An 883,682-nucleotide genomic window follows, 5' to 3' on the forward strand; every position below is an offset into this window, starting at 1 on the left:
ATATATATATATATATATATATATATATATATATATATATATATATATATATATATATATATATATATATATATATATATATATATATATCTATATATATATGGCTTGAACTCCGACTGGAATCCTGCAGACGTTTCGCCAAATCTCACTTGGCATCTTCAATGCTCGCGCTCCGAGAACGCTTCGAATATATATATATATATATATATATATATATATATATATATATATATATATATATATATATATATATATATATATATATATATATATAGATATATAGATATATATATATATATATATATATATATATATATATATATATATATATATATATATATATATATATATATATATATATATAGATATATATATATATATATATATATATATATATATATATATATATATATATCTATATATATATATATATATATATATATATATATATATATATATATATATATATATATATATATATATATATATATATATATATATATATATATATATATATATATATATATATATATATATATATATATATATATATATATATATATATATATATATATATATATATATATATATATATATATATATATATATATATATATATATATATATATATATATATATATATATATGGAAAGCTGTTCTAATTCTATCCGCTGTACGTCCTTGTACTTGTTGGCCAGAGCTCTGCCTTCAGAAATTTCGATCCATTATGCCCGCATGTTTTCACTTCTTCCCTTAGAAGAGCTTTGTAACGTCAGGAAAGTACAGTGCATTTTTCATGTGGAGCTTGGATAGTTTATCGATCTCAATATACTCAGCTCCTAGTATTCCTAGCATTAGATGACAGTGTCCTATCAGAATTGTTATCAGCATCCTATTCGTACACGACTGAGACAGAGAGCCCAATTTTGGTCAGACAATATAGACAATTTTAACGCAAGGCTTCAGTTTAGAATACGGCAATACCGCCACAATCCGTTCAAGTCTGCCAGCCTTCTCAGATAATGATAATAATAATTCCAAACATAAAGTGCTACAATTTCCAAAATTTTGGATGTTAATTTTGTAGGAAATCGAATTGGGCAACATTTTTCTTTACGTTTGGAATCGGCGTCGCAATGATTTTTGCCAATATAGTACAGAGACACGAAATTAGCCAGTACAATAAGAAGTATAACACGACAATTCCTAAACCGTTTCCGTACGAACTGTATTATATGACATTGGACGAAGAGAAATACGGAACTTTGTTCGTATGGTTCAACGATTTCTCGATACTGGTGGCTGGTTTCTTAGTAGTTTCCACGCAAGTGATTTTCATCTCTTGCATTATATTTGCTTCATCGTTGTTGAGAATGCTGCAGATAAGGTTTAAAAAGATGATCGGATTTACCGTAAACATCTCGGTTACTCTTAGGGAACTGATACTGGAGCACCAACGAGTTATCGAGTAAGCGAAAAGAGTTCAAAATATTACGCAACCGACCGTGTGGATTGTTAAGGTTTATTATTGTTATAAAAGATGATCTAATTTATTGTTTTAGATTTGTTAACAACTTAAACGAATCGATGAAATATATAATGATGTTGGAATATCTTCTGAACTCGTTAAACATGGCCATGGTGTCCTTTCAATTTCTTGCAGTAAGGATTTGCAAAATAATCGACATAATTTTGTAATGAATTTTGTTAAACGCATTATCCTTTCAGGCTGAACATAACATACTTATAGCGTCGGTATTATTTTATTTTGGACTTTTGGTGGTACAGACGTTTATTCTGGGATGGAGCGCCAACGAAGTTAAGATGCAGGTGCTGGAATTCTTTTTTAACTCCACAGAAATTTGATGATTCCCATTGAGGATTCGTTGACTGAGACGATATTCATACAGCAATTATTTTAACTAACTCTCATATTTCGACTGAAATGACGCTGCATTCTATTTTAGAGTCTAGCATTAGCGGATGCTATTTATGAGAGTCCGTGGTACGAGCAAAACCATGCAGCTAAAAAAACTATGATTATTATGATGATGCGAGCGCAGCGACCTCTTGCTTTGACTATAGGACCTTTCGACGTTATGACAACCCAATCCGCTTTGACGGAAAGTGCATAATAATCCTTAAGTTTTATGTCCAGCCTACGGTATTCCTTTTTTAGATTATGAAAGCTTCGTACTCCTATGTTACATTAATGATGAACAACTACGAATAATCAAATTGAGTGGCAATTGGTATTATGATGAAAACAATTATGTCGCTTTTAGGTGCATTAAATAGTGCAGAGCGTTTAATTTTATTTTTCTGCTCCCTAACTCTAAAATACCCACTGTTCAAGTGGTTGTTTCACACACGAAAAGTGTCACTTAAAAACTTCAGCTTCATTAAACACTGTCGCGAATCGCAGCGAAAATTTACCGTCAAACCACTGACTCAAATATATAATGACCATAGAATGAATTCTTTGCAATTGGTATCATTGTATCAATATTTAAAAGCTGACAAATCAATTACAATTAAATATAAGCAAATCTCACTCCTACTCTTTAAATTTTTTTAACGGAAGCCTTATTTCATCGTAGTTGGCGTTGACCTTTATGGATTAACAAGGGAAAAGGTTATTTCTGTGCGCACGCGTCAAATAAGGAAAAAAGTAAAACAACCCCAAAATAAGAAGTGCAAAAAAATCCCTAACATATTGGTGGTGTTTTGCAAAAATGTGCTACAAAACTATTGGTTTGTTTAGTATAAGAAAAGTATAATATGCAACATAAACTTCTTCAGTCACTAGGTCATTAAACTACCTCTCCAAGATATTTCTAGATGACTTTTCCTTTTTGTGGAAAACAAGAATCACGTCGATATCAATTCAGTTCGAATTTTTGGACATAGCTTGAATACAAAATATGAAACCGAAGTTTTTACCATTGAGTTCCACTCAAAACATGCCTAAGGAGGCAGATTTGAAGCGAACATTACATATTTACATATTTTTCAGAAGGGACATTTAAAATCCCTTTTCTCTTATACCAACATTCAGACTTGCCGACCTGTAAATATGTATTTTTCACTCATTCAGTGGAAAACCACCGCTTGCTAATTGAGGAAATCATTTCACCACATTCGAGGAACTTTTTAGCCGGAGAACAGAACATTACAACATTGCAAACACGTCCGTGATCAAATAGTGGTCCAAAACAAAACGTCTCCCAACTCTGAATCGAATGCTTGTTTATTAAATTTATTAACTCTATGCAAATTTAGTTCTTTTAAAATTTATACTTAAATAAATCCCAACCGAGAGGATAGCGCCCTCTGGCGGACTGAAATTAATTGCTCAGGGTCAAGGTTGCCTATACCTACACCAAACTTTTTTCGCAGCTTTAGAAATTCTTCGATATTGCTAAATTGATCTCACGTTATAGACCGATTAAGTTATTAAAAACGCTCCAATCATTTCTCTTGTAAAATATTCAAACTTTCGCAACGTCTGCAAGTAATAGGGCGATTATTAAGTCGACAATTGACGTATTAATATATAATAACCTAATTAAATAAATTTAAAGTATTCCAGGCATATTATTTAGTAAAAATTAGTGGTATTAACTCAAACGATTGTAACATTGTATTTGACTAATGCACGTCGAGGACAAGCGGTGGTAAGACGTGTTTCATCCAAATTAAAATGAAAATTATCAATTTTCTAATTTTTTTCTTATTTTTGGATAGCGACTACCGCTATAGCACAACTTACATTGAGCTGTATACAAATATGCTCTGCTTTTGTTTTAAGGTTGATAAAAATCAGCAACGCCCGAAGACTACAGCAGACTAGAGATTCTAAAATTTTCCAAAAACAGCATGATATTGGCGGGAATATGGCGGCTTCCGATTACTCGAAACCTCATCATCAAAAGACTATACATTTACTACAGTGTGTTCATTCAGGCGTATGTTCCGTGTTTCTTGTTATTCCTGTGCAGCAAATTCTTTATTCTGGCCTTCGACGTGGATAATTCGCCCCTAAAGGTTTTCTCGACATTTGTGTCCTTCGTAGTCATGGCTAAAGCAGGACTCGTCGAGAAGAAGAGGGTTCGAGACATATTCGTTTTCATTAATAGAACAGAAGAAGAAATTATAATATATTGGAATGTCACTCTGCGCTCACTCGGTTTTGTAGGTAAACAAGCATTTTATTTTTAAAAATTTTCTCCAAAGTCACAAGAATTTAAACCACTTTATATTATTTTTACTAGATCGGTTTTTATACACAAATTTGCCCAGTAATACCGAGAGTCTTAAAACGCTTCAAGCATGAATAATAGAAAAAATGAGACCCATACATGCACTGTTGTATAAAATGTTCTCGAAAATAAACTCATAGAAATTTAAAAGTATTGTAACAATTCTGTGAATATTTTTCCGACTTGTTCACGGAAAAGCTCACATTCTGAGTGACAGACGATCGATCAAAGTCACAGTATTGAAATTAAGTAAGTATGTATTTGAAAAAATTCAAACGAAGATAGGTTTAAAAATAGTTTAGCTTCTGCACCCTCGAGGAAGCACAATATTTCTTTCATAAATTGAGCTCCTAGTACTCTTAACCGGCTGCTGTATAGTGGTGCGAAACTAGTTAGGAGATGAATCAGTGTTTCCTCTCAGAACTGCCCAAATATCGTCGCCCCCACACCATGACGTACCTGCCTTCTCAGATGACAGTGTCTTGTTAGAATTACCAGCGTTTAGATTCACGCGCGACTGAATTTGAGAGACCAATTTTGGTCTTGAGACTCACTCACTCACATGAGTGGGTACCGAAACGACAACAAGTAGCTCTGTGTTCCTTTTGAATGTATAACCATGTTTTCTTACTCAACATCATTTAGAAATGGAGTGTAGTAATCTCAAACGTAAATTCCAGCAACTCAAAAAATTAAGTTTTTAACTTTTTCAAAGAAACTCTCTTGTTGGCTTCTTCAGAGGTTAACTGAAACTGGCTCGCATTTACCTGCTTATAAATTGTTTGAGAGGGCGGAGCTAGATGAGAGGCATAAACATCGTCTCGGATGACTGATTCCCATATTAGCGATATGTAAAGACCTGAGTCGACGTTAACATTGTTATGTTGTTTATAGATGTCTCTAGACTCTCGGATTTTTCGTTGGTAGAAGAATTGATTACATGCAAGAATTTTAGTTTTATCAAATAAAATTGTATGCCCAGTTTCAGTTAAGCACTGAAGAAGCCAACAGGATGATTGGTTTTGCATTAGGTTGTTAATTTTGTAGGAAAAAGAATTGGATAACATTTTTCTTAACGTTTGAAATCTGCGGCGCATTGATTCTTGCCAATATAATACAGAGATACGGAATTGGTGAGTACAATAAGAAGTATAACACGACAATTCCTAAACCCTATCCGTACGAACTGTACTATATGACTCTGGACGAAGAGAAATACGGAATTTTGTTCGTATGGTTTAACGATTTCTCGATACTAGTGGCTGGTACCTTAATAGTATCCACGCAAGTGATTTCGTTGTTGAGGATGCTGCAGATAAGGTTTAAAAAATTATCGGGTTTACCGTAAACATCTAGGTTACTCTAAGGGAACGGATATTGGAGCACCAACGAGTTATCTAGTAAGTGAAGCGAGTCCCTTTTCTAATATTATGATGACGGTGTTTATTGTTAATGCTAGGATTATTGTTTTAGCTTTATTAACAACTTACACGACTCGATGAAATATATGAGGATGTTGGAGTATCTTCTGAACTTGTTAAATATGGTCATGGTGCCTTTTCAATTTCTTGCAGTAAAGATTTGCAAAATAATTGTCATAATTTCAGGCTGAACATAACATACTTATAGCGTCGGTATTATTTTATTTTGGACTTTTGGTGGTACAGACGTTTATTCGGGGATGGAGCGCCAACGAAGTTAAGATGCAGGTACTAGATTTTTTTTTAACTTCATAGAAATTGGATCATCCCCATTGAGGTTTCATTGAAACTATACTCGTACATACATTTTTAACTAACTTTCATAAGTTTTGTGAATAGTGAACTGATACAGCCTTCTATTTTAGAGTCTAGGATTAGCGGATGCAATTTATGAGAGTCCGTGGTACGAGCAAAACCATGCAGCTAAAAAAACTATGATTATTATGATGATGCGAGCGCAGCGGCCTCTTGGCTTGACTATTGGACTTTTCGACGTTATGACAACCCAATTCGCTTAGACGGAAAGTCCATAAGTTTATGTCCAGCCTACGGTATTCCTTTTTTATATTATGAAAGCTTCGTACTCCTATGTTACATTAATGATGAACAACTACGAAAAATCAAGTTGAGTGGCAATTGGTATCATGATGAAAACGATGATGTCTCTTTTAGGTGTATTAAATAGTGGAGTCTCAACCGCATTTAATTGTATTTTTCTGATCCCTACTTCTAAAATACCGAACTATGCAAGGATCAAGCGTGCGGAAATGCCAACTTCATTACACGCTTAGGAGATTTACGGTACTTTAATTACGAGTTTGTTATCGGTAGATTTTAGTCATCTATAGTGTTTTGACGTTGGTTAATTCTGACTGTTTGTATCCGTGCTGTTCTTCAAAAATCTACACAAAAATTAATGGTGTGGCAAAACGTCGATAAAGTTCTTCATTCTAATATTCTATTAGGATGTATTATAAATAATAATTTTTTTATCGATAAATATATCGATGTAATCTATATTTTAAACCTTCCAATAATATTATTCCATGATCTAGATTAGTTTTAACAATTATCATTTAACAAGCCATCAATACCTTATTGAAATGCTATCCAATGGCCATGTCCGTCAATTTCGCATCGCTCTGTATAGACAATATAATTTATTGCCTTTAGCATTTTAAAATACATTTGTTTATATAGAAGAACTTGTTTAGGAGTTTGTTGACTTGATGGGTTTGTGGCGGCAGGTGAATGTCATCGCGAGAGCTCTTTTGAATGTTAATTTTTCGGAATTATAGACAAAAACATTACTCAGAGAGCCCATTAACTTTTTACTGGTTTTTTGTTATCGAAAAGCCACTGACCTCTTGTGTATTTTGTGACATCATCAAGATTCTTTTTATGGATACGTTTTAACGTTGATCACCGTCGCAGATGATTTGCTCATTTTCCTAAAAAAGGGCGTAAACATAAATTATGACGGACGAAATTGGGAAATACTTTTTCAAAAAAGAAAATAAAAAGAAATGCCAAGTCCATCCCAACTTACCAGTTTTTGATATACCTATAACAATCCATACCATAATTCATAACTCTTCAAGAACCAACCAAAAGTTGGAAATATTAAAAAATCTCTATTTTTGTGGTACTTAATGTTGCCTAAGAAAACTGCTTATAGAAGCAATTCTACCCATTTGGGGACGAAGCGATCAAGATTAATCAAAAATATCTCATGAATTCTCGAATTCATTATTATGCCAGTAATGAAACCACGCCAAGTAGTGGGAAATGTTGAAGCAACCAACCAACCAAGTAAAACTATAAATGTCATAAATAAAGGTATTACCGGTACGCCCGATCGAATAGTAAAGTTTTAAAATTACATTAAATGGAAAGTGCGTTTCACTCTATCAGATACCGAACAACAGCACCGTTGTGATTAGTATTCGAGGAACTTTGAATGAATAATTTTGAATTCAATACCAGAGAAAGTTTAGGGCAATGAAACTAAAATTTAATTCAAGTTTGAGAAACACGATTGCTACTTCTTCAAAAAAAAAGAGACTAGTGCTCAGAAAAAGTTAAGTATATTAAGCTGTTAGACAAGTCTATAGTAGATTCAGGTTATTTAAACCTGTTTATAAAACTTGTGTGGTTAATCCAAGCAAATAAGTTTTTCTTTTCTATTATTATTACTTTATTATTATTTAGCACTGAATTTCATTGCTGATTGCTTACTTATTACAATTGGACAGACACTTCAAATCGACGAACAACCAGGACACACCGAGAAAACTTGATCAATGAGACCTTTTTACTCAGAAGTGATCATTATGATTTATCCAATCAGGGTTTACGTGATTTATGAACAATTAAATGGAATGCTCTACATTAACATTTTAAAGAAAAGTGTTGTTTATAATTTAGTTTTTAGAGCTTAATTTGTAATATATCAGAAATAACTGTTTTAACGACGCTTTACTGGTAATGTCAACAAACGGAACAACTGGCAGGTCAGACAAATAGGACGCGACCGACAAAGTTTAACATTTTGTAAATCCCTTATCGACAAAATTGAATTACCGCAGCAGATGATAAGAACAAAATACTAGAATTTTTAAAAACTGTTTTGTTTACGTTGTCGTTTCCATAATTATCTAAATATTGAGTACAGTTCTATGAATGAGATTGCAACGCGTGTATATCCTATTTGATTAGGAATGTATGCCATCGTATTTGTGATTTGAATTTGTAATATTATGCGATAGATATCACGGGTTATCGACAAGGGACGAAATGTTTTGGAATAAATTTCCGATTAATAGTTGATAGGAATATTTTCTATCGTAGACAAACAAAGGTCCTCCGAGTTGCGAACATATATATTAATTAATATATAATAATTAATAAGAAGTGCCATTAAATAATAAAATATTCCACAAGACCTCATTGGGTAGAATTAGCAAAACACCACGATTTCAATCACTGATGTGATCATCAGTACTGCTAAACGTAAAAACTCCATCAGTATTATCTTTCTTTAACCAAAAAATCCGATCGCTCGCAACCAATGACTAAGGTATGGTCTATTCATAGATATAAGAAAGGGATTAACTGATAAAAAATAAGGAAAGACCTTTGCTTAGAATTTAATTATTTGGGGTTTTGTTAGGAAAGACACTAAACAATATTTATTTATTTAAGTATGTATTTAAGTTTAAATCTAAAATAAAATTACAAATTATTTTTATTACCTACTTAAATTACTTAAAATTATTCAAAAAAAATATCAGTATCACTATCGCTATCATCGCTTGTTCTAATTATCATTTGTTCTATATTATTTGCAATATGGATATACGATTGTTCTGCTTTTTCTATATGTTTAACAGAATTTGCGCAACTTTGTGGAGGGATGTTAAAACCTTCAGTTTCTATAAGTTTGAGGACATTGGAGTTAACACGGCGAAAAACATTGTTACGATGAATGGCAGATTTCAGTTGGTGCCAAACATGTTGAATAGGATTAAATATACAGTGGTAAGGTGGAAGCGTTAAAACTGTATGCCCTAGATGTTTTGCATAATTATCACAGACATATTCCTTTTGTAGGTTCAAGTTTTGTAGAATCTCAATTAATTGTTTTTTGGTATAATCTTCGTGAAAATAAATGTCGTTATTATACATGTAGTTTTGGATTGTTGCTTTTGTGTCACATGAGGAAGGGGTTTTAGTCAACTGTCTACTGTGATAACTTGCATTGTCTATTACAGTGACGCGATTAGGAGGAATGTTTGGAACTAGTTTGTTTTTAAACCAACTATCAAATAAATCAGCGGTGGTGTCTTCATAGTAATCCAAAGAAGAATCTTTAATATTTTTCGCAGACAGAGGAAGTCCATTTGGAACCCAACCATCTTTAGAACCAGCATGCAAAACAGGTTTCATCCAAGTAAATAATTGGTCTTTGTTGTTCTCTGTAAATCCAAATTTTTTTCTAGATATTCCAGTCGCCATTTCCGAATTTTAAAAGATTCCATTAAAACTTGCCTTTTGACAATTCTTTTAAATCTAAAACCCATGTGTTGAACACACTTCCATAAGGTAGTTCTGCAACATATAACACCGGTTTCATCTTTTTTAAGCCTCCTAATTAAGATATCTAATCTAGGCATGCATTGTTCCTCGTGTAACTGGTAATGTTACGCCGTATTATATCTTGATCACTTTCATCTACACTCGAGAAAATGTGGATTATTCACAATTTTCCATACAGTTGATGCGGGAATATTCGTCAATGTGGCCGTTTCTTCTAAAGATGCTTGCTTGCTGGCACCACGTTCAATGAGAGTCAAATAACCATTGTTTGTAATTTCCTTAGTCTCAATAGAATAGTGTCTTCTACATTTGGGCGGGAGCATCTCCTGAGATACACTATACTCGCATATATTTTGCATAATTCGCACACAATGCAACCCAGGCGTATTACACACGAAATAAGAATGATTACTAATAAACTTAAACTAAGTAGTATACCAAACCAAAGAATATTAAACATAGGTAGGTATAAAATTATTTTCTATTACGGACCACAATTTTACCTGAATTTAATCTTGTTGCATTGTATGTTAATGCCCACCCTTGGATAACCCGTCAAAAGCTATTGGTCACTTTCTTATATCTATGAACAGACCATACCGGTAACGCTCGAATTGGCTAGCGAAAGTATTTTAAAATGGGTGAGTTGAGTTTTAGAGTAGGAAGTAGTAATAACTGTTCCGTAATCGTCATAGAAGCACAATGTGTTTTTGATATTGTTTGCCTGCCAAATGAAATGAAAATTTTGATGAAAGGAAAGCATAACCTTAATATTGAAAAGTTAGTTTTCGATAAGTTATTTCACATTAAACTTAAACATTTTTTTTATAATAAGTTTGTATTCATTTGTGGGGAAAAGAAGAATTGTACAAACAATCTGGGCACGCCGCTGCATATGTATTCAACTGAATCAGACAATTTCATAAATATAAAAGTTTCAAAATTTTTTCAATATAATCGGAAATTGAAAAGCCATATAGCTACAAAAGATATTGAGGCCCTGGTTATGGCTATAAAACAGGAACTTATGAAGCAACTATAAATTTTTTTTAGAAGGTCCATTCAACATGCGGGGCGCGAGATTGAAAAATTCGTTTTTAACCAATCACTTCGCGAAATTCGACAAACAATATGGCCACTGACGATGGCAAATAAGTTTGAATTTCGAATTTTTACGGCAGTATATGCGTAGATTTCGTTAAATGTTCTGGGAAAACGAGTTCAGTGTGTGGATGTCAATTAGTAGAGCCGCTATATTATCTATCTATTATGATAAGAACAAATGGCAAACACAACAAGTAATTTCAGCAACGAATAATTAATTGGAGCCTTTTTTGTAGGAGTCTAATAATATACCTTTTTTAAGATGGACCACGAAGTTTTATTTTTTTCATGAAGAGTGCGTTATTTCAGTACTGTACTGTTGCTTTTTTGGCAAAATTTCTGGGATCATTTTCGGAAACGTGATCTGAGGGTTTCTACTCTAATCAACAGCCTATGATATCGTAAATGAAAAGTCAAATATGCTTTTTTATAGTGATGGTGTTTTTTGTTCAACCTGCATCATTAATTTCTGGAAAAAGTATTTTTTAATACCACCAATGTAATTACCCCCTCATTAAAAGACATGAAAGTCAAATTTTTATTTGGTTTAGAAATAGGAACACTCCAATTACGAGCAAAAACTCTAAGTTTGTTGTACCCACTTTGTAGCATTGCGGATGTCTCGTATGTGATAAGTTACAAGCCTAGGTTTTGTTATTTTTTCGTGCCTAAATGTCCCAAATTTTTGTAATTAGTTGTTGCATATCTACTACTACTAAATTGGCTTTATTGATGTTTCTCAATTCTGCACTCAAGTTTGCTTTTTTAACAAGGAAAACAAATTTTAAAATTTGTGTAGGGGATTCCTTTCATTCTAGATGGGTCAACCAGTACTACAATCGTTATCAGCTATGCTGTAAGGCATCATTAATCTATGCAATGATCGCCGAACTGATATACCTGATAATTACCAACGCGTTTATTATAAATTCAAAATAAATTGTGCAAAGTCACAGTTGTAAAGCACGCTGTTACACTGCAATCATATTTTTGTTTTAAATTAGTTTTGCGGACTGTCGCCGCAGGTAAATTTGATTATTTTCAGTGCACCTATTCTGTATTTATTTGTTTACTAGGCGATGCGGTGTCCTCGACAATTTGCTTCGAGATCCCTCTCCTAACTTATTTAACCCGGTTCATTGTAAATTCACATTATTTATTAAGGAGATGCCTGCCCTGTTACAGCTTCGGGACCACTTGGAACGGTTGTCCGAAGAATTGGTAAGCAATTTAAATAGTACACACACAGATAATTTATGTTGTTTCCAAAATGTTGATCACGATCTTCTACTAAGAAGGTTCGCTATACTGCCCCTGAGCTTGCGCAGAGACTTGCAATCTGTTTCATTTCTCTATAAGTTAGTTCATTACGGAGTTAATTGTCCGTTTCTTCTGGAACAATTACGTTTTCATGTGCCGCGGCTGGAAGGGAGACATCAATCAACTTTCTTACCGCAGTTACCCAGGTCCAATATCCATTTTCAAAACCCTATTTACAATATGTGTGCTACCTTCAACAAACTATCATCGTACTGCGATTTATATTATGATGGTCTCCAGGCCATACTTCAGCAACTTCGAATGGCGTCGGGTTATGCGTACCGTTAAGTCTTATCCTTTTCTTTCTCTTTCTCATTCTATCCTTCTTCATTTTTTTTTAGTTGTAAGATTAGTAGATTTAAGATTGGTTTCTACGTCCCCTAGTATATATATTGGATGATTTATATTTAATATTTCCTGTAATTGGGTCATGTTACCTGTTGGAAATAAAGTGCTATTATTAAAATGTCTATTGCACCTTAATTTTTACAGGTAGATCAGTATCCTTCTCCATTGCCAACACCGGACCGATCGCCATATTTGGAAAATTATGTATTAATAAGGATAGATGAAAGCTTTGTCAGTTTCTTAATAAAGATTTGCTTCGGTTAAATAAGCGGTTTGACTAATTAACTTCTAGCTACTAATTACAGCCACGACCATTTATAATATATATGACTCAATGACTTCAAAATTCACAACAATCCCTATAGACCGTTTAGATATTAGATATTATAAAAGCCGTAAATCTGGTACAGAATGCCCCAAAATTTCACATATTAAACTGCACTTTACTTAATTTCCTTTCTAAACAGTAAAGTTGACTGTTAACTCATTTTCAGTATATCATGACAAAATACAGAGGAATACTGAATACTGCTAAATTGAGGAACTTATCAGCATTTGTTCGGTGGTTGAAATGACTGGTCTCACAAATGGCAAACAACACCATAAATTCATTTAAAAAATATCTTATTGGTTCCTTGGTTATAGGAGTTGGGGAAAATATCTTTTTAGTAGATAGACCAAGAGAATTTGTTTGCTTGAATTGATTTTTTTCTGACAACTCTGGGACGAATTGCGTGGTTTGGAGGTTATAATTCTGATCACCAAGCTTTGCTATCTTAAATAGTTTTTTTTTTATAGTGATAGTGTTTTCTCTTTAGCCTGCATCCGGTATTTCTTATTTCGTTTTTATTTCTTTAGGTAAATATACGAATTATATTTACGGTCTGTCACGGTATAAAATAGTAAGTAATAATTTACTGTTAATTTGTTTATTAGTTTTATTGCGATAACAAATAAATATAGAAAATATTATGACATTTGATTGAGCCTCCGCCATTTTGTCGAGAATTATTTGTAACACCAAGCAAAGTTTTATTGGCAACAATTGCTACATAAAAACAACCAACAGCACAAATCGAGACGATAAAAAATTTATAAGAACTGAAATAATGTTATAAAATATCTACAGAACAGAATATCTATTGGTTATAAGCTTGTCAAAATCGAATAGGTTTTAATATAAAATGCTGGACACTCGAAACGGGCAACTTATAAATAGGTTATTAACAAAACAAATGCGAAAAACTGAAGAGGGTGATTCCTTGCTTATAATAAGGGGTACTTTGTTATATAAACATTGGCTAAAAAGTCAACAATTAAGGAGATATCGCGCTACAAATAGGTGTGTCTGATCTTAGAAACGTGCGTGCTTGGATATAGCTGATGTTTTGCCGAAATTTTCGTGGTACTTGTCATTCCATTTTAATAATATTTAGTATTTCTAATCCGGACGTTCGATCTTCGGGTTCTCAGCGGGTATCCAAACTCCTCATTCAAGCTGTGAAAAGGAGGTCAGTATTAAGATACTCTTGTGTGTAAAGACAAGCTTCCAAGAAATTTCCGTCTGTACGCCCGTACAGAAAATGCATATTCGCCATGTCTGCATTAGTGAAATTCGCCATTATTGGATTAAAACTCTTATTACTGAACAAAAGTGTTTTTGATTAAACTAGTCGTCTAACTAACTAATTGAGTAATGTCAATTAAAGCAATAATAAGGAGCGCCTTAAAAACTGCATAGAAAAAATTGCAGGGGACAAAAGTTTCTAACAAAAACATAAAATAAAAAATATATTTTTTAAAATCATTACATAAATTTCGCCTTAAATTTAGTTAATAGGAATAAGAATCGTAGTCTAATTTAATCCCCTCCATTCAGTTAAGAAAATAAAGAATTGTGCAGAAAGTGTTTTTTTTTGTAAGGGTAATACATCAGTTATATTTTATTACATATTTTTTCATCTTTATTGGTAGTTGTGTGTAGTTCTCTTTTCAAAATATTTATTTTAGGACATGTAGATCTTAATTTGACTTTTTCAACTTCCACTAGTTTTAAACCTAAACTTCGCTAACGAAATTGCCTTCAATTAATGTGACATACAAAGTGGTAATTCATATATCTAAAACCAAACCAAATATCTCTTCGACTAGGCAGTAGATTGGTATTTTGACGCACCTTCATCCAAATTTATAAGACTAAAAAAGATAAAGCTTCGTTGCGCTATGTTCCGGAATATTTAGGTATTATGTATCGAAACACAATTTTAATTACTCAGTAAGAACATATCTATTTTATATTACAGAATGATCTATGCGGGATGCTGAACATCTATTTCAGATGGCTGAAGTAACATAATAGATGTTTTACGTAGTAAAATAATATATTATCATTTAATCCGTTATGCATTGCTATATATTCGTAAAAGCGATTCTCGAAAGAAATGTCTGTTCTCCCTAGTTTAATTTTCGCCTCGGTTTTGACATAAGATAATTTCCTTGAACATTCTAAATCAATTTCGAAACATTTGACTGGTATACATCAATATTAATTTTCTTTTAATGTTCTGGCACCAAAAGGAATTTGCTTTTTAAACTCGTAGTAATTATCGATACAATGTCAGATTAAATCTCCAGCAGGTTCGTTAATATCGTTACATTTTGACTATAAATGCCCACCAAATACTGAAAGTAAACTATACCAGCTTGAATTATTGGCCAGTCAACAAATAACTAAACAACAAAACATCAAAATGAAACTCTTGTTTGTCTTGATGGTTGTATTTTTCTACGCTGTTGCTGCAGGTAAATGGATATTTATTTATTTTATTTTTTAGTAGTGTACATTTGTTTAAAAAAAAAGCATGAAATTTAAGGAATTTGTTTAAACTTTTTTAGCTAAGTTTTTGATTTTTTGCTGAATAAACACGTAATAAAAATTATGAACAATCATATTCGCTAATCTTAAATAAAAAAAAATATATTGAATTAACATTTCGTTTTTATTTTCGTTGTTCCAGCTCCGCAATTTGGATTCTCTGGGTGAGTAGTTTTAACAATGTTTAAATGTAAAAAATCGATATGTACTCTAAAAATTGTGTCTCAAGATAAAGAAATATGCGATTTAACACTCAATCATTAAACCACTGCACCTGAACAAATATTGATTATTTTCTGTATAGATCTCAGGCCAATGCTGGTGCATCTGCTGGTTCATTTGGAGGCGGTTTGGGTGGACTCGGTAAGTGGCGATTTTCTTCCAACGTGTTTTAGTTCATTATCTATCATTTTCACTTATAGGTGGTTCTGGATCGTTCGCCAATGCTCAATCCAGTGCCGGATCGGGAACCCTATTTGGAAAATGAATTATTCACTGAAGCCGACTTTGATTTTGTTAATTCTAAAATAAACAACAAATTAAGCTAAATTTGTTTTTCTTTGAAATTAGGTATAATTTTGCGTAAATTGTGAAAAAAGTGAAATCAATTTGGTGATTTCGTAAGCCTATGCAACTTTGTTTTTTTGCATAAGCAAAGCCAAATTTGGTGTTACGTTGAGTTCAACTTAAAAAATAAAAGTGTAGTCTCATGACCTACACGGGTTATTTAATTAGCTGAATTAAGAATTCCCAAGTATGACAGAACTTTAGTGGTTGCTTGGGGACGTCAATTATTATGTTGGGTTGCCGAAAGCGTCAACTAATATTTATCCTTTAAACAGCTTATTAGTAAAAAATATACCTGGCTATGGCTATGGTTAGAAGTTTAGAATACGTTTGTACCTCCATTTGTGCTCATTGATTTTAAACCGAAATTACTAATAAGGTTTTTGATAGATGCATCTAGCAGGAGTTTAAGTGCCATAATTAGCCATATACGCAGATGGTTGTTGCATCAAAAGCTAAATAAGAGGCTTCGCAGTCATATCACTGCAGACCATTTTAATTTTATATTCAGCCTTTTCTTTATGTAGGTTTCACTTTAGTTTATTTTTGGAGAAATCTGAATAGAGAATTCGGAGGAAGATGCACTAATTCCCTCTGCAATACATTTTAGATAATGTATACAAGGTGTTCCAAAAGTTAAAATAAGAATAATCAATGTATGTATACTAGTATTCCTTTATTTTTGAATTTTAATTCAAACTTTATTCATTAGATAACATTCGTTTCCTTATACCTATATCTTAGTACTTTTGGAAAAAAAGTTTCATGCTTTTTTGTTCAATATAAATACCAAACGCCTTTACTCTGGAAGATTTTGCAAATTAAAGGCAACGTTGCAATTTCAAAATTCTTATTTTTGAAATTTCAACGCAAAGTAGTAATGCTGGAATGATTAGTTCATAACATTTTGAATTACAGTTAGGTTTTCAAAATGTAGAATATAAAAATTAAATTGGAGCAAAACGGTTGCCTCATTTGTATGTGAATACGTACTTGAATACCAACATACTTTGGGTTGGTCCAGTCGCTTTTACTATACGGCATTATCGGCCAGTAATCTCAAACCATTAAGCCTTTAAGTATTGCAGGATTCTAACTCTCTGACAACTACACTATAAAGTAACTATGATTCATATGCGGAAAAATTTTTCAACAACCACATATCTCATGATCACTTTACTAGAGCAAAAACGAAAGAAAACTTAACACAACCAAAAGCAAAAAGGATAGGACAGCGAAGATTTCTATATGTTGTAAATAAATTATATAACATAATTTCTGCTGAAATGAAAACTATTATAACATCTAAAAGGTCGTGGATAATTGTCCGACAGTCATTCAGGCATCCAATAAAAGCAACTTCAATTAATGCAATCCATTATTGTGGTTCCTCCTCCTTTCATTTGCTCAGTTTCATTTTTATTTTATATTTTATTTTGTATTACTTATTTGAAAAATAAATAAACGCTTCACGTAGCAGATGAGTTCCGCAATTCAAGCTTAATTAAGTGTTTTGAATTCTATAACAAATGTTATTATGATGTATTATTTTTTGTTTATCTATTTTCTATTAAACTAGAGCACCTATACTTAATAGAATCTAGCGCTATTTTGAGGTAAAAACTTGTATCTTGTGGGCAATAAACAATTTATTATTATTATTATTATTATTATTATATTTAAAGAGTTTGGCTAAAAACGAAATGGAAAATAATTTGCAACAAAATTGGATTCCGAATCGCATCACAGCTTTGAAAAAATGAAAATTATGATATATGATATTTGAAAATTAGATCTTTGAGGCTTCTTTGATAAAGTAGCTTATCTTGCTTTAAATTGATTTTCGGTATAAATTTTAAGTTTAATTTACAAGTGTTCTTGTTCTTGTTGTTATATGATGCCCTGAACTTATAAGGTTGGGACACAATGCTGATATGCTTCACATTCAAACATATTATATACGGTGTTTCATAAAAAGTTAGTGCCTTACCAAAATATCAAGGGTTCATTCTTCAATCATTTCATTCATTTAATCTTCATTCATGCATTCTTGGAAAGGAAAATTTAATGCCTTATTTTTTTTGATTGTTGATAACTATGAAACCCTTTTCGGTATAAATGTTAAGTTTAAGTTACAAGTTTTCTTGTTCTTGTTGTTATATGATGCCCTGAACTTATAAGGTTCGGACCCAATGCTGCTATGCTGCACATTCAAACATATTATATGCGGTGTTTCATAAAAAGTTAGTGGCTTACCAAAATATCAAGGGTTCATTCTTCAATCATTTCATTTATTTAATCTTCATTCATGCATTCTTGGAAAGGGGAATTTAATGCCTTATACCTAATTCAAAAATATAGAAGTTGCCCCAAATAGAAACTCGCCTTTTTTGTTGATTGTTGATAACTATGAAAATATTTTTAAAAATATATTTAAATATTTAAATTTTAAAAATTTAAATATGCTTATAGCATAACACAATATTTTCCCCTTTGCAAAAAAGTTGTTGCGGATACTCTGTGATTCTGAAACGGCAACAGATATTTATTTGCGGTTTTTACAATTACATTTTTTATAAAAATTGAACCCCAGACGTCGATCTCAGGTTTCAAGTCTTTTAAAAATTCCAATTTCATTTAAAAGAGTCCAGTTTGGCCCACTCTGTACATTTTCTTTAAAGAATAGTGTTTAAAACCAAAAATGAATTTCACCAGTTTAAGCGGATGTGATACAAACGGAGCAAATTATTCTGTTAAAAGTAAATGTAACTGGTAGCTAATTGACTCCAAACCGGATGCGACAGTAATTATTATTTTAAAAGTTATTGCATTCTAATTAATGGACATTTCTGAAAATTCTAATTGTTTGCCGGAACGCAAAGTGACGGTGATTATGAACAAGTTTTAAAAGTTGGTATATATGATCCACGTGTCTTGGTGAGACAAGTCTTGTGCAATCCGAAACCAATCAATATGAAACTGCTATTTGTTTTTCTCGCAATATTCGTTTACACCATTGCCGCAGGTAACAATTATGTTTATTATAGATACATTGCCATAGTTTTTTAACTTGGCAAGAGCTTCAGATTAATTCATCACAAAATGGTGGATACGCGGATATGTTAGTATTAATTAAATTAATTTGTTTGGTTTAGTATATGTTAATAAAATGCGTTCATTTTCTTTTATAGCGCCGCAATTGGGAATTGGAGGGTGAGTTATCACTTTTTTTTGTTGCAAATAAAATAAATATATCACAATACTTTAAGAAAGTAGTCCTGATGTTCTTTACATTTGGAAACTTAACTTCACATTGGGAATGTACGAGAATGTTTAATAATTTTTAGATTTACGCACAATTTTTGTTTACTTGTTTTGAGTATGTCAGTGAGATATATCAAATATTCCACTGACATTCCAGTTTTCTTGTTTCCAAACATTTTTGCTAGAAAAGACTTAAAATAATAAATTTTTGAATTATTCAGTTCTCATTCAAATGCTGGAGCGTTATCCGGAGGTTTAACTGGACCTTTTGGAATAGGTGAGAGTGCTGTAAGTTCTATATTATCACGAGAATTACAAAATTTATTTATTCTAGGCCTATCTGGATCGCTAGCCCATTCCCATTCCGGATCAGGAGGCATATTCGGAAGATAGAAAACAAATAATATAATAAAATAAATATAACAATTGTTAAACTAAAATTTGATATGGTCAATATTAGTAAATAGAATATTAAAATAATAAATAAGTCAGTGCTAGAACTTGTTTTCTGAAGTACTACCTCAACACTATAGTAACATTGTTTGGACTACTCACTAAGTACTTATATAGAAGGACTAGGCTCATAATTTCTTCAGAACTCTTTTTACCTAGTTGCGAGAAAGAAAACCTTTATAAATATACTTTAAATCAAGCAACTAATGAACACACTTACAATAGAGTTTATTTGACACGAGCGGAGCGAATTTATAATAAACGAGTGACTTAAAAAATTTACAGAACGTATTGCATACTATACTTTTTCTACGACTGTTAGTTTTTGGGTACATTTTCGCAAAACAAACCGAATACATTCGCTGACATGAACGTCAGAATTGACAAACGTCAAAATTCAAAGCGTGGGAAATATCTCCGAAAACATGCGATCGCTCTCAAATCAGTGCGGTAAAATTCCGGAAATGTCCGAAGTGGCTCGGATCCGTGGGAAACGCAACTGACGTGGTAAAGTGACGCTTCCCGCGCGCTAGATCGGTGGGTAATTGGGTATTTTACAAACGGGAGTAGAGAAAAGTATTAAACGCTAAATTGATAGAGGTTCCCCGTATCCCCGGTGTGTATTATATTTTTAATATTTATAATAATTATTTTATTTAGCATGCTGATGAATGACAATATAAGGCACTTCTGTCCAAATATTTGATTGGATTTAATACTGGTTATAGATAAGTATTGCAATTTGTGTCCCAATTTTATCTGCGTTCAATAATTGTTTTTATTACAGGAACAGTTACCTTTCTTTCACGTCTGCTTAAAAATCTTATGTTTGCAAGCTCTGAATATTGAATTAGACGAGTATTGAGCTATTGTTTGAAATTAATCTTGAAATACTCGAAAAACTGTCGGCCTTATTGTGTCCGTAAAATCTAAAATTACAAGATTCACTTAAAATGGCAAATCACTTTGCAAATAAATACATGCATTTGCTGGGATTTTTGGAGTGCTAATAGAAAGGATACATATTTGATTAGTGATCTGGTGGAATATTTTTGTTGCAGAGAGTTTTGAAAAAAACAATTGTATGAAATCGTAACGAAAAACAGCGAGGCAAAATCAGTTATTTTCCCAACCCGGCAATAACAGGTTCGCCATGAAAATAATTTGGAATTTCATAATTTTAATCCTCTGTGCCCTTGGGGTTACTCTGCATGTACATGAGAATAAAGGTAAGTGCACATTTAGTATTTTTTATTATCTGTACGTTTTTTACTAAATTGTTCATACAACATTTTGTTATATCATTAATCTGTAATGCTTCGGAGTGAATAAATACCATATTTTCCATTATTTTAAATATTTTTTGTAGCTTATAACGCAGTTCTTATCCGTGAGGAAAGATCCCCAAGGGGAGGCGGAGGACATGGAGGATTTGGTGGAGGGAGAGGATTTGGAGGAGGTAGAGGATTCGGTGGAGGTAGAGGGTTTGGAGGAGGCAGAGGATTTGGAGTTGGCAGAGGGTTTGGATTTGGATTTGGAAGAGGGCCCTTCGGAGGTGGATTTGGTCGCTTTGCAGGTGGAGGTGGCATTGGAATATTTCCCTACATCCCATTTAGAAGGAGACGGTTTTATTATTAGTAAATAAGGATCATTATTAAAGATGTAACCCATATGCTATTAAAGATAAAGAACTTCATTTGTGTTAGACAGATTCTTTTAGTGGATTAAAAAATAATAACGTACTAAAGTTGGCAATGAAGTCTCATAATAAGCCACAATACAATTTTAAAAGCATACCAAAATACCCAAATATATCTAGTTTTCCTACATCAGACTCCCGAGTGACCAAAAATAGCAAATATAATTAGCATTGGAGTGAGCTTTCAAAAGTACTGAAGAAAATGTAAAAGAGGCAGCAAACTCTTGTAATACCCTATCTTTCTTTCTTACAAAAGAATGTTAACCAGCATTACGGCTTAATGGCTTCTAACCGAAAACTGCAAAAAATATTTTAATAAATTCGAATTTGGATTTTTTAGTTCCGGCGACTTTGCCAAAAACGAAAAACCTCTAAAGCCAGTAAGTTGAACCAAAAGCATACAATTCGAACTGCTGTAAAATATATCACGGCATATCTAATTTTGGACTGCATGTAAGAACTGTTTAACGACTCTGCTTGAAACAAATTTTGGGTTTGTCGCGTTTATAAAAGTTTTTTGTGGTTGCCCTGTATTAACATGAAATAAAACACAAAAATGTAACCATAATTATTAAAAATTTTATTTATACATTCTCAAATATATAATACAGCGGATGTCTGGTTAATTATTTATAGGGACTATCTACAAATATAGGCACATATCGCAAATGTACAACGTATTGACACTATACAGGGTGAACACTTTTAATTTATACATTGCCCGTCATATAGACAAGGCTCAATACCGTTTTGTTTTGTTCATAACGTATTAGTATCAAACAAATTTTGAGTATTTCATATTAACTTCTATTCCACAAGGAAATCTAGGCAATTAGGCCGAGTAGAAATTTTCATGTTCGTTAGTTTACAAAAAAAATCTGTCTACATTTCAAAATTTAAAAACCTAGTGCATTTCTGAAACTTTTTCATGTAAATATAGCGACAACTTTTATTCTGAAATGAATAAGTTTTGTACTATCTATCACTAACGATCGTGCGCGATTTTACAAAATCCATGTTTACCTCCAGAAACACTAAAACAAAAACTATAAGTGCGCCAGAATCTCCATTTCGGATGGTATTTCCGTAATCTGCACGCTAGAATTATTATCTTGGGAACAACCGCTAACGGTCACTATCACCGGGTTTTGATCACTAGTTTGAACGATAGTTACTAAATTACCGTCCTTCGAACCTTCTAAATCGCTTTGGCTTCCTTTGAGTAACATTTTTAGTGGATTCAAGTCCGTTTCCGGCTCCATTTTCAACGAATCCAGCGTTATATTGTCGAGAGCAATGTCTTCTTCCGCGCTACCTAGGATATTCACTACGTTGACTACTGATTCGCCGTGGTTAGAATCAGAAACACTCAACGAGTGCTCTCGAGAGTGCAGGATGGAGCCTTGCAGCGTACCGGGTCGATTCGAGCTGTTCTGGGATCGATAAGACGGCGGACAGCTGTACTCCGATTGGGTTGCGTCACGTCTGCTCGACAGAGGGGCTCTAAAACATGAGCGTCATTCTAAATAACAAGCAACCGAGATATTCAAACGATTTCGTTATACCTCAGTAGACTTCCTGCGTGACTTCTGTATGTTGGAGGCGGAGAAACGGCGTTTTGTATACCCGCTTGAATTTGAGGAGTATTTCCTCTATCCAAAAGTAACAACCTCAATCTATACTCCTGCATGGAGGCCTGATAGCTCGGCGGGGGAGGCCTAAAAACATCAGCGCTAGAAAATATTCTAGTTAAAAGGAAATTTGGTTTGGCATTAGCGCTTCCTCCTTCCGCTAGGCTGTGCATTGTTACCTGTATTGAAATTCCGGATACATCATAGCGGCGTAGGGATGATGAGGTCGGCCATACGATGGAGGTAGTCTGGGAACGAAACGTCTGGTGCAGACGTCTACGGATTCGGTGGATCCCAGTCCCAACATCGACCTGCAGGTCGATGAATCGTGGGAGGTAAGTCGCCAAGCCACTCCACTGACTGTAATCAGGACTATTCCGACCCCTGTGGAAAAGGAGATGTTCAAAACGGCGTTTGGTCACGTTAATTTAGCCCAGATATATTGGGCCTTTTAAAAGATACTTGTCTAATGTTTACTATTCAGATTACTCAATACATACATAGTAAGGGTTAGGTAAATATTAAGTTCTAGGGAATAATTTTGAATCTTTTTTGTTTATACCAGGTTCTACCAGGTACTCAACTTATGATTGAAGCTAATATTACTCCCGGTTGGATTGGGATGATAATATGATAAAATTAATCGGGTGCAATAGTTGCCGCAAAATATAAAAATACTTCTAATAGAATTAGAGTTAGTAGTAGTTAGAGTAAATACCTCAAGTAGAGTTATTTTACAGTTAACCAGAATGCGTGTATGTGCAGGATAATTGAAAAAAATCACTATTTGCTAAATTGTATTTGGTTTTAACCTAGTATAACGGAATATATAACATCTACATTAGTTGCAGTAAACAACAAGTCGCTAGATTGGATCACCTAATACGGAGCAGAAAAAATCGAAATTTTATGCTAGGAGGGGCTGGTTGTAAATACTGAATGTCAACGGATTTAGAGATAGAGATTTGGCATCGAAAAATGGCATAAGGCAATGGAATTTTAACCCCGTATATACGTTTTGAAAATCTAAGACAATTCTGGATGGGAATGTTTCATTATGAAAACTTTTTACCCCCACTTGTTTTTTTAAGTCACTTTTAATACAGCATATAGGTGATATGATACATAGGAATAAGATAAGTTTTATGGACGCTTTCCACAAAGAATATGTTTTGACGAATATAATAAATGATAATAATAATAAAAAAAATAAATTCAAAAATGTAAAAATATACAGGATGTTATATTTGAAAAATTGGCACAGAAGCGATTTCCAGTGAAACCGGAAGTATTCGACAAAAATTGAGAAATATCTTAAAAATATGCTGTTTTTCTATAATTTATGTATAACAAAGTGTGATTGACTAGTCATTTTTTTTTGTAAATTAACCAGTAAATTGACTGAGATAACTTTTAAAATACAATGAAATTTATATTTATTTATTTATATTGTGAAGAGAACTAAATGGAGTGGATATTTTTGTTGGGATTCCCCGAATCGCAAAATATCCTATTCGGGGATGCGGTGAAGAGGGTTAGCTATAGGTAAATTGGACATCACAAACGCATAATAATTTATTATAAAATACATATTAGTATTAAATAATGATACATTTCGATTCAATTAAGAAGTGGTCAATTGACCCAACACTACCCAACGCTTTCGTTAACCAAATATTCACAGATATTATGGCTTGTCCAATATATAGTCTTTGATACCCAATATTATCAATTTTGTAACCACCACTGTCAAATTTTAAATTTTTTATATTTCTTTAAATAGGTGAACAAACAAAATTGTTTGCTTATGAATTCATCGCTTTAGGCATAAAATGTTAAAGATAACGATAATAGCATATTATGAACACAAGTATTTTAGAGTAGTATAAACTATAATACATTATTGTTAGTTAAAATCGTAATTCAGAAATCCAATATATGTTAGCCTTCCTCTACTACCGACAAGATTAAAAAGTGTCAAACAAGTCTTGAATATATACGTTTAAAGTATTTTAATGTATTTCGAGATAATCTAAATGGCAATCCATTAACAACTTATACACCGAAGATAAAACCTAGGCGGAGTGAACTTTCCGGTGTTGATTATTTTAAGCGTTAGTTTAGGTATTGCCGTCCCCTCGCTCAGCTAATCGGGAACTTGGTAATACCAAAATATTCCGGCTTTCCTTATTCCTCTTTCTAAACATATTGGTTTGGGGAGAAATTATCTTTAATGATCTAGAATTGCAAGCTATTAAATTTGTTCTTATGTACGAGATAAATCAAACACTAGGGAGAATATATGTAACAAATTATAAATTCTATTGTTCCTTACTATATCACCATTTTTCATTCAATTTTCATTTGGGTCGTTTATGGTCAGTGGATAACGCAGACTAATTTGTGAAATCAATTGTAATATGTAGGAAGTGGGGCCAAACTATTTTTTTTATGTGCATATCATGTACATACAAGATACTATTCGGAAAATGGAAATGAACAACAAAGTTGAACTTATATGCAAGCCAATGAGCCACTAAGTACCAGTTCAGTCACTTACAAAATAGAAGCACACAAAGTTTCAAGGATAATTTTATTTATTTTAATTGTCATACTTTTTAAAATTAAAAAAAAAAACTTTGTTTATAAAAAAATAAGTACAGTTATTGCAATGAGGGCTGCCAGAGTTAAAAACGAGTTATTTTAAAAACAGTAAGTAAGCAATTTTGCAAAATTCTTGTACTGTACTATACTGTACCATACTTACTACTGTAAGTTATATATCGAAGCTGTTTTTCCAATTGTAATATGGAATTACTTGTACACTACTCTAATTCAACTGTTCTCTCCAAGTAAGAGGAGTGAAAATGACAAATGAAAGAAAGCAAGTTGCCGAAAGAGAAATATGAAATGAATGTTCAATAGGCGACGTACATGGGATGGTAGCTATGAACATATAAGAAGTTGCTGTATAGTATGTCGTTAAGCTAAAAGTTTTTTAGATAATTGCAATGCACAAGTCGAAGTGAGTATAAATAAATAATAAATGAGAGGTATTCGCGAAGTTGTCAATGTTGTCCCTAAAACAGAGCCGCTGACATCACCCCCAACGTCATGCGAAACGGTTTGGCAGCCGAGTGGCTTTATTCGAGATAATTTCCCCTGATAAGCATTTCGGTTAAATTCGCTATCTGTCGCTATGACTACCGTCAGCTGACTGCTGCAATCTCCTTGCTAATAATGGGATAATTAAGTCGTTCCAATCTCCTGGGGGTTAAGGTGAAGGGAAAGGGGATGCCGCGCCAAGCCGGTTGGCATGGCGCGTGGTTTCACGTATCTAAAGGGATCAGGGGGCGAGAGACCTGTTTCCGTTTAGGGAGGTGTGGTTTTAAAACACTTTCCCCAAGTGGAATCGAACTAATTCTAAGACTAGAACAGAGAATATACGAGATAGTTATCAGCTCTAAATATTTTTCAACAGTATAGAAATTAAACAACAATAATATGGAAAAAATAATCAAGTTTCAATTAATAGTGGAATCAATCAATTTGATCAGGACCGAACCGGACATCAAATTTTATTCGATAAAACTAAAATTCTTCTAGCAACAAAAAATCCGAGAGTCTACACAAATTTGCAACCAACCAAACTATATACACCGCGACTCCAGTCTTTACCTTGCAGCAATATGGGAATCAATCATGCCCCTCCTTTAGCTCCGCCCCTTCTCAAACAATATATAAGCAGGTACAGAGTAGAATGCGAACTAGTTTCAGTTAAGCTCTGAAGAAGCCAATAGGATGATTGGCGAAACGTCAGCAAGTTTGATTTATCAACAACGAACGCAGAAGGAATCCAGAATATTTGTAAGTAGTACATTATAATGGCAAATATATATAAAGTCTCATCAAGGGGTTATAAATATTTCCTTGACACTTATATTTCATAGAACAGTTTCTCAAGAGGTTGTGTCAACGTTCAGCCGTTAAATCAATCACTAAAATATAGCATGACTCTGCCTTTTTTATTGTAAACCAATTTTCATATTTTTCGACAATTTCATTAACACAAATTATTCGCGAAGATCAAAGTTTTTGACTTTTGATGTTGATTTCTTTCTGGATACCAATATTTTTATTTGTGTACAATGTCCGACATTAGCGGGCTTTTTATTGGAGTTACAAGGTCGAGTTCGCTGCTGAAAATTGTTGTTAAAATAATTTAAGTCTCTAGAAGAATGGTTTGCAACTTTATGGAAAGGATTGACGTTATTGGCGGTTTTTCGGTCACACTTCTCCTGTAGTTTGAAAAGAATGTAGAGCTAGTTTACGTTAGTGAACACGAAAATTGGAACAGACATTTTTTCTAATACTTGAAACCTTTTAGAAAGTGTTGCACTGCATTGCATGTAACTGTACAGATTTATATTTTTTCAAAATAATATGGTGAGCTCAAGTTACTGGATTATATCTTCTATTTGGAAAAAAGTTTATTTCCTATTTATTCCAACAAACTTTCATACCCCAGCTTCCACCAAGTAACACCGAGACAAATTAACGAATAATTTAAAGCCGGTAGCGATGCATACTTCCTTATTTCTTCTTTAGAAGTCGGCCTTTGAACCTTACCGACGTTAAATAGCTTCCAAAAACCTCGGGCAATCAAAGGATGACGGCCGTCGCTCGTATTCATAAATAAGCCTTTTCGAAGTCGAAGTTGGGTAAACCTCAGCAAGTTCAGACAAGTAAATTAATAGTTTGGCTAACCACTTCACAACGAGCAAACGGAGGAAGTAATAAACGAATCTCTCGCCATCAAAATTTCACAAAATGGGCCGCGGGGCGTTATAAAATCCGAGAAGGATTATTTTTCCCTTTATGGTTTTTAATAGCCGTACGGCAATAAAAGATCGACCTAAAATATAAGAGCAAGTAATCTGATATCAGCGTCGTGTAATCGGAGAACGCTTTACCAAATAAGATGGCACGCTATAAAAAACTTCAATACAATGTTCCTTTCAACAACGTCTTAGTTAAGTTTTTATTAGGGTTTTCCTTTTATGTTGATTAACATTCCCACTTCATTACTTATGGTAAATTAGAATCTAATATTTTATTAGGATGACTAGTTATATCAGTGACAAAGCAAGTGGACGAAATTGAAGATGACCGGAGTACTGATGATGAAATTTTTATTTACAGTTATGAAGAGAATAATAATAATAATAATAATAATAATAATAATAATAATGAAGCAATTGATGAAAATTAGTGGTCACGGGTCATAGATTCCTTATCAAAAGTTTGCAGCATATAAAATTTGCAAAAACAAATATGTACATTCGTATATTCCTAACCTATGGTACATACATATGTTTTCTCCATATTTGAATACGTTATGGTGAGAATCCAGTTAAAATACAGATAACTGAAAAAAGTATACCTCATGTACGGCATTGAAATGTTCAGTCCTTGGCTAACTAAAAACATGTCAAAGTTACTTGGTCACTACTGTCTAACTACACAATCAGTTGTTTCCAGCTACAGTTAGGTATTAGTCCGTTTCTAATAATCATTGATGTAATACTTTCAACAATTGCAAATTACCAAATCATTCTCTTCTTAAACAAATAAAGGCAAAATGATATAAGTACTCATATCACAGCCCCTGGTCTCTGTCTATTTACACACAATTACTACATGACATTTTAAAATCGATTAATTTCATTAATAGTTTTTTCACTAACAACTATTTTAAACGAACAGTAGCAAAAATGTCGCTTCCCATAGTACAAAAATATAACCAGTGCCTGCTAAGCTTTGATGGAAGGCCTGTCAATGTTTATTACGGTGCCCTCAAGAAAACTAAAGAGACTGATAATCGTCCTTATTGCGCAGTATAAAACTACTTCGACCTATGACATGTCCCTGCATAATAACCTGCAACAATTCATATTTGTTGCCAACAGAGATTCAATTCAATTCTTTTTAGAATTGCAAGCAGAAAAGATTTAATGTGCGGCTCGGCACAGTAAGGGAATTTTTAACGAGCGCCGGTATATCCCAGTATTGAAAGCTCCCAAGCTCCGGGACGTTCCCTTATTTAATGTCCAACCTTCCAGTCCGTAGAGGAACACTGGAAACACATCGATAGCATCGGGTCATTCTAAATATCAGGATATCTCATAAATCTTTAGCTGAAAATATTTTTTCATTTTAATGATCACCTTACTAGCTTGTTCGTATGTCAAGGTACAAAATATGTAACCTGCTCAATGATTTTGTTGTTTACATATAGCAGGCTTGTGTTACTTTTATTATTGGATAAAAACAAAATTTTTGTTTTGTTAATATTGGTGAGTCCATATTCTTGTACACCGTTGTCAACCAGCATCTGCAGGCCATCCAGATTGCCAGCTGTCTCGGTATCCAATGCTTACCAAAATATATATTTTGAATATATATTAAATAACAGGATGCATCCCTATCTGATGCTTTTCTGAAAGCTTGCTTCTTCTGAAAGAGATCCTTGAACCCGGATATAATTAATATAATATTCTGCAATATGTTTAACAATTTCGGATGGTTCACTTTATCAAAGGCTTTGCTGTAATCTATGAAGCTAACGTCGACACCTGCGCCAATCCATCTTATATTTATTGCGTACTATGGTGTGAATGATTACTAAGAAGATCTGCAGGATATGATTAATAAGACTTTGTGCCATTTTTCAGTATTGGAACATAGGTAGGTAGCAGCCACTAGTAAGGAATATTTTCGGTCCTATAGAACCGGTTGAATAAGTCCACAATAACTTGAACTGAACTTGCTGTGAATAAGCTCAGCTCCGTATTCTATCTCTAATAGCGTTCTGTATTTGCTTACTTTTTTTTTTCACTGTCTCCTTTCATCCATTAGTGTTAATCAATCAAGTTTTTTCTTTTTTCTTCATGTGATTTGTGTATTTTCCGACTATTGAGTTGTTGTGATTGCTATTGAGATGACCACGAAGACGTAAATACGGATGTTTCCGTAGACGATTTTGGTGAAATGATAAAATATCTTTCGGCTGATTCTGTAGTCGTTATGGGTATTGGAGAAAACAAGAAATTCTTGCCTGGTTGACAACCGAAAATATTGAATTTGAGAATAATTTGATAAAGACTATAGCAGACGATAAAAAATATTATGATTTTTTATACCTATTTTAATTTCTGTATAATGCATTTTTTGTACAATGTTTAGTTAAAAAATAAAGATACCTAATGCTATGTATACAGAGTGTCCCGAAATTAGACGTCAATATTTTAACCCTGTTCTTAGTTCTATAAACTAGGGTCCAGTTTTAGGGACTGCTGAATTTGAAAATCTACGTAAATGAGGTACCCTTGTCTAACCTCGATAGAACACACGGTTTTCTAGAAAAATGCTTTTGAAAATTTTGTTATAATTTTTTTTTATTTTGACATTTACAATCCAGGTGCAGAAAATCATTAGTAAGCATTGGAAGTTAATGACCCGTTTCATTTGTTCGTGTTGATATTAATTAAAATGAGTAAATAAAAATTAAATGCCAGCTTTCAATTTTGTTCATTTTTGGTAAAAAATAGTTTTTACTTGGATTGTTCTTATATATCCTTTTATTAACGAAAGACAATTCAAACTGTCAACTGTAAAACTAGTCATTCTAATAAAAACTATAAAGTTTACATATTAAAGAAGGTCGACTGTTGGTGAAAAATAAGCTATTTATATCTGATTTTACTAATCGTCGAGTTTTTATTAATACACATAGGCATCTAGTTGAGGATCATTTCAACGTAATCGTGGATCAAGGAAACTATAAATAGTAAGTTAATATCATTTTTCTTTTATTTTATAATTTTACCTCTGCTATAGTTACATTAATTCAGGGGCGGGTCCAGGACTTCATTTGGGGGTAGGGGGTATTTCGTTCAGAGATATATTTTGACCTATCTTTTCAAATATAAATAATAAACATAAATAAATCTAACAAATAAAACTTCAAAATCATGATTAATGAATTAAATGATATCGTTCACATAACTTTTTAACTTTTTGACTTTAATTAACTCGGCAACGTTTAGGCGGAAATTAGCCTCGAAGGTATTTTTTTAATGTCTTAAAAAATTGCCTATTATGATTGTTAGTATTACAACAATTTGTTTTTTAGGTTGGTAGAATGTTAAGAATGCAAGGTTTTCATCTCTATCGTTACCAGCGTGTCCAAGCCCTTTGACCCTAGCACTTTTTGCCAAGAATGGAGTTTAGCGAGTCGATAAGAAACTACGAGGAATTCCTTTTATTATGTGGAGCGACGAAGCCACATTTACAAGAGATGGTGTTTTTAATATTCGCAATCACCAATTCGCAGGAAAATCATCGGGTTGTGCGACGTGGAAATTTCCAAAATAGATTTTCTGTTAATGTATGGGCGGGGATATTAAACGGGACATTTTCCGATCCGATTGAAATTGAAGAGGTGGCCCCCTATCCAGTGACCACCTCGTTCCCCGGATTTGAATAAATTAGATTACTATTTTTTGGGTCGTATAAGAGATATAGTACATGCAACAGAATTCAACAGGGTGGAGGTGTTGCGCGAAAGGATACGTTTGGCAGGAAATCAAATTCGACAAAACTATTTCGAAATTTCACGTGCCTCGCATGCGATTTGCCGTACAGCCGACCTTGCCTACATGAGCAAGGCAACTTTTATGACCACCTTCTTAAAAATGTAAAGTTTATAATTTTTATTAAAATAATTAGCTTTACAGTGATAGTTTGATTTGTCTTTGGTTAATGAAGGATTTATAAGAACAATCAAAGTAAAAACTATTTTTTACCAACAATGAACAAAATTGAAAGCTGTGGAATAATTGACATTTCATTTTTATTAACCCAGCGACGCAAATAAATGAAACGCGACTTCTAAGGCTTACTAATGATTGTCTGCACCTCGATTGTAAACATTAAAATAAAAAAAAAATTAATTCATTTTTTCTCGAAAACGCCTCCCCTGTGTTACCCACCCCTGAAGACTTCCAATACTATGTTTTAGTTCGTTAAATAGAGCCTAGAAAGTTTAGTTTCTGTAGCAAATTTTATTTTAAAATATTTACGTGTTTCGAAAATATTTACAAAAAATCGCCATTACCTCTTCCAATTCTACACCTTGTACGCTACAAAACTAAGACCCTAAAACCCTAAACTGGACCCTATTTTATATGAACTTTTATCATTATTTTGCGTCACAGAATACGTGGTTAAAATATTGACGTCTAATTTCGGGACACCATTTTCAACAAACTCCAAACTCGATAAAAAGAATTTTGCAATGAAACCAATGCCAAACCATGAAAGTGGCTTAAGAGATCGTTGGGTCACTCTTTATTTTCTTTGCATACTTAATGATTCATTACACTCCATCTTTGTGACTTTCGCAACTGTTTTAAATTACATATATCAATTTTGTGCAACTAAATGAATCATCATAAAATATTCTGCAACTAAGTAGAAAACCAGTGGGATATAAGTCGTAAATTGGCCGAAATTGTGGCGAGCATATCCACTTACACAACGATAAACCAGATTTGTGTATTTAACTCCAATTTCTCTACGCGAGCGAAAATCCTGCGAAGTAAAATGCAAAAACTCCAAAATCCGGCGGCTGCATAATAAGTAACTAAATATTCGGCCACTCGGGCTCGCTTAATGAGGTTTTTAATTAGCACGACTAGTCTAGAAAAGAGTTTGAGTGCCACCGACGTTTTTGTTTTCGAAAATTTCCGCGTTTATTATTTATTTCTTCGGGTAATTTCATCCTGCGCTTCTGTTTTTATTTGACTGAAAATGAGTTTTAATAGCGGTCCTTACCAATCATAAGTAGCGAAACTGTCAAATGATCTCGTCCGGCGGGTCTCATTGCACCTAGAGCGGTCCCAACCAACACGCAACATACTGCGACTAATGCTATCAGCGCTATGAACCATCGCAGGGAGCCCGGCTTCCATGACAGGATCCCACAGCAGCCTTTGGGTGAGTCTTCGGAAAATCTAGTCCTGCAAGACAATAAATAATTGTTTTTATAAAGCGAACTCTAATGAATAATGGAATTATTCAGGATATAACAGTTTATTGTAGTGGATCAGGTGGAGTTTTAAAGAATTTTGACTTTTTTTTTATATTTCTTAAAAGCCAAATTAAATTAACCTTAATCTTCAAACGCAAACTGACCAATGGTAACTATATTAAGTTATGGTTACTTGGAACAGGACTTTTGTGTTTTTTGAGGTTACTTATTATAGGATCGACTAAAAACGATAAAATTATTAAGGTTTCATTTTTTGATCTTTCAACAAAATAAGATTCTTTTTTCATTATATTATATTTTTCTGCCTGTTTGTAATTTTTGGTAAAATGTGAGCACCCATGATTATTTCAAAATGTGTCACTTACAACATAAGATTTGTAAAATATTTGGTTTAATTTCTTGCCCATTTTAAGTGGTTCAATGTAAAGAAAGCTAATTTAATACGAAATTAAAATAACTTCCTTGTGATATAATTTCTTAAATTCTTTAGGTTTTAAGTTTTTCTGTTGTATTACACGTTAATAACAATGTAAACGCTGGAACATGAAGCGAAAGGAGTGATTAATATTCACTTTCCGAAGAGATGCTGTCCATTAATTCTTACTTACAAACAAGTAAATTGTGGAAATAATTTAAAATACGAAAATGATTGAAACTATATGGAACTCTGCACTTAACGAGATTCACGAATTATAATTGTTAGAATTCAGATAGGCAATAATATATGGAGAAATCTATGCTAAATAACGAATTGACTAATCTCTGGTATGACAATTCTAAACAATTCTTTTCATCTGAGATACTTTATTTTCGCATTTCTCTGCCTTCTGTAAAAAATAAAAAGTTGTTTCTAAGTTTAAATCCATATTTTTCTTAATTAGAAATTCACTGGACTCATGGACTTCGGTAAAAATAATAAGCTTTATTGTCAACAGATATAATATTCATTGATAAGACAATTTATTCAGAATATCGAAAACATACCAATAAACAACATACTAAAAAATCACCCAACCAAAAGCAACCATATAATATGTATATATAACTTTATATACATAAACAAAAAAAAAACAAAATTCAAAACCGAATCACCTGAAACGTAAAAATCTACCTTTTAATGCCAAAATGGAAGCTCTACCAACCTCTTAAGATATAGCTCTTAAAAAGTGGATTCTCTTTTTTTTTAATTTTACAATGAAAATGTTTAAATTTAAATAGTGAAATAGTTGTCAAATACGAATCTGAATTTTCTACACATTTTCATGAGTACACTAGAAAACTTACTGTGTTTGACGTTTTCCACAGTAAAATAAATGATATTGAGATACTTCAAAGTTTCCTAGGTTATCCGAGTTGATTTTATTCACTCTCCACTCGAAGAGAACATACCTTAATAACGCTTAATTGATTCTCTAAATAAAAACTTAAATAGAACTGCAATTAATTATCGAACCCATTATTATCAAACGGCGGAAAATTGCCGACCAAAAGAGAAATTTCTAATCTAACTCGCGGAAAAAAACGGCAACTGAATTGCGGAATAATATTAATTAAGTCACGAAGAGCGCAAACGGCGGAGTCGGAACCATTTTAACTCGATTTTATAAGTAATTAAGAGATAAATTAGAGTTATAAATGACTTTGGTCGATTCGTCGTGAAGTAGAACGCAGAAGTTTGCGGGTTGTTTGTCGCGAGATGACGAATTTTCGCGTTTGATTCGAACCTCCTCCTAATTGAAATTGCTAGAAAGAGGGAAACTGGTTAGCGATCGATATTGTTTGCTTAGGAAATCAGCAACGAAGTAGTAGTTCGCAATATTATTTTTTTCAAAGAAACTTCCACAAACTGCTGTAATACTATTTACAAATATTCTGGATTTCTCCTGCATGGGTTGCTGATGAATTGAACTTGCTGACAGTTTGACCATCATCCTGTTCGCTTCTTCAGAGCTTGACTGAAACTGGCTTATATTCAACTTTGTACCTGCTTATATGTTCTTTGAGGGAGGCGGAGCAAAAGAAAAATCAACATTGTCTCGGATGACTGAATCCTATATTGGTGAAATGCAAAGATTGTAGATTTCTATAGCTGTGTGTTAAGATTGAGTTTATCCAAGCAAAGCAATGAGTTCAGAATTCCTTTGGCCTTGTAGCAGTGTAATTTTTATATCTAATCTTGTTGCTAGGTTTTCCGAAACTATGCTTCTTAGTTATTTCAACTGTCTACATCTTTTAATTATTTGCCAAGATTTTCTTATTGTGCATGGGGGTTGTAATTAAAGTATTTTATCAAGAAAGACCGTGTTTGAGCTAGTTAGACCACAATCTAAATATTAAGGAGTCTTCAAAGAACACCCTGTATATTTTGAGAAATATTAACAAAGTGATATGAATCGCGGTTAAGATTATTCGGTTACTTATAGATTTCTATAGATTCTCGGATTTTTCATTGGTAGACGAACTGATTACTGCAAGAATTTTAGTTTTATCAAATAAAATTTGATGCCCGGTTTGGTCATTGTGTGCGAGAACTGCTGATGAGTTTATTTGTCGTATCTTAAGGTTCTTTCATGTTCTTTGGGCCTAGTTAATATTTTTCATCTTCCTATGCATGGAATGTTGTAAATTCCTAGTATTTCAAATGGAATTTTGTCTTTGATGGATCGAAAATGTCGATTTTCATTTTGACGTTATATTTTTTACGAACTTTTGATATGTGGTCAGTAATGTGAATGTAAGGAAAGACAACAGTGGCAAAAGTGTGGTTGTCGTTCTCTCTGGAAAGTTGTGGTGAAATGTATTTTGTGATTAAACACTTAATATCTCTAATGTGAAAATTATTAGAGAAGAGCAGATGTAAGATGTTTTGATTCTGGGTTCAATCACTCGGATTCAGATAGTTTCAAGCCTTCATGAACAAGAGAGTTGATAACCGATAATTTTTCGGGCGGATGGTGGTGTAACAATGCATTAAGGTATCGGTCTGTGTGCGTAGGTTCCCTGTAAACAGAATGATTTCTGATTTTCTATTGATAAAAATATCTAAGAATAGGAGGTTATTAATAATTTCTAATTCAATGGTAAAACGTATCTTCGGGTGTATAGAGTGTGTAGAGCGATTCTTGACCATGAGGACAAATAACAACAAATAATAAAAGTAATATCAACGTAGAGTTTCCATAATTTTGGTTTTACATGCAAAGTGTCGAGGGCTTTCTTTTCAAAGGCAGATGAGACATGTTGGTAGTTTCAGGAAAATTAGTAAAGAGAAACTCTGCGTCGAAATTAGCCAGAATATCCTGTGGATCTAATGTACTGGTTCTGCGTCAAAACTAACTAGAATATCTTGTGTATCTAATGTAATGCTTTTTAATTGTTCAATGAAATGAAAGGAAACTGTCAGTTTTTCCTGTAAGGGGTCTTAATAAGGAAGCTAGAGAATATGTTGGAGAACTAATGGTGTTGACAATAGGTCGAAGAGGTAATCCTGGTTTGTGAATCTTAGGGAGTCCGTACAGACGAGGAATTTTAGATTCATGAGGGGTTGTGGGGTATTATAATTTTAGTTTTGTTGTTGATTTGATTTTTTTATATCTCATTTTAAAAATATTAGTCTGAATCGTCGATTCTAATACCAGCATCGGAAGGTTAACATTTGGAAGCAATGGCATACACTGGGTTTCATTTTATAAATATAAATCTTCTGACTAAAGGAGCATTTCCATGTATTTCTTTCAGTCCGTTATCCGTTTCTCTAGTACGAAGTCAAATATAATGGCAACCTAATTTGAATTCAGCAGCGTTGTAGAGAAGTATCTGCAAATTAGAAAAAGATGAGGATTTAAAGTTATTAGTAATAATTTCATATTTGCACATCAAATTTTTCATATGTGGTTTTCATATATTCTCAATATCAAATTAATTAATTACTAAATCCACGCCTTCTAATTATAAAGTCTCACAGATCAGCAAGACAAAAGTAAGGAACAAAACTAATTGAAGTAGTCTCTAACCAAGTGGTGTTATCCCTTTCAAACAAAGAGGGAACGTCACTGCATGTAGTTCGAAATTTTTCAACTCCGTGCGTTACTGAATACGAAAAAAGAAAATGGCAATTAAACAACACTTGTTTCTTTCCAAAGGTATAGAAAGTATTAAGAAATTATTTCCAAGGAATTTTTAATGTTCGCCAAACGAACTACATTCCAATATAACTTAAAGGGAAACTAAAAATAAAAGCTTATTTACCATTAGTGATTAGTGTTCAAAATTTGGTCAAATTTTATCTGTGGAAGTTTTCTTATTCCGCAACCATCACAAATACGTTCACTGAGAATAGAAAAAGTCTATTTTTTGTAACATTAATCGGTTAACAACCTAACGCTGTCAAATGATCGAAAAATACGTTGAAAACATCCGATCGCTCTCAAACACCCATGATGGGATAAAATATCCGAACAATATGCACATAATTGAGTATTTTAGAGTAGAGAGTACAAGTAATGTTTAATAAACCCATTTCAACCGATTTCAATTAATTTGTAAAAAAGAGGGCTCATTTTAGACAGTTATTAGGTCAAGCGACGAACAAGATACGCTGGTTTCAACTTAATTATAATTACTGGCATTTTTCCCAAGCACTCAATGCAATTTTATAATGTACTCAGGAGTTAAAATCACAGACTTATTATAAAGAACAACCTTAAATCATTAAACAGTCTTACTAATACACAATTTTTTTGTCTTAAATACCTGAAATATCTTAGGTAGTTTAATTTAGTTACTTAACATCTACCCAACACAGATAATACGAACAAAACAAAACAAACAATCTTGGCGTACTTGAAAATAGGGAATGTTTTTAAATGTCAACTGATAAACACGAGGGCAATAATCGAGCAATCTGTTTATTATTTAGGATCATCAACGAAGAATATATATATTAATTATTTAGCAATAATAAAGACCAAATATTGAAACTGTTAGTTGTCGGTTAATGTGCACAGTTTTTTATCGTCTGTTCTTGAACCACGTGTTAATATTTCAAAAGAAAATTAGAAATGACATTTTTGCTATTGATGAAAAAATAGCTTTGAGATCACTCGCGCATGCGCATTTTTAATGCCCGTTCTCAGCATGTTTTGATGTTGGCTTCAAAAGTGCTCAGATATCAGGCTATGCAAGGTCTCTAGCTACATGGTTATAACCAACAAAAAACGTTTTTTTCCTTCTGTACATCTGTTTGTTAAATGATATACTACGCCACTGATCCGCTAACAAGTCATAATATATTCCCCTGGCATTTTACGAGATTATAAGCCGCTGCGTTTCCGAAAAATGATATTCCAAATACCGAGCAAAGCTTTAATCGCACCCATCAATGCGTTCGGATGTCTCGTTGTTTGAAAACAAGCCAAATTAGCCATGAATAATTTATCGAAACCGATAAATTAGCATAGTTTCAATTTTGGAAGGGTGAATGTATATTATTTGCGGGCATTGGCTGCCACGAATTTGGTTAGTTCGATTTAATACCAGCGTGTTTGAAAAGCCAGTGACGTCGTCTTCGTCGAAAATAATTGACGCGTTAATGACGGACGACAATAAAGACCCAGTGATTTTTATTGATCACCCTATGCGCGTCATTATGAAACAAATACAGCGCATGCAACGCGCCTGGAAATGCGAGAAATAGTATATTATCCAACAAGTTTGATAACCGCCACTTTAGTCACGAGTTCGATTTGGCACGGACAGCGCTCAAGAGGAGCGAGTGTTTAATAAACGAGTGTCTGCATATGTTTATCAAGACATTGCGCACTATACTTTTCCTGCGACCATTGTTTTTGGGGTACATTTTTGCAAAACAACACGAATACATTTATTGAGCGACGTGTAATATGGTCGTCACATCTGGCAAACTTCAAAATACCATCAGTGTCAAAAATTTACCGAAAACGCTTCCAATAATTACCGCAACTAACCAAAACTAACATAATAAAGTGACACTTTGTACACGCTCGATCAAAACATTATCAGGTATTTTAAAGTAGGGAGTGCAAAAACGAAATTTTGTAAAAATAAGGTTGTTGAAATGGCTCGATTTATCGAAATTAAAATTGACTTCATGATCTATTGGTGATAAGATATGATTATTTATATATGAGACCAAATCGAAAATGCAAAACTATAATGAGGATACTCTTCTCATGAATATTAAGAGTTCATATTTTATAAGTTCTTTCTAGAGGTATCTAGCAACTAGTTTTTGTGTGTTAGATCAAAAAAAAAATATCGTTTTTTTTTACCCACCTTAGTATTTATTTAAATTACTTTTTAGATCCTCTTATTATTTTAAATTTGTTATGTGGTTGAGCAATCCATGAGGCGCGTCCCCCGGGTGGCGGATGGGGGAGCCCAGGCCTGGGCCTGGGTGGCTGGGAATAAGGAGGCATGAGGAGGTAAAAATCCAATAGGGCTGACAAATAACCAGTCGTGGACCAGCTCACCCTGCCCAGCTGTCGTGTCGTGGCTAAGGGCCTGCACAGGGTATAACGGTGCCAACCGGCTTATAGTCGGTTGATAAACCAGGCGTCGGGGCCGGCTCGACGAGTGGGCACGCGACGCGGGGGGTCTGAGCTTCACCACTTGGACCAAGAGGAGTAAACCTCAATAAAAATCCTAAATCCTACCGTGGGGGGTCGGGCCTAGGGGATGCATGGCTGAATAGAAGATCAGTCTCTACCGATCCCAACCCCGAGGCACCGGGCGCACCTCGGGGAAGGAAGCCTTACCTCTGCATGCGGGGCTCTGCAGAGGTGGACCGTTATGTTTCCCTAGCTACTCGTGGGACCTTTATGGAACCTAAAATGAATTGCGAAGTAATGAAGAAGGATCAGGGGCCCCAGGGGGGCTCCAGCAAGCAGGGGCGTCCTCAGGAAGGCCCCCTCCAAGGGCGATCCGAACAGGATCCCCAGGTCGCCAGCGGGGTGGAAGGTTCGGTACAAACCGGGAACACCACCTCGATGACACACCGCCCCAGACATAGGAGTGGGGCGGAAAAAAGGAGGGCGAAGAAGAAGAAACTCGCGGTGACGGTTTCGGAACCGCAGACGGGCTCTCTTCCGGCGCCCAGGAATCCTGCCACGCCGTCAACGGAGGGCTCCATAGGGGGCACACCGGAAACGGCAGGCGGGAAGCGGAAAAGAAAAATGGGAGAGACCACCCAGGTTGGGGCACCTGCCGGGGGTCGGCGGCCGACATGCGGCCCGGCGAAAGCTAGGCCCGGGAAAGGCGGGCCGTCCCGGGGGGGCTCTGAGAGGGGGGCTCGGTCCTATGCACAAGCGGGGGGGCCTGAACTGGTGGTGGGCCTCAGAGGACAGGAAACTGACCTGTCTTCCGAGGACCTGCTGCGGTTCATTGGGTCTCTTAACCTCCGCATAAGCATGTATATCATGCAGGGGGGGCAATACACCCCTCCCCGGATACGCTCGGTTAGGCTGTGGAGGAGCCACATCCTGATCGAGATGATGGATGAAGAAACCAGGGAGTGGGTTCGCAGGGAGCTGATTAACGTCAGGCCCTGGGGGCTCGCAAACCTGGTGGAGGTCGATCCGGAAGGATTGAGACTGAGAAGGGCGGCGATATGGATTCCGGGCCTGGGGGCGGGTGTCTCGAATTAGGCACTAGTCCGCTGCCTGGCAGCTCAGAATGGCCTAGATTGCCGTGCCTGGAGGGTCTGGCAGATGACGGAGGATGCAAGGGGCACAAGGTTGGTGGTAGGCGTGGACGAGAAATCGGCAAGCGCCACTTCTCTTCTGCCTGGCGACACAGGTAAAAGTGAACCTGGCGGCGCCGAAGCCGCAGGGGGATGAGGTGGCCGCGGGGGGCTCACACGAGGAGGGCTCGTCCATGGAGGTTGGCGGGCCTGTCGGAGAGGCGGCGCCCACGGCTTCTGTGGACTAGACCTCCGGAGGGCCCTCCGATTAAGCGAGAACCGTGGAGGTATCTCGGATGGAAGTTGACCGGGGAATCCCATCAGGGTCCACCAGTCAGGAAGCGGAAGCGGAGGGAGGTGCTACCTCGGGCTCGGATTCGGGCTGAGGCTAGCAGCGTGACCCGCAGGTGGTATTCCCGCAATAACATCTTCACGGGGATATTACAGATTAACCTGCAACACAGCAGGGCTGCAACGGCCCACTTATGCAGGAAAATTTCGGGGGGCGGTACATCTATTGTACTGATCCAAGAGCCCTGGATTGTAAAATCAAGGGTTAGGGGCTTATCTCTGGGAGGATCGATGCTGCATAGTGTCGACTCCTTAGAGGGCGGTCCCAGGGCCTGTATTTTAACCATGGGCTGGAGGCCTTTTTCCTAAGGGACAAGGCGTCCAGGGACCTGGTTCCAATTCTGGTCAGATCCCCCACTCGGGACGGCGTGAGGGAGGTAGTGGTCGCCTCTGCGTACTTTCCAGGCGACCGCAGCTGTCCTCCGCAGGAGATCAGTGACTTGGTCTCCTACTGCGAGGAGGCAAATCTTCCTCTTTTGATTGGCTGTGACAGCAATGCTCACCACGTTTTGTGGGACAGCGCGGCAACGAATAGAAGGGGGGGAGACCTCGTGGAGTTCATGGCCTCTGCAGGACTGCAGGTGGCCAACAGAGGGGTAGAACCCACGTTTTTCACGACGGGTCGGAGCTCGGTCATAGATTTAACACTTTGTACCAGGGCTCTGCTCCCGGAAATAACTGGGTGGTGTGTCTGTGGGGAAGACTCTATGTCGGACCATAGATACATCACCCTTGGGTTGGAAATGGGTATTCGGGAACCCGTTAGATTTAGGAACCCCCGGGCAACAAACTGGGAACTCTATAGAGAGGAACTCGCTTGGCGCCTAGGGGGCTTACCAAGGAAACACCGCACAATGGAGGAGATTGACGAGGCCGCCGACCGAGTCAGCTCCGCTATGATGCGGGCGTTCGAGAATAGTTGCCCTGAGACAGAGGAGCATAGGGCGGGAAGGACTCCTTGGTCTTCCCTGGAGCGTCTCAGGAGGAAAGTACGGAGGCTGTTCAATACAGCGAGGAGCAGCAGCCAAGGTGCGGACTGGGATCTCTATAGGGAGGTCCGCAGACAGTACAAAAAAGAACTACGGGCATCACAGAGGAGGGCCTGGAGGGGCTACTGCAACGGAGTAATGAATACCCCGGACGCGGCTAGGCTCCTTAGGGTACTCAGAAGTGACCCTGCGGGAAGACTGGGGGTGGTCCGCAGGACACAGCGGGACCAGCGGACAGACTACAACAGTTGCTGAACACGCACTTCCCAGGGTCCGCTGATCCGGACACAGGGGGGAATATTGAAGCCGCGGGTCGTCTTGGATGCGACTACGCCACGACAAGGAGGGTGGTTACCCATAGTAGGCTGAGGTGGGCTATTGACAGCTTTGGCCCCTTCAAGTCGGCGGGCGGGGATGGAGTATTTCCGGCTCTGCTGCAAAGGGATGGAGGTCTCCTGACTAGCCCGCTAATGGACCTGTTCAGGGCCTCCATTGTGAGGGGGTACGTGCCCTAGCTGTGGAGACACAGCAGGATAGTGTTCATTCCCAAGGTAGGGAAGAGTGACTATACGGACCCGAAGTCGTACCGGCCTGTTTGCCTCACCAGCTTCATTATGAAGACTCTGAAGAGACTGGTGGACCGGTATCTGAGGGACTGGGTGGAGCTGGAGGTCCCTTTAGAGCCAGCTCAGCATGCGCACCGAAGTGGCGGGTCTGTGGGCTCAGCTCTTCACCATCTGACTTCCAGGTTGGAGGAGCGTATGGGCTCGGGACGGCTGTCGGTGTGCGTGTTCGCTGACATCGAAGGGGCTTTCAATAACACGGCCCTGTACTCGATCTGCAGGGCAGTGGAGAGTACTGGAGTGGGGACGGCCATTGTAAGGTGGATCCGCTCCATGCTAACCGACAGGAGGGTCGAGGCAAGACTGGGTGGGGAGCAGGTCTCCATCGGTTCATCACGGGGTTGTCCACATTGCGGGGTCTTGTCCCCGTTCCTGTGGTGCCTAGTGGTGAACGAGATATTGCATATTCTGAGGGAAGAACACAGGGTCTATGCTCAGGCATATGCAGACGACCTTGTGATAATGACGCAGGGGACGGACGTGAGGAGGATGCAGGGGCTCCTCAACGGGGCATTGGCAAGATTCTCACAATGGTGCCTGGACAGCAAGTTGGCTGTCAATCCTGGCAAGGTGGAGATGGTCATCTTCACTAGGAAAAGGAAGATGGAGTGCAACCTCAACATTTCGATGGATGGGGTGCCTCTTTCTGCAAGCGGAAGTGTCAAGTACTTGGGCGTATGGTTGAACTCTAAGTTGACCTTCCAGGAACATATAAGATCAAGGACCAGGTCGGCCTTTGGAGCTCTGTGGGCGTGCCGGAGAGCGGTAGGGGGCACTTGGGGCCTGGGGCCGAAGATCATGCAGTGGATCTACGGTACCATGGTGGTGCTTATGCTCACGCATGGGGCAGTGGCATGGTGGCCGGGGACCAGAAGAGCGGGAGCAAGGCTAGTTCTTGACAGACTGCAGAGATTGGCTTGCCTCTGCATAACGGGCGCTATGAGAACGGCGCCCACGAGGGCCCTGGAGGCTCTGGTGGGGCTGCCCTCTCTGGCGGATCGGGTGCAGGTGGAGGCGGCCAAGACAGCTGTGAGGCTGGCGAGCTGCGGGCTCTGGAGGGAGGGAACCTTCAATCGGGGTCCGTACGACATTTTAGAGGGCTGTCGCGGGGATCGCGGGGTCATGGTCATGCCGAGTGACGTCATGATCCCCAAGATGACCTTCTTTGATAAATTGACCTTTCTCTTTCCATCAAGGGAAGATTGGAGAGAGGGCAGAGTCGGCTCCTGGGATGGACTTGTCTGGTACACGGACGGATCCAGAATGGGAGATCTGGCCGGAGCTGGAGCGTACTGCGAGACAACGGGATCAAGCTTGTCGATCCCTCTGGGTCAGTACTGCACTGTGTTTCAGGCGGAAATTTTCGCTTTATTGATGGCGGCCAGAGAGGTGCTTCGGCTCAACTACGGAAGCAGGAGAGTCTTCTTCTGCTCGGATAGTAGGGCTGCAGGAGTGCAAAGGGGTACTGAGGAGGGTGGCTGAGGAGAGAAAGGTCACGTTGGTCTGGGTCCCGGGTCACACCGGTGTCCGGGGCAATGAGGCAGGGGACGCCTTAGCCAGGGAGGGCTCCTCGCATAGGCATATAGGGCCAGAGCCCCGCTTGGGGATCACCCCGTGTGTAAGGCGGGGAGCTCTCGAAGCCTTGGCGAGAGACCGGGCCGCGGGGGACTGGAGAGTTGCTCCGGGAATGAGGCAGGCGAGACTTATGATGGATGGGCCCGCCCTTCCTCGGACCAGGGAGCTGCTTAGACTGACCAGAAGGGAGTGTAGAGCACTAACAGGGGCCTACACACGACATTGCAGGCTTAGGAGGCATCTTTGCTTGCTAGGCATTGGAGAACACCCGGAGTGTAGGTGGTGCATGGAAGGGGAGGAGACCCCGTATCATCTGCTCACCGAGTGCCCTGCCTTGACATGGGCAAGATTGGGAGTCTTCGGAACGGCCCTGATCGATCCGGACTCAGTGCACGGTATTGGGCTAAAGGAGTTGCTGACCTTCTACAGGAGGAGCGGCATTCTGGACGCCCTCTAGAGCGGCCGGGGGGCACAACGGGCCCATCTGGTGGCCTAAGTGCTTGGACGCCCGCGAGAGCGCCCCCCTTTAATACCAATACCAATACAATATGGAGATATGTAATTAAACGTTCTTAACCAAAATTAACATATAAAACATGTGCGTGAAATCAGTATAAACTTTCACAAAAGGAAGAACATTACTTGTGAAATAAGAGAATATTACCCAAAAATGAATAAATATGTCTAAATTTTATTAAAAGGGTAGAATAGGTGTTTTAATGCGATAAACAATGCAGCTGGAGAGGCGTGTGTCGCCAAGGGTAGAGGTATATTTTTGGCTAGTTTGGTTTACTCAGCAAAAAGGGTCTTACTGAAGATGTATTGTCGCCTAATTGGGTATATGTAAAAGTAAAACGGTGGGCCCAAATAAGGCGTGTGTCATCAAAGGTAGATAAATATTGCAGTAACCAGTGTTTTATTAGATGGACTGTGCCTTTCAAGTTTTACCAACAAGTTTTACCAAATGATATTTATTACATTGCAAGTTGCGAGTGAACTGATTTTGGTTTTCTAGCAGAAGTTTGAAAAGTTTTCGGGGTCTTGATGACCATCAAGTACTCGGTGCTATTCGGTATGGCCGTATCAGTCACCTTATCATTAAGTTTAAATTTTAGTTTTTTTTTTAATTTTAGTCTAAATTTAGGTTTTTGACTCGTATTAGTATTGCTATTTTTCTGAAATTAAAGGAATACGACCCGGAGGAAATAGTAGGCCTTTAAACAAGCACTGATTATGTCGAATTATGAGTAACTCCGATAGTTGATTTTTGATTGTGGTTGACCTAGAAAGTCGCGGATCGTTGGTTTCCCTTAATAATCAATTAAATGATAAATTATTTATGTGTTTTAAATCAGTGTCGTGTTTTTTATATGTGTATATGCACGGCTAAACGGTGTCCCATTCCGATAATGTAAAAATTCAAAGTAAAAACACCGTTCCAACATACTGCAAACTCTACGCGATCATTTACGTGAACCAGACGGTGGGAAAACACGAACGCAAATGAAATTTACAGCAATCGGGACACTAAATATTGGTACTGGCTATAATTAATTTTTCATTTAAAATTTCGACCCGCTTTGTAACTGCCGGAGAGCTACGTGTTTAAATTTAAAGTGTAATTTATTGTTTTGTGTTCGGAACGGAGCTCCCCCAAAGCGAAATTAAACTTGCCAACTATCGGGGAATTTAATAATAAAGAATTAAATTTATTATATTAAAATTTATTAAATCGTACTTGATGCCAAACGTCGGGTCTTTTTTATTCCTGTTGAAATTTGTGTAGCATTTTAGATATTTTCTTGATTTTGTGCCGGGGTGTACAGGTTATATTATGAAACGATGTTTGTTTTCTCTTCAAAATATTCATGAAAAAACAAAGTTTACACCTTATTGTATTAAGTATAAACTTTTAAATCAAAGAAAGAATTTATGAAATAAGGGAATACTTCTCACAAATTTACAAAGAGAACCATTATGCATGCTTCTAAATTTTATGAAGATATAGTTACCTAAATATGTGTCTAAATATATGAATACAGTGTGTTACAATAATATAAGGAAATGACAACCAATTTTTATAGGTCCTGAATGTTATAATTAGAATGAATGTCGCATTAATTAAAAAGGTCTCGTTTGAAAAAAAGTCCATTGAAGATTTGAAGATTGAATGGAAAAGTAAAAAATTAATACCAATGCGATTTCTTATTACTTATGTTACAGTGATATTGTTGTAATCAGCATGCGTCGTTTATCACCCCGTATAATAAAAATTATGCAAAAACGTAGCGATACACTCGTACAAAAAATGCATTTATAATTACATATTTACATATTGCAAATGTAATTTTGAACATTTAATGTGCAATTTTAACACTAGATGTCCAAAATTACAGTTTGTCTGAAATTTTAAAACGTAAATTTTGTAAAAATTAGAGTGGAGTATATTAAATATGTAATTATAAAATACAAACATAATTTTATATGTTATAAGTTAAGTTATATTTATTTACAAAGTCTTATAGAGTTACTTTTAAATAATTTGTACACGAATAATAATAAATTACCTTTTATTGTTCTACTGTGACATATATGTCATTTGTGCAATACAATGTTCTCATTTAATATTGCTATAGTTTTTCATGTGCTCAAAAGAAAACTCAATCGTAACAGGCACAACAATTATAGTTTAGCTCTTGCTAGTGTTCTCTATTAAACACCTAAAAACACAACCGCTATCAGTAAGGTTTGTTTATAAAAAAATATCTGATTCAGGCTTATTAACTTTTATTTTTGTATGGCATAATAGAACTTTACAGAAAGCTTTCCATATAACTTACTTATTTACATTGCTTTTTGTATGCAAATGTTTTTACATAAACTAATGTATAAAAAAGTATAATTAAAACTTCCTTTTTAAATTGTATTGTATGAATATTCAAGCCGCAAGTAAAAAAAGAATGTAAAATCACACTTACTTTTAACAGTGTAAAGGCTAACTTGGATTTTTAATACCTTTTTTCTAACATCAAAATGATATTTTTTTTAATATTGCAGATCAGGCAGACATTAGAAACAGTACGTTCACAATTTTCATTTACTCATCGATGAGTACAGGACAGAAATTTCAAGTTAATGACATTTTTCCTGGCATTTTAAATTATTTAAAAATAATATTAAGATCATTCCGAGTTTCCATATATACCGAGTGACACAAGAAAGTGGGAATACTCTATAACTTTTAAACGGCTTGAGATAGCGATTTGAAACTTGGAAGAAATATAGGCTGAATGTCCAATTTTTTGAAAATATGTAGTCAATGGTTTCACTTTCGGTTTGAACGGAATCGAAGGTAACTTTAGAATATTAAATGGCACAACCTACTTTTTTTTTCATTTTTGGATTTGAAATTTTTATTTAATTTTTGAAAATTGTATCTAGGAGGCTGTGACCATCATAAATACTATTTACCGGGAAAAATTGTAAATGAAACTTTTCTTTACTTGTAAAATGGCAAATAGCGTTTAATGTAATGAACTATTAACTTTTTAGGATAACCTAAACTAACCAAAACTATTAATTTTATAGGATAACCTAGTTTTTTCAAGCAGCACCCTAGCGGGAACAAATTTTTTAAAAAATCGGTCCTTTTTTTGTAACATTTTGACATCAAGATTTTGAAAATGCGTTAAAAAACAAGCTCACAGGAAGGAAAAAACAGATAAGTAAGTACATTTTTATAAAAACAAAATATTAGTTAGGTGGCTTTGCTTCTATTCATCGTCAAGACCCACCCCACGATTGAAAATTCTGACAGTTTGTATATTGTTATCTGATTATCGATCGATCGACACCGTTAGATTTTTTTGTTTGTGGGTACGTGAAAGACCGTGTTTATGTAACTCCAGTGTTCGACCTACAAGAATTACAGCGGAGAATATCGGCTGCATTTGATAGGATAACTCCAGAAATGTCAGGTTTACAGCGAATGTAATCTCTAGAGCCAGGGAGTGCCGTATACAAGAGGGAGGACACTTTGAAAATATTTTATGAATTATTTAATTCAAATAAATACAAAACCCCAGTTCCAAAATAAATGAATGTGATGTTTTGTGTCAATGTAAAACTTGTCTTATAGGAACACCCGTTGATATACTACTTTTTCAAAATATTGTGTTGAATTATCCCAAAAAGTGACAGATTTAAAAAAAAAAACCATTTTCTTGCTCTTCTGAGTTTCCGGTAAAAAGTGCTTGTAGTCTATGACGTACGTATACATACAATACTTACGTTAGTTTTTGACTGTATCCCTGAAATCTAAAAGCATATAAATTTTTTATAACTTTTGACTCTTTACTCTTTATATTTTTAAAATACTAATCTTTTTTTTCCACTGCATGATCTTGTCGAGAGTTTTTTCTGCATTTTTAATCATAACCAACCAAAGCCACCTAAGTAATATTTTGTTTTTATAAAAATGTATTTACTTATATGGTTTTATCCTTCCTGTGAGCTTCTTTTTTTAACGGATTTTGAAAATTTTGGTGTCAAAATGTTGCAAAAATAGTACCGGCATTAAAAAGTTTTTGTCCCCCCTAGGGTGCTATTTTAAAAAACTAGGTTATCCTAAAAAATTAATAGTTCATTACATTAAATGCTATTTGCCATTACACAAGTAAAGAAAAGTTTCATTTACAATTTTTCCCATGATCAGGTGACACGGTAAATAGTATTTATTATAATTAAAAAAAAGAAAAAAAGAGAAAAACCATCCTATCCTCCTGAATCCAAAAATGCAAAAGAATATATGTTGTGCGATTTAAAATTCGAAAGTTGCTGTCGCTTCCGCTCAAAACGGAAGTGCAACCATTGACTACATATTGTCAACATTCAGCCAACAAATTGGACATTCAGCCTATATTAACTTTCCAATTTTGAAATCGCTATCTCAAGCCGTTTAAAAGTTATAAAGTGTTCCCATTTTCTTGTGTCACCTGGTATATAGTTGAATCAAAAAGATGTCAGGAAAAGAAAATTAGTACTGGTTTTGTGACGTCTTAAGTTAAATTAACCGAGTACTAGTATTGTTAAATACTAAAGCGAATTCGTCTTTCATTTAATCATTTATCAGTCATTCCACCTGCTACGAAGACTGGCCGAATAAATCAACAATGACGGTTGAAATGTTTCATTACCAACTAATACGCTCCGGTCGGTAACGAAGCTCGCAACGCGGAACTTTCATATTAAAACACTTTTCCCCGCTCCTTTTTTTGTTTACACCAAGATGCTACCGAATTACGTACTTTCACTTCGAGATAAAATTGCGATTACAATGTTTCTCTAAAAGTGTATCGATAAATTATTGGTTTCCTTAATAACGATGATTAAAAAGCAGGGGCAGAGATTAGAAAGTTCTTAATACGTGCCGCACGATACGGTGGATTATCTTATATGGAAAGTTAAATTACAAAATTATGCACGCGCTGTATTTACTTAGGATTTATATTCGCAATCAAATTCCATCGAAATCTCAGGCGAAATTTCTCACAGTTTGCTTAAATTCTTAGTGTCACATAAAATACGGGCAAATCCATGACACTCAGTTTCCAAGTAAAATTTAGAATACGATGTCAAAGCCGTATGTATGTATGTGTGTGTTCTTAAATTGATTTCAATTTTCAGCAGTTTAGTTTCACTACGCAATTCGGGCTGTACTAAAAACGTTAATTTACCGTATCGCGTCGTGAATCTCGCTACTGTTGCGAGTGAGAAAATACAAAAAAAGTCGAATCTCACGCTTTGGTGATTTTGTAAGATTAAATTATTTGAAATCTTTTGCAGCTTCGCTCCGGTTGCGTTTTCTTGGAGTTGCTCTGTACACAAAAAATTTTAAATTGTAGTTCTCGTATGAAATAAATGCTTTTATCATTTGGCCTAATAAACTGCAGCGTAAAATATGTTTCAAAAACGCACAAAACGTGAATTAAAAAATGGAGCAAACCCTTGATTCGTGATAGAATTTCATGCATGTGTGAGTCTTTTATTGTGTTTTATCATTTTTATTCAATATTTATTATTAAACACAAAGTACGGTTAAATAAAAAGAGGACAAGCTAAAATCTATAAAAAAAACAGCTGTTTTAGCAGAATCTAGCAAAACTATCAAAAAACTATTTAACTACATTTTTGAAAATATGCGTCGAATAACCAAAATTGTGCAACTAACCAAAACTATATTTTTCAAAACAAAAAAAAGTTTTTAATTATCCCACGACTTACCAGAATGTTTTTCATATAGGCTCGATGATGGGATCGCGATTCAATAGAAAAAAAACTTGTGGATCAGACATCCAAATAACCAGAAAAATTCATGATCCTAATTTATTTATGCTGGTTATTCTGTTTATTATGTTTTATTGTTGTTATGTTACAAAAGGGACTAATAAATAAAATTAATTGATTTTGATTGTTTGATTGCTTAGTTTGTTAACCAGCAAATATGATTTTGTAGAAAAATATAGGTTTAATTTCAGTGGACCCATTTCTCCGAAAATTCTTCAATTTTCAACAGTCCTTGAAGTTGCGGGGAGTAAGGCTATAATTTAGTTCTAGAACTCTGAAATTCGCACTTTGTGTTTTGATACGTATTGAAGATCCCTCTATACTCAATACAATTTTTTCAGCGTTATTTTTATATACATTTTTTGTCTTTGCAATAACGATATCAAGTATGATTTCACGTGTGCTTTTGATTACTTTGACGGTGCGCCAGTAAAGTTCGATGCCACCTATACTTTATAGTTCACTGTTCAATGTCATTTCTTTATACTGCTTCGGGCATCGGCCACATCGGCACTAGTAAAAGCAGTTTTGGTATAATTTAGGCAGTGGTGAACTCATTTGCAGCACAAAATTAACATCCGTGTGTAGCAGTAATAGATTGTTATGTTTGAAACACTTTTAATGTTGAATTATAAACATTGGCATAAGACTTTGGTTTTTCCAATTTAAGTTAGTTTTGGATTGGCAAAATAAACAAAACAGCAATTTAGAATAAGGTGACCACTAAGGTAAAGGAAATATCTTGAAGGTTCTTTAAGATACATGAATTAGAACGCTTCGGTTAGCAAAGCAGTCATCAGTTGAAAATTGATGGAAAACTCACCAAGACAAGAACATGCAATTAACTGTGTTTAAAGAAAGATATGTATTGATTGGTGTACGAGGTGTGTTCAAAAAGTAAAGCGACTTAAGTTTTACAAAAAAGTTATTTATCAAAATTAATGTTGTCCCCTTCAAAGTAATCCTTCCCCAGTGTGTTCTAATCCTCGAAGCACTTCTTTCTGGTAATCGCTTTCTGGTATTGCATTGAGTTTTTCCAGCGATTTTTTCTTTATTTCCTCAATCGTTCCAAACCTGCCTTCTTTCCAGGGTTTCTTGACGTTTGAGAACAGGCAAAGGTCGCACGGATCCATATCCGGTAAATATGGTGGCCGAGGCCTGATTCTGGTTTTGTTTTTGTCCAAAAAGTTAGACACAAGCAGCGATAAGTGAGCAGGTGCATTATCGTAATGCAAAATCCATGAATTTTCGGAAAACACCGTACGTTTTCTTCGTATTGCTTCACAGTAATACTCTTTATTGACTGTCCAACCTTGTGGTAAGAATTCTTGATGTACAACGCCACGATAAAATAAGAAAACAGTAAGCAAAACCTTGATCGAACTTGCTGTTTTCGGTCTTGGCGATTCTGGATTCTTAAATTGGGACGATTCGTCACCAGTTATGATCTTTTTGAGTATATCAGGTTCATCATGGCTCTTGAGCCATGCTGACGGTTCTTTTGATCAAAATTAAGCAATTTCGGAAAAAATTGTGCTGCTACGTGTTTCATGCCCAAAACTTCGGAAAAAATAGATTGAAAAATAGAGATGCCGACGTCTTCTGGTACTTCTCTAATAGTGATGCGACGATTTTTCAAAACCATTTGTTTCACTTGACGAGAGCGAGGTTCGGCGTCTTCTCGGCCATCTTGGAACAGCTTGTACCACTTGTAAACATTTTTTTTTTGCTCACAGTAGATTCACCATATGCCGTTGTCAACATTTCAACTGTTTTGCAGCACTGTATTTCGTTTTTTAAACAAAATTTTATACAAATCCTTTGTTCCATTTTTTTTGACAGCAGAAAATCGCCGAGCACTCAAAACACGTCCAACACTTCTGTCTCACAAATAAAAGTAAACGTACAAATTGGCCGAAACAGTGAAGATATATTAGGGACATGTGTACTTAATTACAAAAGTCACCTTACTTTTTGAACACACCTCGCATTAATAAGCTTGAGGCAACGTCTGTTGTTGATTAAACACTACTAAGGAAGTTACATTTATTCCAATTCACAAATCTAAAAATATTTGAATTTATAACTTTATTATTATTACTAAGCTTACTGAGATTAGAACTTACTGATGAAGACCTGAGCATCAAAATTATGGAGTAATAAACACCAAAGAGCAAGCGGCACAATAAACAGCAATTAAATAATGAACTTAATTTTTACATACCTAATTAAATAGGTAAGTGTCGATTTGAAATAAATGTTGCGTCATTTGCATTCTAGATCATTTATTCATTTACCAATATCGTTGTTACTAATGTGTCTTCATTAAAAACTGCAATTTGTTAGCACCATTTATAACGACCTCGTCCGACAAGCTAGGTTGTAAAATAAACTTCTACTTTGTTTATTCACTGTTTAATCTATTTCAACATTTATATGCAAGAATAGATGTAACTAACAGAATTTGATTTTTAACGAAGAAGCTTTCGATTTGACAGAAGAAGGACTACACTTAAAGGCTTTCCAAAAATTTTATACACATTTAGCTTAATAGGAGTAAGTCTATTGAATCTGGCGACTAACGTTTTTATATGGAAGTTTGACATTTTGAGGTTAGGTTTGCTCAGTTAGGTTTTGGCGAAAGAGTGTTGTTTGTGTTTTTTGTTATAAATTTAAAAAATTGTAACGACTAAAAATGTAACTTAATCGGGAGCATTTTCGTGCAATAATTTTTTACAACTTTAGACGTGGACTAACTCAACAACGATGCATTGATGAACTTAATTCGACTTTGGGAGTTAAAGCACCATCTAGGACTACTGTTTATTGCTGGTTTTCGGACTTCCGTAGTTTTCGTAGTAGAGTCGTAGTTTTCTTTCGTGCAGGTTGTCCAAAATCGGTGGTTGTCCAAGAAAACATTGATGCAGTGCGGAAACTGATTTTGCAGTACTTTCATGTAACTTACCATGAGACTGAGATATCTTTGGGAATTAGTGGGACCATCATACATAGAATTTTGCATCAACATTTGGCCGCTAAAAAAATTTGTTCGAGTCGGATTCCCCACAATTTAATATCAGCTCAAAAAAAGCATCGTGTTGCTTTGTAGAAGGAAATGCTAAAAAAAATAGGATAGCGGTGCTTCCGAATACGTCTGTGATATCGTGACAGGTGATGAATTATGGATCTATGCATATGAAACTGAAAGCAAGCAGCAGTCGACTGTGTGGGTCTTTCAGAATGAGACAAAGCCCACAAAAGTTGTTCGTGCGCGAAGCAACTCGAAACAAATGGTAGCCTGTTTTTTCAGAAAAACTGGCCACGTTGCAACTGGTTCTTTGCTGAAACGTAAAGAAGTCAATTCTGAATGGTACACAGCCGTTTGTTTGTCGAAAGCCTTCGAAGAAATTAGAAAAACCAACCACCGAAGACGAATCACTCTCCACGACGACAATGCTAGCTCTCACCGATCAGTGCAAACAATAGTATCTTATGCAACAAGTGCGGTAAACGTCATTTGACTCACCAGTTTATTTGACATGAGCAGAGCGCAACGGAGCGAGTTTTTAATAAACGAGTGAGTTAAAAAGTTTACCGAACGTGTTGCATACTATACTTTTTCTACGACCGTTAGTTTTTGGTTACATTTTTGCAAAACAACACGAATACATTCAAAATAAATAAGAACTAAAAGTTCAGATTTTCACGAAATTATATATTTTTACATGACAATTGTTTCCACAACACCGTGTCTTTATCAAATGCAATATTTACAAACTACCTGCTACTATATATACCGAGTTATATCAAAGACAAGTCAAGGAAGTAATTACTAACTCCACAATATTTAGTGACAAAGACAAATATTTTTTAACAATTATGAATCCACAACCGCCGAAATTATATTCTTTAGTTAAATTACATAAATAAGATTTGCCTATTAGACCAGTCGTATCTTATGTAACAGCTCCAGCAGTTAAACTCTCTGCAAAATTAGTAAATATTTTAAAGTTCCACACAGATTTTAAACCAAAATTTGCAATAAAAAATTCTATTGAATTAATCAACAAAATTAAAGATATCAAAATCCCTTCTAACGCAACACTACTGTCTTTTGATGTACAAAACTTATTTCCAAGTATTCCACCTATGGATGTGATAGATTTGGTAGATTTCACCCTAACTCGGAAACATTGGTCAAACAAGATTTATTAGATTGCTTAATAGTATCTTTAGACCAAAATTATTTTGAATTTAATGGACAGATTTATATCTCTAAAGAAGATTATGGGAAACCCACTTAGTCCTTTGTTAGCCGACATTTTTATGGATAATTTGGAAAATATCATACTAGAACATCCTTTAAGTAATAGTTTTTGATGGTGGTATAGATATGTGGATGATGTCTTTACTTGCTTTGTTGGAACGGACAGACAATTGAATTCTTTTTTAAATTACGTTAACTCAATACATAATCATATAAAATTCACTATCGAGATTGAACACGATAACTCTATTAATTTTTTCGACTTAACTATTACGAAAGCGCAAAACAAATTAGATTTTTCAATATATCATAAACCTTCACACACGGACACAGTCATACATAACAGCCCAAATCACCCTTATACACACAAAATGGCTGCATTTAACTCTTTTATACACAGACTTCTTAATACGCCACTCTCAACAGAAAATTACAACAAAGAACTTAATATCATTAAACAAATTGCACTGAACAACGGCTACAATCCGTCCATTATAGATAAAATTATAAATAAAAAACCAATACAGACAACAGTAAATTCTATTTATCCGAAACCTAATACAGAACAAGAACAATTTAAAACAATTACATACATAGGAGAACCTAGTGAAAAAGTTTCAAAACATTTGTCAAAATGTGGTTTAAAAATAGCTTTCAGAACTAACAACATAATAGGAAAATAATTAAAAAACAATAAAGCAAAATGTTCAAAATCCCAAAAACCAGGTGTCTACAGGTTGAAATGTGGATCTTGTCCTAAAATTTATATTGGACAAACATGTAGATCCTTCAATAAACGCATTAAAGAACATAAAAGAGCGGGGAAACGAAACTGACGTGGTAAAGTGACGCTTCCCGCATGCTAGATCGATGGGTAATTAGATATTTTGCAGACGGGAGTAGAAAAAGAACTTTTTGAGCACTAAAGAAACGTTGATTTGATGAGCCATGCGCCATATAGTCCTGATTTAGTACCTAATGACTTCTTTTTATTTCCATATATTAAGAATAAATGTTGACACCAGAAGAAGCGATTGATGCGTTTAAAAAGCATGTTTTGGAGTTGCCCGACTTGATGTGGGAAAAGTGCTTTGATGATTGGTTTATCGAATGCAAAAGTGTATTGATTATCAGGGTGAATATTTTGAAAAACTTATCGTTTTTATTTACAAATCCCGAAATACAAAAGGTAGCCCTCGTATTCGTTCGTTATTCGTTAAAATCATACAAATAGAAAGAGGAGGACAGCTTTAACTGAAAAACTTAAATAAAAATTTAACTTTATATTGAAAAATATTTTGCAAGAAATTTTTTGGACCAAGGCAATTGGAACCGAATATACCCTTTGTCTATTGTTACAGCGATAATTGACAGACTTATAAAAAAGACGGACACATCTCACAAACGTACAATTAACACGAGATCTTGGAAAATTAAGTTAAAATTTGCATGTTATTTACTCCCCCGGGCGCACTGAATGCGGGCAAATTAACCGAAATAGAAGTAATCAGACGGGCACGCTGCGAAATGACATAATTCCTGTGGCAGCCGCAATTTCGTGCTTATTCCTATAAATAAGTAAAATGGATTTTAATACGTAATTGCTTTCTGCTTCCGGGAAGTGGGATGAATTTCGGAAAATGGGCAATTAAATGTAGCGCTAAAGTCAACCAGAAATTTGTTGCACCTTGACTGTGATTCAAGAATGTTGGAGACTAACAGGCACTGGCTGGTTGAAGGTATAGTCAGTATAGTCTGTCTCAATCTTGATCGTGTTGGCTTTCGACGGACATTCCCCAATAAAACCTTAACGATGTTATTGTTATTGGGTAGAGCCATTAACAAAAAATTTATTCTTACTTCAGTGTCAAGCCAGGGGTGGGCCAGGTGCATTTCTTTCTTGCTGATATATTTGTTGAGTGTTGCTCATTTGTGGCAGTTTAGAATAATCGTTTTTTTCAGCGACAATGTGTATGAAACTCTAATCGGTAGAGGACTTATTAAACAAGAAGCTTTAAAAAAAATTGTCTACTAACAAAAGCGCCAATATCGTCGGCAACGGATATTATTATCACTGCAGAATTGAAGAAAACAATGAACGTGGCGATTTTCAAACTCACCGTATAGGCAGGACCTAATAAGAAGGACAATATATTGTCTTTATCAAAGCGAAGTTGTTCCTACCTTGGATAACCTTTAAAAGAAGTTAGAAGATTAAACCAATATAAATATAAGCAGTGCCACCCTCCATAGAGTTGTTTGTAAAATGGGATTTAAGTACCGCAAAATAGACAACAGAAGAAATTAAAAGATATGAAACATGATTCAATACACACGACACTGTATTCAACTAAAGGAAAACGCATCATCATAATGCACCTTGGGTCAAAAGACGGATTTGTTGCTGTTTTCTGCAGATAATATTAAAGATTCTAGCTTGGATTATCATGAGGAAAGAAGTGCCAAGCTTTTTGAAAATTGATTTCAAAACAATCTTTTAAAAAATATTCCCAATAGCAATGTTACTGTCATGGGTAACGCAAGCTACCACAACCGTCTGCTACGCAAAGCACCAGCCTCATCAAGTTCAATAACCGAAATCAAGGAATATTTGTTAGAAAATGATACTTACTTTGAATTCAGTTACAAAAAAGCGCAACTTTTGGAAGACCTAAATTTCTATGCAATTAAATAATTTGACTGAACAGGCTGGGCATACTGATTTACGTCTTCCTCCACATCATTTTTTTTATGGAATCAAGTAAAATCAAAAAACAGAGCACAAAATCTTATTCCTACTTTAAGTCCCAGTGTTATAAACTTCATAGAAAAATGTAATTAATAATATACCATTTGAGAGCAGGAAAATTTCAGTACAGCACATTATAAAAGTTGAGAACTCTTACGTTTCTGTACAAAAAATGTGGACTATGATAGTGAAACAGAATTAGATTTAGATATTAAGAATAAAAATGTAATTATATATAGATATTCCTAGCTATGCATTTATCGTATATATTTAATGTCATTGTTGTTTCTTAGTATAATTTACTAAACACTTCAACAAGCAAAAAAATATATATTATTGCCAAAACCTTTGACAGTCCGTCGCTAATGCTCGATCCTCTAATACCTATGGGACCCGAGTTTTATTGCCGTTGGCGGGTAACTCCCATAATTGCGGGCAAAAATCAGTACGATGAAGATTGAGAGAGACTACACGATTATCAAAAAACATTTAAAATAGAAAGTTTTTCAATTTTCTTAAAGTAATTTTTATCGTAATAGGCCTCTTACACATATTTTTAGTTTAACATGAAAACATTTTAATTACCTTCTAAAAGGCAATAGTGTTACACTTCAAAATATTTTCCCTCAAAAACAAAAATATATCTACTCTGTTATTAATCTTGGAAAGCTCGTCCGTTCTCTTTTATTTTGACGTCATACAAAACAGACACGTCGCGAGATACCAGCAACGCATTGTCGCCGTATATTTTATATTGATTAGATTGTTATTTGCAATATTTCCAAATATCCAGTATGACCGAAGGAACCGAAGGATTTATAAAAGCACTATCTAATAATCTGCCTTTGGTGGACGCCTTGATGGTCCTTTATCCTTTAAGCAACAACAAAGTGTTTATATCTGACCAAAACTGACTTCAGTTCCGTATCTTGGCAACTTAATTGGACATAAAACAATGTTTGTAATTACAGGTTTAATAGGAGAAAAACGTGTACACTGTGTTATTGGGTGAATATTGCTGGCTATTCATATCTTTTTAATATGCAATATTTCTTGAGTTTGAAGTAACAGATTCGATTAAAATATGTTGTCCCATTTACAAATGAAATTCGATTAGGAGGTGGATAAGTTCTCGTTCTACCTTCTTGGCATCTAAAAATGTGCGAAATGATATTTTTAAATAATTGAAAATTTAATTTAAAGAGCTCTATACATTTTATGTTGCACTTACTAAATATTTTAGATAGACAATAAGTTTTGTAAACTTAAGTGCAATTGAAAAAAATAATTAAAGTTCCTGGACAATATATACATTTTATGGCAGATAATTTTAAAGAAAATATGAAATAACTGAGGAAAATATGAATGGTTGACCCAATTTTGAAAATGTAGCGAATATTGGGAGAGAAAGTGTGTTTTATTTTTCTAAAATCTACTGACGAGTTTGTGTTTTTTAGCAAACCCAAATGTTGTCCCAAGGGTCAAAAAAGTTTCGGGAAAACGTGCAAAAAAATGTCGGATGTCTTTAACGGCTGATAATTCGGGTTGACTGTTGCGGCGAGATTTGTGTCGGATTTCTTCCATACTGTGGATACTTTTCTTTCGCTACTGACACGACGATATTTTTGGTTAGTTTTATCTTTAAATTGAGAATTAATCGTGGAGTAAAGAAAGCATATCAGAAGTACATAAACAGACAATCTTAAAAGATAAAAAAAACTATTTAAAAGATGCAACTATACCCGTTGAACGCTTAAAAACAAACTATTTACGAATTACTACGTATAATTGAAACATGCTTAACAGAAATGCTAATATATATTTTTCCGGTTTTGTGTGTAGAGTCTCAAAAAAAAGTGAATTTTCAGTTTTTTCCTATGAATATTCTTTATTTGTATATAGAAATTATATATTTTTATACAATTCGGCAGATTGTGGAATTTGTTAGTATACAAACGGAAGGAGTTGCTTACCAGTTAAGCATTGATTGAATTTCTAGAAAAACTGAAATGCGGGAATGGCCGCCTAATTCAGTATTTAATTTCTGAAGGAATTTATAATTGTCGGTATAAAGTAATACAGGTTTTTCAATATTTTATTGTGCAAAATATTCAAAAATAATACCTTTTTACGCATATTTTTAGCAAAAGTATCCAAGGATTTAGTATAGTTTATAATATTAAGATAAGATGGAGCAAGTGCGAAAGAAAATTTCCATAGTTTAACCATTAAACAACCGTAAAAATTACTTCTCTCAAATTTCTGAGTTCACTTACATATTAGTAATGTTTATTTATTCAAAATACTGTATTTGCCAATTTGTGCGTATAACTAACTCCATATCTGCATTTTTTATTTGTCATTTTCTATATCAGTTAATTATTAACAAAAAATAGAACTACAAAATATATTTTAGGGGTAAGTTGAAAAAGGCGAAAATAAAGTTGTACGAATTAAAATAAAAAACACTAATTAATGTTGATCGAAATAAAGAATAATTATAAAAAACTATATATTTTAGGAGATGTTTCAATTTTCTTTTGATATTTTAGGGATAGGCAGTTTTTCCTCTATGTCCGTCAGTGGCAATGGAGGGTGTTTCACCAAACAAACATATTTGTATACTTTTTCCATGAAAATTTACCAACACAAAATCGCCAATTTGTATTTTGGTTAACGTAGGTTGATCAGCAATTTCGTGTTTATCCAGTTGGATAATAGGTAGTTAGTCTAAATCACTTGTACTTAGATCGTCAAATTCAACAATTCTATCTTCACTTGAATCACTAATCAAAAAAATACTATCATCGTTAGAACTGCTTTCACATATCTTTGCCTTACAATTTTTTTTAGTTTTATTTTTTTGTATATATTTTTTGTTATTCTCTTAGTTAAAATTTTTGCCAATTTTATCTTATTACCTCTGCTCCTAAGCACACGGGCGTTCTTTTATTCGAATCGGGGTTGTTACGTTTGGCTCACTTCACTCAGTTGCTCATCAAATGACACTATCAGAATCGTCTTGTGTTCTGATGATATGGAAATATTTTCCTTGCCTTACCGATGATTCGTACCTTATTAATGTTTGTTGATGTGCTAGGCTCGTTTATGTCAGAATCAGGCTTATGAACTTTTGTATTATGATATTTTTACCAACGTTGAAAAACTTCTGGATCAAGTTTATCTTGTTGAATACGTAACTATTCCCTGTAATTAATATTTCGGGCCTGGTTTCTGACAATATCCCCCTATTATCTAGGAAAACAAATCCTTCGTTTCAGCAAGTTTGGCATCCCAACGGATTTTGAGTGGTTTAAAGACTTACAAATCCAAGGGTTGGAATATGTGGCTGATGTATAGTGGAAGCATAAGTACTATGATTTTCAATAGCTGTGTTTACAAAATCTGCTCCAAGATGACTAGCGTCTGTCAAAAATGACTAACGCAGGTCCTTTTGGTGTTATACCTTTTGGAAAACTGTTTTGGAAATAGTTTTTAAATAGAGTTTTCTCCACCCACCCTTTAGATGTGGCAGCATAGTATTTGGAAACTCTGTGCCTGGTGAAGGAGTCTCCGGTTTCCAAATATCTTTACCTTTAAAGATAATGAGCGGTGGAGCTTTTTCACCAGTTGTACTGCAGCTCATTAAAACAGCTGCATTCTGTTTGTCGGGTCCACTAATCTAAAGTAAATCACAATAGACGTAAATTACGAATGAGTCTAATCTTTTGTAGTACACTCTGGGGATATTTTAATAGACCGATTATGCCTACGCTTGAAATTAGGAAATCAGTCTTCTCCTGGCTTTAACCTGCTTATTTATGTGGTTCTCGTTTCATTTTCAGGGATAGGCCAAAACCACATTTTTCCATGATACCAAGAGCATATGCTAGTTTTTCTATATCATGTAGAGGAGTGTATTCAGGTCTTCCATAGCTAGAACTTTTTTGTCCTCTTCTGCCTTTAAGATTATCGCAACGCCGACAATGTAATTGCAAGACTGTCTGCGGTATAAGCTTTGCGCCTATTACTTTTGCGAAAGTAATTTCTCAGCATGGTGGTACTGAAATTAAAAAAAAATGTAGCTGAAAATGTGGGACAAGTGCGCACTAGCCCCAAACCCCAAAAATACCAGGGGCAAGAGCGTAATAATAAAAAAAACTACAACTGGGGATTCAATAAATATAAATGGATTTATTTTTGCTGATGACCTTGCTCTAGAAACACATCTGTTATTGTTGCACATTTTGCAACGTCTACTCAACCAAATATTTGTATTATTTTAGAGAGGTGGTATAGGTATCAAGGGTATGAAATAATAGATTTGATAGCTAATACATTTGAAAAGTAATATGATTTTAAAAGCCATGGCCAGGAAACGCACTTGCAGCACCTTATCTAATGCATTCCACCTAAGTGAAAAAAAAATCAATAGAATGGAAATTGTTTCGTCTAAACCGTCCACCCCGAAGACGGACTTTAATTTCTGAAGTTAAATATTCTGTGGCAAAATTTGCGAAGCGCGATATAAATGGTTTAAAGATTGGATGGGGGCCGTCAGCTGCACAAGCAGCGGAAGAACTTGCTAAATATTTCGGGGCCATAAATTAAATGCCCCGGATTACGCGAAGTTATAAATCTAACTCTCAACTCTGACGAAAAAGGGCAGACAAAAACTGACGGTCAGCGGCGTTGATGTTATTTAACAAAGAAATTTCGACAAAAAGGCGCGCTCCGGCACCTGGTTTCCTCTGCGCGCTGGAAAATAATTCCCGAGCTTTCAAAGAAGGGCGTAAAGTCGTTTACACGGAAACACAGCTATTAAAATATTACATGCCGTAATATCACTTGGCAACGCCGATGCCGCACGAGAAATAACTAACTAGACCGGCGTCGCAGAAGTAGATGAAAGTGGTACACCGTCAAGTATCTCTTTAGAATGTTCAGACTGCAAGTGCCGCTACCGTCTCGTGTCCTAATGACCTAAGATTTAACTGTTTTCTTTCTTTTTCGTCTTGTTAAGTGGAATCACGAAAATTTATTGTTTCTGGGACTAAAAGATAAAACTCAAACTGCGCAGTATAATTTTGGACAAGTTTAATACTCTCGTTTTCTTAAAGGTGGATGAAGAAGAAGTTTCAGTTCCTTGTTTGTGATTGAATCTTCAAATTAATGCTTTATAGTTTCGTAGCTCTTTTAGGGCAAATGTTTCAACTAAAACGTGCGAACGAAGTCGTATAAATGTTTCTATGCTAAGCAGGTAAAATGTAGTTTGCAGCTAAATCTTCACTAACTTAAAACTTAATTACTTCTTTTCTGCTCTGCTGTATTCATTTGTCAGTGACTTTTCTCTGTGCAGATTGTAATAATATCGCTACAGCGTTCTAAAATATAGTCTGGACCAAATTAATGATTTTTTTTTGCTTGTTAAGAAGGTATTTTTAATATTTAACATGCACTTTTTGGCATATTATGATGTTTCAGCGATTTACGTTAATAAAAAACCAATGTACACAATAGTAAATGAATTAAAAAAACTAAAATCTATTTCCACCGTTCAAAAAATGAATCGGGATCTGTTTTGTTACATGCTTGAACAATGACATCACAACTCGGCGAGCAAAAGAGGCAAATATTATTCTGTAAGTAAGTAAAAATAAGTATTTTGGTGCAAAATTTAACACCACAGGAAGCTTCAATGGATTCAAAGTTTAGTTGGTTCAAACTATAATATAAAACAGATATCTCATACAACAGTATAAACTTGCTTTTTACAAAATTTCTGGATTCCTCCTGCGTCGGTTTTTGCTTAGTCGAAATTGTTGATGTTTCGCCAATCATCCTATTGGCTTCTTCAGAGCTTGACTGAAACTGCCAAGCAAACTGTCAAGCTCTGCAGAAGCCAACAGGATGATTGGCGAAACGTCAGCAATTTCGACTAAGCAAAAACCGATGCAGGAGGAATCCAGAAGTTTTGTAAAAAGCATTACAGTAGCGTGTGGATGGTTCTTTGAAAAATTAACAATATAAACACATAAATATTAACTTTGAACCACTTTAACGCCCTGTAGATTGTAAAATCCATTTTTTTAAAGAAACTTCCACAGGCTAGTGCAATACTTTTTACAAAACTTCTGGATTCCACCTGCGTCGGTTTTTGCTGAGTCTAACTTGCTGACGTTTCGCCAATCATCCTGTTGGCTTCTTCAGAGCTTGACTGAAACTCAGTTTTCATCGTAGGAGGTGGGAGTAGATTTTCATTCAAAATTTATACACCACCCGAAGTACTGAATTGGTATATTTTGGTTGGCATTTTATTTATAATTAGTTGTCTGGTGTCCTTTGGTTTTTATCTTCAATTGACTTTCATTTTTCATTCAGCCTTTCATGCAGTTTTAAAAATATCTTGTATAATAGTTCCTCTTCGATCAACAAAAAATTTGAAAGTAATCTGACAATTTAAGCTCTGCACGCAGTTACAATGACAATATATAAGCGATTTGATAACACCTTGTATATCAGGAAAGAATTTCCCATTGCCCTTTAGCGGATTATTTCCCAAGTATTTTTCAAATTGTCAATGTTTTCAAGAGAATCGATTAGATTACTCTAATACCAGGTGTTCCATTATGTTTGATGAGCTTAGAATTTCTGAGACCACACTGTTTAATGAAAATGTTTTTGAAAAGTAGCCGGTTTTCAAAATATTTCTTCCGTATACACCCGCAAACCTTATGTTAATGAAATCAACTGAAATGGACGTAAGTTAAATGGAAAATGTATTCTGTGGCTACATTTTGCACTTTTAATTAATCCGGTTACTGAAAAATTTGATCAAGTTTGAAATACCGGGTGTCTCAATAAGGTATCACAGAACCAGACAGTTCTAGAAATTGGAAAAAAAATAGTAAATCGGCCTAGGGAAAATGCTAGAATTTGTTTTGAAGTTTCTGAAAGGGTCATCATGGGGCGTAATTGCCATATCAGTTATGAAAACCCGGTATTTGCACATTTTTTTGAATATTAACCATGGTAGTGGACACTGGAGACAAATTCAAATCTTTTTTTTCATTGCTTCTGGCACTATTTCTGAAATTAAAGTGGTGAGGGTATTTGAACATTTTGGGAAATAAATATCGACAACCCTAAGAGGCTCCAGGTAGCTTAATAAACTTAGAAAGGGCTTTTCCTATGCTACCAATCATGCTGAGTGAGGACATTGCAATTGCTTAACTTGCCACCACGGGACGTTTGATGACATTATCCCAAAAGCAAAAAAAATAAATGTGACGATATGAATTTTTGAAATTATTAGATAGCCAAGTAACGGGTCAACAACCTATGGTCAACCCTTGCACAACCGTTTAGTGAGGTCTCATTGATACCAGCAGAATGAACGAATACCAGCAACCGTTGCGAAGAAAAGTGACGATGCGGAACATTTTTGTGATTATGTTAAAATATGACAACTGTGCTAGATTAGATATTTGTTATCTAACAAGACTTTCAAAAATTTTGGGGTCCTACGTCATAAATAATTTCTCTGAACAAGATGGATGAAAAAACATCAAACATAATTAATGTAATCTAATTAATTTATAATTAGCCCAAATTTACATTATAAAAAGCAAATTTATGATCTCATTATTATTTCATTTTGTAAAATGTCGTTATTTATCTGTATTACTTTTTATAGCTGATTTCAGAAACTCGAAAATATTTTTCAGAATTTTCGCTTGACCGAGGTATTTAACAATTTTTTCCAAATTACCAAAAAAGTCCGTTTCCCTTATGCCGCCCTTACTAAGACACAAGGTATAATCAACTTAATCTAGTAGCTCTATAATATTGTGACAGTGTTTTACCGGGACATTTCCTGCGCCTCTTTAACATCAAAAACAACATTCTGCCTTCGATCGTTTTGATGTTACTGTCGCCTTCGAACATCAACTTGGCTGATATTCGCTATCATGTAGGTCAAGCCGACTCCTTCCTAACGTGGTACACATTCGGCAATTGACATCAATTATGGTCTACACACATGTTCAACGCAATACAATACACCGTTACATTATGATGTTTCGATAACTAGAATACGGACGAAATTGGAACGTTGTTAATCCGTGTAATACCAGATGCCACGTTTTGGTTACTAATGAATGTTTGCACAACAGTTGTAGTCGTGTGTTCATATAATTACATTTTAATTGCGTTATTTTGAACAATTACGCATATAGAATTAACGGCGGTTGCACAGCACACTGCACTAAGCACTAAGCTCTTTCGGAATATTGTATTTTCTATGATTTTAAGGAAAGATTTTAAGCGAACAGTGAACGCATTATAAGTAAACCAAAAAAAAAAGATTCGAGCAAAAGTAGAAAATAGCACACCTAAAAATATATTTTTTTCAAATGTACAGTCCTTATAGTACAATTAAAAAAAAATAAAGTGAAATATTAAAATAAAAGAATATAAAGTATAAGATACTAAAAACAGTTATTTGATTGAAAAAAACATATTTATCAAAATTTACAAAGTTCGAAAAAATTATCCAACAGACACCTATATATATTTTTTTAAATGTCACATTCAATATATATCTTAGTAATACATGGCACAAATTGTATGCGAGTCTTATGGTGCTGAGGTTATTTAAACAGATCGTTTATAAGGCGGACAATATTTCATTTCATTGAGTACTGAGATTGTATGTCGTTTGCTATTTAAAAACAAATATACGTTTTAATATATACTTTTGTTACTCACCCTGTATATAGGTCTTGTGTTAATGTAGTACATGGGATAGGTTTTGGACAAAAGGCTTACCTGAAAAATAAAAAAAATCACATTATTTAAAAAGAAGTTAAATTGAAAAAGTAAGGGTTAAAAGGACAACGTACATTTATAAAGGATAGTCGTTTAGGTAGAGAGAATCGGAAATAGCAAGTTTGTTCCATCTGATCTGATATCCGTTCCTGAACTGCTCCGCTCATACGCAAACAAATAAAAGCGTTCCAACCGTAATCGTTATTGTTCTCAAACGATTCTCAATGGTTCTTGGGATGATTTCAGAACGGTAATTTCGATATTCCGTGCGAACTGTTTAAACCGACACTGATTAATTATTGTACTATACTTTGGAAGGGACAACACACACCTTTAATTGGCAAAACTATTTCAAAATTACCACATAATATATCGCCATCTTTTAGGTTTACGTTGGGGTTAGAATTTTAAATAAACTAAATGAAAAATTATTCCAACCGATCATCGAATATAAAATCATTTAGGAAGGAAGCCAAATTCACGCTGGGACATAAAACTAGACTTACTGATTGGAAAACTATACCGGAACGGTTCTAAAACATCAGGTTTGATTAAATATGCTTTTGTTAAAATGGCGAACGGTACATCATAATATTGTAACTAGCGGCCCAACTGGAATATTCGACACCCGCCTGACAACGCGCTTCGATCTATAAAAGCGAAACACCGGTCCATAGAGGACAATCAGTTGAACGAGGAAATTCATATAATCGACGGATATAGATAATAGAAGTGTGTAAATAGACGAAATGCCTTTTCAGTTCTGCCAGAGACATTTAGTTTTACTGTGGCGTTTGACGAACCCGAACGGTTTTGTTGTTGCGAAAACGTAACAATATAAATGCCAGAATGATGGCGTTCCTGGAGCAACAGTTCTTGGCTAAAGTTTTTCGAGTATTTCCCATCAACATCGTCTACTTATTTTGTTGTTTAAATTGTCTAGAAGAAAGGCAGGTCGAACAATGGTTTACTACAGGTCTGATTTAAAACGAAGGCAATATGTCAAAATAAATAAATATATAAATATAATATAAATAAATATATAATAAATAAACATGAAAATATAAAATAAATATAAATAAATAAATATTTTCAAATGAATAAGTAAGAGTTTGCAAAAAATAATTTTCAAATTGATTTAAATACACACAAAATAATTGCATTATTAATTAATATAATTTACAGTCCACAAACATAAAAGTGGCTTGTCCTCTATTATGGTCACCATTTGAATTATTCTACAGAAATTTCGGGGTTTTATTCATAAAGAGAAAGGTCATAATCGGTATAAAGTAAAACACATTTCTTTTTATAAAAGGTAATTTAAAAAAAAACTGTCAAACAGAACAATAAATGCATATTTAAATAGTTTTAAATGGGCGATCGATAAGATATGTATCTGTTTGTGAGTCCATATTTTTATTGTTGATTTAAAATTGTTTTTTTAATTTAAATTTAATTCAAATTAAAAATCATATTTCATTTTTCAATAGAACTAATAGTGGTGAGTTCGAAAATTTATAATTTTATATTATTTTCATATAATTCTTCAAATCTTCACGCGTACACGTACTAAATTGGCAATACAATTTGATATGTCTGAAATGAGAACTTATCGATAAATTAGATATTAAGAATAATCATAACCATAGTAACAATAATAGTAAAAATAAAAAAATTAAAATAATAATGACAAATGCTTATGTTGCCATATTAAGGAGCCATATCATAAACTTTATAAAAGATCTGCAGTTGGGATTAGATTAATTTATTTTTCAACTTGTACATCTTTAGTATGGAAGTATAGAATGAGAAGCACTAATTGCTTGTATTGCCAAGGTTTGAATTTCAGATGTCCATGCAAAAACGGAAAAATAACTGGGAAGCTTACCCAAAAATCAGTATTGCAAAATTTTTCTCGATATTAAGTTCACTCTTTCATACTGTTAAATTCTTTAATGAAAGAACACTTATTTTTTAATATCGTGTTTAGTAATGTAAAAAAAACAAAATTCCTAAGGGAAACACGAAAATATTTTCGTATAAATCTTCTTGAAAAAGAGGAGTAACACGATCTAATGGATAAATATGTTATTCAAACAAAATTTATTTCTTCGTTTTGGACTTTATTGGTAGTAATAAAGTTCAAATGTCAGTTCATACCATTAGTTTTCTGATTTTACTGGGATTTATTTTGAGCTGCAAAGCTTGAAACAAGTGTCAGATATTATAGCGGGAAATAGTTTATAGCAGATAATGGTACAACGTAGTAAAAAATTGATATCTCAATTAGTACGCATAGAAATCAGAAAAATTTCACTACCTCAATTCAATGCTAATGGCGATTTTAACGGACTATACCTCATATCCCTCTGGATTAAATTAAATTGCATTCGATAGGTTAGATCTTAAGTACCAAATAAAACCCCCATGTTCCGTCCACCTGTTAACGCCGACTGTGTAAAACAAAACACGTACGTCAAACAAAAGAAACAAATAAGATCACAACAAAGAAACAGCCGCATTCCAGGGATTTCTTCACCGTAGCTTCCCACAAGAAAGCGCGAACTTTTATGGCTCTTTATCTTCAAAGACGTTCGTGGAGATGATCGTGAAACGATGGCGGTCCACAAAAAAGACGGCACTTAAATCGGATGGCTCCTACCGTAAAACGAGACAAGAGCAATAACGAAACTTTAAAATATGAAAAAAACTTTTCAACCCGACCGGACCCGGCTTAAATGACAACCGATTTAAATTTTCGCAGATACGCCACTGTCTCGTTTTAAATATTACATTGTTATTTGGGCTTAATGTGTACCTACGACTTTTTCAAAAGACCGGTATTGTATAATTATTTTAATAAGTGCTGTCGGAAAGGTCGGATGGCTTAAAGGATAATTTTATGCATAGTTTGGTAGGGAATGCGGCAAAAATGATGCATTTATTTGTGTTATAATGGAATGTGATTTTCTGGTTCGGATGATTCCATAAAATACCTGCAATTAATTGCTTGTTTGACAGCATTGCGACGGGGGATCACGAATTTCAGCGAGACAAATTAAATTGTGGCGACAATAACATCGAATTTGTGCCGATTAAATTTTATTGTCTCTTGCCGACATTCGATTTTTTGGATCATCCTATACCTCGTACATTGAGACAATAACAAATTGGTTTGGGTAAAAAGCGAATCGCAATGAAACCTTTTGACGCAAGAAATAATTATACTTTCCTGTAGTGATTTTTAACGATTTGTTCACCTGCTTTTGGTCTAATTTCAAAAAATGGAGCAATGTCACACGTGGATCTTGCTTTTTCTTTGTTTTTTGTTAAGTCTCCCTTATCAGAAAATGGAAACGTCATTATCGGAGATATAAGTGATTGCCTTGGACATAATAATAGAAGTTTTATGATACTAGTCAATGTCGCAGAATGACTAGGAATTGGAAATTGGTATTTAAGATCTTGAAGCAAGTATTTTATTTTATTCAAACCAACCTAAGAAAAACAAACTATCATTTGATGTTATGGTCTGTGTCTTAATGAGGAGAGTTATCAATCATTATTGAATAGTAAAACTTACTTACATTCTATTCGATAGGATCAGATAAACCGCGAGATTTCTGATTCGCTTTGAACCAAAAGTACGCTGTTCGTACAGAATATCATAGTTGTCATCTGATAGTGATATTCACAAAGCGGTATCATTAAACACAACTTTAGTCGATATTTCTCTGTAGTTTTGAAACATTGGTGTGAAGTTCTGATGGTAAAGAGTTCTGAGAGGAATCGCATGTATTTAATAGACCAACTAGTGAAGATTGGAAACTCTTGAAATGTGGGTGTACCTTGAGCACGTGTTGCTTAACGAGAAGTATCAGCTTATCGAACTAATCTTGCAGGTCAACACAGATGATAGAAGAGATCAGGAGCCGTGACGATCATCTTGGCTGAAAAATATTAGATAGTGGACGTGAATAGCGATTGTCAATAAGATTAATTGAACCAGGAAGGAGGAAAATGAAGCAGTCATAAATTTGTTCAAGATCCTTTAAGTGTCCCTAAAATCTAACTTAGCTTTTTCTCCTAGCTCCTCTGTTAATATAGTGGTTAGCTACGTTAGTGGCCGTGAACAACGTTTCCTTAAGTATCACTTACGTTAATCACCAAGACAAGTCGATTTTTCAATCGGCAGCCAGATTTGATAAAAACCTTCGGCATAGGTGCGGAACTTTCCTTTTCGCTTCAGTAGACACGACGGATACTGCTCGCTGACGAGATGGCATAATTATTTATTATTGAAAACCCCCTTATTACTTCGTGCGCCGACGCTAAATTGCAGATTGTATTTCGCTTCCCATGACTGCGACTGCCACTTTTTATAAAAGGCCGTGCCTGTTTTAATCGTCCAATCGAAAACGTGATGACTAAATGTTTCAATACATATTTTTAATGAGACATAATATGTGTGCTGCTTTTTTGATTGCTGCGTGGTCACGGTTAACGGGCAATCGGTCACCAATGGAAGCGGTCACGGCGTCTTGTAAATTAATTGCAGTTTAATGCGATAAGGTTTTATAATTCAGCAAACTTGGCGTGTGGATAATGTGTTATCGAATCCCACGAAACGTATTAAATTGTTTCTCTCTACGGGGGGTGTGCTAAATGTAGCTTTCGGAGACGCCAAGAGACCAAAAGACTCAATATTTCGGAGATTTTTAAGTGCAATACAAGGAAAGTAGTTTTAAATGGAAAAAATCCAAAATAGCTTCATAAGAAAACATTCAATTGATGTTATTAAGAGAGAAACTATAGAACAAAAGATGACGCATCAAAATATCAATGGATTAAGCCGAAAATTGGAATTTTTATTTTTTCCGTCGTGATTTTCGGAAGATAAATTCAATTTTTAAAACTCCAATACGACTTATATATAATATGTACCAATGAACAAAAAAAATAAATTTTACTGAGCAAAGTACGCCATGAAAGTTAAAAAAATTGTAAAAGGAAACAAAATACTAATATATGGATATACATTATAGAATAAGAAGAAATAATACCGGATAACAACAATTCTTGGTAATTTTGGTAAAACAAGCTGCAAGCTTACTCTGGCAACAAAGGCAATTTGCTCCGCTTCAAGCTAAGTGGTAACTAACTTATTGAGCCCTCAAAGGATGCTTCCGTGATGAGAGTCTGAAGTATCCCAGATGATTCCTAAAGCAATTGAATAAAAAAGACGGGTGAGGGACCATTTAGCCAACCACAGCAAGCAATTAGCGCTTTGTTGGGTGAACCGGGGTATTAATAATATTAAAGGTAGAATAAATATTAGTGTTAATAAATAATCCATATAAGACTTGCAAATTGCCCAAACGGATAGGACAATTAAACAACTACAATCACAATTCAGGGTACGTTGAACATCTATACGACCTATGAAACTAAGACTCAGTAGAAGGCGTAACAAATCGTGAACTATAATTAGAACCCTCAAGCCGACTCATGGTCTCTATTTGGTACCCCAAGCCTTCCAAATATTGCTTTTAAGTTGAAGGAAGAAATTACTATAGCATACTTTAAAATGTATTCCTTGTATTTCTCTTTCAATAATAGGTTTGTCTCTAATGGGATGTCATTCCTGCAATGTCGTAGGACCACAGAGTTTAATTAAAATAAATACTGATTATTTGAAAATAACATATCATAACTGTCACGTCATAGTTTACCAAATGGTGTATGGTAAATATCAGCTTGTCGGCAGTAAGCAAATTATTAAATAGTCTCAATAAGGGCACCTGGATTTTTCGCGTTAAAAAAATTCAGGTCCTCTATCCCATTACCTTGAATATTACATTAACTTACAAAAAAGTTAAAATCAAAGTGTGTTTTTAAAGGAACTTTTATACTATGCAAGTTGCATGTATACAGGATGCCCAGTTTTTCGTGCACAGAGATCACCTCAATTACATGAGACAGACTGTATTTTATCAATCTTATATCAATTTTATGTTTTCGCAAAAGAAAATTATTAAAGGTGGTGGATAGTAATATAAGTATTTTATAAGAAGATTTTAAACACCGATGATATTTTGACGTTGATTAGTTATGATAGTCACGCAAAAATATAGTATAAATAGCATGCAACAAGTTAATGAATTGCTTCAAGCATTCGTTTACTAAACAGTCGCTCCATCTGTACCAAAACAAACCTGGTGACTAAAGTATCGCTTAAGAAACTTATTCAATTCAACAATTCAACCATTTCAACACTATTATATTTTACGATATAATTAATTTCCTGAGAAAACAATGTTTTAAATAAACTTTCCGCGAAAATTATTTTTAAAATTATATTCAGCATGCGTGAATATTTTGTATGCATTATATATTAGGATATTATTAATTATTATTTAACTGTGAACGAGCTAGATAGTCAGAAAAATTTTAGTACATATTCCTTAAATTGGTTTCCTTAATTGAGACATTCACTCGAAGAAAAATGTACCACCACAGGTGGGAGAAGACTGGATATTCACTAATAAAGAATTAAATAATTAATTTTCGAATCAAACGCCGACATGTTCAACAAGTGTTTAGAATGTAAATAAGACCTAGAGGTAAAAAAATGCCGCCTCCTGTGTGCCATTTACTCTATTTAGCAATGTTTGGGTAATAAAAGCTGCAACACGAACGGGACTTTCTCTTTAACGGTATTATTATTTTCGTTGATGATACGGTTGTTGGTACGTTTTATTATAAGTATTTGTAACAAATTTTGTTTACTAACGAGAGTCGTGAATGGTATTATTTCGTCTAACTGCGGAAATACGTTTCTGTAATTTTACACCGTAGAAATCGAGATTGAAAAATAATACTTATAGTTGTGCAATATATTTTGCGCAAATAAACTTTGTAAAATAGTCCACATTGATGTTTACGAATTCAGTACTGTATTTTAAACTTTTCTTTAGTATAATCGGAAATTTCATCGCTTGTTTTGAGTAGCATTTTGGTAAATTTTATTTTTGCACATATAAACGATTGTAGTTGTTAATATTAAACCTATATCTTCTACAGTGTCTTATTGTTCTTGAGTAAAGTAAACAGCATAATCTTGCACTTGAATCTATCTGTTCTCAAGCAGTAAACAAATGAAACATATAGGTACCATAAGAGGACGTTAAAAATAATGCTATTTAAATAACCATAACAAATCCAAAGCCAAGTTTAGAAGATTTGAAAATTCGAGGGTGACACTGTCACACTAATTTGAAATATTACACCAAGTCCAGAATGAGACACAACAAGCTGCACCAGAAAATAGGCCCAAACCGGGACTTACTAAAAACTCCAATGCTACTGGTTATTTGTAAATGACCATCATGATGATACTTCCGATAATGGTATATGATTGATATTAGACATTGATGACAGTTACTACGTATCGTTTTTTGCCAAAATTTTTAACGTATTGTATAAGAAACTAACTAACCACTATTTTCGCTAAACACGATGCCAAAAGACAAAAAGTTGTATAACTTATTTACCAATAAACTGTGGCGAAAATTGTGTTAGCATTTGATTCATTAGAATGGGTATTTTAGAACAAGAAGTACAAAAAATAGTATATTATGCAACAAGTGCTGTAAACGGCATTCGACTCGCGAGTAAAATCCTGTGGCTCGGATTCGTGGGAAACGAAACTGACGTGGTAAAGTGAAGCTTCCCACAGCTAGATCGGTGTGTAATTAGGTATTTTACAGACGGAAGTAGAAAAATACATTTCTACGTTTCTACTCATTAACTCGTGACTAAAGCAGAGTTTATCAAACTTTTTGCAAATTATACTACTTATAAGTTATTTTCTTACAATTTCTAATAATTTTTTTATTATTATATTATTATTATAGATTTTAGCCACCGATATTTAGTATTTTGGCGTTTGTCTTTTTTATAGTCCAGTCCAACATCATTTAGCGAATGAATTCATACTGCTTGGCAAAAATGTTCCTTACTAACTAACTAACCAATGGTCATAGAAACGTATAGTACATATTATATTAACGCGATTGTTGACACATACGGGTTAATATCGACAGACACCAAATAAATTGGTTTTATTATAAATTCGGTCCTTCACCGGTGTATGTCGACCAACACACAAGCTTCGCTCGATAGCGAAAACGACGTGTCCTAACAGGCTTTTGTGTAGTTTTTTCGCTTCTGTTTCGTGTGGGATTGTCGTTAGTCTTACACAAGGTTTGATTGCTGGCGGCAATATAATTTGTACTCGATGGCTATTGCAATAAATACTAATTAATTTCTTGAAAAGTTAAATACAGTAATAAGAAGTAAACCAGAAAACAATTGTTTTTATTTTTCTCAAGAAAGGTACTCTAAAATCGTTTCTGAAGTAATTTCTGCTAAAAGTAAGTGCGGTACTCCTTTGGACTACAGATTTGATATTTTAAAAGCTAGTTGTGTCATTAAAACAAGGAGAAACGAATATCCAGAAACATAATGCAAACGAAGAGTTGTTTAATATACTTTTCGAAACCAAACAGACCATGGAGGAAAAACACGAATGCTTAAAGAATTACAAGTTCAATAGAAAAATGTTACTTACGCAGTCGTAATGCTCTATTTACATTTGTGCAAAAAATGTCAAATGAAACACAGAGCGTCTAAAAAAGTTATTGTCGTAAAACCAATGGTGAGTTTCAAATTAGACTCTAGATATCAAGTCGATTTGACAGACGTGCAATCACACATCGAAGGCGATTAAATAAATTGTAATGGTTTACCAAGATCACTTGACCAAGTTTCGGCAGTTACGACCGTTAAAAACCAATCCATTCAGGACATACCTACAGAATATGTTAACTGCATGGATGTACGATAATGGTTGAAATCAATGGTCAGACGTTAATACTTTCAACCAAAATTTAATTAATGACCATACTGATTCCGATGTAAGTGACATGGATGACCAAAATACCACTGAGACCAATCCACCTTCACCTCATATATTGACTATGTCCGCAACCCAGGGCGTCCTCATCTGAATTGCGGACTGATCTAAAACCTAACACATCTTCAACTCAAACTTGACTAATGTACAAACAATTGCGTACGCCTTCATCTCAGAGGCTTTTGTGTAATTCAAAATGGTACGATAGCTTAAGTTATTGCAATAAATAAGGAAGGACATTTACTTTGTTTTTCTAAATTTTAGTTTTAGAAATAAAATGCATTTTATTGTTGTCTTTGTTTTAAGTTTCACGACTTCTTTATGTTCATCTGAAAACTCCTATGAATATGCTATGATGCACTCATTTATTAAACGAATGTTAATAAATACTTGATATATAAGCGCCATTTGTAATCAGTTAAGATGAACGAAAAATACATATTTGCTTGTAATACAGTAAATAGTACGTTCATTTCTCTCAATAGTTTGGGAGCAGTCATGCAAAGGACGTTGATTCCTTTATAATTATTGTAAACGAATCAACAATTTGAGAGAATTTGTGAAACGATGCGTACATTATAGGAACAAATTTTGAAGGTAAACTTCGAAAGAATCTTTGATAAAATACGTAAATAATATATTACATATTATGAAAATAAAGCATAAAATGTAAAGTGTAACCTTAGAAACCTAATTTTCTATTTTCTCGTGGTCCGGGGTGTAAATAATTTCAAAAATGTTCCCTCTCGATCGTTGCTTTTTACGAAAGAAAAAAAAACGGTAAAAATTGAAGAGCGGCAACGGACAAAATAAAATTGCCGCAACCAAAATGATGAACGGTAGCCACGGTCGCGATTTTTGATGGTTTATTTTTCGAGGCGAAACGCTAACAGCTCTGTTATTTCATATTACTTCCATCTCCGGGGCACGTACATTTTTTAATCCTGATATTTTCTCGCTTATTCTGTAAAAAAAAATCCGCACCTTTAACTGTTTACTTATAATGACATATTGTGTCTATAAGAATTGGAAATATTTTGTTTTTTCTCTATAACAAAATACAAAATTGGAGAGTTATTTTAAAAGGTTAACTTCATTAGCCACTATCTCGATACGCTTCGAGCGATTCCGCTATTTGGGCTTTGGGTGCGATCGGATGTTCTCATGATTACGTCACACATCATTCAGTGAATGTATTCAATGCATCCAAAAACTTGTATTAGAATTGCATAGAGAGGCGTTTATCGAACTTAATGCATGATATACTATTAACAAACGTGAAAAATGGATAATTGCTCTGATCTTCGCCTTTTAATGTACAACTTAAGGAAATACTCATAACCGTCGTTATAGACTTTCTCGTAAAGACCAGGGGGTTAATAAAGGGCAGCTTTCAGCATATCCCAAACGTTATATTCACCGTATGACCCGAATCTAGGTCGTGCCGCGAAAAATCAAGTCAAAATATGAAGTAATTTTGGAGCGCTTTAGGGCGATTTTCAAATAAAATTTAGAGTTTCCAGAGATTTGGGAAAACAAATGAGGCCTCACGAAGGGACATGTCATGGAAAATGTCATGGAAAATGTCCCTTTTTCTTTTAAAATTCGAACGAAAAGAAAGTTCCTCCTAAAAATGTATCCCTTAAATTTTATGATGAGTCCTTACAACTCGAATATCACGATCATTTTTTAAAACTTGGCAGATATTAATCTGCTAGAGCGGTATTCGGTACAGAACGTTCAATTTTACTTGAAAAGAAAAAACATTTGTTAATGTTTTGGTTGTTTTATGTGCAAAAGCCACAACATTTTGTATAAAATCGTTTTCCACTGTAATCAAGAGAAAGCAATAAAAATGGGCAGGGTTATTCATTCATATTTTAATTTTGGGTCTATTATGGTTACGTTTTATGCTTACTTTCATATTGTACAGGTTGTCCGAAAAGTGCTAAAATTAAATAAATTGTATTACAGGCTTTGTACATTGTACAATTATAAAAAACTGTTTATACAGGATATCCGAAAATTTACTCTAATTTAATTAGAATTATAAGTGACTATAACTTGTCATTTATTTATTTAAGTGGAACGCCATTTTTTTTTTAACTTACCAGACAATTACTTTTGAACAATAACTTATTATCCAAAATATAATGGCAACTAACTAAAGATAATATAAAGCTGAAGAAACATGTGTATTTTGATGATATACATTGACTCCAAAAAGACATTTTTTTTTGTTACTTAAGGAATAAGTATCACAAACCCTATTAGGACAGATAATTGAAAGAAAAATGCTATAACATGCATACCCTGTTGGGACCACGTGTCTATAAATGAAGTACTTTTAAAAGGTAATATTAGACCTCCACATATCCCAAAAGTGAAAGTGATTAAAAATTATAACTCCTGCTGCTGTATAGCGTAAATAACCCGGTATAAAAGATAAAACCATTATATTATTTAATTTGGTATCTACTCAGGGGCATATTTTTTTGGGTCCTATTCCATTGTATAAACTTAAACCTTGTTTGAAAGACCGATAATGAAACTAAGCTTCAATAGAAAAAATTCCAGCAGAAAAGTAAAATAGTATCTTCGCTAATCCAGAAGTGAACTGCTAAAATATTCACCTCGTTATCCGCTTTAAGATTAGGCAAATAGATAGCGGCGTTGTAGCCAGAAAATGTTGGAAAATGGCCAGAGGCGAATTTTTGCGGTCAGTAGTTTTGGAGCGTGATTGAGGCAGGTCGGCGGCAATACTGGAAAGGCAAACATGAATATCTAATAAAGTTCGCCGGCCTCTAGTTTCGACGGCTCGATGCAGAGTGATTTAGAGAGAACGGAGTAGACAAACACGAATACCTGCAAAGATATTGAAATAATTTAATATTGGCTTTAGTTTAAGTTCGCGTCATGCGGAAAAAGCTTTTATCATTTTTAAAAAATTTAACTGTACTTTCGATGAAGTTCATAAAAAGTTCTCACATGGGCAGTTTAGATAGTTATTCAGGTTCAATGAATTGGTTTTGTAATACTTTTAGTCGGCTGCTCACAGCGGGCTAGGAGATGAATTGGAGTTATTCTTAGCACTATTGGTTATCCAGCATATTCTCTAATAAAATATCTAGCTTTAAACTGATAGTTTCAATGTAGAATCTTTCTTTACTAAAGTCCCTATTCCAGAAGCTCTCTACATTATTCCAGAAATGTTAAATTCCGAGAATATGGAACCAAACATTCTCACCTTAATTGAAAAATGTTTGTCTGGAAGACACTTTTCTTATAACGGTCAATTTTTGAACAAACGTCGCATTATCATCAGTCATCGCGAATATATTTACGGAAGCCTTTGAGAAGAAATCTCTGGACATACTCCATCTAAACGCAAAATTATGGAAACGCTACTTTTATGATACACCAGAACAAACGTTTCACAATTGAATTAGAAAATAATAACAATCTCCCATTCTTGACTATTCTTATCATTAGAAAATCATACCTGACATTGGACCATTCTGTTGACAGACGACCTACGCACGCAGACCTAGACCTCAATGCACTGTCACATCACCATCCGGCCCAAAAATCATCCGTTATCAACTGTCTTGTTTTCAGAGCCGAAAACTATTTCAACCTCCTCACTGAACCCAGGATTACATCTACTCGTCTCTCTAATAATTTTCACTTTAGATTTATTAAGCGTTTTATCAAAAAATATACTGCACCATAACCTTCCAAAGACCAGTCCAAAAGCAACCCCACACTGTCACTGTTGTCCTTCATTCAAAACATCACTGACCACATATCAAAAATTCTTAAGATATAAAACGTCAAAACCAAATTTAACACTTGTCCAAAAATCTCTCAACGTCTTCTATCCGTAAAAGGAATAAAAATTCACCAATACATAATGTTGGGTCTATTAAAACTTTTAACTTACTTTCATATTATATAGGTTGTCCCAAAAGTACTAAAATTGAAACAATTGTATTACAGGATTTTTAGATTGTACGCTGGAATTAAGTTTTCCAATAAAGTTTATGATGTTGCGACTTTTTAAACATTTTGAATCTTGTCAAAATGTAAGGTAATTTTAATATCTCTAATACGAAATTTACAGTAAATTTCCAATAAAGTAGGATACTTCAAATCCCAATTATAAAAAAACTTTTTATACAGGGCATCCGAAACTTACTAACTAAAGATAATATAAAGCTTAAGAAAAATCTGCTTGTTGATGATATAGCTTTTACATATTGACTTCAAAAGACATGTTTTTTTGTTACTTAAGGAATAAGTGTCACAAACCCTATTGAAACAGATAATCGAAAGGCAAATGCTATAATATGCATAACCTTTTGGGACCCCCCGTAAAACACAAAATTTCGTTTGGGGTATCAGGAGTCTCCGGCATTATATGCATATGCGGCAAAGAATACATTGAGGAGGCCCGACAAAAAATATCAACTAGTTTCAAAGAACATGAAAGAGCCTTAAGACTACGACAAATAAACACATCAGCAGTTGTCGCACAATCATGAACCGAACATCAAATTTTATTCGATAAAACTAAAATTCTTGCATGCAATTAATTCTTCTACCAACGAAAAATTCGAGAATCTACAAAAATCTATAAGCAACCAAACGAACCTAATCTTAATATTGGAATCAGTCATCTGAGACAATGTTTATGCCAGCTCCGCCTCCCTCAAACAATATAGGTACAGAGTAAAATGCGAACTAGTTTCAGTTGAGCACTGAAGAAGCCAACAGGATATGTCATCAACAACCAACGAAGGATGAATCCAGAATATTTGTAAATACGAATAAAAATAATCTGAAATGTAGTTATTGAAAGTTAGTTCTAAACCGTTTTTGTTAGAACAGAAAAACAGTTTATAGGTATATTTTAGATCGTTTTCTCAAGAAAACTGGATAAGTAAGCGAAGTTGCGTGACCGCGACCTGTCAAGAGTTTTCCCAAAAACGCGAACTTTCTGAAAGTTACTGTAAAAACAATTCATGTGGACTCGCGCCCACAATTTATTTATGCAATTTATTGGTAAATTGATGAAGAGAACGTACTGACCACATTCCCCCACTCCTATTAACACATGCAAAAAAAAGAAACCAAAAACCAAAAAAAATCTAAAACACAAACAAATTGATATATTATATATATTGACACAATCAACAAAGTTGTAAAACTCGTGCTACTTCTTTGAAAACTATATGAAAAAATTGTTTGGGAATGTTTCCTTCAATTTTTACATGATTACCTAAAATAGTGGTCATTTTTAAATAATGAAGAGAACAGAAAAATAAATCTACATATTTTGCAATCCACGGCCATTTTACCTACTATTATTTAAAAAAATGCTAAGAATTTACTGTATTATTTCGATGTATATAAACGTCAAACAAAATTTAAAACTTAAACGGTATTCAAATACAACAAAGGACCTAATCTAAAATCATTATTACCCTCATCTAAGTGGATCATCGGCAGGCGTAATTCAATTCCACAACACTAGATGACCTTCTAATCTAACCTGGGGAATTAATGTGAAATCGATAGGGCACTAAATCGGGAAATATGATCATCCGATTTGGGTTAAATATTACCTCAAGCTATAAACTATTGCGTCTAATCACATTCGCTCCAAGGTAATTTTAGAAGTGCTTCGCTTGTCACAAAAGGAAACTTCGGCAATTACTAAATGAAAAATGTAAAACAATCGTTACAAAAACTTTTGCCGACCATGAAAATTAGGCCAAGCGTTTATTAGTCCAGACTCGTTAGTTTTGAAAACAAACCGATCCGCGCCACAATAACAGTAAAACGAGTCGCTGAAGGGAGATAAATTACATTTAAAACGAAAATTACATTGTTTTAACCGAATTATCCTGCCAGTTTTACTACTAACGTACAGCAGCAACTACGAACAACCCAATTTTGCAAACATACTTCAGTTTACTTAGAAAATTATGTTTGTGTACTCAGTAAATTATTTAATATGCGAAACTCGTAGCGCAAGATGATCATTGACTACGTTTTCATGAGAAACTGAATGTATCCAACAACATTATACGATTGAATGCTCATAGGAACAGTAGTTTGTGTAAGCGCAATTTAAGTCACCGGGTATGGTCTGTTCATAGATATATGAAAGTGACCAATTGCTTTTGAATGCGGTTATCCAAGGGTGGTCACTAACATACAATGCAACAAGATTATTAGCTAAAGTTTCGGAATTTAAATTCAGGTAAAATTGTGGTCCGTAATAGAAAATAATTTTATACCTACCTGTGTTTAATATTCTTTGGTTTGGTATACTACTTAGTTTCAGTTTATTAGTAATCATTCTGCGTGTGTTGAATGCTGTGCGAATTATGCAAAATATGTGCGAATCTAATGTATCTCAGGAGATGCTCCCGCACAAATGTAGAAAACACTATTCTATTGAGAGTAAGGAAGTTATAAACAATGTTTATTTGACTCTCATTGAACGTGGTGCCAGCAAGCAAGCATCTTTAAAAGAAACGGCCACATTGAGGAAAATTCCAACATCAACTCTATGAAAAATTGTGAATAATCCCATTTCAGCGAGGAAAAAAAGAAGAGTGTAGATGAAAGTGATCAAGATATAATACGACGTAAAATTTACCAGTTATACGAGGAACAAAGCGTGCCTACATTAGATATCTTACTTAGGAGGCTTGAAAAAGATGAAACCGGTGTTAAATGTGGACCTTATGGAAGTGTATTCAACACATGGGTTTTAGATTTAAAAAAATTGACAAAAGGCAAGTTTTAATGGACTCTTTTAGAATTCGGAAATGGCGACTGGAATATCTAGAAAAAATTAGGATTTACAGAGAACAACAAAGGCCAATTATTTACTTGGATGAAACCTGGTTCCACACTTATGATACCCCGGAAAAGGGTTGGGTTGACTCAACTGATAAGTGTAAAACAAACGCGCCATCAAAAAGAGGTAAAAGAATAACTATTTTGCATGCTGGCTCTAAAGATGGTTGGATTCCATTTGGACTTTCTCTGTCTGTGAAAAATATTAAAAATTCTTCTCTGGATTACCATCAAGGCACCACCGCTGATTTATTTGAAAGTTGGTTTAAAAACAAACTAGTTTCAAACATTCCTCCTAATAGCGTAATTGTAATGGACAATGCAAGTTATCGCAGTAGACAGTTGACTAAAACCCCTTCCTCATGTGACACAAAAGCAACAATCCAAAACTACATATATAATAACGACATTAATTTTCACGTAGATTATACCAAAAAGCAATTAATTGAGGTTCTACAAAGCTTGAACCTACAAAAGGAATACGTCTGTGGTAATTATTCAAAAAATCTAGGGCATACAGTTTTAAGGCTTCCACCTTACCAATGTATATTTAATCCCATTGAACATGTTTGGCACAACTGAAATCTGCCATCCGTCGTAACAATGTTTTCCCCGTGTTAACTCCAATGTCTTCAAACTTATAGAAACCGAGGTTTTTAACCTCCCTCCACAAAGTTGGGCAAATTCTGTTAAACATATAGAAAAACAGAACAATCGTATATCCATATTGCAAATAATATAGAACAAATAATAATTAGAACAGGCGATGATAGCGATAGTGATACTGATATATTATGTGAATAATTTTAAGTAATTTAAGTAGGTAATAAAAATAATTTGTAATTTGATATACATAAATAAATAAATATTGTTTAGTATCTTTCCAAACAAAACCCCAAATAATTAAATTCTAAGCAAAGTACGGACCTGTTCCGGTATATTTCATTCTTACAGCTTGCCCGGATCTTTCCTTAATTCGTATCAGTTAGTCACGTTCTTATATCTATGAACAGACTTTATCAATAATTTTAGAAGAATTAATATCCTACAAAATATTTGAAAATTATACCATATAAGAACTGTTGATTTTATATTATTTGCTGATGGTTTTTACTTGTTTACGTTATCAGTTTGTACCAGCTGTGGATGGTGCTAACCTTTTTAGCAAATGTTGTACAAGTTGGGTAGTGTTTATGACAGAATTGCTAGTCAGCTAAACTTTGCAACTGTAACAGAGGAGGATGTGGAGAGAATATTATCCAGAACACAATGCCCTTGAGATTGTGCAAAACGACACACAACATTGCAAGTCGGCGATTCGTTCTACTCAAAATTACGATTTTAACCCTAGTGAAAGATGCTAAATTTTCATTTATTTTTTTTATTTACCTTTCTTCGAAGCCACCGCAAAAATCCACGAAAACTTTATCAGGATTTCATATGCACCCTTGAAAACCTTTACAGTGAATACAAAGATGAATATACTAATCAAGTAAATGACGCCAAAGGTTTCTTTAGTATACTTCATTTTCCTTAAAAATGGTTATAACATATTTGACCGCGACAACCAAAGTAAAAATTTATATCCATCGATATTTATGCGTTTAGATAAAAGATAGAAACGGCGTATCAAAAACTAGTGGTAAATGATGCGGAAATTTACACCAGATACGAAAGTTGTAACTTTAATGGCGCATATATCAAACATGGAGTTGAAAAGTGCTGAAAACGCCAGTTGTGCTTTCCGATACGAGAGACACAAATTTCAGAAATTGCAAATTTTATCTTGTGAAAATAACACCCCATAAACTACACCGTAATGAATTGGTTTATAGGCGCGCATTTTACGACGGGGTAGATGGATTTAAAAATAAATGGCCATAAATTAAATATAAAAAAAAACTAAAAAATTGACTAAAAAATAAGAAAATTTAAATTCACATATTTATTACGTATATTATTATTATAAAATTTAGGCAAAATAAGATATGACAAAATAATATGCAAATCTATAGCGTACCTTCATATTGGTACTTTGAGAAGCACTGCAACTCTTGGTTCTTTGTAAATTGTTTAATCGATATCATTTCAATTTGGTATAAGTAGTATGAGCAGGTTAAATAAGTTATTTTAGCACAGTACTTTAGTACTAAGCTTGTAACTAAAATTTTAAGTACATTTAAAGTTTCCGCAACTGGGGAAAACAGTGTCTCTTTTTTAGAAACTATAGAAAATGGTAAATTGTGTTTTTTAAAATTATATACAGTTTTTATCAGTTAAAATCAAAATCATTGCTTTTAGCGAATTACAAATGCGAATAAGGTTGTCACGATCGCATTATTTAATTGGGGGACACTAAAAATTCGTTTGTATTTATTCTCCGTCGAGTATAGCAGGTTTGCTATTTACTACTAACTAATTTAAATTCACTTGAAAGATGGTCAAAACAAATAATCTGGAGACGTTTATACCACTCGTGCATTTACGTAAATAAAATTCAATGGGAAACAACGTCTGGTTTCTTGTATGTGGCACGTGCAAAAACATTTTGTTGAGTGACACGCGTAAATGTTAATATAATGGAACGGTTTATGGAGTCGCTTTCCGCTCTTGAATCGTTTCGTTGGACCACTTAAGTCATACGTACACTTGTTGAACGATCCCTGCCTGTTTCAAAAACACCATTGCCCGGGACGTCATCGTTTTCCAGCGATGACGTCCGAAATCTAAGTTTAATGCTTGTAGCACAAACAATAACGACTGGCAGATTTAAAAATAAACGAATGCAAATAAGAACCTCGTCTGTAACTGTACAGTTATTTTGGCAATCGTTCAAAATGCCGGCCCGTTGTTATGTTCACTTTTGAGACGCTATTGTATCTATCGCGATGTCTGAATCCTTTTATGCCCGACACACTTTCAGCGACGTTTGTGAAGTTGTGCCAAAAAGTTTCTGAATATTTCGCACGAGCATTCCACAAAGTCAAACATACGTAAAAAAGGTATACGACATGTTTTTTAATTTAAACTTAATTTATGAAGAAATAAAAAATAAAAAAAAAGTTTTCTGAAAAGTAAGAATTTAATGAAAGATTGAATTCACTATTAGAAAAGGCTGTTCGTTCTGGTTAATTTGCAATTTAGAAGCTCCAAATTGAAACGACTTAGCCTTTCCGCTATCCTTTTATTATTATTATTATTATTATTGTCAGCATGATAGGATTTTTCAACTATTTTTCTAATGCGAACCACAGAATTTCGCACTTGCTTTTGTCTATTAGATTTTTCAAATGCAAGTATTAGAAGTATGACAGCTACATCCTGATATTTTGACTTGTTTTTAAAAAATTCTGACGTGTTTCTCAATTTCCTTGTTTTTCAGAAAAATTTAATCTCATTTTTAATATTTGGGGGCTTTTTGGCGCTTCCTCTATTTAAAAATAGCAGCTAGTTTTTCTTTTATATTAGAATGTGTTTTGGGAAATAGTGTGCTGTGCTGAAAGAAGAAATATAAGGCTCAAAAAACTATGCTTTATTAATTTTCAGCCAACTTCATATAATATATCCCTCAGCATTTCTTAATACTTCAATCAATCATTCAAATATGCAAGAACAGAACATTAAATTTACCAGATAACTTTTGTTAAACAAAACTTGATAAGTAGATGAGAATAACAATAATAATAGCACAAAATAATACAACATTTTTATTTTATGTCTCTGGTAGAAATAGTTAAACTCATTTTACACATTTTAAAGCATTTTGTAGAACTAGTGATTAATCTTCTCTAAACATTCTCGTCTGTATAGAGACAAAGAAATTCACCATAGTTTTTAAAGAAACATTTTTTCAAATGTATACTTCCTGTTGCCTGCCATTTGGAGGTAAACATTTCGGGGCTTTGAAAATCACCTCGTGCATCTCTTGATTCGATAAATATTGCTCTGAACTGAACTCAACTGAATAAAGAATCACAAGAACAGATATTGATTTTTTTAATTAATTTAATTCTCATTTCTATCTATTAATATATTTTATACAAACTGCGACAGAGCAGGAGTGTAATTCTAAAAAAGAAAATAAGATATCTTACATTTATCTTAACAAATGTATTCTAATAGATTTATTGTTTCATAACACAATGTAATTAATAGTTTTGGTTGGCCCTTTTTAAAGCAAATTAACTAAGGTTAAAAAAGATAAATCAACATTCTTACTGTGGAGTGAACAAATACTAGAAGCATATAAGTCGACTTTAGCTGGGCCAGAGGTTCGACCGGCACTATGAGCTTTTTTCTGGCATTTAAATTAATCACCTTCTACTAGAAAGGATGTTTGCTTTTTTATCAGGCGGAATCAGGTAAAGAGTACGAGAAATTATAATGCATTGATAAAATGGGTAGAGAATATACAACACGCGGCACTACTCATTGGACCTTTCTAAAGTTTTACCAAGTGACACTGGGGATCTCAATGCATTTGAATGCTCGAGGCACTAAGAACATTTCTTCTATCTTTACAATACAATACAATACACCAGGAATCCAATCAAATATATTTCATCTGTAACATTTTTATTTTCTAAATCGTCTTATTTTAATTTATATCCATTGGGATACAAACGTATCCCAAAGATATAATGGTAGTGGGAAGTTTTCCATTAAACTTAATTACCGATTATTTTTTCACTTCCAAACGAATTAAACTTTTAAAATATACCTACTTCGATTTAATTTGCATTTGAACGCTCGAAAAGTTAATTGTATTTCCATTTCCTTCGTCCCGTTCTAAAATATCCATTACATTTCGATTTCGAGTTGGAAAAAACGGGACTTAATGCGATTTAAGCCGATTGGTGTCGAAATGGAACAAGAGATGCATAGTAAATAAGGGTTTTTTTGCTTCTCCACGCTTCCGATATCACTTTTATTTTGTGTTTCTCTTAATGGCTCTCTCGTTTTTCCTGCAATTTTAATTAGAAGCCGAATTTACGGTTTACGTGTTTACGCCCCAGAGTAATTTTTTTTTGCAACTAGCTGTGGTGCGTTGAAAAAGCTGCCCAATCAAATATTTACTAAACGTTCAATTATTAAAACAACATTTATTGCACCAACAGGATTTTAATTTTTCATGTTTTCCGCAGGCTTATTTGTTTTAATTCTGATTCGATAGACAAATTTTCAATGGGAATAGGAAAACACACGCACACCCGTATTTAAACACGGCTCAATAGGACCAATTTATTTACTAAATTAAAATGTGTATTTTACGATTATTCGAGCGCAAACAAAGGGCCATTTTTGCTTTGTTTATATAAAACGTTTGCCCAAATATACGACTTTTCATTGCGTACAAAAACATGTGCGCGTTTGCTCGGGAATGAACTTTAATTTATAAACTGGGGCTCAAGGAAATATAGGTCTGAAGTAGGTAAATGTTTTTGGAAAAAATTTCGCCCAAGTTGCTTCACTATCCGATAAAATGAACCAATCAACTTTTGAGGAAAAATCTACAAAAAGTAATTGTTCTCATATTGTTATTTATTTATGATATTTGATATAATATTCCAATCCATGACTGTCGAGGGAAACCTTATTAAATTTTCAATAACAAGAAACCACTAACCACTCATTTACTATTGGATGAAAAACGGAATTTTATCGATTTTACTAACATTGTTGTTTTTTAGAACATCCAATTAGCTATATTGCAATACACGAAAAGTTCTTTTAACCCAAAGTCCCTGTATATATTTTTTTAACTTAAATCTACACTCAATGGGCTTTCAAAAAATCCAAAACTTCTTAAACTTACAGAATCTTATGATTTTTGCATTTCACTCGCACATGCAATCTTAAAATACAAGTTATTAATACCCCAGAGTTTTAAGGTGTAATGCTGGGAAAGTATTCATTCGTATCGTGTGCTCATTTTAAAACCACCCCCAAAAAAGTGCGTTTAGGTAAATAAAGAGAAGGTTATTTTATCGTAGAAGCTAACTAAATAAACGAAACTAAATATGCTGTGGAAATAAACCTATTTACCATTAATTTAGCTAATTAAGAACAACGAACTAGTCAAGAATTGGGGAATCAATTGAACTTGTCTTTTTGCACAATACATACACATATATCACTCATTTAACTTATAAATAGTTCAAACTTACGTATTAACAAAGTTTGCACAAACTCCATAACCATTCTTCGTCCTTAGTGCTGAATAGAACCATGCGGAGTTGAAAACGGAGACTGACAATAGGTTTGTTCTCACAACCAATATCGAACAAGTTTATGCCTGTTTCCGAACTAGTGGTAACGAACGGGTGTAAATTAATTAAGTTTCTGATAGACTTCGATCTGCTTGTTCGAACCATAATTTTTTTGAGGTTTTCTCAAAGCCGTTACCAAATAGATATTTTCTACTACTTCAAGGCTGGCTCTAAATTAGGCTGTAACTTCCGTTCTACTAAACTGCAGCACATCTAAGCATTTTCTATTGTACCCTAGTCAGAAAGTTCGAACATACTACTAATTTTCCTCAAAATTTGAAAACAAAAATTCAAAACAGCTAGAAAAACCAACTAAAGTTATGTCGCAATTGGTCAATGCGAACGAATGCGCATGCTCTGATTACTTTACTTCAAAAATATCCTTGAACATGTCTATCAGATGATAATTCAGAAATTTGTTTAATTTAAAAGCAATCAGAAATCTCTGTGGAAGGCGGTTTATTCTATTACGCATGATTATTTGTCTGAAACTTGCTTCTTACAGCTACGAGAACAAACATAATCAGAAACGCTGCAGCAAACACGAAACGAAACAACCAAAACAATTACAACTTGGCCTAGTGGACCACTTTCAGAATCCTGAATCTCATAAATCAATCGAATGGACCAACACGCTTTGAATCTCGAAACACGAAATTAAATTTACATATTATAACGTTACCAAAATTTCCATTTCGTTTCGACTTTCTTTTCCTTATAGAATATGTTTACCATAACAGCTATGCATGTTCCAGCCAAGCATATTGACGTCATTATTGAGGTCTTAAAAATTGAGGCGCCATCGCGATAAATATCGCGTTTGACAATGAATGACTGATACGCGAAGAAATGGAAAGCCGAAAAAGAAATTTCGAAACTTCTTAACCATTTTTTCCCCTCATACGTAAAGTTCAGAGAAAAGGTAACATTTGTCTTAATCCCAGAGCTCCGCAACATAAATTAGAGTTTTTAGAGTTTTCTCACAGTGTAATTCTCAAACTTGAGAGTTTTTATGTATGGAAATGAAGATAAACCTTCGCGCATCAATTTTACCTCTGTCGCATAAAGTTTGCCACAGCTTTTGTCGATAAGGTTTCAAATACAGGGTGTATCGTTTTGTAAGTTTTATTTAGTTTTTTATTTACATTTCAGCAACGCCATGACCAGTGCGCCTATTGCGGTACACTACGAATTTCTTATACCTGCTCCATTAAGTATACAGTCCTCGCTGGAATCTAATATTTTATCGGGGAGATATATCTTTAAAGTTTTCAAATTTCCTTTCCACGTACACCATGGACCTCCTGCACCCACGGCCGTAGACAAAGTTCTCCATAAATACCGACCCCAAGTTTTCGAGTTGCTTGGGAACCACTGCTGTCCTTTCAGTAGGTGAGTCTAGTTCTGACCCTGATCTGCTTGACCGGTATTTTAGTACTGCATGTTCGACGTGGTTGCATTAGGCGTTGTATCTGATGGCAGCTCTAAGATACTATGAATTATCAGCTCAATGTGATCTATAACAAAGGCTTTGGAGCGTGCTCAGAGCCGTCTTTTATAGTCTCTAGCTTATCCCCTTCACTGCACCGTCCAGATATACAACATGTGTTCCAATAGTAATATGACTTTTAAGTTAAATCAAAGTAATCCCCCAAGATAAAATAAAAACACTTTTGCTAACGTTTTTTCCAATCCTCGAAGCATTTCTGGTAAACACTTTCTGGTATAGCTTTGAATTCTTTATCTCAATCCCAATCTCAATGGTTCCAAACCTCATTCCTTTCATTTCTTGAGTCTTGGGAACATGAAAAAGTCGCAGGCCGCCATATCCGGTGAATATGATTCTGGTTTTGTTTTTGGGCAAAAAGTTAGACACAAGCAACAATGAATTGTTTTCCCACAATTCCGGACGTTTTCTTCGTATTGTTTCTTGCAAACGGCGCATAATTTCAAGGTAATACTCTTTAATGCCTGTACGATATTGTGGTACGAACTCTTGATATACGTCAAGATATTCAAAGAAAACAGTAAGCAAAATCTTGATATTTGATCGAACTTGACGTCTTGGCGATTATGGGTTCTTCCATTGGGACTACTGGGCTTTGGTTTCAACGTTATAAACATATACCCGTGATTCCTCACCAGTAATGTCCTTTTTGCATATCAGGATCATCAGCTCTTGAGCGTTGCTCCTTCGACGGTAATTTTGTTCCAAATGAAGCAATTTCCGAACAAATTTTGCTGCTACACGTTACAGCCACTTCTTTAATAGTGGTTCGACGATTTTTCAACACCATTGGTTTCACTTCTTCAACGCTTTCATCAGTTATTGACGTGCTGGAGCGAGGTTTGTCATCGGCATCTTCTCGGCCATCTTGAAACAGCTTGTATAACTTGTAAACATTTTTTTGCTCACCATAGATTCACCATATGCTGTTGTCAATATTTCAAGAGTTTGGCAGCACTGTATTCCACTTATTACACAAAACTTTATGCAAATTTTTTTTTCCATCTTATTTTTGACAGCAGAAAAAAAAGTAAACGTGTAAACTGGCTGAAACTGTGAACATATGTTAGGGACATGTGTACCACCATAACAAGAAAAATATATCGAAGATCGAATGTACGCAGCCGACCTAATTAGAAAAGTCAGCTTACATTTTAAACACCTCACGTATGTGAAGAGGGTAATACTAAAATTTAAAAACGGAAACGCACCGATGATTTCGCAGGGCGGCCTCTCAAACGTCTTGGACTGTTTCTCGTGAAATTCTCTTGAATGAACTAGAATTTTATGGAGTACGTGGGGTTCCACTCAAACTTTTGAAGTCGTAAACTGAGATAGATTGTGAGCATTGATAATAATAAATCTGATAGGGCTTTTGTTGAATTTGGAGGTCCCCAGGGTTCCGTTTTAAGGCCTCTTCTTTTTATTACATACATAAATATTTGCCGACCACAAAACATTTATTAATTGAACCGTACTGAGTATTGGAATTTAATGTTTGTTCTGTGCTATATACATATGAATCAATACTACGCGATAATTTTCTTTCCTGTTAGACTTGTTGCAAACTATATTATTGTAAAATTGTCAATAAACTATCTACTCATCTATCTAACGCCAGGAGAGAAACATATTAATAAATATACGTGGTCCTAAAAAAATAAAAAATAATAAAACAGTCTCAATTAATATTCAAAATTAACGCACCACTTACATTTCCTCATTTGTATTGGTATTATCCAAAAAGATACCCCCAAATGTTATAAATCTTAATTGCCTTATGTGAAGTAGTTATTTTTGTCTTTTAAACTGTATTTCATTTAATTAACTCAATTTCGTTCATGTAATTTTTGCCCGTTTGATAGTAAATTCTTTGGAATTTCCGTTTGAGTGTAGTTTGTTGTTTTGTGGGGATTAGTTCCATAGATTAATATTTAACAACTTCTTTACTAAGAGATGGATCGAGTACGTAATAAGAATAGTGATGAAAGTGTAAGAGCATCAACTTTGCTATAAAACAACAGTATGAGTTATATGGTTAATTTACTAGTTGTTAATCATTCAAAAATTAGACGAGGGCTTAGAACGTTAGAAAACAGTTATTACGCACCAGAAAATGAACTAATAAGAAGCTAAGTAATCAACTCGGAACTTAAACTTAAAATTTAAATGCTTCCTGGTGCAATATTGATTAATTGTTTTTATTTATATTGTAATAAGACTAAATAAAAAGATAGAGAGCGAAAATAAAGGCATGATTACAAAAATTCTGGTGGTGCGTTAATTTTGAACAGGAGTTTGCATCTATAAGACGCTACCATAGTAAATAGTTTTAATTAACTTTTTTGCAGCTAGGCACTGCATAAAAAAATAAAGCGCGATAAATTAAAAAGCGATTGTTGTCGAAATTTCGAATCTGTATAACCGGACCCACACAATAACACTATTAATAAAAATTCGAATGCTAAAATAAATACATTCAAGGCGTTCACCTTCTCCGCTGCGAGTTTAACGAATTTGGACGTTAATAAATGACGTAACCGAACAGGAAATATGTGATATATGATCGAAAATTGCTGTTTGTATTGGGTGTGTGCGTTTCTACACAATATAATCTGTGCATGTAGCATCAAGAAGGTCTGAGCTTTATATGGATGTAGAAGGTAAACTTAAATGCAATGCAAGTGCATAACTGAACTTGGAACAATGTTGTGAAGTTATTTTTAAATTGTTGATTTGCATTTGATCGAAAATGAAAAGTGAACGTTTAAAGGTGCATATTAACGCATTTATGCTTCCTAATTTTCATTAGATAACCATAAATCCACTTTTTTGTATTTAATCAATATACTGAACCACGTAGCATCGATATCATCTAACGAGCTATCGCAAATCTACATAAATACTGTTTTGGTTAATAGAATGTGTGTCTAGCAAGGTCATTAAGGTTTGCCTTGAATTTGTTATTCTACTGGCCTATTCTATTCCATATTCCATTTCCAAACATTTTCACTTGTAAAATTTAATTATAAAAAAATGCGACATAGGGATGTCTCGGGATAAGAAAGTTTTTTTTTTTAAATTTTAGTCTTAATTTCTGACAGAAAGTGAACAATGGGGGGGACATTTCTATTGATGCGGTGTTTTATTAAAGAAAAATCGCGTGTCTCTGAATGCCATGGAATTTCTAAAAACTTTATAGAATTATTTACTTGGTACAGGTGTTAACGCTAGTGCGGCTGTAAGTGAATAGGTAATAAGAACTAATAATAATAATTACATTGCATTACATTACACTATACAAATTAACTGTGGAATTACTAGTTTGATCCATAATGGGCTCCAAATATCACAAAATAGTACTTATGGGATCCCAGCCATAAGAAAAAACCGTTCTGTGATTCGTTCAATAATTTACCTTGATGAGGCAGAACATCAACTACGTCTAATAGAGTAATAATTTTACTTACATTAAAGACTCAAGCGTTGGCTACTATGAAGATACAACGGCAGCCCTTTTTGAGTAGTGTTAGGTCTTCTACCTAACATTACTCGGAATAGCGTTATAGTAATGGACAACGCGAACTATCAAATCTTACAATACTTTCCATCACTTTCACAGACCTGCTTTTAGAATAAAATAATATAATATGTTACTATATATAAGTTTATGACAGATACTACGTAAAAATAAGCAATAGTTTAAAAGTTCTTTTGTTAAACTTTTGCATTTTGATAAATTAATTATAAAATTTGTTAATCTTTCTTTTTCTGTCCGTAGTCCGAACCTGCATTGCATCTTTTTACATTTCTCATTTGCAGCATGTTTATTGCCAAGCTCTTCGCTACAGATGGGACCCGCCCAGGTAGTTTTATTGCATTCAATAAGCGAAAACCATTTATCTGTGAAAGCACTATAGCAGCGAGGTTATAAAATTGGCAAACGCGGTAGGTAATAACGAAGGGATTGCCCTTTTCACAGGTAAAAGTACATAGACGTAAAAAAAAAAACTCGCTCAGACGAGCTATTGAAGTAACACCCGGTGGGTTCTTTATCATACGCCTCCGTCACCCCATAAATTTATGGACAAACTCGGCATTGCTTTCGATGCTACACTTTGTTCATTTGGTGCAAGTCTGTGAGCTTAATGGTCGGTGAACTGCAAAAGCGCGGCGACACCAGGGCTGCCACGTATAGGTCAAATAGAAAAAATCAAAAGTGATGGAAATGTGTTTGAAATTGGGAAAGATAAGTTGTAGAGAATTCTATGGGAAATAAAATTGTACTAAAGAAAAAGTCTAAGTTAATTTGGACTGATATGGGGGCGTTTTAAAAGTACACAACACCAGTTAAAATTTCCTTCAATATGTGACGAAATGCGTTGTTCCATTTTTGAAAAATGTATCGCATAAATGAAAATCTAAAAAAGCGAACAATTTGGCAACGTAATCGGTTACTGCACTGCTATGGGTTTCCTATAGAAAACACGAAGCAGATGTTTTTACAGAAAAACCGGTCCTCGACAACAACAAAACCAAGTGAGTATAATTACTTTGAACGGTTCCCGTGCCATGTGGCACGAGAAGTTCTCTTTTTGCTGCTAGCAATTGCCGGATACTACGCTTAAATTTTCGGTGTGAATCTTTCAAAATTTAATTGAATTTTTTTCATCAACAATCAATATTTCGCGCTCCATTAAGCTACAAAAAAGTTGACTTATTGTTGATATTTTGAACGTAATACCCATAAATATATAAAATTTAGAATCATTATTCTTGAAGTTGTCTCTATTCGAAAACCAAATCCTTGGAACTATTCGTTAACAACAAATTGGGCATTAACTACCCTAGCTGATCTTCCGAACACTCGCGCACTATTCCAGAAACCAAAAAATAAAATCCTTCATATTACAATTTTTCTTTGCTTTGCATGTTTCCTTTTCTTTTCGAGAAATTTTTTAAACAAAACTTGTTTAAAATGGATGAGGTTGAATAAAAATTTAGAAATATATACTTTAATATTAAGACAAAAGATGGGCAGTCCCTAAAAATATATTATTCAATTACTACATGTTTCAACAGCATGTTCAGCTCTCATTTAAGACATACTAGGCAAATTTTTAAAATTCTTTCACTACGTTAAATCAGACTTGATATGAGAATTTAAAATATTTTATTGTATAATAAATTTCTGTGGAGTATAACTTGTCTTTCATCCTGGAATTTCAAACCACTTCACTGTGAGGATGGAATATTTTATTTTATGGACTTACCTATATTTACCACTAATTGATATATATTAATTAATTTTCTCAACCCTGCAGCTTCTTTTTATATTTTTTTTTGTTCTCTTTAATCGGTATTTATATATATGCTAGCCCTCCATGTTCTGCATCTTACTTACTTCTAATGGATATGATTGCTAATATCACCGTTCTGTATGTTAAGAATTACAATTAGTGCTCATTGTACAAGATTTTCGTTATAACCATTTAATAAATTAAAAAATTCTTCGGCATTAAATAAATGACAACCAACTATAAATTTCATGTAATTTATTTTATCGTCGATGATAATTTTGAATTCTATTCGCGTTTTAACACCAGCGTGATTTAAAATGGGTTTCGTTAAGAAAATAAAACTGGGGACGTGGTAAATCTCGGGAACGTTCAGACCTGAAAAACAACATAAATTATTTTTGGGGTCTTCACTTATTTTTTTTAAAACCGGGATAATTAAAGTGGGGAAACCAAGGGGCCGTATAAAAGATGGATAGGCGTGTTCGAACAAAAACAACCCGTCCGAAAGGTCGAATTATTTCATTTAAATCACAAATTCCAAAAACAAGGTTTTGGTTAAAACTTCTTCATGAATGAATAAGTGCACAAAAGAAGCCCCTTTTACTTTGGCCACTTAGGATCTACAGTGAGTCGCGTGTAATATAGACTACTGTTAATCGACTTTCCGTCTTTCTATTCCCGTTGGAACTTTTAGTTTGGGCTTATGATGTCAAAAATTTCATTTACTGTTTTTTTTTCAGTATTCTATAAATATTTATTATAAGTTCTTCATTTAAAGTTTGCGTTTTGCTAAACTAACATTTTTTCTTTAAATAAATTAGATATAAATCAATTTTTATGCTTCAATTATGTTTCTATCAATATTAATTGCCCATTTTAAAAAATATTTCAGAAGTTAAGATTTGACTGCTGTGTTTGGATATTCGACTTTTTGTTTTGTTAACTAATTCTGAAATATTGTAAGTTCTTTACTGTTAAGCTGCTTTTCGTACATTTCGCAAATCAAATTGATTTTAAAAAACAATTTTCGAGTACAAAGTATGAAATTTTAAGCTTAAACTAGTACAAAATTCATCTCAACCAAAAACTCGCAAATACAACTAAACCACCCAAAGGCAATCAATCAACCTACCAACTGGGAAATTTAAATTCCAATTCAGTCATTCCGGCGCCAGATGGTTTTAAAAATCACGTTATCGATGACGTGACTAAAACGTTATTTGACATGAGCTGTAGTAGATATCATACCTGTAGTAGTATTCTGATGTAGTATCTCGCTCGAGTTTATTAAGCTAGTGCTTTTATCGTTTCTATTTCTCTGTTTGAAGATCTAATAAAATGCGAATTACTAACAAAATATAGGGTATAGTCTCTCTCAATCTTCATCGTGCTGGCTTTTGCAGGCAATTATGGAAGTTACCTGCCGACGGCAATAAAACTCGGGTCCGTTAGGCATTAAAAGACAGAACATTAGAGACGGACTCAAAAATTTTTTGGAAATATTTTTTTTTGTTTATTTAGATGGATATTATTTTATTAAATTACACTAAGAAAAAACAATGACATTAAATATGTACAATAAATTCATAGCTAGGAATATCTATGTCTATATCTAAATCTAATTCTGTTTTAATATCCGAGTCGTCATTGAAATTAATTATAATAAAATTTATGTTGTTTTGTATAGAAATATAAGAGTTGTCATATGCTGCACTACATTTTGCTGTCAATTCGTATGTTATTAATTACATTTTTTATCAAATTTGTAACACTGGGACTTAAAGTAGGAGTAACATTTTCTGCTCTGACCTTTGATTTGCTCTATGGGGTTAAACATGCAACGATATGGAGGAAGACGTAAAACAGTTTGCCCAGTCTGTTCAGCCAAATTTAGGACTTTCAAAAGTTTTTTTTGTAACTGAATTCAAAATAAATATCATTTTTTAAAAAAATATTCCTGGATTTCAGCTGATGAGGGTGGTGCTTTGCATAGCAGACGGTTGTGGTAGCTTGAGCTATCCATGACAATAACACCACTTTTCAAAACATTAAATAAAAAATCATGGATCTGTTGTTGCTAATTTTTTGAAGGTGATTAAATCTCCAATCCGTAATCAGTGTGATTCCATTACTACTAGCCTTTTGTCTATTTATATTGGTTTCATCTTCTTCTAGCTTCTTTTTCGGTTTATCCAAGGTAGGAACAACTTCGCTTTGATAAAGGCAATACATTTTCCTTCTTATTAGGTTCTGATCACTATTGACTATACCATATAGCTATAAAAAAATATAGTCGCCCTACTATAATAAAAAGTGATGCGCTGCAGGTGGCTATAATTTTTCCGTAGAGAAGGTGTGAATTTTTTGCGCATGCGTCACCCCCCAACTAACTGAGTTGCCACATTGCCGTAATTTTCCTGAAAAAAAATGCTAATTTTTATAAGAACTCGAAATCAGTCTCTGAAATCTGAATATAATTATCGCTCGGTAATTGCTATTATCAGAGAACACAAAGAGATATACGAATAACTGTTGCCTTATATACAAGTTAATTTTAAAGATTTAAAATTGGTTCCTATAGGGCTGCCATTCATAAACTTGTATAATTTGTGCTTTCAATACTTGTGCCTTCACGAAATTACAAGCGTGGCAAATATGAGGACCTAATACGACAAACCCGAGTGATTTAATCAACTGCAAGGTACATTTAACTCGTTACATAGGAAAGATGTTTGGGTAATATGTTTTAGCGTACGAGAATTACAGGAAATTTAAGAAAACAATTAAACAGCAAGTTTTACTAGAACAATCACAAGAAATACCCCTTGACAGTTACAAATCCGTGTAAAACTCAATGTGGGAAAGTTTTTGTTTGTCATCACGCTTAGTGAAAACGAACTTGCCTTTCGGTTGGTCAAAGATTACAGAAATTATTACCGTAGAAAGTTACAGAATCAGTTCAGGTGCAACAACAAGAATTTAAACGATAAATCTGCAGAATATTTTAATATATTACCAGGAATTCTAGGAAACTAGTCAAAAAAATTTGGGTTGCATCATTTGTAGGTCACCCACCTCCTTACGGATGTAAGTGAATACTGCACACAATTTGACACTGATTAAATAGAAACAGTTATATCAATAAATACCAATTTTGTAAATCTGCTTGTTCGATTCGGGACAACTTGAGTAGGAAAAACTCTTGCTTGGCTAGAGAGTAAGCTATGTCCTTGACTCTTAAGTATCGCCTACCTTTCTTGTGTGAATAACTATTTAGTACAACAAGTTTTTGGGCAGTATGGGACTGATCCATGTATTCTATCCCATTTTTTTTGGACTTGGAAGTGCCATTTAATTTACATTTTACCAAAAGATGAAATTGTAAGGAAACAATGGATAACATTCCTTGTCAAAAATGGAGCTGTCAGGGAGGCTGATAGCTTTAGAAGAACATATGTAGGGCTCACATCACTCCTTTAAGCTATAGGAGACGTGGTAAACTCTTGATGAGGCAATGCAGTGTCTTTTAGGTAGATATTGTTATCAGTTCATATTTTTAACTCTTTAACTGACTGATAGTATTTATCAAATATTTCCACATTCCTCAAAAACATTAATTTGTTGGTAATATGTTACCAACTTTTTTTCAGTATAAAATATTGATATTTTTCCTGCAAAATTTTCATAGTTTTAAAAATTCTACACATAATTTGTAATAAGTAATATGTAATTTTTGGTTATTTACATTTGAATCCAGAATGCAATAAAATATAGCTAAATTACTGTGTGAATTGATACTAGTTACTATATATATACTATATTTTTAACGGGGAATTTTTTGCCACCATGCAATTTTTGCTAGCAAAATGTTTTTTTCAATTTTGAGGCAATAAACGATACTTTTTAGCATTTGGTAATGTTAATTGTGTTACATTTGGGGCTAATTGTTTATTAACTTGTTTTATATCAGTTTCTACATTTCTTGGTTACACTTTCCAATACCAGTTTTTTAACCAATTTATCCATTGGTACTTTTGATAATTATATATTTGGGAGGCGAAATTTTCCGCAATTACTAGACTTGAGATAAAATAATGACCGTTCTGTCTATACGAGGTGCTGGTTGAACATTTTTTCCACTTAGATGTTTTCAATGCGATATCTTGTACCTCAAAGTTATATTTACACTTTTTGGAGTCACACACTTTATTTACATTTTAAATAGAGGTTAAACCAATAAGTTTATAAAAATAAACTGTTTGCGCTGATTTACGGGCACAAATTCGGGAAAAATGAGCTGGCATCGTGTCTATAGCGCTTAAAGAAAGAACATGCTAAAATGCTAAAAACATGCTAAAAAGCATAATATTCACTCTGCACTAGTCACTAATTTTTTTAACAACACTTTCTAGACCTTAATTCCTTTTCCTGGCTGAAAATTTAATTTGTTGGAAGCCTTAAGGCCTTATGGGTCGATTGTCAGAAAATGCAATCAGAGCTGCCATTGGTTAAAAACGAAATTTCAAATCTCGCGCATGTGCATATTGAACAGACCTCAAAATTTTCTTACCAAGTTGCTTTACGATGAGTTCCTGTACCATTAGCATAGGCAGGGCCTCTATATGTCTAGTAGCTATATGGTTATTCCCGTTAGAAAGATATGGGACTTCTTTTTGGTTCTTTTTTTGGAATAGTTTCGGATGTCGGAAGTATATACCTCATCATCTAAATGCTATGGTACACGCGATTCCACTATACTTGCGTTGTTAATGGACATGCTTCCAAATAAGGAACGAAGAGTAGCGACGTCATATAAACAAAGTCAAAACGGCTGCGAAAAGATATTCTTCGCATTTGGTCTTATCGAAGGCTGGTCGTTTAACTGTCACAACGTGCAACTGCAAACTCGACAATCTGCTGTGATTTATGCACGCCGAAAGATAAACCGGATATATTTATTTAGGTAGTTTCACGGTAGCGACACTTTCACGATGTGGCACGGCTTTTTTCCTTCAACGTAAATCAACAAAAATCCCGTGACAAAGTTTTGTACGGATTCGACCTAATGGGGATGACGAAAACGTAGGGTGGATATGTTTATACTTCTATATTACATCCTTACGATAAATAAATCCCATAGTTCTGGATGGTTTTTTGGTTTATTCGTTTTGTTAGGAATTAGTGGCTTTTGGAGAATTTTTAAGGTAAGAAGTTGCTACAATGCCGTGGTCTAAAGTACTTCGTTATCGGGATACAGGGTGCCAAGTTTTTTTGTGATGGGCTATTTGAATATTTATTACGATTTTAATCTGAAAGAAGCAGATGCTTTGATTACTCCAAAGTATTTCGAAAACGGTTGCTCCTGGGGACTTGTAATACGGCGATTTTTTCCACCTAAAAATGAATAAGGGTTTTATTTTTTTTTAGAATAAATATAATACAGGTTCGTACAGAAAGTTATGAGGCTTTGAACGCAAGTCGCACCTGGCAGAATACAACAGAGGCGATGAGGAGAAAATTGGAAGGACGACAAATGAAGTTCTCCTAGAAATGGCTAAAATCGAAGTTAACCTAACCCCACACCAGTCATTCATCGATAAGATGTAGAGAGCGACAGGGACCCAATAAGTAAGAGCTAAATTAAGAACAAATTCAAATTTACAATTTAAAATATCCCAAATATCAAAATGTGCAGAAATAACAAAAATATCAATAAAAATTTGTCAAAAATTGAACTTGGTGAAAAACCTTTTATCAAAATAAATAAGAACTAAAATTTTTCACGAAATTATATTTTTTGACATGACAATTGTTTCGAGAACACCGTGTCTTTATCAAATGTAATATTTACAAACTGCCTGCTACTATATATACCGAAAAATGACCATAAAACCTTAATTAATCTTGTTGTTGAGAATTTAAGTTCAATAAAGGAGAGGTATTTAAATATAATTGATCGTTAAGCAAAACATTTGAATGCCTCATTTTGTTAATCTCCATGGCTTCCAATAAATTTAATTTTCTACCCTTTGTATTTTTCTGTGTTTAAGTGTGTAGCATAATTAGAATCTAGACTATTGTTTTTAAACATTCTTTTATGTTCGTTAATGCGTTTCTTGAAGGATCTACCTGTTTGTCCAATATAAATTTTAGGACAAGATCCGCATTTCAACCTGTAGACACCTGATTTTTGGGATTCTGGAGATTTCGTTTTATTGTTTTTTAAATATTTTCCTATTGTGTTGTTAGTTCTGAAAGCTATTTTGATATTTTGTTTTGAAACTTATAAACACAATAGTCTAGATTCTAATTATGCTACAGACTTAAACACAGAGAAATACAATTTTGACGACAATTTTGATATTTTGCATACAGCCACAAAGGGTAGAAAATTAAATTTATTGGAAGCCAGTTAGATTAACAAAATAAGACATTCAAATGTATTACTTAACGATAAATTAGATTTAAATACCTCTCCTTTATTGAACTTAAATTCTCACAACAACATTATTTAAGATTTTATGGTAATTTTTCGGTATATATAGGAGCAGGTAGTTTTTAAATATTACATTTGATAAAGACACGGTGTTGTCGAAACAATTGTCATGTCAAAATATATAATTTCGTGAAAATCTGAACTTTTAGTTCTTATTTATTTTGAAAAATTTGTCACCATGTATCTCTGAAACTAAGTATTTTCGCGTTTTACTTCTAGCAAACCTGAGAAATTACCGTGTTCCTTGTTGGTAGATTTCTATTTTTCGATTAAATTTAATATACAGAGTGTTATTGAATTAACAAATTACAATTTGGAAAGCAAATCTTAAGTTCCGGGAAGGAATGCGAAAAATACTCGTTTCAACGATTGAAGCCTAGTATCCCAGGACAACTCCAAAAATTTGTTTGATTTGAACTGTTGACCGTGCCGCTTAATCTTTCGGCGTGACGTAATAATAATGCTAAAGGGTTACCATAATGGTGAGCTCTCGAATATTATCAGTCTTTATTTATTTATTATATAAAAAAACGTATCAGAAACCATAATTTACTACTTAATTAAGGAGTATCAGCTCTATAAAATCGACAAAGATAAATCAAATTTTCTCACGTTTCGCCAATCATTCCGTTGGCTTTTTCAGAGCTTAATTGAAACTCGGAGCTCTGAAGAAGCCAACGGGATGATTGGCGAAACATCAGCAAGTTTGATTTATCAACAACTAATTCAGGAGGAATCCAGAAGTTTAGTAGATAGTAGTAGTAGTCGTAGTATCCTGTGAAAGTTTCTTTGAAAAATTTTCAAAAATTCGTGTCGCTATGCGTAGGCAAAGATCCTATTTTCTGTGCTTCTTAGGTTTGAATTAAGACAAAAATGCATTCTATTTCTAATCCATATTGTTCGTGTAATTTGATATGCTACCTGTTCTTTTTTGATAGTTTTCTGGTTATCGCTGTATATTTGTCAGATTGTTTATAGTCGTAATGTTGTTATTTTATGGTTTTGAGCTTAAAGGCCGCTGCAGACGTCCCTAAATGACATTAAAATTTGAAATGGATTGTAGGGGATAACTGTTAATTTGTAAATCAGCAAAAATTGAGTGGCGTTCCACCTACTTTAGATTTTAACAATTAATGGAAGTGGTATTCTAACGAACTAACCAAAAAATTTATATCTGTATACCAGGTAAATAAATTAATTATATATTTTGCAACTTATTTCGCCTGATGCCGACCTATTTGAAAAAATAGTGGCTTAGTAGGTGTAGACGGGAGCAACATGGACGTCGACCGGATAACTAGAAAAGTAACATTTTGCATAACCTTAAATTACTTTTAGTTCAAAAACACGTAAGCAATTGGAAAAATAACGTCACTGAGTTTAGTTGTTGGTGTGTGGTCACAAATAAAAATGGAACTAAAATATTTTAAAGCTAAATAAATAAAGCGACAATTGGTAAATTGGCACAAAACATTGCCATAAGCACATTTTTGGAAAATGTATACGAAGAGAAAGAAAACAAAATCTAGCAAGCATATTGTTCATCACATTCCACTAACCAAAATTTTAAACTGAATTCTGGTAGTTCCAAAAATGAGGTAGAGAGTGCAGGCCACTATAGTAACAAGGAAATCGAAAACTAATAAACCCGCCATCACACCATTATGAACGAAAAATTCTTCCCGCTTCCCGTAAATTATATTCCTCGCCCGCCCATTGTGTAAAATCATTTCGTAGAAAGGCTAATACGCGTGGCACAATGTGAAAGATAAGAAACCATCGATAGCCGTGCGCAATGTATCGCGATTTCCTGTCCAAGACGTTATTTATAATGTAGACGGTATTTTCCTGCCACTCCCTGTAATACTTGAAAGTGCCGCTTCTCCTCCTCACCAGAGGTGTCGATTACGTTAGTTTCTTGTAGACATTGGCTCGTATTTATGTTTTTATGTTTATTGCAGCAATTTCTTGACTTGCCAAAGGTCAATTTTTTTTTCACTGCGCAGCTACACGGAATAAACTATATATCGCAGTAGATATTTTGGTTTTAAAATACGTGGAGATCATAATAACATTTTTTGGTTATGAAATACGTGGAGTTTATAATAAAACTACGCTAATTACAATAAAATACAAAAAAGTTCTTCTTTTCATGGGGCGACAAGAAAACAAAGCGTACAGTGCTTCCAATTCATATTGATTTTCGTAGACTCCAACTCTAAGCTTTTTCTTTTTTCTTAGATAATCAGTCTATTTGATATATTTTTTAAATGGAGCATCCTGTATATTTTATCGGCATTCAATAGAACACGTTATTGTGATATTACATTATAAACTCTATATTTCATTCCACTTGCCATTAAAGTTTAGGAAAAATGTGTTGGTGCTCACATACAGTAGTATTGTGAATAATAAAAGAATTTAATTTGTGTTTATTGTTGCAAATATGAAAATAACTCTTATTGTCTTTAATTTGAAATTACCTGTTTTTTGTGTGTAATATAATTGTAATCAGAATATCGTGTTCTATTAAATATCGATATCATATACAGGGTGTTCTATTTAAAACATACCAAATATCTCAGAAAATTGTTTGTGTTTCATTTTACATGTAATCTCGGACTAAACTTGATTTCTAACACTGCAAGTTTATCTATTAGGAATTACCGAAAAGTATTACTCTCGCAAAATAATTTTTGAATTTGAACGTTGCCAAATTTAAGGAAATTTAAAAAAATCTGAAAAACATGTTTTTCCAGGATCTATGTTCAATCTCCACGCATTATAAACACATTAAGCAAGCTTGATAAATCATTTAAGTAGTTATCCCAGACAGAGGGTCTCCTAATGTCTTGCCAACTGGCAAAGAATTTTTTTTGTAAATTTTTAAATTGATTGCTTTTCATGTTCGTCGCGTTATTTATTCAGTAAGCTGCGAATATAAAATAAAGCGGACAAATTTACATTTTGAATTTAAATAATCCATTTAGCGTTTACTTAAAATGCGTTTTTATCACTACCATTAAATATTTTTGGGATAAACGAAATTTGTAAAGGTCACATTAAAATTCTTTCAAAACAATTCCGGTGTCTAGTAAACATTTCTTCGAGAAATCATACTCTACAAAAACATAAAACCTTACATTTAAAAATATATATTTTTGAATCGACATACTTTAGCAACCACCCACATTACCAACTTGAGATTTAAACTGTACTAACAAAGTTCCGTCAAATAACCCTTAGGGTACCTTTAAATTTTTCTGGCTGGTTTCTATATGTCTTTTGTTCCTCTTGAAAGACACAGTAATTGCATTTTTTTGGAGAAACTGTTTGAGACATATCGGCTAACTGTTTTTTAATAACTTATTGACTATGTATGCGTAAATACTCGCGCCTCCCACTTGAAACGCCTCTGCGGAACTGGCCTGGTTCAACGCGTATACAAATTGGAGCAATTACTAAAGATAAGTGTGTATTAATATATTCTCACAATGTAAAACACTTTTTTGTCGGTTTCCAACAGAATTTATCAAGTTCGACTTGTATATGATTATGTAAAACTTTGATTTAGATAGCAATTTGCTTCTCGATCTCGTCCTCTCCAGCTGTTTTATACAGGAAGCGTTGTTATCAATAAACCCAATAAAATATGTCGGGGTATCCGTAACATTATTTTATACATATCTCGTAAAAGCTCTTGGAATTCGAGGAAGTGGTTTATTAAACGATTTCGCAATTAACGCGGAATTAAATCGACTGGATTAAAATGGAGTAAATAAATAACAATTTATGTAATAATTAGAACGTTAAGTGAAGATACTAAGAAAACTTTTGCAGAACTAAAAAAGGGAATTTCTCCAAACTGAGTGTTGCCAAATCTGCCGAAGAATTTATTATATTATTTATACATTATATTTAACAACAGTAGCGTTACTTGTTTAAATAGCTAGTTTAACTTGATTATTGGGGTGCATTTACTTGAGATTTTGCATTGTTGGATTTTTTCAATTACCCGAGAAAACCATCTATTTGATAAGAGGCGTATTGGCTTGGGTCTAGCTGTTTTGCGGCACGTTCTTGTTCATTGTTACTTCGAAATTTATATTTTTTAACTATATATTTATTATTTGTATTTCCCTATAAATATTTATAATTTCTTTGTAGGACTCTGTATGATGTACCTTTATTACAACATAACTCAGGAAAAAAAATGATAGAAGGACTGTAAAACAAGGTTAGTTCTATGATTTTTCAGAAAAAAATCACATCCCACGATAAAAGTTGCTTAAATATTCGTGGTCGCTTTGTATAGTTAATGAGGTTGTTCTACTCCACACCTTGCCGAAAGAGTCTTTAGACGTTAACAAAAGTTGCTTAGAATTTTATGTAGTAACTCGATTAGTTTGTTAATCTTCCAGGATTTTTAATAAGAAATTCAGCACGAATCACCCCGTATACCGGCCAATGCGTCATTTCTGCGCCTAATAACGTTGACAGACGAGTTATTCGACAAGCCACCCGGGGACACTTGAATCAACCTCTTAATCCGTTAAATTGATCTTGGCAAGTGAAATGGATAACGTGACTAGAAAGTGTTTAATCGAATCTGTTTTAACAGATGTCTTCTGGAACGAAAAATATATGCTCGCCGGAGTGTATAAAATAACATTTCACGCCGAGGGACATTTTGATTTCTGTTTACGTTTGGTATATTTTTAACGTGACTGGCGCGGGTGGTTCAACCGGTACAAGAAAAAACACATTTATGAGTTACACTTCTCTATTTGCCTCTCTCTTGCTGGCTACACAGGAGTTTGTGAAGTCCTACAATCGAGAAGCATTCCATCTTAATGATCTTACATGCGTTACAAGTATTTACTTGAGGCAATTAATTTATGATGAACCTTCCAATTTTGACATATTAAATACCTTGCGTATTTCCATTACTTTTGAAGATGTAAATAAAATTTTCATAGCTTTCTTGATTTTTAGATATACGGGGTATTTTTTTTTAATTTTTAATGTTTCTTAATGTTTTTTTTTTCTATATAATGTAGTGGTATAGATTATATTTTAACGTATTTACCGTTTTTGAGTGAACTACCAAACTAACCTAAAACTTTTTTAAACAGACCAATAAATGTGTCTTCTTTGTAATCTCTTTAAAGATATATACATTTTTTTTCGAGAAATAGACCAATAAATGACAATTTTCTAAAATTGAATGCACAACGCAGAATCACTTCATGAATGGCGACAATAAACAATTGCAAGTCACATATTACTAACCAATTTTTTTTGACAATTGAACGAAACAATGAGGTATATTAACATAAAGTTAGAGTCTAATAAACAAAAGTTACACTTTTGGCACGGTTGAGCAAGGCACAATTGAAGATTTTAGGAGTACCAAAAATTCATTTCAAAACACAAAAAAAACATTAAAATAAGGAAGAAAAAAATTTCATAGGTGGTGTTCAAACTTAAAGCCATTTGATTCTAAGCAAAATGGGCACATTTTTGTAATTCTACATCGCAAACTAAGCAACTAAGAGTTTTGAAATTAATAAATAATTAGATATCAATTTTGCTTGTTTCTGCTTTAATTTATTTAAAAAATGATATCTTAAAAAACATGTGTGTGGTTCGATTTTGCCAAATGTAAGTAACTTAAGAAAATTGTTTTTTGCGTGCTTTGAAAAGAAAGTGCGTACTATTAAATATTTCTGAAGTGGTTAAAAAAGAAGACAAAATACAAGACCTCCAAATCTTTATAACCAAATTCTAAATAAAAAATATGCTTCAGCATGAGCTTACAATTTAGTTGCATTACCTTTAATATAATTTATTTTTTATGGCGGTTGTAAACGTTTGTGGTCAAAAATTTACTGCTTTGACATTATTTCAAAACGTACTTGAGTCGTGAAGTAAATATGAATATGCTATATTAAAAATCCCAATAGGCTCAGGCATTTATGGGAAGCACCTTCAGATACATTTCAAAGAAATCAATCTATTGCGTTTAAAGTCAGAAATGTACTTGCACTTCTTCTTTTGATGTTGAATGAATGTAGAAGTTTATGATTTCGGGTTTTAAATAAAATGAACTAAAACGACTGATTTAATTTCGAAATCCGTCGCAACGGAAAGTTTGCTTTTGCTTTTAATACTCCACAAATAAAAACTGCACTTTCGGCTTGAACCTTCATAAAAATATCATTTAAGACAATTATTTAAGAAAGTAGTTCGGGGTTCTTGAAGAAAGAGTGAGAAAAGTTGCGAACAAAAGTTTATTTCTCAGCACCCAATTAATCTGTTTAAGGGTCATTAAAACAGATATGATGCCCGCACATAAAATATTTGAAAGCAAGAACGCTGACACGATTTCCCCATTGAAAACTTTTCGAGTAACATTATTTTACGACAAGTTTTAATATCATCGGATTTAAATTAAAGGACACCCTTAATCTTCGTTATATCGAAATAAAATTTTAATGGCAACCAATAAACTGTCAAAATCGCCGCGTTTATAGACCGGAGGTCGAGTGGAACGGCAACGTTGCCACTTTTCGAATTCTGAAAATTCTTGACGCGTAACGCAATGAAATCCATCCCAGTCGAAGTCGTTTCTACAAATCGTCCACATAAATCTATTCTAGTTTCTCTCTTAAACCCTAGATAAATCTTTTACCTGCACGTTTGCGAAGTAAAACGGTCACGTCAGGTAGAAAAACAGTTAAGCAGCGGAGTGAAAGTAGGGTACAGGCCAAAGCGGCAGAAAAGTACCATAATGGTCGTATATTATTCATGAATAGATTTTGATCTTCAATGTCTGCTGGTCCGCGAGCACAATGCAGATAAAAATGTTCGATCTTTAAAACCGAACCCAAATTTGAATAAAAAACATTGAAAATCTGACCTACGTCCTCCGCTATTCCCTTAACAATTTAGAATAGCAAACTTATCACTTACGCTCGCATGGTGCATTTTGACCAAAAGCCTTACCTGAAAAAGAAAAAAAGTTTTTTATCATTTAAATGTAATGAATTTACAATTAATGTATTTTACTAAATAACTCGGAAAGAATACATTTTTTTTGGCCAATTTTATTTCACTCCATCAACGTTTTTTGAATTGTGGATGAAATTAAACTTTTTAATTGTGATGCAAAGTACTTGAAAGCGATATTTGAAACAGGTTTTATGCACTATATTAGTGTGACATAGGAGGGCCACTTTTTTAAACTATCGAAGCTTGGGATCCAAACAAAGAGCTTTGCGATTTCGTTTATACGGTTCTAACACTTTTTTTGCGATTTTTTAATTATTTTACAAAGTTCGTGATGATTTAGCAATAATGTACCGTTAAATTATGGCTTTGTAGATGTGAGAATTAGAAATGAACAATGAGTTAGACTACTTTCCTGAAAATCAAAGTGTAACTTACAAGTTTTTCAAAGAAACTTCCACAGGCTACTGTAATACTTGAACTGAGCTGGCTTTTACTTGATGAAGATCCTTTTATCAAAATAAATAAGAACTAAAAGTTCAGATTTTCACGAAATTATATATTTTTACATGACAATTGTTTCGACAATGTTGACATTGATAAAGGCACGGTGTTGTCGAAACAATTGTCATGTAAAAATATATAATTTTGTGAAAATCTGAACTTTTAGTTATTATTTATTTTTTTACTGTAATACTATTTACAAAACTTCTGGATTCATCCTGCAGCGGTTGTTGTTGAGTGAAACTTGCTGACGTTTCGCCAATCATCCTGTTGGTTTCTTCAGAGCTTTGTAAAAAGTAAACTTAAATCAGTTTCCAAACCAACAGTTTTAGTCTAGCTCTGAAGAACCCATAAGGATAATTGGCGAAACGTCAGCAAGTTCGACTCAACAATCACCGACGCAGGAGGAATCCAGAAGTTTTGTAGATAGTATTACCGACAAGTATTAATCTTCCTAATAAGTTTGCAGCACATAAATTATATAAAACTTATTATTTGAGTGCGCCGTAGCTAAAGTTTGATTTTCATCATCATCAAACTTCAATTGCACGATTTATCGCGCTAGGCATAATAAATCGTCAAGCCTATTAAACTTGTGATTGATTGAAATGAAACATTCCAGATTTTTTCCTGCGTGTACAGAGTTGTCTTGAAATAAGTTGTAATGCACACCTTCTAATATTGTAATATAATGTTCAAGATATTCAGCTTTCGGTCAGCATATGGTCAAGACTTTAAGCAATTGCCGTGTGATGTGGATATATGCAAAAAATTAATAAATTAATAAATAAGGGAGACGTCAAGCGGAGTAAGAACTCGTGAAATACCCATTTTTCAGAATAATTCCTTATCAGCATGATCGTCAATTGCTGGAAATGAATGAACTCTCGCAATTATATATGACAACATATACAATATAGAACTTTGTAAGTAATTATATACCGATGATTGTACTACGATATTTACTGTTTAAATATAATACTTTTGCTTCAGACATTATATTTTCAATACTGTGTAAATAGATTAATTATATATGTCGACTAGAATTTCACCAAGTTCTCGATTAGATATTGAACATGAAAATTTAAAGTCAGCATAGCTCCTTTGGGTTCCTATTGAATTGAATCGAGGTGCTCATGTAGTGTAGCTTTTTTCACAACTATATACAACTTTTCTACCCTAGGTGCTATGATCTGGACCAATTCGAAATAAGGTTCTGATCGAAGCTCATCTGGTAAATTGGCAAGTGATAATTGTTGTCGCTTAAGTTTCCATTCCCGGCTTCAAATGATACCACAATCACCTTTAATTTTCAATTTTAATAATTATATGCAAAGTAGTAATTGCACTCTATTAATAAATAATCACGAAGTTTGTTAAAGCCTTTAATAATAAAAAAACGTACAAAAACCGAAAAGGCCTCAAATTTTTTTATAGAAAATCGGTGTGTTTAGATCAATCAATAATGTGGGTTTCAAAAGTGCCTGGATTGTCTGCATAGGCAAGGTGCCTTATATCTACATCATTAAAACACATAAAATAGGGTTTTGGTTTTGACGTTTTGTTCAGCTCTAATAGCTCTACTCCGAAGTGTAACTATTGGAATTGAATACCATAAGAAAAAAGGCAGTGACCATAATGCGTAACTAACCAGATGAAAAATCTAGTTAACAAAAATTTTAGTTTGTATATGTGGTATATATATACAAACTAAAATCACTATAATATTTAAGCTATTATCTTCATTCTGGTTTAAAGGCCGTCGTCGATTGGAATTACTTCCTGTGGCGAGCTTCTTCAGAGGTCCTTCCATCTCCGATGTTGGACGTTACCCGAATGAAGATAATAGCTTATCAACGGGCCGCGAAAGCCTTAACCAATTTATCACTATAATTTTTTTTTTTAATTGTCGAGCACACAGAATAGTTATAAGATTAGTAGCGAATCCGTTTGGCAATTGTATTTTAACTTCTGGTAGTATTTTGAGGCATTATAATAAATGGGAATTTACGAAAAGGTTATGGCCAAAATTTTCTACTAAAATCCACAAAACCCCTTCAAATTTGGAAAATAAAAAACCGGCTTTTGTGTCATGGCCGTTATCGAACCTCCGAAAATTCATAAAAGTATGAAAAATGTATTTAAAAATGTCATTTATTCAACGCCGTTCTCGCCGCAACGTGAAAAAATGTGCGCCCGATTGACACCGGCCTATATTAAATACGGCTTTTAATTAATTTTTTTTGAGTGATGGGGACAAAGTTAATTGGTTTTTTGACAGAATTAATTTTAAAGTCCTCGCCATGTTTGTTGCGGAATTAATTATTATTCGCCTCGAAGGAGTGGAAAAACGGTTTGAGTTTTTGAGGAAGCTTTAGCTACCGCCCGACCGAACGACTATCTTGATGATTTGCGCGTTTCGAAAAGCTTATTTCCTGCAACAGTACGGACAATGATAATTTTTCGTGTTTGCTCATTTAAAAATAGCGAACCAATTAAGACGAGACCATTAATAAAGAGGGTAATGATGTGTGCTGTAACCAAGTAAGGAATCAAGTAATTAAAAATCGAAAAAGAAAGGAAGAAGAAGAAAAAAGTACAGCAAAAGAAGAAGAAATTCTAAGGATCGATTCGATTTGGCAAAAATATGGCGATTAGTGCCGATTATTCATTTGGTTATTCTATTTTAAATGGTGTTCAATATGTACTTCATGTTAGTAAAAACATACTACAACCGTACCTGCAAACCTATTCGAAGTTTAAGGTTATTATCATATAGCGATCATTTTGTAAAATAACGAAATCTATTTGATGAAAATTTATGAACGTCAATTGTTTACATATTTATGAGGTAGTCAATGCAAGCCTTCATGGAATAGGCGACTTATCAAAACTATGATATGCAGAGTACCGATTTGGTAATGAGGAACTGACAAGAACCAAAACTGATGAGTGAAGAGTGACATTGTCGAAACTGTCAGCTACGGAGGTGGCTATTATAGAATATGGGGTGGCATTAGTATGGAGACTCCCACGGACTTAGTCTCTGGTCGTTAAACATCCGACCGATCCATAACAGACATCCTAGAACCTCCTGCAATTCCATTGAGGAAGAAATGTTATTGATGCACGACAATGCAAGCCTCGCGCAGCTAGGACAGTAAAAAATTATCTACGGGTATTAAAATTTAGAATTAGAACTAGAAAATTTAGAAGTTTGTTAACAGAGTAAAAAAGAAAATATGGCTTTAGTACGCCCTGTAGAACCTTACAACCTTACTTAAAATGTTAAAAATAATAAAATAAGTTTCCGTGTTTTTTTTTTAATTTTCCTTTTTTTTAGTACCGGTTGGCAGATGCTAAGATGTTTAGAAACAGATAAATGTTATATTTTGATGATTTTTTGGATAAGATTTATAAATATCACTCAGGTTTTCGACTAACACTGGATTTATTTAAATGATACTAGGAAATAGAACACCATGCTTCTAGTAAAAATGCAATGTTTATGCAAGTTTAGTCAATTCCCTTGCGCGTTGTTTTCTCATTCAGTTTTTAAATTTTAAAATTATAATTATCTAAAGCAGGCGTTTTCTTTCTTTGTCGGTTCCTTAATTCCTCTTTCCTTATCTGTCCCCTAATTTCAAGATTTGTAATAGTCAAGATTGCACAACATAAAACGTTCACGCCGTTGCTATATTCTACGGAGACAAATGGAGAAACCTCTCCTTTCCTCCAGACTTTGTATTTACGCAAGTTAAATGTTTGCATAGCAGCTAGGAGTAGGTAACATTAAATAACATTAAACGATTTTGTTTAGTTTCTTCTTCTTCTCGCCCTACATTATACTTTTATTTAATCTTGCTACGAAAAGGTCAGTGTTTAAAACCTGTTACTAAACGCGGCGTATCCCTTTTTTCTGTCTTCATTAATATCTCTGCACGAATGGTATGAGTCATTTCATCTCTTGCGGTGCATTCTAACACGCCGGTACCGGTTTTAAAACGGCCTGCCTCTCACTCGACATTATCGCGAGTTAACTTTTCGTGCCCGAGAGTGGATAAACGAGGCTGTGGGTGTGGAAATGACAGTCTAGACGCTAGACAGGTGATTCGTTCTATTTCTAACTTTAGGGAACGTTACGTCTATATTGAAAGATTTATTTTAATCTGATGATTTACTAATTTAACGGCAAGCAATGAAGATAATAGATTTTATGCAGAAAAAATGCATAAAATTAATATTTAGTAAAACGTTTAGTTCACTTTTTATATTTCTTTGGTTGGTTTGGTTTTAATCTACATGTTTACCATTTTGTAAAGAGGTGGATTTTTAGTCACTGTACAGGGTTGATAACTAAAACTAATCAAAACACTTCGATGACAGCATTTGACCATTTTTTATAAACATGATGAAATATAATATATATGGGATTTTTTGTGGTTGTGAAGTGATTACACCATGATGAAATTCTTTAGTCACTCGTTTATTAAGCAAACAAAGGGGGTTGTTATATACTAATAACGGTTCACAAGAACACAGAAAACTTAGAATGATACTGCTTGCGTTAACCAGTTGACTGGACGACATTGTGAAGCGAAGAAAAGTACCATATCCAATGACGATCACAATAAAATCTGTAGGTGGGAATCGCTATCATAAAAGTACGAAACATATTTTAGTTGTTTGTTATTTAAATTGACCTAAAACCGAGTGCTCCGACCTTTGCATGTTTTAACACGGAACAAATTTCATTGCCCAAACTATTGAATTCGCATAAATTATTGATGAGCCGTCCTGTTATCCTTTCGTATGTTTAACGAGGTTCTACCAACTGCGAGCCATTTAGCTGTATATATTCGAATCTGTATCTTCGGTTGATTTAATCCGCAGGTGCAGCAAGAAATTACCACAAAGAAACCCGAATTGAAATCATTCCACTCCAGATATTTAAAAGATCCGCTTCGGTTGCGTCCAGACAATGTTCGATACGAACTGAAAATTCCTAATAGAAAACAATTTAAATGACTCGAAACAATGAAACAAAGAAACAACATTCCTTCATAATCTTCATTTTCCGGCGCATGATCGTCAAGCTTGGAACATTTTTTAAATCGTTCAAGTTGCTGAATCCATTCTCGCGAAACGGACATCTATACCGTCCGTTGTTTCTGATTCATTGCTCTCGTGAAAAAAAAAGCACACATACGCTGGTATGCGACAATTTTAGAAAATGCCAAGCCATTAAAAAGTATGTAATATGTGCTGATCAGAGACCCAAGTTAATCTGAGACACATTCTACAGCATTTTCTATCCTTAATGAAGAGCATATGGCCGATATTTAATAAAAAAATAAGGATATAGGACGCAATAGTTATTGACACTAATTGTTCGAGCTCAATTCTCCTTAAAATCATAAGCAAAAGTTTGAAGCGCGATGACCAACGTTGAACGTTTTGGAAGTTGCATAAGAACGTATTCTAAATTCTGTCTCCACTGGTAGCAAGCATTCTTTCCAAACTAAACTAAATTAATCAAAAAGGAAGAGATTGAGCAATCATGGTCTCGCGTTTTGTGCTCGCGTGGATGAAAATTGCTAGCCAAAATTTGGCCACAGCTGTCGTGATTCACTTCAACTTGAAAACAAAAAGGAAAAATGTCATCCAGAAAAGGGCAACAAAACTAATGATAAGGAATTTTAACGTGTTAATGTTAGAATTACTAGATTTGGTTACATAGTTGATAAATAAAAAAATACAAATAACAAGATACGTTCTTTTCAACGCGTATCATTGCAATATCCAATTCGCAAACATATCTTCATATCTATCCAAAAATATATCATGCCGGAGGTGGTGGTATTTACTTATCACACTCCATAAAGCCGGCTGCTCTTTTTGCAAGGCGACAAACTCTATTAATCTCTCTCTTCTAATTTTTTGCTTGTCTGATATTCTAATTCGTTTCTGCACTTTCGAAATGCTTGTTGTGAGAAATATTTAGCAATATTCTTGATCGCCTATGCAACGGTAACAGAAGAAGTATTGCAATACAAAGGGCACTAATTAAAAGCCAAAAAAAAATACTGTAAGAATATTAGCAAGGTAAATATTAACAAGAACATTCTCGTTACGAATTTAATTGGTTAGTTAACAAAAAACGGTAGTTGCTTTTTGAAATTTGACTTTTTTGAACGCGGACCAAAACTAATTGATACTCGAGCGTAGCAGATGGTTACCATACCGAGTCCTTCATTGAAATAACGCTAGTTCCACGCACAAACTGGTAAATGAGTTAAAGCCGACGGTATAGAAATACCATAGTCATGTTTTTCTCTTATATGGTGCGCAGTTCACCGGCATCTGTTGCTTATTGTGCAATCGTGGTCCACATTTGGTCCATATCCGTCGTTGGTGTAGCACAGACACCGTGGGAGGCCACATTTCGTAGGTATTTATCGATTTTCAATTCAATTTCAACATACAAAAAAATAATAAAAATGGGAGAAATCGTCTCATTATATAAGGGCCACCTATATCAAAATGTGGCGAATAATATAAATATGTAAAATAATTATTTTAAACAATGGTACTTAAAGAATGGGCGTAATGACTTACCACTCCCTAGGTCTTAATAGCTAAACGCCAACAATATTATTATCCATAATCAGTCGGGCGGACATAAATGTTTGGCAGGCAAATACAACTTGGTTAAATACGTAAAACACAAACAACACATTGCAAACCGAACATATTTAACTTTGGCTGATTCAACATAACTAATGTGGTCCACAGCTGGAATTCTGTATCTATGTTTGTCAGGCATTGTTTTTGGCCACTCGGAGAGCTCAGTCGTGTCTTCAACACATAATGATTGCCCAATTTTGGATTATGAAATCCCTTATTATAAGGGTATGAAGAATGTCCATTCATTGGCTCGGAATTTTTAAAATGTGGGGACCCCTGGTAAAGTTCTTTTTGAGGTTGGTGAGCCACACCTCGAGACATCTTTGCAATTTGTAATGTATCAAGTGTTGCCCTGGAAAGATGGCCATGTTATGAAATTTCGCTTTTTTTTCGAAATACGATCTAAACTGCATCAAGTAATAACTTATAAACAAAACGGGCCGTTGTTCAAACTAAAGAAGGATCAAAGCCTGACTAATAAATGTCCCGATGTCACTGACAACTTCTTCAAAGAAACGTTTTAGACCACTGGTTTTGGACACATCAACTGCCGTTGAGTTGTATGGTGTGGTTTTGTGTGGTATGAAAAGCAAATGAGACCTTTTTTTGCTTTACTTGCAAGAGTGTTCTGAAAAAGAAAATTTGTATATGCCATCAAGTTTCCTCGAAGTTGTGCTTTAAACTACTCAAAACTTTAAAAAGTCATTATTTCCTGACCTCAAACCGTCTCCCCTTTGGCTGCCCTTTAAAAGCCATTATACACCCGACAGTGAGTCGTCGGCGTGCGACTATTATTTTAGGCTCGGCGCGATAAAACAACACAAGGGCATTAAAAACTGACAATTTTGATGAGAAACAAACAACGCCGCCGCTTTAAGTAAGAACGAGACAAGGATTTTATTTTTAACGTGCGGAGCTAAGGTCGAGAAATAAAGCCGATAGTCTGGAAAGCACGTGATGGCTTTTACGTTTTTGTTGGCTTGGTTTCGCCCAAAAAAAAAATTGATTTTCAAGGAAAACCTATTGAGAAAAAGCTCTATTGCATAGACCCGTGGTTTTTAATAAAAAATCACCTTAGCCAATTACTGCCACTATTAATAAAATAAAATTAATTTGAAACAATCCGTTTCAAAAATGTAATATTAAATAATAAATTATTAAATAATTTGTTACAATTTAATTTAATTTTTTTATTTTGCTTATTCCGGATTTAAAATCACCTTTTTTTCAATTATGATTTCTGGGATTTTTGCTAACTTCAAGTGATTTATGTTTTCAATTATTAAACAGATTTTTATAAAATCAACATTTTGCCATAATCTTCCTATAGTTAAAGCCACAAAATAAGGCATTTAGTAAATAAATGGATTGTAACAACAAAAACCAGAAAAACCTGGGGCAATCAGTAGAAAGTAGCCTCCATGGCAGCACGTATTCCGGATTCAAATACTAATCTAGTTGTGTAACTTGATTACAATACATACATTTTACATACATCATTAACTGATGAGAAAAAAAAAACGAGGAAAAGAAAGGCGCCAACAGCATGGGACATTAATGTAGCAATACCTGATTAAAAAAGAATTTGAAAAAGCCTGGGGGGCTATACACAACCAATAAGCAGTAATTAACTGCCAACTCACAATAATTTCAGATATACAGTAATTACATCTTAACGGAGCCGTGGCAGATGATAAATTTTAAGGGTAAAAACAGGATTAATCCTCTTTTTAAATTTTAAGGAAGCCTTTAAAGAGATGACCACAAATGAAAATTAGTACGTTTGAACTGAGATGGCTTTTACTTCATGAAAATCCATTTATCAAAATAAATAACAACTAAAAGTTCGAATTTTCAAGAAATTATATATTTCTACATGACAATTATTTCGACAACACCGTGTCTTATCAATTAATTCGTTTGTGTTCTTCAGTTTCATTGTTTCGTACTTATAACTTTGGGCATGCAAGAATGCAATACACTTTCGCTTTTAAACAACTATATTTTTTTATTATATGCAACATACACACAATAACACGAATGAAAACTAACACAATATGTAAAATTTTCTATAAAGAGCAGTACGAAGGCAGATAATTGAGCAAATATGGATGAAATCACTTATATAAGTAAATAAGTTTACCACACCCAATTTCATTTTATTTATATTTTCTTTGTACCCATAAGTTCTATGTCCTGTTTCACAATTCCAGAAAATTCTAAATCATTAGTGAACTTAACAGCTAGTGCTCTTAGCTGTATTTCATAGGCGTAACATTGTACCTTTGATGATTGTTAAGTGAGTTTTCAAGGGTCCTAAGAGTGGAAGATAGACCAAGATAGATCGATAGTTATTTGACGCAACTGTATATTAGTGTTAAAATTAGAATTATAATTACATTCCGGCAGTTGTTGCCAAAGTTCTTTCTTCAAAATGGCTATCGGTTCTGAATTTGTTGCTGAGAAAAGGATTAGGAAATTGTTATTCTCAATGTCTTTAAAGCTCTTAGCAACCAAAACTTAATATTGGGAATGGCAAACAATAAACCGACTTAATACGATATAACCTTTAAGTTGTCTGCTTTATTTAATAATCCCTGTTATTGCAAATTTACGTTTTGTTAATCTCTCGGATTCAGAAACTAGACATAGTTTTTTTTAATCTGTCAGTTTCTATGGTTTATATCGCAAATTTCACAAAAATTTAATGTTTCCTACAAACTCATTCATTTCCAACTGATTTCGATCAGGTTTGTTATCACTGTCTGTATGTAATATTAGATACATCACGTATATATATATATATATATATATATATATATATATATATATATATATATATATATATATATATATATATATATATATATATATATATATATATATATATATATATGATGACACTATATTCCGGGATATCATCCGTTCGCTCGTTGAACTCCGACTGGAATCCTGCATCCGACTGGAATCCTGCAAATCTTGCATCCGACTGGAATCCTGCAGACGTTTCGCCAAAATCTCACTTGGCATCTTCAATGCTCGCGCTCCGAAAACACTTCGAACACTCGGAGCGCGAGCATTGAAGATGCCAAGTGAGATTTTGGCGAAACGTCTGCAGGATTCCAGTCGGATGCAAGATTTGCAGGATTCCAGTCGGATGCAGGATTCCAGTCGGAGTTCAACGAGCGAACGGATGATATCCCGGAATATAGTGTCATCACATTTTTCCATCCGTGAATCAATACGTGAGAATATATATATATATATATATATATATATATATATATATATATATATATATATATATATATATATATATATATATATATATATATATATATATATATATATATATATATATATATATATATATATATATTCCGGGATATCATCCGTTCGCTTGTTGAACTCCAACTGGAATCCTGCAGACGTTTCGCCAAAATCTCACTTGGCATCTTCAATGCTCGCGTTCCGCTCCGCGCTATATATATATATATATATATATATATATATATATATATATATATATATATATATATATAACACTATATATAAAACACTTCGAACACTCGGAGCGCGAGCATTGAAGATGCCAAGTGAGATTTTGGCGAAACGTCTGCAGGATTCCAGTCGGATGCAAGATTTGCAGGATTCCAGTCGGATGCAGGATTCCAGTCGGAGTTCAACGAGCGAACGGATGATATCCCGGAATATAGTGTCATCACATTTTTCCATCCGTGAATCAATACGTGAGAATATATATATATATATATATATATATATATATATATATATATATATATATATATATATATATATATATATATATATATATATATATATATATATATATATATATATATATATATATATATATATATTCCGGGATATCATCCGTTCGCTTGTTGAACTCCAACTGGAATCCTGCAGACGTTTCGCCAAAATCTCACTTGGCATCTTCAATGCTCGCGTTCCGCTCCGCGCTATATATATATATATATATATATATATATATATATATATATATATATATATATATATATATATATAACACTATATATAAAACACTTCGAACACTCGGAGCGCGAGCATTGAAGATGCCAAGTGAGATTTTGGCGAAACGTCTGCAGGATTCCAGTCGGATGCAAGATTTGCAGGATTCCAGTCGGATGCAGGATTCCAGTCGGAGTTCAACGAGCGAACGGATGATATCCCGGAATATAGTGTCATCACATTTTTCCATCCGTGAATCAATACGTGAGAATATATATATATATATATATATATATATATATATATATATATATATATATATATATATATATATATATATTCCGGGATATCATCCGTTCGCTTGTTGAACTCCAACTGGAATCCTGCAGACGTTTCGCCAAAATCTCACTTGGCATCTTCAATGCTCGCGTTCCGCTCCGCGCTATATATATATATATATATATATATATATATATATATATATATATATATATATATATATATACAGTGTGTCCAAGATAAGGATGCACAGCATGGGGATCTCGGAAACTATAAGAGATACAGTGTCGGTTAAATTAGACAAAAGTTGCGCATTTTGATACCGAACAAGATCCCGTTTTACAAATTTGAAAATTCCAAGCCGTTCCGGAAATATCCGAGAAAAACCGAAATATTGCGATTTCGTTTTTATTATTTTTTAAAGCTATTTGAAAAGATATGAAAAAACGGAAAACACTTTTCCATTGGCACTTTTTAATCTCTCCAAATTGACGTTAACAAATTTTCATTACAGCGTTTCGATTCCATGGAACCACCATCAACTTTGATTTTTCTTATGGGACGGAAAAAAAGTACACACAGTATTATTGCGAATTCAACGATGTACGATACAATACGGTTACTTATGTTTTTATCCAGAAAAATGGCTTTTTAATACATTTCTAGTATTTTATTGTAGTAGGCCATGAGATCCGAACGATGAAAGGCAAAAGAAAATGGTTGACAAGTTCGAGTTAATGTGTTTATTTATTTACTAACTCTAACTGTTCATTTATCATAACAACTAAATCCAACAAGTTAATGAAAAACAAATTCTATAACAAATGTTCGAATAAATGACCTCCATTTTCTAGGCATAAGTACGCCCGTCTCACGGTAGACTCCAAAACACGACTTAACATTTCAGGAGTAATTTTATTAAACGCTGCTCGTACTGATTGACGTAATTGTTCCTCGTTGTCAAAACATTCTTTGAATACCTCATTTTTTATGTAGCCCCATAAGAAAAAGTCCAAGGGAGTTAAGTCCGGGGACCTTGGAGGCCAAGGTGTTTCACTGTAAGTCCCAATGTATTTTCCATCAAACCGTTCAGTTAAATATTGGCGAACTTCTCTGGAGTTATGGGCTGGGGCACCATCTTGTTGGAACCAGCAGCCTTGCACAGCGCCTAGCGGTAAATCATCTAAGGCATCTTCTAAATCGTGCCTCAAGATGTCAAGGTACCGCTCGGAAGTTAAGGAATTATTATAGAAAATAGGGCCTATAATCTTGCTACCAAAAATCCCGCACCAAATATTAAACCCAAAGCGAACTTGATGTCTGGATAGTCTATTAACACGTGGATTTTGTTGCGACCAATAGTGTGTATTGCGCCTGTTATAAATACCGTTATTGGTCACCATACATTCATCAGACCAAATCACTTTATATGGAAAATTAAAACTCTCATCACACATCCTGGTATACCACTCACAAAAATGTCTACGTCGTTCGTCGTCACCCGGTTTTAATCCTTGACATATTCTGAATTTGTAAGGCTTAAATTCATTTTTCCTTAAAATAAACTGAGCTGTAGATTTAGCTACCCCATTCTGGTCTTCAATTTCTCTGGTAGAATTTGTGGATTTTCGATAACAGATTGTAGAACAATGTATTGGTTTTCTTCATTGGAAGGTTTTTGTCGGGATAATGCAGGCTTCTTAAATGATCCATATTCTTTCAGATTAAATAACAAACGCCGAAAAATACTCTTGTCAGGTTGTCTCCGCTCTGGGTATTTGTTAGAATACATACGCTCGGCTTCCACACAATTTCTTTGGCATCAGATGAAGCAAGACAGCATATCACATTTTTCTTCGTTTGTAAAATTACCTCCCTCCATTGTAGAACAAAATAAATTAGAAAAAGACAACAACAATAAAAATACAAAAACAATAACTAAAGGAATAAACTTATGATCGACTGATAACAAAGACAAATAACATTAATGTGTCATTGAAATTGACTGGATGTCATTTTGTCATGACCTACTCCATTTAAATGCTGAAATGTATTAAAAATCCATTTTTCTGGATAAAAACATAAGTAACCATATTGTATCGTACATCGTTGAATTCGCAATGAAAAGCACAACCTAATACTGTGTGTACTTTTTTTCCGTCCCATAAGAAAAATCAAAGTTGATGGTGGTTCCATGGAATCGAAACGCTGTAATGAAAATTTGTTAACGTCAATTTGGAGAGATTAAAAAGTGCCAATGGAAAAGTGTTTTCCGTTTTTTCATATCTTTTCAAATAGCTTTAAAAAATAATAAAAACGAAATCGCAATATTTCGGTTTTTCTCGGATATTTCCGGAACGGCTTGGAATTTTCAAATTTGTAAAACGGGATCTTGTTCGGTATCAAAATGCGCAACTTTTGTCTAATTTAACCGACACTGTATCTCTTATAGTTTCCGAGATCCCCATGCTGTGCATCCTTATCTTGGACACACTGTATATATATATATATATATATATATATATATATATATATATATATATATATATATATATATATATAGCGCGGAGCGGAACGCGAGCATTGAAGATGCCAAGTGAGATTTTGGCGAAACGTCTGCAGGATTCCAGTTGGAGTTCAACAAGCGAACGGATGATATCCCGGAATATATATATATATATATATATATATATATATATATATATATATATATATATATATATATATATATATATATATATATATATTCTCACGTATTGATTCACGGATGGAAAAATGTGATGACACTATATTCCGGGATATCATCCGTTCGCTCGTTGAACTCCGACTGGAATCCTGCATCCGACTGGAATCCTGCAAATCTTGCATCCGACTGGAATCCTGCAGACGTTTCGCCAAAATCTCACTTGGCATCTTCAATGCTCGCGCTCCGAAAACACTTCGAACACTCGGAGCGCGAGCATTGAAGATGCCAAGTGAGATTTTGGCGAAACGTCTGCAGGATTCCAGTCGGATGCAAGATTTGCAGGATTCCAGTCGGATGCAGGATTCCAGTCGGAGTTCAACGAGCGAACGGATGATATCCCGGAATATAGTGTCATCACATTTTTCCATCCGTGAATCAATACGTGAGAATATATATATATATATATATATATATATATATATATATATATATATATATATATATATATATATATATATATATATATATATATATATATATATATATTCCGGGATATCATCCGTTCGCTTGTTGAACTCCAACTGGAATCCTGCAGACGTTTCGCCAAAATCTCACTTGGCATCTTCAATGCTCGCGTTCCGCTCCGCGCTATATATATATATATATATATATATATATATATATATATATATATATATATATATATATATATATATATATATATATATATATATATATATATATAACACTATATATAAAACACTTCGAACACTCGGAGCGCGAGCATTGAAGATGCCAAGTGAGATTTTGGCGAAACGTCTGCAGGATTCCAGTCGGATGCAAGATTTGCAGGATTCCAGTCGGATGCAGGATTCCAGTCGGAGTTCAACGAGCGAACGGATGATATCCCGGAATATAGTGTCATCACATTTTTCCATCCGTGAATCAATACGTGAGATATATATATATATATATATATATATATATATATATATATATATATATATATATATATATATATATATATATATATATATATATTCCGGGATATCATCCGTTCGCTTGTTGAACTCCAACTGGAATCCTGCAGACGTTTCGCCAAAATCTCACTTGGCATCTTCAATGCTCGCGTTCCGCTCCGCGCTATATATATATATATATATATATATATATATATATATATATATATATATATATATATATACAGTGTGTCCAAGATAAGGATGCACAGCATGGGGATCTCGGAAACTATAAGAGATACAGTGTCGGTTAAATTAGACAAAAGTTGCGCATTTTGATACCGAACAAGATCCCGTTTTACAAATTTGAAAATTCCAAGCCGTTCCGGAAATATCCGAGAAAAACCGAAATATTGCGATTTCGTTTTTATTATTTTTTAAAGCTATTTGAAAAGATATGAAAAAACGGAAAACACTTTTCCATTGGCACTTTTTAATCTCTCCAAATTGACGTTAACAAATTTTCATTACAGCGTTTCGATTCCATGGAACCACCATCAACTTTGATTTTTCTTATGGGACGGAAAAAAAGTACACACAGTATTATTGCGAATTCAACGATGTACGATACAATACGGTTACTTATGTTTTTATCCAGAAAAATGGCTTTTTAATACATTTCTAGTATTTTATTGTAGTAGGCCATGAGATCCGAACGATGAAAGGCAAAAGAAAATGGTTGACAAGTTCGAGTTAATGTGTTTATTTATTTACTAACTCTAACTGTTCATTTATCATAACAACTAAATCCAACAAGTTAATGAAAAACAAATTCTATAACAAATGTTCGAATAAATGACCTCCATTTTCTAGGCATAAGTACGCCCGTCTCACGGTAGACTCCAAAACACGACTTAACATTTCAGGAGTAATTTTATTAAACGCTGCTCGTACTGATTGACGTAATTGTTCCTCGTTGTCAAAACATTCTTTGAATACCTCATTTTTTATGTAGCCCCATAAGAAAAAGTCCAAGGGAGTTAAGTCCGGGGACCTTGGAGGCCAAGGTGTTTCACTGTAAGTCCCAATGTATTTTCCATCAAACCGTTCAGTTAAATATTGGCGAACTTCTCTGGAGTTATGGGCTGGGGCACCATCTTGTTGGAACCAGCAGCCTTGCACAGCGCCTAGCGGTAAATCATCTAAGGCATCTTCTAAATCGTGCCTCAAGATGTCAAGGTACCGCTCGGAAGTTAAGGAATTATTATAGAAAATAGGGCCTATAATCTTGCTACCAAAAATCCCGCACCAAATATTAAACCCAAAGCGAACTTGATGTCTGGATAGTCTATTAACACGTGGATTTTGTTGCGACCAATAGTGTGTATTGCGCCTGTTATAAATACCGTTATTGGTCACCATACTTTCATCAGACCAAATCACTTTATATGGAAAATTAAAACTCTCATCACACATCCTGGTATACCACTCACAAAAATGTCTACGTCGTTCGTCGTCACCCGGTTTTAATCCTTGACATATTCTGAATTTGTAAGGCTTAAATTCATTTTTCCTTAAAATAAACTGAGCTGTAGATTTAGCTACCCCATTCAGGTCTTCAATTTCTCTGGTAGAATTTGTGGATTTTCGATAACAGATTGTAGAACAATGTATTGGTTTTCTTCATTGGAAGGTTTTTGTCGGGATAATGCAGGCTTCTTAAATGATCCATATTCTTTCAGATTAAATAACAAACGCCGAAAAATACTCTTGTCAGGTTGTCTCCGCTCTGGGTATTTGTTAGAATACATACGCTCGGCTTCCACACAATTTCTTTGGCATCAGATGAAGCAAGACAGCATATCACATTTTTCTTCGTTTGTAAAATTACCTCCCTCCATTGTAGAACAAAATAAATTAGAAAAAGACAACAACAATAAAAATACAAAAACAATAACTAAAGGAATAAACTTATGATCGACTGATAACAAAGACAAATAACATTAATGTGTCATTGAAATTGACTGGATGTCATTTTGTCATGACCTACTCCATTTAAATGCTGAAATGTATTAAAAATCCATTTTTCTGGATAAAAACATAAGTAACCATATTGTATCGTACATCGTTGAATTCGCAATGAAAAGCACAACCTAATACTGTGTGTACTTTTTTTCCGTCCCATAAGAAAAATCAAAGTTGATGGTGGTTCCATGGAATCGAAACGCTGTAATGAAAATTTGTTAACGTCAATTTGGAGAGATTAAAAAGTGCCAATGGAAAAGTGTTTTCCGTTTTTTCATATCTTTTCAAATAGCTTTAAAAAATAATAAAAACGAAATCGCAATATTTCGGTTTTTCTCGGATATTTCCGGAACGGCTTGGAATTTTCAAATTTGTAAAACGGGATCTTGTTCGGTATCAAAACGCGCAACTTTTGTCTAATTTAACCGACACTGTATCTCTTATAGTTTCCGAGATCCCCATGCTGTGCATCCTTATCTTGGACACACTGTGTATATATATATATATATATATATATATATATATATATATATATATATATATATATATATATATATATATATATATATATATATATATATATATATATATATATATATATATATATATTTATATACATATATATATTAAACATAACATAAACGTTCATAAAAGTTCTTTGATTATATTATCAAGATATAACAAAAATTTATAATTTATAATAATAATAGCAACTTTTTATTTCCAACAGATAATATTCCCAATTACAGGAAATATAAATCATAGATACATGGGGCACGTAATAACTAATCTTAAATCTACTAATCCTATGACTAAAAAAAGAGAAGAAGGAGAAAGAAAAGGATAAGGCTTATCAGTATGGATAAACCGACGCCAATTGAAGACGAAGTCTCACCTGGAGACCATCATAATATAAATTGCAGTGCGATGATGGTTTGTTGAAGGTAACACACATATTGTAAATAGGATATTGGACATGCGTAACTGCGGTAAGAAAGTTGATTGATGTCTCCATTTCAGTCGCAGCACATGAAAACGTATTTGTTCCCGAAGAAACGGAAAATCGGCTCCGTAATGAACTAACTTGCAGAGAAATGAAACAGATTCTAAGTCTCTGCGCAAGCTCAGAGGCAGTAAAGCGAACCTTCTCAGCAGAAGATTATAATCAACTCCCCTCTCAGGATAAGAACCGTCCTTCCTGAACATTATATACTTCAGTAACCTTCTCTGCACACTCTCAATGAACTGAGTGTAGCAGTTATATACTGCTGAGCATAACAACCAGCCATAGTCAAGCCTGGATCTAACGTAACAGTTTATATATATATATATATATATATATATATATATATATATATATATATATATATATATATATATATATATATATATATATATATATATACCAATTTAACAATTGCTGACCTACAAAACTGCCTGCCATTTCTTACTACGAATCCTAAAATTTGCATTGCACTGGAAACTATTTTCATAATGTGAGAACTGGTCAGATAAAATCCCAAGATCCTTCACAGTGGCAAGTTTAGTCAGGATAGTACCATCCCTATTGTAATTAAAGACTATAGGAGTTTTTGTGCTATAGCAACAAACAACATTGCACTTGCTGATGTTAAGAAGCAATTTATTTTTAGTACACCACTGACTGACAATATTGATGTTGTCCTGGAAAGACATGCAGTCCGTACTGATTTTAATGCATGGACATAGTTTCAGTTCCTCGGTATAGGCAAGCTTGTCGCATATGATCAAAGTGGTGAGATCGTCTACAAATATATTGAACAGAAGTGGTCCAAGGTTAGAACCTTGGAGCACATTAGAAGTTGGAACAAAAGGAACTGATCTAAACCCATCAATCTAAACGAATTGTCGACGGTTCACCAGATGGGACCTCAACACTGTAATCAGCGAATCGGAGAAACCCAATTTTTGAGATGCTTTTTCACATCAGTAAGTGATGATCTATCTGGTGAAACGCTTTGTGGAAGTCAGTGTATATAACGGCAACTTGACCTTGCTAGTGCAGGGAGTCACAAACATACGAAGACATGCATAAAAACCATGTTGTTGCTTAGATAGTTTATTTCTAATTTGAGCAAAAATAAATTTATTTAATATAATCTCGAATATTTTAGAAAAATTGTACAAGATCGAAATAGGTTGATAGTTTTCAACTACAGAAGGATCACCTTTTTTGAGAATAGTATAAACATTGACAATTTTCCTACGTTTTGGATAAACACTCATTTCAAGTATGGGAACAGTCTTTTTAGGATATAATTGATTTGCGCAGCTCGGTATATCTGCCAAAATAATAAGATTTGGTTGCTTGAAATTGCGGAAAGCTCTTTCCTTCTCAAATATATTTGCGATCATTTCTTTGATGAACCATGATGGAAATCGCCTTCGTCTCGGTGTTTGCAAATGGCAAAAATATTGTGTAGCATGTGTTAGAGCCCTATCGACATTCGAGTACTCCATAACACTATTCCACTATGCCTGCTGCATGATGCAATTCATAACACGATAAGAAAATAACGAAACTAATATATACCAATTATTAAAGATGGGCATATGTTTATGTGAAATATATGCAATACTCAATGTTTCTTGATCACATTACAGTACATTTGAGGCCACAACAGGCTACCCAAAAACAAGTATTTAAAAAGAATGAATATAATTATTTATTACATTTTGCAAAGACTAATCGTATTGTAGTACAATTAAATATAACAAGATTACTTTCGAAAAATCGTCGGTGAGTGGGGCAAGTTCATAGCAAATAGCGCGAATCACCCTTTTATTTTAAAAAGAAAGCGCTTCGCGGATTCTTGTCCTAGAGGGACGCATTGTTTTTCTATCTATGGAACTTTCACAAAATCGATGTAATTTGATTGTGAATACACCCTGTATAAAGTGTCCTTCACATCTCGTCGAACTTCAAAGTTACGGCACACTTCGGTAAAATTTTTACTAGTAATTGCAATTTAAAATTATATTTTTTCAAATATCTAAATATTGTTCATATCAAATTATCATATCTTTAAAAGTTTTTCATGTATCGCCAATAATTCACCCACAAAATCGGAAATTTCTAGGATCTATTAAAAATTTTTGCCCACAAACGACGTACCCTGTATATAATTCCAACAATGTTCGAAATAGAGGATATAGCCCTGGAACTCCCTAGTTTCCTGGTATCCGAATTTAAATATTAAATGACGTCTTCGCGTCTAGATTGAGGGCGAGAAATAGTGATTTTAATATTGCGCGAAAACCCTGTACAATACTTAAAACCTGTAAATACAAAAGTTTAATCCGTCTATATGGGCTATATCGTCATGTAAAAGAAACTGACACCTAAAACACAGATTGGAAATTATTGCCAATTTTCATTAATAGGGGAACACATTTTTCAGTTTTTTTGAATTTGCGGCGCACCCTGTATATTTTTGAAAAATTGAATAAAAGTTTATGGAGTCGTTTCCTCTGCATCTTCTGGTTCAAGAATTTTTCCGGTCTTGTAAACGGTTTTTGAAAAATGGTCTGTTTTGTAGACCTTTGCACACGCGATTTTTATTTTTTTAAAAATACTTCCGACCCCCAAGCCCCCCCAATTTCAATAGGTTCCGTCACGGGGCAAAGCTAAATATATGTGCCAAATATGAAGTCGATTGCTTCAAATTTCGGACACTTATCGTGTTTCATAGCAAGGTCCAAAAAACCAAAAAACAGTCAAAAATCGCGATAAAAAGATGGATATCGGCGTCGGATCAGGGCCATTTATTATAAGCCTATGTGCCTCGTCGAGGGTTAAAAAGGAGGAAAATTTCAATTTTGTAGCTCCAACGGTTCGAAGGTTATTCAGGAAAAACCAAAAGACGAGAACGGAGAACGAACAAACAGGCAAAAAAAAATTTTTTTCGACGGTGATCATTTCTGTACCAACGGCGATCCCGTAGGACTTACCGTTACCAAGATATAAAACTTTTATACGAGCGCAGATACTTTCGAAAATTCGATTTCATCGATTTTCGAAAGTAACAAGAAATGGTATCTGATAAAGTTGCATAGGAGATGATCAATAATTGGGGCTTAATAAGTCGATAATAAGGTGCCAGCTGCCGAACTAGACCGTTGAGCGTCAGCTAACGTCTTTTGCACACTTCTTTCACGTCGCACAGGCCAAATACTCCACAACAGAAATTAAACAGAACCGGAAAAACCAAAATCGGATTGTCCGCGCGTATGAAATCGCAGTACACACAAATTAGCCATAAATCTTGTGAAAGTTTTCCCACAAGATGCGCATCTAGTTAACGCCGTAATTAATGGCTCGCGCATTCCTTAGACGGGAGATTTTAACAATTTTCTTCTCATTAACGTGGAGATTCCATGCAATAAATCCGCCAGGAAAAGTCGCAGTCGTTTGCCTGATTGCCATTTGTTTTTTATTGTCCTTCATACAACGACGGCGACGATGTTGTTAGTTCTCAAAGCCGTAACCGCTAATCTTCGGACATTGTTTATGAAATCTCCTCGGTTCCCTTTTACAAGACGACAAAATCTTAATTATCCGGGGAAATTTCAAAAGAGCGCATTGCTCAATAACAGTCACCTGTCATTAAACCCACGGGCACAGGTACGAGATTGTATGCAAGTAAATACGCCCAACATTCTTCTTTTGTGAATATGATTAAAGTTATTGTTCGTCAACGATATCCAATAAAAATTTCAAGTCGTCGGTGTAGGTGTTCACCTTGAAGAATGATCTACATCTTCGATAATACAATTCCCTTTCTAAATCGTCGTCGATTGAACAATAAAGACAAGCCGGAAAAACGTTTTTACCCGCCGAAAATAAAAGCACTTGCGTCTTAACACATGCCGAATGATCTAATAATAACTTTAATAATTACATTAGATTCCTTTCTAATATGCTGTATAGGATCGGTATTGGTAATTCTTGCGTATAATGGCCGGATCGTGACTTGAATTGTTCCCTGATTACAATGCCGGAGTCTATATCATCTGTTCAAATCCGCGATCGCCATGGAAGAGAAAAGACAAATCCAGCCTTAAAATGAGTCCGAAGATTTATTGAGATATTAACTTTCTAACGGAAAATATCAAGGATTTGCTTTAGTCATCCATTTTAAGTAAAAAGTCTGCTTCGGTTTTTATAGTAATTAATGAAATTCACGTTTGATATATTTCAATGTTTAGCCTTAGAAATCGCTCAGATAAGTATGTAATCAGATATCCTAAGATGTGGTTTGTTGGTAACGACTTACTAAGTATCACTAAATTAAACTATATTTATTATATAATATTGATTGAACGAGAGGCCTGAAATTACAGTGCTATGAATAATAATAATAATAATAATAATAAAAATAATAAAATAATAATAATAATAGTTTGTTTGCTATAAGTATTTAAATAATCAGCATCTATATCCAATAATCAATTTAACAAGCAAAAAGGAGGCCGTAATTCAATTAAAACAAGATTCAATTTAAAAAAAAGTCTAGTTCAGCCCGCGCTAACTAACCAAAACCATATATAATGTCTATTAATATTGACAATGCCAATTGCATTAAAGTTCGAAAAAAGGCAAAAAAACTGATACATTGTCCACTGTATACACACAAAACTGTATATAAAAAAACAAAAAAGAAATCAATTATATAATATTAATTTAAAAGAAACTGTTTATGTGGGGTTTATTTATATTTAAATGCGCCCACTGTTAATGTTTTATGGTTGGCAAAATGGTCCATTTTTTGGTTGATGACACTCAACGGATTTTGTTTTGGATAAACCATATGAGAGACAGTCTCCGTCCAATTAGAATTAAAGAGCTGAAGCTAAAAATTTTCAAGATTCCATTGCCTTAACTTGACTTAATTAAACAACGCATCGGACAGATGTTCACTACCCGTTATCAAGTGCTCGTAGCCCTCGGGAGATCTGCGATGTCCGCATAAACCAATCACGCGTCAGCAACAGACGAGGAAAAATTTAAAGAAAATAGAAATCTGTAACTATAGCATAATGAAATCTAGATTATAAGGAACAATTTACTCCCAAGCCGTTACGCTGTTACATATTATATACAATAAGAAAATCAATCGACTTGTTAATTATAATTCCAGAGAAATTGGCCGATTGGTTAGCTCGACTACTTTCATCAAAAGGCATTTGAAAAATACCAACAAGAGTTCAGAACGATTTTCCAGTTGAATCTGTTGAGATGAATTTATATTCGTAACTTCTATTTTAACAAATAACAATAAAAAAGAGAGAGAACTCGCAGAGTATGTTTTGACTGATCAAACGGAATTATTACCTGGGATTGTCCCAAAAACACTTTGGATTATTTTCACAAAAACAGCACCTTCTATGCTTCAAAACAAAAGTAAGTGCAAAATTTCACGTAAATTTCTTTATTTCCGTTTGGCATCTCGTACAACGGTAAAAGAAGTCGACTTTCAACTATAAAAATGACCTCATAATCAGAACCTGAGTTTTGGTTGAGGCGTGCAATACGTAAGCAATCGTTCAAGACGAACTTCAACCTCGACTATGAATGCCAGGCTAAATAGATCAACACCTTCGGGACATTGTCTGTATCTGCACCTAATTTATCGATGTACAAGAGAGATGGCGCTGCAAAAGACGTGCGCGTGGGTTCATCGCAGTGGAGGCGTTTTTCCGTTGCATTCCGGGACCGGGATCCGTTATAAAAATATCATGAAATAAAGTAAAAGTAAAAAGGGGAAGGACCGTTAGAAGGCGGTAGATATACCTGACGTCTAAAGGCCGCGTCGTCGGCAAATGAATTAACGGTGTTTACGCAATTCCGGACTGTTAGGAGATCGGTTAATTGATGGGTTGGTCGGCGGCACTTCAACATAACGGCTACGATGGATTTGCAGAAGTCAATGTCGTAACCGCAAGCATGGAAATCAGCGTCTTACTATACGAGCCCTAACAACTAAATGTTCCGACGGTGTAAAAAATGATAAAAAAGACATTTTTATATCTATTTAAAAAAATTTTTTGCTTTGTCGATTGAATAATCAATTTAAGCACATTACGATAGCACAGAAAGTGCTTTCGTAATGAATTATTTTTTATTTCGCATGAATTACATAGCAAAATAACGGAAACATACCAAATTTGTTGACAAATAAATATTCGGACGCGAATGTTTATTGACCAAGAAATCAATGCTACCCTTGCATTGATGGTAAAATGTAGTGTGCTTAGATAAATGAGATCTCAGTTCTGGTTGTAGCTTTCAAGTTTGTATAATAGTTGATAAGAAAATGACGCGTGGTGTTGCAACAAACAAAAAAGGTAAAAAAGGTAAATAATGCAGAGATAAATCAATGCAAAAAAAATTAAATGACTTGAGTATTGCAAAATCAACAGTCGGGGAGATTATAAAAAAGTATGGAGAGACAGCTAGTGTTAGCGTTCGTGGTAAAAGTTCAGGCCGACCCCGTAAAATAACTAACAGACATCGTCGTATTCTGGTCAAGATTTGTAAAAGTAGCAGACGAAGCGTCTTATGACAAATTCAAACCCAATGGAATCAGGAGGCAAACTTAAATGTCTCCAGGGAATCTTGTACACAATGGATTCATAAGTCTGGTTTCAGTTTTTATAAGGTAAGTTTACAATTTTTCCTGTTTCAATATAAAAATTATTAATATTCTATGATCTACTTTTGTTAAAGGCAAAGGAAAAACCATTATTAACGTCTATTCAGAAGAACAAACGTTGTGATTGGGCAAAATCAAAAATATCCTATACAACAAAAACGTGGGGTAACGTTATCTTCAGCGACGAATTAAAATTTGATGTGTGTGTAGGCGATTTTAGAAAAAGGGTGATTCGTACAAAATCAGAAGCCTTTCACAAAGATTGTCTAAAGCGCACGGTAAAATTTCCCCAGGGTGTTATGACATGGTGGTGTATGAGTGGTAAAGGGGTTGGCAACTACGAGTTCATTGATGGTACCGTAAATGCAGTAAAATATCAACAAATTTTATCAAGACGTTTGATTCCATCAGTAGAAACGAACTTTTGGAAATGAAAATTTTATATTTCAACAAGACGGTGCGACCTGCCATACTGCGAAAACAACAAAAAAGTGGTTTGGGGATCATAATATGAAAGTTTTATCGTGACCATCAAGTAGCTCCGACTTGAATATTATTGAAACTTTATGGCATCGGATGAAAAAGACTTTGCGTAACAATCCTCAGCGTACAGTTCCAGCATTAAAGGCAAAAATTACCGAAATTTGGAACACTTTCACCCCCGAATATTGCAAGACTTTGGTAGGTTCCATGCCAAAATACATAAAAGCTGTTATTGCCGCGAAAGGTCATGTTACTTCTTATTAATGTTCGATTTAAAGTAAAAGATTTAAATGTGTTCGAATATTTATTTGTCAGCAGATTCGATATGTTTTTGATATTTTGTTATGTAATTCATGTGAAATAAAAAAATAATTCATTACGATAGATTAAAATACGTATAAATGTTTTCTTATTATTTCGTACATCGTCCCAACAATTAGTTGTTAGGGCTCGTAGTGTGTACTTTGACGAGCAAATAAAATTTGGTTTTGGGCAGAGGCGATGACGAATTTTAATTCGATACCTAAGAAAGATAACCAATAATCCATACACGGTAAAGTTTGGCCATAATTATCATGGACGAACATTATGTAATCAAGTTCATGCGATTTCTAGTTCTATGATTTTTCAAGGCACGATTGAAGAGACTTTATTCAAATTTTGTCATCCCTTTAATAAGGTAAGTGATAAGGGACTGGCTTGTATGGGCGTCACTGCAGCTAAACTAGACTCTTTGACTGAAAGAAAAGAAAAAAAAGAAACAATGACGAGTCCTAGTCAAATAGATCACCTGCCGTGCGTCCCTGTCTTTAGTAGATCGGACGGTGCTTTCAGATTTTCGCATTCATTATAATAACCCTGTAAGGTTTCCCCTAGAGAAGTATAGTTTTCTCTTTCATGGAGAATGGTGACAGTTTCTTAAGCTCATTAAATTTAACTCCTAGTACTCTGAATGGTACACCACTGCTTAAGACATAAATTGAAGTTTCCAACGCTGCCAAACACAACCTGCATGTGCAATCGTCTCCACCCGAATGGCATTACCTTAATGCTACGAAACGTTAGAGTCTTATTCTGGAATTTAATTCCAAAGTCTTGCACACAAATTGCCGAATGGGGTTACTCTACATTAGCTTACCGAGGAGTAGAAAGAAGTTAAAAGGCAGATCTCTTAGCCAAGAAGTTCATCACTAATTGGAACGTTTTGTCGAATTGTGTATAAGGCAACAACAACGTACATTCTGAGAGCTCTTATACCATAATCATCTAGTAACGCTCTCTCATTAACCTTTTAACGAATGACTCGAACTTGCTGGGGAGACAGGGTTAAGGTTATTTGGTTGCTCATAGATTTCTATCAATCCTCGGTTTTTCGTTGGTAGAAGAACTGATTACATGATAGAATTTTAGTTTTATCGAATAAAAGTTGATGTCCGGTTTCGTGATTCGTGACAACTGCGGTTGAGTTTATTTGTCTTAGTCTTAAGGGTCTTTCATGTTCTTTGAGCCTAGTTGATATTTTCCGCCAGGTCTCTCCAATGTATTCTTTGCAGCATATGCATGGAGTACTGTAAACCCCTGGTATCTCAAACGGAACATTATCTTTGACGGAAGATGTTGAGACAAGTGGTAAATCTGATTTTAACACTATATTTCTTAAGAACTTTTGATATGTAATGTTTTGAATGTAAGGAAAAGTTAACAAGCCTTTATGGAAAGGGCATCAAGCGCAAAAGTGGGAAGTTAGAAGATCACCGATGTAGTGGTTTCAAGAAAAAAAAGTGTAGTGGCAACAGTGCGGGGAAATAGGCGCGGGGAATGAGAACGCCGGGCGCGGGCGGTTCTAGACGAGTGAGAAATCGAATAGTTTCCAGAATTTGAATGTCGATCGTATTCGGTTAATTTGTAGGAGTGTAAAGTCCGAGTGTAGAAATAAATGCTGTTGTCAAAACCGTTTTCTCATTTGTTTTGGCGAACCCGGATCCCTGATCCACTTTACCGACTTAAACTGGTAAGATTACTATGTACACTAATATGCTTGTTACCATGTAGAACCCATAACGTTATACCTAATTATCTTAAAATATCCCATCACGTCAAACCGTCATATCTGCTTATAAAATTTTTTGTAAGTCTAATTTTGCTTTACATCGAAAAAGAATTTATCATAACCGTAAATAAATAGATCAAATCAATAAGACTTTTCTGTTTCTATATCTTGAAATTGCATCCATCTTGTCCCCATCCGAGTTGGGTACCCTTTCAAATATGATTCATTACAAAGCTGCAAATCTTCGTTTATCTTCTACCCATAATCGCATTCAAAAATTTGGATAAAAATTAAAGTAAACTACTGCCCAACTACCAAACACTGTGGTAAATGCATCATAGCACCAATCAAAAAATTAGTCTTGCACCACGTATTATGGCAAAATACGAAATCGTTTTCAATGTCGAGTCTATCCTAAACAAACTGTCCTCTCAAACAGCTAATGAAATTCGATTTGAAACCGCAAAAATTCTTGAAAAATGCAAATCTTTTTACAAAACTTCGGGATTCCTCCAGCGCCGGTTTTTGTTGAGTCGAACGCCAATAATTCTGTTGGCTGAACAGGTTCAGTTAAGCTCTGAAGAAGCTTAGCAACTTCTACTCAACGACAATCGACGCAGGAGTTTTGTAAAATTATTACAGTACTTTGTGGAAGTTTCTTTGAAAAAAAATACAAACCTCCTAATCTAATATTTCAAAGCCTGAACGCATCCCGACATCGTAATTCTAACAGCAGATAAAGGAAGCGCTAAAAAATTGAAGATATTCTTATCCTATCGTCAACTTAAAAAAGATCCTACGTCATCTATCGATCGCAGCCTTAAATCTGTTATTAAGACGTCTTCTCTATCAGACTCCGTGAAAAAATCTGTCACCCCTCATGACTTTGCTCGTCTTTTAACGTTTCGATAAAATTGACATAAAATCAAACGAAATAATATTACTTAATGCAGCAAGTACAAATCAATGCAACAAGGACAGAGGCTACGACTTGCACTGAGGCATATTTAGGAAGTTTCTCATCTAGTTTTTATCGACGCGTCACTAACTCCCAAGCTTTGTGGTCAGGCAGCCTTATGTGGTGCGAGAAGGCTGAACCCTATTTTCCAAGCAAATCAATCAATAACCTCGTACGTATCCAAATTTTTTCTTTCACAATGCAAGGGCCAGTTTTAATCGCGGTATCCCTAAAAAGGCCGTCGACCTTATAACAAATAATACGCTTTCGGAAAACCACGGTTAAGTTTTGCCGCAATTGGCAGTGACGAAATGTTATATAATATATAATAATGCATGCAGAATAAGGCTTTGTTAATAACAGTTTCAGTCGATTACCATACTAGGCGAACACTAGAATAGATCATGCGTCGATTTCGTAATACAAAGCAGGTATTTAATTCTAAATGTTAGCGAACAGGTTGCAATACCTTTTACAAATAGTGATAGTAATAAAATATGTGGGATGAAGGTGTTGGGTTGAAATTTAATGACGCACGGAACCTTACGCTTCCTTGGCCGCCCGTTTAATAAAACTAGCAACAGAAATCGGAATGCCGTGAATTGATTTGTTTTGAAGAACGAGTTAAAATTCAGTTAAATGAGTTAACGACATCAGAAGATGAGTACACTTATTTCTTGTCTTGATCCAAAATGTCAGTTCTTACGAGATATTTATTTAAAATTTGAATTTGCAAGGCAAGTAAACTGATGGTCCAATTGTTTAAAGGTTGTAACTACTCACAATTGAACACTTACCAATGAAAACCTATTTTCAAAGTGTCAAATGTCAGTTTACAACGACACACAATAATTCTGTGCAAATTGTCGTACTGAGCGAAGAATTCACAAAATTGTGAAAAATTTTGGAGCGACTGAGGAGTGTGCACAGGCCTGTTTTTTTTTTATTGTTAATGACATGTAGACACATTTTTCAATGTTTAGTGATAAGTGATTTTCGAGAGAACACTCATATACTCTATCCAAGTCATTTTGAAGGAAGATAACATCTTGATCGTTCCTTCCTTTGCAGACGACTAATTTCAATATTCTATATCATAATTCAAATTTTGTAGTTTGGCCCACAATGTATTATAATCTATTCTGTCAAAAGCTTTCCGAAAATCTGTAAAAATATAGTCACGTTGAATATATCCTTCGATTGTGTGACTTGCTTTTTGTACAAATTTTCAAAAATTTGTTATTGCAGATCTTTTGCTGCTTTTTGCTTAGAGATGAGTAGAAATAACCTAAAATATTGATATACAAAATAGATTCAATTAATTAATGGACAAACCTTCTGAGTGGGTTATGTATTTGTTTGAATATCACTTTCTGAGGTTTTAGTAGAAACTGTGCACACCCCTTTAGCATATATACAAGAAGAGTGTTTAGCGTAGTAAAACTAGCATCGTCGTTGATATCGGACACCCTGTACATCAGATCGTCTCGGTCTGTAAATCCCAGCTGCTCCGAGAATTAAACAAATGTGCCAGGTGTAATTGGTTAAGTCGGGGCTAGCTTGAATAAAATACACCCCTCGTTTCGGCGGCTAATTTTAATTCCACCCACATCTGCTTTTGAATACATTTGTACAAATTGATTTTCTATTGGACACATTAGAACAAATTGACAAATGAGGATGTCGTACCGCGTTGTGCAATATGTAATAATGATTGTTTTTCTTTCAACAACGATTCACACTCGTAACTTAAATTAAATAATTAAAACTAATTAAAAATGTGAAAAACGTGTTCCATATTACGTCGCATTTTCCCGTGTGTTGCGAATAAATCCTTTCTAAGCAATTAGTTTTTGCCGAGCCTTTTCCCCTACGAATGTTCGCATAACGTCGGCAGCATAAATCCGTACTGTTTTAAATACTATGCGGTAATTGTGACGAAACAAAAATAAATAATAAGCAAAAGGACGAACGCTATGCAGATTTAAATAATAATATAGTTCTGCTCGTTAAGAAAACAAATGGATTGAGGAAATCAACTTTTGTTTTGTTATGCATTTTAATTTCGACACTTACGAAACGTTGAAATTTAGGTAATTCTGAGGGTGGTCTGAAACAAAATAATATAGGAACAACGCACAGTGGGTAAGGGAAAAACCTGCAAGCGTCTGATTGTCTTGATTTTTAATAATGACAATGTGTGTATATTTCAGCAAGTGTCCAAAAAGCATTTTACGAATAGAGGAAAATCAGTCTTACACTAGTTCTTACATTTTACAAAAAAATTATAAGCAACCGAAAATAACCAATTATAGCACTAACAAAATGCGGCCTAAAATATAAGAAAATCAAGAAAATGAATTTTTAACTCTGTTACAATTATTGTGTTGGTGGTGAATTGACCTCTTCTTAATTGACAAGTCAAAATGTTATAAATAATTTATTGCTATTGTAGAGTCTATTATTATTTAACAATAATATGTATTTCATAATAAATTATTATGCGTTTGTGATGTCCAATTTACCTATAACCCTCTCCAAAGAACGGCGAGACGGCGAAGAATCAATATCAATAAATAAATATAATTTTCATTGTATTTTTAAAGTTATTTCGGTCAACTGACTGGTCAATTCCATAACCATAAACACTTATAACAGTGTTAAACTATTTGACGAACATATTTATTAGCAAAAATGTTGTTTAGTAATCGATATATAAGAAATGAAAGAAATAAAGATTAAACTATCAGGCGGTAGTAGAAAGATGTCAAGTTCTATTTTTTTTAAGGGCTTATAAAAGGTATGTCAAATTCAAATCAATATTTCTTTTTTTTTACCCAAAACTTTGAAAATTGCAAAATAGATAATGCTATAAGAAAATCGAAATATCAAAAATTGCTAATATATTCCGCAGTCTGGTCTGATTTGTTAGGACAGGGTATAGTGGCAAAAACATAGTTGCACTTAGAGCCAAATACATATTTCTGTACAAGCCTTTGCTTTCACGTATATAAACTTTAATAAGCAGAGGGCTGCGAGAGACAAACAAATAATTTTTGCGACGTCCTTGTTCACTTTATGTACTCTCGGTATGTTTCGACAAGGAGGCGCACTGTATCCGAATCTGAATAGAGGGTAATTTAACTCCTAGACCGAGAGTTGTAGACGCTAGTTAATCCAAAGTATAAATCGTATCAATTTTCTTTTCAGTCGGCACCAAGCTAAACAAACCGTATAGGCATAAGCCTCCGAAATAGGTACAAATCGGTTTTACCTTTGAGCTTGTTAATTTATTACGGCTTACGGAGCCAAAAACCGATCGTCTAAAAAGGGCTTCGACACTCGTGGAAGGGGGCTCGGTTGGAGCCACATGCGGAATGGGAAAGAAAGAAAGAAATTTTACCTGCTCAGGCTTCGTCCGTAGGAATATGAGGTCTTTTTATAGACAGAAGAAACGGGCATCGAACCGCCTTAGGAACGTCCTGACAACCTTCGAAAATGGGGGAGGTTCGGATACAGTGGCGCAGGTACAATTCTTCTATTTGGTTCGCTAAAATGTCTTCCAGCTGAATTTGCTAGCATAGACGAAATAGTTTTTGTTATGTTTGCGCTCATTACATATAAAAAAAAAGCGAAATTTGAAATAAATAATACGGCGTTCTGGGCCGCCTATATATGTTATCTTGGCACGGCGTTTGCAAACCTGAACAAGAATTGGACATCAAATTGAATTTATGACAGCTGTCGAGGTATGGTAAGAGAGCTGAACCTAGAAAAATGTCATTTGGTATTCTTGCAATTTGGAGGGAAATTTTATTATTATGAAAATTTCGAAAACAAACTGGTCCAAAATGAAAGAACCGGTTGAACAACATTTCGCACAATAACCAAGTATTTTCTGGGCCACAAGAAGAGCAACAATAACGATGGGTGATTATGTCATTATATTTAAAAAAAGTCGTTCTACCACGAATTAAGGTGACTATATGGCATATAAATCATGCAAAAAAGTAACAATTCAAAATAAACTAAGCTAAAGTAAAATTTGTTAAGTAGTATAATATTTTAATTTCATTATTATTAACTAAGTTTTGTTAGTTAGGTTAAGTACTTTCCTCGTGTGGGTAAAACAGAACTAGCCTTGTGGGAGAATCTGATACACAATCGTACTTTCGGAACTTTAAATAATGAACATTATTTTTAAGTTTAATTACTTTATTTCTACCAAACAATATTTTTCTAAAATATTTGGAAACAATATAATTTATAATAATTTGGCTTCATAAAAAATACCTTAAAAAACGCATACAAGTTGATATATTTAGAAATTTAAAATGTTGTTTTCCAATGTTTAAAAAAAATACTGTGAAAATAACAGACTGTATTTTTTCTGCAGTATTATTTTGAAAATACACACTATCTACATATGAACATTTTTCTTAACCCTCAATTTTAAATTTTTGTGACAAACAAATAGGTACGGAATATATGGAAATTATTTTTATATTCATAGTTATATACGTTATTTGTATAATAATGCGATAAGTTATTATTTATTTGCAAAACCACATCAGATCATGTAATTTGCATTAGGTGTAAATGCTTTATTTGGCTAAAAAAATGAACTGTTATGTAGAATTTCCAATTTTCTGTTTTTACATACAAGATTTCACAAAGTAACCTCCAGCAAATGAGTTATGGTCTGTTCATAGATATATATTATTAATTAAAGTAATTATTAATTAATTAATTATTAATTAAGGTAATAATCTTGTTGCATTGTATGTTGGATAATCCGTTCAAAAGAAATTGGTCACTTTCTTATATCTATGAACAGATCATACCAAACAACACAGCAGAGTCATAAATCATCTGAAAAGGATTGAATTAAGTATGTACTTATAGGAAGGGGCGATAAACCAAGAGTGCTAAAGGTGTACAAATTGCAATACAATTGTGGAGTCAGGTGATATGTGCAATATTTGTTTTAGATGACTCATGTGGAATCGCCAGGACTGATGAAGAAGTGAGCCTTCTGTCTGGGAGTAGATACAACAGGAAGACAAATGCGAAATGCGAAAGGAAATGAATCGAAATGACTTTACTAAATGTCCCAATGTTTCGCCTCTTGGCGCCTTTCCCAATAGTAAAATAAAAATAAAATAGAGATAATCATAAAATAAAAGTTTACTTCGTCCAAAAATGTTTGCTTTCCGTGGAGCGGAAACGAAGTATTACTTTTGAAGTTTATTAGTCGAGTTATTAACGCTTAACTAAGAAGACCAAACGACAACGTTAATAAACATAAAAAAATCCAAATTAATCCGTCAAAGTCCCGAATAAGTCATTCGATTTCTTTTTGCTCGCCGGCGCTAATCTGTTTTCCATTTTCTTCCGGAAGTAATTAATAAAGTCGACAAAGCGCAAAAGAGTGGAGCCTTTGAAAAAGTTTTCCATATCAAAGCGGGCTTAATTTGCATTTTAACTATCCAGGAAAGGTATAAATTCCTGAAAATTGGTATTTATTACTCAGACAGGATTACCCTTTGTCCTAATTATTCGTCGATTTAAATGTGGAAACGGGAGAAAAGAGAACGTTAATCAGATTTAGGGCGGAAAGTCCAGACGAGTGCATGCGATGCGAGGTCCAGCTTTTGAATTACGCCGCCGTATCGTTGTCATGCCGTCAGAGATTCGATTATTAAAACCGAGATTAAAACGTCGATTGAACCTAATATTTTGCTCAAACATGGTTTTCGATTAAATATTTATTGCATCGTAAAAATATCCGATTGTGGAAATAAATAATTTTGATTATACGTGTATAATATATGTAAACAAAAAGGAAACATTAACTCGTGGGTGCGAGCGAGATGGCCGAGAACCAGCATTCGACACCATTCGGGCCCGAGATCGAGACAGGATTTTTTCATTAGGGGGCCGGAGAAAAGATTTCCTTTCACTTCGTGATATTTGAATTAGAAATAGAACCCGTCGGTTTATTCAGTTGGGTTAGGTAGAAAAAATACCGAAACAAACGAGGCAAATATTTATGTAGTCGAGGCGTGAAAGTCGCTGTTACCTGATGCCGGATAGCACCATTATTATTTAAATAGTATAGATGTTTCTGAAAATTTTAAACATATTAAAGTAAAAATTCCACAGCTCTCTGTCCTATTTAGTGTTATTTCAACAATGAACTAATTCAAAAATATCAGAACATATACGTGCAATTCAATTTCAGGTATCCCATTTATTACAATACTGTGCAGTTACGTCATCGTCAGCCTTCTTCTTCTTTACGTGCAGTGATCAGCATACAATCTTCACTGACACAAACAATACCGCGGTTACTCCGTTTCTGCTTTCCCTCTATTTTTCATTTCATACGCTTCATTCATCACTCTGCCCGCCTATGATATCTTCAACATTACCCCAATCCTCTTGCGTATTGTTTCATGCTTCCATACCTTAATAAGCTTATTCTTAAAGCCATTCTGGTATGTTTTATCCATTTGTTCTCCTTTACAATTAAGCGTAGCGTCTGTTACCACTAATAAGATTGCCTGGAAATAATCTTTATCTGATGCTAGCAAGACCGTCATCGTGTCGTAAATGGCTGATGACAATTCCATTAGCAATAATCCGCTATGTTTTGTCTTCAACGGCTTCTTGAAGATTTTTTCTACTTATAAATTAAACAAGAGAGCCCACAGCTTTGTCGCATTCCTCTTATAATAGTATCTAGATTGTCCAGATTTATATCGTTTAGTATAGATATAAAGTTATCATGCTGAATTTAGCAATGGCATGTTAGGACTTATTAGGAAATATGTCATGCTTCAAGATAAATTTTTGAATTAATTTTGAATATTTGGTACAGAACGACTGGGTGTCACGGAAGCATGTAGATCCAGGACAAGAACCAGCTTAGATCTAGCTCTATTATTATTATGCTAAATTCACATAAAGCAGTTCGGCGATCTTTAGTACCTCCAAAGAATAATCGACTTCAGAGAGATTGTTAAACAATTTAAATCCAACCTTAAATTCGATACTAAAAAAGTTCAGGCTGATAGTTAAATAATATTATTCTAATTTCCTCAGCGCGCATTGGATTAAAACAGTTTTAAATGCAAGATTTTTCAATCGGACTTTGAGGCACTGAATAATTTATTTGCTGTCGTAAAGGATATTATCTACTGCAAGAGATATTATCCAGATATCTGAAAGTGTATATTAAATATTTCAACTGATGCATTTATGCAAATGAATTGTAATAATGTTTTTAATAAACTATTATTATTTATTGTTTATAAGGAAATAGAATTATTAATATAACAGGGATCGCTGGTTGATCCACGAAAAAAGCTACAGGCAAAAGGCAAAAAAAAAATAAAAATTTAAGTTTTAGAGATCATCTTTAAACAGGTTAGTTCTAACCTTAATAGGACATGTAAACACTACGTGGAATAGAGCTTCGTATTCCTGAAGAATACATACAGTGCAAACTTCAGCATGGTTTAGTTTATACGAACGTTATATGTAAAATATGTATGTTAACCTAAGTTGAGCTGGGATCTTAGTTATGTGGAGAGGTAAATTAGAACTCAGGAATTTAGGCTGTTGTAGAACATGTTGTGTACTGTGGAAGTTTCGAACAAAGTTGAGTTATACCACATTCATGTAGCAAGAGTGCAGAAAAAGTAGATTTAGACAATATTAGGAAACGTTTCAAGAAGTTAGATTGGGTTCAAAGAGCGTAGATCTAGGACCGTAATGTTACTAGAAAAGCAATATCAGGATATAAGTTTATTAAAACATGCTCAGAGTAAGTAAAGTAAGCAAGAAAAAATATGTAAATGACAACAACAACGAGGTCCATAATAACTGGAAGATATTTTTCAAGATAATAATAAAAACACTAGTAACCTATACAAAGTAAAACGACCTTTTCCTCTTGCATTATTTTGTGAATTTATTTTAGTTTTAAAGCTTTTCATGCGGGCTTAATACACACGTTCCAAGTATAGAATGACATGCGAGGAACTCTAAACACACACTTTACGTCCCCACATGGTGTACGTTCCGTAAACCAACAGACATCCTGTTGCGGTTGGTTTGTTACCGGTCAATGCATTTGTGTCGATTGTTTTATGACACTCTTCCCTATCATACCTGTCAGGCACCCTTCCAGACTGAAAGTTAAGGGGTTGGAGTGCGGTGCAATGTCTGTTTGTGCTGAGAGATGAGTTCGGCAGATACCGCGGGTTGTTGGTTATTGAACTGAAACGGTATATTTGTGTATCTGATAAAGCTCGTGCTGGCGGCGATTGCTAGTGAATTGTTGCGCGTTCGCCGCAAAAAGCACCCACTAAAAATGGGAAATACAATTAATGTTTGCCCTTCTGGAAAGTATGGGCGAGGTATAATTCAAAGAGTTATGAGCAACGTTGTAATTATATGCATATTAATATATATATTATTATCTATATTAATAATAATAATAATAATAAGTATATTAATAATAAATATCAATTAGCTATTAATTAATTTTTCTGATTTTTAATACAGTCCTGGCTCGGAAAGCATTATATATATATTACTTTTTCAGGTAAAAACAACCACTTAATTTTTGTTTGTTAATTGTATTTAAAAAGGTGAAGATTGTACATGGGGCGTCAACAACGCGTATCTACGGCATCTTTATAAGCTAAAAATAGTTTTAGCTACAGAGAGAGTCAAAAAACAATAATCAATAATCATATATGTTAGCGATATCTTTTATATGGCCGCCAAAAGTCACGTATGCTGAGTCAGAACGGACGAGCGGGATGCCGTTCCAGCTAAGCAAGAACTATCAGTAGTACGACATAGACCGAAGAGAAGATGTTGTAAGAGGCGGTCAAATAGACGAGTGCTTTGGTTTTTGGAGAGTTTTATTCAGGGTTGAAACCCTTACGCCACCCCTTAAGTTAACATCAGAAGTGGGATTGTTCCGTGTCCAGTGTTGCAAAGCAATACGGAATATTGTGAAAATGGCGTCAGACCATTGCACAAACGGTGCCGCGCTGAATCTTACAACAGATTCGAACGGAGATAATGTGTCACCTAGTGTCGAGTCTATTCCTGAACGTTCGAAAAGGACAGTGCAGTGGCCAGAAACTTTAATTAATTTAATCGCTGCCCAACAACAACAAATTACTGAGTTGGCGAAACAAACAAAGATGGCGATGACGTCATCGTCACATTTACAGGAAATTCTAACGCCCAATCTTCCCGTAGCAGTTGGACCAAGTATGCAAGAGTCAACATCAACATTCAAATTAACCTACTACGATCCGGACAACAGGGCTTACGCAACTTCGTGAGAACATCAGCGATAATTTAATGATCGCTAGGGCAGGCGAAGTTTTAAAAAATAGAGGTTATCGATACTGTTACGAATGGCGGCCGATCCGCCGAACTTGGGAAGATTTTTGTGCTGATCTCATCACTGCGTTTCCTGATAAAGAAACACCTGCGGCTCGAGCATTTAAAGCTGCCACCATGCGAAGTCGTGATTTTGATGCTTTATGTGTTATGCCAATCAGAAACTTCGAATGGGAGAAGATTTTAAGTATGGTGGAATATGGTTTAGATCACGCAGAAGTACGTACCGCGCTCCATTTATAACTATCGCAATCCGATCGTGAGGTTTTGACATTACTAAGCGTATATCATGCGAGACGAACTGTCAAACGTGAAATTGATAGTCTGCCTAAAAGAAAATTCCGTTTAGGGGAAAAACGAGAGGTAAGCCATGAAAAATCCAAGAAGGACACCATCGTGATACTTGTCGCAATAAACACGAGGCACCAAACGTAGTTCGAGAAGAGGTTCCAGGTTCATCCAAAATTCCAACTTGCAGTCATTGTAAGAAAATTGGCCACGGTGAAAGTGATTGTTGGCATAAGAATGGGAAACCCAAAAAGATATTGTTATTAAAAAAAATAACGCCATTCCAACACAACACCAGCAGCGACATTATTGCGCAAAAATCTATTATAAAGAATTCTGTAGCTAAAACGTTAAATGCGATAATCAAAACAGTCGATAAGGTCCGTGTTTTCTTGGGATTTGGGACCCAAATTGTTTATGCTATCGGTGGTTGTAATTTAATCACTGTTATGCCGACGTTGAGTTTGGATATTACTTATGCGGTCATACCAGATATTGTTATGCCAGGGAACACTGACCTAATTATTGGATAGGATGTCATCAGTCGACCTTGTTTACGAATGAAAAAAAAACAATTTTGGGCTCGAATTGCACCATAACCTGCTCAATATTTCGAACTTAATGACTTTAAAAAGTGTGGATAAGGTAGGTTGTGATTAATCTACTTAACTTAAAAGGGGACTGGAAATTACGAATAGCAAGTCTTTTATGGTTTTACAAAAATTAAACTCCCGATCAGATTATGACTGGTGAAATGACAATAAACTGAAAGGACACTAATCCAGTGGTGTATCGACCTCGTAGGTTGGCATATCAAGAAAAACTTCAAGTTAAGACACTAGTTAATGACCTTTGAGGTGCTGGTATAATTGAAAGTCTACTAGATATGAAATCCGACTTTTATCAAAAACAAATTGAAGAAGGATCAAAACACATCACAGTTGTTACACCAGAATAAAAACTGGCGCCTTCAATAAGCATTGACTGCAGAGAAAAAAAATGGACTGTCGTACTTCCTATCATAGAAGAAATCCGAGGTTGCTGGCCACTCAGCAGCTCCTACTAGACGCCTCACTGAGCGATAACTTTGTTGGTATTAAAAAAAAAGTGAGATTAATAATGGCAATCCCATTATTAAGTAGAAGGATAATAGCAATCCCATTATTGAAAAAACAAAAGAAAGAGATTAATAATGGCGATCCCATTTTTAAGTAGAGGAAACGGTCAACGGCTATCACAACAGACTAATCATGGAAGCCATTGAGATACAAAAACACCCACACAATTTCAACCGAAAGGAGGAGACCCTTAGACTCAACCAAATCTGGAACCCGATCCTTAGGAACGCCCGAGCAGTACCGATCGATATCTCGAGACCAACCGAAGCGGAACAAGCCCCGCCCTCCACCAATCGGCATAAATACAACCTGCGCAGGAGAAATCGTCAGTCTACGTCCAACATCGGAGATGGAAGGACCTCTGAAGAAGCTCGCCACTCGTGCTAGCGAAACGTTAGGAAGTAATTCCAATCGACGACGGCCTTTAAACCCGAATGAAGATAATAGCTTACAAATGTTGTTAGTTTACTGGATAGAAGGTGAGAAAAATTGCTTTAGTTATAGTAATTTTGACATAATTGGAATTCGCAACGAGAATTCTTGGAGCGGAGAAATCGAAAAACGTACAGCAATTTTTCAATTTCGTAGAGACTAAACTAGCAACAGGAGAGTTGTTAGGCTAAAGTCTGTTCATAGATATACGAAAGTGACTAACTGATACGAATTAAGGAAAGACCCGGGCAAGCTGTAAGAATGAAATATGGCCGAACAGGTCCGTACTTTGCTTAGAATTTAACTATTTGGGGTTTTGTTAGGAAAGATATTAAACAATATTTATTTATTTATGTATGTATTTATGTTTAAATCTAAAATAAAATTACAGATTATTTTTATTACCCACTTAAATTACTTAAAATTATTCACATAATATATCAGTATCACTATCGCTATCATCGCCTGTTCTAATTATTATTTGTTCTATATTATTTGCAATATGGATATACGATTGTTTTACTTTTTCTATATGTTTGACAGAATTTGCCCAACTTTGTGGAGGGATGTTAAAAACTTCGGTTTCTATAAGTTTGAGGACATTGGAGTTAACACGGGGAAAACATTGTTACGACGAATGGTTGGTGCCAAACATGTTCAGTGGGATTTAATTTAATATGCAGCCTTAAAACTGTATGCCCTAGATTTTTTGCATAACTATGACAGACGTATTCCTTTTGTAGGTTCAAGGTTTGTAGAACCTCAATTAATTGCTTTTTGGTGTAATCTTCGTGAAAATAAATGTCGTTATTATACATGTAGTTTTGAATTGGTGCTTTTGCGTCACATGAGGAAGGGGTTTTAGTCAACTGTCTACTGTGATAATTTGCATTGTCCATTACGATTAGGAGGAATGTTTGGAACTAGTTTGTTTTTAAACCAACTTTCAAATAAATCAGCGGTGGTGTCTTCATGGTAATCCAGAAGAATCTTTAGTATTTTTCGCAGACAGAGAAAGTATATTTGGAATCCAACCATCTTTAGAGCCAGCATGCAAAATAGTTATTCTTTTACCTCTTTTTGATAGCGCGTTTGTTTTACACTTATCATTTGAGTCAACCCAACTTTCCGGGGTATCATAAATGTAAATCCTAATTTTTTCTAGATAATCCAGTCGCCATTTCCGAATTCTAAAAGATTCCATTAAAACTTGCCTTTTGTCAATTTTTTTTAATCTAAAACTCATGTGTTTAATACACTTCTATAAGGTAGTTCTGCCACATTTAATTCATTCATCTTTTTCAAGCCTCCTAATTAAGATATTTAATGTAGGCACGCTTTGTTCCTCGTATAACTGGTACATTTTACGCCGTATTATATCTTGATCACTTTCATCTACACTCGAGAGAATATCAGCATCGCTTCTTTTTTTTCTCGCTGAAATGGGATTATTCATAATTTTCCATACAGTTCATGTTGGAATTTTCGTCAATGTGGCCGTTTCTTCTAAAGATGCTTGCTTACTGGCACCACGTTTAATGAGAGTCAAATAAACATTGTTTGTAATTTTCTTAATCTCAATAGAATAGTGTTTTCTACAGTTGGGCGTGAGCATCTCCTGAGATACATTAGACTCGCACATATTTTGCATAATTCGCACACGATTCAACACACGCTGTATTACAGACGAAATAAGAATGATTACTAATAAACTTAAACTAAGTAGTATATCAAACCAAAGAATATTAAACAAAACCAAAGAATATTAAACACAGGTAGGTACAAAATATTTTCTATTACGGACCACAATTTTAACTGAATTTAAATTCCGAAACTTTAGATAATAATCTTGTTGCATTGTAGGCTAATGACCACCCTTGGATAATCCCATTCAAAAGCAATTGGTCACTTTCTTATATCTATGAACAGACCATACCTATTTAAATAGTGAGTAAATTAGCACATATTCATCTAATTAAACGAAACAAGAAAGCCTAATTCCAAAAGAGGCATGTACCGCATGTATTACAGGAATTAGTACTCAAAGCACCCGCTAAAGCGAATCACTCTAAAACAGCGCATAAAGAAATTATAGAGGCAATGCAATGAGTCGTTTTGCACAATGAACAGTGAACAAAAGGCTAAAACTGCACCCAAACAACTGACGGTTGTTTATATTGTGCGTTTTGGCATTTCCTTAATAACTCCTGGCGTACACTTGTGCTGATTGGAGCAGGTAGTTTGCGTTTATGCACAGCACATGAACGCGCTGGCTGGTTTAAAATTAAACCGGGTTTATTTAAGCGACTTTCGTAGTGTTTTACAAAGCAAACACTGTTGACGGTTTGGCAAGTTGCAATTATCGTATTTGTGGGCGACGAACAACGCCATTTCAATCGGGTTTTCTGATTGAACGATTGATGCAAAATGATTCATGAAACTCGGTATATGCGGTTATGCGACTAGCACTAGTCTCGGCCATTAAGGAAAACACCCAATTCATTTAAAAAAATAGAGGGAGGACCAAATTACTTACAATTACTTGCAATTCCTTGAAATTCTTAACCAAATTCCTTTATTAGGATGCGTGGTCTAGTTATTGCGCTATGAGAGGATTTTTAAAACTTTGCATTTGAGAAAGGAGTTTTGTAAGTTACTTTTGTGAAAAAGTTATTCCGCGGAGAAAACTTGTTCGGATGTATTTTTTTGTATGATTTTTCTAAACGTTCAGTTGTAGAAACTCAAATTTGCTTTTTTTTATTATGGAATATCCAGTACAAAGTATATTTAATCTCTAGATTCATAAAATCAGAGTGTTTAGTCTAGAGTCATGGCAAATTTTATGACGTATGACGTGAACATCGGAAGTAACGGTCTTGAAAATACCTCCGATTGCTCCTAATGCCGGATTTCACGATACGGGCCAAATAAACACCTACTCTTTTCAAGTTAGTTTGAAACTAGAGTATATTTTTTGTAGAATTTATCCCCAAATGCTGGAGAAATTTAAGAAACATATATGCTTTTAAAAAAGTAGAAGTCGAACAAAACGTACGATGGAACTGGCCGTACCTATAACCGAAGTAGCAGAAACTCTCAGTGTGACCCGTGACGTTTTAAAGTGGCACTTTGCGCTTTTCTTATTGGTACATAATTTTATATTTTAGAATATGGCGTACAAAAATAAATTAAATTAATTGATGAACACGTTGACTGCAACGGCAATTTTTAGAAATCTGTCCAAAAATGACAATTTGAATTTCTCGCATTATCTTATTAAAAACACTAATTATAGTCAATAGGTATCATTAAAAATCATAAAAAATGTATTTTTAAAGGGCTAACGAATTATATTTCTCGTTGTTGGCTTTTTTATCGCTTTTTAATAAATTTTCTGTTCAAAAGCTAGCATTAATTTTTTGTTCTTTTCCCAGAGGCTGGACAAAAATAGCAAGTAAACACAGAACGAGATAACTCGTAGTTGACAGTCAACGTGTTAAAATAACATACAAAATTTGGTAATCATTTAGAGCCGATTTTTGTTTACTGGAAAATTTCCACGAAAATTGCCACATCAACGAAAAATTAAAATATATTGTATTGCCTCCAGCTTTGCATTTATTATATATATTTGCCTAGTTTGCCACATGTCATGCAAAATAATATTTCTATTCTATTAACAAAAAAAATTCCTTATTAACTTTCTGGAAATTTTATCCTTCATTTTCCATCAGCGCCCTTTGTTTCAGATTGTTTTTCGCATTTGAACTCTGAGGAGTAAAACAAAAGTGTAACTAACGTTGCTGCCAAGAACACATAATAAGAAGTTTGATTTATGTTTATCAGGACTCCTATAAAAATGTTCGGTCGCGTATCACTACACGTTACTTTAATTTTACGGCTTTTCATTTTTTACAGACACCATGCGATGTGCGCTGAAACCTTTTTGGCACTCGCCAAATTAGTTTGAACGTACATACATGATTCGATCCAACTCATCATTTTATTTTTCTATTTTCCCGTTCGAGATTTTCTAAAACATTCATTTTTCTTTCGCCCTTTTTCAGAATGAAAATTAACCTGATTGATTGAAGCATTATTAAACCTGTTCGTCTAGTATACGCTTGCAGGCAAACAAATCTTGGATGTTTTTCACTTATGCGCAACCCTACAAGCAATATTCAGTGAGTGAGACGTTCGCAATACATAAATGCATAAATAAAGTAAGTATATAAATAAAAAATAAATTTAACTCGCGGTTGTAGTTCCCACTAGAACATAATTACACTTTACGTTAGAGTTATTTAAGCACACTTAAGCACCTTAAAGCAAGCCAATCCGTTATTTAAATATCAGCCTATGGCTGCTTTACTCAGTTTCACATACCCCTTCGTAGAAGCATCGCAAAAATTGACTAGTCAAGAGTGAAGTCGTTTAATTTAACAACGAACTCGCCAATGAAGCTGTTTTTATGTAAGCGATCGTGATATGGCATGTTGAAATCCATTTTAAAAATACTAATTAGAAGTGACCTTCTAGAAGTTCAATGAGAATGCCGATAGAAAAAAGAAACCTCAAGGTTTTCTCGAAAATACTCGTTTAAACAAAGTTATTTTTCGCAAAAAAAGTAAAACACATTAGCCGTTTGTTTTTGCCACAAGTAAACATTTAGGACACAACCTTGCGCGAAACTAATACCTATTTAGAATGTGGTTGGGAAATTACTGCTTAAATCTCGGCTTAAACAATAGAATTTATTTATATACATGTTTTTTTATATGATATTGTGAGAATTTTATTCAAATGCAGTTGACATAGATCCGCAAGACGAAGTGAGGTTTTCTTTCTTTCATTCTTTCCATTCTAAATAGCTACGACTCAAATGACATAAAAACGATACTAAATGCAGATATTATTCACTTTTGTGTCATTATGTTTATGAATTTCAAATAACATTCAAAATGTTTTAAGTAAGTAATAATAGTATAATAAAACATTTACTACATAACATTCCAGGCAGAGATAAGCCATTACAACTCTAATCTTCTAGAGTATAGTATCTTCGCAGCAAATTCTTTGTCATATCATAAACCATATTTTTTGAAAGTAGTCGTGTTTTGTTTTCTTTTCACTTTTATCATCACTCAGAAACAAATGATTACCCCTGTTCCCACTCATTTCAGAAAACAAAATTAAACTTATGGTTCTACATTTTTAGTTCAAAACGGCAAGGGTTTTGAAACCAGGGCTCAAAATTAACAAACTCAGAAGAAGTGATTGCCGTTCACTTAGCTATCATAAATTATCACACGCCACCGCGTTATTCCCAACCAAGTCCGCTTTGCTTAAAACGGAAAGAAAAATCGAGCCGAGAAAAAAGTGAAATCTATTGTACAATACAACGACGTAATTAAACCAAATCGATGCGTTTATTGTTGCTTGCTGCAACAATTATGAGCTAATTGTTAATTGTATACTAATTTATTAACAAGTCTGCTGCTAGTAATTGCACACTTGGTTTTGAATTAGAAACTCCAGTACCGGGGTCTCTCCTTTTTAATGTTATTATATTTGAAGCATTATACTTTGATACTAGGCTAAGAGCTGTGATTCCATTGTCATTTCTGCGATGCGTGAATCTGTAGGGTAAAGCCTCAATTTAAATATCTTTAAATTATTAAAAAAATGTTTCCAATATTCACGATCATAGCTCCCCTATGTTAATTTGATGATGTTGTGGAACGACGTTGACTTTCTATACATTCTATCCCTTTGAATAAAATGATATTAATTTTCTTGTAGCAAAAATTTGAATCCCAGTTTACGCCACGGTTAAAATCCGATTCTTGTCGAGATTTAAGTCGTTTAGAGGAAAATGGTGTAATTTACTCATTTAATCATTTCGCAAACTCACCATGAGTATTGTTGAGAAGCATATCTTAAAAAACTTGTCTTCTTAATGTTTCAGTTACTAATTTCTAATAATGTCTGAGTTAAGAAGACGGCAAATCATTCAAAATTTGAAAAGTTATTTTTTTTTTCGTAAGCGTGTGGGAAATTATTTAAAATTCGATTAGAACGTTACTCAGGCAGATTCACCTTGAGTACGAACCTGGGCAAAATCGAAACTTTTACACTGAACGCAATTATCAATTGAATTGTTCACGCGATTTCTCTCGTTAATGAAAACTTTTAACCGTCAGTATACATTTAACCGTGATAACCATCTACCTACTTTCAGAAGATTTAGTTTTCGTCGAGGTTTTCGTATTAGATTTTATCGGACTGCCGTTTCAGGCAAAATGGTTTGCGAAATTTTTAGGTAATTGAAAATAAACATTTATGGCACCCATCATTTATTTGCTATTTACTTCTTTATTCGAAAGAAAGAAAAGAAATTTTATACGTTTCGTATATAGAGTGTTTCAAATATAATGAAAATAGTATATAACGAAAAAATTAAACTTACCTTCAAAAGTTAGAAAGAATGTTTCCTGCGTCAGTATTTTTGAATTCAAAATTCGCTTACGGCGTTTTTTTTTTTCTATAAAGATATTCTCACACTTATTTTACCTAAAGTTGAAAACATTATACATTAACAAATTCTTTACACCACGTTACAACGAAAGACGCTCGGATGGTGAGATAACCAGGCCTTCAGATTTTAATATCCTCAAACGAAAAAAATTTATATCTAATTGATCAGATTGAAATGACACTTTGTTATCTCCCATTACTGGTTTTCTTGCAAAGGTTTGTTTATTGTAAAATATAGCTTTAGAAACTCATCTCTCTACAAGTTAAAGAAATACAGGCCGAAATTGAGGTCATGTTTTTTTATTCATATTTTGATTGCCCCATACAAAATTGTGTTGTGAAGCTACTGATACAGATATTGCAACGAAAATTTAACCACAGACTAAGGACATAATGCACTACTCAATGAGTTTGACCGATGCGCCTCAGCTTATACAGGGTGTCCCAAATAGGTGGTGCCGTTTTGGCGAATTCAATTAACAAAATCTCAAGATTTTCAAATGGAACACACTATTTAAATTTTACTTTTTGAGATATTAAGATTAGGACGTTTCAGATAACACCCGTATAAATTCTTGTTGAATTTAAAGCTGCCACATTAGGTCACTTGTTGGCAATATTACGTATTTTTTAAATAGCAAAGACATGATACTACTTCTTTTAAATATATAATACTCCAGATATACGAATAAAACCTATTGCCAACAATCTAGGATGTCCATTAATACGAGGAAATTTTGAAAAAAATCGACTGTAACTACAGACTTTAGCAGATTTAATAAAACTTCTGAATTCATATTTAAAAAGATCATTTAATAGTTAATTATCTAGTTTGATTAAGGCTTTCGCGGCCAACGTTTGAACTGTAAGTGTTTTTGTTCGGGCTTAATGGCCGTCGTTGAGTGGAATTTCTTAATGACGTTTCGCTAGCACGAGCGGCTAGCTTCTTCTGAGGTAGTCACAACCACTCATGCGTTAAAATTCCCCACCGCCTCCCTTCCACGACTCACCAGGCATAAATACAACTTTCGGCCGGGAGCGCGTCAATATGCATTCAACATCGGAGATGGAAGCACCTCAGAAGGAGCTAGCCGCTCGTGCTAGCGAAACGTCAGAAAGAAATTCCACTCAACGACGGCCATTAAGCCCGAACAAAAACACTTACAGTTCAATTATCTAGTTTGATTGAAAATACCTAATAACAAAAATAAATAATTAAAGTTTATAGCTTAACTAAACAAAGTAACAAATTTGAATAAATAAATATATAAAACAAAAAGTTAACTAAAAAAATTCGTTAATTCGTTTTAGTTAACAATATTTTTTAATGCATTAAGGTATAAACATACTTTGATATTTGTTTGTTTTTGTTGTTTTTCATATTTCTATTTAAAAAGTTCATAGCTGTCAAGTTTTTGGTTAGAATATATATTTTATTTGTATTTTAAATAACTTACAGTCTTTTAGTTACAATGCCGCAATATTCTGCTCAGGAACGGCTAAAATTGTATGAATGCTAAATGCTAATGCTAAAAGTGCAGCTTTAGCAATATCTCAAAAAGTAAGTAGGTAAAATTTAAATATAAGATAAATTACAAACTTACCTTATTTTTCGTCCTAGATTTGATGTTTGAAAATAAATAAAGGGTGCTCCATTTGAAAATCTTGAGATTATGTTAATTGAATCCGCCAAAACGGTACCACCTTTTTGGGACTCCCTGTATAAGCTAAGGCGCATCTGTCAATTTTATATGGGGCAATTAAAATATGAAAAAAAACACACATAACTTCAATTTCTGTCTAAACTATGCAAAATTCGAATAGGAATTTCTTAAGAAAGTGCTTTGCTTTACGCCTTAACCGACATATCAAGAATAAATCTCTTCAAAAGACGATATTTCTGTGGTGTGCCACGCGTTTGAAATATACGGACATTACATTTTCAGAATGTTATGCACTTAATTCGCAAATTTAACAAAATTTTCTGATATTAGGTTGGCTGTGAATTAAAAAAAAATGGTCGTTTGCAGTAGGTAGGATTTCTAGTTAGACGCATTAACCGACAGACCAAAGCTAAATCTGTTTGAAAGTCGAACTATTTCTGGTGATATGCCATGCGTTTGAAATATAAGGGAATTATAATTTTATAAATTTATTACTAATTAATTACTAACCAAAACTAACCAAGGATTCCAGAAATGACGAAATATACAGGGTGTTTAAAATATCAAAGTTGATATCGGGGGGACAATTTTAAGACACCCTGTATCAACATCTAATATGGGTTTCCAAATCGTGAATCGTGAATCGTTTTATTTGACATTTGGAATATTTACATACACGGAGAAAAGTTGCCTATTCAGTTTTAGTAAATTTAATGTTGTACGGAATAAATGTTTAATTTTATATTACTTGTGGATCTAAAATTGTCACCAGAAAAAGTTGTTTAGTTGTATGGTAGAAAAAAATGTATTATTAATATTTCGCTTTTCAGTTTCGACTTGGTAGGACAAAATTTGGTATTCTCAGACTTCCGCTTTATTTCTTATATGGTTACCATATATTTTCCAATATTTCACCATATTTACTGGTATTTTACCATAATTTTTCCAATAGCAAGGTGGTTTCATCCTCGGATTTGAGCTTTCTCATTTCCCCAAAATTACAAAGGTGAATAAGAGTCGATTTGGAAACAACGTGTAGATCCCTGCACCAAAAGGGACTTTCGCCGATGACCCCGCGAGAGTATCGTCCGTCTCGTTAGAACTTTCGGTCCCCCGTCGTATAAATTGAAATGTGTCGGCAAAAATTTATGGCCAAAACACAAATAAACAGGATGTACTCGACGATTAAGGCAACCGAGCTCGTTGGAAATTTAAGTACTTAATAACGATGCCGAAGTTAATAATTACTACATGTATGTATGTTCCACTCCATTATATTGTAAGGTACGCTCCCGGAAAAACAATCGCCGTAAACAGCGACGAATAATTTAGACTTAATTACATTTGCGCCCGAATAATTCTAAATAAACATACTTGAAATACTCAAAAACTTATTGTGAAATTGCATGTAGAGTGCGCCGAACAATATACCGTTTTTACAACCTTTTATGGTTTTGACTTCGGAATGGAAGTTTAAGATGCGCCTGTTGTAAAGCGGAAGGGATCATTCTTTTCAGCACGTGTATCACAAGCCAGGGCCGTATTTAAGGTGTTAGCCGACAAGAACTGTGCCTTGCTGACTGATGTATTTTAAGAGTAGGGAAATTTTCTTTGATTAAACTATTACATTAATTCATATTAGTATGCTTTTTATAAATCGTCCTAAAACAGTCCCTACTTGAGGTAGCTCGATTTCAGGTTGAATTTGCCCATCTCCTCTATTAAAAACAAACAATTATTGGAAGTTCCTAAGACCGGAACTTTTGATAAGAAGTATAATGTGGACAAGTTGGCTATGGAGCGGGGGTTCAAAGTTGTCCGTTTTCCACCATATCACTGCAATTTTAATCCGACAGGCCTGATATGGGGACAGCTGAAACCCAGTTTAAGAAGAAACAACAACCCACTGAAATTTATTTTTGGGGCAATAGAATTAATTAGAGGTGAAGTAGAAAAAATATCTGCTTCTAGTTGGAAAAAATGTACAGAACATGTCATCGAAGAAGAAAGTATTTGCAGAAGCCAACTAGTTCCAAAATTAATTATTAAAGTGGGGGACGAGTCCAGTGACGATAGTGATCATTTTGATGTAAAATAACTTGTTTTGCAAATATTGTTTTATAGCTAAATTTACTTCTTTATTTATATTTATGATAAACATTTTAAAGTAGAAATGGATTTTTCAAGGCATGGACTAATAATAATCCAGGAATCTCAACGATCAAACTGTACACAAATCCGTCAGCTTTCAGCGTTTGTATGCACGAAGTACCGTTTTGGAACGTCATTGTGGAATTGCAAATCTAGACTTTTATAAAAAATTGCCAAAGTTAAATACTGGATTATTTAGTATATCGTCAGAAGAACTCTACCAATTTCGTTAAATAGCCAAAGCTAGCTTATCATATAATCAGATTACCGTTGCTGTTTGCTTTATATACACTTCGTTCTAATGTGCTCCCTGGGAAGTTAAGAATAGAGCATTAACACGTCCAATGTAGGGAAATTAGTGGTATTAGTCGAAGTATTACTAGAATTTGTGTAATTAGTCGAGAGATTAGTAGTAGCAGGAATTATTTTTCTTAGCATCAAATGTATAGGTTTATTTTAAAATGGTTTTGGGAAGCTTACAACGTACTAGATACGAGTCTATACCCAAACCTGTATAACTGTCGGTATAGCTATTAACTAACTTAACATTGCCAGATTTTTCTCGGTATTTCTAAGACCTTTAAAAGTCGCTTGTCATGTTTCAATAAGTGTCAATAAGTTCTAAAACTTTTTAAGGTTGATAATGTTAGTCTTACGTTTTATTATAACTTTGCATTATTTTATTTGATAGTTGTTAACTATTTCCTAAGAAGAGAGGCCAAACTAACTGAACTGTAATACTGACAACTGGACAAATGCTATTTGTTTCAAACTGTTTCTCGATCTTATTATTACATCCGAGATTACAGTTTTGGCAGATGTGAGAAAAAATGTTTCTATTAACATACGTTGGTTTGTTTTAAACATTTAGAACTGTATAAAAATTATTATGACATTTGGTTATTGTTCTTCTTCCTATTTTTAATTTTTCGTTTGTGTTATTGCTTAATTTAATTGACTTCGTAGGAGTAATATAAACGTTAAAAAACATATTTTTAGTTTTAATATATTACAAGAGAGCAGAGATTTGGTTATATTTGATTAAAAATTGAGCCAGTTATTAAAACTAAAGATTAGTTACGAACTAGTCATTTTAATTGGATATCTCCATCGAGATTTCCATATACCTTTCAATTTATGAAACCATTCTTTAGATGTATTTATTATTTATTAGTTTTTTAAAAATAAATTATTATTTTTATTAACAAAACCTAGGCATCGTAATTAGTTGGTATTAACGGAATTACTAAGGGAATTATTAGTTGAGGAACTAGAACGTAATAGAGGTATTAGTAATGGAATTAGAGGGTATTAGTAAGGGAATTAATATGTATTAGAGGAATTAATTTCCTAAAATTAGCATTACAAGGAACTAATATACCGATTTTTTAACGCAGTTTATCCTTCGGTCAACCATAAAATATTGGCTCATATGGAGGGTTCTCTGGCTAGATGAAACACAATATAAACACATTTGAAAAAAACGCACACAGACACAAACTGAAATGAGATCTACCCAGATTGATTTAAAAGAGATCTAAAAAAGATGTAAAAAAAGTTGTATTGGAAATATAAAAAACTCATAACAAGGCTGACCCGGAGACGTAAAAGGTATGTAATTTAAAATGAATGTAGGCCCAAAATTAAAAACGTCCTTAACTCATACGATAGGAATATTTTTGGCTATGCTGATTTCTAATTTTTGTTTCTTACTCTTTGGCCTGCATTGGATTTTAACGTGTGGGTGTGCTTGAACCGGCTATGTTAAAATAAATAACTTTCTTTGATGCCTGTACACTGTACCATAGTCATCTGACCTCTTAATCTACAGGTCGAATTTAACTTTGACGGAGGGGTGAAAGAACCGTCGATATTTTTAAATATGACCCAGGCAAAATTATTATTGTTAATTGTTATCACACACATACAATAAAATACTTGTTCATAGCCATAATTACACCACAACTTAGCATCATCTCATAATCATCGATATGAAGAAACCGAGGAAGAAATGTTAAATATTTCCAAGGTTAGACAGTGATAGATAGACATATTTAGTTTGGGAAGGGGAATATTTTACGTATTAAAATCGGATCTGACATTTCAAACAGATTATGTGTATAGGTACTTAATTTTCCATTATGAGTACAAAAACGAAACCTTGACTAAATTAGGCGTGTTAATATAATCTGACGCATCCACGGAACAAAACGATGAAAAATCGCGTTTTTGATAAAAACTAGTGTAATTTTTACGAATTGTATCATCTTGAGCAGCTTTTCGAAGGCAAACTTCGATGAACTGCCAAAACTTTCGAGAATCGAAGTTTATGTAAACATAGGTACGCTTTGGTGTCCTTTTGGGTTAAATTCAAATTACAATAAATAAAAATTTGGCATTGCGTACAGAGAATATTTGATGAAATTTGTATATATTACCATCAAAAGTGAAACTTGACGTTGTCTAGTCGCTACCAAATTAACTTTCAGTTCAAATAAGCTTTTTCTTCAACTTTCGTGGGTAAATGTACCGCCATCTGCAATTGTCTGTCAAAATCCTTACTTGGTGGGTAGGATTAGCTTCAATTATAATTGAAAGATTTTGAGGAACAGCATTTGATCATAACATTATTGCTCAAAGGAAAATCCACTTTTTCGAATCGATTTAGAAGACTTTTTTTGTTAATATCAGACTTTTCATGAACAAAAGCATCCTAAACCTGCAATAATGCAGTAATTGACTTGATTATTATAGAAGCCAGCAAAAAGTCATTAAAACTCCACTTCAGTTTTGGTCATCTTTCAGTTAAAATTGACTCATTCATCTGATTGTAGATAAAAATACCTGAAAGCTAAAAACGCAGAGCAAACAAGTCACAGAAGGGTGAATTTTTCCACAAAAAATTAGGGAAACTACACTGCTAGTTTAGAACATTTTTCGGTCAATTTCCCTGCCTAATAGCTAATTGGAATGGTTTCATCATTTGGTGACACCTCTTGCTTAACGCAATATTGAATCTCCGATCATAAACAATACTGGCTATATCGTTTGGGACCTAACAATTAAATAGAATTGATCCGTTAAATTTAATTTATTGTCTTCAAGCTAAACGTGGGCAATAAGTCATTCGAGAAACCGGGGGTGCTTTGAGCCAGACAATAATCCCGAAATTGGAAGGGTCTCAATCAAGTAGTCAATAAATGTTCCCCAAGAAATGTTAGCGGAATTGATTGGCCCATACAAATCGAATAATACATACGCACGAGGAGGAATATGTGCGCCGGTCAACAGTAACAATTTTCATCGTCAGTAGTCGAAAAAAGTTAACTCGAATCGAACAAAATTGATAACAGTTCTGGTAAACCAGATCCGAGTAATGAGCGTCACAATTACTAACCCAAGAAGTGAAAAACACGACAGGCCATTTCGTTCCCATAAAGTTGATTACAGATGTAGAAAATATTCTGAAAACCGTGGCAGATTGCAGATTTTCCAGTTGGTAAGTAAGCGAGAGGAGGAATGAGAAATTTAAATGGTTTCTTGTAGAAGTGCGGCAATAATCGATTTTCTTCGGACCCCCGTTGGCGTTTGTTTCATTGCATCTACGGATTTTATGCAACCGACGAGTTTTTGTTTTGTGGGATCCACGTTGAATCGTAATTATTGCCCGGTTGGTTTGTTTAAATATGCAGATGGCCCTCCAGCGCCTGACGGTACTCGCATTTTAACGCGCAACCCAGTTAAACCACAGGAACAGCAGCCAGTGGTTTCGTTTCGTATAAAAGAGGAACCAGCACGCATACCACGAAAGAACTTACCTTCGAAATCCGTTCGCTGGAAATGGAAACCTAAATCCACTAGCTGGAGCTGGTACCGCTACCGGCACGGGCTGCGCACCCTGAACTAACGGTACCTGACCCGGAACCACCTGCTGCGGAGCGGGAAACACAAAAGCACTAGCGGGAACCGCGTTTGGTACGATGGTCTGCAGTACCGGGCCGTGATGGGGAGGCAGTATCGGACCGGGTACTATGGGAGGCGGAACTATCTGAGGCTGTATCATAGACGGCGGCGGTACCAAATTTCCGTTGTTCGAATTGCTGACAGCGGAATACGGAGGAGGAAGGTGACTGTCTAAGAGATCGGGTAATCTTTCGTTATGTTGCACGGTACTACCGGCTTGGGTATTTTCGTCGCGCGTTGGTCTATTCGGAGGATTGCTTCGGCGGTTTTGCCTGCGCTCCCTTCGCTCTCTCCGCCTCTGTTCTCTGTGGGACTGGTTTTGGTCGTTGTTTTGTTGTTGAGGAACCGGTACGATTTCATCGGTTTGGGCCTCGGTACTTGTGAAAGTTCTCATCCGGGTTATGTTTGCTCCCCCGCTTTGCTGAGAGGTGGTACCGGAAACGTAATATTGGTTACCCGCGACATGTTGCGTACCAGCATTGGTAAAAGACTGTTGCCCGACCGATATAGGAACGGTAGCGTACTGTTGGAGAACGTTGGAAACTACCGGATGCGAATCCATAGATACGGCATTGTTATTTATCTGAGCGGTCGTAGTTATAAGTCGGCCACTTTGGTAGGATTGAGATTCCACCGACGATACAGATCGTAAATTTTGAACAACTACGCCATTGTTCGAGGAATTTACGCTTATCGCTGGGCAGCAACCGTTGGATGTTGGAGTAGATAACTCAGTACCTAAATTGACGTTCTGTTGTTGAGTGAATGCCGAGTTCCTGCTGATATGAAATCCGCCCGACGGTATGTGAATGGAGTTGGTGTTGCGTACGGTAACGTGAGAAGAACCTCCTACGTTGGTACCGCTAGCCGCGGACGTAACCGCGGAATGATGATTTGGACTTTGGAAGTTGCTGCCGAGAGGGAGAACTTGCACGTTTGACACGCTGTTACCTTGGTCGTTACTTAAGGTATTCAAACAATGTATGGTAGGTACGGTGGAGACTACATTGACAGGTACTGCTCTATAGAAGTTTACGTTAACGTTGCTAATATTACTCTGTACAGATATAGGTGGTTTAGATAGGCGTGGATTAGAAGCAATGGCGTTAGACGCGTGTCCCGTACTATTGTTTACTGTAGGTCTGTTAATTCTTAGGGCAGTACCATTAGTAGAGACGCCGGTTGCATCGGCTTTAGATACCAGTGGCATAGACTTTGGCACGCTGCTGCTCCGAAAGTGATTAACAACCTGTTGGTTGTTGTGTTCCACCTGCGTAGAGCCGTGCCTGTGTTGCGTAGGTACTACATTTCCTTGTGCGACGTACGTATTATGTTGGTACCTCGCGAAATGGTTCGCAGGTTCGGAAACGTTTCGAACGTGTTGCGGGAAAATCGCACTCTGCGACCTACTAGCATTTTGAAAAGTACTGCTCGGTACAGAAGCGTAGCGGGTGTGATTCGACGGCAATCCCACGATGTTCGCGGAGTTTAACGAAGAATCTACATTGTTTTGATACAAACTTATCCCATTTTCCGTGACCTGGCCCGATGGAATAGTACTTTGCACATTATTTTGTGTATTTACATTGACACTGTTCATAATATCACTAGCCGAGGATTTATCCGCTTTATTTACATCACAGGCACACTCACTCGATACTGAAAGCTTTAACGACGCGCACGCTTTTGGTGTTAAGCTCCGACTGACGGACTGAGTAAACGTAGCAAGAGAATAGTTTGAGAGAGAGTCACGTGGGACAAAGGCGTACACCGATTGGTCGCCGTTCAGGTTAATAACATTTGAATGTAGGTCTTGCGTTATGTTGTCGTGGCCGTAAGTGCACCCAGTCAGGGGAAGGGAAGATGGTTTCTTTGTGGTGTCGATCGGATCATCAAGGTCGCCTGTGCTGCACGAAGACGTCGGTGTGCAGGAACTGCAAAAGAATGTTGATACGCATTATTTGGGGTGATTCGATCCGGTCGTACGGTGCGGATTTGAACGACTCCACCATTAACATAATAAATGATGTTTGCAATTTAAATTTGTGATGCAACGGGTCGTACCCCTTTCTTGCTTGCCTTGATATTGAGAGATTATTTTATGCGTTTGTTCGTGATAATATGATGTAAAAGAGGCTGATGTCTGTCGACAGATAGTAAGAGTTTCTGAGATCATGTAAACACAAATTACATTAGCGCATTACTGCTTATAAGATGTCGAGATTATTACATTTTGGTTGTGGTCTTATAATTTTTGAATTATAATATTCAATTTAAATATTAATCGCATTCAGCTAAGTTATTTCCATAAGCATCTGAAACAGGATGAGTTTCGTTAATATTTAATTTAGTTGATCATATCAAAATAGAGTGTTCATACATCGCCAAATCAGCTCAAACAAGCGTGTATTACGTCACGTCATTCGCCTCTCTCTTACACCCCCTATGACTTTTGTTTTTATTTTTCGTTCCCAACTCTCAACATTAAAAGAATTTTAGTTTCTAAACAATTTTGTAAAAATATTGCAGTCCGAAAACTTTGAATATTTTCTTGGACAACCCACAACCTTATTGTTTCAAATAGAATGTTGTAATCGCCCCTATGTTTCAGGTTTAAATGTATGTGACGATTTCTTCGAGTGGAAACCTTTGTTATACAGGGTGAGTCAACAAGGCAAATGGCAAAGATAGCTAAACGGTAAGAGTTGGGGTAAAAATCTTATAACCAAAGTTGCAAAATTGATAATGAACAAGTTAAAAATAGTTGATGAGTTAAAAAATAGTTATTGTAAATTTTTTAACGAAATCTCGCTCATACTAAATGGAACATCCTGTAATTTTTCCTTCATTGCATTAAAATATAAAAATGTAACGCTCGTTCTTTGACACCTCAGATGATGAGGGGATATAACGGCTGATCTAAATTAAGATGCAAGGTCGGTTAAATTAGCATTTTTTCCACTGATTACGATGCTAAAAACAGAAAAATAATTGAATTCACCTTGTATATTGTTTACTTTAACGTTCGTAAATCACCAACAGAACAAAAAGGTTGTATTAAATATTAGCCTAAAACTGAAAATAAGCGAATTATCAGAACATTTCACTTTTAGGCTAAGAGTGGTTGTGAAATAAAACCTATTTTCCTTTTAGTGTTTTATTTGAGCGTAAGAAACAATAATAGTAATTTTCACATCTTCATTTATTATAAAAAAAATTCGTCTCTTTCTTTTAGCAAAAAGCATTTCATTATTTCTAAACATTCGATACAGGCGCAGAGAAAATTGTTCAACAAATGCTGTGCAAAATAATGACAGCCCTGCCATATAAAAAAGTAGTTGTCAAAAAATTGGTTTTTATGTGTTAATTATTACTGTTGTTATATCAACGGTTATCAAATATTTAAATTAATTTTACTGTATCACTTAGTCAAAAATGGTTTTTACACGTGAAGAAAAGTGCAACATGTTTGAATTTTATTTGACATGCAGTAAATCGTCCGTAAGGGCAAAAGGGATACGTAAACCTCTGTCCACAGAGCGTTCCGACACACGAACAATTTTTTCTGTCTTTTTATAGAATCTTTAGAAATAATAAAATTGTTTTTGCAAAAAGAGGGAGATGAAAAATTGTTATTATAAGTGAAGACGAGGAAATATATCGTGACAATTCTATTCGAGACATAGTCATTCTTTAATACTGTCGAAGGGATTTAAAAAAAACTCAAATTTTACTCTTATAAATTCCGACCAGCTCAGGTGTTTTTTGTCATTGGTATGTTAACTTTTGTGGCTAAAACATTAATAATTTTCCGTTTATTTTGTGGACTGACGAATAAAATTTTTCAAATTCTGGAATTTATAATCCAACCAATTATCAACATTATTGGTGAATAGAAAATTTATTGCTATACACCCCTCGAAGTCCAGAATTTCGTTTCAGCTTTAATTGCTGTATAATTGATTCTCGCATTGTTGATCCATATTTTTTTGATAGTACGCTGACCAGTCAGAGGCGCATTGCAATTATTCAATGCAAAATTCTGGATGATTTTCTAGAGGACCTTAACCTCAAAAGTAGCCAGAATCTCCATTGCCGACAAGATGAAGAACCAGTTCATGATTAACGAGGCACATATCAATTTTTAACAACCATTTCAACAATAAACGGATTGTTACAAATAGACTTATTCCTTGGCCTTCTAGGTGACCAGATATAACCCCACTTGATTTCTATTTATTTAAAGCATGAAATTTATTATCAAAGATAACAACACGTTGACGTTTTAAAGGCTGCAATAAGAGAAAAAATAAACCAAATGGGTGGTAGAACAATTTTCTTATTTCCATGTTCCTTACGCTCAAATAAAACAATAAAAGGAAAATGGAATTTTATTTAGCAATCACTCATAAAAGAGAAATGTACTGATAATTCGGTTATTTTTAATATTAGGCTCATATTGCATATGATCTTTTTTGTTCTGTCGGTAATTTACGAAGATTAGAGTAAAAAATGTACAGGTTGTTCCATCTAAAAAGAGTACATTTTCCTAATATTTTCCTAAATCTTACATTGAATTGTTTTTGGTTATCAGTAAAAAAAATGCTACTTGCTAATAACACAACATGGTTACCAGTGCCGAACACTTAATTTAGATTAGCCTGTAGAGAGGGTCCCGTTGACAATTGACAAATTGACAATAACTATTCTTACACTCACCTTGAATAACTCACAAAAATTTTTAACTTGTAGATCTTTCTCAATCATGCAACTTTGGTTAAAAGATTTTTTCGCTTTTTCTTACCGTTTGCCTGTGCCTATTTAATGCAAGGTAATAACAATGTAATATTTTAAAAGTATAAGTGAATTCAAAAAACTTTTGTCTTTAAGTTTTTTAAATATTTTTGACGGGTTCTGAGATAAGGTATCATCCCTGCGTCATGTAAAACGATATATAACTAATAAAATTGTCAACTGACTCATGTACCCTATGTTATGAAGGGAATGAATCACTCACATTTGTTGACTCACCCTGTGTAACTAAAAATATTTTTTTAATTTGCAGATATTTATCAATCTGGCAACTCGCGCTTGCACCGTATATCTTGGAAATTAAGCATTTTTGGAATAAGGTTTTTGTATGAACTTTCTTTTTTGTTCGACGCACCCTGTATGATATATACCTATAATTATGTGTTAATATACAGGGTGTTGTATTTAAAACTAAAAAAAAATCTCCACGAACATATAAACATTTTTTGTCTTTAAAGCTTTGCAAGCTCTGATATCAGGTGTCATCTCATAATCAAGAGGTCATCAGGTACAGTCTCTTTAAGCTTACTCACCCGCTATATAAGGATTCCTCATCGAAACCTTTGTTATTGTTCTGATATTCGTACGGTTGCCAAAGAAGCGAATTTAATGCCTCTTCCACATTCTGATGAAAACTGTTCCTATTCTTCACCTTATCCGTTCCAAAATTGGTGTAATCGTCTTCTTGGCTACTCCTCGACGACGACCCGTTGTCATTACTGTCCGTGATTGCGACGTCTTTGTCCACGACCGAATGGTCTGTACCTTTTTTATCGACAATGCCGTCAAAATTTCTCGCGTCGTGGTCGATATTTCCACGCGTCATGGTTAAGTCGCCTACTTGATTATCCGGGAACGTTTTAGAGGCACTTTTGCAGCAATTCTTGTTTAAATTCAAAGTTTCCAACGACATTACGTTTAAAGTTTTCAGCGAGTTTCGATCGGGGGGTTTCTTTAAACAAAGCAACTTCGGCAAAGTGTTTCTCAGTTTGTTGTTAGGCACTTTGAGCGACACGGTTTCGTGCACGTTCCTGTTGGCGTCTTGAAAGTACCGCGCGTTGTCCTCCACCAGTTCGTTAAAGAAAAAATTGTCGTTGTTTTTGCTATCGACGAACGTTTTCTGCGGGAAAGTGGTGCCGCGATAAGGGGATATGTTTTGGTTTTTAACCGATGACGTAATCGACAACTTCCGGTGGGCGTGTCTCCGATTGGTCGTCGGCGTGTCCGGCGGGCGACCTTCTTCGGGGTTTTGACTGTGGGTGGCCATTCTGGGAACGTGACGCTGCGATAGTGCTCGTTAATCGCCCATAATTCAAAATCTGGAATAAAATAATGAACCTAATTCGACCGGTGATAAAAAATGTTTAATCTAGTAAACTTAAATATTAAGAACAATTTGCTACGCTTTAGTTCAAATGAGACTACAATTTACATTTTAATTTGCTAATGCTCTTCTTAAAAAAGTTGAAATTTGAAGGATGGACCAAGTCATTTAGTAAGTGTAAACTCAACTTAATTCTAAGGCTACACGGGTGTAGTCAAACATGAAGTTGTTTAACTAGAACGCCAGAATTGGTGGGCCTTATTAGAGGTTGCCAAATTGTTCGTATATCCTCGCTTGGATTGCTGAATTTGTTTTCATTGTTTTTAATGAAGACTGCTTCTTTAAATTAGCGCTTTCTCCAATGCTGTTATTTGTGAACAACTCGCGCTCTGGACCACTGGATGTTGTGTTGTTTGGTCCACACATGTTTTGCCATAGCTTTGACTTTGAAAGTCTATATACCAACGTGCCCTTGGAGGAATCGTTAAGTATTGTTGAGGCTAGACTAAGGAATGATACAACCCTATCAGAGAGAACTTCGCTGCTGAGGGAGTGTTGGAGCTTCTGAGGTGCTGGCTGTCTGCATAATTCTTACTTTCAAGTCAAAGATAAGTTTTACGCACAAGAGGGCCTGCCGATGGGTTCTTCTCTCTCTCCAGTGATAGCGAACATATACTTGTAGTGGTTCGAAACTCATGCCATAAACCCTGCAACTATTAAACCTAAGATCTGGCTTCGATATGTTGACGATATCTTCATTATCTGGAATGGAATCGATAGAGAGCTAGACTCTTTTCTCAATCATCTTAATTCTTTGCGACCATCAATTAAATTTACTATTGAGAAAGAAAAGAACCACTGTCTACCGTTTGAAGAAATCCTAGTAAGTAATAATAATGGTTCTATTAACACGTCTGTATATGTGAGGTAGATACTCTTTCTCTCTTGACGATCCCATACGTGAAAGGAATATCAGAAAAGATTAGACGAACAACTAAACAATATCAAGTTAAAACTGTATTTAAATCGGGATCAACATTAAGAAGTGTACTCACGAAAACCAAGCCTGAAACATCGACTCAAGTGAAAGAGTGTATCTACCAGATACCCTGTGAATGCGGAGAGTCATATATTGGCGAAACCAAACGACCTCTAAAAATAGGAGATGAAGAATATAAGAAACATACAATGAAGGGTGAAACGCGCAATTTTAAAGAAGCAGTTTTCATTAGAAATAATGAAAACTTCTTCAGCAATCCAAGCGTGGATATATCAACAATTTGGCAACCTCTAATAAGGCGCACCAATGCTGGCGTTCTAGTTGAACAACTTTACGCTTGACTACACCCGACTCCGTCATGGATAAGCGCCGTCGCCTAGTATATAAACCGTGTAGCCTTAGAATTAAGTTTAGTTTACACTTGACAACGGGTAGTGATACAACTGTCCGAAACGTTGTGTAAGTTAAAAATAAAGGCAATGGAAGTTCGACATCCTTTTAGTATTTCTACTGAATCAGTGTCTACCACCTTCAAGGAAATGTACGCTATAGATTGTTTTACAAAAACACCTTTAAAATATCGCTATGCAAATGTAAATGTTATGTTGCTATCACAAGAAGCGTTTTTTTTTTATATAGGACGCCCTGTACATTCTTAAATCATTAAAAATAACCGTTTCCGAGGCACTTCTACTAGGTCCATGAGCAAGTGATCTTTTTACAAGAAGTAGGTTGCTAGCCTCACCTCTCACTCACTCACTCCTGGTTTTATGCGAGCTTGGGAGCGGCAGAGGCAGATAATAGACTACTCAATCCACCTATCGCCACCTCTGGCAGGAGTAATGGATAAACCACTTCAGAGATATATACTAAGACGTCGAAGAATAGAGAGAACTATCGTACCCAAATAATACCAACACCGATAACGAAAATATTGCATTAGAATATGTACAATCAGATATAAGTCAGCTTAAAAACCGAAAATCTTCGGGCACCGATAACATACAATGAGCTACTAAATTATGGGGAGGGAAAAATTAGTAGAAGAAATCCGCACAATACACATTACTCTTCAGTAGAAAACAAGCATAACCATTCCGTTATTCAAGAAAGGGTCAAGAAAGGATCCTAATAACTATAGAGGAATAACCATTCCATTGAAGTTATTTACAAAGATCTTAATCAAAAGATTGCGTGGACTATAGAGACTTCTGAGGAGCAACAAGATTTTAGAAAAACCGATCCACAAGGAACGCCATATTTATTCTTAAGCAACTAATTCAGAAGTCAATAGAATTTAACAAACCCAGGTTTCTTTGCTTTGTGGATATGCCGAAGACGTTAGATAGAATAAATTACAAGACGTGATTGACATAGGAATAATCAAACAACTAAATCTTAGTAGTAAAACCCGGATGAAAACAGAAAAACGGCATCACCCAAGAACTTTTAATAAAGAGCGGTTTCAGACAAGGTGACAGCTTAAACCCTACACTCTTTAACATCATGATAGATAAGATAATCAATAGTGTGAAACTAATGATTGGCGGTTATCTAAAGATTCTTTGCTATGCGGACGATGCAGTTCTTGTAGCGGAGAATGAAGATGACCTGCAACAACTACTACATAAACTCGAGGAACCTACAAAGAGATATAACATGATCGTCTCCACTGAAGAGACACAAGCTATGGTGATTAACAAAAAACCTATGCAGGTTAGTTATAAACGAGAAGATCACTGAACAGATCATGTAATTGGATATACTTACGGGTCAGCATATCCAGCTCCAGTGATGTGATGGAGAAAATTCGAGCACAAGTTAATAGAGTGACATGCATTGGAGGATATCTGAGACACGTGATCTGGAAGAACAAATATGAAGTAAAGTCAGGACATACAGACGTGTGTGAGACCCGTACTAGAAAAAGAATACTTCGAACCGCGGAAATGAGAATACTGAGGAATATAAGAGATCGGATGCGCAGTGAATCCATTGGAACAGAGCTAGATATAGAAGATATCGTCAGGTAGACCAGATCAAGGGAACGCTATTAGAGAGACCAGGTGGACAGGCTGAGGTCAGTAAGATTAGCAAAATGGGAGAGGACACAAAATCCGGACACAAGACGACCACTAGGCAGACCCCTACAACGATGACGAGATAGATGCACGATCCCCCTTACAAGAGACACTATTGGTTAGATTAAACACGTCATTGCTCTAGTCAAAGAAGAAGAAGAAGAAGAAGATTAAAAATAATTTAAAATTATCTTTTCAAAAATAAGGCACACTTGATATTTTGCTCGAATCTTCTTGAAAAAAATAGAAGATTTAAACTTTGGACGGTCCAATTGGAATACAGAAAACAAATGCGTTGAGATAGTGTGATTTTAGCTGTAAATAATCTAGGTTCAAATAAATTTCAAAAAATGATCAGGAAACGCGTATTCGGTTACATGTTCTAGAAACCAATCGCACCATTCACTTTTTTGGTATTGTATGGCAGTATGGCATGTATGTATTTTTTCTTAAAGTTTATCTAACTTCACTTCTTACTAGTGTAGGTAATTTCAAGTTCTCTTAAATGATTAAAAAAGATACAGGGTGACCCATATAATTTTATTTTCGATTTGTTTACTAATAAATCATTAGTTATAGAAAAAGAAAATAAAAAAGGTTGCTTTGAAAATTATTTCATAGATAAACAGAATTTGCTATTACAAAAAGGTTACAGCGTTTTTTAAAAATGCGCATTTTCGAAAAATAACGTATGACTCTAGAAAGATACTAGATATTAATTTGGAGTTTTAAACATTATTTTTTTAATGAAAATAGAGACAATAACATTAATTTTCGTCTATGTTCTTTAGAAAGGGAAGTTCCCTGTAAAAGTCCAGATAAATATATTTGATGATTTGAAATAACGTCCTACACATTAAAAGTAAAAGTATCTTAAAATTTTTAATTCAGAAAACTAGCAAACCTTAAACACAATAGAAAGTTTGTTTTTGCGTCTCAGAAATCATTCAAAATAGGCATTGATCAACTACATTTTTTTAAAATAAAAATAAAAAATGTCCGCACAGATAATTATTCTTGATTTAGTTTGGGAATCCTACATTTTTGGGATATGTGATAAACCACCCATGCGCTGTATGGTCTTAGTGGGATTTGGATGATCATTAGTTTGCTGGTAATATTAATTGTTAATCAAATAAATGAAATTAAATTAATTTGTGACAAATAACGTAGCTTATATTATCAAAACACGGGTAACTGTGTGACACGGTGTGTTAAAATCCACCGGAACTGAGCTTAGGACAGTAATCAACTGAACCCCATTTTAACTAGTCCCCAATATGGATTTTGTGGTTTAAATTTTATTTAGAGCTAGACGAGTTTAGTAAAGTCATTTTTACTTAGCGATCTACGGGGAAATGGTATCTTGAAGAATACTTATTCACTAACCAAAATTGACCAAAAATGGGAATCGCTATTTTTAATACTGTGGAACTTATATCTTTAATCTTTTTTTTTTTTGCTAATTTTGTTCAAGAATATACCTTATCATCACTTAATATGGATATAATCTCTTAAATCCATTATATCCAGTAATGCAGTGTATCTAGTATAGCCAGGTAAATGCTGGACAGAAACATGTTTCCTTGATAACCGTTCGTTTGTCGAATTCCGATAGTAAAGTAGTAAAATTCCTATTATAAGCAACCAATCATACTTGCACTCTATACATAGCAGCACTGGACTTAAACAACTGATCAATATGGCCGTCATAAGATAAACACAAAATGCCAATAAATTACTTTATGTTTATCAAATTTTCTCTAAGAGTGGCATATATTATTCGTTTTTTGAAATGTTGTTACAGTTATATAATAATGACAAAGCTAATAAATATCAGATGAACGCATTCAATAGTTTTAAATTAATTAAAACATTTCTAATCAGTTCGTTCAACTACTCTTATGTTTAAATTTTAATATGGTGAGTATTAAATAAATACTCACACTCAACAACTTACCCCTGATTATGACATTAGTACAGAGTGTACTATTAAAAATTCCTTGGCGAATGCAACATTCCAATCGGAATTCGGCAAACTAACGGATGATTCTGTCTAGTTGTTTCCTTGCTTACTTTCCTAAACTGTCCAAAGACATTTTCGGATTGTCGCATATTGTCTACAATTAATCAAAAATATATTGCGCCGTATATAGATTTTCTACGCCGATCTAAAGCTGTTCTCGACATTTGGTACATTATTGACAATATTTAAATTAACACCGCCCCTAACCGATGAATTGACTGTCAACCCCTCTGAAATTTTCTTCTCCCCTTAGTTTTATTATAACTTAATAATGGGCCCTCGTTTCACGCTCACTTCGGAAGTTTGACGTAATTCGTCTGACGTTCGACCGACTGTTGTGGAAAATAAATAATTTATAATGTTCAAACATTTAGACGAGAGGGGGATTTTTTGCCATGTAGTCCGTTGATATGTGGCAGTGGGATTGACGAAGGCGAGTTCTGACAGTAGCTAATAATATGGCTCCAATTTGACATAAGAATAAACTAATACTTTTAAATTCACATACTAAAATCTATTTCGGTGCTTTATAAATTGCAAAGGGTGGAAGCTTGGTCTACTGCAGGACAAAATTGAATGATTCGAATACGGGGATAAATTTTAATTAATAATTGTTTTATTTCAAACATGTCACATTACATTGACTTAAAAAAGCAGATAGAAAAAGAACTCATCAGTAAAACTAACTAGTCATTCATAACTCTAGATGCTTTTCTTGCGTGGTATTATTGTTTTTGGGGAAATTTTATTTTTAAACTCCATCCATCATGCGTCATCTGAGTAAGTATTTATATCTTGACGAAATCTTTCACGTTGCCGGTCTATGTATTGCGCCCAAGAGATTTTTAAATCTCTTGAGTTTATCTCGTTTACAAGGCCAATATAATTTTTAGCTATGCCTTTGCGCAATAAAATTTTTACATCTGCACCTCTTGATTCATTGAGCTTACGAATTCGAAATCCTTAATGAGAGGTTTTTTTGTGAACTATCCAAAAAATTTTTCGTACTGAGACTTCTGATTGTGCATTGTGCTTCGGCTTTGGCTATAAAGAGTGTATCTGAAGAAGTGGAGCTCGAGCTTTACTTCTTATTCATTCGTCATAGAGCCTATCGAAAAGCCCAAAACTGTGGAGCAAGCAATACAGCAACTATATCTCACAATCAAAACAGCAGTGGCTGAAAATGTTTGAAACCGCAACAGTCTAACTTTTTAAAACGGTGTTTATGACTTTCAGTTTTTCTTTATTTTTTTCCAAAAACGCGAAAGATTGCTTTCTGTGGCACTGCTTTCATTTAAACTCAAGCCTATATATTGAATCATTAAAGCTAGATGTTTCGTATGTTTTGTTTTCTTCGAAGTTTTCACCTATAATGCTTCCAATGTAGAATTTTCTTAGTTTTCGTTCTGGCCTTAAAAAAGCAGTTTGAATTGCCGCGTTTCACTTTCACTTTAGCGCCACAGGATTTAAACATTAATTAAATCAGACATTTGCATAAGATTTAAATAATTAAAAAAGGCTAGTTAACTCTTATAGTTTTCCGTTTAAGATGTCAAACGTTTTGTGGGAGTTTTGGCAGTATTAAAAGAAAAATTTAACTTTTTTACTTTAATAATTTTTTTTTGTGAACACTTTAGTTAACAACAGATCCTTATTTAAATGGACTACAATATTGGAGCACGGTGCATCTTATTTTGTGCATATCATTGAGAATACTAATAAATACAGGGAATAATCGACGAACAATTTATTCTGTGCCTGTAGTCCACCTCAGAAGTCTTAATACCTAAATATTTTCGTTCGGCTAGCATAGTTTAAAGAAGACATAGTTGATAGAAATGTTTTATTTATGCTGGTGTGTTTTTGTGTCATATTTAGGGAAAATGAACTAAAACTGCAAAAGCAATAATTCAAATTCGATCACTTGTTTATACATGTAGTAGGTATTTGCTTTTATGATTTGTTTAGTTTACGTTTGCAACTAGACTTTTTGTCATAATCCAGCTTAACGGCATCAGTATTTTTATTAGTGTATTATATTATAATATTGTATTATGGTACCGTTGTGTTTCACTCACATTGTTGTATTGTTTGTTGTATTTCGAACTTGGTAAACAACTCCTCTAACCTGAATAAACTGAAAATGGGTTAAAAGGGATTTTAGTATTTAGTTTAATCCGAATATCCTTCTGCGTTTCAAATCGAGGCTAATAAAATAACGAACCCCAGGCAATCGCATCGACGTTCTGAAATTGCCGTTCCCGGATCGAGCGATCCTCCTTTAACGAGATACACCGTCGGAAATCAAAATATTCCTCGACAAAAATCCCGTACAAAAGCAATCTTATATTTCCCTCCTGCATCGGTAATAACGTTAAAAAGTTCAAGTGATCTATCTGTTCTCCGTCTCGTAATTTCGTAAGCGTAGTGCACAGGCGAGCACATCTGAAATGCGCCGGGCCTTATTTGGGATGCCGCTCAGGTACAGGCGATTTAAACCGAATAAAATTCGCTACTGCCCCGTTTTTTCCAACGTAGCTTCAGTAAAATCAGTAGCGTAGATTAATTCGCAGCCGGTCGTTGGAATGAAAGCACGAGTCTATGTGCGATTACGAAATGATGATACAAAGAAATTCAGTAGGAGAGCCGCGCAATGCTTTATAATAGAACTGTCAACGCTGAGTGGAGAGAATTTCTTTCTTTTAAGCAGCATTTACGAGCGCAGTGGACATTGGTTCCGTTGAAATTCCATCAGTATGAATTTCACTTGTTACACCAGTCCTCTTAGTATTTCCATAAATAGCTCTATTAAAACAATCCGGGGTTCCGCAGAAATCCTGACGTTGCCTTCATTTTTTCACTTTGAGATAATGTTTCGGGCAGTTGTACCACTGCTTGTTACTAAGTAAACTTCAGCAGAAATCTTGACATTGACTTTACTTGTTACACACTTCTAAAACCTGTAAAAACCTGCAAAAAATAATGCTATGGGTACTTGTCTAATTCAAGAACCTCTTAGTATTTGAAAAAAGCAGTGCTTGTTAGCAGGTATAGACTTGATACCTGTTGACGAACTTGTTGATAAAGGTAAAACCGTATTAAAACTAGCTGTAAACCTGGAAGTAATGTTCGAAAATCTCTCTAATTTTTTCTAAACACTGAATCTACACATCTACACTCGAGAAAATGTCAGATCGCTTCTTTTTTTCCTCGCTGAAATGGAAGTATTCACACTTTTCCATACAGTTGATGATGGAATTTTCGTCAATGTGGCCGTTTCTTCTAAAGATGCTTGCTTGCAGGCACCACGTTCAATGAGAGTCAAATAAACATTGTTTATAACTTCCTCAGTCTCAATAGAATAGTGTTTTCTACATTTGAGCGGGAGCATATCCTGAGACTAGCACATATTTTGCATAATTCGCACACGATTTAACACACGCTGTATTACACACGAAATAAGAATGATTACTAATAATAATTAATAATAATTTGTAGCTCGAGTTGAGAGTTAAATCCAAAAGAGGTGTTGACGGATGACAGTGTGATAAAATTGAAAAATAGATCTTAAAAATTTCAACCTAACCGAAGTTTTTCCAAGTCGCAATAATTCTAGTTTACCCGCAACGACAAGTGGATACAAAAAACATTTCGCAAAACTTAAATTATTTCTCTATTTCAATTAATAGAAAATACGTAAGCAGAGGCAAATAAAATTTTAGAGTTTACAACATAGTTTACACTGCATAAAACAAAAAATACAGGATGAAACTCGGCTAAGTGTAAGATAAAAAGTATTCCAGCGAGTACATAATAACATTTCCAAAAAATCAATTATTTCACTTTAGGTAGATATCATGGAAAGTTTAGCATTACCATTTTATCGAAAAATTCGTTACCATTAGTTCATGAATTTTACTGTAGTTAATACAGTAGTTAATGTTTGTTAACGTAGTTTCGATTTTAAAACTTCAAACGTGCTAGCTATAGTTAGTCCAGTGAATAAACCAAGATACATTATAGGAGTTCAAAGTACGAGAGAATTACAATGATATTTCTAACCAGATTTTCCTAGTTTACTAGGAAAAATTGTGACATGGTAGAATTCCATACTAGAATTTTTGAAGAAAACCACCCCAAGGGACCCAAAAAACCTAATTAATAATCACTAAGCATAAAAATAATCTAGATGGAAGATGTATTTGTTCTAATATCAGGAAAGCATAGATGATGATAATTCCTGTTAAGCCTTTGTCGTTATGTAGTGTCCGAATACAAGAAAACTGACAGCAAGACGCAAGATGTGATTAATCAGTCAATAACTCTAATGAAGAAAGAATCCTCCAAAACACTTCTGATGATATTTTCTTCAGCGCCACTGGGGCCGGGTCGCGGCTTAAAATCCCAAAAACAGTTTTGTTTTATTAAAAGCCGGCATAAAAGATTCGTCCTGTCGCGAATGAAATTCACGTCGTGGACCTTAGACGTATTTTATTCAAATTCGTTGCCCAATTCGGCCATGATCAGCATTTTAATGCTGCATAACGCGCCTTTCTTGTTTTATTTTCCCGACCTTAATGTACATGTTTATCTCGTTGTTTCGAAATAGGTACGCTACGTTTTAGAGAATAGCAAGCACACTCGAAATATATGCCGTTTTGCTTATTTCGTTGTAAATGCAAACAAATGTGATTATGACGCTGAGAAATGCTTCAGCGTGTGACGACGAAATTATGTTAATCATAACAGACAAAAAACAGAAACAAGTGGAAAAAAGATGGAGTTCTATTGCGCCAGATGTTGAAAAAAAAGATTGGTTATGGCTCTAATATTCATTATAATAGTAGTCTTTTTTACTGCTATTGGCCAAGACTGCTAATAGTAGGAAAATTACAGCAATTCTCTACGATCTTCTGCAACCGATCTCTAGACTGGAACCAGCAAAAGAGGAGCAACAAAACATTCTTAGTTATTTCACCAAATTGCTTTACAAAGTTGCTTCTACACCTGAAATGGGTAACATAAATTGTGCCCGTAATTCCAAAACGAAAAATGATATTTGAATACAGAGTAATGCATATGAAAGCCCATTTTATAAAGCATCTTTATTTCTTTGCAAATATTTTTCAAAGTTATAATTTTTGACCAGTGAACTTAATCTAAATCACAATGGACCTGGTAATATAGAAGGAAACGGATAGTAATGTGTAATGATATTCTTTTCCTTCTCATATACCTTAGTACTAATTGTAAATAAGTGATTCATATTATTTCGCAATTTTTCTACCTGCTGGGGTATTTTGTGAAATCATTTCAACCGCTTATCCTTCTTTGAACTAAGTACTAGTGCATAAATAAACATTTTTTTAAAGGATAATTTCTTGTGCTGCAAATAGTTGCAGTAATTAAAAGAAGTTATTTTTTTAATCTGATTTTCTTTTATAAACAAATAATATCTCAGCAAGTTGTAATAGAATTAAAAGGAATAGATATGATTCTATAAATAAATTATTATGAAAATTGTCAATTTGCTTTAATACTTTTTGTTGACATGATAATTTATATTTGTGCATATTATATAGGAATAAATATTAAATCAGTATGTTCCTTACTTTTACCTACTGATTTGGTTGTTAAAGAAATTTAAAAAGAACATTTATTTAAAAATTTTCCCTGTTGTATAACATAATATTATTATAATTATCGCTTTAATGTACATATTTAGATAAATACATGTGTATGTTAAGTTTTATTTAAATATTACTCCTGCAAAAATACACACTCGTTTTCTGGCTAACTAATTTTTTGAAACGTTCAAAAAAAATGAAATATTTAAAGTTTCTAAGTAGATCAACTTGTATGCGCTTCTTCCGGAAGTTTTTAAAGTTTTTATAACATAAGTTTGATTTATTCCGAATGTTTAAAAAAAATATTGTTTGATTGCGCAGGTCTACAATGATTTTGATGTTTGAAAGCTCTTTGCTTATTTGTATATTTTTGGGGGCCCTTTTTCCAAAAAAATTAATTTTTTTTATAGCGCCCTATTTCTTAAAAATTTTGTTTTATTAATATATATACCTATGTTATTGTTATTTTCGTTCGTGTAATGTTCAAGGATTCAACAGAAAAAATAAGAAACAAATTGTTTATCCCAATCTTGACTCTGCTATTCGACTACAAAACGTCATATCCAGTTCCGACCCAGATCAGATGACTCAGATTTCACACCAGATTTCAGAGATCTCGAAGTGTTTAACCAAAGCAAATTAAATGATTTAATTAGATATTTGCACCTTTCAAAGGATGCATCCGAATTGTTAGCGTCCAGACTTCGTGACAAGGATTTACGAACACCTGGTATCACATCAAGCTGGATGTTAAAACGGGATATGCCCTTAAAAACACACAGCCGAATGTCCGAATAACACAGGTTTTTGGTGAAAAGATGAAGATTTCACTGAAAAAAGTCTGAGTAAAGTTTCTTTTTTCACTCTAGGATTCCACTTTCGAAATATCGTTTGTTTTTTCATTTAGTATTTGGAAGAAATCTTACGTGATACAAATAAAATCACAGAATTTTTTAAATCAGCCTACCAAAATTATATACCACCTGTGTTATCCATCAAATTTCATCATTTACATAAATGGGACATAAAAGACAAAAATCCCAATCACGAGCCCTTTTTTTTTCTATTGTAACTTTTAATTCACCTTCCAGCCTATTCTAGTTTAAGTCGAGTTCATTTTTATAACGTAGAGAGCGATCAACCAAACACAAATTTAGAAAATTATTTAATTTGACACTTGTTAAACTCTTATTTTTGGTCACTACTAATGCTACCTTCAACTAGGGCGACCCTTTACAAACCTTTGACAAACAGGGACTCTAAAAGTTAATGGTCATTTATAAAATAGCAAGTGCAGAAAATTATTTTTTCCGCACAGAACCTCCGTTGACGCAAGAGCTCGTTGTTCTATTATCTGGTTCAGATTTTCGCCAACATATGGGTATTCTTCATAATAAAAACAAAACAAATTAAAAAACTCCTGTTAAAACGTACCGGTCTCCGAAATCCGGCATTTTTTGTTGTTGCAGATGTGTACTTTCGGGTGAAATTGAGCGAAATGCTCCATGAATTCACCAATATCCAAGTTATATTAATTGAATAAAAATACCGATCTTTTCCTGTGTTTTTAGATATGTTGAATTCCCACGGTTTACTGTTCTGGTAAGATAATACGGGGTCAAATGTATGTATGTACAACTGGAAGGCGAGTTTTCACGTTTCATTTCTCTATGTAGCATTTTTTCAGGTTTAAGCTAAGGGACATTTTGTGATATTTAATGCTCTGCAAACTGTCTTAATGTAGCAGCAAAATTGTTTTGCCACCGCTAATAATTGAGTTTAATTGGAGTGCTCACTAAGAGTGGGTGATGCATTTTCCATATTTCAAGGTTAGTTTGCTTTTACATTTGCTTTTCACCAAGTAAATAATTCTAAATCCACGCAAAGTTCATTAAATCATCAATATTAGAGAACCACAGCTCTTTAGTCAGGGACTAAGCAAAAGCAACTAGGTGCAAGCGCAATATAAAATTCATAGATTAAATTATTTTCCAAAGTCTCATAAATCATTTGTTAATCGCTTTAAATCTTCAATCAATTCTACTGCCGATTATTTTATTGAAATTTTGTCGACGAAGAATATTATTTCAAACTCTCTTGGTCATATGAGGAAGGACTAACGCTCCCGCAGATCTGATGACTTGTGATTTCTGGGGTCGTGCCTCCTAAATTACTCAAAAAGAAAAAACAAAACGTGGGCAAACAACTAAAAACTCGCGGGAATACCTCCGAGCAGTCTGGTGAATCAAAATTGGCCAGGTAGGAAAACGTTGGGTTTGGCTTTTTTTACATGCATCATTAAATAACGAAAGGCGCTTTTCTTTTATCAACCGAATTTCTGTGACATGGAAAAAATTGCTCTCTCGATTGACTTTCACTTTACGATATATTGTCGGCGTCAAATGTCAAAAAGTCAAAGGTCACGACCACTTGTTTTTATTTATTAAATGTCAGCGACGGCGCTTAGGCAGCTTTACTTCTCGGAACTCTATCGCCCCGTTCGTTACATCTAATCGAATCATTATGCTCCAAATCACAGTTTTTACTTTTAACTTAATTAATCATACTCTACTACCCTCTGTAAAATACCTAATTACATACCGATCTAGCGCGCGGGAAGCGTCACTTTACCACGTTAGTTTCGTTTGCCACGGATCGGAGCCACTTCGGACATTTCCGGGATTTTACCGCACGAATTTGGGAGGAATCGAATGTTTTCGGAGATATTTCCCACGCTTTGAATTTTGACGATTGTCATTTCTGACGATCATGTCAGTGAATGTATTCGTGTTGTTTTGCGAAAATAAACCCAACAAGCAACGGTCGTAGAAAAAGTAAAGTATGCAACTCGTTCGGTAAACTTTTTAACTCACTCGTTTATTAAAAACTCGCTCCGCTCGTGTCAAATAAACTCGTGAGTCACATGTCGTTTACCGCACTTGTTGCATAATATACTATATCTCACTCGTTTATTAAAATATAAATTGGTGAATCAAATGCAGTTTACCGCACTTGATGCATAATATACTATTTTCTACTATCCACTCTTTAGTGCTTTTTTGCAAAAATGTACATCCTAGAGAAAATATAGTATTCAATACTTCTACATCCACTCGTTTATAAAATTCGAGGCTAAAAATGCATTCATCAAACTTGATGCCTAATATAATATTATTTATTCTCGGGCCAATATAACGCCACCCAAAATTCCAAATGGAAAGCTGTTTACAATTTGCACAATGATTGACACACAACATTGGCTTTATAATTGTAAATTTTAATATTGATTTTTTTTATAATTAATTAATAATTTACTAACTAAAACTCCTAGTGTATCGCTTTACAAATTCTTCTAGGATCTACTAGTAAAATTATTTTCGTGACAGCCTGTATCATAATGCATAATATATACTTTCATTCAAACATGGCTATTTTTTACGAAACTTTGGTCTGTTCTGTTTAGGAAGCTTAAATTGCGGATAATAAATATTGTATAGATTTATGATTGTTCAAAAACAGCTACCAACTTTGATACTGCTAATTTGAGATGCTGTGGGTAACGATTTTAATTTTTAAGTTAAAAGCTTTTTTTAATTCATTATCTATTGAATTTTGAATAGAAGACGACCTTATTTTTAACTTGGTGTAGGGCAGCATAGCTGTTTGCTTAACCAAGCATTCATAAGTTACACAACAAAACTCGATGAATATAAATGAGTAAATAATTGAGTTACAAATATTTCATACATACCAAAACATAAAATCAAATACAGTTTTTACATAAACTAAGGCTAAAAGTGTGCAATGCAATAAATATAATTAACTAACTAATTACTAAGAAAGTCTAAAACTCAGTACTTATGGAACAGATAATATTTAAATCTCTTTTTGAAGACTTCGCATGTAATGTTCAAAACGCAATTACGTAACAACGTACGTAGCAGATCCAAAAGTAAGCTTTTCACGTAAATATTTTGGAGTTCCGCTTCTAAGAATTGTATGTAGGTGACAGGCCAAACGGAGCTTCAATCAATATTGCCTATTTAACCATTTTAAATATTTTATCTTATGTCTGGCATGGTCCCTTGGTTTAAGGATAAAAATGAAGCCAATGCACGTATTCCGAATTCTTTGCAATCTTTTTTTAGACCGAAAATCAACGACCATAAACAAATTCTGCGTAATTGCACTTCACAAACTCGGTTTCTAAATCAAAGAGTTGTGCCAAAAAGGACGCCTAGATTTTTGTATTTGGCCATATTAAGCTTACATTTTCGCATGCTCAGTATTTAGTGGTTCCAAAAAAATATAACTGCAGACTTTGAGGGACTAATTTTGAAACCATCTTGAGTAGAGTAATGCAAAATTTCATTTAAGAATGAATTCGTTCTTTCAGTAGCCATTTCATTAGCTGTAAAGCTCATGCTCAAATTACAGTCGGCGAGACTCTTTTCCATATCAAATTATTAACAATAATATAGTCGATCAGAAAGGTATTCTTTAATTCTTTGATAAGAGAAACCGTAATAACGAAGTTTCGCACATAGGAGACGATGGTTTAAGGTGTCCGAACGCTTTGCTGCAATCCAGCAAGATCAGCAGGAAATTTTCCTACGAACTGCGTCAAGATAACGTCATCAACGTCATAATCAATAATAAACGTCATTAAGTAGGACGGATGTCTTACCCTACCCCTCGCGAAGACCTGATTGAGAGTAGGGAAATAGATCATTATACAGGAAAAAGTTAACTGTATAGGTATTTATAATTTTCTCAAACAAGTTAGAGACTACTGACAGTAGACGGAAGGGTCTCAACTCAGTTATTGCATTTATTAATTACCTCATTTTATCTCTCCAATATCATTCTAAACAGGACTAAATTTCATTACAATGTCGAAAGTATTACGATTAACTGATTTCAGATGTTTTTCATTTTTTTAATCAAACCGCAACCGTTTCCGAATGCGACTGCAAATTTAACGGGTCAAATCACTAACATAATAAAAACAAACGCGACTATTTCAAATTCAAAAAATTGCCCTCGGCAAATTCGGCGATACTCGGGTTTAGTTGGGCAGTGCAAAATTCCGTTAACCAACAACCATAAAACTTATTTTAACCGACATTAGCCGCGCGTTATGATAATTAAAGCAAGAGCAACAAACGAAATTTTCCCACTAATTAGCTTTAAACTGCATAGGCTTTAGTTTACATCGGGTTCGTAAATCCGCAGGTAATTAAGTATTGAACGTTATTTATTTATTCATGGAATATTTGATGAGCCAGGATTTCCGAATGTAAACTTTATGTGCATATATACTAGTTGCGCAATAATAATTGATCTACGAATCAACAATTTTGGGGTGCGTAAAGCGGTAGCTTTAAATGCGATAGTGCAGCGTTGAAAATAACAGCAAATAAAATCACTAAGAAAATGTCCAATACCTCCAACTGATGTTAAATTATAATCATAAAATCATCAAATCATAAAATTGATAACTATTTGACATTTAAATAATTTTGTACTGTATAAAGTCTGTTCATAGATATAAGAAAGTGACTAACTGATACGAATTAAGGAAAGACTCAGGCAAGCTGTAAGAATTAAATATGGCCGAACAGGTCCGTACTTTGCTTAGAATTTAATTATTTGTGGAGGGATGTTAAAAATTTCGGTTTCTATAAGTTTGAGGACATTTGAGTTAACACGGGGAAAAACATTGTTACGACGAATGGCAGATTTCAGTTGGTGCCAACATGTTCCAGGGGATTAAATATACAGTGGTAAGGTGGAAGCCTTAAAACTGTATGACCTAGACTTTTTGCATAATTATCACATACGTATTTCTTTTGTAGGTTCAAGTATTGTAGAACCTCAATTAATTGCTATTTGGTATAATCTTCGTGAAAATAAATGTCGTTATTATACATCTAATTTTGGATTGCTGCTTTAGTGTCACATGAGGAAGGGGTTTTAGTCAACTGTCTACTGTGATAACTTGCATTGTCCATTACAATGTCGCTATTAGGATGAATGTTTGGAACTAGTTTGTTTTTAAACCAACTTTCAAATAAATCAGCAGTGGTGTCTTCATGGTAATCCAGAGAAGAATCTTTAATATTTTTCGCAGACAGAGAAACTCCATTTGGAATCCAACCCTCACCATGTAATAGCGAATATAATAAACTCTCAATTAATAGATAACAACAAACACAAAAGTGTCACTAGTGAAAACTATCAAAAACAAAGCTTGTGAAAATAACATAATATTTACACGCGCAGGTAAAGGGAAGACAGTCACAGCTATAGATCTCCCAGAATATATTTCAAAAACAATTTTCTTCAACCAGAACTTTTTCAATGTATCAAACACGATCCTACCAAGTTATATCAAAGACAAGTCAAAGAAGTAATTACTAACTCCACACTATTTAGTGACAAAGACATATATTTTTTAACAATTATGAATCCACAACCGCTGAAATTATATTCTTTAGTTAAATTACATAAACAAGATTTGCCCATTAGACCAGTCGTGTCTTATTTAACAGCTCCAGCAGTTAAACTCTCTACAAAATTAGTAAAGTTCCACACAGATTTTAAACCAAAATTTGCAATAAAAAATTCTTTTGAATTAATCAACAAAATTAAAGCCATCAAAATAACTTCTAACGCAACACTACTATCTTTTGATGTACAAAACTTATTTCCTAGTATTCGACCTATGGATGTGATAGATTTAGTACATTTCACCCTAACTCGGAAGCAGGTTAACCCATTGGTGAAACAAGATTTATTAGAGTGTTTAATAGTATCTTTAGACCAAAATTATTTTGAATTTAATGGACAGATTTATATCTCTAAAGAAGGTTTGATTATGGGAAACCCACTTAGTCCTTTGTTAGCCGAGATTTTTATGGATAATTTGGAAAATATCATACTAGAACATCCCTTTAAGTAAAAGTTTTTTATGGTGGTATAAATATGTGGATGATGTCTTTGCTTGCTTTGTTGGAACGGACAGACAATTGAATTCTTTTTTAAATTACATTAACTCAATACATAATTTTGTAGACTTAACTATTACGAAAGTGCAAAACAAATTAGATTTTTCAATTTATCATAAACCTTCACACATGGACACGGTCATACATAACAGCTCAAATCACCCTTATACACACAAAATGGCTGTATTTAACTCTTTTATACACAGACTTCTTAATACGCCACTCTCAACAGAAAATTACAACAAAGAACTTAATATCATTAAACAAATTGCACTGAACAACGGCTACATTCCGTCCATTATAGATAAAATTATAAATAAAAAACAAATACAGACAACAGTAAACTCTATTTATCCGAAACCTAATACAGAACACGAACAATTTAAAATAATTACATACATAGGAGAACCTTATGAAAAAGTTTCAAAACATTTGTCAAAATGTGGTTTAAAAATAGCTTTCAGAAGTAACAACACAATAGGAAAATATTTAAAAAACAATAAATCGAAATGTCCAAAATCCCAAAAATCAGGTGTCTACAGGTTGAAATGTGGATCTTGTCCTAAAATTTATATTGGACAAACAGGTAGATCATTCAAGAAACGCATTAACGAACATATAAGAGCGTTAAAAACAATAGTCTAGATTCTAATCATGCTACACACTTAAACACAGAAAAACACATTTTTGACGACAATTTTGATATATTACATACAGCCACAAAAAGTAGAAAATTAAATTTATTGGAAGCCATGGAGATTAACAAAATGAGACATTCAAATGTATTGCTTAACGATCAATTAGATTTAAATACCTCTCCTTTATTGAACTTAAATTCTCGCAACAACATTAATTAAGGTTTTATGGTCATTTTTCGGTATATATAGTAGCAGGTAGTTTGTAAATATTACATTTGATAAAGACACGGTGTTGTCGCAACAATTGCCATGTCAAAATATATAATTTCTTTAAAATCTGAACTTTTAGTTCTTATTTATTTTTACACTAAACTAGCACATATTTTGCATAATTCGCACACGATTCAACACACGCTGTATTACACACGAAATAAGAATGATTACTAATAAACTTAAACTAAGTAGTATACCAAACCAAAGAATATTCAACACAGGTAGGTATAAAATTGTTTTCTATTACGGACCACAATTTTACCTGAATTTAAATTCCGAAACTATAGATAATAATCTTGTTGCATTGTATGTTAATGACTACCCTTGGATAATCCCATTCAAAAGCAATCGGTCACTTCCTTATATCTATGAACAGAGCATACCCATTTCGTCTAGATTGGTTGGGTTGTCAGTTCCAATTGGTTAAATTCTTACATATAAAATATATAGAAGTATATTGTCTACAAACATATATAAGGAAATCAGGTTCGAATAATTGAAAGGTGATTTTAAATAACAAAATAAGAATATTTTTTATATTAGCATTGTACAAATAGATAATGTAATTCCTTTAAATATTTATTAACGTTTCGATTGTAATTTCGATCTTTTTCAAAACATTCTTATTTTATAAAAGTGACATACATATATAACAATTGATGACATTTGACGTTGTGTTAATATATTAAAAATAAACATAATTTGTCAGCGAACATTTTATGATGCATGCAAAACAGGTACGGATGTTTTCCATTGGATAATTTAATTTTGTTAATTTAAAATTTAATGATATATTTTGTTAAGACCTTTAAAATTGGTTTTGTAATTAACTGATTTTTTTGGACTTCTATACTTTCATAAAGTTTTCCCGTTTGGTGTTAGGTTCTGTAAGTAAGACTTTAACTTTCTGAAAATTAAATGTGTGTTTGGTGTTGTCACAATGGGTCCGAAGAGCTGTTTTATTTTTTTTTGTCATACTTATGTCCGTTGATTCTATTTTTAAAAACTGGCTTGTTTGTCCTATATACACACTGTCGCAATTAGAGCATGGGATTTCATATAATATATTACTTCTTTTTTCAACTGGATTTTTTGCTTGGAGTTTAGTGAAGAGATATGTTTTTTGTAAATTACCACTTTTGTGTCCTATTTGAATTTTGTGTTTTGTGTGAAAATGGTTTGGTGTTTTTCCAGGTATATATCGTAGCGTAGCGTCGTAGTGTTTTGAGGATTTTGATGGTGGTTTTTGTTTACGTTATGATAAAACTTGTTGGTACGTTTACTAAAGATATTATTAATTAAGTTTTTGGGATAATTATTTTCTAGAAGGGTGCGTTTTGCTTTTTCAATTGCGTCTGGTCTATATTCTGGATCGGATAACATTATTGTTCTGTCTACTAGACTTAATATGATGGATTTTTTTTGGGCTAGGGGATGATTAGATTTAAAATTTAGATAACGTGATGATTTTGTTTTCTTAGTATACCAACTCCATTTTGTATGTGATGTAGGGATAAGTCGAAAAAGTTAATAGTATTTTGGTTCTGAATTTTAAGCGTGAATTGTAATTTTTTGTGGAAATGATTGAAGAAGTTTGATAATAAGTCTGTTTTTATTTTTGAAACTGCATTTATGATGTTCTCGACATATCGATACAAAAAAGGTAAATTGAATTGAATGTTTTTAATTACATTTTCTTCTAGATACTCCATAACAAGTTGTGCTACTATGCTTGAAATTGACATATCCATTGCACAACCTTCGACTTGTTTATAAAACATAATTTTGTATTGAAAAAATGTGGATTTTAGAGTAAAATCTAAAGCAACTAAAAATTCATCTAGAGGATTATCTGTGTGATAACTTAAACTTAAAAATTTTAATGTAGTTAGAGATAAGTTATTCCACATTTCAAGTAATCTGGGTTGTTTAGAATTTGTTACCAATTTAGGGGCATGCAATAAATTGTTTGTTTTTTATCTTAAACGAAGCGAGATGCGAAAAAAATTAAGACACAAAAAGGTATATTTAAGATATTCTTTTTTTAGTTTGACACACAGTATCTGGAAAACAATTTTCTTATTTTATCTTGTTCTTGTTTGTCTTGTTTTCTTTTTCGGACACCCTGTATGGACGTATTCTGATAGCCCAACTCGTAACTTTTGATTAACGAGATAACAACCGAGCAACTACAGAAATAAAACCAAAATAATTTGCTGGAGTATTAATATTTCCAACACTTTTCACTCACCCCTATAAAGTGTAGTATTAGATTTTCATCAATGTATATTAAGCTCGAACTGAAAAGCCCAATAAATCAGACCCTCCAAGTTTGCGTAGTCTTGTAAAGTGGAGTTAAAAAACAAATTTGCAAGATGTTAACTAGCTAGAGTAGCGGACTTAACATCAAAATCTAGAGATATTACCTCGAATATACCTTCACTTTGATTATTCTTTCAATTAGATTCCTTACAAGATCGTTGTTCAAGTCGATATACAATGACTAATAGCCAATCCACGTGTAATTTTGTACTTTTGAATTCTCCGCTGTGTGTGAATGGATTTGATTTTTTGGGTTATTAATGCGAAATGGTCTATTACTATTAGATCGAACGAGTTGAAACACTTCACTCACTTCCTTTTGAGCATCAGCTATATTTTTAAATTCCAACTATGAATTGTTATACATATAAAAAATATAGGTGTTCATTGTTTTGCAGAGACATATGGACGGATTGTAAGCAGAACGCACAGACGAACAAACAAACAGATAAGAACTTCCCACAAGTGTAAATAGTGATCTCAATCCACTATGTTTTAATAGTTGGCCTAGGTAAGCGATTACTATTCATCATCAGGTCTCCTGTGAGTAAGTACCTTTCAAATTTAAGGTAACAGCGCAGATACGCGAAATAGGGTAAACTCTATTGAAGCTAGAGCCACAAGGTTAAAAATGTTCTTCAAAAAAAGTATCATGAACAATTAATCATGTGTTATCAGAACACATAACGCGCATAACGCTGTCATTCAGAACTGAAGTCGAAAAACGCACCTTTAAGACCTAGATTCAAATTCATATTCAGATTTCGAGAGCGCCGGCGATCTGCCTGTTCGTCACTGCTACTCAGAGGATCTATTGCTATAGAGCGTTATACAGGTTAGCCTCTCTGACCAGATTCCACAACTTTGATAGACTCCTTGATTATAGGTTTGATTATGCCCAGCAGATGGAAACGCACTCTAGTTAGGCTTTCACACTGACATAATATGTATGGCTGTTTCCTTCTCTTCTTGGCAGAATCTGCATTCAGTGTTTTCTTCTACTCCCATTCGTCTTAGATGTTTCTAAGCTGAAGGAATTCCTTGACCTGTCTTTATCTTGGTATGTCTCTCCACCATTGCCGGGATTCTCTTCCTATCTATTGTGTGATGGCTGATTTTGCAATGGGCTTGGCCATCCTACAGAAGAGCCAATCTTTTTCATTTCTATTTCTGATGCACCAATGTTCTATTACGGTGATCTCAACTTGAAACACCGTTGCAAACTTACCCATGGGAATAGAAATTTTTATTTTCGCCCCGGGTTCAAGGTCTAAGAGAATCAGACATCTGAATTAGGTAAATAGCATCATCAAATGGAAATCGGAAATAAATACGATGAAATACTTCCGAAAATAGGAAAGCAAGTCACACTATTCTTGTGAATAAAAATAATTAAAATAAAAGACGGTAATTTAGAAAATACATTCAGTGGGGTTTATTTTTGCCAGATAGATAATCAATAAGTCCCGTATTTTAAAAGGAATCACAAAGAGAGTAATGCGAAGACTGAATCTTCCCTTTACCGAAATAATTTCCGGGACTAACGTCAACGTGGCCACGCATCGTTTCGACGGTTTCCCATGCGACGCGTCTCTCTGCTGCGAAAGAAAGAGCGAAAACCTCGGGAACCGATGTAGCGGAAACAGAACACGTCAGATTTCGAATGCTCGAGGGAACTGTAAGTTTCCGATCCCCGTTTTTGTTACTTCAGTTGCCGTAACGGTAACACCCTCGTCGATGTTGCGAAGGGATGAAACGACAAGTCGAGCCCCGCGATACACTTTTCAGATTGTCGAAGAGTTGGCAATCGAAATAATTGATGTCGACGGTGAAACGAAAGCAAAATGCGGACGCATGACAGGTTTTGGCAATGTGGCGTAGGCAAAAATTGTGGGTCCAAGGGTCATTCAATTGTTATAATAGGATTGAAGAGAATTCCATAATGAAGATGCAATCGCTTGTTTGTTAATAGGAAAATATATGCTTTTCTTGTCCTTAGCAATTGATAGTTTTGGTTCGTTTTTGACCAAGTACTTCGTAGACGTCAGCCCCCCAGAAGGACAATATCACCAAAGGAAAAGAGTGTTAATGACAGCACAATAGCAACTTCAAATTAATCTTGGGATTTATTGACCTTCAACAGTGGTACGCAAGCAAATTTCTGGCAATATCTGACACACCCACGATATTTAGCTACTTGAGACTTCGACTGTCCCTAAATCTTAGCTAAAACGCATAATTCATTTGTTCTAGTTGGAATAGTCACCTACATTTTGGCTTCCATGAAATGTTTAGTCCGGGATTGTAGTGGCTTCATCAAAAACTGCTTCAAGCTGGACCCGTTGTTAGACTCATTGCAAGCTTGTAAGAAGAAATCAGGCCCTGAATTAATTTTTGGCGGATGTTTCATTTTGAACCAAATACGCCAATGAAACACAGCATGTTATTTGGCACCAAATCACACCTTCTGCCTTACATTTAATGACACGATGTCCAAAACTCATGGAAAATCATTTTCTAGAAACTATGAATAACTAACATCTGACCACTACTACTGCTACTACTAGCACTAATACAACTAGTATTACTGCGCAAAATTTTCAAAAAAAACTCTCAGTATGACACAGAGATTTTCTATCGCTACACTTAAAGGAAGTCTCATTCGTAATTAAAATTCTCTTACGAAAGTTGTCATCGATTAAAGACAATAACACGTTATACATGAAGAAGTACAACGTTGATCTTTCATCAATGTTTTCTAGACTGTTTCGTGACTTAATAAAACATGCCCAGAAATTTTTCCTTTCAATGGATTTCATTAAAATTAATTAAATATAATATTGTGTGACTTACCATCCTATATACACGATGTTCGAAAAACAAGCGGGGTGACTCCTCGTTAAATAATATAAAAATAGGGTTTATAAACTTTCATCCGGAAATACAGAGTTTTCAAAATACAGGATGGTAATTTGAAAAAATTTTGTTTATTAAAATCTAAACGAATACTCGATTTGAAATTTGACAATCTAATTGTTAAGAGGCTTTTTTAGTGATGAGATAAGAAACAGACCTCGAATTTCAGCTCGAGTTGGTCCTTCAATGAATGAAATGGATGGTGGACATTTACAAACATTTGTTGTAGTTATGTTATGGACACCACTGGTCTTAATAATTTTTTCAATCAATTAGTGGCTCTAATCAAATAACATTGGCAAATTTTAACAGAATCGAGTGAATATTTGTTAAAACTTTTTTTTCATTTAACTTATCTTGAAAAATTTTGCATTTCTGGACCCATGTTTATAAAAACTTTTGAAATATCTCCCTTTATTTTTCATGTATTAATTTAACAATCATTTTTTAAAATATGTTTGAGCCTTTGATCTTAGTGAAACAGCATCTAAAAATAAAACAAAAAAGTCAAAACTAAATTGGTCTGCTGCCATTGTCGGTGTGCGCAAGTAAGTTAAGTAGTAGTAGAAGGTTCAATTTTCGCAATTTTAATACCCAAAAAGGAACGGGCTATCGTAAGCCGTTTTGTATTTCTCCATAAATATCAGCGTAGGTGCTAAGAAGGTCGTTTAATTAGAAACCTTGGCGAATCCTATCATAAACATGGCAAAGTATAAGAGATCTTTGCCGAATAACGTTGAAGAAAATCTCGTTTTCTTTGTATTAATATGTTTCTCTTCTGATATTTTCTTACAGTTACGGCGGCAATTTCCTTTTTCTTCGCCGCCGTCGTTTGTACAAAAAACTTTCCCCAAGTTAATTTCGGATAATCCAACGAAATTGCCCGATAATCCCAGTTTTTCTATAAAGCAATCCACCTGGATTGAACGGTAAAAAACCAATGAAATATTACTTAATTTCTTTCGTGTGGTTATTGTAGGGGTGCTTGCACCGAGCACCATTTTAATGGCAACGTATACCAATAACAATAAGAGTTCCTCGATAATTATCAACTTTTTTTTATTTATCAAATTAATCAATTCAATAACAGAATTTTGGTGGCTCATCACTTATAATTGGTTGAACTGAGGTGGCCTTTACTTGATGAAAATCCATTTATCAAAATAAATAAGAACTAGAAGTTCAGATTTTCAATCAATTATATATTTTTACATGACAATTGTTTCGACAACACCGTGTCTTTATGAAATGTAATATTTACGAACTACCCGTTACTATATATACCGAAAAATTACGTTAAGCAATACATTTCAAAGTCTCATTTTGTTAATGTCCATGGCTTCCAATAAATTTAATTTTCTACTTTTTGTGGCTGTATGTAAAATATCAAAATTGTCGTCAAAAATGTGTTTTTCTGTGTTTATGTGTAGCATAATTAGAATCTAGACTATTGTTTTTAAACGCCCTTTTATGTTCGTTAATGCGTTTCTTGAAGGATCCATCTGTTTGTCCAATATAAATTTTAGGACAAGATCTGCATTTCAACCTGTAGACACCTGATTTTTGAGATTTTGGACATTTCGTTTCATTATTTTTTAAAAATTTTCCTATTGTATTGTTAGTTCTGAAAGCTATTTTTAAACCACATTTTGACAAATGTTTTGAAACTTTTTCACTAGGTTCTCCTATGTATGTAATTGTTTTAAATTATTCGTGTTCTGTATTAGGTTTCGGATAAATAGAGTTCACTATTGCCTGGATTTATTTTCTATTTATAATTTTATCTATAATGGACGGATGGTAGTCGTTGTTCATTGCAATTTGTTTAAGCCACAGCCCCAGCCACAAAAAGTTGAAAATTAAATTTATTGGAAGCCATGGAGATTAACAAAATGAGACATTCAAATGTATTAATTAAAGTTTTATGGTCATTTTTCGGTATATATAGTAGCAGGTAGTTTGTAAATATTACATTTGATAAAGACACGGTGTAGTCGAAACAATTGCCATGTGAATATATATAATTTCGTGGAGAAAATTGCGAATGTGTAAAACGATAAGCAGTTTCTTAAGGAAAATTTTTAAATATGCTCATTAACCTAAATTAGTCATAACATTACAACAAATATCTGTTTATCAAAGACAATTCCCTTTTCCTATGTTAATTATATACTTATTAAAAATCCGTTTTTGATATTCTTTTAAAATCGTAAAATCCTGTTATTAAAACACTGCTGATACGAATTGAAGCATATCCCAACGTAGTTCTTAGCTGTGCATTTGCATATTTGGAAGAAAGGCAAAAGGAGTTGCTGTTATCTTCTCCTGTATATTTTCCGCCTCGTTTTATATCATCCAATAGTAATTCTCTAATCTAACATAGCTTAAAATTTTTACTAAACCGACAGACGGACTAATAGAGCCGTTCACGGAACCCAACCCAATTACATTAAGAGAAACACAAAATCCCCAACTCTTTGTAGTTTCTGATATTTCATTAGTTAACACAGCTGCACAAAGCGCCAATTTTCTTTTCAAAACCTTTCTTTCCTTTTGCTTTCATCTTTCGTCCCCGGCGAAGCTTTGTCGGATAATCTAACAAAATATTCGACTAATCCTTGTTTTAAGGGCGATTTTTCTTGTAATACGTGAACGGCGTGGAAAATTGCCGAATTTGCTTTATAAACGCTGATCGACGAGAATTAAATTCGAATAACTTCCGTTGCCGGTTAATTTGTGTACAGTTTATACGTGGTAGAGCGTTAAAAAATATTTCATATTTAATGTTTGAACAAATTATAGAATATATTAATCATAACTATCCCAACTCCATGCAGTTTTCTACCGATTCGGTTTCTTGACAGTGGGTGAAAACTCATATAAACTTGACCTTTATAGTTAGTTATAGTATAGCTAAAAATATGGAACCTTTAGAGTTCAAGGCATCCGTCTTATTGTCGATTTGGAAAATACACAAAGTTTTAGGTCGAGTACATAACTCAGTCATGAAAATCTATTCTTAATTAATCTCTAATATTATAAATTGTCAAATTATAAATTTGAAATGTTATAATAAGGATGAATCATACAGGGTGGCAAAAATGTTCCCTTTTACTTTATGTTTTATTACGCCTTAAATGTATTTTTTATTTCGAACAAGCAACTTTGCATTTTTTTTTTATTTGATGATAGACGCCTTTTACAAAAGCGCTTCCAATTTCATATATAAATTTTATAAATATAAATTTTCAAACACTATAGAAACCAAGGACATTTTATCTAAAAAACAAATTCTTAATACTTACATAATACTGATCGACATCATAGAATTTATGGAAATAATTTTAGATAGGTTAATTATCGTTTTTAAGTTGTCTTTCAAAAAATAAAAAATAATAACCAGCTTAAATATTTGTAAGTGTTAGATACCAATACGTTCTTAAAAATTTGTCCTTAAATTAAAATAATAATGTTATTCATTTTCCTTTTAATCGTACTTATTAAATACCCTATTTTATTTCTATTTAAATAAAAAAAATCGCAACATTAACTAGGCAACAATTACCAAAATTAAAAATTATGTTCTATTGTGCACTTATTGATCCGAATTTTCGTATACTAAACTCACAAGTGGTAAACATATCGTTTTTAATTATTTATATGATCCCTGAAAAAGTATGCTTTTACAGCGGTTTACATTATTTGGCACCCAAAATCTTAATTAGGTAAAAGAATATACAATAAGGAAAATTTTTGCACCACAAATATATTTAATATTTCAATTTGCAGCTTTTGAAAATTCATGCAATTTTAAAAATGTCAAACATCAAAGCTGTTACCTTGCTCTCTGAGATCCTAATTTAAAGCCTAGAATTAAAAAATGGGAAATACGCTTTACACAAAATAACACCAAAAAACAAAATCCCAAGCTGCCAATAATTTGTACTAATATTTCAAGGGCTTTTATGGCCAACTTAATGTTTTCCTTAATATTATTTTACATGCTTTATCTTGGCCACTGAGTGTGATATTGAAATCATCTGTACTAGAGATGTCACACGAAAGAAATTCGAGCATAATCTTGGAAGGGAAAAGGGGGATAGTGACTTTCCCCAAGCAGTAACTTCTCCAGAATTCTGCATACCGCAAAAGGGCAATATGTGACTACTACTTCTCTAATTCAAGGAATTTCTTATTAGTTACATTACTCTGTAATAGGAATATTCCTATATATATGAAAATGCGAAACTCTTGCCAGTCTCATATTCAAATAACGAGGATAGACAACATCACTTTTCGCGTTAAACTGACTGATATAAATCGCCTCTTGGAGTTATTAACTATACTAACCAAAACATTTATTACCCATTCTACCGCCACAATCAACTTATCAAGCGACAGATAAATGTTTGCTTACATTAATTGCAGTGAACTCGATCTAAACTGGAATGGACCCAGTAATACCTCCAGCATCGATTTTGTGAGGAAAATTTTATTTAGAGGGAGATGCGTAGTAATTGCTATGCCTTCCTTTAATGTACACGTTATATCGGATGGCAGAAATAGTCATAGATGATTGTTCAGTATTGTTTCCGAGTTCTTCTACAGGTTTGGTTGTTGTTATGAAATGGCATCCCTAGCTTCTATGTTAAGGACTGTGTCAGTGTCCTCGATATTATAGTTTGTGTTTGTGACTGTATTTATTCTATTCTTTAGAATAATATTAGTGCTGAGGAACATGGTTTTCAACAGTATTCGAAGTGGTTTTCGGAGCGCGAGCATTGAGGATGCCAAGTGAAGTCTTGGCGAAACGTCTGCAGGATTCCAGTCGGAGTTCAACAATCGAACGGATGATATCCCGATGATATCGCGACAGTTCCTTAAATACTCAGCTTTTAATGAAGATATTATATATTCTTACAGAGGATTTGACCATCAGGAACTATTGCGTAGGTTCTGGGAATCATCTCTAGAAGCTAGAACTCCGAGTGGCTTTTAAGCAAAATAAAATTTTACGTCCCCAGAATTGAAGCCAGGTCTAGGCCTACATTTCATCTCCCTACATCAGTCAATTTTGTTCATGTGTGATAATTCCATTATTGTGATAGTAATGCGGATATACTTCCAGAGATCGTTAACTGTAGAGATCGTTGACTGTTTTTTGGGTCATGCGTAGATCTTATAACTGCTGTGTGAGTAATTAATTTCGTTAAAGTTCGTGTGCAAGTAACTAGCATCCTTGTATTTTCATTATTTTCCTCTTATTTATATATTTTCTGTAATTGTGCGGAAACCTGTTATTATGATTATAAACAAAACTAACCAAAACTATTGAAAACTACCAAATAATTACATGATCTGATTTTGTTTTATATTATTTATTAATATTATATTTTAATTTATATAAAAACTCGTCAAATTATTATTATGATTTTATCATTTGCATAAGATCATATTTTAGTATTTAAAAAGAAAATTTTATTGATCCATTTTTTGTAGAAATTAAAGATACTGGCTAAAAGTTCACACTTACATGTTAGTGTATATTTTAAGTATTATATGAAATTACTAAAGTATAAAATAACTTTTCTTAAAACGTTGGAAAATACATTTGAATTTATAAGTATAATAATTTGTATGCGCTTATTATAAATTCCAGTTCTTCGAATATTTAAAGAGTCCTTTTCCATAGTAAAATTTCCCTCGGATCGAGTTCACTGATTGATTGTATTTTATTGAGTATGATCAAATTACACTACATCGTAGGAAACTCCTCATCTTTATTGGTTGATTTGCTACTGCAAAGTAGTGATCAACGTTTTTCTGGACTAAACTTTTGTCGTAAATTTAATATTAAAGTCAGCAGACTGCAAGTCTTTCCTTATTCGGCGTCGGGTTTTCCGAAGAGCGTAAAGAAAATGGCATTAAAATTCTCTGCGGTGACCGGCATTTCTCGCATTCTAAATCAAATCCGGCCCCCGCCACGTGGAAAAGCGGCAACGAAAGGGCGAACGCGAAAATGATTTATTTTTCCGCAAAAGTCGCGACTTTCGGGCTCATAACTTCGAATACGATTTACCCCTTACACGACTTTTTAAAGCCGTGACGGTAATATATTGTGGACGCTTGGAATATTAAATTTTTCGGTGATCCATTTTGGATGATTTCTTAACGTCTCATTAAGATCCATTACGAAACCACTTCCCGGATCCTTAATTTATCCCTTAAACCCGGAGCTTATTGTGCGACTCTTCGTCGGTGTCCTGTTGTTGTTCCGCTCGGTTTTCACCGACCTATCGAAAGATTTCAATTTTCTCCTTTTTTTAAAATTGATTTTACGATGGCTAAGTTCGTCGCTGAAGAGAATAAGTTTTAATGCAAAAATTGTATAATTATATCCTTTATTTTCCTTTACAATTCACGAATAAAATTAGTTAGGCTTCAAGAATTGATTTGATTTGGTTAATTTATTAAATAACACAAATTAATTAGATTTTCAATAAAAGAACAAATGATAATAAATAATTGAAAATGGACCAGGATATCAAGACGTATTAGTAATCTCCTTCTCGGTAATTTTGTGCCCTTCTAAGGGATTGTAAGAAAATTGAGGATAATATTTATATTAATTACAACCTGTAAAGTGGAAATGCTTCCCAAGATACCGAGAAGCAGTTTTCACTGGGTTGTTAGGCTCTTAGCTGATAATGTAATAACGCAGAAAACGCTCTGCGCTGGCAAAAAAGCAATCGCAATTGCACCATCCATAGGAAATGCCTTTTACTACTTTTACTAATCTTTAAGTAATATTCAATTTAACAATAGTTTTTAATGTTTAGAATAGAATAGCTAGAATAAGACAAAAAAATTAGAAAATTACAGGGTTAGCAAAAAGTACGCTTAAATATCTCCAAAACTGCCACAGCTGGAGCGATAAAATTCAATACCCGCTAACAGAAATGTTGTCAGATTTACCTACTTTATGTTCACGTCATAATTTTAATTTGCATTGTTGCCAGATTTACCGCTGTTGATAAAGAATTCTAAACATTTCAAAATTTTGGAGATTTTTGAACATGGGAAAGTTTGGAAGTGAAAAGCTGCCAGAGTTATAAATATCATCCGACAGCTTTTACGAATCCGCACCAGAACTAAAAAAAATATATTTTAAACCAAGCTCGTTCTACTTTAAAATGAATATCTAACATTTTATTATCGCTAACATCTGCGACCAGACACCTGCATAAAAGTTTACCCATAGGTAGTAAAGTAAATATTGTTAGTAATGCGATGAAATGGAAGAAATAAAAAAAATGTAACCATAGATTAGTGGCTAACCTTTAATAAAGTTTAAAAACCCTTCATAGTAAAACTTTAACAATAGAAAAGCTATTACCATTATTTCAAAAAGTACATATTTTTGAAATTGACAGCCTTAGTTGAATTTTGGCAATGTTTCAAATTTGATATCAATCTCATCATAGTTAAAAAAGTACAAAAAATCTATTAAATTGCTTTATTCTCAGTTCATTTAGACAAAGTATTAAGGGTGGGTTAACAAAGATTGATACCGTTTTTGAAATCTGTTTGAAAAAATACATAAAATTTAAAATATGTGTAAAATTTACACTAACTTTTGAATTTTTAAGCTTATGTTAGCGCATGTTATTTTTTAATTGCCAAATAGATATATTATATCATTCGATAACAAATAATTAGTCTTCTATGGTGCAAACTTTCATACAATTTCTAGAGCGTCGGTTATACTTTCATTTAATTTTAAGAAATCCTTGAACCGATATGATAATAATATGCAGGATAGTCTTCAATAATTAATTACTAAAATGCTTTATTACAATTCTCGGAGTTGCTGGCTGGTCTGTTATTTTTTATCTTTTTTTTGTGATTAATTCAGCGATCCAGTCAAGCATCAAGTCCGCTTAAATTCCAAAATAGCCAAACTACTTAAATTCGCAGCATCCGTGCCCGGTGATGAGTTTCTCCGTTGCAATAGGATTTTCCGGCAATTTGTTTGAAATTAAGTAACGCCCACGAAAGGATATCGAAGGATATTGCCGAATAACTTCCCGAAATACTAGATCGCGATAGAAATTTCAATTTTACGTGCGCTACCCCCATTTCGATATCATTAATCCCCACCAACTTGTGAAACGACGATATCTCGTTACAAGTCCGCATGAAACTCGAGTTTTGATTTAGTTCTCAAACCGGACTGGTTATTATAAACAATTAATGGCCTCGGATTCGTGTCTGAACAACTTATCGGAAGAATAATTGTAAAGTTCGATTCACAAATTTTGCTCTAGCTGTCCTAGTAATACCCAATAAGCAAATGAAAATGTCTAACATATTATTGTTTATTACTCTTTTATTTTGGAAATTTTTAGTGGTTATATTTTAATAATTCTGCGGTTATTATATTATATAAATCAAAATCCATCAAGCCAAAACCTAGAAGGAAGGCTTAATGAAATAAATGCATTTGTACCCGAATAATATGATTTTGTACTTTTTACAAAACTTCTTAATTCCTCCTGCGTCGGTTTTTGCTGAGTAGAAATAACTGACGTTTCGCCAATCATCCTGTTGGCTTCTTCAGAGCTTGACTGAAACTGTCAGTGTTGATTGGCGAAACGTCAGCAATTTCGACTCCGCAAAAACCGACGCAGGGGGAATCCAGAAGTTTTGTAAAAAGTATTACAGCAGCCTGTGGAAGTTTCTCTGAAAAATTAATTTCATTTCGTTATTTGTTTGTGGTTTGATTGTGGTTCAGTGGAAAATATAATATTAAATAAATAAGCCCAAATAATGACGCAACTGTTCACGAAAAATGGATGAAATTTGAAAGTATAACATTGGAGAGCCCACACAGATGTTGCAAAACCAATAAAAAAAGGTATGCGAGAGGTGGTATGATGACGAGTGCAAAGAGACTATAGCAAGAAGGAAACGTGGAAGGTTACAATGGATTGAATACAACACAGAAGAGAATAAAATGAGTAACGAAGCTAGCAGAAGAGAGGTAAAGAAACAATGCAGAAGCAAGAAAAGAGAGTATATAAAAAGAAAGAAATTGAACAATAGGAAAAAAATCATTAACAAAGGCGCTAGGGAATTTTATCAGGGCATAAGAAACCAACGACGAAAAAATAAGAAATTATTTATATGCCAAGATCGACAAGGGTAGTTGGTAGCGTTGATGACAGTCTACGAAGGTGGGTAGAATATTTCAAACAGGTATTAGGGTACTCAGAAGTGACCCTGCGGGAAGACTGGGGGTGGTCCGCAGGACCGGCGGTGGCTACACAGCGGGACCAGCGGACAGACTACAACAGTTGCTGAACACGCACTTCCCAGGGTCCGCTGATCCGGACACAGGGGGGAATATTGAAGCCGGCGGTCGTCTTGGATGCGACTACGCCACGGCAAGGAGGGTGGTTACCCATAGTAGGCTGAGGTGGGCTATTGACAGCTTTGGCCCCTTCAAGTCGGCAGGCGGGGATGGAGTATTTCCGGCTCTGCTGCAAAGGGACGGAGGTCTCCTAACCAGCCCGCTGATGGACCTGTTCAGGGCCTCCATTGTGAGTGGGTACGTGTCCGAGCTGTGGAGACACAGCAGGGTAGTGTTCATTCCCAAGGTAGGGAAGAGTGACTACACGGACCCGAAGTCGTACCGGCCTGTTTGCCTCACCAGCTTCATTATGAAGACTCTGGAGAGGCTGGTGGACCGGTATGTGAGGGACTGGGTGGAGCTGGAGGCCCCTTTAGAGCCAGCTCAGCATGCGTACCGAAGTGGCGGGTCTGTGGGCTCAGCTCTTCACCATCTGACTTCCAGGTTGGAGGAGGGTATGGGCTCGGGACGGCTGTCGGTGTGCGTGTTCGCTGACATCGAAGGGGCTTTCAATAACACGGCCCTGTACTCGATCTGCAGGGCGGTGGAGAGTACTGGAGTGGGGACGGCCATTGTAAGGTGGATCCGCTCCATGCTAACCGACAGGAGGGTCGAGGCAAGACTGGGTGGGGAGCAGGTCTCCATCGGTTCATCACGGGGTTGTCCACAGGGCGGGGTCTTGTCCCCGTTCCTGTGGTGCCTGGTGGTGAACGAGATATTGCATATTCTGAGGGAAGAACACGGGGTCTATGCTCAGGCATATTGCGACGACCTTGTGATAATGACGCAGGGGACGGACGTGAGGAGGATGCAGGGGCTCCTGAACGGGGCATTGGCAAGATTCTCACAATGGTGCCTAGACAGCAAGTTGGCTGTCAATCCTAGCAAGGTGGAGATGGTAATCTTCACTAGGAAAAGGAAGATGGAGTGCAACCTCAACATTTCGATGGATGGGGTGCCTCTTTCTGCAAGCGGAAGTGTCAAGTACTTGGGCGTATGGTTGGACTCTAAGTTGACCTTCCAGGAACATATAAGATTAAGGACCAGGTCGGCCTTTGGAGCTCTGTGGGCGTGCCGGAGAGCGGTAGGGGGCACTTGGGGCCTGGGGCCGAAGATCATGCAGTGGATCTACGGTACCATGGTGGTGCCTATGCTCACGCATGGGGTAGTGGCATGGTGGCCGGGGACCAAAAGAGCGGGAGCAAGGCTAGTTCTTGACAGACTGCAGAGATTGGCTTGCCTCTGCATAACGGGTGCCATGAGAACGGCGCCCACGAGGGCCCTGGAGGCTCCGGTGGGGCTGCCCTCTCTGGCGGATCGGGTGCAGATGGAGGCGGCCAGGACAGCTGTGAGGCTGGCGAGCTGCGGGCTCTGGAGGGAGGGAACCCTCAATCGGGGTCCGTACGACATTTTAGAGGGCTGTCGCGGGGATCGCGGGGTCATGGGCATGCCGAGTGACGTCATGATCCCCGAGATGACCTTCTTTGATAAATTGACCTTTCTCTTTCCATCAAGGGAAGATTGGAGAGAGGGCAGAGTCGGCTCCTGGGATGGACTTGTCTGGTACACGGACGGGTCCAGAATGGGAGATCTGGCCGGAGCTGGAGCGTACTGCGAGACAACGGGATCAAGCTTGTCGGTCCCTCTGGGCCAGTACTGCACTGTGTTTCAGGCGGAAATTTTCGCTTTATTGATGGCGGCCAGAGAGGTGCTTCGGCTCAACTACGGAAGCAGGAGAGTCTTCTTCTGCTCGGATAGTAGGGCTGCACTCATGGCGCTGAAGTCAGTGCGTACGCGCTCCTTGTTGATAAAGGAGTGCAAAGGGGTACTGAGGAGGGTGGCTGAGGAGAGAAAGGTCACGTTGGTCTGGGTTCCGGCTCACACCGGTGTCCGGGGCAATGAGGCAGCGGACGCCTTAGCCAGGGAGGGCTCCTGGCATATAGGGCCAGAGCCCCGCTTGGGGATCGCCCCGTGTGTGAGGCGGGGAGCTCTCGAAGCCTGGGCGAGAGACCGGGCCGCGGGGGGCTGGAGAGTTGCTCCGGGAATGAGGCAGGCGAGGCTTATGATGGATGGGCCCGCCCTTCCTCGGACCAGGGAGCTGCTTAGACTGACCAGGAGGGAGTGTAGAGCACTAACAGGGGCCTACACAGGACATTGCAGGCTTAGGAGGCATCTCTGCTTGCTAGGCATTGGAGACGACCCGGAGTGTACGTGGTGCATGGAAGGGGAGGAGACCCCGTATCATCTGCTCACCGAGTGCCCTGCCTTGACATGGGCAAGATTGGGAGTCTTCGGAACGGCCCTGATCGATCCGGACTCAGTGCACGGTATTGGGCTAAAGGATTTGGTGACCTTCTACAGGAGGGGCGGCATTCTGGACGCCCTCTAGAGCGGCCTGGGGGCACAACGGGCCCATCTGGTGGCCTAAGTGCTTGGACGCCCGCGAGGGCGCCCCCCTTTAATACCAATACCAATACCAATACCAGGTATTCGAGGCGGAGGAGCATTCAGAGTAGGATGTTATAGATGATGTGGAGGCAATAATGAATGATAAATGAAACAATACTGAATCTCCAAATAAGAAAGCAATTATTTCAAACATCAGAGCTTCTACAAATAGTAAAGCTCCCTGGGAGAATGAGATCACAGCTGAAATATTAAAGGTTGGTGGAAATAAGCTTGAGCAGAATCTATATAACGTTATTGGAGCAATATGGAGAGAAAGTCACAATAGATCCTCTGGGTCGCAGTGACGGACAGGCTGACTGCTAGCTCTCCCAGCTGTTAATCTAATATGGAGAGAAAAAAAATGCCCTTAAGATGGACAGAATCAATTATCTGCCCAATATATAAAAAAATATATAAAAATGTATAACAAAGACATAACACTACGGTATACTCTATACAAAGTTAAGACAGTAGCTATCAAGAATATATTAAATGAGGAAATAGAGAAAGAAGTAGGCCAGGACAAAGGAACAGAAGCTATATGGTGTTTATTGATTTTAAAAAATCCTATGATACAGTTAAACGAGAAAGATTGTATGAAATGAAAAATGACTTCGACAGAAACGGACTATAAGGTAATGATAGAAGGAAAAACATCAGAAAAGTTCCGGGTAATGACTGGGTTAAGACAAGGCAATCCACTGTCGACATCATTATTTAATATACTATTGGAATCAGTGGATGGGAAAAGTGGTTTGAAAACTAGAGGTACCATATTTAAATAAAGAATGGAAATTCTGGCTTCTGCAGCTGATATTGTGATATCAGCCAGTACAAGGGAGAATCTAGTTCATGCGATAAAGCGGATAGAGAAGTTAGCTAAAGAAAGAAGTTTCAAAATTAATGAAATAAAAACAAAATACACTAGGAAAATAAGAGTTTAATAGACAGAATAGGCACCTAAAGTTTGTAATAGAGAATAGCGACTAGTATATTCGAAAAGTAGAAAAATTTAATTATTTAGCGGTAGCTATAACAGCAGATTGCGAGGAAGGAAGGAAAAGAAAAGAAAAGAAAAAGAAAAGCATGAAATTCAAGAAAGAATCGCAAAAAATAAATGTATGGGGGATTACATCACATATAAGAGCAAGGAACATGTCAAAGAGTATCACTACTGAGAAGAAAAATATTTGGTGGAAAGAAAGCAGAGGATCAGTGGCTAAGAAAGACTAATATGGAGCGTAAAGAGCTCTATGGAGTAACATCCATAACAAGGGTTCCAGGAGCTCAAAGTTTAAAGTGACTGGAACATATAGCAAGACTGGGAGATCCTTCTAAGCAGATCTTGAGCGGGGAGACTACTGGAAGGAGGGATAGAAGGAGGCCGCAGACAAAATTGATTCAAGCTGTTCAAAATGACCTGAAGGAAATAAACGTACAGGACTGGCAGGCTTTATCGAAGAATAAACTCAAATAGAGACAAATGTGTAACCAAGGGTTCTTGGCTCGTTGAGCTGATTTATATATCTATTTTTTGAGTTTTGCGTAAGTTTTATTTTGAGTAAATTGTTCTAAATATGTGATTTTTATTCTAAGGCTAAGGCTCAGGCGTTACTTTTAGGATCCATTCCTTGACCATTTTCAAGTAGAAAAGCAGTCTGTTTTCTAAAATAATTACAATGAGTTTAGAGTAATTTTAATTTCTAGAATAATAGAATACATTGCAGCCACCTTTATCTTATCCGCATATTCTGAGTAGTGGTGCAATTTGGGTTTGTTTTTCTTGAGCATAACACCTCGCAGATTTAGCAAGGTTGTCCCCCGCGCGAAACAACCATCAACTACATCAATAAGTTCTCCAGCTTTTCCATTACCGAAGTGTGTAAGCGGCGATGTTTTAACTACCACGTAACGTTAGCCTTTAACCATTAGGGAACGCCGCTGCCAAAGACGCCATTATTACAAAGCAAAGCGGAACTAAAGTAGTTTATTCACGTCCGAGGCCTGCCGAAATTTATGCAATATTGTCGGAGGGGCGGGCGTCCGCCGGTTAACGGCAATCAAGCCTGCATGCAATTATTAAAGTCTCTTTTAATCCACCCCACGGAAGCCATTTAATTAGTAAATTCCGAGCACCTGCTGCCACTCGAGGTAGTTTGTTTGGCCCGAAGTACCTACATTCGGTTGATGCCGAAATTTCATGAAGAAAAATTATGAGCTAAGATTTTACCAATGAAGATTTTTCTTGCATAAAGATTTCAAGAATGTAAAGTTAGAGTGCTAGTGTTTTCGTAAGTGAGAAATTCGAATTCCATATTAGTTATACTTCGACCAGAAATATAGTGCTTTTGCAACCAACCCCATGAATAACTTTGCCTACTGTTTATTACTTCAAAACTGCAAACCCTTATAGAACACGCTGCCTAGCAGACCCTTACCCGTAAACATTCCAGGACCGTCCTAGGAATTTATCTACCTACAATAACAAGCAAGATGTAAATACGTTTTCAATCTTTTTCGCGCAGCAAAATAGTACAAAGTAACAATATATTGGGTATCTATTTCATTCAATTTATACATAATATCATTATTAATATACAAAATATTAAATATAATAGTAATAAAGCGTAAGTCAGTTAATAAATTGTCACTATCGCTACTGTCGTCACCTAGTTCAATGATCAACTCCGCCACTAATCGTTCCCGATCAATATTTTCTTCCATTATTACTCGTTTTTGACAGTTAGACCACCTTTGTACTGATATTTTAGCTACCTCTTGCCAAATTACCTTTATGGTATCATCACTAAATTTTGGTGCAGTGTATATGCACTTTCAACTCAGACCAAATAACCTCAATCGGGTTAAATAAACATTGATACGGGGGTAATCTTAAGATTTCATGTCCATTTTGTTTTGCTATCGAATCGATTTCCTTAATTTCTTCTTTATTTGAAGAAGTATTTGGAATTTTTCTAATTTGTACTGAATGATAAGAGGCATTTTCCAACAATAACAATATTTGGCGATAGTTTTGACAACAGTTTATTTTCAAACTAGTCCTCAAATATTTCCGCTGTCATATTTCCATGCTAATCCAAACTTGAAGCTTTGATGTTTTTGGCAGACAAAAATGAGGCATCTTCCACCCAACTATTTTTGGACAAAGCATGAAGAATTATTATGCGTTTTTAATATGAAGGCGGCACGTCAAAAAATGTTTAATTGTAAGATTCTAATAAACATTTATCTGTATTCTTATAACGTACCTTTATCTACGGCGAATGTAATCTATAGTCTTAAAAAGGACTGTGTGTTGTTTACAAATAGAAGAACTATGTAGAAGACAAAAAAATACAATAAGAATGTTGTTAATCGACAAGCAAACAAGACAAAAATGATTAGTTTTAAACTTACCTATATGATAAATAGAGTACAGGTACTCCTACCCTTTGAACTAGCCAGTGAAAACAGCCTAGCAGGGCCAAAGCTCGAGAATCAGGTACAATTTTTTTTCCTTGATTATGAGTTCGCTCCTGTTTTTTTAGACGGCCGCCCAAGCACGTTCGTATTTTCGTTAAAATCGGACAAACACGATTGATTGCACCCAAGGCTCCCGGTGGAAATAAAACCCACAACCGCAAGTCGAGTTGGCAACTGGAGCCATCGCACAATCAGATATATAAATACGTACTTACTGGCAGGATCACAGTCAAATATCTCTGTAATATATACGAACATATTGCAATTTATATTAAACTCTTAAGAACGATACGACGATTTAACGACGGTCAGGCGGCGCTGAAGCAGCTAAACACACCTAATAGCGCCTTCAGGACTGTAAGAAACCAGGAAGCGCTACCCATGTTAGAGGGCTCACCTAAGGTAACACTGACATGGATACCAGGACATGGTGGACCGGAAGGTAATTAAAAATCCAACCTCCTAGCAAGGAGGGGAGCGGAGATAGTGATAGAGTGTTCTACGAACGCAAAACCGGCGCCGTACTGGCAATGAGCAGATCAACTCTGAAAGCTCTCTTAGAGATGTACACCGGGCACTGCAGCCTTAAACACCATCTGCTCAAGATTGGCCTCTTCAACGATGACGAGGGCCGGTTGTGCATGAAGGATGAGGCAACGGTAGAGCACATATTAGTTACCCTTTCAGTAGGAAGAATCAAATCTACAAAACTGGAGGCCGAAATTCTCAGACTTGAGGATCTGAACAAAGTACCTTTTACGGCGGAATTTGTACGAGGGCTGAATCTGATGAGGGAAATAATATTATCTATAAATCTGAATATTAGGCTTCAATATCCAGCAAAGTTTTCCAATTTGAAACCTAAAAATTGCTTATTAGTGAATCCAAATGCAAAATGTGGCTATTTTTTCCATGTATCTTGACTTAAAAATTGTTTATTTCGATTTAAAAACATTTTCATATTTTAGGTGTAGCATTATTTCGATTAATAGTAATTCTACTGAAAAAGACATTAGCAAATTTTAATTGAAAATGTAATCTCCAACAAGAAGATCGTCCTCACGGAATGAATAACTATCGATTGCACCATTCCGCCTCCCTTGGCTACACTAACCATTCGGACACTTAAAGCAATTACTTGGAACGACGTTTTTCATCCGCCGCGGCAAACATCATCAATCACGGCCGCCTTGACTAGAAATAATGATATTTTATGTACTCCAAAGAGCTCGTCCTCAACGCTTGCTTGACTTTAATAATTAAAATGTAAAACATTCAATCAAATTATATAATAAAATGCAAATAAGAGAGAGAGAGAGAGAGAGAGAGAGAGAGAGAGAGAGAGAGAGAGAGAAGAGGCGCGATGTATAAGTAATTCCTCCCCCTCGTTAGGTACAACAAAATAATTTCAAAACAAAATATTTCTCTTGTATGCGGAACTTTATATTTCGTGTGAGGTAATATTTCCCGAGATATAAATTTGCCCTTAAGGAAGAAATATAATACAACGCTGAAATTTTTATTGCTGCCTTTTAGCATTATGAAAATAAAAAGAGTTCCCGTTTCAATTTTATTTTTGGGGTTTTATTATATTCAACTTACACCGGCGCGTCCTGCCGGGTCATAACGTGCGTTTTATTTTATTTGTTCGCTCGCCGTTTTTTAGGTTTTACTGTCAAGGGGTGAATAACGGGTAGCGCTTAAAGATATTTTGAGAAACTATCCAGCCCCTCCCGCATACCTACTGGATTTGCAATGCTGTACATAATTTTTCAGAAAAATATATTCACTTCTTCTTTTTAAGGGCCGTGTCCTCCCAGAACATTGGCGATCAATCGCATGATTTTCATTTTGTCCGCAGCGGATCTAAACAGCATGGTGGTGCTTTCTCTATACAACTGACGAAGATTTATGAACCAAGACTTTTTCCCTCTATTTTTCCTTACATGATTATATGGAGCAATTAATTTTTTTAATTTCTCATTACGTGAGCACAATACTCCAGCTTTCTTCTTTTAATGGTATTAAATACCTGTGTTTCTTTGTTCATATGTTCAATGTTGATTGATTGTTGATTCGTTATTCTGTCAATCCATGATATCTTCAACATTCTCTCTCACATTTTAAAATAATAATATGTCAAACACATAGCAACGTAATAAGAGTATTCTTAAGAGAATTCTTAAGGTTCTGATGGTTAGCACATTTTGCACGTTCTTAAAAGATGTTCTTGTTTGCTCTCTTCTTTTTTTGATTTCTTGAGTCGAGTCTCAGTTCTCGTTCACCCAGCACCCCAAATACTTATATGTTTAAACTCTCTCCACTATTTCTCCATTTACGCTGATATCTATTAAGTTATTAGTTATGTTTTTGTTTTGCAAATGCCTATCCATTTGGTTTTCTTAATATTTAAGCTTAGATATTTGTTGGCTATGGCTTATCTGTTGCTAGTAAGGCAGTGTCGCCAGCGTATCTTAAATTGTTGATAACAATTCCATTAGTAATTACATCCTCTGTTTTTTCTTCGACGGCTTCCCTGAAGATTTTTTCTACATATAAATTAAACAAAAGGGGGGGGAGCACACATCATTGTGGAACTCCTCTCATAATAGGCACTTCTTCAGATGTCTGGTCGTTAGCTCTTATATCAGGTGTCTGGTGCCAGTATATTTCAAAAAAGTTAAATGAACTGGAAAAAGTTAAAATAAAATGTAATAAAGTCTTCAACAGACAGAATAATAAATAATAAGTAATGAACCACACAAAAAATTGTTTTTTTTTTCAGAGGGCATAATTATCTTATCCAATAGTTCTAATAGTTATAAAACCGTCCTTATCTCGACTTTCACGACATATGCATATTTGACAAAATGAGTGGAGCATTATAGCTGCAATTTACAATTGTCAAAGAAACATTATATGCGCGAGCCAGCTTGTATTAGTTAACGGAATATTAAAGTGTTCGGAGTAGCACTCTATTCATAATTCTGCTTGCCAGTTTGGGATAAGGGAACAATTGCCTAAATATTTGTAAATCCAGCACATTTTCCAGTAAGATAACCAAATAAGCTAGCTGCATATATGCAAAACTATAAATATGGAGTTCAAGCATTGGAATCAATAATAATTTCCAGGTTCCGGATGTGATGCACTGTTGGTAAAATGTTACTGTTAATTGTGTAATCTAGATTTAGTACGGATTTATTTCTTGTACAGGAAATAGTTTGGCATTTACTTATTTTCAAAAACAAATTATTATTATATTAGTACAAAAGGTACAAAAGGTCTGGAGTCTATCAAGTTTGCTCTGGATATTTTCGGTCCTCAACAACAAAAATAACTGTGCATAGAATGATCGATATAAATTATGAATAAGTAAAGGACACAGATGGAAACTCTGGTTAGTCCCTGAAGTAAAATATACATTTTTTTTATATATTTTATTTATCAATAAAACAATTTTTGAGATTTTACAAAGAAACCTCCACAGGCTACTGTAATGCTTTTTACAAAACTTCTGGATTCCTCCTGCGTCGGTTTTTGCTTAGTCGAAATTGTTGAATCTGTTGACTGAAACAGTTTCAGTCAAGTTCTGAAGAAGCCAACAGGATGATTGGCGAAACGTCAGCAATTTCGACTGGGCAAAAACCGACGGAGGAGGAATCCAGAAGTTTTGTAAAAAGCAATTTTTGAGATTTTTTTACTTATAATCATTGCCAAAATTAATTCAATATTGGTTTCATGTCGCCGCGCGATGTGAATGAATTCGAAAACATACTGAAAATGCTATTACAATATTTTATAATTTCAGATACCAATTTAGCGAATATACAACACATATCATCTCAGCATTTTATAATATGTATTCATTCCTCATATGCGTTTGATATAATACACAAAGTCATAAACTAAAAAAAGTGGCATCTTGCTATTCTCAGGTTGCCTTTACTATGGTAATAATATTTTCATGTAATACATGTCTTGTTGATGTTCACAAATTCTTTAGCTAACTAGAAGTACTACTACTTTATTTAATAGAAGATTAAATTATTCCTGGGAATGCAAGTTGATGAACCAAAAATGTTGAAAATTCCAAAATCGCCACAACCATTCAAGATGGCACTTCTAAGATCTTCTAAAATTTTCGTCTTAAATTTGATAATGGATCTCATGCTTGGACATGCTTTGCTTTGGAAGTTACAAGGTGCTATCGAGATGAGCGTAGTGGCAATAAAGAATTAAAAAGGTCTTTAACAGATTTTTCTAAAGTCTACCGTTTTTGAGTTATAATAATTCATTCATATCAATTATTCATTTAAATTATCAACAGCGACAAGCTGTATTAATTAAACTATATTGTATATCCGTTGTGCACTTGGAAAATTATTCCATTGAGTAACGGACGTTTTCCGATTTGACCTACATAGAACGTTTCGATATAATTAAACAAATTTCATGGGAATAAATTCGATTTACCAAGCAAGCGACCGCGTCTGTAGCTCTATCCTTGTCCTCCCAGGGGACTTGGTTGGAGTGTTTGCCTTTGAAGTTGGTATGGATGTGGGAATAAATATGCTGTAAATGTGAAAATTTAAACATTTTGAAGCTTTAGCTTAGATCTTTTAAACGGTCTTCGTGAACAGCTAAAGCAATGCGCAGCTCAAGAAATCAGATTACTAGTTTAATATTTTCAAAAAAATCGCGATTGCGATTCAAAACATTTCTAGGGTCTCAGTTTAAATTTCTCCGAATTATTAATTGTATTGCTAAAATAGTAACAAAATCGACGAAAAATTAAACTATTCATAAATTACAAATTTCTCATTCGTTTAATTGGTGGTTCCGTTTAGGTCCAGAATGCTCATTTTTATTATTTGTTCTTAATAAAAACTTCGTTAGCAATTTTTGCCTGTCGTGTTTTTTTAAATATCATGAATATTCTTCTGTTTTGTTAGAAAAATTCGAAGAATAAGCTGGGCACTAAATTTATTACTTAAAAAAATTATATTAATGGTGCATTATCAAAATAGTTTATAACATTTACTGGTGATGTCAATTTAGCTAGCGAAATCTCTTAAATTGCTTGCTTGTATTCAATATCTATTTTTTGTAATATAATTTTAATATTGCTTTCGATGTTGTTATCGGATGCACATCTTTTAAGCATCAAATTGCATTTTTGGTTATAATTATTTTTTAAATTATTAAAGGTGACATCATGATAGAAAAACAGGTACTGGATTTTCAGCAAATGATGTTCAAAGTTCTAATTTAATTTGGAGTGAGTTCAATTTCTTTCTTCTTTTTCGCATCCATGCACGAGATGGATAATAATTATTATTGTCTTGTATATCAAATTCGGGTTTTATTCATTAAAGCCAAAAGTAAAAATTAAAGTGTAACGCAAAAATATATTATTGTTAATATTACAATTTTTTTTCGAATTTGAAATACTCTGAATTTAAGTTTTATCAAAAAGTAGTTATTTATTTATCAAAATTAATGTTGAAAGTATAACACTTTCTGGTATAGCATCGGGTTCTTCCGGCGATTTTTTCTTTATCTCCTCAATCGTTCCAAGCATCCTTCCTTCATGGGTTACTTGAGTTTTCGGAACCAGGCAAAAAGTCGCAGGGGGTCGTATCCAGTGAATATAGTGGCTGAGGCATGATTGTGGTTTCTTTTTTTGGACCAAAAGTTAGACACAAGCAACGATGCGTGAGAAGGTGTTGTAATGTGATGCAAAATTCATGAATTGTTTTCCGGGACGTTTTCTTCGTATTGCTTCTCGCATAACTCTCTTTGTTGTCAATATTTCAAGTGTTTTGCATCACCGTATTCCATTTTTTGCACAAAATTGTATGCAAATTCTTATTTCAATTTTTTTTGACAGCAGAAAATCGTCGAGCAAACAAAACACCCCTAACGTTTTAAAAACAAAGGAAATGTGCAAACTGGTTGAAACTGTAAACATATATTAGCGACATCTGTACCAACATAACAAAAAAAAATATCGAAAATTGAATGTACGTAGCCGGTCGAATCACAAAAGTCGCCATACTTTTTGAGCACATTTCGTATATTAATATATACATGTAAAATGGCTTTCTACCAACTGCGAAAGTCAATATAATGAAATGAAATGAAAACTATGATCTACAGAACCTGCAGCTTTACTGCTATACTTCGTACTATACTTCCTTACTCAAAATTTCATTTTACGAAAAAGTTAGAAGAGCGAAGTCCTAAAAATGTAATTAATACTAGATGCGAAATATTTGCGATGCCACCTTAAAAAATGTATGTAGACCGCAGACGCCGGAGGGAAATGTCCACATTTCCATTGAATACAGGATGCAGTTGAATTTTCAATTAGCTTGGATAGCATCGCTTGTTCCGAAATATTCAGAATGTCATATCAGCACGGTAAACAGACTGTGTTTACAACCCCTCGCCCAACAGTTTATGACGGGTTTAAACTTGATTCGAAAAGTTCGAACGCTCGCATTTTGAAATGAGGAAAATGGAAAGCGCTACGAAGGAAATTTAAATTTGCTTTGTATTTTCTTCATCTTATTTTATTCAATAAGGTTCAAATTGGTTGGGCGTGTAGCATTGTACAAACAAAATTTAATTTCGATGAATAGAAAGAGATTTGTAGAAATATATGTCGTGTAATTTTCAACTAAACTCATGATCGTGTCAATTACGGTCGATATAGTCTCTTGGATTACATTGCATGTTTCTGAATATTTTATAATATAAATCTGCATTAATAACTTTAGGCCCATTGAAGCTAGATTCTTAACAGAAAAAGAATATTTCTGAAGTACCTTTTGATAAAATATTAAATTTTTTCAGCCCTTCTTAGTTTGTTATACGGCAGGGTGTCTCAAACTGGAAACAGGTATACAATATTCACTATAATCTTATCTATAATCTTAGTTCCTGTACATCACCTAATTGTTGCCCACTCAATTTTTTATTTGTGATATTCTTTAAAAAGACTTGACTATAGTATAGCACTTACACCCCATTCATTCAGTAATCAAAAGTCAAAAAATATGTCGCTGTACTATAAAACCGATTTTAAACAGCGGTTAAGTTGGGATTTAGAATGCCATCGATTCCTAGTTAATTACTTTCCCCAATTAGAAGTAATTACACACCGCAAATCGTCTATTTGGAGCAGATTACATGTACCAACCGGCTAAGAGCTTAATAGTATTGACTGACATGTGCTGCGTCTTACCCAGATGTATTAAGCTCGGTAACAAGGTTCGATGTTTATCGGCTGTAACTCGATGCTTGACGAGCCCTGAGTAGACGGTATTTGCACATAATACATTAATTACTGATATATCTCAAAACTTCGTCTGTGAATAATTACATTTATTTAATTTTTGAGGTAGCGGCAATAATAGACAGAAATACTTCTAGCCGATAATACTCTGTTGACTGCATTTCGCTTGCAGAACCAAAGTTAGGTATGTTATTCATGGCAATTATGAAATTTGCTGAGCAGAAAAGTTTTTAGATTTTGGTTTAATTTCGAATAAGACCATATCAATGGCCTGGAACATTCAATTCGATCAGACATCAATGTAGATTATTAATATTTCAGTTGAATGCTGACATTCTCTATATAATTAGCTGAGCCAAAACCAATCCATCCTCGTGACCATGCACCACAACTTCGCTTAATACTTACAAGAGGGGAGCAAGTAATCCCTCTTCCCCTTATTACGTATTCCCCTTCGTTTAAAACTGTCCATTATTATGACGTATTATCCAGAATATTTTAGACGCCCCCCTTTCTTGGCTTTATTCGGTTATGCAACCCTCCTTACCGTTTCTTTGTCCTCGTATTGCCGCCATCGTTTGCGACATAGCTGCCAAGTTGCCCGAGGACCGGGTAAGAAGCACACTACGGAGATAATATGGAATATGTGACGTACGTTTTAGAGAGCTAAGGTTGTACTAGGTCTAAATCAATCAAAATCATGTTAAAGTTACGTTTTTTTAACCTATGAACCACTTTGAAAAGTGGAGACGATCGAATAGCCTGAAGAAAATAATTAAATACCTTAATTCCATTGTAATAGATTTATGGATGGGATCAGGAATGGAAAGATGCGGATACTGGAGGTTATTAAATCTTTTGTCATAGTCACTAGAGGGACGCAGAAAATTATCTCAGTGACTATAGTTAGAGAACAATACTTCAAAACAGACAATGAAGCAGTCAAAATGTTGTTAGCGTTAAACGGCTATCCCACAACCTGCCAGAGGTTGGATTCGATCAGTAGGTAGATTTTAGGAAACTGTTGGGGAAGGTTGTTCTCACCACCTTGTAGCGAGTAGTCACGATATTTCATATCAGAGATTCATAAAACGTAAATTTGCTATGACAGAGGTTCATTAAACAGGATGGACTACTTAAAGGTAGTTCAAACTTGCTTGAATTTTTTAATTTCTTAATTCTTATTGGTTGTGCATATCTACTGTTGCAACGAGCATGTACGGTGTAAATTAATGGAATTTTCATGTTAGTTACTCAATAAAGTCATACTTATAGACGCTCCTGACTGTCACTAATAATGCACTGCTAACGACTCTGTGATAAGGACAATATAAACTGCGCGAAACAGGCCAGTTAAAATAATTGTTTTGTAATAAAATTTTGACTTCCATCATGACTGTTCGATATTCCACTGCATTTGATTTATCAAACAGCGCCATTAATTTTAATTGCAAATTCAGATATAATCTTGGAAGGACTTTCTAGAAAAGAGTTATTATTTTTAGTTGCATTTGCTGTAGCTAAACACCATGTGAAAAGCCATTGTTCGGGAAAACCGAACAAATAAATAAATTCAAATGTTAGACGCCAGGCACGCTGGCAACCCGTGTTACACGGTTGAGGTTATGAGAAAAGGCAAGAAGGGGGAAGCGTCTCCCGCTTGCTGGCAATTAATCGTTTTCATTGATTTTTCCTTCGATGTTGTTGTGAAAGGATTTTATTAATTTTTCTATTCGTAGAGTGAAATCTCGTTCCTGCTTTACGATAAGCGTGTGTTGTACAAAAGGTGATTATAATTTTGGTTATAAACGCAAGGCATACCATGTTGGCGATAATTAGGTCACGTCATTAAAGTGCTTGCGAAAACCTTTTGGACTTTGAATTACCCGGATGTTGCAACCTCAACAGCCATTTCATAAGTAACAATTTTTGTAATTTCAACAATTACAACAACTACGAACGTTACAACCTAGAAGTTCTAGCAAATAAGCAACTTAGGGTAAACTTGCCCAAATCGTACCAGTTTTGAACAACTTGTAGATTTCTCAAAAATGCATCAAACACTATGAAATTTTGGTTGTTAAAACTTTATTAATAGAAGAAACATTAGACATGTGTTAATACTTAAAGAAACCCTGTTTTACTACTCAAAATAAAATATTTAAAAAATAATGAAAAAAGTACGATTTAAGACCATATGTCTTAACTCGTACCGCACTATTCCTAAATCGTACTTCTGATGCAATGTTGGCAAGTGTAAGAATATGTGGCTTTTCCTACACCTGCACAGTTGTCGTGCACCCATATGTTGCATTTGATGCATTGAATCATTGACTTTTTTTTCATCTTTGCGGCATAAAATGCAATACCAAGTATTAGAAGTCTTTTCTATTAAAGAGCGTTTCTTTGGTTTTGTTGGTCCATCTAATTTATTTTCCAACATATTTTTATATGGACTCGCAGTAAGGACTACGGCCTTGCTTGTTTTCTTAGATGTTTGCGGTGGAAGTCGATATATTGGTGACAAATTCTCAATAACCGTGCGGATGGATGCGTCAGTTTGATCGTGTGCATTTGTAGAAACATTCGCTGTGGAAGGACCAGGATCCGAAAGTTGCATATCAGTTTGGGTCATTTCATTTTCATCGAGCACGACATATTCTTCATCTGGTATTCGATGCCTGTTGCAAGGCCACAATCCACAAGTTTCAAAACATTTCATAGCGATGTCCATACAAACCGATCTAGGATATGCCACTCCCAAAATTTCAGATATGTTTGATTGTTTGATTGTTTCACCAGGGTGATTTCTCATCCAAACTGCACATTCTTTGTTAAAATTAGTTTTTAATTACATAAAGAATGATCTATCCAAAGGCTGTAGTTTGTGTGTTGTGTGCGCCGGCAAAGAAAACATTACGATACCGTATTCTCTAGCAAGGTTTATGGCTTCTAGATTCTTAGTATGTGTGGTATGTCCATCCAATATTAATAGAATTTTATGATTCAATTGTTTTTCCAATTTTAAATGATTTATGAAATGTTGTAACCATTCGACAAAGATTGAAGCGACAATCCACCCACTCTCAGAACAAGTGTACAGCGTTCTTTTGCGTTTGAAGATCAACATTGGAGGAATAAAGTCTCCACTAGCATTCATGCAACAAACGCATGTAGTGTTAATTCCACGTTCTCCGCTAGTGACTGCTCCGACTTGATGTTTTCCTTTTAACGCTAATATTTTAGCAGGCTTATGAACGGTATTAAGACCTGTCTTATCCATGTTAAAAATTTCGTTAGGTCCAAATTGGAAATCATCTAGAATCTTTTCGTATTTGTCGAAAAATGCTGATACAATGTTTTTGTTAAATCCTTCCCATCGTGCCATTGATGTTGGTTCAGGCATTCTTAAGGCAATTTCTGGGTGGTTTTTCATAAATTTATAATACCATTTCCAACCGGCTAACTCTTGCACCTTATTAAATCGGTGCGGAAGTTTGTATTTTTCCGCCAACTGAAATGCTAGATGTCTTAAATCTGTGATAGTTAACCCAAAGAATCTAGACTCCAAATCCAACATGTGATGAACCAATTCGGTCTCCATTTGCTCCGTCAAATCGCTTGTTCTTCCTATTTTTTTCTGAGAATTTAGACCTTTTAAATGACGTCGAAAAGTCGGTTTTAGAATACCATATGTCCTGCATACTTCATTGAATCGTAATTTCCCATTATTAAAATCTTGTATTGCTGCATTCATATTTTGCATAGACCATTTATTACATTGTCGTATTTTTATTTTTTCCTCTCATAAAATGATAAAATTAAAAACTTAACAAATATGTATAAACAGAAATTGATTGGTTAAAACCAAAATAAAAACAATTTTATTTCGTATCCTAATTTGTACCGGTACGAATTAGGATGTATCATAAAGTACGATTTACGCTCAAAGTCCTCTTCAAAATACACTTAACGCTTTTAGGTTATGAGAAAACGCTGCGCGCTAATTCTACCAGCAAATGATTTGTAAAGAAATGCAATTTTTGAAAACCGTATGATTCACAATTTTATGTTTATCGAATTCTTAAAAAACGCTTACAAAAAACGCTAAAATTTTACAAGAAAACTGAAAAAAACTTACTTTTATCAGTAAAATTACATCTCGCACAGGAATCACTGCTTCGGAGCATCACAGCTGGTTAGCTTAGCACTAACTCAAGTAATCACCGACAGATGCCGCTGTATGTTTTATAAATTCTGAGTAATTTAGGTGGTACGCATTGTCCGCTAGTAATGGTTATTATTTGTAAAGGTACATTTTGAAATAAATAAAATAAATAAATTTTTATAGCGAAACGGAATAGAGATGCGGAACGAAAATCTGAACAAGATCGTTTGGAATTAGATTAAAATGAAAGTCAACAGAGGAAGTATATGAGAAAAGACGACCCCACAGTTTGTCGATTCGTACGAAATTTGAATTCTGACAAACCGTAGCCCAGATTCGCTCATTTTATTGCGTTACCCCCCGTCAAACGACTAAAGAACTGTGTACAAGCGAACGGAGAAGAGTTTTCAAATAAGAAGTAATCTTTTTACTGGAAAACCGGGAATCGAACACCACTTTATTCGACTTAAAACTTTATAAAGAGATTTTCTACGGCCCGTCGCCTCCGAGGTATTGCAACTTTCCTCCGTGGAAGTTTGGATATATATAAACATGAACTTCAATTACTGTGACAAATTGATACAGGAAACAGTGTCTGGCCGGAGGGAATCGAGGTATATGACAATGTTATATAAAAAAATATATTCAAAAGCAATGACACAATTAATATTGAATCAGTAGGTTAGTTTGCTTAGCCCTTCCATTTCGTTCTGTTAATATGCATGAAATATCCTAAAATTAGGTAAAAACTGGGGGTATTGAGCAAACATTTACCGCTTTGTTGACAAGATCGAATTGAACATATTAGCTTAACCAAAGATAAATCGATTAGAATAGTTACTGTATTGGGTCAACGAAAAGTAAAGTGGTGCATGTAATTTTTTTGGTATAATTTTGTAATGATATGAATAGCAAATTACCAAAACTATGATGCCGAAAACTCAGTTTTCGGACAGTGTTTCCTGTTTAGTGTCAGTGTGAGGTTCTAAACTGTCTTCGACTCTAAAACACATTTCCTACTCACCGGCTTCTGTTAATAAAACCAATTTATTAAATGAGTACAGCTAAGTAGGAGGTCCAAAAGGACTCCATGGCTGCAGTGCTAGAGGATCGAACACATGGTAAAAAGGACACTAAAATGTAACACAAAGGAATTGAGTTCCGTCGAAAAGTTTTATAGAACTTAACCCATGCCCTTTCACCATTATGAAAGTGCAATGTGTTTTTAGTATATTTTAAAAAACTCCGACTTGGAGTGCATAGACGGTTATCCACATCCCAGGAGACCGCGAAACCAACGAGTTGTCATTAGGCTGCAACTACATCCCGCCATTCTCTGCTTCAACTCCTAAACGATACATGGTTTGATTTTACATTGCTAAAAAGTCGCTGCCTCTCTATATATTTGGTTATACTTTTTTACTATGAAAAGTAATGTTCCGAAGTTGTTATTCAGGAATATGGATCGTTTGATTTTATTTTTTGTTTAAAATACTTTATAATGTATGTTTAAAACTATATGCATATTTCTGGAAAGTATTTTTTATTAAGTTACATTCCCCGTCAGTTTAGTGTTAAAACCCCTTTTAAATAAAATTTTGGCTTGCAACCTTCCTCCAGAATAAAACATTTAAAATTAGGAATTCTTTTACACCTATGACCGAAAGTGTTGGCGTTGGGAGGCAGTGTACAAACCAGAAAGAAAGCCGTTAGCCATGTCATAATCAGGATCAGAGGAATTACCCGCCAACGGTTGTTAACGAAAGGAAGGTGTAGTGCCAATGACTGCTTGTCGTTTGAATGGGCAATATTTAAATAGCCAAATGTCTTTACGTTTGTACGTTCTTACGTAACTTATTTGGTTTGTAAGATTATGGAGAACATTTATTTTTAACTATTTATTTGGGCGAATTGAAATTCCATTAAATAAAACTAATTTGTGATTTGAGTCGAGTAGTCGAGTAGATATGATAAATTGGAGATTACATCCTCACGGGATCTCTCGAATCATTGTAATTAGACGTTGAATTTTTGAGAACCTTGTGTATTATTCTAAAAAATAAAAGGCCTTCATTGGTCCGTATAGACAATACCTACAATACTATAAAAGCTCGGGCTTTTGCATTTGGGGCTCTTCACGAGCATGAAAAATAAATTCAATTTTGTTTTTGTTTGCGTTATTCTTGTCCGGGATTTACCAAAAACCTTTCTCCGTCTTAACTAATTAGCGGCCATTATTAAGAAGACAAATTTCGTTGTTCTCTTAAAAGGGTTGCAATAAATTTTGTATTCACGGGAGGCCCTTATTTTCTTTATTCAATTAGCCGAGACGGAAGAGATATTGTCGCGTCTTTCACTTAAATATTTTTGGTATTTTGTTTGTTAATTGATAGAGAGTGATTTTAAAGACAAAACTGGCGTTGTACGACAACAAAACAATTTAATTAATTAGATAAATTAATATTGAAAAATTAGGTTGGATGGAATGGGTAAACTTGCGTTTGAACTTGATTGAAGATTATCTCAGAAATTCGACCGCGGAAATACTATTTCACGTGCACATTTTACAAGTTTACAATTCAAGCAAAAGGAGTTACTGCATTTTCAAGTTTAAATTAAATTGACGTTTTGATTTTAACAAAAAATAATAATCGAATAACATTAAGCAGAAAATTATTTTCAGAAATTTTCATTGGCTTCTTAAGTGCAATAAAATTTAACTGACACCTTCAACAGTAAAATCCTTCGCTGTTCATTATTTAATCGAAGTCGTTACAGAATACTAGCTAGAAATTTTAAGTACTAAATTTCAGAATTAGATTATTTTTTAATTATGTAATGGACAGCGTTAAGCAATCTAACGTATTCCACATTCCATTCGCTATCACCGTCGCCTTTATCTATTAATGGAGTAAGATTCACAAAGCAAGCAAAGTTTGATGAGCAGATTTTTTTCAGTAAGTCACTTGGCACACTAATGATGAAACGACATCGATCCAACTATCTATGTCTATGTCTGATATATACAAAATCATCACCAAAGCTGTCACAGTGGCGTACATCAAAATAAAAATTCCCAATTAACTCAGAAGCTCATTTTTATTACTATATTATTACTTTTGCCTAATTTAAATTTGACGTCTTCTTCGAACTCCTCATTGTCCGCTTCAGTACTTGTTGTCGACAAAAAAAAGAAACGAAGCTCTTAAATGGAGATGATATTGTTGCCCAAGGCTATTTAAAACGGAATGCCTTTACATTCGTATCTAGCTTAAAGGGGTATTGTTGATGCAACAATGCCTTTAGCACGAATTCCGTAAACTTAATTTTAATAACCGTCTCATTTATGCGCAGCCGTTGGTAATTTACTGGAGCATAAATCGGAAGCCTGAAATCGGAATCGGGCAAGAGAATATTAAGTTAACAAAGGGAACACCTCTCTCGGTTTTTTAATTTTTCGGCGAATGCAAACTACACTCGACAAACTCATCCGAACTGACAAATAAATTAATTCAATTAATAAATTTGTTCAATTGAGCTACTGAGCGCAACAGATATGTCCATATTTATTGCTTATTGTAGAACGATTCTTCCTCTTGTTATCCCATCGTCTTCTTCTTCTTTAACTTCTAATGGCCACGAATGTGGCTGAAGTTAGGTTTGGATTTGGATTCGGATTTACAAATATTCCAGTGGACCAGTTCGTTACATATCTTAATTAAAAAAACATATTCCTGTGGATATGATGGGTAAGAAAGCACGGAAATAATGTAAGGGAACTCACAAAAAGCATATCCCAGCAACCGAAAATAATACCTCGTATCACCCCAAAAAATTAATTTAATTACTATTTCGCAATCTCGAAAAAATCTGACGTTGTCTCAGAGATTCAACCAGACCATTGAAAAGCCACTTAGGAGAGCCTCAGGATGATATAAAACTACCTCCCTAAAATTCGTTTAATTTATTTCGGAATCTAAAAAAAATCTGACGTCGTATCATTATTGGGGGTAGTTTTATATCTTCCCGTCCATGTAGAGGTGTTTGAGAATACGAGTACATCATTTTAAAGCTCTCTTAATTCAATATGTGGGACAAAGTCAGATTTTATTGAGGTTCCGAAATAAATTAAACGAATTTTGTGGTAGTAACGAACTGGTCCACTGTAATATGTGCAAATCCGAATCCGAATCCAAATTTAACTTCAGTCACATTGGCCACACTACATAAGGTTAATCGGCGAGCTTACAAAAAATGGTAATATTATTCAAAATTCCTAAAGGATGCCATCGTAAGTAGAAGGTATGGACTATTCCATCATCCTCCAAGGTTATTAACGTATTTTTAATTTGTTCTCAGCCTGCAAAAAAGTACTTTGACCGACAGCAACAAACGGCCTCCTCATTCACCTTGCGCCATCCGGAAGACAAAAACCTTTAAAATCTTCACAAAACACTTAGGAAACAAAAACCACACCACTGAAAGCGATATCAAAACTTTTTGAGACGAAAATAATGGATTCTGTCGGTACTGAGAGGAGGTTAACCGCCATATACATTGCTTACCACAGAATCCTTCCTGCTATCCCAGATAATACTAATCTTAAGAAGACTATTCTGTTCTTTCGTAGCAATATGCAGCTAGCTTTGTTTGTTTGTTGTAAGTGATGTAATAGTAGTAGTAGTAAAATAGTAAATATATAACTTCTAAATAAAAGCTCTTTAAAGCTAGAGGAAAAAAATGTTTGCAATGAATGTCTGGATGTCTAAATCATAGAACTTGATGCTTGCACTGGACTGGATCTTTTCTCACAATATCATTAATTTTAGTTTTTTCATAACGAAAATTCACCTCCTTGAAAGTGAGTGTTAGTTACATCCACACTGGACTATTCATTAAAACTGGAAAAATCCATTCGGTCCGTAAAAGGAGAAAACGTTGAATATAGGAGGAGTCCACCTCCCTCAAATTTATTCCCTGGAGATGGACTGCGGCAGGCCCCCTAATGGCTCGGTGCGAAAAAGAGTTCCGGTAGGAATTTAAAAGCCTTTTCCGGATTTAGAGGATTGTAACTGAAAACGTGCCAAAATTACGACCTAAATTGCGGCAATATATATGTGGCGGAAAATAGGAGCGCGGAAATAAACCTTATGACTTGTTATTCCAGAATCGGAGATTAAGAGCAGATGGTCCGAGATTACGGGAAGACATCAGCTATTTTATAGTTACCGATTTATCTGCAACTCTTTAGAGCATTCCTGCTATCAATCCAAACGTGAAAATTGTACAATTTTATTAATACACGATCCTGCTATTGGGGTAAGTTACTTAACTTGAAATAAGAAAATAGTTTGTATAAATATGATTATAAATTGGTTTAAAATACTTAATTTTTTTAAATTGTAATGTTCCAAGGATGTAATACCAATTTTATGAATTCACGTGCATGTGGAAGTCGCCGTCTGACCAGAAAATTCTAATCAAGAGGCATTTCCTAATCCTTGACTTGATACTCAGAAAAACCTTTGGTTCTATCCATTGACACCTAAGAGATGTTGAGACATAACAACTCACATACGTGACTTTTAATGAACAAGTAAAATACTGTAAACAAAAACGAACAGTTTCCGGACTCATACTAACATAATACTATATTATGCAATTAGTGCAGTAAACGGCATTTGACTCACGAGTTTATTTGACACGAGCGGAGCGCAGCGGAGCGAGTGTTTAATAAATGAGTGACTTAAAAAGTTTACCGAACGTGTTGCATACTATGCTTTTTCTACGACCGTTAGTTTTTGGATACATTTTTGCAAAACCGACATAACCGTTGGAACTGACAAACGTCAAAATTGAAGGCGTGGGAAATATCTCCGAAAACATCCGATTGCTCCCAAACCAGTGCGTGTAAAATCCAGGAAATGTCCGAAGTGACTCGGATCCGTGGGAAACGAAGCTGACGTGGTAAAATGACCCTTCCCGCACGTTTGATCGGTGACTAATTAGGTGTATTACAGACGGGAGTAGAAAAACTATATTTTTCTGGGAAAAACGCTGGAGCCATGAAAGTTTCTAAATTTAAGAGAGAATTTTATGCTTCAACAACTAAAAGCCTGACACGTGTACCACCCTGTTAATGTTGCAAAGCATTGTACTACTCCAAATATTGTGTTTTTGATATGTAACAAATATACCAAATTTTAGGTAATTATTTTAAAAATCGTGGGAGATAAATTGAAAAAAATAATTTGGACACCCTGTGCCTAGGAAACAAAGCAATTTCGAATTCATGTATTCAATTTAATGTACCATAAATTTACCCATTAACTTCCTTATTACTTTTTAAGCGCTTTACCATTTAAAGAGGAAAACAGTGTGCTTCTGTCATAGGAGTTTTTTTTCCACCTCATCTAAACACAGATTATATATACCCTCGTCGTTGAAAACCCCTTATAATATGATCTCATATTGGTTAAATAACTTCCAGTAACAGAGCTGTGCCTATACCCAACACTTCAATGGGAATATCTATAAATGATAAATCTGTCTGCTCTACCTTTACCTGCGCTTAACATATAGAAATCGCTCAAGACAAATAAGAAGGAAGATATCGTGATTACAATACCAAAAGAATAACAAAAATGGGGACAAAGAGGTGGACAAAAGAACATGATATCAGAGAGATGTATTTGTGGTGAGTTAAAAGAATTAGAACCCGATAACGAAATGATTTAAAGTATCTAGGGGTAAAAGTTGCGATAAATATAAGATGCGAATATGGAATCGAAGAACGAAGTAGTAAAGGCAAAAAAGCCTACAATGGATCGACGTTTTGATTTGCTGAAATCTCCTACCTCGACACAATCAGAAAAAAAATTAAGGTGGAAAATAACGCAGTGCGAAAAATATAACAAAAACAATTGAAATGATTCTGTATAACGAATTACTGACGAGATGATACCTATGCAAGTGTGCAGAGAAAACATTTTAACTAACTAACTGTCCAACTTCCAACTTTAAGGAGGTGGACTTCTTCCGTTTTCAAAGTTTTCCTTTTATGGTCATTTTTAAAGATTAGTCCATTATAGACATAACTAAGAAGCAAACTCCAAGCTTCCAATTGTAATTTTTTTTTTATTTTTTTTTGAATTAGTGAGTGATTTTGTAGAAAAGATGAAACTTTTTAATATTTTCTAAATGAGTCTGGGCCTTTTTTGTTGATAAAATTACAACCGGGAAAAAACGATTTTTTATTAGCGTCTAGTTCTTTCATCGTGGTTTAAAGGGCTGGACGAGAAGGAGTTTTGGGAGAAAAATATGAAAAGAGTCACACTCACTTTACAATCCAGACATTGTGTGAACAGACAGCAGGATATTATAATTTTTCTAATTTGATCTTGTCTATTATAGTGTTAGGAGTTAACTGCTTCTAATATGAGGAAACGATATTGTTTTGTTTATTAGCTGCACGCAACATTCAAAAATCTAAAAGTTACACACTCCAAAAATTTGGTGAAAAAAAAAGTTTATCAAATCGTGACAATTACAGCACATTCAAAATGAAAACCATGTCTAATAAAAACGACACCTACATCGGAATATCTAAAATTCGAGAACTTTCGAAACCGCACGGGTGAAAATATTTTGTGCGCGAAGGTGATCGTGCCCAAAATTGAGTAGAAATTAGACAAAACCTCTAATTTCGTTTTAATTACAGACCCCAATTAAACTTTAACAAACTTTAACCGAGGTGCAGGCAAAGTTCCGTGACCGCCTCGATTACGTAACGCGGAAAGTGCCGATAAGTTGCTGACAGTTTGATAGTTGTAAAACAATACGTGTGATCCGGACGTCCACAAACTTTAAGTCGCCAACCTCATTTTACCGGAAACGGTATGCTTTCCCCAAGGTCGCCCCATCAGGTTTTATGTTCAGCCAAAAGTCCTCGAAATACACAAATGCTCCATATATTATATCCTTTCAAGTTAACCACTGCACGCGCTCTAGTGTTACTGCAATTCAATTTTGTATTTATGACAATAGACCATTTTCTTCTAACCTGAATTATTCTGTGGTTCGAGCTTTTACCTGCGTATTTTCTCCCTGTATAGGTAATAATAATTATAGTATAGAGTATATAGTATATAGTATTTTCTCCCTGTATAGGTAATAATAATTATGGACTATTTAAATATTTATAGTAGATACACTGTACCGAATTAAGTTAACACCAAACTGGATATTTTTTTATTTATTTTTCTGTAATAGCGTAAAAATTGTAATAAAATAATTTACTTAAATTTAGCAATGTACGCACATGACAATGACACATCGAGCATCATTTACCAACTTAAAGGAAGCTAAAGGACGCTGTCATCTTGATTCTCTTCAATAGGGCTTTGTTCAATGACTTGAATAATCAATCTCTCTTCCTGACTACTGGCAAATTTCGGCATTGCAAGAGCGCATTAAATATGCTCCTTGCATTGTTGTACACAACTTCACTTCGCTTTTATTAGCTTAATTAGTGCTAGGTGTTAATTTGTGGAAGTTTTCTAGCATCCAGTATCATCGTGACCTTTTTCGATAGTAGTACCACGTAATTATGCCACTTTTACCCGTATTGTTTTTTATTGTGAGTGCCCCAAAACCCGAAGAAGGTTATCTTTTATAGAAAGACTCAGTCATATCTCAACCTAGCCTAGCTGCGTGGAAAATGTATTTACTCAAGAAACAATTAAATATCTAGACCCCGTTTGGAATGTTAATTTTTTTAATTCTCAAATCTCCTCAATAGCTGAATACATGCCACGTCCGAGATTGTTTGAAACCAACTTCGCGTCAACAAAAAAATTAAGTCTAATTTGCGAGAAGCATTTTCATCAATCCTACATGAAACCTGAAAAAAGGCAGTGAGTAATTCAGACGAATTTCAATGTGCGGAATTTATTTATAATTTATCATCGGAAACTCGATATTAGAGTCCAACCGCCCCGAATCTTTTCTAGATATTAAAAATGGAGTGGCAAATATGCGTTCGCCATCAATTTCGGTGCAGATTGCCTGGTGGTGATACAATATTAATGATGCATTGTGAACTCGTTCGAGGCGTAATTAAAAGTGCCTGGATTATTGATGAGTAACGGCAATATCGAAAATTGAAAATCGAATATCTGTGAGTCGTATCGCAAAACACGAAATAGTGACTCTCATGCCATATGGCAATTACATGAAGAGAAGATCCTCTTAAAAAGACAGATTATCAATACTACCACGACAATTATTGACAGCCTTGACGGCAAAATATTCTTTTGCATTTTCATATTAAATCATTGCTTATAAATATGTAAGTTTGTGTAGGTCCGAAAGGGATGTTATTGCATTGCAATGAAGATGAATTTCTTTCTAAAGACAGGTCAATCAAAAGAAAATTCAGTCGAGTCGCGTACTGTCCTATATCATACTTCAATTCGGATTTTTGAAGCTAATAAAACATCAAAATCTCAGCCTCTCAAACCATTAGGACGTGGCCATTTTATTGACCCCTTCCAATAAATCCCGCTTAATAGCAGGAATTGGCTCTATGAGCAACTGCCGAGTCAATTCGACATAATTTATACCGGCAGTGAATTAAACGGTTAAAATTGCAAGTTCAAGGTGGAGACTTAAGTGTTATATTTTTTGCTTTGTTGTTGTCGTGTGCTTAAATTGAGTACACTGAGATTATTCAAGTGGGAAGAAAATTGATAGGAAAAACATCAGGCGAACATGATAATTTATAACAATGAATCAAATCGAACCCTCCTAAATACAATGCCGAAATTGTGTTCGTTTAGTAGTAATAGCAAGATAATTTCATAATCATAAACGCGTAAATGTTAAATCCAAATTTTGTCTCTACAATGTCTATTATGCCAACAGCCCTTTTACTTCTTAGATACCTATCACTATCGAGTATATTGATCTTTTCTATTCTATTCTATTCTAATCATAATAGAACTGACAAAATCAACAAAAAAGCTTCTATTAAAAATATTAAGAAAGAGTTAGTTTTAGATTTAGTTTAAAAACACACAAAGTGTTGTCTTCAATGAATATCAATTTTTGAAGAAGCATTATTTCCATTTTGTTATATGTTTATACTACAAGCACAGCCGACAAGTAATATTTATCAAAATCTTTTTAAACCCAAATGGGTAAATTTAAAATGTATAAATACCACATACCCATAGAAACACACATTTATTTATGAGAAATTAAGATTGAGACTTGCGGTTTAATATGGTTCTTTTGTGGTTGTGAAATTAAAAAAATGTTTAAATTAGCTAAATAGACAGTTTTCCCCTACATAACATTAATTTTAGGCTTGTGGGCTTGTGGAGTAAATAAATAGCACTGAACAACCCTGTAAAACCCATTCTATCGCCCGAAAGAAAGACCAGAGTGTAGTTTTATTCATGTTCCCACGGGGGTTGAAATTAGTTGACGTGCGATTTCCATAAACCCAAAACCTAGGGTAATATGTTAGTTGGGTCCCACCGCTCTCTTCCTCTAGAAATGAAATATTATATTCTTATGTTATTATTATTACCACAGTCAAAGCTAGATAAGAAAAAAGAAAGACGCATTAATTAATTAATTTATTTAACTACGTGGGGATAGCACAATTTCAAAATGCTAAACTTACGATGCACAGTAGGTTAAGGATAAAACTAGTTTAGATCTAAACTTAATAAAATTAATAACAAAACAAAATAAACTTCAGATCAATAACTAGTATAAAAACAAAATAAACTTCAGATCAATAACTAGTATAAAAACAAAATAGAAAACTAAATCAAACACAATATTAACTCAACAAATCAACCTGAGAGTAAGGATAACCGCAAGCAAGAAGACGCTAAAAGTCTTTTTTGGTTGGTCTAGCTAATCCGGATAGTGTTAAACTGTCAAAACTTGCAGTTGCTCTGGTAGTTCTAACCGGAGCATGAATGCAGACTTTATGAAGAATTTCTGGAATTGAAACTCTCTTGTGCAAAATATTACAGAAGGTTATAAGGTCTTTCCTTTTATTGGGCACTGTAATGGGAACCATATTCAGCCTAGCTTAGCATTATAATTATCAGCTTATAACCTATTAGTTTCAAAATTTTGTGTTCAATCCTCGAAAGAGGCCCCCTTTGAACATCATGAAAGGGAGACCACAAACAACGCTGAAATGTTAAAGTCTTGATCATTCTTCCTAATGAACCCAAGCACCCAGAACGATTTAACAGATTTAATTATGTGATTGGAAAAATGGATACCTGCATCTAACGAGACTCGCACGGTTGTTCAAGGCAGCGTGGACCAATTTTGTAATTAAATTTAATAGGAGTTCTAAAACAACTTTACATTTGGAAGGATTAAGAGAATATTAAGCTTGTGGAGTAATATGCCTTGTAAATCCTATTGATAAAAGTTTTGTATTGTTTAAGACAATCAATATTTCGCATCGTTTTTTAAACCAATACGGATGATATTTTCGATCATTGACGTACCACTAGAAATTATTTCCGGATAATTTACGCGAAATCGTCAAACTTTGCCAGCAACCTAAAGCCGACGGCAAACGAAGATCAGTGGATTGAACGTCGCGGAAATTTAAAAGGTAAATATGACACTCGCAGACTTATCGAGAGTTTATTCGAAATCCGACGATTTTAAACTGCCAGTTTGCACTTGTTCGGCAACGTAAAACGTAGAGGGGCAAATGTTTGCATATCTGAAAAGTGGTTTCGGGTCGCTCTGCTAATTTAATTAAATTAGAGTGGATTTGTGAAACGAAGTTTTATTTACTTTCGCGTGCTTAGTTTTTGTAGCTCTGTCCGTAAAAATATAGGCGGTTTTTCTAGTCCTAAACGAAACTTCTGTAGATGATTTTGATTTAAAAAATTGAACAAATAAAACTTGTTTAATTGATAATGGAGAATATTTCTTTATCAGGCGCATATATAAATAAATTAAATAAATAAATAAATAAAACCGCCTTTATTTTAAGTTCGGCGAAGGTCACCTGAGCTGTTAACTTAACCGAGTATGTAACAAGACAATACAAACTTAATTTAGTATACCAATTTTACATAGAAAGATATGAATCAAGCAATAAATCAAAAAAGGAAAACGATAGAAAACAATATTAAATAATGGACGATCTTCAAAACTGCCCAGCAACGGCAGTACTGCGAACACCGTAAAAAAGGTCGCCTGCAAAGAAGGGATCGGCGCTGCCGACACTTAAGATAGACCGAGGGATGCTGGGTCTCGGCATTACAACCCGTGCTAGCAAACGTTAAGCTTCATTATTCATTTTCATATGTTTTTTCCCTTTTTTTTTTTGTTAGTTGTAAAAGTTTATTAAGTTTCCCGAACGAGATACTTTTTTAAATGAAATTGTCGAAATTGCTGACGTCTCGCCAATCATCCTGTTGGCTTCTTCAGTTCAGTTTCAGTCAAGCTCTGAAGAAGCTAAAGCAGGAGGAATCCAGAAGTTTTGTAAAAAGTAGTCTAACAGATGTACACGAGAAGAAGCTTTTAGTCATGGGCTTCCTAATTTAAGGTATTTCATACCGACCATTAAAGCCGGTTCCATGGAAATGAATGCGATTTCTACAAGTCAGTTTCTCCAACAAATGTGTGGCAAATGTGGACATGCAGTTTTGAGTAGTTTGTAAAGAAAACATGCGAAATGTAATTCTTTTCCGCTAGATAGATTTAACCATTTTAATTATTGAAGTTTATGACTTACATGATCTCTTCGTTTAAGATTATAAATAAATCGAATACAGGATTTCTGTACTTTTTGTAATTTAAAGTTTGTCAAAAGATCCAAGCAGGGTCCATAGACAAAATTACAGTAATTTAGATGATTCAAAACCAGTGCTTCACAGTCACAATCATTAAGTCTTTAGAAAGGTATGGTGATATACTGACGCTTGAGTAAATTGAATATATTATCTTCTTTACAATATTGTTATGATTACTTATTACATATTTCATTGTAAAATGTATGCATTTAAATGTAATGGAATCATGATGAAGTTATCTTAATAACAAATAATTTCCAAAATATATGTTATTCATATTTTTCGACAAAATTTAAATACGAACAGAACTTATTTTTACAAAAGTTTACTATATGGACGACTAACATCGATACTGGATAACATTGAACTTCCACTTAATCATCGCAGTAATACTTTTTACAAAACTTTCAGTCAAGCTTTGAAGTTGTGTAAAAAGTATTACTGTTATAACTATTTTTAATCTTTTGTTTGTGACACTTCGCCATAAAAATTTTAATTTTATACCACACACGCCTAAAAAAAAAAGAGATAGCCACTTTGACAATGAAATCTATCCACTTATAGACTTATATGCACCTTTTCTATTAGAAATACAACGAATAGATCTTATTTAAATGGAATGTTAACCATTTGACCGGACGTTTACAAAACTAGTCTCAAGTTGCAAAAGATTCACCTCTCAAGTCTTTTCGGAGTCGCTCAAATTTCTTATACACACAAACTGTAACAATGGACGTCCTTTGTTGCGCATTTCAGAAAGCAGAAAATAAACTATGCATGACATAGACGCAATCTAGGTCAGCGGGACCTTCCAATTTTTAATATTGAAATGTAGGAGAAATGAAAGGCTATCCAGCTTTTTTAAGTACAGAGGAATAGGGGAATATGCGTTTATTGTAAATAAAAGTTCCCTGGACCGTTTTATACAACGGCGGGATAATTTATAAACTGGATAATTTTCTATTTATGTTGATGAAAAATACAAAGACTTAGTTCATACAATTTTCAATTGAATGCATCAGTAAAAAGGAAGTAGCAAAAAATTAATGAAACGTGTATAAATAAGCACATTTATCATTAATTTTCAAAGTTTAATCTTTAACTACACTCACACTCAACCAATTACCTATTTTATACAAAAATATTAATGCATGTTCTGTAGGTTAAGCAATTAAGTCAATTTCTAAAAGAGGGTATTTTTAAAGAAATAGACTTTTTTTTCAATATCATGAGGGAACATCTGTTAATTTATTTATATGAATCGACGGAACTTCCTGGTGAGCAAAGATTCCGAACCTTGATGTTGTAAAACACATTAACCGCTGAACAAAAAAGACTTATCGACACATTTGGTTTATTTTAGGTCTCGAGACGATCCATTAATGGCCTAGGAAGCGGTTCTTATAGTTCACGCTGATCGAGACTTCCCCAAGAAGTTTGTAATCGAAAGTTTCCAACGAGCAAGACAATTCCGGGTCGCTGAACAACGAAAAACAAAAGCCATCTGTTCACTTGCCGGCTCATTAACATCGGAACAACGTTTTGATAATCTCCAAGGGTCTCGAATCGAGTTCTATTTCCGGGAAATTGTCGATTTCTCGTCAGTGTCTCTATAAACTTACTTCACTATTTGGTTTTAATTAGATTTATCGTGCAGGTGGACGGACGTACGACAATATTAATTTAACATTAAAACGACATGACTTCATCGAAAAACCTAACAAGAGCTCAACTAAATTTGCGATGTGGTGGTGTGAAATTTCCAATTTTGAATTACTTAATATAATAAATTTACTGCCACTTGTTGATTCAGGAATACATTGTCTCAACTTTTTAGTATTGGGTGCTCAATCTTGTGTAAACAATAATAATGTATTTTGATTATTTTACGGAGCGAGAACTGCCTTAAAGAACTATTATTGCGTCTGATTCCATGATTACTTGTGCTAGCAGAAGGTGGGTCATTCGTAGTCCCAATTACATCCTTGATCGAGTTGCGCACAGTCCCCAGAAAAGTGGACAAGTTAATAGTGAACCAATCAAGCTCCTAGCTATCTACTTGGATCCATATTATCAAAAAAGAATCTCATCAGAAATATGGTTCACCGACCTACTACTATGCCATTCTTTACTCTAGGAAACTGTTATAAACGGCGCAGAGGCTTAAATACCTGTAAGAACGACTGTATAAATAGTTTCAAAAAATTATCTTTACCATTTCTTTTCATTTTAAATTGTTTAATCTATGTTAAAAAGTATAAATCAAATTTTGTAACATACAGTGATATTCACGTGCGTCCGAATAAGTACAGGAAAGGCATACTTTCGCAGAGTTCCAGGTGGGGCCAACACAAACGATGATCAAATATCATGCAATCTACCTGAACCTGTAGTGAACTGTACGGTAGGACCATGTTCTATTTGATCGTTTATAATTGCCTAAGTATATAAACAAAATTGATAAGCGATTCGCTGGACCACAAGGCACTCTGCTAGGTCGCTAGTCACTATTCTTGTGACTTTTACCTTATTTTATGACAATAGTATAAAGTTCTGAGGTTAGATTGTGTGCCTATTGTCGCAATCAGGAAAAATTATAGGAGCTAGTCACGAGAAACTGTTTTGGAATTTGGACTAGACAAATTGTTACAACATTTTTTTCAGTATTTTCCAGAAAATTATACAATATTCTTTGACAAAGCCAGTTTTTATACGGAGAATTACGGATCTTCAAAGATTGTGAAATATTCTACCTAAATACGTCCAATAAATCGTTAGGTGCATATTAAAAAAAAAAACAATTGACACCTAGTACGCAACAGGCAGCAAACGTTTAACTGAAAAATTCTTTTGACCAGGAAGGATGGGGATTCAAACGTGTTTTTCTGGAAACTCAACTAGAAGCACCAATTTGCCGGGATAACGTTCAAAATGGGGTTGACTATCAAAATAACGACTGCATCGCAAACGATAGCGCTTAAGTTTTTCAAACTATTAAAACTTCTCCGCTTAGCGTTTCCTGTTGCGACTGCAATCACGAAGAGGAAAAAAAACTGAAGCACGAGAATAAAGCTCAAAAGCGAATGCTTTAAACGAAAAACCTACTTATCTTAATGTACTTATCTCCATGCCCATCACACGAGTGAGAGGAAAAAACACTCCTTTGATAACAAAGGAAGGCAATATTTCGAAACCAGATAAAAGTCCCGTACAAGGGTTTTACGCGAATATCAATGCAATAACGGTTGATGAAATTTATTTGGGGGAGAAGGAAACGATCTCCGAGTCCAACCGGCTAAAAAGAGAAAAAAATAATGATATCAGAGCTGAAGTGACCCAAGGTTTGCCATTACACGTGTCCATAGACTAATTTGTTCTATATATCTATTGCTGATTACACATCAGTCCATGCCAGCAAAAAGTTGCAAAATTTAATATTGATGCTGCAGAATTAAAGACAGTAAGTAACAGACTATAGACATTCATGTTGTTGATCGACGAGGTCTTTTGAGATGACTTAACGTCCAAACGAGACTTCAACACACACTGACATCTGCATAATACATTTTCCACACTTAAAATTTAGTATAGCAAAGTTTACAGAATAATGTATAAAGTTGCCTCACTCTCTGTAAATGTTTTGTTCGCTTTGCTTCAGCCTGTTTTTCTAGCCTCAAACAGTTTTGGTTGAAACAGCTTCTGAATAACTCTCTCCATCACTACTCATAGTCTAGGTGGTAGCCCACTGATTTAAGATTAAGATAATGTTTTGATTTTCTCATTTTTCTCTTGATTTTGACATCCAATTAGCAGTCCGCCTTTGATTGATTTTCGATTGTTCTGTTAAAGTTTTTAATTATATCTAACTCTGTTGTAGCAACGACTGATTGGTCCGTTTTGGCAGACTGATGATCGCAGATTGAGATTTCATCAAATTTATCTTATCCTTGCGCGAAGAAACTGCTTCAGTTATATGAAATACTCAAATTTTTTGCTATCTGATTAAGTACGATTGGAACACAAAACACAATGTTGCCAATTTTTATAATCACAGCTCCGCTTTTGTTGTGGTAGATAGTTACATCAACGAGAGCCGTCCGGCAATTTAGGACTTTTTCACGCTTCTGCAAGTACCGAAAAATGGAAAACCACTACTACATCGTTTTGCAATACAGGCATTAACGCTGTAGTAAGTTTATGAAGCGGATCCATCAAACACACGCAATATAATGCAACTGCATGAACACTTTTATTGCCAAAAAAGTGGATTCTCATTCACACAGCTGCAACTATTGCCAATATAGCATATTCAACTATAACTATAATTTGAAATGGAAAGAAAACTTTTTTTTCAAATGAAAAATTAGCGTTCCCCGTTGAAAATCCATGTATGAGGATTACCACCACGTTATTAATATAGGCTATCTTTTTTTGTACTCGCACACATCCAAATCAACATTGACGGTGCACTTAAGAGGATCGTGCCCCTTCCCTAGCGTAAAATAAGCGAACGCCAGGCTCTAAATTGGATTCACCATTCGGTAAAGTAGATGTCGCGATGGCAAGGTAAATAAATTATATTCCGCTTCAAGCGAAATTAGTCTTAGAGTTATAGACAAGTAGTTGCGCATAACACGAACTTCCACCTTTGTTATCGTTAGGCCCGAGTAAATTTATTCCTGGTATCGCGTTGGATTTATCTGCAAAGCGGTGTAATTCAATTTATCTACTAATTTAGGATAGAAACCGATCCTGAAAGAGAGCTACGCGTCGATGGAGAACGTTCTCGCCATTCTAGAGCCAAAATCCCAGAATGTTTGAGTAAAGTTTTCAGCACTCTGCAAATTGTAAAAACAATTGGTTCACTACTTCTTATACTTTTATTGTTAAATATGAATTAATCCAATCATTAACTTGTTATATTCCATTTAGTTAAGATACGTATGAACAGTAGAGGACGAAACCTATTGAGTCCTTTGATGCGTTTCGGCACATACCACCAACAGATGTAGTGACTCAAAGATAAAAACCATATACCAAGCCGTTATAGGATTAGGATTATTGTATGCGGAAGATATGCCTATTTCTACACATAGAAAGAGATCTTTTTACGTCGGGACTGCTATTCAACAAATGAATATCTACCGAGATATAAGAATGATCTATCCATGCACATACTGGAATCATATCAAAAATCAACCAAATCTAAATGAAATTGGGAGTCAGAAGTACCAACAGGTCGCTAATGTGTTATTTATTTGTGTTATATATTTCTTCTTTCTCAGGCACATTCGTGCATACTCACCACCCCATTCGGTCTTCATTCTCTCTTCCACTTCCACTTCATTCTTTCCACCACTTTCTACTGCACAATATATACTATACTGTTTCTTCAACCTCTAGGCAATCTTCTCCACGGCGATGCCAATACCAATAATACCAATATCAATGGTCGAGTTTTCTTTGCCGTGATTCCATTCCTTGTCGACTGTTGGGACCAATAACCAATATCGGCTGTGGATTTATTTGCAATTTTTCTTTCTCCTCCCTTGTTAGAAGGTTGGTTTTCTCTCCCCCATCCAGTCAGCAGACCCTGGTATCTATGTCGGGATTACCTTATTCCAGGTTGACTAATACTGGTGGGCTCTCTTAGCTGTTTCTTACAGTCTTGCATTCATACCTTTAATTCATTCAGCTTCTTACATACTTGAGCAGATTGCAATTGCACAAACTGCATTTATGCATGGACTATGCCGCTATTTTTGCCAAAGCCATCCTTTCGTGACATCCTTTGGAGCATTAACTAACAATGAAGTAAATAAGTTCTTATAGCACACTTACAGAACAAAATATGAATGCGATTTTCTACGGGCTAAGAAACTCGACAGTTATCTCTTTTCTTTTTCTATACTTTGTTCTTATACTTATGCCAAGCAAAAGTAAAGCACACTAATAGACTCAAGAAACTTCTCAAATAATCGAAGCAACTACTTACAGTTTCTACAGTAATCTTCGATAGACTACGTTAAAGTTTACTCAAGTCATCATGAACATCTATGGTAAAATTTGCCTGTCGCCTTTCACTTCAGCGTGTTCCATGCCTCGAAACTTTGCCCTCGGAGCTTTTTAGACCCCACGAAACGAATGTAGCTGATTCGACTTAGGAAACGGCGCAGGTGAACCGAAGTAATTATTAGTCCACGCGACCGAAACTTTGTTTGACTGTAAAGTAGATGGCAGCGTCGAGCGGCAGCTAGACTTTGTTAATCATGGCGAACTGTGATTGCGAGAGTTATGTTTTACGATGCTAAGCCCTTTCGAATATATCAAGGCCAAGTATGTTGCGGAAAAATAATTGGGATGATCCTCTTAGCGAAATTGAACAATTCGCCATTAGTCGTTTAAAGAAGATTTAAAACTGTACGAAACTTGAAAGTTGTTTTTAGCACAATGGTCAAAATGAAAGAAAACTACCAACAATTAATGATTTTACTAAAATTCCTCTTTTTTCCCTTATTACGAAAGTTAGATGTACCTGGGTAGTCATATAGCTAGAGACTTTGAATTAAACCAAGATAACGTTGGCGTTCGCTGTGTTCTTATAAGTAAATAAATACCACCAGGTGGTGTAATTGCTACTGTCCTATCAATAATTTTAAATTTTATAAAATATCCCAAACACTTTTTATTGTATCTTATATATTGCTCTGGTTTCTTTGGTAAAAGTAAATCAAGTTTACAAAGAAAAAACTTGATAAGAATACAGCTAGTTCATTATCACTTTAAACGAAAAAAAAGAAAAAAAAACAGATTCGAATTCTTGTATTACCACAATACCAGACAATAATAATGTTGTTCTACTGAATTTATCGAAAAAATAAGTTGTTCTGCACAATAGCTCGATGTACCTTACGATAATTTCGATGTTCGATGCCTGTATATTTTATTTTTTCTGACGGATTTTAATATTTTTTTATAAATATAATAATAAATTATAACTAAAGAACCAAAGAAAGAAACCAAAGCCTAGCAAAATATGTTTGGCCAGATCAAAATTTTGCTACTAAAATAGGATAAAATTAGGTCATAAATTAATCCAATGAATAGTAATAAAACAATGTCCCAATTAAATATATTTTTTGTAAATCCGCATATATACTTCTCATTCAATGATTCACTTATTTATTTCCACTTAACTTACAAGCTAAGGAGAGACACTAATTCAAATTTAAGGAACAGCTTTTAGTTGCTATTGTCATTCACTACACACTTTGTTCTGGGTACACCGCATTTTAATTAACACTTTCACCAGCTTGTTGGGTAAAATTTCATAAAGTGTCCAGCTATACTAGTTAAGAAACATCATCTGCAAAAGGGTAGTTTTGACACATTCGGGATATCATTTATCATATATTGTATTATTTTTTATATTATTCATTACTTCGTCTTCTTCTTCGAGCGAATTATTAACTTGACACATTAAACTCGTTCTTGAGTAGGGCCGAGAAGGCTAATGTAACACAAATACCCTTAAATTACACTGGCTTAAGTTTAACATCAACAACATAGGGGACGAGATGTGAAATTACCACCTGACGAAACTTTTTCGCAGCGGGGTTGCCAGCGGAAAGTGGAAGTAGGTTACGATTTGTAAATTCATGGTTTTAAACTTGTTATGCAACTTTCAATGTCATTAAGCAGTCCCCTTTTTTTGGAATACTTACCCTACCACAACTCAATGGTATGCTTACTAAATATGTCATATAATAATAAATATTTTCTTGAGAATGAAAACGGCCTGAGTAACCGAAACCAAAAACCAGATTAAAAGTCAACCAACACCATGTATCCGCGCTGAAATGGCTGGAAACAGTTCTGTCTTTAGCTAGAATGCAGGAACATTTGGCAACATTGTAACCACCCAATACCAGAGACCACTTAGCGCTGAAATCTGATACCATTGCTCCAACATTCACCGAAAGGTCCTCGGCTAATATCGTCGTTAGGTTGGATCGTTATCCGCTTTTATCACTCTCGCGTTCTCTTACTTTTTTATATCTTCTTGTGCGCAATCGTTTCGTATTTAGAGCGGTTTCTTATCGGGGGCAGAGATTTAGGAAAAACGTCGCGATCGCCGTAATGTATTACTTAATGGTTGTTTGGGATTTAGAGGAATTGCTTCGGGGTGCCACTTTGGCGAACGATAGACCAACGAACCAAGATTCAGGAATACGGCAAATTACATCTTTTTTATCTCTATATAGAAGATAACAAAATATTTAAAAAATATATGTAAGGGAATCCAAATATGAAAAAAAAATTAGACTATGCCTAGGGCACGCTATATATAAAACATTGGAAATTCGATGTAGTCGTTTTTTTTATACAACCATCTTGTTTAAAAAACAAAAATTCAAATTACCAAAAAATGTATAGTGTAGGTTCTTTATTTTTTTATTATTCTTTCATTTAAATAATACCTATACCTATCGTACTAAACCCTTTATTTGTATTTAATTTAAAATCAGTTCCGCAGATTCCATAAAAAGTCTACGAAAAACATGTATCTTTAATTTTTAACAATTATCCTCCTATGTCCCTTCTCTCCCGAGGTTATCGACCAATATGACAAAGTCTTCTCTTCATGAAGTAGTGTGTTACCATTAAAGACTGGGCTTTGATGTTTCTAAGTCAAGATTTCTTCTTTCTGCCTCAATTTTGCCTTCCATGATTGGCTGCAATTGTTCATGCCGCATTATGTGTCCAAGGTAGAAAGTTTCTCAAAGGGGAGCGGGTGTTCATTTTTGTTAGAAATTCTTCATTGGTTGTCCTAGACGTCCAGCTGATTCGAAGCATTCTTCTGTACATCCAAAGTTCAACTGCGTTAAGTTTTTTCATGTCTTCTTGTTTTAACGTCCATGTTTCGCATGCGTACATAAGCAAAGGGCATATGCAGCATTTCACTCTTCTCAGTGGAATTGGTGTGGACAGCTCGAGTTGGTATAACAAGTTACGCATGTTACGATCTCAATTCTTTTTCTGATCTTTTTTGAGTGGTCTAGGTGGCTCTTTATTTGACTTCTAAGCTCTTAACATTTTGAAAAATTTGCCCATTGGGAGTTATCTGCTTATTGACATTATCTTTGGTGATCCCAAAAACCATTGTTCTTCTATCGAGAATTCCCAAAGCAGCTGCATGCTTACGAGCTGAACGCCTTGGAGACTTGTACGGAAACTCTTACTGCATTCACATTTTCCGGTGTTCTTACTGTCTTTGGTCGGCCAGTAGATTTTCGGGTGCCTCATTAACCGCACCTAACATGGTGACCAAACGCTGTGCAGCTGCCCATTCTAGGACAGACGCTGGGTAGCCCTACCGGTAACTACGCTACCGCCGGCATTGCTTCCTGGATGTGGGTTACTGAGCCCCCTTACCAGCGACAAGGTAGTGATTCCCTCTAAGTTATATATTGCAAAATGTATCACATGGTAATAAAACATTTAAATTATTTTTTAGCCGCGTTGATACCGAACAAACTGACCAAAGCCAAATAAAGAAAATTTTAGATTTTCTTAATTTCCTTGAGCAAAATTAATTGTAAAAAGTGCTGCTAACTTTTGGCACTTTAATTCTCTTTTGCATAAAATTTCCCTGACAATTGCAGGTTTGCTTTTATTGTGCCAACCCTGTTTATAATAAATAAGTGCCCGATGTGCTGCTCTCACTTTTTTTTTTCTTAAAAATTGTCCAATTGTGCAGTTGGAGATCAGTTCTTCTCCTCTGGTTATACCCATATGCTGTGGAACAAATATCCGAATAGGTAAAATTACAAGAATATTTCTACTCCTTAGTGTAACGGAGCCTATTCATAAGTTTTAAGTTATGACTGTTACGAAAGTTGCGAAATCACTTGTAATCAGTGATTTTGACAGTTTGGCGGAGGCGTTTATAATTTAACTTTTAGTCTTAAGTCATCTAGAGAAAACAAGCGAAAACTTTTAATGATTTAAGCGGCAACTTCATTATCAAAGTCGGAAAATGGCAACGGTCCGAAACTAATAACTTTTATTGCGATGGCAGTTTAACTTGTTCAACAGTATATTAGTGGAAAACCCGGATTAAAACTGCTTAATTTTCGAAGTTTCGGAAGTCTACTGATATAAATGGGATAAGGCTTTAAAATTTAATGACGCAAGAAGCGATATGCGATAAGTAGATAATAATTTTAGTGTCACTGTAAGAATTAGAAAAAGATACAGTTTTTTGTAATTATTTGTTATTATTGCTATTTACTCAGTAAGATCAAGATACCACTTTCAAAAAATTGTGTGGCCTTCATACCCTTGAAAGAGTTAAAATTTATTTCACCAATATTAAAATTTCCAAACATTTTCGTTCCATTTGAAACAAAAACAATCATCACGTTGTTAGAACTTTTTAGCATCAGAGGGAGCAAAAAATAGAGCTTTAGTCCATACCGATTATTTAAAAAAATGTTTGTAGTGGAGTATTCGTTGTTTACTGAATTGAATCGGCGCAATAAATTATTGATTTAAAAAAACTTCAATAAATTGAGACAAGTTTTCTTCACATAACTTCAAAATAATAATAATAATAATAATAATAATAATAATAATAATAATAGACCATATATGATTTAGTTAACACGAAAATAATAATAATAATAATAACTTTATTGTAAAATAGAAATGCAAAAGGCGAGGTAGAAAAACCAATTAACCATTAATATTTCAACTACTAGTAGAATAACTTTAGGAGGCAAATAATCCGTTTAATAAAATAATTCGTTTAATAATAAATGTCTTTCGAAAATAGGCCAGATAATGATCGAGAGATAAAGAAACTGAAATAACAAAATTAAAAGAAGATTATTTAATGTAAAATAGAAAATAACAAAAAATGAAGTAAACCGGTTACAAATACAAAAATTATTAATGGGAATTATAGCCTTTTCAAATATGTTAAATGGTTTTGGTACCTAAATTATGAGAGTAACATCGGAATTTAATTTTCTTATGCAGATCATCTGAGCATTTTTTTGAAGTGGAGCTTCGTGGGAAGGTTCGATGTTGTGATGAAAAAAAATTTTTTTGAAAAGGAAGGCAGTCTGCACAGATGCCATATGATTTTGGCGATGTTAAAGGAGAAGTGAGCCACTTAGTGTACAATAAACAAGTACCAACTCGCAAAAAGCTATTTTAATCTAGAAACTAAAAGGTTTGAATTGTTATTATATAGAGTTATACCAATTTACCACTAACTAAATGTGTAACCACAACCATAAAACCAATAATCTAATCAGAGAACACAGTAAAAAAGGAAATGAAACCCCCGAAAAAGGTCGGATATAAACCAAAACCTAAAAATATAAATGAAGTGCAATTTATCCTTTCATGCGCAGAAAATCTGCTGCCATTAGAGAACTAATCAAGCAAGAGAACGCTAACCAAAAGCATTGTCAGCACGAACCTCAGTGGCCGGCAATAAAAAACGATTTCGGTCTGGGAGTGAAACAAGGGAGTTGATTAAGCGCAAAAATACAGGGGACGAAGGAAAATTGCGGTAATATTAGAAGACGGAGGAAAAATTCGATACCTGCTTAAACAGGGCGTCCCACATCCATCTATTACAAGAAAAAAAGTTGAAAATGTTATATTGTGAGAATTCTTTTCTTTTAAAATTTAAATATAATGTATTAACCAAGTAATCCTATAAAAGATCTAGACTCCACAACCTCTTCGTTATCAAGATACAGTTTTTTGTAGATATTTTGGAGAACTGTCGAGATAAATAAATAAGAGTTTTAGTTACCTTGGATGGGTAATACCGGAAAAAATATATAGGACGGATTATTTTCTAGAAAAAGTTTTGGTTAGTTGGTTAGTTATTAATATTGTAGCTGTTGCTTTCTATTGTAATTTCGACCCTACAATTTCAAAAATACACATACACTTATTACACAAAGAAGAGAACTGTTTTTCTCCCAGAATAGGAAGCATTATTTTATAGAAAACTACAATTCTTTTTTGCTATTTGAATGTCCAAATGTCCAGATGGAAATAATTCAATTAATTAATTGCAATTAATAAATCGTTAATCGTTAAAAATTAGGAGATTTTTTCGAAGAAACTTCCACAGACTATTATAATATTATTCACAAATCTTCTGGATTCTTTCTGCGTTGGTTGTAGCAAGAAAGGTCAATTTATCAACAACCGACTGAAGAGGAATCCAGAAGACTTGTAAATAGTAAAATTACTAGAATTTAACATTTCAAAACATTTTACAAGCTTCATCCCCTGTATTCCATTAATTGAGGGGATCCGAGGTCAATTTCAGAGGATTCAAAAGTTCAATAACCGGACTAAATTCTGTTTAATTTCGCCAGGTTTTGCTTTTTTTTTCAATATAAATTTGGTACAAGGAAGCAATAAGAAGCAATAATAGTGCAATTTTCCACGATGCATGGTAACGTCAGCCAAGTGTTGCCTTTCCTCATGGTCTGTTAAAATCCATTCTTAAAATCGTTTTGGTACTGTTAACGAATGACAGTTTCTTTATAGTGGGTTTCTTAGCTTGCACTTCACACATAAGGCAACTTGTATATGCAGAGGTGTTTCTTGTAGGTCTCGTGGTGAGACTAGCAGAATAAACGATTCCGCGCCACTTTCACAAGAAGTCGTCAATGTACGAACTCGAGCACAAAATTGTCTTAAAAATAAAAAAGTGTTATGCAATCGTTTTCTGTGCACCACCCTTTATATATTTACAAAAAAACGTCACCAGAAACACAGAAGGTGCACACAGCAATTTATAATAATATCTGTCTTATATTGACGACGATATTTTCATGCCTGCACATTGCATTTATTAATTTTATTAATAATCTTTTCGGGTGTATTAAGGTAGATAAATCGGGTCAAAACTAAAGAGTGTTAAAATATCTTAATTGTAAATGACAACAAACCAACAAAAGACCATTATAAACAAATTAAAAAGTACAAAGTACATTTTAAATTCCTCTGTATCGCTCAACATTAGCATCTTCACTTCTTTTTTAAAAGTTGTAAGGTGCTGCACTCTTTGGGTGTTTTGAGTGATTTTAATACTTAGTTTAAAATTTCTAGCTCTATATTGGAAGATTTTCTATCGCTAATTCCACCAGAGTGGCTAATATAGTCAAATTTTACACTAAGGTAACCAATCCTTGTCTGTCTGTTCATAGGGCCCAGACTGTTCATATTGACTCTAAGAATCATGATTTGAAATTCTCTAGAAAAAAATATGAAAAATTTAATAGGTATATTGAATCATCAATTACATTAAATTATAATACCATTTGCATCAACGTTAATGATTTGGCATTAGGCTTGGGGAACAGGCGTTGCTGTGTTTTCCTTTGATTAACAAGACATTCGAACCTAAATCTTCAGTTCACTGATTCAATGACGGTCTCAAAGAATCCAGATGACTTTTCAATAAATGAAAAATACAAAAGGGAGTATCAAAACGAAATAAAAAATACTAGAAAACTGACTTATACAAACTATTTACAGTTATCTAAAAATAAGAGCAAAGATTCTTGGCAATTAATTATACCGAGAGGTATAGCACGAAATATTTATCCCCGGACGAACTCAACATATTTTTTACTGAGTTGATACGTAACTTGATTAAATCTAAATGCTCATTCAAATTTCCATGGTTTCTTCACTTGAGGTAGACAAGGTCAGAATGTCTTTGAATAATTCACAAGCTTTACACTTGGTGTTTCCTCACTGGAATATATCCGGAGGTTTTTAAAGTGTCTAAAGTTGTGCCAATCTATAAGAAAAGTGAAATGTCTGACATTAATAATTACCGACCCGTATCAATTAACGCAATAGTTTTAGAAAAAAATTATGGATGTATGTATGTCTTATCTCCCTAATAGAAAGCAAGTAGTTTTTTGTAGCAATAGAATGTCAAGTTTACGAAATGTAATGCACGAAGTTCTTCAGGGTTCATTATTGTTTGTGTTGTGTTTATGGGTCCATTATTGTTATTAGTTTATATTAATGATCTCTTTGACCATAAATGTAAAAACTCTTAAAGGGGAATCATAGTTGGCGAATGAACATGCCAATATGTGGTTTACAGCGAATCGCCAAAAATTGAATGAGAATAAAACTCACTCGTTATTGTTTTCAACAAATGTAAATATTTCGGATGGTAGATCTGTGAAGCTGTTATGTGTGGTCCTGAATGATAGGCTGTCTTGGAAAGATTTATTTAGACTTATTACTTATTTAGTAAGTAAGTTATTACTTATTTAGTAAAGCGAATCTCAAGTGTCAACTTTTTGTTACGACGGTTGAAAAATTTAATTTAATTTAATTTAAAGGATATTATCTAATCTCCAGTTCTTTTTCATTCAATTTTCTCATATGCTGTTATACTGTGGGGAAACTCAATAGATTCCATAAAAAATTTTTCTATGCTTAACAAAACTGTCAGAATTATATAGAACGCAGAGACCATTGTCAACCGCTGTTTCAGAATTCTTGGCATTTTGCCACTGCCATCAGTATACATGTATCACAAGTTATTAGAAATTCATAACTCAAAAAATATGTTTTCAGTTCACTCAGATAATCATAAATGCCCCACTTCCTCCTCAAATTTGCATCGATCTAGGAAGTTTAAATGCATTAAAAGAATGAAAAAATCTCTTGACCTAAGTTTATACAATTCCAAATTAAGTCACAAACTTGCTATTGAAAAATTTTAAAACCAAAATAAAATATTTTTTTAGAGCATTGTTTTTACTCTGTAGAGGAATACAAACAGATAAAAGATATTACCTGATTACCCGACTCTTGATGGTGGCCACTGTTTGGTTGTGTTCGGTATCTTCCTTTTTTTTTATTTTCATTCCTGTTTGTTTTCATATGTTATGTATTACGTCTATATGCCTATTATTACTCTAGACATTATCTAATAGTATATATAATTTTATATCTTTTTCTCTTTTGTACAAATAAAAATTAACAAATTAAAAAAATTTCGATGAAGATAACGACATGGGTTTTAATTATACTTATTATACTAAGGTTGTTCTTATTTCTTATAATACTCGAGTCAGTTGCTTTTTAGCTACAAAAAGGGGAACATTCTCAAACAATACGCGCATTCCCAATGGTTTACACTGTTTGCTTTTAAATTCCACTGAAACTGTTTTCGACAAAATCATAATAAGAGAATTATCAAGAGAAGTTTTTTTTTAAGGTCATGATCAGCATTTGCAATGGATGTGTCATCTACGCACATAAGAACAAGTCCATGTGTTGTGTAATCTACCTATGTCATTGATATATAATAAAAAATCAGCCGTACTAAGACACTACAGGGTAATTCATGGTGAGTGTCCTATTAGACGTATATGAAGAATGACTTACGGTAAAAACCTGAAATGTTGGTTACTTATGTAAAGTCTGTTCATAGATATAAGAAAGTGACTAACTGATACGAATTAAGGAAAGACCCGGTCAAGCTTTTTGCTTAGAATTTAATTATTTGGGGATTTGTTAGGAAAGATACTAAACAATATTTATTTATTTATGTATGTATTTATGTATATATCTAAAATAAAATTACAAATAATTTTTATTATCTACTTAAATTAATTCAAATTATTCACATAATATATCAGTATCACTATCGCTATCATCGCCTGTTCTAATTATTATTTGTTCTATATTATTTGCAATCTGGATATACGGTTGTTCTGCTTTTTCTATACGTTTAACAGAATTTGCCCAACTATGTGGAGGGATGTTAAAAACTTCGGGTTCTATAAGTTTGAGGACATTGGAGTTAACACGGGGAAAACATTGTTATGACGAATGGCAGATTTAGTTGGTGCCAAACATGTTCAATGGGATTAAATATAGAGTGGTAAGGTGGAAGACTTAAAACTGTATGCCGTAGATTTTTTTGCATAATTATCAGAGACGTATTGCTTTTGTAGGTTCAAGCTCTTTAGAGCCAGCATGCACAATAGTTATTCTTTTACCTCTTTTTGATGGCGCGTTTGTTTTACACTTATCAGTTGAGTCAACCCAACCCTTTTCCGGGGTATCATAAGTGTGGAACCAGGTTTTATCCAAGAATCCTAATATTTTCTAGATATTTCAGTCGCCATTTCCGAATTTTAAAAGATTCCGTTAAAACTTGCTTTTTGTCAATTATTTTAAATCTAAAACCTATGTGTTGAATACACTTCCATAAGGTAGTTCTGCCAAATTTAACACCGGATTCGTCTTTTTCGAGTCTCCTAATTAATATATCTAATGTAGGCACGCTTTGTTCCTCGTATAACTGGTAAATTTTAGGCCGTATTATATATTGATCACTTTCATCTACACTCACTTCTTTTTTTCCTCGCTGAAATGGGATTATTCACAATTTTCCATACAGTTGATGTTGGAATTTTCGTCAATGTGGCCGTTTCTTCTAAAGATGCTTGGTTACTGACACCACGTTCAATGAAAGTCAAATAAACATTGTTTATTACTTCCTTAGTCTCAATAGAATAGTGTTATCTACATTTGGGCGGGAGCATCTCCTGAGATACACTAGGCTCGCACATATTTTGCATAATTCGCTCACTATCCAACACACGCTTTATTACACACGAAATAAGAATGATTGCTAATAAACTTAAACTAAGTAGTATATCAAACCAATGAATATTAAACACAGGTAGGTATAAAATTATTTTCTATTACGGACCACAATTTTACCTGAATTTAAATTCCGAAACTTTAGATAATAATCTTGTTGCATTGTATGTTAATAACCACCCTGGGATAATCCCATTCAAAGCATTTGGTCACTTTCTTATATCTATGAACAGACCATACCTATTATTTTTGGCCATGCGGTGTTGCCACATTTCTTAGTAAGCATTTTTTATCTCCGAAAATGTTTACGATATTTAAGATGGTACATGTTACATAAAACAGTTTCTTGAATGTTTCGCAGAATACAAAAATGTAATGCAATGTGTTTCATTTAAAAAACGAAAGTTGATAAACGTTACGAGTATATCTGGCAGCACAGCATGGCCAAAAATATATTACATAGGTAGCTCATACTCGCTTACATCTAATAGGACACTCACCGTGAATAACCCTGTATATGGTTTCTTATCTGAAGAAGGCACTGCTTAGCACTAGTTGCAAACAATTTGCTGCATACCTTAATGAACATTTCCGACTGCAAAAATGTTCGAAAAAGCTTGGTCAGTTTTCTCACACTATATTAATAATTTTTCTAAATTATAGCAATCGGAGGTTGCTTGAAAAGGGACCACTGTTGCAGTCTAGATACCGTTTGGGAATTACATTTTTCTATGTATATGTGGCCTGTTCGAAATGGGATATTTTAAAAAATCCACGGGGAAAAGAATACACATACATTTACAAACAGAAATACTTAAGCAGTTTCAGTTTCAGCTTCAAGTTGTCCTGTATACGTCGGTGCGACAGACGAAAAAGGATTTCTCTCTCGACATCCGAAATTGATTTTACGAGCGTAACATTTCAATTTTATTTAAAATTCGAAACTGTGCAACAACGCGATATCCCCTTCGGAAAGCTCAGTTTCCAATTTATTCGATTTTGCAAAAATTGTTGCGCTTCGCTTATTTTTAACGAAACCGTGTAGCTCTACAACGGTATCTTTTGTATAAAATGTGAAAAAAAAATCAAAAAATGTACCGCCCGCGAAGCGCGAACTTTCAAAAATTCACGATGGCAAAAGAAAAATTATGTCAGTTGTTCCTCGGTGGGATAAAGTAAAAAACGGCGAGTAAAATTTATTCGCCATTTCGGACGTCAAAAAAAAACTCCAAGCGAGTAACTCTACCGAAACTCCAATAAAGCGCATTTTTGCGCACGAATCGGTATCTCGGGGGATGCACCAAACATGCTCGTTTGTAATTCCCATACGCACAATGTAGCAGTGAAATATCTTTCGGTAAAGATGCCCGTATCCATAAATTTGAATGTAATGCCCGTATTTGTATACCTCGGATTATTGACCGTGGAAACTGAATTCGTATTTAGCGATTTATCGGAAGCAAGAGTCTAAGAGAGCAATTACTTAAATAAAATAAAAATATTATGCCAGCATGAAAGTGACTGAAGTTAGATTTGGATTTGGACACGGATTTGCGAATATTACAGTGGACCAGTTCGTTATTACTTAAAAAACGTATTCCTGTGGAAATGCCGGGAAAGTAAGCACGGAAGTATTGTAAGGGAACTCCCAAAAACTATATTCAATGTTGCTATACAGAAAATAGCCCCTTTTCCGTTCGCATCATCCCAAATAATAATTTAATTAAAATTTTGCAATCTCGAAAAAATTTGACGTTGTCCCAGATGTTCAACCAGACCACCCCCTATAATGAAATGCTGTAAAATAAATAAAAAACGATAAACCTTGACGTTGTCCCAGATATTGAATTAGACTATTAAAGAGCCACATAGCAGAGCTTCAAAACGATGTTTTACTCATACCACCTGAAACCGTCGGGAAGATATAAAACTACCCTCAATTATGAAATACCCAAAAATTTGATATATTTATTTCACATTCGCAAAAAAATCAGACGTTGTCCCAGATATTCAATTAGACCATTGAAGAGCCCCTAAGTAGAGCTTCCAAATGATGTACTACTCAACGACCTCGAGACCGGGAAGATAAAAAAAACTACCCCCAATAATTAAATAACCAAATATTCGTTTTATTTATTTCGCAATCTCAAAAAAACCTGACATTGTCCCAGATATTGAATTAGACCATTTAAGAGCCACTTACGAGAGCTTCAAAACGATGTATTACTCAAGCACCTTGAAACCTTCGAGAAGATATAAAACTACCCCCAATAATGATATACCAAAGAATTCGTTTTCAAAAGGTTGTCATATTTAAAACGTTAAATTGCACACCCTATATATTTTATCATGTTTTATTGCTATAGATAATTTTAAGTTAATTGTCTCTTTTTGTTTTTGAATAATTTGAAAAAAAAATTACAACCAGCATGATAACTATTGCTCCTAATCCGGAAACGATTCAAAGATTTTTTCTTTAAATGGGTATCAGTACAGTGTATCAAGTACAGAATTTAGTCCCCTGTCGAATATTATCGTTTCCTATACTGGAAATATTTTATAATGAAACATAATATGAAATTGTTATTAACCAAATCTCTTCTTTGATAATGGCGAATGTTAGGTTAACTCATTATTGGTGGTAGTTTTATATCTTCCTGACCGTTTCGAGATAGTTAAGTAATGCATCATTTTGAAGCTCTGCTAAGGGTCTGTCCAATGGTCTGGTTGAATATCTGGGACGTCAGATTTTTTTGAGATTGTGAAATAAATAAAAAGAATATTTGGTTATTTCATTATTAGGAGTAGTTTTATATCTTCACTACCGTTTCAAGGAGGTTGAGCAATACATCATTTTAAAGCTCTCCTAAGTGGCTCTTCAATGATCTAATTCGATATAGTCAGATTTTTTTGAGATTCCGAAATAAATGAAACGAATTTTACGGCATTTTATTTTTGGGGTGGTTTTATGTCTTTCCGGCGGTTTCAGGGCAGTTGACCAATCCATCATTTTGAAGCTCTCCGAAGTGGCTCCTCAAGGATCTAGTTGAACATATGGGACAACGTCAGATTTTTTCGAGATTGCGAATAGTAATTAAATTATTATTTGGGATGACGCGGATGGAAAAGGGGTTATTTTCTGAATAGCAACATTGAATATGGTTTTTGAGAGTTCCCTTACAATATTTCCGTGGTTGATTTCCCGGCATTTCTACAGGAATACGGTTTTTTAATTAAGGTAAATAACGAACGGTAATATTCGCAAATATCCATATCTAACTTCAGTCACATCCATCATGACCAACTTGACACTTGAATGATTTTGGATAGAGTTAACTAGCCGCTATTCTGATTACAGTGTTCTGAAGAGAACAAGGAAGCAACCCGGCAGCAATATTGACCAATGATATTAGGTATAGCCTGTCTCAATCTTCATAATTATATTTTTATTTCAAATGTCTAAATCTGATTCTGTTTCACTATCAGAGTCATTACTGAGATTAATTATAATAGGATTTATGTTGTTTTCTATAAAAATGTAAGTCCCCAATTTTTATAATGTGTTATACTGAATTTTTCCAGCTCTCAATTGATATGTTATTAATTTCATTATACAGGGTGCTTCAAAAAAATGTATACACACTTTAAACTATTGTAGTTTTCCCGCTCTACAAGGCTAATGGTATATTTCTTCGCCAGGTGCCAGCATAATCGTCCCTCTATGTTATATTATCAGTTGAAATTTGTAATATCAACATGGGGAACGTACGTTTGAGTTTTGAAGAACGTAAGCAGGTTATTAAGTGGTACTGGAAGTTTGAGAATGTAAATGAAGTTCAAAGACAGTGGAGAAGGGAGTATGATACAGAACCACCTTCAAGATTAACAATTACACGCATACGAGACAAATTCGAAGTTCATGGAACAGTGTGTGATGTGCATAAAGGTCATTCAGGTCGGCCTCGAACAGCTACAAGTGATGAGTCATCAACGGCAGTCTTGGAACTGTTTCAACGCTCTCCTAACAAATCTTCAAGGCAAGGGGCACGTGAAAGTGATGTAAGTGCTAGCAGCGTGCTACGCATTCTGAAGAGAGGCAAGTATCGTGTTTACATTCCAAGGCTGGTGCAACAGCTAAATGACGACGATCCAGATCGAAGGTTGCAATTTTGTGAATGGATTCAGGAGATGGTGATACGTGAACCGGGATTTATGAGTAGCATCATTTGGTCGGATGAAGCCCAATTCAAACTTAATGGAACTGTCAATAGGCACAATTGTGTTTACTGGGGTGAAGAAAATCCTCACATTACAATTGAAAAAGCTGTAAATTTGCCTGGTGTAAATGTGTGGTGCGGTTTGTCTTCAAGGGGACTCATTGGACCTTTTCGATTTGAAGGCACTGTAACTGGAATTAATTACCTAACAATGCTTGCTGACTGCATATTTCCTGCCATTCGTGCATTATACGGTAATGATGATTTTTATTTTCAACAAGATGGTGCTCCGCCGCACTATCACAGGGACGTACGAGCTTACCTGGATGAAAATTTGTCGGGCCGGTGGATAGGACGCAGGGGGCCAATCGAGTTTCCAGCACGCTCTCCAGACCTTACACCACTGGATTTCTTCTTGTGGGACACAGTAAAAGATGAGGTGTACAAACGTAAACCACGTGACCTAGACATTCTATGGAATGAGATTCAAGCAGTGTGTAGAGAAATCTCATTGGACGTTTTGATACGATGTACAGAATCAGTGGTGACTCGTACCCAGAATTGTATTGATGCTGCAGGTCACCAATTTGAACAGTATCAACATTTGTTATTTATGTTTCATTTACATTGGACTTTCAGCTTTCTGTTTTCCTGAAATTTAACTTTGTAGAACGGTAAATAAATTTTCTATGGAAGTTCACAGTGTGTATACATTTTTTTGAGTATATCAAATTAATAACACTAGGACTTTTAACATTTAACATTTAACTTTTAACATTTTTTTACAAATGCTCTATGAGATTAAACATGCAATGATACGGAGTAAAAGGTAAAAAAGTATACTCAGGCTGTTCAATCAAATTATCGCATACATACGCCTTTTTAATTGCCTAGAAATATTCCTGGATGTCAGTTTTTGTACTTAATGACTCTGGTGCTTTGCGTAGCAGGCGGCTGTAGTAACTTGCGTTATCCATGATATTAACAAAGTTGGGCATTTGTATCCTCATGATAATCCAAGCTGGACTCCTTAATATTCTTTGCAGACAACAGCAAGCAGTTTGGGACAAATGCGTCTTCTGACCCAGCGTGTATTTTGATGATGCGTTTTCGTTTATTTGAAGGTGCTTTCGTCTGACAGTTTTTAGTCGTGTGTGGATCTGTTGTCTAATCTATATCTTTTAATTTCTTGAAGGTAATTAAACCTTCAAGTGCGTAATCTGTGTGATTTCATTACTACTTGGAACAACTTCGTTTTGATAAAGACAATAAATTTTCCTTCTTATTAGGTCCTGATAACTATTGTCTATATGGTGAGTTCGAAAATCACTACGTTTATTCATTTTCTTCAGTTCTCCACTATTAATAATATCCCTTATCGATGATATGATATTCAGGTCCCTGAATTTACAACTTATTTTATCTAAAGCCGGTCCAAGCATATTTATTATTTTATTATATAAATTTCTTTCGACTGAGCGACCGTTGTAAAAATCATGCTCGTCGAGAATGAATTCTTGACCAGGTTGAGTAGATATTCATTTACCCGGTCGCTCAAATGTTATTTGTTGGTTACTTCTTTTTTTGACCACTCCTAAAAATTGACTGTTTTACAACAATCAGTGAATTCGCCTGTCGGGAGTGATTTGTTTTATGTTTCTAGCAATGGTTCAGAAAAATGGGGCAGCCGCTATTTGAAAGAATATATTTGGGTTAACGTTTTGCAAGAATTGTCGTTTGCAAATCAATATTATTACGGCTCTGGATCCAAAACACTTGAAAAAAACAACCTGAACAAATTTCCAATATATTCCCCTCCTCTATCTTTCTTGTCTCACTGCTACCAATACACCAAAAAGCCTAAATGTAGTAGTTCTGGATGCCATAACATGTTTTCATTGTTAAAACACCTACATCAATAATAATCTATATTATCATGAAGACAAAAACGAACAAGCAGGGAACTAATAATAGAGCAAAATTCTAAGTTACTTTAAGCTTTTCCGCCTTGATAACGTTAAGCGTCTTTTTAAATCAGTGTTTCTCTGATTCTGTAAAATATTATGTAATCGCATTGGCAAACTTAATATATCAAATCAACAAAAAACTCATAAAACCATTACATTAGGTTTAGGGCCATCAGCATTATGTAAAGTACATGGATTTTCACAAACTTATCATCCTGCATTTCTGGTGTTTTATTACGACAAACTGGGATCAACATGGCAAAGCCGTCTTCGCACTGAAAAATGAATTTCAGATTTAAAATATCCACCCTTATCAGAATGCATGAGATTCATAAATTCCGGTATTCCGGATGCGTGTGTCATTCTACTCCGTGCGTAGGTATTTGATACATTCGAAAAATGTGTACGGATCATTTGCAAAAAGGGCGTGAGCGATCATATTAACATGCTGACACGCGAGCTTCAATTTTACCGAATGGATTTTCGGTAATGCGTTGTTGCAAAAACCTTGTTTTAGATTTTTGAATAAAAAAATTGCTTTAATTAAATTAAATTAATTGAAATGAATGAATAAGGCCCACTGGAGCGTGAAATATGTTTGGAAGAGATTTTTCAACACGTTTTAGTAGAAGTGGGTACAGAGGACAGGGTAAATAAAAAGCAATATAGTTATAATAGAATTTAAAATACTTTTATTGATCCTTAATAAAGGCTTATCAAATATACAATGGGTATAATGAGTATAATAACACACGTTCAATATATATATATATATATATATATATATATATATATATATATATATATATATATATATATATATATATATATATATATATATATATATATATATATATATATATATATATATATATATATATATATATATATATATATATATATATATATATATATATATATATATATATATATATATATATATATATATATATATATATATATATATATATATATATATATATATATATATATATATATATATATATATATATATATATATATATATATATATATATATATATATATATATATATATATATATATATATATATATATATATATATATATATATATATATATATATATATATATATATATATATATATATATATATATATATATATATATATATATATATATATATATATATATATATATATATATATATATATATATATATATATATATGACACTATATTCCGGGATATCATCCGTTCGCTCGTTGAACTCCGACTGGAATCCTGCAGACGTTTCGCCAAAATCTCACTTGGCATCTTCAATGCTCCGCTCCGAGTGGTCGAAGTGTTTTCGGAGCTAGAGCATTGAAGATGCCAAGTGAGATTTTGGCGAAACGTCTGCAGGATTCCAGTCGGATGCTGGATTTGCAGGATTCCAGTCGGATGCATAATTCCAGTCGGAGTTCAACGAGCGAACGGATGATATCCCGGAATATAGTGTCATATATATATATATATATATATATATATATATATATATATATATATATATATATATATATATATATATATATATATATATATATATATATATATATATATATATATATATATATATATATATAACACTTGGAATTTCTTCTTATATCGACCGTACTAAACTTATTTGAATTCAAAGGATATCGGGTAGCGGTCCGTGGTTAAAATAGAAAGCTCCTTTTTTCTTTAACACTCAATATTTCGTCAATTTATTTGTTGACTTCTTCAGGAGTGAACTAAAATTTAATGAAAACAACAGGTCAAACTATATAACAGACAATTAAAACAATCGTGAGAAATACTTACAAAATTAGAGTCTACCACATAGTTCCTCAAAAACCATACTTTACAGTTAAGGTAAATGAACGAAGCGACAATGAAACAAACGGATAAACACTTGGTATACAATTCTTAATAATGGTAGGCAAAAGTTGCGCTAACGGGGGTTGCGAAAAAAAACAAAAAAAAAATCGATTTAAATAATGACAAAAAAAGGGGGCATCAAAATAACCTACTCCGTGGATCAACAACGCAACGCGAATACGCTACTCGGTGGCCGAACATTACATTATCTGTGGTTTAACTGAAAAATGTTACAGTATATATTGCTTATTTGTTGTGTATCAGACTTGTAATTAATTGAATCTTTGTTTTTGTTATTATGGCACATTTCAAGAAACAATCGGGCTTTATAATTATTGACACATTGCAAAATTTTTGGATTGCTGTAGTCAAATTCATGTCCTGTTTTTATGTAATGCTCAACCACTGCACAAGTATTCTTATGAATACGGCAATCACTTTTGTGCTGTGTTAAACGTTGTTTTAACCACTGTGAGGTCTGTCCAATATAACAGCCTTGACAACCCAAACACGACAATCGATATATGACATTACAGTTATATAGTAGCGGAGTTGGATCTTTCACTCTAGAAAAAAGTTTAGAGACTTTTTCAGTATTATATTTAGCAATTTTTATTTCCTTGAATTCTTTGAAAATATTTATGATAGATTCTGTGAGGTTTTTAATATAAGGTATCTTTCTGTAACACATCCGAGCGTCTGGTTCCTCTGTTGGACCGTCAAATGTGTTGGAGTTATAGATTAATGTCTTAAGTATATGTTTTGGATCTCCGTTATTGACAAAAACGTTGAAAATTTTTTTCAGGTTATTTTGAACAAAACTGTCATGGCTCAAATGTGTAACACCTATTTTAGTTTCAATTCAAAATTCTACAAACAAATTTTGGTACCCCAATGGGTTCTCCCATTCAATTCAATTAATTACAAGTCTGATACACAACAAATAAGCAATATATACTGTAACATTTTTCAGTTAAACCACAGATAATGTAATGTTCGGCCACCGAGTAGCGTATTCGCGTTGCGTTGTTGATCCACGGAGTAGGTTATTTTGATGCCCCCTTTTTTTGTCATTATTTAGATCGATTGTTTTTTTTTTGTTTTTTTTTCGCAACCCCCGTTAGCGCAACTTTTGCCTACCATTATTAAGAATTGTATACTAAGTGTTTATCCGTTTGTTTCATTGTCGCTTCGTTCATTTACCTTAACTGTAAAGTATGGTTTTTGAGGAACTATGTGGTAGACTGTAATTTTTTTAAGTATTTCTCACGATTGTTTTAATTGTCTGTTATATAGTTTGACCTGTTGTTTTCATTAAATTTTAGTTCACTCCTGAAGAAGTCAACAAATAAATTGACGAAATATTGAGTGTTAAAGAAACAAGGAGCTTTCTATTTTAACCACGGACCGCTACCCGATATCCTTTGAATTCAAATATATATATATATATATATATATATATATATATATATATATATATATATATATATATATATATATATATATATATATATATATATATATATATATATATATATATATATATATATATATATATATATATATATATATATATATATATATATATATATATGATGACACTATATTCCGGGATATCATCCGTTCGCTCGTTGAACTCCGACTGGAATCCTGCTTCCGACTGGAATCCTGCAGACGTTTCGCCAAAATCTCACTTGGCATCTTCAATGCTCGCGCTCCGAAAACACTTCGAACACGCGAGCATTGAAGATGCCAAGTGAGATTTTGGCGAAACGTCTGCAGGATTCCAGTCGGAAGCAGGATTCCAGTCGGAGTTCAACGAGCGAACGGATGATATCCCGGAATATAGTGTCATCACATTTTTCCATCCGTGAATCAATACGTGAGAATATATATATATATATATATATATATATATGTATATATATATATATATATATATATATATATATATATATATATATATATATATATATATATATATATATATATATATTTATTTATTTATACAAATGTTTTAAAATGTAGTAGAGTATTAGAGTAAGATGTAAGAGTTAGTGTTGTTTAAACTCAGTTTATTACACTTAAACCATCGACTAATATTGCTGAAATCTCGCTCTACAATGCATTTAAGTTGATGTTTTCTGCGGTGCAAAATACAGCGGCGTCATTTGCAAAACTGAATATAGTTCCTTCACTATCAATATGGAAGAGATCGTTTATATAAATTGTGAACAGTATTCGACCCAACACACCGCATGTGACTGTTCCGGTTTTGCTTTTAACTCCATCAATATTCACAAATTGCTTTCTATTTTTCAGATAGTATTTTAGAAGGTTTAACGCACTACCACTGAATCCAAATTGTTCCAGTTTTTTTATTAATTTGGTAATTTAATGTTTGTAAGATCAACGAAAACGCACTAGGAAACTTGCATTATAAATGTGCGAAGTCAGATTAAGTACTGCATCTTCTGTGGATTTGTGTTTCTGGAAACCGAATTGCCTTTTATATATAAATGTATGTTTATCTAGAAATTCCACCACTGATCACTTTTTCAAAAAAATTCCCAGCCTTTTTATGTTTTTTGATCTGCTTTAAATAACGGCCTAATCTGACCCAACTAAACCCAAAATTAAAATTTATCAAATAAGTCAAGATTTTTATTTTTTATTTTTTTTTCATTGTTTCAGCCCTTATTTTGTCAAATCCAGGTGAGTTTTCTATTTTTAAGCCATTAATAATTTTGTGTATTTCTCTGCACGTCACTTCTCTGAAGAAGTGTACACCATTGCATAAGACATTTTTTATTTAGTTGGCCAAACTCCCTCAAACTTCCTTAAAATAATTATTAAAATGATTGAATGTCTCATGTTTGTCTTTTATTATTTGTAAGGAATTTTGGATTTGAATTTTTTGTATAACTATTCTGGATTTGCGCTTTTTACAGATATCATTCACACAGTTCGCTACATCACAGCTTCTCTCTTTGTTGCTCATTAAAAATTTATCCTTTGTCAGCATGTTTTTAGTTTTCAAATATATTTCTTTGAAATCATTGTTTTGCGTAGAATTTTGATACTGGTAATTGTGTAAATTTTTGAAAATTAATTTTTGGAGAAGTGCTTTTTTTATCCTTTTGTTTTTTCCAATTTTTGGTGTTTCTTAATTTAATGGTTTATGTATTTTATTTTATCAGAAGTTTTAACTTTTCTATAAATTTGGATATAGCTCATACTTCAAAAACATCTACCCAATCTGTATTTCTCAGACCATATCAAAGTTTGTCGTAATTTGTGTACTTTTTATATAGGGGTATGTCGAATGAATTATTAGTTACATTTTTACTTTGAAATGTTAGCATGATTGGAAAGTGATCCGTTATGTTAACGTTAATCACGTAAGTTTTAACGTTTTTTTAAATTTCTGTCTCCAAAGCTTTTAACACAGAAATGGTCCAAATGAAGTGTAACCGAAACTTGCCAAGATACTCTTATATTCTTCAACATATTTTGTGACAAGTATTTTGCCAATTTATCAACAAATAAATTTTGTTTATTGCAGGTGATTCATAAATGCATGTGAGCAAAAATTTATTTGACTCTATGCTTACTAGTATTTCAATAGATTTCAAGTAATCTATATATCTAAAAGAGTATTATATCCCTATGCTTTCCTTCACAAATACTACCAGTCCATTGCATCTATTAAAAATTCCTTCATAATAAATAAGCGTGTAACGGAACATTTAAAAAATGTAAAATCTCTTTCGAAACTTTGTAAAACACATACAAAACTATCAAAATTCTTACTTATGCCACATACATTTAAATGAATTATTTTAAAATTTATATCGCTTAATGGTTTATTTAATATTTGCAAGTCATTTACTCAATAAGTAGAAACACTAGTTCATTTTTTTTTGCTTATTTTATTTGAAGAATTTAAAAGAGAAAATAGAAACAACAACAAAAAACAATAATAAATAACTAAAAAGGAAAAGAATAAGAGATTGTCTTATTTATTCTTAGATTTCTTGGCAGGCGTAAGATTCAAATATTTAGCTTAAATTTGCTTTATGTCTAGGTGGTACTAAAGAGGTTTTAGGCTTAATTTTATGTGTCCAGGAGCACAATTGTTTTTAAAGCATTTGGTGCATTCCTTAATCCCAATTACGATAACTGGATCGTACACTTTTTTTTATTATTTAGCAGCATTTTTTCTAGTATGTTGGTAAAATATTCGGTAAAGATATTAACATTTTTTCAAAGAAACTTCCACAGGCTACTGGCTACAAAACTTCTGGATCGAACTTGCTAACGTTTCGAAAATCATCCGGTAGGCTTCTTTAGAGCTTAACTGAAACTGAAGAAGCCAACAAGGTGATTGGCGAAACATTAGGAAGTTCGATTCAACAGAACCGACAGATATGTTTTCATTAAGTCTACTTTTATTTTAGTTTATGGTTGACTTTTGTGATTTTCATTTAGTCACGCAATATTTTACATTCAGCAAGCAATGCCGGTGTGGAGTTTTTATGAAGTTTTTTTTCATTTTGTCTCTAGTTTCTCTCGAAGAACTTATTCCATTGTAATCCAATAGATCTTATTAAAAGTTGATATCTCGTGAGAATTATCTACAATGTCAGTTAACATATTAATGGGCAAATTAACTGCAATTTCAGGATTATGAAATATGAATTCAGTTCAAGTCATGCAAGTTTGTCAATATGCTAGAGGTACTTATTGCTTGTTTTTTATACCGAGTAATGTTTTCCCCTTATTTTCCAAGAGCGAAAACACCGCACCTCTATTTAATAAATAACCACGTAGACACAAAACGAAAAATTAAGATATCCCTGCTTGGATTCCTAGCGGAGGCGCGAAATACGAGTGGCGAGATAAATCTCGGGAACGCTCACCGTTGCCGAACGTATCAAATCCCATAAAACGAAAATCAATGACCTAAAAACGTACTTTCAATAAAAATAGAAAACGAAACAAGCAAAAGTCGGCTTAGATCCGTGCTGCTGGTGGGACACTGCTAAAATGTATGATCCGGTTCACAGAGCACGACAGCACAAGATAGATATCCCCACAGGCAATACGGTGCCCGGCTGAGAGGTGTCATTTTTACCACAACTTATCTGTTTTCTATACACAAACGACGTCATCCAGACGTTGAGAGATGGTGACGGAGCACCTAGGGTTTTCTATGGGAAACTGATTATTATGTCTGCGTAAACCGAGCCAGGTGTGATAAGTGCATTAGAACGGAGGATCAATTTTCGACCCGGACCTAGACGCAAATTTTTTGCTTGAATTCCCTCGTTCCCGAGGCGGATAATCGCGTATCTATTATGTGCCGGGTAATTGATTAGTCGTACCGCAACGAATAGTGGCAGGAGTTTGAGGAAAACACTTTCGAGGAAATCTACCAAGGAGAACTTACTGCATACAAATTTATTTTCCTAGAAGAAAATTAATATATTTCGAATAAAAGTTATTATCACTTTATTAATGGTAAAATGATACACTTCTTTCGAAGTGTAAATAGATAGATAGTTCTTTATTTCAAAAATTGTTAACCATGTTAACAATAAATGAAATGATCTCAAAGACTCGCAGTAGGTCAGATGCAACTAGAGGTACTTATTGCTAGAACAATCTTAATACTACATTAAATTCTAAATGTTAATTATTATTTACAAGTTTAGATAGTTGTCTAAGCTATATGACTCAAGTTCAATTAAGAGTTTTTTAATTTTCCTTTTAAAGGCATTCCTATTATTAATTCGTCTAACATTCAGAGGTAGTTCATTAAATAGAGCGATTTGCGAGTGATGCAAGAGGTAGGTGTAATATTTCGATCTCGTATTACATTTTTCTTTATTTAGTCGTTCAAATAAATGTTTGTTTTTGTGAAGGAATATAAAGCATTCAAAAATGTACATACCGTATGCTGTCCCATTTGTTTAAACACCTTTCGATACGTTTGATTATATTCGACTTTTCGAATTACTCTGATTACCCTTTTCTGAATTATAACAGTCTTGAATAGTACTATTTTTTCCCAAACGATTATTCCTTATTTCATTCTTGCTTCGAACTTACCAAAATATAATGTTAGTGTTTTTTTGTTCATATACCTACCAACCGTTCTAACAGCATAGCAGATTGGATTTAATTTAATTGTTCATTGAGTTGGATGAAAAGATCAGTCCAGATGTTCAGTCAGATTTTTGCAAACCAGACACTAAAATTTTTGGTTGCGTTTCTCTACTAAATTGCTTTATCATTATATAGTATGGCAATTAACTTATCGCGTACAGGGCGTTCATAAGATAAGACCCAATTGGCAAGATATAAAAGTCCATGTTACGCGGGTATTGTAATGAGCAACCCATATTTTATATTGGCCCATAAATGTGCAATTCATTTGCCATCTAAAAGTACCAAACTATGGTAATAATTACAAACGACTAGAGATGACGCTTGAAATAACCTTTATGAATTGACTTCATAACATTGGAAACTGTGTTATCCTTTGAATTTCGTTTGGATCAAATTGTCTGTCTCACACGGCAATCCAAATCTCCTATTGTTCCAACTGGAGTTTTATGCACTCTTTTTTTAACAGCTCCCCAAAGGTAAGCATTAATAGGTGTAATATCTGGCAAACGCGGTGGTCAAGTCCATGGACCTAGAAGCCTTATCCATCGGTTTCCAAACATGATTGTAGGATCTTGACTTACTTTAATTATGCAATGAGCCGCATCATCAAACACGTTGAAACTAAAGGTATGATGAAATCGCTTTTCTAGTGCAAATTTTCAAGTTTCTGATTACCAAAAATGATTATTTCTTGTGTTAAAAATACTCTCCCTTGAAAATTTTGACTCGTCGGTCCAGATAATTCTTTTCAAAAAATCTCGATCGCCTTATATTCTAATCAATATCATCTGACAAAACTCTACGCGTAATGGTGCATCACGAAGAAGACGAGATTGTAATGTAATTATTTTGTAATTATGAATGTTATATTTCTTCAGTATCCTATATGCTAAAACGTTGGTTTCATTTTCTTTGTTTGTAACAAATTTGGGAAAACTTTTTCGCATGCATTGCTGGCAAATGCGTTTAATGATCATTAAATCTTTTCCACGTTTGTGAAACAATTCTTTGACATTCACCACAAATGTAAAACAAATTGCTTTGTCAAATAACTGTTTTTAACTTTTAACTTCTAACTATAAAAATGAGATAAAATAAGAAATCCGAACGCATCTAGATATGTCAATTATTTTTTTATAGGAAACGTCACCATGGCGAGCCAGAGCCTGCTACCCTGTGATTACTTTAATTCACTTAAATTGCAATATTTTGGTTTATTGCTTATAACTCGGAAACCAGTGAAAATAGATATACCATAGCTTGATACTTTTAGATGGTAAATTAATTCCTCAATTACGTGATAATGTAAAATATGTGGTGTTTCTTTTAAAATTCCCACGTAACATGGATTTTTATATCTTGCCAATTTATATTATGAACGCCCTGTACGCGATAAGTTAATTCTCATACTATATTATGATAAAGCAATTTAATAGAGAACCAGAAACAAGAGTTTAGCTGTACGCGTTGCGAAAAAAATTATTTTATATCGGGTTGTTTGTTACCAAATTTCTTAAAAAGAATGTTTTATCTCCGAAAATGTTCAGCTGTAGCATGTTACACAAAAAAATTCGAGAATGTTTCGCTGAATCTAAAATTGTAATAATATACATATAATATTTTACTGAGGCAGCTCATATTGGCTTACATAAGTAACCAACGTCTCAGGTTAATAATGTAAGTCATTCTCCATAAACGTCTAATAGGACACTCACCGTAAATAGCAAAACAAATATTTAAAGTCACTTCAAAACGGGTTCTTTTATAGCGTTGCTTCAAATTCAATCATATTCTAGAAACCCATAAGAAAATATGTAAACAAACGAACACCTTTAGAGCAATTGACAGAAGTAGGAAAAAGCCTTCTTTGTGATTCCTTGTACGAAGGGATCCGCCGTCATTCGGTTTTGCAAAAATTATATTTTCAGTTGGAGATATTTTTGTCCGGGTGGAAGAGAGTGTAAAATTCGATTCTGCCCAATTGGCATTCCAGAACAATCCTTTTTAAATAATACCGACGGTATTTTGAGAGCCGGTCGGTGCTAAATTTTGCATTTTAATCTAGAATCCGGGCGGCTGTATTGTACAACAACTTCAAACGTGATGACCATTTCTATGAGGGCAGCGGATAGGATTTAAGTCGACCGAACAAATTGTAGTTGGGGAGCGCCCAATCCTGCAGGGATTTGTTCATTAATGAGCAGGTTTGATGCGGGAGAGAGTAGATCTAAAGTATCTAAACTTGCGATCGGTGGTCATAGAAAAAATCTATCTAAAATCGTAAAAATAGAAGTTTTAGAAAATAATATGCCTACCACATCAAATGCACAGTGGTATTTTTAACTCGTTAAACAGTTGCTAAAATTAATTTTTGCTATTACTCCATCGGTTTGTTTGTATAAGTATATTTTTTGCTCTAATGTTAGATTTAATGGCCTATGTAATTTTTATGTTATTTGTTTGTAGTTATTATACCCATATGCTCGTCCAAAACTAAATCCGATTTTCACAATCACAATCAATTATCGTTTACTTTGTTTACTCTTACAGAATGGCGAACACAAATGGGAACCTTATTGATATGACCAATTAGAAGGCAGTGAGGTGTAAGGCAAGCCTTTAGACAAGTCCGAACAAAAACATCCATCGAGGTTGTAGATCAATGGAAGGTTAACTGGGTTTCCATAGTTTGAAATGATTATAATCAGTGGAAAATATGAATTATATTCAAAAAGTATTATCTATTAACAACTTTAAATAATTTTCTACGATTGTCGATTTTATTCGCGAGCGCTGCTATCCATTACCTACATACTATTTACAGCTGACCGGTTAATCAAAATAAAGAATAACACAAAGATTTACATTTTAACCCAACTTGTTTCTCTGATTCAAGCTTGGGGACTGCTGGGCTACATGGACACCATTGACTTCGTTTTCAGAAATATATCTATATTTGTGCTATAGCTATAGTACTTTCACAGATAAATGGTAGGGAAGAGCTTGGTTTATAAATAATTTAATGAAATTCAGAACTTTTAGATAACAAATTTCAAAATATTGCTTACGACTACTTGGTCTCTATCTACTCTCATATATTGCAACATATGTATTTATATTAGTCTATATTCATTTTTTGTCGCTGTCGCTGTCTTCATCTAAATTAATCATAACAATAACAATATGACTGGAAATATTATAAGAATTTGTCCGGAGGCATGCCATTAACACATTTTTCTTAATTAAATATGCGGCACTAGCACTTTAGTTGGCGCCACAGGTCCTCAATATGATTGAACACACCGCAATATGGTGGGATTTCTAACGCTGTATGTTTTTTTTCCATCGCCTCAAAAAACTTTTTGAAACTTACTTTTTTACAACATTCTTTAAAAAAATCATTTGCTGCCATGCAGTCGCATTGTCCATTACTATGACGCCATTCTCAGAAATAGTATGTAACGAAATAATTTTCGCGACACATTGCGTTCGTAAAATTCCTTGCGACGAACTTAATCCGAATTAACCTAATCGACGGAATGAATGATCGTTGCGATGACATCGGATGAAGTTTTTCGCTAGATCTCTTTCCTTTCCAGCTCTCTTCGAAGAAGGTTGAACTAGCAATTTGGTAGCTTTATTCAGGGTACAGCTGCATGGAATTTTATGCAAGGTGACGAGATTGATATCTGATTTAATATCTATTTTTTGGTTTTTGTTGGCAACCAGTGTTTAGTAGTTTTCAGAATTAGATAAATAATCCTTTTTGCATTGCGTAAGACATCGACAGTTGTTGTGTGAAAGTACTAAATTATTATTAACAGATTGCTTTCGAAAAATCGTTGCTGGGAGGTGCAAGTTCGTAGAGCGTAATGCGAAGCAGCTTTCTATTTTAAAAAGAAGGCGCTTCGCGGTTTCTTGTCGTAGAGAGACGAATTGTTTTTCTATTGTGCTCCTGCGGACCACTATAGAACCTGCACAAAATCGATGTAATTATGTTGTATCAAGCGTCTTTTACTTATCGCCGAATTTCAAAGTCACGACAAACTTTGATAAATATAAAAAATTGTGCAAGTAGTAACCATTTCCAATTATATTATTCCAATTATCTCGCGCACCCTGTGTGATAGACGCAGCCTGAAACTCTCTCTCTCTCTCTCTCTCTCGATATAATGTACGAGACTGTTTAAACCAAAATTATTCCATGTTTTATAGTTTTCCATTTACGGCTAATACTTTATCCACGAAAACGGCAATTTTCAGGTTCTTTTAATTTAATTTAATCAATTTTCAAAAGAGGGGGGTGGCATTTTTCAGTTTTTTGAATTTGCCGCGCACCCTTATATTTTTGAAAAATTGTGAAGGATAAAAATTTATGGAGCTGTTTCTTTACGTCTTTTGATTCAAGAATTTTTTTGGTCTCGTAAACGGTAAAGTAAGAACTTAATTTATCATTTTTACTATTAGAGCGCCACCACTGTGGTGACAAAATGTATATGTCAACGTCATCTCATTGTCAATTCTCAGGGATAAAATCATTTTTTTTTTAAATACTGCGGCTTTACTAATAGCCCTAAGCAGTTCCAAAATTCCTAGTTTACTTGCAAGTTGCTTAGCTTTTTTATTCGCCAACTTCATATACACGCGAAACTTTATTCAGTTCCCGAAGCGACCTAATTCATTATAAAAGCCCTAATACAGAGTTCCCTTTTGAAAACATTTGTCGGTGTGATTAAAACTTTATCCCGTATATTCCAGGGAATAACGCCGGGGATATTACTTGATATTATTACGGGCTTTATTTTCGCAGCCCCTGTCATTTGTTGCCGGGTTTATTAAAGCAATCGCATGTGTTATTATTTGGGCTTATCCTTGCTTGCTCGTAATCCTCTAGTGTCCGTCGTATACCTATATCGTTGTTTTTATTTTTTAATTCCCGTTGATAAATGCACAATGGGCAAATAAAAATTCGGTTTTGCCCATTCCCGCAATAAATATTAATAATAGATGCAAGACAGAGTAATACACCTTTGTGTTACCGCGGGAGCTGTTTACGGCTTTTCGGTTCATCCAGTCACCAAAACAATACGTCCTTTGTTTTTTTGTTTTCTTTTGTAGGTCGAGACAATGGGCGAAACGCACGAGTTTATTACGAAAGACAATAATTCCTGCAACTTTTTTCTTTCTTTAGAGCATCTGAGAACTGAGCATTGAATTCGGCCCAAAATTCCACCGTTCAATCGTCTAATTTCTATAAGCTTTACCAGCATTACAAAAACTACCATAAATTAAGACAATTTGTATAAATGTGACGCGAGATACTGAGTCTCTGGATCTTTTGGATTTGGGTTTATTGGCCTTCAGTCTTGCATGGAGATCGGAACAGGCCATAAGTAGTAACTCGCTTAATCTCGAATAAAGATATCAGGCACAGTTTAAAAAACTTAGAACAGCAAAGCAAAGAACTGCTCGATACCAATGTTCTTACTAATATAAAGGTGTTTAACAAATATTGAAAAATTTTCATCTACATCCCTATATTCCCAGACTGTCATATATTAAAAAGTATATAATTCTTTATGTAAATCTCATTTTTCAAAATAAATTGTATATCATTAAATTGTATATTTTGTTACTCATTCATAAAACCGGTTTTATAAAATTGTACTGAAGTGGCTTTTACTTGATGAAAATCCATTTAAAATAGTTAAATAAGAACAAACGTTGTTCAGATTTTCACATAAATATATTTAATGAGAGCTGTTTCGGCAACAGCAGAGCATTTGAAGAGCAGAGCATTGTGAAAATTTGAACAACGTTTGTTCTTATTTAACTACCGGTTTTATAAATTGGTATAGGCGAATATTTTGAATAGGATTAACTAGACTGGGGAGAAGCATCCTAATCGACGTCTTATAAGAAGAATTCCAGGAAAAACGCAAAACACAAAGAACAATAACAGAGGCCAAAGGAAATACACAATGACGTTTTACTATAAAGATGGGCGACAGCGCCTCTAGAGTGTGATAGCAGCATTAAATTCTTGCACTGACGAGCCCTCGAGAATAGCTCATACTCAGTTTACACTTCTGAAGCACATGGAATATATCCAAAATAGGAAATGGCAGAAAATAGACAAGTATTGAACTCGGATTTGGAAACCCACTAAACATAAAAAAAGCGTTCTCTAGACGGAAAATATTTGTATAACATTCATAACATACTTCATAAACTAAACTGCTGGATATATAATAGAAACTACTCATAATTTAAAGTCTGCTGCGAAAAAACAGCAGAAAATATATGGATCATCTGGAGCTTCTTACACTGAAACTCCCTATATTAATAACTATTTTTACTTTTGTAGATATGTATTTTAGGAAACAGTAGCGAGATTTCGTTTATCAGTTTCGAACATCCAACGGTTCCATGAAGTAAACACTTTAACCTTAACATAATAATACATGAAATATGCGGAAACCCCCAACGGTAACACCAGTTTTACTGTCTTTGACTTTGTATGGAGAAGTGTAACATTTTATAAAATAGGGGCACATAACAGCAAATGCTCTATCGCTCTGCAACATTTTGAGAATACAGTGTTGTCGAGTTTATGTGAACGTAGCAACGCCGTGATAAGTTTAAATAGCATTTTATTTTTAGATTGTTCTCACAAAACAAAGTGAATTTTTGTTTAGATTTTCGTTTTACTTGAATAAAAATGACAGTTCATTTTCGCCATTTCTAACAAATGAATAGACGCAAGGTTTCTTAATTCAACAACACATAAACAATCTCAAAATTTTATATTTTCCATAGCACTGCATTAATAAATTAGTAGATGGTATAGGCTATGGATAATCTAACAAAGCTTTGTTGATGTTTCCGACTACAAAACATTTTGTTCACTGATAAGTTCTTAATTTAATGGTATCCTTACATACATTAATCATATTTAAATTGCTCAAAATACGCAAGTAGATCATAATAATTTATTTCACTGTTTTTCTTTCACAGTATAGGAAAGATTTTTTAATTAAGAACAATTTTATTTCTAATTTAAAAATCTTTAATTCTAGTTATTCTGTATTAGTTAGTAACTTAAGGAATAATTTAGGAGTAAAATGGTTCATGCTATCCCTATATTCCTCCAATCCGACAAATTCAGGGTTTACATCTTCGTTAACACTGGCATCTTACCAGTGAAAGTCATCATGTGCTACATATTCTTTTATATAAACTAAACCATCCAATATATATTTGCAAGGTATTGTTAAAACTCCCAGTGTATTAGAAGGATAAACTATTTATTATTCTTATTACTCTTTTTTGAGATGCCAAGATTACGTTAGGAGAATTGCCCAATATTATATAAGTGACTATTGGCATGAACAGGGAGAAATAGGCCACTCGTGCAGTAATGTTTTTTTTTTCATAAAAAATGTTATTGTTATGTCTATATGGAAAATGAAGATTTGGGATCAAATAACTTTATGCTCAATGTTATTTTTTTAAACTGACATCCATTTTTTCTGTCTTGGTTATATTAAATTGGAGTTAATTTGCAAGTTAGCCAAGTCTGATGAGCACCTGCCCATGATATTGATTTTGTTTGCCTGCCAATATTATCAGCAAAGTTGAGAACAGTAACTCTTGCAGCACTTCATTGGTGGTCCCACAATCAGAAAGCTCATTCCAATAAACAGTGTGCAAGGTTCTATTTCATTTTAAAAAATGAGCCCTAACCTGTTTCCACTGATTCTAAATAATTATACGTCCTCCGTAAGATTATAGATAGCCTTAACTGTCGACTTAGATTTTTTCTAGCTGGATATATATGATAATATGTTATTATTTTCGAATTACTCATAAGGCTGATTCTTAACTAACGTTTCAAAAATTTTGAATATAATTGGATTTGTTATAATGGGTCTACAGTTGTTTGCGGCAATCTTGATAAACACCTTTTTGTATACATAAGTTATTTTTTTTTAGTGAAATAATCAGCACATATTTTTATATTTTTATAATCTGTATGTGTAGGTTGAACATATCTTTACTTTTGAATTTTCTAGACAAGTGATAATCTCCACAAAATTAAATGAGCAAATAAAAACATCTTGTTGCTTTTATGGTGCTCCCGAAGTGATCTAAAGCGATCTGAATCCACCTTCCCTAAAAATGCTTAGAAACCCAACACTTAAATTCTCCAAGGAAACAGTCTCGATCCGATCGCAACGATAGACAAAAGACGAGTGCTAATAGCTCTAGCGAATTCTCCTTCTGGATGGTATCGGAAAACCATTAAGGAATATGTGACGGAAATCAAGAAGATGGAAGTTAAGTGCTCGAGCAAATGGCCCGTGGCGGTCCCTTTACGAGATATATTGCAGTAACAAATAACGGATTCAATTAAAAGCGCATCTATCCGCTTATAAAGAGTGCTTCGAAAAGTGCGGACCGAGGTTCTGCTCAAAATTGGCCCAATAAACCCCGCTTTGGGTTATTGAAATACCTATAAACTTATTACTTAATAAAAAAAGGAAAACACTTAGTTAATTTTAATTGTAATGCCAGATTTACACTTTAATTACTAACAAGTGCAGATGTTGAAGGAGACAAACGTTTCAAAATAAAAAATAAAATAAAAGGAAGATACTTATTGTTTATGTCATTCAGCTTTTCCTTTAATTAAGTTAAAATGGAACATAGAAGAGCTCCTCATTTCAACATATTCTTTATGAAAATTATCCATAACCTCGACTCACCCACTTTGCTGAGAGAGCGGCTTACTCCTAGGAGTACTATCCATTCTGTGAACGTAAGATACAGGTACAGACTAACGATGCCACGTCATCAGAGTGCCTTCTTGTTTCGTAGATCTTTCACATTCATTGCAATTCGTGTTTATAATTCTTTGACACAGGAATTCAGCAACTTAAATTTATGTTCATTTAAAAAAAGGTACAAGGATCATTTGTTACAAATACAGTTTTCCTAATGTGTTACTAATTATGTTATATTGAGTTATAAAATTATTTATCTTCAATTGCATTTTCTGTAGTGTGTAGTAGAGTTATGTTGTTCTTCCGATTTTGCAAGGTATTCTTCATATTTTATTTGTTGTTCATCCATTTTTTATTTCAATAAATAGTGCGCAATTTATTAATTATTTAAATAGTTCTTTAGCGGTTCAGTAGAGTAGCTATTTAAAGCTAAACTGCGCCGCTTTTGAGTTATCTATTTACTTTGTTTTGAAAAATATTAATATTGTATATTGTTTTTTGGTTGTTATAATAAAGGCTATTTATTATTATTATTATTATAAGAATGATAGAATTTCCTATACTAAAAACAGAAAGTGTGTTTTTATAATCGTATAAAAAATAATAGTTGACTTTCGGCCCAACTCATTTTAAAAAATTAGTGAATGTAAATGTTCCATAATGGTTTTTCCGCTTCGCTTTTAAATGTTTTGAAATGTTACCTGCCAAATTGCAATCAGTAGTAAGGGTTTCCGTTCTGGGTCCCCCTTCTTTGTAACATGTTTATAGATGATACAGGCGAACTTCTGTGTTACAACTATTTTTTCTATGCGAGTAGATACATAAAGGGAGTTCTGGCCCACAAAACCTAAACAAATGGAGTTCTGGTCCACATACGTCACAGACAACACTGCATTTAAAACACGCAATTGGCGAAGTCATACGTCCGTGACGTATGTGGGGTATGTGGGCCAAAACTTCTTTTATGCATTATATAAACTATAACCAAATTAACTTGGATCCATGGAATATTACTTAAATATAAATAAAATTTAGACCGAATTTATCTTTGGGTTAAACACTTTCAAATTAATATTAAATGTATGATACACTAAAAAACATTGAGTACAGTTTGGCAATGTTATTGTTTAAGGCGCATTGCAACTCTGAGAATGGTCGAAAATAGTGTAGTAGAACACAGGCATGAACATTTTTTATTAACGGCACAATCGATGCTTCACACCCGTAAATTTCACTAAATAAATCTGGCATCGTTTAGGTAAACTTGAAATGTGACGGTGCCGCTTTCCAGGTTTAATTCCTGCAATCATGAGATACACGATTTAATTACGCCAACGCACACACAACCGACTGTAACAATCAGCGTGTGTGCGCCGTTTTGGTGTTGTTGATTCCGGATGCTTTAGAAATTTAACAAACAATGAGGTACGACGACATCGGGAATCGGGATAAGTGAAATTAATGAGGGGAACGCTGCCACGTCATTACGGGAGAGGATGACATGTCGGATTGATAATAGTTGAAGCTATGTTGTTATTATTGGATAGAATACCGGTCGGTGTGCTCGCCTCAGTATCATAGGAGGGTAATAAAATATTTAAAATTTAACTCTCCCATGATTTACTGCTACATGACATTCAGAAAACATGTGAAGATTATAAATTGCTCTACGCTGTCGAAACGAGTGTCCATATGACGATTAGTTTTTGAGTACACTTTTGTAAAAAACCCTGAGTCATATGTCACGTGACCATCAAAAATGACCAACTTCAAAATACTTTTGAAATCTACTAAACCCGTGACCAATGTGTTTCTTTAAGTTATACTGACAAATTAACAAAAACTCAATCCCCAGATGATTACAGGGCAAGATCTAATATAACTTTGTATGAGGTTGACAGGCTGTTTCCGTTATTTTAAATTGTTATTGTAATCTTAAAGTAATTGTTAATAAATAATACATATAAAATATAAAATATAAATAAACATCCCTATTAAAAACCATTTAATATCGGAAATTAGACGTCAATATCTTTTATAACTACTTTCGAAACCTGAAAACATATTTAAATAAAATTTGGTACATTTACTAAACATTTTCATAGTAATAAACAATAACAATGAGTTTATTTTTCTTATTACAGCCAATACAGAAAAAAGTGTAATTGTACTGGCGAGGTCTAACCCATATCTAACCACCCAGTATGGGTACTAACAAGATAATATCACAAGATAAACAAATAAATACTGAAAAGATATGTTGGGGAAAGATGTAAAAAGTAAAACAAGCAATAACAGTACAATCTTACTGGTGACGTAAAATGTATATAAATGTATATATCGCCTCTAAAATCATTGAAACGTATGCAAAAAACAGAGCATAAAAAGCAAACATAACAAATTCTATTTAAATATTGTTACAATTTTCGAAAATATTTAAGAAAAACCGACATCAGGGTTTCGCCTTGAACAGGTTGTGGATCCAAACCTATAAAAAGGTTTATACTTTTTACAAAACTTCTGGATTCCTCCTGCGTCGGTTTTTGCTGTCAAAATTACTGACATTTCACCAATCATCCTGTTGGCTTCTTCAGAGCTTGACTGAAACTGGCTCGTATTTTACTCTGTACCTGTTTATATATTGGATGACTGATTCCCAAATATTGTGACAGATTATTAGGTTGTTTATAGATTTCTATAGACTCTTGGATTTTTCGTTGGTAAAAGAACTGATTACATGCAAGAATTTTTGGTTTTATCGAATAAAATTTTATGCCCGGTTTTATGAGTGTGTTCGGCAACAGCTGATGAGTTTATTTGTCTTAGTCGTAAGGCTCTTTCTTGTTCTTTGAGCCTAGTTGATATTTTTAGTCCGGTCTCTTCAGGTATTCTTTGCGGCATATGCATCGAATGCTGTAAACTCCTGGCATCTCAAATGGAATTTTGTCGGATGTTGACAGATTTTTGGACAAGTAGTAAATCTGGTTTTGACGTTATGCTTCTTTAGAACTTTTGATATGTGGTCAGTGATGCTTAATACCTTTAATGTGGGAATTATTATGGAAACGTCAGCAATTTCGACTCAGCAAAAACCGACGCAGGAGGAATCCAGAAGTTTTGTAAAAAGTATTACCGTAACCTGTGGAAGTTTCTTTGAAAAATTATAAAAACGTTTGTTTCCATTTTAGAGCGGACAGCAAGTGGCTAAAAAAAATTAACATGGATATAATTTACACAGATATATCAAAGGCCTGTGGCAGAGTTGATCATGGCTGTTTAATAAAGGTCTTTGGTTTATTTGGAATCATATAATGGGTACTCCTCAGAGGTGTTTTATGCCACGCCCGGGGTGCCACAAGGATCTAATCTTGGTGCTTTACTTTTCTCGATATTCTTGAATGATGCGTCTAAGCTGCTTACTTGCCTGCTTTTGCTGTTTGCTGGGGACCTAAAAATAGTACCTTCTATTACTATAGCTACTATTACATTTCTAGCATGGTGAGTTCTGCCTGAGGATGTTGGATTGGATTTATAGAAATTTTAGTACTTTTTCCAATCTAAGAGCGCTTACGATCTTTATTCAACTCAATGATTAGATAAAGTTAACAATAGGTTTTTTAAGTTTTTGCATCTTAGAATGGAAGGTAGTTTCCGGAACGAGAACTCGATCAATCTACTCCACCAACTGTCTATAATATTCCAGGATTCACATATTCTAACAATAATTTAACAGTAATTTATGTAAATAATCGCTGATTTAAGTTAGTGAGCATTGTTATTGATATATTTAACGTAGTAGGTAGACTACAATTAATAAAGACTCTCTCTATTGTTTTAATTTAATAAGTCTTCTTATTTGCCCTTTATTGATGTTAACAATGTTAGGAAATAAATGTATTATTACGCGGTATTATACGCGGTACAATTTTTTCGATGTTGCGAGATGGTGCTTGTTACCGCTGAGTGAAAGAAACTTGGAAAACGAATTGAATTCGGACTGTTGGATGACTTTGGCGAGTGATGAACTAAAAAAATGCAAGACCAGAAGAACATCCATGACGAAAGATAGAAACCTGTGTCGCGGTTTATGTTATTAGGGTGTTTGATAATTTCACTAGACTTTCGGCATCAAACATAACGCCTAATGCAACTACATCCAAACCTGCCCTACGAAGATAATGTGCCAGACAGGGAAGAGTGGCTTCAGACCAAGACTGACTTGCTGAGGAGAGGACACTGTTGGTTGACAGACGGTTCCAAAACTAAAAAATAATGAAGCTGTTGGAGTCGGCATTTATGAGGAAGATCCAAAGAAGGAAATAAAGATGGGCGTTCGTATTTATCTCAGCATATTTCAAAGGGAAATGTATATCATCTAGCTCTGTATATGTATTTCTTAATAAAAATAATTAATAACGAATATTTAATAAACCATATGAAAATCAAGGATAAATGTATTAAGTAGGTGTTTTTATGAATAATTGAAGCGTACCCTTGTCACGTACGCCTCTTAACGCGAGAGTAACGCGCACCACTTGTCGCGCTATACTTTCCTCACAAGGATAAGGTTACACAACGACTCCATTAGCGCACTGCCCGTTCCGCCGACGTAATAAGGACGGCAATTGTTTTTATCCTGGTGCACGGCCTACTTTATGATTTCCGTGTCGGCACATTAAGCCCGAAAAAGGGGTGCGCTTATTAAAAAAAGTCGGAGCAAGGTCGAGACGCGGTAAAAGGCGGGAGACCGTGCGTGAAGTTTGTACAGGAAAGGGAAGATGCCGGAATAATAGTCTCATTACCATTCTGTCGCTGACGTTGAAAATCCCGCCGAGGAAGTTAATGACGCGTCTTTAATATAACCCCCTGCGAGGCAGGATGACATTTAGAGATTTTTTCGAAAAATATGCTGTACAGTGTGTCCCATGTTTGCGGCTATCGTAACTCAGACTACTTTTTTATGAAATGAAAGATGCACAAATCAAAATCTTGTAACTATCTTGAATTTTTTGCATTGAACTGAGGTGGCTTTTACTTGATGAAAATCTGAATTTTTAGTTCTTATTTATTTTGAATTTTTTGCATTTTAGGAAAAGATCAAAACTGGTCTGGATAGAGAGTTTCTTGCATAGAACCCAGAAGCCTGGTCAGTCATCCTCTGAAACTAACAGATTTTGATATACTCTATCGGAGTATATCTACAGTAAAGCAGCATTTATGCAAGCGTTGTAATTAAACCAATTGTATAGTTTGAAGGATTATGGTATGCTGTTGTCATAAGAGAAATGTAATATAGGTTAATATATGATTATTCACTGGAAAGATTTTTTTTCCACAGGCTACGGTAATGCTATTTACAAAAATTTTAGATTTCTCTGTTCAATTTTAACAGTTTCAGTTAAGCTTTGAAGAAGCCAATGGGATTATTGGCTTCTTCAACAACAACTGACGCTGGAGAAATTCAGAAGTTTTCAAAATAGTGTCATGGGAAAGCAGGCCCAAGTAGAGCAGCTCTTCCAATTGTCACACATAAAGTAGATTTATTAAGGTAAGGCAGGATCACTAAGCTTTATAGTTCCTATTTTTGTAGAAATGACGATAATAAATGGCGTCTTTTTAGAAGGAAAACCTAAAATTGCTGATTGAATGCAGTTTAACTTGGCAAAAGAGGATGTTTTGAAGATGTCATGGAAAAGAAGTGCCATTATCAGGAAGGCACGAGAAAAATACAATTTGGACTGATAGAAGAATCAAAAGAATGCAATTTTTAATCTGTAAGTTAATGCGATTACTGTTCAACGACATTTAGTTGAGGTGAAACTTAATAGAAATCTGGTCTTGAAACCATTGAAGCTTGAATTTCGAAGGGGAAGTTACAAAATTTTGTATTCTCACGGAATTACTAAGACGTACAGTTAATACTAGATTTCACCCAAACTATGCTAGATCAACAATAAGTAATATGGAGACTGTTTCTCGATTAGTAGAATAGTTTCTTTACTTTATAGAACGGACTATGGATACAATATAAAATGTTATGTTGCCATATGCTGAGTCACTGCGATTTGTGTTTCAGTAGGACAATGATCCGAAACATTCATCTCGTCTTTTTTAGTAATGATTCAAGAAAAATATTCTAGGAGTTCTTCAATGGTGAGTACAATCACCGGACAATAATTCCATTGAAAACTTTTGGGTCAAATTAGATAAGATCGCTTTATTTCCATAAGAAAGTTATGTCATGCTAACTAACTATGATAATAATAATTAATAATGTTAGATAAATAACAAATACATAGACAATAACAAACGATTACATATTAAGAAAGATATCACAAGAAAGAAAATCTTAAATTTTGTTTTTAAGAGTGCATTTGAATTTTGTTTGACTAGCTATCTCCTTCAGTTGGATAGGCAATTTATAATAAATTTTTACAGTCAACACAAAAGTAGTCAAATTCGGGTCTTTAATTGATAAAATTCACGAAGTTTGAGGTAATATGCCGATGAGTACTATCCAAAACTTAATGCCATCAAGGCGTTGCAAATGCGTTAATATTGTTAAAACCCCTAGAGCATACTTCTGGTTTTTTATGTATTTAAATGAAATAAAATATTCTTTTCTCAATAGTTGCTTTACTTTTCTCACGAAAGTGTACTGAAATAAATTATTGCATAATACTACGTTATTTAATATTTGCAGAACTTCAACTAACCAACGATTCGTTCAATTTCCAATTTTTTAAATATTTGACTTCATTGCAAAAGTTGCTTCACTTCAATCCGATAGTGTATGAACTAAACTTGTATTTTTGTAATTGAACCCATCGTATGACTTTTATTAGCTTTTCAAAAATATCCAACACATAAGAGCTATTCCAAATACAAAGGATGTACTTTTTTCTACTCTCTTCTGTAAAATACCTAATTATACACCGATCTAGCATGCGGGAAGCGTTACTTTACCACATGAGTTTCTTGTCCCACGGATCTGAGCCACCGCACGGATTTGGGAGCAATCGGATGTTTTCGGAGATATTTCCCACGCTTTGAATTTTGACGTTTGTCAATTCTGACCCTCATGTAAGTGAAGGTATTCGTGTTGTTTTGCGAAAATGCGTAATTTCCAAAATACATACGAGATGTTGAATTAAGAAAAACGCAAGTTTAGTTTTTACATCAAAATATATGAGTTTTGGTTAGAAAGAAGAAGAAGAAGAAAACTGACTATCCTATGTAAAAAACTCTATCCAGACCTTTTCATATAGCCGACTTAGAAGGGGTGTCTAAAAATGCAAATATTGAAAATGGTCATGGCATTTCTGTTTGGACCATCTCTGTCTTGGGTTACGAGAGCTGCAACACTCTAGCTTTATTAACAAGGAAGATTCGCCGTAAAACCATAAAAAATTGGACACACTGTACGTATTCCAGTGTAGAACACTAAAGTCCATTTTTATTGCTCATGGGCAACAATGTAATTCCCCATAGCGCCGCCCGTAAAGTTTTTTTAGTACCATTAAGGCAGGGTTGGCCGGTTTTCCCGGAAATCGAGAAATCCGATTTAATTACCGGAGCGTTATGCTCATCAATCAAGGCAGTTGGCAACCCTTTTTTTATGGCAAATAAAGTCCGTGCCAGGTCATTCCAGATTTAACCTAGTTTAAATTTGGCTGGAAAGAAATGCGATGTATTGCATAGAGATTATTACCTCCAATACTCATGGTCGCTGAACAATACCAGAAACTGAGTTTATTGATTTTTTGTATTAGTCTTATTTGTTGATAATTTTGGGACTTGGGAAATGATATGCTTTAAAATTATTTAACAAGCAAGAGTGGTTTAACGTTGTTAAGTTTGTAACCTAAATTTTTACTATTATTATAACCACAGTTGTTGTAGGCAATAAAATGGAATATAAGGGTCTCGGAGTCAAAAGACCGCGAGCCAGAAATAAACCGGAAGGTTGGAGCCAAGAGTTCGACAAAAGAAAAGCAAGTTCTAAGAGATAACCAATTCAGAGCATAGGGTACCAAATCATGTTCAAGCCATTGCATCTGCATGATCAATCAGAGTTCGGCAGATTTATACGCATTCTGCGAAACCATTAATTTTCACTAGAACAGTTAAGGACGATAAAAGTGAGGATAAAACTTTATTTTATCATAACTAAAAAGCAGAACCAATAATAAGATGTAAATATCAACATCACAACATCAACTCTTCAGATTCGTCGGATGCAGAGGGATCTCACCATTTTTTATAATCTACTGCATTCAAATTCCCATGGACCTGAGCTGTTATGTAAGATTGGGTTTCGCATTCCCCCCCCCCCCCCCCCACCCTCCAGACAAGAATAAACAACTCCTTCCAGGTGGAGTTCCATCGTACTAACTATGGGCAGAGTTCTTTTCTTACTAGGTCAGCTGCACTAGCGAATCGCTTTTCTGACGAACTTGACTGCTTCCAGAGTGCAAAAATATTTAAGAAAGAACTTAAAGACTGTCGGTAAAACTATTCCGCTTTTCCTCGCAATAGTATTGTATACCATTGTGTTGGTGCCTCGCTACTCTTATAAGTGTCTTTACTGTCGTGTCGACTAACTATACCAATATTTAATATTTTGGAAAACCAATGTTTGTCATATTAGGGTAAGGTCTTCTATCTATTTCATTCTGTTTTAATTTTATTTTATTTTATTTTATTTTGTTGTTTACTATTTTGTTTATGTGAATCCTATTTTATATTGGGCGGTTGACTCGTTGATAAATAAATAAATAAACATTTCAAGAAAAACATTGTTTCCTATCACTGATATTTTAACCTCTCTAATAAGTGTGGCAATAAACATAAAAAACTAAAAAAAGAGAGTATGGACGTGACATAGGTATAGTTTTTGGAAATTGTGATATTATTTGTTATTATTTTTTAGTGAGAGCTTAATTAAAACTTACATTCTACTCTGTACCTGCTTATACACTATGAGGGAGATGGAGCTAAAGGAGGAACATTCGTCTCGGATAACCGATGTCCATATTGGTTCGGAATTTCTATGAATGCTCGGATAAACCAGGCTAAAAGAACATCAACGAGCGTTGACTACAACAAATACACTCATCTCAAAAATTAACGAAATATTTTGTTATAATTTTTTTTTAGAAACTTTGTCAAAATTTGGTTAAATTTAGGTAAACCTAGTCAAAAATAAATCGACTTGATGGTTAAAAGCCACAAAAAATAATAAAAAGCTTAAGTGGGCCGCCTTGCTCCACCCTTCCCTAATCCTGAAACGGGACATCAAATCTTATTCTTCCAAACCAAAATTCTTATATGTAATTAATTCTTCTACCAAAGGGAAATTCGAAAAATTAGAAGAACCTCTAAACAACCAAACAATTCTGACAGCGATTCAGGTCCTTTCATGAATACAGCTCGACCTCAATCCTACATTTAGCTCCTCCCCCTTGCTCCGGGAATGAGGCAGGCGAGGCTTATGATGGATGGGCCCGCTCTCCCTCGGTCCAGGGAGCTGCTTGGACTGACCAGAAGGGAGTGTAGAGCACTAACAGGGGCCTACACAGGACATTGCAGGCTCAGGAGGCATCTTGGCTTGCTAGGCATTGGAGACGACCCTGAATGCAGGTGGTGCATGGAAGGGGAGGAGACCCCGTTTCATCTGCTCACCGAGTGCCCTGCTTTGACATGGGTAAGTCTTCGAAACGGCCCTGACCAATCTGGACTCAGTGCACGGTTTTGGGCTAAAGGAGTTGCTGACCTTCTATAGGATCGGCGGCATTCTGGACGTCCTCTAGCACGGTATGGGGGCACAACGGGCCCATCTGGTGGCCTAATACTCCCCTCAAACAATATATAAGCAGGTACAGAATAGAATGCAAACCAGTTTCAGTTAAGCTCTGAAGAAGTCAAAAAGTTGATTGCTGAAACGTCAGCAAGTTCGATTCATCAACAACCGACGCAGGATGGGTAAATAGGATTTTTAAATAGTATTACAATAGCTACTAGAAGTTTCTTTGGAAAAAAATAGATTTTTGTGAAAAAATAAACGTAAATCGTAAAATTTCATTACTTCAAAGACCAGCTGCGAGAAGATGCGCAAAGTGCAGATGGAAAAACTGCGTAGCAACGTATGCGACAGTCAAACATTTATTTTATGGCGAATATTCCGTATATGACGATCTGTCCATTGGCATTGATATCTGACTTTCTTATTCACCACTGTTAGAAATTTAAAAATGTTTAGCGAATTTTTTAATTTCAATTTTAGTTTCGAAACTGCCGGCCGAACCCAAATGAAATCGGGCTTCGGAAACGGAGAACAATAAAAACAAATTTCCACTCGACTAATCGGATCGGCGAAACACGGAATATACGGAAAAGATGAAAAAGTTTTTAATCCACGGCGCGAACCGATGGGGCGCAAGTTACATAATTTAAATTCGCTCAGCCCGAGTTTTAATATTCGACCTTTTTATCGGGATATCCGGTTCATCTGCCACGGCAGATTCAATTTATAAATAGGGAATCTATTTCGAATAATTATTCCACGATATTGCGAACGTAAATCTGGAGTGATTTTTCGGCCTGAAAAATTTGCATTTCGCGATGGGCGGTACATGAGTTATTGATTTCGTTAAAGACGGGCCAATGAAACAGGTGACTAGAATAAAATTGTCCTTGCTCGTTCACGAAATATATTTCATTTGCAAACGGGAGTCTGTCGTGTAAAAGGTGATTCACGCTGAGTGTCCTATTAGAAGTATTGGAGAATTAAATAGATTTTGTAGCGTTGTCAACTCAAATCAAAATATTCTTCGCACTTAAAATATCACAAGAAAATATACCGGGTGGGCAAATAAATGAGGTGAGCGGCTGTATCTAAGGGAACCGCGAATTGTAGAGATGTGCGGTGATAATTTTATAACTAAAGTGATAAAAAGAAATTACTGGAAAAAATTCACGGTCCCATCTATGCCTCTAGGGAACATTATAGATTAAGTGAAACTGCTGTCGGCAGGACGTAGGATGAATCTAGAAGTTTTGTAAATAGCCTATAACTTTATTTTAACTGAACACATTTGAGCAAATTAGAGCTCGTTGAAAAAAGTAGACCCTGCTTAACAAAAAAAAACATAACCGTGACATACTCGTTATAACTGCTCCCGCTAGAGGGTGCCAATTCAAACATTTAGTTTTTTATTATATATACAACTATTTCAACAGAAACTGAAAGTACATCAAAATTCACGCGTTCACGAGTTATTGCCAAAAGAGCTTTTGTAACATTTGAAATAAATTATATTTCCAATTTTTATAGTCAAACATGCCAGGATACTATTTACAAAACTTCTGGATTCCTCCTGCGTCGGTAGCTTTTGATTCGAACTTGCTGACGTTTCGCCAATCATCCTGTTGGCTTGACTGAAACTGACTCGTATTGTACTCTGTATCTGCTTATATATGATTTGAGGAGGGCGGGGCTAAATGAACATCATCTCAGATGACTGAGTCGTGGTTAAGATTGTTTGGTCGCTTATAGAATCCATAGAAATCTATAAGCAACCAATCTTAACCGCGACTCAGGTCTTTACTATGGGAATCAGTCATCCGAGACAATAACACTGGGACTTAAAGTAGGAATAAGATTTTCTGCTCTGACCTTTGATTCTATGTGGTTCTACAATTGCTCTATGTGTTAATTATGCAATTATATGGTGGAAGACGTAAAACAGTATGCCCTGCCTGTTCAGCCAAATTGTAGCATACATACTGTTTCTTAATTGAACGTGTGCTTGACTTCCAAAAGTTGTGCATTTTTGTGACTGAATTAAAAATAAGTATCTTACAAATATTCTTGGATTTCAGTTTTGAACTTGATAAGGCTGGTGCTTTGCGTAGCAGACGGCTGTTTATAGGAATATTTCTTAAAATATTGTTTTGAAACCAATTTCCAAAAAGTTCTGCACTTGTATCCTCATGATAAACCAAGCTAGAATCCTTAATATTCTTTGCAGGCAATAGCAAGCAGTTTCTGTCTGTCTTCTGACTCAGCGTGTAATGTGTTTTCTTTTATCAACCCATCTTTTGGATGCAGTGTTTTGTGTTTCGAACCATGTTTCATCAAGGCAAATAATGGTTTTGTTGTCTAATATATATCTTTTAATTTCTTGAAGGTAATTAAATCTCCAAGTGCGTAATCTGTATCTTTCCATTGTTACTTGCCTTTTGTCTATTTTGCAGTGGAGGTTGACACGGCTTATATTTATATTTATTTCATCTTGTTCTAGATTCTTGTTCAATTTATTCAAGGTAAGAATAACTTCGCTTCGACAAGGACAATATATTTTTCCTTCTTATTAGGTCCTGATCACTATTCTCCATACGGTGAGATTGAAAATCACTACGTTTATTCTTTTTCTTGAATTCTCCACTATTGTCGACGATATTGGCGTTTTTGTAGGCAGACAGGTTTGTTTTAAAGCTTCTTGTTTAATAGGTCCTCTAGTGATTTAAGTTTCATACACATTTTTCATAAAATGTTTTGCCTTAAACAACAAATGATTTCAATACAACAATACGACTCAAGTAAGAATAATTTGTTGTTAATGGCTTCACCCAATAGGTAATAACATCATTAAATTTTTTTTGGGAAGGGTTCGTCGAAAGCAAACACGATGAAGATTGAGACACACTATACAGAATAGAATGCGAGCCGGTTTCAGTTGAGCTCTAAAAAAGCTAATCTAGAAGTTTTGTAAAAAGTATTAAAATATATTGTAGGAGTTTCTTTGAAAATAAAAACATGCCAGGACTAAGTTACTAAATGTTTTATTGTATATAGTATCATATCTTTCTTACCGTTTCTGACAGATTTTGAATTTTATATCAAAAATGATATTTGCAGGTCTAAACATATCTACAATTTTTCAGACTGAAACCCTTTCTTGACCATTATGGAGGGTGATCTGCTTTGGTTTGGTTCAATGAGAAAAATTCTCTACGGTCATGACTGCAAAACGTGGCGAAAAAAACAACCAAACGCAACAGAAACGGCACCAAATATTCATCATTCGACAGCATATTGATTAGTTAAAATCACTTTCATCCCCTCCACACCATCAAAAACTTCAAATTTTGATGGTCCTTATTTTTGTCAAAGCTTAAGCGATGCTTCTGGTAGTTAAGGTGACTTTTATTTTAAAAATAAGTTTCCAAATGATTATTGACTTTTAAATAAATTATTTCTTTTCTACATAATTTTTAATGTTACATAAAAGATCCAATAACCAAGAGTTCAGCGCAACAAGCGCGAGCAAAACAGGTTAAAGAAAACGGACTCATTCTCTCTTCAATTTGCTTTATTACACTAAAATTGGTATGCACAATATACATAAATTGAAACATACAAAACGTTCGTCGAATAAACTATATAATTTTAAGTCTAGCAAATAATTCCACATTCCGGGAAATATAATAAAACGTGAAGTTATTTGGAACTAAAAACACTAAGTTATTAAGAATATTAATACAATCAAAAATCATATCCATCGTGACAAACTAATAACGGCCCCCGCGGCCTGACGAGCCCCCACTTTTACTCCCGAAATCGTAGAACATCTGCTTTTGACCCATTGAAGATGATCCGTAAGACGAACCGTATGAAGATGGATAAGCGGTGGACGAGTGGTTTGGACCTGGATGGCTACTTTGTGAGGTACCACTGGCTCCGTACCTCCACGCGCTGGAACTGTACGAGGACGAATTCCACGAGCTATCCCTGTCAGACGGCGGTGGCTGTAATAAAGGTCTCACGCCGGAACGCTCGCTTGTCGAATTGCTCCCCTGCGGGTAGCCACCGGACATAGTGACCTCAGATCTTAATCTTTTACCCTTGCTAATCATGTAATCGGGAGTTCTCTCGCGGCTTCTCCTTGGGGAGCGATTGCTAAGCTTTGGTGGGGGTGGTGGGCTACGATTCCCATCTTTCGCTTCGTACCGTCGTTTAATAGGACCTGGTTGAACTTGTGATAATCTAAAAGGTACAAATAAATACAATCAATAAACATAACGACTAAGGCACGGGTTGTACAACGCTTTTCGTGTGGTTTCTATGATAAGGCGCAAGGATTTGACGTTTCTAATCCAGCGAAGACCGTTTCAATACGAACACGCTGTTCCTCTTGTCGAACCGCTACGGCCATTAGATTTTCTGAATCCATTCCTGGCATGAGTAGTTTCGATACTAACCGGTACACGTCATAATGATTTGACGGTAGTTATTCCTCTCTGCTGATAAGTTTTCGTTGCGTGAGGTACAATCCAAAACTCCACAAAGGTCCAAAAATTAGTTGCCGAAACCGACGTATCAAGATCGTTGGGAAAAATGTAGGACAGTGAACGGAAAAAAATAGGCGAATTGTTGTACAACCCCTGCGCACAAAGCATCCCAACATTAACAAAGGGTAAATAAAGTAAATAAATAAAATATACACGAGCCGCCGGCGTCAAAAACGTCTTTACTCACTAAATCTCGGATAATTAAGCAAATTACCGTGCGGATTTCTGACTTCTCGGGCTCCTAGAGCGACTTTTGTGCTTCCTTGCTGCCGTACTGAACTCATTGATCTTCGCCTGAAGGTACTCGCGGAGCTTCTTGCATTCGTCGATCTCCTTATTGAGTATCGCTTTGTCCGCCTCGAACCTGATGTCGTCGAGTCGCTTCTTCTTTTCCATTGCATCTCGTTCCGTATGCAATCTGCGCCGTTCAATACGTATTTCCTCCTCCAACTTTTCAAGGTCGCGACGCAACTTGCTGCTCCTCGTCTCTTCGCCCTGGAGCTTCATGTGACTGTCATTGAGGCGCCTCTTGTAGCGAAGAAGCTCCCTTCTGGCCTCGTCGAGGTCCCTTTTCAAGCGCCTGACCAATCTGTCTTGGTCGATTCTCCTTTGCTCATCCCGCCTGGCTCTCTCTTCAGCGGATATCCCGTCTTCTTTCTTAACGCTGCCCTCCTCGATTTTTTTTGCGTCGTCTTCCGCCTTCTTGGTGTCCTCTTCCTTCTGAACGCCGTCTTCCAGTTTTTTACCGCTCACCGACTTGGAATCGTCCTTCGAAGCGGATTCCCGCCTGCGCTTTAAAAGTGCGGTTTTCGACGATTCCTTCAAGTCGGGCCTCTGCAACGATATGGTAATCTTTTTGTCGTCTATTTTGGTACCGTTCAACAATTTGACGCAATTAGATGCCATGTCAGCAGTTTCCAGAGATATGTAACCGAAGAAGCTCTTGCCGTTAGTAACGATTCGGGCCGTAGTCACTTTACCGTGTTTGGAAAACAAATTTTTCAACTCGGCAGCTTTCGTCGTTCTAGATATGTTCGACACCCAGACGCTTCTCAAATTTTCTCGCTTCTTCTTGGGCCCGTCTTCAGCCTTGGACTTCTCCGCCTTCTCTTCTTTGACAGCGGTCGCTTGCTTCTTCTCTTCGGCGACGTCTTCCGCGGTGGCGGTATAGAGTTCTTCCTCTTCTTCGGCGGATATGATCAAAGAGTCCTCCGCGGGCTTCGGTTTTGCAGTTTCATTTTTACCAACCGTGTTAATGTCCTTTTTTTGCTCGATCTTCTTGTCCGCTTCTAGGGAAGTGGAGTTATCGGCGGGCTCTTTTCTTACCTCGTCCGAAGTCTCTTTGGACTCCTTAGCCTCGCCGTTTTGTTTGGCTTCTTTCGTGTCTGTGACGTCCTTCGCATCGTTCGTTTTCTGGGTATCAACCTTATCTTTCGTTTCTTGCTTTTTATCGGCGGTGGCCTTTTTGGTGGCAGCTTCTCCACCTTCTTTGCCAGTGTCGACCACTTTGTCGTCGGCGAGTTCGTTTTTACTCATGTTTAAATATAATTAGTATAAGAGTTGGTTGTGACGCGTACCTGTTCACAGAATAAAAAATTCGTTATAAAACCACAGAGTTATGAAGACGCGCTTACAGTTAACAATTACAATATTACAAAATCATGCAGCGTTTAAAACTGCTCAAGTGTGCGCGAGGGATATCTCGCAATCCGTCTGAGACCAACTGCTTCGCTTATTCGCTAATACAATCCAGCTCGTTTTCGTGGATGGTTCAGTTCAAATATCCGAGAAGCGAATTATAGCAGCAAAAATACATATTAGTCCACGACACGGCTTTTCTTACTTCAGTTTCCTTTGACGAAGGCATTATTCGCTGTGTGAAAAATATTCTTCACCAGCTAGCACGCAAAATTAATACCCATAAAAAGAAAATTTACATTTGCTTTGTACTATGATCGTAATTATTCTTTGGTGTCTTGAACGAAAGCCTCTGCATTACAAGCATACAAGCGTTGGTGGATCTGGAAGCCCAAGCTTCGCTTGCTGCTATTCTTGACTTTATTTTACACCAAATTAGTATGGAAACGAGTATGTTTTTCACAAGCAATCGTTCAAATGCCCGCATCTAAATTTTTTGCATGACTTCCGAAAGCCTTCATCGATACTCCAAAAAATTGCGTCGACCCTTACACGGAAAGTTGAGGAACCACGAAACATGGGAATCTCGCCGTTTAAAGTGGGGAGGATTCAGATTGTCGGCTCGATTAAATCGGGAAACTTGGCAAACAATTACTATTCAAGACGTTATAGTCGTGGGATAACATGATAATTGATCCCATAGGCGAAAGTTTCTTCTCGCCGTGTGATTGGGTAATTTGTTATTTACTATTATCTTTTGCCCTTTCGTCACTTCCACCACAAGCCTGGCCGGATTTTCATGTTGGACGTTAACCGTTTACGATTTCTAATTTGCGGCTACCTCGAACGTGAATAAACGGACGTACGGAAAAGAAACCGTGTTTGCTCGACAATCAAAAATAGAACCACGAAAATATAAAACGAATCGCCGCGACCGAACAGAATTGAATTTCTGTCCCATCAGAATTTATAACTAATGGAGGCGCGATAAAATGTGAACCGAGACGCTGCGGTGGTTGACTATTCATATATTCGAAAACAGGGACAAATATTTGTGTGAATCTCCGCCGCAGCGCCAATTTACTCCGTGCATCTGAAACTGATGGATTTTCAGCAAAAAAAAGTTGGATCGGTTCTTTAATTCTTTGCATTTTATACTCGTCCAAATTATATACGCTATAGGTAAGTATATATAAAAAACTAATACACCCAATTTTTAAACAAACATGGTTGCAAAATTACACCCGGCGCATACCGCATAAATCCTAAGTTTCGTATTGATAAAACAGACAAAAAAACCGGAACGGTTATGGTCCGGATAAACTCGCGCACCCATACACATATAACGCCGTTTATCGCAAATTGCAGAAATATTGCCACCGAGAACATCGGATTTTTATCGCACCACCCAAAAATAAACGTAAAACATTTTATACATTACATGAAAAAAAAAAAGGTTAACTATTTCCTTTTAGAAATATAGGGCTAGATGCCTTTGGACTCGTTGGCGGTCGTTCCAGAAAAGGAGTTTAATACGCATGGATGATTTAACAACCGAAATGATCATTGGCGGTTAATGTTGCATCTTTTAATATAAGAAATAAGAGTTCTTCAATGACACGTAATTTCTTAAAGACTTGTTTGTCTCATTGCCTGGATGTTTTCAGCTTTCCAAATTTTTCCAAAAATTTTTGTCCACATGTTATAACATTAAGAGTTCAAATTTCCAACCATAACGAATAACCATAATAACCTCCAATGGTACGTCCAAGAAGTCAACTATTATTTCGGAATATAGTACCCAATCACCGAACATGAACAATACAAACCAGGTTACTCTAAATTTGTACTCTTAGCAGATGGGGATAAACCATACTCGTTTAAAGTAAATATAATAAAAAATATTATATATAATAAAAATATAAACCTTCATTGTGACCCAGGTATGCGATTTTGGAATCAAAAAGAAGGACGAGAAATCATACGCTGTTGTCATATATGTAAAAGTGGAGTGGCAATATTTTTCATTTCCTGTATATAAAAAAGTTTAGAAAATCACTTTACCTTAGCTAAAAAGCAAAATCTAGCTAAAACTTAAGATCAATATTTTTGGTTAATTTTGATCACAAAATAAGGCACCATATTTATAACTAAATTTTAAACGGAAAAGATCACCAATATGCGGGAAATTTGAAAACCTCTTTTCCTTAGCCTATTGTGAGGTCAACGGATAAAAGAGATGTAGAAAAGTACTGATTGAGATCAAGCATTGATTTGGTAAATTGTTGTGACGCGAAAGTAAATAAAAAGATTTATTTATTTATTGAAACAAAGCAGCATAAAAATTGAATTTCGCTACTTTTGGGTAATTTAAAGACTTTTGCAGCTCAACCTCACAATTTCCACTCTTTTCGACTTTTTTCAAGTAATTAGATATTAGATAAAATAAAATACTCCTCTAATTACAAATTTTATAGTAAATATTTTGTTAAATATTCTCTTTATAATCGATTACCAAGTGACGAACCACCTATCAAAGATAAAAAAAACAAATAAACAAACAAAATTCTTCTTTTGATACGCTAAGAATTTAATCCCAATAATAGCAATTAAGAAACGGGAAACGAAAATCCACGAAAATTCGGCGAAAGCAATTTTATTTCAAAGAACAAAGCATAGCCAACCCTTCGCCTCTTGCTTATGGTCGACGACCACGTGTGGTGTTTGTACAACTTTGGGGAGAAAACCCTATGGACGTGTAGAAAAAAAAAATGTGGCACTACGAGTTTCCACTATGTGCAGGAGGGTGAAAAATACTTAAGAGGTCCCCCGCCCCGCCCGATAGTGGCGAACGAAAAAAATACTTTGCGACGATTGTTTTTCTCGTATGCCGCTGGGAATTACGGCAAAAACCCTTCTCCTCCACTACCAGGGATCGAGGTAATAAAGAGGAAATCGTTCCGATCCGTTCTTAACCCAATTTCGATTCAATCGCGGTTTTCCATTCTCGATCCATAAAAGATTTAACACTCGCGTCACTTATTCATCTCTCTATTACTCCGGAGACGGTCTTACAGAGCGAAAATTATCGGAAAACACAGCCCCACGAAGTTTTTGTGCTCGACAGGTTTGGATATGTCACCTAGTACTACTTTTCCCTCTATTGTCAGAGGCGAGCTTGTCAGTTCTATAGACACAGTATTTTATTTTAGATCTAAGTGACTAGAGAAACACTAAAAACATCATTAATACTCTTTAACCATAACAAATAATGTGTAAGTAGTGAAACTATAGTTACTCATGTATCTCCCATATCTCTTCATAAAATTAACTGACGTTATTGATTAAGACTTAATGTAAAAAACTTCTAATAGTATAAAATACCTAATACGGCGTCCAAATCAATCAGACGAAACAAAAACATGTTTACGCAAAGTGGCGACAAATCGGATACATTTAGGCACCTTTTTTGTCTTATTTTTGTTGTGCTGAAAATTTTGCAATCGCTAATGGTCTCCTGAGAAAAATAGGAGACTAGTTAATTCGCGCAAAGTCACACAAATTTTGTTCTAGTTGTACTAGTACTAGGGCTCTTACAAAAAATAGCAGGGCAAAAAAGTTTCTTGTTAAATTCTGAATATTCTACTACATTGGTGGTTAGATGAAGTAGCGCTGCTAGACCTCGCCACCTGTTCAACTCTATTGTGGTATATTCTTTTTGTTGTATTTAAATAATGGCTATTTATTATTATTATTATTATTATGATTATTAAAACACCTAATAGAATTGTACAAAGAGCCCATCCCCAAAAATAAGGACTGCAAAAGTAGTTACAAGAAAGATGAAAGAAAATAATGTCACTATAAGGGAGTAAGAGTAAGAAACTATAAAAAGTTAAGGCTAGACTCTACGCCTCTAACTATAGAAAAAGTATTTTATGTATAGTTAGCATGTGATTTGGCAACTGCAAGACCACAAGGCATATCAGATTCCCCATTCTTTTTATTTCATTTGTAGTCGGATACCACTGGTAATTGCTTAAACTGTCTCATGTAAGATTGTTATAATTTTTTATTTTTCAATTCCCTTAGTCTTAATAATTAGAAATTGACGTTTTAATAAGTGCCATTTGCTGTTATTAAATTGTATTTGTATAACTCGTTTCCAAATTTAATGTTGATATTACTTTGTTTGTTGGTTCCAATTATGAATTGGTATCATTGGGTATTTTTCTGGCTGTTCTAAACCGGATAAATAAAGACACCTAACAACCATCAGAAAAAAATGCATTATCAGAATTCGTAGCCGGGAATTAATTTAGAACAGCCGCGTGTCCACTTAATCGAGTGAATTTATCTTTAGAGTTAACTCTATCGCGGCAACTAATTGTCAGGGGTGCAAGGCTTCGGTATGAGGTTTAAATGTAACCCCATCCCCTTACCATGGACAGTTTCCAAAATTTTAAAAATATTTCAACACTTTTTAAGAAGAAGCGTTTTGGGTTTATTTTACTATCAAACGAAATAGGCACTGGCTCAACATTTTTTTCAAATCGAGTTTTTACTTTCGTTCTCTGCAGAACCGGTATAAAATATATTTCCTTTTTTCCGTTATTTTGCAGTTGTTCTTAATTGCCTAGGAATTCTTCAGAAAAAAGCGAGTTCCACGGAAATGGACGCTCTCGATATTAATAATTTTTTCCAACACATATCAGGACTATTCTAAAGTACTTTAAGACGAAAGCAAAAAAAATAATTATTCTCAACTCGGTATATACTTATATCCATTTTAAATCGTAAATTTTGTGACTCAGTGATCTCTTCGATGTAAATATGGCGAATACAGGAATTCTGTACTTTTTCTAATTCATATTTAGTATCTAAGGTTCATAAACAAAATTACTGTAATATAAGAAGACTCAGAACCACTGGTTCGCATACTCAGTTCGTTACAGCAGATTATACCCAAGTTTTTATATTCTTCAAAACTTGAGATTTATAAACATATCCAAAATTTTGAGTGTCCCAAACCTAACTAATCCAAAGTGAAAAGTTAAGTCAAAAAAAAGTTAAAGTGAGCCTTATTTGAGAACTTAAAGACTGATTCTTCACAAATATTAAGAATTCTTGTCGCTGAAATTTGTTTTACAGTGTCATCAGCGTATAACTATGACTGTGGTAATCACAGCGGATAGCTATGTCTATCGATTATTTCTTAATTGAATAGTTAAATTTTTACATTTAATTTAATTTAAACATTTTTAAATAAATTATTATGCGTTTGTGATGTTCAATTTACTTATAACCCTTTTTAAGGAATACCCGAATACGATACTTAGCAATTTGGGACTCCCGGTAAAAATATCCACTCCATTTACTTATCATAACAATGCGATGGCTACGTAATACACAAAATAAATAGATATAAATTTCAATGTATTTCTAAAATCATTTCGGTCAATTGACAAAAAAAAAATCGATCGTTCAATTCGACAACCCAAAGCACCAAAGCAACTCGACATATCTGCTGCTTAAATAATAAAAATAAAATTTACACCGGGCGATTCAGACCACCTGTTTGGTAACATTTGTCACAATAGAGTATAAAAACTTGGGGAAGGCACTTTGAGATTTAAAAAAAAATGAAGACAAGAAGGAAAATCTTACACCGCAACAAATGTGACATTTCTCGTCCCTCCCGTTGATTCCATATCTTAATTAAGTGTAGGTTTAACCGATAAAATTTCTCTGCAATCGCAAGATTGTATTGGTAATCCATTCTTGGTCTTGTCTAAGTACTAAATTGTCAATACCTCATTAACGCAACTGTAACACAAGATACCAATGAAACAGATCCGAAAGGAGAAAACAAGAAATTTCTTCGTCACGTTTCGATGGAGGACCCAAAATTAATATGATTTTTTTTTATTTCACCCTCTATCATCTACGGACAAACGACAAAACGTTCAAAAAAAATTCACAAATGGCAAAAACGTGTAACAATGCAAATGAATAACACGCGAACCCTTGCGCGTGGGGGTAGCTTTCCGCGGGGCGCGAGCGAGGAAAACCGCCTATAAAATTTAATAACACCGGAGAGGGCAGAATATGAATGCAAATGGAGGACCGGAGGGGGTTGCCGCGCCGCCGAACGGCTTCATAAACACTTCGAAGATGATGGGGAATCGTGTCGTCCGGAAATCCACTTACGACTTTCGGCCGAGCATCTTGCGCGGAATAAAAAAAAAATAGGTTTCGAACATTATCGCAAGAAGTTCAAGCCACAACCGTACTAAAACGATTTTTCATCGCTAACATAACGAATTAAAAATAAACTATTTAAAATTGTTAAAGTTTCGAAACTAAAGCGCACTTCTAAATTAACAAAAAATATCTCTATTGGTTGTTTGACCCCCACAGGGTGAATAAATTAGTCCTGTTTCGTAATACACACCTGGGTTAGTACAAAACCAATGTCCGGTAAGCCCTGTATAACAGTCTGCCCTTCCAGGCACCCTTTATAAAGTACAACAGCTATTTAGTAACCTGAAACAAAGAAAAAACAAATAAATACACATTTAATTTAACATTTGTTAAGTAAATGCAAAATCTGTTACTCAAAAATGGACGCTTATAAAAAAAGCGACAAAAGTATTTGTTCATATCCAACAACATGAGCAAGTTTGTGAGCAAAATTTGTAAATAGTATTACAGTAGCTTGTTGAAGTTTCTTTGAAAAATTAACATCAGTATCACAAAAATGAGTAATATGTACTAAAACTAGTAAATAAAAATACGCCAACGGAAAGAAATGTGGCATAACAATAATAAATGAGGTAAGCTTAACAAATTAATGTAAAACAGTTTTTTGAATCAAAGATTCGTGCTAAAGCAAGATTCATTCATTCAATTGCAAGGAAATGCGACAACTCCAAGTACGTATTCATCTAAAAATATTTCCGCAGTTGTTTACGTTATTCTGGACTGGGATTTACTGGACAAATAAAAAAACAATATTTTCAAAATCACCAGTAAATGAAATTACTTGTCAAAATTTTAATATTATAGTGACTAAAGGAGTTTAAAGTGGGACTTTTAAAAACGAATGTTACGAAAAGCAAAACTTGGATAATCATATCAAAATTAGAAAAAAATATTCTGGGAAACACTATTTTTAGTAACTTTATATTACCGGGAGTAGTTGCGCAATTAACAATTGCAAGTAAATCGTCGTAATTCATTTTAGGGTTAGGAATGGCCCGAAATAAGACAATCAGGACTGGTTTCAATCATGCGACGACAAGTTATGGACGTTTAATATTTTGGTCCAATTTTAAGAATGAAACTTCATATCGTCTACCAGCAATGGCTGGGTGCTTAGCTTTTCAGCGACAGTGGAGCTCTCAATAAATAATATTGGCTCTGCAAAACACTCTTTCTTTATTGAATTTACAAACCTACACAACGGCATCGTAGGTGCGACTGGCACTTAAAGGGGGAACCGGAAGGACAAGCCAATAGAAGGTTAGCGCTGAGGACCCGAAAATAAGCCAGGAGTCCTAGGACAAGTCGTCAGTTAAATCAGAACAGAGGTTGCCAGCGAAAAAAACCTAACCAAACGAAGATCGAGAATGGAGGAGTGGCTGCTAGTCGGTTGAAAGCGGCATCCTTAAATAGCGGAACTTCTACTGACTAGGCGCTTGTTCGGAAAAGCATTATCTGGTTGCTTGGATTACATTACACCAATTATAATTATGAATACCACTTGAAACTGCTAAACTCAACTTTGTGGGGTTGGCGAAATAAAAGTATGCCCAAAAGTATTTTGAGATATAAAAAGAAATCATTTTTTTTAAATATCTTTGTTAATGTACCAGATTTCTTTTCATTTCCAAATATGGAACCTGACCTTTATATTTTCATCGACGAAATTGTGTAGGGTAAGAAGTTTTTTTGATAAAAAACTGTGTGACGTACAAAAAATGTCTTTTATTATTAGAAGATATGTCAGTGGCCTGCCACCAACTGTAATAATATTTGCTAATTTCTGCTGCTGTTTCCCGTGTGAAGGTTTCTTATTAAACTGAGCCCAAAAATCCTCCTTCAAATATTCAAAGTGAAATTTGTTTAGTCTAAGAAATGTCACTCACAATTTAACAATAACTATGTTAAATATTCGCAAACGGAAATTTACACAAGTCCATTGTTCCTAGCAAGTCAGGGTTGCAAAATCGTTCCGCATGATTGGAAGCATTTTTTTGCCCTCCAATAAAACATTATTGTCCTCCGTAAATCTGTTCGGATTACGACTATTCGTTTCCTATGGATGGATGGCCTGGGGTGACGAGAACACTTTTGTCCATGTCTTGGACAGTATTTTTGCTCCTCCGTTCGCTTTTTCCCCACCCCTCCACAAACAAACGGACCCTTCCGAACCGTGACGTGGGACAAGAGGAAAAGGGAAGCGAAAAAATCTTTAAGATAAATGTTTCCGGTATTGAATTCCTTTCGTTCGGCAGTGCCAAGAAAATTTATTTATCCATTTTAAGTGGAATCAGGCGGGCACGTTCGGAAGCGTTAATATACGGGGTCTTTTCTCAGATTTACATTGTTTAAGTCGCATTCGTTCCTGTATAACCAAATTCTACTAGGAAATTTTTCAAGAAAGTATTGTCAACTAAAATCATACCATGACGTCTTTGTCATATCCTGTTTTCGCTTTAACATTTTTTATTAATTTTTTGTTCATTACCAAAATATTAATATTTACGATTAACTCTGCGGCAAATAACGGTCGGTAAAAAAACCTTCCACACTAAATGCAAAATACTGAGGCAATTTGCCAGCACGATACTTAATTGCAAAATACCGAACAAACATATCCACGCACTGTGTATAGTAAAAAAACTTACTAGGTCACCGATGTCCTAATGCTAAAAACTAATTAAAAGTCTCCTTCCCTTAATTACATTCTAAAGCACAATTCAGCGCTCAATATTAAAACTTACTTTTACTAGTTTTTACTTACTTACTTAGTCCATTATTTTTCAAATGTTCATTTTTGAGTCTGTTTTTTTTTTTCGACTTCCTTTAATTAGATTTCGTTTGAAAAATACGCTTATATTCCCAACATCAGTGGTATATTATCCTCGGAAGAAATTATTAATCATCTACTCGAACTAGACACCAACCTCATCTTTTAAAATGGAATAGACGACGGAAATTCCGAAACTTTCTGTGTAAAACATGTTGTAGTTTTTTCAGCAATTTTGGAGGAACAAAATATTTTTTCAAAATTTTGCAAAAGCATCATAATTTTAATTAACCATGGTTGATGATTCCAGATAAAAATGTAAAATTTTGTTCACAGCTTGTCAATAGGCTGCTGTCTCATATCATAGGAGATTAAAGTCATCTCATATAAGGTGTTTACAAGAATATTGTATATTTTGTTTTTGAAGTTGAAAGCAAAAATTGCATTGTTCTGGTTTTTTGCTTTTAACTCAAAAACGGTTCAAATTAGGTATGGTATGTTACATTTGTGGATCAAGAATGAATCTTTCCTTTTAATGCCGCAATGAAATATATACATAAAATTTACATATTTTACAAAATATGCATTTAATTTTGCAAACACCTTATATGTGTATATATAACTTAAATCTCATATCATGATGTAATACAGCAAGTTAAAAAATAGTTATTTATTTCCCCCAATTTTCTAAAAAATAAATTTTATCTTCAAAACAGCTCAAGAGTTATATTAGAAGTTACATAGAACGTTTTATAATTTCCATAGAACCTAAAAGTGTAAAAATATACAGCGCTTTCCGTTTAAAAAATGTAAATCCTATGTATAGTGGAATATTTAAAATACTTAGTTCTAATGTAATAAAAAAAAGAGAGAGACAACTTTTTCAATTTAATTTGAATGACTTCAGAAATCAATACGATAATAATGTTGACCCTCGACGCCATGCGCTAAAGTTCCCGCTTATACACCTACAAATGAAAGTTAATCTAATCCAATCCAAAGGCGAAATCCCCAAACCTGCAGACAGCCAGGCTGTTTGTCAAGATCGACAATTTGATTCGGTCACAAGATTTCGTTAATTGGTAATTCACGCTTTGCGCACGGGTTTCGTCCGTTTCCCTGTTTGTTCCTTGTAAATCGGAAGCCGATTGTTTGTCCCTTGCTCTGTGATTATCGGTTTTCGATCAGTCTTCGTCAAATCACGTAAGCGGAAGGTGTCCCCAACTGGTGTTTTCGAAATTAGTGTATTATGGAACAAGTTTCATAAACGCCACTTTAGTCACGAGTTTCATTTGGCACAAGCGAGGCGGGTGTTCGATAAATAAATGTGCAAAAAAGTTTATCAACAAGCTGCATACTATACTTTTTCTACCACTAGTTTTTGGCTACATATTAGTAGGGCTTAAAATCTTTCGAAAACATCGGATCAGTCCCGAACCCGTGACTAAAGTACCTGAGGAAACGTGCGAAGCATTTAACGAAGCAGACGCGTTAAAATGACATTTTGCGCACGCCTGATCAGTGAATAATTAGGTGATTTAGAGTCTCTACTACTACTAAGTGGAAAAAGATATTTATTTACAAAATGCTTATCTAGATCATGATTCAACCAAATTTGTCTTCATAGCGACGTTTCAATGTCTTATTAGTACATCCTCGGGGTACTACTAAACATATAAAGCACCTAATAAATATTTTAAGAAATATTTCAACTGAATAAAAATAAAAAATGAACATATAAATATTATATACTTTTTAAATAAAATAAGAAAACTTGAAGCACAATACGCAAATATTTTCTTTCTTCAAGATGAAGAAGGAAATAAAAACTATTATACAGGAAGATGAGAAAGTAATCTCAGTAATATATTATGTATTTAAATAATAATAACACATTATTATATTATATTATAGTTACTATATCTCGTTTTATATATTAAAACTGTCCATATGTATCTATATATTGATCATATCGGGAACTAGTCGCCCTTTCTAGCTCATTTATTAATAACACAAATAAATTACCTGCACCCAGCGGCAAACTTAATCATTATTAACAATAACATCGTCTTTTAAAAATAATTCACATTTGCAACATTCAGTAAATAAAAAACAAAACAGAACGCCAGTTACCGTCCACAAATATCAGACAGTGTAGTGGTGTAGACAATATTGCAGTTGAAAAAATAGCACATGCGAGGCATGAAAATTCTAGGAGCGTTAAGACAGTTTTGATGAAATTAGAACAAGATTGACTTTGTCGTTGTTTTTGAATTTGCGAAAATGGAACATAGTTGTAACACACACCATTGCAAATCACACAGCAAAAAAAGATCCGAAACGTGTTCAAAAAAGCAATAGAGCCAAATTTTGTGGATTAAAAGTGCTTCATTATGTTGATACACCTGCAAGAAGTTGCAAATGCCTTGGATCAAAATATACAGATCGATTCACTATATACTGACTATGCAAATAATCTTATTATCATGAAAAATTTTCTTACCGAAAGAAAACAATATGTGGTTTTTAATAATTATGAGTGATCAATGTATGATGTCTTATCAGGAGTTCCGCAGGGTACTAATTTGGGTCCGTTACTCTTCCTCTTTTTATAAATCAACATAGTAAATGTGTATCCTCTGCAGATGATTTTAAATTTTACGTTAGAGTACACTCAATTCGGGATTGTCACAAGCACAGGAAACTTAAAAGGGAATGAAAAAAAAATGCATGGTTAATACATTTTGATATATTCCTAAAAAATAAATAACAATAATTTAAAGAGGGAGGAGTTAGTTGGGGACCTGGGATTGCACCTCGATTAGAAATTGACATTTTCAGATAATTTGGAAAAAACTATTAGCAAATTCTTTAAATGCTGGATTTTTTTATCAGAAATTGCAAGAAGCTGAGAAATTCTAACGTAATTAAAATTTGAAATACCGCAACTTAATAAGGGTCAAGAAGAAGAAAACTCTTTCATCGTAGACAGATTTGATTCGAATACATAATATGACAATCTCTCCGGCAAAGGCGTTTACTACAATATTGTATGATTTTGTCAAATTGATAATGCCTTACTGCTTACTAACAATTTATTATTTCTACTCCCGTTTGTTAAATACCTAATTACCCACCAATCTAGCGTGAGGGAAGCATCACTTTACCACGTCAGTTTCGTTTCCCATGAATCCAAGCCACTTTGGACATTTCCGGGATTTTACCGCACGGATTTGGGAGCAATCGGATGTTTTTGGAGATATTTCCCACGCTTTGAATTTTGACGTTTGTCAATTCTGACGATTATGTCAGTGAATGTATTCGTGTTGTTCTGCGAAAATGTACCCAAAAACTAACGGCCGTAGAAAAAGTATAGTAGGCAACACACGTCCGGTAAACTTTTTAACTCACTCGTTTATTAAAAACTCGCTCCGCTGCGCTCCGCTCGTGTCAAATAAACTCGTGAGTCAAATGCCGTTTACCGCACTTGTTGCATAATATACTATTTGTCTGCTCCAAGGACATATTACTAGACACACCGAAAATTGTTTCTATTTATCTAGGGCCAAAACAAATATAATGTTTTTCCCCATTATATAGAATACAGCATTTTGTGAACTCTATTGACAGATAAATTGAATTTTCTAATAATAGTATTTCTATTAATAGTTTTGATCGATTTTTCGCTGAAACAAAATAAAGCATAAAATAAAGAAAAAGAAACAAATACCTGCGTAATAACTAACTAAGCTTCAACCATAAAATCGATAAATGCGATAAAATAAAAGGATTTTATAAAGTTTCTAGTTCTTCCCGGGCCTGGTCACACTAAATTATTGTTAATTAAGTTAGCGACACAAATTTACACGTTCCATATTAGTTATTAGAAAATGCCGTTTTCACTCCACAAATTTATTTTTTTTTGTAGACACTAAAAAGGAGAAAGGAGAAGAAAAGAAAAAGAAATTACCAATTTCTTTTTATTTAAGTATATGTTGTATATTTTGGTTGTTGGTGTTCATATCTTTTATAGTTTCATGTAAGGGTCGAGCAAAATAATTAAATTTTGCACGTTCTATATTTACATAACTTATAATTAGTACTTCATTATTGTATGCTGTATATTTAAGAACAATTATACTTCTATCTAAAACATTAACTCAGAAACGCAGCAAAAATCTACTCCCACTTCGAAATTTATTTTGTATGGTTCTGGTTCATTTTCCCCAAAGTCTAATTAATCAGGCCGCACCGGCCGACTTACCTAACAAAAATTCCGTTTGTTGACTTGAATTATAACCGGAAATAAATTTTACGTTTTAATCCCATTATCAGAAAGTTTGACCGCGCCCGTTTGCCAGAGGCGGGGCGGAACCGCACTGTCGTCGACTCCCGCACTCCCTCGTAGAATGAGGGGGTGCGATGGGATAGCGACGTATAATTAGGGACGCTAAGCGTCTGCGGCCAACGCGAGACATGTCACTTCTGGGACTTATGGCCTACGAGGGAGCGAATAAAAGGGGAAAATCGTGGCTATATCTAAATAGCCATTGGTCGTTAAGAGTTAGCTGGGTTCCTTGTATGGAAAAAGGCAAAATAAGTACTATGCCAGAAGCAAGAGAATTGAAACTCCGCTTCTCATAAAGTTCAAAAGTCATTTCCTCATCGTCCTCAAAGGTAACAAACTAATAAACAAATATTGAAATAGAATGATAAGAAATACAAATCCAAATAAGTAGTACGACAGTGGATATAATGGAAATTAAAGCTTTCCGCGATTCTTGCAAAATGTCTGCCAAACGCAAGCATACGATGCGTTTTTATTTTCAAAAAATATAATCACAAAATGCTGGTTAAACATGAACTGTGTTGTAATGTTTGCTGTAAAATAAATCATTCATATTTTATAGAGATTATTAATTATGTTTGTTTGTAGATAAAAAATAACTTCCTATACTCTATGCGAGTATGTACATGGTATTTTTTCATATTTGCGTTCCCGCCTACAGGGGTTAACGGAAGTCATCGAAAAAAACTTTTAATACAAAAGTTGTATTGTATCTTTTGCAGTATTATCTTTTAGACTTGTAAACAGAAGTAAATGCGCATCGCAAAGTTGTTTTATTTTTATATATCTCTATATATTCCTGTTATGACGAAAATCATTTTTTTAAATGATTTCAAAAATATATAGACTGTTGATATTTGGATAAGCCGTTCTTAAATTACTTAAGTTTAAATTTTTGATCAACTAAACAAACAGATGGTAAACAAGTTGGCACCGCGTTTCGCAAATTGAAACCTTCAGTTAGGAAAATGGCTTATTCAGAGTAAGAAAAGCTTCAAGTAGTTCGTCTTTTTTGTTTCAATAAGTATTATTGGTTAATACTAAAAATTTTAAAGAACATTATCAACAACAAATGATAATAAAACCGATAACAACGATAATTAAACGAAGATTAATGAAAATAGAACGTGAAGGAAATTACATATGTTTTCTATATATCCACCATGATTTCCCAAACATTTTATAATATCTCATTTTATAATGAATTGTATTAAAAATAAAGTCTGTATGATTTCTATTGAGGCAGAATATTTCTTGTTCAATTCTTTGACTCAACACTCGTATATTTTGAGGAAAATATCAAGGCCTTCCAAATACTTTTCAATGTTATTTTGAATTAAATATAAATAACGATTGCCCGTCAGATATCCATCAAGAAAAATCGGTCCCATTATTTGGTTGACCAGCACGCCACCCCACACAAGGACCGATCTACGACCCTGTATTTTATGTGGGTTTTCACTTGCCTAATCATACTTATTTTTCTGATTAAACATATCTGCTGTGTTAAAGATTTGCTTCATCAACAAAAATAATTTTTCCCAAAAAAATTGGGATCCGCTGTTATATGCTTCAACATTTCTTGACAATATTGTAACTTTTGAATTTTATGGAACGAAACTGAATATTTCTATATAAAGAAAAGTGACATAATCGGTCACACTGCATGCATGGCCAACTCGATCAACATCTGTTTAGTTAGTCAAAAATTTAAACTTAAATAATTCAAGAACAGCTTATCCAAACGGCAACAGTCCATATATTTTCGAAATTAGGCGAAAAACATCTTTCGCCCTAACAGAAAATATATAGGGTATATAATTTAAAAATAAAAAATATGTTACTGTTTCTCAACTTTGCGGTGCGCACTTGTTTTGTTTTACAAGTCTAAAAGAAAATACTGGTGACTTCCATTTATGGTCTGTTCATAGATATAAGAAAGTGACCAATTGCTTTTGAACGGATTATCCAAGGGTGGTCATTAACATACAATGCAACAAGATTATTACCTTAATTAATAATTAAAATTAATAATTAATAATTTCCTTAATTAATAACAATAATCTTGTTGCATTGTATGTTAATGACCACCCTTGGATAATCCGTTCAAAAGCAATTGGTCACTTTTTATATCTATGAACAGATCATACCCCTGTAGGTCGGTGCGCAAATAAAAAAAATAACTCTGCACTTACTTAATTTTTCTTCACGTGGCAGTCAATAAAATCGAGAGCCAAAATGCAAATGGCGTGAGGAGAAACGATCCGTTTCTATTAGTCCATATCGATATTGTCGCCCGGACGTGACCAAAATGGCAAACGCCCAAACCAGGTGCCTGTCTGCGTCTTCGCCTTATCTCACGTCCCTAATTTCGGACGTTTCAGAAGTGGGATTTATGGCACTCTCGACTGGAAACGAAAATACTCCGGACACCACTTCCGGCGATTTTACTGCAGCTGAGTCCTCCATCAATTTTTTCACCCGAAGAATCGAATTTGGAGTTAACTCCAGACCATAGGCAAACCCGCAATATTATTAAATATTATTATTATGTCTATTAATGTCCATTATTAAATATTATTATTATTATATTATCATTATTAAATAACGACCGTTTAACAACATTTACATTCACTTTCCTTCTTTGTTTAAAATTTAATACGAAGAAAAGCGTCATTTCGTGCTTTTTCCATTTAATTAGCGAGATCCTTCAGCGGAATAAATTGGGTATTTACTTAAAGAATTATAAATCGAGCATGGCCTCTTCTAAAATTCGATTCCTCAAGTTTTCCTTGAAGTTTCGAATAAAGTTTCTCTTCGCTTTGAGCCGGATAAGTTAAATGTTTGAACTTTCCGTATTATTTCACCGAATCTGTGTAAAGTTTAAATTTACATTGCCCTGTATAATGAGTATTTATATAAGATATTATAATTCTAGGAATACTACATAAATCTTATGTAGCTAACGTCGAATTTATCTTTTTGTTTCAATTATGGGTTTGAATAATTCAAATCTCTTTTTTTTTATTTGATCTGATTTCCGAAGCACAGCTTTATTGTTGCTCGTATTTTTCAATATTGCCAGTGATAAGATACTATTCATATAACAATTTTTAATTGCTTATATTTGTTACATAGAACTACGATTTTTTTTGTGAACTGTGGTTCTTTTAATAGTATAAACATATTTTTGAAAGCAATATTTTTCAAATTAAAATTTTGTTCAAGTTCCCTATTAACTTCCACGCAGCCAATCACAAGCTCACTTTCGTGGAGATAAGAGCTTGAATACCAGTTGCTGTCCCGCTTCATGAAGAGGACATCTTGGTTATCAGATAGACAGCAATTGCCGGGTCCATCTGTCCCCGCCCGTCGGTAAGAACTTCAGTTCTCAAGTTTGTGACCTAATCATAGGTTACTATCATCCGCCAGTTATAATATTTGTTCATAACTGTGATAAACGGAACACAGACGCATTAAGTATCATTAAGAAGTTTTTTTTTTGCGGTTTGTGTGTTTGTTGTTGTTATCATTTATTCAATTTAACTTGTTTCGATTCTACCGGGTCCGCTCAATAATTTTTGATCTGTAATATGGATCCCAAATTGTGTGTCTGTTGCTCCAAGAGCGTTGTCAAAGGGCATTCAGTCATTCTTGATTTGCGTCAGCTCCTACGAAGCGAGAGTCATTACCTCAAAAAAGTGTTTAACGTGGTGCTGTAACGATTGCGAGAAGTTAGGAAACGATATTACTTTTTTAAAAATGGTCGTAGTTGCTTGGCAAGCTGAGGTTGTGGAGCTACAGTCGGAACTAAAATAGACCAGACCAAGTGTGGACAATAACATTTCTGAGCCTATCTTTGAGGAACTTGCTTCGGAATTGGAGGATCGACAATCCCGAAAAGGCAATATAATTATGTTTGCTACGAATGAACCAGGTGGAAATTTAGCACACGAACAAAGCTGTCAGCAGGATCTGCTTAAGTGAAGGAAATACTCAACTATGTCGCTGCTGTGTCCACTGATCCTATCATAATTCATAGATTGGGGAAGATTTAATTCGGGTAGCGGGACGCCACGTCGGTTAAAAGAGTTTTCAAAATCCAATAAATGCAATTAGTGTACTTAAATCCCCTAAAAAATTGAAGAACTCAACAGATTATAATACTGTTTCAATCTCATCGGCCAGGAAACCTTGGTTGAAAGTTTACCATCGCTTACTGAAGTCCCAACTAGAGGAGGGGAAAGAAAATGGGGGGAAGGTGGATTGGGAAAGAAAATGGGGGGAAGGTGGATTGGGAAAAAATACATACGAGGCACGCTAAAGATTGTGAATTTAAACTAAATAGAATACCCAATATAATTTGTGATACTATCATTTGCTATGTTAACGGAATAAATGCGAAATCTCATGAAATCATTAATACCACCTCTTGCGGTGAATTGAACATTGTGGGGTTTACTGAGACTTGGCTATACAAATCTTCCCCCATTAACATACGGTTTATCGCAATGTCTAGAGGAGGTGGAGTACTACTTGGTGTGCATAAGGAACAGGTTCTTTCAGAGAGAATCAATATGTCTCCGTTGACTGGTATTTCTAACGCTGTTGATTTTATCGGATGCAAAGATTGCTGTAAGTCGATCTTTTCAGTTCAATGTTTTTGTTTTGTACATACCACGATCAGCGCTGAATAATGATTTTGAGTCGTTTATGGATTGTTTTTCGGTGTTTGATATCAGTAAAAATAACATAATTCTTGGCGACTTCAATGTTCCGAGCTTCATTTTAAATACGCCTAATGACCTCCGATCCATTTCGACCATTTATTTTTCAGAAACAACAGGTCTTGAACAATATAACAATGTAGGCAATAACATGAATCGTTTGCTGGATATTGTACCATTTCATCCCCCACTCTTAATTAGCGTAGACTTAAGACAGTCTAATCAGTCTACAGAGTTTGGACTGTGTGGTGACTCCATTAACTTTAGAAAGGCAAACTTTCCTCTAATGTATGATAAGCTGGATACTGGATTGGTCACCTGTTTGTGATGTTTCTGATATGAGTGAGTCCCTAAATTGTGTTTATTATACTCTTAATAACTTACTTGAATCACGGGTTCCACTTAATTAAAGATATTATTATACAAATCCTTGAAAAAGAAAAATTTTTTCGTGCTTATAAAAATAAAGGCAGTCCTTTGTTGCTATCTAGATTTAAAACACTTAAGGGTCAAATCAAAACTCAAGCAGTGAAAGCATATAGGGAGTGCTTAAGGAATATCGAATTGAATATACTCAAAATGTTGGTCATATATTCAATCGAAGAGAAATAGCTCCAGAATCCCATACTTGTGGTCTTATGGTGGTGAATCTTTTAAGGAACGCCCAAACCATAGTAGTTAGTTCGGTCTATCTTCCCTCTGATAAGAATTATACAGGTGTGATGAATTTTTCAGTGCATGACCACATTGTTGAAGTTACCGAAAGGCAGGTAATTAACGCCAGCAAAAAACTGAAAGATAAGCCAACAGCCGGTACCGATGGCATCCCTAGCTTACTCACTTGCTCACATATTTAATACAATTATCAAATCGTGTACGTTTCCTGAGTTGTGAAAGACTGCCAACGTTATTCGCGTTTTTAAAAAGATGACGCGAGTGTAATTGAAAATTATCGGCCCATATCAATTTGCAAATTTTCTAAAATCTTGGAAATTATAGTTTGTGACTGTATTTATTCTGGTCTTAAGAATAATATTAGTCTTGAGCAACACAGTTTTGTTTCAAATAGGTCGTACACAAGCAATTTGGCAACGTTGTAGTCATAAAACTTGCTGAAATCCTATCTATTAAATCTTAGACATCTTGATCAACACGAGGTGTTTAGCTCCCCAGTAATTCGTCCCATGTCGAGGGTAGCACAAATTTGAAATTTAGGATCTCTTCTTTTTATCATCTTTATTGATGATCTACTTGGTAAGTTGAATTGTAATAAATTAGTATTCAAAAATCTATCGCACAATTAATTCTAACGAAGATTGGACAACATTAATGTCATATCAGAATAGTGTCTAGTTAATAGATTAGGTTGAAATGTTTCGAAGTGTAACGCGCTTACTTACTCTAGAAAGGGGAACATAAATTTATTCAATTACTTAATAAATGGAATTGTATTGCATCGATTAAGTGAATTAAAAACTTGGGGATTGTCGATTTTTATACCTCATATTGAGCAATTACTATCATCGGCGTCAAGAGCGTAATAAGAAGTTGCCGATACTTCAACTATTAGAATTCTCTACTACTTCTCTAAATTAGAACATGGGTCATTGGTGTGGCGTCCAATACATCAATGTTATATCGATAACAGTTGATCCAGACTTCTAAAATACTCAGCTTTGAAGGTAGGTTCGGGGTCGGTCGGTGATCTCTGGAGGTTAGAAAGGACATGAATTCTATAAAATTTCTGTATGGGCTTTTGCATGGTACTGTGAACTCTGAGTGACTTTTAAGCAAAGTAATATTTTACGTCCCCAGGAATTGAAACCAGATTTAGACCTAGGCCAAATGTTTTATATCAGTCGCCAATTTTGTTTACGTGTGCTAACTGTTTCAGATATATGCGATATTAATGCTTATGCATTTTGTGTGATTGTTGACTGTTTTTTGCTTCCTTGGAGTGCGTGCTTCCTTGTAGGTTTTACTGTATTCTCATTATTTTTCTCTTATTTGTATATTTTCTGTAATTGGGTGTAAACCTGTTGAAATAAATTTGCTTATTATTATGAAAAAAATTAAAGCTTTCCTAAACGTGAAGTTTTAATTTCCCTTGCCTACGACCCATGCCATGATCTAAGTAAGATTTGTGCCAACAGCTGTGCTTCATTTTAATTTTCCCGAACAATGTTTGCTAATGGCATTACCGCGACGGCAAGCAAAAAAAAAAAACAACGTCGGCCCCGTTCACTTTGATACTTTGCAGCGGACGTCCCCGGACGTGTAATAAGATCCGACCGCAACCTAATTAATACCTGAGCGCCGCGACGCAGCCGGGCGTCTTCGCCGCCGCCGACCGACGCCGCTTAATTGCAAACGGCGGGTTCCGGGACCCCCGACCGTGCCGTCCGTACATTATATTTAACCTATGTACTGAAATATGCGACAGACTTGTGTCTTAACGGCGTGGCCATTATTTACAAAGGTCACTATAATAAATAACGCAATAAATAAATCCTATGCGCGTTTATAATTTTTTTTTATTCGCTTACCTGGTTTACCACAGAGGAAAAGATTGATATGTTAGAAAGTTACATATCGAACAAAAAAAAACGGATCCTGGCACTTGGACATTATATAACAAAATTCCCAGAAAAAAAGATCCTCGACAGGAATTACCAATACTTTAGAATATATGGAACTTTGAAGAAAGGAAAAAATAGACGTCATCATATTTTGAATTATATTAACATTTTTTTGTATTTTGCATAGATCCCTGAAGATTCAACCCGAAATGCGCCTTTAGATCGAGATGTGAAAATAACAACGCTTCGAATGTGCCTTGAAATAAACAACTGGAAGTTCTAAAAATTCTGTCCAGTGTAGAAAATAGAGCAACGGGATTACAACATCAGGTTAGATTTTTATCAGAAAAAGGTTATAATCAGAAAAGTACCCATTATCGGAGCAACAAGAATAATAAAAAACATTTTTAAGTTACAAGATCAAGTAGAACCTCTGTCAAAGCATGGTGCGCCACTTCGAGCTTCAGAATAATAGGTCCAGTATTTTTTTTATCAGTATTTAAATCCCCAACGCCACTTAGAGCTTTTAAATATTATCCATCCCTTTGTTGAAAATGAAATGCCTGAAAAGGAACGACGAAATTTAATTTAGCAGCAAGATGGAGCTCATTATCATAGAAGTCAAGAAATTAGCACATATTTAAATGCACATTATAGAGAATAGATTGGGGAGAATGATAGTTACGCCTGGCCTCCAAGGAACCCTGACTTAACTCCCCTACATTTTTTTTTATTTCTAAAATACAAACCGTCTACTATCGAGGAACTTAAACGTCGGATAAGAGAAGGCATCGATTATTTAAATGGTACTGAATCTAATAGAAATAATGCCTTTATGTATTTAAAAACCCTTTATACTACTTGTATTGTAAGCTATTATTTTTTTTATTGACCATTCGTTAATAAAATATTCACCAACGTTATCGGGTATCCTTATTCTATATAAATAATGCATATATAATCGGCACGATTATGGTCAACTATGAAATGGTAAATCACTTTAGCACTTGCTTTGTTCAAACGCCATCATAGCTACCTTACACTAACTGAACCTATATGGCAACAGCATATTATTTGTGATAGACAAATGTTTAAAAGAAAATATTTCAAAAAGTAAAAATATTAGGCATATACAACCTTATATAAAATTGCCTTAATTTTTAATGCTAAATATGACAACATTATAAAAACAAGTAGTTTTTATTTTAAAAAAATATTTTCCATTATTTTTGGCATACCCTGTATTAATATGTATCAAAATTTCTTATGAAATCCGTTATTCAAGTCCTTTGTGTAGAACAAAACTCTCACTCAAGTGAAATAATAAATGGTTCCGAATGAAGAAATTGACAGATATTTTACGTCTTGCAAACGTCACTTTTCGCATAAAAAATTAAAAATGTCAAAAACGGTTAGACATTATACATAAAAATAGTCGAGATTTTTTAAAGAATTCAAAAATGAGGTAATATACTAGATGTTCCATTTAGAATAAGAAAGTTGATATTCGCCCACGAAAAATTAAACACCCTATATACACAACATTAAAATAAATTGAAGGTTCGTAATACCCCAATTAACGTTTGTATTTTACATTTGGCTCCATCCCGTATGGTGAGATAAGGTAGTGTCCCAATATAAACTTCCCACCCTATACATGTGTTTCATAGATTACACAAAAGCCTTTGACTGCGTCAAATAAAAGAAATTACTGAGCATTCTTAAAAGTTGAGGCCTAGACTCCCAAGATTTTAAAATTATCCAAAAGTTGTATGAACATCAAATGGCGTCAGTAAGACTAGAAGGCTCCGAAACAACAACGATACCCATAAAATGTGGAGCAATACAAGGGTGTGCGCTGAGTCCTATGTTTTTTAATATGTACTCAGAGTTGATACTTCAAAGTGTACTCGAGGGAGCAGAGGACGACATAAAGGTAAATGCTAGATTGTTGAACAACTTGAGATACGCCGATGACACATTTATGATTGCTGACAGCTCTGAATACCTACAAAGACTGCTAGATAAGATATGATATAAGACAAAGGTATGGTAATCGTAATCGTAATCCAAACCAACGCACGAACATAACTGTAGATGGAACACCAATAGCAAGAGTCTCGAAGTTCAGATATTAGGGCAGTTGGATCATTGAAGACCTAAATCCTGATGAAAAATTACCTAAAGATGCGAAACCTTCTCTGCGACAACAGTCTAAAGCATTCACACAAAACGTAACTTCGTCAAATGCTACGCGCACTCCACACTTCTTTACGGTGTTGAGTCATGGACATTAAAAGTAAACACAAAGGTATATCGTAATGGCGTATCGCAGAATATTAAGGATACAACAAACTACAACTACAAACACAGTTTCTAAATGGGATAAACTAAGAGAAGCTATGGAGGAGACAAGCAGAACACTTTTATCACAGGACTGCGTAAAAAAAGCAACATTAGATGACCGATGAGATCCTCGACATGATAGAGGAGGAAAGACGATATAAAGACAAAACTCAACCGAAGTACCAGGAAATCGCAAAAGGCGAAAATAAAAGAACCAAACAAATGCTGTCTACATTAGAAATGTGATGGGATTGAACAAAGTGGCAAAATGTACAGCATGCACAGAAAGATCAAGGAATTAACAACTAAATTGAAAGTCATCAATTCCAACACGAATTTAATAGACTCGGAGGGAAATCTAATATCAGACGACCAGAAACTCGTGGATATATGCAAAAACATAGAACGGCTTTTTAACTAGAAGTGGGAAAGGCAATTTCGTCGCCAAAAAATGATAAATCACAGGCCCAAACAACATACAAGGTGCAATCCTGACACTTCTATACTGTTGATCATAGCCGTTCCAAAGGTTTTTGTAGTCATACGAACGAACGGAACGGAAAACATTGTGATCAATACCGCCTAATGAGCTCGATAAATCAATTACCAAGGCTCCTACCAAGATCATTCAAGTAGAATATACAGTAAATGTGAAGAAAAGATATCAAGAGTATCAGTTTGGTTTCCGGAGCGCGCTGAGTACAAAAAAGCCATTTTCAGTCTACAAGTTCTGATTCATAGATGCAAAGATGCGAATAAGAACGTGCATCTGAGCTTCATAGACTTCTCTAAGGCATGCGAGTTGCTTGGTAAAATGAACAGTGATGGAAAGGATCTACGTATGATACAATCTCTATTGAAATCGGATCCGAGGTAAAATTGTTAACTTGGCCAGCGAGCGAATAGCTATTAGCAGCAATACCGAAGCTTCCGGTACTCATGGGTTTGGCGATCGGGTGCTACCCAAAGATTTTAGGACACTGATATTGTGAGATTTTCTAGTTTTGATTCTTTCAGATGCGCTATTTTGTACATCGACAAACTTCTTCGGGTAGTGGATTATTAAACACTTGCTCTGCATGTTTCAAAATAAAGCCGTGATTAACGCGGCGTTACTCAAACCTGTTAGCATAACATACAATTTTAATTTTTTTTTTAATGTAATGATCATTGAAAAAGCTGGAGGAATCATAATTACATTATCAGATTACATATACAGTCCCACTACTTTCCCTGCAACCATTCTGACAAAATGTCAATAATTTATAAAAATGTGAATACTTTTGTTTAGGTAGTGTTCGAACACACTATAAATACAGTCCTAATACTACAACATTTTACAGAATTAATCCACCAAGTGAGGGGTGTCTGGGTATAGGCTGCCAAGTACGAAATTCCGGCCCCCTAGGGTTTAGAATAATTTATGTTTAATTGTACCCGTATATACTTTATTCGTGTTTCAGAAATTTAAAATGAGAGAGCGCAAACGCGAAGGGGCTGTATGAGTTCACATTATACTTCATAGTTGAGTTTCATTTAACGATTTATAAGCATTCATTTACCACGTCATGCGTGGAAAAAATCGATATTGTTATTTATAAAAACCAACTTAAGCATTAATCGACCTAATTCATTAACGTAAAATTGCCAGTCATTTACAAACGTACAAACAGTTTAGAAATACGTACTTTTCTTTAATACACCCGTTCCAACCATTTAAATTTTTGATAGTTTTGCCCTCACAGATACGCGCGCCATATTTACAGTTCATTTGATCTGTCGCAGTCTAATTAATAAACGGGAACTCGTTAATCTTTAATTAAATATATTAACAGAAAAAAGCACGTCAAAGCAAGCGCTGATGGCCGCACAAAGGCGGCTCGGAGGTCTCATTAATGTTTTAATATACCTACTTCAAAGTTTCCGAGGAAATTTGTTCCTTTTTTTTGGCCTTATTTCCAAGAAACTCGGAAAAAGCTTCCAACTTCTTTTCGATGCAATCATCAAGTTCGAAGGGAGTTTCGCCGATAGTTTTTCATTGAATTATTTATAGAAAATTATTTTGTTGTACCCATATTTCCATTTTTATATGGATGAGCTATAAAAAAAAATCCGGAATAATGTACCCCATCGGGAACTGCACATAATTACTGTTACTATTGCGCAAGTTTGATGATGTTATAAAATAAAATAAAAAAGGACGTACATCTTAAGTAAATGTTTGAGTTTTTCTCCAGCCTGATTTTGGCAAGCAAAAATGTCACACAGCACACAAATCGCACAAATCGCCCGGCACTACATCCTATACAGGGTGCTTTAAAAACGCCCCTCTAATTTCATAAATAATTACAGTCCAACACAAAAGTACAGTATTAAAAAATAGTGATAGTTTAATTAATAAACATGTACCTGAAAACGCTAGCTTTGTTTAGTTTTGATTATTAATTTCTTCGCAATTTACCTGACAATTCTAAAACGGTCAATGCGAAACCAAAACACCGACAGTTTCAACCGAACACGGCTATCGTCCATACGGAACAATCGCAATCGCATTTGATTAAGCGTGCATGGTCCGCAAACGGAAATAAAACTTTCCTCGTGGCACTCCCATTCTAGCCGAACTTGTTTATTGTCTCCTGTAATCTATTTTCCGCGGACGGGCTGCGATGTTGAGCGCAAACTAATTTTGATTTAAATGATATGCAAACGCCCGACGCAATGTTACGGAATACCGGCAGAGTAAAATCTCGAGTAACTTGTTTACATTGCGACGGCACAACGATTGCCGGAAGCTGGGAGAGTATTGTCGAAACGTTTTACGTCCTATGTACCAAAGTACTTTAGAGCTGTCAATTCCTTTGCCGTTAAGCGCCAGCATTTGCGTCGTTGCTGTTCGTTTGTTGAAGTATAACCAAAAAGAATGAATTTCATTTGAAGAAGATTGTTAATACTATTTACAAAACTTCTGGATTCTTCCTACGTCGGTTGTTGTTGAGTCGAACTTGCTAACGTTTCGCTAATCCTCCTGTTAGCTTCGTCAGAGCTTAACAGAAACTAGCTCGTACTATACTCTGTACCTGCTTATATATTGTTTAAGGTGGACGGAGCTAAATGAGGGCCATAAACACTGTCTCGGATGACTGATTCCCATATTGAGTCGCAGTTAAGATTTTTCGTTGGTAGAAGAACTGATTGCATACAAGAATTTTAGTTTCATTGAATAAAATTTTAGGTTGTGATTGTGTTTGGCAACTGGTGTTGAGTTTATTTGTCTTAGTCTTAAGGCTCTTTCATGTTCTTTAAGCCAAATTGATATTTTTCATCCGGTATCTCCAATGTATTCTTTAACGCATACCCATGGAATGTTGTAAACTCCTGACATCTCAAATGAAATTTTGTCTTTGACGGATGTTAAGAGATTTTTGGACAATGGTAAATCTGGTTTTAACGTTTCATTTCTTTAGAACTTTTAATATGTGGTCAGTGATGTTTTGAATGTAAAAAAGGCCAACAGTAGCAAGAGCGGGATTACTTTCAGGCTCATTGCTATTGGAAGGTTGTGGTGAAGTGTATTTTCTTTGTTATTTGACCTCATGGTCTAGTAGATTTTCTTAGAAATTTAAACTTTATACACCCTAGCATACGTTTTACCATCGAATTAGAAACTAATAATAACCTCCCATTCTTAGACGTTCCACTTAGACATAACGTCAAAATCAAATTTACCAAAAATCTCTCAATATCTTCGATCCGTCAAAGACAAAATTCCATTTGAGATTCCAGGAGTTTACAGAATTTCATGGATATGCAGCGAGATTGGTTTCAATGTATTTTTTCCAAGGACCTGCAAGGTAGCTCCCTATAATAGCAAAATATTACAACGAAATGAAATAAAGGAAGCTTCGCTCACATGCTAATGCACATGCGCTAGAAAACTTTTCGATTCTGATCTTCTCCCAAGCATACCGGGCTCGACGAAAGCCACATGTGAGCGCATGCGCTGTTTAAAATAAAAGTCTTATTTTTGGGTCAATTTTGAATACATTCTATTTGATGAAAACATTAATAGAACATAATTCAAGAAGTTTGATAAACGCCACTTTAATCACAATTTTGATTTGGCAAGATAGGATTGAGCACGAGCAAGTCGAGCACAAGCCAGTCTGGAACATAGACGGTCCAAAAATCAAAGGGGTAGGGCTGAAATATGACAGCAAAAACCAAAAAATGTCTATTCCAATGGGCAAACTTACAACATGTCCCAGATTCGTAATAATATAACAAGCGACAATAAAAGCTATGATAAAGTAACCCGCGAAGCCTGGTCTAGGAGCATGATTGAAAAAATGGATGGATTAAGAATCCCGGCAATGGTGGAAAAACATGCCAGGACAAAGGCCAAGGAATTCCTCCGAAGTCGATCGGTTAACTTTACAGCGGATCGACCCAGCAACAAAAGAAATGCAGTAAAAATACTGATAGATCTACTGAGAGAACACTGGCGGCTTAAGACTCATCTAAGAAGCATCCTAATGAGAGGAGAAGATAACACTAAATGCAGATTCTGTAAAAGAAGAGACAGCCATGTCAATGTGAAGGCCTATCGAGAGTGCGTTTTCATCTGCTAAACCAGAATCAAGCAGCCACCATCGAAACTGTGAAGTCTAACCAAAGAGACGAATCGTAGATAAAGCTCTATAGCTATGGAGCCAGTCACCATAGACACTCATACCCTATAATACCTCTCCTGTACCACCATATACCTCCACTACCCTCCTATACCTTCATAACTCCCCTATACCTCTCTAGTATACATCTTAAGTATAATCGGAAATATATCAGGCATATGAAGTAATTCAGGCCCGGGCGACGCCATACCTACTCCACAAGTATTGAAATAATGACATTAATAATATGTAATGGCATTAACACTCAAATTCGATAACTCGAATTGGAGAATGGGGAGCCCATTGTGGAAAACAAGAAAAAAAGTGGTACCAAATAAGAACTCAAAAAACCGGAATTAGGATAAATGCAATCTCGGGATCCTTGAAAGGTGACTCCACCTAATTTGAATCTTGAATCTTGAACGAGGAGTAATTTCCTGTTAGTAAATTTAGGAATTCTGTTACACCCAAATTTGTCGAAGAGTATTTCATTATAAAACTTCCTAAGAAATCTCACTACCAGGATTTGGATTACATAATGTTTCCTACCTTTCCTATGAAATTCCATAAATTTGATTATAGTGTCCTACGTCCATTTTCCCAAAAGAAATTATGGTGTACAATAGAAAGGTAAGTATTCCAGAGGAAATTGAAGAGGCCATAACTATAAGAGAATTACGGCGCACCCTCTTAAACACGGCGTCACGCAAAAATTAAGCTAGACACTAGAATCGCAACAGATATTTTTTTTGTTTAGTGAAAATAGGATAGTCACTCCTCCAGTAAATAGAACTGCATCCTGTTCATTGGTTTTAATCATGACTAAAACATTCTGCGACGCGAATAACTGCGCGTTGTATTACTCGCACAATATGGACGCGAAAACTAAATAGTGTATAGCGGAATGACTTATTCAATAAATGAACCTATTTGATGAGTCTTAAAGTTAATCTTTTAATCCATTACAGTTAATGTTGCAAACTTTATATACGACGCAGAAGAAATTAGATCCCAGTTGTTCTCCACCATTTTAACATTTTCCCCTTAGATAATTTCTTCTTTTAATTAGATCGACAATATCAACGGGTCATAATGTTTAAATAATATATTTCAGAGTATAAATTGTAACTTTGATTACGTTTAACGAAAATCTGCTGGATTCACTGACACCCAGAACAACTAACCGAATTGAAACAAAATCTCCAGAATAACGCGAGTCACAGCTTTAGAACAATCTGCATCCAATAAACGATATTTCGTCCTTAAACAGATAACTGGGGAAAGCGGGAAACCATAGGAAGGGTTCGACAAGATAAATGTCTGCGTCTAACCCACGGTTTGTCGGTTTTTTGCTGCGGACATGGGTCGGTTTTGGGCGTCGCGACGCTGTCCGTCGACACTGACGGACCTCTGTCGGTTCACCTCTCCACCCCCCCAGCCGACACGTTTCACCGTTTTATTTGTTTTCCTTTCGGTCTCCCGCAAACCTCCAAACGACTTTGAATAAATAACTTCATTTAGATCCCGATTAATATTCTCTCTTTTTTTTTCTGCGAGTGCCGTACTTTGGGTGGCAAATAAGGGAATGCCGCCCCGGTGGTTAATGGTCGGACGTGGGGAAGTAAAGGTCAAAGTCATTAAAATAAGTATGAGGAAGGGTTACGACGTGTGTTTGCGTTGTGTGTCAGATTGGAACCGGCAGAAGTCCCGTTCCGTATATAATTAAGGCGAATAATTACACTCGGCTTCGAATGTAAACAACGCTTAAATACGAGGTGCAGAATTTCAAATAAGCGATAAGATGATTTCGCCAAGGGGAATTTAAATGAAAGAATTAATTGTTTCATGAAATCCGGTTTGTCAACATACTCTCACTTGGCTCAATAAGACAAAGTGAAGATATTGCAATTGATGTATTTTTTTTTTAATTTTCCAAATCCGAGTTAATAAATAGCAAGAGTGTGAAGAAATCACGGTTTGAAATAAATATATAGTCCACTAGCAATAAAAGCAAGCGCCTAGAACTACTATTAGCAGTATTAGCTGGGATTCGGGTTGCCAACCAACAAGATTTAGACGGAACGCTCTCCCCCATTTCGACAAATACAAAATACATTAATTTAAATTTTAACTTTTTAATAGTCGGTATAATATTTGGATGAAAGCTTAGCTTAATTTTGTTTAGTTTAAAGTTTTAATAACATCATTTTGTTCAGTTTTTATTCGTTTTGTTTTGGAAAAATATTGTGAGAATTTATAAAACATCTACACAAAAATATAAATATAATATATATATATATATATATATATATATATATATATATATATATATATATATATATATATATATATATATATATATATATATATATATATTATATATTAAATTTTTGAGCATCCTTCACAAAAAATAACAGAAATAAAATTATATTTCAAGTCTTATGTTAGATTTTCTCCCCATATTTCTTTTTATACGTACCTAACAATAAAAAAAAATAAAAATTGTTTATATCAAGTGGTAATTGTCACATTATCATGGGCAGTCCTGGAAGCGGCCGTCAAACACAGGGTTGCCAACTTGACAACCGGGGCGCATCATACGAAGCGATTTGGAAACATCAAAAGAGCGCGAAAATTGTTTGGGGTCGGAAGTTTCGCTTTCGTTTTTGTTCCATAACAAGAAGTGCCTCCACCGCTTCTTCGTTAATTTTAAGTATATGAGCGACAGGAAATGGAAAGGTAACTTGAGAGAAGAGAGAGTGCGACTCCCACACATGATCGTATTACACTTTTTCTTTCGAGTATTTTTTATATTTCTAAATTTCGTTTCTAAATGGTGCTGTCATTTTTCATTTTCATAGGAGCATAGGTATAGTTAGAAAGATAACCCACAAAAACTGATAAACACTCCTAAGGCAGTATTAGGATTGATTTAATATGGAAAATTTTATGTTCATCTATAGTGTCAACGGAAAAAATGGTGAGTCCATCATCGACATTCATCACAATGAAAAGAAGCAATTCGAAGAAACCTTTTTTAGTTTAACGAGAAAATACCCAGATTGGACAGATTTTTGAGTGGACTTTTATTAATATCTAGTAAATTATTTTTATATATTATTATTATTATTACATAATAAAATATAAAAAAATGGTAAGTGCAAAAGTTAAGTTGTGGGATTTGTTGTACATTTGCAATATAATATTTCATTTGTTAAAATCAAATTTCTTTCTTGTATTTATGAACTGTACTTTGCAAGTGATAACAAGGGGCAAACTACCTAAACTGACCTAAAACCAGGTGCGGGTACCTGCATTTGATTAAAAGGAAAACATTTCGACGCCAAACTACTGAGTTCGCATAAATTCTTCGTGGATCGTTGTGTTGTCCTTTTGCTTGCATAGCGAGGTTTTGTTACTTAGTACCACATACAATTTAAATGCAGAACTAGATATCAACAAATTTTTTACCGAGGTTACGTTTTAATGATTAGTAGGAACACTATAATATTGCTGTAAGTACCGAGTTACCTGCGTCTACGTGATGATTAGATATGTATTCTTATCAATTATTTACTCTTTCAATAAATGTAAACATTTTTATAAGTCATATACCTGAACAAAGAAACATAACGCACTTAAAGCAATGATTCTAAAAATAATGTTGTGTCGTAACATATTTTTTCTTAATATTCTATTATTTCTTTATTTTTTAATAAAAATGCTTTACAGTACAAAACTACAGATATCACAAAAATATCCCTTAACACGTCAGCTATATATCGAAATTTTACATCAGTCACTTCCACAAACTCGTAAAAATTACATACACAAAAATGTCAAGGTCAAATTCCATAACTCGGATTGAAATTTTTCTACGTTATAATAAATGCGACAAATTGTTATATAGTTTATGCGGTATATCTCAGTGTATATCGCATCGGCTTTTGAGGGACCGTACCCCAAAATTGTTTAACGATTTTGTTACCTGCTGCTATTAAGTACACTGGTCAATACACAAATAATTTATTCATACTTGAGTGTACATGACAGGGGTGGGTATTTCTTCAATATTGATTATTAGGTATATTAATATGTCAGTTGATATATTAGACGAAGTATTCTAAAAGCTTTCTTACTTCGAAAGAGCTGCAAAATTGAGTACAGCACATTAGAAAATTGAGGAAGCTTGCATTTCCGTACAGAGCAACATAAATCCCATTATAATTAGTCGCAATGACGACTCTGACAGAGAAGCAGTACTAATTCCTGAAGCTGAAGTGCAAGATTAAAGAAAAATGAGGGCGAAAGAAATACTCCTGGCTCAAAATATTCGAGACTGGATAAACCTCGAGGTCAGAATGTAATTTTAAAATTGATACCTACATAAACAATACATTATCTATCTAATGCTTATATTATTAGAAAATGTAAAAGTTCATCAAACCAGATACTTTAGAGACAAACTTTACTAGTCTTGCATATTTTATCATTGGCAATAATGGATTTTAAATGGTACTTCCAGAATGTAATTTTGATATTGAATGGCATAAGGTTTGGTATATATTCTTGTTTCCTCTTTAAGGCAACACTCTGTGTTTAAAACTAGGCAACAGTTTCTAGAAAATATGGATAGGTATCTTTCAGCCAGTGTGATGCTTAACCGTATCCGAGCCACAATGCTTTTGAATTACGTCTTTCGTGAAAAAAAAACACTCCATGTCTTCTTCATGATTATAATTATATTATAATTTTTGGTAGCCAATAATATTTATGGCTAAAATCGTTAATCGAGCGGTTCGAATTTTTTACCTCAGCTTTTAGCAATAATAAACAAACAAGCAATAAACTTTACGAACTGAAAAACAGTTTTTTAAATAGACTGGGGCTTAGCTGAACGTTATACGTAATCCCAAGTTTAGCAAAGATTGAAGACCCTGCCACTGGTCTCTATATAACAATATAAATCAAACACGAAATCTACATTCAATACATAAAAAGATGAGCCGTAAATCCCCGATTACACTGAAACTGACCTTAAATTATCTGGCGAATTCTAATAATCTTTCGGCTAGAAGTTCACGCTAAACACTTATTTAAGTACACGCCAAAATTTATAGAGAAAAAACAACGTTAACAAACGTAATAATAAAATAACTATCAGTTTTTTTTTTGTTCGAAATTCTCAATGACCACGTGAAACTAAGGGCTTACGAAAATGAGCGTTCAGCGACGATCCAAACCCTACGCGGCCCGAAACATACTGAACCCGGCTTTTTGCGAAACAAGCGCCGCGGCGCAGATAACAGCGTCGAGACGCGGTCGTCGTAGAAACCGCGTCGGCGTAACTCTTCAACCCCTACATTTGGACATCACTTGTTAAACATTACTAACCCACGTACCCGTATTCTCAACGTATCAGAAATTTAGTTTCAGGGTCAAAGAAAATGCGACTTTAGGCGAAAATAATCCAAGAACGAAACAAATCAAAGAGTCTGTGATCTTCAAGATCCCGGACAGTAAATTAGCTAACGCAAACTGACAAGGCGCAGTGAAACTTATTCAAATTTTTAATTCAATCTTTTCCATTTCTAGAACATAACCCAACTTAAAAATGACCATAAATGTACTCCAAATATGGTTGCATTGATTGTGGAAAAATATTTAAATGATGGAAAATGCATACAAATAATAATATATAGGGTGTTGCAGTTTACTCCGTACGTAAACTTTTCTGAGAGGGGCACTGAATACTACGAAAGAGAATATATAAGTGACAAATGACAGATTTTCCGTAAGATATGAAATGCTTCTTATAATTATCGATCTTGTGAGACAAATTTTATTTAGATCGAGACGCATAGCAATAGGGATGTTACTTTTTTACTTAAAATTTCGAAGATTTTAAAATTAGACTTTTTTAGTTTCTATCTATCTATATATCTCTGCAGTATTTCATCAACTCCATGTTTGTAAACAGTACTCAGACGACGTACTTTCAATACGATTCACTATCTCAAAATAGATAGCGCTCAAGTCATAAATTCAAATTCAAAAACTCGCAAAATTTTAAAGACAAAAGTTATTGAACCGGAATCAAGTATTAACTTAAAACATTAATCAGAAAAGGGTCAACTTTTTTTAGATTGATCAAAGAAATAAGGGTTTTTAAAAATTTAAAAATAGACGTGACATGGTATTGTAGGTTCTCTCTGAATGACAAATTATATAAAAAAATATAATGAAATACAAAAATTTCATTATTAGATTACTTAATTATCCAACAAACAACATAAGACATAAAAAATCGCAGTTAAATAATTTTTATATAATTTATTTAATTTATATAATTTATAGAATATAGTTTTATATAATTTCTTAATTTTTCTGTTTCTTTTTTTAGGGGGTTAATTTTTGAAAATGGCGTATACAGTGTGTATATATAAATCTATGTATAAGTATATTTATAAAGAAATAATAACTCATTAAGGTTTTATATAAATTTAATAATTATGAAATTTTTAATCTGAATTCATCATTTTGTATGAAATGGCAATGCATATTTGTGCATTTTCTTTAGAACTTACAAATCAAATTATTTTGTTATTCTTACCTACTTTTTTTCCAAAAAATAAAGAGTATTAGTTAAACGTATAGGGTGGTCCAAATTCGAGGGGCTTCTATGGCTTTAAGTCTTTGCAACATAGTTAGCCCAAAACGTAGCATGTTACGGGCTCGATTTTCGATAGAAGTCAAAAACTGAAAACCGCATCGTGATATGTCAAGGCCATTTTGAGCTACAGAGTGATTCTCAAAAATGTGCGATTATGAAGGCCCTCTATAGCTTTTTTAATTGTAAGAAAAGTTTTAAGAAAAACATTTCTTAAGTTTTTTTAAGCGGGAATTTCTCTATTTTACCCGTTCTGTCTTAGAGCCTTTAGTTCCCGAGATATCACACAAAGTTATATTTCCCACAAGTTTTCTAAAAAATCAGTTTTCTAATAAAATTTCCTGTCGAACTATGTGCCATACACCTATTTTTATTAAATAGTTTAAAAGATATTTGCAATTTTTAATATTTACCATAGTAGGCGCAGTGCGCGCCCCAAATGTGTAGATAAAATTTTATGGTTTTTTTTTCATACAAAAAGTTGGCTACGACAAGAGGAGACACAGCAAGCTCGCACTTTAACTTCTAGTTTACAATAATTACCAACCCTAAAATAATAAACGGAAATAAAATTATTAAAAGCATTTTTTTATTTAATATTTTTATTAATTAAATTATATAACACTTAAAATCTACATCTAACAAGTTTCTTTTCTCAAATTGACTCCCGTTTTCTTGTAAACATATCCTTAAATCTTCTCTTCACGCTATTTTCTGCATTAAGAAGTTCTACCGCACGAAGCTGCTTGAATGTAGTACGAAGTGCCTCTTCCAATTCCCTTCTAGTAGTTGGGCGATTTCGAAATACAAGGTCTCCGATTCTTCCCCGTCATGTTGAAAGTAAAGCTCACTATTTTGCTGAAGTGGTAAATTGTCGATAAACGGAATTACCTACTCTTCTAGAATTTGTTCGTATCTGTCGGCATTTAAATTTCCATCAAAAATATATGGCCCAATAATTTCTACTTTGTAGACGCCTACCCATACCTTAAAACCGAACCTTCCCTGATTCGCTTGTTCCACCACAATATTGGGATTTTGCTGTTTCCAGTAATAGCAGTTATACCTGGGAAATACTACATCACTAGAAATCGTTGCCTCATCCGTCCAAATAACTTTCCTGGCAAAATCGGGGTCTTCTTGGCATTTATTTGGGTACCACCGGCAAAGTGCACGTCTTGGAGCAAAATCTCGTTTGCCGCAATTGATACACCCGTCGGAGTCGATAGGGCCTAAAGTTGCGTTTTTTAAGCACCCGCAAGGCATTGCTGCATGGAATTCCAGTGTTTCCATATTAGGGTTAATTTCTATTTCTCCCAGAACCGTTAATTCTTCCAACTCCGGCCGCGGTTTTGTAAAGGATCTGTATTCTGGTAGATGACGTTTTAACTTTAAAAATATTTTTGAGCTAGGTTGCCTTCTTTCCGGATATCTATCGAAATATAGATATAACGCCGTCTGTCGATTTTCGTTACTTTCAATAAAACATTTTATCATGTCGTACTTTCAAACATTTTTATAGCTTGTCGAAGACATCACTTTCGACACTTGGACTTGTATATCATGGCAATTGTTTTTATCTGATCATAGCTGCCTAGTTCGATACCGTAAAACTGCATAGGTCAGAGTTAAGCACAGCCTACTATGGTAATTATTAAAAATTGCAGATATCTAGATTAACTACTTAATAAAAATAGGTGTATAGCACATCGTTGGAAATTTTATTAGAAACATTTTTTTAATGGGTTATTCCATTTAAAAAAATGTAACTTTGTGTTATATGTCGTGAAGGCTTTAAGACAAAATCGGCGAAACAAGTAGATTTGCACTTAAAAAATCTTCAAAAAATGTTTTTAATAAAAATCTCTATCTTTACAAATAAAAAAGTTATAGAGCGCGTTTAGAAACGCACATTTTTAAGAATCATCCTCAGAAACGCTTTAACATATGATACGCTTTTTAGTTTTCGACTTCTCTCGAAAATCGAGCCCGTAACATGCCGATCAGTTTTGAGCTAACTATGCTGCAAATGCTTAAAGCCATAGAGGTCCCTCGAATTTGGAGCACCCTGTACATATTTGGGTAAATACGTGTGCATTCTTTTTTAAACCTAAGAATGAACTTTTTTTTTTATATTCTAAGTATATGTTTGTGGTTTAAGTTTACCGTTTTCATGAATTAAATAAAAAATTTCACTGATACCCCTTATATCGTTAATCTTATTTTAAGATGCACCATTTTCCATAAAATTCTCAAAAACGATAATGGCTAGAGCAATTCCGTTCGTGTCATCGTTCTACCTTTAAAGATAAGTGAGTATTTTGTTGTCATCCTATTAAGCATTTTATTCGAGAATAAGAAACTTGAAACCAACAAATTAAATTACTTGAGTTTTAGGTACAAAAAATAGGACTTTAATTATATGAGTATATTGCAAATTTAGAACATTACAAAATATATACAAATCTAGTAGATATATATCAGTCTGAGTTAGTAACTAAATACGTCTTAAATTTACTTGAAGCACTAGAATATACATTTGTTCCAACATTTTGTTCACTTTTTAAAATAACTTACACCAAAAACATTTACATGGTTAAATAAGTATAATATCAGACTAGAATTTGATTAGGTATGTATATTAGAACAAACTGTCAAACAGATCGGACTCCGAATTCTGCACATCATCTCGTTTAAAACTGCTTAAGCTTTCTTTCAAAAGTCTGAATATGCGATATTGATTTTTATTCTCCGCTTCTTGTAAAACTGACTTTCCATTGTAATTTTTTTTTCGGCAATCCGCGCCGTTTGCCAGCAAAAGTTCCACTATTCTTACGTCATTCTTAAGACATGCGTAGTACAATGGTGTATTTCCTTTGGCATCTTGAGGATCTACCGCACAGGTGCCGCATTTTAACAATTCTCGAATAATTTGGGTTTGTTGGGTCAGCACGGCTAAATGTAAGGGAGTAGATGAAGTTCGATAGGTTTTTAAATTAGGTAAAGCGCCGCTGTCCAACAGTATTCGCAAAATTTCTGTTCGACCAAATTTTGCAGCCGCGTGAAGAGCAGTATGCCCGTTAACGTTGCATGCATTAATATTAGGTATATTTTTGAAATCCTGAACAGCTTCACTATCAGAATCTGGCCCATTTACACATTTTTTACAAGCACATAAAGGATGGCACCTTGATAACAAATCACTAGAATTTAATTTGGATGAAGACGCGGTGAACCCCAAGTAAAAACACGCCAAAGGCAGATCATTGTTTTCTATCGCTTTAAGTAACAGATTGACGGTTTTAAACTCATCTTTACTTTTTGGTTTTGCTCCATAGTCTTTACCGCTAGAAAATTCGTTGCTAAGATCCTGATAGGACTGATCAAGAGAAGCATAATTTTTAGTGTCGTGAATTTCTCGCGAAATATTATTACTGTTCTCTTTACAAAAATTCTCAAAAAGCTTAGTAACATAATAATTTGGCGCTATTTTATAGACCGTCTGGTTTCTATTGTTTTTCAAACAAACCGACGCGCCATTTTCTAATAACAATCGCACAATATCAAAATATGCCCATTTGGTAGCCAAAAACAAAGGTGTTTCGCCCGAAGTGTTTTGAAGATTAATTTCAAGAAATGCTGAAGAAAATATTAATGCTTTCACGCAGTTTTCATGTCCTTTATCGCATGCTATATGCAACGCTGTATTTTTGTATGTATCAAGGATATTAACGTCAGCTCCTGCATTTACTAAGAAAAGCAAAATATCTTGAAAACCTTTAGATGCAGCATAATGAAGAGCAGATTTTCCAGAGCTATCAAGCGCATTTAAATCACAATCTCCTGATAACAAAAATTGTACAACATCTATATGCCCCTGTAGACTGGCGTATATTAGCAAATTTTGGTTGTTTTTGTTTGTAACTTTGTTTCCTATTACACCCACCAAATTCTCACAATTTGAACACATACATAGAGGATGGCACAATTTCAATCTACATAAATTCTGTTTATTTTCAATTAAATCTGGTAAAGATTTAAATGAACCACTTCTTATATTATTATAAATCATTTCAAAAAAAGTTTCATTCTCTTTCAGATTATCTGCAGTCATTTGGTTTATCAGATTACTTTTAATAGCTAAAAATTCGTTGCTTTTTATATATTCCAAAGCAGCTTCCAATGTTGTTATTAAAAAACTATTTTGACTAGACACTTCTAAAGTACAAAATTTAAATTCAATTAAATATGTTAAATTGGCTATCCAGTTGTTAACATTACATTTTAATATCAGATACACCAAAGTCTGCAAAAAATCATCGGATGTAAAACAGAAAATTTCTACACCATTAACATTTTCAAAAAAATAATTAAACACTTTTTTTAAACAATAAATTTTATCCAGTACCGTTGAGTATTTGTTGAGTTTACTAAGTTCATATTTTGCTGGATTGAGCATACTATACAATTCACTTGAAATATTCAAATCTTCGACCTTAATATCACTGGAATTTCTCACAATTTTATTGAACACACTATCACTGTAATGCTGCAATGAATTCACACCATACATGAGCTTTTTTCCTAAACAATACTGCATGTACGTTTCGACTGCTAGCTTTAAACTGTCTAAAAACTGAACATTCTTCATAACTTTTTCCTTAAAAATTACATGCTTTAAAGATACCTGAAGGCACTGAGAGTACAAATTACCAATCAAATCTTTTTGGCCCTGTAGACTCTCTGTTTCAAAATTATTTTCTTGAGATAAAAAATTTAAACACAATTCCTGAATGTTTTCTAAAACTCCAAACTCCCGTGTTTGCCGCCATAAAAAATACTTGCAATCATGTACAGTAGATAACAAAAATGTAGTTTCCAGGGTTGACTGATCTTTCTCACCGAACAATTGTTTATCAATACACCATACTATGTACTTTTTATTGTCCCCCGAGTAATGAGTCTCTTCGAAAAGTATATCAACAGTAACATTTGAAACTTCTTGATTCTGAAACTTTATGCATTTATTTTCAATAATTAGCTGTTTTTTAGTTAAGGTACTATAACTGTTTTCATCGCCGGGTATCAGAATGTGATCTAAAATTTCATTGATACATATATTGGTATCCTCTAGACTACCATTTCGTGGTATGCAAATTACCCATTTTTCGTCGCATGCCTTACTGAGAATATCAGAATGATTCGTTTTTATTTCTTTGAAAAACACATTTGTTGATAAATCTTCATCGTAAGAAGACCACATTCTGCGAAAAACACATCCGCAAAATTTTTGTAAACTGCAGCTAATGTACTTAAATCCGTTTTATTTTATTAGACAACACAATCACTTAAAATACAAGTGAAACCACTGTATAAAAAATGGTCGATCTGCCAATGCGCAATTGTTTGATCAACAATGAGGTAATGTCAAGAATATGTATTACATTTTATTTCACCATCTTGTACATAAACTGGTAGGAATTTCGTATTTAGTTTTAAATACATTTGACTTGATTCTATTAAAATGGTAATGCCAAATGATGGTGTGGTGAATAAGATCAAAATGGCGACTTTTGAGCTCATAAAAAAGGTACCAAATTACAGACTTTTACGAACATAAGAAATCCCAAAAACATGAAATGTGTAATCAAAAAAAGAAACTGTTAACAAGAAACTAAAAAAACAAAAAATACGCATACCTAATGTAGGTACTTACCAAATTGATTTTTGTTGACTTAATACAAACTGATGATTGCAGCGCAAAATCCAATTTCTGCTCCGAATCTCACTTGTTCTAACTTCTAATAAAAGGCAATACACTAGCAAAAATATAAATCCTGTTACAGCTTTTCCCCAATGTTAGGTTATTTTAGTTACGCTGGTGTTGATGCCGAAATCCATCAAAGCAAACAGGAAATCTACATGCGCAAGTCAATTTTAAATGACATTTCAATAGCATAACGGTCACGGAACACAAATCCACGAAAGGTTGATCAATACCTTTTACGTCACAGTATGCCCAAATGAAATATATATATACATTAAAACAAAAATTAAAAAATATAACAACGCTTAATTTATCTTCCTGAATTCAAAGGGAAACATACAAAAAAATACTGGTTAATTTACAAAATGTAAATAAAAGAAAAAATGTGGCATATTTTATTGTGCAAAAACTTAATAATATGTACAATAAATTTACCAATCATCAGCATTTACGTCTTCAACAATATCTTGCTGATTATCACTATCTGCTGAAGCTTCTTCAAAAGCTTTCTTATTCTTTTTACCTCCTCTTTTTCCTCGTTTAAACTTTTTGATTCCTTCATGGGCTGAATCATCACTGTCACTTGGAAATAATTCAACGCGCCCTTCTGCCTTTTGGGTTGCCTTTTTTTTAACTTTATTTAACGTTGGTAACTTGTAATCGCCTAATTGATCATTTCTAGTGAATTCTTTATTCCTCTTAATATTTCTCAATTTATTCCAACTTTCATAATAGGTAGTTAAAGGAGTACCCTTCACTTTAATTTGGGATTCCCAACCTTCAATTTGATTTTGATCTGTTAAGCTGAATGTAACTTTTGACCTTTCATCTTCAATGAACTTGGTATTTTGTTCAATTTTCTCCAAAAGCTGTTTCATTTTTCGGGTGTAATTTGCCACTCTGCATGTCTTTAAGAATTGTTTAATATGAATTATGCAAACCAAGCTTAAATCTGGAAATGCTATGCTATTAGATTGATTGGAGAGATATTCTAAAATTTGTCCATAAACAGTATCAATCACGGTATCTTTGAATCCATTTTCTTGAAGTTGAGACTTTGATAATCTCAATAAACAAGTGAAATGCATTGGTTTCATTGAAAGTTTCTGGTGTTTTTTGTTAAAATCAAACGAAGTTAAAATCTCGAGCAAAAAGGGCAGCACAGGGATAAACACTCCAGTGTCTCTACTAAAATCAATTAATAGTTGAACCACATGAAACCTTAGAGGAAAATATTGACCGGTAGGCACTAATTTTAAAGTTCCTAAGCATACTTGCACAAAAGGATATACCAACTGCTGCATCTGTTGCTTCTTGTAAGTCACAGATAACAAATTACCCCACAACCGCAAAGAATTAATAAACTGCCAGTTGTAAACGGCTTGAATATTTTCTTTTTTGTTTACTGTAATGGCAGTGCGTAACTGTATAGCCAACTGTCTAATGTACAAGAAGACATGGGTATAGGATATGTTTATGTCCAAACTGAACATTTCAACCAATGATCTCTTCATAAAATTAATCAGCGCCAGTGAACTAATACTAACAAATTTCGAGTGTTTAACAAACGTCAGATACATAGATTTTAAAGTTGTATCAAGAATCCCCCCGGTCTGAGTCGTAGTTATGCGTAAAATGCATAAGAATGCAAGAACTCGAACCGAATCATCAGCTGAACCCCATAAACTAATCAGCTTTTTAACAATTGATTTTGTTATGTTCGAGTAAGAGGCTAACATATGAGACATGTAATGCAAATGTTTTAGAAGAACACACTGAACATTTGATGAAGTCACCCCCAGTAATAGCTGCAAAGTTAAAAGATTAGTAATATAAGTATTGAATAATAAAATATTGTAACTTGCCTTTAATAGATCTGAAAAGTACAATTTCAAAATACCCTTCACCTTATTAAATTTTTTACATTTATGCGGTAATAGTTTAGAACCTGATTGAAGACCCAAATATCTCCTTATTGCTGGACCCAACTCCATAACACATAATTGTACAACAGCGTTAAAAATGGAAGACCCTTTAAAGATAACATGTAGACCTATTCAAAATGTATTCATATTGTAAATACCTTCGACTTTAAATCTGACAGATTCATCATCTGGCATGTCAATGTTTGAAACCCGTAAAAGTGCTGCATGAAAAGCTTGGGTCACTTCAACAATAGTTTTGTTACTTCTATCGGCTTGGATGTCAGATTGCCACTTTTTGATTATTTTTAAAGTTATAACCCTGTTGTCTTTCTGTCCCGACTTAACATCATCACCCTACAACACATAAGGTAAATATTTTTCATAAAATTTTCAAACAAAAATTCATTACTTCAAAATCACTTTCATCACTTGCAACTTCTAAATCATGAGTTGGCTTATGAACAGAGTCAACATCTTCAGTTTCGTCCAGTACTGCATCTTCTTCATCAGATAAATTGAAATGGAGTAATTTTTTATCATTATCTTCCAAAAACTTATAAAATTCAGGATCTGTTTTCTTTAATTTATCCAAATCTTTTCTATGCCTCTCTTGTAACGCTTCCTCATCTAAATCGCTTTCCTCAGAGTCATAATTTTCAGTAGGTTGGTTTTCTTCTTCCCCTAATATTAGTCGTTTCTCTGACCACTCTTCCTCAAAACTATTAGCATTTCCTTTTTCTTTTTTTGGAATCTTAATTTTTTGATTTTTTTTTAACACCTTTGTATTTAGACCTTTTTTAGAACGCTTCGATCTTATACCCTTCGGAAGCAACTTTTTCTTAATTTTAGACATGGTTTTCGAATCTTAAATTGATGTTCGTAGGTTATGTTAACGACAAAACGTGTAACAACTGGTTGCTTTGCAGTATTTACACCCTCAGTTTAGATTTTCTGAAAACCTATACAAGCACAGAATTTTGTTTGGCAGGTTAATAGTTTACAGCTTGACTTCAATAACTTTTGGCATTTGAGAGTCATGGTGCGCACAACTGCCATTGGTCGATCTCCCACCTTTTAAAATATGACGTTTCGGCCATTGTGTTCCGGTAGCTCGTTGAGTAAACGCACGCGGACGTAGAGACTCGACTTTTTATGTTTTATCACTCGCTTGATAAGTATTTTGCTGGTAATTACTTAAGAAACGCTTGTTAAAATGTCGAACAATACCGCGCCAGATAGTTGGGAATCTCAGGCTGACAGTAACTCTACAAGTAACAGTCCAAGTCACACTGCAGATGTGACAGCGAAATTTTCCACGTTGAACGTTAATGCTGTTGAATTTGTGCCTTCTTTTTCATTTGGAAACGCACGACCTGACGCCCAGTCACCAGCCAAGTCTGAAAGCACCGAATCTTCACCTCAACACGAGCCAGTTCTTAACGGTGAGTACCTCGTGATGGGTATTTTTTGACGTGTCCCGATTTAGGTTATCCCATCTTCCTGCTTTAATTTTTAGATATCAATTAAATGTGGTCTGTAACTCTAAAGAGGTTATATAACTCAAGAATAGTTTTTACAATTTTTCAATTTTTTTTTTACCGAAATCCAAATTTTATGAATCCATATTGGAGATTGTAAGAGGGAAGTTCACTTTTATTTGTATACTTTTGAAATCTTTTTTATTCTAAGTTGTGGGGTAATTTTGCATATCTTGCCAATACAGCTTAACAGAAGTTATTGTCTCCGTTAAGAGTAATTCTAGGTTATAACCAGATATTACCAGTTTTGTGTCCTAATGGCGATTCTAATGTAACCCTATCAAGTGTTTTGCAAATTTTAAATAAGAATTGCGCTTAATTCTTTATTAATGTATGAACAAAGGTTAAGCCCTGACCAGGCTATATTATAGATTACTTGTTATTTTACCTTGATTCATTTATTTAAATTACAGGCGACAGTGGTGAACCTTTGCCAGAACAACCTGAAGTCAAAGAGCCCCCACTAATACCTCCCGCAGATGGTGATGCAAGCCCTAGTGGTGGAGGCGAGGGCGGAACTTGGGAGGATGCCGCAGATGAAGACAGCGGATCTGGTGGACCTGCTACAGCTACTACTCCTGAAGATGATGATGATGAACCATCTTCTGAGGAGGCTCCCATTAAGGTGACCAAGAAAAAGGTGGCTAAAAAAGAAGAGTTGGAAGAAAAAAAGGAACATGTAAATGTAGTCTTCATTGGTCATGTTGATGCTGGTAAGCACTATCTTTAACCAACCTTACACGGAGTTTATTCTTAGTTCCTACTTTTTCCTGATTTTAATGTGTTTTGCTATAGAATAAATAGCATAGCCTCTTTTTTAGTTTCTGGATTTTTAAGATTTATGTAGGATTATGAGTTTAAAAAACATTTGATATATTTAGAGTAATTTAGCATTTTCTATCTTGTCAACTTTAGGTAAAAGCACAATTGGAGGTCAAATCATGGCACTTACTGGTATGGTAGACAAAAGGACACTAGAAAAATATGAAAGGGAAGCTAGAGAAAAGAGCCGAGAGAGCTGGTACCTCAGCTGGGCTCTTGACACTAACCAAGAAGGTAAATGGTTGGTTAGCAAGGAATTACACAGATTCTTCAATAAATTCTTTTAGAACGGGATAAGGGTAAAACTGTAGAAGTGGGAAGAGCATTTTTCGAGACTGAAAAGAAGCACTTTACAATTCTGGATGCTCCAGGTCACAAAAGCTTTGTGCCAAACATGATAGGAGGCGCTGCCCAGGCCGATCTAGCAGTTTTAGTGATTTCAGCTAGAAAAGGGGAATTTGAGACTGGTTTTGATAGAGGAGGACAGACCAGGGAGCATGCCATGTTGGCCAAAACGGCGGGTGTTAAATATTTGGTAGTATTAGTTAACAAGATGGACGATCCAACTGTGAACTGGGACGAAGCTAGGTGGGTGTTATTTAACACTAAATATTAATAATATTTAATGTTAATCAAATATAAACTAATAAACAAATATTGAGAATACATTCAAGTTATAGCAATAACAAAAGAAAGTTGAAACAAAACAAAAGGTAAACTTATTAAAAATTAAGAGAGAAACATTCATCATGCTCAGTATTTACTGCCAGCTGCAATTTGAATATCGCAGGTTATTAAAAAAAAAACCTTTAGACCTAATTAATGCAATTATTGCACCCTCAGTTAGAACAAAACCTTTTAGAATTACATTGATCTAAATTTGTGACTTTAAAATCTGCTGCTTTATTGTACAATTGTTGGTATATTTGAACTACTTTACTTTAAATCTTCGCAAATGTTAATTTTGTTTTCAATTTGTTTCAGGTACAACGAATGTAGAGACAAAATCTTACCATACCTTAAGAAACTAGGTTTCAATTATAACAAAGACCTATTTTTCTTGCCGTGTTCTGGCCAAATGGGCCAGAACCTAAAAGAGCCCGTCGACGAGAAAGTTAGCTCTTGGTACAAGGGACCGGCGTTTATACCATTCATCGACAATTTGCCTGCCCTAAATAGAAAAGCGGACGGACCATTCATGATGCCTATTGTAGATAAATATAAGGACATGGGTACTGTTTTGATGGGCAAAGTTGAGTCGGGAGAATGTCGGAAAGGGCAAAGTCTCCTTATCATGCCTAATAGGGTAAAACCAACATTACTCGATATAGATTAGTTTTTTTTGTGCCTAACGGAAATGTTCTAGACCCCTGTAACTGTAGACCAGCTTTTATCGGACGACGACGAAGTAAGTCGGGTCATACCGGGTGAAAATATCAAGATTAAAGTGAAAGGTGTAGAGGAGGAGGATGTAAGTCCGGGCTTTGTTTTGTGTGATGCCATTAATCCTGTTCACACGTGCCGCATCTTCGACGCTCAATTAGTAATCTTGGAACATAAGTCCATTATATGCGCGGGTTACAGTGCGGTGATGCATATTCACTGCGCCGCCGAGGAAATTACCGTTAAGGTAGTGTGACGGAGTAGTTCGCAATTGGTAGTATGTCTGGTGGTCTATTTTTAGGCACTAATCTGCCTTGTGGACAAGAAAACCGGAGAGAAATCAAAGACTAGACCCAGGTTTGTCAAACAGGACCAAGTAGCCATTATGAGAATAGAATGCGCGGGAGTGATTTGTCTCGAACCCTTCAAATTGTTCCCGCAGATGGGTAGATTTACCCTTAGAGATGAAAGTGAGTAGAAATTGCATTAATTTTGCGATATATTTTTATATATCTCGTCCAAATAAATTGGATCGGACAACTATGATTTCAATTGCAACATAAAAATTGTTTTGAAATTAATATATGAGGTTTCCATAGAGACAGTTTATATTTGTATTTATTTTTATTCTTTAAATATTTTTGAAGATATCGCAGAATCAACTAAAACTCAAACATGTTCAAATGTTTGATGATACATACACATACATATAAAAATAGGAATTAAGAATTAACAGCTACCAACTAAGAAATTCCACAGTATCTCATATATAACATTATATTTAAACATTTCTTTCCTGAATTTTGCTTTATTTTATTAACTCTACAGCTAACTGCCGAAACAGTTCAATCTTAACAGGAGGCTGTACATTAATAAATCGCTTATGCACTATAATTTTCAACTAATAATTAAATTTAGCGTAAAAAAGTTGGGCACATTGCGTTCTTAGTTGTTTTTTTTATAAACTCGCCAATAACAAAAAAAAATGCATCCCTTATGAGGCATCTAATTTTTTGATTCTTAATTTCAGATAAAACAATTGCAATTGGAAAAGTCCTCAAACTTGTGGAATAAAATGGGACGGACGTTTTCATGCTAATAGGAACTCTAGGCCGTAAATTTTTTAAACCCGAACGTACAGAAAAATCATTGGAAAACAAAACAAAATTAAAGCGTAATTCCTCCAGGACTTCGAAACAAAAAAAAAGGTGTGAAAGCAGTAAGAACGCCACACAATGTTGGCTCTTTTTATACAGAAGGCAAAATAGAGGAATATATTGTACATAGAACAAAAAAAAAAAACGAATTGATGTTGGGATTTCGATGTGAAGCGCGCTTTTTAAAAAACGAGACTTTTATCAAATTTTTATATCGAACTATTTATGGCGGTTGCATTTCGTGAATAGTGTGTGACCATCTTTTTTCACAATTTTCGGGGCACCGTGGGGCGCTTCGCATTAATTTGGAGCGGTAGAAGGATCAGATTTAAACTTTGATTTTTTTTTGTGAAAAATTATTGGCATTTGATTTGGACAAGTATGGGAATCGATATTGCATTTTGCAGCGAAGTACTGTCACCAACCTTCTAAGATATGTTTTTGGTATGCTTGAATTCCTGATTAATGGAGCCTTCAGAAAGTTGTTAAACTCTTCCGTCCGACTGGGTTAACACTAATTTTTTAAAAAATACTCTATCAATTCCCTCAATAAGGTGACAAGTTGAATAATTATAATTATTGTGGTAAATATAATTATTTAATCGTTGCTTATGGTTAGGTATATGTTTTTCGAGCCCAAGTTGCAGGACTACATGTACCTATTAAAATATATATATATTTTTTTTTTGACTTATTAAATATTCTTTGATATTGTGTGGTGTTTGTTCATCATCAATTTATATTAAAGATTGTTATGTTTGTTTTGGTTATTTGATTTTTATTATTTCTTGGGAGAAAATAAGAGGTGAAGGTATTTTGGTTGAGATGTATTTTTTTGCGAAAAAATACGGTGGATGTGATTTAGAAGAAATGCTTTTTGTTAAAATCCTATCCTCTCTTTATTTTTATTGTGTGTTATTATTATCGGCCTAAGTTTATATATTTCTTTTAATCAGTGACATTAGGTCTGACAATTAAAGTTTTTCTCATTATTTTCGTCATTGAAACTAACTACGTTCTTATTTCTTATGCACAAATTATATTCATTAAATCCTTACTTAGTCAATTTTAGGACTTATTTATTAAAAACAGAAGAAATACATTTTTATCAGCGATCGGTGCTATATTAAAAATACCTTCAGGCTCTTTCAGGTTGGGAATTCTATACTGAACTTGAAAATTAGTGAAAGTGCTTGAAAAATAAACCATTTTTTGTATCTGGTATCGCCTTCGAACTTGGAATAAAAAATAACTGCGCCAGCTGTTACGTAAATTTGAAAAGTGTAGCTTTTGACGGATTCTTAAAGAGTGTATATAAGAAGAGAGTTTATATTTCGTTACAGATGTGGCGGAAAACTAAGAAATATATTTAGCTTATGTTGTATTGAAACTATTTGCGAAAGTTCTTTTGTTAAACTTAAGTTTTATTTTTTAAGTCTTTTATAATTATACAATTATTAAGTAATCAAGAAATGTTGCTATCAATTTTATATATCAATAAATCATAAAATTGTATTCAGGGAAGTTTAATTTCTTTGGTGTAAAATTCTTTATTTTTGTAAAATATGTAAGTTACTCGACAAAGTTTTTGCTCGAACTGCCTCGTCCTTTTCCAATCTCCTCTGCCTCTTAACAGCCTTGTGTTCAAGTTCTTCATACTGTTCGGCGAACATTACCTTTAAAGCTGGATATAAATTGGGTACCAGAGGAAGTTCATCCAACCTTATCTTTAAAAAAAAATTAATAGATTCATATTTTTTCCTAAAAATCAAATCATACCTGCATGTTATCGAAAGCAATGCAGACGTTATCGTCAAAATTATCGTTAAATCTCGGCAATTTGGCATATCTTTGACTGAAATGAGTTAGAATTATGTGCTTCGCGCTCATACGTTTACCGATTTGTATTGCTTGAGAGGTTGTTGAGTGCATTTTGGTGACTGCTTCTTCGCCCAGGTCATCTTCCATAGTTGCTTCGTGAATCAGAACATCTGAGCCCATCCCTAAATTGAAAAAAAAAGAATCTCACTACGAAACCTTTTTTGCATGTTCCCTTACCAAGTTTCACTAGATTCTCGGAAGGCATAGTATCCCCAGAATATGTAATTTTGTAGCCATCTTTGTGGGTTATTGATAAACCGAAAGCATTTGGACAATGCTGAACGCCGCATGTACAGATATCTTTTAATTCTAAATTGTTTAAAATCTTCACTCGTTTTGATTCTTCGCAAGCTATTTTGCCCATAACCTGCAACGTAATCATTATTTAATGGAAAGATGATGATATGCAACTTACAAGATCAGCATTTGGTATGAGCATGTATTCTTCTCCAATGCTTTCAAAAAACTTATCATAAAAATCCAACCAAGTTAAAATTTGATGAGGGGCAAATAAATACACAGCACTCTTATGTTTATTCAGTTCCTCCAAAGCTCTTTTTCGTCCCTGAAGCATACCTATCAATCCTATGTGATGATCAGCATGGAGGTGAGAAATGTAAATGGCATCAATGCTTGCTAAGACTTCTCTAGACATATCTGGTCCAAAAAAACGAACAAGCTGTCCATAGGTGCCTTCACCACAGTCTAATAAGATACTTTTACTTTCACTTTAAAAAAATTGAAATGTAATTGTAACCAAGGAAACTGGACCAAACTTACCTTGTTTGAACTAAAATTCCACTAGTATTTCTAGTTTTATTTGGAATACAGGATCCTGTACCTAATAAAATACAATTTTAGAAGATTTATTAATCATATATCAAATATATGAAACTCACCAAGAAATAATACTTTAGGAAATTCTCTAATGCTTAAAACCGATTGCTTAGCGCTTAATTTTTGCTGCAGTTCTTTTAAAACATTGGGAAAATCTTCTAAAGAGAGTGTTTCATCTATATATTCTTGGGGATCCAGTCTAATTTCTGAAGAACTATATTTAAAAGTAACGTCATGAGTTATGAAAACTACTAGCCAAAATGTTTGAAAATACCGATATTTAGTGCGGATGAAAATAAAAGAAAATCATACCTGTCAAACCCTTTCGTTGGACGTAAATGATAACAGGCCAGGGTATTTACAACCCTGGAATTTTCATCAGATTTAGTTTCCACAGGTTCAATTTTTAAGTTTTCCAATTCTAAACCTCTGTATTTTGGTTTTTTACTAACTCGACTCTCACAGCCCTAAACATATGAAATGTAATGAAAGTTTAAAGCAAAATTTAAGTATTCTTACATCTGTAGTTAACGGGGCACCTCTACTGCCAAGTAATGGAAAAAATGTTGGTGACAACAAATTGAGTTTATACTGTATCCTATGAACTGCAACACTTCCCAGGCAAACATTTGATTCATTTAAACAAATATGTTGTGTACTGGGGATAAAATCATCCATCCACTTTTTATAACTAAATTACATCAGTAACCAGTAAAGCTAACAGACCAAAGAAAGATTTAGCTACTAACTTACTCTGGATGTTGCATAACTTCCTGTGGTGTGAAATGGACGACTAGAAAAGCAGCCTCATCATCTTTACCGGCAAATTTTTGGTGTTTTTTAAATTCTCTATTGTTTACGAAATTATCAAGGTAATCTACGCTGGGGCAATCAACAACTAAAAATATGTTTAATTATCATAATATAAAAATAAAGCTAAACATACCTAAAAATACTGGCCCTGGATCATCTGGCTCCCTGACTTGGGAAGATGCCACAACAGTACCATTAGCTAAAACAATGTCTTCACCATTCTTTAATCTCCCCAATAAAGGTCCTGGAGGCACACCCTTTCTGACACATGCATCTAAGTTTAGAGCACCTGGCCGAGCTTGGAGTTGGCATATATAAGACATCACATTGCCCATTTCTTTTTGTTGAAGTAGAAGATTTTGAGAAACTGAGGATACAATTTCCAATTTCTTACTTTTACCACTGCCTTAAAATTAAATACCGAATAATGCCAATGAAGAATTTCTAATACTGGACTTACATTCATGTGCATAGTAATCTATATCATCTTCAACAATATTATTTCCACTAGAAGTTGGCATTGAAATAGCAATCTAAAAAAAACAAATTACAAATACAACAATCAATCATTTGTCAAGCAACACCTGTTCTGAAACATTTTGTTCAAACTTCTTCGACAAAGGAATATATTTGACCTTAATAACATTGTCCTCAAACATAGTTTCTTGACTACTTTTAGCCATCACAATTTTTAAATTTCTTAATATTACAAACCTTTTGGTTGCTGCAAAAATTTCACTCTAAAAGAGGGAGCAAAATTAAATTAAACATATAAGAAACATTGCAATATCAAATAATTGGCTAAACATCATTATTTCAAGCAGTTGAACCTACAATTTTTTGCTCACCAAGCTTGGAGGACCATGTAAAGTAATTTGAGGCACCCCAACATCCTGTATGGTCAATGCAGTTCCAGGCAACCCACCAATATTTTCCCAAACAGGCTGAGTGATAAAAATGTGTTCCAATTTGGATAACTTCACTTTGTGCTCATGGGCTAACCTTTGTGTACCTTCCCCACAATTAAATAAATATCTGAAAAACATATCAGACTTGACAGTTAAAAAATAGCACCCAACTCAATTCTGATAGGTACCTCGATTGGTCAGAAAACAAATACATTGCTTTGGGAGCACCCTTAGCACCGGTCCCCAAACAATGTATGCTGACTCTTCCAGGCGCATATTTAGCATTCTTCTGTTTGATTTTTATTCTTCCTTTCTGAATACTTGCTATATATTCACGATCTTTTGGCATTGCGCTAAAATTTTTGACTAGGTTAGAATTGAAATCTGTAGCGTAAAATCCAAATTTCGTCAACAATCTGAAATGCCTGAATATAATAAAAATGGCTAAAGTCATGAAGAAATACCCGTGCCACAATTTTTTTTTAATGTTAATATGTTTAAGTGATTTTATGAAATGGAAAATGAACTTGTAAAAACCAAGTCTTTAAAAAACCATAGACAAAATTGGTAGATTGGTAAAACTGTTTATCTCTATAGCTATCGTAATCTATGGTGTATCGAAAAAAAATGGTGAAGGTTGAAAGCGGGTTAACCTCCTCGGTCTGCTACGAAACATTGTAATCGTTTTAAAAATTCATTGATACCATTCTGAATTGGTCCATGACGAGAGCTGGCGGATGGCGTTTTTTTTATATTAGTACTACTTTAAGCTAATAGCCCAAAATAACAGAGAACATTCACAGATTCTCGCAATTTTTGGCTACTTGATGCAAAATGCTTATATCTTTGAAAAAACCGAAAAGAAACATTACTTCCGAAGCGTTACGGTCGCCGACCGTAAATGGGCATATGTGAAGTACAATAAGTTTCTTACTTGAAAGACATTTTGTCACAAAGTTCTTTAATAGAAACTTATTTTCAAGCTAAATTTATGGCTTTAAAAGCAAAAAAACGACATGAAGAGCGTAAACTTTAACTGAAACTTTCTAATAATTTTCCAAATCAGGATATTTATTCAAAAACTTTTGAATACAACAGTTACGAATCGGTAATTAACAGAACATGCACTCTATCCGATATTATTCGATTACATGCACAACTGACCATTTTGTTTCCTATGGTTTATAGTTTTTGTGGCCAGGTTGGGGGTATACACCCAAAAAATTTATTTTATATTTTTTTGTTTAAAATAAGATTTGATTTTGAGTCTCTCTAATCCAATTTCGTGATTTTTTCCATTTCAGTGTTATAAGGTATGTAGGCACAAAAAATATCCATTATTTCAAGACAAACTGAAATGTGATGCTCGCTGATAAGTTTCCGGTTTTTCTTTACCCGATAAGTTCAATGTACGTACAATTTTAACGCAATTGTATATTTGCTCTATATTCAGAAATATTTTTTTCAAGTACAAAATCAATCGTTTTTTACACTTCTGTAGTGAAAAAATATTTAAATTTATTTGCTTAGAATCATATCGTGTGGATCTACACTCTTCCATTTTTATAAATTCCATGACCTTCCATATCAATTTTACTATAAAATGCCAAATGTACGTATGTAAATATATATGTCCTTGAATCTAAAAAAAATGTATTTGAACTATATGGGGTGTTCATTATAAATGAAAGCCATTGGATCTTAGAGAAAATTACACTGTATCATTACAATCATTCCAATACAAAACAAAACATTAGATACCACAAGTATCGAAAATACACCGCTATTTCATATTTACATTTATATTATTTTATAGCAAACCTCATTTTCTACTTGGATTTCAGTATTTAATTCCAAAAAAATGTGTCTTAGTAAAAAAATATGGTTCTGTTTAGTTTGTAAATTTTATTCAGATATCTTTTCCTACAAGATCACTATGTAGCACCTTCTCGTTAGATGATCACGATTTTGCAGTCCAATAAAAGTTTTTCATTTCCAAAGTCAAAATTTTGTGACAATAAGGTGAAAATTTTAAAAACAGTGGAACTCTATCTAGATAACTTACAAAAATTAAAGTGGATGTTCATCCATTTGATTTTTTAAATTTATTAGAATTTCAAAGTTCCAGATACCATAGTTCGGCCAAAAGATTATTGTTGACGATTGTTAACTTTTGATAATGTGTGCTGTAATTGTTACTAGTAATGTAACAATTAAAAATCAAATCAAATATAAATGTTAGGTTAGTATATTGCGAGAACCAAACATCAATATCTCCAACTCGTCAGTTCAATTTTGTTGCGAAATCAGTGTTTATATAACAGAAATAATTAGTATATACCGTTTATTTACAAAGTTTTATGTAAAAAAACTAGGAATGCACAAATGTTTTGCAGTTGATACTGCTATAATTGTAATCATCCATTGGTGGAAAACTGTTATAAAAATCCAACCAACTTCTCCCGCTATTAGGCGGGAAGGGTTGGTTGGACTCAAGCTTGTTGTCACATGTAAAATAATATCTTGATGCCATGTGATCTATCTGTCGCTAAAAATGGACCATACTAACTATACCCACATTTGGCAATTATTTTCTAGTGCAGAAGAAATACACACTTTTTTATACATAAATCAAAAAGTTAAGTGACAACAAGCCAATAGTGAATGCTAAAAATAATGCAAGAAAACAATCTTGTTTTTATTTTATTTTTTATTATTGCATTTATATTTTGAGAAGGTTGAGGTGTTTTTGCATTTTACACAAAGGGTGGATACATCATGTCCTTATTACATTGTTCCAAATATCCCAACACATTCTCTACAACATCTATTTGAGAAACTATTCGCAATCTATGAAATTAAAGTTTTGTAAGCCAGATAGAATTGAGCTATACACAAAATACAAAAAAAACACTTATATACATATATACATAACTATCAAATTAAAACAACCAAGGTTCTAGAAACTTGTAATGTAATGTAATGTAATAATTGTTAATATTTATAATCAATTGAACAACAATAAATTATTATTATTATAATTTTTCCAGTTCATAATTTCAACTGTTTTTAAGTTTTAAGGTTAATCTCTAATTTGTATTTTAGGTTTAAAATTCAATATGTCTACTGAAGAAGTTACCACCCCTGATGATTTGGAAAAAGAACCTGAATCAAATTACAAACCTCCTCCAGAAAAGACTATTGATGAGCTGTTGCAAATAGATCAGGATGATGAAAGTTTACGCAAGTATAAAGAGACTCTGTTAGGACAAGCAAAGGCTGGACCTATTGTAGTTGGTTAGACTTTTATACATAAAATAAAACAATGAACAGAACTTCTAGTCATTTCTAAAATATTTAATAGTTTTGTGTAGTACTATAATCTAAATCAACTAAAAAAAAAACAAATCCTGGAATAACACTGGCATTTTTTTAGAACCAGATAATCCAAGGAAAGTTATAGTTAAACGATTGGTTCTTGTGGTGGCAGATCGACCTGAGCTGTCACTAGATTTAACACGTGACCTCTCAAAATTGAAGAAAGAGACCTTTACCATTAAAGAGGGTGTGTCATATCGAATTAGGATTGAATTTATTGTACAAAGAGAAATTGTACATGGATTGAAATACATTCAAAAGACAAGTAAAATGGGAATACCAGGTAAGCATTTGTGACTTTTAACCCAAATGACAGGTTAATATTAAAAATATTTTAGTGGACAAAATGACACACATGGTAGGTTCCTATGCACCTAAGACAGAAATGCAGTCATATACTACTCCTGCAGAAGATGCTCCTTCAGGCATGGTTGCTCGCGGTACTTACACAGTCTACTCTCTGTTTACAGATGATGACAAAAATGAGCACCTTAAATGGGAGTGGACGTTTGAAATTAAAAAAGATTGGAAAGACTAAGGAACACCTTGGTGCTATTTTTCAAAGAATATTTTCATAACGTAGAAATATCTTGTTTTTCTTTTTTTTGTGTAAAGCCTAATTGCGGGTGCCACTGCGAGTAATAAAAAAAACGGCAAGTATTGTAGTCTTAGTATTAATCTGGAAGCCCGTTTTGTTATTTTTCTACATGTACTTTTAAAATTTTTGAAATATTTAGCTGATTGTGTGAAATCAGTAAAACGGCCTTAATAATCATAAAAAAATTTTGTGTTGTGCATTTTTAGATGTTGTTGTTGCACTTTTGTAAAGGAAATTTCTGCTCAGTGGTAATATTGTGTTAGGCTTGAGAATATTCAATTTAAAGCCTTAATTGCTCAGGTAATATATACAACAACAAAAGCACCAAGACTGTCAATTTGATCTTACCTCACATTGTTCAACTGAATATCAGCCAGTGCAGTGTTGCCATTTGGTCGGAAAAACGCTTTTACCTATGTATTCTGGTTTTTCAATTTAGACAGGGAGTTTTGGATGTATGGACAAAAATTAACACAGATGACACTCCAATGCATTAAACTTTTGCGCGACTTTTCTTAAAAATATCTAATTTCCAAACACTAAGTAAACTGGATTAAGTTATATATTATGTTTTATTTATTTTGAGGTCAAAAAGTACAATAACCCCTTGGGGGACATTATTTCTTACTACCCTTCCAGTTTGATAGGCCTTTTACCAAAACAATCGACTTTGAGGCTTATCTTGCATAACTCGCATTAGATTTTTTTTCTGAGACACCCTGTATATTTATACGGCAATAAAATCATCAGAGATAAAGGAACAAGTTAATAATATGTTCTAAACTAAGCATTGAAATTAAGACAATATTAAAAGATATGGTGTGTTTAACGGATATGTTACGGTTATAGCTTAAAACCAAAACGTTTTTGTAGTTAATTATTGAACATATTGTGTATTTTTATTCTGTACTGGTCTATGCTTGAATTGCAATTTTTCTTATATGTGTTTTTGATTGGATAATGGATTAAACTTATATTTATCCAAAGTATATTTTCATATTTATAGCCCATCATTTTATTGCCAATAGACTCCTTTAGTGATAAGTTGAAAAATAAAAATGCAGCTAAGTCACACTTGCTTTTTATAGTAAACTATACGAGATAAAGATGAAAGTCTCACTTTTAATGTAACTTTTTTTGAATTCATATTTAAAACTTCAGTATAAATTTTCTCCCGAAGGTAGAAGCGGCAGGTGGAAAATCCGACCCAATTAAATCCAAATGCAAGAAAAATATTTAATGTGGGGACTTTAAGAAAAGTCGATGTATATGTTACTGGATTTTTTATTGTTTTTTGGAGTACTAAATTAAATTAGTAAACAAATGAATATTGTTTAGATGGTTATACATAAGCAATGAACTATTCATAACCCAAATATTGCACACTGGTCAAGACCAATTCTTTTCTATTTTCATGTAGTAATCCTTCCAATCAGCCTTCCTATAATATAAAATATAAAACTAACCTAAAATCGAGAGCGCATATTGTTAATATGTATAACTTTTTTTACATACAATATCATTACATCAATCTTAACCTGAGTCAGTCAACAATTTATTTAAAAAAAATCAACTGTTAATAAAAAAAAACACACAACCATCAAACCCATACTAAACTAGCTGGTAAAATATGCTTATTAATAAATAAAAACCTTTCACCCAGTATTAACTATGAAACTTATTTTGTTAGATGACAGACAAAACATTCACTTTGTAACAAAATACCTTGTCTTTTATTATGAAACTGCATTGTTGTATATGCAAAATTTTCAGCAATTTGGAAAATTTGCACACAGTATTTCTTCAGAGTGGAAGAAGTTTTCAATTTTCAAGATACATTTTTCTAATAATTTTAGTTATACATAAATTTTATTTCCAAAGTGTCTGCTGTTATGGCAAATTGATAACAAAAAGTAAGATTTCCGTTGAACCGACTAAAAAAAAATATTTTTTGCAGTCTGTCAAAGTCAAAATCAACTTTTCCAATAGTTTTGAACTAAAAATACCTGCAGAATGGTTGCGGGACAGGAGAGGAATTTATAAAAATTAAAAGGGAAATGCTCTGCTGGCCAAGGTTTAATTTTTAAATAAACCTTTTCAAATCTTCACTTCACATTTATGGAAGCGCAAAACGTATTTTACTTTCAAAATATCATTTCAGTCAGACAAAATTTGGGCAAATATGGGAATATCAATTTTTCAAATTGCTGGCAATTCTGATGTAGGTTAAGTTGTTGAAGAGAAATTTTATACAGCACAACACTTTTCTTTCTAAATAATATGCTTTGGAATAATAGGAACAGGGTGACTGCAATAATCCCAGTTTTTCCCATTTGTTACCAATATAAATAAATACTGGTAGCGTTGGAATTTCAAGTTTCAAAAAAAGTGATAACAACGTAACCCACCCTAACGACTGACAAATTTTTAACATAACATTCTGATGGTAAATTACTAATTTAGATCCGTCGCGAAAATGTAGCCTTGCTGTTGCAAAACAAACAAGCGTTTTTCCACAGCGTCTTTATCTAAAAAAAAAGCAGGACATATAACATTTAATTTTAACAGGTGGCAAAAAATTTGTGCCTCTATTTTGAAGTGAGTTTATCCGGAAAAAGTGAAAGTACTTTAGTTTAAGTAGAACAATTATGCGAAGTTTTTAATTTTATAGAACAAATAAAACTTACATTTGTTTAACAAAATCCTGTCTTGAGGATTGTGAACTTGCTGAGAAAGGCTATGCAAGAGTATCTGCGCCGTCTGATATCTCTGAAAGCATTCTTCAGGGTTACCAAATAGTTCATCTAGAGCTGCTGTCTGGCACTAAAAATTAATTGTAGTCCTCTATAATGCGAGTCAAAGAAAGGGCTGTTTTTAATTTTAACTCTCTGGGTTATTAATGTTATAAAATATATTTTTTGGAGTAATTTTGACAGTGCAAAACTATATGAATCTTTGAATTATATTTGTAAAAAGCCAAATGTTGCTCAAACCCTTTCTGTATCAGCACTCACCATTTGAATTGCATGATTATAAATAATTTTGTCTGCTGTAATATCGGTGGTACCAATTTTATTAAGCAAACCGCTGCTATTAAGTTGTTTGCACTCCATCAACGTTGTTTTGAATTTTGTATTTAACGTTGAAACGACTGTGAAAAAATAAATTTAGAGTAGCAAAAATTCAGGCAGACATCTATATTATTGTTAAGGTAAACATACTTGATACCTACCATTCTTAACGGCTGTACTGGGTCTTAACTGACCCGATTTCAGCTGCTTCGTTGCAAGCGCCAGCCCAGAACTCAAAAGCTGCAGAGCCCGCACTAATAATACCAATTGCTCTGTTCTCCTGTCCAGTTCTGAAGCAGGCAAATTTGACTGGGGACTACCTCTAGTGCTTACATTTACCAAAGCACTAATAGGGGCCGCTCTCTGTGCTGCTAATTCTATGATACAGTTGCTAAGCGCTAACACAAAATTGATTTTGGCTAGGGTCTCATTATGCTCTTTCTGTGGAGGAAGCATCACGGCTGTTAGCTTTTTTGCATTTTCCACGAGAAGGAATAAAAAGAACAGCGGAAAAGTTTTTTGTTTAAAAAGCTGCCTTAAAACTTTGACAACATATTTTTTATATGTATTTTGATATTTATTATAGAAAGGTTTATACATTATACATTAAGGTAGTAACCACTAAAGGAAATAAAAAAAACTGTAAAAAGTAGGGAGTTTTTTCATGTCATTAACAAATATGATGAAGTATGTATATGTTAATGGGTTACCTCTAAAAGCGTTTCCTCAGGAAGTTCGGGCGACGTATAAGATATGGGTTGCGGCGCTTCGTTGCTGGTGGAAGATTCATTACTAAATAATCTATGGTAATTGCCCATTTCTGATATCTCGGGCAAAGTCACAGCTCTAGTGCAAAATGGTATGATTGGAGTCTTTCCTAAGTTATTGTTATCAGATAAATTGGGGCTGCTGAGAATGGGGACCCGTGCTAAAGGACCACTCAAAACGGGAGGAGAAGTGCCTGAAAAACAGCGATAACCGACAAAAATATCAAGAGTCCACTCGACCCTTACCGGATCTACGCAAGGGCGAATTTAACGGCATGTTTTTAGCGCTGGTGGGAGATACAGTCCAAATGTTTGGTGGCGGGGGAGTTTCACATAGACTACCTGATGTGGATCGTCTTCTTCCTGGTGGAGTGCCAATCACAAATTGTACCTACAAGCCCACCAATGTAGTAAAGATCTTGGTGAATATGAATATAGCCAATCTTCCATAAATTATTAACATAATGATGAAGCAATACGCAAATTACTACTAAATAATATATAGAATGCTTACTGAAGGAGGAGACATTGAAGCAATGTCGATGTCAGTGCTCATTGGCCTATCTGGTGGCCTCCTCATGCTAATGGGTTGCGAACGAGGTACACTACTACTTGAAATCTATGTAAATAGTAACTACTTAATAACACACATATTGTAGAGACTAAACTTAGTTAATTAAAATATTTGAGAAGTTAAAAAGGAAAAAATATTTAAATTAAACTTATAGTTTTTGGCAAGATCTCACCTCCACAGGCGAAGATGGGGGTTCTTTCTTACTGCTCTGATTATACATTCTCTGATAAGCCTCTTTCTGTGTTGGGACTGGAATTGGTTCTGATATGGGTAAGAAGTTCGGCCTTGTTGGACTATTCAATGCAGGATCAGAACTTGGAGGGGATGATTTAACAGGCAACTTCAAACTAGAATTTCCATAAAACAAAAAATACTAATGCTTTCATTAATTTAGCTCATCAGCCGCTCACCCAGGTTTGTCTTTCTCAAGGCTGCTGTCCACAGATTGATCTGACTGAATTTGAATGTTCTGCGGAACTATAACATAATCATCTTCAGGACTTGAACTGAGAGCATTTCTTGTAGATCGGGGAGATTCTACAAGCGAAAAGCATTATGGCAGAAGGACTTGTTAATCTGACTTGGTCCGGGCTCATGTTAAATGCATCCACCAAGAGGTTAGTTTGCAGTTAGATCTTATTGATTGATTAGGAAAGCATAGATACATTGAAAAATGAGTTATAAAATAAGCTCATTATTTTTGAGCTTCTTTTGGAAATCTAATCTCACTAATAAAATAAATGCCTTGAGGCACTTGCAGCGCTTTCTAATTCTAAAAGCAAAAATGAAACCACCAAATTTGGCAACGTTACCTGGTTGAGAAACGGGTGCTGCCTGCACCCTGGTGGGAGTCGAAGGCTTCACCACTTTATTTACAGGCGAAGATCCATAGATAGGCATTGGTAATTCTTCAAGAAAAATTTTAAGTGCAAAGTTATAGTAATAACATCGTCTTTTACCTCCTTGCAAAGGACTTTGAGTGGATGGAGATTCCACCCTCTGAAGAAACTTGTGACTGAAAAAAACATCAAAGTTCATTCTATCTTTAGCATTTCTTTTTAACAAGCCCATCAATAAGTCATGGAGTTCTGGACTTGTGCTTGGTGGAATTCTGAAAATATAAATCTTGTCACAGCCACCTGAGGTAATACTTCCCCACTTACTTAGGAGCCAAATTTGCATTCTTCTCATAATACATTTTCAATTGCTGGGGTGAACTGGCTTGGAATGGTGCCTTTCCAGTTAAACATTGAAATACTATGGTTCCTAGACTCCAAAGGTCCGCTTTTGCATCATATTGCAAAGACATTATTACTTCTGGAGCCTAGATAATTATTTCAATAAAATGCAACTCTACCATCTCAATTGAAAAAAATTTACCATGTACATAGGGCTTCCACACAACGTAGCCGCCATTACACCATCTTGCAAGAACCTTGCAAAGCCGAAATCAGCTAGATGAATGAACCAAAAATATAAAACAAATAACAAAAATTTGTGTGCTCGCTCACCGATTTTCAACTTTATTTCAGAAGGCTGTGGATGTAATTTTCCACCACTATGTGAAAGCAGGATATTTTGGGGTTTTAAATCTCTGTGCACTATTCCTTTGGTATGTAAAGCCTTCATTGCACCAGCCAATTGGTTTAGAAACAACCGAATGGTGTCTTCACTAAGGCTTCCTTTTGCTAAAATTATTTAATTTTGAGTTAAGTCTGAAAAATGGATTTTGGAAGAAGCAATTTACTGCTTAACAATTACCTGCTAAATAATCAGCTAGGTCTCCGCCATTGCAATACTGAAATGAAATAAAATCAAAATACATTTTGGTACCTCAAGTTTAATATTCAAACATTTGCAGTTTTCCCAAAAAATGGGTAAACACACAAATATTAAGCCAGTTAATTCAACAAGTTACCTCCATAACCAGAAAGACATTATTTGTTGTTTCCTTACAGTCAAGTAGAGCCACAACATGTTCATGGTGGAGTAGAGTTAACTCCTGAAATCAGAGTAAACAATTACGGAATTATACTCTTTTTATACCAAATGCTAAATAAAAAGAAAATGTACCTTTAGAATTTTAATCTCCTTTCCTAAAAGATTCTGTGATTTGGCTAAATTCTTCTTGGCAATACTTTTGATAGCCACTACATGACCCGCATCCTAAAGAGATAAAATATTGTGGTTAAAGGCATTGAAAGTAATGCATTCTTAGTGATACAAAATTAGGGCATACTATCATGAAAACTACCTTTTTAGATCTTCCCTTAAATACCACTGCAAATGCTCCATGACCCAAAATATCTTTTGTTGTGTATTCATATTCTCCTATGGTGTCCATTTTGCAGGTTCAAATACAAAACACCAATTTGGCCTTATTTAAAACACACTGTTGTCCTAAAAATTGTGGAGAACAAACAGTTTACTTTTGGATCTACATCTTGACATTAGATTTAAATCAATTTTCGCTATTCAGCAATATTCACTAGATACATTTCTACACGTGCTGTGCCGTCGATCAAAAACTGTTCATAACAAAAATTCGCAAACGAAATTCTATTATCAGCAAAATGCCAAACAAATAAACTTCTGCCTAATTTTACACAAATATCGATTCTCTTTCTCTCTTCTGCCAAGATGTATGGAATGACGTACTGACAGGATTGCAGGAATCTACACAGCAGTAGTTAAATTGCAAAACCCGATCTGTGTGTTCATCAGTCCATAAACTTAGTTCTTTGTTCTTAGTCGTTGCTGCTACCAATCCCAAACCAACCAAAATTAAAACTAAAAAACAAACGGATTTTTTTTTTAGCCATGAAAAATATTTTAATTACAGGAGTTCCAGGTATTTATGCAAAATGACATTATTTTCTAACAAACTGGGTTACTTTATTCTTTATAGGAATAGGGAAAACCACAGTTATCAAACATATTGTAGAAAAGTTAATTACTGTAGAGGGTGCAAATATTCATGGGTTTTTTACTGAAGAAATCAGAAACGATCAGAAACAAAGAATGGGTTTTGATATTGTTATGATAAAAGAGAATAGACGAATTCAATTAGCTGATAAAAGGAAAAGAGAATTATTTCATACCACATATATAATAATTCAGATTATTTTAGGGGTGTACTGCCTCAAGAGGGTACAAAATATTTGGGGCAATATATTGTGTATGTTAAAAATTTTGAACAAATGGTTCTGCCATTGTTACACTCAGTTTCTGTAAGTTTTTAAAGACAAAGTGTAGGAGAGGAACTAAGCATAGGTATTATGTTTTAGAATGCAATTTTAGTAATAGATGAAATAGGAAAAATGGAACTGTTTAGTTCTCAATTTGAACAGGCAGTAAAAAGTCTAGTACATAGAAAAGATATTTTTGTCATTGCCACTGTTCCTGTTAAAGGCCCTCCCATTATAAGTCATCTAAAGGAAGATCAGAATTGCCAAGTATTTTGGGTATCTATATTAACCTATTTTTGCTTAAGGTTTACTCTACCTTTTGTGATGATAATTATTTTTAGGTGAATGAAAAAACAAGGGACACATTACCAGATAAACTGATTAATATTGTTAAGCAGATTAATAATCCAAATAAATTACCTAAATAACTTATAATTTGTATATTACTTCAATTTTTGTACTCACAATTTTAAAGATTCTACAAAAAGTTTTATGATTGGCCTAATAAATATTACATGTAGATTAGTCTTAAACTTATTTCTCAGGAACAACTTCTCTAATCCAGTTAAAGTAAGCTTCATTTCCATTAGTTATGGGAACTGAAACAACTTCACATACTTTGTATGGATGGTTGGCTTTAACGAAAGCGGTCAAACTATCAACCTTTGAAGTTCTAGTTTTTATCATGAGTAGCAGCTCTGAATCTTCATGAATCTTATTTTCCCATTGGTACACTGAGGTCACTTGGGGAATAATGTTAACACACGCGGCCAGTTGTTCCTTGACGAGACCGTGGGCCAACTTCTTAGCAACGTCTTCGTTGGGCGTTGTAACGTAAACTGCTGAAAATTGAGTTATAGTTTGAGAAGTTTGATTCTTCTGGCACACATCTGCAGACATTGTCGCTGTTGCTAGTCGCCGGGAAACACTGAAAAATAATTATGTTAGCAGCTTTGCGTATTTTCCTATGGATTGTAAATCCACTTGCAAAAATTAGAAAAAAATTAAATAACAACCAGACAATATAAATAACAATACAAACCTCACCTGGATAATATGGTTGTTATTAATACATACGAAAACAGAGACATTTCCGCACGCAACCAGTAATACCTCGAAGCTTGCTACTGCCTTTGAGCAGAGAAGCCTTTTGCAAGGAACCAAATTTAAAAGGCGATGTATTGTGTGTTGACAAAAAAATCTGCGATCGTGTAAAAAATTGCAATGTGCAAGAAATATACTTATAAGTATCTAGGTACTAAATAATGAGGTGTAAAAAATTGCATTTTGAAACATACGAAAGTATCTATGTAATGAATAAAGTGTATATATGACAAAGATATTAGAATGTAACTAAGATTATAAAGGCAATAATAACTTTAGTAATATAAAAGCCTCGAAAACTTTGCTGGAACTTGTTAATTTATAAAACTAGTAAACATTAAATTTAGCAAACCCTAATAGCTAAAATTTGTTTAGATTGGAGCAATCTTAATGTTATGGGTCAGAACTTTCACATTCTAGTACTAGCGGTTTCCCTAACAATTGACATAAATAAAATGGAACTAATTTTAAGGTGTATGGTAAATAAATAATTTTTGACAAGCTTTTACAGCGTTTAGTCGTTAGTTAGTAATTAAAACCAGGCTAGTAAATGTGGAACAGTATGATACAAACGTCCCAAACCGTGTACATATTTAATTTTAATTTTATTTTGTAATTAATACAACCAAGTTATAATTGGTGTTCAAAATATTTGCTAAATTATATGTGAAAATGTCATCTCAAATAAGGTAGATATGTGCTAGATAACAGTAATAATATTTTGATATTTTAGCGAAAGTCCTTATTCGTCATTAAAAAATAATAGCCAGTTACCACAGCGTAAAGAAGGAACAAAGAACGACGAAGATCAAGCGAAGTCTGACAAAAGTTTCAAAGAAGAGATAAAAGAAACCGTGTTTTTCAAACCTTCGGTAAAGCGTGTAAAATATTCGAAAAGAAATTCAAAGACCGCTAATTTTGAAGGTATATGATTGCTGAATAATATTCAAAATTTAGTGTTACTTTAATTACCACTGCCCTGTGTTTTTCAGACAAAAACCAATGTGATGGAACCGTCAATAGTCTTCTTTATACCACGGCTGCATACATCGTGAAGAACGAATGTAGACTGAAGCAATTCTACAGCAGAAAGTTTAACGCTGCGTGGGATATGATCAATTCCGAGAAATATTCGGGAAACATTTTAGAGCAGTGTTACGAAACCGTTAGGGATTTGAATAAAAAGCAAAAGCTCCTTCGATGCATTGAAAATGATGACATAACGGAAGAGTCCATGGCCGATATCATGTACTTCGACGAGGAGGTGTTTTTGAGGGAGAAACATATGTTTGAGGTTGTCAACAGGAATCCCGCCAAAAATGTCGCAGAGTCATTTCACATTTTGTAGTTTTCAATTTAATTTAGAACCAGATGGAGTTATATCTAGTAAACAATAAACTAAAACGCTACGCTAGTTATGCTTGTTGCCGGGTTTGATAAACTCCACTTTAGTCACGAGTTTTTTAGACACAAACGAATCGAGTGCTTAATAAATAAGTGACTGAAAAAAATAATCAACGTGCCGGCATACTCTTTCTATGACCATTAGTTTTTTTCTACATTTTTGCAAAACACAAAACTGACAAACAAAAAAAAAAGGAAAATATCGCCATAAACGTCCGAAGTGGCTTTCGAGTAGTGAAGGTTTTTTTTAGTTATTTATTTTAGCGAAAATGCCAAAGAGATGCTTTTTTTAATGTAATTGAAAATGACGATAAATTATTGGCTTACCGCGGTTTTTATCATTTAAATGAACTAAAATGGTCTCACATTCGCTTGTCGTTAAGTACAAGGCAGAACTGATAATTGCCTATCAAGTTTGAATGCAAAATGTAGAAATAGTATATTAGGCAACAAGTGCGGTAGACGGCATATGACTTACGAGTTTTTAATAAACGAGTGAGGTAAAAAGTTTACCGAACGTGTTGTATACTATACTTTTTCTACGACCGTTAGTTTTTGGGTACATTTTCGCAAAACACGAATACATTCACTGACATGACGGTCAGAATTGACAAACGTCAAAATTCAAAGTGTGGGAAATATCTCCGAAAACATCCAATTGCTCCCAAACCCGTGCGGTAAAATCCCGGAAATGTCCGAAGTGGCTCGGATTCGTGGGAAACGAAACTGACGTGGTAAAGCGACGCTTGCCGCACACTAGATCGGTGCGTAATTAGGTATTTTACAGACGGGTGTACAAAAACTTTTTTAAAATTTAGCCTTATTTCTATTTCATTTTCACTCTCAAAACTGATTTTTCGATTAATTTAATGCATTGAGATAGATAGCAATTTGATAGATTAGTTTATCTTAACTTTAAATCCAAAAGTAATCCTTTACTTTCTTTCTTTAAACTAACTCGCATTTGATACGTAAAAAGATCTTGTAGTAAATAAAAAAACAATTGAAATATAAAATATAATAAAAATATAAAATATAAAAAATCTGATGATTCGTCAAGGCAGCAAAGGAAAATCAAGGCTCTGATTTTCTAAGAACTTTAGATGTGAGGTTTCGACATCCACACGATCTGTCAAATACTAATTGTTAAGATATCAGTTTTCATTTTTCAATTCAGCAAATTTCAACTTTATGGGTCCATATTTACGTCATCACTTGTCTTGCATTTTTTAACAAATGGTACAAAAATATACTGAAACAAAATTATGAGTTCGCTAGTCGTATCGAAAATATTAAAATAGCGATTTTCGCGATAATCGTGAAACGAATTCAACCTATTTTCATACGATGTGTCATAGAGAATTAAACCCACAAATTGTTAAAGCTTTCGGTATGTTAATTAACACAAAAAAATATTTTAAATATTTCTAGAGAACTAGAAAACGACAATAATTGTACCCCAACGCGGAAGCTCCACTATCTCCTGATAACATTTTTCTGATGCGATTTCTCTATTAGACACGCAAAATCAACCCCCTCGTTTCGCCGACCAGCCGCATCTCCTGGTCGCCTGATAAAAATCTAAGGGTGTTTCACCAGAGGGTTGGTTTGAAGGGATGGCCCCGACCCTCGCCCCGCCTAGACACGTTCCTTGCCACTCAGACACTCTATCGGTTAGGGGTAAGACTTGATATTGACCGCGAACGAGAAAGTTTTAAATACGCCAACATTTTATTTCCAATAATAAACTAATCAGGCACATGTTACAAAAGCAATGTGTATTGTATATTTCGTTCCTAACTAATTCAACATTTCAAGGTATATCAATAAAAATAATTCTGTTGGAAAATTTCAATAAACTCTGCGAACGCATTCTAATCAATTTAACAGAAATTTACAAGTGTTGTTTATGTACAGTTTCCTAAAAATAAGTTTTCGAATAAATCGTTGAAATTATTTTTCTGTCGGACAAATTCAAGGAATGCGTCGAAAAAAATATTAATTTTCCACGAAATTGTGGTCGTAAAATCAATACGAAGAAAGTATTTTTAGTAAACGCAGAATGAATCTATGAACTCAGCAATTTACGTAAATCTCTTAATAAAGAAGCAAATGTTACTTAGCTGTAACGTTTAATTTTTAATCCATGGTGTATACTTTGTGTATACTGCTAAAACAACGCATGATCTCAGAAATATTAAAATTAAAAAGTGTTGAAAGAAAATCTGAGCAAAGTGTGTGCATATTGGAGACCCGTTATAAATATTATCTATCCCCCCATAACTTTTTAATTTTTAGAAAAAAAATGAAATACACAAGTTGTAGCGTTTAATGAGTAAAGTGCGCCAAAAGGTATAGGAAATTCATATATTTTTTAAAATTAGAAGCCCTGTATATTATTTCTTAAAAAGAAAAGCCGTTTTAGACTTGAGAATATTCTTATTGTTGAAAATTCTTGATTAATAGTAATGTTTTCACTCGACAAAAAATTCGAAATATTGTCGTATCTAAAAAGTGGTAAAAATGCAATATGGAGAAAAAATAAATTCTTATAAGAAATATTACTTTTAAAAACTATTAAAAAACCCATTGAATTCTTTAGAAAACTTAAAAAAATAAATTTCATCCTTTGAAACTTAGCAGCATTTGTCTAAGGAAAATAACACTCAGCGATTAGCATTTTTTTCTTATAAATAGAAAAAAAATACCCTACTGCTCTGGGAAAATATTGAGAAGCTAAACATTCTGGCCGTGTCGATCCTTAAAGGTTTGGTGTGGATTAAAAATAACCAAATTATCCGACTATTTAAGAATTTTAAGGAAAGCTATACGAAATATTTTAGAAATCAAGCAAAGTTCGAGGTAAGTTAAAAATGGCTATCAAACGGAGGACATTTCCAGCATTTAGCGCAATATTCCTAATCAATAAATTATGTATATATTTTGTATTATCTCATAAATTTTTTATCTAACATATTGTCTTGCCCTATTTGCAATTTTGTCCTATTTTATACACAACAATAATATTTCGAATTTTTTCTTAATTGAAAACATCATCCTTTTATATATTTTTGAAAAATAACAATCAAGATATGCCAGAACTGTCATAATCAAACAAGAAACGTGGCGTTGGCGTGACGCCATGATAATGCATGGCCAACTAAGTGACGATTTTATTTTTAGCTAATTCTGGTCTTCATGTAAATAACTCTAACTTTTTATCTAGTTTCGAAATCAGCGTAAAAGGACCTTTCTTTTTATGCAGTAATATACAGGTAGGTATTCCAATTTACAAAATATAACTTTTTGGTAAATAAATAAATAAATAAATAATGTTATATTTACGTCAACAAAGTTGGTACGAATTTTTGTAAACTGACCAAAGCTGTGCACGAATCGATTAAAAATGTGCAAACTCTTGTTTTCTTAAGCACTCTAATTTTTAATTAAATAATTTTCTCTATCAAAAATGATGTAAACCTAATATGTGGATGGAATTAAAGCACACCGTTGGTAAAAAGTTTTGTGTTTATCTTTAAGGTAGTTTCACCGTTTAAATAATTAGTTAAAAACAAAATATAATTTGATAAAAACATTGATTGAAAAAAATGCCTTGGTATTGTATAAAACTCTTGCCCAATATGGAAATTGCAATATTATATTTTATAATAATAACGTATTACAAGTTCCTGAGAAAAATAATCCTTTTGTTCTGCCCTTCCTTCAAAAAGTGAGTGAGAGGATTTTTTTGTAGCAAATCAGCATAGTATGTTTTCTAACCAAAAATAAAAGACGTCCTCTAGAATAAACCTAGCGATGACATATTTACGAAAATCGAAACTAAAGCGATTTCTTCAAACGTTGAAATTAATAACTGTTGATGGTGTCAACGTGCCGATGGGCGGGTTCAATATCGAGAGGGAGATGAAAAGCGTTATTGCAAAACCGATTCTGTTAGGATAGCAAACGTTATTTTTAAGGCGTAGAAAAATTTGTGGTTTATAAATGACCAGGCAGTGAAAGATGATTGACTCGATAGTTCTCATTTTATTTGTGAAAAACAAAAAAAAAACAGATTTTTTATCATTAAATTGCTAGAAGATTAACAATATAACTATGAAAACTAACTTTCTTTTGATAGTACAACCTGAATTCTGAAAATTGCTATATTTAAACGTTACTTTTAATAGAGACGACAGGTAAAATGTGCAAAATTAACATATTGTTTTATAACCAATAATAAAAATCACAAGTACAATTTTCATTAAAAAAATACAATTGATAACGTTTTCCACGGCAAGCTATCTAATCAATCTGTTTACAATAAACTTTAAGTAACCGATTATATATCAGAAAAGCTCAACGCTTGAAGCAAGAAAAGAAATCTATAAAGGCTGATCTCCACGCTGTCAGAGCTTTTTGACCTATCGCTTTCGCCTATTGTGAATTTGAATGGTGTCGTTTCATGTGCCTTTCGGTACGGTCGATGTGTCATCTTAGAGCGCCAACATACTGACCAAAAGCGGGCAGTACCCGTGACGCGCCGCTTAAAGGTAACATAATAGAAGATTTACATACAAGTGGTGCTTCGGTTAGGATGAATGGAGCTTTTTATCCCTTGCCGCAAAAAATATCTTGCCATGGTTAACCGACTGTGGGGCACAATGCCCACTAAAAGACGATATCGTTTTGTGATACTGAGAGGAGGTTTCGAGAGCAGAGATTTTAAATTTTCGCAAGTATTATTTAAAAACTTATCTACTTCGGTTTATTTAACACGAAAAGCACTGGTTTACTGGGATACTGAAAAAAATATGACCAAACATTGTAGACAGTATGCAGAGCCCAGTCCGTATTTATAGAATTAAAGAAATTATTGGATCTGCCTATGAAGGCTCATTTCAACGTCTTTGCTGTGAATTTGCAGAGACGTGTAAACACGTGTTTAGTTTTTAATATACTGAATGGTAAACTAGCATAATGTGACGAGCTAGCCGAATGTTCTACGCCCGGCCATCAGAATCGACAATCGGAAAATTGCGATCAATAAAAGGGAGCTCCATAGAGAAAGCCATTTAAATTTAAAGAATTTAAAGAATCGGCTAATTCAAATATCCACGTTTAATAAATTATCGGTAGTGTGTACAGGGAACAATTAGTGACTTTAGTTGTTTATTTTTTGGACGCAATAAATTTTCAGCGTCGTTTCGTTTTTCGCGGAATAATTCTTGTCTATTGAGAAATGTAACAATAACTTTCCACATTTCAACCAAATAACGCCGGTAAATGAGGTATTTGAGGCGGCTACAAAGATTAACCAGGGCCTAGTTCGTTATATCTTTGATTTACAACCTAAAGTTTAATGCCAATATGTTAGTGGCCATATTATCTGGACCGCAAAAAGATACAGAATAACGGCTTTTTTATTATAATGATATAGAGTGATGTTGATGATTGATGTTAAAAAGTGAACTTTGGTAGATACTTCGCCTAATATCCTATTTCTCAAAAAAAATTCATGCTTAAATTGTAAAGTTTCTTTGCTTTTTGGATAATAAAGACACAAAGATCATAATAAACAAAAGCAGTTCCATCAATTTTTGATATACATTTTGGTACATAAATTTTTTTCAGTTAGAATTGAAGAGTATAATATATAATATAGTATAATAAAAACTATATTATACAAGAAAAGATTTTCCATACCCAAATCGATGTCCAAATAACTTTTTGAGGTTCTCAGTTATGTTGACTACTTTGATTTGGTTGCCTCTTGCCGAGTGACCAGTAATTGAGGAGAGTAATTAAATCATAGCCTAAAGAGAAGGTATATAGTAAAAATTAAATTTTTCAGCTGCCATAAAATAGCGGTTTTGTATGTGTCTGTTTCATATTTATTTACCGCTTTAGGTCGTCAGTTTTTTTGCGGACTTTTCAAAATGTCTATCTATCTTTTTTTGCAATGTTTTTCTCTAACGTGTAAAACAAGTAAAATCAATCAATCACTCGTGACGATACCATGTGATATGTTGTAAACACAACAACAAATCAAACAATTCAACACTGATTGATTTGTGAAGTGTTTCTCGTGGCTAGATTCAATAATTTAAGTTTTAGGTTTAGGAAGGGACCATACCGACACTCCGCTGCGAAATATAAGATTTATTGGACACACCTCTAAATTAGGGTCATCCACACCAGATGCAGTCTCTTAACGAAGAAGAGAAGAACTTGTGCCACCCAACGTCAAATTGATCAAATTATTCTAGCTGCAGTGTCAAACAAATAAAAGAAAAACACAATTGCTATTGATCGAATCACTTATGTTTGCTACTTATCTACTATTTTAGGAAAATATAATATAGGGAAACGATTACTACATATGAGTATATAGAGTAGATATTGTCTACCGATGACAATTATTATTGACTCGCCCAACTGATCTTTATGACCGGAGGCTGGGCGAACGAAGGTTAACGGAATTTTTGCGGTGCAATTAAAAATTCTAGTTTAATCGCGTATACGCCAGAAGCATCAATCTTTGCTGGTATATGTCAGGCGTTGCAATGGGTTAATCTAAAGTGCAATTGCTATCCTTATTTCACAATAAGCTGAAGTTTTTTACATTCATTTCCAATCACGCTGGGTATCTTGAAAAGTCATAAAAACGTAGATTATAACAATTGCTATAAGGCTGAGTTACGTGACTATATCCCATTATTGCATGATCGCTTGCTACATTGGCATTTATAATTATTACTGGTGCGTATTTTTGTGAAATATTATATACCTATTCTTTACCGTAATTATATCCAAGAATCCCAACCTTCTTAAAACGAAACTTCTCTGGCACTGGCCTAGGCATAAAACGCAGTTGAACCATATTTCTTATCACCCACTCAACTACTTCCTTGTTGGTTAGAATGTCCAATTTTTCCATACGACCCGGTCATATATTTGGGCAAGTGACACGATTACTATTTTTAAAGAAAAAAAAAACGGTTTGAAATTAAATTACCTTAGACGAGGATATACCACATAATCTATTATGGGTGTTATATGTCTCACCCATTATATGGTAACGGACAAGTTGTACTTTTGTGTGTATAAGTTACGAGCGTATAAACAGTTCCTTTTATTTTCAACAATGTTGCTATTAAACTCGAATATACGACCACCAACAAACTTTGATAATTGTCAGGCAATTCATTATTGACTCTGAGAGTAAAGATATTTTTTGTGGGAAGATGGTTTTGGTATTTATTCACATCGGTATATTAATGTTTCGAGTATCTACGGTCACGATTACAGAGGCCGCAATCAACGTTCAATATTGAACTGAGGTATATCTACTAGATATTATTGATGTTATTGATGCTATTATCTAATTAAAAAAAAAAGTTTAAAATTTTAATTTAGTCTGCAATATCTGAATCTTGTTACTTTAAAAAAATCGATGAAATCGAATATTTTAAAAGTATCTACGCTGGTTGGTTAGTAAGGGGCAACTCATCGGGAAGTACTAAAAAAAAATCAAACCAAAAATCTTGAACCGTTTGTCGGAACGCAAAAATTCTTGAACCAACACGGGCAAGATTTTGGGGCACGAACTTCTTTGTACATGATGTACCAAATGTCAAGATGGTGTACTAGTTATACGCCAACAAATGAAAATTGAGTTCTCCTTAGAAAGCTTGCTTGGCGAATCATATGAAAGCGCTAGGCAACCTGTCTTGGAGGAAGTATGAAAAAAAATGAGAAGGTTTATTCAATGCGCGAGATTTAAAATTCTGTTGTTAACAACTGACCTTGAGGCATGCAACAACCAACATGGCCGGGGACAAATCGCCTATAAGTTTGAATGCGGCATTTTTGCGGCAGTATCTTCTGAAAATATGCCTCGATCTAGTTAAATGTTCCGAGTTAAGTGTGTGAAAATCACTATTAGGTAATATTATAAGATAAAAACTGATGGAATCGCTGAAAATGGCTCAAAGTGCAGATTATTTGGTGAACTATAGAGGCATGCACGGAAAACTATTTCATTTTTGTGTAGTAGGGTTAACTTTATATGTTGAAGGCTAAGTGTTGTAGTATAGGCTATCATCAGCCACTCCACAAATAGAAAGAAGACCTTGATCAGAGTCAGTGTTTAAAAAAATCATTATTCGCGTATAAAATTTTCCTAAAAGGACTCATTAATTCGGTTTACATTAGTTGATAACTTAATAATTCCTAACCCAGTAATTCATTCGACTTTGAATAAGAGTATTTATAACAAATTATTTAAAAATTATCATATTTGCCGAAAAAAAATAACCCCTTCAAAAATTAGGGGGTAAAATAAGTTGGTACCTCCCCTTTACCAGCAGTAACTTTTATGGATCACTCAGTATGAATTTCATTTAAACTATTTTACAAATAATTTAAATAAACTTTTTTTTTTTAAATAACCAAACTAACTTTATTTTTTAATATTTTATTTATCCTGGAACATAGCGGAACAGTTATTGAAAAACTCAGTATATATTAATTTACTTTTTTGTATTTTATTTGTATTTGTATTTCAACAAGTTGTATATTTGCATTGATAATAAAAATCTCAGGATCTTGAGCAAATTAATTTATTGTATTGTACTTCTCCAGATCCTCGCTTATCGTGAGCTAAAATTGATCCACATTCGTCACACTGAATATACATCAACAGCGAAAGTTACATCAGTGGATTCGACCTTTCGAAAAAAGCAGATTGTTAATTTGAATTGAATGACGACATGACAACGTATATTTCTGCACATTATTTAAAAATAAAATCTAATTCAGTATTTTGATGTTCCTTACCTAAATACATGCAAAATGCAATAGTCTATAAAATATTACTTCCTTTGGCCAATACATTTTTTAATAATATTAGGAGGACTTAAATATTTCCAATTTCTAAGAGCGACAATGTGTATTCGCCTTTTTCGATTTTTTTTTAAGATGTTAGGTTTGATTAGATTAAAGTATATTTTTTATAAATATATAAAGAAAATATTGTTTGACTACCAAAAAATAAGGTGCAAATAATTTCGGTAAGAATATATTGGAGAAATAAAGTAACGAGAATGTTCCCATTTATATACATCAATAAGAGAAATACAACAATAACCATTATTAGCCCTATTTTTTTATTTGTAAAATTTCACATCAATAAAATATGGACTTAAAAAAAAACTAAAGTCCTAAAAAAAACGCGACCCTTACGTCTGTGGCCCTACGAGTGCCGAAGATTTCAACGCTCGCACAGGTAGGGAAAGGTAAACTCAACTTGCCGCGTCGGAATATCAAGGACGATAAAACCTAAGGACGACGCCAACAATAGAAAAGGATCAAATCCGGGGGTGCGTGCGGAAAATCGCGTGTAGGAGGGTCCTCGAATCGGCTACCGAAGAAAAGTCTCGGCAGGCTGCGCTTCCACATAATAGCCTACCAGGATCCTAAAAGTCTTCGACAAAAGCTGAGACCACGAAAAGTGCATCATTCAGTATCACGGCACACGCGGGCAGTGATCGAGTTTAGTCAAGGAGGCGGCGAAACGTGCGGCATATACACGCGCCGTAGCGCGGTTTTTTCGAATTCGGATATTTTTGTGCCGCAGTTTTTTTTTTTCGATCGTTATTCCATTAGATTATTGTTTGTGTCGTTTGTGGTAAGTGAGCCGGCGACGTTTGGTACCATGAAAATGTGAGTATGTAATGTAATATAATAGTTTTCGAATTGGAAAATCGCTTATTAATAATAATTATCAACGGTTTCATTGGCTTCGAAATTTCGAAATTTACTCTTTTAAAAATAATACTGAACGGTTTATATTCGCCGTATTTTCTGATGTTTCCATTATATTTAAAATTTTAAAACTGGTTTATGGGGAGCAAAATTTACTTTTATTTTAAGTACTCAAAATTTTAACTCAATTTACCAAATTAATGCAAAATATCTAATTATAAAATGAAATAACAAATTTAATAAAGTAGAAATAAATTTATACGGTTATGTCGAAGTCAACAAAATATTACTTACCTACCTGTTGTTTAATTTATTTAAATGTTTATTGTTGTTTTATAATTTACTATTTTTTAATATTTACGCTTTTAAGCTAACTGGATTTATTTTACGGGAAAATATATATATATATATATATATATATATATATATATATATATATATATATATATATATATATATATATATATATATATATATATATATATATATATATATATATATATATATATATATATATATATATATATATATATATATATATATATAGCATATACTGGAATACAAATTATCTATCTTGAAATGAGCGTTCATTTGCTCATTCTATATTTACAGTTGGTTATTTAATACTCTGATATTGGTATGTGAGTACTACTTAAAAATATTTTTGTATTTTTGCCAAAATTTTTCGCAAATTTTCAAGTTCAATATAACGGTGCGAATACAAGTTATTTTTAGTTGAAAATTTCTTTGCGGCTTCGAATTTCGGTATCGCATTTCGTCAGGTGGTAGGATATCCAATTCGCATAAAAATGGGCACTTTTGTATCAATAATTTGGTTCATTAACATTAACAAAAATGTACGTTAAATATCAATTTATACAAAAATTTACGGATTTAATCAATACTGAACTAATTTATGGATAAATAAAAATCAGAAACTTTTGTGGCCGGAAATAAAAAGAAGGGGACATCGAAAAAACAACATTCAGACACGGTGTAGTTGTCTCGTGGTTAAGTTATTGTATACTTCATATATTTATTGTAGTAACTTATTTGAAGGTTGTACTGGGTGAGTAAAAAATAATCGATGCCATTAAACAATAAGCAAAAAAAAAATAGCATCATTAGTTGTTTAAAAAATTGTACACAGCGTGTCCCAAATTTGAGATACGAAGTCATCGGTTATTAATATAATTTAACTCAATTCAATCTTTATTCAGTGTAAAAGTGGAACTCCAATAGGTATATGTTATACATTTTTATAACAGCAAGTCGAAAAACTGCACCAAATTCAGTAATTCTTTGAAACCTACAAGAAATTTTACTGGTGATTGGCTATGGAGAACACAAAATTTAGTTATTATTTATTATTATCTACTAAACAGGATTGTTGTAGTAAACATAGAGTACATATTGCTTGATGAGTCACGTTTATGTTAAATTTTAACGTTGGATTAAAAATAGTCGGTCAAGTCATATCTGATTTGCGATTGTCAGTATTAAATCTTCTTACATCAATTTAATATACTAATCGAAGTGTCGACAAAAGAAACTTTGATTTATATATTTATATATATTCCAAGTTAGAGACTGCAGGTACTGTATAGTTGAAAGCTACAAAGAAAATTCAATTAAAGGAGTTAATTTTCCTAGAAACATAGTTTTTTCATAAAGAGTATCCTAGAAAATTCTTACATAGAGAATTTATTTATATTTGTTACATAAATTTCGTCAATTTGTGTAATTTTCATCCGAGAATCTCGTCGTCATTGAAACAGAGGAAACTGTTTGACAGGCCGTTTATTAAAACACATATAAATATTATAAATCCGTAACTAATATCTGAAAACTTTTAAGTGTTCAAACCTTTATTCCTAAGCATCTTATAAACCTGTCGCCTTTGTCTGAAAGATGGCTTAATATTCTCTGATATAGTAATATTAATAATATGTGCATATTAATTTTCTGTTGTTCTCTTCAAGTGGTTAATTAGTCCAGTACCTCGCAGAGTTAGACCCTCGATCTTTTTTTAAATTAAATTAAATTTTTAAATTTTTTAAATTTAAATTTTAAATAAAAATTAAAAAATATATTTTTTTGAAAGTAAATCCTTATTTATTTATTATTTACTATTTATTTACCAACTATAAAAACGCTTTACGCGATTAAGTTATTAGTTTTTTAATAAAACGCTATGAATTATAAGCAAAATAATAATTATGTAGATGGACCAAAAGATATAATTTGCCAAGATTTCAACCTCGAAAAATTCATATTTCGGAAGATGAAACCCGACAGGATCCTATTAATTTTTTCAACGCATTTTTGGCACTGCCTCGGACCTTGACCGCATGCTCAGACCATTCTCGAAATACTTTCAAGAAACTTCGTCAGGCCTGTTTTAAACATACCGGGTTGCCAAATAGAATATTCGATGAAATCAATTCGGCAAAAATATTGCAGTGTCACCTAGAAATCATTACAAGTTTATTTTCGTTTTTTTTAGACCAAACGCAATCTAACATGTTTCTTCCTTGCGCCGGTCATCTTAGTGTACTTTCTTCGTTAACAAACCCACCCTTTCATCGGTGAATGTGGAAGGTTACGAAGCAGTGCCCCAGGTGCATTAGCCACCTCCTGGTGGCAGTTTTGATCTCCGCTGCGGTGGCTTCTGAAATCACCGACTTCGTTTCTGTAAACACTTTACCTGATGGAGAAGTAGAGGCCAGGATTTTCTATAAGGGCGTCGCTGCGAAAGACACTAGTATTGGACCGCTGTGAGTATATTCAGTGTTTTATTTTTACGTATTTCGCAGAAAGGATGTTCATTGAAGCGTGGTTAATCATCGGACTGTATTAATGCTAACATAATAAGTGTTTACAGCCATTAAAGATTTTATGACTCAAGACGAAGATTTTGCTTCTATTCGCGCATTTTTGTCTACTTTCACGTTAACGCGCCTTGTTTTATATTTCTTGGTAGCGGCGCTACTAGTTTTGCGATGTAATTAGATTAAGACATTGATTATTGACCTCCAAATTAAGTAAAACAATTTGACGTTGGCTTTTATATTGGCACGAGTGTTTGGTAACGCCGTCATGAAGAATCTGATCGATATTAACTGAAAACTTGCTTTGAAGAAATAGTTTTCTTATCTGTTTTACCGGTAATAGTAATATCACTATCTGTTTATGTTATAAGCTGTCATATTAGTTTTTCATCGAGACATTATATTATAGGCTAGAAATAGACTGTTTTCAATTATTACCAGAAAAGAAACAAGTACAATTTGTTATCTTAAGTTCAAATAAATGTATACTGAAAAAGAACTTCTTTTGGTGGGCGCTCTATTTTACGCTTTCTAAATTTTCGCATCCATAAATCCATAAATAGATTAAGTTTATCTGTCAACCACGCATTTTTAATCAAAAATTTATTTTTAATAAAGTTTCATTTTCAATTCGAATGCATAACAATCGTTACAACATATCTTCTTCGAACGTAAGTCGATAGTGCAAGGACTTTTCTCAGAATATGCAGTTACTTATAATTTTGTTAATTAGTGCAAATATATACTAAATTTAAAGTCAGTCTATTATCTCTTAAATGAATGTCAATTAACAAGTGTAATTTCAAAGCTTTAAAAGGTGAAAAACTTCACATAAATTTATTGTATGTTTAATAATAACGATAGTCAATTTTTCAAAGAAACTTCCACAAGCTACTGTAATGCTTTTTACAAAACTTCTGGATTCCTCCTGCGTCGGTTTTTGCTTAGTCGAAATTGCTGACGTTTCGCCAATCATCCTGTTGGCTTCTTCAGAGCATGACTGAAACAGTTTCAGCAAAAACCGACGCAGGAGGAATCCAGAAGTTTTGTAAAAAGCAATAACGATAGTCAGTCATGTAAAATAAAAATAAGTTGTTATAGAAGTTGATAAAGGTATATCTACTGATATGTAATTTAGGTTCGATTTTTACTTTTTTTTTTAATTTTGTGGTTTACGTGTAATAAATCTTAGCCAAACAGGCACTTATTTTGTCCGGTATGATACGACATTACTTTATCCATATTAGACACATATACAGGTCATTTGACATATCAATATCAACATTTTAGATACAATTTTCTATAAGAAATATTAATGTTAAACAAATTAGCAAGTACGCCCGGCAACACATAAAAATATACAAAACATTACTATCTGAAATTACATTAAATATTCAGAGTGGAAATAGGCGTCAAAGCATATTTTTTTCCGTATTGTTTCGTTAAGAATTTTAATTAAAGTTAACGAAGACCAAAAAATATTTTAAATTTGTTTCTCGTTAAATTAGAACAAGAATGTTTTTAAACAACACTGAAATTTGTATTTTGGAATATACACCCTTGCAAAAACGTTGCAACAAAATTTTTGAAACACACTATATATCCCAAAAGAACATTTTAATAACCTTGTGTTTTACCTATCCCGTTGATAAATAAGAATTTTAGTCTAGTCAGGATACAGCTTTAAGGCTATCAAAGTATTTAGTAGCGCTTTCCGAGGGAGAATTAATTATGACACCGCGCACAGAGGGGCTATAAATGAGCCTGTCGATTTTAGATAAGAATTCGAGAATGCGGTTGAAAAATACCTATCAATTAGGCGTTACACCTTTATAAGATAGCGTTTGAAATAATGGAACGTTTACTTGTTAAACTAATTAGGTATCCTGGAAGCCTTATTTTTCTTTCGGTTGTGCTTTATGCGATTCGTTGCTTACTATTTCTGGCTTAAATAAGCGAACCAAACCGTATTGAATTTTTTTTGCTTTTTTTTTAATTGGATTTCCTAAATCGATTTAAGATGACCGTAATTAGTATTAAATATTTATTATTACTATATTTATTACTGTATTATATTACTATATTATTATATATTATACTATATTAAATTATATTACTATATTTAAAAAAAATAACAAAGTATTGAGACACAATTTATCATTTATATATCGTAATTCCTTAAATACGTACACTTTTTAAATACCGAATTAAAATTATAATAATTTGATGCCAACGTTTTGAAAACTCCAACTAACCAAAAATAAGCAAAACTTAAAAAAAAGAACAAAATATTTATTACCTGGCCACAGTTTTGGAAAAAGTAAGTGAAAATAGATAAGGAGGGATATTAGGCAATCATGTAAGTATTCAAAAATAAAAAAAAACTATCTACTATATAAACCAGTTGCCAAACTACTGCAAAAGCCCGAAGAATAACAAGGAAAAAGTTTTTTTCTGCAACAAATGGCGGTCATTAGAGACTTCCTCGTTAGGTTACAAAAATATGCAACTGATTGCTGGAGACGTTGCAGTTGTGTCTTGTGGCGCTACTAAAGATTTCGAACCAATCGGTTAATTTTAAATTATCATAAAACTGATCTTATATACCTCACACTTAGAGATCCAACCCGCAGTCTCTTAGCACTTGAACAAAAAAATGATAAAACTTTTAGGACTGCAGCGGAAAATTAGTCTAATACTATATATAATTGCATTATAGTAATTAAGATTGTTGTTGACCAAGCGAACAGTGTACACCGTAATTTTTTTTATGCTTATAACTTCTTCCAATTTATTTGTAACTTCGCCTGGAATGCATCTGTAATTAGTAAAACGCTGGAACTGCTTCATGCATAATTCATAATTGTTCAAGTGTTTCATTTGGCGTTATCTGATACCTGAAACGCCAAATGGAAATAAAGATTGTCATGATTATCTACTCGGTTCACAAAAGAGGATATTTCTGCTAACGACACAAATCCTTAAATTCAATTCAATTTGGTTTCTTGAATTTTTTCACCATGTTAACGAAACTCCCCTTATATAGTTGATATTAACTATAATAACTATAACTACACTTGAAAGGCGATTTAAAGATTATTGAGAGAAAGTTCGCAAAGAATATATTCCATTCTATAATTTGCGTAAAACAAGGCAATTATGCTAGCGCATAAAATATTCCTGTGTCGCCCATAAACGCCTAAAGGTTAAAATTATAAGCAAATTATAAGGTTTCCCTGACATAAGGTCAAGTGCTAGTTTAAAACAATTTTGCCAGCCTGGGTTTTTCAACCTAACTGTTTACAGACAAGAGATTAAATCAATAACCATTTTCATGAAATGTCCATCGCGTCGTCCTTTTTATACATGCAGTGACTAGAAAATCCAACCGGCACCATATTGAACATGGGAAGAAATTTATAATTATGTTGTTGCTTATCAATGCCTGAAATCAAATAGCCGCAATGAAGACGTACAAAAACATATGTAGTAGCAGAAATGAGAGAAATAATACCCCAAAGTTTATACTTTTATAATATGAACGTATAAAAACTTGACCTGATGAGTGGATTAGTAAAGCCTATATAATTGTATACATTCATCATACTATACTTTTTCTACTCATTTCTAGTTTTTGGCTACATTTTCGCAAAACAACACGAATATATTCACTGACATGACCGTCAGAATTGACAAACGTCAAAATTCAAAGCGTGGGAAATATCTCCGAACAAATCCCACTGCTCCCAAATCCGTGCGGTAAAATCCCGGAAATGTCCGAAGTGGCTCGGATTAATGGGCAACGAAACTGACGTGGTAAAGTGACGCTTCCCGCACGGTAGATCGGTGTGTAATTAGGTATTTTACAGACGGGAGTAGAAAAATATGGGCGTCCCTGAGCTTAAGGCCATGATGCTGCACTCGGACGTTCCGTTCATTATGTCCACACATCTTGCCTCGATCCCCTAGAGGAGCCCCGTAAACTACAGGAAGTACAGTACCTCTTTCATGGCGAGTTCGGAGAGTTCCTTGGGTTTAATGAATTGAACTCCTAGTACTCTTAATCCGTTACCCCTAGTGGTCCGCAGCATGTACTGTCATTGTCCACCACCATGATATTAAAGTACCTTTTTTTTCCTCTCTTCGGTTCGGATTTCTACCAGCGTTCGTAGTTGGGCGCGAATGAAACTGAGGGTCCACTTTTGGCACTGCTTCAGTGTCAGTAAGCTCTCCCAAGAGGTCTCCAGAACCGGGTCCAGCCCAATGTGTCAGCCATCTCGTTGCCCTCAATACCCCCATGAGCAGGTACCCAGACGAGAGCGAAAGAATTACATTCCATCAGTATTGTTAGTGTCTCTTGGTCGTCAAGTAGCATCCTCACAGAAATTGTCGTTTCAAATATAAATGCGTTTATCCGAGTACCCTCTGTTGGAAATCTCTGTTTGGAATACACTGGGGTAGATCCCCAAGGGACAAATATATATGCTGCAATAGATCTGCCATACACCAGCTTAAGTCTCTGTAGTTTGGTTAGTATCTTGTCTCATACAGAGCGTACATAGAGTACGTCGTCCTTTGTAGGAATTTGCGTTCTTATGGTATATGAAAGCATAAGGTAGCCCCAATCCCGTCCTTCTGTTCCGGCTTCCAGTTCCTCACGAGGTTGAATCTTAGCCCGCTCTCTGGGCAACGAACGTCACTCTAAGGTGTAAGGGCTTGAGACCCAGGAAAGCTTGCATCGAGTTGGTGTGGTTTTCAAGGAGTAGTCGGTCACTGTCAGGCAGTTCAACCTTTTCACATACTATAGGGCCGTCCTGATACTGAGTCTCTTAGTACAGTTGTTGTTTCTGAGTGGCCAAGAAAACTTTTTTCCCTCTAAGACTCTAAGACTTATTTACCATCTAGAGGCTTGTGTCTGTTGTTCAAGTCGTGAGAGAAAATAATTTCGTAATTACAAATATTACCTGCAGCACTGGAGTAGACAGGGATAGATTTTAAAATCATGCGATTTTTGAGGAAAAAGTATTTTACATTAAAACACTAAGGCAACACCAACCTGATGTTTCATCTATATACACATGCTTTTTGAAATGACTCAAATCTAGCGTCCACCTTACATAAGGAACATTTTTTTTTTCAGAGCGCTTCAGGTAACCAAGGAAGTTTGAATTAGAAGACGGTACATATTTTTATGAAAAAGTATCATCATTTACTTTAGTTTGTAGGATTTGAACTTTTCGCCAGCCTATTACTGACGCTATGTGCTCCGCATATAAGTGAAATATGTTTTTATTGCTTGAGGCGAGTTATAACTTTTTCCCTATTCCCGCGCTTTTACACAAAGCAAATCAAGTGGGTACTTGTCCGGTTTTCCTGTTGCAATTGATGGCCTATTTTATTGGCCTATTTGAGGCAATGCCTCTCGAGTGACGCCATCACGATGGGGTCGATTCCGCTACATTGTTTTACGAGATACTGAGGGTATTTGCGGAGGAGATTTAAAGAGTCGAACAATAGAGGCCTGTTGGTTGCGGGTTCAACGAATTTTCAAAAATCGAATTAGCACATTGAAGGTTGTCAAGTCCACCGACTCGCGCTTTAAAAAAATTAGCTAAAACTACTAACTATACTAACACTTTGGAACTAATTGATATAATGAAGCCATTTTTAAATATTATTTTTTGAATATCAAGGTTATTTCATTGTTTGTTTTTTAGATTTACATTTTTTTTAATTGTCAGTTTTAGAAATTATATCGAAACATGTTTCCATGTTCATATCCACATTTCAAAGGTTTAAGTTTTTGTCCCTAAGTCATAAAGTGCTACAGAGAATTTTATGAGCAAACATACATAAAACACAAAATTATGGACGATTTGTTTTATTTTAAGTGATACGCAGTGTAACATTTTACAAGTTGTCACTTAGACGCAGAGTGAGGCCCTGTATGAACCTTATGTTATTCATCATAATTCTCATATTTTTAAATACTGTTCTAACTTTTTTAAAGTATCTTGCCCTTCTTCAATTATGCATCTGCCGAAGAACCTTCTATCCTTGCTTTATCTGTATTAATTTTTAAATTGAATCTGCATATTCTGATGACAATTCTTAATAGCGTTTCTTGACTGTCATCAGTAAATCACAAAATTGAAAATCATTAACGAATTACCAAAGTTTTGATTGGATAGAACCGATCGAATTGAAACAAATGCAGAGCAACGATATTGCAAAAGTTATTAATTTTTTTCAACAAATTTCCGGACCTTTCGGTTCCTTTTCTACAATGTAACTGTCCATCCCACTAAATATTTTAAATATGAATTGATCCATTATTTAATTAATTATAAAGTTTCGTCTTTTTTCTTTGCTTGTCATTAGCTGCATTAACTTCGCCGTCGGCCATATTGCCCAATATTGGACTTTTTGGGACCAGGAAGTGGGAATTTGCTGAAACTTTGGCAGCATTTGAAACCAACAGTTTAGCTCTCTAAATATGCAAGTATCTCAGCAATAAGAACTTTAATTGGGGCCTCGAATATGTGGAAAACTTACAAATACATTTAAAATCACAGTTCTTGCTACTTTCCGTTTTCCCAAAAAGTCTAATGTTACGTATTGGATGTCGTAACATCAATTAACAAGCTAGAATACTAAGGAGAGTAAGATAATTTTTATAAGACATTCTCAATTATCTGATAATGGGCATTGCCCAAGAAACTTCGCAACTTTTAAGGTACGTTTGTTTTCCAACTTCGAGATTATCCAGCCGAATGTAAATCGTTGCTAATTTTTGTTTTCCACCCCTCCCGAATCAGGGACATTTAAACAGCTTTCCCGCAAATCCCCTACGACCACGCAGGGGTGCGTCGCCTACAAGTGGCCATTCTAATGCGCCGAAGACCACAAGGGCTTTGCAAAGCCTCACTTGAACTTTCGAGACGACTTTAAACAACAGTTGTCGGAATTCCGAAGTATTTTAAAGCTGCATTAAAAATAGTTTTAAAGTTAAAGCTACCATTTCCTATCAGGTCAGCATTAACACTTTTGTTATTTTAAGTCCAAATCGTGAAAAATCACACATAGCACTCTAACCAAGTTAACCTTTAAATTGAGAACAAAATAGAAGGGTGAAAACACTGGTTTTATTTTGAGAAATAAAAAAGTTAAAAAATAAAAGCTAATTTTTGGACTAAACTGATAGATAATTTAAAAAAATCATTGGACACCTAGCAGAATTGAATTAATGCTTGTGTCACAGTTGAAAAGGTAAAAGTGCCATTATACAAAAAAAAAAACAGAAAACATTTATTATAAAAAAAATGGCATAAAGTTTAGAGTCAAGTGAACATTTTTTTTGCTTTTTAAATATAATTAATTATAAATAACTGTACTATCTATTTTTAGATACTTTGGCCGAAAAAGATTTAAAGAAATTTTTTTAATAAAAAAAATATATTTATATATCATATATATCAAAAACTAGAGGAATTATGGAGATAAAATATAGGAAATTGTAAACGTTTCGTAGTATTAGTAATTTGAACCACAATAAGGTTTTTTTTACATGTTTACATTTTCCCCAATAAAGTATATATGTGTGAATTAATATTTTAGAAAGTTTTATTAGAAACGCTTACATATACATACAAAATAAAAACATTTTAGTAAGTTTGGTAGACCAACGTTCTAAGAAAATGTGGGAATTTTTTACATAAAATAACCTTAAAGCTAACAAAGTAGTAGGTTTCAGAAAAACCAAAGAAATGCATTTTTAAGTAAAGTTTTTAGACGTTTACCCTATTGAAAAAAAAACCATTTAATAAACAGATACAAGAAAATAACACAAATGTTTATCTAGACGCCCTCTAAATCAGGAGCTTTTTTTTCAAATGGTAATAAATTCTTTCTCCTCGCATTTTAATTTCTGGAAAAGGCAACACTCCTAAAATTTGCTCATTTTTAACAAAACTTATGTCATTAGCATTGACAGCAAAATTATGCTTAGTTTCAACTAAGCTTTTTAGTCCAACTTCCACCTCACCGTTCACGATGTTTTCAACAGAGTAGATATATTTTGAAGTGTTTCTCTTTCAACCTTAAAAGGTAACTAAAGCAAAAGAACAGGTTTTTAAATCCACAAGAGGCGTCGGACTTATGATTATGAACTCATCTTGACTCATTTCCTCTTCTGGAGATAATTCAGTGTGAGTACTGGTCAAAATTGCAGGATTGCACTGCTGTATTGTAGGCACATTTTCTTTTTTCTCTGGAGAAAAGAAAAACTGTTTTTTAAAGTTAAGTTTTGGTTATTACAAACTCTTGTGAATGATTTTCTGATATATCTTGTGATAGAATTGTATCTGGAAAGGTTTTCCCTGTACACTTAGATGTACATGGTTCACTGGGAAGATGTTCACATGTCTCATATTTTTGTTGTGCTACTATTTCAGATACAATTTAATCAGCTTCAGATGTGTTGAGCGAAATTATTGGTGTATTCTTTGTTCTTGGTGGTGCATTTTCATTTATATAAAGAAGCGTTGCTTCTTGTGAAGCTAATTCTCCAGCTGGTTGATTTATACCAACTTCAGATTTGTTAGAAGAATTTGGAATGTTGCTTGTTAAAGGAGATTGTCTTGTGTTTTTGTATATATTTCGTTTCTTTTGAAAATATTGTTGAAGCTCTTGATCTTTAAAATTGCTTGTAGGAAACTTGTCTTTATTGACTGGAAAAAGTCCGCAGATTTCATTGCACGCATCCAAGCTTTGCCTAACATTGCCCACACTCTTTTTGTCACAGTTTATCAACTCCTTTTCCCAAAATGTTTTAATTGGACCGAAAACACACTTGTCCAAAGGCTGTAACATGCCGGTAATATGGCTGGGAGGTTTCATCAGTATAATATGGTTAGAGATAGCTGCTTTGGTTATTCTAACGCTGATATGACTTGCATGCCCACCATAAATTAGAATAAATTCTTGATTTGGTAGAAATTTCTCTTCTCTATTTTCTTTGATATGAATGCTTCATCCATCCATTTTTAGATACCGAGTAAACAGTCCCAGAATAAACTTTGTCTGATGCCTAACGTTCTTCAATTCCAGCTCCCTTAAACACTTAAGTGGTGGCAAAAAAGAATCATCTTCTCCAGCATATGCTAAAACCGTAGTTGATTCTCGCCCAGATCCTTCAGAGACTCTTACTAATGGTTTGCGTTTTTGTCGGATTGCTTTTAAACGACTGGAATCGCTCTTGAAGCCCGATTCATCGGCATTATAAACAAAGCAAGCCTTATCTTCAATATCAAGTTCGAACAGTTCCAGAGTATTTTGGAGATCTTCATAAAAAATATAAATTATATCGGGTTGCCTCGCATCTTTCCTGCATTTTTGCAGATGCTCAGGTTTATTTACTGATAACACATCTTGATGGCGCTTTATAAAAGAATAGTACCAATCATTTCCTTGACGGTGATTAGTGAAAGGAGTTGATATGCTTTGGGCCCTAACATATTATTGGATAAGATTAAGTAACTCATCCTAACAAACATTCAACTATTTTATTTTCAGTGTCTTGATTTAAAGTGATCTTTCGGCCGCGACCTGCATCCGTTGCCGCCAATCTTTGTGAAATTGTAGCAATCGGTATGCCGTATTGTTCTTTGGTAGCCCGATAGGTTAAATTTCCATTTTGAACATCCCTGACTGCATTTTCAAGATCGTGCTTGGTGTATAATCATCTGAAACAAAAAAGTCATGTGTTAAACACTTTAAAAGAATATAATTACAGCTCCTAGCACTTTCAATGTTTACATTTCCCCACCACTAGATTTGAACGGGGCAAATGTAAACACAAACAAGAAAAAAAAGCTTGGATTCTTTTAACATTGAATCATTTACAAATCAATAAAATTTATAAATAAATATATTAATTAATTAATACAAATATTATTTATTATTTTAAACATATTAAACTCTTATAGCAATACTCACTTTAAGATAAAAAAGAAATTTCAACACATTTTACTACCACTGTCAAAAGGAAAAACAAAATCTGTACAGCGCTCTCAACAAAAGGCAAAATGAAACTAAAAATCTCCGGTTGTCTATGAAATTCCTTATGGCGCCAATAAATGGACAGACAACCTTAAAGAAAACCAGTTTTTAACTGCGTTTGCAATTACCCCACTCGAACCTAAATTTTTTATATGTATCCATTCTCAAATTCCAAAATTTCTAAAATCGTTCAGAAATGTAAAATTTAATATAAAATTTTAATTAGTGATGTAAAATTTTAAATTATGAAGACTATTGGGATTGATAGGGCTAACGCTAGTCTCAAGACAAAAATTTTATGCAATTTTTGGTTTTCCGTTTCCCAGAAGTTAACACCAAGAACGTAAAATATATACGCATAAATTAATTATATCTGAATCGGTTCTCGGTTTCAATTATCAATTTCTCACGAACTCTTATGTCGCGCCACTGTTGCGCTAATTAAGTAAGTAACTCGCTTAATAAATCTTAATATAAATATGATAGATCACCTAAACAGGTCGATTATGATATAATCGGATTCGAATTTGTCTCGATATTTCCTGTTTCGAAAGAAAATTATTTCATTGGAGTTGTCGATTCAAATCTCCCTGCGGCTGCCCGGCTACGTTCAGAAAAAAAAAAAACAAGTGAAGAACGTTAGTTAACTTGATGGATTGCAACAGTTTTTTTGGGGATCCGGACTCTAGCGGTCAAGATTCTGTGCTGCGTTAGACGTCTAAAATATTACGTCTTTATCTGTATAGGCTTCAGGAGGCTTCTCATTAAGCGTTTGTTTGTTCGGGTCACAATTTACATCTTTAAACGGCGGAAGCAAAGACCGTTCAATGAAAATTTGATTGATTTTATTGTTGAGAAAAACGCTGCATATTTTTTTTTTGTACTACCTACTAGAGTGAGAGTGGCAGATTTGCAAAATGAAAGCACCACAACTTAAACAAAATAAAAGAAAATATACATGCTGTACAATGTGTAGTTAATCAGGAAGTACTATAGAATTGATTGACTCTGTATATATGTTGTTGGCAAAGTCTGTTATGCAGTTATAACTAGGTTTGCTTAGGCAAAGTCCGCATTGCCGGGCCATTTTAGGCAAAGCCCGAAATTATTAGATATTTCTTACATTGCCTACACTGTGGTACGACAATCTTAGTTCTGCCAAATGTGTAGCAGGCAAACTCCAAAATAACCTGATATCCGGATTGCGGACGCTCGAAACTTGTCGCTACGTGTTCACCTATGCAGTAGGGTACGACTTCACTGAATTTTCATTCTGTATGTCTTTTTAGTTGTAATTAGGCGGTTGTTCCGTTCAGTTAAGTTTAATCGTTATCAGATTTTTGACTACAAACTACAAATATGAGTGACGCGAGTGAAATGAAGGTAAGATTTTTGGAGAAATTAAAGAGTATGCAAGATAGAGAAGTACGAACTATTAATTAAAGAAGTTGAAGAAGCCAAGGAAGTTGCGAAAAAACAACTCTTCAATACCGACGTTTTAAACGTTACGATGTGTTGCTTGTTGGGGGCATTAAAAAGTTAATTTTGCCATTTTCTGAGCAAGTTACTGAAGTGAAATACTTTGTGTCCAATGAAGAAGAATTGTTTGAAGTGCTCACAAGGTATGTGGACATGCTGGAAGAGATATTATAATTAAAGCACTAAGCAACAAATATGATAACGTCACTCGAGAATGCATTACATTTTACTTAGAGCTATGTGCAAACTGTGTCTTATACTTGTACAAGAAAGAATATTGACTGTATGATAGTAATGCGGCAGGTTATTTCGGATATTGCCTGCTACATATTTGGCAAACCTAAGATTGTCGTACCACAGTGTGGGCAATGTCCGGAATATCTAATAATTTCGGACTTTGCCTAAAGTGGCCCGGCAATGCGGACTTTGCCTAAGCAAACCTAGGTATGACTGCATAACGAACTTTGCCGGTAACATATACATGACAGATACTTGGAAGCGTCGTGATTCCTACATGGTTTTTGAAAATCCTCGCACCTCCAAGGTATTCCTCCTTCTGGTATTTGTCAATTTTCTGCGACTTTATAACAATGATATTGCCATATTATGTCTGCTATTGAATTTATTCTATTGCGCCGGGTCTCTGTCCTTAGCAGCCATTTATGGATGCACTTCTTCTGGCCCTCCACCGGAAAAGTACTGTAGGTAGTACAGTACCTCTACCTCCTTCTAAATACAGTTTACATGTTTGCTTGAAGGTGGTAGACAATGATTCAGTGGAGACCGGTAACAAGTAGTGAGACATCGGCCCAAAACGTTGGGTAAACAAAAAATAAAGACAATGAGGTAGTTTGAAAAGCAGGGAAGCAGGATTATTTCGTGGTTTACAAAAAGACTCATTAACGACCTTGATTTCATAATCTTAATAAATGCAGCTGAGTTAAAGTATCATTTGTTTGTAGCAACTCTACCTAAATTTTTGATCACACCCAGAGCTAATTACCGTAAACCGTAAACATAATGTTTAACAGTTTTAGATCTTTTGGGTGTTAGATATACATTTACATGACCACATAGATAATTTTGTTCTTAGTTTGAAAGATGTCAGTAACGGGATTTTATCGCGGTCTGAAATTATGGAGGACCTTTACCACCTTTAGCAGGAACGCATTGGCTGGTCACACATTTTTGTTAGAGTTGTTACGACTTCCGTAATTTTGGATAATATTGTAACATAGAGTAATATAAGAAAAAACTAATGTTCTGTTCAGTCTATAGTATATTTGTTAGTTAGATATAAGAACAGAACAGACAGAGAAAGAACTAATCATCGCGTTACTTTTTGATACTTGGGTAAAAAGAGAAAACCTTTATCATTAACTGCTTAATATTAATTTCACAGCAGCCGAATCATTTGAGATTATTTCAATAATCACACGTTCTTACGAAGAGATTTTATAAAGAATTTAAATGGGCGTTAAGAAGGCCGTTAATTCAGTATCTTTGCATCTGTCCGCGAAAGGCTTTATCTGACTGAGGCGATTATGACCACGAGGAGAATAAATAGAAGAGTTAATTACACTATTTGTCAGATTTTACGTATATCGCATAAGACGTGTTTAATTTCGTTATTAAAAGAATTTGCATTTGTTGTTTTTCCGGATTATTGAGTTTCTTACTTTTAAATTTCGACGACTTGCAAAACTGGACTTAAGGAAGTAGGGAACGTCGCATTTAAAAAAAACAATCTTGTCGATCTTCTTAGTAGTTTTTCGGGATTTACATCGACGGCTAATTTTAAAACGTGTTTACACAATCCTAACCCAACTAAAAGATTATTTGTAATTACCTGCACTTGTTTATTGTAACTTTTGACACATGTATATTTAACAACCTATGTTTATAGGTGCACGTATAGGCAACTTATTCAAAGAAAAGATACGTCCATAGAAATGAATCACTGCGGGCAACTATAAAATCTTTTCGGATTCTCACAAACACTGCGTTTGTTTAACACAATAAATAGCGTATGAATTATACCCGGTTTTAATGGGTTCAAAATGTGAATTTTTCGGGGCACTGGGGCAATTTTTCCCTAAAAATTTACGTCAAGGCGATCAGCAGATCGTAAAACTTCGGTTTGTTTATTTTTGACATGCAACTCGCAGAAGGTTGTTTGAATTTAACGACGGTATGGATGCAATAAAACTAGTGTCCGACTTTGATAAACGCGTCTAGGCTAAAGATCGTTCAGTCCCTTTCCTTGACACAAAGGTCATTCGCACTAGTGAAAATTTAGTTATTCTTGATTGGCATAGAAAAGTTACTAGTTCCGGTAGATACATTCCCTTCACATCGTATCACCCTAAAAAGCAAAAGATCAATATGATTGTAGCATTGACTGATCGCATTAAAAAAAATTGTCATCATAGTCTGGTAAATAAGAACTTATTGTTATTAAGGAACCTACTAATTAATAATAAATACCCACCATCGTTAATAAATAAAATTCTCTCCTGTAATAGTGCCACTACAGAATGGATATTTATATTCCGGATTTGTCTCGAATTTGTAATATAATGTCCCGCCTTTGTTTGGATATAGGATATTAATAACAAATTGTGGATTTGGATTAGTTAAAACAATTATTGAAATTGATAAAATATATGCGTCATACAATATCTAACAATTACCAAAGATGGTACTACGAAAATCTTGAGCGAATTTCGTCATACTTTTGTGTGTTTGCATCTAATTGGCAACTTTTTAAAATTGAAATTAGAATATGAGTCATTATCAATGGTGACAGAATAATCGCTTTGAGTGAATGAAGGACTCAAATGAATGTCTAACGTCTAATGTCGAAAAATAAGTACTTTAAGATTAGCATAGGTTCCTTACCTACTGTCCGGCTGCTTATGAAATTCCAGGTCTTCATGGACTGGGACAACAAGGACGAATCAAACACCAAATTCTCACCGCTCACCACTGCTATCATGTTCTTAGGTATTATAAAGCAGTTTTTGCCAATATGTCTTAAAAACGATTATTACACTTAATACTTGCTGCAGTTTATATTGGGCATATTATTTATTTTGTTTCACCGTAACATTTTATACATGAAACTTGGAATAAAAAGGAATGTCAACTGATATAGCATTTTCAGCTTGATTCAAAACGAAACGGAAACCAAGAAACTGGAGATACATTTTTTGTTATTTTTTTTATCCAAATTTAATACAAACTATAGAAAAATATTTTTCTTGTGTAAAAATATATTGAATCTGAAGATCAAATTTAAAAGAAAATATTTTGTTCATATTTCTATGTTCTATTATTAAAATTTTTGGTCCTTGCTGTCTTACACAAAAAATATTTCTATGACGATGGGTTTAAAACTAGAACTAAAAAAGAGCTATAACAAAGAACAACAAATAATGATACCTGTCTATTTGCAGGCAGTAATAACCTTAACAAACTCAATTTTCTGGAAAATTTTAAATAATAAATAATAATAGTTTTAAGAAAAATTGTATAGTCTGCCTCAATCTTCATCGTGCTGGCTTTTACCCGCAATTATGGAAGTCCTGTCGACGGCAATAAAACTCGGGTCCGGTAGGTATTAAAGGGTAGAACACTAGGGACGGACTCTCAAAGATTTTGGTAATAATATATTTTTTTTTATTTATTTAGGTGGGTATAATCTTATTAAATTACATTACATTAAATACATTAATACATTCAATATATACAACAAATTCATAGTTGGAATATCTATACATAATTACATTTTTATTCTAAATGTCTAAATCTAATTCTGTTTCACTATCACAGTCGTTATTGAGATTAATTATGGTAGGATTTATGTTCTTTGGTATGTTATTAATTACATTTTTTATCAATTTTATAACACTGGGAATTAAAGTAGGAGTAATATTTCCCGCTCTGACCTTTCATTTTACTTGGTTACAGAAATGGTCTATAGGGCTAAACGTGCAATGATATTAAGGAAGACGTTTTTTTAACGGCTTATTTTGTAAAAGACTATTTTCAAAAAGTTCAGCACTTGTAGCCTCATGATATTCCAAGCTAAAATCCTTAATATTCGTTGCAGATAACAGCAAGCAGTTTGGGACAAACCCGTCTTCTGACCCAGCGTGTATTATAGTGATTGGATAAAGTGTCGTGTGCATCGAACCATGTTTCATCAAGGATTTCTTGCCTAATCTATATATTTAATTTCTTGAAGGTAATTAAATTTCCAAGTGCGTAATCTGTGTGATTCCATTTTACAAAAAACTCTAAACTCTTCGGCTTACATTTATATTGGTTTCATCTCCTTCTAGCCCCTTTTTTAGTTTTCAAAAAAGGAACAACTTCATTTTGATAAAGACAATATATTTTTCTACTCCCGTCTGTAAAATACCTAATTACGCACCGATCTAGCGTGCGGGAAGCGTCACTTTACCACGTCAGTTTCGTTTCCCACGAATCCGAGCCACTTCGCACATTTTGCACGTTTGTCAATTCTGTAAAAATGTACGCAACAACTAACGGTCGTAGTATGCACGTTCGGTAAACTTTTTAACTCACTCGTTTATTAAACACTCGCTCCGCTCGTGTCAAATAAACTCGTGAGTCAAATGCCGTTTACCGCACTTGTTGCGTAATATACTATTTCCTTCTTATTATACGGTGCGTTTATTATTTTTTTTTAATTCTCCACTATTAATAATATCTTTTATCGACCATATTGGTGTTTGTGTAAGTAGGCAGGTTTCTTTTAAAGCCTCTTGTTTAATAAGGATTAATTCTTCATACGCATTTTTCACAACCTGTTTTGCATCAAGCGACAAATGAATTCGACGCGACATTGCTATATTCTCGTAAAATAACTTTTTTGAAACGCACTGTAAAAACGATTATTCAACACTGCACAGTCAAATATATCAGAAAAAAAGAAATATACTTAGCCTACCCGTGCGTGCTCACTCAAGTAACAATAAATTTTTTGTAGATAACGGAGGGTGCGCCGAAAGCCAACACAATAAAGATTGAGACAGACTATATGCGTTTAATTAAATCTGTAAATGACAACTGGCTTTTGTTATGGATAGGATAAAAAAATAGAGTAGATGGGTTTATAACGGGTGATTCAATAAGAGTTTCCACATTACAATGTGAAATATTTTTGAAACGCCACTGTATTTGTTTATTATCATATGAGATTTCTAACCTCAAACCATAAACAAAATTAGTTATGGAGCAATATACGACTGAACAACGTGTAAAAATTGTGCAAGCCTAAATCGACCTTCTGAGAGGACAATTTGGAATGTGGTTCAAAAATTTGAGCAAACTGGATCTGTAACTAACCTCAAAGTCCCTCAACGTGCTCGTGCAGGTCGGTCAGATGAAAATATTGCCATTGTTCGCGAAAGTGTAGCCGAAGATCCAAACACATCGATTCGTCATCGATCGCAGCAAGTGGGCGTTGCGTATTCAACCACACAGCGAATTTTAACAAAAGACTTGCATTTACACCCATATAAAGTCCAATTAACTCAGGAGTTGAAACCTCGAGATCATCAACAGCGCCACGTGTTTGCAGAATGGATACGAGAACAAGGGGTTCATTTTTCAACGAAAATCATTTTTAGCGATGAGGCACATTTTCACGTTGGTGGCTTTGTAAACAAACACAATGCTGGTATTTGGGGATTAGAAAATCCAAGAGAGATTGTTCAAAAAGCAATGCATTCTCAAAAAGTGACTGTGCGCATTTTGGTGCGGAGGAATAATTGGCCCTTATTTTTCGAGGATAATGCGGAGAACGCTGTTACGGTTAATGGTGTTCGCTATCAAAACATGATATCTGATTTTTTCTGGGAGCAGTTGGAAGGTATGGACATTGAAGATTTGTGATTCCAACAGGATGGAGCCACTTGTCATACATCCAGAGAAACGATGCAATTGCTGCGGGGCAAGTTTCCTGGTCGGATTATCTCACGTAACGACGATATCAATTGGCAGCCTCGACCATGTGATCTTACTCCCCTAGATTTTTTTTTAGGGATATCTAAAAAGCAGAGTGTATAGAAATAAACCAAACACTATTCCAAAGCTGAAACAGGAGATTAGACGCGAAATAGCCGGCATAGAACCTGAATTGGGTCAAAAAGTGACAGGAAATTTCAATAAACGAATTACGTCATGAGTCGCAGGGGTCATTTGAATGGCATCATCTTTCATACCTAATTGTAATACACTAATCTAAAATGGCAAATAAAAATGTTTGTATATTTTTATATTCTTCGGAGTTTTTTTTTTATTATTTTTATGTGGAAACCCTTATTGAATCACCCTTTAATTAGTTACAAATAGCACCTGCTATGAGCTACTTGAAAGCTAATTTAAAATATATCAGAAGTTTAAGCAGCATCTCAAGTTTCTTGATACGGAAATGGTTGACAAGTCTTGGGGTTAAATACAAAAAACTCCAAAAACACGGAATTTATAATTTCAATTATCGAGCCTCTGTTAAAATTTCTCCATGTAAGAGAGTTATATTATTTTAACAAACCTAATAAAGCGGATAGTGGTTTTTCTCTAAACAGAATTTATGACACCTATTTTGACCATAAAATTTATCAGGTCGTGTCCACACATTCACTAGTTAGTTAGATCAACACTTAAGATAGTATCGCGCATACTTCTCTAGATTAACTCTCAGCGTTTTCGTAATATCTTCAGCGTACTTTTCACTATCCCATTTATAGACGGATATACTGCGCCTATTGTCAAAAAATTAACATATACGACCATTATTGCGCCATTTCAAAAGCGCATTCACCAAATATCGGGACGCGTGGATAACAATCTGCCATTACAAAAGTAGTTTTATTAATTCTTACTAGGCACGTACCTAGCGAGTGTGTTGATTGGTTTAGCTTCACAGGACCGAATAAGCAATGTATTGCGGTATGTTAATTATTACCATTCTTTAAAACGCCTCGGTTAATAACTATATAAACAATTTTTTTTTTTCACTTTCGCTTGTTATTTAGATTTTACAGAACTTTTTTTTTTGTTGGTTAGATTTTTTTCACTACCGAAAAATGGTTTTACGGAAGAAAAATAAACTTCGTTTCAGTTTTTTTAGTTATAAGAATACAATTGTTATAAAACTCTCGATACTTTGAAGAATTGTTTTGAGAATTTTAAAATATATTCTATTGCATTGTTAATTATTGCTAGTTTCTACTTAATCGAAAGTTGAAAGGTGTAAGTAATGAATGTAGTAAAATTGTTCATTTTACAATTAGAAAAAAAAATATGTTGAAGTGAAAATAACCCAAAAAAACTTTCGAAAAATAAATTCTATTGTACATACACCCTGTATAAAGTCATGGAAAACTTTGCAAAATGTAAACATCTTTTTTTCAAATATTTTGAGCATGATAATTGAAGAAAACTGCGAATACAAAAATATGATGCGGCCTCAACAGCAGTTTAAACCAAATTGTCCCATCTGTAACGGCATGTAACGCTTAATAATATACTGAAACGAACAATTGGAACAGGGGACAATAATACACGAAAAAACAATTATAAGCACATGATATTTTCTATTTTGAAGAAACTTGAATATGTAAAAAAAGTATTTAAAAAAAATCTATTTTCACATTAATTTTACAAGTTCTTTGAGAGAGGGTTATTTAAAAATTACTGAGTTTTTTGAAAACACGCATTGACTATATTTTGATATATTTATTGAGTATTTGGAATTGTAAAAAGAACCTTAAACAATAAAAGAAGAATAAGACTCGAGAGTATTACCTTTATTTTATATAAATTTTTTAAGTGCATCTAATTTTTGGTTTTGATGAAGACTTCAAAAACCAAACAAAAATTTTAAGCGTTAATCAATTGGAAAAGTATATGGAGGGTTATTTTGATTATGTTTGATCGTTGACTTCTGGCACACCATATTATTTCACAGAATTTTAGAATTTGTATGCGTTTGCGTTTTTCTTTGAAGGTAAATGCATATACAAAGCTTTCAATTAAAACCTAAAGCTTAGAGGTGAGTATCGTTTAATGACCATAAAATGACATTGACGAAACGCATCAAGTTGATTAAGTAACCAGAAATCTCAAGCATCGTCCTAACGAAAGTGGTATTTAAAATTACCCATGTATAATTATAAGCTGTTAAAAACGTGCTTAAATTCAGTTAAATGGGGTTTATCTAAAAAGCTACGGAAATTTAAATTCCGTTTTAAGTGTCGGTTAAGAACCGGTACAGTAAGAAGTTTCTACTCCCTACTCTAAAATGCACCGAGGCGTGCGCAGTGTCACTTTAAGGTATAAATTTTGTTAATCTATATTGTATATCTACATCCCTATTACTTCAAATACTCGTTTATTAAGCATGTGCCTCCTGTGTTGTGCTGCCTATCATTAAATAAGCTCGTGACTAAAGTATTGTTAAACTTGTGGCACCCTATCTGGGCATCTAAAAGCAATGTATAATATTGATTTACTCGTTTCAAGGGGAAAGATATTCTCTACTTTGTATGAGTAATGGTTCAGAATTCCTCGTACGCCTAAATATCACAGCCGCCGCCGCTGATGTCGAATTAAAAATCGTTGTGTCGATGCCGGTTGCATTTGAATGGGATATCCGTGTTGGACGGTTGATAAAAAGATCAAAAAGGTAAGCGTTACAAGTGTTTTTTAATAATGGAACAAAACGTGCCTGGAGGATTTCTCTCGTCTCGATTATAATAAAGTGTTGGTTTTGTTAACAATAGCGTTTAGTGAAGGTCGGATAAATGTTTCGTATATAGTGACCATCCGTTCTAATTTGACGACTACGACGGCCGTGTCATCTTTTCAAATTATTGCTTGCACTTCCCATTAAAGTTATTTATGATTTAATCGGTTTGTTATAGGGGGCGCTTCGCGCAGACGTGCGGCTTTTTTATATTTATAGATTTATAGGCCCGCCAATGTACACAAGAATAGAATATACAACTTCACACCTAACAATATCAGTTCAAAAGGTAAATAATTTGCAGTGGTCCCGAAGTTATCCGAAAAATCTTAAAACTTTGGAAAATCTTTAGGTGACGTCACACAGTGTCATTTTCTTGTTCCAATCACTAAAATCCAACACTAAATCAAAACTAAAGTCCATTATTGGATTTTTGTGACCTTCTAGAAAGCAGTTCTATTGACCTATTGGACCAAGTGGCCACTAAAATCGTAACAAAATCATAATAAACATGAACATTAGTCGTGATTCTAGCTTTTGGTTTTAGATGTTTAATGGAAACCGAAACCAAATTTCTCCAAAGGAGATATTTTCAATCAAGCACGTATTCTTCAATATCCTCAGTAGTCAGTTCCTTTGAAAATATGAATATTGTCTTCTGCCCATGTCAATACTTTCACACACGATACGATTTTCAAACGTACACATAAGGTTATGCCTCGATTTGATAATTTGTACCTTAAGGAAAAACTTATTATACGTTCCCAAATATAAATATAGAAAAATGAAATATTATTTAGCACTTAACATTAACTAACTTTCAATTGAATAATAATAACAATAATAATATACTTTATTCTGGTAATTTTGACAAGGAAAATTACAAGAAAAGGCAAGAGTGCAGCGCCCAGACGTATCTGCTTGCTGATTTCTACACTTATGTTTACAATTGCGTTAAGTACCCACTTAATTATATAACAGAAAGAAAAACCAAAACCTACCTCTGTAAATAGAAAAAACTATTAGCTAAAGTCGAGGCTAAAGTACTGTAAGTACCACAAATTTTTAAAGAATTCTAGCAGTGCACATTGGTTTGATTCTTCCTGCGTTCTGTAACTTCTCAATGTTTTTTTTCAATTTTTTCTCTTTAAATTCTAGAACATAACCACGTTTTTAGTTTATTTGGAAAATAATTTATTGGCGCATTCTGAACGGAAAGGGGCAGGTCATTATATAGTTTAGCCAAGTCGTAACTGAAGGATCTTTCAAATATACCACCAGATCGGTGACGAGGAACTATGACCCCTTTAAATCTTAGATTTAAGTTATTCACGTCTGTTCTAAAAGTTATTTTTTCGTAGAGGTATTCGGGATATTTTGTCTTAATTATTTTTAAATAAAGGCAACAGCGATGGATCAAGCGCCGCGTCCTCAAGCAGCATTTTGATTTTTTTCAATACGTTGTGACGAATTAGCTGTTAAACAAGGCCCATATACGACATCACAGTGATTAAACACGGAGAGAACAAGAGCATCGCATAAGGTTTTTTTAAGATTTCGAGAATTCAAAGTAAAGTTTCAGTACTGCGCTTTGACTTGAAGCTTTCCAAATATCGAGATATTCTATGACAGCTCCTTCGGTAATAATGTGCCTTTAGCATATATCCACATGGTTGCTAAAAAACGATAATCATGTTTCTAAAGTAGCTTATCCTCAAAAATCAAATAAAATTTATCATTTTCCTTATCTACGCGTACTAAGCTCTTATGAGACATTTCGGTATTCGCAATATTAATAAAAAGTGAATTACGGTATCCAGGCAAGTGCAAAAAATAAACAAATGAATATTTACTTATTCCCTAATTTAAAATTTAATTTGACACATGCTACCGTCCTCAAATCGCAAATCACTAGCGCCTGTAGCGGCATCTGACAACCTGAAACAGGACGATGAGAATAACTAGCGTCTGCCAATATACTCTCTTCAATATAATATGCGCATAGTTCCGTAAACTTGTTCTACTCTAGATTGCACTTGAAGTTTTTATCGGAAAAAGTGGCGACAACAAGTCGATAAATATTATAGTCAGTCGTTTACGCCTTATGAATAAATTGAGAGAGATATAAATAAACTGGCTCTTCCTATTCTAAGAGACGTAAATCTAAGTTTTCTTATACGTACACTGTCGGAATTTTTACGACATACTAATCATAAATCAAGTGAGGTATGCGAATTTTATGCTTATCAGTACTTAGACGCTGGAAAAAATAATTAACTGCTTTTTATACAAGAAAAATGTTCTGATAATTCTAAAATAGACCCGTTTTAAAAACTGAAATAAAAAGATTTATAGTCGAGTACACGGAAACACTCAAGCATCGTAAACGCAGAGCAAGAAAGTGGGGGACTTTGAAGACAGTCATTCCTAAAAAATCGTTCTTTTTTCTATTACCTTTATTAACTTTAAATACACATCAGTATTTATACCTGCTACTGTCCCTGGCAGCAGCATGATCTGTGCAAAAAAAATGGCTGTGGCTTATAATAATAAACTAAAATTAAATAAATACCATACTGTAAAAACACACGATTTAGTGAGCATTGTTTCTTTGTCTTCATTTAAATAAGCTTTTTTAAGAGTATTTAATTCCTATTCAAATCATTTCGACAAGTATAGACATTCTGTGAAACTTCCCCGTTGTTTAAACTGAGGACGGGCAGCAAACTTACGCAAGGGTTGGCCTTAAGAACTCAGTCGCTTCCTCAATAAATAAAAATGTAACTAGTCATTCTTTCCCTTCGATTTTAACATTCATTCCACGAAAAGTCGGATGAACTAAACAAACAAAATCTCGTTTTCATCCCTCTCAAGTGGAGATTTAAATTTACATACAATAACACGGTTTTGTTAAGAATGCTAGACGCTAAAAGTAATAACATGAAGATGGAGAAGCTAAAACAAAAATGATTTTGAACGAAAAAAATGTAAGTACTTCAAAATTATAGATGTTCAAAACAATTTTGAATTGCATGATTATTTACTTTATTTAGATTAAAAAAAACTTTCAATTAGTACTATAAAGCAGAGCTCTCACTTGTTTGGCACATTGTTCTATTAATGCTTTAATAATATTTTTATGTAAATTAAAATTTTTCACAAATAAAAAAGTTATCTACAATTTTCAAAATGGTCGAAAATAGAAAAGCACCTTCAATTTTAGGGATATCTAACAATTTACAAGATGGATTTCTGAATTGCGCTAATTCAAAATGTCAATTGTCAAAAATTAACGGGAACTGGAAAATCATGTGGAGCTACTTTAATTTATGCCATTTACCAGGTATGTGCAGTGGTAAATTTATTATTCAGTTTAATTTAAATTGGTTGTTTTTAAAATGTAATTGTCACAAATTATTCGGGGTATGGCGACAGTAAAAATTTCCCCGACAAATCGTCTTCTCCATAAAAAAGATCACAAGAACCCATTCCGCCAATAGTAAACGGCTGCAATTATTCATAATATTAACGAACATAAATCATTCACACTGCCCTTAATAAATATTTATAAGCCGAGTCCACTACTGTTGCCATGGGCGGATGTTGGTGGCATTTCTTTAGGCGTATATTACCTGTTGTATACCAGTCACCGAAAATCATATATTTTGAGTATTGCGAACCCAGCCAAGCTCTAGTAAATAATAAGCTGCGATTTTGAAAATTTTGCATGGGATCACCTTAATATGTTAATGATTCACAAAAAAAAACCTCACAGAAAGAAAATCGGGATCAAATACCATAATTTTGAGTACTGAGAAGTAAAAAATAAGTTGGAGTTTTAAAGACTCTACATCGTGTTATCTTTATTTTTAAGCTGTTAATTATTCATAAAGAAAGTCATAGAAAAGAATTAAAACCAAAACCATAGCTAGTTAAGGAAAATCACACATTTTGGGTACTGTGAAGTGAGCAGAGCTTTAGTAAATAATGGGGTATGGAAGACTACATTTACTTTCACTTTTAAGTCGTGAGAGTTTAAAAAAACTCTCAGAAAGGAATCATAATCAAAAACCACCCAAAATTAAATATTTTCGGTATTGTGAAATGAGTCAAGAGCTAACACGCTCCGAAAACACTTCGAACACTGCGGAGCGCGAGCATTGAAGATGCCAAGTGAGATTTTGGCGAAACGTCTGCAGGATTCCAGTCGGAGTTCAACAAGTGAACGGATGATATCCCGGAATATAGTGTCATCACATTTTTCCATCCGTGAATCAATTCGTGAATATATATATATATATATATATATATATATATATATATATATATATATATATATATATATATATATATATATATATATATATATATATATATATAACCTAAATCTCATCACCACCCATCACAGATACAGGCAGTGGCAAATACATTAATTGCTCGGTCCTTCAGGCTCACAAACGAGAGGAACAGAGATAAAGAACTGAAGAAAATTAGTACCTGTCTTCAACAAAACGGATACCAAAGGCGCACCATCAGCAAGGCAATCAGTAAACAACAACAGCCGCAGCAGAGAGTGCAGGACGAGACCCAACGAAGATCAATCGCTGTCCTGCCATACATCAAGGGGGTTACTGACAAAATCGGCCGAATATTACGGAAACACGACATATCAACGGCATACAAACCTGACCATACCATCGGAGCAATACTAAGAAACCCAAAACAAAAAATTACTCTGGAAAACCAAGGAGTATACAGGGTAGCATGCGGATCGTGCAGCCTGACGTATGTGGGACAGACCAACAGAAGATTTCAGCCAGGCTCGAGGAACATCGTTTAGCCATAAGAAACAAACAAACAACATCTGCTTTGTTTCAGCACCAACATCAGACAGGCCATAAAATTGATTTCGGCACTTGCAAACAAATAGCTAATATTCCTGATTTTAGGACTAGGATTATACGAGAGGCCATCGAAATAGAAAAGTCCGGACACCTCAATACGAGAGACGACGCTCTGCATTTATCCAACACGTGGAGAACGATAATCAAACAGCAGAGCGATGCGCAGCAGCCAACGGGGACATCGCAACTACGATCGGGCGAAATTAACAACGCGACAATTCAGGGGGCGGAGCCACCTCCCCCCACGCACAAGCAGCACCGTTACCATCTCCGGCGCAGAGTATAAATACCGCACGCACCGCCGATAACCTCCCAGTGTTCGAAGTGTTTTCGGAGCGCGAGCATTGAAGATGCCAAGTGAGATTTTGGCGAAACGTCTGCAGGATTCCAGTCGGATGCAGGATTTGCAGGATTCCAGTCGGATGCAGGATTCCAGTCGGAGTTCAACGAGCGAACGGATGATATCCCGGAATATAGTGTCATCATATATATATATATATATATATATATATATATATATATATATATATATATATATATATATATATATATATATACATACATATATATATATATATATATATATATATATATATATATATATATATATATATATATATATATATATATATATATATATATACCGCGTTCCAAAACTCGTTGTTAATCTATCAGATTATTTTTTTTTATAGATTGATAAATATTAGGTTTTGTTACAATTTAAATTTTGAACGCAACCATAATATTTGACATTAAATTTGACAACTAACTAATATGTCAATCTATCCTGTCGCAATTCGGAAGACGTAAATAGTATGTTATGCAACAAGTGCGGTAAACGGCATTTGACTCACGAGTTCATTCAACACTAGCGGAGTGAGTGTTTAATAAACGAGTGACTTAAAAAGTTTACCGAACGTGTTGCATACTATACTTTTTCTACGACCTTTAGTTTTTGGGTACATCGTCGTAAAACAATACGAATACATTCACTGACATGACCATCAGAATTGAAAAACGTCAACATTTAAAGCATGGGAAATATCTCCGAAAACGTCCGATTGCTCCCAAACCCGTGTGGTAAAATCCCGGAAATGTCCGAAGTAGCTCGTATCCATGGGAAACGAAACTCAAGTGGTAAAGTGACGTTTCCCGCACGCTAGATCGGTGTGTAATGAGGCATTTTACAGACGGGAGTAGAAAAAAAGTATTACGATATTGTGTTACGGTATCTATGATTAACAGACTGTATCATAACGGCGTGTGTCTGTCAATATCAAATTTATAACTTAAAAATAACTCTGTTTTGTAAGTAAGTAACATGATGTGTCAAAAATAATAATAAAACTTCATGCTTCATTCAAAAAATGCTCTTTTATTAAATACGGATTCGCTTTGTTTGTTTTAAGATTATTTTATACGAAAGTGTAGGTTTTTTATTTATCGATTGAGGCAGTACGAAGTCTGCAGGGACAGCTAGTGATAAATAACAAACTCACAAAAAAGGAAAAGCATCAAAAACCATAGCAGTCAACGAAAATTACACATTTCGGGTGTTATAAAGCCAAGCTTTAGTAAAAAATGAGCTGGGATTTTAAAGACGTGGCCTTACCTTTATTTCTAAGATATTAACGATTCAGATAAAACTTTACCCAAAAAACAAACTGCATAATAAAATTTGATTTGAAATTCATTCATTCAATCATAATTAAGCATATTTATTTATAAATATTTTGATTGGTATAATTTAATTATTTCAAGCATATTATGAAGTTGATGTCGCAAATACTGTGACATTACGCAGAGTGCATAGTCGAATAAATATGAATATACCTATACATTTCTCCAAATTCATCATAAATTTATGAGTTTTTGTTGCAACGTGCCTCTTGCTGAATTTAAAACACTCTTCGATAATAATATTGCACCATTTCATAAGTTCCTAAAATGGTCCAAAGTGTTAAAACTTTCCAATGAAAATGTCTCCGAAGGCAGCAAAACATACTGTATTGTATCTTGTATCAGCACTAGTGTTTTAGGGTATTTATCTATTTACTAATGCTTAAATTATTATCACGAGTAATTAATAATGAATATAAATTTCTAGCGTAAGTGCCAATTGTGTGTTTCTCTTGTTAATGTAAAATATCAGTACAGTAAGGGACATCGATCGGTCTTTCCAACAAAAACCTAATAGCATCTATCAGAATCACTATAACCTTTCATAAATTTTACGCGTAATAAATCAGACGAAGAACAAATCACAATCGAACGGCCTTTCAACAAACGTTTTGCAATAAACTCGATATCGATAACCATAAATATTTGGCAGCTTTATCACTTGCGCCGCGTCTCGGCTTTGCTAACCAAATTAGTGACATTGCATTGAACATACAAATTAAGAGTTCACATGCCGTCGCGAGGGTCGGACTCGGGGTAGGAGGAATAGTTTTGTGGGGTGTCAAGGTTCGCAGATCAAAAACCCGAACTTAAGTGAGTCATTTCGGTTCAATTTGATTATACGCGACGAATTTTCGATGTTCATGAGGCTGTCTCCGGTCTAGGGAATTTTTGCTCGGTCACGTGACCCGTTAACCACTATCACAGCCGAAAAAGCGAAAGAAAGCAAATCCATAGTAACTTCCAGATAAATATGAAATTATAGCTAAATGCGTTTGAGACTTCCCTTTCTCGTGCGGACAGGTACAAAGCATTGCGTGTCGTTATAGTTCGTTAAAAACTAATTTTAAAAAATAATTGAAACGAAAATAGTGAATACATTTTTCATTGGGTTTTTTGTCACTGACTTTGATTGTGTATACAAGCAGTTGTAGTTCTTTCACAATCCTGATCAACTGGATCAAAGAAAAGGAACCAGAAAATAGAAAGATTCTCTTCTTGGATGTTTTGTCTTCAATCTAATACCCTGCTTTCTATGATTTTATCATTTAGAAAATAGAAAATTTCTGTTATGTTAGTCAAAGCTCGTATTATGTCGGTAATGTAAAAACCGCATGTGCTAACAGAACATTGAACATAAGTACTATACCGAGTGTTTCCCTTAAAATACAAAGGAATATAGATTGAACCTTGATTCCAAAAATTCTTATCCAAAACAGTGAAAAACTCTTTAAATAATAACAGAAGGTTGTCCATATTTTCACAAAAATATGTGACAATATCGTGTCTTTACGTGTCCATCTGCTGCTGAATGACGCATACTGTTATTCCAGGTAATTAGAGGTGAATTATTTAAATTTGCTTGGTCGTTAAGTAAACCATTTGAATATCTCAGTTTGTTAATCTCCATAGCGTTTAATAAGTTCAATTTTCTGCTTTTGAATCCCATATGCTACATTTCAAATTTGTCCTCAAAATTATTTTATTCTAAATTTAAGTGCGTAACGAAATTAGGTACTAAACATTTATTTTCATGCCACCTTTATGTTCAACATAAATTTGAGTTTTTTCAACCTTCGATTTGCTGTTTTTTTAATATTTTCCAATTGTGTTGCCAGTTTGAAATTCAGTTCAGGTTATTTGATACTATTTTTTATTCACGATTTTATTTATAATACACGGTTTGTAATGTTTAATTCCTTTTTATTCGTTTTTGTTGAAAGTGGCGTATTAATAACTCTGTGAAAAATAGAATAAAAATTAGATATTTTTTGAGCGTGAGGATAAGTTGAACTATTATGTACGACTGTGCTGATAGACAAGCAGCAGGCACAGTTCAAGAGTTGATTAAGAGTCGATGTTGCCGAAACAGCTCTCATAAAGTAAATAAAAATATGGTCATTTCAACTTGCGTAAAGTAAAATTGAAAATATTTGGGACACGCACTTTTTTCATCAAAAGCAACACTTGTGTGATGGGATTAGAAATAATTTACCAAATGCGCCTATGAGTTAGTGTACATCGAAAGAGTAAAATAATGACCAAGGCTGTTTGAAAAACATGGAAAAGGTTTATACTAGCAACTTAATCTTTGGGTAAGTTATTTAAACCTCTAAATTACAAGCAATATATTCATTATTGAATGTTTCAAAGTTATGTGGGCAATCACCATCTTTTTGCAGTAATAATTTTACATAATTTAATCGATGTCCTTGATCAGTAACGTTTTAGGAAACAAATAATACAATAATTTTAATACGGAATGTCTTACAAAGTAAAGAGAAATCCAGTTGCTTCTAGGCAATTCGATCTAACACCTAATACAATTAATAAAAAGAGAAAACCATTAGTGGCGTCGAACGGGGTTCTCACAACAGCCCGATAAATATTTCAATTTATTCGTGTCACTGTATCTGAAACGATTCCACTTGGTTAGTTCTTTTTATAAGCTTCTATTGTTTTTGGCGACGCATTGATTTCTTGAACGTTTGAGTTCGAGATATTGTTTTACTGCCCATACCAAAATTGTTGCAAGGCCTACTGTAATTAATAACAAATGCCGCTTCCATTTCATATTTTATAGCTTGCTCGAAACAGAATATTTTTTAAGATTGCAGAGCCAATTTAAAGAAGCAATAAAGCCGACTTTTTCAATGAAAATGAGAGGCCAATCTTCTTTGGTTTTTATAGTATATAGTCACTTATAATTAGTTGTACAGAGTATCCCATTTTGGAAACTTTTACCGAGTATCTCAGTTATTTTGAAAGATAGAATGTTGCGGTTTACGCATGAAATTTAAGGTGCGGATAATAAAATTATTATGACCCTCTTGGTTTTTGAAATACAGGGTGAAATCCAAGACTACTGATTTTGAGTTATTGAAGAGTTAAGAAAACGTTCATATATATATTTTTACATATATTTTTTTTGGTCTCCTTCGTAAAGTTGTTTTGAAAATTAAACTCAATTTTTTTTTTCATTTTTTACTCTATTTGTAGCAGTAGGCCATAGTAAATCAACTAAATCAACTAACTAAAAAATATTATTACTATAAGCGAGACTGTTTTTCTGAAAAACAGGATGAAAATATATTTTTCCAAAAAATAATAATGTCTTATTAATAGTATAAATATTATGATATTATAATCTTAAGTTGATAGTTGATTATGACTCATCTATTAAAAACAAAAAAGCAATTGTGTCAAAAGCTTACGAGTTTTATTATTATATATTATATTTTTATTACCTATCAATTTGTCCTTTCTGTGTTTATTTCAAGGTAATTAATTTTCTATAATAATGGCAGTATATGAAAATTCTGAAGAATATATATGTTGGTACGTTTTATACAATGCAATGAAAATGCCCAAGAAACTTCGTAATTATAACACAGTCAGGTTTCTAAAGGAATATAGTCAGTATAATTTTTATATTTAAGAAATGTGTTTTGTTTATATTAGATATCCAGAGGCAAGACAATCGTTTTCAGATATATTTGCTCGTCTGAAAATAAATTTAGCTAGGGACAGATCCTTTATTCAACCACGTCCTTAAAAATTATTTGAACGAGAATAGGGAGCAAAGAAAAACAAATGTATTAGGTTAGAACAATATAGCCTACAATCAGTAGCCTACCGAATTTATGAAGGACGTTCTTCTTCTTTTTGAGGAACTCATTCCAGAATTAGTATATTATAATGAAATATACCTTCAGCAAGATGGTGCCCCAAGGCATAACTCTGGACTTTTAAGACAATTTTTAGATGGCAACTTTCCTGAAAAATGGATAGGTACCAACGGACCTGTAAGGTCACCTTCACGATCTCCGGATCTTTCAGTTTTAGATTTCTTTTTATGGGGATGTATGGAAAATAAAGTATATAAAAAACGATAAGAGTCTGTAGCAGAACTTCGACGGGCATTTGATTTAACTTTCGAAACTCTACGAAGGGGGCCATTAATTCTTTTATAAGCCAGTAAAAAAAAAATTAGAGAGTTTTGCATTGTTATGTATTAATTAATGTAATAATTGACTATAATAAGTTGAAAATTATTATAAATAGTAGTTCATACCGTATGAAACACATTTAAATTATTGCATTTTAGAGAATTGAGTTTCTTCTAGTCTTTATAATGGTTTGCTTAAATATGGTTTTTAATAAATTAATCATGGTCTACAGCTGCATATAAAATAAAATATGAAAACAGTGAAATGAGCTTAATTTTTAAAACATTTTTGCACTAATATATATTCCTGAAAATCTTAAATGAGTTCCAATACAGCGCGTTCGATTTAAAAAATATATGTGCTTCTTAACTAATGAATCGTTAAAGCAAGTAAAAAATTGTATTTCAAAAACCAAAAGGGTCATGATAGTTTTGTTGACGGCATCTTTAATTTCACAAAAACAGTTGCATAGTGTCGCGTAAACCGCGACTTTCTATCTTCAAAAATAACCCATAAAAGTGCTGAAAATTGGATACGTGGTACATTATTTTTAAAACAGGGCAAATAAAGATGTATTTCAGTATCCGAGACGACCAAGCTATAACAATTTTGTGACAGACAAACTTAATTTATTCAATGTTTTCTAATTTGACCCCCTACCACATTGTATAAACATAATATCTAATCAAACCCGAATCTACATGAGGTAGACTATCCGTATTCGTTATACACGAACTTCGTTTCTCAGAAGCACGGTAAAAGATCATTTAAGATCTCGCATTTAATTTATGAATCGTATAATCATTATAGCTTTATTTGCGATGACCATGAGACCAAATCTTATCCCATGCGCGTCTTCGCCTACAACTGCCGTCAATGGGTCTGGATTCTTTGACTTACCTCTTAAAATAAATCATTTTATATAACTGCTCCGTATATAGAAGACAGTTGAGAATTTACTGTCCAACGTTCGTGACACTAGGTGAGAGTATAAAGATAAAGAACGCCCAGGAACCAATTTATAAGTGCGTGAATGCCTGCAACGTTGTCGCTATTTTTTGCCGCGAGGGTTTCGCTATCGTTAAAAATGTATATTATTTTTTTCTATTTTAGTGCTTCGAGCGTCCTATTTCGCACAATGTTTCATGCCCACATCGAATCGAAGATATTTTGGTGCATCGAAATCAAATTTGAATCGAATTTTATGAAGATGATGAAGATGGTCCCAAGATTAGGAGGCAATTTGATTTGTAAATATAAGGATAAATTAAACAATATTGAAATTTAAAAATACAGATTATTTTCGTGGTAAGAGTGGATGTTTTATAAGGAATTTTGATATTGCTTACTCTCTTCAGTGTACTCGTTAATCATCATTATGGATCCACGTTTAATGTATTTCTTTCATTCTGTTCTTTAATGACATATTCTGGACTGCGTAAAAGTAATCCTAATTAACATATACAAAAATTCCCAAAGAATCTGTAACGGAGATACTGAAAGGGTTACCAAGCAATTTACCGTTTGGGCTCTAATTTTTGAGCCGATTAGTAATGAAAATTGTGGGTAAACCATAGAAATTCATTGTCAGAGAAGTCAGGAACGGACTTGCTCATACACTTCTTAGGGTCAATATTTTGACTGGTGCCATTTAACAGTGGCGAAAGGTAAATTTCTAAATACCTTGGTCACTTTTCTTCAAAAAGATACTCCACATGTGTCTTGATAGAAATTGCGGTTTTAAAAAAATAATAATATAATAAATACTTAATCATGTTTCGCTTAATCTACCATCGCCCCTTTCAAAAGTTTTAATAGTATTGAATAAAAAAAAGTTTTATTTTATTTGTTTATTTTTTTGCAGTTTTCAGCTGTGTAAAATGACACCCGTCAAAATGCAGTCCCAACAAGTCCGTCTCTCCTGACCTGTAAAAGATGTACTGTGGTAGAGTATAACCGGCGATTTATAGAATTGAATATGGAATGAGCTCCAAGCGTCGGTAAAAAGGACCAATGATAAATTGGTTAAGGCTTTCGCGGCCCGTTGATAAGCTATTATTTTGGTTCGGGTTTAAAGGTCGTCGTCGATTGGAATTACTTCCTAACGTTTCGCTAGCACGAGTGGCGAGCTTCTTCAGAGGTCCTTCCATCTCCGTCTACGTCCAATCGACGACGGCCTTTAAACCCGAACCAAGATAATAGCTTAAAAAGGACCAATGTTTCGCCAATCTTGAATTCTTCTGTGAAGGATTGAATCTAGACAGAGATGCAGAATATTCTGAAAAAAAGCTGGGAGATTTGTGTAGCTTATGCTCGAGAATTAGAACTATCATATGTAAATGAAGATCTGTTGGCAAGGGAAAGAATTATGGTGAATTTGGATGACGACAGCGAAATTAAGACTGAAACTGATCTAAAACAATGATTATGCCTACTTATATTTATATACGCACCTAGTTAGCTACCTAGGATAATGATGTATATATTTTTTTACTAATAAGAGAATAACAATGAGTTGTCTTTACGCCATTCACAGAACACCAAATTTTGGTCCTGGAATTTTTTAATATGGTAAACTATAGTTATTTTGATCTCCCCTGTAGGCTCACCAGACCGCATACTTATCACACACTCGGTATATCTATTATTACCCAACAGGTATATCTTTCAGAAACAATCCTGTTAGTGAAAACAATTTGACTAACTTATGTGTAACGATATAACCTCATCGACAACACTGTATTCGTTACGGCCGCGGTCCTGCTGAAAAATTGAAGGATCAGTGGGCGAACTACCGTAGAGAAATCAAATATATGATCCTGTATGTCGAGTTGATAAGTGCTCTTGTCTGCATTCACAATCAGTTGTAAATACTCGCCGTGGCAGCAAAAATTACTCGAATCAATGTAACAGATGTTTCATTGCATAAAGGGGTTAATATGACATCGAATGGCACGCTGATTTATTCTTCCGACCAAATATTTAGTTTAGGAAAAATATTTACATCCGTATAAGTAGTTTACCTAGAAATATTTGCTGCATTCATCGATACATATACACATATACAACATTTAAAGTTCCACTTCTTTTAAGAGTTCATCGGGAGATGGCCTAACAATAATCATTCATTTAAAAGTATGTTAGATTCAACAGATTTTACTGTAGTAATATTATTAAATATTCTAAGATGTATACCTAAGTTAGAAAATCTTATTCGATTTGAATGTCTCCATTATTTCACTAATATTTTTGTTTATATATAGTACAGCTGATAAGAAACCATTTTCCGCAAAAAACTTCATGTAAACATATCTTCTTAGTTGCATTAATCTTAGACATAAAAGAGGCCGTTAAAGTTTACCGAAAAAAAGATATTTCTTCTCATAATTTCAATATTACTTTAGATTTTTTTTTATGAATGTTAGTACAAATTTTTTAAGCATAATTTTGGATATAAAAAGTTAATTATTTAATTTTTTCTTCTCAACACAAGTCGTTCAAGATGCCAAAGAATATATTTATTTCATATTTCTATTTTGTATCTCGCAATTATTAGATATTTAATGCATCACGGATAGAAATAAAAAAAATTAATAGAACATTAAAATAGTCCCAGAAGATGCTATTTAAGTCATTGTCAATTGTCAGTTAAGTATCTTCCAGATATCAATCAAAATAGGCCAACTTTAAATCTTAACATTTTATTTCAGTGTACGCATCATCTTCGCCAATTCAAAACATACAAGTCGCAATTTCGTAAGCGCTCTTATCGGACAAAACCGCTTTCACAAATGTTTTCATTGGAGAAATCGCCACTATACTGGGATACCTACGCCTACCTGTCGCCAATATGGGAATCAGTCATCCGAGACGGGGTTTATGCCCCTTATTCAGGTCCGCCCCCCTCAAAAAATATAAAAGCAGGTACAGAGTAAAATGCGAGCCAGTTTCAGTCAAGTTCTGAAGAAGGCAACAGGATGATTGGCGAAACGTGAGCTAGTACGATTCAACAAAAACCGACGCAGGAGGAATCCAGAAGTTTTGTAAAAAGTAAAACAAAAGTTTTATAGACGTCTTTGAAAAGTAATAGATGTAATTACTATTCCTTCAAGGTTTCAGACAAACGTTAATCAATTTCATTAACTATTCATCCACTGTTTGATGTATGGCCCGACAAAATATACTATAAATATAAATATAATAACTGGCAAAAATCATTGCTGGTTAGAATTTGAAAATTTAACTTATCCATAAAATAAGTTTATGAATAAAAAACACGTTTATTGATAGCATTACATTTGTTTAAAAGTTAATGTTTAATTACTTGTCTACCTAATGAGCCTCCACTGTTAATACAATGTGCCTCTTGAAGGAGCACCCGTCAATTTAGAAACAAAGTTAACTTTATGACAATGTCATAAAGTCATAATGTCATAAAGTTAACTACATTGGATATGAAATAGAAAAATGTTAGAACCATCGGCGCAATGATGCTACTCAAATTTGTCGTTTTTTTACAAATAATTATTTCAGTATTAAAAAAAGCTTTACCAAAGAAATTGAAATATGCGTTCAAGGCAGTTATTTAAAAAGTAACATGCCGCGAATATAGGTTAATAAAAAATAACAATGGTTATTAATACTCGTTCCGCCCCTGCTTGTCCGGTGCAAACAGTGCATTATTATTAGAATGATGATGATCATCGTTTTCCATCACGTTTATACTACGATCATCATGAAAGTTTCTCGCGCTGATTTTACTGTGACGGTGTTAATCTGACGCGTTATTAGATTTTAATCGTCTCAGAAGTCATGAATCAAATTAAAATATATGACAGGGAGTTCAGCAAAGGGCCCTTTAAACACCCCCCCAGCCCTCCACGCCGTTTTATCAGGTTCTTTCACGGAATGTACGCAATTTTGTCTAAATGTATTAAATAAAATTGATAATATTAATAATAAATAATAAAAAAATAAATAAAATAAAATAAATAATAAAAAATTAATTAATATTAAATAAAATTGATATATTATAATTATATTATTAAATATTAAATTAAGCAATTTTTATATAAATTATGATATCAAATAATTAGTCAATTATATAAGTTTTATCCAAATTTGATAAAATTAGATAAATTAGAATTGTATTTGAGAAAAATGAATATGGTGTAGATGTTACCCGTAGATGATAGGGTTTCAAATTTAATAGGCTCACCTTCTTTGACAGTGTATTTTATTTTATATATATTTTGATAATTTCAAAACAGCTTTACACTGAGCACCAAAACAACTTTGTCCTCATTTAAACTTTTTACAGTCACTAAGATCTCAACAGTGAGAAGCAAATTTACGACCCGATATATTTATCTATCTTTATTATTAGATGCCGCATTTTGTCTATTCAAAGAGTTCTTCCAATTATATTGAAGCTGTTAGAGCATTTCTACATTTCAATTTCTGATGGGGTTTAATGTGTAGATGACAACAATTTAGCCTCGTTCGTTTTGTTTTCTTATGAAAAAGAAATAAATTCGTTTTTATATAAGTATTTATTCACGTAAATAGCATCGTATATAATTTAAAATGCTTAAAGTATAAATTTAAACCATTTTGCCTTATTAAATTATACATTGTTGATTTTTTTTAAATTGAAAGTAAGTAAAGTAGAATAAAAGTGAATGATGAAGACGAATGAATGAAATAAAAATGTAAATAAAAGACATTAAATTGAAATCTGTAGAATAGATAGAAGTCTAAAATATTTTCTATATTCATCTAACTTACTAAAACATTATAAAGCGATTACTAATTTCTATAATTTTTAAAGAAAATTTATCAATACAGATGAATTAGATTTTTCCACATTTTATGTACTGGTTATAGGGGGGACAATACTAAAATTTCGCAAAATGGGCATGAAAATTACTCATTTGAAAAACTTAAAATATGCAAATATTAGAAAATCGATCAAATTTTGAAACAATGACCCCACGCTGTAGTAAAAAGTTGTACAAAAGGTGAAAAAAGCCTAGGTAGTTGTCTAAAACTTCCGCTAATAACAAGACAACGCATAGGTCTAGGCACCTTTTATTCATTCATCGCCGGTGGGGATTGAAATAGATTAATTATGGTATTATTGTCCCCTCCTTTCACTCGCGTTAAGGATAAGAGTATCAAATGACTCTTGCATCCGCTTAATTTTCGTGTAGTGCGGGGACCCACCCCAAGGGGGTTGGTCGTACTTGCTTTTATGTTCGAGTTTTTCTGTAGACATATACGAAAGGGTGTCTGCTAATTGACGGCACTAAAGTTACGTTTCTAAACGCTCAAAATAGCGGTCAAACGCTCAGAAACGAAGCCACCAAATTATTCAAGTTTTAATAGGACAAAAACGGCATGAATTTAATTTTCTTGCGTGCTGTAAATTGATACGGAAAGTTAAATTAATTACCTACATTTTCGAGAGTGCGTTACAGTTATTTGCAATTATAAATGGCTTAGTCCAAATAAGGAAGTGGAGAATGCGTCGAGACTTGGATCAATCAAGCAAACATAATATGGGCGTTTCAATAATTCAGATGCATACCAAGGGCAGTAAAAATTTCGTTTCTACCGTAATCACTAAACTGTTCTTTAATTCTGCTAAATTAGAAGAATGTATTTGTCTGCTTTGCCTTGCCCTCCTCTACACCAATTTAAGACGTGACTGCATGTTTTGGGCACTCCACCTTTTTTTTTATTTATTGCTATGTTATAAGTAAATTATTTAACCTTTGAGATTCCGATTTACCACTTGGTTGGCTACTCGTGTGACCTTTTAAATTATGTTGGTTTAGACGATTCCTGAAACTCATACTGACATCTTAACGCTTTTTTTTAAAAAAGGTAATAAAATTGCCATAGAGAAGACCAAGTCAGTTTTTTTTAAAATTAATTCATTTAAATCCAGTCTGTATACAAATGTACACAAGCTTGATGAGTTTACCAAAACAGATATTGAACAATTTCAAGACTAGGTTTTATATTTTAAGGTGTAATATTCGCATTTTTAATTGTCATATGAAATGCACGTATCGGGTTTACTGTTCTGCGTGACTATTGTAGTCTCCCGGAAATAGACAGGCCCGATAAAAATAACGGTACAGTATTTTTGGGTCTTCAAGAAATTCCAATTTCAATTTTTCATATCTTCACTTTGCCGCGGAAAAAATGTGTAAACAAAAGAAGGAAGTAACGGTAAATATTTGATGGTTTGTGGTGATATTTGTCCAAGACACATTGGTTTAGCTTTGGTTAGTTGAGCAATTGTTGAGTATTTTGCCTTTATTTTAACTCAATAACTTCTGGTTCAAAAGTAACACAAGATTGCTTTCGAAAAATTGTTACTGGGCGTGGTAAGTTTCTAGCGCGTAGCGCGAAGCAGCTTTTTATGATAAAAGGAAAGAGCTTCGCGGTTTCATGTGGTAAAGGGACGCATTGTTTTTCTATCGTGCTCCTGCGGACCACTATGGAACTTTCGGAAAATCGATGTAATTTAATTCACATTTCATCGAACTTCAAAGTTACAGCAAACATCGGTAAATATTAAAATTTGCACAAATAATAGCGTTGCCGAATGATATTTTTTAAAATATCTCGCGCCCCGTATAATTAACGAATCCCGAAACTCTCTCACGACACGGTTTACGAGAGTGTTGAAATAAAACTATCCCATCTGTAACAGTTTTTCATTTATCGCCAATAATTTCCCCACAAAAACAAAAATTTTTAGGATATTTTAGATTTTTTGCCCATAAACGACACACCCTGTATATGATTCAAACAATTTTCGAAGTGGAGGTTATAGCCCTAGATCTTCCACGTTTCTTGGTTCGAGAATTTTTTGAAAATAAGTTTTTTCGCATCTTGACAGAACCCGAACTTACGATTTCGATATGGATTTTTTCAAATATCCCGAGCAGCTTATGTGATAGACGAAAACCGCAAATACAAAAATTGTAGCTCTTGATGCGGCCTATGACACCGTTTGAGCCAAAACGATTTTTGATTTGCGGCTAATAATTTCCTCTGTAAAAGGACAATTTTCTAGGTCTTTTAGATTTTTGCCTATAATTTGAAAACCTTGTATATAATCAAAAAAATGGCTGAAATAATTATTATTGCACTGCATCTTCTGTGTCCGCCGGTTAAAGAATTTTGCCAATCGGATGAACCATTATGGAGGAAAGCATATTTTTCTGGAAGCTAAAATTACCAAAAAAAAACTTCATTTTTAAAAAACACTTGATAAAATTTGATTGCGCCCAATTTTTACCGTTTAAATTTGAAGTTGATATCTGCAAATTTAGGACACTTAACACATTTCTCATTTAGCACGGAATATCGGGAACACCCTGGGCAATAGGTGAAAATCTTAAATACAAAAGTTTTTGCTGTCTATGTGGGCTATATCGCAATATATAGAAAAGCGAGATCTGAATCATAGCCTTTCAGTTGTAACTAATTTTCAATAATAGGGGGACCCATTTTTCAGTTTTTTTTTTAAATTGTGGCGCACTCTGTATATTTTTGAAAAATTGTCAAGAACAAAAATTTATAGAGCCGTATTTTCTGCTTCTTCTGGTTCAAGAATTTATTTGGTCTCGTAAACAGTTTTGGAAAAATGCCCCTACATTTTCAATAGATTCTGTCATGGGGCAAAGCTGCATATATGTGCCCAATATGAAGTCGATTGCTTCAAATTTCGGACACTTATCGTGTTCCATAGCAAAGTCCAAAAAAAAGTCGAAAATCGCAAAAAACAGACGGATACCGGCGTCGGATCAGAGCCATTTCTTATAAGCTTATGTGCCTGGTCGAGGGTCAAAAAGGAGGGAGATTTTAATTTTGTAGCTCCAACGGTTCGAAAGTTATTCAAGAAAAACCAAAAGATGAGAATGGGAGAACAGAGAACGGACAAACAGACAAAAAAATATTTTTTTTTCGACGGTGATTATTTATGTACCAACGGCAATCCCATAAGACCTATCGGTACCGAGATATAAAATTTTTATATGAGCGCAGATCCTTTCGAAAAATTCCATTTTATCGATTTTCGAAAGTAATAACGGTAGCCAAAGCGATTGTTTTTTGAGATTTTACAGAATTTACAGAACTTCATTGAGAATTATATGTTCAAAGTGATTTGCAGTATTGGACATTTGGAAAACAACTGTTGAATTATGTAATTCATTGAAGAATCTGAAAGAAAAGCCACATAATAAATGTGTTGGTAGCTGTTATCCTCTTTCGCTTTGTTATTGCAATGGCGATTTACCTTTTTTTGGTTACAAATTCAAATTAACCAAATAAACCTGATTCTCAAACTATAAAAATTAACTAACAAAGTGCAGATACCACAACAGTTTTCGGGTATACGCAGTTTGCAGATTTCACCTTGCAGATTTAAAGCATTTCCTAAATATTGACAGAGTAAAGGTTCCGGGATTGGTATTTTCTTTAAATAATTTACAGATATTTGAAGAGGGATTGCTGTTGTCTAGTTTTTTGCATAGAAAATGATCCTCTCAAAGATTTTTTTTTAGTATTTTAAAAGCATTGTTAAAGTACTATGAACAAATCTAAAATAAAAATAAAATGCAAATTCGAGTGATTTTTGATATATTGATGAGTTTTTCAAATCTAACTTTTTTTTAAATGTTTTAGTAATTTTATATTTTTAAAAATTTTCCTACTTTTACTTTTTTAAATTTTAAAGCTCATAAGGAAGACCGGCAATTTGATTTCATACAGAAGCTGTAATATATAGATTTCAATCTTAAACATATTCTTAAAAACTAAAAACCGTAATAATTTTTTTGTTAAGAAATAAATGAAATGTACAAAAATAATGACACCTATTTTTCGCTTGGGTTGTAGAATATCTTTCTTTCTTTTTAAATTATTGATTTACATTTCCATCTTTCGAATATAACGGTACTTTAATTAATTGAAATGTCATGATAAACTTTAGGTTCAAAACGAATTAAAATTAACTATTAAAGAGCCGAACAAAAATTGATTCATTATCTCAAAAATTAGTAATTGCTTATGATGCAGGTAATTTTTTAAAAATTTCATTTGGTTGGAATTTACGAAAGAAAATTATATTCAAAAACTGTAGAATTTGAAAAACTTCTGCAGTGTCGTTTATTTGTTGACTTGTTGATACCGAAATTCCATCGGCAACCAGTTTAAGCCGAACGTGACGCCAATGAAACGAGCAACGCCTTCCAATTTGTCTTAAAAGTACGCAAATGATTCGATTTCCCTTATAAGGATTAACTGTTTCAGGTAGCTAATTTTAGCAGCAGGTAACTGTGAAAATCTCGTTAAAAAATGTTCCTTAAGATTATTGCGCGATCAAGTTTATAGGCATTCTAGTTTGTGCTCATGTAAAATATACTGGCGTTTCAAACGTCGGTATGTTATTCGAATCACGTCGTATTAGGATCAAACGCCCACTTATTATATGTAGCATCTATACAAACACGTAGGAAAAACGCGACCGAAGTAGTTTAATTAAAATGAAATAAAATAAAATGGCGCCGGCACCCGGATTTTCGAGCAGCTATAAAAGGTTTAGAAAAGGCCGCCTCACATGCATTTGTACGAATTGCCATATAACGTGGACTTTTTTGTTGTTGTTGTAATTCTACAGCGTCCCTTAAATGCAGTAACAGACGCATTATCCAAATAAAGAAAAGCTACCTACGACTGCATGTTAATGTAAAACCAATGCTGATTGATCTTGTTAACACTAGCGAACTTATAGATGTAGTTAAGAACTTGGAATAATAAATATAGTAGCTTGGATATGAAATAATCTATCACTCTAATAAATGTGTTACAAATCTCTAAGCTGTTAGTGTATATTATCAATAATTCCATTTAATTCATTAAATTCCCGCTGTATTGACGCTTTTGCTCCAACTCTGTTGCTTTGCAGAGAAATCTAATATTATCCACTGATGCCAAATCACACTTACTTTCATAAATATCAATTCATTTGAAAATCATGCCTAACATGGAATAAATAAATAAATATTAATGAAATAACACTTCTAACATATAGAGCGCTATATAAAAAAAGACCAGATAGAGCAAAAATATTGCGTTTTTTTGGAAAAAGGGCAACCGAAAAATATACAAATAAGCTAACAGCTTTTAAACATCAACATCTCTGCAGACCTGTAGACTGTCTGCAGGCTAACAATCTAATTAATGAATTCCAGCATGGTAACATAAAAGGGATGTCAACTCAAACTGCGTTATTTCAATTTACACAAATTGGGCTGGAATTTCTTGAGGGAGGAGATATTTCGCCAGGATTGTGTTAAAGGTTTATGTTAAGGTCGGTTTTAAAATTTTGCTTAAAAATTTTCATTTGAACTTCAGGTAATAGCCTTAACACGGGTTGAATCATATTTAATACGTAGGCATTATCAGGTAGTGATTGGGAAGCAGCAACATTAAATAGATGGGGTAACGGGAGTAATACGGGAGCAATTCTCTTCATGATGTACAACACATAGTTGCATTAGAGCGCACCTGTAAGGACTATTGATAGGTTCTAAAATAAGTAGATACAGTAATGAGTTTAAAAAAATAAACTAGCATAGTAAATAATGACAAAACCAATATAGTATTAATGATCGATAGTATATATATATATATATATATATATATATATATATATATATATATATATATATATATATATATATATATATATATATATATATATATATATATATATATATATATATATATATATATATATATATATAGTATATAGTAGTAAGTGATGCCCCTTCCTTGCATCTATATCAACTACCAGTTATTAGAGATACAGAGAACGAAAGGAAACTTTAGCGCTAATTCCGATTGCCATGCCTATTCAACTCGTTCGGGGGATCTCCTTAGACGGCCTAGGTTTAGATTGAGGAAGTCTGAGAACAACTCATTGAACCTGAAATTGTATAATGTTTTGCCAGGTACCGTGAAAAAGATGAGCAATAGAAAATTTAAACATACTAATAAAGAATTCCTGCAACGTCATTGTTTTTATTTTTTTAAATAACAATCTTTTAACGGCTACTGGAGAGGAATAGAGGAATGCATTTTATTTGTCTTGAAAAATAGGCACCTTTATGCAAATTTGACAACTGATCTATTCTATCAGAATACAAAATTACAGTTACACTAAACATTATCTTTGAGTTATTGAGAGCGGAGCATATTCAATATTATATTATTCTTTATCAAATAATACACAGAGTTTGACATGCAAATTAATATAGCACCTAGTTGTACCATATACTATATAAGATTCTCTAAAGCCAGAGTTGCATATCCATTGGGAATACGAAAGTTCATTAGAGAAATGTTTGGGTTTGGGTTTGCTTTTTTTCATGGTTTTTATTGACACTATTTAGCATTAGGTATACACATAACTTTTAAAGCAAATGTTCACTTGACGTGAAAATAATATTTTCCCCGGATTAATCCGCGTACCGCTCTTAAATAGTCTTATAAAACAACTCTTAAAAAACTTTTTTTAATGGTAATTGTCTTTGTAGAATAAGTTTCTTTGTTTTGCTGCTCCTGTTATTGACGTAGGAACCAAGCTTAACAGGTCCCGAAAATATAACAATGGGGTATCTATTGCCCGTTAGTGACTTAATTAAATAAATCTGCTTTTTAGAGTGGTGCAAGTTCTCACCTACGGTACAAATCTGACTTAAGGACGATTTCGTATTCAACATTGTTACGTCGAATCGACAACTCAAGTGTTGTGAATGATAATATAGAGGTACAGGTTTAATAATAGATAACGAGTATAGTTCTCGTAAAGATCTGAATACAAAGTATGTTGATTATAAATCGGCGATCTGGTTGTAGCAATTTTAAGTTTAACTGAAACGTCCACTTTAATTCCAGACGATTGTGTAGAAACATCTGACAATAAATACGACATTTAGTTATACCTGTCGATACCAAATTTGATAAAAATGTCTAGGAAGTTAATTTAAAAAATCTAAATTTTAACAACCCCTAGTTCCAAATTTAATAGGTTTAGAACAAATGTTCATTTCAACTTTTCTTCCTAAAACCATCTTTGGATTAACTCTTTAATCTTCAGCTCTTTAGTATGACTTGCATAATACATTATTTAAACAATATTGCAAAAAATTAAATCAGATTTGTTTAAGTGTGTTTTAATTTATGTTTATTACTATTGTTATCATTATTATCATAGGATATAGTGAATGATTTTTTGAAATTTAAGCAAATATTTTATTATGATTTTTATTATCATAAAAACTATTAACCTTACTTTATTTACTGGTAATTGAAAGTTATACCTTGAATATCCCACAATACATTAAATATCATGGCTCCAGGTTATCGAAATATCAAAAAAAAAGTAACAGTAGCATAATAAACTAATATATTTATGTTTTATAAAGATGTGCTTTTCATTTTATGCAATTTAATCAATTCTCTTTTTTTTTAATTATTTTTCACCTATTTATTATTTTTTATTAAATAATTAATTACGCTAATAAAAATTGCCTACCAAATGCCAATTATAGTAAAAACATGATCGGCTTAAAATATAAATTGAACTGAATCTAGAGGTATTGTATCAGCTGTATCGTTTAACTTTTAACCAAATATTGGGCAATAATCGGTTGCGAGTGATATTTACTTAATATAGCTTTCGGTATTGTTTGCATTCTCGAAAAACTGAACCGTTAACCGTAGTAGGTACACTCCCAAAAATTTCCTAGCTTCTGCATATGGTTAATGTTTGAAATCAATAACCATACTGTTAAACTGACACGGTAAAAAGGCTTGGTTACAGGTGAATCATAATTTAATGTCTATCTAAAATTTTAAATTAAACAACTCCGCCTTTACACAACGGCAACGGCTGCAGAAAAAAGCAAAACATTGTTGTTCGCCAAAAAACGGTTGTTCGATTATAAAATAATTTTAAAAATTTTCTTTTGTTTCAGTTCCAATACGGGCATTCACTTTCGCCAACTATCAGACGGAAAGCACCTCATCCAGTTAATTTACGACGAAAACAACCTACTTAGAGACTGCGAATTCGGCCACCAGAGGGCGCAAGTGAAATCGTTCCTAACAAATTTTAAGAAAGATCTGAACAATCTGATATCTACCTCGAATATTAGTGTCATTTCTCTGGACGGCAAACGGTTGCCAGAAGAATATACGTGGTTAAATTATACGAGGTTGCGCGAAATTTGCCATATGAAGCATTTGGAAATCAAAACCGACGCAGACGCCATGATAAGAAATAATAAAACACTTCCCGATCAAAGGTAAAAATACATCGGTCTAGAATGAATAAATTTCAACTTATCTCAAGATATTTATATATTCAAATGTTTTTATTTCACTTTCTTCAATGCCCCGGCATTAACCAGATACTCCAGCAAGTGCGTGAGTATAGAAAGTTGTACGCTCCAAAACAATTTATGCGAATGTAAAAATATTAATTTCCTTAGTAGCTTTTATTTCGCAGCTGGTTGTTTGAGCGCCATGTTGCGCTGTAACGGCTTTTTAACTTCTATCACTTCTATTGTAACTCTGATGTACCAGATCAGAATTCTTAATACAGGGTCTTTTATCGCATATTATTACAGATGATGTTCTATTGTCTCATCGGTAATAATAGCAAACAATTCCAAGAATGATCAAGGGCGTTGATATTTTTCGATTAAATTAAAGCCTCGTTCAAAATAATTACGTACGCGTGAAATAATAATCGCCATACAACCCGGGAATTACCAAGATAATTAAGGTTCGCGGCTGATTGATAATGAAGTCGGGTTATTTTTGTACCAAAAAATAAATCAATCTGCCGACAATACTTTCCAGAAGCGCATCATTTGCGCTTGAAATTATGTCAACATTTTTCGCACGTTCAAAACGAATTAAACACAAGCAAATAATTTATACCCGGTATACATTTTTTATTATTTTTTGCAATCGAATTTGTTGCTCTGAATTAATTTTAAGTATTGGGAACGATCTAAATACGTATTGCGCACTCATTAAGAAAATAACACCCAGAATATAAAAGTACATTAAATAAAATAGTAAAAAAAATATTATTTATAGTAAAAATATCTTAAGCTGTTTAATTTATCAATATATAGTACATTTGGAAGCCGTTAATTCTTTACCCACGTTTTGTATAATATTTGCCGTGGCTAAACTTAATAGTTTTTTAAATATTTGCTATTTTGCAAAAAATATATGAATTGCAAGATTTTTTCAAAAATGGTGTGAATTTTGTTGTAGAATTCTGCTTTCTGGTAGAAACATTGCTGAAACTACGATTTAATTGCTTAAGTTAATACAATCATTCAGCGCTATATACAGTGCGGAGAAAATGAAAAAAATCAAAATATCATAACTCATTTTTTTAAAATGAGATATACATTTCTTGTTTCATGCTGTTTCTAAGATTAAATCCTTCTCTTCAATAGAAAATAGTCCACCTATCTGATGCAGTCTCCGAATAATAATAAAATAATATAATATAATATAATAATACTAAAATAATAAATAATGATAAACAATAATAAAATAATGAATAAAATAAAACCAAATTTAATTGACAAATACTATTATTTTATAGAAACTTCAAATGCAAAAGGCAGATTTTTCAAAATTCAAATTTTTATACGTCACTGCATAATTTTTAATTGAAAATGGATCACTAGCAAACATATTAATTATTAATGCATTAAACTGAGATCAGAAAACATCTAATTAACTAGCATATATTAAAAAATATATATTCCGCTCATAAAAACTGAGATAGAATATTTTAAGATTTCTTCATTTCTGCCCTATATTTCAGACACCCTCTATAACGCTGACTAATTGTATTAACTTAGCAAATAAATCGTATTTATAGCATTACTTCGGCCAAAAGCTGTATACATTAATGAAAATGATTTTAGGTAATGGGTCTCATGTGCCTACTTTCTAGTTAAAACATTTTTTTCTATCGCCAACGGTTTCCAAGATATCAACCAGCGACGCACTATTCCGACACCCTGTATATACGATTGATTATTCCAATGATCTAAATTAAAACATATTGTAAAAACATTTACTCAGTTTTTTATTCTTCTGGAAGCGGCCTATTTTTAAAACTGTGTGAGATTAAATTCTTCTATTTATTTTCAATTTTAAATAGCATAAATATTTAATTTAATTTATGGTATTGCTGCAGTTCCAATAAGGTTGCTGTAAATTGTTTGCTCATTTAGCAATTAACCTTAATTATCAGGCCCAACCAATAGACAATAAATAATAAATTAGTATGTTCATGCGCCCGGATGTATTTCCAAGAAAAATTAAATTCAATTCTTGCAAATTGCATATATAATAATATGGCGGTGCTTTTGATACATACATTTGAGCAATGCAAGTTTTTAGGTCCAAGAGAGACATCTCAGACCTTCTACGCGTACCTGGTACCAAATGGTGTGGTAAAGGGTATTCCGCTGATAAATATACCCGACTAGGAGGGTTTTCTAGGACAGACAAATGTTGCAGAAGGCACGACCTCTTCTGCCCGTTCTGGATCGGAGGGTTCGAAACCAAGTACGGATTGTTCAACTGGAGGATGAATACGTTGATGCACTGCAACTGTGATGAAAGGTAAGCAATCCATAATTTGCAAATTCTTATTCAAAATAAATCTCGTCCGTATCGTCATCGAATAGAAAAGTGGCGCTGTTGCCAAGTTGTGAAGGATATCTGAAAGTATCTTCTTTTTTTAACAATATTGAAATTGGTTTACTAGAATTACAGGCATATGACATTACGAATAACAGCAAAATCCACTCTTTTTTGCAGAAGATTTTAGGACTTCGTTATTCTTAGCTGTTCTAGATATCGTACTAATGCTTGAAACATTCAGATTCAGAGCTGCAGCAGCATGCAACAGTGCCGTTAATGATTTATTATTAGTATATTATACAGCAAGTGCGGTAAAAGGTATTTGATTCACGAGTTTGTTTGACACGAGCGGAGCGCAGCACAGCGACTGTTTAATAAATGAGTCATATAAGTCATATAAGAGTTTTTCTACTCCCGTCTGTTAAATGCCTAATTACACACCGATCTAACGTGTGGTAAACGCCATTTTACTACTTCAGTTCTGTTTCCCACGGATCTAAGCCACTTCGTACATTTCCGGGATTTTACAGCACGGATCTAGGAGCAATCGGATATTTTCGGAGATATTTCCCACGCCTTGAAATTTAGCGTTTGTGAATTCTGACGGTCATGTCAGTAGATGTATTCGTGTTGTTTTGCGAAAATGTATCCAAAAACTAACAGTCGTAGAAAAAGTATAGTATGCAACACGTTGGGTATGCCCTTTACTGCACTTGTTGCATAATATACTATTACCGAACGTATTGCATACTATACTTTTTTTACGACCGTTAGTTTTTGGTTACATTTTCGCAAAACAACACGTATGCAAACGCCAAAATTCAAGGCGTGGGAAATATCTCCGAAAACATCCGATTGCTCCCAAACCCGTGCGGTAAAATCCCGGAAATGTCCGAAGTGGCTCGGATCCGTGGGAAACGAAACTGACGTGGTAAAGTGACGCTTCCCGCACGCTAGATCGGTGTGTAATTATGCATTTTACAGACGGGAGTAGAAAAAATTCACTTTCCTAACACCAGGTAAGAGTAACAATTATTTAACTGTTTTGGTATTTTGTAGTCACAATCACTATGGTTTTTACTGGTACTAGTTCAAATCGCTATTCAAGATTGCTAGGTTTGAAGAGTCGAATATATGGGAAAATATCCACCAACGAACAAAACAGCAAAAACCTATCAACTCTGTAACTGTTGTTTAACATGATATAATAAAATGTTTAAAAAAATTTATGTTCATATATCTTATCTCTTTGCCGCCGGACAGGAACGATAAACCATTCATATTAATATCAATTAAGTAGTGAATATGTCGCCGCGCGAACGATTACCAGTTCCGTCTACCAATATCTAGCAAAATAAGTTGTTCACTGAGGTCGTCTACGAAAATTGACCGTTCGAGCGAAGCGTGACCTAAAAAATATACGACGGATACAGAAGGTGTGAAATCCACTCACGGGCAGTTACTAGCAATTAGTGACGGCACAGTAAAAAAATCTAAACGCTAAATAAACACCGGTGAATGACAGTGCAAACAACAATAACAATAAATACATTTGCATAAGTGTACCCAAGAAAATATTGGTGCCCATATTAAAGCGCCTACCGATAATATCGAATTACTGCACAAATAATTTTATTGCGTGATACGTCCGTCTCGATGTTTTAATTGAGTAAGGAAATTTTAACCGGGTTTGTTAGAATCTCGTTTACAAATTATCTTATTCAAAGAAACGCTAAGGCATAAGTTATGTTAACCAATAGGTATTGCCCACGATTTTCATTTAGAATCAATATTGATCCAGCAAACCCACGCTTCTCTTCTCTTGTTTTTTCATGGCTAATTTGATCATTACACGGTGATGCGCAACTGTAAAATGTATACGATAGTTCTACAACAATCGCATCATCCAAATAGCGTTTAGGGTAGATATTGGAAGCGCAAATGCCGTTTCATGATAATAATGTATATTTGATGTACAATTCTTGTGAACAATGCACTTATCCTATATATGTCATTTTTAGGTAGGCCCTGCCTGATCTAACACAAACGAATGCTATAGTCAGTAGAATTTGCGATGGCAATGACTATGGATTTGGAAATAAAACCATTTTTTATTTTACCTATTTCACTAACAATGGCAAAATTAACCCATTTATGGTCTGTTCATAGATATGAGAAAGTGACCAATTGCTTTTGAATGGGATTATCCAAGGGTGGTCATTAATATGCAATGCAACAAGATTATTACTTTAAGTTTCGGAATTTAAATTCAGGCAAAATTGTGGTCCATAATAGAAAATAATTTTATACCTACCTGTGTTTAATATTCTTTGCTTTGGTATACTACTTAGTTTAAGTTTATTAGTAATCATTCTTATTTCGTGTGTAATCCAGCGTGTGTTGAATCGTGTGCGAATTATGCAAAATATGTGGGAGTCTAGTGATATCAGGGGATGCTCCCGCCCAAATGTAGAAAACACTGTTCTATTGAGACTAAGGAAGTTATAAACAATGTTTATTTGACTCTTATTGAACGTGGTGCCAGCAAGCAAGCATCTTTAGAAGAAACGACCACATTGAGGAAAATTCCAACATCAACTGTATGGAAAATTGTGAATAATCCCATTTCAGGGAGGAAAAAAAGAAGCGATGCTGATATTTTCTCGACTGTAGATGAAAGTGATCAAGATATAATACGGCGTAAAATTTACAAGTTATACGAGGAACAAAGCGTGCCTACATTAGATATCTTAATTAGGAGACTTGAAAAAGATGAAACCGGTGTTGAAATTAATTTGTGTGTTAAATTTGTAATTTTATTTTAGCTTTAAAGATAAATACATGCATAAATAAATAAATATTGTTTAGTATCTTTCCTAACAAAACCCCAAATAATTAAATTCTAAGCAAAGTACGGACCTGGTCGGCCATATTTCATTCTTACAGCTTGCCCGGATCTTTCCTTAATTCGTATCATTTAGTCACTTTCTTATATCTATGAACAGATTTTACCTGCAAGTGTTTGTCTATTAAGGCCCGGTGTTGTACACGGTGGCCCATTGAAGAGGGGCCTATACCTTATCTCGAAACCTAATGGAGTTACAAAAAAAAAATTAAATACAAAAGATATTTCTATTAAAATGACCTTTATTTTTTTTTACTTTCCTAATTGTAACTTTTATATATACACGGTGGTAAAACAAAGTTACATTTTTTAAAATAGAACACCCTACATTTTATGGTATTTTTGGATAGTCCTTTCAAAGACAATTTCGACGGTATATATGAGTTTGGGTCTGTGATGCACCGTTTCGAACTTATTAGCGATCACCTTCAGAATTCGGGTTATGTTTAAAGCATCATTGTTGGGTTGCTTATTAACTTTTTAAACTTTTTTCCATCTATTTTTTTTACGAAAATATGTGTTTCTTTAGGCCATGATCAAATTTAAAATATTTTCTTAAAATACACGGTGGTATCAAGTTTCGCAAAATGACACTTTTCTTAGTATTCTTAAATGAGACATCCTGTATATTATTGGACTTTCGAATAGCGATTTTAATAGCAATTTCAATTATATAACATAGTCCGGGTCTCTGATTTATCGTTTTGGCTTAATGGGCAGATAAACTTAAAAACTGGGCATAAGATCTAAATTATTAAGATATGAAACTGGCAATTAGCTCCTTGTCAACTTGTTCACAACCCTTTTATAGCATTGTTAAGAAGTCATATTAAAAACAGAATATTAAGCTTTGTACAATGTTGCCAAATTTCTCAAATTACTTATTTCTACGTTTTAGTTAAATTAGTTTTTCAATATGTCCGCAGTTTTGATGATTACAAGTAGTATATGCGATTTCTAAATGGTATAGAGCATTTGAGATGTAATTCGTTTCATTCAAATAGCATAGCATAGCATAGCATTGCAGCACTTCCAAAACTGTAGACGGTTTATCTTTGTAATCGATATCTTTCAATGTGATCCACAAAAAAAACTCCATCGGGTCAAATCTGGACTCCTCGCTGGCTAGGAGTTGGTTCCGTGTTGTCCAATCCACTCTCTGAAATTTTCGTTTAAATAACGAATGATTGCAGCACTTGGATGGCAAGGAGCGCCATTTTGGATGCTCTCTTTGGGGAATATTATTATTTATAAGTGGCCGAATTACGTTCCTTAATGAGTTTAAATATCGTACCTCTAGATCGTAATCTAGATCTTCAGATTGCGCACCATACTTTCACGGATCTTCGCCCCTGCTTGTTTACTTCAAAAAACATTTTTTTTTTCTGAACTCTAATAGTTGCACCGCAGCCGTTGTAAATATTGATTCATCGGTACAAATTATATTTTGAAATATGTTATCTAAAAAATTCCTATCCATCATTATATTGCAAAATTCGAGTTTTAAGTTAAAATCTGCTTTTTGTAATTTTTGTATTGGTGTGAATTTAAATGGCTTATAACTGTTAATTTTTAAATATGTTTGAAGTGTGCGTCTTACGTCCACATCTGGAGTATTTTCAAAATGCAGAAGAATATCTAGCTGCATATTTTCATCCAAAACCGTTCGGCATCTACTTTTTTTCACTAATACACTGCCATTTGCTCGAAACTGCTGGTATATTTTGGAATTTTCTTTTTCCTGGCAATCGCCTATCGGGACATTTGGCTCTATATTGTCTGAGAGCAAGAGCCGGACATTTGTTATTGGCGATCTAAAAGGTCAACTTATTCCCCTTCGTATAAATTATACAAAATAGACTCAATAAAAATGCATCTTAATAAAATAAATAGAAAATAGTGGAAGTCCGAAAAAATACGATTAAAATATTATAATACACTGATACCTGTCAAAGAATCAGTAATATTACCACAACAGAGAACTACTATTGTTTTCTAAGCTACTGCGATGAAAAGGTCAAATTTAATAATATCATCAATTTTGTGTCTGTGTCTTTCAACAGGCAGGTTCTTATATATTTTTTAAAGATGTGGTCTATATCATTTGGAATATGAATATTTTTTTACAAGATTCTTAAATTATAAATGTAAGAGAATTTATGTATTATTGGAAAATAATGTATTCAATTGAAATTGCTATTGAAGTGGCTATTTTAAGAAAATATTTAAAAATTGATCATTGCCTAAAGAAACACATTATTTTCGTAAAAATAATGGACGGAAAAAAATATCAAAAAGTTAATAAGCAACCCAACAATGATGGTTTAAACATAACAAGAATTCTGAAGATGATCGCTAATAAGTTCGAAACGGTGCCTCACAGACCCATACTCATATATATCGCTGAGTTTGTCTTCGAAAGGACTATCCAAAAATGCAATAAAATGTAGCGTGTTCTATTTTAAAAAATGTAACTTTGTTTTACCAGCCTGTATATAAAAAAGTGGCGATTAGGAAAATAAAAAAAAGGTCATTTTAATAGAAATAACTTTTGTATTTTTTTTTGTAACCCCCGTAGTACCACCAGTTTCCACTACAAAGCACGGTGGCATTTTTGAAAAACTGCTGCCGAAACTCGAAATGCCGCCTTTTATTATTATTCTAGACATAGGAAATGATCTTAAATGTGAGTTGTTAAAAATTGTCAAAAATTACAAAAAAAAAACTTGTCGTATGTTCCAGATGAAATAGTTTCTGAAATGGGTCATTATTACTATTATTACTATTGTCATTATACTATTGTGTGCCATAGAATTGGCGTGGGCTCAGTGCAAAATATTTTTTAATTAAAATACTGCAAGCCAGGCAAGCTACGATGGTGCTGCAGTAGTTTGGAAGGCAGCTCTCCAGTCAGTTACCAAAGAAAATTGGATCAGTTGTATAACGTATACAGAATTTATAATAAAAAAAAACTTGATATAACGGTACCACCGAAGATGTTTCGTTGTAAATACAAATTAATTATGGTTTATATGGTTTTTTGGTATTGTTTCTTTTTTTTTGCATGAACAGAGTTTTCGGACAACAATTTAACATTGTTTTTTTTATATTTGTTTTATTCTATTTGGCATTTTATTGCCGACTGTGCCGTCACCGACTATTGCTCTGCAACATCCTCATTTTCAATATCACTAAAAAATCATAAAAATAAAATAACACTGGCTAAGCAACCCTGTTAAATTATTTTCTTCGGCCAGAGCTGTACGACGAGGGATCTAAAAGTGTGTGAAGAACAAACCACTTCGAAAAATGTTTTCCTCTTCAATAGACCACTCAGGCAGAAGAGAAGGAATTTGACCTTTTACTAATTAACAAGTATAGACTTTCTCTACCCATTTGTTTGTACTGTATGGCTTTACACACAAATTGGATAAGTTTTTGGGATTGATCTAATTATAATGGTAACAGTAATTAAGTTAAACAATATTTTAAAGGGTAGCATATTTTTCAGAAAAAGCACTTTTGTTTTTGTTAACTTGTGTAAGGAAATAACTTATTGTATCTATTATTTGCATCATACAATCGAATGACAAAATGGTATGCTAAATAAGTAATACATTTTGCTAATAATTCTGGAATATATACTTTTTGATCTAATATTTATTAGTATTATTATTTTCACTTCAGAGTTTGGAATTTGGATAAAGATTTTCAGCATCGAATATCGAATTATAATTTTTAAACAAACTATTTTCTTAATCTAGTTTGACAGAACTGTTATCAAATCATAGATGCTTTTTTGAAAATTAACCACCCATGAATTGTAAATAATAAATATCTCAGAAGGCTACCCACAACAAATATCATAAACAACAAATACAACTCTTTGTTTGGTAATAATTCGTGCGTCTATCTATCTTGGAATTTCATGACAGCCTTAAAATCTATTAGCAGTTAACACTTTGCAGCGATTTTTACTTAGTTAAGAAACCTGTTCAGCAGCCGTTTCCCAATTGAATCACGATCTACACGTAGATTTAATTTGAATAGAAAAACAATTAGCTTAACCGCTTAATTGGGGAATAATCCGCAATCGAACACTATTTTTTGAAACGTGCATTTTGCCACGGCCAATTATTTTTTTAAAGAGGAAAACTATGGATGGATTATTAAACATTTCGCGCTTTATTTGTGTATTCAATTGAATGCGCAAACTAAAAGTGCCGGGCTATAACATAAATCTACGCGGTGCAAATGATTTATTGCAGGACCTTGATCTTCTATTTTATTCTGGTTCCTTTGAACTATTAATCAAACTGGGACACAATGTTTGTGTAGGTAACAAATCTGCAGACTAAATATTAGCGATGTGAGATAAATGGGAAGGTCCGTTATTGGAGGCGACCAACCTCGAGAAGCAAATTGGCATTTTGGCATGAGCTGATTGTTATCGCTCTTTCATTTGTTTTGTCTCGTTTGTGGCGCATTTGTAATATAGTACACACTTATCTTTAATGGACGTTGCGTCGCGTAACATTTTCTTAAGTTGCACTTTACATTAGTCGGTTGCAGTCGAAATTACGAAAGATGATGATGATTTTTGAGTAAAGACAATAAAAAACTGGATAAACCCGTATCTCACAGACAAACTTTTAGTGCCGTATATTATTACCACAGCAATGAGAGATGCCAAAAGTTTAATTTTGGGTCATTCCCTTTTTACGTTCTATAGGTTTTTAATACATGACTATTCCTGTGCGATTGTTGCATTATATACTATTTATAACTAAATTTATTAACTTTAATAATAATCTCATGAAATTTAAAAAAGGTATTACATGTATGAATTACATTAGCAGTTGTTCCATGTTGTCATAGAACATAGGTTATATTAAATTCAACTATAAAAAGTTGTAATAAAAAGTCATTGAAGTTACATTCAAAACGTCTACCTTTTATGATATTATGATATCATGTAATACAGGTTGATCTAGGTATACGCTAGGTCACTTAATATCCAATATAAATCCATACCAATTTGTAATTTCATGCTTATATAATATTTTTTGCCTTTTGTAAGCTTTTCTCAAAGAAAATATGGTGAATAAACTAGCAACGTGCTAAAAAGCTGTTGTCCTCATTTCCTTAAGACATCCAAAAACCTCTTCTACTGAATACCTGCATAGTTGTTTTTTCAAATGTCATTAAAAATTTTTAATTTAAATCCTTAAATATTGAACCATGTAATTACTCAAAGAACTCACAGAGAGTACGTGTCTAATAATGATTTACATATTTAGTTATAATTAATTACAGTAAATTACATTTCCGAATTTGTTCTATGGTAACGAAAAAAAAAAAACAAATTTATACTATTGTCGAGGTCGCCCAGATGACATTTTTTAATAACTTTTTTGATGCATTTTGTTAGAAATTATTGCATTTCATTCTTTAGTTTGCTGGAAGAAAATATTTTGCCCACTGTAATACTTCTGTGCAAAGTTTAAATTATTTTTATACGATCAGTTGATTTTATGTAATATTTACGAGTACATTTGAGGATGCATAACGTGCATAATCCAGAATAATTTTATCTTATAAGTACTCTTCAATTTCTACAATGAGAAAAAATCTGTACTCATCAAAAGCTGTAAACGAGCCGTAACTTTTGAGGTGTGGATCCGTATCTGATTATGAATGCACTACCTTTTAGAAACCGACGTTTCGGTCTCCGCATGGGGTCCGACCCCAACTACTTTGGTGACACACCGAAATATTCGGCGTCGGGTGACAGCTGACAAAGATATACAATGCGGTCTAATATTATGTGATTTTTATAGTTATTGGTTGTTGTAGATGCGATGAACCGAATAAATGTAGGTTCCGATTCTATTGTTCGACGGCAGATCGGCAAAAACAAAGACAGTGGCGGCAATTTTCTAAGCGCAGATTTCAAAACTGTTCATTAGTTACTTACAGAAACGACCAAATGTTAAAAGTTACAAACACTCTTAAGACATCGATTTTGATATACTAAATCTTTTTCAGTATGGTGTATAACATATTTAGGTATTTTTTTGGAAACAGCAAAAATTTCAAAGTAAAATTTAATGAAAGCCAAAAAAACTGCGAATAAAATTAAAAATATTTTTTGAGCACAACTCACACTGCATTTTCACTGTCCCAGTAGAATTACCTTTATCCTTTACACTATTTTGCTATACGTTCAAATATTATTAATTCTTTTCATATTTCATACAAAATAGCGCCTATTGTACTTATTTTGGTAATTATTGATAATTTGTCCATATTTAGTATCATCATGTTTTCTATTAGTACTCGCGTGATTTTATTATAACTGCATAAACGTAATATAATATTTAATCAATATAATTTGAAAACACTTTAAGAGTTCCCACCTGATGCTCCCAGCTGACAGACTGATCGATCTTAATCAATTGAGCCCCTATTACTAACCACTTTCCTTCCAATAGTGCAGTGGTTAGGACATTAATGGAAGTTTCCTTCGCCAGTGTCAATCTTAGTGGCGCTCATCTAAATCTGAGAAGCTCATTTTTGGTCGTATCTTATTGAAAGTCAAACAAGCAATTAGGACTTTCGACTGCTCGAGAATACCGATACCTGGTCATTTAATCAACTCCTTTTCAGAAGGTTCGGGTAGAAAAGATTTGCATTTCGGTAAAGTTTATCAGAACTACATGAATAAGCTACCCAATATTTGTATCTCGGCATTTAAGTAGGAGTCCAGAGATCTTAATTGACTTAATTACCAAGCGTCTTAAAATTACAATGCACAAATTTTTTACTGTAGTATAGAACGGTGAGTTCAAGGAAATATCTTTAAAATTCAAGTAAAAACGAACTCACAACGTTGTCGTTAACAACTGCACTAAGGAAGCTTTTATTTATTTTGTTTTGATCAGCTTTATTCCATGAAAAAAAAATCTTTTGTTTATTTCCATCGGACAATATATAATATAGCCAAGTGACTATTCGGCATAGTTGACTGATTTACCCCATTTTTGGACTATTAGCGCTTTTGACAGCTACAATATTTTACCGAACGTTTATCTAACAATCTCGGGAAAAAGATAGGAAACCCTTTTACCTGGATGCTACGTTGCCGCGTCGTCTAAATGAACTTCGCCACTAAGTTAGGATGACATTCACGTACAGTCTTTTAGCCTTAAGAAACGTGTGATTTTACATGATGGCAACATTGCGTCGATTTTAGGTTCTCATGTTGCGACCCTTGGTTTTTATCTTCCATCATTTAAATATTTTTGTTTAATTAAATTAGATAGAAACATCAACTTGAATCATCTTAATTCATTTAAAAATCTCGTAATGATATCTTTAAAGGCGGCTGAATTATTAAAACGATCGTTTCGAGTATTATTATCTACAGGAATTTTAAGGATTAGGTGAAAGTAAAGTAGCATTGATTAATTCAAAGAATTTTCATAAAACAAATTTGTATATAGACTTGGTACCGTAGACACTCATCACTTTAACGCAAGTGGGTATTTATATTCACAAAAAATCAAACCCGTACATTACCCGTACTTATTGATATTAAAAACAAACACGCGACCAAATCGTGTCAATTTTAACTCTAATATTTAGTGGCGTGCCGTCTGAAAAATCACGGTAAAATTTTGACAATGTTGTGATGGGAAACATGTGTGGGAAAATTGTATTTGTTATTACTTGACACGTAGTTAACACGTAATAAGAGGATTGATATTTCCAGGGAGCGTTTTTATTCAAAACACAATTTTTATGTCGTTATGTGGGAACGACTACGACCCCGAGGAAATTTAGAACAATGATTCAGACCATCATTATACAGGGTGATACAAGAAAGTGGGAACAATATAACTTTTAAACGGCTGGAGATGGCGATTTGAAATTTGGAAGGGTTAATATAGGTTAATATGAACGTCTAATTTTTTGACAATATGTAGTCAATGGTTGCACTTCCTTGTTGAGCGAAAACGAAAGTAACTTTCGAATTTTAAATGGCACAACCTACATGTTTTTGAATTTTTGGAACCAGGATATATATTTTTTTATTTTTTTGTATAATTTTTAAAAATTGTGTCTAGGAAGCTGTGACGATCGTAAATACTATTTACCGGGTTACATGGTAATGAACTATTAATTTTTTAGGATAACCTGGTTTTTTTCAAATAGCACCCTAGTAGGAACAATTTTTTTTTAAGATCGGTACTTTTTTTGCAACATTTTGACACCGAAATTTTCAAAATCCGTTAAAAAATAAACTCACAGGAAGGAAAAAACCAGATAAGTAAATACATTTGAATAAAAACAAAATATTACTTAGGTAGCTTTGCTTCTATTCATCAAGTCGGCGTGATTGAACATTCTGACAGTTTGTACATTTTTATCTGATTATCGTGGAAAACAATAATCAATTTACAAATGGAGAAAAAGTTGATATGTTTCTGATATACGGGGAATGCAGAAAAAACTCTCGACAGGCCCGTGCATTGTATGCAGCTCGCTATCCTGGATGTCGCCTTCCTGCACATTCTTTCTTTAGAAAGCTGGAATTGAAAATGAGAAATCCACAAAATAATCGACATGATAATTTTACGATAAGTGAACAAATGGAAATCATTGGTGTGGGATACGTTAGCTGCGTCGCTAAGAGAAGTGGCATTAGAATTAGAGATCTCAAGAGAATCTCTGAGGAGAATTAAAAAAAAAGCTATCATTCTTTTAAGTATAACCTTAATCAACATATTTATACCGGCTTTAAAAAGTTCTTGTTCCCACTATGGTGTTATTTGAAAAAATTATGTTATCCTAAAAAACTAATTGTTCATTACATTAAATGCTATTTACCATTAGATAACTAAAGAAAAGTTTCATTTACAATTTTTTCCATGACCGGGTGATAGTATTTATGATGGTCACAGCCTCCTAGACAAAATTTTCAAAAATTAAATACAAAATTAAAAAAAAGAGCAAAGCCGTCCTATCCTACGTAGTACAATCTGCTGAATCCAAAAATGAAAAAAATAAATAAAAAATAGGTTGTGCTATTTAAAATTCGAAAGTTATTGGCGTATCCGCTCAAAGCGGAAGTGCAACCATTGACTATATATTGTCAAAAAATTGGACATTCAACCTATATTAACCCTTCCAAATTTCAAATCGCTATCTCTAGCTGTTTAAAAGTTATGCAATATTCCCACTTTCTTGTGTCACCCGGTATATTCGTAATATTATTGATTTTGCAATCATAATAAAGAAAATACATTTTTTCCACTTCCTACTCTAAAATACTCAATTATGCACTGATCAACCGTGCGGAAAGTGCCATTTTGTTACTCAGGGTCGCGAGCCACTTCGTACATTTGCAGTATTTTAGTACAGATTGTATCGTAAAGTGAAGCGAAAAGTGTTCTAAATATGAAATTCTGTGTCTTAATATCTTTTCTATAATTTATATGTAACATATACGTTAGTTATGTCTTATATAAATAGGTCAATACAAGAAGATCAATTAATTTGATTTTAAAAACTTCATCTTTTAGAATTCTTTAAGAGCTTTTTGCTTCATTATAATTCTTGTTTCTTTGAATTTATGGTTTTGAAAGAGAATTTTTGCTCGTCAATATATTATTACAGCTATATGTCAGGGTAATAAATTGTGCTTTAGTTATTTCTAAGCAGTTGACAACTTGTCTGATATCTCACGCTAGCCTCCAGAGAGACCGATTAAAATTGAAATTAAATTTTAACCTCGTTAAAACCTCGTTTTACTCCGCTTATAGCAACTGGCAAATCGTTTAGATCAAAAATTTAAAATTTCCCACTGCGTACTAAAAACAATTTTAACACTGTGAAATAGGAATACTTACTTTTTAAACTAGAAACCTATGACACTTGGCACTAACAAGGTTGTTGTTTTTTTTTTTGAAAAGTGAAAAGAGTATAGAATATTATTTGAGCTTTTATTCCTATATTCAAAAAACATTGCGTCGTTACCATTTTGCACAAGCGTTTCTGAAAATACCGCTTTAATTTTAATAAAACGTAAGTTTATTCCCAGATTTGTTTCTATAATGACAAAACAAAACTGCGTTATGTAAGTAATTAAGCTTTTATTAACCCGAAAATGTACAAAACTTATGGTTTTATAAAATATATTTGCCGAATAAACAGGTTTAAATAACTTATAATAATAGATAATAAAAACAATAATAATAAGCAAAATTAAAATTAAAAGTTTGACACTCTTAAACATATTAACTATGAAAATAAAGTAGCCCAAGACAGGAGGTAAATTCAAAATGTACGTACTTAATTGCTTAGAAATTAGGTAAACGCTAGACTTCAATTTATGAAAATGGGAAGCTTTTTGAGTTTGTTACATATAAATTAATTACGGAATTTAGACGTGACTTCGTATGCGTACGACACAGTGAAATTGTTTAAATGGATTAAAAATATATTAAAGATGTTTTTGGACACTTTTACATTATTCCACAATATAATATATATAAGTAACGATGCAGGTATAGTTTTTCTATAACTGGGAGAAATTTTTCCAAATTTTGAAATATACATATTGAGCAGAATCAATTAAGCAAACTATTGTTATAAAATAAAATCTTTATTCTATAAATGTTTTGTCTTACGAATTTTTTTTACTATTACACTTATTTATAAAAAATCTTCTGAACCGCTTCTATTCTATAGGATTTGAATATGTTAGGTGCTGGGGAGAGGTGGGGGGGTGGTATGTAATTCAAAATCCTCTAGTTAAAATTATTATATTAAAAGACTGAAATTTATAGTGCAGATATTTGTAGGACATTGTTTGTTTACCTTGAGTACATGTATTATAAGCGTTTCAGACAAGACCTAATAACCATCAAACTAGAGATAATATTGTATGTATTTAAGGAAAACTAAAGTAATTAAATATTTTCTGCAGAAGCCAAAAACCATTTTTTGGATAACTCTTCATACATAAAACATACAGTTTTTTTTAAAACCTAGGTGTTTAGGTCAAATTGATATTGTAATATTGTACTTAAAGCTTTGAAATTGAAATATTGGTCATATATTGTAATATTTCAATAATATATTGTATTATTGTAATGATAATAATTGATATGTTTTTCTAAACTATGATTTCCGATTCGTTTCGGCGAACCCAATTTGTTATTATCACATTCATTTCTGATGGAGTTATATTGAAAAACTAAAAAGTTAAAAACAAACATCCACAATTTTTCTTTTAATTGCTGCACCCGTCATTAGTGTCAAAGCCCTCCAAATTTATACGCATCTCGGAGCACTTTATATATATTCGTATGTCTTTAAAGTGTTGACAGTTTTCAACAAAAGTAGCCAAAGCATAGCTTAGACGGCGAAGTCGAAAATTTATGAAAACCGCACAGGCTCGATACGCAAAAAACTAATCGAATATTCGCATTGTGTTCTTTATCACCTATTTCCGGTCCAGAGCGTCGGGATGGGGGGCTTCGACGCCATGACCCCCGCACACACACTTGTTTACGAGTCGACGGGCGTCGGTATCTCACATCCGTATCGCTATTAATAACAGAGTAGAAGTAGAGACGAGGCGGGTACAACACACCGTGTGTGCGCGTAGGAGCCAACGATCTTTATTGTTTCATGTTCCGGTAAGGAAGGAGCCAACAGGAGCGTCGAGCATATTGTTGTTTATGTTTCGAAGATTGCCGGAGCCGGATTTCGGTACGGTTGATCGTGAATTAGATCGCTTAACACGGGCAGTGTTTAGAGTGTTTTCTTCAGTAGAAAGAAGCCGATCTGTCGAATATCCTGTTCGAAAACGAACTCACGTGCTAGAATGTTTGCCGGGAACACTCTTTTAGCTTGGCGATACTTTTTACTACTTTTTACTAAGAGTATGTTCTTTAATCTCTGAGAAACATAAAATTACCTATCCTAAAACTTAAGTTAACCTTCAGGCACTTTAAAAATGTGTTTTTCAATTGTCAATTCGTCAAACAAAAAGAGTTGGTCAATATCAAGTATCATGTTGACAAATATTTCTATCTACATTGATTGGAGATTAGAGATTAGCTAAACACTGCTATGAATTGAAAGTAATGGCTGGGAATGTGACCAGCAGTGCTGCGCCGATGGCTGACCATGCCCTTAACCAATCTCGACTTAGATAAATAAGCACTTCTGTTTTGGGCGACTCTTTCGATTTTGGCACCATGTTAGGAACGAGCTATCGTGGTATTTATAGCTCTATTTTTTATCAAAAATACTTATTTTGACACTTGTACTGGATTATTTTATGTTTGTGTTTAAAAACAGAGACCTGGTTGTACACTCGGTACATAAACATGTGTAACTAGGTATAAAGCATAACCTTTGACCTGAGAGATTTAACTTCCCCTATACTCAGAAAAATGTCAACTACTCCATTATCACAAAAAAAGAAAATAAATTCAAATACACATTTACGTCAGGATATGCTTGTTTTCCAAGATACGGGTCATTGAATATAAGAAAACAGGTTTTTACGATATGTTATATATAATATTTTGTTGAAAGTTGGCATTTATAATTATAAAGGCCTAATTTGTATTTAATTAGATTCAAGTTTCAGCACTTCAAAATCTGGAAGTGCTGACACCGCCCTGGGAAGTATGTGGACATCGAGATTTTGCAATTTTTATTACTCACTTTGAATAAATCATTCAAAAGTACAACTCTTTTTCAAACGAAAAAATAATAAATGATTTTTAAATAATTCTTCACTTTTTGATTTTTATTCAAGTGAATTATTGAAACAACTAAATTTATTAAAATTTAATTAAAATCAGAATATTTCTGTTCTAAAAAAGTTCCAATATTAAATTAGTATGCTATATAGTAATATATAGTAATATTAAATTAGTATGCTATGAAAATTTCAAAATTTCCATTATTTGAAGGAAAAGGCTTGTTATTCCTTAAAGCGGCAAAATTTTCTCAATTCAAAAAAAATGGAACTTTGAACTTTGATATATTGGAGATATCGTATCTCTCATTTGAACCTCATTGATAAAATTGTTTTTGCAGTTGTCAACTAGTTATCATTTTTGTCAACTTGATTATGTTTTTGGAACTTATCGACACTTCACAGATAAAATTCCACCTTAACATAATGTAAAACGCTTTTAAACTAAGCCTTTATATCTTGGTTATCGAATTGAATTGGTTATTTGAATTGAAATTGAAATTAATATTAACAAAAATACATCAAATCCTTGGTTTTGGTGTAACAATCGTCAAAGACCAACCCGAATTTTATTACAAACCAGAAGATTTCCGAAGGCGATATTACCGTTGAATCCGTCGTCCTATCCTATTATAATACTATAAGGAACTAATTTGTCCACCACAGGCCACGCTCCAACCCTTTCCTCACCTCGTGCGATATTCTAGTCCCCTGTCAAAGGAAATCCAATAATTTAAGCATTTATTTCGCCAGCAAAAGACAACCACCATTTTTATTTAAATAGATGATGAAATTTAAATCAATTTGCATTGAAAAAGGCGATAGACGAAATTAATTTACATTTAAAAAATAACAAAGTAAAATCATCCTCGTTACAGGCTGCTAACGAGCGAATTTCAAGACACTTTCTGCCCGATCATGTTCGCCTGTCACAGAGCCGTTTAAAAATCTTTTCGTAAACACAATCGATTGTTTTCGATATCCACTTTAGTTGTCAAAATTCAAATAAAAAAAGTACATCAATCACACTGGGTTTGCACAAAACTTTATGGTGGTAGAAAGAATTAAATCTAATCATTTTTATATATTTTTTTAGCTTTCCGATAAGAAAAGGGCACAGCAAGTTTTTGTCTTTTGTCCCATTATTCAGTAAGATGATAAGGAATTTGGTTATGTTACTGTAATATTTATTAACTTTTCTGTATTGTGACTTTGTTTTTTGTATATAAACCCGTGATAATTTTTACCACCGGAATTGCATCTAGATTATATTCCATTATTATTGGCATTCGTTGTTTAACATAATACCGGAAAAAGCCATAAACGTAACTACTGTTGATTGACAACTTTTTGTTGGTGTTGTTATCATTGGGTGGCCGTTCAACACCGTTGCCATATTCTATTCGCCTGATCTAATTGGTTAGCAATTTACTTCCCCCAAGAATAAATAAATATATAAATAATATTTATTATAAATAAACTTGTTTCTATTTCCGCCAATGTCATACGATAAACAATCAACTAACTGCCACGTACCACATCAATCCATTTTTAATTTTCAATCCGTTCGATCCCTGTTGTGCCGTTTAGCCGTCGGGTAACGTCACTGATGGCGAGGGAATTCGAGAGACACGCCTCCATTTTAATTGTATAAGGTATAACCCACAGATCGGTGACTAATTTAAATTATAGGCGTTATTAAATTTATGTGCGCTCCTTAATTAAAATGAATTCAGCGGATCAAACAAAATTCACTTATTCTGAGAATTAAGTATCAGGCGAACAGAATCGCAGGAAACGTCCTGACACCTTACTGCTCCTTTCGCGCAACGCATGCGTTGCCGGTAATTATTTTCGAAGTGCCATATTATTCGAAAGTTTGCAAGTTGCAAAAAAATACTTGTCTATTATATATTATATACTATATTTATTAATAATAAATCATAGTTTAGCACACCGAAAGAAGTCAATTTTCCTTTCCAACCCGTTTTCAACACATGTATAACTTTTTCCCAATTTGTTTTTCCGAAAATATTTTGCGTAATTTAAGCTTCTCTGCGGGTTTCTTTAAAGGAGATTTTTATGTTGGCAATAGCTGAATGTTGTTTGTATTTATTGGGCGGCAAATAGATTGAGCATTTGCATATTAGGTCCTTACAGAATAAGAGGTGGGTTTTTTTGGTTTTCTACTCCCTGCTGTAAAATACACAATTATGCACTATGCCACTGTGTCGTTTATAAAACTTATTGCAAAATATAATATTATTAAACATAATGGAGATATACTAGATCACTTTCAATTAAATAACTAAACAAGATATTTCTTATAACCAGTTGTAGACAAAAGCTACGAAAATGCAAAAAAAAATCAAGATTTTCAATTCTTATTTATCTCATTTTTTGTTTTTCATATAAATTTTGATTTTTGAGGTAAAACGTAATGCATAAAGTATTATTACGTTTTGGTTCTTATTGCTATATCTTTATTTATTAAAATAAAATAACTAGGGCAAACGGAACTTTGTGAAAATAGAAAAATTAGGAACACCAAAATGAACAAAAAATTGATACGTAGTTTTTGAGATATAGTTACTTCTGATAAAGGACAAAAACATATCCTTTTATACTTTTCCCAATCTTCCGGATCTACAAGTAACGACAAAAATTAAATACGAAGAACATCGACGGGGAATTTGAGTTGATTTCAAGCTTTTTCCTTGGACCGAAGAGTGGCTATACAAAATACCCTTGTTTTGGTTAGTAATTTATTAAAAATGAGCACTGGTTTAGACAAAATTGGTGTTTAAGATTCAAGAAAAACACAACGCGATTAACGAACCTTTGGTTTCGGAGATGGAATTTGTTGTGGGTACTTGTTACATAAATTTCCAGGGACTAGCACGGAAAAACTACAAGCTGGTATATTTGACTTTTTTTAAATAAGGCAACTTGTTTAAGATCCACAATTCACCTCACCAATGAACGGGACTGAATCTAACGCTTGGTGTTCAGTAGTTGTACAAGTAGTACAAAATTTGCTTGTCAATCCTAAAGCAGAAAATTACATAGAATGGGTTGTCACATGAGTATAAAAGAAAGTCATATAAAATAAATATTTTATATCTATGACCTTTTTAAACTTACAACAATCTTAAAGTAAAATATAAACATGATATAAATATTAAATGATAAGTATATTAGATAAATAGCAGAAGTGTTTATTTTCTAGTCTAAATTATCAAGCGTTAACAGAAGATTTAAGTTGAATGCATTTCTTGCATTCTTTCTCGCATTTACTTTACCACAACTATTCAAGATTCGTAACAGGTTTTCAATTTTTGAAATTATACCTCTTTTCTTTTTTTGTAATTTTAGATGCTTTTAAACTTGCTGTAGGTACATACGATTTGTTGCAAAAGCCCAGTATACCCTCGATTCACCATAATATGCAATTATATTCAATCAAAAATAAACTATTTCATGAAACGGACATCGGATATAGTCAATTATCCAATCTTGCGTCTTTACAAATATTTGCCAAGGTTTATAAAATTCTTAATTAGCAGAAGAGCGATACAAGGCAGTAATTATTTCGCCGGTAATTATATCACCGTTAGGCAATTTCTCACCATTTACAATAATTGAGTTGGAAATTGTTATCCCCCTAAGTAATAGACGACTTTAAGCAACGTTTTTTATTCCATTTATTATCGACGTATCGTTTTGATACCACGTTCAGTATTCACGCGTTAAAGTATTTTCTTTTTGTTTGCCACGAATTAATAAATACCGTTTACGAGTAAACAATAAATTGCGATAATTAAAGTTTGCATCCTTAGTTTTCGAACTTAACTGTCACGTATATTCCTCACCGAAGCCGTAAAAGAAACTATAAATTTAATTAAAAATTTGCGAAATTTTAAATGGAGCGGTCGTAAAGTATTTTTAACGTCGCTGTGAACATTCAACACATAGCAAATATGCCTGAAACTGGTAAGATTGCTTCTTATTCTCAACGGCTTATTTCGCGGTGGTTATTATTAGTTTCTCTTAACATGAAACTGCTACTGACCACAAATTTTATCATAATATACCGGGTGTCCCAGTAAGGACAACGAGGTACGGTTGGTCCTAGAAATTAAAAAAATATATTGCTTACGCTTACGCTATGATTTTTTTACGGCTAACGAAATATTGAAAACCGCATTTCAATATCTTAATCTTAATATAAAATATAATTAAAAGAACTTAAACATATAAACACAAAAAGGTTTTATTTTGGGAAAAAATGTTATTAATTTCTAATGTGCATTTTCGATTTTCTGTTATATACAAATAATCATATCTTGTCACCAATAGACCATTAAGTCAATTTTTCATTTCATTTCAAGAATTTTAAGAAAAATTACTTTTTGTTCTGAATTTTGTTATTGACTGAAAAATAATGATCTTAAAATGTTTTTAATAAATATTTTCAATTAGTAAATTTTGATATCATTTAGTATCTGTTTCAGAACAAAAAGTTCTTTATTCAAGAAATATCCAATAATTTATTAGTTTCACTTTTTTTTTCATTAATAATTAGGTCTAGAATATAATTTCATTAAATATTTAATTGTTAATGTAGTAAAATGTGTATTGAAATAGTCGGTATTATTCGTTGCCCCTAACGCGTATATTTGTTTTAGGCACTGCATTAGCATGAGTTTAAATAAGATTTTTTAAAGTAATTGAAATGGTTTATAATATAGAGACTTCAACAAGCATAAAAGAATGATGAAGACCAAATTTATTTTCATGGCAATCTTGATGACTAAAAACGATTTCTGTAAAAAAAAAACGTTTTGTTCATTTTTTAGCGTTTTATTTCCTAAATTTGGGATAATTGACATTAATTACAAACCGTAATGTGGAAAATTTTTCCAAATTCAAAATTTTTTTTTGAGCGTGCAGTTCTTTTATACATATTTTAGGTTAGAATAAATATATTGCGATGCGGTTTTCATTGGTTTGTTGGGCTGCTATGTGCGTCATCTCTATACATTTATTCCTTTGTCGGAAATTTATTGTTTTTGCGATTAATGCAGGAAAAGCCTCCTGGTGAGCAAACGCAGTCCCGTCACTCATAGCTAGGAAAAGCCCTTCTTAACCACTCCACGTTATTGAAATGCAATTTCCAGTACTTTAACTATGGTTGACATTACAAAGGTTTGTTCAAACCTAATTTTAAATGACCCCTCCTGGTGACCATTTCAGGAAGTCGAAAATGATTTCGAGCACATATATATATTTTTTTAATACCTAGAACTAACCGTTTTCCTGATAACGTACGTCGCCGCCCTTACTGAAATCTGAAATATTGTTCTGAGTTTATCATTTAAAGTTGATTTCTGTAAGCCATAAAATCGAAACCATATCATCATATTTATACAACTCTTATGGCCGACTTATACCTGCCGCCAAATATCATTTTCAAAAATTCCGAAAAATGCTATAAATTTTGCTCTGCAAGATTATTCTTAGATCAAATTCACAAGTCGTGAATTCGATTTCAACCAAAAAAGTGCGTTACAATAGAGCATTCTCAACATAAAAATAAAAATAAATAACTTGCTACAGAGCCTCGGATACAATGTTAGTTATATATACGTAACGGTAAAAGGGCAATAATTTCTTTTTACGAATTGGGAAATAAGACTTTAAAATAAGCAATTAAGCATTTTTATTATGCTCTTTCCTAATGATGCCTACCTTACGATAACGTTGACCCTGTGTGGCTAGCATAAATCAACGAGCTTGATGTGAACTTTGTTTCGAAAGAAATGCATAAACTTTTGACTGATTCTTCAGAATTAGGCGGCAGTCAAATATGGCTACTCCGTACCACTGCTGCCACCGGTGCATTATAGTTTAAAGGAATCAAAAATGCAGTCAAAACAAAAACCACTAATGGCAACACTATATTGTGAAGCACGACGTAACTTTCACTGTTCTGTGATATACGCAATTTTAAAAGTGTTATTAATTTATTTAATTTAGGTTGTCCCAAACGTACTAAAAGTATCGAATCTTTGTTTTTTTAAAAAGATCTTTGCTTTTCCTCAATATCTAACTTAATTCTAGTACTTCAATTGCCTAACATAAAGTATTTCATTTATACAAGCAGTGTTTATGTTTAACAAATTACACCCCAGTCATAATGAATTTTCTATCCTATTCCGGCGGTATCAAGATATTAATTTACATACCTATGCCTTGATTAATTTAAATAGAATGTAACATTTTTTAGCTTGGTAAGAACTGTTTTTTTTTAATAGTATTTATTGGGTTTTTCCGGAATAGACCAAGTCCCTTTTTGAACAATAGCGTATGAACTCCAATTACAATATTTTTCTCCTTTTCTTGGCATTTAGCGACACACAAAATTTTGGACATATAAATGATCGTCAGCGTTAATTCATTTTAAAGGATCCACAGGTCTGTGTATTATTGTTTAATCGAAAACTCCACAAAGGCTTTTTTATAAAACTAGAGTATTAAGCGTACTGTGAGTGACGAAATTGCAATTTCTTTAACTCGACACCTGTGCTACTATGTGTTTGCTAAATCGGAAAAAAATAATTTTGAATAAAAGAAGACCAAAAATTAATTTTAGTGAGTTGTTAGTAATTTTTAATTATAGTTTTTTATTTAGAATTCCAAATGATATTTATCATCGAAATTAAATATTGTCAATTGATATTATTGAACTCTGATTAAATCAGTGAGTGTAATAAAATTAAATACTTAACTATGTATTAGCTAAGTATTTAACTATAAGAAACGTCACATATTTAATTACGGCATTTGTTTTGTCCACATTGTCACAAAAGTCTGCTCAATCGAGACGACAGACATACTAATATTTATATGTCCTTAATACATGGTTTAGATACAAAAGTACTTCAGGTATTCGAAACTATAACTATATTTTACAATTTATATAAACAAAAAAATGTCTTATTTAAATTATTAAATTTTTATATAAATATTTTTAATTGATTCCCTAAGTAAATTATAGAAATATATAATTACGTTTATATCTGCCATTATATCCTTTATGATGCTAATAATGGTTTATATATGGGTGTTTTTGATTGCTATCCGCCAACTGTTATAATTTTTATTTATGTTTAGGAAATACTCAAGTTACGAACGATAAATGCTCATTTAATTAATGAATACAATTTATAATTCCCGAGAAATAAATGTAATTTTATCTTAATGGTTTGTGTTTCCTCTTATTAGCGAGTTTTTTGTAGGTTGCAAGTGAATTGTTGCCCAAACAGTAGTTTTCAACAAAGCAGATTAAAAAATATATAAAAAACTAATTTTTCTATTGTGTATGTTACTAATTATTTTTCGTCAATTTGTTAATTCACCACAGTTCCAATAATTTGTCTCTTTATAGGTACGACTATCTGAAAATTGTCCATTAACGAACTATAAAAACTATAAATCCAATATAATTCAAGTCAAGAACTGATCAATGCATTATCAATCAATTAAGATATCGGTTCTCGTAATTACTTACACGCATAGCGTTTCACGGTCGGCCAAACAGGACGCCATCAGGAAATCGTTTTTATTACCACAAGAGTATGTGTGACTCTTGGTTCACAGGCGTGTCGCATTCAATTTTTCGATCTGTTAACCACTGCATACGCATGATAATAGTAAATGCAGATCTAAGCCTATTAATAAATAATGTCGTAATATTTCTTCTTTATAGAACGAGCCAAGCAAATAGATTAATACCTTATTAGCAGTGCAGGTGCGGATTCGGATACTGTCATCACATATTGCAACCTCGACATTCAAAAAGCAGTTGGTATTAGAAAAGAAAGTTGGGTTAGGATATTAAAGTCATATATGTTATGTTAAAAATGAACAACAACTTATTGTGTACAACAAAGTATAATGTGCGAACTTGCAAACCCTTGAGGAATCTTCCCGAACACCTCTATTAGCGATTCGCACAGACTCAGCTAACCTTGTGAAACTTTCTAGAACTTCTATCTTCCTAACACTCTTCCAAACCCAGATTCAGTAACTTTATTATAAATCCCTATAAACATTTTTATATATATATGCAAAAAGTGTGGTAAACATTTACCAAATATTTTTGCAAAACAACACAAACACATTCACTGACATAACCGTCAGAATTGACAGACGTTAAAATTGGTGCCGTGCTGTAATATCTCTGAAAACATCCGATTGATCCAGAACCTGTGCAGCAAAATCCCGGAAATGTCCGAAATGGCTCGGAAACTGACGTGGTAAAATGACACTTTCCGCACGCTAGATAATAATAATAACAATAATAATAAAAGGTTTATTAACCACTTGTTACAATAATGAGTAAATAATGAATGAAACAATGAAGCGGCTAAATGGCTACAATTCAGCCTTCCATACATGTCTATAATAATGTGTTTTACAGAATGGAGTAGAATTTTTTTTTGAGTTTGAAAGCTCATAAATTGTGTAATATAGGTAAATTTAAGTTTTTTAATTTATTTTAGAATAAGTGTGAAAGAAATTGAGCAAATGTTTTATAACAAGCTTTATTATTCAATATTGGAAAAATGGTTAATAATGTAATTAGTTAGTAGTTAAAAATCTATAAATTCTGTGATAAAGTACAAAGTACTAAAAAGAATTCTAATATTTAGATTTACTAATTAATTAAAATTTAATATGGACAGATATCGAAAACGTCACAACTAACATAGCACTAATTCTAAGGTATTTGCTGGTATGTTACGGAAAGGCTCGAATACTCATAGAGACTGCAAAAAAGACCATATTTGCTCTACACTACTTTCGGCTACGTGAAAGCTTGTATAAACAATACAGATTTTTAAAAAGAACTTGAAAGGTATATTTCAAGCTATAATGAATTGCCTATAACACTAGATTTGTTGTTAAAAAAAGGAGTATCTTAAAAATATACTATTAATATTGAATTATAATTTTTATTATCTGTTTATATCAAATTTGTTCAATTTAAATTTGATACTGTACGGCCTCATCATATGTTCCACGAAGTCCCATAGTTAACTAAACTGCAATAATTTTATTTTTTAAAGAGTGTCCTAAAAGTTTTCACCATTAACTTTTTTTAAAATGAAAAAAACATTATTACATTTATAGTTCCTCCATCACTTTCAGATGCAAATATTAAATTTTATTGGGTCAGGGTTTAAAACAAAAATGTAGGAGAAACGTAGCAAGACCATAGACGTCAGTAAGATTATGTGTAGTATTCGAATCTGTAATAAAATAAAGTTTTATTTCTGAGTTTTCCAGGATCCTCAACTTGAATCGTCTATTCTCTACGTTTATTATTCTTGTGTTCTACTTTCCAAAACAGAGATAGATCTTTAAAAACTACAGTTTATATCTTTTTTTTTAAATTAGAAAATCTGCAAAGATGGCTAAACAAAGTTTGGTTGATTGGTTCTTTAAAAACGACAAAGAAACTAGAATCTAGTATTTAATTCAAGATATTCAAGCAAGTGAAGTATACCGAATTGTTTAAGTTTCCGTGGGCACAGTACGATCGGGCATCATTCATTGATTACTTGAAAAAGTGAAGGTATTGCTGGCGTCGAGTGACTTAAGTAGATAACGAATTATTTCGGAATTCGGGTAGTATATTTACCAGGAAACGATGCATTTCCTGAAGCACGTAAACAAGTACAACCCCGATTGGAACTGTGATTAACCGATAACCACAACTACCAAATTCGTTTTTGCAAAAAGTAACACTTATTTTCTATTTATGTTTAAGTTACGATTAACATATATAGTCCACTCAATTCTATATTTTAAAATATACCGTTATACACTGGAGTGCGCACAAGGCATTATTTTAAGACATCAATTTCAACTTTAGTCACGCGTTGGAAGCGATTAGATGTTATTTTAAGAAGCGTGTAATAATTATATGTATCTTTAATATATCTATTTGTTTTGGGTATTGTTGGTTAGTTTTGGTTACTTTTGGTTTTAATGTACCTGCTAAAGGTAGATGTCGGTAGTTACTTATTACTGATATCACTTCAGGAGTCAAGATCACGGGCTGATTAGGAGTTAGTTACATGTTAAACATTGTATTTTGGCGTTCACGACATACGCCACTTAGTTAATGTATTCGGTTAAATGTAAATTATAGTAAAAGTATAGTGTTAATAATTAAACATTCGCTCCGCTCGTGGCAAATCAAACTCGTGACTAAAGTGGTCATTATCAAACTTGTTGCATAATATAGTATTTTCCATTCACTACATCCAACTTAATGACGCCATTTGTTTGGAGGTTGCCTGTGCTGTATCTTTCTTAAAGTTATTGGTCTCAAAAACTATAACTTTTCTCAGAAAACCCATTATTTTTTCGTTACGCGATCTACCGAACCGGTTTTACTTGCTAAAAGCCGAGACATACCTACTAGTACGGGAGTTTGTAACCAATAATAGGTATTTATTTTTTTGATTTTTGATTCTTTTTATAAAAATATCGATTAAACTCAAATCGGTGGCTTCCGGCTGTGGTAGCATTTCAATGCGATCTTAATCATAAGTCCGGTCCATCGGTTGGTATTAAATATATCAAAAGCAGATTATCAAAAATTCTCACGTAAATAGCGTGTACGCTTTTAATATTGGTCCGTTCGTTTGGAGACGATAAAGTCGGCTGGGTCTGTACATTAACTAGATTACTTAGTTATGTGGCCAGTGAAGAGGTTGACTGGCCTGAGCCGGTTTGCTCGATTTTTCTTTCTCGACTGAATAACGTATTTTGCCGACATTTCGTTTAGGGACTAGCTTCATTTTTGATGTTTCTCTGTTGTTAACAATATAGAATAAATTTTTAGACCAGTGCCAAATTTACAAAGATTATTTTTTTTGAGGTAGAAATATTCCAATTCTAAGAAACTTCCGCAGGCTGTGGAAAACATTAGAAAATATCTACAAACAAGGGGTCATGTTATGGGCAAAGAAAAGAAAAGGTGGTTCATAGGTGGAGGTTGAAAATACAATAAAAATGAATTCGACTTGTCTTACCTTTTTTCAACAACTGCAAAGGACAAAAAGGGAACTGAAACAAGCTTATCGCTTGTCGTATCCAAAGTATTAAAAAGGGCGGCGTTCATATTTGTTACAGTTGAATACTTGAATTAGAATTCTAAGGTGTAATTTGTAGTTATAAAAATAGATTAGGGTTAAACTGTATAAGATTCTGTATGTAACAATAAAACTATTTGAACTAAAAATTAATATTTTCTAACAACACAATAACAAATTATAATTTTATTATAAGGATGCAAAAAAGAGGTATTAACAAAATTCTAAAAAAATAGTTTTGGCACTATATTCCGTTTTAATGAAGATATGTAAAATTTTTAAACCAGCCAATTCCTGAAATTTCCCTCGTAGCTCGGAAACAAGTAGGACAGGAATTTGGTATTTTTAATTGTAACTTAGTTTTTTATAAGGACACATCGAAAATGTACACGTTTGTTCCACTATAAATAGCTCTTGGAAGTATTAATTGTATCGCCTGTGGAAAAAAATTGGCAAAGAGACGAGGAAATTGCTAGAAATTATTTTGAAGTTCCTCGGACGACCGCAGGGAGTAGCCTCTAGTGCTAATAAAAAACTGTTATTTTAATGGGGAAGACATATTAGAAATAATTTCGTCCTAATCCTTTTTTGTTCTATCTGCTCAAATAAAGTGGTATGGCAAGGTCTATACACAGTGTCAATAATTCCGGATTGGTCTATCGGAATTAAACGAGCTAGGTCTCATTTAAAAGGGTGTTCTTTACTCAATATTCTGCGCTATAAAAAATAATAATATGCCTTTAACAGTAAACAATAGGGGGCACCGTCTTACAATTTAACAAACATTGCGCCTTAATTTTAACTCACAACAAAAGGGAATAAAAAAGCCTTGTATTGACACACATTATCAATAGGCCAGGTACAGTACATCTAAATCCGAAGAACGAGATGTCTGTTCTTACACCTAACCTCTGGATGAGAACCATTGCACATGGCGAACGTTTGCTCCAGCCTGGTTCCAAAAAAGTTAAAAATTGTATCTTTTGATAAAATTTTGTAAGAATATGTTAACAAACCTGGAGGATGATGGAATAGTCCAGACCCTTTTTTTACCAAGGCATCCTGCAGGAATTTTGAATTATATGTATCAATTTTTGTAAGTTGGCCGAATGACCTTATGTAATCGTAGCCGTTAGAAGTAATTAACAACAACAACCTCTACTGGAGATTACATAATCCCCGTATATCATGGTGGAATAATGGCAAGAAAACCATATTTAATACATTAAATTTATTTAATTCCGTAAAAAATCATAGAAAAAAATAACCAACATTGAAAAAAGAAACAAAAATACAGTCTAACATTGCTCACCAAAAAATTTCTTGAAAGAGGTGTTTCTAATAGATACTTTAATATTTAAATTTCCTTAGTCTATATAAGTCTCATTCATTACTTTTACACAGGTTTGATGAATGGTGTAAGAATACCCCTAAAACGTTGCGTACATCTGATACAAAAATTATTTTCACATAGAGATAGGGTGCACTCAGGTATTGTGTAAAAAAAGTGTACTCGCGTGAAGATATCTTCGGTAATTGAATTCGTTGAGCATCAACGCTTCGCGTACAGGACCCGTGCACGCTGTCACAATAATTAACCTGTGAAAATAACAACCTCTCACATAATATTGGTTTCAATTTTCTGCTGGCCAGAACGCCTCTGGACTGATAAATGAGTTTGGGATTGATAAAGCTTCTGTGTATGCATGTCCAGGCATATAATAAGATCAAGGTATTTAAAATTTAAATAAGGTTTTAAAGGAGTATTATCTACTTTTTACAAAACTTCTGAATTTCAGAGCTTGACTGAAAATCATCGGTTATCAACTCTCTTGTTTACAGAGTCGTAAAACTATTTCAGCTCGAGTCACTGAACCCAGAATTAAAACACCTTACCTCTGCTCTTCTCTCTAATAATTTCCACATTAATTCAATCATAAAATACACTTGACCACAACCTTCCAATAGCAATGAGGCCGAAAGCAATCCTACACTTGCCACTGTGATCCCTCCTTACATTCAAAATATCGCTGACCACATATCAAAAGTTCTAAAGAAGTATAACGTCAAAACCAGATTTATCATTTGTCCAAAAATCTCTCAACATCTTCGGTCCGTCAACGATAAAATTCCATTTGAGATGCGGCAAAGAATATATTGGAGGGACCAGACGAAAAATATCAACTAAGCTCAAAGAACAAGAAAGAGCCTTACGACTAAGACAAATAAACTCATCAGCTGTTGTCGAACACACTCATGAAACCGGACATAAAATTTTATTCGATAAAACTAAAATTCTTGCATGTAATCAATTTTTCCACCAAAAAAAAAATTCGAGAGTTTATGGAAATCTATAAACAACCTAACAATCTTAACTGCGGCTTAGGTCTCTACCTGTCACCAATATGGGAATCAGTCATCTGAGACGGTGTTTATGCCCCTCATTTAGCTCCGCCCCCCTCAAACAATATATAACCAGGTACAGAGGAAAATGCGAGCCAGTTTTAGTTAAGCTCTGAAGAAGCCAACAGGATGATTGGCGGAACGTCAGAAAGTTCGACTCTGGAGGAATCCAGAAGTTTTGTAAACAGTATTACAGTACCCTGTGGAAATTTCTTTGAAAAATTAATAAGGAGTAGTATATGTCGTTATGTTTCTCAGAAAAATGCTTTCTTTGATTTTCCCCCCAAACTGTATCATCCCAGACTGGAATTCAACTGCATCTCGTGATTGATCGAAAGCCATACTGCAGTCTAGCAATAATAGAACCATAATGTTGCATCCATTATTATGGGACGTAAAGACTGTAAAGAGACAGAAGTCTATCTATTCGCATTTATGTGACAAATAAAGTATACAGGCTGCGGCAAAAAGGTAGGTAGGATTTCAAATAGTGGTTGTTCGGTATGTAAAAACGACAACACTGTGTACGCACTCGCGTTAGGCAGACAAAAGTATGCAATTTTCAGTTATCGACATGGCTTGGAGCGAAGTGGAGCGTTCGTTGTAGAGGAGTTTATTATAAATAGGGAATCTGTAATAGCGACGCAGCGCGCCTTTTCGATAGAAAAACGCTTCGTTGGTGGGTTTTACACTTCAGGGAAACAGGTTCTGCGCTTACCCGAAAGTCTACTGGCCGACCAAGGACAGTAAGAACACCGGAAAATGTGAAGGGAGTAAGAGTTTCCGTACAACAGTCTCGAAGGCATTCAGCTCGTAAGCATGCAGCTGCTTTGGGAATTCCCGATAGAAGTGTTCGAAGAATTTTACACAACTCACTCCAAATGCATCCGTACAAAATGATGGTAGTGCAGGAATTAAGCGCAAGAGATTTTGAAACCCATACAAATTTATGCCGGGATATTCTTCAAAACATTCCCCGGAGGCGCTTTATTCATGTCTAGCGATGAAGCTCACTTTCACCTCTCGGGTACCGTAAATAAGCAAAATTTCCGTTATTGGCCAGCAAATAGTCCACAGGAACTTCATGAGCGACCTCTTCACAGTCCAAAAGTCACCGTCTGGTGTGCAATCTCGGAGTTCGGAGTGTGGGGTCCTTACTTTTTCGAAGAAGATGGAATAACGGTAACAGCCAACGGAGATCGATATTTTGAAATGCTTAACAATTTCCTGCGTTCATAAGTGGACAAATTGAACAATGATCAAAGAGAACATCTTTGGTTGCAGCAGGATGGTGCTACACCGCACACAACGCGTCGTTCACTAAATCTTCTTCAAGAAATGTTCCTAAACAAAGTGGGGTTACCTGAAAGCGAGAGTTTTCAATACACATCGTCCGCGGACTTTCAAAGAATTAAAGGCAGCCATAAAACAAAACATTGCCTCAATTATTTAAAAAAATGTTTGCTTTATGTAGTTTGGTTTTTATTAACATCCCAAATAGTACCTATCATTTTGCCGCACCTTTTTTGTACGTTTTATGGTATTTTTAAAAACGTTATCAGAGTTATTAAGGCTTCGGAATACGTTACAAGTCGTGATCTCCTCGCTGTGTCTGTTCTCCTGCTACGCTGTCGATCTCGTTCTGTGGCGGTGGAGCGTCGATCGTTTCCCGCTTCCTGGCCTCGACCCGACCGCAGTGCGGCCAGCAGGCATCGCCTACAAGAGGCGGCCAGCAGGAAAACGAATTCGTCGCACGCACCTTAAAGCAGAAACGCGAGCAGACCGCGCCTTTTCGCAGGTTTTTCCCACGGTGGCGGGCAGGGACACGCGTTAGCGGGTTGGTGATGAGTAATTAAAAGCTCCAGCAGTTGGTGCCGACGTAATTAATCTCAAAATGATCGAAGTCGTTCTCACTATTGCGCACACCCTCAATTTGCTACTCCTTGTAACGAAATAAATTTCTCTACACGTAAACCATACAGAATTTGATAAATAATAAAATTAGTTTTATATCCGTCATAATCTTGTCGGGCGTAAGCCATGGAAGTAAAATGATTTGATAAAATTGATTACATATCTTTTGTGTCGTACTGCCTTCCTGCTGCGTCACAGTATCGTTTTTGGACCGAAATCTGTTATCTTCTCGCTTCATTTTTCTTTAAAATTTTTAATCGAACGTTGATACTGCTGGTCCTGTTTTAGCGCATAGCCAGGAAATAGTATACGAAGGGGTACCCAAAAAAAACCGGAATCATTTTTTATAAATTATATATTGTTTTGAAAATCACAGAACGACCGTATCCCCTTCAAAATACTCTCCATTACAACTAATACATTTGTCCCAGCGGTGCTTCCACTGTTCGAAACATTTTTTATATTCATCTTTGGATATAGCCGACAGCTCATCCCTCGTTTTTTTCTTGACCTCTTCTGTCCTTTCATATCCCTTTTTATACGTGGAAATAAGAAGAAGTCACACGAAACGAGATCAGGCGAGTAAGTAAGGTGCATGGGGCAGAGGAACCATGCCATTTTTAGCCAAAAACTGCTTAACAGAAATGGCTGTGTGTGCAGGTGCATTATCGTGGTGAAAGAACCAGTCCCCTGTCCGCCACAAATTGGGTCTTTTTTGTCGAATACTGTAGCGGCAGAAAGGTGTACTATACAAGCTCTGCGCGCGGCAATTCAATTCCGGTTTTTTATGGGTACCCCTTCGTATTATGCAACGGCATTTGACTCGCGAGTTTATTTGACACGAGCGGAACGCAGCGGAGCGAGTTTTTGATAACCGAGTGAGTTAAAAAGTTTACCGAACGTGTTGCATACTATACTTTTTCTACGACCTGAGAAATATCTCCGAAAAGAACCGATTGCTTCCAAACCCGTGCGGTAAAATCCCGGAAATGTCCGAAGTGGCTCGGATTCGTGGGAAACGAAACCCACGTGGTAAAGCGACGCTTTCCACACGCTATATCGGTGCGTAATTAGATATTTTACAGACGGGAGTAGAAAAAAGCTATATCTATGCCGCTGTGGTTTACCACGATGCGAATTTCTGGGCGCATTGCTGGAATTATTGTGGACCACCTTCGTTAAACATTTATGTGTGAGGATAAAATTCTTACTCGCGCTGCGGAAGAAGAATTTTACCTTAACTGTGCCTTTGGGCTGCTCAGTTGAATGCGGGAAGAGCGTGCTTCGGATTTTTCCGACTGGGGATTTTAATTTTGTTAGGCGCCAGTCCTTTTATGACAATAATGGAAGTTGGAAAAAGGACAAACCCACCTTTCACGAGAGAAAAATAAGAAAATTAATATAACAAGATTTACAAACAAATGAAACCACCCACATTTGCTCAAATCTCCCAGGCAAAGCGCCGTCTACTTGTTCTCCCCGGGGTGGTCCTAAGTACTCCTGGTAGCTGGTTGACCTGGCGGACCTTGTCACTCGATTCGGTGATGACTGATTATGTCGTGTCAGTTTTCATCAGATTCCTGTGACAGGTCCACTTTATTGAGTGCGATTATGCAACTTCGAGTGTAGTTTTCGGGATATCCAACCTCGGAGAAAGACAAAACACCAGCAAATAATGCCAGGGTGAGGTTTTGAGATGTGTGGGGGGGGACTTTGGATTAACAATATAAAAAAACTATGCACTAATTTTTGCTTACAAATTGCAATCTTAAAAGCTAACAAGATTTACATTAATATCCTCAATTGTGAATTTGACCAAATGCAAAAATTAGCAATAGAAAACTGATTTGATGAAATTAGGTAAATTATTAAATTAACCAATACTTGAATCTGATCAAGTTTATGCAAAGGTATTATTAATGATAAAGTTAAGAGGGAAGAAGAAAAATAAGAACAATAATAACAACAAAGGTAATAAGACTAAAATATCAAAATTCAAAGGTCAAAAACAATTGGTGCTTTTAGAGGACATTAATTACACCAAGGTAACGTGACATGATCAAATAACCCCCGTACTCGCATTGTAAAAAAAGGACGAACAGTAAAAAGTGATATATATATATATATATATATATATATATATATATATATATATATATATATATATATATATATATATATATATATATATATATATATATATATATATATATATATATATATATATAATGATGAAAATAGCTATCAAAAACCGCACCAGAGCAAAGGGATGTTTCCGACCACAAATTAAAAGCAAAAGATACGTGCAGGTATTCTAAAAGTGGTCACTTAACAATTAATATCGAATAAAGATAAAAATAACCACTTACCTGCAGGTACCCTCACTGAAAATCCTGACAGAAATTATATTTTATTATATTATTATATATTTTTAATTTATAAATTTTAAAGAAAAGTGAAGCGAGAAGATAATAACAGATTTCGGTATCAAAAACGATACTGTGATGCAGCAGGAAGGCAGTACGACACAAAGGATATGTACCGAATTTGGCAAGGAAAGAAAATCAAAGAAATATATACGGCAGCAGAAGGCCACGTAATATACCAAATCAATTTCAGCACATTTTACTGTCGATGGCTTACGCCCGACAAAATTTTAACGGATATAAAACTGCAACGGATATGTCAATAATGGCTACCTAAGCATCTCTCTTTAGTCCATCTCCCTAAGAAGGGATTAGTGACTATGATGCTCTTGAAGCAGTGCTTATGGTATTGTGCCATTCCGTTTTGAGCCATGAGTACGGTTTCACGAAGGCAATGGCCGATAAGATCCTTGGTTTGACCTATCCATCTTTTGGGCGACCTTCCGCGCGGCCGTCTTCCTTCTACCTTTCCTTCGACTATTAGTAGTTGCATCGAGTCCGTTCTTCTTGCAATATGGCCAATGAATGTTAGAAAGCTTCGATTTATCGTTTTTGACAGATTTAATTCAGTGTTTAGTTCTTGAAGAACGGACTCATTTGTACGGTGGGCCGTCCATGGTATCCATATTTCAAAGGCATCTATCCGCCTTGCATCGCTCTTCTTGAGTTCGTATATCTGCACAACATGCACCCCAACCAGTTAAGGAAGCACCTAAGAATATTTCCAAATAAAACGAATTTGAGGTCGCTATGTAAAATGTTTGATATTTTCATGACTCTGTTGTAATTCCCACCAGAACGACGCTAGGCGTTTGCCCTCTCGAAAACTTTGGTATGTCCCCAGACATAACACATAATTAAAACCCAGATAACGACAAGTTTGGGAAGGCGTCAATATACTTTTATCCAAATTTACCACAAATTCAAACCGTTCATGAACAGAAATGGTAAACTTTACACTTTGTGCACATTTCTCGAGAGAGTTTCCGAACAATTAAAATGTAAAACCGAAAGCAAACCCTTCGCTCTTAAGAGAGTAAAATTGGTTTCATCAGTTTGGTATACATGTAGGTAGCGCAGTGAAGACCAAAATGCATGCAATTGTACTCATAAACTTTCCCTCTAAACTTAAATCTTAAAAACTTCATATATTCCCAAGCGGCATATTACATACTGTTCCTTGATCCTCTAGCTTAAAATGACTCGTTTTAATAATTTCATGTAAGGATTTAAAATTTAAAATAAATTGTTTAGACCCATCCGATTTCGGTATTAAGAAGATATTGGAGATAAATTCTCCTTTGATGTAATTTAAAATAGTGACGACACTTAATTCTAAAAGATTCTTAAAGGAATTGTTTAGGGACATTCTTTCAGAACAAGACCAACCTCGTTCAGAAGGTACAGACTTTTGAACTGGAGTACTAATTAAAGGCAATTTAAGTTCAGAAATCCAAGAAATACAATATCGGTAAAAAATGTTCAAGTCTTCCAACCAAAGCACTCTGGTGTTTCTGGCGACTGCCCCTGTGTTGAACATTTATCCGGGATCGACGTTCCTAACTCCGTTCTGGCGTCCACATCGGCCGGCATGCCTGGGTGTTTAACGAGGTGGACAATACAAGTTTAAAGATGTGTTTTTGGATGCGGGTAAAGATTTTTTGGGAGAATTGAGGGGTCTCAGATCCAAAGCCGTGCTTTTAATGTCCTTGCCAGCTTTAATACGTTAACCTAAATTACGTCCAAACAACCAACCATCAGCTGAGTCTACTTGCATCCTTAGGCAGCTCAATTATCTTGTGACTTTCCCCTCAACCCCTCCCGCCGGAAGCAGTTGGCCATAAGTCGAAGGGGCAGAGCTCGCCTAATTCTTGGAGTGGAATCTCCTAGCAGTGCTGAAACATCACCGGGTTTTCATCGGGGAATGTACTTGATCTAAAAAGTAAAACTTTATTTTACAACATATTTGTAGGTGTATTAGGCCCATTCGCAAGGCAAACATATTAAACTGCGCCATATTATTTATTATTTGATATTTCTAGGTTGTTTAGTCTATCCTCCAATCAAAACATCACGTATGTGTGTTTATGTAAGAGTATAACAAAGAGGTATCAGAATATATGCCTTCCGGGATCGCTGAATGACTTTCTAAAGTAAACAGCTCTCTATTATGTATTATAATGTTGTATGTAGATTTGATATTTTATCCATCGCAGTACTGGACAGTCGACACATTTGCGGCCATAATCAAATTTGTTTCCATAAGCAGTTTCGCATAAATGAATACTCTATCCATGGCATCACTGGGGGCCACCATATTTGCTTCCATGAGCACAAAACTGCTAGTAGAGGTAAGGCAAAAAAGTCCATTTGCCACCATTAGCAAATCTGCTACCAGAAGCGGTTCATTGATGCGGGCCACCCGTTTTACCAGAGAGAAGGATCAAAAAAGAACAGAATCATAAATGACCGCCATTATCCATCGCATCACTGGACATTTGCCAGCATATTTGCTACCATAAGTAAAAAACTGCTACCATAAGCATTATGCAAAACGGGTGGCAAAAAAAATCAATTTGCTACCATAAGCAGTTTATAGATGCGGGTAACTCTTCTTGCCATAAAAAATTGTCAAAAAAGGGCAGAATCATAAATAACTGCCTTCTAGAGCATACTATATGTTTAATGAAAAGAAAGGATGTGTGTAGAAAAAATTAGCGCTATTATATGCTAGTAGCTTTTCGAAATCTCAATAAAAAGTCCCTTAAGTGTCATGATTCCGTGAATATCGGCGACATTCCTTTGTGCCAAAACAGAAAACGGAATATCATCCCCGTCGTCATCCAAGCTCTGAACATGGCTATGGGAAAATTGAATTGTCGTTTGCGAATCTTCACTGCATTATGACTACTTGAACTATAATACTTGTCTTGACTATCTGACATGACAAATAAAAAAAAAAACACAACCACGCAAAAATTCGTCACAAGAGTCAATCATAGGATCCTAGTGTCATCGCGAGTACACAGGCTGCTTTGTTGTGTTTTGAAATTCGTGGTATTCGGCATGGAGTGGGGAAACTACGTTTGTTCTTATTTACGAGACGAGGAGGAAATATAATAAATGTAGAACAACGCAACAGCGGAGTTGCTTCGTTGAGCGTTCTTAACTACCTATAAACGGTCCTAAAAAGGGCATCATAGGACCATGTGGCGTTATTATTCAGAAGTACCAAAAGGAAAAAAGTACAGCAACACTTTAAGAGCAAAATGTCTGAAAGATACGGATGTTAAACGACCATTCACAAGTAATACAATTTATAAGTCTTCATAAATCGCCTGCAATTGTATGCGCTGAAATTGCTTTTTTTAATGCACTTTAACTTTAGGTCGAACATTTTTCATTCAATTTATCAATCATAACCTCTTCTGAATAAAAACATGTTTATTTGGGATTTGCCGAAAAAACTGTTCGCTTAATTCAAGATTATTTAAATTTCCCAAAAAAATATTTAATAACTGAAAATCTAGTTACCGTGACGTTAATAAGGTAGTGTCCCACGGAAGCGTATTAGCCATTGTGTTGTTTTCTATTTCTATACAAAGCTGAATTTTGTACCAGATTGAAATATTCCTCTAGTCATCAATTTACTGATGACATGCAAATCTACATTTCATTTCTCAACAACTCATTAGACTTTCTTATGGGTGTTCCTAAAATAATGCGTTATCTTGGGTTGAACACTCGTTGACTTTGAATATCAACAAATTTCTTTATTAACCGACGGCGTAAAAAATTACTACATGATGAACGAGAATGAACTACCGCAATTCAGATTATTCGCCTTCAGATCCAGAACTACTGCATTAGATTTAGTTATAACTTACAGAAGTTTGGGAACTTAACTGGGCGATGTCAGGCTTAGTTTCTTACATTGATAAATATTTTAAAAATCCTTGTAGTTCTCGGGTAACGCAGTAAATCGAGCTACTTCATACCAAATCACGGAATAGCCCGGTACCAATGTTGTTTCTCTTATAAAAACGTATAATGCTTGTCTATTTTAGGAACGTATTAAGTCCCATATTAAAACCAAAATATGTAGTAAATGTATGTATATTCATTTATGTAGGCCCAGTTTTTTAAATTATATATATATTAGTAAAATATAAATAGATTGAAATTAATTTATCAAATAAATGTTTAAGAGCACCGATGTTGAACATCGGCATTTGTGTAGAATCTATTGCTTTGCTCTATTTCTTATATTATATAGTATTATATATGGATTAGCTGTTGCGAACAAAATTCAACTGTCAATTGATACAGGAATGGGTAAAGAACAGCAAATTTGAGAGGCTAATTTTGTTTAGAAAAAGACGGGTAGGATTCTTTTCCTTGACATACATATACTAATTACAGATGAATGTAATAAGAGATTGTTTTATATTTATATCTCTTAATTTTTCTACCTATCGTTGAATCGTTGGCTAGAGGGTATTTCGTGAAATCACATTTATATCTTTCTTTTTACTAAGTGGTTAATTTTGGTTAGTTTTCACTATTTTTAGCTTCCAAAAAAAGTTTATTTTTTGTGTAAATAAATAATATCTCATCGAGGAGTTATCTGGAACATAAATGCACTTATTTTTCACCTCGGAATTAAATCCGATTCCACTGACGTGGAAACCGTATGGAAGGGATCTTCATCAAAGAAGAATAAAGAATATATGTCAATCGACTGGTAAACCCTTTAATAATAATATTATAATATTTTTGTTACTTTATTTATTTAATTTGAATTTGCATTGAACCTCTAAATTTTGTATTTACTATTTCTAGGTACAAACTATAATAAAGCCCGTAGGTGTATATCAAAATATGGCCGGATACACACACCAAACAAATATTGAATTTAATGTTACAATAAAATTTCTCTTAATTTCTTGTTGTTCGATACGCACGCCATTAGTTTTTGGATACATTTTTGAAAGAAAAAACAGCACGAGTACATTCACTGAGTGGCGTGTGACTTGCCTATCCGAACTGACCACCATCAGCGTTTCAAATCTGACAAAAACATCTGATTGCACCCATTCCCGTGACTAAAGGATCAGAAACGTCCAAAGTGACTCGTTTGATTGGATATTTTGGAGTAAAGAAAGAGTAAGAAACTTTTTTTTACGTTGTTACTTGTGGAAATATTCATTATTCGGAATATACATAGACCAGTTAAAACAAGATTGCTTTTGAAAATTCGTTGCTGGGCGGGGCAAATTCGTAGCGCCTAGCACGAAGCAGCTAGTTATTTTAAAAAGAAAGAGCTTCGTGGTTTCTTGAGGTAATGGGACGCGTCGTTTTTCTATCGTGCACCTGCGGACCACTATGGAACCTTCGATGTAATTTTATTGTGCATATACTCTGTATAAAGCGTTTTTTACTTATCACCGAAGTTCAAAGTCACAACAAACTTTGATAAATATAAAAAATTGTACAAGTAATAACGATTTCCAATTATATTATTCCAAGTATCTCGCGCACCCTGTATGAACTAAATTATCCCATGTTTTATAGTTTTTCAATTACGGCTAACAATTTGTCCACGGAAATGGCAATTTTCAGGGTCTTTTAGTATTTTTTAACTATAATCGACACACCCTGTACATATTTGAAAGAATTCCGGAAATGGAGGTTATAACCCTGGATCTTCCACGTTTTCTAGTCCAAGAATTTTTCTAAAATAGTAAATGGTTTTCGAGAAAATAAGATTTTTCTGAAACTATGCAGTGCGCCGTAATAATCAATGACGTTATCGCGCCTAGACAATCCCCGGATTAGTGATTTTACAAAAATTGTAGCCCTCGATGCGGCTTATGACACTGTTTGAACCGATTAGGTATATTTTCTACGATTTTTAAGTTGCGGTTAATAATTTACTCTGGAAAAGAACAATTTTTAAAGTCTTTTAGATTTTTGCCTATAATTTGAAAACCCTGTATATAATCGAAAAAATGCTTGAAACAAATGTTATAGCACTGTGTCCTCCGCGTGTGCAAGTTAAAGAATTTGCCGATCGGTTGAATGGTTATGCAGAAAAACATGTTTTTCTGGAAGCCAAAATTACCAAAACAAAAATTTCAAAAATTAAAAAAAAAAACTTTGCGGTACTTAATTGCGCTCGACTTTGTGGAAATGTGGATCTGGACTTCTAGTTGTCTGCCAAATCTGAGGTCGGTAGCTGCAAATTTAGTGCACCTATTACGTTTTTTAATATTGCATGGAATATCGCGGACACCCTGTAAATAGGTGAAAACCTTAAATTTAAAAGTTTTAGCTGTGTATGCGAGCTTTATTTCCATATAAAAAAACTGATATCTGAAACACAGTCCTTTAGTTATCGCCAATTTTTAATTATAGACGGACCCATTTTTCTATATTTTTTAATTTACTGCCCATCCTGTACGTTTTTGAAAAAGTGTCAAGAATAAAAGTTTATGCAGCCAAATCTTCTACGTGTTCTCGTTCAAGATTTTTTTTGGTTCCATAAACAGTTTTCGAGAAATGATCTTTCCCTTAGACCCATGCAGACGCAGTTTTTATTTTTTTTTAAAATACTTTTCGACCCCCCAACCCCCCCAATTTCAATAGGTTCTGTTAGGGAACCAAACGCTATTTGCCTGCCAAATTTGAAGTCCAAAAAAACAGTCGAAAATCGAAAAAAAAGCTGGACGCCGAAGCTTCAACGCAGCCATTTTTACATACCTTATGCACTCCGTGGACGGTTAAAAAGAAGCAAAATTTGAGGCGTATAGCTCAAACCGTTCGGAAGTTATCTTCGAAAAACCCTGGAACAGAGAACGGACAGACAAAAAAAAAACGTTTTTTTCGATGCTAATTCCATCTGTACCAACGGCTACGCTGTACGTTATCGAGACATCGAGTTTAGTGAGGAGCGCGTATACTTTCGAAAAGTATCGATTTCATCGATTTTTCAAAAGTAACAAGGTATGCTACCAAATATCCGCTGGCATATTTTCATCACTACCAGTTTTAGTCGGCGGAAAAATATTTTGTGACCATCAAAAAGTTTCGAAAATCCGAATAAATTATATGGTACAATTAACCTGTCCACATGGCTCAAATCAAAAATTGCAAAAAATTCCGGACACGCGTCCTACTTAAAAGCCGCGTCGATGTCTTAATCCTCCATTAAAGGACATTTTCGACTCTTGCGAGACCAACAACTAACGAGCGCCTCCATTTCGGATTTCCAACGGCCATTAGCGTTCGAAATCCTGACATTAACGCGGATTGAACTAATCTCCGGAAAAAAAAACCGACACACAGGCAATTGTTAGGAACGGAGTCGGTAATTGACACCCAGACTTCAAAACCGAAAAAGAGAGAGCGGGTCCTTAACGAGCTCGGGCGGTCGTGCGGTCCGATGGCGCTGCCGGCCACCAATTTATTGGACGTTTAGCTTTTTGCCGTGCTGTTAATTGGTATTGTTGTTAACTAGATGTCGTTGCGCGCATTTCTTAAGATTTAATATAAAAAGTAAGGGAGCAATTAAAATGGTCCGCCATGAAACTCTTTGTTTCACATTAATTGTTCAGAAATTTTTACGATCATCTATGAGCTTTCGGTAATTGTTTATTCGAGATGTTTCAAAATGTCAAAACAATTAATCAAAATAAAACGATTGCAAAATTGTAGGATAAATTATTGTCCACCTGTAAGAAACACGTCTAAAAGTACATTTTGCCTGAAATTCCTAATTTTCAAACGTAAACTTATCTGTTATAGGGAAAAATTACATGAAATATGTTGTAAGACGGAAGGGACCATTCTTTTCAGCACGTGTACCACAAGCCAGGGCCTTATTTAAGATCTTAACCGACAAAGACCGTGAACTCGATTTCAAGTTGAATTAACCCATTAGATCTGCTATATTAAAAATACATTAAAAAGCTTAAAGTTAAACTTTGACTCTAAAATATTTGCCAAGGAGAGCAATGCAAATTCTTATATAGATAAATGGATTTATAATGGAAGTTTTCCCAGTTTGCTATTGGTTGATTTGTTTGATATATTTTGATTTCTTAACTAAAATACCATATGCCACAGTACGTGACATAGTTGTGAATGGTGCCCAAGAAAGGAAAACGCGGAAAGATCGTATGGGCCAAAAAAATCTACTTGATATGATATGATATGATAACAATTAAAACAATTAAAACACGAAGACTTGCGTAGTGTTTTGGTTAGTTCTGGGGCAATAAAATAATTTAGAAGTGAAGTAGAAAAAATATTTGTTTCTAGTTGGATAAAATATACAGAACAGGTCATTTAAATTTATAATAAACATTTTAAAGTAATTAATGTTTCACGGCATGGACTAATAATAATCCAGGAATCTCAGCGATGAAATTCTACACAAATCCAAACCCAAGCGAGGTAGACCTGCGGTATATTGTTTGAAGAGTAAGTAAGTAATAAGTTATATGGAGTACTTTAACATCGTAAGTATAGGTAAAATGCTATTTGTGTGCTATCAAGTCTTTTTCATGAAGTATTGTTACAGTAATAATATTTTGTAAGAATACAATTTTCTCATTTAATATAGGCTAGGATGGTTTCCCGTGCTGAACATAATACGCAATGGCCTCAGCATAAGTAATTTATAAGTAGTTTTAATTTATCCGCTATCTATAGCGTTCGCAATTTAATCATTTAATCATATCCGTGGACCTATTGACTGATAATGCATTCGGAATTAGTGGTAAATTTCTTTCCTAGCTCTTCTGTAACACATAGCCCCTAGTAAAAAGGTAAACGGCGGTAAACGCCATTTGACTCACTAGTTCATTTGACACTAGCGGGGAGCAGCGGAACGGACATGACCGTCAGCATTGACAAACATCAAAATTCAAACCAAGCGGTAAAATCTCTGAACACATCCGATTGCTCCCAAACCCGTGCAGTAAAATCCCGGAAATGTCCGAAGTGGCTCGGATCTGTGGGAAACGAAGCTGACGTAGTAAAGTGACGCTTCCCGCACACTAGATCGGTGTGTAATTAGGCATTTTACAGACGGGAGTAGAAATTTTCACTTTTATTGCTCTATGCAAATTACTGAGTGCCTTGTGTTTTTCATAATTCGATTTGAAATTTTGTTCTCATTAAAATATTTCAAAAAAATAATTTCAGCTGCATTAATAATTTCTTATTAACAGCTGTTATGCGCGAAGGGAATATAACTTTTAGGTCGCTCCTTGGGTGTTCCGTATGTAATGGGATATGTTTTAGGAATTTATTGATTACCCCCGTCGTAGTAATTATAAATGCGAATCAGTCTAAAAATAAAAAGGCCTTACCACAACAAAAAACTATTTTAATCTTAGTGAGAAGCCTATTTTAATGCTGCGTTAATATCAAACATGCTGCTGAAAATAACTCAGTATTATATTGCACTACCTATTCCTATATAAGGTTTATAAGTTTATTTCTTCTTACCTATATAAACGAAACATGTAAACATTTCCAAAATAGAGATAAATGTGACAATTATTTACTCAAGTTTGAATTTCAAAATTAGACATTGTATAAGGATAATTTTTGGTATAACCGCCAAAATGAGCTCTGGTTATTTGTAATTCTAATTACTCAAACGGCATAGACTTACAGCTTGTCTTCGGAAGTTCTTACCAAATAGGGAAATTTTTGATTATTAACTTTACGAAAAAAAAGCGCTTCTTTCTAAAATGTCCTGCTGGGTAAGAAAATAAATTTGCACAAGAATATTCATATGTTGAACATACGGGTGGCTTTAAAGCTAATAAAACACGTTTGCTAGATCTCCAAAACCGCGTGCGGAATATGATAAAACAAGAGCGATTAACAATAACCCAATGAAAACATTACTAAAGAGAATTAATTTTTTGACGTATAAAAATAGTATAACAAGTTAAGTACTCTACTTTCGATAATATGGCCAACTTCTTATTTCACAATAACAAGCAAAACCGAATGCCTCAGAAATATAGTTCTCCACATGAAGAGGAATTTGCCAGATCCACCGGTTTGTAGACTAAGTCCTACACAAGTACACAAGTACCCTGGCCCTGTGAGGTCATTTGAAGTAATTAGTTTACAAGCACAGACCATTCCGTGATATTGATCACTTGGATGAAATTATAAGGCAGTGTCTCCGGCAAATTAATCCTTCTTTGGGACACCGTGTATGAACACACAATAGGAGAAACAATGATGATGAATTGGCTTTGCACTATTGGAATTTCAATCAGTGTAGGAAATATTTGTTTGTCAATAAGATAAAAAGAGCAGCAGGTCACTTGAAATAATGAAGATGGTGTACATGAAGGTGTCAGTCAAACTTTAACTTTAATCACAGCATCTTGTACAAAAAAATGCTGTAACAAAATATGAATTATTAAAAATATATCCCGATTTTCGATTTTTGGAAGTTTTAGGGATTCTCAAAATTTTAAAACTGCTTTAGGCTAAAATGACCAGACATTCTAATTTTGACGTACTGACCGTTAAGTATTTAACTTGACCGAGGTTATATTAATTAATTATATATATTATATAATTAATTATTTTGATCTATTTTATATCTTAAAATAAAGTGTACAATATAGGTTTTTATATATTTAGCATTTTATTCATTAATTTTATGTAAATGGGTACACTAAGATTCACTTTAATTGCAAATTTTTCAAATCGCAACTTTGTTCTATGTAACGGACTTCTGTTGCAATTACTAATTTGCGACACCCCGTACACTTAATAGTTGTTCACTCCATAAAGCCGATCAGTCCGACCTGTTTCCAATATACGGAAGGAATATTTTCTCTATCGCCGGAACGCCTAATCTCATATTTACTGCATCAAACTTTAGAGATAGCTGTCTAGACACTGGGTTTTTCTGCCGCTGATTTAAATTGCCTCCATATTAATACGACGATTTAGAAGTGTCACAAATTGCAATGAAAAACCGATGCTACGGCTTTTAACACTAACCTTCCACTACATACGGCTCGGACTTCAGTGGCGTATCGTGGATTTGGTTTCAATGGTTTTTTAATAGCATTTTTTTTCACAAAATCGAATTCCCAACGAACATTAATATAAGTGATTACTGTATTTACAATTTTGTTTCTATACAACTAATTAACTAATTTAATAAAAATTTGAACTATCAGTTTTAGTTAATTCGAGAATTTTTTTATGTATTTAATAAACACAATTTATGAATTTTTCAAAGAAACTTCCACAGGCTACTGTAACACTTTTAACAAAACTTCTGGATTCATCCTGCGTGGATTTTTGTTGAGTCGAATTTGCTGACGTTTCGCCAATCAGCCTGTTGTTGGCTTCTTCAGAGCTTGAGGGGCATGAACAGCGTCTCGGGTGACTGATTCCCATGTTGGCCACAGGCAAAGACCTGAGTCGCGGTTAAGATCGTTATGTTGCTTATAGATTTCTATAGACTCTCGGATTTTTCGTACATCTGGTTTTGACGTTGAGAAAGGACGACAGTGACAAGTGTGGCATTGTTTTCGGTGTCATTGGTATTGGAAGGTTGTGGTGAAGTGTATTTTGTGATGGAACGCTTGATATCTTTAATGTGAAAATTATTAAAGAGAAGAGCAGAGGTAATTCTGGATTCAGTGACTCGGGCTGAAATAGTTTTACGACTCTGTAAATCAGAGAGTTGGTAACCGATGATTTTTGGGCCGGATGGTGATGTGACAGTGCATTAAGGATCGGTATGTGTGCGTAGGTTTTCTGTAAACACAATGGCCCAATGTTATTATTTAAGAATGGGAGGTTATTATTATTATTATAGTATGTTATATAGTGTAGAGTTTAAATGTTAATTGGAAATGCTTGTCTGGAACATATTTTTTTTATAACGATCAAATTTGGGTTCTCCACTATCACCAGTCATCGTGAATATATTTAGCCTTTGAAAAGAAAGCTCTCGACACCTACCATCTAAAACCAAAATTATGGAAACGCTACGTGGATGCTACTATTGTTATTTGGCCTCATGATCAAGAGTACCTAGTAGATTTTCTTAGATTTTTTTAGAGCCCAAAAATCCAAAAATCTCTCAACAACTTCGATCCGTCAAAGACAAAATTCCATTTGAGATGTCAGGAGTTTACAGCATTCTAGGCATATGCGGCAAAGAATACATTGTTCAGACCGGACGAAAAATATAAACTAGGCTCAAAGAACATGAAAGGGCCTTAAGACTAAGACAAATAAACTCATCAGCAGTTGCCGAACACAATCACGAAATCGGCCAGAAAATTTTATTCGATATAACTAAAATTCTTGCATATATGCATGAGTCTATAGAAATATATAAGCAACGTAACAATCTTAATCGCGACTCAGGTCTTTTATGCCCCTCATTTAGTTCCGCCCCTCTCAAACAATATATAAGCAGGTACAGAGTAAAATGCGAGCCAGTTTCAGTCAAGCTCTGAAGAAGCCAACAGGATGATTGGCGAAACGTCAGCAAGTTCGACTCAGCGAAAACCGACGCAGGAGGAATCCAGAAGTTTTGTAAAAAGTATTACAGTAGCCTATGGAAGTTTTTTTGAAACAAAGTCTTTGTTGTAATAACTTTATTATTATGAAATTTTGTACATACCTTTTAATTATTAATTTTTGACTTTTTTTTGTTATTACTATCAGGCCGGTCGGGTCTGAGTTCATCACTGCTTGTTTTAAAAATTAAAATTATTTTTGAAATTCTCAGTCTTGAAGAAAATTTGGACCATATTACCTCGCACGAGGCACCCTTTTCATGTCAAATAATAAAAACCACGAAAACATTAATTGCGTTTGATATTTTGTTGAAATTTTGTAGGGGCTGGAAATATTTTCTTGAGTGACAACCATTAATTTTCTACTTTTACTAGCGTTGTCCACGTAAACGTGATATTCAATCTTCCGTAAATATATTTTTTCAATCGTTCAAGGGTTGACACCTTTAATTTTAGACAAAGAGTTAATAAATGCCTCGGTTTTATGATTAATCGAAAATTCAATTTATGATACTAGAGATTGTGAATGCTTGTTATCACAATAACTTGATTAGTAAGAACCACGTTCCCCCCGACCCCCCGGCCTACAAAATTCGTTTTTAAGTATTTTTGTTTCCTGGTCTTCTTTAGATTGTGTTTTATATATTTGAATGCCCCGTTCAAAGCGAAATAACAATTTTCGGAGACGCCTATGTTCGAATTTCTTAACTCTCTTGAACTGATTTATATTCAGTACAGCATAAAATCTGCGAACGAATCCTTGGATAAAAAAGTGTTTGAGGGTATTAATTTGTAATACGGCAAATGAACTAAAGGATTATGGTAGATTAAAAACCTATCCAGACTTCTTGGTTTTGCGATATACTAATAAAACCAAAGCACTGAAAGCGAAACGTCTTTGGCCGGGAATATTCTGTGAGTGAGAGGAAACTTTAAATTGTATTTTCTCGGCTTCAGAGAATAAATTCTAAGCGTTAAATATACCTTAAGTCAGATTCTTATATATATTTATTTATATTTTTAGTAATTATTTGAAAAACATATCATTAAGTCAGTACAATTCCATCGCATAATAATAATGATAATAATAATAATTTATTAACGTTAACAATCCTACGATTTTACGCAAGTCAGCAAAAACATTGAGCAAAATCTACATATATGTATAATTAAAAACGCACCGCGACACAATACAAAAACCGCTAATCATTATTAAAATTGGTAAAAAAGTCATCAAATTAGTAATAGGCCCCATCCAGGAGAAGTGATTTGACCTTAATAGAGAATTGTCTCTCCGGCAGTTCTCTGACGCTTAGAGGCAATAGATTGAAGAATTTGGGTCCATAATAGTTCTTATAATTTCTAGTCTTTGCAATTCTTGAGTAGTTAATCAACATATCATTAATGTTTCCGGTGAGATGGTGGCAAACATTAATATTAACGGGATATTGATCCTGGTTGCTTTAAGTATACTTTAATGCTGAATAAATATAATAACATGGAACAGTTAATATTTGGAAATCTTTAAACTTTGCTCTTACGTCATCCCTAAAATTCAACTGCGTCATCACCCCTCTGTATTGAAAAAACTCTTTCGGTATGTGAGGAGTGACTCCAAACCAAAATTGCGTAGCCGACCAAACTGCGCAACAAGTACGCCACCCTGGAGAGCTTCTCACAAAGACCAATAAGATGCTGCTCGAACGTCAATTTCGGATCAAGCAGAACCCCAAGACCGCTCACACGTAATGGATTTTTGAATGTCGACTCGCGTAAAGAAAATATAATTTGTTGTGTTGTTGATTCATTGAGGTTAAGTTTGTTAGCACGAAACCAATAGCTAGCCCCGGACTGTGCCCCCTCCATCCTGTGCACCAAGTCGTTCTCAGAATGACTTGACATGAAAAGGTAGTATCATCAGCGAGCAATGTGCAAACGATGTCAGCAACATGCTCAGGGAGATCGTTTATATCGATCAAGAATAGAAGAGGGCCCATAATGTATCCTCCATCTTCAACAACTCTAATTTGTGATGATTTTCCATTCAGAATCATGATCTGCCTCCTGTTGAAAACGCTTTCGAAAGATCGCATAGGTCTGTGCCGGAGTACTCTCTGCTTGCAAAAGCTGCGTAAACTTGATTAAGAACTCTACTAATCTCTCCACAAGTCGATTTAGCACGTCTAAACCCAAATGGCCGGAGACAACAAACGGTTGTCCTCGAAGTAAGCTGCTAATTGAGAATATAGAATCTTTTCAATAATTTTACCGATAATAGATATTGGACGATAATTATTTATATCATTTACATCGCCCTTCTTGAAAACTAGAATCACTCTGGATAACTTCAAAGAGTTGGGAAAAATAACCTCGGATATACACCTGTTCGTCAGCTTAGTCAATGGAATAATTATTAAGTCTTTAACGTATTGGATAAGATTGGCATTTATATCATATATGTCTTTACTATCATTACACTTAAAACTGGCCAGGATGTCTCTCATTTCAATATATGGGACTTCACGAAAAGAAAAACCCTTATCCGTATACGAACTCATAGACTCAATTGGATCGTAAGTATATTTTGTTTTTTGATATCCTGAAGAAAGTTTAGCTGATCCCGCATCTCTCGTAGTTCGTCGGTATACCATTCGATATTTAATTTGTATTATTTATTCTTGAAGGGAAAAGCACAGTTAATTTCGCGTATGAGTATATCAAGAAATGTACTGAATTTTTGTTCAATGTCTATATTCGTGTAGGATACAAAAGACCAATCACGTTTACTAATGCCCGAATACAGATCGTTTAAACCAACCTCAGTTATAGGCCTATGGCGAACAGTCTGCACCCTGTCAGTTGAATTTGTTGGGCAACAAATCTTACACGTAACTGCTCTGTGGTCTGGCAAACGAATATCAATGACATCTACCTCACTCTGATAATCAAAATTTATAAAACAGTTTCGCTGCCTGGTTAGTTTTGGTTAGTTAGATTAGACCTTCAAGGCTATAGGAGAGCGTGAAATCCAAAAAGTGACGCTCGTTCATTTTTTCTTTGTAATTTTTTGACATTTTCTTGGAAATGGATATTAAAGTCCCCAAGCAAAGCAACTTTATTATTTCCAACATTAATGAAGTTGAACAATTTTCACCACTGCAATCTCGTATACCATTTCCTCACAAAATTCTGCACTTCAATCGATTGAAACTCAATACCCTCCATAACAAAAATCATTACGCCCTCGTGTCTATGAATTCTTCCGCTGAACGAGGCACCCAAAACATGGCCATTAAGTTTGCAACTTTCGAAATGGCCGTTAAGAACCCAATATTCGCTAAAACATACTACATCAAAAAATTTATTTTTAAGTCGAATAAAAATCTGTAAAAAGTATAACCAGTTCATCACATTTCATGCTTATAGACTGCATATTTAGATGAAACAGACTGAAAAACTCCCGCTCAGTTGCTAGTACCCGCTTCAGGGTGGTGCGGACCTCTGAAAATTTCTATTGTTGTTAAATCCCACATAACTAACCACCACATAGCTAACAATTTCTTTGGTTTCGTATATTCTCCAGTTTTGAAATATTTTTCTTCTCTGTTATTTGGATGTTGTATGTTTAAAATAAATTTATTTCAGCATTTAAAATATAAAATCACTTTATAAGTCTCTAGTGTTGGCATTTATTGCGAATTGTAGACATAAAATCGCAGTACAATAGCTACGGAATACTAAACGATCAACGAAAAAAATTTATAGTCTTACGATTGTCTGTTTGGATGCTTACCTTAGTTAAATTAAACAATCCAGCGAAATAAAATTTGATATCTGCATCAAAAACAAACGATTAAAAACAGTTTTAATGCATTTCGCGTCTACACGGCTGATTCAATGCTGATGCCATTTTCTTCGTGTTTCACTTATCCACAATCAAATATACGAGTACGTCTATCGATAAATCTTGAATTAATTCCCTATTGATGCGTTTACTGCGTATCCACCCACTTGGCCGTAAACGTTTTGTCGAAGAAATAATAACCATTGGAAAAAAGCCAAAAAGAATAGAGTGAAAAGCGTAACAACGGAATATTAATGACTTCGGGTGAACGATCAAATGAAAATTTAACGGCATGTTAACAAAACCCGTTATTATATCTCTGTTAGTCGATTTTTGATTTTGTATACTAATGCTCAGCACACTTAATTGTTTGTAATTTTATATTGTATAATTCTTGTTAAATTAAATTAAATATTAAGTTAAACGACAATAATTTTCGCACTATATTTTAAACGAAAATTTTGTTTATTGTTGTATTTAAAAAATATATATAATATTTGAAAAAATTATCATTAACTTATTTAAGTGGCGAAAATGAAATGGACAATTTCACTTTTGAGGTGAGGTATTAAAACTGCTATGGTGGATTTACATTTTCACAAAAGTAAAAAAAGAAAAGCTATCAATACTGAAAAATCATTTTAACTTTATTGTAGAAAATGTTCTTTTCATGGAGAATTTTCCTTGTTATGAACGGCTACGCCCATGAAATGGACGATGATACATAATTCATAAAAAACAGGTAGTTAACGACTTTGTAATTTAGGAATAACACTTTAAAATCTGTTTCTGCAAAAAAAATAATTTCTTATAATTATACCTAATTACACAGACAGCACTGAATCCATTTCTTTTCCTCTTTCTCTATTTGAGCTAAATATTCGTCAAGAACTCCTGCTGGAGGAGATTCATAGTGGAGATGTAAATGTCTGTATCTGAGTCACAAGTGTATTGGTTTTTTTTCAGATGTCGTTATTTTTTTCCTTTCCATTTTTAGTTCTCTCTTCTTCCGCTTTCATCAGATTGTCTGTTGTTCTTGTCTCTTTTAGTTATCGCAAACAACCTACAAACGAAAGCGCAAAAATGGAATAAAAGTTTTTAAAGTCGGTATAAAAACGGAAGAGATACCAGCGATTCGTTAAGAATTTTTAGCCCATTTAACATTTTTTTTTCGCTGTTTAAAAAGATGCAAAAAAAGATAGTTAAGTATAAAATTGTTATACCTTTTTATTTTATTATCTTTATATTACCGTAATGTGTTACACATTTTTGGAATCGGTATTTAAAGGGCCCTCTCTAAAGAATATAATATACACGCAGGAAGTTCCGTTGAATCTTGCATGTTGCTGCTAATGAACTGAACGTCTAGCGATGGTCCTAAATTAGATGCTGCTAATGAACTGAACGTCTAGCGATGGTCCTAAATTAGACAGAAATATAAAAATTGTTCATATATAAGAATTTTATTTTGAAGTTATATATATATATATATATATATATATATATATATATATATATATATATATATATATATATATATATATATATATATATATATATATATATATATATATATATATATATATATATATATATATATATATATATATATATATATATATATATATATATATATATATATATATATATATATATATACATAAAACTTCAAAATAAAATTCTTATATATGAACAATTTTTATATTTCTGTCTAATTTAGGACCATCGCTAATTATGTGGATGTTATCAGTTGATCATTACTAGAAAGTGAGTTATTAACTTCGCAAATTGACATACACACATTTTCGCATTCGGCAATAATTTACTTATTTTAATAATATGTAAATAACAAATTAATAATTTTCAACAATTAAAACTTTTTGCTATTAAGAAACGCTTAAAAACGAGACGAAGTTTAGCCCTGCTGCTAATTTCATTCCAACATAGACAGTAAAACATTGTCCATAAGAGCAATTTTATTTATTTTATTACAATAATATTGACACTATTAGATATACGAAAATGTTATTAGTCGTTATATTAAGCAAAAATCATTCATATATTAAATTCCAAATTTTAATCGTAATTTCACATGACTATATTCCAAAGCTGATCAGTTCTTAGAAATATATTGCAGTTTTGCGCAATAATTCATTTACTCTAATAATTTTTAAACAGCCAAATATAGCTTTCAAAAATTAATACTTTTTACTGCTAACAAACACCTAAAAAAATTGTAGTTTAAAAGTGTTTCATTTTTAATTAAATATAATTAATTAGTTCTTTAATTAATTAAATAAAAATCTTACAGTGATGGAATATGTAGCGTTAACCGTTTTAAATATGCAGTTTCTTAAAATTCGACAACGGGGTTAGACTGTCCAGCTTGTTGAAGAAATAAATACGTTAATTGTAACCACTTTTGTCCCAATCACATTGTAGAACTCATTCTATCACTGGAAGGGTAAGAAAAGTCCGACTAGATTGCTTATGTTCTCTCTCGACCTTTAGCCACCTGTTGATTCACTTTTTTGATCTCCCTTGAATAGATCTAAGAACATTTTCAAATCGTGTAACTTCAGTTCCAATTTCCCGAAAAACACGGAGCTAAATGGTTGATTTAACGTTTTTTTTTTAGCCCACCTTGTTTCAATTACCGCCGTATTGTTCAGCGCAAATATGCCCGGGCTATAAATAAAAATTTCGGATGTTCTGGGCCATGCCTCCGGCGCCTCTTACACGAATTTATCGGTCGCATATTAAATTGAAATATAAATTCTCGTTTAGGATGAAAACAAAAGAACTCTCGAGGATCTTTTGTTTGGCGATGAAAGGTGCCGAACGATTTATATCGGAGATTGTAATACAAAGCGGCGAGAAACAAGACCACGTCGACTTTTGCCCGATCAAAAAAAGGCCGAGCCGCGAAATGCTGAATTGAGCAATTAATTTTTGGCCACGCGAGCGTATTGTTTTTTTCTGAGGGCGTAAAAGCGATTCTTCGTATCCCGATGTTGAACATGGGATTTTATATCCGATAAAAATACATGCATTGATATACGGACCGGACCATTGGAAAGCCAACATGAAATAATCTATACATTTTTAGGGACCACCTAATTTTAGATTAGGGGACCTGGTTCTAACTGGACCTCTAAAGTCGTCTCTAGGTTGACATCAAACTTTAGGCTACCTTACGGTCACCTAACTAAATCTCAACGCAAAATTGCAATTGTCCATAAATACAGATTTTTTTTTGCTTGCCAGAAACCCCTAAAATGAAGACGGAGCTGAGATATTTCCAGGATTAATCTCGAATTATTGAAACTACTCGAAAAGTTCGTTCAATGGTTCACCAAAGAATACCGTTCGCTTTTCTGCGACCCACATATTTTGGATTATGATTTCAATGTCAGTAATACTCAGAATTAATTATTATTGGCATACAAAGCTAGCATATTTTGGTACAAGGATTATTTCAAATGGGTCTCAATCTTCTTAGTTTTGTAGATATTTCATCTTGATAATAAATTCCTTCATTTTGCCTTCGAACTTTTACTAGTTCCTGTACCTATCAAGGTATGGACGGTGCATCAAGCTTAAACTTAGATTAAAAAGCAACTAAATTTTAGGAAATGGTTAGATGTAGCGAAAATTTAGTTGTTCTATAATTATTCCACTCTTGCAGACTGGTTGTGGGAGAGGGTTAAATTTATTACCATAAGAAAGTTTGAATGGTCTTAATGTAATTAAAGTGAATATTTTAAACCCTAATAGCGATCGGTGATTTGAGTATTATTTTTTACTTCTGCTGTTTTGCATTGACAATAATTTTTCCAAAGACGGACCTGTTTGGTAAGCTGTGCACTTATATTGTATGAATGGAGGTATAGTCTGTTCATAGATATAAGAAAGTGACCAATTGCTTTTAAATGGGATTATCCAAGGGTGGTCATTAACATACAATGCAACAAGATTATTACCTAAAGTTTCGGAATTTAAATTCAGGTAAAATTGTGGTCCGTAATAGAAAACATTTTTATACCAACCTGTGTGTGTTTAATATTCTTTGGTTTGGTGTACTACTTAGTTTAAGTTTATTAGTAATCATTCTTATTTCGTGTGTAACACAGCGTGTGTTGGATCGTGAGCGAATTATGCAAAATATGTGCGAGTCTGGTATCTCAGGAGATGCTCCCGCCCAAATGTAGAAAACACTATTCTAAGACTAAGGAAGTTATAAACAATGTTTATTTGACTCTTATTGAACTTGGTGCCAGCAAGCAAGCATCTTTAGAAGAAACGGCCATATTGACGAAATTTCCAACATCAACTGTATGGAAAATTGTGAATAATCCCATTTCAGCGAGGAAAAAAAGAAGCGATGCTGACATTTTCTCGAGTGTAGATGAAAGTGATCAAGATATAATACGGCGTAAAATTTAAGAGTTATACGAGGAACAAAGCGTATTCAATCCCATTGAACATGTTTGGCACCAACTGAAATCTGCCATTCGTCGTAAAAATGTTTTTCCCCGTGTTAACCCCAATGTCCACAAACTTATAGAAACCGAAGTTTTTAACGTCCCTCCTTCAAAGTTGGCAAATTCTGTTAAACATATAGAAAAAGCAGAACAATCGTATATCCATATTGCAAATAAGTAGGTAATAATAATAATTGGTAATTTTATTTTAGATTTAAACATAAATACGTACATAAATAAATAAATATTGTTTAGTATCTTTCCTAACAAAACCCAAAATAATTAAATTCTAAGCAAAGTACGGACCTGTTCGGCCATATTTCATTCTTACAGCTTGCCCGGGTTTTTCCTTAATTCGTATCAGTTAGTCAGACTTTATATTGCGTTACTACTTAATATATGTAAATATATCAAACTACCAGACTTTGTATTTCGATTACGTGTTTTAATATTTTGATGGCGGATTTTGTACTGTTTATCTAAAATAAGTAACTTTAGATTTTATAGAACTTTTGAGAAATTACTTGAACAAGCTGCTTTTCCATCACGTCTTTTATCATTTAATTTTAATTTTTAATTTTTCAATTTCTCTTAATAATTTAGCATCATTAATTTCAAGAAGGGTTTTAAGTGAATAACAATAATATTTAAGAATAAGCAATCGCCTAAACTAAAACGTAGCTAAAGAGACTCGGCTGTGGTAGAAAAAGAAAAAAAAAGTATTATTCAGTGTAGAAGGAAAATTAGGAAAAAATCTACTCCGTCTCCGGCAAAGTGCCAAGTCCTTCAGTGTTCCTGGGGCCGAGAATGTCATTTTCCAAAAAGGTAACATAAAAATCTTTTGTAAGGAATGTCAATGTTTCGGATATAAACATCTAAATTTCAACGAGGCGAAGTTCAAAAGCGAAAAATATCTGACGGGGCCGAATTTCTCAAATAAACTAACCGGAGAGTTCTGCTAATGGCCGCCGAAACCCGTTTGAAAACTATAAAATGTCCAATGGTGCTTGAGACAATAGTCACTCGAGAACTGTGTGGTGACGATATATTTATCGGAGATGCTCCTCGAGATTGCTTACCATGCTATTTCCAGCAACTTTATGACGATGTCCGTTTTTCGTGTGATTCAGATAAACTCGTAATCGAAGAGCGCAACGCGGTATATTATGGATAATAAATACAATTACATTTTTGAGTCAAAAAAATCTACAAAACTACACTTTAGGTACGTGTTTGTTTTGCCACGATCGGAGGGTCTATATTTTTTTCTACCACTATAAATCTGCGTGACGTGTGACCTAACCATGAGAAGGAACATATGCCCAAATACCATCACTGTTTAAAAGCTACCGAAAAGATTATATTGTTCGAAACATTCTAAGGACTGTAAATATTGAAATTTCTTCCAAAAACTATTTTCTTAAGTTACGGATAAACTCATATAAAATAGCTCTTTACTGCTTTGCTTCTTTCTTATTAATACTGAATCCGAAAAGTTTTTGCTCCAGGACAAGGTACAATCAACAAATACAAACAACGTGTCAAAAATATTTAAGAAAAAATAAACAATAACCTAAAAATTTTTATTTTATGTTTTTATATTATAAGGGTGTTTGAACTATATATATTTTTTCAGATTCCGTACGTGTTTGAAGATGGTCCGGTCGAGCGACGCAAACTTGGTCGGGAAATTGTTCTTCAACGTCGTTCAAACCAAATGCTTTATCCTCAAACCGAAGAAGAGGTGCGTGCGTACCTCGTGGTGGGGAAAATGCGAAAAGCACAAAATGATTAAGCAGGCGGTCCTTAGAAACAATTTACCCTATTAATATGTCTCGTGTGTAGCATGAAACGACTAAGCGAATTGTGTATTACAAGGGATTTTTGCCACATTACTTTCTAAATGTTGATATTTGGCAAAAAAACTACAGATTAAGCTTAACGAAAAGTTCCCTTGCAGCTTTAATTGATTTTTCTGTTTCTTTTTTATTAGGGCCAATTGTAGCAACGTAGTATTTTATTACTAATGTGATCATAGATAAGCAATATTGTAAATAAAATACAACTATATACGTCACTGTTAAAAGACCAAAACATCTGTATGGCGATGAAGGCGTTTTAATTATTCTACTGCGCTCTTCTGTAGTCCAATTAAAAATTAACTAAAACATTTTTATTTTTCATTGTTATCGCCGGCCGCTTGTTTTGCGAATGAATTATGGTTTTCTGTAAATAACTGTAAATATTTCCTCATTTTTAGGACCGCCGCGTACTTAATAATCAATTTCTGTAAATGTGCTTAATCGTTTATATTCTAACGTAACGGTAGCCTCTAGGTGGTTTTAACATACAGGGTCGTCTTAAATCAATAAAATTAATGAAATCATAGCTAACTCATAACCGCCATCCCAACTTTATAACGTAAGAATATCATATCATTCCCTTTGCTTTTATGTGTTAATCCGGCAACGGTTGTAAATTTATTACTAGTTGTGTAAATTTTTTGTAAACGTTTGATTAAACGTATTCCTGTGTTATACATAAGCAAATAAGGACGCAAACTCTGTGCTGCCATTTTATTCGATCTAGATCATTGCTGTAACATTGAAAAATACATTTTATTTTATTTATTTACCTATTAGCGTGGTATTTTTGTTAAAATCGAATTACCCGACGCATCTCAAGTGAACACGATTCTCCTACATGGAGCCGAATAAGCACTCCTACTCTTAGAAATCACCCTAGCTGAAGCTCGACTTTCCGGATTGCTCTTTTTTAGGGCCGCCGCCTCCAACACGGCCCTGATGACGCCCCTGAGCTGCTTGTTTTCTTTTGTTAACACTTTCCTCTCCTCTTTAATCTCCATAATGTCGATTTCCACTTTGTTGTACATTTTCCAGAAGTTTTCCACTCGTCTCAAGCTCTCGTAACATTTTCCCAAAAATGTATCTCGTTGCACTGGACAATCCGAGGTCGCTTGAACATCGATAGACTTTTGCAAAAGCGTTACTTCTTCGATCGGCGCGATGCTAACAGTTTCCGGCGTCGGCACGCCACTGGAATCGATTTTTGACGATTCGCCGAGAAATCTAGACGGTATCGCTGTCTGGGGACGACCTTTGATTTTGCACATGTCTGCTAGAAGAAATAATGCACGTGTCACTAAAATATTGGTGAACGGATCTATAACAGCGAGAGGATAGAGGACCAAAATGTTTGACTATAAAAATAGCAAAAGATCGCCGGATATAAAGTACAGTTGAGTTCGGATATAGTAAACCTGTTTATTCTGAACACTAGGTTATAATGAACACATTTTAAAATACACTCAAGTCTCATAAGACAAACGTAAATTTTTGCTGTTTATAGTGAACCCGGATATAGTGAACTTTCGGATACAGCGAACTAAATTTCTAAAAACTTTTTCGGGGGTTCATCCGGTAATTCCCCGGAGAAAGGTTAAACCTCAGTTGCAATTTAGATTTCGTGGAGAATATTGATGACAGACCTTCAAATGGAGAAGCAAAAACACAAAGCATTAACTTTGAAAGAAAATGCGATGTTACACAAAAAATTAAAAGTGGTATGAAACAAAGTGATGTTTCTCGTGAAATGAATTTGCCTAAAGCAACTGTCTCCATTACCTGGAAAAAAAAGATAGGATTATCTTGTCCTATGGTCAAGTGAATGCAAGTTGTAAAAGGCTCAGAAAATCAGCTCATCAAGCCATCAATAAGGGACAGTGGTTTACCCAAAAAAGAAAAGAAAATGTTCCCATAAGTGGTCCAATTCTTCAGCAAAAAGCAAGTGAAATGGGAAGTAGAATAAAAGGAAGAGATTTTGTGTGTTCCAGAAGTTGCATTGAACGTTTTAAGAAGAGAAATTGTATCTTTGGGGAAAAATTGTTGACGAGTCTGCATCAGTTAATATGAATGTTATAACTGACTCACAACGGTTTGGCCTGATCTTTGCAAAAATTATGACAGGGACAATATTTTTAACGCCGATGCGACCGGCCTTTTCTACAAACTCACCCCTGATAAGACATTGAAATTTCAAGTGCAGGTGGAAAATAACAGTTCTGGTTACTTCAAAGGTGTCAGGGACAGAAAAGCGAAAGCTGTTTGTTATTGGCAAATCAGATGTTTTAAAAACAAGACCCTACCAGTCACGTACAGGTCAAACCGCAAAGCGTGGATGACATCTGACTTATTTCCCGAAGAGCTGCTCCAATGGGATACAGAATTGAAGAAGAACAGGAAAATTATTCTTCTATTAGATAATTATCCAGTACATCCCAATGTTCCGTTGAACCAAATCGAACTGGTTTTTATGCCACCCAATACCAGTCACTACAGGAAAATTTTGCTGATAAAGATGATGGACAAGAGTTTTCGGTGAGCTTATTGGATGCTGTAAATTTTATTCACCGTGCTTGGCAGGAAGGTAGCAAAAAGACTATCGCAAACTGATACAAACATGCTTTTTACAAAACTTCTGAATTCCTCCTGGGTCGGTTTTTGCTTAGTCGAAATTGCTGACGTTTTGCCAATCGTCCTGTTGGCTTCTTCAGAACAGTTTCAGTCAAGCTCTGAAGAAGGCAACAGGATGATTGGCGAAACGTCAGCAATTTCGACTAAGCAAAAACCGACGCAGGAGGAATCCAGAAGTTTTGTAAAAAGTATTACAGTAGCCTGTGGAAGTTTCTTTGAAAACATAACATGCCTATAACGGAATGGCTAAAAAAACATTCAGGAGATCCCGAAAATACCGACACCCAGAAAGCCCTTGAAACAGAGAATAGGAATAATATTGAACATATCGACTTCGAAAGTTACGTTTCAATAGACGATCAAGTTATCCCAACCGAATCTTTGGCAGAAGACGAAATTATCCAGTTAGCGTCAACAGGTATCTATAACATGAAATGTAACATTAAAATTATGACTGATTTACGTTATTTTTTGCAGAAACAAATGCAGAATTTAGTGAAGATGAGCTGGACGAAGAGGCTATTGAGGAACCGACCACGATCAATGTTCCTTCAGCAAAAGACATGACGGAAAAAATAATAGAGATTCGCACGTTTTTGGAGTCATGCGACGTTCCTGAGAAAGTTTGGATTTCTTTTTGTAACCTTGAAACCTATATAAGTAATATTAACTTTTTTAACAGACTCGTACAAACCAAAATATCCGACTTGTTTATCTAAGAGGAAGTTTGTTACTTGTTTTGTACAGAATGATATTTAATTTTCACTTTTCCAACATTACGTAATACATATACATATCTAGAAAAATGTTAGTATATCGTGGCATTTTTTTACAAAACCAACGTACATAATATTATATATTATGTAATAATCTCCATTAACCGGTTAAACATCGGGTGTGTACAAAAGTTCATTTATTAACTAACCAATTTTGATACAACTTTCGAGTTCACCATATTCGGAATTCACTGTAGTTAATTTTGATTTGGAAATAGGTTTTTGCATTGCTGTTCCATTTTTATTTACCAAAAATACCGTACGGGCATTATTAGTGTCTCTGACATTGAATAAGTGATTAAGAAAGTGGATTTTTTAATTTTCACTATAGTCGCGTGTAAGATTAACATATTTGGTTTCCAAATCAGATTTCTAAGTTAATAGCGCAATAACACCACTGCATAGTTTTATACTCTTTAGGTCCCAACTAATAACTTTGCCTTCCGGGCCTAACATTTCTGACTACGCCACTGGTTCACGCGCGGCCTGACCGAACCTAATTGGTTGAGATACTACCACGTTATGTTGTGCGAATTGCTCACCAATTTTTTGCGTTACTCTCTTTGAACATCCAGTGGCGGAGGAACGATTTGTGTACGACCCACTTTAAAATATTATTTTTGCTGGTGATAACCACTATTACTTCATAGACCATCCGAAAACAAAAAAAAAAGATATTTCATGACCTTGATCCATGATAATCGTTTTTTTCTAGTTTCCTCTCATATCTGTTTAAGAATCTAAACAACACAATGGCCGCGTTCATCAAGATGTAGCACTACTACTTTGTAATTAATTGGGAGAACTAGGGTAACGGACACCACCTTTTAAATAAACTCATTTTGAAACTAATTGGAACCCGGTGCTCTTAAAATGAGTTAAATTTATTAGAAAATATGTCGTTCCAATCAGTTCTAACGTATTGTCGTTCTTTTTTTTTTAATTGAATATGAAAATGATTTTAGTCATTAAATAATGCGCTTATCGGATATACTCTTGAATCAATAAATTTTAAAACAGATATTGGGCTTTTTTTAGTAATTCAAATATATTTTTATAACTTGCAACTCAGTGGCTGAAGAATTTATACAAACAAAAAGTAAATAAATCATCACTTCTGCTAAACAAATGCCCTTAATGACATTATAATGCATATCTATAGCTGTCTCCACTCTGTTTCGATGAAAGCGACCATCGCCATGGTACACATAGTTACTTTGTAGTGTCAGTTGGGTTAGCTTCTCGTCGTCTGTGAGTGTATTCCGTTCATGGTCGATATTCAAGTCAACCTCGTCAATTTTTGGAGTCGGAATGAACCTTGCCACTTTTTCCCTTTCTGTTTCGAATTTCCTACACGTTTGCGACAAGGCGACTATATGCCGACCCTTTTCGTTAAGCTGCACTAAAAGATCCAACGTTTCGTTGGCCGCGAACGTCATCAGACGTAACTTTTTGTCGTCGACATCCAAATGGGTCTTGAGACGTTTTTTTATGGCGATAAATTTATCATTCAGTCGTCTTTCTTCGACATCGAGATCGTTGGTTTTAAGTTCGGTGGATTCTCGGAGCTCATTTTGCTTGCTTTTAAGGGTGCTTACGAGTTCCTGAAAAAAATGCGGACCGTTAACGTTACCGTACAGTTGTTTTGCGTATTTTGTAACGCCTATCGGTACGGGAATATTGGTTTATGCAAATACAAGAGCGGTAATGAAAGATTCGAACCGAATCGTGTCCATTCGGTTATAAATTACCGACAAATGGCGGTAGTAAAAACAATAAAAACGAAATGGCCAGTTCAGAATCTTAATGGGCGCGGGGAACTTTTACCACGAAACATCTGGCATCATTCGCAGACAGTGACGGTCCAAACAAACCGATTGATTGATCTTTACAAATTTCAATTGTGCGATATTATTCGAATATATGTAGTTCACAATTGCTTTTCACTCTACTTTCGTGTCAAGAATTTAGAAACACATGGATGCGTCTGTTTCCGAGTTAAAATATGTTCCTGTCCCTATAAGATTAGCTTGTACAACTTTTTCTGTGACTACAATAATGAAAATTACAATTTTGCTAATTGTTTATTGAACACTTTAACAACAACTTTAATAAAATTAAATTTGGAAAAAAAATTAACCACAAAGGGGCAAGGCATTGCAGCCTGAGCCAGCCTCATGTTAGCTTTCAGTTCCTTAAGGTCTCAAGTCTTGTGCATGCAATTTTAGCATGTTTTGTAAATTTAAATCTCCTGGAGAGTATTAATACAGGTTTTTCGCTACCATTGTCAGTTGTTTTTCCAGTTTAATCTATTTTGATATTGTTTAAAAACCCCAATCTAACCACTTCAAATGCTTCCTAATGTTGCCGAAATCCACTTCTTCTACTCTCTTGGTCTTGAGTGTGGTATGACTTGTTTAAAAGTGTGTCTAAACTTTATCGTACAGTTACTTAGAAGGGCCTCCGATAGACTACCAAGGTAGTGTTTCGATTGCCAATTACAACTGGCGGATACTATGGACATTACATAAAATTGGGTGAAGCACGTGAGGCCCCTCACATGTGAACCGGATTTTCCTATCTGTGAAAAAATATTAATACAAGAACTTTAAAATTCACTGTGCCTGATATCCTTATTGAAGTTGACTTTGATTTTACTCGAAATTATCGCTGTACGATGTTCAACAACATATATTAATGGCAGTTTTCCAAAATACCTCATGTCTAATTTACTTTTCCACACAACTAGGATTCTAGCTCAATTTAGACTAACGAACTTTATATTGCTTGTAATCCCCAAATAAATGAAACTTTATACCATACAGTGTTTGCATGTTCTTTTTATAACGAAGATAGAACTAACATGATTAAAGATGTGGAATTTTTGTAGATAATCTTACATCTAAAGCCGGCAGTACTGGTGTAGTAGAAGTTTCTTAAAATTAATGTATTGCCGGAAAAAATTATACTGATTTCTTGCTGTGTGGCTTGTTTACTGTCTCATTGTTCTTTTTGAAGAAATATCGATGAAATACCTCTGAAGATGATATTGCAGATATGTCTATATGCAAAGTACGCGGGTGAATTCACGTGAATTATCTTTAGTAAAATAACATTATTGCCTATTAATTCTTTTCCTGCACCCTTAATCCTTGAACCACAGTAATTTTAGTTCAACATTCTTTTCATGTCAAAAGAAAAGCTTCAGCATGATGAATCAACCATATATCTTCCTGGTAGACTGGTCACATATTGCTCCAGTCTCTTCTGATGACGATCATTGGAAGCAGGTCTTGGTATTCACTTCATTTTTGTGTCAAAAGCTGATACTCATTTACGATACCAAGGCATAATGGTTCTAAGTTGAGGACAACGTGTAAAAGTGTGCCTTAAGCTTTTAAGTTTTCAATAATTACGGTTTTCAGAATTAGTAGTTCGTGGAAAATATTCTCAAGAGTCATTTAAGAGAACATTCGAATTCAGTGTTAGTTTTGGTTAGTTGGTTGGGTACCTTAGTACTAACTTTGGAGACCATACAATAAGGTTATTGCAAAGCAATACCAAATTTAGTCAGCCGATATTTGGTAGAATATTTTACACGAACAATTGTGTAACGCTACTGGGTCGTATTAGAAAAGCAAATTGAAATTCCGGTTGCTGGTTCATTTATGAACGTCAATAACTGAAGAATGATTGCTGGCTTAAAGGCATTGCAAATACCATATGCTGATTGCGTTTTAAATGAAATTTCTTCGAATGTTTCCAAATTTGTTACCGGTACCAAGCTTTAGCCGCCTCAAGACTGTAAAGATTATTAGGGTTATTGTTTTACTTCTTTTTAATAACTTTCATGCCTTTTAAGTACACCTAATTGGGGTATGCAGTTTTACTATTTTTATAAGTGAGGCGAACATATTAAACTACGTATTATGCCTAGAAATCGAAATGACAATGACAAAAATTTTAAAGATATTTAAAAGCTTCTTAATATTCGTAAAAACTACAAATGATCGATCGAGTGAAAAAGGAAAATCGTTTTAAGATAAGCATTTAAATCGAGCCTACCTGAGTGTAAAGCCACTGAAGAAATGTGCTTTCTCACAGAGGTCATGAGAGTTTCGAAAGAATACTATTTCCTGGCAAACAGTCACAATCACAATATAAATGGAAAATATATTTTACAGTTTTTAATAAATTGGTTTGATGCAATGGGACTAAAATCAGTTGTTATGGTGCCATCCTCAGGACAGTTGCCAATAGCCAATTTTTGTGTTTTACGTATGGGTCTTGACATTACGTCCTCCTCTATATTAATGGATTTCCTGTACGAGTAGTGGAACGTAAGATTTTATTTTAAGTAAGTATTTAGGTTGAATATAGGTAAGCATCAGACATTATGCAAAACGTAGGGTACCGTCTAATATTTGTTTTCTCATATTCCAATAAAATTTTGTTTATTTGATAACGTCTATTAAATTTTGTTTTATTATTATACCTATTATATACGTTAGGCTGTTAACACAATTGAACACGCTCCCGTTAACTTTCATCGCGGCATGATTTACAGTAAAAAAACAGCGTGGGAGTCTGGGAAGCCATAAAAGTTCCAGTGCCGATGTCCGCTCCGAATAAATTCGGTATTTTAGACAAAAATTAAGGTATTCAATGTGCGCAAATTCAATCCTCTGCAAAAGAAGTTTCGAACACACCACAATTTAAACGTTTAAAAATTTGAAACTCAGAAAAATTGACCAAATACAGATAAAATAATTAAATTTTTTTTATGCTTCGAACCTATTGGCGCTTCTTTGGCGCACTAAAAAATAAAAACAAAAACAAATGAGAAAAATATCCGCAGTTACGAAAGAAACACGCAAAATACAAAAGTGTCAACGATATGGAAAATAGATAAAAGTTTGTTTTGTTTCATAAAAATTCATTGAAAAGCCCAGTTCGCAGCATTTGTCAACCTAGTGGAGGGAAAAGATACTTTCTTTAAAAACAAAACTGAATACCGGTAATAACAATAACTTCATATCAACAAATCAATCCAAATCCTGGAAAATATTGATTGTGTTATGAGTTAATATTAAATAAATCATGAAAACATTAAAAGCAATGTCATCAAAATCTTTCAAATTTCGTGTTTGATAATGATGATGTATAGGTCAGAATTCATAGAAACAGACAATAACAAACATAGCCATAAATCCTTAATATTTAAAACCGTTTTCAATATGGCAAATTTTGAAAACCTCATTCTAGCTATACCTATTGCTTTTTTAACTCGAGTTACAAATCATTATTAAATTGTAGCTTAAAATTAAAATTATAGTTACTTTCCCCCAGTTATTGACAATGAAAATGAAAATGTTTCTTGATTTTTTGCCGCGAAACTCAACATTCGCAATTGCAAAATTAGTTGAAATGTTTGAAAATGACTGGAGTTGGATGGTCAACAATACACCGACTTGTTCCATTGGCCTTCAGGTGACCAGGTGAAGTACAGAAAGAAAAGAAACTGCAATAGATGTGGATGATAACTTGTTTCACTTTAAAAGGTACATACCTAACCTAGACAAAATACTATCTGAAATGAAGAATCTCCTTATTACTGTGAAATAATAATAGAATTGATTTGAAAAAATACAAAAATCTATCGAAAAGTATCATTACAATCACCCTGTTTAATTACAAATTTACATTTTAATTTTCCATAGACTACTGTGATACTATTTACAAATCTTTCGCCAATCATCCCGTTGGCTTCTTCAGAGCTAAACCGAATCTGTGAACAGATTCAGTTTATCAACAACCGACGTAGGAGGAATCCAAAAGATTCGTAAATTTGTAAATAATTGAAAATTTGTAAATAATTTGCATTTTATTATTCTCTCGCATTAAAAAAAATGAGTATACGCATATGTGCAAGTACATATTTAATTGATACCCTTCATTATACGTTTCCATGTATTTTGTATATTGTATATTTGAAAGTATTATAGAACTACATACTATAAACAAATATCATCTAAATACTACCATCAAATATTATTTATAGTATTAATTTAATCATTAATTAGGCAATTCGATTGATTAACTTAGGTAAGCTCTAAATTTTAAAGGTTAACCGCAGCAGCGGTTAGCAAACTTGTTACATTTGTATCTGTTATGACTGCAAAGGTCCCAATCTTCAGTCGCTCCGTAGGTGGCACTTTAATCATCTGCTTTATGAAAACGTAATTAGTGCAGTAAAAGAAGTACACTCAACGAAGAAAAAACGGCGAATCATTAAAGCGCCGAGCGAATGCGGAATGCGGATTCCAACACACTCTCGAGTCGTCAAGCTTCACAGCATCCGATCTTGGAATCGCGCTTTATCTCTTACGCCTCATGTTCTCCTGACCCTCGGAAATCTCACGGACGCTTTTCTGCGTTACAAGCCGCATTGCTGGAATATTTAAAATTATTGTGACGGCGGGATGCGCCGCAATGGTTGCGCATATTGAGAAGAGGCAGATGGGCGTCGAAATTTTAATGTAAAATAACTGTAATTAACAATTAATTGGTAACTTTACTAATTAATTTTAAATTTAGTTAATTAAAGTTAAAGTTAATTAAAGTTAAATAATTTGACATAATATATATTTTAATTCCATCACGTACTTTTCTTGTATGTATAATGTTTGTTTGTACTTATGGGCGTGGATAAAAAAATGTGTTTTTATAACATTTGCATGCAATAAAGTGTTAATTTCTATAAGGATACAGAGTAGCTCGTTTTTACTTATTTTTTATAAATTTATATCTAATTCAATCTCAATGATTGAATCATTCGCACAGTCATTTTCCTTTGACGGTTCTTCTTTGAATCTCTTGAAGGGTGCATGTCCGTAATGGCTTACTAATAAGTACAAGTTGATTAGTGATTGTGATATCAAACTCCCAACAGCCCGTTAAAAATACCGTCGAAAATACTCATTTCGGCAACCATAGGACTTTTTAATTTGAAGTGAAGTTACCGAGAGTAAAATCACGAGGCAACGCGTTTTTGTATTCTCATTTTGTTGCCTTGTCATTTTGTAGTTTTGTCCTATTTTTGCAAATACGTGGAATTTTACAAATTTCTATCGTATGCAGATTTTTTTGCTTATAAATGATTAAACTTTTATAGGACTTTCTCCATAAAAATCTCTAGTACTGTTGAAGTAACGGCTATCATTAAATAGCGATCAACTAAGTGACATCATTCATATTATACATTTTTTACTGAATACCCCCACAGAAAAAGAAAGCAAGAATATTTTATGAAATAGGTATAGGATATGAGAAAAGAACGAAAACTATTGTAAACCTGCACTGCATTCATAGCAACAATATTACGAAGGTGCTGGGTACATTCTAACTCTTTTGTTAATGTAGAACCTGAAAACTCAAGATAACCATTCGACACTTTGTCATTGTTTGTTAATAATATTTTGGCTGCTGTGGACACTATATGGGGAGCACTGTCGCGATTTATCACAAAACAAACCGCCAGAATTTTCTCTCAGGTAGTCGAAGGGCCTGGATTCATACCTCGAGAGCAATGCGATTTTGAAAACTTCATATGCTATCGTCGAGTCCCGTATTTTGTGAACACACCTAAAGAATTTATTTTGTGGTTTTTAAAGTGTTCTTTCAAATTTATATAACCACAACAGGAAGGAAAAAAATGTAAGAAACTTATATTATCCTTATACTTATCCTCAATCAAAAATAAATAATCCCGAAATATTGTAGTTGATAACAATGCAATTTTTGTTTAGGATTCTATGTTTTTAATTCGACGTTTTTGAAAATGGTAAGAGTTTTCTTTGATTATAATACGCAATGTTAATTGAGATAAAAGCGTTAACTATTTTCGATCATTAGAAGAATAAAGAATTTTAATACTCCAAGTAACGAGAAGCTTTCAAATATCGTTCACCTCCTCAACGTTTATACGTTCCTCATTGGCTTGTACTTCGATGGCGCTTTCGGCATCCAGTCTTTGCAATTCAGCCAAGTGGCTCCTTCTGGTGTTGGTACCTTGAACGTAAAGCTTCGTAATTTGGAAGATTTGTCGCCAGATAGCGGCTTGCGTTTGGCCGCAGGTTTTACTCAACTGACTGAGTTTTGCATTGTTCTGAAACCAAATAAAAAAATGCATTCACTGTGTACGGTACAACGAAATCATCTTAGTACTTTCTCTACATTTTCGAGGATCAAATTGCTTAAGCATTTATTATTATATGTTTCGTGATACAAACAATTGAATATTGTTCTTATAGAGACATCTCATTAAAGTTAGCGAGTTTAATATACACTCAAGTATTTTTTCATTACATAAATATTACGCAACATTATTACATAAATTGCGAGACAGCATACGTGTAAAACGTCGAGGAAAACTGACCAGAGGCCTGCGTCTTTTGCAAGATAATGCCCATACTGCTGGTGTTGCACAAGCTGCCAGTTTAGAGTGTGGGTTCCAACAGATAGATCATCCTCTCTATAGTCCAGATATGGCCCCCAGCGACTATTTGTTTGGATATTTGCAAAAGGACTTACGTGGACGGCGGTTTAACGACCGATTAGATAGTAAGGGTGTCACACGAAATGATACTAAAGAAGTTAGAAGTAATAGAACACAGGGTTGGATCCATTTTTGTCAAACATATATGCTAATCGAATGTATGGTGTATTTTTGGACCCACCTTCAAAGAGGCTGAAATGGTTAAAGCCCATTAAAAAGATGCTTAGAAAATAACTTATTGCATTGAAACAGATTAAAAGATTTAATGTGTACTTCAATTTTCATTAATTGAGACTTCATATGTTCTATTGTGTGCAACCTGAAAGTTGTAAGTGTCGAATTTAAAAATCTAATTAAATAGGGAAATGCATCCTGATTTTAATATTTCAGCTAATTATATACATTGTACAAGCTTTTCTTCTTTCGGTATCAGATAAGAACTTGCTGAGTTATCTGTTAAAGTTTAGCGACATTGAAATTTGAATGTTTCCTATTGCCGGAATAGCCATTGCTCTCAACATTATCGCAGAATTCTGCAATATTGCAACCAATTACCCACTTACGTAACGCTTGACATTGTCGCGTAAAATTAATTTTTTACAGTCCATCATCCCGTCATCAGACGACCGTGGATCGATCCAGCCGCGAATGGATTTTCGAGAACGAACAACATCCTCTGAATGACAAATTAGACCCGCATTCAAAGGCTTTTGATGGATCTAATTTGCCATAAATCCCATCGTTTGTTTAATTATCTAAATTGCTACAGAAAAGCCGGTATAAAAAACAAATTATAATTAAGTGGACCTTCAGTTGCGTTTATTTGCTGCTGGTAAGACAATACTTGAACCACCATGAAGAGGGTTGCTTTGGGAATTTTCGCTATTTGCTGTGTCGTTTGTTCTGAGGTAAATTGCACCCATGCCGTATGTACCTGTTTGTTTTACGGCGTATTTCTTTTAATAGGGGTTACATTGCGATTTTGGACAAAACACGAACGAGGATTTAAAAGAAGCGATGACTCAATGTCTGCGGAACCAAACGTTGGAGAAAATTCTGCAGGATTCGGCTAATTCCATAGAATCTGACGACTCGTCTGCTGGTTCCAAGGAAACGCCTGTTACCAAAGGTGACGTCTCTTATTCAAGTTATACAACTTTTGGATAAGCGCGCGTTTCAATATCAGGCACCAACGGCGATGTAAAAATGGACAAATCTAGAAGAACAAAACGTTCCAAGGCCACTAAAGAGTTAAATACGGAACCGTCAATGGGCAACAACCGAAAATTCTACAGTTTCCCGACCACCGAAGAATCGAACGCTGCTGAGACAAATTCCAATGAAGATGATACCGATGGTGACATGTGCGCTTTGCAGTGTATTCTAGAGAAACTAGAAATGGTAGCAGAAACCGTTTGTGGTGCCATTTTCCAATTTAATTCGCATTTTGCAGACGGACTCTAACGGACTCCCAGATCAGCAAAAATTTGTTGACGTGCTTGTCAAGCGGGCCAGCGGAAAAGCAGTGAGCGATCTCTTTAAAGAGTCTACCGAAGAATGCTTTCAACAAATGGCAGAAGGTAAAACTAGCAGTTGCTTAAAGCCGTTTTACATGCTTAGCTAGTACCTACTTGGAAGTCTATTTTAATTAGAAATTTCATTTCAAAGTTTTTCTACCTCCATTATCTCGAAATTTTATGAACAAAAAATCGTTCAAATACCCTGTAGTTGTCTAATTAACATTAATAGGTGGTTCTCATGCCTTCGTTTTGGTATTTGATTGTTGAAATCGTCTTAAACATTGTTCACAATTTTTTTTCCAATCTGCTTGATAATCATTTCTTTTGTGCTGTAGTTCCGGAACTGCAACTGGGATCAGAAAAGTAATCTTTTCTGAGAGTTAATAAACTTAACAACCGTACTATACATCACATTTAAATCCGCAATTTTACCAAATAAAAATGAGGATCCTAATTATTCAAAAGTAACATTTTGAGATCGATATAGTGTTTTGAATTTAATACAACGAAATTTTATTGTTTGTGTGATATTTTGCTTGGCAGTTTTGTTCTCGAGGACATAACTGACTTGAAAACCATTACCGACCACACATTGAACTTTCGAAATAGAAAAGAAACGTTTTTTCAATTTTATCGAAACCGAATGGGACAACTTTCTTTTTAAGGGGCATCTCCCATAGGCGAAGGGGTGAAATCGCTAAATACATTTGCGTATTTCAGCCATTTGTTTTCTAAATATTTAGATTTCTAGATGTTGGAGGTGGGAAATATTGAAATGAACGTTGAATGGTGTTTGTTGTTTGTTTGCGTGCACATGTAGGGTTAACCATCAAAAACAAATATTGAAGTACCGCTCGAAAATGTTTTGGGATACAGTTTACATTTTTGAAATTCTACTAAAAAATTAGTTTATAGATTAATTAGGAATATTACTGCAGAACATGCAGAGTGGCTGATAATATTTTAATTAAAATGAGTTCTAAAAAAGTTTGAGGAAATTATTTTTGGATTTTTTTTATAAAATGCACAACTGCAATATAAAAAGAATACAGTTCTAGATAGTGATGCACAGAGCTATTCATTTTTTTTATCTTAATGAAGAAAAATGAATCTAAAAATAGAGAGGTGCGTTTTCAAAAATATGCTAAAAATTCGTAAAAAACTCGTACCTCTGTAAGGAGTTTGGTCCATGTGTTCATTACATTGCATTATTGTACTCTTAGAAGCTGAAAGATAATTTAAAAAAATTAAACTGCTAAAAATTAATTATTGGCGTTGTCATGGCAAAACTTTGTTTTGCTTTGCTTATGAGGACGCTATCTCCTCTTGGCGTTAATAAGTTTGGTATTGGAGATAAATTATACTGTTTCTTAATATTGAACTTTAATAAGTATTTCTGTATTATGTTTGCTTCTTCTAAAGTTTTATTGCATATATATCTTTATCTTATTATTATTACTATTGTCATATATACAGTGTATCCCACTTAAGAACTGTACAGTCTTGTAAAATCTTTGTATATGATTCGATTTTGATATTTTTTTCTGTCGTATGGGTCTCGGAAAAACGCACTAAAACCTTGTTTTGCTTATTGCTTCAACTTAAAGTCATGGCTTACTGAGACTATTTAACAAAAGAGAGAAAAAAGAGAAGTACTATTAGAGATTTAAAAAAAATGGCAACGGATTCTTATTCAGGAGTACTTAAAATCCAACTATACCAATTTTTATAATGTTTCAATGGAGGCTGCTCATTCTTTAAGAGTACATAAAACCTAGCTATACTAATTTCCATGAAGTTGGAATACAGCGCGCTGGAAATATCGCGGGCGTCTCGCTTAGGCATTACTCCAGTAAGATGCTTGTTTATGGCTCAATTTTAATAATTCTTTTCTATTGGATTGACTTCACTGAAGGACACTAACGATTTTCTAGAAAATTAAATATGATTAAAGATGATTTAATATGAACTAAAAGATTATACAAATCTACATTTTTTTAATTAAGAAGGAATTTTAAGTCTCACCTAATAGTAAAAATAACAAATATCAAAATTTATTGACGTCACCATACTGTTTCAATTGTAAAACCAAAGTTGCCACAGAGAGGCAAATATTAGACAGTCAAATTCAGTCGCTAATTTATATTTTAAATTTGTTTATTAAGTTTAATTATACAAATTTTAAAATCTAAAAAATACTGTGTCAGTTAGCCATGACTCTAGTCGATGCTATACGAAAAACCCGTTTCATTTCTCTTTAGTAACATATATCCAAAAAAGAAAGAATTATCAACATTGAGCCATAAACAAACCTTCTGTATTCGAATTTCATGGAAATTACAATAGTTAGGTTTTATGTAGTCCTGAATAAGAATTCGTTGACCCATTAGTTAGTTAGCCATGCCTTCAGGTTGATGTAATAAGTAACATAAGGTTTTAGTGCGTTTGTGAGAGTAATCATGGATTTTTCAACGATATTTCAAACACGCTGTAATGAAAAATAATTGGTATAGTTGGGTTTAAGTACTCTTGAATAAAAATTCGTTGCCAATTTACTTTTCAAAAAATCCCTAATAGCACTTCTCCCTTCCCCCTATTTTGTTAAATAGTCTGAGTTCGCCATGACTTTAAATTGACGCAATAAGCAAAACAAGGTTATAGTGCATTTTTCAGAGACCTATCCATCCAAAAAAAAAAAATTAAAATCGAATCCTAAATAAAAATTCTAAAAGAGTGTACAGTTCTTAAGTGGGACGCACTGCATTTTCCATATAAATTTGCACCAAATTGGCATGTAAGTAAAATAAATCAGGGTAAATGAAAATGTGATTGTAGAAGACTCCGAGGAAGCTTGCCGATATTCCACGAAGCTAGTGACATGTTTAACTGAAAAAGGACGATCAAGTTGCGACGACTGGCCACAGGGTTCCTTGCCGTGGTAGAAGAAATCTTTCTGCTACCGAATCTGTTGAATTTGTTGACATGAATCCTTAAGTTATCAACTGCTTTAATTTTTATGTGCAAGTGTAAAAATTCTAATATACACTAGGTTGTATTATACCGAACATCGCTTTTTATTTGCCAATTTTGATACTTACTTCGTACTTAATCTCAAATAACTGTTGGTTGAATTGTTCTTGCCTTTTCTGCAAAAAATCCGAGGATTCCGAATTTTGACCGTACGTTACGGTTTTCAAATATTCGATTTCGTTGGCGGAATTCGTCGAGAAAGTTTCCTTTTCCGTTTTGGCTGATTTTAACAATTCGTCGAGCTCCGTTTCGTACTGCTTTTGCAACTTTTCGATGTATTTATTTTGATTCTCTGAAAACGGATAAATAATTACGCACGCGGCAAACGTATAGTACCTAGCATTACCAATAATTTCATCTAGATGTGTAGAGTGGGACGCAAAATTCTTATTGTAGTGACTGTCCGCCTCGTCCAGATCTTCCACAAGTTTCGAAATCTTTTGGTTCTTGTAGCTAAGCGTCCTTTCTATCCACTTTCTTAGGTGATCTACGTCGTCTTTCATCTCTTGCACCTTAATCTTCCTCAAGATCTGATGCCAATTTTGATTTATCTTCGCCGTGTTCAATCTCGCAAACGCTTCTTCCTTTTTGATTTTTTTCTGGAATGTTATGGAACAAATACAATCTAATACACGTAACTGCAAAACCTCATTATTTAAAAAAATATGTAAAAATGAAACAATAAAGGCTGATAGATTGACTCTTTATATATATTATCTATATATTATATATATTATATATATTATCTATATATTATATATAAAAAAAAATAATAATATTAATAAAACATTTTATTTAGACAATTTTGAGGAAAGGCATGGATTCACGGTGGATAAAAGATTAAACATTTATGGAAAATGACAATGACAACATTTTCTGCTCCTCCATCGCTTTTTGGTTGCTTTTGGATAATATTTCCGTTTAGCAGTTTTGAACGTAGTAGTTGTTCTATAATCAATTAAAGGTACTAACAATTCTGAAAATTATTTTCGATCCTCATTGTGTCGGCCAAGAAACATCGCACTTCTTAGTGACACTGTATAAGGAACAGCTGATTCGGCTACCCAAGAGAATTATGCCAAAATAACCGACTTTTCCCACAGATATCTAACTAAAAGACCGCATAAGTTATTCATAATCATCACAAGACAGGCATTAACGTGTGAGATTATAATGCAACAATATCAAAATTTTCATAGTTACGTTATAAACAGTTAAATTAAAACAATTTTACACATTTGTAGCGATAATCTACAATTGATAAAACTAAGGACAAATACACAAAACAGGTACACACGTCTATGAAACGCGTGTTAGATTTGTATAGATATATAGGAACGGACAACTCGTTCGGAATTCAAGTCCTTCGCAAACTTGACAGTATTGCGATATTTTTGTATTATTGGCACTTTTTTCATAAAAAAATAAGCAAAAGAGCACATACACGTGGGCCGATGTTAAAATCTAAGCCAATGTAGGGTGTGAGCGTTTATTCCTTGTAAAGTTGCCACATAAAAAAATACGTTTCTTATAAACCATATCGAAATATTTGTTATTTTAGTGGCAATCTATCGAAATATTAGCAATACATTTTGTTTAACGTATACAATGAGTTAATTTTATTATTTATATATGCTTTTGTATACATAAAATAGAATATGATGCAACAAGTGTGGTAAACTGCAATTGAGTCACTAGTTTATTTGCGAGGAGCGGAGCGGTGTTTAATAGATGCGTCACTTAAAAAGTTTACCAAACGTGTTGCATACCAAAAACAAACAGTCATAGAAAAAGTATTTTTTCTACGACTGTTTGTTTTTGGTACATCTCTCCAAAACAACACGAATACATTCACTGACATGACCGTCAGAATTGACAAAATCTCCGAAAACATTCGATTGCTCCCAAACTCGTGCGGTAATATCTCGGAAATGTCCCAAGCCGCTCGAATCCGTGGGACAAGAAACTCACGTGGTAAAGTGACGCTTTTCGCATGCTGAATCGGTGTATGATTAGGTATTTTACGGAAGGGAGTAGGAAAATTATATTCTGTCAAAATATTGGCATGATTGATATTATATATAAGTCACGCAATAGTCATAAAATAGTATAAGGTATCTAAATCTGAAAATATCAATCAGTGATGTCAAACATTCTAATATACGGAAACTTTTTGGTACTTCTTATCTAACTGGTACTCTTGTATATCTTGAAAAGCCTTTAAAAAGTTCTCTTAATGATCCCGCAAATTAGTTGCAATAATATAGTGTATTTTATTCAATATAGTATAGCGAGATATTATGCAAAAGCAATCAAGAAATGATAACAGAGCGAAAAATGTGTCTAAGGAAATATCAAATATTCTGCTACATTTTCGGAAAAGCAGCAACATGGCCGAAAATATTTTAGGTTGATCATCGTCGCCTCTGAAAAGTCATCACAATGTCTTTTATGTTTTCCATAAAGTTCTCATCTGCCATTCTCGAGAAATTGATATATTTTTTAGTTTTCAATATATCGACGCCTGAGGGCAATTCACAATTCTTGTTCACCCTTAGCAGCAGTTTACAGTAATATGCAGGGTTTTGCGGTTCAGAGTGTCATGAAAATTAGATCACGCAGAATTTTTGTAACGGGACTTTACCTTCATAAACGTAGCAATCAATTGTTCCTTTCGTCTCCTAGCCTCTTCTTCCACTTCAGCGCGGTGCTGCAAGTACCTCGCCCGATCTTCGTCGGACATTTTGGCTAATTTATTGGCCAGAGTTTTCTTTTTCTTCCCGGCCATTGCTGCAGTAGGAATAAATTCACTTTGAAGCCGATAACCGCGAGTTACACTCTCGTATTTTGTCGGTTGCTACGCAAAAAGTTTGATCAATAAAGAGCGTCGGCCCCTTACCAGGATATGTGCATAGATCAAAGACAATAATTTCGAGTGTGTCAAACCTTGAGGTTGAGATTTGTCAAGTTTCTTGAATCAAATCATGGAGACATTTTACAGGAAACCGCCCAAGCCTTTCAATTCGGTACTCGAACGAGGAGACAAGGTTGATAATTTTGCCGACATCAACATTGAAAAACCACCAAATGTTTCACCAGTCGATATGGAACTTAGAATTCGCGCGGATAGGGCCATAGGAGCTTTAAATAGAACCATTTCGGTGTTAAACGTAATGGTAAGTAGCAATTTTGCGTTAATATTCTTAACTATCTTCCTTAGTTATTCAATTAAAAAGGCGGCTACCAACAAAAACAAAACCTTCCTGGATAGTACTAGTTTATAATATGGATAGGATAAATTGTCCTGTTGCCAAGGGTTGGTTAGTTGTTGTGCTGCCAAAATATCAAAAAAGGTATTCAAAGTCGCAAATCTAGTAGCTTCAAATATTTAAGTAAGCTATTAGGAGGAATGTTTGGTACTAGTTTGTTTTTAAACCAACTTTCAAATAAACCAGCGGTGGTGTCTTCATGGTAATCCAGAGAAGAATCTTTAATATTTTTCGCAGACAGAGAAAGTTTATTTGGAATCTAACCATCCTTAGAGCCAGCATGCAAAGTAGTTATTCTTTTACCTCTTTTTGATGGCGCGTTTGTTTTACACTTATCAGTTGACTAAACCCAACCTTTTTCCGGGGTGTCGAATCAGGTTTTATCCAAGTAAATAATTGGCCTTTGTTGTTCTCTGTAAATCCTAATTTTTTCCAGATATTCCAGTCGCCATTTCCGAATTCTAAAAGATTCCAATAAAACTTGCCTTTTGTCAATTTTTTTAAATCTAAAACCCATGTGTTGAATACACTTCCATAAGGTAGTTTTGCCACATTTAATGCCGGTTTCATCTTTTTTAAGCCTCCTAATTAAGATATCTAATGTAGGAACGCTTTGTTCGTGGTATAACTGGTAAATTTTACCCCGTATTATATCATGATCACTTTCATCTACACTCGAGAAAATGTCAGCAGAATTTAAATTCCGAAACTTTAGGTAATAATCTTGTTGCATTGTATGTTAATGATCACCCTTGTATAATCCCATTCAAAAGCAATTGGTCACTTTCTTATTTCTATGAACAGACCATAACATGAAAACTCCCATTGACAGTTGTTGTACTAACTAGGATTAAGAATTCGTGTTCATCTTAGTAGTTAATCATTCATAAATATTTGAGTCAATGTAGTAGTCATACTTACGCAGAGGATAAATAATTGCGACTATCATTTATTCCGGAAGAAAGTCGACAAGCATGCGCTCTTTTCAATGAGGACCTTGAAGATCCATCAATTACAAAATGACTCTTCAAAATCGGTAGCATATCTTATTCGTAGCGAGGTACATCGGGTCAATCTTACTTAATCATTGATCATAGATCGTACCGATCCACCTTTTCAATTTTTCTTAAAAAATCTACCCTTACAAGGAATAACAGATTAAAATTTTCTTAACACGTTACCAGCAAAATAGGTTTGGGCTATTTCAATCGAAAACTGCTTTATTTCGGTTTGCAAATTGTAAATTGCAAAGCTGTTTGCTAATGCTGATTTATGCTATTCGTACACGAGAAAGAATCACCAAAATTTAAGGTGTGGTAGTGTCCTAATAATAACGAAGAATTCTTTACAAACTCATTTTCTTACAACATTGTGAGCATCCTAAATCAGTTTCAACCATCATCATCTGCATAACTTTGCAAAAGAATTAAAATAAAATATAGATTTTTGATATAAATTTTTCGTTATTTTCTTCATATTTACTAATTTCTGAAATAATATTTGACAAACGTGTGATTTTTCCTGTTGTTTCCTTTATCCACTTGTCGCTTAAAAAATACATACAACATAATAAATAAAAAATATTTAAGAAATAGTTGTTAGCTTCTTATTTAATATATAACAAGTCTAGTAGGTTCTATTTTTGATTGTTGGTATTATTATAATCCGCGGTGTACCTCTCACGTGAGTTTCAAGTCCCTACACAAATTATACACAAGAAGAGTGAGAAGAACTATACAGCTATGATGAACTCTCGAACAACATTAACCATCCAAAGATTGCTGATCATAAACCTGAGATTCTTAAATCGCAAGTTCAATACGCGATTTAAGAAAAAGCCTCAAAAAAAAGTTCCGAACATAGAAAATATAGCTCCAGAGATACTGAAGTCATTAAGACAGTCAGCAATTTGCATTTTCTGTGCAATCGGATATGGAAGACAGAAATCGGGCCAGATGAATGGTGTAGTTCACTTCATGTTCCATTATATAAAATGGGTAATCTGGCAGATGTAGTAATTATCCTATTATCATCATTAGCAGACTTAGACCCCATATCTACTACCCCAGATTGCGGAAGTGCTCAACAGGACAAATAGGAAACGTACAACAATTAATAGAGGAAGCACGAGAATTTAACAAAAAAATGTACCTCTGCTTTGTCGACTATTCTAAGACGTTCAACCTGGTACAATAGCAAAAAACGTGGCATATAGTCACCCTGACCAGTTAATCCTACTTATCCATCAGCTTTATGTAAATAACTAGGGACTTATTGTAAGAATAAACGATGTCGCATCAAAGCAGTTTCAAGTAAGGAAGGGTGTGGCCTTAATTATTTAACATATACAATGGGTGACATTCTCGAATACTGGCAAGTTGGTATTTCCGTGGGGGGAAGGAACAATTGAAGTGAACAATTTGAGATATGTCGACACGCTAATATAGCAAGTGTGGAACAATTATAATTTATTATGCATAGTCCCCAGGAATCTAGTACCGAATTTGGATTCAAATTGAATGAAAACGACTGTTATGATTGTAGATCGGCAAAATGACAACCAATCTCACGGAAAACCATACTTGGATTTGAGGTGGTTAACAAATACATGCAAGTAAAGCGAAGAATTGCACTGGTTCGAACGGCCGTAACCAAGATAAGTAAGATTTGGGGAGATATGGTCATAAAAAATCACTAAGTTGAGATTTTTCAATTCACTTTGCGACTTATGGTGCATAAGCCTGGATACTGAAGAAGACCAATTGCAGGTCTGGCTGCTATAGATTCTCTGGACGACCCATCGTAGAAGTGAGTGTGTTCTTCAAAAATTAAATACTCATCTAAATCTGTCCCAACGGACAAATCGAAATTTTCTAGCATACATCGGTCATATTGCAAAAATAACAGGTCACTAATAGTCGAAGGTAAGCTAGAGGAAAAGCGTCCTCGCGGAAGGTCACCGAAGAGATAGGTGGATCAAACCAAAGATCTGATTGTCCAAACTATAAATATCAAAAGTCAGTTATTTTTAACTATTATTTAAAATTGTGGTACTGGAAATTTTTAGATTTCAGCAATTCAATTTTAAAGTGTTCAGTTTGAGTTTACGCTAGTTTAAATTATGATGACCTATTTCTTCATTCAGTTTTATTTTCTTAATTACTTAACTTAGTAGCAAATTTTGATATTTAAGGCCTGACCAATATAAACAAAGAAAACCATTGTTTCAATTTCAATTTTATTAATTTTTATTTTTTATTATAACTGCTCCGCTTATTTATGGCGTTTACTGCCGCTTTCATCACTCGAACTGGAACTCGAACTCGAAGTGTCATTTTCATCGGAGCTGCTTCTGCTGCTATGGGAGCTGTCACTATCGCTGCTGTTGGAGCTGTCACTGTCTGAAGATTTACTACTTCCGCTTCCACTCTTTTCTTTACTCTCTTTGCTGCTTTTACAGGAATCGCATGTATAGTACATATTTATTAACTTGATACAAAGTCCATTGGTCCAGCCGAAGCCAGTTTGAACTTCATATTCGCCACCCCCGCCATATTGACCTACTCTAGTAGCGTCGTACTTTTCGAACATAGCGTGAGTTTCTTGGAATCCTCTAAAAGTAGACTCTACCCAGTTCTGCGCCGATTGCTTGGCTAAGCGTTTCGCTTTAGAATGACCCGTGTTCCTAAAAAGCACAATGTTGTAGCAATAACTGTTTTCAAAAAATGAATCAGTTTACCAAAGTCCAATAATAACCAGTTCCTGTTCGGGAGCCCAAGCATTGGGCAAGTCCCATTGCTCGTTGCTATTTTCCAATGACGATGGTATGCCCCCTTTGAACTCTCCGATGCGCATTTTTTCAAAATATGCTGCCGCCCTTTTGCCGTACTCATTCTTAATTTTGATGTCGTACGCTCCGGCCCACAGGGGAGCGAAATTGGTGGGGTAGAACATTTTACGCGATTTTTGAAGTACTGGATCGTAATCGTACCATATACCGTCATCCCTATCGTACAAAACAAGTTGGATCGATTTTTTCCAAGTCTCGGATTTTTCTTTCCACGCGGCCGCCTTTTCGGGATTGCCCAGCACGATGTGAAATTCGGATAGTAGCTCGAAGTTTTTGCACAGGAACGCGTTGAGGTCCACGGGGATTATTCTTTGGGCGTCTATGTGGCTTAAATTCGCCTTGTCGCCGCCATGTTCGTCAAACAACCAGCGACTAGAGAAATCTATTCCAGATTCGGCTCCGCTTTTCAGGCCTTGGAAGCAGTGTTCCTGGAATAGAATGGAGTTATATGGTAGCATTGAAAAATAAATAAAAATGATGAAAGACCATTTGGTCTTAACCACGAATGTACTACGAAGCATTTTCTCTTATGTGTTTTAAAAATAGTACTAATAATTGATAGACCTATAAAAATCGCAATCATAATCCTATTAGTTTTAAAGCCTGAGCTTCTGGACAACCATAACCTGACACAGATGTAAAAAAAAGTTGTAGTAAAAGTTTTTAGCTTTATTTTTTACAACCTTATTTGGAGAGGCTGCCAAAAATTTTATTGAGGCTCCACAAGCAACAACTTCTTAAGAAAAATCTTTGAAATTCATTATCAAGGGGTTATAATTTTTGAAAATTAAAAATTTGAGCAATATATTTTTTTATCATTTTTATGGAACGGCCAATCAATAAAAACAGAGAAAAGCTTATTGGGACTAATTTGCATGTAAATCATTGTAAACACGTTTTTTAAAGAATATTTACGAAGTATACTTCGACCAGAATTATAGTGCTTTTACAACCGATCCCGTGATTAACTTTGTCTACTGTTTATTAATCCAAAACCACAGCCCCTTATAGAACACCCTGCTGAGCAGACCCTTACCCAGTGGTGGGGAAACTTTTTTTAAGACGGGCCATTTGTAATAACTGGACGATCGTAGCGGGCCAAAGAATAATGCTTAATCGTTAAAAAATGTATGTGTTTTATAAACATATACATATATTATTACATTCGCTTATTATTTTAATCGTAAAAAAGCAAAAGGTAAGAAAACTATAAGGAACAAAATATAAAATATCACTTTATTTTCTGGTGTCATTACTGGTTGATGGTGCATGAGAAAAATGAAATTGAGACTGTTTTATCAAAATTTCATCATAGTCCGGTTCCATTTGCGAAGCAGAAATTCTTAAAACTCATGAAAGGTGCTCATCTGTAATTCTGTTTCTTAAAGAAGTTTTCCTAAGCTTCATTGTTGAAAAGATTTGTTCGCATATATAAGATGAGGCGAACATTGTAATTATCTTCATTGCATGATTTCGGATTTGGGAAATTATCTGGACTTAAATTTTTATAATAGTAGTAGTAATGGTACTGTATGAAAAATTTGTATCAGGAGAGTATTACAGTTCAGTTCTATTAACTCAAGTTAAGATTTTGCATCAACTTCTTCGTAATTAACATTGAATGAGGTCGCAAAAATACTAAACTCTGGTTCCATTTTCCTAAAGTCCTGAAATCTCCTTTCAAATTTTGAAGATAGTTTTCTCAAATTAATTTCGTACTTTTTAATCTTATTGTTCAAACATTCTCACGACGGCGCTCTTAAACGGGCCGGATTAAACCTTTCCGGGGGCCGTAGTTTCCCCATCACTGCCCTTACCCATAACCATCACAGGACCGTCCTAGGAATTTATCTACCTACACTAACAAGCGTATGTTTTCAATCTTTTTCGCCGAGCAATTCTTGAAACATGTACATAAAAAAATAGTACAAAGTGGCAATTTATTAGGTTCTATGTCACTTGTTTTTATTTTTGGTCCATCTCAGGCAAGACCTACTTAATGGAGAATAAACATCTGTTGGGATGGGTTTTACCACGGTCCTGCGAAGATCTTCAGTTAAGGTACTGTACAATACTTAAAACGTCAAAGCAATAAATGCACCATATTTTTGGTGGTACAATATCATATCAAAAATTCAAAAGCCCATCAGACCGTTTTTTAAATCTAACCACACCACCGCACAGAGACAATAATTGTTTGTGGATTTTTAATTAATTTAATTCCAAAAGAAAGAAGCGGGGGAGAAATTTATTCGGACAACAATAAACTTATTGTTCGTTCGTTCGCTAAGTTCTGCAAAAGTAATTATTTTATCTATCCCATTTGCAATTTGAATTATTCCTACTTTAATCATTTAAAAATATGTACTATAATAAAATGTAATCTAAATCTAGAAATTAATAAGATTTTACTAATGCAGATTAGGGTAGAAGTATTTAGATAAAAATAATTTATGTAAAAAAATATTCTTGTAATAATTAATAGAACTGCTTAGAAAGAATTTAATTTAATTAAAAAAAAAATTTAATAGTAAAGAATAGAGATATTTTTGCCTTTCCACAAAAACAATAATTGAAATAATCAATTAATTTTCCTACTTAAACCAAATATAATTGATAATAATAATAATGAATTAATTAGGTTCACCATTTAAAGAAATAAATTTGATATTCATTTGCCCCATACTAATTGAATAGTTTAATTAACACGAGTGTTTCTTACTCGTAAAAAATAATTACGTCCCTCTGCGTGAACTAACTCACTCAAAAAACTTATGTTGTAACAACATTAATTAGACAATTAGATAATAAATTATTGCTTTGTTCTAAAGAAAATGCCGTCATCCATTGGTGTAATTTAAATTAGAAGCAATTGCAGATAGAGATGCTGGAGATTGTAAATTTGAATAAAACTTTTGTACGAAATTTGTTGTCGGCGAAATCGCAATATAACTAGATCACTGTAAATTAAACCGAATAGAATTGGTATGGGAGCACGTAAAAGAGTTTGTAGCAAGGCATAACAGCACTTTTACAGCACTGGATTCTGAAAATTGGAGTAAGTGCGTCGAACTGTAATCGAAATAGAACAGATAATGTGGGAGGCTGATAACATGTTAGAAAATACTGTAGAGTCGCTTATAAGTTCCTTTGAATTCCAACGATTATAGTTCATCTGACTGCTCGGAACGTAATGACTAAAACTTATAAATGAAGATGTGGTGTAAATCTTTTTTTTTTAAATAATATTTATTACCATTTAAATACTTTTATATTATTCTTATTTCTATAAGCTTTTATTTTGTCTAGAATTATAATTATCTGCCCATCTCTATAATTATTATTATATTTATTATTCTAACAAAGTACTTCTGGTATATGCCGCTGTTGTGTTATCTTCATTCACCAAACTCGTCTTTCTATTGTGTGCAAATTAGTGTAACCCTAATTTAGAAACGGTATTTATCTTAAATTGTCGTTGCAATTTATCTAAACTTTACGATATAACCTTAAAATTGTCCACCCTGTTTAATGATTCCTGCCATTTTTACATTTAATTACTCTCACGCATTAAGAAACGTAATGTAGCATTAAGTATAAGCATATTTCCTTTTTTACTAGCCACTCTATTTAAAATGTGTTCAATAAAATTATTCAAACGAAACTATCCAACAAGAGAAATTTTTACCTTTCCAGCTTTGTCCGAAAAATAGGCGCAAGTGTTGACGTCTTCCCGATAGGACTCCGGCCTCGGCGTGACGCTCTGCGAAATGTAATGGGCCAACTGGTACTTCACCCCATCTTTTTCGATCACTTCTGTTTTCTTGTCCAGCCAATAATTGAGTTCCGTTTCCAAGGTACCGATATGCTTGTTCAACCATTCGACGTCCTTGGTCGTTTTGTAGATACTCTCGACCATCACCGTTAATAGAGGCGGTTGCGACCTGTTTAAATAGTACTTTCTGCCGCCGTTAGGAACGAAACCGAACCTTTCCACCATGGACAAAAGATTTTCCACGATACCTCTGGCGGTGTCCACCATTTCGCTAATTATCAAACCATCAACGATCCAATACGAGTCCCAGTAATAGAATTCTTTGAATCTACCGCCCGGAATGATTATGCCGTTCGGGACGCCGATCAAAGAATGCTGATCGGGGTGTTCGAAGACGGAAGATTTGATTTTTCTACCGAGAGTCGCCCAAATGGCGACCAGGTCCTTAGCGAAGTGCCGGATGTCTTTGTTTTTTACCTTGTCCAAGAATTTCGGGTTTTCCTTAAAGTCCGGTGGTGTCCAGTCTTCCAATTCGTTGCTGTCCTCGAAATTATCATTTACAAACTGTTTTATCTCGTCTCTAGTCGGTTTGCGATTGGTCCTGTTCAAAAGCTCTTCGAAGTTTCGCAAGGTTTGTTGCTGTGGATGCTTCTGGCTCAAATCTACGAAGGTCTTCGAATCGGTGAAGATTCCGGCGTTCTGAACGATATCGAGCAGCTGTCCGCGGCAATACACCAAACTGTCGCAAGATTCTCTTTCATCTTGTACGGCTTGCTTCGAAACTGGCTTCGACAACGTACCGTATATCATGCATAATGCGAAAAGTATCCTGAGAGCCATTGCGGAAAACTAACGAGTCAAACGCGATAAGTGTCGTATTTATAGGACACATTTTATCCAAAAAAGTCTGAATAAATTGCCATATTATCGCGATATTTTTTTCCGCGAATAGTGGATACATTTTAAGTTAAAATGGTCGTAATCGATAGAATGCTTTTTTAATGTTCCTTTGTCAAATAACGTGTCGGCTCACCCCCAATTATTCCATGACGGGCCTTCATTTACTGATCCGTGTGATATAACCTCGTCAAAGTAAATGTCAAAACGTAAAAAAAAATTAAAACATTATCGTCGACCAAATAGTTGAAGTGATAATTTATGGCACGAAGCTATGAGTAGAATTCAAAAAACAAAAAGGCGAAGTGGTTTCAAATACTATTTATTTTTAAAAGAAATTTTAAATAATTAGTCCTTATTTCGCCAAGAAATACTGGGTTCGGTGCAATCTAGCATTATAAGCTCGTCATACTTGTTGATATAATGTATATAATTCATCATATATTGTAAAATACGCTACACAAGTTATTTTAATAAACAAACAATAACTAGTTAAATATATAGTAAAAACGTTTCTAAAACACTAATAATAAGGAAATTCTGTTTGAAGCAAGGAAGCATCGTATGTGTAAAATGGGTTTTTCTGGTCCATGGTTTAATCTTAAGGTCTAAGAAATCCTATTAAGCACACTTTTTTAGATAAACAGAATTTTTTTGAGCAAATAACCATATTTCTGCCATTTGAGTTTAGTTCCCCTTTTTTAAATGACGTTCTGCTTTGCTAACAGGTTTCTGTAGAGAATATTTCCTACCTTACAGCAATTTGTGATATATATCGTATACTATCATCTGAGAATGTCCTAACTCTGGTTTCCGTTGTAGCCAATTTTTTTCAATTCTAAATATAAGAACTGACTTGACATTGAAGTTTTTTGTCGTGAACATAAATATACAGGGAGTTTTAAAATATGCTGCTACGCTCAGGCTCATTTTACGAAAAATACCTTCTGTCTTCTTAATTTTTGGCTTTTTCTCAATGCATACTTAATTAAACCAATTAAAAATTGCAACAACTAGAGTGAGAGATTTCTTTTTTATAAGTAAAAGTAAAAAGCTGACAAAATGCTATATGCGACACTTATTCTACGACCATTAGATTTTGAGTTGAGTGAGATATGACGTGACTCCTAGAACTGACAACCATTCTTTTAAATCTACCAAGAACATTCGATCGCTCCCGAGTAGCGGAAACGGCGGAAGTCCTTTGCAGCAATGTTTAACGACTGTATTTTAAAGCAACACGTATATATAAATGAAAAATATTTACTACAAATTTCTCTTTTATTCATGTTTATAAAAAAAACCTTCCTACTATTCCTATTGCTGTTGTTGGCAATGGTGAGGCAAGTGCCAATGTCCGCTATATGATTAGAAAAAATTTTCAATAGTGTTTTGAGTCCTTTATTTCACAACTTTATTGCTAGATGCTGCTTTGTGTGTGATTATTTTCGGGAAAGAGCGTTATAACAAATTTTTAAATGCGTTTTTTATGTATTTGGATTGTCTTTGCCGTTCGTGATTAGCGACATATTAACCTATATAAATATTTAAATATATTTTGGATTTCACAGCTAGTGCGTTTGGTATTTACTTGCAATCAGAAAACGTGTACAGGGTTTTCATTTAGATTTTGACACTCGCCTAGAGCGTTTAGTAAAAGAGATGGCATAAACTTTGTATATAAAAAAAGTTACACTACTTTAGCTCAGTTTACTTTAGTTTTTTCTTACTTGAATTTAACAATGGACATCACCATCCCCCCCCGGTCCTAAAAATTTTGAGAAATTAGAGCTAATTTATATTGAAATAATAATAATATTAAATATTTGAAAGTTTTAAAAATATAATAAAAAAGCAATAAAGATAAATAAAGAAACTTAAATTCGATTACTATCATTTCATGTTTTATTTGCATAATTAATATAATTTAGTATCTTAAATAATAAATCAGATCAGATAATTAGACCTTGCTAACAACCGGTAAAATAGATTATGCCAGAAAAAAGCTAGCTTTTTTAAGCTATTGACAGAACATGGCCAGAGTTTCTAGTTTATGTCTATTACAAACGAGCAATTTTCTTGAGAGTTTACTTAAAAGTTGTTATAAATGTAGGTTAAGTAGAGAGATAACTTGTTCCACGTTGTTATTTGAGCAATAAATCTGTCAATAAATATTCGATTGCGAAGCACCAAGTATTCTGCCGTTGAGGACAAGTTGTGAGTGACATCAGAATAAGAATTGGCATATGCTGGACTGGGCGGCAAATAGCAATGTAACACTCAAACAATTTAATTAGCATTTTTTCGAGCAGAATAGGTTTTGCTGTATTAGACGCTGCAGATTTGCGGTTTTCCAGATATCTAAACACATGCTTTAAAAAAAATTGCTTGCAACGCCTTTTGTTTAAGTAGCATCGAGAATATGAATTTGTCGGTAAAATAGATCTTAGGAAATCGTGTGTTTTCTATTCTGTGAAATTCAATGAGATAGTTTAGAACAATTTTGAAAACAATAAAAGCTAAATGAATCGATCCTGTTTCAAGCCTAACAAAAGCAGAGGCAGTTGATTTCTGTAAACAAAGTTAGTTTTAATTTTCTGTACAATGTCTAAATATTTAGGTCCTCGTGTAGCAAGACATCCGGCAAATCAAATCAAAGAGTTTTTTCCTGGCTCCCCAGGACATCATTGTTGCCAGCATTACTTCGTTTTCGGGCATCTTTCTAAAAAGAGATGGTAAAAATAAAAACAACGCCTCAGTAAGTATACAGTGAAACTTCCCATAAACGGACACACACGGTTCCACTAATTTTGTCCGTATATGGGAACTGTCAGTTTAAAGGAGAGCACTAAGGACTTATAATAAATATAAATAGATGTCATTATATGTGCACATATAAATATGTGCATAAGTATATATGTATATATATAAGGCGAAAAAAAAACGTTAATACGCTACATTTTTAAAGTATTGAAAGTATGGTATTTCATCCAAATGTTAATATGACAACAAATAAGTAAATAATAAATAAGTAAAAAATAAATTTTAAAAATATGGATTTTTCAAAAAAATCTAAAATGTTTGTCTGACGAAACCTTGCCTTATTGTGTTGAAGGAGACCATTTCCATAGTAACTCTCTAGATTTTTTAGATGTTGAAATGCAGAGAAATAATCCCTAACAAAGTTCATTATGACTTAGAGCTTTCCCATATGAATTTATTGATTTCGAACTGCATAATACTGCCGACATTTCTACTTCTGCTTCTTCTTCTGAGTCGTTTGGATATATGGGTCTGCACTCTTACCTTCTGTTCAAATCAAGTGTCGATAATTCAATTTGAGATTTTGTGTGATGCCTTGATCTGAAGTTGTGTTTGGCGGCAAAAATATAATGTTCACATGTTCAGCTTCAACGCTTCACTGGGATGCGAGCCGGGATTGTCCAAGATCAAAAAAACCCGCTTTTTTGAATACCAATTTTTCGCTCGAACTGGAGCAATCATTCAGACATGATTTCTCGCGTCATGCATGCCTTTTTCTTTGATTTCCAAGTCACTGGAAGATCCTTAAATAGCAACATATTTTAAAACACAAGCACGAGCAGCTTTTCCAATTATCAACAGATGCAATGGTTTGTCTGTCTTTAGACAACTTTCCACCCACACTCCCAAACATCATTTTCCTTTGAGAGGACAAAATTTTATCCGGTAACGCGCGGAAAAAAAGTAGGGTAGCGTAGCAACATAGACGGCAGTTACTCGAAAAATTGTTCAACATCTACTTGATTTACTGCAGCAGCTTCACCAGATATGCAATTAAAACTAGTATTATGTATCTTGCACCACTTTTGAAGCCACCCGTCGGAGGCACTGAAATATTTACAACCCAAATTTGTCGCGATTTCTTTAGCTTTCACTTTCATTGCAATGTTCCGACTGCTAGCTTACACAAACCATTGGAAACATATTTTGTCTATATTAAAACCTTACTTTTTCTTTTACTTCTGATATGTTTTTTACTTTTAGTTATTTTAACTGCTTGCGTCTTCGCAAATCACGAGCTGAAACTCTTCCTTTAGCTAATAAATTAACAACTTCCATGTTTTCTTTTAAAGTAAGCATTCTTTTTTCTGTGTCATTTTACGTATTTTGTTTTAGATTTAAGGTATGTTTCAATATATGAGATAAATAGAAAGAGCAACGGGGATAAGGACTACCTTTGAAAAACGCCTTACGTAACAACAAAAGGGCTAGTCAGTCCGTTTGCAGATCTTGTACAAATCAATGGGAGTGAATCTAAAAAATCGAAAATAGTTTTGAGCATTAGCCAATGTACTTATTCTTTTTTTTTAATTTCCGAGACATCCGGTAAATTATTAGGCAGCTCAAAAAGTTTAATTCTCCAAGGCAATGCTGATGTTGATTTTTAAATAATATTTTCAAGTAATAAATCTGAGGTATTTAAAAAATGCCTGAACAGATAAACCATGCGTTTTTCAAGGGGCATTGATCCTAGGTAAATATACGTATATAGTGTTTCATTAAAATAAAGTGAAGTTGAATTTTCTAAGCTTTCCAATGTTCATTATTTATACGTCCACCAAAACGTATAATTTATTTTTAGGCACATTTACCGCTTCTTTTGGAAAATGACGGGGACATTATTCGCAAAAGCATGCCCACCAGCGAGCGCAATTTTATTTTCCATGTGCTCCAGGAATACGGATGCGATGTGGGCTCCAATGTCAATGCCGACCCCCAAAGTTTCGGCCGCATAATCGAGAGTATAACCAAAATTAAAAAAGCAACTACGTCGTCAGTAAGTAAATAGCGTAGATTGACACGAGCCTGATCGTAGATCAATGGAAAAGTTTCGGTTTTGTGTTGAAAAAAAAAGCACAGGAAGGCCGTTTAGATAACGCTTCTAACACCAAAGCGAAAACAAACATCCATCATGAAAATAATCATAGGTTAGGTTATATTTTCTAAGACATTCGACACGTAAAGTGTATTAACGCCCCGTCAATTTAAATTCTGATATTAGTGGTGTTTTCCACTAGAAAGCTATGTTAGGGCTTAGGGGAGATAACGAAAATTTCGTCTACGCACTTATGATTAATTATGGGTATACCGTGTGTGTGATTAAAGCAAGCAAGGACTAGACCAGGAAAAAAATTTTTACTCAAAAAAAATTGTTCACGAAAATGTAATTTGAATATATCCTATTGGGAAATGAAATGACAAATTAGAATGGCGTATTATGCAACAAATTTTCCATTACAGTGCATACAGCGTAGTTCAATCCCTTTTAGTATATGAAATGTACTTTAAAAACTGTTAGAAATTTTACAATTACCTATGGTGATCTACAACCATAAATAAGAATAAATCAGAATGAGAAAAAAATAATTGGAATTATTAGTATTAGCTAATGAATATTCGACCACTGACGTTAAAATATCGAAGTCATTTGATAGATAAACATATAACTTTCATCATAAAAAGCTACTTTTCTGACCCATGGGGAATATCATTCCGAAAGCAACTGGCCAAAACCTATAAAATTCAGTGTGTTGTTTGTAAATAACAGAAAACAGACGTTTTTAAATGTTATATCTGCGAATCGAAAAACTGTAAATTATGTGGGTAGTTAACATCATCAGAAGCGGAGGTATTGGAGCTGAATTCCCGTGTAATGTAAGGGAACACGAGCCTGCATCAATGCAGTGTAAAGATAAGTTAATTGACACCAAAGGAGAAGTGAGAAGTGAGATGAGAAGAAAGTTCAGGAAAGCATGCCTACAAAAACACAAATAGAAGAAAATATTGATCCAGGAAAAATCAAGGCGGCGATTTCAAGAATGAAGTTCCTTAAAGATGGAGCAGTTGCAATAAGCTTTAAACTACAGAAAGATCTAGTGAATGTTTCAAAAGGTATCCAAGATAAGTTTGGAGGAAGACTTTGATGTAAAAATTCTCGATAAAAAGTGTCCAAGAATAAACATTTTAAACTTAGATGAAAAACTCTTGATTGAAATGATTTCATACAGAAAAGAGGCTGTGAGAAATATGTCTGTGATAACACATTTCAAAGGCAAAGGAGGTGGACTCCAATACATACACAAATACAAATACAAAAGAAAGACTAGTGTGAATCTCAAGAAATGGTCTGTACAGACTGTAAGTATGCAGCTTATATGTTAAAAGTGCCCAATGTTCACTACAATCATTTCGCACATGACAAGAATACAAAAATGGAGCGAAAAATTAACTACCCCAGTTTTTAGCCTTCATATAAACAGCAATCAAATCAAAATTTACATAAATATACAAAGCCTACTTGTACATAATACTGAAATGACTTTAATTGTTAATAATTGGAAACCCTTAGTAGGCTTCTTGAGGGATATAACGTCATAAATACAATATCAGACCGCAGGCGCTCACGAGAAGCAATAATTTATGTTAAAGAAGAAGTGCAGTTAACAACATTGCTAAGTACAATGTGTGGGTAACAGGTGTGAAACTTTGAATAAACAACTAAAAACTATTAATATTTAGTCTGTACCATTCACCAGCCAGCAGTGACGCTTATTTTTTGTCTTATATGCATTGGTGATTTTAATATTGATATGTCAAAAAGCATTTTCTATTAATAAAAGTTAAAAAGCATAATTTCACAAAGAGGTTTGTATCAAAATGTAAATAAGCAGTTTATACAATATTTTAAAAACAATTCCTGCGAAAGCGCATTGCAAAGTATTCTATTAAATTCGAAAAACGCTATGAATGAAAATGAAAATTGTAGGAGTGATTTTCATGGATTTTCGAAGAGCCTTTGAGACAATAGACAGGTACATACTCTCACATTAAAATTTACAATCTTACAAAATTAAGAAAATATTGTATTCAGGATGTTTTTCTGAAATGGATTGAAAACTATCTATCAAGCCGTATTCAGGAAATAAGGTTTTTTTTTTGAATATACATCAATGCAAAGGAAAATCAATTTGGTGTACCCCAGGGAACAGTATTAGGGCCGAATCTTTTTATTGTCTATATAAACGACATTGTACGACACATAAGAAACTACCTGCTGATGATACCTTAGCTGTATTTAATGGGACATGATGTTGATAAGGTAGTACAAATCCTAAATGAAGAAATGGAAGTTTTCTATAAGTGGTTGATGCCAAATGTATGATTATTAAAGGTAAATTTAATGCCTTACCAACTAAGTCACACTGGAATAATTTTAAGTAACAGAACTTGGGTGTTATAATTGATTCTAAGCATGAAGAATCTTAGTGACTGCTCGTAACTAACAATATATAAGTCAATTATCTTACCACATGTTAACTATTGTTCGTCTATACTCTTCTTGCTTAATATGACAGAGAAAAGCGTACTTTAGAAAAAAACAAAACCAACCATGAGTTGCATTATAGCATAGCATCGTTACACACATATAAAGACTATATTGGAAGTAACAGGGTTATTAAGTGCAAAATAATTTATTTGACTTAACACAGTGACTTTTATATATAAAATGAAACACAATTTGCTTCCATTTATCAAGAAATACAATTACTATAACAGACATACATAACTATCCAACCCGAGGCAGAGAATACTTTTATGTTCCTCCAAACTATGGCCATAATGATGTTTTTACAGTGGACTTATTCTCTACTACGAATTGCCTTATAATGAATGCCGAATAGTGAAGAATTCGAACTCCATCAAGTCGTTTAAGACAAAATGTACTTTATGCTGTAAAGAAAATCTTAATTTATTCTTTTGAATTCTATTGTTTGATTAAATTATTTTCATTTGTTGAATAATACTAATGCACTTGTATCTTCTTAGCACTATGCTGCTCATCATTAACAAATAAAATAAAAAAGTAGTCCTACAGATCTAAATGATCTTCATGTGATCAGTATTTTTCTAGTAATATCAAAAATGTTTGTATTATGTATATTACGCATCTGAATTCTCAATGCAGACTATTATTATTGTTATTATTAAAAATATTAAAGGGAATTTTGTATACTCAGATATATGATTACTTTGTCGTTAATAATATCACTCTGCTGCGCTCCGCTAGTGTCAAATAAACTCGTGGGTCAAATGTTATTTACCGCACTTGTTGCATAATACACTATTACATTCTGGGGTGACACAGGGTTCCATTGAACTGTAGGTAGAAGCATTTGCCGATGAAATGCTGAGGCTAACTTACATCGTGGTATGAATAGGCAAGATTTTGAGAAATTGTTTCAGTAGAACATGAATACAAAAAACTCCAAACCCATGTGTTCGCTTTGTTTGTAAAACAATGAAATTAAGCAAAAAAATACAAATGTTGATGACTGCCCAAAACAATATTTATTAAAAAATCGGTCCAAAGAAATCAAAATTATTGTTACTTCATCATATCATATCAATGAGTATAACTTCTCATAAAAAAACAGATTCCTATTTAACTTTCTTTTAAAAAAAAATCGAATTCATTGATAAAATAGTTTATTATTTAACAAGTTTAATAAATGACACCTCAACAATTGGCTATTTTAAAGTAGTATATTATTAATACTAGAGCATGTAATTATTAGCCAGCTTTAACTACAGCCTGTTATAATGTTTTCAGAAAACATCTCAGAGTAATAAAATAGCCCATTATAGCCCGGATCCGATGCTAGGTCAGGCTATCGATTTAATTGTCGATAACAAATGTATCCGCGACGCAATAAGAACTTCTAAGAAACCGAAACGCAATCCTACCATATCGGAATTCGTTAAAAGCCTCGAAGAATTGAGAGAAGTGGCCAAATTAAAACTATACGTCACAGGAACCGAGGAGGAGGCCAGAGATAGGCAGTTAAGACAAGCATACAAGTCCAATGTGCTACTCGCCGCAGCTATAAACGGTAAGATTGGCAACGCGCATCAGAAAACAATACAATCTGCCAAATTTAGACATGAAGAACCAAATAGAAATTCAACGGAAACATCTCGGCAAGGAATTGAGCGACAAAATTGCCACATTTGAAAAATATAACCAAAAGATTGAAAGTATTAAGGAAGAGTTCAGAATCAACATTGAAAAGACACTGTAGGTATATAATCAGGAGTGAATATCAAATAACTATGGCAGCTCTTTGGCACAGTAGTTACTTATTTTTAAAAATGCGACTGCAATGTTCCACAACAATGTAAAAGTTTATTACTTACTAGAAATCCTTGATGGGTTTTGGTTAACTAATATGTTGTAGTTTGGGAGTATCGTGATATGTTTTTCGACTTGTAGAACGTAGTACTAGCACAATTTAGTGCGCCATATCATTTGCCTTCCACCTTTGTTTTAGTCACGAATCGGAAAAAACAATGATGCAGCAATGTTACGAGAGTGAGGAAAAACAAATCCACCTGGCCGAAGAAGTCAAGAAATTAACCGAAGAATACGATCGGCTTCTCGAAGATCATTTACTAGATGAAAAAGTGCTGAGATCAAATAGACTGAAAACCGAAACGCAACTTCACAACTGGCTGGCGAAATACGATCAGGATATCGGAGAGAAACAGGCCGAATATGACAAATTAATAACAGAGTAAGCTGTTGAGTATCCGCGTCGAAAACAATTCATAATGTGTGCTTAGGTACGAACAGCAAAAAGTTGCACTGGAACAGCTAGAAGACGAAATAGACGAACAAGAGTCGGAGTACGTTGCGTTGATGCAAGAGAAGAAAGAAGAAGAGGAAAGAATTTACAACGAGATGGCGTACAAATTATTGGTGAACCGCTGTGCCAGAATTATACAGAGAGCTTGGAGGGAATACAGGGAACGTAAAGCCAAACGGAAGGGTAAAAAAGGTGAGACTCGACGACAAGGTTTAACTGTCCTCATGCTACAAAACTAACCAAAACTAATGACAAACAAAACTCCCTAAAGTTGAAAATGGTAATGCGAGAAATGAAAGAAGTTTTATCTATAGCGAAGATTTATTGCTATATCAAGCTTTCGCCTTTGAATGCAGGTTTGGTGTGCAGCCTACCAAAGTTTTGGTTAGTTTTAGTTACTTTGTAGAATAGGAATAGTATAGAACAGTTTATTTATGCATTTAGTTTTATTTTTGAAGAAAAAACAGCGAGTTCTGCAAAAGGAAATACATCGCAGTATTAATGAGTTCAAAATCATTTGATTCCGCCTAAGGAATTTAATTGCATGATCGAATGGAATTTGCAAAATTTATGGTTTATTGTTTATAGGTAAGAAATCCAAAGACCGCAAGAAAATTACAGCGAGGAAGTAAAACATTGAATATTACTAGATTATTACAAAAAATAATTAAAAACGATTAAATTATTAAATATTGTTTTATTTTAGGTTGCATAACAGACTAATTTACTTTGTTTAATAGACTTTCCCTAACATATATTCATAAATTATAAGTTAAAGTTGTGTCAAAATATACAATTGTTAATTAATTATCCTACACAAATATAAAATTTGTGTAATGAATTTTAGAGAAAATTTTATATACTGAGGATAGTTTGCCTACTGATTGATATACAATTGACAATGTTTTTTTTTATTATATGAGCACATTTGCAGTCTTTTTTTAAAAATAAATTATGAAATTAATTTTTGTTTGGTCTCCTCAAGGTAGCAGCCCGAACTTCTAATAACACTGGCCTCTCCTTGGTGCTAGGCATAAAAGAATGCGCCCTTCGAACTCTATCACCTGCAAAAAATTATTTAAAAATATTTCTGCTCAGTTTTCTGTCCGTCTAAGTCACCAGCTCGCAAAAGAGGATCCACTTCGTAAAGCCGAGCTTCAAGAAGATCCTTTCTGCCTTCGGAATAAATGATTTTTTCCCTGGCTTGTTTAAGTTCTTTATCCAACGCTTGTCGTTCCTTTTCTAACTGAGCTAACCTCCTTTCCGCATCTAAGGCATAAACTGTAATGATAACGTACTTTTAAAAACTGAATGGAACGTACTCCTTAATTGATCCTCCTTTTCTCTTTGTTTTTCTTCGTATTCCTTCCGTTTGCCCCTTTCCTCTTCTAGAAGTACCTTTTGTTCCTGCTGAAGTCTTTCCAACTCTTCCCTTTTCTCCCACTCTTCAGCTAGAACTCTTGCTTGCAATGATCGAACTATTTCTTCGTCCCTAGAAGTTAGAAATACTCAATCTCAAAATTTCAATGAAATAAACGTACCTCTTTGCTTGAGTTTCCTCTTCCAGAAGTTTCTCTAATTTGCTCTTAATTTCTTCCAGCTCAGTCAGTTTTTTCGATTCTTCTTTAACAACGGCTTCGAGTTCCTTGGCCTGTCCTTCCGCCACTTGTCTCGCAGTTCTTTCCTTCTGGAGTTGTACTCTAAAATTATAAGCCATCAAAATGAGTGTATCGAACTTATCGCCAAAGGTACCTAGCTCTAAGCATTTCTTGTACGCGACCTTGTCGTTGAAGGCGTCGCTTCGCAGCTTGAAGTCTTTGAAAACTCTGGTTGCTTCCGGAGTGATCGGCAGCTAATTGAAGGGCTGATATCCACTGAAGCCTTGTCATATGATCAGAAGCACCTATAAAATAAATATATATTAAATTCAATTACTTTTAAAGATTTCATCACCTAACCTAACTCAAACGTTCTTTCAGGGGTATGTAAGGTGATCTTATACCCTGTGGCCGGCTCTACTCGACTATCCTTTTCAATAGCCATAGCACCGCATTTATCTTTTTCAGATCTGGTTTTGTAATAGGTTAGCTCGGAGGGCCTTAGGACGAACCAATACTCCCTCATTGTCGGGAAAATATACCTTCAAACCATATTGAACGATAAGTTAATTTTTAAATAAAATATCTAATAATCTACCCTCTCTTGGTCAAAAAACCCTTCTTGAGGACGTCCTCGACCACTCTCTGATAAATGTCCGTAACAGCCTCGCTTATAGCAACCTGGTCGTTTACTCCTGTCAGACATCTTGACTCAAGCACGGCGATAAAGGGAGTAAGTCTGAAATTGCCCATAGAAAGGCTCAGGTGAGTAAAATCTTCTTCGTCAAAAGTGCAACCTAAGGATCCTGCCAGTGTTTGTGCAATATTGCACACCTATTTTGAAATCCAAATATACACAAAAAATCTAACTAAAACGGAGCTTTTATACACTTACTTCGCTTGGATGGAGTAATAGCTGGTAAGTATTCTCATTTTGTTGGTCAGGAACAAGTTCTCCTAAAACGCAAAATATCCGATAGATCTGGAATATTACTTCACAGGTAAAAACGTGATTTTCTCGGTTTAGATACTTCTTTCGGCAAACTAGCCAACAAACCTAAAAAAAGGTACCGTTTGAATCTATGATTATACCACTGTGTCATAATTTTACCTCCGATATTTGACTTTCGAAATCTCTCAGTTCTGTTAAGTGCAGTTTGTTGGGTAGCGAGGAAAATACTTCCTTTTGAAGGTAGTATTTAAACTGATCGAAGTGAAGCGAAGTGGTACTTCGGAAATGTTCTAGACCTCTTTCAACACCGTAAAGATCTAGTAGAGTGCCAATGTTTGCGGTCAGAACCTAAAAAATTATAATTACTTGTAATAATTATATGTTTTAGCTCAAGTATATTAGGATAGGTGTTGCATATGGCGGACCATAAACGATAAATTTTTCAGTTTTGTGAAGCGCGCCAAAACATTTATTCACTAATATCGATATAACAAGAGAAAGCTTTGTCAGAAAAAATAGCAGTCTGAGTATTTTTAATAAAAGACCAACAAACAAAGAGCCCAAATATGTCACAGAATACAAATCTGTTGTTCATATGACTTTCATATTCAGACAAGTTATAAGTATCATTTGTTGTCAGTAAAGATTTTAAATATTTTTTGAATTTCGTTTATATTTCTTTTCATATTATAATATGTTTGCCCGGAATGAAAAGGTGAAGTCTTATGGCAATGGCAATTTTTTTTAACTAAAAGTTCTTTTTGTTCCTTGTCTTCTTTCTTTCTTTATTATTCTCTATTAATATGTATCAATAGTTTAATTAAATAAATATCTGTTAATAGTAAGGAAATAAATCCCCATGTAGAGTTAAGATTTTTTAAGACTCTTTTTTGTTTGACAAAAATTCTTGCCTAGTCTACTGCTCTTTTCCAACTTATGAAATTGCTGCTGTTATGGTAGGATATTGCTGAACATGTTAAAGAGAGAAGAGGTATTTAAGGAAGATTTCAATATATGAACTATTAAGTTTTTTTGACATTTAATTGACCAAGTTCTGTATGTAGAAATTTTGTGAGCGAAAGTATTTTTAGGATTTAAGGTGGTTTTTTATAAAGTAGGTCGGAAATATTGGTATAGCGATTTCAATTTTTCTATTGATTTCGTCACTAGTTTTTTAAGGGATTACAATGGTCATATCGTCACAGTATTGATATAGTTTTGTTTTATTTTAGAGAAGGTTATTCCACTCTGAATAAATCTTGGGGGTATTCCGGAAAGTATTATCAGTCTGCGAAAAAGAGAAGGTGATATATTTTTTTAAATTCTGCCTTGAGAAAGAAGTATTATAAATAATTTTTCAAAGAACTTTCGCAGGCTACTGTAATAATATTTACTAATCTTCTTCGCTAATCATGTTATCATATTCTAGAGCAAATTTCGGAACCATTTTTTCCTACCTGCTAAAATAAAGTTGTAGGGGAAGGTTTAGGAAATTTTACATTTGATATAGCTATTCAAACAAAACTTAGATTTTTTAAGTATAACACCAATTTTTTTATTGTGATTTGTGATTGATTTGTCCCAAATAGATTTTTTAATCCTAATGTAGAAAGCGATGTATGAGGTAGTCTAATGCAAAAAGGATTGCAATTTACTGCCGAATTTTCGGTTGGTTAGTATAGGATAGCATATTACCAGGTTATACACTGGTTATAGACTGGACACAGCACAACGTTATTTTCTTTAATATTTGCTACAGTTTACATAATCCACAGTCATCAGCATTTAGTCGATTCTGCATTCATTTATTTGAAATTAATTGGTTACATTGAAATGTTTGGTTTAGTTTTTTTAATATCGGATTAAGTTAGAGAAACTACATTGGTGAATAACTTCGTGGCATGCAGTTTTTCAGAAACCCGCAAACCTCTTTGGCTGAAAATACTAATTCATCAAGTTTTCGTAAATGATTAGTCCTTTTTTTATTTTCCTGAATAGGTTTAAGTTTAACAAGTATGCTTTTAATTCTATTAACAGTACCCCATTTTTTTGCGTAAATCTAAACAGCTAAAGCCCAGTCAGTGCAATTATTCAGTTACATCATAGCATTACATCTTTACCTAGTTAATAAATTCACACAGGAATTTTGTTTGTCAGTTTTGAAATCCGTGTCAAAAGTCGCGTCAAGATCAAAATTTGGTGAAAAAGAGCAAGGTCTTATTTTAAAACTTATTTCGGATTATTTCACTCGAGAAAAAAACGTGGGGAAACCACTTTTACCCTTAAACGCTATACACAATGCAAATATTTACTGTGTCCATATTGAAACCATTCCATTTTTATGAACGAGCAATTTAAGTTTCTGAAAATGATTGGTTGATAGGTGCAGAAACTTGTTTCTGGACGTATCAAAACCGATCATGAACAAAAAGTTAAAGTTCTACCCAGTCATATCGCAACACACGGAAGACCCCCTTATGAAGCATACGAGCATAGCATACGAATACGAATTTATTCTATATACGCAGCATATTTTTGTGACACTGCTTCTTTGTGCGTAAAGTCGAAAGTAGAATTCCTACGCAAAAATTTACACGAAACCGATGGTATTGATATTTCACGTGGTTCATTAATTGAATTGAATTAATGAATTGAATTGATTGATGTTGAAATTTTGTTGGAAAAAATGCAGTATTTCAAGCCCAAAATATCTGATGGAACAACCATGTATTGCTCATTTTTGACATTTTTGAGAAAATACATGATTCGATCCAGTATTTTTGGACGAGACATGGATATTTAATAAAGAAGCGTCTAGAAAAAAGCTTCTCTACAAACAGATCGGCAAAAATATGGTGAAGGAGTTCGCTATATAATGATTCAATTAACACTTATTAATAAAAAGGGACAATGCATCGTTTCACTGTGCACTTGCTGAACAATACCTAACCAAAGTTGGATCAAGCAGTCTCTGCAAAAAAACAATATTCCAATTCCGCCAAGTTTAACGAAAGACCAACTATTGATGTTAGTAAAGCAATAGTTGCCAGAGAAAAACTGCATAGGTAGTTCCTAAGTATTTTTCTTTGAATATGAAATTGGAAGAACTATTGTAGGCACGGTCGATGCGTTTAATATTCTACTTCTAAATATAAAACTTAAGTAAAGTAACGCATTTTGGGTTTATTTAAGTATTTTTTACAGAAGCATTAAATTTGATATGATTTTTTACTGAATTTAGATTTTGTAAAAGTTTCTAACATTTTTTACTAGAGTATCTCTATTCGCGTACTTACTCAATTATTATAGTAAAGCTAAGATGGTATATCTGTTCACATGCATAGCCAAAACAGATAATTTTAGACTCGTCTGTAGTTATTTCATATATTTAAAACCCAACAAATATTAAGTGATTCTTATAAAATTAACACAAACTGTCGTATACATTTTAACAAATCAACAGTAGTTTATGCACCTCTAATAACAATGCCCAGAAGTATACTTAATAAATCTAAGTGAACAGAATTTGATCTATTGCATATTTGTTTACTTTTTCTACAGTTCTTAATGAATCTGGCCCACAAATGCAGTATATGCAATTTTAGCTAATTATAATGAAGGATAAAAACTTAAAAAAACAGCAAAAACTGTTTTTTAATGGAAGATATTAATAGTAAGATAGTAATAAATACGTCTGTTTAAATTATAATTGGTTTCTAATACAGCTAATCGCAATGATAATATTTATGGATCACAGAAAAGCTTCCACTTATAACACCATTTTCACTTATTACGCTGTTCTAATTTACTTTCAGCGATATCTGCTCCGCCACTGTGTATTATCCATTTTTAATATTTTAATATTTTCCTCGAACCTTTAAAAAGTAAACCGATTAGGAAACGGCACTGTATGAATAGCAATAATGACTTGAGCAACTTCGAAATGGCGATTATTTTACTAACTTATTTCACAATACCGTAACAGCTAAAAATCTGTTTCCTTTAATTTATTTAGTAAATACATCAGGCCGGTACGACCGTTTATGGTTCGAACACATGCACACGTATACACACATCCGATTTTATTATATTTTATTTGTGTTTTACATATTATCGGTACGTAATGGACTGAGAAAAGCCTTGACATACACTGGCGAAACATTTTGCAGCGAAATCATCTAGAGGTGAACTCGTACGTGATTTAAAATACGCACGGCCTATATTTGGGAATCTCATCGAAAACAGGTCGCAACATCTGCTACAATATAAAAAAGTCTTTATTTAGTTTGATATTTCGGTGATGACCAAACAATTTCGCGGCGGACAAGAGGTGCGGTCTTTGTCTACAAAATTGTTTACCACGGTAATAGTGCCTTAGTCTAGATAATAATTTAGTAAATGGCGTAGTTTAAAGTAAAAATGGATAAATGAGCTAGATTATATTAATAGTTTTGACTTTACGGAGGGAAATTTAAATTACGTCAGCTTTTATCGTCAAGAATTCCGCCAAAATCTGTTGCCAAGCTACAAACCCACAATTACATCAAAGTGAAACTTATTTCAAGAATTATCCAAATAATGGGGCGCATAGAATGGTAAGAGTGCTTTGTAGGACCTATGTTTATGAAATGTTTTAGATTATTTTCAAAATTGCCGATTTGCAATACACCAATGAAACGTTTAAAACTTTACAATTACGGGGCTAATCACAGGAAGAAGTAGTTTTTGGAGGCGAATTTAAAATCCATTTTTATAAAGCTTAAATAACTATCAATTCATTGAGAGATCTGTTTACCTTGTCTTTGCAAAACATTTAACTGTAACAATTTGAATCGATTTACACATGGACAATCGAAAAAACCGAATATGTTTAAAATAAAATGGATATACAAAGCGCGGTACTTGTTAATTTTAATAATAATATTTAAATCAGAGGCTGGGTGTAATGTAAATAAAAATTGGCATTCTTAGTTCTAATAATAGGTGCATATCAACGCCAGAGGCGTATCGGAAAGCATTTTCTTTTATCACAGAACAGTAATATAGATTTTTTTAGGGATTTAATTTAAATCTACTTAGTATACTAATCTCGAATCAGGGAGCAAATTATACAATTCTATAAACATATAATTTAATATTGTAAATTATTTATGTCGGATGATCATAGTACCTTTTTTTCCCGTACAAAGTTATTGAGCTGTCATCACCAACTTATTTTTTTAATTAAACGAAAAATTGTTGCTCTAAGATTAATAAACCAATAATTTTAATTCCAATAATAAAACACATTCAATAGACGCTTCAAATTTTGAGAAGTTTTCCTTGGACAGGGGCATCTATTTTAACACTTGTTTTTCATTATTCATATCAGAATGTATTAACAGTCCGAAACTATAATTTTCTGCGGCTTTGAGTGCTAAGAAAGGTCAGTAAGATAATGTTTTATTAGTGGGGAAACGGTTCAAAATTTTAAACGAGATATAGTTTTGCTCATATTTAAATGACATTTCTTTCCTACGTTTTCTATGTAACACTTTTGTTCAAAAAAAGTTTTGTAAATATTTACCTCAAAACACGTTGTAGAAGAAATTGTAAATATTCGCGTATTGCAGGAAGCTTTGGCATTTTATTATAGGTTCTACATTAACCATCAAGAGTGTGAAAACAGATGCATACTATCGAAGCGCGTCTCAAATCATGCAACATATATATATAACCATAAAATTTTAAAATGAAATTCTTTACCTTCAATTTGGACTTATTGACGAGCCCGATTTTCTCTTGCTGCAGGGCCTCGAACGCTAAAAACATACAGTTGGTAACGTTTTCCAGCAACACCGACATTATGTCCCACTAGCGCGTAACAACATTTTTTAAAAATAATTAAACTTAACTCGCCGCAAGTCGCGATAGCGTTGTCGAGCTACTCATGAATCACCGAACACTATCTCCGCAAAGGAACGGAGACTGGGGGCCGAGCCCATTGGCGTAGGTGAAATACCGGTAACAACAATCCAGAACATTATAGCAAATCTGCTGTGGCTATGCTTTCCTAGATTGCTTATCAGGGATGACACTTGGGAAAAAGACGTGATAATTCCACAAGGTCGCTTACTATAGCAGAGGGATTTATTAAATTCAACTTCCCAATTCACTTCGACACTGCATTGGATTCGCACTATTTCGTATATATACCCGTATCATCTAAGTTTAACAAAATGTATACCAAGAAGGATTTTCCTATCGCAATTTGATATAAGATTTTTTTAGCGAATTTAAAAAATAAATAAAAACTTTTGAAATAAACGATTATAACATTACGATAGCTCAGCGAATTTAGGTATTATTATTAGTACATTTCAGTCCAGTTCAGGATTTTCTGGTAAATTTTTACAAGTTCCCCTTCGCCTTTTTTTTAACTCGGGCTATATCGTCGTGATTTTACATGGGAAAGACATGACCTAGAATTTTAGCAAGAAATAAAGAGAAAATTGTTACTTTATATTTGACATTGAAAACTAACAAACTAACAAATCTTACATGTAAATCTTAAACTTTTTTTTATTGACATTCTTCGTTTCTTTGATACATTTTCACCTTTATTTTCTTATTTCTTAATTATCTTTATGCATTTATGTGTATTTATTCCTGCTTCCTGGATCACAGAGATAATAAATGTTTTGAAATGTTTCTAAAAGCACTTAACGATGTTAACATTATAAATCTTCATCTAGGAATGAAGATTTATAATATATATGCAGCCGATGTTTTAAAAAACCAATTGCCTTAGCGTAAAACATATCGATTCCCTAAACAATTGTACAGGGTGGTCCATTTAAGAGGCTCCTGTAATTTATCCCAATCAGTACGACACTGACTAAAAAAAGTTAAATACAAAAAGTGTTTTACTTACATAATCTTTATGTATACAGGGAGTTCCGTTGTGCCAGGACGGTAATCAACTTTATTCTTTTAAATGCTATGAGTATTTTTTAAAATATTAATTATTCGCTTGATTTTAAGTATTTTTTGAAATTACATTGCATACGAAATTTAATTTAGAGAATTAAGTCCCAAACCATAAATAAATAAATAAATAAACAAAATAATTTATAGTATTGCATTTTAAAAAAATACTCAAAATAAAATATGTACTTAGGGTCAAAAAATTTTGTATTTAACTTTTGTTCCTTAGTGTCATACTTGTTGACAAAAATAAACTTTACTTTTTTATTTGCGGAAAAACAGCTCTTTGGAAAAATGTGTTTTTTTATACTTGAAAACTAAAATTGGGAATTTTTATTATGGATGCATGGAAGTGGTTAATAATTTCATGCTTTGACTTATCTATGGCGAAAATATATTATACGGGGTGGTCACAGATAGAAGTAAAAAAACGTTTTTTTATTAATTAAAAAATATATATTTTTTAATTTAAAAAAATATTTTTTTTAATGGAAGATCTTGTATTTAGCACTTTTATTTGGTTTGCAATATATATATATATATATATATATATATATATATATATATATATATATATATATATATATATATATATATATATATATATATATATATATATATATATATATATATATATATATATATATATATATATATATATATATATATATATATATATATTCTCCATATATATCTCCTCTCCAAGTAAGCCGCAATACTACTAAAATTGCACTAAATATCGTGTATTTAAAAAACAGCTTTGATTATTGACAATTCTCAAATTTCAATCACTTCGCCGACTTTTCGTGCTTGAGAATTTCCGAAATACCGGTATACATTTCCTTCATAACTTCGTGTTCCGTAAGTCCCAGCCGTCTTTTGTTCGATAAATCGTAGACGCCCCCCTCAGACTCAGTGTGTTCACCGGCAGTACCACGAACCTGCAAGTGGTATTTCTCCGCCAAGTTCTTCAATTTGTCCATATTTGAAGCCAGTTTCGGTAATTTTATGTGCACCGAAGCTCTAATTGTTGTACCTAAAAATCACACAAAACATTTGTATTACCTAAAATTACCAAAATAATCTTTTAAAATTATGTTCACACGACATTTGCTTACATTAATTAATTAAAATTAATCACAAAACCTTGGTTCTGTGTAAGAGTGTGATCCAACCAAACAAAAAACGATTAAATTAATTTACAAATGGAAAAAAACGATGCAATCGACACCATCAAATATTCCAAAAAGGATTAATCTTCTAAGTGGATCAGCTACATTATCCCATACCTAAAGCTTCAAAATATTTTGAAGGTGCAAGACAAATGGTCAATAACACATCATGTATAGAATTAGTAATTATTTTCCATTACTCCAAATTATAACCATATAATTAATTACACAAATTTGTAACGCCATCCTTAATCAGATAGATCGCCAAAACTCTAAAATATAACTAAACTGAATTAACTCCAGTACAATATTTTATTTCATCATATCATATTTTTCGGCATAAACAGCATCGATTTTTCAAGAGCATACAAAAATGTAAAAATTGATCTTCAAAGCAACAAATAATCTTGAAGTTCGAAAAAACATTTTACGCTGAAAGGAGTTACTTTCGAACAGGATTGTACTGCAAGAGACACATTAATAATGTATATTAACAAAAACTCAAATTTTCCATCTTATTTATTTGCTTCTTTTGGTACTCAAATTACAGGTAAAAATACCAATTTCAATAGTAAATGTTCCGGTATCCAGAGTTGGAGAATAAAATGGTGTCTCTATCTCTATCATTTGGTACGTTTATGGTCAAAACGCCCGACGAAGACAGTCGAGCTTCCATTCTATTGACGTTGTAAGTCCTAGGAACGGAGAACTTTCTGTTAAATGATTTCGAAGTAGACCTTCCGTACTCATTTCGGTATTTTTGTTTGGCGTATACGGTGATGGAATTTCCACTTGTAATCTTCACTTTGACACTATCACCCTCGAAAAATCTAAGGTCTGCCACAATTTGATAACGGTCTCGGTCCATTCTGATGGTAGCTGTGATGTCGTCATTGTACCTCCAACCGTAAGGCAAACCGAAAAAGCTGCTTCCAAAGAGCCAGCGCGGCACGTCGTCGTTCAGGTCAGAGTTCACGATGACGTCATAGGAATCATCGTCATTTTTCGAGAAAATTATCCGTCCATCTCCGTCGCCCAAACTTGAATTAATTAAAGCCAACAGGAAATACGGCAAACTCCTAGAAGATAGAGTAACCATCATCACGAACATTCGCGGCACAGGATTCAACTGTTTCAGTACATAATTGATATGGTTTTTTTATATAGAACCTAGCCTAAAAGTACAAAAGGAAGCTTATCGAAGCGACGCTAAAAATACTGGGCCTACTATGGTCAGTGGAGTAAATTCCATGCCTGAAATTTTTAACCAATCAAAACGTGTTTTTTTGAAAGATCATCATGGCAACGCATGGATTTTCGTGGAAGTTTTTCAAGGTGGATACCCAACAGCGAATTATATTGGAAATGTTTATAGAAACATGTGTTGCTATGGAAATCTATCAACAAATCTGTCAACAAAATCACTTACTTTCACTTACGTGTTACTGACAACAAATTCACAGCACCTTGACCTCTAATGGTATTATTAGTGAAAAATAGTATATTACGCAACAAGTGCAGTAAACGGCATTTGACTCATGAGTTTTTAATAAACGAGTGAGTTAAAAAGTTTTTCTACTCCCGTCTGTAAAATACCTAATTACCCACCGATCTAGCGTGCGGGAAGCGTCACTTAACCAAGTCAGTTTCGTTTCCCATGAATCCGAGCTACTTCGGACATTTCCGGGATTTTACCGCACGGATTTGGGAGCAATCGAATGTTTTCAGTAATAGTATATTATGCAACAAGTGCGGTAAACGGCATTTAACTCACGAGTTTATTTCACACGACCGGTGGGGCCTCTATATCTCCAGTAGCTATACGGCGCACCCCGATGAGTTGAGATAATTGCAGAAATATACCCCAAATAGTTTTAATTTAATGGCACATTTTGTTAGCGGTAGTTTTTTAAACGCAGTGCAGGTTTTAGAGTCATATGGGATCCGGATCCTACTTAGGAAATATTCCTAACATGTTTATACCTTTTAACTTTATCAGCTTAAAAACTACAATTTTCGAATCATATGAAAGTAACGTATTAACACCAAACAAAACGTTAACATTTTTTAAATGCAATTTATTTTATATCGCTTTTCTTCTTCTTCTTTGACTGTATATCCATATTATTAAACGTTGCCACACATTGTCGAATATTTCGAGCAAATTACATTTGTTTTTGTCCCATCTCTCTTTTTCCCTCATTAGTCTTCGACTAATGCAGAATTACAATTATGTTTATAGTATTCGTAAGCAGTTCCTTCAAAAAAGTATTTTAAAAAGTCTTGGCAGCAATTTTGACAATATTTTATAATATATCCTTAAGTATTTTGTGCAAATTATATTGGATTGCGTTTCTTTTTTGAGATATGAATTTTTCAAGAAATATTAGGAGACAAATTTTGAGTAAATAAATATGAAAAGCTAATAAATGAATTCAAATAAATATGGCAAAGAAAAATGTAGTCTACTAACTTAACTAACAAACTAACTTAATAACGAATTGAAATGTGCATAGTAGGTTTCCAAAATAAAAAAAAACATTTTTTTAATTTGCGTTTTGTTTGGTCCCCATAATTAATATCTAGTGAATACAAATTAGCGAAATTTAATTGTCCATAAAATTTGCATGGCGCTATATTTCCAACAATGAAACATGCCCCACAATTAAAATCGTACGTTCAGGAAGGTTTGCGAAGAGGATGATACGCAAATTTCAAACAAAAAATGTTTACTATAGGGATTCGCATTCGTATTTAACGGAAAACACTTCATAGAGTAGGTACTCAAATAAAAAATAAATCTTATCTTTAAATTTAAAATGTTGTTAGTGTAAACACAAAATTAGTAAATACCTTGTAAAAAATTTCATGAATATTTCAGTTTCGGTGTCTATTTTAAAAGCAGTGTAACTAATTCCGCACTGAAGGACATAAACGGCATAGAAGATTGCATTTTTATTTGTTTAAGGACGTCTTTTGAGTAACATTGGTAGCTATTTTAAATCGATATTTACAAAAATTAATTGCAAAAGCCAACAAGAACTGCGATTCTAACAGCCAAAACAAAATTTTACAGAGTCTTCGGTAGTATAGTGGTAAGTATCCCCGCCTGTCACGCGGGAGACCCGGGTTCGATTCCCGGCCGGAGAGTACTTTTTTCAATTTAATTGTTATTATTTTTCAAATCGCCCTTTCCAAATATTTTTGGGTAATTTTCGCACCTCCGTAAAATATGTTTTTGAAGTATTTAAGCGATTTTTACCCTCAGCAAGCACGTATATTCAAAATGTCAGAATCTGTGGTACTCCATGTTATTTATTGATAGTTTTGCCTTTATACATAACATTTTCAAGAACAAAATCCGTTAAAAACCCAAGAAAACCTCGATTATCGGAGGCGGGTGTTCTCTTTCAGAGCAAAAGCAAACAATTGACAATTAATTAGGTCCTAGTGACTGTGAACACAGAACAATTTTTAGAAATAGTAGTAGGAGGAATCCAGAAGTTTTGTAAATAGTATTACAGTAGCCTGTGGAAGCTTCTTGGAAAAATTAGCAAGCCTTTATGGAGAGGACACCAAGCGCAAAAGCAGAAAGTAAGAAGATCACCGACTGAAACTGGTAAGGTTATACTGTACACTGACCTTGTTGTTACCTTGTAGAGACCATAACGTTATCCACAATTTTCTTAAAATATTCCATGACAAAATACACTTCAACACAACCTTCCAATAGCAATGAGTCCGAAAGCGATCCTACACATGCGACTGTTGTCCTTCCTTACATCCAAAACATCGCCGACCACATATCAAAAATTCTTAAGCAATATAACGTCACAACCAGATACCACTTGTCCAAAAATCTCTCAACATATTCGATCCGTCAAAGACAAAATTCCATTTGAGATGCCATGGGTTTACTGCATATATTGGAGAGACCGGACAAAAAATATCAACTTGGCTCAAAGAACATGAGGGGAGCCTTAAAATTAAGACAAATAAACTCATCAGCAGTTGCCGAACACAATCACGAAACCGGACATAAAATTTTATTCGATTAAACTAAAATTCTTGCGTGTAATCAATTCTTCTTCCAACGAAAAATCCGGTAATTTATAGAAATCTAGAAGCAACCTAACAATCTTAACCGCGATTCAGGTCTTTAACTATCACCAATATGGGAATCAGTCATGGGAGATGATGATTATGCGCTTCATTTAACTCCGCCCCCTCAAGAAATACATAAGCAGTAAATAAAGTAAAAGGCGAGCCAGTTTTAGTCAAGCTCTGAATAAGCCAACTGGGTGATTGGCGAAACGTTAGCAAGTTCGACTCAAAAACAACCGACGCAGGATGAATCCAGAAGTTTTGTAAATATTACTACAGTAGCTTGTGGAAGTTTCTTTGAGAAAAAAGAGTATCAAAATCTAAAATCAAAAGTAGATTTTTGAAAAGTATCACAACTAATTATCGCAGTCCATTCATAATAAGATTTGTGTTGGAGACTGTCACGCTGTCGCTTGCTCTTTTAATCAGTACCTTGAGGTCCTTGGTCGAGGCATGGAGGCTGTTCTTAAGATTTATGCGTGGAAAAGATTTTGGGATGCACCTAGAGCATCACTATCTCGAAATGCCTATTTCTGGGCCACTCCTGTTTCCCATTTTCCAGAACCCTTTTCTTAATTGCCTCGAGCACCCTCTTCACAGATCAGATTTCTCCAGATCGTTGGATGAGGTTTTGCTCTTGATGTGTTCGGACAATTTTTTCCGAACCATGATGTCGAGCATCACCTCTTCATAGTGACGTTTCGTTTTTCATCTCGATCTATGTTGCCCTTTTTCAAATTTATTTAGAAGTGTTAATAGGACAATTTTCATTACGGTGTAGCTGTTGCGCAAGGAATTTCCGTTGTGTAATCACCGAAACCTGGATTTTTACGGAGATCTCGTGCGCACGCCTCTCATTTATCAGAGTCTTCGGTAGTATATAGTCTTTATTTAAGCCTTTACCTTATATACATATAATATTGTACATGGCAAAAACAAACAATTTAAAATTAATTAGGTCCTAGTGACAATGAACACAGTACGGCAAGGGACGGCACCGCGACGAAAGTCGGGCAGACGTACATATATCGGCAAGCATAACAGGTAAGTCAAGTATCGCGAAGTCTCTTAAGAATAAGATTCGTGGTGGACACTGCCACGCTGTAGCTGGCTCTGTTAATCAGCACCTGCAGGTCCCTGGCTGAAACCCGGAGACCGCTCCTGAGGATGTTACAGAACTCCTTGTGCTCATCTGTTGCTATAATTTCGCCATAACAGCCCACGACGAAGATACCCAGTCTTACTGGGCACCTGTAGATTTTCTGCAGTTCTGACACCAGGTTTAGGTCCCTCGCCAGGATGGATAAGTTGGACTCTGTTACGTGGGGTACAGAATTTACTGCATATCGGGTCCTCTTAAGGTGCTCTTGGTTCCTCCAGTTCTGGATGTGGGACACGGCTACTTCTAAGACGAATATCTCCTCCGAATTGGAGAGACGGACCACGATGTCCGGTTTATTGTGATGTAATTGCTTTTCTGTAAGGAGCTTGTGACCTGCTGTTACGGAAATGCTTCTGCCTCGTGCTTCGAAGTCAATGTGGCAAGTGGCCTTGCCAAATTGGAGGCCTCTGGTGGCCTGTCTGAGGGCTTTTAGACTCTTCAGGATGGTTTTTATGGTCCAGTGCACTGCGTAGTCGTGGCGTGTGATGTACGCTTCCGTTGTGCAGGCAGAAGCGACATGGTAGGCAGTCTCGTCTCGATTGCAAACCTGTCGGCATTTTCTGCGGCATGGATTCGACCCTAAGCCGTGGATTTGTTCTTCGGACGCAGTGAGGAGTATTGTCCTCCGCCAACTGTCCAGGTGCGGTGATTTGTGGGCGGGGAAAGAGATTTTGGGGTGTTCCTGGAGCACTACCTTCCCGTAATGCATGTTTCTAGACCATTCCTGTTGCAGATCCTCCAGAAACCTCTTCTCCATTGCGTCGAGCGCCGTCTTTACTGATTTCTTAAGGTTCTCTTCAAAATTGATGTCTAGGCCGTACTTGCCGGCCACCCATTCCATATCGGACAACGGGTTCCTGCATCCGCCTCTTTTTAGTGCTTGGCACCATTCGCGCCCCTCTTCCAGATTATCATGCTTACGCATGTATATGCCCTTTCTGAGGAGGCATTTTTCGGTTTCAAATTCGATAGATCTTATACCCAGACACCCTTTGTCGGTTGGCAGATATATCCCCGCGTTGGACGAGGTTTTGCCTTGTGTTCGACCAGTTTTTTCCGAATCTTGGTGTCGAGGTCGCGGCACTTCTTGAGAGAGGAGCTTCGTTTCTCGTCCGAATATATGTCGCCGGTTACATAGATGACCGCGGGGATGACCGTGTTGTTTATTAGTGTGCTCTTTTGCATGGTAGTGAGCTTCGAACTGAGGATTCTCTCCAGTGTTTCCTGCATGGCCTCCTCTATCTTATCGTAGTCTGTACAATTATTAATCGTTTAATTAAACAATTTTCATAGTCTTCGGTAGTATATAGTCTTTATTTAAGCCTTTACCTTATATACATATAATATTGTACATGGCAAAAACAAACAATTTAAAATTAATTAGGTCCTAGTGACTATGAACACAGTACGGCAAGGGACGGCACCGCGACGAAAGTCAGGCAGACGTACATATATCGGCAAGCATAACAGGTAAGTCAAGTATCGCGAAGTCTCTTAAGAATAAGATTCGTGGTGGATACTGCCACGCTGTAGCTGGCTCTGTTAATCAGCACCTGCAGGTCCCTGGCTGAAACCCGGAGACCGCTCCTGAGGATGTTACAGAACTCCTTGTGCTCATCTGTTGCTATAATTTCTCCATAACAGCCCACGACGAAGATACCCAGTCTTACTGGGCACCTGTAGATTTTCTGCAGTTCCGACACCAGGTTTAGGTCCCTGGCCAGGGTGGATAAGTCGGACTCTGTTACGTGGGCTACAGAATTTACTGCATATCGGGTCCTCTTAAGATGCTCTTGGTTCCTCCAGTTCTGGATGTGGGACACGGCTACTTCAAAGACGAATATCTCCTCCGGGTTGGAGAGACGGACCACGATGTCCGGTTTATTGTGATGTAATTGCTTTTCTGTAAGGAGCTTGTGACCTGCTGTTACGGAAATGCTTCTGCCTCGTGCTTCGAAGTCAATGTGGCAAGTGGCCTTGCCAAATTGGAGGCCTCTGGTGGCCTGTCTGGGAGCTTTTAGACTCTTCAGGATGGTTTTTATGGTCCAGTGCACTGCGTAGTCGTGGCGTGTGATGTACGCTTCCGTTGTGCAGGCAGAGGCGACATGGTAGGCGGTCTCGTCTCGATTGCAACCCTGTCGGCATTTTCTGCGGCACGGATTCGACCCTAAGCCGTGGATTTGTTCTTCGGACGCAGTGAGGAGTATTGTCCTGCGCCAACTGTCCAGGTGCGGTGATTTGTGGGCGGGGAAAGAGATTTTGGGGTGTTCCTGGAGCACTACCTTCCCGTAATGCATGTTTCTAGACCATTCCTGTTGCAGATCCTCCAGAAACCTCCTCTCCATTGCGTCGATCGCCCTCTTTACTGATTTCTTAAGGTCCTCTTCAAAATTGATGTCTAGGCCGTACTTGCCGGCCACCCATTCCATATCGGACAACGGGTTCCTGCATCCGCCTCTTTTTAGTGCTTGGCACCATTCGCGCCCCTCTTCCAGATGTTCATGCTTACGCATGTATATGCCCTTTCTGAGGAAGCATTTTTCGGTTTCAAATTCGATAGATCTTATACCCAGACCCCCTCTGTCGGTTGGCAGATATATCCCCGCGTTGGACGAGGTTTTGCCTTTGACGTTGTGTTCGACCAGTTTTTTCCGAACCTTGGTGTCGAGGTCGCGGCACTTCTTGAGAGAGGAGCTTCGTTTCTCGTCCGGATATATGTTGCCGGTTACATGGATGACCGCGGGGATGACCGTGTTGTTTATGAGCTTCGAACTGAGGATTCTCTCCAGTGTTTCCTGCATGGCCTCCTCTATCTTATCGTAGTTCGCCATCGTGTCTCGCTCCAGCTGGTCCAGTCCAAGGTACTTATACCCCTCGCGGACTTCCGGGAGGAAAGGCGCCTCGAGTGCTTGGGTAGGGTTTGAGGCCGCTCTCGTATATAGGCCGCACTTCGCTAGGTTGAGTTTCAGCCCCAGCTGGCAGGCAGTAGTATAGTGGTCAGTATCCCCGCCTGTCACGCGGGAGACCCGGGTTCGATTCCCGGCCGGAGAGTACTTTTTTTCCAATGAAACACAAATTCTCAAAATTTTTTGAATTTTAACGCGTAATAAAATATTTACTATTTGCAGAATCCAAAGAAATATTTAGTTCAACATTATCAAAATTAAAATTCATTCCATTTTCCGAGTATCCAATTTTATTAATAACAGATAATTTTTATTCTTCGAAATGTAAATTTTATTTATTGTTGGCAATTCGAAAAAACTATGGGGTTAATTTTTAAACCATTAATATTGAAGGATCCTTCTACACTGACGTTCGCCAACTTACCTAAATTTGTGGGGCAAAATGTAACATATCCAAATCTGTCGCTCCTAATAAAAGTTAGCTTTTTCTCCAGTTCTGTGACAGCACCGACCAGTCTTCTATAAACTTCGCCGACATTGCCGCCGGGCTGCATGCACATGATTCGCAGATGATCCTCCTCGCATACCCACACGAGGAAAGTCTTTTTGTCGTTGAAAAATATTCCCCTACCAGTTGGCCAGTGTCTGCACGCGTTTGCGGATTGCAAAAATCGGTCACCTTCTTTAAACAAGTAATGACTGTCGATCAGATTTTGCTGAACGTCTTTCGGCATTCCCGTTAGCGGATGATAAATTCCTCTGTATTCTCCTAAAGAACAGAATGCAATGTTTTGGGTGGTTCTCTTACAAATTTCACCATATAGCTACTAGAGATATAGAGGCCCTGCCTATGCTGACAATACAGGAACTCATGAAGCCACTATATAATTTTTTTTGAGAAGGTCCATTCTGAGTGCGCATGCCAAAGATTTCAAATTTGGTTTTAGATGCGGCATTTTTACGGCAGTATTTTCTCAAAATATGTCGAAATCTTATTAAATTCTCAAGCAAAAGAGGAGATAAGGTCTGGAAAAGCAATGCAGAATTGTTTTTGTTCTTCAAGCCCTGTAGATACTATGCAATGTCTACATGTATTTTTTGATGTAAGCTATTATTTTGTAAATCGGATGTTCCGATACCATTAAAGTATCGATACCTACTCATTTCGATAGTACTCAAATCTTTTTTCGATACTACCCAAATAAATACACCTAAAGTATCGTTACTTACTCATATCGATACTTTTAACACTTCATTATTTTTTTATTTATTTTAAGGAAACTAACAATGAACGTTGAAGGACAATAATTAAAACAAAACTAAGAAGGAAAAGAAAACTTTTATTATAAACGTTTGCGTCACGTTAAACACGTACTTTAAACAAAAATCTCCATGATAACATAAGAATAATAAGCCGATGATTACAATAAATAAAATTATTCGTAAGCAATCTCTTGTATGTTTCACAATTTATGTTGGTTGACAATGAAAAAAATGAAGGGCGGACGTCTTTCTCGCGTTTGGCTCGGGCTCGGTCGAATGAAGTCGGACGAGTTCGGCTTGGCTGGCGTGAGACAACGCGTTACCATAGATCAGATAGAGATTATGTTTGCCTGATGCGTTCGGTTTTTTTTTTTAATAATGAGGCTGATTCGATTTGATACCAAATACTTTTGTTTCGATACCGAGTAAGTATCGCAAGATTGATTGATTCAATGCTATAAATACTTGGTATCGAATCAAAAGTATCGAGTACCTACTCGTATTTACTAGTATCGGAATATCCCTAATCGGCGCAAAGCGTTAGTTTTTTGATAAACATGTAGGTTTAACCTCCATTTGAGCTTTGAGCTGCTAGATATTGCACATGAAACATCTAAGTGAAAAAATATTCAAGAAGCACCTCCTATAGACAAGGAGTATTTCTTATGCTTGTTAAAGTAAAAATTCAACTTGTAGCTTAATTGCTTTCTTATTTTTCCTGTATATTACCCGAACATTCTTCGTAGCTATTTAAGTGTATCTGTAAATATGTAAACATGTAAATATGTGTGTAAGTCTATTTTCCAGTTTGTTAAATATCAAATATATAGGTACCACCGTTTCTTTAACATCCTATTATAATATTTGCCACATTTGTTGTAATTTCGTGAAAGAACAAAGTATTGAAAGCACAAATTATAGAAGTTTCTGAGTACGGTACAGAAATATTGGCACAGGGCACAGACTAGGACTATAGTAATTACTTACCTCGGCGTTGCCAATGATGTTCGGATTTCAGAGATTAATGATGCATTCTTTTAAAAATTAATAAATTTTCCAGAAAAATTGCGGCAATGTAGCAAATCAGTCAGTTGGGGGTAACGCATGCGGCATCAATTTTTACCGTAGTAAGGCCACTGTATTATCTTATAGCAACATGGATTTCACGTAATCGTTTAAAGCTCTAATTATTTATGTACTTATTTGGTTCCTTATTTTTAATTATTATGCACTGATCGAGCGTGCGCAAGGTGTCGCTTTAAAACGTCATTTTTCGATACTTTACTCACTGCTTGAGATAGATCGGATGATTTAAATATTTCTAAATTATTTGTTTTATTCAGATTTTTGGAACTACTTATATTACAATGAGTTTGTGATATAGTAACTGTGTCTGAACTGCCTGATTCAGGATATTGTCTATGTATTCCTCACGTTTAACCAAGCAGATCTTTCGAAAGGAGCTTTATCTATTCTATGTATGCCTAGGGCTTATTGATTACATTTTCCTTTATTGTAACGAATAAAGAGAGCGTAAGCCTATCCACTTTCTAGATAAATTTAGTTATTTTTCTCCATTAATTATTGGATTATTTCTTTGGTGTTTGGAATGTTAACCAAAAGCATAGGTTGTCTCTTATGTCGTCAATTAAATAAAATCAACACGCTCCAGTATACCTCATAATCAAAAACACGTTGGTCTGGTCATAAGAAGATGTTCATCCGATGCTTCTACTAAGAATATATTGATATCCATTTTACCTGATACTTCCATTTTTTTTTGTTTTTATTATATATTTTTTCTTTATGGACGTAGGATTCAGGAATATGTTTTTTACAACGGTTATGATTTTAGTTTTTCTGATTTTTTTGAGAAATATGATAAAACATCTTCACGAATGTTTCTTCTTAGGGCAATACTTCTTAAAAATTTGGTGTGGTAATGGTAATAAGTAAAAAATAGTTCATGCACAAATTTATTACAAAAAAAAATTAAATTTTTATAATGTAGTATGGATGTAGTTTCTAAAAACTTTTTTATTTTCACCTTCTGGTCCGGAATGATGAAATCAATTCTCATTCACAATATGGGTTAGGTTAAAAATGTTTTTTTCTAAGGCCGTTAATTTTTGGAGACGTTTTTGCAAAACAACATGAATAGTTACTGAATGACGCATGACGTCCCCCTCAGAATTGACAAACGTTAAAATACCAACCGTGGCTAAAATCTACCGAAAACAGCTGATCGCTCCGAACCCCGTGACTAAAGTTCCGGAAATGTCCTATGCAGCTCGCGACCGTGGCTTGGGTAACAAAGCTGACGTCATTAATTGACACTTTGCTCACTCTTGATCAGTGAATAATTTGTTATTCTAGCAGCTGCATTGATCTAACATTCAAAATTTCTGTCAGCAGCTCCCAGTTCCTTACTTCTCACCTGACAACTCGTTGAGCACCGAAACTATTTGTCGTTCTATTTCCCGATAGTGATCCGCGGCCATGCAAGGGTTAAAGGGATAGCCCTTAACGGTGCGACAACATCTTATTCTAGTCGACACGATGTATTCATCTTTAGGGTCCAAATTTGCGAAAGTGTCTACGGGTCCCCAAGCAGTTGGAGGCTGCCTATCTGATTTTTTGAAGCCGTGATACGCCTCTATGATGGGATCGAAAAGTTCAGCAAAAAGGGAGTAACATTCTGGATCCGCAGCGTATACACCGATTGATGAATCAAAATTTTCTAGTCCTGCGGAAGGAGACAATCAATTGCGTATGCTCAACGTGCGTTACAAGCGGGCTACCGCTAGACATCTATATAGGTGCAGTGTTCTTTTCTACGATTTTTTGTGAGTATGGCGAGGAGGAGAGTTAGAGTGGAGCAGGGTAACATTTCGACTTTTTTATAATCTCGCATTTATATTTTTAGGTACTTTTGCAGTACGTGTCCGTTAATTCTAGTGCGTGTGAGTGCGCGCGCGTGTGCGTGCGTGCTTCTTTTTCGTTAATGTTTTCCATAAATTACAGTAACATAGATAAACTTTTTAACATATTTTTGGGTTTTGGGTTATAAACCATGCTTATGTCTTTTAAATGGATAAAGCTGTATATTTGCAGTCCATAAAATTTGTCTTTTCCAAAATATATATAACCAGGTGATCGATTAATTGACGATAACTAGACAGCAACTGGCCAAAATTGAAGATATAAAAAAACTATGGAAAGCAAAAATAAGCAGAACTGATAGTTATTCTCTTCAAAACATTTAAATCGGCAACTAAACTACTATAAATCAAATCATTTTTTAACCGTTTGTATTACAAACAACGATATCATTCCATAGTTGATCTTCGAACTTTCTTCTTAACGAAATCTGCGAAGCGGGCTAATATTTTTTTAAATTTATTGTTCATGCTATTCAAATTTGTTCAATTTAAAATTTAAATAATTACAAAAAATGAGAAATGATACTTGAACATCACCTTTAAGTTTTCTTTTGCCTCTTACTTTTTACTTAATAGTATAGTTGGCGACTAGTTAAATAAACGACATTTTAGTCACGAATTTTTTTTCGCACGAGCAGTGAGCGCAGAGAAAGTATTTAATACACTAGTGGTGCTGCACACTATACTTTTTCTAAGGCCATTACTTTTGGGATACATTTTTGCATAAACAGCAGGAAAACAATCTACTTACATTACATTTACATCGAAGCTGAGGTCTTAAAGTGGCACTTTACTGTGCTTACTGTTTTCTTTGATTATCATGGATTAGCACATCAAGACTTCTTACGACAAGGTCGTACGGTCAATAAAGTTATGGGCCGTTTTCGAATGGTGGGAAAACAATACATGGATTTTGCATCACGATACTGCATCGTTGCTTGTGTCTAACTTTTATGGCCAAAAACAAAACCTCAGCCACCATATTCACCGAATATGGCCCCTGCGACTTTTTCCTATTCCCAAAACCCAAGAAACCCATGAAAGGAAGGAGGTTTGGCATAATTGAGGAGATAAAGAAAAATCGCTGGAAGAACTCAAGGCCAGAAGCGCTTCGAGGATTGGAAAAAACTTTGGCACAAGTGTATTATATCTGGCGGGGTTACTTTGAGGGGAGCAACATTAATTTTGATAAATAAATAAATACTTTGTGATAAAACTTCAAAGGTACCTTACTTTTTGTTCACACCTCGTACATATATAATAACTACTGCATGCAGGATTCACATAAGATATTAAGCAGGGTAGTCATTCGTTTAGCCCGATTTTAAATTAGATTTTAAATAATTACCTGATTGGATACAATCTAGGAGGGTAGATCCGAAAGAAGTTTTTCGAGTTTTGAGGTCATCGAAAATGGTTCGAGTTAGGTACCTTTTCAGTAACGACGTCGAGTTCGAACTTGCAAGTTTATCAAAAGCCGCTTCTAGCTTTCTTATCACATCAACGCTCGCCTTCCCCTTGCCGCAACTTTCTTCGCATCTGGTGCATTTAGATTTCGATAACGACATAGTTTTGACTGCTGTATTTTTGAAAATTTGACAAGCTATGACGTTCGTGTAGTTAAATATTTGCTGCAACTTTTCGTATGCGAGGTGGTGTGCCCTAGCAACCTCGCAGAAAGAGTGAATTTTTGTTTATGGTCACATGAAACACATTATGACAAATATTAGATAACGATTTTTTAACAAAGCAACAATAACCTAGGGAAAATGTTTAAAAGTCATTTAGTTCATCATTTACATGTTCAGCACACGCATTGGTTGGTGATGGTTAACAATAAATTACAAAAAGAATGTTTTTGAGCGTTAGTGACTTTTAAGAATATCGCAATTATGAAATTATACAATAAATTATTAAATAATCATATCTCTGGGAGACAAAAGGCAAATATTGAATCTCAATTTTTAAAACGCCGTCTTAACTAGTGTCATCCGTGAGGTGTACTGGTCCTGCCATCTGTCAGAGCGAAGCCGGATCGCATAAATATTCTCCTAGTTTTAGGTTGTTTGGGTTTCGGAATGTCAATTTGAACAGTTCGGTCACTTTTCCAATAGATGTCGCGGGATGATGTACTGTTATCTGGTTTTTCTAATAATTATTATTTTTTATATATGCTTTATTTTTTTTAAGTTTATTTGTATTGATTTTTCTTATACCATTAATAACAAACTGTTACTCTTTAGTGTGAGATTATTTTGTCACAATAATATTATTTTAATCTGAAATGACAGCTGGACAGATGTCATTATTTTATTGCCTGTGAATGTCACCTGGGTTTACTTGCTCGAAAGTGCTTGTAAGTTTGTTTTTAAACAATGTTGACAATTTAACGTGAATTTATTTACATATTGGCTTAACATATCTACTCACCGCCTACGGTTAATGAGACAATGAATATGAATTTGTCTACATTCAGTTACTGGGCCCTGGAACCTCATTTCATGGAAAACCCAACCATCACAGCAATAGAAGATAAATCGAAATTTTTCTCGGCAATGTGTCTCATGAACTCTCGACAAGATCCTCCGATTTTCAATACCAAGCTTGATAATCCAGTTTATAATTGTCCAGTGACCAATTGTGATTGTGTTGGTGATTGCACAATGAATTTAGTAAAACCTGATGTTAAACCCACCACTAAGGAAGTGAATATGGCCCCCGATATTCCACCAATTCCAGAGAAGGAACGACCATTCAAATGTGATCGGTGCACTAAGACATTTTTATTGAAGCACCATTTAACTACACACGAGAAGACTCACACTGGCGCAAGGCCACATGTCTGCAGCCATTGCGGAAAAAGCTTTACACATAAGTATTGTTTGAACACCCACTTGCTGTTGCACTCTAATGAAAGACCCTATGAGTGTTTGCAGTGTAAAAAGAGATTTACTTTAAAACATCATTTAATTAGCCATGAAAGGGTAAGTGTGTGCTGATGTGCTAATTTGTATTAATTAGTTTATTTAAAGGTACACATAAGAGAAAAACCATTCTTATGTGGTGAGTGTGGCAAAAGTTTCCCTCTAAAAAAGCAACTAATAACACATGAAAAATTTCACAGAGGGGAAAGACCTTACATTTGTAAAGAGTGTGGGGATACATTTGCGCAAGAGAATCATCTAGTAAGTATGAAATATAATATTTGTAATATTATTTATGGACCACTTTTAGGAATAAAAAAAACTGTTTTAATTAATTTAGTGAGGGAGTTTGAGAAAAATGAATTTAATTTCAGGTTATGCATCTCCGTTTTCATGGCTCCTTGAATTCTTTTGCTTGTTCACAATGTGGCGCAACTTTTACAAGGAAATTTGAATTAGTTAATCATGAACGTATTCATGGCAAGGAACCAATGTCCTGTCCCACCTGCAGTAAAGAGTTTTTGCAGAAAAGGACCCTTATTGCCCATATTAAGTACATACCTTCAACTCCTATGTTTGAAAATATAAAAACATTTGATGTTTTAGATTACATGACACTCAGCTTGCGTTGACTTGCCTTCATTGCGGAGATCATTTTCAAGATGAAAAAAGACTACTACAACATCAGTCTGCGGTTCATTCCTACGAGGAAAAACCCATGAATAGTAGAATCGGTTATGAACAGAAACCCGCAAATGATCAAAGCTGTAATAGCAAATCCAACTTAAAAAACTTATCAAAACCAGCAAAAAACAAGAAATTTTTCTGTGATATTTGTTTCCGCAAGTTTAGCTCAAAGCATGGTCTCACTCAACACAAGAAAAGACAACATGGCAGTGGAAGTTGTCAGAATTTCGTGTGCACATTTTGCAATAAGTCCTTTACAGAAAAAAATGATCTGGTCCTGCACTCGAGGCAGCATGGCTCTATTTACCCTAGTCAAGTAGTTAATACTTTTGGTTAGTATTAACATCTCATTTGAGAATCGTTTTTGTGATATATTTTGTACAGTGTAGATATGTTTTAAGCGCCAACAGTTATTTAATAAAAATTCGTGCTGTTTAGTAGCATTTCTGTTGGTTTGATTTTTATCCCTTTGATATTAAAGTAACCTTTGTTCAAGTTTCATTTATTGTTTACAATTTGGCATGGCCCTGTTCAAGTCATTCATCCATCTTTAAGTTTATATTGGCTATTATATAATTATTTATACAGCTTAACTTTAAGGAATAACTTTTTGGTTAATTGTAAGAAACATTTTGAGGTACAGGGCGTTAAACTATTTTTTTTTTAATAATTGAAATATTGGATGTTTTATTTTGATTCAAAGTTAAACAAAACTAACACTCCCACACAAGTTTAGATCAATTTTTCCCAAACAATTAGACCAATACCAAGATTAGATCCTAAAAGGCAAGCTACAAACATAAGTGAACAATTTAATTATTGATATACTTTGTAGATTACAAATTGAATTTTCCTACACTACAAAATATTCGCCAACTAACCTTATGATGTATAATATATTATTTATTTATTTATTTATTCATTTCAACGGCTGAACCAATTTACAAAGAAAAAGTAACAATAAAAATATAATATAAACAGAAATAGCAACATGACAAAACAACAACTTACATAACAAGTTTTTTAAATAACCATATAAAAACACAAAAACATTAAACAAACAGTATCACACTAGTTACAACTACAATAAACAACCTGTTTCAATTTTGTTTTAAGTAGTTGAAAATCGCCAGCAAAGGAATCAAAAGAGCAACTGTTAACGTTGGAGTTAAAGGAGAAAAATAGCTATAGTTGGCGTGATGAAATGAAATACAAAACATTGGGGAGCTCTGACGTCTTTAATAGATGTTAAAATCAATCGACCGGAGGAGAGCCGAACAGTTATATACACCGTTCAAAATTTTATAAAAGTCAAGATATAGTGGGTTCTTCTAATTTCCAGACTATCTATCCCAAAAGGCTCACATACCAGAAAATAATTAATGTGAAAGTTAACGTTGCTCCCTGGGGAAATCACTATCACTCACCGACATCTGTCTTTAGCAGACACATCACGACCAAAGCTGACCAATCCTAATAAAAAAAAAATACACGTTATAAATCTTTTACATGCCTACGAACGTAACGTTGCTAACAAATTGGGAGCCAGGATCGCCGGCAGGTCAGATGCTTCAGTACTATTTCCCCATAGATAGAAAAGTCTATGTCAAGTATATAATTGCCTAACGAAGACATGAATAATCGTAAATATGTGCAAACCGCCAACAAAGTATAATTATTATTATTTATTATTATTATTACGATAATTTTTTGCCTAAATCAGCCCTTAACGTAGAGTCTTATGAACTTTTGTATCTATATTTCAATTAAAGGTTCGTGCAATTATACATTTAAGTGGTGTATTTCATACAAATTTTACTTTTACATACATTTTACCTTTGATTTTGATTGTTTTATTGCATTAGTTTCACTAAGTACACTAAAATCACAGACAAATAATATAGCCACCAAAGGAAATTTTTAAAAGTCAAAGTATGATATTTACCAGAATCAATGTTTATTAAAACGTAAAATTCATTATTTTTGCTCTTATTTCGTAATAATTTGGTGTAGTTCTACGTAATGACTATCTTCATTTGGGTGTAATTACTCAGTTTTGACACAGAAATGCTTTCTGCGCAAAAGCATAAAATTCTAGTTTTTTTGTTCAAATAGTTGGAAAGACACAAATAACATTTCCCCCAATTTTTCAATTGCATAATTATACCACAAACTGCAACACAAGTAAGTTTTAGACAGATTGTTCTAGTTCGTCCAACCTAAGGTTCGTTTTAAATGAAACTTTTATATTTAGGTCTAGGTATCCGTTGATTAGGCATAAAACAAAAATCTTAAAAATCAAACAAAATAACTTATTAGCATCCTACATACATATTTGTTGTATTTATATAAAATTTGGTATTCTAAACTTCAAAATTTGATAAGTTGTTTTTTTAATAATTCAATAAATATTCTCAATTTATGTTAAGTTATACTTATAACAATTATATTAAATTGAAATACCATTTAATTATCAACACGTTAGCTGCTCATGTGTTTTAAATAACTGTTTGATCGTTTATCAATAAATCGTAATTCAATCCGATTCTTGGATTATTTTTGACTGTAAACAATGCGTTTCTGCAGGACTCCGTAAAGCGACCATATAGTGGGTTCTGCTTTACAGGTGCTGCCGCCGCTGTTGTTTACGGTGGCCAACGGAAATAATCTGGCAGCCTAGCAATTCAGTGTTGTCTATGTTCTTGCGAGATGCAAACATCTCAGCTGAGCAGGTAATACGAAAATCCGTGCTCGAATTTTTGTGTTTATTGTCCCACTCCGTGATTGATTCGCCCAGCTTCAGTTATCGGATTTGTACAAACGAGACCGGGAATACGCATGATTTCAAAAGTAAGTGGAAAACTTTGCGTTAGATTGTGTCCGCTTGATTTTCTTTGTTAAGGCCTCCATGCATGGGTCTGCCATTTTAGCAATTTTACCCCATATTCAGTTTTGTTTTGCAGCCATTTATCGTTCCCATCTCATTTGATTAGATTTTGTTCATAACATAAAGTCTAGCTTTACCAAACAATAACAAACGTCAGGTAGTTTACTGCGATGTTTGAATATTTTGATTACTTTGACATGTACTTCGTGTTAGTCGTTTATTGTCAGCTAAATTTTTAGCGGTCGCGATTGATACGACACAAAATTATTAAACGGTGATAATTATCTAAAAACATCGTCGGTCCCAGCGTTGTCATTGATTTGTTTTGTTGCACTGTCTAGAATTGCGGGCCGTAAAAGTCTCTTTGTTATTGAAGTCAGCTGTTGAAATTTCTCAAGGAAGCATGGCATACGTCGCGTTCTTCTGTCTTCGTCGTCGCGCGTTAAACCGCACGAGTTAGAAAAGGAAAAGCGCTGGTTTTGTCGTTTGCCTGGCAAGTGCACCTTTATAACATCGCGGGGGCCTGCTGCGTATTTTGTACGAAACCCATCTAGGAGATTTGATTGCTGATTATTGACCTCCTCGAGGATTCGTCAGGTTTCATTCACCTTTCGCATAAAAAATAGTTTCGTTTTGGATGAAAAAATTACTGTTAAATTAGGCTCGTGCGGGGTTTTACAAATATGGATTTGTTTACCGTTGCGTCGGAAATTAGTCCCGTAATTTGCGGCTTACGTTGTTTGTTTTTCCGGTCCCGTGGGAGTACAAAATTATTTGATTAGGATGACGGAACTTCTGGGAATTCATTTTAATCTGCGCAGATTTGTAGATCGGTTGAAGCGATAAATTCCGTCTGTTCGTTTGCATGTAGGTATGTCGCGTGCGCAGTTTACGATAAGTACGAAATTTATTTCGTATTTTGGGTATTTAAGTCGCCCCTTAACTGGTAGATTTGCTGGCAACAATCAATTTAATAATAAAATAATCACAATTATATAAAGGTATATGTTTTTAGTGCAATTAGAAATGGACATTTTAAAAAACCTGCCGACATATGATTCCCTGTAATTTCCGTCAAACTACTATTCTTTGAGTGAGTAAAGGGTGTAGTGTGTCTCAGACTATATCGTCTTCTTAGGCAAGATAGAAAACATCGAGTACGTGTCGGCTGACATCAGCGGCAGTGTTCACGAGTATATCACTAATTTTCTGTGAATATCACTTATCATTAGATGCAAAACAAATTGTAAAAAAATGCTCCAAGAGCTTTAAATTCGTTTACATTTTACTCGGAAGAAATTCTCTTAAAGCAGGATATTGGTGGAGTAGTTTTTGGGGCACTATTTAACATACTAAGTGGCCAAAAACCATCCCAACGGTTCATTTTTTTCACTTTTTGTCGAATATCTCTATTATTTTCTGTTTTTAGAAGAAAGTTTTTAAATTTAAAGAATAAAAAATTCAATACAAAATGATACACAAATATTCAGATCAGCCATTGGCGTCCCACAGGGTGTTGAAATAGATTAAAAATATAAATTTGATAATAAATTCGTTTGTAGGCTTATAATTAGATTTAAGCAACAATACGTAAAACAATAATTTTAGTTTAGTACGTTATAAACGGAATGGGTTTAAAAAAAAGGTGGATTAAACAAAAAAAAACAAATTTAACAAGTAATTGTTAGACATTAAGTATTAAGCATGCACAATCATATTTAAGTTTTTAATTGTTCTCCCACGCAATTTCAGGATGACACTATTTCCGCTTTTTTTAAGAAGGGAAGCTTACCTGTTTTAAATCATTAGAAAAAAGGTAGAAATTTTTTGTAAAACCGAACGCAGATACGGGTTTAATAATGCAGGTCGGCGAAGATCTTTTACTAGCCTTCTTTGGTGCTAAAAAATATGGCAGGGAATCTTAAGAGAACTTGTTTGGGTTCAACCTTGATTGTCCTGCACTAAAGTGTATGAATGTTTAATAAGCAGAAGATTTATTATACATAAAGCAAAACCAAAAACAAGCAAATACATAAAGCAAAACCAAACATAAAAACAAAACCTTTCAAAAAACGCCAATAACAACGGTAAAGGATGTTGAATTATTGAATGAAAGAAAAACACGGATACTGATTTTCAATCTCCCCTTCGGGACAATAATGAACAGGATACGATAAGAAGGAAAATATATTCCCTTCATCCAAAACCAGGTTATTCCTACTTTGGATAAACTGAAAAGAAGAAGATGCAACTAATATAACTATTAGCCCTTCGATTGCGCGGCAATTTAATTACCTTTAGGAAATTGAAAACTATACTTAGATGTATATATCGTAGTGTGTATCAAAGCAAGTTTTGCTTCGATACACACGATACAGTATCCAAAGGATGGGTTGAGTCCAGTAAAAACTGTCAGACAAAAGCACCTTCAAACGGCGTGGACCATCATGCAATACAAATGTAGAACATCATTGTATGTATAGTCAACCCCATAGCATATTTGTGGTACCAAGTAATAACAAATTTGAAAGTAAAAAATGTTACCCTTACTTTAAGTGCGAGTGCCGCAAAATAAACATAATATAATGTTTATTTAATATTTATTCTTTATATTTTTAAAACACCTTAAAAGTCCGTCGCTGATGCTCTGTCGTACAATATGCTAGTGTTTTATTGCTGTCTGCAGGTTATTTCGATAATTGCCGTCAAAAGGCACGACTATATAGTTTGAGACGAAGTATACTCACTACCTACAGTTATACAATTGTTAAAGAATGGCGAACAAAATTGCTTCGATCCCTTAGACCTAGTTAATTGGTTCTGCTATAGACTCGGCATTCACACGGGTAATTTGATAATGTTAACTATACTAGCGTCTGCAAAATCAGAAACTCGTAGAAAATGGTTATTATTTCTGTTTTTTCCACTGTAGGTTTTAATGGAAGTGCTTAAATATTTTATTATCATTTACGAGGGTATATGACAAGGCTCACTACTTCTAATTATCAAGAATCATTTATTTTACCTGTCTGTTTGAAGGTTATAATTCAAATTTAAATACGTACACTCTTGTGTCTGTTTTTTTTTAATAACTGCTGTTTTATCAGAGTTGCTAATGTTGACATTTAAAAGTTTTTTGTAGTTTTTGTATAAGTAATTCATTTATCATTCATTCATCCATTAAAATACCCAAGAGAGCAAAAATATCCAACATTCGTTCAGGATTCACAACGGGTGTTTTAAATTTACCATTGAAATTTGGTGAAATTATCCTTAATTCCGACAGTATTAAGTTGAAAATTACGGACCTGTAATTTTTAACCAATACAAACGTGTTTTTTTGACAGATCATAATGGATGAATTATGGAAATTTTTATAGAAACATGCTTTGCTATGAAAATCTGTCAACAAAATCAATTTTGATTGGTTAAAAACTGTTGGCATGTAATTTTCTCACCGAATACCACACGAAGTCAAATTAAATCGGGAAATTTGACCTCTAGTCGTATTACTACGTATTACTAATGAAACAAATATATTTTCGGTTTTATTTTTTTATTATTTTATTTGCAATGTTGCAAGAATTCTACGAAAACATTCTCATAGAAACTTTTGTGGCTTCCCATTTTGTTTTAATCCCTTACGGCATTTCGTTTTCGGTTGCAATTCAAAAAATGTTGTGTTTGGATATCTAACTGTCAACGGTTGACAGGTGATAGACCCGTTGTTTTCATGAAAATTGAGATACATACTGTTATATCAATTTTTATGAAAATGACATGTCTATCACCCGTCAAACGTGTGGTCTGAAATGCTTTCGTTTTCGAAATACAGGATGTCAAAGTTTAATTTTAGAGTTTAACATAAAATAATAGTAGTGATTACCTACTACTCAAATGTAAGTCGAAATTGTTGTCGAGTTCGTTCGGCATGTGTTCATGTATTCCTTTTGACATTCACGTCGTTTGAGATGCCGGAACTGCGAAGTAGTTTACTATCGATTCTGTTTCCCTTTCATAATAGTGAAATAGTGCTTTCGTAAGGGTTATTACATTTGATTTTGATATTTCGCGAGCAAAAACACATTATGGTAAGTATGGCCGGTAAGTTTTTCGTATTGGGGCCACCATTTTGCCGCGAAATTACTTCACTTAGCGTCCATTTTGTGTATCAAGTTATGTGTCGATTTCCTCGAGCAGAACCCACACTAATTTGTTATACAACACAACATGTAACGATTAATAAAAATAAAACCTCGTCGTGTTCTAGAAATAGGTCGAGCGTTAATATCCATTTTCAGTGCATTATTTATTCTCTTACAACATACGGCAATACGAGCATAAAATATTCAAATAATATTTGCGGGTGTAACGTCAGTTATCGATGCAGTTAGGCGAAGGCAGCCATTAAATTCCCAATATACGTAGAATAACATTTCGAAAGTTTACAAGATATAGTGTTCATTAAATATTTAAGGTCGATTTTGGGGGCGTAGGTTTGGAAATACCGGGAAATGGTGTTTGTACGTTGACTGTTGGTATTAAGTATTTTTTAAAAATGCAATCGATTTTTAATGTTTCTATACATATCATTTCGAACACACCTCGAAACTCGAGCGTCTATAATTGACTACCTAGCTACGCTTGATAGCTATTTGTCAGTAAATATTTCTATATATTAAATAAGTTCGTTTTGTATTGGATAGCTTCCAAAAATAACCGGCCCTGTTATACGTTTATTCTAATGTATTTATTCAATAAATAATTCGTCGAATTTTGTTTTGTTTTATTTGCATATATTATTCGGTAATTATTTCGCTTCTTTTATTTTGTGATCAATTAGATTTATTTTTTGATATATTTTTCGTATGTTTTTGCGGTAGGCGAAATAAAATCCAAGTAAAAAATTCTATTAAAAACAAATTAAACTAGGGCTAGAATTTCATTTTTAAAACCGGTCAGAATTATAATTATTCTCGAACCGTAAAACATTAGTGGTCTTAACCGAGAGCGCCAGATAGTTGTTTGTTGTTAAGAAACGGATGAAAAAACTGCGCTATCTGAAAATCAGTAGTTATTATTCTCGATGTGTTGAAAGTTTTTCTCCACCCAAACTCAACATTCGGAGCTGCAAAAACAGTTGAAATGTGTTCGAATATCACTGGAATTGGATAGTGAAAAATATACTGACTCGCGCGTGGCCTCGTCAGTTCATCAAAGAGAAAGAAAAGGAACTGTAATAAATGACGATAAAAAGCATGCCATCAAAACAAACAGGAGAGAATACACTCGTTTTACCACGGACAAAATAATGCATGAAATGAAATGGGTAAGATGAAATTTTTGAAAACTTTGAAACAAATGAATTTTCGTTGCGATAAAACTCAAACCAGAAAATGACTTTTAATATAGAAATACACATTTGGTATATAAAACAGGACAAAAATTTAAAACGCGCGAGGCAGGCTTTCATGGAAGGTTTGTGGTACACTGGAATAAAAGCACCCTCGCAAAAGGCAAAAGATTAATGATAACCAATCTGTCGGTAGTGACCTACTAATATTTCATTTAAAACGGACTGGCCGCTATCATAAAGACACGAATGCTAATTACTACCAAGAAAACTCAAGAAAATCCGAAAAAATACACCCTCGTCGTTTTGAAAAAAAAAAAAGACGTACTTTAAATAAGAAGCAATTTCAGAAAGATATGCTGAAAAGGAGCTATTCGTGTTTGTAAATTTCCACGAATTTTTACTTTCTATCATCCGACTCGTCTTTTTGTTGTATGCAAAAACGAAATACGGAAAACTATCATTGCAATTTATCTTTATGTTATAACCACTAAATTGTTCACCCTGCCTAATGATCCCTGTCAATGTAAATTAACATTTTTTTACTCTCTGTATATAGCTCTGTGCTATAGCTCGGAATAGCTATAATTGTCTTTTCTTTACAAACCGTCATCATTGGTCTATACGTCAGTGTCATGTCATAATATATAATTTTTAGTTTTTATTTATTTTGTTAAAGTGTTCCTATTTAAAACGTTGTCGTTGGCCCACATTGTAAATACTTACTTATTTAAGCCCTTGTTAGTGATTCAAATGTTCTGGGAAAAAATAATAAATCATCTTGGAAAACCTATGGGTATCGGTTTGATAAAGCGACGTAGGTACAGCTACGTAGGTAGGTCAGTTTACACCAGTGAATTATTAAATTATCGGGGGTCATCGCAATCGATACAATAACATAAGTGGAGGCTTGGGGTTCGGGCGGGCAAACGATTATTAGCCTCGATTTCCTTGGTGTTCATGTATCCCCTTATTCGATACGCCGAATCGACACGACATGTTGCACCAGTACCGTAAGCGGAATTCTATGCTCGATATAGCAATCCATACGGATCCATGTATAGGGTGTCAGAAAGGGCGACCGTCAAACATTTCCCGATTGTTTATGGTTAATTATTTTCGTTTTCTTATTTCACAGTAAAATCGAATCCTGCATTCGTAAAAGAAATTCTATGAGATAAATGCGATATTCTGCTGTTATATTTTAGGTTAAGAATCAGTTGCCAAATCAGGGCCACGACGGCGAATAGCGTAAAGCTTAATGACACATTTAACTTAAGTATAACAACTACCAAATAATTGAAATAAATCCTACTAACAATATCAACAGTAAACAATTTTGGCCCTGGAAACTTACTGAAGTAAATAGCGTTGCCCTAGAGCTGGAAAGTTTGGGGACTTGCTTTATAGCAAAAGAAAAATATTTCTAAAAATGTAGGTATTAATATTTTGATCATTAACTGTAAAAGAAAAGCAGAAGCCATGGACCTTCTAGACCTGCAGAGCTATTAATCATCATCAAATGCTGCCTTTTACCTAAAGTTTGAAAATAATATTTGGAATACTCGATCTTTTCACAATAAAAAAAAATCGAATTGTAAAGTGTTTTGTAAGAAAATTAAAATAAAATCTCGTATCTTAACTAATATTTAGAATCTAGAGAAATGATTAATTTTTGAATTAAAAATTTTATTGTGTCCGCATCTATTACAATTAAGAAGATTAACTTTTAAGACCACTTTATTTCAAAATTAAGAAGCTAAATAATAAGGTATGGTGTGTTCATAGATATAAGATTATCCCAGGGTGGTCATTAACATACAATGAACAAGATTATTACCTAAAGTTTCGGAATTTAAATTCAGGTAAAATTGTGGTCCGAAATAGAAAATAATTTTATACCTACCTGTGTTTCATATTCTTTGTTTTGGTTGGTACTATTTAGTTTAAGTTTATTACTAATCATTTTTATTTCGTGTGTAATACAGCGTGTGTTGAATCGTGTGCGAATTATGCAAAATATGTGCGAGTCTAGTGCATCTCAGTAGATGCACTAGACTCGCTCCCGCCCAAATGTAGAAAACACTATTCTATTGAGACTAAGGAAGTTATAAACGATGTTTATTTGACTCTCATTGAACGTGGTGTCAGCAAGCAAGCATCTTTAGAAGAAATGGCCACATTGACGAAAATTCCAACATCAACTGTATGGAAAATTGTGAATAATCCCATTTCAGGGAGAAAAAAAAAGAAGCGATGCTGACATTTTCTCGAGTGTAGATAAAAGTGATCAAGATATAATACGGCGTAACATTTACTAGTTATACGAGGAACAAAGCGTGCCTACATTAGATATCTTCATTAGGAGGCTTGAAAAAGATGAAACCGGTGTTAAATGTGGCAGAACTACCTTATGGAAGTGTATTCAACATATGGGTTTTAGATTTAAAAAAATTGACAAAAGGCAAGTTTTAATGGAATCTTTTAGAATTCGGAAATGGCGACTAGAATATCTAGAAAGAATTAGGATTTACAGAGAACAACAAAGGTCAATTATTTACTTGGATGAAACCTGATTCGACACTTATGATACCCCTGAAAAGGGTTGGGTTGACTCAACTGATAAGTATAAAACAAACGCACGCAACGAATAACTATTTTGCATGCTGGCTCTGAAGATGGTTGGATTCCAAATGGATTTTCCCTGTGTGCGAAAAAAATTAAAGATTCTTCTCTGGATTGCCATGAAGACACCACCGCTGATTTATTTGAAAGTTAGTTTAAAAACAAACTAGTTCCAAACATTCCTCTTAATAGCGTCATTGTAATGGACAATGCAAGTTATCACTGTAGACACAAAAGCAACAATCCAAAACTACATGTACAATAACGACATTTATTTTCACGAAGCTTATACCAAAAAGCAATTAATTGAGGTTCTACAAAGCTTGAAAACCTACAAAAGGGATACGTCTGTGATAACTATGGAAAAAATCTAGGGCATACAGTTTTAAGGCTTCCACCTTACCACTGTATATTTAATCCCATTGAACATGTTTAGCACCAACTGAAATCTGCCATTCGTCGTAACAATGTTTTTCCCTGTGTTAACTCCAATGTCCTCAAACTTATAGAAACCGAAGTTTTTAACATCCCTCCACAAATTGGGCAAATTATGTTAAACATATAGAAAAAGCAGAACAATCGTATATCCATATTGCAAATAATATAGAACAAATAATAATTAGAACAGGCGATGATAACGATAGTGATACTGACATATTATGTGAATAATTTTAAGTAATTTAAATAGGTAATAAATTCATAAACAAATAAATATTGTTTAGTATCTTTCCTAAGAAAACCGAAAATAATTAAATTCTAAGCAAAGTACGGACCTGTTCGGCCATATTTCATTCTTACAGCTTGCCCGGGTCTTTCCTTAATTCATATCAGTTAGTCACTTTCTTATATCTATCAACAGACTTTACCCACAAACATTTAATATCCATTGTTAATATTTTGCATATCTGGTTTTTCTAAATTTATATTTGTTGTAAAAGGTTATTTCCGCTGAAATCCACATATCATTGGTTTCAAAATATTTCTAAATTGTAGTTGTTACAGGTTCTAATCGTATATCAAGTTTAGAAACCGTGTATAGGTACTGCTGAATTGGGTTATTCCACGAATCGTCGGTTTATTAATTTGGGTTTCGCCCGATTTTCGCAATAATTACAAGTCAAACTTGTTCGTGGTATTTATTTTCTCGGAACTAACTAATTTCGGATCGATTCCATGTAATTTTAAAATGGCGTTCACCTAGGTCTCACTGAAATTGAACTATTTGTTTATTCGTTGCTTTTGAATTTTCTGAATTGCTTTTTTTTTCTCGAAACTGACTGCAAAATTGGGTCGTAATATTTAGGACCGGTTGAATGTTGATTGTAGATATTTTTAACCTAATATTTAAGTTTAATAAAATATTTTCCAATTCAATTAGCTGGTTTTGTTAATCTTAAGCATTTATAACTTTGAAGATATCATATATGATCCGAAAAACTTTAAAGTTAATTAAATAGAAATGTAATTAAATTTAAAATTAATATACTTTTTAATTATAAATTATATTAATTAATTAATTAATTATGTTATAATAAAAAGTGAAAAATGTGCAGTTTTGAAAATAAAAGCGAATGTATCTACAACTGAGATTAAAATGAATTACGATGAAGCCATATAAAGGCCCCTGTGGTTTTCTGAGTATTATTAATTTAAAATTCCAAATTTGCAATTCCTGTCATGATTCTTTTTTATCATGAATGCTGGAGATATGAATCAAGTCCTCTAAATTATGTCCTTATGCGTACAGTTTTTGCAATTAATTCTATAGATGTTTTAATGAGATAATGGTTCCTTGATCCATCACTGTCGTTTGAACATAACGATCGATTTAGTGAAGTCCAACAATGATGGAAATGATCGGGCTGTTTTTTGTTTAGGAAAAATGTAGTTACTATCTTCGCGATGACAATTACAGGGACCAAATTGCCAGCGGCTGTGTTGTTGCAGGTAAAATTTATGATATGGTTGCTCTCGGGGTTTCGCTTTTTACAATTTAAATGAAAACGAGTCAACTTTATCGATCCTGTCTATATTTAAACTCGTTCATGTCGGGTGTTACAATGCTGGGCACAGGTGGATGTTTATTATTCCGCTGATAAGGAAACTATGTGCGTTTTACCAAAGTCCAAGTCGTCCTCCATCTGTTAATTGAACCATTAGCTACATATATTGATTAATTAGTCGCGTCTCTATATACATATCCTAATATTATCTATGCCCGTCTAAAAACTTTCATAACGGAACTGCATGTGCCTATATTTTGGAGTGCTTTTATTGATTGCTATTGAATGAAAATCGAAACAAATCACAATTAATTTATTTCCTTGCAATGTCGCTGTCACCGGGCAGTTATGCCAGAAAATTGTTCAAATGTGCTTTTAAAGATTTCTTTTTTTTGTTTTAATAATCAAAATTGATCACGAGATATCGATTTAGATAAATTATGAAAATAATTTGAAAAAAAATCCGGAGTGGTTTTAAATGTTGATTTATTCTCGTACTTAAGTAAATCGTTATCTGAGATTTTGGTTGCAAAACTGCAAAAAATAGGATGGTGGGGGTTATCAGGTTTAAGGGAAAAATTTGCATTGTATTGGATCATAACTACAATTTATACCTTTATACCTTATATAGGGTGTTCGAAAATTGAGTTCGGAAACTTGGAGGAAAGATGGTAAAATAATGTTAGGCATGTAATAAAAATTAGAAATCCTAATATTTTCCGAGTTATAGCTTGTCATAACACAGCCCTGATTACAATTCATTGTCAAAATGGGCACCTTTCATTTCTAAACATTTTCTTATACATTTTAAAAAATGCAATCGAACACGAAAAAATAAGTCTAGCTTATTTCTATAATGATTTCGCATCCGTTTATTATTTTTTGTCCCTCGGATTAAGGTCTGGTGAGCGAGGCAGTCATGCTAGTGGTCCATCGATGTTCAAATTCCTAATTCAAATACCTTCGTACAGCCAATTTAAAATGGGGTGGAGCGCCATCTTGCATTCACCACATTTTTTGTCTCATCTTGGAGAAATTGCAAACACATCTCATATAATCCCGGTCCATACATTTAAAGAAAACCGGCGCTGATGTTTTCCTTCAATTTTTGCATGTTGGTTTTCAATGTCTCAACGATGCATATTTCGAAAATTTGCAATGCCGTTAACAAAATGATATTTAAGAATTGCGGGTAATTTGGAATTTTTCTTAAAATTTGATGGCATAAAATTACTCTCAATTGCTCATCACCTTAATACAGTGCTCGAACCCCTTGAACATGAAAGGATCGAAGATCATTTTCAAGCAAAACTTCCCAAACTGTAGATTCTTTCTGTAAATTCTTTCCTGAGCAGCAAGTTGACGGGTTAACGTCCACATTTTGAAGTCTTCTTTCTTCTCTAGCCGCGGTTCTTTTATACCTTGGTCTCTCTTTATTCGTGTTATCAGGTTTGAATGATTGTTGAGTCTTTCACCAAGTCTTCTGTGTATGTTGATGAATGTCTTACCGGCCATGCTTGATCTGCATTTCTATTCGCCCTTCCGTAGCAAAAATGCAATATTTAAATATTCTTGATGGGCCATCACAGTAGCAGTTGATTGTGACAATGACTTGACCTGTTAGGTAAAATCACATTTACGGGTGAAATTCGACCCGAGAACGAAAAATCGAATTGTGGTTAAACCATAACACTTATCGACTTAAAACAAAAGTAACAATTTTTGAAGGTTTGTGATTCTGCTTAAGGGAATCTGTCCTATTTTGCAATAGCAGTCTAAATGAATGAAATACAGGGAAAATAAAAAAAATGTTCTAGGTAAAGTGCCCCTCTAGCGACAGATTTTTGAAACACGATGACTTTTACTATAAAAAAAGGATTTTGACAAGCTATAACTCCGAAAATATTATGATTTCGAATTTTTGTTACATGACTTACTATTATGAATTATTATTTTACCACGTTGAATCTTCCTTCAAAGTTTCCAAACTCAATTTCCGAACACCCTGTATATTAGGTATGCTTGGTACCTTTTTTCAAATTATTTCTCTCCTAAATTATATTTCATTGTAATACACAGTCGTTTTTCTTCTCTATCTTATATAATAGTAGCAAGAAGAGCTGCTTCTAAGAATATAGAAAAGAAAATTGGGACGTCGTATTTAGTGCAATAAATCATCTCGTCTCATGTAATTCTTTTTGTATTTGGAGGAAATTTGATAATCTTTTGTATGTAACTAGCCGCGAAGCACGATTTTGCATCACTCGTGTGTTTTTTTTTCGAAACTGGGACTTCATACAAAATGAAACTGTTCTTAATAAGATTTCAATATTTCAAAAATGGTTTCCCACTTTCTACAAATTTCAGAAATTGTCATTGACTTTTTCCTTGGCCGAGAAAAAATTAAATCGTTGCCCAACATTTACAGTTCAGGTTTAAGGTCACGGATCAATTTTCGTGCTTTTATTATATTTCAGAACTGCGGGCGTACAATAATAATAATACCCACACATATTTTTTTCAAGGTAAGTCGTTATATAAGTTGTTCGTTTAACCATTTGCTTTACTATTAGTCTGTATTATTAGGTAGGCATTTTTTTTGTCTATTGATAGACTTCCTGGTATTAAAGCTCGTTCTTGAACTTGCCTGAGTTAGGATACATACGCGATTGGAATGTGTTAGTGTGGAAATGGTCTCATTGCGAATACAAGCAAGCAAGTTGGTTGGAGCAAAATATATTACACCGTTGAACACACCCCAATAAGTAATTCGTAATAATATAATAATAGCATAAACATCCAATAAAACGTAAATTCACTTGCTGCGTGTGGTGGAAAATATAAGGCTTGAACTAAGGAAGAATGAAAAGTTCGTTGGTTTTAACACTATCTTGTTATTATAATAAAATTGGAAATTCAATTCAATTTATCATTTTACTGTCATCATCATGTTGGAATTTAGCGACATAGCCCTTACTGAATTATTGCTTGCAAATTTGTAAAGGGCTCGGTATATTTAGCTTAGATACATTTATTAGAAATTGTTTATTTTAAATAATGGATGATCCTTGAGAAGATATTATTTTGCTGAGTGTCCGGTTTGAATATATTTTCAGGTCCTTGTTCTTTTGGATATCGAAGCAAATTTTTCCTAACTTTTATATAAAGTAAGATTTTAAAAGTAACACTTATTTTATCACCAGAACGACCCTTTAAATTAGACCACATAATAAATAATAAAATGTCTAATTGTAAAAGAATCAATTTTCTGAAAATTTGGATCAATATTATAAAAAAAATCTATAAAGTGTGTCGTCATTGGTTCGATTTTGATTTTTTTTTTGTGGAATAGGTCTCTGAAAAATATACTAAATCCTTATTTTGCTTATTGCTTCAACTTAAAGTCATGGTCAACTGAGACTATTTAAGAAAAAAGCGGGAAGAGAGTTACTATAAAAAATTAAAAAAATAAAGAAATTGGCAACGAATTCGTATTCTCCAGTACTGGTGATGGGGTGCTGGAAATATCGCGGATACCTCGCTTAAGTAGAATATTTGTTTATGGCTCAATTTTGATAATTCTTTTTGGCTGGATAGATCTTACTAAAGAGAAATGAAACGGATTTTTTCGTATAGCATCGACTAAAATCATGCCTAACTGACACAGTTTTTTGAAGCGGAAAATCGAAAAATACATTTAAAGATTTTTTCAAATTGAAAATGACAACAGATTCGTATTCGTAACTAAACCAATGACCAAAGTTTTTAATGTTTTAAACAAATCAATATTGTAAACCTTGTAAATAACGATTATTTTGTATGTGATAATGATAAAAAATACTTTTTAAGGGAGATTTATTTTTTAGTATCATCTTAAAATAACAACATTAATAAATCTTAGTATTCGAAAGATGTAAACAAAATTTAAATTTAAACTAGTTAGTGAACTTGACTGTCGAATATTCGCTGCTCTATGGCAAACTTGGTTTTTTAAAGGAAACAGTATGCCAAGAATTGAGAATTGAGAATTAAAAATCCTTTCAAATTAAAAAAATACAGAGTTGTAAGGTCTGTTTAGTTCAAATCTAATCCTCTAATCATATTTAATTTTAAGAAAATCGTAAACCTATCCAACAAAAAAAATTATCAAAATTGAGCTATAAACAAACATTCCACAGGAGTAATGCTCAAACGAGGCGCCTGCGATTTTTCGAGCACCCTGTTTTCGAACTTCATTAGTACAGTTAGGTTTTATGTAGCCCTGAATAAGAATTCATTGACATTTTATTTAAAAAAAATCCCTAATAGCCCTTCTCGATATTTGACATCAGAAATTAGTCCATTAGAACCATAAGGTTTTAGTGCGTTTTTGAGAGATCTATCCAACAACAAAAAATTATCAAAATCAAACCGTAATCAAAGATCTTATGACGATGTCCAGCACGGCACAAACGATGTTTCAAACACCCTGTATTATAAAGACATTATAAAGATTGGTATAGTTGGGTTCTAAGTACCCCTGAATAAGAATTCTTTGCCATTTTTTTTATCCCTAATAGCACTTCTCTCTTCTCTTTGTTAAATAGTGCCAGTTGGCCATGACTAAGTTGAGGCAATAAGCAAAACAGGATTTTAATGCATTTTTCAGAGATCTATCCAACAAAAAGAATGTGATCAAGATCAAGCCGTAATCAAAGATTTTACAACGATATACATCCTTAAGCGTGGCGCAAACGATATTTCAATTACCCTGTATTGAAACATAAAAATTGGTATAGTGGTGTTCTAAGTACTCTTGAATAAGAATTCGATGCCAATTTTTTTTTTTTAATCCCTAATAATAGTACTTCTCTTTTCTCTCTATTTTGTTAAATAGTCCCAGTTGGCCATGAATTTAAGTTGAAGTAATAAGCAAAACAAGCTTTTAGTGCATTTTTCAGAGACCTATCCAACAAAAAAAAATCAAAATCGAACCATAAACAGATATTTTAGTAAGGTGTACTGTTCTTAAGTGGGACACACTGTATAATTCGTTGCGAAAACAATATTTTAGTGGGAATTCGCTGAGCTCGTCCTGCTCAGAGACTTTCACGGTTTTTATGATGCCCAAAGTAAGTAAGTAAAATCTAAGTATACCGTGTTGTCAATCTTATCAAAGAAAATCTTACAAATGTGATTAATACTCGGTTAAAATTTTGTTGAAAATTTTGCTCGAATTATGGATTGCCATTTAAACTTCCATCCTGCTGCTTTTTAAAATTTTATGGGATGCTAAGGTTAATCTAGAAACCCGTTGCACTTTTTGGTACGTATTTATAAGCATAAACATAAGATTTTTACTTTTTTTTTGTAATATTTAGAATTTCTTACCTTTACCTTTTTTCCTATGCTATTAGTATTATATATTTTTCATCCGCATTGGGAAGAATTCAATAGGAACGAAGCAGATGGATGATGGGAAATCTTAACACATCCAAAGGCATTAGAACTGAAGTACGATAGTTTGAATCTTCATAAAAAATAAATGGAATCACAGGAAATGCTAAAACCGAGAGACTGTGATACTGAAGGACGAACAACACATCGTAATTATTGCTCCTGATACCAAGTTATTATATACTCAACTATTGAATCAGCAAACTCATCGGGAATGTTAATCCGGAAAATAATAAATCCGGCAAACGGTAAGACCGGATGAAGTATACTAAAAGTACTGACGGTCAATTTCCATAATTTTGGATCTGTTGAAAAACATATATATAACAGGTGTGAAGACCACACACTTGTAGGTCTCATGAGTTAAGTTTAGAAACTCTTTCTTAAAACCATACACATTGAACTATAAAATAAGCAACGGAATAGACTATAACATCGAATATAGATAACAGCATTTATGAAACTGACTGACAGCTGACAGCTCAAGACCTCTTTCTAGCATTGAGAGTGAGAATGGTGCTGTATGGTTTGTGAGTTCGAGAGTTCATGGGTATACAGATGCATACTGAAAATTTCCTAGATCGCTTTACAAAGCTGTATTTTCTGCAGAGTATAGGCCAAAAATGGATATCCTATTTACTGTTAAAAAGAGAAAGCTAGAATTCCTGGTTCCCATCAAATCACGAGTGTACACAGTGAAAGTTTTAATGGTGATCCGTAATCTCCAAGGGAGACGCTGAATTTTAGAAGTTTCTTACTTTTTTTTCTAATATTTAAAATTTATTACCTTTGCACTTTTCTCTTCCTCAGTCTGTCTATCAATTAATAGTTTCCAGAGACAAGTTAAATAATTATTTGCGTAAAACAACCGCAGTAGTGTAATGAAAGAAGACAAATTGGCTAGGCAAATCTCATTTGTTATCGGGATTTCAGTCACGCTTAACACGAATCTGGAAAACTTGGGAGATAATTAGTAGTCACGTCCCGTTCGCAGCCCAAGGGCGGTCATCGTATAGAATTACATTAAAAACTCCTGGTAATCCTTTTAGAATCTATCGCGCTGCCAAATTAGTCTTACGCAATACTCCTTTTGTTGGTCTCATACATTGACCTGTTTTTTTATTTTTTAATTTACATTTTGTCTTGCGGCTCAGTCGATACGTGCTTTAGTGGTTTTAGTGCCGGATATTATTACGTTGGGTGTCAAAGACTTTAAAAAGAGACAATCTGTATGCAAATGTTGAATATTTGAATATTTAGTAATATCCTAAAACTTATTTTTATTGGAAAAACAACTTTCCCCTTTTACTATAGTTTTTTTTATACTTAAACAACAATGCCGAGTTTTAAAGTTTATTCTCATGATATCCATGAGTCTACAGAACTCAACCATTTTTAAGAGATTTTATTACACAGCTCAAAAGACGTCCTTACAATCTGTGCTGTACTCAAATTTTACCTGTAGACTTCTTAGAATTATTTGAAGGCCCCCGGCAATAGTGCAGTGTGGTGGACTTTACTATTATTATTATTATTACTATTGTCGTTGGTTTTTGTATGTTCGATTATGGAGTTATTATGAAAGTAATTGTTTCTTAATTATTTTTTGGCGGAATTTAATAAAATGAATTAACCTCATCCATCCACTTGATTAAATAACATCCTGGTATGCCGGGCGTCAAAATAGTGTCTCAAAGTAATATATCCCATTTATTATTTGTTTTATAAAAAAATATTAATTTCTTAAAGTTGTAGATCAGACTAAAAAAGCAATTTAAAATCATTTTCAAATATACACCGTGATTTATAAATGTGTAGGAACCTAACTTATATATTTTTCAATGGAACATTCTATTATAATCACCCAATGTAGAGTTGTTATAGTATATACGTGTGTTATATTTTTGAGGCCATTTTCGACAGCTATAATTTTATTGTGCCAACAATTTTATAAAGTAGTACAGTTATTTATCCTATTCTTGTCTTGACATTAGTTCCAATCGTTTATATAGTGAGTCGAAATGAAAAATATTAATTTTCGTAAAAAAATCAAATCAAACACCCTGTATGGTATACTTCTATTAATTACTAGTATTAATAATCATTCAGTTTTACTGAGCATGGAACTCCGAAAATATGAAAAAATATCGCATGAAAAAAATAATATGTAAATTTTTGATTTTCTGAAAAAAAAATGTTTCCTGTCTTTCGATTAATTTAGACATTCTGCCTTTATTAAAGCCCAAAATATTATTGTTTTTCTAAAAGAAATAATAAACGAGATATACGAGTATTACATTGACACACTATTTGAACACCCTGTAGTTCAATAATATTTGGGGCTTTCAGAAAACGGAGAGATAGGAAACAATTTTTCACAAAATTAAAAATTAACCAATTTTTTTTTCTTTGTTTATACAGAAAACATTCGGCATAGACCATAACAACCCTACATTGGGTTATTGAGTATAAAAGAGTGTATCTACTAATGCAGTGATGACGCAGTGATCTATTTGAAAACTTTAAGTTTGGTTTCCCAAATATTTATGAATTACCCTGTATATTCGAAAATAACTTGCGTTTAACATATTCTTAACCCTGTATATTAGCAGAATTGTTTCAAAAACCAGTCAAACTCGCTTTGAATCACACTGCGAGGTAATAAAAAAAAAAACAAATTTTGGACAATTAGTTTATGTACAGGATGGGCCAAATGGAAAGTATCTTTTTATGGATCTCTTTGCCAATCTGAAATTTATGAACAGTAATTGAAATTTGTAATAATAAAAAAGATTGAAAGTATGTATTTATTTAAATTTATTAATATTTTTAAATTTCTGACCAAATATTCACGTTTTATGCTTTTACAACCTTATATCTGTTATACAGGCTTCTTCTCTATCAGTAACCGTGAAAAAGTCTGTCACTCCTCTCTACGGACTCCCTAAGATTTACAAACCAGGATTGCTCCTTCTATCTATTGTCAGCACTATTGGTTCTCTAATATATTCTCTAGCGAATTATCTAGCTTCTATATTAAAACCCTTTACAGGGAAAACTGATAGTTTCGTACTTAATTCCTTTCATTTCATTGCAGAATGAAAAAGCGTTACATTAGATCCACAGACTACTCTGGTTAGTTTCGACATAGAATGAATCCCTCTTTACTGAAGTTCCTGAAATTCTCAACATTATGCCAGAAATATTGAAATTCGAAAATCTGGAACCAAACCTTCCCATCTTAATTGAAAAATGCTTGCTTGGAACATATTTTTCTTTTAACGATCAAATTTTTGAACAAACGTCGGGAACAGCTATGGGTTCTTCACCAGTCATCCTGAATATATTGAAAAAAAAACTCTAGACACAGTTCATCTAAAACCAAAATTATGGAAACGCTACGTCGATGATACTTTTGTTATTTGACCTCATCGTCAAGAAACCCTAGTAGATTTTCTTAGATATACCCATTATCCTCCATTATCACCGGCCATCGCAAATATCTTTATGGAAATCCTTTGAGAAGAAAGCCCTTGACACTTTCCGTCTAAAACCAAAATAATGAAAACGCTACGTTGATGATACTTTTGTTATTTGGTCAGAAATCCCTACTAAATTTTTTTTGCCATTTAAACTCTATAACCCTAATATACGTTTTACCATTGAATTAGAAATTGATAATAATCTCCATTTCTTAGATATTCTTATCGATAACCAGACCTAACGTTGTTTACAGAAAACCTACGCTCACAGACCGATACAGTAATGCATTGTCACATCACCATCCTGCCCAAAAATCATTGGTTATCAACGTTCCTGTTTACAGACCCGTAAAACCAGCTCAGCCCGAGTCACTGAACCCAGAATTAAAACGCCTTACATCTGCTCTTCCCTCTAATAATTTCCACATTAGAGATTCCAAGCGTTCCATCACAAAATACACTTCACAAAAGCTTCCAAAGACAAAAGGTCCGAAAGCACTTGCCACTGTTGTCCTTCCTTACATTCAAATCATCACTGACCACATATTAAAAGTTCTTAAGAAATATAATGTTAAAACCACATTTACCATTTGCCCAAAAATCTCTCAACATCTTCGATCCGTAACAGACAAAATTCCGTATAAGATACCAGGACTTGTCAGCATTTCATGCAAAGAACATGAGAGAGTCTTAAGAATAACACAAATAGACTCATCAGCAGTTGCCGAACACAATCACGAAACCGAACATAAAATTTTATTCGATAAAACCCAATTTTTTGCTTGTAATCAATTCTTCTACCAACGAAAAATCCGTGAATTTGTAGAAATATATAAGCAACCAACCAGGTCTTTAACTGTCACCAATACGAGAATCAGTCACCGGAGACAATGTTCATGCCCCTACAATATATAAGCAAGCACAGAGTGGAATGCGAGTTAAGCTCGGCAGAAGCCAACAGAATAATGATTGATGAAACGTTAGCAAGTTCGACTCAACAACAACACAAGTTTTCTAAATAATATTACAGTAGCCTGTGGGAGTTTCTTTGAAATATTATTATTATTGGACGAGTCCGAGTGCCTACAAATTCAGTAAACTGTTGTTAGTCACTATCACTATCAAAAAGCAAAATTTTTCGGATTTATAATCCGCATAACGTTTCAGATCCCCGTCGACGAAGCTTCGCGTTTTTACTGTCGCTTAAGCGGCAATCTATTTTAATCCCCGTACGTGCCCAATTTATAACGCCCGCCATTTGCCAACTAACTAAAGCTTCCGTAATTCATGTAAAATGCAGACGGTTCGTCGGCCGTCGACACCCCGACAAGGGGATGGCGAACTTGCGGAAATGCAACTGCAACGAAACTGTAGACCGTTGACCGTCTGGAACGCCGCCGCCGTCTACGTCGCTGGTTTCGGCAAGGCCTGCCCGCATCAATTTCTAGGTGCGACGGTGGTGCAAATGTAAAAATATTGGCCCCGGGCCAAACAATGTCGAATTAAACAAAACGACAACACTGCACAGTTCAGTTTAGTTCGAAAGTTGAAGGAGCTCCGAACTAAGAACATTTTTATGGCGGATTCGTGAAATTCGTGAAATATTATATAAAGGGTGATCCCTACTTTAGTTTCCGGACTTTTATGCTAAAGCATACATTCAGAAAATATACTTAAGGTATTTTGTTAATCAATGAAAGATAATATCGCTTAAATGGCTGCCTTTGGACCTACGGCAGCAATGGATTCTTTTAATTTCATATTTGATGATTAAATTTAAGGGACATGGAAGAATTACATATAGGGTGATATAGTTATAACAGAATACAAACAAATCGCGAAGATAGTGGGCTGGAGAGCTACCATCCGAATTTTTTCGAGTCGATTGAAGTAGAACATGTGTATTACCCAAAGAATTGTTGCTATCGACGTTTGTTATCATCCCAAAAAAGAGTAATTCAAAACAATGCAGACTACCGGAATACGTTGAGCAAAAAAAACCTTCCATATTTTGAGGCATTCCTGAAAAACTGTAATAGGTTAAATAATAGTATGTTCATAAATTTTATGTTTTTACACATTTTGTATATTTTATTCTTGAATGAAATAGTTTTCGTATATATTTTATTAAAAAGTATTTAGGACATGCGATATTATGTATTTATTTGTTATTATTGATAATATAGAAACTAGTAACTGATATATTTTGTTGTTTGTTTTAATAAAAGAATCTGGTTAAAGAGATTATGAAATAATTAAATTCTCTCTATAGTTCAATCCTCGCATCAGTCGCTTGAAAAAATGTAATTTTCAATATCACCATCTGGAAAATATTGAACAAGAAGGAAAACAAAACACACTCTTCCTGCATTAATAAACGGAAAAGGAAGCTAGAAGAAGATGAATCTAATATAATTGTTGGCCATGCCATCCTCCATAGAGTTATTTGTAAAATGGGATTTAAATTTCGCGTTGTGAAAACAGATGTATAATTTTTTTTTACAAAACTTCTGAATTCCTCCTGCGTCGGTTTTTATTGAGTCAAACTTGCTGACGTTTCGCCAATCATCCAGAGCTTGGCTCTGAAGAAGCCAACCAATGCGAACTGGCTCGCATTTTACTCTGTACCGGCTTATATATTGTTTGAGGGGGGCAGAGCTAAATGAGCGGCATAAACACCGTCTCAGATGACTGATTCCCATATTGGTGACAGGTAGAAACCGGAGTCGCGGTTAAGATTGTTAGGTTGTTTGTAGATTTCTATATACTCTCTGATTTTTTTTGGTGGAAGAATTGATTACATGCAAGAATTTTAGTTTTATCGAACAAAATTTTATGTCTAGTTTTATGATTGTGTTCGGCAACAGCTGATGAGTTTATTTTTCTTAGTCGTAAGGCTCTTTCGTGTTCTTTGAGCCTAGTTGATATTTTTCGCCCAGTTTCTCCAATGTATTCTTTGCCTCATATGCATGGAATGCTGTAAACTCCTGGCCTCTTTGACGGACGGAAGATGTGGTAAATCTGGTTTTGCCGTTTTACTTCTTTAGAACTTTTGATATGTAGTCAGTGATATTTTGAATGTAAGGAAGGACAACAGTAGCAAGTGTAGGATTGCTTTCGGCCTCATTGCTATTGGAGGTTGTGATGAAGTGTATTTTTTGATCGAACGATTAATATCTTTTATGTGGAAATTATTTGAGAGAAAAGCAGAGGTAAGGTGTTTTAATTCTGGGTTCAGTGACTCGGGCTGAGATAGTTTTACGGCTCTTTGAACAAGAGGGTTGATAACCGATGATTTTTGGACCGGATGGTGATGTGTCTGTGCGTGTAGGTTTTCTGTAAACACAATGACCCAATGTTAGGTCTAATTTTCTATTGAATATCCAAAAATGGAAGGTTATTATTAGTTTCCAACTCAATGGTAAAACGTATGTTAGGGTCTATAGAGTTTATAGGTCTAAGAAAATCTACTAGGATTTCTTAACCATGAGGCCAAATAACAACAGTATCATCGACGTAGCGTTTCCATAATTTTGGTTTTAGATGTAATGTTATAAGAAAAATATGTTCCAGACAAGCATTTTTTGATGAAGGTGAGAAGGTTTGTTTCCAGATTCTCGGATTTTAATATATCTGAAATGATGTTGAAAGTTTCAGGAATATTAACTTTGGTAAAGAGGGATTCTACGTCGAAATTAACTGTCATATCTTGTGTATCTAATGTAAAGCTTTTTAATTGTTCAATCAAGTGAAAGGAATTAAGTACGAAACTATCAGTTTTCTCTGTAAGGGGTTTTAATAAGGAAGCTAGATATTTTGCTACAGAATATGGAGAGCAAATGGCGCTGACAATAGATCGAAGGGGTAATCCTGGTTTGTGGATCTTTGGGAGTCCGTAGAGATGAGGAATTTTAGAATCATGGGGGGTGACAGATTTTTTTACTGAGTCTGATAGAGAAGAAGCCTTAGTAACAGATTTAAGGCTACGATCCATAGATGACGTAGGATCTTTCTTAAGTTGACGATATGATCATCTGTAAGAATATGTTGAATCTTTTCGTGATATTCATTTGTGTCCATGACCACCGTAGCATGTATAATTTATCTAGATGAACCTTTGTTCGATACACACGATCCGGTACCCAGTCCAGAAATTATTTTTTATAAAATATTCCGGACTGCAGTATCGTTGTAATGGAAGCGCAAGCTGTTACTGCCTGTTACAATTCATCAAGAACAAAAATTGAAATTCAAGAATATTTATTACATAATGGGCAACTTGTGGAAGTGTGAAATTGGTTTGTTATTAAAAAATAATATGTTCTATCATCACATAAGTTTGGGTGAACGTTTTATTTTACCTCTTCCTCTATATCATTGTAGCTAAGTCAAATAGGAGAACAGAAAATGTTACTTCGTTAAAAGTTGGAGATTCTTAAATTTGCTTACAAACTAACATTGTAATTAATCTTAATGATGAGGGTTTTGAATAAAAGCGTACTTGTTTGGATATAATACGACCAAAAATATAGTGCATTTATTGCTTTGACATTTTAAGTATTTTACAATAACTTAACCGCCGACCTTGCAGAACCGTGGAAAACCGACCTCAACAGATGTTTAGTCTACATTAAGTAGGTCTTGCCTGAGATATTTGTAGAAACTTGAAATTTCTATTTGAAACGTAAATGGTCCGCTTTAAATTTGACTAAGCATTGATGCTGCGGGGTATTTTCGAATAAGTAGAAGCGTAGAACATCAGGAGATATGTATCGTTATTAAGAGTTTAATCTTAATTGGAATGTGTTCGTATATATTACGGAGGTATTTGACAGTGATCCATCCAGTAAGTACGTATTTGTGTCCCTGATTCTCAAACTTTGACCCTGCGAGGCTGTTTTGACTATATAGTTGAAAGGGTAAGGGTAAGTACATGTAGTCTATTTATCTTACAGGTAAGTTTGAGAATAATAATTTTTCTCTTGTGTGCCTGTCGATTAACAACATGCTTCTTCTTGTATTTTTGAGCCTTCTACATAGTTCTTCGATTTGTAAACAGCAACAGTATTTTTTAAGGCTACAGATTATATTCACCGTAGATAAAGGTACTTCATAAGAATACAGATAAATATTTATTAGAATCTTACAATTACACATTTTTTGAAGGTTCCTGTTTTTTAACACCGGACCGTGGGGACCGTGGAATGAAGCAGATTGTTCCCCTGTTAGAAGAAGACATGGAAAGCAACGCAGAATTTGAAGACAAAGTGGAGATGGTAGTCGAACCTATTGACAATTTAAAAGACGAGCTACTTCAGCAAATAAAACATTTGTCTTCGGATTTTAAGCCTAGAAGAACTGCATAAAAAAAGTACTGATATACTTAAACATTAGTTGTGCCAAAGAGTCTTCGCTTACTTATGGAGGGTGGATTATTTAAATGCAATTGAAAAATTTCGAGAATGTATTTTGACGAAACATGGTACGACACCCACGATACATTAAAAAAGGATGGTGTGATAACAGTAACAAGTGTGTATTAAACGTGTGTGTACTTATATCGCACTTGTTAGTGTAGGTATGGTCTGTTCATAGATATAAGAAAGTGACCAATTGCTTTTGAATGGGATTATCCAAGGGTGGTCATTAACATACAATGCAACAAGATTATTACCTAAAGTTTCGGAATTTAAATTCAGGTAAAATTGTGGTCCGTAATAGAAAATAATTTTATGCCTACCTGTGTTTAGTATTCTTTGGTTTGGTATACTACTAAGTTTAAGTTTATTAGTAATCATTCTTATTTCGTGTGTAATACAGCGTGTGTTGAACTATGCAAAATATGTGCGAGTCTAGTGTATCTCGGGAGATGCTCCCGCCCAAATGTAGAAAGCACAATTCTATTGAGACTAAGAAAGTTATAAATCATGTTTATGTGACTCTCATTGAACGTGGTGCCAGCAAGCAAGCATCTTTAGAAATTCCAACATCAACTGTATGGAAAATTGTGAATAATCCCAATTCAGCGAGGAAAAAAAGAAGCGATGACATTTTCTCGAGTGTAGATGAAAGTGATCAAGATATAATACGGCGTAACATTTACCAGTTGTACGAGGAACAAAGCCTACTTTAGATATCTTAATTAGGAGGCTTGGAAAAGATGAAACCGGTGTTAAATGTGGCAGAACTACCTTATGGAAGTGTATTCAACACATGGGTTTTAGATTAAAAAAAAAATGACAAAGGGAAGTTTTAATGGAATCTTTTAGAATTCAGAAATGGCGACTGGAACATCTAGAAAAAATTAGGATTTACAGAGATCAACAAAGGTCAATTATTTACTTGGATGAAACCTGACTCGACACTGATGATACCCCGGAAAAGGGTTGGGCTGACTCAACTGATAAGTGTAAAACAAACGCGCCATCAAAAAGAGGTAAAAGAATAACTATTTTGCATGCTGGCTCTAAAGATGGTTGGATTCCAAATGGACTTTCTTTGTCTGCGAGAAATATTAAAGATTCTTCTCTGGATTACCATGAAGACACCACCGCTGATTTATTTGAAAGTTGGTTTAAAAACAAACTAGTTCCAAAGATTCCTCCTAATAGCGTCATTGTCATGGACAATGCAAGTTATCACAGTAGACAGTTGACTAAAACCCCTTCCCAATTAATTGAGGTTCTACAGAGCTTGAACCTACAAAAGGAATACGTCTGTGATAATTATGCAAAAAATCTGGGACATACAGTTTTAAGGCTTCCAGGCTATATTTAATCCCATTGACCATGTTTGGCACCAACTAAAATCTGCCATTCGTCCTAACAATGTTTTTCCCCGTGTCCTCAAACTTATAGAAACCGAAGTTTTTAACATCCTTCCACAAAGTTGGGCAAATTCTGTTAAACATATAGAAAACAACAGAAGAATCGTATATCCCTATTGCCAGTAATATAGAACAAATAATAATTAGAACAGGTGATGATAGCGATACTGATATATTATGTGAATAATTTTAAGTAATTTAAGGAGGTAATAAATATAATTGGTAATACATACATAAATAAATAAATATTGTTTAGTGTCTTTCCTAACAAAACCCCAAATAATTAAATTCTAAGCAAAGTACGGACCTGTTCGTCCATATTTCATTCTTACAGCTTGCCCGGGTCTTTCCTTAATTCGTATCAGTTAGTTTCTTATATCTATAAACAGACTTCAGATAAATTCCTAGGACGGTCCTGGAATGGTTACGGGTCTGCTTGACATGGTGTTTTATAATCACAGAGTCAATCACGGAGTCGGTTGTAAAAGCGCTATAATTCTGGTTCAAGTATAAATAAATATAATTTGTATACATTTAGTGTCATCGTATTTCCTATTAGCACTAGTGTGATTTTTTTCTTTGATGCTCTGTCTTACAATACGGACTGGTCAGGAGTTTTATTGCCGCCAGCAGGTTATTTTAGTGATTACCGCCAAACGATATAGTTTGAGACAATTATACGTCCGATAATTCTTAAGGGTCCACCCAACTGCCAGGCGAGCGATTCAAAATTGATTTATTAGATTGGAAATCACCTTCAGCGGCGTGCTTCAGGAAATCACCGGCAGGCGGCGGTGCGCTAAAACCTGTACCCGGGTCATTGTTTCGGACCACTCCGGCGTTAATCGAGTTCCTCTGAAACCACTTCATCCTGTCTGCGGTTCGCCGGTCGGCGATCTCTAAAACGTGTCTGCACGATTTTTCGCCTCAAAATTGATTTAAATAAGTCATTAACATTAAGCGCGGCTAGTTTCTATATTCCGACCCGCCAAAGATGAATCGTTGGTTCGGATCGGCCCCGTTTGCCGTGAATTATTTAGGAAGTTCATTGGACTCTCTTCCTGGTTTGATGGTTATTTTATTTGACGTTTTATTCGCCGGAACGAACATTTTCTGTTACTTTAATTACCAATCTTTCGATGCGGAGAGCTCGATTTCATTCGAAGGCTTTCGTAAATGGATGGAATTTTTTTTAGCGATAGAACTCCGTTATGGTGAAGCTCATTTGCGAGAGAATCACTATATAAATAAGTATATTTCTTCAGTATGTGTTGGGAAAGGCTCGAGTATAGTCCACAAAATTCTATTCGTAAACTCATTAATTAATTCAATTCAATTGATATGTAGAAGACTACTTTATCAAAAAGGGTTTTATCAAAGGAAAAAGCAGAATTCTCGATGGGTTCTGTTGCGCCACTCTGTATCTAAGAATCTAAAAGAAAGGAATTTTATATGGTAATATTAGGTTCACTTTTTGTAGCCATTATTTCGCGAGTTTTCGCTTTAACAGTAGTGTACACTGGTGTATATTTTGCGCAAAAACTACAGCCTAATCTTGAAGAGTTAGAAAAAATCTTGAAATATAAAAGATTTTATATCTATTATCTTGCTAATAGAATAGAAAAAATAAGGTGCAGATCTATCAGTATAACATAACTTGCTTTTTTTTTTAAATATTTTAAATTAAAATATTATTTTTGTGAAGAAATGTGTTTCCTGATTTCAAGGATGTACATATATTGTCTTTATGGATATCACTATTTGTAAATTTGCTGCCAAACTACTTAATAACTTATTTATTGTTAAGATGTCGTATTCAGTAGAAGAAAAAGCTAATATTGTGGGACTTTATTGGCATTGGATTCAGACATATTAATGAGGGAGATGAAGCTGACGGTCTAATACGGTCTAAAGCGGCTAAAGTAGCTACAACTTTTGAAAAAAAGAAAAGACCTTGTGCAAGAAATAAAAGTTATGAAATTAAAGTTCTCAATCATTTAAATGTTCTGTTTTTATTTTAGAATTTTTTTTTAATAAATCAGCATATCACTCCCAAAATACTAAAAAGACAATTAAATTTTGTCACGAAGTCGTGAGAAACATACGGAAGTTTCCAGATTTTGTAATGACAAAATTATTTACAGATGAAGCAATATTTAGCACAGCCGGCATGTTTAATAGAAAACGTTAGGAAACATCAAATTGTTAAAATCCAAAAAATCCAAAAGCGAACTTCTTTGCATATTTGGTGTAAGGAATAGAATTATAGGTCCTATTATTTTTGATGGAAATTTGAATGGAATTAGATACTTAAATTTCCTTCAAAATGAAGATGAACTACTTTTGAAATAGTTGCCTATGCAACTATTAAATGAACACCAAAGCGGCGCACCGTCTCATAATATAAAATTTTTGAAAAACAAAGTGTATTATCCAAAAAACAGTAAGTCTTAAAGAGCTGCGTTGAAAAATACAAATAGCATTATTATATATATATATATATATATATATAGCTCGTCGTTCCTTAGTAAACTTCAATTAAATCTTGTTGGTTAGAATGTGTTTTATATTATTAATATAAAGATTGGTTTCTGTTGCTTTTAATCTGTTGTGGTTATACTTTTTCTTACAAAATATGACTATGCGTTTGTATTTATGTTGTGGTGAAGTATTTCATGACTTGGAAATTATTGATATTTGTCTTTTATTTTTGGACTAATTGTAAAAACTAACCGTAAATCCCTTGAATTAACACCAAGTCAACAAACAATTAATTCAAAAAATCCAAAATCTACGAAAATGGATGTCTATCAATAGTCTGGTTCTCTTGCCTTTGACAGTATAATCACAATATTCAGAGATTCCGCTAATAATTAAATGCATGATGACTTTTACCACTTAAATAAAGATTTGACTGTATTAATAATTTTATTATATTTATTACAAGGTCTGTTGCATTTGAGTTTGAGTTTTTATCGGAGCAAATCCGAAATTCAAAGTGATAACGAGTCTGGACGCGTTGCGGCGATTTGCTGTGCAATCCGGATTGCACAACCCGTTACGATTCGAAATTATCTCCAAACAATACCCGTTTCACCAATTGCCTTTTACTTCCATTACATAACGCGATGATGGGCTGTGCGATATCTTTATGTTGGAGTGGTGTTAGTTTTAAAGTACTTAGGGCCAATCGGTAAGTTTTGAGAATAATTCAGCAGATTTAATCGTAAAAAAAAAAATATTTAAATCTAAATATTGATTGTCAATTGATTGAGACTTCCTTCGTCTTTCGTTTTCGGCAGTCCAACCGTAAAATAGGACAATAGGGCTACCCAGCAATTAATTATGCAAATTTAGTAGTTTAATAGACATTGAAACTTGTCCCATTTTATGGAATGTAAGTACGGCCACTGGGTTATTGAGTCAATTTAGATACTGTGCTCTGAATTATCCATTCAGAAATAATGGCTATAATCGATGAAGGAACTTCCTTTAAATCAAAAATAATTGCTGTTCTAAGATATAAATCTGAAGCCTTGTTAGCATAATACAAAAAGTATTTCGAAATTTATTTATGGGACCAATATAACTACTTCCAAATATTTATGGTTGCTAATGATTAGTCCATGAAACTAATTTGTGACGGTTATCATTAATTGAATAGGAATTATCACAGCACAGCACTCGAACCTAGGTTGGAGAACAATTTTATTTCATGAATACTTTTGTTTAACTTTTAAGGTCAACGACCAGCAAGCTGCCTTTATCAGTCGTAAAGACTAATTAAATTTTACTTCGGCACAGTCAGAAAATACTTTAATCCCCGTTTGAAACTCCATTTCGAGTTACTTTAGCGACTTCGAAGTTCCAATTGGATGAGACCAATTAGGCAAGACGCTGGTGCGAGGAAATTCTTTAATTTCCCATTTAAGCGGTCGGCAAACTGTTACTCTCTCAATTCTTTTTTTACCCTTACAATAATATTAGGCGCATGTTCGGTCAGTGCCAAGTAAGTCTTAAATATATATCTCGCGACGCCAGTGTTAAACGTTCGTTCCCCGACAGAGTCGTAATTTCCTCTTTTAAACTAACTACTGCAGCGATAAGAACACCATTTCAAATTTCATTACGAATTTTCACAGTCAAGATACCAATTTGCCTTCTCGTCTTGGCGTCGCCTTAAGTGGAAACGTAATTTTCTCGTTCTCTATGGAATTTTCAAATCCCCTAAACTATGCGAAATGACGTTTTCAACGCGGCGCAGTTTTGATTCCTTTCTGTGTAGCTTTTAACTGTTGAGCTTTTGATTATTTTTTTTTTCACGTTTTCGGAAAGGAATTTAAAATAAATCGCCATTCGTTTGTATTCGCTTTTCAGTGAAACACCGTTCTTTATAACATTGTTAAAGTAATCGCTTTGGGACTTTCTTGTAAAGCGCCCAAAACGTGAAAAAGTACTGCTCCCCCAAAAAACGTAGTGATTTTCAATCTCACCCTCTGGACAATAGTGAAGAATATATAATAAGAAAGGAAATATATTTCCTTTATCAAAACCAGATTGTTTCTATTTGGGATAAACTGAAAAACGGGATTTAAATACAACAAAATAGACAAGAAACAAGTGGTAATGATCACTTTATTAAACAAATAGTTGCGATGCTGTGTGAACTTTATTTCACTTTGACGCTGAGACGTCGCTCATTTATGTCGAGCGGGACATCTTAAAATGTGAATCTCGTATGAAAACTTTTCAAATGCAAGAAGTATTGTGCGTATCATTATTTTTGGAAGCTAAGATTAAGACGTATTTAAAATAATGGGTTTATCTGTCCAGTTATGTTTTGACTTTTAATATGCCGCGTCGTAAGACATTAAGTGCAATCGAAAACCAGCGAATTGTTGTCTTAAGAAACCGCGGGAAATCACAAAGAGCTCTAGCGGACATTAGTGGTAGATCTCAGTGTTGTGATTTTTTTTTTTAAGTTTGGGATCGAAACTATGGTAAAAAAACGTTCAGGGCGTCCTCGTCGGTTTTCCTCATCATTATCATCAACAGCACCGTTGCGTAAATATAATCCAAATTGTGATTCAAGTTTAGTGAGAAAATAGGCAGCTAAATCAAAACATTTTAAATATCAAAAATGTCTTAGTAAACCGGCCTTGAAAACACAATATAAATTGAATCGACTTAAGTTTGCAGAAAAATATGTAACAAAAGGTGGCTTTCGTCAAAAGATATTCAGTCCTAATGGTCCCGATGGGTGTAAGTATTAAGGGCATGATTTGAGGTTTGATAGAAAAATTATGTCTCGAAGAATTAAAGGGGAGGTTCAGTAATGGTCTCTTCCGGTATATGTGCCTCCCTAAAAACCGAATCGGCATTTATCGCTGGTGGTTCTACCATTCATTAGGCTGGCCGAAGACGAAAACATAATTTTTCAACAGGACAACTCACCCATCCGTGGTTTCAAGACCTTAGTTCCAGTTATTAGAATGGCCAACAGTTAGTCCAGATCTAAATCCGATAGAGACCGTCTGGGGATATTAACAAGAAAATTATATTATGGGGAAAAACCAAAAGGAATAATGTCAATGAACTCAAAAAATGACTACGGGCCAAAATTTCAACTAATATACTTAGTTAATTATTAGCCTGACTAAAATACTAATAGAGGTTATAAAAAATAAAGGTGGTTGGAAGAAATATTAGGGCAATAATAATAGATAAATACAAGCAGTGAGTTTATAATTTTTCACTGTGCACATGTATAGATGGTAGGTTATTTGAGATTTTCTCCATTAATAAATAAAAAATATAAGTAGTGTATTGACACTTTTATTTGTGTGTACTATTTATGTATCGAAAGTAATTTCAGAAATATTGAAATGGTTTTAAACAAAATCTTTAAATAAGTATGAGTTTATACTTTTTCACAAGTCTGTATATACTGTCACATAAAAGCACCTTCAAATAAAGGAAAACACAAACAGAAGAGATGTATTCTAAAACTCTCGTCTGCGACGAATATTAAGGACTCTAGCTTTTACTATCGAGAATATAGAACTGCAGAACTTTTTGAAAACTGGTCTTAAAATTATCTTTTTTAAACTATATTCCGGATAGCAGTGTCATGGTAATCGATAAAGCCTGCTACGAAACACCAAATTCATCAAGTGCAAAAACTAAAATTATAAAATCATTATAAACAACATATTTATTTTGAATCCAGTTCCAAAAAAGGGCAACTTTTGGTTGGTTGGCTGGTTGGATGGTTGGATAGAACGTTTGTTGCACCAAATAAAAAATATGAAATCAAAAAATGGTACCGCTAGTTTAAATCCGAGTGTAAGACATTTAATTAGGAATGTAATTAATAATACACCTGTTGAGAACTGGAAAAATGGAGTATAGTTTTTCAACTTCCATAGGCTACTGTACTTCTGGATTCCTCCTGCGTCGGTTTTTGCTGAGTCGAACTTGCTAAAGTTTCGCCAATCAGCCTCTTGGCTTCTGTTTTATAATAATTATACTCTATAATATTCTTATATATATTCTATAATTCTATAAATTATTACACTCTCATAAAAAATAACATAAGATCGATATAGCATTGGATTTTGAGTAATAACGTACTTATTTAGGTAAGTATTGATAATTTGTATTTATTTAGTGTCATGGTATTTTGTATTAGCATCACTGTGATTTTATTATACCTTAAGAAACGTAATATAATATTTAATCTTAATTAATTCTACAATAACGACGGGTGTTGCCATCAGCAGCTTATATTTTTGGAATTGTACCTCTAAAGCCAAGACGATATACTTTGGAACACACTATACTAACATAGTTTACAGAATACAAGTTGCTTCACTCGAGGCCGCGCGCGACTACCTTCGTCCTTCCCCGCACAACTGTTGTTGCGATGGAGAAGCGGAATTCGTACGCCGTGACTTATTGTTATCTATTTGAGCAATGCTCCGTGTATATATTGTTTTATATGATTGTTACTTGCCATTATGCAGAAGGGTTCGAATTGACTTTTTTTCAAATATGCCAAAAAGCTTAATTTAATAGTAATAATAATTGGTAGAGGTATAAATAGGCAGAACTGAGGGACAAAAAAAAGATATGAATATGGGAAAAGTACAGAATAAAATATATTAGAAAATGTTATCGAATTAATGATATTACTAGGAATTGTTTTGATACAATGTCATTAAAACATTAAATTTCTTTAAATACGAGGCAACACAGTACTAGAAACATCGTTTCATTCGATGTTTAGGAAGAGTAAGTCCCTAAAAGTCGCTGCTCCTGATGAGAGTTGTCACATATTTTAAGCTGCGCATTTCAAAGTGGCGATGCCCACTACTGCAACCGTAAAAAGTGATTAAACGCCTCATATTCAAGCCTTTTGACGATAATTTGTAATAGCTCCTGTACAGTCAAGAAAAACAAGTGAGTATACGCGAAGTAGGCCAATAAATTTACGAAGAATGACAATTTTATATAATATTCTACAAACTAATATGATCCGGTGATGTACGCATTGGAATAACGTTATACAAATTACACGTTAACGGTGTAGTGAAAGCGTCTATTATGTACTTCTTTTTTCCTTTCTCCATTTGCTTTGTTTTCTATTTACTTAACATTCGTTACTTTATAACCACATCACCTTTTTTCACTGGTTGTCGGTTGGCCGCTTTTCCATAATTATTTATTCGATGCTTCTATACTAGTTGAAATTCTATTTTTCTGCCACATTTATAAGGTTGTTCGGAAAGTCATTTGTTTTTTTCCCGTCAGAGGACTTAATTACGTTTTTTCGAAACCAACTTCACACTTAAGCCGCATAACCATTATATGTCTTGAGAGCTGATATTGTAAGGCTTGTGTGTGAAAAAGTTCTATTAATTCTACGCAGTAGTTTTTGGTTGGTGCCCTTTTAAATATGGAGAGCAATAAGCAGCATTTTCGTCATATTTTACTTTTTTACTTCAGAAAAGGTAAAAATGCTGTCCAAGCGAGAAAAAAATTGACGGATGTGTATGGAGAAGGCGTGTTAACAGTACGCCAGTGCCAGAACTGGTTTGCAAAATTTCGATCCGGCAATTTTGATGTCGAAGATGCACCACGGTCTGGAAGGCCGGTCGAAGCTGACAAAGATGCGATAAAGACATTAGTTGATGCAAATCGGCGAATAACCACACGAGAGATCGGTGAGAGATTAAATTTGCCGAATTCGACTGTTTATGGCCATTTGAAAGGCATGGGCTTAACCTCGAAGCTCGATGTGTGGGTGCCCCATGTCATTACGGAGCGAAATTTGTGTCATCGCGTTGACGTGTGTGATTCGCTCCTCAAACGTCAAGAAAATGATCCATTTTTGAAGCGGATTATTACTGGGGACGAAAAATGGGTTGTATACAACAATGTTAAACGCAAGAGGTCATGGAGCAGAAAAGATAAACCGGCTCAAAGCGTGTCAAAAGTCAACATTCACCAAAAAAAGGTGATGCTCTCCGTTTGGTGGGATGTCAAAGGAATCGTTTTTTTTGAGCTTTTGCCGGACAATACATGATTAATTCAGAAGTCTATTGTCATCAACTGGACAAATTGAATGATTCACTTAAAGAGAAGAGGCCCGAATTAATCAACAGGAAGGGTGTAGTGTTCCACCAGGATAATGCGAGACCTCACACAAGTTTGGTCACTCGCCAAAAACTTTTACAGCTTGAATGGGACGTACTGCAACATCCATCATATTCTCCAGATCTGGCGCCTTCCGACTACTATTTGTTCCGGTCCCTGCAAAAATTTTTGGATGGCAAAACCTTTACCTCAAATGAAGATGTCAAAAACCACCTGAACCAGTTTTTTGCCAGCAAGTTTTGGTAACTTTTATGAGAGGGAAATTATGTTACTGCCAGAAAGATGGCAAAAGGTGTTGGACCAAAATGGCCAATATATAATTTAATAAAATATTTATTCATTATACGAAAACTGTCTTTCATGTTCCCCAAAAAAAACGAAATGACTTTCCGAACAACCCAAGAGTTCGTTCAGAACTACTGGTCCATTACAATTATTGGCATGGAGTAGTAACAATGTTAAAGATATATATTTAAGAGCTGACTATAACATTCGTCGAGTAATAATAAACTAAACTTTACAATTTTTTTGCAAACTCACATTTACTGCATTTAAATTCTGTATTCAACAGCCATCTCTGGCAAATTAGGGAATTTTATATTCTACTACAAAAAAAAACGTTTAGCCTATGTAAAATTAGCACGCATTATTACTATACAAGATGACCTCACGAGGAACTGCATAAATCTTTAATTAGCAAAAACTTAAAGAATTCGTTCGAAATTCGTTTATTGATAAAATTATTGCTTTTACACACTGTTAGTGATGCACGTCAATTTTGGATGCGTGAACCTGGTTATTTTGCCTACCCACCAAACTAACCACTAACCACTAATGAAAACCATGGAAATTTTAAAGAAAACCAATATATACTGAGAAAACAATAAAATTATCTATAAATTTAATAGAACTCAAGCAAATACGTTTTTATAAATTCATATCTGAAATCTTAAAAATTCACTCTAAAGTGATTTGCTCCGCGATCCAGCCAAGCGCATACTTAAACATATTCGATTTCTAAAATTTGAAGGGTGAATTTAAGAACATACGAGCTTTCAAATGGTGTATTGCAAACGTTGTTGATGTTAAAAAAAATTATTTTTCATATCTTTAACAGCTGCCAATCAAAAAATTAGTTATTAATGAATTGGCTAGTTTATTGTCTACATAAGCTCCTAAATGAATCCAGACAAAACAAATATTCTTCAGAACCAAATGGTCTAATATAGAGACAATAGGCGACCTCAGCGTAGACAATAAACGCATATCAGAAACAACAACAAACAAACAAAACCTACGCATATCAGAAAATACAAAATTTTTGGGCTTATATGTGAATGGAATATAATCAGACATGCCGAAATGTGTTTAAACAAATGAGACTTTTAACAGTATACGCTCTATACATATTCAAATGTCTTAAATTTCTTCACAGAAATGAACATTTATTTCACCGACTAAATACAGAAAATTGTAATAGGAGATCGAAATATTACACCTATACCTTGCAAAAGAGTCCCGAGTAAAATTGTTTAATAAACTACTTCTGAATGTTAGACGAATTAATAATAGTAACACGTTTAAAAGGGAAATTAAAAAAACTCTTAATTGAACTTGAGCCATGTAGCTTAGACTACTATCTAAACATGTAAATAATCCTTATGTAACATTAAGAATATACAATTACGATTTTTCTAGCAATAAGTACCTCTGGTTGTAGCTGTCCTACTGCTTGTCTTTGACGTCATTTCTTTTATTGTTAACACGGGTAACAATTTTTGAAATAAAGAACTATCTATGTATGTCAAAATATCGATAATTAAAAAAATCAATTGACTTACCGCAGTAATTTTTAAAAAATATGTCCTTTGAGTTTTATTTCACTCTATAGTAAAACAAACTAACACAAATCGTGTCTTGTTTAACCAATAAATTTTTTTTATATTATAAATACCTACAGCGTTAGTTTGGCTCCCTAACTAAAATCGAGAAAAACAAAAATCGGGAGCAGATTCGCAATACGGGAAAATCAATTTTTGAACGAAAGTCGATTTCCCATCATTGCCCGGTTAACGTAATTCCGTTGCCGTCAAATTAAGCCGATAAAACGCATTCTGATTTAATCGTCAAGTTAATTGAGAATCCGACCCACCAAAGCCAAGTTTATTTATAGAACAACAGATGGCGGACGACACTGCCGTCGGATTTAAATTTTTAATTGGTTTAAACGTGATAGTGTTTTGTGCACAGATAAGCCAAAAAAAGAAACGGGGCTTGGTTCAACAAATCAAAAATAAATAATGTAAAAAAATTGAAGTCAGTAAAAATATAAGAAAATATTTTATTTATAGTCCGGGGTGTTTTGGGAAGAAGTTACCATTAAGTTGATATTAATGTCGATGGGAATAATTCGACAATTGAAGATATTTAATATGCGTGGTGTCCTATCAATAAAACTTTTTGATTCGAGTTGCATAACTACTGCGCTGAAAATATTTTAAGTCGACAGTAATAACGGGGCCACATTGTCAATAAATTCTTACTACCCGTTTTCCCAATACGTCTATAGTTCGATAAACCATGTACGTTATATTATCGCTCGTCGTGCATGTGTTTTTAATTTCTATATAAATAGCGATAGCCCATACGGAGGCCATTAGTCAAGTTTCCCAATTCTTTTAGTAGAAAAATACGGACTAGTTTAAATAACATTTTAGATAAATTTGGGGTAAATCACAAAAATAAAAATTCTGTAACACCCTGTAGCTACAAAATGTAGCAGAATCGGACCCATGTTGATATAAAAAACGTGTTATTTTTACGTTACGAATTTCCCCTCCAGCGATATCACATATTTTTTTAAACACCCTGTACGTATGTTTTTCGTGACTTCTATCACGGACAGCTTTCCATCTTAACTTTTTTAGTTCTCTATTAAGCTCTGAACTTTATTGATTAAGTTGTGGTTGCTGAAAGGTAATATTTTAATATTCCATGAGTAAGTTTTTTAGACCCTCTTTGCGACATTTTGCTGTTGCAAGGGACAGATTTTTTTGAAATATTCTGTTAATTCTTTTAAACGATAACAAAAGTTTCCACCGGGTGGTCTTTATGTCCTCGTTTTGTATGTTGTATGCCAAGAATAAAAACTAGAAACTAAAACTGCGAAAAGTGACAAATTTTGGTCAGTTTTGATACTTTTTACTTATAATAATGTTGTTACGCCCTAAAGCGCACCCTACGGCAACTAAAGCCATTTAGGTTTGGGAAGTTTGAAATATTGTTTATTACTAGTATTTATAATATGTTAATGATAAGTAGTAAAGTTTTTCGTTAGTGTTATTCCTACTATATTTAGAAAAGAGAGCAATAGCCAAGTAGCCAAGACATTACTATTATTTTTCACAAAGACGACAGTGTATTTAAAGAAAATTGTAACATAAATGTAAAAAAGTTAACTAGCTGATTCAATTGGTTATATCTGAATAGTCCAAGTCTATATATTCGTTTTCACACCGCTCAAAGTAGTATAAGTGTTGTATTGATGTCTAAGTGTTCAGTTCTTAGGATTCTACTGCAGAAGAAAATAATCAGGTGTATAATGCATAGTTAATTGTGTATATATTTGCATAGGAAAAATAAGGATATTCATTAGGGTGGGTCAAAAAAAAATTTTTTTTTTAATCTGACATAAAAAGTGGTGGCTAGTTACTTCTGGAAAGCGCTTACCACGTATGAGCTCTAAATATTAATGGGAAAATTATCCTCATTATAATTTTGCATTTTAGGTTTAGTTTCATATATAAATAATCATATCTTATCACCAATGCGGTATTTAAATGATGAACTCGCCGTTTTATTGCTCTAAGGTAAGCGAAGCTGTAAAATCTCGAGATATATATATATATATATATATATATATATATATATATATATATATATATATATATATATATATATATATATATATATATATATATATATATATATATATATATATATATATATATTATATATATATATATATATATATATATATATATATATATATATATATATATATGATGACACTATACTCCGGGATATCATCCGTTCGCTCGTTGAACTCCGACTGGAATCCTGCATCCGACTGGAATCCTGCAGACGTTTCGCCAAAATCTCAATTGGCATCTTCAATGCTCGCGCTCCGAAAACACTTCGAACGAGTGTTCGAGCATTGAAGATGCCAAGTGAGATTTTGGCGAAACGTCTGCAGGATTCCAGTCGGATGCAGGATTTGCAGGATTCCAGTCGGATGCAGGATTCCAGTCGGAGTTCAACGAGCGAACGGATGATATCCCGGAGTATAGTGTCATCACATTTTTCCATCCGTGAATCAATACGTGAGAATATATATATATATATATATATATATATATATATATATATATATATATATATATATATATATATATATATATATATATATATATATATATATTTCTAGTTTGTGAGTTCTTGGATCCTTTTAATTTTATATATTCTTAAAAAATGGTTCTTGGGTTTTTTTTTTGGTCCTTTTTTAGTGAAATTAAAATAAGTTTCCGTTACTTGTGAAACATTTTATTTTTTGTGACGTTTCGGCCTTCAAGACCTTCTTCAGACATTTAATTTTAACCTACAAAAATGTGTTTTTAAATAAAATTATTTATAGCATTGTTTTCCTGGTCATAATTAAAACATAGATAAAAATTTGTATAGGAGTCAGCATTGAAATGATTAAAAATTACTAGTGCAAGTCAATAGAACAAACAAAGTGATTAAAAATTGTATAAAAATAGATGCACAACAATAAAACATACATAATTTTTTATATTACGATTACATACATACCTTAAGCCAAAAATCAACGGTTCACTATATAGTTGTTTGGTAATTTACAGTTTTACAACATTCACAACAGACATATTGAATATGTAAATCGACAAGCCACATTGATAACACAACGAACCAAAACAATAATGCGAAGCCCGGATGTACGTTTCTTCACAGTAGGACAACGGAGTTTTTTTTTCTAAAGCTTTTTTTTTTTTTTTGTTTGTGTGAGATTCACGGGTTAATGTGTCTGTTTATTTAATTAAGTTGTGATAAGTTTTGCTGAGATTTTTTGTGTCAGTCTTAGAGTTTATGGCGTTTGGATTTTTTTGGATCTCAATCATTTCATAAAATTCCCGTCTTTTTGTGTGCCTTTCTGAGCGTAAAATTTTCACACTTTGAAAGTCAAACGAGTTCTGATTCTCCCTGGAATGGCTCGAAAGAGCAGTGTTATTTTTTTTGTCATATTTATGGCCGTTTAAGCGACTTTTTAAGTATTGACTAGTTTGTCCGATGTATATATATATATATATATATATATATATATATATATATATATATATATATATATATATATATATATATATATATATATATATATATATATATATATATATATATATATATATATATATATATATATATATATATATATATATATATATATATATATATATAATGACACTATATTCCGGGATATCATCCGTTCGCTCGTTGAACTCCGACTGGAATCCTGCAGACGTTTCGCCAAAATCTCACTTGGCATCTTCAATACTCGCGCTCCGAAAACACTTGGATGTTGGATGCAGGATTCCAGTCGTTCAACGAGCGAACGGATGATATCCCGGAATATAGTGTCATCACAGTTTTCCATCCGTGAATCAATACGTGAGGATATATATATATATATATATATATATATATATATATATATATATATATATATATATATATATATATATATATATATATATATATATATATATATATATATCTATATATATATATATATAAATTCTAGGAATAAAAAATTTAAGATCGATCAAAAGAACATAAATTCTGTTATTCAAAAGGATTTGTGTGACTTTGTTTCTCAAAAATCATTGAATTTGTTCAAAATCTTTGACCTACCATATGATTTCCTGGATGTTGAAATTGCATTGTGGGCTTCAGATGAGAGTTATAAGGAAAATAAAGACGATTTCAAACAAATAAAAGTTGTAAATGACGTAGCAGAGCATGCGGTAGCGTTGGTCTTTGAATATAATCAGTGTTTGACAAAAAACTAACAGTTTCAATACCTCAAGTTGTCAAAGAACATCGAGGACTATTTCCTGATTGTAATAACAGTCGATTTATGTAACTAAATCTAAAAAATGTATATTTTTCTATTAATACTGTATTAAGATATGAAATTTAATATGGTGGATCAGAATTCTGTTTCTATTAATGCATTTATCGATATTTCTTGAATAAAAAACTTTTTTCATCTGAAATAGATAATGAATAACCTCAGAATTTACTAATTCAATTAATATATTGAAAATATTTATTAAAAACTATGATATAAGTACTCATTGGGATTCAAATACACATAGTTCGAGTAATAGATAAACCATAAGAGATCTTTTTTGTAGAGCATTAAATTTCCTATAGGAATAATTGAAAACATTTCACGATAATTATTTTTCAATCAAGAACAAAATTGAGAAGAAAAAGTTATTTTTGTTTAAATTCTTCAATCTTTGGAATTGGAATTACGAATTCCGAATTGAAATGGTTCAGTTTGTGATAAGATATGATTTTTTATAAAGACTAAATCAAAAATGCAAAACTGTAATGAGGATAATCTTCCCATTAATATTAAGAGCTCATACGTGGTAAGTAGAGGAAACTAGCAGCTGTGTCAGATCCAAAACAAAAAAATCGTTTGTTTTTCCCATATAAATCTTTATTTTTTACTATAAGGATACACACGACCAGGATATATATACAACCTAAGGACAGAAATTTTATTTTTTTTTAAATGTACCTACAAAAAGTGCGAGAAATATGACTATTTTCTTCTGCATTAGAATCCTAAGAACTGAACATATCAACACCACACTTATACTACTTTGAGCCGTTATTCGGACAAGGAACAAAAATGACATAACGGGTCCTGTCTGACTAAAACTAAATGCTTTCTGGCCTAGACCTCTTACTATAGTTTAGCCGAATTATTTGGATAATTATGTTCTTAAGTGTCGTATATTTTGTAATATTCCAATTGTTCCTTTTTTAGGTAATTGTCGATTTTGTTTTATATTTAGTATCGGATCCTATACGATCCTGTAATTGTTAGAGGAATAAATAAATTTCGATTTGATTGATATGAAGTTGTCATTATTTTTGAACATAAAATATTTAATATTATTTGGATTTCCTAAATGGAAGCGAAAGAAATATACTTGTATCGTTCGTTCGCTGAAAGAAATAATCAGTCGTTTGGAGAAAATTACATTTTCATCTCGTGCAAGAAAACGTCAATAAAACCACCCTACAGCGCCGGCACGTGATCCGTCGTAAAACAACAAAAAAAAGGGGGGGGGAATAATTTTCAGTGGTTTGCCACCGTGCTGTTATTCTGTCACGAAGGCATTTCATAAAACTACAAACGATAACTCATGGATGAACGGGTACGTGTATCGCGGACTTTGAGAAAAAAATTCATCGACGCGATCCGAGCCAGACCGATACTCGGGGGAACTTTAGCGGGGTCATCGGATTGGAAATCATTTTTCCTTTTCATTATTATTGGACCAAAATAAGAACTACCCGAAAACGGGTTACTTGCCAGGTTTGTTCTGCAGGGTGTTTGGAAAAGATGATACATCACATCATGTCGAAATGCCAAATAAAACCAATTCTAATAACAACAAAATTACGTCAAGGTCCGATTCAGGGTTCCGTTCTAGGACTGCTTGTCTTTGTTATCTAGTTAAATACTTGCTTTAATTTTTCAAAGAAACTTTCACAGGCTACTGTAATACTTTTTACAAAACTTCTCCTGCGTGGGTTTTTGTTGAGTCGAACTAGCTAACATTTTGCCAATCATCCTGTTGGCTTCTTCAAAGCTTGACTAAAACTTACTCTAATGTTCCTCTGTAGCTGCTTTTATATTGTTTGAGGGAGGCGGAGCTAAATGAGGAGCATAAACGCCGTCTCGGATGACTGATTCCCATATTGGTGACAGGTAGAGACCTGAGTCGCGGTTGTTAGGTGGCTTATAGATTTCTATTGACTCCCGAATTTTAGTTTTAACGAATAAAATGTTATGTCCGGTTCCGTGATAGTGTTCGGCAACTGCTGATGAGTTTATTTGTCTTAGTCTTAAGCTTTTTTCATGTTCTTTGAGCCTAGTTGGTATTTTTCGTCCGGTCTGGAATGCTGTAAAATCCTGGCATCCCAAACGGAATTTTGTCTTTGACGGATCGAAGATGCTGAGAGATGTTTGGACAAGTGGTAAATCTGGTTTTGACGTTATATTTCTTTAGAACTTCTGATATGTGGTCTGTAACGTTTTGAATATAAGGAAGGACAACAGTGGCAAGTGTGGGATTGATTTCGGTTTAATTGCTATTGGAAGGTTGTGGTGAAGTGTATTTTGTGATGGAACGCATAATATCTTAATGATAAATGATAAATATATTCGCGATCACTGGTGATAGTGGAGAACCCATAGCTGTTCCAGACGTTTGTTCAAAAATTTAACCGTTGTAAGAAAAATATGTTCCAGATAAACATTTTTCAATTAAGGTGAGAAGGTTTGGTTCCAGATTCTCGGATTTGTCTGAAATGATGGTGAGAGTTTCAGGAATAGGAACTTTAGTATAGAGAGATTCTATGTCAAAACTAACCAGAATATCTTGTGTATCTAATGTAATGCTTTTTATTTGTTCAATGAAGTGAAAACAATTAACTTTGAAACTGTCAGTTTTCCCTGTAAAGGGTTTTAATAAGGAAGCTAGATATTTTGCTAGGGAATATGTTGGAGAACCGATGGTGCTGACAATAGGTCGAAGGGGAAATTCTGGTTTGTGAATCTTTGGGTATCCGTAGAGACGAGGAATTTTAGAGTCATGAGGGGTGACAGATTTTTTCGCGGAGTCTGATAGAGAAGAAGCCTGAATGATTTAAGGTTACGTTCCATAGATGACGTAGGATATTTTTTAAGTTGACGATATCTGTATCTGTAAGAATATCTTGAATCTTTTCCTGATATTCATTTGTGTTCATGGCCACCGTAGGTAGCATTTCCTTTATCTGCTTTTAGGATTACGATGTCGGGATTAGATTTTAGAGATTTTAGGGCAATGCGTTCAGGCTTTGCAATATTACATTTAGGGGTTTTGAATTTCATTAGCTGTTTGAGATGGTAGTTTGTTTAGGATAGACTCGTCATTTGAAATGATTTCCTGTTTATTGAAAGAACTGATTTTTCCGTTTCCGAGAAGAGTTTGATTGTTTCCCTAGTGTTGACGTTAGGGCATAGGCTCCGATATATTCACTAACATTCGATCATAGATAGACAGTCTATTTTAAATGATTAAGTTAAATTAAATGAAATTTATTACCTTTTGATATTGTTTCCATACCTACCCTACCTGACTTTATAATTCCCAACGGCAACACTTGTATTCAATACACTTAACCAAAACATTATTGCATAATATATCATTTTCACTCAATTATGTTATGGTTCAAAATTACTTTCATTAAAATGGTAAGGTGAAAGAACCAGCGATATTTGCAAGGTTTTGTCTCCGTTTCTTGCCATTTTTTCTAAGGTGGTTGTATAGGTTGGTTACCATTCATAAATATTAGTTTATGTTAACTGCCTATTTACGCGTTAGATGTGTTTCAGTAAGGTTGCTCCGTAGAGCCTCGTGTATGTATTATTTTTAGCACTACTTTCACCTTCCTACATTCTGTGTCGTCGTTTTTCAACGCCTTGTATAGGGGACGTCATTGATGGTCAGTAATGAAAGATGTTAATTTATTTAGTTCGTGAGCTCCAGCTATGGGAAAAAATACATCGGAAACAGGTCGAATAAAAAAAAATCAACCAGACTTACACCAGGACACCAGAAATCGATTAGACTTGGTCAAATAACTATATCATCCGTTTCTGAAGATCTCCAAGGAAAAGGAAACACAATTTTATTCGATCTGATGATGTCAGCAGCAGCATGCTTAGCGAAACGTCAGATACGAAAGAAAAGATTTGTACTGACATATTGATAATATATTATGCTGTGACGTCTGTCAATAAATAAAATCTTTAAGCGACATTTTTAAAAAACATGTTTAGGACGGCATTTGCTAAACTGGCTATAAAGAAAGTTTTGCAAACGATAACGGGAGAGAAAACTATGAACGGTGCAACTCCGCTGGTGATTATTACAGCCAGAAAATCAGATACAAATCCAGTTCAACGAATACGGTTCAAATCTTCCGCCGCCTTGTTTTGTCGCACAATTTTTGCAAGAAATGCAAGTAAACACGCCACTCTGTGGCAGTGTTATTAAGAGGCTTCCAATTAAAACCACAAATAAACTGCATCAGGCACGTAAACCGAATGTGATTAAAATAGACGAATTAAAACACTCGCTGCGGCCTAATTTTCGAAACTAGGTCGCGAAAAACGCTCGGTTTTATCTAACGTGGATGCCCCAGGCGTCAGCTGGAACAAAAACTGGAAACGAATTTTTCAGTTTTTGCAAGACGAGCAAATTATTTGATGGAATGGAAGAACCGTTGGGTTATTATTATATATGGAGGATTAATTCAGTGAGCATTTGGCACGTACCATAAGTAACTGCTATTCATTTTTTAGATTCTAGCTTCGTTTAACCCTTAAATGCGTGATTTTTTATTTCAATTTTAAATTATATTTATTTTATGGAATAGGGTAATTATAAACTGGGAAAAACAAGGAAAAAATATTTTCTTTTTTTTTTCTTTAGTATGTCTGTAGTATATATCGCGAGTTACTCAAATATATGAGAAATATGGTGAGTAAAAGAGAAATATTCTACCGCTTTAATCAAGCAAAGCAAGCCATCAGTAAATTGAAGTGTTTATGCTGGTCCAATAAATGTAAATAAATAGACAAAACTAATAATATATAAAAGTATCCGGAATCGGAGACATGCGAACAAAACGTGACAAGCAGAGTGGAAGCGATAGAGATGGACTTTCTTAAAGGAGGTTTTAGAGTATTACAGATGCACATAATAACAAACAACGAAATAAAATGAAAGATGAATGTAAGAAGAATTGTACATTCGCAGGCTAAAGTTGTACGGATATATAGAACGAATGGAGCATAATCGTTGACCAAAATTGACAACCGCCCTATAAGAGACAAAGGGGAAGTCCTCCAGAGGAATGTATAAAAAGAGTTCTGAAGGATATAGAAAGAAGAACGGAAGCGATATAGAAGAAGTACAAGATTGGAAGGTCTGGAAAGGAGAATGCCCACTGAGCCCACAGAGCTGTTACCTTCAAAGTATGAAAATGCTTAAAACAGTGACTGTTATAAATTTTTAGCATGTCGTGTATGTATATCCTCAGGAACTTGGGTCTCTACATCTAATTTTTCTCTCTTAGTGGCAAACCAATCTCCTATTTTCTCGGTCCCAACTTCCTTTTCTGGTATATCTTGAGTCGTCCCTTTTTTTCGTTTCTTTGGTATTTGTAGTTCCAAACTGCTTTGTTGTAAAACATGAAATTTTTCTGCTTTTCACATTGATTTTTCACTTTTTTTTGTTGAACCCTTTTAGATAAAAACCATTGACTGATAACTCCAGTAAAAATTGACTAGGAGTGTTATGTTCTATAATCCTAGCAGGTAAAGTAGAACTGTTTTGAGAATGGTATTTATTTAGAACTGAAGGTTTTTTTTCCGAAGTTATATAGATGTACAGATAGATGTGTTTGTTTTTCTGCTTGCTTACTAGGGGGATGTCTGAGGTTTCATCGGGATTCAGAATTTTATTTCTTCTTGTTGCTCTTCTTCATTTACTTTTTTTTAAATAAAAGCTTGATTTGGAGCTATTTTGCAAAAGCTCAAATACATTTTTATACTGAATCAAAATGCGTGCTTGGTCCAAAAAGCAACAAACCAATGAAAATAAATACTTGGTTTTCTTTTCTTTTAACGTCTATCTGGTATTGAAACAAAAGCAAAAATGCAAGAAAGCATATTGTTTAAAGAGTAATTAAAATAATTTGAGTTTATTAAAAGTGAAGACGATGGTGGAAAAGTTTCGAATAAAGCCGTTTTCTCCTTTCTTTTAACGTTCTAAACTCCAAGCTAAAAAACGCAACTGCTGGTAATGCATTTGGACAATCGAAAATCCCCAAACAGCAAGCGGACGTACAGTAGATCCGATCCCTGCGTTGTAATCTATGCAATCGCTGCCTGTACGTGACATGTTTATTTTATGCTTTTCAGGGCGTGGCTTCGGAACTATTCCGATTCGGAGTTTTCGTTTTCCCAGTTTTAAACGTAAATATTTAATGAGATCTTTATTTCTAACCTCCTCGTTTTGATTTTTCTCCCTTCGCGCTAAACGTATATCGTTTTATCTTTGTTTTACGAACGCTGCGTCCGGGGTGAATATTTGCGCTCGGGTGTTATTTCACCATTTTCTCCGTGGGACAAGTCGTCTATTGCGTCTCGCTCAAAATACTTTTCTAATCCTCTTTTCTTGAGCAAGCGACACGTGGAGATAATAGCTTTGTTTTGGTTTTTACTTGGAAGACGGTTGTGTGATTACAAAATCACGTTTAGATTGGGATTAATAAATGACCTTCAAAGCTTAAGGATTTGTTTCACTGAGTTGATGAGCAGTTTTAAATCAAGTCAAAACTGTATATTGTAAATTGCATCAAACAATTACGTTACAGTACGTTAATATAAAGATACAAGGTGCTTAACTTTCACAAAATTTTAATAACAGAAATTAAAGTTCAGACTTTTTTCGTTCGATATTGTTTATGCCGTTTTCTTGCGCTTTCTGTGATGTAATTATGATCTTTAGACAGTTTTAGACATTAATACTTTGGACTAGTTAGTTATTTATTTCCAACCAAGTTGTTAATAGATAAAAATAAATTACAAAAATATACAAACTAGCTTATTCAAAAAATTCACTGAGTAGTGTGTGTCCTAAAACTTTGTTCAACCCCTTATTACAGATACCCCAAAATGCACAAATAAATAAATTGTATTTTCATTTCAAGAGGGTAAAAAGTAGTGATGTGATATAGAAGGAGAGACCATTTTTTCCAGAATTAATATTATTTTTACTTCTTTATTAATATCTCATTTATCTCCCCATCTCCATGATTATAATAATGTATAATTATTATTATATTTATTATTCAAACAAACTACCTGTAGTGACTCCGCTGTCACATTACTGTTAGTCACCAAAATCGTCTTTCTATTGTTTCCAAATTAGTGTGATCCTAAGTTAGAAAAAAAAAGGTGTGTAGGTCTTAAAAACTGAAATACAGATTTTTTCAAACTATCTGAACTTTACGATGTAACTTTTACGTTGTCCGCCCTGTTTAATGATCCCTGTGATGGTAAATTTATGTTTTAGTACTCCTTCACGCTAAGAAGTATAATAGTTATAATAATAAACACCACCCACTATTTTATTAATTTTCAATCGCAACCTCCTAGCTAATTCGGCTTATGTCTGAACACTATCCGGTTCTGCCTGGTCCGAAATTTTATATTGTTAACATTAATCATTCAGGGAGTCGGCCTCATACAGTTTAATATAACGACGCTAAAGTGTGGCCCTATAAATTTCAACCAAATTTGATTAACAGTTTGGTTATCCTTTAGCTTTAGTTTGGGGTTGTTTGGGTGGCCTTAGAAAATTGATTCCGCGATAAGTAAATAATATGACGCGTATAACTACTTCTATGTTAAAGAATGCGCTATTTTATGGGTAACTTTACTATACAATTTTATCATTGAAACGTCTGCACCTTTTTTTAGTTCTTAGAAATGTTGAGTGGTTTTATTTAAATTACCCGTTTCCGCTTTTGAAATAACTGAAGAGTTTGATTACAGTAAATAACGTAAATAAGTATTGATTCAACTTGTCGAAAACCAGCATCGGCATTATCTGTAATTGAAGGATTGGAGACTTCTACCTTCGAATTTCTATTTTTTTGTACATCGAGTCCCAAAACTTTGTGGCGTTAAAGAGTTCGTATAGTTATATATTTTTCCTATTCTTGCATATTGTTATCAGATGACATGCAGGTCGTAGATGCGGTAGTTACTTTTGAAAATAGAATTTTTCGAAAGTATATGCGCTCGTATCAAAATTTCGTATCTACGTAACGGTAGGTAATATGGGATCGCCATTGCTACAGATATAATCAGCGTCTTCTAAGAAATGGCCTTGTTCCTACGGCGGCATCCATCTTTTTTTCGCGACTGTTTTGTGGACTTTGCTAGGAAACACTATAAGTGTCTGAAATTTGAAGCGATCGACTTCATATTTCGCACATATAGGCAGCTTTGCCCAGTGACGGATCGTACTGCAAATGGGGGGTTGGGGGGTAGGCAACTATTTTTAAAAAATTAAAAATCGTGTGTTCAAGGGTCTACAAAAAAGACCATTTTTCAAAAAGCGTTTACAAGACCGAAAAACTTCTTGAATCAGAAGGCACAGAAGATTTTTATCTTTGGCAATTTCTCAAAAATATACAGTGTGCGCCGCAAATTAAAAAAAAAACTGAAAAATGCGTCCTACTATTATTGAAAATTGGAAATAATTTAAAATCTGTGTTTTAGACTTGCCAGAGAAGTAGAAGTCCGGACCCACATTTATACTCTTTAGATTGGGAGCAATAAAATAACGCCAAGTATTTTTTTAAATTTTTGAATTTTTTTTTGGTTATTTTGGCTTCCAGAAAAACATTTTTTCCGCCAAAACCATTCATCCGATCGGAAAAATTTTACAACCGTAATACATAATACGTGGAAGATCCGGCGCTATAACTTTTGATTCACGTATTTTTTCGATTATATAGAAGGTGTTTTAGTTAAGGACAGAAAAGAGGTATTTTCCCGAAAACTATTTATTCTATTGGAAAAATTCATATACCAAGAAACGTGGGAGGCTATAAGTTTTGCTTCCGGCATTTTTTGGATTATGTACAGGGTATGTCGTTTATTTGTAAAGAAAAACAACGAGATCCTGAAATTGGTAAATAGGTAAATTATTAGCCGTAAATGAAAAACTACAAAACATGGGATAATTTGGTTTTAACAATATCGAGAGAGAGTTTCAATTTTCGTCTAGCACACAGAGTGCGCCAGATATTTGAAAAATTTAATTGGGAATCGCTATTATTTGCAAAAATTTTTGAATTTACCAAAGTTTGCCATAAGTTTGAAGTTCGACGAGATGTGAAAGACGCTTCATACAGGGTGCTTGCACAATAAAATTACCTCGATTTTGCGAAAGTTCCATAGTAATCCGCAGGAGCACAATAGAAAAACAATGCGTTCCTCTAAGACAAGAAACCACGAAGCGACTTCTTTTGGAAATAAACAGCTACTTCGCGCTACGTGCGACCAACTTGCCCCCCCATCCCCAATGACGAATTTTCGAAAGAAATCTTGTTATCCCAGGCGGCTATGACATTTTCGAACTAGAGCAAATGAGCTGCGTGTATGCAGATATCAGCTAACTCGTTTCTCGTTTAATGGAGCCTGGATGTATGTTGAGAAAAAAGCTAATCCGCCATGTTGAGCGCCAAGGTCTTCTGGTTGAAAGCGAGATTTGAAGAATGACGCGTGCCCATCCGCCTGCTGGTGTATATAAATATAAATGTTAACAATGTGTTATTCTCCGAGGTGTGAAATTATTTTTCCAGAGCTGGGCAACCCAAGTACTGACTTACAAAACCTACCCTTTTCACAGCTTTATGAGTAGTGGTTTATGTCCATTTTAGCGAATTAATAATCTCACATAGTTACAACAACAATCTTTTAAATTTTTAAATTAATCAGTTCAAAATAGTATTAACTATTATGTATGCTGGTCCCAGCTTTGTGTCTGGGAAAGAAATATAACTTAGAGTTGTGTCTCAAAACAACAATAACTATTACTGTATGCAAATAAATGTCTATCTATCTATCCAATCAACCCTAAACATCTTACTCTGCGTGTAGGATTCCCCTTCTTTCGTCCATGTCTCTCTATCGTGGACGATTTGCATCCATCTTGATCCAGCATGTATCTCTTCATCGCATCTCTGGTTTTCCTCTTTTGTTGTAATTCCACGCTGTAAATTCATTATCCACATCAGACGTTCAAGGCGGCCAGCTCAGTGGGGCTCAGCCCGGACATATTGTTTTGCGATGGCTTAATATGTCTCCGTTTATTATTCCGAGCTTCTTAAAAGAATTTTTTTGTTAATTAATAAAGGTTACATGAAATGTCGCTGAATTTAAATTTCCAGAGAAACATCTGCGTCGTAGGCGTAAAAAATTTGATGTTTAAATAACAATTCCTCCTTAATCGCCGGCTGTTATCTGCCTCGTTCTTTTTTGACACGAGTAACTCGTTTCCCTTTTGCCGGCAAAAAAGCTAATTGATTTTTCCAATAAAAGTGTCTGGAGAGACGCTTTGTCGATAATAACCTTTTTCAGTTGAATACGCTTTTTTTCTTATTCGATTCGGGTTTATTATCCAGTCACCGGATACCTATGAAAATTTCGCCGCCGAGCGTTTTTCAAAATTAAATTTTGCTTTGAGGGCGTTTTTTTTCCAAGGTTGTCTCTTTGGCGAGACGCTAAAGAAATTTGTTTTTATTTTTCTAGATACGAGGGCGAATTGTTGAATTCTATCACACTAAGTTTACGGGGCTTTGAGGACTTCCTACACAATTTTAGTGGTATTGAACTTATCATTAGATCAGGAAAGTTTACGTTCTAAATAATAAAAAAATTAAACTTCCAAATTATATACATAGTAGTATAGTATAGAGTGGTACACATTAAAGACGTGATTTTCACTTGGTGGATTTACTAGTGTTGATGCCAAGCGCGAGAAGAAGAGCAAAAGAATGAATTAGAAGGAATAGGAACCATCTTAATGTAGTCTTAATATATTTGCTAAATTTTAAAAACATATCAGAGCGATAAACATCACAGTCAAGTTATAAGTATAAAACCATATTTAGCACTAGAAGTCGACGACAGTATAAACGGCAGGTATCAAAAAAGTGCTATTGGGAGCATACAAAAGTAGTTATTTCAAAATATGAAATTTTGATTTGGATCTGCTTTTTTAATAAGTGCTGAATAGAGCATCTATAAAATCATACCTTTTGTTTATGTTAACTGGGACAATTCCATCTTTTGAACTTTTTTTTAGAATGTCTACCCTTTCGATATATTTTTATTTGTAAACTTCATAATACAAAAACCAATTTCATAATGTCATCAGCGGTCTTCTTCCTCATTGTTTTTCCATCTTTAATAATAATGGTTTCTATCAAATTAAAATTAAAAATAAATAATAGGATGTATAGGTAAGTTAAATATAATTTCAAAAGGATTTTAAAGCCTCTTGAGCTTCACGGATGCCACTTTTTGGTCTAATTAAGCGCCATGTCAAATCGTTGTGCTTTTGACAACTTTAGCCAATATTGAAGTCAAATGTGTTTAATTTTAAGCGGTTATAAAGGAAAAATAAAATTGGAATGCTAATTTTAAAGTCGAACGAAGTGTACGTGCCCAAAAGTTTATTTACACCAACGTCGTTATTCTGTTTGTAAATAGAAAAATTCGATGCTTCCGAAATTAAAATTGCTGGCTTCGATTTAAAAATAGTCCACACTGTTTGTTGGCGTAGGCCGAACTCTATAGTATGAATGAATTTTAACTGTTAAATATTTGCATACGTTTTAACGGCAGAGGTCGAATAGAAGTTTTTGAAGATAAATAGTTTTTTTGGAACGGAAAAATAAACGGCGTACGGAGTGTTCATCCGGCGGCCAGGAAAATACCCTGGGAATGATTTTTAGAGCTGTAATATTGTTGCTGATAGGCTAAAGCAAAAAGTTTGATCCAAGTAGTAACACGGTTAATTATTAATAACTTACTGAATGATTGAAATATAGGCTATCGATACTCACCAAAAGAGAGTTTAGTCCATTATTCTCCAGCTTTGTTCCGCGAAACCTTAGGCTTCCGCGGAACAAAGGGTTTATAGAATATTATGCAACAAGTGCGGTAAACGGCACTTGAGTCACAAGTCCATTTGACACGAGCGGAGCTCAGCGGAGCGAGTTTTTAACAAACGAGTGACTTAAAAAGTTTACCGAACGTGTTGCATACTATACTGGCATGACCGTCAGAATTGACAAACGTCAAAATTCAAGGCGTTAGAGATATCTCCGAAAACATCCGATTGCTCCCAAACTCGTGCGGTAAAATCCCGAAAATGTCCGAAGTGCCTCAGAACCGTGGGAAACGAAACTGACGTGGTAAGTGACGCTTCCCGCCCGCTAGATCGGTGTGTAATTAGGCATTTTACAGACGGAAGTAGGAAAAATATTTGTTGAAACTAACCGAATATTTAACTTGCATTGCCTTTATTTAAACTAACACGTTTCGAACAGATGGATCACTGTCCATTATCAACTATAAACTAACCAAAACTAATTCCTTGACCCAGTTGGGTGTAGTCAACTCTGAAGTTCTTCACCGTGTATTTAAATGCTTGGGTTAATAGAAACGCTTCTAAGATGCCCTTTAAACTTCGTAAAAACAAGCTTTGCTATTCCAAATGTCAATGTTATGCTGTTTCGTATGGGTGTTTTTTTTCGTTTTTCGATTCGTACATTTAGAGGACGTTTGTTCTCTACTTGTCACTACACTACTCGTACTTTTCACTCCTGTTTTGAAAACTGTTTTTTTTTGGGTATTCGTATTCTAACATACCTTTTACTTACGGAATTGTTAAGAGTTAGATTGTATCTTCGTCATGTTAGCTGTAGTCTGTTCTAAAAATCCTAATTTTATCATACCTCTTTTTTAATCTATTTCAAATCAGCATCGAAAGATGCAGTTATTTTAACTATTCGAAATTTCGTTGTTCCAGAAGGGCTGGTCTGGTAAGATGTGTAAAAAATTTGAATAAAGAAAATGTTTGCAATACTTTTAATCTGTAGCTAAAACATTTTCTCTCGCCTTCAAAGAGAGGTTAAAAATGTTCAACATAATATTTATTTGTAAAAGCTAAAGCCGGCTTTGTCAGGATATTGCAAAAGCCCGAATAAGGACAGTATGTCACATTAGTTAGCCTAACAAGCCAATTCCTATAATTTTAAAGGAAAATGGCACTTAATCAGTTTATTTGATGCACTTAGGGCATAATCGACGTTCATTAGGCAGATCGTTATCGACGCCGCACAGCGTTCACCCAGGTAATGCATAATAACGAAATTATGATGGCGTAATGGTAATTATTTTAATGGAAAAAGGTAGGATAGAACGTAAGGTTAAATTTGTAGGTTACTGTTCGCCTCCAACACTTACCGGCCGTCTATCGAAATCGATGAACTCATTTATACCCACAAGTTTTTTCTTATTCTTAACGATGACATTTGGGACCCTTTCAAACTTTTTTACAGCCTCTATTCAGCAGTTCATCTGTTAAATTCTCTATATGTCCGGAACGAGGAAAAATATCTTAAAATCTGGCAGAGAAATGAACCTGATTGAAGTCAGAAAATAACTCTTGGTTTTAGCACTTTCGTATGGTTGCAAATGACTGCCGATAAAAGTCGTTTTTTTATTTTTTTCACTCTCTTCTCTAAAATATCCATTTATACACTGATTTTGTGATCATTCACTCACTTAGTATTCGTGTTGTTTTGCAAAAATGTACTCAAAAACTAAGGGTCGAAGAAAAAGTATTGCATTACACACGTTGATAAAAGGCTTCAATCACGTGTTTATTAAACACCGCTTATGTCAAATCAAACCTGTGACTAAAGTGGTGTTTGTTACATAATATATGATATACAGAGTAGCTCATTACTGCGGGATTCTTTTATATGTCGATAACAGTTTATTTTATCGGAACATTATAAATATAAAAGTTGTTTGTATGAAAGTTTTGCATGTAATGGTAATATTTACTATTATACAGGCTGGCCAACCGTACAGGATTGGCCAGTTCAGTTTCAGGTTTTTCCAACTACGTGCTAGAAAATCTACTAGTCCTGGATTGTCCCGGATTTTTCAATATAGTTATATTTTATCTGTCAGAAAATTTATACAGTGGCAACGCCGTAATTCGCTTTCGAATATGTACGATGCGGAACGAACAAGTTTACTTATACAAGGAAATATCAGCAGTACAATCTCTAAAAATGTATAGAGAACTGTCATTTTAAAACATATGCCCCTGACAGATTAATTAAGTACAAATCGTAATTTCATAGAAACAACTAAGGTTGAGTTTTACTTGACAGCCGAGGAATACCTCTCAAAATGGAAAACTCCATCTTCGCAAATGTTGGATACATTTCTTCTTCTTCTATATTAGGCACTTCTGTCTGTTTTACTTCAATGCAATTTTTATCATAAGTTGTTATTCCATCTTTTTTGTGGGCGTCCTCCGACCGGCAGGAGAATTATCTCTTGCTATCCTCACCATCCGTTGTTCAGACATTCTATCTATATGTTGATTCCATTTCTATTTCTTGTCCAGGTGTTAATGTTTTCATTATAATTTGTTTCCAGGCATTTCTGAGTCTTAGATGTTTCCGGTCTTATTTCAGCGGTATATGTCATTACTGGTCCAACTACTGGTTCTTAAGTATTTATTCTTCCATATCGTGTCTTAGGCTTCCCGCTATTCTATTGACTTTTGCAGTTTGTCCTCTTATTTCCTCCTCTATGCTATTATCAAATGATATTTGATGTTCATTACCTGGTCTATAATTTGGTTATCAAGTTCCAGCTTACATCTAATTGGTTCTTTAGAGATTACTAGTGATTTAGTTTTTTTGGTCGATATTTTCATGTTAAATTTCTTTGCATTTACATTAAACTGATGTAGTTAGTAATCTCTGCAAATCATCTTCATTCTGAGCTACCAATACAGTATCGTGGGCGTAACAAAACACTTTGATTTCTTTATTACCCATTTTATAGCCTTTTTTGTTCTTGCTTCTCTAATTATTTCGTCTAATATAATGTTAAATAATAAGTGGCTTAGTTAGTCTCCTTGCCTTACCTGTAGTTACATCTATGGAGTCAGTTAGCCCGGAATTTACTCTTGCTTCTATATTTCTATTCTATCACGTCCTGTAGTTGAACACTATCAAATGCTTTTTCTAAGTCTATGATGCACAAGAACACTGGCCTATTGTACTCAATTGATTTTTCTATATTTTGTCTAATTACAAATATTGCGTCATTATAAGATCTTCCACTTGTGAAACTTTGTTGTTTTTCAGAGAGTTTTACAAGTGGAGTTATTTTGTTGGTAATAATTCTTGTTGTCAATTTCAAATTCGTGCATAGGAGGTTAATTCCCCGATAGTTATTTGGATCAGTTTTCTACCCCTTTTTTAAAAGCGGTATCATTATGCTTATCCTCTAGTCTTTCGGTATTTGTGATCGCATCATTAACTTTAGTTAGTTCTCTAATTAGTTTGGGACCTCCGTAGTTCAATAATTCATTCTGTATTCCATCTTTGCCAACCGATCTTCGTTTTTTTTAATTTCTTAACCGCTTCTTCCACTTCTTCACTATTTATTTCTAGTATTTCATCTGTTACTATACCGGGGTTTTTGGTGTTAAATTCTCCGTCGTCTTTTTGATATGCTTTACCTCTATCAATTTGCAAACCATAAAAGTCGTGTTCCATATCTTTTGAGATTTTTTCCCAATGTTCCGTTTTCTTTTTCCTTACCAGTGTGTTTTTTTCGTTACGAATTCTTTTATATTCTTCACAGTGTTCTCCTATTTTTGTAGACTTATATTTGAGATAGGCTCTTGTTTTCTGTTGACATTTTAGTTTTACTTCGTCAGAAAACCGAGGTGTACTTTATATTCTTTTTGATATTCTGTCGGTTTTGCGTTCCCCAAGCGCTTCTTTTGCTGCGTTTTTGATATTTTCCCGAATCGTTCTCCAGCTGTTTTCTATATCTTCTTCTCCTATTACTGAGTTTTCGTTTATTTTGTTTTCCAATAGTGTTTGACAGAGATTTTTCTTATTTCTTATTGTCCCTAAATTAAATTATATCTTAACATATAGTCTATTATTGATCTATCTCCTCGTGTAGTTTGGAATGTATATTTATGCATCTAAAAAAGGTGTTATTTATTCGTAATTCGTTTTGTGAACAGAAGTTTACTAAACATTCGCCGTTCTCGTTAGTCACACTTTCTTTAAATTTTTGTTTCCCCCTGGTATTACTGCGTTCCCTACTCGTGCATTAAGGTCACCTAATATGATAATTATCTTTCTTTTTGGTATTGCATCAATTGTCTCTTGTAATTTTTCATAAAATTTGCAGTTTTCTGGGCTGTAAATTCCAATTATGTTAGTTTTTTGATTTTCTGATTTAAGCTTAACTAATATAATTCTTTCCGATACATTCCTGGATAATTTGAACAATCCTGTTCCGAGGCATGACATTGGTTCTGTGAGCCGGGTATAGTTTTTACTGTGGGTAGGTTGCTAACCTTGACCACAAACCCTCCTCCTTTATCCGGGCTTGGGACCGGCAGTGACAATGGTAGAGCTACTCAATCTACCCTACCATTACACCAGGCGGAGTTTGGATACATTTAAATGGGTATTATTTCACCACTTTACCACATTACTCAGAAATTCAACCCGCTATAAAAACAAATTTTATAATGAAACATTAATAAATGAAGATGAGCTGTTTAACGAAATATTTTTAATAAAAGAACTACTAACCAATGAAAAGTTAGAATATTGGCAAGCAAGCGATGTTTTTCTCGTGTAGCTTGAAGTTTTTAATAATTGTACAAAAAAGCAAGTCTTTGATAGGCACTCTGCCTATCCGGTACTATTGCAGAGGAAGATAGAGTGTTTTCAATTATAAACAAATTTTGGAGTAGCGGAAAAATTGAACTTCATGTGAGCGCTGTGAAATCGGTCATGATTACAACGGGAATTTAATGTTTGGAGTTTGACAACTTCCTTTTAAAAAATGATGTCGCTCTAAAAAATAAAACAAAAACAAAATTTAGTTGGTATATATTTTCAATATCTGTAAGATAATTTTCTTTTATACACAAAGAATATATTTTTTTGTAATAAGTTAAAAAAATGTATATTTTGTTTTTATTTTTACATGAGTTAAGGGGGTGGGGGGAGGTGGATGTAAGCCTTCTGCATTATAGAGGATATCTCATAAGCCTCTCACAGCACTAACCAAAACTAACGAAAATTAACCAACCAACAACAATTCTTGGTGTGGAAATATTGGGCCGTTCATTTTGCTATTTTTTATTTTTGCTTCCTTTTTCTTACATACACCACGCTGAACTGTACTTTGAAAATAACATTTTTATTTGCAAACCTTCTAACTTTCATATATTTTGTTGAATTTTTGTATCGATAATTGTCCTTGGAGGATACACAAAAAAGGGCGTGTCCTGTCCCTATTACCCTTCCAAATTTTCGTGATATACGCTTGAAATTTTAAGACTTATTTCGTGTATAATTTTTTCTTTCTTCTGTATTTTTTATGACAACTATAGTTTTTGAGGTATTGATAATTAATTAATAAATTAAAAGTTAAAAAATGAACATTAGTAAATAACACATTTTTATAAATCGACAACGCCAAAAAAATCTTAAGTTTAAAAATTAGTATTTTTAAAAATAGTTTAACAAATTCCACCTGCTTCCCTTCTTCTTTAATACACATGCACGCCCTTTTAATAAGTTAACGAGTGCAATTTGTTGAAAAATATTAGTTTTTATTGTAATTACAAAATTCAGAGTCTCAAATGGTGCTCACTAGTAATGACAATCGCATAAACAGAATTTTTGGTAAACCTCAAAACACCTGTAATCCAGGAGACTAAACTATTGTCAAAATACCGAATTTTTACACATATATGAGAACGTTTTCTTATTGTTAATTAAAATGACAGAAAGTCTAATTTACTGGTCATTTTTTAATTAGTTAATGTGCAGTATCCCAAAAACTAAAATTGTCATCAAAAATACACTAGGGAAAGGAAATAATTCTTAAGGTCATAGGTGTACATCGAGAAAATTTTAGTTATAGTGTGTAGAACACCCTTTTTTTCCGCTCGTCGTTCTTATTTATTTAAATATGTAACTTAACAGGACAGTTAGAGATTTATAAATTAAAATGATATAAAAAAAATCCTGAATTTTAGAACCATGGCATAATGAAACTCCCAATATTTTCACACAAAGATCTGTCATTAAACTTTTTTGTTTCCTACTCCAAGGAAATATACAAAAATATCGTGTCACATGTTCCATTTTCCATTAAGCGCTGACGAGACAATGCGGCAGTTTTTTCCGAGGATGCTGTTTGCTATCGTGTAAAATATCCGGGAAAATCCGACCGGACTTTGTCCTGTATTTGTATTTAAAATGTAAAAAGGGTTCGCTTTTTCCGACTTTTCCCGCCGCTACGTGAAACGTTCATTTATATAAGACTCGGGCAGAACTTATCTATTTTCTCCGTATGTGAAACTTCGCAATTTTCTGCCCTATTATTCGCTCTCTTTTGAGCGTGAGTTGCAACTTGCAAAGTGCTCGCCGTTTCACGGAAGGCGGAAACGCGAAAGCGAAAATCGAATGAAGGTCAGGCTTTATTGTCCGTTCCGTTTAATCGTGCACTGGCATAACACTTAGCGCTGGAAGGAATTCAAAAATAGTGACGCTTATCTGTAATTTGTCATAAAAGTGGCTGTGTATTGATTTTCAGAAATGTGACGCCGTCATCCAAGTAGCAAAGTGTTAGTTTACAAGCAATACATATACAGATAAAGAAAAAATTTGATGCGTTCTTAGAGACACCTCAAGTGCGACGAAGATAGAGCTCTCCAAACAATATACCGTCTTTACGACATATACGACGGTATTTAACTTCGGCAAATTTTTATGTAGGTCTAACCGCAAGCCTGCATCGCTTGGGTTTCTCTTTGTAATCCTTAATAAATAGATTCGCAATTCCACAATGACGTTCCAGATCCGCACTTCGGTACTTCGTGCATACAAAAACTTGTCTCTTATTGATGATTTTGTAATAAATTCTTCGTACGAACGCACTCAAGTTTCTTGGAAACAGTCAATGTTCAAAACACTACGCAGCTCTTCATGTAAAGTTTTAATTGTTAAAACAATATTCTTGTGATACGCGTCATATATCAACCGTCTCACTATTGCGGAATAGTGCATGTCACGTAGACTTTTTGTTGTTGTTGTTAATTTTATGGATCCACTTTCCCCAGATGTCGATTCGAGAAACAGAAAAACATTTAAAATTATAATTTTGGCAGCAACCGCCAAGTGTGCCCCAGTCTTTGATCCATTTGAATTTGTGGGATGTTAATCACCAACGATTATTACGTCATCGATCACAATCTCAACTTCTTCGTCGCTGGACATCACAAATGACTAACAAAATTTAATAATGTTAGTACTTGGTAAGAAATAAACTGTAATAAAATGTATATGGTACCTCAATAAAATTGCACACAGAAAAAAAATTGAACAACAGTCAGTTGGTAATTACTAATTACAAACACAAGACGGAATAGAAATATCTCCAATATTTTAGAGTCATTATGTTATACCTTTAAATTAGGAATCAGTTAAAGCTTTCTAATGTGTTGTTAATATAGCAGATCCACCTATCTAATAGACAAATTCAACTTTAAATCGAGCTAACTCAAGTAGGGACTGTTTTAGGAATATTTATAAAAAGCATACTGTTATGAATCAATATAACAGTTTAAACAAAGAAATTTTCCTTACTCTTAAAATTCAACAGTCGGCACGGTACAGTTCTTGTCGGCTAACATCTTAAATACTACTTAAACTCATTCCGAAGTCAAAACCATAAAAGTCTGAAAAGACGGTATGTCGTTTGAAGAACTCTAGTAGAGTTCTACACATGCGGCGTGTATAAGTACATCCCAACGCGAAAATCGTTTGATAAATGTGACAACAGCGTATCATCATTTCTCTTTCCTCTCTTTGACTCCAATAGTCTCGGAACTTTTTTATTACACTAAAGGTTTAGCCAAGGGAGTTAAAATTTTACAGTTTTTCACACATAAATAACAAGAATTCAGCTAAAGTCTTATTCTAACTAAAATGAGGAATTCCTTTAAGTTCGACCAAATTTAAGGCTAGAAAATTAACCCATAGACCCAATATTAATACATACAACAATAGTGCTAAAATTTTAGTATGTGCTGTTAACGTATAGTGTCAATAGTAACGGTGATATTAGTAAAATGCTGACCATTCATCGACTTCATCGACATCCAATTCAATAAAAAAGCTGTGACAATTCTTCTTTATCAGTTAGCGGAAAAGACATGATAATTCTAGTTTTACGATGTTTAAGTTGGAAAGGCCACGGTATTTTAATTAGTACATGGAAGAAAAGCAGTAAAGGGAGAAATTTTTTTTGCTCGTGTCCCTACATTTTACACCCGCCCCATTTCTTTCGTCATTAAGTACATTTTACTCGTTTTCTTCATTTTCACAAAAGGGCAAAAATTCCGAGGGAAATGTTGTCCTTGAGAGAAGGTGTAACGCAGTGGTTTCTAACCAGTGGGGGGGGGGGGGCGCCGTCGTAGGGGGGCGTGCAGCTGTTTCCAAAATACCATTTTCTTTTTGTATTTTTTTTTAGATTTGTTTTATTATATTTAAAATTGTTATTTTTTATAATAAATAATTGTTTTTATGTACATTTTTACATAACATTATATATTATTTTGTATCCCATTAAGTAGATTATAATATCAGTTGAGTATTTATGAAATTAGAATGTTAGAAAAATTAAGGCGGCGCAACAATTTTTTTTAAAGGGGGGCGCAGGTACAGTTAGGTTGGAGACTACTGGTGTAACGTTTGGCATAAGCCTTTGGGATTGTTGATTGGTTGAGTGCCACCCATAAAATTTTGTTTTTTAAATTAATTTTGTTTTTTTTATAGGCATATGGCACGCATGGCTTTTATATGCAATGCATGCAATATGCATATAAGAAAAAGAGGCGTCGCAAATACTGAGTATAACCTTTGAACTTGATTGACCGTATCGACAGGGTTCTTCATAAGTTATGTCAAAAATTTATAAATTATAAGATAATATTGTGAACCGTTAAAACATCCATCCTGTCCCTTTCAACAAACAAACAAAATTTGGTATTTACAATTATTTTATAGGTTGAACTTATTATAAGCCGGCAGATGGGATTAAAATTATAATCAAATATCCTTTACACTCCACTTTATTCCTATTGCTATCATTTAAAGTTTTGGCAATATCTATTATTGTTAAACAAAGTTCATTTTGTGTGAATAGCACGTCGTGGTCTAGTGAAAGAATAATATGAAAGCGACTACAAATAAAGAGATACGTTTTGATTTTTTCCCGATTAACTTTATGGGAAATAACAAATTTTTGGCCGATGAGTCGAACGTTTTTTTGCGTTAATCAAAAATATATTAAAACTGTATTCTAAACTATTCATCTTCCAGCGAATTTCGCGAGTAAGGTCGAGAAGCTTTATGGGTCACAGTTCAAACAACTTGACCTTTGGGGGTTTGCTTTTCTAGTTATATAAAATGATTTTCTTATTCTTTATCAGATCTAAAGATTTTCTGCGTAGCTTAAGGCGGAACTGGGGAAAACTATAAGAATGTACATTGATAAATGCGTTTCAAAATTTTTGAGCTAAATTAAGTTTTGTACGCATGTTCTCGAGACAGTTAAGGCTCAATTTATTTATTTGAATAAATTAATTTAGAAAAATTAATTCATAAGAAAAGCTTATTTTGTTTTGGGGTGCGAAAGCGATCAAAAAGTCAAGAATCTCTTTTTTTTGTAGGTTTTTTTGGTAAGTAAATGGTATATATATATATGGCGTTTTTAAGTTTTTTTGGTAAGGAAATAGTATATAGAGGGTGTTCCACGACATGCCTCCTATAGCTTGGAAGCGTGTTGCTGAGATGATTTCATGGACATTGCTAAAAACAGTTCTACACAGCACTACAAGCGGAAAATCGTCGACGATATTTATCAACTGCCGCTCTTCCGTTTCCATTAAACAATCCATAAACAAAGCGAATGACCCGCCTATTTTGCATTCGAAAAAGTAAACATTGTACCTCGAAAAGTACTTTAATGTAACACACGAAAGTAAACACGGAAAAATAATTTAATTGACGATTACTGTCACAATGCAAAAGATTCACAGCCACCTGGACTTTTTAATTATAATACCCACAGCCGAACGTAATACTGCAGCAACTAATTCAATAAAGCGGTTTCTTTTAAATGATCTTTAAAATTTCAAATGCTTGTAGCTCAGTTAGAATAACGTTCCGGTTATATCTTGATTTGACATTTTTAACTTGAAATCACTCCAGCGACACACTCCCAGGCTATGGCAGTCATGTCGTGGGACACCCTGTGTAAAACAAGTTAGATAAACGCCACTTTAATCACTAATCAAGATGTGTACTTACATCCAATATTTGTAGACTCGTCTAGAGTACGGGCGCGTCAAGCAATTGTTTGAGAAAGCCCAATTAAAAAATGGATTTTTAGTTTATTATTTTATGTAATGTATTTCACCTTGCCCAGAGTACTAAACAATATTGTTATACTCTATCCCAAGTAAAATATTTGATATTATTGTATTGTATTTGTATTTTATTGTAAACTCATGGTACATGCGCAGTGTGCTTTGAAATATTTTTATCTGCTCCATAAAATGATTTTTTATTGGAATCCAACCTGATTTGAGCTATAGTGTTTTAATAATGGCTAAATTCATGTCAATAAATTCAAACAACAGCCTATTGTTGCTTGTCAAATAAAAAAAAACTCGAAGACGGCAAAGATATTCAAGTGATAGGTGTTCATGTAGGTTGTCAGGTAGCTTTTAGAAAGGAGTCTCCATTTTTATGGAGGCATTTTTAAAACTGGACTGTCAAAGAAAGTTTGATTTTTTTTCAACATCACAGCAGTGATATTGAGCATTTTAACTTAGCATGGCCTTCAAAAAAACACATCAGGTATATTGCGTGGACCTACAAACTTTACATATTTTTTCTGCTCCTGTCTGTAAAATATTTAATTACACACCGATCTAGTGCTTTTTTGAAATGAGCAACACTCTATTGAAGAATTTTTGGTTCAAACGGTATATCTCTTGAATCTTTATGATCTATTCATTAGGGATCACTATAAATAGCTATATAAATAAATTTTCTTAATCTCTTAATCATTTTAAATATTTTTTTCTACTCCTGTCTGTAAAATGCCTCATTACACACCCATCTAGCGTGCGGCTAGCGTCACTTTACCACATCAGTTTCGTTTCCCACCGATGCGAGCCACTTCGGACATTTCCGAGATTTTACCGCACGGGTTTGGCAGCAATCGGATGTTTTCGGAGATATTTCCCACACCTTGAATTGTGACGTTTGTCAATCATGACGGTCATGCCAGTGAATGTATTCGTGTCGCCCGGCTCGTGTGAAACAAACTCGGCACTTACGGCACTTGTTGCATAATACACTATTTTTCTTAAAACCGTTTTGATTTGAGAGCACTCTCAATCATGCAATCATTAAAATAATCTTGAATAAATGCTTTTTTTTTGCCTTATACATGTTAAAAGTTAATATTGCCACCCAGTAATTAGTCGGTTTTAAAAAATCGTAATAGTCTAAAAACTTCTGCCTTCATCCTTTTGACTAATATATTAAACGGGAGGAGTAAGAGGCGCTCTACCGCACACTTTTGCAGTTAAAGGAACGCAAATGGGTGACGCTAATTTTAGGAAATTACGTTTAGGTATTTATTTGCTTGTAACTGAACTGAAATTACAACACGAACGAATTGCGAATTGCATGTCTCCAGACGTTATTGTTCCTCTATAGAGCTTTGTTTCTCTTTCTTCAATTTTCATCGGGCGACACTTGTACGAATTTATTAATCATTACTTTCAACCAGCGACACTCGAAAAATGGCTTCTTTTGTGTACGCAACAAAGATGCCCGCGATCGAGTCCTCTTTACAGTTTGTTATATAAAGGATGAATCGATACCACAGCATATCGTGTATTTCGAATTCAATGAACGCATATAAATTTGCTCTGACAAGGCGCAACAAATCAGAAACTAAACGTGGTTTAAATGGACTTGTGAAACAAGTGTCGAAAAATGTAGGTATATTCTTAAAAAAGAAAACTTACAGCTGTTGGAAGTAATTAAATTAAATAAATGTCTACAAGTTTAAAAGTTAAATCTGAACAAAACTTACAACCAAAATTTCAAAAAAAAAACTTCCATTCCAGCCTCCAAAATTTCATCAATTATGTGTCATTTTGCATTAACTTTTTGTTTTTCGAATCTCTCAAGTGTTTACCTCTATTACTATAATCTAAATGGCATTATGGCAAAGGTAATAAATATTAAACGGAATGCTTATAACTAACAACATGTGCTGATAAGTGAGAGTATTGCTTGTAAACCACTTTCAATGTATTCTTCATACTTCAAGCTTTTCCTTTAGACTATAGACATTATTATAACATCTTTGCGATTAGTTATAAATTATTTACTTATTTTATACACTCCTCTTTTATCCAATACTTTCATAATGTGCAGTATTATACTCTAAATAGCGAGTCAAATTAAAGGCAAGATTGCGAGATGTTCCTAGTAACGTACCGAACATATACAATTAATAACAATTAAAACGACTTGTTAGTACGCATTAGAACCGACCAAAACAATGATAAAATAATAGTCGTAAAAATTAATACCGATGACCTCCCTTTAACTTATTGTAAAAATGCTATAGTTTTTACAAAATTTCTGGATTCCTCCTGCGTCGGTTTTTGCTGATTCGAACTTGATGACGTTTAGCCAATCATCCTGTTGACTTCTTCAGAGCTTGACTAAAACTGGGACAGTTTCAGCCAAGCTCTGAAGCAGGCAACAGGATGATTGACGGAACCTCAACAAGTTCGACTGAGCAAAGACTCACGCAAGAGGAATCCAGAAGTTTATTAAAAAGGATTACAATAGCCTGTGGAAGTTTCTTTGAAAAATTATAATGCTATTTTTCTATACTACTTTATGATATCAAATTTCTTAACTCTGCAAACTGAGACTGCACAATTATGGTCTGTTCATAGATATAAGAAAGTGGCCAATTGCTTTTGAATTGGATTATCCAAGGGTGGTCATTAACATACAATGCAACAAGATTATTACCTAAAGTTTCGGAATTTAAATTCAGGTAAAATTGTGGTCCGTAATAGAAAATAATTTTATACCTACCTGTGTTTAATATTCTTTGGTTTGGTATACTACTTAGTTTAAGTTTATCAGTAATCATTCTTATTTCGTGTGTAATACAGCGTGTGTTGAATCGTGTGCGAATTATGCAAAATATGTGCGAGTCTAGTGTATCTGAGGAGATGCTCCCGCCCAAATGTAGAAAATACTATTCTATTGAGACTAAGGAAGTTATAAACAATGTTTATTTGACTCGCATTGAACGTGGTGCCAGCAAGCAATCATCTTTTGAAGAAACGGCCACATTGACGAAAATTCCATCATCAACTGTATGGCAAAGTGTGAATAATCCCATTTCAGCGAGGAAAAATAGAAGCGATGTTAAAATTTTCGCGAGTGTAGATGAAAGTGATCAAGATATACGGCGTAAAATTTACCAGTTATACGAGGAACACATGGGTTTTAGATTTAAAAAAATTGACAAAAGGCAAAGTTTAATGGAATCTTTTAGAACTCGGAAATGCTACTGGAATATCTAGAAAAAATTGGGATTTACAGAGAACAACAAAGACCAATTATTTACTTGGATGAAACCTGGGTCGACACTTATGAAACCCCGGAAAAGGGTTGGGTTGACTCAACTGATAAATGTAAAACAAACGCGCCATCAAAATAAATAAAAGAATAACTATTTTGCATGCTGGCTCTAAAGATGGTTGGATTCCAAATGGACTTTCCCTGTCTGCGAAAAATATTAAAGATTCTTCTCTGGTTTATTTGAAAGTTGATCTAAATTAAAAATTTAAAACTAGTTCCAAACATTCCTCCTAATAGCATAATTGTAATTGACAATGCAAGGTATCACAGTAGACAGTTGGCTAAATCCTCATGTGACACAAAAGCAACAATTCAAAACTACATGTATAATAACGACATTTGTTTTCACGAAGACTATACCAAAAAGCAATTAATTGAGGTTCTATAAAGCTTGAACCTACAAAAGGAATACGTCTGTGATAATAATGCAAAAAATCTAGGGCATACAGTTTTAAGGTTTCCACCTTACCACTGTATATTTAATCCCATTGAACATGTTTGGCACCAACTGAAATCTGCCATTCGTCGTAACAATGTTTTTCCCCGTGTTAACTCCAATATCCTCAAACTTTTAGAAACCGAAGTCTTTAACATCCCTCCACAAAGTTGTGCAAATCCTGTTACACATATAGAAAAAACAGAACAATCGTATATCCATATTGCAAATAATATAGAACAAATAATAATTAGAACAGGCGATGATAGCGATAGTGATACTGATATATTATGTGAATAATTTTAAGTAATTTAAGTAGGTAATAAAAACAATTTGTAATTTTATTTTAGATTTAAATATAAATACATACATAAATAAATAAATATTGTTTAGTATCATTCCTAACAAATCCCCAAATAGTTGAATTCTAAGCAAAGTACGGACCTGTTCGGCCATATTTCATTCTTACAGCTTGCCCGGGTCTTTCCTTAATTCGTATCAGTTAGTCACTTTCTTATATCTATGAACAGACTTTACCTGTGTATGCAATGAGTTTACACACAAATCACCGAAAATTGTAAAAATCCCAAAATGATCAACAAGCATTGTAAATTTCCAGCCTTTATTGTATTATATATTATATCAAAATGAAATACAACTCTAATAAGGCGACATTCTCATTAATAATAATTTTACAAATTAGCTTGTACAGCCCATATTATGATCATAATATTTTTTCTACTCTCTTCTGTAAAATATCTAACTGTACATCGATCCAGCGTGCGGGAAGCGTCACTTTACCACGCGAGGAGATTCTTGTCCCACGGACCCGAGCCACTTCGGACATTTCCGGGATATTACCGCACGGGTTAGGGGGCAGTCGCATGTTTTCGGAGATTTTACCGCACGGCTTGAATTTTGACATTTGTCAATTGTGACGGTGATGTCAGTGAATGTATTCGTATTGTTTTGCAGAAATGTACCCAAAAACTAACGGCAAACTTTTTAAGTCACTCGTTTATTAAACACTCAATCCACTGCGCTCCGCTCGTGACTCAAATGCCATGGTACACGGCACAATATATTAATTCTACATCGAAGGAATTAGTTATCCACTAGCGAACAGACACTAAATTCCAACTCCACAATAGTGTCCGATAGAATCAGCATTCTGTTTTGCTAGTGCTATGCTATATAAAAATATTTGCCATTCCAATTCTGCGACGCGAACCCAACCAACTCTTGGCTCTTTTGTTGTTTGTGCAAAAACTTGTCACGCTAAAGTACTAAACTTTTAATTATTTATGTAGCTCGCATATCAGCCTTTTTTAATTGGGTGTTTTTAGTTGCTCTAATTATCATTATAGTCAAGTTTAATGAGTGGTAATACTTTGTGTTACATGCAGTCGTTATTTCTAAGTAACTGCTCGCGAAATAAATTGAAAACTGTCTCGTTGTACCGGATTCGATCAATTTCACAGCATATGAAAAAGACGGATTTTACAATGATATTGGATATTGGTCCGCTATAGTTTTTACACTGAATAGTTTTTACTTTTTTGTGTATTTACTGTCTTTATATAAAGCAAAAAATATTTATTGGCGTTCCCATGCCACCTTACTTCCTCTTTAATAATTCTCCAATTGATACTGGCAAATAATATTAATGAAAGACCTGTATCAGACTATTTCGTCCTTCCAGGAAGAAACAAGGGAAATATAATTATTAAAAATACGCACATTAATGCCACAAAAGGAATTTTTCGCGGAACAACAAAATTGATAACAATGGTCGGTTTTCTCGCGATTTCTTATCTTATTACAACAGGTCAGTAACTTCGCATTGTCTGCAAGCAGTCTAATATTACAAACATGTAATACGGTAACCTGGGAAATTTTTCATAATTCAAACTTAATGGGAATTTTCTATTGTTTGAGCTAACGGTATTGCGTTTTGTGAAATAAAAGAAACTGTATATCGGTATACATCGGTGGAAGCAAACGGTAAAAAAATTCTTCTTATCAACTTTGAAAACTTTTTGGAAATAGTTTTTAACAATGTGATGAAGTACCCAAAGTTGGAATAGTGTTATAAAAAAATAGCTTAATGCGTGGCTAAAAAAATTTGATTTCAATACACAGTGTTAAAGTTAACTGATTACAATGCATTTTTAACATATTATTTTTAATTATTTACATTATAATCATATTTTTGAGTCTTGGTGTAAATCTGTCATTGTGTTATGATTATCTAACAGTTATTATATTATTTGAAGAAAACAACACAAATTCAAATGATTTAATGTTAATGTGTTAAAATGTTTGGTGGAATTAAAAGATGCTATAGTTAAAATCGCAAATCATGACAATTACGTCACCCCATAATTAGGCGAAGATTCTAGACCATTAAAATATTTTAATGAATTAATTTTTTTTTTGCTCCGAAAAGCTTTTATTATTATTATTATCCAAGATTTGTAAGTTATTTTTTGCGGATTCATACTTATGATGAATATTTTTGAATATTTTTAGTTAATGAAAATTTATTTAAATATACAGCACAACAAACAAGTATTATGTTAAAAATGTATACGAATTTTAACACAAGATACAAAGGACAATTTATTTAAAAAAAACAATTTTAACAAAAGTGCACACGAATAAATTTTATAAAAGAACAAAATATACAATGTGTTGTTTTTTCCCGACGTAATTTTTAAAATTTATTATGAACAATAAATTACTTTTAGTTAGTAGGTACCCTAACTAATTCGTTCTAATTTTTTTTATTTAAAACTCTGCCATTAAGTTCACTTTCAGTATCACTTAATCGAGGAAAATTATTATGGGCTCTATATCATTAAAAATGGTTTTGTTATACCACTCTACAATAATTTTATTGGTTTCTTTCACGCAATTTTTCGAAAACAATTTCATCACCATGACAGTCTCTTCCGATTTGTCTATCACAATAGTGTTTAACAGGCGACCATATCAACTCAATAGCATTGAATTTACACTAGTATGGGGGGGTATGACTTCGAATGATTTAATCTATCGCTTATTTCTTTTCTTTGTGACTTCTTTTCACTATATCTAATAATTCTAGTTTTGTTAATGTTGCCTGGAATTTAATTTTGTTTTTAACCAACCAGTCGCCGATCTCTTCTTTAAAAGAACTTCTACCGGGATCCTTTTATAATTATAACTGACGGCTCTTTCAAGTTGTATCGTAATTTTTTTTCAAATACCTAATAAATATCTTGCTATTCATATCGCCATAGTAATCTGCAGATTTTGACCTGGAATAAAATACCAAGCTTGCTACATCAACAAATCCTTTTTCACTCCCTGTATGGACGACAATAAATCTCTTCCCTTGAAAGTCCAATGGTCATCTTACAACTTTTTATTGAATTATCTTGCCAAGACTTTTTTGCATTTCCTTTGGAAAATATCCACGTTTCGCGGGTCAAAAATAACCTGACGAGAGGAAGTGTCGACATACTCGTAATTTCTTACAAATTTTGTTCGAAGTAACGAAACATTGGCTTGCTCCGCAAGTTATCTTCAGTAATCATCTTTTTTGAATTTAAAACCTATGCCAATACTCTCTGCAAAGAACTATTGCTGATAAAAGCAAATTCTTGTTCTTTAATCCTTCTTTTCTGGTGACTTTATTACGTTTTTTAAACGCTTTTTTTAAGCTTACAACAGTAGATATACTAATACCCGCTGAAAAACTAGAAGAAGAAATTACCAATCAAATAGCGGAGATAGCGGACAGAGGTAATAAAGGTCCATCATTGTCTTTTTCTTGTTTAAAATAATTTTGCAAAGATTTACCTTTCACAGCAAAGACTTATTTAACTAAAAATTAAAAATAAAGGTCAGGTTAAAACCAGGTTTTTACATGCATATATTTTAAGGCGCAATAAATATTCAAACTCTTATGCACATTTGCACTGTACCAATCCTGCTATAAATCTCAAAATACTAAAGAACACATTAAAATGCAAATGGTGTCAAAAATGTCACAGAATGACAATTATATATATATATATATATATATATATATATATATATATATATATATATATATATATATATATATATATATATATATATATATATATATATATATATATATATATATATATATATATATATATATATATATATATATATAATATATATATATATATATTACAGAAGAAATATGCTTAAAATGTGTTTAAATATTTGAGGAGTAAAACGCATATTAGGTATTCTTATGCACCTGCCTTAATTATTATGCTGACAAAGTAATTTTGTTTTGAAAAAAAAAACATAAATAGCAAACAATTTATATGACAAAATGTATTAAAAATCGGGGCACCAAAGTATAAACACAAGCTAACGAACAACCACAAACTTTCTAGCTTTCAAAAAATTTAATCTATCAAACTAACAGTAGTTAAACGTGAAGTTACAAATTCGTCCATCTTTATCCGATACTGTTTTCTTAAGACAACAAAATTGGTAATTGTCTTTTTCTAATACACTAAAAATTGTGAATCTATTGTCTTTACTTTAAAATAAAACGCGAAATATTTTTTAGCCAAAAGAATATACGGAGAACGAACTTTTTCGTTATATACAAATAGCGTACAGACATTCAGATAGTCAGAATGATGGAATTTTTATACACTGTAGTAAAATGAAAATGTTGACGTATGACTGACGAATAAATTCCTAAATCCCAATAGTACTTCTTTTTATGTTCCTTTTTACAATGTTGCATTCGACCAGTACCAAAACATGCATCGGTTTACACTATAAAAATAAAATCCAAGCTAAGCTAAAAGAGTCATTTTCACACGAGGTCAAGTGAAAACGTATCTAATACCCGTCTACCATATTTCCATGACAAAGAGACGTTCTCGCCCTTTGTCGGAGACGACTGTTTGATCTGAATAGCGTCCTTGTACTAAATTAGTCTTGTGCATGTTCTTGGAAAATCGACATTATCCTGTTTAAACGACTGCGATAACTTTTATCTAAACTGAGACCAAATGGTTCAAAAAGCGAATATAAAATTTTAAGGGCTACCAACCGCTAAAAGAGAGACGATTAAAGTTCCGCACTTTAAAAAAGCAAATGGCTTTGGTAAATAAGAATGGACAAGGTTTGACAGAAATCAAATCCGGAAAAATCTAAAACATCAATCAAATCAAATAAATTAAATTGGAAATATAAAAAGCGTTAGACAGCTTCGTTCATAAATAAGCTGTTAACGCGAGCACAATTTTATACTACTAACGAGAAGAAGAAGAAGCGAAAGAAAATTTTTTGAAATCCGGTATTGGTTTAATTATTGTTTTATCAAAATCCCCTACTAGGAACATTTTGTTTACCTTATAACAACCAAAATCATGCTTTTGACTTGTTTATTTACGGTAAACACGTGTTAGCTTGACAATAAAATAGTTTTACCTAACTTTGGGTATCAGTATTATCAATAATTCATTCTTTGTCTGATCGAAATGAATGGCCGGCAAGCTCGTAGCTTTTCTTGTAAACATTTTGAAAATGTCGGCCGTGTTGCTGCGTCGTTTCAAGCTACTTTATGAGACTTCGCGTTTGCATATATTTGCACCAACAATAAACTTTAATCCCGTTCTTCCTTGTAATTTATTAGTCACGTATTAAATTTTGGCGTACACTATTTTCGATCGTCACATTCAAAACGGATGAAAAATTTGGGATGATTAAAAACTGTTTAAATTGGCTCAGGATTAACACAATCTCGTCACGTTTCTACATTTACTAAAATTGTTCGGGTTCCCGCATCCATTTATAAAAGTTAACTACGTATATTTCCGCGTGGCACGGTTTCACTTTTCGACTGACCGCCGCACGGTGGGCCAGGAAGTGCCCAAACTATTATAACTAGAATAATTAAATAGACCATCAACCTTCGCAAAACAAGCGAGTTAAGGCGTCTTGTAACCATGGAAACGTCTACAATAATTTTGTAACGTTTGTTGTCACTGTCATTTTGAGCATGTTTTATTTATACAATTTTCCGTGTGAAAAGTGGAGTGGATTTTTTTTTTAAATTAGCTTTTGACAAAATCCAATGCAGGAAGCCAGTAAAGGTAAGTTTTGAGACTAATTTTATGCTAAGTAAATTACTCTAAAAGGCAAATATCCTTAAAAAATTCGACATTATTTTGAATCATATTAAAAAAATAGCCCAAAAAAGTATGTTAAGTAAATTACTCTAAAAGGCAAATATCCTTAAAAAATTCGACATTATTTTGAATCATATTAAAAAAATAGCCCAAAAAAGTATGTTTGTAATTTATTAAGCAATATGTTATAATTTTAGTATAATTTAGGGATGCTGTTGATACTATGTATTAAAGTAACATGTTGTGGTGTTACGTATAAGACACAATCTTGCTCTAACGTACTCCATTTTATAAAAATAATTTTTAAAGAACTTACCGGGTGATCAAAAAAAAACTGAGAAAATTGTTTTTCGTTATAAGTTTTGACCTATTAATATATAAATTCTTTTTGCTTTTTTATAGAGCGATAGCGTAACTTATGTTTGATTTATGTAAGACATTGCTATTATTTTTGACATTTCAATAGTGAAAGGTATTGTCATAACTTTTGTTTACTATGGGTTGTCATGCTCTTTTGATACTAAGACTAACTATAAATCAGAACCATAAATTAACGCTCTTATTGCAAAGCAATGGTTTAACTTTTTTAGAGAAACGGAGCAACGGAGCAAAGTGCTTAACTGAATGATACTTTAGATGTATAAAAACCCTCTTATTGTTTTATTTCTTAAATATTTTAAAATATTTAAAGATGTTAAAAAAATCCGATAGCAATATTTTGTTTTAATCTATATTAAATAATTTTTGTTTTGTTAAATTGTTGAGACCCTGCATTATTATTTTTTTATTTACCCAAATATAATTATTTCAAAATGCTTCTACATGTTGTGTAGTGTTATTAAACATTTTGCATTATTTAATTAAAAAATGTTTGTAAATATAGAGTTTTTTGTGAATACCCTGTATAATAATTATATTGTATTAAAGTTTGAATTTCGTAATAATATTTTCTTTTTATTGATGTGTTTTTATTAATATCAAGTTAAATTTATTGGCATTACAAAAATGTCGAATTAGTCAAGCACCTAGAGTTTCCCTGGCTAACTGTGTGCCGTTGGGAGCTGTGCTCTTATAGAATGGAGCGTCTTCTCGTCCGTTATATTAATTAACTTTATCGCAGGATCGCCATCGTAGGTTTTTTTTTTATACAGCATCAATAATAAATTAAACTAATTTTCGTCAGATTTGATTCTAAACCCTCCATTCGTTTAATATCGGGATGGTGTACTTGGCTGCTATGGGATTTTATGCCACTAGCAGTTGTCCGTCCAAATAAATGACATTTACCGTCAATCCTAAGAAGTCATTTTGTAATTTATTAGAAAATTTGCGACTAAAGTGTCCGAACACGGAATAAGTCAAGCAGAGAAGGCAGCAACTCAATTTGTTATATAACCGTGATTAGTATGAGAAAAAGTTAAAAGAGAACTCGGGCCGAGCGCTGCCTAGCAGAATCAACTCAAAATATATAAACCGACGACCCACCAAACAAATCCACATTAATTAAGCAGTAGAATTCCAAGTCATCACAAGGTATGAAATTATCTATTAATTATTAATTATTATGGTATTTCATTTTTCTGAATAATTCTACTAACAAGAAGGATAAAAATTATAAATTATGTAAGAAAAGTGAGAACGCAAACCCGTTTTATTCTACAAAAATGACGTGAATCTGCCAAACAACGAAATAGCTTCAAAATAACCCGAAAAAAATTTGCCCCACCAATTTTTGTTCAGAAAATTGTACTTTCAACCATTTTATTTATTTATTTATTATAACCAGGTACCTTAACATGACGAACTAACGTCACAATTTACAAAGGTACATTTATCTTAATTCAAAAGAGTAAGCAAAACAATTTCTATATAAAAAAGAAAAAGAAAAACAAAGAATGTAGAAATAAACTCTCTTATTGCTTGATTCCTAAATAAATTGAATGAGCAAAAAGATCTATCTCCAAAAAGTAACTGTTATAAATTTTATGCAAAAGAGATATTGGTGAGTTGCTTCCTAAATTTGTATTATATTTAGGCACATAGAATAAAGCAGGCGTTCTAGTCATTACCGCCCTAGCATTAAAGGATAATTTTTCCAACAGTTTTGGACAGTTTACTCTCTTATTAACAATATTGGTGCAAAAATATGCCACTATATATTATTCGCCTAACAGATAATTTCAACGTATGATAGCAGTCAATAAACTTTTTTTGAATGTTTTCAATTCTGTTTACGTACTTATGATATTGGGTACTCCAAAGCACACTGGCAAACTCAATACTCAAACTCAGTTTTGTGTCTATAGTTACTCCAAGATCCCTGATATGCTTTACTTCTTTAAACCTTACTCCATTAAATTTATAATCAAAAGCTATATCATATATATATATATATATATATATATATATATATATATATATATATATATATATATATATATATATATATATATATATATATATATATATATATATATATATATATCATCAGTTTAATTATTAATTTTTATTTAAATTTAAAAACAATCGATTTCCTAAACAGGTCTTCCTGAAACTTACGACAGTCGTCGATGCGACTGTACACAGGATCCATTTGCATGTTATTATCTAACACATCAGTAAGAGATTCATAGCTACAAACATACCCCGAAAAAAGCCATGTTCCGTTTCACCAAGAACTTACCTAAATTTAAAAAATAACTCCTGTTATAATGGCCTCAAACATTTTGCCTGGAATAAGTCTGTAGTTTGCGATATCAATCTTACTGCCAAATAATCCGGAAGTGACCTTCTGATTAACTTTTATTAAGGATTAAAAATAGCGGTGGCAACAGAGATTCCGGACAAGATTTAAAAAAGATCGGGGGAATTTTTCTGGCCCAGGGGCCTTATTTATATCTAGTTTGTTTAACTCAATTCTAATCTGCCCTTCATAAATGGAATTTCAAGTAACTGTGTGTCACACGGCCTATCCAGTAACGAAACATTTGGAAGAGTTCTTTCTGGCTTATAGACAGTAGAAAAAAAAAAGCAGAAAACGCTTCACAGATATCCGCGTCCGCATTCTAAAGTACTGTTCTGATACGTTACATACTTTGGCACGTTTACTGCTTTCCTCTTATTGCTTACAAAACTCCAAAATGATTTTACGTTTTTTTAAAGATTATTGTCTGTATTTTTGAAATAATTTGCTGCGGATTGTACTTTCAATTACTAATTTTGCGTAGCTTTCTTCTCTTTTTTTTTGTTTTCCTCTAGTTTGTAGAAAAAATAGCGTTGGCGAATCTTGCGGAAAGCGTGTTTTGGGATATATTGTTTATTATATTTTCATATCGCCATAATTTCATACCTTTAACGAATAAAAATTCCAAGGACTTGTAATACAGGCATCGAATACTTCATCACATCAACTCAAAACTTCCTATGGGCTAAGCCGACTTAAAATCTGCTTTGAAACTTTTTTTTCTATTATGTATAATATTCAATTGATTTTTTTTTCAACTCTCGGTTTTACTGCGGTAATTAGACATTTTTAAAATTTCCTGGTAATTCAGCAAAGAACTAACAAAATTAATCCAATGAATCAGCAAAATATATGTTATTGGTTGTTGAAACTTGCCTTTACTTTATGTACTTTAATTATTTGTCATTATTTTATAATTACTAACTACGTATTTGTTAAAATTTATATGCTTTTTTCTATGCACAAAAAAAGTAAACGGAAGATATAAATAGAAATCTCTCCTAAGAACGGTTAAGGGAAATAAACAAAAAACTGCCACTGTCGGAGAAGTGGATGTTTACCTACCATACGATCTATTCTGTTTGCTGTAAACACCACAGATCTCTCTCGTGTTTAAACGTCTTTGTACGCTTTTTGATAAAGGTTGCTCTTGCGAGATTACGTCCCAACTACATCACCGTGCCTACTCCACATTGCTGTTAGTTTCTGCAACTAATACTGCAACCTACCACACGACATTAAATTCTGTGCTATATCGTTCACGTTCGAGTCTATTTTATTTTTATTTATTTAATACTAACAGGTCCGACTCCTCTTTGTTTTTAAATTATTTTTGGTGCGTATGTGATTGAAATGAAACTTGAAAGAATTGTTTTTACTATTATAATTTTTAATGCTCTTATTATCCATCACGGTAAAAAAAACGCAGCAATTATTTTTCGTTTGCCAAAATGCCTAAGTTAGTTTTTTAATTTATTATTTAGTTTTCGATGGTTAAATCGGAACACACATTTGATCTTTTGAAGCCTTTCCCTTTTCTCTCTTTAAAAACCGTTCGTAATTTACGCAACATCGAGCATGGAGCAAAATATCATTCCAGTGTTGGGATATCAATCAATATTTTGCGTTCAACGCACCGTCGTTGCCATATTATTTTTTGTTTGCTCTTAAAAAAAAACAAACGTGTGCAAACGATAAGAGTTCACTGATAAGGGGCTATTTGCCAGATTTGGGTCAGATAAAAAAACCGGGAAAACGAGAGAACGGCAAATGGTAGATAAAATTTTTTATTTTGTTTACTTTGAATTTAATTCTGGTCCGAACGACTATCTTTGACATTTAAATAGGCGCAGTTCTAAATACATACATCAAGCAAACACACCAAATTTAATTTTGACAAAGTTATCTCGTAGGATCTGGCTCGTCGTTTCACAAACAAATTTACGAGCACTTTAGTACATTCGGGAATTATTATTGTTATTATTATTATTATTTTAATTAAAAATTAAAAAATTAAATTAAATAATTTTCTATTGAAAAGCTTTCGATGCCGTCAGACTGCGGTCAGAGGGGGCGTATCAATTTATAGCAAACACAAAGTCAACTGTAGAACTTTAGATTTAGATAAATACTCACTAGACATCCATGCCGAATTTTGCGGCATTGAATTAACCCACAAAAATACCGTAGTTATCAATGTATATAGATCGGGGAGCCACGGCGACCCTTATCTATTTATATCCAGGCTAGAACTTCTTTTAAATGACCTCTACTCTAAGAAGAGAAAACTTATTATTACAGGTGACTTTAATATCAAATTCAACCTGACTTCAAATGCTCTAACGATGGATTTTGTCAACTTACTTGCCACCTTTGGAATCTCCCCTAGTGTCGCTGACCATACCCGTATAACTGAAACTACGTCAAGTTGCATTGATAATTTCCTGTCAATATATCCCCCACTCTGTTCACTGCGGGCAGTGAGGATCCAGCACTCTCTGATCATTCCGCTGTTTTTATGGAATTACACTTTGATGTTTCCTCTGTGCACGATGACCATATTCAATTCAGACCAATTACCCAGGCGGGTCTGAATAACCTCTGCACAAGTTTTGAGAGCACCAATTGGGAACCTTTTATTAATACTAACGCCGATCCGACCAACTCAACAAAAGAACTGCTTCATATCTTCACCGCCAATATCCAGAATCACTTTAAAGTCGTAAAGCGCAGTAATTCCTTCCGTCCCCCCGTGGTCTGGTTCAATCGTGACCTCAAACTTATGAAGGATCACGTGATGCTTTTAAAAGCCAAGTGTCGAATATTTTCCCCACGCGACAGTTGGGCTGAGTATAGACTGGCTAATGCTAACTACAAAAGAATGATCAAAGAAACAAAATCCAAGGCATATGCCAATTTTATAACTAGAGCCAGCAACATGAGCAAAAGTTGTTGGACCTTGATTAACCATGAAACTAACCGAGCCTCAAAGGCTATACCCAACTCAATCACACCCAACGAATTTAACTCTTACTTCTCCAATGTAGTAAATGACCTAGTATCATCCATTGGGAAATCCAGTGACCCATATGTGTACCTTACGAAAACACCCTCTCCGTGTAAATCTTTCTTCTTAAGCCCGGTCTCTGAGAGTGAGATGTATGGCATTATTATGGGTCTAAACAAGTCAAGTTCTACCGATTGCTTCGGCTTAAATTCAAAAATATTGAAACACACCATTGAGTACATCGTGGGTCCCCTGGCAGCCATAACGAACGCAGTGTTTTCGAGTGGCGTATTTCCTTCGGATCTAAAACTTTCAAAAATAATTCCCATTCACAAAAAAGACGATCAACATACACCAAATAACTTTAGGCCCATTGCAATTACCCCTATATTCGGTAAAGTCATTGAGAAAGCCCTGAAGGCTCGCCTGTCACTGTTTTTTGAGGAAAATAAACTTCTGTGTGAATCGCAGTTTGGCTTTCGTGAGGGGAAATCCACGACCCATGCACTTATGCACTTTGTGAACAGTGTGGTGCGGGGTTTCGATGCTGGCGACGTATCAAAGGCACTTCTGTACGACCTTACGAAAGCGTTTGACTGCGTCGATCACGATGTGCTCTTAAACAAATTAAAATTTTATGGCGTCAGAGGTATCCCTCTAAAGTTAATAAAATCGTATCTTAGTAACAGGTTTCAGTATGTTGAGTTTGGTGGGGTGTCGAGTGATGGTGCTCTTCCAGTGAGCTGCGGTGTCCCACAGGGCTCGGTTCTTGGGCCGTTGCTCTTCATCATTTATATAAATGATCTGCCATTGTCCGTGCCAGATGCGAATGTCACCTTGTTTGCTGACGACACTGCCATTCTGTTAACAGCTAAGCATCAACGAATGCTTAGTGAAGATGTCAGCGTAGCAACAAATGTTCTCCAGCAATGGTTTTCTGCAAATAACTTAGTCCTCAATAAACAAAAAACTCAAGAACTTACCTTCTCCTGCAGTAAAGTCGACTATCTGTATCAAAATAATATAACCCTCTTGGGATTCGTAATTGACAGGACTCTGTCATGGTCAGGGCAGATTCATGAGGTCTGTGCAACGTTGTCTCGGCGACTGTTCCTACTGAGACATCTCAGCCATTGTCTAACCCCGGCGGCCCTTAGGATAGCCTATTTTGGGCTTTTTCATAGTGTGCTGTCTTATGGCATTGTGCTTTGGGGTGGGGTTGGATATACGGAAAGAGCTTTTCGTTTGCAAAAGAAGGCTGTGCGGGTCCTCTGCGGTGCCAACCCGATTGCCCACTGCAAGCCCATTTTCTCTGACTTCCAGGTTATGACGCTGCCTTCTACTTATATATACCGATTCATCCTGTATATTCACGAAAACGCGGATGTCTATGGGACACTTGGCAATAGACATGAGTATAATACTAGGTATGTTGACATGATCACCCCACCTCACTCCAGACTGACGTCCTCACAAAACAATAAGATTAATGTTAAACTGTATAATGTTCTCCCAAATAATATAAAAAATCTACCATACAGACAATTTAAAAAGAGAATGAAAAGTTTTCTTACTGATAATCCTTTCTATGATATTAATGAATACTTGGAGTTGATCAAACATACTACACTTGAATAGACCACTGCGTTAGTGTGTTAGTTCTCAAAAATTGTACAACCTTTTATATTATATATATAAATTCTTTTGTATTGTTAACCTTTGACGTACCATTTGTTGTTTTTGTGACGTATCTGAATGGCCAATAAATTCTATTCTATTCTATTCTATTATTATTATTATTATTATTATTATTATTATTATTATTATAAGCGCTAGATTCTTATATATCAGCTGGATGAACAAATAAGCAAAATGAAAATAGCAAGAATCTTGTTTCCAAAAACATTTGGTGGGGCAACTGATATATCTATAAATTCTTGATCCGCGGTGAATCTTGTATAACAAGCTGCGCATTGAGGCAGACTTCAAATCTTTCCTACACTCAGATGGAAACATTAGCTGTTCCTGAAAGCACTTTGTTTCCTGCAAGATTGAGTTGTACTAGTTTGTTCATATTCAGTTAAGCTTTAATCACTTTGCGTGTCTTGAGAAGTGTTTTGCAAGTTTTGCTTTATAAATTATACGGTCCCAACTAATAAGTGGACCATACGTCTGCCCAAATCATTTTGCAAATGAGATTTAGATACCGAAAATATAGTATAAGTTTGTATAAAAATAAAAAATTGTAATTCACTGGTCATGTTCATCAGGTACCGAAATAGACGAAGTTCAATAAGATAATGGTTATTTTATAACATTATTCACATCAGTCGTTGATTTTTCATTCAACCTCCCTTAGTTATTCAAGATTCAAGATTTGGAAGAATTTGCACTTGGGCTATCCTTGTTGTTGCGACCCAAACGACCTATTATGACTTTCCCATAGCTTGGTTTGGTTACGCTCGGCAGATGGAAACGCACATTCAATAGGCTTCACATTGACGCGGCTCGAGTGTTTTCTCCTCTTTTAAGCAGAATCTGCATTCATTATTTTCTTCCACATCTTAGATGTCCCTTAAGCTGACAGTGGCCCGGCACTAGACCGACCATTATTCTTTAGACCTCCCTTTTGTAACTTAGCAGGTTTGCTGTAAATGTGACTGTTAATCGTAATTGTTTTATTTTCAATATTTTTCGTTTTTATTTCTCTTGCAGATTGTTCTGGTGAATTAGAATAGACATTTTTATTTTCTAGGTATGAACCCGGACGTGACTTGATTGCTGTGATTCCTGTAATGTGTAACAAAGCCTAGTGCTTGAGCCTAGTGCTGGATGTCCCTAGGACTTTGTCTGCCTTAATCTCCATGTAGGGCTATGGGCACCATATATTGTTGACTGACCTTCTTTGTATTGTAGAGTTATTTTTTTTGCACTTATACTACCATATCCAAAACTGGCATATCACGACTTAATATATCTATCTATTCTCCTCATTAATCGTGGATATTTTAAGTGGACGCAAGTTGATATTTCCAATTTTTCTTGCACGCATGTCAATCTCATCTTAATTCCAGATCTTCTTCTAATCTTCCAAGCATCTTCGAGGCATTGGTAATACCTCCAGCTGTTATTGCGCACCGCCAGATAGAGCAATCTGATCGCATATTGCGTGGAACGACCTTTATCATTCAAAATAACCGTTCAACGTCAATGTTGTCTATCGTTATTGCAATAACAAAATGCGTTGCTCTTTATTTGCCAATGCGCAGCGAAAAAAGGGCAACGTGCTACGGAAAACACATGTTTATTTAAATTTCGTCTATCCTATGAAATATTAGGTTAAAAACGTATGTTAGTACGGTTGGTTTGGACTTTGAGCAATGTTTTTTTAACCGATTCCGAATTGACATCATCAATAGAAAGGGCATTCCAAAAAAATCGTTTATTTATTAATGCAGCAAAGTTTTTAATAAACGATTCACCGAGTGACGTGATGAATTCAGAACACATACGAATCGGAACTGAAGGACTCAAAATACATACCATCAGTGCTTTAAATATCTACCGAACAATCCTATCGCTGCCAACCAGTGACTAAAGGATCGGAAACGCTCCAATTGGCTCGCGACAGTATTTAATCAACCTGAACTTTTGAAGTGACACCTTGCGCTGACCTAATTAGTGGATAATTAGATATTTTAGAGTAATTTTACAATATTCATATATTTAGTTTTAGCTTTATATTTGTTCAATGTAAGTTAGGAAATTTGGACTTTACTGAGTTCTGCTCTAAACCATTCTCAAAAAGACAAGTTCTGAAGTCTTTCAGCTATAATATTTTGTGCCGTTTGGGTTGTCTTCTGTCTAATTATATATCTCGGAGATCGTAAGAAATAATCGAAATAATATAATAAAAATAATAATATAGAAATAGAAACCCAAAGTGGAGGGTTCTGATGGCGAGCGAGGCGACATAGGCTTAGACTTCTCGGACATATTAAAAGCACATAACACAGTGCTTAAAACAAACGAATAATCTAATTACTTGATTGATTATAAAAGGGAATCCAATGATCCACGACCCTCTAGATCAACTACAAAATAGCCTATTAAAAACAAACTATCGGAGCTACTTAAAATCCGACCTAACCAGTGCTTTTATAAAGCCAGACTATCTTCGAAAAATACCAAAGTGGGTTCCCATGGGTCCACAATATTACGAATGACAGAATTATAACTGTTTAGGTTAGACCGATAAATAATGCGAGTCAAAAATAAACACCCAAAACGAAATATGGGAAAATATCGACCACTTAAAGCTAAGGGCGCCGGCATATGTTTAGTCCAATGTGTTTTTTTAAAATTATGTCCATTATTTCTCTACGCACTCTCTTGGTAGAAACGTGATTAACCCAGAAAATTGTATTAAATTTACCTATATAGCCAAATCAAGGCTTGCGTTATATATACCTACTATATAGAGGCACAGATCAGATGCAGCATTTTAGTACTCTTGTGTAAATTAAGTCCTTTCCTCCTTATAGAGTTTAATTCTCTGTTTATGATTCTTTTATGTATTTATTTTTTGCCGTCCGACGCCCCAAGTTAACGGGCACTTTAGATAGCCGCTCCGCCCGGACTAATAACAACAAAGCAACAAAGTAAATAAATTTATCTGCGTCCTTGGTACGAGTCAGTATTTTCTTACCGTCTCCTCTCGCGTGCAGTTCATTTTCCTATTTCTACGGTTCGCAGACCGATTTGCTCGCGCACAAGTGACCAATAATCCTGCGAGCTCAGTTTACATTCGCTATCCCACAACTCTAGATTGTTTAAGTAGTCCGTGGCTAAATTTCCGGGCTAACGTTTTAGTCGCGTGCGAATCAACCGGGAATGGCACCCCAGGCAGTTCTATAAGGGTTAGTAAACCGACAGTGGTGGATTGTTAACCATAAGTTTGAAGTTCTCGTTTTTATTTTCGGTGTACGGTGACAAATAAATATCCGCAAACAAAAATCTGAAATTGTTGAACCCGTTAAATATCTTAAAAGTTCTTTTTAAATGGAAATGCGGCAACGCCGAAGTGTTGTTTATTTTTCCGGGTTGTTCAACTTAACTCTGAACAGCGTTGGCAAATGGTGTCTTGATTCTGGAAATGGCAGATATTACAGACGCGTAGGCACGTAAGAAAACTTGTTCCCATATTTTCTAATTTGAAAACTTTATTTATGACGGTAAATTAGATATTAAAAACCAAACCAACATTTGGTTAATAAAAATATGTTATTTGAAAGATCTATAAAAGGAGTCCCAAAAATATTAATTTCTTAATATTGTCTATACTCTATACTGTTATACCTAAATGAAATTTGAAACACCTTTGAATGGGTCATTAAAAAATTAGTGCTGACAAAATTTAAGTTCAAAATAATTTAAAATATTTTTACTCGAGATTTTTTTGAAGCAATCATTATTTCCGTATGAAAATTACGTTAAAATTATTTATTATTTTTAAATACCCAAAGAACTCCAAAACCATTAATTTTTTGACTAAATAAATAAGAACTAAAAGTTCCGCTTTTCACGAAATTATATATTTTCACGTGACAATTGCTTCGACAACACCGTGTCTTTATCAAATGTAATATAGGGTGTTTTTTTTCGATATATAGAACTTTAAGTTGCAATAAAACAACGATGGATTATTCGATTGACATGAATTTTATTTATCCGAAAGATAATCTTGTGGCATTACATTTTAAATATGATTTCTGGCATATGACCGCCACGGCTGGCGCGGATGTAGTCCAATCTGGACGTCCAATTTTCGATGACTTTTTCCAACATTTGTGGCCGTATATCGGCAATAACACGGCGAATGTTATCTTCCAAATGGTCAAGCGTTTGTGGCTTATCCGCATTGACCAATACATAGCCCAATTCACAGGTCCAAAACGTGAAATTAGGCGGTCACCAAACGTGTCTTTCAATAAATCGATTGTGGCACGAGCTGTGTGACATGTTGCACCGTCTTGTTGAAACCACATCTCCTGGACATCATGGTTATTCAATTCAGCTCAAGTCAATTAGCTCTATACCGATCACCATCGACTGTAACATTCTGGCCATCATCATTTTTGAAGAAGTACGGGCAAATGATTCCACCAGCCCATAATGCGCACAAAACAGTCAGTTTTTCTGGATGTAACGGTGTTTCGACATACACTTGAGGATTAGCTTCGCTCCAAATAGGGCAGTTTTGTTTGTTGACGTAACCATTCAACCAGAAATGCGCTTCATCGCTAAACAAAATTGGCTTATGAAAATCGGGAACAACGGCAATCTCGTTTTGGGTCCATTCGACGAATCTACGCCTTATTTGATGATGGTTTGGCTTCAATTCTTGCACGAGTTGGATTTTGTCAGCACGTAAACCAAGATCCTTCCGCAAAATCTTCCATAAAGTGGATGGACACAGATCCAATTCCTGTGCTCGATAGCGGATCTTCCTCAATGCTACGCTCTACAGCAGCAATAGCTTCTTCTGTACGCACCGTACGGCGTCTCTGGGTATGCGAGTTCTCAATAAGAGTAAACGTGAAAAATGGACGTAGTGCGCGATACGTATTCCGCACAAAACCATTATTTTCGAAATAAAATTGCCTTATTTGCAAGCGTTGTTCAGGCTTGAGTCTATTCATGATGAATTGCCAGACCAAACTGAGAATAAATCACTTGACAGCTGTTAAATCGGTCGCCATCTTGAACAGTAATGCCAACTTAAAGTTCTGTACATCGAAAAAAAAACACCCATTATTTACAAACTACCTCCTACTATATATACCGAAAAATGATATTAAATCTATAATTAATGTTATTGTATTAAAGATATCAAAATCCCTTCTAACGCAACGCTATTGTCTTTTAATGTACAAAACTTATTTCCCAGTATTCCACCTATGGATGTGATAGATTTAGTAGATTTCACCCTCACTCGGAAACAAGTTAACCCATTGAAACAAGATTTATTAGATTCCTTAATAGTATCTTTAGACGAAAATTATTTTGCATTTAATGGACAGATTTACATCTCTAACGAAGGTTTGATTATGGGAAAGCCACTTAGTCCTTTGTTAGCCGAGATTTTTGTGGATAATTTGGAAAATATACTAGAACATCCTTTATGTAAAAGTTTCCTGTGGTGGTATAGATATGTGGATGATGTCTTTGCTTGCTTTGTTAGATCGGACAGACAATTGAATTCTTTTTTAAATTACATGAACGCATTCCATAACCGTATAAAATTCACTATCGAGATTGAACAGGATAACTATTAATTTTTTAGACTTCACTATTACGAAAACGCAAAACAAATTTGATTTTTCCATTTACCATAAACATTCACACACGGACACAGTCATGCATAACAGCTCAAGTCACCCTTATACACACAAAATGGTTGCATTTCACTCTTTTATACACAGACTTCTTAATACGCCACTCTCAACAGAAAATGACAACAAATAACTTAATATCATTAAACAAATTGCACTGAACAACGACCACAATCCGTCCATTATCGATAAAATTATAAATAAAAAACAAATCCAGACAACAGAGTAAACTCTATTTATTCGAAACTTAATACAGAACCCGAACAATTTAAAACAATTACATACATAGGAGAATCCAGTGAAAAAGTTTCAAAACATTTCCCAAAATGTGGTTTAAAAATAGCTTTCAGAACTAACAACACAATAGGACAATTTTTAAAAAACAATAAAACGTAGTGTCCAAAATCTCAAAAATCAGGTGTCTACAGGTTGAAATGCGGATCTTGTCTTAAAATTTTGTATTGGTAGATCCTTCAAGAAACGCATTAACGAACATAAAAGAGCGTTTAAAAACAATAGTCTAGATTCTAATTATGCTACACACTTAAACACAGAAAAACACATTTTTGACGTCAATTCTGATATTTTACATACAGCAGTACAGTAGAAAATTAAATTTATTGCAAACCATGGAGATTAACAAAATGAGACATTCAAATGTATTGCTTAACTATCAATTAGATTTAAATGCCTCCCCATTATTAAACTTAAATTCTCAACAACATTAATTAAAATTTTAATGTCATTTTTCCGTATATATAGTACAGGTAGTTTGCAAATATTACATTTGATAAAGACACGGTGTTTTCCAAACAATTCTGAAATCTGAACTTTTAGTTCTTATTTATTTTGTTAAATCGATTTTCATCAAGTTCAATTTTTTGTCTGGCAAAAGAGATGTTTCCTTTGGTGACGTACCTGTACAAAATTAATTAAAGGTATTTGTGATCTAAATTTTATGTCATTATTGAAATTTGGAAATTAGATAAAAGAGGAAAAGTGAGGAGGAGAAATGTAGACAAATTTTCTTTTTGAAAATTTTTCGGAAATCCCTAACCTTATTATTGGTAGAAACACGTTAACAAATAATATTCTGTAATATATTGTGCTAAAAACTAAGATAATACAAAAGTTAGACACTGCTAATTCTCACGAATCATTCAATAAATAAATCTCATCAACATTCGTGTAGATTAAAGAGTATATTTACCTTTCTCGATAAGGCATTTGTACATACGGTTCAAAGGACCAGTTATGTAAATAAACGTGTTTGCGCCAAAATATAAATATTATCAGTTAAAGCAAATGTTTTGAAAAAAAGTATTTATGTTTTGTTACGTTATTATCGGTCCAATAGGGGTGGAACTGACCACAACAACGTTCCGTTTTAATTATACTTTTGCGAGCATAGACGCGGCCGATACTTAAAGTAAGATAGAAAATTTGCTCGGAAATGCCTACGGCATGGGCCAAAAATTACCGCCGGCTTTGCGAAAAGAAAAGGACACTGCACCGCGAATGACCTCGTAATAAAAGCAGATAAACTTTACATCCAGTCTATTGTTGCATGCGGTGTGTAAATAGTCATTAACCTAAGCTAATATTAGCCCATAAAACTTGCAGGAACACTTGGAGTCAATATTAAACGTGTTTTTTTTTATTTTTTCGCCGCTTTACTTCGTTAAGACACGTAGGTTTGGATAAATTTGCTTTAATTTAGGTCGAAACCCTAGGGGCGTTCCAGACGGGGATTTAATAGCTTACGAATAGCAGCTATGAATAGCAGTAAATGGTTTTTGCAATTCTTAATGGCAACGAGATTATAGTTTTCACTGGACTTAAAATATGGCGTTCCTATGCATTATTTCCCTTTAATGCGAATTAAAATGAAAAGTAAAAATCTACAAAAATGTAATGTTTATTGTCGGTAGAATGTTAAACGGATTTTTGTTCCTATTACTCATTGCGTTGCAACCTTCAAATCTTTTATAGAACTTCTCTATTTCATTTCTATTACAGTAAGGTACTCAGAAATGTGTCGCAAAATACAGATATCGACAAATCTCAAAATTATACAATTTTTTTTATTCTCATTGTATTCACAAAATGTTCATCTGTTATCTGCCATAACTTCTCTTCGTTCATTTAGTTTATTATCATAAAAAATTGCTTGTATATAATAGAGAGAATTAATTTTTTCAAAATTTTGATATTTTTAAAAATACTGATAAGAAATGTATATTCATATCGAATGAGCTAATACTATTAAAAAACCACAGTGCACACAAAAAATAATTTCGTAGTTCTATCTAAAAAATATAAGCAATAAAAAATTGTAAAATTCAAATCCCCTTTGAAACACGATGTCATTGGCTGTGACCGGTTGTGCCGTCAATTCGCTCGTTAGCCTAGGCCCCAACCGGACTGCAGCATCGAGAAGAAATTAGAGAACCACAACGCGTTCGTCTTGGTGGTTTTAATTTTAATTTTATTCTTGATCCTATCGCTTGCTTTTGTTATCTTGTGTTTAGTATCAAAAAGAAAGTTATATATATTATATATGTTTATGGTGACATCTTACATACCAAACACCGAAAGTTTTTGTTTTGCTGAGGTTCGCGGTGCTAAGCTAAAATGTATGTTCATAGTATAATTAGCCACTAGTTTTAAACCAATATAATATTTAATCAGCTTAAAGTTTTCTAGTTTTTAAAATTCAAATGGTATATAATAAAATGTAAATTATTCAACAAAAAAAAAAAATATTTTTTAACTAGTGGAAACATAAATACTGATTTTAAAATATATTGGCACAGATAACTGAAAGTGTTGCTTATTTTATATAGATCAGGAAGCCATCCCTATGGAAACTGCAATAGGATGGGTGCATGTTCGAAGAGTTAAAAATGGCGTTTATTTTCTGGTAGACGAATCAAAAGTTTATGTGGCGTTTTACGGGTTGTTCTCAAACACGTAGGCACGATTTGTAATATTGTTTTTGTGTTGCTTCCATTATTATTATCATATAAAGAAGATTAAGCACAAATACAAGCTGATGTAGATTAAATACAAATAAACGTTACACATGCCAAAAATGAACGTAAATAATATAATGCGCGGCTTATAACCTCAGAATAACGCTATAACATATCGCCGTATCGATCGAAAAGCAGCGGTATGACTTCACGATCATTCCCGTTCAAAAGGAATAGCCGGGCGTCACAACTTAAATTATTTTTTGCAACTGAAATATTGGGTTTTGAGTTTTGATATTTGGTATGCGTTATATACATGTGTTGTATACATAAACAAATGGAATAAAGAAATACACTGTGTCCCATTTTGGTCGCGACCGAGGGGTAGTCAGTGAAGATGGAACCCTGTGTTTTCGCGAACTTTTGGTACTTTTTTGTGAAACGATAGATGGCGTTAACGAAATTTTCATGAATTGCTTAGTTTTTAAAAGACATGGATATTTTGGAAATTTGATGTTTTGGACCATCCCCCGTATCTTGGGTATCCTATGAAATGTCGGAAAGGTGCAAAGCGCATCCGATATAAACCTTTACCTAAAATTCAGTGACGTAGTCTTTTTTTCTAGATGATTTCGTCTTTTGAAAAAAAAGGGTTTGTTTTTTTTTAATGGAACTCCCTATATCTTATAGGCCAATTTCATTCCGCTTGGTATGAGCTTCTTAAAAATGTATAAAAGTTATGGTTAATGGGGTAATGTATAACTTGTTGGTTTATCTTTTTTAATAATATATAGGTCATAAAGCTTCGTGAAATGTTACAAAGGAAATGTTCGACATTTCATAGGACATCCGAGATACAAGGGGTGTCCTAAAACTTCAAATTTCCAAAATCACCCTGTATTTTAAAAACTAAGCAAGTCATGAAAATTTTGTTAACGTCATCCTTCGTTTCACAAAAAAGGTTTGGGGAAACGCAAGGCTCTATCTTCACTAACAACGGACATACCATTTGGTCGCGACCAAAATGGTACACAGGCCTGTTCGTGACGAATATGTCTTATTATGAGATAAGAAGCTAAGCAATGGCCGCCTGGATTTAATGTGAACCACGTGACCTTTTTTCTTATATTGGATGACCTCTATGGTTTAGTAATTAATCGAGAATGAAATATTCTCGTCTTAACCCGTCGAACCGATAACGTCGTAAAGTTTATGGTGAGAGATAAGCCCCACCCACTTGTATTATTTATTTTTATTGAAATCCGTAAAAGTAAGGTTTAAATAATTAAATACGATGGCAGAATTTATTGAAACCAGACAAACAAGTTTATAGAAAACACAAGAACTTAATAAAGACGACTTTTTCAAATGCACGCTTTTTCTAGCGATGTTCCATATCGATAACTCTCGTCTCTGGCCATTTTGTGGTAGAACACAGAATGGACTTCATTAGGACTTGAGGGAGTGATAGGGCGCTTGAGGTGCCGTCTGCACAACCCTTACTCTCAAGTTAAAGATAAATTTTATGCCCAGGTTAATGGTTTGATAGTTTACCGACCGGTTCCGTATCCTTCCAAAACTAACCAAAGAAACTACCGAATTTAATTTCGATATTTCTTGGATATTTATCCAGCGGAGCACCTTGATCTATACGTCGGTGGTGTCAGATTTTTTATATTATTTCCTTTATTACTTTTTGTACCATAGAAAATGTGAGAACTTGCATTTTTTCTCGAAGAATATGAGAAAGATAGTAAAGTGTTTTTATGATGTTTAATTCCGTTTTTATTTTAAAATTACAATAAGATATACCATGTAAACATCATCAGGGAATAACTTGTAAAGTAGTAAGTATAACTAAGTAGGAAAAAACCCTTTTAACCAATCGCAATTTTATTAAAATTCGTTTCTGGATAACCTGCGGGTGAAGGTGCATTGATATATTGAAAACCAATTCATACGGTACAAAATTTAATTTATTAATAGAATTTGTAAACGGGCAATGATAATATGCAACTTAAATAAGTTCATAAGTGCGGAATTAGCTTATATTTGATAATGGACAGCGTTTAATCTACCTGAAACGTTGGGTAATTAAATGAAATCGAGACACTTAACTATTTTAATAAGACATATTGGTACTTTTTTAAATTGATTAAAATCGTTCGGGTTAGTCAAACACCACGGTGAAATTGAAACAAGTCCACGTAAAACTTAACAGGACTGAATATTTATTTCATACAAAAATAAACAATTAAAGTCAGTAACTCTTAACTATATCATACTGCTATTCATTATACACATTACTTAAAATGTATAACGTCTATTATTTGTATTACCATGATGGACGGTTTCACTTTAGGACTGACTGGCTAGAGGGCGGTGCTTCGCTTTTATAGAGCGCATTTGTTTTCGTAAAAAGGGTCGAATGTTTCAGCCATCTTTTCGTCAGCCGGCATCAGAAATCACGCTATGATTCCCGCGTATGGTGTGTATCGTATAGCGTCTTGTCCTAAAGTCTTAAAGTAATTACGACTTTCGTACTTATTATTCAGTGAAACTGAATTAGATTGAATAAAAAGGTACTTAGTTAAGTATATTTATTTTTATTTATTCTTTTATTGTTTTTAGTGTCATCATATTTTCTATTATTAACAGTTCAGATATTTATCTACTCCAGCTCGACCCAACTTCCAACCCTCAGCGCGAAAACTGAGGAATCAAATTCAATGTTCTGTTTCCAGGGTGTTAATGTTTAAGCGCTTTTAAGCAGCATACCAAAACTAACCCAAAGAGAAAATCGAATCTTATTGGTCAGTTTTCGAGCTATGGGCAGGGTCATAATGTTATATGGCGTAAGGTAACGCTTAAGTACCGACAAAACAAAAGGATTTTAAAATGCGCACTTTCGTACAAAATATTTACTGCTTTTGATCTTTACTTTTTGACACGGTTTTTGACGACGGATAGATTTTTATCAAATTGGTAACGCGCACTTTTTTTTTCGTGTGTCGTAGACAGCGCGTCACAGCATCAACAGGCCGGATTAAATATCACCCGAAACGATAAGATAACAGCTTCGCATCTAGAGTGCGTTGTCATGGCTGTATTAAGTACACTGTAAACAATGCGGACAAAACATGAGATTCCCGGAACAGTAATAAATAAATTAACGCGCGGTTCGTCAACTGACGGTGTACAGGGAAAAACCTTTTTCGTCTGTGAACTGAGAGAGTGTGTGACATTGAAAATCCCGGCCAAACATAAGCGGCAAACAAAAGCTTCGAGCATTTTGTTGACACGTTGGTGTAGACGCTTGGGTAGTCGTTAAAAGACGAGCTTTCGCATAAAATATTTTCGTTAATTGCTTGATACGAAAGTAACGTAAATATAATTAAAAGATTATTCTGTTTATATTTTTTTTATTTTATTGCTATTAAAAGCTTTGCGTTTCATCTTGTGATATTTGGGTCAGTGACAATTTTTAATATAAGTGTAATTGTGATTGTTCTATATTATTTTAAAGCTTTTTTGTTTGGGGTGTTTATGGGTGAACAGTTGCTTCATTCATTTATCCTTCTTTGAACTAAGTGGTTCAAAGAATTAATTAATCTTGTGTATCACCTACTAATAATTTCATGTTAGTGTTAATAGACATTTTTTGAATGCATCTATTGCTTATTACATGATCTGATTTAATTTTAGTAACTTTTAGAAACTCTTATATTAACTTATATAAAGTATTACGTGCTAACGAAAATTGATAATGTGATTTTATCATTTGTACGACATGATAATGTATATTATTTAGAAATATATTTTGATATCCTTTACCTAATTGATTTGGTTGTCACAAAATTTTTAAAAACAAATTTAAATTTTTCTCTTTCAAGGAATAAAAAAATATTGATGAAGTATGTGTATTAAATTTTCGACCTTTTTTAAAACAATACTTCCAAAAAAAAACATACTGCTGTTTTCTGAACGACATATTTACTTCAAACTTTAGAAAATATTTTTTTCTACTCCCGTCTGTGAAATGCCTAATTACGAGCCACTTCGGACATTTCCGGAATTTTACCGCAGCAATTGAATGTTTTCGGAGATATTTTCCGCACTTTCAATTTTGACGTTTGTCAATTCTGACGGTCATGTCAGTGAATGTATTCGTGTTTTGCGAAAATGTACCCAAAAACTAACGGTCGTAGAAAAAGTATAGTATGCAACACGTTCGGTAACTTTTTAACTCACTCGTTTATTAAAAATTCGCTCCGCTCATATTATATATTATATATTTTAAGAAAATATTGGGTTTTCATCGAGAATAATATGTAAATGATTTTAGTAAGAATCACAATAACAAGAACATTAGATTCTCCCATCTAGATAAATGAGCAACAGCAAGACAAGAATCCTCATTACTAGCCGTCTTTTCCTATTGTAAAATTTGCTTCATTTTCTATCAAGCCGTTGCAGATTAGATTGAGCTTATTTTGCACAAAATTTAAAATATTTCGATCGCCTAAAAAGGTGTGGTATTGGTATTAGTATGAAAAGTTTTTGAAAAACTAAAAAACTTGGCACTGGCCTCCATTGAGTTTTGGTGAGTTTGACCATTCATCGCGGTCAAATTCAAATTGTAACGTTCGATTCTTATACAAAATTGTATATTATATTAAAATTTGTGTTATTATTAAGTTGTATCGGTTTCGTCTCACCTTATCTGGCAGTCATTTTTTCAGCAGTCACCTGTATATTATCATCATATTTTTACGATGCACGTTCGTGGATAATCGATTAAGTTTTGTTTGCTAAGACGTCCTCATTACTGCCCCATATTCTTAATATTGCCACTTTTATTAACTACAGCGTATTGCAGGTTGTCTTCGTCCTATCATCATGCGGTAATGTTTGTAAAAGGTAATACTTTGTTATTTTTCTATTTGCTTATTACTAAAATTTCATATTTATTTTTCCTAGTGCTGTCCGTACTAAAAAAAACTTCATGCAGATAACGTTTTATTTAATTAGTAACTAAAGAAATGCTCTACAATTAATTGATAAAATCACTTCTAAAGTGCATAATTTTTTTTTTATTTGAAAAATTCTTTCAAAAAATATACAAGAAAAATCGAAAATAGAATATGTAAAATTAATAAGTATAACATGAGTGGCTGGCGCCGGAGTTGTATGCAAGTGTGGCCTTTTTTACATTTTTCTATCTGATAACCCGGAAATGCAAAGTTTGGAAAATTAACCGTTTAATTTATAATCTTTTCGAAATTCCGTTGTATATTGGCGAGGTTCCAGCTCGTTTAAAATTAAGTTTATGCGGTTTGATATGTTCGATTTTGATTTTGTAGCGTGCCTTAAGGTTATTTCTGGCGGTTGAGAAATGACGTGACAGCAGAAAAGTTTTACGTTTCTAATATCGCCGCGAGGAGCATCCATTTGCGATTCCTGGCCCCATTTGAACGAACAATCTTGAGAATGGCCGACCAAAAATTCTGAAAATGACTGCCGTTACAATTTGACTTAGAATTATTTATTAAGTTAAAAAAAAATGTTTCCGCCCGGGATCGAACCGGGGACCTTCCGCGTGTTAGGCGGATGTGATAACCACTACACCACGGATACTCTGAAGCATTGAAGACATATACCACATATCTTCTGGTGCGGTTTTTAAATGTTTAAGCTATACTAATTTTGATTAACTAATATAATAAAAAAAAAGTTTAAAATCGAAAACTGATTCGTCGATTTAAACTATGTTTTAGTCAATGTCAGTTTATCGAATGTTTGATAAATATATTGGAAGATAATTCTTGAGGAAACCATTGACTTTGACTTTTTGTTACTGTCTTCTAATAAGTTCTTAGCGACTTTCATTTATCATTCATATATTTTATTCTATATCTAATTAATGACATAAAAGTGATATTATACCGATTGATTGATGACCGGATGACAAAGACGCTTACGAAGAGCCGAAAATCTTTTTTGTTTTTCAAAATTAGCTGCTCTAACTAAAATATACGACGTTGCCGTTTCTAACAATAATTAGCGTAGCCTTTATTTAATGCTTTAATATGTTCCTATACTTATCTAGTGCGATTTTCGAAATATGTCCAACTCGAACTCACCGAAGGCAGAAATTTTCTTGCTTTACTCATCTAAATAAAGTTATTTTATTTCATAGTATAAGCAAAGAGAATCAAAAATTAATTTTTCAAATAGAACCTGTTGCCTATTTAAAATTCTTAAAACTTGCGTTTCTGATGTTGTACAGTGGAATAGATTAAAATGGAGCAAATTTTACAATTTGATGAAGTTTTATTACCTATGGACAACATCACAAAATTATTTTGTTTTCACGCGTCTGGGAGCTTCAAATGGAGATTGAACAAACTGATCGATAATATCCCGCAAAAATATTTTTATTCATATCACAAAACCGTAACAAGGGATTTTGACAATCAGATAATTGAAATTCCGGCCTCCTCGATTCGAAAAGTGAAATTTATTTTGCAACCTAAATATAATAGACAAATAGCAGCAAATTTCACCATGTTATTTATAATTTTACGAGTGCCATTGTCACTGGGAAAATTAAATGCGAATGACAACATCGCGAAGTTTTTTTTGTAAAAAAGGATTTTTTCGTCGCTACAGGTGTGACGCTTCCGCATGGCCTGCAAGCAGCAGCGGCATTGCAGCGGCCGACAGCAGCACCAGCAACATCGTGGCATCAGCAACAGAAACGACCACAGACTCGCCCAAAGTCACCATGGTGAAGACTTTCCAGGCCTACTTGCCACAATGCCACCGCACCTACTCTTGCATACACTGTCGGGCACACCTGGCCAATCACGATGAACTCATTTCGAAGGTAAACCTTTATCAAAATATAAACCCTGAGTTCCCGTACCCCGGTATATCATTCGACCAAAGTGGTGGCTTAATGCAAATAAGTTATCGATTAACCTTATTCCTTAGCACGGTCTGGAAACCGAAACGTGTGTGTATCGCGTTTTAATGCGAAGGAATTTTTCTATTTTCATTTTAGAAAACCGTTAAGTGCTGTATCTATAACACAATTTAACTACTGCGCATGCTGACAATACAGGCACTTTGTAGCCAAATAAATGTTGAAAAGGGATGTAAAATATACGTATGCCCGAGTCAATTCAAAACTGATTTCAACCATTAAAAACTTAAACAACCAAAATGGCTGCTCACAATCAATGCGTCTCTTTTTCTGCTATAATAAGATTTTTTGATGGGCTAGTGTTTTTTTTCACCTAATAACTGAGAAAATAACGCGTTATTTATTTTACCTTTCACCCCAAGATTTGATATGAAATGTGGCAAGCAGACAAGTAAAAACATTAATTACAAATATATTTTGTACAAAAGTAAAAAGGGCAAGAAAGAAAAGGTTATTATTAGTTAGGAGATCCCTACTCAGTGATTACTAAGCAGCAATCATATGAACAGATCTTTCACCATTTTCATTCTTTTTCAGTATTGGTGTAGTAGGGTATATTTTGAGACTAACTAAGTTTCTTTTTTTTAGTCATTCCAAGGTTCCCAAGGGCGAGCATATCTGTTCAATTCTGTGTAAGTATATATCGTATGGCTGCTATGTGTAAAATACATTTAAACATATTACTTAGGCACAACAAAATTCACATTTTAAAAGAAAATATGACAGAAACCATAAGCGAAAAGTACATAGGCGCCTAAATATACACTATAGACAAAAACTTGCAACATAAATATTTGGAAATTAGCAATAGCACAAGATATAACGGTTTACCACTGCCTAATGTAGAAGAAAAGACAATTGAAGGTCACACATACATGCAGCGACGTATTATTTCAATAAACTCCAAAATAAGTGTAAACAAATAAAAAGTGAAATTTTCAAAGAAACTTCCACAGACTACTATAATACTTTTTACAAAACTTCTGTCGAACTTGCTAACTTTTCGCGTTTCATCATCATCATCATCTTGTTGGCTTATTCAGAGCTTGACTGAAAAACTGGCGAAACGTTAGCAAGTTCGACTCTGAAAAAACTCACGCAGGAGGAATCCAGAAGTTTTGTGAGAAATAAAAAGTGAGAACTACAAAAGAGTGCTCAAAACAGTACTGAGACATTCATCTAAAAGATGACGATTTATTACATGTATGCGTGAACAAAAAAAAAAAGGACGAGCATAGAATAATAAATGAATGTATAAACTGTAGTTGCGAAGCTTGCAACTCTTATTGTTACTTCATAAGTACTACATTGTTATTAAGTTTTTATTACAGACTGCGTACAGATTTGTTTTTATTTCTGCATTCTGATCTATCTGCAACTCTTTAATTTTGTTCTGCTTTCTAAATAAATATAAGAATATAACAAAATTACTATGTTTTCTATTTTTTCTCGGGCCGGTGAAATTCTCCAACTTTCAATTATTCATATGTCTTAATCCAACTTAAACATAATGAAAACATTTTTCAATATTTCAGGATGCTGCCTATTAATAATATATCATATATTTTATGTAGGTATTTTGAGGGAAATGTGGCAACACCGAGCGGCTTTGGTCTGTAATTTCATTTTCTTTGAAACCGTTAAAGAAACCACCGAATGATGACTAGGTGGTTTCTTTAACTAAGAATTTTGCCTGATTCATTAGGGGTGATTAAGAGCGTATTCTTGAAAATAGCAGAGAATGTCGACGCCCTTTCTATTTATTCGACAAAAAAATGAAAACTAGTTTTTCTTTCTTGTTGCTTCCTATAAATGGAACGTGATGATTTCCATTTCGCTTTGCAAATATTGTATGTAGAGGTATTTCGTCGATTTAAAAGTTTAAACATCTCGGAAACATTGTATACGACTATAATAATATATATTATTATTTAAACGGTCTAATTTGTATATAATTATTAATATGGAAAAGAAAAATTTACGTTTGCTTTGACAGTTTTTTATTTTATCTGTATGTAACTGTTACGTAACACTCTTTTGTACCTATTCGTTAATTAGATTTCCGGCGTCTCTCTCTGTAGATGTCATCCCTTCTAGAAAAATCTGTAGCGGAAAATGTTGTAATTTAATTAACTCAATTTTGAAAATCTTGTTATATTTTCGCTAAAACACCTCGCATTGTGCCGATTCTAGATTAAATACTAGATGAAGACATGATGTGTGATTGTTTATGGTCAAATTGCAAAACGAAAAATGAATTGAATAAATATTATTTCGTGTTATTTTATCGTTGCATGGGTTTTCCTATACGGTTTTGTGAACGAAATTATACAGGGTGTTTCTTAACGATGTCTTACTACTGAAAGGGAATTCTCGAGATCATTTTAAGAAAGAAACGTATGTCCTAAAAGTCTTCACATTTGAGATAGAGGGTGCTAAAATTTTGAGAAAAAAAAAACTTTTTTTTTTATTATCTAAGAAACGATCCTAGGTGTTTTTGTGAAACTTGCTGTATGTGTTTTGGTTAGTCAGGTGCACAACGCATTTTTTAATTTCCACCAGTAAAGTTCGTCTTCGATTATTTTTTCAAGTGAATTTTGCTTTTCTGTAGTCCGTTTTATTTTTTATTGTTAGATGCACCGTTTTTGATTAAAATAATTACATTAAAAGTGCTACATTTCGCTAAACTGACTAAAAATTTTTGTTGCAGTTTATAAACATAAAGCCACTTTTTATTGACCTGAAATAAGTGTTTGATCTTCCAAACGATATTAACTTTTTTTTTTTTTTAGTGTTTTAGTGGTATTTTTTTTTAAACAAGTCATGGTCATATTATTAGAAAAAATAAATAAATTCAAGTCATTCCTACAAAGTTTCTTAAGAAGTAAGTAATTTGGGATTAATAAAAATGATCAGCCTAACAAAGGAAAATGCCAGTGGTGCACTATTCTTTTCGAGCCTCTTGATGTTAAAAAAATATCTTTGAATCGCGTCTTAGATAATCGAAAAAAAGTTAAAGCGTTTCTTCTTAGAGGTCAACAACAATATACCATTCAGTATTGATACACCAATAAAGACCACCAACAGTGTTTATATTGTTGAGATATCGAATGAAATTTTTAACTTTCGTTTGTATCCCATTTTAGCGTTAACGTAGGATGCGGTCCCGCAGAGGAAAGGGTGCTTTTAACGGGATTACACGCCGTAGCTGACATTTATTGCGAATGCTGTAAAACAACCTTAGGATGGAAATATGTACGTATACATTCGATACCAGGACTGTCCCCGGTGGCCCATTTTCAACATTTTTGTTGGATATTTCACATATCTTTCGAATTCAATTTATTGGTCGTTTGATCATTTACACTGTATACACGTCAACAATACCCGATATGAGCCGAAATTGCCGGTAAGAAAAATTATTACTAAAGTAATTTCCAAGAGGACTTACGCACCCAAAACTTTTAAAGTAATTTTTCTCTGAAATTCACTTAGCAAATATACCGAAAAAAGATATGCTTTTTACAGTTAAGCTTTATTTCAGTGTTTTTTTGTATAACACTTTCTCACCTATCTATTAATATAATGTGGTGGGTGATAATTCAATGTTTTTTTTTTAAATAATTAGTCTATCGAACCGATCCATTCGAGTAGGATTCACTAATACATAAACAAAATAAAATAAAGTAAAGAAAGACAAGATATCCTAATTAATATCATATTTTAAAACCGTATTTAAAAAAAAACATCTAAAAAATACAATAATATTGCAACCAGTTTTATAAAACCGTGACTAAAGGAGGGCGTGAGGTGACTCACGACATTGTTTAATGAGATTGATGTTTTAAAGTTAAAAATTCAAAAAGATCAAAATACAAGATTTACCCTTAAATACTCGGGGATTACCGAAATAGGGTGAAACTTTCTGATGAATGAAAGTAATGTGACAGCGGCGTAACTATAGGTAGTTTATTAGAATGATTATAATTATATAGAGAGACAGATAATTGAGATCTAAATTAATTAATAATAATAATTAAAATCAACTAAATAAATACTTATAAAGAAGAATAATATGAAAATAGATAAATTGTAATATTATTTTGAAAAAATCTACTATTTACAATACACCTTTATTTGTTAATTTTATTCTTCATTAAAGAAATAAGAGGCTCTACAGTGTTTCATTCTTTTTTCTATTTCATTCACTTGTTAGACTCACTTACTCCAGATTTTTTCAACTTTGGATCTGCTTCCTTATTTATTCAAAAAACGAAGAGCAAACTAACCTTGTATTTGCTTGCTGGGTAAAACTGGCATTTCGGGTTATGTTATTCAAAATATGAAATATTTTGATAACACTCAATGTAATATCGCAGAATAAGTAAAGAATTTTTATAGTAATTATTCTAAAGTAGAGTGCAAGTCTAGGTTTATTTAGTCTATAATCTAGGCTTGTCATTTTTGTCATGTTTAAAGTAAAGTTTTTGAGAGGTTGTGTAGATTGTTATTTGCATTTTCATTTACCACACGCATATTGAAAAAGTTAAGTTTATTCGAAATTATTTCTGACGCGGTAAAAAGTTTTTAAGTAACATTTGGGAAACAGGTGAATAAATATAAACCTTGCATTTTCAGGAACATGCCTTCGAGTCGAGTCAAAAATACAAAGAGGGCAAGTTCATAATCGAATTAGCACATATGATTAAGGAAAATGGATGGGACTGACAAAACTAGAAGAGTTCGACGATGACAGCGCCATCATCCGCAATGTTCGCGAACCATAAGCGAACCACGTCGTATAGACTCGTATTAAATGCAAATTTTTGCTTTCTCGATTGGACTTAAACCGAATTTGCGATCTGACGTGAAACACGATCGTAACGTGTGTTTCTGTCAGACAAAAAGTCCACGGTAAACCGAGTTCTACGATTCGTAAGTAGAAAAATGACACTCAGAAACGTGTGCGAAAGTGAAGTTCGGTCGTAACAGTTTGCGTTGTTTTTTAATTAATGGCATCCCTAACACTTTTTCACAACAGTTTGTAGAATTTCCAGACGAAGTGATAGAGTTCACTTACTGGCGCGACATCTTTGTTTTGCAAAAATTCCGTCTGCATTCAAAAAAGGCCTAAAGCGATTTTTGGTACGAGCTTTAGGTACCATTTCCCCGCAAACACCGACAAGGCCTATTAAATAACAAATGGATGTTGCCAAAAAGTAATTGAACTGTATTTTAAACCTAGTTCAATGTTTCTATGCAATTTAACGGTAAAGTCGGGTTAGATTTTAACGGAACTTATTATTAGTGTGCGCAAGGACTTCGGCGCGGAATGACACGTCTTTCAATTTTTTCCTCTTCATGTACCTCTAACGTGTTTCACCGATTGGGAGCAACTAGTTGGCAATGTGTAAGAAATATAGAGAGTGTATAGCCAATTTTCTCTCGAAATTCTTGTGCAAAGCGTATCACAAAAATTTCGACTTTCCTCAATATGCTCAAAGATATAGCCATATTATTTATTTATTTATTACCTAAACCAAGAATGGTACCCATGTGTACGGGTAAGGTCTAAAGTTGTTGTGATGTATGTCTAAAATGGACGGCTAAAAAATTCATTCAAAAAAAATAGTACTCATCCTATGTATTGTTGAGGATTTCTGTTGTCATCTACACTCAGATTTTGTAATACGAACCACCTGTATTTTTTCCTTATCTTATTCTTATGAAATGCCTCATACGAGAATAATGGAATAGAATGAAGTGCTGTATTGATTATACCATTTTTTGACAATGACAATACTCCCACAAATGTAAGTATTTTATGCAACAAATAAATTGCAATAAAAATATTTACACAACTATTTTAAAAGTAAGGCGTTTTTTGTCATGATCTATTTTGTTTTCTATGGTTCAGTGTAAAAAAATACTTTTTTTATAAGCATTAGAAAATTGAAGAAAAAACAAAAGGGGTTGGTGCAATTTTTCAATTCAAATATTTGGAAGGGATTGACTGTTATTTTGAGTGTTTTTTTTTTGCTGTTCATTTCTATAACAATATTAGTAGAGTAGAGAATGAAAGGGGACGAAACTCCGATTTTGAGCTCTTCACGAAGCACACTGTGGTAGAAGAAATATTTGTCTGTGTTAATGTCTGTGGTAAATACGAAGATAATGAGTGATTTATTAGAGAGCCCTTTAATCTTTTTGGAATTTTGGTAGATGAATACTGCTATATATCACGTTTTCTTTTGCTAGTTTAGCTCGACAGCTCTCAACATGCAAAAAATTTGACACAAGGTACGTGACAGTACTCGGCAGTATTTATCGAATTATAGATTGTTTTCTAGATGTGATTGGTTTTTCGATAGAAAGGTGTATTTATGTATATCGAGTGTTATTGCGAAGTTACGAGGGTAAATTGTAATGAGCCTAGAATAATAGCGGCCCGCAAAACATAGAGAGAAGTAGAAAAATACCAAAATAAGGCTTTATGGATCCGTTTGGGATATCAACAGTTTTTTATTTCTGTGCAATGCTTATTCGTTAAAAGAACAAGAAGCTATAAAGGTTTACATTTCCAAAAACAAAAAATAATCTAAATTGAATTAGATATTTATGTGTTACTACATCTACGCAACGATTCAATCGAAACCACAGAATAACATCAAATAGAAGTGACAAGAGGAGAACGAAATGTAAGATTATACTGAGAGAAATTTTTGCGCGTTTATTACAATTAGTTACACTAAAGGCTTGATACAAAACATATAGCGACGACAATTTTAAAATAAAAAGAAGTAGAGACGAAAGTTAAAGCAAGCTATTACTAAATTACCAAATTACTAAAAAAACTCCACAAACTGCGCAAAATTGCGTCTGTTGTTATTCACGTATTCACTTTTATGCGCTTGACAACATACAAAAAGTGACTCGACTTCAAATGTGGCGTCCCTAATTAATAACCAATGAGGAAAAGTGTCGCGCTACCCGATTAAGAGGGGTTCATGCCCCAGCACTCACAAACCACATATTATAAAATATAGAAAATATAAATAAAAATTCTGACACAAAAATTCTGCATAAACGACACAATGTACGAAATTCGTTAGCTGAGTTGTGTTGTTAGTTGCGCAAAAGTAGTTAAGAATTCTGGTTACGCAAAGTTTTATAGCAAATTTAAATACTGACCAACAAAAAATACTTAATGCACAAAAAACAATATTTATGCTGCATTTTGTAGTTCAGTTGGTAGCAACTGCAAAAGATTTCAGTCATCATCTCTCTAAATGGTACCTGAACGAGTTATCTTTACGAGTTAGAGATTGACAGTTATTCCAGATTTCATTCACACAAAAATCTGTGGCTTCTGTGTGATGTTATTTACGTGATCCCATCATTGTAAGTTAAATATAGGTGCGTTCATCAATATATGTAACGCCTAGCTCTAACAACGGGTGATAACATTGGCAAATTAATCTAACCAATGTAAATCTGCTGCCGGATTTAACTTACAGCGCTAAAACATTGAGAATCGTTTGTTTTAAAGCTATCCGTTTTTTTTTTTGTTGAAAGATGTGTTCAGTTGAACATGCCACGCGAAGTGAGACATTACTCCGAACATAGCTGTTAGATTATATTTTTCACCTTCCTTTTTCCGCAAGTGAATCGGTTATAATTTGCGAAATTGTTCGTGAATATTTAGTTTTTTTAATGGAAATGATCTCGCCTTAAGTTTTTTATTGTTTTACACGTATTTCCTTTAGATTTAGTTATCGGAATGAATTTAAAACTTTGCCTCTGTTCTTATTCCTAAATCGGAATAGTCAATAAAGATTTAACTTCATTCGATCTTTTCAGCATGTCTATTTAAAATATATGTATTTATTATAATATTTCGGATATGCTGTGTAATCGCATATTTACATATTTTTGTATCAACGTAACTTGTAATAATCAGTATAGCTAATGTAAGTTTCCATACAAACAGCGTTTTAATGTTTTTTAGATGATTGCTATATACTTTTTCACCATGTTTTGAATGGCGTGTTCAAGATCAGCATTGAAACCTCGCCAAACTACCTAAAATTAGGCAGTTTAACGATGGTCGATTTGAGTGAAGTTTTAATTGGTTTCCTTTAATTAAATCTTTTAATTTTTATTCACTTATTTGAATTTATTTCTTGTGATAGTCTTTTGTGATATATAATTTTTTTTATATAAATTGCATGTATGGAAGCTTTTTGTTTGCCTACTCCTATTTACTTCTATGAAGTTTTTGGCTTCTTTTGGGACGCAATCATGTGAATGAGAATGACTCGAATTAAAAAAGCTTGTGGTTTTAATATGTGCGATTTTTACCTTTCAATCGGATTTTCAGTTCATAATTGTATCTTTTAAGTTTTTAAATCTATGTACGATCGCGCGATTCAGAATCACGTTTTTTCATAATCATACTGCCAGTAGATTTGTAGATGGTGTCATAATCATTACATAATTTATGATAATATTATAGGTATTTTGTATTGTCTCTTAAATTGGTTTAGTTCGTAATCAGTAACCATTTGTAACGGACTTTGTTTTACGAGTAAAACCTATGGTTTTTGTATCTATATTGGAGGTTTACATAATAAACGTAAATAACCGTTTTTTGTTTTTTTTGTATTTTAGCGTAAATTTGCGAATCTACAATGAATTTCTCTTTCTTCCTCTTCCCTCAACGTAGTCTGCTTTTATAGCTAATTAACTATGCAAAATTGCTGCTAAACAAAACGTTTTTTCGTAGGCGAAACTCAACCTAAGTTTTTCTAGATCAAGATAAAATTCTCCAAGTCCTATCCCACACACGCCAGTATTTCCGAGCGGAAAAAATACACTTCCGCTGTAACTAACCGACAAGCTTCCGCTTACTTCTGCTTTTGTCAGTCTCCCTTCGCCCTAAGAAACAAATGCGAGTACATTAATATATAGATATAGCATGCAAAATTTGACGTAAACATATAGAGGATAGTTTTAAAACATGAAATAAGTGATAATTGGTTTAGTAACTTACCCGCATCTTCTTGTCCTGAATTAATTGCATTAATTTATACACATCCATGATTGCACTAATCAACGGCCCTTTCGCTAGCGAAATGTGTGGCATTCAACTGGTCATTCTATTATCTATGTACCAGGAAAACTTTTTCCGTCAGCGGGCCAATCCCGCCCCTCCACAATTTGTGTTTCTTCGCTTGATCAGTAGATGTGTCAATGGGCTCAAGGAAATTCTGCCGGGATAGAACAACCTCTTTCCGCAATTTTTCCAAATCTTTAGATTGCAATTTCTTTCACAGACCACCTTAAATCGCTTTAATTTGGTGGGTCGGCTTGAAGGGGTGTGCAATTTCGAGCCAACCCGTAATTACATTGCGAACGGCAGTTCCAAAATCGTGAGAGTCCATTCAGACTCGCGTTCGCGAGAAATCTACTTTGACCTCGCACGCATCTTCCTCCTTTTGCGCTTTAGCCTACGCATACGCTTTTTACGCCACTTCGCTCTCATTTTGAACTTGACAACTCGTTATTTTCCACGAATTAATACCTTCAAAAATGTTTGGGAGAAGTAACATGTCCAGTGGTGACATCTATCGATTTTAAATACAGTTCATTAAAGCCGCGAATACAGGCAATTTTTTTTCATACTTTGTTGTAAATAATTCGAAAGGAACGCCATCTTATGTAATCTGTGCAATTAAGTCATACCTCGGTTTATAGTCTTTGGCATCCGATGTCCAACTAGTTGATAACCTAACATTTAACGAAATACAGTTGGGGCACCTTGGCGTTCTGTGATTGTCATACACCTCTCTCTAAAAATAAGGTAAAATGATTTTGGTATTTCCTAATATTTAGTTAATTTGATGATGATTGAATCGATAAAATACAGTTGTTTTAGTTGTATACAAAAATGCTTCGACGACCACCAACGAGTATTGAGCTTAAAGTAGATGATGTAGTTGAGTATGAACAACATCGAAGAAAGATTAAAAGCGACAAGCTTCAAAAAAGTATATCAGACTTGCCTCCATTCGAACTAGGACCCAAAAGTAAAAGAGAAATTTTTAATAGGATCGGATATAATCCAAGTGCTGAGTCTGCTGGTCAAAATAATTGAAATTTATAGTTTTTAAGAAACTAAACTATGATTGTGAAATTTGTATTGATAAATCGTCTCTTCAAGTTTGAGAATGTAATTTTTAATGTCCATTTTTAAACATTTCAACATTTGAAAGACGTTTACCAAATAATGATGTACGCGTTATTTCGCAATTCTCTTTAACATTATTTTGATACTTTCAATTGAAGTTGTACAAATAAAATCTAAATTTTTATGACACTTGTAATACTGCGCCTTCAGTGTAAATTCCGATGCGCTTTTGCCAATTAAAACATGCTTACTTGTTGGTTTTTTTGAACATTACAACCAACAAATTAACATACTTAGTATTCTCTTTTTGGGATGTTTACTTAGGCAAAAATGTGTAGAAAAAATATAATTCCGAAAAGAATTTAAAGTAGAAAAGTTCGCGATTCCATAACATAACCATTTCTCAATGTTTCACTTGCTAATAATAATAAAATATAAATTTATTGATTATTTTAATTTGATAAATATTTTGGGGTTCACATAACTTAACATGTAAGTTTATTTTCATTTAAGAACTCTATTAAGACTGAAATTTCAAAGTTTAAGGAGAGGTTGAAAATAAGTAATCTGCATTTCTTTTTATTTCTTTTAATATTAACATACACAGTGCAAAAGAAACTCGGGAAAAATCGTTTTCGGAAAACATAAAAAAAAATCCACATTTTTTTGAAATTTCGTAAGCCAAATCAAAATCGATCATATTTATATTGGAACCAAAAACATGATTTTTCCAATGATCAAGTTTTGTGTGTTGTTGTTTTCTTCTTCTTTCTGTTTAATTTGCAATTTGTAAGTACTAACACATTCGCATCAATTCAATTCGGTAATTTGTCAGTTACAGGGCAATTCAAATTTTTTACAAAATAATGCACTAATTTGAGGTTACCTCCATGTTCAAATATATACACAACATTAAGAACGCGTTTGGTAATATGTACAAGAAAAAGTTATGCTTTTTGTTAAAATATATGATTACATAACTTGCTAAATTAATTTAAAAAAAAGTTTAGCTCTTACCACATACAAATAAAAATTTCAAAAGTACTATTACCTAAATGCATTGATTTAAAGGAAGATGTTTTATTACTTTGGAAAATTTTCACTTAACATAAAACTCTTGGTTTCCATGCCATTGCCATACGACTTCACTGGACCAAATATTGTGATTGCAATTAGCCTAGACCGCCTATTGTTTTAGTTGTGTGCTTTGTCTTTCAAACTTTCTTCTTGCAAACTTCATACTAACAAATTAATTTGCAAAAACATTTTCGATTTCAGCAATGAACATGAAAATCGAGATTTTTAAATATAGGAACAAAATGCACTTCAAAAATTCAGTCAGTTAAATCTGTATACAATGCTTAAGATTCCGTTATATGCAGGCGTATATGTGACGATAATGCAAACAAAAATAGGTTTGGTTCCCTGTATCATGGCGATAAGTTCAAAATATTCTAGCCTAAAAGGTGAGACTTACTTTTTTAATCACATTTGGTATTGAATCTGAAAACCAGGTATTCACGCAAAGAAATTAAATTTAACATATATATATATATTTACAAAGACAGATTGCATGAGCATTATAAAGTAACATTGAAAAATATTCAGTGCGGGCGGCACATAGTAACAAAAAAAAAACAATCAACACGGGAAATATTTTTGTAAAGAATACATAATCATCCTACTAAATATATAACTGAATCCATGGCGTAACATGGCAATTTTTTTTGCTGTATGTTTTGCGTACATACATCTTTAAAGAAACGTTGAAATATATCTTTGTCGATTAGCTGACTCATCAAACTTCTATGATTCCTCCCCCCTCCCAAAAAAATGTTGTTAAAAAAAATCACAAATGCTAATGAGTCAACTGTACCAGCAAATCAAACTCATACAACAACCCACCCACGCTAGCCTAGCATTTATGTAGTTATTTATATTATAAAAATTTCCGCACAAAACTAAAAAGTGTTGATCCTATACAAAGAAATACACAATGTCAGTCTAGATATGTACATAATTTTTTACCCATTTAAGAATTACAATTATAGTCGTGGGCTTTGTATAATTTATTAAATTCACTGTCAAATTTGATCGCTATTTGCCACAAATGCTGAAGAGGTGCGATTTTATACAAAATTTAATAAATAGTATAGATACGCATATAAAATATACGTATAATGTTCTTCAAAGCTTTATTAAATTCGTTTTTACATTTTTCCGAAACTTTATGGTTTCAGTATAAATCAGTCTCATCAGCCAAACCAAATCTGACAGTTGCAAAAAGTAGATTTGCACATATCCTTCTGTGCCCTATAGGCTACTTTAACAATACATTTTTTTTGTTTCTTTTTCAATCGTTGTTTTTGTAATCGTACGAGACAAACATTTAAAGGGCAATGCCGTGGTACACGATTGCACTTGGAACGAAAAAAGTTTACAACTACCCAACAATGGGAAATAAAACAAAACTCAAAGGGTTCGATTGAATATGTACCAGCATTGCCTATGTTTTCATTTCCTTAAACGCTACAATATAAAAAAGATAACGGTGGTACATAATAAAACAACTGAACCTATAACCAAATAATTTTGAAGGGTGTTTTAAATGTGTTAAATAAATATCACATTCATTTGCTTTAAATCAATCGGTAAATTTCGGAGACGATCGCTTAGCAACAGATAAAAATTTTGCACTCCAAGAAAGTCGCGCATATTTATATTGCGAGCCTTGTTAACACAAAACATTAACACTCTAATCACTTCTCGAGACACCTACAATGGATTTCCAAAATACACTTAACCTAAAAGAAAAAATTTGTTCACTGTTTTATTAAATCCGCAAGGCTTTTCACTTTTTCAACCTCGCCGGTGGCGGGTCTTTGGAACTGCTACCCCTCCTAGGCAGGCCCGCTTGGACCTGCGCCCCGGTCTGGGTGGGAGGCACCATTGCCACACCGCTGGCGCTTCCAGAACAAAGAAACACAGGCACATAGGTTTCGTGTTCACCGCGGTGACAGTTTGCCATTAATGGTGATGTGGTGAATTGTGCAAGGGTTGACGATAATGGTAGGTATGATGAGTAGCGGTAGAAGAATGAAAAGAAAAAAAAACAAGAAAAACCGAATCAGTTACACAGCCAATAGTAAATAAAAATGTTCAATTTTGTGGCACAGTTATTCATGACATTCATCGAGTTCCCCAAAAAGTAAGTCGACGAGTAATTAAGTAACACTGCAAATCACTTATTAATTATACACTACACTCCAAGTCTCAGTTAAAGTTCATTTGCATTGTAGTGTGAACTGGTGTGCAGTCTGTTCATAAAAAACACGTACAAGTTTCATGATTAGCTTTTGTATTATTTAAGCAGTTTGAAACAGACTTTTGTGATTCTTTCTTTTAGGTTATCAGAGACATATCATTTGCGTATATTATGTAGTTATTTGAAAAATTAAGTAACATGATAACATAAGATTTTATATTTAGATTATTTTTTTAAAAATGCCCACAATTCGAATATTTTATTAAACAAGAACAATAGTAGGTATAAATATTCATTCATTACATTATTATATTCATTAACATTCATCAATTATTTCCCACAATGCATTAGAATTTTGTGAAAAAGTTACGGATACAATTTTTTTTAGTATTATAGCCCACACTTCTACATTATTATATTAAAACCAGCCCTTAATAGCATTTACAATGCAGACAGGACAATTATGGTGTTGATAAGCATAATAGGCTCCAAAACATAAACAGAAAATAATTTTCAGAATTAAATCTTCTATCTTCTAATCTTCTTATACCACCTCCTATTAGCAAAGTTGCTAGTATAACTCTCTCCAAATCTTGTACTGTCAAGTCCATAGGATAGATTGAAAAGTTTTTTCATCTATGAATGGATAAAAAAACTAATTCAGATTCGCGATATATATAACTTATTGCAAAAATTAACCGCCTCTGTCTTCGTTCTTCTATAAATTTACTGTCACTAGGTGGAGAGCCAGAAAATCCTATGATATTTCCACAAATCCACAATTCTCCTTTCTTTTCAAGGACCTCTCTTGCTCCCAACGCCTTTTAATTTTGAGAACTGTACTCTCATTTCTACCAAAAAATTGCCCTTTTTGGCCACTACTTGAGCCTTCTCAACAAATATTAAAGGACGGCGCATTTTAAAATGTTTAGACTTTTAGATGTCTATCAACAATTGACACGACGCAATTATAAAATTAAATGGCAAAAATAAAATAGAACACATACCTTCACAAATTAGGTGTATGGGTTTTTAATGAACAAGACAGTATCTAAAATCAGAAAATGATATCCCCGAATCAAATGTACAACACATTTTGAACATTTTTCAGGGAAATTCATTTTCTGTCTTTTCATTACGCATAAAATCTTTATATACTCTATTTAAAATAATTACTATTAATTACTATAAAAACTCAATTTTTGAGTAATGACGATAGCAATTACGGCCCCTTGCGGAAGGGATAGGGGTCAATTTTTCTCCAGAGATGAAGGAGTGAATAAGTATGGATGAAAAATATTGTTCTGCACAGAAATCAATTGTAGTAACTCACTTGGCCTGCTTTGATGTGCTCAAATCGGATGTGGAAGCATTCGGAGCACCTTGACTAGCCCTTTGCAGTCGCATGGATACCCTCCTTTCGTGCACGTGACTATCATACATTCGCGGTGAATCTTCAAACCGAGAAATAATTTGAGGTCTCAAAGAAATTTGATTTGTCTCGCGCTTACTGCTAGTAATAACGTCGTCTATAGGATTGGGAACCGCCGAATTTCCTCCGGCCACTCCCGACACTATGTCCATCCGAGTGTCGTGTGGGGTCCTCCTGGTCCGAGACTGCTGCTGATGTTGCTGCTGCGTTAGGACTGCGGGAGACGAGTCCGCGTTGCCTGTCGCGTGACCCGCGTATCTGCCTCCGGACCGACCACTATTTTCTTCGCAATGGCTACCCCTTGATCCACCTACAAAGAAGAGGTTAAAATTAAAGGGGGCACCAGCGCCATTAAATGGGCATAATTGTTAAGGAAACGTTCAGAAACGGTACTGCTCTATTCAAATGGAAGTTATTATCACATAAAATAAGAACCACCTTCTGCCTTGCGGTTAGATCCAACAGATCGCGCGCCAGGTCATAAATCCCAAATCAATTTTTCTTTACTTTTTTTTTTTGGACTTGTGTCCGATACTGTCAAAATTAAAACAAAACAAATTAAATATATACCTACATTAAATATATATCTGCAAAAATACAAATACAAAAATTATCACAATAAACTATTGCCACTGTCAAAAAAACTCAATTAAGCTATGCAACACACGAAACTATCTTTTACCAGATATTTAAATTTATTTGTACAGTGCAACCCCATTAAAGTAGCCAAACTAATGACTAGGAAAATTAGGGTCTTAATTAATTATATAGGTTGGAATTCCAAAGTGGCTCCACAGTTAAAAATAAAAAGACTTGGAAGAGACATTATTGACAGTTGACAAGAAAAATAAAATAGATTACCCCAACATACAATTCTGTAATTCAGACATGAACTGATATAAACGCAAAAAATCTATAGAAACCAATTTTCGTAACCTTCAAATTACTTACCAATAGGTAGAACGTTATAAACACCTAGAAATTTAACTATACTATAATGATAAATGCACTTACTCCCCAGCTCGACTAAAACACTTTTATTTAAGTCCTTACAAGAAAACACCAGTAACTAATTGGCAACCAAAGTTAGGTTGTTATTCTGGCCATAAGCTTACATGGAAACGAAATTGTAATTAGTAAATGCAATAAACAAGCTCTATTGGGGAACCGCATGATTTCTGTTATGTAAAACAAAATTCAACCATTTAAATTTATTACCACATAACTAAATAATTTGTTAAAAGGCATATTAACATTTGAAAAGGCCGCTGTAAATCGACGAATATAAAAACTGTTTTTCAATTCTGATCTATCGCGAGAGAAAAATTAATAACATTTTTGAATCACTAACTTTCGAAATATGTACCAACACACAAACTTGCGCATGGATATTGTTACTATACTTACCAAACTTAAGCATATTCCAATCGAACACATAATCGTATGTAAATCCTTGCCGATGAAACAAAGTCCTGAACAACTGTCTTAGGTAACTATAATCGGGTCTCTCTTCGAACCTTAGTTGTCTACAATAATTTAGGTACGTAGGAAATTCTATAGGGTAGCCCTGCAACATAAAAAAAACATTACGTAACATGACATGGATATGGACATTAAACATTGGCTCAAGATTCCAGCGACTGCCTCCACCATCATAACAAATAACACGAACATCAAATGAAAATAAGAAAAATACAGTGTATGCCGCCACACGCCGATTGTTTTTCTCTCGCTAATTAAAAATTAAAAAAAAAATAAGGATCCAATAGATAAAAATAGCATAATTGACACACTAACTGTTTTTGCACCCTGTAAACAGTTGATACTATTTTTAATAAGAGCGAGTGGGGGGAGCCGTTAGAATCTTGTAACATCGGCAAACTCACTTTACATAATTCGTCTATGGGAGTGGACATTTTTTTTTCCGAGATGCGTTCGTATTTTTGACGCTTAGTAGCCGCCTTCAGGCCTTGCCAAGGCAACGAGCCCCTATTAAAATACATTAAAACATAACCTAAAGATTCTAAGTCGTCTCGCCTCGACTGTTCTATTCCTAAGTGGGTGTTTATACTGGCGTATCTTGCAGTACCTGCAACACAGAAAAAACAAACAAATGAAATTCAGAAGATCATTTGTTCGAATTCAACTTGTTATTATTTAAATGCGATAAAAAAAACATGAATTTTGAAAGCATATTAAAAGCGGTTCGATTTAAAAATAGTATTATTATTTGCGACTTAGTTTTTTTATTTATACGTATTGCACTATTTACCTTTTTTGAAGCACTCTGTAGAATAAACATTAATATTATTTTACATGTATGTGTGTATGTGTATGGCATTTGTAAGGTTTTACGGTGTACCTCCATTATTATTAATGCTAGCGTAACCCAAGACTACGTTTTTTCACCAGTTTTCACCTTTCCGATAAGTGACCGCACCACCGAGCTAGAAAGGATGTCGATAAATGTGAAATTTCCAAAATTTTTTAGACAGCTATAACATTTCTGTCTGGGTTACACACAACATGCTTGTTTTAATAATAAGGGTATTCTGTTAAACCATCAAAACTGGGACACACTGTACAATTCAAAAAATCATATTTTGTAAATTTGGTAAATAAATCCGCATTAATACTGACACTATTTTTATTTAAGTTATATGGCGGAGTTCGTTATTTATAGAACCAACCGGTTTCAGCGTAATCACTGGGTAGACATAGATATAGATGGGTGCGATAAAGACCAAAGTCCGTAATTTTTTTATAGCTGGAACCTTATGGGCCATTGACACTTCCTCATCTTCGACAATGTACCGATTATCCAAAAAAGAAAGCGCGTTCGGTTTGTCTCCCTTTGACGTATTTTTTAAACTAGTTTTCATATTTTTTATATGTCAACGAGTAATACCTTTTTCTTAAAAAAAAACAATAAAGCTGAAAATGAAAGCTGATCAATTATAATTATAATTATTTATTTACACAAATGTATTCGAGACGTATTAAAGTTCGAATCTTTTTTTAGTTTCCATAACGCAATTTAATATAAAAAACAAAACACCCTTACATGTCAAGAACCACAAACATATACTATGTATACTGATATTGTTCACGAATTGTAAGCATTGCTTTGTATAGAAATTCGATAATTGTTAAACTTGACAGTGGAATAAACAAATACATTAGCTGGTACTATTTTTATTACCCAAAAATATCCCTAATAACGATAAAATGTACTTTAAAATAGAAATAACTAATTTATATTCGTGTCATTGCTCTATCGACTTCGACGCCATTCTTTGTTAACCATTCTACGCTTGACGATAATATTATCAATGGTAGGTAAACATTCCTAGTGGTTATGAAGCCCGCGTATTACCGTGTGACGTATATACGCAAAACATTACCCCATCCTTATTTCGAACAATAGTTACGTGTTGCTGACGACAGGCCGTTTTGTTTACGCATTCGTTGCGGTAACCTAGGCGACGGAACCCCTTTTCCGGTTACCACGACAACCCCGTCAACAATTGTTTGTTCGAGTTACAAAATTTTGTGCGGAATATGTGTAAAGTCCGCACGTATAAGGCAAGGCGTATTTAATATTCGTCACCAGCGAAAGAAACATACCTACAAAGACATCCGCTAAATTGTGTATATTTTCTTATAGAATAGATGTTTGGTTTTGCAAAAGAAGATACAAAAAAAAACAAAAATGGAAAGAAGAGTGAGTATAGAAAAGAAACAAAATACAAAAATATAGAACCTTCGTTAAACTTGTCGCAAGTCAAACTAACCAATGGTCACAGAAAAAGTATGCAAACTTGTTGCATAATATACTATTTTTATTTATTTTAAGTATTAACACTGTTGTGTTATACACAATGATACGACACCGAGCTTTCATTGCCTACACTAGATTGAATGGAGGGTTGACAAAATACTAAATTGACTTAAAAGCATAAGCGTCGAAAATGATCAGTAAAAGATCTCAAAAGTTTCATTAAAACCCAACCACAAACACTATCTATTGTAAGGGCTATGACTGGATTTTCATTCACAACTTCCACAGGAGCATAGGAGCCTTCGTTAATATTGCCTGCATCGATGCGGTAAATATAAATAAATTTCTCTGCGAGCATTAACTAAATCAAAATAATCCTGACATTCGATTACGGTTGCCAGGCAAGCAGTATATCCTCCCAACTTTAAAGATCTTGTAACCTATTACTTTATCGCTAATTAATTTCGAGACCTTTAGCGCAAAGCGCAACAATTACTAAAGTTAACAATAATTATTTATCGTTGCGATATTCAGAAGACTGTTACGACACAAACTTAGCGTAGCAGGTTGGCGCACTGTACAAATTTGTACTTCGAATTTGCCGAAATATAAATATTTATGGTTTATTCGCCGGTAGCTTTATTAATAAATTCGTTCGATTTTTGTGATAAAATTTAAGAGGTCCGCGATTCAAGGTTGAATATTTTGGCGCGTATAAATGATAAAACGGTCAAGGCAAATCCGCTGAAAAATTCCAGCTTTTCGGGAAGGACGCCGAATCGTCAGGAATTCGCGTATCGGTCGAATGACACTTGCGGAATATTAATAAAAGAAATGCGCATCATTCTGTTTCGAGAATGTTAACCCCGAATCAGGGGAATAAATTTGGCCGATCACACAAACGTTTTCCAGGTGTTGAACCTTCACGTTCGGGAGCAGGAGTTAGGGCAGCGATAAGTTTGAACTATAAAAATTACGTCAAAAATACAAAAAATAATCTTTAAAAAAAACTTAAAATCATTTTGGAGTTTTTAAGTAATAAGACGAAAGTAGTGAACGTGCCAAAGTCTGTCACGTATGAGAAAAGCACTTATAATACGGACGCGGACATCTGTGAAGCGTTTTCTGTTTTTTTTCTAGTGTTTATGAGCCAGAAACAACTCCTGCAAATTTCCGTTATTGGATACGCTATGAGACACAGTTACTTTAAACTCCATTTTTGAATACAACTGAGTTAAACAAACTAGATATAAATAAGGGCAGTGGGCCAGACAAATTGCCCCCGATCTTTTTTAAATCTATGTGCCAAAGTAGTATCTGTTCATAAGAGTGGCAGTAAGATTGATATCACAAACTACCAACCAATATCAATTCTTTCTATTCGCGGCAAAATGTGCTTGAGGCAATTATAACAGGAGTTATTTTTAAACTTAGGTATGGTCTGTTCATAGGTATAAGAAAGTGACCAATTGCTTTTGAATGGGATTATCCAAGGGTGGTCATTGACATACAATGTAGCAAGATTATTACCTAAAGTTTCGGAATTTAAATTCAGGTAAAATTGTGGTCCGTAATAGAAAATAATTTTATACCTACCTGTGTTTAATATTCTTTGGTTTGGTATACTACTTAGTTTAAGTTTATTAGTAATCATTCTTATTTCGTGTGTAATACAGCGTATGTTGAAAAAGAAGAAACCGGTATTAAAAGTGGCAGAACTACCTTACGGAAGTGTAGTCAACACATGGGTTTTAGATTTAAAAAAATTGACAAAAGCCAAGTTTTAATGGAATCTTTTGGAATTCGGAAATGTCGACCGGAATATCTAGAGAAATATAGGATTTACAGAGAACAACAAAGGCCAATTATTTAATTGGATTAAACCTGGTTCGACACTTACGATACCCCGGAAAAGGGTTGGGTTGACTCAACTGATAAGTGTAAAACAAACGCGCCATCAAAAAGAGGTAAAAGAATAACTATTTTGCATGCTGACTCTATAGATGGTTGGATTCCAAATGGACTTTCTCTGCCTGCGAAAAATATTAAAGATTTTTCTCTGGATTGCAATCAAGACACCACCGCAGATTTATTTGAAAGTTAGTTTAAAAACAAACTAGTTCCAAACATTCCTCCTAATAGCGTCATTGTAATGAACAATGCAAGTTATCACAGTAGACAGTTGACTAAAACCCCTTCCTTATGTGACACAAAACCAACAATCCAAAACTACATGTATAATAATGACATTTATTTTTCGGATCTAGAAATAGTTTTGCTTACTCTTTTAAATTAAGATAAATGTACTTATTTTAGTGTACCTTTGTAAATTGTGACGTTAGTTCGTCAAGGTACCCTAAACTTGTTATAATAAATAAACACGTCCATGCTTGGATAATAACTACGGCTTATATACTATCCAGTTAATTAACGAACTTACAAGATGTACCGCCAATGTATCAACCACAAGAAAAGTTTACAATCCAACCGGTGTTTTTGTTTACGAGCTCTCCACAGAAACTGGATAAAATTTTAACTTAATATTCCTAGTAATACATACTAATTAATATATACTATAACTAATTAAACAAGCGAGGTTATATTTAGTGTTGCCTGTTGCTATCGTTTACTAGAATCTGGTCAATAAAAAATGAATCAATCAAAAATTATTTTACTATCCTGAAATAAATTAACCAAACGGGATTGGCTATATCACGTACTAACCGCTGACTTAGTTATGACTTAGTAGAAATATTCACTTCGCACGTTATCTTCGCAAGCCAAAAACCCTCGTTAATTTGTATACTTTCCTTGTGGTTTGCAATTTGGCGGGAAATATTGTATAGTTTGTAAACTATTTAGATAGTATACAAACTGTGGTGACCTGCTACTGTCGATGAGTAAGCATCGATGGAAATCCGATGTCCTACAAAATAGTGTTTTCGATCAGCTAGGAGCTTGAGTAGAGTGCCTGTCGCGTCTATACTAACCAACGAATATCCGCAGCTATTCTAGTCATTTGAATAGTTTGTGTAGTATCCAGCTAGTCTCTGAGCTAGCCGAGGTGACACTTCAGCCGTAACATATATTTTTCAAGCTAAAATTGTAAAGAAAGTGGCAAATTTACTGCCGGTTAAGTTTTTGTATCCGATTAAAAATAAGAAAATGGTCTAGAAAAAAACATCATAACATTACAGCTTATTTGGCCTAATGGTTTGGTGCAACATCCAAAAGCCCAGGAAAATTCCCAAACAAGACACCTAGATTGTATTAATCGATTTCCTTCTTTATTTTGGAGTTCAATATCCGCTACAGAATTACGCTATAAAAAGATATTTTTTCATAATCGAAATAATCTCTCTCTCTCTCCCCTCTCTCTCTCATCCCCCTCCCTCCTCCTCAGCCCTCCCCCTCTCACTCGCCCCTCTCCCTCGCCACCTCCCTCCCCCTCCCACTCTCTCTCACTCCCCCTCTTAAATTACATCCTCATCATAATTGAAATATAACAATAAAGGCTTAGAATTGAATTAAAATGTTTTTTTTTTCAACGATTCTAGAAAACACACTGGAACCAAAACTAACTAATTAAATACATAAAAACACTAAACGGGCGCAACATTGTATTGGCCTGTCCCGGTTATTCCAATGCACGGCCTCAGTTATGGAAACATTTCAATAAACAATTAATTAACTCGTGTACCTAGCTAAACGATAAACAATGAAGCTGTTATATAAGTATACAAGAATAAAGCTTTACATAATATATATCTATGTATAACGACTGTTTTACAATGAGATTTAGAAGGAGGCACGTGTTTATTATCCATTATCCCCCGCCACGTGACAAATTTAGCAAAAAATATTAGGTTTGTTCCAACACAGAAACCCTAACGGTTTATAAACTAATTTGGGAATTAAAATTGAGCATAGGCGAATTGTTTAATAGTTCTATATTAATAACTTGTTAAAAAGTGTTTTAACTGAAAAGTAGAAGACGCTAGTGACCCAACCTATCATAAATGTATGTGGGTTTCTGATGTTCTACAAAGCATACTTTCCGGCTTGCCAAATTTGAAAAAAACCACAAAATTATTAGAATTTAAAAGAGATTAACATAAGAAAACGGAAAAAAACGGAAATCCCATGCGCGAACTTAAATTTTCAACAACAAAAAAATTACATTCGTTTCACAGTTCGAGCTCCAGCTTAAGCAATGTTGAAATAACAATCCAATAATTTCAAAACGGATATTAAATTCAAATTTGATGTAAAGTAGATTGAGTTTTCATAGATAATCAATTTCTACAATTATACAAGTGGTGTCCGAGTATCGGTTCGAAATTCCTTTCAGAAAGTGAAATAAAAAAAGGTTAAACGCTTTAAACTTCCGAAAATTGAAGTATAATAATATATGAGTTCCGGAAAAGTATGCGGTACCTACACTTCCAACGTAAACCGTTTCGCAGAAAATTTCTGCAAAACGCCGCCCCAGCGTTTGGGAGAAATTAATTGCCAACCAGTCAACAGCACAAGTTCCCCGGAACTCTGTGCACAAATTGCCAGCTTTTCCGGGAAGAACGAATTTATCCCGCGCGAATCACGTGTCGACGTCGGAAAAATAATATACCTGGGCACACGTCCGTCCAATTGAGGAAGAAATTTTAAAATTTACACAATGGCGTTCCAATTAAGGGTATTTACGAGCACTTACCGGTAAGGTTTTTGTTTTCTTTATACGGTATATGCAAGTGGGTGCGTCCGTCTCTGTACTTTTTTGCTAATCCGAAGTCTATAATATAGACTAGGTTGCCCTTTTTTCCCAATCCCATGAGAAAATTGTCGGGCTTGATGTCTCTGTGGATGAAGTTCCGCGAATGGATAAAATCCGTTCGCGATATCAGCTGATCCGCCAAGAGCAGGACCGTTTTCAACGTAAACCGTCGCGAACAAAAGTTGAACAGGTCCTCCAGGGACGGACCGAGGAGTTCCATTACCATGACGTTGTAGTCGCCTTCGCTCCCGCACCATTTAATCTGGGGGATGCCAACTGCAAATATGAATATCGCTCGTTGATTTACAGCTGTTGAAAACCAGAATCCCTCGGAAAAATTATGAAGTCAAATTAGCAATTTTCAAGTAAAAATAATACCTCGACAAAAAAAAAATTAATTATTTTTATTTTACATATTTTCGTTACATTTCGTTCGCAAACAAAAAAAAATCGTATTCTCATGAATTCAACACATCAAACAATAAGCATAACTTTTTCTCGGATTTTTAATTTTTATACATGCAGGATTTTCCTTATATTCGATTCCATTTTAGCAAGTGCCGGTTTGTGATTTATTCGCGGGGATGAATTCCGAATACCTGGGTAGCGGCGCAACATTAAAAAAGGGTCGCAGGTAGGGTTTATACCTAAATTCCGGCACAAAATTCCCTTTATTCTGGTATTTTTATTTTCAACCAGGAACGTTGCTTCAGGTACACTAACACTGGATAAGTACGTAGCTCAAACTATTTTATTATACTCAACCGATTGAACTAAAACGTCCAATTACCATAAGAATACAGAAAACATGACTGTTTATTATGTAATAAAAGTTGAAACTTCTAAAAACAACCAATGAAAATAATTATAATACCAACTAGCTTGTGGTTTACCTGTAGAAATTCAAAATTGTTTCGTACTTAGGCAGAAAATCAGAAACTAATAATGACTAACTATGAAATTTTACAAAACGGAAGCAATTTGATATTTAAATAGCTGAAGAGCATAGGAACTGTGGTGATAACAGAAAAGATGAAGAGAACACTAAAAATGAGAAAGCAAGATAATCTAGAGAAAAATCGTGCAGACAAGGAATAAACATATTTAGAATCTAGAGTATGACAAGGAGTGCTAAAACAGTGATAACAGTATTGTCAGTTGGCGACATTATCCGAAGCTATTGCAGATAATTGAAAAAGGCAGAAAATGAAGAAGAAAAAATAAAAAGTTAGATAAATCAAAACGAAATTCTCAAGACATGGAAAAGTGTCAAAAAGCCTAGTTTAATTGCCAGGGATATTAACAAAGTAAAATTATGAACTTTTTGCACCATATCTGTGATAATCGTTACTTATTTTAATGATTTACGAAATAAACAAATACTCATACTTGTCCCTTTCCGAACATATTCGATAGTCAAAAGGCAACTGGTTTTTCATTTTACAGTTAGGGCTTTGCATAGATAAATGTATGTTGACGGCGTTTGCATACAACGCCACTGTATCCGATGTAGCTGCGATAAACTGAATGAGATCGGTATAGCGGTAACGCCATACGTCTGCTTAGGTTAAAAAAGGTTGTCAATTGCACAGAGAACGTGAATTTATGAATAGCTGCTTGGATAATATTCCTCGACCTCTCTCTGTCTACGATTTATTTTTTGCAAATTATCGGTGCGGCCATCCGAAATCGCACCTCAGCCACATCCTTGGGCATTAGTTAATGTCAGAGGGTAATGTAAAAGGTCGGTCGTCGGTGTCTGAGGGCACCCCAAGTGGGTTGTTATTCACTTGGTGTAAAACAAATCAACCTAGGCAATAACTACACAAATATGGTTAGAGCACAGCCCTCGAATTTAATTTTGCACCACTCCATTAACGATTTTCTGTGAAGCACTGTTCAGTAAGTAACGCGAATTTTAATAACCGGGTATATCACTATTTGAATGGTATAGTCGGGTATAAACGTTACCCGAGCAACGGCACTTATTTTCTTATGTTCGCATAAAAGCCCGCTGAACATTTATTACTTCGTTGTCTAAAGTACTGGAAATGTGACTTATAACAATAGGCTGATTGTATTGATAAAACGGCATGGTGGAAGTATACGTTTCAATTGAAAAGACGAATTAAATTTTACGACTCTGCACTGTTGCTATCTTTTTGTTTCGATTTTGCCACACAGGTAGGGCACTTTAAAATGAAAAGAATATGAACATTTCTACGAACGTCAGTTAAAAATCACTTAAAGGAAATAACCAGTTGTATTCGAAGCAAAAACAACTGGAGACCGCCGGAAACTACACTCGAATTTGCCTGGTTGATTGACGTGACCGTCAACAATGCATATGCGTTGTAGGCCTGGTTCACTTGTTACTAAGTCTTGGCATTTTAAAGAAAACTCCAAATTGGAGTTATAGTTATAACCATAAAACTAACCAAAACTATGGCTATCTAACTAGAGCCTCTGCCTATGCTCATAAAACAGGAACTTATGAAGCACCTATGAAAACAAAAATTTAGAAGGTTCATTCAACATGCGTAAGCGCAAGATTTAAAATCTTGTTTTTAACCAATGAGCTTGCGACATTCAACAACTAACGTGGCCGCTGACAGATCGTCAATAACTTTGAATGCGGCAGTACTATTACAAAGTATCCCAAAGAAATATGAACGAAATTTTTGTAGAAAACGGGTTTAATATCTAGTAATGTAGTACAATTTCTAATACATTTGTTTAAGTCACTCATGAAGCACGATACGTTTCTTTGATAAATTAAATAACTCAGCACAATTTTACGATAGTAAGTGGTCATAGAACTTTCCGGGAATAGAAAAAAACTATAATTCTGAATTTTTGGATTCTGGCATATTGCTAGTACTTCCTTTTTTGGTTTTTTGACTTTCTTTTTTTTTTTTCAAAAAAAACGTTGAATTATCAGCATGATAATTATAAGTTCGTCATTGCTTCTTCCTTTGTTTAAAGTTTGAAAACAACGAATTAACGAGGTTTTAAAAGACATAAAGGAATCAATGACCTTTCTATTAAACCTGACTCTTATAAAACAAAAATTACGAAAACTCTTAGAATGAATTTTGAAACGCAGGCACGCCCGTGCCAAGTTAATACACTGAGGCAAAACCAACGCGAAAGGCAAAGCAACCACGGTGTGGCGAATAAGGCAAGAGCCGCACAATTACATTTGCGCACTTTTGTTGTTCAGTCCGATTATTCCGCGTTATTATTTATAGAACAGCACACGGTCATTCTTTGGATATCGAGGAAGCGATAATTTGCCGCGCTTTAGTCAGCCATCGAATGTACTTCATTGGAATATGGCAAAGAAACTCGACAAGAAAATTAAGAAGCATAGGATGGTAGGCTATCGCCTTCAATTTTCTGTTTTTTTTTACTTTGTCGCTGGCAAAAAGGCTGTTACAGTAGTAAGCTATTATAGTGGTTAGTAGTTACGACGGGTTGAGGGGACAAGCGTCAGCACCGTCCTGAGGGTTATAAACCATAACCGGTCAGGAACGAAGAACAGAGACAATATTCAAAGATTCTTTACAGTAGTAGATCAAGCTCAACATTAACTCATTTCGTTCAGTGTAAGTATCACCTTTGTCAATTGGAACACCTTCAACTACCATAAACCTTACTAATTCCGTGGGCACTTAAAAGCCACTGCTAAGCAGAAAAAAATGTATAGTTACCACTTGCCAATTGTGTATATATATTAGCAAAAAATTATATATATATATATATATATATATATATATATATATATATATATATATATATATATATATATATATATATATTGCTAATAGAAAGTAAGGCATCCTTGATAACGACACAAAAAACAATACAATGAAAGAAAAAGACGCCTTCCATATGATGCCTATTGAGGTTGTGCACCTAAATGTAATAAATATATGACAAAACTTACCTCCACCCTGCATCATCCGATAAAATTTTGATTCTATGTGAAGCTGGGGATGCCTCGTTTTTATACATTCTAATTTTATAGCTACTTCCTCTCCCGTAGAAATGTTTGTTCCTGGAACAAAAAAAAAATCATAAGACTATTGAGCCATTTATATTAATTAACATATGTAATACAGACTCAAATATCTGCTAAGTTAAGCCTTTTTTAGTACTCATATTTAAACGAAAAAGACGTGAACAAAAAAAAAACAAATCGCTGCAAAATTTGTTTAATATTGTTGATTCAGCAAAAAATTTAAACTGACCAATGATTTCTTATCACGAAACATGTACACACAACACTATAAAACCGATTGTGTTATTAAGGTTTTCTTTAGGCGCAAAACAACAAGCAAAAAAAATGAGGTTCACCTTTGCATCTGTTATCAAAGATCCGAATCGAGCCTTTTTAAAAAAAATCTTTTGTTTACCAAAATAAAAAATACTTATTAAATACACTACCTACCTAAATAAATGTCTCCGAAAGAGCCAGATCCTATCTTACGGCCTAACCTATATTTATTACCAACTCGTAACTCCATTCCTTTGTAAAAAATAAATTTCATATAATGAAATACATGAATGAAGTTCCTTCAGGCGGCCATATTACATTAGCCAAATATTGGAAATTTGACGTTAACGTAACAATACGGACTTTATTTTTCCGGAGGATACGCGACCGCGTCTTAAAAAGCACGTTTTAGTTTCTTCAAAATATCACAGGCAAAGTCGCTAAATTAAACGCAATTACATCGAAAACACCAACTTGTTTTCATATTGGCAAAGTGACACACCACACTGCGCTGCACAGACGACGAGATAAATGAACAATTTGCGCGGCGTTGTCACATTTCTGAAGTTGCTACGCCGAATGAACATTTTATTGCAACTTATTTTACTAACACAATTTGAATGTCAATTCATACTTTCATCTAGAGAGATTTTCATAAAATCGTAATTATAAAAAAATGTTTTCAAATTTCCGTTTTCGTTTGGCCAAAACGACAACGGTTTACTGCTTTGGCTAAACCATTCCAAAAACAAGACTACTACCGTTTAACAAGAACGAAATTAATTATTGGTCTGTGTCGACGTCCTCAGATTAACGTAAATAAAATTATTTGTTTTATTTTTTTTTTTCAAAAAGATCATGCACAGAAACTTGCTAATTATTAATTGTTCTAAGTTTTTGAAATTTTTGTACAGATTTATTTATTTCTGATCTGTCTGGGAATCTGCCTCCAAATTTCATCCATTAACCTCTACTTTGCGCGATTTTCTTGTTATACAGCGATCTCCAAACACTTAACTCGCAAAGATGCAACATCTAACCTAAAAACTGCCGAATTGAAAAACTGTCAGCGGCCATATTGATTCTTAAACACCGCTAGGTCTTAGTGACAAATGTCAATGTTTCTGGTTCAAAAATTCCTGTATTATCAGCACTGATAGGCCTCCATATATCTGGTACCTATATAATTTTGGCGGGCCAAAATAAGTTCTTTTATAATTAGTGAGAAATGTTATTTCTTTTTTGTTTATGACAAGCCTTAGCTTATTTAATTTGTGCCTTTAATTTTAGTCATAAAACGGTTATATATTTTTTGGAAACTAAGCTCCAGAAACACCAAAACTGTAACTAAGGAAGAGTCAGCAATTTCGAAAGTTTTATTAACATATCTAGGGTGTAAAAGAAATATAGGAAAGAAAGTAAAGGAATAAGGACGATTCAGTTCAAAAATAAAACAAACTATGAAAAACCAATAAAACGTTTTATTCACTATAGTGATGTTTCTGTCATGTGAAATCATAAATATTACAATTCTTAATAAAATGCGAATAAAATACCAATATAAAATATTAACAAAATTAAGGCCGTAAGTTCTTCATTGATAATTCAAAGGAACTTCATACTAGCACACACTCATTCCGCTTCTCATGTATGTAACCTCCACCATTTTTTTTTGTATAAAAGAAGCTGCACTTAGAATAAAATAACATTCATTTGTCCTAAATTTTAACAAATCATGGAAAATACAAAATCTGGATTTAAACTAACACTAACAATAAAAATGGATAAAAAAAATAATAATTTAAAAAAAAATCAGCGAAACACTGTGGAAATATAAATATAAATGTGTTCAGAAAAACCTCTTACTTTATAGTATAACAATTTTTATTGTGCCGCAAATGCATCTTAGTTTCTTGTTTATCACTACATGAAAAAGCAATTTCTGCATTAATGTAGTGTTTCCTATTCAAGAGGTACAAATTCCTATTATACACAAACCCAGTGTGAAGACTTAGTTTCAACTACAATAAAAATATATTTACCGACTACAGTTAAACACAAACTGAACAGTATTTCGAATTAACTGATACAAAAAGGTTTACAAAAATATGAATGGTCCCGATTTGCTTACGCTTAACTAAGTACATTAACAATACTTCGGGGAATATTATTTACAAAAAGATAGATGCGAGAGTTTTGCGTGAGTCAACTGAAAGTAAGGAGCTAACGCGAAATACTGATCACGTTCAGATATGGCAAATTTATTGTTACTCATCACTGGTGTGGTTGCAATCTGTGTCTTCTTCGGCCAATGCCAATGGCGCACGCAACAATACTTCACTAGCGTGGATTTTTTTAGTCTGCAAATACCAAGTCTATGTAGTAAACCGATATAACAATGATGTAAAACGTAATTGTTTAATAATATTTAGTTTCCCTAAGGAAAATCAAGAAAGTATGGGTCAAAAGAGAGAAAGAATAATTGACAAGTAAATAAAGATGAATTTTAAAAAATTAAGAAATACATTACAAAGTGATCTAAGTGTTTTAGTTGGTAAATAAAAGTGGATACCTCTACCTAAGCAGTGAGAAAATGGTGCTAAAGTTATGTGAAGCGTCCTCCCTTAAATTACTTCACACATTAAGGAGAATGGAATAGACCAATAAAATGCTCCGAAATGTATTTTTATTTTTGGAGGAGGGGGAAGGGTGCTGAAAATATGTCATGTTATACCAGGGACATTACATAAAATTCGTAATTAATAGATACCCCCCATCCTTCGCTTAATTTAATAAGTAATTTTCTGCAACCTTAGACCCAAATGTTAAATTTGCTACTTATAAAAAGATCAATTTGAAACGCGTGCACATTTCTTACAAAAATCTTTTCGAAGTGATAATTAGAAAATCATCACGGGAACTCAACAAATTACAACAAATACTGAGAGCAAAGAAGTTTAAATCATTCACGTGATGGTCTCTAATGAAATAAATAAGGAAGACATTTCTTACGATCAAAATATTTATACATAATATCTAACCTCCAAACTTGTTCCAGTCCCAGGGCTGTGATTCTCTACAACTACGAAGCGAAAACAAAATCAACAACACTTAAAGCAACAAAAATAAGACTGCAACAAGAAATAAATAACAATTCCAAATTAAAAACGTGTAGGCAATGTCGATGAAAATAAAATTAAAATTATTCATTCATTTCATACAACTTCATACTGCTGCTCCAGTTCTGGATAAAGTACTTTGCAAAACACTCTGCCTTGTATGTTAGACAAATGTATAAAGGGCTGCTTAATGAAAAATTGTATTGCCTGAGAGACAGAGACAAAGAACCAAAAATTCTTAAACATATTGTGTTACAATAAATTGAAGGCTAAAATTTTGATCATTCGACTAAACAGACACAGTGAAGTAAGTTAACAGCATTTAATTTTGAAAACTGACGTTTATATTGCTATATACAGAAAAATAATTGTGCAAAGCGAAGACCAAACATAAAGCAGAAAACTACCTGGAACCGAGTCTGCAATACCCCACCATAGAATTACCGAGCGGTAGCTTTGAACTACCACCAAAAACTGAAAGCCAATACAGTTCCAAGCAATTCCCCCACACAGAAAAATTTCCAAAGCACGGAAAACTGGTCATAACTCACTGTTCTCCTGCTCAGCATTTGTCACTGTCCGTTCTGTGACTGTGCTGCTGGAAACCTCGCCCTGACTATTACTACTGATGATTGTCGTAACTGTTTTCGTCACGTGCAAACCTGTAGTCAATCGCCTACTTAATTCCTCACCTGAAGTGCCCAAATGATCCTTTACGCTATCTATCGTTATATCGCCCACGCTACTCGACACCGTTACGTTGTGGGGCGTGTCTTCACCATTCTCCCGCCCCTCTTCAATCTAAAATGCACAAAAATTTAAATTTCAAATTTCTGCCGGCATTTCTTCATTTTAGTACCTTTTCTATCGGACCGTTTTCCTTATTTTCGACGCCGCCATTCGCGACGACTTCGCTAGCTTCCTCCGTGTTTATTTCATGCTCGCTACGTCCTTCCGACGCGGTGTCTTCTCGCGCACCGACCGGCAATGGTAAGTAACATCTAGCGGAAGTGACGGCGGTCGTCGACAGAGATATCCTTTGAATTTCAGAGGAGGAATGGAGATACAACGCTTGAGCGTCCCTTGTGAAGACCAAGGAAGATATACCGCTGAAAAAATACATTTGAAGTCTAAATAAACTGTCGGCAAATACAAATCCTACGGCCCATACAACAAAAGCTCATTCTATATACAAATTACTCCAGCCGGTTGTTTGATAGAGAGAGGATATGTCAAATTAAAGAGTTGTTTACGATAATAATGGGTCATCAATCAACGGTAACACCTCAAGTACCGAATATATAAAGGGTTATTTTATTAAGGAGACGAAACATGGTTGACACCTGGTAAGCTTGTGGGTCATACTTAATAAGAACTTTTATTTCTTTTCTATTGCGGAGAATCAGTGGTAAACATGACGTCTAATATCGTGATACACTGAACAAATTTCTTGCCTATGCTGAGAATATAGACATAAAACTGTTGAAAATAATATAAAAAAATATTCATTTTAAATAAATAAATCATTTTAAAAGCAGACCACTTTACCTCAGTGGTAAAAATATTGACGTCTAATATCGTGACACCCTGAACAGATCTCTTGCCTATGCTAAGAATACAGGCATAAAACTGTTGAAACCAATATAAAAAAAATATTCATTTTAAATAAATAAATCCTTTTAAAAGTAGCTTTTAACCAATAAGGCCAATGTTATAACCTATAATTATTTAGCGCGAAGATTATATGTTTAAGAAACTGTAAAGTTGTTGTTTTAAATATAAAACAAGCATGAAGATGTCCACCCATTAAATACTAACAATGACTCAGATTACTGTTTTTTACAAAACTTCTGGATTCCTCCTGCGTCGGTTTTTTCTTAGTCGAAATTGCTGACGTTTCGCCAATCATCTCGACTGAAACTGGCTCGTATTTTACTCTGTACCTGCTTATATATTGCTTGGGGGGGGGGGGGGGGGGGATAATGAGGGCTATACTCCGTCTCGGACGACTGATTCCCAAATTGCGGACAGGTAGAGACTTGAGTCGCGATTAAGATTGTTGATTGTTTATAGATTTCTATAGACTCTCGGATTTTTCGCTTTCGAGATGTTTATATCCCTGATTAGCTCCCCCCCACCTCAAGCAATATATAAGCAGATACAGAGTAAAATACGAGCCAGTTTCAGTCAAGCTCTGAAGAAGGCAACAGGATGATTGGCGAAACGTCAGCAATTTCGACTAAGCAAAAACCGACGCAGGAGGAATCTAGAAGTTTTGTAAAAAGCATTACAGTAGCCTGTGGAAGTTTCTTTGAAAAATTGATTCAGATTACTAATTAAAAAAATGAATTAAGACACTTACTTAATATCCTCCCGTTTAATCGCCGCGGCGTTTAATTGCCGCTTCAAATCCGGAATGGTTAGTACTAAACAATCGCCCATATTCGTAAGGCACAGAAGGTCGACTTCAGAATGTTTCAATTCTTCCAAATAGCAAGCGAAATTTGCGAACGCCATCCTCCTTACTCTGGCACCTACCAAAACGCGTCAGGGCAAGTTAAAAATCTAATCGACTGCCAAGGACGTTTACGAATCTTACCTTCGTGAGCAGTAAGTTTATATTTACAATAAGGCTTAAGAGATGGCAGCGTGAAAATTTTAAATTGCTCCTCGGAAGCTATTACCACCCTGTGGGCTTGAGTGGTGTCCGGAAGTGGAGAAACTCCCTTTTCAACTTCTAGGGGTTCTGGCAGTGGTTTGTTCGACCCGTCCAACACGGCAATTCCTATAACCGGCGCTCTAAAACCGGTTGTTTATGCACACCCCATTTAGGAATCCTTAGACCTGGTCCAAACGCTGTACACCACTACATCACCCCACTTAAACCCACTGCCACATTATTTGAATTTTTAACATAAACTTGTTTTGCCGTTAATTTATATTTTGTGGAACGGTACAGAAAATGACCACCATTGTCAAATGTATATAGGGTGGTGGGTGATGACGCAGCGGCGCTTAACTTGCAGCGTTCGAACTTATATTACCTGTGCTTTAATTGGATTTCTTTCGCCAAGTGACAAGTTACGTCGTCCGTTTCTCTTTTCGATGCAGATGGTACTATTATCGTGAAAGCATAGACGGTACCGTTATTGGTTCCCGCCCATAAGGTGGGATTTGTGTTTTGTACTGAAAAAAAAAGCAACATGCAAAATGGAAAACCCTATGTTCATTATGTAGGAAGCACAATAATTATCTGGTCTAAATTTATACGAGGTGTTCTAAGAGGACAAAGCAGCAAATTCTGAACTTATTACTTATTACTAGAAATTTTTTATATTATAAGGGTATTTTATTTCATACTCGGCGACTGGAGGATTACATTTTTGTTTACAATGAATGGCATTGTAATATGGAAAATTAAAAACGAAAAACAGCTAGAACCCACCCCCCCCTCATTTTCTTCTTATAGTCTTCCCTATCCTAAACCAAAACGTTTTCTGGTATTCTGGATTACATTTTCAAATAAAAATTCTTTTTTGTTCTGGACAACTGACTAAAGTAGTCTAACTAAAAAAAACAATTTTATAGTAATTTATCAAGTCTATTAATGACGGCTACCGTTAGAGCTTTGAGAGAGTTATATGATACATTGGAACATTTGCCCGAAAAGTGTAATCTAATATAAATGAAATACAATTGAGGTTCGAAATTCTCTTGGTATTTCTATCGATGTAAAGTCCTATTTTAGAAAATTTGCGCTTCTTAAAAGAGCACTTAAATATCTCTTAGTCCTGAATTGAACTGGGGTGGCTTTTACTTGATGAAAATCCATTTGTTAAATTTAATTAGAACAAAATATGTTCAGATTTTCAAAGTTATTTTTTACTTTATGACAACTGTTTTGACAATACTGTGCTTTTCCCAAATACAGAATATAACATTATTCCAACACCTATATATGTAAACAGGTAGTAATAGATTTTTTTCTACTCCCTTCTGTAAAATACCTAATTACGCACCGATCTAGCGTGCGGGTAGCGTCACTTTACCACATCAGTTTCGTTTCCCACGGATCCGAGCCACTTCGGAGCAATCGGATGTTTTCGGAGATATTTCCTACGCTTTGAATTTTGACGTTTGTCAATTCTGACAGTCATGTCATTGAATGCATTCGTGTTTTGCGAAAATGTATCCAAAAACTAACGGTCGTAGAAAAAGTATAGTATGCAACACGTTCGGTAAACTTTTTAACTCACTCGTTTATTAAACACTCGCTCCGCTCGTGTCAAATAAACTCGTGAGTCAAATGCCGTTTACCGCACTTGTTGCATAATATACTATTAATTACCGGTGCAAGGTTATAAATTTATTTATAAATAATAAACATCCTCTGAGTAAAAGATTTCTATAGTGGTATAGATAATGTTTTTGCTTGTTTCACTGGGAGGGAAAAACGACTGCAGTCCTTTTTGGATCATATTAACTTCATACATAAAGGTATAAAATTTACCATAGAGACGGAACTAAATAACTCTTTAAACTTATCCTACACTTTACATTACATTACAGCTTATACAAACTGTAATAATTGTTAAATCTGACAAAATTTTAGATAAATCTACATTTATCAAAAAGATGATAGTCATAATTCACAAGAGACTACATTGCACTGGGCTGTATTAAGTTATTATTTAGGGACTAATTGTTGATTTGCTCCAAACTATGATGGATAGTAAGACAATCCTCTGAACACGGAATATTTTTTAAAAAAATTACGTCGTCTGCATATAGCAAAAAACTGACATCAAGATCCTTGCCAATGTTATTAACGAAAACGTTGAATAATAATGGTGATATAGGCGATCAAACGCTTTTGAAAAATCAAGATATATGACGTTCATGTGACAACCTTCATCAATAGCCTCAGAAACATACTGAGACATAGTCGTTAAATTGGTAAGGATGAAATAGGAGATTCTAAAACTTTGCAGAAATTACAGATAAGGCCAATAGCCCTATAGTTTGTGATTTGCGATCTACAGTCTTTTTTGTGTACGGGAATAATTTTAGAGATTTTCTATATACGGCTTGGTTTCTCAGATACATATTAAAAAGTATTACAAGGGGTTTAGCCAGAACAAAACGACAGTCATGTATAAAGAATGCTGGAATTAAATCTGGACCCATTGTAAATTTAAGTTTAATTACTTTAGAGTAGTGTAAATTACTAATACCAAAATTGTTAACAGAACTCCCTTTAGAAAATAACTCTCGAAAATATAGTGCAAAAGAGTTGAGTATATCTTCTCGAGTATGTAACTCAGCGTCATTAAAATTCATATAACTGGGTACACCTGAGATTTCTCTTTTGTTTTTAATAAACGACAGAAAAAATTTCAAATTCAATTTTCAGTAGATAGCTTTTATAGAAGTCCCTGATTGTAGATTTTATCTTCGACCCAAGGCATGTAAAATTTTGCAATTCTGAGGTACTGCCTGTACTTTTGAACCTTTTGGGACATCCAGCTTTTCTTTTTATATTGTAGGGAGGAGACACCACAGAACCCACAGAGGCACAAACGATGATTTATTGTGGTTTATGCAGATAGAATGAGATCGCCAAAATCATTCAAAGGTAAATGGCCACATGCTTAGCATTAGTAGCGCCACCATCGGAGAATAAATTTTCGAACACATACATTTTTAAAAAATTCAAAGACTGAAGAGGAATTTTGTTTGACTCAAAAAATTAAACCTAGAAGTCACTCACAGTTAATAAGGAAGGTCCGGGCGAAATACAAACACCGAACGAAGGAGCCCATCGAATCGTCGGCGGGTCGGGCCTCTATCTGCCTCTCGACCGGTTTGGCGTCCAATGGATTAAAATCTCCTTCCTCGGAAGTGGGAATTTTGCGCGCGGGTGGCGAATTCGCGGGCGGGGTCGGCTGCTTATCGTCCTTGCTGGGGTTGCGACGGGTCGATCTACCTTTTCTAAGTCGCCTGAACGATTCCCTGAGTGACTTTTTGAACGATTTTCGGCGAGATATCGGCGCGTCACCGTGGCCGGTGAGATCTGAAGAGAGAACAAAAATAAAGAAATCAAAAAATTGAAAAGGCGGCCGTTTATTATTTTTAACGCTTACCATTTGGATTAAGTGTACACTTGACCACGATAGGTTTGTTCTTAAGATAATCTAAAAGTGCCAGTCCGTGGGCAGTACCGGCAGCTACCAAACCCCAGTCGGCTTGCAAAACGCACGCCGTTACCGCCGCCGGTGGATGCAGCTGTAAGAGAGCGGTTGCTTGGAAGCCTCTCACTTGATGCACGTTACCTAAAATTTGAAAAGGTGTAAACGCACGAAAACCTGAGAGTTCTGGTCAAACACCTTATATCCAAAAGAGATCTGACAAGCCGTCATAATTAAATGAGCGGTAAACGCGTAGGAATCAATTAATTTAAATGAAATTTTTTACATAATATGGGAATCAAAATTTCATATCCAAACTTACAATGCCTTTCAGTGAACCGGTAAAAACTAGATTTCAATACCTTATCTACGAGAAATTCAACAAAACAATACATGTCCCTTTATTTTTTTAGGTTTGTTTAGGTTTCCCTCACTTATTCTTTTTTATAATATGAATATCGTTCGATAATCTATAATAGTTTGCAACTTGGAAAATTTTAATTTTAAGTTTCTAAGCTCTAAGCTCAGGTTATACACTAGACAACTATTAAAAGTGAATAACTTTTAAATGAATTTTCCCCCCAATCATAACCTGTTAGAGCTCCATCTATATAGAAAACTTTGATAGGTAAAGTCGTCGTAGACGGTATTTCGACATTGACATGTTGTTTTGTTTATCGTCCCCTTTGGATGCGGTATTGGTTTATTACCGGTTTTAGGTGCCAATTGATTGTGTCCCTTCCAAACGAACCCGTCCACGTCGTTTACTATATTCATAGTAACTACTTTTAGCGGGCCATCCAAAACTTCGGTGTCGAATTTAGCGATTATCACTTGGCCAGCGGTACCGGCCACAACCAGGGTCCCCGATAAAGGACACATCACGACGCGTTTTACAGCTAATCGCGGGTCATCCGAGTAAGGGTCAAAGACGCCCGTTTTTCTGAACGGAGGCCATTCTTCTTCTTGTTGGTCTTCCGGATCTTGGCTCGGAGGTGGTTCTAAAATTGATTCATTTTACTGAAGAATGGCCAATAAGCTGGGAACATTGTCGAACCTTCTAGATCATCACCGGTGAAAAATGCCGATGTACTAAATTTATAAATTGGCGTCAATGTCACACCACCCGCATCCCAAAACCGAACGGTACCGTCTTCGTGTCCGGTTAACAAAAGCTCCCGTTTCGGTTTCGTGCCCTTCGAACACAACAATTTACCGCCGTCTATGGGCCAGGACCGATCCGAATACAGATGACTGGTCTGGGCCCTGCCTGCATCTTTTAAGTGGCCCCAAAGCTCTTCGGGAATAGCTGCAAACGGAGCTCGATACTTCCAAACAATTGATTAAAAAACACTCTCTAACCTGACACGTATTGACTACAAGTGACAGCCGAGGAATGTATTGCAACCAAATATGGCAAGTTTAACATCTTCCAGTTTTTGCTAAGCAAGTCAATAGCAACCAGTTCTTCTTCTGCTAGAACTATCAAAGCTTCCGGTTGACCTCTGGTGGCATTTCCATCAACACCGTTTTCATTTTCTTGATTCTCCAATTCTTCTTCTTCATGTTCTGGTGTGGTTCTCGAGTGTACCACAACAAAGTCAATCACCTGCGGACAGACGATTAACCCTCCAACATTTTATACAAACAGAATCTATTTTACGAATTTTATCGCCTATGCTGCACACAATTTTGAAATAATGAAAATTTGACATCCATATTAGCGTTTCTTACTACTTTAAAAAAATCTCGGCACTAATTACATGCAGTACAGATACCTTAAAAGCAACCCTACGGGATGTTTCAAAACAAACGGGAAAAACTTGTCTGCTTAATCTTTTCTTGAGAAAGCTTGCAGCTGAATTTCGTAAATGAGATTAAAGGACAACTATGTACACATTTTTTACTGCGCAATCAACCAAAGTACCGTACAAGCCGTATTTTGTTTTTAACTATAAAATATTCCCAAACGAGAATTCGTTTTGAAACGCACACAGCTTAACAAAGAATTTTCATTTCTTTAAATTTCGTAATTTTCCTGGATTCCCCCTTTTATTTCTCTTATAATATCGATTGAACACAAAAATTATAATTACTATTAAATACAACATTTTTTCTCGACCCTGACAATGATAAGAGATGGACCTATGCGACAAATTTTCATCTCAATGGAAGCGTATTACAAAATTTTAGAAATGAATACCAAATAGGAATGATAAAACAGCTAGTCATGCAGAACCCCAAGTCAAAATATACCTTATTGCCAAACTGTTCATCCTCACTATCACTATCACTCTCTATCGCAATCTGCCAGCAAATCAGAAAACGGCATTAATTTAGAGACGCAAAATCATCGAATTTTCAAATTATTTTGTTACTGGCACAGTAAAATGCAGGAAAACACAATAGCTTTTAAAGCACCTTTTTATTTTTTCTATTTGTGATTGTATTGCGCTGTATTAAAGTAGATCAGTAACCTTCCAATTCGCCACTCAAAATATCGATAAATGTGAAAAAAACATAGTCAATATTTATACATACTTTGCTAGTAAAGTCCAACGCCACGTGATTGTCCCCATGTATAACTGACACGGTGTACTTGTCGCTATAATTCGATCTGGGCATACCACCAGAAAATACAATCAACTCCTTCTCCTCCAACTCTCGAATAATTATTTTGGGAATGGCTCTGCAAGGGTAAGGACCGTAAGTGGTGACGGGATCACCGCACGGATTTTCCGACTGATTAGCATCCCATTCCATGTAGCTACCGTCGTTATGCGAACTGACAAAGAACTGTTCGTTCTTCCAACACAAACTTTCTAACTGCTGATTGGAAATGAAAGTTTTCAAAGCGGCATTGTCCGATCTGTTCCACAATACTATCAAACCCCTGTTGTATCCTATGAGGATGTTGTTGGGTTGCTGTGGCTGTTCGATTATGGATTCCACAGCTCCAGGGTTTAATTTGTAGTCTTGCGGTACGCTACAATTAAACAAACGTAGTACCAGCGACGGATTATACACATCCCACTAACTTTTGCATCACCACATCCTGATAAATTATATCGGGAGTCATAGTGAAGGTACCGAGATCTAATAGATATATGTTGCCTCCTTCGGTACCAAGCAGTAAATGTTTGCCTACAGACTCCAAACACATCGTGCTTATTTTTTTCAATTTTCCTTCGAGTGCTTGAGATTTAACTTCCACCAACGAGCTTTTATTAACCTACGAAGAGTGTCTAATAGTGTATCTGAAAAGTTCCCCTAAAATTTGTAATTTTACCTCCCACAAGTGCAACGAATTGTCATCTTGCAAACTGATAATGCGCCCTTTCGACGGAAGGAACACCAATCTGGTAACGGCAATGGGGTTTTGATGTTGGCCGTAAAATTCAACCCCAGGTCTGCCAAATACCTTAATGGCACCAGTTGCCGTACCGAGACACAACAGACGCAATGTGGGGTCCCATGCCATTGAGGTCGGTTTGTGGGGAAAGCCATGTTGAAGAGTCTGCAAAGGAAATTTCTAATAGTTTTTATATTTCATGACGAAATTAGTTCAAACAAACAATAACTAGGGGTAAAAAAAATGTTTCGGAATTAATTTCATCATGACAAGCATATCCTAATTAGACAGTTTGCTACACTAGATCTGGGTCTCAATCGAACTGCTGTAGTAATAATTTTATACTTTTTTCAAGACGACAATTTTGAGTTAAATATGAAATTTACAAATTTTGTTGAAAAAGAATAGAAGTGCGAAATTCGGAATTTGAGCATTTGAGATACAAAAAATACAGCTAATTGTTTAAAAAAGTATTAAGTCAGCGACACATAGTTATTTGGGTGAAGGCCAAAGTTAAACACACTGTAAACTAAAACGATATTTTATTTTTAATTGCTGACTGTTATTTAAAACTGGGGATGGCCTGTTTCTGTCATTATTAGCCACAAAACAAATATTAGTGTGGTTATCGCACGGCGTGATGTGCGTTATCAAAAAATTGCTTAAAGGGATATTTACCTAAGATTAAGGCGTTGGTAAATGAAGGCAACAACAAAAGTTCGAAGCGGATGAATACAATTTCCAAAGATTGGCACGAAATATTAGTCAAACGAGGCTAAACATCCTAGGTATTTATTACTGATCAACGACAATAAAAAATAGTGATAAATAGCCCATCCTTCGGAAAGGGTAAGAAGGTACCTACTATGGAATGACCTAAAAATGCACTTCCGCAAATATTTCAAACTTCCTAACGGCTTTTGTAACAAACGCAGACCAAGCATGACACGGTAAAGTTAAAGAAAATCGTCTGAAAAGATTGATTGAAACTTAACAAAGGGAATGAGTTGTATGGGCAATATTAGAACTATGAGAGTTTTATGAAAAACTGTTTTGTTTGATTATATGCGTTCAACATTGGTAGGAACAAACTACATTCGGTTAAAACGAGGCACTAATTGCGGGTAGCTCGTGGGAAAGCTCGCGTATAATAAATACATTAGTTTTCATTTTTCATAGGTTAAAGCTACAACATTTCGCAACTGTATAGTAACAAAATAATAAATACAATGAATCTACTAATTACATTGTGAAAATTTGCCGTAACAAAAGATTTTTATTTGTCAAATCCAACCTTGAATTCAATAGTGAGTTTCAGAAACCTGCATTAATTCGAGCATAAAGCTACTTGATACCTAACCATACCTCTATTTGATCGAAATTTTAAGGAAAGGAATTTTTCTACCTACTGTATTTTTAGACTATGACAAGGTGTCTAATCGCTTCCTAATATTGATTAAGGTGTGTTGACATTTAGACTTATTATTTTATTTTGGAAATAAGAAAATATTTTAACCACTACCTAAAATAGAGAATAAACTTCATGACGTACGCCTGATCACATATTCGGAAGTGTAAACATAATTAAATATGATTGCGTGCAATGAACAATATTTCAAAATCAAACCATACTAAAATTTTCAAATGCATTTTTTCTCGAAAATGAAGCGCTCTATAGCACCGGGAAAAATACTTCAAACTGGAAACAAATTATCTGTGGTTGGCCTTTTGAAGCTCTTTTTTGTTTTTTACATTTACTTAAAAAAAATATTACGTCGAATAGGTTAATTTTCTTTTTTTAAGGTTCATTGCAAATATAGAAACTGGTATTACACGTGGATGTTTACGTGTTAAGACATGGGATAACTGGTTTTGTGTCTTTGATGTTTATCAATATGGATCTCTGTTTGTGCGTAATGTTGTAAAACATTACTTCAGGTATTGTGGTTAAATGTATTTGTATTGGACCCGTAGAAATTAGAATTAGTTAAAAAAATATAGAAAAAAGTTATTTGAAAAGGGTGTTATTACATATAAAAAAAATTGGAGTACACATATAATTAAACATACAATTTTATCTTCGTCTTTGGTTCAAAGAAACATGGACAATTGGAAGAACGGCTTTTAGTTTTTGAAAATGTTACAAGAAATTTCACATACGGAGTTCTGAGTTTTGCATTATTAGGGATGCCAAGTCTATTAAATTAGCACAGAAGTATCTTTCAGTATGATGACGAATACAACAAAATGAATATCTCATTTCCAAATAAAGCTCCTGGTATATTTTTAGGTCTAGTATTTGCAAATCTTATCTTTTATCAGGTTATTCACGATTTTATGAAATAAATGTCCGCCCTGAAACACAATCTAGATTAAATGTTCAAAAACATAACCCTCTTTTTTAATATTTTTTCGGTAATTTCTTAATACCCGTTTGGTGGCCTTTAAAACTGTTCTGCTATTTTCGCTGCAAACATTTTATTTGTCTTAAACTCCATTTTATAATATTCATCATTTTAAATCTAAATCAACATTTACTACAGTTACTTGTTTGATAGAACATTCGTCTGAAGCATCGAATGTGCTTTTAATTTTGGCATTACACCGTTAACTTGTTAGCCATAGTGAGCATTTAATTTGGTACACCGTGTATTTCCAAAATAATCATCATATTTACGGTTATGCGTATGGTCTGTTCATAAATCTAAGAAAGGGACCAATTGCTTTTGAACGGATTATCCAAGATTATTATTATTATTATTATTAATTAAGGTAATTATTAATTATTTATTTAAAATTACGGTAATAATCTTGTTGCATTGTATGTTAATGAGCGACCACCCTTGGATAATCCGTTCAAAAGCGATTGGTCACTTTCTTGTAGCTATAAACAGACCATACAAGTAAATAGATAAAGGTTCGATCCAAAGAGATAACTGACCGCGCGTCTCTGGGGGTTTAATACACCCGAGAGGACGTTGTCCCCTCATCAGCTAGCGCCAGCATCGCGTTTCATTATCAATAATTGTTATTACACAAGGTTCATTTAAGACGAATCCGACTAATTGAATGACTAATCCGAACTAATTGGTCTCAATGCCAGACAAGACCACGTCCAACGCTAAATATAATGCGATCCCGATGAATCCGCCAGATGTCACTACCTACAAGAACTATCGCCTATCGCGGTTTTCGAGGAATCTTTGATAGCGGTTTTAAATAATAAAACGAACGGATCACGCCTCTCACCTGCAATTGAGGTTTGTTTGCTACGTTCGTGTTTATTGGGACAACTCCCATACAGAGTGGATTTGTCAAATTCAAAACCTGAAGTGTTACACCAATATTTGATAAAAATTTATTTTATTAAATATTAATTTAATAAATGAATAATTAGCACATATTTTCCGAACTTCCGTCGATTTTGGAGAGCAGTGCATTTAAAAAATTATTGACTCGTTGCGTTGCTCTTCTTTTGACCAAAGTGAAACTTTTACTTCTCAACGGTAAACATGAAAATAGGTTTCCTTTAGATCGTGGGCGGAGGAATCCGGTGTACAGTATACACGATAACTAACCTTATTAAAAAAATGGTGTGTCACTCACGGTACAATAAAAGTCAGGCCTGTATTAAGGAACTAGATGGGGATGCTGCTCTGAATCCAGTCAATCTCCAAAGTCTCAATTTCGTAAACTCAGTCCATTCAAAGAAACATAATATTTTAAATAAAGCACATACTTCGATTATTTATATGTCGTTTTCAAGGTTATTAGTTATCAAAAAATATATAACGTATGTCCTAGATAAGTATGCGGACAACTAGTTAGAAATCCGGTATTTCGTCTCTAAATGATCAGCACCATCTATATTTTTTAAAACGTGATTTAAAGGTCTCGCGTTTTTGTAAATTTTTAAATTTATATTAAAATTAAATTAAATTCACTACCTTACAAGTGGCATAATTTTTGCCGATTTTGTTAACAAATGTGAAGAATTTAGTTGATAATAGCAACCGCCATACGAGTAAGCTTTTAATGTCTGATTTACTTTTATGAAATGATACCTTTGGTAAAAAAAATAAGTAAACTATGTGGAAATAATGCAGGCATTTAAATTGTTTTGGAAGTTAAGATATTAATTATTTCATTCGAAATTTTGTTGATGCAAGGTAAATATTTCGTAATTATTATTAGTACCGGCATGATTCAAATCGATGATAGACAAAGCTGAATGTTATCTTTTCACAGAAAATGACGGTAAATATAAGAATAAACATTAATTATAACTTTGAGTAATTAGTGGCAAGTAAAACATTCGCCAGCCAATTTTTAACGTAATAATTATTCATATTATTTTATTTGGCCGCAATAAATATGTAATAAAATACATTTCGATATTTTCTGGAATTCGAGAACAGCCCCTTTACCCAGACACAAACAATTCACTAAGGCAAACCTTTATGCAAATTGTTTCCCAATGGAGCCAACAATTTCACCATTTCTTCTACCTGCTACACACTGCACACTCCAGACTAATTTTATGCGTGCAATAATTTAAGGAAGAGATACAATATTTCCAAACTCTAAATTTCAAATTACCACGAATTTAGAACGGGAAATATAATCTTTTGAGTTAATAGTTTTAATTTACATTGTTATCTATAATAACCAACAAACCAATCGACCGGTATTGTTAATATACAGGTAATTCACTCTCTCATCAGCTGTAGCCTTCCCACACAACATATTATGTTGCAACGCAAGTATTAAATCTCCAGGAAGTACGACGGTAAGACGAAACCATCGTTTATGGTAGGTGTAAGGGCTGCAAACCCACAAAAAATAACTGTAGCTATTTAAACGTGGTTAATCATCCTATAGTCGGATTAGGTTGACGTACAAACTGAACCAGAGTTGTTTCAAGAGTCACAAAGCGCAAGATAAAAGGGATAAAATAGATTGGATGTGTCGGCATTGTCGTTAACATTTAAAATTATTTGTAAATATTGACAATATGCTATTAGAGATATGCGAACGCAAAACCATAAAGTAATAAAAATGTCTCAGTAATCCTGATCGATATTATATATCCGCAATGAACATAACATATATAGCGTTTCATAATTAAAAAGTATCACTGTGATATATTCACAACTATTTAGGCTGTATATCTAATACCAAATGGTTGTATATCTCGGAAAATGTATTGGAGTAAATGATTCGCACAGAATTTAAAAATTCGAGAGACCTACCTGATGTATTCCAAAATTGATAATTAATAGGTATATAAAAAAAAATTAATACTATTATCACCTAGTATTTACTGCGTATTGCATACCGCGATTGGTGGTGACTCATGATAATATCTACAAACTGGCGGTTAATTAGATAATTTACAACGAATTGACTTTAACGTTCTCTTCGGTCATGCGACAGTTTCAATTAAATTGGCCGCTTCTGCAAAAACGATCGGACACAAACAATAACATTTAATATACCCAAAGGAGAAAAGACAAGTGACAAGTGAATGAAGAATGACGATAGAGGGTGTTGGTAACAAACAAACTTTCTAATTTTCCATTAATCGATACGATGTTGACCTGTCAACGTTGGTTTTCATTTTACTACGATGTTTAAATAAGAAGTTTGAGATTTTAATCACGTTTAACTGAAAATCACCGACAATCAACGTCAAAATATGTGCTCACAATCACAATTAGTAAGCATTTTAAAAAGCGGAATTTAAGTACATTAACAAAATACAACTCACAATAGGTAACTTAATATACTGGTAGTAGGAGCTTTTATGCATTTCGAAAAAAATTTGAACGTTTGTTTAGAATGCGAATACCATGTTGCTTGCATAATAATTATTGGATTATATTTCATTGCGTACCAATAGAATTTGTATTCTTTACGACCCAACAGACGAAATCAATAAATTCATCAGATCAGATATCATTTGATTATACATATGAACGAGTCTTGTAAAGTCGCCGGACCAAAAATCCTCCCATCTGGCTCTGCGTAAACATCGTACAGTGTGATGGCCTATAATGTTGTCTCTTTTTTAATTTCTTAAGTTTCCAATCCAAAATTGGATTAAATAATACCGAAAAATACTTTTTTCTATATATAAACAAAATTTGAAAAATCATCAATATACAGGCAAAAAGAAAAACTATATTTCTCCTTTGGATCGCCCTGTGTATGAATTTATCTTTCCATTCCTTCAAGAATTTATATAACATTCCCTATATCCCCAGTTCCTACTAAACGATTAGAAATCAATAAACAAAACCAAAATAATTTGTTGTCAGACACATTCAAATTAAAAGTTTTATAAATTCAAAATGTATAACCTACAAGTATTATAGCTACTAATACAGTTCTTGCAAGCAACAAGGAGGTATTAAAAATAAGACAATTACAAATAAGGCAAACACACATACATATAGCGGATTAATGCAAATTTGAACATTACCAACAGTTCCCTTAAGTTTAAAATTTTTGTTGAGTTTACAAATTCGCCCGATATATAATATGTAATATGAGACATACTTTAACCAGCGTTTGACACCAACCATTGCATTTTCTTCGATTTGGAGACTCTCATTCGTAATTACAACATCACACACTAATTACGTATAGCTACAGGCAGAAGCTTTTAATTTGCCCGCGTGCATTCCATTACAAGAAACGGCAACTCTGCGGTCTAATAATTATTGAATAACTTCAAAAATTTCAAACCAACTTCACTTACATCTACACATTGGCCGCCAACTCCATCGATCAATCTCATTACGCCAAAATACATGTTAAAAATACCGACATGTGGCAAGAACTCATCTTCGATAGCACAATGCCGCAACTGACGCGCATTTTTCTCAACGTTATAAAGTTTAGCAACTTTGGTCGGTAATTCGTCTTCCGCTCGGAATTATTAGGCCGTATCTCCTTCATAATGTCTCGAGGCAAAGGATTTTTTTGAAATTCCTATGGAAACCTTGACTTATATCAAAGAGCAATAAGGACTAATTAATGCACCTTACAACATCTGAATAATTCTTTCTCAATGATGACGACATTGTTCTAATTAAGTCAAATAAATTTATTTCTTGAATGCTAGAACTATAAAATCGCCTTTCATTGTTTTAGTGTTGTTCCCAAAGTTTTTCTCTTTTCGTCGCAGAACATTTCACAGTGGGATAGCTACTAGATAATATAGGGTTCATTAATACACCGCGGATTTAACGTTTTTGCGCATGCTCCTTAATTTAATACATTCACGGACACGTGGAGCGATTCCCTTTTAAATAGCTATCTCCACTCACCTAAATCCTTTTTTCGCTGAAAATTAAACAACACATATGTTGAGACAAAATGTATAAGCCAAACTAAAAACAGTCCGCAGTGCCGCAAGGTCTTATTGTATGTTCCTTTCCAAAATCTTTTGGCTTTATTATAGAAGGTCTCTTATATATCTAGTATATGACTAGAACTGTGAGAAATAATTATTTCTCACATAGTGTAAATCACTTGGGTCTCCTTTTGTAATTGCAAGTGATTTAAAGCAACTGTATTAGGTGACATTACATTTGGGTACAATAATAATAATGTAAACTAATGAGTGAGAATAGGTCAGTATTTTTTATATTAAAAAGTTACACAATTTTTGAAAACGAATTTTGTATAAGACGACATAAGCTCTTTAAGAAACACACGCATTACATTAAATTTATATTAAATAGGTAGAATGCCATCGAATAGTACGAATAGCACAGTAGCAAACTGTAGAAATATTCCAAGTGCAATTCTTGGCATGCGTAAATTAGGTTTTATTACTCTGCATTCCAATGCAACAGACTATAATATTTTTTTACCACTTACTCTAACATACACGCGCAAAGTGGTACTTCTCGCCAAGGTGCATGATTAGACCATAATCCTAATGTCGGGTGGCTAAAACCCATTGCAAAAAATGGATATCGACAATGGTGGTACATACAGAAAAAGACAAACTGTGCGAGCATCTTCAAAGTGGACTATTATAATCTTGAGGCACTGTTTCTGCAGAATGTAGAAAACAGAGAGAAAAACCTAGTATAATTCATCGAAGCCGGTCAATTCCTTTAAAATTTAACATGACGATTTATAGTGACAGTGAGAAAGCGATAAATATATTTTTGTTAATTTTGTTAAATTTTTGTTACACTTTGTATGCGGCCTTCAAGCTGTGAGCTGCACACTAGCGCGACTCACTACCTTATCCCTAAACATAATTCAAAACAATTGCAATAATCTACACAAACCAAATAATTTCTCGGAAATTAATCAGTAAAATTTACAGCAACTAAAGATACAAAAGAAAAGCTGTAACAATAGTGGTAGATCCCCTGACTGCTGACCATTGTGGGCTTAAGAGACACCTAAGCCTAATGGGACTGGAAGAAAACACTGAAAGCAGATTCTGAGAAGAGAGTCTTAAGTCAATGTGAAGAACTATTTAGAGTGAGTAAGCGACAAGGAGCCACTATCGAAGCGATGACCTCTAATCAGAGACGAACCTAGATAAAGCTCTATAGCTATGAAGAGAGCCACAACGGATTTTCTGGATCGCAAAGACGAACAGGTCATGTCAGACATCACACGACCAATGTAGTTGTCCTGTTTTGCAGAAATGGTAGTTGCAAAAGTATAGTATATGCAGCCCGCTGATAAACTTATTCAATTACTCGCTTATTAATCACTCGCTCCGCTACGCTCATGACTAAAATGGCATTTTCCAACTTTGCTAATATTATATTGCAGACGCAATCGTATAGTAATGAAAAAATAAAGTTACTGTCAATCGTTACTATATTTGTAAAAAATAAATAATAAAATGCATAATAGTCACGTTTAGTGCGAAAAAAAAGCGACGTCACGTCACGCGACACGTTCGAATCGAAACTATAACTCGTGTCACCTTTATAAACAATCCGGATTTTCGATGTTTCCAGCGAAACGTGATGCACAGGTACGAGGCCCGAATATTCAATTAAAGAGCGTTTGAACGACGGGGCCTATGACTAAGACTCTGTAGATAACGGTTCATGCGGATGATTTTTTTGACCGTGGCTGATTCAATGCAAGCGCGTTGCCCGCTTCCTCGTTTTCTCGACGAGAGAGACGCGCCTCTCCTTTCGCAACACTCGATAGGATCTGGGCGTTTTTTGTTTACGATTAAAATTGTTTTAAGATCGACTTCAGGTGCAATAAACTGTAATTTTGGAATGTAAAATTTGCGACGTCATTGTGTTGAGTTGAAATAGTTTGGAAGTATATTTTATTCTTCGTAAAAACATTTATTTGCAGAAACAGTTTGCAGTTCCATTTGGTAGCATTAGATTCTAGAACATGGATTGTTAAAATTATCTGTTCTCACCTCTTCATTGCGTATTTATATTTGCTTTGCACCGATGTACATACATATGGTCCATTGTACTCTATAAGACTGGTTAAATAAGTAAACTGTGTAAAAATGATGATGATGAATAGATTAAATTGAACTGAATTTAAATATCCAATATTTTTTACTTCTAGACCTTAATTTTCTACTATTAAACAATAAGCGTTTCGACTAATGGCCACCGATGAAATGACATTAATATTGACCTTAAGTGAATATTTAACAGTTGAAACACTGAAACATCTGAAGCAACATTCGATATAAGAAAAATAAAACTGATGACCTAGAGAAACCGAATTCAATTTCAACGTGATATTTCGCCCACAACAGCAAACGGTATTGGTATTATTTACAGTGGGAAAATATTGCCACAGAAAATAATAGTTCTGGGAGTAGATATAACAAATCGCGATACGTATCGGTAGACCATTGCTTCTCTAACCTGCTTGGGAGTGTTTTGAACCTTGCGAAGCTATTTCTTTCATAATTCAATTAAATAAACTTCCATAAAATTCTACGGAGCAACAAAATCAAAAGTGAAGGTTCATGCATCTGTTGTTAAATAGCGTCTAACAACATATTACAATGTAAATTGAAATAGGATCAAAAAACAATTCCAGCCACTAGAGGAAGTCGTTAATGTCTTACGCACATTAACAAGCTATGTAATGCAACAATTATATGCCAGTGCTTGAATTAATAATGCCTTGAAACTGTGTAAGATTTCATGTTTGAGAAAACATAATAATAATAATAATAATAATAATAATAATAATAATAATAATACAATTAAGGCATTGACACAAAATATTATGAGAAAAATGTGTTTATTATTTGATCTATGGGTATACATATTTTAAATTTCTGAAGATAATTAAATTAAATAGTTGTTACACATGCCATTAGCAATATTTAATTTTGATAAGATATAAAAATACTGATAAAGCTTTATTTATGAGGTAGAGGTTATAAAAAATATTCACTTTCATGAATAATTTCGGGACATTAGCATTAGTCACTTAATATACTATCAGAGATATTGTGATCACTCACCCTTCTATAGGAATATAATTCCTTCTGGAGCCTCTGTCTTTCGGCAGTTTGATGGGGCCCCTTCCCCTTTATAAACTTGAACATTATTCGCAGATTTCCTACAAAAATAAATTACAAACGCGTTATAGCGGAAATTTCAAAAACTGTATACAATTGCAAACAATTGCAAGCGTAATTAATCAAAATATTTACGAATATTCTGTCAAAACAAATGTTGCGGGCCTGTCAATCCCCCACTAGTCTTTTGTTTCGTGGGGCAACGCCTGTTCAGAAATAGCCTAACCACAATTTCGAGAGTTTGTTTGCCAAAATGAAAACGCCGACAGACGGAAGCAGCTATTCATCTACCTTTTTTTTTACAAAAAATCCGAAAATGAAGCCCAAAACACACACTTTTTCAATGCGTTCCCAAACCGATGCACCGCATTACACGTACTTTGGTCACTGACCGGCGGAATATGAAACCACGAAAACTAGGCGGGCAAGCGAAAACGTGAAATGAATAATTTTTGTTCCTTGCATGGTTGCTTACAGCATGGAAATGGATTGGTTGATTGTACAAGGGAAAATTCAAAGCTGCGTAGTGCGTCATTCATAAAGTGGACATTCATTTCTCTATTCTACATACATAAATGAATAAATGGAAATGAAAAAATTATTATGTTCAAACAAAATCGAAATCTATGAGGTAGAATATGAAATCATAACGATTCAGACGTAGGCAACTCTATATTCACGAAATCAAAATTAGTTTTATTCAATCATGAAAAACAGAAAACAACTGCCTCGGTTCTCATTCCTAAAATAATGTAGCGACGCCATTGATAGATGGCGTCACAACCAACGTCAAAAAGTAGGAATACGTGACACCTTATTTTCTTTAAGTGGTCATTCGTACTGATTTCGTGTCATTTTGGCATTTAGTAAGAAAATTAAAATAAAAAAATATTTGTATTTCCCTTTTTAGTTAGCTTTTTAACATTTAAATAACTTATAAGCCTTATTTGAGTCTTTTGTCAGATTACTATATGCAAACCATTTGTTTATTGCTTCCCTGTGCCACGATTTGTTATGAGTTAGATTTCTTATTTTCGGATGAAAAAAACAAAGTAAATAGAAGTTTACGTTTTATTTACAAACAATTTTACAAAAATATGTACTGGAATTAAATAAATTTCAACAGCTAATACTTATACTAAATTCAGGTGTAAAAAATACACTGGGAACAAAACTAATATTACATTTGTATAGATTACACAAACTAATTTTTTTTTAAAATTATGACTAGTATGATTTGGTTTATACTAGAGGTGCTTCAGTTATCCATAATACCTGTATTATTTTACAAATGGTTCCTGTGAGTACTGGGCTCTAAAATTGATATTAAAACCGGAAAGCACCACTCGATTGTGCTCAGTATAAAATCATGTTTCCTTATAAAACCTTTTTTTTTATTTTGACTCTGTATTATCTAAGGAAAAAGAAATGGGAAAAAAGTCTTAACAATTCCTCCTCAAACTGATATCTAGGTCTGCTTTTCAAGGATCAAGTATTGGTCGTCAAGGGATTTTGGTTGACCGATATGCTTCTAATAGATGATCCAATGTGAGCTGCACTAAATGAAAAAACGAAAATTCGCAGTTTACCTAATATGCTATATATGTATAAATTTCACAAAAAAATATATATCAATAAATTTTATTTCCGCAATAATGCGATAAATGTTCAATGGACCGCGATATACAGGATGTCGCAATAGTGTCCCTTATTTATCACACTTTTCAAGATACTAAAATTTTAAGTTTTTAAATTTTTTTTTTTCAAGAAACTTTTGAAAATTGCGGTAAATAAAGTCACCACCTCAAAATGTGAATAACTAAGAACAACCTTTAGGAGATTAATACCTCTTGATACGTTTTGTGTTTAGTGACGGCTCTATGTTATCACTTTCGCTCACAATTCTGTGGTTATCTCGTCCTGAGGTCTGAAGCCCAGCATATGAAAATCGTCCTCCAAAAACAGGGGGCCCAGGTACTCTTTACTGTTCTTCCACAATTCGGGATTAAATTCCGATGTGGTACCAACAAGTGAATATTCAAATTTCCACTGCGGATTCAGTGCGCTCTGTTGGTATTTATCGTAGTTGTAATTAAAAGTCTTTATTGCAGCCTCTGAGAGGCTCAGGGACGAACCAAACATTTGGTCCGGCTTGAAGGTGCTCATGGTGGTGCTGCCTCTCACGGAATAGTCCGGCTCTTCGATTTCCGACGGTGTTATCGGCGATTGAAGAAAACTGATAAGCTGCGCCACCTGAGGCTGCGAAGATTCGCTCATCCTTTTGTACCTATTAAATCAGACATAAGAATAAGATCGTTAACTCAGGTAGAAAATGGCGGCGGAAAAAAACTTTCGCGTTATTTTTATGATTTGCCAACAGAATATCAAGTTAAGGTGACAAAACTTTACCGATTGTTTTCCATTGCAAAGTTTAGTACTAACTTTTGGCCAACTTCCCAATAGTTCACAATAAATGAACAGAGCTTACTGACTACAAAAACTCATTATCTATACAGCAGTTGATATTAAAGTGGGAACGCGATCTTACTTAACATCTTAATTGTGGACGTATTATTTTCGAATGGTATTTCTGTTGCACCACAGTACAAACCTATTCAAGTCATCCTCAAGTTAGCTGAAATCTAGACAAGAAGCTAGGAATACTTAAGTCAAATAGAATAAACTCTTGAATTATTATTATTTCAAGACACAAAAAGTTTTGAACACATACGACCTGAGTTGTGTCCAAAGAACTCGAAATATGATCGGTATGTAGTCAGTATTCTTGACGAAATTCAAATTGTTGAAAAAATATTTTTCGAATGAGAAAAGGCTACTGATCTTTTTAAAAAAAATTGAAAATGAGCTGATAATACTAATGGAAAGTAATCAGTTTTCACGGATTTATTAAAAATAATGTTGGCTTTACCAACACAAAAGAATAATTAATCGGTAAACTACGGTGGACATTGTCAGGCCCAAGTCCAGATTAGAGAAAAATCATAGCTCAAGATTATCTTGTATGGTTTGAAGGATCGTAAAATGCTGTAATTGGGTGTCCAATCTTCAATAGTTTTATATCTTTCATGTTGTCGACCACCTCTAATTTTCAACTGTTTCTGAACATTATTTTTTTCCTTTACCAAATGAAAACAACTAGAAAAACTTATGTTAAATTTATGTATGAATCAAACAGCGGCAAATTTTAAAAATATGTATTTATAGTCATTACCGTTTCAAAGTTTTTTCCGCCCAGGTAAACAGGTGTTCCCAATCGTCAGGAATTCCCACTGTATCTGGAGATTTATTTAAAAGTACAAGTATCCTAGCTAAGTCACGTAGTACTGGTTTGTAAGCGGAGATAGCGCTATTGTCGCCCTCCCGGTGCAGCTGCCTCAACTGTCGTCGCGTATCGTTCACCATGTCGAGATAATCTTGCGAATAGGGTCTTAAAGTCTCTAGTCTCTTCAAAAAGTCCTTTCTTTCGGGGGTATCGTCCGTTTCGGAACTGGTGTCACTCAATTGGGGAGTATTTTTCCGCCTGTATTTGATATATATCACGGCCACGGCGAATAGAAACACGCACAGTATTGTTCCACAAAGCACTCCGGTTAAGACAGTCAGAGCGGCAGACGAAAGTCCCATCGGGTTACCGTTGTGCGTGCAAACAAGTCCCATGAAGTCCACCATAGTGCTCCATTTGGGGTTGTGTCCGAACGGACATCTCTCCACGCATTGTCTGGTGGGGTAGACTATTAATTCCGGACATTTGATGCATCCTTTGGGGATGCAGTGTAGGCATTTTGGCTCCGAGGCACAACCTGGAAGAAACACAAAAGTGCTTTTTTTATACCCATAAGAGTTCGGGCTTAGTGAAGGGTTGGGTGTTTTATTTAGGCAATGGGCTTGCTCACGCCTCGGTGTGCTTTGGTGTAAACTTCAGCTATACGGACACATACAAACTTATTCTTGTATCTCTCGTAATTAGTTTATTTCTATATGATTGTTCACATCGAATATTTCACGCATAATAATAAAAAATATTCAACGTTTTTATGATTAAACCTATCGAAGATCAAATCAACTGTTACAAAAAATTATTAACCTTTGAATTTTGAATTTTCTACAAATCACTATATACCAAAAATTATCTATATATGTATTTATTAGTGTTTCTAATTTTTTGGTCTTAGGCTTTTGTTATTTTTTCCTCATTCACCAAAAAAATTAGGATGTTGTTCAATTTCAAGTTGTATATTAACTTGATTTGCATTATTAAAAGTTTAAATTTTGTTCTAGTATCCACCCATTTGGTTGAATCTATAATGTTTAAAATGTATCATTACTTTGTACCATTTTAAATGGACATTTTGACATTTAACTTCATTTCTCTGCAAGACACTAGATATTTAGTCTTTATAACATAATAGCAATTATTTAACTTACAAATTATAACGTCTGGGAAGAAATCAGCAAGAATACGGAAACAATGAACTTAAGATTATTAATGGGATAATTATAACCTTGAGTTGTATCAGGATAAGTACTAAGTATTTCAATAAACAAAATTATTAATTAGCATAAAAAAGATAACTCGGATATGCGTTTATTGATGAGCTAGGCTTTGGATTTCCTATAAAAGTCAATTTTCTTCAGAAAAAAGTGGCTAGTAATTTTTACATATCATTTCCCTTAAAAATTCGATGTATATATGGAGATTCCGTACATTTTTCCAAGAGTTGCTCAAAAAAATTACTGCGTTGATCGTGGTAGCGTTAAACGATATATTACAAGCAGCTCTCACCTTAAACAATTACAACATTGTAAAGAATATTTCATACAATATTATTTTATAAGGTAAAACATTGGCGATGTTAAAGTGCCTATTAAGTCCTTTGTTGGCATCTAGTCAACACCTTGTATTGTATGTATTTTTGTATTTTTATCTTAAAACGGACGTTGTTATTACTTTTATAATTAAGTATAAAAAGTTGCTGGAACCAAAGTTTTAGGTTTTATATAGAATTTTTTAGTATACTGAGGAAGAACACAAAAAAATGGAAATTTATTTTTCAAAATAGCCACCAATTTAAAGAACTAGACAAAATGAAATAGCTTAAGTTCAGACATTAATATAATAATATTTTTGTTTTTTCTGGATGATCTTTTGAGTTTCTGGGTTTCAAACAATGTTGGTAATATTCTGATGTTTGTCAGTTGTCATTGTCTCATTAGCAGTAGACAATCATAAACCAGGACCTTGAAAAGATAGACGAGTTCTCTAAAAATCATCAACTGCAAATAAATGCAGTGAAGTTGTGCTAACTTCAAATAAAAAATGAAAATTTAAACTGTTCTAACAAGGCTCGTAATTTGGGAAAAATTTAAGACAATGATTTAAAATTGAAATCTCCATTCAAAAAACTTACTTTGTGCCACTTCGATTTTGCTGATATCATTCAGAAACTATGATCATGTTTCAAATTAAAAGATACAATTACGTTTCGAGCGAACTGGTTTTGTGTGTCTCACAAAATTATTACTTTTTCCAAAACTTCTGGATTCCTCCTGCGTCGGTTTTTGCTTAGTCGAAATTACTGACGTTTCGCCAATCATCCTGTTGGCTTCTTCAGACTTTGTTCGAGTTCGAGTGAACAAAAACAGACGCAGTAGGAATCCATAAGTTTTGTAAAAAGTATTACTGTAGCCTGTGGAAGTTTCTTTTAAAAATTCACAAAATTATTTTTAACAAAGGTTGTTTGAAAGATATTTTTCACTTTGAATATATACAAGCTTCATAATAATGTTATTAATAAACTAAAGAAGTTAAATAAAAAACATTTTCAATTACATTGTTTAATGGGCACATCTTATAGATACCAATACTGTTTTTTACATAAAAAAATGCTACTCTAGTGTTGTTCCTGTCTTCAGGACCAACGAATATTTTGTCAAATGTCACTCAGCATGTAGTAAACGTAATATAAAAATGCAAATCTAATTTTTGCAACATAAACGTTTTACTACATTCATACCATTTTATATATACATACAGTGCATTTATCTATTTATTTACGCAAAATGTAGATAATTTTTTTCAGATACTTGCTCCGTTGGTACCAAATCAAACTTCTGATTTAAGTGTCGTTTATAAAACTTGTTGCAAAATATTCTATTTTGTATCTCATCAAATAAAGTGTTTAAAGGGGTGACAAGTTATATGGAAAAACCGTGTCTAGTTCTTGACACTTTAAATTAATAATATTGTTAAGTCCGCTCCTGTGACCGCGTGTGAAGGATGCGCAAAAAAATGACCAAAAACAACAAACCCCGCATTGATGACATTTAAATTTATTCATTTAATTGCCGACAGACGTCGTCTAATGAAATAGTAATTATTATTAAGTGTTAAGTATAGCAACGTATGTTTTTATGTTTCGTTTCTGCTGCAAACATTTACATACATCGCTTTGAAATCCGTGGAACTGGTCGCGCTTTCTCTTTGATCTTCTCCGTACACGTTAATTAATTATTAATCAACGGCAATCGTTAAGTTGATCAAGTTAATGCACGTCTCACGGGGGAATGTTTATTAATGTAAAATGGGCCGTTTAGAATCTATTTCGCTTGGTCGAATAATACTTACAAAGTATAATTACATATGGACGTGTGTCGTTACAAATTCGGTTCAGTTGGTACCACCTAAAGCAAACGCAGTGGAACATGAAAAACATTGAAGCGTGGTGCAAAATCGACGACATTCGATTCCGCAATTATATATATTGTTTTATTCCGTCCGTCATTTGTTACGGGCAGGAAGCCATCGAAATCTCGTTAGGCGGAAAGTTTGTGTTACCATCGACCTAGAAATGCGGCCAAGTCGATGCTCACCACAGACGGTGCACATTTTCGTTAAAATATGCATATACAAGGTGGGTTCGTGTGCTCGAGGAAGTTGTTTGTTGTGGTATTTGGGTGCTCATGTAGCTCAGCAATAAAACGTCTCTTTGTGAATCACCTGAAGTCCGATAGCTTCCAAAAATTTGTTTCGTTGCTCTTCAATCATTTTTAAGAACCACTGGAGTTTGCACTTCTTTCCGCATTTTTTTTTCTCGCAATATACTCGGCTACTCTTTGATATTCCAAACTGAACACGAGATTTCTTTCGGTCTTTGATTGTTTAACACTACAATTTTCTGTGACACAACTCGAATTAAGACGTTTTAATTAACGCAAAGATCGCCTTAAAACGACACATCTCAATCAACTCACTAAATATAAAATTTGTCACATCAAAACATTTATCCTGGTGAGAATTTTACGGGATATTTCTAAAGGCTTTTTAATCAATATTCAAATATAAGTATGTCCAGTGTGTCCAGTATTACAGTAGCCTATGGAAGTTTCTTTGAAAAATTAACAAGCATTTATGGAGAGGACATCAAACGCAAATGCAGAAAGTTAGAAGATCACCGATTGAAACTGGTAAGATTACTTTGTACACTGACCTTTTTGTTAGATTGTGGAGACCATAACTTTATCCCCAATTTTCTTAAAATATCCCATCACGTCAAAACCTCATCCGCTTATAAAATTCTTCGAAAATCTAGTTTCGCTTTAGTTCGAGAAAGAATTCATCATACCTTTAAGGAAATTGATCAAATCAATAAGGCTCTTCTGCCTCTACACCTTGAAATTTCCTCCATTTTCTCCCCATCCGAGTTCGATACCCTACTACCCAAAATCACATTCAGAAATTTGAAAAACTAACGCCAACACTAGGAAAAAAGGAAAAAATATATCATCACACCAACTTTCGGAAACGGAAAAATTAGTTCTTTCAAAAGTTCTTGCAACACGTATTATCCCAAAGGGGAAATCATTTCCAATGTCGAGTGAATCCTAAACAAACTTAAAAAATTAAAAATCAAAATTGCACTAAAATCTGTAAAATTTAACCCAGACATTGTAATCCTAAAAGCAGATAAAGGTGGTCATGGACACAAATGAATATCAGGAAAAGATTCAAGATATTCTGACAGACGTATCATATCGCCAACTTAAAAAAGATCCTACGTCATATATGAATCGCAACCTTAAATCTGTTATTAAGGCTTTTTCTCTATCAAACTCCGTAAAAAAATCTGTCACCCCATGGCTCTAAAGTTCCTCGTCTCTACGGACTCCCAAAGATCCACAAACCAGGATTACCCTTTCGACCTATTGTCAGCACCATTGGTTCTCCAACATACTCTTTAGCAAAATATCTAGCTTCTTTATTAAAACCCCTTACAGAGAAAACTAACAGTTTCGTACTTAATTCCTTTCATTTCATTGAAAAATTAAAAAGCATTACATTAGATACACAAGATATTCTTCTTCTTACCTTAATTGCGAAATGCTTGTCTAGAACATATTTTTTTATAACGGTAAAATTATTTAACAAACGTCGGGAACAGCTATGGGTTCTCCACTATCACCAGTCATCGCGAATATATTTAGAGAGAGAAGCTCTCGCTTTCATCTAAAATCAAAATTATGGAAACGCTACGTCGATGATACTTTTTTTATTTGGTTTCATGGTCAAGAAACGCTAGCAGATTTTTTTAGACATTTAAACTCTATACACCCCAACACACGCTTTACCATTGAGTTGAAAACTAATAATAACCTCCTTTTCTTAGATATCCTTATCAATAGAAAATCAGACCTAACATTGAGTCATTGTGTTTACAGAAAACCTACGCACACATACCGATTCCTTAATGCATGGTCACATCACTATCCGGCCCAAAAATCATCTCTTATCAACGCTCGTGTTTACAGAGCCGCAAAACTATCTCAGCCCGAGTCATTGAACCCAGAATTCAAACACTTTACCTCTGCTCTTCTCTCTATTAATTTTCACATTAAAGATATTCCATGAAAAAATACACTCCACCACAACCTTCCAATAGCAATGAGGCCGAAAGCCATCCTACACTTGCCAGCGTGGTCTTTCCTTACATTCAGAACATAACTGACCACATATCAAAAGTTCTGAAGGAGTATAACGTCAAAACCACTTGTCCAAAAATCTCTCAACATCTTCGGTCCGTCAAAGACAAAACTCCGTTTGAGGTGCCAGGAGTTTGCAGCATTCCATGCATATGCGGCAAAGAATATATTGGAGAGACCGGTCGAAAAATATCAACTTGGCTCAAAGAACACGATAAAACTAACTAAACTAAAATTTTTGCATGTAATCAATTCTTCCACCAACGAAAAATCAGAGAGTCTATAGAAATCTATAAACAACTTAACAATCTTAACCGCGACTCAGGTCTCTACCTATCACCAATATGGGAATCAGTCATGTGTTTATGCTCCTCATCTAGCTCCGCCCCCTTCAAACAATATATAAGCAGGTACAGAGTAAAATGCGAGCCAATTACAGTCAAGCTCTGAAGAAGCCAACAGAATGATTGGCGAAACGTCAGCAAGTTCGACTGAGCAAAAACCGACGCAGGAGGAATCCAGAAGTTTTGTAAAAAGTATAGGTATGTCCATTTACAATCATCCATTTACATAGGAAGTATCTGAGACTGTAAATAGGACCTATCAATATCAATCAGGTACTGTCAATTTTTTTTGTGTAGCATACATCTTATTATAATTTCACATAAGCAGTGTCCATATCGGTTAATTTGATTTAACATAATCCGTTCTTCATCAGACATCTTTGCGAGATATGGGAATCTTCAACAAATTTCACGTCAACGTCAAACTATTGTTTAGGAGTCGAGTCGCGCTTTTGTACATCGCAGGCACCATCTAGCGATTGGTGTCGAACTTGCGAGTCGACTCTCGAGTCCTGGTTACCGCTATGTATTTTTTTGGTCACAGATAGAGCCATTAATTTTTGAAATGCTTCTTTTCTCGGATGTGTTCTTGCAGGATACTTCTCATGGCGCAGACGGACTTTCCATGACCTCAAAATATACAAAATTATTTTGCTAGTTATCTAAGGTCGAGGAAATAGTAGAAACAAAGATTTTTACCGTAATGTCGGGCTAAACTTGTGAAGCAGCGATTTTTTGATTTTACCTGCAATTCTGGGACAATCGTTTTCTCTTGAAAATTGCAAAACTTACGTTTATAACGATTTCGACTTTAATCTTTATCATATAAGATTTGCCAGAATAGAAGAGGCAACAAACAATCTGCATTTAAAATTTCTAAAACATCCTAATTAATAAGATTTATAATGAGACAATTAGTTACCCGTAGTCGACGCACCTCTTGCTTTGTAAATATAACCAAATATACCATTACTCTCCAAAGAATATTTTAAGGTTGCTATGACAAATGTCAAAGCTCGATTCACAAGCGGCACCATTTGAACGCAGTAAGAAAATGTGGGTAGCATTTATTATATCCCTTTAGTTCAGGTCTTTTTCGACGATTAAAAATGTGTACAATAGCTGAGGGTTAAAATAAGTGTAAAACGGAAACTTAAACTGCAAAATTCGCCAAAAATGGAAATTACAATAACTAAATAAATATTTAAAATATCTATAAAATATTTACAATTTAACATCTCAATTTCAGAATCAGAAAATATCTGCTGTGTAATTAATACACATTTTTGATTGTACTAGAAGATACGAAAGTGGACGACAGGGAATATGCAAGAATAAAAGTTTCAAAATAAATTTCTCTTTTTTCTACGTTCCATGCTTTACATCTGATTTTTTGATTTGGAAAGGGGATGTTTTATAAAAGAAATTGAAAATACAAATAGTTGTTTTTACCACAGTAATACTTCCATAGAGTTTTTGTTTGTAAAATAAGAAACGTCTATGTAATAAACTGTCCTTTATTTTAAACAAAGAACCTTAAGTTTTCGCATTTTTTTGAAACACCTTGTATATATAACACGGGTATTCAAAGACATGGGTACAATGTACAATGCTTTCGCATTTTCATTTATTTATAGCTTCTGTAATTGCTTATGAAAATTGTTTACTATTATTTTAGGCAATAATATAAAAAAGACTATAATATCTATTTTGATATGTCAACTTTCACTCGTAAATCATGTTGGTAAATATCAAAGAAAGTAAAATTTTGTATTGTAAAATGTTAAACAGATTTCTAAAAAATAGAGTCGTTTAAGTTAAAATTAATCATAAATAAAATACTAATAATAATAAAATAATAAAAGCTTTTATTCATTCAATTCAACGCGGGAAGGAGACTAAAACATTTTTTTATCAGAATGTAGTTTGGAAAAACAAGAATATTCAATAAACCTTTACATTAAGTTGATTCAGTAGATACATTAAAGGAAGTTTTGGTTAATTGTGGGAACTCTGACGAGTCGCGTAAAGTTTTCCAAAGCGATTCTGGAAATTTGAGGATTAAAAGAAAGTCCCTATATGTATAAAGAATACGATGACAATTCTGCAAAATTTCAATACAACAGTCGCAAGGGCAAACTTTCGTTGGTTTGCTTGGCGTCACAAGAGCTGGTTTTATGGAATTCTGCAAGTAGAGCGATTCTGTAGCGAAAGTGTCGTAATTCTTCTATGAGGGCCATGGTCGCGATCGGCAACAATGCAATAAGAATCAAACTATAAATTTCAACTCATGTTATCAACGATCTACCTGTGTCGGTGTTCACTTCCTGACATTTAAGAAACATGCTTGACCTATCAATATTTATATCGCTATCGGGCGTATAGAAAAATGACATACAGGAAAGTGGGCGGATTGTTCAATAAGCTGGACACCCCGCAGTGATCTGTATGTAATCCAAGCAGCTGTGTTTGAATTTTGTAATATTGCTTGTAGGATATAAAAAGTCCGCCATTTAATTTATATATTTCGTGCTTTGTGCAATAAAATTACTTCCAAGGACCAGCGATGGACTCGAAAACAACTTTGCTCGGTAGTTATATGGACACAGCGAAAAAGGCCGAACCATACCGAGTAACGCAATAGAGTGGGAACACCTTATAACAATCACAAAGTCCGATAGTAATTTAAAGTTTGGAAGGTTCAATATGGGCTTAATTTTATGCCGTTGCAGAATATTTTACATACATTTCTTCTTATTTCTTAATATTATTTCATTATTTTGTTTAATCTTGAAAATTGGGGCTTTTTCCCTCCATAATAGTATAGTATGCAATAACTTAAACGCCATTTTAGTCACGAGTTTGTTTTGGCACCAGCGGAGCACAGAAAGGTTTAAAAGTTCTAGATTTTTCGTTCCTTTGCGCTTTCTTGGGCCACAAGACATAATAAAAATTGTATTGTTCCTTTTAAATCGAATTCTCTTAACTTGTGTATTCATGTTTTTTAATTTTCCTCTTTAATTGAAAAAAATCTTTAAAATAAGGAACATGAATCATTGAACCAAACAACACGAAAGTGAAACAAGACTTCTTTTGGGTTTTTCTATATAACATTATTTAGAAAACATGTGAAAATTATTTATTTTCGGATCTATGCCCGACTAATTAGCGAAATAACAAATATGCAGAAAAGAATTTTAGTCACGCAGAGAGTATATTCGGTAATGCGTCACAAAATAAATGTTTAAAGTCATAAACTTTATTTTACCATAACTAGACAGCAAAATTGTAAACTAAACATAAACATTTGTGAGTATATTTTGATCAAAAATTTTTGAGAGCATGTGAGTATACGTGCCAGATGTTAAATAAAGAACTACTTCATTTTGGAAGAAAACCTTTTTTGGGTTCAATGACTAAGAAAATGCATCAATGTGATGTGTTTTCGAAAATTGTTGAAACCAGGTGTTCCAGATGACTACTATAAAATATGTCAGCCAGAGAACAGACGACTTCAAGAGGATTAATATATTTTTGGGAGTTAAATATACTAATTTAAATAGTAATGCCTGAGCTACGTGGTTCAAATCTTGTATCTTGAGTAACATTCTCATTTTTCTACATTTGTTGTGACTGTTTTGATTGAGTACAACTGAATCGGCAGAATGAGTAAATATTGTGCGTCCACTACCTACAAAATGTTTGTAGGGATCGAGTGTACGGTAAGGGACACTGCACAAAAATACAAAATTAAAATAAATAAACAATGTCTCTGGCTCTGAGCAATTACGTCGAATGTTTGTCTACGTTGGTGAAGAATGACCATCGGAAGAAGATAAAGTTTATCGACCTTAGCGGACTTTTAAAGGTTGTGGGTTGTATTTGTTCGTGGCTGAGAACATATCAAACGAAAGAGTGCTTTAAAATCCACGCTTAGATTTTTTTTCCCAATGGACATTATAAAAATTATAAATTAATAATACTTAACTCGAATAACTTTTTTAACTTCTTTTATAACTTACACAATGCCTTTTTTCGCCTTTCCAAAATATTTATGATCCGAATTGTATCTCGAAAATCGGACACATCTCATTATTTTTAGAGATTTTGTTTAGTGAGCTGGGAGGTAAAACGCAATTTTAGGAGACTAAAAAATTATACCAAACCTTTCACAAACTGCGAGCGCGCCGTTTTTCCAAGGCCTTTTCACGTTCTTTTGACACGTCGATCATTAAAAGACTATTAGGTGTATCATTAGGATGCTGTCACGTACTGATCAAATACGTGATAAGAGTCGAGATACTCGTCTCAATGCGATTTCATTACGCAAAAAATTACTGACAGCCGCATGTAGCAATCATTTACATGCCCACTCACAGACCAAGTGGCAAGTGATTTTTTTCCCATTGTCTCTAAATAGACGATTAATTATCTCTGCCAATTAGCATAATAGATATTTATCAATAGACATCAAAGAAATCAATTCAGACACTACCGTGTATTTGGATAGAATCTGCAGGTAAAGTCTGTTCATAGATATAAGAAAATGACTAACTGAATTAAGGAAAGACCCGAGCAAGCTGTAAGAATGAAGTATGGCAGAACAGGTCCGTACTTTGCTTAGAATTTAATTATTTGGGGTTTTGTTAGGAAAGATGCTAAACAATATTTATTTATTTATCTATGTATTTATGTTTAAATCTAAAATAAAATTACAAATTATTTTTATTAGCTACTTAAATTACTTAAAATTATTCACATAATATATCCGTATCACTATCGCTATCATCGCCTGTTCTAATTATTATTTGTTCTATATTATTTGCAATATGGATACACGATTGTTCTGCTTTTACTATATATTTAACAGAATTTGCCCAACTTTGTGGAGGGATGTTAAAAACTTCGGTTTCTATAAGTTTGAGGACATTGAAGTTAACACGGGGAAAAACATTGTTACAACGAATGGCAGATTTCAGTTGGTGCCAAACATGTTCAATGGGATTAAATATACAGTGGTAAGGTGGAAGCCTTAAAACTGTATGGCCTATATTTTTTGCATAATTATCACAGACGTATTCCTTTCGTAGGTTCAAGCTTTGTAGAACTTCAATTAATTGCTTTTTGGTATAATCTTCGTGAAAATAAATGTCGTTATTATACATGTAGTTTTGGATTGTTGTTTTGTGTCACATGAGGAAGGGGTTTTAGTCAACTGTCTACTGTGATAACTCGCATTGTCCATTACAATGACGCTATTAGGAGGAATGTTTGGAAATAGTTTGTTTTTAAACTAACTTTTAAATAAATCAGCGGTGGTGTCTTCATGGTAATCCCGAGAAGAATCTTTAATATTTTTCGCAGACAGAGAAAGTCTATTTGGAATCCAACCATCTTTAGAGCCAGCATGCAAAAGAGTTATTCTTTTACCTCTTTTTGATGGCGCGTTTGTTTTACACTTATCAGTTGAGTCAACACAACCCTTTTCCGGGGTATCATAAGTGTCGAACCAGGTTTCATCCAAGTAAATAATTGGCCTTTGTTGTTCTCTGTAAATCCGAATTTTTTCTAGATATTCCAGTCGTCATTTCCGAATTCTAAAAGATTCCATTAAATCTTGCCTTTTGTCAATTTTTTTAAATCTAAAACCCATGTGTTGAATACACTTCCATAAGGTAGTTCTGCCGCATTTAAAACCGGTTTCATCTTTTTCAAGCCTCCTAATTAAGATATCTAATGTAGGCACGCTTTGTTCCTCGTATAACTGGTAAATTTTACGCTGATCGCTTTCATCTACAGTCGAGAAAATGTTAGCATCGCTTCTTTTTGTCCTCGCAATTTTCCATACAGTTGATGTTGGAATTTTCGTCAATGTAGCCGGAGCCGTTTCTTCTAAAGATGCATGCTTGCTGGAACAAGTTTAATGAGAGTCAAATAAACATTGTTTATAACTTCTTTAGTCTCAATAGAATAGTGTTTTCTACATTTGGGCGGGAGCATCTCCTGAGGTACACTAGACTCGCACATATTTAGCATAATTCGCACACGATTCAACACACGCTGTATTACACACGAAATAAGCATGATTACTGATAAACTTAAACTAAGTAGTATACCAAACCAAAGAATATTAAACACAGGTAGGTATAAAATTATTTTCTATTACGGACCACAATTTTACCTGAATTTAAATTCCGAAACTGTAGGTAATAATTTTGTTGCATTGTATGTTAATGACCACACTTGGATAATAACATTCAAAAGTAATTGGTCACTTTCTTATATCTATGAACAAACTATACCCAAGCGGCGGGAAACTGTACCGGATGGATCTTCTTCCATCTAGTATATTGTTCTTTGTCATTTTTATCAATCTTTTTACCTGTTTATTGAAGAATTTTCTAACCCATTTTGCCAATTAGTGCCATAAGATCTTAATTTCTTATTCTGTCGTATAGTGATGGATTTTACTGTTTTCATTTGAACTCATTGGCATAGTCTCTGTGGTATCTGATCTTGTCTCTGCTGCATAGGTTCATATGCGCTTTTGTATATCCTTACTTTGTTCTCAGTGTTTAGATATTTGTTCCTCCATATAATATCTTTTAAGCATCCAGAAATATCAGCTTTCATCATTTGTGCTTGTCCTTCCTTTTTCCAATTTCCATTGCTAGCTGCCACCTAGATACGTAAATTGATTGACGATTTTCGTATCAATATAGGTTCTTTTGTCTTGTTGGAGTTCACTATCACGTTCTCCCAATCTATATAGTAAAGTTTAAGGCAGCTTTGGATCGAATGCCTTAGCCGTATCGACAAAGCGAAAAATGGCGGATAGATAAAATTCTAATGATATTTCTATTTTTTGTTTCATCAATAATGGAACGGTTGTTCCGAGAAACTTGTTGTTCCCCTCTTAATTGAACGTTGTTTTCTATTTCTTCAAATAACACCTTATTTTTTTTAATATTTTAATTTTTGCTCTTGTTCCAATCATTGGGGCTTTTTTGCTGGTTGATTACATTCTGGAAGGTGCACCTATTTCTTTTTGTAGTCTTTTCCCCCTACTTCTTTCTTTTCATCGGGCCCTGAGCTTTTGCAATTATTACTGAATCTTAAAATTGTTCTTATATTATTCATCCATGTCATTATGTTGTGTTATTCGGTTTTGTTTTATTTTTTCTTGCGATTCGATGCTAAACTTGTAGATGTATTGGAGTTTTTACTGGAAAAGTTTCCAAACCAAAACCGTATCGCACTGTATATTATAAATTAGAGAATCAGTTCGTTTGACACATACAAATAAACCATTCCGTGCAATGAGTGTTTTTCTCTTCCTAGTGTCACAATGGTCGATTAAAATTCTGCTCCAGATTTCTTGTTTATTGTTTATATAACTGGTTACCTTATACGTGGACGTTATACTCCGTTCTGTTATCGAATGCAATTTAGATTGACAGGTATACGACGATCATAAAACGAAATTAACGAGCGTTCAGTGTTCAAAATCGCACATGACTTAAATTGTTGTTTTTACTTTCGGACAACGGCCAACGAAATGTTTTTGAATAATCACGAACGAAACTCGATCACTTTTCACTTTATAAATAAAATTAAGTTTTGAGACCATGGTATAATGAGCGTTTTTTAAAAGAAAAGTTGAAAGGCTTGGCATAAGACCCAAAAAGGAGACCATGAGAAATTCTATGGTTTTCTTCTTTTCAGTACCTTCCATACCAAGATGTCCAACGCAGTTAGTAAGCAGCATCCAGCAATGTCTTTTTTAGTCATAATGTTTTTGTGACTCGGGAATTTCTGTTAATTTTTTGCCATTTAATAAAATAATAATAACAAATAATTATAAAAAATGTTGGTCGTGTGAAAATAGTACCGTTTGACAGAACGTGGTTTCAAACGTCTGGTAAAATTAGGCTTCATTTCTTCGTGAGCTGACTGTGTTTAATCATATACAATGCTGTTTAAGCTGGCGAATACTATAATAGTATATATATATATATATATATATATATATATATATATATATATATATATATATATATATATATATATATATATGATGACACTATACTCCGGGATATCATCCGTTCGCTCGTTGAACTCCGACTGGAATCCTGCATCCGACTGGAATCCTGCAAATCCTGCACTGAACACTGTCGAAGTGTTTTCGGAGCGCGAGCATTGAAGATGCCAAGTGAGATTTTGGCGAAACGTCTGCAGGATTCCAGTCGGATGCAGGATTTGCAGGATTCCAGTCGGAGTTCAACGAGCGAACGGATGATATCCCGGAGTATAGTGTCATCACATTTTTCCATCCGTGAATCAATACGTGAGAATATATATATATATATATATATATATATATATATATATATATATATATATATATATATATATATATATATATATATATATATATATATATATATATATATATATATATATATATATATATATATATATATACTTAAAAAATTGTATAAATTTGCCATATCTTCCTTAATACGAAAGATATTCGTATATATATAATAATATTTTTTTGCATAATTTATGCCCGTTTTATTTTTTTATTATTGTATTTTGACATCCTTATAATAAAATTATTACTTATTATGAATTACATTAATACATTGTCACAAAATATCATTTACTTACAAAACCTTATATAACTTTAACCTTCATTTATTATTTTTATTAATTTACTCTATTTCATTAGAATCCTAATCTGTGTGTTTTTATGTTAATTTTTATAAGGATATTAGAAACTATAAAATAATTAAAAATAGGATCCTATTACCAAACATCTAAAACCGTTATAGACAACAACCAAAACGGATATAAATTACGCAAAAAAAATTATTGGTGTTTAAGATTCTGATGAGTCTTAAAAAGTATTTACAAAATAAAAATAGCTTTCATATTCTTCATATTCACATTTTTCAATTTTATCATATTTTAAGACTAAAAAAATAGGTCAGGAATGTTCAAACAGCATCTTGGTAACAGCGGGTACACTGTGCGACGTATATCAAAATAATAGTTTCTCATAACCACATTTCGAAGAAAAGATCGTTTCGCCTTCCAAGCACAATTTGCGCAATAATAGCGCAGATTAGGTTCTACGACTCTAGGATTTTTATAATCAGGAAATATAAAAAATGAATGGTAACTTTAGATTTTGCGATTAAGAGACCAAACAAATCGACTTCTCCGAAAATATGGAACAAGGGCTCACAAATAGGTCAGCTCTGCCGAACCAGCAGCACATTTACGATAACATTCATTCATTAAATGCGCATTGACGTAACGGTATCGGCAACAAAAGGCTAAATAAAATGAATCAACAGGAAGCCACAATTACAACCAATTCACATTAACACTGACCTTGCGCGTCACGTAGGTACTCGCCATCTCAACCTGATTGTTGTTTTAGTATGCACATATCTTTATTTTATACGATTACTGAAAGAAATTACCACTGACAATGACGTCGGGTCAAAACTATCTATAGATTTTCATATTCGCCTTATTTGTTTCGTTAGGCTTTAAGGACAAAACAAAATTTTATTTTTCGACTTAAATTTACTAATTGCACTTAAGCAGACTAAAATTGAAAATGTTGAGCAGTCATTACGCTTACGTCAAGTCTGCGATATACCAAATAATAAGAAGTGACATTCCAAAGCTTGCCTTCTGCAGTGCTAGTTTCATCAAAGTTGAGGTTTTTAAACGTGTTTTATACAATCTTATTCAGTTGTAATTTTGTAATTAAGATTAGCTTATTTTTGACGCAATTTCCACAGCATAAAATGATAATAAATAAATATTGGTATTGATAAGCTTGCAACTCTAAATAAAATTTTGTAATATCAAAGTGTATTGAGAAAAAATTTCTGAAGGTCATGCAGCTTTATCCAGTATCGTAAATGAAAAAAACAAACATTTAAAAATGGAAAAATTAAGAAAGCAGGAATTGATTATTATTATTACGAGAAAAATGCAGTAATGTAGATTAGCAAAACCCTTATTGATTTTTTGATTATTATTACCGTTGCAATAAATTGAAAACTGTATGAGTCAGCGTTATTATTTTCATTTCATTTCACTGAAAAAACTAACGTCCGGTATTTTGAACGTTTTGAATTTCCTCTCTCCAAGTATCCCACTTTTTTCACAAAATCTTTAGTAAGTCTTTGTGTATCCTATTCCCTACTGTATGTGAAACTTATTCGGACTTATCTAATTTCACACCGCCGTCTTACCACGCCTCTGCCGAGAATCAGGGCATAACAAATCGGACTATTTTTCAAGATTTTTCGCTTCTGAATCGTTCATTTCCGCTCTCTGACTGCCTTGCCTATGTGAAAGTTTAAAAATTTCAAGAAAAACGCCCAATACCAAACACATATAAAGTCATATAATAAATTCAATAGATGGCACCATCATAGCGATTCTTTGCTCGAAAATTACTCAAAGAAAAGAATGGAACTGAAAATATTTTTACTATGCTTTTTATTTTATAATAATAGGCCATAGGCATGGTACCTATGATAATTGTCAAGAGACTCGGGAGTGGCCCGTATTTGACCTATCTTAGCAAAGTTTGTTCTTGAAAACGGCTATTGTTTCGGAATTTCTTGCTGAGAAACGGATTAGTAAAATTCTAATTCTAAAAATGAAAAAAAATATTATTCTCAATGTGTTCAAAGCGTCGAAAATAAAACAATATACCGAAGTAAAGGGAATTGTTTGTTTTTTTTTTAATTATTATTCTGGGTATGTTATTAGTTATTAGTTAAGCTGACACTCAAGAAAGTCCCAAAAAATAACCACGACTTCTTGAAAAAAAAAACATGAACAATTCATTGGCTTACTTTAAATAGGAAGCAATTTTAGAAAGATATGATGAAACTGACCTACTGGAGTCTGTAAATAAGGATAAACTTCTATATTATTCTTACTTCTATATGAGTTTTTATTTACTTGATTTTAGGATAATTAATATGTGAATTATCTGACCATATAATTATAATTATGTATATCTATTAATTATTCTAATAAACCACCAGTAGTAATACAGCCCGTGCCTTTTATTGCCTTTTATTCATCAAACTTGTCTGTTTATTGTATGCAAATTAATTTTGGAACAACTCTAGGTGTGTAGGTCTTAAAAGCTAAAATACGGAAAACTATCATTGCAATTTGTCTGAACTTTACCATATAACCTTTAAGTTATCCACCCTGTTTAATGATCCCTTCGATTGCAAATTTATATTTAATAGCTCCCTCGCGTTAACGATCAGAGCATAGAAAATGTTTAAAATGTAACTTTAGTAAGGCGCAATCTTTTATATATATTATAAATTTTGCTTGAAACGATCTTTGTTCAAGTGTTGTAATTAGAATGATGAGTTTTTTAATAGACAAAAATAAGCCTTCAAGGATAAGAGAATGTTTTACGGATTGTCGTAAAAACTTTCAAATGGCACCTCAGTATACCTGCGGTCATAGTGGATCCAAAGGTCTGAATGCAGATGGCAGATCGAATTGCAAAATAACTACGGCGATATTTAATTTGTTCCTGATCCCTGCCAACTTTATAGCTGTTGTTTTATTCGGGCAGCTCAATAGCTTCCTCGCTAAATAATAGTTTTCTGTTTTCTGCCATGATTTTATAAATTGTTGACCAGCTCTTTTATGACCGACATTGCCAGGATATTAGGGCTTCGATATTAAGAATGACCAAGTTGTCATTGTGAAATTTTAATGCCAGTTCTACTGTAAAACTTAGTTTAAGGCTGCCACTCTGTATATTTTATAATAGCCGACACATCCTCGCACATGTGAAAGGAATTAATAAATGTTTATTTTCAGAGAGCAGCAGGTACTTAAGCAACTGCCATACAAAGGCTTTCGGATTGTTTATTTGTATTAATTAAAAGCAATTTTGTTTCGTGTATACAAATTTTTGTATGTTTGTTTACCTTTAGGTGGTAAAATTACGAGCGCACGTTTTTCGGTAACCGACAATAAGGCAAAAAACTTCAAAGACAGTAAATATTTAACAGAATATTTTAGTTATAAATTTTTGAAGGAAGATATGTCTGTTTTCGAATTTCATTTCTTACTGTTATCGAGAATGAATCTTGTATCTATTTTATTAACTATATTGAATCAAATAAATAACAAGCACTTAATTATAAAAACTTTTTGAGCACTTACGTTAGAGCTGATGTCGCTGCTGATAAAAGAAAAAGAATCAGATCGAGAGACTTTGCTAATGCTAATATTTATTTCAAAAATATTTTATCTACTCGCTTACGTCTGTTTTTTTTTTAAATTTAGTTTTGGTTATTTTTTAAGTCATTGGGGCGAAAATTTTTCCGACCCCAGAGGAAAACGTTGGTACCAAAAGGGGAAATCCACCTTTTTTCGGTATCGAGTTCTACTTCAATCCAAATTCAAAAATCTTAAACTCATTCGTGGAAACGCGATTTTGCCCTCAAGCTTTAATTTATTGGTCGCTGCAAGCAAGCAAGCCAACGCAACCTCAAAATGTCTTATTTTATCTCAAAATATATTTTGCCTGTATTTTTAATTTTATTTATAATGAAAACTAAAACAAACTGAGTGATAGTGACTCTGAAAATATTATTTTAAAGTTGGATACTTGGATACTTTCATAAAATTTAAAACAGTTCAAACTATTTGCAAAAAGTATCCACCTATTTTGTACCCACTGACAGAAAAAAATAAAAAATTATAATAACATTTTTGAATCCATTTTATTAAAAAAAAATGACAAATGACAGATATGACTGTCAAAATAATGAACTATCAAAACGTTTTTAGGTTGGATTCAAAACGACCTGAAACCTCGCATGAAAACTTCTCGGACCCTAAATCCAAAACCAGTTTTTGAAACGATTTGAGTCACATAGGTACGTGGTAAATAAAGACTAGCCTGAGCAGTTTTCCTATGCATGCTATAATTCGGACGCGTTTATACGCAGTCACGATCACTTTAGCTATTTGAAAGGAAACTACTACGAAAAATGTATAAACGGAATTCAGCCGCAAGTAAATTAAACGCAACAAAACGTGACAAAAGGGAATCGTTACACTTGAAGCACTGACTTAATCTTTGCGTCTGTGTCAGGTGACCGTATTATGGAGTATGTTTTACAAATGGTTATAATTTTATTGAATGATTTCTCAGTATAACTACTCTCCAGAACGATTACAGTATTTCATAAAAAATGCTTTCATATCGCCAGTTAATTTGCTACGAACAATTAGATGGCCCTGTATATACCTGTTCAGGACTTATATCGAATTAAACACCCAGAAGAACAGTTCGAAACGGGCTGGTCTAATGACATAAGTCTTTAGCACTTGCGGCATTGTTGTCCAATTTACAGTTCCGTCGTTTCCTCATATTTTAACGACTACACGCTTTGTATGTTTTTATGACGTAATAATTGCTTAAACTTCGTGAACCGCACGGACATAAAAGCAAAGCAAATGGAGGAAATAATTTTCCCTTTCCGTAATACTGCACGAGCAATTTACCGTAGGAAAATTTTAAAACCAAAATGTTGGATCGCAGCCATATCATGTGATTACTTATCGCGTCATTGCATAGCGGTTATAGCAATGGCGTTACATCCCACGGAGACCCGACAACGTCGTAATTGCACCCAACAACAAAATCACATCCTTAGCGTAAATCAGGATTGGCGGATTTAATTTTTTTAATTAATTAATTTGTCATCTTGTTACTATATTGTCTAAAAACATCAGTGACGTCCAACTAAACCAGACATAAGTCATTCTTAAAAGTTCCCTTTGTTGTACTCCCATTATGGACATTATTGGCAAGGGATGAGTGGGGTGAGGAGTGTTGCCTACAAATGAATGGTTGCTATGGCAACAACGTAAAGTGGGAGAAAATAATTCCTGAGAAGGGCAATCACTGGCTTGGGAGATTTTAACCCAACAAAATTAAAATGTCATTACATTAGAAATAGTGAAATTTAACAAATTTGGCACATTTTTATAGATAACGATATAGAAAACCATAACAGATGCCTATGGGCGTATTTGTAAAACTGCAATAATACTCTAAACACAAATATACAAAACAAGAAAATAAATATATTACAATACAATTCTAATAGCCTTGTAATAGCAATATCCAAAAACACCTTTTCGTTTTTAAAAAGTCCCAAAAGTAACAAAACGCAAAGGTAGTACATAGTACTGGACTCAAGCGAAATCGCGGCTAGGAACTCCTCTAAATTGGGGTAAGCATTTGATGGTTGCAGCATTGTCACGATAAAAAAGTAAAGTTCTTACAAACCATATCGTTATTGTTAAAAAAAGAAATATGCCCAGCACTGGCAACATTCTCTCAACTCGTCAAGATATTTGCAACTCTCTTGAAAAATATCAACAGATTTGAGATTTAGAGCACGCGTTTTCCATTCTCAAAATTTATGTGGGCCGTTAAGCCTTAGCTTAAGTTGGTTGTTGATTTTTGAGATGGGTTTCTTCAAGATATATGCTTAAAAAGTTTAGGTAACAAAAACCTCCAAAGCACGCTATCTCCCATTGAAAATTATTAACAGACACAACCCGCAGGTAATTGGGATTATTCTTTGAAAATGATAAACCGTGATAAAATCAAATTATTTTATTTTCTAGTTATGGTAAATGTACATAAAATTAGTTACAAAAAACATTCCGACTCCCCTGAGATCTTTCACAGAAAGCTCAAAGCTGTATTATATTTTCTTTGATTATTCAATCCACCGACAAATGTTGGCACTCTTCAGTGCTGTAAAAATACGTATAGATACACAATTTTACGATAGGCGAACATTTGTTACATTTGGTTTTGTTTTGTTTTTCGTCGAAACTGCTGTATAACTATCAAGTTTAGTGGTCTTACATACCGTTAGGCTTCTAAATAATTGAAAATGCTTTTTGTGAAATATCACCCTTGTTTTGTTTATTCTAGAAAATCACAATCTATAAGTACGACGGCTACCTTTTATATTTCGGGATTTGTAATAAAAAACTATAATCTACCAAAAAATATGACTTTAATGTTTCTGAAAATATTCACGCTGATGTTCACACTTTTGCATTCGTTAAAACCAATCATCGAAGCACTTTTCCCACATCGGGCACCTCAAAACGTGCTTTTAAAACGCGTCAATCGCTTCTTCTGGTGTGACGTTGCCCACGTAGTTTATTCTTAATTTATGGGAATAAAAATAAGTCGTTAGGTGCTAAATCAGGACTATATGGCGTTTTTTGTTTGCACTTCAAAGACCTTCGGCAAACAAATGGTTGTGTACCATTCAGAATTGACTGTTTTCGCTTTCACCAAAGAAACAGTTGCAACGTGGCTAGTTTTCCTGAAAAAACAGGCTACCATTTGTTTCGAGGTGCTTAGCGCACGAACAACTTTTGTGGGCTTTGTCTCATTCTGAAAGACCCACACAATCGACTGCTGCTTACTTTCAAGTTCATATCAATAGATCCATGATTCATCACCTGTCACGATATCATCCGTGTTTGGAAGCACCGCGATAGTAATTTTTTTAGCATTTCCTTCCACCAATCAACAAGAGCCTTTTTTTGAGCTGATGTCAAAGTGTGTGTAATCCAACGCGAACAAGTTTTTTAGCGGCCAAATGTTCATGCGAAATTGCTGGTCCCACTAAGATACCTCAATCTCATGGTAAGTCACATGACGATCCTGCAAAATCAGTATCCGTACTTCATCAATGTTTTCTTGGACAACCACCGATTTTGGACAACCTTCACGAAATTCACCCTTAAGAAAACTACGACCACGACAAAAGTCGAATGCATCGATGCATTGTTGTTGAGTTAATCCACGTCTAAAGTTGTAAAAAATTATTGCACGAAAATACTCCCGATTAAGTTCCATTTTTAACCGTCATATTTTTTTTAATTAATCACAAAATACACAAACAACACTGTTTCGCCAAAACCTAACCTCCAAATGTCAAACTATAAAAACGTTAGTCGCCAGATGGCAGGGGTAGTTTAAGAAAATCCCGAAATATAAAAGGCAGCCCTCGTATATATGGTTCGACTTTTTCAAATGCTTTTTTTAATTTCAATACACTCAAACACGTATATTAATTTTAAACGTCAATTTTTCAACGTATCAACTTTGTAGCCGTAATAGTAAATTAAGGGTCATGTTTGTAAATATTATCGATAAAACAAACCTTCTTTAAGAGAAGAACCAGACGCCAAAATTTTATAAATATTCTTAACAGCACACATGCTTCCGGTCCTTGATATAGCTGCATGATATTGTTCAACGATTATTAGAAGACCTGCAAGATGCGCTATTTATCATTCTTACTAAAGAACCCTTCCTAAAAATACCTATCGTGGTTAAAGTTTAAAATAAAAATGTATTTTTTCTTTCCTTTCTCTTATTGTTCGATGAAATTTTATTAGTAAGTGAAAGACGCGGAAGATTCACAGAAAATTTTCCGTTCGAAGACGTAATTAACGAAATCAAATTATTTATTAAAATAAGAGATTCGAATTACAGAACTTTATAACAGTTTTTAATTTTTCTCAGATTGTGGGAATTAAATTAGAGAAATAAATTGTCACTTTATCATTGTTGTAAATGGAGAACAAGAACGCGTGGGTGGTCGGGTCGTTCTTGTGCCTTCCTATGAACGGAAACCATTTGCTATTTCTGATGCACCGTATACAACGTGTTGCTAAATGAAAGTGAGTTTTGTTCGTTACGTGAATGAAAAAGGTTAGGACGGGTACAGGTTTAGCCAAGCGTATATATTTAAATTTCGACAGATAGAACTAGGACATGCTTTTAGAATTAGTACCAAAGAAATGAGTTGCATTTGCAGTTGCACATTTAAGTTAATTCGCAGTGTATCCAGAATCTCGAAAATCGTAGAAGTTACAGAAACGGCTGAATTACAAAAGTTACTTGAGACAATAAACAATAATACAATACAATGCGTTTATTTTCATTGCATTTAAGGAATTACTTGTCCTTATATTAGTTGGTAAGTATAAGTATTGGGGGAGCGGAAATCCAAATAAGATTTACAAATATTTGTATGTAGATTGGAACTGTTTCTTATTGTATATAAACACTTCAGCACAACTTTATACAAAGGCAAACGGTATACAGTGAAAATGTATAGAGAGAGAGAGAGACGCTGTTGAAACCAATATCAATAATTGACCAACCAAGACCTCTAACTTCAATTCGACCTTTTTCAGGTTGGATGTGGCATTTTTTCGGTAGTATTTTAATTTTCACGCTAAACGTGTGGATATCCCTGTTAAAAAAGAAAATGGGGCGAAATTAAAGTTAGTGAACTTTAGCGACATGATCGGAAGACCATCGTCTGTCTGAGTAGCATCAATTTCAAATTAATGCGACTAACTAGTACTGCACTCAAGGCAAAATCACATTTGATTGGTGCCAAAATGTTCTATGGGGTTATATACATACAATGATATGAAGATATAAAATCGTATGCTCATAGACACGCCTGATCTGTTAAAATCATCTAATAAATTGTTGCACTTCAGCTTTGATGAATTTGGCGCTTTTTGCACCGGGCGGCAATGTTGGCTTGCGTTATCCAGTACAATGACACTGTTATCTGAATTATTTTTTAAAAGATAATTTTGAAAGCAGTTTTCAAAAACTTTTGCCCCTTCATGCTATGCCAAGCTAGAGTTTTTAATATTCTCCAAAGACAACAGTTTGGAATAAATCTCCCGACCCAACGTGAAGTGTGGTGTGGCGTTTTTGTCTGACAGGAATAAACCTATCTTTTGGATATTGTATGATATGCACGGAACCACGTTTCATCCAAGTAAATTGGACATTGATTTATTTTCTTCTATGCTCCTTTCCAGTTTATTCAAAGTAGATATTGGCGTTTTTGCAAGTGGGCAAGAGTGTTGTTTAATGAAGCCTCTATTTAGTAAACATTCATACACATTTTGCACAATTTGGATTAAGGATTTTATGCAGACAAGTCGAAAAAGGAACCCTCGTTTTTCATTATGGGTGTCGCAGAAAATACCCGCTTGTTATAATACCAAAATAATAAGACGAATGCTGTGCGTCTATTATTAACAGGCAACAAACTAGGAAACGTGTAGACTCGCCGCATGACCCTGGAGATTAGAAATTCATGAAGTACAATTCGTTTTCTACCTGTTCGACCACTTTACATCGCCGCCCATTTAAATTAGAGCTTACCTCACTTCTTCTTTGTTTTCGCTTTTTCCGCCGAGGATCGGAGGAACAAACTGACCTGTGGCAGACTGCCGACGCACCTTCCTTCTCGGAAACGATCTCGACTTGAGTTTTGTCGGATGTGAAGAGAAATATATATTCCGATTACTAGCGGATCAATGATAATAGTTTTGTTACAAAAATTTCACCATCAGCGTAATGGCCTGGTCGGTTAAAGTCTGTTCATAGATATAAGAAAGTGACTAACGGATACGAATTAAGGAAAGATATATTTATTTATTTAATTATTTATTCGTGTATTTATTACCTACTTAAATTACTTACTTATTCACATAATATATCAGTATCATTATCGCTATCATCGCCTGTTCTAATTATTATTTGTTCTCTATTATTTGATTGTTCTGCTTTTTATAGATATGTTTAACAGAATTTCAGTTGGTCCCAAACATGTTCAATGGGATTAAATATACAGGTCTTAAAACTGTAGGCCCTAGATTTTTTGCATAATTATTACAGACGTATTCCTTTCAAAGGTTCAAGTTTTGTAGAACCTCAATTAATTGCTTTTTGGTATAATCTTCGTGAATCTTCGTTATTATACATGTAGTTTTGGATTGTTGCTTTTGTGCCACATGAGGGAGGAGTTTTAGTCAACTGTCTGCTGTGATAACTTGCACTGTCCATTACGCTATTAGGAGGAATGTTTGGAACTAGTTTGTTTTTAAACCAACTTTCAAGTAAATCAGCGGTGGTGTCTTCATGGTAATCAAGAGAAGAATCTTTAATATTTTTCGCAAACAGAGAGAGTCCATTTGGATTCCAACCATCTTTAGAGCCAGCATGCAAAATAGTTATTCTTTTACCGCTTTTTGATGGCTCGTTTGTTTTACATTTATCAGTTGAGTCAACCCAACCCTTTTCCGGGGTATCATAAGTGTCATAAGGTTTCATCCAAGTAAATAATTGGCCTTTGTTGTTCTCTGTAAATCCTAAATTTTTCTAGATATTCCAGTCTCCATTTCCAAATTCTGAAAGATTCCATTAAAACTTGCCTTTTGTCAATTTTTTTAACTCATGTGTTGAATACACCACGTGGCGTTTTCTGAGATAATAGCAAAAAAAATCTGAAACAAGAAACACCTCACTGGATGTTGCCCGATCCAGACGAATTGGAACCAACGAAGAGAGTAACGCTAGATCTTCTTGTAAGGTGCGACTTAGACCACGATAAAAGCACACCATTTACATGTATGTATAAATAAATTTGGTTTTCACAAGAATACGAATATTCAAGTGCTTTTAGAATGTGTCCGTTATTTCCAAAATTGATTTTGTTTTATTTATTTTTTAATTTAATTTTTTTAAATATAAATTTAAAAAAAAAATACACATAACATGGGATTTTCGCACTTTTTGCAGTTTTTTATCGAAACAAATATAGCAAAAAATACCGTTCCCCCATATTTTGTCTAAAATTTCACGCTCTACAAAGAAGGCCTCAATACTTGTTTAGATAAATTCAAAAGGTAAAAGGTATTCAAAGATTTAGTAGCATTCATATGTAAATTCATTGTTTTACTTTTTTTTATATCTACTATCTTTTTTAATAATATTTTTTCAAGAAGCGCAGAAAATTCTCCTTCTACCTGTGCATTTGGATTTTTCTGTACCTACACTTCTATAATTATTATACAGTTTACCTACTTTTTTCACACATCTAGATGTAATTTGTACTTGAATTCCTGCGTTATTCCAAATTTTGATTACTTCTTCTGCAACGAACTGATAAGTTGGTGAGAGTGTTTTGTTTTCTTCTAAAATAAAATAAAACAACACTTTTAACACTTGTTTGTTCGTTGGTAGTTTATTGCCATTGATTGTTTCAACAGGTTCTCCTAAAAGAAACAATTGATTTCCTAACCTTTTGTCAAAATTTTAATGAACACTGAAATTGCACAATAATAATTAATCATAATAAATACTTCAATGAAAGCTAATCATGTGGCATGAAGTTCTCTCAGGCTGCTAATAGATGGCGTTGAAATACAAAACGAATAAATTTAAAACATGACGTTGGTTACCTTCTTCAGTTAATTTGCATTAAATTCACAAATTTGATAAAAGGGAATTATTTAAAAACCAAAATTTAAAGTACCTTAATATACAGTTATTTATACGCCTATTACAGTTATTTCATAATTTTATTGCAAAAAAAAAGGTATCGAATATTATCGAAAAAAGTATTTAGGCGTTTTTTGTAGAGCGTGAAATTTCCGACAAAAAACTGCAAAAAGTGGGAAAATACCATGTTATTTAAATGGGAAACGGATTACGATTTAGGCACGGGTTAATATCAATACTAAGGGCTGAAATGGGTATGACATTTTTTTTTAGGTCACAATCTAAAAGTCTGGGGGGCGTTTGGAAACAAAAACCCAATCTGGGAAATAACGGACACCCTAAGGTAAGTTGCTCTTTTGGATATGACATTGGCCTATACTACGCATACATAAATCTTCACTAAATCTTGCTAATAGGTCGTTAAACATAACCCGTAAAATAACAATAAAAAAAAAGTAATTTTTTTGAAAGTGAAAAGGTGTTTTTGAATAATACTATTACTAGACTGCCACAATACTGCGAAGTTTGCAAATACTTGGCGATGGCGGATTAAATTTCGAAATGTCCGCATATTAATTTAAACTGTGGTTTAACTTCCCACTTTTGAAACATTTTTGACAAGAACTTTATCTCGAAAAGAAAAGAAAGTATATAGCTACGTATGAATATTCAAAGCTACAACTATCTGTTTTCAACCTACGCTGGAAAATTATTCTAATTCTCAGTCCCCTTTCCCATTGCGTTCGATTCACCGTATCTTCTCCAACCACCGACGTCTCAATAAAACTGTATAATTCCAACATTGGGTTACCATGTAGGGATTTATTTAAATTCTCACTCCGTATTTATGGAACGTCACCGATTGTAAACTTTTTTGGTGGTCCATCTCCCACGGTGTTTCGGATAATTAAGATCAATAAATTGTGTGACAACGGCAGCCCACATAGACTGTCCGACAACACTTACTTAATACTATAATGCTGATACTTTGATAATTCGATAATTGGCCACAATGTACCAGTCGAATCAAAAAAACTCAATTTCGGCGCCGTTTTTGAAACAAAATTGAAACACGTGAAGGTAAGGCCCTGAAAAATGGTATAATCAGATTTTGAATAACACCTCTAGTTTCTGAGGCACGCTGAAAAAAATTATTTAATATGAAAGGAATTTTAATTTTGAAATTACTTTTCAACAAAAATAACGGCGCATCTAAAATTTGAATTCAATTTTTTTCAGGATAGGGTCAGGTCGGCATCTTAAATACTAATATAATAATAATATATCATAATAAATAATAACATTATACTAACATATTTTTTATTTAATTCGTATCCGTTTCAGTTGCTTTCTATAATGGTTAAAATTAAGTTTTATTTTGGTTTCGTTTTATTTTATAATAGTTTGGATTGTTGGTAATACAACTCTGTTAAGGTTTTTTGAAACTTATTTCTGCAGTCTTTATAATAAAAGAATTGTTTGGATTTTTTTAACTTACGGCAGTAAGTTTGAACTCTTAAATTTAGATTTATAGTTATGAAAGAGTAGAACATAAAATAGTCAAAAACATAACAGGGCCGTATTACCAACAATGTAAAAGATGAACCATCATGGGAAGCATCTAAAACGGATATAACATCTGCATTTCGGACGCTGAACTTGAAATTCAAAATTAAACAATCGCAATGTAAAAGTTGTAAAAATTATATGACAAATTTTTCAATTTTCCCTTGTAGTTCAGAAACTACATCCAAAATGATATCCAAAAATCTGACTGCGCCGCTTCAAACAATATTATTTTCACGTAAATTTTAGACTTTTTTAAAGATAAAAAAAGCAAAATTATCTTTGAAAATTAAATTGAATTGAAAATAAGCAAGAATCTTCAGAGTGATACAGAAGCTCTTCTTAATGCCTGAACGTATTTAGATTTTAAAATATATCTATGAGCCAGTCGGTATATCAATTGAATATTACTTGAAGTATGTATGGCAAACCTGAAACAGTAAGCTAGCAATACTAACTTTTTTATTTTTTGACATTTCGAAGATGCATTTGACCTTGGTTTGGTGATTTTGCAATTTACGCATTGATTTGTGTTTTTGTGTTGCAAACATCATTAACTGCCATGGACTGCTTTCATACTTTTAATTATTCTTCTTCTTTAAGTGCCGTCTTCGTTGCGAAGGTTGGCAATCATCAGTGCTATTCGTATTCGTGACACAGCCGACCGAAATAGTTGGTTTGTGGTGCACCCGAACCAGTCACGTAAGTTTCTCATCCATGAGTGACGCCTTCTTCCTACACTTCTCTTTCCTTGAATTTTTCCTTGTGATATCAGTTGGAGTAGTTGGTACTTTTCTCCTCTCATGACTTGTCCAAGGTACTGAAGTTTACGCTTTTTTACCGTAATGATAATTTCTTTTTCCTTTTTTATTCTTTTCAGGATTTCCATGTTGGTCACTTTATCGGTCCATTTTACCTTAAGTATTCTACGGTACAACCACATTTCGAACGCCTCCAGTTTCCTTATGTCCAGTTTCTTCAGAGTCCAAGCCTCTACACCATAGTACAGTACCGACAAAACATAGCATCGCACCATTTTCATTTTCACAAATGTTGTTCTCGCCTGTCCTATTCTAGTTTTGATTTCTTCAGAGCAGTCGTTATTTTTATTTACAATTGTACCTAAGTATTTATAACTGTCAACTTTTTCTATGGAGTGGTTATTTATATGAATTTGTGAATTGTTTTGTGCTGTTTTTGATATTATCATAAATTTTGTCTTTTTTACGTTTAGTGACAGTCCGAACTCTTCACTCGATGTATTAACTTTGTCTACTGCAATCTGTAATTCGTTTAGGTTGGTAGCTATCAGGATCGTATCATCCGCATATCTTATATTATTGATAGACACTCCGTTAATTTTTAGTCCTTTCGTTTCATCGTCCAATGCTCGTTTCATTATTTCCTCTGAGTAAAGGTTAAATAACATCGGTGATAGCACGCACCCCTGCCTAACGCCTTGACGGATTTCTATTTCTTCGGTGTTATTCCCTTCTATTTTTACCACTGCTTTTTGATTAAAATAAAGATTCGTAATAATTTTTATATCTCTGGTGTCTAAGTTCCTCTCTTTCAGAAGCTGGATAAGTTGTTCGTGTCGGACCCTATACATCGTTGGACGAGAACGTTCAACGTGCTTCTCTTGTGCCTAAGTCACCTCGGAAACCGAATTGAGTCTCGCTGATATCTTGTTCTAATGTTTTGTATATCCTGTGATGTATCACTTTCAGAAATATTTTTAGCGTATGACTCATTAGACTGATTGTTCGAAAGTCTGTGCATTGCCTTGCATTATGTTTTTTTGGGATAGTGACGAACGCTGATAGCAACCATACTTTTAATTAAGACGTCAAAAATAAGACGACCACGATAATCACCAACGTGTTATTAAATTAGTAACAGAAGTTGTACGAGTAAGGTGATAATTTAATCCGTTCGCATATGGCAAATGGCTGGAAGATACTGTAGGCCAGGGCATAACGCAATATAGGCAACGCATGTTGTTTTTTTCTTCCTCGCTTGCAGTACCGAGATGCAAAATTATTGTCTAGGCGTCCATGATCTGCACGTACGGTCATTAGGTGTTGTGAAAGCCCGTAATTTCCTCTTTACAAAAAAATCTAACTAGAGAGTTTGCAAACAAGAAAGAATACCCTATTTGCGGCATGTGGGTTTTAAAGGCTTGTTAACGGCTATGTCAGAGTATTGTGCGCGCGCTGATATCATTTTCTTGCCGGAACGGTTTCTATATAGCAGCTATATCTATATAGACGCTTTACCAATGCCGATAATGACAGCCACTTTTGAAACAAACATTGGTCACAAGTGATATTCAATAGCCGCATGCACGAACTAACCAACCAATCAGAATCAGAATCATGGCCGCTGACAATTTTTGATTTTGCTGTGGCATTCTTTTAGTATGCCACAGCAAATTTGCCAGAAACAAGAGTCAAGTTTGTATAGGTCGCTGTTAAAAAGAGATCGTAAGATCATTTCCTTCTGTACGAAAATCCCATTGCAGAATGAGGCGAATCAATTTTACGACTCCTTGAATGAAAAATCTATTTTTCCTAATTCCATATAGGTTCGATTTTGTAGTTTGTTCATTATTATTTATTCACCTTAAAATATAAAAACGAAGTTGACTAAAATAGGTTAATATACGATATAATCATTTAGAAGTTGTCGTTGACAGAAAAAACTTATTTTGTCCGAATTTGTGAGACATAAAATTTTGACGTATTTCAATTTCGATCATCTCACGCATTACTTCGGGCTGTTTCGGAAAAATATGCCCAAAAATTAATGGTAGTAGAAAAAGTATAGAATGCGATACGTCAATCGTTTATTGAACACCTGCTCTCTTACTATTTAAAATTTTCGACCACCCAGATTAAGCACGTATAGACTCGAAATTTCATGGAGAAACTATTCGGGGTCTAATCGTACGTACCGAATTGTTTTCTGAAAACCTTCGATTTACATTTACACCTCGGGTGAACGTCGAAAGAAAAATCGACCCACTTAACGAAACGCAAGCCGGAATCGAATTATTTCGATTCCGATTATAATGTTAATTGCGGAACACCTGCTTTTTCCTCCTTTTAGTAACGACAGAGGCTGCCGACTATAATTAGGTTCTATTCGAGGATGTTTCAGGCACTGCGTTTGGTGTTTTCCTACTCAAGAGAAGACGTTAATTTATGCTTACCCGTTTACGGTTGACATTTTACTTATTAAATTATGGCTATTAATTGGGTCACCATTGTTAATTATAGGTTAACCCTATTTTTCTATATTCTCAACTAGTAATGAAATAATGAAGTTTAACTCCTACCGACATTTTAGTAAAATCCTCGGTACGGTGTCTAATTATGCAGTCAACTAAATCTGCAAAAACCTTGTGACATTATAGAATCCTTAGCAGGTGAATTAAAAGTACAGGATTTATTTTGCAGTGCAGTTGCCATAAAATTTAACGTTATCTTTGTTATTTCACACCAGACCTGTAAAATAGGTTTACGCGACCGATAGGTAGGTAGGTATCTTTAGGAAGGCTAGGAAGCCGGTGTTCCTAGAAATACGCCCGAAGCTTCTTCATAAAAGGGATAACACGTGCAGCAACTTTAGATGCGATGTTGCCACATTGCATCGTCAGAATTTTTAATTTGCAATTTCCACATTCCGCAATCAGCGTTGAAGACCTTAAAATATCAACAAAAGGATTTACTACGACCATTTGCCACTTGTACCATAGGACAGATTCAGCTATGAGACTTAGTAATCGGAATTTACAAATATTTTGGCAACGTGGCAAGCGCGAACTTTTAAAAATGCGAACACAATGGCAGTACAAACCACCGTTCGAGTGTACCCGGCAAATGGCTTGTGTAATTTAACATTGCGGTTCTCCAACACGTTAAAAGCGATGATTAAGCTTTCGGAAATAATTATCTTTATTATAACTCTGCAAGTCGTTTTAAAATGTTTGTGTCATCTTTATTATCGATCGCTTTAGCCATAAACTCTAAATTTATCTTAAAGGTGAACGTGCCAAACGAAATTATTTCTATTTTGACGTCCCGCTAGGTTCGAAAAAAAGTAAAAAGACAAACATTATATCTAGTAAGAATCCAATTAAGCACTGCCTGCATCTGCAGCACAACAATACCTAATTGTTGCTACATAACAACCCACGAATACAATATAAATGGAATTAAATCAACTCCCACGCGCACCTTAATTATTATTCCTTTTAAAATTAATCGCCTGTCGCACGAATCGAGGATTGATATCGTTTATTGCACCATTTTGAAGGTTTTTTTATCGCGTATTTTTGAATTCGTGTTCGGCCATACCAAAATTTGGACACTTACTTTCGGAGACGTTCAAATTCCGGAAACTTTCTCCGCAACACTGATCCAAAAGCAAGAACAACCAAATCACGACAATACTTCGCCACATGTTCAAGTCATAACTCAAAAATTAATCGAACGGCATTATCGATCGTACCGGGGCGTAAATTAAGACTTTTTGCAATCGCGGAAATATAAAACGACGACGTAAACAATAAAACCGCAATAGACGCAACACTCCGTCTGGCAAGCGAGTTTCCAAACTAAATTGAAAAAAGAGCGCGCCGCGCGCGAAGCCATAGTTGCGCTGTTGCCAGTTAGAGCTGAAAGTAGTTAATGTCTTCAGGTAAACATAATTGCCTGGACACTCCAAGCGGAAAATGAATGAATGCGGGCAAGTTTACATTTGCAAAACTAAAAAAATTAGCAAATACATCGTTTTATGAAACAATTATTACCATTTAGAAATCTTCTGGATGCCTCCTGCGTCCGTTGAGCTTAACGACACAGGAAGAATCTAGAAGATTTGTAAATAGTATTATGATAGCAGCTTGTGAAAGTTTTTTGAAAAAATTAAAGAGAAACAATCCTAAGAAGACATCACAGAAAAACAGTGGAACTGTGCTGCGAACACGGCCATATGGTTGAGAACTAAAACCTGTAGAACTTATATGGGTGCACATGTGATCCGAGTGCTGACGTTTTCAAGTGCGTATGCCTGATGAGTGCACAATTGGATATTTTAGAGTAAGTAGTAGAAATCAGTATATTATGCGACAAGTTTTCTATTTCTATTTCTTAATAAAACGAGTGTCTGGAGAATGTGTTCCATATTATCATTTTTTTCGACCATTAGTTTCTGGGTACATTGTTTCAAAGCAGCACCTATAACCAGAACATCACAAATGCAAACTTAAATATCAAATCGCTGTCAATCTGTGACTAAAGTACCGCAAGTGACCGAAGTGGCTCGCGTCAGTGTTTAATGAAGCTGACGTTTTCAAGTGACATTTTGGGTACCCCTGATCGGTGCACATTATTGGGTATTTTAGAGTAGGTTGTAGAAAAAATAAAACCTCTATGCATTTAAAACCACAAATAAACTATTAATAATATGGAACAATAAATAACTCACGCACCTCCGTTTTTGGTTTCCTTGCGGTGTCCAAGGAAATGCTGTTATAAATATTAATGTTTCCTTTTACAAGTGACGAAACATACAAAGATAAAGTAAAATGTTACTTTCAGTTGCTGATTGGCACTAAATATCAACAACAAAGGATTTAAAGAGAAATTTTAACACAAATTCTAAGACCGATGTTTATATAAACTTTTATATTTGATCGCAAACTCAGTAATACCCTGTATACATAAAAGGAGTCTTTCTAGTCTAGTCTTTAGATATAAAAAGTTCTGTATTTTATATAGTCTATAAAAGCACAAATTGCACGATTTCGAAAAATCGATTCGATTTATTATTTTAATGCTATGGGGACAAGAAAGAGGTATTCAATGTTAATGGATTAGTGAAATTGCACGTGCAAAATTAAAAATTAAAATGTTATGTCATATGTGGTTTCGAGTTATTTCTAACGTAGTCAACTGTAATTATATACGTGGTTCTGGTCGCTGTAATGTTTGGGAACCACAATAGATGTGGAAAAATCGAAAAAAAAAATGAAATGAAATTGCTATGTGTTGAAGTTATGTATCTAGCGGGCGACACGAGAAAGACGGAACACTGTACAACTCCTTAATCAACGCCATTTGCGACAATATTAATAAGCTTACACGAGTTTCAACGAATCTAGTGATTGTGTCCAGTCATAAAAGCGGAAAACGCGCGGGACGTACGGTTCAATTCAAATTAAAGTTTGAAAGGTAAAATGTGAAAAAAAAATTATGTCGAAACAGTTTTAAAACATTTTTTTATTAAAATATAAATAAATTGCTGTTATCCGTTACAAGCTACTGTGGTATTTTCTGTGTGTCGCAGGACTTTAAACCGCCATGACAGTACTTTAGTACTCGTACACAAATAATAGATGGCACTCGTAAAAGTATACGCGACCTTCCCGCCTATCTTATACTCTTTGATTTTACCTAGGTTAACGTCCAAATCGTTTACAAAAACTGTATGGCGCTCCATCTTTATATCGGAAACTGCAAAAAAAGTTTATGACAGAACTTTATTTAAGTAATCGTAAGAATTTATTTCCATTTCACAATTGTAGAATAATTTAAAATAGTTCGCCAACAATACCAACAAGTAAACGGGCAAATGCGATTTCAAAATATAAAATTCCAAATTTGATGGGTCCAAATGTTTATGGATCGTTATATGACCTCTCCCAAAAATGAAAGAATTGTTGACTCTTAAGTGTGCATCATATGGAAAGTTTTATAAATTAATTTTTAAAAAATTAATATTTTATTTGTTGTCACCTACCTCGCTGAATTATAATAAAATCAACTAAACTTTCATCGGTTTTAAAATTTTATAACCACATCAATTTTAAGGTTTTTGATAGGTCCATTTGAAGATTTTTGAATTGGAGCGTTAAGATAATTTTAACTAAAAACACTTTATTAGAGTATTCAGTCTGATCTGTCCAAGTGGTTTGATTCCTATTCCTTTAGATTAGGGACACGAAAAAAAAAGTTAAGTTACAAAAACGTAACCCATTTGAGAACTAGCACATTTGTAGAAAACAGCAAAAGAAACTACCTTTTCAATAAATTTTTGATATTTAAAAAAAAGAAACTTCCTTTTTGAATATTTTTCGCAAAAAAATTCCAAGTTGACAGGAAAATGCAATGTTTAAAAACTTTCACAAATTTATATATTTATTATTTTTTGCAAAAACTCTAAATAAAAATGTTCTCATTATTTCTGATTCAGGTATGGCATCTGACATGTCCCGGGTTAAATTACACAATAAAAAATACCGATAGGTACTTACTTAATCGATTTTTGGTTTATTAAATATTCTTGCCCAAAACATAATTTTGTTATTTACATAATATACACATAATTTTTAAGTCATTCTATATTAACCGATGGAACAGTGATACAGTATACAGTTTAAAAATCGGGAGTATTTTCTTTTTATACAAAAAATGGGGATAATGTGAAATAAGCGTAATATTTTTTTTACAAATTTCCAATCGCTATCAAGAAAAAAAGTCTATGAACAGCCTATCCTAAAAGGTCTTTAAACATTAAAAATTATCATACATGTATGATCTAAAATAGTTCTACACTGTTACTGACATGTACTTGTTTCATTTATTTTTACATTAATTACAAGAAAATGTATATGAAAACAAAATGCTATTTTGAAACACTAAAAAGGTTCAGATGTCTCAAAATTACCAGTTTTAGTCTCCAAAATGACAGTCTTTTGGACTCAAACACCATCAGGTGACTCATATTGATACTGAGAAAATACTAAACACTTAAGTGACAAACGCCAAGTTGGTAGATATCCTGATTATTGTTTAAAATTATTCGTAGTCCAGAAATATATCTCTCAAAGCTGCGTGTTATACGAAAAAAAACCTAAATATTGCATTAATAATAATGTCGCATTACAATCACTTTTATTGAGCATTTTTTAGTCAAATGTACAATAAAAAAAAAGTACTGTTAAAAAAAAAAGGTTTCAAATCTAGATTTTTCCATTGTTGTATCCAATAACCAAAACGTAATGGTTACTGTTTGACAGCCGACAAGTCTTCGAGTTACTTAGCATTAAACAAAAATGTTTTAAAAAATTGGTCACATAAAAAACTGACCTAGAATCAATCGCATTTAAATTGCGATAAATAGTTTGTATAAAATAATCTACAGTTATTTTTTGTCCTATATACAAATTACATCCAATAAATATCGTTTAATCAATAAAAATAAATGTACAAAAACAATATAGAATGGTACTCGCGGATTTTTTTACTGTTTCAAAATAGAGTCTCGATAAAAAAAAACTTTCAAGTCACAAAACGTAACCCCCCTAAAATTACGAAATCATCACAATAAAAACAATATTTATATGGCCAACTGAAATACGTTGTCTGCAGAGCGGTTGATGACCACAAATTACCATTATTGTTGTACATAATATCTGCTAGGAGAAAACACTATGAGCAGCAGTCGAGACAATGAATTATGGATGACAAAACCACAGCTTTTATGGTTACTAGACAAAATAGCATATAGAAGCCTGGAATACGAAAAAAATGTGTGTTAGTGTATTTTAGAAAGTTGCATTATCTTACCACATACTTAGATATAATCTAGAAATGAAAGTATTCTACCGTGGTCAAAGCCATACATTAGTGCAGCTTTTAATCAATGAGCGTAATTTCAAAAATTTGAGTTGGCAACATGATTGAATGTATCTGTGTTTTCAGGATAGGTAAGGCCTCTATATTCAATTTATCTTGTAGTTTTATGGGTTCTAGATAAACATGTCTTTTCTACAAGCCCAATTTCGAAAGAAAAAAAACTGTTTTTTGTCATTAAGAATATGGCAATTTGTTTCAATTTCAGTTTTTAGGATAGAGTGGATGTATCGCCAGCGACATAAACATGGTTTGAAAAGTGAGGCCTGGCAGATACAGCAAATCGTATTATTATTGATGGACTTACAAAATTCAAAGTTCACCACATGCACGGGGATCAACGAGGGTTTCGGCACCAATCAAAAATCTAAAAAAAAATTTGGTCCGGAACCATTCTATAATTCCAAACAATTGGCGAACAAGCCAGAGGTGCAAAGTATTATGGTGAAAAAATTTGCTGGAACCTATTAAGTAGCTTCTCAAATATACTCGAATCTATCAGACTAATTATGTTTTTCCATTATCATATTTTGCCTCCGAATGGTTTAAAAACTTGTTTTAAATTATTAAATACAAATATCTAAATCTGGTTACAAAGGAACAAAAATGATAAATTTGGTTATTGTAAGTCGTTTTCTCTACTTTGGTCAATTCAGCCAACAATACATGAGCAACCGAACATCATCAAATCATGTATTGATGTTGATGTTGGCTTCTCAGAAACTAAATTCTAAGAACATAAAAAATAATACAAATTTCAATGTTTCAAAATTGTTATAAAGGTCCCTCCATTAGCAAAATGAATGGAAATTTGGCAAACAGCAAAAAGAGATTATTAACAACTCCTAAAATTGCCAACTATCTTCCAATGTAACCGTCATCGTAACTTTAACCTTGCCAATTTACCTATGATTTAGTTGAGATTATCAATAACACCCAAGGGATTAAAAATTAGTAGATCAAATCAGTCCCGGCCTCTTTAAAATATCTAACATGTAAATATGTACTCTTTGGGCAAATAATTTTGATTTGAACAAATGCTATGGCAATATATCTGCTATTGAAAAAGATTTGTTTTTGAATGTTATTTAATTTTTTGTTCAAAGAAAGTGTAATATAGTTAGGACCATTATAATAATAATAATGCAGCGCCTCTAGCGGCAACTTTAAAAAGCTCAATTATAAGATCAATTCCGATTCACTCCTTTCAGTCCCCCAAATTGCAGTTGTTAATAAGAATTGAGGAAAACAAAACGTCCAGCACGTGCGTGCCAAATATCAGAGACAGCGGGATTACGATTCTGGGAACCATAAAGGGCCGTTACCGGCCAGAATCGATCAAATGCTATGATAATCATTCATAATTTTATTTAAAACGTATAAGAACAACGCTGAGGATGAACAAAGAGGCCAAAAGGGCCGCTCAAGTTTCGCGCAAAATCATTTCGTTCCCGTCCAACCTGTAAAAACTTTAAGGGCCATTGGTAATAAAAAAAAACCGCCCTGCAGACCGGCTTTCAACAACCAGTGGTCGAAATATCTCGCCCTACGTCTCTATGGGATCACACTCAGTCGCTTCGACGTCACGGGAACGTGTGCTCGGGACAATAGGCCTTGAAAGCGGCGTCGTCGAACCGCCAGCGAGAGGCCCGCGCGCAGCACAAATGCGCCATCTTCAAACAGCCCCTCTTGATACAGCAAATGTTGGAACCTTTCAGGTTGCACACCAAACACGGCACGTTACAACACGACCAGACGGCCTCTTCGAGACCCACGAGCTTCGGACCGACCAGATATATGCCCGGGGACCACACGAGGCAGTCCTCGTGCGCCCACACCTCGTACGTGTTATTACCCGTATCGGTGATGCCGAGGTAGACGTCGGTCGGATCGCCCGATTCCGAGTGCTTTCGTTTCGACTTCTTGGATTTGTTCGGTACGACCGCTTTGGCGTCGAGCACTCTGCCGATTTTCTTGCTTTTGAATTGCCTGTTGTGCGAAAAACAAAGTCAAAAACGGCCGCGGAAGGCTCGACGACCACCAACCTGTCGTAGGGGTCGTCCAGTCGTCTCTCAAACTCGGGACACTGGGTGGTAATGATGTAGGGGCCGAATAAGTCGCCCGGAGGGATCGATTCCCCGATCAGACTTGGTCCTGTGAGTTCGCTCGCGTGGGGGCCCCTTTTGCAGAACGCGCATATCCACGTCGCGTCTTTGGTCTGGGCGTCGTATTTGTTGCTCAATGTGCTGCAGTGCAGACCTTTTGATCTGACCTTGTGCCTGGAACATTAAAACGTGTGTTTTGTGATTTGCCACAGAAATGGCTCATTGATATTGACAATTTTATTGTTTAAATCGACCACAATTGCAGGGTGGAAATGCCAAAGGGAAGTGTGCCAAATTTTTTGAGATAATCAAGAGAAACTGGCGGAAGTACGACAATTCAAACGCAAAATGTAAAAAATGGCACATACCCTCTATAATATTTCCACACTTCAATTGTTCTTGTGTTCCTTATTTTCTTTTAAGTGAAATCTTACTAACTAATCATATTGTAAACCTATAGGCACCCCGAAACCAATGCAAATTATTCGCAGCGGCAGCGAATTTTTCGCGGCGTAATTTTATGGCGGCTTATGGAAACACTCAGACATGTGCGTCAGTTTGCCGTTGCAACTGCGACTGTGCAGCACTTTTTTTCGTCGCGAATTTAGTTTCGCTGTTAACAGCGTTTTTATCGCGCGATGACGATGACAAAAGTTTTAATGGAAATTGTTAAAAAATACCCAATGTTGTACGATTTAAAACATGATTGACTTGATGTTTGTTTTTACAATTAAAATTGTAGCTTCCACCCTTGTTTCCATTAGTCTATAAAATATTCGAAATTTTTGAGCTAATATGCAAAAGGCATTTTCTTCAAACCGCTTTCCCAAAAATTGCACTGTCGCTGTTTTTACCAAATCCACCGATATCTACACATAAAAATGTACAATCAGGTCTCATTATATCCAACAATACTATTGAAAATTAGTGTAAATCGCAACAATAATTAGATCCAGTTTCATCCGGACATTTTACGATAATATGTTTTTATGTATGGTTATTTGTGTTTGAGTTTATTAAATTTGTTTCGAGTTTTTTTTAAAGGTTTTAATTTATCTATAAAATATAAATACAACTGGAATGGTATTGCTTTTTTTCTTATCATGTTTGTGACGAAAAATAGGGTGCCCAAAAAAACACGAAATGCAATTAATTGTTCGAAACTATTCCAAATAATAATTATGTCCACCAAACAAAAATTGGCAATCGGTTTACAACTAATCACAAGCTGTTTGTTCTAATGGAGATATTATCAATTGATTTGAAATTCCTGTTTAAGAACAAATATTTTAATACCAAATATTTTAATACGTATTTCTTATATTTTTTTTAAATATATTCCTTAATTTAAATTTAACTTTTATTTATTAGCGCACTTTTTAACACTTTTCCAAATAAGTTTTACTAAAAAATAAAATAAAGTTTTCATATTAAGCTAGAAAATTTGTCCCTAAAAAAATTTAAAATTCTCACAAGAAAATTTTTAACAAAAATTTATGGGTCTATAAAAACTTAGCACATTGTAAAAGTGAAAAGTGCTTTACTACGGTTTTACTACAAAATGCAGTACCTGATAAAATGCTAGTTTTGATACAATTATCTATGTCGGCAAATATTTTTCTCGCACCTTACCTGGTTACCAGAGCAATCTTTCATATTTGGGCAATACTCCTCACCCCACTCGTCCCTTGCCTAAATTCCTATATTTGCAATGCAACATCAATTTTAACAATGACGACATCTTTTAGTCTGTGGTTTAATCCGCTTTAACGTGTTCTCTATCACTCATGTAATATTGTGAAAAAAATTAAAAGACGTACACATTTAATGACCCTTCTCTATTTTCCTATAAGGCCAAGGCACGGATATGGCACATAATAATTTTATCAAAATTTATTAGATGAATTTTGAACAAAAAATTACTAGTGAAAATTTACATTTATGAATATACATATTACCACGGCTTTTTTGTGGTGGACCTTTGTTACAGTTATATTAAAAAATAAATAATTTTAAAAAATTAAAGAATTTGAAAAAAAAAGAAAAAGAAAAAAGAAAGTAATTTTGGTAACCTTTATAAAACTCAGAGGAGGTTTTTAATAGATCAAAATTATCCAAATAAAGAATCTAATATTCAAAACTGCTTTAAAATTTATGTATATCGACAAAGATATCACGTTTCAAACATTTTTTTTTAATAAAATTGAAACAGAGACTAGCCGTAAGACACTGCCGTTCGTGATCTGGACAGTGCAAGTGCCCAGATTAACTTGTTTAGATGCCTCCTGTTGAAGTTTTCTTTTGGCCAAAGTTTATTTGGGACATTGTACTTCTATTTTAATTGAAATTTCATAACAATGTAATGTAAAGAATGCAGTCTAATCAAGAATAAAATGGAAGTTTTTGTAGCTCGTGTAAAGAAAATGACATGATTTTCTTTCTTTTTCTTTTGTTATTTGGATTGATTAAATTAATGGACGCAAATGGTTGGTAATGGATTAGACTATTTTTTGCGGTTTTAATTGATGAAATTAACGATATTTGCTTAATTAAATTGCTTAGTTATCTAAAAAGCGACAATAATTTTACACTAACTAGTGTCTTCAATAAGCCATCTGATTTTTGATAGTATAAGCTGAAACAGTGACATTTTATTCCCTTCAAAACTTCTAAATTTGTTTGCTCTACACCTCGCCAATTTATATTGTTCTGGACAGATCAGGGCATTGTGTCCATTCCACTTTTTGGGCTTAGACCATTTTAACAAGTCTATCTATCACACTTTGTAATTTGTCAATGTCTGTTTGGTCATTGAGAAATTAACTTTTGCTCAAAGAAAATAATGAGTTTCGTCACCCACGATTAAAAGTTAAGCTTGTCCAAGGTGTACCTGGTTTAAAGTCGTATTATTTCTGTTGGTATTTTTTTCAATTTGATATTTCTGTTCCGTGTCAATACCCTAACATGTAAACACTAATATCTCACCTGTATTCACTATCATCATGAAACTTTTTCGCTTTCAAGGGTTTCCTATCGCCGTCCTCGTCGCCACCCAACGGGGTGTTTACCACGCTGACGGAAATGGGAGAATCCCTCGGACCTTTAATCTGAACAAAAGGACCCCGGGATCTGCTGGAACTCGCGTTGCTTCCTGAATCATAAGCGTACACGTCCTTCAAGGTATCCGATTTCGACGCAATTTTTGGAAGGACCACAGCCGGAGCGGGTACCTGCGGAGGTAGTTTTTTGGATTTCGTTAGCGTAGTGACAACACCAGCGGATTTCGAGTTTTTCTTTGATTTGGACGCCGAATGTTTCGTTTTCGTAAACCTAAACAATAAAAATAATTATTACAAGATTGTAATGCCCTGAATTATATATAAAATCAAGCGCACTTAACAAGAGTCTACATGTTTCAATCTAGGTCAGCTGGCGTTTTATTCAATTCAAACGCTCGAAAAACCTCAAATGGATTCGAATTCCCTCTCTAGTGGTTATGATGATCTCCGACCGAAATACCCCATAGCAATAGCCCAAGTTTAATATCATAAATTATTAACATAAACTTAAAAGATGTCAAAATTATCAAAAGATGAAGCCTTATATTTTCGTTAAATGCTAATTTGATAAATTGCAAAAGGTTAAATTATATTGAGACAACCAAATTTCATTTTCTTTGTGTCTTTTCATTACCGGGTTATTACGAGGATAATTAGCGCAATAGTCAATTAGTTTGCAAAGCTTCAGAAAACGAATAAATTTTAAAAAGATTTTCAGAAAATTTTGTAGGGTTTTAACATTTTTAGTTGTAATTTTCTGTTACTTTCTGGTTAGCCATTAATACATAAAAAGATAGATACACATACAGGGTGAATTGGCAAGGAGTGTGTCGATATATATAGAGATTGAATCGTGCATATTTGAACACCCACGTATATTTGAAAATATTTCCTAAATGTGGCCACATGAAAGAAATGGCTTGAACTGTAATAAAAATTATTAAATTATTATTAATGAAAAGCTAAGCCAAATTGGAAAAAAAATTAAATATAGTAGCAGCCTTTCTTTTTAGAACGTATGCTACACCCCGTGATGTTTTGTTGACCCAACCACGCGATAAATTATTCAAAACTAGAGAAAATCTCCAGTGTTGTTTTTTCAAAAGGGAAGAATAACGCGAAAACAATCGATTAAAAAATATAAAGGACACGAAATAAAATATGTTGTAAACAAATGATCAAGGAAAAAAGAGATGGGGAAGAGGCTTTTTGATAAGTAGTTTTTATATCTGTTAGGGAAATATATTCCTTGTTTGTCGTTATAACACTTATTTATGGTTTACAAAGGTAACGACTACGTCTTAGTTACAAAAAGTTTCGCCAACAATTGGTGGGTATAATACGACCAAAAATATAGTGCATTTATTGCTTTGACGTTTTACGTATTTTACAGTCCCTTAACCGCAGACCTTCGCAGGACCGTGGTAAAACCCATCCCAATAGATGTTGCCTGGAATTTTTTTATTTGAATCGTAAATGAACCGTTTTAAATTTGATTAAGCATTGATGCTGCGGAGTATTTTCGAATAAGTATAAGCGTTTATTTTAGCATCAGGTGATTTGTATAGTTAATCTTGATTATAATATGTTCGTATATATTACGGAGGTATTTGACTGTGATCGATCCAGTAAATACGTACGCGACGCTGTTTTCACGGGATAGTTCAAAGGTTAAGTACCTGTACTCTATTTATCTTACAGGTAAGTTTGAAAATCATCATTTTTGTCTTGAGTGCCTGTCGATTAACAACATTCTTCTTCTTGTATTTTTGTGTATTCTACATAGTTCTTCGATTTGTAAACAACAACAGTCTGTTTTAAGACTATAGATTATATTCGCGGTAGATAAATGTACGTCATAAGAATTCAGATAAATATTTATTAGAATCTTACAATTAAACATTTTTTGAAGGTTCCTGTTTTTAAACACCTTAAAATGTGGAGATCGTGGAATGAAGCAGATGTTCCCCTGTTAGAAGGGGCAGAATTTGAAGACGAAGTGACGATGGTAGTTGAACCTAATGACAAATTAGCAGAAGAACTACCTCAGCAAATAGAAACAAGTGACATGACCAAAGTTCCAAAGTCAAATGTATGAAAAATTGTTGGTGGTGGTACTTCGCGAGTTTTTAAAGAGCAACACGCGGATTTAATTAAACGTATAATCTACGACGCTTATAGAGTGAATAGTATTTTAACCCTAGAAGAACTGCATAAAAAAGTACTGAACAAAAAATGGATTGTTGGTTCCAAACTATTAATAAACATCAAGTGCTAATTAAATGAGTATTCCTAGGACGGTTAGGGGTAAGGGTCTGAAGTAATAAGCAGTAGGCAAAGTTAACGACTGGATCGGTTGTAAAAACTCTATATTTCTGGTGGAAGTATACTTAAGTTTTATATAATAGGTAGTGGACACGTATCAACAACCATTATAAAAAAAATTGGGTATGCACATTTCATTCATTCTTTTTTTCAAAAACTTACGCATTTAAGTTGTTTTATTATTCGAAACTTATTGTTACTAATAGTTTTGGACATTTTATGATAATCGCACATATTTTTTATCAACACCTTTTTTACCTTTTCTTTTTAGGCGTCCTCTCCAGCGACACATCGCTGCTGGTCCTCGCCTGCGTCCTATTTCGCTTCCCCTTCTTCGGCGACGCCTTTTTATCGTCTTTAACATCGATCGATGTATCCTGGCTGGTCGACGTTACCGACTCGTTTAATCTCAACAAATGATCGTCCGCGGCGTTCAATTTTTCGGTTACATTCAGGCTATCAGTTTTAAGTGGGTCGCCACTCAACGGATCACCTGACGCGCTTAACGGATCTTCCACAATCCCAGCAAACATCTCTTCCAGCTTGTTTTCCACCTGGGGATAAGACATTAAAAGATGATCAGATCAGGAGAGCGCGGGCTACGCTTGCCTCTACGAAATGAGTGTTGGTCGCTTTTTTTTGGGCCGGCGTCATCACTAGGGACGATGTCGACGTCGTTTCGGCTGCGACGCTAGCGACAACTACGGCCACGTTCGAATTACTCGTACTTTCCGCCAAATTCTTCTTGCTTTTAATGACGCTGACCGTGACGGGTTTGCCGCTAAGCGGTGCAGTGGGTTCAATCGAAAACGGCTCCGTTACAGGAACCTGTTTCTGAAATCATTAGTGGCTATTACAAATCTTCGATTGTTTCAGGTTACCGAAAATATTCAGCTTAGAAGCCATAATAGGAAGCTTTTTTTTTTATTTCAAACACACAGACAAACAATTAACTTCTTAATTAACTAGTCAAAGAATATTTTAAATAATATCTTGCAATTGTAGACTGTTATCATTTATTTAATAATTATAAATCATTATGCGTTTATGATGTCCAATTTACTTATAACCCTCTTCACGGCATACCGGAATACGATACTTAACGGCTTTGAGGAATCCCAATAAAAATATCCACTCCATTTGGTTGCCAGAATGACGCGAGGGCAACGAACGCACAATATAAATTTCACGGTATTTTTTAAATTATTTCGGTCAATTGACTGGTCAAGTGACAAAAAAAATTGACAAGTCAATTCCACAACCCTACTAACAAACAAAAATCATCTTAGCGAGGAAATTACAGCCTCCACCTCTATGCGATAATCTAATGTACCTGGTGGCGAATTAAAAAAGAAACTTCCACAAGCAACTGTAATGCTTTTTACAAAACTTCTGGATTCCTCCTGCGTCAGTTTATGCTTAGTCGAAATTGCTGACGTTTCAACAATCATCCTGTTGGCTTCTTCAGAGCTTGACAAGTTGACAGTTTCAGTCAAGCTCTGAAGAAGCCAACAGGATGATTGGCGAAACGTCAGCAATATCGACTAAGCAAAAACCGACGCAGGAGGAATCCAGAAATTTTGTAAAAAACAAGCAGGACATTAATTATTTTAAGTTTCTAGAATGAATTTTAAATCCAGTTTTTTGAGAAATCATTTTATATCAGACAGCTAAAATGTACACCAATATAAACTTGAGACAGATCCTATTCTTTTTCATAAATGTTTTTTACTCTATACTTTAAGGAAATGTGGTTCAACTTCAGAATGGGATTTGGAGTATTTTCTTTCATTTTTAGAACCAAGTTTATTGCGATCAAAGGGCTCATGGGATCAATGATGCTAAGTTTTGCCAATTTTCGCGAAGCAGGATACGCGAATAACTCGAGAGCCTAAAAGTTGTGGCTTAGTCAAAGTAATTCTTTGACAATACCGGAATTCACAATACTAATTTAGTTGAAACAATTTTACTTTAAAAAATCTCTTTTTTTATATTTAACTCTCGGTGGGACCTACTTAACCCGAACTTTATGCGGTCCAAACTTGCTGCTTTTGTAACCGGCACACAAAATATTGAGAAAGTATATTCAATACGCGCGCGCGCAAGTCATTTTAAACATCGCATCGAACCGATAAGAATTTGCAGCTTTCAACATGGCCGCGGCGAATTCGACAATTTTCAGTTTGTCCTGATCCCCTTAGAATTTCTGGGAAAATATGGATATCTGTGGTGAGCGCTGTTTAAAAAAATGGCACAAAATGCAGGTTAAGCGGTAACAATTAACCAAGCATCCATTATGCAAAGCAGCTGCAGCTTCCTTCCTTTCCACTTAAATCATGTAAAGTTTAAAAATTAAGTTCTTCAATTGATAGATAATGTCATATATATATTTTGACCAAGAAAAAAGCTCTCTTGAAATGTTACTAATTATGCAACAAATTTAATTATAATATTACACAGAGAAACCAGGCTAGCTTTAACAAAATTGGTATTTATAGCTATATATAGTATTTATAATTATGTAATACCTACATCAGTGCATACATTTTTTGCCAAAGAAAACTGCAACAAATTACTGAGAAAACATTTCCTGACAGATTGGCTGACCGCAGAACAATCTACGCCACATGGATCAGGAGATTAGAGAATGGAATAGAAATTTTTTTGTGCACTAGATAGCATAGAATGAAATAATTGTGTGAAACAAGAACTGTGAGAAATATACTTTGTTATTGAGAAAGATTCAGTAGTCTCATTGAAACTTGCGGCTGAAATTCATAATAATAATACCTCAACATCTTCAGGGTTAGGCTCCACTGTGGCAACAAGTTTTTGTTTTTCTTTTAATCCTTCTTGAACCATTGCCGCAATATTGTCGATGGTCTCGGATGTGTCTTTCTCTTTTTCTTTTATACTTTCCTGCACCATTGCTGCAATATTATCAATGGTCTCCGATTGACATTCATCACTTTTCTTTAATCCTTCCTGCACCTGATAAGCAAGGAATTAAGTAATAAATGTCGCACCTTGTCCAAGTGCAACATACCATGGCGGCAATGTTGTCGATTGTTTCAGACTCGGACGACGCTTTCCTTCGAGTTTTGGCAGGAATGATGGTATCGAGATCGTCTGATGAATGTCGTCGTTCAGGAATTTTTGTATCTTCCAGGATACTACTTATTGCCTTATCCTCGAGTTTGACCTCATTGGATGGGAGTTCCAACAACTGTACTTCCAACGCCTGCAATAGAATAGAAATTTATTTTTCGTCGCGATAAAAAATCATGCTGACATTGCCAACAAATGACATTTCTCCAAGAAACAGTCAACTTGGTTAATAGTTGTAAGAAAACAAAACCATCCGGAGGGGGTTAAGTGTTATTGAATAGTTTTTTTTGTTAAATGACAATTTTTAGTTCCCTAAACATGTCAACATTTCCACCTTCACTTTCATTTAACCGAGTACCACCCTTTTAAAATACCAAAAATATAAAAATAAAAAATAAATTATCCTGTATTCCATACAAAATCAGGAGCTTTCCGGAAACTTCTATTAATACAATTCTGCAAGTGCAATACTTACCTTATTTTTCTCACATTTCACCTCATCCTCTTTTGAAACCCGAACTGTTTTACTTGGTTTTCTCTTTCTTCTCGACTTTGTACTGTCCAAACTATCTTCGTTACTGTGCATGGAACCGGAGTCGTCTTCTTTAATGTTAGAAGATGTGGGCACATTTACAATGCTGCTTGAGTTACTATTCTCATCGAAACTGGTGGTAGGTGGCACAATAACACCATGACTTGGTACTTTTTCATGAGCAGAGTCGGTTTTTGTTTCACTTTTGTTCATCAGAGCTGATACCGTTTCTGATTTGGTTTCTAATACGGGTTTAATACTAACGGCAGCCACTTCCAACTTGGACATAGTGGATTCATTTTTTGCGTCTATTTTGGATACCGCTGAGAGGTCTGACTTTAAAGTAACGGAAGTAGCAGTTTCCGGCTTGCTTACACTCAAAATTTCCAATTTATTCGCCGCCAGCAGCTCCAATTTTGCGGCAGCTGACATTTCCTGCTTTAGTTCCTGAGTTGGCATTACCTTTAACACATACAAATACTGAATTTAATTATATAAATAAATATCAAAAGAGCAATTAAATCAGCTAGAAAGATACCTTTTCAGCAGTAGGATTCAACCTCTCCAAAATGGAATCAACCCTAATATTGCTCCTTTTCTGACTCTTTGTTGGATCGCTTGTTAATCCCATCAGACCTGAACCTAACAACCCCGAAGTACTTAATAACCCTGCATTGACCATCATTCCGGAAGTACTCAAAAGTCCAGTTCCTAAGCCAGGGCTTGCCGCTTTCGGGGCTGGGCTGTGGCTTTTATGGCTGGGACTTCCAGATTTTAGTCCAGGACTAGCTATCAGTCCGGGGCTTGAAGATTTAAGCCCGGGACTTATTGATTGCTTTAACCCGGGACTGACTGCCTTCAGACTGGGACTAGTGCATTTAGATAATTCAGTTGTTTGAATATCCAACACACTTGGAGGCAGACTATTGATTTTGTTTGTGTCTCTCACACTGAGTGATATAGGGGTGGTAGGGATTTCTCCATTCTGGTTACCTATAAATACTACTATAAAAACTACAGTGATTTTAATATTATTATACCATTTCGAGTCAAACTTAGATCAACACAATCCCTAGGAAACAGGGACTCGTTTTTTAACATTTCTGTAAGCATGTGGGTGTGAGGAATAATTTTCATCGCATCTGTTGTAGTTGGAGTATGCCATGTAGGTTGGTGTAAGAGGGAATGATCCGTAGACATATGCGCCACCTGTGGTTGTCTTGGATAATAGTTTGGAACCTGAACGTAACAAAATGCAACTTCAATTCAAAATAATGTGTAAATAAATAATATGTAAAATAACTATGTTGGCATTTAAAATAATAATAACAATAAAAAGAAATCTGGATGTATCCAAAAATTAAACGTGAAAAAAACTAGGAGGTACCAAACCGCCACATTAACAAAATTAAGTACCTTAAGTAGATACAGTGTGTCCAAGATGTAGATGCACGCAGAGACATAGTGATGCATTTTACTAAGTTATTTATTTATTTATGTATCTCACCCGCTAATAGTACAAATTCTAAACAATCAAAAACTCAAAAAGGAAAAACAATATTAACTATGACTATGAAAAACTGCGCTTCATATGAAATGAATAGGTACAGACTTAAATTATTGTAGCTGTTATACTCAACTGCAAATGTCTTTTTTTGTTATTATTTGCACCTTATATTAATTTTTTTTAGTTCCAAATATGTTTTAGAAAAAATTACAAATAAATTGCGTCAGCGTAATCTAAATGAATAAAAAAATATCTCGAAAGTAGCATATTATGTAACAAGTAGGACAAACGGCATTTCAGTCACGAGTTTTGTTTCGGTTTGACGGTCATATATGAGTGAATGTCATGTTTTTGATTTGCAAAAATGTACCCAAAAACCAATGGTCATAAAAGAAGTACAGTGTGGTACATGTTTGATAAACTTTTTAGTCATTCATTTATTAAGCGCTCCTTTAAACTCGGGCCAAAACAAAAACTATGACTCAAATGCCAATAACTAAATTTGTAAAAATCAAGATGTAGATATCTGCGAAAATATCCTATTGCTCCCAAACCCGTAGATAATTTTAAAATTTCGGAAAGGTCTGAAGTGACTAGAAACACAACATTTTCCGCAAGTTCCATTGATGGATCATTGGGTACTTGAGAGCAAAAATGGTATAAATCCATAATTGGTGTGATACCTCAGACACCAAAAATCTGAATTACAGTAATGCTGACAGCATCTTATGTATCATTCAAAACAAAATTAATCAGTTTAATTAAATTTAATTACTTGCTTTAATTAATAATTAAATGAAAATATATATTTAAATTGTGTTAAAGCTATGTCTTTGTATTAACGCCTACTTTTTCATAATTACATTGCTACTTTACTAAAGGTCAATTTTTATGGTTATATTTACAGTATCTTCAAAACCAGGCACCCACAAATGTTGTCTTCAAGTCAAGTATGGATAATTTTAATCTAATTCAATCAACTTTCTGGTTATCTTGAACAAAATAAAATGGAAAACGAAATAGAAATCGAATATATGTAAATATAGTTAAGAACTCAAATATAAATAATATCAATATCATAAACTAATATCTATATCTATAAACTAAACAAATATATTAACTACCTGGAGGTGATTCCATGCCGTGTTTGCATTAGGAACTTGTCTGTTATGTGGGTGATGAGGTGGGCCACTTCCAGACATGTTTGATTGAATTTTGACACAACACAATCTCTAACTTTTAAATACCATGGCAAAGTCAGTCAGGTTTCATCACTTAACAAGAAAAATCACATCTTCTAAAACCACTTTTAACAAAGGTAAGGTGGTATGGTCTTGAATGCTGTAAAATATTGTTGCAATTTAGAATTTTTTGCCACATTCATAAAAAGAATTCTTTAAGCCGTCTTAAATTGGAAGTACAGAAATAATATGCTAACAGTGCATAATTTACAATAAAAATTTAAAGTTAAATTAGCATAAAACTAAAGTTTATTTGAGTCAGAAGTAAATACACCATCGGTCTTTCCATTTGTCAAATAATGCAGACCCCTAGTGATTTGCATCAAAATAACACAATTTAAAAGGCAACAAAACTACTTCCAAACGGCGGAATCCAAAATAATAAATTTAAATTTCATTAAAAAAAAACTTTGAAGACTTAAACGCGGGATGAAAGCGTCCAAAGTCATTCAAGATGAAATTAAATACATGTGTACTGAAAATTAAAAATACACGAGTTGTAAGCCATTATAAACTGAAATCAATGTTTGAAAAGTACCATTGAAGTGAATCAAGGACAAACAACATTTGGACATACCACAAGATTGATAATAAAAGTATAACAGCTAAATCATGAAATCACACTTCAGAAAAAGTGTCTTAAATTTGCAACACTAAATATATTCACAAAATCTTTGAAGCACGGCCACAAAAGCTGCCGACACGCAACAATGGCGGACCGGGTTTTCGTCAGATTTTCATCTAATTCGTAACTCCTAGAGCCATCTATTGCACTCTGGACAAACCATCAATAAAAGTACGGAATGTTTACTTTCGCTTTGGCGCATACTTGATTCACAACTGATAAAAGATGACGCCCACTTGCTCCTTTCTGCTGTGATGAGAGGAAGAAAAACCAATTAGAAAGTGAATAAGCAGTGTCGTGCGGATGAAGTTCAACCGGAATTAATTTTTTGTTTGGGTTTGATGCTTTTTTAATATCGAATGTTTGCGTAATATTGGGGAAATAAACCGAATATATGCTGCAGATTATTGATGAACAATATCGGATATAGAAATAGTTTTCAATAAAATTTCTTCTTCTTTATTCTTGAGCACATTTGACAAGTAAGATTTCAGTCATTATTCTATGCAATCATTTTTCAAACCAAGTTTGTCTTCATTGATTGCATGTCGCATTTTAAATTAAATTCATTTGTGTTTAGATATGACTGCTCGAGGGATTTCGAGAGTTTTTGAAAAACTCGAAAACTCAATTAAAGAGGGTAGATATTATGAAGCCCATCAAATGTATAGAACCTTATATTTTAGGTGAGAAAGTGAAATAGGCACGTAATATAAAATTGCTAGAATTTTCTAAACATAACCTTTTAGATACTTGAGTCAGAAAAAATATAATGATTTAAAGGAAATGCTTTTTAAGGGCTCTATGTTATTTTTAGATGCCGATCAGGTATTAATTGCTTTATTTACATTTTGGCATAAAATTCCTCCTGAATGCTTTTCAGAAAACCTCAGGAGCTGACATAGGATTGTTATTAATAGAAGTTCTTGTAAAATCAGAAGAAAAAAACTGTGATGAATGGTGTCCCAAACTATCACTAATATTTTCTAAAATTGGCGCAAATTTTCCGGCAGAAAGAGAAACTTTATTGGCTCACTCTATTAAGTGGTCTGCTCAGGGATTTTCACATGGTAGTCCATTATTACATGAGGTTGGGACAATTGACTGTACTAAAAACATAATATTGATGTTATTCTTCATAGAATATAGCAAGAATATATTGGGATGAAAGAAACTATGCCCAAGCACGTCACCACTTTATTCACTCTAAAGATGGAAGAGGTTGCGGAAAACTTTTAATAGAGTTCCAAAGATCTAAGGGATATAAATGTGAAGTTGATTTATTTATAGCACAAGCAGTGTTACAACTTTTATGTTTAAGAAATAAGGTAACAGCTAGTCAGACATTTACCACCTATACAGAACAGCATCCCAGGATTAAAAGAAATGGACCACCCTATTTGTTGCCATTGTTAAACTTTATATGGTTTTTGTTACAGGCCATTGAAAGGTAATAGCTTCAAAGGACAATAAGTTTAATAAATTACAAGGATTTTTATTTTAGTCAAAAACTGCATACTTTTGCAGTTTTGTGTGAGCAGTATGAAAATTCTATAAAAAGAGACCCATGTTACATACAATACTTGGACAAAATCGGTCAGATATTTTTTGGTGTTAAGCCTCCTGAAGAAAAAAAAAGTGGAGGTTTGTTTGGCAATTTCCTGGAGAGTTTTTTGGGTGGATTAGATGAAGAAAGTGATGAAGATGTTGCACAAGCTTCAACATCAAGCCGTTTGATTGAAAATACTGAAATGGACTAATATTAGCAAATTCTGTGTGTTGTTTTGGTCAAGTGAAAAAAATGTAAATATTGGTTGGATTCTAGATTGGTCCTATAATTTATGGTGACTTTATGACTACTTAAGAGAAAAATTAATTGAAAATTTCCAAAAAAGTGATTCTTTGTTAAAAGTTGTTGGGATACCTGAGACAGTTTTTTTTTAAATATTATTTTAGCCTGATAATAAAAAAGAATTTCATAAAAAGAGTTTTGTTTTTAATTTATTTGAGAGATTAATTATTATTGTTATTATAAACAAGTTTGATGTTACTGTTTTGTATTTAATTGTAAAGTTATTTTAAAAAAGTTGCAGTGTATATTTTTATTATTGTTTTTTTTAACTTGTTTGAATTAATTTTAGAAATTCAAATTTAAATTTTTATATGGCCTTTTAGTGTGTGTGATCTCATCCATAGATCATTACATACACTGCGTTTTACAAATTTTTGATAAGATTACTGGGATCATTGAGGACTTAGGTCCTGTATTTTCGGACATTTACCTTCATTTATACTTTGATATCTTGACCAAATTTCGAATAGGGAGTTCCATTTTTACTCCCTTGATAACATGTTTCATCTCAAACTTGGTACTTTCGCGAAACCATTGAAATCGACTTTCGCGAAATGTCTTTCCATGTTCAAGTCGAAAGTCGAATGCTGGCCCACAGCCTTTGTGTTTTTATGCACAGAATACCGTAACTCTCCGTTGTTTCAGTAATACCAACCCAACGTGAGCTGTTGAGTTCAGTTTGATGTGTAAGTAGTTCATCGGGCAATTTATTAATATATTATTTATTATCAAAATTAGTTTATCACTCATTTAATAGGTGGCGCTATTAGTTCGGCAGAAATCTATTTAGCAGTAATTTTTCATTTATTCCGTGTTTACGATAGATGCCACATTAGCTACTGTCAGCGACTGTCGAAATTTTGAGCGGAAGGCGAATCTCAAGAAAATGCCTCCATTTTGTTTATTTTCTTGTACGAAAAGTGTAGTGTCGGCGCGGCGATAAAACGCGAAATAATATTCCCATGTTGTCGTTGTAAAGCCTAAACTTTATTACGAACTGTAAAATACAATCGGATATATGTTTCTTGTGCGTTTCCCTCGCACAGAGGGTATGAAATTCAGCAGACATTGGGCGCATCGCGAGTAAGCACTTTGTCAAATTGACTACGACTGTATCCGGCACTAAAAATAATTCGTGTAATAGTAATAATACGAGTTATCGTGTTGTCGCAGCTGACAAACAGGCTACTTTAAACTCGAAAAAAGTTAAAAGTTCGGTCCCGTTTAGTTACGTCGGCAAAGACAAAACTTCGCCCTTATCCGTACCACCCCCAATAATGAACCACGTGACAGGAAACTACCGCAGAAACGAAGATCAACCCCAAAGTAATCCAAATTTAAACGTGAACGAAGTGGAAGAAATGGAAACCCAGGAAGGTAAGAGGTTGCCATGAAAATTTGACGGGCCATTTGACATATGACAATTTTTTTGTACATATGAAAGTTAAATATCATCATGTAGGCAATGGATAGTATTTTTATTATTTGTGCAGTGACTATGGACTACATCACAGACACCACGGTGGGTGCTGAAATGGATCAAACTCAAAATGGTGAAGTTGTTATTGGCCCACAGGTGGATCCCAATATGACTGTACAGGATACTGATATGGAGGAAGATGAGGCCCGAAGTGAGGCAACTTTTACCTTCACAGTAACGAATTTCAGCAAAATGAAGGTAAGCGCAAAAAAATAATTATTTAAATGGTATTTCGTAAAACTTTAATGTTCATTGAGTCAATTCTCTACTTTAAATCTTGGTTCTTCTATTCTGATAAATGCATTTGCACATGTCATATTTATTTTGAAGGAAAGACAAAATGTTATTTAATTCCTTTCTAAAATTTCAGCAAATATTTATTTTTTAGTGAATGTTTCCAACAAATATTTAGTTAAGTTATTGTTTATTATTTCACCATAAATGCTCCCTCCTACTTATTGAATATTTAATTTGTTAACTTAATTTATTTTTGGTCTATGATTGTACTTTATTTTTTTTAGGAATCTGTTCTTTCAAATCCATGCTATGTTCGAAATTTACCATGGAAGATCATGGTTATGCCACGCAGCAACCACAATCAGGAACGGAACCAGCGCTCTCTGGGTTTCTTCTTGCAGTGTAATGGAGAGAGTGAATCAAGCTCTTGGTCTTGCTATGCAGTGGCCGAACTAAGATTGCTTTCAGTTAGGCCCGACGTTGAACATTTTTGTCGGAAAATTCAGCATTTGTTCTATTCAAAGGTGGGAGACCCCATTTAGATGTATTTTATTTCATTTTTTTATCAACTAGGCAAACCAATTTTGAATAATAAACAATACAACCCACTAATAAACCTATAAAAGACTAAATAGGTAATCTAATTCTCAATAACAAACCACCTGGAATTTTCAGCATGCTTTTTTATTTTTCATATTTTTTTATACTTCTTATACTTCTAATTAAACAAAATGTTTGTGGGATTGACATTTAAATTAGGAAAATATTTTACCTTATCTAGTAGATTTAATTTTCATCTAGTTCCTGATGAATTAAGGTACAGATTATATCTCTGATAGTTTTTTACCATTGGCAAAATTCTTCAAACTTATTAATGAAGTGCATCTGATTAATTTAATGAACACAATGAGGAAAGTTGACATTTTGATATAGATAAGAAATTATCTTGTTATATGTCATTATGTAATTAGACACATCCACCGTTTATTGTTTTGGTCTAAGTATGCGAAAAAAAATAGCTGCTTGAGGTAACTTCATTTGAAGTTGGATCACTTAGGGTGGAGTTAATAATTATAAGAATAAAATTATTTTGTTAAGTTGCAGTAATTGTTAATTATTTCATTCGAGGACATAAAGAATTTATGGTCAACCTTTCTAAAATAACTAATAACTTTTGCTGTTTGCTGTTTAAACTTTGTAAAAAGTGGACAAATCAAACAAATTATCGGATTTTGCTGCATAAGACATTTGTTTTTTTTTTTTCAAGAATTTTACTGGTACACATACATCACATTAAATTATATCATATTATGATGGTGTAGGGAATAAGAGGATATCCAGTAATTAAATGGAATTGTTAATAAATATTATTAGGTAATTGATATATTTTTTTATGTTTTCTTTAAGTGTGTTTTATGTTAAGCTAAGCTTTTAAAATGTCTAAGTGTTAAGCCATTAAGCCCAGTACTCTCTAAACACAATCCTTTCCTGTTTTTGTTAATGCAATGAAGGAGAATGATTGGGGCTTCTCCCATTTCATGACCTGGAATGACGTGCTGGATCCAGAGAAAGGGTTTATTAAAGATGATGCCATAACTTTAGAGGTCCATGTAGTTGCTGACGCCCCTCATGGTGTTTCATGGGACAGTAAGAAGCATACAGGTAATTGCAATTTTTGCAATTGATTGTACTTTGTGTGTTTTTTATAAACACAACGGGATAAAAAGTTAAAAAAATCATTTGATAAAATTCTTTTTGAAAAGCAGTCAATAAAATTAAAATAAAAGTTAACTATTTATTAAATGAAGAAGAAGAAATAGAATATTAGTAGGTAGTATCACGAAATTATGATCACACCTCAATCAATTGTCAAGATTTTTCAATTTCACTTTTTGTTTTTCTTTTTACAATTATTTCCGGAATTTTTCAGCTTTTTGAACGGTGTTATCTTATTGTCTTAATAGAAATGCGCAATTTCTCTCTAATATGGGGAGGACTCAAGCCAATAACTTTTGCACTTTCTCAATATTCATTTGCGATGATTCATTATTCTTCAATATTCTTAAAAATAAGACTTTTTTGTTGGAAAAAAATTGTATTTTGCATTTTGCATTTTTGAAAAATGAAAAAATAAAACCTTAAACTGTTCAAAAGTCAGGGAATCTAATTATTCATCCATTAATTTTTTTAGTTTTTCTTTATATTTGTGCATTTTAAATATTTCTCTACGGAAAAATGTTGCAGATACTTGGAATTTTTATTGAAAGGGTCAGAAAAAAACCTGGAAAATTCGCGGCATTTGCAAATACAGATAAATAGTTATAGTGGGAACTAGTAATAATTATGGTGTGTTGGTAGTGTAGTCAATATGAGATATCTACCGCGCTTATCTTTAACTGAATTCGTGTGATTTTTTTAATTTAGGTTATGTGGGCCTTAAAAATCAGGGTGCCACTTGCTATATGAACTCACTGCTGCAGACCTTGTATTTTACCAATCAGTTGCGCAAAGCCGTATATAAAATGCCAACAGAGTCGGACGATTCAACAAAGTCCGTCGCTCTCGCTCTGCAAAGGGTATTTCACGAATTGCAGTTTTGCGACAAACCAGTGGGAACGAAAAAGTTAACGAAGAGTTTCGGCTGGGAAACTCTCGACTCGTTTATGCAGCACGACGTGCAAGAATTTTTAAGAGTTAGTTTACATTGTCGACATCCAAGTCGATTTAATCACGTAACACATGTCGTATTTCAGGTGTTGTTAGATAAATTAGAAAGTAAGATGAAAGGCACCTGCGTAGAGGGCATGTTGCCGAAACTTTTTGAAGGAAAAATGTTGTCTTATATTAGGTGTAAAAATGTCGATTACTCAAGCACTCGCTCCGAAACATTTTATGATATTCAATTAAATATTAAAGGCAAAAAGAATAGTAAGTTGTTCCTTTACAGTTCTCCGATTTTTTAAAATTTGTTTCTGTTTAGTTTATGAATCGTTTAAAGATTATATTGCCAAAGAGACCCTCGACGGCGACAACAAGTATGACGCGGGCGAGCATGGCCTCCAGGAAGCCGAAAAGGGCGTTATATTTTCTTCCTTCCCGCCGGTACTCCATCTACATTTAATGAGGTTCCAGTATGATCCGGTTACAGATTCGTCGGTGAAATTTAACGACAGATTCGAGTTTTACGACCGGATACAGCTGGATGAGTTCTTGCAAGAGAAGGATCCGAATGACCCCGCCAATTATACTTTGCACGCGGTACTGGTGCATAGTGGCGATAATCACGGAGGACACTATGTCGTGTTTATTAACCCCAAAGGTTAGATCACTTCTATACTTTACGTTTTTGCGATTTGCATTAAGGATGTGTGGGCTAATGTTGAAAAAGAAAGATGTACAAAAGATAAAAATGGCAGAAGTTGCTCTCTGCAAAACTTAGCTAATTTTATTAATTTATTTTTGTTTTAATATTATTTTAATCTTAATTTTGGGGACAATCTGATTTGAATATTACATATTTCAATTCTTTCCTTACCACCACAGATCTCTTAATGCCCATGATTAATGATATTTATGTGGGATATCTGAATCCATTCAGTGATTGATGATTGTATTAATATATTTTTCTAGTGAATTCTGTAACTTAGTATTACCAATTAATATGCACAAAATCTTTCATTAAATGGTTTTGCCTTGTCTTAATTTTTTGCCTTTGCTTCTTCACATTTATATCTTCAAGTGAGAGTTCTTCAATGTAAAGTTCTCTGAATACTAGATTTGAATGGATAGGACAGATTCATTAGCTATTGTTCCTTCCCTTGTTAGCTTCGAGGAATTTGAAAAAACTATGTAAAATAGATGTAACCAACAATTGTCATTTACCAGGTGTCAAAACTTAACTGTTAATTAAAAGAAAAAAATGTTAAAAACAATCTGGCGTTTCAGGAGATAGCAAGTGGTGCAAGTTTGATGACGACGTGGTATCGCGATGTACCAAACAGGAAGCTATCGATCATAATTATGGAGGACACGACGAGGACATGAATATGACTGTAAAGCATTGCACTAATGCTTACATGTTGGTATACATTCGCGACTCTGAATTGCCCAACGTATTGCAGGAGGTTAGTTTTATTTATACCGTTGGCATGTTTTCGCGTTTTAGGGGGTATATATAATGCTCTTATTTCAGGTGACAGATGCCGACATTCCTAGTGAATTGGCTGAACGACTCGCTGAAGAAAAACGCATGGAGCAGGTTAGGCGAAAGGAAAGGAACGAGGCCCACCTGTACATGACGGTTCAGGTGAGCATAGTGTTATATTTGTAATTTGGAAGTTTCCTTTTTCTCAATGAAATCCAGAGAAACCTAATTTGCTCTATTCACAACAGATGGGACTGTCCTTGAAAACAACAAAGTTTTTGTTGAAACCTCCTTTATTTTTCTAGGTGGTATTGGAAGACCAGTTCGATGGTCACCAAGGCAATGATCTGTACGATCCAGAACATGCGCAGTTCCGTATATTTAAGATTCGTAAAATGGCAGCAGTATCTGATATGATGGAAATGCTGGCGGACGCCTTCAAATATCCCCCTGAGCAGATCAGACCCTGGCCCTTCTCACAGAGGTTGTAGTGTTGTTGATGTTTGTTGATGTTGTGTTTCCTTAGTTTAAGTTCCATAATACAACACTCGTTTTCACAAGCAATGACGATTGACCTGATTATTTGCCATAGGTCAAACCAAACAATAAGACCTGGTGTACTTGACCTTGAAGGTGACCTTCATAAGAGCGTGATCGATGCGGCCGAAAATATGAACCCCTGGACCATATTTTTGGAACTGTTACCACCGGATTCTGGGCACACAGCACTTCCCCCTTTCGATAAGGTATTTAGATTGCATGGTGAGGTTTGTGTAATTTTCGTTACCTGTTTATTATCAGGAAACCGATGTGATGCTGTTTTTCAAAATGTACGATCCCAAGCAGAAGAAAATCCATTATTTCGGTCATTCTTACGTACCCCTTACAAGCAAAATTAGCGACCTGGTACCATTGCTTAACGAACGAGCCGGATTCCCTCCTGATACTGAGCTGTTGCTGTATGAAGAAATTAGGCCGAACATGGTAGACAAAATAACTAATTTTAATGATCCTATCGAAAAGGTAAGAAGAATATTCGGAAAGTCTTAGGAAACTATTGAAATGAAACCAGCTACCTAATCCAGAAAAAAACAACTCATAAGTGGTTAGATCTAAAAGAATGTTGTGTTTGTCTATTTCTTAAGTTCTTTAGAAAAACAACGATATTTTCTCCCTGTAAAACCGCTGTACTACATAAAAAAGTTGTTGACCCTTTAACTCCATCTTTTTTGTCAATAATCAAAGCAACATTGTTTCACGTAAAACCATTCTTCATTCAAATAAAAACAAAAAAAGAAACTGAAAATTAAAAAAAATGTAATCGAAAATGATGAAAAACAATAAAATGAACTGCGCAGGTCCCGTAGTGAGGGAATGGAATTTTACTGTGAATGTTATCGTTAAAATGTATTCGTTTAAGTTTGCGTTTTAGTTCCGCAGCGCCAGCAGCAATTCGCTTATGATTCACCATTCGTATTTATTTATTTATATCGGTAAATAGTTTTTAGGCATTCTGATTACATTAGAAAAGTTTAAGAAGTTGACTCAGCGGCAAAATATTTAAAAAAATTCCATCAAAGTTTACAAAATAAAGGCAATCCCCGCGATTAGCTACCTACATTCCTTTCTCGCACCGCTGTTGTTGCTCTTCACAAGCGGCAGTGTTGATGCCTGTATTACAAAATGATTAGTGGTTTATCGTTTTTTTGGTACTTTCAGGTCAATACGATAGAAACCCTTAATTGCCCGGAAGGCACTCTTGTGTATAAAACTGGTTAATTTTAAAAAATGATTTATTAATTCTAACACATTGCATATTAACTGAAACAAAATTTCATTTATCTAAAGTTGTATTACCCAATTTACATCAGGTGGGTCTTGGAGGTTGTATTTGTTATTCAATTACGAGTTAGCGAAAATGTTGGACAAATATGAAAACAATATTTCAAAACTTTTTATTGTTTACTTTTCTTTGAAAGTTGACTATCAAAAATTTAAAAATTTGCAGAACAAACAAACTAAATTTACAAGTGTCCGTAGTACAATATTTACAATGGGAAATATGTCAACAAGTTTACGTTTTCAAAATATTTATCTTCACTACCTAACGTTTTTCTAACACGTCCTTAAAATTTTCACCTATTGGTAAAATTTCTCATATATTTCTTTAATTGTTTTATTCCAGACTTCAAATCAGTACAATTAAATATATATAGGTACCGAATTACTAAAAAAGAATACAATTTTAGTAGATATATCATTCAATAAATATTTATGCTAAAATTATTCGATATAACTTTCAATCCCTTTTTAAGCGTTTCTTCAGGGTTTTCCATATCATCTTTGGTTCACCATTAGTTATAATCTATGGTACACTGTTGTAGCTCTGGATACTTCTGAACATCGGCTAGTCATGTCCTTTTCTGGTTCTTGCAAAAGGAATTTTCAACATGCTTTTGTTTTTGATATTGTGGCTGTGGTCATCTTGATTTTGACTTAATACGATTTAAGTATCCATTTTATTTCGTTTCTGCAGATGGATTCACTAAAGATCAGGTGTGGTGGTGGGCAGGTGTGAAAAAGTGTTTTTATTGCTTTATGTTGGGGGTTCTTTGTCACTTATTCATGAGGAAAGCACTGCCACTTCTCCAATATGGTATAATGTGTCTTAGGCGCGGTTCACTACATTATTTAATTGGTTTTACGCCTACTAGTACAACTTGGTAACAAGTCAACTAAGAGTTAAGTGAGTTGTTTTAGGAATGTTTAATTTTTATTGTGTAAACAGTGGTGTTATTGACAATTATTTTTAAACGCCGAGTCTTACATAGTCACATATTTGACTGTGAAATATTCCACTTTATCATCGAAACTATTTGTAAACGCCTCATATCCGAACTGATGCGATGTTTCTGTTGGCAATAGTATTTAACATCCTAGGTATGGTGTGTATCAAAATATATTGTCTTGACTTTAGAAGGACTCTTCCCCAAAAAGTAATTAATTTATACCTATTGTTACTAGGTAAAGCCAACAATAAATAATTTAAACATAAGTAAACGACAAGAAAAGGGCGAGTTAGGTTGATGTCGACCATGTGTCGGCTGATATCGGTCGCAGTTTTGAATATCCTGTTTTTGAAGAAGCTTCTTACGAGTGTATCCATAAATTTTCAGTTTCGTCGGTTTCGCTTGTCATTAGATGCAAAGCGTTTTGTGAAAAATGTGTACGAAGAGGCTTCATTAAACAAGCAGCTTTAAAAGAAACTTACCTATTTCCAAATACGCCGATATCCTCGATAATATAGTATAATATATTATAAATATTATAAGAAGGAAAATATATCCCTTTTATCAAAACCATTCCAATTGTTGCTGCTCTGGATAAACTGAAAAAGAACTAGAGTTATTTGTTATGTATGTACTGGAAATTAAGCACCTTCAGAAAATTAAAAAACATAATTCCGAAAACATGTATAATTTACATAGATGAAACTTGATTTGATATACAGTCACATACTGTCAGACAAAAGCACATTTAACGTCACCAAAATTCACCTCGGATCAGAGGAGAGGCTGATTCCAATCTGCTTGTTGTTTGCTTGTTAATGACTCTAGCTTGGACTATCGTAAAGGTGCAAGTGGCAGAACTTTTTAAAAACTGGTTTCAAAATTATCTTTATTCCGAACAGTGTCACTGTAATAGATAACACAACAGTCTCCAACAAAAAGCATCAAATTCATCCAGTATAAAAACTGAATTTCAATAATATTTGTTATAAAATGATGTTTATTTTAAATCCAGTTACGAGAAAGGGCAACTTTTGGAAGTGTTAAATTCGTATGCTATTAAAAAACAATATGTATGTGATAATTTATGTGATCAGGTGGGGCATATTTCCTCCTTATCTTTGTATATTCAACCCCATAGAACATTTGTGGCACCAAGTAAAATCAAATATTTTAAGTTTTAATTAAAAATCTAATTAATAATACACTTGTTGAGAGTTGAAAGAATGCAGTATCAGCACATTCTAAAAATTGCCGGTTCGTAAATTTTGCATACAAAATAATAATATGGAACTCATTGTAATTAATCTTAATGAGTGAAACAGAATTAGATTTTCAATAAAAACGTACTTAATTAGGTAATTATGTGTAACTAATGTAAGTATACTATTTAATTTTATATATTTAAAACATCTTAGAAGTTGGTTTCTGATGTTCTGTCGTACAATACCGACTGGTCCAGTCACCAAAAGCCAAGATGATATGCTTTACACACACATGCTTTCGTTGATTAATGGATTTGGATAATACATATAGGGATAGTGGGGCAACTTATCCATGTAAACTTTTATTTTATCCAATAGGATGTCATTAGGGAAGACTAATATAGTAGCGTTTATGAGCTTCTAAGTTTATAAGCCAAGTTGAATAATTAATTTTTGTGTCTCGCGAAAGTGCCTTATTTATTTCGCACATAATCTCGTAGGTATTGGAAGAGCTGATGGACGGCGATATCATAATTTTCGAAAAAGATGAAGGGGAAGTGCAATCGGACCTGCCGACTTGTATGGATTACTACAAAGACTTATTTTACCGCGTCGAGGTCACGTTTGTCGATAAAACGATACCGAACGATCAAGGCTTTACGATGGAATTATCCCAACGAATGACCTACGATCAGTTCGCGCGGGCCGTCGCCCAGCGTGTCGGAACCGACCCGTACCTGTTGCAATTTTTCAAATGCCAAAGGTACTCACGGTCCTGGTCGTCGTCTTCAAAGCGATTACCGTCTCGTTTTCAGCTATAAAGATAGTCCGGGTAACGCGTTGCGGTGCACTTTCGAAGGCACTCTGAAAGACCTGCTGCTGTTCAGCAAGCCGAAACTGCCGAAAAAGATATTCTACCAGCAGCTCAGTATCCGCGTCAACGAGTTGGAGAATAAAAAGCAATATAAGTGTATTTACCTTGGCGCCAACATGAAAGAGGAAAAGGAATTGGTTTTGTATCCAAACAAGAACGGAACTGTGGCGGATCTCCTCGAGGAGGCCAAAAAGCAAATCGAGTTCAGCGAAGGCAGCACGGGCAAGTTAAGGTAACCGTCGAGAATTCGATGTTGTTGAGCGTGCCATTTAATTTTTTCTTCAACTAACATTTTTTTTTAAATAATAGGAGCGGTTACGTTTCAATTACCTTTTTTATGAAACCTAAGCGCGAAACGTTTTGGTTACTATTATAAAAGTCTTATTGCATTTGACTGGAGAATTTTATAAAGATAACATTTACCAAGTTTTAGTCTCATATAAACCTTTAACTCTCCATTTATTTGCAACCAAAATCTTGCCGTTACCTTTTTAAACCATAAATAAGTTTTATAATGGTAAAGAATACATTTTCGTTACCATTTTAAAACCTACGTGCGACGTATATAAACACCATCTTTGTTTACAATTTATTTTATTTCGTGTTATCTACCTTTCTATGCCCATTGGGGACAATATTAAGGTGTGTGTGTTCCGGCGGTAATCTTTTTTTCTGTAGACATTTAAGCCCAATGATTTGCTCTGCCCTCCTACCTTATTGACAGGTTGTTGTAGGTCGTGTGCGCTATCAGCGATTGAGATCATATCCCCACAATTATTTTAGGTTAACCGAAGTAAACTGTCATAAATTAAGTATGGGCCCGAAAGAGGACACGCCGCTCGAATCGTTCGCGACGGTCGCATCGAAAATATATAGGATCGAAGAGATACCTCAGGACGAATTGGTGATCGGCGAGGATGAGATGTTGGTGCCGTGCGCGCATTACCAAAAGGATGTGTTTGCAACGTTTGGCATTCCTTTTTTCATTAAAATTAAGGAAGGCGAACCGTTCAGTAAAGTGAAAGGTAGGTCCGCGCGCGGTACCTTTGGGTGGCCACTAAAACGAGATCGGTTTTAGAGCGTATTCAAAAGAAAATGGCTGTGCCCGATAAGGAATGGGAGAAATTTAAGTTTACAATAGTTTCATCCGTGAATCGTCCCCATCTTACACTCGAAAACGATTACATAGTTAGCTTAAGTAATTTTAGGCCGGTCCCTAACCAAGGAGGTAGGTTTATACTTTATTCTTTTTTTTTTATATTGGGAAGGTGGTTAGGAAAGCAAATTATAGTTTCCGACGTCACACTTTATGTATTTGGGGCGGGGCTCGCCGGTACCCTGCGGCTGAGGTAGCTGGGACATTGCCATTTCGCGCATTATGATCTTATAAGATAACACGCCTGAGATTGTTATGATAATTTCGCATGCCTTTGAATTTTACACCAACACATTTGGACAGTTCTCTTTCTACCTTGCCATCTCCATACACATAAATCGTTTTTTCTCTGTAGATTTAATAAGAGCGAGACATATTTTGAGAATATTAGGCACAACTAAACCGCCAAATATGCACTCAGAAGAATAACTTTCAGTTTGAGCGGGAAATTTTGCCTAACGTAAAAATAAAGATAAATCTCGTGCGATGAGTGCCGGTCGCCATTTGATTGATTTTAAGCATTGTTCAAGTCAGGAGCCGTTCAAAACTGTCTAGTTCAACAAAAATTGTTTAAAGAATTATGCAGTTTTGCGCTCAATTAACAAAAATGTAATTCTTTGCAATTTACAGTCAAGCTATTAATTACAACAAAAATTATTAATAAGGCTCGGCTTCTGTATAAATATTGTGGTCGTTGTTTAGTTATTCTGTGTCAGCGGACGAAGCGTTTTCTGATGATTCGCCCATGCGTCCCTTCTTAACATGTTGACTTCAAAGTATAGGCCGCCCTATTTGATAGACAATATACATGATGCTCTCATTTTTTCTAAGATTTCATTCGGGCCGAGTTTTTTTTTTTTAATTTAGAAATATTCTCAGACACCTTTGAATACTTAATAAGGTAATATTTTTTTGTAGTGTCAATACAGAATACTTTCTTTTTTTTATATGAAATTTTTCTAACAAAATTAAACCGTCAAAAATTATTTTTTAAATAAATTCACGCTATATTTGTTATACCAAGCTATAAAAAACAACCTCATATTAGGATAGAACACGATAACGCGTTTCTATCTGCCTTTTTTTCATGGACTTACCTTTTCATGTCCCTTTGGCAAGCTCTTTTCCAGTTTTGGGTACTTGACTCTAAAAAGTCGAAAATTTTAGAAAAAAATAGCTTGTTTGTATCTTTACTAGAGAAGTAGCTACACACTAAAGCACCGTCACGAAATCTCACATGCCTTGGTAGCTGTTGTTGAATTTGAAATATTGACATTTTTTTTGTTTTCAATTAGCAGGTAATCCGAAACCTTGGCTGGGTTTAGATCACGTGAATAAAGCGCCGAAGCGGTCTAGGTTCAATTACTTAGAAAAGGCCATCAAAATCTACAACTGAGAGACTGAGACGACACGACTAAGACGGTGTTGACACTCGTTGAGAATAACAAAAATCCCATCAAGGCTTTAAGCAGTGTTGCCAATTGAAAATAAATCATAATGGATTTTAAATTAAATTTGTTACTAATTTATTAATAAGGTGTGAGCAAAGTTGCTTTTCAGTCGATGTTCGGCGGATTCGGGAGTTCCTAAATAATTATCGTTTTGGCGCCTTGTTTCGAGTAGTTCAATTTTAATGTATTAACCCGAATATAACACAACCATGCTTTTTTTTACCTTGTTATTTATTATTGTAAAATGACTACTCAGATTGCTCATCGAGCGTCGGATCATTTAGGACCTTCGACGCCGCTAAACAATTTATTATTTTAACGAAATCAAATGTGGCAGACCTTACGCTGTATAACACCACCTGTAAATACTATAAAATATGACAGAAAAAAAAATGTCTCTAGGAATATATTCACTGAAATATTCACTTGTTAAATATATTAATTTTTGAGTAGCTGTTTTCGTTATTCCGCTTGTGAATTAAGGGATCGTCCAAGCGTTGGGCGTGATTACTAATACCGCGGTGACGTCATTGACGAGCGGAGATCCGGTTTGGAGTACGTTTAATGTTAAAAGAAAGGAACCGATTGGGTGAATACTGTAAAATAAGTTGTTGGCGTATTGTGTTTGTGATAGTTTTGCGTTGCGTAACCTCAATTCCTCCCGCAAGATTTTGAGTTTAAACTATCCTCCCCCCCGACCCAAATTCGATTTATATATTTTTTTGATATGGAAGATTATTTTTATTGTATTACTTCGAACTCGGTAGGTTATCCACTCTTACGCGTGTTTGTTCGCTGTACTAATCTAGGCGGGAACCAAGGTGACCCGTATCTCTGTTTTTTTGTTGAATTTTTGCGACACATAATTTAGTTTGCAGCTTTCCTTTTTGTTCTCTCAATTGTACAAAATTTTGTATTGAGATTTGTATTGTATTTATTGCTAACTCTGTATATTTCCTAAATGAAACGATCCAGCTTAGTGAAAATATCGCAATAAACCTGTAAAAACAAAACTTATACGTTTATTTTTGCGGTTAATTTATTTATTGGCTCATTTTCCTCTTAAAGGGTGTACCTATCGTTCCCGTCCTAAAGTCTTAATTTTTTTTTAGCGTAAAATAAAGATTAATGATCTTACTCACGCGCAACATGGTGCCGGCTTGCCTCCCCACTCTTCCGCACTATTCATCAAAAGAAGACAAATATATAGACTTTGGTGCGTATCAGCCAGGTAAAAAACTAGGATTGGGGTTTACGACTCGTCTCGAAATGTTTCGTTTAATCTGGACTATATAAAACCAAGTGTCTCTTATCTTTGTCAATGTCCTGTATAGTCCTGTAAGATTTGGGAATAACTTGCACCCATAGTAAGATAGAATTGTTTACAGAGACTGCCAATTTTCCAATTTTATATTATCGCTCTTATGTAATATGATTTGTTTAGAAATGCAGCTCTACTTTAGACAAGAATCATTTGATGTTGAAAATATTACTTCCACACAGTAATCGCCGAACAAAATACGAAAATAATTATGAAAAATTATTTGGTTCTACATGTTCCACAATTTTAATTGTTTTTAATTTTAAGATATTAGACAATTTTCACAGAACCCTAAAAAGCATTCATTAACCACACTGTGCTTTGGAAAATTATTTTCACTAGGGACGTCATTTGATTAATTATATTTTTATATTAATTTCAGTTTAAGTGAAGCATAATTTCTTTTTGGAAATCTCCAAATTAGTAATTTATGTTTTATTACACATTGGTGAATAAGATAAATAAACTTTGAAACATGTTTAAATGATTTTATTACAAGGACTACCAATGGCAAGATAAGACAGCGACAGACTTTAAACACAAATAACATTTATCCGTGTAATACACGATCACCTACTCGTTTTTAGACCTTTCTTCAATTTCACCAGCAAAGAGGTTCTGTAATCTGTAAGTAAATTAATATTCCAGGTAGTCCTAAAACAGTGGTTTCCAATCGGTGGAGCGCGCCCCCCTAGGGGCGCGAAACTGTTGCAAGACACGCAGCTGTTTTTGTTTTTTTTAATAATTATTTTTTTATGTATATTTTTACATATTCGTATATTATTTTGTAGTCCATTGAATAAATTAATAATAAAATAATAAATAATAGTTTAATATTTATGAAATTAGATTGTTAGAAAAATGAAGGGGGCTCAACAATTTTTTTTAAGGGGGGCGCAGGTGCAAAGAGGTTAGAAACCACTGCCCTAAAATATTCAAGCGGAGAAAAAAGCGTTAACACCGCACCGGTCAATTGAGACAAAAAAAAGACCGGTCAATTCCAAGATGCAAAATTAATAAGACACAGCGAATGACTTTAAAGACAAGTAACATTTATCCGAGTAATATACGATTACCTACTTGTTTTTAGACTTATTCAAAACAGCAAAGAGGTTCTGTAATCTGTAAGTAAATTAAAGTAGACATGTGGATAAAATCCAATCATCATACCTTTCCGTTTTTATAGCTATATGGGTGAGTATAATCTAAATACCTGACTTCAGTTACTCTTGGTCTCTGCTTAATCTGTAATTGAATATAGACTTTTCTTTCTATGAATTTGAAGATAATTAATTGAACGGTTTCATGATATGCTTAGGCAACCGAAAGGCTTTGTCTCCAACAAATTACGTGTGGCAATTTCTTGTTGAAATTTGGTAGCATCTCATCCCGGGGCAAAAAATCTTTTGAGTTTAATTTTTTTTTCCAAAAGTCGATTTATTGAAGCTTTTCTAGAAAGAGATTTATCTCTAGCAGAACACCATACACAGAGGCATTCGTGAACATTTTCTAAATATGTGCGCCAAGGGAATTCAACATCCCTCGTTATATTTGTTTCGTAGACTATAAAAAAGCTTTCGATAAAGTCAGATGGCATCATCTCTGGAAAATCTTATCATCCAGTTGTATCAGCACACTACAGGATCAGTTAGAATACTGGATTCAGCTTCAAAGGAATTTTCCCTTGAACAAGGAGTCAGGCAACTCAACTATTTAACATATACGGTGAATCCATCATGAGAAGTTCGCTAGAAACATGAGAAGAAGGCATTTCAATAAATGTCCAAAAAATAAATAATCCACGCTTTGCAAATGATACAGCACTACGCGCTAACAGTCAAGAAGAGTTCATCAATTTAGTAAATAGGGCAGAAAACGAAAGCAATCGGCTAGGTCTGGAACTCAATACACAAAAAACAAAAATCATGATAGTTGATAGGCAACATAACCATCCAAATATAAGTCATATAGACCGCTTTGAAGTAGTTAAATCATACGTACATCTGGGATCACTATTGACAAATACAGGCACATCGGAAGAAGAAGTGAAGCATGGCAAACAAGGTGCAACATGGCAAAGGTTGAGAGACTGACCAAGATCTGATGAGAACCACAGATTTCAAGAACTATCAAAAAGCGACTAGTCAACTGTCTGGTACTCCCAATATTGACATATGGCTGCGAAGCGTGGATTCTCAGACAGGCGGAACGTAAGAAGATCGATGCTACCAAACGGTAAAGAGGAAAAGTCCTGACAATATAGAAAGACTCATAATTCAAGGCAAGGTAGACCACAACTACCTGTAGCAAGCCAATGCACTATGTCATCGAGATGACAAAAGACATTCACGATGTTACTCTGGCCACTACAATCCCTAATGGGAGTCAGAACCGAAGAGAGAGAGGTTGGTGACAAAAATTAGCACCAAATTTTTACGAATGGCAGCTAATGTTGTTTTAACGATGGTACTAATGTAACTGTGAGACTCGGAAAGCAAAACTCATTGATCTACAGGTTTGACCTATGGCCATGCATCTGAAAAAAAGGCAAATGTTAATAATGCTCGTAAAGAAGAATTTTATAAGTAGATTTGACAGTTATTTCACGTTTTAGAAAATAGCCAAAATTTAATGTAGTTATTTATGCAGGAATTGTGTTAAGTAAACCTTCACCTGTAAAAAGAAATGCAGTTGCATACATTTTTTCTACTACCTCTAATAGGTATAGATACATACTTTATAAATTTTAGAAAAGTACCAACCTTCTTTCGCACTAGAGCCTAAAGTAATTAATACTTTTACGAATTGATCTAACAATTTTAAATAAATATACAAAAAGAATATATTTTTTTTTAATTTGTGGTCGATGAATATAAAAAGCGCTAGAAAAGTATTAAAGGTCATTTGTTCCGAATCAAAAACAAAACAAAAATGGGGACTGGTTCATCTGCTTCAGACAAGTCTGTAAAACGGAAATTCTATGAACGACATACATTCCTCAACAGTATTAAACATAAAAGAAAATCTTTGAATACTAGGGGAGAATAAGCCAAACGTACCATGGAAACCGATATTGAAAGTCAGAAGTCACCATTACCAATAATGGTATCTAACAGTAGGTCATCAACACCTTTTTCCTTTCGAAGACATAAAAAAAATATGCCAAAGGGAATCTAAGGAGTCTTAAAATATAAAAAGATTTGAAGAACGAGCTCATAAGAACACGAGATAGATTACTTTATGGAAAATATCAGTCTATCCGCAAAAACTACCCCCTGAAGCAATAATAAACATTTTGACTGTTGCAAATAATTTGCAAAAAAAAAGCTCGACATCATTGCAGGATAACCTTTTATTCTTATAAATTATAATAATAACATTACTTGTACACCAACGTACTTATAACGTCGTTCAGCCTACAGAAATATTTACACCAAATTCTTCTACAAAGTTATCTCAGCGACTTTGAGATTACTCGACATATAAAAAAAATGAGCCTTCTAATACAAGTATTATTTTATGGCGACACTAGAACACCTCATACAATGCATCTGCATTTCATGTCAATGTATATACAGTTCAACTTATGTCAATAGTTTGTAGTTTCTAGGTTCGCAACTTAATAAAACATGTTTACTAAAAAAAAATGTTTCCTTACCTTAATGTTAGTACCAACTTTTCTCTTGCTGTTATTGGATTTTGCAGAAAATTTGTACCAACTTTTGTTATATCCTCTGCTATTAGATTTAAGACAAAATTACATTGCGCGGGATTTAGTCTAAAGAAGTCTCTAATATTTTTATTATCCTCATTTAGGGGAGAATCAATTAGTGTATTATAAAATCCTTCTGATTTTCGATTTCGGAACATTTCATGTGCACACATGTTCTCCTTGAGTAATTGTTCCTTATCTTCTTCTTCTTCCAATAACATCAAATACATAAGATCGTCAATAATTTTAAAATTTATTTGCGACATTGCCGTAATTTTTCTGTTACAAGTTAATTTAAAGGTGGTTTATAGAGAACTCCGACTCACAAACTTGTATAATTGGTGCTTCTCAATACTTTGTATCTTCATGAAATTTCAGCAAATGTTGCAAATATGAGGACCTAATAGGATCTTAGAGAAACTGTGATGCCTATATGTTTTTCATTTAACAAACTGAAAACTAGACTTACACAAATATTTACATGTCAATTTACTAAATGTGGATTTTAAGTATTTTACAGTACCTTAACCGCAGACCTTCGCTGGATCGTGGTAAAATCCATCCCAAAATATGTTTATTCTGCATTGCCTGCTGCGGGGTATTTTTGAATAAGTAGAAGCGTTTATTTTAACATCAGGTTATATGTATCGTTCCTAAGAATTTAATCTAAATTGCAACATGTTCGTATATATTACGGAGGTATTTGACCGTGATTCTTCCAGTAAGTACGTATGTACCTGATTCTCCAGCTTTGACCCTGCGAGGCTGTTTTCACTGGATAGTTCAAAGGGTAAGGGTAAGTACCTTTACTCTATTTACCTTACAGGTAAGTTTGAAAATAATCATTTTTGTCTTGTGTGTTCTTTTTTAAGACTATAGGTTACACTCGCGGTAGATATAGTTAAGTCATAAGAATACAGATAAATATTTATTAGAATGTTACAATTAAATATTTTTTGAAGGTGCCTATTTTTTAACACTTTAAAATGTGGAGACCATGGAATGAAGCAGATGTTCCCCTGTTAAAGAAGACATGAAAAACAAAGCAGAATTTAAAGACGAAATGGAGACGGTAGTCGAACCCAATGAAAATTTTGAAGACGAACTACCTCGGCAAATAAAAAACGGATCCATTTGTCTTCGAATGCTAAACAAATTGTTTTGGATGTTTGAATTTTATAAGACATTCAGAAGGTGAAGTAGGAGCAGAAATAAAAACAAGTGACATTTAACTTAATAAATTGATACTTGATACCAATTTTTTTATCTACATGTTTCAAGAATTGGTCAGCGAAAAAGTTTGAAAACATACTTATATCCCGTTTGTTAGTGTAGGTAGTTAAATTCTTAGAACGGTCCTGGAATGGTTACGGGTAAGGTTTTGGAGTAATAAACAGTAGGCAAAGTTAATCACGGGATCGATTGTAAAACCACTATATTTCTGGTCCACGGTATAATATGATTTAGTGTACAAAAATTAGAGGAAGTCTAAGAAATATCCCTTGTCAACTACAAATCCTTGTAAAAATCAATATGGGAAAGTTTTTTCGTTTGTCATCACGCTTAGCGAAAACGAAATGGCCTTTCTATTGCTCAAAACACTACAGAATTTATTACCGCAAAAAAGTGGAGAATTAGCAAAATCAGTTCAGCTGCAACAGGAAGAATTTAAAAGATATATCTGCAGGAATTTTTTTAAATTACTAGGCAGCTATTCAAAATTTGGGATATTTTATCCATAGGAGAGGTGGGTAAGTGAATACTGCAGTACAAACACACACAATTTGACACTCATTCACTAGAAACAGGTCCTCCCAAAAACTATTGTACATGTGCTTGTTGGGTTTGGAACAACTTGAGCAGAAAAATATAATATGCATTACTTGTGAAGAAAAGATCTTGATTAGTCTCTTAATATTTTTAGAATCCTTGACAAAGGAGTAAATTATGTCCTTGAATTGTAAATATCACCTTGTGTAAATAACTATTTAGTACACCTTTTTGGGTTACATTGCAAGTCCCATTTTTCTTATAGACTGGTATATATGTCTATTTCCTAGTTGTGATGTAATAGTCACTTATCCAGATAATGTCATTCAATTTACATTGTATTTTTTAGTTTACCAAAAGATGAAATTGCAAGGAAATAATGGATTAAATTCTTTTTCGAAAATGGAGGTTGATAACTTTAGAAGAACATCCATATATGAGGATCACATCATTCGTTTAAGCTTTATGTAGGTATTGTCATCAGTTGTACATGGGATTACTTGTTTTCTGGTCATTCTAGTTGTCGATGGTACTTTAAAATTCATATTAGAGTGTCCAATGGTACCATTTTTATCAATTTTTTTTTCCTAGTTTTAAAAATTCTACATATAATTTGTAACTATGAAAATTTTGATTTTTCTATCTTGAACATAAAAAGAAATTTTTGTTGATAGTGGGGATAGCTAAATTATTGCGTGCATTGATCTAAAGTCCGGTAGAGACGGTGTAATTTCTATATGTATGTCTGCGTGTAGTTTTAGTAGATAACAATTTTTAATTGACAATTTTTTGATGACAGACACGATGCAATTTTAATCCCAATACTAGAAAAGACAGAAATGAGGACGTTCCTTTGAAGTGCTAAATAAAATATCTTGAGAACTGCACAGAAATTAATTTTCGGGAATTCAGTAATCCCCCATTCCCCACCCCTACCATTCCTTACTCCAGACTAGTGTATTTGCGTATTCTCCGTTCTAACTTTACAAATCTCTTTTATTCGGTACTATTCAAAAGAAATGAAAAGCTTTCTTATTCAGAACGCCTATATAACACCAATAAACACATGGAACTACTTAAGCATACCTCTACGTTCACTTTTGAATATGTTAGACACCTAAAAATTTAATTAATTATAACTTAGCCAACTACATGCATATTAGTTACTATTATTTCTGTTAGACAAAATATTACAATGTAGTTAGTGACATTAGAATTCAACTTTCTGATTCGACTGATAGTAAAGTAGGTCGTTAACATAAATAACTAATACATTGTAGGTGTAAATTAAACGCAAGCACGTTTTTATTTATATTCTTCCAAGCTCGAATTGAAAGCAAAAATTTTAATGGATATTTTTGCCACTTGGTGTGTATCAGGGAGGTCACATTTCTTCTTCAAACGTCCCAATTTCCGGTTATAAGACACACGTAGGAGTAGATAGTCTTAAATATCTACAAAATATTAAATAAGCTAGTGTGATGCATTCCGGTCATTTACTGACCTGTATTAAAGCGTCGACTTTTACGTATCCCAAAGGACCGATGTTGAGTTTAAGAGGTTTTTGAGCTCTAACCATTGTCATCTGCATAATTCTTGTGGTTTTTGCGTCATAGCTTGGCCAATCGCTTTTGTAAACGCATTCGGCAATATTTTCATGCTGAAATACCGAAACTTAAAAACGAAGAATTCATTAACAATGAAAGAAACCGAACCTTAGAAAGATCTTCATCAGACGTTGCTTGTGAAATGTGGCTCAAGTTAGATTTGGATTTGGATTCGGATTTGCGAATATTACAGTGGACCAGTTCGTACGTATTCCTGTGGAAATGCCGAGAAAGAAAGCACGGAAATATTCTAAGGGAACTCCCAAAAACCATATTCAATGTTGCTATACAGAAAATAACCCCTTTTCCGTGCGCATCACCTCAAATAATAATTGAAACCTTGAAACGGTCGGGAAGATATAAAACTACTCCAACAATGAAATATCCAAAAGTTCGTTATATTTTTTTAGCAATCTCAAAAAAATCCGACGTTGTCCCCGATATTGAATTAGACCATTAAAGGGCCATTTAGGCGAGCTTCAAAATGATGTATTGCTCAACTACCTCGAAACTGTCGGGAAGATATAAAAATACCCCCAATAATGAGATACCCCAAAAATTCGTTTTATTTATTTAAGAATCTCCAAAAAACCCGACGTTGTCCCAGATATTCAATTGGGCCATTGAAGCTTTCGGGAAGATATAAAATTACTCCCAATATTGAAATACCCAAATGTTCGATATATTTATTTCGCAGTGGCAAAAAAAGCTTGACGTTGTCCTACAGATTCAGGCAGACCATTAAAATCATTTAGCAGAGCTTCGAAGTGATATAACTCAACCGCCTCGAAATCATCCAGAAGGTATACTACGCCCAATTCGACATTATCAAAGTAGATATTTGGTTTTTGACTCTGAATTTACCCGCAAAGACTTTCTTAATTTCATTTCGTTTTATTTATTTCGGAATCTCAAAAAAATCTGACGTCCTAGATATCCAATTAGACCATTGAATAGCCACTTGATAGAACTTCAAAATGAAGTATTACTCAACCTCCTCGAAAGGCTCGGGAAGATATAAAACTACCCCAACTATGAAATATCCAAAAGTTCGATGTATTTATTTCGCAATATCAATTTATTTAGGAATCTCAAAAAAATTTGAAGTTGTCCCACATGTTGAATTATGATGTATTACTCAACCACCTTGAAAGCGTCGGAAAGATATAAAACTACCTCCAACTATGAGATGCCCTAGAATTCATTTTCAAATGGTTGTCATATTTAAAGTGTTGAGTTGCACGCCCTGTATATTTTATCATGTTTTAGTGCTATGGTTAATTTTAAGTTAATTTTCAAAGAGTGTATATGCCTCTCTCTTTTTCTTTTTGAATTATTTGAAAAAAAATTGTACAACCAGTATGATAATTATTGCTCCTAATCCGGAAACGATTCAAATTGTAGTTTCTTTATATGGAACACCCTAAACGGCATCAAATACAGAATTTAGTCCCCTGTCGAATATTAGCATTCCTTATACCGGAAATATTTTATAATGAAACATAATATGCAATTGTTATTAATCTCAAAAGCTCAAATGTCCGAGAAAACTTTTAATGAACGGGTAAATAAATATATAAATGAAAGGTACAAATGAAATTAAGAAAATCTTTGCGGGTAAATTTAGAGTCAAAAACCAAATATCTACTTTGATAATGGCGAATTGGGGGTAGTATATCTTCTGGACGATTTCGAGGCGGTTGAGTTGTATCATTTTGAAGCTCTCCTAAGTGACTCTTTAATGGTCTGGCTGAATTTGTGGGACAATGTCAAGCTTTTTTTGCCACTGCGAAATAAATATCGAACATTTGGGTATTTCAATATTGAGGGTAATTTTATATCTTCTCGAAAGCTTCAATGGGCCAATTGAATATCTGGGACAACGTTTTATATCTACCCGACCATCATTTTGGCGCTCTCCTAAGTGGCTCTTTAATGGTCTGGTTGAATCTCTGGGACAACGTCAGATTTTTTCGAGATAACGAAATAGCAATTAATTTAATTCATTTTTTGGGTGGATGTGAAGGGAAAAGGGCTCATTTTCTGTATAGCAACATTGGATATGGTTTTTGGTAGTTCTCTTACAATAATTACGTGCTTACGTTCCCGACATTTCCACAGGAATACGTTTTTTTAATTAAGGTAAATAACGAACTGGTCCATTCCAAATCTAACTTCAGCCACATGCTTGTGAACAGATGTTTAAAATTCGAAAAAAACTATATCTTAATAAGATAATATGTGACGCCGTTGTTTAAGGAATGAAAATGACTCAGTCCACCTTAGTTACTCCAATAGCTGGGTATACTAGTAGACTATACCTTTTGCCGTTTTTAGTTAGTATCACTTCAGCAATATTTAATGTTCGCAGTTTCGAAGATATTAGAATTTGAATTATTTTACGCTCGCACTTTAGCCATAAAGTGGTTCGAGACCAAACCTTACATCAGTATATTTCTGTCCGCGCAAATTGTGTGCACCCAGCTTAAAAATTGGTCAGTGGTAAAAATTTTGTTTGTTTTATCTATATTAGGGGCGCTTTTTTATAATTAAATGGTGAATTCAAATAAAATATGTGGTAGTTTTATTCTATGATACAATTGCATGTGTTAAATGACCTATTGAATTTCAGCTAAGCGAACAAAGAAAATTTTAGCGTTTTACCTGTGTGACGATCTCATGTCCATTCCAGTACAATAAAAACAGTTGAGTAGATAAAGTACAGAAATATGAACAAGACGCCATTATCTCTACACTTGATGTGCTCTGAAAATAAGCGAATTGGTTGTCTTAAAGGTTGAATTAAACAAATTGAATAATTGCAGATCACTCTATTTTTCGAAGATTTGGGCTTCTCAGCCTCTAGACATTCGTTTTTGGTAATTATTAGAAAACCTTGAAAATGTATATATATCAACGAGCTCCTGCTTCAGTCAAAAATAAATAATGAAATATATTGTGCAATTAATTACACATTAACGAAACGAATGGATAAAATATCACAGTATAGTAAACACTTTAAACAAAATGAATTACTACATTGTGTGGTGAGGATCAGATACTTGTGGATTTGGTGGTAATATAGGAAACTAACTTTAACTGTCTTGTAAAAAACAAAAATACTTTTTTACCTGTAACAATTGAAATACGACCACCGCAAGCTGAAAAGATGACACACTGAAGTCCAAAAATATGTACCACTGCATGGCATGGTTTATCTCGTTGACAAAACTGCGGTACAACAAATTATATTAATTATGTTCAAATGTATAAGTACGAAGCGTCTTTGAAATCCGAAGACATATTTTTCATTTTATGGGACTGGTCAATTGTTTTGCTTCTAGTGTTTGTTTGGTAAATATCTTTATAATCGGGTCTACATAACATTATGCTTTTTGTAACATGACACTGTTTGAGCATTGAAGTAACCGTAGGTTTAAACTCGCATCTAATATTTCCTAAGTGTTTCCTAACGTCTCCGACAAAAGGAATGAGACGAATTGTCGCCTAATTTAAAGACGAAAATGTGGTATACAATTTTCGGACATGCTGTTTCCTTTCTGAACGGTGTTAAAAAAAAGTTTGATACTCGTGTTACTGTTAATTCGTGGTAAACGACAATCTAGTGATATTTGGTACTCATAATAAGGGGTTTTAGTACTTTGCTTGGTGTAAATAAAAAATTTTCTGTTAGTCCATTACAGCAAGAAACAGGAAAAAATATTTTCTGTGTCATTTTAGTAGCATTGGTGAATAAAGTAAGAAAATATCGAAGTAATAGACTACGACGATCGAATAGGAATTGTAATAACCTTTTTTTAACTTGCGCAAAAAAGTTTTTATCGAATTTATCTTTCACATTTGAAATATATAGAAAGAAAATAGTAGGCAAGCAAGTTACTAATGTTGCAATCTAAAATTTCCTAAAATACGTGTCTCTATTAGACAAAATTCACCTTATTCGTTTTTGAGGTAACAAGTGAGTGGCTTAAAAAGCTTACCACGTCAGTTTCGTTTCCCACGAATCCGAGCCACTTCGGACATTTCCGGGATTTTACCGCACGGATTTGGAAGCAATCGGATGTTTTCGGAGATATTTCCCACGCTTTGAATTTTGACGTTTATCGTGTGTATTCGTATTTTTTTGCGAAAATGTACTCAAAAACTAATTGTCGTAGAAAAATTATAGTATGCAACACGTTCGGTACACTTTTTAAGTCACTCGTTTATTAAACGCTGCCCTCCCCTCGCGTGAAATAAACTCGTGAGTCATAATATACTAATTTTCTAAGAACCTAAATTTTTGGGTACATTTTTGTCAAACAACACGAATAAGTTTACTGACATAACGGTCAGAATTGACACGGTTTGAATTTTGACGTTTGTCAATTCTGACGGTCATGTCACACGACACTCAGTGAATGTATTGTATTGTTTTGCAAAAATGTACACAAAAACTGATGGTTGCAGCAAAAGTCCATCGCACTCGCTCCGCTTGTGCCGAAACAAAATTCCTGACTCATATACTGAGCTGTGGTTGGATAATCCCATAAAACCATAATATGTAGACCATTTTCAAAAAGCAGCCCTGCTGATGTATTTTACCGTATATTAAGTTGATGTTCTTTCGAAAGGGCTTTCGCAATTATCTCTTCCGATCGGGCTGTGCCAATTTCTCCCAAAGCTTTAGCGTAACGCGACAAATTGGAGTAAACATGTTGAATTATTTTAAACTGTCCTACGGAGAACGTCAGCAACGATATAAATAGGGCTCCGCCATGTACGATGTACGTATAGCCCAAACTAAAAATTTGCAAGTTTAGCAGTGTGTAGCTCCTGCTCGGTATCGGTAAAGTTTGTAAAAGCACATAACAAAATGAAGCATGCAGCAGTAGAAGAAAATCTTGTTGCTTGCATTACTAAGTCACCACCTGTATCCCGTAAACTATGAGCTAGAGCATCACGTAAAACTATCACTACAACGGGCATGCGAAAAGTCTGAAAATTCTTTATAAGCTCCACAAGGTAGAGCAAACTTATTATCCTACCCCAAGATTACGAACATCTAAGTTAAATGACAATAAAATTGATTGATGAATATGAACTCTGCGGAATGGAAGTAAACATAGGAAAAACCGACTATATAAGAAGCAAACACGGACGCTTACAAATATCTGCTAAACGAAATTGTTTGTTACACAAACATATCAAAAGAGAACAGAAGACGAGTATATACACAATAGTTTAGGGCACATTTGGATCAGAAATATGGGCAATTAAAGAAAGAAAACCCTAAGAGCAACGGAAATTGACTTCTGGATTCGATTTCTAGAAGAGAATAATGACCAACAAATGAGTTTAGGGAGATTATTACACCCGAAACAAACAACTGGGTATGGTATGGATATATACAGAGGATTCCTCTAGATAGAATTCTAAAATGAACACGTTTGGCAACCAGAAGAACCACGCAGACCACTAAAGAGTTGGAGAGAAGGGAAAGAGAGAGACATTAAAGAAAGAGAGGAAGACCTATGCAACGACCAAAAAATATCTATAAATTTTAAAAAGACTTACCAACCTGCTGCGAATTGTAGCACATACGCAGTTACGTAATATCGGTCGCGGTCGAAGGGAAACCAGTTTGGGAAAATTTCATGACGTTGCCAGACACCCGTATCATTGCTATAGCCCAAAGGTTGCACTATATCGTCAATAAACGGACACACAATAAACATGACGATCCCTGAAGGACGCAAAAACAGATTTGACTATTCTTAACAAATTTGTTTTTAAGTTTCTGATTCCATTGAATTTTTTTGATTTTTTTTTTGCACTTAGGTCAAATTTAGTCAGAAATAATTGTTAATATGTCGTTTCTTAATGCGAAGGAGTAATAAAATATAAATTCGCAATAACAGGGTGGACAACTTAAAAGTTGTAAAGTTCAGATAAAATGTAAAGATAACACAGGCCTACAAAATTAAACTTTTTGACAGATGTTTTTAATTTGAAAATTGATTTTACATAATTTTGAAAGGATGATTACAAAAGTTCTATGCATTTATTTGTATCACGTAAAGTTTTTTTGCAAATATTTAAGAAAAAAGGAGATATTTCTAAAATAATTTCTTTTTTTAATTAAGTATAAAAAGTGGAATCCTATTTTAAAAAAAAGTGAAGAAAAAACTTTACTCAAACTTTTTTGAGTGAAATTTTCGTCTTTCCAGAAAGCTGCGTTGTCTGGACATTGGGCTGTGTCTTTTTAAGAGTATATCTCGTTTTAACATCCAGCCAGTAGTCCGCCATCATCGTTATGCTCCATCTGCATTGGTATCGCCGTTCCATTTTCTTAATGTCCTGGTGAAACCTACCTGTTCTTCGCTAACTGCTCCAAGATTTTCAGGAAAATAGTTTATGTGTGAAAACAGGAAATGCACTTTCAAACTCAATCACAACCTAGACTATGAAAGTGTATTTTGACGGTATGACGTTTTCTAGTTCTTTTGGATTTGTGATTTCAATAAAGTTGTCGTCTATCTGATATAATGGCTGGTGGTACTAGAAGTGGAAGTTCTAGCAAATTGGAGGACAAGAACAAGAACATCTCGAACCAAATTAAACAAATTGTCCCAAATTAGTAACTCTTTAGACTGCGTTAACCACGTTCTTCTCCAAAATTCTAAGCATATTGTTAAGCTGCAAGAGAGGCTTGACAATTTGGAGCACAACGTACTGCGTTTTAATGATTTAGAAGCTAAAGCGAACGAGGATTTGCTTACTGATATAACTTGTTTTATAAGGGATACTCTGAAAATCTCGTGTTCTTTGTGTGAGATTCATTCCGTTTTTAGGCTTAAGGGGAAAGCTAACTTGAACTGAAGTTAAATAAGAACTAAAAGTTCAGATTTTCACAAAATTATATATTTTTACATGACAATTGTTTCGACAACACCGTGTCTTTATAAAATGTCAAGATAAAGACACGTGAAAATCTGAACTTTTAGTTCTTATTTATTTTGGGAAAGATAACTTCCATAAACCTCCTACAATGTTGGTTTCTTTTATAGCAAATATTAAAAAGAACGAGGTTTTTAGTGGTAGAAGAGCTAGGTATCTCCGTTGTTAATTTTGGAATAAATAGCGAGCTGCCCACACGGAAACCACGTGACAATTAGATTTTTTTTGTGGAATTTTGAAGCTTCTCCGATTTTTGCAGTTTGTGTTTTTAAAATTAAAATCGTTGTGAGGGCTACCAGGTTGGCGACCGCCGGCCTACGAAGATCCGTCTCCCCAAAGATATAAACTACTCAGAGCGACTAAAGTTAGATACGGACATAGACAGGTCTGGTTTGCCAAAGGAAAAATATGCATGCCCACGTATTCATTACTGGCTATTGTTTACAGTTGGTATAGACTTGGAAAAAAACTTATCGTTTTATTTTACTTTTTGTCTTTTTAAATCCTACTTTTCTCTGGAAATTTTAAAATGCTAATATTAGATCTAGCTCTCTTACTATACTGACTTATTTCTAATGTTGTAACAGTTAGTATAATAGGCACAGTTGTGTTATCGCTATTTGAAATTATATCTCATCCCGTTTTTGTTTTTGTTTTTTTTTTGTTTATTTGCGGTTTATATTGCGGATTTGTTAATACAAGAGTTGCTGTATATGGAATCTCGTCTCGTGTTTGCCGATTATTTTGCTTATGTGTTAATAAGATTTATGAGAACCTTCATTCAGTTATGCTGAACGATATTTGCTTGACCGGACAGACATGTTTGTTTACTCTTTTGTTTGGGCGTTTCCTGACTTGCTGGTGCTTTTTTTTGGTGCAAATTCCTCATTTTTGTTAGTTATTTAGTTGTTTAGGATACGCATGTCTAGCGATTCTTGCGCTTTTGCTCATTTCGATATAAGATGACGTCGTTTTGACTTTGATCATTTTTCTCAATTTATTGTGTATTCTGGAATTGACTCTGTGGGTCTTTCAGAAACTTGACTTTCAACTCTTGTACCTAATGATGGTCTAAACATTGGTGATTATAGCATTGTAAGGCGTGACCGTGAATCACGTGGTGAAGGGGTAGCTTTTTATTATTGCAGTCATTTTAAAGTTAACACAATTATGGTTGTCTATTAAGATCGAAGAGAAAACGTTGTGTCTAGGAACTGTTTATGGACCTCCAACATTTAAATTACTTGAATGTTTTGACTCTCTGGAACAGGTCCTTGCCGCACTTATTCCTCAATTTGATTTTTTGATGTTTGGCGGAGATTTCAATGTTGATCTGTTTAAAACTAATACTACTGCTTATTTTTAATTTTCAAATACTCTCACCAACTTCGGCATGCATCAACTGGGTTACTGGAAACTCTAGTTCGCTCACCTCTAATTTATTCATATGTGACAATATTGAAGTACATGATATCTAAGATCACTGTATTGTTTCTTGTAATCTGCAGAAAGACCGTCATCCAACCCTTTTTCGAACCTTTAGAGATTTTTCGGCATTCGATAATGAATTGTTTATGGACAGTCTTAGAGCAATTAATTGGGATCTTTTATACTCTCTTGATGATATAAACGTTCAGATTGACTTACGAATATTAATGCTCCATTAACAACAGTTAGAATTAAGAGACCCCCAGCCCCTTGGCTTACCGAAAAGCTTAAACTTTTAATAAAACTTAAAAATAGGTCACGTTTAAGATACAAACGTCTTAAGTCAGATATTGCTTTAAACGAGTATAGAGAATTACGAAATTTTGTGAACTCCCGTGTGAGAGTCGAGAAAAGGGCATATTTGGCAAGTACATTCAAGTGCACAGTAATCCTATTTTAATGTTTGAAAACAATTTTGGTTGACCTAATAGTTTTAATTATGCTTTTATTTCTTTTGGAACTGTTGTGGAATTGATGAAGGGTTTGTATTGGCAAATTATATTAATAAACCATTTGGTCCTAATTGATTTCGTTTTGCTAAAGTTTACCCTGAGGAAGTTAATAGAACTTTGATTAGTGTTAAAACTAACGCTCATGGCTCAGACAATATTGATATAAAAATGATGCTTTTTACTACTCCGTATTTAGTCGATCATATCATTTTCCTTGTTAATAAGGGTCTGCTGACCGAGGTTTTTCAGGACTCTTGGAAGCAAGCTGAAGTTATACCCGTTCCAAAGAATGAGTGTCCAAGTGGTATTAACGATTTTAGATCAATCAGTTTGTTGCCAACCATCTCAAAGATTGTTGAAAAAATTGCAGCTAAACATCTTCGTCAGCTCCTATGCGATAACAAAATCTTCCCAGGCACCCAATCTGGTTTTAGAGCTTTTCGCAGCACTACTTCTGCGTTGTTTCATGTTATTGATGATTCATTGAGAGCAGCGGATTCTAAATTAAACTCTTCGACACCTTGGATCATTTCCTTCTCCTAGCTAAACTGGAATTCTTCGGGATAAAAGGTACTGACTGCTCTTTCATTTTTTAAAAATACTCATTCAGATGCCTTTGCTTTGGGGAGGGGTGTTCCACAGGGGAGTATTCTGGGGCCTATTCTGTTTTCAGTTTATACAGCTGAGTTCTCTACTTTACTTAAATTTTCTAAATCTGATCAATACGCCGATGATATTGAGATATATTTATCTTTTGTTGCTAGTGAAGCTTTAAAATGCCGCTACGAAAATAAATTCAGATCTAAAAATAATTTCGGAGGTATCTGTGGCTCACAACCTCTTAGTGAATACTAAAAAAACGCAGATGTTATTATTTGGAAATAAAAGGGAAGATATTGTAAAAAACGCCTCTTTGAAGACTACGCTAAATGATGAGATTACCTCTCCTTCAGACGGGTGTAAAAATTTATTGGGTGTTTTCTAAGCATGTTGGCTCGGTGTTACAAAAATCCTTCTATAAGTTGAGGATATTGTATATTCATAAACATTTTCTCAGTAAAGAAGTCAAACTTAAACTCTGTGATATGTTAGTTTTATCCCATGTCGCTTATTGCAGTATCGTCTATTGGCCAGCTATACTTAATCGAGATAAAGGGAAACTCCAACGACTTCAGAATGCTTGAATTCGTTTTAGTTACAATCTCAGAAAGTATGACCATATTTCACAGTGTCTCTCTGATTCGGGTTGGTTCAAGTTCAGTTAGCCACTTTGGTTTTTTTGCTAAACTCCAATAAGACCCCGTCGTACTTGTTTGATAAAGTTTGCAGAGGAAATGATATTCATAATCGAGACACCCGTCATTGTTTAAGATATTGCGTTCCTAGAGACACTTTGGTAACTTTCCAGAGATATTTTAGTTACCACGCAGTTAAATTATTTAACGAAATACCTTGTGCTATAACGTCCCTCCCCACAATAGTCCTTCAAAAAAGCGTATCTAGCAAAAGCGTATAAGTTTATGATATGCGTCTATTTCTTGTATTTACGGGTGTGTATTTTGTTGACAATTATTGTGTTGGTGCTGTTGTTCTTGTGGTTACACTCTTGTATTATTACTTATATTGAAATATTTTCAATAAAGACAGTTTCTTATTATTATCTAAAAAATCTATTATTTACAATACCACTTGATTCACTCTTGCACACTATGATTGGCCTATTACAAATGATTCTCTATCTTACGAAACGAAAATTCAGGCCTTTTAAGTTTTCCACAATTTCTTCTTACCCGTGGGTGGAATAAAATCATCCTTTTGCATTTCAGATATTCTTTTGTCCAGGGTACGTATTTTTTTGTAACTTAAATAAGTGTTTTTCATATTTTATTATTACAGTTTCTTTTCTTCCTATATTTCTCTTTAGGGCCGCGTTTATCCTAGTGCAGAAGTCGGTCTATTGTTGACTGTCCAACTCCAGTAACATTCGAACACATTTCAACTATTTTTGAAACTTCGAATGTTAAGATTTGGCGGCGAAGAGCTTTGAACACATTGAGAATAAAAACATAAAAAAACAGGTCATCTACCTGTTCGTCTACTCTCTGGACTCTTGACAATCATCGTAGGTACAATACTGCGCCTATGGATACGGTTAAACGATTAAGTTTTACTGTTTAATAATGACTTATAACTCGGTCGCATTGAGAAACACAGCTTAACTGTGAAGAAATTCGAGTTTCATCTTTGTTTGCAATGTCTTTGGTTAGTTAATTTTGATGTACTTACCCACAGTGCCAATAACAACGTAAGTATAAGTGAACTTCGTCGTTCCTCGAACATTTCGCTTGTAGAGCTCTTTGATTTCGTCATCTCTACAGTTTAGAATTTGTTGTTCTTTGGCTAAAGCATGCAGGATCAATTTTTGAAATGTTGGCGATTTGAATATCTTCACCTAAAACCGAAGCAAAAAATAAAGTCGTTTGCACAAAGAACGGGCAAAATGCTAAATTGAACTATTCTCAACACATTTAAAGTAACGATCCATGGAAGCATCCATTCATTTCACTTTAAAAATGGCGTTACCTAGGCTGTACCCTGTACCTACACAATATCCTTTCGTAACCAACTTAAAAAAAAATCAGCATTAGCCCACTAACCAACACACACAAAACCACTGTCTTGGCAAAATGCAGGGTTCCACAGATAATTGTCATTAGACAGTTAGATGTATATTCGCAGATCACAAACTACCTACATTAATTATTACCATTAAGAATGCTTGACTATCATACCGAACAAATCCATAATGATAAATCTTGAAGACGCCTAAAACAGTTTTAGACATGCCCGATCCTGCACTGATGCCAAATCTGTTATAAGATAACTAGCCGAAAAAGCATTGGAGTGTAAACATTTTGTATTCTTTTGCTTTATTGACATTGAAAAAACCTTTCAGTAAGATCCGGTTGAAACATATTCTGAAAATCTTAGACACCAGCGGCCTAATTAGGCTAATTTAGGAGTTATGCACTAGGAACTTAGCAAGAATCAGAAGGGAATGATTCCAGTTAGCCTTGTTCAACCTATTGGGAGATGAAAATAATATAAAAAGACAAACACTATGGTTAAACAACCTCGGTGTCCAAATAATAAGCATCATTGGAGAAGTCAAACTATTAAGCGGTCGATTGTATCGGATGCCTGAGCGATACGGTGGCGTCAAACTAGTTTCTGGTAACAGAAAGAAAAGTCTGCATCTATGAGAGTCCAAACAAGAGCTGATAGCACATAAACAACAGTTAACAGTTATGATTGAAATCTGTCAAATGAAAACATTGACATTGTGGATAAGACAAAGATGGATAGCATTATTTATTTATTTATTTATTTAAAGCAGTTGTCTTAACAGGCATGAAGCCCAACTATGATATCACAAACCTTAACCTAAAGTCTAGCCTAACATAAGCATTAACACTAATAAAATATACAAGATAACTGGAAAAGACTGAAAATAATTATAGTTGACGGGGCAATAGCATTTTTACCTTTGGAAGAGGTTACCAAAAAAAATCCAAATCGGGTCGAGCATTGTACTTGAAGCACATTGAGAAACTAGGTGAAAATTTTAAAATATTTGTTCTTGGTGTGGACAGAAATAATAGGCCAGAGCAATCAAACAAGTTATTCAAAATTTTAAATAAAGTCATTAGATAATGGTAATTATAGCGATCATAAAGACACATAACCAAATATATTTAATAATATTGCGAAAATCATCATCAATCATCAGAACAAAGGATAATTTCGAGTCGAATATTATACCCTGTGTTACAACAAGTGTTAGAATGGGAGAGGATTTTATCAAAAAGATGAAATACAAACTTTACAGCTGCAGTTATGGTGGTAAAAGAGTTTACATTACACTTGGCTGTATTAAGTTGCAAGTTATTATTTAATAACCAATTGTTGATTTGCTCCAAACTACGCCGGAAAGTAAGACAATCCTCTGAACACCGAATTTTTTTTTTTAAAATTTACTTCGTCCGCATATATCAAAAGCTGACATCAAGGTCTTTACCAATGTCATTAATGAAAATGTTGAATAATAATGGTCCCAGTATTGAGCCTCGAGGAAGATCTGAGGAAGCAATGTATTCATCGGAAGTGTGACCATAGAGATAGACGTACTGAGTGCGGTTACACAAGTATGAAGAAAACAAATTAACAAGCGATTTTGTGACCTAGGCGATCAAACATGAAATATTTTGTTCTGTAGGAGAAATTCTAAAACTTTACAGAAATTACATGTAAAGGAAATAGCCTTATATTTTGCGATGTGCCATCTACAGTCTATTTTGTGTACGGGAATAATTTTAGACATTTTGCATATATCGGGAACGGCTTGGTTTCTCAGACACATATTAAAAAGTATTACAAGCGGTTTAGCCAGAACAAAACGACAGTCATTGCGAATTTAGGTTTAATAAATTTAAGAGCTTTTTCCACCTCATATTCGGAGAACATCTTTATGCTTATATTTTCCATTCTCTAAATTTCTTCTTCTTTCTTCTATAGTAGGCCTATGGCCTGTTCCTTCATCGGTTGCCTCTCAACCTGGATTGAGATCGTCTTTCCATCTTTTTCTCGGTCGTCCCACGTCTTCCGTCTGGTGATTTCTCTCTAACGATTTTTACTAGTCTGCCATCTTGCATACGGTTAATATAGTCATTCCATTGTCTTTTTCTTTTGAGCACCCAGTCGTTCACGTTGTCCGCTCCGCACGATTGCCTGATGTTTTCGTTTCTTTCTCTGTCTAGCAGTGTTTTTCCTGAGATGCGGCGGAGAATCTTCATTTCCGTAGTCTCCTGAAGTCGTCTAGTTTTTGCGGTATCTGATCTGGTTTCTGCCGTGTAGGCTATGATCGGTCTGATCGTTGTTCTGTAGACTCATACTTTTGTATGTTTTTTCGGATGTTTGTTTCGCCAAATTACATCGTTTAAGCAGCCTGCCACTTTATTGGCTTTTGCTACCTGTTCTCTAAATTTGTTTAAATTAATCCATATCTGTCGAAAACATAGTGCAGAAGGGTTGAGTGTATCTTGCCGAGTATGTAACTCAACGTCATTAAAATTCATATAACTGGATACACATCTGAGATTTCTCATTTTCGCTTTTAATAAACGACAAACATTTTTTGGGACCTTTAAGAATTAAGAATGAAGATATCAAGGATAAGTACAAGATTCAGAAAGTTAGCTCATGGGCCCAAAGGGAGAGGTAGAGTGGGCTGTAAAAGTATTAAGAATGAATGAAGACCGTTTCATGACGACACCCCTTCAGGAAACAGAAGTCGCGGTGAACCATTGAAGAGGTGAAAGGACGCTCTGGTTTAAACAAGTACCAGACCGATTAATAATAATAAGAATAAGGAGACTGGTTGAGTTCTTATTAAAAATTTTAAGGTGTTCTGCAATTCTTGCAAAAAAACTTACCTTAAGCAAAAACAGAGAATTGGTACTTTATTGTGAATTGTTTTGAACTGTGGTTTGTTTTGTTTTTATTATTTTGCTGGATTAGTTGGGCGGGAACTGAACTGCATTACGTTATGTTAGTTTATATAATAAGGTAAGAAGGAAGTATATATAATTATTATCTTATTTTTAAGAAAGCGCATACGGGTTCTTAGAAACCTAGGCGCAACCAAAAATTGAGTGTATGTAAAACTCCTTGGACTTTGAATCTATTTGTACTTGTTAACCTAGCATGTTAAATAAATAATAATAATAATAATAATAATAATAGTAATAATAATTTCCTCAATTATTTTTTGTAATAGATCATTCTGAGTTTCTTTGTGCCCTTAAATATTGAAGATGGTCATTTGGATTTGTATCTAATTCAGCCGAAAAATTAATATAAAATTATTATTATTATTAACCCAAATTTTGTACAATTATCAATGTGGGTTTCAGAATTTTCATGTCTTTCCATTTTCAAACTTAAATGCCCTAAACCGGTGACCCCTATTTCCGTCCAACCTTTATCGTCACCAAAAAGTAAACAAGGAAAAAATATAGAGCATTTTTTTTTTGTTAAAGCCACAAATCGATTCATTTCTTGAGTAAATGATATTACTAAATTTCCGTGTATTACTTTTTCCTCTACTTACACCAGCTGTTTCATAGTTTCATAGTTCTCTTGAATTACTGCAAGTTCTTAATTTTTTTGGGAGCTGTGCAGCACTTATGTAAATTCTTCTTCGCGTAACATTATTCATATAAGAAATTTTCATTTTTACTCAGCGAATAGTGTCAGTGAAGTACGCAATTCTTACCCTATATAAGCTGACATTGTATACAATCAAAATGCCAAAGCAATCAATTATATCGCCACCGTGGATCCTTCTAGCAGCTTCGATTAATATTGTGGAGTCGAAAATTAAGTAATATGCGATGCTTGCTAGAAAATACTTCCCGTAAATTGAAGCTTTTAAGCCTTCGAGGTTTGTCGGCCATATACCAACCGCGAGCATGCTTTTTCGCACGAACCTCATGTGCTGGGGTCTATATCCTTCTGAAATTTTAAAGAAATAATTTTTAATTTGCATAAATTGGCAGAAAGCAAAAAGTTGGCGTTATGCTTAACGATTTTGATGTTAATGCCACAAAACTACCCAAAACTATGATCATGTATGTACAGTACAACAAAACAAAACCTTATTAGCGAGTAAAGTATAAGGTTGTTCGGAAAGTCATTTCGTTTTTTCCCGTCAGAGGACTTAATTACGTTTTTTCGAAACCAACTTCACACTTAAGCCGCATAACCATTATATGTCTTGGGAGCTGATATTGCAAGGTTTGTGTGTGAAAAAGTTCTATTAATTCTACGCAGTAGTTTTTGGTTGGTGCCCTTTTAAATATGGAGAATAATAAGCAGCATTTTCGTCATATTTTACTTTTTTACTTCAGAAAAGGTAAAAATGCTGTCCAAGCGAGAAAAAAATTGACGGATGTGTATGGAGAAGGCGTGTTAACAGTACGCCAGTGCCAGAACTGGTTTGCAATATTTCGATCCGGAAATTTTGATGTCGAAGATGCACCACGGTCTGGAAGGCCGGTCGAAGCTGACAAAGATGCGATAAAGGCATTAGTTGATGCAAATCGGCGAATAACCACACGAGAGATCGGTGAGAGATTAAATTTGTCGAATTCGACTGTTTATTGCCATTTGAAAGGCATGTGCTTAACCTGGAAGCTCGATGTGTGGGTGCCCAATGTCCTTACGGAGCGAAATTTGTGTCGTCGCGTTGACGTGTGTGATTCGCTCCTCAACCGTCAAGAAAATGATCCATTTTTGAAGCGGATTATTACTGGGGACGAAAAATGGGTTGTATACGACAATGTTAAACGCAACAGGTCATGGAGCAGAAAAGATGAACCGGCTCAAAGCGTGTCAAAAGCCAACATTCACCAAAAAAAGTGATGCTCTCCGTTTGGTGGGATGTCAAAGGAATCGTTTTTTTTTTAGCTTTTGCCGGACAATACAACGATTAATTCAGAAGTCTATTGTCATCAACTGGACAAATTGAATGATTCACTTAAAGAGAAGAGGCCCGAATTAATCAACAGGAAGGGTGTAGTGTTCCACCAGGATAATGCGAGACCTCACACAAGTTTGGTCACTCGCCAAAAACTTTTACGGCTTGAATGGGACGTACTGCAACATCCACCATATTCTCCAGATCTGGCGCTTTCCGACTACTATTTGTTCCGGTCCCTGCAAAATTTTTTGGATGGCAAAACCTTTACCTCAAATGAAGATGTCAAAAACCACCTGAACCAGTTTTTTGCCAGCAAGGACCAAAACTTTTATGAGAGGGGAATTATGTTACTGCCAGAAAGATGGCAAAAGGTGTTGGACCAGAATGGCCAATATATAATTTAATAAAATATTTATTCATTATACGAAAACTGTCTTTCATGTTCCCAAAAAAAAAAATGAAATGACTTTCCGAACAACCCAATAATATACGAATAAAAGGACGGAAAATGACGTTTGTGACATTTTTTAATGCACTTTTTTTTATTGTATGAAGCCCTACTGTTTCAGCCACCATGTCCGTGTTATACATATAAATGTTTAAAGCTTACCAAAAATCTCGTTTTGAGGTATTATACTGTCGCACATTTCGTCAACGCTGTGCGAACGAATATTGCAAGTGTAAGTTTAATTTTAATTATTAATAAATAGCTATGCACGGCATTTTAAAAATTTCATAGAACGAAAAATTCGAACGATGAGTCAAAAAGTTAATATCCTCCATTACAACAATTTACCCAGTCCCTTTAACAAGCTCTTCAGTTTTAAGTGCTCAATAATTACAGGAAATCTATTGAATTTAACAAAATGTTAGTTATTTAATACACGTGTAAGCTGCAACTATTATTCCGTATTTCTACTGGACCACTAAGTGCCATTATTTCAATTTAGCCCAAGTTTTGTGAACACGTTATTTTACAGGTGAAAATGAATGCCTAGAAACGATTTCCTGAGTCCCATTCCAACAATAATCGTCATCGTCATAAACCAAAATTGCATGAGACTACTATTTGACTTTTGTGATTTTTTATGGCCAGCCACATTGTATTTTACACTATTCTGATTGTTATGGACAGTGTTGTCAAGTATTTAAATATATGTGCCTAAAAATGTATTTGAAATACATGGACTGTAAATGTAATTACTGCAAATCTGTAGACTTACACTAGACCGGGACAAGTCAAACAGAAATCCGCATGCATTGGAGCAAAAATAACTCCATTCCTGAAAGGGTTGTAAATAAATATTTAGGAACAATAGTAAACCGTTTTTTTTTTGTTACTTGTACTTTCATTGTAGTTGCAATTAAATAAAATTTCAAAAATTTAGTTGAAACAAATTTAATTACTTTGCCTCAAATTTATTTGCATTAAATACTTTTAAATGTCAAACTCTTGACTGGAACCTTCGTCACTGCACTAACACACAATAACGCGTTTTACCACAAACCGAAACTCAATTTTACATACTCGACGCGCGTTTCGCCAACCAAGTTGGCATCTTCAGGAGAAGATTAAAACTAAATTTAATAGCACAAATGCTCTCTATATATATACACATCGGGAAGTGGGACAGGGAATTACGAACTGTTCACGCAACCAATCAGCCCGTATAATGGGCTAAAAGGGATTGGACCTCTATCCTTGTTTAGTGCCGTATCCCCTTAACAATTTCTAAGCTTTCGTAGGCATCTAATTTTCTACTATTATTTACATGTTTAACTAATTTTAAATTACTTATATCTACCTTATGATTATTGTTGAACATATGTTCGGCTACACTTGATTTTTCCAATCTACCAAATTTTAAATTAGCTAAATGTTCCTTAAATCTAACATCTTTTGGTTTGCCCTACATATGACTTGTCACAATCGTTACAATATATTTCATAAATTCCCGACTTTTCAAGGGATTACCCAAGAGTTTTTTAATTTTGATCCGGACTGATAGACACTTCGAAGACCTGCGGCCCTGAAGACTCTATCAAGTCCACTTGTATATTGGGGAAAAAAGGAATTGAGACTACTTTTAAATTTTCCTTATCAGCTTGAAAAGTCGTTGATTTTTGAAGTTTGTTTTTAAATCTAAATTTCCTAATTAACTTATCGATAAAACTTCTTTATAGCCATTGATTCTAGCCACCTTTTATATAAGGCTTCTTTCCACCTCAAACCTTTCTTGATTTAAAGGAAATGTGACAAGTCTATGGACTAGAAAATTAAAACTTGCCATTTTATGTTGAAAAGCATGGTTAGAATCATTGGTTATGTATCTTAAAGTCTAGTGTCTTTCCTATAAATGTCAAAAACTATATGATTTTCACTGTTTTTGATAACGAGAACGTCCAAAAAAGGCAACTTTCTATTTCATATGTGAATTTAATAGATATGAAGTAATTATTCAAGTTTGAAATAAAGTCATTTAAATCCATGCAAGTTGTATCAAAAACCGCGAAAACATCGTCGATGTAATCTATACCATATCCTAGGAAAGTACTCGAAATTTTCTTTAGCATTATGTTCAAAATGATGCAAGAAAAGTTCAGCCAGGAAAGGAGATAAACAATTTCCCATGGTCGTGCCATTTTGTTCATAATAGTTGTTATTATATAGAAAAATATGTTGACTCATGCAAAGCTTTGTCAGAGTGATTAGTGATTCAATTATATCTTTACTGTAGTTATTATATTCGAGTAATTTCCTGAGGTATTTCAAAGTTTCTAGTATAGGAACACTTGGAAATAATGAGGAAACATCAAAAGATACTAAAAGTTCATGATCATTTAGCCTTACGTCTTTGATTTTACCAATAAAACTTTCTTTTTGATATTTTTAATTTCCCAACCAGTTCTGCAACCAACCATTTTGAAATATTATATGTTGGAGAACCTATAGCTGAGAGAATAGGTCTCATTGTTTTTCCAGGTTTATGAATTTTAGGTAAACGATATAATTTGGACAAAGTAGGATTATATGTCTGCAATTTGTATTTCAGATTTTGGGTAATATGGTTTTTACAACTATTTAATGTGCTTTTGACCTGCTGTACCATCCTCGATAATGGATTTCTGTTTAATTTCTTATAAGCACCCTCTTCAAGGAGTTTATCAACTCGTTGAAAATAGCCTTCTTTGTCTAAAATAACAACTGTATTACCCTCATCTGCTTTTAAATAAAAACAATTCTTCTCTTTTAATCCCCTAACAATGTTTTTGGACCAATGAATTTGTTTGGTTTTCTTATTACCTCTATTTTGATTGCTAATGTTTTTTGAAATTTGATTCCTAACCGCCTCTCGGACAAATTCTTTTGAGGAAACGGGTAAATATTGAATGCTAGACTCAACACTTACCACCACCTCTTCCAGACTACCCCTCGAAGTGGGCGGGACAAAATTCAAACCTTTGTTGAGTAAATTCAATACATCATTGTTAAAGGATTGAGAAGAACAGTTTTCAACAATGGTAATGGTTTCCGGAGATTTTTTTTTTGGATTTTTTAACACCATGGTTTTTGAGTTTTGTGTTCAATGACGAAAACTTCTTAACATATTTGTTTTCAATGACCACAAACATTTTTCTCTGGAAGTGACACAATTGTTCGAATTCTAAATTACTTAACATATGTGTTAACTTTTTGTAGAGTCCATATGCTTCCAATTCGAGCATACTTCGTTTACTGTACAGGTATTTGATTTCCAAATCCAACCATTTTTCTTTTGAAAGTTTTTCAACTCTTTTGGCAACAAGAAATGAATTTGTTACGGAAATGTTTACAAAATTTGGGAAAACTGAATGTTTTTTACAGGATTTTAGAACCCAAATATCTGCTCGTATTAACCTAATCTTAGTGCTACCCTTATGGTATAGATTAAGTTCCGTTGACCGTGAAGCCATCGCTATCAAACTCTTGACTGGAACCTTCGGCACTGCACTAACATACAATAACGGGTTTTACCACAATTTATGAATTTATGAAATATGTGGTAACGATGGGGCAAGTCATATGTAGGGCAAACCAAAAGATCAATTAATGTTAGATTTAAGGAACCTTTAGCCCATTTTAAATTTGGTAGATTAGAAAAATCAAGTGTAGCCGAACATATGTTCAACAATAATCATAAGGTTTAAGATATAAGTAATTTAAATTTAGTTAAACATGTAAATAATAGTAGAAAAATAGATGCGTACGAAAGCTTAGAAATTGTTAAGAGAGGGGATAAGGCACTGAACAAGGACAGAGGTCCAATCCCATTTAGCCCATTATACGCGCTGATTGGTTGCGTGAACAGTGCGTAATTCCCTCTCCCACTTCCCGATATTAAGCTTTTCAACATAAAATGGCAAGTTTTAATTTTCTAGTCCATTGACTCGTCACATTTCCTTTAAATCAAGAAGGGTTTGAGATGGAAAGAAGCCTTATATAAAAGGTGGCTAGAATCAATGGCTATGAAGATAGTTTTATCGATAAGTTAATTAGGAAATTTAGATTTAAAAACAAACTTCAAAAATCAACGACTTTTCAAGCTGATAAGGAAAATGTAAAAGTAGTCTCAATTCCATTTTTTCCCCAATATACAAGTGGACTTGATACGGTCTTCAGGGCCGCAGGTCTTCGAAGTGTCTATCAGTCCGGATCAAAATTAAAAAATCTCTTGGGTAATCCCTTGAAAAGTCGGGAATTTATGAAATATGTTGTAACGATTGTGACAAGTCATACGTAGGACAAACCAAAAGATGTTAGATTTAAGGAACATTTAGCTAATTTAAAATTTGGTAGATTAGAAAAATCAAGTGTAGCCGAACATATGTTCAACAATAATCATAAGGTAGATATAAGTAATTTAAAATTAGTTAAACATGTAAATAATAGTGGAAAATTAGATGCCTACGAAAGCTTAGAAATTGTTAAGAGAGTGGATATGGCACTAATCCCATTTAGCAGATTATACGGGCTGATTGGTTGCGTAAACAGTGCGTAATTCCCTCTCCCACTTCCCGATGTGTATACATATAGAGAGCATTTGTGCTATTAAATTTAGTTTTAATCTTCTCCTGAAGATGCCAACTTGGTTGGCGAAACGCGCGTCGAGTATGTAAAATTGAGTTTCGGTTTGTGGTAAAACGCGTTATTGTGTGACTTTTAAATGTATATTTTTAATAATTCTGAGTATGGAAACAATTTTAACCCTTTATGGGGTCTTGGAAAATTACCTACAAGCATAGTTGGAAAAATTTCTATTATGATTTTTATTTAAAATAGGTTAAAGAGGAATGGAGGTAAAGAGGTAGGTCTAGTAGTCTAGTATACTAATTTACTCCCCACGATTTTTTATTCGCTTTGTTACTTATTTATGGTTAATAAAATACAACTCTGGAATTAAGCAAATGAAATATTTCTTCTTAAGGAAACGAGGTGAGAAAAAATTCAATCTCTTAAGTCATTTCTTTGGCCTTTGTATATCTCATCTTCACTTGATCTATGTTTTGCTTTTTGTTTGCTTCCATATACCATTTTAGAGTTCCCATATAGCTTCTAGATATATAGAGACGCTGCCTATCCCAATAATACAGGAATTTTTGAAGCAACGATGAAAAAAACTATTATAATATAAATATGTAGATGGAACATTTAATATGAGCATGCACGGTATTTGGAAATCTTTCTTGTTTTCAACCAATTAGACCTAGCAACGTTCAGTAACTAACATGGCAGATGACAGTTCGTCAATTCGTATTAGGGCCACTTTAGATAGATAGATAGTTTTATTCACAAAGCCCAGTATGTATACAGTGGATGTTTCGTCAGGAAACGAGTACATTATAGAGTATATATAAACAATATGATAACACTCATTTAACAGTACAGTATAGAATAGTTACAAACGGATATACAAACAGTACAAACATATTGACAAAATGTAGAGAAAATATCACTAAACTCATCAGGGCACTCCTGTAATATATGTTTCAAATTCTTTCAAGTCGTAGAAAGCATTGGTTGACAGAAGCTTTCTGATGCACTTTTTAAATTGTCTTGTAGATAATGCTTTTATGCTTGTAGGAAACAAATTATAGTAATAAGGTCCTGCGTAATTTAGCGACTTTTTGTAGAGCATGTGGTTCAGTCTTTAGAAGGTGTTCTCTGTTTCGGGTTTATAACCGCGGACATCCGTGTGTTTCTTGTGAGAGCCTTTATTTTTATGAACGATGATGAATAATTTAAATAAATATATGCAAAGCACTGTTAGTATTTTATATCTTATATCTTTGCAGGATAGCCTCGGGGGCAGTCTGCAAATTAACCTAAGTATCCTTTTTTGCTGAATGAACACCCTCTCCCCAGTTTACGATATTATATGCATATGAGTATGCTGAGGCGTAATAGAAAGTCAACAAGGATCTTTTAAAGAAAGAATCTCTGATTGTTAACATTGCGAAAAACGTTTTGTTCAGTTTATTACAAATACTATCTATGTCGTAGTCCTACTTTAGGAAGGCATTGATGTAAGATCCGAGAAACTTTGATGTGTGGTTTAATTCCACGCGTGAACCCGCAAAGCTCAACGCTAGGTTAGTCAGAGGTTTAACATACTGACCAGTGAATTCGATCGCAACTGTTTTTTCCAAATTTATAATCAAATGGTTCTGTTTGCAAAAATCAACAAACTGTGCCACAACACAAGAAAACCTATTGATCAGCTCCTGAGCTTCCCTTCCGGAGACGAAGATGGATGTGTCATCCGCGTACATCAAAACGCGGCAGTTGCTATTGAGGAACTCAGGAAGGTCATTCACATTCAGAAGAAAAAGTAGTGGACCCCAGATTCCTCCCTGGGGCGTGCCTAAGTTGACGTTGAACGGTTCCGAGTATATTCCATTCACTTTGACCCTTATTTCCGTGTGTTTCATATATGATATTATCCAACTATTGATATTACCTCGAAACCCCAGGCATTCTAGTTTTTTTGCCATGATATTCAGATCTAAGGAATCGAAAAACACTCCCACAACTGTCTCACCCATGTCGAGTTTGTCGTAGATATACTGGACAAGGTCATTAATCCCCGTTTCCCATGAGTAACCAACACGGAACCCATACTGCACATTCGATATGTTTTCTTGCTCCAAAAAATGTGTCATTCTGTCGTACATGGCCTTTTCGAGTACTTTGGAGAACCAACCTGCGATTGTTATAGGCCTATAATTCTCAATTAGCTCAGAGTCTCACTTTTTGAATACAGGAATCATTTTTGATTTTTTCAATGCCGCAGGGAACTGCCCGCAGAGAACGGATGTATTGATAATAGTAGTTAAATATGGAGCTAAAACATCTCCACAGGTTTTTATGAATTGTATAGGTATTTCATCGATTCCAACAGATCGCTTGTTTTCGAGTGATTGAATTAAGGTTAGCACCTGTCTATCGGTGTATGGCATGAAAAACATACTCTTTGCCTTGGTGGTTGGAAGAGTACCAGTTTCATCTTTAGTGAACATAGTATCGGTCTTCGACTGCACGTGAGTGGCAAACAATTGTCCGAATTCATTTGCTATTATGTTATCACTAATTACATTGACATTATTAACATTTATTCGTATACGGCATTGAGTATATTATCTAATAGATGTATGAGAGATCCATATAAGCTGTCTCGTTTAATTAATGTTTCAAAACGTGGTCTGGATACATTTTACACGCACCCTACTCATTTACCGAAACACGTAATTAGGTCAACAAGTGATCGCGTCAGCAAACGTTCCTTTTATAAAAGATCATTAGCCGGTGGGCCTCCAAGGTAGAAATAAATCAATCAACATCTTGTTTATAAGAAAACTCATTTAACTTAAAAGAAATAGTTAGAAATTTGCACGCTTAAGGCGTGTTGGGAGAATATCTTTCTATACCTAGCGACGTAAACAAATACCCTCGACGAAAACAGTTTATTCGTAATAACAGTATGTTTGAAGGGGTAGAAGTAGGTAGATGACAATATATACTTTTAGTACAACCCATACGTAACATTGGAATTTTAGTTACAGGTTGCCTTTGGTCTCGCTATACTTGCAAAAATATTTATATACAAAACCATCTACTATACCAAATTTGATTTAATAGGACACTCAATCTTCCACCATTCTTTATAATAAGGTTGTAATTCCAGGGACACATTGCTAAACCAACTGCGACAAGACGTTGATTTATCACTAACCAGTAGGTGGTGGTACCTTTAAGACTATTCTTATTGGACTAAAATCCTCCGTTATTAAAATTATATTAATTAACCTGTGATGTAACCATCAGAACTGATAAATGTCAAAAAACCTGGTTTTAAATCTTCCGAACATATCGAGTTGCTCCCAACTTGTGAATGAAGTACTTTTATATGTTTTTCAATTATTTGGAAAAACATGCAGGCAAAAATATGAATTAATACCAAAATTTGTGCCCCAAGGGTACATTGTCGATATGAGAGTATTTTGTGTTTGACGTAAAAAAAAACTTCATTTTGAAAAAATGGTGTAAAATTGTGAATTTAAAAAAATATGTATCACTATATATTTCTAAATTACATTTCAAACAGCAACCAAAATTTTGGGATAGCGCGCGTATAAAGGATACTGCAAGTCGGGGGGAGAAATTTAATTTAAATATTAATTAATAATTTAATTTAATAAACTTCAGACGCTCGCTTATTAAACACGCTCCGCTTGCGGCAAAAGTAACATACAGTGACTCACAGCTTAAATGATGCAGTCGCTATAACAAAAACTAACTGGTCTGAATGTCTCTTAATTTATTTGGCAGAAACAGCTTATTGAAATTAAATTAGTAAAGAGCCTTCTAGAAAAGTGTGAATTACTTGTTGTCTTTAATATGCCTTAGTTAATAATAAAGAATTAATTAAATTATATGCAATATTAACGTCACAGCTTAAATTATGCAAAAATAATAACAGGGATCAAAATTTATCGAAATTTACAAACGCGTATCTTTGATTTATTACTGTAATCGTTTTTTGTGTAGTTTGACATTTTAAAACACGTTTTCGTTTAGTAAAACGAATTATTTTAAAAATGGGTAGTCGGATTACAATTTCTGAGAGAGCAATTTAATTATTACTCATCATAGAAATGGATACAGCCAAAGAGACATTGCCAAAATGGTAAATAAATGTCCGTCAACTGTTCAACATATCATTGAGCGTTACTGTAACAAAAATAGGTTCGAGAATAAGTCAAGGTTAGCTCCAAATAAGATCTTCAATGAACCTGAGGATGGGTTGTAAGAGAGGTATCGAATTATCAAAAAAAAAAATTGCTCCCAAGATGTGTGTCGAGGTGGAAAGACAGTTTGGAAATAGGTGTAACCCCGAAAAAATTCGACGAATGCTGCGCAAAAATAATTTACATGGTGCCAGAAATAAGCCTTTCATGAGCCGAAGAAATAGACGCGTCAGATTGGCATTCGCTAGGGAGTATATTGATAAGGATTTGAACTTCTGCAATTCAGTAATATTTACCGATGAGACGAAAATAAACTTATTTGGATCGGATGGAAAAATATCAGTATGAAGAAAGCCTAAAGAAGAATTAAAATTGAAAAATGTAAAAGCTACGGTAAAACACCGTGGAGGTGGAGTGTTGTTGTGTCACCTGCAGGAGTAGGCAACATGCATTTCATTGAAGGAAATATGAACCAATATGGGTATTTGGATATATTAAGACAGCATTTGGTTAGTTAGTGCTCAAAAATTAAATATGGATAACAATTATCGCTTTTATCATGACAATGATCCAAAGCACACGTCATTTCGGGTCCACAGTTGGTTGCTTTATAACTGTCAGTCACCAGTCTTAAATATAATTGAAAATTTGTGGTTGACATTAAAAAAGAAACTAAATATCTAACAAGAATGAATTAAAAGTAAAAATTACTGAAGTATGGAACACAATGGGGTATACTACAAAATAAGTTTAATCAATACCGAGGACACTACAAGCCGTTATCGATAATGAGGAAGGCCCGACTAAATATTAGCAGGAGTATTTCAAATTATGCAGTTGTTTTTCTTTATTGATTTGGTTATATTGCGTCTTGCATCATTTAAGCTGTGACGTTACTACTGTATATAATTTAGTTAATTCTTTATTGTTAACTAAGTAAGGCATATTTAAGACAAAAAGTAATTCACACTTTTTTAGAAGGCTCCTTACTAACTTAATTGTTTCAAATAAATAAAGTGACATTCAAACCAGTTAGTTTTTGTTATACCGACTACATCATTTAAGCTGTGAGTCACTGTACACCTAAACTGTTCTATTTTACAACAGTAGTTATGCCCCTAGCTGCTGAAAAAAGAAAGGCAAAGTTCAACGAATCAACCTTATCTTTTATGGGATTCTCCGCCCGCACACACTGTTTTCGAATAGAATTTTGAAATTTAACCTTTAAAATTAATGGTCAAGCTGACAGCACGGCCCAAATATTTAACAATTAAGTATTATGCATGGAGGACAATGGAATGCACTGATAACCTCGTACCAATACGGACCTGGTCCTATCGTCTCCGTTGTCATGACAACCGCAACGACAACAAACAAAATACCCGCGCGTACGAAAGCCCGTCATTTTTCGGCAACGTAACTATCAAATTGGAGCGTTAAATGCGGCAAAATCTTTACGGAACATGAGCTACGGTAACCGGGATAAGCGTTCGGGTCCGATCAGATCGAGAAGCGCGTCGAGAATTGAGTCCGGAACAGAAAAAAATCTGCCAAAATGGTTGGAGGATATAACAAGGTAATGTAAGTTAGGAGAGTATAAATTAACCGAGAAATAAAACGATTTGGATACTTCACCAGCGATAATATATAGGATGAACGATTAATGTCCTTCACAAATGCATCGTTGACAGGTCTATTCGACACCAATGTTGACTCCGCAGTTTCAAATGAAACTCCCTATATTTTAATAACATTGGGCGCAGGGTCCGATTAGTTCTAAATGAAATAAATAAACCAGTAACTTTTTCGAGTTTGAACAACGGTCAAAAAATTAAAAGTATCTTCGTAATAAAATGTGGTACTCCCTTTTAGCGACGCTCCCGCACCTAATATAATTTGCAAATAAGTATTTTATTTCAGTATCTTAAACCGTTTCTGAAATCATCTGAAAAAAAAAACGTTTTTTATGAGGTCAACAGTAAACACAGTAAATTTCCAGACATGTTTCCTATCACAATCCTACTAGTTTTCTTTCGCCTTTCCTGCAGTTATTTATCATTAATGAGTGATTAGGGCCATTTTTATTTTTATATTATTGTAGACTTACGGTATGGCTTACTTTCTTGTTGAGTATTCTGTGTTGATTGTCTTAACCTAAATGAAATTAGCCTGAAAATTGGTTTAAATTGTGGATTAGTTACTGGTCTACTCGAAGGTTTAAAAAAGTGCACGGTGAGGCATCAGCAGCATTTTTAAGTTTCATGAAAAGTTGAAGTTTTGAAATTATGCATTATCTGAGCTAGAAAAAATGGCGTTTCTGGCTAAGTTATGGACAAATTATATATTATATAACATTTTTTTCCAAAAAGCTGTAAGAGATACTAGAGTTAGGTAGATGCTAGCAAATCTGCAATAAAATATGGAGCACTCTATTGCAAGTTTGAACGTTGGGATCGATCTTGTAAAGTTGGTAATTGATAAAAGTATTTCAAATATCGAGGTTAGATATTTTATAAATTTTCTTTGCTAGTTCCCCAGCACTTTTAGTAGTACATGAAACGTCCTGTATACGACGACTGCAGTTTACGACACCGTACACATCGATTATATTGATTTAATTAATAATTTGTTTGACTATTGCGAATCGTATTTTTAGTGCTGTTTCAAAGGAGACTTCCGCTCCAGACTCGTCGATAAAAATATTTCCGGACCCATTCGGTGCGTCACTGAGCAGTTCCGAGATTCCTCATCGGATTCCTCACTTGCAGGGCAAAATTGAAGTGATAAACGAAAAGTGCGATTAGTTTATAACGCACTGGTGGTGGCCCGTTTATTATTCCCAGAAACTATAAAAAATATGTTCGATAAGGACAGACACAATTTTTATGACCTATAAATCATGCTCATTAATTAAGTTCTTAACGCAAAAGTTATTTAAATATTCTTAATTTCTGTGAATTAAACAAACTCTATCAAAAACATTTTGTCATTTTCCGAAAAATATCCTGATGGACAATAACCTACAGGAAACAATGCATGAATAGAAAGAGAATAACAGAAATCATACGAGCACTAGCATTCGGCAATTCCTGGAAACATTTGGTAGAAAATCTCATTTAATATATTAGTTTCTGAAAATTGCAAATAATAATCTATCTTTTTAATTTGATTTATTTACTATTAGTACTTCCTCTATTATTTAGGCTTCTTTTTAGAAGAACCTAAAGATGAGCTCATTTTTATACCTTTCGAAATTATTAAGTTAAATTTCTGTAGTTCTCGATTGATTTTTTCGCCATATTTGGTCCTAATATCACTTTTACGAGGAAAACACGTTTTTTTCCTAATATTTCGAAATACACATAGTTTTTCAAACAGACAACCTTGAACAAAGCCATGCTTTTCTGGAATACGATGAAAAAAATTTCATTTAAATTTTTAGTATTAGTTTTTGGTAAACCTGTATTTATTTATTTTTTAACCACACAGTTCCCCTTCTATAAGAAAATCGACCCCAAATATACGACAAAGGCTTTCGGTTGGAGAAATCGATAGATATACTTAGACCTTCAAACATACATCATTCAGAATACGTCTCCAAATTTCGAAGGATTTAAAAAATGCTTTAATTTACAGAGTGTTTTATTTAAAACAAGAAAGTTAGTACTAGTCCGCTTATATATAATTCAGTTTAAAATTTTAAAACTATAAGTAAATTTAAACAAATTTTGTCTTGAAATATTTTTATTGATATTTTTACAGATTCTGAGGTAATAATAAACGAGCTACCCGGTAGGTAACCTTAAAGATAAACAGACTTATATTTTTAGCCAAAAACACACTAGTTCCGCTAAATACGGACGCAGATCCTCCATAACTGCCGAGTTATACGAAAAACATTTACCAGAATACGTCACTCTGACCGAGTCCGGGACTTATCTGGTTCCTAAATTGGATCAAGCGATTCATTTTGAAGCCGAACAATCGCGGAAAAGCTTAAACGAATTTAGCAGATTGAATAGGGGCCGGCTTAACAGTTTGTCCGCGGAGTCTAGTCCTAAAAAACTCATTGACTTTTCCGGTGAGTGAAACCGTAGAATGAAGATAGTAGCTGATGTATGCCGCAGGAATAAAAGAATATTTTTATAATATTTTTCTGCGATGAGTTTCAATTAGGTCACAATAAAGGGTGTACAGGAAACAAAACCGAATTCTAGTGGTGATTTTACTTATTTGACATGAATCGTTCGTTGATGAACTTATCTTTCCATATACAGGGTTGAAAGTGATACCACCGCTAAATTATAACAAAATTTGCCTTTTTCTATACCCATCCAGAACTTTTGCAGTGTTGCCAAATTTTCTTTTGTTTTTGTATTAATGAGAAGCACAAATTTATAAAACTTTTCAATTTAAATTAAGCTTCGAAAATGAATCCCATTTGACCAAATGGAATTACGAGTTTTTAACACATTAACTTGTATTTAATAAAGTAAGAGAGATTTGACTTACTTTTCGCAAGTATTAAATGGTCAAAAAAAACTTTCCCCTGAACATCCTGCATAGAAACATTAAGCTTATATAACGTATATAAGCATATAGTTTCACCAGAATTGACAGATTATTTTCTTTAAAGCCAAAAAATGCTTCTATTTATCAGAAATCATCACGGCAACCAAAAAAATTGTTGTAATATTCTATATTTTGCAAATAATTTTGAATCGCTGGTAAGCAGCGACTAAGAAAGTTTAATAGAACTCCACAACTTCAAATTTTTTAAATGGTTTGCGTGCAACGCGTGTGCCAAAGCAAACTGTCGATTATCAAATAATGTGAAAGGAACATAAACTCTTTGCCGAAATGCGGATTTATATCAAAATTTTCTCTCAGGCAATAATAAAAAAAACCACATTTGAATTCAAAATTGGAATCCCAAGCCGTCGCTGAACGTTGTAAGTGAGTTGGGGATGACTTTCATAGTAGTAAAAAAATCTCGATTGCAGTGGTCTACAACAGCCGTTCCTCGGTTGCTTCCGAACTTTTAAGTGCGAAGCAGCCCGTGGAGAGATGTCGCAGTGAAATGACTCACTATGGGGCGTCGCCCGAATATTGGAAAATTAAAGGAGAGTCTGAAAAAAATGATGTCGGAACCAACTTAAAAGCCTACGGGGTTACTAAATCGAGGTCTTCGGATAGTGTGTATGGAGAAGTTTTCGATTATAATACACAGATTAACAGTTTAAAGGAAAATATGGAAAAAATTAGGTAAAAATTTTGCAAGTGATAAGAAGTTTTATTCATTATCTGTAACCACAGATATTAACTTTTTTTTTTCAATGAAACTTCCACAGACCATGGTAATACTTTTTATAAAACTTCTGGATTCCTCCTGCGTCGGTTTTTGTTGAGTCGAACTTGCTAACGTTTCGCCAATCATCCTGTTGGCTTCTTCAGACTTTGACTGAAACAGTTAGCTAGTTCGAGTCAACAAGAACCGACGCAGGAGGAATCCAGAAGTTCTATAAAAATTAGAACCACGGATATTCCTTTCATTTGCCTAAACATGATTTTCCATGGATTACCATCCGCAACAATGCTTTAACTATAAAAATAAAAATGTAAAACACTGATTAGTCATGCCTTTAGCGAATCGCCTTCAATGATTTTAATAGTGATAAATGGTGGAAAAATATTTCCTATACAGTTTAAGAATAGAGTTACTATTGATTATTAATAATTATTATAATTATATTAATGTTGCTTTTGTAGAACTAAATTTTTAATATTAAATCCCTATCTTTGGCATTGAATGTATTTATATTTTCTTTTGTCTCTAGCCCCCATAATTCTTAGTTTACTTCGGTTCAGTCCATTGTTTGCTTTTACGGATTGTATTTTTTTCTCTTTCTTATTACTATTATTGTTACTTATTTAGTGACTTGGTGCTCTTCATATTTTTCGATTAGATTCGACAGCGTATTCGAAAAACGCATTAGCGACTACAAATGTAGATTGAGAGAGGAGGAAGAAATGAGGGAAGTAATAATTAACCAACTCCTGTCGGAAAATGAACGGATAACCAGCGGACGGATCGGAAAAAACGGCAGGGAACCGCGATTATACCGAAAAAATTCAAAATATAAAAGCAGACAATCGGGAAGGAGGACCAGTTTACCTCAAGACCAAAATTTCTACAAAGAACGCGACGTGGTTCCACGTTTTGAGTTTATCATACCAGAGTTGCCAAAAGGAAAGGTATGGTCTGTTCATAGATATAAGAAAGTGACCAATTGCTTTTGAATGGGATTATCCAAGGGTGGTCATTAACATACAATGCAACAAGATTGTTACCTAAAGTTTCGGCATTTAAATTCAGGTAAAATTCTGGTCCCTAATAGAAAATAATTTTATAACTACCTGTGTTTGGTTTGGTATACTACTTAGTTTAAGGTTATTAGTTATCATTCTTATTTCGTATGTAATGCAGCGTGTGTTGAATCGTGTGCGAAGTATGCAAAATATGTGCGAGTCTAGTGTATCTCAGGAGATGCTCCCGCCCAAATGTAGAAAACACTATTCTATTGAGACTAAGGAAGTTATAAACAATGTTTATTTGACTCTCATTGGACGTGGTGCCAGCAAACAAGCATCTTTAGAAGAAATGGCCACATTGACGAAAATTCCTACATCAACTGTATGGAAAATTGTGAATAATCCCATTTCAGCGAGGAAAAAAAGAAGCGATGCTGACATTTTCTCGAGTGTAGATGAAACTGATCAAGATATAATACGGCGTAAAATTTACTAGTTATACCAGGAACAAAGCGTGCCTATATTAGATATCTTAATTAGGAGGCTTGAAAAAGATGAAACCGGTGTTAAATGTGGCAGAACTACCTTATGGAAGTGTATTCAACACATGGGTTTTAGATTTAAAGAAATTGACAAAAGGCAAGTTTTAATGGAATCTTTTAGAATTCGGAAATGGCGACTGGAATATCTAGAAAAAAATAGGATTTTCAGAGAACAACAAAGGCCAATTATTTACTTGGATGAAACCTGGTTCGACACTTATGATACCCCGGAAAAGGGTTGGGTTGACTCAAGTGACAAGTGTAAAACAAACGCACCATCAAAAAGAGGTAAAAGAATAACTATTTTGCATGCTGGCTCTAAAGATGGTTGGATTCCAAATGGACTTTCTCTGTCTGCGAAAAATATTAAAGATCCTTCTCTGGATTACCATGAAGACACCATCGCTGATTTCCAAACATTCCTCCTAATAGCGTAATTGTAATGGACAAGACAAGTTATCACAGTAGACAGTTGACTAAAACCCCTTCCTCATGTGATACAAAAGCAACAATCCAAAACCACATGTATAATAACGACATTTATTTTCACGATGATTATACCAGAAAGCAATTAATTAAAGTTCGACAAACCGTGAACCTACAAAAGGAATATGTCTGTGATAATTATGCAACAAAATCTAGGGCATACACCTTACCACTGTATATTTAATCCCATTGAACATGTTTGGCACCAACTGAAATCTGCAATTCGTCGTAACAATGTTTTTCCCCGTGTTAACTTCAATGTCCTCAAACTTATAGAAACCGAAGTTTTTAACATCCCTCCACAAAGTTGTGCAAATTCTGTTACACATATAGAAAAAACAGAACAATCGTATATCCATATTGCAAATAATATAGAACAAATAATAATTAGAACAGGCGATGATAGCGATAGTGATACTGATATATTATGTGAATAATTTTAAGTAATTTTAATAGGTAATAAAAATAATTTGTAATTTGATTTTAGATTTAAACATAAATACATACATAAATGAATAAATATTGTTTAGTATCTTTCCTAACAAAACCCCAAATAATTAAATTCTAAGCAAAGTACGGACCTGTTCGGCCATATTTCATACTTACAGCTTGCCCGGGTCTTTCCTTAATTCGTATCAGTTAGTCACTTTCTTATATCTATGAACAGACTTTAACTAACTTGTTTTTTATAAATTATTTCGCCACCACTTTTCGAATGCAACGAATTCATTTAATTCATGAGCAGTTTTTAATGTACCCCTGTTACCAATACTAAAAGTATTTTATACGTTATTAATTTAAAAAAATAGCACTAACAGCTTAATTAAAATATTACAGAAAACAGTTATTCCAATCACACTGTTATGCAACCGCATCCCAATAGTACTGGTAACTTCAAAGTATAAGACCTTCCTTTTGGAACCCCTCTTACATCTCTACTTGTAATAAACAAATCCTTTATGATGATCTAAATAATAAGAACACCATTTTGCAACTGCCTTAAAGTAAAACCACATAAAGAATAGAAAGGATCTGTCGCTGTGCCTCCGAGACAGAAAGTGTGGGACGTAGACAATGAGAAGGCGTTTATCTCTATTCAGCAAAGATATTAACACTTAAAGGCCTCTTTTGTAATTTGCATCAATTTTCTTAAAAGCAAACTACAATTATTGCAATTAAAAACTTGATTTTACACCACTTTTAATTTAAATGTTGCCATTTCTACACGAACGTGACCCCAAATTTTTATACGAACTGTTCCCGGCAGAGTTTTACCGTACTGGATGTTTCGCGAATAATCTTTAAAGTTGTGTTTAACGATACTTTTCACATCTTTTAATTTATTTATTTATCTTTTTAATTTATTAATCCATTTTCTCTTGCTTTTGTCACAAGTTAAGCATTTGTCAGCCTAAACGTGACAAATTTCGCATTGAAATTATATTTAAAGATTTAAAATACAGTTTAAAATGTACGCACATTAGTAACGCTTTAGGATTTAATTCGCGATGTTCCTTATGATGCAATGTAATTTTGTAATTTGAATCTGATTTTTTCATAGCGTTTCCTACTGTAAGCGAGGTGTTTTATAAAGAACGATATTTTTATATAAAATTATATAGGATTCTTACACATTGCACATGCCATTCTATTTTAGATGTTGTTAATAGATATTCTTTCGACGTGGGGTGATAAATATTACGTGGGGTTAAATGGTATCGAAATATTTTCCGACACCGGCAACCACGTGCAAATTGAAAAAGTAAGCAGACTTTGTTTCGTCTGAGAACTCCATGAAAGGTTAAAAAAAACGGTTTTAGATAACGGCAGATCCGTCCGACGTGAATATACTGCCAGAGTGCCAAAACGACCCCCGTGTGATTTCAAATTTACTCGACGGTGTAAATAGAACCCAAGACGATATGCATATATGGTTGGCCCCTTATTATCTGGGCCGTTGCCACACAATTTCGATACAGTTTTTCGAGGAAACTACTCTAGCTATGATTAGAATATGGGTAAAGTAAACTGCGCCCTGCACAATGATGTCCAGTTGTGTGTGTTTGATTTTCGTTGAAATTTGATAGACCAATTTTTTCATTTACTCACTCTGAGCGTATTGCGTTACTCGGGCAGGATAGGTCGATACATTTGAACTACTCGGTATGCCCGATTCCTATACCTCCATATATATGTTTTAAAAGACAAATTTTGCTAGCCTGCCTTTTAGAATCCGTTTAAATATAAAAGAATAATCAATCCATTAGTTTCAAAAACATTTACGTATTTGTAAACAAATAAGAGCAGTATATTTTATTACAGGGAAATACAGAGTGATATCTCCGTAATAAAAAATAAGAATCAGTTCTCTCCAATAGTCTGTCACATACATTTAGCACAATTAAATTAGAACAAAATATGTTCCGATTTTCACAGATATTTATTACTTTATGACAGGTGTTTCGACAATACCGCGCCTTTATCAAATACAATATGTGACAATATTTCGATAAAAAAAAACCGCCACAACCGCCGAAATTATATTCTTTAGTTAAATTACATAAACAAGATATACCCATCAGGCCAGTCGTGCCTTATGTAACAGCTCCAGCAGTTAATCTCTCAACAAAATTAGCAAATATTTTAAAGTTCCACACAGATTTTAAACCAAAATTTTCAATAAAAAATTCTTTTGAACTAATCAACAAAATTAAAGATATCAAAATCCCTTCTAATGCAACACTATTGTCTTTTGATGTACAAAACTTATTTCCCAGTATTCCACCTATGGATGTGATAGATTTAGTAGATTTCACCCTAACTCGAAAACAGGTTAACCCATTGGTGAAACAAAATTTATTTGATGCTTTAGACCAAAATTATCTTGAGTTTAATGGACAGATTTACATCTCTAAAGAAGGTTTGATTATGGGAAACCCACTTAGTCCTTTGTTAGCCGAGATTTTTATGGATAATTTGGAAAATATCATACTAGAACATCCTTTAAGTAAAAGTTTTCTATGGTGGTATAGATACGTGGATGATATATATATATATATATATATATATATATATATATATATATATATATATATATATATATATATATATATATATATATATATTCTCACGTATTGATTCACGGATGGAAAAATGTGATGACACTATATTCCGGGATATCATCAGTTCGCTCGTTGAACTCCGACTGGAATCCTGCATCCGATTGGAATCCTGCAAATCTTGCATCCGACTGGAATCCTGCAGACGTTTCGCCAAAATCTCACTTGGCATCTTCAATGCTCGCGCTCCGAAAACACTTCGAACAGTGTATATATATATATATATATATATATATATATATATATATATATATATATATATATATATATATATATATATATATATATATATATATATATATATATATATATACATATATATATATATAATCTGTGAAAATCTTATTTATTATTAAAACATATTTTGTTCTAATTTAAATGTGTTAAATGGAAAGTAAAAGGCACCTCAATTCAACATACATTTGGCGCTTAGTAGTTGCATCAATATGGTTTCAAATTTTACATTTTACATAATTTATCCGTTTTTTATTTCTGTCATCCATTGTAGCTGTTAATTTCAACACTAGTAACTTTTCAGAATTACAATAAGTCAAGGATTCACTCCTATAGAGGCGTAAAAGATATCGTAATTTTTCTGGACGGTGTGCCGATATTTAAAGGGGAGATTGCCAAAGCGTGCGGTGGGATCCTCGGGGGAATACATCACTTTGGAGATGTAAGATGGTGAGGCAATTGTCGACCGTTAGAGTGACGTCATTTCCTTTTTTTTTAATTTATAAAATTTACCTAGAGGAACGCCATGGAATTGCGAACACATTGGAAAAAATAAATTAAAGTAGAACAAATACTTGACGAACATAACTTCTCAAAATGATTTGAGAAAAGTTTGTGCCTTACCAAAGTGCTTTTAAAAACTATATTAGGAACTAGATATTTTTACTAGGACGATAAAAATTCTAATTTTTCAATAGAAACTGGTAAAAAATTAATGTTAACTCATAAAATTCATTGGGAAATTCTTAAAAAATAACAAAAGAAACTTGTTAACTTACACTTACACTTACAAATATCTATTTACCTTATCGAAATTGATCCCACACTTACAAAAGAATAGTTCAACGAATTTGTCCATCCTCAATAATTGACATATGTGTACCGTCGATTTTAAAGTATATTGCCAACAACATCTCTACTCAAATTTAGTCAAATCCAGTCTTCTATCATGTGGGCCCGAACGTCACTAAAAATTAAATTAAATTAAAGCAAGATAAAAGAAAGTTTGTCGTTAATTAAGTATTGCACCACAAACTAAAAAAAACATGTCATCACAACGCAAATGGAACTAGACATATATACACATTGAAACAATTCCTTTTATGTGGTGCTGAATTAAAGTATAATTTAAAGTAATAGTTCTTTCAATATGTTAAATAGTACAACTGGTTTTTACCCATTATGTAAAAGCGAAAAGAAGAAAACCTACCGAAAACTTCAAGAAAAAAAAATAGTCAATAATACCCTGAAACACGTTGAACGTTTTTTTGGAAATTAAGTGTTTATTACTGAACTAATAATTATCGGTTTTCATCCAATAATATAAACTTTCGATTCAAAAACTTTCTTTACCCACATTTTATAATTTTTTAGTCTGATATACGCCCAAAACAGAACATTATCTATTCCCAGATGAACAATATCGCCAATTTTTTTCGCCAAAAATTTTGCTATTGATTATGTTGTCTTATGAGTTTTTCGTGAAGCAATTTCTATTACTTATTTTATAAAGTTGTACTAAATTTAAGAGAATCTGCAACCAAATCTAATGGATAAATAGATTCTGTTTTTAAAAAAACGACGTTTACTAATAGTCGACGAGGCCTTATGGAGATTCGAGAAATACTTTTAGTTTGAGTTGTAGATTTACTTTCAGACAATTTTATTTACTACTGACGAGGTAATCCTGGAGAAAATCTCCAAAAACGACTCGTCATTCCCGACGTTAACTTCAGAACCACCGACGCCCGCAAACAAATCCGACAGACCTCCGACTTCGATTGTCTTATCTGAAGTAAGCAATGAAAATATATTCAAAAATATAAGCATATCTTTCTATAAGAAATATTCACCAAAAGAGTGAGCAGTGCTTTACCATTCAAAAATATTTATTTATATTGGCTCAAGGTTTCTGGGCATTTGCAAAGATTGGATTGAGAAAAATAATTTTAGTTCCTTAACTTTTTTAAAAATTTGCCGGTTAGAGGAGCAAAAATGTGAAACATTGGCAGAGTTTCATTAAGATTATGTGTACAAAAATGTCTTCAAAATTCGGCAAACTTTTCGAAATTTACAGAAAACTAGTGAAATTTAAACGCGCGTTCTGTATATACCGATAAACAATGGCAATGAGTTTTCCTTACAAATTTTTATTGATTAAAGGTTAGGCCTGTGACCGGCACAGCCCTGAAAAAAGCATCCGAAACCAGTGATTCACCAGAGCAAATTTTGATCGGTGCCAAACGACTCGATTTGGTGCTGTTAGAGAACTGGGGTAACCCTTTGGCGATTGGTCTTACCGGATTAGAAATTATCGAGGGAACTGATCGGACCTTAAGGTAAATCTCGTTACCAAAACTTGGTAATCAATTAAATATTCGAAAACAGTACGACCTAGGAAATATTTTGTTGGAGGTGCTGAAATTCTTGAGAATTTATTGAATTATTCTTATTTCCCTGTAAAAATTCACTTTCAAAAATCGTATAGGTGAAACAGTGAAAAATCCGCAATCGTATTAGTTTGATTTGGCATAACCGGAGCGAGTGCTTAATACAAGACTGACTGAAGAAGTTTATCAACGTGTTGCCCACTATACTAGAAGCATTAGTTTTGGTTAATTTTTATGCACACCTAGCAAAAGAGTACGAAAATAATTACTTGTTGACGTGTGACGTAACTGTCATAATTTCCAAACGTCAAAATACCATCCGAAGTAGCCCGTGACCATATGACTGACGTCTTAAAAGTTCACTCTTCGCACACTTAAGCCGTCCATTATTGGGTTTTTAAAGTAGGAAGTGGAAAAAATCAATTTATAATGGAAATCCAGATTAAAAAAATGAACATCAAATGGTCCCTTTTGCATATTCCACGTAAATAGTAGAAATTTTATTTAATTGTCGATTAGGGCTGTTTTTAGTTAATTTACTTATTTGCTCTATACCCTAACATCGCTTAAGGACTTGGGCCGTTGAGTTTTTTTATTAGTAAAGTATTGATATGCCTCGATATAAGATGTCAAATGTTTATTATCTGTATTATTAGATGTCCACTAGGTGAGTTATTGCGTGATGGTGACCCATTCCACGAAAAATCATATCAAAACTAAGTGACCGGGCCTATCCGGTATGTTTTTCTTACCGCTGACAGAGTCGTAACAATATTTTTTTTTAAGTTGATGTGGGAGTCGTCTTGGTTTGCATCTTTTTCCAAAGTTTTCCAGAATATTTGTCAATGTTTGTTTCAAAACATCATGAATGAGTTATAATCCACGTTTTAAATTAGTTAACGATTTTAATACCTTTGTTATAGATAAAAGTTTTCTGGAATTACAGAATAACAATATATTTACTTAGATTTTATAAAAGAACATTTTAGCAAAATTGTTACTCTTCTTTCATTCCAGTATTATAAATGGTTTAGTGTCAGTTGCGGAATTGTATTACACACAAGTATTTTTTTCCCGCTTTTTCGTTTTCGTTAGATGGTTTTGTTGGTTTGATAGGTCGCAAATATTCATTTCAGAATTAGTAAAGAGAACTTATCAAGCAACGTAGACCGGGGACATTTGGGGAACCTTATTAACGGTAAAAACGTTACCGTTAATCCAAAAAACATGTGGTGCGTACCTTTACAGGATGGTATTGTGATTAGTGTTGATTTGGTTGATTTAAAGTATATTTCGGGTGAGTCAACGAAATATACTCATCCCATGTAATTATGGTAGATGTAATGGTTCTAGGCCTCAGGTTGTGGAATTATAACGAAAGTCTGGACCTTTCTTACGTCGGAGTAAAGAGCTTGAAAATCGTCGTAGATGGCGAAACACTTTTGAATCCTGGCACCAATGACCAAATATTTTTATTGCGTCGAGCTCCGGGTAACACCTATTACGATTTCATTCACGATATAAGGTAAAATTGTGAAATAGTTAGCTGGTAGTTAGTTATTATACTCCATTCATTTGAAAGAGAATTGAATGCTCCAAAATACATATGAAATAACAGTGATAAAACGAGTCTAAAAAATATGTTAATTCTTGTAGTTGATAGTATTGACGCATGATTTTAAAAAATGAATAAAATGGGAAAAGAAAATTCAACATTTTACCATATGCTGTGCATTTAATTAATATAAACCTTATCAGCTAGCTGAGCCAAAGAGTCTCGAGAGTAAGTCTCGTATTTAGAATTTTACTGGTGACAGGTCACAATATTAACTAGGTAAGGATGTTAATTGGACCTCGTATACATATAAACCTAAATTAAGTGTACTTAATATATTTCGACATAATATGATATTTTGTATGATTTTGTCACGTGAATTTAAGTTTCAGAAAACTCAAAAATGTTTTCGCTTCTTCTTTTTACGGTTCTAATATTCGGGGAAAAAATACTTATCTTTTTTATTGAAAAATAGGGAGCGTTTTTAAAAAAATCGTGAAACCTTAAAGGAGCCAACCCAATTTAATACTTTTTGCTAGTCCTTCCATTTTTTTGATAGAGATATACTCCAATTCATTTTTCATAGGTTAGTTTACAAATAAAAAAGTTTTAGCGAATCCAAAAAAGAAAAAAGGAAAATTCGAAACTCTCAAATTTCAGTCACGAAGAAGGGATAAAATTTAATGTACAAAACGGCTGAGAAAATTATTACTCCATCTATGGCAATACGAAGCGGTCAATTGATATTTAAAACCCAGTTTAAAATAAATGCTTTAAACATCGTTTCTTCATATTTCTTTTACTCACAAGCAAACGATAGAAGGGACGAATTAGGATTTGTTTCAGATTTTTTGGTCCTGTACAAATTCCGCCAACACTCGAAGATCCTTCTAGTTGCGTGGTGGGTTTCGTTGTCGAATTTATCGTATATTCAACGTGGGGAGATCAATATTATTGCGGACTCAACGGTTTAGAGTTGTACAACGAAAGCGGCCAGATGATAATACTGCACGATCAAAGTATAACACTTTCTATCGACCATCGAACATTAGCAAAATAAGAAAAGCCACTCTCCGTTTTCGCTAGCAATATTGCTTTGCACTTCCGCACTCGTCATAGATAGTAAAGTTCAGCAAACGATATGCCGTTTTTACAAACTTTTATGGTTTTGAAAGGTAGGAAGGAGAAAAGACCTAGCAAACTATCGGGGAATCACGCTGTTAAGCTCAATACTGAAATTATTCACCAAAATCCTGTCGGACGAAATATCTTCTCGTGGGCTGTGTGAAGAGCAACAAGGCTTTAGATAAAATAGGTCAACAATAGATGCAATTTTTACAATCAGGCTGATGGTTGAAAAGTCTATAGAATACAATAAAGCAGCCTATATGTGTTTAATAGATCTCGCAAAAGCATTTGACCGTGTAAGACTCCCTGATGTTGTGAGACTTCTCAAAAAAATGAGCATGCACCCAGACTAAATAAAGATCGTAGTTAAATGAGTTAAATACCGACAATATGACCCACAGGGCAGAAAAACACGCAAAATACCCATGCAGACAGGAATAAGACAAGCCCAAAGTCTGAGCCCTATCTAATATCAGAAGTGAAGAAGATTGTTATGCCGACGATTCCGTGTTGAATGCTCTTTACGTTCGAAAACGTAGCCTCTAAGTATAACATGGAGATATCGATAGCAAAATCTAAATCACTAACTATATCAAAAGAGACCAGAAGATGTAAATTGGACATATACTGTAGAGCAGAGATCTCCAAAAAGAAGTAACAATCGTATGACCATAGAATTTAAAACTCGCATATATAAAACCTGTGTGAGACCCGTTACAGTCCCGAAACAGGCGCGAATGCCGACTGCCGAAAATTACAAGAGATGGTCTTACAAGATCGAGCAGACCTCCTGGACGCCCCCCCCCCAGCGAATACGATGGCATGAGAGCTCTAGCGCATCTTCCCAGCTACGTCTTTGACTACAGAGTACAATGCGCAAAAGACATAAAAAGAAGACGTACCACAAATATTTTAAGAGTAGGGAAATTTTCTTTGATTAAACTGATTTATAATTCATTTTAGTGTGCTTTTTATAAATCTTCCTAAAACAGTCCCCACTTGAGGTAGCTCGATTTCAAGTTGAATTTGCCCGTTAGATAGGTTGATCTCCTATATTGAAAACTCATTAGAAAGCTTAAACTGACTTCCAGTTTGAGGGTTTACCATAATAACACTAAATTATTTTCCTAGGAAAGCAATACAAATCCTTATGTAGATAATTGATTTATAATGGATGTTTTCCCAGTTTGCTATTGGTTAATTTGTGAGGGTTGGTGAAATCGTGAAAATTAACGTCCTGATGACTAAAACACAGTATGTCACAGTATGTGACATAGTTGTGTATGGTGTCCAAGAAAGGAAAACGCGAAGTACCGAAGTCCGGTTCTGAAACGTCATTGTGGAATTGCGAATCCATTTAATGAGTGTTACAAAAAGAAACCCAAGCGAGTTAGGCCTGCGGCTAGACTTTCATAAATATTTACCAAAGTAAAAACCGTATATCGTTTGGAGAACTTTGCTCGGTGACGTCAAGTATATACAGATTACATTAGTTAGAAATACTGATATTTTGAATACAAGCAAATGTTCAGCGTTTCGAAAATTCTTTTCCCTTGAGTACTTTAATGACAATACGAGATGATGTAGTCGGAATTATACTCCTTTGTATGTATTTTTTAATGAACTCCAAACATGCGGTGATAACAAAGTTTTGAAAAAAATTCGTTTTTTATGTACCGTTATTTAAGGGTATGCAAAATATCCATCCACTGGCAGTCAAAAACATTGGTTTATTAACTTGTCGAAAATAATTTCCAAAAGTATTAAATAATGCCGAGAACAAGACAACAATGGGTATAATAAAAAAATGACAGCTGATTATTTGAAATGTATTGGTACTTTTATAAATGAAATGGAAACTATACGTTGTCCTAATATTCTTTAAGCGCCATAATATTTTTGTCCAACAGTTAAACTCGTAATTTGTAATAAACAGCGAACCTTTCGTTTTTGGCAACCACATGACGCCATTACACATGGGTATAATTGTGTATAGAAGCTTTATTTCAAAAATGTTGTTAGAAAACTGCACGCATTGCTTGAGATATAAAGTTTTTACGATAAATCAAAAGTGTGATTATAAGTTCAAAGGTCGGGCTCTAGGATTGACAACACATTTATGCACATTTCTTTTTGGATCCCGCCCTTATTGGCATCACTTAATCACTATTAATTGAGTTATTTTATTGTAAAAATTCTATATTATTGTATCCACACGTATTACAAAAAAATGTGTAAGGATAAAAGTTTATATAAATGTCGGTGGAAGTTGTAGTCTTAACCAATTTTGAGATAAAAACCAAAAATTATTTACATGCAATAAAAACCTTATTTTTATTACCCAGATTAACATTATTTATAACTTTAAAATAATAAAAATATAAAAGAAAATTAAAAAAAAAATCACTACTTAGTAGGAGCTTCGTTTTGACCTAGAGGGTCTTTTTGGGGGTAGTAGTCAATTTAACTCCATTTAATGTTTTTTGTTTTCAATAAATTACTATTTCGCATATAACTCAAAATCAATTTACGAAAAATACTGGAATTACCAAAAAGTTCCCAAAGTAAAACAGAGAACTGGAATTCCGCTTTACGAGAAAGTAGAGCTCACAAAAAAATTCAAGACAGTTAAATTAAGTATCATCTTCAAAAATTTAGATATTGAAAAACGCTGAATATTGAGTTTGTTTTTTTTAGGTGTATCAAACTTTATTATTTTGATGATCCGATTTATCTAAATAATACGGTGAAACTTGGGCCCTCTAGGGGCAAAATTCATAATTGGCATATTAAAAAACCTAATACTCCTTATTTTTATAATTATACTGTAAAAACTTTCCTAATTAATAAAAAAAATCAGGATAAAATTTTAACTTTGAACTAGTATCTCCGAAACCAGAGACCTATGGAGCATTGAGATATATTGATATATTGAACTCAATCGTATGTCTAGTATCTCCAGTTTAGTTTATGATTCACCCAGTACATCGTGTTGGTTAAATAGGGGTCACCCAGTAAGCTTTCAAAGCACCTATACACTAGATCGATTCGGGAAAACGGAGAGTGGCCGTTCTTATCTTGGTAAAGGTCGCTGGTTGGTTATACAACGTGCGTTTGTAGATATTTGCGCCTACCCGGAAAGTGTCAACATTCTACCCCACGTCAACGGCGACGTGAGGACGCCCGAGAAACTCATAGACGGAGTCAACGAAGACGATACGGGGTCGCATTCTTGGCTCGCGCCAGTGATTCCTAAACTCTTAAGTAGAGTGTATGTCATTATGGATGTTCCGGTTGCTGTATCTTTCGTAAAAATTTGGAATTATTCGAAAACGGTGAACAGGGGAGTCAAAGATTTCGGGGTAAGAAAAGCAGCTCGAACGTTGTAAAGGTCCGCGCATTAATTATTCTTTTTTGTGACTACATATCACTAAACCTCGTTAAAAAAAAGTAGTGTTCCTAATTAGTACGCAAAAATATAGGGTTAGTTTTAAACCCCAGATAAGCTTTTGATGGTGGGAAAATGACTTTGCGTTCGTATTATAAAAATATGTTTTCTTGGAGTGAAATGACAATGGCGGCAAATTAAAATCTATTGTGTTGTAAGGTTTGAAAGCTTTTGTTTTAATTAAAAAAAAATCAAGTACTTTTGGAAAAAATACATTTCTTTCATACGTAGACTAGTAGAAAGACTGTAAAATATAAGATAAATCACGTGTCCGATAAGGTAATTTTCATAATAATTTCACTTATATACACGGACAATTTTTTTCGTTTTAATAGTTTAATAATTATAATTTTAATACTAAAAAAATTGTAACTTGTTAAAAATTTATGTCGGAGTCAAAAATAAGCGAATATATAAGTCAGCGTGTCAGATTGTCGATAAACAAATATTAATACTTACTGAAAAGGCATTTGTATATTTTTCATTTGTCACGGTATTTATAGGAACACTAAATATTCGAACCCGTTTGCTCTCAATCCGGAAAAAAAAAATTACTTTAAGATTGCCAAGCTATAAACTTCTTGGTAACAAAATAACTTATTCTTTTAAAGCTTTCTTGCAAAATTTATTTTTTAGTTTTTGTTCTACGTTTCCTATTTCTTTTTTTCTTCCGATTGGTGCGGGTGGTGTTGAACCGTTCGGGTAAATTTCTTAACAAGGAATATATTCTCCTTCCCACTGATCTTCCACTTATTTTTCCTGGCATTATGAGTTGAAGTATTATATTATATTTGTTTCTCCTCATAATGTGTCCTATGTATAGCAGTTTCCTCTTTTTCAATTGAGTTGAAGAATTTCGGCTGGTAACTTATCTGGGCCTATTTACTAATTCTGATTAAAGTTTAATAGATTTTTATTGAAATTGAATATTATTCCCAGTATACTTAATGTTACAATATTTTGTATTATAGATTTTAATCGATGACCTTCTCGTTTACAACGGTACGCTGGCCATGCATTCGGATAAAGAAGAAAGGTGCCAAATAGTATTTCTAAACGAACAAGATGATGAGGGCAGGTCAGTTATTGCGTTATTTTTTGTAAACTTTTAACCAGTTTTTTCATATTTTCAAAATACAAAACGAAAAAATCACTTTTTAAAGTTTTAAAATTTTAATTTTTGCCAACGTCATTATGTAAACAACGTTGGTAATGTTTCAGAAAAACTTCTAGAACACCCCATGGCGAAGTGATTTTAACAAACCAAATGAGCGGTAATATCAGGGTGGATCAAAAACTCAGACCATTAACTTGCATTAATCCTTGTGCATGAAATGGAATTTACATATTATATTTTCACTTCAGTAAAACTTACGCAGAGATTTTATATTTTGTGGACATTGCTTTACACGTATGCGCCTAATTATATTTTCTAGTAATAAAATAATAACATTTTTACCTAGTTTTTTATTTGTAAGTGTTATAGATATTTTAAAATGGGCCAAAGAATATCATTTAGGACCAAAAATTCCTTAAACTTTGTGATATACAGAAAATTCAATTGTTCAATGTTTATTATCGCTTTTAATTTCTAATGATAATCAAACTTAACAATTAATTAAATTAGAAAAGAAATCCTGTAAGCAAACAAGAACAGAAAAGCAGGTACATTTGTGTAATTTATTGCTCCTGCAAACAAATTTAAGTCAATTTTACGAAAAAAAAAAATAACACGAACTAACTAAAATTGGTATGTTGGTTAATGATGTAAACAGTATTCAAAGATTTATCGTGAGAAGATCAGTACCAATATTGGCATTTAAGAGAATGAAGCTCATCACTTAAAGATTCTTCGTTCTTTTTTTTTTCTAACGATCCTGCAATATCGTTTGCATTGATTACATTCTAATTATGATTTGTTTAATTAACATTAATTTTGTTTCCATTTTAAATTGGAAAATAATGTATTGAATTTTAAGGTTTTTGATGTCTAGAAACCTGCGGTGCATATTTTTACAAACTTTTCAATTATTGCGAATTAAAAAAAAATCAAAAATCTAGCTAAACGATCACATTTCACATCTACTTATTAAAATGCAATCATTGAGCATGCGAAATTTTGTTTTAATAATAATTATAATTGAAAATTAAGCATAATTCAATGAAGACTTGTAACGTGCCACTCTTGAATATTGTAGCTCTTAAGTTATATATATTTTCACGTATCGATTCACGGATGGAAAAATGTGTCGATGGTATATTCCGGAATATCATCCGTTCGTTTGTTGAGCTTCGGCTGGAATCCTACATCCGTCTGGAATCCTGCCAGGCCTTCGATTTGAACATCGAATTATTTCTGATGATGTGCCATGCGTTTCAAATATAAGGGCATTACATTTTTATAATATTATGCACTCATTTAGCAAATTTGACAAAATTTTCTGATATTAGGTTAGTTGTTAATTAAAAAAAAATTATATGTGTAAGCAAAACAGTGGTCATTTAATGTAGGCAGGTTTCAACCCTACGCTGCGATAGAGAATCTGATTTCTAGTCAGACGCCTTATCCGACAGGCCAAGACTAAATCTGTTTGAAAGTAGAACTATTTATGGTGATGTGGCATGCGATGGAAATATAAGGACATTACATTTTTATAATTTTATGCACCCTATTAGCGTATTTGACAAAGTTTTCTGATATTAGGTTAGTTGTTAATTAAAAAAAAATATGTGTGCAAGCAAAACAATAGAGAATCTGATTTCTAGTCAGGCGCTTTAACCGACAGGCCAAGACTAAATCTATTTGAAAGTCGAACTATTTCCGATGATGTGCCATGCGTTTGAAATATACGGGAATTACATTTCTATAGATTTTTGAATTTGAAAAAATTTGAAAAAAATGTACTTAAGCAAAACAATAGTTGTTTGCATTATGTAGGTTTCGAACTTACGCTGCGACAGAGAATCTGATTTCTAGTCGTATGCCTTAACCTACAGGCCAAGACTAAATCTGTTTGAAAGTCGAACTATTTCCAATGATGTGCCATGCGTTTGAAATATACGGGAATTACATTTCTATAGATTTTCCTACTCCCGTCTGTAAAATACCTAATTACTCACCGATCTAGCGTGCGGGAAGCATCACTTTACCACGTCAGTTTCGTTTCCCACGAATCCGAGCCACTTCGGACATTTCCGGGATTTGACCACACGGATCTGGGAGCAATCGCATGTTTTCGGAGATATTTCTCACGCTTTGAATTTTGACGTTTGTCAATTCTGACGGTCATGTCAGTGAATGTATTCGTGTTATTTTACGAAAATATACCCAAAAACTAACGGTCATAGAATCACGAGTTTATTTATTATTATTTATTATTATGCACTCTATTAACATCTTTGACAAAATTTTCTGAGCTGAGCTGTTAATTAAAAAATATATATATTTTTAAGCAAAACAATAGTCGTTTGCAGTAGGTGCTGTGTTAAAGAATCTGATTTCTAGTCAGACGCCTTAACCGATAGGCCAAGACAATCTGTCTGAAAGTCAAACTATTTCTGTACTACATTTTTAAGGATTTTGCGCACTCAATTCGAATATTTGACAAAATTTGCTGATATTAGGTAAGCTGTTAATTTAAAAAAATATATTTAAGCAAAACAATAGTCGTTTGCAGTAGGTAGGTTTAGAACTTACGGAACGGATACGCCAAGACTAAATCTGTTTCACACGAGTGTTCGAAGTGTTTTAGGAGCGCGAACATTGAAGATGCCGAGTGAAATTTGGCGAAACGTTCTGAATTTTTGACATAGGAATCTGTCTTTTTCACTATGGGCTGTAGTGCACTAGATGTTTTTCCAGCTTGCATACTGGTGAGTTAAAGGCGCTCACGATTGGACGCAGGAGAACCCCGTCCTTATGTACCTTTGGGAACCCGTAGAATTTTTTCCCGTGAATAAGTTTCTTCTTTGTATCGTCGTTTATTGATGAACCGAGAATTTTGGACATAATTGTTTTTTCCAAAAACGTCGTGGAATCTCTGGTGACTAGCTTTGTATATTGAGTCGTTCAAAATATCTTCCAATTTTGCATAATAATCCGATGTATTCATGACGACAGTGGTATTTCCTTTATCTTCTGGCGTTATTATAATATTTTCGTTTTTGTTTCTCAGTGCATGCATTTCTTCTCTGCTGAAGTTTGGTTGTGGTGGTTATGACTGTCTTAAAACTCTGGCGACATCTTGCCGTATTAACTCCGCATCTTGTTCGTTTATAGTGGAAAGATTTGCTTCGACGTTGGAAACGATCTCTTCGACGGGTATTCTTTTTGGAGCTATTGCATAGTTAAATACTTTATTCAGTACGCTGACTTCTGTATCGGAAAGGTGGTATGCTAAAATATTATAAAGTGTAGGGCTTTGGTTTGTATTTGGCACTGGTCCTAGTTTCTTGGAATTTGACTGAAGGATTTCTAATTTCTTCCACAGTTTTTTTGACATGATGTCTTTGTTAATTCTTTCTTGATTTGAAAAATACTAACGACTGTTAAAATCCTTCCACAATAAACGGATACAACTTGTAAAATGTATTTTAAAAAATATTTGCCAATACTTATTTGAATTTAATTAAATAAATGTTTATCTAACATCCTGGATAACTGAAAATGGATACGGGTAAAAGTTTGAAAAGTAATTAAGAATTCCTTATTGTGAAACGATACATAAGGAAGCTTCACATAATGCATATTTCATAGATCGTTAGATCGTTTTTAGTTGCACAGTAAGCCCTTTAATTAAAAACTTCGCGTAAAAAAGTTAATAATTGTGCTTCGAATAGAAGTGTTTATTAGGAAGTTTCTGTAAATGCTTTCAATACTACCATAATGACGGATAACGCCAACAAATTAAAACCAGCGGAAACGCTTGAGAGCATTGTGAAACAAAATCGAAACATTGGTAAGAGTCAATAGAATTCAATATATTACTTTTGCATATTTATGCGACATGCATCATTTTCAGACAACCCTGATCTCGTGCACATGAGTTTCGTTAAACGTACGATGCTAATAATCGGAATCTGGCCTGCGAATTTTCGATTTATTATTATTTACAACTTGTATTTTTATACGAGCTTTTTGTATTACATTCTCTACAATATGACCCTGATGATACAGGTATTCGCTACCTGGAATCAAGACATGATTAACGCGGCTGGTAATGCCGCGGTAGCTATTATTTACATATTAAACATCTACAGGGTAAGTGTTGACAAACTTCATGACAAAGAAACGATTATATGTTGCGGGCTACGCAAATTTTACAGGCTAGAGACATATATGACGTTCATCTCTCCATATGGTTGAGATCGACGAAAGACCTTTGACACCGTAAATTATATCTTCAGTAAAAACCTTTGACACGTTACATAATAGCTAAGCTGCATTATTTTGGGTGTCCTTCTGATGTACTGATACTTAGGAAAAATGTGTTAACCCACGGAGAAAGTGCCGAAAGTTTCAAAATAAGAAATCATCGATTGATTATTCCAAACGGATACGAGTCAAATGCCGTTTACGGCACAATTTTAATAGTATATTATGTAACAAGTGCGGTAAAACGCATTTGACTCACGAGTTTTTAATAAACGAGTGAGTTAAAAAGTTTACCGGACGTGTTGCATACTTATACTTTTTCTACGGCAGTTAGTTTTTGGGTAAATTTTCGCAAAACACGAATACATTCACTGACATGACCGTCAGAATTGACAAACGTCAAAATTCAAAGCGTGGGAAATATCTCCGAAAACATTCGATTGCTCCCGGAAATGTCCGAAGTGGCTCGAATCCGTGGAAAACGAAACTAAAGTGGTAAAGTGACGCTTCCCGCACGCTTGATCAGTGGGTAATTAGGTATTTTACAGACGGGTGTAAAAAAATATATTTATATTTATGACAAAGTTAGTTTTGATGATATATTGCAAGTTAAAATATCCATATTTTTCACTACACAGACTAACACTTTCAACTTTAAAGATTTTTCTAACTACATAAATAATCGTTCGAAAAGTGCAAGATCCTATTCTACCTCTATATAATTAGCAAAGATCTGATTGCGCCATTATTCAAAGCACTGAAAAAGACGATGTCTGTAAAAAATGTGTTATCAATTGAATTACTGTTTTTAAACTCATATTTGGATATTTTCACAACTTTGAAAGTTACTGGGTGATGCATTTTTGAGGATACTCATAGATTATCTCCTGTTAAAAAGATAAAAGCTTTTATGCCTTTATCAAAATACTTAGCAAAAACTACATATTGAATTATATCCTATTTTATCTCCGCTGCGAATTGGGAAAACGATTATTTTACTGCAGCTGTAGTTAGTTTTATTTCAAAAAAATTTTGATTTATTCGCACATTTAAGGTCGTGATCTTCAGGTCGTTAAGATTTCGCGCACTGATCCACCAGACAGAAATGAAAGAACGACAAATCCTGACCTGCAGTAGCGACACCATCAAAGGCATCTTTACGAAAAACGTAGCCTTCACTAGAAGACTGGTGAGAATCTACGTTGCGATAGGTACTACGGGAATCTCCTTATATTACGCGAGTCCTCTGGTAGAAGACGCGTTACTACCCCTTCCTTTCGATAATTCCACGGGGGTTCAACCACGACGTCTGATTTTTTCTAGCTGGTTTCCTTTCAATCCCAATCTGCATTACTGGACATCTTACTTTCTTCAGTTCGTGGCAGGATTGTAAGAGTTTTTTTTAACTTTTGCACAAAGAGAACTACATTTTGATCAATTTTAGCTACGGTTATTCATATATTGTCCATTGCGGCGCATTTTACATTACCATGTTGACTTTTGTCACTGCCCAGCTCAAGATACTTAGACATTTATTCGCCAACTTTACCGCCTATTGCGACGAATATTCCAAGACACATAATTTTAGTGACGAAGAAAATCGGAACATCGTCCTGAAAGCACTAATCAGAGAACATCAACATGTCATCAGGCAAGAATTCGTTTAGTACAAGGTGTTTTTGAAGACCGTGTTTATATTTTGGAAGACATTTTTTCTCAGTGTAAAGAAAATTAATTCGTACTCTGGGACTGATACTTAAGATAGAACTTAAGAAGAAAAATTAATATCAACATACTTTTTAGTTGCCGGCTATTAAAATATAAAGAAAAAATAATAATAAATAAGTCAAGAAGTCACTAGTAAAAGTAGAAATTTAATTTTTATCAAAAAAAAATGCTTTCACGCATTAGTTTCGATAAACTTTGTATGTTCTACAGTTATTTATGGCATCTCTTTTTAACTTCTGTTTCGTTATAGAAAATGTGTTCTAACTGAAGTCGAGGGCCTCATTTCAATTTTTTTTGGAATTCCTTTTCTATACTCTCTATCTCTAGTTGAATTTGTTAAAAAAAAACTCCAGCATTTATATCCCCTAGCAAAAATTTATAATTTATTCTAAAAATTATCTTAAATCATATAAAATAGCTGCCAATAATTAATCAAGTCCCCTACTCAACAAGTGTCTCTATACTTTTAATTTTGTGCGGACCATGTTTGCATTTTAGTTTTGTTAGTTGCGCGCCCTGTATACAATGGCCTTCAAATGAAATTATAAATTTAACTCCTATTAATACTAGTTTAAAAAACTTGAATTGATATCCAAGGATGTTCAGGAAATCACTTTTATTTAACCACAGAGGCACCAACGAAGGGGTGGTAGAGTTTAAATAATAAACTACCCTATTTAGTGTACCTGCTACATACAGTGTGTCCCACTTAGGAACTGTACACCCTTGTGAAATCTTTGTTTACGGATCGATTTTGATATATTTTTTTGTTGGATGAAAAATGCTCTAAAACTTTGTTTTGCTTATTGCTTCAACTTCAGAAATACCCTTAGGGATTAAAAAAAAAATTGGCACGAATTCTTATTTAGGGGTACTTAGAACCCAACTATACCAATTTCTATAATAATATCGTTTAGGCCCCGCTTAAGGCTGTACATCGTGATAAAGTCTTTCATTACGGTTTGATTTCGATTTTTTTTGTTAGATAGATCTGTCAAAAACGCACTAAAACCTTATGTTTCTTTTTACATCGACCTAAAGTCATAGGGAACTGGGACTGAGGTCAAATATCGAGAAGGGCTATTAGAGATTTCTTTAACGAATTTTTATTCTAACTATACTAATTTCAATGAAGTTCACTTAAACATTACTCGCATAGAATGTTTATTTATGACTCAATTTTGATAATTTTCGAATAGCATCGACTAAAATCATGGCTAAGTGACACAGTTTTTTGAAGCGGAAAATGGGGAAGTACTTTTAGAGATTTTATCAAATTGAAAATGACAACAGATTCGTGTTCAGGAATAACTAAAATTCACCCGACCAATGACAAAAGCTTTTAATGTTTTAAAAAAATAAATATTGTAAACGTTGTAAATAACGATTATACAACGATCTTACAAATTTTAATTACACAAATTTCAAAAATAATGGTAACAAAGACTTTTTAAGGGATATCTATTTTTTAGTATCATCTTAAAATAACAGAAATCTTAGCATTCGAAAGATATAAGTAAACAAAATTAAAACATAAATTAGCTAGTGAATTTCACTGTCAAATACCCGCTTATCCAATCCAAACTTGGTCTTGCAAAGGAAACACTATGCAGACCGCATTAGAGGGAGGCCAGAATGCAGCTCCTCCTATAGAAGGTCAGCAACTCCTTGAATCGAATCTTGCCCATGTCAAAGCAGGGCACTCGGTGAGCAGATGATACGGGGTCTCCTCCCTTTCCATGCACCAGCTGCACTTCGGGTCGTCTCCAATGCTTAGCAAGCCAAGATGCCTCCTAACCCTGCAATGTCCTCTGTAGGCACCTGTTAATACTCTACACTCCCTACTGCTCAGTCCAAGCAGCTCCCTGGGGGAGGGCGGGGGAGGGCGGGCCCATCCATCATAGGCCTTGCCTGCCTCGTTCCCGGAGCCACCATCCGGCCCACCACGGCCCGTTCTCTTACCCAGGCTTCGAGAGCTCCCCGCCTCACGCACGGGTCGATCCCGAAGCAGGGCTCTGGTCCCATATGCCTGTGCGAGGAGACCTCCCTCGCTTAGGCGTCCGCTGCCTCATTCCCTGATCCCGGTGTGACCCGTACCATTATCCCTTTGCACTCCTTTATCAACAAGGAGCGCGTGGGCACTGACTTTAGCGCCATAAGTGTAGCCCTGTTATCCTGCTTAAGTGGTTGAACCGAAGAACCTCTCTGGCCGCCATCAATATAGCGAAAATTTTCGCCTGAAACACGGTGCAGTACTGACCCAGAGGGACCGACAAGCTCGATCCCGTTGTCTCGCAGTACGCTCCAGCTCCGGCCAAATCTCCCATTCTGGACCAGACAAATCCATCACAGGAGCCAACTCTGCCCTCTCTCCACTCTTCCCTTGAAGGTCCATTTGTCAAAGAAGGTCATCTCAGGGTTCATGCCGTCACTGGGCATGCGCATGACACCGCGATCCTCGGGCCAGCCCTTTAAAATGTCGTACGGGCCCTGTTTGAAGGTTCCCTCTCTCCAGAGCCCGCAGCTCGCTAGCCTTACAGCCCTCCTGGCGGCCTCCATCCGCACCCGATCCGCCAGAGAGGGCAGACCCTCGTGACTGCCGTCCTCATGGCGCCCGTTATGCAGAGGCATGCCAATCTCTGCAGTATATAAAGAACTAACCTTGCTCCTGCTCTTTTGGTCCCCGGTCACCATGCCTCTGCCCCATGCGTGAGCATAGGGACCACCATGATACTGTAAATCCAATGCATGGTCTTTGGCCCCAGGCTCCAAGTGCCCTCTACCGCTCTCCGGCACGCCCACAGAGCTTCAAAGGCCGACTTGGTCCTTCATCTTATGTGTTCCTGGAAGGTCAACTTGGAGTCCAACCATACACCCAAATACTTAAGATGACCATCTCCACCTTGCCAGGATTGACAGTTAACTTGCTGTCCCTGCACCATTGTGAGAATCTTGCCAATGCCCCGTTCAGGAGCCCCTGTATCCTTCCCACGTCCGTCCCCTGTGTCATTATCAGAAGGTCGTCTGCATATGCCTGAGTATAGACCCCGCGTTCTTCCGTCAGAATATGCAATATCTCGTTTACCACTAGGCACCACAGGAAGGGGGACAGCCCCGTGATGAGCCGATGGAGACCTGCTCCCAACCCGATCTTGCCTCAATGCTCCGGTCGGTTAGCTTGGAGCGGATCCATTTTACAATGACTGTCCTCACTCCAGTAGGCTTCACCGCGCTGCAGATCGAGTACAGGGTCGTATTATTGAAGGCCCGTTCGATTCCGCAAACACGCACACCGACAGCCGTCCCGAGCCCATACCCTCCTCCGACGTCAATCAATTTGGATATTTCTGTTATTTTAATTATTAGATGAGAATTAAAAATAGTTTTTAATGAAAAAAATAAGGACACTCTGTAAATATTAAATAAATACAGATTTTTATACCAATGTCCATTGTAGATTCGTTTGGGAAATGAACGATTGCATGAAGTTATTCACCATGATGGATTTTATTATTTCCTCTTTTCAATTATCTCTGGTACTAATCCAAGTGCTAGGCGTAAGCCAAACAAAACTATGCTTACAAAAATTGAAAATGAAATGAACTGGTTTTTAGAGTTCGAAGATAACCGAAAGGTTTGCCGCTTTTTCATATTTCTTGACACTAAACACGCAGTTATTATTTCTTTATTGGAACGCCCACGAAATAACGGTCCAGGTAAGGGATTGCAAAGTTTTGCTTTTGCTTCGACGAATTTTTCAGAGCGAGAAAATCGCGGTCAGTGTTTTCGCCGGTGACTTCTACAATTATCCGGGAAATGTCACCAAAATGCTACAGATGGTCATTATCAGAGCTCAGAAACCGCTGGTTTTAACCATCGGACCGATGGGACACGTAAAGATGGATGCAGTCTTTCAGGTATGCAGAACGTGAAATTAAGATCTGCGTAGGTTCCTCGAAATTTAAAAGTGACAAAGTTTTTTACATACCTACAAGCACATTGAATTTACCGACTTGTCCTTTTCGCACATTATGCAATAGTTTTTTAAAATCTCAAAAAATATATTAATAACCAAAATATTTTATTAAATAATAAATTGCTTACAATCTTTTAAGGATCTTATAAAACTTAAAGTGATTTCAAAAGTATTGGTAAAAAATTTATTCTAATTCAATCAGATCCGTTCGACCACTTTTCAAGAACCTGACAAATTTTGTAAACTATTCAATTTCACTATATTTAAGAAATTGAAAAAAATATGTTTCAGATATTTCGAGCACTATATTCATACATATGTCTGATATTGAGACATTAGGAAGAATTGCGAAACGTTTTTCACTACGACCGACGCTGATATGTACTTACATACTTCGTAATGTCAGCATTATATTTTACACTTAGTTATGGTACGTCTTTTTGATTTTGTCCCTTGGGTGTCTTTCTGTTTCTTAGTGGATAGTTACGTAATCTAGCAGTTTAAATTACGCAAAGGAGCAACTCTTACGTAAATTAGAAGTTATACCGCTAGAGGGGGCGATTTTTCGGTCAATTTTAAAAAGAAAACTTTATATGAACATATGTCCTACACGTCTTAACTTTTGAGTTACAGGATGGTTCTTAAAAATATATTTTTTAATATCTCTAGTACCACTTCACACGTATGCCAAATATGACATCATGCAGAGAATTCTTATCATTATTAATTCTTTAAAAGCAATTGTCTATCTGTAGTAGAGCTGAAGGATCGCACAAGAGCTCCTGCGATTTAATAACAAACACAGGAGAGATTTACTTCAAAGAATGCGCGGTAATATGAGGAAAAGAGCTGAAGCCTGTATCCTGTATGTTCTACTTTTGTTTTCAAAAAGTTTGTTATTAATTTATTAACCATTTGGTTAAAAATTATTAAGAGTAGAAACCCTTTTTTTTAAATAAGAATTATTTATTATTTATCTTGTTAGGATGTTACGTTATTTCATTAAAACGGTAAAAGTAAAAAGAAAAGTTTTCTATTTTTTTTTTCTGAAGGACACTAGTTGGTAACTAAAAACTAGATATTTTGTTTTAGATAGATATTTTATTTTTCACAAAAAGTTCTCGATTTAATCAATACAGTGGCGATCTAATAACAAAAATACATATTTTTTCTTCATAGATGCTCAGTGGCACGCCTGCTTACTTGGACCTCACCGCCAAAGGTAGAAAATTAATTTTTGTCCAAAAAATGCTTTGTCGCATGAAAAGCGGGTTTGATGAGTTTATTAAGAAAACACATTTTGTTTGTTTTTTTTTTACTAGAAAACCGTGCATCTGTACCCGCTAAAGGATCCAATTTGCTCCAAAAATGAAAGAAAAGCAGTGGGGTGACATTTTTCTCTTCAAAGATGTTCGTTTACAGTTCAATTTCGAAAAAATGTATAAATTGACAGGAAATTATAATAAGTTTTCTTTTTAAATTTGGCACCCAGTAGCTCAAAAATTACGACTTAGTCTGATTTGATCTTTTTAACTTGGTCCCTTTAAGGTATTCTTCAGTTTCATAATACAGAATTACATAATATAGCCGTTCAAATTTCGAAAAGGAGCAAGCATAATAGAGGCAGATAGAGTTAAAACTACTGGAAACGTTGTTTTTAGACGTGTTACCGCTAGAGGCGCACGTGTAAGTGTTCCTACGAACGGCTCTACATTATAACAAATATGTTTTGTATTAATATCATCAAATAAAACAGCAGAAAAGGAAAATATCGGACTGTGATAAAATAGCGGCAATCTTATTTAAATGTTTATTTGCAAGGAGCAATCAATGACAAAAATATAAATTACAATGAATCGATATTAAAATTCTTCCCTTGAAAGAGAGTAAAACTAATCTCGATGAATCGACTGAAACTCGAACCATTAAAACAATATACACAGACGAAGATTAAAAAAATACTTTCAACAAAACAAAATGTACATAACAAATTTCGGCCCATATGATAAGGTGCACTTAACCTGACATGTCGGATTTATGTAGGCTTCTTCCAGATGCGCCACTTAAAAATCATAGTAAATTGAAAAAGTATCAACCAAAAACGATAAAAAAAAGTAAATTATAACTTACCCAATCGACAAAAAAATGAAATGACTTGTATAAAGTACCTAACAATCAATTAGAACGAAGAAAAAAGAAAAACAATAAATTGCCAATGGGCGTGAGTGGTCGGCCGGTTTTAACCTTCTGTGTAAGTGCAACCATGCTTTCTGTTCTAACAAATAATATTACAATTAATATTTTATATAACAAAACTGCTGTCGGAGGTCGCTGGCGTTGCGGTTTTCATCATTCCCACTCCGTGGTTCCTGGCGGTTTCGAGGTCATATCATACAGCACTCTCGATATGCCCGGCACTTTCTCTACCTCCTGGACCATCCTTAATATAACCTAAAAGTTTAAAGGATAATTAGACAAGGACGCCATTGGTTGGACGCTGAAAACTCACATCCATGGGTAGTTGTTTTCCGGGAATGGCCGGACTTCCAGTCATGAAATCTTGTGTACAGAATGGCCTAAGAACGACTGAGCGCTGACAAGAGGGCGTTCTCGTCGCTTGGTCTCGGTCGAAATGTAGAGGGATTAGGATCACAGGCATCTGACTTACTGAGCTAACATATCCACTGTTCTGCAGAACCTAAACAACGCAAATACAATCGACCAATTCAAACACCGGCAAAAGATCATCACAATATACCGTATTTGCCACATCGTCGCATTGCCTCAGTGTGGCTAGCACGTTACTGGTCAAAAAAGTGGGAGTAACGTCCGGTAGAGGTTCCTTAACTATGCTCCCAAATACATAACAGACTCGATTGACGTTACGACAGACGCGCGGCATGAGACGAGCCAAGAAAATTATGTCCGACCAATCGGGCTCTCGTTCCGTGGATATACCTACGACATACGAGTAGCTGCGCCTATCCCCTTGCACTCCCACTGACCGAATAGGCAGCAGGGTGGCAGCTAAACGTTGTTTCGAAGATATCCGTCGAAGAATCGCCCTAAAAAATTCCCGGTTTCACTACATGCGCACTGTGTTGATTCGAACTTGCTAACGTTTACGTTTAAGTGGTAAATCTGGTTTTGACGTTATATTTCTTTAGAACGTGATGTTTTGAATGTAAGGAAGGACAACAGTGGCACGTGTGGGATTGCCTTCAGAGTCATTGTTATTAAAAGGTGTGTGTGTATTTTGCGATGGAACAATTAATATCCTTAATGTGGAAATTATTAGAGAGAAGAGCAGAGGTAAGGTGTTTTAATTCTGGGTTCAGTGACTCAGGCTGAGATTGTTTTAGGGATCTGTAAAAAGGAGAGTTAATTTTTGGGTCGTTATATTAATCCTAATTTCTGTCACTTTAATAGTTTATAAGCTCAAGGTTCATCACTTACTCAAAACTAACCAAGAGGGTGGTCTCTGTGAATTTAGGATAAAACTCAAGAAATGTTCAAACATAAGTTAAGTAATTGACGCCTACAATGCAAACCCTAATTATCATTCCTTCAATATCAATAAATCAAATCTTAAGCAAATTTCAAATAGTAAATACTTGTGATCTACAGTGTAACCGCATCCTTAGGCTTGATGAAACAAAGTTGTTCTGTATATATTGCTTGAGGAGATGAATATCAACAGCCTATTAAAAAAGCAATGGTAGGTTGCTAGTTCAAAATAAATCTCATCAAACAAATAGAAACGACCAACTCACTTCTCTTCATCAGTAGTCACGCTCTCCACCCTGTTGAGTAATGCGTGTTTCTTTTGCAACATCTGTTCGAACTCTACTAAAATTTTGACTAGCACCTGAGTCTCAGAAAAATCCCTTTCCATGTAAGGCTCATCCGCACACAATACCCTAATGGCCAAACCCGGTCCCGGAAATGGATGTCTCATAACAAGGTCGGGAGGCAGTCCCAAGTCCTTCCCTATTGACCTTACCTACAATCAAATTTCAAATCGATCTTAATGCTGCCCGTTATGTAAAATACTTACTTCGTCCTTGTGAAAATCTTTTAAAGGCTCTACCACTCTGCCCTCCTCTCTTAATTTTCTTATCAGTGCCGAATCATTATGATGAGTTTTTATAGTGTCTGCCTTCCCTGAAGCCAAAGAGGATGCAGATTCGATAAGATCAGGTCTGAAAAATTAAAGTTAAAAAATTGTTGTTGCAATACTTTTTAAGTACCGCAAGGTTCCTTGTCCTAAAAACACCTCTTCGGGATTTAGTTTCAGATCCGCTATAATTTCATCTGATATTTTAACAAAAATATCTCCTATAATTTTCCGCTTTTCTTCCGGATTAGTCGTATGACACAACATTTTGGTAACCTGTGTTCTTGGATTGCCTACTAATACATTATTAACTTTATCTACAAAGAATATGATTATCTTTGAAGGAACACCAAAACCACTTCAATGACTAACCGTCTTTATCGATTGGCACTACCGTGCTGCCTTCAGAAAACTTTGCGGCAGCATTGATGACCGTCAAACTTAAGCCCACTTTCTGCAATGAGGTCTGCACCTTGGAGCTCTCATTTTTTCGCATGAAACCATTATCAATGTGAATGGCGATAATCTGCTCGGGCTTTAAAGCTTTATACAGCAAAGCGGCACATACAGTACTATCTACACCACCGCTGACAAGAAGAAGCACCTAAATAGATTGAAAGCAACGATTAAATTTGTCCCTTCAAACTTTTGCATTTTTTAATTTTTGATATTATTTAGAACATATTGGAAAGAGTATGAAAATGTACTTCACGACAATACTTTAAAATTGTTAACCCTTACCAAATTAAAGTGACACACTCATGAATGTTTACTTTAGGAAGACAGTATTAGCAATATTCTTAGATTATGAAAAGAATGTGCTTTCCTACTTTTCCATAAAAAAAAATTAACCAGAAAAAAAACTGTCTTGGACTCACTTTATTGTTCCCAACAGTCTCCTTGATGTATTTAATGCATTCCAACTCCCTACCAGCTATTGTAAAATTTCCTGTCAAACCACAAATGTCAAACAAAAAGTTTCTGAAAATTGTTTTGCCATTTGGAGTTAAGTCTACTTCAGGGTGAAACTGAACACCATACAAATGCATCTTTTCATTATAAATACCGGCACAGAAAGCCTGGGACTGTGCTATCGATCGAAAATTGTCTGCTATTTTTTCAATTGAATCTCCATGAGTTAAAAGAACTTCCTGCTTTTTATCCAGGCCTCTAAAAGAAGAAAGTTTATAAAATAAGTGGCAAGCTAAAAATAAAAAATTGTAATCCATAGTGTAGCTTTGTCTTTAGACTTAAGAGAACAAAGTTGTTCTATAGATACTGCTCTAGGAGAAGTGTATCAACAATTTGTTACAAAAGAGTCACAAATTGCTTTCTTAATTCTCCATAATCTAAACAAAATTCAAACATTAAACTTACTTAAATAGGAGACATTTTGTGTCGATTTCTATTGTGAATTGACCATCCTCCCTGCTTTCTTTCCGTTGAACTGTGCCTCCAAACTCTTTATTCAACATTTGCATCCCATAACATATTCCTAAAAGTATTTAAATCACAATGCCAGAAAAAGTTATTCCTGTTTGGCTATTGAAAGTACCAACCTAAAACTGGCACCCCTATCCTAAAGATATCAGCATCATATCTGGGTGCATCTTCCGCATACACAGAACTGGGACCTCCTGAGATAATAATAGCTTTATAGCCTGCTTCTTTGATATTAAATGCCGGAGTATCAAGTGGCAAAATATGAGATTCTACTGATAATTCTCTTATTTTTCTATCAATCACCTAAAACAAAATTTTGCTAAATATGCTGTTGAAAGAGTAACATTTATTTACCTTCCCATACTGAGCTCCGGCATCCAATATACACACTTTCTCGGGGTTCGGAGCCCCATTTGCATTCATGTACTGTCCGTCTGGATTAATATTGTGCATTGCTCTGCTCCAACAACACTGGATATCAGAAAAATAGACAGGTTTATAATATACAGAGAAATGTTGACCCCTATAAGTTGATTGCGAAGGCAAATTACCAAATATGCATCAAAATTCAATTATTTTTTCAAAACCATAAATCATTTAAAGCAAGTGATCAAGAAGTACAATCACTTATCTATTAATGACCCCCCACAAACATATCAGTTAAGAAAAGTATCGACCACTTGCCACAAAGATTTCACAATCAAGATTGTTATTAAAATTTTATCAGTTGCAAATTTGTGACAAAACAATATAATTTGTTGACGCATATGGATGTTTCAACATTTTGAATTATCAAACTTGTTTGTAGGCGAAGCCAAGACATCATTATCTTAATAATTACAAAATATTTCTGCCATCAACAAGGAAAATATATAGGTACAAGGGAACAACCAATAAGTACATTTCATACCTTTAAGGTTAGGCTTTGAACTATTTAAATTTTAAGCAAATAAATCCATTTTTTAATGTACACCATGCAAAAGGTAGGTAAATCCACACCACAAGTTACCAATGAAAATAAACTCATTCCTAGGCCATAATACCTCCATAAATTTGATTATTATACCACTCAACTTAAAGTATAGAAATAAAGTTCTCTGAGGTGTATTCTATTAATATAACTGAAGGTGAACCTGCAAAATCATTTTCCCAGTGAATTACATGTGTACGTGAGTATTTGTGAATTCAACATACTTTGACAATTGGTGATGTTCTAAAGATAGGCTTTTCTCAAAACTGATAAGTGAGGTTAGGTTAGGACTCCCGATCTTGATGAAGCATTTATGTTCATATCTTTTTATTCAACTAATCTCATTAGTTTATTTACATACTTTCACTAACTAGTCAACTTGGAAATTCCTTGCTGGGACATAATTTTGCAGAAATAAAACGGCTCTCTTGACCATATAACGTAGCAAAAAATATCTTCTTAAAACAACAATTGCGACTTTTGTTAAAGGGGTTACTGTTATGCACATGGCATAAATCCACATACAATTGCATCCACGTGCATTAAACGAGCAGGAAAATTAAATGTTGTGACAGAAAATCCTGACCTACAGCCTTATGGCCGCGCCGTGTTCCCAAATTTCACAAATGTAGCTTATTGATATCAAAACATTAGTGTTTAAAAAATCACCCATGACGCTTCCATACGCCCTACCGCTTACCTGAATATTTTGAACACTTATTTAACAGTAATATAAAGAATTTTATTTCTAAAAGTGTCAATCACATCACTGAACACAAAAAAGATACTTTACCGGTTGATCGTGTCTAATGTCACTCTAACGTCATTCGCAATGAAAAAGAAATTTGTTCTAATTTTAAGCTTTGCGTTTGAATATTGGTTAATAGATGGCGCTTGTCGAAAAAAGGAAGGTTAAATTTTTTTAATAAATTTTATCTCTAAATATTTATTTTGAAATTTCATGTCAGTCAGGTACGTACTTCGCCCATCATGCAGTTACCACCGATAGATAATGTTCATAATAATCGTTACCGCATATTAACTTGGTATTAAATAAATCCACAATTCTGTGCTGGAATAAACTCGGGATTCTTCACTATTTTAAATAATTTCTCCAAAACAAAACAAAAACCTTTTTGTAATAGCAACTAAACAAAACTTTTCTAAACCTTGATTTTCCATGTTATTGTTTATCTGGTGAAATATTTCATATTAAAAAAATATCTAATATTTATACAATAATATCGAGATATACCTGGAATTCATTAATTATTGTGTAATTTTATTATTGTTGTATCATTTATATTATCGGGTTAGAACAAAAATATTTTTGTATTATGTTTTTTAGGAGTTACATTTTCAAAAAGGCATTGACTAGATTTTTTCTTAAATTTACTAATTTAATTGATAAAATTTTAATTTAAATTTAATAAAAATTCTTCAAAAAACCTTCGAAAATAAATGCCAACCATTTACAAACTTAATTTAGGCAAGTCGGAATTATCTCTTTTAGCATTAAAAAATTGTTGAGGCGAGTTAAGCAAAATCGTTTTTCTGTATAATAATGTGAAATATATATTACATATTATAAAAATTAAAATTAGTTTAATTTAATAGTAAAATACTATTATAAAAATTATTCCATTCCATATGTCAATATCGATATTATTACCTTTAATTGCTTGTTCGTAAAGTCCTTTCATTAAAAAAAAATTCTGTTATGAGTAAACCATGTTAGCGCTAACTCTTAATTTGTTTTATGATTAAACTAATCCAAGTAGCAGAGGCTCGTCAAAATAACTTCATTTTCGAGTCATAAGTGGTCGCTATTCGTCGGTGGTCCGAAAAATACGTCAAACTGACGCCAAAAAAAGATGTCTTATTAATTTCACAAAAATGACCTCCGAATATCGTCAAAATAGTGTGTCATTAATATATCTCGTTTATTATTTGTTTTAGAGAAAAATGTTAAATACAAAAGGTATAAATAACAAAAGAAAAAATTTCAAATAATTTTGATTGATAAATATGTGGGAAATCAAACATAATTTTTTAATGGAACACCCTTTTATACTCTCACCCAATGTAGAGTTGTTATGGTCTATACTAAGTGTTTTCCGATTTATGGTTTTTTTTTCAAAAATGCCCTGTGTTTAATACCCTATATTTTTGACGCCGTTTCGGAGGACCGTAACTTTATTATGCCAACAACACCCTGTATATTACAATTATTACACTTTCATTATATATAATACTTTAAAGAAAAGGCGCATCTTTATTCATTAGCTATAAGGTTCTGCAACCGCAAAAGGCGTTCTATGTAATTAAAGCCGCAGTTTCTGTGTGATTTACTTTCGACTTCCCCCACTCCAAAAAGAAAAACCAATTTAAAAATCGTTATATTTATTGAAAAATTGACGTAAAAAAGATGCAACTTAAATGACAAGCACGGACGACACTAATTGGCGTAAAAAGGACATCACTGACATTATTCGTCTGAGGCATTAGTAGGTCAAATTCACGTCCCACTGACGTCATATGTAACGTCATTTTCGTCATTTGGTGGTTAGCTACTGACGTCATTTTGTGGATTGCATCTTGGCCCTTTAGAACGGTTTAACGGTTTTAACAGGGCCGCTTAGTAGGCCGTTCCACATTTTTATAAAATGGTTTTAAAGAAATGCGCATTGTGTCTATAAAACGTCTATAAATGTAGAGTAAGTATGTGAAAATGGTTGACAATTTCTGGTTACTAGCTTCGAGCATTCAGCAGTTTATTCTGTTTTCATTTTATTAAGTTTTATTAAGTTGCAATGATAATGTTTGTATATAATCAAAACCTCTTTCACATTAAAGAAGTTACGGGAACATATTTTAAGTCGGTAATTTTTCAATTTTCCCTCTTTGTTCAATAACTGCAGGGGCTACTCGAAATCTGATTATAGCATTTTTCAGATCTCAAAAAACAAGTCAAGCCAAAAATATTCTGACGAAAAACAAACAAAAAGAAAATTTTCCTAAAGGATTTCCCAAAATTCTAAATAACTTTTCTTAATATGTACGTGGAAAAAAGTAATAAATTATGTATTTAAGTTAGCAATTTCCTTCTAATCGCAAAATATTGTTTTGATTATATATGGTGTCAAAAGAAAGAAAATCCTACACACTTTCAAATCTAATATAACAGTTGTAGTGTTTGTCTTGAACCGACATAACTTTTCCTGCAAAATCAGGAACAACTATAAACAAGTTCAAATTTTGTACGAATTTGGAATTTGGTTAGACCATCGTTTTCTTTGTCTTTATCTATCAGTATGATCACCGAACAACTATGCGGTTTTTTCTGAATAAAAACATAAGTAAACGCATTTTTGTCTCACTTCTTTCAATATTTGTCACCTCTTATGAATGGTTTTAGATTTCCTTTCTTTTACAATTGACATAAATCATTAATGCTGTTTAGAATTTCTTCGTGAAAATGACGCACTGCCCTGGCCGCCAATTACATAGAAGACTTTTTTTAATGCGACGTTCAACCAGTTAAACTCTCTGCCTTTGCGAAATTTGATAATTTACTAATTATATAGGTACTTAGTTATGTTAAAAAATATTCAAAAACTTTCTCGTCTAAATGACACTATAATTGCATCGTTTCTCCGGGTGCAAAGAATAGTCTACTTTTTAAAGACAGCAAGCAATAAATCATGGAAAACGGGTGCCACCGTAGACGTGCATTATCTTGAAAGAAAAAAGATTCTTAATTGTTATGATGGGGTTAAAAGCAAAAACACATCTCGTGTGTTGATTATAATGTGACATGCACTGTAGAGATGCTTGGTGGTGCAAAATCAACAATTTACCGGCTCCTAAATGAAGAAAAATCTAGCATTGCCAAATCTCTCCAGGTCGAACAGTTCTTTGGAAACAGGATTAGGACATAAGGTAAAGTGTGTCTCAAAGTATATCGTCTTGTCTTTTGAGAGACCGTCTCCTAAAAAATATTTACCACCAATAACCAATAATTTATTTATTCATGTAGTTAATCTTTATAACGACTCTGAGAGTGAAACAGAGTGTAATTTCGAATAAAAACGTACTTATTTTGGTTATTATTGACAATTAATATAGGTATATTTAGTGTCATCGTATTTTATATTTGTACTAATGTGATTTTGTTATACTTAAATAAACCTAATATAATTTTCAATCCTTATATTTTCAAAACACCTTAAAAGTCGTCCCTGATGAAATAGCGACTAGTTACGTGTACTTTACAATGATTTTTAGAACAATCGATTTTAAGGTTTACCAGTTAAAATCAAGCGAATAATATATATTTTTTATTTAAACAGATAGGTACAACAAAATATATGTCTCAACGCAACCAGTCCGATATTTATAGAAACAATCCAAATAAAACGACTAACTAAATTCTTCTAAACTCCGTCAATAGGTGGGTCGCAGAAATAGGAATCGCTTCGACAAGAAAGTCAGTGGGGGTTAGGTTTTGATAAAACACCTTTACTGGGCTTTCCAAAAATTTGGAATTTTGAGATGTTTTTTTATTAGCCCTTTTCGGTTGCAATTTTTCATTTGGAGAATAGTGGGTCCCAAAGTATGTCGATTTGTGGTAAATTAATTGCCTATTTGCCACGGAGATTTGAAGCATTCGAATCGGTCTGGTGGGAATTGCTGGATAAATTGACTATAAATAGTCAATCCAGTTTTCGACAACTAGATCGGGTATTTTAAAGTCTTTACCGCAGCCGATGACCTCAAAAGAAACAGGTTTCACACGCGCACCTCTCTAGAAACGTCGGGAGTTGCAGTATATGACTTTTGCTTCACAACACACAATAATCATTTTTAGTCCGTGATTCCATTTTTTTCGTAAGGGCGTAAATTTCTGCCTTTAAAGAGCCACAGAGACTACAACTTTCTTTGCGGGGGTATCCAAAAGAAGTATTGAAGCTTTTATTGAAAAAATCAAGGAAATACTGATATGGCACTTTGTTCTGTGGGTTTTTGATAATCCTTAAGCGAGTAGTGGGATTTTCTTCCTTTCGGCGACTTGCAAAATATATCCGTTTTCGTCAGCGCTTCTTCTGATAACTTGGCGCCTATTTGAATGTTTGCGTCGCATATCTGTAGGTGCTTTTCCAACAGAAACAAGAGAATTTCTGATATATCTCACTTTTTCTTCTGAGATACCATGAATTAATGCTTTTAAACACACTGGTGCGGCAAATATTCCATCTAAGCTTTTATTGCAATTGTTTTTCTCGTAAAACAACAAGAAAATCGAATTCTGCACGTTCGAATCTATCGAATGGCTTGTTTACTTTATTTACGTAAAAATGCGATGACGGTGTTTTTGCCCTGTACCTTTCACATACCTTTTAATAAAGAAGTACCTACACATTTTAATTCAAGAAAAGTATGACTTTCCATCCATGAGCAAAAATATTATGGAAAGCAAAAAACGAATAGGTTTTAAATATTTTATTTAGACGAGACATAGAATGAAAATTTATATATTTTATTATAATATTTTTTTAATAATAAAATTTATTAACAAATAAGACCCCGACTGATTGGCAATCCATAACAAAATTATTAATACATCCGTATCTGACGATATTGCAACGCCTGATGAATCAGATAGTGAATAATTCTGTGTTTAGTAATAATTAACTCATAAATAAAAAATATTTTTATAGTGTTTAATTGATTTCTTATTTATACTGTTTTTTATCGTTTGTTATATAATGTTATGTTTGATTTTAATAAAATTTTATATTTCCTTCAATTATTCATTACGCCAATCTAATTTATGTCATATGTAAACCATAAAACCATAATAAAAAGGTGAGTTGATTTTATTTAAATCTTATTATAAGACAAAGAAAAGAAATTGCAATTTTAATGAAGTGTTTGAAAAAAAATAAAAAAAACTACACTCAATTTGGATTTTTTTTATTACTTTACAAATAATACTGTCAAACTGACGGTGAATAAAATTAAAAACAGCTCAAAAAATACTCCCTACAGTATTTACTAAATATATTTAATATGTCATTTATGATTATGATAACCTTATTATTTACTACAAAATAGACTTTCGGTGGGAGAATATACTTATCTTTTTCTATTACACAGGGAACAAAACACTTTCTCTTTTCTGACAGAGGTGACTGCGCAGCTGCTATAATGCATCCTTCTCTGCCTTACATTATAAAATATAAAGGGTTCACTGTTGCTCTATATTTTCAAATAAAATTGACAAGATTTTAACTGTCAATCATCTAGCATTGTATTAGCAATAAATAAAGCTACAATTGCATATGGAGTTTTTTGGATATAAGAATGAGGGTGTCATTAAATTAATTTACCTGTTTTACGCCTGGTTGCCACGTATTATTGACAGGAAAAATGCTGGTAATCAGGGGGGGGGGACTTATTCTACATGTTATTTACTATAGATTTTTATTATTAGATTTTATTATGGTACAAGAAGAACAGTTGAGAAATAAAAAAGTTTTAATTATTAATAAAAATAGCATTGACAGGATATAAACTGGCAGTCAGGTGAGTGCTTATTTATTAATGAATTTTATTATTAAAAAAATATGTTTCATCTGGTATAGCGAGGAGGGCATATTTTTTACAGTGGGATACTCAAGCTTCTTTGGAAAAATTTATCGATTCTTATCGACAAATACACGCAATAAACACGCAATCGTTTGATAAGATGGTCGACGCAACACGGCGCATAAATGTGGCAAACTCCGTGACCCATAAAACTCCTTTATTTTTAACGCATACGGCAGAAGTGTTCGCCGCGTGTGAACCCGCTCGTGTACTTTCCCGGAGAATTGTGAACCCCCCGTTTCCGTGAAACGCAACGGTTTACGAGGGCGACTCCCCGCTGTAAAATAATAATAGTAGGTCATGAAATCCCCTAACGTCAACTAGATCGAGCGAGCGAGCAGCGCTGGGGCGAGGACACGAGCACTGGTTCCCGCGTCAGCGAATAGGGTAAAACACCAATCGATATCGACGGCGACTGAGGAGGAGACGACGCGCTGCGCTGGTTTGAACGCACGAGGGCGTCTCGATATTCTGGGTTTGTTTTGATTTAAACATTGGAAACATTTCTACACACTATTTGAACTGCGTAGACCCCATGCGCTTCGATATTAATATTAGAGAACTGCTTAACATAGTGCAAAATTTAAATCGAAAGGTTTTTTTTGGTAAATTAGAATCGGTTCTGTACAGGGTGTCCGAAATAAGGTTCCCTACCCTGTTAACTTGGAAACCACGAAAAACAGACCAAAAGTTAAAGAGAAAAGTTCAAGTTTCATCTAGATTTTTATTTTTTCTTTCCGCTTTTGTATTTTAAAATTTATTAAATTGTTGCAAATTTTAGATATATGTCCTAAGTTTAACCGTTTTCGACAAATCTTGAAGTTTATGTCAAAAATTACGTTTACAGTCCCTAGTAGCATTAACACATTTTCCTATAAGGGAGCCTTAATTCTATAATTTTGGATGGATTCCCTCTGAATTCATAAAATTCATAATTTTTGAAAGAATTCAACGTTATTTGAGGCAACATACGAAGACGAATAGAGCTTGAAATGTCCTTTGAAATAAACATAAATTATTGCCTAACAAGTGTAACTATTACATTTACATTATAGATTTAAAAATAAATAAATAAAGTCCAAAAACTTGCCACATAACCGTCAACTTCAGCGACAGAAGTTGTACGTTCAAATTTTCAAGTTCAAGTTTATTACACCAGGAACTGGATTTAGAAAATGAATTTGGTTCCTAGTTCTATTTTGGAAATAAAATTCAAGAATTGTCGAAAACGGTTAGACTTAGATATAGGACAATAAAATGAGACATAAGAAAGCTGGTATTGACCTTAATTTGCAGATATGCACAAAGAAATTCAACATCAGAACAACATGAACGGAACATCCTGTATATATGTCAAATTAAAATATCTATTCTATTTAACTGGATGATTAAGCGTCAAATTTTCTCGCGGAATACAGATTTAAAGTCTTTTTAACATCATGCATTCTTTCATCTCTAATTAATTAACCAAATAATATTTTAGCTAGATCTTACTACGTGCTATTATGGTTGGATTGAAATAATGGAACAGACTGTAAGCTTCAAAATTTGCAGTTATTTTTGAATTTTGAATTTTTGCAGGAGGAATCCAATAGATATGTAAATAGTCTCATAGGATCTCGTTCTTATCATTCGTGGACATTTTTTCTAAAAAACCAGATACATGTTAATTGACAAAAATATTGTGGCCATTCTTCGTATCAATGGAATAGTCATTATTTATTAAGGATTTGGCTCCTTCCGTTCTTTTTTGTATATATAACAAATTAAAATCTCTATTCTATTTAACTCTGTACAATAATTGAACTGGGTAGAACTGAATGGGCGTAAAAATAATTCTAGAATTGTTGCAAGTAGTTCGGAAGCTGTGAGAAATCAACACGTTTTATCTATTCTATGTGCGTGTCAACTGTCAGTGTGGTGTCATTCTGCAATATTGAATTTGCTTCTTGTGGCGAGCAAATATGGAACAAACTAAGTTAACAACAAAAATACACTATCTATACAGCTATCCATTAGATGAGATGTTTTTTAAAAGTGTAATAAGAATGAACGATGAATAACAAAAAACATTTAGTTAAATAGTTAAATAGTTAGTTCAAATTAAATAACAGCAAAAGTATTATTGAAAAAAAATTCTTTTACACTGCTAAAAAATCAGTTTTTATTGATTACATCTCGAGGAAAGCTAAAACTATAATAAATAAGGAATCACATATCACATACATATTAGCACCACCAGGCTTTGGGTCAGCTATATACAAAAAATATATTATACAGCAACTAAATTATAAAAAATCATAATATTCATAGTAATGTTAACATTGCAACCAGTAGTCAAGAATCCATATGTTCTCTCTTTGGCGTCCCTTCCCCAATGGCTTGATCAAAAAGTAGTTGTATCTTTCTGCAAATCCTTTCACTTACGCCTAAATAAGTTCTAAAAGATTCTAACTAACTCGACACTCAGATGCCGTTTACCACACTTGTTGCCTAATATACTATTTAATTACTTGGTCAAGAAAGCTTCATTCTTCTTCATAAAGAAATAAGATGGGTAAGTGCTGAAAAATGATCCCAAGGCCTATTTATTAGTCTCGGATTTAAAATAGGGTTCAAAAATATTTTCTTTGCACAAAGTTTACGCCTATCACAAAAATTAGTAATTAATTCTGCTCCACAATAACCATTTTTATTCGGTAACTCCAATTGTTTACAAGTTTTTTTTTAAAAGTGCGCTTCGAGTGCTGCTGGATTTCCCGTTGAAAGTTGGAGTTGTCACCAATATTCAAAGCTAATGAGAGACGCGTGAAACATAATATACTTAACTTTTATAATATTATTATAAGCCTTTATACACAAAGACATATTTCTTTTAATAAGAAATATAAATAAGCGATTAAATATGAATTATACCATTTGGTAAAATTGACCTACGTTTCCATGAATTTTTCTAGTAGCTTATTTTTATTACTTGTGGTTATATTGAACATGATTTTTATTATTTTTAACGGAGTTCAGCACTTAATTACCATGAAAGGGCAAATTAAAATCACCAAATAGAGACCAGTAGTGGAATTCAAACAAAAATGTTTGCTGTCCAATTTGCTCAATAGAACTTTTAACGGATAAATAAAAATGTCTAAATTTTTCAGCAATATAACAAGTAGAATGTCCCAAAAATGTCCACTTTTCTAAAAATTTCATAAAATGTACTTTACTGTACTGTATTGTACTTTGCCTTTTCTTTAAAATGTCGCCCAAAAATTTCGTTTTCAATTTTTAAAAAGGAACTCTGACTGCCATTGCAAACGGTATAATAAAAAATAATAAAATACGAAACAAAAAAAATAGGTGCCCAATTCTAAATAGCTACTACAATTTTTAAGTTTAATCCTGCACCTTTCAATTTATCTTTTTTCTATTGTGTTCTTGTACGCTTTATTATCGCACTGCTCGTCTCAATGAAAACCACGCTAGTAAGGGTACCTCAGCGTCTGCGTCATTTTAGAGAATACAGATGTTGTGAGAGGTTCCCTAAAATGTTGAAAATTTTCTATTAAAAAAAATTGGAACTTTATACTCCTCAGAGAGAAATTTATTCTATTGGTCATGAATGTTAAAAATGGGGAAAAATGCAAGAATATAACCTACAAATTTATCTCTTGTGATATTTTTACTACTAAATTAATATCTATTCAAAAATCACAATAATATTAGAAGACATTAACCTGCTTGCGCTGCTATTGGTCCACTATTCTCCTTTATTATTTTATTAAAAACTAGCTGACCCGGCTGCCTAAATCGATAAATAAAAGACCTAAACTTTTGTTTAAAATAATCTTAAAACAAACAAAATAAAAAAGCATTTTTTGAATGAAACATGAAATTTTATTATTATTTTCGACACATCATGTTGCTTGCTTACAAAACACAGTTTTCCTGAAATTGAGAGACACACACTGGTATGATACAGTCTGTTAACCAATTTAAAGCTTTCTCATAAACTATATTTTTTGTTTTGTTTTGTGATGCTTAAATAAACAAAGAAGATGAATATCAAGATGAAGATGATTCCGCAAATTTCTAACGACTGTCCTTGCGACTTATTTATGGTCAAAATCGAATGGTAAATCCGTTGGAATTATCGGTATCCGTGGGATCAAGACATCCTCTTCTTTGTATTTTCCTTTTATGAGTGTTACATTAATGACGTTATTCATCAGCTTTTTCACAGCCAGTCTTGTTCCATTGCACAGTGGAGGTTGATTAATGTTACGCAGCACGATGACAACTAATCCTACTTTTAACTGTAAATTGGGATAGTTGACTACCTCAGCCTGGTTCATAACGGTGTCAACTGATTTGAAGGAAACCAGTTTCCGAACGCGACATTAGATCCTCCAATGCGCACGCAGTAGTATATTATGCAACAAGTGCGGTAAACGGCATTTGACTCACGAGTTTATTTGACACGAGCGGAGAGGAGCGAGTGTTTAATAAACGAGTGAGTTAAAAAGTTTACGGAACATGTTGCATACTATACTTTTTCTACTACCATTAGTATTTGGGTACATTTTCGCAAAACACGAATACATTCACTGACATGACCATCAGAATTGACAAACGTCAAAATTCAAAGCGTGCGGTAAAATCCCGGAAATGTCCGAAGTGGCTGGGATTCATGGGAAACGAAACTGACGTGGTGAAGTGACGCTTCCCGCACGCTAGATCGGTGGGTAACTAGGTATTTTACAGACGGGAGTAGAAAAAGACTATTTTCATAGACATGATTGAATTTGAACTTTGTGCAATTAATTGAAAATTGAGTCTTTGATGTTAGGAATACACCTACATTTCTTAGACAACAGTGAGTGATTATAATATAATATGAACTTTATTGACTAGCAAGAAAGTTCAAATTGAGCCTACATTTCTCCCGTCTGTAAAATACATAATTGCACACCAATCTAGCGTGCGGGAAGCGTCACTTTAGCACGTCAATTTTGTTTCCCACAGATCCGAGCCACTTTTCCGGGGTTTTACCGCACGGGTTTGGGAGGAATAGGATGTTTTCGGAGATATTTCCCACGTTTTGAATTTCGACTTTTGACAGTTCTGACTGTCATGTCAGTGAATGTATTCGTGTTGTCTTTGCAAAAATGTACCTAAAAATAATACACAGAAAAATGTTATGCAATATATCAGACAATTTAAATACTACGTGCTATAAGGTACAAATAAAATCTAGTGGAATAGTCGGTAAGTAAAGCGACATTTATAAATTAAGTTTTTTAATGGTTTTAACAGTTTTCATATTAATATCTTGCCAAGACAAAAGTGAAATAAACAACATAACGTTTTAAAATTGTGTTTATTCCGTTGTTTATACGACATATCCAATAATATGTCTCTCTCTGTCTAACGTACACAGTTAAAAGGCGACAACAATTGCCGAACCGATCAGAACGATAAATGAATAGGCTTAATATCAACTAGTAAATATTTTGTTTCAATGATACGAAATTTGGTAATCCCATAATGTGTTATTATTTTTAATTTGTTAAATTGTGATTATTTCGGTAATAAAAAAAGTATAGTATGCAACACGGTTCGTTAGTAAACTCTTTATCTCATAAACTCATGATTCAAATGCCGTTTACCGCACTTGTCGCATAATATACACTATTACATGGGAAAAATAAAAGGGCTGTTTGTAGTTTTCCCGGCAATTATAATATTTTTTTAGCGAGACTACAACAGCAATTGATTTTTATATATATAGATGATAGGTTAAAATAATACAGGTTTTTTACCAATGTTCATTGATGGAAATGCTATTGAGATATCTGCCAAAATAAAATTCTTTCTCCCTGTTTCATGTTTATTACCGATTTCAAGATTACAGGTTTTTGGTCTCCAGAGAGATTTTTAGAGAATTTAAATGTTAAAATCTCATTTTTCCTTTAATCAAAAACAGCTACACCGAAGGAGAAAAAAGCCCCCAGCCACCAAAGGTCAACACCAAAACCCAAGACGAGATCTATTTCAATTAAACCGGCAACAGAAATCGCCGGCTGTTTAATTGTCCCAGTGACGAGTCCGTTCATTCACGTACACATGTTAATCGCGACTCGTGCCGTTTTAGTCCCATTTAAAGGGCAACAACCACCTGACTGACCTACATTTCCCCGGTTAACTTTCTACTACAATAACAGCATCTCTCTTCTTCGTCTCTCGCGAAAGACTCTCCGTCTTTCGGATGCCGGTAAGTGGGATAAACGGTTAAATATATATGGCTATTTAACTTTAGCGCCAGCCTCGCACACACACACACACGCACACCTACGCTTGCAGCAGGAAATGCAGAACACTTGTTGCATTTTCCACGACAAACGGACCGCGTGTACAGACCCGGGGGGAGGGGACGAGGGACGGGTTTTATATCACTCCGTTAACTTGTCATTGAATTCGGAATTCTTTTATTGTCGATTCCGGGAGCAAAGAGATCCGGATCCACAGGTGGTGGGAGACGCAAAGACTCTATCCCGTTTGGATTTTTGATCGCGCGTGCTTTTTTCGGTGGCAGCTTAATTTCAGTTTTTTTCTGATATTTCTCGTTCATTTTTTTTCAGTTACGTTGCGAATAAAATTCCAGTTTATCGAAATTCTTGTATTTAGTTTGTTAAAATTGTAAATATGAAATTAACTGCACTTTTTATGTTTTAGTTATATATTTTATGTTGATTAATAGTTAATTTTTTTTTCAAAGAAACTCCTCCTGCATCGGTTTTTGTCGAGTCAAACTTGCTAAAGCTCGCTGAAGCTGGCTCGCATTTTACTCTGTAGCTGCTTATATATTGTTTGAGAGGGGCGCAGCTAAATGAGTGACATAAACACCGTCTCGGGCTATTGATTATTGAGAATTTTAGTTTTATTAAACAAAATTTTATGTCCGGTTTCGTCATTGTGTTCGGCGACTGCCCATGGGTTTATTTGTCTTAGTCTGATATTTTTCGTCAGGTCTCAAATGAAATCGTGTCTTGGACGAATCGAAGATGTTGAGAGATTTTTGGACAAGTGATAAATCTGGTTTTGTCGTTATATTTCTTTAGATTTTTTGATATGTGGTCGATGATGTTTTGAATGTGAGGAGGCACAACAGTGGCAAGTGTGGGATTGCTTTCGGCCTCATTGCTATTGGAAGGTTGTGGTCAAGTGTATTTTGTGATGGAACGCTTAATATCTTTAATGTGAAAAATATTAGAGAGAAGAGGTAAGGTGATTTAATTCTGGGTTCAGTGACTCGGGCTGATATAGTTTTACGGCTCTATATACAAGCGAGTTGATGATTTTTGGGCCGGATGGTGATTAGACAATGCATTAAGGCCAAATAACGTCGATGAGAAGAATCTCCAATACATTTTCTTAGACATTTAAACTCTATACACGCTAACATACATTTTGCCATTGAATTGAATAACCTCCTGAATATTCTTATCAATAGAAACTCAGACCTAGCATTGAGTCATTGTTTACAGAACCTACGCACCTAGACCGGTACCTTAATGCAATGTCACATCACCATCCGGCCCAAAAATAATCGATTATAACTCTCTTGTTTAGAGAGCCGTAAAAGTATCTCAGCCCGAGTCACTGAACCTAGAACTAAAACACCTTTCTTCTGCTATTCTCTCTCATAATTTTCATATTAAAGATTCACCACTTGTTCAAAAATCTCTCAATATCTCCGATCTTAAAGACAAAATTCCATTTGAGATGCCAGGAGTTTACAGCATTCCATGCATATTCGGCCGAGAATACATTGGAGAGACCGGACGAAAAATATCAACCAGACTCAAAGAACATGAAAGAGTCTTAAGACTAAGACAAATAAACTCACCAGCAGTCGCCGAACACAATCACGAAACCGGACATAAAATTTTGTTCAATAAAACTAAAATTTTTGCATGTAATCGAGAGTCTATAGAAGGCTATAAGCAACCTAACAATCTTAACTGCGACTCAGGTCTTTATCGGTCACCAATATGGGAATCAGTGATCCGAGACGGTGTTTATCCCCTCACTTAGCTCCGCCCCCCTCAAACAATATATAAACAGGTACAGAGTATATTGCGATCCAGTTTCAGTTAAACTCTGAAGAAGTCAACAGGATGATTCACAAAACGTTAGCAAGTTTTACTCAACAAAAACCGACGCAGAAGGAATCCAGAAATTTTGTAAAAAGTAGTTAATTATTTGTTTAATAATCGAAAAATACTGACAACTAAATATTGGAACAAGTGGTTTTTCAGTCAGTTTTACGTACTGCGAGGAATTATTATTCAGCAGTACCATAAAGGGAAGACATTGTTTGAAATTTTCAGAGAATTAAGACATATGGTGAATCTGCCAATATTATGTTTGCGCTAAGGAGGTCCAAATGCTGTTTTTCAAAGGAGTGTAAGCCATTTAATTAGAATATCTAACTCGGGAACAAGAAAAACACCACTGGAAGTAACAGCAAGGTTACTTCTCTTACTTGATATGGTATGTTTTATTAGCACCATACATTTCAAACATATAGACTATACAATATTAAAATTTTAAATATTTTAAAATAAGTTTTACAAGAAGTAGATTTTCAAATACCGACCATACATCTTATGGTCCTTTTTTGAACCACGAACACATTTGTCGAATCAGTCGACCACCCCCAAAAAATTATACCATACCTAATTCTACTCTCAACATGAGCATAATAAACTCTTAATAATTGTGATTCTGTTGAAATATTCTTCAGATTATCTTGCTCCCAACTCCGATACCAAAGAAGAGCAATGAGTTTTAAAATTCATGTTTTTATCTATGAAATGTTAGTATTTATGTGAAGCGAAAGGTCTCTACATGGCTTTTGACTATGATAGAAAAATGTTTTTAGTGGATTCAGGTATAATTTATTATCATTAAACCAGGAGTTCACCTCACTCAAACCCACGTTACATTTGTCTTCCAGACGTCAATCACACCTACTCGTCAAGTCATTAGCAAACTTTGTAAACGCTGTTTTTTCGAAGTCGTCCGAGCCGCGCAAACCGCCAATATACCAGAGAGTACTGAACCTAATACAGAGCCCCATCGGCTGCAAGACATTTTCCATAAGATTATGTCGTCATCTACACAATCGAATGCCTTGCGAAAACCGAACTGGTGACGGAATTGTATTTGATTGTTTTCAAGATACAATAAAAGTTTCAAATATGCGCACTCAAACAAGTTGGAGAAGACCATGGTGACTGTAACTACCTTTGTTATGCAATCTTTACAATTTTTTGGATTGAAGGAAATTTTCTTTCGCATGTCTTACGGCTAAATCTACCAACAAATGGGTGGAGAACATGAATAACATTAAAGTTTTGTCACATACCTTTAGCAGATCGGATGTTAATCCACACAAAAGGAAGCAAAGCCTGAGAAATGCTCCTCGGTGTATTTTACCAGAACTACATGCTAAATTGAAAGAAATATGGGATAAATTCTCCCTTGAATTCTGTGAACGCCTAGTTGATGCAATGCCTTAAGAGTTGAGGCTGTTATTCGAGCTAAGTGCGATGTTACGATTTATTAATTTTTATTTTAATTTATTAAAAACCTCTTGTTCCAGTATTTTCTTGTCAGCATATTTCGATTATGCAACTATTAATGAAATAGTAATCAACAAAAAATATATAGTTAAAACGCAAAAAGTAATCTATACATAATCAAAAGCGAGTTTAATTTCATATTCCATATTTAAAAAAAAATAAAAGAAAAATTTTTCGGTAAACTGGTATTTTATGCCCAAGCCAATCAGCTTGTTTGTATATCTTATAGCTGTTAGGGCTCATAGGCACTAGAAGCGGGTGAATAACAACTGCAAACTATTTTCAAAGGTACAAATCTTGAGAAGTAAAAAAGATTCAGTTTATAAATTAAATTTATTGTTATATTTCAACCCTAAACAGAAATAACAAAATATATTAGCTTCCGCAACGTAGTAAATGTATTTTTTGTCCTTTCTGCGAACTTCTGGTTTCTCTTAATTAAAGCTATATAAAATATGTTTTAAGACAAAGGCGTAAAAGTTCGGGGGGTTCCTTCGTCGTTCAAAATATAGAACAGCTTATTATATGAACGTTGCATATTTTTTCATTATTTTAGAATGAGTAAAGTGAATTGAATTGAATTACCCCTATCATTCTTCCTAACTGCGCTTAAAGAACGTTTTACACATTGACTTGGATTTTTTTTCCAAATTTTTCAAATAAAAAAAATTTGAAACATTGCATGTAGAAAAAAATTTTGAAAGTTGTTTTTTAAATTCAGTTGACAAGAATAATAGAGGAGGATTGTTCTATCGTTTATGTTTCAAGACAAAATATTAAAACTTTAATATTCCGCCATGGTTGTTTTTTGACCCAACGTTTATATAATAAACTCTGTTAACTTTCAGCGCTTTTATTTAATGTAGAGCTAGAATATGTACTATGGGGACTGATAGATATCTAAATCTTGCCTTAGAAAGGGTGGACATGAAAAAAACTACATGTTATAGCAGACCTTTACTACGACCAAGAAACACAAGAAAACTATACCTAGCTGTATATATGGACTATATTCTATACGGACGATGACTCAAAACCTAGACTCAAACCCTAGACATCAAGAGAGACTCTTTTGAAAAAAAAATTGAAGGCCCAGTAAAGCGCACATCTAGCGAGATAAAAAAAAGTAACAAAACAGCCTCTTATTGCTAAAATAATAACCGCTAAGAAGCTTGAACACGTAATCCAGCGGCGGAAATGCAATATATCTTGACAACAATGGAAATTTAACGAGTGAATGAGATGCCATGCCATGATCTAGATGAGAAACATCAAAGAAGTTGCAAAAAATATAACTAGATGGGAGGCTCGGATGAAAAAAGTCAAAACACTAAACATTCATATCATACAAAGGTTAAGCAGCACAGATATTGTTGGTATTAACCAAGTTTACGAAATCATGTGCTTAATTCGAGGCCACGCGGGTGATTATTTACAATTTTTCCCGCACTTCTGTTGCTGCAGTTGTACGCGGGTCGTTTTGATAAACTACATTTAAAGCTATGTTATATACTATTTAAGCTGTTTACATATGTTAAAATAATATAATAGTATTATTACTAATACTTTTAAAAATCGCACCGCGCCTCTTTCTGGAAAAAAAAAGTGCTCATATGGAAGCCGAAGCTCACTTTTGATGGGAGAATTTTAAAGTGCCGACGCCTAAAGGCGTGTACACATCTGGCGAACGCCTTCGATAAATGTGTACGGCCCAACAAACGGTAACAAACGCATGTGTTTGCCTTAGCGAGAGTTCGCTCACTGGGCAGTACTTCAAAAGAAAATTGAATAACGAATTGGTTTGACTGTGTTTAGTGTGTACGCTTCCAGTTTGTTTGATTTTCTGTTTTGCGATAATGGAGTCGACTAATTCTTCTTGTTTAAAACTTATTGGTTTATATCGAGAACGGGAAGTTTAATGGAATCCAGTGCATAAAGATTACAAAAATAAAATAAAGAAAATTGATGTCTTGGACGACATCAGCAAAATTATGAAAGGCGATACAGGGGAATCTTTATTCCGACATGTGAGACAAAAACAAGATACCTGTTTTAAAACTGATTCAGGAACCGACACAATTTTTAAATCTAGCTGGTTCGCTTTCAAATATATACTTTTCTTGATGGACAAAGTTTATACCAAAAGAAACTAAAAACACTGAGAAATAAAAAACATATTTTTTTATCAAATAAAATATTCCTACATATGCAAATGTTACGTATTGTATACAGTATGGTCGTAAAATTCCCCCTCTGCTAACGTCTGAACATAATATTATGAGATATTGTTTTCAAAGAAAAACTTGAGATGAGATTTTTTCAATGTTTTCAATTGTTGATTATTTGGGTCGCTTCCCTAAAAAGAAAATCAGAATGCGTCAAAAGTTGAAATGTCAACTTCAAATAGGCAATAAAATTGCTTTGAAAATGAGGTTTAACGCCACCCTTATTATTTTTAAAAAATAGAGAGGGAATTTTTTCGACCGCAGTGTATAGGCAGTAATAAGACAGAAGTTTCTTATTCGCCACCTAATTTTTATGCATTTGTATTTTGCCAACTCACGCTACCTTCGCCCATAAAATATTCAGCAAATTTCTAATTGCTTCACAATTTGTCGAACTTTTTCGTCCTATCTTAAGGAAGAATTTCCCTGCCTCCAAAGTCCAGGAATAATTTTTCCTTCTTTCTCCTCATTAAATGATCCTGGTGGAGTGTAAGTCTTGCGGGAATGTTTACTTTTTACTAATTACTACCGAGTTGCTTTTTCAGGTGATAGTAGCATCACTTTTCTCAAAACTATAAAAACAGCTGACATGATGCCGAAAACATTTTTTAATAATACGTCTTGCTCTACAAAGTCTAGAGCTAAAGATAATTTTTGTAGAACCTTTTTTTTTGTTCTGCTGGATAGCCCTTCATTATGCTCACTAAGGCTAGAAGCATTATCTCCTATACATAGGTAACTTTCACATCTCTACTAGGTAGAATGTCATCAGGTGTTGTTTTCCAGAATATGGAGTTCTTTATCTGAAATCCTACCTTGGCAGCCAACATCAGCAAACAAATAGCAATAACTATACTAAAATTTGCTTTATAATTAAAAGAGTCGCTGCCACTGGGTATTGGTGCCTGAAGTATGCAATGTCTACCATCTATGGCACCAAGGCAGCGAGGAAAATTCTATAGAGCTTCATAATTGTTCGCAACATATCGCCATTCTTATTCAGTTGCCAAAAAAGCAATATTGTGAAAAATTATAAAACCACAAACTTTTCAGGAGATGGTTTGACCAAGGAGTCAATATCAAGAAGAAGAAGAAGAGGAGGAGAAGGAAGAGGAAAAAGACATGGCCAACGATGACATGGCTGTTGACGAAATTGATAATGACAAACAAGTAACAGAAGTACCAGAAGGAATAAATCTCAAAAGAAAATCAGATTTTAAATCTCCCCTGTGGCTTCATCTCCCCTCTGGCTTCTGTGATTCGTGGGACAAGTAGTGCTATCTCTAAAGGCCAAGAAGAATATCAAATATTACAAGAAACTATTGCAAGTAAAAACACAAGAGACGATAGCACAATTTTTGGAAAGCATGTAGCGGCAAAGCGTAGAAAATACAGCACCCATATACAAAGTGAGGTGGAACATATAATTGCAGATATTCTGTATAAGGCTGATTAAGGAATTTATGAACCTCACGTCTCCTCAATCAGTTCCATTAACCAGAAACAATATTAATAAAATCAACCCAATCAACACACTTATATATAATATCCTTATAAGCATTATTCTTCAGTCACTCAAAGCACCAGTACTGCTTTAACATCATTTTCAGCATCAGATGGACCTCTTTCTTATGAAAATGAGTCTTTTATTTCGGAGGCCCCATCAAACCTGACGCTACAGCAACCTGATAATCCGACGACACCCATTATATGTTTTATTAATGCGTTTACAAATATTCTTTAAGAAGTTTTTTGATATTTTTTTTTATGTGAACTCTAGACTTGTTCAATAAATACTTAAAGTATATTTAACTATTTTACTCACCTTTACGTATTCTTGAAGACTATCAATTATAGCAGAGCAAACTTCTGGTATCATCCTTGAGATGAGGTGTTTTGAAATTTTAAAAGTATACATCATACTTGTATATGAGTCATTAGTAGCTAAATATCGAAGGATTAACATTAACCTTTCTGTTGGCGGTATCGCCTCTGTAAAGTTTGTATCTTCTTTCACGATTTTTGGACCAATTTCATTTAATAGCCATTCAAAATCAGTAGACTTCATTCGGCAAATTTTTTGAAAAAGTCCGTATTCCATTTAAGCTTTGAGATCACTAATTAAGTATATCCCGCTATACCGACTTTAATCGTATCAACAATTAGTTTTAAAACAGCTAATGTTACATGCAGTCTCATATTTACAATACTGCACTTTACCATCCATATATTGTCGGGTAGGCAATAATTTGTAATAGCCCCCGTAAAATCGTCAAGAGAAACATCTGAGGCTATAAAAACAGGCTGGAATGAGGCAACGTACGTTATTCTGCAAACTTTGGTATTAAAATGCGCACCTTTTAAACTATATGGTGTTCGGAATGTTTCATATTGGTGGCATATATGTTGCTTTGACCCTACCGAATATTTATATTTGGCAGACAAATGGTTCCTTTGACGCCGCCGACAGAGTCGGAGAAATGCACCGGCTTTCTTTAAACTTAAGGCCCGAACGATCTTGTCTTGTATGGGGTGCATAGCTGTGGGGTTCTATATCGATTATAGAATGGAGAAATTAATAGCAATTATCATCTTACTTAAAATTATTATAATAGTTGCTGAGCAAAACAATTTGATAATCTACCAAGCATAATTTTCTGTAGGGCAAATGCGAAATTTTAAACGTGCTGTGATAAACACCACGTTGAAATCCAACCCGACATTGAAGTTCCGCAAACTAATGGATCCGCTACGTGTTTCCAACGAAATGTTCCACGTTACGAAGCGCAGCGTCGTCCTCGGCCAAGTTTAATGAAATTTTTAAGCTGCCCCGGTACGCGTGGGTAAAAACACGTCCGTTGAAAGTAATTCTCCCGCAGTGCCAGAGTACAGGCCATGCGAGCGTTTCAAAATCATTTCCGAACGCTGACACGTCGTTATTTCGTCTCTGTCGACCGACCAACGCGAAACAAAGAAAGCGTCATGCCGAGTAGGTGGGTGCTATTCCGTTCCCAACAGAATCGTTACGTCGACTTGGGTGCGGAGTTGTCAGGTTTCGTTCGTCAGAAAGCAAACATTTCAGAATAGCTATTTTAAGTACAAGTGAGCAAAGTTTTTTTTTTTGTTGCCCGCTCGTGGGGCCAACCGGGCGAGTGGAAAAAGGTATTACTCACGTGTTCTAAACATGATTTTCTCCATAATGGTAAAACAATTTTTTTTTATTAAATGGTACACTTGCATTATTCGGATTTTGAAATTAAGCGAAACTATTGTCCACGTATGCAACAAATTATTGTAGGCAAAAATAATTTTCTGCCACTGAATTCATACATCGTTTCGAGAATTTTACTACGAGAGCGAAATAAAAACGAAAAAGTACGTATCGTACATTCAAAAAAATCTAATTTATCTCCATATACAATATTTGCAACCATAACACTACTACATGCTCACTACAATATACCACAGTAGGGAACGTATGGCATTTATTTAGCCGCCTTAACACAGCAAATACAAGAACATGCTCAAAAAATGTAAAATGGTACAGTGGTTAGTAAAACAAATAGACAGTTCTATGAATTTAGTAAGCGCCGAATCTTTTATTTTAAACGTGTCGGAATATTTGCACGAGCCGGCAATGGCGCGATGTAACCAGCCTTGGGTTTGTTCCACACGCGTTGGCCTGTCGTTGCCGCTGTCGGTTAGGAAGGCTGCGTTGCCGCCTCGTGGCGCGCCAGAAATAGAGGCCGACCATCTGCTTTCTGAAAACCGATAGGTATGCTGCTTAAAGTCTTTCTGATGGTTGAGAATATGTTGTCCTTTCCGCTTAGTTTAATCAATTTAAATTAAGTCATATTCATAAATGTTAAAAATTACGGATTGTTATTTGTACGTTCGAGTACCTACTTAATTGGAATTTTGAAAGGAAATGTCTAGGAGAATTGGGTGCGGATAGTTTCAGTTATACTTTTAGTATGTACTTGTACATATAGGTATACCTAGTTTCTTAATGCGACAGTGTAATAAAATGTAAATTTATACTGACAAGGACCATTAAACAGGATGAACAACTGAAAGGTTATATCGTAAAGGTCAGATCTATTGCAATAATCGTTTTTCGTATTTCAATTTTGAAGACCTACACACCTCGAATCGTTCCTAAATTAGAGTCACATCATTTTGCATACAATAGAAAGACGAGTTTGGCGAGGAAAAGTAATGTGACCGCGATGTTACTACAGTAGTTTATTGGAATAAAAATATAAAATAATAATACATGATTATAATTGAGATATTACTTATTATAAAATTAAGTAAATAGAATCTTAAATAGAAGCCAGAATAACATAAAAACAGAAAAATTGTAATAAATATTATTTACAATACAACTTCATTTGTAAATTTTATAAATTTTAGTCATCGTGCTCCGGGTAGTCAAGTGAACTATAGTCGTTGGAGTCCACAGACATATTAAATGTTTTCTAGGGTGTTATCAGCCTCCCACAACTGTCGCAACGTCACTCATTTCAATCGAGAAATTATTTACGCCTTGCTACAAACCCTTTTACTTGCGCCCATATATAGGGTTTAATATACTGATATGGAGGAAGGTGAAGCATCTTTATGTTTCGTGTTGAAGCGATTTTGTCGACAACAAATTTCATATAAAGAGGTTTATTCAAATTTACAATCTCCAGTAACTCTTTTTCAGCATATTTTTCTAAAATTGCTTCGTGAATATTTTTTCTGGTAGCTGGCATTATTCATGACTACAACAGACCCAGGAAGAATAAAATCTAGTATTTGCTATAAGTAGTAAACTTTTTGATAAACTATTCTGTCAGCATTTTTCCTGGTATTGTAAAAAAATGATGTTTGTGACAACCAGCACGGGTTTTCTCGGGGTAGGTCCACTGTGACTAACCTGCTAACTTATCAGCTGGATCTGTTGGGTGCTTTTGAGAAGTCTAAACAAGTGGACAGTGTCTACATGGATTTTTCGAAGGCGTTTGACAGAGTTAGTCATGAGCATCTTGTTCATAAGTTTCGGGCCATGGGACTGGGTGGTACTCTGGTTGAATTTTGTCACAGTTTTTTAACAGGGCGTACACAGCAAGTCCGAATCAATAATTATATTTCTAGCGAAATTGTGGTGCACTCACTATGGTGGTGCATCATTTATGGACGCTCAGCTTCTTCAGAGTTCGTGGTGCAGAGAAAATGGTCTGGATCTAAATGTTGAAAAGTGTTTTAGTATTACTTTTTCTCGCTTAACAAACACCCTTCAAAATAGATATATTATTAACAATACAACGATAGAGTGTATCACAAAAGTTAGGGACCTTGGAGTCATCTTTGATAGTAAACTGACTTTTTTGGATCAGCTGGAGGATATTGTTGACAAGGGCATGAGAGGTTTGGGTTTTATTAGCCGTAATAGTACACTGCTCTCATCCGACTGTTTTAAAACCCTTTATTGCTCCTTAGTTAGATCTACACTGGAGTATGCATCAGTAGTGTGGTCTCCACATTACAGATGTCTACAATAAGTTTCACATTAATTATGTTCTGGTATTCGAGCCTTTTGGGATAGATAGTCTGGAAATTAGAAGAACCCACTCCGATATCTTGACGTTTTATAAAATTTTCAACGCTGTATATAACTCCTCCAGTCCATTGATTTTAACATCTATCAAAGATGTCAGAGCTCCCCAATGTTTTGTATTCCATTTCATCACGTCACTTTCATCAACTTGTACTGATACATTCTTCATTCTTCATTCTTCATCTTCTTAATTTACCAGCAATATCAAAGGCTTCGACGCATCAATCTTAAAAATTTGCAGCGCTAGTAAAATAATTACGAAGCTGTTAGAAGTACTGAGACCAGATTCAACAGTCAATGGGATAAAATACAATAAATGGTGGACCTCATCCATTGTAGTGGAAACCAATAAAGGACAAATTTTGTAAACAAGAACAAAACATCTCCGACCAACATAGCTAATGCTTAACCAAAAAGGTTGATGAAGTATTGACTAACCAAGTGAGACACGTGAGACATAAAGTAGAGCCATCTCCTCTAGTAACACTTCGCAGAAGTAGGCAGCAAAACATTCATTGAAGAAATTCAGTGTGGAAACTGATTTTGCAGGATCGTCATGCGACTTACTATGAGATTGAGGTATATTTGGGCAATTGACATCAGCTCAAAAAAAGGCTCGTGTTGATTGGTCGAAGGAAATGCTAAAAAATACGATCGCGGTGCTTTCAAATAAGTCTATAATATCATCAGAGGTGATGAATTATGGATCTATGCATATGAACCTGAAAGTAAGCAGCAGTCGACTGTGTGGGTCTTTCAGAATTAGACAAAGCCCACAAAAGTTTTCGTGCTCGAAGCACCTCGAAACAAATGGTAGCCTGTTTTTCAGGACAACTGCTTCTTTGGTGAAAGGTAAAACAATCAATTCTAAATGGTACAAAACCATTTGTTTGCCGAAAGTATTCGAAGAAATTAGAAAAACCAACCGCCGAAGACGAATCACTCTCCACGACGACAATGCTAGCTCTCACCGATCAGTGCAAACAAAGAACTTTTTGAGCATTAAAAACGTTGATTTGATAAGCCATCCACCATATAGTCCTGATTTAGCAAGTAATGACTTCTTTTTATTACCATAAATTAAGCGTAAATTTTGTGGGCAACGATTTTTGATACCAGAAGAAGCGATTGATGCGTTAAAAAAGCATATTTTGGAGGTGCCCGACTCGATGTGGGAAAAGTGCGTTGATGATTGGTTTTACGAATGCAACAGTGTATTGATCATCAGGGTGAATATTTTGAGAAACAATAAATTTATATTTGTTGCTAGCTTATAGTTTTTTATTACAAATCCCGAAATATAAAAGGTAGCCGTCGTATTGCGTGTCATGTCATTCATTATATTGAGCTAACAATATATTTTTCTACTCAACAATGAAGTAGGCTTAAGCGAGACTGAATAGCTTTGCCTGTTCGTCTTAATCTTTGAACCTATTTCATTGCTATAAACAGAGCCCATAATGCGTCCGATTATCTTTTTGTGCAATATTTTTCTGTGATATGTCGCACCTTGACAATTCTAACCTTTGTATAGAAAGAAAGTCACCAGAATATGGCGAACTTTGCCGCCAGTGATTAAAAGTTTATTTGGTCCAGACTGTCCCGTTTACATTTTTGAATTTTGGAAGTGACTGTAAAGATTTCGTCACTTTGTCTACGAATGTAACGAATGATAAATATGGATAACCGAGCACCGAACATTAGCCTGGTTCTTGTTCTGTGACCGAGTACAGAAGAATATACTTAAAACCCATCCTCATTTATACTAAGGTGCGGTTTTAGGACCGTTAAAAGTCACACAAGCTAAGGCATTTCCTTTGCTGTTAAAGGAATAATGTGAATAATAAATAATTTGAGGGTTATAGCTGACCTAATAAGTCGAGAGAAATTTTATACATTCCATACCACCAGGCCTCATACGTACTGGCAGCGGGGGCGGTTTGTAATGATACCGTTCTGTGTTGGTAAAGATTCAACGAACCCATCAATCAGATGCAAAATATAAAGCAGAAACTGGTCTTCTAGCGTGAAGCGATCCTGGATCTCAATCAATCAGTTTGCTTTCTTCCCATTGACGCCAGTTTGCCAATTATGTACGAATGGAACAAAACGATTTTCGTGAATGCCATTGATACGTCCACCGGGTGAATATAAAAACGTTCCCAGCGAGCTTTTAACGTTTGCCGAGCGCGAGCAATCCGGCAACGTCGTCGGTCTCCCCGTCTCACTTGAAGGTTTTCCCTAGAAACGCGAGGCCTACTAAGTCGAAGGCCGTCGACCCTGGACGAACGTTCAGCACCGAAGTGATTAAGCGGGTTTTTACTGCGTCGTTCGTCGGGGCTTTTGCTCGGCAACACGGACGGTCTGAATATAAAGTTTATCTGCTGGCGTTTAATATTTTACCGAGGCGGCGTTGTGTGCGGACTTATTGCCGTAACATATTCTAGTTGGCCGACTTTCGTTTGTTCGTATTGGTGCAACGGGACATTCGATTTATCGTTTGTTGTCGTATCGTCCACGTTTGTTTGGCATATGGATGTAATATCGTAACTGCTTGTGTCACTACGAATTTTTTGACGTTTTTCGTTGATCGATGCGCTCACAGTGGCGAAGTCAGAAAACTTTAATTATTACCTAGTGCTGTTAGATTATATGTTGGTCGTAATGACGCTAAATATTGAAGCGCTTCAATAGATATAGCGTGCGGGAAGCGTCATTTTCCCACGTCTGTTTCATTTCCCACTGATCCGAGGCACTGGACTTTTTCGCGATTTTACCGCACGGGTTTGGGAGCAATCGGATGTTTTCGGAGATTTTTTCCTTGCCTTGAATTGCGATGGTCATGTCAGTGAATGTGTTCGTGTTGTATTGCGAAAATGTATGGTAATAAAGTATAGTATGCAACACGTTCGGTAAACTTTTTAAGTCCCTCGTTTATTAAACACTCGCTCCGCTCGTGCCAAATAATCTTGTTAATCAAATGCCGTTTGCTGCACTTGTTGCATAACATACTATTACTGCACTTGTTGCATAATGTACTATTTTCTACTCTCGTCTGTAAAATACCTAATTACACACCGATCTAGCGTGCGGGAAGCGTCACTTTACCACGTTAGTTTCGTTTGCCACGGATCCGAGCCAGTTCGGGCATTTCCGGGATTTTACCGCACGGGTTTGGGAGCAATCGGATGTTTTCGGAGATATTTCGCACGCCTTGAATTCTGACGTTTGTCAATTCTGACGGTCATGTCAGTGAATCTATTTGTGTTTTGCGAAAATGTACCCAAAAAACTAACGATCATAGAAAAAGTATAGTAGTGTTGTAGTTCAGAAGTTTTGTAAATAGTATTACGGTAGCCTGGGGTAGTTTCTTTGAAAAATTAGCGATGTTGTAATCTGAGCAGCATATTCTGAGAGAACACAGGAGTAAAAATGCCACATCAAAATAGGTACGTCATTCATCAGCAAGCATGAAAGCGCCCTCGTTCAGGTTCAAACTAGAACTCAAACAAAACTCACGAAAACTAGTTGAACTCAACATCTTTATCAGTTTCAAAACTAGTGCAATTTTTCGGAAATGATGTTTTATTGTCAACCCTCTCTCGATATTTATAACGATCTTTTTTTTTTAATTTATATTAACACCTGGTATTCTATGGTGGGTAAGGTATGTATACCGATTATCTCATGGAGATACAGGAACTATAACAAAAAGGAAAACAAAAGAAAATAAATAACTATAATTAAGTTTGGGATATGTAATATTATTTTCTAATTCGATAACAAATGTCTAAAGGTAATGAAGATAAACGACAATAACACTTACTATAAGTATACCTAAATTAAAGATGATTATCCACTCATTCTGTGCTATCCGCTGTAAAAAAAATATTAAGGTAAAGTATTAAGGTACATACATGTTTGGCCAACTAGTTGCTCCAATGAATTATTATTATACTCCATTAAGTTACTCTGCTAAGGAGAGTGGTTCACCGTTAGCTCTCATAACTTTTCTCTGTTAACTTGAAATTCGTCAGACTTTCCCATTGATATGAAGAAACATTTAAAAAAAGCTTAATTCTTATCAATATTTTTTTCGCTTGTTTTCGAAATTCCATTCCATTTATGAAAATTCTAAGGTTCTTTAGCTTGAATAAATGAACATAACAATTAAATTTAGATTCACTTGCAATGGCCAATTCGATTTAATTTACTCTTATAAAATTTATTTTATTGTTAATTGTTACACACGTTAATGGGTCAAGGCAGAATATTTTTGGACGTACAAAATAATTTCGTTTGATTGCACGGCGAAGATATTTGATATCACATATTTTTTGGAATATTTTTTATCTTAAAAAATAAAATAAATTAATGGGTAGTAATAAAGCCTTTTTTATTGCTAACTCGGTTATTCTATAGAAAAATATTGTCAAATATAACATTTTTATTTGGTATTCAATGTTTTCTGAGCAACTATCGGCAGATTCGGAAATTAAATGTTATTAATAATAATACATTTTCAACTTTAAATTATATTAAATTAAAGGGAGAAACTTACACATTGATTGAATATGAACAAAACCAAAACCAGAAATGATCAATTTGGTTGATTTTGTTATTTCATTACAAATTTATTTGGCAACCAAAATCGGTAAAGCTTCAGCGGGGTCCCATAAACCACTCGCGTAATAGAGGTAAAACCTAATATTGCCGGTCTTCAAAAGGGACCTCACGTCAAGGCAGATTAACCCTGGTCTGGGTTCGCCTTCAGCCTCTTACGATGCCCAACGTCTGTTTGCTACTCTGAAATTTATACCTACTACGCACCCTTCGAGCGAAGGATGTTTGGGACACAATATTTCTCTAGAGCTCCGGGTAAAATGTTTTACGTTCGTTCGAGTACCTAAGGGCGGACTTTTTAGAAGAGCTGGGCCAAATTTAAGTGAATCTCAACCATTTATTACAGCCTGGAGTTCAAGAAGAACAGCGTAATATTTGTGTCGCTTTGTTTTTTAGGCAAGATAAAACCAAACTGATAGCCTAAACAATTTATTCGGTATATATATTGGTTAGTATAAGTTACTTCAATAAAAAAAAACAAAAATTAAGATGCCTACTTTATTTTAAAATAATAAAAAAAAAAAGAACTCTTTGGTTAACAAAATATAAACTCTAGAATACATAATAAACAAAAAAAGAAGAAGAACTGACAGCGCAAGCAAAATGCAAGTAAAAAAACGTCATTTCTGCAAAGCCAGTACACTTGCACAGTACACATCGTCTGTCAAGGTCCGAGTCTTGGGACAAAGAATCTGGTTCAGATTCCGCAGCATCGCCGTCCTGGATATTCCCAATTAATTTGATATCTATTTCAGCCCGCTGCAAAAGCGGAACTAGAATAAAATCGTCGACAAATTTGTCATTTTCTTCTAAATTTAAGGTAGACTGAATTGTAACAAGTTTTTGTACCTTATCTTGTGTCAGTCTATTTCTTTTTTTAGTATGAATAACACCATGCAAAGACCAGTTTCTTTCTGACGAAGCGGACGATGGAGGTCCATTTAAAATTCTGGAAGCAATTGGCATAAGTGGCTGCTAGGTACACAACCCCTGCCACCATATAACTGGATGGGTACTGTTCGCAGATTCTCATAGAGAATTCCTAGTAAAAAATCCCGTTTCAGTCCTGAAGTGGGCTAAATTTGCCATTAGTTCTCCTGTATTTAAACGTAATAATTGAGACATTTGCGAAATAAAATCAATTGCCAATATAACTTGGTCTTCTTGAACTGAGGTGGCTTTTACTTGATAAAAATCCATTCATCAAAATAAATAAGAACTAAAAGTTCAGATTTTCACGAAATTTCGTGAAAACGGGAATCAAGAAGATTTGCCGCAAAATGAATTCGGACTCAATCAGATTTGTTTCGCGGAAATGTGTAGGGGATTCACCGGTAAACAAGTTGTCATTGTTGTTACACTGCACTTATTTTTTAAAATATGTTTGAAAATAATTGTATTGAATAATATTTAACACGTAAACCTCCCTTGATATTAAAATGCTTTTGGATTTCGTTTCCAACAAAAATTGAATTTTTACCAAATTTTCCGTTTTTTTTAGAATTTTTCCGGGAAAAAAACCGGTTTTTTCCGACAACCAATTTTTCCGGAAATTTTGAATCACTATTGGGTAGGTACGTTATCAATGTCGTATATAAATTAAATTCATAAACATCTACAATTTCTTTAGTAAGAATGAACTCTTCTGAAGACATTTGAAAAAATGCAATTAGGTTTTATTTTTACAAAAATCACATGATTTAACAAACCTTAAGGTTTTTTTTTTAAATATATAACTTTTAGTACAGCCTGTATAATAATAATAATTTTAAAAAGTGATTGTAATATACTTTCCACATTTTTGAGAGCTCTATAAAAAGCGGGTGTTAAAATTGACCTCTATTGTAAAATGAAATATTTAGTGAATTTTAGAGTTAGACTTATTCGATTTGACCCTCCGCGATACGAGAATTATACCAGTGACTTTGAAAATGAATGGGAGTTATCAGTTATCTCTAGAACTATCTGTGTTTCCTTGATGCGCATTCTAGTCTGTCTGGTAGAATTCGGTACAATAAGAGGCGAAAAAGCAGATTCAGACTGGAATCTAATCGAAAGCGGTAACTATTTGACCCAGAAAGGGCGGTTTTACGTCGATATTTGCTGGTTTATACACGTTTTCGTTACCATAAAGGCCTTTTTCGATCAAAAAATGATAGGTTTAGCTATCTGCAGTTTGCATGCGGTTTGCGATACGATGTGTGTGGGAAGAGCCGATTATGACTGGATTCTGTTTAAAATGAATAAGAAAAACCTACCAATCCAAGAAAGTAGGTTTTTAAGTATTTTTCGGCAGTCCGATAAGTTATGAAAATACTGTTTTTGACTAAGATCTGCTCAAAATCAAGAGGGAAAACCAATTATTTATCCCAGAAATAGGAGTCTTAAGTTCATATCTGCATTTTTGAGGTAGATTTCGATACAGCAAAAGACGAAAAAGCAGATTCTAGGTAGGTATTAAATGACAGAACCTGAGAAACGGCTTCTCAAAGGTTTCTAACCAAATTATCGCATGTTTTTTAATTGCATATAAATTTAGGACTTTCAAGTTGTGCTTTTTTCAAAATAAATATCATTTTATAACAAATATTATTGGATTCCAGTTTTTGAACTTGATGAGGGTGGTGCTTTGCGTAGCAGGCGGCTGTGGTAGCTTGCGTTATCCCTGACAATAACACTGTTATAGGGAATATTTTTGTAAAGATTGTTTTGAAACCAACTTCAAAAAAGTTCGGCACTTGTATCCTCATGATAATCCAATCCCTTTTTTTATTTTCTGAGGCAGTTCGTCTTCTAAATTGCCATCTCCACTGCGTCTTCAAATTCTGCGTTGTTTTCCACGTCTTCTTCTAACAGGTGAACATCTGCTTCATTCCACGTTCTCCACATTTTAAAGTGTTAAAAAACAGGAACCTTCAAAAAATATTTAATTTTAAGATTCTAATTAATATTTATCTTTATTCTTATGACGTACCTTTATCTACCATGAATGTAATCTATATTCTTGAAAAAGACTGTTGTTGTTTACAAATCGAAGAACTATGTAGAAGACACAAAAATACAAGAAGATAAATAGAGTACAGGTACTTACCCTTACCCTTTGGAGTATCCAGTGAAAACAGCCTCGCAGGGTCGAGAATCAAGTACATCAAGATCACAGTCAAATTCCTCGGTGATATATACGAACATATTGCAGTTTACATTAAACTCATAAGAACGGTACATATCACCTGATGTTAAAATAAACGTTTCCACTTATTCGAAAATACCCCGCAGCATTAATGTTTAATAAAATTTAAAACGATCTATTTAGGTTTCAAATAAAAATTTCTAGTTTCTACAAATATTCGTTACGGTCGATCTCAGGCAAGACCTACTTAATGCAGAATAAACATCTGTTGGGATGGTTTTTACCACTATCCTGCGAAGGTTTGCTGTAAAATACTTAAAACGTCAAAGCAATAAATGCACTATATTTTTGGTCGTATTATATATAAATACTTCGTATAGTACCCTTTAGTTGTCCAGCAAACGAAAGTTAACCTTAATCTAAATTTAATTAGTAGGTAAACATGTATCACATAGGGCGAGTTTTTTATTTTGAATAGCCATGCCGAGTAGCTAGCACCAATATACAAATTGAGAAAAAGTATTTATTGGAAGTCATGTTCATGGAGGTGCAGTTGTGAAGAGTTGTTAAGATATTATAATATATATTAAGATATTATAAGAAGACTTGAATAAGACTTCGAATTTGTGTGCTAAATTGGGCACTTTGTATATCGGAAAGAAATGCGGACTGACTGACTGAAATTGTGAATTTGATTGTTAGTACGTCGAGTTTTGATTTAGTCTTTTAAATAAATGGGATATTGTAGATTGTTTTGTGAACGACAAAAATAATGCAAGCAAGCAAGCTACTGCAACTATTACGACCAATATCCTAAAAAAAACAACCTCTTTAAACATGAAAAGAAGCGATCAAAGGAAGCGGTTTGAGGAGCCCTGAAAAATGTTTCGAATGTTTACATGGTACTTAAAAGACACCAACAAGACTAGCAAGGACTAACGGTAGATGAACTGTGACAAAACACTCACTTGCCACACTAAACTAACTAAAACCTTTCGTCAACATTAGAATTTGACCATGCAATTGTTTTCTGTATTGTAACGTTAACGTTAACGTTTTTTTTCTTCATTTAAAAGTTTATCGTATTCCTTCTCCTTTTGATTCTCTATATAAGGGGACTTGTAGATGTTATTTGTTTTTGAATATACGAACTTTGACCGATATTTAAATATCTTAAAAATGCTATAAAATTTTAAGAGAGTGGAAGGCAATGTTTCAGTGAAACTAAAGAAAATAAAACTAAAAGACCTTCGGACTTCCATTATCGTTAAACTGGCTAAGAAAGTCAGTAAGTAACTCAATTATGAGTAAAGGGCTAACATTTTCTTCCCAGAATATGAACGTTGGATTTGCAAGCTCGTTAGAAACATAGAGGCTAAAGCTATGGGATTAATTTGAGTTAGGGTGGAACGAACGAACGGTATTACTGAATCAGACGAATATTATCAGCGAGGAGCTAGAAGCAATCGAAGAGTTGAAGAATGATGGGACTATCTAGCTTCTTCCGGAATATAAGGACAAAGCTGCAGTAATAATCAATGAGCGAGGAAATACTCACTAAAGACAAATATGTTAATATCTACTGACTATAATATGACACTTGAAGAAAAACCTTTCGAACTTTGTACAGATTTAAGTGGTTAAGTGGTTATGGGCGACTAGTGAGCCGCTTGGAACTATCCCTGTTTCAAGAAATTCAGCGACCAACAATTTAACTAGATTTATTCTTCAACTACTAGTAAGTAAAAGAAATTAATTTGTTAACAACTATAAACATTTCTTCGGTTAAGATTAAGTCTTCCAGGCACCTTTGTTTGCTTCGACTTAGAAACCTTTTATCAATACACCTGTAAATAGGTAGACATTGTCGAGGTTCGGTTAAGGGACGACACAATATTTTTGAAAAGGATTTTCCGGTCACTTGATGGAGTGATAGAGCTGTTGAGATGCTGTCTGTATAGGTTCAATTTTTTCCAAGAAAACTCAAGCACAATATCAAGTATGTAATAGTTTTGGAAGTTCTTTTTTCAATGATTTAAAAATATACAGGATGACTTACGTAAAAAAAATAGTTTTATGTTGATATATACTACGTAACAGTTGCTCTGGAAATGTTTCAATAGAAACATAAAATTTTCCATAAAAACTAACAGATATTTTTAAAAAATGGACATTTTGGAAAAACACTCTATAACTCTGGAACTTGAACAAATATCCACTGTTTATACCATGTTTTTTTATGAAAACCGAATAACATAACATAACATAACATTTTAATTGACTGTATTTTTTTTTAGAGGTATCAAGGTAAACAAAAAAACAAAATGTAGGGTCAGTGGCCAATTTTTTTCCAAATGACGTATAAAACAAAACACTATCAATTTTCTGACATGTAATTCTACATCTATCTATATAGAATATCTTATTCCAATTAAAATGATGTAACACATTTTATATTTTAGTCCACTCATTTTTGACAAATAGACAAAAATCGGAAATTTTTATATAATTTCAAAGCGTGCCTTGACTGACAAATAAAAATATGTTTATGTTTGACATATTAGTAAGCAACGTCGATGGTTAAATTATTGTCCAAGACATTATTGTTAAAATGGTTTTTCGCGAATTTAGCATCCGTGAAAGGAGTGATATGCTTCAAGTATACTTTTTTACAAATAAAAGTGCAACAGCAGCTCGTCGTCAGTATATTAGACTTTATCCAGAGCGCCGAGCTCCTTCAAAACAGATTATATTAAATTGTATTAAATGCTAAAAAGATATTCCGGAATCATAATGTTTTAAATGAAGAACATAAGGCAAACATATTAGCATTCTATGAAGCACATCCGGTTTCCTCTATTACTAGAGTATATGAAGACGCAGGTATTTCTCAGGGATCAATCCACTCAGTTGTGAAAGAATAAAAATATAATGCATTTAAATTTAGTAAAACTGAAGAACTAAGTGCAAACCGGTGTCAAAGGAGGATGCGGTTTTGTTTGGATTTTTGAAATAGACATAATGAGAATAACAATTTTTTGAAAACCATTTTATGGACTGAAGAAAGTTCGTTCACTAAAAGAAAAGACAAAATACGCGATAACAGCTCTTTCAATAATCCTACACAAATAAACGAAATAAAAAGCCAGGGGTACGAAGTAATTAACTTATGGAGTGATGTCATAGATGGTGTCATCTTGATAACATTTTAATTGTCTGTAATTTTTTTGATTTTTGAGATATAAAGGTAAACAAAAAAACAAAATGTAGGGTTAGTTTGTTTCCGTGACGTATAAAACAATTTCAATTTTCTGACAAATAAACCTACATTATATTTTTGTAATGGAACGCCCTGTATATTATATATATATGTTTAATAGAATATCTTATTCCGATTAGAACCATGTAACACACTTTATATTTTAACCAACTCGTTTTTGACAAATCGGCAAAAATATGAAATTTTTATATAATTTCAGAGTGCAAATTTAAGTAGAACAAAAACACTAAAAATGAATATTCCAAATACTGCTGTATGTGACCACCATTTTCCGATCTGTCCGATACTTATAGATCAAAAGTTAACTGGAGATCAAAATTTGCAACTCTTAGAGCACCAAATAGAACACTATATAGAAGATTTACCCTAAAATATGTAAATCAGCGCTGATCATATGGCAGCAAGAAGGTGCCTCTTCTCACAATGTTGTCCAAGTTAAAAATTTTCTTAACATGGAATATCCCTGGGGTTGGATAGGAAACGACGAAACTATGGATTTGCCAGCCAACAGCCCCAACTTAACTTTAATGGATTTTTTCTTTCTGGGACACAAAAAAAATCACGTGCACTCGTTGTAATAATGTCGTGGAACTTCGGCAAAGAATTTCAGAGGCAATCAATCAATTAAGAGACAATCCGGAAACGTTACTAAATACAAGACATCATACAATTAGAGTGAATGAGAAATTTGTTTCAGGAAAATGGTGGTCACATCCAGTAGTATTCAGAATAGTTAAAGAATTTTTTACTTTAGTGTATCTTGTCATTTTTAATGTTTTTATTCTATTTTAATTTTGCACTCTAAAATTATATGCCGATTTGTCAAAAACGAGTGGGTTAAAATATAAAGTGTGTTACATCATTGTAATCGGAATAAGATATTCTATTAAACACATATATAATATACAGGGTGCTCCTTTAAAAAATAATGTAGGCTTATTTGTCAGAAAATTGTTTTTTTGTTTACCTTCATATCTCTAAAAACAAAAAAGTTACAGACAATTAAAATGTTATCAAGATAAATTGAACGCACGGTACATTCACACGTAGTTGAGGCATGTTTGCCTGAATGAACTGCATGACTTATATTGACACGTGTTCCAATATAATGTTTATGAACCAGTCACCCTGTGTGTTAGCCATAAAAAGTACCAATATATATATATATATATATATATATATATATATATATATATATATATATATATATATATATATATATATATATATATATATATATATATTATTCACTGAAGCTCACTATAGCCAGTCATCTGTAGAACTTTAACGGTCCTTTAAAATGAGAGTTCACCCTCGAAGTTTCGACTGGAGGAGGGGAAGCCATCTTCAATCTGTCTCGGACTGGATTTGTTTGATACAGACTCACAAAATACGAGTAAAGTACCATAATATCGGCACCGGTTTTGAATCGTGAATAAAGTTCCGTGAAATTATTGCCGAGAGATAAACGTCCACGGGAAACGGCGGGGTTTAAATTTAATCCCAAGGTCGTTCGTCGCTGGCGCCCAAGTTCACTGCCGCCGATCGAATGCGCGGAATCGCCGACCGGATCGGAATCACTTAGGTAAAATAAAACGCGCAAAATGTAAATAAATATAATGCGTCTGGTCTCTTCCCCACCTGTGCACCCGGTAAAGCACGTGGGCTCGCACAAAATGTTCGCACGGCCGTGTTTATTGTTGTTATATTAGGCCATTAATTGGACGGTTCACTCGACGCGAAAGCGAAAGCGAACGGATGAAATCGCGATAAGACCTCCTTTTTCATCAATTATTCGCTTTTTCGTTTCCGACATGCACGCACATTGTCGAATAAGTCGCGCGATTTTAGAGTGAATTTTTGGCGTGAGTCAAGATTGCATCGTATCTCGTGGCTGGCTCACTTTAAAGGTGAAATCACAAGACGCACACTGGTTCAAAGGGGGAAAACGGAAACAGATTTTCTTTTGTTGAACTCGTTTTATATTGAAGATATGTATTTATAAAAGTTTTTGCCGAAATATATTTTGAGAAGCATAAAAAAGCGGTTGACAAAGTGATATAAAACGGGCTTCTCAAATTGATCAACTTAATTTCATAGAATCTTTTATCGAATAGTTTTCGTTTTGATTTTTGTGTTCTCTACCCTATCAATCCTTAAAATATTACTCTATTTTTGAAAAATGGGGGAAGGAGCACTTTTATGGGGTACCTTATTTATTTTTTGACATAGAAGTTTGCGGTTTACGGTCGGGACAATATTCTACTTTCTTGTGAAATTAAAGATGCCGTCAACAAAATTATCATGGCCCTCTTGGTTTTTGAGATACTGGATACTTTTAAATTATTAAAGACTTTAAAAAATCGTTCTTTTAGGTTTTTTCGGATCTAGTGATGTTGTTTGCTTTTTACTTGCTCTAACTTTAACTAACTCTAATTAGGTATGAAGAAAACATATATTTGTTTAAAATGGAACATCCCATATTAACTGGAAATCATTTAAGCTTTTCAGAAATATATATATTCATAAACAGATGTTTCAAAAATTAAGCTCTTTTTTTATTTTATTTTATTAGTAGGAGTAGGCCATGGGTTAATCTATTAAAAACAATATCCAGGAAGACAATTATTAACGCACAACAAACTTAATACTTCAATTATTTAAATGTGTTTTATACGTTATGAACTACTATTTGTAATAATTTTCAACTTGTTATAGTTCGCTAACGCAAGAATTTATAGGAAATAACATTATATCTGAAGAATATCAACATAATATCATACCTAAAACTTCAAATTGGAGACCATTTTGAAGTTGTCATCTAAAAATGGTCTTATAAGTCAAGTCCAGAGTTATGACTTGGGCCACCATCTTGCTGAAGGTATATATCATTATAATATACTAAGCGAATATCTTTGAGTAATTCTGGAATGACTTGTTCAAGAATGTCTAGGCAATTACATGCAATAAGATCTCCTTCATAAATTCGGTACACTATTCGTTGTCCCAAAATAAAGCGTGCATGTTGTGCCATTTCAAAAATTAATGGTGGTTTTCTGTCAACCAAAACCGAACTTGAAAAGTAACATTCGTAGGACCATACAAAAAGTCTCCCGAAAGAATCTTTGATTCGTATTTGCTGCTTGTTCTATGTGTTTGTAAGATGATGACAGCGTAAACAATACATTTGTTTTTCTTTGCTCCCGATTCTCCTTCAAAAAACTTTTTTTACGTGATTGAATAAAGGATTCGTGCCTCGCTAGATTTAGTTTCAAACGAACAAATATATCTGGAAACGGTTGTCGTCTCTCTGGATATCTAATATAACCAAACTAACCAAAACTATATCCCTGCGGTAATATTATTCCGAAGCTTCTTGGGCATTTTCATTGCATTGTATAAATACCAACATATCATATTTTTAGAATTTTCATACACTGCCATTATCGTAGAAAATTAATTCGAATGAAATAAACACAGAAAAAACAAATGGTTAGGTAATCAAAAATTTAATTAAAAACGAATAGTCTTGTAAGTTTTTGACGCATTTGCTTATTTATTTTTAATAGATGACTCATAGCCAACTATCTACTTAACATTACAATAACATAAAATTTATTATATTTTCGTTGTGCTTTTTCGAAATTAAGTAGAGTCTTTTGTATAATAATAACTGCTTAGATGTATCTTATTTTAAGCCGATTTAGTTGATTTACTGTAACCTGCTGGTATAAATAAAGTATCAAATGAAAGAATTATGAGCTTAATTTTCAAAACAATTTTATGCTAATACATATTTTTGTAAAGCTTAAAGGATTTTAAATGAATGTAAACAATAATATATAGGGTGTTTAATTTAAAAAATATGTTTGCTTCATAACTAAAAAATAGTTAGAGCAAGTAAAAAACAAACTATGCTACTATAGATTCTACTAATCACATATGAACGTTTTAAACTCTTCATAAGACAATGGAGATACGATGGTTGTCTCAAAATCGATAGTTTTGGATGTCACTCTGAATCTCAAAAACCAAGCGGGTCATAATAATTTATTGATGGCATCTTAAATTTGACAAAAAAGTAGCACACTGTCGCGTAAACAACGACTCTCTATCTTTAAAAATAATTGATATATCTCGGGTGAAAAGCGCATCCGATTTGGATTGTTACGTAGAATTCAGTGTAGTAGTCAGTTTTTTTCTAAATGGTTTCGTCTTTTTGAAAACAAAAAAAAAGGTTTTTTTTTTTTTAATGGAACACCCTATATCTTATAGGCCAATTTGATTCCGCTTGGTATGAGCTTCTCAAAATGTCTAACACTAGGGTTATTTGTATAAATTCAATTAATTAATTAATTAATTTAATTGCATAATTTTTTCTTTTATCATGGCCAACCTATTTTTTTCGATAAAAATTAAACATTTTTTAACCCATTTTCTCTAGCACCACAAAACAACGCCTTCCTTTTCAAAACTTCGAAAAATACGACATAATTGATTGCTTGAATATTTGCGAAGGAAGTATCACTGATGCGATGGACATGTAGGTATTTTAAATAGATAAAAATTTTGTATTTATTGAATAGCGGAATGAATGAAGGTTTCCAGAGAGATCACAACCAAATCGTGCTACAATATCTAAGCTAAAGGCGAATTTACTTAGATTTGGATGCTATTCAATGTGAGGGATTGGACTGGTCTGGATTCGCAATCACTACTAAGAGTAGCGCAAGACAGAGAGCGATTTGCCGAATTTGTTGCCAACCTTCTATAAGAAGACAGCACCTTAAGAAGAAGATAGGTTTTCTTCTTTTTATAGGTTGGTTATAGGAAATTTCTCCGTCTAAAAGAAGTGTCCGATTACTAGAGGCGTTCGTAACGAGAAGTTTCACTAAATAAAAGGTTGTAACTAAATAAAAGGTTGTAACTAAAGTCAGTGGTAGGTTAGTATCCTCTTTTTGTTTGTTTGAAGGTCATCGGAAAAAACCTTAAACAATGATAAATGTTAATGAAATAAAATATTGTGGGCTTCGATTGTCTTTAATTATGATAATGCATAATTGGGTGTTTTAGAGTAGAGAGTAGAAAACAGTAATTTAAAAATACCATAAAATCTACAGCAAATATCCGATCGCTGAGTGGTTAAAGTGATGGAGCCAGGAGTTACAAGGCGATCTTGGCTACGTAATGACAAATTCAGTACAAACCTGCCCGGCGTATTCCACAATGTGCGGAAAGGAAAAAAAAAGTGAAACAGGTCTTATTGCGATTTCATCTATTTGCTTTTACTTTCAAGTCCAAATTATCTCATTTCACTAATTTTGTTTATTTTTAAACTAAAAAAACTCCTAAGGAAAAATGCAGAAAACGCAGTCGTGAGTGTAAATATCAACAGAAGAAACAGTATGACATCAAAAGAAACAGGCCCTAAGATTGCAACTTAATTGCCTTTAGAAGCATCGAAATTGGCACAACGAAACCATGTTATCGTGAAGTACATCGTTAAGTACACACATTAAACCTATCATTGGCCAATTTTTTATTTCTCACAATTTCTGAGAACGCGATGCCTTTTTACCAGATAATATTGGCGTACAAGTGCTGATAACAAAATTCGTTGCGAAGGGAATCACGCAAAAAAAAATCTGGATGGTATAAAGTCGGATGTAAACCCGATGTCTGCTTCAGTACATCTTCAGCGGTTTTATTGGCGATTGTTCGAAAAACAATAAAAAATGTAAGTACGATTTCAAGCATTTTTAATTTATGATTTCTTCACTCTACCGGAGTTTAAATTTAGGATTTGTCAAATATGTGCGACTTGTCCAAAATATTAAACATATAATAGATATTTCCCAAAAGAAATAAAGATGTGTGATAATTCATTGGCGTTTAAAAAAAAAAGTGAAAGGGATACTTGAGATCAAATGGCTGTACTCGGTAGAAGAGTAATTTAGTTAGGGTGTCTTTCTACTCACTTGTTTATAGATTACTCTAGTCTTGGATAAGAAGGTTTGGCGACAATTCCTTTTTTATTTTGACAATTTCCTATACAAACGTTGTATTTGTCGTTTTGGAAAATAAAGATTATCATTATTATTATTATTATAAAATAATTAACATGAATCGCAGACATGGAATATAAGAAACGCCATTTTCCAAAGTGTCTACCTATTTATTACAATACCGAAAAAAACATAGTAAGGAATATATTTATAAAATTAATTTAAAAAGTTTAAAAAATTGTATTTGTTTCGGCATGTTCTTCGTTTAAAGCATCTAATAAGTTAAAATTTACTACAAATGTTAAAAATGTATATTAATTTACATAAATTAATGTGTATGTGTTTCTTTCGAACCTCTAATTTTCATATAAAAATGTCAAATGTCAAAAATATTTAGTATAATCTATATAGAATGATTTAGCCTTAAGGTTCATTTAGATTTATGCCCAAAATAATATAGGCTCAATTACTGGTTACCCACTTTGTCAATATTACGATTTGTTTCCTGTTTAACAATTAGAAGTATACACATTATATATAAAATAATAAAAAAATAATTATTTCCAATGGTATTCGATGAGTAATTGGAAAAATTGTAAACGTCTTTGGCTTTTCAGGAATAACCCGAGTAACATCCAATGTAATGGTACAGGTGGTATAACCCCGAAATATTCATATTTGAATGCCCAGTGCGTCAATCCACACAATGGTAAGTCAAAAAATCTGTTCTTTTAGACAATTTTAGAAAAGTTTCCGTAGTTGCCGTATGCATATTTCCCGTACTCTTTGATAAAAAAGAAAAAATGGAATTTTGATATATATGCGAAAATTTTCACCGCCTGTTTTCCTTAATTTTTATTGACAAAGTGAAAACGGTTCTGACTATTGCCATTTATGGAGTTTTTATTGGTTTGTAAATTGAGTATTGTAACGATCATTGCCGAGAGGCTCCAATTTACTTTTTTTTTTATCTTGAATAGATAGTTTCAAACTGCTTTGAGTTCGTTTTTGCATTGCACTACACGAGGTGTGTTCAAAAATTAAGTTGACTTTTGTAATAGGACGGGCTACGTATATTGGATCTTCGATATATTTTGTTATGTTGGTACAAATGTCCCTAACATATGTTCACAGTTTCAACCAGTTGCACGCTTACTTTTTTTTGTAAGACAGAAGCCTTAGACGTGTTTTGTGTGCTTAGCGATTTTCGTCTGTCAAAAAAAAATGGAATAAAGAAACACAGAACAGCAAAACACTTGAAATATTGACAACGGCATATAGTGAAAAATGTTTATAAGTGTCACAAGCTGTTCCAAGATGGTCAATGATGAACCTCGCTCTGGACGCTCCAGCACGTCAATAACTGATGAAAGCGTCGAAGAAGCAAAACAAATGGTGTTGAAGAATAGTCGAATCACTATTAGATAAGTGGCTGAAGACGTCGGCATCTCTATTGACTCGTGTCATGCAATTTTTTCCGAAGTTTTGAGCATGAAACGTGTAGCAACAAAATTTGTTCCGAAACTGCTTAATTTTGGTCAAAAGAACCGTCAAACCAGCATTGCTCAAGAGCTGAAAAACGACGTCGTAACTGGTGACGAAAAATGGGTATATGGTTATGACGTCGAAACCAAAGCCCAGTCGACCCAATGGAAGAACCCAGAATCGTCAAGACCGAAAAAAGCATGTCAAGTTTGATCAAATGTCAAGGCTTACAGTTTAAGTTAAGAATCTGCCGTTTGCGAAAATAAATACGAAGAAAACGCCCGGAATTGTGGGAAAACAATTCATGGATTTTGCATCACGATAATGCACTTTCTCACTCATCGTGGCTTGTGTCTAACTTTTTGGCCAAAAATAAAACTACAATCATATGGCCAAATCATATGTTTCCAAAACTTAAGAAACCCATGAAAGGAAGGTTTGGAACCATTGAGTAGATAAAGAAAAAACCGCTGAAAGAGACTCAAGGCATATACCAGAAAGTGCTTACCTGAAGTGCTTCGAGGTTAAAAAAAAACGTTGGCACAAGTGTATTATATCTGGGGAAGGGACAACTTTAATTTTGATAAATAAATAAATACTCTTTGATAAAACTTAAAGTCACCTTTCTTTTTGAACACACCTCGTATATATACATATGTACAATGATTTTTTTTTGAGAGGGTTAAAGGGTCAAACGTAGTAGATTTACGTAAACATTTTTCCTATCTCCATATGTTCTAAATGCAGTTAAAAAACCTTAAAACTTCAATTAATCAATTGATATATCACAAGTAAACTCGTTATTGCTATCTAGACTGCGCTGAGATTTTTGTCCGAATAAGTTTTTAAATAAAATAAAGGAAGTGTGGTTCTTATCTCTTTCCTCAAAAACCAACACGATAAATGAAAAGAACTGTGTACTTGATTCTCTTATTGAAAATATATAGTTGATCTGGACTGCATTTTCAATTTTCTTATAAGAAGTTTGATGATTTAAGAATGAAGACAATCAATCACAAAATTTGTTTTCATAATGTTTTAAATATATATTTTTGAAAATAGAACAGAACAGAAGAGTAGAGTTTTACATTTTCATAATTTACATTTCTTCTCAATAAAAACATAAAGTTGATGAACATTTCTATAAAGCAACCCTGGTTGCACTAAAAATGTACTCTTAAATTTTTTTAATCTAAATTTAATTCTTAAGGTTCCTTGGTAAGTGTACTCCACCCCTTTATAAGAGTTACCCATTTCGAATCAGTTCACTTCCTTATATGTCTTTTCTTTTAAGTAGTTCGATTTACTTCGATGATATTCAGTTGGGCAGGTAACTAATTCGATCACCTGTTTTGGTTTGTAGGTGCAGGAGGATCCATAAACTTTGCGCACGCCAATCATGGCCCGACCACAGTATCGGGGTCTGCAACAGTTTGGTCGAACCCGAATGGTTCTGTGAATGTTATGGGTGGAGGAACTGTTGGTCGGAACGGGAAGGTGAGCGGAAAATGGATGGGAGTCGGCGGAAGAATCAACTTTTAAGTAATGCGCTTTGTTTTGATTGCATATCTAATTAATAAATTTAATAAAAATATTGCTACCCAGGATTTGATGTATAGTTTCTATAGCCCCAGCTCAAAATATGTACCTATTAGTGATAACACTTTCGTGGTACAAACGATGAATTTTTAAAATGTCATCTGCATTGAAATTTGCTAAAAAAAGTTGTGTCTGTTTTAATGCCCTATATAATGTGTCCAATATAAGGATGAGATAGCTTGGGGATTGCTAAAATCATCATAGGAGATACGCGGTCGGTTGAATTAGGGAGGATTTAAAGAATTTTATGAGAAACTTAAATATGCCAGCAAAATGAATCGTTTCTGAGATATTTTAGAAAATATAAAAAGTTGGTCTGCAAAGATAATATGATGACATAAGGGAAACAGAATTTTTAAAATTAGTTATATTATATATATATATATATATATATATATATATATATATATATATATATATATATATATATATATATATATATATATATATATATATATATATATATATATATATATATACATACTACGGTGGTTAAGTCTTCCTTCAATAGACCTTTTACATTGAATAGCTCCTCCGGTTGCGTTAAGTCCTCCGTATACGGAAGACCTAACGCATCCTACGTTAAAACAACCGAAACATCGATCTGGTTCGTTTACCAAAATTTGAGAGGGATGAGTTTTAGCTGTTTTTCGGCTATTTTGTATATATTAGTTCAGCGGTTTGACACCTCGACGATCGTCGCTAGCGGCGCTCGTATATTTTCATGCGTATATGTTATAACTACACTTCGGTGAATAGGTCCTCCCATGTATACAAAATTGTCGTTTTACAGTATGTTACTCCTCCATAAAAGTGACAACACTGTTTGACGTGGTATTGTATTTGTTATTTACATTTTTTCAAATTTTTATTGGTAGGTATATTGTTATTTAAAGTTTAGAGACGAAATAAAATGAACTAACATCTAAAATAAACGAATCTTTATTTAGAATTTGTTTGTCTTTGTAACACAATAAAAAATAAAATACAGATATCCTTTTGGATTTTTTGGTGGCTAGGGTATGGTATATAATAAAAGTACCTATAATATGCCATATAATCCAAATACAACACATATACAATATACCGAGAGAATAGTTAAACTGAGGCCATATATTAAAAAAAATGCAGAACTTAACATAAGTACTGTTGAAATGAAAAATTCCTCTAAATTAATGGGTTTATAGATTACTTTTTTGTATATTGATTCTGAATGAAAACCTTTATTTTTAACCAGTTTTTATTGTGCAGAATTTTAGGATTTCTAGAAATAAGATTTAGACATTCACCTTTTTTAGGAGGACATTTCATTTTAATGTGACCTTTAAAAAAATTCATAACTAAATTTTTCTGCTCTGTTGTCCATGGAACTAGCTTTCGAATTTTTGGTTTTTGAATACTGTCCGAATCCAACTTACTTTTTTCAGAATTTTCAAGTAGATCCTGTGCATTTGACGTATCTAGATGTGTCTCGTCATTTTGTTTTTCAGTAGCCTCCCAATTTTCGTTTCCATGCTCATTTTCTTTTGATTTTGGTTTATCAGACATATCCATTAAATTTTCTTCCAAATTTATCTCAATCTCATCTAGCGATTTGCCTTTAAAATGACCAGCTTCACCATTTTCCATAAGTATAAGTAATTTGGAAATTCAAGAAGTTTGATAAATATCGTCGGGTAGGCGATACGACTGTCGATGTATACCCAAAGTGTGACCCATAAATGAGGCCAATTGCTCCATGTCGTTTTCAGACATGTTAAATAATTGAGTTAAAGTTGCCAAATGTTTTCGAAGTCGGGTACAGGTTAGAGCATCCGGGTTTTTAGCTCCACAGAGTGAAGCGTGTTTTCTTAATGCTTTATAACCCACAATTGGCTCAGATGACTTAGGATTTGCGAATAAGTAAATATTGGACATTTTCAGAATCTTACTTCTACACCTTAAAACTATGTTTAAGTGTTCTTGTACATCCTTGCTAATTAATATTGGCACTCCCCTTCCCCTTTTACCTCTTATGACAATACGCTTAAAACTGCTCATTAGAATTTTTTCAGTTTCTGAAATAACTTCGCCAAATTCTTCATATGCCTGAGAATTCTCATGATGAATTATTGATTTGTAAGTGTTTACTAAAAGTCTCTGCAACTCTCCCGGACGTCGTCTATTCAGCAAAATTATTCTGCAGTAGATGGTTTCTATTAAAGTAGTATATGATTTTTCATCACTGGAGTTTTCTTGCAATTTGTAGAGTGCATCTTCAGCTTTTTTTATCAAGTAATCTTTTAGTAGTTTAAGATCAGTGGCAAGGGGTACTAGAGTGACTTTATTCCATTTATTTATATTAAGATCACTAGAAGCTTAGTTGGAAACATCAAATTTCCAGTTACCATTTATTAACTGTATTAGAGTTTTAAGGTCAGCCTCTTGTGTTGCAGAATATGTAGATGCAAGGTAATCAGATTTTTTAAAGCTGTATACTAGTGCGATATCGCAACACTGTTTCAATGTAGTGCCCATATTTAATGCAAATGTTGGAGCTTGATATGTTTTGGAATCCTTGTCAAATCGAGATGCAGCTTTAGTTGCCGAGACTAAAATATCGTAGTTATCCGGTTTAAGGGCCTCAAAGAGGCCCTTAATAGTGGGTTTTATTTTTTTTATCTCCAATAATAATCTGGCTAATTCTCTCATTTTTCTTGAAGCCACTAGAATGAAATGGTTCTCTCTGTGAATTTTTAAATATCTAGATGCAAATGCACATATTAAGGGATCCTTCTTAGCAACTAGCGATATCTTATCGGCCCTCATTCTTGGGAAAACATTAATTTTTAGTTGAGAGTCCACTTTTAAATTCCGAATTAGAAAGTTTTGAGCTTCAGCCTGAGAATTTCTCATAGAGTATCCTTTATTTGGATTTTCGCTGCAATTTTTGCGGTGTCTCCATAAATTTTTAGACGAATAATATCCTAGGCAATGTACGCATGGTAAATAATTTGTATCTTCATTACCTTTTCTAACTGGTTTACTGATATCGCTACTACTCTGCAGGTAATTTACTTTCTTTCTTAAAGCAAAGAGTAATTTTTTTCTGTCTTTGCTTTGCTTATCCAGTGATAATATTTTTTGTACATCAATTTCAGATTTATGGTTTCTTTCGATATGTCTAGGAAAATTTAAGACCTCCGTCTCGCAATAGTAACAAAACGTACTTTTTTTAGATTTTTTTTTAGAAGTTGTTACAGTAGTTGGAGTCGTATTGCTAATATCCTTATCTAAATTCAAATCTTCGCAGATTAAGGGACTGTCGGGTGGCGTGCAGCAGATTAAAGGGGAACTAACGTTAGAAAATATTTCCTGAAAAAACATTCATTTGATTTTTCTTACAACTTATTATTACATAAGATTTTCTAAAATGAAGATACTTGGGTTATAGGTTACCATGAATTGCGTGGGATGGTTTTGTTTTATACTGCAAATATTTTTTTACTTTATTGAAGATTTTATTTTTCCAATTCATTTGTTCAGACGTTCCTTTTTATACTTTCTATACTTTTATATTTAATGAGATAACATTTTTTGTGAAATAATAAACGCCTTCTTAACATTTTAAAATCTGAAATAGATGTAGGAATGACAAGTTTTACAACCAGATCAGCATAGTAAAAAAAAGGAATTCGGAATTTGTTTAAGAAGAGAGACAAGTTATTATCCAAGTATGATTGAATAATTATGAATATTATTTATTCGACAATTTATAGTACCACCATAAATCATTCGATTCTTGTGGCTTCAAAAACAAATTGACAAATTAGTCAGATTTTAGTTGGAGACAAGAAGAGCAAAAGTACATACAAATTCCCACCTCTGCGTTCATTACCGACCACTATCTCGAAACTATGTTGCGCTATCAAATTTCATGTTTCTAATCAAACCTTAATATTCCACGTCAATATTCTTCAATATTTAAATATTAAATAAAACTGATTGTTTGTAAAAGATGTAGGAAAACTTTCTTTAGTGCAGAATAATCTAACAGATTACTCCGGGGAAGCAGGGTATGCAGGCTAGTTTGGTGAATATTTATAATCACTCTGAGAATATTCACGCAGATGAAGGATTTGGTGAAATTATTTTAGTGAAATTATAGAAAATTTATTCGATATCCCAGCAAAAAGGAAAATTTCATCTACGAGAATTGATGTGGTCTATTAGAAAACAACAATAAAAGTCAAAAAATTCATACGTCAAATTAAAAATTGTTCCCAGTATTTTCTTATCGCTCTCTGTCTAATGTGTATTTTAAAGGGAAACCTTTAGCCTATTTCTAGTAAACGCTCTCCAACGTGGCTTATTTATTGTAGAGAAATGAATCAAGGCGCCTATTACATTAAAAAATGTTTCCATTTTAACAAAAGCGGAGAAACATAAGTCTGAACAGATTAATTATATAAGGTTGAACATATCATAAATCTTCCTCCGAAGATGGTAACTTAGTTTTTAAGTAAAATTTGTAGAGATGCGCATATAACTTCAAGAAATAAAATATGTTTTTTTTTTATTTTAGTAATTTATATCATTTCATGCCTTTTGTTTTTCACGTAGCATAAGTTACTAACCGACTCATTATCACTAAGAAGATATTCGGGATCTGCTTTGGAATTATTTGAAGGCAAAGAATTAGAAGAGGATTCGTTTTCCTAAAAACATATTCCCTTTTGAATATATGTAATAAATTTACGAATAGGACAACTTACGTCATTGATGTTTGCCTTAAATGAAAATGAAGCTCCAAAATCCTGCATTGGTTGCTGGTTTGATAATCTAATTTCTTCACACTATAGCAAAAGTAATCGCTTAGACGCAAATATAAATAAAAACATACTGTGTGTCGGAAGAGAAAGCAAAGCAATATCCATCCTTAAAATTTTATCTGAAAATTGGAAGCTATAGTGGAAGAACGTATTCAACGTTCACTTGCGTTTCACTATGAGATGTGGTTTTAAACAATCGGTGAGAATGTTTAAGAATATTTAAATAGTTACTAAAACTTCTTAATTGTTTCTAAATCTAACAATATTTTCAAAAACTTTTAAATACGAATTTATAAAAATATCTGCAATTTCCTATCTCTTCAAAATGTACACTTACACTTTCAAAATCATTTGTGTTTAGATCTTTTGAAACGGCATTCGGTGTAAGAGGTGATGGTTCGTCCAGGGGTTTGTTACAAAACCACCTATTTTTTTTCTTTATTAAGTTTGCACCACAAACTGCATACTATAAAAAGTTATATTTAGATATGGATATTTAACAATAATGTAATACTTGCGTATTCTTCAGGAAATAACCTTCGCGCCATGCTGAAATAAGTATCCCATTAATGTTTTTTACTTAATAAAAATCATTCAACAAAAAATAGCAAATTTGCAATGCCTAAATGGAGATCACAATCTCAAATTTTAATTACTTACCTAACAATTTTCCTACTACGAAACATGCACAGAACCGTAAAAACACGTGAAAATTAAAGGACGCGCACAGCTTCAAATAGAAGTAACCGCCTTCGATGCTCTAATAAACGGTTCCAAATTCTGAGACATTTGGCAACGCGGGTGGTGAACTTATCCACCGTAATCTGTAATATTTAAATATACTCGGAAGACCAATATTGCGTAATATGTAATCCATTTATACATGAGGAGGATTCTTGACTGTGTTGGATAAGGAAGACGCATCCGCTGGAAAATATGTGAAAATTGAAAAAATAAATAGTTAATTATTTTGCAGAACACGTTTGTATAGTTCCCAATTATCCAGTATACGCGCAAAAAATTTAAATATACACTCTCCTTCTGGGAGAAGACCTATTGCTGCGCCACATGTGGACGAGCTATATCATTACGGATGTAAATATATATATATATATATATATATATATATATATATATATATATATATATATATATATATATATATATATATATATATATATATATATATATATATATATATATATATATATATATATATATATATATATATATGTATATATATATATATATATATATATATATATATATATATATATATATATATATATATATATATATGATGACACTATATTCCGGGATATCATCCGTTCGCTCGTTGAACTCCGACTGGAATCCTGCAAATCTTGCATCCGACTGGAATCCTGCAGACGTTTCGCCAAAATCTCACTTGGCATCTTCAATGCTCGCGCTCCGAAAACACTTCGAACACTCGAGTGTTCGAAGTGTTTTCGGAGCGCGAGCATTGAAGATGCCAAGTGAGATTTTGGCGAAACGTCTGCAGGATTCCAGTCGGATGCAAGATTTGCAGGATTCCAGTCGGAGTTCAACGAGCGAACGGATGATATCCCGGAATATAGTGTCATCACATTTTTCCATCCGTGAATCAATACGTGAGAATATATATATATATATATATATATATATATATATATATATATATATATATATATATATATATATATATATATATATATATATATATATATATATATATATATGATGACACTATATTCCGGGATATCATCCGTTCGCTTGTTGAACTCCGACTGGTATCCTGCAGACGTTTCGCCAAAATCTCACTTGGCATCTTCAATGCTCGCGCTCCGAAAACACTTCGAACACTCGAGCGCGAGCATTGAAGATGCCAAGTGAGATTTTGGCGAAACGTCTGCAGGATTCCAGTCGGAGTTCAACAAGCGAACGGATGATATCCCGGAATATAGTGTCATCACATTTTTCCATCCGTGAATCAATACGTGAATATATATATATATATATATATATATATATATATATATATATATATATATATATATATATATATATATATATATATATATATATATATATATATATATATATATATATATATATATATATATATATATATATATATACATATATATATTTTCCTTATTACATAGAGCATGAAATATGTTTCAAAATTATGTATCAGATGATGAATTTATCAGCGTTCTTAGAGTCATAAAAGAAAATCTTGATTTTTTTTATAGTAGGCCATGATCGCTCTCAACTGACATTCGAAAATACAAAAGTTTGGACAGAACAATTATTGCTATAAATATAGTGGGTTTTGAAAAAATAATAATATATTATGTAACAAGTGCGATCAACGGCATTTGACTCACGAGTTTATTTGACATGAACGGAGCGCAGCGGAGCGAATGTTAATAAATAAGTGATTTAAAAAGTTTACCGAACGGGTTGCATACTACACTTTTTCTACTCCCATTAGTTTTTGGGTACATTTTGGCAAAACAACACGAATACAATCACTGACATGACCGTCAGAATTGACAAACGTCAGTATTCAAGGTGCGGGAAATCTCCAAAAACATCCGATTGATCCTAAATCCGTGCGGTAAAATCTCGGAAAGTGACTCGGCTCCGTGGGACAAAAAACTCAGGTAGTAAAGTGACGCCCGCACGCTAGATCTGTGTAGAATTATGTATTTTACAGAAGGGACGTGTCACTTTACCACTTCAATTTCGTTTTCCACAGATCTGGATTTTACCGCACGGGTATGGGAGCAATCGGATGTTTTCGGAGATATTTTCCACACCTGGAATTGTGACGTTTGTCAGTTCTGACGGTCATGTCAGAGAATGTATTCGGTCGTAGAAAAAGTATATTTATTTATTATTATATTTATTAAAGACCACGCCAGTTTCGTTTCCCACGGATCCGAGGCACTTCGGACATTTCCGAGATATTGTCGCACGGGTTTGGGACCAATCAGATGTTTTAGGAGACGGTCACGTCAGTGATCTATCAGTGCTGTTTTGCAAAAATGCCAAAAACGTATGGTAGATAAAGTATAGTATGCAACACGTTTGGTAAACTTTTTTAAGTCACTCGTTTGTAAACACTCGCTCCGCTCGTCCAAATAAACTCGTGGCTCAAATGCCGTTTACCACACTTGTTGCATAATATACTATTATTGACCAATTGACAGTTTAACCTCAGTTACAATTCTTAATTAATTATCAAAAGCAAAAATCTTTTGAAAATACGTATTGCATTGTATCTCATAGCAATACCCGAGAAGCTAAGCAGAAGTATTATAAGACCTTCCCTGAAAGATTAGCGCCATATAAGAAAATCTTTGAAACAGTAGTTGCCAATTTATTTTATTTAAACCAGAAAATAATGTTTTGTTCGCTGTAATCGAAAACTCTACAAACATAGAATAAGTAAGTTGAACGCCAAAATATACAGCACATTTTATTTGGTGTAAGAATAAATATCGCTCATACAAATTTCGAATCTGCCAAAGACTAAGCCCTGGTGAAGGGCCTTTTGTAAGTGGTACACCAGAAAATGTCAACACTAAAAGAATTTTGTTAATAAAATATTTTCTGATGAAAGTATGATAACCAACAATGGAATCTTCAACAGACGAAATGTACATTATTGGTCAGTACAAAACAAGGGAACAAGGATGCACGATTGACTTTTATCTAAACAGTTTTAGAAACATTTCAAACTGTCACACCAGATGAATATTAAACGACGGGTTGAATTCCCAGTTCGACGATGTTACGTAGGTAAGCTTAGAAAATAATGTAATAATGTAATTGTAATACTATCAACAAATTTTGCATTATTTGTTTTTATTCGAATGTACATAATAAGTAGTTCCAAGTTATTCCAATTTAATTAGAAAGTCAAAAAATTTGGTTTCAATTTTTTTTGCGTTATTGATTTTTCAATTTTGAATAAACAATAAATTTAATACTAGTTCAGTGTATGCGATTAATGGACTGTCAAAACGTTTGCCAATGTCCATTGAGAGCGATCATGACCAACTATAGAAAAAACATTTATTTTATTATGTAAACCTACCATTTATGCTAAATGCCAAAACCTAATAATGAAACGCATCTTGAAAACAAATTCTGTTTTTCCCTTATATCATCATATTTTTAAAAAAAAGTGTTATAACAATATACTAATTCCAAGATCATGTTTGGGCATATTTTGGACTTTACAGACAAAAATACAGGCAAACAAGCCCTTTGCTAAAGGAATTACCTTTATTTACGTACGCTGTTGACTCTAAAGCCTATGTTGCTACACTTATTATTTAGAAAAGGTGCATGGCTCTTATAAGTACTTTTTTTAGCATTTAATGTAGAGTTATACTCAAAATCTTAAAATGGAGTTACATTTATTATTGGGAATAAGTTTATAGGTAGGTGGCTATGAACCCAATAAGTACAGAGTCGCACAGCCCGGTTATTCACCACCCTAATTCGCCTCCCTTGCTAATAAATTCAACAAAGCTCTGAGCTGGCCAGACTTCTGCGTTCCGAGAAGCCCGACTCCCGGTACGTTTGCGTCACCGCTGCCGCCTCTCTCACCGTTATCATCGGGCCTACTACTGAAACACGCGTCCGAAGGTCGCGACATACACTTCGGCGACAAAACGGCAAAACAATCCGATGCAATTAGCGGGACGTCCGCCCCCTCGACGCGTGTGTGCTTGTTTATCAATGGGCCGCGACCGCAGACCACCACCGGCCCCCTTACAGGTGGTTTTTGCTTTCGCGAGCCACGAGCCGGCAACGCCGCGCCCCGGTGCGCGCCACCACAGATCGCGCGGCAACTGTCCGAACTACACTTTAGCGCACGTTTAGTGTTAGTCGTTTCACAGTGGCTCCGGCAGTCCGCGACTAGCTATGGCCTCCGTTAACGACACGGCGACGTTTTTTACGCATGGCACCTGTGCCCAATACGAACAGGTCCTTAAACTGTACCCTCAAGCCCTTAAATTAAAGGCCGATCGCAAAGCTAAAAAGCCCGAGGAGCTTATCAAACTCGATAACTGGTAAGTAGAGTGATCCGTTGTGTGTGAGAATACCGTGTGTCATTGAACTCGATATGCTCGCTCTCTCTAAGTCGCCGAGTGAATAGTTGCCGTGTTTTAAGCACCCCCGCGATATCTTCTCCCGACGGTCATTAAAATCGCGCTAGTCACGTGATTATATCGATGACAACTGCACGGTGTTTGCTCCGAATATCGAGATTCTAAATCGCGGCGGACAACGCATAACATCATGGCCCCGTCCTTTCAACTTTCGTTCGTTAAATTCGTTGCTAATACTGCTAGTTGGAAGTCAAAAAATGTTCACCAGTCTCTCATAGTTCCTAATTTGAACAGTTTTGCCCCAGAAAGTGCCAAATAACATCCGTAAAGTTCGTTAAATAAGGTACGGATATTCCAAGTCGGACTTTCAAAATGGTGTCTGTCCAAACAAAGCCTTCTACGTGTGCAGCAAAATATCCCCGTTTTTCCACGTTTTCACGTTGTTTTTGTCCAAAAACGTCAAAACGGCGCTCGAACGGACCGGCTCGTGCTGTTTACCATCAATTATCGCGCCTTTGACTACTTTGAATTTGATTGATCTTTGCCGAAGTAGTTCTGTCTCGGTTGGTGGTGGGGAGATCTATTATTGTCGATGTGCACATGTTTTCTGCAGATGCATTTATTCCATTCAACTATTTTGAGCCCATCTGCTGGTATAGGAACAAATAGTTGTATTCGCATCGACTTCCAACGTTTCGGTTCCTTTTTTGTAACGCGGATATTCTCGAGCGTTTTTCCGTTGTTCGTTCCGTTCGCCGCCGTATTTGTGAAATTTTTTGGAAATTTTTTCTTTTTACTTATTTGCGATGTTGGCCAAATGGTGTGCGTTTCTATTGTTCGTGACCTAAACTAAACAAATATAATAAATATTCTGTTATTTTTTGGGTCATTTTTTATTTAATTTTGTTATTCTTTTATTACCAGCGTTTTTGTTTGGCAATGTGAGCTACAGTTACGGCGGATTGCATTTTATTTTCTGAAAGCTGTCGCTTAGTTCTTTTCAGGCAGTTTCCTGTTTTTAGTTTTGGTCACAAAACTTGTCGGTTTTTGTGATTTTATATTTGCCTTTTTCGTTAGATCAAAATAAAAATAATGAATAAATAAAAATTATTTGCAAAATAATATACCCGAGAAATATAATAAATACAATTTTAGTATATCCGTGTTATTGGAAAAGTGAATAAAGTTAATAAAATTAATTATTTTGTATTTTACCATTCAGAAAAAATAATGCATAACTTTTTACTTAATTTTTCATTTACTGCGGGCATTAGATAATAATGATCGCATGTTGGTCCTATTTGGTGGTGAATGGGTAGAAGAAAAAAAGTGCCATCTAATTTTGTTTGAAGCGCGCTGAAGTGAGCGAAAAACAATTGATAATGTCTTTGGCGCCGGTGTCTAAAAATAGCCGCGGCATGCCGTACAATATGTGCGAACGGATTCTAAAAATACGAATTGAATGTGACGTAACCCGTCTGATACAAATAATAAAAATAAGATAATGAATAGGTAATTATTTACGAAATCAGCTGTAGTAAAAGCGTGCGTTAAGTAAGAAACGACAACGTCGGAAACAGCTGATTTTTCGAGTGTTTAGAGTCCCCGGCAAAGGCGCCAGGTGGTCTAGTCTGTGATGTTTTATTTATTTTCTAATTGGGACTACATGCTTACCAAGCAGCGCGCTGCGGATATACGCACCGCGGTCCTAAAATTTGCGTCGTCGTAGTGTGGAAGTAAAAAGCGACTACGATGGTTGGCGAGTTTTGCTTGTGATAAGAAAGGAGAAACAAGGCTTAACAATACATTCTTATTTATTTAAAAACAGATATAAAATCAATGACATCAAATTACAATAGTAATACACAATGAACTACAGTTTGTGTTTGCAGTTTGAGGTGGTACATGTCTTCTTTTAAATACAGGACAAAAAGGCAAATGTACGGTCGCAATTTGCATATCTGTATAATAGCAAATAAAAGTCATGTAAGCAAATATAGGAAAACGAGAGTGATCTTGCAAACAGGGGAAAAATCTTTACCAGACAGTCAAACCTCAACATTACTGAATATAAATAAATTTTTAATTGTTATTGTTTTTTTTTACTTATCTTATTTATCTTCATAATATATTTATCAACCCTTTTGCTTATAAGCCAAAAATTTATCTTGTTTCTTATTTTTTAGAATGTTTCGTCGGGTGCTATCTTTGGCTAGTTTCGACAACGCTTATAGCTTAGTCTTTCACCAATTTCTCAGACTTGTTGATTCCGGTTCAACATTGAAAAACATTGGTTATGTTACGGGCAGTACTCTCGTTTGAGGCTTCGGTAATTTTGAAACGCTATATGGTCTTCAATTTATTATTGCTTATTTCACTAACTTGGAATAAATACAGTAAATGGCCAACCTCTTTTTATGTCTCTTTTTAAAATAATTTAGTGGTGGGTTAATTTTTTCATGATTGTCGTTTCCGAAATGACTTAAGACAACTTTGAACAATTCTTATATTGATGATAAGAGAGTGTTCGTTCAAACAAAAGAGCACAAAACTAAGCGTTGCCGTCTCGAAAGTGCTTTTCTTTTGTTTATTTGTGAAAGTATGTATTTCTTTTTAATAATATAAATTAGTATTAGCAATTAATGAAAATCTTGATGAAGAAGATTTTAAATATGTATTTTTGTATAATTATTTTGGAAACGGCAATAATTAATTAATATACACATATTAGGTATTTATATGTTGCTTAGCAGGCATTCTGAAAAACACCTCGTGGCAATAGAAAGGTATTGTTAGAGTTGTGAAATTGACCGGTCAATTTTTTTGTCAATCGTAAGGCATCGTATTCGGATATTCCTTGAAGAGAGTTGATGGTAAATTCGACATCACAAACGCGTCATAATTTATTATAACACATATTATTATTAAATGATTGATAACACTATACAAATAATGCAAGTTGTTATTTAAAACATTTTTTCACTACTTAGTTAAACAAGTGGTCAATTGACCGGTCAACTAAGAAGTGGTCAATTGGTCAGTCCCCCAACACTAGGTATTATACGGATTATTATACCAACACCAAAATATCTACAGGACTTTTTCAATTATCCTTTTTGATAATATGATTGATTTGATAATATAATGATTTTTTTTCTTGAATCTCATTTCTTTCTGTTCCACTAATAGTATTGAGACGAGACCATTGACCACTTTTTACTTAACTAGTTGAAAAATGTGTGTAGTGTTATCTATCATTTAATAAAAATATGTTTTTTATAATAAATTATTATTTGTTTGTGATGTCCAATTTACCTATAACCCTCTTCAAGCAATACCCGAATACGATACTTAGCGATTAGAGGAATCCCAATACTAATATCGACTCCATTTGGTTCCCAGAACGACGCGAC

The 883,682-nt window shown here is 34.1% G+C and overlaps 33 protein-coding genes, 3 long non-coding RNA genes, 2 other non-coding genes and 1 pseudogene across 67 annotated transcripts in view; 18 read left to right on the forward strand and 21 right to left on the reverse strand.

The window, feature by feature from the left end:
- Positions 1-2,478, forward strand: part of LOC132699855 (odorant receptor Or2-like) — a 4,227-nt gene extending 1,749 nt beyond the window's left edge. Inside the window, exons 3-6 of the mRNA XM_060666793.1 lie at positions 1,088-1,468; positions 1,563-1,662; positions 1,729-1,830; positions 1,968-2,478. Of these exons, the coding sequence (XP_060522776.1) occupies positions 1,088-1,468; positions 1,563-1,662; positions 1,729-1,830; positions 1,968-2,135 (751 nt within the window). The 3' untranslated portion in view covers positions 2,136-2,478. The remainder of the gene's footprint in view (positions 1-1,087; positions 1,469-1,562; positions 1,663-1,728; positions 1,831-1,967) is intronic.
- A 9,422-nt stretch (positions 2,479-11,900) lies between these two features.
- LOC132698958 (uncharacterized) lies at positions 11,901-12,838 on the forward strand. The gene is made up of 3 exons (XR_009618453.1): positions 11,901-11,970; positions 12,022-12,166; positions 12,758-12,838. It is a non-coding gene; the product is annotated as an uncharacterized LOC132698958 (long non-coding RNA).
- Positions 12,839-15,333: 2,495 nt separating this feature from the next.
- On the forward strand, positions 15,334-16,021 carry LOC132698902 (uncharacterized). The gene is made up of 4 exons (XR_009618447.1): positions 15,334-15,415; positions 15,631-15,652; positions 15,793-15,851; positions 15,911-16,021. It is a non-coding gene; the product is annotated as an uncharacterized LOC132698902 (long non-coding RNA).
- Positions 16,022-22,042: 6,021 nt separating this feature from the next.
- On the reverse strand, positions 22,043-321,371 carry LOC132699307 (putative uncharacterized protein DDB_G0282133). Of its 2 annotated transcripts, none has more exons than XM_060665947.1 (7): positions 321,132-321,371; positions 168,346-169,131; positions 162,856-164,934; positions 33,000-33,184; positions 23,282-23,486; positions 23,037-23,189; positions 22,043-22,974 (listed from the first exon to the last, which is right to left on the reverse strand). In XM_060665947.1, the coding sequence occupies exons 2-7, from the start codon at positions 169,077-169,079 to the stop codon at positions 22,518-22,520; spliced, it is 3,813 nt and encodes a 1,270-aa protein (XP_060521930.1). In that variant the 5' UTR covers positions 169,080-169,131; positions 321,132-321,371; the 3' UTR covers positions 22,043-22,517. The 2 variants fall into 2 exon arrangements, with proteins under 2 accessions (XP_060521930.1, XP_060521929.1); XM_060665946.1 differs by having other exon boundaries at positions 23,037-23,204.
- Positions 285,760-328,772, reverse strand: LOC132699313 (scaffold attachment factor B1-like). Its single transcript, XM_060665956.1, has 4 exons — positions 328,482-328,772; positions 294,849-294,940; positions 286,971-288,333; positions 285,760-286,451 (listed from the first exon to the last, which is right to left on the reverse strand). The coding sequence occupies exons 3-4, from the start codon at positions 288,290-288,292 to the stop codon at positions 285,977-285,979; spliced, it is 1,797 nt and encodes a 598-aa protein (XP_060521939.1). The 5' UTR covers positions 288,293-288,333; positions 294,849-294,940; positions 328,482-328,772; the 3' UTR covers positions 285,760-285,976.
- LOC132699309 (ankyrin repeat domain-containing protein 27-like) lies at positions 325,185-328,468 on the reverse strand. Of its 3 annotated transcripts, XM_060665950.1 has the most exons (3): positions 327,927-328,040; positions 327,827-327,862; positions 325,185-327,779 (listed from the first exon to the last, which is right to left on the reverse strand). In XM_060665950.1, exons 2-3 carry the CDS (start codon positions 327,839-327,841, stop codon positions 325,407-325,409), a joined length of 2,388 nt encoding a protein of 795 aa, XP_060521933.1. In that variant the 5' UTR covers positions 327,842-327,862; positions 327,927-328,040; the 3' UTR covers positions 325,185-325,406. The 3 variants fall into 3 exon arrangements, with proteins under 3 accessions (XP_060521933.1, XP_060521932.1, XP_060521931.1); XM_060665949.1 differs by having other exon boundaries at positions 327,827-327,988; XM_060665948.1 differs by having other exon boundaries at positions 325,185-328,468.
- Positions 328,773-328,904: 132 nt separating the features above from the next.
- Positions 328,905-331,446, reverse strand: LOC132699312 (nucleolar complex protein 2 homolog). Its single transcript, XM_060665955.1, has 4 exons — positions 330,867-331,446; positions 330,616-330,811; positions 330,398-330,564; positions 328,905-330,340 (listed from the first exon to the last, which is right to left on the reverse strand). The coding sequence occupies exons 1-4, from the start codon at positions 331,308-331,310 to the stop codon at positions 328,964-328,966; spliced, it is 2,184 nt and encodes a 727-aa protein (XP_060521938.1). The 5' UTR covers positions 331,311-331,446; the 3' UTR covers positions 328,905-328,963.
- A 72-nt stretch (positions 331,447-331,518) lies between these two features.
- Positions 331,519-335,370, forward strand: LOC132699314 (eukaryotic peptide chain release factor GTP-binding subunit ERF3A). Its single transcript, XM_060665957.1, has 8 exons — positions 331,519-331,899; positions 332,409-332,708; positions 332,911-333,051; positions 333,105-333,405; positions 333,802-334,123; positions 334,184-334,447; positions 334,502-334,670; positions 335,231-335,370. The coding sequence occupies exons 1-8, from the start codon at positions 331,671-331,673 to the stop codon at positions 335,272-335,274; spliced, it is 1,770 nt and encodes a 589-aa protein (XP_060521940.1). The 5' UTR covers positions 331,519-331,670; the 3' UTR covers positions 335,275-335,370.
- Positions 335,371-336,887: 1,517 nt separating this feature from the next.
- LOC132699311 (ribonuclease Z, mitochondrial) lies at positions 336,888-340,349 on the reverse strand. 3 transcript variants are annotated; one of them, XM_060665953.1, is made up of 15 exons: positions 340,261-340,349; positions 339,985-340,212; positions 339,737-339,923; positions 339,473-339,628; positions 339,349-339,421; positions 339,022-339,294; positions 338,829-338,973; positions 338,595-338,766; positions 338,388-338,542; positions 338,138-338,289; positions 338,019-338,079; positions 337,654-337,966; positions 337,416-337,605; positions 337,137-337,360; positions 336,888-337,084 (listed from the first exon to the last, which is right to left on the reverse strand). In XM_060665953.1, exons 2-15 carry the CDS (start codon positions 340,143-340,145, stop codon positions 336,908-336,910), a joined length of 2,439 nt encoding a protein of 812 aa, XP_060521936.1. In that variant the 5' UTR covers positions 340,146-340,212; positions 340,261-340,349; the 3' UTR covers positions 336,888-336,907. The 3 variants fall into 3 exon arrangements, with proteins under 3 accessions (XP_060521936.1, XP_060521935.1, XP_060521937.1); XM_060665952.1 differs by having other exon boundaries at positions 339,985-340,343; XM_060665954.1 differs by lacking the exons at positions 339,985-340,212; positions 340,261-340,349 and having other exon boundaries at positions 339,723-339,845.
- A 623-nt stretch (positions 340,350-340,972) lies between these two features.
- LOC132699059 (rho GDP-dissociation inhibitor 2) lies at positions 340,973-344,694 on the forward strand. Its single transcript, XM_060665520.1, has 4 exons — positions 340,973-341,109; positions 342,902-343,093; positions 343,233-343,457; positions 343,513-344,694. The coding sequence occupies exons 2-4, from the start codon at positions 342,916-342,918 to the stop codon at positions 343,710-343,712; spliced, it is 603 nt and encodes a 200-aa protein (XP_060521503.1). The 5' UTR covers positions 340,973-341,109; positions 342,902-342,915; the 3' UTR covers positions 343,713-344,694.
- Positions 344,695-345,036: 342 nt separating this feature from the next.
- Positions 345,037-350,820, reverse strand: LOC132699058 (serine/threonine-protein kinase ULK2). 2 transcript variants are annotated; one of them, XM_060665519.1, is made up of 18 exons: positions 350,439-350,820; positions 350,258-350,350; positions 350,103-350,186; positions 349,946-349,982; positions 349,696-349,872; positions 349,565-349,638; positions 349,348-349,508; positions 349,144-349,295; positions 348,997-349,092; positions 348,595-348,661; positions 348,357-348,531; positions 348,125-348,229; positions 347,857-348,001; positions 347,554-347,804; positions 347,005-347,284; positions 346,787-346,923; positions 346,460-346,595; positions 345,037-346,300 (listed from the first exon to the last, which is right to left on the reverse strand). In XM_060665519.1, the coding sequence occupies exons 1-18, from the start codon at positions 350,526-350,528 to the stop codon at positions 346,227-346,229; spliced, it is 2,334 nt and encodes a 777-aa protein (XP_060521502.1). In that variant the 5' UTR covers positions 350,529-350,820; the 3' UTR covers positions 345,037-346,226. The 2 variants fall into 2 exon arrangements, with proteins under 2 accessions (XP_060521502.1, XP_060521501.1); XM_060665518.1 differs by having other exon boundaries at positions 345,039-346,300; positions 348,595-348,721; positions 350,439-350,819.
- Positions 350,821-350,884: 64 nt separating this feature from the next.
- LOC132699061 (cancer-related nucleoside-triphosphatase homolog) lies at positions 350,885-351,852 on the forward strand. The gene is made up of 5 exons (XM_060665523.1): positions 350,885-351,035; positions 351,093-351,262; positions 351,313-351,414; positions 351,472-351,648; positions 351,714-351,852. Exons 1-5 carry the CDS (start codon positions 351,005-351,007, stop codon positions 351,798-351,800), a joined length of 567 nt encoding a protein of 188 aa, XP_060521506.1. The 5' UTR covers positions 350,885-351,004; the 3' UTR covers positions 351,801-351,852.
- LOC132699062 (protein CutA homolog) lies at positions 351,798-352,568 on the reverse strand. The gene is made up of 2 exons (XM_060665524.1): positions 352,420-352,568; positions 351,798-352,300 (listed from the first exon to the last, which is right to left on the reverse strand). The coding sequence occupies exons 1-2, from the start codon at positions 352,461-352,463 to the stop codon at positions 351,907-351,909; spliced, it is 438 nt and encodes a 145-aa protein (XP_060521507.1). The 5' UTR covers positions 352,464-352,568; the 3' UTR covers positions 351,798-351,906.
- A 217-nt stretch (positions 352,569-352,785) lies between these two features.
- Positions 352,786-355,531, forward strand: LOC132699060 (uncharacterized). Of its 2 annotated transcripts, XR_009618468.1 has the most exons (4): positions 352,786-353,061; positions 353,210-353,400; positions 353,469-354,644; positions 355,399-355,531. XR_009618468.1 is itself a non-coding variant. In XM_060665522.1 (3 exons), the coding sequence occupies exons 1-3, from the start codon at positions 353,027-353,029 to the stop codon at positions 353,822-353,824; spliced, it is 582 nt and encodes a 193-aa protein (XP_060521505.1). In that variant the 5' UTR covers positions 352,786-353,026; the 3' UTR covers positions 353,825-354,717. The 2 variants fall into 2 exon arrangements, 1 of the variants encoding a protein (XP_060521505.1); XM_060665522.1 differs by lacking the exon at positions 355,399-355,531 and having other exon boundaries at positions 353,469-354,717.
- Positions 355,532-361,025: 5,494 nt separating this feature from the next.
- On the forward strand, positions 361,026-471,495 carry LOC132699139 (phospholipase A2 isozymes PA3A/PA3B/PA5). Of its 6 annotated transcripts, XM_060665667.1 has the most exons (6): positions 361,026-363,606; positions 366,155-366,425; positions 411,616-411,945; positions 414,080-414,139; positions 414,200-414,304; positions 470,480-471,495. In XM_060665667.1, exons 2-6 carry the CDS (start codon positions 366,241-366,243, stop codon positions 470,670-470,672), a joined length of 873 nt encoding a protein of 290 aa, XP_060521650.1. In that variant the 5' UTR covers positions 361,026-363,606; positions 366,155-366,240; the 3' UTR covers positions 470,673-471,495. The 6 variants fall into 6 exon arrangements, with proteins under 6 accessions (XP_060521650.1, XP_060521653.1, XP_060521648.1 ...); XM_060665670.1 differs by lacking the exon at positions 470,480-471,495 and adding an exon at positions 415,385-415,518 and having other exon boundaries at positions 361,029-363,606; positions 414,080-414,304; XM_060665665.1 differs by having other exon boundaries at positions 361,031-363,606; positions 414,080-414,304.
- A 28-nt stretch (positions 471,496-471,523) lies between these two features.
- LOC132699690 (dynein regulatory complex subunit 2-like) lies at positions 471,524-490,007 on the reverse strand. The gene is made up of 6 exons (XM_060666539.1): positions 489,864-490,007; positions 487,566-487,818; positions 487,288-487,511; positions 482,082-482,279; positions 475,329-475,716; positions 471,524-471,981 (listed from the first exon to the last, which is right to left on the reverse strand). Exons 1-6 carry the CDS (start codon positions 490,005-490,007, stop codon positions 471,524-471,526), a joined length of 1,665 nt encoding a protein of 554 aa, XP_060522522.1.
- Positions 483,419-487,254, forward strand: LOC132699209 (uncharacterized). Its single transcript, XM_060665796.1, has 5 exons — positions 483,419-483,577; positions 483,636-483,798; positions 483,856-484,070; positions 484,123-484,249; positions 487,025-487,254. The coding sequence occupies exons 1-5, from the start codon at positions 483,524-483,526 to the stop codon at positions 487,129-487,131; spliced, it is 666 nt and encodes a 221-aa protein (XP_060521779.1). The 5' UTR covers positions 483,419-483,523; the 3' UTR covers positions 487,132-487,254.
- Positions 490,008-490,166: 159 nt separating the features above from the next.
- Positions 490,167-509,346, forward strand: LOC132699288 (dynein regulatory complex protein 10). The gene is made up of 7 exons (XM_060665923.1): positions 490,167-490,395; positions 503,635-503,829; positions 507,664-507,943; positions 507,993-508,128; positions 508,382-508,624; positions 508,674-508,888; positions 509,285-509,346. The coding sequence occupies exons 1-7, from the start codon at positions 490,204-490,206 to the stop codon at positions 509,326-509,328; spliced, it is 1,305 nt and encodes a 434-aa protein (XP_060521906.1). The 5' UTR covers positions 490,167-490,203; the 3' UTR covers positions 509,329-509,346.
- Positions 493,710-498,978, reverse strand: LOC132699705 (trehalase-like). The gene is made up of 3 exons (XM_060666553.1): positions 498,027-498,978; positions 494,228-494,766; positions 493,710-494,173 (listed from the first exon to the last, which is right to left on the reverse strand). The coding sequence occupies exons 1-3, from the start codon at positions 498,951-498,953 to the stop codon at positions 493,762-493,764; spliced, it is 1,878 nt and encodes a 625-aa protein (XP_060522536.1). The 5' UTR covers positions 498,954-498,978; the 3' UTR covers positions 493,710-493,761.
- Positions 509,347-509,401: 55 nt separating the features above from the next.
- On the reverse strand, positions 509,402-517,163 carry LOC132699287 (switch-associated protein 70-like). The gene is made up of 10 exons (XM_060665922.1): positions 516,992-517,163; positions 511,406-511,594; positions 511,190-511,351; positions 510,893-511,128; positions 510,655-510,836; positions 510,449-510,599; positions 510,238-510,396; positions 510,019-510,188; positions 509,816-509,965; positions 509,402-509,760 (listed from the first exon to the last, which is right to left on the reverse strand). The coding sequence occupies exons 1-10, from the start codon at positions 517,088-517,090 to the stop codon at positions 509,657-509,659; spliced, it is 1,602 nt and encodes a 533-aa protein (XP_060521905.1). The 5' UTR covers positions 517,091-517,163; the 3' UTR covers positions 509,402-509,656.
- Positions 517,164-518,947: 1,784 nt separating this feature from the next.
- On the reverse strand, positions 518,948-533,465 carry LOC132699042 (arginine kinase-like). The gene is made up of 4 exons (XM_060665500.1): positions 533,110-533,465; positions 531,257-531,565; positions 527,981-528,325; positions 518,948-519,248 (listed from the first exon to the last, which is right to left on the reverse strand). Exons 1-4 carry the CDS (start codon positions 533,327-533,329, stop codon positions 519,001-519,003), a joined length of 1,122 nt encoding a protein of 373 aa, XP_060521483.1. The 5' UTR covers positions 533,330-533,465; the 3' UTR covers positions 518,948-519,000.
- Positions 519,899-520,539, reverse strand: LOC132699043 (alpha-crystallin B chain-like). Its single transcript, XM_060665501.1, has one exon. The coding sequence runs from the start codon at positions 520,493-520,495 to the stop codon at positions 519,950-519,952; it is 546 nt and encodes a 181-aa protein (XP_060521484.1). The 5' UTR covers positions 520,496-520,539; the 3' UTR covers positions 519,899-519,949.
- Positions 522,463-522,534, forward strand: Trnad-guc (transfer RNA aspartic acid (anticodon GUC)). Its single transcript has one exon. It is a non-coding gene; the product is annotated as a tRNA-Asp (tRNA).
- Positions 533,466-533,766: 301 nt separating the features above from the next.
- LOC132699041 (gastrula zinc finger protein XlCGF26.1-like) lies at positions 533,767-535,808 on the forward strand. 2 transcript variants are annotated; one of them, XM_060665499.1, is made up of 5 exons: positions 533,767-534,117; positions 534,238-534,745; positions 534,794-534,946; positions 535,060-535,238; positions 535,292-535,808. In XM_060665499.1, exons 2-5 carry the CDS (start codon positions 534,263-534,265, stop codon positions 535,707-535,709), a joined length of 1,233 nt encoding a protein of 410 aa, XP_060521482.1. In that variant the 5' UTR covers positions 533,767-534,117; positions 534,238-534,262; the 3' UTR covers positions 535,710-535,808. The 2 variants fall into 2 exon arrangements, with proteins under 2 accessions (XP_060521482.1, XP_060521481.1); XM_060665498.1 differs by having other exon boundaries at positions 533,767-534,745.
- A 2,249-nt stretch (positions 535,809-538,057) lies between these two features.
- On the forward strand, positions 538,058-643,098 carry LOC132700014 (protein yippee-like 2). Of its 3 annotated transcripts, XM_060667062.1 has the most exons (6): positions 538,058-538,222; positions 632,329-632,369; positions 634,122-634,338; positions 635,026-635,069; positions 637,584-637,692; positions 639,076-643,098. In XM_060667062.1, the coding sequence occupies exons 1-6, from the start codon at positions 538,211-538,213 to the stop codon at positions 639,163-639,165; spliced, it is 513 nt and encodes a 170-aa protein (XP_060523045.1). In that variant the 5' UTR covers positions 538,058-538,210; the 3' UTR covers positions 639,166-643,098. The 3 variants fall into 3 exon arrangements, with proteins under 3 accessions (XP_060523045.1, XP_060523046.1, XP_060523047.1); XM_060667063.1 differs by lacking the exon at positions 632,329-632,369 and having other exon boundaries at positions 639,076-643,096; XM_060667064.1 differs by lacking the exons at positions 538,058-538,222; positions 632,329-632,369 and adding an exon at positions 621,861-621,999 and having other exon boundaries at positions 639,076-643,097.
- LOC132699596 (uncharacterized) lies at positions 616,863-618,127 on the reverse strand. Of its 2 annotated transcripts, none has more exons than XR_009618524.1 (4): positions 617,434-618,124; positions 617,311-617,383; positions 617,108-617,219; positions 616,863-616,944 (listed from the first exon to the last, which is right to left on the reverse strand). It is a non-coding gene; the product is annotated as an uncharacterized LOC132699596 (long non-coding RNA). The 2 variants fall into 2 exon arrangements; XR_009618525.1 differs by having other exon boundaries at positions 616,890-617,219; positions 617,434-618,017; positions 618,064-618,127.
- Trnav-aac (transfer RNA valine (anticodon AAC)) lies at positions 633,014-633,086 on the reverse strand. Its single transcript has one exon. It is a non-coding gene; the product is annotated as a tRNA-Val (tRNA).
- Positions 643,099-644,600: 1,502 nt separating the features above from the next.
- LOC132700013 (casein kinase I-like) lies at positions 644,601-662,664 on the reverse strand. Of its 2 annotated transcripts, none has more exons than XM_060667060.1 (8): positions 662,329-662,664; positions 661,825-661,935; positions 657,816-658,151; positions 651,210-651,412; positions 650,731-650,890; positions 649,403-649,633; positions 649,225-649,345; positions 644,601-647,592 (listed from the first exon to the last, which is right to left on the reverse strand). In XM_060667060.1, the coding sequence occupies exons 1-8, from the start codon at positions 662,426-662,428 to the stop codon at positions 647,478-647,480; spliced, it is 1,377 nt and encodes a 458-aa protein (XP_060523043.1). In that variant the 5' UTR covers positions 662,429-662,664; the 3' UTR covers positions 644,601-647,477. The 2 variants fall into 2 exon arrangements, with proteins under 2 accessions (XP_060523043.1, XP_060523044.1); XM_060667061.1 differs by having other exon boundaries at positions 644,601-647,595; positions 649,224-649,345.
- Positions 662,665-663,629: 965 nt separating this feature from the next.
- On the reverse strand, positions 663,630-685,796 carry LOC132699253 (lethal(2) giant larvae protein). Of its 7 annotated transcripts, none has more exons than XM_060665876.1 (17): positions 685,666-685,796; positions 685,318-685,415; positions 674,751-674,978; positions 674,500-674,693; positions 674,003-674,447; positions 672,824-673,070; positions 672,519-672,770; positions 672,172-672,462; positions 671,417-671,605; positions 671,044-671,346; positions 668,318-668,459; positions 667,873-668,072; positions 667,636-667,807; positions 666,133-666,382; positions 665,825-666,074; positions 665,196-665,236; positions 663,630-664,514 (listed from the first exon to the last, which is right to left on the reverse strand). In XM_060665876.1, the coding sequence occupies exons 2-17, from the start codon at positions 685,399-685,401 to the stop codon at positions 664,422-664,424; spliced, it is 3,381 nt and encodes a 1,126-aa protein (XP_060521859.1). In that variant the 5' UTR covers positions 685,402-685,415; positions 685,666-685,796; the 3' UTR covers positions 663,630-664,421. The 7 variants fall into 7 exon arrangements, with proteins under 7 accessions (XP_060521859.1, XP_060521864.1, XP_060521860.1 ...); XM_060665881.1 differs by having other exon boundaries at positions 665,966-666,074; positions 685,666-685,757; XM_060665877.1 differs by lacking the exon at positions 685,666-685,796 and adding an exon at positions 685,510-685,653.
- Positions 685,797-686,448: 652 nt separating this feature from the next.
- On the reverse strand, positions 686,449-721,333 carry LOC132699367 (uncharacterized). Of its 2 annotated transcripts, XM_060666030.1 has the most exons (4): positions 721,110-721,333; positions 688,607-689,195; positions 687,222-687,661; positions 686,449-686,932 (listed from the first exon to the last, which is right to left on the reverse strand). In XM_060666030.1, the coding sequence occupies exons 1-3, from the start codon at positions 721,195-721,197 to the stop codon at positions 687,271-687,273; spliced, it is 1,068 nt and encodes a 355-aa protein (XP_060522013.1). In that variant the 5' UTR covers positions 721,198-721,333; the 3' UTR covers positions 686,449-686,932; positions 687,222-687,270. The 2 variants fall into 2 exon arrangements, with proteins under 2 accessions (XP_060522013.1, XP_060522012.1); XM_060666029.1 differs by having other exon boundaries at positions 686,449-687,661.
- Positions 721,334-724,066: 2,733 nt separating this feature from the next.
- LOC132699633 (uncharacterized protein CG5098) lies at positions 724,067-740,027 on the reverse strand. The gene is made up of 12 exons (XM_060666461.1): positions 739,887-740,027; positions 739,193-739,409; positions 737,602-737,800; positions 737,100-737,554; positions 736,505-737,023; positions 735,968-736,162; positions 735,712-735,912; positions 733,531-733,755; positions 733,180-733,475; positions 730,523-730,867; positions 727,478-727,711; positions 724,067-727,421 (listed from the first exon to the last, which is right to left on the reverse strand). Exons 2-12 carry the CDS (start codon positions 739,268-739,270, stop codon positions 727,016-727,018), a joined length of 3,153 nt encoding a protein of 1,050 aa, XP_060522444.1. The 5' UTR covers positions 739,271-739,409; positions 739,887-740,027; the 3' UTR covers positions 724,067-727,015.
- A 432-nt stretch (positions 740,028-740,459) lies between these two features.
- Positions 740,460-741,938, forward strand: LOC132699452 (Golgi to ER traffic protein 4 homolog). Its single transcript, XM_060666169.1, has 5 exons — positions 740,460-740,620; positions 740,684-740,762; positions 740,818-741,024; positions 741,077-741,384; positions 741,439-741,938. The coding sequence occupies exons 1-5, from the start codon at positions 740,517-740,519 to the stop codon at positions 741,692-741,694; spliced, it is 954 nt and encodes a 317-aa protein (XP_060522152.1). The 5' UTR covers positions 740,460-740,516; the 3' UTR covers positions 741,695-741,938.
- Positions 741,939-742,638: 700 nt separating this feature from the next.
- On the forward strand, positions 742,639-756,152 carry LOC132699162 (ubiquitin carboxyl-terminal hydrolase 7). 4 transcript variants are annotated; one of them, XM_060665715.1, is made up of 17 exons: positions 742,639-743,163; positions 743,280-743,464; positions 743,788-744,027; positions 745,015-745,165; positions 745,928-746,196; positions 746,257-746,431; positions 746,484-746,822; positions 747,449-747,627; positions 747,696-747,809; positions 747,953-748,134; positions 748,240-748,393; positions 748,449-748,670; positions 752,142-752,404; positions 752,457-752,747; positions 753,299-753,540; positions 753,594-753,743; positions 754,967-756,152. In XM_060665715.1, exons 1-17 carry the CDS (start codon positions 743,064-743,066, stop codon positions 755,065-755,067), a joined length of 3,357 nt encoding a protein of 1,118 aa, XP_060521698.1. In that variant the 5' UTR covers positions 742,639-743,063; the 3' UTR covers positions 755,068-756,152. The 4 variants fall into 4 exon arrangements, with proteins under 4 accessions (XP_060521698.1, XP_060521700.1, XP_060521699.1 ...); XM_060665717.1 differs by having other exon boundaries at positions 754,970-756,152; XM_060665716.1 differs by having other exon boundaries at positions 747,953-748,131.
- A 6,952-nt stretch (positions 756,153-763,104) lies between these two features.
- On the reverse strand, positions 763,105-778,889 carry LOC132699884 (odorant receptor Or2-like). 2 transcript variants are annotated; one of them, XM_060666843.1, is made up of 8 exons: positions 778,767-778,889; positions 774,719-774,884; positions 769,110-769,278; positions 768,138-768,335; positions 766,664-766,763; positions 766,197-766,298; positions 763,430-763,585; positions 763,105-763,379 (listed from the first exon to the last, which is right to left on the reverse strand). In XM_060666843.1, the coding sequence occupies exons 3-8, from the start codon at positions 769,268-769,270 to the stop codon at positions 763,323-763,325; spliced, it is 774 nt and encodes a 257-aa protein (XP_060522826.1). In that variant the 5' UTR covers positions 769,271-769,278; positions 774,719-774,884; positions 778,767-778,889; the 3' UTR covers positions 763,105-763,322. The 2 variants fall into 2 exon arrangements, with proteins under 2 accessions (XP_060522826.1, XP_060522827.1); XM_060666844.1 differs by lacking the exon at positions 768,138-768,335.
- Positions 778,890-790,608: 11,719 nt separating this feature from the next.
- On the forward strand, positions 790,609-809,903 carry LOC132699118 (katanin-interacting protein-like). 2 transcript variants are annotated; one of them, XM_060665628.1, is made up of 16 exons: positions 790,609-790,833; positions 791,914-792,051; positions 793,088-793,338; positions 794,261-794,522; positions 795,224-795,512; positions 798,255-798,359; positions 798,418-798,615; positions 800,255-800,392; positions 801,596-801,745; positions 802,114-802,289; positions 803,477-803,637; positions 803,694-803,865; positions 804,742-804,914; positions 808,144-808,385; positions 809,443-809,549; positions 809,693-809,903. In XM_060665628.1, exons 1-16 carry the CDS (start codon positions 790,721-790,723, stop codon positions 809,802-809,804), a joined length of 2,787 nt encoding a protein of 928 aa, XP_060521611.1. In that variant the 5' UTR covers positions 790,609-790,720; the 3' UTR covers positions 809,805-809,903. The 2 variants fall into 2 exon arrangements, with proteins under 2 accessions (XP_060521611.1, XP_060521612.1); XM_060665629.1 differs by having other exon boundaries at positions 801,608-801,745.
- Positions 809,904-813,356: 3,453 nt separating this feature from the next.
- LOC132699693 (odorant receptor 22c-like) lies at positions 813,357-819,936 on the forward strand. The gene is made up of 8 exons (XM_060666541.1): positions 813,357-813,429; positions 813,493-813,731; positions 814,900-815,234; positions 815,290-815,496; positions 819,031-819,130; positions 819,188-819,289; positions 819,335-819,490; positions 819,841-819,936. Exons 1-8 carry the CDS (start codon positions 813,357-813,359, stop codon positions 819,886-819,888), a joined length of 1,260 nt encoding a protein of 419 aa, XP_060522524.1. The 3' UTR covers positions 819,889-819,936.
- A 1,409-nt stretch (positions 819,937-821,345) lies between these two features.
- LOC132699749 (GMP synthase [glutamine-hydrolyzing]) lies at positions 821,346-826,151 on the reverse strand. The gene is made up of 12 exons (XM_060666624.1): positions 826,119-826,151; positions 825,464-825,580; positions 825,226-825,412; positions 825,044-825,161; positions 824,545-824,836; positions 824,039-824,270; positions 823,800-823,983; positions 823,607-823,751; positions 823,323-823,552; positions 822,308-822,614; positions 822,059-822,247; positions 821,346-822,000 (listed from the first exon to the last, which is right to left on the reverse strand). Exons 1-12 carry the CDS (start codon positions 826,134-826,136, stop codon positions 821,899-821,901), a joined length of 2,121 nt encoding a protein of 706 aa, XP_060522607.1. The 5' UTR covers positions 826,137-826,151; the 3' UTR covers positions 821,346-821,898.
- A 19,173-nt stretch (positions 826,152-845,324) lies between these two features.
- LOC132699694 (uncharacterized) lies at positions 845,325-846,826 on the reverse strand (annotated as a pseudogene).
- A 33,079-nt stretch (positions 846,827-879,905) lies between these two features.
- Positions 879,906-883,682, forward strand: part of LOC132699010 (uncharacterized) — a gene marked incomplete in the record, with an annotated part of 13,509 nt that continues 9,732 nt past the window's right edge. Inside the window, 1 exon segment of the mRNA XM_060665396.1 lies at positions 879,906-880,230. Coding sequence (XP_060521379.1) covers positions 880,082-880,230 — 149 coding nt within the window.

Source organism: Cylas formicarius, unplaced genomic scaffold, assembly GCF_029955315.1.
Source record: "Cylas formicarius isolate icCylForm1 unplaced genomic scaffold, icCylForm1.1 PGA_scaffold_3__17_contigs__length_32017465, whole genome shotgun sequence".
Taxonomy (NCBI): domain Eukaryota; kingdom Metazoa; phylum Arthropoda; class Insecta; order Coleoptera; family Brentidae; genus Cylas; species Cylas formicarius.

Excerpts from the sequence above, each read along its gene's own strand:
- LOC132699312 (XM_060665955.1), bottom strand. The coding sequence starts at position 331,310 with ATGTCTAAAATTAAGAAAAAGTTGCTTCCGAAGGGTATAAGATCGAAG. Across the intron at positions 330,565-330,615 it reads TGTCAGATTTAAAGTCGAAG|GGTCTTCCATTTTTAACGCT; the intron begins GTATTTACAATA and ends TTATCTTTAAAG. Across the intron at positions 330,341-330,397 it reads ACTTTTCAGATCTATTAAAG|CTATTACTGGGGGTGACTTC; the intron begins GCAAGTTACAAT and ends TTAACTTTGCAG.
- LOC132699288 (XM_060665923.1), top strand. The coding sequence starts at position 490,204 with ATGGAGACATTTTACAGGAAACCGCCCAAGCCTTTCAATTCGGTACTC. Across the intron at positions 490,396-503,634 it reads TTTCGGTGTTAAACGTAATG|GCACATTTACCGCTTCTTTT; the intron begins GTAAGTAGCAAT and ends ATTTATTTTTAG. Across the intron at positions 508,625-508,673 it reads TATGACAAATTAATAACAGA|GTACGAACAGCAAAAAGTTG; the intron begins GTAAGCTGTTGA and ends ATGTGTGCTTAG.
- LOC132699452 (XM_060666169.1), top strand. The coding sequence starts at position 740,517 with ATGACTGCTCGAGGGATTTCGAGAGTTTTTGAAAAACTCGAAAACTCA. Across the intron at positions 740,621-740,683 it reads TATAGAACCTTATATTTTAG|ATACTTGAGTCAGAAAAAAT; the intron begins GTGAGAAAGTGA and ends ATAACCTTTTAG. Across the intron at positions 740,763-740,817 it reads TATTTTTAGATGCCGATCAG|AAAACCTCAGGAGCTGACAT; the intron begins GTATTAATTGCT and ends AATGCTTTTCAG.
- LOC132699118 (XM_060665628.1), top strand. The coding sequence starts at position 790,721 with ATGAGCTACGGTAACCGGGATAAGCGTTCGGGTCCGATCAGATCGAGA. Across the intron at positions 795,513-798,254 it reads CAGAGTTGCCAAAAGGAAAG|ATGTTGTTAATAGATATTCT; the intron begins GTATGGTCTGTT and ends ATTCTATTTTAG. Across the intron at positions 804,915-808,143 it reads GATAATACTGCACGATCAAA|ATATTTGCGCCTACCCGGAA; the intron begins GTATAACACTTT and ends GTGCGTTTGTAG.
- LOC132699884 (XM_060666843.1), bottom strand. The coding sequence starts at position 769,270 with ATGTTTATTGTGTGTCCGTTTATTGACGATATAGTGCAACCTTTGGGC. Across the intron at positions 768,336-769,109 it reads CTACAATTCGCAGCAGGTTG|TTTGGGCTATACGTACATCG; the intron begins GTAAGTCTTTTT and ends GCAAATTTTTAG. Across the intron at positions 763,586-766,196 it reads GACATGAGATCGTCACACAG|CATGAAAATATTGCCGAATG; the intron begins GTAAAACGCTAA and ends TCGGTATTTCAG.
- LOC132699061 (XM_060665523.1), top strand. The coding sequence starts at position 351,005 with ATGAAAAATATTTTAATTACAGGAGTTCCAG. Across the intron at positions 351,263-351,312 it reads GAATTCAATTAGCTGATAAA|AGGGGTGTACTGCCTCAAGA; the intron begins AGGAAAAGAGAA and ends TCAGATTATTTT. Across the intron at positions 351,649-351,713 it reads AGAATTGCCAAGTATTTTGG|GTGAATGAAAAAACAAGGGA; the intron begins GTATCTATATTA and ends AATTATTTTTAG.
- LOC132699041 (XM_060665498.1), top strand. The coding sequence starts at position 534,212 with ATGAATATGAATTTGTCTACATTCAGTTACTGGGCCCTGGAACCTCAT. Across the intron at positions 534,746-534,793 it reads ATTTAATTAGCCATGAAAGG|GTACACATAAGAGAAAAACC; the intron begins GTAAGTGTGTGC and ends GTTTATTTAAAG. Across the intron at positions 534,947-535,059 it reads TTGCGCAAGAGAATCATCTA|GTTATGCATCTCCGTTTTCA; the intron begins GTAAGTATGAAA and ends ATTTAATTTCAG.
- LOC132699209 (XM_060665796.1), top strand. The coding sequence starts at position 483,524 with ATGAAGAGGGTTGCTTTGGGAATTTTCGCTATTTGCTGTGTCGTTTGT. Across the intron at positions 483,799-483,855 it reads GGAAACGCCTGTTACCAAAG|GCACCAACGGCGATGTAAAA; the intron begins GTGACGTCTCTT and ends TTTCAATATCAG. Across the intron at positions 484,071-484,122 it reads TTCTAGAGAAACTAGAAATG|ACGGACTCTAACGGACTCCC; the intron begins GTAGCAGAAACC and ends CGCATTTTGCAG.
- LOC132699633 (XM_060666461.1), bottom strand. The coding sequence starts at position 739,270 with ATGTCTGGAAGTGGCCCACCTCATCACCCACATAACAGACAAGTTCCT. Across the intron at positions 737,555-737,601 it reads TCTAAGTTTGACTCGAAATG|GTAACCAGAATGGAGAAATC; the intron begins GTATAATAATAT and ends TAGTATTTATAG. Across the intron at positions 737,024-737,099 it reads TGAATCCTACTGCTGAAAAG|GTAATGCCAACTCAGGAACT; the intron begins GTATCTTTCTAG and ends TATGTGTTAAAG.
- LOC132699307 (XM_060665946.1), bottom strand. The coding sequence starts at position 169,079 with ATGGCCACCCACAGTCAAAACCCCGAAGAAGGTCGCCCGCCGGACACG. Across the intron at positions 164,935-168,345 it reads GAGGAATCCTTATATAGCGG|TTCCTGCACACCGACGTCTT; the intron begins GTGAGTAAGCTT and ends ATTCTTTTGCAG. Across the intron at positions 23,205-23,281 it reads TATCCGGAATTTCAATACAG|CGCTGATGTTTTTAGGCCTC; the intron begins GTAACAATGCAC and ends AATATTTTCTAG.
- LOC132699060 (XM_060665522.1), top strand. The coding sequence starts at position 353,027 with ATGTGGAACAGTATGATACAAACGTCCCAAACCGT. Across the intron at positions 353,062-353,209 it reads ATACAAACGTCCCAAACCGT|CGAAAGTCCTTATTCGTCAT; the intron begins GTACATATTTAA and ends TTGATATTTTAG. Across the intron at positions 353,401-353,468 it reads AAAGACCGCTAATTTTGAAG|ACAAAAACCAATGTGATGGA; the intron begins GTATATGATTGC and ends TGTGTTTTTCAG.
- LOC132699314 (XM_060665957.1), top strand. The coding sequence starts at position 331,671 with ATGTCGAACAATACCGCGCCAGATAGTTGGGAATCTCAGGCTGACAGT. Across the intron at positions 332,709-332,910 it reads CATTGGTCATGTTGATGCTG|GTAAAAGCACAATTGGAGGT; the intron begins GTAAGCACTATC and ends TGTCAACTTTAG. Across the intron at positions 333,406-333,801 it reads GTGAACTGGGACGAAGCTAG|GTACAACGAATGTAGAGACA; the intron begins GTGGGTGTTATT and ends AATTTGTTTCAG.
- LOC132699059 (XM_060665520.1), top strand. The coding sequence starts at position 342,916 with ATGTCTACTGAAGAAGTTACCACCCCTGATGATTTGGAAAAAGAACCT. Across the intron at positions 343,094-343,232 it reads GGCTGGACCTATTGTAGTTG|AACCAGATAATCCAAGGAAA; the intron begins GTTAGACTTTTA and ends GCATTTTTTTAG. Across the intron at positions 343,458-343,512 it reads AAGTAAAATGGGAATACCAG|TGGACAAAATGACACACATG; the intron begins GTAAGCATTTGT and ends AAAATATTTTAG.
- LOC132700013 (XM_060667060.1), bottom strand. The coding sequence starts at position 662,428 with ATGAAATTTATTTTTTACAAAGGAATGGAGTTACGAGTTGGTAATAAA. Across the intron at positions 649,346-649,402 it reads AGACGACGTTATTACTAGCA|ATTCACCGCGAATGTATGAT; the intron begins GTAAGCGCGAGA and ends CTCGGTTTGAAG. Across the intron at positions 647,593-649,224 it reads AGCACATCAAAGCAGGCCAA|CGCCAGCGGTGTGGCAATGG; the intron begins GTGAGTTACTAC and ends TTGTTCTGGAAG.
- LOC132699162 (XM_060665715.1), top strand. The coding sequence starts at position 743,064 with ATGAACCACGTGACAGGAAACTACCGCAGAAACGAAGATCAACCCCAA. Across the intron at positions 746,823-747,448 it reads CGTGTTTATTAACCCCAAAG|GAGATAGCAAGTGGTGCAAG; the intron begins GTTAGATCACTT and ends CTGGCGTTTCAG. Across the intron at positions 748,671-752,141 it reads TTAATGATCCTATCGAAAAG|GTATTGGAAGAGCTGATGGA; the intron begins GTAAGAAGAATA and ends ATAATCTCGTAG.
- LOC132699690 (XM_060666539.1), bottom strand. The coding sequence starts at position 490,007 with ATGGCCGGGAAGAAAAAGAAAACTCTGGCCAATAAATTAGCCAAAATG. Across the intron at positions 482,280-487,287 it reads TATTTGAGATTAAGTACGAA|AACAATGCAAAACTCAGTCA; the intron begins GTAAGTATCAAA and ends ATTTGGTTTCAG. Across the intron at positions 475,717-482,081 it reads AACGTATAAACGTTGAGGAG|GAACTCGTAAGCACCCTTAA; the intron begins GTGAACGATATT and ends CATTTTTTTCAG.
- LOC132699042 (XM_060665500.1), bottom strand. The coding sequence starts at position 533,329 with ATGTCGTTATCGAAATCTAAATGCACCAGATGCGAAGAAAGTTGCGGC. Across the intron at positions 528,326-531,256 it reads GGTGCTCAACGAGTTGTCAG|GAGAATACAGAGGAATTTAT; the intron begins GTGAGAAGTAAG and ends TCTGTTCTTTAG. Across the intron at positions 519,249-527,980 it reads ATTTTGCCCCACAAATTTAG|GTACAACAATTAGAGCTTCG; the intron begins GTAAGTTGGCGA and ends TGTGATTTTTAG.
- LOC132699253 (XM_060665876.1), bottom strand. The coding sequence starts at position 685,401 with ATGTTCAAGTTTATAAAGGGGAAGGGGCCCCATCAAACTGCCGAAAGA. Across the intron at positions 672,463-672,518 it reads CACCGGTGATGATCTAGAAG|AACCACCTCCGAGCCAAGAT; the intron begins GTTCGACAATGT and ends AATCAATTTTAG. Across the intron at positions 671,606-672,171 it reads TCAATTGGCACCTAAAACCG|GTAACGTGCATCAAGTGAGA; the intron begins GTAATAAACCAA and ends TTCAAATTTTAG.
- LOC132699043 (XM_060665501.1), bottom strand. The coding sequence starts at position 520,495 with ATGTTCGTGATGATGGTTACTCTATCTTCTAGGAGTTTGCCGTATTTC.
- LOC132699058 (XM_060665518.1), bottom strand. The coding sequence starts at position 350,528 with ATGGACACCATAGGAGAATATGAATACACAACAAAAGATATTTTGGGT. Across the intron at positions 349,983-350,102 it reads ATGTCTTTCTGGTTATGGAG|TATTGCAATGGCGGAGACCT; the intron begins GTAACTTGTTGA and ends ATTTCATTTCAG. Across the intron at positions 349,509-349,564 it reads GTGGAAGCCCTATGTACATG|GCTCCAGAAGTAATAATGTC; the intron begins GTAAATTTTTTT and ends ATAATTATCTAG.
- LOC132699287 (XM_060665922.1), bottom strand. The coding sequence starts at position 517,090 with ATGTCGGTGTTGCTGGAAAACGTTACCAACTGTATGTTTTTAGCGTTC. Across the intron at positions 511,352-511,405 it reads TCGAAAGTCAAATATCGGAG|GTTTGTTGGCTAGTTTGCCG; the intron begins GTAAAATTATGA and ends ACCTTTTTTTAG. Across the intron at positions 510,837-510,892 it reads GGTTTTTTGACCAAGAGAGG|GTATATTTTCCCGACAATGA; the intron begins GTAGATTATTAG and ends TATGGTTTGAAG.
- LOC132699705 (XM_060666553.1), bottom strand. The coding sequence starts at position 498,953 with ATGGCTCTCAGGATACTTTTCGCATTATGCATGATATACGGTACGTTG. Across the intron at positions 494,767-498,026 it reads TTTCGGACAAAGCTGGAAAG|GAACACTGCTTCCAAGGCCT; the intron begins GTAAAAATTTCT and ends ATTCTATTCCAG. Across the intron at positions 494,174-494,227 it reads CTGGTTATTATTGGACTTTG|GAACACGGGTCATTCTAAAG; the intron begins GTAAACTGATTC and ends TGTGCTTTTTAG.
- LOC132699749 (XM_060666624.1), bottom strand. Across the intron at positions 824,837-825,043 it reads ACAAAATGTCTCCTATTTAA|AGGCCTGGATAAAAAGCAGG; the intron begins GTAAGTTTAATG and ends TTCTTCTTTTAG. Across the intron at positions 823,553-823,606 it reads AAGATTTTCACAAGGACGAA|GTAAGGTCAATAGGGAAGGA; the intron begins GTAAGTATTTTA and ends ATTTGATTGTAG.
- LOC132699367 (XM_060666030.1), bottom strand. The coding sequence starts at position 721,197 with ATGTGGCGAAGTATTGTCGTGATTTGGTTGTTCTTGCTTTTGGATCAG. Across the intron at positions 689,196-721,109 it reads GAATTTGAACGTCTCCGAAA|GTTGTGCCTCGGAGCCAAAA; the intron begins GTAAGTGTCCAA and ends TGTTTCTTCCAG. Across the intron at positions 687,662-688,606 it reads GCGGAAAAAACTTTGAAACG|GTACAAAAGGATGAGCGAAT; the intron begins GTAATGACTATA and ends CTGATTTAATAG.
- LOC132699693 (XM_060666541.1), top strand. The coding sequence starts at position 813,357 with ATGACGGATAACGCCAACAAATTAAAACCAGCGGAAACGCTTGAGAGC. Across the intron at positions 813,732-814,899 it reads ACATATTAAACATCTACAGG|GTCGTGATCTTCAGGTCGTT; the intron begins GTAAGTGTTGAC and ends CGCACATTTAAG. Across the intron at positions 819,131-819,187 it reads TACTAATCCAAGTGCTAGGC|AGTTCGAAGATAACCGAAAG; the intron begins GTAAGCCAAACA and ends ACTGGTTTTTAG.
- LOC132699313 (XM_060665956.1), bottom strand. The coding sequence starts at position 288,292 with ATGAGTAAAAACGAACTCGCCGACGACAAAGTGGTCGACACTGGCAAA. Across the intron at positions 286,452-286,970 it reads AGAAGTCAGAAATCCGCACG|ATTATCACAAGTTCAACCAG; the intron begins GTAATTTGCTTA and ends TGTACCTTTTAG.
- LOC132699311 (XM_060665952.1), bottom strand. The coding sequence starts at position 340,250 with ATGACTTTAGCCATTTTTATTATATTCAGGCATTTCAGATTGTTGACG. Across the intron at positions 339,422-339,472 it reads AACAAAATGTTTCAGAACAG|ATTGCTATTTCAATGCCAAC; the intron begins GTGTTGCTTGAC and ends TGTTTTTTTTAG. Across the intron at positions 337,085-337,136 it reads TTGCTTTCGATAACATGCAG|ATAAGGTTGGATGAACTTCC; the intron begins GTATGATTTGAT and ends TTTTTTTTAAAG.
- LOC132699062 (XM_060665524.1), bottom strand. The coding sequence starts at position 352,463 with ATGTCTCTGTTTTCGTATGTATTAATAACAACCATATTATCCAG. Across the intron at positions 352,301-352,419 it reads ATAACAACCATATTATCCAG|TGTTTCCCGGCGACTAGCAA; the intron begins GTGAGGTTTGTA and ends ATTATTTTTCAG.
- LOC132699139 (XM_060665665.1), top strand. The coding sequence starts at position 366,241 with ATGTGGAAGGTTACGAAGCAGTGCCCCAGGTGCATTAGCCACCTCCTG. Across the intron at positions 366,426-411,615 it reads GACACTAGTATTGGACCGCT|TTCCAATACGGGCATTCACT; the intron begins GTGAGTATATTC and ends CTTTTGTTTCAG. Across the intron at positions 414,305-470,479 it reads CACTGCAACTGTGATGAAAG|ATTCCGTACGTGTTTGAAGA; the intron begins GTAAGCAATCCA and ends ATATTTTTTCAG.
- LOC132699309 (XM_060665948.1), bottom strand. The coding sequence starts at position 328,028 with ATGTGGTCTTCTTACGATGAAGATTTATCAACAAATGTGTTTTTCAAA.
- LOC132700014 (XM_060667062.1), top strand. Across the intron at positions 634,339-635,025 it reads ACGATGAACTCATTTCGAAG|TCATTCCAAGGTTCCCAAGG; the intron begins GTAAACCTTTAT and ends TCTTTTTTTTAG. Across the intron at positions 635,070-637,583 it reads GCATATCTGTTCAATTCTGT|CGTTAACGTAGGATGCGGTC; the intron begins GTAAGTATATAT and ends ATCCCATTTTAG.